This window comes from Ahaetulla prasina, chromosome 8, assembly GCF_028640845.1.
Source record: "Ahaetulla prasina isolate Xishuangbanna chromosome 8, ASM2864084v1, whole genome shotgun sequence".
NCBI lineage: Eukaryota > Metazoa > Chordata > Lepidosauria > Squamata > Colubridae > Ahaetulla > Ahaetulla prasina.
The window spans coordinates 67,344,940-68,498,372 of NC_080546.1; the positions used below are offsets into that span (position 1 = coordinate 67,344,940).

The window sequence follows — 1,153,433 nt, forward strand, 5'->3', positions numbered from 1 at the left end:
CATAGTAGAACAGTTTCTGAGGTGCTATATGAACTACCAACATTCCAATTGGGTGGACCTTCTGCCATTCACAGAAGTTGCTTACAATAATGCTGTTCACAGTAGCAGGGGATTAACCCTTTCAAGGTAGTAAGCAGTATGGACTTGTCCCAATGCTGGAATACTGAAGGAAACCCCTCTCCTCTGTCAGTTTGACAGATTGGCTGTCAATGCTAAAAGAGGCATGGAAAAATGTCAAGAAAGTGCTAGCTAAAGCAGTGCAGACCTATAAACAACAGGCAGACAAACACGGAGGCTCACAACAGCAGTTCCAGTTGGGGGAAAAAGTCTACCTCTCCACAAAATACTTTTTTTTTGAAACAAGTTTTATTGATGTTTTCTCCCCCCCCCATACACATATTTTATGAATAGCGTATTGGCCGTATCATATCTTATACAACTTATCATATCCAAATTCACTTTACAGAGTTACAATTTTTGCCAAAATATTCTTTTCCCCTACTTTTTAAATACTTCTTAATACTTAATACTTCTATATTTATTATATATAAACAGCATCACCATCCACCCTCAAATCTTAACTTCTTAACATTATTTCAATTAGTTATCTGATCTTATCCATTGTTAATCATATATATTCTCTTTTAACTTTCATATTAATTCATTCTACATCCTAATAAATTTGAGCATGTTTGGGGTTGTCTTTCTACCATTTCATTTTATAACAATCTTTCTTTTCCTTCTCCTCTCTTTTCCTTCCTTCCCTTCTTCTATCCTTTTCTACTTTCTTCTTTCCACCTCTCTTACTCCTTCTCTATTTACCCTTCCTTTTCCTCCTCCTCTTTCCTTCCTCCCTTTCTAACCTTTTCTCCTACTCTTATTTCCCCTCCCTTTCTTCCTCTCCTTTTCCCTTTCTTCTATTCCACCCTCTCCTTCCTCTCCTCCCCTCCTCCTCCCCTCCTCCTCCCCTCCTCCTCCCCTCTACTTCTCTATCCTTTCTCTCCATTGTTGTATTTGTTTTCAATTCAATATTTTCCATACTGGTATCTGGGTAACCCCAATTACCCAATCCACATCACAGTTTTTAATTACTAACAATGTATTTCAGCTTATTCCATTTTTCACTGAAACCTTTTAGCTAAATTAACTTTCCACTTCTTTATTTTCCTTAGTTCCTGATTTCTTATTCCAACATCAATTAATTATTTTCCTCATTTACTAGCATTTCAATTTTATATCTTAATTTCAATTATTTTCACATTTAAACCATTTCATATTGTATCTGCTGATCCATTTTACAATAAACAGTATACTTCTTGTTTGCTTCTTACATACAATTTCTACTATTAACACCATTCTCTTAAATCAGCTAATAAATGCTTTATTTCCTTTCCTTCTCTCCATTATTCTTCCATTTTTAACCATTTTCTTTTGGTCTCTCCAAAATTCCACTTCTTAATATTTTTCTCCCTTTCTCCCATTCTCTTATTTTCTTCTTTTTCTTTTTCTTTTTCTTTACATTTATATCCCACCCTTCTCCGAAGATTCAGGGCGGCTTACACTATGTTAAGCAATAGTCTTCATCCATTTGTATATTATATACAAAGTCAACTTATTGCCCCCAACAATCTGGGTCCTCATTTTACCTACCTTATAAAGGATGGAAGGCTGAGTCAACCTTGGGCCTGGTGGGACTTGAACCTGCAGTAATTGCAAGCAGCTGTGTTAATAACAGACTGTCTTAGCAGTCTGAGCCACCAGAGGCCCACCAGGGTCTTTTATATTCTTTCTATATTTATTGTATCTTTTCCCCTGAATCCTTTCTTTAATTTTTAAAATTGTTACTCTCTTAATTCTCCCCCTCAGTTTTTTCCCATTTCCTTCTCTTCCCTTCTTTTTTGGGTGATAATCCCCCTTGTCCACTTTTTTTTCACTGTCAGCAGTGGTAAAATCTGAACCATAGTGCACATCATGCACCAAATTCAAGGTGTATGCATGTGCGCAGTGCATGCCAAAAGGAGGCATGGGGTAAGTAGAACAGTGCATGGGGAGTGATCAGCTGTGGCGCGCAATATTTTTTAAAAAACTTTTAAAAGCATTTTTTTACAACATATTCAGCCGAATAGGTTGTAAAAAATGCTTTTAAAAGAAAAAAAAGGCTGACAATCGGGCACCTCAGCTGGGATCATGACAGTCTTTTTTTACCTTTTAAAAGCATTTTTAATAATCTATTCAGCCAAATAGGCTATAAAAAATGTTTTTTTTTAAAAAAAAGGCTCTGACAATCGCGCAGCTCACCTGTGATTGTCAGAGCCTCTTTTTTAACCTTTTAAAAGCATTTTTTAAAAGAAGCAGCAAGCGGGGAAGCAGGTGACCGGGCAATGGGTGGCCATGGGCGGGGGAGGGATTTTTGCTACCGGTTCTCTGAACCACCCACTGCCATTGCTACCAGATTGGCTGATCCAGTCTGAACTGGGAGCATTTCACCCCTGACTGTCAGTCCCAGTGTAATTATCTATCTTTTTATCTTCAATTATTTCCCCTTCAACATTATGTTTTTGCTTCCCATTTGTATTCTTTTTGTGTGTATGTTCTAACCTGACTTCTGCTTCTTTTCACCCTTAAACATGTCATGCACCTTTTAAAACATTCCCATTAGTTCCTCATATTCCCAATGTTCCATATTGTCAATTCATTTTTTTTATTTTAGTTTATGTATTGTTAAGATTAAAGTCCATGTAGTGTCTCTTTTTCCCCCAAATAGTATCCAGTTCAAATACTTATCTAGACCGTTCCAGTTTAAAGATTTATTCTTTTTCATTTCTTTTCAAAGTCAGGATTCACTTGTTTAAACAAGTACTCCTTAAAATTTCCCATGGTAACTAAAATTTTTACTGTTTCTTTAATGTTTAAAGCGTTCGTTGTAGTGCTTTCTTTCCACCAGCGAATGACTCTCTCCATAAATCCCCAGGCAACAAAGTATCACTTTTAAATCCACATAGAAAGTACTTTCTCTTCAATTGCTTTTCTTTTTATTATTAAAAAGTGCTTTCTCTCAGTTTTCTTTTTCTTGTATTATTTCTAATTTCTCCAAATCCAATTTTAAGTCCAGGTAGAAAGTTTTTTGTTTTGGGCTTTAGTCTTTTAACTTCCTTTTTTGTTCTTTTCCCTCCAATTAAAATTCCCAAGTGCCAATTAGCTGCTTATTTCATGCTGGGATCTCTTTTAAGCTTTTTTAAAAAATTCTTTTTACGTTTGAGTTGGCCAGTTGGTCATCTGGTAACAATACTCCATCAAACATCGCTCCTGCACAAATCTTAGTCTGGTTGCCCCAGCTTAGAGCAGTTGTTTTAATGGGCTTCACCCCCATTGCCGGATCAAAAAGCTGCCTCTGACTCTTCAAGGAACTTGCCTGTTCCTCTTGGTCTTCTGAAGTGCCTCTCTTTCTTCACCATCCCTTCAAGATGGTTCCAGTCTGAAGACCCCCTGGCAGTTGTTTGCCTGGTTGGATTTTTGCGAAGCTCATTGGAGCTTCACTATTTTCCAGCCAGTCTCGCTGTGATGCTTCTGGTTCCTCCCTCTCCACAAAATACTTAAGGTTAAAGTTCCCCAGCAAGAAGCTGGGACCTAAATTCATGGGACCATTCCCCATAGTAAAGATTATCAACTTGGTCACAGTGTAATTGAAACTCTCCCAACTGCTGGGGAAAATACACCTGGTATTCCACAGCAGCCTCTTAAAGCCCGTATTCAGGTCAACCCTGAGACCACCACCCCATGAGCTCTTGGATCCAGTGGTCATAGGGCAGGGGTGAAATGCTACCGGATTGGAGGGGATCGCGCGATCCGGTAGCGATGGCGGGGGCTGGTTCGGAGGACTGGTAGCAAAAATCCCTGGCCCCGCCCTCCCAGCCTCTGCTGAGCCGCACCGTCTGCAGAGGTTTGGTTTTTTTTACTTTTAAAAGCCGGTTTTGCTTCAGCCGAAACAGGCCTTTAAAAGTAAAAAACAGCAGAACCTTACTTGTACTCTTACTTGTAGAAAACATGTTTTCTACAAGTAAAAGTAGAGATTTTAAGGCACTTACCTGATTACTGAGGAACGCATGGCTCTCTTTGTAGCCGGAAAGCTCTAGTTTCACTTTCAGTCAGATAGCATCAATCGCTCAGCTAATCTATTTCCTCGGTGATCAACTGGCTGGCTTTGCTGAGGAACTCTAGGATTTGAAGTCCACAATAAAATAAAATAAAATAAAATATTTGTGCAGCTTTCTGAGATTTGGTGTGTTTCTGTAGTGTTCCACTCTAACTACACAAACACACAAAATCTCAGAAAGCTGTATGTGGCATATTGTGTGTGTGTGTGTGTGTGTGTGTGTGTGTGTGTTAGGTGTGTGGGTGTAAAGTGTGAAAGTTGGTTTTTGAGCTTTTTGTGGCTATGTGAAGTGTGAAGTGCAGCTGCTTTTACATTGTGTGTGTTGTGTGTGTGTAAAGTGTGAAGGTTGGTTTTTGGTACCTCTTATTGTTTTTTATACTTTGTTTATTATTTTTATTATTTATTGTTATTGATCACGCCCACCAAGCCATCTGACCACCAAGCCACGCCTACCAATTAAGCCACGCCCACAGAACCAGTAGGGAAAATTTTTAGATTTCACCCCTGTCATAGGGGGACAAACCCATTATGAGTTGCAACATATCCTCAACTCCAGGTGGCACAGGGGGCAACTCCAATACTTAATCAAGTGGAAGGGCTACCATCTATTAGAGACATCCTGGGTAAAGAGCAGAAACATCCAAGCTGATTGCCTCATACACAAGTTCCATGAAGGGAACCTAACCAAACCTGGGGGGGAATCACACCCCTAAAAGATATACCTGTACTCAAATTGTTTTTGATTTGCACAGATTGCTTTCAGGAAGTGAGGGAAGCCGAATGGCAACTTGCAAAGCTTTCCTGACCTGCTCCTGAATTGCAATAGGCAGGGGGATGGGAAATCACACCTCAGAGCTGTACCGAGGAATTTGCACCTCAGTCAAAACAAAACACATCCTAGCTGGCCAAAGTCAAGGCCATCTCCACAGAGACCCACAACGACTGGAGGGAGTGACTTTTATGATCCATGAAATTGCTTTGTTGGAGAATTTGACTGGTGACACACCTTGGGGAGAGTGGGAAACAGAGTCAGAGGCAAGGTGCAAACTGGGTGAAGTCAGAGCTGGCTTCACTTGATTCATGCTGACATGGTGCTCCTAATAAATAACTGGATTTTTCTTGTCGTGTCCCACTCACCCTCCGACGACTGGGTCTAGGAAATCCGTATCAAGCGTGGCCATGAAGCCTCTGCAGCTTTGCCAAATTCCTTTCAGATTTCTCAGGGCAGGCAGGAATCCAAGTTTTGACTTCAGCAAACTAGATGAGACTTTGCTTGACTCAAGGAATGCCAAAAGCAGGTCCTTTATATAGGCTGTGGGGTTGGCTCCATGACTCAGCATTTATCCAGGCCTGCCCCTCCCTTCCTTCTGCTGACGTCACCTCTCAGATCTCATTTCTGCTGTTTGAGAAAGGGAGGGGTCAGAAGGAGTAGGCCCGAGCAATTCCAATCCGTGGCTGACCCCCCCCCCCGATGGCTGAGCCAAAGGAACACATGCAGCATCAGTGAGATTTGTTTGTTCATTCCTGACATCCTGTCCAGGCATGGGGCCAGGGCCGGGGGCTGGAGTCATGACAGGCTCTTCATCTTCATTATCAGACTCAGAGTCTGATAGCAGACCCGGGACGAGACAGGAGGGGCCCGGTTGAGGAGAGGAGGGAGGACGAGGCACAACATTTCTTGAGAAATGACTTGAGGGACTTCCTGGTTGGCTCCGTTGGCAATGGAGGTGATCTGTTTGATCACCAACCTCTGGATTGTGTTGGACCGCTAAGACAGCGACAATCAGCTGTCCAGCGGTTCGAAATTCCCCCTCTTTGGGCGAAGAAGAGGAGGTGAGCGAAAGAAGCAGAGCTTCCCTAGAACTCCTGGAAGACACCAGGGGGCTCGAAGGGTTAAGCCCCCTCAGAACTTCAAAGCGCTCCAGATCTGAGGCTTTTTTCCTGCTTCGGCAGACCTAATTCGGCAGACCAATTTTAACTTAAAGAAGAAAATACCGGACTGAACAGAAACAGGAGAGCTCTAACTATAAAAGCAAGTAATTAAATCAATTCCCTGTTATTTTTTTTTAAAGTTTTGGAGTTGACTTTAAAACGCAAATGGCGGTTGTTCTTTAATGAGCTACGCAGTTGAAAACGAAAGTGTTACAATTCTCACTGTTTGCTGTTTATTGCTGAAGACCAGCTGGAGATTTTTTAAAACATTGTAATGAGAAGGGAGAAGAGATATTGAGACTGTTTTTTTAAAAAAAAGACTTAGAAGATTTATACATAACATTAAGTTAAAGAGAAATTTTAAGAGATGGCAGCAAAACGATTAAAGACAACTGTTACAAAAACCCCAGGAACATCAACACCGGGAGTCTCTCCAGCACATACAGCAGATACAAAATCACTAAATTTGGAAGCACTTCAGGATAATCTGAAAGATTTTATGACAGAATCTCTTAATGATGCTATGAATTTGCAGACTTCTCAGATAGAAGATAAGTTTAAATTAATTACAGAAGAAATGTCAGAGATAAAAAAAACAGATGTTAGAAATTCAAATTGGAAATAAAGAAGTCAAAGAAGGTTTGGTGTCAGCAGTACAGGGTCTGGCATCAAATGTGATTTTACTGGAGCAGGAAGTAGAAGAAATAAAGAAAGTTAATTTAAAATTGGAAAATAAGATTGAGGTAGTTCAAAGTAAAATGGATAAAGTTGATGATGAAATTGTTTTGGTACAATATAGAGCTATGGAACTTGCTTTACGAATACGTGGTCTGAAAGAACATAGACAAGAGAATTTGAAGCAAATTTTTTCTGAGGCCTTTGCAGAGATTTTGGCAGTTCGGCCAGCAGATGTGGCTTTTCATATTGACAAAATTTGTCTTGGATAGCAAGACAAAGAAATCTTCCGAGAGACATTGTTATTTATTTTACTACTAGAACAGTGAGAAATGAGATTTTACAAGCTTCTTTTAAAGGAGACAAGATTCAAGCGGCTGGCCAAGATATTTTAATACTAAAGGAAATTCCCCCCAAAATGTTGAGAGGTAGGAAGGAGTTTGCTTTTTTGGTGAACGAACTTAAAAAAGTCAGATTGAGTATAGATGGGACATCCCAACTGGTATAATAGTTTACTATGAAGGGAAAGCACATCGTCTTAATACAGTCAGTAAAGCACGAGAGTTTTATGCTTATGTGCTTAAAGCTGGAAGTCCACCATCTCCGGATGGTAGGAGAAAGGAAAGCGAAATTAAAGAAAAAGAAGTGATAGTAATGGAAGAAGAATGGACTAGTTGTTTATATAAAGAGTAATTTATCTGCAACATTAATTGAGACGGATAATCAAGGAAGATATATTGCTATTGAACTTTTATTGGAGGGGAGAAAAATACTTTTAATAGGAGTTTATGCACCAAATCAACAACAAGAAAAATTTTATAAGTTTTTACATAAAAGAATAATATCTTGGGATTATAAAACTTATATATTAATGGGTGATTGGAATGGAGTGATGGATATCCAGAAAGATAAAAGAAGTCTTAGAAATATTTCCAATCGTGTAAAACTGCCAAAGGCCTTCTTTGATTTGATGGAAGATTTAGAATTGAGAGATGTATGGCGAGAACGCAATGAAAAAGAGAGAGATTTTACATTTTTTTCTGACAGACATCAATCTTTTTCTAGGATCGATTTTATTTTAATTACTAATGATTTGTTTTTCAGAGTGAAGAAGACAAAAATTTGTTCTAGAACTTTGTCTGATCATAGCCCGGTTTGGATTGAGCTAGATCGGGAAAAAGAGGCCAGGAGGTCGTGGAGGATGAATGAGAACTTGTTTAAATACAAACAAAATGTAAATGAATGTAAAATTCTAATGAAGGAATTTTTTTCTTTGAATATGGATAAAGGGACACCTATAGAGATAGTTTGGGACACCAGCAAGGCTTATATGAGGGCAATTTTATTAGATATGAATAATAAATATAGAAATAGATTGCACAAAAGGCGAAAAGAATTAGAAGAGGAAATTAAAAGGAAGGAGCAGTTACTGGTATGTAATCCAGGAGATAGTAAAATAAAAGAGTCAATAAATATATTAAGAGGTCAATTTAATATGTTAACGGCAGATCAGGTGGCAACTAATTTACAATATGCAAAACATAATTTGTTTAATAATTCTAATAAACCTGGAAGGTGGTTAGCATATTTATTAAGAAAGAACAGAAATGATGTATAATTGATAAAATAGAATATAGAGGTAAGGAAGTATATCAGCAAAATTTGATTAAAAAAGCTTTTTTAGAATATTATTCTAAGTTATATTCTAGAGATGTGATTAATGATAAAGATATAGATAGATATTTACAGGACCACGGTATCTTAGAAATTACAGTAGATCAAAGGGAAGAGTTGAATCAATTAATTTCTTCAGAGGAAATAGTGTTTGCAATTAAGCAGCTTAAAGCGAATAAAGCACCAGGTACAGATGGTTTGACAACTACTTATTATAAAAATTTACAAAATGAGATGATTGTACCACTTAAGGAGTTATTTACCAGAATACAAAGGGGAGGAGAGCTCCTCCCTCGTGGAGGACAGCTTTTATTTCATTAATACCTAAAGAAGATCGAGATGGTGTTAAACCAGAGAATTATAGGCCAATATCACTTTTAAATACTGATTATAAGATATTTGCTAAGATATTAGCGAATAGATTGATGCCACTGATGACTCAATTAATTCATAATGATCAGACAGGATTTATTAAGGGGAGACAGATGAGATATAATATGAGACAAATTGTAAATTTACTTGAATATTTGGAAAGAAACAGCCAGGTTTCAGCAGCATTCCTCTTTTTGGATGCGGAAAAAGCTTTTGATAGATTGGATTGGCAGTTTTTGTTTAAAGTAATAGAAAAAATGCAATTTGGGGATTATTTTATTCAAGCAATTAAGGCTATATATCAAAAGCAAACAGCTCAAATAATAGTAAATGGTGGATTAACAGAATCTTTCAAGATTGAGAAAGGGACTAGACAAGGATGTCCCTTGTCACCATTATTATTCATTCTAACTTTGGAAATATTATTGAGTAATATACGTGGTTTAGATCAAATAAAAGGAATTAGAATTAAAAATCAAGATTATAAATTAAGAGCGTTTGCAGATGATCTGGTTGTTTCTTTATCTCAACCAATACATTCAGCTGTATATCTGAAGGAGGCAATTGATCAGTATAGTAAGGTATCTGGGTTTAAAGTGAATCAACAGAAGACAAAAATGATAATTAAAAATATGAATACACATCAGAGGGAAGAACTAGAAAGAATAACTGGATATGAAGTAGTTAAAAAGGTTAAATATCTAGGAGTATATATTACAGCATCGAATGTAAAATTATATAAAAATAATTATGAGGTATTGTGGGGAAAAGTAATTAAAGAAATGGAGAACTGGAAGAAGTTACAATTATCGTTGTTGGGAAGAGTGGCAGCTATAAAAATGAATGCTTTGCCTAGATTTTTATTTTTGTTTCAAATGATTCCAATATTGAAGAAAGATGCAAATTTACAAGAATGGCAAAAAGGGATTAATAATTTTGTATGGAGGGGTAAAAAACCGAGAATAAAGTTAAAAATAATGCAAGATGTTAGGGAAAGAGGGGGTTTAAAAATGCCTAACTTGAAATTGTACTATGATGCAGTTGTTTTAGCTTTAATTTCTGATTGGATTAATTTAACAGAGGAAAGGATATTGAATATAGAAGGTTATGGTTTGTTATATGGATGGCATACATATGTAATATATGACAAGAAAATTGATAAGACATTTAAGAATAATATGGTCAGAAGTGCTTTGTTGAGGGTTTGGAAAAAATATCAATATAAGTTAGATGGAAAGATACCAATATGGACTATCCCCAGACATATGATAGAGAATATAAATATATTACAAAAAATGGAGGTTATCACTTACAAAGAGCTTTTGACTATGGAAAAAGAGGAATTACAGTTAAAATCTAGGAGAAATTGAGGATGAAGGAGAAATTATACATGGTTCCAGTATGGACAATTGCAATCTAGATGGAAAATAGATCAGAAAATTGGTATAAGGCAAAGTGATGATAATTTGGTAAAACAAATAAAAGATCAAGGTCAACAGCATATAAAGAGATTATATAATGTACTGGTTGAAATTGATTCAGAAATGGAGTTGGTTAAAGATTGTATGGTAAAATGGGCACAAAATTTTCAACAACCTATAATGTTAGAAACATGGGAAAAAATTTGGGTGAGGAATGTTAAATTCATAAGCACAAAATTTAAGAGAAAATTTTTATAAAATGTTTTATAGATGGCATTTAGATCCTAAAAAACTTTCATGTATGTATCCAAATGTGAAAGCAAAATGTTGGAGATGTGATTGTGAGGATGCTACCTATTATCATATATAGTGGACTTGCAAAAAAGTTAAAGCCTTTTGGATTAAAATATGGTGGATTATGCAGAACATTTTGAAAAAGAAGATCAAGTTTGTTCCACAGTTTTTTTATTAGGAATAATTCCAGATTGCACTGTTATAGTGACAAAACTGATTTTGAATTTAATAACTGCTGCAAGACTATTGATTGCACAATATTGGAAGAAAGAAGACTTACCTACAATTGGAGAATGGATTAGTAAAGTATCAAATTTAGCAGAAATGGCAAAAATTTCTGCCTACTTGAAAGACTGTACACAAGAAAAATATATTTTGGAATGGAGAAAGTGGATTGATTATATTCAAAATAAGTATCAGATTAAAAAATATCAATTAGTTTTTGAGTGAAGTTAGGAATTGCTATGTATTAGAGTTTAAGAAAGAAGGGAATTGATAGTGTGATGGTGTGATGGTGTGAAATGGAATATGTTTTATGTTATATTTTAGATTATGTTTGTTAGTTACAATACCCTGTATTCTGTTCTGGGAAGTCTCGGGGAGGAGGGGAAATGGGGGGGGGAGAGGGGAAGATTATAAATTGATTGATTGCCATTGTACAGGAATAATGGTAGAATTAAACAAGTTGGAATGGTGTAAAGTCGGGATCGCTCGGTAACCACTCCCGAAGGGAAAGGGTAAGGAAAGAGGAGTAAAGAAGGAAGAAAGTAGGTAGGCAGGTAGGTAGGTAGGAAAGAAGGGAGGGAGAAGAAAGGATTGGAGGAGAAGAAGGAGGAGAAGATAGAGGGTTAGAAAGGATGGTAGTGAGAAGTGGGAAAGAGGAGGGGAAGTAGGAAAGCGAGGAGAAGGATGGTGGGGAAAGTCGAAGAAGGATGAGAAGGGTAGAAAGGATTAAGGGAGGGAGTGGCAGTCGAGCAGCCCTGATTGAGCATAATTTGAGTATAGGATCGATTGTTGGATAAGTGATTGTATTGTACACTGGTCAAATTGTGGAAATTATTATGGAAAATAAAAAAAAATTGCCTTGAAAAAAAAAGAGAGAGAAATGACTTGAGGCTCCTCCTTTTATTGGGGTGTTGGTCAGAACCTTGACAAGTAATGTAAGTTGGATCTCAAGGTTCTCCTTTTTGATAGGGAGATCCCACTTTATCAGAGTACAAGAGCAGGAATGGATACAGTATGAAAGTTTGGATAGGAGTAAAGGTGACTGGTAGAACTGACTTACCAGCAGGCTACCCAATTTTACATGACTCAAAAATCCTTTTATGATTATTGTGTTAATTGTTATGGTAGGGCTTATTTGTTGTACTTACTTGCAATGTTTCTCACAATTATTACATTATAAGGATTTAATCCCAATGAATGCTAACAAGACATGTTTGTTTTGGACAATTGGTCCCAAAGAATCAAAGGGGGGAAAGGATGGATCACCAATTAAGAAGCAATATAACCCATCCTAGGAAGGAATAAAAATTTAGAAGAATGTATGTGCAGCGTGTTAGAGATGAAGGAATGTAACAAAACGTACTCAGAATTAGTTAGGAAGGCAACAAGAAAATAAGCAGCAGAAACCACAAGTAAGGGCAAAAGGACACATAGAGTTTAACCAAGGCATAACTCTATAGGGGCAAAATTATACATATGCTCAAACAAGGTACAACTCCATAGACAAACAGACACACAAACTAAAAACAAGGTAGAACACCAAAAAAAGTAATAGCTTTGTGAAATGTTACTTACCTATTTCTTAAAATCAACTGTATAAATGATCATGCCATGCATGATCTCACTCCCAGCTGAGGGTCTGAGCTCTCAAATTGGACTGGGTCCCTTTTGCTGAAGTGGGTCAATAACAGTTTTGCAAAAGTCTGTCTCCCATGTCTGGCTCTAATTGGCTTCTGTGCCAGACTGAACCAATTTTTGGATAACAGTGGGAGGTGGTCGACCAGACAGAGAGCTGCCTACTTTCACAGACACAGGGGAGGATTAGCTGCTGACAGATAGTGGTGCTGATAGGTAGTAGATCCCCTCTGATGGCGAACAGCTGCCTCCTCCACATGATCCAAGGGCACAGAGAGCCAGTATAGGCAAGCTCAGAGAAGGCTACCCAGGAGAAGGTCGCCCCACCTCTCCTCACAAGTAACATCTGGAGTGGAGTAACTTGAGGAGAAGCTGTGGAGAGATTGTCTTTGCCAGGAACAATTGTTTGTTTTGTCTTACACTCCCCAACTTTCACTCTTTGCTTTGCCTTGCTTTGAAGACTGCTTTTTATCTTTTGCTTTGCTTAGCCTTGAGGACTGCTTTCTGCCTTTTGTCTTGGACCTTGCCCTGGTCTTGTGGACAAAGGTTTTTGGACCTTTGGTTTGCCTTGCCTTTAGAACTGCCTCTTGCCTTATACCTTTTCTTTGCCCTGAGGACTGCTATTTGTCTTGTGCCTGGACTCCACCTTGTGGACTTGCTTAGCTAGGTGGACTGGACTTGGAACCCTTGACCTTGCCCTCTGAGTGTGCTTCTACTCTAATTATTTTATTTGCAATATAGGCACTGTTGTTTGGGGTACTGAGGGTGGCTGCCTTCAGGGTAACATGAGGGTGGATCCTTATCAGTCATTGGAGGGCTATTACCTGAATCATTTATTGAGAACAATAAAGGACACTCTAGGATGGGGTCCCCAACCTTTTGGACCTCAGGGACCACCAAGTTCATAATTTAAAACCCCTCAGACCAGTAATACGAAACCAGCGCACCACTTGCTGAAGCACCTGTGTGACGAGATGGAGTCCTTCAGGCACTCTCCCTCCTCTCTCTTTCTCTCTCTCTCTTTCTCTTTCTCTCCCCCCTCCCTTCTCTCTCCCACTCTTTCTCTCTCATTCTTTCATTCTCTTCCCCCCTCTCTTTCTCGCTCTCCAACTCATTCTCTCATCTCTTTCTCTCTCTCTCTCTTTCTTCGCATCTCTCTCTTTCTCTCTCTCTCATTCTGATTGTCTCTCTCTGATTCTCTTTCATTCTGTCTCTCTCTGATTCTCTTTCTGATTCTCTCTCATTCTCATTCTCTGTCTCTTTCTTTGTCTCTCATTCTCTCTCATTCTGATTCATTCTCTCTCATTCTCTTTCTTACTCTCTTTCATTCTGTTTCTTTTTCTCTATTTCATTTTGCGCGGCATCAGCACTCTGCCTCAGTATATTTGCACCAGCCAGTGGAGCAAAGCAGCCCTCGACTCCTGCCACTTGGGACTTGGAGTGGTAAATGGCATCTGGTCAGGGGAGCAGCCGGATTTTGCTCTTCATTGCAGATGCCAGATCTGCAAGCTCTCGTCTCTTGAGCCTGGCTGAAGTTTCCCGCCACTTCAGTGAGCACTCCTCAAGAGACGAGAGCTTGCAGGGGGCTGATCTGGCATCCACAATACAGAGCAAAATCTGGCTCCTCCCCAGACCAGTTGCCATTTATTGCTCCAGTCCCAAGCGGCTGGGCAAATATACCGAGGCGGAATGCTGATGCTGTGCAAGTGCAAGTAGTGCTTTGCTCCCACAGCTTCTAGCCATTGTAATCACTGCTTCCACTCACTTGCACTGCAGCTCCTCCACCAGGGTGCACTGGCAAAAATACAAAGATTTCTCCACGGACCACCAAAATTTTCTTCTGGTTGGTGACCGCTGCTCTAGAAGCCTGCCTTGCCTGGACCACCTAGACCACAACCTACTTGGTAAACTAGGAAAATGTGAGATAGACAGCATCACCACCATATGGATTTGTAACTGGCTGACAAACCATACTCAATGAGTAGTCCTTAATGGTACTACATCTACATGGAGGGAGGTAAGCAGTGTGTTACCACAAAGTTCTGTCTTAGGCCCAGTACTCTTCAATACTTTCATAAATGACTTAGATGAGGGGAACAGAAGGAGAACTCATTAAATTTGCAGATGACACTAAGCTGGCAGGAATAGCCAACACCCAGAAAACAAGCTCGAATCCAGAAAGATATTGACAGACTTGAACAATGAGCCCTATCCAACAATGTGGAGAAAAGCAAGCTTTTACACTAGGCAGGAAAAAACAAAAGTACAAGTACAGATTAGGGGTAACTGTGAGAGGGACCTTTGAGTCCTGATGATCAGTTAAATATGAGCCAGCATTATGCAGCAGCAGCCAAAAAAGCTAATACAATCCTTGGTTGTATAAATAAAGTATAGAATCAAAATCACACAAAGTATTAGTAGCACTTTATAAAGCCTTAGTAAGGCCACACCTGGAATACTGCATCCAGGTTTGGTCAACACATTATAAAAAAGATGTGGAGACTTTGGAAAAAATGCAAGAAGTTCAACTAAGTTAATTAAAGGCCTGTAGTAGTTCGAATAAGTTCCTGACAAACCTAGCTGAAACGTTTTCATCCAAAAGGTAGAGGAGCAGTGGTGGGATTCAGCTGGTCCAAGCTGGTTCAGGCAAACTGGTAATTAAATTGATGGCTGGCCCTGGCCCTGCCCCTTCCTGCCTCATCCCTTCCAGGAGCCCCCATGCACCCCATTTTGGTTCCTGTTCTGACCTAGGCTTCCCCAAAAAGCATGAAGCAGAATCCTGGTCCCGACAAAACCCCTTTTATTAAACAAACAGTGAATTCCTCTCATTCACCTTCAGCAAAGTCTTTCAAGGGAGAATTTATAGTCCCAGACCTTATCTGGCTTGGAGAGCTGCCAGGCCAATATCTTCAAAACTTGGCAAAGAGTCTCAGAGAGTCATAAACCAATTAGGTGAACTAATTGTCTCTTGCAAACTCCACTCCCCTTTCACTCCCCTTTTATTCCCTCTTGAAGGGGCCATTCATCGCCCACCTGTGGCCTTACTCCCAAGTTGACCCTTGTTCTTTAGCTGTTCCCTTCATCTGGCAACTCTGCACATGAGCACACTGGGAACAGGCTCCAGCTGTTCATCTGCCTCACTGATGTCTGACTCTGAAGACAGCTGATAACTGGCATCTGGCCCTGGCCCCTTCTATACCTCCAATGCAGAGCCCTCATTAGAGCCTTTCCCATATTCCTCCCCAATCTCCTCACTATACAAATCTGCTGCCAGGTTCACTGGCATGCCACAACAGCTCCCAGGTAAGTGCAGGGAGGCCTCCTAGGCACAAAATGGGGTGTGGGGGTGTGTGTGCCTCCCTGCAGCCCATTTTCACTACCAGGAGGCTTCAGGGAGGCTTTCTAGGCCTATTTTCACTTTCCAGGAGGCTTCAGGGGGGCTTCCTAAGCCCATTTTCGCATCCCAAGAAACTTCAGGGAGGCCTCCTAGGCTCAAAACAGGGCATGGGGGGAGAGGCGTGCCTCCCATGGCCCTTTTTTTGCTCTCAGGGGGGTGCAGCCCCAAACAGGGTAGGCACGTTTCCCCCCCTGCAGCCCATTTTTCCTTACAGGCGGGTGCAGGAGGCCGAGTGCTGCCTGTCACACACCCTGGTCATGCCTACCATTGTCACGCCCACCCATCCAGTCATTAGGGCAGAGAACCAGTTGTTAAATTATTTGAATTATGTTGAATTATTTGAATTGAGGGAACTAGAGGGTCAGCTATACTAGACTTAATTCTTATTAACAGAGAAGAAATGATAGAGGGAGTTGAAGCTTCAGGAACTTTGGGGTAGAGTAGCCATGTCATAATGGAATTCATTATAATGTAGGAACAAACAATAGAACCAAATCAAACTAGATTCTTGGACCAGAAGTCCCCAAATTTTTTTTTTGCAAACCAGGGACTGGTTTTGTGGAAGACACTTTTCCTCACACATGAACAGATGAAGCTTTGCTTATTTGCATGTGCTGCTTCCTAACTGGTACTGGTCCATGGGCTGGAACTTGTTGACTCCTGTCTTAAACTTTAATAGAGCTGATTTCAGCAAACTGAGAGAGAGCTTGGGGAGGATTCCATGGATGAAAATCTTAAAAGGGAAAACAACTCAAGAAGCTTGGGAAATTCTGAGAAATATGACTATAAAAGCTCACTCCAGCAAAATACCACTGAAAAAGAAAAATAAGAAATCTAAGAAGAAACCAGCATGATTGCATAAAGAACTTTTTGATACACTGAAAGACAAAAAGGATAAGTATAAAAAATGGAAAAAGGGACACATAACTAAAGCAGAATATTAGTATTTAGCCCAAATGTGCAAAGATGAAGTCAGGAAAGCTAGGACTCAGAATGAATTAACACTTGCAACAGATGTCAAAAACAATAAAGTTTCTTGCAACATCTAAAAACAAAAATATTAAGGAAACAGTCCACTAATGGAAGCAGATGGCAAGGGAGTGATAGGCAGAGAAAAAGCAGAGCTGCTTAATTTCTTCTTTATCTCTTCAGGAAATGAATGAGCTCTACCTAGGGTGACAAACCAAGGATCCTTAAAACAACAGCTCTAGCTCTTTGTTACTTGGCAAGCAAATATGGCTGCCCAGCCTGGTATAAATCAGCACATGCTGGGAAGGTAGATGTTTGCTCTGAATGAAGCTAGCACAATTATTACTGAATGCCTTAAACCTATCTCTCTAGATAAGATCTACCACCTAGACAGCATTGCCTCACCTGCTGTTTGCAGAGAAGCACAACAGACAGAGACTCAAATCATCAATATCTGGGCAACACCCTCTCTACAACCAATTCAGCAGAGGCTAAAATCCAGGAAAAGCTTCCTTAGGTAGACAAAACTTTAAAGTACTTGAAAGCAGAGCAGATCTATGGAAAGCTACAAACAACAACACTGAATAGAACCAATGAAGGAGTTGGCACCTGGGTCTGATGAGAGCTAGGAAGTTGAATAGACTGCATATGGGTACAAGATATAGAGACACCCTGAACAAATGCGGTCCTGCTGCTGGATTGTTGCCCTCCTAGAGCCTCCTCCACGTCTCCTGATGTACTGGCCTCTCTCCTGGTAGCGCCTCCTTGCTCTGGACACTATGATGACAGACACAGCAATCCTTCTTGCCACAGCTCATATTTATGTGCCATCCTGGATGAGCTGCACTACCTGAGCCACTTGTGTGGGTTGTAGACTCCGTCTCATGCTACCACTAGAGTGACAGCACTGCCAGCATTCAAAAGTGACCAAACCATCAGCCAAAAAGCATAGGAATTGAGAAGTGGTCACCACCTGCAGAACCACTCCTTTATTGGAATGTCTTGCTAACTGCTTACGCTTTCCACCTGTTGTCTATTCCATGTGCACAACAGCATGTGGAACTGATTGTCAATCAGTGTTGCTACCTAAGTGGACAGTTTGATTTCACAGAAGTGTGATTGATTTGGAGTTACATTGTGTTGTTTAAGTGTTCCCTTTATTTATTTTTTTGAACAGTGTGTATATCTATATCTATATCTATATCTATATCTATATCTATATCTATATCTATATCTATATCTATATCTATATCTATATCTATATCTATATCTATATCTACATCTACATCTACTTCTACATCTATATCTGTCTGTCTGTCTGTCTGTCTGTCTGTCTATCTATCTATCTATCTATCTATCTATCTATCTATCTATCTATCTATCTATCTATCTAGGTCTTGGCATATTCGGGTCTTTTCCCTTGTAAGGTTGAGAGTATCTTGGCGACATTTCGACGAGGTCTCACTCATCACCTTCAGGCTGGTGCTTTTGGCTTTGTGCTTCTGTGAGCAAAGCGTGGTCGGAGCTGCCGTCTCTCTATAAATACTGGTGGGGAGGTGGGGAGTGTTGCTGTGAGCAGGTTGGTTGGCTGTGTGGTTGCATCGTGATTGGTAGATGGAGTGTTTGCAGATTGGTCGGCTGCCTCGCAGCATCCTGTGTGGGTATGGCCCTAGTCTTTTGTTCCTGAGCTTTGGTGTTTTGGCTTCTGGAGTTCTGTGATGTGATGTCTTGAGAAGATGGCTGTGATGCGGCATCCCGGGCCCTAGCCTGGCTCCGAGTCCGAGGTCCTGTCATGTGTTCCTGGTGTGTGTCAGCTTGCTTTGTGTGGGGATCAGAGGGGGCTGCAGCAGCCAGTGGTGCCAGCATGGTCTGGCTTCTGGATGGTGGTTGTGTTTCGTCTGTGGGATGGGTTTGGGTTTGAATCTGGTGAGGATGATTGGTGATGGCATTGTGTGTATTTTCATGGCTGGGACTCATTTGTTGACTAAGGCCAGTTTCCAGATGTCTGGTAGGCGGGAGGTGTCATCCCGTTTATTCATGTGTGATTGACGTGGAGTTACATTGTGTTGTTTAAGTGTTCCCTTTATTTTTTTGAGTAGTGTATATTAAATTTTAATTTTTATGTCATATAGTATGCCTTATTTTAATTGTGATGCTTTTGACATAAATGAATGAATAAATAAATGAATAGAAAAATAAATAAATATAATAATGAATGAATGGATAAATAAATAAATAAATAAATAAAGTAGACCACAACCTACTTCTTAGTAAGTTAGAAAAATATGGGATAGACAGCATCACCACCTGATGGATTCATAACTGGCTGACAAACCATACTGAACACTTAGTCCATAATGGAACTACATCTGTATGGAGGGAAGTAAGCAGGGGTGAAATGCTCCCGGTTCGGACCAGATTGGCCGATCTGGTAGCGATGGTGGCAGATGGTTTGGAGAACTGGTAGCAAAAATCACTGCCCCCACCCCCCCGCCCATGCCCATCCAATTGCCTGGTCCCACTTGCCCACTTGCAGCTTCTTTTAAAATATGCTTTTAAAAGGTTTTAAAAAAAGGTGCTGACAATCACAGCTGAGCCGCACGATTGTCAGAGCCTTTTTTTACTTTTAAAAACATTTTAAACTATTCAGCTGAATAGGTTGTAAAAAATGCTTTTAAAAGTAAAAAAAAGGTTAAAAAAAAGCTCTGATGATCACAGTTGAGCTGCCTGATCATCAGAGCCTTTTTTTAACTTTTAAAAGCATTTTTTAAACAACCTATTCGGCCGAATAGGTTGTAAAAATGCTTTTAAAAGTAAAAAAAAAAAGATTGTGTGCCATAGCTGATCACCCACCCACCCCCACGCATGCTGTTCTACTTACCCCATGCATCCTTTTGGCATGTATGCATAGCCATCAAACCAGCAGTAAACTGGTTCAGATTTCACTACTGGAAGTAAGCAGTGGGGTACCCCAAGGTTCTGTCCTAGGCCCAGTACTCTTTAATATCTTCAGTTTAGATGAGGGAATAAAAGGGGAACTCATCAAATTTGTAGACAACACCAAGCTAACAGAAATAGCCAACAACCAGAAGAATAGAATAGAATAGAATTTTATTGGCCAAGTGTGATTGGACACACAAGGAATTTGTCTTGGTGCATATGCTCTCAGTGTACATAAAAGAAAAGATACCTTCATCAAGGTACAACATTTACAACACAATTAATGGTCAGTATATCAATATAAATCATAAGGATTGCCAGCAACAAGTTACAGTCATACAGTCATAAGTGGAAAGAGATTGGTGATGGGAACTATGAGAAGATTAATAGTAGTGGAGATTCAGTAAATAGTTTGACAATGTTGATGGAATTATTTGTTTAGCAGAGTGATGGCCTTCAGGAAAAAACTGTTCTTGTGTCTAGTTGTTCTGGTGTGCAGTGCTCTATAGCGTCGTTTTGAGAGTAGGAGTTGAAACAGTTTATGTCCAGGATGCGAGGGGTCTGTAAATATTTTCACGGCCCTCTTCTTGATTCGTGCAGTATACAGGTCCTCAATGGAAGGCAGGTTGGTAGCAATTATTTTTTCTGCAGTTCTAATTATCCTCTGAAGTCTGTGTTTTTCTTGTTGGGTTGCAGAACCGAACCAGACAGTTATAGAGGTGCAAATGACAGACTCAATAATTCCTCTGTAGAACTGAATCAGCAGCTCCTTAGACAGTTTGAGCTTACTGAGTTGGTGCAGAAAGAACATTCTTTGTTGTCCTTTTTTAATGATGTTTTTGATGTTGGCTGTCCATTTTAGATCTTGCGTTATGATAGAACCTAGAAATTTAAAGGTTTCTACTGTTGATACTGTGTTGTCTAGTATTATGAGAGGTGGAAGTATGGAAGGATTTCTCCTAAAGTCTACCACCATTTCTATGGTTTTGAGTGTGTTCAGTTCCAGATTGTTTTGGTTGCACCACAAGGCTAGTCGTTCGACCTCTCGTCTATATGCGGATTCGTCATTGTCTCGAATGAGACCAACTGTTGTGTCATCTGCGAACTTCAGTAGCTTAACAGATGGATCGTTGGAGATGCAGTCATTGGTATACAGAGAGAAGAGAAGTGGGGAGAGCACACGGCCTTGGGGGGGCCCTGTGCTAATTGTACAGGTATTTGATGTGATCTTGCTTAGCTTCATCTGCTGCTTCCTGTTTGTTAGGAAGCTTGTGATCCACTTACAAGTCTGTTCCGGTGCCTGTAGCTGGTTTAGCTTAGTTGAAAGAATATCTGGAATGATGGTATTGAATGCTGAACTAAAGTCTACAAAGAGGACCCTTGCATAGGTCTTTGGAGAGTCAAGATGTTGTAAGATGTAGTGCAGAGCCATATTAACAGCATCATCTGTTGATCTATTTGCTTGGTATGCAAATTGCAAGGGGTCTAACAACGGATCCGTGATGGTTTTCAAGTAGGAAAGCACTAGCCTTTCAAAGGTTTTCATGACTACAGATGTTAAAGCAACTGGTCTGTAGTCATTCAGTTCCTTGATAGTGGGCTTCTTCGACACTGGGATGATGGTAGAGCATCATCTACCGTATAATATAATATAATAATTATATAATTATATAACTATATAATTGAGATAAGCTCAAGATCCAGAAAAATCTTGACAGACTTGAACATTGGACCTTATCTAACAAAATGAAATTCAAGGGTGAGAAAAGTAAGGTTTTACACTTAGGCAAGACAAACCAAATGTACTGGTATAGAATAGGTGGAACCTGACTCAATAGTAGTAACTGTAACTGTGAAAGGGATTTTGGAGTCTTAGTGGACAATTGCTTAAATATGAACCAGCAGTGTATTGCAGCCATCCAAAAGGCCAATGCAATCCTAGGCTGCATTATCAGAAAAATAGAATCAAGATCACATGTTAGTACTACTTTATAATGCCTTAGAAAGACCGCACTTGGAATATTGCATCCAGTTTTGGTCACCACAAAATAAAAATGATGTTGAGACTCTGGAAAGAGTGAAAAGAAGAGCAACAAAGTTGATTAGGGGGATGGAAACTGCTGAATTCTGGGTAATGGACACAGCTGAGGCCAGACTGAAGGCAACAACAACTTTATTTAAGGCGCAAACGCGCTAATTCGAACGGCAGCAAAAAACAGAAACTTCAGTTGAAAAATGGCTGAGAACCACGGGGGAGCCATCTGACAGCTCTTATATATGCGAGCTGTCAGTTGGCTCCCCCAATCGCAACAGCTCAGGTTTCCCGCTGTTTTAGTCTCCGCACGTCTTGGCCAATCAGCATCGACTTGCTGATTAGCTAGGCTGGAGCCCCAGCTGTAACGCTGAGGACATAACACCCTTCCCCTCCCAGCTTGCGCACACGTAGTCATCCAAATGCACAGGCGCTCGGTGTCTCTGCCCAGATCTTCTCAATATAGGGGCGGCGGCCGACGGAGGAGGAGCGGTAGGCGGTTCCGTGTTGTCCCTGAAGGCCTCAGACGTCACCAAAGGGGGGTGGGTCCCAGTTTGCCAGGTGAGGGTCCGGTCGAGAATGTTCCGGTGGTCGAGGGTTGGTGTCCCTCTATAGGAGTGTGTTCCGCTGCAGGGGCTTGCACCTCTGTCAGCTGCTGGAAGGATTGTTCAACAGCAGGGAGCTGCGGGTAGGAACGTTGTGGTTGTTGGTCAACTAAGGGGTTTAGTGTTCGCCGCCGAAGTTGGTCCACATGTCGCCGCCACTCTCGTTTGTCGTCCAAACGGACTCTGTAAGAACAGGGCCCAGTTAGTCCCGTGATGCAGCCGGGCACCCATTTTGGGTCCGACCCATAGTTGTGGGCGAACACCGGGTCCCCACAGGTGAAAACCCTCGGGGAACTCTGATAGTTTGGAGTTTGTTCCTGGCAGTAAGTGGGGTGGAGATGATCCAAGGTCGTGCGGAGCCGGCGTCCCATAAGCAGCTCTGCTGGACTGAGTTTGGTAATTGAACAGGGGGTGGCATGCTGTGCCAGAAGGTATTGATAAATTTTGGTGTGCCAATTTGTGGGTCCCAAACGACCTAATGCTTCCTTTGCTGACCTCACCGCCCGTTCTGCCCGGCCGTTAGCTGCCGGGTGGAAAGGAGCCGTAGGCGCATGGCGAATGCCATGTTTGGCCAGGAAGGTTTGAAAGGGTGCTGATGCAAATTGGGGCAGGTTGTCTGAGACTACCACATCGGGCAACCCATGTGTAGCGAACAGCTGCTCTAAAACTCTTATGGTGGCCTCTGCCGTGGTGGAGGGCATGCGAGCCAGCTCCACCCAACGGGAGTAGGCATCCACGATCACGAGGAATGACTGTCCCTGAAAAGTCCCGGCGAAGTCCAAATGGACCTGGGACCAAGGCGACCGGGGGCCTTCCCAGTCCCTGGGGGCGCTGCCCTAGATTGTTGGCAGAGTCGGCACCTGGACACCCACAGCTCTATGTCGTGGTCCAACTTGGGCCACCACACATAGCTGCGGGCAAGTGCCTTCATGCGAACGATGCCGGGGTGGGCATTGTGAAGGCTTTTTAAAATCAGTGACCTTAGTTTTGATGGTACTCTATTTCCCCACAAGAGGCACCCTTTCAATGCTGACAGTTCATTCTGTCTACGGTGAAAGGGTAGGAGCTCTTCAGGCACCGCCGCTTGCGGCCATCCCCTGCGAACCCAGTCAAGGACTTGGGCGAGGTTTGGGTCGGAAATGGTGTGCTTGGCTATGTCTGTGGCGGAGACGGGGCCCTGCCATTCGTCAATAAGTAAGACAGATACGGCAGGGGCAGGGTCAACAGCGGCCGAGGGCAAAGGACAACCGCTGAGGGCATCTGCATGCCCCAGTGCCTTGCCCGGCCGGTATGCCAGCTGATAGTTATATGCTGCCAAAAATTCCGTCCATCGGGACATGCGGGGCGATAGAATTGGGGGTGTCTGCCGATCACCAGCCAGCAACCCCAGAAGGGGCTTGTGGTTGGTGATCAGGTGAAAAAACCGCCCGTATAAGTAATCATGGAATCTCTTGATTCCTGCCACAGCCGCCAATGCCTCCTTGTCCAATTGACTATAATTCCTCTCAGGCGCTGAAAGCGTCCTGGAATAATAGGCAATTGGAGCCTCGGAGCCATTAGGAAGGATGTGGCTTAAAACAGCGCCAATCCCATACGGGGAGGCGTCACAGGCAAGGGAAACGGGCTGACTAGGGTCGTACTGGACCAGAACTGCGGAGGAGGTGAGGGCATCTTTCACTGCGTGGAAAGCCGCTGCGGCTTCCTTACCCCAATGCCAGGGAGCCCTGGCATCTAGAAGCCTATGTAGGGGCTCTGCTAACGAGGCCTTGTGCAGCAAGAAAACCGCATAAAAGTTAAGGAGACCCAGGAAAGCCTGCAGTTCAACCTTATTAGTTGGCGTGGGGGCTTTCCTGATTGCCTCTACCTTGGAGTGGGTGGGGTGGATGCCTTGGGAATCAACAAGAAATCCCAGGAATTCTACCTTGGGGACACCCAACCTGCACTTTTCCTTTTTTAATTTAAGCCCAGCAGTGTGGAAACGGGTCAAGACAGCTAGCAGTTTTGCGAGCAAGTCGACACGATTGGTAGCGGATATGAGGATATTGTCAAAATAGGGGACGACCCCTCCTAGCCCATGGAGCAACTGCTCCATTAGGCTCTGGAACAAACTGGGGGCGACACTGACTCCGAACTGGAGGCGTTTACATTTAAACGCCTCCCGGTGTGTTACGATAGTCTGGGTCAAGGCAGTTGCCTCATCGACCGGCAGCTGCTGGTAAGCTTGCGCCAGGTCAAGCTTTGCGAAAATCGAACCCTGTCCCAGAGAGTGCAACAGCTGTTGCACTACAGGGACTGGGTATGGGTAAGCTTGCAGCGCCCTATTTATGGTCCCCTTGTAATCAGCACAGATCCTGATGGATCCGTCCTGTTCCTGTTTAAGGGGAACCACAATAGGGGTTTCCCAGGGGGAATGGTCCACTGGTTCTAACACTCCCTGGGCGAGGAGCTTGTCAATCTCTAGGTCAACACGGTGTTGTAATGCAAGGGGCACCCGCCTAGGCTTCAACCTTATAGGAGCAATTTGTGGGTCCAAATTAAAAGTGATAGGATTTCCCCTATATTCACCCAGGCGACCATCGAAAACGTCAGCAAACTCCTCGGTGATGCCTTCAAAAGGGTTGGTGTCAGTCAAGTTGACGCCTAAAACGTTGAGGCCAAATGCCTCGAACCAGTCCAGTCCCAGTAAGGTGGGAAGGCTTCCCTTGACAACTATGAGGGGAAGGCATCCGGTGAATCTGCCGTGGCTGATGGAGAACTGGCCACAGCCTAACACCGGAATAGCCTTCCCCTGGTAGTCCTTCAGGCGAACTGGGCAATGCTGGAGGCGACGCCTCGATATGTTAGGCAGCAGGCGTTTCAGGGTGGCCCAAGAAATTAAAGATTTAGATGAGCCAGTATCAACCTCCATTTTGCATGGCATTCCTTCAAGAGTCACTTGGAGATAAATCTTGCTGCCTTTGGATAAGGCAGAGGTGGCATGGTTGACAGTGTAGCAGTCCTCATGATGCGTGAGGAATTTTTTTCCCCTCACGGTTTTGGCGGGCACCTGTTCTGCCCCACTGAATGGTAGGGTGGACTGGCAAACCTTGGCCAAATGGCCTTTTTTCCCACAACAGCGACATGTAGCTGTCTTAAAACGGCAGTCGGCTCGGTGGTGGCTTCCGCCACAGCCGGCACAATTGGGAAGGAATGTTTTGGTTCCAGGGGTTCCCTTCTTAAATGGGGCAGACTTGAGGCACTGAACGCTGTCGCCCTCATCTGAGGAATGGTTGGATCTGAGTCCTTATGGTGAACAGTGAAGTTTTTTGTCGGCTGAGGCGTCATTGTGGTGTGGAGGCTTTGGATCTCTGCTGCCGAGCGGTCAGACATCTCTGAGGCTTGGGCTTCATCTAGGGCGGCTGCCAGGGATATTTCTTTCCGGGCCAATAAACGCCTCTTAAGCCTCACGTCCCTCACCCCACATACAAGCTGCTCCAGTAAAGCGTCATCCAAGTCACGGAATTCGCATGGTCCTGCAGCTGCCCTCAGAGATGCCACGTATTTGCTCACGGATTCTCCCTCCTTCTGGACCCGCCGGTGAAAAGCATGCCTCCGGGCTAAACGCGATGGCGCTGGGGCATAATGGTCTTTCAGCTTAGATATCAGGAAGTCCCAGGGCACGTCCCTCAAGAGTTGGGGAGTTACCAAGGCTTTCGCTGTATTAAAAACATTGTGGCCAGACTTCCGGTATGGCTCCGCTTCGTGGAGAAGCAGCTATGATTTAGCTGCTAACTCCCTAGTCAGTAGAGCTGTCAGGACATCGTAAATCTGGGTCCGACAGCTTGGAATTCTCTCCTTCGGGCAAAGAAGGAGAGATGAGCATTCAGGTTGAAGTTGAGACACCCTAATAAGCTTCTAAGGCTTCGGGGAGTTCTCCTTCCATAGCCTGATAAACTCCTGGCTGGGTGAGGCTTCTGCCTTTATGGCGGACAAACGAAGCGTCCAATTTCCATGGCTGGAGTTGATTTATGATGGACTGTAACGTGGACGGAGCAGAAACTGGAGTTTTAACACTTGTTTGTAAGAAGACTGCAAGCCCCTGAGGATATATTTGCTGCGAAGATAGGAGAGAAGAAAGCAAATGGCGGTTTTGTGGAATGTGTGTATTGAAAACGAAAGTTAAAGAAATGCTTACTAACAGCTAGTGTCGAAATAGAAGATATATAGGAAGACACTGACTAAATGGAAGAAACGAGAATCTTATGATTTATATTTTTTCTTCTTCTTTGGGATTATAGTGATTTAGAAGAAAAGTTTTTTGAATTTTTCTTTTTTAATTTTTTTTTTCTTTTTCTTGGTCCATTATTAAGCTATATTTTTTTTTTTTAAAAATGGCTTTTAAGCAAATAGTGCCAAAAGTCATTAAAAACTTTGAAATTTCCTCAGCTCAGATTCAAAAATTAAAAGAAGAAATTAAAAAGGAATTAAGAAATTCTTTACAGGAGTTTTTGGAGAGTCATTTTTTAGAAATAGATCAAAAATTTGATGAAATAGAGAAAGAGATGTTGGATTTTAAGGAAGTGGTGGAAGAGCAGAAGAGGGAAATGAAAATGGTAAAGGATGCAATTGTGCAAATATTGAGCTCTGGTATTCAGATGGAGGATGATCTTGCAGAAATTAATAAAGCTAATTTAGAGTTGCAAAGGAAAATAGAAGAAATTCAAAAAAATCAAAACAATTGGAACTTAGATAATAAGATGGAAGATATACAGGCAAAGGTAGATAGGGCAGATGAAGAAAGAGTAATATTACAATATAGATTAATGGAATATGCTATAAGGGTGAGGGGGTTGAAACAAAATAGGAAGGAAAATTTAAAGGAGATTTTTACGCAAGCCTTTGCTTAGATAAAGGGTGTGGAGCTGGAAGATTTTGAGACTAATATTGAAAGAATTTATCGTGTTAATTCTTGGTGGGCAAGACAAAATAGAGTACCGAGGGATGTGGTTATTTATTTTACAACTAAAAAGGTTAGGTATGAAATTTTGCAAGCCTTTTATAAAAATAAATTTCAAATATTGGGACAAGATATAAAAATGATGAAGGAGATTCCTCCTAAAATGTTAAGAAAGAGAAGAGAATTTGCTTTTTTAGTGGATGAGTTTAAGAAACATCAGATATATTTTAGATGGGAAGTCCCAATGGGTTTGTCAGTGAATTTTAGAGGCAGAAAGTATTTTCTTAATTCAGTTATGAAAGCGAGACATTTTTATATTAATGTTTTAAAGAGTGGGAATCCTTTGTTGTTAGATGCTAGGTTAATTGGTTTGGAAATGATGGAAAATAGAATGGGAGAGGGGAGGAAAGTTTAAGATGTGAATATGATGATTATGGTTAATTTATGGAATTGATTTGTTTAGGATATAAATTATAGGATTTTTGTTATTTGCTATTTGTATGGTATAAATCTATGGGATGATATTATTCAATTGTGAAGGATGGAAAGTGAAATTTATGAATTTAGATAATGTGGATGTAATGATTTTAACTGCTTACTATTATATTGTGGATGTAGTTTAAATGATTATTTGTTTTAAATGATACGTTTATAGATAGTAAAAGTTATGAAGTTAAGCTGGAAATATTATATTTGAGAGATTTTATTCGAAATGATATTTGATTGATGGAGTAATATTGGAAGATTGGATATTAAATCTTATGACAATTGAAGAAATATATAAATGATGAAAATTTGAATTTGAGAAGCTGAATTGTAAATTAAGAAATGGACTTATGAAATTTGAAGGAATATACAAGTGGGTGAAAAAAAATTGAACTTTAGAAGATGGATTAATTTTTAAAATGGACTGTAAGAAGAACGGACATTAAATGTTATGGCAATTGAAGAAATATATAAGTGATAAAAATTTGAGTTCGAGAAGATGGACTGTAATTTGAGAAATGGACTTATGAAATTTGAAGGAATGGAAGTGGAAAAAAATTGAATTTGAGAAGATGGATTAATTTTAAAAATGGACTGTAAGAAGAAGTAATATGTGAAGTTGGTATTGCTTCTCTTCTTTTCTTTTTTTTAATTATTTTTTCCTATCTTTTTATTTTTATTGTGAGGGGATCTAAAGTTTTAAATTTTTAAAGGTGGGAGATTATGTATATTTTGTATACGTTGGTTTGTGATTGTTGGTCATAATACCCGGTATTTGCTCTGGGAAGTCTGGGGGGGGAAGGGGGAGGAGAGGGGGAAGGGGGGGGAAATGATACATGGATTGATTATTAATGTACAGTAATTTTTGAAGATATGAAATTAAAATTTTTTAAATGATATTGGGGATGCTCGACTGTCATTTCAGGAAGAAAAGGAGAGAGGAGTAGGAGGGAAGAAAGGAGGTAGGAATGAGTAGAGAAGGAGGAGGGGAATAAGAAGGTTAGATAGGGTGGAAGAAGGGAGGAGTGGAGAAGGAGGAGAGGAAGTAGTAAAGTGAAGGAGATGAAGGATGGGAAAGTAGTAGAGGGTAGAGAGGGAGGTTGTGAAGAAAGGAAGTGGCAATCGGGCAGGCCTGAATCAGTAATAAATAAAAATTAATGATTAATGATGGATAATAGTTTGTACATAAATATGATGTTGGAAAATGGAAATAAAAATTATTTATAAAAAAAAAACATTGCGGCCACACACGCTGAGGAAATATCCTCTTTTCCTCGAACTGGGCAGGTCAGCTAGATCTCCAGCTTGTAGATAACATTCGAATTGTTCAAGAAATGTATCCCACATCTCAGCGGCCGGCTTTCTACTGAGCGAAAACAGGCTGGGTGGCCATTCTAAATGATTGAGGTGGCTGACAGCACCACTCAGCTAATTTGCTTGCCCCGGGTAATTGTTGTGCCACTGGCCCTCAGTATCCCATCCTCGTCGCCAGTGCTGAATACTGGGTAATGGACACAGCTGAGGCCAGACTGAAGGCAACAACAACTTTATTTAAGGCGCAAACGCGCTAACTCGAACGGCAGCAAAAAACAGAAACTTCAGTTGAAAAACGGCTGAGAACCACGGGGGAGCCATCTAACAGCTCTTATATATGCGAGCTGTCAGTTGGCTCCCCCAATCGCAACGGCTCAGGTTTCCCACTGTTTTAGTCTCCGTGCGTCTTGGCCAATCAGCATTGACTTGCTGATTAGCTAGGCTGGAGCCCCAGCCGTAACGCTGAGGACATAACAGAAACTGAAACAGAAGAAGAATGGTACCAAGAATTGGGTATGTCCAGTTTAGTGAAAAGATGGACTCAGAGCAGGGGTGAAATACTCCCGGTTAGGACCGGATCACCTGATCCGGTAGCGATGGTGGCAGGTGGTTCGGAGAACCAGTAGCAAAAATCCCAAAATATATTTTGTATATTTATGAATTACATAAATATTTTTTAGAGTTAGAGTTCCTATTTTTTAACAAAATTATTTAATGTACCTCCACCTTATGAGATACTCAATGATAAATTTGCAGTTGATTCATGTTTTATGCTGGAATGTGCAGTGCTTCAGGATAGAAGGGGGAAAGGGTATTTTGACAATGTCAAATGTATGCAGAGCAAAAAAAATCACAACCTCATAAACACAGACTGATTCTTATGAACAGTAATAATTATTGCCTTCTGTTGCAGATCCCTTCTTGCTGTCCCCCCTTTTCCTGCTCACTGGTGAGTCCCTGCCATGGAAAACAGACAGCACCCAGGAATTCCTCCTTTAGTACCCCTTAGGATCATAGTCATGGCCCTCCTCACACAAGATATAAAATATAAATATAAAATATAAAAGATCACTACATCTCTACAGAAATATACAAAACCAAGGATGAAAACCTCCTAGAATCCATGTGGGTCAATATAAAAGTGGGAAAATGACATATGATATTGCTATAGGTGTATACTACAGGCCATTCAACCAAGCAGAAGAAATAGATGATTTCTTTGCTAATCAATTAACAAATGTATGTAGGAAACATACCACAGTAGAAATGAAAGACTGTAACTGCCCTGGAGACAGTCTCAACTGCGAGACCAACTCTGCAGCAAGTGGGAGATCAAACAGATTCCTAACCAACCTAGCTGACAACTTTGTCATCCAAATGGTAGAGGAGGAAACTAGAGGAAAAGCTATCTTGGACCTAATTCTTACTAATAGAGAATGTCAGATCCCATATATTTCTATTGGAATGCTGGCATTCTGGTGGGAAGGGGGAGGACTGGAGGGATCTCTATATGAAGTTTCTGTTTCTATTTCCTGCTTTGGTGTGTTGTGAGTTTCCATTTCCTGCATTGCTGTACTGTGGGAGGGGTTTTGTTTGCACTGCTTTAAATTGCTGTTTTTAAATGGGAAAATTTACCATATTTTTTGGAGTATAAGACGCACCTTTTTACACCCCAAAAGAGGGTAAAAATCTGGGTGCGTCTTATACTCCAAATTTAGCCCTGCTCACCCACCAGCCCGCACCCTTTGGACATTTTTGACCTCCGCGTGTCGCATTTTCGGTCAGTTCCAGGTCCACCATCTCGCATACTGTGTGGGGAGTGTTGGGGCACAGCCTGAGGAATGAACCTTTTTGGGACGGTCTGGGGGTGGGGGAATCTGTCCAGTGGCTTTGGCGAACAAGGCGGACCCCATGCTTTGTGTAATGTATTTGAATTTTTGGAGGGAAATTTGGGCAGGAAAATACACGTTCCTGATTGGCTGGTGCCCCAGCCAAAACACTATATAAAGAGAGATGTTTGCCTATTGTTTTTGCTGGGTTCTCACAATAAACCAAAGAGCTGTTGTCACTAAGATCATCTCCTGCCTCTTCATTGCCCAGACTTAACATTGGTGACAAGGATGGGATCTTGAGGGCAGTGAGACTAGGAAAAGAGCTGAAAGAGCAATTTAGTTTCAAACCCAGCCAGTTGTTGAGGGCGGCTACATAGCAATGTCTAGCTATACCTCGCCAGCACCATTCGAACCAGCCAAAGAGAAATGGGGGTCATACATGGCTCGCTTCGAGTGTTTCCTCGAGGCGAATGAACTGCAAGGAGTATCGGATAATCGGAAGCGTGCATACTTCCTGAGCCACTGCGGACCAGAAGTCTTCGATACCGCCGAATCACTGTCAGAACCAACGCCGGTACAGTCGGTACCGTGGCCCGTGCTCCAGACAACATTCCGAGTGCACTACGCCCCAGTGCTATCGAAGATCGTGCAATGTTTTGAACTGAGGCAGAGAGTTCAACGCAAGGGCGAATCGATCAGCATGTACATGGCCGCCTTGAGAAAAACTGCGACCCACTGTGAGTATTGGGATTTGGAGGACACACTACTAGAACAACTCATTTGCGGGGTCCGGGACATCCGACTACAGAGGCGGCTACTATCAAAAAGCAACCTGACCCTAACGATAGCCCTAGATGAGGCCAGAGCACACGAGATGTCCACCAAAGCGGCTGAAACTTTGCAAAAGCCGAACACGCCAAATTCCTCAGCGAAAGCGACACCAGTCCACAGCGAGGAAATCCAGGCAGAATGGGAAGGTGAAGATGAGGAAGAGGTTTTCCAGACCGGGAAACCAGAGAGGAGTGACCGCGACGAGTGTGTGAGTTGCGGAGGCCAACATCAGCGACAGAACTGCCGATTTAAAGATGCCATTTGTCGAAGGTGTGAAAAGAAAGGACACCTAGCTCAAGTTTGTCGAGCTACCAACCATGCCGCCAGAAATTCAGGACTGAATTCAAACCGGCCAATCAGCAAAACCCCAGTTTTGCGAGACGACCAGCGATTGGGCCATTCAAAAAAGGCACGAAGTCTAACCACACAACTGTAAGAGTGGGCCATGCGTCAACACGACTGGAGAAAAAGATATTTACAAGGACCTGCATAGAAGGGGTATCGTGCAAAATGGAGGTGGACACCGGATCATCAATTACGATTATGGCATGGGACACAATTACCAAGAATCTTCCAAAAATCGCAAAGCGCCAACTGCAGCCTCAGAAGCTGAGAGTACAAGACTACCAGGGAAACCGAATCCCTTTCTGAGGTACCAGTACGGTTCGAGTTAGGTATGGACGGTTCAACAAATCCCTACCGATCACCATAGTCGATGGAAACCTGCCCAGTCTGCTGGGTCTCAATTGGTTCCGGGCCCTAGAAATGGGCATCACTGGAGTTCACAGCGTCGGCGGGACCCAAAGGAGGAGCTGTTGCAAGAATTTGAGGACGTTTTCCAAGACAACCTGGGCAAGTATGTGGGGACTCCCATTTCATTTAATTTAGACCAACAAGTAGCCCCAATTAGACTGAAGGCGAGGAGGGTTCCGTTCCCTAAAGCCCAAGATTGATAAAGAACTGGACAAATTAGTAAACCAGGGCATCCTAGTCCCAGTTGACCACGCAAAGTGGGATACACCAATAGTGACCCCAGTCAAGCCAGATGGGTCCATCCGCATTTGTGCTGACTATAAGGCAACGCTTAACAAAGCATTACAAAAGAGTGCTTACCCAGTCCCCATAGTCCAACATCTGCTGCACTCGTTAGGACCGGGACAAATCTTTGCCAAACTTGATTTAGCTCAGGCTTATCAACAGTTGCCGGTTGACAGCGAAACAGCCGAAGCCCAAACAATTGTCACGCATAGGGGTGCCTTTAAATGCACCCGACTACAATTTGGGGTTAATGTAGCCCCTGGACTATTCCAAAACCTAATGGAACGGCTCTTGCAGGGTCTACCGGGAGTCGTCCTCTATTTTGACGATGTGTTGGTGTTGGCCAGAGATTTAGGGGAACTAAGAGATAAATTGCGAAGGGTTTTAGAAATTTTTAGAACTGCGGGATTTAAGGTCAAGCTTAACAAATGCCAAATCGGAGTAGAGTCCATTGAATTCTTGGGATATCGTATAGATAAGGATGGCATCCATCCAACAGAAAGCAAGGTGCGAGCAATAAGGAAGGCTCCACCCCCAAAAAACAAAGCGGAGTTACAAGCATTTTTGGGACTATTTATTTATTTATTTATTTATTAATTAAACTTTTATACCGCCCTTCTCCCGAAGGACTCAGGGCGGTGTACAGCCAAGATAAAAAGCAATAAGTATACAAAGTTAAAAATCAATTTAAAATACCTATTCAATAGTGGCTGAATTAAAACCGTCAAATAGACCAACCTAAAATACCCCATATAAAATTACAGAAGATTTAAAAATTTAAAATTTAAAATTTAGAAATTAAAAAAATCTAAAAAATCAGTCCAGTCCCGCTTGAATGAATAAATGAGTTTTTAATTCCCGACGAAAGGTCCGAAGGTCAGATATTTGGCGCAAACCGGGGGGAAGGTCGTTCCAGAGAGTAGGTGCTCCAACAGAGAAGGCCCTTCCCCTGGAGGCTGCCAGCCGGCATTGCTTGGCGGACGGCACCCTGAGAAGACCCTCTCTGTGAGAGCGTACGGGTCGATGGGAGGCATAAGGTAACAGCAGGCGGTCCTGTAAGTACCCAGGCCCTAAGCCATGGAGCGCTTTAAAGGTGGTAACCAGAACCTTGAAGCGCACCCGAAAGACTACAGGTAGCCAGTGCAGACTGCGCAGGAGTGGTGTTACCCGGGAGCAACGTGGTGCTCCCTCAATCACCCGCGCAGCTGCATTCTGGACTAGCTGAAGTCTCCGGGTGCACCTCAGGGGTAGCCCCATGTAGAGAGCATTGCAATAATCCAGGCGAGAAGTGACGAGAGCATGAGTGACCGTGCATAAGGCATCCCGGTCCAGAAAGGGGCGCAACTGGCGAACCAGGCGGACCTGGTAAAAAGCTCTCCTGGAGATGGCCGCCACATGGTCTTCAAATGACAGCCGTCCATCCAGGAGAACGCCCAAGTTGCGCACCCTTTCCGTCGGGGCCAATGACTCACCCCCAACAGTCAGCTGCGGTTGCAGCTGACTGTACCGAGATGCCGGCATCCACAGCCACTCCGTCTTGGATGGATTGAGTCTGAGTCTGTTTCTCCCCATCCAGACCCGTACGGCCTCCAGGCAACGGGACAGCACTTCGACAGCTTCGCTGGGGTGGCCTGGGGTGGAGAAGTACAGCTGAGTATCATCAGCGTACAGATGATAGCTCACCTCACCTCATATTAAACTTCTATGCAGTTTTCTTAAAAGATAAAGCAACTGTGGCTGAACCACTTCACAGGCTGCTAGCAAAAAACTCTGTGTGGACTTGGGGCAGGGCTGAGGTAGCAGCGTTTGAAGCTGTTAAGAAACTATTGTCTAGCGACAGCCTTCTAATACAATACAATGGGACTTTACCTCTATTATTGGTATGCGATGCTTCACCCTATGGAGTAGGAGCCGTCCTCAGCCACAAATTACCTAATGGGACAGAAGCCCCAATTGCTTACTTTTCCCTCACCTTATCAGGGGCAGAAAGAAACTATAGTCAACTGGATCGGGAAGCACTAGCTATAGTTTCGGGCATGAAAAAATTTCACAAATATCTGTTTGGGAGGCAGTTTGAAATCATCACGGACCATAGACCATTGTTAGGTCTCTTGGCAGGAGACCGCCTGACACCAGTTGCATTGTCTCCCAGACTGACCCGGTGGACTATATTCCTGGCAGCATACTCTTACCATCTGACTCACCGGCCTGGCAAAGATTTGGGACATGCAGACGGTCTAAGCAGTTGTCCTTTGCCAGACACAATTCAAGACCCAACCCCGGGAACGCCGGTTTTATTAATTGACTCTTTGGACTCTGGCCCTGTCACTTCTGCCAAAGTGGCTAAGGCATCTTACAAAGATATTGTCGTCCGTACAGTAATTGGCTGGGTGCAGAGGGGATGGCCCGTTGCACCAGGTGAAAAGTTTAAAGAATTCACAAAAAAGCGTTTGGAATTGTCGGTACAAGGGGGTTGTTTGTTATGGGGGGATAGAGTGGTGATTCCGTCAAAATTATGAGGGCATGTTTTAGAATTGTTACATGTGGGACATCCCGGAATTGTGAGAATGAAAAGTCTAGCAAGGAGCTATGTGTGGTGGCCACAAATGGACAAAGACATTAGCGACCGGGTAGGAAAATGCCAAGCTTGCCAAGAATCTAGACCGTTACCCCCTACAGCCCCAGTAAGAGAGTGGGAAAAATCCCAGGGACCTTGGTCAAAAACCCACATAGATTTTGCGGGACCATTTCACGGACAAACATTCCTGATCGTTGTAGATGCCTACTGAAAGTGGTTGGAGATAATCTTAATGAAAACCACAACAGCAGAAGCCGTAATTAAAGTTTTACGGCAACTATTTGTGACACACGGGTTGCCGGACACTCTTGTGTCAGACAATGGGCCGCAATTCACGGCGACTCAATTCGAGGGGTACTTGGCCAAGGTGGGCATCCGCCATTCCATCCGGCTACAAATGGCCTTGCAGAACGTTTTGTGCGCAGTGCCAAGGAGGCATTAGCGAGAATTAGCCCAGGAGATTGGCAAACCAAAATTGACACTTTCCTGGCAGCGCAACATGGGAGACCCTGCGTAGCCACCGGCCGTAGCCCAGCCAAACTATTGATGGGGAGGAGGCTCCGGTGCCCCTTAGATAGACTGAATCCGACATACTCCCCTGATGGGTATCCAGCAACAAGGGACAAAACCAGAATAATGATATGCGGTGACCTTGTGTGGGCATACAACTACAGTGAAGGTCCCTCGTGGTTGGGGGGAACAATCTTAGGGGTAACCGGCCCCAAATCATATTTAGTGGACATGGGGGATGGCAGAGTTTGGAAACGCCACATAGACCAATTACGAAAAAGATCTTAAACAGAGTTAGACACCAAACAACCAGGCCCTGACTACCAAACATTTGAACCAACAGCTAGCTCAAACCCGGGGCGAATGGAGGACTTATCTGAAGATGGAGAAGTCCAGCAACACTGCACGATTCCTCCCGAAGACAGCAGGGACGACTCTGCTAATAATCCAGGGTCAGAGGGCCCAAGGGAGGAGCTGGGAGGAGCAGAAAGTCCCTCCGACCAGCTCGACTCCCCTTCAGGGAATGAATTGCGCAGGTCAGAGAGAGTTAGGAGACGCCCTGTCTACCTGCGTGACTATGTGTGTAAATAACATGTAAATATTATGCAAATAGTGCCTAAGTGTCTTCTGGGAGGGGAGGAGTGTAATGTATTTGAATTTTTGGAGGGAAATTTGGGTGGGAAAATACACGTTCCTGATTGGCTGGTGCCCCAGCCAAAACACTATATAAAGAGAGATGTTTGCCTATTGTTTTTGCTGGGTTCTCACAATAAACCAAAGAGCTGTTGTCACTAAGATCGTCTCCTGCCTCTTCATTGCTCAGACTTAACACTTTGCAGCTAGTTCTCCCTCTGGCCGCCCAGTGGGCAGCTCAGGGCAGACATTGGCCACAATCACTTCACTCCCCAGCAATGTGAGGAGCCACCGCCACCGCCTAAGCCCTCTCTGTGCCTGGGAACCCCTAAAGTGAAATGTCCTTTGTTTCCAGCACCACCACCCAATGGCCCAATGCAATTTGCAGAGCCGTATTTCAGGTGGTGGCCAGTTTCCCTCCAATGTGCTTCGGGGAACCAGGGAGGAAAGCATTTTCAGGTGGCAGTGCCAGCTGCATGGCATGCTTTTGGATTCAGGGTGGAGATCTTATTTGGGGTAGCCTGGGGGAGGGGCAGAGGGCCAAAGCATCAGCATCCCCAGCTCCTCTACCTCTCCTTCTCCAACACCGACCATGGTGCATGCAGTTAAGAGCGTGCATCTTCCCCCTCCCCTTCTAACGACCGATCAACCCCCCACCCCCATTCCTTGCTATGCTATGCAAAGCACTTTCCTCCCCGAATCCAAAAGCACGTCATGCAGCTGGTGCTTCCACCTGAAAATGCTTTCCTCCCTGGTTCCCCAAAGAACATTGGAGGGGAACCGGCCGCCGCCTTAAATGCGGCTCTGCGAATTGCATTGGGCCAATGGGCGGCAGTGCTGGAAAGGAGGGACATTTCACTTTAGGGGCTCCCAGGCACAGAGAGGGTTTAGGCAGTGGTGGCAGCTCCTCACATCGCTGTGGAGTGAAGTGATTGTGACCATTGTCTGCCCTGAGCTGCCCACTGGGTGGCCAGAGGGAGAACTAGCTGCAAAGCATGGCAGAGGGAGAATTAGCTGCAAAGCATGGCAAAGCATGTTTGCCAAAGCTGCTGGGCAGATTCCCCCACCCCCAGACCATCCCGAAAAGGCTCATTCCTCAGGCTGTGCCCCGACCCACCCCACACAGCATGTGAGGGGTCTCTTCGGGGAAAGTGAGTAGTTTCTGTAGATCGCAGGAGCACCCTGATAAGTTTTCTGGAAAAGAACTTCTCAGTAATTAATGCCCTCTTTCCCCACCGAGTCTCTGAGGCACCTCTCACTTGGAGGAGGAGGAGGAGGGCAGCGTAAAGCAGCGCAACCTTAAATGCTGGTAGGCAGAGGTAGAATTCTTTTTTTCTTGTTTTCCTCCCCCAAAATTAAGGTGCGTTTTATACTTCAAAAAATACAGTCGTTCCTGCCTAGACCTCTTGCTATCACAAGCCTTTCAATAAAAGCTCCTTTTGGAACAACTTCAGTTTCAAGAGTCCTGCTTTCTTAGGAAGATTGGTGAGGTAACACCTTACAGAGAAGAAGCCATAGAGGGAGCTGAAGTTGTTGGAACCTTTGGTGAGAGTGATGATGTCATACTGGAATTCAATATAATGGAAATGCAAGGAATAGAATATAATCCAACCAGTTGTTGACCGCCATCAACAAAGTGGAGCCACGGAAGTCCCCTCTAAAAATGTATTTAAACCATGTATTCGAAGCAGTCGGAGGTTCTCTCTACAACGGAGAGAACCCTTTAGCAAAAGTATTTTATAATATATATATATATATATATATATATCCTTTGGATATATATGTTTCTTTTCTGTCTTTGTTTTTATTCAACAAATCTGTTGCAAACTGGTTCATGGTTTTCGTTGCTTTTTATGGGATTTTATTCCTCGTCTGTTTCTGACAATATCATATCTTATACATCAGGGGTGAAATCTAAAAATTTTCCCTACCGGTTCTGTGGGCATGGCTTAATTGGTGGGCGTGGCTTGGTGGTCAGATGACTGGGTGGGCATGGCCAATAACAATAAATAATAAAAATAATAAACAACGTATAAAAAACAATAAGAGGTATCAAAAACCAACTTTCACACTTTACACACACACACAACACAACACAACACAACACAACACAACACAACTGACTCACACAATGTAAAAGCAGTTGCACTTCACCCAAAATGGCCCCTGCAACAAGCAGGAACCTCACACTTTCACATTTTACACACAAACAACACAACACAACTGACTCACACACATACAAAATGCCACATACAGCTTTGTGAGATTTTGTATGTTTGTGTAGTTAGAGTGAAACACTACAGGAACACACCAAATCTCAGAAAGCTGCACAAATATTTTATTTTATTATTTTATTTTATAAAATAAGGGGCAGAAATGCTGGAGAGGCTGGTGGGCAAGACTGGTAGTTGGCAAAGGCTCCACGTCTGCCTGACTGCCCAGTCAGGTTGTGGGAGAGCCGGGCCCAAAAGACAGCCAAGCTTTGCTGTGTCTCCCCCCTTTGGTTGAGTGCTGTAGGCCCAGAGCTGCTGGTCTCCATCCCCCGCCATTGGCCTTACCTTCTCCGGCCAGGTGAGGAGTGGCTGTCTGGGCCCAGGAAGGGAGGGGTGAGGGGTGCCCACCTGCAGGCTGCTGCCCGTGAAGAGGCTACCTGGGTAGTCATGCAGTGCCAGAAGCGTGTGGATCATGGTGCCACACAGGGACCGGGCCTGCCTGAGCCCCTCTTTTCAGGAGCCCCAGCAATGCCCCTGGCCTCCTTAGGGCAGAGCCAGTTCCAGGCACTAGATTGGCCCTTTGTGAAGCCCATTGTCTGCCAAGGAGCCCAGCCAAGGTCTCACCCGCTGCCCATTCATGTGCGTCTGGACTCCCAGTGATGAGATGGGGTCCTTCATGTACTTAGCTTGGCCACCTGCTTAGTAGCTCCAGCCCCTCCCTCCAAGTGCCAGGTCAGAGCTGCCTTGAGTTTTTGCCTGCATGAATGTCGCTTGCTTGGAGTGGGGTGGGGGTGATTAGAGAACCATTGAGATGCCAAAATGGCCTCAGGAGAGACTGGCTGAGGTGAGGAGTGCCATGGAGAGGAGGGCGAGAGGTGGGCCCAGCCAGTTTGGCTGAACTGGGCCAAACCGGCTGAATTCCACCTCTGACCATTACCTACTTCTTGGTAAGCTAGAAAAATGTGGAATAGGCAGTATCACCATTGGATAGATTTGTAACTGGCTGACAAACTGTACTCAATGAGTAGTCCTTAATGGTACTATATCTACATGGAGGGAAGTAAGTAGTTGGGTACCATAAAATTCTGTCTTAGGCCCAGTACTCTTTCATATCTTCATAAATGACTTAGATGAGGGAGTAGGGGAACTCATCCAATTTGCAGATGATACTTAGCTGGCAGGACTAGCCAACACCCCAGAAGACAAGCTCAGGATCCAAAAAGATCTTGACAGACTTGAACAATGAGCCCTATCCAACAACATGAAATTTAATCTGAAGAAAAGCAAGGTTTTACATTTGGGCAGGAAAAATCAAAGATACAAGTACAGATTATGCGAAACCTAGCTCAAAAACAGTAACTGTGAGAGGGACATTGGAGTCCTAATGGACTGTTGGAAGAAAATTTCCTGTGTTCGTTCTCCAGCTGGGAAGCAGTCACCGATGCTGAGAAGAAATAGACATGAAAGCCAGCTGCCAGAAAAGGGATCCTTTAATTTATTTATTTTTATTTATTTTGTCACAACAGTATATATAAGCATAAGCTACATGCTTCTATAAGCATATGTATGAGTATAAGTATGTAATAACTATATAAATTGGCTATAATGAAAGGAAACAGTAGGACAGGAATGGTAGGCACGTTTGTGCTCTTATGCATGCGCCTTAAAGACCTCTTAGGAATGGGGTGAGGTCAACAGTAGACAGTTTTTGGTTAAAGCTTTAGGGATTTTGAGTAGATACCACAGAATCTGGTAATGTGTTCCAAGCATTAATAACTCTGTTACTGAAGACATATTTTCTGCAATCAAGATTGAAGTGGTTAACATTAAGTTTAAATCTATTGTTTGCTCTTGTATTGTGGTGATTGAAGCTGAAGTAATCCTCAACAGGAAGGACATTGCAATAGATGAGTCTATGAGTTAAACATAGGTCCTGTCGAAGAATGCAGTCAGAAAAGAAGAAAAAACTTCCTCTCTTTTCCCGCACCTTAAAGCAACAGGACATGAAATTGATTTTGAAGGAACCAAATTAATCTTCAAAACTGAACACTACAACAAGAGAATAATTATGGAAGCCATCGAAATAAACACCCCCACAACACGAATAAATGTGACGATACCTCCCACCAACCAGACATCTGGAAATAGCCCTAGTCAACAAACGAGTCCCAGCCATGAAAATTAACACTGGACCCAGGATAACACATGACGCCACCACCAATCATCCTCACCAGATTCAAACCCAAACCCATCCCACAGACGAAACACAACCACCATCCAGAAGCCAGACCATGCTGGCACCACTGGCTGCTGCACCCCCCTCCGATCCCCACACATAGCAAGCTGACACACGCCAGGAACACATGACAAGACCTCAGACTCAGAGCCAAACCAAAACCCGGGATGTTGCATCACAGCCACCTGCTGAAGACATCAAATCACAGAACTCCAGAGGCCACAACACCAAAGGTCAGGAACAAAAGACTAGGACCATACCCACACAGGATGCTACGAAACAGCCGACCAATCTGCAAACACCCACTCCATCTACCAATCAAGATACAACCACACAGCCAACCAACCCGCTCACAGCAACACTCCCCACTTCGCCACCAGTATTTATAGAGAGACGGCAGTTACGACCACACTTTGCTCACAGAAGCATGAAGCCAAAACACCAGCCTGAAGATGATGAGTGAGACCTTGCTGAAACATCATCAAGATACTCTCAACCCTACATGGGAGAAGACTCGAATATGCCAAGACCTATGTGTATGTATGTATGTATGTATGCATGTATGTGTGTGTGTGTGTGTGTGTGTACATATGCATACACACACACACACACACATGCAAACATACATGCAAGTCTTGGCGTATTTGGGTCTTTTCCCGTGTAAAGTTGTGAGTATGTTGGCGACATTTCGAGATCCCACTCGTCATCTTCAGGCTGGTGCTTACGGCTTCATGCTTGTGTAAGCAAAGCGTGGTCGGAGCTGCCGTCTCTCTATAAATACTGGTGGGGAGGTGGGGAGTGCTGGCTTTGTTGCTGTAAGCGGGTTGGTTGGCTGTGTTGTTACGTCTTGATTGGTTGATGGAGTTGATGTTTGCAGATTAGTCGGCTGTTTCGTAGCATCCTCTCTGTGTGTGTAGTCCCAAGTCTGAGGTCCTGTCATGTGTTCATGGCGTGTATCAGCTTGCTTTGCATGGGGATCGGAGGGGGTGCAGCAGCTGGTGATGCCGCCGTGGTCTGGCTTCTGGATGGTGGTTGTATTTCATCTATGGGATGGGTTTGGGTTTGAATCTGGTGAGGATGATTGGAGGTGGCGTCATGTGTTATCCTGGAGAAGCTGGAGAAGGGGCCTTCTTCTGGGTCCCACCAGTTGTACCTCATTAGAAAATGGGACACACAGCATTCTCTGCCTCCCTGCTATAAATTAGGTAGATGTAACTAGGAAGATGTGATCCTTCAGATAATCTGCTCCCAAGCCATGTTGTTGTGACCAAGGTTCCTGGACTCGGACTCCTGGACTCGGATGATTCAGAAAGTGAGGAAGAAGACCTGGCAAAGCCTGCTTCTTCTGGGCCCTTTCCCTCCCTGGCACCCACCCAAAGGGAGGAGGAGGGGCCGGCAAGGCCTGATTCTCCCGGACCTTCTTCTGATTTGGCAATGCCCCAAGAACAATTTTGGCTTGATGCAAGACTGCGCAGATGTGACTGGCGCGTGCAGCAGAGGAGGCATTGGGACAAAGTCAAAGAATGATGAGTCACGCAGTGACACCTACAGAGGCTATAAAAGCAGGAGGCGGAACTCCCTGGCTTTTTGTCTTGGACAAAGCAGTGAATTTGCGCGGGCAAACTGTTGCAATGGAGGGAAGAATATCTTAGTAAGTAACTCTGGCCTTATCTATAATTTCCTAGTTATCTCCAGAGACTTGGCAGGCGCGTGGGTAGACGTGGCCAGAACATTTATCTATGTAAATAAACTAGAAAAGAAGGCCTTTGACTGACTCTTTGTTGGGAGTATTGGGGGAGGGAAACAGAACACATGTAGGGCTTTAAAGGTGACAACCAGCACCTTGAATTGCACCGGAAGCAAATCAGCAGCCAATGCAACTCCTGCAAGAGAGGGGATACATGTGGATACCTGAGTCTGCACTAAACCATGTGAGCCACTGCATTTTGAACCAATTGGAACTTCTGGATGCTTCTTAAAGGCAACCCCATGCAGAGCATAGTTGGAAGCAGCTAAATTGTCTTCCTTGAGTATTTTCAAGCTGCCACACTGAAAATTTCACTGAACAGTATTATAAAGTATCTAATAGCCAAGGAGGTTTCTCACAATCATTTCTGTTTTTTTCTAATGGTTTTTGAAAAAGTGGCCTATGGTTCTCTTACAGAGAATTTCACTTGTTACTTGGTTTTGTTTAGTGGATAATCTGGTGGTAGCAGCTCATTACCCCTTAGATTGGGTGTTCCTGTATCTTTAGGCACTTTCAAGATAAACCAGTTCCCAGGCAAACAGTGATTCAGTAGCAATTCAACTGCCATGCAGAATAACCAGTTTCTTTTCCTATTTCTGGTACCGTTACAAAGACAGATGACTGCATATCATCTTGGCAACATAACTAAACCAAATGGCAACACAGAAAAAGGCAGACTTTGATCATTTTTGCTCTGTAGCTAATCCACTCCAGAAGTGTGATTCCATGTCTTTGTGTTTTAGGATGCATTTATGTGTAATGGGGAAAAATTATGATCCTAAATGGAAGATGAACAGTTAACAATACTTTATTAATAGTACACAATTTACACTGTATTTCTGTGTGCATTCTTCTTTAAATTACCACCAAACTCTTGAATGCCCGGTCAGGAAACATGATCAGCTGTTGAAATGCAACCAGATGCTACAGTTCAGTCTAAGTTTGACATTGAACAACCAGTTGAGTTCAAGGGAAAATTCTCATGTGTATATTAAATTACTCTGCAACCCCAAAATGACCCTTTAAGAAGTGGGCATGAATAATGGTGTGTTTGATGCAAGGAATGCAATAGCTATAAGCAGGCATGCATTTGAACAGGATGAGAAGAGCCAGGACAGCTAATCAACAAGAAAGCCAAGAAACCCTTGGGAATCCAAACTGAAAACTGAAAAAGGAGAGATAGTGTGTTATTACATCCTGGACCACACACTGTGTTTACAAATTATACTAAAATAAGAAAAATATAAAATGTCCAACCAGCAGTCTTGAAAAAAAGCTATGTTGCCCCTCGTAGGAAAAATATAGAGCAAGACTATCAACAAAGAAAACCTGTGTAAATTTCTGCAATGACAGATTTTTGTTCATGTTGTATTACATTTTTATTTTAGTATGTCCACTCAGTATCTCTTCTGACTGAATGAGTGAATTCAGTTATTCTATTTCCATTTGCAGTTCTTAGGGCTGGAGTGTGGTATCTAGTCTCCCTGAAAATTCCTCTTAAACATAGTGAGATTTGAAATACCATTTGCTTGCAAACAAAAACTGTGAGATCACAAAATAGACAAAATGATAGGAAATGAAGAAGCTAAAGTGTTCTGGGATTATAGAATACAAACAGAAAGGGACCTGACTCACAACACCCCAGATTTAACAATTGTTATAACAAAGACAAAAAAAGTCTGGATAATGGATATAGCAGTACTTGTAGACAGCAGAATAGAAGAGAAAGAACTAGAGAAGATAACAAAATACAAAGACCTGCAAACAACTGACAAAAGAAAGCAAAAATAGTATCAATAGTAATAGGGTACAATCCCAAAACAACTGGAGCACCACTTGAACACCATCAGCAATGACAAATTCACCATCAGTCAATTGCAAAACGCAACTTTATTTGGAACCATCACTTACATTCTGCGGCGATATCTGTAACACCATCCAACATCCATTTCTGCCTATCCCAGGTCCTTGTCCTTGGGAAGGACTTGATAGGCAGACAAAAATGCCAAATCCAGTCTGAACTTCTGGCTGACTGTGTAATGAACCATAATAAAATTATTACGTTTTTATGCCATCTGACTCCTAGAAGGATTTCAGTTTATTTTTTATTCTTTTGCAGTGATGTAACAAATGAAAATTATTCCATAATTACTGATTGTATGAGTGACTAAATCTAAATCATTGCAACTTAGTCCAACATACAGAGGATCCTGTAATTTGTTCAACTCAAGTGGTCACAATTAGGTCAAGAATAGCAGATTCCCTTGCTCTTTCTTCCAATCTGACAAATGAAATTGCTAACAAGAGAGGACAAGAACTTGTTGGACTTTTAACTCTTTATAGAATTTGATTCCAAGCAAATGCCAAGATAGGTGAAACCCCCAAATCCCCAACTCTTTGGAAGACTTCTCATTTGACCTAGAAAGGCCTCATCTATATCTTCTGCCTCTCCAGGCAGTTTGTAATGAGCTCTCCTAGTAGTATCAGTGACAGTGTGCAACAACTAACAATTGCCTGACATCCTGTCATATGAACTAGAAGAGCTGTTTTTCTTTGGCAATGCAGTCTGGGAGAAGAGCAGATAATAAACTTCTGAGAATCAGAAACTTTTTCACAAGGAAGCAGGGTTGATGGACTAGGGGAAAGAGGAAAGGAACTGGCTGGACCCGAAAAGGGAGTTTTGGAGGAGGAAAAGAATGATGATTAACGAATCCATTTCGCCTAAGCATCTTTAGAAAGTACTGAAATTTTGTGAGTTCCAAAGGGTCAGGTCATGATTACTGAGATGGTTGTGACTAGGAAAGGAAAAATGTTCCTCCTGCTTGACCTTCACTGCCAAACACTTCTTTGTGCTCCCTGTTTGTTTGTTCAAGGTGTTTGCTCTTTGGAAATTGGGTTTTTGATATAACCATTTATATTTTATATTTATTTTATTTATTTATTTGATTTTTATACCGCCCTTCTCCCGAAGGACTCAGGGCGGTGTACAGGCAAGATAAAACCAACAATACAATATACAGGTTAAAAAGCAATTTAAAAAACTTATTTAAATTAGCCTGAAAATTAAAATTTGCCATAAACTAAAAAACCCCGTTTAAAATTAATAAAATTTAACCTTAAAATTCCATTTAAGCCAGCCCCGCGCGGATAAAGAGGTGTGTCTTCAGTTCGCGACGGAATGTCTGAAGGTCAGGTATTTGGCGTAAACCCGGGGGAAGCTCGTTCCAGAGTGTGGGAGCCCCCACAGAGAAGGCCCTTCCCCTGGGGGCCACCAGCCGGCATTGTTTGGCGGACGGCACCCTGAGAAGTCCCTCTCTATGGGAGTGTACGGGTCGGTGGGAGGCATGTGGTAACAGCAGGCGGTCCCGTAAGTACCCAGGTCCTAAGCCATGGAGCGTTTTGAAGGTCGTAACCAACACCTTAAAGTGCACTCGGAAGGCCACAGGTAGCCAGTGCACTCTGCGCAGGAGCGGTGTTACATGGGAGCTACATGTAGCTCCTCTATCACCCGCGCAGCTGCATTCTGGATTAACTGAAGCCTCCGAGTGCACTTCAAGGGGAGCCCCATGTAGAGAGCATTACAATAATCCAAGTGAGAGGTAACGAGCACATGAGTGACTGTGCATAAGGCATCCCGATCAAGGAAGGGGCGCAACTGCCGAACCAGGCGAACCTGGTGGAAGGCCCTCCTGGAGATAGCCGTCAAATGATCTTCAAACGACAGCCGATCATCCAGGAGGACACCTAAGTTGCGCACCCTATCCTTTGGGGCCAATAACTCGCCTCCAACAGCCAGCCGCTGCTGCAGCTGACTGAATCGGGGTGCCGGCGTCCACAGCCACTCCGTCTTGGAGGGATTAAGCTTGAGCCTGTTTCTCCCCATCCAGACCTGTACGGCTTCCAAACACCGGGACAGCACTTCAACAACTTCATTGCGGTGGCCCGGGGTGGAAAAGTACAGCTGGGTGTCATCAGCGTACTGCTGGTATCTCACCCCGAAACCACTGATGATCTCACCCAACGGCTTCATGTAGATGTTGAACAGCAGGGGCGAGAGAATCGACCCCTGTGGGACCCCACAAGTGAGGCACCTCGCGGTCGACCTCTGCCCCCCTGTCAACACCGTCTGCGACCGGTCAGAGAGATAGGAGGAGAACCACCGATATACGGTGCCTCCCACTCCCAATCCCCCCAACCGGCGCAGCAAGATACCATGGTCGATGGTATCGAACGCCGCTGAGAGGTCTAATAGCACCAGGGCAGAGGAATAACCCCTGTCCCTGGCCCTCCAGAGATCATCCACCAATGCGACCAAAGCTGTCTCCGTGCTGTATCCGGGTCGGAAGCTAGACTGGAACGGGTCTAGATAGACATCTTCATCCAGGTATTGGGGTAGCTGTCGCGCCACGGCACTCTCTACAACCTTCGCAACAAAGCGAAGGTTGGAGACTGGACGATAATTATCCAAAATAGCTGGGTCCAGGGAGGGCTTCTTAAGGAGGGGTCTCACCACCGCCTCTTTCAAGGCGGCAGGGAAAACCCCTTCCAACAAAGAAGCGTTGATAATCCTCTGGAGCCAGCCTCGTGTCACCTCCTGAGTGGCCAGTACCAGCCAGGAAGGGCACGGGTCCAGTAAACATGTCGTGGCGTGAAGCCTCCCCAACAACCTGTCCATGTCCTCGGGAGCCACAGGGTCAAACTCATCCCAAATGGGCTCAACAAGACGTGCCTCCTCTCCCTCGCTTGGATCATCCCAAATTCGGTCCAGACCGTCCCTCAGCTGAGCGATTTTATCGTATAGATAACCAATAAACTCCTCGGCTCGTCCCTGCAAAGGGTCATCCCGCACCTCCTGATGTAGGAGAGAGCGGGTCACCCGAAACAGGGTGGCCGGGCGGTTATCTGCCGACGCAATGAGGGTGGAGGCGTAGGAATGCCTCGCTTCCCTCATTGCCACTAGGTAGGTCCTAGTATAGGACCTAACTAGTGTCCGATCAGCTTCGGAGCGACTGGACCTCCAGGTGCTCTCTAGGCGTCTTCTCCGGCGTTTCATCTCCCTCAGCCCCTCGGAGAACCAAAGGGCCGGACGAGATCTGCGCCAGGTCAGAGGCCGCAAAGGCGCAACACGGTCCAAGGCCCCGGTTGCGGCCTGTTCCCAGGCCACGACCAGTTCCTCAGTCGTGCCGTGGGTATCAGGTTTTGTTAAGTTAAATCCCCAAATTCTGGAATCTTTCAAACTGTAGATGTATTGAGCAATTGCGAAAAAGTTGATCATGTACTCTTGGTAGAATGTTCATATGTTAAACTCTAAATGTTGATTTAACCAAAAATTTTCAACTCTTGGTATTTGAATCAGTTTTTTATTGAAGGAAAGGCAAGCTTGAAAGTATGATTTTGTATGGTCTAACTAGGCTTAAGTGGTTGAAAAAATGAAAGGCATGATTATAGGATGTTGGAGACCATTTGGGATTTGATGGATCACAAGCTGAACATTTATCCAAAAAACAAAGAAAAATCCCAAATAAAGGCATCAGCACAATTATCAACTACAAATACAGAATTACTAAAATAAAGAGAAGTCTCTATTCTGGGTTGGTCAGACCACACCTAGCAATTGCAATCAATTTGGATATTGTGTTTGAAGGATATCGACCAACTGGAGCATATCCTGAGGGGAATGTGAGGCCTAGAAAGACAAAAAATGATGAGAATTGGTTGAGGCATCAGGAAACATTGTGTTAAAGAGAATGATGGGGGCAAAAAGACACTTGTCTTCAAAACAAGATTTCATTTGCAGCAAATACAAATATGGTTACAAAGTTATATTTTACTCTATGTTACAAAAAGAAAAGTTCTTTTTCTATTATTCATTTTTTCTAATCATCAAAACCACAAGGCATAAATTATTATTTTTTCTTTCATGCAAAAAATCTATAAGGATTTTCTAGTCAGCAGCAGATGTAGTTATTATGTTTTCTCTGATCAGGATGTTAGCTTAATCATCTCTGCAAATTTTATCATCTGAGCATATGATGCTCAGAACTTGCCAAAGTTTATATATGTAAAAATGAAGTTCCATGACTTTTTTTCAGCTTTCTGTCCATTAATCCCCCCAAGAAACCCTCTGGTTTAAATTGTATTTTACTCTTTAAAATATTCTGAATTAGTGTATCTATTTGTATCCAAAATGTTCTGATTTTTTTACACGTCCACCAAACATGATAAAATCTCCCTTCAGGTTATTCACTTTTCCAACCTAAATTTGAAGTACCTTTTCCCATTCTAGACTATTTATCTGGTGACACATACCAGTGGTACATCATTTTATAAAATTTTTCTTTAAGACTAAAATGTAATGTAAATTTCAGTCCTTTAATCACATATTTTCCAATTGTTCCATTTAAATATTGTAACTAAAGTTTTAGTCCTTTTTTATCATATATTTTAATGAATTTTTTAATGGTCCCTCATTGTGTCTTAGCATTTTGGTTGTGTGCAGAAAGGGACATCAACTTTGCCAAAGCACCTGAAGTCTTTTGGTGGCACCTTGACTGGAGCATGTTCTTTGATTTGAAGAATTGATGTAGATTTGGTCTTAGACTTGTGGCAACTACAGGGCTGCAAGGTTGGCCTGGAGCTGGTGTCAAGTAACCACTTCATGGAATGGTTCATAGTGAAGTCATCTTCCTTGGGGAAGATTTGGGGTAAGAATGCAGGAATTTTGGTCTGCCCATCAGGATCATTCTAGACCCCCAATTTCTCCTTTCTGACTTTTGTTAGCTGCATGATAAAATGAAAGGGAAATCCCTTTAGGAAGGAAATCCATTTAGGTTGAGTGTTAGGAAGCCTTGAAATCAGTAAAATAAACCAACATTACTGTTAGATTCCAAGGATCTATTGAGGAAGGTCTTCTATCTATTCACAGACACTATTTTCATGGCACTAATTTCTTCATCACAGTTTAATTTATTTTAAAGAGAGACATAAGCTGGAGAACAGAAGCTGTGACTGTCTGCAGAAGCAATTTTTTTTAAAAAAAGATGAAAAATGTAGAGGGAAGAAATGGTGTAAAAAGTTGTTTTCTTAATGTGTTTTTGTTATATCTGTTAATTTTCCAGTGAAAAGAGGCAGTGTCAGATCCCTAGCATGATACTGCCATTCAAATGGAGGGAAGGGGGAGCATGTATTTTATAATCTTTTTCCTGGCACCTAAGTGCCCTGCAATATTCACCTTTTGGGAATGAAATAAGGAGGGAGGGCCATGTGGATTGTGTCAGTTGGTTGAAAGTGGAAAAAGACCATGGGAATGGATCCTTATCTGGTTCTCAGGACAGCCGTTACAATAAACATATTCACACTTGCGGATTGGCTGAAATCCACATCTGAACTAGAGGGATGGATTCTAGAGCTCTAGTTTATTTTATGCATTTAATACTAAAATAAGAGGTACACAAAACTAGATTTTGTTAAGGACTTCCATTGGCGCCACCTTCTTCGCTGAGCTCCTAATTAAGGAGCTCCGTACTGAACTTTGTAAAAGCCAGGAAAACGCAGGCTTTAATCTCTTTCTCTGGATGAAAGAGAAAGATAAGAGCTGCGGGGGTGTGGTAGACCTCCCCAGGAGCTTTGTTTTTAATTAAGCAGAGCTCTGTGGGTCGAGAGTCCCATAAATATTCCTGCCATAAGCTCCGACTTCAGTGCGCTCCTGCAAAAGCAGGAAAAGAAGAAAGTGTCCATCTCTGCTAATTGTCTTATCTTTATGGATCTCTTTAAGCAGACGGAATGAGTGCGAGCGAACAATTACTGGATTGCAAATATTTTTGATTTCCTGACTTCTACCCTTTTAAAAAGAGAAACTTTTTTTTCTTTGTTTCAACTGACTCTTTAAGATGGCGCCTGAAAGGGAGTGAAAGTGACAAATGGAATTCTAAACAGCCTGTGTAACTAAGAAGCTAAGAAATGTTATGTGTGGATTTTAATGAAGTGAAGTGAGCTCTCCTATACTTAAAGGGGAAAAGAGAAGTTTCTAGACTTATATTTTGTGAATTTTAAAAACTGAAATGGCTACTAAACCACCTAAGACTGGGGGTAGAAGGGGTTCTGAACCAGCTTTAGAAGATTTGATTAAAGAACAAGGGAAAGTCTTTGAAGAAAAGTTTAAGGAGATAATGGATAATAATGAGAAAATAAGATAGGAAATAAAAGAGAATAATAAAAAAATAAGAGAAGATATTTTGATGGCTTTCCAAGGTTTGGCAAAAAGACTGGAGGTGGTGGAGGAGGAGGTGCAAGAAATTGCTCAGTCAAGTCAGCAAATAGAAAATAGAATGGGGGGAATGCAAATTAAATTGGACAAAAATGAAGATCAAGTGGTGGTGATGCAATATAGAATGATGGAAGGAGCTTTGAGAATTAGGGGCTTGAATGAGGAGAAAGGGGAAGATTTAAAAAAATTTTTATCAGAAGCTCTGGCTGAATTTATTGAACTTGATCCACAAGAGGTTGCTTATCAAATTGACAAAATTTATAGAGTTAATTCCTGGATTGCTAGGCAGAAGAAACTTCCTAGAGACATTGTGGTTTATTTTTTGAAAAGAACAGTGAGAAATCAAATTTTGCAAGTTGCATTTCAGAAAAACTTGAAAATAGGAGAACAGGAGCTGAAGGTTTTGAAAGAGATTCCTCCCAAGATGTTAAGGGATAGAAAGGACTTTACATTTTTTACACAAGAACTTAAGAAATACCAGATTCAATTTAGATGGGAGGTTCCAGTTGGTTTGACAGTGTATTATCAAGGAAGGAGATATCGCATTGATACAGTGCTTAAGGCCAAAGATTTTCTTTCCACTGTGCTGAAACTTGAAGTAGAAATAATAGAAAAAAGAATTCAAGAGACTCAAATGGGTGTGGAAGCTGAGGTGATTCCAGTGATGTTACCATCTGAGGAACAACCACAAGAACAAAGACTGATGAGGGGAGCCCTTAAGCGTAAAGAAAAGGAGCAACAAACTCAAAGTAAAGTTCAGGATTCTGCTACGGTGGGAGGAGCACGGCCGAAGATACGGGAGGACGATCTTCAGCTGATCGCTCAAAAGCTTCAGCAGGCCAGCAATGGAAAATAAAATCTTGACCTGGAATGTCAATGGTTTGAATTCAGCTCAGAAGAGAAGAAAAATATTTCATTATTTGAAACAATTTAGAAATGATGTAATTTGCTTACAAGAAACGCATATTAAACTATCAGATCAAAAGTACTTAATAAACTCAAAGTTAGGTAAACATTTTGTTGCTTCTGCTTTGGACAAAAAACATGGCATAGTGGTTTATTTGAGAAAAGATATACCAGCCAAGTTAATAGAGGCAGATATTCATGGAAGATATATTGCTATTGAACTTACAATAGAAACAAAAAAGACCCTTTTGTTTGGTATATATGCACCCAATCAGCAACAAGAAAAATTTTATAGAATGTTGTATGATAAATTGATTCTATGGGGGATAAAATTAAAAAAGCTTTTTTAGAATATTATACAAATTTATATTTTAAAGATAATATATTGAACAGGGATATTGATAATTATTTGAAGGAATATAAGGTTAAAAATTTAACTTTAGAACAATCGGATGAACTGAATCGGCCTATAACTTCTGAAGAAATTATTTTGGTAATTAAACAATTAAAAATGGGGAAAACTCCTGGTACGGATGGGCTTACAGTTAGTTATTATAGGAATTTACAGGATGAGATTTTAAGTCCACTTAAGGAATTATTTAATCAGATATAAATAGGAGGGGAATTCCCCCCTCATGGAGAACCTCTTTTATTTCATTGATACCAAAAGAGGAACAGGATTGTTTTAAACCTGGGAACTATAGGCCAATCTCGCTTTTAAATAATGATTATAAGATTTTTGTTAAAATAATAGCTAATAGATTAATGTTTATTTTGCAGCAAAGAATTCATAATGATCAATCTGGATTTATAAAAGGGAGACAGATGAGGAATAATGTTAGGCAGATTGTTAATTTAGTGGAGTATTTAGAAAAGAAAAATTTTATTCCAGCAGCATTTATTTTTCTTGATGCAGAGAAAGCTTTTGATCGATTGCATTGGGATTTTTTATTTAAATTAATAGAAAAAATGCAATTTGGAGATGGTTTTACAAGAATAATTAGGGCAATTTATGGAGAGCAAACAGCACAGATTATAATTAATGGTAGCTTAACAGAACCTTTTAAGATTGCGAAAGGAACAAGACAGGGATGTCCTTTATCACCATTATTGTTTATTCTAACTCTAGAACCATTATTGGATAAAATACGAGAAGTAAAGGAGATAGAGGGAATTAAAGTTAGACAACATGAATATAAGCTGAGAGCTTTTGCAGATGACCTGGTGATTACTTTAACAAACCCTATAAACTCTAGTAAATCTTTGTTGGAAATAATTGATCAATATGGGAAGGTTTCAGGGTTTAAGGTAAACCAGAAAAAGACAAAAGTGATAATAAAAAATATGGCCAGACAACAGAAAGAAAAATTAGAGGAAATAACAGGATTTGAAATTGTAAAGAAGGTTAAATACTTAGGGGTCTATATTACATCGTCAAATGTGAAATTGTATAAGAATAACTATGAGGTTTTATGGCAAAAAGTTCAGAAGGAGTTGATTGTTTGGAAAAAATTGCAATTATCCTTGCTGGGGAGAATAGCTGCTATTAAAATGAATGTTTTACCTAGATTTTTATTCCTCTTTCAGATGATACCAATAATTAAGAGAGATAAGAATCTTGAGGAATGGCAGAAGGGAATTAATAAATTTATATGGGAAGGTAAAAAAGCTAGGGTTAAAATGAAAATAATTCAAGATTCCCGGGAAAGGGGAGGTTTAAAAATGCCTAATTTTAAATTATACTATGAAGCAGCTGCTCTCTCTGTAATAAGTGATTGGTTTAATTTAACGGAGGAAAGAATTTTGAATATAGAAGGTTATGATTTGCTATATGGATGGCATGCATATTTAATTTATGACAAAAAAGTGGATAAGGCCTTTAAAAATCATGTGTTAAGAACTGCTCTTCTGCGTGTTTGGAAAAAATACTCTTACAAACTAAATTATAAGGTTCCTATATGGGCAAGTCCTAGACATACAATAGAGAATATAAATATAGAACAGAATCAGGAAATGATTACATATAAAAATCTTTTGTATACTGAAAGAGGTAATTTGCAATTAAAATCTCTGCATTACTAAAGAAGAAGGAAAAATTATACTTGGTTTCAATATGAGCAACTACGTGCTAGATGGAAGGAAGATCAGAAAATTGGTATAGAGCAGAACGAGGGAAATTTGGTAAAGCAAATTAGAAATCAGTCTCAGGAGCATATAAAGAGATTGTATAATGTGTTACTTGAAATAGATTCTAAAAGGGACTTGGTAAAGGACTGTATGATAAAGTGGGCACAAAATTTTCAGGAGCCAATATTATTGGAAACTTGGGAAAAAATTTGGGTTGGAAATGTTAAATTCATGCAGGCACAGAATCTAAGGGAAAATTTTTATAAAATGTTTTATAGATGGCACTTAGATCCTAAGAAATTATCATGTATGTACCCAGATATGCAAGCAAAATGTTGGAGATGTAATTGTGATGATGCTACATATTTTCATATTTGGTGGACTTGTAAGGATATAAAGGCCTTTTGGATAAAAATTTGGTGGATTTTACAAAATGTTTTGAAAAAGAAGATAAAGTTCCTGCCGCAATTTTTTTTGTTGGGAATTATTACGGACTGTACAGTAATTGAGACTAAATTGATTTTAAATCTAATAACAGCAGCAAGATTACTAATAGGACAATATTGGAAGAAAAAAGAAGTACCTACAATAGAAGAATGGATATTAAAAGTTGCCAATTTGGCTGAGATGGCGAAGATATCAGCCTTTTTGAAAGACAATACGCAAGAAAGATACTTAAAGGAATGGAAAAAATGGATTGACTATATTCAACATAGATATCAGACTAAGAGTTATCAGACTGTTTTTGAATGATTATGATGTATTATTTTTGATTGTTTTCGGGGGAAGTTAGGAATTGATGATTGTAGGGGTATAATTAAGTTGGGACGAAATTTTTTTAGCATATGTTTGTTTTATTTTTAACTATACCTTGTGCTCGTTCTGGGAAGTCGGAGGAGGGGGAGGGGGGTTGTGAAGGGAGGGGGCAGGGGAGGTGGGGGGAAAGGGGGAAAAAATTTTCTGTAAAACTTTTTGAATAAAAAAAAACAAACTAGATTTTGTTACAAGAGTTTTACAATATGAATAAAAAACTTTATAAACTACACAAGAGTTTGAATGAAAAACTATACAAGTTTATAATATGAATAAAAGCTATTTATCATATTTTTTGGCGTTTAAGACATACTTCCCCACTAAAAAAGGATGAAAATTTGGGTGCGTTTTCTGCACTGAATGTAGCCAAAAACATGAGGCACGGAGGAGGCAATGGTCTGTGGCAATCCCTGCATCTTGGAACAGCTGATTGGGGGTATTCTGGGAGGCTGATCCACCCGCCAATCAGCTGCTCGTGCTGAATCAGGCTGCAATAATGTGCTGAAGCTGACCTGGCTGTTCGCTATTTGCTACAAGGACAGAGTTTGCAGCAGCAATCACATCCAGAAAGAACACACAAATAACTGATTCAGCAGGATTCAATGACTTCTCTTTATATATAACACATGAAGTAAATATATAATACCAAAAGCAGGTTTTCCAGCATAGTAGTAAATTCAAGCTAAACGCAAGCAGAAGAAAGGAGTTTCAGTTTCAGTTTTAATTTTAGAGATCAGCACAGCATGCAGCTTTAGTGAGCTAAGCCACACCCAGGCTCCTTGCTGTCTCCTTCCTTGTTGCTCACACAGCAAATACTGTTTCAGTTTCCAAACAGCCCTCAACTGTGTCACACACTGACAGAATTCTAGCCAGATGAATACCGATGGATGTTGGTAGGCAAAGGCAGATTTTTTTTTCTTATTTTCCTTCCCCAAAACTAAGGTGCGTCATATAATCTGGAGCATTTTATACTCCAAAAATATGATATACAAAACTACACAACAGTTTGACAATATGAATTAAAAACTCTATAAACTACACAAGTGTCAGCATTCCAGAAAAACCCAACTCCAATTAAAAACTCCTAGATAAGCATCTTCTCAAAGGTCCAATTATTAGAGTAGGTATATTGGCACATCAGGGAAAACACGATTCTGAGAGTTCCACTTTTACTTTCATCCCCAGCACCCAGCACCCATCAATCCATCACATGGTCCAATCACTATCTGTCCCATCTCAAGACATCACTCCAACCACTCCTTCTCCAGATGCAGGACTGTCATGACCTTGACTGAAAAGAAGAATGCTATTTTGTCTAACTACATTCCCTCTACTAAATCCCTCCTCCTACTTTCCCACACACAAGAAGGTGGCAGCATGGAAGCTTCCGGGGCTAATATGGTTTCCAAAGCTGACAACAAGAGTTTGACAATAGAATTAAAAACTATACAAGTTTTACAAAAGCTATTTATACAAAACTACACAAGAGTTTGACAATATGAATTAAAAACTATTGAATAATACCTGACAAAAAATAAAACTTATGTTAGGTATCTCCAAATTGCTGCTTGATTGGCATCCTCTTCACTTTCACTTTTCTTTAGTTTTATTTGAGCATCATCAGCTGTGTGATTTATTCGTAACCATTTTTTGGCTATAGGAATAGGGTCCCAGTCCTTTAGAGGTAGGCCAATTAAACTAACATTAAGTTTGCTATAATGGAAATGGTCAGGCAATTTCTCTTTTCGGAATATATGATGTTCATTTTTGAAAAAACCCTTTCTGCTTCTACTGAACTTACAGCAATTCTTCTGACAATATTTTAGCTTTTTGAATACTGTCAGGAATTGCATATTTATTGGAATCTTTTAAACATTTTCTATAAAATCCCGATAATTGTTAATATTAATTTCATAATTAAGAATATCACTAAATTCAAGCAATTGTTCTTCAGCTGCGTTCCATGGAACTACTACTTCTCCAATATTCCAGTAATCTGGCTTCAAAAAATTGAGAAATTGTAGTTTGTTCCTGTCTTGAAATTAGCTACCTGTTTTTAAATGTTCACAATCCATTAGTCTTTTCCTCTAATTTGTTATGATACTTTCCAAAAGTCTTTCCTGAGGAAGTCCAACAAATAGATGATTTTCTACAAATTTTATACTTTTGAAGGTTTCTGAAGTAATTAATCCATCAACTTCTTTTTCATACACACCCTTTTCCTTTCTAAACATTTCAAATGCTTTAACAGATCTTATCACAAGTTTTTCAGCCTTTTATCATGTCTACATTTCTTGTTGAAATCCATTTGAAAGAAGAGAAATTTCATTTAGAATTTCAACCTTCAATGCCAAATCAGTCATAAAATATCTATTTTCAAGATGGGCAGCCATACCCAAGTACTTTTCATTTGAATGAAAATACTGATGTAGCACTGGATAAGCAAACCACATAGCTAGGGTTGACCTTAAACTACAGGCAGCCCATCTTGGTCCCAAAACTTTACCAATCTTTATAATTTCAATTCCAAATTGTTCAGATATTTTGGTAAGTTCAAACAGGTTCTTATTGGATTGATGAAAAATAGTATATATCTTATCAATAAATATTTTAAAATGATTTACTTGCTTTATTTCTTTTATCATCTAAACAAGTTGGAGGCAATGGTTTAAGCAGTGCCATATTATACTCTGTGATTCAAGATGGTGCCTCCAAAGGCTGCCTTGGTGAAATGCTCTCTAATGGTTTCTTTATTTTTAATTATTCTCTGTGACTCACTATGGATTTCTTACCCATGAGACCATCTGCTAAGAATTAAGCAATGTTTTTTTTAAGGAGCAGCTTTCTGTGATCTCACCCCCTCTATCTTTACAAACGCAGAGGAGATTCTAACACAGGAAGAAGCAATTTCCCTGGGGCTATAGATTACCAAGAAAACCAAAGAGAGGAAAAGGAGATGAGGTAAAAGGGTGGGAATGGCCATTATTATGGGAGATCTAAACAAAGCAAATTTAAAGAAAGAGCTACCAAAATATTTTCAGGATGTCAATTGTCCCACTAGAGGCAAGAATACTTTAGAGCATTGGTACACAACACTAAAAGATGCTTATCAGACTTTACCATGAGCAGCTGTGGAACACTCTGATCATTGCATGATTGTACCTGCTTACAGGCAAAAACTTAAAACCACAAAACCAACAATTAAATCAGTGAAGACCTGGACTGAGGAGGCAAAATTAAAGCTACAGGCCTGCCTTGACTGCACTGATACTGTAACATCATATGTCAGCTTCTGTGAAGACCTATGTTTGCCAACAAGGAACTTATGAATATACAGCAACAACAAACCTTGGTTCACAGCTAACCTTAAGCAGCTGCATCGTTCCAAAGAGGAAGCCTACAGAAAAGGTGATAAAATGCTGTACAATCAGGCCATAAATGTATTAACAAGGGAGATGAGAGCAGCAAAAAGAAGCTTTCTGAAAAGCTAAGAAATCAGCTCTCAACAAATGAACCAGCAAACATGTGGAAAATTCTTAAAAATATCACCGGTTATGGCAAACCTCCTTCCCAAGCTGAAGGAAATCAACAACTGGCAGATGACCTGAACATGTTTTACTTCAGGTTTGAAAAGGAAGTACAGCCACCTATCTCCATAACCCCCATCTCAGACACACTAATAACAGCCAAGCCTCCTACAACTGACCCCATCCCATTGGGTTCACAACCCCTAGTGATCACAGAAAAGGAAGTGGAAGACCTATTTCACAGACAAAAGCCAGGAAAAACTCCAGGCCCAGACAAGATAACTCCTTCTTGCTTATTTATTTATTTATTTATTTAATCATATTTATATACCGCCCTATCTCCCGAAGGACTCAGGGCGGCTTAATGGTCTGTGCTGACCAATTGGCCCTCATCTCCACCCATATCTTCAATGAATCGCTAGAGATGTTCTATGTTCCTTCTTGTTTCAAATGCTTTACTATCATCCCAATGCCAAAGAAGCCCACCATCAAGGAACTGAATGACTACAGAGGAACCGGAAGCATCACAGCGAGACTGGCTGGAAAATAGCAGGCTCTAATGAGCCTTGCGAAAATCCAGCCAGACAAACCTCTGCTGGTGGGTCTTCAGACTGGAATCATCTTGGAGGGATGGTGAAGAAAGAGAGATGCCTCAGATGACCAAGAGGACCAGGCAAGTTCCTCGAAGGATTGGAGGCAGCTCTTTGATCCAATAGTGAGGGTGGTGGCCATTAAAACAACCACTCTAAGCTGGGGCAACCAGACTAAGATTTGTGCAGGAGCAATGTTTGAATGTAGTATTGTTACTGGGTGAGTGATTGGCCAACTCACAGATAAAAAGAAACTTTCTGAAAGCTTAAAAGAGGTCCCAGCATGAAATAAGCAGCTAATTGGCACTTGGGAATGTTAATTGGAGGAGAAGAACAAAGAGGAAGTTAAAGGACTAAAGCTCAAAAAAGAAAACTTTCTATCTGGACTTAAAACTGGATTTGGAGAAATAAAAACAATACAGGGAAAAGAAAACCACGAGAAAGCACTTTTTAACAACAAAAGGAAAAGGAATTGAAAAGAAAGTACTTTTTATGTGGATTTAAACATGCTACTTGACTGCCTTGGGATTTGTGGATTGGAGAGATGCATCTGCTAGTGGAAAGAAAGTACTACAATGACTACTTTGACTACCATAAGAAATATTAAGGAGTATTTGTTTAAACAGCTGGGTTCTGACTTTGAAAAGAGGTGAAAAAGAACAAATCCTTAAATTGGAATGGACTAGAACTGGCTGTTATTTGGAAATAAAAAAGAAAAGAAAGACACTATGTGGATTTGAATTTGAATTACACATAAACTAAAATAAAAAAATTGAATTGACAATATGGAATATTGGGAGTATGAAGAACTAATGGAGATGTTTAAGAAGGTGCAGGAAGCATTTAAGGGTAATAAAAAAGTGGAAGCCTGATTAGAATATAAAAAAAGAAAAAAGAAAATACAAATGAGAAGCAAGAACGTGATGTTGAAGGAAAAACAATTGAAGATAAAAAGAGAGAGAATTACACTGGGATTGACAGTGACAAAAAATGGATGGGTGGAATATTCCTCAAAAAAGAAGGGAAAAGAAAGTTTTAATTGTTCTTTCAATATATCCTCAAGACTTGGTTCAGATCCCCTTCTTCCAGAAGGCTTTAAAGGTTTAGCTGCCATTCTGTCTTCAAAAAGATCAGGAATTTAAACTTAACAACTTTCCTTTACTCCATTCAGTATAAGAAAACTCCGTTTGTAACAATCCACAAATAACGCTACTTTGTTGTACTAAAAAAATTTACTTTCACTTTCAGACGCCATTTTAAAAGTCAATTAATCAGAGACAAAGAAAGGTTTCAGGTTTCAAAAAGGGAGTCGGTACTTGCCGTGTTGATTCTACATCAAAGATCGAACGCTTGTGAAATTCCCGTCTGCTTAGAAAATCAATCAATTTAATAAGTCCTTTTGAGCAGAAGCGACTCTCCTACTCCTTTTTCCTGAAAAAAAAACAGGAGCGTGTTTGAAGTTGGAGGTAGTGGAATTCAGTGGGATAATAAATCCAGGAAAATTTGCTCTTAAGAGCAAACCCCCTGTCTATATCTACCACTTTTCCACAGCTCTGCATAACCCTCTTTTGCCCAAAGGGTATGCTAAGGTCAGTGAACAGTGATTTATACTGTTTCACTGACTTTTACAATCTTCTAACACGGAGTGCCCTGTTAGAGCACCCAGCAGGAACTTTCTGAAGATAGGCAAAAAGAGATGATGGAGAATTTTAATGCAAAAATAAGAGAAGATATTCTCATGGCAGTTCAAGGACTGAGTAAAAAAATTGAGGGATTGGAAGAGGAAATGCAACAGATCTCTCAATCAAATAAGCATTTAGAAGATAAAATGCAAGGTGTTCAGAAAAAAGTGGATCAAAATGAAGATCAGGTTGTGATATTACAATATAAACTTATGGAAGGAGCTCTTAGAATTCGTGGTATGCAAGAACAGCGAGGAGAAGACTTAAGAAAAATTATATCAGAAGCATTGGCTGAATTTATTGAAGTGGAACCCCAAGAGGTAGCTTACCAAATTGATAAAATATATAGAGTTAATTCCTGGATAGCAAGACAGAGAAAGCTTCCTCGGGACATTGTGGTTTATTTTGTGAAAAGGACTATGAGAAATCAGATTTTGCAAGTTTCATATCAGACAACTTTAAAAATTGGAGAACAGGAGCTGAAGGTGTTGAAAGAGATTCCTTCAAGATGTTAAGAGACAGGAAGGAATTTGCTTTTTACACAAGAACTTAAAAACATCAGATTCAATTCAGATGGGAGGTGCCAGTTGGACTGACAGTATTCTATCAAGGAAGGAGATATAGAATTGACACTGTTTTAAAGGCAAAGGATTTTCTTTCTACAGTTTTGAAAGTTGAAACAGAAGTGATAGAAAACTTCAAGAGATTCAAGAAGGCGTGGTGATCCAAGAGCCTTTATTGCTGCCAGCATTAGAGGAACCACAAGAGCAAAGGGTGACAAGAGCTCTTAAGCCAAGAAGAGCAACAGTCTCAAAGTAAAAGTCAGGATCCCAGTATGGAAGCTGTGGAGGAGCTAGACGGAAGATACCGGAGGAGGATCTTCCGTTGTCTGCTCAAAGCTTCAGGAGGCCAGTAATGGCAAATAGAATCTTGTCATGGAATGTTAATGGCTTGAATTCAGCTCAGAAAAGAAGGAAAATATTTCACTACTTGAAACAATTTAAAATGATGTGATTTGTTTGCAAGAGACACATATAAAATTATCAGACCAAAAATATTTAATTAATTCAAAATTGGGTAACCATTTTGTTGCATCAGCTTTGGAAAAGAAGCATGGAATTGTTGTATATATCAGGAAGGATATACCAGCTAAGTTAATTGAGGCAGATATTCAAGGAAGATTTATTGCTATTGAACTGGTGATAGATGCAAAAGACTTTGTTGATAGGTATTTATGCACCTAATCAGCAACAAGAAAAGTTTTATAAATGTTACACGAGGTTGATCCTCTGGGATTATAGTTCGTTTATTTTATTAGGAGACTGGAATGGAGTAATTGATACAAGAAGGATAAGAGAACCTCTTCAAGAAGATACCTATACATGCAAAATTACCAAAATCCTTTTTGAAATGATGGAAGACTTTGAGTTTAGAGATATATGGAGTTACGGAATCCAGATGAGAGAGATTTTACTTTTTTTCCGATAGGCACCAATCTTTCTCACGTATTGATTTTATTTTAATTTCTAATGACTTGCTTTCTAGGGTGAAGAAAATGAAGATATTTCCGAGGTGTTTAACTGACCATAGCCCAGTATGGATGGAATTATTACAAGGCAAAAAAGGTGGTAGAACATGGAGGTTGAATGAAAATCTGTTTAGATATGAGGATAATGTAAATCATTGTAAGAAACAGTTGAAAGAATTTTTTGATTTTAATATGCACAAAGGGACACCTATAGGAACTGTGTGGGAGGCGAGTAAAGCTTTTATTAGAGGGATATTGATATACTTGGACAACAGGCAAAGGAATAATAAACAAAGGCAGCGTAGGTACTTGGAAGAAGAAATTCAAAGGAAGCAACAGTTATTAATTCAAAACCCACAAGATCACAAACTTAAAGAGGCTATAAAAATATTACAGAGTCAATTTAATATGTTAATGGCAGACCAGGTGGCAACAAATATACAATATGCTAAACATAATACCTTTTGTAATGCAAATAAACCTGGGAGATGGTTGGCATATAACTTAAGGAAAAAACAGAAAGCACGTGTCATACAAAAAATAGAATATAAAGGCAAAGATATATATCAACAGGATAAAATTAAAAAGGCATTCTCAGAATTTTATACTGCTTTATATGCAAAAGACAAAATATTGAATAGGGACATTTGTGATTATTTGAAAGATTATAAGGTTAATATTCTAACACTAGAACAGAGGGAGGAGCTGAATCGGCTGATAGCTACTGGAGAAATAGTGGAGGCAATTAAACAATTAAAAATGGGGAAAACCCCTGGTACAGATGGTCTTACAGCAAGTTACTATAAAAAAATACAGGATGAAATATTAGGCCCACTTAAAGAACTATTTAATCAGATACAACTAGGAGTGGGAATACCCCCGTCATGGAAAACATCTTTTATTTCACTGATACCAAAAGAGGAGCAAGATTGCTCTAAACCCGGTAACTACAGGCCGATTTCACTTTTAAATAATGATTATAAGATTTTGTAAAATAATAGCAAATAGATTAATGTTAGTTTTACAACAAAGAATTCATACTGATCAATCTGGTTTTATAAAAGGGAGGCAGATGAGGAATAATGTTAGACAGATTATTAATATATTGGAATATTTGGAAAAGAAGAATACTTCAGCAGCACTTATTTTTTTGGATGCAGAGAAAGCTTTTGATCGATTGCATTGGGATTTTTTATTTAAATTAATAGAGAAAATGCAATTTGGAGATTGTTTTGGTAGAGTAATTAAAGCGATTTATGGAGAGCAAACAGCTCAGATTATAATAAATGGTAGTTTGACAGAAGTTATTAAGATTGAAAAGGAACAGACAGGGATGTCCCTTATCACCACTATTGTTTGTTTTGACTTTGGAACCATTATTAGATAAAATACGAGAATTAACGAAAATAGAGGGAATTAAGATTAGACAATATGAGTACAAAGTTAGAGCTTTTGCAGATGATGTAGTGGTTACCTTAACAAATCCTATAAATTCAAGTAGATTTTTGTTGGAAGTAATTGATAAATATGGAAAGGTATCAGGATTTAAAATAAATCAGAATAAAACAAAAGTGATAATTAAAAATATGTCTATACAACAGAAACAAAAACTAGAGGAAATGACAGGATTTGAGGTGGTAAAAAAGATTAAATACTTAGGGGTTTATATTAGCTCATCGAACAAGAAACTTTATAAGAATAATTATGACTTGCTATGGCAAAAAGTTCAGAATGATATGAGTGTCTGGAAAAAATTGCAGTTGTCGCTATTGGGAAGGATTGCGGCTATTAAAATGAATGTGTTACCTAGATTTTTGTTTCTGTTCCAGATGATACCAATAATTAAAAAGGATAAAAATTTGGAAGATTGGCAGATTGGGATTAATAAATTTATATGGCAGGGTAAAAAGGCGAGGGTTAAAATGAAAATAATACAGGACTCACGGGAAAGAGGTGGCTTAAAAATGCCTAACTTTAAACTATATTATGAAGCAGTAGCCCTTTCAGTAATAAGTGACTGGTTTAACTTAACAGAGGAAAGAATTTTGAATATAGAAGGTTATGACTTGTTATATGGATGGCATGCATACTTATTTTATGAAAACAAAGTGGATAGGGCTTTTAAGAATCATGTGTTGAGAAGTGCTCTTTTGCGGGTCTGGAAAAAATATTCTTATAAATTAGATTACAAGATTCCTATATGGGCGAGCCCTAGACATGCAATAGAGAATATAAATATAGAACAGAAACAGGAAATGATTACTTATAAAGAACTTTTGTATGCTGAAGGAGGTAGATTGCAATTAAAATCATTACAGGTATTAAATGAAGAAGGGAGGAATTATACTTGGTTTCAATATGGGCAAATAAGTGCTAGATGGAAAGAAGATCAAAAATTGGTATAATGCAAAGGAGGAAAATTTAATAAAGCAAATTAGAAATCAGACCCAGGAGCATATAAAGAGATTGTATAATGTGTTGCTTGAAATAGATTCGGAAAAGGATTTGGTAAAGGACTGTATGATAAAATGGGCACAGAATATTCAGGAACCAATAATGTTGGAAACATGGGAGAAAATCTGGGTTAGAAATGTTAAGTTTACACAAGCACAGAATTTAAGGGAAAATTTTTATAAGATGTTTTATAGATGGCACTTAGATCCCAAAAAATTATCACGTATGTATCCTAATATCCAAGCGAAATGTTGGAGGTGTGATTGTGATGACGCTACATATTTTCATATTTGGTGGACTTGCAAGAAAATTAAGGCCTTTTGGATAAGAATTTGGTGGATTATTCAAAATGTATTGAAGAAGAAGATAAAGTTCCTGCCACAAATTTTCCTTTTAGGAATCATAACGGATTGGACAGGGATTGAGACTAAACTGATTCTGAATTTAATAACAGCAGCAAGACTGTTGATTGGACAATATTGGAAGAAAGAAGAGGTACCTACAATAGAAGAATGGATACTGAAAGTCATTAATTTGGCTGAGATGGCTAAAATCTCAGCTTTTTTAAAAGACAATACGCAGGAAAGATATTTAATTGAATGGAAAAAATGGATTAATTATATACAAAACAGATATCAGATTAAGAAATATCAGATTGCCTTTGAATAATTAGAAAGTTATTTTATTTAATGGGGAGGGGGTTGGGAGATGAAAAGCTTTGGATGAGGATAATTGGATTGGAAGGGAAAATTTTATTCTATGTTTGGTTTATGTATAACAATACCTTATGATTGACCCGGGAAGCCGGGGGGGGGGGGAAGGGAGGGGGGAAGGGGTTTTTTTGGGAGGGGGGAAAAAAGGGGTGAAAATGTCTTTGTTTTTTTTAAAACTTTTTCAATTAAAAAAAAAAGAAGGGAAAAGAGAAGGAAATGGGAAAAGATTGAGGGGGAGCATTAAGAGGGTAACAATCTTAAAAACTAGAGAAAGGATTTAGTGGGAAAGATACAATAAATATAAAAAGAAGAAGAAGAAAATAAGAGAATGGGAGAAAGGGAGAAAAATATTAAGAAATGGAATTCTGGAAAGACCAAAAGAGGATCGTTAAAAGGGGAAGAATAATGGATAGAAGGAAGGGAATTAAAGTGTTTACGTATTAGTTGTTTTAAGGGTGTTAGTAGTAGAAGTTGTATGTAAGAAGCAAATTAGAAGAAGCATATTGCCTAATGTAAAATGGATCAGCAGATGTAATATGAAATGTAGATTGGTTTAACTATGAAAATAACTGAAATTAAGATATAAAATTGAAATTCTAGTAAATGAGGAAAATAATTAATTGATGATGAAATAAGAAATTAGGAATTAAAGAAAATAAGAGGTGGAAGGTTAAAAGGTTTCAAGATAAAAATGGAATAGAAGTACATTGTTAATAATAAAAAAATGTGATGGAGATTTTGAGAAATATATTCAATAAATGGAGAAAAAATTGGGGTTGGCCAGATATTATTGTGGAAAATATTGAATTGAAAATGAATACAACAATGGAGAGAGAATGGAAGGAGGATAAAGGCATAGAAGGAGAGGAGAACAGAGGGGGAGTGGCCAGCATCATGGCGGGATGGCGGATCCTGATGCTCTGGAGAAAACGCCAATACCCCAGCCATTTGGAGGTCCTCTATGGACCATAACTGTCTTGTAGAGACAGTGAAGAAGGAAAGCACAGACTGGTGTGAACAGGGAAGTTGCACATTCCCTGGAGCGCCAGCATTAGCCTCCAACCCAATGGCATGGGAAGACAGCCATTAGGAGCTATCAAAAGCTGGGGCAGACACACAAAAAGACTTGAGCAGGAATGGTGATTGAATGGAGTATTGTTACTGGGTGAGTGATTGGCCAACTCACAGGTAAGAAGAAAATTTTTCAAAGCTTAAAAGGAGTTTCAATTTTAAATTAGCAGCTAATTGACATGCAGAAATATAAAGCGAAGGAAACAAAAAGCAAAGTGGAACTTTGAGATTAAAGCCCTAAAAAGAAAACTTTTCATCTGGATTTAAAACTGACTTTGGAAGAAACTAAAAATAATAAAAGGAAAAGAAAATGGAAGGAAAACATCTTTTGCTAACAAAAGGATTGAGACAGGAAGTAATTATCTTTGTGGATTAACAAGTGACATTTTGTTGCCAAGGAACTTGTGAATTGGAGAGAGACATCTGCTGGGGGAAAGAAAGTTTTGCATCATTTAGACTAATGTGGGAAAGTCAGAAGGAGGTTTTGTTTATACAGTTGCAGCACGATTTTAAAAAAAGGGAGTGGAATCAACAAAGACTTCAATTGGAACAGTTTAAAGGAACATCTGAATTGGATATTTTCAGGAAAGAAAAAAGAAAAGAAAAAAGGGACATTTCATGGACTTGAATTTGAACTATATATATGTTAAAATAATAAATTTGAAAATCTTTTCTCCTTAAATTTGAGAGAGTTGGGAGGATGAGGATGAGGAGCTGAGAGAAATGCTTCAAATAGTACAAGAATCTTTTAAGGGAAACAAGGAAGCCAAACAATGGTTAAAATGTAAAAAAATAACTATGAGGGAGAAGCAAGAGGAACAAGCATATAATGCTGAAAAGGAAATAATTGAAGACAATTATATAGATGAAGACAGAAACTTAGATGATTACAGTGGGATTGACAGTGAAAAAAATGGATAGGGGAAAGTATATTTTAAAAAGAAGAGAAAAGAAGGCAATGGGAAAAGATTGAGGGGGAAAATTAAAAGAGTGAAAAAATAAATGATTACACTGGGATTAACAGTGACAGAGTTAAATTAGATAGGGGAGAATATCTATCAAGGAAAAAGAGAAGAGGAGGAAATGGGGAAAGATTGAGGGGAAAAATTAAAAGAGTAAAAAGTAGAGAAAGGATGTGGAAAGGAAGATATAAGAAAGAGAAGAAAAAGAAGATAAGAGAATGGTAGAAAGGAAGGAAAATATTAAAAATGGAAGTTTGGAGAATTTGAAGGAAAATGGTTAAAAGGGAAAGAAAAATGAATAGTAAAAAAGAAATTAAAATAGATTTAGAAAGTTATGGAAGAAGTAAATTAGAAGAAACACATAGATTATTGTAAAGGAAGTAGATGAAATGTGAAAGATACAATGGGATATATGTTTTATTGTTTGAGGATGCATGGGATTGGAAAGAACTATAGTGGATGGTAAAGAAATAAATTTTAAATATAGAAAAGAATAAAGAAATTAATTGACATCAAGATACAAAATTGAAAAGAAGTAAAAAGGAAGAAATATATTGTTAAGAGAAATATTCCAGCAGATAAAATGTGAAAGACAGAATGATTTATAGGTGAAAATAATTGAAAATGAGATGTAAATGGAATGTAAAATGGAATAAAATTGAAATGTTAATAAATGATGTACCTTAATGTAAGAGAAAATAATTGAACTGGAAATAAGAATTTAAAGAAAATAAGAGATGGAAGGTTGTAATTACTAAAGGGTTGTAAAGCAAAAATAGAACAAGATGAAAATGTTAATAGCTGAAATATATGAGGGGAAATCTGAGAAATAGATTTAGTTGCTCTAACATCTGTAGTTATGAAAACCTTTGAAAGATAATGCTGTCTCACTTGAAAACCATCATGGATCTGCTGTTATACCCCCTGCAATTTGCATACCGAGCAAATAGATCAACAGATGATGCTGTTAATATGGCTCTGCAGTACATCCTACAACATCTTGAATCTCCACAAAGACCTACACAAAGTCCTCTTTGTAGATTTTAGTTCAGCATTCAACACCATCATTCCAGACATTCTTCTAACTAAGCTGAACCAGCTAGCAGGACCTGAACATACTTGTAAATGGATCATAAGCTTCCTAACAGACAGGAAGCAGCCGGTGAAGCTAAGCAGAATCACATCAGATACCTGTACAATTAGCACAGGGCCCACACAAGCCCACACTTCTCTTCTCTCTATATACCAATGAATGCATCTCAAACGACCCATCTGTTAAACTACTGAAGTTCGCAGATGACACAACAGTGATCGGTCTCATTCGAGACAATGATGACTCTGCATACAGATGGAAGGTTGAACAACTAGCCTCATAGTGCGACCAGAACAATCTGGAACTGAACACACTCTAAACCATAGAAATGGTGGTGGATTTTAGGAGAAACCCTCCCATTACCACTTCTTACAATACTATACAACATAGTATCAACAGTAGAGACCTTCAAATTTCTAGGTTCTACCATATCGCAAGATTTAAAATGTACAGTTAACATGAAAAACGTCATAAAAAAAGCACAACAAAGAATGTTCTTTCTGCACCAACTCAGAAAACTCAAACTGCCCAAGAATTGCTGATCCAGTTCTACAGAGGAATTAGTGAATCTGTCATTTGCACCTCTATAACTGTCTGGTTTGGTTCTGCAACCCAACAAGACAGACACAGACTTCAGAGGACAATTAGAACTGCAGAAAAAACAATTGCTACAATCTGCCTTCCATTGAGAACCTGTACACTGCACAAGTCAAAAAGAGGGCTATGAAAATATGTACAGAGCCCTCACATCCTGGACATAAACTGTTTCAACTCCTACCCTCAAAACGACGCTATAGAGCACTGCACACCAGAAGAACTAGACACAAGAACAGTTTTTTTTCTGAATGCCATCACTCTGCTAAACTCACTCTGCTAAACTCTGCTAAATAATTCCCTCAACAGTGTCAAATTAGTTAATAGTCTGCATTACTATTAATCTTATCATTCCTATCACCCATCTCCTTCTACTTATGACTTTATGACTGTAACCTTGTTGCTGGTAGATTTATATTGAATGTTTCCTATGACTATCATTAAGTGTTGTACCTTATGATTCTTGACGAATGTATCTTTTCTTTTATATACACCGAGAGTATGTACCAAGACAAATTCCTTGCATGTCCAATCACACTGGGCCAATGAAGAATTCTGTTCTATTCTATTCTATTCTATTCTATTCTATTCTATTCTATTCTATTCTATTCTATTCTATTCTATTCTATTCTATTCTGTTCTATTCTATTCTATTGTTTGGAAACTGTTTTGCTTTTCTAGTGCTCATTCCAGATTTTCTCCCAAGCATAACACTGGCACCATTGGAGCAAAATCCTATTAAACATTTTTCTAGGTACTTTTTAGTAAACCCAACATTTATTTTAAAGAAAATATTGTCTTTGCATCCTGCTCAACAAAAATTGTTGGTGAGGTAACTGAATTCTCAACTTTTAAGAAAACTATCACAACTGGTTTGAATATCATTGAGGTTTTGTCAATAATCAAACATATTTTCAGATTCTTTTCAATTTTCAATTTTAGCAAATATTTCTTTTTAAATTTCTTTTGCAATGAAATCTACTGTATTCACCGCAGGTTTACGTGAATGTAATCCTATTCCCATATCTAATCCATTTTTAATTTGCAATTCTATCTCATCTTCTATGTCTGAAAATGGTTTACATCTTTGTGCCAGACTGTAAACTGTATTAAAGTAGTAGATAAATATTTTTCAGACATCTTATCTACTGCTTTTGTTATAGCATCCTGCTCCCCATGTTTTAAATTCTCTGCAAATGGTATGAGTTTTTGATGAAAAATGTTCTTTCATTTTTTTTCTTAAAGATGGTTGTTGTACTTTTTATTTTTCCGTGCTGCCTCAATCTGGAAATGTTCCATTCTTTGGACACATGAACACCTTTCTCTTTTGCAAAGTCATGTTTTGCACAATGCTCACAACCTAACTTTTTGTTAGAAACTACCAGTCCATCATATTTTTCTTTAAAATTGTTGTATCATTTAGGAAGACTATTTTCAATTTTGGAACTATCTATTTCAACTGATGTGCTGCTTTCTCCAAGTTGGAGTGATTTTGCTTGTGATGGTTTTGTATCATCCAGGGACAATTCTGTTACAACTGGTTCCAATCTTGGTTTCTTACTGAAAAAATCTGTCAAATTCTGTTGCCTTTTCATCCTAAGGGCTACTGCAAAAAAATAAAAAAATGTTTCAGTTTGGACTCATTTGTGGTTGTAAATTGAGGACTAACTGTACATGTAAGACAGCGACTTTCCAAAAAATGGTTGGCATGATCCTAGTTCCCCCTACGAGGAATACCCCCATCCAGACCTTTTGCAATCCCCCAAAGGGTCAAAGGAAACCAGATTCCATACAGCGCTGAACCTTTAAGGCAAACTATATACAAGTGGTCCTCGCTTAATGGCCGGTTGCTTAGCAAGTGTTCTAATTTACGACTGACCTTCCCAGAGCTACTTGACCTGTTTTTGGAGTTTTGACAGCCACACACACACACACATACACATGCACTTATGACTAGTTTCAACATGTGACTGAGGTTTTCTACGTTTTTCTGTTTCCAACAATTCCTTCTGGTTTCCAGTTAAAAATGCCTATTGGGGAAAATGGACATGTTTAACAATAGCGCTCGCTTAATGACCACAAGGTTCACTTAAGGATCATGGTGTTTGCCTAACCCAGGGGTCTGAAACCTTAAACACTCAAAGAGCCATTTTTCTATTTTCTTTTAAACAGGTCTCTCTCTCTCTCTCCCATCTCTTTCTCCCTCTCTCATCTCCTCTCTTTCCTCTCTCTTTTTCTCTCATTTCTCTCTCATTTCTTTTTCTTTCTCCATCTCTCTTTCATCTCTTTCTTTCTTCCTCTCTCTGTTTCTCATCTCTCTTTCTCTCTCATCTTTCACTCTCTCTCTCATCTCTTTCTTTCTCCCTCTCTCTGTTTCTCATTTCCCTCTTTCAGCTCTCTCTCATCTCTCTCTTTCTCCCCCCTCTCTTTTTCTCTCTCTCATCTCTCTTTCTCTCTCTCTTACTTTCTCCCTCTCTGTTTCTCATCTCTCTCTCTCATCTTTTCCCTCTTTCTCTTTCTGTCTCTCATCTCCTCTCACTCATCTCTCTCATCTCTCTCTCTGTGTGTTACTCATCTCTCTCATCTCTCTCTCTCTCTAATCTCTCTCTCTCTCTCTCTCTCTCTCTCTCATGTGTCTGTGTGTTTGTGTGTTCCCTTGAACCATTTCTAAAACAGGTGAGTTTTTTTCCCCCACTGATGTTGTTCTTCTTTGGTTGCTTTTTAACCATACAATTTTAAATCTACAGTCATTTCAGGTTCCCAGATAAATGAAGTTCTTTTGTTCCCCTGCTGTGGCTCCCTGTTGGATGATTCCACCACTACCTGCCCCTCTCCCTCCCCTCCCACTCACTCCTCACTTGTGGATGGAGACTCATTCCATATTTCAGGGCAGGAGCGTAGCACCCATCTGCTTGCCTCTTCTTCTGACCTTTGTTGGTGCTATGTGCACTGGGGAGACGTGTGACTTTTCTCTGTGCTGAGACACTGGCTGAGCTGGCTGCAGCCAATACTCCATGTTATAATGGGCTCCAGGAGTAGAGCAGAAGGGGGTGCTGCCTCCCCCATTTGTGAAACATCCTGAATTTAAGGGTGCTGTGTGAGGTGCTGCAAGAGCGGTGAATAGCCATGGAGGTGGTGAGAGGAATATGGGGAAACACACAACTTTCTCTCTGCTCTGAGACACTGACTAGGCCAGCTGTGGCTGATGCCACTGCTCTCACTGCCTCCATAGCTGCTCGCTGCTGTTGCAGTGCCTCGTGTAGCACCCTTAAATTTAGCATGTTTCACAAATGGGGGAGGCGGCATCCCCTCCTCCTCCTCCTCCTGGAGCCCATTACAACATGGAGCATTGGCTGTAGTTACCCGGCCAGTGTCTCAGAATGGAGAAAAGTCATGTATCTCTCTGGTGCACATAGCACCAACAAGGCTGGCAGCCGCAGGCCTACGGGGCTGGCTGCAGGGTAAGGCCACAGCCAGCAGCTGGACAGGCACAGGTCAGCCAACCTTCTCAGTCTCACTTCCCTGAGGCACCCAGCTTACCTGTTCTGCTGCTGGAGTGGTCAGGAGCAGGGCAAGTCAGACAAGCAGGAGGCCTCTGCACCATAGGCTATGGCAAAGGCAGGCAAGTAGGCTCAATCATGTGGTTGAGGCAAGGGAGATAAGACCATCTGCAGCTATGCTGCAATGTGACTCTAAGACACCAGCCAAGGCATGCAAGGTCAATGAGTAATGGTGGGGCAGGGCAGGGCAGGGCAGATCAGGGTGGGGTGAGGAAGGGCCAGCCAGAATTTTTACTACTGGTTCACCTGAACCGGTCCAAATCGGTTGAATCCCACCACTGAATACATCTCAATAACTCAAAATAAAAGAAAAAGAAATCTCTAAACCCAAATAAGTAATAACTAGCACACATTCCCATATACATATATGTATATAAAATTATATTATATTACACTGGCATGAACATGTTACATGTTGTGCTGGCCCTGCAAGTCTATCAAAATAAACCTAATTATGGTGTTATATTGCATTCAGAAGTCTGATGGCCCATGGATAAAAGCTATTTTTCAGCCTATTCATTCAGCTGGCTATGCTTCTATATCTCCTGCCTGATGGTAGGAGAGTAAAGAAGTGCTGACCAGGGTGTGAATCATATCTGAGGATTTTCCTCATTCTGCTAAAGCAGTGTGTCCTGGCGAATTTGTCCAGTGAGGCCAGGGGGCAGCCCGTAATTTTTTGTGCTGTGCTCATCACCCTCTGTAATGATGAGCTCCATGGCTCAGGACCGGGTTACTTACGGGACCGCCTGCTGTTACCGGTGGCCTCCCATCGACCAGTGGGCTCCCACAGAGAGGGTCTCCTCAGGGTGCCATCGGCCAGACAATGTCGACTGGCGACCCCCAGGGGGAGGGCCTTCTCTGCGGGGGCTCCAGCCCTCTGGAACGAGCTACCCCCAGGGATACGCCAACTCCCTGATCTCCGGGCCTTCCGGCGTGAGTTGAAGACTCTTTTATTTCATCGTGCAGGACTGGCCTAATAGCTTTTTAATGAGGTTTTTTAGTAGTTTTTAGAATTTTCAGCCTATTTAAATTAATCTTTTAAAATTTTGTTTTTAATGTTTATATTTGTTGTTCTTAGCTGGCTGTAAACCACCCTGAGTCCTTCGGGAGAAGGGTGGTATAGAAATTGAAATATTAAATAAATAAATAAATAAATAAATAAATAAATAAATAAATAAATAAATAAATAAATAAATAAATAAATAAATAAATAAATAAATAAATAAATAATGCCTTTCTGCCCGTGGCTGTCAGGCCAGCATACCATACCATCACACAATATGTGAGGATGCTTTCTATCGTAGACCAGTAAATAGAAGTCAATAGTTGTTTTTTTACCTGGTTTTTCTGCAAGACCCTAAGGAAGTGGAGTCTCTGTTGAGCCTTCCTGACCACCTGAAGCAAGTTTTTTTTCCAGATGAGATCTTGGCTAAGATGGACTCCCAGGAATTTGAAAGAGCAGTCACTCTCCACATGCCCCCCCCCCTTGATGTAGAGTGGGGCAGGTTCCTCTCTCTGCTTCTGGAAGTCTAGCACCATCTCCTTTGTCTTGCTGGTGTTTAGGTGCAAGTTGTTTACTGAGCACCATGTGGATAACTTCTGGACTTCCTCCCTGTATGCTGATTCATCTCCTCCTATGATAAGACCCAGTACAGTGGTATCATCTGCAAACTTTATTATCATATTATATGGATCAGAAGATATGCAGTCGTATATGTACAAGTACAGGTAGGGACTGAGCACATGAAATCAAGTAATTGAAAAGTTTTATAAATTATTAATAATTTATTGTATTACATAAGAACTTGTTTTTGATGTACATTTTCCCATAACAAAAACGCATTCCCTATACTGAAAGTTTCATCTTATATCCTACATAGCAAACTGATTAATCTAAAATCATCAGTTTCCAAGCAGAGCATTATGATTTAATAAAGCTTTTACTCTGAAATCTTAGTTGTTTCATCTTTAAATTTTAAAGTCCTTCTCACCATTGAAAACCAATGATCTTCTTTGATTCAATTTTCTCTAATCAGAACTTCTTTATATATGAATATTTGAGGATTCATAGAATAAATGTGTATTTTTTTCTTTTAAGATGCAGCAGTATTCTCCAACAAGGAAACTAGAGAATAAATATTAAACTTGTTCATGGTACATTTTAAAAGGCTGTATTGTTCTGAATCCTGAGCTGTCATCAAAGGTTACCAGATCTCACAATCAATATATTCAGCAATTGTTTCTCCCAATTAAGTTTCCAGGAAAAAAAAAAACCCTCACTCAGAGAAAACAGATCTAACTTTCTTTTCCACTCTGTTGCCCAAAGAAAGCATATTGAATTTCTACCTGTGCTTTAAGAGGAAGTGATATTTTATATGCAAGTTAAATTTTTGTTGGATCAGAAAACATTTGCTGTGAAGGTTTGTTCCTTGCATAAGTTAAATAAATTGGGAAACTAGCTTAAACTGCACCAAAAGAAAATGAATTTTAGTAGTATCTATATTTTAAAAAGATACTATAAAAGATACTATCTTTATAAAGATAAAAAAGAAACTCAATGTGTCTTTAAAGTTTCAAATTCAGGCAGATCATTCTTTTAGAAAACATACATTTTTCCCTAAATATTTAAAGCCTTATTGTCCCAAGAAGTACATTGTTTTAGTGACTCTTTTATATGTGCCTTTAAAGAAGATATTTTGTTTCTTTTTATCACAATAAAAATTCCTGATGAGAATAATCCAAAGAGCCCCATGTGGCTATAGAACTCCCTAAAATGGTGAAGAAAAAACAAGACAGGCACAGGAAGTAGAAGGAACTTAAATTAAGGAGAACACATAGGACTCTCCAGAAACTATAGGAATTGTGTCAAAAAAGCTAAAACTCAAGAAGAGTTTGGGAAGAGATGCAAAAAAAGAATAGAAAGAGTTTTTCGGACATTCTAGAAATCAAAAGAAAGTCAAGGAGTTTGTAGGTCCATTGCAAGGAAAAAGTGGTGAAGCAATAATGAGAGACATGGCAGACCTACTTAACTCTTACAGGAAAGGGACAAGTGTCCCAGCCAAAGGCAAATGCTGGAGGTGCTGTGAACCAGCTGAAGACCAATGTTGGAGATGGGAATGCCTGTATATATACTCCATGAGACTGAAGGCAGGAAGATTTCTATACTAAGGTGGCAATGCATAAAAAGGCTGAGGAGAGTTACCATTTTTCTACTCAGAGACAGAAGGATAACAGGTAGCAAAGGTGAGAAGCTGCAATTGTTCCTCATGGTTATTTTGGAGGTGTGAAGTTCCTGGAGGCAGGTAGCTTTGGATGCTAGCATTGCTTGGGATCAATTGGGTATGTAGATGGTGTAGAAAGTTAGCACCCACCCCTCTCCTAGAAGAATGAAATATTTTGAGAAATATTAAAAAGGCAGAATATTACCATATATTTCGGAGTATAAGATGCACCTGACTATAAGATGCACCTAGGTTTTAGAGGAGGAAAACAAGGAAAAAAATATTCTGAACCAAATGGTGTAGTAATATATTTAATAAAATATAGCAGAATAATTTTTACAACCATGTAAAGTCAACAGTGGTATTCAGAACCATCATCACTGTCATTAAACAAATGAGAGAGACTTTAAGTTTCAAGCACTCTTTTAATTTTCTGGAAACCCCAGGAACTCATCGTCACTAGTGTCAGAATTTAGGAAACTCAGTTGCTCACAATCACCGATATCACTTTCTTCACTACCTTCACAAATGATATCATCTTCAGTTCCATCTAAGGCATTGCTAATGCCACACTTTTCGAATGACCGTGTAAGAATTTTGTCCTTCACTTAGTGCCATGATGTTTTCACCCATTCACAAACTTGAGTGATAGTGGGCCTCCTCATTCATCCAGTAGGTGTCAGATCATGATTGATTACCAGCAGTCATCCATTTGTTCCACTCTTCTTGCATGTAGACTTTGAATGGTTTGTTGATGGAACTGTCAAGAGGTTGCAACTGGCTGGTAAGACCCTCAGGAATTACAGCTAGATAAGTAGCTGTATTCAAAGAAAAGATACACTTTTCTTTGTGGTTTCACTAATATGTGCTCTAAACTGGTCGAGAACTAATAGAATAGAATAGAATTTTTTATTGGCCAAGTGTGATTGGACATACAAGAAATTTGTCTTGGTGCATATACTCTCAGTGTACATAAAAGAAAAGATACCTTTATTAAGGTACAACACTTACAGACTTCCGGTGGCACCGTAGGTGTTGAAGACAGTCTTTTAGACTGCCAGCCCCGTGATTGCATTAAGAGCCGTTCAGGCAGTGTAAATTAGCTGTCTGATGGCTTGGAAACCTTTCCCTCAGGAGAAGAGGGAAAGGTGAGCAGTCGGGTGAAGGTAGAGCTCCCTGAAAGCCCCAGGAATAATTCTAGGGGCTTGAAGGGTGAGAGCTCCCTGGAAAGCCCGATAGATCTCCGGATCCAGGACATTTCTGCTTTAAAATAAGCAGAATAAAACACTGCGACCACCTCTGCAATCAACATTAAATCTTAATTGGACTTAAAAGCAGACGGAGCAAAGACAGGAGCGCTAGCAATTGCAAGTAATAAACCTTAACTCCGTAGCTACATTGTTTCCTGCTGAGACAACTTAAGAAGATCAAAGGAAATGGCGCTTGTGACTTAAGAGGGCATGAAAACGAAAGTGAAGAGAGTTCTTGTTAATGTTGTTAGTGCCCTTAGTGCTGTTCAAGGCTGCTGGATTTTAAACTTAAGTTAAGAGTTTTAAAAGTGAAAAGGAAAAGGACTATAGAACTGTATTTATGAAAAGGTTTAAGGAGAATTGGATTTATTGATTTTATTGTTGCAAACCACAAATTTAAAGTAAGATGGCATTTAAGCAAATAAAGCCTGGCATTTCCAAGAGTGCTGGAAGTTTGCCAGCTCATTTGGCTGACCCAAAAGCATTAAATTTGGATGCTTTACAAGAATCCTTGAAAAAATTTCTAAAGAAATCTCTAAAAGAAGCCTTAGAGCAGCAAACTTCTGTTATTGAGGAAAAATTTAAGGAAATTACAGAAGAGATATTGGAAGTTAAAGATGTTGTTGAGGCTCGAAATAAGGAAATAAGAGAAGACATCGTGGTAGCATTTCAAGGTTTGGCAAAATATATGATCCAGCTGGACAAAAGGGTGGAGGAAATTAATCAATCTAATTTGAAGTTGGAAAATAAGATGAGGAGGTTCAGATTAAGGTGGAGAGGGCAGATGATGAAGTGGTTTTGTTACAATACAGATTGATGGAATTTGCCCTGAGAGTGAGAGAATTGAAAGAAAACAACCGAGAGAACTTAAAAGAGATTTTTGCAGAGGCCTTTGCACAGATGATTGGAGAGCAACCAGTAGATTTTGTAATTCAAATGGATAAAATTTATCGTGTTAACTCCTGGCTTGCTAGACAGAGACAGTTGCCAAGAGATGTGATTTATTTTAAACCAGGAGGATTAGAAATGAAATTTTACAAGCATCTTACAAGAATAAAATTCAAATAACAGGTCAAGAGGTATTAGTGCTGAAAGAAATTCCTCCAAAAATTTTAAGAAATAGGAAGGAGTTTGCTTTTTTGGTGGACGAACTTAGAAATCGACAGATGCAGGTCAGATGGGATGTTCCAGCTGGACTAATAGTGAATTATGCAGGAGAAAGATATCGTCTCAACACAGTTTGGAAAGCAAGAGATTTTTACACCAATGTATTAAAGGCTGGAAGTCCACCATCGTCAGAGGCCAGGAGGAGAAGAGAAGTGGAGATGGCAAGAGAGCAGGAGAAGGAAGAAGAGCAGGCACAAGTTCAAGCTGGGCCTGTAGGTTCATTGCAACTTCCGGATACTCCTTAAGCTCCAGAACCACAGGAAAAAATAAAAGTTGCAAAGGAGCAAAGACTGACTCGAGCAGCCATTAAGCGCAAAGAACAAGAAGAAAAGATGCAACTATCTCAAGCGATAATTCAAGACATTATTCAAACAGAAGCTGGGGTGGGGGGCAGGCCGAAGAGGAAGATCCAGGAAGATATTCAGCTGATGCTCCAAAAGGTTCAAGGTGCCAAGAATGGCAAATAATTCTTAACTTGGAATGTTAATGGCTTAAATTCACCACAAAACAGAAAGAAGATATTTTATTATTTGAAACAATTCAAAAATGACGTGATTTGCTTGCAGGAAACACATATTAGAATATTAGATCAAAAATATTTGATAAATTCAAGATTAGGTAAACACTTTGTTGCATCGGCTCCAGAGAAGAAGAATGGTATAGTTATATATTTAAAGAAAGAATTAACAGCTAAGCTAATTGAGGCGGATGTTCAAGGAAGATATATTGCAATTGAGCTTCTAATGGAAGGGAAGAAAATACTTTTATTTGGAGTATATGCACCTAACCAACAGTAAGAAATTTTTTAAAACTTTTGCATAATAAAATAATACAGTGGGATTATAAATTGTCTATATCAATGGGAGACTGGAATAGAGTATTGGATACTCAGAAAGATAAAAAAGGCTTATATCAAAGTATTTCAAGCTGCGCGAAATTGCTGAAAGCTTTTTTTGATATGATGGAAGATTTGGAGCTGAGACACATTTGCGAGAACAGAAAAAGATTTCACTTTTTTTTCCTGATAGACATCAATCCTTTTCTAGGATTGATTTTATATTAATTATAACTATTTTCTTTCTAGGGTGAAGAAGACAAAGATATGTTCAAGAACTTTGACCGATCATAGCCCGGTATGGGCGGAATTTGATCAGGATAAGGGAGCTAGGAGATCTTGGAGGTTAAATGAAAATTTGTTTAGGTATGAAGAAAATGTAAAAGAATGTAAAAGACAAATGAAAGAATTTTTGTTATGAATATGCATAAGGGTATATCTATGGATATGGTTTGGGATGCAAGTAAGGCATATGTGAGGGGAATTTTAATACATATGAATAATAAACATAGAATTAGACAGCAGAAGAAGCGGATGGAACTAGAAGAGGAAATAAAAAAGAAAGAGCAATTACTTATACTTAGCCCAGGTGATAAGAAAGTAAAAGAAACAATAAATATACTACGAGGGCAGTTTAATATGTTGATGGTGGATCAGGTGGCAACTAACCTACAATATGTTAAACATAATACATTTTGTAATGCTAATAAACCAGGTAGGTGGTTAGCATATGCAATAAGGAAAAAACAGAAATTACGTACTATTGGAAAGATAGAGTATAAAGGTAAAGAGGTATATCAACAGAATATGATTAAAAAAGCTTTTTTAGAATTTTATGCAAAGTTATATGCTAGTTGTCAGGCTGGGAAACCATACTAGGCCTTAGGTTTTCAGACGCTGCCACATTTTTCCCCTGAAGGGAAGAAGGGGGGTTGAGGGGTATTCTTCAAGCGGTCAAGGTCGGACTGTGTTCACATCTGCAGAAGGCGTGGCAAGAACAAGTTTCAAATAAAGTGAAAGAACGTTGGACCATGTGACCGGCAAAGGGGTTAGGGGGGTGGGACTCTTGGGGTTTGTATAACTGGGAAAAGAATCCGGAAATTTCAGTTTTGGAATTTCACTCATCGTGTGCCAGTTTCCTTATGCCAGTAAAGAACTCTGAAAGACGATGGCTTCTGAGGTTTTTTTTTTTAATGCAGAGGAGGTTTTTCTGGAACCTTGACAACTAGTGATACATTGATACATTGTTTTTTGTTGAAGCAAAACGAACTGAGAAGGCTAGAGGAAATGGCTAGAGGAAAGCCTAGGGGCCGGCCCAAGGTTGACTCAGCCTTCCACCCTTTATAAGGTAAGTAAAATGAGGACCCAGATTGTTGGGGGGGCAATAAGTTGACTTTGTAAAAAAAATATACAAATAGAATGAGACTATTGCCTTATACATTGTAAGCCGCCCTGATGATTGGAGAGCAACCAGTAGATTTTGTAATTCAAATGGATAAAATTTATCATGTTAACTCCTGGGTTGCCAGACAGAAAAATTTGCCAAGAGATGTAGTGATTTATTTTACAACCAGGAGGATTAGAAATGAAGTGCTACAGGCAGCGTACAAAAACAAGATTCAAATAACAGGCCAAGAGGTATTAGTGCTGAAAAAAATTCCACCCAAAATGTTAAGAGCTAGGAAGGAGTATGACTTTGTGGTGAATGAACTGAGAAATTGACAGATGCAGTTTAGATGGGATTTTCCAGCTGGAATATCATTGATATACATGGGCCAAAGATATCATCTCAATACAGTTTGGAAAACAAGAGATTTCTATGTTAATGTATTAAAGGCTGGAAATCCACTATCTCCAGAAGCCAAGAGGAAGATAGAGGGAGAAGGAATGCAGGCACAAGCTCAAGCTGTGGACATAGCTGTTGATGAAAGTTTGTTGCAACTTTCGGATACATTTCAAATATCAGAAACCCAGGGAAAAATAGAAGAAGCAAAAGAACAAAGAATGACTCGAGCAGCTACTAAACATAGAGAACAATAAACAAAGAGGCAACAATCACAAGTGACAACCCAAGATTTCACTAAAACAGAAGCTGTGGGGGGAGCAAGGCCTAAAAGGAAGATGGGGGAAGATTTCCAGGTGGTGCTCCAAAAGCTTCAAGGAGCCAAAAATGGCAATTAAATTAACCTGGAATGTTAATGGTTTAAATTCACCACAGAAAAGAAGGAAGATATCTCATTATTTGAGACAATTTAAAAATGATGTAATTTGCCTGCAGGAAACACATATTAGAATATCTGATCAGAAATATTTGATAAACTCTAGACTTGGCACTCATTTTGTTGCATCGGCACCAGAAAAGAAGAATGGTATAGTTATATATTTAAAGAAGGAATTAATAGCTAAATTAATAGAGGCAGATCCTCACGGAAGATATATTGCAATTGAGCTTTTAATGGAAGGGAAGAAAATACTTCTAATAGGATTATACGTGCCTAATCAACAACAAGAATTTTTTTAAAATTATTGCACAATAGAATAATACAGTGGGATTATAAATCATCTATATTAATGGGAGATTGAAATGGAGTATGTATAGTCCGGTATGGATAGAATTTGATCAGGAAAAGGGTGTTAGGAGATCTTGGAGGTTAAATGAAAATTTGTTGAGATATGAAGATAATGTTAAAGAATGTAAAAGAGAAATTAAGGAATTTTTTATTATGAATATGCATAGGGGCACACCTATGGAAATGGTCTGGGATGCAAGCAAACCATATATGAGGGGAGTTTTAATAAATATGAATAATAGATATAAAATTAGACAGCAGAAGAAACGAATGGAATTAGAAGAGTAAATTTAAAAAAAAGAGCAATTACTTGTTTCCAATCCAGGAGATAAGAAAGTAAAAGAAACTATAAATTTGTTACGAGGGCAGTTTAATATGTTGATGGCTGATCAGGTGGCAACTAATTTACAATATGCTAAGCATAATACATTTTGTAATACTAACAAACCGGGTAGGTGGCTAGCATATTAATAAGGAAAAAACAGAAATCATGAACTATTGTAAAGATAAAATATAAAGGTAAAGAGGTATTTCAACAGAATATGATTAAAAAGGCTTTTTTAGAATTTTATACAAAGTTATATACTAGCGACTCAATTCAAGGTAAAGATATAGATAGATACTTACAGGAAGAAAATATTTGTGAACTCACAAAGGAGCAAAGGCAAGGATTGAATCAACCTATAATTTCTGAAGAAATTGCATTAGCAATTAAACAGTTAAAAACGGGTAAAGCCCCAGGAACAGATGGATTAACAGCTGTTTATTAGAAAAATTTACAATCTGAAATGGTAGAACCACCCAAGGATTTATTTAACAAAATCCAATTTGGAGGAGATATGCCTCCATCTTGGAGATCTGCGTTTATCTCATTGATACCAAAGGAAGATCAAGTTTGTAGCAAACTAGAAAACTATAGACCAATATCGCTTTTGAATACTGATTATAAAATCTTTGCTAAAAAATTAGCAAATAGACTAATGGTAGACAAATGATTCATAATGATCAATTAGAATTTATAGAAGGTAGACAAATGAGATATAATGTGAGACAGATTGTAAATGTATTGGAATATTTGGATAGGAACAACCAGGTCCCAGCAGCGCTCTTTTTTTTTTTTTTGGATGCTGAGAAGGCATTTGATCGATTGAACTGGCAATTTTTATTTAAAATATTAGAAAAGGTGCAATTTGGGGAACATTTTACACAAGCAATCAGAGCAATATACCAGAGACAAAAGGCACAAATAATAGTTAATGCTAGTTTAACAGAAGCTTTCAGAATTGAAAAGGGGACAAGGCAGGGATGTCCTTTGTCCCCATTATTATTTATTTTAACTTTAGAAGTTCTATTGAATAAAATACGTAGGTCAAGTAAAATAAAAGGAATTAAAATTAGACATCAAGATTATAGGTTAAGAGCATTTGCAGATGACCTGGTTGTTATCTTATCTCAACCAACACAATCGGTTATATATATGATGGATATAATTAATCAATATGGGAAGGTATCTGGATTTAAAGTGAATCAACATAAGACAAAGATAATAACTAAAATTATGACTGTAGACCAAAAGGAAGAATTGGAAAGAGCAACGGGATTTGAAGTAGTGAAAAAGGTTAAATACTTAGGAGTATATATCACAGCCTCAAACGTGAAATTATATAAAAATGATTATGAGGTGTTATGGCAAAAAGTGCAGAAGGATTTGGAGAATTGGAAAAAGCTACAATTATCATTGCTAGGAGGAATAGCAGTAATAAAAATGAATGTTCTGCCTAGGTACTTATTTCTGTTTCAAATGATACCAATACTTTAAAAAGATGCAAATTTGCAGGAATGGCAAAAAGGGATTAATAAATTTATTTGGATGGGTAAGAAACCGAGATTGAAACTAAAAATAATACAGGGTATACGTGAAAGAGGGGGTCTCAAAATGCATAACTTAAGACTATATTATGAAGCAGCTGTTCTGTCATTAATCAGTGATTGGTTTAACCTAACAGAAGAAAGAATATTGAATGTGGAAGGTCATGATCTTTTATATGGTTGGCATGCTTACTTATTATATGATAAAAAAGTGGCTAGGATTTTTAAAAATCATATACTTAGAAGTGCTTTGTTGCGGGTTTGGAAAAGGTACCTATATAAATTAAATTATAAAATCCCCATAGATAGAGAATATAAATATAGAAGGAAGTGGTTACCTATAAAGAGCTTCTCTTTATGTAAATTACAATTGAAACCTTTAAATATAATGAGAGAAGAAAGTATAAATTATACTTGGTTTCAATATGGGCAGCTGCAAGCTAGATGGAGAGAAGATCAAAAAATTGGTATTATGCAACATGATGAAAATCTGGTAAAGCAAATTAGAGATCAAAGCCAATCGCATATTAAAAGGTTATATAATGCGTTGATAGAAATAAATTCAGAAGCGGAATTAGTTAAGGACTGTATGATAAAATGGGCACAAAATATTCAACAACCTATAATAATGGAAACATAGGAAACAATATGGGTTAGAAATGTTAAATTTACGCAAGCCCAAAACTTGAGAGAAAATTTTTACAAATTTTAAAAAAATTGGCATGTATGTACCCTAATTTGCAAGCTAAATGTTGGAGATGTGATTCTGATGATCCTACTTACTATCATATATGGTGGACTTATAAAAAAATCAACGCATTTTGGATTAAAATTTGGTGGATTATGCAAAATATTTTGAAGAAGAAGATAAAATTTACCCCACAATTGTTTTTATTGGGTATAACTACGGACTGTACATCAATAGAGACTAAATTAATTTTAAATTTAATATCAGCAGCCAGACTACTGGTGGCACAATACTGGAAGAAGGAACAACTGCCTACTATTGAAGAATGGACACTAAAAGTAACGAACTTAGCAGAAATGGCAAAAATGTCAGCATATCTGAAAGACTATTCACAAGAAAGATATATAGTGGAATGGAAAAGATGGATAGAATATATTCAAAACAAATATCAGACTAAAAAGTATCAAATAGCTTATGAATGAATAGAAAGTAAAAATTGTATTTGTATATTTTTTTTTATGTAAAAGGGGAGTTAAGGCTCTAAGGGAGGGATGCGAGTTTATGGATAGTTAGCGTATTCTAGCTTATGATTGTTAGATGTTATACCCTATATTTTGCTCTGGGAAGTCTGAGGGGTGGGGTGGGGGATTGGGTGGAGGAGGGAGGTGGGAGGGGTGGTGGGGGGAGGGGGGTGGGAGGGAGAGGGGACTGATTTGTGGAAATTTTCTGTTAAACTTTTTATTTAAAAAAAAAGGTACAACACTTACAACACTTAATGATAAAGCAGGTTTTTTCAGAAGCCCTCCAGGATGTTTGGACCATACTTTTTCAATCTATACTCTCATTTCATTTTAGTCCATCCATCCTTTCTCATAGACATGCACAACAACACCTCTTGGAATCACTTTTTTTGGGAAGGTTTTCTTTTTGAATATTAACATCAGTGACAATTTGATGCCGTCTGCACAGCAGGACAACACAATCATGTAATGTGTTTTCTCGTGTCCTGAGGTTTTCGTGGTTATGCTTTTGGCGCCTTTCACATCAACAGTCTTATTAGCTGGCACACCAAAGGCTAGCAGGACTTCATCTATATTCCGAATCTGGCCAATTTCAAAATTATTTTTCTTCCTGGAGTCTAGCACAAATGTATGAAAAGACAGAATTTCAGATTCATATCATTTGGCATTTTTGCGCAATTCTAGTTTTGGTGTGCATAGCAAGGCCATATCGCCTCATAAATCTGAAGCACCATGAATGGTGATCCAATACATATGGATGCCTTTCTGTACAGCAATGTGTTCAGCTTCATATATAACCATTTTTGTGGAAACTGCGAAGCCATTATTCCGGTGATTGTGATCCAGTCTTTCATGTCCACCTATAACTGTAACCACTTTGCAGGAAGCCCATGAAAGTTGTGCTTGCTTTTATCTTTTACTTTTTACAGCTGATACCCCTGTTCCCTCCACTCTCTTATCATTTTTTCTGTTGGAGGTGGTCCAAAATGTAGCATCAGGAGGTACTGTAGTATTTTTCTGCAAGAAAGAACAGTCATGTGTCCTTTATAACAATACAGAGCATTGTAGCTGAAACCATGTTCATACATTCATGAGAGAAATAGAATTATTCCTGTAAAGAATAAGAGCCTTGGTGACTCCATATCTATGCATCTCATGACCTGAGCTAACCCTAAGCTAATTAGCTGTGTAAGGCATTAAGATAAGAAAGTATGTATGATGCTTTTTCTGAGAAAGCAAAGCCATAAAACTTGGTTAGTACATTCTGAGTTGGGTCAGGCTGACCAAAGTTCAATTAATAGTAGGAAAGATGCTGACATGTTCCAATTAATTGTTTTATTAAGGACATGTGAAAAGGGGATATTGAATTGGGGACTATGTTGCTGAATAAGCCAAAAACATTATGTAACGTCCAATAAACAATGATAAGAGGGGACGTTTGGGGCATTTTAACTGCCTTGCTGATTGTTTGCAAATGTATTGAAACCATGTATTTAACTTAAAAGACATGTGGAGAGAAATTAACCCATAAAAGAACCAATAAACCTTCTTTTCCAACCCCCATAATTCATGGTCCAGGATCGATATGGTGTGGATGGACCCAGAAATGGAAAAAGATATAGCAGAAATAGAAATTGCAACAATACTTGGCTGGACCACAACCCATTAATAATTAAGTAAAAAAGGAGAGAGGTGTGGCCAGCGTTACAACAAGATGATGTGAACCCCAGGGCTCCAGGAAGAACACCAAAATTCCAGTCATTTTGGGGCTCCTTAATGGACCATACCTGTCCTGGAGGGACAGTGAAGAAAGAAGGCACTGGCCAGTGCGAACAGGGAAGTTGCAAATTCCCTGCAGCACTGGCACCCAGCCTTCGACCCAATGACAAGGAAAGGCAGCCATTAGGAGATGCCAAAGTCGGGATGGCCACACAAAAAGATTGAGCAGGAGCGGAGATTTGAACAGAGTAATTGTTACCGGGTGAGAGATTGGCCAACTCACAGGTAAGAAGAAAAAAAAAACTTTTAAAGCTGAAAAGATTTTCCGGTTTGAAGTTAGTGGCTAATTGGCATGCAGAAACTTAAAGTGAGAGAAAAAAAAGAGCAAAGAGAATTTATAAGACAAAAGCCCTAAAAGAAATAATGTTCCATCTGGATTTAAAATTGGTTTTGGAAGAAAATATAAATATTAAAAGGAGAAGAAAATTGAGAGAAAGCATCTTTTGCTAACAAAAGGATTTAATAGAGGAAGACAAAGGAATTGTTTTTGTGGATTAACTAGTGACATTTTGTTGCTGGGATTTGTGGATTGGAGGGAAACATCGCTGGAGAGGGGAAAAATAACATTGTATTGCTTAGGTTTCCAAGAGAAAGACAAAGATTGAAGGAGTAGTTGTTTAAACAGCTGTGGCACAGCTTCAAAAGCCTGGAAAGATCAAAGACCTGAATCAGAATGACTTAGAAAAAACAAACATCTGAACTGATTTGCTTTTGAAAATAGGGAAAAAAAAGAGGGGGAGAGACAATATTTTGGATTTGAATTTGAACTATACATAAGTTAAAATAAATACATTTAAAAAGCCTTTCTCCTTATATTGAAAATATGGAGAGTTGGAAGGGTGAATATGAGGAACTATGGGAGATGCTTCAAATGGTACAAGATTCCTTTAAGGGAAATAAACAAGCAGAGCTGTGGCTTAAAAATAAAAAAAATGATGAAGAAATTCTGAGGAAGAAACAAGAGGAACAAAAATATAATGCTGAAAAAGAAGTGAGTGAGGATAAAAACACAGATGATTATATTGGGATTGATAGTGAAAGAATAGAAATGGAGAGGGGGGAGGATACTTTAAAAAAGAAAGGGAAAAAAGGAAAGAAAAAAGATTAAGGGGGAAAATTAAAAGAGTAAAAAAAATAGATGATTACATTGGGATTGGCAATGACAGAATAAAGAGAAGAGGAGGAAATGGAGAAAAACTGAGGGGGGAAATCAAAAGAGTAAAAATTGGAGAAAGGAGGTGGAAAAGAAGATACAAGAAAGAGAGAAAGAAGATAAGAGAATGGGAGAAAGGGAGAAAAATATTAAGAGATGGAATTTTGGAGAGATTGAAAGAAAATGGTTAAAAGGAGAAAAATGAATAGTAGAAAAGTAATTAAAATAGTTGTAGAAATTTTAGGAATGATGGAAATTAGAAGAAATATATAGATTATTGAAAAAGGGTAGTAAGAAATGTTGAAATGAAGTGAATGAAGGGAGTAAAAAAGAAGGAATACACTGTTAATGTAAAATGGAGAAGTAGATGAAATGTGGAAGATATAATGGGATATATGTTTTCTTTTTCTTTTTGTGTCTGAATGAGAGAGAATTATAGTGAATGGTAAGGAAATAAAATTTAAATATATAAAAGAATGGAAAAATTAATTGAAGTCAATGACTTCAATGACTTGGTAAATGATGTATATTATTGGAAGAGAATAATAATTATTGAATTGTGAACAAAAACTTTAAGAAAATAAGAGGTGGAAGGTTGTATTAATTGATTGTAAGATATAAATGGAATAAGATGAAGACAATGTTAATAACTGAAATATATGAGGGGAAGTTCGAGAAATATACTTAATAAATGAGAAAATTGAGGTTGCCTGGACACAAGAAATATTGAAATGAAAATAAATACAGCAATGGAGAGAGATAAGAAGAAGGAGAGAGATGGAAAGGGAGAAGGAGGGAGAGAGAAAGAAGAAAGGGAAGAAGAGAGGAGGAAAGGTAGGGGAAATAAGAGTAGGAGAGAAGGTTAGACAGGGAGGAAGTGGGGAGGAGGGGGAGAAAGGAAGGGGAAGTAGAGAAGGAGTAGGAGAGGAGAGAAGAAAGTAGGCAGGGTGAAAGAAGGGAGGAAGAAGAGTGAGAAGGAGAAGAAAGGATTGCTCTAAAAAGGAAAAGATGAAATAGAAGAAAGGCAATTCCGAATATATTTGAATATATTAGGATAAAAATTGAAACAGTTAAAAAAGAATGAAAGAGAATGAATATTAATAAAAATGGAGAAATTAGAACTTGAGGGCAAAAGAAGATGTGACTTAGTGAAATGAGCAAGGAAATATTAGGATATGGATAAAAATTGTGAAAAAAGAATATTCTGGCAAAAATTGCAAATAAGTAAAATATATTTGAATATATTAAATTGTATAAGATATGATATGGCCAATATGTCAGGCCTGGAAACCATACTAGACTTTAGGGTTCCAGACGCTGCCACATTTTTTCCCTGAGGGGAAGAAGGGGGGTTGAGGGGTATGGTAACATTCTTCAAGCGGTCAAGGTCGGATGGTGTTCACATCTGCAGGAGGAGTGGCGAGAAGATATTCGAATGAACTGGGAGAATGTGGGACCATGTGACCAGCAAAGGGGTTAGGGGGGTGGGACTCTTGGGGTTTGTATAACTGGGAAAAGAATCCGGAAGTTCAGTTTTGGAATTTCACTCATCGTGTGCCAGTTTCCTCATGCTAGTAAAGAACTCTGAAAGATAATGGCTTCTGAGTTTTTTTTATGCAGAAGAGGTTTTTCTGGAACCTTGACATAATACTCTGTTCATAAACCATGTATGGGGGAAATTAAAAAATCAATAAAAACTTGTTTAAAAAAATAATTAAGTGAAAAGGAGAGTAAGAAAATTCGGACCTATCTAGTGGCACCGAGGGTGGTGAAACAGGAATATTTTTCCACTCTCATTGCATCAGCAGATAACCACCCAGCCGCCCTGTTTAGGGTGACCCGCTCGCTCCTTCAACAGGGAGAGGTGGATGATCCCTTACAGGGTCGAACTGAAGAGTTTGGACAGTATCTGTTTCATAAAATCGCTCAGATTCGGGAAGGGTTGGACACTGATTGGGTAGATCCAGGCAGGGTGGGAGAGGCAGGTCTTGGGGTTACTATCTGGGAAGAGTTTGATTCTGTGGCTCCTGAGGACGTGGACAGGATACTGGGGGGACTGAATGCGACCACATGTTTACTGGATCCATGTCCCTCCTGGTTGGTACTGGCCACCCGGGAGGTGACACGAGGCTGGCTCCAGGCAATTGTGAACGCTTCTTTGATGGAGGGTTTTTTCCCTACCGCCTTGAAAGAGATGGTGGTGCGGCCCCTCCTCAAGAAGCCCTCCCTGGATCCAGCTATTTTAGGAAATTACCGTCCTGTCTCCAACCTTCGTTTTGTGGCGAAGGTTGTTGAGAGTGTGGTTGCACGACAGTTGCCCCAGTACCTCGATGAAACCGTCTATCTAGATCCGTTCCAGTCCGGTTTCCGGCCTGGTTACAGCAAGGAAAAAGCCTTGGTCATGTTGGTTGTTGATCTCTGGAGGGCTCGGGACAGAGGTTGTTCCTCTGTCCTGGTCCTACTAGATCTCTCAGCAGCTTTTGATACCATCGACCATGGTGTCCTGCTGCGCCGGCTCGGGGGACTTGGAGTGGGAGGCACCGTTCATCGGTGGTTCTCCTCCTACCTCTCTGACCGGTCGCAGACGGTGTTGACAGGAGGGCAGAGATCGGCCCAGAGGCGCCTCTTATGTGGGGTGCCGCAAGGGTCGGTTCTCTCACCTCTTCTGTTCAACATCTACATGAAGCCGCTGGGTAAGATCATCCGTGGTTTTGGGGTGAGTTGTCACCTATACGCTGACGATACTCAGCTGTATATTTCCACCCCTAACCACCCCAACGAGGCTGTTGAAGTGATGTCCCAGTGCCTTGAGGCCGTATGGATCTGGATGGGGAGAAACAGACTCAGACTCAATCCCACCAAGACCGAGTGGCTGTGGATGCCGGCGGCCCGGTACAGTCAGCTAGTTCCATCACTGACCGTTGGGGGCGAGTCATTGGCTCCCACAGAAAGGGCTCGCAATCTGGGTGTCCTCCTGGATGCACGGCTGTCTTTAGATAAACATATGACAGCCGTCGCCAGGGGGGCTTTTATCAGATTCGCCTGATATGCCAGTTGCGCCCCTTTCTGGATCGGGCTTCCTTATGCACAGTCACTGATGCCCTTGTTACATCCCGCCTGGACTACTGCAACGCTCTCTACATGGGGCTCCCCTTGAAGGGGACCTGGAGGCTTCAATTGGTCCAGAATGCGGCTGCGCAGGTGATAGAGGGAGCACCTTGTGGCTCCCATGTGACACCTCTCCTGCGCAGTCTGCAGTGGCTCCCAGTGATCTTCCGGGTCCAATTCAAGGTGCTTGTTATCACCTTCAAAGCACTCCATGGCTTAGGACCGGGGTATCTACGGGACCGCCTACTGCCACCAGTAGCCTCACACCGACCAGTGCGCTCTCACAGAGAGGGCCTCCTCCGGATACCGTCAGCCAAACAATGTCGGCTGGCGACCTCCAGGGGGAAGGCCTTCTCTGTGAGGGCTCCCGCCCTCTGGAATGAGCTGCCTCCGGGGCTTCGTCAAGTCCCCGACCTCCGGACTTTCCACCGCGAGCTGAGGACGCTGTTGTTTCAATGTGCAGGACTAGCTTGAACATAGTTTTAATTTCAGGGTTTTAATCAGGGTTTTAAACGGGGTTTTAAATTGTATTTAAATTTTTAGGCCGTTATTGAATCAGTTTTTTATATAGTTTTTTAAATTTGTATTGTATGTACTGTGTTTTTACTGGCTGTGAACCGCCCTGAATCCTTCGGGAGAAGGGCGGTATACAAATATAATAAATAATAATAATAATAATAAAGAAGGAAAGGGAGATGGACCATGAAACAGAGGGTGGCAAAAGAAAATAATTATGTCCAATATGTAGAAAAAGAATTAGTGTTCTTCCTAAAGGAAAATTGGAATGAATATATGACCACCCAAAATCTATGGGATGCAATGAAAGTCTATGTGCAGAGCATAACAATAGCATATAGGATATGAAAAAATAGAAACAAAAAGAAACAATACTTAGAGGTCCAGGAAAAACTGGAGAAATTAGAATCAAGACTGCAGAAAGAATCCCAAAATCAAGAAATCAAAGAAGAAGAAGATATAATTAAAGATAAACTACATCTAATTATGCAACAAGAAGTGGCCCAAAAAATTAGATCAATTAGACAAAACTATTTCGAAAATGCTAATAAACTGGGAAGGTGATTGGCCCAGAAAATAAAAAAAAGAGAAAGAAAAGAAACTAATACAGCAATTAGAAGATGAAGAACGGACAATACACTTCCAGAAGGGGAAAAAAGTATAGCAGTAAGCTATTTTCAAACCTTGTATAGTCAAGAGAAAATAGAAGAGAAGGACATCAAGTGATACATACAAGAAAGGAACCTCCCAACTTTACCATAATTAACAAAGGAGTTATTAAATGAGAGGATAATGATGTCAGAACTGAAGAGGGCAATCCAAAAGCAAAACAACAACAACAACAACAACAACAAAAACAGCAAAATCCCAGGTCTGGATGGAGTTCCAGCAGAATTCTATAAAAAAATTCAAAAACCAGTAGAAAATTTACAAATTTACAAATAAATTTAGAAATATACAATGAAGCATTAGAACAAGCTAAGATACCAAAATCCTGGATGGAGGCACTAATAACACTCATTCCCAAAGACAATATGGAGAAACAGAAGATTCAAAACTATAGGCCAATCTCGCTGTTAAATGCGACTATAAAATATTTATGGCTATAATGGCAGAAAGAATTAAAAACATACTAAATGAAATCTTACACCTGGATCAAAACGGATTTTTGCCCAACAGACACATAAAAAACAATATATGAATCATAATGAATGTATTAGAGTACTATGAGGCACACCCAGAAAAACAAGTAGCATTGATATTCTTGGACACACTAAAAGCTTTTGATAACCTAAATTGGGATTTTCTGATAAATAAGTTAATAGTAATGAACTTTGAAGATAAATTTACAGAAATGATCAGAGCAATATATTCCAATCAGAGAGCAAAAATAATATTAAATGGCGAACAAACAGAAGGTTTCAACATAGCAAAAGGAGTAAGACAGGGATGCCCGTTATCTCCTCTGTTATTCATTCTCTCTGTGGAGACACTAAAGTTACAAATTAGATACAATCGAGAAATAAAGGGATTAAAAATAAAAACACAAGAATACAAAGTCCAGGCCTTTGCAGATGATTTGGCATTTATTATAGGAGAACCCTTAGAATCTGGACAAATACTACAAGATTTTAACCAATTTGGCAAAGTGGCAGGGCTCAAAATAAATAAAGAGAAAACAAAAATATTAACTAAAAATCTTTTAGGTAGTTATGATAAAGGTAGTTATGATAAACTACTATAACAAATACAAAAAGATTTGGATAATTAGACTAAATTACAAATATCATTAATTGGTAGAATTTCAACAATTAAAATGAATATATTACCCAAATTATCTCTTTCAAACAGTGCCAATAAAATTACGAATTTTTTTTGAATAATTAAATAAAAATGATGTCAAAATTTATTTGGTCAGGGGAAAAAAACCATGTATTAAACTTAAATTACTACAAGATAGTAGAAATAAGGATGGTTTTGGTCTCCCAGATTAGGAGCTTTATTATCAGGTGTCAGCTCTTTTTTAAAAATTTTATTTTTATTACGATTTTCTTTTTTCATAACAGTTGTACATATTCAGCAGAACTGTGACACTATTGTATATTTCGGATCTACCTTCCATATAATTTCTATATACGTTATATACATCTAATCATCAATAGCCTTATATATATATTATTTTCTATTTCTATTGATTGTCCATGTGTACCAGTTTTCCCAGACCGCATAGTATTCTGAATCTTCTTTTTCTTGTAATTCTATAGTAAGCCTATCCATTTCTGCACAATCATATATTTTTTGGATAATCAGACTCTCTGGTGGTATGTTACTGAGTTTCCAATATTGCATGAACAATATTGTTGTTCAACAACAATATCCTTGCCGCTGCTAGAATGTGCAAAATCAAATATCTTGTTTTTTTATCTAGTTTTATCTTAAGCATTCCCAAGAGAAATGTTTCTGGGTTCAATTCAATTTGACATTTTGTTATATCCTGTAACCATCCCTGTATCTTAACCCAGTACTTTTTCACTTTGGGGCACATCCACCAGACATGAAAGAAGATACCTTGATGTTGATTACATTCCCAGCACTTTGGACTTAGATTCGGGTACATTTTGGCCAACCTATCTGATGCTAGGTGCCAGCGATAAAGCATTTTATATTGATTTTCTTTGTAAGCAGTAGATTTGGTTAATTTTAAATTTTTATTCCAGATTATTTCCCAATTATCTAAATCTATATTTTGCCCTATATTCTTTGCCCAAGAATCATCGGTTCTTTTACCACCTCTTCCATTCTATCAAACTCTAGTAGGTATTTGTATAATGTAGATGTTAATTTTCCTTCCGGGCCTATCAATAATTTGTCTAGTTGATTTGGTTCCAAATCAATTCCAAATTCTTCCATGTCTTTCTTATATCTGGATTGCTATTGTAAATATGGTCACCAATCTATTGATATTCCCTGTTTCTTTAATGTCTGAATATTTTTGAGTTTTCCCTGTTTGTCTAATATTTCCGAATATTTTGGCATCTTACTTATGTCTTGTGTGTTGGGGTGGATCATCGCCTCTATAGTGGATAACCAGCCAGGAATTTTCATGTAGTGCTTTTTCCTTATGTTTTGCCAATTCCGTACCAATGCGTCTCTTATTCTATGTCTGTGAAAATATGAATGTGTTTTACTTCCTTTATCCCACATGAAGGCGTGCCACCCCTTTTGTAAGTCACGGCCTTCCAATGCTATAATTCTTTGATTATTTAAATTGATCCATTCCCTTATCCAAACCAAAGATGCCGCCTTGTGGTAAAGTTCCCATGTTGGAAGTCCAAAGCCACCCCTATCTCTACTTTCTTGAAGAGAGGATAATTTAATTCTTGCCTTCTTTCCTACCCAAACAAATTTTGTGGTAATTTTATTTTTTATTGAAAAAGTTTTTACAAAAATTTTCACCCCACTTTTTCCACCTCCATCCCCTCCCCCCTCCCTCCAAAACCACCCTCCTCCCCCCCCCCCGACTTCCCAGAACAAACACAAGGTATAGTTTAAAAAACAATCATTCGCTAACTTTTCCCTAACACAAATTATAATCCTCCCCTTCTTCTCAAATCCTAACTTCCCCCATATAAATCCTAATCATTCAAAAGCAATCTGATATCTCTTAATCTGATATCTATTTTGCGTATATTCAATCCATTTTTTCCATTCAGTTAGATATTTTTCTTGTGTAATGTCTTTCAAAAAGGCTGAGATTTTAGCCAACTTTCAATATCCATTCTTCTATTGTAGGCAACTCTTTTTTCTTCCAGTATTGTCCTATCAATAGTCTTGCCGCTGTTATTAAGTTTAAAATCAGTTTAGTCTCAATTACTGTACAGTCTGTAATAATTCCCAATAAGAATTGCAGTAGGAACTTTATCTTCTTTTTCAAAACATTTTGTATAATCCACCAGATCCTTATCCAAAAAGCCTTAATCTTCTTACAAGTCCACCAGATATGAAAATATGTAGCATCATCACAATTACATCTCCAACATTTCACTTGCATATCTGGATACATACATGATAATTTCTTAGGGTCTAAGAAATTTATAGGGTCTTAGGCCACCTATAAAACATTTTATAAAAATTTTCCCTTAAGTTCTGTGCTTGCATAAATTTAACATTTCTAACCCAATTTTTTTTCCAAGTTTCCAAAAATATTGGTTCCTGAATATTTTGTGTCCGTTTTATCATACAATCCTTTACTAAATCCCTTTCAGAGTCTATTTCTATCAACACATTATACAATCTCTTTATATGTGCCTGGGTTTGATTTATAATTTGTTTTACCAAGTTTTCTTCATTTTGCATGATTCCAATTTTCTGATCTTCTTTCCACCTAGCTCGTAATTGCCCATATTGGAACTAAGTATAATTTCTCCCTTCTTCTTTTAATTGTTGCAAGGATTTTAATTGTAAATTACCTCTCTCAAAATATAAAAGTTCTTTATTTATTTTATTTATTTATTTATTTATTTATTTATTTGATTTTTATACCGCCCTTCTCCCGAAGGACTCAGGGCAGTGTACAGGCAAAAATAAAACAGATAATACAATATACAATTTAAAAAGCAGATTAAAAAACTTATTTTAAAATTAGCCTGATAGGTTAAAATATACTAGACTAAAAAACCCCATTTAAAATTAATTAATAAAAATTTAAAATTAATAAAATTCAATTCAAGCCAGCCCCGCGCGAATAAAAAGATGTGTCTTCAGTTCGCGACGGAAAGTCCGAAGGTCAGGTATTTGGCGTAAACCCGGGGGAAGCTCGTTCCAGAGTGTGGGAGCCCCCACAGAGAAGGCCCTTCCCCTGGGGGTTGCCAGCCGACATTGTTTGGCGGACGGCACCCTGAGAAGTCCCTCTCTGTGAGAGCGTACGGGTTGGTGGGAGGCATGTGGTAACAGCAGGCGGTCCCGTAAGTACCCAGGCCCTAAGCCATGGAGCGCTTTAAAGGTCATAACCAACACTTTAAAGTGCACTCGAAAGGCCACAGGTAGCCAGTGCAGTCTGCGCAGGAGCGGTGTTACGTGGGAGCTACGCGTAGCTCCCTCTATCACCCGCGCAGCTGCATTCTGGACTAGCTGAAGCCTCCGAGTGCACTTCAAGGGGAGCCCCATGTAGAGAGCATTACAATAATCCAAGCGAGAGGTAACAAGCGCATGAGTGACTGTGCACAAGGCATCTCGATCAAGAAAGGGGCGCAACTGCCGAACCAGGCGAACCTGGTGGAAGGCCCTCCTGGAGACGGCCGTCAAATGATCTTCAAACGACAGCCAATCTTCAAACGACAGCCGATTTCTAAGTAATCATGTCCTGTTTCTGTTCTATATTTATATTCTCTATTGCATGCCTGGGGTTTGCCCAAATAGGAATTTTATCATTCAACTTGTAATAGTATTTCTTCCAGACACGCAGAAGAGCAATTCTTAACACATGGTTCTTAAAGGCTCTATCCATTTTTTATCATACAATAAATATGCATGCCATCCATATAATAAATCATAACCTTCTATATTCAAAATCCTTTCCTCTCTTAAATTAAACCAATCACTTATTACCGAAAGAGCAGCTGCTTTATAATATAATTTAAAATTGGGCATTTTTAAACCTCCTCTTTCCCGTATGTCTTGAATTATTTTCATTTTAACACTCGCTTTTTTACCTTCCCATATAAATTTATTAATTCCAGTCTACCACTCTTCCAAATTTTTATCTTTCTTAATTATTGGTATCATCTGAAACAAAAATAAAAATCTAGGTAAAACATTCATTTTAATAGCTGCTATTCTCCCCAATAATGATAATTGTAATTTTTTCCAACTAAGCATTTCCTTCTGAACTTTTTGTCATAACACCTCAAAGTTATTCTTATACAATTTCACATTTGATGAAGTAATATAAATCCCTAGATATTTAACTTTTTTTACAATTTCAAATCCTGTTGTTTCCTCTAATTTTTCTTTCTGTTGTCTAGTCATATTTTTTGTTATCACTTTTGTTTTATTCTGATTTACTTTAAACCCTGAAACCTTTCCATATTGACCAATTATTTCCAACAAACATACACTTGAATTTGACAAAATAATCACCAAATCATCTGCAAACGCTCTCACTTTATACTCATGTTGTCTAATCTTAATTCCCTCTGTCTCCTTTAACTCTCTTATTTTATCCAGTAGTGGCTCTAAAGTTAAAATAAACAATAATGGTGATAAAGGACACCCTGTCTTGTTCCTTTCGCAATCTTAAAAACTTCTGTCAAACTACCATTAATTATTATCTGGGCTGTTTGCTCTCCATAAGTCGCCCTAATTATTCTCATAAAACAATCTCCAAATTGCAGTTTGTCTATTAATTTAAATAAAAATTCCCTGTGCAATCGATCAAAGGCTTTCTCTGCATCCAAAAAAATAAATGCTGCTGAAATCTGATTTTTCTTTTCTAAATATTCCAATAAATTTACAATCTGTCTAACATTATTCCTCATCTGTCTTCCCTTTATAAATCCAGATTGATCAGTATGAATTCTTTGTTGCAAAACTAACATTAATCTATTCGCTATTATTTTAGCAAAAATCTTATAATCGTTATTCAAAAGTGAAATCGGCCTATAATTCCCAGGTTTAGAACAATCCTGTTCTTCTTTTGGTATCAATGAGATAAAAGTAATTCTCCATGATGGGGGTATTCCCCCTCCTAATTGTATCTGATTAAATAATTCCTTAAGTAGACCTACTATCTCATTCTGTAAATTTTTATAATAGATTGCTTTAAGTCCATCCGTACTGGGTTTTTCCCCCCATTTTTAATTGTTTTATTGTCAAAATAATTTCTTCAGAAGTTATAGGCTGATTCAATTCTTCCCTTTGTTCTAAGGTTAAACTTTTAGCCTTGTACTCTTTCAAATATTTATCAATATCCATGCTCAAGGTTGCATCTTTAGCATATAAATTTGTATAATATTCTAAAAAAGCTTTTTTAATCTTTTTTTTTTTATTGAAAGAGTTTTTAAAAAAACAAAAACATTTTCCCCCCTTTTTTCCCCCTCCCTCCCAAAAAAAACAAAAAAAAAAACCCCCTCCCTCCCCCACCCCCCGGCTTCCCGGGTCAATCACAAGGTAAAGTTATACATAAACCAAACATAGAATAAAATTTTCCCTTCCAATCCAAATAACCACATCCAAAGCTTTTCGTCTCCCAACCCCCTCCCCATTACATAAAATAACTTTCTAATTATTCAAAGGCAATCTGATATTTCTTAATCTGATATCTGTTTTGTAAATAATCAATCCATTTTTTCCATTCAATTAAATATCTTTCCTGCGTATTGTCTTTTAAAAACGCTGAGATTTTAGCCATCTCAGCCAAATTAATAACTTTCAATATCCATTCTTCTATTGTAGGTATCTCTTCTTTCTTCCAGTATTGTCCAATCAATAGTCTTGCTGCTGTTATTAAGTTCAAAGTCAATTTAGTCTCAATCCCTGTACAATCCGTTATAATTCCCAAAAGGAAAAATTGTGGCAGGAACTTTATCTTCTTCAGTACATTTTGAATAATCCACCAAATTCTTATCCAAAAGACCTTAATTTTCTTGCAAGTCCACCAAATATGAAAATATGTAGCATCATCACAATCACATCTCCAACATTTCGCTTGGATATTAGGATACATACATGATAATTTTTTGGGATCTAAGTGCCATCTATAAAACATCTTATAAAAATTTTCCCTTAAATTCTGTGCTTGTGTAAACTTAACATTTCTAACCCAGATTTTCTCCCATGTTTCCAACATTATTGGTTCCTGAATATTCTGTGCCCATTTTATCATACAATCCTTTACCAAATCCTTTTCCGAATCTATTTCAAGCAACACATTATACAATCTCTTTATATGCTCCTGGGTCTGATTTCTAATTTGCTTTATTAAATTTTCCTCCTTTGCATTATACCAATTTTTGATCTTCTTTCCATCTAGCACTTATTTGCCCATATTGAAACCAAGTATAATTCCTCCTTCTTCATTTAATACCTGTAATGATTTTAATTGCAATCTACCTCCTTCAGCATACAAAAGTTCTTTATATGTAATCATTTCCTGTTTCTGTTCTATATTTATATTCTCTATTGCATGTCTAGGGCTCGCCCATATAGGAATCTTGTAATCTAATTTATAGGAATATTTATTCCAGACCAAAAGAGCACTTCTCAACACATGGTTCTTAAAAGCCCTATCCACTTTTTCCATAAAATAAGTACGCATGCCATCCATATAACAAGTCATAACCTTCTATATTCAAAATTCTTTCCTCTGTTAAGTTAACCCAGTCACTTATTACTGAAAGGGTTACTGCTTCATAATATAGTTTAAAGTTAGGCATTCTTAAACCACCTCTTTCCGTGAATCCTGTATTATTTTCATTTTAACCTCGCCTTTTTACCCTGCCATATAAATTTATTAATCCCACTCTGCCAATCTTCCAAATTTTATCCTTTTTAATTATAGGTATCATCTGGAACAGAAACAAAAATCTAGGTAACACATTCATTTTAATAGCCGCAATCCTTCCCAATAGGGATAACTGCAATTTCTTCCAGCCACTCATATCATTCTGAACTTTTTGCCATAGCAAGTCATAATTATTCTTATAAAGTTTCTTGTTCGATGAGCTAATATAGACCCTAAATATTTAACCTTTTTACTACCTCAAATCCTGTCATTTCCTCTAGTTTTTGTTTCTGTTGTATAGACATATTTTTAATTATCACTTTTGTTTTATTCTGATTTATTTCAAATCCTGATACCTTTCCATATTTATCAATTACTTCCAACAAAATCTACTTGAATTTATAGGATTAGATTAACGTAACCACTACATCATCTGCAAAAGCTCTAACTTTGTACTCATATTGTCTAATCTTAATTCCTCTATTTTCATTAATTCTCGTATTTTATCTAATAATGGTTCCAGAGTCAAAACAAACAATAATGGTGATAAGGGACATCCCTGTCTTGTTCCTTTCGCAATCTTAATAACTTCTGTCAAACTACCATTTACTATAATCTGTGCTGTTTGCTCTCCATAAATCGCTTTAATTATTCTAATAAAACAGTCTCCAAATTGCATTTTCTCTATTAATTTAAATAAAAAATCCCAATGCAATCGATCAAAGGCTTTCTCTGCATCCAAAAAAATAAGTGCCGCTGAAGTATTCTTCTTTTCCAAATATTCCAATATATTAATAATCTGTCTAACATTATTCCTCATCTGCCTCCCTTTTATAAAACCAGATTGATCAGTATGAATTCTTTGTTGTAAAACTAACATTAATCTATTTGCTATTATTTTACAAAATCTTATAATCATTATTTAAAAGTGAAATCGGCCTATAGTTACCAGGTTTAGAGCAATCTTGCTCCTCTTCGGTATCAGTGAAATAAAAGATGTTTTCCATGACGGGGTATTCCCACTCCTAATTGTATCTGATTAAATAATTCTTTAAGTGGGCCTAATATTTCATCCTGTGTTTTTATAATAAGTTGCTGTAAGACCATCTGTACCAGGGTTTTCCCATTTTAATTGTTTAATTGCCTCCACTATTTCTCCAGTAGCTATCGGCCGGTTCAGCTCCTCCTCTGTTCTAATGTTAGAATATTCACCTTATAATCTTTCAAATAATCATAAATGTCCCTATCCAATATTTTGTCTTTTGCATATAGTGCAGTATAAAATTCTGAGAATGCCTTTTAATTTTATCCTGTTGGTATATCTCTTTACCTTTATATTCTATTTTTGTATGACACGTGCTTTCTGTTTCTTCCTTAAATTATATGCCAACCATCTCCCAGGTTTATTTGCATTACAAAAGGTATTATGTTTAGCATATTGTATATTCGTTGCCACCTGGTCTGCCATTAACATATTAAATTGACTCTGTAATATTTTATAGCCTCCTTAAGTTTATGATCTTGTGGGTTTTGAATTAATAACTGTTGCTTCCTTTGAATTTCTTCTTCCAAATATCTCGCTGCCTTTGTTTATTATTCCTTTGCCTGTTGTCCAAGTAAATCAATATCCTCTAATAAACGCTTTGCTCGCTTCCCACACAGTTCCTATAGGTGTCCCTTTGTACATATTAAAATCAAAAAATTCTTTCAACTGTTTCTTACAATAAGTTACATTATCCTCATATCTAAACAGATTTTCATTCAACCTCCATGTTCTACCACCTTTTTTCCCTTGTAATAATTCCATCCATACTGGGCTATGGTCAGTTAAACACCTCGGAAATATCTTCGCTTTCTTCACCCTAGAAAGCAAGTCATTAGAAATTAAAATAAAATCAATGCGTGAAAAGATTGATGCCTATCAGAAAAAAGTAAAATCTCTCTCATCTGGATTCCGTAACCTCCATATATCTCTAAACTCAAAGTCTTCCATCATTTCAAAAAGGATTTTGGTAATTTTGCATGTATAGGTATCTTCTTGGAGGAGGTTCTCTTATCCTTCTTGTATCAATTACTCCATTCCAGTCTCCTAATAAAATAAACGAACTATAATCCCAGAGGGTCAACCTCTCATGTAACATTTTGTAAAACTTTTCTTGTTGCTGATTAGGTGCATAAATACCTATCAACAAAGTCTTTTTGCATCTATCACCAGTTCAATAGCAATAAATCTTCCTTGAATATCTGCCTCAATTAGCTTAGCTGGTAAATCCTTCCTGATATATACAACAATTCCATGCTTCTTTTCCAAAGCTGATGCAACAAAATGGTTACCCAATTTTGAATTAATTAAATATTTTTGGTCTGATAGTTTTATATGTGTCTCTTGCAAACAAATCACATCATTTTTAAATTGTTTCAAGTAGTGAAATATTTTCCTTCTTTTCTGAGCTGAATTCAAGCCATTAACATTCCATGACAAGATTCTATTTGCCATTACTGGCCTCCTGAAGCTTTGAAGCAGACAACGGAAGCTCCTCCTCCGGTATCTTCCGTCTAGCTCCTCCCACAGCTTCCATAATGGTATCCTGACTTTTACTTTGAGACTGTTGCTCTTCTTTACGCTTAAGGGCTCCTCTTGTCACCCTTTGCTCTTGTGGTTCCTCTAATACTGGCAGCAATAAAGGCTCTTGGGTCACCACGCCTTCTTGAGTCTCTTGAAGTTTTTCTATCACTTCTATTTCGACTTTCAAAACTGTAGAAAGAAAATCCTTTGCCTTTAAAACAGTATCAATTCTATGTCTCCTTCCTTGATAGAATAGTGTCAGTCCAACTGGCACCTCCCATCTGAATTGAATCTGATGTTTTTTAAGTTCTTGTGTAAAAAAAGCAAATTCCTTCCTGTCTCTTAACATCTTTGAAGGAATCTCTTTCAACACCTTCAACTCCTGTTCTCCAATTTTTAAAGTTGTCTGATATGAAACTTGCAGAATTTGATTTCTCATAGTCCTTTTCACAAAATAAACCACAATGTCCCGAGGAAGCTTTCTCTATCTTGCAATCCAAGAATTAACTCTATATATTTTATCAATTTGGTAAGCTACCTCTTGGGGGTCCGCTTCAATAAATTCAGCCAATGCTTCTGATATAATTTTTCTTAAGTCTTCTCCACGCTCTTCTCGCATACCACGAATTCTAAGAGCTCCTTCCATAAGTTTATATTGTAATATCACAACCTGATCTTCATTTTGATCCACTTTTTTCTGAACACCTTTCATTTCGTCTTCTAAATGCTTATTTGACTGAAAGATCTGTTGCATTTCCACTTCCAATCCTTCAATTTTTTTACTCAGTCCTTGAACTGCCATAAGAATATCTTCTCTTATTTTTGCATTAAAATTCTCCATCATCTCTTTCTGCCTATCTTCAGAAAGTTTTAATTGTTCTTTCAATATTTCCTCAAGACTTGGTTCAGATCCCCTTCTTCCAGAAGGCTTTAAAGGTTTAGCTGCCATTCTGTCTTCAAAAGAATCAGGAATTCAAACTTAATAACTCTCCTTCCCTCCTTTCAGTATAAAAAAACTCCGTTTGTAACAATCCACAAGTAACGCTGCTTCATCGTACTAAAAAATTTTTACTTTCACTTTTAGATGCCATTTTAAAAGTCAATTAATCAAAGACAAAGAAAGGTTTCAAGTTTCAAAAAGGGAGTCGGTACTTGCCGTGCTGATTCTGCATCAAAGTTCGAACGCTTGTGAAATTCCCGTCTGCTTGGAATATCAATCAATTTAATAAGTCCTCTAGAGCAGAAGCGACATTCCTCTCCTTTTCCCTGATAAAAACAGGGGCGTGCTGAAGTTGGAAGGAGTGGAATTCGGTGGGGTCATAAATCCAGGAAAATTCGCTCTTGAGAGCAAACCCCCTGTCAGACCTGCCACTCTTCCACAATTCTGATAACCTCTTTCACCCAGAGATTATGCTAAGCTCAGTGAACAGTGATTTATTTTCTGTTTCACTGACTTTTACAATCTTCTAACACGGAGTGCTCTGTTAGAGCACCCAGCAGGAGGGTGACGTCACTGGAAGCCCCAAAGCTTTTTTAATCTTATCCTGTTGATATCTCTCTTTACCTTTATATTTTATTTTTTCTATAATACGTGCTTTTTGTTTTTTCCTTAACATATATGCTAACCACCTACCAGGTCTATTTGCATTACAAAAAGTATTATGTTTAGCATACTGTATATTTGTTGCCACCTGGTCTGCCATTATCATATTAAATTGACTGTAATATCTTTATTGCATCTTTAAGTTTTTGATCATGTGGATTATGTATTAATAATTGTTTCTTTTGAATTTCCTCTTCTAAATACCTACGCTGTTTTTGTTGTTTACTTCTCTGTTTATAGTTCGTATATATTAAGATTCCTCTCATAAAAGCCTTACTCGCGTCCCAAACCATTTCTATCAATGTTTCGTTATTCAAATTATCATCAAAAAATTATTCCATTTGTTTTTTTACATTGATTTACATTATCTTCATATCTAAACAAATTTTCATTTATTCTCCACAATTTTCTACCACCTTTTTCTTGTTGCAATTCCAACCATACTGGACTATGGTCAGATAAACACCTTGGAAATATCTTCATTTTCTTCACCCTAAGAAACAATTCATTGGTAATTAATATAAAGTCAATACATGAAAAAGATTGATGCCTATCAGAAAAAAAAGTAAAATATCTATCGTCAAAATTCCGCATTCTCCATACATCTCTCAACTCAAAATCTTCCATCATCTCAAAAAAGGATTTGGGCAGCTTTGCATGCGTAGGGATTTTCTTAGAGAGAATTCTCTTATCCTTTTGGGTATCTATTACACCATTCCAATCCCCTAGTATAATAAATGATTTATAATCCCAAAGGGTCAGTTTATCATGCAGGATTCTGTAGAATTTTTCTTGTTGCTGGTTAGGTGCACATATACCAATCAAGTGTGTCTTTTTTCCTTCTAATACAAGTTCAATAGCAATGGATATCTGCTTCAATTAATTTAGCTGGTATATCTTTTCTCAAATATACCACTATACCATTTTTCTTATCCAAAGCTGAAGCAACAAAGTGTTTACCTAATTTTGAGTTTATTAGGTATTTTGATCTGATAGTTTAATATGTGTCTCTTGTAAACAAATCACATCATTTTTAAATTGTTTCAAATAATGAAATATTTTTCTTCTTTTCTGCGCTGAATTCACACCATTAACATTCCGTCAGGAATTTATTTGCCATCAATGGCTGCACGAAGTTTTTGAGAAATCAGCTGAAGATCCTCACTCCCCTTTGTCTTCGGCCTCACTCCTCCCACTGCTTCTGCTTCTGTAGTAGAATCGTGACTTTTACTTTGAAGTTGATCCTCCTTTTCTTTATGCTTAGTAGCCACCCCCATCATCCTTTGTTCTTGTGGCTGCTCTTGGGATAATAACATCAAAGAGGCCACATCACCTTCCATACTCATTTGCCTCTCTTGTGGGCTTTTATCTGTTGCTTCGGGATCAACTTTCAGCACATTAAAAAGAAAGTCTTTCACTTTCAGCACAGTTTCAATATGATATCTCCTTCCCTGAAAAAAACACTGTGAGACCAGCTGGAACCTCCCATCTAAATTGACTCTGGCATTTCTTGAGTTCTTGTGTAAAAAATATAAACTCTTTCCTATCTTTTAACATCTTAGGGGGAATCTCTTTCAGAACCATCACTTTTTCTGATATGTGGCTTGCAGAATCTGATTTCTCATTGCTCTTGTTAAAAAATAAACCACAATGTCTTTTGGCAATTTTTTTTTGTCTAGCAATCCAAGAATTAACCCTATATACTTTGTCAATTTGAAAAGCAACCTCTTGTGGGTCACATCCTAGCATTTCAGTCAAAGCTTCTGATAGGATTTTCTTAAGATCTTCATCCTTTACTTCCTGCAAACCCCTGATTCTCAAAGCCCCCTCCATCGCCCTGTATTGTAACATCACCACCTGATCTTCATTTTTATCCACTTTTATTTGCAGTTCTCCCATTTTATTTTCCAAATGCTGATTAGACTGATTAATTTCTTCCACTTTCTCTTCCAAAACCTCCAAGTTCTTTTCCAAGCCTTGAAAAGCCATCAAAATTTCATCTCTTATTTTTTTATTATTTTCTTTCATTTCCTCTCTAGTCAATTCATTCACCTCAGAAATATGGTTCATAACTTCTTTAAACCTTTCTTCAAACATTTTTGTCTGTTCTTTAAACATATCTTCCATACCCACTTCAGATCCCCTTCTTGTTGTAGGTTTAGGTGGTTTAGAAGCCATTTCAATTTCCAACTTAAAATTCAATTATAAAATCAGAATCAAAGATATAGAGTAAAATAAAAAAAAACTTTTTCTGTCTTTCTTCCTTTCAATATAGGAGAGCCTCCACTTTGTTACAATCCACAAATACAGTCTCCACTTGATTACACAAACAGCTTCCAACTTTCACTTCCTCTCAGACGCTATTTTCAGCAATCTTAATTAAAACAATAGAAAGTTTATTTTCTTAAAGGGTAGAAGTCAGGTTTAATACTTGCAATCCCAATGATCGATCACTTGTATTTGTTCCATCTGCATCCAGAGATCCAAAGAAAAATCACTTGAGCAGAGGTGGTCGCTTTCTTCTTTTCCTGCTACTGCAGGAGTGTGCTGGATTCAGAGCTCAGCGGAGTTATGCAGGACTCGACCTCTGTTAACCATCTGTTATTGTATTTAATACATAGAAATTCCACAAATTGCTTTCAGTCCCTTGTACTACTATCTAGTCCATTATCTCTAATCAAAACAGTTAATTTTGCCATCTCTGCTAATTCATTGAATTTTAAAATCCATTCTTCAACGGTCAACATATCTTTTTTTTTTTTTTTTTTTTTCCCCCCCAAAAAAAAGTTTTTATTGGTCAAAAAAAAGTTTATACAAATACATATCAGGTATGGTAAATTTTCATTTTTCTTATACGTGATAAGAATTTTACTCAAAATTTTAAACACATACAACAGCCATATGGCAAGCAGGTAATACGGAGTAGCTAAGTTTACCAATCTTACATACGCAATAAAGAAGGGTCAAGAATAATCAGAATATCATACGAAAGAGAATAAGTAAAACCAACACAATACCAAATATCTTTGTCACCTCCTAGTTTTGGATCTCAGAACTCTGGGTTCAGCCTGACCCAACTCCAGGGCCGCAACAGCGGCAGCCGCCTCCGCCCCATGGTCTATAACCTCCCCTTCTTCAATTCCTGGATCATCTGATTCCAGGAGGGCTTTGTGTTCCTCCATATAGGCCGTAGCCTCCGCAATTGTACTAATTTTTTTCGTAATGCCCTCCCGGAAAATCATCAATCCCTCTGGCATCAGCCATCTGAAGCCTACTCCCTTCTGGTACAATTTGCTTGACAAAAAGTAATATTTCTTTCTCATTTCACGTACCTGTCTGGGAATCTGCCTCAGAATGGCTATCTCCCTGCCCCTATAAGTCAGTGCCCCACTCCTATGTTTTCTAAGAATTTCATCTCTCGTCTCTCTTTTCACAAATTTAACATGAACCTCTCTAGGAACTGCATGCGTGCGTGCATATTGTGAATTAACTCTATAAACTCGATCCACATCCCAATTCATAAAATCAACACCTCTCCCAAGAAATTCTCCCAACAGTTTAGTCACAACATCTCTCAAATCTTCTTGGTCCACTTCTTCCAAATTTTGAAACCTAAGGAAATAAGACATTTTATCCATCTGTAATCCAAGCACAGCATTGCTTGTCGTCTCCCCTCTTTTCTGCACTGCCCGCATCTCACCCTCCAAACCTTCCACTTTCTGCTTATTTTCTGCTGAGACTTGTTGAGTATCCTTTAAGTCCTTTTGGATAGTCACAATTTCCGCTCTTATTTCATCCAGTTTCTTGTCCATATTAGATAACTTTTCCAAAATTCTCTCCATTTCTCCAGCAGTTGGTCTCTGACCTTTTGCCATTAAAAAAAATTTTTTAAAGTCCTCAGGCAAGCACAGTATCCTTATAATTTCCTCCGGATCCACCAGGGGGCACTCACAGGAGCAACGAGTCCAGAGTACAGTTAGTCAACCAGGAAACCGAAGGGAAGTGATGTCATCAAGATTCTCATAGTGAAGGCGGAAGCTGGACGCCACCATTGTTCCCCAGAGGGAGGGGGGGCCTCAAACCCTCCCTCCTAAATTTCTCCATCACCTCTTCTCTCCAGAGCTCCACAAAACCGGTAATCTTGTTATTTTAAGTTCTCCTCTCTCCAAAGTGATTCGTACTCCTTCCAGTCGCAGGGGAGAAAAAACCCCCCCGCACTCCGGAGCACTCCACTCACGTTTGCCGATATCCCCTTCCCTTCTTCATTCCTCAATTCTTCTCCGTTTCCTGTTCACCACCAGGCTGCTGCAATTATAAATCCAAAGCCCCGGTGTCACTGGGCACAGCGGCCTAGGCGACGACCAAAATAATGGCCGCGGCCTGTGGCCTCCGAACCCCGCCGAGCCTAGGACGCGCCAGCATCGGTCCCCACAGTCCTGTATGTCGGCTGGGAGACCCCTGGCGAGCCGTCCGTGCGGCAGGTGTCCTTTTCGGAACACCTGGCCCCTGAGGGCCTCGGCGGCGGCCGGATTCGGACACTGGAGGCAGGAGAAGCCTTCCAGACGTCCGTTGCCACCGGATACCGGAAGTCTTGTCCTACATATCTTTTTCTTTTCAGTGCTTGGCAAATACAATCCTTGCAGCAGTCACCATGTGAAGGAATAGAATCCCAAATTGTTTTTCAATTGGCTTATCCATAATACTTAAAAGAAAAGTTTCAGGTTTCATTAATATTTGTATCTTAAATATTTTCTGCATTATCAATATTATGTTTATCCAGTATATTTTCACATATTTGCAAGACCACCAAATATAATAAAATGAACCTGGATTTTGATTACATTTCCAGCACATATTAGAAATCCCTTTATAGATTTTTCTAGTCTATCAATGGGCCAAACTCCAATTATACATCATTTTAGAGAAATTTGTAAAAGAAAGCCCTCCCCATCACGCGATATAAAACTTTCCCTAAATACAAATGTTTATGTGTATAAAAGAGGAAGTACCACACTGTGTAAATGGGGTGGAAACAAACGCTTGCTTGAAATGACACGCTTGCTTGAAATGAATGCTTGAACACACTGAACATGCTGGAATGAACTCTTGCTCAATAAAGAATGTGTGAACATGCGCTTGCTCGCACACTGAAAAACATCTCGTGTGCAATCATTGAAAACCAATGTCTGGTGACTCTGATGTGATCTGCTTCCGACATGATCCGACCCTCCGACATGATTCAAGCCCTCCGTGGATAGGAGTTCTCAACTTACTTGCAGTCGTCTGAGAATAGACCCCTTTTGGTGCACACCATTCATCTTATGAGACCCCTAAGCTGTAAGTATGGGTTCCAGTCTATCTCTATATCAGAAAAAACATGTCCAAGAACTGAAGTTTTTGTTGCAGAAATCTGGTATAGCAATATCAGAGAGGGACATTAGGAAACTGGTAGGTGAGATAGGGAAACAGTGCCCCTGGTATCCAGAACAGGGGACACTTCATCTGTCAGATTGGGAAAAGATAGGGAAAACTCTTCATCAGGAACCACAAGCTCCTGTTAAAATATTGCACTCGTGGCATCAATATAGACATGCTGTAGAAAACTATGGAATAGACAGGGTAGTTCGATCAAAATTAAGTTTCAGTCCACCCCCCTGCCATGATCAGGTAAAAATACTTCCTCCCACCACTCCTTTGCCTAACTTAGATAAAGGAAAAGCTGAAAATCTTAATAAGTATGTGCCTATAAGGAAAACGTTGGAAGAGCACATGAGCAAAGGAGAAAACGATATGAAGGAATTAACAGACATCAAAGAAGAAAATATGAAGGAATTAATAGACATGTTAGCCATTTGTCTGGTACCTATGACTGGTCAAATAGATCAAAATGAGGCACAAGTAGCTGAACATCGCCCTCTTTCCTATGCAATCTTATCTGAACCTTGCAAAGGAACAAGGGACACTGGATTGAGAAGTACCTATATGCAAGGAATGTTGGAAACTACTGGAAAAGATCCTGATTTGGCAGAAATGATTAAAGCATGTCAAGATATAGAAACATTCTCTTACCAAATCAATTTGTTAGTAGCTGCTTTATCACAAGGCAGCAAGCCTCAAGGAAGGTGATATAAAGATCGTGATAATTTACCATTCTCAAAAGAACCAGAGAACCCTGAAACAACTAAGAATAATAAAGAAAAATATCTTGGCCCTACTGGATTTCCGGAGGTTGGTTGGATGCTGTCTCTTCCCGAGGTTTAGCAGGTAATAAAAGATTTAAAGGCTGTCTAAATGGGAAGACTCAGATAATTTGAATTGATTAATTTGATGTGATTTCTGCTAAAAATTATTTTGTTGATATGCATTTATAATAATAACATATAGAACTGAATTGGATTGAATTGATTGTGATATGTCTGGTCAGTCTGCAATTAAGTAATCTTCTCAGCTTGGAGCTGTGGGAAATGGAGATTAGTTAGGGCCCACAATCGCATTTATGATTGAGACTGCTCTCTGAGTTTTCCCACTGCTTTAAGAATTAGCTGTAGATTGGCCAAGGAAATAAAAAGTGAAGATTTAAAAAAGTGCCACAGTTCTGGAAATGTTGTTAGCTGCTGTATGTGTGTGTGTGTGTGTATGTGTGTGATCATTTCCAGACCTGGATGAAGGATGAAATCCTCTAATAATAGTACACAAAATTATTTAGAAAACGGAGCTCATTGGCTTGTGAGAAAGATCCCTGAAAGAAGTATAATGATTGGTTTGCATGGAGGAAGCATTGAATGAAATGTTTGTGTTATGTATTAACAGTTGTGCCTTTAAATATTTGAGCGGGAAATCAGCACGTTGCTGATTGGACGAAGCCTCCAGCAGAACTGTATAAAAGGAGAGGTTTTTGCCCCAGCCTGTTGCTGGGTTCACCCTATATTAAAGAGCTGTTGTTACTACCCTGGTCTCCAGCCTCGTTACTTCCCGAACTTAACATTGGCGACGAGGGTGGGATCTCGAGGCTAAGGAGAACCAGAACCGAGCTGAAGCACGCTAGTCCCGAACCCAGCAAACTCAGGGCAGAAACGCGGAAATGGCAAACACGCCACCCGCACCGTACAACCCGGGCAAGGAGAAATGGGGAACATATATGACCCGTTTCGAAAGCTTTCTAGAAGCCAACGAACTACAGGGGATCCCTGATAACCGCAAACGGGCTTACTTCCTAAGCCATTGCGGGCCGGAGGTAATCGAGATTGCGGAAGCCCTGGCAGAGCCAACGCCGATACAATCGGTATCGTGGCCGACTCTGCAGACTTTGCTGAAGAACCATTTCGCACCGACGCCGTCCAAATACGTGCAGCGGTTTGAATTCGGAGAACGAGACAGATGGAGGCGAGTCCATCGGTGACTACATGGCCGCTTTAAGAAGAGCGCCCAAGGACTGCGGATACCGAGACTTAGGCGAAGTGCTACTCGAGCAACTCATCCGAGGGGTCAAGGATATCCGCCACGGCGACGACTGCTAGCCAGGAGCAACCTGACACTAGCCACCGCTCTGGGCGAGGCCAGAGCACACGAAATGTCTACTAAAGCAGCAGAGACTCTGCAAAGCCTCTTCAATCCAAGGCGGCGCAAAGCCAACGCCAGTACACCAGGAGGAGATTCAGTCCGAATCCGAAGGTGAGGCGAGGATGAGGAAGGGTCTGCCGGACCGAGAAACGCGACACTGAGGACCGTGAGTGCGGAAGCTGCGGCGGGCAGCATCAGCACCAACGCTGCAGGTTTAAAGACGCAACATGCCGGCGGTGTGGGAAGAAAGGACACTTAGCTCAGGTTTGCAGAGCGGCCCAACCTTCCCGAAAATTCAAATCGGCCAATCAAAACGCGGAACCGGAAAGGCGGCCCGCGATTGGTTCAAACAAGAAAGGCGCGAAGTCTAACCAAACGACTGTCATTATAGGCCGCGCCTCAACCAAAGTGGAAAAGAAGATCTTCACAAAGCCCAAGATCGAGAGAGTACGGTGCAGGCTTGAAGTAGACACGGGATCAGCGATCACCATCATGTCCTGGGACACCCTGGCGAAGTCGCTGCCGTCCGTCGCGAAGCGCCATCTGCAAGCACAGCGGCTACGAGTGCACGACTACCAGGGGAATCGCATCCCTGTTCGAGGGACCACCTCCGTCCCAGTCGACGGCCCTCACAAAAAGACCCTGCCCATCACAATCGTCGAAGGAACTCTGCCCAGTCTGTTGGGACTAGACTGGTTTCGTGCCCTGGGCATGGGAGTGACTGGCATCTACAGAAGTGACTGCAATTTGAAAGACATTCTCTTTAACGAGTTCGAAGATGTCTTCAAGGACTGCCTGGGCAAGTACAAGGGGACCCCTATTTCCTTCAACTTAGACCCCAGGTAGCCCCATTAGGCTTAAGGCGAGGAGAGTCCTTTGCCCTAAAACCAAAATTGATAAGGAGCTGGACAAGCTCATAAATCAGGGGTTTTGGTGCCAGTCGATCACGCAGTGGGACGCCAATCGTCACCCCATCAAATCGGACGGGTCAATTAGAATTTGCGCTGACTACAAGGCGACGCTTAACAAAGCCTTACAGAAAAGCGCACCGGTTCCGTGGTGCAACATTTATTGCACTCCTTGGGGCAAGGGCAAGTCTTTGCAAAGTTAGACTTGGCCCAAGCCTACCAACAACTGCCAGTAGGCGCCCGCTGGCGAAGCCCAAGCGATTGTACGCACAGGGGGCATTCAAGTGCACCCGATTGCAATTTGGGGTTAGTGTGGCACCAGGGCTGTTCCAAAACCTGATGGAACGACTACTGCAAGGGCTCCCAGGGGTAGTTCCCTACTTCGATGATGTCCTAATTTCAGGGGAAAACATGGAGGAATTGGGGGAACGGTTAAGAAAGGTCTTGAGCATTTTCCGGACAGCCGGATTAAAAGTCAAGACAAATAAATGTCAGATAGGGGTCGAATCGGTCGACTTCTTGGGCTACCGGATAGACAAGAAAGGAATTCACCCTACTGAGAGCAAAGTTAAGGCAATTAGGAAGGCTCCAGCGCCCAAAAACAAAGCAGAGCTGCAGGCATTCCTGGGATTGGTTAATTTTTACGCGGTCTTTTTGAAGAACAAAGCAACCGTTGCGGAACCGCTGCATAGGCTCTTAGGGAAAAATACTGTTTGGTCTTGGGGAAAGTCAGAAAATAGGGCTTTTGAAGCAGTAAAGAACCTGCTCTCAAGTGATAGCCTGCTCATCCAATATCACGACTCATTACCCCTAGTGCTGGTTTGCGATGCGTCCCCCTACGGGGTGGGGGCTGTACTCAGCCATAGACTTCCAAACGGCACAGAAGCCCCTATAGCGTTCTACTCTAGAACGATGTCCTCCCCAGAGAGGAACTACAGCCAATTAGACAAAGAAGCATTAGCCATTGTATCAGGGGTCAAAAAATTCCATGAGTATGTCTTTGGGCGGAATTTTGAAATCGTGACTGACCACAGACCGTTACTGGGATTACTGGCTGGCGACCGGCCAACGCCTGTGGCACTTTCGCCACGTTTGACTCGATGGACTATATTTTTAGCCGCTTACTCATACAAGCTGCAGCATCGACCGGGGAAAGAAGTGGGGCATGCAGACGCATTGAGCCGATGCCCACTGCCAGGGGCGACCGAAGACCCCACTCCGGGGACACCCATCCTCCTTATTGACTCGTTGGACTCTGGCCCAGTCACATCAAAAGAAGTGGCTCGGCATCATACCGGACATTGTGTTAAGGACTGTACTCGGTTGGGTACAGAGAGGTGGCCCGCTGCGCCGCTAACGTTCAAAGAATTTGTTAAGAAACGTGATGAGCTCTCGGCTCAAGGGGTGCCTGTTATGGGGTGATCGTGTAATAATTCCTGTTAAGTTAAGGGGCAAGGTATTGGACCTCCTCCACGAGGTCACCCAGGCATCGTAAGGATGAAGGGGTTAGCTAGAAGCTATGTATGGTGGCCACTCATGGACGAGAGATTGCTGAGAGGGTAGGGAAATGCCAAGCTTGCCAAGAGTCCAGACCGCTACCCCAACAGCCCCAGTCAGAGAATGGGAAAAGCCCCAAGGGCCTTGGTCAAGAATCCACATTGACTTTGCTGGCCCTTTCACGGCCAAACGTTCCTAGTGGTGGTGGACGATTTTCCAAATGGTTAGAGATCATACTTATGAAGTCCACCACAGCAAGCAGTAATCGCAACCCTCGCCACCTATTCGCAACTCACGGGTTGCGGACACTCTGGTGTCCGACAATGGACCCCAATTCACGGCAGCCCAGTTTGAAGAGTACCTGGCAGAGGAAGGCATCCGACATGCCCTCTCTGCACCTTTCCACCCTGCGTCGAATGGCCTTGCAGAGCGTCCGTCCGAGCGCTAAGGAGGCATTGTCCAGGCTCAAGCCAGGTGACTGGCAAACAAAATAGACTTTTCCTAGCCGTCCAGCACAGAACCCCAAGCACAGCCACTGGAAAAAGCCCAGCCGAATTGCTAATGGGACGAAAACTCCGGTGCCCACTTGACCGTTTGAACCCCATTACACACCGAGGGTTACAAGGGGAGCTAGAAAAACAAGGAAATGAGCATAGGCGACCGGGTGTGGGCCCGAAACTATGGGGACGGCCCAAGTTGGGGTCCGGACAAGTAACAAAAGTAACAGGGCCAAAATCGTCGTGGTAGAGCTACCAGACAACCGAATGTGGCGCGCCACATAGATCAGTTAAGGAAACGAATAACTGACCAAACCAAACCAACAGAGACAGGTAATGACCAATACCACTTTGAATCCACAGCTGACAATGACCCGGGAGGCGCAAGACTTAGCTGAGGTCCCAGAGTTCCAGCGACGCCATCAGGTCCCCGAGGGAAACAGCAAGGAAAATTCCAAAATTAATCCAAGGCTGGATGGCCAAGAAAAAGAGTCGGCCAATAATCCAGAGCCCGATGGCCTAGAGAAAGAGCTGGGAGGAGAAAACAGCCCCTCCGACCAGCTCAAACACCACCAGAACTGAACCGCGAGGTCAGAAAGAACTAGAGAGCCCAGGTTATTTGCGTGACTACGTCGAAAAATAACATGTGAATAAATATGTAAATAAGACCAAGTGTTTTCTGGGAGGGGAGGAGTGTTATGTATTAACAGTTGTGCCTTTAAATATTTGAGCGGGAAATCAGCACGTTGCTGATTGGACGAAGCCTCCAGCAGAACTGTATAAAAGGAGAGGTTTTTGCCCCAGCCTGTTGCTGGGTTCACCCTATATTAAAGAGCTGTTGTTACTACCCTGGTCTCCAGCCTCGTTACTTCCCGAACTTAACAGTTTGTATGTGAATGTCTGTGTGTTGACCCCACCTTAAGAGATTCCCTTTCATATAAACAGTAGGTTGTAAGGTTTGGTTGTTGTTATTGTTGTGAAGTAAGTAAAGATTCCATGGAAGATGTGAGAGATGATTTTGTGGAAAATATCTGTGAGTCGAGGCTAGAGAGAAATGCAGAGTGAGTTATTGTTTTGAACATCACTGAGAGCATGAGGAAGTAAGAATTCTGTGTGGTTTAAACATTTGTTTCCTCCCTGTACTACCCCCCCTCATTCTTTTATGCAAGGATTTCCTCCCTTGAAGGAGCAAGGGGGGGGGGCTGCAGGTTTTTGTTCTTTTAACCATTTTTTCTCTCTCTGCTGAGCCAGCTTGAGAAAGGCAGGGTAAAGGGTGACATCTGATACCTGCCTTTGCAGTTACACTATTTTTGGCTCTAAATACAATTTTGATTTTCTTTTTCTTTCTGAAAATTTTTGAGGTTTCAAATACTTAATTATATTTCAGAATATTGGCTTACCATACCTCATTTAGATTGTTAGTTTTCTTTTTGAAGCTGTTTATGTTTTACCTATTTTGTTCACAGATCCATTTTTAGTCATTTATTTTTCCATCAAAATGCCAGGAGGCTGGCACAAGCTTGCCATATTCCACTCAATTTGTTTCAATTTGTCCCCAATGTTCTGGGGCATCTCCCTCAGGAGACACCGGGGTGAATCCCTGTGGTTTCACCTCTAATCAACTATGGCAAATGGATGTTAGGGCTCGTCCCTCGATTTCTTGGGGATGGGGATATGACACAGGTCCTTTGTGGGTTCACCCAGCCAAGGATGTGGCACCAGATGGCAGAACTCTCCCAGATGACAGAACTGATTTTGCAGACAGCATAAAACCATTCCAGCTCCATCGAGCCAGACCATTCCAGCTTAGTTGTGCCAGTCGACATGGGGAGATGTGAAGAACCTGGCGCAGACAACACTGCAGCGGCAACAAATGGAACAGACCCCCTAGAATTTGTGTGCTGCTACTTTTGTGGTTTCAACTGCGAATTCCTTAGTCATAATTTGTTTCTGCTTGATTACTATTATCCTGCATCATTTATTCATTCTTTGTGCCATCTTGATTAGTGTTCGTTGTATTCTTCAAAATATTTTCTCTTTTTGCAAAATGTGTACCAATACCTTTTACTCCAAAAAAAAAAAAAAATTTCTTTCACACTGTCCCAGGATCAGGCTATCATTTTGTACAAACACATCCAGGCATGTCCCTCTTCCTGCTTATGATTCTCTCACTGACTCCTCATAATTCTATGCATTGGCTACAAAAACAGAAGAAACTGAGGTGTAGGGAAGGTGAGTAGAAAACTACCCCAACCCGTCAGCCTCATGATTCTGTTAGGCCAGGGAAAAGGTGAGGTGCAGGGAAGGCGAGTAGAAAACTACCCCATCCCGATTATCTCATAATTTTGTTGGCCATTAAAAAAACAAAAAACAAAAACAAAAACAAAAGAGAGTGAGATGTAGAGTAGATGGTCACTAAGATGGCCTTCCTTGCCCATCTCATCCTTTTAGCAAAACTTGCTTCAGTGATAGAGGACAGGAGATGGTGGAAACCACCCTTGATGCTTCACTGCACATCAGCATAATAACTGTATTTTTAGATGTTTCGTTCTCTCTTTCCTACATACCTTTATGTTCAGTCATGCCTGGGTGGTCTGGGAAGGTCAGCTAAAGTTCACATCTGGCACCTGTAACAGCAAGCCCTCCCCATCGTGCGATATAAAACTTTCCCTAAATACAAATGTCTAAGTGTATAAAAGAGGAAGTATCACACTGTGTAAATGGGGTGTGTTGTTACTTGTCCTCCCTCCTCTCCTCAGCCGGGCCCCTCCCATCTCCAACCGGGCCTGTTATCAGACTCCGAGTCTGATAATGAAGATGAATGGCCTGTCATGCCTCCAGCCCCCGGCCCTGGCCCCATGCCCGGAGACGATTCCAGGAGTGAAAGGAGTAGCCCAATAAATCTGACTCATACAGCGTGTGTTCCTTTGGCTCAGCCGTCAGAGCAGGAAGCCAGATAGGTATTGGAATTGCTCAGGCCTACTCCTTCTGACCCCTCCCTTTCCCAGACAGCAGATCCAGCTGAAGACAATTCAAAGTGGGAGGATCCTCGCTTCTGGAGATCTGAGAGGCGATGCCAGTAGAAGGAAGGGAGGGGCAGAACTGGATAAATGCTGAGTCATGGAGCCACACCCCACCGCCTATATAAAGGACCTGCTTTTGGCATTCCAACCTTGAGTCAAGCAAAGTCTTATCGAGTTTGCTGATACTGGACCCTATCACTGAAGTCACAACTTGGACTCCTGCCTGCCCTGATAAACCTCGAAGGAACTTGGGAAGCTGCAGAGGCTTCGTTGCCAAGTTTGTTACGGACTTCTTTGACTCGTTCATTGGAGTGGGGGGGTGGTACACGACAGGGTGGAAACAAATGCTTGCTTGAAATGACATGCTTGCTTGAAATGAATGCTTGAACACGCTGAACATGCTGGAACGAACTCTTGCTCAATAAAGAATGTGTGAACACGTGCTTGCTCACACAGTGAAAAATATCTCGAGTCTCGTGTGCAATCATTGAAAACCAACAATGTCTCACCACAAGCCAGTGTAAACAAGGCATTACGAACTCTAGCTGACCAAATTATGGTGGCTAAAGCCAAATACCCCAATTCACTGGCCATTATTTTGGGAAATCTAAACAAGGCAAACTTAAGGAAAAAGCTACCAAAATACTTTCAGCATGTCAATTGTCCCACTAGAGGCAAGAATACTTTAGACCATTGCTCATAACACTAAAAGATGCTTATCGGTCTTTACCATGAGCAGCTGTAGGACACTCTGATCATTCCATGATTCACCTTTTACCTGCTTACAGGCAAAGACTTAAAACCATAAAACCAACAATTAAATCAGTGAAGACTTGGATTGAGGAGGCAAAGTTAAAGCTACAGGCTTGCTTTGACTACACTGATTGGAATATTTTTGAAGATACCTCTGCAGACATGGATGAATTCACAGAAACTGTAACATCATATATTAGCTTCTGTGAAGACCTATGTGTACCGACCAGGAACTTGCGAATATACAGTAACAACAAACCTTCGTTCACAGCTAAATTTAAGCAACTACATCGTTCCAAAGAGGAAGCCTACAGAAAAGGTGATAAAATGCTGTACAATCAGGCCAGAAATCTATTAGCAAGGGAGATCAGAGCAGCAAAAAGAAGCTACTCTGAAAAGCTAAAGAATCAGTTCTCAACAAATGAACCAGCAAACATGTGGAAAACTCTTAAAAATATCACCGGCTACAGCAAACCTCCTTCCCAGGCTGAAGGAAATCAACAACTGGCAGATGATCTGAACGTGTTTTACTGCAGGTTTGAAAGGAAACTACAGCCATCTATCTCCACAACCCCCATCTCAGACACACCAACAAGAGCAAAGCCTCCTACAACTGACCCCATCCAGGGTTGGGTTCTAATTTTTTTTACTACCGGTTTTGTGTATGTGGCTTATTTTGTGTGTGTGGCTTATTTTGTGGGCATGGCTTGATGGTCATGTGACAGTGGGCATGGCTTGGCAGTCATGTGACTGGGTGGGCATTGCTAGGTGGTCACAATTCTAATTCCTCCTATGAGGATTCCCCCATCCGGACCTTTTGCAATCCCCCAAAGGGTCAAAAAAACCAGATTCCATACAGCACTGAACCCTTAAAGCAAACCAAATACAAGTAGACCTTGCTTAATGGCCGGTTGCTTAGCAAGTGTTCAAATTTACGACTGACCTCCCCAGAGCTACTTGACCTGCTTTTGGAATTTTGACAGCCATGCACACACACACACTTATAACCAGATACAACATCCCACACAGTCATGTGACTGAGGTTTTTTATGGGTTTTTTTGCCAATTTCCAACAATTTCTTCTGGTTTCCAGTTAAAAATGCCCATTGGGGAAAATGGACTTGTTTAACAACCACAGTGTTCACTTAATGACCACAAGGTTCACTTAACAACCATGGTGTTTGCCTAACCCAAGCGTCTGCAACTTTAAACACTCAAAGAGCCATTTTTCTATTTTCGTTTAAACAGGTATCTCTCTCTCTGTCTCTCTCTTTCCTCCCTTTCTCTGTGTGTGTATCTCTTGTATCTCTCTCTCTCTTTCCCTCCCTCCCTCCATCTCTCTATATCAGGGTGTGGGGGAAGGGAAATGAGCCTCTGAACTGGTGCTGGGTGGTGGGAATCTGATGTCCAGAGGCCAACAAGCCATGTACTGACCAGAGGTCGGCAATTCCGCAAAAATAGCACATCTCTTGTCACTTGAGCAATTCTGGTTACGAGGAAAGTATGTGCCAGAGTTCATGTAATGCTATGAATGAGTTGCACAGTACTCCAAAAAGCCAAAGAACCTGGTTTTGCTTAACTTTTTGCACAAAATATGAGTATGAAGTGCCAAAACTAAATCATTCTTTTAATAAACAGGGAACTTGACTTCCGGTGGCGCCACCTTCTTCGCTGAGTTCCTAATTAAGGGGCTCCGTACTGAACATCGTAAAAGCCAGGAAAAGCTGGCTTTAATCTCTTTCCCTGGATGAAAGGGAAAAGATAAGAGCTGCGGGGGTGTGGTGGTAGACCTCCCCAGGGGCTTTGTTTTTAATTAAGCAGAGCCCTGGGTCGAGAGTCCCATAAATATTCCTGCCAAGCTCCGACTTCAGTGCGTGCCTGCAAAAGCAGGAAAAGAAGAAAGTGTCCATCTCTGCTAATTGTCTTATCTTTATGGATTCCTATAAGCAGACGGAATGAGCATGAGTGAACAATTATTGGATTGCAAGTATTTTTGATTTCCTGACTTCTACCCTTTTAAAAAGAGAAACTTTTTTTTCTTTGTTTCAACTGACTCTTTAAGATGGCGCCTGAAAGGGAGTGAAAGTGAAGAATGGAATTCTAAACAGCCTGTGTAACTAAGAAGCTAAGAAATGTTATGTGTGGATTTTAATGAAGGGAAGTGAGCTCTCCTATACTTAAAGGGGAAAAGAGAAGTTTCTAGACTTATATTTTGTGAATTTTAAAAACTGAAATGGCTACTAAACCACCTAAGACTGGGGTAGAAGGGTTCTGAACCAGCTTTAGAAGATTTGATTAAAGAACAAGGGAAAGTCTTTGAAGAAAAGTTTAAGGAGATAATGGATAATAATGAGAAAATAAGAGAGGAAATAAAAGAGAATAATAAAAAAATAAGAGAAGATATTTTGATGGCTTTCCAAGGTTTGGCAAAAAGACTGGAGGTGGTGGAGGAGGAGGTGCAAGAAATTGCTCAGTCAAATCAGCAAATAGAAAATAGAATGGGGGGAATGCAAATTAAATTGGACAAAAATGAAGATCAAGTGGTGGTGATGCAATATAGAATGATGGAAGGAGCTTTGAGAATTAGGGGCTTGAATGAGGAGAAATCATTGTTAATTTACTGGAGTATTTAGAAAAGAAAAATTTTATTCCAGCAGCATTTATTTTTCTTGATGCAGAGAAAGCTTTTGATCGATTGCATTGGGATTTTTTATTTAAATTAAAAGAAAAGATGCAATTTGGAGATGGTTTTATAAGAATAATTAGGGCAATTTATGGAGAGCAAACAGCACAGATTATAATTAATGGTAGCTTAACAGAACCTTTTAAGATTGCGAAAGGGACACTTCCTGGTTGGCTCCGTTGGCAATGGAGGTGATCTTTCTGGTCACCAACCTCTGGATCATGTTGGACTGCTAAGACAGCGACAATCAGCTGTCCAGCAGTTCGGAAACCCCCCTCTTCAGGAGAAGAAGCGGTGGTGAGCAAAAAGAAGCAGAGGTAGAGCTTCCCTAGAGCTCCTGGAAGATACCAGGGGGCTCGAAGGGTTAAGCCCCCTCAGAACTTCAAAGTGCTCCAGATCTGAGGCTTTTTTCCTGCTCCGGCAGACCTAATTGCCGCGACCAACTTCCGGGACCAATTTTAACTTAAAGAAGATAATACCGGTCTGAACAGAAACAGGAGAGCTCTAATTATAAAAGCAAGTAATCAATCAATTCCCTGTTTTTTGTTTTTTTTAAGTTTTGGATTTGACTTCAAAGTGAAAATGGCGATCGTTCTTTAATGAGCTACGCAGTTGAAAACGAAAGTGTTACAATTCTCTGTTTGCTGTTTATTGCTGAAGGCCAGCTGGAAATTTTTTTTAAACATTGTAATGAGAAGGGAGAAGAGATCGAGATATTGAGACTGATTTAAAAAAAAAAAAAGACTTAAAAGGTTTATACGTAATATTAGCCGGGACCAATTTTAACTTAAAGAAGATAATACCGGACTGAACAGAAACAGGAGAGCTCTAATTATAAAAGCAAGTAATCAATCAATTCCCTGTTATATTTTTTTTTAAGTTTTGGATCTGACTTCAAAGTGAAAATGGCGATCGTTCTTTAATGAGCTACACAGTTTAAAACGAAAGTGTTACAAGTCTCACTGTCTGTTGTTTATTGCTGAGGCCAGCTGGAAATTTTTTTTAAACATTGTAATGAGAAGGGAGATACTGAGACTGGAAAAAAAAAAGACTTAAAAGGTTTATACGTAATATTAAGTTAAAGAGAAATTTTAAGAGATGGCAGCAAAACAATTAAAGTCAACTGCTACAAAAACTCCAGGAACATTAACACCGGGAGTCTCTCCAGCACATACAGCAGATACAAAATCACTAAATTTGGAAGCACTTCAGGATAACCTGAAAGAATTTATGAAAGAATCTCTTAACGATGCTATGAATTGGCAAACTTCCCAGATAGAGGATAAGTTTAAATTAATTACAGAAGAAATGTCGGAGATGAAAAACACATATTAGAACATTAGACCAGAAATATTTGATAAATTCGAAATTGGGAATACATTTTGTTGCATCTGCTACAGAAAAGAAGAATGGACTAGTTGTTTATATAAAGAGTAATTTATCTGCAACATTAATTGAAGCGGATAATCAAGGAAGATATATTGCTATTGAACTTTTATTGGAAGGGAGAAAAATACTTTTAATAGGAGTTTATGCACCAAATCAACAACAAGAAAATTTTTATAAGTTTTTACATAAAAGAATAACATCTTGGGATTATAAAACTTATATATTAATGGGTGATTGGAATGGAGTGATGGATACCCAGAAAGATAAAAGAAGTCTTAGAAATATTTCCAATCGTGTAAAACTGCCAAAGGCATTCTTTGATTTGATGGAAGATTTAGAATTGAGAGATGTATGGCGAGAACGCAATGAAAAAGAGAGAGATTTTACATTTTTTTCTGACAGACATCAATCTTTTTCTAGGATTGATTTCATTTTAATTACTAATGATTTGTTTTTCAGAGTGAAGAAGACAAAAATTTGTTCTAGAACCTTGTCTGATCATAGTATGGATTGAGTTAGATCGGGAAAAAGAGGCCAGGAGGTCGTGGAGGATGAATGAGAACTTGTTTAAATATGAACAAAATGTAAATGAATGTAAAACTCTAATGAAGGAATTTTTTTCTTTGAACATGGATAAAGGGACACCTATAGAGATAGTTTGGGACACCAGTAAAGCTTATATGAGGGGAATTTTATTAGAGATGAATAATAAATATAGAAATAGACTGCACAAAAGGCGAAAAGAACTAGAAGAGGAAATTAAAAGGAAGGAGCAGTTATTGGTAGGCAATCCAGGAGATAGTAAAACAAAAGAGTCAATAAATATATTAAGAGGTCAATTTAATATGTTAATGGCAGATCAGGTGGCAACTAATTTACAATATGTAAGACATAATTTGTTTAATAATTCTAATAAACCTGGAAGGTGGTTAGCATATTTATTAAGAAAGAAACAGAAACGACGTATAATTGATAAAATAGAATATAGAGGTAAGGAAGTATATCAGAAAAATTGATTAAAAAGCTTTTTAGAATATTATACTAAGTTATATTCTAGAGATGTGATTAGTGATAAAGATATAGATAGATATTTACAGGACCACGGTATTTTAGAAATTACAGTAGATCAAAGGAAGAGTTGAATCAATTAATTTCTTCAGAGGAAATAGTGTTTGCAATTAAGCAGCTTAAAGCGAATAAAGCACCAGGTACAGATGGCTTGACAACTACTTATTATAAAATTTACAAAATGAGATGATTGTACCACTTAAGGAGTTATTTAACAGAATACAAAGGGAGGCTCCTCCTTCATGGAGGACAGCTTTTATTTCATTAATACCTAAAGAAGATCGAGATGGTGTTAAACCAGAGAATTATAGGCCAATATCGCTTTTAAATACTGATTATAAGATATTTGCTAAGATACTAGCGAATAGATTGATGCCACTGATGAATCAATTAATTCATAATGACCAATCAGGATTTATTAAGGAGAGACAGATGAGATATAATATGAGACAAATTGTAAATTTACTTGAATATTTGGAAGAAACAGCCAGGTTTCAGCAGCATTCCTCTTTTGGATGCGAAAAGCTTTTGATAGATTGGATTGGCAGTTTTGTTTAAAGTAATAGAAAAATGCAATTTGGGGATTATTTTATTCAAGCAATTAAGGCTATATATCAAAAGCAAACAGCTCAAATAATAGTAAATGGTGGATTAACAGAATCTTTCAAGATTGAGAAAGGGACTAGACAAGGATGTCCCTTGTCACCATTATTATTCATTCTAACTTTGGAAATATTATTGAGTAAGATCGTGGTTTAGATCGAATAAAAGGAATTAGAATTAAAATCAAGATTATAAATTAAGAGCGTTTGCAGATGATTTGGTTGTTTCTTTATCTCAACCAATACATTCAGCTGTATATTTGATGGAGACAATTGATCAGTATAGTAAGGTATCTGGGTTTAAAGTGAATCAACAGAAGACAAAATGATAATTAAAAATATGAATACACATCAGAGGAAGAATTAGAAAGAATAACTGGATATGAAGTAGTTAAAAGGTTAAATACTTAGGAGTATACATTACAGCATCGAATGTAAAATTATATAAAAACAATTATGAGGTATTGTGGGGAAAAGTAATTAAAGAAATGGAGAATGGAAGAAGTTACAATTATCATTGTTGGGAAGAGTGGCAGCTATAAAATGAATGTTTTGCCTAGATTTTTATTTTTGTTTCAAATGATTCCAATTTTGAAGAAAGATGCAAATTTACAAGAATGGCAAAAGGATTAATAAATTTGTATGGAAGGGTAAAAACCGAGGATAAAGTTAAAAATAATGCAAGGCGTTAGGGAAAGAGGGGTTTAAAATGCCTAATTTGAAATTGTACTATGATGCAGTTGTTTTAACTTTAATTTCTGATTGGATTAATTTAACAGAGGAAAGGATTTTGAATATAGAAGGTTATGGTTTGTTATATGGATGGCACGCATATGTAATATATGACAAGAAAATTGATAAGACATTTAAGAATAATATGGTCAGAAGTGCGTTGTTGAGGATTTGGAAAAAATATCAATATAAGTTAGATGGAAAGATACCAATATGGACCATCCCCAGACATATGATAGAGAATATAAATATATTACAAAAAATGGAAGTTATCACTTACAAAGAGCTTTTGACTATGGAAAAAGGGGAATTACAGTTGAAATCTAGGAGAAATTGAGGATGAAGGAAGAAATTATACATGGTTCCAGTATGGACAATTGCAATCTAGATGGAAAATAGATCAGAAAATTGGTATAAGGCAAAGTGATGATAATCTGGTAAAACAAATAAAAGATCAAGGTCAACAGCATATAAAGAGATTATATAATGTATTGGTTGAAATTGATTCAGAAATGGAGTTGGTTAAAGATTGTATGATAAAATGGGCACAAAATTTTCAACAACCTATAATGTTAGAAACATGGGAAAAAATTTGGGTGAGGAATGTTAAATTCACAAGCACAAAATTTAAGAAAATTTTATAAAATGTTTTATAGATGGCATTTAGATCCTAAAAAACTGTCATGTATGTATCCAAATGTGAAAGCAAAATGTTGGAGATGTGATTGTGAGGATGCTACCTATTATCATATATGGTGGACTTGCAAAAAAGTTAAAGCCTTTTGGATTAAAATATGGTGGATTATGCAGAACATTTTGAAAAAGAAGATCAAGTTTGTTCCACAGTTCTTTTTATTAGGAATAATCTCAGATTGCACTGTTATAGAGACAAAACTGATTCTGAATTTAATAACTGCTGCAAGATTATTGATTGCACAATATTGGAAGAAAGAAGACTTACCTACAATTGGAGAATGGATTAGTAAAGTATCAAATTTAGCAGAAATGGCAAAAATTTCTGCCTACTTGAAAGACTGTACACAAGAAAAATATATATTGGAATGGAGGAAGTGGATTGATTATATTCAAAATAAGTATCAGATTAAAATATCAATTAGTTTTTGAGTGAAGTTAGGAATTATTATGTATTAGTTTAAGAAAGAAGGGAATTGATAGTGTGATGGTGTGAAATGGAATATGTTTTATGTTATATTTTAGATTATGTTTGTTAGTTACAATACCCTGTATTCTGTTCTGGGAAGTCTCGGGGGGGGGGGGAAGGAGGCGGGGAAGGGGAAGACTATAAATTGATTGGTTGCCATTGTACAGGAATAATGGTAGAATTAAACAAGTTGGAATGGTGTAATGTCGGGACTGCTCGGCAAACACTCCCGAAGGAAAGGGTAAGGAAAGAGGAGTAAAGAAGGAAGAAAGTAGGTAGGTAGGTGGGTAGGGAGGAAAGAAGGGAGGGAGAAGAAAGGATAGGAGGAGGAGAAGAAGGAGAAGATAGAGGGTTAGAAAGGATGGTAGTGAGAAGTGGGAAAGAGGAGGGGAAGTAGGAAAGCGAGGAGAAGGTGGTGGGGGAAGTTTAAGAAGGATGAGAAGGGAAGAAAGGATTAAAGGGGGGAGTGGCAGTCGAGCAGCCCTGACTGAGTATAATTTGAGTATAGGACTGATTGTTGGATAAGTGATTGTATTGTACACTGGTCAAATTGTGGGAATTATTATGGAAAAATAAAAATTTTTTGCAAAAAAAAAAAAAAAAAAAGATTGCGAAAGGAACAAGACAGGGATGTCCTTTATCACCATTATTGTTTATTCTAACTCTAGAACCATTATTGGATAAAATACGAGAAGTAAAGGAGATGAATTAAAGTTAGACAACATGAATATAAGCTGAGAGCTTTTGCAGATGACCTGGTGATTACTATAACAAACCCTATAAACTCTAGTAAATCTTTGTTGGAAATAATTGATCAATATGGGAAGGTTTCAGGGTTTAAGGTAAATCAGAAAAAGACAAAAGTGATAATAAAAAATATGGCCAGACAACAGAAAAAAAAATTAGAGGAAATAACAGGATTTGAAATTGTAAAGAAGGTTAAATACTTAAGGGTCTATATTACATCGTCAAATGTGAAATTGTATAAGAATAACTATGAGGTTTATAAAAGTTCAGAAGGAGTTGATTGTTTGGAAAAATTGCAATTATCCTTGCTGGAGAATAGCTGCTATTAAAATGAATGTTTTACCTAGATTTTATTCCTCTTTCAGATGATACCAATAATTAAGAAGATAAGAATCTTGAGGAATGGCAGAATTAATAAATTTATATGGGAAGGTAAAAAGCTAGGTTAAAATGAAAATAATTCAAGATTCCGGAAAGGGAGGTTTAAAATGCAATTTTAAATTATACTATGAAGCAGCTGCTCTCTCTGTAATAAGTGATTGGTTTAATTTAACGGAGGAAAGAATTTTGAATATAGAAGGTTATGACTTGCTATATGGATGGCATGCATATTTAATTTATGACAAAAAGTGGATAAGGCCTTTAAAAATCATGTGTTAAGATCTGCACTTCTGTGTTTGGAAAAAATACTCTTACAAACTAAATTATAAGGTTCCTATATGGGCAAGTCCTAGACATACAATAGAGAATATAAATATAGAACAGGAAATGATTACATATAAAAATCTTTTGTATACTGAAAGAGGTAATTTGCAATTAAAATCTTTGCACGTACTAAAAGAAGAAGGGAAAAATTATACTTGGTTTCAATATGAGCAACTCGTGCTAGATGGAAGGAAGATCAGAAAATTGGTATAGAGCAGAACGAGAAATTTGGTAAAGCAAATTAGAAATCAGTCTCAGGAGCATATAAAAGATTGTATAATGTATTACTTGAAATAGATTCTGAAAGGGACTTGGTAAAGGACTGTATGATAAAGTGGGCAAAAATTTTCAGGAGCCAAAACTTGGGAAAAATTTGGGTTAGAAATGTTAAATTCATGAGCACAGAATCTAAGGAAAATTTTATAAAATGTTTTATAGATGGCATTAGATCCTAAGAAATTATCGTGTATGTGATATGCAAGCAAAATGTTGGAGATGTAATTGTGATGATGCTACATATTTTCATATTTGGTGGACTTGTAAGGATATAAAGGCCTTTTGGATAAAAATTTGGTGGATTTTACAAAATGTTTTGAAAAGAAGATCAAGTTTGTTCCACAGTTCTTTTATTAGGAATAATCTCAGATTGCACTGTTATAGAGACAAAACTGATTCTGAATTTAATAACTGCTGCAAGATTATTGATTGCACAATATTGGAAGAAAGAAGACTTACCTACAATTGGAGAATGGATTAGTAAAGTATCAAATTTAGCAGTAATGGCAAAAATTTCTGCCTACTTGAAAGACTGTACACAAGAAAAATATATATTGGAATGGAGGAAGTGGATTGATTATATTCAAAATAAGTATCAGATTAAAAAATATCAATTAGTTTTTGAGTGAAGTTAGGAATTATTATGTATTAGTTTAAGAAAGAAGGGAATTGATAGTGTGATGGTGTGAAATGGAATATGTTTTATGTTATATTTTAGATTATGTTTGTTAGTTACAATACCCTGTATTCTGTTCTGGGAAGTCTCGGGGGGGGGGGAAGGAGGCGGGGAAGGGGAAGACTATAAATTGATTGGTTGCCATTGTACAGGAATAATAGTAGAATTAAACAAGTTGGAATGGTGTAATGTCGGGACTGCTCGGCAAACACTCCCGAAGGGAAAGGGTAAGGAAAGAGGAGTAAAGAAGGAAGAAAGTAGGTAGGTAGGTGGGTAGGGAGGAAAGAAGGGAGGGAGAAGAAAGGATAGGAGGAGGAGAAGAAGGAGAAGATAGAGGGTTAGAAAGGATGGTAGTGAGAAGTGGGAAAGAGGAGGGGAAGTAGGAAAGCGAGGAGAAGGTGGTGGGGGAAGTTTAAGAAGGATGAGAAGGGAAGAAAGGATTAAAGGGGGGAGTGGCAGTCGAGCAGCCCTGACTGAGTATAATTTGAGTATAGGACTGATTGTTGGATAAGTGATTGTATTGTACACTGGTCAAATTGTGGGAATTATTATGGAAAAATAAAAATTTTTTGCAAAAAAAAAAAAAAAAAAAGATTGCGAAAGGAACAAGACAGGGATGTCCTTTATCACCATTATTGTTTATTCTAACTCTAGAACCATTATTGGATAAAATACGAGAAGTAAAGGAGATAGAGGGAATTAAAGTTAGACAACATGAATATAAGCTGAGAGCTTTTGCAGATGACCTGGTGATTACTTTAACAAACCCTATAAACTCTAGTAAATCTTTGTTGGAAATAATTGATCAATATGGGAAGGTTTCAGGGTTTAAGGTAAATCAGAAAAAGACAAAAGTGATAATAAAAAATATGGCCAGACAACAGAAAGAAAAATTAGAGGAAATAACAGGATTTGAAATTGTAAAGAAGGTTAAATACTTAGGGGTCTATATTACATCATCAAATGTGAAATTGTATAAGAATAACTATGAGGTTTTATGGCAAAAAGTTCAGAAGGAGTTGATTGTTTGGAAAAAATTGCAATTATCCTTGCTGGGGAGAATAGCTGCTATTAAAATGAATGTTTTACCTAGATTTTTATTCCTCTTTCAGATGATACCAATAATTAAGAAAGATAAGAATCTTGAGGAATGGCAGAAGGGAATTAATAAATTTATATGGGAAGGTAAAAAAGCTAGGGTTAAAATGAAAATAATTCAAGATTCCCGGGAAAGGGGAGGTTTAAAAATGCCCAATTTTAAATTATACTATGAAGCAGCTGCTCTCTCTGTAATAAGTGATTGGTTTAATTTAACGGAGGAAAGAATTTTGAATATAGAAGGTTATGACTTGCTATATGGATGGCATGCATATTTAATTTATGACAAAAAAGTGGATAAGGCCTTTAAAAATCATGTGTTAAGATCTGCTCTTCTGCGTGTTTGGAAAAAATACTCTTACAAACTAAATTATAAGGTTCCTATATGGGCAAGTCCTAGACATACAATAGAGAATATAAATATAGAACAGGAAATGATTACATATAAAAATCTTTTGTATACTGAAAGAGGTAATTTGCAATTAAAATCTTTGCACGTACTAAAAGAAGAAGGGAAAAATTATACTTGGTTTCAATATGAGCAACTACGTGCTAGATGGAAGGAAGATCAGAAAATTGGTATAGAGCAGAACGAGGGAAATTTGGTAAAGCAAATTAGAAATCAGTCTCAGGAGCATATAAAAAGATTGTATAATGTATTACTTGAAATAGATTCTGAAAGGGACTTGGTAAAGGACTGTATGATAAAGTGGGCACAAAATTTTCAGGAGCCAATATTATTGGAAACTTGGGAAAAAATTTGGGTTAGAAATGTTAAATTCACGCAGGCACAGAATCTAAGGGAAAATTTTTATAAAATGTTTTATAGATGGCACTTAGATCCTAAGAAATTATCGTGTATGTACCCAGATATGCAAGCAAAATGTTGGAGATGTAATTGTGATGATGCTACATATTTTCATATTTGGTGGACTTGTAAGGATATAAAGGCCTTTTGGATAAAAATTTGGTGGATTTTACAAAATGTTTTGAAAAAGAAGATAAAGTTCCTGCCGCAATTTTTTTTGTTGGGAATTATTACGGACTGTACAGTAATTGAGACTAAATTGATTTTAAATCTAATAACAGCAGCAAGATTACTAATAGGACAATACTGGAAGAAAAAAGAAGTACCTACAATAGAAGAATGGATATTGAAAGTTGCCAATTTGGCTGAGATGGCGAAGATATCAGCCTTTTTGAAAGACAATACGCAAGAAAGATACTTAAAGGAATGGAAAAAATGGATTGACTATATTCAAAGTAGATATCAGACTAAGAGTTATCAGACTGTTTTTGAATGATTATGATGTATTATTTTTGATTGTTTTCGGGGAAGTTAGGAATTGATGATTGTAGGGGTATAATTAAGTTGGGACGAATTTTTTTTAGCATATGTTTGTTTTATTTTTAACTATACCTTGTGCTCGTTCTGGGAAGTCGGGGGGTGGGGGGTTGTGAAGGGAGGGGGGAGGGGAGGTGGGGGGAAAGGGGGGGAAGAATTTTCTGTAAAACTTTTTGAATAAAAAAATAAAAAAATAAACAGGGAACTTCTATTTTTATGCAATATTCAAGATATTAGAGCAGACAAGGCAAGAAATTCTGAACAATATGGGTAATTGTCTGCTTTAGTTCACATTCTTTGCTATTTTTTTAAAAATAAAAAGGTTACATAGCAAGACCTCTGCCACAATTAACATTCCTAAATATATTTTCTTCAGAATAACTTCAATAAGCTGAGGGGATGTTTCTTCTGAATGACTGCATTGTCTAGGTGAACCCCTATGATCATTATCTTGGAGCAGAAATCCCAATGAAATCAAAGAATCATATTTATTTTCATCTGATTGGAAGCAGAGGATGATACTTACACAAAATAGAGAAACACCCCCACAATATGAATAAACGGGATGACACCTCCCGCCTACCAGACATCTGGAAACTGGCCTTAGTCAACAAATGAGTCCCAGCCATGAAAATACACACAATGCCACCACCGATCATCCTCACCAGATTCAAACCCAAACCCATCCCACAGACGAAATACAACCACCACCCAGAAGCCAGACCATGCTGGCACCACTGGCTGCTGCAGCCCCCTCTGATCCCCACACAAAGCAAGCTGACACACACCAGGAACACATGACAGGACCTCGGACTCGGAGCCAGGCTAGGGCCCGGGATGCCGCATCACAGCCATCTTCTCAAGACATCACATCACAGAACTCCAGAAGCCAAAACACCAAAGCTCAGGAACAAAAGACTAGGGCCACACCCACACAGGATGCTGCGAGGCAGCCGACTAATCTGCAAACACCCACTCCATCTACCAATCAAGATGCAACCACATAGCCAACCAACCTGCTCACAGCAACACTCCCCACCTCCCCATCAGTATTTATAGAGAGACGGCAGCTCCGACCACGCTTTGCTCACAGAAGCACGAAGCCAAAAGCACCAGCCTAAAGGTGATGAGTGAGACCTCGTCGAAATGTCGCCAAGATACTCTCAACCTTACAAGGGAAAAGACCCAAATATGCCAAGACCTAGATAGATAGATAGATAGATAGATAGATAGATAGATAGATAGATAGATAGATAGATAGATAGATATTTTAGGCTCTGCACATGCGCGAGGAATGGAGGCTCGCGGCTGAGTCGGGAGACGACGAGGGACGTTTTTCTCCAGAATGGTGGCTTCCTGAGACTCGCCGAGCCGCCTGTACCCCCTGACCCGCTGGACTATCATCCCAGCAGCCGCAGGAGGGGTCTTTGGACCCTCTCGAGTTAGCGGCTGCAGAGAACGGGCGGGGGGGCGGCGATGCAGTGAGCAGCGGATGAGCGGACAAGCGGCCATTTCGCGAGGCGCGCGGCCTGCTGCTGGCGGCCTGCTGGTAGCCGGCTGTTCTTCGGCCTGCAATTCTCCCGGCGTCTTATGACATCTTGGCGTCCTTGGCACCGGATGGTTTTCATCTTCCCAGCAGCCCGGGAGTGCTCTGTTGGGCTGCTGAGGTATGTGTCCTTAGTGGAGGTGGTGGACATGAAGACCGGGCCTGATGGGAGATGCAGACAGCGGCGGCCATGGTGCGGGCGGTTGGGGCGATATGCGGTAGGACACGACCCACGCTCGCATTGGTCTATCGGCGCCTGGTCCGTGGAGCTTACATCTGCACCCGCCTTTATCATCGGTACTGGAAGTAGGACGAGACCGCGGCATGGAAATAAGGCCGCGGGGGGTGAGCTTCGAGAACGGCGTCCTTTTTAGCCCCATGTACTATTCTCCTCGCTGGGTCATTGTGGTTTCGACGGGTTTTGGACCCCCGCCCTGTTTGGAAGAGGGGGGGAGGGGACTCCACCCGGTTTTATAAGATCTATCCGGGGACTCCCTTTTCCGGAAATTGACAGTGCCAGCGATGGTGGGGATGACGATGCTACTCACCTATTTGCCACATGGGTGTTGGCCCCCTCTGACTTACCACCGGACAGAGTGGCCTCACATGGGTTGGACCATCTTCTTGCCTGTCCATTCTGAGGATATGACTTTCTCTCGCTGTCTCTACTGTTCAACATGTGATACTCCGCACATGAACTCCTCTGCCTGCGGGGTGCCCCCGCCTCACAGGAACGGCCCACTGCATTACCAAGGGCCGGCCTCAATGACGGGTCTTGGGACCCACAGAGGTGGCATGCGTCTAGGAAGAGCCTTTGGGGATTTTTAAACAGGGAATTTTTAAAGGGGGGAGGGTAAGGGTGGGTGTTGGGGGAAACCCATCGGGGAGGGTATGTCCAGTCCTTGCACGTGCTCACGACACTATTTTAGCTGGTCCGAAGACAGGGGGGAAGGGTTTGAACAGAGCAGAGAGTACCATTCCATCAGTACGGTAAGTGGGAGGGGCAGATATGGCGGAGGCAGGGGGCCATATTGTCCTTTGGGAGCACGTGGTCGATGTTTAAAAGTGATCACGTGCTCTGGCCCCCCAGTCCTCACTCGTTCCCCGGATGGTCAAGATCCTCAGAGCTTGGGTCTTCGGCTGATGCTCTGCAATGCCCGGTCCGTGGTCAACAAGGCTCCCCTGATTTGTGACCTTATTCAGAGGGAGTCCGCGGACTTTATGGGCATTACGGAGACCTGGTTGGGCACAGAAGGGGGTGTACCCCTGGTTGAACTGTGCCCTCCAGGTTTCGTGCATTCCATCAGCCGAGGGCCCAAGGTAGGGGTGTGGGGGTGGCGGTTGTGATTAGAGAAAGTCTGGAGCCGAGGGAGTCCACTGTTCCTCAGATAGCTGGCTGTGAATCCCTCCTTGTGAAGTGGGGCCACCGGAATCAGATGGGGCTGTTGATCACGTACCTGGCTCCTTGCTGCGTGACTACAGCCCTACCTGAGCTACTAGAGGTGCTTGCTGGCGTGGCAGTTGAGATTCCCAGACTTCTAGTCTTGGGGGATTTCAACTTGCCATCGGCCGGCTTGTCATCAACGGTGGTTCAGGAGTTCCAGGCCTCCATGACAGCCTTGGACCTGATTCAAGTAACTGATGGCCCTACACACATTGGGGGAGGCGCGCTAGACTTGATTTTTATCTCTGGACAGTGGGTAAATGATCTGGTTTTAGGAGATATAGTGAAAGAACCGGTGTCATGGTCAGATCATTTTCTCCTTCGCCTAGACTTTCGGACCGCTGCTCCCTGCTGCAGGGAGACGGAGCCAATGCGTTGGTTCCGTCCCAGGCGCCTGATGGACCCGGAGAGGTTCCTGATGGAGCTTGGGCCATTTCCTGAGGATCTTACCCACGGCACAATTGAAGAACTGGTTGTGGCTTGGGAACGGGCCGCGGCTGGGGCTTTGGACCGTGTCGTGCCTTTGCGGCCTCTGACCCGGCGTAGATCTCAATTGGCTCCCTGGTTCTCCAAGGAGCTGAGAGAGATGAAACGCCGGCGAAGACGCCTAGAGAGTATTTGGAGGTCCAGCCGTTCTGAGGCTGATTGGACACTAGTGAGGTCTTTTACTAAGACCTACCTAGTGGCAATGAGGGAGGCGAAGCGTTCCTACGTTTCCACCCTCATTGCATCGGCAGATAACCGCCCGGCCGCCCTGTTTTGGGTGACCCGTTCCCTCCTTCAACAGGAGGGTCGGGATGACCCCCTACAGGGACCAGCTGAGGAGTTTAACGGTTATCTATACGATAAAATCGTTCAGCTTCGTGATGGCTTGGACCATGATTGCGATGATTCAGCCGAGATGGCAGAGACATGTCTTGTGGAGGTTATTTGGGATGAGTTTGATTCTGTGGCTCTCGAGGACGTGGACAGGCTGCTGGGGAGATTGCATGCAACTACATGTTTACTGGACCCGTGTCCTTCCTGGTTAGTACTGGCTGCTCAGGAAGTGACACGAGGCTGGCTCCAAGGGATTATAAATGCTTCTTTGGTTGAAGGGGTTTTCCCCGCCGCCTTGAAAGAGGCGGTGGTGAGACCTCTCCTGAAGAAGCCTGTTCAGCAGATGTGGCTTATCAAATTGACAAAATATATCATGTGAATTCTTGGATAACAAGGCAAAAAAAGTTGCCAAGGGATGTTGTTATTTATTTTACAACCAGAACAGTGAGAAATCAGATTCTGCAAGCTTCATATAAGGGGGAGAAGATTCAGGTTGCTGATCAAGATATCTTAATATTAAAGGAAATTCCACCAAAAATGTTAAGGGCTAGGAAGGAATTTGCTTCCTGGTGAATGAACTTAAAAAATGTCAGATTGAATATAGATGGGATATTCCAATTGGTATAATAGTATATTATGCAGGGAAAGCACATCATCTCAATACAGTTGGAAAAGCAAGAGAATTTTATGTTGAGGCATTAAAAGCTGAAAGTCTTCCCCTACTGGAAGCTAGAAGAAGGGAGTGTGAAGTGAAGGAAAGAGAAGTGAAGCAGGTACAAGAACAGATTGTGATGGAAGAAGATTTATTACAAGTGTTGGAAATACCTACGACAGGTTCAGGTCCAAAGGAACAAAGGCTGACAGGAGCTGCTGCTAAACGCAAGGAACAAGAGGTAAAGGCACAACAAAAATTGGCAACTTCTACAACGGAAACAGTGGGAGGAACAAGGCCTAAAGAAAAATGTGATCTGCGGCTGGTGCTCCAAAAGTTTCCTTTTGCCGATAATGGCAATTAAACTATTATCTTGGAATGTTAATGGTTTGAATTCACCACAGAAGAGAAGAAAAGTATTTCATTATCTGAAACAATTTAAAAATGACATTATCTGTTTACAAGAAACACATATTAGATCTTTAGACCAGAAATATTTGATAAATTCAAAATTGGGAGTACATTTTATTGCCTCCGCTTTGGAAAAAAAAATGGTTTAGTTATATATATAAAGAAGGCTATATCAGCAAAATTAATTGAGGTGGATAAGTAAGGAAGATATATTGCTATTGAACTTTTGTTGGAAAGAAGACATTATTAATAGGAGTTTATGCTCCAAATCAACAACAAGATAATTTTTTCAAGTTTTTACATAAAAGAATAGTGGTTTTTTTATTTGCATTTATATCCCGCCCTTCTCCGAAGATTCAGGGCAGCTTACACTATGTTAGCAATAATCTTCATCCTATTTGAATATTTATATGCAAAGTCAACTTATTGCCCCCAACAATCTGGGTCCTCATTTTACCTACCTTATAAAGGATGGAAGGCTGAGTCAACCTTGGGCCTGGTGGGACTAGAACCTGCAGTAATTGCAAGCAGCTGTGTTAATAACAGACTGTCTTACCAGTCTGAGCCACAGAGGCCCTATTAGTATTTTGGGATTATAAATCATATATATTAATGGGTGATTGGAATGGTGTGTTGGATACTCGAAAAGACAAAAAAAGTTTAAGGAAGATTTCAAGCCGGGCGAAATTACCAAAGGCTTTTTTTGAAATGATGGAGGACTTGGAATTAAGAGATATTTGGAGAGAACATAATACAGAAGAGAGGGATTTTACCTTCTTTTCCGATAGGCATCAATCATTTTCGAGGATTGATTTTATTTTGATTTCTAATGATTTGTATTCTAGAGTGAAGAAGATGACGATTTGTTCAAGAACTCTATCTGATCATAGTCCGGTTTGGATTGAATTTGATTGGGAAAAGGAGGCTAGGAGATCATGGAGGTTGAATGAGAATTTGTTTAAATATGAACAAAATGTAAATGAATGTAAAAAGCAAATGAAAGAATTTTTTATTATGAATATGAAAAAAGAGACATCTATAGAGATTATTTGGGACGTAGTAAAGCTTATATGAGAGGAACTCTTATACAAATGAATATTAAATATAGAAATAGATTGCAGAAAAAGAAAAAGGAATTGGAAGAGGAAATTAAAAAGAAAGAATAGTTATTGATAAATAGCCCAGGAAATAGTAAAATAAAAGAATCAATAAATATATTAAGAGGTCAGTTTAACATATTGATGGCAGATCAAGTAGCAATTAACTTACAATATGTAAAACATAATACGCTCAATAATGCTAACAAGCCAGGAAGATGGCTTGCCTATTTAATAAGGAAAAAACAGAAATCACGAACGATTGATAAAATAGAATATAGGGGCAAAGAAGTATATCAAAAGAATTTGATTAAAAAAGCATTTTTAGAGTATTATACAAAATTATATACTAGGGATATGATTGATGATACAGAGATAGAAAGATATTTACAACAACAAGATATTTGTGAGCTTACAGAAAATCAAAGGGAAGAATTGAATCAATTAATTACTTCAGAGGAAATTATGTTAGCAATTAAGCAGCTTAAAGTTGGTAAAGCACCAGGTACAGATGGTTTAACAGCTGTTTATTATAAAAATTTACAAAATGAGATGGTTGAACCACTTAAAGAGCTATTCAATAAAATTCAAATGGGAGGGGATGTTCCTCCTTCCTGGAGGAAAGCTTTTATTTTGTTAATACCGAAGGAAGATCGAGATGGTATTAAAGCAGAGAATTATAGGCCAATATCACTTTTAAACACTGATTACAAGATAGTTGCCAAGATACTTGCTAATGGATTAATGCCAGTGATGAATCAAATAATTCATAATGATCAATCAGGATTTATTAAGGGTAGGCAGATGAGATATAATGTGAGGCAAATTGTAAATTTACTTGAATATTTGGAACGAAACAACCAAGTCTCAGCGGCACTCTTTTTTCTGGACGCTGAAAAAGCTTTTGATAGTTTGGATTGGCAGTTTTTGTTTAAAGTAATAGAAAAAATGCAATTTGGGGATTATTTTATCCATGCAATTAAAGCAATATATCAGAAGCAAACAGCACAAATAATAGTAAATGGTGGTTTAACAGAAACTTTTAAAATTGGGAAAGGGACGAGACGGGGATGTCCCTTGTCTCACTACTTTTTATTTTAACTTTAGAAATTCTTTTGAATAAAATACGCGGTTCAGATCGAATAAAGGGAATTAGAATTAAACATCAAGATTATAGATTAAGAGCCTTTGCAGATGACTTGGTTGTTACTATATCTCAACCAATATATTCAGCTACTGGTTTAAAAGAAATAATTGATCTGTATGGTAAAGTATCTGGATTTGAGGTGAATCAGCAAAAGACAAAGATGATAACTAAAAATATGAATATACAACAAAAAGAAGAATTAGAAAGATCTACGGGTTTTGAAATAGTTAAAAAGGTTAAATATTTAGGAATATATATTATAGCTTGAAATGTGAAATTATACAAAAATAATTAGGAGGTATTGTGGCAGAAGGTATGGAAAGAAATGGAGAATTGGAAGAAGTTACAACTATCTTTGCTGGGAAGAATAGCAGCTATAAAAATGAATGTTTTGTCCAGGTTTCTATTTTTGTTTCAAATGATACCAGTACTTAAGAACGATATCAAATTACAGGAATGGCAAAAGGGGGTTAATAATTTTGTATGGATGGGCAAAAAACGAAGAATAAGCTTAAAAATAATGCAAGACACAAGGGAAAGGGGGGTGTCTTAAAATGCCTAATTTAAAATTGTATTATGAAGCAGTTGTCTTATCATTAATTACTGATTGGATTAATTTAACTGAGGAAAGAATTTTGAATATAGAAGGTTATGGTTTGTTATACGGGTGGCATGCCTATTTATTATATGATAAGAAAACTGATATAATTAGAAATGTATTATTGAGGGTGTGGAGGAAATATCAATATAAATTAGATGAAAAAATACCAATACGGGCAATCCAGAGACACATGATAGAAAATATAAATATATATCAAAAGATAGAGGTAGTTACTTATAAAGAACTTGTTTGTATTGAAAAGGGGGAATTACAATTAAAATCCAGAGAAAAGATGGGGGAAGAAGGAAAAAATTATACATGGTTTCAATTTGGACAATTACAAGTAAGATTGAAATTAGATCAAAAATAGGTACTAAGCAAACTGAGGATAATTTGTTAAAACAAATGAGAGATCAAGGTCAACAGCATATTAAGAGGTTGTATAATGTATTAATAGAAATAGACTCAGAGACTGAATTGGTTAAGGATTGTATGATTAAATGGGCACAAAATTTTCAGCAACCAATAATGTTGTAAACTTGGGAAAGAATTTGGGTGAGGAATTTTAAATTCACACAAGCGCAAAATATGAGAGAAAATTTTTATAAGATGGCACTTAGACCCCAAAAAGTTGTCATGTATGTATCCTAATGTACAGGCTAAACGTTGGAGATGTGATTGTGAAGATGCCACTTATTACCATATATGGTGGACTTGTAAAAAAGTTAAAGCATTTTGGATTAAAGTATGGTGGATTATGCAGAACATTCTGAAAAAGAAGATTTTCAGTTCTTTCTACTAGGAATAATTATGGATTGTACAGCTATAGAGACTAAATTGATTTTGAACTTAATAACAGCCGCAAGACTTTTGATTGCTCAATATTGGAAGAAAGAAGAATTACCTACAATTGAAGAATGGACACTTAAAGTATCAAATCTGGCAGAAATGGCAAAAATTTCTGCTTATTTGAAAGACTATACACAAGAAAAATTTATTTTAGAATGGAAAATGTGGATTGATTATATTCAAAATAAGTATTAGTTAAAAAAATATCGAATAGCATATGAGTAAATTTAGGAATTGTTTTGCATTAGATATATTTTTGAAGGAGAGGGGAATTGAGAGTGTGATTATGTGTGGAGTGACTAGAGATTATAATTTAAGATTTATTTTGGATTATGATTGTTAGTTTTGATACCCCGCATTTTGTTCTGGGGAGTCTGGGGGGGGGGTAATGGAGAGGGGATTAAGGGGGGATGAGGGTAGAAAATGGAGTGATGGTTAATGTACAGGGATTATTGAAGGTGTATAAATATAATTAATATAAGGTTGGGTCTGCCCCGCTACCTTTTTAGAATGGTGGGGAGGGAGAAAGGAGAAAAGAGTAGGAGGTAGGAAAGAGGAGAAGAGGAAAGAGGGGTAGAAGAGGGAGAAGGAAGGTGGAGGGTGGAGGGAGGAGAGGATGTAGATAAGAGAAGGAGAGGAAGGTGTGGAAAGTAGAAGAAGGTAGAAGAGGAAGAAAGTTAAAAGGAGGGGGTGGTGACTGGGCAAGCCCGACTAATTATATATAACTGTACATTAAATATGTTATTGGATATGAATGTAAAAATAAAACCTTTATTACAAAAAAAAAAAAAAGGTTTGCTGTGTCTGTTAGCATAGTGTCCAGAGTATGGAGGCACTACCAGGAGACGGGCCAGTACATCAGGAGACGTGGAGGAGGCCATAGGAGGGCAACAATCCAGCAGCAGGACCGCTACCTCCACCTTTGTGCAAGGAGGGAGGAGGAGCACTGCCAGAGCCCTGCAAAATGACCTCCAGCGGGCCACAAATGTGCATGTGGCTGCTCAAACGGTCAGAAACAGACTCCATGAGGGTGGTATGAGGGCCTGACGTCCACAGATGCCACCGTGCAGGACGTATGGCATTTGCCAGAAAACACCAAGATTGACAACTTTGCCACTGGCGCCCTGTGCTCTTCACAGATGAAAGCAGGTTCACACTGAGAATATGTGACAGACGTGACAGGGTCTGGAGACGCCATGGAGAATGTTCTGCTGCCTGCAACATCCTCTAGCATGATCGGTTTGACAGTGGGTCAGTAATGGTGTGGGGTGGCATTTCCTTAGGGGGCTGAACAGCCCTCCATGTGCTCTCCAGAAGTAGCCTGACTGCCATTAGGTACCGGGATGAGATCTTCAGACCCCTTGTGAGACCATATGCTGGTGCGGTTGGCCCTGGGTTCCTTCTAATGCAAGACGATGCTAGACCTCATATGGATGGAGTGTGTCAGCAGTTCCTGCAAGATAAAGGCATTGATGCTATGGACTGGCCCGCCCGTTCCCCAGACCTGAATCCAATTGAGCACATCTGGGACATCATGTCTCGCTCCATCCACCAACGCCACGTTGCACCACAGACTGTCCAGGAGGTAGGGGATGCTTTAGTCAGGTGTGGGAGGAGATCCCTCAAGAGACCATCCGCCACCTCATCAGGAGCATGCCCAGGCGTTGTAGGGAGGTCACCAGGCACATGGAGGCCACATGCACTACTGAATTGTTTTAAGGACATTACATCAAAGTTGGATCAGCCTGTAATGCTGTTTTCCACTTTAATTTTGAGTGTAACTCCAAATCCAGATCTCCATGTGTTGCTAAATTTGATTTCCATTTATAATTTTTGTGTGATTGTGTTGTCAGCACATTCAACTATGTAATGAACAAAGTATTTAATAAGAATATTTCATTCATTCAGATCTAGGATGTCTTATTTTTGTGTTTCCTTTATTTTTTTGAGCAGCTTATATATACACACATACTATATAGATACTTTCAACCTTACATGGGAAAAGATCTGAATATGCCAAAACCTACATACCTTTACCCGTGAAAACCTACGAAAACAATAGAACAAATGTCTATAGAATAACAAATTTCTAACTATTTATTACTATTCCCTTCACTATAATTTAGAGCTCTGCCAAGGGATTAGGGTGAAATCAAGCATAGATCTGTGGATGCAAAAAGCAACTGGACTTTTTGTTTTTTTTTTCTATGAAAATGGTTTGTTTTTCATCTAAGAAGCTTCTTCAGTTCTTGGATGAGAAGCAAAATGTTTTCAAGAAAACAACCAAGAAAGTTCAGTTGCCTTTTGGAAAAGCGCTTATGGGACAACCTTGACTTGGATGGTTAAGAATCTCCATAGCAACATATATCTGTGGATTTTGGAGAAGGAAATCTGGGGTGGGGATGGATTTATACTTCTCAGAAAAGCAAGCTGGTTGTAGTCTCATTGGGTGTTCACAAGAATATAGGGTGGTTTTCCACGTTCATCTTCAGAAATAGCATGTGGTGGATTGGATTTACTCGCTAAACAGCCTCAGGGCTTGTTTGGCCTGGGCTTTGCACATTACACAAAATTAGCCTTTATAGTTTCCTAAATCATGGCACACGACTTAAGGTGCTGTAGGTGAACTTTTGAAACTGGTTTCTAAATCCCACTTGAGGGCATCCCACAACCCCAGTCTGCCTCTCTCAGAGTGTCGGTTACAAAAGGCGAGGATAGTGCCACTGACCAGTTAAACATCCCCGAGCCATTATGGGACAGAAAAACATGTTTATACTGAGGAAACCTCTCACTAAGACTGGTCCGCAGCTGGGGAAAGGTGGGAGGCACAGGGACGGGTGAGGACTACAAGCTCCGCTGCTCTCCAAACCAGAAAAGCTGACTCAGGGCTGCTCTGAAAGTAATAGCAGTCCTGAAATAAGTGTCATGCCTGCCTGTCACCAAAGGGCATCTGGTTCAATGGCCCTGTGGTTCTGGGCCTGCGATCTTCCGTGCCCTTCCCTCACAGGCCAGGCTGGTTTGGAGAAAACAGGGGAAGAGAGCTGGTGCCACAATCCCCCATGCCCTTCCCTCCCTCCACACTGAATCGGTCCACCCACCACTGGTATCACCCCTCCACCAGCTCTCTCTCCCCTGCCTACCCGCAGGCCTGCTTACTTTCCATGACGGCTAGTCCAGAGTCTGGAAGGCAAGCTGACTAGAGTTTTCAGTGGCCCCCAGCAAGCTGCCACTGCTGGAAAGTGGTTGGCAAAGTAGCCTCCAAAAAGGCTTCTTTGCCAGCCGCTTTCTCCGCAGGCTGCTGAAAAATACTGGTGGAAAAAGCTGCTGCCATCATTGTCATGTTCTTCGCACATGCGCATCCCATTGGACTTGGAAGGCAATGGGATGTGTGTGTGCAAAGAACATGGTGGCGACGAACATGGTGGGCGGGGTGAGTGAGTGGTGACTGGGGGACCGGTTCTGGAGCATGGCCAGCTGGCCATCATTACCGGTTCTGCGAACTTGTCTAAATTTTTGCCAACGGTTCTCGTGAACCAGTCCGAACCAGTAGCAACTCGCCACTGACCCCATCCCATTGGGTTCACAACCCCTAGTGATCACAGAAAAGGAAGTCCAAGATCTATTTCACAGACAAAAGCCAGGAAAAGCTCCAGGCCCAGATAAGATAACTTCTTCTTGCTTAAAAGTCTGTGCTGACCAATTGGCCACCATCTTCATCCGTATCTTCAATAAATCGGTAGAGATGTGCTATGCTCCTTCTTGCTTCAAATGCTCTACTATCATCCCAATGCCAAAGAAGCCCACCATCAAGGAACTGAATGACTACAGACCAATTGCTCTAACATTGTAGTCATGAAAACCTTTGAAAGGCTAGTGCTATACCACTTGAAAACCATCATGGATCCACTGTTAGACCCCTTGCAATTTGCATACCAAGCAAATAGATCAACAGATGATGCTGTTAATATGGCTCTGCACTACATCCTACAACATCTTGAATCTCCAATCTGTTAAACTACTGAAGTTCGCAGATGACACAACAGTGATCGATCTCATTCAAGATAATGATGAATCCGCATACAGACGGAAGGTTGAACAACTAGCCTCATGGTGCGACTGGAACAATCTGGAACTGAACACACTCAAAACCATAGAAATGGTAGTAGAATTTAGGAGAAACCCTTCCATACTTCCACCTCTCACAACAGTAGACAACACAGTATCAACAGTAGAGACCTTCAAATTTTTAGGTTCTACCATATTGCAAGATCTTAAGTGCACAGCTAACATCAAAAACGTCCTCAAAAAAGCACAGCAAAGAATCTTCTTTCTGCGCCAACTTAGAAAGCTTAAACTGCCCAAGGAGCTGCTGTTACAGTTCTACAGAGGAATTATTGAGCTGTCATCTGCACCTCTATAATTGTCTGGTTTGGTTCTGTAACCCAACAAGAAAGACACAGACTTCAGCATATAATTAGAACTGCAGAAAAAACAATTGCTACCAATCTGCCTTCCATCGAGGACCTGTATACTGCACAAGTCAAAAAGAGGGCTATGAAAATATGTACAAAGCCCTCACATCCTGGACATAAACTGTTTCAACTCCTACCCTCAAAACGACGCTATAGAGCACTGCACACCAGAAGAACTAGACACAAGAACAGTTTTTTTCTGAACGCCATCACTCTGCTAAACAAATAATTCCCTCAACACTGTCAACCTATTCACTAAGTCTGCACTACTATCAATCTTCTCATCGTTCCTACCACCCATCTCCTTCCACTTATGACTGTTTGACTCAGGGGTGGGTTACAAATTTTTTTACTTCCGGTTCTGTGGGTGTGGCTTGTTTTGTGGGCATGGCTTGGTAGTCATGTGACTGTGGGTCTAGTTTGGTGGTTATGCGACTGTGCGGCTGTGTGGCTTGGTGATCATGTGACTGTGTGGGCGTGCCAACTTGACGTCCCTCACATCAAGGGTTAGGGTTAGGGTTAGGGTTAGGATTAGGGTTAGGGTGCCTGGCCTCTCCTTGCCTCAAAGGCCTCAATGAGATACAATTTCACTGTCTATTTATTTACTACTACTGAACATCCAAAATATACTATAAAATCCTATGTATATATGCCATATGTGTACATACATATTACATAATATAGAGTGTATATAGGCACACAAAGATATAGATAGATAGATAGATAGATAGATAGATAGATAGATAGATAGATAGATAGATAGATAGATAGATATACACTATATACACTGTATGTGTATGTAAACACACATACAGAGCTCTTTTAAAACTATACACATTCAACCTCACTTACTACATTTGGAAAAACACACTCAGAGTCCACTTTCTGCCACACATTTAACTATAACTTCTGTACATTTAGAACATTACACACACCTTCAGATATTCTTTCCTAGCTTGCACATGACTGTTAGAGCCAGGAGAGGTCATGGATTGAGTAAAATGTGGTGAAACTCACTTAACAACACTCTTGCTTAGCAACCAAAATTTTGAGCTCAATTGTGGTCATGTCAAGGACTATCTCTGCCTTCCTCTGCATGGCAGCCTTGTCCTAGTAAACTCCTTTTCCTTTCTGGCAATTTTCCTCTCTGTTAGAGGCACCAAAATAATCCAGAGATGTAAAGTTTCCTGCTGGAGCAGGGGGTTGGACTAGATGGCCTCCAAGATCCCTTCCAGCCCTAGATTGCTGTCCTGTTTCAAAGCCACGTCTAGTGCCAGAGTTTGTGGTCCTTCCTTCCTCTTTAGATAATATAAATGCATCCCATTGGTGTGCCAATGCTTATCTTGGGAACGACTGTATGTATTTTTTATTTTATTTTATTTTATTTTATTTTATTTTTGTCACAACAGTATACACAAACATCGTCATAAATAAAAACAAGATATCATGAGAGAAATATATGTATATATAAGTAAAAACATGCAACAACTATGTTAATTTGATATAATGAAGGGAACAATAGGACAGGAACAGTAGGCACTTTGTGCTCTTATGCACGCCCCTTATAGTCCTCTTAGGAATGGGGTGAGGTCAATAGTAGACAGTTTTTGGTTGAAGATTTTGGGATTTTGAATAGAGACTATGGAGTCAGGTAATGAGTTCCAAGCGTTAACAACTCTGTTAAAGAAGTCATATTTTCTGCAATCAAGTTTGAAGCGGTTGACATTAAGTTTAAATCTATTGTTTGCTCTTGTATTATTGCGATTGAAGCTGAAGTAGTCTTTAACAGGAAGGATATTGCAGTAGATGATTTTGTGTGTTAAACACTCTTCTCTCCCCCCCCACTTCCTTCCTTCCTCTTTCTTCCTTCCTTCCTTCCTTCCTTCCTTCCTTCCTTCCTTCCTTCCTTCCTTCCTTCCTTCCTTCCTTCCTCCCTCTCTCCCTCTCTCTCCCTCTCTCTCTCTCTCTCCCTCCCTCCCTTCCCTTCCTCCTGAAGGGAAACGCCCAAAGTGGTCTAGGGCAGAGGTCTCCAACCTTGGCAACTTTTAGATTTGTGGACTTCAACTCCCAGAGTTCCTCAGCCAGCAAAGCAAAGCTGGTTGAGGAACTCTGGGAGTTGAAGTCCATAAATCTTAAAGTTGCCAAGGTTGGAGACCCCTGCCCTAGGGGAACAATCCACATTGCTAAAACAAACGAACAACCTACATTGCATCTGTTTTAGGGGAGGAGATTCAATTCATCACCCAGTTAAAAACTTAAATGAAATGCTCCAGGCTGACAGCATTGCTTCTAATGACATTTGGCTCCAGATCAGTTTGGGCTTTTTTTTTTTTTGGTGCATGAAGGAGGAACATGAAGCAAATGAAAATAAAGAGCCTCCAGCCTCTGACAGATGCTGAAGTGGCCATCTCTGGTGCTGGATATGACTCTTATTTTCATCAGACTGCTACCTCTTTGGGGCAAGAGTTGCTTTTTACAACATGGCAAGGAACAACAAACAACACTCGTTGCCTTGGTAGCTGCTGCTGCTGCCTTTACCCCACAGAGGTCAAGCAAAGCCTCGCTGAAATGCCACGTTCGCTCAGGGATGTCTCTTTCCCCTCCCCAGTCCTGTGGAGGAAAAGGCAAAGCCTTCGAGGCAGCGGCAGGAGGGGGAAAGGGGGAAAAAACCCAGCTCAGCCTCTGAAGCCTCTTGAGGGAGACATCCTTTTGGTGTGTGTGTGTGTGTGTGTGTGTGTGTGTGTGTGTGTGTGTGTGTGTGTAACAGCTCCAGGTGGTGGCAGGTGAGGGGGATGGCCCTCAGGGCCCTGGGAAAGCACAGGCTTTCTGGATGGAACTTAAAGGAGTCTGACTAAAGCGCAGTGCTCCAAAAAACTTTCTCTCCCAGGCAAGAAGCAGCAGGGGACAAAAGCAGCAGCTGCTGACCTGGAGAGCACATGATGGAGCCCTCCACGTATTCTCCGGCAACCTGTTTTCTCTCTCCTGCTCTCTTGCTGGGAGAGAGAGAAAGTTTTTTGCAGCACTGTGCCTTGGGACCCATCCGGAAAGCCTGGCACAGAGAAACAGCTAGGTTGAAGGCCAGTACTTTCAGCGCCCATGAGGAATCACTCCTTGGCCCCAGCCATGTGTTTTCAAGCTCGGGCTGCTTGGAATGAAAAGCTATTGCATGAAAACACATGGCTGGAACTGAGGAGCAGTTCCTCGTGGGTGCTGACTTCCCTTCCCTTCTACCACCAGCCATGGGAGGAAGAAGGTAAGGTTGCAAGCCTGGCAGGGTTGGGGGGGGCAAGCTAAGCCACAGGCAGCGCAGGCTGGAATGGAGCTGGGCTGGGCTGTGGCAGCTTAGCCAGCCATGCGAGCCCAGCAGGGACTGTGGCAAGCGACGAGGAGGAGTGGGGCTAACGCGACTTGCTTCCTTACCTGTAGGTAGGAGGAAGCTGAGTTGGGGCGCAGGGCAGGCACCGCCTGGGAAGGCAGTTTAAGCAAGGAAGCCACAGAGCAGACTGTGTGCATGCGCAAGTGCCACACGGTGTGTTCTGCCACCTGGGAGGTGAGGAGTGACTGGGCGGGGCTAGCGAGGTGAGCAAGTGGTGACCGAGCGATCGGTTCAGGGGTGTGGCCAGCCAGTCATCTTTATCGGTTCAGCGAGTGACAGCAAATTATCACTACCGGATGCATAAACCGGTGCGAACTGGTAGGAATCCACCACTGGTATAACTGTAACTTTGTTGCTTGTATCCTTACAATTTATATTGTTATTGTTTCCTGATTGCTTATTTGTACCCTATGACTATCATTAAGTGTTGTACCTTATGATTCTTGATGAACGTATCTTTTCTTTTATGTACACTGAGAGCATATGCACCAAGACAAATTCCTTGTGTGTCCAACCACACTTGGCCAATAAAAATTTCTATTCTAAAATGGTTGTTTAATTTTTTCTTGAAAACCTCCAGAAATGGAGAACCTACATCTCCAGGAGGCAAGCTGTTCCATTGATTAATCATTTTCACTGTCAGGAAATTTCTCCTTTAAACAGAAAAGGTTGGATCTCTCTTTAATGAACTTCCACCCATTGCCTTGTCCTGCTCTCTGGTGTTTTGGAAAATGTTGACCCCTCTTCCCTGTGACAGCCCCTCAAGTACTGGAAGACAGCTATCATTAAGCCGTCTGTTTGTGAGACTAGACCGGGTGTCAGCGCCCCACAGCTCTGAAGCCACATGCAGATCTTCGGCCCCTTGCTGAAAACACTGGGAGCCACAAAACCTGGGTACGCATGGTTGAGGTGTTCATGTGACTGGGTGGGTGATGTTAAGTTGGCCATGTCCACCCAGGTTTTGTGGCTCCCAGTGTTTTTTTCCCCAATGGGAAACAGGTCCAAATGGCTCCCTTTGTTCCCTTAACTGTACATTGTATGATACCATCTTTTTTGCTCTTTTCTGCACTCTTTCTTTCAACATCTTTTTTGTATAGCGGGTTTATGCTTGGGGCTAGATTCTAAAGATCTCTCCCTCTCTCCCTCTCTCTCTGTCTCTCTCTCTTTCCAGTTTTAGTTTAATTCAATTAAACTAAGCTGAAGCAACTTTATGTTGAAGGCTCATAGCTAGTCTGAACAATCCTCCCGTCCAGATTCTTTCACGATGTGGTCTAGGATATCCAGCCTAAGCAGGGGGTTGGACTAGAAGACTTCCAAGGTCCCAACTCTGTTATTCTATTCTAAGAAAAGTAAGTGGATTTCAGAGAAAAACAATAACAATGCATAAACATGTTTCTGTCAGCATCTGCCCTCCTCTTTTTTCTGTTTTTGTTTTTTTCTATTTCTAAGGAAATCAGTTTGTCCCTTTACTTTGCCTATCCATTAGTGTTTACCTGAAAAGTACAGATGATTCATTTTCACTAATTTATCCTGCTGCTCTGAATGTTCACCTGCAATTTTCTGTATACAGGCTTTGGCCAAAAGGCAGAGTTCAAATCAGTACAAGCATTTAGTTTTTCAATTGCTGTCAGTATAGAAGTTAGGTCTTGCAGAGAGGAAATACCTTTCAGGTGAATATAAAATGTTGAGCATGTTCATTGAATTCAGTGTTACCTTGCTCATCCACAGGAACTCCCTTCGGTAGTATTTGGATCATAGTTTATTTTTATTATTTTAAATTAGGTTTCAATAATAGCACTATTATATGCATTTTATTGTTTTTAAAACTGAATCAACTATTTTTATTTGTGAATTCATGAGTAGTATTTCAAGGATATGCTACCGGTAGGGGGCCTATTTGTCTGTATTGAAAGATTATTTAAAGAATTAGCTGTGACATATTCCATGCCTTTATATACCACAGCAACATGCTTGATTATAAGCTTTTTTATTAATCTTTGGTCATTATGTTTTAGCATCTGTATGCATAGAGACAGTTTGGTATGGTGATTAATGTATCAGGCTAGAAACTAGAAGACCATGAGTTCAAGACTTGTTTGGGCATGAAGCTAGCTGGTTAATGTAGGAAGGCGGCAATGGCAAACCAGTTCTGAAAAATTTTGCCAAGAAAACTGCAGGGACTTGTTCAGGCAGTATCTAAGGATTGGACACAATTGAACAGAAGAAAAAATACCATACATACATGCAGCCCTTGAAGCCAAAATTAAAAAGACAATATTGTTTAATGGAAAATAAAATGTACTATATGGACAAACAAAAACAGCCATTTTTTTTTTTGACATTAGGTGTTACTTGACATTTTAAGATATTACACAAAATGACAGTATCTATAAATATTTCTGGACCTCCCTCTGTTTCCATGGGAACTGTACTAATTTATGCAGAGACCTTTCAATTAAAAAGAAAAAAAATAGGAAAAAATGGTACTGCTGGTATTTTGTTAGCCTTGATTCTAGTTTCTTTTATGTAGACTTTAAAATGTGGGAGCACCCGATCTATTTATAGACCTAGGGTCTGTTTATTAAAGCAAGCGTTTATCATGTCATATCTGTGACTGCAGATCATAAACCTGAACAGAAAAATAACTCAGATTGGGCTGTCACCATGGGGATAGTTGATGTAGCGGTCTTGGATCATGGAAGAATTACTGTTCACAGTAATATTTGTCTGGGCACATTTTGTCAAAGAACACAGGGAAGAACAGCTCTTGTTACCTCCTTCCCTGATGGAATGGGGCTTTTCATCTCTGACTTTTCATTCTCCTCTGGTGTTTCTTCATGGTATCAGTGCTGCAATTACTTTCTGAGCCAGGTTCAGGGAACAAACCCTAAAGGTGCAGAAAATCAAAACCAGGTCAAGTGCCTAGGAAATACACAGGGCTAGAAAAGTTAAGAATGAGATATGATTCAGATATAGGTAGAAGTAAGTTGGGCAAGGTAGTAATTGGTCTTAAAACTATCAATCAAAACATGATAATACGGGTGTAATGATATGTGGGGAAATCCTTGGAAGATAGGAAAAAGAGATACTGTCTAGAGAATGGTCAGATAAGAGATAGCATAGCTGGTAGCTGAACAGTGGGTGGGGCAGGAGACTCAGAAGAGAGCTAGCATAGTGTCTCAAGTTGTAAATGAGATGGTAGGATATTTGTACTTTCAGTCTTGCAAGATTCTGTTAATGTAGCTATATAATAATGTAGAATTAGCTTATCTGGTCCATCTAGTAAAATTGACAGCAGGGATCTCCTCCCAGTTTAGATTGCAAGGGAAGAAGCAAAGTGTGAAAAGTTAGATTTGAAGTTATGAAAGAAAGATGAGACTGAGGCTCTACATAATTTGTTTTATATGTATAAGGAGGAATTTTCTGAGGTAAAAGTGAATATATAAATCTACTTGAAAACTTGCAATCAGAACATTGTACAGGAAGAGCTTGCAACCTACCTCTCCAGTAAACAGGTAGCTAGGCAAGAGAGAAGGAAAAACTGTAACAAAATATACACCAAAGTATTAAAGAAATACTTTAATAATAAATAAATAAATAAATAAATAAATAAATAAATAAATAAATAATTAAAGCATATAAAAAAGCACATAAAAATACTAACTCTTTAGATCAGACCTACAACAGTTAGCATGGATATTCAAGGAATCCTGAATTTCACTTAGATATCCTTACTCAATATAGTCTAAAAATAATCTCTATTCAAGTTCTAAAAGAGGACTGCTTACAGCTAGTGAAAAATTTAGAAACAGCCTCCAGTAACCTCCATATTTTGGGTCGAATTATAAGTGGAAAATTATTGTGTAAAAATTGAAAGTAATAATGTTAATGAAATTTCATTATTTTCAATGTAAATGAATTAAAATCAAATTTAGTTTTAATCCTAGTCCCATTATTTTGTGTTTAGAGTTGATTCAGCATTCAAAATTCAGTTTCCTCCATTAGTTGGGAAAACACTCTGCACCTCTGCTCTGTAGTTATCAATTTTTTCAAACTGCTGACATTTTACTTTGGACAGGAAAAATAGATACTTAAAATGTGAATATTAAAATGAAAACATGAATTTGTGGCATATTGTGAAATTATTTTTAATCGGGTGGTTTTTTTCTATTGAAATCCAATTAGTAATAATCTGGAAAAAATATACCCTCTTTTTCTGCTCAGATCCCCAGACTGTAGTCCACATTCCTGCAGTCTATCATTGACAGCCATGATCTGGCATGTGTGTGTGTGTGTGTGTGTGGAAGGATATAATCTTCCTCACAAAGGATGAAGTTCTCAAATTATTTGAGAAAACTGCAGAAATTGCCAGACAACCAATCATAATAACACTTGGGCAAGTCATCTCAGTAATGTCACCTGGCCATTAAATTGCCCAGACTGGATTACAACACAGCTGCCTATTGGGATTGATATACCAGAGCTGAAGAAAACTTGCTGGAAGATCTAAAGGAAATCAGGCACAAACCACTAAAGTGGTCAGAAATCCAGCATACTGTCCAAGAGAAGAAGAGATCCTAAATTCTTTCTGGGTCCACTTTTTAGAGGCAGAGGTAGCCTACTTGGGCTTACTTAATGACCACTTGGACATTAATAACCCAAAGATCAGTGGAATTTGGCCTCTGATTTTGTGCACCTATTTGTCAACGATATAAGAACCATTTCCATAGGACTGTTTTCAACTGGTCATCTTTGGAAATCTGAATAGAATAGGAATAGGAATAGGAATAGGAATAGGAATAGGAATAGGAATAGGAATAGGAATAGGAATAGGAATAGAATAGAATAGAATATGGAAGGGACCTTGTAAGTCTTCTAGTCCAACCCCCTGCTCAAATAGGAGGCCCTAAACTATTTCAACAAGTGACTGTTCAGTCTCTTCTTATAAACCTCCAATGATGAAGCATCCATAGCTTCTGAAGTCAACCTGTTCCATTGATTAATTGTCCTCACTGTTAGAAGATTTCTCCATAATCCCAGGTTCTTCTCTCCTTGATTAGTTTCCATCCATTTTTTTTATTGAAAAAGTTTTTTACAAAAAAAAGCATTCAATCAATATGTGAATTGACTTTATTTTAACTTCTAATGATTTGCTTTCTAGGGTGAAGAAAATTAATGCTCTCTAATTGTTTCTTTATTTCTAATTGTTCTCTGCGAGTCACTACGGATTTCCTACTCACGAGATCATCTGCTAAAAATTAAGGAACATTTCTTTAAGGAGCAGCTTTCTTTGATCTCACCCCCACCTGTCTTTACAAACACGGAGGAGATTCTAACACAGGAGGAGGCAATTCCCACGGAGCCATGGACTATTAAAAAAACCAAACGACGGAAGAAAAAGAAGAGGTAAACGATCTGGGATCTTAATCAGGCTAAGAAATCGCATTAAAACTCCTCTGCCTTCAATTTTCCTAACAAATATACGCTCACTTGCAAATAAGATGTATGAAATACTCCTCTTAAACAAATACTATTCTGATTTTCGCAATTCAGCAGTCCTATGCTTCTCTGAAACCTGGTTAAATGAATCAATTGAAAATAGCAGCCTGAACATTCCAGGGTTTCAGATTGAACGATCAGACAGGATTCCAGAAACATCTGGTAAAAAGAAAGGAGGAGGCTTATGCCTATATATTAACAGAAACTGGTGTCAAGATTTTAAGATAATTTACAAATTCTGTGACAACAATTTAGAGACTTTAATTATCAACTGCAAACCTTACTATTCGCCTCGTGAATTTTCCTCATTTCTTCTAATTGCTGTTTATGTCCCACCACAAACCTGTGTAAACAAGGCATTACGAACTCTAGCTGACCAAATCATGGAGGCTGAAGCCAAACACCCTGATTCACTGGCCATTGTTTTGGGAGATCTAAACAAGGCAAACTTAAGGAAAGAGCTACCAAAATACTTTCAGCATGTCAATTGTCCCACCAGAGGCAAGAATACTCTAGACCATTGCTACACAACACTAAAAGATGCTTATTGGTCTTTACCACGTGCAGCTGTAGGACACTCTGATCATTGCATGATTCACCTTGTACCTGCTTACAGGCAAAGACTTAAAACCACAAAACCAATAATTAAATCAGTGAAGACCTGGACGGAGGAATCAAAATTAAAGCTACAAGCATGTTTTGACTGCACTGATTGGAATATTTTTAAAGATACCTCTGCAGACCTGGATGAACTCACAGATACTGTAACATCATATGTCAGCTTCTGTGAAGACCTATGTGTACCTACAAGGAACTTGCGAATATACAGTAACGACAAACCTTGGTTCACACCTAAACTTAAGCAGCTACGACATTCCAAAGAGGAAGCCTACAGAAAAGGTGATAAAATGCTGTACAATCAGGCCAGAAATGCACTAACAAGGGAGATCAGAGCAGCAAAAAGAAGCTACTCTGAAAAGCTAAAGAATCAGTTTTCAGCAAATGAACCAGCAAACATGTGGAAAACTCTTAAAAATATCACCGGCTATGGCAAACCTCCTTCCCAGGCTGAAGGTAATCAACAACTGGCAGATGACCTGAATGAGTTTTACTGCAGGTTTGAAAGGAAACTACAGCCACCTATCTCCACAACCCCCATCTCAGACACACCAACAACAGCCAAGCCTCCCACAACTGACCCCATGTCATTGGGTTCACAACCCCTAGTGATCACAGAAAAGGAAGTGCAGGACCTATTTCACAGACAAAAGCCAGGAAAAGCTCCAGGCCCAGACAAGATAACTCCTTCTTGCTTAAAAGTCTGTGCTGACCCATTGCCCCCCATCTTCACCCATATTTTCAATAAATCACTAGAGATGTGCTATGTTCCTTCTTGCTTCAAACACTCTACCATCATCCCAGTGCCGAAGAAGCCCACCATCAAGGAACTGAATGACTACAAACCAGTTGCTTTAACATCTGTAATCATGAAAACCTTTGAAAGGCTAGTGCTTTCCTACTTGAAAACCATCATGGATCCGCTATTAGACCCCTTGCAATCTGCATACCGAGCAAATAGATCAACAGATGATGCTGTTAATATGGCTCTGCACTACATCCTACAACATCTTGAGTCTCCAAAGACTTATGCAAGGGTCCTTTTTGTAGACTTTAGTTCAGCATTCAATACCATCATTCCAGACATTCTTCTAACTAAGCTAAACCAGCTACAGGTACCGGAACAGACTTGTAAGTGGATCACAAGCTTCCTAACAAACAGGAAGCAGCAGGTGAAGCTAAGCAAGATCACATCAAATACCTGTACAATTAGCACAGGGCCCCCCCAAGGCTGTGTGCTCTCCCCACTTCTCTTCTCTCTGTATACCAATGACTGCATCTCCAATGATCCATCTGTTAAGCTACTGAAGTTTGCAGATGACACAACAGTGATTGGTCTCATTCGAGACAATGACGAATCCGCATATAGACGAGAGGTCGAACGACTAGCCTTGTGGTGCAACCAAAACAATCTGGAACTGAACACACTCAAAACCGTAGAAATGGTGGTAGACTTTAGGAGAAACCCTTCCATACTTCCACCTCTCACAATACTTGACAACACAGTATCAACAGTAGAAACCTTCAAATTTCTAGGTTCTATCATATCGCAAGATCTAAAATGGACAGCTAACATCAAAAACATCATTAAAAAAGGACAACAAAGAATGTTCTTTCTGCGCCAACTCAGTAAGCTCAAACTGCCCAAGGAGCTGCTGATTCAGTTCTACAGAGGAATTATTGAGTCTGTCATTTGCACCTCTATAACTGTCTGGTTCAGTTCTGCAACCCAACAAGAAAAACACAGACTTCAGAGGATAATTAGAACTGCAGAAAAAATAATTGCTACCAACCTGCCTTCCATTGAGGACCTGTATACTGCATGAATCAAGAAGAGGGCCGTGAAAATATTTACAGATCCCTCACATCCTGGACATAAAATGTTTCAACTCCTACCATCAAAACGATGCTACAGAGCGGGACTTCCAATATTATATATTATATTATTGGAAACTTGGGAAAAATTGGGTTAGAAATGTTAAATTTACACAGGCACAGAATTTAAGGGAAAATTTTTATAAAATGTTTTACAGAGAGCATTTAGATCCTAAGAAATTATCATATATATATCCAGATATGCAAGCAAAATGTTGGAGATGTAATTGTGATGACGCTACATATTTTCATATTTGGTGGACTTGCAAGAAAATTAAGGTCTTTTGGATAAGAATTTGGTGGATTATTCAAAATGTACTGAAGAAGAAGATAAAGTTCCTGCCACAATTTTTCCTTTTGGGAATTATAATGGATTGTACAGGGATTGAGACTAAACTGATTTTGAACTTAATAACAGCAGCAAGACTGTTGATTGGACAATACTGGAAGAAAGAAGAGATACCTACAATAGAAGAATGGATATTGAAAGTTATTAACTTGGCTGAGATGGCTAAAATCTCAGCGTTTTTAAAAGACAATACGCAGGAAAGATATTTAATTGAATGGAAAAAATGGATTGATTATCTACAAAACAGATATCAGATTAAGAAATATCAGATTGCCTTTGAATAATTAGAAAGTTATTTTATGTAATGGGGAGGGGGTTGGGAGACGAAAAGCTTTGGATGTGGTTATTTGGATTGGACTTTACCTTGTGATTGACCGAGGAAGCCGGGGTGGGGAGGGGAGGGGATGTTTTGTTTTTTTTTTTTTTTGGGAGGGAGGGGGAAAAAAGGGGGAAAATGTTTTTGTTTTTTTTAAAACTCTTTCAATAAAAAAAAAAAAAAAAAAAAGAAGAGGGCCGTGAAAATATTTACAAACCCCTCGCATCCAGGACATAAACTGTTTCAACTCCTACCCTCAAAACGATGCTATAGAGCACTGCACACCAGAACAACTAGACACAAGAACAGTTTTTTCCCGAAGGCCATCACTCTGCTAAACAAATAATTCCATCAACACTGTCAAACTATTTACTAAATCTGCACTACTATTAATCTTCTCATAGTTCCCATCACCAATCTCTTTCCACTTATGACTGTATGACTCTAACTTGTTGCTGGCAATCCTTATGATTTATATTGATATATTGACCATCAATTGTGTTGTAAATGTTGTACCTTGATGAACCTATCTTTTCTTTTATGTACACTGAGAGCATATGCACCAAGACAAATTCCTTGTGTGTCCAATCACACATGGCCAATAAAAATTCTATTCTATTCTATTCTATTCTATTAAGATATTTCCAAGATGTTTGTCTGATCATAATCCTGTCTGGATGGAATTGCAATATGGAAAAGAAGGCAGAAGAACATGGAGATTAAATGAAAATTTGTTTAGATATCAGGAAAATGTAAATCAATGTAAAAAACAGATGAAAGAATTTTTTGTTTATAATTTGAATAAGGAAACATCGATAGAAATGGTTTGGGATGCCAGTAAGGCCTTTATGATAGGTATATTAATATATATTAACAATAGACAGAGAAATAAGCAACAAAGACACCGTAGGTACTTAGAAGAGGAGATTTATAAGAAACAACAATTACTAATACATAATCCACACCAAAAGATTAAGGATGCAATAAAGATATTACAGAGTCAATTTAATATGATAATGGCTGACCAAGTGGCAACAAATATACAATATGCCAAACATAATACCTTTTGTAATGCAAATAGACCTGGTAGGTGGTTAGCATACATTTTAAGGAAAAAAACAGAAACAACGTATTATAGAAAAAATAGAATATAAAGGTAAAGAGAGATATCAACAGGATATAATTAAGAAAGCCTTCTTAGAATATTACACAAATTTATATGCTAAAGATAAAATATTGAATATGGATATTGATAATTATTTGAAAGATTACAAGGTTAAAAGTTTAACTTTAGAAGAAAGGGAAGAATTAAATCGACCTATAACTTCTGAAGAAATTATTTTGGTAATTAAACAATTAAAAATGGGGAAAACTCCTGGTACAGATGGGCTTACAGTAAGTTATTATAGGAATTTACAGGATGAGATGTTAGGTCCACTTAAGGAATTATTTAATCAGATACAATTAGGAGGGGGAATTCCCCCCTCATGGAGAACTTCTTTTATTTCATTGATACCAAAAGAGGAACAGGATTGTTCTAAACCTGGGAATTATAGGCCAATTTCACTTTTAAATAATGATTATAAGATCTTTGTTAAAATAATAGCAAATAGCAAATGTTAGTTTTACAACGTAGAATTCATACTGATCAATCTGGATTTATAAAAGGGAGACAGATGAGGAATAATATTAGGCAGATTGCTAACTTATTGGAATATTTAGAAAAGAAAAATTTTATATCAGCAGCATTTATCTTTTTGGATTCAGAGAAAGCTTTTGACCGATTGCATTGGGACTTTTTATTTAAATTAATAGAAAAAATGCAATTTGGAGATGGTTTTGTAAGAATAATTAGAGCAATTTATGGAGAGCAAACAGCCCAGATAATAATTAATGGTAATTTAACAGAAGCTTTTAAGATTGCGAAAGGAACAAGACAGGGATGTCCTTTATCACCATTATTGTTTATTTTAACTCTGGAGCCACTATTGGATAAAATATGAGAATCAAAGGAGACAGAGGGAATTAAAGTTAGACAACATGAATATAAAGTGAGAGCCTTTGCAGATGATTTGGTGATTACTCTAACAAATCCTATAAATTCAAGTGTATCTCTGTTGGATATAATTGATCAATATGGAAAGGTTTCAGGGTTTAAGGTAAACCAGGATAAAACAAAAGTGATAATAAAAAATATGACCAAACAACAGAAAGAAAAATTAGAGGAAATAACAGGATTTGAAATTGTAAAAAAGGTTAAGTATTTAGGGGTTTATATTACACCGTCAAATGTGAAATTGTATAAGAATAATTATGAGATTTTATGGCAAAAAGTTCAGAAGGATTTGATGGTTTGGAAAAAATTGCAGTTAGCATTGTTGGGGAGAATAGCTGCTATTAAAATGAACGTTTTACCTAGATTTTTATTCCTCTTTCAGATGATACCAATAATTAAGAAAGACAAAAATTTGGAGGAATGGCAGACTGGAATTAACAAATTTATATGGGAAGGTAAAAAGGCCAGGGTTAAAATGAAAATAATTCAAGATTCATGGGAAAGGGGAGGCTTAAAAATGCCTAATTTTAAATTATATTATGAAGCAGCTGTTCTCTCTGCAATAAGTGATTGGTTTAATTTAACGGAGGAGAGAATTATGAATATAGAAGGTTATGATTTATTATATAGATGGCATGCATATTTAATTTATGATAAAAAAGTGGATAAGGCTTTTAAAAACCATGTGTTAAGAATTGCTCTCTTGCGTATCTGGAAGAAATATTTTTATAAAATAAATTATAAGGTTCCCATGTGGGCAAATACTAGACATACAATAGAAAACATAAATTTAGAACAGACTCAGGAAATGACTACATATAAAGATCTTTTGTATACTGAAAGCAGTAGTTTGCAATTAAAATCTTTGCACGTATTAAAAGAAGAAGGGAAAAATTATACTTGGTTCTAATACGGGCAATTACGTGCTAGATGGAAGGAAGATCAGAACATTGGTATAGTCCAGAATGAGGAAAATTTGGTAAAGCAAATTAGAAATCAATCTCAGGAGCATATAAAGAGATTGTATAATGTGTTACTTGAAATAGACTCTGAAAGGGATTTGGTAAATTTGGTATGATAAAGTGGGCACAAAATTTTCAGGAGCCAATATTATTGGAAACTTGGGAAAAATTGGGTTAGAAATGTTAAATTTACACAGGCACAGAATTTAAGGGAAAATTTTTATAAAATGTTTTACAGAGAGCATTTAGATCCTAAGAAATTATCATATATATATCCAGATATGCAAGCAAAATGTTGGAGATGTAATTGTGATGACGCTACATATTTTCATATTTGGTGGACTTGCAAAAATATTAAGGCTTTTTGGATAAGAATTTGGTGGATTATGCAAAATGTTTTGAAAAAGAAGATAAAGTTCCTGCCGCAAGTTTTTTTGCTGGGAATTATCACAGACTGTACAGTAATTGAGACTAAGTTGATTTTAAATTTAATAACAGCGGCAAGGTTACTGATAGGACAGTATTGGAAGAAAAAAGAACTACCTACACTAGAAGAATGGATATTGAAAGTTGCCAGTTTGGCTGAGATGGCAAAAATCTCAGCCTTTTTGAAAGACAATACACAAGAAAGATACTTAAATGAATGGAAACTGATGAGAATTGTAGGAGTATAATAGAGTTGGGAGGGAAATTTTTTTAGCATATGATTGTTTTATTTTTAACTATACCTTGTGCTTGTTCCAGGAAGTTGGGGGGAGGGGGGAGGGGGGTTTGTGAAGGGAGGGGGGAGGGGGGATGGGGGAAAGGGAAAAAATTTTTTTGAATAAAAAAAATAAATACGTGAGAAGGATTGATGCCTATCAGAGAAAAAAGTATAGTCTTTTTCCTCCAAGTTCCGCAGTCTCCATACATGTCTCAACTCAAAATCTTCTATCATCTCAAAAAAGGATTTAGGCAGCTTTGCATGTGCAGGTATCTTCTTAGAGGAAATTCTTTTTGTCCTTTTGTGTATCTATTACTCCATTCCAATCTCCTAATATGATATACGATTTATAATCCCATAGAATCAATTTATCATGCAACATTCTGTAGTATTTTTCTTGTTGCTGATTAGGTGCATATATACCAAGCAAAATAATCTTTTTTGTTTCTAGTGTAAGTTCAATAGCAATATATCTTCTGTGAATATCTGCCTCTATTAATTTAGCTGATATATCCTTTCTCAAATATACCACTATACCATTTTTCTTATCCAAAGCTGAAGCAACAAAATATTTGTCTAATTATGAGTTTATTAAGTATTTTTGATCTGATAGTTTAATATGTGTCTCTTGTAAAAAATCACATCATTTTTAAATTGTTTCAAATAATGAAATATTTTTCTTCTTTTCTGAGCTGAATTCAAACCATTGACATTCCAGGTCAGAATTTTATTTGCCATTACTGGCCTCCTGAAGCTTTTGAACAACCAGCTGAAGATCCTCCTCCCGTATCTTCAGCTTTGCTCCTCCCACCACTTCTGTAGTAAAATCCTGTCCTTTGCTTTGAATTTGTTGCTCCTTTTCTTTACGCTTGAGGGCTCCCCTTGTCGCCCTTTGTTCTTGTGGCTGTTCCTCAGATGATAACATCAATGGGGTCACCTCAGCTTCCACACTCATTTGACTCTCTTGAAATCTTTTTTCTATTACTTCTATTTCAACTTTCAACAGAGTAGAGAGAAAATCTTTGGCCTTAAACACAGTATCAATAGGATATCTCCTTCCTTGATAATACACTGTCAAACCAACTGGTACCTCCCATCTAAATTGAATCTGGTACTTTTTAAGTTCTTGTGTAAAAAATATAAAGTCTTTCCTATCTCTTAGCATCTTGGGAGGAATCTCTTTCAAAACCTTCAACTCCTGTTCTCCTATTTTCAACCTTTTCTGATATGCAACTTGCAGGATCTGATTTCTCATTGTTCTTTTCAAAAAATAAACCACAATGTCTCTAGGAAGTTTCTTCTGCCTAGCAATCCGGGAATTAACTCTGTATATTTTATCAATTCGATAAGCAACCTCTTGTGAGTCAGATTCAATAAATTCAGCCAAAGCTTCTGATAGAATTTTCTTTAAATCTTCACCTTTTTCCTCCTGTAACCCCCTGATTCTCAGAGCTCCTTCCATCATCCTATACTGCATCACCGCCACCTGATATTCATTTTTATCCAATTTTATTTGCATTCCTCCCATTTTATTTTCTAATTGCTGGTTTGACTGGGCTATTTCTTGCACCTCCTCTTCCAACCCCTCCAGTCTTTTTGCCAGAGAAAATAAGAGAAGAAATAAAAGAGAATAATAAAAAAATAAGAGAAGATATCTTCTCTTGAAAGGCCATCAAGATATCTTCTCTTATTTTTTTATTATTCTCTTTTATTTCTTCTCTTATTTTCTCATTATTTTCCATCATCTCCTTAAACTTATCTTCAAACATTTTCCCTTGCTCCTTAAGCATATCTTCCAAAGCTACTTCAGATCCCCTTTTGCCAGCAGTCTTAGGTGGTTTAGTAGCCATCTCAGTTTTTAAAGTCAAAAATTTAACTTTAAAACTTTTCTTTTCCCCTTTGAATATGGGAAAGCTCAGTTCATTACAATCTACAAATAACGTTTCTTAGTTACGCAACCAGCTTCCAACTTTCACTTCCTCTCAGACGCCATTTTAAACAGTCAATTAAAGCAGAGAAAAAAAGTTTTTCTTTTTAAAGGGTAGAAGTCAGGAATACTTGCGATCCAGTAATCGTTCACTCGCGCTTGTTCCGTCTGCATGTAAAAATCCACACAGAAAATCAATTGGGCAGAGAAGGACACTTTCTTCTTTTCCTGCTTCTGCAGGAGCGCGCTAATATATAGATATATTTTTGAAGGAGAGGGGAATTGAGAGTGTGATGATGTGTGGAGTGACTAGAGATTATAATTTAAGATTTATTTTGGATTATGATTGTTAGTTTTGATACCCGCATTTTGTTCTGGGAAGTCAGGGGGGGCGGTAAGGGGAGTTGAATTGGGGGGGATGAGGGTAGAGGATGGAGTGATGGTTAATGTATAGGGATTATTGAAAATGTATAAATATAATTAATGTAGGGTCGGGTCTGCCCAGCTACCATTTTAGAATGGTTGGGAGGGAGAAAGGAGGAGAGAGTAGGAGGTAGAAAAGAGGAGAAGAGGAAGAAAGAGGGGTAGAAGAGGGAGAAGGAAGGTGTAGGGTGGAGGGAGGAGAGGATGTAGATAAGAGAAGGGGAGGAAGGTGTGGAAAGTAGAAGAAGGTAGAAGAGGGAAGAGAGTTAAAAGGAGGGGTTGCTGACTGGGCAAGCCCGACTAATTGTATATGACTCTACATTGAATGAGTTGTTGGATATGAATGTAAAAATAAAACTTTTTTATAAAAAAAAAAAACCTTGACTATGTGTCAGAATGGTCAAAAAATTGGCAATTCCAAATCTCAACCAACAAATGCTCTGTCTTGCACATTGGCAAAAAAAATCAAAACATAAAATACAAATTAGATGGACATGACCTTGTAGATGATCCTCACTCTGTCAAGGATCTTGGAGTACTCATTTCTAAAGATCTAAGTGGCAGAGCCCACTGTAACAACATTGCCAAAAAGGCACTAAGAGTTGTTAACCTAATCTTGTGTAGCTTCTTCTCTGGTAATATTGTACTACTATCTACAGCATACAAAACATTTGCTAGACCAATTCTTGACTACAGCTCATCTGTCTGGAACCTGCCCTCCATATCGGACATAAATACAATCATGTTTTCATGTATCCAAATTATGTTTATACTTTTACCTGTTATCTTATATATGATTGACAAATAAATAGATAAAAATAAATAAAATAAATAAAATTCTCAGTGGCTTTGCATGCCTATATCAAAGCAAGGAGTTCAGTTGCCTGGGTGCTATGTGAAGAAGATTGAGGTAAGCCCCATATGATTTTGTGGAGGGAGACCACAGTGGCCCAGAAAACTAGATTCCCTCATAAAGGTATGAGGTAAAGAATTCTAAGTTGGGATTCTGTAGTATTATGTCTGTCAGGTCTGGTTGGGGTTGCTCTGCATAGTGCACCAGGTAGAGGCAGTTATATAGCATGGTATCGGAATGCTCAGTTAACAGCAACATTGCATGGTAAAATGTTTTAAGACGATATGGTCTGATGCGAAGAGTTCAGCTTTGTACTGAGCTAATTGTTTTTTTTTAAAGTTCTTTTTTAATTTTATACACAAACAAACACTTAATACATCAATCAATCCTTCTGTGTGTCATCTCGGTGTTTCTTTGGTGACCTCGTCTTCTTATTGTTTCTTCTGTCTTCATTTTCACTTAATCTGTTACAACATCTCCCCAGAAATACAATATTTTGATTATACCAATCTCTTACATAACTGTTAATTTGTTTATCTATATCTCTTTTCTAGCCAATGGTAAAATTGACCCCATATCTTAAAATATCCTGAATCCTCTGTTTCTTTAATTTTCAAAGTTAATCTATTCATTTCTGCACAGTGTAAAATTTTCTTAATTACTTCCTCTTCCAGAGGTATTTTCTCTGCTTTCCAATTTTGCGGAAATACAATCCTCGCTGCTGTTATTACATGTATAATCAAATATATATTTTCTTTACTGATTTTCTCTGGAAGGTTGCCCAATAGGAACTGCTCTGGTTTTAAATCAATATGTTGTTGTGTCATTTCTTCTAGCCATGTCTTAATTTTATTCCAATAATTTTTGATCCTGGTAACTGGTGACATTTCCAACATTTAGATGATTTATCTTTAAACATTTTTGCAAGTTTCTTGGGGACATATGCCTTCTATGAAACATTTTATATTGATTTTCTTTATATGCTGTGGACATTGTTAATTTGTAATTTCTTTCCCATAACTGTTGCCATTTATCTAGATCAATTGAATATCCAGAATTCTTTGCCCAGGCTATCGTTGTTTCCTTCACTTATTCTTCCTCTAGTTCAATACCCAATAACAAGTTATAAATAGTTTTAATTAGTTTATCCTCTGTTCCCATGAGTATCCTATCCAACTCTGTCTCTTCTAAATAGAAACCATATAGTTTAATATCTTTTTCATATCTTGTTTGTATTTGCATATACATATACCAATCCATCTCAATGCCCTGTTCTTCCAGTTCTTGTTTCCCCTTCAATTCCCCCTTATCTGTTAATAACTCCTTGTATCTAACAATATTTCTAAAGTTAAAAATATTTGGGTGTATTAATGCTTCCATTGTTGATAACCATATTGATATTTTCAAATAGTATTTATCTCTAATCTTCTCCCATACCAATAACAATGCATTTCTTATATAATGTCTATGAAAATACATGCATCTTACTTTTACCATACCATAAGAATGCATGCCATCCCAACTGTATATCATGTCCTTCCAAAGTTAATAATCTTGTATTTCTTAATTCAACCCATTCCTTCATCCAAGTCAATGCTGCTGCCTGGTAGAATAGTTCCCAATTCAAATCCTCCATGTAATCTCACATCTTGTAACATTTTTATACTTATTCTTGCTATTTTCCCTTGCCATATAAATTTCTTTATCATCTTGTTAAGATGTTGAAAATAAGTCTTTCAATTTTTATTGGTACTGTCTTGAATAAAAATAATAGTCTTGGCAATATATTCATCTTGATTGTGGCAATCTTTCCCATAAATAACAGTAATAAATTTTTCCATTTCTCCAAGTCTTTCTCAATTTGTTCTAAAAGAACAAATAAAAATTTAGAATAGTTATCTTCTTTTATCGTTACACATCTTGACGTTAAATATATTCCTAGGTATTTGACGTTTTTCATAATTTGTATATCTAATTTCTCCTTTATTTGTCTTTTTTGTTTTTCTGTAATATTTTTCACCAATATTTTCATTTTTTCTTTGTTTATTTTTAGGCCAGACACCTTTCCATAACTCTCTATTTGTTCTAGTAATTTGGGGCCTGTTGTTTGAGGTTCTTCCAAAATGAATACTAAATCATCAGTAAAAGCTTGCAATTTATACTCTTCTTTTTTAATTTTCATCCCTTTTATCTCTTCATTCCGCCTAATATTTCTAGTTAAAACTTCTAAGTTCAAAATAAATAACAATGGAGATAAAGGACATCCTTGTCTTGTACCCTTTGTTATATTAACATTTTCTGTCATTTCTCCATTCATCATTATCTTAGCTGATTGTCTATCATAAATTGTTTTTATTTGTATTTATAAATCTCTCCCCAAAATCCATTATCTGCAGTTGTTTCATCATAAATTGCCATTTCACATTATTGAAAGCTTTTTGAGCATCTAAGAACACCATTGCCATTTGTTTTTCTGAATGTGTCTCATAATATTCTAAAGTGTTTAAAATCATCCTCATATTATCTCTAATTTGTCTCTTAGGTAAGAAGCCATTTTGCTCCATATGGATAAATTTACTTAGTAGTCTTTTTAACCTGTTCACCATTACTGAAGCAAAGATCATAGTCCACATTTAATAATGAAATCGGTCTATAATTTTTTATCAGTTGTAAATTTGCATCTTCTTTGCGTATAAATGTTACATAGGCCTCCATCCTTGAGTCTGGCATTTTTGCTTTCATTAAGAGTTCATTAAATAATTCCAGCATTATATTGCTTATCACTTCTTGTAATGTTTTGTATAATTCTGCTAGTAAACCATCCGGTCCTGGTGTTTTCCCATTTTTTTGTCTTTTAATGGCTTCTGTTATTTCCATCATTGTTATTCTTTCTTCTAACATTCCCTTATATTATTTGGATATTTTAGGTAGATCTGATTTTTCTAAATATTTTATTTTCTCTCTTTCTGAAACTTCCTCTTGGTAGTAAAGCTTTTCATAATATTTTTGAATTTTCATCCCTTTTATCTCTTCATTCCGCCTAATATTTCTAGTTAAAACTTCTAAGTTCAAAATAAATAACAATGGAGATAAAGGACATCCTTGTCTTGTACCCTTTGTTATATTAACATTTTCTGTCATTTCTCCATTCATCATTATCTTAGCTGATTGTCTATCATAAATTGTTTTTATTTGTATTTATAAATCTCTCCCCAAAATCCATTATCTGCAGTTGTTTCATCATAAATTGCCATTTCACATTATTGAAAGCTTTTTGAGCATCTAAGAACACCATTGCCATTTGTTTTTCTGAATGTGTCTCATAATATTCTAAAGTGTTTAAAATCATCCTCATATTATCTCTAATTTGTCTCTTAGGTAAGAAGCCATTTTGCTCCATATGGATAAATTTACTTAGTAGTCTTTTTAACCTGTTCACCATTACTGAAGCAAAGATCATAGTCCACATTTAATAATGAAATCGGTCTATAATTTTTTATCAGTTGTAAATTTGCATCTTCTTTGCGTATAAATGTTACATAGGCCTCCATCCTTGAGTCTGGCATTTTTGCTTTCATTAAGAGTTCATTAAATAATTCCAGCATTATATTGCTTATCACTTCTTGTAATGTTTTGTATAATTCTGCTAGTAAACCATCCGGTCCTGGTGTTTTCCCATTTTTTTGTCTTTTAATGGCTTCTGTTATTTCCATCATTGTTATTCTTTCTTCTAACATTCCCTTATATTATTTGGATATTTTAGGTAGATCTGATTTTTCTAAATATTTTATTTTCTCTCTTTCTGAAACTTCCTCTTGGTAGTAAAGCTTTTCATAATATTTTTGAATTATCATCTTCTTTTCTTCACTTCTATAGTGTAATTTCACCTTTTCATCTTGTAGATGTTTTATTATTTTCTTCTCCTTCTCTCTTTTTATTTGCTAACCATCTTCCTGATTCATTTGCATTTTCAAAAAAGTTCTGTTTAGATACTCCTAGTTTATTTGTTAAAAATTCTTGTTCATTTAAATTTATTTCCTTTTTTTTTCAATTTCATTCACTTCTTAACTTTATTATTTTGGAGGTCCTTTTGAAATTCTTTCTCTAAACTCTTATATTCCTCTTCCAACTTCTTCTGTTTTTGTCTTTTCTTTTTATTCTTCTTTCCCAAATATGTTATTGCCAAACTGCTAATATATGCTTTCATTGTGTCTCATATTGTCGTGTCCCACTCCTCCACTGACGGCCGGGTCAGGGAAATCCGAATCAGGCGTGCCTCTGCAGCTCTGCCAAAGTCCTAGCAAAGTCCTCAGGGCAGGCAGGAGACCAGAAAGTGACTTCAGCAAGATATGTTTAGACTTTGCCTGACTCAGAGAATGCCAGAAAGCAGGTCCTTTATATAGGCCATGGGGTGTGGCTCTATGACTCAGCACTTATCCAGACCTGCCCCTCCCTTCCTTCTGTTGCCTCCGTCTATCAAGTCTTCTGACGTGAGGGTCACTCCAGTCTGCAGCTGTTGGCAATTGACCTCCCTCAGGCTCACATGCTGTGGAGGAGGGGGAGGAGTCTAGGTGCCCCGTTTGCCTGGGCATGGAGCCAGAGCTGGGGGCTGGAGATACTTCCTCCTCTTCAGCCTGTCTGGGCATGGAGCCAGGGCTGGGGCCGGGAGGCATACTAGGACATTCCTCCGTGTTTGGAAGCAGATAAGAAGGCCCTGGCTGTGGTGAGATCGGACGAGACACAACACTATCCCTCATCGGAGGGCTCTTCCCCCGGGGCTGACGATCGGGATGCGGTCGGGCCGGGCTCTGCTCGTGGAAGGCCCGCACCAGGTCTGGGGCGTGGACGTCGGAGGCGTCGACCCAGGTGAACTCAGTCCCGTACCCTTGCCAAGCAACCAGGTATTGGAAGTGCCCCTTCAGCCAGTGGGAGTCGCGTATGCTGTGCACCTCGTACTCCTCCGCCCCGTCCTCGTCGACAGCGACGGGTGGCGCTGGGTGCCGGAGGGGAGACGGCGGGGCCTCAGGGACCAGCAAGGACCGGTGGAAGACGGGATGGATCCGCATGGAACGCAGCAGGGTCAGCCAGTAGGCCACCGGATTGATGACTGCCTCGACGGGGAACGGACCGATGAACCGGTGGTCCAGTTTCTTCGCCGGCCGGTCGGACGGGAGATGCTTTGTGGAGAGCCACACGCGGTCTCCGACCACCAGTGGGGGTGTTGCCCATCGGGAACGATCGGCGACCCACTTGTAGTCCTCCTTCGCCCGATTCAGCTGCCGATGCACCATCTGCTGGACCACATGCAACTCAGAGAGAAAGGACTGTGTCTCGGGAACCGGGGAGTCCGGGGGCGCCAGAGGGAAGAGCCGCGGATGGTACCCCAAGTTGGCCAGGAACGGGGTGGTCTGGGTGGAGGTGTGTTGGGAGTTGTTGAAGGCGAACTCCGCCAGGGACAGGTAATCAGCCCAGTTGTCCTGCTGTTGGTTCACAAAGCACCGGAGGTACTGCTCCAGGACGCCGATGACCTTCTCTGTCCCGCCGTCGGTCTCCGGATGATGCGCCGATGACAAGCACACCTGCACCTCCAATACGGCCATCAGGCTCTTCCAAAAACAAGCCGTGAACTGCGCCCCACAGTCCGACACCACCCTGTCCAGCAGGCGGAAGACGTGCTGCAAGAAGAGACGGGCCGTCTTGGTTGCAGTGGGCAGCATGGGATGAAGTGTGCCATCTTGGTGAGCATGTCCACCACCACCAGCACCGTGGTGAACCCCGAGGACGGCGGCAGGTCCGTCAGGATGTCCATGGAAATCGGCCCCCAGGGTCTGTCAGGAGTCGGCAAGGGCTGGAGGAGACCGGGAGGGGACCCGTGGCAGCCTTGGCTTGCCAGCACGGCACGCAGGACGTCATGGACGTCATGCCACACCCGGGGCCACCAGAAGGTCCGCGTCACCAGGTTGAGAGTCTTGAAAAACCCGAAATGGCCCGCAGCAGGGTTGTTGTGGCACTGGGCCAGGACGAGGGACCGGAGCGGTCCAGTGGGCACATAAAACTGCCCCCGGAACTTGAGTATGTCATCTTCCAATGTCCATGGAGACGTGGGGCCCGCCTCCGCTCGCCGCTGCCGAGACCAGGCGTCTTGGCGCTGCGCCTCTCGCACTCGGGCCCGTAAGTCCACCGGTTCCCAGGCGGCGGCCAAGGCTTCCTCCGGCAGTACTGTCCGTGGAGGAAGAGGGCCTTGAGCGCTCAGGTACTCCGGCTTACGGGACAGGGCGTCCGCCCTCCGGTTGTGGCCGCTGGGGATATAGGTGACGTGGAAGTTGAACCGGGCAAAGAACAGTGACCACCGGATCTGCCGCTGGTTCAACTTCCGCACCGTGGTGAGATGTTCGAGGTTCCAATGGTCCGTTCGGACCTCCACCTGATGCCGGGCCCCCTCCAGGTGGTGCTGCCATGCCTCGAACGCGGCCTTGATAGCCAGCAACTCCTTTTCCCAATTGGTATAGTTGCGCTCAGAAGGGTTGAGCTTCCACAAGTAGTACGCACAGGGAAAAAGAGTGCCGCCATCCGCCGGGGCCTGTAGCAGCACCACTCCGAGGGTGACATTGGAGGCGTCCGTCTCCACCACAAAAGGCCGGTGCGGGTCGGGATGTCGCAGGATGGGCTCCGTGATGAAAACCTTCTTGAGAGCCGTGAAGACTTCCTCCTGCGGGGAACCCCACCGGAACGGGACCTTCTTCTGGAGGAGCTGGGTGAGCGGAGCCGTCAGCATGGCAAAGCCCGGGATGAAGGTCCAATAGTAATTGGCGAAGCCCAGCAGCCGCTGGACATCCTTCACCTGACGCGGGACTTCCCAGCTGCTCAGAGCCTCCAACTTGCGCGGGTCCATGGTGATCCCCTCAGGTGAGAGGATGTGCCCGAGGAACTTGATGGACGTCCGGAGGAAAAAGCACTTTTCCAGCTTGGCGTAGAGCTGGTGCTCCCGCAGGCGCTGCAGGACCAGGCGGAGGTGCTGGAGGTGACTTTCCCTGGACCGGGAGTAGACCAGGATGTCGTTCAGGTAGATCACTATGAACCGATCCAACATGTCCCGGAACACATCGTTCATAAAATGTTGGAAGGCGGCGGGAGCGTTGGTCAGCCCGAACGGCATGACCGTGTACTCGTAGTGTCCGTACCGGGTGCCGAATGCCGTCTTCCACTCGTCCCCTTCACGCATCCGCACCAGGTTGTAGACCCCCTGGAGATCGAGCTTGGTAAAGATGGAGGCCTCCCGCAGCTGGTCCATCAGCTCCGGGATGAGCGGAAGGGGGTAGCGATTCCGCACCGTGATGGCGTTCAGCTGGCAGTAGTCGCAACACAGGCGCAAATCCCCCGTCTTCTTTTTCACGAAGAGGACCGGGGCCGACAGAGGGGACTTGGAAGGCCGGATGAAACCTCGGGCCAGATTTTTGTCCAGAAAGTCCCTGAGGGCGGCCAACTCGGGCTCGGAAATGGAATACAGGCATCCCGTTGGCAGCGGGGCGCCGGGCTGCAGGTCCATGGGGCAGTCCTAGGGCCGGTGCGGGGGCAAGCGGTCCACCTCCTTTTCGCTGAAGGCGTCAGCGAACTCCTGCAGCTCAGGGGGCATGGCGACGGCCGGGGTGAAGACGTCCTAGCCGGCGCAGGTGTGGCAGATGTGGTCGACACACTGCAGGCTGTTGTGACCCAGGTTCCTGGAGCCGGACTCCTGGACTCGGATGATTCAGAAAGTGAGGGAGAAGACCTGGCAAGCCCTGCTTCTCTTGAGCCCTCTCCCTCCCTGGCACCCACTCAAAGGGAGGAGGAGGGGCCGGCAAGGCCTGATTCTCTGGAGCATTTTTCTGATTTGGCAACGCCCCAAGAACAGTTTTGGAGTGATGCAAGACTGCGCAGACGTGACCGGCGCGCGCAGCAGAAGCAGCGTTCGGATAAGGCCAAGTAATAATTGTCATGCAGTGACATCTGCAGAGACTATAAATAGGAGGCGGGACTTCCTGGTTTTTTGTCTTGGACAAAGCAATGACATACATTAGGCGCAGTTGCCCCCAGAACCCCTGGTAGTCCGCCAGCAAGGGGCTGTCCCTGAGCACCAAAGGCGTGGCCCACTGAGCAACCTGGCCAGACAACAGGTTCATCACGAAGGCCACCCTGGCCCGGTCATCCGGAAAGTCCCCCGGCCGCATTGCCATGTAGGTCTGGCACTGGGCCATGAAGGCCGGGAACATCTCCATCCGTCCTGAGAACGTCTCCAGCACCGGTACCGGGCTGTGGTGCTGAGGAGGAGGAGGAGGAGGAGGAGGTTGGACTGCTGGGGCATTCCCAGCAGCCAGTTGAGCAGTCAGCTGGGCGACTTGCTGTTGTAGTTGCTGGTTATCTGCTTGTAGCTGCTGCACAATCAGCACCAGCTGTTGCTGATCCATCTTGTGGTGTAGATGTGTGGGAGTCAGGCAAGATGTCGTTTCCCACTCCTCCACTGACGGCCAGGTCAGGGAAATCCGAATCAGGCATGCCTCTGCAGCTCTGCCAAAGTCCTAGCAAAGTCCTCAGGGCAGGCAGGAGACCAGAAAGTGACTTCAGCAAGATATGTTTAGACTTTGCCTGACTCAGAGAATGCCAGAAAGCAGGTCCTTTATATAGGCCATGGGGTGTGGCTCTATGACTCAGCACTTATCCAGACCTGCCCCTCCCTTCCTTCTGTTGCCTCCGTCTATCAAGTCTTCTGATGCGAGGGTCACTCCAGTCTGCAGCTGTTGGCAATTGACCTCCCTCAGGCTCACATGCTGTGGAGGAGGGGGAGGAGTCTAGGTGCTCCGTTTGCCTGGGCATGGAGCCAGAGCTGGGGGCTGGAGATACTTGCTCTTCTTCAGCCTGTCTGGGCATGGAGCCAGGGCTGGGGCCGGGAGGCATACTAGGACATTCCTCCGTGTTCGGAAGCAGATAAGAAGGCCCCGGCTGTGGTGAGATCGGACGAGACACAACACATATATTCTGAAGCGATGTGTCCTCCTTTTTATTTGTTTTAAAGAAAAACTATAATTCTTTCTCCATAAAGTGTTGAAAGTAAGTCCTTTTCGTTTAATATTGCTGAATTTAAAGTCCATCTTGTCTTTTTCTTTTGTCCTTTCCATGTTATTGTCATTGGATTGTGGTCTGCCCTAATGTTTGATCCAATATTTACTTCTTGTATGTTATCTATAAGATCTGTTGACATCCATATCATATTATTATTATTATTTATTATTATTTATTAAATTTTTATACCGCCCTTCTCCCGAAGGACTCAGGGCGGTGTACAGCCAAAATAAAAACAAAGATGTATACAATTTAAAACAACAATTAAAAAGAGCAAATTTTAAAGGCTGATTATTAAAATTTAAATTAAGAAGTTAAAAATATTAAAAAACCCAATTAAAATACATCACTAATTATGCCAGTCCCGCTTTAATGAATAAATATGTTTTGAGCTCACGACGGAAGGTCCGAAGATCAGGCACTTGACGCAGGCCGGGGGGAAGTTCGTTCCAGAGCGTCACTGCCCCCACAGAGAAGGCCCTACTCCTGGGGGCCGCCAGCCGACACTGTTTGGCGGACGGCACCCTGAGGAGACCCTCTCTGTGGGAACGTACGGGTCGGTGGGAGGCAAAGGGTAACAGCAGGCGGTCTCGTAAGTACCCGGGTCCTAAGCCATGGAGCGCTTTAAAGATAGTTACCAAAATCTTGAAGCGCACCCAAAAGACCACAGGAAGCCAGTGCAAGCTACGGAGCAGCGATGTCACGTGGGAGCCACGAGCGGCTCCTGTTACTACTCGCGCAGCCGCATTCTGGACTAACTGCAGCCTCCGGGTGCACCTCAAGGGCAGCCCCATGTAGAGAGCATTGCAATAATCCAGCCTAGACGTAACCAGAGCGTGAGTGACCGTGCAAAAGGCACCCCGACCAAGGAGGGGACGCACCTGGCGAACCAGGCGAACCTGGTAAAAGGCCCTCCTGGCGACGGCCGCCAGGTGTTCATCAAAAGACAGCCGTCCATCCAGGAGGACGCCCAAGTTGCGAACCACCTCCTTTGGGGCTACTAACTGCTTCAACAGTCAGCTGCGGATGCAGCTGACTGTACCGGGATGCCGGCATCCACAGCCACTCCGTCTTGGAGGATTGAGCTTGAGTCTGTTTCTCCCATCCAGACCCGTACAGCTTCCAGGCACCGGGACAGCACTTGACTGCTTCGTTGGGGTGGTCCGGGTGGAAAGTACAGCTGAGTATCATCAGCGTACAGATGATAACTCACCCCAAAACCACTGATGACCTCACCCAGCGGCTTCATATAGATGTTGAACAGGGTAGGCGAGAGAATCGACCCCTGAGGCACCCCACAAGTGAGGCGCCTCGAGGATGACCTCTGCCCCCCTGTCAACACCGTCTGCGACCGGTCAGAGAGATAGGAGGAGAACCACCGATAAACGGTGCCCCCCACTCCCAATCCCTCCAACCGGCGCAGCAGGATACCATGGTCGATGGTATCGAAAGCCGCTGAGAGATCTAATAGGACCAAGGCAGAGGAGCAACCCCTGTCCCTGGCCCTCCAGAGGTCATCCACCAACGCGACCAAAGCCGTCTCCGTGCTATAACCGGGTCAGAAGCCGGACTGGAACGGGTCCAGATAGACAGTTTCCTCCAGGTGCCGGGGGAGCTGCCATGCAACCACACTCTCTACAACCTTCGCCACATATCTAACCTTGACCACAACAAATGTCTATTTGAATAGAAAGTGTATTGTTCCAAGACTTCTGTCAGTATCTCAGCAATCACTTCAGGTAAATTTTCTCATTTTTCTTCCTCTATATTTTGAAATCTTAGATAATAATCAGAGCGATCCATTTCCAATGGGATAATTGTTTTTTCTTGAATTTTATCAGCTGATATGAGCTTTTCTTCCAATTCCTCAACTTTCTTTTCTGTCATCTCTGCTTTTTCTTCTACTTTTTTAATTCTCTTTTGGTTTTTCCATATCAAATCTTTCATTTCTTTTAAATCCTGTTTCAAATCATCATGAAGCGATTGTATAAGATTTTTTAACTCCATCGTCTCCCAGGACTAAGTCCCTTGAGTATTTCACTAATTCAACAGTGGCTGCAACTGTTCACAGGCAAGGAATGGATACTCAGGTTTCCAGATCTTATTGGATGGAATAGTAGGCTACTGGTCAGATTGTGGGGTCAAACATCTGAGCCAATACTCCTGAGGTCACTCCTAGGTTCTTGTACAAAAACAGAAGGAAGGGTTTGCAGTAGTCTTAAGCTCCACGTCGAGGGCAGGGGCCAAAGCATTTTCAATTGCATACATCAGTAGTTTTTCTCCATGGAATGGGTTCATGGACATCTTTTGCTATCAGTTGAAGGAGAGATTGAGCTAGTTCCCCAAGGAAAGGATTCAGGGTCTGGAGAATCCTAGAACTCCCAGGAGTACCCTCACCTGGCTCTTTGTAGTGGGGGATTTCATGATGAGTATGATTTTAATGGACTCAGGGGACAACTTGTAAATTCTGGGGCCAATAATGTAATTGAGGTTACACCTGTTGCTTCAGATACTGGAGCTTGATGGGTGAGGCTTTCTGTCAGCCAGACGGAAAAGCAGAGTGGTCTGTGTGGCACTCCTACTCTGATAGTGAGGCCCATAATAAATAATCCACATACCGATGAGGGTTGAATTTTGAGGCAAGGAAATAGATGAAAGACAGCATTAACCACCAGATGGATTTATAACTGACTGACAAACACATTCAATGTGTAGTCCTTAATGGTCAATAAAGAAATAAACACCACTGGATAACATCACCAGATCTCTCTGCTTTAGCAGACTAAGACAGGTACTCAGAAATGATTCACATCCTGGTGTTGTGGCTCCAGCCTGCCCTGGACCCCTGCCAGAAAGTGACTCAGAGAGTAAGGAGGAAGGACCGTCGGGGCTCCCCTCTGCAGGGCCGGCCTCTCTGGCTCAGCTCCAGGAGCCAGAGGCAGGCCAGGTGGAGGGCATGATGAGGCCTCTGTCTCCTGTATCTCCCCCCACCCAGGCAACGCTTTCAGACCCAGCTGTGGACAATCAGTCCTGGTTAGATCACAGGTTTCATAGACAAGAGAGGCGGGAACAACAAAAGGGGTGGGGCAGGCCTAGAGAGTGCTGAGTCATGGAGCCACACCCCACAGAGTATAAAAGCAGGAGGGGCTGCTCTACTACTTCATGATGGACAAACGAAACTGACTGGAGAAAACTTGAGCTGAACTATTTGACTGAGCATTTGGCCTGGATTGCTGTTTGTTCCTGACTTCCTGGTTGCTCCGGTAACATCAGGGAAGATAAAGAAAACCTTGGCAAACGTTCGCTGGTCTGCTGCCAGAGCTGATAGCTGTCGTGGACTAAATTGCTGGCTAATTGAGTCAGTTCACATGTCTCCCGGACTGAGGTGTGGGGGACAGAACACCTGGTCGGTGTCTCGTCACACCTCCACCTTCGGGCAGAAGACATTGTAGCATAGCCAGCCGAACAAATAGGTTTAAAAATGATTTCTTTTTTTTTAATGGAAATTTTATTTTTCCACAACAAAAAGAAGAAAAAAACATTCACATCAAACAATTTCAAACAATTTCAATGCTTGGTGTTTACATATCTTCTTGTGCAATCTCAAGATAAACATCTCTTTCGTAAATATATCTTATTTTCTAACATATTTTCCCATCTAACCTGTTATAGAATAAATCCCATATTTTATAATATTGCTTATCTTCTTGGTCTCTAATTTCAAATGTCAATTTACTCATCTCTGCACATTCCGTCATTTTCCTAATTATTTCATCTTGCAAAGGTAATTTCTCATTTTTCCAATTTTTAGCAAACACAATCCTAGCTGCAGTAATAATATTCACAATCAAATATTTTACATCTCTAGCATATATCTCAGGAATAATTCCCAACAGAAAGACTTCTGGCTTAAAGTCTATGTGTCTTTTAATCATTTTCTCCAACCACATGTGTATCTTAGTCCAATATCTTTTCACTTCAACGCATGTCCACCACATATGGTAATATGATCCAGTTGTCTGATAACACTTCCAACATTTTTCGGATTTATCCTTAAACATTTTTGCAATTCTTGTCAGGGTTAAATGCCACCTGTAAAACATTTTATACAAAGTCTCTTTATATGCTGTAGACATTGTCATTTTATAATTATACAGCCATAGTTCTTGCCAGGCATCTAAATCTATCCCATGACCAAAATTCTTCCCCCAAGCAATCATAGTGTTGTGTCTGCACCCCCTGAGCTGGGCCCCCTGCCAGAAAGTGACTCGGAAAGTGAGGGGGAAGGGCCATCAGGACTTACCTCTGGAGCACTGGCTTCTCTGGCTCAGCTCCAGGAGCCAGAGGCAGGCCAGGTGGAGGAGATAACAAGGCCTCCATCCCCTGACTCTTCCCCCCCAGGCCACACCTCCAGACCCAGCTGAGGACAATCAGGCCTGTCTGGATCCCAGTGTCAGGCCTGGAAACCATATTAGACTTTAGGGTTCCAGACGCTGCCACATTTTCCCCTGAGGGGAGGAAGGGGGGCTGAGGGGTATGGTAACATTCTTCAAGCAGTCAAGGTTGGATAGTGTTCACATCTGCAGGAAGAGTGGCAAGAAGATATTCGAATGAACTGGGAGAACGTGGGATCATGTGACCATCAAAGGGGTCAGGGGGGTGGGACTCTTGGGGTTTGTATAACTGGGAAAGAATCCGGAAATTCAGTTTTGGAATTTCACTCATCGTGTGCCAGTTTCCTCATGCTAGTAAAGAACTCTGGAAAACAGTGGCTTCTGAGTTTTTTTTATGAAGAAGAGGTTTTTCTGGAACCTTGACACCCAGGTTTCGGAGATATGAGAGGCGGCTACAACAAAGGAAGGGGTGGGGCAGGCCTAGAGAGTGCTGAGTCATGGAGCCATACCCCACAGAGTATAAAAACAGCCCTGGCTGCTCTTCTGCTCCGTGACGAGCAAAAATTGAATGAACTATATGACTCGTGGAGAATTGAGCTGAATGCTTTGACTCATGGAGAATTGAGCTGAACATTCGGCCTGGATTGATGACTTTCTGGTTGCCAGGCAACCCCAAGATAAGGGAGACTTTGGCAGGCAGCTGCAGATTCCCTGCCAGGACTGATAGCAGCCGTGAACTCAATTACTGGCTCGTTTAGCCAACTCACGAGGGGACAGAACACATAGTCTCTTTTACTTGTTCTTCTCTCAGTTTTTCTTCTAATAGATATCCATACAGTTTCTTAATCAGATTGTCATCAGAATCTGTTAAAATCTTATCAAAAGCGTTTATATTATTAAAAAAGCCTTCTGTTTTAATATCTTTATCATATCTAGATTGTATTTGCAAATAAGAAAACCAATTCATTATTATTGCCTCTAATTCTGATTTAACTTTTAACTCACCCTTTTCATTTAACAATTCATTGTATCTAACAATATGTTCCTTTCTAAATGTTATTGAATATGAGAATGCCTCAATAGATGAAATCCAAGTTGGAATTTTCAAAAAATGATTTTTCTTTATCTTCTCCCAATTTGATATCAAAGCTTGTCTAATTAAATGTCTTCTAAAATATTTCTGTGTTTTAACTTGTCCATACCATAAAAAAGCATGCCATCCCATCAACAAATCGTGTCCTTCCAAAGTCAATATTCTATTATTTTTCAAAGTTATCCATTCTTTAATCTACATCAAATTTGCTGCCTGATAATACAATTCCCAATTAGGTAGCCCAAAACCACCTCTTACTCTCATTTTATCTTTGTTAATTTTCAATCCTGCTACTTTCCCAAATTCGTTTATTCTTTCTATAAGGCAGTTTATAGATTTTAATGGGTCTTCTATAATAAAAACCAGGTCATCAGCAAAAGCTTCGAGTTTGTATTCTTCCCTCTGAATTTTCATACAGGACCGCCAGCTCAGGGTCGTGAGATCTGTAGGACCCGGATGAGGTTGGACTGCTCTCCGGGCCTGCTTGACCTGCTCCCCTCCCCTTCATGCAGAGTGTTGTAGGGTGGAGAATGCTGGCGGCAATGACTTTTTTCCATCAGCCTGAAGGGGGGCCTACCATGGAGGAGCTGCTATACTAATTACATCAGATGCTGGTTCCTTTAATATTGGCTCAATCCGGACTATTGTAACATTGAGGTCGACTGGGATGAACTCATTCATATGCCGCTTTGCTTTATATGCGTTATTCTCCGATCGAACTTCTTGGCCTGCGGGACTCCCCCAACTCGCGGGAATGGCCCTCTTCTCTATCGAGGGCCTACCTCAACGAGGGGTCTTGGGACCCGGAGAGGTGGCATGCGTCCAAGAAGAACCTTTGGGGTTTTTTAAAGAGGTTTTTAAAAGGGGGGGAGGGTAGAGACGGGTGCTGCGGGGAACCCGTCATGGAGGGGGCCAGTTCCTGCGTGTACTCGCGGCATTTCTTCAACAGGTCCGAAGGTAAAGGGGGAGGGTTATGTTCCTATTAATGAGGGTGGTTCCATCTGCACGGTAAGTGGGAGGGGCAGATATGGTGGAAGTGAGGGGCTGTATCGTTCTCCGGGGGTGCGCGTTTGCTGTTTAAAAGCGATCACTTGCCCCGGCCCCTCAGACTTCTCCCGTTCCCCGAGTGGCCAGAATCCTCGGAGCTTGGGCCTCCGGCTGATGCTGTGCAATGCACAGTCCGTCATCAATAAAGCCCCCCGATTTATAATCTTATACAGGGGGGTTCTGCGGACCTTATGGGCATTACGGAAACCTGGTTGGGCACGGAAGGGGGGGTTCCCCTTGTTGAAATGTGCCCACCGGGTTTCCGAGCATTCCATCAGCCGAGGGCCCAAGGAAGGGGTGGGGGGTGGCGGTTGTTATTAAGGAAAGTCTAGAACCGAGGGAGACCACTGTACCTCAGTTAGCCGGTTGTGAATCCCTCTTTGTGAAGTGGGGTCATAGGGTTCAGATGGGCTTGTTGATCGCGTACCTGGCTCCTTGCTGCGTGACAACAGCCCTGCCCGAGCTGTTGGAGGTGCTTGCCGGGGTGGTGTTGAAGACCCCCAGACTTATGGTCATGGGGAACTTCAACTTGCCATCTACCGGTTTGTCATCGACGACAGCTCGGGAGTTCCTGGCCTCCATGACGGCCTTGGACCTGACTTAAGTAGTGGATGGCCCTACGCACATTGGGGGAAGCACACTGGATCTGATTTTTATCTCTGAACAGTGGTTGAATGATCTGGATTTAGGAGATCTAGTCACTGAGCCTTTGTCATGGTCAGATCATTCTCTCCTTCGCCTGGATTTCCGGACCGCCACTCAACACCGCAGGGAGACGGGACCAATACATTGGTTCCTTCCCAGGCGCCTGATGAACCTGGAGAGGTTCCTGATGGAGCTTGGGCCATTCCCTGAGGATCTGGCCCATGGCACGGCTGAAGAACTAGTCGCGGCCTGGGAACTGGCCGCGGCTGGGACTCTAGACCGTGCCGTGCCTTTGCGGCCTCTAACCCGGCGTAGGTCTCAACCAGCTCCTTGGTTCTCCGAGGAGCTGAGGGAGATGAAACGCCGGAGAAGACGCCTAGAGAGTGCCTGGAGATCCATCCGTTCGGAAGCTGACCGGACACTAGTTAGGTCATATAGTAGGACCTACCTAGTGGCATTGAGGGAAGGGAAGCGTTTATACGTTTCCTCCTTCATTGCGTCGGCAGATAACCACCCGGCCGCCATTTTTCGGGTGACCTGCTCTCTCCTTCAACAGGAGGAGCGGGAGGACCCCTTACAGGGATGAGCCGAGGAGTTTAGTGGTTATCTATACGATAAAATCGTTCAGCTTCAGGATGGGTTGGATCAAAATTGGGTAGATCCAGGGGAGAGGTAGGAGACTCGTCTTATTGAGACTGTTTGGGATGAATTTGACCCTGTGACTCCTGAGGACATGGACAGGTTGTTGTGGAGGTTGAATGCCACCACATGTTTACTGGACCTGTGCCCCTCCTGGCTGGTGCTGGCCACGCGGGAGGTGACACGAGGCTGGCTCCGGGGGATTATTAATGCTTCTCTGTTGGGAGGGGTTTTCTCTGCTGCCTTGAAAGAGGCGGTGGTGAGACCCCTCCTCAAGAAGCCTTCCCTGGACCCAGCTGTTTTAGGAAACTACCGTCTGGTCTCCAACCTTCGCTTTGTGGTGAAGGTTGTAGAGAGTGTGGTGGCATGTCAACTACCCCAATACCTGGATGAAACTGTCTATCTAGACCCGTTCCAGTCTGGCTTTCGGCCCGGATACAATACGGAGACGGCTTTGGTCACGTTGGTTGATGATCTCTGGAGGGACAGGGACAGGGGTTATTCCTCTGCCCTGGTCCTATTAGATCTCTCAGTGGCTTTTGATACCATCGACCATGGTATCCTGCTACACCGGCTGGGGAGTTTGGGAGTGGGAGGCACCATTTATCGGTGGTTCTCCTCCTATCTCTCTGACCGGTCGCAGACAGTGTTGGCAGGGGGGCAGAGATCGACCGTGAGGTGCCTCATGTGTGGGGTGCCGCAGGGATCGATTCTCTCGCCTCTCCTGTTCAACATCTATATGAAGCCACTGGGTGAGATCATCAGTGGTTTTGGGGTGAGGTACTGACTGTACGCTGATGATACGCAGCTGTACTTGTCCACCCCAGGCCACCCCAACGAAGCGGTCGAAGTGCTGTCCCAATGTCTGGAAGCCGTACGGGTCTGGATGGGGAGAAACAGGCTCAAGCTCAATCCCTCCAAGACAGAGTGGCTGTGGATGCTGGCACCCCGGTACAGTCAGCTGCAGCCGCGGCTGACTGTTGGGGGCGAGTCATTGGCCTTGATGGAAAGGGTGCACAACTTGGACGTCCTCCTGGATGGGCGGTTGTCTTTTGAAGATCACTTGACGACCGTCTCCAGGAGAGCTTTTTATCAGGTCTGCCTGATTCACCAGTTGCGCCCCTTTCTTGACCGGGATGCCCTATGCACGGTCATGCTCTTGTTACCTCTCGCCTGGATTACTGCAGTGGTCTCTACATGGGGCTCTCCTTGAAGAGCACCCAGAGGCTCCAGTTAGTTCAGAATGCAGCTGCACGAGTGATAGAGGGAGCCGGTCGTGGCTCCCATGTAACACCACTCCTGCGCAGATTGCACTGGCTACCTGTGGTCTTCCGGGTGCACTTCAAGGTTTACCTTCAAAGCGCTCCATGGCTTAGGACCGGGTTACTTACGGGACCACCTACTGTTACCGATTGCCTCCCACCGACCCGTGCGCTCTCACAGAGAGGGACTCCTCAGGGTGCCGTCTGCCAAGCAATGTCAGCTGGCGGCCCCCAGGGGAAGGTCCTTCTCTGTGGGGGCTCCCATCCTCTGAAATGAACTTCCCCCAGGACTCGGTCAACTACTGACCTTCGGACCTTTCGCCGCGAGTGGAAGACCTATTTATTTATTCACGCAGGACTGGCATAGAAATTTTTAGCAGTTTTAATATTTTGATATAAATTATGTAGGGTTTTTATGGTTTTAAATAGTTTTAATCTGGCCTGATATTTAATAAGATTTTTAATAATTGTTTTTATTATGTATATTATCTACTGTTTTAGTCTGGCTGTGAACCACCCTGAGTCCTTTGGGAGAAGGGTGGTATAAAAATCTAAAAAAAAATAATAATAAAAATAAATAAATACCTTTTATCTTCTTATCCTCTCTAATATTTCTATTTAATACTTCCAGAGTTAGCACAAACAGCAATGGTGTTGCTGTGGGCAACCTTGTCTTGTACCTTTTTCTATTTGAAATGCATCAGTCAGTTCTCCATTTATCATAATCTTAGCTGATTGTTTACAGTATATAGTTTCTATTGCTTTAATAAACATTTCACCAAAACCCATTTGTTTCAATTGAAGGAAGATAAAACGCCAGTTAACGTTATTGAAGGCTTTTTGTGCATCCAAAAAAATTAGAGCCATCTGCTTTTCGGGATGGGCCTCATAGTATTCTAGAGTGTCCAAGACTATTCTCATATTATTTATAATGTGTCTTTTAGGCAGAAATCCATTTTGATCAGAATGTATAAACCCATTCAAATACCATTTCAAACGTTCTGCAACTATTGAAGTAAAAATTTTATAATCCAAGTTTAAGAGTAATATAGGCCTCTGTCCAGGTCTCAGGTGTTTTCCCTTTTTGCATCACTTCATTCATTACTTCTAGTAATGGAAGGCCCAATTGTTCTTGAAAAGTCAAATAGTATTCAACTAGAAGCCCATCTGGGCCTGGTGCTTTACCACTTTTTTGCTTTTTAAGCGCTTGCATTAAGGTTTAAAAATGATTTTTGCCCTTGGGCTGTCAGACTCTTAAACACAACCACAATCACTTCACGCATATGCAGAAATGTATGACTAGATTTCTTTTTCTTTCTTTTTCTCCCACCCCCCCAATTACTTGCATAGGGATTATTCTTTATACTATTTATGTTTTTTGTATTTTTTTTCATGGATTGCAGCAGTGAGTCTAAAACCAATTTCATTGTATACATGATGCACAATGACAATCAAAGCTAGACTAAATAATGGATGGAAACTGAGGACTTTTGGTGGCACCACTTTCTTTGTCGGGTGCCTAAACAAGGCGCTCCGTGCTGAAACTTCGTAAAAGCCGGCGAAACAGTGAAAATCAGCTGTTCGCCGGCTTCAAGCTCTCTCCCTGGGAGAAAGGGAGAGTACAGAGTGGTGGGAGAGTGGCAGATCTCCCCAGGGGCTTGGCTTTATGAAGCGGAGCCCTGGAGGGTTGAGTCCCACTGAACCCCGCCGAGCTCAGCTCTTCAAAATATTTCCTAAATTTACTCATATGCTATTCGATATTTTTTTATCTGATACTTATTTTGAATATAATCAATCCACATTTTCCATTCTAAAATATATTTTTCTTGTGTATAGTCTTTCAAATAAGCAGAAATTTTTGTCATTTCTGCCAGATATGATACTTTAAGTGTCCATTCTTCAGTTGTAGGTAATTCTTCTTTCTTCCAATATTGAGCAATCAAAGTCTTGCGGCTGTTATTAAGTTCAAAATCAATTTAGTCTCTATAGCTGTACAATCCATAATTATTCCTAGTAGAAAGAACTGCGGAGTAAACTTAATCTTCTTTTTCAGAATGTTCTGCATAATCCACCATACTTTAATCCAAAATGCTTTAACTTTTTTACAAATCCACCATATATGGTAATAAGTGGCATCTTCACAATCACATCTCCAACGTTAAGCCTGTACATTAGGATACAAACATGACAACTTTTTGGGGTCTAAGTGCCATCTATAAAACATCTTATAAAAATTTTCTCTCATATTTTGCACTTGTGTGAATTTAAAATTCCTCACCCAAATTCTTTCCCAAGTTTACAACATTATTGGTTGCTGAAAATTTTGTGCCCATTTAATCATACAGTCCTTAACCAATTCAGTCTCTGAGTCTATTTCTACTGATACATTATACAACCTCTTAATATGCTGTTGACTTTGATCTCTCATTTGTTTTAACAAATTATCCTCAGTTTGCTTAGTACCTATTTTTGATCTAATTTCAATCTTACTTGTAATTGTCCATTTTGAAACCATGTATAATTTTTTCCTTCTTCCCCCATCTTTTCTCTGGATTTTAATTGTAATTCCCCCTTTTCAATACAAAGAAGTTCTTTATAAGTAACTACCTCTATCTACTGCAATGCTCTCTACATGGGGCTCCCCTTGAAGAGCACCCGGAGACTTCAGCTAGTTCAGAACGCGGCTGCGCGGGTTATCGAGGGAGCGTCTCGGAGCTCCCACATAACACCTATCCTGCGCAGACTGCACTGGCTACCTGTTGTTTTCCGGGTGCGCTTCAAGGTATTGGTTACCACCTTTAAAGCGCTCCATAATTGACCGGCTATCTCGGGACCTTTCTACTGCCGGCTTCTATCTCCCATCATCATCGCTCCCAGAGAGGACTCCTCAGGGTGCCGTCAGCCAAAGAGTGTCGACTGGCGGCCCCAGGGGGGCCTTCTCTGTGGGAGCTCCGACCTGTGGAACGAACTTCCTCGGACTTGACAATTACCTGACCTTAGGACCTTTCATGAACTTAAAACTTATTTATTTCGTATGGCTGGACTAGCCTGATTTTTATTTTTATTGGATGGGTTTTTAAAATTTTGTTATTTTATGGGGGAGTACGTTTTTTAACATTTTTGGGCATTTGAATTAGTTTTTTAAGGGATGTTTTTAATTACTGTGTGTATTTATATTTTATCTGCCTGTTCACCACCCTGAGTCCTTCGGGAGAAGGGCGGTATACAAATTAAAATATTATTATTATTATTATTATTATTATTATTATTATTATTATTATTATTATTATTATTATTATTATTATTATTATTATTATTATTATTATTATTATTTTGATATATATTCATATTTTCTATCATGTGTCTCTGGATTGCCCGTATGGGTATCTTTTCATCTAATTTATATTGATATTTCCTCCACACCCTCAATAATACATTTCTAATTATATTATTTTTAAATATCTTATCAGCTTTCTTATCATATAATAAATAGGCATGCCACCCGTATAACAAACCATAACCTTCTATATTCAAAATTCTTTCCTCAGTTAAATTAATCCAATCAGTAATTAATGATAAGACAACTGCTTCATAATACAATTTTAAATTAGGCATTTTAAGACACCCCCCTTTGCCTTGTGTCTTGCATTATTTTTAAGCTTATTCTTCGTTTTTTGCCCATCCATACAAAATTATTAACCCCCTTTTGCCATTCCTGTAATTTGATATCGTTCTTAAGTACTGGTATCATTTGAAACAAAAATAGAAACCTGGACAAAACATTCATTTTTATAGCTGCTATTCTTCCCAGCAAAGATAGTTGTAACTTCTTCCAATTCTCCATTTCTTTCCATACCTTCTGCCACAATACTTCCTAATTATTTTTGTATAATTTCACATTTCAAGCTGTAATATATATTCCTAAATATTTAACCTTTTTAACTATTTCAAAACCCGTAGATCTTTCTAATTCTTCTTTTTGTTGTATATTCATATTTTTAGTTATCATCTTTGTCTTTTGCTGATTCACCTCAAATCCAGATACTTTACCATACAGATCAATTATTTCTTTTAAACCAGTAGCTGAATATATTGGTTGAGATACAGTAACAACCAAGTCATCTGCAAAGGCTCTTAATCTATAATCTTGATGTTTAATTCTAATTCCCTTTATTCGATCTGAACCACGTATTTTATTCAAAAGAATTTCTAAAGTTAAAATAAAAAGTAGTGAGACAAGGGACATCCCCGTCTCGTCCCTTTCCCAATTTTAAAAGTTTCTGTTAACCCACCATTTACTATTATTTGTGCTGTGATATATTGCTTTAATTGCATGGATAAAATAATCCCCAAATTGCATTTTTTCTATTACTTTAAACAAAAACTGCCAATCCAAACTATCAAAAGCTTTTTCAGCGTCCAGAAAAAAGAGTGCCGCTGAGACTTGGTTGTTTCATTCCAAATATTCAAGTAAATTTACAATTTGCCTCACATTATATCTCATCTGCCTACGCTTAATAAATCCTGATTGATCATTATGAATTATTTGATTCATTACTGGCATTAATCTATTAGCAAGTATCTTGGCAACTATCTTGTAATCAGTGTTTAAAAGTGATATAGGCCTATAATTCTCTGCTTTAATACCATCTCGATCTTCCTTCGGTATTAATGAAATAAAAGCTGTCCTCCATGAAGGGGGAACATCCCCTCCCGTTTGAATTTTATTAAATAACTCTTTAAGTGGTTCAACCATCTCATTTTGTAAATTTTTATAATAAACAGCTGTTAAACCATCTGTACCTGGTGCTTTACCGATTTTAAGCTGCTTAATTGCTAACAAAATTTCCTCTGAAGTAATTAATTGATTCAATTCTTCCCTTTGATTTTCTGTAAGCTCACAAATATCTTGTTGTTGTAAATATCTTTCTATCTCTGTATCATCAATCATATCCCTAGTATATAACTTTGTATAATACTCTAAAAACGCTTTTTTAATCAAATTCTTTTGATACACTTCTTTGCCCCTATATTCTATTTTATCAATCGTTCGTGATTTCTGTTTTTTCCTTATTAAATAGGCAAGCCATCTTCCTGGCTTGTTAGCATTATTGAACGTATTATGTTTTACATATTGTAAATTAATTGCTACTTGATCTGCCATCAACATGTTAAACTGACCTCTTAATATATTTATTGATTCTTTTATTTTACTATTTCCTGGGCTATTTATCAATAACTGTTCTTTCTTTTTAATTTCCTCTTCCAATTCCTTTTTCTTTTTCTGCAATCTATTTCTATATTTAATATTCATTTGTATAAGAGTTCCTCTCATATAAGCTTTACTACGTCCCAAATAATCTCTATAGATGTCTCTTTTTTCATATTCATAATAAAAAATTCTTTCATTTGCTTTTTACATTCATTTACATTTTGTTCATATTTAAACAAATTCTCATTCAACCTGCATAATATACTATTATACCAGTTGGAATATCCCATCTATATTCAATCTGACGTTTTTAAGTTCATTCACCAGGAAGGCAAATTCCTTCCTAGCCCTTAACATTTTGGTGGAATTTCCTTTAATATTAAAATATCTTGACCAGCAACCTGAATCTTCTCCCCTTATATGAGGCTTGCAGAATCTGATTTCTCACTGTTCTATTTGTAAAATAAATAACAACATCCCTTGGCAACTTTTTTGCCTTGTTATCCAAGAATTCACACAATATATTTTATCAATTTGATAAGCCACATCTGCTGATCTGTTAATATCTCAGCAATCAGACACTCCTGTCCAGCGGCAACGGACGCCTGATTTCTCCTGCCTCCAGCTCAATCCGCCGAGGCCTCAGGGCCAGGTGTTCAAATCTGCAAACGACGGCTCGCCAGGGGTCTCCCAGCCGACATACAGGACTGAACCGATGCCGGCCCTAGGCTTTCTTCGAGGCCACATCGCCATTATTTTGGTCTCTTGCTGTGCTGACACCGGGCATTGATTTATAACTGCAGTGGTGAACAGGAACGGAGAAGAATTGAGGAGGAGAAGGAAGGAATATCAAACGTGGAGTGGAGTGCTGAGTTTTTTCGCGGTTAAAGGAGCACGAGTCCTGGAGAGGAGAACTTAAATAAGAAGATTAATGGTTTTGTGGAGCTCTGGAGAAGAGGTGATGGAGAAATTTAGAGGGAAGGTTTGAGGTCCTTCTGGGGAACAGTGGTGGCCCAGCCTTCACTATGAGAATTTTGATGACATCACTCTTCCTTCCTGGTTGACTAACTGTACTGACCTGTTGCTCTGTGAGTGCTGGTGGATCCGGAGGAAATTACAAGGATACTGTGCCTGCCTGAGGATTTTGTATTTTTTTTTTCCTTAATGGCAAGGTCAGAGACCAACTGCTGGAGAGATGGAGAATTTTGGAAAGTTATCTAATATGGACAAGAAATTGATGAAATAAGAACAGAAATTGTGACTATCCAAAAGGATTTAAAGGATACTCAACAAGTTTCAGCAGAAAACAAATTTGGAGGGTGAGATTGCAGAAAGAGAGGAGACGACAGGCAATGCTGTGCTTGGACTAGATGGATAAAATGTCTTATTTCCTTAGGTTTCAAAATTTGGAAGAAGTGGACCAAGAAGACTTGAGAGATGTTGTGACTAAATTGTTGGGAGAATTTTGGGAGAGGTGTTGATTTCATGAATTGGGATGTGGATCGAGTTTATAGAGTTAATCACAATATGCACGCACGCATGCAGTTCCCAGAGAGGTTCATGTCAAATTTGTGAGAAGAGAGAGAGATGAAATTCTTAGAAAACATAGGAGTCACTGATTTACACAGGGATAGCCATTCTGAGGCAGATTCCCAGACAGGTACGTGAAAGAAAGAAATATTATTTTTGTCAAGCAAATTGTACCAGAAGGAGTATTTAGATTGATGCCAGAGGATTGATGATTTTCCAGGGCATTAAAAAAAATCAGTACAATTATGGAGGCTACGGCCTATGTGGAGGAACACAAAGCCTCCTGGAATCAGATGACCCAGGAATTGAAGAAGGGAGGTTATAGATCACAATTGCCGCTGTTAGCCCTGAGTTGGGTATTGAACCCAGAGTTCTGAGATCCAAAACTAGGAAGTGATAAAGATATTTGGGATTGTGTTATTTTCCTTATTCTTTGTAGATATTCTGTTTATTCAATTTCTTTATTACATTTAAAATTTGTAAACTTAGCTACTGGTTCCTTGCCATATGGCTGTTGTATGTGTTAAAAATTTGAGTAAAATTTTATTTTAGATAAGAAAATGAAAATTTACCATACCTGATATGTATTTGTATAAACCTTTGATAATAAAACTTTTGTAATATCTCAGCAAATGCTTCAGAAAAAATTTTCCTTAAGTTTTCATGTTTATTTTCCTTTAAGACATGGATTCTTAAAGCAAATTCCATATTCCTATATTGTATCAAAACTATTTCATCATCTGTTTTTTCCATTTTACTTTGAAATTCATCCATTTTATTTTCTAATTTTGAATTAAATTGCTTGATTTCTTCAACTTCCTCTTCTAATAAAATCGCATTTGTTGCCAAACTTTGTACTGCAATCACAAATCCTTCTTTAACTTCTTTATTTTCCACTTGAATTTATAACATCTGCTCTTTCATTTCAGACATCTCATCAGTTATTACTTTAACTTTTTCTTGTATAAAATCCTTCAAGTTATCCTGTAACACCTCCAAATTCAATGTTTTAGTATATGCTGTTTGGGCTGGAGAAGCACCAGCTGAAGAAATTCCAGAGCTCTTTGTTACAGTTGTCTTTAATTGTTTGGCTGCCATCTTCTATAAAATTATTTATTTATTTATTTATTTTCCAACTTAATATTCACTTTAAATCTTCTTAACCTCCTGAAAACACAGTCTTTTATAACAATATTTAAAAATCTCCCATAGATTTTATCAGCAGGCAGCAAGGAGTAAAAGTAACAAACATGCAATTTACCAGCGGCAGACGGCAGGCAGTAAAAGTTCTGTCACTTTCGCTTTCCACTCATTAACTTGTTAACAACTCGACACCATTTTCAAGCTTGATACAAAGTAACGGGGAATTGGCTTAGCTACTTGCATGAAGTTCTCCCACTTTCGTTCTGTCCGGTATAATCCTTTATTGTCCAAAATAAATCTCGAAGTTTGGTCATGGTGAATGAATCCGCCAAGGCAGAAAAATCCTCGGATCTGGAGCCCTTCAGGTTGCTGGAGGGAACTTAACCCTTCAAACCCCTTTTTTCTTAGGGGTTTTAGGGAAGTTCTACCTCTACCCTGCAGCTCACCTCCTCTTCTTCTCCTGAAGAGGGGGGTTTCCGAACCTCTGGATGGCAGATTTACGCTGTCCTAGCGATTCCACAAAGATCGCCGCCATCACCTATGGTGCCAAACAGGAAGCCCTTAGTCAAGGTTTTTTTGAAGGGTAGTTGCATTGTCTGTGATGTTGAATATTTTAACATCGTCAGCAAAGAGAACACAATTGCTTTTGATATGATCGCAAAGGTCATTTATGTAAAGTATGAAGAGTGTTGGACCTAAAACACTACCTTGGGGAACACCAGTATTAAGATGTACAGAATTGGATAGACCGCTTCCTATTTTGACCACTTGTTGTCTGTTTGACACGAAGGCAGCTATCCATTTATGTAGGAGTCCAGAAATGCCATAGGATTTTAGTTGTAGAAGTAATTTGTCATGTACCACTGAATCAAAAGCTTTAAAATGTCTATGTAAACTGCATCTATTGCTTTGCCTTGATCGAGATGTATAGTCCATATGTTTTTGCAATGTAGTAGTTGTAGATTACCGGATAATTTTTTTTCTGAAACCAAATTGTTTGTTAGAAAGTAGGTTGTTTGTCTCTAGGTGGAGGGTAATAGATTGGTTAATGATGATTCCATGACTTTCCAGGTGACGCAACATAAATTTCTGTAATTTTCAACTAGGCTAGGGTCTCCCTTTTTGAAGATAGGTATGACCTTGGCTTGTAACCATTGGTAGGACAAGGTGCTGGTACTGAAATATTTTTCAAAAATTATGCTTAGAGGTTCTGCAATTGCAGTGGAAAGCTTTTTTATGAAGTATGCATATAATTCATCAGGTCCAATAGATAGAGATTGTTTTAGATTGCATAGTGTCTTTTCAGCGTTGTCTTCTGTAAAATCTACAAAGATTGAACCAAAGAACATGTTAAAGAGATTGGCTTTAACGGTTTCGTCAATACAGTCTTCGTTGTTTGGTCCTTTTAGGGGTGGGATGGATCTCTAGTCTTTAAATTTGTTGTTTACAAAATTATAGAAGGCACAGGTGGATTTTGTGCATATAAAGTTTTCTTCTTGCTTGATGTGATAATTGGTGAATTCAGTCTTTATTTGTTGGCATAGGTTTTTGTAGCAGTTTTTGAAGTTAGCTACGTAGTTAGTTTTGTTTTTTCACCAAAGAGATTTTTTTCTGGATTGTAATTTCCTTATTGTTATTGGTAGTTTATTTTTTTCTGGTTTTGTGGGATATTAGTGGTATGTAAAGTTTAATGATTCTTTTGACTTCACACAAGAAAATGTTGTAATGGTCGTCAGCAGTATTACAGCCAGAGAATAGAATTTGCCAATCAAGATATGAGACTTCATTGTGTCAGCTTTCCAGAAAACTCCTCCTGCAGTAAAGACTCCAAAGCAAACATCTTTCAAAGTTCTTTTACTAGCATAGGTAAACTAGCACAGTTGGATGAAATCCGAATCTGGGGATCCGGGTTCCTCCCTCAGTAATACAAACTCCAAAATCCCCACCCTCATGACCCCTCTGCCGATCACATGCTCCAAGCTTCAACTGTCCCCTCTCGAGACATCACTCCGGTCACTCCTTCTCCAGATGTGAGCTCAGCCTGACCTTGAGCGGCAGGAAGAATGCTGTTATGTCTAATAGCCCCTTGTACCACCACCCCCTTCTCCTACTTTCCCACACAGGAGAAAGTGGCAGCATGTGGAAGCCTTCAGCCTAGTATGGCTTCCAAAGCTGACACATTGTCTATGAAATCATAGTTGGCTTTTTTAAACTTATAACTGGGAATCCTATCATTATGATGATGAATCAATTGGCTAACAGCTACACAGATTCCAGATATGCTTTTGGCATATGTCATGCCACCGGAGCCCTATGGAGACAACAAGATATCAGATTTTGGCAGGGAACTCCATTGCACATGCAACCTTAGTCTCAGAACTGCTGCAAGTCATCCAACTATCCTCAACACTTGCCATATTCCATTGCAGTGCACATCAGAAAGACAACTCCCTGCTCATGAAAGGGAATCAATACATAGACTCAGTTATAAAGTGGGTAACAATGCAATCTTCACCTCTTCCCATTAATGCTTCAGTCTTTCAAAATACAGACTAATATCCCATAGGAAAGGCGGAGATGGAACATTGGAAGGAGAAACTCAAAGTAATTTTCAGAGATGGTTTTTGGCAAGTCGCAGATGGTTAACTCATAATTCCCAGATGTTTGCTATGACTGATCTTTCAAAAGGTCATTGCAGTATCCAGGCAATGGTAGATACTACTAGCTGAACTTGTACGCACCCAGCATTTACATGGGAGTCACATGAAATGCTTGACATGCCAAGCCAACAACACCTTCATTAGGAAGACCATTCATATCAGGAAAGACTGCGGGTACAATGCTCCTTCAAGAAATTGCAACTTGTTTTATTCAGCTGCCTAGAAACAATGGCTACCAATATATATTCTGGATATGCTGAGACCAACTCACTCACTGGGCGGATGCCTTTCCTGCAACCTCCATTGAAACTGTCAGAGTGTGCACAGCTTTACTATGTGAGACAACCCAGGAGCAATAATAGCAAACAGAGGTTTGTAATAATTATTGGTTTTATCTACAAAATAATATATACATACATGTACTATAGGCAGAAGTCAAACAATCAATAAATTACAGCAGGGAAGAACATATAGTGATAGAGAGATGCCCTAACAGGGCCTCTTATTATTATACAGACTGTTAAAGGAATAATAGCTAAAACCTTGCTGACTCATTCCCATCATTACAAGTACATTGTTGCATCATTGTAGCAGGTGGTCAGTTCTTAAATTACTACTACCCTGGCAGAAACAGCTAGACACCTTCTAAAAACATAGTGCCTTGATTCGGCATACTCAGTACCCTGGACATGGACTGAGGGAAACACTTCATTTCACAGATCATCATCCTCATACTGCAAGCATTGGGTATCACACAAAATGTACACACCCCATATCACCTCCAATTATCAAGGGAGGAGAGGGGAGAGAGACAATAAAGAATTAAAGATCTTACTACACTATATCAGAAGAAACTCTTATTGTGCCTCCAGGTCCTACCTATTGCATTGTTTCACTTGAGAACCTAGCCCCAACAAGACATAGTTATTTCCCCTTTTGAGTTGGTTTTTGGGAGATCCTCAGACAACCTAGAAGGGTTAGATCCTCATTCCCTTAGTCTAGACAAGGAGGACATTGTTTTACCCTCTTACCTTTCTGCTCTGCACAAGCAACTTCAATGACTGTGGAAGCAGAGTGCAGTAACACAAACATTACCTTTGGAAGAAGCCCTTCACCCATTTGAGCCTGGAGAGTTGGTATGGATTCAACCCTTCACATGTAAATTTCCACTACAACTTAGGTGGAACAGGTCCTTTCAGATCCTGCTAACCACCCCGACAGTTATAAAGGTCTCCGAAAGAGACTCTTGGATCTATCTATCACATGTGAAATCTGCTGCAGTCAATCTCAGCACTGAATCAGACCTGACACCAAGGATACCACCAATTAAACTCATGAAGGACCCAAAGACTGATCAGTGGGGACTAAAGACTCTCTTTGTGACCCAAAAATTTGGCAAAAATAGATAGCCTGTTATTAAACACAGCTGCCTGCAATTACTGCAGGTTCAAGTCCCACCAGGCCCAAGGTTGACTCAGTCTTCCATCCTTTATAAGGTGGGTAAAATGAGGACCCATATTGTTGGGGCGGGCAATAAGTTGACTTTGTATATAAATATACAAATAGAATGAGACTATTGCCTTACACAATATAAGCCGCCCTGAGTCTTCGGAGAAGGGCGGGATATAAATGTAAAAAAAAACAACAACAAGAATGGGGGTGGGGGAATACATAAAGCTTGTTTTGGGGTGTTAATTCCTCTTGACACCAGATTGAGACTCAGGCATAGTCTTATCTAATAAAGCAGAATATGCAGTGGTGGGATTCATGTAATTTAACAATCGGTTCTCTGCCCTAATGATTTCTTCCAACAACCAGTTTGCCAAACTGCTCAGACAGTTAACAACCGGTTCTCCTGAAGTGGTGCAAACTGGCTGAATCCCATCATTGAGAATATGTCACTCTGGCCATTTATCTAGTACGGATCCAAGGCTTAGCTTTCACAATTCACAAAATATTAATAGCCTTATCTGTACATTGACTAAGAGCTATAATGTCACATCTTAAGCCTTAGATGCATAAAACTGGGAGCTTAGACAAGTTCATGAAGCAACTCTTGAAATTTTTTTAAAAAGATGTTTTTAAAAAGAGATTGGCAACCATTTGTCTGAACTGATATAGGTCTCCTGCTTGAAGAGGGGTTGGTCTAGAAACTTCCAAGGTCCCTTCCAACTCTATTATATATTTACAAGCTATTACAATATATCATGACAGATATAGCCCAATTCTGCAAAGATAAAGTCAGGAAAGAAAAGGCTCAGAATGAACAAAGACTAGTAACAAAAGACAAAGATAATTTTAAAAAAGTTGCTTTCAACATATAAATAACAAGAAAAAGATCAATGAAAGAGCCAGCCCGTTAAAGACAGAAGATGGCAAGGAAGTAGTAGGCAATAGAGAAAAAGCAGAGCTTAACTCTTTTTTTGCATCAGTCTTCACACAAAAAGAAACTATAACCCAACCTACCAAAAACATAACTATAAAAGACAGACTAGAAATAAAAATTAAAATAGAATTGTCTCAGCAGTGCAGGGGAAAGTGAATGGTCTCCATTCCCAGAACCCGAATTCTTCAGGTTTTGGGGACCTTTTAGGGTGCAAAGAGCTTGGAGGGCTTTACGGACTAGAGTGCAACAAAGTGAAAGACGATCACTTGTTGCATGGAAGGACACCCCTGTCAAATCAACGTGAATGTGTCTGCCATCACGTTATGGAGGACCTGAGGCTGCGATGATCCAGAGAGCAAAGGGAAGAGAAGATTTTCATAGCAGACTGTGACATTTGGAATGGCTGGTTATTCTGAAAACTGCAAGGCTGACAATTGCTTGGAAAAGATACTCCTATTTACTTGGTTAAAAGGAAACTCCTGCAGGGAGACTGGGTGGTGACTCAGTGGGAGGAGCAGTGATTCAGCATAATACATCTAACTGCTAAAGTGGTGAAGAAAAGGAAAGACAAAAGTGTTCATGACAGTGATACAGCGGTGAGAAGGGTAGACATTCTGGTGAGGAATTGAAGGAGAAGCAAAGAAGGAGAGAGAGCTGGCATCCTAGAGTGACAGGAAAAGAAAGGAGAGGAACAGAAGTGGTGAGAGCAGACGAAGGTATGCGATGATGGCAAGAGAGGCTTGAGGAGATGAGCACCTGACCCAGAAAGTTGAGAAAGAATCTGCTGCGTTAACAGAACTTTTGAACAGAAGAATCAGAAAAACCCGAGGCTGAATAAATTTATAATAAGTATAATTGAGACAGTAAAGACTCAGAAGGAGTAAAAAGAGTTATAATCGGGAGAAGATACAATGATTCATACTCTCTTAGAATCAAATGCCTGAACTCTGCATTTAAGGCATATTTATTATCTATTATTGTCTATTTCCAAGCTGATGGATGGCAAATACGATAAAAATGTTACCTACTTAATATTGCATATATTAACCACCTTAAGATTAACATTTGCTCAAAAATGGAAGTGTAAAGAAATACACTCAGAAGAAGAAGTAATTAACAAAATCTACAACTGTGCAGAGATGGACAGACTTACTCTATAACTCAAAGATAAAAGTGAATCAGGGTAGTATGAGGTCTGGAGTAAATTCTACAAATGACTTGAGAGGAGGAAAAATGCCAAAAACAAGAGATAATGAGTGTCTGGAAATGTGTATATCAATGTATATTGCACTTGTGAGAGTATAATAGATTTATAAAATATGTATATAGTTGTAGGAGAAGTAATAATATAGTATATACTTGATATATAAGGAATTAGGAGATATGTAAAATTGTATATAGACAAATATGATATAGTAACTTGAACTTGATGTAAATGTTAGAAACCAGAGACGTGGAGGAATGTCCATTGTTTTTGTTTGTTTTTAAATCTAATAAAAATTTTCAATAATAATAATAATAATTTATAATAAGTATATTTGAGACACTAAAGACTCAGGAGTAAAAAGAGTTATAATTAGGAGAAGATACGATTCATACTCTTTTAGAATCAAATGCCTGAACTCTGCATTTAAGGCATATTTATTATTTCTTATTGACTATTTCCTAGCTAATTAAGAAGACCTAAAGAATCAATTATACCTATATATTTTATATACAAATAATAGTAGTAATTGTAAGTACTTATGAATTAGTAATATTGAAAAAAGACATATTTTAGGGAGAGTTAAAGTATAATATATTTGTATTTGTATCTAGCCACTTATAAATTTGGATATATTTATGTTTATAACCTGGTATTTATATTCAATTCAATAGATACTCGGAATTGTTAACCCATTGATAATTGTAACTACATTTCTATGCAAATTAATAACTATATTTAGAATTAACTTTAGATATATACTGATTAATTTATTATCAGCACCCACTTTTATATCTATATAGGCCTGCATATTGATATAATTTAAAACCCTAGTTGGTATATTCTATTCACCCTACATAGATTATTGATAGTAATATTTATGTCATAACAGCTAAAGTTTATTACCATATTCATTATTTATATCTACTCTTATTTTAATATTAATACGTATCTCCTTTGATAAGTTAGATAGCCATTGGTTTTGCTTTTCCTTCTGTCTTTGCTTCTGGCGTTGTTGATAGTTAGGTGTTATATACATTGATTAAGTTGTCAAGGTTGATTAAGAATAGAGATAGTTAACATTAGTGGACTTGATTACTTAATAGCTAATATTTAACATCATAAAAAGGGTAAAAAAGGGGGAAATATTATATATATTTCCTGAAGGCTGAAGCCTGAAGATGACGAATGAGACTTCGTCGAAACGTCGCCAAGACACTTCCAATTTTACGTGGGAGAAAACCCGAATAACCAAAGACCTACATACAAACACCCGCGAAAACCTCAGAAAACACACACACACACACACACACACACACACACATATATATATATATATTGTTTTGTGTGTGTGTGTGTGTGTGTGTGTGTGTATGTATGTAAAAAATAACAATAACTATAAAAAGACAGATAGTCAATGGTTGATGATAGTGTGGAAAAACTATAAAATACTGGGAGAGCAAAGTAGGGTATTGAAAGAGTTGACCAGTCTTACAACAATGACTTTGAAATCAGGGAAAAAAACTGCATCAAACCCAATGATAATGATGGCTTCCATACTAAACCAACAGTCGACAGAGGGATTACCAAAGGTGGAAAAAACTAATACGACCCCAAACACGCAAACAATGCGAATCACCCTGACAATTATCCAGGAAACAATGGCAAAGATGCAAGAAACATTGTCTTGCAATCATGGAGAAATGAAACTTGATATTCAGAAATTGGATAATAAAATGAATTTAATTCAGGAAACAATTCAAAAGAATGAACAAAAAATAAAAATAGTAGAAGCCAAAACAGAACAAAATGAAAAAAATTAGACATGGTAGATTAGAAAATGATGGCAATAAATAAAGATCTCAAAGAGTTGGTAATCCAATTAGAAATGGACTGGGCATCGTTTTACTTAAGATTCCAAAATGTGGTAGAGACAAAGGATGAAGAACTAGGACAGATTATGGCAGGCATTATAGCAAAATCTCTACAAAGGGTTAAACAAGAAATTATGAACAAATTGGACGAAGTATATCGGATCCAAATGAACTACGCTAGATGCCACAAATTTCTAGAGAGGTCCATATTAGATTTGTCTGAAAGAAAATCTGGGATATAATCTACAATATCACCTGAGAAGAACCATTAATGCACAAAGAGAAGAAAACAATCACATTGAAGCAAATCCTTAGAAAAGTCCGAGAACAGAATAAAGACTATAGTTTCTTGGCAATACAATTGAATAAACAAAATATTTTGTTTAGGTGGATACTTCGAGAAGGAATGCTTGTGTCATGGCAAGGCAAGAAGGTTAAAATCAATAGTTTAATGATGGCACAAGACTTTTTCGACCAACTGATGGGAAATGAAGAAGATCAGAGTAGTAAGGAGGAGTTGGAGACTGTAAGTCAAGAAAAGGAATCACTACAACATCAGAAAGCCAAAAGAGGAATCCAGGAAAAGAGAAGCAAAGAAGAAAAAGGTAGCCAAGAAGTAGGAGGAATAAAAACAAGAAACCAAATAGTCACAAGGGCTAACAGATACTAATACTCAGTAGATAGACAAGATTTGTCTATCTACATAGAATGGAAGATTTGAAATTAATACCAATAAAAATTAATGGACTAAATGCAGTAGCAAAAAGGAGACAAATATTTACAAAGCTAATTAAACAAAAAACAGACGTAGTGTACCTCCAGGAAGTTCACATCCAAAAATAAGATGTAAAAATATTTAGAGTACAATAAACTAGGGAAATTTTATACAGCTTTGGCAGAAAAGAAGAAAGGAGCGGTGGTATACATTAAGGAAGGAATAAAGGCTAATCAAATATATGCAGACCCAAAAGGAAGAACCCTAATGATGGAAATAAAAAGAGAGCATACACTAATTTTGTTGGTAATAATTTATGTGCCTAACAAAAACCAGGGGGAGTATTATAAGAAATTGCATGAAAAGATAATTGTGTCAGGTCATAGGAATATATGCATTGTGAGTGATTACAATGGGATAGTCGATAGTAAAACAGACTATATCAATGATAAAAATAATAATAAAAAAAAGAAATATACTACCAAAAACTTTTTTTAGAATGATAGATGAATTAAATTTGAAATTTTGGAGAACCTTACACCCAAAAGAAAATAAATATACATTTTATTCCAACCCCCATGCATCCTGGTCTAGAATTGATATGATGTGGATTAATAAGGAATTAGGTATAGAAATAGAAAAAAATGAGATCTCCCCAAACATGTGGGCAAATCATAACCCCCCTGAGATAATTTGGAGAGGCCAAAGGAGAAAAAGATGGATGCTAAACCCCCAAATCTTAAAGGGAAAAAAAATACATTGAAAGGATAACGGAGGAATTGACATTATTTTTTTAAAAAAACAAAAAACAACATACCTTATTAAAAAATTTATGGGATACTGTGAAAGCCTATATAAAAGGAATATCTATAGCCTATATGGCAAAGAAAAATAAGGAAAAATGGAAGCAACATAACACTCTAATGGAAGAAATTGGAAAATTGGAGAATCAACTCCCAATAAAACCAGGAGATGAATTGGTTAAAGAAACTTTGACCCATGTTAGACATAAACTAAACATCTTAGAGCAAGCCAAGGTCGCAAGAAATTTAAAATTTTCAAAACAATTCTTTTTTGAACATGCTAACAAGACTGGAAGGTGGCTGGCCTACAAATTGAAGAAGGAGAAACTAAGGATTATCCAACAATTATTTGATGAGATGGGGACCCCACAAAACAATGAAGAAGAGAAAAAGAAAATTGTACATAATTTCTATGAGAATCTTCATAAACAAAAGGAAATAGCAAAGGATAAAATTGACAATTATTTGTTGGAAGAAGGGATTACACCATTAGAGGAAGCAAAAAGGGTAATGCTAAATAGAGAAATAATGCCAGAAGAATTGAGAGGGGCAATCCTAAAACTTAAGAACAATAAGACACCAGGACTGGATGGCCTCCCAGGGGAAGTCTATAAAAAAATGAGTGAGATTATAGAACCAGTATTGTTGGAAATATGTAATGAAGCATTGTATGAAGCAAAAATACCGGAATCATGGAGGGAGACATACATTACCTTAATTGTGAAAGAAGGTACAGTTAAAAATCAAATTGGAAATTATAGACTAATATCCCTTTTAAATGTAGATTACAAAATATTTATGAATATAACAGCAGAAAGGCTGAAAAGAATATTGAATGAGATTATACACCCAGATCAAAATGACTTCCTTCCAAACAGACAAATAAGAGATAATACAAGAATAATAATAGACATATTGGAATATTATGAAGCTCACCCAGAGAAGCAAGTGGCCCTTGTATTTCTGGATGCCCAAAAGGCTTTTGACAATTTAAACTGGCAATTTATGATTAGGCAAATTAGACACATGAAATTGGAAAGTAAATTCGAAAACATGATAGCGGCAATATACACAATGCAGAAGGCAAAGTTAATAGTAAATAGGTGTCAGCTTGCTTCTGATCAGTACTCAAGAAATGATGACCCTGACTCCATTTGATTATAGAGAAAGGTAACTTTTACTGAGCATGTCAGATTGCAAGAGAAGCAAAGCTAAAACTGGAAATAGATATGGCTTACAGATACATTTCCCCTTATTCAGCCCTCCTCTCTCCAAAAGTCAAACAGTTCTAGTCCACTGTCCTTCTTCTCCTTGGCCACGTGATACTTTACTTCTGATGTTATTCCTATGTCTGTCTTCTGGTTAGTATGCCTGGCATGCAGAGCTCGTTAAAGCTGTTCGCGTCTTTTTGTTTGAATCCTTCTCCCTCCTCCTGTTCATGGCAGCCGGAGCGCTTAAGGGGCCATCACCCCATTAATCACACATAACAACAAGTAGCAATAAAACATTTAATGGAATGATAAAACATTTAAACACTCTACTAAGTAAATAAACACTTAAAGTAATAAGCGAAGGCTGACAATAGGGATACCACCAACACATTTCAGATAACCAAGGGGGTACATCAGGGATGCCCACTGTCGCCACTTCTCTTTATTCTAACATTAGAAATATTAATAAATAGAATCAGAGCAAATTGAGAAATAAGGGGAACGAAAATTTAAAAAGAAGAGTATAAAGCACAGGTCTTTTCCGATGACATGGTATTCATTATTGAGGAACCTTTGGAATCTGGTCCCATTCTAATATGAGAAATAGAAAAATATGGGGAAATAGCTGGATTTAAAATTAACAAAGGGAAAACCAAAATGATAGTTAAAAACTTAAACAACAAATAAAAAAAAGAATTAGAAAAGGAAATGGACTTATAAATTATAAAAAAAGTTAAATATTTATGGATATGGTTAACGGCGAGATGTTTGTCCCTAAAGGAAGATAACTATATAGAATAGAATAGAATAGAATAGAATAGAATAGAATAGAATAGAATAGAATAGAATAGAATAGAATAGAATTTTATTGGCCAAGCGTGTTTGGACACACAAGGAATTTGTTTTGGTGCATATGCTCTCAGTGTACATAAAAGAAAAAGAAAAAAGAAAAAAAATACATCAAAGGTACAACATTTACAACACAAATGATGGTCATAGGGTAAAATTTAACCCTTAATGATAGCAACAAAAAGTTACAGTCATACAGTCATAAGTGGAAAGAGATTGGTGATGAAAACGATGAGAAGATTAATAGTAGTGTAGATTTAGTAAATACTTTGACAGTGTTGAGGGAATTATTTGTTTAGCAGAGTGATGGCCTTCAGGGAAAAACTGTTCTTGTGTCTAGTTGTTCTGGTGTGCAATGCTCTGTAGCATCGTTTTTATAAAAAAGTTTTATTTTTACAATCATAACAAATAATTCATCCAATGTACAATTATATACAATTAGTCGGGCTTGCCCAGTCACCACCCCCCTTTTTAACTCTCTTCCCTCTTCTACCTTCTTTACTTTCCAAACCTTCCTCTCCTTCTCTTATCTACATCCTCTCCTCCTCCACCCTACACTCCTTCTCCTCTTCTACCCCTCTTCCTTCCTCTTCTCCTCTTTCCTACCTCCTACTCTCTTTCTCCTCCCCACCGTTCTAAAATGGTAACTGGGCAGACCCGACCCTACATTAATTATATTTATACATCTTCAATAATCCCTGTACATTAACCATCACTCCATCTCTAGCCTCAACCCCCCAATTCCCCCCCCCCCTTCCCCCCCCCCCCCACCCCGACTTCCCAGAACAAAATGCAGGGTATCAAAACTAACAATCATAATCTAAAATAATTCCTAAATTATAATCTCTAGTCTCTCCACACTTAATCACACTCTCAATTCCCCTCTCCTTCAGAAATATATCTAATACAAAATATTTCCTAAATTTACTCATATGCTATTCGATATTTTTTTATCTGATACTTATTTTGAATATAATCAATCCACATTTTCCATTCTAAAATATATTTTTCTTGTGTATAGTCTTTCAAGTAAGCAGAGATTTTTGCCATTTCTGCCAGATTTGATACTTTAAGTGTCCATTCTTCAATTGTAGGTAATTCTTCTTTCTTCCAATATTGAGCAATCAAAAGTCTTGCGGCTGTTATTAAGTTCAAAATCAATTTAGTCTCTATAGCTGTACAATCCATAATTATTCCTAGTAAAAGAACTGGAGTAAACTTAATCTTCTTTTTCAAAATATTCTGCATGATCCACCATACTTTAATCCAAAATGCTTTAACTTTTTTACAAGTCCACCATATATGGTAATAAGTGGCATCTTCACAATCGCATCTCCAACATTTAGCCTGTACATTAGGATACATACATGACAACTTTTGGGGTCTAAATGCCATCTATAAAACATCTTATAAAAATTTTCTCTCATATTTTGCGCTTGTGTAAATTTAACATTCCTCACCCAAATTCTTTCCCAAGTTTCCAACATTATTGGTTGCTGAAAATTTTGTGCCCACTTAATCATACAGTCCTTAACCAGTTCAGTCTCTGAGTCTATTTCTACTAATACACTATACAACCTCTTAATATGCTGTTGGCCTTGATCTCTCATTTGTTTTAACAAATTATCCTCAGTTTGCTTAACACCTATTTTTTGATCTAATTTCCAACTAGCTTGTAATTGTCCATATTGGAACCATGTATAATTTTTCCTTCTTCCCCATCTTTTCTCTGGATTTTAATTGTAATTCCCCCTTTTCCATACAAAAAAGTTCTTTATAGGTAACTACCTCCATCTTTTGATATATATTTATATTTTCTATCATGTGTCTCGGGATTACCCATATTGGAATCTTTCCATCTAATTTATATTGATATTTCCTCCAGACCCTCAATAATGCATTTCTAATTATATTATTTTAAATATTTTATCTACTTTCTTATCATATAATAAATAAGCATGCCACCCATATAACAAACCATAACCTTCTATATTCAAAACTCTTTCCTCAGTCAAATTAATCCAATCAGTAATTAATGATAAAACAACTGCTTCATAATACAATTTTAAATTAGGCATTTTAAGAACCCCTTTCCCTTATATCCTGCATTATTTTTAATTTTATTCTTGGCTTTTTGCCCATCCATACAAAGTTATTAACCCCCTTTTGCCATTCCTGTAATTTGGTGTCATTCTTAAGCACCGGTATCATTTGAAACAAAAATAGAAACCTGGGCAAAACATTCATTTTTATAGCCGCTATTCTTCCCAACAGGGATAGTTGTAACTTCTTCCAACTCTCCATTTCTTTCCATAACTTCTGCCACAATACCTCATAATTATTTTTGTATAATTTAACATTTGAAGCTGTAATATATATTCCTAAATATTTAACCTTTTTAACTATTTCAAAACCTGTAGTTCTTTCTAACTCTTCTTTTTGTTGTACATTCATATTTTTAATTATCATCTTTGTCTTTTGCTGATTCACCTTAAATCCAGATACTTTGCCATACTGACCAATTATATCTTTTAAACCAGTAGCTGAGTATATTGGTTGAGATACAGTAACAACCAAGTCATCTGCAAAAGCTCTTAATCTGTAATCTTGATGTTTAACTCTAATTCCCTTTATTCGATCAGAACCACGTATTTTATTCAGAAGAATTTCTAAAGTTAAAATAAAAAGTAATGGAGACAGGGGACATCCCTGTCTCATCCCTTTCCCAATTTTAAAAGTTTCTGTTAACCCACCATTTACTATTATTTGTGCTGTTTGCTTCTGATATATTGCTTTAATTGCATGGATAAAATAATCCCCAAATTGCATTTTTTCTATTACTTTAAACAAAACTGCCAATCCAATCTATCAAAAGCTTTTCAGCATCCAAAAAAATGCCGCTGAGACTTGGTTGTTTCGTTCCAAATATTCAAGTAAATTTACAATTTGCCTCACATTATATCTCATCTGCCTACCCTTAATAAATCCTGACTGATCATTATGAATTATTTGATTCATCACTGGCATTAATCTATTAGCAAGTATCTTGGCAAATATCTTATAATCAGTATTTAAAAGTGATATAGGCCTATAATTCTCTGCTTTAATACCATCTCGATCTTCCTTCGGTATTAACGAAATAAAGGCTGTCCTCCATGAAGGGGGAACATCTCCTCCCATTTGAATTTTATTAAATAACTCTTTAAGTGGTTCAACCATCTCATTTTGTAAATTTTTATAATAAACAGCTGTTAAACCATCTGTACCTGGTGCTTTACCGATTTTAATTTGCTTAATTGCTAACAAAATTTCCTCTGAAGTAATTAATTGATTCAGTTCTTCTCTTTGATTTTCTGTAAGCTCACAAATATTTTGTTGTTGTAAATATCTTTCTATCTCTGTATCATCAATCATATCCCTAGTATATAACTTACTATAATACTCTAAAAATGCTTTTTTAATCAAATTCTTTTGATAAACTTCTTTACCCCTATATTTTATTTTATCAATCGTTCGTGATTTCTGTTTTTTCCTTATTAAATAGGCAAGCCATCTTCCTGGCTTATTGGCATTATTAAACGTGTTATGTTTTACATATTGTAAACTAATTGCTACTTGATCTGCCATCAACATGTTAAACTGACCTCTTAATATATTTATTGATTCTTTTATTTTACTATTTCCTGGGCTATTTATCAATAACTGTTCTTTCTTTTTAATTTCCTCTTCCAATTCCTTTTTCTTTTTCTGCAATTTATTTTTATATTTAATATTCATTTGTATAAGATTTCCTCTCATATACGCCTTACTAGCGTCCCAAATCATCTCTATAAATGTTTCTTTTTTCATATTCATAATAAAAAATTCTTTCATTTGCTTTTTACATTCATTTACATTTTGTTCATATTTAAACAAATTCTCATTCAACCTCCATGATCTCCTAGCCTCCTTTTCCGATCAAATTCAATCCAAACCGGACTATGATCAGATAGAGTTCTTGAACAAATCGTCTTCTTCACTCTAGAATACAAATCATTAGAAATCAAAATAAAATCAATCCTCGAAAATGATTGATGCCTGTCAGAAAAGAAGGTAAAATCCTCTCTTCTGTATTATGTTCTCTCCAAATATCTCTTAATTCCAAGTCCTCCATCATTTCAAAAAGCCTTTGGTAATTTCACCGACTTGATATCTTCCTTAAACTTTTTGTCTTTTGAGTATCCAACACACCATTCCAATCACCCATTAATATATATGATTTATAATCCCAAAATACTATTCTTTTATGTAAAAACTTGAAAAAATTTTCTTGTTGTTGATTCGGAGCATAAACTCCTATTAATAATGTCTTCTTTCCCTCCAACAAAAGTTCAATAGCAATATATCTTCCTTGCTTATCCACCTCAATTAATTTTGCTGATATATCCTTCTTTATATATATAACTAAACCATTTTTTTTCTCCAAAGAGGAGGCAACAAAATGTACTCCCAGTTTTGAGTTTATCAAATATTTCTGGTCTAAAGATCTAATATGTGTTTCCTGTAAACAGGTAATGTCATTTTTAAATTGTTTCAAATAGTGAAATACTTTCCTTCTCTTCTGCGGTGAATTCAAACCATTAACATTCCAAGATAATAGTTTAATTGCCATTATCGGCCAAAGTAAACTTTTGGAACACCTACAGATCATATTTTGCTTTAGGCCTTGCTCCTTTCACTATTTCCGTTGTAGTAGTTGCCAGTTGTTGTTGTGCCTTCATCTCTTGTTCCTTGCGTTTAGCAGCAGCTCTTGTCAGCCTTTGTTCTTTTGAGTCTGAACCCGTCGTAGGTATTTCCAACACTTGTAATAAATCTTCTTCCATCACAATCTGTTCTTGTACCTGCTTCACTTCTCTTTCCTTCACTTCAGTCTCCCTTCTTCTAGCTTCCAATGGAGGAGGACTTCCAACTTTAATGCCTCAACATAAAATTCTCTTGCTTTTCCAACTGTATTGAGACGATGTACTTTCCCTGCATAATATACTATTATACCAGTTGGAATATCCCATCTATATTCAATCTGACGTTTTTTAAGTTCATTCACCAGGAAGGCAAATTCCTTCCTAGCCCTTAACATTTTTGGTGGAATTTCCTTTAATATTAAAATATCTTGACCAGCAATCTGAATCTTCTCCCCCTTATATGAGGCTTGCAAGATCTGATTTCTCACTGTTCTATTTGTAAAATAAATAACAACATCCCTTGGCAACTTTTTTTGCCTTGCTATCCAAGAATTCACACAATATATTTTATCAATTTGATAAGCCACATCTGCTGGGCGAGCTGCTAATATCTCAGCAAATACTTCAGAAAAAATTTCCCTTAAATTCTCTTCTTTATTCTCTTTCAGACCACGGATTCTTAGAGCAAATTCCATATTTCTATATTGTATCAAAACTATTTCATCATCTGTTTTTTCCATTTTACTTTGAAATTCAGCCATTTTATTATCTAATTTTGAATTATGTTGCTTAATTTCTTCCATCTCCTCTTCTAATAAAATCACATTTGTTGCCAAACTTTGTACTGCAATTACAAATCCTTCCTTAACTTCTTTATTTCCCACTTGAATTTCTGATATCTGCTCTTTCATTTCAGACATCTCATCAGTTATTACTTTAAATTTTTCTTGCATAAAGTCTTTTAAATTCTCTTGTACCGCCTCTAAATTCAATGTTCTAGTCTCTGCTGTATGAGCTGGAGAGGCACCAGCTGATGAAATTCCAGAGCCCTTTGTTACAGTAGACTTTAATTGTTTGGCTGCCATCTTCTATAAAATTATTTATTTATTTCCAACTTAATATTCACTTTAAATCTTCTTAACCTCTGAGAAACACAGTCTTTTAAAGCAATATTCAAAAAGAAAATCTCCCCTAGATTCTAGGCAGCAAAGAGTTAAAGAGTTGAAGTAGCAAATAACATGCAATTTACCACAGGCAGACGGCAAACGCTGAAAGTATCACTTTCGCTTTCCACTTGTTAACTTGTTAACAATTCGCCTCCATTTTCTTGCTGTTTTCAAACTTGTTACAAAGTATCGGGGAATTGGCTTGGCTACTTGCATAAAGTTCTCCCACTTTCGTTCTGTCCGGTATAATCCTTTATTGTCCAAAATAAATCTCGGTGTTTGGTCGTGGTGATTGGTTCCGCCAAAGCAGAAAAATCCTCGGATCTGGAGCACTTCGGGATGCTGGAGGGAACTTAACCCTTCAAACCCCTTTTTTCTCAGGGGCTTTGGGGAAATTCAACCTCTGCCCTCAGCTCACCATCTCTTCTTCTCCCGAAAAGAGGGTTTTTCGAACCGCTGGACAGCAGATTTAAACTGTCCTAGCGATTCCACATAATCCAGAGGTTGGTGATCGTAAAGATCACCGCCATCACCTACGGTGCCAAACCGGAAGTCCCGCTCTGTAGCATCGTTTTGATGGTAGGAGTTGAAACATTTTATGTCCAGGATGTGAGGGATCTGTAAATATTTTCACGGCCCTCTTCTTGATTCGTGCAGTATACAGGTTGGAAGGCAGGTTGGTAGCAATTATTTTTTCTGCAGTTCTAATTATCCTCTGAAGTCTGTGTTTTTCTTGTTGGGTTGCAGAACCGAACCAGACAGTTATAGAGGTGCAAATGACAGACTCAATAATTCCTCTGTAGAACTGGATCAGTAGCTCCTTGGGCAGTTTGAGCTTTCTGAGTTGGCGCAAAAAGAACAGTCTTTGTTGTCCTTTTTTGATGATGTTTTTGATGTTAACTGTCCATTTTAGATCTTGTGATATGATAGAACCTAGAAATTTGAAGGTTTCTACTGTTGATACTGTGTTGTCAAGTATTGTGAGAGGTGGAAGTATGGAAGGGTTTCTCCTAAAGTCTACCACTATTTCTACAGTTTTGAGTGTGTTCAGTTCCAGATTGTTATAGTCGCACCACAAGGCTAGTCATTCGACCTCATGTCTATATGCGTCTATAAAGTACTAGTCCAAAAAATAAAGAAAGATTTGGAAAGATGGGAGACACTACAACTATCGCTTTTAGGTAGGATAGCGACCATTAAGATGAATATTCTACCCAAATTATTATCCTTATTTCAGACAATCCCCATATCATTAGGTAAGAAGTTTTTCAGAGAACTTAACAAAGTTATTACAAAATTTGTTTGGTCAGGAAAGAAGGCAAGGATAAAATTATACTCTCTCCAAGATAATAGAAGGAGGGGAGGTTTCAGATCCCGGTGTGATGGAGGGTCCGAGAACTTCCGAAGAAAAGCTCACTGTCAGAAAATTTCTCCTTAGTTCTAGGTTTAATCTCTTCTTGATCAGCTTCATCCATTATTCCTTGTCTGACCTTCAGATGCCTTGAAAACTAGCTTGATCCCTCCGTCTCTGTGGCAGCTGCTCAAATATTGGAACACTGCTATCATGTCTCCCCTGGTCCTTTCTCTTCACTAAACTAGCCATGCCCAGTGTCAGGGATGCCTCCATTCAAAACTCAAAAAAGAAAACCCCCAACTCCATGTTTATAGAGAAAGGTACTTTTACTGAGTATGAACTGAATGCAAAGAAACAAAAGCAAGGTTTGAGGCAATAGGCGTGAAAATCAGATATTGAAAGCAATCCCAAATCTCTCCCCCCAAGGAATTCTGTTCAGTGTCCAATCCACATCTCTCCAAGGTGTCATGTGGGGCTGTTCTTCAAATGGGCCCCATCTCTCTGGCATGCCAGAATGGTTGACCTTGACAGCTATCAGTTCTTTTCACAGCTGCTTGCCACTTGAAGCCTGTGAGAAGTTTCCTCCCTTTTTCTTGAGACGTCTCGACCAGCTCGCTTCCCCCGATCCATATATCAGCAAAACCTCCCCCCTCCCATTACAATGGCAGCTGATAGCAAAAGCCAGCATCATAGGCAAAGTATGATAGGGAGAGGCTGACATTCGGCCCTCCTGGAGAAAAGACATTAGTCCTATAAAATAAAATAAAATAAAATAAAATAAAATAGTGTAGAATTATCCTAGCACCACCACCCCCAAGCAGATATAAACATACAGAAATAATTACCCAATGTCAAGGCTTCTCTGAGTACTTCCTGTGAAATAATTGTATATGATGCGGGGCTCTAACATCCCACTCATTTACCCATTCAGAATAAGAGGGGGAAAGTCAGTTTCCACCTGTCAGGTGGAAAGCCCATGAAAACCCTTTGGGGGAAAGACACTGTACTGAGAAGTGGAGAGGCTGTGGAGTTTCACCCCCTCACAAAATTGGGGGAAGGAACTCTGACACCACAAGGGGAAGGACTGAGCCTGTCCAAAAGCAACCTTGAAGGTGAATCACTGGTAAGCAACCCAATCGAACTGCTCACCCTGCCTCTATACATCCCCAGCTGGGGGAAAAGGGCAAAATTCTCAGCTCTCTTGGACTTGGGGTGCACCTGGTGTTTAATTAGCCCAACTCTGGTGTGGAAACTGGGCATCCACCTGCGGAAGATGAAAACCCCCATTGCAGCTTCCGGTGGTGCCACTTTCCTTGCTGGGCGCCTAATCAAGGCACTCTGTGCTGAAATCTCATAAAAGCCAGCAAAACAGCGAAAATCAGCTGTTCGCCGGCTTCAACTTCTCTCCCTGGGAGAAAGGGAGAGGATAGAGTGGCGGGAGAGTGGTAGATCTCCCCAGGGGCTTGGCTTTGTTAAACAGAGCCCCGGAGGGTTGAGTCCCACTGAAACCCTGCTGAGTTCTGAACTTCAGCGTGCTCCTGCAGATGCAGGAAAAGAAGAAAGTGTCCATCTTTGCCCAATTGATTTTTTTCTGTGAATTTCTACATGCAGACGGAATAAATGTGGGTGAATAATTATTGGATCGCAAATATTTTTGACTTCCTGACTTCTACCCTTTAAAAAGTAGAATTTTTCTTTTCTTTTGCCTTAACTGACTGTTTAAAAAGGCATCTGAGAGTGAAGTGAAGTGAAAGTGAAGTGAAGTGAAAGTGGAAGCTGGCTGTGTAACTAAGAAACGTTATTTGTGGATTGCAACAAATTGAGCTCTCCTATATTTAAAGGGGAAAAGAAAAGTTTTAAATTTAAATTTTGTGATCTACAAAACCACTTAAGACTGCTGGCAGAAGGGGATCTGAAGTAGCTTTGGAAGATATTCTTAAAGAGCAAGGGAAAATGTTTGAAGAGAGGTTGAAGGAGTTGATGGAAAATAATGAGAAAATAAGAGAAGAAATGAAAGAGAATAATAAAAAATTAAAAGAAAATATTTCGATGGCTTTTCAAGGTTTGGCAAAAAGATTGGAGGGGTTGGAGGAGGAGGAGCAAGAAATTGCCCAGTCAAACCAGCAACTAGAAAATAAAATGGGAGGAATGCAAATAAAATTGGACAAAAATGAAGATCAAGTGGTGGTGATGCAGTATAGGATGATGGAAGGAGCACTGAGAATTAGGGGTTTACAAGAGGAAAAAGGTGAAGATTTAAAAAAAAAATTATCAGAAGCTTTGGCTGAATTTATTGAATTGGATCCACAAGAGGTTGCTTATCAAATTGATAAAATATACAGAGTTAATTCCTGGATTGCTAGGCAGAAGAAACTCCCTAGAGACATTGTGCTTTACTTTGTAAAAAGAACAATGAGAAACCAGATTTTGCAAGTTGCATATCAGAAAAAGTTGAAAATAGGAGATCAGGAGTTGAAGGTTTTGAAAGAGATTCCTCCCAAGATGCTAAGGGACAGGAAAGACTTTTTATTTTTTACACAAGAACTTAAAAAGTACCAGATTCAATTCAGATGGGAGGTACCAGTTGGTTTGACAGTGTATCATCAAGGAAGAAGATATCGTATTGACACTGTGCTTAAGGCCAAAGATTTTCTTTCTACTGTGTTGAAAGTTGAAATAGAAGCAATAGAAAAAAGAATTCAAGAGAGCCAAATGAGTGTGGAAATGGAGGTGACTTCAGTGATGTTATCATCTGAGGAACAACCACACGAACAAAGAGTGACGAGGGGAGCCCTTAAGCGTAAAGAAAAGGAGCAACAAATTCAAAGCAAAGGTCAGGATTCTGCTACAGAAGTGGTGGGAGGAGCAAGGCCGAAGATACGGGAGGATGATCTTCAGTTGATTGCTCAAAAGCTTCAGGAGGCAGTAATGGCAAATAAAATTCTGACCTGGAATGTCAATGGTTTGGATTCAGCTCAGAAAAGAAGAAAAATATTTCATTATTTGAAACAATTTAAAAATGATGTGATTTGTTTACAAGAGACACATATTAAATTATCAGATCAAAAATATTTGATAAACTCAAAATTAAGTAAACACTTTGTTGCTTCAGCTTTGGATAAGAAAAATGGCATAGTGGTATATTTAAGAAAGGATATATCAGCTAAGTTAATAGAGACAGATATTGATGGAAGATATATTGCTACTGAACTTACATTAGAAACAAAAAAGATTCTTCTGCTGGGTATATATGCCCCTAATCAGCAACAAGAAAAACACCACAGAATGTTGTATGATAAGTTGCTTCTATGGGATTATAGATCGTATATTATATTAGGAGATTGGAATGGAGTAATTGATACACGAAAGGACAAGAGAATTTCCTCTAAGAAGATACCTGCACATGCAAAGTTGCCTAAATCCTTTTTTGAGATGATAGAAGATTTTGAGTTGAGAGATGTATGGAGATTGTGGAACTTGGAGGAAAGAGACTATACCTTTTTCTTTGATAGGCATCAATCTTTTTCACATATTGATTTTATATTAACCTCTAATGATTTGCTTTCTAGGGTAAAGAAAATTAAGATATTTTCAAGATGTTTATCTGATCATAGCCCAGTTTGGATGGAATTGCAGTATGAAAAAGAAGGCAGAAGAACATGGAGATTAAATGAAAATTTGTTTAGATATCAGGATAATGTAAATCAATGTAAAAAGCAGATGAAAGAATTTTTTGATTATAATTTGAATAAGGAAACATCGATAGAAATGGTTTGGGATGCCAGCAAAGCTTTTATGAGAGGTGTATTAATATATATTAACAATAGACAGAGAAATAAGCCACAAAGACAGTGTAGGTATCTAGAAGAGGAAATTTATAAGAAACAACAATTATTAATACATAATCCTCTTTGCTGACGATGTCAAACTATTTAACACCACAGACAACACTTCTATCATTCAAAACGACCTTGACCATCTAACCGCTTGGTCTAAAAATTGGCAGCTCCAAATTTCAACCAGCAAATGCTCAGTCTTACATATAGGAAAAAAGAACCCAAAAACTAAGTACATACTAGATGGACATTACCTTACAGACGACCCCCATCCCGTTAAAGACCTTGGAGTTTTCATGTCAAATGATCTAAGTGCCAAAGCCCACTGTAACTACATAGCAAAAAAAGCTCTAAGAGTTGTAAACCTAATTTTGCATAGCTTCTTTTCCAAAAACACCACACTACTAACCAGAGCATATAAAACATTTGCTAGACCAATTCTAGAATACAGCTCACCGGTTTGGAACCCTCACCACATCTCTGACATCAATACAATTGAACGTGTCCAGAAATATTTTACAAGAAGAGTTTTCCATTCCTCTGAAAACAACAAAATACCTTATCCCACCAGACTTGAAATCCTAGGCTTAGAAAACTTGGAACTCCGTCGCCTTCGACAAGACCTAAGTTTAACTCACAGAATCATCTATTGTAATGTCCTTCCTGTCAAAGACTACTTCAGCTTTAATTGCAATAATACAAGGGCAACCAATAGATTTAAACTTAATGTTAACCGCTTTAATCTAGATTGCAGAAAATATGACTTCTGCAACAGAATCATCAGTGCTTGGAATACTTTACCTGACTCTGTGGTCTCTTCCCATAATCCTAAAAGCTTTAACCAAAAACTTTCTATTATTGACCTCACCCCATTCCTAAGAGGACCATAAGGGGCGTGCATAAGCGCACAAACGTGCCTACCGTTCCTGTCCTATTGTTTTTCTTTTCTTCTTCCTATATATGTTTATATGGTTATATACTATATAATCTTTTTGTATGATGTTGTGACAAAAAAATAAATAAATAAATAAAATAAATAAATCCGCATGATCAAAAACTTAAAGATGCAATAAAGTTATTACAGAGTCAATTTAATATGATAATGGCTGACCAGGTGGCAACAAATATGCAATATGCCAAACGTAATACTTTTTGTAATGCAAACAGACCTGGTAGGTGGTTAGCATACATTTTAAGAAAAAACAAAAACAACGTACTATAGAAAAAGTAGAATATAAAGGTAAAGAGAGATATCAACAGGATAAAATTAAAAAAGCTTTCTTAGAATGCTATACAAATTTATATGTTAAAGATAATATATTGAATATGGATATTGATAATTATTTGAAAGATTATAAGGTTAAAAGCTTAACTTTAGAACAAAGGGAAGAATTAAATCGGCTTATAACTTCTGAAAAAATTATTTTGGTAATTAAACAATTAAAAATGGGGAAAACTCCTGGTACGGATCGGCTTACAGCAAGTTATTATAGGAATTTACAGGATGAGATGTTAGGTCCACTTAAGGAATTATTTAATCAGATACAATTAGGAGGGGGAATTCCCCCTTCATGGAGAACTTCTTTTATTTCATTGATACCAAAAGAGGAACAGGATTGTTCTAAACCTGGGAATTATAGGCCAATTTCACTTTTGAATAATGATTATAAGATTTTTGTTAAAATAATAGCAAACAGATTAATGTTAGTTTTACAACGTAGAATTCATATTGATCGATCTGGATTTATAAAAGGGAGACAGATGAGGAATAATGTTAGGCAGATTGTAAATTTATTGCAATATTTAGAAAATAAAAAAATTATTCCAGCAGTATTTATTTTTTTGGATGCAGAGAAAGCTTTTGATCGATTGCATTGGGATTTTTTATTTAAATTAATAGATAAAATTCAATTTGGAGATGGTTTTGTAAGAATAATTAGAGCGATTTATGGAGAGCAAACAGCCCAGATAATAATTAATGGTAATTTAACAGAAGCTTTTAAGATTGCAAAAGGAACAAGACAGGGATGTCGTTTAGCACCATTATTGTTTATTTTAACTCTGGAGCCATTATTGGATAAAATATGAGAATCAAAGGAGACAGAGGGAATTAAAGTTAGACAACAGAATATAAATTCAGAGCTTTTGCAGATGACTTGGTGATTACTTTAACAAATCCCATAAACTCAAGTTTATCTCTGTTGGAAAAAATTGATCGATAAGGAAAGGTTTCAGGGTTTAAGGTAAATCAGAATAAAACAAAAGTGATAATAAAAAATATGACCAGACAACAGAAAGAAAAATTAAAGGAAATAACAGGATTTGAAATTGTAAAAATGGTTTAGGCGTTTATTTACACCATCAAATGTGAAATTGTACAAGAATAATTATGAGGTGTTATGGCAAAAAGTTCAGAAGGAGTTGATTGTTTGGAAAAAATTGCAATTATCACTGCTGGGGAGAATAGTTGCTATCAAAATGAATGTTTTACCTAGATTTTTATTCCTCTTTCAGATGATACCGATAATTAAGAAAGATAAAAATTTGGAGGAATGGCAGACTTGAATTAATAAATTTATATGGGAAGATAAAAAAGCGAGGGTTAAAATGAAAATAATTCAAGATTCCCGGGAAAGGGGAGGTTTAAAAATGCCCAATTTTAAATTATACTATGAAGCAGCTGCTCTCTCTGCAATAAGTGATTGGTTTAATCTAATGGAGGAAAGAATCTTGAATATAGAAGGTTATGACTTGCTATATGGATGGCATGCATATTTAATTTATGACAAAAAGGTGGATAAGGCTTTTAAAAATCATGTGTTAAGAATTGCTCTCTTGAGTGTTTGGAAAAAATACTCTTATAAACTAAATTATAAGGTTCCTATGTGGGCGAGTCCCAGGCATACAATAGAGAATATAAATATAGAACAGAATCAGGAAATGATTACATATAAAGATCTTTTGTATACTGAAAGAGGTAATTTGCAATTAAAATCTCTGCACGTATTAAAAGAAGAAGGGAAAAATTATAATTGGTTTCAATATGGGCAACTACTTGCTAGATGAAAGGAAGATCAGAAAATTGGTTTAGTGCAGAATGAGGAAAATTTGGTAAAGCAAATTAGAAATCAGTCTCAGGAGCATATAAAGAGATTGTATAATGTGTTACTTGAAATAGATTCTGAAAGGGATTTGGTGAAGGACTGTATGATAAAGTGGGCACAAAATTTTCAGGAGCCAATATTATTGGAAACTTGGGGAAAAAATTGGGTAGAAATGTTAAATTTACACAGGCACAGAATTTAAGGGAAAATTTTTATAAAATGTTTTATAGATGGCATTTAGATCCTAAGAAATTGTCGTGTATGTATCCAGATATGCAAGCAAAATGTTGGAGATGTAACTGTGATGATGCTACATATTTTCATATTTGGTGGATTTGTAAGAATATTAAGGCTTTTTGGATAAGAATTTAGTGGATTTTACAAAATGTTTTGAAAAAGAAGATAAAGTTCCTGCCGCAATTTTTTCAGTTGGGAATTATCATGGATAGTTGAGACTAAATTGATTTTAAATCTAATAACAGCGGCAAGATTGCTGATAGGACAGTACTGGAAGAAAAAAGAACTACCTACAATAGAAGAATGGATATTGAAAGTTGCCAATTTGGCTGAGATGGCAAAAATCTCAGCCTTTTTGAAAGACAATACGCAAGAAAGATACTTAAATGAATGGAAAAAATGGATTGACTATGTTCAAAACAGATATCAGATGAAGAGATATTGGACTGCCTTTGAATGATTAGGATGTATTATTTCTGATTGCATTGGGGGAGGTTAGGATTTGATGAGAAATGCAGGAGTATAATTGAGTTAGGAGAAAATTTTTTAGCATATGTTTGTTTTATTTTTAACTATACCTTGTGTTTGTTCCGGGAAGTCGGGGGGGGGGGAGGTGGGAAAGGAGGGGAAAGCTTTTTTTTGTAAAACTTTTTCAATAAAAAAAAAAGAAAAAAAAAACCCCATTGCATTTTGCCAGTTAGATGGATCAGTTACCAGGGGGGTGGGGGGTGGAGCTGGCAACTTTTGCCACAGAACCTCTAGACATAGTCATGGAGACTCATGATGAGAGACTCACATTTATTGTGGCACCCGGAATGGAATGGCTGCTAGTCCTGGGACTCACCTGGCTAAGGAAATGGAACCCCAGAGTAAACTGGCAGCAGGGAACCATAAGATTCCAATGGGGAGTGACCAGACCAGATGACCAAAGGGAGGAACTGGGAGGAAACCCAAACAAAGAAACAGCTGTGGCCAGGAGAGCCGCACCAGTCCAGGGCATTCCCAGGGAATACAAGGATTTAGCTGAAGTGTTCAATGAAGAGGGCTCCAACAAGCTCCCCATCACCACCATTCCACAGACTGTGCCACTGAAATCCTCCCAGCAACCAACTACCAAAATCCATGTCCCCCCCAACCCCGAAAACTTGAGGAATTGAGGACCTTCATAGATAAGAACCTGGCTAGGGGCTTCATCAAACCAACACAGCCAAAATTTGCCATCCCATTGCTGTCCCCCCCAAAAAAGATAGGTCTTTATGCTTATGTGTATACTATAGAAATTTAAACACAGCGTAGAAAATGTGTACCCCCTTCCCCTCATGACGGACCTGCTAGCCCATGCTTATCCAAGGGAAAAATCTTTTCAAAATTGTACCTAAGAGAGACTTATTACCAAATCAGGATTAGGGAAGGGGATGAATGGAAAACGTCTTTTAACAACACCTTGGGGTGCTACCAATTCAAAGTGCTCCTGTTTGAACTACAAGGTGCTCACACTGTGTTTATGCAACTCATCAATGAGGTGCTCCATGAACATCTATACAAAGGGGTTTGATATATTTAGATGACATTTTAATATACACTGAAACCAAAACTGAGCACATAAAACTTGTGCGGGCAGTCCTAAACAAACTCCACGCTGCTAAGCTTTATGCAAAACTGTCTAAATTTCAATTCCACCAGAATAAGATAGACTACCTGGAATACCGAATATCTCATAAGGGCATGGAGATGGACCCATGGAAAGTGTAAACGGTGATTGACTGGGCTCCTCCCTGCATGTGCAAGCAACTGCAGTTTCCTGGGGTTTGCAAACTTCTATTGACAATTGATCCCAGTTTTCACACAAACCATACTCCCCATCACTAACCTTTTGAAAACAAAAAGGGCAGGGGAAGCCGAATGCCAGGTGGCATTTGAGAAACTGAAACTAATTATTCTCAGCTGAACCCATCCTAAAACACCCAGACCCAGAAAAACCTTTTGTCATATAGGCAGATGCCAGCAACATGGCTGTCAGGGCAGTCCTACTCCAAGAAAATGAACAGGGTCAGCTACAACCCTGTGCATACAAGTCTCTTGGTTAGCAGCAGCTCTCTCCTCTGCAGCATCCCACCTTCATCACATTATTGTGTAGTGGGCTTCAGTAGGCAAGGACCAGACCAGCATAGCTGCAACAGTATTTATTGACTCAAAAAGAGAACTAAGGAACTGCAGGCAATTGCCTGTTATTTATACTCTAGACCCACAGGGCCTTAACCAATCATAGAACTAGAAAACATCCTCCCAAATATACATGTTTTAAATTTCCCTACAAAACAGTTGGGATCATCTAAAGGTTAGTTTCTGATCCTCTGATGAACAGACCCCACCCCACCTTTTTGGACTCTGGACTGTCAGGCCTTTATTTTCCCCATTTATTGGGGGAAATTGGATTTTTATTGGGTCTTCCTCCCACACCATGCCAAAAGAAAAGCCAGCTGGGCTTCTCCTCCTAGAAGCCTCCCTACCCTACCCCCTTCACCCTACCCCCCACTCAATCCCACTTTGAGACAGAGAAGCACACACTAGAAATGTGCTTTTTATAATTTTGTGAATAACAAACTTAATGACTCGAGATCCATCCCACCACTAAAAGAACCTAATGGCAAAGAAAATAATGATGAAATAGTTAAAGCAAACCTATTTAACACATTCTTCGGCTCAGTCTTTGTCAACAGCAATGGCTCATACCCGAAATTTCCCAACCACACCAAAAATGACCTAACACATATAGATTTCACTGAAGAAAATGTTGAAAAAGCTCTTCGCAAACTAAGACCATCCCTATCTATAGGACCTGATGGACTACGTGCATACTTCTTAAAAAAACTTTCCACTAATATTTTTTTTTAATTTACATTTATATCCCGCCCTTCTCTGAAGACTCAGGGTGGCTTACAATGTATAAGGCAATAGTCTCATTCTATTTGTATATTTACAAAGTCAACTTATTGCCCCCCCAACAATCTGGGTCCTCATTTTACCTACCTTATAAAGGATGGAAGGCTGAGTCAACCTCGGGCCGGGCTTGAACCTCCAGTAATTGCAGGCTACTGTGTTCTAATAACAGGCTTTACCAGCTTGAGCTATTACGGCTATTATATTAATATAGCAGAACCCCTAAACATAATCTTTGGGAAAGCCTTTATGACCAGTTCCCTTCCCAAACTTTGGTCACTTGCCACAGTCATCCCTGTCTTCAAAAAAGGAGACCCCCAACTTAGTTGAAAATTACAGACCTATCTCTCTATGCTGTGTCACTGTGTCACCTGTAAAGTTATGGAATCTATCATCAACCAATACATTACCCTCCACCTAGAAACAAACAATCTACTCTCTAATAAACAATTTGGTTTCAGAAAAAAATTATAATGTAACTTACAACTTCTTCACTGCAAAAACATATGGACTACAAATTTGATCAAGGCAAAACAATAGATGCAATAAAGCTCTTGACTCAGTGGTACATAACAAACTTCTCCTAAAACTAAAATCCTATGGCATTTCCGGACCCCTCCACAATTGGATAACAGCGTTCCTGTCAAACAGACAACAAGTGGTCAAAATAGGCAGTGCCTTATCAAATCCTGTTCCTGTCAATAGCGGTGTTCCCCAAGGCAGTGTTCTTGGACCAAAACTCTTCATATTATACATTAATGATCTCTGTGACCATATTAAAAGTAATTATGTTCTCTTCGCTGATGATGTCAAACTGTTTAACACTACCAACAATACAGCTACTCTTCAAAATGACCTTGACTTTGTGTCAGAATGGTCTAAAACCTGGCAACCTCAAATCTCAACCAGCAAATGCTCTGTCTTACACATTGGAAAAAAGAATCCAAACACTAAATACAAACTCGATGGACATTACCTTACAGATGACCCCCACCCAGTCAAAGACCTTGGAGTCTTCATATCCAATGACCCAAGTGCCAAAGCCCACTGCAACTACATCGCAAAAAAGGCATTAAGAGTTGTTAACCTAATTTTACGTAGCTTCTTCTCCAGAAACACTACAGTACTAACCAGAGCTTATAAAACATTTGCTAGACCAATTCTTGAATACAGGTCGCCTGTCTGGAACCCATACCACATTTCAGATATCAATACAATTGAACGTGTCCAGAAATATTTTACAAGAAGAGATCTCCACTCCTCTGAATATAACAAAATACCTTATGGCACCAGACTTGAAATCTTGGGTTTAGAAAACTTAGAACTCTGCCGCTTTCGACAGGACCTATGTTTAACTCATAGAATCATCTATTGCAATGTCCTTCCTGTTGAGGATTACTTCAGCTAAGGGGTGAAATCTAAAAATTTTCCCTACCGGTTCTGTGGGTGTGGCTTAATTGGTGGGTGTGGCTTGGTGGTCAGATGGCTTGGTGGGTGTGGCCAATAACAATAAATAATAATAATAAAGTATAAAAAACAATAAGAGGTATGAAAAACCAACTTTCACACTTTACACACACACAACACAACACAACTGACTCACACACAATGTAAAAGCAGCTGCACTTCACACTTCACACAGCCACAAAAAGCTCAAAAACCAACTTTCACACTTTACACACACACACACACACACACACAAAATGCCACATACAACTTTCTGAGATTTTGTGTGTTTGTGTAGTTAGAGTGAAACACTACAGAAGCACATCAAATCTCAGAAAGCTGCACAAATATTTTATTTTATTTTATTTTATTTTATTTTATTTTATTTTATTTTATTTTATTTTATTTTATTTTATTTTATTTTATTTTATTTTATTTTATTTTATTTTATTTTATTTTATTTTATTTTATTTTATTTTATTGTGGACTTCAAATCCCAGAATTCCTTAGCCAGCAAAGCCAGCCAGCATTAGTTGATCACTGAGGAAATAGATTAGCTAAGCAATTGATTCTGTCTGGCTGAAAGTGAAACTGGGGTTTTCGGGTTGGAAAAAAAGCCATGTGTTCATCAGTAATCAGGTAAGTGCCTTAGAATCTCTACTCTTACTTGTAGAAAACTTTCTAGACCACTACAAGTAAAAGTACAAGTAAGGGTCTGCTGATGAGGAACTCAGGTGAGATCACCAGAGGAGACTTTAATTTTTTTTTAAAGTTTAAAGTCTCTGCCAATCTCAGCTGAGGGGGGGATCCTCAAAGGCTTTTTTTACTTTTAAAGGCATGTTTCAGCTGAAGAAAAACCGGCTTTTAAAAGTAAAAAAAAAACCCTCTGCTGATGGTGCGGCTCAGCAGAGGCGGGGGTCAGGGTCAGGGATTTTTGCTACCGATCCTCCGAACCAGCAGCCGCCATCACTACCGGACGGGGCGAGCCGGTCCAAACTGGGAGCATTTCACCCCTGCTTCAGCTTCATTCACAATATAAGAGCAAACAATAGATTTAAACTTAACGTTAACCGCTTCAATCTTGATTGCAGAAAATATGACTTCAGTAACAGAGTTATTAATGCTTGGAACACTACCAGACTCTGTGGTATCTACTCAAAATCTCCAAAGCTTTATCCAAGAACTGTCTACTGGTGACCTCACCCCATTCCTAAGAGGTCTGTAAGGGGCATGCATAAGAGCACAACCGTTTCTGTCCTACTGTTTCCTTTCATTATATCCAATTTATATAGTTATTACATACTTATACTCATATATATACTTATATATTATATATCCCCCAGAGTAACCTCATATGACAAGGGACACATTACCTTAGTTACTTTTGCTGCCACCCAAGGTGCCCCATTCCCATAGTTCCTGGCCCATACCAAGTCACCCAGCTGTAAGTACCTGGGGGTGGGGTTGGCTGAGCCGACTGCTGCTATTCTGTCTGGGTGAAGTCGGTCAAGTTTCATTGTGAGCAGCTGCCCCACCTCAGCTACACTGTGCTGCAGCCTGTAGTTGTACAGGGAGTTGTGTGTTGTTACAGGAGGAAGTTAACCAAGCGGTGATTCCAGTCCTCAGTTGTCAGCTTGAGCACCTCCTTTGTGGTCTTGACCATTCGTTCGTCCTGACCATTGGTCACCGGGTGGAATGGAGCAGATGTTACATGCCAAATCATGTTTTTTTAAAAAAAATTTATATCCCGCCCTTCTCCGAAGACTCAGGGCGGCTTACGTTGTGTTAAGCAATAGACTCATCCATTTGTATATTATATACAAAGTCAACTTATATTATATACAAATATATTATATTATAAATATATTTATATATTTATAATATAATATAAATATATATTATAAATATAAATATATAAATATCATAAATATAAATATCATAAATATTATAAATATTATAAATATTATAAATATATATAAGTTAATATAATTAATAAATATTTATATATAAATAAATATAATTATAAATATAAATATAAATATAAATATATTATATTATATTATATTATATTATATTATATTATATTATATTATATTATATTATATTATATTATATTATATTATATTATATTATATTATATTATATTATATTATATTATATTATATTATATAAAATTATATTATATTAAATCATATTATATGATAATATATTATATTATATTATATTATATTATATTATATTATATTATATACAAAGTCAACTATACAAAGTCAACTATACAAAGTCAACTTCATGTTGCCATGAAGGAATGACTGAAACTCTTCTGCTGTGAATTGTGCCCCATTGTCAGACATGATCACATCTGGAAAACCATGTGTGGTGAACAGCCGGTGCAACTCTTGGATCAATGAGACCGGTGCCACTTCCAATCACTTGGAATAACTGTCCACTACCTGCCCCTGGAAAGGGCCCACAAAGTCAATGTGCACGCAAGACCATGGTACATGTGTGGTCTCCCAGTGGTGCACAGGTGCTTGTGGCATCTCTGGTCAGATTTCTTGGCAGGCCTGGCAACTCCTTACTTGACTCTCAATGTCTTTGTCCAGGCCTGGTCACGACAAGTAGCTCCTGGCTAGAACCTTCAACCGAACAATTCCTGGGTGCTTCATGTAGGGAATCCAGCACCTTGAAGCAAGGACTGGGTGGAATGATGACCCTGCTGCTCCACAGCACACATCCAGTTGAGAATGTGGCTAAGCCTTTTGTCCATGGTTGTTCCAGCTGCAACGTCCCCTGCATGTAGGGGTGATTCAGGCAGGTCCTCGATCTCCAGAATACAACAAGCTGGGGCCAGTTCCCACTCAGTCAGTGGTAGAGGCGATCAGCTAAGAATGTCAGTGTGGCCCATTTCCTTGCCCGGTTTGTGGACTAGCTGGTACGAGTATGCAGCCATGAAAATGGACCATTGTAGTATTTGTGGCAACAGGACCTGCAGTGTCTGTTTGTCAGCTGTGAAGAGACTAAGCAGAGGTTTGTGCTCTGTAAGGATGGTGAATGTTTGTCCATATAAGAAATCATGGAACTTCTTAATGCCAGCCACTATGGTGAGGGCTTCCTTGTCTATCTGGGCATAGTTCCTTTTAGCCAATGATAACATTCTAGAATACTATGCAATGGGGGCCTCTCTACCATCCTGTGGCTTAGTGCTGCCCCATTGCCATATGGTGAAGTGTCACAGGCTAGTGTTACTGTTAGGGTTTCATTGAAATGAGCTAATATGGAGTCTGAGATTAACAATGATTTTACTGCCTTGAACACTTTATTTTGAGTGCTTGACCAGACTCAGGGTGCTTTTTGTTCCAGTAGGCAATGTAGCAGTTCTGCCAGGGCAGCCTTTTGTGGTAAAAAAGAGTGGTAAAAATTGAGCAAGCCCAGGAATGCTTAAAGCTTTCCCCTAGATTTTGGTGTGGGGGCTTGCTAAATTGCCTTTAGCTTTGCTCCAGATGGGTGGATTTTGGCAGCGTTGATGCAGAAACCCAGCAGTTTTGTGGATTCCATGCTGATCTGACACTTTTGCTTCTTGAGTTTTAGGCCTGCCTTACAGAAACATGGGAGTACTGAGTGGAGACATTCCGTCATGACTGCCACTGATTCCCCCATGATCATGACATCATCAAAGTACGGACAGATGCCAGGAATGTTCTTCAGTATTCGTTCCATAATACTTTGGATCAACCCTGGTGCTATGCTTACCCCAAACCGCAAGCGGCACACTCGGAATGCACTTCTGTGTGTGACTATTGTCTGGGTCTCTGTGGTAGTGTCATCTATGGGCAGCTGCTGGTATGCCTGGGCAAGATCTAGTTTAGCAAAGATTCAACCTCCCTGGAGCGAGGCGAGGATGTGGGCTTACCAAAACAAATTCCTTGTGTGTCCAATCACACTTGGCCAATAAAAAATTCTATTCTATTCTATTCTATTACCACTGGTACAGGGTAAGCATGCTGCTGTAGCGCCTTATTTATGGTGGACTTGTAGTCTGCACAGATGTGAACATCCCCATTAGGCTTAGTGTGGTCACTATGGGAGTCCCCCAATGGCTACAGTCCACAAGTTGGAGCACTCCCTGCTGTACCAGTTGTCTAGTTCTGCATCAATTTTAAGCTTCAATGCAAAGAGAAGCCCGCATGGTCTTAATTGGATTGGAGTTACTGCTGGATCGAGGTTGAGTGAAATGGGTGCCTCTTTGTATAGTCCCAGCTTGGTACTGAATACGTCAGCGTATTGTTGGCCTACCGCTTCTAGATCGGCTATTCGTGTTTGATGAATGCCCATTACCTTGATTATTTATTTATTTATTTATTTATTTATTTATTTATTTATTTATTTATTTATTTATTAAATTTGTATACTGCCCTTCTCCCAAACGACTCAGGGCGGTTCACAGCCAATAAAAACACAATACATATAATACACATTAAAAAATAGTATAAAAAACTAATTCAATATACGGCCTAAAAAGTTTTAAATACAATTAAAAAACCCATTTAAAAGCCCAATTTAAAACCCAAATTTAAAATTACATTTAAGCTAGTCCTGCACGTCGAAACAACAACGTCTTCAGCTCACGGCGGAAGGTCCGGAGGTTGGGGAGTTGACGGAGCCCCGGAGGCAGCTCATTCCAGAGGGCAGGAGCCCCCACAGAGAAGGTCCTCCCCCTGGAGGTCGCCAGCCGACATTGTCTGGCAGATGGTATCCGAAGGAGGCCCTCTCTGTGAGAGCGCACTGGTCGGTGGGAGGCTTCCGGTGGTGATAAAGGACCCCCAACATATATGCAACCCTAAAATACCAATAAGTTCTGTGTGTACCTATACTGTTCATATGATTCTGTAAGGACGTTGTAATGCTAATGGAAAATTACTTCTCTGTGAAAACAGAAGTTATCCTGCTTGACTGAGGCTTGTGTTGCAAATTTAGGGGAATATTTCTACATATTGTAACTGTTTACATCTTAACTTTTTAACCCTGAAATGTTCTGAACAAGAATAGGGTACTGGAGGTGACTAGTGACACGTGTCAGAGGATGTCTCGTGTCGTGAAAGGTGACTTAAGGTGTAAGATAACTGCCATATATAGACATGTTAACTGTAAACCAATTATGTACCATTTCGTGTTTTCTTGCTTTCTACTTTCTGTATCTGAAGCTATAAAAGTATAGGCTTGGGTGGTGCCAGGGGTTCAGACTTTCTTTTCCACGCAAGTGGAGGTCTGTGCCTTTTTGTGCAAATAATTAAATAAATACTTCCTGTTTCTCTAATCCTTTGTGGTATTTTCTCTTCCACCGGAAAAGGTGGGCGTCATCCCATATCATCTGTGGTGACTCCGCCGGGACACGGGGTCTTAAATCACCCCTCTCCTAAGGAGGAAAGGAGTTTTTGGGACTCTCTTAGTGGTGAGTCTGTCTACTGCCCCGGCCTTGTTAGGCCAGGGAGAACATCCCTTTAGTGGCACCACCGGACCTTTGCTCCGAGGGACTTCTTACTGGTTCAAGGTGGGACAGTCACACTGACCATCACAAGAACCACCAGAAGGAGGAGACAAAGGAAATCAGAGGTACCTGGCCAGAGGAGAACGGACGCCTGCAGGCAAGTATAAAAGGAAACAGGGTAACACCCTCTCTCATTGGGGAGAAAGGGTGGTGGGGGACTGATCATCCCCCATTACAGGTGGAAGGTGGGAGGTTGTTGTGTGAGTGTGGAGTGACAGACACCTGCAGTTCTCGCTAGTGGCCGTTGATACTCCGGGGCTAGTGAGTTAGATGTGTACATGTGGTGAAGCAACTTCCTTTTGTATCCTGAGAAGGAAAGGACCCCTTACCTTCCTCTCAACCCCTTTCCTATTTGTCTTTGTCTGGTGCCCTGGGAGGAAAATGGAAGGGGGAACCAGTACTCCTTCAACAACTTTGGAGTGTATGTTACAAAACTTCAAGGCAGGGTTTGTTTCCCAGGACTATGGGATTAAGTGGAGTAAACAGAAACTGAGAACTTTCTGTGAGATAGACTGGCCCGCCTTAAAGGTTGGCTGGCCTGAAAGAGGAACTTTTGACACTCAATAGCCATTAAAGTACAACAATTGGTGTTTCACCCCACTACAGGACACCCAGATCAAGCACCATACATTGATGTTTGGGTAGCTTTGCTTAGTCATGCCCCTATTTGGCTTAAGGAATGCAAAGCAGGGCAGTGCAAGCTGATGGTATCTAGAGCATTACCACCACAGAAACGAAAAACACGTCCTCCAGTTATACCTAGTTGTCCAGAGGAATTGCCCCATCCACCACCATATGTATCAACACGTAGATGGGAGGAGGGGTTCTCAGCCACATCAGGGTCTTCAATAACTAGGGGAGATACAGGACAAATGGACCTCCTCTCTGAAATGTTGGAGGGACAAAGTGAAGAGAGCAAGGGCTGGGCCAGGATAATGCCAGAGGTTCTGAATAAGTCCACAGGAATAGGGACTGACTCTTTGCCAAGAGCTTCAACCCCAGAAGGAGAAGGGAGGGTTGAAGAGAGGGAAGTGAAAGCCAGGTCTCCCTTACAGGAGAAGGAAAAAGAGGAACCGATTGCAGCAAGAACAAGAGCAAAAAAAGAGCTTATAGACTTTAATGCACCACTTAGACAAGTGGATCAAATAGTGGCAAACAAAGATGATCCTTCCAAAATTGATATAGCCCCACTTTTCCAGTATGTGCCGTTTTTGACGAGTGATTTATTAAATTGGAAAATTCACTTTGGTCCATTCAGTGAGAAACCTAAAGAAGTGGGTGACCTAGTACAAACCATCATGGACACCCATAACCCTAGCTGGATGGACATACAACAGTTATTGAACACTTTGTTTAATCCAGAAGAAAGGGAGAAGATTAGGATACAGGTAGTAAAGATCTTGAAACTAAGAAAACCTGGCTTCATGTCTCTAGAAGACTACGTACAGCAGCAGTTCCCTTCTACAGACCCACACTGGGATCCATATAAAGAAATGAATAAACTGCTAGATTATCAACAACTAGTACTGTCAGCAATCAAAGGAGCAGGAAAACCAACAACCAACATGTCAAAACCCTCCTTAGTTGTTCAAGAAGCAACTGAAAGCCCAGAAGCCTTTTATACAAGATTGATGGAAGCATATCAAATGTATACCTCTATTGAGCCTACTGATCCCAAGAATTCAAGAATGTTAGCAAAGGCCTTCATTTCTCAAAGTGCCCCAGATATTCGTAGAAAACTACAGAGATTGGAAGGAGCTTTAGGAAAGCCAATGAGTGAGCTGATGGAAGTAGCCAGAAAGACTTTTGTGAATAGAGAAAAAGAAGAGGAAAAGAAGAAGGACCAGAAGATGCAGAAAAAGGCTGAATTGCTAGCTGTAGCTATAACTGGAATGCCTAGAGGAAGAGGGGCTGGCAGGGGAAGAGGTTATGGACCACCTCTAGGGCAAAATCAGTGTGCCTTTTGTAAGAAAGAAGGCCATTGGAAAGGGGAGTGCCCAGAGAAGGACAAGGTAATGGCACCAGTAAGGAATAAGGGAAGGTTTATAAATAACTTTAGGGGTGGCCTAGGGCAAAGCCAGAGAGGGCGGGGCAGAAGGGTAGGATTTACAAAGCCCCCTCTAGTGGGTCTGGCAGAGGTGGAGGAGTGGGACTGAAGCCGACCGGGCTCAGGAAGCTTCCAAAAGGAAAAAGAGCCCTTGGTCAGTATAGTTATTGGAGGGAAACATGTACCCTTTTTAGTGGACACTGATGCCACACGGTCCGTATTAACACAGCCCCTTGTGCCAGCTTCCTCCGACTCTATAAATATACAGGGAGCTACAGGGAATACATTGAAAAGGCCTGTCCTAGAACCTGTAACCTTCAACACTGCAGGAAGAAGCATAATCCATCAATTTGTATACATGCCTGATTGCCCAATCCCCTTATTAGGAAGAGATTTGCTATGTAAATTAAGGGCGCAGATCTCTTTTGAAGAAGATGGGACAATGGATATAAGATATGGCACCTTGAATTGGACCCAGAAGATTACTGGGAGCCAGTGCAGACTGCGCAGGAGAGGTGTCACATGGGAGCCACGAGGTGCTCCCTCTATCACCCACGCAGCTGCATTCTGGACCAGTTGAAGCCTCCGGGTACCCTTCAAGGGAGCCCCATGTAGAGAGCATTACAGTAGTCCAGGCGGGATGTAACAAGGGCATGAGTGACCATGCACAAGGAAGCCCGATCCAGAAAGGGGCGCAACTGGCGTACCAGGCGAACCTGATAAAAAGCCCCCCCTGGCTACGGCCGTCATATGTTCTTCTAAAGACAGCCGTACATCCAGGATGCCCAGATTGTGAGCCCTCTCCGTGGGGGCCAATGACTCGCCCCCAACAGTCAGCGATGGAATTAGCTGACTGTATCGGGCTGCCAGCATCGACAGCCACTCGGTCTTGGTGGGATTGAGCCTGAGTCTGTTTCTCCCCATCCAGACACTTCAACAGCCTCGTTGGGGTGGTTAGGGGTGGAAATATACAGCTGTGTATCATCAGCATATAGATGACAACTCACCCCAAAACCACGGATGATCTCACCCAGCGGCTTCATATAGATGTTGAACAGAAGAGGCGAGAGAACTGATTCTTGCGGCACCCCACATAAGAGGTGCCTCAGGGCCGATCTCTGCCCTCCTGTCAACACTGTCTGCGACCGGTCGGAGAACTGGAGGAGAACCACCGATGAACGGTGCCCCCCACTCCAAGCCCTCCAAGTCGGCGCAGCAGGATACCATGGTCATTGGTATCGAAAGCCACTGAGAGATCTAATAGGACCAGGACAGAGGAACAACCTCTGTCCCGAGCCCTCCAGAGATCATCAACCAACACGACCAAGACCGTTTCCGTGCTGTAACCAGGCCGGAAACCGGATTGGAATGGATCTAGATAGACAGTTTCATCCAGATACTGGGGTAACTGTCGTGCAACCACACTCTCAACAACCTTCGCCACAAAACGAAGGTTGGAGACAGGACGATAATTTGCCAAAACAGCTGGATCCAGGGAAGGCTTCTTGAGGAGGGGCCTCACCACCGCCTCTTTCAAGGTGGTAGGGAAGATACCCTCCATCAAAGAAGCATTAACAATTCCCTGGAGCCAGCCTTGTGTAACCTCCCGGGTGGCCACCCCAGCCAGGAGGGACATGGGTCCAGTAAACATGTGGTCGCATTCAATCCCCCCAGTATCCTGTCCATGTTCTCAGGAGCCACAGAATCAAACTCATCCCAGATAGTAATCCCAAGACCTGCCTCTCCCAGCCCGCCCGTATCTACCCAATCTGTGTCCAAACCTTCCTGAATCTGAGCGATTTTATCAAACAGATACTGTCCAAACTCCTCAGCATGTCCCTGTAAGGGATCCTCCACCGCTCCCTGGTGAAGGAGCGAGCAGGTCACCCTAAACAGGGCGGCCGGGTGGTTATCTGCTGATGCAATGAGAGTGGAAAAATATTCCCATTTTGCCACCCTCATCGCCACTAGATAGGTCCGAATTTGAGACCTAACTAGTGTCCAGTCAGATTCGGAACGCCTGGCTCTCCAGATACTCTCTAGGCGTCTTCATCTCTCTCAGCCCTTCGGAATACCAAGGGGCTAATCGAGATCAGCACCAGGTCAGAGGCCACAAGGGCACGACGCGATCTAGAGCACCAGCAGCCACCCGATCCCAGGCGGCGACTAGAGCTCCAGCCGAGCCGTGGGCTAAATCATCAGGGAATGGCCCAAGCTCCATTTGGAACCTCTCTGGGTCCATCAGGTGCCTGGGACGGAACCATCAAGTTGGTTCCGTCTCCCTGTGGTGGGGGTCGATGGTTCGAAAGTCCAGCTGATGGAGCGAATGATCTGACCATGACAGGGGTCTAATAACTAACTCCCCTAACTCCAGATCATTCAACCACTGTCCAGAGACAAAAATCAAGTCCAGAGTGTTTCCACCAATGTGAATGGGACCATTCACTAACTGGGTCAGGTCCAAGGCCGTCATGGAAGCCATGAACTCCCGAGCTGACATGAATGCCATCCCCGCCGACGGCAGATTGAAATCCCCCGTGACCATAAGCCTGGGGGTCTCCACCGCCGTCCCGGCAATCACATCCAGCAGCTTGGGCAGGGTTTCTATCATGCAGCAAGGAGCCAGGTACGTGATCAGTAAACCCACCTGCATCCCCAAGCCCCATTTCACAAGGAGGGACTCACATCCGGCTATCTGTGGTACAGTGATCTCCCTCGGCTCCAGACTCTCATTAATAATAACCGCCACCACCACCCCACCCCTACCCTGGGCCCTCACCTGATGGAATGCCCGGAAACCCGGTGGGCACATTTCTACCAGGGGAACCCCCCCTTCTGTGCCCAACCAGGTCTTGATGCCCAGGGCCTCGAACCAGTCCAGTCCTATGAGGCTGGTGCGCAGCCCCTCTATGACCATTACACTGAGGGGACCCTTGAACTCTCTAAATTGTATTCTAACAGTAGCTTTGCCCCTTACAGAAACATGGCAACTCTGGAAGTCTGTTAGCACTAAACTCAATGATTTGAGTGGGACTCGCCATTGGCTATGTTTGCAAATATGGTCGAAAGTTGTGGATGATATAATCGACAAGGCCGATCCAGTATCAAGTTCCATGGAACTTGGGACCCCTTGAAGTTTAAGTTGGAGTTTTATCTTTTCTTTGATGTAATGTTGGGCCCCTGTGCATTGTATGCTATGCTTTCTCAAGTATATTCAACTTTGTTCTGTCCTGGAGTCCTTTTGTGCTGCTGTGTCGCAGGTTTCATTTCCCCCCAATGACCTCTGCAAACTCTGGCAATGTGCCCTTGCTTCCCACAGGCATGGCATACACCGTGTGGAATCTGCACTCTGCTTTTTTATGTTGTCCCCCACAGCTTCCACAGCTCTGTGGGGGAGTTACTTGCTCTGTGGAGCGTGGCCATCTGGGTGTCTCTCTTTACAAGCAGTCAATTTCATCACTCTCACTGACCTCCTCCGATTCATCTGCAGTGTGTGGATTGCTATGGGGCTGGTGTGTGTTTTTGGTGGCCAGAGTGTCTTCATGGCCACTCCGGCAGCCTCATTTGCCATGACTTCCTTCAACACATCTTGGAAAGTCAGTTTCTCCATGGCGAATAGGTGCTGCTGTAATTCCCTATTACACAGGCTGCAAATGAACCCTCTCTGAGACGGTTTTCCAGATCAAGGAGCTCACATTGGCGTGAAGCTTGGTGAAGGGCTGCCACAAACTCTACTGCAGATTCCCCAGATCTCTGTTTTTGTTGCTCAAATGCATGGCGCCAGGAGATCACTGACAGTCTAGGCTCAAAATGTTCCTTTAATTTTTAATTTATTTTTTTCTTGAGACATATGAGCTCCATTTCTCTGGGTGAGTAATGTCGAACTCGTTGAGTCTTCCCAGTTAAGCCATTTTGAGAAGGTCCCTGTGGTGCTGGTTAATGCCTGTTTTACTGTGGCTGGAGCTGGGCTGCACTTAGGAGTCCTGGGGATGGATCCCTCAGGTGCATCTGTGCCTCCAGTGTGTCTTACTGGCAGGCAGGGCAGGGAGCATGGTCCCACCAGGGCTTTTTACCTGGTCTGACACCCAATGATTTCAGTGTGCCTCCAGTGTGGCTTACTGGCAGGCAGGGGTGAGGACTAGTCCTGCTGGGGCTTTGTTACCCAGCCTATCACCAAGTGACTTCAGTCTCTTGGTTAGCAGCAGCTCTCTCCCCTGCAGCATCCCACCTTCATCACACTATTGTGTAGTGGCTTCAGTAGGCAAGAACCAGACCAGCATAGCTACAACAGTATTTATTGACTCAAAAAGGGAACTAAGGAACTGCAAGCAATTGCCTGTTATTTATACGCTAGACCCACAGGGCCTTAACCAATCATAGAACTAGAATACATCCTCCCAAATATAAATGTTTTAAATTTCCCCTTAAAACAGTTCAGATCATCTAAAGTTTAGTTTCACTTTGGCACAGTTACAATTAGGGCAGGGGTGAAATCTAAAAATTTTCCCTACAGGTTCTGTGGGCATGGCTTGGTGGGCATGACTTGGTGTTCAGATGACTTGGTGGGCGTGGCCAATAACAATAAATAATAAAAATAATAAACAAAGTATACAAAACAATAAGAGGTACCAAAAAACAACTTTCACACTTTACACACACACAACACAACAGACTCACACACAATGTAAAAGCAGCTGCACTTCACCCAAAATGGCCCCTGCAACAAGCAGGAACCTCACACAGCCACAAAAAGCTCAAAAATCAACTTTCACACTTTACACACACACATCACAACACAACTGACTCACACACACACTCACAAAAAATGACACATGCAGCTTTGTGAGATTTTGTGTGTTTGTTAGTTAGAGTGAAACACTACAGAAACACACCAAATCTCACAAAGCTGCACAAATATCTTATTTTATTATTTTATTTTATTTTATTTATATTTTTTAGATCAGGGGTCTCCAACCTTAGTAACTTTAAGGTTTGTGGACTTCAATTCTCAGAGTTCCTCAGCCAGCAAAGCAGGCAGATTGAGTTGCAGATTGACGAGATGGATTAGCTAGCAACTGAATCTGCCTGCTTGCTGAAACTGCTACTTTTGGGCTGGGAAAGCCATGCTTTACATCAATAATTAGGTAAGTGCCTTATCACAGCCCAGAACCTCTTAAAAGGAGGTTTTCTACAAGCGCTTTAGCTGAAGAGCTTGTAGAAAACATGTGAGATGAGGAACTCAGATGAGGAACTCAGCTGGGATCGCCAGAGGAGCCTTTTAGAACCATTTTTTTTACAACCTCTTCGGCCGAAGAGGTTGTTAAAAAAAGAGTTTAAAGGGTTCTGACGATCTCAGATGAGCCGTGGGATCATCAAAGTCTTTTTTTTTACTATTAAAGGAATGTTTTCAGCTGAAGAAAAACTGCTTTTAAAAGTTAAAAAAACAACCTCTGATGATGGCGAGGTTCAGCAGAGGCGGGGGTTGGGGGCAGGGATTTTTGGTACTGGTTCTCCAAACCACCAGCCACCATCGCTACTGGATCGGGCGAGCTGGTCCAAACTAGGAGCATTTCACCCCTGACTTAGGGTCATCTAAAGATTTGTTTCATTTTACACAACTATATACATTCAATACATAACAGTGCGTGTGTGGAGAATGTCTACCTACTGCCACTAATGAAGGACATGATGGCACATTTGGCCAAAGGAAAAATCTTTACTAAGCTGGACTTGAAGGAAGCTTACCACAGAGTTCACATTAAGGAACTCCTTAATGTAGAACTGTCTTTAATTGCCCTCTAGGTTGCTTCCAGTTCAGAGTACTCCCATTCAGATTACAAGGGGTACCCACTGTGTTCATGCAATTAATCAATGAGGTGCTGCATGAACATTTGTATAAAGGGGTCTACTTAGATGACATTCTCATATACACTGAGACTATCGAGGAGCATGTGAAGCTAGTGCATGCACTCCTGAATAAATTCGGAACTGCTGAACTATATGCTAAACTCTATATGCAGAGTTTCCTGGGTTTTGCAATTTTTTATAGACAGTTCATTTCTTCTTTTGCTAAGATTGCATTATCCATCACTAACCTTTTAGAAACTAAGGAAGAATCCAAGCCTAAGTCTAACCAACCCCTTGAGTGGACCATGGAATGCCAAGTGGCCTTTGAAAAGCTCAAACAGCTGTTTGTGGCCAAACCCAGTAGTAAAAAATGCCACTGGTTCACCAAAACTGGTAGTAAAAATATAAAAAGAAAAGTTCCGACGATCAGCTGAGCAACGCAGGATCAAAGGAGCACTTTTTTTTTACTACATATTCACCTGAGCCGGCAGTAAAAAAATGCTTTTAAAAGGTTAAAAAATGGCTCTGATGATTGTGCAGCACAGAAGTGATCATTGGAGCCTTTTTTTACATTTTAAAAGCATTTTTTACTACCAGCTCAGATGAATACATAGTAAAAAAATGCTTTAAAAAAGTAAAAAAAAAGGCTCCGACAATCACAGCTGTGACACGCAATTGTCAGAGGCTGTTTTTTTACTTTTTAAAGCATTTTTTTACTACCTATTTACCTGAGCCAGTATTAAAAAATGCTTTTAAAAAGTTTTTTAAAAGGTTGCCATGATCGCGCAACACAAGTGATCACCTCTCCCCCCCGCACTGTTCTACTTACCTTCTCAAGCCTCCTTTTTGCATGGACTGTGCATGCGTGAAGATGGGCTTTTCCACAAGTTCATACTGGACATTGATTGGACTTTCAGTGCTGGACCCTGAGGGGAGGGATTTAAGGTGACTTTCAATCTGTAACTTTCACATTTTGAATCAGATTTTGCTTTGGTTTCTCTGCTATCACTTCAAACTTAGTAAAAGTACCTCTTCTCTAAATGAAAGGAGTTGGAGTTTTTCTTCCTTGAGTTTTGAATGGAGGCAGGCCTGATATTAGACAAGATATGCTTTATATGATATGCCAACCCGGAGACCCGAGTCTACCATGGGGGCTGAGCTGAGATTTTCTGGGATTCCTTGGGGTAAGCAGTTTCGGTACAGTTCCTTGTTTAGTCCATCTTGAAAGTGATAGACAAGCAAGCATTCCAGATACCCCCTCAGCCAGACTGTGGAATTCCCTAATGTATTTGGCTATTGGTCAACTCCCTTGTCTTATGGAGTAGATTCTAGATTCTACTTGATGGACTTGTGCAGGTCCTTGAATCTAGCTGAAAGCTCCTACATGAAGGCATCAATATTCCCCAACTCTGAGGCCCCCTTGACATAGAGAAACACCACCAACTCCACAGCCTCTCCTTCCAAATTTGAAGTAATCATGTTTACACAGGCAAACTCATCAGGGTATACTGCTCCATATTGCTCGAAGTGGTTCCACACCTGGTTCAGGAAACAAGCTTAACTTCTCCAGCCACCCATCGAATGTGACTTTCAGAGGCAGGGGATCCTGGTCATCCTGGACCAGCATGTAGCCTGGTGGCAGCCCCACCATCCGTGGGACTACATGAGCCAGCTCCTACCCCCTTGGGGTTATCCTGCAGCCACCTGAGGGAAGGCAGCCACCCCAGGGGATCCACAGCTCCTTGCCCCATGCTCCCCAACCCCACCAATTGGGGTTGAGATAGGGTTGCTGATACTTTGCTAGTCCCAAGCTCTGCTCCCAGGATCAACAATTTCATCAACGCCGCTCCCTGCATCTCCATTCTGACAAATCTCTCATACAGCTGCTCTACCGAAGGGATGCACTATGCAGTCAGGAATTTCCACTCCCAGTCCCAGCTCTTCCCAGTCCTCCTGGCCTTCCATTTACTTCCTCGAGTCACAGAGAACCTAGGTGGGATCAAGGGGAATTCTGTTTTGGTTGCCTTCCCCACCCTGCTTGAACATCATATCTTCAGGTCAGGGCAGAGAGATCCTGCCATGGCTGCTTACTCTTGCACCAGTGTTTTTGCCACCCTTAGTTTGGATCGGGTTATCATTGTCTGCATCCCGCAGTCCACTTGGGCCATTGCTGGTGCCTCCCATAGAGGAGCAGATCCAGATTTTGCCGTCATATTTTTCCTCCAGAACAGACATCATTATATCATAGCTCTCTTGGAGGCATCCGAGAAGGCTATGTTAAGTTATAGGGAGCTGGTTTAATGTCAACTATCTGATTAGTGAACCCAAAATAAGGAAACACTCTTGGGAGCTTTAAATTCCCAAAAGTAAATTTCAGCACTGAAGAATCAAAACCAGATCTGATTTTCCCACACAAAGGCTTGCTTAGTTAAGCAATAGCTTCCCTTTCTCCCCATCCACCCAATGGTTCACATTGTCCAATTATAAGACAACATTTTGTTATGGGAATAATCCACCTCCTTCTCAGGACCCTGCGCTAATGACTTTGATGGTTTCCAAACTCTCATGAGTTGTGAGAAAAACCTCAGCATTCCATTCCACCCTTCCCTCCCCCCAGTTCAACGGCAAGTTAAATAGCCATACAATTCAAAAGGAGCAAAATGGTTCAATCATGACAATCTGTTACTAGGGGAATGAACAGCTAAATGTGACTTAAGTCTACACCAAAATAGAAATGTACAAATATGCTTAAGGCAGTGTTTTAATTCACATGAAGGGAGGAGGAGAAGCACATTCAGACTTGCAAGATTCTGTTACTATCATTATTCTGATACAAATTTTAGGTCTACATTGTGTCTATTTCTGTTTCATGATATGATCTATCTTTTAAGGGTAAAGCGCTATAACCTAGAAGAAATGAATATCTTGCCGTTATTCACAGCATGACTCTGCTTTTCATCCTCTTTGTGTAAACTCTTTCAAATCAAATCAAGTTTGGCAAAGATTTGTCCCGGTCCTAATGAGTGTAGCAGGTGTTGAACGATGGGGACTGGGTATGCACTTTTCTGCAATGCTTTGTTATTTGTGCTTTGTAATCAGCACAAATACGGACAGATCCGTCTGGCTTGATGGGGGTCACTATTGGTGTCTCCCACTTAGCATGGTCGACTGGGACTAGAATGCCCTGTTTGACTAATTTGTCTAGCTCTTTATCAATTTTGGGTTTTAGGGCAAACGGAACCCTACTCGCCTTCAGTCTAATTGGGGCTACTTGTGAGTCTAAGTTAAACGAAATGGGAGTCCCCACATACTTGCCCAGGCTGTCCTGGAATACGTCCTCGAATTCCTGTAGCAGTTCTTCCTTTAGGTCACCTCCGACGCTGTGGACTCCGGTGATGCCCATTCCAAGGGCCTGGAACCAATCGAGACCTAGCAAGCTGGGCAGGCTTCCATCGACTATGGTGATTGGTAGAGACTTGGTGAATCGTCCATACTTGACTCGAACCATAGTGGTGCTTCGGACAGGGATCCGGTTACCCTGGTAGTCTTGTACCCTCAGCTTCTGAGGCTGCAGTTGGCGCTTTGCAATGCTTGGGAGATTCTTGGTGATCATGTCCCAGGACATGATTGTAATTGATGACCCGGTATCGACTTCCATTTTACACGATACCCCTTCTATGCAGATCCTTGTGAATATCTTTTTCTCCAGTCGTGTCGAGGCGTGGCCCACTCGTACAGTTGTGTGGTTTGACTTTGCGCCTTTTTTGAATGGCCCAATAGCTGGCCATCTCGCAGGGTTGGGGTTTTGCTGATAGGCTGGTTTGAATTCAGTTCTGAATTTTTGGCGGCACGGCTGAGTAGCTCGACAAACTTGTGCCAGGTGTTCTTTCTTGTCACATTTTCGACAAATGGCATCTTTAGAATGGCAGTTCTGTCGCTGGTGTTTGCCTCTGCAACTCACACACTCGTCGCGGTCGCTTCTTTCCGGTTTCCCAGTTTGGAAAACCTCTTCCTCACTCTCGCCTTCCCATTCAGCCTGCATTTCCTCGCTGTGGACTGGTGTCGCTTTAGCTGGGGAATTCAGCACGTTTGGCTTTTGCAAGGTTTCAGCCGCTTTGGTGGACATCTCGTGTGCCCTAGCCTCATCCAGGGCTATTGTTAGGGTCAGATTGTTTTTTGAGAGTAGTCGCCTCTGCAGTCGGATGTCCCTGACCCCGCAAATGAGTTGTTCTAATAGGGTGTCCTCTAAATCCCTATATTCACAGTGAGTCACGGCTTTTGTCAGTGCGGCCATATAGACACTGATAGATTCGCCCTCACATTGGACTCTCTGCCTCAGTTCAAACCTTTGCACGAACTTCGATGGCATCGGGGCGTAGTGCGGTCTGAGTGTTGTCTGGAGCACGGGCCACGGCACCGACTGAACGGGCATTGGTTCTGACAGCAATTCGGCGGTATCAAAGATTTCTGGTCTGCAGTGGCTCAGGAAGTATGCGCGCTTCTGATTGTCCGATACCTCTTGCAGTTCGTTCGCCTCGAGGAAGCACTCAAAGTGAACCATGTATGACCCCCATTTCTCTTTGTCTAGGTCAAATGGTGCTGGCGGTGTATAGTTAGACATTTCTGCATAGCCACCCTCAAAACTGGCTGGGTTTTAAACTAAATTCTATCCTTCAGCTCTTTTTTAGTCTCACTGCCCTCAATATCCCATCCTCGTTGCCAATGTTGAGTTTGGGCAATGAAGAGGCAGGAGATGGTCCTTGGTGACAACAGCTCTTTAGTTTATTGTGAGAACCCGGCAAAGACAACAAGCAAACAACTCTCTTTATATAGTCTTTTGGCTGAGGCACCAGCCAATCAGGAACATGCTTTTTCCCACCCAAATTTCCCTCCAGAAATTCAAATACATTACACTGTGGTTGTCTTTTTTTTTTTCAGACATGGAAAGTCAAGCCCAATTGATATTAAATGATTTTTTAGATATGACCTTTTTGAGAAAAATGAACACAAAAACTTCAATTTTAAGATATTAGATGTATTGGCAGCTAAATTTGGATTGTGCTAAATTTCCTATTTACCATGTTCATCTGATTGAAAATATTCATTAATTTTAGAAATACTTTTCAGTAATAATTTGTTTCTTTGGCTTCCCTTTTTTTTTTTTTGATGCCATTTTGTTTGCATCTACTGCTCTCTGATTTGTCAATAACAATGAGAATTGAAAAAAAAAAAAGTACTTTAGAGCTGAATTCAAAGCCAGGGTAGTTAGTTGCCCAATGTGATTACGTGTGGAAATCAATAATGGTTCTCATTAGAATATTTTAATCAAGTTGCAAAAGTGACTGTCTAAACCTAAAGGATTCACTTGATGAGAAATTTGCAATTAGAGACTTTTTTGACTTTCTGGCAACCCAATTGCCCAAAAGCTACACTGTTGCAATATGCGTTTTAGAAGTCTTGTTCCAATGTGCTAAGTTACTAAAATAACTGATGTTTTCACATTGAAAGAACCATTTGTGGATATATCACATAAAGTTTTGGGCCATATTTTAGTCATGAGATTGCTGTGCGAAGTACAACTACCTTGTATCTATTTCTTTTTCTTTTTTTTTCTTTTATTACTTTTTTCTAACATTACAAACAAAGAAAAGAAAAAAAAATACATTATTCCACCCTTGTGCTATACATAAAAAAGGAAGATTTGGGTCTTCGGATATGTCCTCATGATTGCCAAAATCCACGTTCTCGAGGTACAGGTACTGAGGCGTCCAATTTTCCAAGCGCATAGTCCACGAATGGTTTCCAAATCTTCCAGAAAATATCTTCTTTATACACACCACTTCTAATTTTAATATCACATGTCATTTTATCATTTAAAGCTAATTTCCACATTTCAGAATTCCACTCTTCTATTCTAAAAATCACATCTAGTTTCCAATATCTAGCTATTATAATTCTACCTATTATAATCATAATTCTAATCAATTCTTTTTCATATTTTGTTAATTCTATTTCCTTAATTACCAACAATAATATAGTTTCCACTCTCAATGTTATTACTTTCCCATCATTTCAAATATCATTTTCTCCAATTGTTGCCAAAACTTTTTAACCTTATCACATTTATACCACATATGTTCATAAGTCCCCAATTCCATATCACATCTCCAACATTTTTTACTAATTTTTTTATCTATTTGTGACAATCTTACTGGAGTCAAATACCATTTCCAAACAACTTTGTAATTATGCTCTTTAATCCTTATAGATAAAGTCCTCATAATTCTACTATTCCAATTCATATTCCAATCTGACTCTGATATTTCAATATTAAGATCTTTTTCCCAATTTATCCTCATCACTCTTTGTAATTTTTCATCAGAGTTTATAATCTTATAAACCCTGCTAATGAGTCCCTTTAGCCCAATTTCATCTTTCATAATCCGAGATACTAAACATTCAAATTCAGTTTCACATCTATTTATCGAATAGTTTTCCCTTAATTTTTTTGTCCATTTTTCTATCTGTATTTTTTCAAACCAACTTAACCCTAATTTTTCAATAATTTCTTTGTTCCTCCTTTCATTTTCTAAAACTTTTAACCAATCTATAATAGTTTCTATATTTTCATCTTTAATCACTTCATTACGTCTTATATTATTTTTAATCGGCCAATTTCCAATTGTCTTCCCCAAAAAGATTATATCTGGAATTAAAATTTTAACAAATTTATTCCACATTTTACTTAATCCCTTTAACCAAAAACTTCTAATTACACATTTTGAGTTTGCTTTATCTAAAAACCACCTTGATCCAAATTTCTCTATATCCCTTAACTCTAAATCTCCAATAATTATCTTCACCTTTAAGTATTTTTACCACTATCCGGATACCATATGCACAGTAATAATTAAATAATTTGGGGATTCCTAATCCACCTTCCTTTTGATTTTGATACCACATTTTCTTCACTAATCTAGGTCTTTTCCCACCATTGCAAAATTTGTCCAATTTTTTCTGATATCCTTCAATATCTTTCTCTGTCAAATTTAACGGTAGCATCTCGAATAAAAAATTAAACTTGGGCAGCAACATCATCTTACACATTGCAATTCTACCAAACCAAGACAACTTTAACATTTTATATTTATCTATCTTCTTCTCAATTTCATTCATCACCACATCATAATTAAGTTTTTTCAGTTCTTTAACCTTGAGTGAAAGCATTATACCCAAATATTTCAATGTATTTTTAATCCTTATCCCAAATTGCTCTTGCATATTCTCGCGCTCATTACCATTACTATCCATCAATAATTCTGATTTTGACCAATTTACTTTCAGACCTGTCGTTTCCTCAAATTCTTTCAAATGCTTATTTATCTTTTTTAGGTCTTTCTCTATATTTTTCAAAATAATTAAAGTATCATCCACATACAAATTTATCTTATATCCCTTATATCCTTCTAATTCTTCATCTTTTTCTATCATTTTTGTCAAGATTTCCATAGCCAATAAAAATAATTTTGGGGACAAGGGACATCCTTGTCTCGTACCCACTTCTAATTTTATCTCTTATTGTTATTGGAGATATGAGGAGAAACTGTATAAAAATGAAAAGGATAAAAAATGGATACTTAAAAAATTGGAGGAAAGTTGGAGACTAAATGATAATGGGGAGGTTAAATTTGAAATTGTTTGGGATGCGATGAAAGCGGTGTTTAGAGGGGAGAGTATTAAATTATCAAATAAGAAATATAAAAATTATAAAATTAAAATGGAAAGGGATAAAAATCAGATTAAAGAATTGGAAAATCAATTTTTGCTTACTAAAGAAAAAAAAATCCTTGAGGAGCTTAATATGTTAAGAAATAAAATGATAGAAGAGGATACAGAGTTGGTAAAAAGGAATTTGAGATATTTAAATAGGAATTTTTTTGAATTCAGTAACAGAAACTCTAAGTTATTGGCAAAGATGGTGAAAAATAAAAGAGAGAAGAGAGAAATTGGAGCTTTGATAGATGATAAAGGTATAAGATGTTACAAAAAATTAGAGAAATGTGAAGCGGTTAGAAATTTTTTTCAGAATCTATATTCAAAGAAACCAGTCAATCGGGGGAAATTGCAAAGTTATTTAGAAAAATATGTGGTGAAAATTGATCAAACATACAAAGAATTGATGGAAGAAGATATAACATAAAATGAGATTAATGGAGTTATACAAAAAATAAAATTAGGGAAAGCTCCAGGTGAGGATGGATTACCTGCTGAGTTTTATAAAGAATTTAAAGAATTAATAATACCAAGATTGCAGAAATTATTTAATGGAATATTACATGGTGGAGAAGTTCCTTCATCATGGAATAGAACGGTGATATCCCTAATTCCTAAGCCAGATAAAGATTTAGAAAGGATTGAGTCCTACCGGCCCATTTCTTTAATTAATCAGGATGCAAAGATATTTACTGCTATTATAAGTAACAGATTAAGTAGATTTATAGATAGATATATAAGTTACAACCAAGTAGGTTTTGTGAAGGGCAGATATATGAGTGATATTGTTAGAAGAGTATTAAATATTATAGATGTAGCTGAACATAATGGTGATAAAATTGGTATAGTATCATTGGATATTTTTAAAGCTTTTGATTCTGTACAATGGGAAGCTATTAAAGTAATTGTGGAGGCTTTAGGCTTTGGTAACAAGTTTATACATGTTATTTCAAAATTGTATCAAAAAAGTAGTGCAAGAGTGAAGGTGAATGGAATATTACCTTGTATCTATTTCATATCTCACAATTGGGAAGTAGCTTGAAGGATCTCCTTGGAATCCAAGTGGTTCAAATAATTGAATGAAAATGGTCCTATTTCATTTTTCTTCCCGACAGATAAAAATCTTTCAATGCAATAATTATATCTTCCTTCACTGACACTAATCATCTTTTGCTAAGAAAACAGATTAAAGGCTTAATATGACTCAAAGTCAAAATGATTTGTCATGGATAATGTACAATGTTTGTTTTTTTTAAAAAAAAGATGCTCAGTGTGTCTCTCACCCTTCTTTCACTATGCTAGGGTGAAATTAATGGGGCTGGTGCATTTCCTTAAGTCAGCAGAATCAATTTTCAGCAGAGGTCACTATTTGCTTTCCCATAATGTTACTCAAAAGGATGCCATATCAAAATCCATTGAAGTATTTTTTTTTAAATGGTGACCATTAACACTAGGGATCCTTAATTTTCTTTCATTGACAGAATTCAACTGTTGCTTTAATGCAACCACCTTAAAATTTTAAAGCAAATCTTGCCACCCTTTAGAAAATTCTACCAGCAGTAATATGCACAATGCCCATTGTGTCAACCCTGAAGCTGACCTGGCCAAAGCCATCTTGAGGCTTCAGTGCTGCCACACTGGAGCAAGGGATAGGGAGGGGGAGATTAGAGATAGCTGGGGCTGTGTAGTCAAAATAAAATACCTTCTCTTGGGAACCAAGGACATTCTCACACCTGGCAGGAGGAAGGAGGAATGATATCACCAGATCAGTAGAAGCTGCATTGACTGGGTCATGATTGTTTGGGATTGAGAGAAAAACTTTTACTTTTAATTAGGTGAAAACCAAGGGGCACCTCAGAGTTAGTTTTCACCAGATACGTGCCAGTATGATATTTCGAATAAAGCTATTGTAAGGTTCTGCCTCTACTCCCCAATCAAGAAAGTACAGACTCTTGAGACAGCAGCATTTCAGAAGGAACCTTTTATTGAAAGGGAGTGATTACAAGACAAAAGCACCTGCGTAACCTCAGGCAATTCTATTAGGATCAAGTGGTTAGAAACCCTTCCTCTCAGTTTGATGTTGAATGAGCCAATCCACAGGTACGAAGATGTTGTGGAAACGGTCATTCTGAGAAAGAGATAAGGATTCATTCCCATGCATTTCTTCTGTGAGGCTTCCAAACTAAAGAAAACATATGGCCCTCCCCCTTTGTACATCCTCCAAGGTAAATCAAAGCATAGAAGGCAGAATAGGAGACAGGGTAAAAGTTATAAACTAGGAAATTACAGGATACATAGGAAAACAGGATAAGAGCAATAAGTGAGTAAAAGGATTCGGGGTCCTCTCCCCACTTGAATGGCAGTATCATGATAGGGATCTGACAGCTATTCTTTGAGGAATTCACCTGCCTCGGAGTTTTCCGCAAATTCCTCAGCGCACCTCTTCAGGTGGATCTCAATCATCTCCTTCCCCAAGAGGAGGAGGCTCACCTTCAAGAGGGTCGCTGGGCGATTACCTGCAGATGCAATTAGCATGGAGGAGTATTTACATTTCACCACATGAATCACCATAAGGTAGGCCTTAGTAGCAGCTCTTACTCATGGTAAATGAGATGAGTCCAAGGGGACAGTACATGAGACTCGTACTAAACACCAAGGTCGTTTCCCCGTGCCTGGCCCCCTGCCTCCCATATCTCTCATTACCTGACCACTGAAATAGGTCACCTTCCTCTACCTTCCCTGAGAACCATTCCATCCCCCATCCCTAACACTCCTCCTATAAGAGGGAAAATCCTCCTCTACTGACACACTGTCAGGGCAAGGTAAGCTCTCAGAGCCTCAAACTCACACCACCTCTTTCTCATTGCCGCAGAGGAGTCACATCCAGCCCCCCCCCTTATCTTCCACATTCAGAATACATCCACTCAATGCACAAACAGCACCCTGCTTGGTCTCACCCACCAAGCAGGGAGCCACACCTCCAACCCAGCTCTCACCCAGGGTAAAAGGACCAACACACTCGCCTCTCACTCATCTTTCCCTTCTGGCCCCAGAATTCCCCAAACAGTCTTCCCAGGCTTGGTTACAGAACATTCAGAAGATTGAAGAAGCAAGATTGCAGAAGGTAGCCAGAAATATGGCCTGAAAGTCTGCTATGCTGCACTGGAAATTAAGCAGCACCATAGTCCTACAATGTCTCATGAAGTTCACAGTTCCAAGCTCCCACTTGCCAGTTAACCTCAGGAAATCATAATGGCAGCCTGTCACTTTCCACAGCATTATTAACCACAAGTAGGCCCAGCTACCAACAAAGGCCAGTGAAGCTTGTCTCTTCTGTCAGCTCTGCCTACATTAGATGATCCACGCCATCAATTCAGAGCTGCAGTTGCTGACTCTTGGGTTCTCAGACCAGGGTTTAGCTTCAGTCAGGGGAATCCAGGGGGAGTCCAGGGGGAAATCACACAATCATAAATCATCCACCTCCTCTGCTCTGTCTCTCCATTGCACCTTCCAACTGCCACTTTCTGACCTCTCCACTTTTTCAGCTCTCAGCCTTCCTGTTTCTTTACCTCTCTGTTTCTTCAACAAATACCAGCCTCTCAGTTAGCTTATCTTATCAGATAAGCTATCTTATCTTATTAGCTTATCAGGGGCCTCTGGTGGCCCAGACTGGTAAGACAGTCTGTTATTAACAGCAGCTGCTTGCAATTACTGCAGGTTCAAATCCCACCAGGCCCAAGGTTGACTCAGCCTTCCATCCTTTATAAGGTAGGTAAAATGAGGACCCAGATTGTTGGGGGCAATAAGTTGACTTTGTATATAATATACAAAAGGATGAAGACTATTGCTTGACATAGTGTAAGCTGCCCTGAGTCTTCGGAGAAGGGCAGGATATAAATGCAAATGCAAATGCAAATAAAAATAAAAATAAATACAATCAAGCTTGTCTCTTTCAATTCCAGAGAAATAATATTACCAAACTAATCCAAAAAGAACCCCCCACTAAAATCCAAGACAGAGAACAAGAAAACGGCACAGCCCTCCTCCCATATATAAAAGGCACCACAGACAGAATCAGCAAGATCCTCCACAAACATAACATCAAGACAGCATTCTGCACAAACCGAAAAATATCCACCATCCTAGGAAACCCCAAAGACAAAATTGAGTTAGAAAATCAAGGAGTATATGAAATCCCATGCATTGCCTGCCCCACCACATACATTGGACAAACCAACAGAAGAATAAGTGCACGCATTGAAGAACACAAGAACTCATTCAAAAAAGAGGAACCAACTTCTTCCCTGGTCCAACACCTTAAAGCCACAGGACACGATATTGACTTTAAAAAGACCAGAACTATCGCCAAAACTGAACACTTTAACAACAGAATAATCAGAGAAGCCATCGAGATAGAAAAATGCCCACACAGCATGAACAAACGAGATGACACCTCCCGCCTACCAGCCATTTGGAAATCCGCCCTTATTGACAAACGAGTCCCTAACACGAGGAATGACACCAGACCCACACTCACTCTTGTTCTCTGTCTTGGATTTTAGTGGGAGGTTCTTTTTGGATTAGTTTGATAATCTTATTTCTCTGGAATCCATTGGATGTTAGTACATTAGTGAGAGTGACAGCTGCAACATTAGCCATTTCAAACCCCTACCAATCCATACATGCAGCAGACTGACACCCACTATGAACATGTAGCACGACCACGAACACGAAGCCAAACAACAGCAATGCAGGTCACCAGCTCAAATCCCCCTGCAACTCAGACTAATCTGAGCACAACCAAGCCCCCACCCAAACAGGACACCCCCCCATCCAATCAGAGCACAAAAACCCCATCCAATCAGATCAGCTCCCACCCAATCAGTTCAAACCGCCACTAGCAGTTAAAAGGAAGAAACAGCTTCAGTCACATTGCTCCCAGAAGCACGAAGCTGAAGGCTGAAGATGATGAATGAGACTTAAATGAAGCGTCGTAAGACACTTCCAATTTCGCCGGGAGAAAACCCGAATAACCAAAGACCTACATACAAACACCGGCGAAAACCTCAGAAAACAAATATATATATGTGTGTGTGTGTGTGTGTGTGTGTGTGTGTGTGTGTGTGTGTGTTTGTATGTAGGGCTTTGGTTATTCGGGTTTTCTCCCATGTAAAATTGGAAGTGTCTTGGCAATGTTTCAATGAAGTCTCATGTGTCATCTTCAGGCCAGTACCTTCTGCTTCATGCTTCTATGAGCAATGTGTGATTGCAGCTGTTTCTTCCTTTTAACTGCTAGTGGGGGTTTGAACTGATTAGTTGGGAGCTTGGCTGTGTTCTGATTGGGTGGAGGTGTGTTCTGATTGGTTGGGGGCTTGGCTGTACTCTGATTGGATGGTGGGGTTGGCTGTGCTCTGATTGGATGGGGGTGTGTTCTGTTTGGGTGGGGGCTTGGTTGTGCTCAGGTTAGTCTGAGTTGCAGGGGTATTTGAGTTGGTGATCTGCATTGCTGTTGTTTGGCTTCACGTTGGTGGTAGTGCTACATCTTCATGGCTAATGATGCAGCTACGGTCTGGCTTCTGGTCATTAGCCATTTCAAACTCCTCCAATCCATACATGCAGCAAACTGACACCCACCATGAAGATGTAGGGGGGAGGGGAAAAAAGAGCATTCCAAACCTAACCAAAATTGGAAATAAAGCATCTTCTACAATGCCATCTGCAGCATCCAGCCCATCAAACCAGAGATCAATTGATATAGGATAGAATAGAATAGAATTTTATTGGCCAAGTGTGATTGGACACACAAGGAATTTGTCTTGGTGCATATGCTCTCAGTGTACATTAAAGAAAAGGTACAACACTTACAACACTTATAACACTTAATGATAGTCATAGGCTACAAATAAGCAATCAGGAAACAATCAATATCAGTATAAATCGTAAGGATACAAGCAATAAAGTTACAGTCGTAAGTGGAAGGAGATGTGTGATGGGAACAATGGTAAGATTAATAGAAGTGCAGATTTTGTAAATACTTTGTCAGTGTTGAGGGAATTATTTGTTTAGCAGAGTGATGGCCTTCAGGAAAAAACTGTTCTTGTGTCTAGTTGTTCAGGTGTGCAGTGCTCTATAGCGTCATTTTGAGGGTAGGAGTTGATAATAATAATAATAATAATAATAATAATAATAATAATAATAATAATAATAATAATAATAATAATAATAATAATAATAATAATAATAATAATAATAATTTAATTTGTATACCACCCTTCTCCTGGAGGACTCAGGGCGGTGAACAGGCAGATAAAATAAAGACAATACATTCAATAAAAACAATATTATAAAAAACTTATTCCAATAGCCTAAATTTAAAATACAATACAAAATATAAAATAAACCCCAATAAAATCCATATTTAAAACCCTATTAAGCCAGTCCTGCTCGAAAGAATAGATATGTTTTAAGCTCACGTGAAAGTCCGGAGGTCTGGAAGTTGTCAAGTCCTGGGGAAGCTCATTCCAGAGGGTAGGTGCCCCACAGAGAAGGCTCTCCCCTGGGGTCGCCAGCCTGCATTGTCTGGCTGACGGCACCCTGAGGAGGCCCTCTCTATGAGCGTGCACGGTCGGTGGGAGGCATGTGGTAACAGAAGGCGGTCCCGAAGATATCCCGGTCCTATGCCATGGAGCGCTTTAAAGGTGGTAACCAACACCTTGAAGTGCACCCGGAAAACCACAGGTAGCCAGTGCAGCCTGCGTAGGATCGGTGTTATATGGGGGCCACGAGTGGCTCCCTCTATCACCTCCAGCGCTGCATTCTGAACTAACTGAAGTCTCCGGGCGCACCTCAAGGGGAGCCCCATGTAGAGAGCGTTACAGTAGTCCAGGCGAGAAGTGACGAGGGCATGAGTGACCGTGCATAAGGCATCCCGGTCTAGAAAGGGGCGCAACTGGCGGACCAGGCGAACCTGGTAAAAAGCTCTCCTGGAGACGGTCGCCAAATGATCTTCAAAGGACAACCGTCCATCCAGGAGAACCCCCAAATTGCGCACCCTCTCCATTGGGGCCAATGATTCGCCTCCAACAGTCAGCCGCGGTTGCAGCTGACTGTACCGGGATGCCGGCATCCACAGCCACTCAGTCTTGGAGGGGTTGAGCTTGAGCCTGTTTCTCCCCATCCAGACCCGTACGGCCTCCACACACCGAGACAACACTTCAACAGCTTCATTGGGGTGGTCAGGGGTGGAAATGTACAGCTGGGTGTCATCCGCGTACAGTTGATAACTCACCCCAAAACCACTGATGACCTCGCCCAGCGGCTTCATATAGATGTTGAACAGGAGGCGAGAGAACCGACCCTGTGGCACCCCACAAAGGAGGCGCCTCGAGGTCGACCTCTGCCCCCCTGCCAACACCGTCTGCGATCGGTCGGAGAGATAGGATGAGAACCACCGAAATACGGTGCCTCCCACACCCAATCCCCCCAACCGTCGCAGCAGGATACCATGGTCGATGGTATCAAAAGCCGCTGAGAGATCAAGGAGAACCAGGGCAGAGGAATAACCTCTATCCCGGGCCCTCCAGAGGTCATCCACCAATGCGACCAAAGCTGTCTCAGTGCTGTACCCGGGTCGGAAACCGGACTGGAACGGGTCTAGATAGACAGATCCATCCAGGTACTGGGGTACCTGGTGTCCCCCCACCCCCCCACCACCCTCCCCCACAAAGCGAAGGTTGGAGACTGGACGATAGTTACTCAAAACAGCTGGGTCCAGGGAAGGCTTCTTGAGGAGGGGTCTCACCACCGCCTCTTTCAAGGCGGTGGGAACAACACCCTCCCTCAGAGAAGCGTTAACAATCCTGGAGCCAGCCTCGTGTAACCTCCCGGGTGGCCAGCACCAACCAGGAGGGACACGGGTCCAATAAACATGTGGTGGCATTCAGCCGCCCCAGCAACCTGTCCATGTCCTCGGAGCCACAGGGTCAAACTCCTCCCAGATGGTCTCAACAAGACTAGCCTCCGTCACCTCGCCCGAAACTACCCAGTTTTGGTCCAGACCGTCGAAGCTGAGCGATTTTGTCAAACAGATACCTGCTGAAATCCTCAGCACAACCCTGTAAGGGTCATCGCAACCCTCCTGGTTAAGGAGGAGCGAGTCACCCTAAACAGGGTGGCTGGGCGGTTCTCTGCTGACGCAATGAGGGTAGAGACATAGGCCCGCTTGGCCTCCCTCAATGCCACTAGATAGGTCTGAGTAAAGACCTAACTAGTATTCGGTCAGCTTCGGAACGGCCGGACCTCCACGCGCTCTCTAGGCGTCTTCTCCGGCGTTTCATCTCCCTCAGCTCTCGGAGAACCAAGGAGCTGGTTGAGATCTACGCCGGGTCAGACGCCGCAAAGGCACGACACGGTCCAGGCGCCCACCGCGCCTGTTCCCAGGCCGCAACAAGCTCCTCGGCCGAGCCGTGGGCCAGATCGCCAGGAGCGCCCAAGCTCCATCAGGAACCTCTCCGGGTCCATCAGTCGCCTGGGACGGAACCAGCGTATTGGTCCCGTCTCCCTGCGGTGAGGAGCAGCGGTCCGAAAGTCCAGGCGAAGGAGGAGTGGTCTGACCATGACAGAGGTTCAATGGCTAATTCTCATACTTCCAGACCACTCAACCACTGTCCAGAGACAAAATCAGATCCAGTGTGCTTCCCCGGCGTGGGTGGGGCATCAATTAATTGGGTCAGGTCCATGGCCGTCATGGAGGCCATGAACTCCCGAGCCGCCGTTGACGACACGGCTGATGGCAAGTTGAAATCCCCATGACCATAAGCCTGGGGTATCAACTGCCATCCCGGCTATCAACTCCAGCAACTCGGGCAGGGCTGTTGCCACGCAGCAAGGAGCCAGGTACGTGATCAACAAGCCCACCTGCATCCTCGCCCCACTTCACGTAAAGGATTCACAACCGGCTATCTGAGGAACAGTGGCCTCCATCGGCTCAGACTCTCTCTAATAACCACCGCCACCCTCCACCCCTACCTTGGGCCTCGGCTGATAAATGCCGGAAACCCGGTGGGCACATCTCCACCAGGGAACCCCCTTCAATGCCCAACCAAGTCTCCGAAATGCCCACAAGGTCCGCAGCCCTTCCTGTATAAGATCGTAGATCAGGGGCTTTATTCACTACGGACCTAGCATTGCACAACATCAGCCTAAGGTCCAAACCCTGGGGATACTGGCCACTCGGGAACGGGAAAAGTCTGAGGGCCGGAGCGCAATCGCTCTCAAACAGCGATCGCACCCCTGAACATGATATGGCCCCCACTTCCGCCATATCTGCCTCTCCCACTTACCGTACTGATGGAACAATCCTCTGGAATTGGAGAACAAGGCTTCCCTTAACCTCCGAACTTAATAGAGTATCGCCACGAGCAAACGCAGGGACTGGCTCCCTCCCCGACGGGTTTCCCCCGATACCCGCCTTTACCCTCCCACCCCTTAAAAATTGTTTGTCTAAAAAACCCCAAAGATTCTTTCTTAACGCATGCCATCTCTCTGGGTCCCAAAACCCATCATTGAGATAGGCCCTCGATAACGTAGAGGGCCATTTCTGCGAGGCGGAGGATCCTCGCAGACGATGAAGTTCTAACGAAGAATAAATCATATCTCGCAACAGGCATAATTGGCGCAAAAATGAGTTTGTCCGTAACCGTAGATGATGATAAAGCAGTCATATTCAGAACCGCTGACATAGGTCCCACTGATGATAAAAGATGATGGACATTCTCGCAAGGAGATCCCGTTCCAGATGGTAAAAGTCATAACAGACAGATGTTGCGAATGCTCCGAAGTCCGGGGGGGGGAGCCTAAGCTCCCAAGTCAAAACTCCCCATTTACAACTCCGAAGTCTAGAGGGAGAAAAAAGGCCTCCATGCCTAGGTCCATGTCCATCCAAAGCGAAAACGACCAGCTCTAAAGCAGCCTCCTCAGATCTTATCAGGTCAAGATGAAAAGGATGAAAAAAAATCCAAGGGAAAGGAGGGAGAAAAGGGAGAGAGCATGCTGCCGCCACTGCCGCTAGGGGGCTCCAAACGTCGCCCTTATCCAGGACAGACGTCCTTGCCATCCCCACCGCAGCCACGGACATGCCCCCCCCTTCCACAACCCCCGTTCCGTGGGGGACCTCTTTGGGACTCTCCCGTCCGGGGCAAAAAACTTTCGGGGCTCTCACCATTTCTGTCGCCCTCCCTGCAACACAAGCTCGGCAATGCTGCAGGGGAATAAGCCGGACGCCGCCAAAACGCCGCCAGGAGTAGGCCGGACACCGCCCCGCCCCACACCAAGATGGCCGCCACCGCTTCACCACCGTTCCACGAGGGGCCTCGTCGGGGCTCTCCCATCCGGAGCAGAGGGCTCTCGAGGCTCTTGTCACACCGTCGCCCTCCATGCAGCACAAGTTCGAAAATGCTGCATGGGAAACAGACCGGACGCCGCCAAAACGCCGCCGGAGGTAGGCCGGACGCCGCCCCGCCCCGTACCAAGATGGCCGCCGCCATTTCGCCGCCGTTCGGCCCTGGCTCAGCACTCGGCAGCTGCGAAGCTCTCAGGGGCGAAAAGCCCCTCTCGCAGCTGCCAAGAAGATCGTCTTTCCAGCCAGGCTACCCAGGCAGCCCAGGTCGTCCGCTGGCTGCATCTACGGCCCAGCAACAACTCCGCCTGCCGCTCCGAGACTCGGTCAGAACTCCATCTTTGTCATGCGCAGAAAGAATAACTTGAAACAGTTTATGTCCAGGATGTGAGGGATCTGTAAGTATTTTCACAGCCCTCTTTTTGATTTGTGCAGTATACAGGTCCTCAATGGAAGGCAGGTTGATAGCAATTGTTTTTTCTGCAGTTCTAATTATCCTCTGAAGCCTGTCTTTGGTTGCAGAACCAAACCAGACAGTTACAGAGGTGCAGATGATAGACTCAATAATTCCTCTGTAGAACTGGATCAGCAGCTCCTTGGGCAGTGGGCTTTCTGAGTTGGCACAGAAAGAACATTCTTTGTTGTCCTTTTTTGATGACATTTTTAATGTTAGGTGTCCATTTTAGATCTTGCAATATGGTAGAACCTAGAAATTTGAAGGTTTCTACTGTTGATACTGTGTTGTCTAGTATTGTGAGAGGTGGAGTTATGGAAGGGTTTCTCCTAAGTCTACCACCATTTCTACAGTTTTGAGTGTGTTCAGTTCCAGATTGTTCCGGTTGTACCATGAGGCTAGTCGTTCAACCTCCCATCTGTATATAATGCTACCAAAAAAAAAATGAATATTTTCCAAAAAGAAATACAAGCGATGTTCCAATCTATTCAAGAAGCTATAGCTGCATAGATAAAAGAAATAAGGATATGAGGTGAAAGATGACTTGGGGGAAATGAAAGAACAGTTCCAGAATATGGATTGCAGATTAGAGAATTTTCAGCAAATGATAACAAAAAATGAACAAAGGATCCAGAAAATAGAGAATAAATCAGAAGAAACCAGGAAAAATTGGAGGAACTGACACAAGCAAACAAGAATCTTGAGGAGACAGCTAGGAGGTTTATAATGAGGTTTTGCTAGAAGCAAAGATACCAAACATCTGGACAGATACTAATATCATTTTAATTCTGAAAAAAAAGCCTCCCCGCCAGGGATTTTGGTGGCATTTATATTGCCAGGATGCCTGCAGGATCCATGGCTTCCAAGGCAGGCAAGGCCCAGAGAGGAGGCGCTGTGAAGGAGCCAAATTCTCATGTTGGCCTCAGCTGCAAGGTTGTCTGGTGCCATGGGCAGGGCTTGGGCTAGTAAGAGTGTGCTGGAAACATCTCCAGGCACCCAGAGAGACAGCTCTGGCCCTCGCTGGATCAGCTGTTAAGGGGCTGAGCAGCCCTGAGGTGATGAGGAAGGCAAGGGTTGTCTCCTGTGCTGGCCATGCCCACCCCATTCACTAGGGCTTATTTTTGGAGTAGGGCGTATTAGATCCATCCCCCAAAATCAGACTATGACTTATTTTGGGGGAAACACGACATAAATAGCTACACATTTTTGAGCCACGGTGGCACAGTAGTTAGAGTGCAGTACTTCTGCTGCTTGCCAGCTGCCTGCAATTTGTCAGTTCAAATCTCACCAAGGTTGACTCAGTTTCCATCCTTCCAAGGTAAGTAAAATGAGGACCCAAACTGCTGACTCTGTAAACCATTTAGAGAAGTCTGTAAAGCACTGTAAAGCGGTACAGAAGACTAAGTGCTATTGCTATTGCTATAGTAAAACATTCTTAAACCACTTCAGTCATTTGCCTTTAAGAGGCTTCAAAGCACACACATATATAAAATTGCAATAATGAGAAACTATGAAAAATATCAATATTTCAAAATAAATATCATTAGCAATTCTGATATAATTATTTACTTAATCTTCAGAAGAACTATCAATTTTTAAAGTTCCATATTTATAATTTTTCGGAGAAATTTGCTTTGTTTTTCAAGACCAAATATTTGTTATTTGTTATGTTCTGGACACAATCATACGATGAATCAATTGATGCAAAAATTAAAACATCTTCCAAATTCATTTTGCTGCAGTGAGAAAGCAAAAGTAAAACATGAGAAACTACAGAAAAAGACAAGCAAAATTGAGAAAGACAAACAAGTAAGAGACAAAACAAGAGAAACAGATGAGCAATAAGCAAAAATGAGAACAATAGTATAAACAAGAGAGCAAAAGAGGGTGACAGAACAGGCTAATAGAAAGCTAAGGTATCAAGGATGGATCAGGAAATCACACAAGTCATAGAAATCATACACCAAGTAATTAAGTGAATGACACAGGGGAAGTGGAAGTGAAGAGAGATATTAAGCATGCAGTGAAGTGGGTGGTAGATTGGATGATAGAGTGAAAGAAGACAATGAAATAGATATTCCAGCATTCTATAAAGTTGGTAATCTGCCTGATCCATTGGAAGATAGGGCTTCCTGGTAAAGTATGAGAGTGAGAACCCTCCAACTACCCCAACAATTCTGACAGATGATAAATCCACCAGTCAAAATGCACCTGTTCCACTAGTTTTAGCCCACTTCACATTTTGGAAAATGATTGGTGGATATTTTTTCCTGACAGCAGGAAATCAACCAACTGGTTTTCTTAACTTGTCCCATAGCAAAGCTGTCAGAATCAGCTTTATTACTAAGACAAAAAAACAACAACTGGGATGTCAGCTGTCAGAATCAGCTTTATTACTAAGACAAAAAAACAACAACTGGGATGTCAAATTTTGCTGGCATACCTTTGGGCCACCTCCATGACTCTAATAGTATGTGGGAATTACCTTGGTAGCCCACGGAAAAGCCACAGCCAGGGCAATGATTAGATAAGAGTCAAGTTAGCCTACAAAAGGAATGTGGACAAATATCTCAGAAGGGTCCCTCCCTAGTTTTTTGGGTTGTAAAGGTAACTGGGAGAAATGCATTTTCAGACTTGCAAGATTGATGTCAGCCTTACAAAGTAATCTACATAGGAAGCATGCCCAGATGAACTAATTCTACTTTATTGTAAGATTACATTAAGAAGGTCCACTGAAGAAACTGGAAGGCTCTATTTTGCTTTGGGCAAAAATGAGATCTACGCCTCTCTCCAGCCTATTAGCAAGCAATGTGAACAATCTTGCCAACAGGAAGAAATACCCTGAATTTTTTATTGTCCATAAGCAGGTGCCTGTAAACAGATCTACTATCTTAAACTCAAAAGCATAGTCTCTCAATACCCTGCACTGGAATGTGGCTCCCTCCATTTACAGCTGGGCAATATCCAACTTTCTGAGGTTGTTAGGTTAGATACAATCTGAATTGTTTATATTTTTATGGCTTGTTATTATTTTTTCTTGATTTAAATGGTCATATAAGTATTGCCACTCTGTACATTCTATAAAAGAACATGGGGAGGGAAGAGAGAGGGAGTTGAACAACAACAGCCCAAGGGGCTCAAAATTACATAACGCTATTCTTTTTTTTCTCAAACATTGTTTGCTCTTTTGTTTAGAAGATGTTGAAAAAGAAAAAGACAAAAAATAATGAGGGAAGAACTAAAAAAATCTTTTAAAAATTCCCAAGTTAGCTTCTTTTCAATCTTCTTACTTAACAAATTGAGCTGTCAGCCTCTATGATGATTGCTTGCATCATGGGGGGAGGGGAGGAAGGTCAGCATTTGGGTGGGGGATGTGAACTGGAGTCAGATGCCCTATAGATGCCCTATATCTATCATTTGCTATCATTTCAAACTCATTAAAAGTACCTCTTCTCTACAAGCATAGAGTTAGGGGTTTTCTTTCTTGGGTTTTGAACGGAGGCACACTTGACACTGGGGCTGAGAGAAAGGGAGGGGAATTAGAGATAGACGGGTTTCTCTTGATACTTTGTCTTGAGAACCAAGGACATTCTCACCCTGGACCGTGGAGGGAGGAGTGAGTCACCAGACGACCAGACAGTGACTTGATTGGACCATGTGACTGATTGTTTGGGGTTGTGGGAAAACATTCTCTTTTAACTAGGTGAAAACTGTGGGAACCTTTAGAATTGGTTTTCACCAGATCTGTGCCAACATATTTCCAATAAAGCTATTCTTTGAGGAGTCTACCTATCTTGGAGTTTTGCTTGATGTGGAACTATTATTTGGAACCCTGACAGTAGCCAACTACTGAACAGTGCATCTTCCAACTCTGCCAAGGCAACAACTCTGTGAGGGAAGAAAGCATTTGAGCATAAGCAGCATCTTTATCTTGAGAACACATTAATGTGTTCATAGGTATCACTGACCAGATTTTATACAATTATTTTATAAATTTTTATTTTTTAATATCGTAATTCCACCTTCAATTAAACAGTGTGTCATCCGGGTACAAATATCTTTGTAAAATGTTAATCAAGATTTACAACAATATTCATTACATTAACATTAATTCTATAATATTAAAATGATAATATTAAACATAATAATTATTATACTTGCTTCTCTCTCTTAATGTATCTTCTTTATTTCACCAATCTTTTTGTTTTGTTTCCATTTTTGCTAACTTCCATTTTTATTATCTAACCATTGATAAAATAAGTCTCATGTCATATAATATTCAGTTTGTTCTGCCTGCTTGATTGCTAGCGTTAGTCTATTCATTTCTGCACATTCTAATATTTTCCTGATCACATTCATATCTGTAGGTATCTCTTCACTTTTCCAATTATGTGCAGATACAATTCTAGCTGCAGTTAATATATGGATAATTAAATATGCATTCCCCTTCCTATATCTTTCGGGTAAAATCCACAACAAGAATATTTCTGCCTTTAAATCAATATGCTGCTTTATCCTTTTTTCCAGCCACGTATGTATTTTTGTCCAATGTTGTTTTGCTTTTGAGCATGTTCACCACATATGATAATATGACCCAGGTATCTGGTAGCACTTTCAGGATTTAGCCAACTTATCTTTAGACATCTTTGCCAACCTCACTGGTGCAAAATGCCATCTATATAACATCTTATACAAATTTTCTTTGTATGCAGTTGACATTGTTAATTTAGAATTCCTATCCCAGTTTCTGCCATTTATCTAACTGTATTGTATAGCCATTTTTTTGCCCATACTATCATTGTCTCCTTCACTTGTTCACTTTCCAATTTAATACCCAATAAGTAACTGTACATTTTCTTTATCAATTTTCCTTCTGCCCCATTAATATCTTATCTAATTCTATTAATTCTTTATAGAATCCATGTAGTTTACCATCTGTCTCATATCTAGAATGTATCTGCAATTGTGAATACCATGCCCTTGATCGCTCAGTTCTTGTTTAGTTTTGAGTTCCCCCTTTTCATTCAAGATATCTTTACATCTAACAATATTTTCCATGTTAATAACATTTGGGTTAATCAGTGCTTCATTGTTGAAGGCCAAACTGGTATCCTCAAATAATGTTGTTCTCTAGTTTCCCCCCACCACCACACTAACAATAATGCATTCCTAATGTAATATCTTTGGAAGTAATCATGTATTTTATTTTTCCCATACCATAAGAAGGCATGCTAGCCCAATTGCAAATCATGCCCCTCCAAAGTCAATAGTCTTATATTCCTCAATACAATCCATTCTTTCACCAATATAATATCAATATCTCTTGACTGGCAAAATCTGTTCTCAACCTGTATCTCTGCAGAAGACCACTATAGAATTTTCCTACCTGAAATCAATAGAGTCACTAAACTCTACATACCACAAACCACCACCAAAATAAAAAAAACAAATTACCCATATCAATTAAAAATCTTCAATTAAAAAAAAATCCCTCTGGAGAAGAAACAAAAAGGGCTATATAGCAAATTTCAAAAACCGCTACAGAAATATATGCAACCAAATAAAAACTGAATGCACCAATTACCACACCAAGCAAGAAGAAGACCTTCTACGCACCAATTCGATTCGTGCTTTTTATAATTTTGTGAACAACAAACTTAAAGACTCGAGATCCATCCCACATCTAACAGCAAAGAATATAATGATGAAACAGTTAAAGCAAAGCTATTTAACACATTCTTTGGCTCAGTCTTTGTTAACAGGGCCGTGGTGGCTCAGGCTGTAAGAAGCCTGTTATTAAAACACAGCTGCCTGCAATTACTGCAGGTTCTAGTCCCACCAGGTCCAAGGTTGACTCAGCCTTCCATCCTTTATAAGGTAGGTAAAATGAGGACCCAGATTGTTGGGGGGGCAATAAGTTGACTTTGTAAATATACAAATAGAATGAGACTATTGCCTTATACACTGTAAGCCGCCCTGAGTCTTCGGAGAAGGACGGGATATAAATGTTAAAAAAAAACAAAAAACAGTAATGGCTCATTCCCGACATTCCCCAATCGTACCAACAATGAGTACAACGACCTAACACATATAGACTTCACAGAAGATAATGTTGAAAAACTGAAACAAACTGAGGCTTTGTTAACAGTGATGGCTCATATCCTACTTAAAAAAACTTTCCACTAATATAGCAGAACCCCTAAGCATAATCTTTGAAAAAGCCTTCACGACCGGTTCCCTTCCCAAACTTTGGTCACTAGCCACGGTTATCCCTGTCTTCAAAAAAGGAGACCCCAGCCTAGTTGAAAACTACAGACCAATCTCTCTATGCTGCGTCACCTGCTGTTGTGCCTCGCTCGCCCCCCTCTCCGCAGCCGGGCCCCTCTCATCTCCTGCTATCTCAACCAGAGACTGATAGTGCAGACGAATGGCCTGGCATGCCTCCAGTCCCCAATCCTGGCACCATGCCTGGACAGACTGAGCAAGACAAATGGCCTGGCATGCCTCCAGCCCCCAGTCCTGGCACCATGCCTGGACAGACTGAGCAAATAACTCCCCCCCCCATAGCTGTGAGCATGAGGAGCATGAAGCCAGTCACTAGCTAGAATTGCCGGCAGCTGGAGGGTGGACAGATCCACGCTTCTGGAGAATGGAGAGGCGACGTCAGCAAAAGGAAGGGAGGGGCAGGCCTGGATAAGTGCTGAGTCATGGACCCCCACCCCATGGCCTATATAAAGGATCTGCTTTCTGGCATTCTTTGAGTCAGGCAAAGTCTAATCTGGTTACTGAAGTCACACCTTGGATTCCTGCCTGCCCTGAGAACTCTGACAGGACTTTGGCAAAGCTGCAGAGGCTTCGTGGCCATGTTTGAGACAGACTTTCCAGACCCCACCATCAGAGGAGGAGTGGGACATGACACCTGCAAAGTAATGGAATCTATCATCAACCAATCCATTACCCTCCACCTAGAAACAAACAACCCACGCTCTAATAAATAATTCAGTTTCAGAAAAAAATTATCATGTAACTTACAACTTCTTCACTGCAAAAACATATGGACTACAAATCTTGATCAGACAGAGCAATAGATGCAATCTACATAGACTTCTGTAAAGCTTTTGATTCAGTAGTACATGATAAACTTCTCCTAAAACTAAAATCCTACGGCATTTCAGGACCCCTCCACAATTGGATAACAGCTTTCTTGTCAAACAGACAGCAAGTGGTCAAAATTGGCAATGCTCTATCAAATCCTGTTCCTGTCAAAAGTGGCGTTCCCCAAGGCAGCGTTCTTGGATCAACACTCTTCATATTATACATTAATGATCTCTGTGACCATATTACAAGTAATTGTGTTCTCTTTGCTAACGATGTCAAACTATTTAACACCACCAACAATACAACTACCCTTCAAAAAGACCTTGACTTTTATCTGAATGGTCTAAAACTTGGCAACTCCAAATCTCAACCAGCAAATGCTCAGTCCTACATATTGGAAAAAAGAACCGAAACTCTAAGTACAAGCTTGATGGACAAGATGGACAGATGACCCCCACCCTGTTAAAGACCTTGGAGTTTTCATATCAAATGATCTAAGTGCCAAAGCCCACTGCAACTACATCGCAAAAAAAGCTTTAAGAGTTGTTGTCAGCCTCCACTTTAATTTAGTGTATTTCTCCTACTAGATTATCTGACTATTTTATTACCTTGTTAAAAGTTTGCTCTACTGATTGTCTTACATGCTTTATGGAGAAGGGGGAGAGGTTTTCACTGTTCCCAGCGTCGGCTGACATTGTATGTGGGGGAGAGGGGAAATGCCATTTTCAAAACCAGAGGTTTGAATTGTGTTGGCGCGTGAATGAAACGGCAGCTGCTGATTCCACATTCCATTCAGAAGATTGACAGAGGGAGAATATCGGAAGTGAAACTACACGTGGCTGAGGAGAAAGAAGACATTGGACTATTACTGTATGACCTCTAGTAGGGGGAGGGTTCAGGAGAGAATATGACTCTGGGGTTTTGATTTACTTCCAGTTCCAGCTTTGCTTCCACCGCATCCAGACTTGTATGATATAAATTACCAAATTCTTCAACATGATGAAGTTAGGTTTTTATTTTCTCAAACACTGATCTGGGGCAGGCTGACATTAAGCTGGAACTCACCCAAAATCAGTCATCCCGGATCACAACCGAGGGGACTGAAAACTTTTTTTTCCCCCCTTAACGATGTCAGAGCACGAATGCGAACCTAATGAGGAGCAGCGGGCAGACATCTCATCCCAGGACTATCATAGAGGAGTTGATAACGAATCTTTTCTGGGGAGAAAGCCAACCTCAGAAGATGAGCTGGAGAAGATAGGAGCAGCCTTGGCAGCCACAACGGACCTTCCCAAATACTCAGAAATTTCTACAGAGTGGCTGGGGACACTGAAAAAACTACATAAGAAACTCTCTGCTTGGCGACAGGAGGAGCAAATTAAGGATACATTACAAATTGCAGAAGCCGTCAGACTGTATCGTGAGGCAAAAGAGCGACAGAGAGAGCGTGAAAGGTATGAAGACCCCACCCAAAACCCCTGGGGGGAGAGGGAGGATGTGGAAACAGAAATTTTGATGGCCACCGGGGAAACACCATACAGCAGAAATATTCAGAAAGAACGAGAGCCTGTGCTGCGTTCTCCAGGGGCCACAGAGCTGGGTAGGGGTCAGGGGACCCCCACTGCACAAACGTTACCTCGCAGAAAAAAAACCCCTAAAATTCCCCAAATTCCCAGAAAGTTTGATGGAGACCCTAAAGAAGTATCCTTATTCCAGGCTATAGTGGACAGCCACATGCAAGAATGGGGCGAGGATTATTTGTCAGAAGCCTCTAAAGTGAGAAGCGTGACTCAAGTCTTGAGTGGGAGGGCGGCTTCCTGGTACTTGACCTTGTACCAAGAAGATTCCCCTCTCCTGAGGAACTACCACCATTTTATGGCAGCCCTGAGAATGAGATTTGAGGACCCCTTGGCAGAGCAAAAGGCCAAGATTCGCATGATGTCCATCAGACAAGGGAAGAGACCAGTGACTGACTACAACCAAGAGTTCAGCGATCTGGCACCTCTCATGAGAGGGTGGTCGGAAGTGGCTCTTTTGGATTTATACAAAGACGGCCTAAACGGAGATCTATATAAATTGTGTAGAGCTCGAGCATCCCCAACTACCCTGCATGGCTGGTACACCCTGGCAGCAGAAATGGAGATAGACCTAGCCAAGGACCGCCTGCGAAGCGATCGTAGTTGGAGGCAAACCCCAACTCAGTTCCTGAGGGAACCGACCAGAGATTCTGTTGCAGTGGAAAGTGGGAAGAAGAAACCCACGGGCTGTTTCAGATGTGGAAAAGAAGGCCACCGAGCCGCTGATTGTTGGGCGAAGCTGCCGCCAAAGGTGACCCCTAGTGGCAAAAAACCAACAGCGCAGGTGGAAACAAAATCGCGAGAGATCGCAAAGAGTGGAACAGATGACGCAAAGAACGCTCCTCCCATCGAGAAGGAATTTGGGACTCCGACCGGGTCAGATGACACCGAGCCATCTTCAGAATCGGATGAGGACCGCTTGGTGAGTTGGAAAGGGGGGCCCCTTACCGTTCCTGTACAACTGCTTATCCCATCCTCAGGAATGCAAGGGGAAATGCTAGCCCTCTTAGACTCTGGGTGTACCCGATGTATCTTAAGCCCCGAGGTGGTGGAGAAAATGGAACTAGGACTAAAAACATTGAGCAGGCCCATAGCCTTCTGCCAACTAGATGGATCGATAGCGGGGGGAGGCCCAGCCCACTTTGTGACAGAGCCCATAGAGATGACCATAGATGACCATAAAGAAATCATAAACTTCATAGTTGCTCCAGGGATGGACCAACCTCTCGTGCTGGGTCTCTCGTGGCTCCGAAAATGGAACCCTAAAATAAACTGGAGAACAGGGGTGGTGCGACACCGCACAAAGGCACAAAAGAAGAAGAACATAATTTCAAAAATCCCTGATCCTGATTGCCCTGAGAAACTAGGGGTGATGGTTGAGCGCCTAGAGGGGAAGGAAAAAATTCCTAAAGAGTACTGGGACCTACGAGAGGTTTTTAGTGAAAAGGCCTCTGACGTATTGTCTCTCCATAGGCCCACAGACTGTGCAATAGACATTCTACCAGGAGTGAAACTCCCGAAACCGAAATCTTACCCCATGACCCAAAAAGAATTAGGGGAATTACGGAACTTCATAGATAAAAATTTACAACGAGGATTCATTCAACCGGCTAGGCCTCGGGTTGCAGCCCCAGTCATGTTCCGGGAAAAGAAAGATGGCACCTTTCGCTTGATAGTTGACTATAGAAATCTGAACTGTGTGTGCGTGGAAAATGTATACCCCATGCCTCTTATGAAAGACATGCTCGCCCACTTGGCCAACGGAAAGTTCTTTACTAAACTGGACTTACGAGAAGCGTATTACAGAGTACGCATAAAGGAAGGGGATATATGGAAAACGGTGTTCAATTGTCCCCTTGGTTGCTTTCAATTCCGAGTCTTACCATTTGGGTTGCAAGGGGCCCCAGCAGTTTTCATGCAACTAATAAATGAGGTTCTCCATGAACACTTGTTTAAAGGAGTTCTTGTTTATCTTGATGACATACTTATCTACACTGAAACCATGGAGGAGCATGTGAAGCTAGTAAGAGCAGTACTTAAAAAATTGCTGGCCGCTGAACTTTATGCAAAATTGTCAAAATGTGAATTCCACCAATCAAAAATCGACTATCTGGGATACCGTATTTCCTCTGATGGCTTGGAGATGGACCCTGCCAAAGTCCGAGCAGTACTAGAGTGGGCACCTCCTCGCACCCGCAAACAATTACAGAGCTTTCTGGGATTTGCTAATTTTTATCATCAATTCATTCCCTCTTTTGCTGACATTGCCCTGCCAATCACCAATCTCCTTAAAACAAGAGGAAATACTAAACCCAAACCATCCTTACCACTGGAGTGGTCAATGGAGTGTCAGGCCGCTTTTGAGAAGTTGAAGCGATTGTTTGCCGCCGAGCCTGTCCTCAAGCACCCTGACATGGAATCCCCATTCGTGGTTCAAGCTGATGCTAGCGACGTAGCAGTCGGAGCAGTTTTACTCCAAACCAATGCTAAAGGTGAGCTACAACCATGTGCTTACACATCTCGTAAACTCACTGAAACAGAACAGAGATGGGCCATCTGGGAAAAGGAGGCTTTTGCAGTGCACTGGGCTCTCCAAACATGGAGACAATTCTTAGAGGGGGCCAAACACCCTTTTGAAGTATGGACTGATCATAAAAACTTAGAAGCCCTGAAAACTCCCAGAAAGCTATCACCAAAACAAGCTCGATGGACCCAATACTTTAACCGCTTTAATTTTGCCTTGCGCTACATTCCTGGGGGAAAGAACTTCCTCACGGACGCCCTTTCCCGTTTACCTCAGTACAACAGTACTCGCAAGGAAGTAGCACGACCTATACTCCCAGTGCAACAGTTAGCAGCCCCGGCGATTACTCGTACCCAAGCTCATACCGATCCAATGTTACCAGACGACCTCACCAATTCGCTCAAGGAAGCCTTAAACAAGGATGACTGGTTCTTAGCCTATTCGCACGACTGCACTCTTCGCGATGGACTAGCTTGGGTGGGAGCAAAGTTATACGTGCCTGCATCTCTGAGAGAGGTCATACTTCTACGTTGTCATGATGCTAAAATGGCTGGCCATTTTGGATTCGTCAAAACCTTACACCTCCTGAAAAGACAGTTTTGGTGGCCAGGTCTTAAAAAAGACATTGAATCCTATATAGCAAGCTGTCCTGTTTGTGCATCAGCTAAAAGACCACCAGGGAAGCCTCCTGGGTTGCTGCAAACAGTAGCCCGTCCAGAAGCCCCATGGAAAGAAATTTCCATGGATTTCATAGTGGAATTACCTGAAAGTGGAGGAAATACAGTAATCTGGGTGGTTACTGACCTGTTCTCCAAACAAGTGCACTTTATCCCATGTTCCAAAATTCCTTCTTCAAAAACGTTGGCAAAACTGTTTGTCCAACACATCTACAGACTCCATGGGGTTCCTAAACGAATAATCTCAGACAGAGGGGTGCAATTCACTTCTAGGTTTTGGAGAGAATTCTTGCGGTTGATAGGCTCCACCCAAGGTTTAAGTTCCTCCCATCATCCTCAGACTAATGGCGGCTGTGAACGCTCGAACTCAGTACTGGAACAATACTTACAATGTTACATTAACTATCAACAAGATAATTGGGCAGACTTATTACCATTTGCGGAAGTAGCTTACAATAATTCTGTTCATAGCAGCACTGGATTCACCCCATTTAAAATTGCCTCTGGTCAAGAATTTGTCACCATTCCCGAACTCCCTGAACAAAAACCATTGATTCTGTCCCTGGCTGAATGGATAGAACAATTGCAAAGTACATGGAAGATTACACGAAAAGCAATTGATGATGCTCATCACTCACACAAAAAATAAGCAGATAAAAAGAGAGCTCCTGAGAAAAAGTTCCAAGTAGGAGATAAAGTTTTCTTATCTACTAAATATTTACAAACAACTCAAAAATCTAAAAAACTTGGACCAAAATATGTGGGCCCATTCCCCATCGTGAAAATCATAAATCCGGTAACGGTCCAATTGGAACTACCTAAATCTCTCAAAAGAATTCACCCAGTTTTCCACGTTAGTTTGCTCAAACCTGAGCACACATCCCCCTTTAGACCAAATCCTACTAAGGCCCCTGTACCTATCCTCATCAACGGGGAAGAACATTTTGAAATTAAAGACATTCTAGACTCTAGAAAACATAGAAATAAAATCCAATATCTAGTAGCATGGAAACACTTCCCTCTATCACAAGCTGAATGGGTTAACAAAGAAGATATTCGGGCCCCCAAAAAACTGGCACTATTTTATAACAAATATCCGGATAAACCCTAACTTTTCTTTTCCTTTTCCAGGACTAACGTGCTTCTTCAAGGAGGCCAGAATGCCAGCCTCCACTTTAATTTAATGTATTTCTCCTACTTGATTATCTGACTATTTTATTACCTTGTTAAAAGTTTGCTCTACTGATTGTCTTACATGCTTTATGGAGAAGGGGGGGAGGTTTTCACTGTTCCCAGCGTCGGCTGACATTGTATGTGGGGAGAGAAATGCCATTTTCAAAACCAGAGGTTTGAATTGTGTTGGCGCGTGAATGAAACGGCAGCTGCTGATTCCACATTCCATTCAGAAGATTGACAGAGGGAGAATATCGGAAGTGAAACTACACGTGGCTGAGGAGAAAGAAGACATTGGACTATTACTGTATGACCTCTAGTAGGGGGAGGGTTCAGGAGAGAATATGACTCTGGGGTTTTGATTTACTTCCAGTTCCAGCTTTGCTTCCACCGCATCCAGACTTGTATGATATAAATTACCAAATTCTTCAACATGATGAAGCTGGGTTTTTATTTTCTCAAACACTGATCTGGGGCAGGCTGACAGTTGTAAACCTAATCTTGCATAGCTTCTTCTCCAAAAACACTACACTACTAACCAAAGCATATAAAACATTTGCTAGACCAATTCTTGAATACAGCTCGACTGTCAGGTACCCATACCAATACAATTGAACGTGTTCAGAAATATTTTACAAGAAGAGTTCTCCACTCCTCTGAATACAACAAAATACCTTATGCCACCAGACTTGAAATACTGGGTTTAGAAAATTTAGAACTACGCTGCCTTCGACATAACCTGAGTTTAACTCATAAAATCATCCATTACAATGTCCTTCCTGTTGAAGACTACTTCAGCTTCAATTGCAACAATACACGAGCATACAATAGCATACAATAGATTTAAGCTTAATGTTAACCACTCCAATTTTGACTGCAGAAAATATGAGTTCAGTAACAGAGTTGTTAATGCTTGGAATAAACTACCTGACTCTGTGGTCTCTTCCCAAAATCCCCAAAGCTTCAACCAAAAACTGTCTACTATTGACCTCACCCCATTCCTAAGAGGTCTGTAAGGGGTGTGTATAAGAGCACCAGCATGCCTACCATTCCTGTACTATTGTTTCCTTTCGTTATATCCAATTAATATAGTTATTACATACTTATACTTATATATATGCTTTTATATTGTATTTTATATTGTATTGTATATTGTATAAGTTATTTCATGCTTATGCTTATATATACTGTGTGACAAAAATAAATAAATAAAAATATAAGTAGCGCAGCCTGGTAATACAATTCCCAATTCGGCAGCCCAAAACCTCCTCTAGTCATTGCATCTTTCAGCATTTTAAAACTTATTCTTGCTTTTTTTCCCTTGCCAAATATAACTTTTTGCAAAAAAAAAATATTTCCATTTTCCAACATCATATTAATGTTATCTGTTATCCATCATTGATCATTAATTTTTATTTATTACTAAATCGGGCCTGCCCAACTGCCACTTCCTTTCTTCAACCTCCCTCTACCTTCCACTACTTTCCCCTTCCTTCATCTCCTTCACTTTACTACTTCCTCTCCTCCTCCTCCACTCTTCCCTGCTTCCACCCTTTCTAACCTTCTTATTCCCCACCTCCTTCTCACCTCTTCCCTACCTACTTTCTTCCCTCTTCTACTCCTCTCTCCCCCTTCTAAAATGGCAGTCAAGCAGCCCCAATCTCATTTCAAATTATAATTTCATATCATCAATTGTTACTGTACATTGATAACCATTCCATATGTCTTTTCCACCCCCTCTCCCTCCCTCCCCCCTTCCCCCCCCCAGACTTCCCAGAGCAAATACCGGGTATTATAACCAACAATCACAAGCTAAAATATACTAAATATACATAAACTTCCACCCCTCTCTAAAACTTTAAATCCCCTTACAATAAAAGTGAAAAGATAAGAATGAATAACAACAACAACAACAAAAAGAACAATACAAATACAGTCTTCCCTTCATAGATTACTTCTTCTTACAGTCCATTTTTAAAATTAGTCCATCTTCTCAAATTCAAATTTTCTCCACTTATATTTCTTCAAATTTCATAAGTCCATTTCTTAAATTACAGTCCATTTTCTCGAACTCAAATATTTATCACTTATATATTTCTTCAATTGTCATTACATTTACTTTCCAATCTTCAAATATTACTCCATCAATCAAATATCATTACGAATAAAGTCTCTTAGATACAATATTTACTTAACTTCATAACTTTTGCTATCTATAGATTTATATCCAAGTCATATCAATTAAAACAAATGATCATTTAAATTACATCCAAAATATGACAATAAACAATTAACATCAATAACCACAACATTATCTAAATTCATAAATTTTTATTTCCATCCTTCAAAATTAAATATCTTCCCATAGGTTTATACCTTACATATAACAAATAACAAAAATCCTATAATTTATATCCTAAACAAATCAATTCTAAAAATTAACCATAATCATCATATTCACATCTTAAACATTCCTCCCCTCTCCTATTCTATTTTCCATCATCTCCAGACCAGTTAACTTAGCATCTAACAACAAAGATTTCCCACTCTTTAAAACATTAGTGTAAAAATTTCTTGCTTTCATAACTGTATTAAGAAAATACTTTCTACCTTTAAAATTTACTGACAAACCCATTGGAACTTCCCATCTAAAATATATTTGATGTTTCTTAAACTCATCCACAAAAAAAGCAAATTCTCTTCTCTTTCTTAACATTTTAAGAGGAATTTCTTTCATCATTTTTATATCTTGTCCCATTATTTGAAAATTATTTTTATAAAAGGCTTGCAGAATACCATACCTAACCTTTTTAGTTGTAAAATAAATAACCACATCCCTCGGTAATCTATTTTGTCTTGCCCACCAAGAATTAACATGATAAATTCTTTCAATATTAATCTCAAAGTCTTCTGATTCCACACCCTTTATCTGAGCAAAAGCTTGCGTAAAAATCTCTTTTAAATTTTCCTTCCTACCTTCCTTCAACCCCCTCACCCTTATGGCATATTCCATTAATCTATATTGTAATATTACTCTTTCTTCATCTGCCCTATCACCTTAACCTGTATATCTTCTGTCTTATTATCTAGATTCCAGTTGTTTTGATCCTTTTGAATTTCCTCTATTTTCCTTTGCAACTCTAAATTAACTTTAAGTTCTTCCAGACTATCCTCCATCTGAATAGAAGACCTTAATATTTGCAAAATTTATTTATTTATTTATTTGATTTTTATACCGCCCTTCTCCCGAAGGACTCAGGGCGGTGTACAGGCAGAATAAAACAAACAATACAAAATACAATTAAAATGCAATTTAAAAAACTTATTTAAATTAGCCTGACAATTTAAAAATTTACCATACACTAAAAAAACCTATTTAAAATTAATAAAATTTGACATTTAAAATTCAATTTAATTTAAAATTGCATCCTTTCCCATTTTCATTTCCCTCTTCTGTTCTTCCACCAAGAACTTCCTTAAAATCCAACATCTCTTTCTCCATTTCATCAAATTTTTGATCTATTTCTGAAAAATGAGCCTCCAGAAACTCCTGTAAAAAATTCCTTAATTCCTCTTTAATATCTTTTTTAATTTTCATATCTGAACTGAAGAAATTTCAAAGTTTTTAGAAGCTTTTGGTATTTTTTGCTTGAAAGCCATTTTTAAAATATATAACCTACCCAATAGCAAAAAAAGGGGGGGGGAGGGGAAGGGACAAAAAAAGAGTTAAAAAGGGAAGATTCAAAAAGCTTTTCTTCTAAATCACTATAATTCCAAAAAAAGAAGAAAAAATATAAATCATAACATTCTCATTTCTTCCATTTAATCACAATCTTCTCATATACCTTCTGGTTCCACGCTGGCTATTAATAAGCATTTCCTTAACTTTCGTTTCCAATACACAAATCGCCATTTGCTTGCATTCCACAAAATGCCATTTGCTTTCTTCTCTCCTATCTTCGCAACAAATGTGTCCTCTATTAGGGGCTTACAGTCTTCTTGCAAACAAATGCTAGAACTCCAGTTTCTGCTCTATCCATGTTACAATCCATCACAAATCCATTTCTGTCGCGGAGATTGGATGCTACGTTTTTTTCTGCCAAAAGGCAGATGTCCACCGGGTCTGGAGCTTCTTTCAGGCTTTGGAAGGAGCACTCCCCTCAAGCCTCCAGAAATTTTTCTGGGGCTTCTCCGGGTGGCTCATCTTCAGCCCGAATGCTCATCTCTCCCTCTTCGCCCGAGGGAGAGATTTTCAAGCCGCCAGACAGCTGATTTGCGCTGTCCTGGTGGCTTTACGGACTCACGGGATTAGCGGTCTGAAAAAGACCGCCATCAATGAAGCGGAGCCAACCGGAAGTCTTTGCCAAATATATCTTAATATTACTTTACTGAGTTCCTGAAAGTATTTTTCCCACTTTTATTGGAATTGTTTGAAATAGATTTAGTAATCTCAGTAATATATTCATTTTTATTGTAGCTATTCTTTCTATTAATGATAATTGAAAATTTTTCCATTTCTCCAAATCTGCTTTAATTTGTTGCATCAGTTTATAGTAATTATCTTCTTTAATAGTTAGACATCTTGCTGTCAGATGAATCCCTAAGTTTTCTCAGTAATCTGAATATCTATTGTCTTCGTTAACTCTTTTTTTCTGAAGGTCTGTAAGATTTTTAACTAATAGCTTAGTTTTCTCTTTATTTATTTTCAGTCCTGCCACTTTGCCATATTCCTCTATTTTTTTTTTATTTATTCAGGCCCTGTTTCTTGTGGATCTTCTAAAATGAAGACTTGATCATCTGCAAATGCCTGTAGTTTATATTTTTCCTTTATTATTTCCATACCTTTTATCTCTGCATCTTGTCTAATATTTCTATTTAAAACTTCCAGTGTCAATATGAATAATAGAGAAGACAAGGGACATCCTTGTCTTGTACCTTCTCTGTCATATCTCCATTTATTTTTTATTATTTATTTATTTATTTATTTTGTCAAAATAAATAAATAAATAAATAAATAATAAAAAATAAATGGAGATATGACAGAGAAGTATATATAAGCATAAGCATGAAATAACTATACAATATATAAGCATATATATAAATATGAGTAATAACTATATTAATTGGATATAACGAAAGGAAACAATAGGACAGGAACAGTAGGCACGCTTGTGCTCTTATGCACACCCCTTACAGACCTCTTAGGAATGGGGTGAGGTCAATAGTAGACAGTTTTTGGTTGAAGCTTTGGGGATTTTGGGAAGAGACCACAGAGTCAGGTAGTTTATTCCAAGCATTAACAACTCTGTTACTGAACTCATATTTTCTACAGTCAAGATTGGAGTGGTTAACATTAAGCTTAAATCAATTGTGTGCTCGTGTATTGTTGCAATTGAAGCTGAAGTAGTCTTCGACAGGAAGGACATTGTAATATGAGTTAAACTCAGGTCATGTCGAAGGCAGCGTAGTTCTAAATTTTCTAAACCCAATATTTCAAGTCTGGTGGCATAAGGTATTTTCAGAGGAGTGGAGAATTCTTCTTGTAAAATATTTCTGAACAAGTTCAATTGTATTGATGTCAGAAATGTGGTTTACAATTTTTACATTTAGAATAATAAATTTACAATCACCTTTGCTGTTTGCTTATAATATATCACCTTAATCATGTTAATAAATCTCTCCCCAAATCCCATATCTTTTAATTATGCTAGCATAAACTGCCAGTTCACATTGTCAAATGCTTTCTGTGCACCTAGGAAAATCAACACCATTTACTTCCCTGGATCTGCTTCCAGTGTACTTAAAGTTATTCTCATGTTGTCTTTAATTTTAAGCAAATTTTAATTTTAAGTAAAAATCCAGTGTATAAATTGGTTTAAGAACCTTTTTAGTCTTTCTTTATTGAAGCATATATTTTATAGTCAGCATTCAGTAATGATATATTTTGTAATTTTTTATCCATTTTAAGCCTGACTCATCTTTCAGTATGAGAGTGATATACAATATGCTTCCATCCATGAATTTGGTACTTTTGCTTCTAGCAGTACTTCACTGAACACTTAAACATTGGTATACTTAAAATATTTTGTAAGTCTTAATAGAGTTCTGCTGGTAGACCATCTGGGCCCAGTGTTTTGCCATTCTTTTGCCTCTTAATTGCTTCTGTTAATTCCATCGTTGTTATATGTTCATCTAGCATAGCTTTCAATGTTTCAGGTATTCTGCTTTTTCTAAATATTGTTTTATTTTATGTTCTGAAACTGTCTCTTGATCACATAATTTTCATAATAGTTTTGGATCACTTTCTTTTTATTATCATTCTGATGATGAAGGCTTCCTTCCTCATCAATTAATTGGCATATCAGTTTTTTTCCTTCTCCTTTTTGAATATATATGCCAACCATTTCCTGGTTTATTTGCATTTTCAAAAAAAATTGTTTAACACTTTTAATTTTTTGTGCTAATTTTTCTTTATCTATTAAGTTCAACATATGTTTTGTTAATTCAATTTGATTTTTAGACTCTTTTTTGTGGTTCTTTTTGTAATTCCATCTCTAACCTCTTATATTCTTCTTCTAATATCTTTTGGTTTTGTTTCTTCTTATTTTTCTTTCCCATGTAAATTATGACTTAACCTCTAATGTATGCCTTTGCTGTGTCCCATACATTTTGTAATGAGAGCTCTTCTTTTCTATTCTCTTTGAAGAAAAAGTCTAATTCTTTTTGCATGAATTGGATAAATTCCTTGTCTTTTTATATTGATTGATTCAGCATCCATCTTGATTTCCTTTTTTGTCCTTTCCATTTGACTTTTATTGGATTACTGTCTGCCCAATTACTTGTTTCTATGTCTATTTCTTGTACATTAGATCTTAATTCAGCTGTCATCCATATCATATCTATTCTTGACCAAGACATATGCCAATTTCAATAAAATGAATATTGCTTTTCCTTGTGAAGTACCTTGAGCCATACGTCTCGAATACCTAATTCTCCATATTAGTGGAGACAGCAGCCAGGTATGGGTTGTACTCGTCTGTTCAGATTGGAAGACTGAGACTGATAAAGTTGATAAACCCCACCTCCTGCTGCTAGGAACCCAGCTTTTGTCTCAGTCCTTCAGCCTGCAAAGACGTGTCGTGAGTTTTCTTCTACTCTTGGATTGCACTGGTCTTCTGATCATTACTGTAAGTTTTATCTGAATTAGCCCCTTTTTTTCTGCCTGGGGTTTTTCACTCTGGTTGGAACTGAAGTATCTCCGCTGTCTGCAGGATTAATGTTTTTTTTTTCATAAAAAAGTTTTATTTTTACAATCATATCAAACAGCTCATCCAATGTACAGTTATATACAATTAGTCGGGCTTGCCCAGTCACCACCCCCCTTTTTAACACTCTTCCCTCTTCTACCTTTTTCTACTTTCCAGACCTTCCTCTCCTTCTCCTATCTACATCCTCTCCTCCCTCCACCCTACACCTTCCTTCTCCCTCTTCTACCCCTCTTCCTACCTCTTCTCCTCTTTCCTACCTCCTACTCTCTTCTCTTTTCTCCCTCCCCACCATTCTAAAATGGCAACTGGGAAGACCTGACCCTACATTAATTATATTTATACATCTTCAATAATCCCTGTACATTAACCATCACTCCATCCTCTACCCTCAACCCCAATTCCCTCCCCTTACCCCCCACCCCGACTTCCCAGAACAAAATGCAGGGTATCAAAACTAACAATCATAATCTAAAATAATTCCTAAATTATAATCTCCAGTCACTCCACACATAATTTATTTATTTTTATTTTATTTATTTTATTTAATTTCTATACCGCCCTTCTCCCGAAGGACTCAGGGCGGTGTACAGGCATAATAAAACCAACAATACAATATACAAGTTTAAAATACGATTTAAAAAACTTATTTTAAATTAGCCCCATGATTAAAATTTACCATGCTAAAAAACCCCGTTTAAGATAATCACACTCTCAATTCCCCTCTCCTTCAGAAATAAATCTAATACAAAATATTTCCTAAATTTACTCATATGCTATTTGATATTTTTTTATCTGATACTTATTTTGAATATAATCAATCCACATTTTCCATTCTAAAATATATTTTTCTTGTGTATAGTCTTTCAAGTAAGCAGAGATTTTTGCCATTTCCGCCAGATTTGATACTTTGAGTGTCCATTCTTCAATTGTAGGTAATTCTTCTTTCTTCCAATATTGAGCAATCAAAAGCCTTGCGGCTGTTATTAAGTTCAAAATCAATTTAGTCTCTAAATCTTAGTCTTCTTCACTCTAGAATACAAATCATTAGAAATCAAAATAAAATCAATCCTCGAAAATGATTGATGCTTGTCAGAAAAGAAGGTAAAATCCCTCTCTTCTGTATTATGTTCTCTCCAAATATCTCTTAATTCCAAGCCCTCCATCATTTCAAAAAAAGCCTTTGGTAATTTCGCCTGGCTTGAAATCTTCCTTAAACTTTATTTGTCTTTTTGAGTATCCAACACACCATTCCAATCACCCATTAATATATATGATTTATAATCCCAAAATACTATTCTTTTATGTAAAAACTTGAAAAAATTTTCTTGTTGTTGATTCGGAGCATAAACTCCTATTAATAATGTCTTCTTTCCCTCCAACAAAAGTTCAATAGCAATTTATCTTCCTTGCTTATCCACCTCAGTTAATTTTGCTGATATATCCTTCTTTATATATATATAATTAAACCGTTGTTTTTTTCCAAAGAGGAGGCAACAAAATGTACTCCCAGTTTTGAGTTTATCAAATATTTCTGGTCTAAAGATCTAATATGTGTTTCTTGTAAACAGGTAATGTCATTTTTAAATTGTTTCAAATAATGAAATACTTTCCTTCTCTTCTGTGGTGAATTCAAACCATTAACATTCCAAGATAATAGTTTAATTGCCATTATCGGCCAAAGGAAACTTTTGGAACACCAGCCGCAGATCACATTTTGCTTTAGGCCTTGCTCCTCCACTGTTTCCGTTGTAGTAGTTGCCAGTTGTTGTTGTGCCTTCATCTCTTGTTCCTTGCATTTAGCAGCAGCTCTTGTCAGCCTTTGTTCCTTTGAATCTGAACCCGTCGTAGGTATTTCCAACACTTGTAATAAATCTTCTTCCATCACAATCTGTTCTTGTACCTGCTTCACTTCTCTTTCCTTCACTTCAGTCTCCCTTCTTCTAGCTTCCAATGGAGGAAGACTTCCAACTTTTAATGCCTCAACATAAAATTCTCTTGCTTTTCCAACTGTATTGAGACGATGTACTTTCCCTGCATAATATACTATTATACCAGTTGGAATATCCCATCTATATTCAATCTGACGTTTTTTAAGTTCATTCACCAGGAAGGCAAATTCCTTCCTAGCCCTTAACATTTTTGGTGGAATTTCCTTTAATATTAAAATATCTTGACCAACAACCTGTATCTTCTCCCCCTTATATGAGGCTTGCAGAATCTGATTTCTCACTGTTCTATTTGTAAAATAAATAGCAACATCCCTTGGCAACTTTTTTTGCCTTGCTATCCAAGAATTCACACGATATATTTTATCAATTTGATAAGCCACATCTGCTGGACGGACTGCTAATATCTCAGCAAATACTTCAGAAAAAATTTCCCTTAAATTCTCTTCTTTATTCTCTTTCATGCCATGGATTCTTAAAGCAAATTCCATATTTCTATATTGTATCAAAACTATTTCATCATCTGTTTTTTCCATTTTACTTTGAAATTCATCCATTTTATCTTCTAATTTTGAGTTAAGTTGCTTGATTTCTTCAACTTCCTCTTCTAATAAAATCACATTTGTTGCCAAACTTTGTACTGCAATTACAAATCCTTCTTTAACTTCTTTATTTCCCACTTGAATTTCTAATATCTGCTCTTTCATTTCAGACATCTCATCAGTTATTACTTTAAACTTTTCTTGTATAAAGTCCTTTAAGTTCTCTTGTAACGCCTCTAAATTCAATGTTCTAGTCTCTGCTGTATGAGCTGGAGAGGCACCAGCTGATGTAATTCCAGAGCCCTTTGTTACAGTAGACTTTAATTGTTTGGCTGCCATCTTCTATAATATTATTTATTTATTTATTTATTTCCAAATTAATATTCTCTTTAAATCTTCTTAACCTCTGAGAAACACAGTCTTTTAAAGCAATATTTAAAAATCTCCCCTAGATTCTATCAGCAGGCAGCAAAGAGTTAAAGTAGCAAATAACATGCAATTTACCAGCGGCAGACGGCAAGCAATAAAAGTATCACTTTCGCTTTCCACTCGTTACCTTGTTAACAATTCGCCTCCATTTTCTTGCTATTTTCAAGCTTGTTACAAAGTAGGGACTTTTGTGCTCTTATGCACGCCCCTTATAGTCCTCTTAGGAACGGGGTGAGGTCAATAGTAGACAGTTTTTGGTTGAAGATTTTGGGATTTTGAGAAGAGACTACAGAGTCAGGTAGTGAGTTCCAAGCATTAACAACTCTGTTACAGAAGTCATATTTTCTGCAGTCAAGTTTGAAGCGGTTAACATTAAGTTTGAATCTATTGTTTTCTCTTGTATTATTGCGGTTGAAGCTGAAGTAGTCTTTAACAGGAAGGACATCGCAATAGATGATTTTGTGTGTTAAACACAGGTCTTGTCGGAGTCGGCGGAGTTCTAAATTTTCTAATCCTAGGATTTCCAGTCTGGTGGTGTAAGGTATTTTGTTTTTTTCAGAGGAGTGGAGAACTCTTCTTGTAAAATATTTCTGGACGCATTCAATTGTATTAATGTCTGAGATGTGGTATGGGTTCCAGACTGGTGAGCTGTATTCAAGAATAGGCCTAGCAAATGTTTTATAAGCTCTGGTTAGAAGTGTAGAGTTTTTGGAAAAGAAGCTGCGTAAAATTAGGTTTACAACTCTTAGAGCTTTTTTGTTATGTAGTTGCAGTGGGCTTTGGCACTTAGATCATTTGATATGAAAACTCCAAGGTTTTTGACAGGGTGGGGGTCATCTGTAAGGTAATGTCCATCAAGCATGTACTTAGTGTTAGGGTTCTTTTTCCCAATATGTAAGATTTGCTGGTTGAGATTTGGAGTTGCCAAGTTTTAGACCAATCAGATAGAAAGTCAAGGTCTTTTTGAAGGGTAGAAGTATTGTTGGTGGTGTTAAATATTTTGATGTCATCAGCAAAGAGAACACAATAACTTGAGATAAGGAGATAAGGTCACAGAGATCATTTATGTATAGTATGAAGAGAGTTGGTCCAAGAACACTGCCTTGGGGAATGCCACTTTTGACAGAAACAGGGTTTGATAGAGCGTTTCCAATTTTGACCATTTGTTGTCTGTTTGACAGGAAGGCATTTATCCAATTGTGAAGAGGTCCTGAAATACCGTAGGATTTTAGTTTTAGGAGAAGTTTATCATGTACTATTGAGTCAAAAGCTTTGCAGAAGTCTATGTAGATTGCACCTATTGCTTTGCCTTGATCAAGGTTTGTAGTCCATATGTTTTTGCAGTGGAGAAGTTGTAAGTTACATGATAATTTTTTTCTGAAACCAAATTGTTTATTAGAGCATAGGTTTTTTGTTTCTAGGTGGAGGGTAATGGATTGGCTGATGATAGATTCCATTACTTTGCAGGTGACGCAGCATAGAGAGATTGGTCTGTAATTTTCAACTAGGCTGGGATCTCCTTTTTTGAAGATAGGGATGACTGTGGCTAGTGACCAAAGTTTGGGAAGGGAACTAGTCGTGAAAGCTTTATCAAAGATTATGCTTAGGGGTTGTGCTATATTTATTGAAAGTTTTTTTAAGAAGTATGCACATAGACCATCAGGCCCAATAGATAAAGATGGTTTCAGGTTGCGAAGAGCTTTTTCAACATTATCTTCTGTGAAGTCTATATGAGTTAAGTCGTTGTACTCATTGTTAGTACGATTTGGGAAAGTAGGATATGAGCCATCACTGTTAACAAAGCCTGAGCCAAAGAATGTGTTAAAGAGGTTTGCTTTAACTTATTTCATCAGTACATTCTTTGCCATTGGATTCTTTTAGTGGTGGGATGGATCTTGTTTCTTTAAGTTAATTGTTCACAAAATTATAAAAAGCACGATTGGAATTTGTGCACAGAAGGTCTTCTTCTTGCTTGGTGTCGTAAATGATGCATTCAATTTTTATTTGGTTGCAAATATTTCTGTATCAGTTTTGAAATTAGCTACATAGCCCTTTTTGTTTCTTCTCCAGAGGGTTTTTTTTTTTTTGGATTGAAGTTTTTTTATTGATATGGGTAATTTGTTTTTGTTTTGTTTTGTTGATTTTGGTGGTGATTTGTGGTACATATAGTTTGATGATTCTATTGATTTCAAGTAGGAATACTTTATAGTGGTCTTCAGCAGTGATGCAGGTTGAGAATAGATTTTGCCAGTCAAGAAATGAGAGAACATTGTTTATAAGGTCATTGTTGGTTTTTTAAAATTGTAGTTAATTGTAGTTAGGAGTAATATTATTATGAAGATTTATGTGAGGGCGTATATTGAGGCAAAAGTCTATCATGCAGTGGTCACTTTTGGAGAAGGCTTCTTTTATTTGTATTCCATAAATTGAGTTCATGTTGTTGCAGAAGATGAGGTGGAGGCAGTTGTTGAGTCTTGTACTGTTAGTTACTAGTTGTTCAAGACCTAGGTTTGTAACGGCGTTGTATAGTGTAGTATGGATTGGTTCAATTTACATTCATTTGTTATCCAATTTATAGAAGGTAGATTAAGGTCACCCAGGAATATGAGAGGATATGGAGAAGAGGTAGCCTATGTTAGCAGTGAAGTTAACATATTTGCATGATTGATGTCGTAGTCAGGGGCTCTGTAGCATAGTAAGAATCTAAGTGTGGTGTTAAAGGATAGGTCACATACAATAGTTTCAGGGAGAGAAAGTTTATGAGCAACTTGAATATTTTTTAAGTTCAATGATTTTTTGTAAAAAATAGCTACTCCACCACCTCTGAGGTGTTCACGATCTGATCGAAAAACTTGATACTCTTTGTTTGAAATAATGGAGTCTGGGAGGGATGAGTTCAGCCATGTTTCACAAACAAATATAATATCAAATGTACCATTGTTTAATAAGAGGATAAATTCAGGTAATTTGTTTACAATACTTCTTGCATGTATTAATTTAATTTGAGACCTGTAGCATTTGGTGTAGGAGGGATAAGGGGCGTGCATACCTAGTTTTGATTGGTAGTTGATTGAGGGTTTTGTACAACAGGAGGTTGAAGGAAGGTTGGTTGAGCAAAGAGTGGTTGATCATTTGATGGATGGAGGTTATGTACAGGTGGTTGGAGGTTAGTAGATTGATCAACAGTTGATTGTATGGGTGGATGGATGCCTTGGTTGATGGATGATTGGATGTTTTGATTGAAGTGAGGTTGAGTGGTGGAGATTTGGTTGAAGGATTTTCTTTTTATGCAGTCAGCACGGTAATCAATGTAAAAGTTGGTTTCTCCTTCTTATTTATTTATTTATTTATTTATTTATTTATTTATTCAATTTGTATACCGCCCTTCTCCCAAAAGACTCAGAGCAGTTCACAGCCAAATAAAACACACATCATAAAAGTTAAAAACATTATAAAAAACTAATTCAATTATGGCCCAAAAAGACTAAAGCAATAATATAATAAAAAAACCCATTTAAAACTACTTTAAGCTGGCCCTGCGCGATGGAACAAAAAGGTCTTTAGCTCACGGCGAAAGGTCCGGAGGTCGAGGAGTTGACGTAACCCCGGAGGCAGCTCATTCCAGAGGGCAGGAGCCCCCACAGAGAAGGCCCTCCCCCTGGGGGTCGCCAGTCAACATTGTTTGCCCAACGGCACCCTGAGGAGGCCCTCCCTGTGGGAGCACACAGGTCGATGGGAGGCTGTTGGTCGCAGTAGGCGGTCCCGTAAGTAACCCGGTTCTATGCCATGTCTTTGTCTTTGTTTGAGTTCTGAACAAAGTTCACGGGATCTAATACGTTGTAGGAATGATAAATCTGGTCTAGCTCTAAGTTTGTTGAAGCTGAAGTTGTTTCTGGCAATTTTGTTTATAGTATAGATGAAATTTCTTTTACTGGTTTCATTTTTGCATATGACTCTCCAGAATTTAGGCGCTACTGTACCATCACTGTATTTGAATTCGGGTCCATCTCTGGAGACTTCGGTTATTTCACTAGGGTTGAAGGTTGATAATTTGTAATTTGAAATGATGTTACGTATTTTATCAATATCTGGTTCATTTGTAATATCTAGTCCAAATAAAATAGCATTTTGGCGCTTTTTTCCTCTCTCAATTGTATCTTTTACTAGAATTGCTACATTGTTTGGTTGATTGGTAGATGTTTGTGGTTTAGTTTGAGTACAAGGCATTGCTTGTTGGATTGGGAAATGTTTTTGATCATTTGCTTTTCCATTTATTTGTGTCATAATTTTATTTTCAAGATTTGTGAAACGTGTTTCAAGGTGTACTAGTAATTTTTTTTCTAAGTTTGTTTGAATGATGTTAATGACAGTTTTTTCTATGTTTGATAGAATGGAGTTACTAATAGTTTTTCTAAGTTAGCTTGAATAGTTTCAATGATATTTTGTTGAGATTTTATATTTGTATCCAAGGTTTGTGTATTATCAGATATAGTGTTATTACAGTTGTTGAGTTTGGGCAATGAAGAGGCAGGAGATGATGTTAGTGACAACAGCTCTTTGGTTTATTGTGAGAACCCAGCAAAAAACAATAGGCAAACATCTCTCTTTATATAGTGTTTTGGCTGAGGCACCAGCCAATCAGGAACGTGCATTTTCCCACCCAAATTTCCCTCCAAAAATTCAAATACATTACACTCCTCCCCTCCCAGAAAACACTTAGCCAACTATTTACATATTATTTGCACACGTAGTCACGCAGGTAGACAGGGCGTCTCCTAACCCTTTCTGACCTGTGCAATTCATTCCCTGGAGGGGAGTCGAGCTGGTCGGAGGGACTATCTGTTCCTCCCAGCTCCTCCCTTTGGCCCTCCGGCCCTGGATTATTAGCAGAGTTGTCCCTGCTGTCTTCTGGAGGAATCATGTGGTGTCGCTGGACTTCTTCATTTTCAAATAAGTCCTCCAATCGCCTCGGGTTTGAGCTAGCTTTTGGTTCAAATATTTAGTAGTCAGGGCCTGATTGTTTGGTTTCTAGATCTGTTTGTATTCTTTTTCGTAACTGATCTATGTGGCATTTCCAAACTCTGCCATCCCTCATGTCCACTAAATATGATTTGGGGCCTGTTATCCCCAGAATTGTTCCCCCCAACCACGAGGGACCCTCGCTGTAGTTGTGTGCCCACACAGGGTCACCTTTGGCCAATATTCTGGTTTTGTCCCTTGTTGTTGGATACCCATCAGGGGAGTATGTCAGGTTTAGTCTGTCTAAGGGGCACCGGAGCCTCCTCCCCATTAATAGTTCTGCTGGGTTGCGGCCGATGGCTACGCAGGGTGTCCCATGTTGCACTGCCAGGAAGGTGTCAATTTTGGTTTGCCAATCTCCTGGGCTAATTCTTGACAGTGCCTCCTTGGCACTGCGCATAAAACGTTCTGCAAGGCCATTGGTAGCCGGATGGAAAGGCACCGAGAGGGCATGGTGGATGCCCACCTCAGCCAAGTACCCCTCGAATTGAGTGGCCGTGAATTGCGGCCCATTGTCTGACACTAGAGTGTCTGGCAACCCGTGTGTCACAAATAGTCGCCGTAAAACTCTAATTACGGCTTCTGCTGTCGTGGTTTTCATTAAGATTATCTCCAACCACTTTATTGTGTCTCGCTCGCTTTCCCCGCAGCCGGGCCCCTCTTATCTCCTTCCGAACGCTGAGGAATGTCCTGGCATGCCTCCAGGCCCCAGCCCTGGCACCATGCCCAGACAGGCCAAACAAGACGAAGGGCCTGAAGTGCCTCCAGCCCCCACCCTGGCTCCATGCCCAGGCAAACGGAGCAACTAGACCCCTCCCCCTCCCCACAGCATGTGAGCCTGAGGAATGTCAATTACCAACAGCTGGAGCCTGGAGAGATCCTCGCTTCAGGAGAATTGATAGGCGGCATCAGCAAAAGGAAGGGAGGGGCAGGCCTGGATAAGTGCTGAGTCATGGAGCCACACCCCATGGCCTATATAAAGGATCTGCTTTCTGGCATTCTCTGAGTCAGGCAAAGTCTACCTTGAATTGCTGAAGTCACTTCCTGGTCTCCTGCCTACCTTGAGAACTTTGCTAGGACTTTGGCAGAGCTGCAGAGGCACGCCTGATATGAACTTCCCCGACCCAGCCGTCAGCGGAGGAGTGGGACACGACACACTTTGAGTAGGCACCTACAACAATCAAGAAGGTTTGCCCGTGAAAGGGCCCCGCAAAATCTATGTACATTCTTGACCACGGTCCCTGGGGCTTTTTCCACTCCCTTACTGGGGCTGTAGGGGGTAATGGTCTCGATTCCTGGCAAGCTTAGCATTTTTCTACCCGGTCGCTAATGTCTTTGTCCATCTGTGGCCACCACACATAACTCCTTGCTAGACTTTTCATTCTAAGAATTCCGGGATGTCCCACATGTAACAATTCTAAAACGTGTTCTCGTAACTGTATCGGAATAACCATCTTATCCCCCCATAACAAGAAACCCCCTTGCACAGACAATTCAGAATGCTTTTTTGTAAATTCCTTAAACTTTTCGCCCGGTGCAACAGGCCATCCCCTCTGCACCCAGCCAATTATCGTATGGACAATAATATCCCTGTAAGATGCTTTAGCCACTTCGGCAGAAATGACAGGGCCAGAGTCCAAAGAGTCAATTAATAAAATCGGCGTTCCCGGGGTTGGGTCTTGAATTGTATCTGGCAAAGGACATCTGCTTAAAGCGTCCGCATGTCCCAAGTCTTTGCCTGGTCGGTGAGTCAGATGGTAAGAATATTCTGCCAGGAATATAGTCCAACAGGTCAGTCTGGGAGACAATGCAATTGGTGTCAGATGGTCACCCGCCAAGAGACCCAACAACGGGCGATGGTCCGTGATTATTTCAAACCTTCTCCCAAACAAATATTTGTGAAATTTTTTCACGCCCGAGACTATAGCTAATGCTTCTCGATCTAGTTGACTATAGTTCCTTTCTACTCCCGATAAAGTGCGGGAAAAGTAAGCAATTGGGGCTTCTGTCCCGTTTGGTAACTTGTGGCTGAGGACAGCCCCTACTCCATAGGGTGAAGCATTGTATACCAATAATAGGGGCAAAGTTCCATTATATTGTATTAGTAGGCTGTCACTAGACAACAGCTTCTTAACAGCTTCAAAAGCTGCTGCTTCAGTCCTGCCCCATGTCCACACAGAGTTTTTTGCTAGCAGTTTGTGTAGTGGTTCAGCCATGGTTGCCTTATCTTTTAAAAAGACTGCATAGAAGTTTAAGAGTCCCAAAAATGCTTGTAACTCCGCTTTGTTTTTTGGAGGTGGAGCCTTCCTTATCACTCGCACCTTGCTTTCTGTTGGATGGATGCCTTCCTTATCTATACGATATCCCAAAAATTCAACGGATTCCACTCTGATTTGGCATTTGTTAAGCTTGACCTTAAGTCCCGCAGCTCTAAAAATTTCCAGAACCCTTTGCAATTTGTCTCTTAATTCCCTTAAATCTCTGGCTGATACCAATACATTGTCAAAATAGGGAACTACTCCAGGTAGATCCTGCAGGAGCCGTTCCATTAGGTTCTGAAATAACCCAGGGGCGACACTAACCCCAAATTGGAGTCGGGTGCATTTAAAAGCGCCCCTATGTGTGACAATTGTTTGTGCTTCAGCTTGAGCTAAATCAAGTTTGGCAAAGATTTGTCCCAGTCCTAATGAGTGTAGCAGATGTTGAACGATGGGGACTGGGTATGCGCTCTTCTGCAATGCTTTGTTAAGCATTGCTTTGTAATCAGCACAAATACGGACAGATCCGTCTGGCTTGACTGGGGTCACTATTGGTGTCTCCCACTTAGCGTGGTCGACTGGGACTAGGATGCCCTGATTGACTAATTTGTCTAGCTCTTTATCAATTTTGGGCTTGAGGGCAAACGGAACCCTACTCGCCTTCAATCTAATCAGGGCTACTTGTGGGTCTAAATTAAATGAAATGGGAATCCCCACATATTTGCCCAGGCTGTCCTGGAAGACGTCCTCAAATTCCTGCAGCAGCTCCTCCTTTAGGTCGCTGCTGACAGTGTGAACTCCGGTGATGCCCATTCCAAGGGCCCAGAACCAATCGAGACCCAGCAAGCTGGGCAGGTTTCCATCGACTATGGTGATTGGTAGAGATTTGTTGAATCGTCCATACCTAACTCAAACCGTGGTGGTGCCTCGGACAGGAATCCGGTTTCATGGTGGTGCCTCGGACAGGAGTCTTGTACTCTCAGCTTCTGAGGCTGCAGTTGGCACTTTGCGATTCTTGGGAGATTCTTGGTGATCGTGTCCCAGGACATAATTGTATTGATGATCTGGTATCCACTTCCATTTTACACGATACTCCTTCTATGCAGGTCCTTGTGAATATCTTTTTCTCCAGTCATGTTGAGGCGTGGCCCACTCGTACAGTTGTGTGGTTTGACTTCGCGCCTTTTTTGAATGGCCCAATCGCTGGCCGTCTTGCAGAATTGGGGTTTTGCTGATAGGCCGGTTTGAATTCAGTCCTGACTTTTAGGCGGCATGGTTGAGTAGCTCGACAAGCTTGTGCCAGGTGCCCTTTCTTTTTTTTTTTTTTTTTTTTTATTCAAAAAGTTTTACAAAAAAAATTTTTCCCCCCCTTTCCCACCAACCCCTCTCCCTTCACAAACCCCCTCCCCCCTCCCCCCTGGCTTCCCGGAAGAAACACAAGGTATAGTTAAAAATAAAACAAACATATGCTAAAAGAAATTTTTCCCCAAAACTATTATACCAATTCTCCCTCTCTAACTCTGACTTCCTCCTTACATAACCAAATCCTTCAAAAAATTAACAATAAACAGTAATAAAATATATAAATCAGTAAAACAAATTATTCCTAAAATATTTAAAACCAGCTAAAGCATAAAAATCCAATCCAGTTCAGAGAATATCTCCCTTATAACTTCTATAACCATATAACCATATAATTCCCCCCCCCAAGTCCTTCTTACATAAGATCTTTCAAGAATATTCTATTTAAAATTCAATACAACAGATTATAAAATTTATAAAATTTCAATAGAGAAAATTACAATATTATTTAATTAATTACAATATCTATTCAACTTTAGTCCTTCCTCGTCAAAGTCCAGTATATCCAAATATCTAGTCTTTTATAATCACAAATTGCCTTTCGGGGACACTAATATTTTTGTCTATTAATATTTTAAAAAAACCTTGTTTCAAAAATAATACTTTGGTCTCTTGCCATTTTTTTTGGTGCATTAATCTCTGTCTTTCCTTCGTTGCTCCTTTTAAAAAGTCAATCACAATATTTCCTAGTAATTCCTTATGTCCAGAAATCCAAAAATTACTGCCGTATATTCCATCAGTCCAAAAAGAGAACTCTTGGGAAACATTAAGCTTGTGAATCTTTTCCATTTGAGGAACAATCTCCTGTAGCACAAATTCAGGCAACTCATCCAAACTGTTTAAAGAAAACTTCTTTAGATCACCTTGTTTCTTCACGATCAAATCTTCATATTTATCCACTTTTATTTGTATATCCTCCATTCCATTTTCCGAATAATTGCACTGGTTAATTTGCTCCAAACTCTCATCCAAAACGTCCCCATTTTTTATCAATTTGTATTTTTGAATAATTAAATACATTCTTTCTGTGTAGTCCTGTATAACGTCCCGAACCCATTCTTCTGAAAGAACCTCCATAACAAAATTCCTGCTGAGAATCCCCTTGTAACGTACTTAAACAGCGTAATATAATCCAACAGTCCACAGTCAAACACAATAAGATAAAATCTCCATTCAGTTTCGATTCAACAGCAAAGCTCCCTTTGATGTATCGCTCTGCTTTCAGTTTCTCTAAAACGAAACTGAAGGGGGGGAGGAAGTCAGAAAATCAAAAATACTTGCAAACCAATAATTGTTCCTCACACTCTTCCGCCTGCTTTTCGTATCCACAAAAAGAAATCAATTGTTAGCAGAAGTGGACACCCTCCTCTTTTCCTGCTTTTTCAGGAGCGCAGAGAATACTGGAGGTGGGGGAGGGGTAAATAAGGGGATTCGACCGTTCAGGGCTTTGTATTACAAAAACAAAGCCCCTAGGAGAATCTACCCAAATCCTCCCCCTGCTCTGTCTCTCTCTTTCAACCAGAGAGAGAAATGAAGCCGGGATCAGTTGTTAAATCCGGCTTCTACCATATTCAATGCGGAGTGCCATAAATTAGCACCCAACGAGGAGGGTGGCGCCACCCAGAAGCCCCCAGGTGCCCTTTCTTGTCACACTTTCGACAAATGGCATCTTTAAAACGGCAGTTCTGTCGCTGGTGTTGTCCTCCGCAACTTACACACTTGTCACGGTCGCTTCTCTCCAGTTTCCTGGTTTGGAAAACCTCTTCCTCACTTTCGCCTTCCCATTCCGCCTGGATCTCCTCGCTGTGGACTGGTGTCGCTTTCACTGAGGAATCTGGCGCATTTGGCTTTTGCAAGGTTTCAGCCGCTTTGGTGGACATCTCGTGTGCCCTAGCCTCATCCAGGGCTATCGTTAGGATCAGATTGTTTTTTGAGAGTAGTCGCCTCTGTAGTCGGATGTCCCTGACCCCGCAAATGAGTTGTTCTAATAGGGTGTCCTCCAAATCCCTATATTCACAGTGAGTCGCAGCTTTTCTCAGGGCGGCCATATAAACGCTGATAGATTTTCCCTCGCGTTGAACTCTCTGGCTCAGTTCAAACCTTTGCACGAACTTTGATGGCACAGGGGTGTAGTGCGCTCAGAATGTTGTCTGGAGCATGGGCCACGGCACAAACTGGACGAATGTTGATTCCAACAATGATTTGGCTCAGGAAGTATGTGCGCTTCCGATTGTCCAATACTCCTTGCAGTTCATTCACCTCAAGGAAGCACTCAAAGCGAGCCATGTATGACCCCATTTCTCTTTGGCTGGGTTAAATGACGCTGGCGGCGTATAGCTAGACATTGCTATGTAGTCGCCTCAACAACTGGCTGGGTTTAAAGCTAAATTTCTCCTTCAGCTCTTTTCCTAGTCTCACTGCCCTCAATATCCCATCTTCATCGCCAATGTTGAGTTTGGGCAATGAAAAGGCAGGAGACGATGTTAGTGACAACAGCTCTTTGGTTTATTGTGAGAACCCAGCAAAAAACAATAGGCAAACATCTCTCTTTATATAGTGTTTTGGCTGAGGCATCAGTCAATCAGGAACATGCATTTTCCTGCCCAAATTTCCCTCCAAAAATTCAAATACATTACAACAGTTATGACATATTTTTGATTCATATTGGTCATTATTTGCAGTGGCATCTATTGATCGAGAGCGTTTTGTATTTTTGTTGGAATTTCTGCTCGGCATGGTTGATGTTCTGTTAGTATTTTACAGTAATTTTACTGCTTTCCATGCATTTCATCAACCGAGGGCCCAAGGTAGGGGTGGGGGGGTGGCGGTTGTGATTAAGGAAAGCTTAGAGCCGAGGGAGTCCACTGTGTCTCAGATAGCTGGGTGTGAATCCCTCCTTGTGAAGTGGGGCCATAGGAATCAGATGGGTTTGTTGATCACGTACCTGGCTCCTTGCTGCGTGACTACAGCCCTACCTGAGCTGCTGGAGGTGCTTGCCGGGGTGGCAGTTGAGATTCCCAGACTTTTGGTCATGGGGGATTTCAACTTGCCATCGGCCGGCTTGTCGTCGATGGTAGCTCAGGAGTTCCTGGCTTCCATGACGGCCATGGACCTGATTCAAGTAACTGATGGTCCTACACACACGGGGGGAGGCACACTAGACTTGATTTTTATCTCTGGACAGTGGATTAATGATCTGGAATTAGGAGATTTAGTGATGGAACCGGTGTCATGGTCAGATCATTTTCTCCTTCGCCTAGACTTTCGGACCGCCGCTCACCACCGCAGGGAGACGGAGCCAATGCGTTGGTTCCGTCCCAGGCGCCTGATGGACCCTGAGAGGTTCCGGATGGAGCTTGGGCCGTTCCCTGAGGATCTTGCCCACGGCACGACTGAAGAACTAGTTGCGGCCTGGGAACGGGCCGCGGCTGGGGCTTTGACCGTGTCATGCCTTTGCGGCCTCTGTTGTGTCTTGCCCGCCCTCAGAGCAGCCGGGGCCTTCTTACCTGCTCCCGAACACTGAGGAATGTATGCCTCCCGGCCCAAGTCCTGGCTCCATGCCCACACAAACTGCAGAAGGAGCATCTCCCTGCCCCAGCCCTGACTCCATGCCCAGGCAAACGGAGCAGCTAGACCCCTCCCCCTCCTCCACAGCAGGTGAGCCTGAGGAGGGTTTACTCCCAACAACAGCTGATTGGAGTAATCCTCGCATCAGAAGATTGGAGAGGCGGAGGCAACAGAAGGAAGGGAGGGGCAGGCCTTAATGAGTGCTGAGTCATGGAGCCACACCCCATGGCCTATATAAAGGATCTACTTTCTGGCAGTCTCTGAGTCAGGCAAAAGTCGAACTTATCTTGCTGAAGTCACTTACTGGTCTCCTGCCTGCTCTGAGGACTTTGCTAGGACTTTGGGCAGAGCTGCAGAGGCAAGCCTGATTCGGATTTCCCTGACCCAGCCGTCAGCGGAGGAGTGGGACACGACAGCCTCTGACCCGGCATAGATCTCAATTGACTCCTTGGTTCTCTGAGGAGCTTTGGGAGATGAAACGCCAGAGAATACTAGAGAGCACCTGGAGGTCTAGCCGTTCCGAGGCTGATCGGACACTAGTGAGGTCCTTTACTAAGACCTACCTAGTGGCAATGAGGGAGGCGAAATGTTCCTACGCTTCCACCCTCATTGCATCGGCAGATAACCGCCCAGCCGCCCTGTTCCGGGTGACTCGCTCCCTCCTTCACCAGGAGGGGCGGGATGACCCCCTACAGGGACATGCTGAGGAGTTTAACGGTTATCTATACGATAAAATCATTCAGCTTTGGGATAGTTTAGACCAAAATTGCGATGATCCAAGTGAGATGGTGGAGGCACGTCTTGTTGAGGTTGTTTGGGATGAGTTTGAGACTGTGACTCTCGAGGACGTGGACAGGTTGCTGGGAAGGTTACATGCAACCACATGTTTACTGGACCCGTGTCCTTCCTGGTGCTGGCTACTCAGGAACTGACACGAGGCTGGCTCCAGGGAATTATAAATGCTTCATTGTTGGAGGGGGTTTTCCCCGCCGCCTTGAAAGAGGCAGTGGTGAGACCCTTCCTCAAGAAGCCTTCCCTGGACCCAGCTATTTTGGGTAATTATCGTCCAGTCTCCAACCTTCGCTTTGTGGCGAAGGTTGTAGAGAGTGTGTTTGCATGGCAGCTTCCCCAGTACCTGGATGAAGCTGTCTATCTAGACCCGTTCCAGTCCGGCTTCCGGTCCGGTCACAGTACGGAGACGGCTTTGGTCGCGTTGGTGGATGACCTCTGGAGGGCCAGGGACAGGGGCTGTTCCTCTGCCCTGGTTCTATTAGATCTCTCAGCGGCTTTCGATACCATCGACCATGGTATCCTGCTGCACCGGTTGGAGGGTCTGGGAGTGGGAGGCACCATTTATCGGTGGTTCTCCTCCTATCTCTCCGACCGGTCGCAGACGGTGTTGACAGGGGGGCAGAGGTCGACCGTGAGGCACCTTACTTGTGGGGTGCCTCAGGGGTCGATTCTCTCGCCCCTCCTGTTCAACATCTACATGAAGCCGGTGGGCAAGGTCATCAGTGGTTTCACGGTGAGTTATCATCTGTACGCTGATGATACGCAGCTGTACTTTTCCACCCCAGACCACCCCAACGAAGCTGTTGAAGTGCTGTCCCAGTGTCTGGAAGCCGTACGGGTCTGGATGGGGAGAAACAGACTCAAGCTCAATCCCTCCAAGACGGAGTGGCTGTGGATGCCGGCATCCCGGTTCAGTCAGCTGCAGCCGCAGCTGGCTGTGGGGGACGAGTTATTGGCCCCAACGGAGAGGGTGCGCAACTTGGGTGTCCTCTTGGATGGGTGCCTGTCGTTTGACGATCATTTGGCGGCCGTCTCCAAGAGGGCCTTCCACCAAGTACGCTTGGTGCGCCAGTTGCGCCCCTTCCTTGACCGGGATGCCTTATGCACGGTCACTCATGCCCTTGTCACCTCCTGCTTGGATTATTGCAATGCTCTCTACATGGGGCTGCCCTTGAAGTGCACCCGGAGACTGCAGCTAGTCCAGAATGCAGCTGCGCGGGTAATAGTGGGAGCAACTCGTTGCTCCCATGTAATACCACTCCTGCACAGTTTGCACTGGCTTCCTGTGGTCTTCCGGGTGCGCTTTAAGATTTTGGTTACCACCTTTAAAGCGCTCCATGGCTTAAGACCCGGGTACTTACGGGACCACCTGCTGTTACCTTTTGCCTCCCACCGACCCATACGCTCTCACAGAGAGAGCCTTCTCAGGGTGCCATCCACCAAACAATGTCGGCTGGCGGCCCCCAGGGGTAGGGCCTTCTCTGTTGGAGCTCCCACGCTCTGGAACGAGCTTCCCCCTGGTTTACGTCAAGTGCCTGATCTTCGGACCTTTCGCCGTGAGCTGAAAACGCACCTATTTATTCAAGCGGGACTGGCCTAAAATTTTATTGGGGTTATTTATATTTTAATGTTTTAAATTGTTTTAAATTCAGCCACCTTATAATATGTTGGTTTTAATTTCTTTTAATATTTATACTGTGATTTTTTACTTGGCTGTACACCGCCCTGAGTCCTTCGGGAGAATATATAAAAATTGAATAAAATAAATAAAAAATAAATAAATAAATAAATAAATAAAAAATAAATAATGTTAATAGATGGTAAGGTAGGATGTTAGATTCTCTCTCTCGTTCCACAAGATGGCAGTGTTTGGAATATGGAGGATGGATAGATGGTGGATGGACTAAATACAATAGTGAAATAGTATCTCTCTGTTAATTTCTCTCCCTCAATTTCTCTCTCTCTCTCCTTCACTCTTTCAGATAACACATTTGGTTGTTTTTTTTTAAGACTGTGATGATAGAGTTAGTGGGGACGTTGGATGTTGGAGGTAGTAGAGAAGGAAGCGGTGGGGGAATGGAGGTGGTTTCCAAGAGACTCACCCAACTTCCCTTCAGTGGGAAATTCAAAAGTGGAGTTATATTTCTTTTCCTCGGACATAGCCTCAGTGGCAGTGTCAGCTTTATTGGTAGATTTGGTGATGGACGTTGGTGGCAGCCACTTCTATCCTTAAATCCTGGCTGCTGCATGGATCAGCGGTGGGCGGCGATGGCGGCGTAAACCGCTTAATTCTTGGCTGTGGCATGGATCGGTGGTGGGCAGTGGGGGGGGGAAGGTTGCTTAATTCCCGGTTGCGACGTTAATTCTCGGCTGCGACGTGAAATCGGTGGTGGCGGGGGAGGTCGCTTCAATAGTGGCGTATATCTGTGGAGGCAGCTTGAATCATTGGAAAGGATATCCTTTGTCTGAATGGTAAAATACCCCATTTGTCTGCTCAGTACAAAGACTATTGTCATGACAACCTAATCCCATAGAAAAAAAAGAAAAATATCCATGATCAACACTTTTACACATGATTTATTATTTCTTTCTTTTGGGTTTCTATTTCTCTGCAGTGGAATGGTTGCTGATGTGGAAGAACTTTTTTATGGAAGACTGGAGATTAATAAACGCATAGTTGGAAACCAAACACAGCCAGTCAAAGGAGTTCAAAACCCTGACTATTAATTACTTCCTAAGAGATTACTGTCTTTATTTTTAGGCTGTCAGATAAAATGACCAACTGAAGAGAAGCATAAACATATAATTATTTTTTTTCATTCCCAGGGAGAAAAGGTATGTGTTTCTCTTCTATTTTTGTTTTCTGTATGTCTTCTTATGAAAAGTTAATAAAATAATAAACTGTTCAGAAAAGAAATTATGAAATATTGCCTCCTTCATTTTTAATAGCTTGGGGTTTTGTTTGCATAATGCCCCCAAAACTTTGACAACCCAGTCCAATACATGCTGCTCAAAGCATGAGCCATTAATAGGATAAGTGTATATAGAACTGCAGTTCAAAACTTTTCTGCTATGTAAGTCTGAAATTACCCTTGACACATAATCCCATTGAAACAGATGTAAGAATTCCAAAATTCTTACCAGACTGTGTATGAGAGATATCTGTTCTATTTTGTAAACCTATAGATACAAATTGATACAACCTCCAGTATCTGGGATCTGCCATGTCCACTGATGATTTCTTCCATTTGCATATAATTTCATTCCTTGGATACCCATCTAGGAAACAGCAGCAAACAAATAAGAACATCAGTGACTGTGTCCCAAGAGAAGGTTGGAGTAATGTAGAACATTTTTGCATTCCAGTTGTAACCGCAAGGTGGAAAATCCAGTTGTAACTGCAAGGTGGAAAATTCTTACCAGACTGTGTATGAGAGATATCTGTTCTATTTTGTAAACCTACAGATACAAATTGATACAACCTCCAGTATCTGGGATCTGCCACGTCCACTGATGATTTCTTCTATTTGTATATAATTTCATTCCTTGGATACCCATCTAGGAAACAGCAGCAAACAAATAAGAACATCAGTGACTGTGTCCCAAGAGAAGGTTGGAGTAATGTAGAACATTTTTGCATTCCAGTTGTAACCGCAAGGTGGAAAATTTTAAAAATTCATCAGGTTAGCCTTGACTCTGGTGACTCACATGGACATACTTATATTGTTTTCTTGGCACATATAGAACAGAATAGAATAGAATAGAACAGAACAACAAAGTTAGAAGGAACCTTGGAGGTCTTCTGGTCCAACCCCCTGCTCAAGCAGGCAACTCTATACCTTTCAAATAAGTGGATGCCCAGTCTCTTCTTAAAGGCCATCAGTGACAGAGCACCCACAATTTCTGAAGACAAGCTGTTCCACTGGTTAATTGTTCTCACTGTTAGGATACTTAGTTGCTATTCTTTGCACTTTTCCAAAGTCTTATTTTTTATAATATGGTGACGAAAACTGGATGCAATATTCCAAGTGTGGTCTTACTAAAGTAGCACTAAACTTCATGTGATCTTGATTAGATCCCTCTATTAATACAACCTAGGATTGCAATGGCTTTTCTGGCTGCTGCCATACACTGCTGGCTCATATTTATGTGATTGTCCATTAGGGCTCGAAGGTCCCTCTCACAGTTACAGCTATTGAGCCAGGTTTTATCTAATCTGCACCGGAATTTTTCTTAACTAAGTGTAAAATCTTACTTTTCTCATCACTGAATTTCATTTTGTTAGATAGGGCCCAGTGATCAAGTCTGTCGAAATCCATCTGGATCTTGAGCTTATCTTCTGCCATGCTGGCTATTTCCACCAATTTAGTATCATCTGCAAAATTGATGAATCCCCTTCTAGTCACTCATCTAAATCATTTATGAAGATATTGAAGAGTACAAGGCCTAAAAGGGAACCTTGGTGTACCCCAATGCTTACTTTTCTCCATGTAGATGAATCTGCATTAAGGACTCCACGTTGAATGCAGTTCGTCAGCCAGTTACAAATCTATCTAGTGGTGATGTTATCTATCTCACATTTTTTTAGCTTATCAAAAAGTAGATTGTGTTGTGCTTTGTCGAATTCCTTACTGAAATCCAAGTATACTATGCAGTGATGGGATTCAAATAATTTAACAACAGTTCTGTGGGTGTGGCTAGGTGGGTGTGGCTAGGTAGTCATGTGACTGGGTGGGCGTGGCCAACTCAGCATCATTTCTTTGCCCTAATTACTGTTTTAAGTATAAAAAAAGATATACCAAAAGGTAGTTTATTTTTTGCATTTAATTCTTAAATAAAAATAAGAGGTATACAAAACTAGATTTTGTTACAAGAGTTTTACAATATGAATGAAAAACTATACAAAAATACACAAGAGGTTTACAATATGAATGAAAAACTATACAAAACTACGCTAGAGTTTTACAGTATGAATGAAAAACTATTAAATACCTGACAAAAAATAAAACTTACGTTAGGTATCTCCAAATTGCTGCTTGACTGGTGTCCTCCTCACTTTCACTTTTCTTCAGTTTTATTCAAACATCATCAACTGTGTGATTTATAGTCACAACCACATGTTGACTATAGGAATAGAGTCCCTGTCCTTTAGAGGTAGGCCAATTAAACAAACAGTCATTATGTTTGCTATATTGGAAATGGTCAGGCGATTTCTTTTCTCAGAACATATGATGTTCATTTTTGAAAAAACCCTTACTGCTTCTGCTGAACTTACAACAATTGTTCTGACAATATTTTTAGCTTTTTCAATATTGTCAGGAATTGCATATTTATTGGAATCTTTTAAAACATTTTCTACAAAATCCCAATAATTATTAATATTAATTTTGTAATTTAAAATTATTCTTTAGCTGCTTTCCATGGAACTACTACTTCTCCAATATTCTAGTAATCTTGCTCCAAAATATTGAGAAATTGTAGTTTTTCCTGTCTTGAAATTGGTTACCTGTTTTTAAATGTTCACAATCCATTAGTCTTTTCTTCAAATTTGTTATACTTTCCAAAAGTCCTTCCTGAGGAAGTCCAACAAATCAATGATTTTCTACAAAATTTTATACTTTTGAAGGTTTCTGAATCCATAACTTTTTTCATATACACCCTTTTCATTTCTAAGCATTTCAAATGCTTTAACAGATCTTATCACAAGTCTTTCATTTATTATGTCAACATTTCTTGCTTGCAATGCATTTGAAAGAAGAGAAATTTCATTTAGAATTTCAATCATCGATGATAAATCAATCATAAAATATCTATTTTCAAGAAGGGCAGCCATACCTAAGTACTGAAAATACTGATGTAGCACTGGATAATCATGCCACACAGCTAAGGGTTGATCTTAAACTACAGGCAGCCCATCTTGGTCCCAAAACTCTACCAATCTTTAGAATTTCAATTCCAAGTTATTCAGATATTTTGGTAAGTTCAATTTGGTTCAATTATTGGATTGATGAAAAATAATATATATCTTACCAATAAATATTTTAAAATGATTTATTTGCTTTATTTCTTTTATCAAATCATCTAAAACAAGTTAGAGGCGATGGTTTAAGCAGTGCCATATTATGATGCTTGGAAACTCTTTTGATGCTACAGAGCACTGCATACCAGAACAACTAGACACAAGAACAGTTTTTCCCCCGAAGGCCATCACTCTGCTAAACAAATAATTCCCTCAACACTGTCAAACTATTTACTAAATCTACACTACTATTAATCTTCTCATCGTTTTCATCACCAATCTCTTTCCACTTATGACTGTATGACTGTAACTTTCTGTTGCTATCATTAAGGGTTAAACTGCAACCTATGACCATCATTTGTGTTGTAAATGTTGTACCTTTGATGTATTTTTTTTCTTTTTTCTTTTTCTTTTATGTACACTGAGAGCATATGCACCAAAACAAATTCCTTGTGTGTCCAATCACACTTGGCCAATAAATTCTATTCTATTCTATTCTATTCTATTCTATTCTATTCTATTCTATTCTATTCTATTCTATTCTATTCTATTCTATTCTATATTCTAGTGCTCACTCCAGATTTTCTCCCAAGCATAACATTGGCACCATTGGAGCAAAATCCTATTAAACTTTTTTTTTTTATTCAAAACGTTTTACAAAAAAAAATAATTCCCCCTTTCCCCCCAGCCCCCCTCCCTTCACTAATCCCTCCCCCCTCCTGCCTGACTTCCCGGATGAAGCACAAGGTATAGATAAAAATAAAACAAACATATGCTAAGAAGATTTTCCCCCAAAACTATTATACCAATTTTCCCTCTCTAGCTCTGACTTCCTCTTAACACAACCAAAATCCTTCAAGAAAAGAAAAGAAAAAAATAAAAAATAAAAAAATTAACAATTAAGAATAACAAAATATGTAAATCAATAAAACAAATTAATCCTAAAGTATTTAAAACCAACTAAAACATAAAAATCCAATCCAATTCAAAGAATATCTCCCTTATAGCTTCTATAACCATATAATTTTTCCCCCAGGTCTTTCTTACATAAACTCTTTCAAAATTATTCTATTCAAAATACAATACAGCTCATTATAAAATTTCAATACCAAAAATTACAGTAGCTATTCAAATTTAGTCCATCCTCGTCAAAATCCAGTATAAATCCAAATACCTAGTCTTTTATAATAGATATAAAACATATAATCAACCCATTTCTTCCAGATCTTCCTCACTTGTCTTTCAGGGACAGTAATATTTTTGTCTGTTAATAATTCAAAGGATAGTACTTTTGTCTCTTGCCATTTTTTTTGATGCATTAATCTCTGTCTTTCCTTCATTTCTCCTTTTGAAAAGTCAGTCACAATATTACCTAATAAATCCTTATGTTCAAAAATCCACAAATTACTACCATATATTCCATCAATCCAAAGAAAGAATTCTTGAAAAGCATTAAGCCTGTAAATTTTTTCAGTTCGGGAGACAGCCTCCTGTAGCACAAATTCTGACATTTCATCCAAACTATTTAAAGGAAACTTCTTTACATCAACTTGTTTATTCAGGATCATATCTTCATATTTATCCATTTTTATTTGTATCTCATCCATTGCATTTAAGTCCTGTTTGAGTTCGTATTTTTGAATAATTAAATACATTCTTTCTGTGGAATCCTGTATAAAGTCACGAACCCATTCTTATGAAAAAACCTTCATGGCAAAGTTCTTACTGAAAATCCCCTTATGAAATACTTAAACAACATAATATAATCCAACAATCCAGAATCCAACACAATATGATGAAGTCTCCATTCATTTTTGATTTTGCAGCAAGGCTGATCTATTTGCAGAGTCTAAAACGCCATTTTAAGAGAAGGAAAATAATAATAATTTTTCTCTCTTTAAAAAAGGAGGAAGTCAGAAAATCAACAATACTTGCAAACCAATAATTGTTCACTCATGCTCCTTCCGCCTGCTTATAGAAATCCACAAAAAGAAATCAATTGTTAGCAGAACTTGGACACCTTCCTCTTTTCTTGCTGTTGCAAGAGACGCACTGGATAATGGAGTGTAGAAGGAATTCAAAGGGATTCGACCGTTCGGGACTTTGAATAACAAAAACAAAGCCCCTAGGGGAATCTACCTCTCTCCCCCCTTGCTCTTTCCCCTACTCTCTCAACCAGAGAGGGAAAATTAAGTCGGGAACAGCTGTTTGAAGCTATTTACACCGGCTTTTACAATATCCAGTGCGGGAGTGCCATAAATTAGCACCCAGTGAGAAAGGTGGCGCCAAGCGGAAGTCTAAAACTTTTTTCTAGGTAGTTCTTAGTAAACCTAATATTATTTAAACTTTCCATAACTGAAGAGCATATTGTCTCTGCATTTTGTTTTTCTAATTCAACTAGCTCAACAAAAAAAATTGGTGAGATAACTAAATCCTCAGCTTTTAAGAAAAATATAATAACTGGTTTACAAGATATAGTTGAAGCTTCGTCAATAATCAAACAAATTTTCAGATTGTTTTCAATAATTTTAGTAAGTACTTCTTTTTAAATTTCTATTTTCACTGCAGTTTTACATGAATGTAAGTGATATAGTGAAGAGGAGCGCACTAGCCATTTCTTCTTTTTTGTGTGTCTTGTGCCTTTAATTTTTTTCTTGCTGTACTCTGCATGATGTTATTTAACTGGAAAGGAATAATGTGATGAACATTGATGAATGTAGGTTTGAGTTGTTATTGCACTGGGGGTGGGGTTAACAAAAGAGATAACCTCAATGTAATATATTAATGCCAGAATACAACTGTATTTTTATTTCTATATTGACAGAAATTTGTTCATTCAGATGGTCTAATATACAACATCTCAGTTTTAAGCTGGAATCCATATGCATCTTACATATAATAAAAAGAGGATGAAGTCAATGGATGATTATAATTTATGCTATAGTTCAGTAATGAAATGTAAAATGTGTTACTATCGGTTCTGTGGGCATGGCTTGGTGGGGGGGTAATGTGACTGAGTGGGCTTGCCCAACTTTTTTTTACTTTTAAAAGCATTTTTTCTACAACTTCTTTGGCTGAAGAGGTTGTAAAAAGATGCTTTTCAAAGCCTCTGTCGATCCCAGCTGAGTTGCCTGATCGTCAGAGACTTTTGTTTTCTTTTAAAAGCATTTTTTTTTGCCTTTAAAAGAAAGAAAAAGTCTCTGACAATCAGGAAACTCAGCTGGGATCATCAGAGCCTTTTAAAAGCATTTTTTCTACAACCTCTCCAGCCGAAGAAGTTGTAAAACAATCCTTTTAAAAGGCTCTGATGATCCCAGCTGAGCTGCGCAATCATCAGAGGCGTTTTAAAAAACTTTTAAAAGCATTTTTTCTGCTGAAGAAAAAATACTTTTAAAAGTAAAAAAAAACAAAAACAAAAGGCAAGACAAGAAAAAATGGATGGAAAGTAACCACGGAGAGAAGCAACCTAGAACAAAGGAGAAATTTCCTACTAATGAGAACTATCAACCAATGGAATGGCTTGCCTTCAGAAGTTGTGGAGGTCCCATTCACTGCAGGCTGTTAAGAAGAGACTGGACAGCCACTTGTCTAAAATGATATAGAGTCTCCTTCTTGAGCAGCGGTTGGACTAGATGACCTCCTAGGTCCTTTTTATTCTACAGAATGTCATGCCTATGATGGATTGTTCTGCTTTCTCTATTTGCTAACTTGAAGAACTGGGAAAATTAGGTTTTATTTTCTTTCTCTCTCATTCTGATTTTTTAAAAGAAAATTTTAAAAAGCTTGTGATGCTTTCTTATCCTATTGTTCATGTTTATTTATTCTCCACTTCCAATTTTTTTTTCCATTTGGTTCTTGATGAACTCTTTTTTTAGTCCCTGATTTGCTCTAGCAAAGAGTTAACTTTAATAAATTAATATTTTGCACGGCAGAGTTATGGCAAACTGGTTTTATCTCCTAAAGTCTGCTATCATGTCACCCCCTAGTCTTCTTTGTTGGACTACACATATTTAGTTGACAGACAATCATTCTGTCAATGTTCCAGAAAACCCCTCCTGCAGAAAAGACTCTGAAGCCAATATCTTTCAAAGTTCTTTTACTAGCATAGGTAAACTGGCACAGTTGGATGAAAACCGAAACTGGGGATTCTGGTTCCTCCCTCAATAATACAAACCCCCAAATCTCCACCCTCATGACCCCTCTGCCGGTCACATGCTCCAATCCTCAACCATCCCATGTCGAAGCATCACTCTAGCCACTCCTTCTCCAGATGCAAACCTAGCCTGACCTTGACCAGCAGGAAGAATGTTGTTTTGTCTAATCATCCCTTGTACTACCACCCTCCTCCCCTTCTTTCCCACAGAGGAGAAAGTGGCAGCATGTGGAAGCCTTCGGCCTAGTATGGCTTCCAAAGCTGACAGGCGTCTCCCCCCACCCCTGCAGAAGAAAACACATCCTAGAAAACAAAACAGACAAAAAGCAAAAGATGGGGTTAACGCCCAGTATGTACCCTTCTAACCCCCTCTCCCCCCTCCAGGAGGACCTTTAGGTTTCTCAGGGAATCTATCATGAAATTGCTTGACTAGAGCATGAAATTGCTTGCATTTACATCCCAGCTCCCAGACCAAATTTTCTGCTAGGTAATCTTAATCTTAAATATTTAGTAGAAAAATACACTCTATCCCCTCACCCGGAAAGGTGGTTGAAGGGATCGGTGTTTGTCGGCTTGGGCTTTATATTTTTCAGCCGCTTCAGCCAAAGCCTTTTTAGTATCCTCCCACCTCTTTTTCAATGAGTTCATCCAGTCCGTCAGGGACACGGAAGTGGGAGGTTCTATGGGGAGTTCAGGCATTGGCACAAAATCCATGCTGGGGGTTATCCAAAAAGGAGTTAACCCCATGTTACTGTGTACTGCATTATTATATGCCACTTCTGCAAATGGTAACAGTTCTGCCCAGTTCTCTTGTTGGTAGTTTACATAACACCGAATATACTGTTCCACCATCATGTTCAATTTTTCTGCAGCTCCATTAGTGGGTGGATGAAAGGCGGAGCTAAGTCCCTGAGATGACCCAATGGACCGCAGGAACTCCCTCCATAACTTAGCAGTAAACTGGACTCCGCGGTCTGACATTATCCTCTTTGGAACTCCATGTAGTCTGTAAATGTGCTTTACGAACAGTTTCACCAATTTCCTGGCCAACGGTAACCCGCTGCAGGTGGTGAATTGGGCCTGTTTGGAAAACAAATCAATGACCATCCATATCATTGTATTCCCTCCACTGGCAGGGAGCTCAACGATGAAATCCATAGCAATCTCTTCCCAGGGCCTCATGGGTTCGGCCATGGTTTGGAGAAGACCAGGGGGTTTCCCTGGTCTGGATTTCATGGTAGTGCAGGTGGCACAGCTCCTCACATAGTCTTCTATATCTGCTTTCATTTTTGGCCACCAGAATTGTCTCCTAGTCAAATGGAGGGTTTTCAAAAAGTGGCCTCCAAGCCAAGAGTCATGACTTTTGTGCAGTACCGTGAGTCGCATACTGGCGGGTACATAAATCTTGCTCCCCTTCCAAGCTAGTCCTTCCCTTAGGGTCAAGTTCGTTAGGTTGTCCTTGAGCCAGGCATCTGTTGTAAGGGCTGATTTTAGTTCTGTCATTAACCTGCCCTCTAGGATGTTGGCACCATGGCGTGGTTGCGCCCGAGCATGAGCTTGGCCTGCTGGTTGGGTTTCGGAAATCATAGCGTGCACTATCTCCTTTCGTCGGCTGTCAAATTGGGGATTTCTCGATAGGATGTCAGCTAGTAGGTTCTGCCCCTCTGGGATATATTTAAGGTTGAAGTGAAATCGCTTGAAGTATTGAGCCCATCGAACCTGTTTAGGGGAGAGCTTTCAAGGGGTCTTTAGGGCCTTGAGGTTTTTGTGGTCTGTCCACACTTTGAATGGTTTTTTCACCCCTTCCAGGAAGTGCCTCCAGGAGAGGAGGGCGCACCATATTGTAAAAGCTTCTTTTTCCCAATCTGCCCACCTGCGTTCTGTGTCCATCAACTTTTTAGAAACTTAAGCGCAGAGCATTAGTTCGTTTTGGCATTCCTTTGCATTAAGACAGCTGCTACCACCACATCACTTGCATCTGCTTGGACCACAAATGGTTTATTTGGGTCTGGGTGCTGGGGAATGGGTTCCATTGCGAATAGGCATTTTAACTGCTCAAAGGATTTCTGACAGTTCATCGTCCAAGCTAGGGGCTGACAAGGTTTCGGTTTGCCAGGAGATGGACCAGTCTTTAGCAATTCCGTCAACGGGAGAGCAACCTCTGTGAAGGAAAGGATGAATTGTCTGTAAAAATTTGCAAATCCCAGGAAACTTTGAAGTTGTTTACATGTGCGTGGGGGTTGCCAGTCTAGTGCTGCCTTCACTTTCCCTGGGTCCATTTCGATCCCCTGGTTCGACACCCGGTAGTCCAGGTAGTCCAAGGATTCCTTATGGAATTCGCATTTTGACAGCTTCACATATAGTTTGGCGGCTAGGAGTTTTTTCAGGACCTGTCTAACTAACTTGATATGGTCTTCCATATTCTTGCTGTATATAAAAATATTGTCCAAGTAGACAAGAACACCGTTGAATAGGTGGCAATGCAGGGTTTCATTGATCAGCTGCATGAAGACTGCCGGGGGCCCCTGGAGTCCAAAAGGCATGACTCGGAACTGGAAACTGCCCAGGGGGCAGTTGAAAGCTCTTTTCCACTCATCTCCATCATGTATGCGGACCCGATAATAGGCCTCCCTCAAATCCAACTTGGTGAAAACTTTGCCTCTCGCTAGGTGGTTTAGCAAGCCCTTCATTAATGGTAATGGGTAGGTGTTTTGTATGCAAACTGCATTAATATTTCTAAAATCCACACATAATCTCAAAGACCCATCTTTCTTCTCTTTAAACAGAACAAGTGTGGCCATTGGTGATTTTGTCAGCCGATGAACCCTCTGGCTAAGTTGGTGTAGATGTACCTCCTTAATTCAGTAATTTCAGCAGGTGTCATTGAGTACATTCTGGATTTTGGTAGTTTTGCCCCAGGTTGCCCCAATGGCACAGTCAGTGGGCCAATGTGGGGGGGGGAGGTTACATTCCTCTTCGCTAAAGTATTCTGCAAAATCTACATATGCGTGGTTCACCTGGAGGTGAGTCTGATCCAGTGGCTGCTGGCTCCCCCTGGTGGTTTTCATGGATCGGTTGTTTCTTGGGAGGGGGGATAGGGGCTAAGAGACTGACATCCAATATGATTTTTTTGAACCCATCCAGCCAGAAATTGATTGTGGGGGCCCATTTGTCCAGCCAGGCTAGGCCTAGTATAATGGATTCTGACATTTTTGGAATTACTAAGAATCTTATAAGTTCATGATGTTTTCCAATTTCTAGGCCAATCAACTCTGTAATTTGGGTGGCTGGGACTCCGCCACTTAATGTTCCATCAAATTGGTGGAATTTTATTGGGTGTTTTAAGGCTAGTGTTCTGATACCTAGTTGGTTTACAACTGACATCCCCATTAGACATCTGGTACAGCCGGTATCTATAATGGCTTGCACCTCTTTCCTCTCCCCCTTTAGTGGAATTATTAAGTTCACTTTGATAGCGAAGGGGGGAATGGGTGCACTCACCATTGGGTCATCTTCTCTGTCAGGGTCATTGGGAGGTGTTTCAGCTGATGGAGGTGCCTCGGTTTCTTCAGTGGGGAGGGAACGTCCATGGCTTGTCTTGCAAATCGACTGGTGTCTGGGTTTCTTCTGGGAGTTTTTTTCCCTCGGGCAGCAGTTGTTGGATGCTTTTGTGGGATGGGTGCTGGAGCCAGGCAGGCTGAAGCACAATGTCCTAATTTGCAGCCGCATTAGCACTTTATAACTGTTGGTGATTGATGGGTTGAGAGTGTTGTAGTTTTTGAGGGGGGGTCTGGCCAGTGGTCTTCGGGGAGGCTTTTCGGCCGGTGGGGGGGTGGGGGTTGATTTCTCTGTCCAGAGCTATGGACATGTTGTACCAGTCATGTAACTGTTCAGGCATGCCCCGTATGCTACAGGCGTTTCTGACTTCTTGATTGATTGCCTCTTTGAAATAGTGGAGGAGAATGCGGTTTGGCCAATGGCCAAGTTTCCTGCTACTCGTCTAAAGTCCCATACAAAGTCTTTTAAGGGTCTGTTACCTTGTTTCATTGTTTTTATGGTGGCTTCACTGTTGGTGATACGATCTTCATCTTCAAATCTGGTTCTGAGCAGTGCAACAAATCCTGCAATGTCATTCAATTCTGGAACATGTTCATTGTGGAGCTGGGCAATCCTTTCAGAGGTCTCTCCTTCATTCATTCCATCAGAGATTGCTGTTATTAAGTCCCTTTCCGATTGGAAAGTTCGAGGGGTGTGCCGTCAAAAGTTGCTCTGAAGCGAGGGGGGGTTGGTCAGGGGGGTGGAGGGGGGTGGCTGGGCTGCCAGCAGTTGAGGAGAAATTTGAGGGTCAGCCGCTGTGGGTTGCTGGAAAGGCCCCTGTTGACGGGGAAGGGCTGTTGAGACAGAAGTTGCTTGCTGGGTTGCAGAGGGGCGTGGAATTCCACCCGGCTGCTGGAACAAACCCCCTTGTGCTGTATTGGCCAATGGCCCGTATAAGAGCCAGGGAGATCCATGGAAGATAGGAGCAGAAGAAGCTGGCTGCCATTGGCATTGGACCCATCCTTGTCCTGGGTAGAATGCCCAGCCGGGGGGGGGATGGAAGCAGCAGGGGGGAGCACAGGGCCTGGCAGGTGGAAGGCATCTGTTAGGGGGGGTTGCACCCCCAAGCCATTTGCATTGGGTGTATTCCAGCCATGTAAATTCCCTGCTGCACATGGGAGGTGATAGGATGCCCTCTGGATTCATCAGAATGGGCTTCAGCCTCCCTAATTTCCCCCTCTTTGCGAGGGGGAAAGGTGAACCTAGGCTGGGCTAAGTTCCATTTTTCTTGAGGAGGTAGGAGGGGGTTATATGGCTCCCAACTTCCAAGTGTTCAAACCTTTCCAGGAGACCTGTAAGGGACTGGGATCTTATGGGGGTGGCCAGACTCCATTCCCTTGAATCTCCAGACCCCCAGGTTTTCTGTTTCTCCATTTTGACTGGAAGGGACTGAGCGGGGACTTCGCTCAGCTGGGAATGCCACACTCTTCCAGAGATCTCACCTCTGGTCCCCTTTCAGGAGTTGGGTCAGACTGGCAACTTCTCCAGGAATCAGATCCCTTGGGCGGCGCTCCTGATTCTTGAGCAGTTTCTGCAGCCTTGAGGCCCCGCACCACCTCTTCTGATGGGGAGAATCTGGTATTGATAAGTTCCTGAGCCTCTGGCCCCACTGCCCCCTCCAGGACTTCTTCTTTTCCTTCCATTTTTGCTGGGTCTTCGCACCACCTAGGGGTTTTGGCGGATGCTGGGGCCCAGCACCCCTAACGGCCCCCCCAGGGGGGGGGTGCCGCCATGCTCAAAAGCAGCTTCAGTTTAATGTCAGCGTTCCAGAAAACCCCTCTTGCAGAAAAGACTCCAAAGCCAACATCTTTCAAAGTTCTTTTACTAGCATAGGTAAACTGGCACAGTTGGATGAAAACCGAAACTGGGGATTCTGGTTCCTCCCTCAATAATACAAACCCCCAAATCTCCACCCTCATGACTCACATGCTCCAATTCACAACCATCCCATGTCGAAGCATCACTCTAGCCACTCCTTCTCCAGATGCGAATCTAACCTGACCTTGACCGGCAGGAAGAATGTTGTTTTGTCCAATCATCCCTTGTACTACCATCCTCCTCCTCTTCTTTCCCACAGAGGAGAAAGTGGCAGCGTGTGGAAGCCTTCGGCCTAGTATGGCTTCCAAAGCTGACACATTCATTGTACACTTCCAGACCCTTATCATCTTTGTTGCTCTTCTTAACAGTCTTTCTTGTATCTCAACATGTTTTTTCTATCCTGGTGATCAGAATCAGATGCAGTATTCCAAGTGTGGTCTTACCAAGGTAGTATAAAGCAGTACCATCACTTCATCGGAACTTGTTACTATCCCTCTGTTCATGCAGCCTAAAACTTTATTGGCTTTTTTTGGCAATATTGTTGCCTCATACTTAAGTGGTAGTTTACGAGGACTCCTAGATCCCTCTCCCACTCACTACTTTTAAGCCAGGTATTGCCTAATTTATAGCTGTGCATTTGGTTTTTCTTACTTAAGTGTAAGTCACCACTGAATTGCATTTTTGGATAAGGCCCAGTGTTTAAGTCTATCAAGATACTTCTGTATCTTGATTCTATCATCTAAAGCAGGGGTCAGCAATGGCTCTTTGGGCCTTCTGTCGCAGCTCCCTGTCCCATCACTGGTTGGTCCTGCCCCTCATTTCTTTTTTGGACTCTAGCCTGAAGCAGCAGGAAGCAAAGGTTGCCTTATGTGCAAATGTGGCGCGAAGGCAAGTACAGGGCAGCTTTGCTCCTGCACATTCCTCCCTCCCTCCTCCTCTTATAACCCCCTGGCCGGCTATGACTGAGCCGGGAGCGTGTGCACTCTTGGGGACACCCTCCTTAAATGAGCACCAAAGCTCAGGAAAGGCACGTGCAGGGCGGGCAGTGGCTCGCTTAAGGTGTGTCTCCCCATGTGTGTTCATGCTTCTGGCTCAGCCACAGCTGGCCTGGGTGTCCTGAGAGGAGGAGGGGGAGGAGGGTCACTGGAGAGTGCAGGAGCAAAGTGGCTCTGTACCTGCCTTTCCATCACATTTGCATGTAAAGCAGCCTTCACTTCCTTCCGCTTCGGGCTAGAGTCCAAAAAAGAAATAAGAGGGGCAGGGCCAACCAGTGATGGGACAGAATAAAAACTCCTCACTTTGAAATGGCAGTACAAATCCCAAAGGTAATTACAATTTATGTTGTATAAGAGAGAGAGTATTGCTTTGCCAATTCACATGACTTCCTAATATGCAACTACTACACATCCATATGGACTTTTCAATTGCCTCAATAGAATTAAAGTTACTTTCTCAGGAAAGACACATGCATGTTCTCTCTCCCTCCCTCCATGCTCGGCTGAAGAGCTGCCAAGGGTGGGTGATTACACAGCAAAGCAATGGCCAAAGCATTAGTGCAGGAGAGAAGCCATGTCCTGTTTAGTCCCTTCTTAAGCGAGTGGCTGTTTAGTCCCTTCTTAAGCGAGTCACCCCACACACAGCTTTGCTGTGCTTTGTTTCCAGCCAGGGAGTTATGAGAGGAGTGGGAAGGAGGAGGCTGGTCGCATGTAGGGAGGAGGGAGACACACAGAGAGAGAGAGAGAGAGAGAGACAGAGAGACAGAGAGACAGAGACAGAGTGATACTTAGAGAGGAGGTGAGAGAGGGAGAGAGAGAGATACAGAGGGAGAAAGACACAGAGGGGGAGAGAGGGGAAGAGATAGACACAGATACAGAAAGAGGGGGGAGAGAGGGGGAGAGAGACATAGAGAATGGTTTTGTGGCTGGTTAGGCATGGCTAGGGGATCATGTGACTGGGTGGGAGTGAGTGACATTGAGTTGGCCATGTCCACTCAGGTTTTGTGGCTCCCAGTGTGTTTTTTTCCTGTAGGAAACAGGTCCAAGTGGCTCTTCGAGTGTTTAAGGTTGCTGACCCTGATCTAAAGTATCAGTTATTCCTCCCAGCTTGGTTTAATCTGCAAATTTGATGAGTTTCCCTTCTATCCCCTCATTTAAATCATTTATGAAGAAACTGAAGAGTACTGGGCCTAAGACAGAATCATGAAGTACCTTGCTGTATGTTTTCCTCCATTTACATTCAAATTCCTAATCCAAGAGAGGACTCTTAAGTGGCATGGAGAGGACTCCCCACTGTAAGGACCAGCCTCTCCCCCCTTCCAAGAAAGTACGAACTCTTGACAACTTTGTATTTCAAAAGGAGCCTTTTTATTGAAAAGGGATGAAAGCAAGTCAAGATTCAAAGCAGGCTATGAGGTCCCTCAGGGCATGCAGTCCAGGATAAAGGAAATTAGGAACCCCTCCCCACAGTCTGATGTGGATTCCCACCAATCTGTGAAGATCATACTAGCCCCTCTGAGAAGCAGATAAGAAAAGTTTCTCAGGCCCATCTTGCAATCCACACATTCCCCCCCCCCAATTCCCCAGAAGTGAGAATTCTCCAGGCATTTCTAGCACCAAGCCAGGTTAAAGTTTATACCAAGAGGACCAAGCAGGAAATAGGATACTTAGGATAAATAGGAAAGAGAATTAAATGTGACAAATCCAATCCCCCCTGCCTCCAGGGAGCTGCTGATACAGTTCTATAGAGGAATTATTGAGTCTGTCATCTGCACCTCTATAACTGTCTGGTTTGGTTTTGCAACCCAACAAGACAGACACAGACTTCAGGGGATAATTAGAACTGCAGAAAAAACAATTGCTACCAACCTGCCTTTCATTGAGGACCTGTATACTGCACGAGTCAAAAAGAGGGCTGTGAAAATATTTACAGACCCCTCACTTTCTGGACATAAACTGTTTCAACTCCTACCCTCAAAACGATGCAATAGAGCACTGCATACCAGAACAACTAGACACAAGGACAGTTTTTTTCCGGAACGCCATCACTCTGCTAAACAAATAATTCCCTCAACACTGTCAAACTATTTATTAAATCTGCACTACTATTAATCTTCTCATCATTCCCATCACCCATCTCCTTCCACTTATGTCTGTATGACTGTAACTCTGTTGATTGTATCCTTACAATTTATATTGATATTGATTGTTTCCTGATTGCTTATTTCTACCCTATGACTATCATTAAGTGTTGTACCTTAGCATTCTTGATGAACATATCTTTTCTTTTATGTACACTGAGAGCATATGCACTAAGACAAATTCCTTGTGTGTCCAATTGTAGGAAGTTAGCACCTATCCCCCTCCTAGAAGAATGAAATATTTTAGAAAATATTTAAAAGGCAGAATATATTTCCCTGGATGAGAAATGGAGAAACATGTTTTAAAAACAAAGCAGCTCCCTGCAACTTCCTGCCACCCCCTCACCTTTGTCAATGGGCCATTAATGCCTCAGCCAAGCTCACTCATTTCCCCCCACCTTTGTCAATAGGCCAGAGGCAGAAACTCATTCTCCCCACCTTTGTCAATGGACCATCATCTGCAACACAATAGGACCCACCTAGCAACAGAAACTCACCACATGACATCTGGGAAGATTACATCAGCCAGCAAGGTTAGCTAAGACCCCCACCCCCTGGGAGTCTGACAACCAGTCAGGATATTCTTCCTGTGCCCAGAAAGTTCAAAGCTCAGAAAAAGCATAAAGCTAGGGAGTGCACAGGATCCCTTTTCTGTTCAGGAACTCAAGCCATGTGATGCTGACCACCATTAAACCATCTTTCCAAGCAGGCTCCATGTTTCCAGTGTCTTTGTCCCCACTTGGAACTGAACCCTTGGAGTCCCATCTGGCACCCCAGATGGGACTCCAAGCTAACCTAACCAATGGACCTGGCCCAGGTAAGCCTCCCTTGCTAGCAGCAGACCCATTGAGTCTGTGGGTAAGTTTTCCTGGACCTTGGCCATTTGGAACTAGGTTTTAAAGGTGTTTTGAGTGTTGAGCTCAAAGGCTGCTTGGAAAGAAGGTGAGTACCTTTAAATTTTAATTTTAAAGCATGGAAAAGCATGGGAAATATGTGTATGCCTGCATATGTGTGAATGAGAGGGCTCTTCTCCCAATCACAGCTGGATCTTGCTTCCTCTGTGCATTTCCTAACCGCAGAAAGACCAAAAGTCTGGAAAGCATGGGTTTTTTGCCAGAGCACAGGACCTTCTTTTAGGGAAGGAGGAAGTGTGTGTGTGTGGGATTCCACCTAAGGAAATAGTCTGATTCCACCTCTTTGAGCGACCTCTAGCCGCACCTCTGCCTACTGCTAGCTCCACCGAGCCCTGACCAGTAGGCTAGAGAAAGCAAGTGGAGGAAGCCAAATGTGGAACTTTGTGTTTTCAAGGAATGGAAGCTGAGCGAAATGAAAGAAGTGTGAAGGGGGAAAAAGAAATATATAGGAACTATCGGTGTATCTAAAAAGGAAAGCAAAGCCTAAAGTGGTGCATGTAGAGTGAGAGGAGGTGCTCGTACCTGCTGTAGGGGCAGTAAGGTCCTCCGGGATCACTATTTTTTTTATTGGTGATCTTCAAATAAGAGTTCCCTTTGATAGAAGGGAGTCAGAGTCCTTTGCGGGTACCTTTTTTCTGAAACTGCGGGAGTACCTGGCTACGACAAAGTGAGCCTCACATTCCGAGGATCATGGGAAGTTTAAGCTCGAGGGTAGAGGGAAATCCCCTGAGAGACATGCTTGGGGCCTGGGACGCCAGGCAGGTGCTAGTGTTAGCTGGCATGTGAGAAAAGAAATTGAAGAAATTGTGTAAAAAAATGGGCTTTGCTAAGAGATAACACCAGGAAAAAGATTTGGCTAAATAAAGGTACTTAAAAGAAAAGGGAAATATATAAATAGGAATGTTTGGGTTTTTGTTTGTTTTGTTTGTTTGGTTGTTTGTCTCTTTATCTTTCTTCTATGGAACCATGTGGTATGTCTGTTAAGATTTGTGTCTTCCCTAATTTAACTGAGATTTATGCAGGGAATGATCAAGTGTACATGTAAATCTCAGAGTTTTGTTTTCCTCTCTTTGTCCTCCTTGTTTTTTTATGTGTGTATGTCTGTCTTTGTGGGCCCTCGAGGTAATTGTAACTGTAAAATGTATCTGATCTCTAGAGACAAGAATTTTTAATTGTTTGGGGAAAAAAAGAGAAAAAAAAGAAAAGAAAAGGTTGAAGCAATGAAAATGGGGAAGAGAGGGGAAAAAAAGAGCCTTTGCCCTGTCTTTGTACGGCCAACAAAACAGAGTAAAGAGAACTTTTCATCCTATTTCTGTTTTTTTTCTCCCTCCCTCTCTGTATCTTAAAGTAACAATCCAAGTTTATGAGGAAACATTTTAAGTTCACTTACAGAAAAAAATTCATTCCTGCATTTACTTTTTGTTTAAATGATTTTACCTATTCATCCTCTCCCTGAAGCATGTGAATCCAGTTTTTTTTCTTTCTCATCAGTTATGTCTCCATTTTGTTGACACTGCATTATCTGTTTAGTAACTGCAATACTGATGTGTTGTTTCTCTTCAAACTCTGCCTGCAAGATATCTACCCCCCTCCTCTCTAATTCTGTTACAATGCCTTTCCTGGGAAGATTATCCACAAAAGGGGGGAGGAGATCCTGTTCTAATGTCTTTCAGCCCTGAAAAGATGACTCTGCAACTGTGGAAGCAGAGCACATAGTTCCAGATGCTGCCCCCAGAGGAGACCTTCCATTTGTTGGAGCCAGGAATTGAGTTTGAATCCAGCCCCCCACTGAAAGTCATCCCAGCAACCAGAATGGAGCAGACCTTCCAAGCCTGACTGACCAGCCTTACTACGAAGCATGCCACCCAGCGGACATGAAAGAAAGGACCCTGAGATGTACAAGTAAAGACTAAAAGACTCTTTTCAATCCCCAGAAGACAGCTGGAAAGACTATGGGGGAGGGTGGAAATTCATTGTAAGGTTTTCTTTCTTGTCTCCTTTATATTGTAATCAGTCTAAAGTATTCGTGTAAGGATTGTATTTGAGAGTGGCTACCACAGCAAGTTCTGAACACCTTAGATTTCTGTCTGGTGGGAAGGAAATCTGTCCAAAATGTTTGTATTGCCTGTATTGTAAAAGTAGCTGCATACACAGGCACACACAGAGAGAGACACCATTCAGAATTAGACTGAAACTATTCCCTTCACTTACCTCCACACAAAGCTTCTTCTAGGTTGATTTTGCTCTGTGGCACTAAAAGTCCAAGGAGTCAGATCTCCCTGCTAATTATATGAGGGAGGGGCATCCCCCTCAGGCAATTCTTCCCTTGAAGAGATAGCAGAAAAAGTGATATCCAAAACCCAACCCCTGACTGTGACTCACAAATGATGCTGCCCAGTTGCCCAGTAAAGCAAGATATGTTGCACTGGTGGTCTCATGAGTAGAAGTCCCAGGGCTCATTGTGTGTAATTTAAAAAAAGAAAAAGAAAGGAAAAAGCCTGGATTGCACATTGATTAACCTCAATTTGGACTAAAAAAAAATCCTGGATGCACTAAAGTAAGAGCTAGGGCAGGTTCAGTAACCAACCCTTGAAAATGGGCAGCCTGTAATTTAAAGGAAAACCATGGCTGTGAAAAATTTGGGATGTGTGCTTGCTTGAAACCTGACTGGAAGCTCTCAGAAAGTGATATCTAACAGCTGAAATTAATTGGCATAGAAAATTGGATACTGTAAAATTCTTACCAGAACCTTTCCCCTGGCTGCTAGACCTTCACGGTTGAAAGCTTTTGGGAGCCACTGAAGGAATCTTTTTCTGTTGTCTCTATCAATGCCTTCCTTTGCATCAGAAAAATTAAAAGCACCCATCAAGCCTCCCTGATTTGATCAATTTTAATTTTTTGCCAAGAGCATGTTTCAAAACTCACGTTTTGGGGGGGGGAAAGTAGGGATTGTAGGAAGTTAGCACCCACCCCACTCCTAGAAGAATGAAATATTTTAGAAAATATTTAAAAGGCAGAATATATTTCCCTGGATGAGAAATGGAGAAACATGTTTTAAAGACAAAGCAGCTCCCTGCAACTTCCTGCCACCACCCCCCACCTTTGTCAATGGGCCATTAATGCCTCAGCCAAGCTCACTCATTTCCCCCCACCTTTGTCAATAGGCCAGAGGCAGAAACTCATTCTCCCCACCTTTGTCAATGGACCATCATCTGCAACACAATAGGACCCACCTAGCAACAGAAACTCACCACATGACATCTGGGAAGATTACATCAGCCAGCAAGGTTAGCTAAGACCCCCACCCCCTGGGAGTCTGACAACCAATCAGGATACTCTTCCTGTGCCCCAGAAAATTCAAAGCTCAGAAAAAGCATAAAGCTAGAGAGTGCACAGAATCTCATCCCTTTTCTGTTCAGGAACTCAAGCCATGTGATGCTGACCACCATTAAACCATCTTTCCAAGCAGCCTCCATGTTTCCAGTGTCTTTGTCTCCACTTGGAACTGAACCCAGATGGATATTTCTTCCAACACAATCACACTTGGCCAATAAAAAAATCTATTCTATTCTTTCTTCCACAAAGAATGGCAGATACACGGATCTGCCTCATTATTCTGACTAGGGGGGATTTTTGGAAAATGGAGGAACTTCCCTGCCCCATTTCTTCTTTGTTCTTCTGATAGGATCAAAAAAATGGAATGGCTATTTAAGCAACTATATCTAATTCCATGTTCTGGATGACTCTCAGCATCTGTGCAAAATGGCTCTATGGTCTCTGCTTTATAAAGCATCTAGTGGGGTGAGAGTTCCACCACTTGCACTTTGAATTTCTCTTGCCATTAGGAAACATTTCCTATGCAAGAACTGGAATTCCCTTCCTATAACCCAAATTTATTATTCCATGTCTTGCTGTCAGACCCCTAAAAGTGATACTGTCTTTCAATTGGGAGAAGGGGGAGGGGCTTGGATTTGATTTATCAGCATTGCTTGTGTCAACAAATATTTTACAACCTATATCCTGCCGCCAAAGTGCCCTGAGATCTCCTTAACATTGAGGAATGTTTAAGACAGCCATGTAGGCTGTTTCACTTTAAAGGATAACGGAGGATAGTGATGGGAATACATGCTTATCCGGTTCTCAGGGCATCTGGTAAAGAAAACATCTTCACACTTGTGTATTGGCTAAAATCTGCATTCTGGCTAAAAGGAGGGGTCTCTACTGCTTTAATCCTACTTGTCTTGCCTAAGGGTATTCAGACGTTGCTTTGAATCCATTGCTTTCACATCTGCTTAATAAAAGGTTCCTTTTGAAATATTCTGTTTCAAGAATTTTCACTTTCTTAAGTTAGGAGGAGAGGCAATCCTTACACTTGCATTCTGGGATGATAGTTGAGATGTTGCACACCACGCAATAAAGCACAGTGCATCTTGAAGAATTGTATCATATTCAACTGATTTTTGCACACAGAGAAGGCAGAGTACAATTTTTTTCCCAAGACCCATTTGGATTATAAGTTCCATGGGAGGCAATATCATTTTTCTCCTATCAATTGCTACTAAGAACATTTGTAAGATTTTATGGGATATATATATATATATATATATATATATATATACACACATATATATATATACACACATATATATATATACATATATACATATACATACATACATATATATACATATATATATATATATATATATATATATATATATATATATATATACATACATACATACATACATATATATATATATATATATATATATATATATATATATATATAGGTCTTTGGTTGTTCGGGTTTTCTCCCGTGTAAAATTGGAAATGTCTTGGCGACGTTTCGACGAAGTCTCATTCGTCATCTTCAGGCTTCAGCTTCGTGCTTCTGGGAGCAATGTGTGATCGCAGCTGTTTCTTCCTTTTAACTGCTTGTGGGGGTTTGAACTGATTGGGTGGGAGCTTGGCTGTGCTCTGATTGGATGGGGTTTTTTTGTGCTCTGATTGGATGGGGGTGTGTCCTGTTTGGGTGGGGGCTTGGTTGTGCTCAGATTAGTCTGAGTTGCAGGGGGATTTGAGCTGGAGAGTTGCATTGCTGTTGTTTGGCTTTGCGTTCGTGGTCGTGCTACATCTTCATAGTGGGTGTCAGTCTGCTGCATGTATGGATTAGAGGGGTTTGAAATGGCTAATGTTGCAGCTGTGGTCTGGCTTCTGGTCCTTGGTCGTGCTTCATGATCAGTGAGGGTTTGGGTCTGCTTTCTGGGTGGATGTGTGGTGGTGACATCCTGTGTGGACCTCATGAGTGTGGGTCTGATCATGTCCTGTGGCTTTAAAGTGTTGGACCAGGGAAGAAGTTGGTTCCTCTTTTTTGACTGAGTTCTTGTGTTCTTCAGTGTATGCACTTATTCTTTTGTTGGTTTGTCTGATGTATGTGGTGGGGCAGGTGGGGCATAGGATTTCATATACTCCTTGATTTTCTAACTCAATTTTGTCTTTGAGTTAGAATTTTGTCTTTGAGTTAGAATTTTGTCTTTGAGTTAGAAAATCAAGGAGTATATGAAATCCCATGCACCGCCTGCCCCACCACAAACCAACAGAAGAATAAGTGTACGCATTGAAGAACACAAGAACTCAGTCAAAAAAGAGGAACCAACTTCTTCCCTGGTCCAACACCTTAAAGCCACAGGACACGATATTGACTTTAAAAAGACCAGAACTATCGCCAAAACTGAACACTTTAACAACAGAATAATCAGAGAAGCCATCGAGATAGAAAAATGCCCACACAGCATGAACAAACGAGATGATACCTCCTGCCTACCAGCCATTTGGAAACCCGCCCTTATTGACAAACGAGTCCCTAACACAAGGAATGACACCAGACCCACACTCACGAGGTCCACACAGGATGTCACCACTACACATCAACCCAGAAAGCAGACCCAAACCCACACTGATCATGAAGCACGACCAAGGACCAGAAGCCAGACCGTAGCTGCAACATTAGCCATTTCAAACCCCTCCAATCCATACATGCAGCAGACTGACACCCACTATGAAGATGTAGCACGACCACGAACGCGAAGCCAAACAACAGCAATGCAGCTCACCAGCTCAAATTCCCCTGCAACTCAGACTAATCCGAGCACAACCAAGCCCCCACCCAAACAGGGCACACCCCCAGCCAATCAGAGCACAAAAAAACCCCATCCAATCAGAGCACAGCCAAACTCCCACCCAATCAGTTCAAATCCCCATTGGCAGTTAAAAAGGAAGAAACAGCTGCAATCACACATTGCTCCCAGAAGCACGAAGCTGAAGCCTGAAGATGACGAATGAGACTTCGTCGAAACGTCGGCAAGACACTTCCAATTTTACGCGGGAGAAAACCCGAATAGCCAAAGACATATATATATATATATGTCTTGGCATATTCGGGTCTTTTCCCGTGTAAGGTTGAGAGTATCTTGGCGACGTTTCAACGAGGTCTCGCTCATCATCTTCAGGCTGGTGCTTTCTGCTTCGTGCTTGTGCAAGCAAAGCATGGTTGGAGCTGCTGTCTCTCTATAAATACTGGTGGGGAGGTGGGGAGTGTTGCTGTGAGCGGGTTGCTTGGCTGTGTAGTTGCATCTTGATTGGTAGATGGAGTGGGTGTTTGCAGATTGGTCGGCTGTTTCGTAGCATCCTGTGTGGGTGTGGTCCTAGTCTTTTGTGTTGTAATGACCTGGTTAATGGGCTATGTGGAAACATCCTGAGTTCTGGGAATGTGACCTCCTCCTCACATAAATAAATGGGAAGTAGTAGAGCATGTTTTCCTTAGCTTTTATGTGCACATCTTTCGTTATGGTAGTTTTTTTCTTTCCATTTTGCAAGATCCAGAAAGATGAAGAGAAGGTACACCATTACAGACAAAACAAAACAGAATGTAATATATTTAAATTAATTTTAATAAGTACCAAAAAGATAAGCTTTATTTTGCATGGGAGTTAATAAATATTCTTTAGCAAGCAAAGTGACATATTCAAACATTGGTCCAGTTATTTCTTTTACATTTTTATGAAAGCAATAGCTTTTTTTCAAGCTAAACATAATCACAAATTACAAAATATTATTATCCCTTTGTTTTTGTTTGTATTTTGTTCTTCTTAACTAGAGAACATTAAGAAATGAACTGCCATCCAGAGATTTGTGTTAATGACACTGAAGTTTTAAATTACATAGATACATTTATCATGCAGATTTTTTTATTGTGCAAATCTTTAAGTGGTGTCTGTAAGAATAAGAGTAAGTTTCGCTATTTAAAAAAACAAACAGTCCTCCTCCTTTTATTCCTTGTTATTCAACCAAATGAAAACTGTAATAAAAAATTACTGCTTGGAAAGGCTTCTAATTCTCCCACTGATTCTGAATTCCAAGACGACAAGTGCATTTGCACAACTTAACTGGTTGCCAGCTCTAGCATTTCCTGAAAAGATGGCAGTTGTCACTGTTTCACCTGTGACATCAGTTTATTTTTTTGAAATGTGCTTAATTATTGCATCATCTTTGTTTACCTTCCATTTATTTGTAAGACAAACTCAAAGTGCTAGTTTTGATCCTATGACAGCCTGAGTCCCTCATGTTTCTTAATTCACACAATATGCAAAAATATATTGGCTATAAACCAGGCTTGAATAATTGGCCATCAATGAAGGCAAATATAGTCCACCAGCCAAATATGGCTTAATCATATGGGGACCACTCTACAAACACTTCTGCTGCTGGTCTAGACCTGAAGAAATGGTGGAATTGTCAATCAGCTTTGTCTGCCACAAGTATAGGGATGCGGTGGCTCAGGGGCTAGGAAGGTGAGCTTGTCTATCAAAAGGTCGGCAGCTCAGCGGTTCGAATCCCTAGTGCTGCCGTGTAACGGGGAGAGCTCCCATTACTTGTCCCAGCTTCTACCAACCTAGCAGTTTTGAAAGCATGTAAAAATGCAAGTAGAAAAAATAGGGACCACCTTTGGTGGGAAGGTAACAGCGTTCCGTGCGCCTTTGGTGTTGAGTCATGCCGGCCACATGACCATGGAGACATCTTCGGACAGCGCTGGCTCTTCGGCTTTGAAACGGAGATGAGCACCGCCCCCTAGAGTCAGCAACGACTAGCATGTATGTGCGAGAGGAATCTTTACCTTTACTACAAGTATGGCTGGCGAGCAGTGGTGGGCTGCTGCTGGTTTGGACCTGTTTGGGCAAACTGGTAGTTCCACCCACCCACCCTGGCGCTATCATGTCCTATATAATTGTCGGTTTTTGATGGCGTGTGCCTGTGCGGAAGGCTTGCACATGAGCAAAGTGAGAGCATGCACACTCACATTTTCGTTTCCAGATTCCAGTTGTTACAACCGACAGCAGCCCACCACTGCTGCTTAGGTTACATTTGACTTAGTGAGACACATTGCACAAGCTTGTTGTAAACATTTTAGAGATCATTGGTTTGCCTTAGAGAAGCCCTCATTTGCCATCACTTCTCTCTATAAAATAGCATCTTATTTTTAAACAATGCAAATTAATTAATCTTCAGTGCAATCTCCTATGTTAAACAGATGTGTCATCAATTTATTTTTTCTCATAAATGAATTCGATTATCTATATAGTTCTATTTAACTATATTTTCTTTAGCTTTTTTCTCTATACATAAATATTTTGATAAATAAATATAAAACACTTTGCTGCATTATGTGCTAAAAGGTAAATATTATAAACAAGTTGTGTCTTAGATGCAATTAATGTGGTCATCTTAAATAGCAGTGCCAAATACAGGATTCCCTCTTTCATTTGTCATGAGCATTTCAACAGAAATGGCTTAGCATAGCAAAAGTCTTGGCCACATAGTTTGTGGAAGCTCATATTTTTAACATTAACAACATTTAATTTAGTGCAATTCTGAGCACCTTGAACAGAAATCACATGAACGCCAAGCCAGCTAAACACTTTAATAGCAACAGTTAAGGAATGATAAAAACTAGCTACAGATTTAAATGTCTACATAAACGAAATTGTTTTTGTGGTTTTAAACAATTGCATACTTTAATTGTAGTACTTTTCAGAAATAATATATTAAGCAAAGATGCACAACATTCTCTTGGTGTTTCTGGTTTACAACAATACAAGCTGAGTTAAATTAAACTCAAGAAAAGCAGCTTCTTTCAAAGTAGTTTCTTTAGATTAACCACTAGACTCCAAGCTACTCTGGAAAATAATCACCCCTATTTAAATTGAAATATAAGAAATTGAAAATACATTCTTATACTCATCTTGAAACCATGGGTACATAGTTGCTTCTGCAGATCATGTATGAAAGAACTGAGAAGACCATAAGTTAGTAAGTGCAAACCTTAATTTTACCAAAAAAGTATCAGGTTGTGGTATTCTTGTTATTGAAGCAAGGCCTGGAATACCAGGAGATAGCACAATCTTTGTTTAAAATTTAACATTAACTAAACCAAACTAAATATGAAATCATATATGTGTGCTAGTTTACCAATATATGCTTGTCACTTGATTATTACAAGATTGTGCGATTGTTCAGATGTGAATGAGCCACTCCAATATAGAAGCAGAATACCTTTTATATTTATGTCAAACATGGTGCTTTTCAGGTGTGTAGCGTGGGAAATTTTCTGGCTATACATTGATTCCATAGAATGATTCATCTACTTGGTCGAATGATTACAATACTGAAGACATTGAAATTTTACAGAATAGACAAATTCAAAAAAGCCTCCATACCTTCAAACATTCTTTTTAAAATGCGTCTAGATAGTCATAATTCTATTTATATTGTAAGCCACTCAGACTGAGATGAGTGGCATTAAATAATAAATAAATAGGATTCACAGATCTATCCAGTCTTTAAGTATAAAGTGACCAAGTTGACACTTGTGAACCAGTCATATGGCTCTCTAATTAGTCACATCTACACTAAGTCTATACATAATTATTCATATTCCGTTAATCCATTTAAATTTATTTTCTGGAAAACAGATTATCTACATATTTCCAAATTACATTATAAAATAATTTTCTGGTTGCAGATAGGATAGTTGCCTTCATAATTAATATGCAGACATATGTGGGGGAAAAGATAAATGAACTTCAGTGCTTATAGAAACTATAGTATTATTAATTATTAATTTTGTATTACTGAAAGACCTGTTGATCAGATCTACAACTAACTGCCAGGTTAAACCCCATTTATCTTAGTATATTTGTGAAATAGCTCTGCAAGGCTTCTGAGAGAAAATTTTGTGTATGTTTCAAAAAGGAAATTCTCTCATCCTAGGATTTCAGTTAATAGGTATTTCTCTGAAATGCATGCATTCATTTTACAAATAAGCTTCTAACAATTTATTATTTCACTTGATATAAAATAAAATGAAGACTTAGTGTCTACGCTTTATTATTTTATTAAAGCCATTTCTATTAATTTTTTTCCTTATCAAATCTTATTAGCAAGCCAATCTGTTCATAATGGCTTTGAAGAATTCAGCTAAGTAAGTATCTACAGAATATAATTTTTAAATGTCTTATACTAAATTATGCTTTGCTTATAAATGGGCAGGAAGAAATTGACACCTTACACACCCATAACATCTCTGAAACTATGTGATCAATCCTAGCATCCACATTTATTCCAAATATTTGTTTGGAGACAAAAGACTCCCAGATAAAATGTCTGGATGGAACACTGTAGCAAGCTATGCATTATTTTAAGAAAAAAACAACAACCCTTACTACCTGATAGCTAAGTGCAATGTGCTTTAAGTGGCTAAATGCAATTTGTTTAAGACAGAGTTTGGTGAAGTTATACCCAAAATGTAAAAAGATTAGTAATAGTTTTTGCAGTTGTCACAAGGAGCTAACATAGGATTTTATCTTTGTTGTAGAGATATTGAAATAACAAGTTTAATGCATTCATAACTGCTGGTTATTCTAACGTACCATGTAATAGAACCATAAATCCTAGAAATTGAGCATATTGGCCTGGTAAAATTTGTATTAATTTTTCCTACTAATTTCTACTGAATGAAATGCCATTACTCAAATTTATCACCCAATGTCCCTGTGGTGCTAAATTCAAAGTTTTTCAAAACTGCAAAAACTACTTTGTTGTAATTAGTACCATTTTCCCTATGCAGAAAAGCATCATAAAATCACTGAGCTTTTTATTAAACAGTATCAGACAAGGTGTTGGATCCACAATAAGAGAAGTATTGGTATATGTAGGGAGGAATCTTAACTGAAAATAAGGTATATGTTTAGTTAGGACATCTTCCTTCCTTCCTTCCTTCCTTCCTTCCTTCCTTCCTTCCTTCCTTCCTTCCTTCCTTCCTTCCTTCCTTCCTTCCTTCCTTCCTTCTTTCATTAAGAATTATTTCAATTAAAACATCACCTAACGCATAAGAAAATATACATTACCTACCTTCTAAATAAGCCTAGGCACCATTTTTAAAAAGTGTCTATGCATCGAGACAGGAATGGAGAAATCATTCATTCTTTTCTGTAATACCATTCAAATCCTACCAGAAAATGTCCATACTAGATTAACTGTCACATTCCTACTCTTTCTCCATACAGCTTGGCCATATACGGTGGTATTTTCTAAGGATCCATGATTTAGCAATATGGCAACAAGCAAATGGCATCCACAGCCACATAAAAAGGACAGGGCTTTGATTGCAATGCCACAACTACAATTTGCTTGTTTTGACCACTTTCCTTGCAGATACTGCTGAAATAACTGCCCTCTTGGATGTAGTTTACACTTGTAAATGCATTTTACATGAAAATGTGACAAACACTCAGACCAAGCAAACAGATGGAAAAAAGTGGCAGCAAATGGTAGATCATCTGCATTTTATGCAAAATAGACACAAACATTTTTGGAAAGGAAACCTTCCTGTTTAAAATTCTGGAAACTGGAAAATGACAAAACACCAGGACCAGAAGGCTTACTGGCAGAATTCTATAAATACTTACAACAGCTTTGGTCCATTTATACTTGAAATCTACAATGAAGCACTGTTTGAAGCAAAGATTCCCAAAACATGGACAGAGGCAATTATAATACTGATACCGAAAGAAGACTCTAATTTACTGCAAATAAAAAACTATAGACCGATATTGTTAAACCTAGACTATAAAATGTATGCCTCAATAATTGCAAATAGATTGAAAATATTTTTGAATGACTTCATATATGTAGATCAGAACAGATTTTTACCCAAGAGGCAAATTAAAAACAATATGCGGATGATCCTGAATGCATTGGAATACGAGATGCTCTCTGGAAAGCAGATTTTTCTTGATGCACAGAAAGCTTTTGACAATTTGAGTTGACAGTTTATGTTCTTACAATTAAAACGGTGTTAGCTAGAAACATTAGACAAGATAGTGAAATAAAGTATAAGTTTTAGGCATTCGCTGATGACTTGGTGTTCATTCTAGAAGATCGACAGGAAACAGGACCTAAATTAATTGCAAAAATAGAAGAATAGAAGAAGAATATGGTGCAGTTGCAGGACTAAAAATAAACAAAGAGAAAATGATTAAAACTTTACAGATAAACAGAAGAGAGAATTTACAATGATGTAAAGAAAGTTAAATATTTAGAAGTCCAATTAACAGCAAGATATGTATCTCTCAAAGAAGATAACTACGAGAATTGAAAGCATAAATTAAAATAGACTTGGAAAACTGGAAAAACTTACAATTGTCCCTATTGGGTAGAATAGCTACAATTAAGATGAATATTTTGCCAAAATTACTGTACCTGTTTCAGACAATCCCAATAAAGCTAAGGGAAAATATTTTGAAGAATTAAATAAGATGATATTAAAATTTGTATGGCAAGATAAAAAAGCAAGAATAAAATAAAAAATGCTACAAGATATTAAGAGTAGAGGAGGTTTTGGCCTTCCGGATTGGGAGCTATGCTACCAAGCATCGGCACTTACGTGGGTAAAGGAGTGGATTAATTTGAGGAATGCAAGATTACTAACACCGGACGGTCATGATTTGCAATTGGGATGGCTTGCCTTTCTATGGTACGAGAAGGGTGAGATACATAGCTACTTCCAGAGGCACCACATTAGTAAGGCATTACTGCTAGTATGGACCAAAATCAAAGGACAACATTATCTGAAAATACCAGTTTTGTTATATACAATGGAGGTGGTGATACACTAAAATGTCATAAATATGGAAAAAGTCATAAGATATAAGGACTTACTAAATGAAAGGGGAGAACTAAAAACTAAACAAGAAGTAAACAGATCAGGGTGGCCACAATTACAAATACAATCCAGGTACAAAAAAGACAGGAAAGGGTAGGGGTTTTATAAAGAACCAAATGAATTAGATCAGATGCTAATGGGAGCAGATGAAATATTAATTAAGAAGATATATAATTATTTAGTAACCATTAAATTGGAGGAAGAACAAGTAAAAGAAACTATGATAATTTGGGCTAAGAATATTGGTTATACTAAGGACTAAATCTTATACTAAGGACTATATCTAATAGCTTGTCTTTGTTAGCTGAAAGGAAGGCCACAGCCCAGGTTATGGCTATGTGGCAAATGGGGAGTATGGCCTCCGAGGAATCGGATTCAGGATATGTTACTCTTCTGCCTTGAGATGAGTAACAAAGGGGGGAATAAGGTGGGTTGTTAGGGTAACCAAAGAACCAAAGCAGACAGGCCTGCGGCAGTAGGCCCTAGAGACATCTTTGGTCAAGCAAATAACAAAGGTTTGTCAGCTGTAACAGAGAGGACGCTTGCTCAATGGACCATACACCCATGTACCACCCAGAAATGTGCTAAGCTCGGATAACCACATCCTGCTGTTTTGCAGAATATGTACTTTGCAATTGTGGTAAACATGTTTGTGTAACCCCCTGATAGGGTATCGGTTCCCCATTTCTGCTATTCCTGGAATTGTACCCATATATAGAATGTAACTTGCTGAGACAATGTATTTACTGCTTGCACGTAGCAATAAGGTATATAAAGCCTTGCTGGAAATCCCCTAACTCGTTCAGACTCACAGCTTTGTTCTGTATTTGAACCTGCGCATATATAATAAACCCTTCCTTCCCAGAGGAGCTGGCTTGTGTCTTGTCTTTCTACAACAATACAATCAAATTAGACAAATGGCAGAAATTATGGAATAGAAATTACAAGCTTACAATGTCAATAGCATGTAAAGAAAATCTCTATAAAATGTTTTATAGATGGCACTTGCCACCTGCAAGAATAGTGAATATGTACAAAGATAAATCTGTCAGATTTGGAAATGTAACCAAACACCAGGTTCACACTACCACATATGGTGGACATGCCCAAAAGCAAAAAAAATATTGGAAGAAAATTTGCATATGGCTAGAACTATGATAAAACAACACATAGACTTGAAACCTGAAATATTCCTTCTGGGCATGCCACAAGTATAATAAGGGTAATACGTATTTAATTTTATATATTTTAACAGCAGCCAGTTTTGTATATGCACAGTATTAGAAAAATGATCAAACCCCCACACATAAGAATATAATAAAAAATTGAATGTGCAGAAACGGATAGGTTAACGCTAAAAATTAAAGAAAAAGAAGATTCAGAATATTTTATGACATGGGAACTCTTTTTTACAAATGGTTAGTGAATAGATACAGAGATCAGATGGACAGGTTTATATGAAATATTGATTATATGAGAAAGAAAAACTAATTAGTAAACATTTTGATGTTAATATGGAAGATAGTATACTTTATAAAAATGATTGATAGTATCTACTATATGTTTGCATGTTGATACGATCATAATGATTATGAGGATGTTTAACACTTTTGTTACCTAGAAAACACACTGTTCAATTTAGAAATGGAATTTATGATATAAAAACAATAAAATAAATAAATAAATAAAATTCTGGAAACCAAGAGGCAACTGATGTAGACAATGCCTATCTATATATGATTATCTGATTTACTATAATACAGCTTTCTATCTACCCACAAAAAATACCTTGCAAGTATTCTCATATAGCACTACAGTCTCTGTATACTTTAATTTATATCATGAATTGTCTCAAACACTGATTTGAGTTTTAGAGGCTTTATAATGAAATTGTCTACACTCTACATCAAATTGTAAATGTAATATATGTGACCCATCCATTTTTTGTAATGCCAAAAGTTTGCCCTCACAAAATAAAAATATCAGGATTCCTACGATTTACTGTATTTAAATTTAAAAAATTAAGGTTTTACACTTAGGCAAGAAAAACCAAATGTGCACTTATAGAACAAGTGGTATCTGGCTCAATAGTAGTAACTGTGAGAGGCATTTAGGAATCCTAGTGGACAACCACTTAAATATGAGCCAGCAGTGTGCTGCAGCTGCCAAAAACATTAACACAATCCTAGGCTGCATGAATAGATGGATAGAATCAAGAACATGTGAAGTACATGGGTGAAATGCTCCAGTTCAGACAGGATCGCCCGATCCGGTAGTGATGGTGCTAGATGGTTCGGAGAACCGGTAGCAAAAATCCCTGCCCCCCACATGCCCAGCTGAGCCGCGCGATCATCAGAGGTTTTTTTTACTTTTAAAAGCATTTTTTCTTTGGCCGAAAAAACACTTTTAAAAGTAAAAAAAAAAAGGGGGCGCGGCTCAACTGGGATTGTCAGAACCCTTTCAAAGCATTTTTTCTATAAGCTCTTTGGCTGAAGAGGCTGTAAAAAATGCTTTGAAAGGGTTCTGGCGATCAGGCAACTCACCTGGGATCATCAGAACCTTTTCAAAGCATTTTTTCTACAAACCCTTCAGCTGAAGAGGTTGTAAAAAAATGCTTTTAAAAGTAAAAATAAAAAGTTGGCCACCCCCACCCAGTCACATTACTCCCACCAAGCCACGCCCACAGAACCGGTAGTAAAAAAAAAATACATTTCACCCCTGGTGAAGTATCACTTTATAATACCTTTATAATTATAATACCTTTATAAGACCATATTTAAAATATTGTATCCAGTTTTGGTTTCATGATATTAAAAAATGTTGAGACTCAAGAGTTCAAAGAGCAAAAAAGGTAATCAGGGGACTGGAGGTTGAAACATATGAAGAATGGTTGCAGGAACTGGGTATGTCTAATCTAATGAAAAACAGGACTGGGGTAACATGATAGTAGTATTTCAATATTTGAGGGGCTGCCAAAAAGAAGAGAGAGTTAACATATTCCCCAAACCACCTGAAGGCAGGACAAAAAGTAGCAGGTGAAACATCATCAAAGAGAGATCCAAACTAGAACTAGAAATTTCCTGACAGTTAGAACAATTAATCAGTTGAACAACTTGCCTCCAGAAACTGTGGGTACTCTATCACTGGAGGCTTTTAAGAGATTGGACAGCCATTTGTCTGAAATGGTATAGGGTCTTCTAGAACTGCTCTAGAAGGGGTTGGACAAGAAAATCTCAAAAGTCTCTTCCAACTCTGTTATTCTGTTATATAGTGCTTTTCAACCTTGGCAAGGTTACGATATGTGGACCTCAATTCCCAGAATTCCCAAGTCAGCATCTTAAAGTTGCCAAGATACACAATACACAATCTGTCAGATCCCTAAAAGTGATACTGCTATTCAATTGGGAGAAAGGGGGTGGGCTTGGATTCTATTTATTAGCATTGCCTGTGTCAACAGATATTTTACAACCTATATTCTAGCGCTGACATGCTCTGACATCTCCTTACCTTTGGGGATGTAGCTGGGATGAGAGAACCAGAGGAGTCACCTTCAGCCACGGTAACCGAAAACCGGGGTGGAAACTGGAGCTAGAAGCCCTCGCTGACCAGGGGAACTAACCGAAGCACCACTGAGGGAGGATTGTCTGAAGAGGCATATAACCCAACCTGTGATGGAAACTTTGGAAAATCTCAACATCCAAGGGAAGCCAGCACGACAGCCAAGGAGCACTGAAAGGGCAGCAACCATGGATGATGTCAGGGGGGCACCCCACTCTGGAGCCTGCCAATTGAGCAGATGGTGCAGCAGCAGTGGCAGAAGACCCAGCACACCCCTCCCCTTTGGGCAGCAAGCACACTGGCACACATCCCTAACCAGCCCTGAGCTCCACAACTGGAAATAGAAACTTGCTCCCTTGGGATGAAGTTTGATGGGGATCCACAACAATTAGGATTCTTTGTGGCAGACATGCTCACCTACATGCAAGAGTACGGGCATGATTTCCAAACCCAAGGATCCCGAGTGGGAGTTGTGACCCTAGCCCTGGAGGGAGCCACTGCCAGATGGATGGTGACCCTGCATAACGCCGATGCACCAGAACTGCAGGATTTTGGCCGGTTCATGATGGCCCTATGATGATGGTTTGAGGACCCCCTCATAAATCACAAAGCCCATGACTGCATTAAGGTGGTGAAGCAGGGGCGATGGCCAATAGCAGATTATACTATAGAATTCCGGGACCTTGTGTGTCGTGTGAACTGGCCAGAGGATATTTTGGTGAGCTTTTTCAAGGATGGGCTGAGTGATGATCTATACAATGTCCAAGGTGCACTGAATCACCTACATCACAGCCGAAGAAGCTGAGATTGATATGGCCAGAAACCAGTACCGAGCGGGGTGAGTATGGAAGAAATCCCCACCCCAATTGAAGCAAGAGCCCCTCAAACCACAAACTGCATTTTCTTTGAAATCCTCAGCCTGTTTCAAGTGTGGAAAAGAGGGGCACCGATCTGCAGAGTGTCATTTGCAAACACCCACCCAGAAACACCCAGTGGGGGGGAAACTTGTGAAACCCAGCCAGCGCAGGAAGGAGACTATCCTGAGGAGCAGGGAGATTGCAGAATTTCCATCCCCCTCCCTTTGGGGAGGAAACTCTGGCATCTCAGCAGGAGGAATCAAACTCATTTGGAAGCAGTCCAGAAGATGAACCTCTAGTAAGCAAAGCAGTTAAACCGCTTACCCTCCCCTTAAGACTATTTATCCCAAACTGGGACAGGGAGATTAATATCTCCACTTTAGTGGACTCAGGGTGCACCCGCTGCTTGATCAGCCCAATCCTAGTAGAGAAGTTGAGGATTAATGTAAGAAAGCTGAAAAACCCCATTGCTTTCTGCCAACTAGATGGGTCAATAGTGGGGGAGGCAGCTTCTTTTGCCACTGAACCTCTACAAATAGGCATCGGGAACCACAAGGAAACACTTATATTTATAGTGGCACCTGGCATGGAATGGCCGTTAGTCTTGGGCCTTGCAGGGCTGAAAAAATGGAACCCCTTATATTTAATTAATTGGAAGCAAGGCATCATAAAATTTCAGATGCACGTGACTTTTGCTGAGAATCCACATAAAGAAACTGAGGGGACAGAGCACTGAGAAACAGCTATGCCTGGTCACGCCATGCCAACCGAGGGCATACCCACAGAATTCCAGGATTTTGCTGAAGTTTTTAGCGAGAAAGCCTCAGATGAGTTTTTCCCCCTCTGCACCACTCACTTTGCTATAGAAATCTTACCCAGAGCTAAACGCCCTAAACCCAAGATGTACAGCATGCTCCTGAGGGAGCTGGAAGACCTGAAAGCATTTATTGAGAAAAACCTAGCAAGGGGTTTCATCAAACCAGCCTGACCAAAAATCACAGCTCCAGTGTTATAAAAAAAGATGGCTCCAAACGTCTCTGTGTTGATTTTAGAAATTTAAATGCAATCAGTGTGGAGAACATGTACCCCCTACTACTATTGACCTCACCCCATTCCTAAGAGGTCTGTAAAGGGTGTGCATAAGAGCACCAATGTGCCTACTGTTCCTGTCCTAATGTTCCCTTTGATTGTATCCAATTTCATATAGTTATTACATACTTATGATTATATTTATGCTTATATATCGTATAGTTATTTCATGCTTATGCTTATATATACTGTTGTAACAAACAAACAAACAAACAAACAAACAAATATGCTAGCACACCTTGCTAAAGGGAAATTTTTTTCAAAGCTGCACTTATGGGAGGCTTACTACCGTATCAGAATTAAGGAGGGGGACGAGTACTGGTTTTACCCCTTTTAGAGTAGCAACAGGCCAGGATTTCAGCCCCATGCCTGAACTACCTACAGAAGAACCCACTATCCCCTCACTTAAGGAGTGGATGGATACTTTGCAAAACACATGGCCAGTAGTTAGCTTAGCCTTAAAGGAAGCTAGAGAGGCTTTTAAAATTCAAGCTGACAAGAAAAGGATGGAACCCAAACCTTTCCATGTTGGAGATAGAGTACACTTATCTACAAAATTCCTGAAATCATTACAGCCATCAAAGAAACTAGGACCAAATTTCATTAGACATTTCCCTATCACTTGGGTCATCAATCCAGTAACTGTTGAACTACTCCTTCCAGGTACAGCTGTTGCATCCACTGTATAGTGCACTTGTTTGCCTTGTATGAAGGAATAAATCAAATGCTCAAACTGCAGCACCAATATATTGATACCCTGGATTACTAGGCATTAATGCTGTTAATGCTGAATAATGAGTAGTATGGAATGGAAATGTTGAAAAAAATGCTCATTTCAATTAACTATGAAATGGCGTAGGTATTTATTTTTGATTCAGGTTTGGATAAAATGGATTTATATTTTTTCTTTTTGATACGTGTTTGAAATTCTGGACCAAACATAGGAAAAGGTTTAGTAAACAAAATTTGACTATGTGTCTTGTTGGGCTGCGCAAAGCACCTGGAGATATTTTACATGTCTGGTGTACCAATTTACTGTAGAGTTGTAAAACCATCAGGTCCTCCTGAAAGCTTAATGTGACCATTTCAGGAGTCTGCCTAGGCCCGTGATGGCGAACCTATGGCACGTGTGCCACATGTGGCACGTGTAGCCATATCAGTGGGCACGTATCTTAAAATTCATAAATATATGTTATGAAACATATTCTCCTTCTTTAAAGACCAAATCTTGTCCAGTGCTATGAACTGTCCTCTCCTATGAAATTATTGAGAGATAAAAACACAGAGCAGTTTGTGACAGAAGAGCCTGGACTGATTGTGAATGCTTAAAAATTACATACTTGGAAGATCTTATGACCTGTGATTCACTACCGGGTTTCATATACCAGTGACAGTGAGGACAAAGCAACAGATGAATCATACTGTATTGGGTCTTTTGAAAACATTGGTTCACACTTCATCACACTCAGAATGCCTCAAAAAATTTAACAAAAAATTAACACTGGAGCACGAAAGAGAAGGATGTCACTGATAATAAAGGGTGGTTATTTTACCTTTCCTACTACTAGCAATTTGTTTGCAGGTTTCCAAGAACAACACAGATTGAGAATTAACCCCAGATGTAACATTTGAAACATCTGTAACATTTGAAGAGAAGAATTCAGATCAATGACTTGGGCTTAGCCTATGAATTATGTTGTTGCAGCCCTTTGTCCATAAACAATAAAACAATAAAATTACAATTGTCTTCACTGTGGTATTTACATTTGATTTACATATATACATACTTATACATGTATTTGTACCTGGATAGCGTACCACTGGAGAGCCAATAAAACATTTTAAAATATGTATAACCCTACCATGGAGAACTTTTTATTGCTCACCTTCACAATATCATCACACTGTTGCACTTGTTTCTGAGTAATATTACTGAACAGATATAAAAACAAGGATTTTCTATAATAATGTTTGAAATAAACTATGTTTTCAGCTACTGTTAATTAAGAAAGGACAATTTATTAGAGGGGATAAATACATTATGGACCAATATGGTTCTTTTTCCTATTACATGAAATGTCTTTAGTTTAGGGTAATGTTATGTTTAAGTTCCTAGGAACAAACCCTATTGAATTCAATCAAACTTACTTCTAGTAGAAATGTATAGGATTGCAATGTAAATATTAGAAGATCTGGTATTAGAAGGTGTATGTATGTATGTATGTATGTACAGTATATGTATACTTATATGTATATCTATCTACACATATATACACATACATTCAGACATAGCAATAGCACTTTGCACTAGCACTAGCAATAAACTATTGCTATTGATATACAGCACTCTCTAAGTGATTTACAGAGTCAGCATATTGCCCCCAACAATCTGGGTCCACATTTTAACCGATCTTGTAAGGATGGAAAGCTGAGTCAACCATGAGCTGGTCAAGATCGAATTCCTGGCACTAGGAATCCTAGCACTGCATTCTAACCTCATACATACAAACACACATATACATGAGTTTCTACGCATTAATTTTAAATTTGCTTTAAAATATACAGTATTGTTAAACTTTGCAATATCTAGTTTATGCACTATGTTCAAGTACTGTACAAAACTGCAATAAATAACACTAGACAACTACATAGTTCTACTATAAAGACACCATCATTCTGGTGTATTTTTTTCTTAAAAATCAACTAATAGCTTCTAATATGTACCAGTATGTGAATCAAATACTCTTAATTGACCAAATCTATTGAAAAATTTAAAACTATAAATAATTATCAGTGATGATATTGTTTATAAGAGCTTTGGGGACAAGCTTCAGAATAAAATTAATGGATCATATTAAATATAATACAAAAATTGTAAATACAGGCTTCAGTTTTGTTTTCATAAGTATTTAAGTATTTATGAAGCATTAAAGATTTTTTCTTTATAAACTAAACAAAAAATAATCCACTTCATAGAAAAACTATTTTTTTTAAAAAAGTTGTTTTACGTTTCTGTCAGGAAAAGATAAACTGTACTTTACAAAAGCAGCAATAATAATTTATGATAAATGAATTAATTGAACTACCATTATGGAACCAACATTGAAAAACAAATAGTATGAAGGAAGGCTTTTGGAATGGAAACTTTACTTTGGAAAAAAATGCACAAAATTTTTGTTACCAATGTGTTTAATTCCATGAACAGAATCCGAAGGTATTGTATATTCTAGGTACTTAGCATCTCTTTTGAAAGTTATAAAAATGGAAATTCACAAGGTGGATTTTATATTCAAAGTTGCCTTGTGACTGTCTACTATATGTAGCTTACTTCTAGATAAAGTCATATACTTATATGTAAAAATGTAAAACGTTGCTTCTCATGGCATTATGACAAGCAAATTATCCATGAGATTATGCCCTATTGACTGATCAAGTTTCTTTTTCTGTTTAGTTTCTGGAACTTCTTATAGTAATCTAAAAAAGATCTCAGAAGTTTTTTCATTATTGGATAGTTAAATGGGCTAATGTTATATATGTGGCTACAAAACATGGTCTTGAACAGACTCCAAGGAACAAGTATACAGAAAGAAAATGATTATTTAGGCTGATCTACAGACTTCTTCAAGCACTTACTAATGTGATGGTAGCTTTTATGCTTCTGCTTGAGCAAGATCATGCAGAAGGAGGTTGCATAAATGGAAGAACATCTTTGGATTGAATTGCACATTTCTCATGCAATACTCTAGAGACTGAGAATAGCTTTTCCATGAGCAAAAGATAACTTCATTATATGGAAGTGAATGTTTGTATCCATCCTTTGGCACCAACCTTTGGATTCAGTTTTAGGCTTATTAGTGAAGTCACTTGATACTATTAGTGTCAAATTGTTATATGCGCAGCAATCAATGCAAATGATTTCTAAGGCTGCTCATTTCAAAAATTCAGAAATGTAATAATTGAAAACAAATACTTTTCTAGTCATTTCAAATAATAAAATGAAAACTGACCTTACCTTACTGCTACTACTATATCCTTAATACTGAATGGCTTATTTGAAGGATCATATTTACCTGAAATATGAGTTTAAGAAGACCCTCCCCCAAATGTAGGGTAGTTAGAAAAATACAGTATATTATAAATGCAGACAAAAATACCATACAATGCCAGTTTCTCCTGTTTGTGTTTATATTTATAGACTGCTAAAACTCTTGTGTCTGTTTGATTGTTTGTAACCTTCAATTGGGTGAAGCGGTACATCACAGGACAACAATTTTGAAGCAATGTACCTCAAATGAGCTAACTTAAATAATGCATCCAACATGCAGGATCCCAGTTAGACTGAAAATTAGTAGTTATAATTTACCAGCCAGAATTATGCAATCATCATTTCTCCCTGCCAGCTTTCTACAATGAAAGTTAATGGGAAAGCAAGCAGGAAGCTGGACATGCTCCCAGAGCTTCCCCCCTTCTGATGGTCATTCTGTTTCTCTGAAATGATTACCCAATAGATCACAGATTGTACAATATATACCGTGTTTTCTCAAAATTAGACCCTGTCTTATATTTTTTGAACCCTGAAATAAGCGCTTGGCCTTATTGCCATGTACTCAAAAGCCCGATTGGGCTTGTTATCAGGGGATGTCTTATTTTGGGGAAAACAGGGTAATGTGTGTGTGTGTGTGTGTGTGTGTGTGTTGGAATACTCCCATCCCAAAAAGTGTACAGACAGGTTAAAATTTAAAAAAACCTGAAGTAATACTTACTGATTAAACCAATTTCCTGTAAAATGAAGTACCAAATTTATCGATATGAACTCCCATCAGCACATATCAACCATGTTCAAACTCTAAACTTTGTTACAGAGAGAAATATAATAGGTACAGACACCCACATACATGCATATTCCTCTCTCTTTCCTTCATGAAACAACAAGAATAAAATGAAAAGGGATAGAAATGGAATGAAAACAGAATGGAACAGAAAAAAAATGGATGAAAGGAGAGAAAAAGTAATTCTACAGGACAGGAAGAGAGAAGTTTTGTTTGGAAGTTAAATCATTAAATTTATCAGACAAGGAACCTCTTTCCAAGCAACAGCAAATCTTCATGTTAATGTTCAAAAATATCCATGCATTTCAGCAGTGATGTCTGAAGCTATCTGCATAGCTTTCAATAGCCTTTCAATAGCTTTTTCTATTTCTAATAGCAAGTATATTTCTCTGGGAAGAAACAAGTCTTCCTGTTGGGTTAAATTCTCTGGTTAAATTCTATCCTGTTTAAGCCTCTGCCGACTTAAAACATAGGCTTCCAACTTTGATGTCCCAGTTGGTATAAAAATATCTCTTGTCTGTAATAAACTATATATCTCAGAACCAAAAGAGCCACAAAAAGGTGTTGACATGAAGCAATCTACAAAACACAGTGACTTGAATATATGGAGGTTGTCTTATTAATCAATATTGCTTCTCTTTAAATTTCTGCACAATTTGCCTATTTCAGCTTTTAAATCATGATTCAGTAGAAGTCACTTAATCCACAATGCACTGGAGAAAGGGAAATAACTAAAGAAGGGAAATAACTAAAACAAATTACTGACTTAATATAACTAACCATGAACCAACAACACATGCTTAGTTGTATAGTTTTATGTCTCATTGTGTTTCTGCATGTTGTCAACATCTTCTGCAATGGGTATGGATTCAATTATTTCCTTGTATTAGTTGGAAGGAATCTCCAAGTGCAACCCTTTTGTTTATCAACAGACCATTGGTCACACCATAGGATAAGCCGATAATTAGCAACTTCAAAACTTGTTTAAAGGAAATTATTATCCCTGCCATTCTGAATCTTTTATGCATAACTTGCATTCTTAATGATTGCTAACAAGAGAGTACTTATGCTCACCACATATCTATAATATTTACATGGGCACTGATACTGTAAGAAATTATTAAGATTACTCTTTTTTTAAAAAAATCCTTCTCTTTTTAAATGATAGCTTCTTTGCATTAAGTAGAATCAGTTGTCTCATAGAAAAATATCTTAAACTTTAAATTAAAAAAATAGCGTTACTAAATAGTTATGTAGGACCATATATGAGTTGTATGGATATAATTCAGCATAGTTAAATCCAAATTTAGGAGAACTCACATAGATAGGAGAGCAGAATATATTTGCCATGGATGCCATCTGCTTACAGATCCCATGACTAAACTCTGTGCACCTCCTTTGGAGATAAACAAACATGACATCTATATACATCCTGTACATATTAGTTTACTGATTAGCAGTTATTAGTCATACTGTACATAGGAAAACAACTTGATCATAATGATGTTACATGCCCTCAGCATAAAGTTAAGGTTTTAGTGTGAGGGTGCAAACCCATGCAAGACAGGTTCCCTGTTTAGATATGTGGCCCAATATACCAAGTTGAATGTGCCAAATAAAACTGGAAATACTATTCTGGACATTCTGTCAATTTTGCTAACACTGTTAAAGGTTTTCTTTGCTTCTTGTGGTTTGGTTTCTGGTTTGACTTTGTGGGGATCTGAAGTAGTGGTAGCACTCTTGGAGATGGTGGGGAGAACAGAATCCTTCGTGATGTTTGGTCCATAATTGGCAACAGCCACTGCGTAGGCATTGTTTTTCTTAATGACCGAGGCCTTTTCTTTTTTCTGTTAAAAGATAATGTTATTATTAAATATCTTCAAGCATTTCTGCAACAATAATACTATCTACTTCATCCAATTCAAAATAATGTGCCTCAGATAGACCTCATTGGCTATGGTACTGCCATTGTAGAAAGCTTCTCCAACTTTTGGTTAAGGCCATATATACCTATGTGTGAATCTTCAATGGTGACATGATTCATTTTCTTCACTGTGGTGGAGTAATGCTATTTTCATGCTGACCAAATTGGAAGCTTCCATACCTATGCTTCAATGTGAACCAACTCTTATGCAAGTGGGAAGAATATCTGTATTTATTATTTTATAAAACAAATTATTTTGCAGTATTTAGAGATGGGGAAAGTATCATAGACTGTTATTATTCAACTGCATAGTTGTATTATTTGTTGCCATACTTCAAGAAAAGGAGTAAGTTAGAAGATCTGAAATGCACATTATTGTCAAGGTAACCAGTAACTGCAGTGATGAGAATACACTTCTTTCTTATACTGTGAACAGCACAATACAGAAGCAGTTGGAATTGCTTTGTTCCAGGATGTTTTTTCAATTTCCCAGCTCTAGAATTTCCTGGTAGTCCCTCACTAGGTCTGAACCTGTTTAGTTTTCCAAGGCTGGTGAAAGCTTTTTTGGAGTAATGGCAGAATAAATATTATCTGTTCTTTTTGCTTATTATTTTCTTGGAGCCCTTCTACTAAAAGCCCTTGAAACAAATTGGTTTTGAGGAAGAATGGATGGACCATCAACTAAACTGGAATTGAACTATCTGAATAATTCTAAAACAGACCACAAACAGTGAGTTTGTTAATGTCACAAACTCACAAAAGGTCAGAATTAGTTCATTAGTTCCAAATTTTTTTACTACCGGTTCTGTGGGCGTGCCTTGTTTGGTGGGTATGGCATAGTGGTCATGTGATTGTGTGGGCATGGCTTGGTGGTCATGTGACTGGGTGAGCATGGCCAACTTGACATCACTCATGTCAAAGTTTAGGGTTAGGGTGCCTGGCCTCTCCTTGCTTCAAAAGGCTCAACGAGATACAATTTCCTTGTCTGTTTATTTACTACTACTGAACATCCAAAATATACTATTTAAACGTATGTACATATGCCATATGTGTACATACATATTACATAGTATAGTGTGTATAGGCACACAAAAAGATACATTATCTACTATATAAAGTATACTGCAGGGGTGAAGTCTAATTTTTTTGCTACCTGTTCTGTGGGCGTGGCTTGGTGGGGCATGGCTTGGTGGGGGGTTCATGTGACTGGGTGGGCGTGGCTATGTGATTGGGGGATCAAACAACAGAAACTCACTACCAAAGGCTTTTCTTTTTTTTTTACTTTCAAAGCATTTTTTTCTTCGGCCAAAAAAATGCTTTTTTAAAAAAAAAAAAACCTCTGATGATCACGCGGCTGAGCTGGGCATGGGCGGGGGGGGGCAGGGATTATTGCTACCAGTTCTCCAAACCACCCGCCGCCATCGCTACAGGATCGTGTGATCCGGTCCGATCCAGGAGCATTTCACCCCTGGTATACTGTATGTGTATGTATACACACACAGCTCTTCTAAAACTATACACATTCTATCTCACATACTAAATTTGGAAAAACACACCTAGAGTCCACTTTCTGCCACACTATAACTTCTGTACATTTAGAGCATTACATATGCCTTCAGATGTTCTTCCCTAGCTTGCACATGACTGTTAAAGCCAGGAGAGGTCATGGATTGAGTAAAAAGTGGTGAAACTCACTTAACCACACTCTTGCTTAGCAACCAAAGTTTTGGGGTCAATTGTGGTTGTAAGTCAAGGGCTATCTCTGCCTTCCTCTGCATGGCAGCCTTGTCCTAGTAAACTCCTTCTTTCTGGCAATTTTCCTCTCTGTTAGAGGTACCAAAATAATCCAGGTGTTATAGGGTTTCCTGCTGGAGCAGGGGATTGGACTAGATGGCTTCCAAGGTCCGTTCCAGCCCTAGATTGCTGTCTTGTTTCAAAGCTCTTCTGAAGCTACATCTAGTGCCAGGGTTTGTGGCCCTTCCTTCCTCTACTTTATCCCCCACCCCCTCTCCTCCTTCCTTCCTCTTCCTCTTTCTCTCTCTCTCTCTCTCTCTCTCTCCCCCCCCTTTCTTTCTTTTTCTTTTTCTCTTCTTTCTCTCTCTCTCTCTTTCTTCTCTCTCTCTCACGTTTTAGGAATCACATCTAAAGAACCTCTAGAAGTCTTGTTCAAAACTGATAGTACTCCATGACAAAAGCTTTAGCTCAGATTTGTTAACTTGACTATAAATGATCCCATTTAGAGAATTTAGGGTTTTTTTTAAGAATGTGGAAGTGAGCAAAACAATATAGTAGAGAAAGAAAGAAAAAGAAAGAAAGAAAGAAAGAAAGAAAGAAAGAAAGAAAGAAAGAAAGAAAGAAAGAAAGGGGTATCTTCTTAATAAACATACTAGTAATAATGTATTAGAATATTTTCTTTCTCCCTCCCTCCCTGTCTTCCTTCCTAAAAGTTATTTGGGGCCACATACAATCCTTCCTTCCTTCCTTCCTTCCTTCCTTCCTCCCTCCCTCCCTCCCTCCCTCCCTCTCTCTCCCTTCCTTCTTTCCTTCCTCCCTCCCCTCCCATTCCCTATTGCAGTATATTATGTGCCATTCAGCAAAAGTCTTAATACTTTGGTTTTGAATAATCTTATTGTTATGGTTAGGATTTTATGTTATAAATATTATAAGTAGTATTAAATGCTTGCCATCACCTGGGGAGGAAACAGGGACATTTTTTTACAACTTATTCAGCTGAATAGGTTGTAAAAAAATGCTTTTAAAGGAAAAAAAAGGCTCTGACGATCAGGCAGCTCAGCTGGGATCATCAGAATCTTTTTTTACCTTTTAAAAGCATTTTTTTTACAAACTATCCGTGTGAATAAGTTGTTAAAAATGCTTTTAAAAATAAAAAAAGAGGCTCTGACAATCACAGCTGAGCCGCAGGATCATCAGAGCCTCTTTTTTACTTTTAAAAGCATTTTTATAACCAATTTGCATGAATAGTTTGTAAAAAAATGTTTTTAAAAGTAAAAAAAGAGGCTCTGACAATCCTGCGGCTCAGCTGTGAGCCTCGCCATGTCCCCCCTCCCTGACGGCTCTTCAGCTGAGTCCAGCAGGTGTCCCTCCCCACTGCCAGTGTTGGCCTTACTTTCTAGATATTCCACGCGCTTCCAAAGGAAAGGCGAAGGCAGTGGCAGGAGATGGTAGCAGCGGCCTCAGCAGGAGAGGGCAGTGGCAGTGAGGAGGGCGAAGGTGATGGCCTCTGCGGTGGATTTGGAAGCTGCTGGCAGGCAGGAGGGGACCGCCCAGCCCAACAAGCTTCGCAGCCATGGAAAAAGCTGCTGGTGTCGCTGCCATGTTCTTTGCGCATGCACATTGGATTTGCAAGGCCATGGGATGTGTGTGCATGAAGAACATGGAGGCACTGAACATGGCGGCCTGAGTGAGTGACCGGCGGACCGGTTCGGGGGTGTGGCCAGAAAGCCATTACTACTGGTTCTGCGATTGATGGCAAATTTTTACTACCGGTTCTCCTGAACCGGTGCAAACCAAGAGCAACCCACCACTGTTGGGTACTTCCTTTTCTATTCTACTTTTGATTTTTTTAGTTTATAAGCCACAGGTTAGTGACATGGAATTTCCCACCCCAAAAAGGGCATCAATATCTATAAATTAGCAGATAAATGATACACAATCCAAACTCAGAGTTTCAATTTTCCTTTTCTGTTTCATGCGTTCCCTCACAATTATCCCATACTTTTACATGAATTGCAGTTTAAAGTATATTCACTTGAACTCCACCTCAACTATGGTTTTACTAGCATGTTAAGAATGCTTCTGTCTTCTTATTGCTATGTAACTGATAACTTTTTTCATTTTCTCAAGTTCCTTGTGCACAGACTTTATAGAAGCAATTTTTTTTCAGTACAGCATGACCATTTTAGCACTAAAAAAAGAACTTTTTAAAAGAGGAAAATTCTTTTTAAGAACTGCAGGTGCCAAATAATTGAAAATGCCCTTTTAGGGATCTTAGAAATCTAGTATATTTTTATTTTGTTTTGAGACAGCATAGATCTGGAGAAACAAAACCCAGATGTTTTGGTCAGTTCTTGGTTAAAGCAAGAGGGTTTCCAGAGGTATTTTATTGGGTGAGCAGGGCAAGGCTGGTGGATATCACACAACTCTTAATTTCTCCTCTGTACAGTCTGTGTATCAACACTATTCCAATATTCCTTTGTCACTGACTCATTTGCTCTAGGACAGGGGTGTCAAACTCTTGGGATCATGTCATCACACAACATATCATGACTCCCCCCCTTCACTAAACCAGGGGTGGGCACAGCTAGTGTGTGATGCATCTGGCCAGCGGGCCATGAATTTGACACCCCTGCTCTAGGATAACATGCCAAAGTCTTTATTGTCAATTCTGAAGCTGGCCTGGCTGAAGCCATCTTGGAGCTTCAATGCTGCCACACTGGAGCTGAGGGATAGGGAGTGGGGATTAGAGATAGCTGGGGTTGTGTAGTCAAAATAAAACACTTTCTCTTCTGAACCAAGGATGTTTTCACACCCGACTGGAGGAAGGAGGAGTGATGTCACCTGACCAGTGGATGCTACCTTGATTGGGCCATGTGACTGATTGTTTGGGATTGAGGAAAAAACTTTCACTTTTAATTAGGTGAAAATCAGTGTCGGTTTTCACCAGATATGTGCCAATATGATATTTCCAATAAAGCTATTCTTTGAGGAATGTATCTGCTTTGGAGTTTTGCTTGCTATGGATCTATTACTTGGAACTCTAACATTTATCCTTGCTTTTTTCCCATTCATATCCATTACTGTAACCTCTTCTCCCAGAACAACAACATTTTGGTTCATATCTCTGAACAGAATAGGCCTTTTTCATTTTACTTCCAACTGAAAACATCAAAAACATGTTTTGGTTCAGATGGATTAATAGAACCTGCTGTTCTATTTTTTGTTTGATTAAAAACACTTCTTGATAAATAAAAAGGTTTATTTATTAAACCTAGATGAATTATTATTATTACTATTATTATTGCTGTTAAATGCCTTTTTAGGGATTATATTTATATATCTTAAACATAGTATTCCTCTACTGAGATCAAACATCTCTGAAAATGGAAAACATTTTTATAAATAAACCGTTTGCTTTAGTCAAAAGAGAATCTGTACAATTACATAAAAAGATCATTTAAATCTATGACAGCTCTTCATTTAACATGCTCAATATACCGTAGTTAAAATTCTTTTAGCAAAGTATCTTTGGTTTCACTAATTTCCTTATAAAAATTGTTGAAGATAATGAAATGTGGTTGAAGGTTTTGAAGGAAATTAAACAAGCATAAATGGGCTATGATTTAATTTATGGACAGCCTTGGGATAATATTTGTTTCTTTAAGATGAAACAGGTAGAGAAAGATTCCATATGAACTGTTTAATTTCTGCTGAAATGCAGACCCAAACTCTCTACTTCTTTTCATAATCATTCTTGTTTTAACATACCCTGTCTTTAAATTGGTTTAAGACTTCAATTATTTTTCAGTAATGGAAAACTTTCAACGGAGATGCTGCTAAATTGTTGTTGTTTTTTTCAAATTGGAAGAAACCTTAAACATATTTTTGATCACTCACCTTATCATTGACTATGCTTTTTCCATCCCATGCCCATCCTCTTTTTGTGAAGTAATTTACTGTGGCAAATTCTATCAAGGCAGAGAACACAAATGCATAACAAACCGCAATAAACCAATCCATAGCTGTGGCATAAGCTACTTTGGGCAGGGAATTACGAGCACTGATGCTTAGTGTTGTCATTGTTAGCACTGTTGTTACTCCTGTAGGGTAGAAAAAGAAGAATGAACTTGGTCAAGGTAGTGCAAAATGCATGGAAAGTTTAGCACCAGAGGTAAAGACAATGAAGGGACATGATAGAAAATTAAACTTAAAAAGACCAAAGTGCAGACATTACAAATAAGATGTTCAATGATATCTATGAAATTATATAATGTTTGAGATTTATTATTTTAAGGAACTTGCAGCCCCAAAAGTCAACATGACAGCTGCAACTCTGTAATCAAACTTTCAACTCTTTTTATAATCATTGTGATACGGATTAAAAAAGAATGACTTTAAATCACATGGTTGCCATCTAGACATCTTTTACCTCCCCTGCAGATGTGCTTAATGCATTTGTTCGAAATCATATTTTACATATATTTTCTCTATGATGTAGACTCTTGAGTTGCTAATGTTATAGAAGTGTAACAGAGTTGTTAACGCCTGGAACTCATTACCAGACTCCATAGTCTCTATTCAAAATCACAAAATCTTCAACCAAAAACTGTCTACTATTGACCTCACCCCATTCCTAAAAGGATTATAAGGGGCGTGCATAAGAGCACAAAAGTGCCTACTGTTCCTGTCCTATTGTTCCTTTCATTATATCAAATTAACATAACTGTTGCATATGTGTTGTTTTATTTATGACGATGTTTGTGTATTCTGTTGTGACAAAAATAAAAAAATAAAAAGTGACTAAAGAGTACAAAACTTTTGCCTGGTATACCCTGCATAACACATGAACTAATAACATGCATATCTCTCTGGAAGCAAATGTATGAGTTCCACTTTTAATTTGAAATTGTTTTTGTTGAGAACAAAACATTGACAGGTTCAGTTCCAAAAAAACTAGTGGTGGGATTCAGCTGGTTCACACCGGTTCATGGGAACCAGTAGTTAACTTTCTGGGCAGTTTGGCGAACCGGCTGTTGGAAGAAATCTTCTTCCAACGCCTTTTGTTTTTCCCACTTTATGGGTAATCCTCTCAGGCAGGAAGGAGGTGTCTGGTGTGCCTGTATGTATTGTTTCTAGCCTGCTTAAGTGTTTTTCGAAACTGCCTCTGAGTTAAGCCTTGTTACATTGTAACAGCTGGTCTTAATGGTTCTTGGCAGTATGACCAGACTTTCTATAGCCTGAGTGGCTTCTCTGGAGTTTTTTCCCTCTTTGCTGGTACTTTTATTCTGGGACTTGGGAGGAGGGACTCATTGGATTAAAAGATATTTACATAAAGGTTGGCATAGCCATAGAAAAAATGGCTGAGAGGCAGGATGCAAGCTTGGCACTCTTCTCTGATTTTTTTTACTGACTTTCTGGGGGCATGTGATTTTTCCTTAAATCTGGATGATTTCCTTGGGATATCTTGTGAGGTGAGTGAGACCAGCTGGTATCTTTAAGTGGTGCAAATGGATCTAAGGATTGCTTCTCCTGGATGGAAAAGGGTGCTTTGTCAGTTCACTGATCACCAGAATCTCTTGTCTATGGGTATTCTTCAGTCATTCACATGGTTGTTCCAAAGGTGCTTTTTTCAAGAGGCAACTGGTCTTTCTTAGTTTCCACAAGTCCAGTTGCCTCTTGAAAAAGCACTTTTGGGATAAGAGTCCCTTGCATTGCTTTGGAATGGCCAAGGCACATGATTGCTCACTGATAGTAAGTGGATCCTCCTTACAATTCATTTGACTTTTCTCTCATGATAATAAGGCTTAGTAACATGACACCAATTGTAGAAAGTTAGCACCCACCCCTCTCCTAGAAGAATGAAATATTTTGAGAAATATTTAAAAGGAATAATATATTTCCCTGGACAAAAAATGGAGAAACATGTTTTCTTAGTGGGAGAAAGCAGCCCCCACCTTCTTTAATACCCCACAGCAGATGTCAGCACTTAGGAGATAAAGAGATAGATAGCTCTATTCATAGGCAAAAATTCCCTGCAGCAAGGTCTGAACAAAGGCGGAATGGGATTAACCCTCACTGTGGCTGGACGGAGTCACTGAAGCAGTAGGCATGAATTTAAATGGACTCCAGAGGATGGTAGAGGACAGGAAGGCCTGGAGGAATGTTGTCCATGGGGTCGCGATGGGTCGGACACGACTTCGCAACTAACAACAACAAAACAAGACCTAAAACAGGAGGAAAGACACAATAGGAATTGCCCAACACCCTTTCAGGACACAAGCCTCTTCATTACATCATCTCAGAGAGTCCAAACTTCAACTAAACCCATGTGATTCTGCTTCATCATTAAACCATCTCTCAAATCAGCCTCCATGTTTCCAGTGTCTTTCTCCCAGCTTGGAACTGAATCAGATGGATATTTCTTTTTTTTTTTTTTTGTTTACATTTATACCCCGCCCTTCTCCGAAGACTCAGGGCGGCTTACAGTGTATAAGGCAATAGTCTCATTCTATTTGTATATTTTTACAAAGTCAACTTATTGCCCCCCCAACAATCTGGGTCCTCATTTTACCTACCTTATAAAGGATGGAAGGCTGAGTCAACCTTGGGCCGGGCTTGAACCTGCAGTAATTGCAGGCTTCTGTGTTCTTAATAACAGGCCTTACCAGGCTGAGCTATCCGGCCCTTTCTTCCAATACAGGCTTGAAGTTTATTTAGATATCTGTGGCATGTACTAAGTTTTTGTGATCTTGACAAGCTTGGGAGGGCAGAGACTTGATCCACTTATATTTTGTTAATTTGTCTCTTTAGCTTGGCATTTTGTAGCTCAACTATGCCCACCCACTTTTTGGAGAGCTTAAATGACCTCTCTGCTAAAGGGTTTCACTTTACGAGCAAAAGTTGGCTGCTGATAGTTATTATTACATTTTAACTATTTTAATTCCTCAATTCCCCTGTCTGATTTGTAACACTGGGTTGCAGGCATTGCTGATGAAAAGTAAGGTTTTCAGACAGAATGTTTTAGGTTTCCATGATGGCTGTGACTGTCATTGATTTTCAGTGTGTATTCCCCCATTTCTAATCTAATGATTGGTATTTAGAGCAGCTTTTTACAAGCAAAGAAGCCTTTTGTATCTTTGACTTACAAAGATACAAAATCTTTGTAAGTTTTTATAATGCTTGATTTACAACAGTTCATTTAGTGACTATTCAATGTTACAATAGCATTGAAATAAGTGACTTATGACTGTTTTTCACGCTTATGACTGTTGCAGCATCCCCATGGTCACTAGAGGCTGGGCGAGGTGAAGCGCCCCTCAACATGAGTGATGTCAAGTTGGCCACCCACCCAGTCACATGACCACCCAGCCACACCTACCCAGCTGGTCAGAGTAGAGAACTGGTTGTTAACTTATTTGAATCCCATCACTGGAAGAAGCTATGAAATGAAAAAAAAAACAGGACTTACACTTTTTTTAAATAAAATAAGCCCACCATTCATATCTGATATTTAAATTAATATTTGTTAACAATCTTTGGAGACTATCTATAAATGTATCAGAACAGGAAATGAAAGAGTACAGCTTCATTATGGTAGAATAACAATATGACAGGAATCCAAGAACACTCTCTGGATATCACCTTTTTATCTGCCAATCCTTCCTACTGAAGTTTAAAACCTAGCTGAAATACCTGTGAGTTATTCCCCCCCAATTATATGTTAATTTTTAAATATCATATCTTTGTAAACCAAAAATCTTGCAGAGAAAAATCAGCAGGTTTGTTTAAGGAATCTGGAGGCTAACTCAATATGATGTCCCCCTAAATATATACAGCTCTAGATTAAAATTGCAGACAGACTGTTGGAAAATGAGAAGATGGAAGAGGAGCAGGTTCAGTGTACCTTAAAGAAAACAGGATCACTGACAATGATTACAATGCTGCAGTAAATTAAGAAATCTACAGATTTCAGAAAAGTTTTGGTTTACAGGTCTGGAAAAGCCTCAGATTCAATTCTTGACATGGTATCTTGACATGGAAAAATTATGATCAGGTGAGTTTTCAGAAATTTATTTATATGCTTGTTTTTTCCTTAGCTAAAAGATTTTCACCATTATGGAATCCAAAACAAATCCAAAAGCAGCCTATTCTGCATGTTATTTCTGAAAAAGAAGTTCCTTATACACAGTAAAAGTTGGTATCACAGTTGAGAGGTGGTTCAGAGGCCTAACTGAGACATGGACCAATAGCACTGCTGAGAGGCAGAGAGGCATCCCAGTTAGGAGATGGAGAGGCAGCCTGGTGGCACAGCTGAAAGGTAGCCCAGCAGCCCAACAGCCTAGCAACCCAGCCCAGGTGCCCAGAGATTCCAAAATACGCACTGAGACAGCCGGAGGCCAGCTGAGCATTGCAGTGCAAACAGAGGCCAGCTGAGCAGTGGTAAAATGGAGCAGTGGTAAAATGGCAGCAGACCAGTGGCTGACAGCAGCGCAGTGGACCAGCTGAGCAGTGATGGCACAGAACTAAGTGGCAGCGGAGTGCCCAGAGCAGCACATTATACCTGAAAACCTCGATAGTGATAGACAACCAAAGGGCAAGAAGACAGGGAGAAAAGAGATAAGGACAAAACACTTCTAGACAGAAGGGAAAGGGATACATTTTCAAGTGTATATCATGCATATCACAGTACATACTTTCACATTTTTAAATGCACTTTTAGAATTTTAAATTTTTAAATTAGATTTGTTTTCTAATTCTGTGATTAAATCTTTTATATTTCTAACATTTATAACTTTTTAAAGTTTATTCCTTAAACAAACTAGCAAAAAGAAACATAGTCATGGAAAAAGAGACTGACACTGTTCTGATTTGTAAAATATGTTCCATGTATGAGCTTATGCCCATAGAAGACCCAAATTATACATCTAGTAAATGCAAACAAAACGAATTACTTAGAAGAAAAAGTAAAGGGTCTAGGGGCAACTCTAGCCATCCTGAGACTCAACCTACAAAATGAGAAACTCCAATCTAAGCAAGGCTATATCCAAATTGAACATAATAAGAAACAAACAACTTAAAAAACAACAACAGATCCAGAAAACTACAGACCAACCAGCCTGACATCAATACCTGGGAAGATCTTGGAAAAGATAATCAAGCAGCAAATCTGCAAATACCTAGAAGCAAGCAAAATTATAACCAGAAGCCAACATGGGTTCATGTGGACATATAGTATATTTGGATTTCAGTAAGACATTTGATAAAGTAGACCACAACCTACTTCTTGGCAAGCCAGAAAAATGTGGGATAGAAATGTGGGACAGCACCACCACTAGATGGATTTGTATCTGGTTAACAAACCATACTCAATATGAAGTTCTTAACAGAACTACATATACATGTAGAGAACTAGGCAGTGGGGTGCCCCAGGTTTCTGTTTTAGGCTCAAACTTTTCAATATCTTCACAAATGATTTAGATGAGGGAATAGAAGGGGAACTTATCAAATTTGCAGACAACACCAAGCTGGCAGGAATAGCCAACACCCCAGAAGATAGGCTCAAGATCTAGATGCATTTTTTTTTTAAATTTATATCCCGCCTTTCTCCGAAGACTCAGGGCGGCTTACACTGTGTTAAGCAATAGTCTTCATCCATTTGTATATTATATACAAAGTCAACTTTATTGACCCCAACAATCTGGGTCCTCATTTTACCTACCTTATAAAGGATGGAAGGCTGAGTCAACCTTGGGCCTGGTGGGACTTGAACTTGCAGTAATTGCAAGCAGCTGTGTTAATAACAGACAGACTTAGTCTGCTGAGCCACCAGAGGCCCAGTCTTTATAGACTGATACACTGGGCCCTATCTAACAAAACAAAATTATGGTTTTACTTTTCTTCATGGCAAGAAAAACCAAATATAAAGATACAAATTACATGAAACTTGGCTCAATACCACTAACAGAACTGCTTAATGCATTCTTTGCATCTGTCTTCATGCAAAAAGATAATACAGCCCAACCTACTAAAAACATAACTGTAAAAGATAGGCTAGGAATACAAATTAAAATAAACAAGAAAATGGTTAAGAGAACACCTGTCTGCTTTAGATAAGTTCAAATCCATAGACTTGACAGATTACATCCCAGAGTATTGAAGGAACCATTGAATCGGGAAGAACTTGGAAAAAATAAAAAAGCAACAGATCTGTGAACAGATGGATTTGCAACTGGCTGACAAACCATAACCAACATGTAGTCATTAATGGAATTACATCTATATTGCCAGAAGTAAGCAGTGGGGTACCCCAAGGTTTTGTTTTAGGCCCAGTACTCTTTAATATCTTCAAAAACAATTTAGATGAGTGAACAGAAGGGAACTCATCCAATTTGCAGATGAAACCAAGCTGGCAGGAATAGCCAACATCCCAGAAAATGGTCTCAAGATATGATCCAAAAAAGCCCATGCAATCCTAGGTTGCATTAACAGAGAGGTAGAATCAAGATCATGTAGTACCACTGTCAGGGTTCCAAGTAACATATCTATAGCAAACAAAACTCTGAGTCAGGCAATTTCCTCAAATAATAGGTTTATTGGACATGGTATATTGGCACAGGCTGGTAAAAACCAACTCTGATTATTCTCACAGTTTTCACCCAATTAAAGGTAAATGTTTGCTGTTTTCTCAAAATAATCAATCACATGGTCCAATCAGGATATTGTCCAGTTGCTAGGTAACTCCAGTCCCCTCCTTCAGAGTACCTGCACAAATTTTCTTAGTTCCCAAGAGAAAGTAATTTGTTTTGATTACAACACCCCAACAATCTCTATTCCCCCCTCCCTATCCCTCTTCTCCATTGTGTCAGCAATGAAGTCTCAAAATGGCCTCAGTAAGGCCAGCTTCAGGGTTGACAACCACTTTATAAAGTCTTAGTAAGACTACACTTAGAATACTGCATCCAGTTTTACAGAATACAGAATAGAGTTGGAAGGGACCTTGAATGTTGCAGGAATTGGGTATGTCTAGTCTACTGTAGTGAAAAGAAGAACTGGGGGTGACATGATAGCAGTGTACCAATATTTGAGGGTCTGCCACAAAGAAGATGAAGTCAACCTTTTTTCCAAACCACCAGAAGACAAGACAAGACAAGAAACAATGGATGGAAACTAAACAAGGAGAGAAGTTACCTAGAACTAAGGAGAAATGTCATAAAAGTGAAGACAATTAGCAATTATAATTGCTTGCTTTCAGAAGTTGTGAATGCTCCATCACTGAAGTCTTTTAAGAAGAGACCAGACAACCATTTTTCTGGAATGGTATAGGGCAGACCTGGGCAAATTAAGGCCCGCGGGCCACATCCGGCCCTTTGTACGTCCCTGTCCGGCCCGCGTGAGGCCAATCAAGTTATTGTTTGTGGAGATTAACAAATTAAAAAATAAATTGCACTGGTTCAATAATTGTTTTTCTTATTTAACCAATAGACCACAGTTTCACATAACCTAATATACATATTTACAGAGTGCTTTATTCTTCTGATTATCAGTACCAGCTATTCAAAATATTTAATTTAAGTATTTTACAATGAAAGAAAGTTGGTGGCCCTCTGACACAATTCAGGCTTCTCATGCGGCCCCTGATAAAAATTAATTGCCCACCCCTGGTATAGGGTCTCCTGCTTGAGCAGGTGATTGGACTAGAAGACCTCCAAGGTGCCTTTCAAATCTGTTATTCTATTAGTAATGTATCCAGATTAGTTTTCAGTTTTCTTCCAAGTGTCCTTTAGCTAAAATAATAAACGATGATAAAGAAAAAGAAAAAGAATGACATTGCCAGTGGTGAAATCAGGCAGGGCAGCTGTCACGCAGCAAGGAGCCAGGTACGTGATCAGCAAGCCCATCTGACACCTATGACCCCATCTCACAAGGAGGGATTCACACCCGGCAATCTGAGGTACAGTGGTCTCCCTCGGCTCTAGGCTCTCTCTAATCACAACCGCCACCCCCCCACCCCTACCCTGAGCCCTCGGCTGATGGAATGCACGGAAACCCGGCGGGCACATCTCAACAAGGGGCACGCCCCCTTCCGTGCCCAGCCAGGTTTCCGTAACGCCTATGAGGTCCGCGGCGCCCCCCTGAATAAGGTCGTGTATTAGGGGGGCCTTGTTAACTACGGACCGTGCATTGCATAACATGAGCCGAAGGCCCAGGCTCTGAGGGTCTTGACCATCCAGGGAACGGGAAAAGGACGGGGGATCGGGGCGCGCGATCGCCTGCAGACATCGAACGCGCGCCCCCCCAGAACGATATGATCCCCCCCTTCCCCTATCTTTTCAGGCTTGAGCAAACTAACAATAAAACAAAGGGTGAATCCATTTAAGATTCTTTGGCAGGTATGATTTCTGCATGATAACTGGGCTGATTACTTTTACAATTGGGAATGGGTCCACATATTTAGGTCTCAGTTTCTTTGATTTTTGGGTAGTCTGTAAGTATTTAGTGGACAAATACATTTTATCACCCACTTGGAAGTTTTTTGGTTTTGCCCTCTTTTTGTTAGCCTGTTATTTATGGACTTGATGTCCATCTTCCAACACCTTATGTGTTACTGGCCAGGTGTGTTGAAGCTGTTCAATCTCTCCATCAAGGAGGGGGGAAGAGGCTTCTCTTGAGGCAGTTCTGGTATGGGGACGAAATCCTGGCTAGAAGCTACCTTGAACACAGTGAAATTAGTACTGCGCATTCGCAAGATGGCGGCGCCCTGAGGATCCGGCATCGGCAATTCCTCGGCTTCTTAAGGATGGCAGCACCCCGGTCGCTTGCTAAGCTGCTCATGCCCCCGGTCTGGTTAATCGTCTTTCGGGCAGCCGTGGGAGAGATCTCCAGATCTTCTTGGTCCCACGGCTGCTGGGAACGGATCCGGGAGGGCGAGCGGTGGATAGCGGCGGCCATGTTTGTGGCGCATGGCGTGGTGAGCCGGCCTGCTTTTGGCCGCGCCGTTTTGGGCCCTTCTCCCTCGGCTGCGAGTCAAGCTGCAGCGGGGGTGAAGCGGCCGTTTTTGGCTTTCTGACAGCTTTTTGCCATGAGGTTTTCGGCCACGAGGTTTCCGGACTTTCTCTGTTGCGGCCTCAACTTTCATCTCGGCGTTCTCGACCCCTTTCGGCCCCACGGGGAGGCCCGGCCCTTTGGGAGGCCTCTTGGAGGGGCTTGGAGAGACCTGGAGAGACCTGGTCTCTGGAGCGGCCCGGACATTCCAGTGGGTGATGGCTGCGGAGATGGAAGTAACCCCTGGCTGGCGTGTTCTCGTCGAGTTTGGAGACATAGTGTAAGCCGCCCTGAGTCTTTGGAGAAGGGCGGGATATAAATGCAAATAAAATAAAAATAAAATAAAATAAAAGACGGTTGCTGGAGGACTGCTGGAGGACTGCGGAGAGTAAGACGATGGAGGTACCCCGGTCTGTTCTCGGCCTGTCTTTTTCCCTGATGCTGCGATACCATCGGCAGTTTCCCCTGGCCTTTTGTGACTCTTATGGCCCTTTCTGGTCCTTTTTGGACCATTGGGAACAGATGGGAGACTCGTCTGGGGACAGCAGAATGACATCGATGGCGGCAACGGAAGCACCAACCCCACCCTTTACTCCATGTTTTTGGACTTGGCTCTGGACAGACTTATAGTATTTTATACTTTATCCTGGATTTAAGATCTTATAATTATTTGACCTAATTAAGACCTTGGTCCAGTAATTGACCAGGATGATACCATCGAGACTGTACATTGTTTTTTGTCATCATACGCCCGTCCTTAACTGAGAACTATTTTAGTATTACCATTCTTGCCAATCCGGAGATGGAGTCATTTTTCGCCGATTTTTTATTCTCATGCGGTATTCCTCATATGAACTCTTGCGCCTGCGAGGTGCCCCCGCCTTGCAGGAATGGCCCCCTACATTACCGAGGGCCGGCCTCAATGATGGGTCTTGGGACCCACAGAGGTGGCATGCGTTTAGAAAGAACCTGTGGGGATTTTTAGATAGGGAATTTTTAAGGGGAGGGAGGGAAAGGGAGGGTGTTGGGGGTAGCCCGCCGGGGGGGGCAGTCACTGCACGTGCTCGTGGCATTTTTTCAACAGGTCCGAAGGCAATGGGGGAGGATGATGTTCCTGGTGGTGAGGGTGGTTCCATCTGTCTGGTTAGTGGGAGGGGAAGATATGGCAGAAGTGAGGGGCCGTATCAATCCTTGGGGGCGCATGCTCGCTGTTTAAAGGTGATCACGCGCCCCGGCCCTTCAGACTTCTCCTGTTCCCCGGGCGGCCAGGATCCTCAGAGCTTGGGCCTTCGGTTGATGCTGTGCAAGGCACGGTCCGTGGTTAACAAAGCCCCCCCCTACTTTGTGATCTTATACAGGGGGGGTCTACGGACCTTATGGGCATTACGGAGACCTGGCTGGGCACAGAAGGGGGAGTTCCCCTTGTCGAAATGTGCCCACCGGGTTTCCGAGCATTCCATCAACCGAGGGCCCAAGGTAGGGGTGGGGGGGGCGGTTGTTATTAAGGAAAGCCTGGAACCGAGGCAGACCACTGTACCTCAGATAGCTGGTTGTGAATCCCTCTTTGTGAAGTGGGGTCATAGGGTTCAGGTGGGCTTGTTGATCACGTACCTGGCTCCTTGCTGCGTGACTACAGCCCTGCCCGAGCTGTTGGAGGTGCTTGCCGGGGTGGTGGTTGAGACCCCCAGACTTATGGTCATGGGGGATTTCAACTTGCCATCAACCGGCCTGTCATCGACGGTGGCTCGGGAGTTCATGGCCTCCATGACGGCCTTGGACCTGACACAAATAGTTGATGGCCCTACTCACATTGGGGGAGGCACACTGGATCTGATTTTTATCTCTGGACAGTGGTTAAATGATCTGGATTTAGGAGATTTAGTTACCGAGCCGTTGTCATGGTCAGATCATTTTCTTCTTCGCCTAGACTTTCGGATCGCCACTCAACACCACAGGGAGATGGGACCAATACGTTGGTTCCATCCCAGGCGCCTGATGGACCCGGAGAGGTTCCTGATGGAGCTTGGGCCATTCCCTGAGGATCTGGCCCACGGCACGGCTGAAGAACTAGTTGCGGCCTGGGAACTGGCCACGACTGGTGCTTTAGACCGGGTTGCGCCTTTGCGGCCTCTAACCCGGCGTAGATCTCAACCAGCTCCTTGATTCTCCGAGGGGTTGAGGGAGATGAAACGCTGGAGAAGACGCCTAGAGAGTGCCTGGAGATCTAGCCGTTCCGAGGCTGACCGGACACTAGTTAGGTCTTATAGTAGGACCTACCTAGTGGCATTGAGGGAAGCAAAGTGTTTTTACGTTTCCTCCCTCATTGTATTTATTTATTTATTTATTTATTTATTGTGTCAGCAGATAACCACCCGGCCGCCCTGTTTCGGGTGACCCACTCTCTCCTTCAACAGGAGGTGCGGGAGGACCCCTTACAGGGCCGTGCCGAGGAGTTTAGTGGTTACCGAGATGTGCCCACCAGGTTTCCGGGCATTCCATCAGCCGAGGGCCCAGGGTAGGGGTGGGGGGGTAGCGGTTGTTATACACGAGGGCCTAGAACCGAGGGAGGTCACTGTCCCGCAGATAGCCGGTTGTGAAACCCTTCTGGTAAAGTGGGGCCGTGAGGTACAGGTGGGCATGCTGGTTACATACCTGGCTCCTTGCTGCGTGGCAGCAGCCCTGCCCGAGCTGTTGGAGATGATAGCTGGAACGGCAGTTGAGACCCCCAGACTCATGGTTATGGGGGATTTCAACCTACCGTCGGTGGGCGAATCATCAACGGCAGTTCGGGAGTTCATGGCTTCCATGGCGGCCTTGGACCTGACCCAGATAGTTAATGGTCCCAACCACACTGGGGGTAACACTCTGGACCTGATTTTTGTCTCGGGACAGTGGCTTAATGATCTGAATTTAGGGGAATTAACTGTTAAACCCTTGTCATGGTCAGATCATTTACTCCTTCAGCTAGACATTCGAACTGCTGCACCCCACCGCAGGGAGACAGAGCCGATTTGTTGGTTCCGTCCCAGGCGCCTGATGGACCCAGAGAGGTTTCTGACGGAGCTTGTGCCGTTTCCTGGGGAATTAGCCCATGGCTCAGCCGAAGAACTGGTGGCCGCCTGGGAGGAGGCGACCGCCGGGGCTTTGGATCGCGTCATGCCTTTGCGGCCTCTGACCCGAACTCGACCAGCTCCTTGGTATAACGAGGAGCTGAGAGAGTTGAAGCACTGGAAAAGACACCTAGAGAGTGTCTGGAGGTCCAGCTGCACCGAATCCGACCGAACACTAGTTAGGTCACATATTCAGACCTATCTAGTGGCGATAAGAACGGCGAAACATAATTATTTCTCCGCTCTTATCGCATCGGCAGATAATCACCCAGCTACCCTGTTTAGGGTGACCCGCTCCCTGCTCTTGCAGGAAGCCTGGGAGGACCCCTTGCAGGGACGTGCTGAGGATTTTGTACAGTATCTGTCCGATAAAATCGCTCAGATCTGGGATGGACTGGACGCTGATTGGATAGATTCGGGCGAGATGGCGGGGACGAGTCTTATGGATATTATCTGGGCTGAGTTTGATCCTGTGACTCCTGATGACATGGACAGGTTGCTGGGCAGGCTGAATCCCACCACATGTTTATTGGACCCGGTGTCCCTCCTGGTTGGTACTGGCCACATGGGAGGTGACACAAGGCTGGCTCCTGGGAGTTACCAACGCTTCTTTGTTGGGGGGCTTTTTCCCCACCACCTTGAAAGAGGCGGTGGTGAGGCCCCTTCTCAAGAAGCCTTCCCTGGACCCAGCTATATTGGCGAACTATCGTCCAGTCTCCAACCTTCGCTTTTTGGCGAAGGTTGTTGAGAGTGTGGTGGCATATCAGCTTCCCCAGCACCTGGAGGAATCTGTCTTTCTAGATCCGTTCCAGTCCGGCTTCAGACCTGGATACAGCACTGAGATGGCTTTGGTCGTGTTGGTGGATGACCTCTGGAAGGCTCGGGATAGGGGATGTTCCTCTGTCCTGGTCCGGTTAGGCCTCTCGGCGGCTTTTGATACCATCGACCATGGTATCCTGCTGCGGCGGTTGGAGGGATTGGGGGTGGAGGGCACCGTCTATCGGTGGTTCTCATCCTATCTCTCTGACCGTTCGCAGACGGTGTTGGCAGGGGGGTAGAGATCGACTACTAGGTGCCTCACTTGTGGGGTGCCTCAGGGGTCGATTCTCTCGCCTCTCCTGTTCAACATCTACATGAAGCCGCTGGGTGAAGTTATCCGTGGTTTTGGGGTAGATTATCATCTGTACGCTGACGATACTCAGCTGTACATTTCCACCCCGAACCACCCCAACGAAGCGGTCGAGGTGATGGCCCGGTGTCTTGAAGCCGTGCGGGTCTGGATGGGGAGGAACGGGCTCCAACTCAACCCCACCAAGACAGAGTGGCTGTGGGTTCCGGCGTCCCAGTACAGTCAGCTTACACCTTCGCTGACTGTTGGGGGTGAAGTATTGGCCCCCAGGGGAAGGGTGCGCAACTTAGGTGTTCTCCTGGATGATCGGCTGTCTTTAGAAGAACATCTGACGGCCGTCGCCAGGGGAGCATTTTATCAGGTTTGCCTGATCTGCCAGTTGCACCCCTTCCTTGACTGGGACTCCTTGCGCACGGTCACTCATGCCCTCGTTACTTCTCACCTGGACTATTGCAATGCTCTCTACATGGGGCTCCCCTTGAAGAGCACCAGGAGGCTCCAGCTAGTCCAGAATGCGGCTGCGCGGGTAATAGAGGGAGCACCACGTTGCTCCCATATAACACCTATCCTGCGTGGCCTGCACTGGCTGCCGGTAGCCTTCCGGGTACAATTCAAGATGTTAGTGACCACCTTCAAAGCGCTCTATGGCTTAGGACCGGGCTATTTACGAGACCACCTACTGCCACTGCTGGCCTCCAACAACCTGTGCGCTCCCACAGAGTGGGCCTGCTCAGGGTGCCGTCGACCAAACAATGTCGGTTGGCGGCCCCCAGGGGGGAGAGCCTTCTCTGTGGCAGCACCGGCCCTTTGGAACAAGTTGCCTCCGGGATTCCGCCAACTCCCCGACCTCCGAACCTTCAAGCGGGAACTGAAGACCTTATTATTTAATCGTGCAGGACTAGCCTGAGTGCATTTTAATTATAATTTTAAATTTTAAGGGTTTTTACGTTGGTCTATGACCGTTTTAGTTAAATTAGGCCTATTAAATATTTTGTTTTAAATTTGTTTTAAATTTGTTATTTATATTATGTATTATTTGTGTTTTAAAAAGGCTGTAAACCGCCCTGAGTCCTTCGGGAGAAGGGTGGTATAGAAATTAAACTATAAAATAAAAATAAATAAATAAATAAATAAATAAATCTACACAATAAAATCGTTCAGCTTCGGGATGGATTGGATCAAAATTGGGTAGATCCAGGTGAGAGGTCGGAGACTCGTCTTGTTGAGACTGTTTGGGATGGATTTGACCCTGTGACTCCCGAGGACATGGACAGGTTGTTGGGACGGTTGAATGCCACCACGTGTTTACTGGACCCATGCCCCTCCTGGCTGGTGCTGGCCACGCAGGAGGTGACACGAGGCTGGCTCCGGGGGATTATCAACGCTTCTTTGATGGAAGGGGTTTTCCCTGCCGCCTTGAAAGAGGCGGTGGTGAGACCCCTCCTCATGAAGCCTTCCCTGGACCCAGCTGTTTTGGGAAATTATCGTCCGGTCTCCAACCTTCGCTTTGTGGTGAAGGTTGTAGAGAGTGTGGTGGCACGTCAATTACCCCAATACCTGGATCAATCTATCTATCTAGACCCGTTCCAGTCTGGCTTTCAGCCTGGATACAATACGGAGACGGCTTTGGTCGCATTGGTTGATGATCTCTGGAGGGCCAGGGACAGGGGTTATTCCTCTGCCCTGGTCCTATTAGATCTCTCAGTGGCTTTTGATACCATCGACCATGGTATCCTGCTGCACCGGTTAGGGAGTTTGGGAGTGGGAGGCACCGTTTATTGGTGGCTCTCCTCCTATCTCTCTGACCGGTCGCAGACGGTGTTGGCAGGGGGGCAGAGATCAACCGCGAGGCCCCTCACATGTGGGGTGCCACAGGGGTCGATTCTCTCGCCTCTCCTCTTCAACATCTATATGAAGCCGCTGGGTGAGATCATCATTGGCTTTGGGGTGAGGTACCAACTGTACGCTGATGACACGCACTCCAGGCCACCCCAACGAAGCTATCGAAGTGCTGTCCCGGTGTCTGGAAGCCGTACGGGTCTGGATGGGGAGAAACAGGCTCAAGCTCAACCCTTCCAAGATGGAGTGGCTATGGATGCTGGCACCCCGGTACAGTCAGCTGCAGCTGCGGCTGACTGTTGGGGGCGAATCATTGGCCCCAGTGGAAAGGGTGCGCAACTTGGGCATTCTCCTGGATGGGCGGTTGTCTTTTGAAGATCACCTGACGACCGTCTCCAGGAGAGCTTTTTATCAGGTCCGCCTGATTCGCCAGTTGCGCCCCTTTCTAGACCGGGATGCCCTATGCACAGTCACTCATGCTCTTGTTACATCTCGCTTGGATTACTGCAATGCTCTCTACATGGGGCTCCCCTTGAGGAGCACCCGGAGGCTCCAGTTGGTTCAGAATGTAGCTGCGCAGGTGATAGAGGGAGCCCCACGTGGCTCCCATGTAACACCACTCCTGCGCAGGCTGCACTGGCTACCTGTGGTCTTTCGGGTGCACTTCAAGGTTTTGGTTACCACCTTTAAAGCGCTCCATGGCTTAGGGCCAGGGTACTTACGGGACCACCTGCTGTTACCAAATGCCTCCCACCGACCCATATGCTCGCACAGAGAGGGCCTCCTCAGGGTGCCGTCTGCCAAGCAATGTCGGCTGGCGGCCCCCAGGGGAAGGGCCTTCTCTGAAGGGCACCCTCTGGAATGAACTTCCCCCTGGACTTCGTGAACTGCCGGACCTTCGGACCTTCCGCCACGAGCTGAAGACCTATTTGTTTATTCGCGCAGGACTGGCATAGGATTTTTAATAGTTTTAATATTTGATATAAATTTTATGGGGTTTTTATGATTTTAAATGTTTTAATTCGGCCATATGTTTAATAAGTTTTTTAATTCATTGTTTTATTTGTACACTATTTTGTTTTATCTTGGCTGTAAACCACCCTGAGTCCTTTGGGAGAAGGGCGGTATAAAAATCCAATAAATAAATAAATAAATAAATAAATACTACTATGCACTGAGTCACCTCTACAAATGGCAGTAGGTCAACCCAATTATCTTGCTGATATTTTATGTAGCACTTAAGGTACTGTTCCAGAACTGATTTGTTGCATTCACACATTCCATTGGTTTGAGGATGATGGGTAGAGATGAAGCCTTGGAGCCTAGCAATTTAAGTAATCCCACCAAAACTGAGAAGTGAATTGCACCCCCTCCCCATCCAAGATGATGCAGTCAGGAACTTCGTATAACATATACACATGTTGAATAAAGTTTAGCAAACACCTTAGCTGATGGTATTTTAATTCAGGGAACAAAATGTACTTGTTTGGAGAAAAGACCTGTAACAACTCAAATGACTGTGTTCCCCCACTCTCAGGTAGCTCCGCTACAAAGTCCATGGATATTTCCTTCCATTGGGCCCCTAGGGCTAGCCACAATCTGGTGGGCTTCCCCGGAGGCTGTTTAGCAGTTGCACAGATGAGACAGCTAGTGACATAAGTCTCAATGTCCCTTTTCAACAAAGGCCACCAAAATTGTCACTTGATCAGGTGCAATGTCTTTACAAAACCAAAATGACCGGCAGTTTTGGAATCATGAGCCCACTGAAGCATAAGGCCCCTTACTTACAGACTCTGACTTTTTCTGAGCCCTGATAGTCCCTGGAGCAGCTAACTGTATTAGAGATACTGGCCAGATTACTTCAGGTCTAGCAGTATTATATTGGGGTAATCTGAATAAAGGATCAGCCATGAAGTTCTCCCCCCACCACAGATATAATGCAGCATGAAATTAAAGCAATTAAAGTACTGTGCCCAATGGACTTGTTTAGGTGACAAGTTCCTTAGGTTTTCAAGGTTTCCAGGTTTTTGTGACCAGTCCACACTTCCAAAGGCTGCTTTGCTCCTTCTACGAAATGCCTCCAAGTTAGCAATGCCCATCACACCACAAATGCTTCCTTCTCCCAGACTCACCACCTCCTTTCAGTCTCAGTTAATCTTTTGGAGGTGGCTCCTACAACCACATCACTAGCATCAGGGGCCGGTTTAGCTCTGCCTGGTAAGGCCTGTTATTAAGAACACAAAGCCTGCAATTACTGCAGGTTCGAGCCCGGCCCAAGGTTGACTCAGCCTTCCATCCTTTATAAGGTAGGTAAAATGAGGACCCAGATTGTTGGGGGGGCAATAAGTTGACTTTGTAAATATATACAAATAGAATGAGACTATTGCCCTATACATTGTAAGCCGCCCTGAGTCTTCGGAGAAGGGCGGGGTATAAATGTAAACAAAACAAAACAAAAAAAAAATAAATCAGCCTTTCTTGTCCCAGTATTCCTTGGGATTTTCTCCTCTCCCTTTGTGTGCTCCTGCACAGTAGCTGCCAACTACCTTGTCATTTTGGCACTTTTGGTTTGTGGCAAGGGATTCCCTTCCCTTCTCCCTGCTGGTTGAGGTCAGATTTTTAGGAGCCCCCTTCTCCAATTCACAAGAGGGTTCCACTTGTGGACCTGGTCAGTCCAAGTAAGAGGGGTCTCTCTAACTCAGGCGCTACTGTAAAACTCAGAAGCTCTTTGTGGCTCCCCATTCTCATTTCCACAGGTTCTATTACAAAATGAGCCAAGGATCCCCTGCTACCGACCCATCCAAGTGGCAGAAGGCTATGAGCACCCTCAGTCCCAATTTCTCTACAATTTCAGGGCTAACCACACACCTGGTGCATCCTGAGTCATACAGGGCCAACATCCTCCCCTGGATGGGATGAGGGCACCATTAATTCCACCGGGATGGTCACGGGGATCACATGTCAACTTACCAAGGGGTTGTTGTCAGAGTCAATTTCATTCTCTTCTGGCAAGGTCGGAACTCCCAACCCCTCCTGGCCAAACTCAACAACCTCCATCCCCTTCAGGGCCATCTCACAAAGCCTCAGTGGCAGCTTCTCAGCCTTCCTATCCCCAGTGGCTACAGGTTTGGCAAAATGGCAGTCACCTGTTTGGTGCCCTTCTTTTCCGCACTTGAAGCAAGTTGTGGACCATTGTTTGGCAGCTTTTGAGGTTTCTTTATGAGCAGGGAGTGAGGACTTGCTCCAGCCACAGCTGCCCTGTGTCAGTCTCTGGCCAGATCTATTTCCATTTCATCTGCCAGCGTGTACCAGTGTTGGAGGTCTTGAGAGGCCCCCTGCAAGATGCAGGTGTGATAGACTTCATCATTAAGCCCATCCTTGAAACATTCAATCAAGATCTCTTCAGGCCATGTGGACAGTCAACATGCCAGCTTGCAGAACTCCTGAGAGTTTTCTGCCAACCACTGCCCCTGGGAGATGGTCTTCATCTGGGTTCTGGCTTTGCGCTCTGCTAGCGGGTCCTCAAACTGCTGGTGGAGGGCTGCCATAGTTTTGTAGCTGAAGGGCATTGTTGTTGTGAAGAAAAAACATCCACTTTGCTGTACCTCCTTACAGAGCCATGGAGACACATTTCACTTTAGTTGTTTCCTATCCCAATTCATTCCCATACTCCTGCATATAATTCCACACTTAAGCTAGGAAGAATCCCAACAATTTGGGATCCCTGTCGAACTTAACCCTAGCAATGGAACTTTGGGAAACCTGGTGTCTTCAGGGGAGCCGGAGCCACTGCAGCTGCTAGTGGCTACGTGACTGCAAGCAGAGCCACACCCCTGTAGAGCAACAGAGACCACTGAAGCAGCTGCAGAGGTGGCAGCTCCACTTGCCATCTGGCTGGTCTCTTTGTGAGACTGCTTGGCAGACATCTAGGCAAGCATTTTTCTGGCCCTCTGATTTTCATTTGCCTCTTGCTACAGATACAATGTGTGGTGCAGCATGAAGTCCTCGTGATCAGAGTCGGGGGGAATTTCGCTACATTCTCCTTCATGCCCTCGACTCTGTGGGATACTCAATGCCTTCAGGTAATAGTCACCCCCTGATGCTCCTCAGGGTCCTCAGGTCATCCTACGCCTAGTGACCATCTGACTCGGACTGGTTCCTCATCAAGATCCAGTTTCTCCAGCCATTCCATCTCATCTTGAGTGCAGCATGGCCTTGGGGGGGTTTCTCCCGGGGCTCTGGACTCTTCCTGGTTGCTCCCATGGGTTGACATTGCGTCCCCAGCACCCACACTAGACTACGATCTCCAGATTGCCTAATGTCAGGTCTGCCTCTGTTCAAATCCTAAGGAAAAAAACCCACAACTCCATTGATTTAGAGAAGAGTTCTTTTACTAAGAAAGAACTGATAGCAGCAAAAGCAAGGCAAGATCTAAGAAAAACTTGCACAAAAGTTACACATTGAAATTCACCCCAAATCCCTCCTGCCCAGGATCCAGCAAAGAAAGACCAATCAGCATCCAGCACCCATAATGTTATGGGAAAAGCTCCTCTGCAGGTGTTGCATGCCTCTGGAGTCCCAGGACAGTTGGCCTTAGAAAAGCCCAAACAACTCCATTCAGCAGTGCAATAGCTCATGAGTGCAAACTTCCCTTCCAATTCTCACAGGAATACTTCACATCAGCTCACGTCCCCATCCCAAATGCCTAAACCTCCCTCCCCATTTTATGGCAGCTGAGAGCAAGCAAGCTGCAAAAAAGCATGCTGGAGATCTGACTGAAACTCTAACCTTTTCTGACAAATAAAACTTATTAGCAGAGCTGCAGAATACCTCAATTTTTTGCATAGGTGTAAATTATTTGTTCTTTAAAATAAATGAAAAACGTAATCCACTCTTGGCATTGTAGATAATTTATTCCAGTATTCATTCATTTACCATAGGTTTACATCTTCCATTATTAAATATATGGGGTGCATATTGTCTGATGTTGGAGAATTATTGAAATCCAGTGAAGAAGAAAGGAAAACTGAATCAAATTTAATGTGTTTTGGACAAGGACCCTAAATTATAGATAGATACCAGGGCTAAATGATTTAAAATAAAAAACAATGCTGGGTATATAGGTAGAGAATCTTTAAGAGAAGTTATTTTATCTACAACTGGTTCCTAACCAACCTAGCTGACAACATTGTAATCCAAAAGGTAGAGGAGGGAACTAGACAGACAACCATACTGGATATAATTCTTACAAACAGAGAAGAAGCAATGGGTGAGAGTGACCATGTCATAATATAATTCAACATAACGTAAACACAAGCAATAGAACATAATGATACCAGAGTCTTAGATTTTAAAAGAGCTGATTTTAATAATAATAACAATAATAATAACAACAACAACAACAACAATAATAATTTAATTTTTATACCGCCCTTCTCCCGAAGGATTCAGGGTGGTTCACAGCCAGATAAAAACCAACAATAAATAGATACAATACAGATAAAAACACTGATAAAAATCTTATTAAATTTGGCCCCTAGATTAAAATACATAAAACCATAAAACCCCATTTAAAATTACGAATAATAATACTAATTTTATGCCAGTCCTGCACTGAAGAATAAATACGTCTTCAGCTTGCGGTGGAAGGTCCGGAGATTAGGAAGTTGACGAAGTCCTGGGGGAAGCTCATTCCAGAGAGTAGGGGCCCCCACAGAGAAGGCCCTCCCCCTGGGGGCCGCCAGCCGACATTGTTTGGCTGACGGCACCCTGAGGAGGCCCTCCCTATGGGAGCGCATGGGTCGGTGGGAGGCAAACAGTGGCAGAAGGCGATCCCGTAGATAACCCGGTCCTAAGCCATGGAGCGCTTTAAAGATGGTAACCAACACCTTGAAGTGCACCCAGAAGACCACAGGCAGCCAGTGCAGCTTGCGCAGGAGAGGTGTTATATGGGAGCCATGAGTGGCTCCCTCTATCACCCATGCAGCCGCATTCTGGACCAACTGAAGCCTCCGGGTGCTCTTCAAGGGGAGCCCCATGTAGAGAGCATTGCAGTAGTCCAGGTGAGAAGTGACGAGAGCATGAGTGACTGTGCATAGGGAATCCCGGTCTAGAAAGGGGCGCAACTGGCGAATCAGGCGTACCTGATAAAAAGCTCTCCTGGAGACGGTCGTCAGGTGATCTTCAAAAGACAACCGCCCATCCAGGAGAACGCCCAAGTTGCACACCCTCTCCATTGGGGCCAATGACTCGCCCCCAACAGTCAACCGCGGCTGCAGCTGGCTGTACTGGGATGCCAGCATCCACAGCCACTCCATCTTGGAGGGGTTGAGCTTGAGCCTGTTTCTCCCCATCCAGACCCGCACGGCCTCCAGACACCGGGACAGCACTTCGACAGCTTCGTTGGGGTGGCCTGGGGTGGAAATGTACAGCTGAGTGTCATCAGCGTATAGTTGGTAACTCACCCCAAAACCACTGATGATCTGTGATGTTGAACAGGAGAGGCGAGAGAACCGACCCCTGCGGCACCCCACACATGAGGCGCCTCGTGGTCGATCTCTGCCCTCCTGCCAACACTGTCTGTGACCGGTCGGAGAGATAGGACGAACCTAGATAAAACTTGGAAAAGATTCCTTGGAGGGAAAACAACTCAAGAATCTCTGGGAAACTCTGAAAAATATGATCATAAAAGCTCAAACCAGCACAATACCACTGAAAAAGAAAAACAAGAAATCCAAGAAGAAACCAGCATGGCTGCACAAAGATCTCTCTGACAATTTGAAAGAAAAAAAGATCAGCACAAAAAATGGAATGAATGGTACCTAGCGGTGGAGGAAGCTGAGATCAACATGACCCGAAACCAGGGATGAAATGCTCCCGGTTCAGACCGATCGCCCAATCCGGTAGCGATGGCGGCTGCTGGTTTGGAGAACCGGTAGCAAAAATCCCTGGCCCCGCCCCCTGCCCCTGCTGAGACGTGCCATTATCAGGTTTCTGCCTCAATTAACTTAGCTGGTATATCCTTCCTGGTATATACAAAAATTCCATGCTTCTTTTCCAAAGCTGATGCAACAAAATGTTTACCTAATTTTGAGTTTATTAAGTATTTTTGGTCTGATAATTTGATATGTGTCTCTTGCAGGCAAATCACATCATTTTTAAATTGTTTCAAGTAGTGAAATATTTTCCTTCTTTTCTGAGCTGAATTCAAGCCATTAACATTCCATGACAAAATTCTATTTGCCATTACTGGCCTCCTGAAGCTTTGAAGCAAACAACGGAAGATCCTCCTCCGGTATCTTCCGTCTGGCTCCTCCCACAGCTTCCATACTGGGGTCCTGACTTTTACTTTGAGACTGTTGCTCTTCTTTACGCTTAAGAGCTCCTCTTGTCACCCTTTGCTCTTGTGGTTCCTCTAATGCTGGCAGCAATAAAGGCTCTTGGATCACCACGCCTTCTTGAATCTCTTGAAGTTTTTCTATCACTTCTGTTTCAACTTTCAAAACTGTAGAAAGAAAATCCTTTGCCTTTAAAACAGTTTCAATTCTATATCTCCTTCCTTGATAAAATACTGTCAGTCCAACTTGCACCTCCCTTCTAAATTGAATCTGATGTTTTTTAAGTTCTTGTGTAAAAAAAACAAATTCCTTCCTATCTCTTAACATCTTGGAAGGAATCTCTTTCAACACCTTCAGCTCCTGTTCTCCAATTTTTAAAGTTGTCTGATATGAAACTTGCAGAATCTGATTTCTCATAGTCCTTTTCACAAAATAAACCACAATGTCCCGAGGAAGCTTTCTCTGTCTTGCAATCCAGGAATTAACTCTATATATTTTATCAATTTGGTAAGCTACCTCTTGGGGTTCCACTTCAATAAATTCAGCCAATGCTTCTGATATAATTTTTCTTAAGTCTTCTCCTCGCTGTTCTTGCATACCACGAATTCTAAGAGCTCCTTCCATAAGTTTATATTGTAATATCACAACCTGATCTTCATTTTGATCCACTTTTTTCTGAACACCTTGCATTTTATCTTCTAAATGCTTATTTGACTGAGAGATCTGTTGCAAATCCTCTTCCAATCCCTCAATTTTTTTACTCAGTCCTTGAACTGCCATGAGAATATCTTCTCTTATTTTTGCATTAAAATTCTCCATCATCTCTTTTTGCCTATCTTCAGAAAGTTTTAATTGTACTTTCAATATATCCTCAAGACTTGGTTCAGATCCCCTTCTTCCAGAAGGCTTTAAAGGTTTAGCTGCCATTCTGTCTTCAAAAGAATCAGGAATTTAAACTTAACAACTTTCCTTTACTCCATTCAGTATAAGAGAACTCCGTTTGTAACAATCCACAAATAACGCTACTTTGTTGTACTAAAAAATTTTACTTTCACTTTCAGACGCCATTTTAAAAGTCAATTAATCAGAGACAAAGAAAGGTTTCAGGTTTCAAAAAGGGAGTCGGTATACTTGCCGTGTTGATTCTACATCAAAGATCGAACGCTTGTGAAATTCCCGTCTGCTTATAAAATCAATCAATTTAATAAGTCCTTTTGAGCAGAAGTGACTCTCCTACTCCTTTTTCCTGAAAAAAAACAGGAGCGCGTTTGAAGTTGGAGATAGTGGAATTCGGTGGGATCATAAATCCAGGAAAATTCGCTCTTAAGAGCAAACCCCCTGTCTAGATCTACCACTTTTCCACAACTCTGCATAACCCTCTTATGCCCAAAGGGTATGCTAAGCTCAGTGAACAGTGATTTATACTGTTTCACTGACTTTTACGATCTTCTAACGCGGAGTGCCCTGTTAGAGCACCCGGCAGGAGCGGTGACGTCACTGGAGCCTCCAGTAGGCAAAATTTTTAGATTTCACCCCTGCTCAAAACCAATACCGGGGTTGGGGGTAGAGCTTGGAGAAGATCCCCACCCCAGGGGAAGAGGGACCTTTTCAAGCCACAAACAGCCTTAGCACTGAGACCATCAGGCTGCTTCAAGGGGGGGAAAAGGGACACCACGCAGCAGAGTGCCGTTCAAAGATTCTCGCCAGGAAGCCAGAATGACTTGTCTGGAGGGAAATCTGTGAAATCAACCCCTGAGGGAAAGAAACCACTTTGAGAAGCAGAGAAACCATGGAGTTTCGCACCTCCTCCACCCCAGAAGAAGGAACTCTACTCCCTTCATGTCCATCCAAAAGTGACTCAGATGATGACCTGCTTGTAAGTGACCCAATCAAGCCCCTCACTCTACCCCTAAGACTTTTCACCCCTAGCCAGGGGAGAAGAGAGGAGATATCAGTTTTATTGGACTCAGGTTGCACCCGGTGCCTAATTAGCTCAGCCCTGATGAGGAAATTGGGGATCCATCTTAAGAAACTGAAAACCCCCATCACATTCTGCCAACTAGATGGGACAGTAGCAGGGGAGGGGGGAACCAACCATTTTTGCCACTGAACCTCTGCAAATAAACATGGGGAGCCATGCCAAAATGCTCATGTTTATCATAGCACCCAGAATGGAATGGCTGCTAGTCGTGGGCCTCACATGGCTGAGGAAATGGAACCTAAAAATAAATTGGAAGAAGGAGTCTATAAGATTCCAGGGGGACATGACATTTGCAGTTGCAATAGACAAAAACCCCAGAATAAAGCGGGGGCAATGCTCAGCTGGGCTGTAACAATCCAGGAGATCCCAAAAGAATACAGGGACCTAGCCGACGTATTTAGTGAACAAGGCTCCGATAGCCCCCCCCCCCAGCCACCAATTGTGTAATCGAAATATTGCCGGGACTAAACTTCCCAAACCAAAAATGTATAGCATGTGCCCCTGAGAACTTGACGAGATAAGTGCGTTCATTGACAAAAACCAAGAGAGGGGATTCATTGAGCCTACCCAGCCAAAAACTGCAGTGCCAGTACTCTTCCATGAGAAAAAAGATGGTACTTTGCACCTTTGCGTGGACTACCGGAACCTGAATATGGTAAGCATAGAAAATATGTATCCCCTCCCTCTCATGAAAGACACCTCTCGAAGGAGAAAAATCTTCTCCAAACTGGACTTATGAGAGACCCATTACCGCATCAGAATAAGGGAAGGGGACAAATGGAAAACCATATTTAATACCCACTGGGCTGCTACCAATTTAAAGTTCTACCATTTGGATTACAGGATGCCCCAGCTGTTTCTATGCAGCTAATCAACAAGGTGCTACGCGAACATTTATACAAAAGGTTTTTGGTTTAGCTTAATGACATTTTAATATACACAGAAACAAACATGTAAAATTAATCAGGGCAGTCCTAAATAAACTACAGGCAGCCAAACTCTATGCAAAACTTTCCAAATGTGAATTCCACCAGGAGAAAATAGACTATCTTGGATACCATATCTCCCACTCCCGGAAATGCCATAAGATTTTAGTTTTAGAAGTAGCTTGTGTACCACTGAATCAAAAGCTTTACAGAAGTCTATATTTATTTATTTTATTTATTTATAATTTAATTTTTATATCGCCCTTCTCCCGAAGGACTCAGGGCGGTTTACAGCCATCAATTGCATCTATTGATTTACCCTGGTTGAGTTTTGAAGTCCATATGTTTTTGCAGTGTAATAGTTGCAGATTGCAGGACAATTTTTTTCTAAAGCCAAATTGCTTGTTAGAGAGTAGGTTGTTAGTCTTTAAGTAGAGGGTAATGGATTGCTTTATGATTGATTCCATGAATTTGCAGTGACACAACATAATGAAATTCATCTGTAATTATCAACTAGGCTGGGGTCACCCTTTTTGAAGATAGGGATGACCATAGCTAGTGACCATAAGTTAGATAAGAAGTTGGTTCTGAAAACTATTTTGTAGTTTATGCTAAGTGGTTCTGCTATGGTGGTTGAGAGCTTCTTTAGGAAGTAGGTACATAATCCATCAGGGCCAATCGATAGAGATGGTTTTAGGTTGAGAGGTGTGGCCAGCATCGTGATGAGATGGACGCGAACCCTTGGAGCTCTGGGGGAGTGCCTAAAATCCCATCGTATGGGGGTCCGTAATGGACCATAGCTGTCCTGCAGGGACAGCGAAGAAAGAAGGAACTGCCGGAGCGAACAGGGAAGTTACAAATACTCTGCAGCACCAGTCTTTTAGCCTTCGACCCAGCGATGAGGACTGCAGCTACCACAAGCTGCCGAAGTCGGGACGGCCACAAAGATCATACAAGAGGCTGAAGTGGTGAAATTGAACAAAGTATTGAAGCCGGGTGAGTGAACATCAACTCATGGAGAGGCATTTTATAATTGACTTTTGCAACAAGCCTTAAAAAAACCTGAAATGGTGGCTAAATTGAAAAAGATTGTTGATACAATTGGAAAAAAATATGGAAACAGTACCCAAAGACCTGACAAGAATTTGGCTTCTGAAATTGAAGTCTAGAGCCTTTAAACTAAAAGAGAAAAATAGAACTATTGATCAAAATTGGAAATTTGGATAATTTGGAAATTCTGTTTTTTTAAACAACTGATTAAAGACTAAAAACAGGGAAAAAGGATTTAAAACTGGACTCTGATGGAATATCTCCGATTTCCTCTACATTCCATGGATTTGGACTAAGCAAAGTATTAAATTGAAACTATGTATTTTAAAGGGGACAAATTGGAAAAAGAGAAAGTAAATTGAAACAAAATAAGGTGCAGCTCTAAACAAAGACAAAATGGATACTTTTGCTAATTGTGGATTGGAATCGTGGACTATAGAATGACATCTAAAGGTGGAAGAGAAACTACAAGCACATAGTCATTGTTGAACAGCTCCTATGACTGTGATAAGAAATAGTGAGAAATTTAAGAGAGGTTTCTACTAACAAGCTGACTGACCTTCACAAAAATAAAAATTACAACTACAAAGAGTGAAGCAGAGAACAACTGAAACTAAGAAAAGTACACAAATGATTTTTAAGCAAAGACCACAAGAAATAACTATAAGACTGGAGGGAAAATAATGATTTATATAAAAAAATAGCTGCTTTTAGCGGTGACAGTGAATAAAGAAACTATGATGTTAAAATATAAATTGAAGGGATTACATAAAGGTTATTAGAGAGATACAAAGAAGGGGGAAGGAGGGAAAAGGGAGAAATAATAGAAATATAAGACAAGCTAAGATGATATTGAACTTTAAGCGAATAATAACTATTGAAATAATTTAAAACTTCTAAGAGATGAGAATATACAAAGCTAAGCATAATTTTTTTTGAAATAAGAGAAATGTTTGCTCCTTTTCACTTTTGTTTTTCCATTATATTGTTAAAGAAATGATTGATATTGAAGCTACAGAAATGAGCAGAACTTTATTGAAATATCTGAAGCAAGGAACTTTAAAGGAAAATAAGAAGGGATTTAATATAGATCAAGATTGAAATATTAAAGATGAGAATTTAATGCATAAGAGGTTTTTTTTTGAAATATCAAAGAGATGAGAACTATGTATAAGAGATTTTTGAAATGATGAACGTTAGTTGGTTTTACCTTGTTCTTTATTTTTTGTTGTTTTTCTTTCGATAAAAATAAGAAAAATAATTTTTTTAAAATATATATATATTGTGAAATGTAATGATTATATAAAGGTTGAAAAGAAAGAAAATTGTAATTGGGAATATAGGGTTTTAATTTAGTTGGGGGGGATAAGAAGGGGGGCAAAAGGGAGGGTAGACTTGATTAAAGAGTTAAATTCAGGACAGAGGGTTAGATTGAATTTTTTAGCTAGAGATATGCAAATAATTAAATCAAAAGGGGGGAATGGAAGTAGATTTGATAAAATATACAATGAGGGTGGTAGAAATTTGAATTGGGTTTGACTATGTACCTGACTGATACTTTGTTCAAAAAATATGATGTTTGTGGTTTGTTTGTTTTTAAAAAGAGAGATGGTTTTAGGTTGCATAGTGGCTTTTCGACAGCATCTTCTGTGAAGTCGACATGTAGTAGATCATTGTGAGTAGTTGTGGTACGATTGGGAAATGAGGGGCATGAGCCATTGCTGTTTGCAAAGACTGAGCCAAAGAATGTGTTGAAGAGGTTGGCCTTAATGGTTTCATCATTACAGTCTTTCCCATTTGGTTCTTTTAGTGGTGGGATGGATTTTGAGTCTTTAAGTTTGTTGTTTACGAAATTGTAGAAGGCCCGGGTGGATTTAGTGCATATGAGGTTTTCCTCTTGTTTGCTGTGATAACTGATGCATTCTGCCTTTATCTATTGGCATAAGGTTTTGTAGTGACTTTTGAAGTTAGCTACGTAGCCAGTTTTGTTTTTGTGTCAAAGAGGGTTTTGTTTTTTTGTCTGAAGCGTCCTTATTGTTATGGGTAATTTATTTTTCCTGGTTTTGGGGGTTATTAGTAGTATATATAGTTTGATGATTCTTTTGACTTCTTGCAAAAAATGTTATAATGGTCTTCGGCATTGATGCAACCAGTGAATAGAGTTTGCCAATCAAGAGATGAAAGGTCATCAGTTATGAGATCATAGTTGGTTTTTCTAAAGTTATACTTTGGGATTCCATCATTTTGATTGTCTATATGAGGATGTAAGTTGAAATAAAAGTCTATCATGCTATGGTCACTGTTGGAAAAACAGTAGCTCATAAATTGAATTTAAACTGTTGCAAAAGATGAGATCAAGGCAGTTGTTGTGTCTAGTGTTATTAGTTACTAGTTGATCAAGTCCCAGATTAGTTACAGCATTGTACAGGGTTGCATGTATGGGTTCAGTTGTACATTCATTTAGGATCCAATTAATAAGAGGTAGTTTTAGGCCACCAAAAGGGTAAGGGCAGGAGGCTTCCCATGTTAGTAGTGATGTTAGGTTGTTTGCATGTACAAGGTACATAATCAGGGGCTCTGCAAAGTATGAAGCAAATTATGGTGTTTAGGGAAAGGTCGCATACAATGGTCTCAGGAAGAACTAACTCCTGTGTAACTTGAATATTTTTTAGATTTAGAGATTTTTTATAGAAGATAGGAACACCACCCCCTCTGTGGATTTCATGGTTGGACCTATACATGTGATAGTCTCTTACTGTGGTAATGGTGTCTGGTAGTGATGAATTCAGCCACATCTCACATACAAATATAATTCTGAATATAGTTGTATTTAGTAGAAGAAGGAATTCTGGTATTCTAGGCTTCGTGAATTAAGTAGTTTGCACTTAAAGTCTGTGGCAGTGGATTTTGAGGACTTTAGGGGCGTGCATGCCTAGTTGGTTGTTGGGATGGTGGTTATTGGGGCGCCAACAGTTGTTCTTAATTCTAAAAAACCTAATTCTAAAAAACCTAATTCTAAAACCTAATTCTAAAAAACCTAATTCTGCGTAGCTTCTTTTCCAAAAACTCTACACTACTAACCAGAGCATTCAAAACATTTGCCAGACCCATTCTTGAATACAGCTCATCTGTCTGGAACTCATACCACATCTCTGACATTAATACAATTGAACGAGTCCAGAAATATTTTACAAGAAGAGTTCTCCGCTCCTCTGTAAACAACAAAATACCTTATTTCACCAGACTTGAAATCCTGGGATTAGAAAACTTAGAACTCCGCTGACTCTGACAAGACCTGTGTTTAACACAGAGAATCATCTATTGCAATGTCCTTCTTGTTAAAGACTACTTCAGCTTCAATCGCAATAATACAAGAGCAAACAATAGATTCAAACTTAATGTTAACCGCTTCAATCTTGATTGCAGAAAATATGACTTCAGTAACAGAGTTGTTAATGCTTGGAATACACTACCTGACTCTGGTCTCCTCTCCAACTCCCAAAAGCTTTAACCAAAAACTGTCTACCATTGACCTCACCCCATTCCTAAGAGGACTATAAGGGGCATGCATAAGTGCACAAAAGGACTTTACATTTTTTACACAAGAACTTAAGAAATACCAGATTCAATTTAGATGGGAGGTTCCAGTTGGTTTGACAGTGTATTATCAAGGAAGAAGATATCGTATTGACACAGTGCTTAAGGCCAAAGATTTTCTTTCCACCGTGCTGAAACTTGAAGTAGAAATAATAGGAAAAAGAATTCAAGAGACTCAAATGGGTGTGGAAGCTGAGGTGATTCCAGTGATGTTACCATCTGAGGAACAACCACAAGAACAAAGACTGACGAGGGGAGCCCTTAAGCGTAAAGAAAAGGAGCAACAAACTCAAAGTAAAGTTCAGGATTCTGCTACAGAAGCGGTGGGAGGAGCACGGCCGAAGATACGGGAGGACGATCTTCAGCTGATCGCTCAAAAGCTTCAGCAGGCCACTAATGGCAAATAAAATCTTGACTTGGAATGTCAATGGTTTGAATTCAGCTCAGAAGAGAAGAAAAATATTTCATTATTTGAGACAATTTAAAAATGATGTGATTTGCTTACAAGAAACGCATATTAAATTATCAGATCAAAAGTACTTAATAAACTCAAAGTTAGGTAAACATTTTGTTGCTTCAGCTTTGGAGAAAAAACATGGCATAGTGGTTTATTTGAGAAAAGATATACCAGCCAAGTTAATAGAAGAACGGAAGATATATTGCTATTGAACTTACAATAGAAACAAAAAGGACTCTCTTGTTTGGTATATATGCACCCAATCAGCAACAAGAAAAATTTTATAGAATGTTATATGATAAGTTGATTCTATGGGATTATAAATCGTGCATTATATTGGGAGATTGGAATGGAGTAATAGATACACGAAAGGACAAGAGAATTTCTTCTAAGAAGATACCTGCACACGCAAAGCTGCCTAAATCCTTTTTTGACATGATAGAAGATTTCGAGTTGAGAGATGTATGGAGATTGCGGAATTTCGAGGAAAGAGACTATACTTTTTTCTCTGATAGGCATCAATCCTTCTCACGTATTGATTTTATTTTAATTTCTAATGATTTGCTTTTTAGGGTGAAGAAAACTAAGATATTTCCAAGATGTTTGTCTGATCATAGTCCTGTTTGGATGGAATTGCAATATGGAAAAGAAGGTAGAAGAACTTGGAGATTAAATGAAAATTTGTTTAGATATCAGGATAATGTAAATCAATGTAAAAAGCAGATGAAAGAATTTTTTGATTATAATTTGAATAACGAAACATCGATAGAAATGGTTTGGGACGCCAGTAAAGCTTTTATGAGAGGTGTATTAATATATATTAATAATAGACAGAGAAATAAGCAACAAAGACAGCGTAGGTATCTAGAAGAGGAAATTTATAAGAAACAACAATTATTAATACATAACCTACATGATCAAAAACTTAAAGATGCAATAAAGTTATTAGAGAATCAATTTAATATGATAATGGCTGATCAGGTGGCAACAAATATACAATATGCCAAACATAATACTTTTTGTAATGCAAATAGACCTGGTAGATGGTTAGCATACACCTTAAGGAAAAGACAAAAACAACGTACTATAGAAAAAATAGAAAAAAGGCAAAGAGAGATATCAACAGGATAAAATTAAAAAAGCTTTTTTAGAATATTATACAAATATTATACAAATATCTTAAAGATAATATATTGAATAGGGATATTGATAATTATTTGAAGGAATATAAGGTTAAAAATTTAACTTTAGAACAAACGGAAGAACTGAATCGGCCTATAACCTCTGAAGAAATTATTTTGGTAATTAAACAATTAAAAATGGGGAAAACTCCTGGTACGGATGGGCTCACAGTTAGTTATTATAGGAATTTACAGGATGAGATGTTAGGTCCACTTAAGGAATTATTTAATCAGATACAACTAGGAGGGGGAATTCCCCCCTCATGGAGAACCTCTTTTATTTCATTGATACCAAAAGAGGAACAGGATTGTTCTAAACCTGGGAATTATAGACCAATTTCACTTTTAAATAATGATTATAAGATTTTGTTAAAATAATAGCTAATAGATTAATGTTGATTCTGCAGCAAGAATTCATAATGATCAATCTGGATTTATAAAAGGGAGACAGATGAGGAATAATGTTAGGCAGATTGTTAATTTACTGGAGTACTTAGAAAAGAAAATTTTATTCCAGCAGCATTTATTTTCTCGAGGCAGAGAAAGCTTTTCACCGATTGCATTGGGATTTTTTATTTAAATTAATAGAAAAGATGCAATTTGGAGATGGTTTTTTAAGAATAATTAGGGCAATTTATGGAGAGCAAACAGCACAGATTATAATCAATGGTAGCTTAACAGAACCTTTTAAGATTGCGAAAGGAACAAGACAGGGATGTCCTTTATCACCATTATTGTTTATTTTAACTCTAGAACCATTATTGGATAAAATACGAGAAGTAAAGGAGATAGAGGGAATTAGAGTTAGACAACATGAATATAAGTTAAGAGCTTTTGCAGATGATTTGGTGATTACTTTAACAAACCCTATAAATTCTAGTAAATCTTTGTTGGAAATAATTGATCAATATGGGAATGTCTCAGGGTTTAAGGTAAATCAGAAAAGACAAAAGTGATAATAAAAATATGGCCAGACAACAGAAAGAAAACTAGAGGAAGTAACAGGATTTGAAATTGTAAAGAAGGTTAAGTACTTAGGGTTTATATTACATCATCAAATGTGAAATTGTATAAGAATAACTATGAGGTTTTATGGCAAAAGTTCAGAAGGAGTTGATTGTTTGGAAAAATTGCAATTATCTTTGCTGGGAGAATTGCTGCTATTAAAATGAATGTTTTACCTAGATTTTATTCCTCTTTCAGATGATACCAATAATTAAGAAAGATAAGAATCTTGAGGAATGGCAGAAGGAATTAACAAATTTATATGGGAAGGTAAAAAGCTAGGGTTAAAATGAAAATAATTCAAGATTCTCGGAAAGGGAGGTTTAAAATGCCTAATTTTAAATTATATTATGAAGCAGCTGCTCTCTGCAATAAGTGATTGGTTTAATTTAACAGAGGACAGAATCTTGAATATAGAAGGTTATGATTTGTTATATGGATGGCATGCATATCAAATTTATGACAAAAAGTGGATAAGGCCTTTAAAAATCATGTGCTAAGAACTGCTCTTCATGTGTTTGGAAAAATACTCTTATAAACTAAATTATAAGGTTCCTATATGGGCAAGTCCTAGACATACAATAGAGAACATAAATATAGAACAGAATCAGGAAATGATTACATATAAAGATCTTTTGTATACTGAAAGAGGTAATTTGCAATTAAAATCTCTGCACGTATTAAAACAGGAAGGGAAAAATTATACTTGGTTTCAATATGAGCAACTACGTGCTAGATGGAAGGAAGATCAGAAAATTGGTATAGAGCAGAACGAGGGAAATTTGGTAAAGCAAATTAGAAATCAGTCTCAGGAGCATATAAAGAGATTGTATAATGTGTTACTTGAAATAGATTCTGAAAGGGACTTGGTAAAGGACTGTATGATAAAGTGGGCACAAAATTTTCAGGAGCCAATATTATTGGAAACTTGGGAAAAAATTTGGGTTAGAAATGTTAAATTCACGCAGGTACAGAATCTGAGGGAAAATTTTTATAAAATGTTTTATAGATGGCATCTAGATCCTAAAAAATTATCGTGTATGTATCCAGATATGCAAGCAAAATGTTGGAGATGTAATTGTGATGACGCTACATATTTTCACATTTGGTGGACTTGTAAGGACATAAAGGCCTTTTGGATAAAAATTTGGTGGATTTTACAAAATGTTTTGAAAAAGAAGATAAAGTTCCTGCCGCAATTTTTTCTGTTGGGAATTATTACGGATTGTACAGTAATTGAGACTAAATTGATTTTAAATCTAATAACTGCAGCAGGATTATTAATAGGACAATATTGGAAGAAAAAAGAAGTACCTACAATAGAAGAATGGATATTGAAAGTTACCAATTTGGCTGAGATGGCGAAGATATCAGCCTTTTTGAAAGATAATACGCAAGAAAGATACTTAAAGGAATGGAAAAAATGGATTGACTATATTCAACGTAGATATCAGACTAAGAGTTATCAGACTGTTTTTGAATGATTATGATGTATTATTCTTGATTGTTTTTGGGGGAAATTAGGAATTGATGATTGTAGGGGTATAATTAAGTTGGGATGAAAATTTTTTAGCATATGTTTGTTTTATTTTTAACTATACCTTGTGCCCGTTCCGGGAAGTCGGGGGGGGAGGGGGGTTGTGAAGGGAGGGGAGAGGAGGGGGGGAAAGGGGGAAAAAATTTTGTAAAACTTTTTGAATAAAAAAAAAAATACAGTTGGCATGGTAATCAATGTCTGTTTCTCCCCGGTTTTGACATGTTTTAAGTTCAGCAGGTAGTTCACAGAAGTGGGTTCTTTGAAGTGTGGATAGGTCTGGCCTTGAGCGAAGTTTGATATAGTTTGAGTTGCTTCTTGCAATTGAGTTGATGGTATGAATGAATTTCCTTTTGCTGATCTCATTCTTGCAAATTACTCTGCAGAAACATGGAGCCACTGAACCATCACCGTATTTGAACTCAGGGCCGTCGTGGGAAACATCAATGATTTCTTCTGGGGAGATGATGGTGTCTGATATTTGCTGATGATGTCACATACTTTTGTAATATCATTAGATTCATTGGTGTCCTCAAGACCAAATAAGATGGCATTTTATCTCTCTTCAATTCAAAGGAGGGAGGAGAAGTGATGTCTGTAAATATACTGAATCTATTTTTTACAAATGCTGCAGAAATGACTGGATTGTTGGTTTAATAATGTGCCTATAATTGGTGACTGGTAATGCGTTGCATTATTATTAATACTGAACTGGAAAGAAAAGGGGATTAATAGGCTCAAGTTACAGTAGGATCTTGACAGACTTGAACATTGGGCACTATCTAACAAAAGGAAATTCAACAGTGAAAAAGGTTAGGTTCTACATTTAGGCAAAAAAACAAAATGCACAGATACTGGATATGTGGTACCTTGCTCAATAGTAGTAACTGTGAGAGGGATCTTGGAGTCCTAGTGGACAACCATTTATATATGAGCCAGCAGTGTGCAGCAGCTGCTAAAAAAGCCAACACAGTTCTGGGCTGCATAAACAGAGGGATAGAATAAAGACCACTTTATAATGCCTTGGTAAGGCCACACTTGGAATACTGCATTCAGTTTTGGTCGCTGCAATGTAAAAAAGATGCTGAGACTCTAGAAAGAGTGCAGAGAAGAGCAACAAAGATGATTAGGGGACTGGAGGCTAGAACATATGAAGAATGGTTGCAGGAACTGGCTATGTCTAGTTTAATAAAAAGAAGGACTAGGGGAGACATGATAGCAGTGTTCCAATATCTCAGGGGTTGCCACAAAGAAGAAGGAGTCAAACTATTCTCCAAAGCACCTGAAGGTAGAACAAGAAGCAATGGGTGGAAACTGATCAAGGAAACAAGCAACTTAGAACTAAGGAGAAATTTCCTGACAGTTAGAACAATTAATAAGTGGAACGACTTGCCTGCAGAAATTGTGAATGCTCCAACACTGGAAATTTTTAAGAAAATGTTGGTCTGAGATGGTGTCTGAGATGGTGTAGAGTTTCCTGCCTGGGCAGGGGGTTGGACTAGAAGGCCTCCAAGGTTCCTTCCAACTCTGTTGTTGTTGTTGTTGTTGTTGTTGTTGTTGTTGTTGTTGTTGTTATTATTATTATTATTATTATTGTGAAATACTTCATTAATTATTAGCGTACAATATGTCACAAGATAACATGTATTGGACAGTGTGGTAAGAGAAGTCTCCAAATTATAAGAATGTAATTCCACAAAAGTAAATTATAATATGAAATAGTAAGAATATTTCATGATGGAAGGAATTACTCATGAAACAAGAATAATAGATTTTTAGGGTTTTTTAGGTAATAAATTTCAACTATTTCTGCAAACTATTTTTATACTCAAGATATGTAGTGTGTCTGCATTTGTGCGTTCAAATCAGTTTTTTACTCCTGGACGAAGTCACCACACTGTACAACTCCCAGTGGTTTTCTTGGCAAGCAATTCAGAATTGGCAAGTCTACAGTTTGGACCTGAGTAACTAACCACCCAAGGTGACCCATATTACCAAACCAGCTCTGGTGTATGCATTTACAAGCTTAGAAAAAGACTGTCATTTAATGGATTCTTCATCATTAGGAATGGACTAACAGATTAACAGAGTTGGAAGAGACTTTATAGGTCATCGAGTCCAACCCCTGCTCAAGCAGGACACCCTATACCATTTCTGACAAATAGCAGTCCAATCTCTTCTTGAAAGCCTCCAATGATGAAGCTCCCACAACTCTTGAAGGCAAGCTGTTCCATTGGTTGGTTGTTCTCACTGTCAGAAAGTTCCTCCGCATTTCTAGGTTGAATCTCTCCTTGGTCAGTTTCCATCCATTATTCCTTGTCTGGCCTTCAGGTGCTTTGGAAAATATCTTGACCCCCCTCATCTCTGTGGCAGCCCCTCAAATATTGGAACATTTCTATCACGTCTCCCCTGGTCCTTCTCTTCACTAGATAGCCATGCCCTAATCATCCTGGTTGCTCTCCTCTGCATATTTTCTAGAGTTTCAACATCTTTTTTATAGTGTGATGACCAAAACTGAATGCAGGTGTCAGGTGTGTTCTTACTAGGGCTTTATAGAGTGGTATTAGTACCTCACTTGGTCTTGATTGCATCCCTCTGTTAATGCAATTTAGGACTGCATTGGCTTTTTTGCCTGCCACTGCACACTGCTGGCTCATATTTAGCTGGCTGTCCACTAAGACTCCAAGATCCCTCTCACAGTCACTGCTATTAAGCCTGGTTTCACCCAGTTTATATGTGTACTTCTGGTTTTTCTTACCTAAGTGTAGGATTTTACTTTTCTCTACAATGAATTTCATTTTGTTAGATAGGACCCAGTGTTCAAGTCTGTTAAGATCTATCTGGATCTTGAGCCTAACTTCTAGAGTGTTAGCTATTCCTGCCAATTTAGTATCATTAGAAAATTTGGTGAGTTTCCCTTCTATTCCCTCATCTAAGTTGTTTATGAAGATATTGAAGAGTACTGGGCCTAAGATGGAACCTTGTGGCACACCACTGTTTATTTCTTTCCATGTAGACTTAGACCCATTAAGGACTACTTATTGAATATGGTTTGTCAGCCAGTTGCAAATCCATCTGGTGGTGATGCAATCTATCCCGCTTATGAAGTAGTAGGTTGTGGTCTACTTTGTTGAATGCCTTGCTGATGTCTAAGTCTATTATGTCTACAGTATTTCGCTGGTCTACTAATTTAGTCACTATGTTGAAGAATGAAATAAGATTGGTTTGGCATGATCTGTTTTTAACAAACCCGTGCTGATTGCTAGTTATTCACTCACTTTTAGGTGTTGGCAGATCTGTTTTTTTATTATCTTTTCCAGTATCTTCCCGGGTATTGATGGTAGGCTGATTGGTTTGTAGTTTCCGAGATCTGTTTTTTCCCCCTTTTTGAAGATAGGAACCATATCATCTCTTTTCCAGTCATCTGGTAGTTCCTCGGTGTTCCAGGATTTCTGAAAGATGTGGTGCAATGGTTCTGAGAAGACATCTGCCAGCTCTTTTAGAACTCTGGGATGTAATCCATCAGGTCCCGATGATTTGTATTCATCAAGATCAGACAGGTGTTCTCTTACTATTTTTTTGCTTATTTTAACTTTTATTTCCTGTCTGTTTTTTACAGTTGTTGTGTCTGTGCCACCCGAGCCAGGCCCCCTGCCAGAAAGTGACTCAGAAAGTGAGGGGGAAGGGCCATCAGGACTTACCTCTGGAGCACTGGCTCCTCTGGCTCAGCTCCAGGAGCCAGAGGTAGGCCAGGTGGAGGAGATAATGAGGCCTCCATCCCCTGACTCTTCCCCCCCCCACGCCATGCCTCCAGACTTGGCTGCTGGCAACTCTTTTAAAATCTTTTTTTTTGAACAAATTTTTATTGATTTTTTAGTTCCCCCCCCCCCCCTACACACATACATGTTTTATGAACAGAGTATTGGCCATATCATATCTTATACAAGTCAATATATTCAAATATATTTTACTTAGTTACAGTTTTTGCCAAAATATTCTTTTTTCATAGTTTTTATTCATTTCCTAATATTTCCTTGCTCCTTTTATTAAGTCACATCTTCCTTCACTCTCAAGTTTTAATTTTTCCATTTTTATTCATGTTCATTCTCTTTCATTCCTTTTTTTTAACTATTTCAATTTTTATCCTAATATATTCAAATATATTGGGGTTGCCTTTCTTCCATTTCATCTTTTCCTTTTCACAGCAATCCTTTCTTCTCCTCTCACTCCTTTCCCTCCTTCCTTTTTTCCTACCTACTTTCTTCTCCTATCTCCTATTCCTTCTCTATTTCCCCTTCCTTTCTCACCCTCCACCCTACTTCCTCCCTAACTAACCTTGTCTCCTACTCTTATTTCCCCTACCTTTCCTCCTTTCCTCTTCCTTTTCTTCTTTCTCTCTCCCTCCTTCTCCCTTTCCATCTCTCTCCTCTTATCTCTCTCCATTGCTGTATTTATTTTCATATCAATATTTCTGGTGTCCAGACAACCCTGGTTTTCTCATTTATTATGCATTTTTTCTCAAACCTCCCCTCCTACATTTTAGTTATTAACATTGTCTTAATCTTATTCCATTTATATCATATAATCAATTAATGCAACTTTCCACCTCTTATTTTCTTAGAGTTTTTGTTTATAATTCAATACTTATTATTTTCTTCCAATAGTGTAGATTATTTACTAACATTTCAATTTTATTCCCTTTTACATCTTAATTTCAATCATTTTCACTTATAAACCATACTGTCAGCCTCCACTTATAAACCATACTGTCATACTGTCAGAGGAGGGATTTATGAGGGATATGTACTGTATGTGTAAGTCACTCCTACTATTCAGATCTTGCTTTTCTTTCATTGCATTCAGTCATACTCAGTAAAAGTACCTTTCTCTATAAACAATGGAGTTGGGGGTTTTCCTTTCTTGGGTATTGAACGGAGGCACGCTTGACACATACTATCTTTCACATTTCATCTGCTGGATTTTCCATTCTTTTATATATTTAAAATGCAAGCCAGTTCAAATGTTTTTATTTTTTCCTGTCGTCCAAATTCCAATCTTGATCTTTTCCAGTTCTTACCACAGCTTTTTAAACAAGACAGTCCCTTTCCTCTTAGACTAAACAATGCAAAGCTGTTTTTTTCTCTTCTCCAGCAATGATTCTCTCCAATCCACAACTACTGGCAACAAAATGTCACTATTAAATCCTTTTGTTAGTAGAAGATGTTTTCTCTCAATCTTCTTCTCCCTTTAAGATTTATATTTTCTTCCAAGACCAATTTTAAATCCAGATGGAATTTCTTTTAGGGCTTTTGTCTTGTAAATTCTCTTTACTGTTTGCTTCCTCTCACTTTAAGTTTCCGCATGCCAATTAGCCGCTAACTTCAAGCCGGAAAATTTTTGAGCTTTAAAAGTTTTTTTCTTACCTGCAAGTTGGCCAATTGCTTGCCGAGTAACAATACTCTGTTCTGATCTCACCTCCTGCTCAGTCTTCTTGTGTGGCTTTCCCGACTTTGGCAGCTTCTAATGGCTGCCTTTCCTGTCATTGGGTCGAAAGCTGGATGCCGGTGCTACAGGGAATTTGCAACTTCCCTGTTCGCGCTTGGCCGGTGCCTTCTTTCTTTGCTGCCCCTCCAGACAGCTATGGTTCATTGAGAACCCCCCAGAATGGCAGGAATTTTGGCATTCACACCAGAGCACCAGGGCACATTGTCCTGTCATGACACTCCGCCGTTCTTTTTAAAATCTAAGAAACTGGTATCAGACTGCTTGTGTTTGTGTTATGTTGAATTCTATCATGACATGGTCACCCTCACCCAAAGTTCCTGCAGTTTCAACTCCCTCTATCACTTCTTTGTTTTTAAATATTAAGTCCAGTATGGCTGCCCCCCTAGTTCCCTCCTCTACCTTTTGGACAACAAAGTTGTCAGTTAGGTTGGTTAGGAACCTATTTGATTTTTCACTTGGTGCAGAATTAGTTTTCAAATTGATTGAAGTCCCCCATTACTATTGTAGTGTGTTTCCTACATATGTTTGTTAGTTGGTTGTCAAAAAGGATATCTATTTTTTCTTGTTGATTGGGTGGCCTATAGTATACACCTATGGCCATGTCATTTTTTTGTCTTTTATGTTGACCCATATGCATTCTAGGAGGTTTTTGTCTTTGGTTTCATGCAATTTTGTAGCAATATAGTGGCCCTTTACATACAGTGCAACTGCACCTCCTCTTTTATGGGGTCTTTTTTTTTTTTGAAGAGTTTGTATCCTTCTATCAGTATGTTCCAGTCATGGGTTTCATCCCATCAAGTTTCTGTTATTCCTACTACGTCGTATCTACTTTTGTGTATTAATAGTTCAAGTTCACCCTGTTTGTTCCCCAGAGTTTGTGCATTTGTATATAAGAACTTGAGATCTTTATCTCTGGGTATGCTTCCTATGTCTCCTATTTGGTATTTGAATTTGTCTTCCTTCCCATCCCTCCTTACTTCGTTGTTTGTCTTGCTTCCTAGGTGCTTTTGCTTGGAATTAGGTCCTGGAGATCCTAAAGACTGGTCACCCTCCCCATCAATTTTAGTTTAAAGCCCTCCTGATAAGTTGAGCCAGTCGTTTTCTGAAAACATTCTTCCCAATCTTCGTGAGGTGCAACCCATCCCTTGCCAAAAGCCCATCTTGGAGGTAGTAGAGACCATGGTCCAGGAATCCAAAGTTTTTTTGGCGAAACCAACCCTTTAGCCAGTAGTTCACATTTTGAATTCTTTGTTCTGTTACTGGATGTTGTTCTTTCATTGGCAGTACAGATGAAAAAACTACTTGTGTATCTAAGTCCTTGACTTTCTTGCCTAGCTGCTCATAATCATTCAATATTGTTTTCAAGTCCTTTTTTGTATCATTCGTCCCTAGTAGAAAGGGGTAATAGTCTGTTGGTTTAATTATTTTGGTTGGGTTCTCAGCCATATCTTTGATTTTAGCTCCAGGGAGACAACATATCTCTCTGGATTGACTGTCTGGTCTACAGACGGCAAGTTCTGTTCCAGGGGTGAAATCCAGCAGGTTCTGACAGGTTCTGGAGAACCAGTAGCAGAAATTTTGAGTAGTTTGGAGAACTGGCAAATACCACCTCTGGCTGGCCCCAGAGTGGGGTGAGAATGGAGATTTTGCAATATCCTTCCCCCAGGAGTGGGGAGGGAATGGAGATTTTGCAGTATCCTTCCCCTGGAGTGGGGTGGGAATGGAGATTTTGCAGTATCCTTTCCCTGCCATACTCACCAAGCCATCTCCACCAAGCCATGCCCACAGAACCAGTGGTTAAAAAAAATGGATTTCACCACTGTTCTGTTCCCTTGAGAATTGAATCTCCTATCACCAACATCTTTTTTCCCCAGGGAGGTTTGGGGTATTTTTCTATCTATCACAATAGCATTTGATGGTGCTACTTTTTAGGGACATTTGATGGTGCTTCTTTTCTATTGTCTGCATGTTTTCTTCTAGTGAGAGTCCATGATATCAACTGCTTAGCACCAGTGGGCTGCATCAAAGTGGGTTGGTTTGGACAGGGGTTTTGTACTAGGTTTGTGCTTTTTTCTATGAATGACATGTTTCCATCTGTCTTCTTCCTCTAAGGAGTCAACTCTTTTAGAAGTTGTTTGGTCATTATTATGTTCAATTTGGGCATATTCTTTTTGCAAGGTTTGGGGTTTCTCATTTTGTAGGTTGAGTTTCAGAGTGGTTAGAGTTTCCTCTAGACCCTTTACTTTTTCTTCTAGTAACTCGATTAATTTACATTTGGTACACATGTAGTTTGAGTATTCTATGGGAATAAGTATATACATGGAACTTGTTCTGCAGATTACAGTAGTATCAGTTTCTTCTTCTATGAGTGGATTTACTAAAAATTGAGAGTGAAAGTGTAGAGGGTTTTACCACAGATTTTTAAAAGGAAAAATGTCCAATTTGGAATACAGATGTTCTAACAGATCATTTAAAATTTAAAATTTGGGGAATTCAAGTCTAGCTAAAGTTTATGGTTCTAACATTTAAGAATGCCTAGTTTAAGGATTTAAAGTTCTATAGTTCAAATTGTCTAGTTTAAAAGTTTAAGGTTCTGACAGATCAATTAGATTGTCCAATTTATTTTTTTTAGTGTTGAGTGGCTTAAGTGCAAGGAATGTTCTTTGATTGTCCCTTCCTTCTTGTGATCCTTTCCTTCCCTGATTTCCTGTGGATCAGGCCCGGACAAGGGCTCTGCATCAGAGGCAGAGATGGGGCCAGGGCCATCTGGGAGCGATGCACAGACTCCAGAGCCTCCAGAGGCAGACAGCAGAGAGGCAGAAGAACATGAGGAGCCTGTTCCTAGTGCATGCATGTGAAGAGCTGCCAGAAGGCAAGAGCATCTGAAGAAAAAAGGACAACTGAGGAGTAAGGCCAGAAGATGATTGGCCACTCCCATAAGGCTTAAAAGAGAAGCAACGAGCCATTGGTTTTTTTGTAGAAAAGCAACATTGATTTCCATGCTTCTTGTCAGCATCTCTTGAACTTTATGGGGGTTTTGCCAAGAAAAGCCTTTGGCAAGTTGCCAAAGACATCAAAGGTCGGTGATAAGGCTGATGGACTGGTTATTAAGAATTTTGTATTGGACTAAGCTGAGAATGAATCAATTCTCAGCTGTTTTAATAAAATAAGTTGTTGAGGACTGAGTGGTGTTTAGTAATCACTACTTGGGCCTTGGGGGGAGCATCACTAACCTTGCCCCGGGGGGAGCATCACCTGCCCACTGCCCATCAGCAGAAGTGCTCTCCAGGAAAGATGGGAGAGGCTGGCTGCTGGTCTGCAGCCCATTGGCGGAGCAGTTCCACATGGCCAAAGTGCCAGACTCTGCCACTGCCATTGCCCCGGCCCGTCTTGCCCCCAGCTGGCTCCCGAGCTGGGAAGCAGTGGCTGGTTCCCCCTGCCCTCTGGATCACCAGCATGAATGTGGCTGTCCAGGACCTTGGTAACAATATGAGTAGCAATGGTGGCCACCCACCCATCTGCTTTCGGTCAAGGGCAGGCTTGTTTTGCAAAAGCACAGCACAGCCGAGGGCCATATTCAACCGGGTCAGGCTGGGCAAAGAAACCACCTGATCCAAAGGAGGGGATGCTTTTTGGGGGGGAGAGGGGGGGACACGATGTCCACAACTTTTATTCCCCCCCCAACCACCACCTGTGTCTGGACACTAAATTGGGAAACTCGGGTGTGATTGATCTTGAACGCAGGGACACGCACCCCCCACGCCCCCTCCACACTTTTGCAGGTTGGGGGGTTGTGGAGCATGGACCCATTTTCAAGCCTGCCCCGGGGCTTTAATCATGTTGGAGGGAACATGATTTTCCTCACCTGAGGCTGAGGAAAAAACAGCCCCCAAAGCATAATGCTGCCATCACAATGCTTCATTGTGGGTATGGTGTACTTTTAGTGATGTGCAGTGTTGCTTTTGCACCAAGCATACATTTCTGAATGAGGGCCCAAAAGTTCAATCTTGAGCTCATCAGACCAAAAAACATTTCCCCACATGCTTTTGTCACACATGATGTACATTTTTGCAAAATGTAGCTGGGCTTTTATAGTTTTCTTTGTGAGAAAAGGCTTCTTAAATTGGGTTTTATGTCTATATTTTTTTAATTATCGGGCTTTTAGAATAAGTTTTTTAATTGCTTTTATATTGTATTTATGTGTTTTTAAGTGCCTGTAAACCGCCCTGAGTCCTTCGGGAGATAGGGCGGTATATAAATATGATCAAATAAATAAAAAAATAAATTCTGTCTTTTCACCATATCCCACAGCCCAGATATACTGCATGAAGAATAGGGGAGACTGTTGTCACATGTAGTATACAACCAGTACTTGCCAAAAAGTCCTGCGGCTCCTTTAATGTTGCTGTGGGTCTCCTGGTAGCCTCTTGGACCCATTTTCCTCTTGTTTTTCAGAAATTTTGGAGGGACATCCAGATCTTGATACTGTAATTGTTGTGCCATATTTTCACCACTTTTTGATGACTGTCTTCACTGTGTTCCAACGCCTTGGAAATTTCTTTGTACCCTTTTCCTGACTGATATCTTCTAACAATGAGATCCCTCTCATGCAAACCATGATTTTTATTGTGACAGGCAACCGAATAAATGCCAGAAAAATCCTACAGAAAAATACAACAGCTGAACTTTACATGGGCTTGTTTAGAGTTACTTTAATTGATGGCAGTGTGTACTGATTACTATTCAACATCAATTTAAAGGTGATTGGTTAATTTTGAATACAGCTATATCCCTATTTATAAGAGGGTATGCACACTTATGCAGCCACATTATTCTAGTTTTTTATTGTTGTTTTCCTCTAAAAGATTGCAGTTTGTTTTTTAATTGAATTGTACAACATATATTTAAAGGTAGAAAAAAAAATCTAAGGTGATTTATCTAAGTCTGATTTTTTACAGCTCAAAAATCTGCCATTTTAACAGAGTATAGACTTTTTATATTCACTGTATAAAATTGTTTTCAAAAATGGAATATGAGGTTAGGAGATAATATAATAGTTGGAGATTATTTCAATTGCCCTTTTTAGATCATACCACACTACCATCCAAATAATACCCCCAGATTCATATTGTTTTTCTAGATGTTCAAATTCATGTCCTATTAATTCTTTTCACTAGGAATATACTTTTCTTTCCTTTGCACACAAAAATTACTTTCAGCTTGATTGTGTCTTGCTTTCTTAATCTTTGATGTGTAGAATTAAAGATATAAATATAATACTAGTTTTGCCAATGATATTGTGAAGATTGTTGAATTTGGTTTTAATATACATATTATATGTGATCTATGCAAGGGACTTGGTGAATGAAGGAAGATTCTGTTAAGTAAATGGAACTGGAAAGAGAGTTTGGATTTTTTTAATTAACAGGACTCATTTATATATTTCTAAAGCATTTAGTTGAAACCATATTATTGCATCTATTTCACACACAAAAAGGCAAACTGAAGGCAAATTTTTGAAGGGAAAGAGCTAATTTCAACGAACAGTGAGTGTTTAGGAAGGATATCATTAATAGCAATAGCACTTAGACTTATATACCACTTCATAGTGCTTTCCAGCCCTAAGTGGTTTTACAGAGTCAGCATATTGCCTTTGACAATCTCCTCATTTTACCAATCTCGGAAGGCTGAGTCAACCTTGAGCCCATGAGAATCAAACTGCCTGCAGTCCTGCATTCTAACTCAAGATGCTTGGAAAACACTGAAAAATAAGAGGATAAAAACCCAATCTAACACAATACCACTGAGAAAGAAAACCAAGAGACCCCAGAAAAAGCTAGCATGATTGCATGAAGAACTCTCTGACAAGTATAGGACAACTATAAAAAATGGAAAAAGGTACATATAACTAAAATAGAAATATGCAAAGATAAAGTCAGGAAATCTGAATTAACTAAGCCTTGCAACAAATGCCAGGAAAAATAGTCCAATCTATGAAAAGCAGTACAGGAAAAGGCAGAATAGGAATGCAAGTTAAAATAAGCAAGAAAATGGTAAAAGAAAACCTATCCATTCTATACGAGTTCCTTTTGCCAAAATTAGATGGATTACATCCCAGGGTTCTGGCAGATGTGATCTTAGAACTGTATCTTTCAAAGATACTGGAGCATCAGAAAACTACCAGAGGACTGGAAAAGAGTTAATGTGCTTCCAATCTACAAAATGGAAATACCTGACATTAATACCTGGGAAGATCATGGGAAAGATAATCAACTAGTGCATTTGTGAGCAACTAGAAACAAACAAGGCAATTAATAGAAGCTAGTATCAGTTTGTTAAAAACAGATCATGAAACCTTACTGCATTTGTCGACTAAATTAGGAGTAAGGCAAATGCTGTGGAGATAGTATACTTTCACTTCAGTAAGGCATTTGACAAAGTAGGCCACAGCCTACTTCTTGCTAAGTCAGAACAATGTAGAACAGCTAGCAACACCATCAGATAGATTCACAGATGGCTGACTCAGCAGGTAGTCATCAATGAAATTAAACCTACATGGAGGGAAGCATGAGGTGCAGTACCTCAAGATTCTGTCTTAGGCCCCGTGCTCTTCAATATCTTCATCAATGATCTAGATGAGGGGATAGAAGGGGAAGTCATCAGATTTGCAGATGACACCAAGCTTGAGGGAATAGCTAACACTTTAGATGATAGATTTAAGGTTAAGAAGGATCTTGATAGACTTGAACATTGGGCTTTATCAAAAAAAAATATGCAATTCAATGGTGAGAAAATATCCTACACATAGTCATGAAAAACCAAATGCACTGGCTCAACAGTAGTGACTGTGAGAGGCATATATGTGTCCTACTAGACCACCACTGAAGCATGAGCCAGCAGTGTGTTGATAATGCAATCTTAAGATGCATCAACAAAGGGATAGTTTCAAGATCTATGAAATGATAATAGTGTTTTATACTGCACTGATGAGACCATGCTTGGAAAACTGCATTCACTTCTAGTCATCATGATACAGAAAACATGTTGAGAAAGAATGCAAAGAAGAGCAACAAAGATGATACAGGATCTGGAGGCTAAACTGTGCAATGAATGGTTATGACTAGTCTAACAAAGAGAAGGATTAGGGGTGAATGATAGCAGTCTACCATACTTGAGGGGCTGTCACAGAGAAGGAGTCAACCTAGCTTCCAAAGGACTTGAAGTCAGGACAAGAAATAATCGGTGAACAATACTCAAAGAGATATACTGTAAGGATTGCCTCTCCTCCTAACTTAAGAAAGTGAAAACTCTTGAATCAGAATATTTCAAAAGGAACCTTTTATTAAGCAGAAGTGACAGCAATGGATTCAAAGCAACATCTGAATAACCTTAGGCGAGACAAGTAGGATTAAAGCAGTAGAGACCCTCCTTTTAGCCAGAATGCAGATTTTAGCACAAGGGGCCTCTGGTGGCTCAGCAGACTAAGTCTGTCTGTTATTAACACAGCTGCTTGCAATTACTGCAAGTTCAAGTCCCACCAGGCTCAAGATTGACTCAGCCTTCCATCCTTTATAAGGTAGGTAAAATGAGGACCCAGATTGTTGGGGGCAATAAGTTGACTTTGTATATAATATACAAATGGATGAAGACTATTGCTTAACACTGTGTAAGCCGCCCTGAGTCTTCGGAGAAGGGCGGGATATAAATTCAAATTTTAAAAAAAAGTGTGAAGATGTTTTCTTTACTAGCTGCCCTGAGAACCAGTAGCATGCATTCCCATTGCTATCCTTCGTTATCCTTTAAAGCAAAACAGCCAACATGGCTGTCATAAACACTTCTCAACATAAAGGAGATCTCAGGGCACTTTGGCACCAGGATATAGGTTGTAAAATATCTATTGACACAGGCAATGCTAATAAATTGAATCCAAGACACACACCCCCTTCTCCCAATTGAATGGCAATATCACTTTTAGGGATCTGGCAGATATGATGTAGAATTAAGGAGAAATTTCCTGACAGTGAGAACAATTAATCAGTGGAAGGGTTTATCGAATATACAATGGTCATTTGTCTCATTCGAGGTGGTGATAAGACTACATACAGATGAGAGATTGAACAACTGGTCCTGGAGCTGAATATACTAAAAACTGTAGAGTTGAAAGTGGATTTTAGGAAGAGCCTTCCTATTCTACCACCTCTTACAATATTAGACAACACAGTATCAACAGTACAGACCTTCAGGGTTGTGGGTTCTATAATCTCCCAGGATTTGAAATGGACAGCTAACATTAGAACAATCATTAAAAAGGTGGAACAATAAATAATGTTCTTTCTGCATCAACTCAGAAAATTCAGACTGCCCCAGGAACTGTTGATACACTTCTACAGAGGAATGATAGAGTCTGTCACTTGTACTTCTATAACTGTCTGGTTTGGTACAGCAACCAAACAGGAGTGGTACAGCGGAGCATCTGCTTCCTTATACTCAGTGCCCAGTGGATCGCTCCACAGTCTCCCACATTGAGCCCGAGCTACTGGAGTGACAGCCACCGCAGGAATCAGATGGGTGCAGAAACAGAGTTTTCTGAGCCAGCCTGGCACAGTGCTGCAGGGACCCCAACTGGGGCTATTAGGACCAAGTGGTATACCCAGCAGCCGGCAATCAGGCTGGCTCCTGCAGACCAGAATCCTCCCTGATGGGCATTTTACTCTGACCAGGGGTCGGTGCAATATTAATAGACCCCTGCCCTGATGTTACAACCCCTGTCCATCTACCCACTGGCGTACTTCCTGCCACTGAATCTGGGTCCCAATCCAACTGCCTGTGCAGGTCCTGCAACTAGCTGCAGCCCAACAGCAAGTGCCAGCCCAGCAGCAAGTGCCAGCCCAGCCACCCATGCAAGCTCAACAACCAGTTCAGCAGCAAGCCCAGCCAGCAGCTATCCCCCCCTCCCTGCTTCAGGGCAACCTTTGACAGAACCCCAGGGAAGCTAGCCTATTTCCTCAATCAAGTCTGGAACTACATTGATTAATATGGAAACCAATACCTATAAGATTGGAAGCTGATTTCAGCCATAGCAGATGTTATGAATGAAGGGGAGGCTTCAGAATGGATAGTTGAGCTTCATGATGAAGAAGCCCCCAAACTGGATGACACCGATGAATTTGTCCAATTACTCAGGGGTTGGTTTGAAGATATGGCCCACCGGGTAGAGTCTGAATCCCAGATCGAAGAACCGGAGTAAGCCAGCTGAGCCCCTAAGGAGATAATTTGGGAATTTTAGAGGCTGTCTGGGAAGCTGAGAGACTGGCTGGAACATCTACTGGTCCACCACTTCAAGGAAGCCCTAGACCCAGAATTTCAGAAAGCTTGTGGCTTCAGAGGAACACTGGAACTGTCAGCCTCCACTTATTGTTTTAAAAGTATATATTTACTTAGTAGAGTGTTCGATTGTTTTATTGCTTCATTGTGGGTTTTGTTGCTGTTGATTGTCATGCATGATTTGTGGGGGAGGGAGAGTGTGTGGTTCTGTGGGCATCGGCTGTCATTTCAGGAAGAAGGAAAGATAAGGATTCAAACAGACTTGGCGGGCAAGTTAACGAGTGCTGAATTCTTTGCATTCCAACCCGAAGATAGACAGAGGGATAGCATCGGAAGTAAAGCAGCACGTGGCCAAGGAGGAGAAGGACATTGGGCTGATGACTGTTTGAACTCTGGAGGGGGAGGGTTCAAGAGAGGATATACTTTTGTACAGTAGTAATTAGTTTCAGTTCTAGCTAAGCTTTGTTTGCAATCTGAAGTGTTTAGTAAAAATTACCAATCTCTTCAAAACGATGGAGTTGGGTCTTTATTTTCTTAAACATTGATCGGAGGCAAGCTGACATTTAGCTAGAACTGATAAATCAGTCATCCAGGATTACTACCTAGAGAACTGAAAACTTTTTTTTAATGATGTCGGAGCATGAATGCAGAACTGATAATGAGGAGCGACCAGAGACATCAATCACCTCACAGCTGGAAAACATCTCATCCCAGGAATTTTCCGAAGGAGCTGATAAGAAATCTTTTCTGGGAAGAAAGCCAACCCCAGAAAGGGAACTGGAGGACGAGGGAGGAGGCTTGGCCGCCGTATCGCATCCTCCTCAGCAAGAAGAAAAAATTTCTGCAGAGTGGAAGAAGAAGTTGGAAATAGTGGTGAGGTGGCTGAAGAAAAATTTGACCCTGCAGATTGAAAAACTCCCAGGACTGGGGGAGTGGCCATCACTCAACCCTGAACACATTACAACACGTAAACAGGGGAAGAAGAGGCTCTCTGACTGGCATCGTGAACAGCTAATTAAGGATGAATTGCAGATCGCTCAGGCAGTCAGACTGTATCGAGAAGTGATGGAGTGACAAGCAGATCGTGAAAGGTATGAGGCCCACACCCAAATTCCCTGGAGGGAGGGGGAAGAAGAGGAAAGAAAATTATTAAGTGCCACTGGGGGAGCAGCAGACAGCGGTGAAATTCTGGAGGAACGAGAGCCTGAGCTGTGTTCTCCAGGGGCTACAGATTTTGATAGAGGCCGGGGGACCCCTGCTGGACAAATGTTGCCTCGCAGAAGGGAAAAACCTAAAATTCCCTCAATTCCCGGGAAGTTTGATGGGGACCCTAAGGAATTAGGGCTATTCCAGGCCATGGTGGACAGTCACATGCAGGAGTGGGGTGAAGATTATCTGTAAGAAGCCTCTAAAGTGAGAAGCATGACCCAAGTCTTAAGTGGAAGGGCGGCCTCCTGGTACATGTCCTTGTACAATGAGAAATTCCCTCTCCTGAGGAACTACCACCACTTCATGGCAGCCCTGAGAATGAGATTTGAGGACCCCTTGGCAGAGCAGAAGGCCAAGATTCGCATGAGGTCAATCAGACAAGGGAGGAGACCAGTAGTTGACTACAACCAAGAGTTCAGCGATCTGGTATCTCTCATGAGAGGGTGGACGGAAGTGGCTCTTTTGGACATATATAAAGATGGCTTAAAGGAGGATTTATATAAGTTAGGCAGAGCCCAAGCGTCCCCGACAACCCTGCATGGCTGGTACACCCTGACAGCAGAGGTGGAGATCGATTTAGCCAAGGACCACCTCCGGAGTGATCGCGCTTGGAAGCAGGCCCCAACTCAGTTCCAGAGAGGACCACCCAAGGATTTTGCCGCAGCTGAGGGTGGGAAGAAGAAAACCACAGGCTGTTTCAGATGTGGAAAGGAAGGCCACCGAGCGGCGAATTGTTGGACCAAGCTGGTGCCAAAGACGACCCCTAGCTTCCTTCTTGCTTCAAACGCTCTACCATTATCCCAGTGCCGAAGAAGCCCACCATCAAGGAACTGAATGACTACAGACCAGTTGCTTTAACATCTGTAGTCATGAAAACCTTTGAAAGGCTAGTGCTTTCCTACCTGAAAACCATCACGGATCCGCTGTTAGACCCCTTGCAATTTGCATACCGAGCAAATAGATCAACAGATGATGCTGTTAATATGGCTCTGCACTACATCCTACAACATCTTGAGTCTCCAAAGACCTATGCAAGGGTCCTTTTTGTAGACTTTAGTTCAGCATTCAATACCATCATTCCAGACATTCTTCTAACTAAGCTAAACCAGCTACGGGTACTGGAACAGACTTGTAAGTGGATCACAAGCTTCCTAACGAACAGGAAGCAGCAGGTGAAGCTAAGCAAGATCACATCAAATACCTGTACAATTAGCACAGGGGCCCCCCAAGGCTGTATGCTCTCCCCACTTCTCTTCTCTCTGTATACCAATGACTGCATCTCCAATGATCCATCTGTTAAGCTACTGAAGTTTGCAGATGACACAACAGTGATTGGTCTCATTCGAGACAATGACGAATCCGCATATAGACGAGAGGTCGAACGACTAGCCTTGTGGTGCAACCAAAACAATCTGGAACTGAACACACTCAAAACCGTAGAAATGGTGGTAGACTTTAGGAAAAACCCTTCCATACTTCCACCTCTCACAATACTTGACAACACAGTATCTGTAATGTATCTTTAAATATTTCGGCGGGAAACAAGCACGTTGCTGATTGGTTGAAGCCGCCGGCTAAACTGTATTTAAGGAGAGGTTTTTCCCCAGCCCGGTTGCTGGGTTCACCATATAGTAAAGAGCTGTTGTCACTATCCTGGTCTCCTGCCTTGTTATTGCCCGAATCTAACACTGGCGACGAAGGTGGGATCTCGAGGCTAAGAGCACCCGGAACGAGCTGAACGCACGAAAGAACCGAACCCAGCAAACGCAGGGCAGAAACGCAGCGATGGCCAGCTACACTCCACCCGCGCCGTTTGACCCATCCAGGGAGAAATGGGGAACGTACATGACCCGTTTCGAGAGCTTCCTCGAGGCAAACGAATTGCAAGGAGTTCCAGACAACCGCAAAAGGGCGTATTTCCTGAGCCACTGCGGTCCCGAGGTCATCGACATCGCGGAAGCCCTGGCAGAGCCAACGCCGGTACAATCGGTATCGTGGCAAACTCTGCAAAATCTATTGAAGAACCATTTCGCGCCAACACCGTCCAAATATGTACGGCGTTATGAATTTGGAGAGCGCAGACAGCAAGAGGGCGAATCCATCAGCGATTACATGGCCGCCCTGAGGAAAGCCTCCAAGGATTGTGGGTACCGAGACTTGGATGAGGAGCTGTTAGAGCAACTCATCCGTGGGGTCAGAGACATTCGTTTGCGGAGGCGGCTGCTATCAAAAAGCAATCTAACGCTGGCAAACGCTCTGGACGAAGCCAGAGCTCATGAGATGTCCACCCAAGCGGCGGAAACCCTACAAAAGCCGCTCACGCCAACGGCGAGTGCGAAAGCAACCCCGGTCCACAATGAAGAAATCCAGACCGAATCAGACGGCGAGGATGAGGAAGGAATTTGCCACACCGGGAGAAGGGGCAAAGAAGACCGGGATGAATGCGGAAGTTGCGGAGGGCAACACCAGCGTCAACAATGCAAGTTCAAGGACGCTACATGTCGGCGGTGCGAGAAGAAGGGGCACCTGGCTCAAGTCTGTCGAGCACCCCAACCTTCCCGAAAATTCAAACCAACCAATCAGAGCGGGATCGGCTAGGCGACCCGTGATTGGTCAAAACAAAAAGGGCGCGAGTTCAATTCGAACGACCGTGATAGTAGGTCGTGCAGCAACCCGCGTAGAGAAGAAAATATTCACAAAACCGAAAATCGAAGGAGTGCCGTGCCGACTAGAAGTGGACACAGGGTCAGCGATCACAATCATGTCCTGGGACACTTTTGCGAAAGCTTTGCCGAAAATCGCCAAACGCAAACTGCAAACACAGCGGCTAAGAGTTCAAGACTACCAAGGAAATCGCATCCCTGTTCGAGGGACCACCTCCGTCCGCGTCGAGTACGGACCACACAAGAAGACCCTGCCCATCACGATAGTCGAATTTAAAGTGAACAAATGCCAAATAGGGGTAGAATCCGTAGAGTTCTTGGGCTACAGAATAGACAAGGAAGGAATCCACCCCACTGAGAGCAAGGTCAAGGCAATAAGAAAGGCTCCAGCGCCCAAAAACAAAACAGAGCTACAGGCATTCCTGGGTTTAGTGAATTTTTACGCGGTCTTTTTGAAAAATAAGGCAACCGTTGCCGAGCCGCTACATAAGTTACTGGGAAAGAATACTGTTTGGTCTTGGGGAAAGACGGAAGCGAGGGCTTTCGAAGCAGTAAAAAACCTACTCTCGAGCGATAGCTTACTGATCCAGTATCATAGCACAATGCCATTGGTATTAAGTTGTGATGCATCCCCTTACGGAGTGGGTGCTGTGCTCAGCCACAGGCTTCCAAATGGCACAGAAGCCCCAATAGCCTTCTACTCCAGAACGATGTCCTCGACAGAGAGGAACTATAGTCAGCTGGATAAGGAAGCCCTAGCTATAGTCTCAGGGGTAAAAAAGTTTCACGAATACGTTTTTGGTAGAGACTTTGAAATTGTTACAGACCACAGACCACTGTTAGGGTTACTGGCTGGAGACCGCCCAACGCCTGTGGCACTTTCGCCCCGATTGACCCGATGGACTATCTTTTTAGCCGCCTACTCCTATAAACTGCGGCATCGGCCAGGAAAAGAGTTGGGGCATGCTGACGCGTTAAGCAGATGCCCACTGCCAGGGGCGATCGAGGATCCCACTCCGGGGACGCCCATACTGCTAATCGACTCTCTGGACTCTGGCCCAGTCACGTCTAAGGAGGTGGCTCGGCCATACCGACATTATTTTGAGAACTGTACTTGGTTGGGTACAAGAGGGTGGCAGCTGCGCGAGCGTTTTAAAGAGTTTGTAAAGAAACGTGGGGAACTTTCGGCTCAAGGGGGGTGCCTGCTATGGGGGGATCGAGTGGTGATCCCAGAGAAATTAAGGAAAAGGGTGTTGGATCTCCTCCACGAGGGTCACCCAGGGATCGTAAGGATGAAGGGTCTAGCGAGAAGCTATGTGTGGTGGCCTTTAATGGACTCGGAAATTGCTGAAAGGGTAGGGAAATGCCAGGCCTGCCAGGAGTCCAGACCGCTACCCCCAACGGCCCCGGTTCGGGAATGGGAGAAACCCCAAGGGCCCTGGTCTAGAATCCACATTGATTTTGCCGGCCCCTTCCACGGCCAGACCTTCCTGGTAGTAGTCGACGCCTACTCCAAATGGCTGGAAATCATTCTCATGAGATCCATGACAGCCGAGGCCGTGATCTCAGTCTTACGGCACCTATTTGTAACCCATGGGTTGCCCGACACGTTAGTATCCGATAACGGCCCGCAATTCACGGCAACCCAGTTTGAGGAGTACTTGGCAGAAGAGGGCATCCGGCATGCCCTCTCGGCGCCTTTCCACCCTGCGACGAATGGCCTTGCAGAGCGTTTCGTCCGAAGCGCAAAAGAGGCATTGTCCAGACTCAAGCCAGGCGACTGGCAAACAAAAATCGATGTTTTCCTGGCCGTCCAACATAGAACCCCCTGTGTCACAACCGGCAGAAGCCCAGCAGAATTATTAATGGGCCGAAAGCTCAGGTGCCCACTTGCCCGTTTAAATCCAAACTATACACGGAGGGTTACAAGGGGACTCAAAACAAGAGGAATGGACATAGGCGACGGTGTGGGCACACAACTATGGTGAAGGCCCGCCAAGGGTAGCAGGAAAAATCCTAAACATAACAGGTCCAAAATCATACTTGGTAGAGATAACAGACGGCCGAGTATGGAGGCGCCACATAGACCAAATAAGAAAACGCATAGCCGAACAACCCGAAGTAGACGAAACAGGCCCTGACTATACAATGTTTGAATCCACAGCTGACTCAAACCCGGGAAAATCGCAGGACTTATCTGAGTTCCAGGAGGTCCAGCGACGCCAACAGGTTCCATTAGAAAACAGCAGGGACGACTCGGCAAATAATCCAGGGCCGGATGGCCTAGAAGAGGAGCTGAGAGGAGCAAACAGCCCCTCCACTCAGCTCGACCCACTCCCAGGAATGAATTGCAGGTCCGAAAGAGTCAGGAGACGCCCAGTCTATTTGCGTGATTACGTTGAAAAATAATATGTAAATATCATGTAAATATTGGTAAAGTGTTTTCTGGGAGAGAAGGAGTGTAATGTATCTTTAAATATTTCGGCGGGAAACAAGCACGTTGCTGATTGGTTGAAGCCGCCGGCTAAACTGTATTTAAGGAGAGGTTTTTCCCCAGCCCGGTTGCTGGGTTCACCATATAGTAAAGAGCTGTTGTCACTATCCTGGTCTCCTGCCTTGTTATTGCCCGAATCTAACAGTATCAACAATAGAAACCTTCAAATTTCTGGGTTCTATCATATCGCAAGATCTCAAATGGACAGCTAACATCAAAAACATCATTAAAAAAGGACAACAAAGAATGTTCTTTCTGTGCCAACTCAGTAAGCTCAAACTGCCCAAGGAGCTGCTGATCCAGTTCTACAGAGGAATTATTGAGTCTGTCATTTGCACCTCTATAACTGTCTGGTTCGGTTCTGCAACCCAACAAGAAAAACACAGACTTCAGAGGATAATTAGAACTGCAGAAAAAATAATTGCTACCAACCTGCCTTCTATTGAGGACCTGTATACTGCACGAATCAAGAAGAGGGCCGTGAAAATATTTGCAGATCCCTCGCATCCTGGACATAAACTGTTTCAACTCCTACCCTCAAAACGACGCTATAGAGCACTGCACACCAGAACAACTAGACACAAGAACAGTTTTTTCCCGAAGGCCATCACTCTGCTAAACAAATAATTCCATCAACACTGTCAGACTATTTACTGAATCTGCACTACTATTAATCGTTTCATAGTTCCCATCACCAATCTCTTTCCACTTATGACTGTATGACTATAACTTGTTGCTGGCAATCCTTATGATTTATATTGATATATTGATCATCAATTGTGTTGTAAATGTTGTACCTTGATGAACGTATCTTTTCTTTTATGTACACTGAGAGCATATGCACCAAGACAAATTCCTTGTGTGTCCAATCACACTTGGCCAATAAAATTCTATTCTATTCTATTCTATTCTATTCTAGTGGCAGAAAAGTGACGCTGCAGGCGGAAACTAAGATGCGAGAGGTCACAAAGAGGGGAGCGGATGTTGCCAAAAATGCTCCTCCCATCAAGGAGGAGCTAGGAGCTCCATCCGGTCCAGATGACAGCGAGCCATCTTCCAAATCAGATGAGGATTTCCTGGTGAGTTGGAAAGGGGCCCCCCTTACCGTTCCAGTGAAACTGTGTGTCCCATTCTCGGGAATGCAGGGAGAAATTCTAGCCCTCTTAGATTCTGGGTGTACCCAATGTATCATCAGCCCCGAGGTGGTGGAGAAAATGGAACTAAAGCTAAAAACGTTGAGCAGGCCCATAGCATTTTGCCAGCTAGATGGGTCAGTGGCAGGTGGAGGCCCAGCTCACTTTGTGACAGAACCCATAGAGATGATCATAGGAGACCACTGAGAAATCATAAATTTTATTGTGGCCCCAGGGATGGACCAGCCATTCGTACTGGGTCTCTTGTGGCTCCGGAAATGGAACCCGAAAATAAACTGGAGAATGGGGATGTTGAGACTCTGCAAAAGAGTGCCAAAGGGGAAGATAACCTTAAAACCCCCTGACCCCAAACCTGCTGAGATACTGGGGTCGATGTTTGAATGGCTGGAGGGGGGATGAAAAAATTCCTAAAGAATACTGGGACCTACGAAAGGTTTTTAGTGAAAAGGCCTCTGACGTGCTACCTCCCCATAGGCCTACAGACTGTGCAATAGAAATCCTTCCAGGGGTGAAACTCCCAAAACCGAAATCTTACCCCATGACCCAGAAGGAATTGGGAGAATTGCAAAACTTTATAGATAAAAATTTGGAGCAAGGATTCATTCAACCGGCTAGGCCTCGGGTTACAACCCCAGTCATGTTCCGGGAAAAGAAAGATGGCACTTACCATTTAATTGTTGACTATAGAAAACTCAACTGCGTGTGCGTGGAGAATGTGTACCCCATGCCTCTTATGAAGGAGATGCTCGCCCACTTGGCCAAAAGAAAGTTCTTCACCAAACTGGACTTACAGGAAGCGTATTACAGAGTGCACATAAAAGAAGGGGATGAATGGAAAACGGCGTTCAATTGTCCCCTTGGTTGCTTCCAATTCCAAGTTCTACCATTTGGGTTGCAAGAGGCCCCAGAAGTTTTCATGCAGCTAATAAATGAAGTGCTCCATGAACATTTGTTTAAAGGGGTTCTTGTTTATCTTGATGGCATACTTATCTACACAGAGACCATGGAGGAGCATGTGAAGCTAGTAACAGCAGTACTTGGGCTTGGCTTGGGCCATTCCCTGAGGATCTGGCCCACGGCACGACTGAGGAACTAGTCGTGGCCTGGGAACAGGCCACGGCTGGGGCCTTGGACCGTGTCGCGCCTTTGCGGCCTCTGACCCGGCGCAGATCTCGTCCGGCCCCTTGGTTCTCCGAGGGGCTGAGGGAGATGAAACGCCGGAGAAGACACCTAGAGAGCACCTGGAGGTCCAGTCGTTCCGAAGCTGATCGGACACTAGTTAGGTCCTATTCTAGGACCTACCTAGTGGCAATGAGGGAGGTGAGGCGTTCTTACGCCTCCACCCTCATTGCGTCGGCAGATAACCGCCCGGCCGCCCTGTTTTGGGTGATCCGCTCCCTCCTTCATCAGGAGGTGCGGGATGACCCTTTGCAGGGACGAGCCGAGGAGTTTAATGGTTATCTATACGATAAAATCGCTCAGCTCCGGGACGGTCTGGACCGAAATTGGGATGATCCAAGCGAGGGAGAGGAGACACGTCTTGTTGAGCCAGTTTGGGATGAGTTTGACCCTGTGGCTCCCGAGGACGTGGACAGGTTGTTGGGGAGGCTTCACGCCACGACATGTTTATTGGACCCATGTCCTTCCTGGCTGGTACTGGCCACTCAGGAGGTGACACGAGGCTGGCTCCAGAGGATTATCAACGCTTCTCTGTTGGAAGGGGTTTTCCCTGCCGCCTTGAAAGAGGCGGTGGTGAGACCCCTCCTCAAGAAGCCCTCCCTGGACCCAGCTATTTTGGGTAATTATCGTCCAGTCTCCAACCTTCGCTTCGTTGCGAAGGTTGTAGAGAGTGCTGTGGCGCGACAGCTACCCCAATACCTGGATGAAGCCATCTATCTAGACCCGTTCCAGTCCGGCTTTCGACCCGGATACAGCACGGAGATAGCTTTGGTCGCATTGGTGGATGATCTCTGGAGGGCCAGGGACAGGGGTTACTCCTCTGCCCTGGTCCTATTAGACCTCTCAGTGGCTTTTGATACCATCGACCATGGTATCTTGCTGCGCCGGTTGGGGGGATTGGGAGTGGGAGGCACCGTGTATCGGTGGTTCTCCTCCTATCTCTCTGACCGGTCGCACACAGTGTTGACAGGGGGGCAGAGGTCGACCGCGAGGTGCCTCACTTGTGGGGTGCCGCAGGGGTCGATTCTCTCGCCCCTGCTGTTCAACATCTACATGAAGCCGTTGGGTGCGATCATCAGTGGCTTCGGGGTGAGATACCAGCAGTACGCTGATGACACCCAGCTGTACTTTTCCACCCCGGGCCACCCCAATGAAGTTGTTGAAGTGCTGTCCCGGTGTTTGGAAGCCGTACGGGTCTGGATGGGGAGAAACAGGCTCAAGCTTAATCCCTCCAAGACGGAGTGGCTATGGATGCCGGCATCCCGATTCAGCCAGCTGCTGCCGCAGCTGACTGTTGGAGGCGACTTATTGGCCCCAAAGGATAGGGTGCGCAACTTAGGTGTCCTCCTGGATGAACGGCTGTCGTTTGAAGATCATTTGACGGCCGTCTCCAGGAGGGCCTTCCACCAGGTTCGCCTGGTTCGGCAGTTGCGCCCCTTCCTTGATCGGGATGCCTTGTGCACAGTCACTCATGCGCTCGTTACCTCTCGCTTGGATTATTGTAATGCTCTCTACATGGGGCTCCCCTTGAAGTGCACTCGGAGGCTTCAGTTAGTCCAGAATGCAGCTGCGCGGGTGATAGAGGGAGCTACGCGCAGCTCCCACATAACACCGCTCCTGCGCAGACTGCACTGGCTACCTGTGGCCTTTCGAGTGCACTTTAAGGTGTTTGTTACGACCTTTAAAGCGCTCCATGGCTTAGGGCCTGGGTACTTACGGGACCGCCTGCTGTTACCACATGCCTCCCACCGACCCGTACGCTCTCACAGAGAGGGACTTCTCAGGGTGCTGTCCGCCAAACAATGTCGGCTGGCGGCCCCCAGGGGAAGGGCCTTCTCTGTGGGGGCTCCCACACTCTGGAACGAGCTTCCCCCGGGTTTACGCCAAATACCTGACCTTCGGACATTCCGTCGCGAACTGAAGACACATCTTTTCATTCGCGCGGGGCTGGCTTGAATTGAATTTTATTAATTTTAAATTTTTATTAATTAATTTAAATGGGGTTTTTAGTTTATGTTATATTTTAACTTCTCAGGCTAATTTTAAAATAAGTTTTTTAATTTGCATTTTAAATTGTATATTGTATTATCTGTTTTATTTTTGCCTGTACACCGCCCTGAGTCCTTCGGGAGAAGGGCGGTATAAAAATCAAATAAATAAAAATAAATAAAAATAAATACTCAAAAAATTACTGGCCGCAGAACTTTATGCAAAATTGTCTAAGTGTGAATTTCATCAAACAAAAATCGATTATCTGGGAAACCATATTTCCCTGATGGTTTGGAGATGGACCCTGCAAAAGTCCAGGCAGTACTAGAGTGGGTACCCCCTCGCACCCGCAAACAGTTACAAAGCTTCCTGGGTTTTGCTAACTTCTATCGCCAGTTCATTCCCTCGTTTGCTGACATTGCCCTGCCAATCACCAATCTCCTCAAAACAAAAGGGAATATTAAACCCAAAGCTTCCTTACCACTGGAATGGTCAATGGAGTGTTAGGCCAATTTTGAAAAGTTGAAGCAATTGTTTGCCGCCGAGCCGGTCCTCAAGCACCCTGACAAGGAGTCCCCATTCGTGGTTCAAGCAGATGCTAGTGATGTAGCAGTCGGAGTGGTTTTACTCCAAAACAATCCTAAAGATGAGCTTCAACCATACGCATATACATCTCGTAAGCTCACTGAAACAGAGCTAAGATGGACCATCTGGGAAAAAGCAGCTTTTGCAGTGCACTGGGCTCTCCATACATGGAGACAATTCTTGGAGGGGGCCAAACACCCTTTCAAGGTGTGGACTGATCATAAAAACTTAGAGGCCCTTAAAACTCCCAGAAAACTATCGCCAAAACAAGCTTGATGGGCCCAATACTTTAACCGATTTAATTTTTCCTTGCAATACATTCCTGGGAAAAGAACTTCCTGGCGGACACCCTTTCCCGTTTGCCTCAGTACAACAGTACTCGCAAGGAAGTAGCACACCCTATACTCCCAGTTCAACAACTAGCTGCCCCGGCAATTATCTGTAGCCAAGCACAAAGCCAAGCACATACTGATGCGGTGCTACCAGACGATCTCACCAAGTTGCTCAAGGAAGCCTAAATAAGGACGACTGGTTCTTGGCCCGTTCACATGAATGCACTCTTCGCGATGGACAGGCTTGGGTGGGGGCAAAAATATATGTCCCTGCATCTCCGAGAGAGGCCATACTTCAACGTTGCCACGATGCTAAAATGGCGGGACATTTTGGATTCATGAAAACATTACATCTCTTGAAAAGACAATTCTGGTAGCCAGGGCTTAAAAAGGACATTGACTCTTATATTAAAAGTTGCACTATCTGTGCAGCAGCAAAGAGACCACCAGGGAAGCCTCCTGGATTGCTTCAAACAGTAGCCTGGCCAGGAGCCCCATGGAAAGAAATATCCATGGATTTCATAGTGGAGTTGCCCGAAAGTGGTGGCAATACAGTGATCTGGGTAGTTACAGACCTGTTCTCCAAACAAGTGCACTTCATCCCTTGTTCTAAAATACCTTCTTCAAAAACTTTGGCAAAGCTATTTGTGCAACACATCTACAGACTACATGGAGTTCCAGAACGCATAATCTCAGACCGGGGGGGGGGGGGGAGGTGCAGTTCACATCCCAGTTTTGGAAAGAGTTTTTGCTAAGCTCCGCCCACCATCCTCAAACTGATGGGGGTTGTGAATGCTCGAACTCGGTACTGGAATGATTATCAAATAATTTGGGAAATTGTACAATGGTGGAACAATATATCAGATGCTATGTGGATTACCAGCAAGAGAACTGGGCAGATTTACTGCCTTATGCAGAGGTCGATTACAACAATGCTGTGCACAGTACATCAGATTGACCCCCTTCCAGGTCACCAGTGGAATGGACTTTGTGGCCATGCCTGAATTGCCCAGGGAGCCTCCCTCCTCTATGACCCTGAACGAGGGGATGGTTGAGAAAAGGCTGGGAGAATACCAAGAAGGCAATAGCAGAAGCTGCTGAGGCATTCAAAAGACAAGCAGATAAACACCAATCTCTTCAACCCCCTTTCTGTGGGAGATTGGGTTTATCTATTGACCAAATACATAAGACTTAGAGTGCCTAACAAGAAGTTAGGACCTAAATTCTTAGGTCCATTGCCAATAGTGAAAGTAATTAACCCTGTGACAGTTCAGCTTAACCTCCCACGCATTCTAGGGAAAATACATCCAGTTTTCCACTGTAGCTTGCTGAAGCCAGCCATAGGTTCTAGGTTAAGACCACAAGCTCAAGCACCCCTAAAGCCTATTGTAGTGCAAGGGGAAACCCACTATGAAGTAAAAAGGATCTCAGACTCTAGATTGTATAGAGGTAGATTACAATACTTAGTACATTGGAAAGGGTACCCTGTGTCTGAGGCTTCATGAGTTAAAAATTGGAATGTCAAAGCAGACAGGCTAGTAAAGCAGTTCCATGATAAGTTCCCTGATAAGCCAATGGATCCCCTGTGGGAGGGAGAGTATACTGAATGATTAACCACTTTGCTACTCTCATTTCAGGACATGGTTTTCTGACTCGGGGGGGGTGGGGGATGGCCTGTCAGGCCTGGAAGCCATCATTTACTCCTATGGGAAACTGGGAGGGGGGATTGTATGGAGCATGGGTGATATATAGTCATAATAACATTCCTTTCTTACGAAGTCAAGGACAACTTGCCCTGCACCTGGAGGGCTGCAATTGGGAGGCATCTCCAGTTGGGACAATGTTTGATTGGACCATGTGATGGACTTGTGGGTGTTGGGCAGGGACTTGAACTTTTCTTTGGGTGAGAAAAACCTGGAAACTTTCAGATTCGGGTTTTCCCAGATGTGCCAATACGACATCTCGGGGCCGGTTTAGCTCACGCTGGTAAAAGCCTGTTATTAAGGCTTATTAAGAACACAGTAGCCTGCAATTACTGCAGGTTCGAGCCCGGCCCAAGGTTGACTCAGCCTTCCATCCTTTATAAGGTAGGTAAAATGAGGACCCAGATTGTTGGGGGGGCAATAAGTTGACTTTGTAAAAATATACAAATAGAATGAGACTATTGCCTTATACACTGTAAGCCGCCCTGAGTCTTCGGAGAAGGGCGGGGTATAAATGTAAACAAAAAAAAAACAAAAAAAAAATCTCTAATAAAATGTAACTTTGAAGAAACTCACGCCTCGGAGTTTTCTTTCATTGGGGGTATTACTTGCAACCCTGACAAACTATTTTATTTATTGATTCACAAATAAGACTTATATAGTTTCCCATCTTACATTCTGTTAATTCTGGGTGGCTCTACCAGCAGTGCTGAGAAAAAAAATTAACAAAATAAAAGCCAATGTATAAAAAACAACTCAGCACCCTAAAAAAACACCCATATTACTTTAAAAAATCACAATCACTAGGTTCCAGCCTATGGATACAGTTAACTTTGTGGAAGATGAGAAGGCTGAGAGCTATGCAATTATGGGAGACTCCTGTCCTGATAGTTTTCAGCTCATTGTATAAAATGTACATCTGGTTTTTGTCTGCCATTTTATTTGTACTCTACGGTGCCTGCTTACCATAACAATCTCGCTTTAGAGAGTAGGATGGCTTTAAACCTCGTGGCCTTTCGGCTCCAGTGACGTCACCCTCCTGCTGGGTGCTCTAACAGAGCACTCCGTGTTAGAAGATTGTAAAAGTCAGTGAAACAGAAAATAAATCACTGTTCACTGAGCTTAGCATAATCTCTGGGTGAAAGAGGTTATCAGAATTGTGGAAGAGTGGCAGGTCTGACAGGGGGTTTGCTCTCAAGAGCGAATTTTCCTGGATTTATGACCCCACCGAATTCCACTCCTTCCAACTTCAGCACGCCCCTGTTTTTATCAGGGAAAAGGAGAGGAATGTCGCTTCTGCTCTAGAGGACTTATTAAATTGATTGATATTCCAAGCAGACGGGAATTTCACAAGCGTTCGATCTTTGATGCAGAATCAGCACGGCAAGTACCGACTCCCTTTTTGAAACTTGAAACCTTTCTTTGTCTTTGATTAATTGACTTTTAAAATGGCGTCTAAAAGTGAAAGTAAAATTTTTTTAGTACGATGAAGCAGCGTTACTTGTGGATTGTTACAAACGGAGTTTTTTTATACTGAAAGGAGGGAAGGAGAGTTATTAAGTTTGAATTCCTGATTCTTTTGAAGACAGAATGGCAGCTAAACCTTTAAAGCCTTCTGGAAGAAGGGGATCTGAACCAAGTCTTGAGGAAATATTGAAAGAACAATTAAAACTTTCTGAAGATAGGCAAGAAGAGATGATGGAGAATTTTAATGCAAAAATAAGAGAAGATATTCTTATGGCAGTTCAAGGACTGAGTAAAAAAATTGAAGGATTGGAAGTGGAAATGCAACAGATCTCTCAGTCAAATAAGCATTTAGAAGACGAAATGAAAGGTGTTCAGAAAAAAGTGGATCAAAATGAAGATCAGGTTGTGATATTACAATATAAACTTATGGAAGGAGCTCTTAGAATTCGTGGTATGCAGAAGAGCGTGGAGAAGACTTAAGAAAAATTATATCAGAAGCATTGGCTGAATTTATTGAAGCGGACCCCAAGAGGTAGCTTACCAAATTGATAAAATATATAGAGTTAATTCTTGGATTGCAAGACAGAGAAAGCTTCCTCGGGACATTGTGGTTTATTTTGTGAAAAGGACTATGAGAAATCAAATTCTGCAAGTTTCATATCAGACAACTTTAAAAATTGGAGAACAGGAGTTGAAGGTGTTGAAAGAGATTCCTTCAAAGATGTTAAGAGACAGGAAGGAATTTGCTTTTTTTACACAAGAACTTAAAAAACATCAGATTCAATTCAGATGGGAGGTGCCAGTTGGACTGACACTATTCTATCAAGGAAGGAGACATAGAATTGACACTGTTTTAAAGGCAAAGGATTTTCTTTCTACAGTTTTGAAAGTCGAAATAGAAGTGATAGAAAAACTTCAAGAGACTCAAGAAGGCGTGGTGACCCAAGAGCCTTTATTGCTGCCAGTATTAGAGGAACCACAAGAGCAAAGGGTGACAAGAGGAGCCCTTAAGCGTAAAGAAGAGCAACAGTCTCAAAGTAAAAGTCAGGATCCCATTATGCAAGCTGTGGGAGGAGCTAGACGGAAGATACCGGAGGAGGAGCTTCCGTTGTCTGCTTCATAGCTTCAGGAGGCCAGATGGATGGCATGCGTACTTATTTTATGGAAAAAAAGTGGATAGGGCTTTTAAGAATCATGTGTTGAGAAGTGCTCTTTTGCGGGTCTGGAATAAATATTCCTATAAATTAGATTACAAGATTCCTATATGGGCGAGCCCTAGACATGTAATAGAGAATATAAATATAGAACAGAAACAGGAAATGATTACATATAAAGAACTTTTGTATGCTGAAGGAGGTAGATTGCAATTAAAATCATTACAGGTATTAAATGAAGAAGGGAGGAATTATACTTGGTTTCAATATGGGCAAATAAGTGCTAGATGGAAAGAAGATCAAAAAATTGGTATAATGCAAAGGGAGGAAAATTTAATAAAGCAAATTAGAAATCAGACCCAGGAGCATATAAAGAGATTGTATAATGTGTTGCTTGAAATAGATTCGGAAAAGGATTTGGTAAAGGATTGTATGATAAAATGGGCACAGAATATTCAGGAACCAATAATGTTGGAAACATGGGAGAAAATCTGGGTTAGAAATGTTAAGTTTACACAAGCACAGAATTTAAGGGAAAATTTTTATAAGATGTTTTATAGATGGCATTTAGATCCCAAAAAATTATCATGTATGTATCCTAATATCCAAGCGAAATGTTGGAGGTGTGATTGTGATGATGCTACATATTTTCATATTTGGTGGACCTGCAAGAAAATTAAGGTCTTTTGGATAAGAATTTGGTGGATTATTCAAAATGTACTGAAGAAGAAGATAAAGTTCCTGCCACAATTTTTCCTTTTGGGAATTATAATGGATTGTACAGGGATTGAGACTAAATTGATTTTGAACTTAATAACAGCAGCAAGACTGTTGATTGGACAATACTGGAAGAAAGAAGAGATACCTACAATAGAAGAATGGATATTGAAAGTTATTAATTTGGCTGAGATGGCTAAAATCTCAGCTTTTAAAAGACAATACGCAGGAAAGATATTTAATTGAATGGAAAAATGGATTGATTATCTACAAAACAGATATCAGATTAAGAAATATCAGATTGCCTTTGAATAATTAGAAAGTTATTTTATGTAATGGGAGGTTGGGAGACGAAAAGCTTTGGATGTGGTTATTTGGATTGGAAGGGAAAATTTTATTCTATGTTTGGTTTATGTATAACTTTACCTTGTGATTGACCCGGGAAGCCGGGGGGTGGGGGAGGGAGGGGGGTGTTTTGTTTTTTTTTGGGAGGGAGGGGGAAAAAAGGGGGAAAAATGTTTTTGTTTTTTTAAAACTCTTTCAATAAAAAAATAAAAAAACAACAACCTCGTGGCCTTTCCAAAAGCCATGAATACCTGGCTATATGGCCAAGCCCAGAGTTCTGAATATGTTAAAAACACTTTTTTTTTTTACAAACCATTGACACCAATGGAGTGTAATATCTCTTGGTTGTTATTTGTATTTAATTTATTTTTGTACTGTGTTTTAAATGGTTTTGATTGTTTATGAATGTTTGCTGCCCAAAGTAACTGATTTGAGAGAAACAACTATACAAATTATTCCTCTCATCTTGACAAAAAAAAAAAAAGGGTTTAAATATGACCCCTTTCACATTTTAATTCTTTTTTCAATTTCCTGGAAAATTGTAGAGTAGAGTGAACCTAAAATAGCATTAGATAGAAATGAATATGTTCACGAATTTCAATCATATACAAAAGATTGTTAAAAGAAAAATGGGGGCAAAGGATTATAATCCTTCTATGCTAGCATATGAAATAATGAGTTATTACTGACTACATACCAAAAACTGTCCTTGCAGGAACAGATTCTCTGTTCAACCAGAATGACACCTGAGACAGAATGACTGTCATGATGCAGGGAAGATATGTCTGAATCACAAAATAACCAATTTTCCTCTTCAAATGAAAATGAGCTGTCATCACTGTGTATTCACCTGAAAAAAAGAGATCAGATTAATAACAAAAGAATAATTATCCATTCTTTCTCAGATAAGCCACTTTAAAATTACATATTAACAGAACCAGTTAAATACAGTTACAGTTCTGCTGTAACAGAACAGAATAACAGAATTCGAAGGGACCTTGGAGGTCTTCTAGTACAACCCCCTGCTCAGGCAGGAAACCCTATATCATTTCAGACAAATGGTTGTCCAATCTCTTCTTAAAAACTTCTAGTTTTGGAACACCCATAACTTCCGGAGGCAAGTCATTCCACTGATTAATTGTTCTGTCAAGAAATTTTTCTTTAGTTCTAAGTTATTTCTCTCCTTGATTAGTTTCCACCCATTGCTTCTTGTCTTGCCTTCATGTGCTTTGAAGAATTAGGCTGACTCCCTCTTCTTTGTGGCAACCTCTTAGATATTTGGAACATTGCTATCTCTCTAGGCCTTCTTTTCAAGTTTGGCAACTGGCATGTATTTATGACAGTTGTAGTATCTTGGGGTTATGTGATCATCTTTTGTGACCTTTCAACAATTAAAATCAATGGAGAAGCCAGATTCACTTAGCAACTGTGTTACTGTCAGGTCTGCCATCTTTCGTATAACTCTATTTGCTGGCATCTTGCCATAAAATGCAGGGGAGGAGGGAGGAAGATGGGGAAGTAGGGAATAGGCAGAGGGAGGGAGGAAATAACAGGGTGACAGGAACTAGAATTGTTATCCAGAATGAACTGGCTGATCAAGGACAGAATCGTGAGAATGGAATGTGAAACTCAACCAAAGAAATGCCAACTTCAAAGTCATTCCCAAAACGCCAAAACTAAATACTATTGGACATTGATAGACTGGGGGAGGGCCAGGAAGATGAGAAAAGTTCAGGCTTTGTGTGGGAATAGTCAGATCCAGCTTTGTTAACACTCTAACTGATTGAACTTAGTAAAAGTGAATCTTTCACTTCAGCCATGGAGTCGAGAGTCTTTCTTTCCTAAGTGCCTAAGCTGGGACACACCTGACATTAAGCTGGACCTGCAGCAGCAGTCCACTTGGAGATACATCTCTATCATGGGGACTGTGCCCAAAATGTCCACTCTGACCTCCTTCCTTTCACAGAGGTAGCCTACAATAATGCCATACATAGAAGATCATTTGACGGCCGTCTCCAGGAGAGCGTTCTACCAGGTTCGCCTGGTACGTCAGTTGCGCCCCTTTCTGGACCGGGATGCCCTATGCACGGTCACTCACGCACTCGTGACGTCTCGCCTGGATTACTGCAACGCTCTCTACATGGGGCTCCCCTTGAAGGGCATCCGGAGGCTACAGTTAGTCCAGAATGCGGCTGCACGGGTGATAGATGGAGCCCCTCGTGGCTCCCGCATAACACCCATCCTGCGCAGACTGCACTGGCTACCTGTGGCCTTCCGGGTGCGCTTCAAGGTTTTGGTCACTCCATGGCTATGAAAAACTGGATGTATTTTCCCTAACAATTGAGGGAGTCTAAGTTGCACAGTTACTGGATTTATTATTTTAATTATTTGAAAAGGCCCTATGAATTTTGGACTCAGTTTTCTAGAAGGCAACTGCAATTTCAAATATTTAGTTGATAAACTTTGTCTTCTACTCTGAAGTGAGGTTGCTGTGAGTGATGTTTGTCAGCTTGCTTCTTGTGGATTTCTGCTGCTGCACTCTAAAGCCTTTTTTGTGTTCTCCCAGGCCTCTTTTAAGGATTCCATCCATTCATTTACTGACATGGATGGAGATGGGTCCCTTGGCAATTCAGGCATAGGGACAAATTCCATTCCACTACTAATCTGGAAAGGGGCTAACCCAGTGCTGCTGTACATGGCATTATTATAGGCAACATCAGCAAATGGCAATAAATCAGCCTAGTCGGACTGTTGGTAATTTATGTAACATCTTAAATATTGACCAATCATTGCATTTGAACGTTCTGCTGATCCATTAGTGCTAGGATGGAAAGCTGAACTCAACTCTTGAGAAGACCCAATAGCTTTTATAAATTCCCTCCAGAACTTTGTGGTGAACTGAACCCCTCTATCTGAAATTATCCTGCGAGGTACTCCATGTAATCGATAGATATGTTAACAAACATTTTGGATAATTTCCTGGCTGATGGTAGTCCTGGACATGCTACAAAATGAGCTTGTTTAAAGAATAATCCACAACGATCCAGATGACTGTATTTCTCCCATTCTCTGGCAGGTCTACTATAAAACCCATTCCTATCTCCTCCCAGGGTTGGGATGGTTCTGCCAGATTGCAAAAGTCCTGGAGGCTTTCCTGGTCTGGTCTTCATAGTAGCACAAGTGGCACAACTTTTTACATATTCCTCAATGTCATGGTTCATCTTTGGCCACCAAAACTGCTATCTGGCCATGTGTAGGGTTTTTAAATAACCAAAAGGTCCTCCCTGTTTTGAGTCACGGCTTTTCTGAAGTACATGGAGGTGTAAAGTTTTGGAGACATATAACATGGACCCTTTCCCATGCTACGCTATCTCTTAACAGTTAACAGGGTTTTATTTTCCTGATACCAAGTGTCTTGTGTTGAATTCATTTTGTAACTTTTTGATCATTTCTGATTTGTCTTTGATCTTTGGTTGATGGGCTTGTTATCACCTGAACCGCCTCATGGGGGGAAGGTGGAATTATTGGGTGAATTACTTCTTCCCATTTACTGTTGAATTCCCCCCCCCCACACCAGGAGGTACTTCAATTGGAAATTGAATCTTTTGAAGTATTGCACCCATCTAACTTGTTTTGGAGAGAGTTTCCTGGAAATTTTTAGAGCTTCTAAATTCTTGTGATCTGTCCACACCTCAAAAGAGTTATTGCTACCCTCTAAAAACTGCCTCCATGTTAGTAGAGCCTAACAGACTGCATAGGCTTCCTTTTCCCATATCGCCCACCTCCTTTCAGTGTCTGTAAGTTTTTTTGGATGTATATGTGCAGGGATGTTGGGCTCCCTTATTGTTTTTCTGGAAGAATACAGATCCACTGTTACATTGTTAGCATTGGCTTGCACTATGAAAGGCAATTCTGGGTCTGGGTGTTTTAGAATGGGTTCCTTTGTGAAGTGTCTTTTCAATAATTCAAAGGCTTTTTGGCATTCTAGAGTCCATTTCAGGGGTTGCCCAGGTTCTGGCTTGGTTGGTCCCACCCCCACCCCCCACCCCGATTTTAGTAATTTCGTTATTGGTAGTGCAATTTCAGCAAATGAGGGGATAAATTGCCGGTAAAAGTTTGGAAACCCTAGGAAGCTTTGCAACTATTTGTGAGTTTGTGGGGGCTGCCAGTCTAGTGCTGCTTTTACTTTTACTGGATCCATTTCTATCCCTTGGTTTGAAATGTGGTAGCCAAGATAATCTAGTGTGTCCTTGTGGAATTCACATTTGGACAACTTTACATATAGCTTTGCATCCAGCAGTTTTCGTAATAATTTTCACACTAATTTGATATGTTCTTCTAGAGTTTCATTGTAAATGAGAATGTCATAAATTTTCACACTAATTTGATGTGTTCTTCTACAGTTTCGTTGTAAATGAGAATGTCATCAAAATAAACTAGGACCCTTTATACATATGCTCATGTAGGACCTCATTTATCAGCTGCATGAACACTCCTAAATCCCCTTGTAATCCAAATGGCATGACTCTGAATTGAAAGTGCGTAGGGGGCAATTGAAAACAGTTTTCCATTTATTTATTTATTTATTTATTTATTTATTTATTTATTTAATTAATTAATTAATTAATTAATTAATTAATTAATTTTTATACCGCCCTTCTCCCGAAGGACTCAGGGCAGTGTACAGCCAAAAATAAGACACAGGATATATACAATTAAAACCAACAATTAAAACGTAGCAAATTACAAAAGGCTAATAATTTAAAAATTTAAATTTAAAATTATAAAAATATTAATAAAACCCCAATTTAAAATCAAAACTATTATGCCAGTCCCGCTTGAATAAATAAGTGTGTTTTTAGCTCACAACGGAAGGTCCGAAGATCAGGCACTTGACGTAGGCCAGGGGGAAGTTCATTCCAGAGCGTAGATGCTCCCACAGAGAAGGCCCTACTCCTGGGGGCCGCCAGCCGACACTGTTTGGCGGACGGCACCCTGAGGAGACCCTCTCTGTGAGAGCGTACGGGTCGGTGGGAGGCATAGGGTAACAGCAGGCGGTCTCGTAAGTACCCGGGTCCTAAGCCTTCTTTGATACAGACTTGGTAGTACGCCTCACATAGATCTTATTTGGAGAACACTTTTCCTTTTGTTAAGTGTCCTAACATGTTTGTAATGAGTGGTAGGAGGTAAGTGTTGTGAATACACATGGTGTTAATTCCTTTAAAATCAAACCATAATCTCATCCTGCCATCTTTTTTCTCTTTAAATAGCATGGGGGTTGCCACTCTGGACTTTGCAGGTTTTATGAAATTTCTGGCCAGATTGGAGTTGGTGTACTGTCTCAGCTCTTTCATTTCATTTGGTGGTACATTTTCATGGAGTACATTTTGGATTTTGGCAGTTTTGCCTCATCAATGAATTCAATGATGCAGTCAGTATGACGATGAGGGGGTAGTAGGTTGTACTGCTCCTCACTGAAGACCTCAGCTAGGTCTCAATAATGGGCTGGTATTTGTGGGAGCCCTGGAGGCTGATCAGCAAGCACTGCTGTTGGGTCCTCCTGGGTCTCCCGGGGTTCTGAGCTGTCAATTTGGTTGTTGTTCTGTTCAGGAGGTGGCTCAGGGCTGAGCGCTAATTTCATTCTTCTGTAGCCATCCTCCCAGATCATTGTTGGGCATCATTTATCCAGCCAGGCAAGATCCAGGATTACTGATTGAGTTGTTTTTGGCACTACAATAAACCGGATTAGTTCTTAGAGAGTGCTTCCCCGGCTTCCGGTGGCACCATTTGAGTGCTGAAGACGGTCTTGTTAGACTGCCAGCCCCGTGATCACGTAGAGCCACTAGGACAGCACAGATCAGCAGTCTAGCGGCTCGGAAACCTCTCCCTCAGGAGAAGAGGGAGAGGTGAGCAATCAGGCAGAGGTAGAGCTCCCTAAAAAGCCCCAGGAGTAATTCATGGGGTTTGAAAGGTGAGCTCCCTAGAAGCCTGAAGAAGCTCCGGATCTGGAGGCGTCTCTGCACAAGCAGAGCAAAGCACCGCGACCACCTCTGGTATCAATATTGGACTTTAATCAGATTCTAAACCAGACAGAGCAAAAACAGGAGCACCAGTAGATGCAAGTAACAAATCCTAACTCCTTTGATACATTGTTTTTTGTTGAAATGAACTAAGAAGGCAGGAAATGGCTAGAGGAAATGGCACCTGTGCTCTAACAGGGCATGAAAGTGAAAGTTAAGGAAGTTCTTATTAATGTCGTTGGTGAGTAGCTTTCTTAAGGCTGCTGGGTTTTATGTTTAAACGAAGAGAATTAATAGTGAGAAAAGGCTAAAGAACATTGAAAGGAAAAGATTATAGAACCGTGTCTAGGAAAAGAATTAAGAAACTGTTTTCACTGACTTTATTATTGCAAAGTACAAATATAAAAGATGGCATCTGAACAAATAAAACCTGGTCTTTCTAAAAGTGCTGGAGGTTCCCCAGCCCATACGGCTGATCCAAAAACAGTGAATTTGGAAGCCTTACAAGATTCCTTGAAAGAATTTATGAAGGAATCTCTGAAGGAAGCGCTAGATCTGCAAACATCAATTATTGAGGAGAAATTTAAGGAAATTACAGAGGAGATATCAGAAGAGAAAAATCTGGTTGAAGCAAGAAATAAAGACATTAGAGATGACATTGTGTTAGCATTTCAAGGTTTGGCAACAAATATGGTCCAGCTGGATGAAAGGGTGGAAGAAATTAGACACTCTAATTTGAATTTTGAAAATAAAATGGAGGAAGTTCAGACTAAGGTGGACAGGGTTGATTAAGAAATGATTTTGCTACAATATAGATCGATGGAATTTGCACTGAGAATGAGAGGCCTGAAAGAAAATAAACAAGAGAATTTGAGAGATATCTTTGCAGAGGCCTTTGCACAGATTTTGGAAGAACAATCAGCAGATCTTGCATTTCAAATTGACAAAATTTATCGTGTTAACTCCTGGGTTGCCAGACAGAAAAATTTGCCAAGAGATGTTGTGATTTATTTTACAACCAGGAGGATTAGAAATGAAGTGCTACAAGCATTGTACAAGAACAAGATTCAAATAACAGGCCAAGAGGTATTAGTGCTGAAAGAAATTCCACCCAAAATGTTAAGAGGTAGGAAGGAGTATGCTTTTTTGGTGAATGAACTGAGAAACCAACAGATGCAGTTTAGATGGGATGTTCCAGCTGGAATATCATTGATATACATGGGCCAAAGATATCGTCTCAATACAGTTTGGAAGGCAAGAGATTTTTATGTTAATGTATTAAAGGCTGGAAATCCACCATCTCCAGAAGCCAGGAAGAAGGAGAGAGAAGGAATGCAGGCACAAGCTCAAGCTGTGGACGTAGCTATTGATGAAAGTTTGCTGCAACTTCCAGATACATTCCAAATATCAGAAACCCAGAGAAAAATTGAAGAAGCAAAGGAGCAAAGAATGACTCGAGCAGCTACTAAACGTAAAGAACAAGAAACAAAGAGGCAGAAATCGCAAGTGACAACCCAAGATTTCACTAAAACAGAAGCTGTGGGGGGAGCAAGGCTGAAAAGGAAGATTGGGGAGGACCTCCAGGTGATGCTCCAAAAGCTTCAAGGAGCCAAGAATGGCAACTAAATTTTTAACCTGTAATGTTAATGGTTTAAATTCACCACAGAAAAGAAGGAAGATATTTCATTATTTGAGACAATTTAAAAATGATGTAATTTGCCTGCAGGAAACAAATATTAGAACATCTGACCAGAAATATTTGATAATTTCAAGACTTGGTACTCATTTTGTAGCATCGGCTCCAGAAAAGAAGAATGGTATAGTTATATATTTAAAGAAGGAACTAATAGCTAAATTAATAGAGGCAGATCCTCAAGGAAGGTATATTGCAGTTGAGCTTTTAATGGAAGGAAAGAAAATACTTCTAATTGGATTATACGTGCCTAATCAACAACAAGAAATGTTTGAGGCTCCAGTGACGTCACCCTCCTGCTGGGTGCTCTAACAGAGCACTCCGTGTTAGAAGATTGTAAAAGTCAGTGAAACAGAAAATAAATCACTGTTCACTGAGCTTAGCATAATCTCTGGGTGAAAGAGGTTATCAGAGTTGTGGAAGAGTGGCAGGTCTGACAGGGGGTTTGCTCTCAAGAGCGAATTTTCCTGGATTTATGACCCCACCGAATTCCACTCCCTCCAACTTCAGCACGCTCCTGTTTTTATCAGGAAAAAGGAGAGGAATGTCGCTTCTGCTCTAGAGGACTTATTAAATTGATTGATATTCCAAGCAGACGGGAATTTCACAAGCGTTCGATCTTTGATGCAGAATCAGCACGGCAGGTACCGACTCCCTTTTTGAAACTTGAAACCTTTCTTTGTCTTTGATTAATTGACTTTTAAAATGGCGTCTAAAAGTGAAAGTAAAAAATTTTTAGTACGATGAAGCAGTGTTATTTGTGGATTGTTTCAAATGGAGTTTTTAACTACTGAAAGGTGGGAAGGAGAGTTATTAAGTTTGAATTCCTGATTCTTTTGAAGACAGAATGGCAGCTAAACCTTTAAAGCCTTCTGGAAGAAGGGGATCTGAACCAAGTCTTGAGGAAATATTGAAAGAACAATTAAAACTTTCTGAAGATAGGCAAAAAGAGATGATGGAGAATTTTAATGCAAAAATAAGAGAAGATATTCTTATGGCAGTTCAAGGACTGAGTAAAAAAATTGAAGGATTGGAAGTGGAAATGCAACAAATCTCTCAGTCAAATAAGCATTTAGAAGACGAAATGAAAGGTGTTCAGAAAAAAGTGGATCAAAATGAAGATCAGGTTGTGATATTACAATATAAACTTATGGAAGGAGCTCTTAGAATTCGTGGTATGCAAGAAGAGCATGGAGAAGACCTAAGAAAAATTATATCAGAAGCATTGGCTGAATTTATTGAAGTGGACCCCCAAGAGGTAGCTTACCAAATTGATAAAATATATAGAGTTAATTCTTGGATTGCAAGACAGAGAAAGCTTCCTCGGGACATTGTGGTTTATTTTGTGAAAAGGACTATGAGAAATCAAATTCTGCAAGTTTCATATCAGACAACTTTAAAAATTGGAGAACAGGAGTTGAAGGTGTTGAAAGAGATTCCTTCAAAGATGTTAAGAGACAGGAAGGAATTTGCTTTTTTTACACAAGAACTTAAAAAACATCAGATTCAATTCAGATGGGAGGTGCCAGTTGGACTGACACTATTCTATCAAGGAAGGAGATATAGAATTGACACTGTTTTAAAGGCAAAGGATTTTCTTTCTACAGTTTTGAAAGTCGAAATAGAAGTGATAGAAAAACTTCAAGAGACTCAAGAAGGCGTGGTGATCCAAGAGCCTTTATTGCTGCCAGTATTAGAGGAACCACAAGAGCAAAGGGTGACAAGAGGAGCCCTTAAGCGTAAAGAAGAGCAACAGTCTCAAAGTAAAAGTCAGGATCCCATTATGGAAGCTGTGGGAGGAGCTAGACGGAAGATACCGGAGGAGGAGCTTCCGTTGTCTGCTTCAAAGCTTCAGGAGGCCAGTAATGGCAAATAGAATCTTGTCATGGAATGTTAATGGCTTGAATTCAGCTCAGAAAAGAAGGAAAATATTTCACTACTTGAAACAATTAAAATGATGTGATTTGTTTGCAAGAGACACATATAAAATTATCAGACCAAAAATATTTAATTAATTCAAAATTGGGTAACCATTTTGTTGCATCAGCTTTGGAAAAGAAGCATGGAATTGTTGTATATATCAGGAAGGATATACCAGCTAAGCTAATTGAGGCAGATATTCAAGGAAGATTTATTGCTATTGAACTGGTGATAGATGCAAAAAAGACTTTGTTGATAGGTATTTATGCACCTAATCAGCAACAAGAAAAGTTTTACAAAATGTTACATGAGAGGTTGACCCTCTGGGATTATAGTTCGTTTATTTTATTAGGAGACTGGAATGGAGTAATTGATACAAGAAGGATAAGAGAACCTCCTCCAAGAAGATACCTATACATGCAAAATTACCAAAATCCTTTTTGAAATGATGGAAGACTTTGAGTTTAGAGATATATGGAGGTTACGGAATCCAGATGAGAGAGATTTTACTTTTTTCTGATAGGCATCAATCTTTTCACGCATTGATTTTATTTTAATTTCTAATGACTTGCTTTCTAGGGTGAAGAAAACGAAGATATTTCGAGGTGTTTAACTGACCATAGCCCAGTATGGATGGAATTATTACAAGGGAAAAAGGTGGTAGAACATGGAGGTTGAATGAAAATCTGTTTAGATATGAGGATAATGTAACTTATTGTAAGAAACAGTTAAAAGAATTTTTTGATTTTAATATGTACAAAGGGACACCTATAGGAACTGTGTGGGAAGCGAGCAAAGCGTTTATTAGAGGGATATTGATTTACTTGGACAACAGGCAAAGGAATAATAAAACAAAGGCAGCGTAGATATTTGGAAGAAGAAATTCAAAGGAAGCAACAGTTATTAATTCAAAACCCACAAGATCACAAACTTAAAGAGGCTATAAAAATATTACAGAGTCAATTTAATATGTTAATGGCAGACCAGGTGGCAACGAATATACAATATGCTAAACATAATACCTTTTGTAATGCAAATAAACCTGGGAGATGGTTGGCATATAATTTAAGGAAGAAACAGAAAGCACGTGTCATACAAAAAATAGAATATAAAGGTAAAGAGATATACCAACAGGTTAAAATTAAAAAGGCATTCTCAGAATTTTATACTGCACTATATGCAAAAGACAAAATATTGAATAGGGACATTTATGATTATTTGAAAGATTATAAGGTTAATATTCTAACATTAGAACAGAGGGAGGAGCTGAATCGGCCGATAGCTACTGGAGAAATAGTGGAGGCAATTAAACAATTAAAATGGGAAAACCCTGGTACAGATGGTCTTACAGCAACTTATTATAAAAAAAACACAGGATGAAATATTAGGCCCACTTAAAGAATTATTTAATCAGATACAATTAGGAGTGGGAATACCCCCGTCATGGAAAACATCTTTTATTTCACTGATACCGAAAGAGGAGCAAGACTGCTCTAAACCTGGTAACTACAGGCCGATTTCACTTTTAAATAATGATTATAAGATTTTTGTAAAAATAATAGCAAATAGATTGTTAGTTTTACAACAAAGAATTCATACTGATCAATCTGGTTTTATAAAAGGGAGGCAGATGAGGAATAATGTTAGACAGATTATTAATATATTGGAATATTTGGAAAAGAAGAATACTTCAGCGGCACTTATTTTTTTGGATGCAGAGAAAGCCTTTGATCGATTGCATTGGGATTTTTTATTTAAATTAATAGAGAAAATACAATTTGGAGATTGTTTTGTTAGAATAATTAAAGTGATTTATGGAGAGCAAACAGCACAGATTATAATAAATGGTAGCTTGACAGAAGTTATTAAGATTGCGAAAGGAACGAGACAGGGATGTCCCTTATCACCATTATTGTTTGTTTTGACTCTGGAACCATTATTAGATAAAATACGAGAATTAACGAAAATAGAGGAATTAAGATTAGACAATATGAGTATAAAGTTAGAGCTTTTGCAGATGATGTAGTGGTTACGTTAATCTAATCCTATAAATTCAAGTAGATTTTGTTGGAAGTAATTGATAAATATGGAAAGGTATCAGGATTTAAAATAAATCAGAATAAAACAAAAGTGATAATTAAAAATATGTCTAAACAACAGAAACAAAACTAGAGGAAATGACAGGATTTGAGGTAGTAAAAAGGTTAATACTTAGGGGTCTATATTAGCTCATCGAACAAGAAACTTTATAAGAATAATTATGACTTGCTATGGCAAAAAGTTCAGAATGATATGAATGTCTGGAAGAAATTGCAGTTATCCCTATTGGGAAGGATTGCGGCTATTAAAATGAATGTGTTACCTAGATTTTTGTTTCTGTTCCAGATGATACCAATAATTAAAAAGGATAAAAATTTGGAAGATTGGCAGATTGGGATTAACAAATTTATATGGCAGGGTAAAAAGGCGAGGTTAAAATGAAAATAATACAGGACTCACGGGAAAGAGGTGGTTTAAGAATGCCTAACTTTAAATTATATTATGAAGCAGTAGCCCTTTCAGTAATAAGTGACTGGTTTAACTTAACAGAGGAAAGAATTTTGAATATAGAAGGTTATGATTTGTTATATGGATGGCATGCGTACTTATTTTATGAAAAAAAGTGGATAGGGCTTTTAAGAATCATGTGTTGAGAAGTGCTCTTTATGGTCTGGAAAAATATTCCTATAAATTAGAATACAAGATTCCTATATGGGCGAGCCCTAGACATGCAATAGAGAATATAAATATAGAACAGAAACAGGAAATGATTACTTATAAAGAACTTTTGTATGCTGAAGGAGGTAGATTGCAATTAAAATCATTACAGCTATTAAATGAAGAAGGGAGGAATTATACTTGGTTTCAATATGGGCAAATAAGTGCTAGATGGAAAGAAGATCAAAAATTGGTATAATGCAAAGGAGGAAAATTTAATAAAGCAAATTAGAAATCAGACCCAGGAGCATATAAAGAGATTGTATAATGTGTTGCTTGAAATAGATTCGGAAAAGGATTTGGTAAAGGATTGTATGATAAAATGGGCACAGAATATTCAGGAACCAATAATGTTGGAAACATGGGAGAAAATTTGGGTTAGAAATGTTAAGTTTACACAAGCACAGAATTTAAGGAAAATTTTTATAAGATGTTTTATAGATGGCACTTAGATCCCAAAAAATTATCATGTATGTATCCTAATATCCAAGCGAAATGTTGGAGGTGTGATTGTGATGACGCTACATATTTTCATATTTGGTGGACTTGCAAGAAAATTAAGGTCTTTTGGATAAGAATTTGGTGGATTATTCAAAATGTACTGAAGAAGAAGATAAAGTTCCTGCCACAATTTTTCCTTTTGGGAATTATAACGGATTGTACAGGGATTGAGACTAAATTGATTCTGAACTTAATAACAGCAGCAAGACTGTTGATTGGACAATACTGGAAGAAAGAAGAGATACCTACAATAGAAGAATGGATATTGAAAGTTATTAATTTGGCTGAGATGGCTAAAATCTCAGCGTTATTAAAAGACAATACGCAGGAAAGATATTTAATCGAATGGAAAAAATGGATTGATTATCTACAAAACAGATATCAGATTAAGAAATATCAGATTGCCTTTGAATAATTAGAAAGTTATTTTATGTAATGGGAGGGGTTGGGAGACGAAAAGCTTTGGATGTGGTTATTTGGATTGAAGGAAAATTTTATTCTATGTTTGGTTTATGTATAACTTTACCTTGTGATTGACCCGGAAGCCGGGGGTGGGGAGGAGGGGTGTTTTGTTTTGGGAGGAGGGGAAAAAGGGGGGAAAAATGTTTTTGTTTTTTTTAAAACTCTTTCAATAATAATAAAAAAAAAAACAAGAAATGTTTTTAAAATTATTGCACAATAAAATAACACAGTGGGATTATAAATCATCTATATTAATGGGAGATTGGAATGGAGTATTGGATACTTGTAAAGACAAAAAAAAGTTTATCTCAAAAATTTTTAAATCGAGCGAAATTGCCCAAAGTTTTTTTTGATATGATGGAAGATTTGGAGTTGAGAGACATTTGACGAGAACAGAATCTTGAAGAAAAGGATTTTACTTTTTTCTACGATAGACATCAATCTTTTTCTAGGATTGATTTTATATTAATTACTAATGCTCGAGAATTTTGTCTGACCATAGTCTGACCATAGATAGAATTTGATCAGGAAAAGGGTGTTAGGAGATCTTGGAGGTTAAATGAAAATTTGTTTAGATATGAAGATAATGTTAAAGAATGTAAAAAACAAATGAAGGAATTTTTTATTATGAATATGCATAGGGGCACACCTTTGGAAATGGTCTGGGATGCAAGCAAAGCATACATGAGGGGAGTCTTAATAAATATGAATAATAAATATAGAATTAGACAGCAGAAGAAACAAATGGAATTAGAAGAGGAAATAAAAAAAAAGAACAATTATTTGTCTCCAATCCAGGAGATAAGAAAGTAAAAGAAACTATAAATACGTTACGAGGGCAGTTTAATATGTTGATGGCTGACCAGGTGGCAACTAACTTACAATATGCTAAGCATAATACATTTTGTAATGGTGGCGCAATACTGGAAGAAGGAACATCTGCCTACTATTGAAGAGTGGACACTAAAAGTAACGAATTTAGCAGAAATGGCAAAAATCTCAGCATACCTGAAAGACTATTCACAAAAAGATATATAGTAGAATGGAAAAGATGGATAGAATATATTCAAACAAATATCAGACTAAAAAATATCAAATAGCATATGAATGAGCAGAAAGTAATAATTGTATACAGTATTCTTTTTTCTTTTTTTCTTTTATATGAAATAAGAGAGTTATGGTTCTAGGGGAGGAATGGGAGATTATGAATAATTAGCGTATTTTAGCTTATGATTGGTAAATGCTATACCCTGTATTTGCTCTGGGAAGTCTGGGGGAGGGGGCTTGAGTGAAGGGGGGAGGGCGGGGGGAGGGGGGGGAGGGTAAATATTTGTTAAAATTGTGGTAAAACATTTTAATAAAAAAAAAAGAAAGTGCTTCCCCATGGTCAGTTTTAATTTTTCAGTTATATGCGTGGTCAGACTTCCCCCTATCATGGATCCATTTACTTGTTGGAATCAAATGGGTTTTGTTAGTGCTTTTGTTTCTATACCTAGGCTGCACACAGGGCTAATGAGGCATCGTGAACTGCCAGTCTCTATAATAATGTCTATGGGCCCTTCTACACCTGTGCGTGTCACAGTCAAAGTTCCTTTTATTTTAAAGGGTCAGATGGCTTCACTTATCATCAGGTCATCTTCTTCACTGTCTGCATCCTGTACAATGGGTAATCCTGCCACCAGAGTTCCCTCCCTTGTGGTTTGTTGGGGGTTAGGGACCTCGATGGCTTGGCATGCAGATTTGCTTTTCTCCAGTGGTTTTCTCAGTGCCTTCTTTCCTTTTGGGGAGCGCGTGCTCTAACTTGAGATAGCATGGTGCCCTTGCTGGCTGCAGCTGAAGAACTTTACGGAAGTCGGGCCAGCTGCTGTTTGCTGTCCTTCACTCTGGCAGGGTGTGGAGCAGCACATGAGTTGTCTTCTGGGTTGTCTTTCAGTGTTGCTTCTGGGGTGCTGTCTAAGTGCATTGTCCATTGCAGTGGCCACTCTATACCACTCAAGGATTCTGTCATCCAGCAATCCATGGCAAAGGCAGATTTTTAGCAGCTCTTTGTCCAGGCTTTCTTTGAAATAGTAGACCAGTGTTCTCTCTGACCAGTATCTCAGATTAGTGGCCAGGCATCTGAACTCAAGCACTAGTTCTTTGGCAGGTCTCCCCTTCTGCCTAATGCTTTTGATCTCTGCTTCTGCCTCTTGTGCTCGGGAAGAATCCTCAAAACAGGCCAGAGCTCTCTCAGGAAGTCATCCACGTTGAAGAATGGACACTTAAAGTATCAAATCTGGCAGAAATGGCAAAAATCTCTGCTTACTTGAAAGACTATACACAAGAAAAATATATGTTAGAATGGAAAATGTGGATTGATTATATTCAAAATAAGTATCAGATAAAAAAATATCGAATAGCATATGAGTAAATTTAGGAAATATTTTATATTAGATATATTTCTGAAGGAGAGGGGAATTGAGAGTGTGATTAAGTGTGGAGAGACTAGAGATTATAATTTAGGAATTATTTTAGATTATGATTGTTAGTTTTGATACCTTGCATTTTGTTCTGGGAAGTCAGGGTGGGGGTGGGGGTAAGGGGAGGGAATTGGGGGTTGAGGCTAGAGATGGAGTGATGATTAATGTACAGGGATTATTGAAGATGTATAAATATAATTAATGTAGGGACGGGCCTGCCCAGTTACCATTTTAGAACGGTGGGGAGGGAGAAAAGAGAGAGTAGGAGGTAGGAAAGAGGAGAAGAGGAAGGAAGAGGGGTAGAAGAGGGAGAAGGAAGGTGGAGGGTGGAGGGAGGAGAGGTTGTAGATAAGAGAAGGAGAGGAAGGTCTGGAAAGTAGAAGGTAGAAGAGGGAAGAGTGTTAAAAAGGGGGGTGGTGACTGGGCAGGCCCGACTAATTGTATATAACTGTACATTGAATGAGATGTTTGACATGATTGTAAAAATAAAACTTTTTTATGGAGGAAGTCATCCACGTTGTTTAGTTCAGGTGAGCCTTCATCATGGAGGTGAGTGAACCATTTGGCTACCTCATTCTCCAGATTGTTCCCCAGGGCTTGGACGAGCTGCACGTCATTGTGGAATTTATCTCCATGCTGGTTGATGTAGGACCATGCTTGATTTAGGAAAAATGGAAGTTTTCCTGCGGTTCCATCAAACACGGTTTTGAAAGGCATTGGGGCATTTGTGTGCAGACCAGGCTGCAGCAGTGATGGTGGGATTGGAGCTCGGGCTGGCATCAGTTGAGCCTGGTCTTGAAACCATCCTCTGCCCATATAGAATGCCCATCCTGGAGGGATCTGATCCACTGGAGAAAGATGCGAAATGTGGGGGAGGACTGGTTGCTTGATGGGTTCTTCGCTGGCTTCCCCTTCTTCTTGCTCCATTGGGTTCTTCTCTCAAGAGCGAATGGTGCAGTGGCAAGAGATGTCCAGCGGCAGTAGATCGCCCTCTTCTCAGGAGAGATAGGTCTCCCAAAAGCTGATATCAAAAGTTGACGGGCTGGAGGTGTGGGTTGTTCAGCCTCTACTATGAGGCACTTGTCTCCCTTGTCAATCTCTGCCTTCACATCCAATGACAAATTGCTCCAGCTGGTTGGGTAGTGAGCTCTGCGCATGCGCAAGATGGCGCGGCTCTGAAGACTCGGCTCCGGCGTTGAGAGGCCCCTCCGATGCTGGCGATGCCTCGGTCGCCCGTTTAGCCGCTTGCTGTCCCCGGTCCGGTAGATCTTACCTCGGGCAGCCATAGGAGAGGTCTCTGGACTTTTTCACACACATGGCTGCCGAGAACGAGGCCGGGTAGGCAAGCGGTGGATTCGGGCGGCCATGTTTTTAGGCTCGGAGGTGGGGCAATGAGTCGGCGTTTTTTCGGCCGTTTCTCGGCCGATTCGTCTTGCCGGCTGGCCTCTAGCCTCTGGCCCGTTTCCCGGCCCTCTTCTGAGTATGGACTCCGGACTTTTTGGGTTATAGCCTTTCCGGCTCTGACCTCTGCAACTTGGACGATCTGGATGATAGCGGAGGTATTACATCTACCCTTATTATTGCCATCTGCCTCGTTGCCATGGATTTTTGACTTTCTCCCTGCTGCCGGACTGTGGACTTGGCAGCCTTCATATCCCCCAGCCTCTCGGAGAGGTTTAGCCTCTTATATGGGTTTCGCCTCTTGGAGGGAGAGGTCTGGAGAGACCGGGCCTCTGGAGTGGTTAGGATTTATCCCGGCCGTGTTGGAGGACTGCGGGGAGATGATGGAGGCATCCCGGAGTTGTTCCCCTGTAACCAGTCCGTGACTGTGACTGTGACTGTGATAACATCACCCATGCCCCCCTCGGCCTTTTTGGGACTTCTATGGCCGTTTGGTCCTATTAGGACTTCTTGGGGGAGACAAGGGATTTATCTGGGGACAGAGGAAGACGGAGGAAGACGTGGCCAGCGACTGGATTGCCATTTCCCCTCACCCCCGGTTCCAGGATGCTTGGACTATGCACCGGACAGAATACCACCTAGACTGTCATTCGGTGCCAATTGTGGTTCCATTCTTTGTCTGCCCTCATTCTGGACTAGTACCATCTGTTACCATCTTGCCATTCGGAGATGGAACCTCTATTTTGCCGATTCTTAGTCTCAGCTGCTACGCGTTATACTTCTTGTGAACTCTTGCGCCTGCGAGGTGCCCCCGCCTCGCAGGAATGGCCCTCCTCGCTACCGAGGGCCGGCCTCCATGACGGGTCTTGGGACCCACAGAGGTGGCATGCGAAAAAGAAGAGCTTGTGGGGTTTTTTAGAGAGGGAATTTTTAAGGGGTGGGAGTGTAAGGGCGGTAATGGGGTAACCCGTCGGGTAGGGGCCAGTTCCTGCACATGCTCATGGCGGTTTTCTCTATCAGGTTCGGAGGTTATGGGGAGGTGTGTTCCTATCTGTGAGGGTGGTTCTATCGACACGGTAAGTGGGAGGCAGGTATGGCGGAAGCGAGGGTCATATCAAGTTCCGGGAGCGCGTGCTCGATGTCTGAAAGCGATCACGCGCTCCGACCCCTGACTTCTCCGTTCCCGGATGGTCAGGATCCTCAGAGCTTGGGCCTTGGTTGATGTTGTGCAATGCTCGGTCCGTGGTGAACAAAGCCCCTTGTCTGTGATCTTATACAGGGGTTCCGCGGACCTTATGGGCATTACGGAGACCTGGTTGGGCACTGAAGGGCGTGCCCTTGTTGAGATGTGCCCGCGGGTTTCCGTGCATTCCATCAGCCGAGGGCCCAGGGTAGGGGTGGGGGTGGCGGTTGTGATTAGAGAGTCTAGAGCCGAGGAGACCACTGTACCTCAGATTGCGGGTGCGAATCCCTCTTTGTGAGATGGGGTCGTGGGTGTCAGATGGGTTTGCTGATCACGTACCTGGCTCCTTGCTGCGTGACAGCTGCCCTGCCCGAGCTCCTGGAGGTGCTGGCTGGGTGGTAGTTGAGACCCCAGACTTTTAGTCATGGGGACTTTAACTGCCATCTTCCGGCTCATCATCGATGGCAGCTCGGGAGTTCACGGCTTCCATGACGGCCTTGGACCTGACCCAAGTAGTTGATGGCCCTACTCACATTGGGGGTGGCACTCTGGACCTGATTTTTCTCTCTGGTCAGTGGTTGAGAGATCTGGACTTAAAGGAAATAGTCACTGAACCTTTGTCATGGTCAGATCACTCCCTTCTTCGCCTGGACTTTCTGACCGCCATTCACCACCGCAGGGAGACGGAGCCGATACGTTGGTTCCGTCCCAGGCGCCTGATGGACTCGGATAGGTTCCGGACGGAGCTTGGGCCATTTCCTGAGGGTCTGGCTCACGGCTCGGCTGAGGAACTTGTTGCGGCCTGGGAACGGGCCGCGGCGGGGGCCTTAGACCGTGTCGTGCCTTTGCGGCCTCTGACCCGGCGCAGGTCCCAACCGGCTCCTTGGTTCTCCGAGGAGCTGAGAGGGATGGAGCGCCGGAGAAGACGCCTAGAGAGTTCCTGGAGGTCTAGCCGTTCGGAAGCTGATCGGACACTAGTGAAGTCCTATACTAGGACTTACCTAGTGGCATTGAGGGAAGCGAGGCGTAACTACGCCTCCTCCCTCATTGCATCGGCAGATAACCGCCCAGCCCCCCTGTTTCAGGTGACTCGCTCCCTCCTACACCAGGGGGAGCAGGATGACCCGTTGCAGGGATGTGCTGAGGAGTTTAACGGTTATCTATACGATAAAATCGTTCAGCTTCAGGATGGTCTGGACCAAGATTGCGGTGATGCGGGTGAGATGCTCGAGGGTGGTCTTGGCGATATTGTTTGGGATGAGTTTGACCCTGTGGCTCCCGAGGACATGGACAGGTTGTTGGGTAGGCTGAATGCCACCACGTGTTTACTGGACCCGTGCCTCCTGGCTGGTGCTGGCCACCAGGAGGTGACACGAGGCTGGCTCCAGGCGATTACGACCGCTTCTTTGGTGGAGGCGTCTTCCGGCCGCCTTGAAAGAGGCGGTGGTGAGGCCCTCCTTAAGAAGCCTTCCTGACCCGCTGTTTTAGGTAATTATCGTCCGGTCTCAACCTTCGCTGCGGCGAAGGTTGTAGAAATATGGTGGCATATCAGTTTCCCTTGCACCTGGATGAAACTGTCTATCTAGACCCGTCCCAGCCTGGTTTCCGGCCCGGTTACAGCACGGAGACGGCTTTGGTCGCGTTGGTGGATGATCTCTGGAGGGCCAGGGATGGGGTTGTTCCTCTGCCCTGGTCCTATTAGACCTCTCAGCGGCTTTCGATACCATCGACCATGGTATCCTGCTGCGCCGGTTGGAGGGATTGGGAGTGGGAGGCACCGTTTATCGGTGGTTCTCCTCCTATCTCTCCGACCGGTCGCAGTCGGTGTTGACAGGGGGGCAGAGGTCGGCCCCGAGGCGCCTCACTTGTGGGGTGCCGCAGGGGTCGATCCTCTCGCCCCTACTGTTTAACATCTACATGAAGCCGCTGGGTGAGATCATCAGTGGTTTCGGTGTGAAGTACCAGCTGTATGCGGATGACACCCAGCTGTACTTTTCTACACCGGACCACCCCAACGAAGCTATCGAAGTGCTGTCCCGGTGTCTGGAGGCCGTACGGGTCTGGATGGGGAGAAACAGGCTCAAGCTCAATCCCGCCAAGACAGAGTGGCTGTGGATGCCGGCGTCCCGGTACAGTCAGCTAAATCCGCGGCTGACCATCGGTGGCGAGTCATTGGCCCCGATGGAGAGGGTTCGCAACTTGGGCGTCCTCCTGGATGAACGGCTGTCTCTAGATCATTTGACGGCCGTCTCCAGGAGAGCGTTCTACCAGGTTCGCCTGGTACGCCAGTTGCGCCCCTTTCTGGACCGGGATGCCCTATGCACGGTCACTCACGCACTCGTGACGTCTCGCCTGGATTACTGCAACGCTCTCTACATGGGGCTCCCCTTGAAGGGCATCCGGAGGCTACAGTTAGTCCAGAATGCGGCTGCGCGGGTGATAGATGGAGCCCCTCGTGGCTCCCGCATAACACCCATCCTGCGCAGACTGCACTGGCTACCTGTGGCCCTCCGGGTGCGCTTCAAGGTTTTGGTGACCACCTTTAAAGCGCTCCATGGCATTGGGCCGGGTTATTTACGGGACCGCCTACTGCTACCGAATACCTCTCACCGACCCGCGCCTCACAGAGAGGGTCTCCTCAGGGTGCCGTCAGCGAGGCAATGTCGTCTGGCGACGCCCAGGGGAAGGGCCTTCTCTGTGGGGGCTCCCACCCTCTGGAACGAACTACCCCCCGGACTTCGTCAGCTTTCGGACCTTCGGACCTTCCGCCGTGGGCTTAAAACATACTTATTTAATTGTTCAGGACTGAGCTAGATTTTAAATTTATGGGTTTTAATTGGGTTTTATTCTTATATTTTAATTAACGGGCTTATTGAATAAGTTTTTTAACTGTTTTATATTGTATTTATGTGTTTTGTGTTTTTTTAAGTGCCTGTAAACCGCCCTGAGTCCTTCGGGAGATAGGGCGGTATATAAATACGATTAAATAAATAAATAAATAAATAAAATAAATAGTTCTTCGAAGGTCTGGCTACACATCGCCATTTGGTATTGCAATTCAGCCAGTTCATTGAGATCTACCATGGGTCCTCTAGGTCCAGCGGCTGTTCTCCATTCCAAAATTGTAGCTCGGCATTCCCGGGCCACTGTTAATGGGAGATCGATTAGTGGGTCCAGAAAGGTTGCTTGACCGAGCACTGGACCCTGCGCTTGCGAACCATTCGACCGGGGATTTCAGATGGGCTCCCATCTGGTGCATGATATGCTCCATGACTGCTGTCACTCAGATTTTTTCGTGGGGAATCCACTGGGGACCCAGTAGCTGGACAGGCAAGCCCAGACAGAGGCCTCTGCAGAGTTTACATTTGGGTTCCGGCATCCCTGGTTGTTGTCTTTCTGCCATCTTCTCTGAGACTTTGCTGTTGCCCAGTGGGAGTGCTCTGGGTAAACAGCCAGGGCTCAGGACCCTGGATAGCAATCCCTGCTCAGGATCAGTTTATAGTGATCTGGAATAATGCCAGGTCTCCAAGTGATGATGAAACTCATTCAAAAAAGAAATATGCAAAGTTCATCTTCCAAAACAACTTTCTTTATTTAGGTAGGCATCAAATTGGTAAAGACTGTTGTAATTCTGGATCTGATACAAACCGGAATTACACCACATAATATTGAAAATTAGAAATATCCCACGAAAGTCACATTCCCCAATCAAAGTAAAATCCACATTGCCTGATGTCATCAAACTCCTCCTTTAGCAAGGACAGTCTCTGTTCCCATGGGAAAGAAGATAACCTAGTCAAAACAAGGCTCACTCTCTATTCCCTCCTCCCACCTTAAGAATGTGGCGAGCCCAAAAAAATCCCCTTACAAAACAGAGAGAAAGAAAAGGAATAAATGAATATAATATAAAGCTAACTAAAATGGCTACACATATGTCAATTTTGGGTTTGACACATACCTTGCTTCACTGGCATCCTGCCATAAAACTCAGGGGAGGGAGGAGGAGGATGGGGAAGTAGGGATGGGCAAAGGGAGGAAGGGGGGGGGAATGACAGGATCCAGAGGTATCGATCCACAATGAACCAGCCAATCAAGGACAGAATCGTGGGAATGGAATGCGAAACTCAACCAACAGTGGTGCTAAACCTCAGAGCCATTCTCAAAACACTAAAACTGAATACTATTGGAGTTTGATGGACTGGTAATGGGTGTGGGGGGGCAGGGAGATGGGAAAACCACAGGCTTTGCATAGGAATATTCAGATCCAACTTTGCTTATGCTGTAACCATTTGAACTTAGTAAAAGTGAACCTTTCACTTCAACCACGGAGTCGAGGGTCTTTCTTTCCTAAGTACCTAAACTGGAACAAGCCTGACACTAACTTAACAACTGCAGTAATTCACTTAACAACTGTAAAAAAAGACATTAAATGAGGCAAAATTCACTTAACAAACATCTCACTTAGCAACAGAAATATTGGGCTCAATTGTGGTCATAAATTGAGGACTACCTGTCCTACATCTCTAAGGGCCTTTCTAATATTATTCTAGTTCTATATTCTAAATTAAAGTGGCAGGTTGACACCATATTGCATCTTGACTGTTAACAGAAAGAAGTAGAAGTATTAAAATGGATTTTTCATCAATGCTGTACATTATTTCTTCTTCTACTTACTAACCTGTACTGGATTTGGCAGTTTCCTGTCCAATTGTTTGGCCTAAGAGATCATACTGATTCAACCTTGAACCATCTGGAGCTACTTCTACTGAATTTGACGCATTGAACGTCCACTTGTAGGTTACTTCTGCTGTTGTATATGCATCTAGCAAGGACAAAAAGAAGAGTAATTCAGAATATTTGAGATTATTAAATAATTTCAAGTATGAATTAAATATTTAAATCTCTAAATAATGATAGGGACATTTAAGCAGAGGGTATTTCACATTATAACCAAATATAAAAAAGATGCACAACCAAAAATAAATTATTTCCCCAAATTAATTCATTTCATTTCTTGCATATCTGACAAACACTAATTTCTTCTTTTAATGACACTTTCCTGTTTTCAGACCCTAACCATTTATCTGTTCCTTTTTAAAAAAAAAAATGTTAACCTGTTTCATCTCTGAAATTTTATCAAACCATTTAAACTAAAAGTCACATCTCTACCATACTATATATAACCAGAATTTAACAGTTATGTTATCAGCTTAATTTTTCAGAGTGAAACAGTTATCAAAACCATGAATATAAAAATGCAGATGATTTATTATCTTAATTGAATGCTTCAAAGCTGCAGACGGAGAGGGCGAAGAATCCATGCTAGCATAGCTAAAAACATAGCAAGATTATACTATGCAATGTATTTGATGTATAAAATTAATTTCATGTATATTCAGATATCCATATGTAGCTCCTGCTCAAGAAGGAGACCCTACACCATTTTATTTATTTATTTATTTATTTATTTTTCATATTTATATACCGCCCTATCTCCCTAGGGACTCAGGGCGGTTCACAGGCAATTAAAATACATATAAATACAAACTAAAATGACAATTAAAAAACTTATTCTATAGCCGAATTATTAAAAAACAGTATAAATACTAAAAAACCCATTTAAAACCAGTAAATTTAAAATCTAATCCAGTCCCGCGCAAATGAATAAGTGTGTTTTAAGCTCACGACGAAAGGTTCGGAGGTCCGGAAGTTGACGAAGTCCTGGAGGGAGTTCGTTCCAGAGGGTGGGAGCCCCCACAGAGAAGGCCCTTCCCCTGGGTGTCGCCAGACGACACTGCCTAGCTGACGGCACCCTGAGGAGTCCCTCTCTGTGAGAGCGCACGGGTCGGTGAGAGGTATTCGGTAGCAGTAGGCGGTCCCGTAAATAGCCCGGCCCTATGCCATGGAGCGCTTTAAAGATTGTCACCAACACCTTGAAGCGCACCCGGAAGGCCACAGGTAGCCAGTGCAGTCTGCGCAGGATAGGTGTCACGCGGGAGCCACGAGGGGCTCCCTCTATCACCCGCGCAGCCGCATTCTGGACTAACTGAAGCCTCCGGATGCCCCTCAAGGGGAGCCCCATGTAGAGAGCATTGCAGTAATCCAGACGAGACGTCACGAGGGCGTGAGTGACCGTGCATAAGGCATCCCGGTCTAGAAAGGGGCGCAACTGGCGCACCAGGCGAACCTGGTGGAAAGCTCTCCTGGAGACGGCCGTCAAATGGTCTTCAAAAGACAGCCGTTCATCCAGGAGGACGCCCAGGTTGTGCACCCTCTCCATCGGGGCCAATGACTTGCCCCCAACAGTCAGCCGGCATCCACAGCCACTCTGTCTTGGAGGGATTGAGCTTGAGCCTGTTTCTCCCCATCCAGACCCGTACGGCTTCCAAACACCGGGACAGCACTTCGATAACTTCATTGGGGTGGCCCGGTGTGGAAAAGTACAGCTGGGTGTCATCAGCGTACAGCTGGTACCTCACACCGAAGCCACTGATGATCTCACCCAGCGGCTTCATATAGATGTTGAACAGAAGGGGCGAGAGAATCGACCCCTGCGGCACCCCACAAGTGAGGCGCCTCGGGGCCGACCTCTGCCCCCCTGTCAACACCGTCTGCGACCGGTTGGAGAGATAGGAGGAGAACCACCGGTAAACGGTGCCTCCCACTCCCAATCCCTCCAACCGGCGCAGCAGGATACCATGGTCGATGGTATCGAAAGCCACTGAGAGGTCTAATAGGACCAGGACAGAGGAACAACCCCTATCCCTGGCCCTCCAGAGATCATCCACCAACGCGACCAAAGCCGTCTCCGTGCTATAGCCGGGCCGGAAACCGGACTGGAACGGGTCTAGATAGACAGTTTCATCCAGGTGCAGGGGAAACTGATATGCCACCATACTCTCTACAACCTTTGCCGCGAAGCGAAGGTTGGAGACCGGACGATAATTACCTAACACAGCCGGGTCCAGGGAGGGCTTCTTGAGGAGGGGCCTCACCACCGCCTCTTTCAAGGCGGCCGGAAAGACTCCCTCCAACAAGGAAGTGACTGTCCAATCTCTTCTTAAAAACCTCCAGTGATGAAGCACCTACAACTTCTGAAAGCAAGCTGTTCCACTGGTTAATTGTTCTCATTATTAGGACGTTTCTCCTTAATTGTAGGGTTGCTTCTCTCCTTAATTCATTTCTATTCATTGTTTCTTGTCCTGCCCTCCAATGCTTTGGAAAATAAATTGACCCTGCTCTTTGTGGCAGCCTCTCAAATGCTGTAATACTGCTATCATGTATCCCCTAGTCCTTTTCTCTAGATTAGTCAAACTCAAATCCTGCAACTGTTCTTCATATGTTTTAGTTTTCAGGACTTTAATCATCTTACTAAAATCATCTTAATCATCTTACTTCTCCTAAAACTAAAATCCTACAGCATCTCCGGACCCCTCCACAATTGGATATCAGCGTTCCTGTCAAACAGACAACAGCTGGCGACCTCCAGGGGGAGGGCCTTCTCTGTGGGGGCTCCCACCCTCTGGAACAAGCTGCCTCCGGGGCTTCGTCAACTCCCCGACCTCCGGACCTTTCGCCACGAGCTGAAGACACTGTTGTTTCGACATGCAGGACTAGCTTGAACATAGTTTTAAACCGGGGTTTTGAATTAGGGGTTTTAAACGGGGTTTTAATTGTATTTAAAAAAATTTAGGCCTTTAATCGAATCAGTTTTTTATATAGTTTTTAATTTGTATTATATGTATTTTGTCTTTTACTGGCTGTGAACCGCCCTGAGTCCTTCGGGAGAAGGGCAGTATACAAATATAATAAATAAATAAATAAAATAAATAAACAAGTGGTCAAAATAGGCAGTGCCCTATCAAATCCTGTTCCTGTCAATAGCAGCGTTCCCGCTATTGGACCAACACTCTTCATATTATACATTAATTATCTCTGCGACCATATTAAAAGTAATTGTGTTCTCTTTGCTGACGATGTCAAACTATTTAACACTACCTATGATACAGCTACCCTTCAAAAAGACCTTGACTTTGTGTCAGAGCTTACAAAAAATTTGCTAGACCAATTCTTGAATACAGCTCACCTGTCTGGAACCCATACCACATTTCAGACATCAATACAATTGAACGTGTCCAGAAATATTTTACAAGAATAATAAATGCAAGAAGTATTGTAAACAAATTACCTGAATTTATCCTCTTATTAAACAATGGTACATTTGACATCATATTTGTTTGTGAAACATGGCTAAACTTATCCTTCAATGACTCTATTATTTCAAACAAAGAATACCAAGTCCTTCGATCAGATCGTGAACACCGCAGAGGTGGTGGAGTAGCTATCTTTTACAAAAAATCACTGAACTTAAAAAATATTCAAGTTGCTCACAAACTCTCTCTACCTGAAACTATTGTATGTGACCTGTCCACCAACACCACACTTAGATTCATACTATGCTACAAAGCCCCTGACTACGACATCGCTCATGCAAATATGTTAACCTCACTACTAATATGGGCTACCTCTTGTCCATATCCTCTCAACTTTCTGGGAGACCTAAATCTACCTTCTATAAACTGGATAACAAATGAATGTACAACTGAACCAATCCATACTACACTATACAACGCAGTTACAAACCTAGGTCTTGAACAACTAGTAACTAACAATACTAGACTCATGAACTGCCTTGACCTCATCTTTTGTAATAACGCGAACTCAATTTATGGACTACAAGTAAAAGAACCCTTTTCCAACAGTGACCACTGCATGATAGACTTTTATCTAAACATCGCTCAATATTGGAAGAAAGAAGAATTACCTACAATTGAAGAATGGACACTTAAAGTATCAAATCTGGCAGAAATGGCAAAAATCTCTGCTTACTTGAAAGACTATACACAAGAAAAATATATTTTAGAATGGAAAATGTGGATTGATTATATTCAAAATAAGTATCAGATAAAAAAATATCGAATAGCATATGAGTAAATTTAGGAAATATTTTGTATTAGATATATTTCTGAAGGAGAGGGGAATTGAGAGTGTGATTAAGTGTGGAGAGACTAGAGATTATAATTTAGGAATTATTTTAGATTATGATTGTTAGTTTTGATACCCTGCATTTTGTTCTGGGAAGTCGGGGTGGGGGGTGGGGGGTAAGGGGGAGGGGAATTGGGGAGTTGAGGCTAGAGATGGAGTGATGGTTAATGTACAAGGATTATTGAAGATGTATAAATATAATTAATGTAGGGTCGGGTCTGCCCAGTTACCATTTTAGAACGGTGGGGAGGGAGAAAAGAGAGAGTAGGAGGTAGAAAAGAGGAGAAGAGGAAGGAAGAGGGGTAGAAGAGGGAGAAGGAAGGTGTAGGGTGGAGGGAGGAGAGGATGTAGATAAGAGAAGGAGAAGAAGGTCTGGAAAGTAAAAGAAGGCAGAAGAGGGAAGAGTGTAAAAAAGGGTGGTGGTGACTGGGCAAGCCCGACTAATTGTATATAACTGTACATTGAATGAGTTGTTTGACATGATTGTAAAAATAAAACTTTTTTACTAAAAAAAAAAAAGACTTTTATCTAAACATACGCCCTCGCATAAATCATCACAACAATAGTACTCCAAACTACAATTTTAAAAAAGCCAACTATGACCTTATAAACAATGATCTGTCATTACTTGACTGGCAAAATCTATTCTCAACCTGTATCACTGTAGAAGACCACTATAAAGTATTCCTACTTGAAATCAATAAAATCATCAAACTATACGTACCACAAATCACCACCAAAATCAAAAAGAAAAGCAAATTACCCATATCAATAAAAAAGCTGCAATCCAAAAAAAAATCCTTCTGGAAAAAAAACAAAAAGGGTTATGTAGCAAACTTCAAAAACCGCTACAAGAATATTTGCAACCAAATAAAAACAGAATGTAACACTTACCATACCAAACAAGAAGAAGACCTTCTACGCATTAATTCTAATCGTGCTTTCTATAATTTTGTGAACAATAAATTTAAAGAAACAAGATCGATCCCACCACTAAAAGAACCTAATGGCAAAGAATGTACTGACGAAACTGTTAAAGCAAACCTCTTTAACACATTCTTCGGCTCAGTCTTTGTAAACAGTGATGGCTCATATCCAACATTCCCCAATCGTACCAAAAATGTTAACAACAACTTAACTCATATAAACCTCACAGAAGAAAACAATGACCTAACACATATAGACTTCACAGAAGATAATGTTGAAAAAGCCCTTCGCAACCTGAAACCATCATTATCTATTGGACCAGATGGACTATGTGCATACTTTTTAAAAAAACTTTCAATTAATATAGCTGAACCCCTAAGCATAATCTTTAATAAAGCCTTCAAAACTAGTTCCCTTCCAAAACTCTGGTCTCTAGCCACAGTCATCCCTATCTTCAAAAAAGGAGATCCAAGCCTAGTTGAAAATTACAGACCTATCTCTCTATGCTGTGTCTCATGCAAAGTAATGAAATCTATCATAAACCAATCCATTACACTCCACCTTGAAACAAACAACCTTCTCTCTAATAAACAATTTGGTTTCAGAAAAAAATTGTCTTGTAACTTACAACTTCTTCACTGCAAAAACATATGGACTACCAACCTTGATCAAGGTAAAGCAATAGATGCAATCTACATAGACTTCTGCAAAACTTTTGATTCAGTAGTACATGATAAACTACTCCTCAAACTAAAATCGTACAGCATTTCGGGACCACTTCACAATTGGATAAACGCCTTCCTGTCAAATAGACAACAAGTGGTCAAAATTGGCAACGCTATATCAAATCCTGTTCCTGTCAAAAGTGGCATTCCCCAAGATAGTGTTCTTTTTTTTTTTTTTTACATTTATATCCCGCCCTTCTCCGAAGACTCAGGGTGGCTTACAGTGTATAAGGCAATAGTCTCATTCTATTTTGTATATTTACAAAGTCAACTTATTGCCCCCCCAACAATCTGGGTCCTCATTTTACCTACCTTATAAAGGATGGAAGGCTGAGTCAACCTTGGGCCGGGCTTGAACCTGCAGTAACCTTGAACCTGCTTGAACCTGCAGTAATTGCAGGCTACTGTGTTCTAATAACAGGCTCCTTATAGCCTGAGCTATTCCGGCCTCTTGGTCCAACGCTCTTCATACTATACATAAATGATCTCTGTGACCTCATCTCAAGTTATTGTGTTCTCTTTGCTGACAATGTCAAACTATTTAATACCACTAACAATACTTCTACCCTTCAAGAAGACCTCGACTTAGTTTCCGATTGGTCTAAAACTTGGCAACTCCAAATCTCAACCAGCAAATGCTCAGTCTTACATATTGGAAAAAAGAATCCTATCAACAAGTACAAACTCGATAGTCATTACCTTACTGATGACCCTCACCCTGTCAAAGATCTTGGAGTTCTCATATCAAATGACCTAAATGCCAAAGCCCGCTGCAACTACATAGCAAAAAAAGCACTAAAAGTACTAAACCTAATTTTACGCAGCTTCTTTTCCAAAAACTCTACACTACTAACTAGAGCATACAAAACATTTGCCAGACCTATTCTTGAATATAGCTCATCAGTCTGGAACCCATACCACATCTCTGACATAAATACAATAGAACGCGTCCAGAAATATTTTATTAGAAGAGTTCTTCGCTCCTCCGAAAACAACAAAATACCTTATACCACCAGGCTTGAAATCCTGAGATTAGAAAACTTAGAACTCCGTCGACTTCGACATGACCTGTGTTTAACAAACAAAATCATCTATTGCAATATCCTTCCTGTAAATGACTACTTCAGCTTCAATCGCAATATTACAAGAGCAAAAAATAGATTCAAGCTTAATGTCAACCACTTCAAACTTGATTGCAGAAAATATGACTTCTGCAACAGAGTTGTTAGTGCTTGGAACTCATTACCTGACTCCATAGTCTCTACTCAAAATCCCAAAATCTTCAACCAAAAACTGTCTACTATTGCCCTCACCCCATTCCTAAGAGGACTATAAGGGGCATGCATAAGAGCACAAAAGTGCCTACCGTTCCTGTCCTATTGTTCCCTTTATTATATCAAATTAATATAGCTAATGCATATTCTTTATTTATATATATATATATTTTCTTCATATGTTTTTTTTACTTATGACAATGTTTGTGTATACTGTTGTGACAAAATGAAATTAAAAAAAGAAGAGTTCTCCACTCCTCTGAATACAACAAAATACCTTATTTATTTATTTATTTATTTTGTCACAACAATATATGTAGGTATCATACAAAAAGATTATATAGCATATAAACACATGCCACCAGACTTGTAATCCTGGGTTTAGAAAACTTAGAACTCCACCGCCTCCGACAGGACCTGTGTTTAACTCATAGAATCATCTATTGCAATGTCCTTCCTGTTGAAGACTATTTCAGCTTCAATCACAACAATACAAGAGCAAACAATAGATTTAAACTTAATGTTAACCGCTCCAATCTTGATTGCAGAAAATATGACTTCAGTAACAGAATTGTTAATGCTTGGAATACACTACCTGACTCTGTGGTCTCTTCTCAAAGTCCCCAAAGCTTCAACCAAAAACTGTCTACTATTGACCTCACCCCTTTCCTAAGAGGTCTATAAGGGGCATGCATAAGAGCACACACGTGCCTACTGTTCCTGTCCTACTGTTGCTTCATGCTTATGCTTATGTATGATATTGTGACAAATAAATAAAATAATAAATAAATAAATAAATAAATACTTGCTTTTCTTTGCATTTTTTCCAAACTCTCATCATCTTTTTTGTAATCTGACAACCAAAAATGGATGCCATACTCCAGGTGTGGCCTTACTTTATAAAGCAATACTAATACTTCACATGATTTTGATTATATGCCTCCGTTTATACAATCAAGGATTTCATTAGCTTTTTTGGTTGCACACTGCTGACTCATGTTTAAGTGATTGTCCACTAGGACTCCAAGATTCCTCTTACAGTTACTGTTTTTGAGCCAGGTTTCACCTAATCTGTACTTATACTTTTGGTTTTTCCTGCCCAGGTATAAAACTGCTTTTCTCCACATTAAATTTCATTTTGTTGGATAGGGACCATTATTCAAGTTTGTCAAGATCTTTCTGGATCCTTAGCTTGTATGTTGGCTATTCCTGTCAGCTTAATGTCATCTGCAAATTTGACGAGTTCCCCTTCTATTCCCTCATCTAAGTCTTTTTGAAGATATTGAAAATACTGGACCTAAGGCGGAACCTTGTGGTACCTCACTGCTTACCTCCCTCCATGTAGGTGTAGAACCATTAAGGACTACTCGTTGAGTATGGTTTGTCAGCCAGTTACCATTCCATCTAATGGTGATGCTGTCTATCCCACATTTTTCTAGCTTACCAAGAAGTAGGTTGTGGTCTACTTTGCCTTGCTGAAGTCTAAGTATACTATGTCCGTAGCATTTTGCTGGTTTACTGATTTAGTCACTTTGTCAAAGAATGAAATAAGATTGCTTTGGCACGATCTGTTTTTAACAAACCCATGCTACTAGTTATAACTATATTTGTTTCTAGATGTTCACAGATTATTTTTTCCAGAATCTTCCCAGGTATTGATATTAGACTGCAATTCTTAATCTCCAAGTGCTTCAATGACTCTCTAAAAGGATGCAGATGACCAGCTGTCTGCAAGAAAATAAATCCTTCCATTCCCCACTATCCTGTCAGAGCTGAAGAAGCTTCTTGGATGTGAAGCAAAACATCTTCAAATAAAAAACAAGAATGTCCAGTTGCCTCCTGAAAAAAGCACCTTTGGGACATATATGTTGAAAGAATTTTTTTTTATTATCTTAGACTTTTGTTGCAAGTCTTTGTTCATTCTGAGTCTTTGCTTTCCTGATTTTATTTTTGCACATTTGGCCTATCTGCTGATATTCTGCCTTAGTTATATGTCCCTCTTTCCATTTTTTGTACTTATCTGTTTTGCCTTTCAGTTTATCAGAGATCTTTGTACAACCAGGCTGTATTCTTCTTGGATTTCAATTTGTTTCAATATAATAAAAATACCTGTTGCATCTTGTGCAATACTCTGAAGCTGGCATATCCAAGCTTTCTGTGCAAGAGATGAATGCATGAATCATGTTGTGCCACATTTTCAAATGTTTGGACACATTGAATCCTTTGTCTCTGCAACACTTAAAGATTATTCTGTTTTATGCCCTGTGCACATACACTCAACTTCTTTTTATGAAACACCTCCCATTTACAAATGTGATCTCACACTCTGTCTGTCTAGACTGGAGACACTCAGTAAATTATACTCCATTTCAGGAACACATAATATATTATTAAACTTTTCCTCCGGACATGGAATCAGCACACTGCCTTTTCCTACAACTTTAGCCTTCTGGCGATTTGCTAAGGCTACTGCATTTCCTCCAGCTGGATCCAATTTGAAAAACAACAGAATTATTAACAATTGTTTGACTAGCCCTACTATCTATTAACCATTTGTCTCTGCTATTACAATAGCTAAGTTTTGCAACAGCAGGTTGTCCATTTGTTTGTTTTCTTCCTTGTAAACAGTCTTTCTTTAAATGAGTTTTATCCCCACAGATAAAACATCTCAATTTTTCCTGTTCTTTCTTCTTGGGAATTCTTTGCTGGGATGTAATCCAATCTCTTCTGTTGCTCTATTCTCTGCAGACATCCAGTCTTTGCTTTGCTCTCTCTGCTCCTTTGACCCCCACCTCAGGAATTTCTTCTCGTGGTTTCTTCCAAAATGGTGTTTTTTTCTTCAGAAATCAAACAGGCTTTAAGGGCTTCCATACGTACTTCCTGTTCTAGTTTACATTCAAAAATGGCTGAACTGATGTCCCACGTTTCATCAAGACAGCAATACCAACAGCACTTTCTGAGATTCAGGAATTTGCATTCCATGCTGTTCTAATTCTACAGTGTCTGCATGTGCAGCAGATGCTTTTCTATGCTCTCATGGCAGCAGCCAGGTTCTGTACAATTGTCTCAATAATTGCACAATATTGCATGCTGACGCACTCACATGCACACTTTTCAATTTCAGGCAAACTTTCTTTGCAGTTTTTAAATCAACTACATTTAAGAATTGTTCATCTTCCAAACTTAAAATGATGTAAGCCAGTGTCTTCTCATGCCGCTGTTGATCTGCAGCTGCTAATAGCTCCTGGGGTGGATTAATGATGATATCTCAGAGCCCCTTAGCTTTCAGGAAGCATTCCATTTTGGCAGCCCAAATAAAATAATTCTTCTGTCCCAATTGAGGCAGAGAGCTCTCCTTAAAACCAACAGCCATCCTGCAAGCCTTCTCTGTCTTGTTTCCTTTTGTTTATAACACAGGCAGTCTCTCAGCTTAATTACAATTCCTTTTTCTTCAGTATTGCTGTGTGCATGGGCTGGCTGGCTAGGATCTGGTGGGCTCATAACCTGTTGGTTTTATTTGAGAATCAGCCAGCACATATTCAAAGAATTGAGCAGGATTCATAATATAGAAAAAACTTCTTGATTTACAAAATATAAAAACATGATACAAATAATACCCATGCATCTCTTGCAACATGGTAGAGAGAAAAACAAACTCTGAACATAGGATAGCTAAGCCACACTCAGACTAAAGCTGGATTACATGGCTCTCACAGCAAATCCTGTGTCTCAGTCAAAAAACAGTTCCCATTGGCTGGATCATTAACATGGCTATTCCAGTTCATAAATTCTTTATACACTGATATGTTGTACCATCTGCAAACTTCAATACTTTAACAAAGGGATCTTTTGAAATGCAGTTGTTAGTATAGAGAGAAAAGAGTAATGGGGAGAGCACACAGTCCTGGGGGGCACCTATGCTAAATTGTACAGGCGTCTTAGAACTTAGAACTCCGCCGCCTTCGACAGGACCTGTGTTTAACTCATAGAATCATCTATTGCAATGTCCTTCCTGTTAAAGACTACTTCAGCTTCAGTCACAACAATACAAGAGCAAACAATAGATTTAAACTTAATGTTAACTGCTTCAATCTTGATTGCAGAAAATATGACTTCTGTAACAGAGTTGTTAATGCTTGGAACACACTACCTGACTCTGTGGTCTCTTCTCAAAATCCCCAAAGCTTTAACCAAAAACTGTCTACTATTGACCTCACCCCATTCCTTAGCGGTCCGTAAGGGGCATGCATAAGAGCACAAACGTGCCTACCATTCCTGTCCTATTGTTTTTTTTCATTATATCCAATTAGTATAGTTATTGCATTCTTATGCTTATATATATATATGCTTATATATTATATAGTTACTTTCATGCTTATGCTTATATATACTGTTGTGACAAAATAAATAAATAAATAAATAAAATAAAAATAAATCTGATGTAATTTTGCCTAGCTTCTCCTGCTGCTTCCTATCTGTTAGAAAGCTTATGATCCATTTACAAGTGTGGTCAGGCACAGCTAGCTGAGTCAGTTTAGCAAGAAGAATATGGTATTGAATGATGGTATTGAATGCCAAGCTGAAGTCTACAAAAAAACCCTGCCGAAATAGGAGACCCTACACCATTTCTGACATATGGCAGTCCAGTCTCTTCTTGAAAACTTACAGTGATAAAACTCCCACAACTTCTGAAGGCAAGCTGTTCCATTGGTTGACTGTTCTCACTGTCAGAAAATTTCTCCTTATTTCTAGGTTGAATCTCTCCTATGTTTCTTCTAATTTTTGAATCTGCATTATAACATTTGACACCAAAACTCCTTTGACAGAAACTGAAGATCATGAAAAAATGTTTTTAATACTACTATAAGTAAAGTGCAGCTACAATAACCATCCAGAGCCTACTTCTACTGACATATATTTTATTTCATACATAGGTATAGAAAAAATAGATCCGAGTATAGGAGAAAGGAAAGACCCGGATAGCAAAATACTCACAAGGCAGTACCAGAGCAGTGGAGGAAAAGATGTTTGAAGAAGATAATGAAGAAAAAGAGAACAAATTGTAAAAGGACACACTTAAGTGTTCATGTGTTTGACCTGGGGAAAACAAGGCAAGTAGATTATATGTAGTATGTGAAGAATTTGGTTGCCAATATGCTTTTCTTTCATAAGAAATGGAAACAAGTCTAAAAGAAATGCTTTGGTTTTCTAAACTAATAGCAAAAATGTATAACCACAACATTAATACTGATTTTAGTGATGTACATTCAATCACAGAAAACACTAGCATGTAGATGAATAGGATGTATATTTTTGGTAATAACATTTTGAGAGATAGAAGAAAAGAAAAAGAAAGAAGGAGGGAGGGAGGGAGGGAGGGAGGGAGGGAGGAAGGAAAGAAAGAATCGCAATGTTAATTTCTGCCATACATGGTGAATAAATATGAATGGATTTAAGTTTTGGTATCATGTTTGTACCACTAATTTGTCATTCATTTGGGGGAACTGGTGATAAAAACAGTTAAGCTGGTTTTAGTAGTTCTTGCAAACACTATTTTGTTTTTCCTCTATTTTCTCCATATTTTTCCTTATATTTTATTTTAGTTTTCTAAAATCACCAGGCAACCCAACTGTCAGATCCGTGTATCTGCCATTCTTCGTGGAAGAAGTGGGGGATATGGAGTGTCACATTTAATTCTTTTCCTATGTATCTTAAGTATCCAATTTCTTGCCTGATCCTTTTTGTATAAACTTTACCATGATTTATAACCACTACCCGGCGCCAGGAATCCCTGAAGAAATCTCACACCTCGGGAAAAGGGGGAAATGAGTGGATTGTAAAATGACCCTGAGAAACTCTTATCTGTTTCTCAGAGAGGCTGATGCAATTCATATTCACATCTGTGGATTGGCTGGAATCCACATTGGAAGGTGGATAGGGGCTCCTAATTCCTTTTATCATGAACCACATGCCCTGAGGGACCCCAGACCCTGCTTTGAGTTTGACTTGCTTTCATCCGTTTCAATAAAGGATTCCTTTTGAAATACAAAGTTCTCAAGAGTTCGTACTTTTTTGGAAAGGGGGTGAAGCTGGTCCTTACATAAAGCAGGGTCTGTAATAGTGGTCAACCTGAAAATTCCCCCCCCCACTTAATTTTCACTCTACTGAGGGGACCCTGCAACAATGTCTGAATGAAGCAGCCAGCAAGGAGAAGCTGAGTGCTGGGGAGAACTTCAACAACTACCCAGCCAGACACCAGTTCCATATGTCTCATTGAGGACATCGAAGCTGTCCTTGAAAATCCCATGAAGCCCTGATGGTCAATTGGTGTAGGAAAGAAAGATAGCTGGGATGGAAGAGCCAAAGAGGGTGACCCTCACCCATGGCAGCCATAAGCCTGGGTGGAAAAGGGAATTGGAGGCCCTCTCCAATCAGGAAAAGCTGACCGAGGAACAACTGGCAGGTGATTGACTGAAGCAGTACATCAACCATATTGTGATGGAAGCCCTGGAAAATCTCAACATTTGAAGTGAAAAGGGTCACCAATGAAGGAAAACGGGCGGACCAGTAGCTGAGGAAACTCAAGCCATCACCCCTGACCCAGCCACAGCTGACTAAGTGGACAACCAACCCGGTGGAGCTGCAGCCATGTCAGGTACCCAACCTCCCACTGTTCCAGGCCAGGCGATCATCCTCAGCCAACCCAGGGGCCCACAGCTAAAGAGGAAGGTCCCTTCCTTAGAGGTAAAATTTGATGGAGACCCCCAAAAGTTGGGATTTTTCCTGGCTCACGTCCTCACCTACATGCCAGAGTACAGGTGGAATTTCCCAACCCAGGGGGCACAAGTGTGAGTTGTTACCCTAGCCCTAGAAGGGGCAGTGGCCAGATAGATGGTGAGCCTCTACAACTCCAACTCTCCAGAACTATGAAACTTTGATCAATTCATGACAGCCCTGTGCCACTATTTTGAAGATCCCCTAGCCGATCACAAAGCCTATGACCACATAAGGGTTGTTAAGCAAGGCCACCATCCTGTAGCGGAATACACCAAAGAATTCCGGGACCTGGCCAGCCGAGTCAACTGGCCAGAAGATATTCTAGTTTGCTGGTTCAAAAATGGACTCAATGATGACCTGTACACACTTGCCTGGTCCATGGTGCCCCTAACTGCCTACATGAATGGTACCTGATGGCAAAAGATGCAGAGAGTGACATGACCCAAAAGCAGTACTGGACTGGCAGGGCCTGGAAAAGATCCCCACCCCAGGGGAAGCGAGAGCCATTCAAACCCCAACCCGCCATAGCACCAAGGCCATCAGGCTTTTTTAAGTGTGGGAAGGAGAGGCACCGCACAGCAGAATGCTGGTCGCAACCACCCACTGGAAAGCCTGATCGCCTGTCAGGGGGGAAGCCTGCAAAACCTACTCCCCCCCAAAAGAAACTGCACTGAGAAGCCAAGAGGCTGCGAAATTCCATTCCCCTCCAAAATCAGAGGAAGGATCTCCAATGCCCAGAGAGGACCTGAAAGTGATCCAGAAGATGACCCACTAGTAAGCAACCCAATCGAACTGCTCACCGAACTCCAAAGACTTTTTATCCCACCTGAGGGAAAAGGGAGGAAGTAGCAGCATTGCTGGACTTGGGATGCACCCGATGCCTAATTAGCCCAACCCTGGCAGGGAGATTGGGAATTCACCTAAGGAAAATGAAAACCCCCATTGTTTTTTGCCAGCTAGACAGAATTGTAGCGGGGGGAGGGAGCCAGCCAATTTTGCCATGGAGCCATTGCAAATTAAGCTGGGGGATCATAGTGAGACCCTCACATTCATAGTAGCCCCAGGAATGTAATGGCCACTAGTCCTAGGACTAACGTGGCTGCAGAAGTGGAACCCAAAAATAAACTGGAAGAGAGGAACTGTAAAATTCCAGGGGCATGTAACTTTCATGAACATGAAGGAGGAAGGAAAGGAAAAGAAAGCAGGGAAATGGCAATGATCAGCCACCCCACTGCACCCACTAGCATCCCCAAGAATACCAGGATTTGGCTTAGGTATTTAGCGAGGAGGCATCCAATGAACTTCCACCCCTTTGTGCCATGGACTGTGCCATTGAGATCCTACCAGGGACAAAATTTCTAAAACCAAAAATGTACCACATGTCCCCCAAAGAACCAGATGAACTCAGAGCATTTATTGAGAAAAATCTAAAAAGGGGCTTCATTGAACCCACCTGACCAAAAATAGCAGTGTTATTCTACAAAAAGAAAGACGGCTCTCTACGCCTCTGAGTTGACTACCATAATTTAAACACGATCAGCACAGATAATATGTACACACTTCCCCTCATGAAGGACATGCTGGCTCACCTCTCTAAAGGAAAAATCTTTCCAAAGCTGGATTTACGAGAGGCATACTACCACATCAGAATTAGGGAAGGGGATGAGTTTAAGATTGCTTTTAATACCCCGGTGGGGTGCTACCAATTTAAGATACTCCCTTTCTAAATATCTCTAAATGCAAGTTCCACCAAGAAAGGATTGACTACCTGGGGTATAGAATATTCCATGAGGGGATAGAGATGGATCCACTTAAAGTAAAAGCCGTCATCAATTGGGAGCCACCCCAAGCCCATAAACAACTACAAAGTTGCCTTGGTTTTGCTAACTTTTACCGTCAATTCAATCCAATTCGTCAATTCATTGCTAAAATCATGCTCCCCATTACGAACTTGCTAAAAAGGAAAGGGGGGGGAGACCAAAACCAAGGCAACCTCTTAACTGGACAATGGAATGCCAAACAGCATTTGAAAAATTTAAAAAGCTTTTCTCAGCCGAACCAATCCTAAAACATCCAGACCCAAAACACCCTTTTGTCGTCCAAGCAGATGCCAGTGACATGGCAGTAGGAGCAGTCCTACTTCAAAATAATGAACAGGGACAATTGCAGCCATGCAAGAAACTGACAGAAACCGAGCAAAGATGGGTCATATGGGAGTGTTGTGTCTTGCCCGCTCTCACCGCAGCCGGGGTCTGCTTATCTGCTTCCGAACGCTGAAGAATGTCCTAGCATGCCTCCCAGCCCCAGCCCTGGCTCCATGCCCAGACAGGCTGAGGAGGGGGCATCTCCCGGCCCCAGCCCTGGCTCCATGCCCAGATAGGCTGAAGAAGAGCAAGTATCTCCAGCACCCAGCTCTGGCTCCATGCCCAGGCAAACGGAGCAACTAGACCCCTCCCCCTCCCCCACAGCATGGGAGCCTGAGGAAGGTCAATTACCAACAGCTGCCAATTGGAGTGACCCTCGCGTCAGAAGACTTGATAGGCGGAGGCAACAGAAGGAAGGGAGGGGCAGGCCTGGATAAGTGCTGAGTCATGGAGCCACACCCCATGGCCTATATAAAGGATCTGCTTTCTGGCATTCTCTGAGTCAGGCAAAGTCTAAACATATCTTGCTGAAGTCACTTTCTGGTCTCCTGCCTGCCCTGAGGACTTTGCTAGGACTTTGGCAGAGCTGCAGAGGCACACCTGATTCGGATTTCCCTGACCGGCCGTCAGCGGAGGAGTGGGACACGACAGGGAGAAATATGCTTATGCAGTATATTGGGACCTCCTCACATGGAGACAATTCTTACAAGGGAACAAAATACCCTTTGAAGTTTGGACTGATCATAAAAACTTAGAATCTCTGAAGACCCCACAAAAACTCTCCCCCAAACAAGTACGTTGGGCACAATACTTTAAACATTTTAATTTAACCTCAAATATTTCCCAGGAGGGAAAAACTTCTTAGCTGATGCCCTGTCCAGGAAACCCCAATACAACAGTAAAAAGACTGGGGCGGGGCGGGGGGGGGGGCGGAACTGATGTCACGACGATACGACAGCTATCCTGATAGGTCCGGGATCACTGTCGAAAATCCCCTCACCTGGACGGTCCATCCTGGACCTCACTGTTCCATTGAGACAGTGATTGTTGAGGGCACCTCCTGTTGATCTCAGGGATACCGCAAAATCCCTGGTTGATCCAGGAAAAGCCCTCTTTTCCGGTGAGGAAGATTCGGCCACAAAGCTGCTGAAGTTGGGACAGCTCTGGAATGGAAGATTAGAAAGGAAATGTGCTGGTGAGGTGAAAGACTCTTTTATTAAAAATTTTCTGAAATCACCCTGAGATTTAAAGAGAAGATAAAATAGAGGAAAAAAGAAATTGAACGGCAAAATCAAGACTATTTTACGAGAATTTTTTTATCTTGCCTCTTTAAAACTTTTTAGTTGGGGAGAATGCCCATAGCTGAATTAGATATTGAGACTGGACTGGATCATATTAACCTATTTGGAACTAAAAACGTTTAAGGCTCTCTTTGGAAAAACTTTATTTTTATTTTTTCTCTTTTTTAAAAATATTTTTTGGCTTTTTATTTAATTAAAAATCCTTTTTAAGGGAGGGGAATAGGGAAAGATGAATCAACACTGCCACCTACTGGTTTGAAAAATTATTTTCCTACTTCTTTTTTTTCTATGTGCTTGATTTAAGAAGACTGTTATCTTGTAACTCTTTGCTGCCTGCTGATAGAATCTAGGGGAGATTTTTAAATATTGCTTTAAAAGACTGTGTTTCTCAGAGGTTAAGAAGATTTAAAGTGAATATTAAGTTGGAAATAAATAAATAATTTTATAGAAGATGGCAGCCAAACAATTAAAGTCTACTGTAACAAAGGGCTCTGGAATTTCATCAGCTGATGCTTCTCCAGCTCATATAGCAGAGACTAGAACATTGAACTTAGAGGTGGTACAAGAGAACTTAAAAGACTTTATGCAAGAAAAATTTAAAGTAATAACTGATGAGATGTCTGAAATGAAAGAGCAGATATTAGAAATTCAAGTGGGAAATAAAGAAGTTAAGGAAGGATTTGTAATTGCAGTACAAAGTTTGGCAACAAATGTGATTTTATTAGAAGAGGAAGTTGAAGAAATTAAGCAACATAATTCAAAATTAGAAAATAAAATGGCTGAATTTCAAAGGGTTTGATATTTTGTCTTGGTTAGATAGTGGGTGAGAGCTTCAAAGAGACTTTGCAATATTGTTTACACAGGTGCTCCACTGGGTACTATCAGCTAAAAGAGCCTGAAAAGCTGTTAAATAAATATTGGTGAATTGATAAAAGAGAGACTTTTCTCTTCCCCCCTCCTTTTCTTCTTGTTTTTGGATTGGCAAGGAATGAAAGAAAGAAAGAAAGAAAGAAAGAAAGAAAGAAAGAAAGAGAGCATTTTGATTGATAGTTTCCTTTTTCTCTCTCTTTTTCCCCACTTTTTTTGGTTTTCTCTCCCCATACATGTTTTTTCTCTATTTTCTTTTTCTCTTTTTTTGCGACTGTCTCAGATTATTGGATTAAGACATACAAGAGTCTGAAGAACTTTTGTTAGAATTTTTGCACTTTTTCTTGGTTTTTTTTCCCTTTTCCTTTTCCTTTTACTGGACCTGCTCCCGTGTTTTGGATTTGTTTTTGATCTCTTCTATATTACAATGAGTAGAAAAGGAATGATGTTTGGATCAGCCACCACAACCCCTGCTTCCTCATCATCAGGAAGTCAAAGGTCAATACAAACAATGTTTCAACAGGAAAAGGATAAGGACAGGGACAAGACAAGGAAATTACGCTTCAGGTGATCTGGCAGGGAATCCAAAAATTGCAAACAGATGTGGAGAATACTGAATTGCAATCAGAGAAAATTGAACAAAGAACAGAAACAATTGAGCAAAGAACAGATAATACAGACGAAAGGGTTGAGAATATACACCAAATGGTGAAAAAATATGAAGACAGACTCCAAAAGATTGAAGAAAGAGAAGAACAAAGAGACAAAAAAATTAGAAATATTGATAGTAGGTTGGAAGAGGTTGAAAAAGATAAAAGTGGAGTATTGGGATGGGAGATGGACAGAGCGGACTTCTATCTCAGATTTCAAAATATAGAAGAAGAGAAAGGAAAAAACTTGGCAGAGCAAATGATAGAAATCGTGGCTGAGGCCTTGGAAATTAATAAAGAAAAGATGATGGACAATACTGATGAGATTTTTAGAGTACATACAAGCTATGCAACAAGACATAATCTTCCAAGTGGTTCATATCAGATTCACCAAAAAGTCCATTAAAGTGCAAATACTACAGGTGGCGAGAGACAAGATACTGAAATATAAAGACAAGGAAATTGTCGTCTTGAAGCAAGTTCCAAGGAGAGTGAGAGAGATAAGAAGATAATATCACTTTTTGACCAAAATCTTATTACAGAAAGGCGTGATTTATAGATGGCTGGCACCAGAAGGACTGGTGTTTACAAGGCAACAACAAAAATATAGAATTGACTGATTAGACAAAGCTAGAGAATTTCATGCAGAACATCTTAAGGAGATGGAAATGGATACAGTGGAGAAGACACACTGATTGAACTACAGGAGACAGAACTTCTAGCGATGATTGAAAAAGAAGTGGGTGGCAAGATGGGAGGCACAGTGGCTGGCAAGATGGAAGTCAGACCACAATGTGAACCAAGATCAACTAGAGCTATAAATCCTAACTATAAAGTATGAATATGGAAGAGAGGAAATGGACAACGATAAATATAAATGGACTTAATTCAGCAGCCAAAAGAAGAAAAATGTTCCACAAATTAAAGAAATTAAAATTAGATATAATCTGTTTACAAAAAGTATACATTAAAAAACAACATGAACATTTATTGATACATTCAAAATTTGGGAAAACATTTACCTCATTGCCACAATGTAAGAAAAGGGGAATAGCTTTATCTATAAAAGATACAATTGGGGTGAAGCTAATATACACAGATGAAAATGGCAGAATTTTGATGGTGGAAATAATAGATAATAATATGAAAATACTCATAGTAGCAGTAAATGCTCCAAGTGATAACCAAGAAGACTTCTATAGAAAATTACACATGAAAATTATAGAGTTGGATTATGAAAATATCTGCATGATGGGAGATTTTAATGGTGTAGTCAATGGAAATGTTGATTATAGAACACAAAAGGAAATGAAACAAGGTAGGAAAATCCTTCCGAAATCCTTCTTTAGGGTGGTAGAGGAAATAAACTTAAAAGATGTATGGAGAGAAAGAAATCCAGCAAATAGACAATATACTTTTTACTCAAATAGACACTTATCATGGTCCAGAATAGAAATGATATGGATGACAATGGAATTGACTAGTAACATTCAAGAAATTGATATAGAAACTAGTACCTGGTTGGATCATAATCCCATAACAATGAAAGGGAAAGAACAAAGAAAAAGAACTAGATGGACTTTAAATACTACAGTATTAAAAGATAAGGAATTTGTACAGAAAATGGAGAAGGAGTTGGCCTTCTTCTTTAAGGAAAACAAAAAATAAGATACAATACAAAATCGCTGGGACACAATGAAGGCCTATATAAGAGGCCTAATGATAGATTACATAAGGAAAAGAAATGCAAAGAAAAGGCAAGCCTATAAAGCACTAGAAACTAGCCACAAAAAACTTGAGGAAGACTTACAGAAATTTCCAGATAAAAAAGATATTAAAATGAAAATGGAATTAATTAAACACAAAATGGGTTTAATCGAAAAAGTAGAACTAGCACAAAAAATTACAGGTGCAAAACAGAATTACATTGAAAATGCTAATAAACTGGGTAGGTGGTTAGCTTATAAACTGAAAAAAGATAAAGAATCCCGGAAAATATTACGATTAGTGGATAATCAAGGTCAGGTCAGATATGGGAATGATGACAAGAAAAAAATTGTACAAGAATTCTATAGGAAATTATATAAGCAAGAAAGCATAGAAGAGAAAAAAGTTAAGCAGTATTTACAGAAAGCGAATTTACCATGGATTCCTAAAGATACTGAAATGATGTTGGAAGGAAATATAGCAATGATGGAACTTATTGAAGCACTTAAAAAATCAAAAAATGGGAAGGCACCGGGGCCAGATGGGTTGCCAGCAGAATACTATAAGACATTCCAGGAGTCGTTGGGACTCCCATTATTGGAAGTCATGAATGAAGTGATGTTAAAGAAGATGCTACCTGAGACATGGACTGAGGCTTATATTACACTTATTCCAAAAGAGGATACAGATTCACAGCAAATCAAGAATTACAGACCTATATCTTTGTTAAATTCAGATTACAAAATTTTTGCTTTAATGTTGGCAGAAAGACTCAAAAGATACTTAAATGACTTTATACATTCTGATCAAAATGGATTTCTGCCTAAGAGACACATCAATATGAGGATAGTTTTAAATACCCTGGAATACTATGAGGCCCATCCTGAGAAACAGATGGCTTTGATCTTTCTTGATGCACAGAAAGCTGTTGATAATGTGAACTGGTGTTTTATGCTCTTACAACTGGAACAGATGGGCTTTCATAGAAAGTTCATCAAGGCTATAGAAGGCATATACCATAAACAAACAGCCAAAGTAATGATAAATGGAGAATTGACAGAATCGATTCAAATAAAAAAAGGTACAAGACAAGGTTGCCCGCTGTCACCTTTATTGTTTGTTTTAACACTGGAAGTTTTAAATAGAAATATAAGAGAAGAAGAAATAAAGGCATAAATGTCAAAAGGAAGAATATAAATTGCAAGCTTTTGCGGATGACTTAGTCTTTATTATTGAAGATCCATTAGAATCTATAACTAAATTGATAGACAAGATAGGAGAATATGGAAAAGTGGCAGGATTGAAAATAAACAAGGACAAAACGAAGATTTTAACAAAAACATGCTAATAAAACAAAAAACTAAACTGGCAGAACGTTCAGAGATGCAGATCACAAACAAGGTTAAATATCTTGGAATATATTTGACAGCAAGATGCAGTACACTTAAAGAGAATAACTACAGTAAGCTTAAACAACAGATTGCACCAGATTTGGCAAAATGGGAGAATTTACAACTATCACTGATTGGAAGAATATCAACGATTAAGATGAACATATTGCCTATAATTTTATACTTGTTTCAGAACATCCCAATTAAATTGGGGAAAGGTTATTTTGAAGAACTGAATAAGATAATGCTGAAATATATTTGGCAGGGTAGAAATGGGAGGATAAAACTAAAATTATTGCAAGATGTAAGGTTAAGAGGTGGCATTGGTCTACCAAATTGGGAACTATACTACCAAGCCGCAAGTTTAATGTGGATAAAAGAATGGATAACTTTAAGAAATACTAGAATATTGACTTTGGAAGGACATGAGTTACTGTTGGGATGATCCGGTCTGAACTGGGAGCATTTCACCCCTGCTACAAACCACTTGGCCAGTGGTCAGATTAGCGCTACAAGAAACTAGAGCAGCTTTTAAAATTCAAGCTGACAAGAAATGCTGTGAATCCAAACCATTCAAGGTTGTGGACTGTGTATATCTATTCACAAAGTTTCAGCAATCCTTTCAACCATCTAAGAAACTGGGACCAAAATTCATTGGCCCATTCCCCATCACCAGAATCATAAACCCTGTCACAGTGGAACTCCTCCTTCCTAAGACACTTAGGCAGGTTCATCCAATGTTTCATGCAGCCTATTCAAGCCAGAAATCACTTCAAAAGTCAGACTCCCTTCGTCCATATCTCCAACCTCCATTATGGTGGAAGGAGAACAACATTTTGAAATCAAGAACATCCTTGACTCTTGCACTCACCATGGCTCCACACAATATCTAGTGTCATGGAAACACCTATTATCCTCTCAGAATGAATGGGTAGCCAAAAAACATGTAAAAGCCCCCACACTGTTAAGGAAATTCCACTTGAAATACCCACACAAACCATCCTAAATCTTAATGTATTGTATGTTTTATGTCTTTCTAGGTGGTTTTTCCCTTTTTCTGAGGAGGTCAATATGTCAGATCTGTGTATCTGCCAGTCTTTGTGGAAGAAGTGAGGGGAGAATTTGGAGTGTCACATTTAATTCTTTTCCTATGTATCTTAAGTATCCAATTTCTTGCTTGGTCCTCTTTGTATAAACTTTACCCTGCTTTATAACTGTTGCCGGGTGCCAGGAATCTCTGAAGAAATCTCACATCTCGGGAAAAGGGGTGAATGAGTGGATTGTAAAATGACCCTGAAAAAGTTAAGCAGTATTTACAGAAAGCGAATTTACCATGGATTCTAAAGATACTGAAATGATGTTGGAAGGAAATATAGCAATGATGGAACTTATTGAAGCACTTAAAAAATCAAAAAATGGGAAGGCACCGGGGCCAGATGGGTTGCCAGCAGAATACTATAAGACATTCCAGGAGTCGTTGGGACTCCCATTATTGGAAGTCATGAATGAAGTGATGTTAAAGAAGATGCTACCTGAGACATGGACTGAGGCTTATATTACACTTATTCCAAAAGAGGATACTGATTTGCAGCAAATTAAGAATTACAGACCTATATCTTTGTTAAATTCAGATTATAAAATTTTTGCTTTAGTACTGGCAGAAAGACTTAAAAGATACTTAAATAACTTTATACATTCTGATCAAAATGGATTTCTGCCTAAGAGACACATTAAAGACAATATGAGGATAGTTCTGAATACCCTGGAATACTATGAGGCCCATCCTGAGAAACAGATGGCTTTGATTTTTCTTGATGCACAGAAAGCCTTTGATAATGTGAACTGGTGTTTATGCTTTTACAACTGGAACAGATGGGCTTTGGTAGAAAGTTCATTAAGGCTATAGAAGCCATATACCATAAACAAACAGCCAAAGTAATGATAAATAGAGAATTGACAGAATCGATTCAAATAAAAAAAGGTACAAGACAAGGTTGCCCGCTGTCACCTTTATTGTTTGTTTTAACACTGGAAGTTTTAAATAGAAATATAAGAGAAGAAGAAATAAAGGCATGAAAATTCAAAAGGAAGAATATAAATTACAAGCATTTGGATGACTTAGTCTTTATTATTGAAGATCCATTAGAATCTATAACTAAATTGATAGACAAGATAGGAGAATATGGAAAAGTGGCAGGATTGAAAATAAACAAAGACAAAACGAAGATTTTAACAAAAAACATGTTAATAAAACAAAAACTAAACTGGCAGAACGATCAGAGATGCAGATCACAAACAAGGTTAAATATCTTGGAATATATTTGACAGCAAGATGCAGTACACTTAAAGAGAATAACTACAGTAAGCTTAAACAACAGATTGCACCAGATTTGGCAAAATGGGAGAATTTACAACTATCACTGATTGGAAGAATATCAACGATTTAGATGAACATATTGCCTAGAATTTTATACTTGTTTCAGAACATCCCAATTAAATTGGGGAAAGGTTATTTTGAAGAACTGAATAAGATAATGCTGAAATATATTTGGCAGGGTAAAAAGCAAGGATAAAATTAAAATTATTGCAAGATGTAAGGTTAAGAGGTGGCATTGGTCTACCAAATTGGGAACTATACTACCAAGCCGCAAGTTTAATGTGGATAAAAGAATGGATAACTTTAAGAAATACTAGAATATTGACTTTGGAAGGACATGAGTTACTGTTGGGATGATCCGGTCTGAACTGGGAGCATTTCACCCCTGCTACAAACCACTTGGCCAGTGGTCAGATTAGCGCTACAAGAAACTAGAGCAGCTTTTAAAATTCAAGCTGACAAGAAACGCTGTGAATCCAAACCATTCAAGGTTGTGGACTGTGTATATCTATTCACAAAGTTTCAGCAATCCTTTCAACCATCTAAGAAACTGGGACCAAAATTCATTGGCCCATTCCCCATCACCAGAATCATAAACCCTGTCACAGTGGAACTCCTCCTTCCTAAGACACTTAGGCAGGTTCATCCAATGTTTCATGCAGCCTATTCAAGCCAGAAATCACTTCAAAAGTCAGACTCCCTTCGTCCATATCTCCAACCTCCATTATGGTGGAAGGAGAACAACATTTTGAAATCAAGAACATCCTTGACTCTTGCACTCACCATGGCTCCACACAATGTCTAGTGTCATGGAAACACCTATTATCCTCTCAGAATGAATGGGTAGCCAAAAAACATGTAAAAGCCCCCACACTGTTAAGGAAATTCCACTTGAAATACCCACACAAACCATCCTAAATCTTAATGTATTGTATGTTTTATGTCTTTCTAGGTGGTTTTTCCCTTTTTCTGAGGAGGTCAATATGTCAGATCTGTGTATCTGCCAGTCTTTGTGGAAGAAGTGAGGGGAGAATTTGGAGTGTCACATTTAATTCTTTTCCTATGTATCTTAAGTATCCAATTTCTTGCTTGGTCCTCTTTGTATAAACTTTACCCTGCTTTATAACTGTTGCCGGGTGCCAGGAATCTCTGAAGAAATCTCACATCTCGGGAAAAGGGGTGAATGAGTGGATTGTAAAATGACCCTGAAAAACTCTTCTTAGCTGTTTCTCAGAGAGGCTGATGCAATCCATATTCACAATTACGGATTGGCTGGAATCCACATTGGAAGGTGGACAGGGGCTCCTAATTCCTTTTATCATGAACCGCATGCCCTGAGGGACCCCAGAGCCTGCTTTGAGTGACTTGCTTTCATGCCTTTCAATAAAGGATTCCTTTTGAAATACAAACTTCTCAAAAGTTCGTACTTTCTTGGAAAGGGGGTGAAGCTGGTCCTTACACCAACACTCTTGGGAAAACAGTAGACCAACTCCATGCGCCTGGGAAAGTAGGAGGGTGGATTTAGGAGAGTGAATGTAGACATAATAGCATTCTTCCCTTCAGTCAAAATCATGGTGTTTATGCATCTAGAGGAGGAGTGGTTGCAGGGAAGGCTCAAGTTGGGATGGATGATGATTGGACCATGTAACAGGCTGATGGGAGAAGGGGCTGGATTTGGGGTTTTGATTTACTGAGGGAAAACCCGGAACCCTCAGATTCAGGTTTTCTCTGATGTGCCAGTAAATCTACTCCAATAAAATGGAACTTTGAGAAATGCCTGCCTCAGAGTTTTTACTTGGAGTTGAGGACTTTCTGGAATGCTGACATTAACCCAAATCCCTAAAATAAATAATGGCCCCAGCCGCAACCTGAACCTTGGGTGGTGTGAAAACTCAGTGAAGATGGAGGAGAAAGAAGAGATAACAGAGGGAGCCATGGGGACTGATACTGGAAGATTTATCAAGACCCAGTATTTTCCTTCTGAAGAAGTGGTGTGAGCCATTAAAGCTGCAGCGAAAATGCAAAGGCTGGGCGCTCAGCCCAATAAGTCAGATTCCTGGAAAAGCTGCCTGTCAGCCTCCACTTCTTACTGATTGATTGCTTTGCTTGCTACGGCTGGCATTGTAATGGGGGGAGGGGGGAGTTGCCTTGGTTATGGAGGAGGGGCGGAAGCGAGCTGGTGGAGATGTCTTGTAACAGGGATAAAATTGGAGGAACTTTCCCTCAGTGTTTTCTCTGCAGCTGGGAGGCGTGCTGATAACCAGTCAAGGTTATCAGCCTGTCTGGGCATATCAGAAGGATGGGGCCATCTGAAGCTGCACCCCACATGACCCCCTGGAGGAATGTGGATTGGATAATCCTGACTGGACCCTTGGGGGGAGGGTTTTGGGGACGTTTCCTATATGTGATTTTTGTGCCTATTGTTTCAGAATTTGCTTTTCTTTGATTGCATTCAGTTCATACTTAGTAAAAGTACCTTTTTCTATCAAAATGGAGTTGGGATTTTTCTTTCTTGAGTACTGAAAGGAGGCATATCTGACATTAAGCAAGGTCTGCAAATAACAGCCATCCTGGAAAATTACCATGGGGGCTGAGCAAAGAATGTCTGACCAGGAGGACATGGGAGTTGCTGGTTCCACCATCCCCCAGTCACACCCCAGCTGGGAAGCTTCAGAGTGGATGGCTGATTTACAGCTTGAGGAAAAGCCGGAGAGAGCCAAATGGTTGCTGGGCGTGGGGAGGTTGCCGGAGCTAGAGAAGACCCCCCATGGAGTAACTACTACCAGATGCTGAGGTGGAGAGGCTGCCTAGCAGGAAGAGCAGAAAGAAGACTTCCTGCGCACCCAGGCATTACAACTACTGAGAGAGGCTTAGGAGAGTCGAACAGCCTGTGAAAGGTATGGATTGCCTGTCCAGGGGTTGCCTGCCAGGGGAGAAGCTGAACGCCCCCAGGGTGAAATTGATGCTTCTGCTTGCTTAGAAGAGAGAGCCAAAGCCCTGGAAAAAACAGCCCAGGCCTCTGGAACTCATGCGGATGCTGTGATCCAGGGGCCCCCTACTGTGCAAGCATTGTCACCAAGGCAGAAAAAGTCCAAAATCTCCTTGCTGGCAGTAAAATATGAGGGAGATCCAAAAGGACTGGGATTCTTCTTAACCCAAGTATGGAACCACATGCAAGACTGGGGGGAGGATTTTCCTCAGATGCCACATGTATGAGGTGTGTTACCAGGGCCCTAGGGGGGGTAGCGGCTAAGTGGATGGTAGAATAGAATAGAATAGAATAGAATAGAATAGAATAGAATAGAATAGAATAGAATAGAATAGAATAGAATAGAATAGAATTTTATTGGCCAAGTGTGATTGGACACACAAGGAATTTGTCTTGGTGCATATGCTCTCAGTGTACATAAAAGAAAAGATACGTTCATCAAGGTACAACATTTACAACACAATTGATGGTCAATATATCAATATAAATCATAAGGATTGCCAGCAACAAGTTATAGTCATACAGTCATAAGTGGAAAGAGATTGGTGATGGGAACTATGAGACGATTAATAGTAGTGCAGATTCAGTAAATAGTCTGACAGTGTTGATGGAATTAGTTGTTTAGCAGAGTGATGGCGTTCAGGAAAAAATTGTTCTTGTGTCTAGTTGTTCTGGTGTGCAGTGCTCTATAGTTTTGAGGATAGGAGTTGAAACCGTTTATGTCCAGGATGCGAGGGTCTGTAAATGTTTTCACAGCCCTCTTTTTGACTCATGCAGTATACAGGTCCTCAATGGAAGGCAGGTTGGTAGCCATTGTTTTTTCTGCAGTTCTAATTATCCTCTGAAGTCTGTGTTTTTCTTGTTGGGTTGCAGAACCGAACCAGACAGTTATAGAGGTGCAAATGACAGACTCAATAATTCCTCTGTAGAATTGGATCAGCAGCTCCTTGGGCAGTTTGAGCTTACTGAGTTGTCGCAGAAAGAACATTCTTTGTTGTCCTTTTTTAATGATGTTTTTGATGTTAGCTGTCCATTTGAGATCTTGCGATATGATAGAACCTAGAAATTTGAAGGTTTCTACTGTTGATACTGTGTTGTCAAGTATTGTGAGAGGTGGAAGTATGGAAGGGTTTCTCCTAAAGTCTACCACCATTTCTACGGTTTTGAGTGTGTTCAGTTCCAGATTGTTTTGGTTGCACCACAAGGCTAGTCGTTCGACCTCTCGTCTATATGCGGATTCGTCATTGTCTCGAATGAGACCAATCACTGTTGTGTCATCTGCGAACTTCAGTAGCTTAACAGATGGATCATTGGAGATGCAGTCATTGGTATACAGAGAGAAGAGAAGTGGGGAGAGCACACAGCTTTGGGGAGCCCCTGTGCTAATTGTACAGGTACAGGTACAGGTAGGATTCCATAATGAAGATTCCCCTTTGATGAGCAATTATGACCAGTTTATGGCAGCCCTCAGAATGTGCTTTGAGGACCCATTAGCTGAACGAAGGGTGAGAATCAGAATGAAGTCCATTCATCAAGGGCAGAGATCAGTGGCAGAGTACACCCAGGAGTTCTGCGAGCTGGTGCACTACTTGAGAGGGTGGTCAGAAGTAGCCCACCTGGAAAGCTATAAGGATGACCTCAATCACCTCGGGATCTGCAAAGTTGGTATGTGCTGGCTGCTGACATGGAGATCGATTTGGCCAGAGATTGCTACTGCAGTGGTTGTACCTGGAGCAAACCTCTCTCCTCACCCAACAAGGAAGCTCCAAAGGCCATTGGGGATCCCGTGGGCTCAAAGCCGAAGTCCACCGTGTGCTTCAGATGTGGAAAGGAAGGGCACTGAGCAGCTGAATGTTTTGCTAAGCTTGGAACCAAGGCAACCTCTGGTGGAGGGAAGAGAGACGACAAATTGCCCGCTAAACCCTGCGAGACCACCCTAAAAGGGGTAGAAGTCGATGAGTTCACTCCCAAGACAGGATGAGCTGGGAACTCCGACCCCCGCCGATGACAGCAAAACTGAAACTGATTCCGACAAGGAGCTTCTGGTAAATCAGAGTGGGGGACCCATGACCATCCCAGTGGAATGACCCCTCCTGCTTGGACTGCCCTGGCTCCAAAAATGGAATCCGTGCATAAATTGGAGGATGGACGTGTTGCGCATCTGCTCTAACCAGCAAGGAAAGGGAGGGTGGAGCCCCTATTGCATGGCCAAAGTGGCAAGTGAGTTGGCGGTGGCTGCAATGGAACATCTGGTGGGAGAGGAAAAGATCCCAAAAGAGTACCGGGACCTCCGGGAGGTGTTTAGTGAGAAGGCGTTGGATGCCCCCCCCCATCGACCTACAGACTGTAGCATAGAAATCCTACCAGGGGTAAAGCTCCCTAAACCAAAGATCTACTGTACCCCATGACCCCCCGGGAGCTGAGAGAACTACGAGACTTTATTGATAAAAATCTAAAACGCTGCTTCATCCAACAGGCTAGGCCATGAGTAGCCCACCCAGTGCTATTCCAGGAAAAAGAAGAATGGGTCTTTTCATCTGGTGGTTGACTATAAGAATCTAAATGCCATATGTGTGGAAAATGTTTACCCACTGCCCCTCCTGAAAGACATGCTAGCCCATCTGGCCAAAGGGAAGATTTTTACTAAGCTGGTCTTGCGGGAGGCTTATTATAGAGTTCAGATTAAGGAAGGTGATGATTGGAAAACTGCTTTCAACTGCCCACTGGGATGTTTCCAGTTTAGGGTGCTCCCTTTCGGATTACAAGGGCCCCCCGCGGTGTTCATGCAACTGATCAACCAAGTATTGCAAGAGCACCTTTACAGAGTGGTCTGGTCTACCTAGATGACATTCTTATTTACACCGAGACCATGGACGACCACGTAAAATTGGTGAGAGCTGTCCTGAAAAAAACTTAGAGCTGCTGAGCTGTATGCTAAGTTGTCAAAATGCGAATTCAACCAAACTAAAGTTGACTATCTGGGATACTGCATAGCACATGAGGGGATAGAAATGGACCCGGAGAAAGTCCAGACAGTACTGGAATGGCACCTCCACGTGCCTGCAAACATCTACAAAGTTTCCTGGGTTTTGCTAAATTCTATCGACAGTTCATCCCCTCATTCGCAAAGATTGCCTTACTGATTACTAACTTCCTGAAAACAAAAGGAGAGGCGAAGCCAAAACTGTCCTGGCCTCTCGAGTGAACTATGGAATGTCAGGCGGTTTTTGAAAAAATGAAACGTCTGTTTGCTGCCGAGCCGGTCCCTAAAAACCCTGACATGGAGGCCCCATTTGTCGTTCAGGCTGACGCCAGTGATGTGGCCATTGGGGCAGTGTTACTTCAAGTCAATGCTGAGGGAAATTTGTAACCCTGTGTCTATACCTCCTGGAAATTATCCGAAACCGAGGGAAGATGGGCCATATGGGAGAAGGAGGCTTTTGCAGTTCGTTGGGTGCTGTTAACATGGAGGCATTTCCTGGAAGGGGTGAAGCACCCTTTTGAAGTGTGGACTGATCACAAAAATTTAGAGGCCTTAAAAACACCCTGAAAGTTGTCACCTAAGCAAGTCTGCTGGGCCCAACACTTTAACTGCTTTAATTTCTCTCTATGCTACCTTCCTGGGGGGAAGAACTTTATGGCAGATGCCCTCTCGAGACTACCTCAATACAACAGTGCTCGGGGAGAAGTTATTCATCCAGTCGTCCCTTCGAAACAGCTGGTGGCCCCAGCAGCCACCCGGGGCCGAACAAAAGTAGACCTAACCATATCCGGGGACTTAACTGAGGAGTTAAAAGAAGGTTAAAAACTGATGAATGGTTTTTAGCCCACTCCAATGAGTATACAGTTCATGAGGGTCTCGCCTGGGTGGGAGCAAAGCTGTATGTCCCCGCCAGCCTGAGGGGAGCAATATTGCAATACGGCCATGATGCTAAAGTCCCTGGGCATTTTGGATTTGTAAAGACATTGCATCTAGTTAAACAACAATTCTGGTGGCCGGCTCTAAAGAAAGACATAGACGCCTACATGGTGAGCTGCCCTGTATGTGCATCAGCGAAGAAGCCTCCGGGGAAGCCCCCTGGGTTACTTCAGAATGTAGCCAGACCAGGAGCCCCATAGAAGGAGATATCCATGGATTTTATTGTTGAATTGCCTGAGAGTGGGGGAAATATAGTTATTTGGGTGGTTACTGATTTGTTTTCCAAACAAGTGCATTTTATACCATGTCCCAAAATCCCTTCAGCTAAAACTCTGGCTTAACTGTTTGTCCAACATGTGTATAGACTACACGGGGTTCCGGAGCGAATAAACTCGGACAAAGGGGTTCAGTTCATCTCCCACTTCTGGAAGGAGTTCCTAGGATTGTTAGGCTCCACCCAGGGGTTAAGCTCCGCCCACATCCTCAGACCAATGGGGCTTGTGAAAGAACTAACTCAGTATTGGAACAATACCTTAGATGTTACATAAATAATCAGCAAGATAACTGGGTGGACCTGTTGCCTTTCGCAGAGGTCGCCTATAATAATTCTATTCACAGCAGTACTGGTTTTACCCCATTCAAGGTAGCCTCAGGCCAAGATTTTGTACCCATCCCGGAGTTGCCTTGGGAGAAACTGCAAATACCTTCATTGGCTGATTGGATCGAACAGCTACGTAGTACCTGGACGGTAACACCTAAGGCCCTAGATGAAGCACACCGTGACCACAAGAAACAAGTGGATAAGAAAAGAATCCAGGCTAGGGATTACAAAGTAGAGGATAAAGTTTTCCTTTCCACCAAGTACCTACAGACTACCCAAAAGTTAAAAAAAACTTGGACCTAAATATGTGGGTCCTTTCCGTATTGTACACATAGTGAACCCAGTTACGGTGCACTTGGAATTACCAAAAACTTTATGGAGGATTCATCCTGTGTTTCATGTTAGCTTACTGAAACCCGAGCATATTTCCTCCCTCCGTCCAGACCAAGAATCTCCTCTGGTCCCCATACTCATCGAAGGAGAACAGCATTTTGAAGTTAAGGAGATATTGGATTCTAGAAAACATCGGGTGAAGGTGCAGTACTTGGGGGCCTGGAAATACTTCCCATTAGCTCAAGCTGCTGGGTGAATAAACACGATGTGAGAGCTCCGAAATAGCTGCAATTGTTTTATTCCAAATATCCTGATAAACCTTAGTTATGAAAATGTAGAATTTTCACCTCCTTGTGTAAATTCTATTTTCCCCCTTTATTCTGTTTTCTTTATAGGACTAATGTCTCTTCTGCAGGAGGGCCAAATGTCAGCCTCCACTCCTTATTGATTGATTGCTTTGCTTGCTACAGCTGCCATTGTAACAGGGGGAAGGAGGAGTTGCCTTGGTTATGGGGGGGGGGGAAGCGAGCTGGTGGAGATGTCTTGTAACAAGGACAAAATTGAGGAACTTTCCCTCAGTGTTTTCTCTGCAGCTGGGAGGTGTGTTGATAACTAGTCAAGGTCAACTGTCCAGGCATACCAGAAGGATGGGGCCATCTGAAGCTGCATCCCACATGACCCCCTGGAGGAATGTGGATTGGATAATCCTGACTGGACCCTTGGGGGGAGGGTTTTGGGGACATTTCCTATATGTGATTTTTGTGCCTATTGCCTCAGACCTTGCTTTTCTTTGATTGCATTCAGTTCATACTCAATAAAAGTACCTTTCTCTATGAAAACGGAGTTGGGGTTTTTCTTTCTTGAGTACAGAAAGGAGGCATATCTGACACTGCCAGTGTGATCTGACTTCAGAAAGAGGAAAGACTGCCTGAATCTTGCACAGACTAATGAAGTCTTCCCATGAGCCAGAATGGAGGGATGTGACAGCTTTGGGATCAGGGGATTCCTGAGACTGGAACCTCTTGCCTCCGTCTCGAAGCCAATCATTAACCGGACTGCTGGAGCAGTTTGAACGGATGGAAATAAGAAATTATGCCCCCCCCTACACAACTTTCTCAAGTGAGATGGAGCTTAACGCAACCCACCTTCACTTTTCCTGATCAAGGACCTGATGGAGGAATTAGCGGCCAGCAGGCACCTTTCTACCCAGTGAGGGATGACAGAAGGAGTGGCTCTGTGGAGCTGGGCAAAGCAGCATTTGGGAGACAGCTGACACATCTAGCATGGGGATTGCCAAAATCCCCTGCTGCTCCCCCTTACCAGCATGCTTTTGCGCTACCCCTGCAGAATGTATCCCCCCGGGCTGGGGATTCTATCCTGGTCAGGGGTGGATACCAGTGGTCACCAGGACCCTCTACTCCAATTTTCCAGGGATCCCCATGGGCCCAATTTGCTCCAGTGATCCTGGCACATCAGTGGGGGATAATCCAGCAGCCAGCTGGAACTCCCCCCCCCTTTGCAGCCCAATAAGCAGAACAGCAACCAGCCCCTGTCCCTCCTCCGGCTGCAATCCAGTCACCAAAAGCAGGGTCCTGCCCAGCTGCCCGTTGCCAGGGCCAATCCACCTGCAAGACCACCTCCACCCCATTTTAGGGCCACCTTCGATGGTAAGCCTTCCAAACTGGCTTACTTCCTCAGCCAAATATGGGCCCATATAAATCACTATAGGGAAGAATACAAAACTGATTGTGACCTAGTATCTGCAATTTCAGAGGGGATGAATGAAGGAGATGCTTCAGACTGAATAGCCAAGCTGCACAACAAGGGAGCGGTGGAACTAAATGATGCTGAAGGGTTTGTTGAGCTGCTCTGGGCCCAATTCAATGACCCTGATTGGATCAACAAGAACAAGTCCACAATAAAAGAATTGAAGCAAGGTAATTGACCCATAAAAGACTTTGTATGGGATTTTAGACAGGTCGCAGGGAATCTTGCCCATTGGATGGACCACATACTCCTATACTATTTTAAAGAAGCCATTGACCAAGACATCAGGAAAGCATGTGGCATCTGAAGGGTGCCAGAGCGACTGCAGGACTGTTATATCATGTCCATAGCTATAGAGATATATAGAGAAATTCATCCCCTATGCAAAGCCACAGCAGAGAAACCACCTTGGAGAACTCTGGCTAGATGTCCACTTTCAGAGCCTGCTGAAGTCCCTCCCTCTCAACCTGCAGGGCTGATTAAATGCTATTGTTGTGGACAAATGGGTCATCAAGCTTCTAAATATTTAGCCCCTGCCCCAGTTCCACAAGGACATCTGGCTATGGCTACCCAAGGCAGAAGGGCTCCAAGATACCAGTCAATTTGCCAGGCAAGACATTGAGGTTCCCCTCCCCATCGAAGAGAGTGAGGAACCTCCCCAAAGAAGAGGAGGCTAGCAGGGAAGATGATTCAATGGAGAGTTCACCCATCCCCTCTTTTTCAATTAAAATGAAACTGGTGGTGCCAGAGACTGGGGACCAAGGTGAAGAACCAGCAATAATAGATACAGGCTGTGCGAGATGTTTAATTGTACTTCCAATTGTTGAACAATCAGGGATAAAAACAAAAGCCTTAAAGTGCCCAATTAAGTTTGAACAGGTGGATGGGACATTTAGTGGTGGAGTCCCAGCCATCCAAATTACTGAACTGGTTAGACTGGAATTTGGGAAACATCATGAACTTATATGATTATAGTAGCACCCAAGATGTCAGAATCTGTCAATTTGAGCCTTGCTTGGCTTGACAAATGGCCCCCCACCATTAAATGGGAAAATGGATACTGGAAAATAATAATTGGAGTCAGCCACTGCCCCCATCCCTCCTCCCAAGAGATTGCCAAACTATAGAAGCCAAATGCCAGAAGCCGCAACAGCAGCTGCTTCAAACTGCCTTCCAGGCGAGCCCCAGATTCCCAAGGAATATAAAGACCTGGGTGAGGCATTTAGTGAGGAGGAATGTAATATCCTCCCCCCTCATCGAGTCACTGACTGTGCCATTGAATTAGAATCTGGGGCCAAGTTACCAAAACCTAGAATGTACTCCATGACGCCTGCAGAAATGACTGAGTTGAGAAAGTACATTGATACTAACTTAGCCAGAGGATTCATCGAGACTGCAAAATCGAAAGTGGCAGACCCCATCTTGTTTAAAGAGAAGGATGGGGGGCTGAGTTTATATGTTGACTTTTGTAATATCAATGCTTTTTGCACACAAAACACCTACCCCCTCCTCCTAAAGAAAGACTTGCTGAACCACTTTCTCAAAAGACAAAACCAAACTAGATCTAAGGGAAACCTACTACTGAGTCCGCAAAAAGGAGGGGGAGGTGAATGGAAAAAAGTGTTTAACTGCCTGCTGGGCAGCTTCCAATTCCAAGTCATGCCTTTTGGGCTGCAAGGGGCCGCTGCAGTGTTCATGCAACTGATCAATGAATGAGGTGCTACATAAGCAACTATATAAAGGAGTCCTTGTTTACCTGATTGACATTCTTATATTCAGTGAGAACACATCAAACTAGTCAGATAGGTACTCAAAAAACTCCTAGCAGCCAAACTTTATGTGAAGCTGTCAAAATGCAAGTTCCATAAGGAGTCCTTGGACTACCTGTGTTACCAGGTGTCTAATCAAAGAATCGAAATGGACCCGGGAAAGGTGAAGGCAGTGCTAGACTGGCAACCCCCAGAAACATGTAAGCAACTTCAAAGCTTCCTGGGGTTTGCAAATTTTTACATACAATTCATCCTTTCCTTTGCTGAGGTTGCATTCCCTTTGATGGAATTTCTAAAAACCAGTCCATCTCCAACCAAGCCAAAGCCTAGCCAGCCCCTAGCTTAGACAATGGACTGTCAGAAATCCTTTGAACAATTAAAACGGTGGTTTGTGGCACAGCCTATCCTCCAACACCCTGACCCAGACAAGCCCTTCATAGGCCAAGCTGATGACAGGAATGTAACGATCGCAGCTGTCCTACTTCAGATAAATGCTCAAAATAAACTAATGCCTTGTGCGCATGTGTCCAAAAAGCTAGCACACATAGAACACAGGTGGGCGGTTTGGGAGAAGGAAGCTTTTGTGGTACAATGGGCTCTTCTATCCTGGAGACATTTTCTAGAGGGGGTTAAGGAGCCTTTTGAGGTATGGACTGATCATAAAAACCTCGAGGCACTAAAGACCCCTCAGAAACTTTCCCCCAAACAAGTTTGCTGGACTCAGTATTTTAAACACTTTAACTTCAAGCTAAAATATATCCTGGGGAGGGGGAGAAACCTACTGGCTGATGCATTGTCCAGGAAGCCCCAATTTGACAGCTGACAAGAATAGGTAGTACATGCCATGATCTCCGAAGCTCAGCCAGCTGCCCAAGCAGGGCACAAACCAGACTTTATTCCAATCTCCCTGAAGTCAAGTTGACAATGGAGTTAAAAGCTGTGCTATCAGATGATGCTTGGTTCAAAGAAGACCAATGGACTTAATGTTGAGGGAGGCACTGGCTTGGAAAAAGAGTGTTGTGTCTGCGCCCCCAAGCCGGGCCCCCTGCCAGAAAGTGACTCGGAAAGTGAGGGGGAAGGGCCATCAGGATTTACCTCTGGAGCACCGGCTTCCCTGGCTCAGCTCCAGGAGCCAGAGGCAGGCCAGGTGGAGGAGATAACGAGGCCTCCGTCCCCTGACTCTCCCCCCCCAGGTCACGCCTCCAGACCTGGCTGATGGCAATCAGGCCTGGCTGGACCCTAGGTTTCATACTCAGGAGAGGCGGGAAAAACAGAAGCAGGGGTGGGGCAGGCCTAGGAAGTGCTGAGTCATGGAGCCACACCCCACAGGATATAAAAGCAACAGGGAGAAAGCAGATCTAAACTCATATTTTGCATCTGTCTTTACACAAAAGGAAAAAACAATCCAACCTATCAAAAACAGCACTACAAAAAACAGATTAGAAACACAAGTTAAAATAGGGAAGAAAATGGTAAGTGAACACCTGTCTACCCTAGACGAGTTCAAATCACCAGGACCGGATGGATTACACCCCAAGGTTCTGAAGGAACTGGCAGACGTGATCTCAGAACCACTGAACTATATCTTTCAAAGATCCTGGAGCACAGGGGAACTGCCAGAGGACTGGAAAAGAGCTGATGTAGTTCCCATCTTCAAAAAGGGAAAAAAAAACAGATCCAGGAAACTACAGACCTATCAGTCTGACCTCAATACCGGGGAAGATTCTGGAAAAGATAATCAAGCAACGAATCACCGAACACCTAGAAGCAAACAAAGTAATAACCAAAAGCCAACATGGGTTTGTCAAAAACAGATCATGCCAGACTAATCTTATCGCATTCTTTGACAAAATGACAAAATTAGTAGACCAGAGGAATGCTGTCGATATAATTTACTTGGACTTCAGTAAAGCATTTGATAAAGTAGACCATAACCTACTACTAGATAAAGTAGAAAAATGTGGGTTAGACAGCACCACCACCAGATGGATTCGTAACTGGCTGACCAACCGCACTCAACGTGTAGTCCTCAACGGAACTACATCCACATGGAGGGAAGTATGCAGTGGAGTACCCCAAGGCTCTGTTTTAGGCCCAGTACTCTTCAACATCTTCATCAATGACTTGGACGAGGGATAGATGGGGAACTCATCAAATTTGCAGATGACACCAAGCTGGCAGGAATAGCCAACACTCCAGAAGATAGGCTCAAGTTACAGAAAGATCTTGACAGACTTGAACATTGGGCGCTATCTAACAAAATGAAATTCAACAGTGAAAAAAGTAAGGTTCTACATTTAGGCCAAAGAAACAAAATGCACCAGTACCGTATATGTGGTACCTTGCTCAATAGTAGTAATTGTGAGAGGGATCTTGGAGTCCTAGTGGACAACCATTTAGATATGAGCCAGCAGTGTGCAGCAGGTGATAAAAAAGCCAACACAGTTCTGGGCTGCATAAACAGGGATAGAATCAAGATCACGTGAAGAGTTAGTACCACTTTATAATGCCTTGGTAAGGCCACACTTGGAATATTGCATCCAGTTTTGGTCGCCACGATGTAAAAAAGATGTTGAGACTCTAGAAAGAGTGCAGAGAAGAGCAACAAAGATGATTAGGGGACTGGAGGATAAAACATATGAAGAACGGTTGCAGGAACTGGGTATGTCTAGTTTAACAAAAAGAAGGACTAGGGGAGACATGATAGCTGTGTTCCAATATCTCAGAGGTTGCCACAAAGAAGAGGGAGTCGGGCTGTTCTCCAAAGCACCTGAGGGTAGAACAAGAAGCAATGGGTGGAAACTGATCAAAGAAAGAAGCAACTTAGAACTAAGGAGAAATTTCCTGACAGTTAGAACAATTAATAAGTGGAACGACTTGCCTTCAGAAGTTGTGAATGCTCCAACACTGGAAATTTTTAAGAAAATGTTGGATAACCATCTGACTGAGATAGTGTAGGGTTTCCTGCCTGGGCAGGGGGTTGGACTAGAAGGCCTCCAAGGTCCCTTCCAACTCTGATGTTATGTTATGTTAAAAGCAGCAAGGGCTGCTATACCACTTCGTGGCAAGCAAATCAACTGCTTAGAGGGAGAATTAGAGCTGAAGTCCTGTTTGTTCCTGGTTTCCTGGCTGACTCATCGGCATCAAGTGAGATAACAGAGACACTTGGCAGATGCTCGCTAGTTTGCTGCCAGAGCTGATAGTTGCTGGCTAATTAAGTCATCGCTCGTGTCTCCCGGACTGCGGAGGGGGACAGAACAGGGAGTAAGATTTATGTGCCACGCTGCATAAGACTGCTAGTGCTGAAACATAGCCACAACTCCCGAGGATTCTTAAAAACCCTCCATTTAGTTAGAAGGCAATTCTGGTGGCCAAAGATGAAAACCGACATAGAGGACTATGTTAGAAACTGTGCTCCCTGTGCCACCATGAAATCCAGACCGGCAAAACCCCCTGGTCTTGTCCAGCAAGTGGCAGAATCTACACTACCATGGGAGGAGATTGCAATAGACTTTATCGTTGAACTGCCAGAAAGCGGAGGAAACACAGTGATTTAGACTGTCATTGATTTGTTCTCCAAACAAGCACACTTCACTACTTGTAATGGGCTCCCCGCTGCCAAAAAGCCGGCAAAAATTTTCGTGAAGAACATCTACAGGCTGCATTGGGTCCTTTGGAGAATAATATCAGATCAAGGGTTCTAATTTACTGCTAAGTTCTGGAAGGAGTTCCTAAGGTCCATTGGGTCATCACAGGGGCTTAGCTCAGCATTCCATCCTTCAACTAACTGATCCTCTAAAAAAGTGAACACCATGGTAGAACAATACATTAGATGTTATGTAAATTATCAACAAGAAAACTGTGTGGAGTTATTACTGTTTGCAGAACTGGCTTATAATAATGAAGTACACAGTAGTATAGGATCGACTCCTTTTCAAATAACTACTGGCATGGATTTTGTGCCTATGCCTGAATTGCCACTTCCATGTCCCTAACAGAATGGATGACCTCCTTGAAAAAGGGTTGGGAGGATACTAAGAAAGACCTAGCAGAAGCAGCTGAGAAATATAAAATCCACGCAGACAAACACAGGTCTCTCCAGCTGCCTTTTCGAATAAGAGATAAGGTATATTTTTCAACTAAGTACCTAAGATTGAAGCTATCTAGCAAGAAATTTGGGCCAAAATTCATTGGTCTCTTCCGTATAGTGAAGGTGATTAACCCTGTAACAGTCCAGCTTAACCTCCCTCAAATCCTGGGAAAAATCCATCTTGTATTTCACAGCAGCCTTTTAAAACCAGCAGTGGTCTCTATCTTGGGCCCACTGCTCTATCCTTACCAGCTGCTCCCCCACTCCTTTGATAGTACAAGGTGAAACCCATTACGAAGTCAAGAAGATTCTTGACTCTAGGTTACAACGAGGTTGGTTACAATATTTAGTGCACTGGAAAGGGTACCCTTTGTCAGAAGCTACATGGGTCAAAAGTTGGGATCTGAAAGCTGACAGACTAATCAAACAATTTCACAATAAGTTCCTTGACAAACCAAAGGGTCCTCCGGGAGGGGGTAGAGGAGGTTAAGTGGTTTTATGAACAACATGTTAACCCTCTTCTTTTGTGTTTTGTTCATTTTATTTTCCAGAGTGTGGTTTTTCCATCAGGGGGGAACGCCTGTCAGCTTTGGAAGCCATATTAGCACCAGAAGCTTCCACGCTGCCAACTCCATGCCCATGGAAACGTAGGAGGGGGGATTTAGGAGAGTGAATGTAGTTAGACATAATAGCATTCTTCCCTTCGGTCAAGGTCATGATGTTTATGCATCTACAGGATGCCTGCCTCAGAGTTTTTACTTGGAGTTGGGGACTTTCTGGAATGCTGACATCCTTTTTGTATATCTTCTGTTTGCAGGTCATTCATTAGGGCAAAAAAGTCAGTGTCGTTGAAGATGCACAACACTTTTATCATTCTTATATAAGTACTTGTGTACCTGTTTTATTGTTTTGTATACTTATTTTATTCTTATTTAAGTAGTAAGTGCACAAAATAATAAAGTACACCTTTTTGTATATCTTCTTTTTGTAGGTCATTATTTAGGGTAAAGAAGTCAGTGACATCCAATTGGCCACACCCACCCAGTCACATGATCACCAAGCCATGCCCACCAAACAAGCCATGCCCACAGAACTGGCAGTAAAAAAATTGAATCCCACCACTGAATTGTTTGATGCAAAAGCCCAAAAAACCACAGTTCATAAACCAAACACCATTTCAGGGTACAAACCATTATTCATTGTATTTGCTCATAGAAATATATTGGATAGGTGAGGTTACAAATGGATCTTTAAAAAGATTGAACTATAAGAATTATAAGAGTTGAATAAAATTTAGCTATTAAGAAATGAGAAATTGTGGGATGTGAAAAACTAGTTTGTGTTTAGAAAATTTAGATGGGAAGTTTGTAATTTGCACTTAGGAAATTTAAGTGGGAAATAGCCAACATCAAGTTCAAGGTTTTATTAAGGTATTTTTTAATGTATAACATTTCCAAAAATGGTAGTATGTCTTAAAGAAAATATGGCTATTTAACAAAAAGGAGCTGGTCCTCCTGATAGTTTTCCTATCTGTTAAAAATAGCTATAATCTTTTCCCTATGATGATAACTAGTATGAAAAAGATTAGGAAAGAAAGATAGACAATTTCCTTTGGTCAGGGGCCCCTCTAAGCTTTGTAAGGTGCCCTAATGGCTAAACTTCAAAAATAAATGGAAGGATCTTTGAAGTTACAGCAGGCAGTTATATTTAGCTGATCTTAATGCCTGAACTTAAATAAAAGCAGGATTGGCCCTGGATGGCTAGATAAATATAAGATAGATTGGAAAGCTAGAAAGAAATTCTGGAATATGACAATAGCAAACAGGTAAGTCATATGGTTTGAAGAAATCAAGCTCAACCATCCATTCATTCATCAAATTAATATGGCCATATATCTCACAAAAAAGTGATCCTGGGCAGCATACAATAAAACTGTAAAATTCAATATATAAAAATTATTATTCAAAAAACATCAAATAAGCACAATTTTAAGAGATGGTAGCAGATATCAACAATAATGGAGCCATCTCAATACTTCACTTGTCCCTCCCAGGACTGATGGCATAACCTGGTTTTGAGGAGCTTCCAGAAAATCACCAGGGATGGAGACAGCCTCATTTCAGGGGGCAGGATGTTCCATAATGCATATGCCACAGCAGAGAAGGCTATCTTCCTGGGACCTGCCAATTGTAGAGCCTTAGTAGATGGGACCCATAATAAGCCTCTTCTACTGGATCCGATCAAAAAGGCAAATATATTTGGGATAGACCAGACAATCTATCAAGGGAAGTATGCTGTTTCCCAGGAGCAAAGATCAACGATATGAAAGAGAGACTTACTAAAATAATAAAAACCACAGATTATTATTCTTTTCTTCTCTTTCATTTGGGGATGAATCATACAACAAAGAGCCTGGGAAAAAAATCAAGAAACTATGAGAAGCTGGACTTCCGCTTGGCGCCACCTTTCTCGCTGGGTGCTAATTTATGGCACTCCCGCACTGGATATTGTAAAAGCCGGTGTAAATAGCTTCGAACAGCTGTTCCCGACTTAATTTTCCCTCTCTGGTTGAGAGAGCAGGGGAAAGAGCAAGGGGGGAGAGAGGTAGATTCCCCTAGGGGCTTTGTTTTTGTTATTCAAAGTCCCAAATGGTCGAATCCCTTTGAATTCCTTCTACACTCCATTATCCAGCTCGTCTCTTGCAACAGCAAGAAAAGAGGAAGGTGTCCAAGTTCTACTAACAATTGATTTCTTTTTGTGGATTTCTATAAGCAGGCAGAAGGAGCATGAGTGAACAATTATTGGTTTGCAAGTATTGTTGATTTTCTGACTTCCTCCTTTTTTAAAGAGAGAAAAATTATTTTTTTTCCCTTCTCTTAAAATGGCGTTTTAGACTCTGCAAATAGATCAGCCTTGCTGCAAAATCAAAACTGAATGGAGACTTCATCATATTGTGTTGGATTCTGGATTGTTGGATTATATTACGTTGTTTAAGTATTTCATAAGGGGATTTTCAGTAAGAACTTTGCCATGAAGGTTTTTTCAGAAGAATGGATTCGTGACTTTATACAGGATTACACAGAAAGAATGTATTTAATTATTCAAAAATACGAACTCAAATAGGATTTAAATGCAATGGATGAGATACAAATAAAAATGGATAAATATGAAGATATGATCCTGAATAAACAAGTTGATGTAAAGAAGTTTCCTTTAAATAGTTTGGATGAAATGTCAGAATTTGTGTTACAGGAGGCTGTCTCCCGAACTGAAAAAATTTACAGGCTTAATGCTTTTCAAGAATTCTTTCTTTGGATTGATGGAATATATGGTAGTAACTTGTGGATTTTTGAACATAAGGATTTATTAGGTAATATTGTGACTGACTTTTCAAAAGGAGAAATGAAGGAAAGACAGAAATTAATGCATCAAAAAAAATGGCAAGAGACAAAAGTACTATCCTTTTAATTATTAACAGACAAAAATATTACTGTCCCTGAAAGACAAGTGAGGAAGATCTGGAAGAAATGGGTTGATTATATGTTTTATATCTATTATAAAAGACTAGGTATTTGGATTTATATTGGATTTTGACGAGGATGGACTAAATTTGAATAGTTACTGTAATTTTTGGTATTGAAATTTTATAATGAGCTGTATTGTATTTTGAATAGAATAATTTTGAAAGAGTTTATGTAAGAAAGACCTGGGGGGGAAATTATATGGTTATAGAAGCTATAAGGGAAATATTCTTTGAATTGGATTGGATTTTTATGTTTTAGTTGGTTTTAAATACTTTAGGATTAATTTGTTTTATTGATTTACATATTTTGTTATTCTTAATTGTTAATTTTTTTATTTTTTATTTTTTTCTTTTCTTTTCTTGAAGGATTTTGGTTGTGTTAGGAGGAAATCAGAGCTAGAGAGGGAAAATTGGTATAATAATTTTGGGGGAAAATCTTCTTAGCATATGTTTGTTTTATTTTTATCTATACCTTGTGCTTCATCCGGGAAGTCAGGGGGGAAGGGGGAGGGATTAGTGAAGGGAGGGGGGTTGGGGGGAAAGGGGGGGATTTTTTTTGTAAAACAAACTATGAGAAGCTGGACATGAAAGACAGCAGCACAGGTGGTTTTTCATTGTACTTCCAGCATAAGGTTAATGAAGGAATGGAAGATTTTAAAAATTCTGGCCTCTGTGATGGTGACATCAAGAGAACTTTGGATTCCTAGAGCATGGTGTCTATATCAGCGGTCCCCAACCTTTCTGGATCTCTAGACCACTAACAGGTGGCAACAGCAGCAGCAGTGGCAGAGAGGGGATGGCCACTTGCACAAATGCAGCTTTGTGTGCTTGCCTGCCACAGATCGGGTCTATATTACCTTCATGAAGGGCTTCTGGCAGAGGAAAATCTACACCTCACAAAAACAGGGAAGAAATACGTTTGGAAAACAACTGGCTCAACATATCCAAAGAATTTTAAACTAAAACTGAAATGGGAGGGAAGGAGACTAGTCTTTAAGATCTAATCCCAAACATAAATCTCAAGATGACCAATCAAACAATGAGATAAGAAGTAGTGAAAAGGAAGGGGAACTCAGATATAAAACAGGAAATGTAGGAAGCAAGTGTAAGGTCAGTCAGAAAGGACTCAGGTACACTAATGCTCAAACAGGGCGAACTTGAAGTCCTAGTACATGAGGGCAGGTACAACATAGTTGAAACTTGGTGGGATGAAACCGTTAGCTGGAATGTACTGCTAGAAGGATTTAAATTGTTTCTTTTAAAAAAAGAATCACACCTAACAAAGGTGGAGTTGGAGTTGCTTTATATGTAAAAAATAATTACACCACTACAGAAATACACAAAACCAAGGATGAAAGCCTTCTTGAATGAATTTGGGTTAATATAAAAGGTAAAAGAACTGACCTTGCCCTAGATGTATACTGCAGACCACCAAACCACACAAAGAAAATGGAAAAACTTTTGCTAATCAGTTAGCTACATACCACAGTAAAAATAGGGACTTTAACTACCCTGATACTAATTGGGAGATAAACTCTGACAAGTGGAGATGAAACAAATTCCTGACAAACCTATCTGAGAATTTTGTTATCCAAAAGATAGAGGAAAGAACTAAAGAGTCATTTATATTGAATTTAATTCTTATTAATAGGAATGAAATGATAGAAGGAATTGAAATTGCAGGAAGCTTGAGGGAGCATAAATGTGTCATACCAGACACAATGCAGGCACACGTAATCGAGAATGTCAAATTACTGTCTTAGAATTTATAGAAATCCTAAAGTGGAAAATAATTCAAGAGCTTGGGAAACTCTGAAATATGAGATTATAAAAGCCTAGTATAGCATAATGCCACTGAGAAAGAAAAACAAGTGACCTTAGATGAAACCAGCATGATTGCATAAAGAACTCTAATAAACTGTGAAGCAAAAGTGACAAATATAAAAAAATGGAAAGAGGGACATATGACTAAAACAGAACATCAGCAAATAACCCAAATCTGTGAGGCTGAAGTCAGGAAAGCAAAGGCTCAGAATGAACTAAGACTTACAACAAATCCTAAAAATAATTTTTTAAAAAGTTTCTGCAAGGAGTAAAAGTCAAAATAGGCAAGAAAATGGTAAGAGAATACTTATCCAATCTGAACAAATTTAATAATCAGGATCAGATGGATCACATCCCAGGATTCAGAATCACTGGGGGGAAAAAGCTCCTGAAGTACCCAGGAACTACCAGAAAACTGGAAAGAATTGATGTGGTTCCAATCTTCAAGAAAGGAAAAAATGGATTCAGGAAACTACAGACTAATCAGCCTGACATCCATACCTGCGAAAATCCTGGAAAAGATAATTAAGCAGTGGATTTGCAAGCATCTAGAAAAGAGCAAAGCAATTACTACAAGGCAACATGGGTTTGTTAAAAACAGATGCCAGACAAATCTTATTTCCTACTTTGACAAAGTAAATAAATAGATAGATTGGGAAATAATGTGGGCATAGTTTATTAGACACCAGTAAAGCATTTGACAAAGTCTATAGAAAAATGTGGAATAGATAGCATCACTACCAGATAGATTTGTAACTGACTGATCTGTTGCATTTAATGTGCAATCCTTAATGTAAATATATTTACATGGAGGGAAACATACAGTGAAGTACCAATATTCTTCAACTTCTTCATAAATGATTTAGATGAGGGGGAACTCATCAACTTTGCAGATGACACCAATCTGGGGGAATTGCCAATGTGTCAGCCTCCATTCCAATCTTCATATCTTTTTGTACTCCTTATATTCAGTTGTTAGATAGCATGGGATTTTATTTCTAATATAAATAGCTCTTGGATTCAAGTTAAGTAGAGAGAGCCCTTTAAGAGTGTCGGTCTGACATAATTAAGGGGGGAGGGGAGATTAATGTTTTGAATTCAACAGGAATGTTTGAGCGCGAACTCTAACGGACATTGCATTCCTGATATGATTGACAGCCAGAGACCTGCGGAAGAAGATTACCACGGGACCCTGGGAAGGAGCTGGCATTGGACCAGACCTGATGACCTCTTGGGGAAGAGGAGGGAGAAATAGGGGGGATATAGATTGTTAGCCATATTTTGTCTCAGATTCAACTTTATACTGCTGCAATCAAGATGTACCTAGTAAAAGTACTTTTCTTTATTTTCAAATGAAGTCAAGGTGTATTTTTTCCTAGATATAATCAGAGGCAGCCTGACATTAAGTTGAATCTCACAGCATGTCAACCAACCAGAATTTTAACCAAAATACCGAGGGGATTGACAGAAAACCTTTGATGGGAAGCCAGCCAGCTGCTGAACTGGGGGAGGTGACCGGAGGTATTTCTTCTGTCAGTTTTAACCCTGAACTGGAGGATTGCAGAGCCCGGGAGCTGGAGAAATTGCAGCTGGAAGAAGAGAGGAGGCTACCAGATTTCAAAGAACCTCCCTCTGGAGTAACTACAAGGAGAAAGGGGAAACCACGCAGTTTTTCTGAGTGGATAGAGGAGCAGAAAATCAAAGACAGCCTCCAGTTGGAAGAGGCATTGCGTCTTTTTCATGAAGTGAAAGTAAGGCAAGCTGCTCGCCAAAGGTATGAATCCCCTATTCAGTCCTCCAGGTGGGAGGGAGAAGAGGAGGAAGAAATTACAAAGGGGCCCGCTGGAGGAGTTTCCCAGGGCATAGAGATTTCGGAAGGCCCAGAGCCAGAAAACCCCTTCCCAGAGGCAGCTGAATTGGATGGAGGGCGTATGCCACCTGCTGACCAAGTGAGGCTGCGCAGGGGAAGGAAAAAGCCAAAAATCCCGCCCATATCAGAGAAATTCGATGGAAATGCCAAGGAGCTAGGACTGTTCCTGGCGATAGTGAATAACCACATGATAGACTGGGGGGAAGATTATTGGTAACAGGCAGCATAAGTTAGAGCTGTGACCCAAAACCTAACAGGAAGAGCAGCTGCATGGTTTGTGTCACTATATACCAACCACTCCCCCTTACTGCAAAACTACGAGCATTTTATGACTGCACTGAGGAGGAGGTTCGAGGACCCCCTGATGGAGCAGAAGGCCAAAGGCCGGATGAAAACCATCAGGCAGGAAGGAGACCGGTGGCTAATTACAGCCAGGAGCTCAGTGATCTGGTTCCCCTGATGAGAGGATGGTCGGAGGTGACCCTTGTGGACATTTACAAAGATGGTCTGAATGGAGATCTCTATGAATTGTGCCGGGCACGGGCCTCTCCAACCACGTTGTACGGCTGGTACACCCTGGCAGCAGAGATGGAAATCGAACTAGCGAAGGATCGTGGCAGAAGAGAGCGCACTGGAAGGCCATACCCTGCCCATTTTCCTAGAGGCCCTCCTAAGGACGCTCATACGTCAGAGGGTGGGAGGCAACGCTTGACTGCGTGCTACAGATGTGGAAAAGAAGGCCACCAAGCAGCTGACTGTCGGGCGAAGCTGGTGCCTAAGACGACCCCTGGTGGTGAAAAGGAACCAGTGAAACCAGCTGCTAAGGCGCGAAAGCCGGCAAAGGTGGGAGAAGGCACCGCCAAGAAGGCCACTCCCATCAGGGAGGAGCGTGAAACGCTGACCGAATCTGATGACAGCAAAACCACGTCAGAGTCTGATGAAGATCTTCTGGTGAGTTGGACACGGGGTCCCTTGGACATCCCAGTCAAACTGCATGTCCCCTCTTCGGGTAATAAGGGGGAAATGCTAGCGCTACTAGACTCTGGATGTACTAGGTGCATCATTAGTCCCGAGGTAGTAGAGAAAATGGAACTAAAACTGAGAACCCTATGTAGGCCCATAGCCTTTGCCCAATTGGATGGCTCTGTGGCAGGGGGAGGACCCGCCCATTTTGTAACAGAACCCATAGAAATGATGATGGGAGACCATCGTGAGGTCCTAAACTTCATAGTAGCCCAGGGGATGGACCAACCCCTGTTGCTAGGGTTGTCATGGCTACGGAAGTGGAACCCCCAGATTAATTGGAAGATGGGAGTTTTACGTTTTCGCTCTAGGACACTAAGAGGGGAGAAAAGAGATACCAAGGAGGGATCTACCGTGGCCATGTCCCATGACGTGATGGGGACAATGACAGAACGAATAGAAGGGGAGGAGAGGATACCTAAGGAATACTGGGACTTGTGAGAAGTCTTTAGTGAGAAAGCATCAGATGTTCTACCTCCCCGTAGGCCTACTGACTGTGCAATAGACATACTTCCAGGGGTAAAGCTTCCAAAACCAAAAGCTTATCCCATGACCCAAAAAGAATTGGGGGAGCTACGTAAATTTATAGACAAAAATTTAGAGCGGGGGTTTATCCAACCGGCTAGGCCCCGTGTGGCCGCACCAGTGATGTTCCGAGAAAAGAAAGATGGCTCTTTTCGTCTTATTGTTGACTATAGAAATCTTAATGCAGTATGCGCCGAAAACATGCCGCTCATGAAAGATATGTTAGCGCATCTAGCGAAAGGAAAGTTTTTCAGCAAATTGGACCTACAAGAGGCTTACTACAGAGTTCGTATAAAGGAGGGGGATGAATGGAAAACCGCTTTCAACTGTCCTCTAGAGTGTTTCCAGTTTCGAGTACTGCCGTTTGGACTGCAGGGGGCGCCCGCAGTTTTCATGCAACTGATAAATGAAATACTCCATCAGCATTTGTTTAAAGGGGTTCTTGTCTACCTTGACGACATACTTATCTATACAGAAACAATAGAAGAACATATTAAACTAGTAAGAGCTGTTCTCAAAAAGTTATTGTCTGCAGAACTTTATTGCAAGCTATCCAAATGTAATTTCCATCAAACAAAAATAGACTACTTAGGGTACCACATATCGGCAGATGGATTAGAAATGGACCCAGAAAAAGTGAAAGCTGTCTTGGAATGGGCCCCCCCACGCACACACAAACAGCTACAAAGTTTTTTCGGATTTGCGAACTTTTATCGTCAATTCATCCCCTCCTTTGCTCAAATTGCTTTGCCAATCACCAACCTCTTAAAAACTAAAGGAGATACAAAACCCAAACCATCATTACCTCTCGAATGGACAATGGAATGTCAAGCAGCATTTGAGAAATTGAAACGACTGTTTGCCGCTGAACCTATTTTAAAACACCCCGACATGGATGTTCCTTTTGTGATACAGCAGATGCTAGTGATGTAGCAGTCGGAGCCGTTTTACTCCAAAACAATTCCGATGGTAAACTACAACCCTGTGCTTTCACTTCTCGAAAATTGACTGAAACTGAAAGACGGTGGGCTATTTGGGAAAAAGAAGCATTTGCAGTTCATTGGGCTCTTCACACATGGAGACAATTCTTAGAAAGTTCTAATCATCCTTTTGAAGTTTGGACTGATCACAAAAATTTAGAAGCCCTAAAAACTCCTAGAAAACTTTCGCCTAAACAAGCCCGTTGGGCTCAATATTTCAACCACTTTAATTTCACCTTACATTACATTCCTGGAGGAAAAAACTTTTTGGCAGATGCTCTTTCACGTTTGCCCCAATACAATGGTACACGCTCCGAGGTGGTTTGCCCAATACTTCCCATTCAGCAGTTAGCAGCTCCAGCTATAAATCGAAGCCATACCAAAACCAAGAGATCACTGCTAGATGAACTAACTAAATTGTTTAAGGAAGCTTTGAACTCCGATGACTAGTTCTTGGCGCATTCGCATGAATGCACGCTCCATGAACTAGCTTGGGTTGGAGCGAAACTATATATTCCTCTATCACTCAGAGAAACCATCCTACAGCGATGCCATGATGCCAAAATGGCAGGACATTTTGGATTTGTGAAAACCTTGCATCTTCTTAAAAGACAATTTTGGTGGCCAAGTCTTAAAAAGGACTGTCAGCCTCCACTTTAATTTAGTGTATTTCTCCTACTAGATTATCTGACTATTTTATTACCTTGTTAAAAGTTTGCTCTACTGATTGTCTTACATGCTTTATGGAGAAGGGGGGGAGGTTTTCACTGTTCCCAGCATCGGCTGACATTGTATGTGGGGGAGAGGGGAAATGCCATTTTCAAAACCAGAGGTTTGAATTGTGTTGGCGCGTGAATGTAACGGCAGCTGCTGATTCCACATTCCATTCAGAAGATTGACAGAGGGAGAATATCGGAAGTGAAACTACACGTGGCTGAGGAGAATAAAGACATTGGACTATTACTGTATGACCTCTAGTAGGGGGAGGGTTCAGGAGAGAATATGACTCTGGGGTTTTGATTTACTTCCAGTTCCAGCTTTGCTTCCACCGCATCCAGACTTGTATGATATAAATTACCAAATTCTTCAACATGATGAAGTTGGGTTTTTATTTTCTCAAACACTGATCTGGGGCAGACTGACAAGGACATTCAATCATATATATCAAGTTGCCCTGTTTGCGCATCGTCTAAAAGGCCTCCAGGAAAACCTCCTGGACTACTTCAAACAGTAGCCCAGCCAGGAGCTCCATGGAAAGAAATATCCATGGATTTCATAGTGGAGCTACCCGAAAGTGCAGGCAATACTATAATCTGGGTAGTCACAGACCTTTTCTCCAAACAAGTCCATTTTATTCCATGTTCAAAAATACCCTCCTCAAAGACTCTGGCAAAGTTGTTTGTGCAACACATTTATAGACTCCACGGAGTTCCTGAACGCATCATCTCAGATTGGGGAGTTCAATTCACTTCTCAATTTTGGAAAGAATTTTTGCGACTGATTGGCTCCGCCCAAGGATTATGCTCCTCCCATCATCCCCAGACTAATGGAAGTTGTGAACGCTCGAACTCGGTACTAGAACAATATTTACGTTGTTACATTAACTATCAACAAGACAATTGGGCAGACCTACTACCTTTTGCTGAAGTCGCCTACAATAACTCAATTCATAGTAGCACGGGATTTACTCCTTTTAAAATAGCTTCAGGCTAAGACTTTGTTCCCATTACGTTACGGAGACCTGGTTGGGCACTGAAGGGGGCGTGCCCCTGGTTGAAATGTGCCCACCGGGTTTCCGTGCATTCCATCAGCCGAGGGCCCAGGGTAGGGGTGGGGGGGTGGCGGTTGCTATTAAAGAGAGTCTAGAGCCGAGGGAGACCACTGTACCTCAGATCGCCGGGTGTGAATCCCTCTTTGTGAGGTGGGGTCATAGGTGTCAGATGGGCTTGCTGGTCACGTACCTGGCTCCTTGCTGCGTGACAGCTGCCCTGCCCGAGCTCCTGGAGGTGCTTGCCGGGGTGGCAGTGGAGACCCCCAGACTTTTAGTCATGGGGGACTTTAACTTGCCATCTGCCGGCTCGTCATCGACAGTGGCTCGGGAGTTCATGGCTTCCATGACGGCCTTGGACCTGACTCAAGTAGTGGATGGCCCCACTCACATCGGGGGTGGCACTCTGGATCTTATTTTTATCTCTGGTCAGTGGTTGAAGGATCTGGATTTGAGAGATGTAGTCATAGAACCTTTGTCATGGTCAGATCACTCTCTCCTTCGCCTGGACTTTCTGACCGCCACTCAACACCGCAGGAGACGGAACCACAATGTTGGTTCCGTCCCAGGCGCCTGATGGACCCGGAGAGGTTCCGGACGGAGCTTGGGCCACTTCCTGAGGGTCTGGCTCACGGCACGGCAGAGGAACCAGCCGCAGCCTGGCAACGGGCTGCGGCTGGGGCTTTAGACCGTGTCGTGCCTCTGCGCCTCTGACCCGGCGCAGATCCCAACCGCTCCTTGGTTCTCCGAGGAGCTGAGGGGATGAAGCGCCGGAGAAGACGCCTAGAGAGCTCCTGGAGGTCTAGCCGCTTAGAGGCTGATCGACACAGTTAGGTCCCATACTAGGACCTACCTAGTGGCACTGAGGAAGCGAGGCGTTGCTACGCCTCCTCCCTCATTGCGCCGGCAGATAACCGCCCAGCCGCCCTGTTTGGGTGAACCGCCCTCCTTCACCAGGGGAGCGGATGACCCGTTGCAGGGACGTGCTGAGGAGTTTAACGTTATCTATACGATAAAATTGTTCAGCTGAGACGGTCTAGACCAAAATTGCGGCGATTCAGATGAGGCGTCTGAGGTGGTCTTGGTGACATTTTCTGGGATGAGTTTGACCCTGTGGCTCCGAGGACATGGACAGGTTGTTGGGTAGGCTGAATGCCACCACGTGTTTACTGGACCCGTGCCCTCCTGGCTGGTGCTGGCCACCAGGAGGTGACACGAGGCTGGCTCCAGGCGATTATGAGTGCCTCCTTGTTGGAGGAGTCTTCCGCCGCCTTGAAAGAGGCGGTGGTGAGGCCCCTCCTCAAGAAGCCCTCCCTGGACCCGCTGTCTTAGGTAATTATCGTCGGTCTCCAACCTTCCCATGGCGAAGGTTGTAGAGAGTATGGTGGCATATCAGTTTCCTGCACCTGGATGAAACTGTCTATCTAGACCTGCTCCAGTCCGGTTTCCGCCCGCTACAGCACGGAGACGGCTTTGGTCGCGTTGGTGGATGATCTCTGGAGGCCAGGGATAGGGGTTGTTCCTCTGTCCTGGTCCTATTAGACCTCTCAGCGGCTTTCGATACCATCGACCATGGTATCCTGCTGCGCGGTTGGAGGGATTGGGAGTGGGAGGCACCGTTTATCGGTGGTTCTCCTCCTATCTCTCCGACCGATCGCAGCAGTGTTGACAGGGGCAGAGGTCGGCCCGAGGCGCCTCACTTGTGGGTGCCGCAGGGTCGATTCTCGCCTTCTGTTCAACATCTATGTAAACCGCTGGGTGAGATCATCAGTGGCTTGTGTGAGGTACCAGCTGTGCGCTGATGACACCCAGCTGTACCACACCGGGCCACCCCAATGAAGCTATCGAAGTGCTGTCCCGGTGTTTGGAAGCCGTCGGGTCTGGATGGGAGAAACAGGCTCAAGCTCAATCCTTCCAAGACAGAGTGGCTGTGGATGCGGCATCCCGGTACAGTCAGCTGAGTCCTCGGCTGACTGTTGAAGCGAGTCACTGGCCCCGATGGAGTGGGTGCGCAATCTGGGCGTTCTCCTGGATGAGCGGCTGTCTTTTGAAGATCATTTGACGGCCGTCTCCAGAGAGCTTTCCACCAGGTTCGCCTGGTGCGCCAGTTCGCCCTTTCTGACCGGGATGCCTATGCACGGTCACTCACGCCCTCGTGACGTCTCGCCTGGATTACTGCAATGCTCTCTACATGGGGCTCCCCTTGAGGGGCATCCGGAGGCTTCAGTTAGTCCAGAATGCGGCTGCGCGGGTGATAGAGGGAGCCCCTCGTGGCTCCCATGTGACACCTATCCTGCGCAGACTGCACTGGCTACTTGTGGCCTTCCGGGTGCACTTCAAGGTGTTGGTGACAATCTTTAAAGCGTTCCATGGCATAGGGCCGGGCTATTTACGGGACCGCCTACTGCTACCAAATACCTCTCACCGACCCGTGCGCTCTCACAGAGAGGGACTCCTCAGGGTGCCGTCAGCTAGGCAGTGCCGTCTGGCGACACCCAGGAAGGCCTTCTCTGTGGGGCTCCCACCTCTGGAACGAACTCCTCCAGGACTTCGTCAACTTCGAACCTCAGACCTTTCGTCATGAGCTTAAAACACACTTATTCATCTCATGCGGGACTGGATTAGATTTTAAAGTTATTGGTTTTAAGGGGTTTTTACTATTTATATTGTTTTTAATAATTTGGCAATAGAATAAGTTTTTTAATCGTCGTTTTTAATCTGTATTTATATGTATTTTAATTGCCTGTGAACCGCCCTGAGTCCTTAGGGAGATAGGGCGGTATATAAATATGAAAAATAAATAAATAAATAAATTTCGGAACTTCCAAAGGAAAAAACCACGGTTTCCTCCGTGTCAGAATAGATAGATCAAATACAAAGCACATGGAAAATGACTCGCAAGGCGATCGATGACGCTCACCATGCACATAAAAAACAAGCAGATAAAAAAAGATCCCCTGAGAACAAATACCAAGTTGGAGATAGAGTTTATCTCTCCACCAAATATTTACAAACCACTCAAAAATCTAAAAAACTGGGACCTAAGTATGTAGGACCTTTCCCCATAGTGAAAATCATCAACCCCGTGACTGTACAGCTAGAATTACCAAAAACACTTAGAAGAATTCACCCCGTTTTCCATGTAAGCTTGCTGAAACCAGAACACACATCTACTTTCCGTGCTAACCATACACCCCCTCCTATACCAATTCTCATAGACGGCGAACAACATTTTGAAGTAAAAGAAATCTTGGATTCAAGAAAACATAGAAATAAAATTCAATATCTCATTGCTTGGAAGCACTTCCCTTTGTCCCAAGCCGAATGGGTAAACAAGGAAGATGTTCGTGCTTCAGAAAAGATAGCTCAATTCTATAAAAAATATCCCGACAAACCCTAACTTTGCTCTTTTTTTTTCTAGGACTGACGTCCTTGTTGCAGGAGGGCCGAATGTCAGCCTCCACTCCAATCTTCATATATTTTTGTACTCCTTATATTCAGTTGTTAGATAGCATGGGATTTTATTTCTAATGTAAATAGCTCTTGGATTCAAGTTAAGTAGAGAGGGCCCTTTAAGAGTGTCGGTCTGACATAATTAAGGGGGGAGGGGAGATTAATGTTTTGAATTCAACAGGAATGTTTGAGCACGAACTCTAATGGACATTGCATTCCTGATATGATTGACAGCCAGAGACTGCGGAAGAAGATTACCACGGAACCCCGGGAAGGAGCTGGCATTGGACCAGACCTGATGATCTCTTGGGGAAGAGGAGGGAGAAATAGGGGGGATATAGATTGTTCGCCATATTTTGTTTCAGATTCAACTTTATACTGCTGCAATCAAGATGTACCTAGTAAAAGTACTTTTCTTTATTTTCAAATGAAGTCAAGGTGTATTCTTTCCTAGATATAATCAGAGGCAGCCTGACACAATGCTTTAGAATAAAAGATATTGACATACTTTAGCATTGGGCCCTATCCAACAAGATGCAGTTCAGTAGTGTAAAAAGTAAGGTCCTGCACCTAGGCAGAAAAACCAAATGCACATGTACAGAGTAGGTGTTGACAGTGGAGGTGACAGTAACAGAGTTGGAAGGTCATCTAGTTATGTAATGTTATGTAATGCCCGGTCCGTGGTCAATAAGGCCCCCCTGATTGGTGATCTTATTCAGGGGGAAGCCGTGGACCTTATGGGCATTACGGAGACCTGGTTGGGCCCGGAGGGGGGGGTTCCCCTTGTGGAGCTATGCCCACCAGGTTTCCGAGCATTTCATCAGCCAAGAGCCCAAGGTAGGGCTGAGGGGGTAGCGGTTGTTATTAGAGAAAGTCTAGAGCTGAGGGAGGCCACTGTTCCTCAGATTGCCGGTTGTGAATCCCTCTTTGTGAAGTGGGGCCATCGTGATCAGATGGGCTTGTTGATCACGTACCTGGCTCCTTGCTGCGTGACCACAGCCCTACCCGAGCTGTTGGAGGTACTCGCCGGGGTGGCGGTGGAGACCCCCAGACTGATAGTCATGGGGGACTTTAACCTGCCATCGACGGGCTTGTCATCGACAGCGGCTCGGGAGTTCCAGGCTTCCATGACGGCCTTGGACCTGATCCAGGTAATTGATGGCCCCACGCACACAGGGGGTGGCACACTGGACCTGATTTATATCTCTGGTCAGTGGCGAAATGATCTGGTATTAGACAACTTAGAAACAGAACCGGTGTCATGGTCAGATCATTTTCTCCTTCGCCTAGATTTTCGGACCGCTATCCACCACTGCAGGGAGACGGAGTCGTTGGTTCCGTCCCAGGCGCCTGATGGACCCGGAGAGGTTCCTGGCGGAGCTTGGGCGTTTCCTGAGGACCTGGCCCAGCACGGCTGAAGAGCTAGTTGCGGCCTGGGAGCGGGCGCGGCTGGAGCTTTGGACCGTGTCGTGCCTTGCGCCTCTGACCCGCGAGGCTCGCCCGGCCCCTTGGTTCTCCGAGGGGCTGAGAGATAAACGCGGAGAAGGCGCCTAGAGAGTGTCTGGAGGTCCAGCCGCTCAGAGCTGACCGAACACTAGTTAGATCCTATTCTAGGACCTACCTAGTGGCAATGAGGAGGCGAGGCGTTCTATGCTTCCACCCTCATTGCGCCGGCAGATAACCGCCCGGCCGCCCTGTTTGGTGACCGCTCCTCCTTCATCAGGAGGTGCGATGACCCGCTGCAGGGCCGTGCAAGTAGTTTAGTGGTTATCTATACGACAAAATCGTTCAGCTCCGGGACGGCTTGGACCGAAATTGGGATGATCCAGGTGGGAGGGCGGAGTCGCGTCTTGTGGAGGTTATTTGGGATGAGTTTGACCCTGTGACTTTCGAGGACATGGACAGGTTGCTGGGGAGGCTGCATACTACGACATGTTTACTGGACCCGTGCCCTTCCTGGCTGGTGCTGGCCTCCCGGGAAGTGACACGAGGCTGGCTCCAGGGGATTACCAACACTTCTTTGTTGGAGGGAGTTTTCCCTGCTGCCTTGAAGGAGGCAGTGGTGAGACCCCTCCTCAAGAAGCCTTCCCTGGACCCAGCTATTTTAGGTATACCGTTCTCCAACCTTCGCTTTACTGCGAAGGTTGTAGAGAGTGCTGTGGCACGGCAGCTACCCCAGTACCTGGATGAAGCCGTCTATCTAGACCCGTTCCAGTCCGGTTTCCGACCCGGATACAGCACGGAGACAGCTTTGGTCGCATTGGTGGATGATCTCTGGAGGGCCAGAGACAGGGGTTATTCCTCTGCTCTGGTCCTATTAGACCTCTCAGCGGCTTTCGATACCATCGACCATGGTATCCTGCTGCACCGGTTGGAGGGATTGGGAGTGGGAGGCACCGTTTATCGGTGGTTCTCCTCCTATCTCTCCGACTGGTCGCAGAGGTCGACCGCGAGACACCTCACTTGTGGGGTGCCGCAGGGGTCGATTCTCTCACCCCTCCTGTTCAACATCTATATGAAGCCGTTGGGTGAGATCATCAGTGGCTTTGGGGTGAGATATCAACTGCGCTGATGATACTCAGCTGTATTTTTTCACCCGGGCCACCCCAACGCTGTCAAGTGCTGTCCCGGTGTTTGGAGGCCGATGGGTCTGGATGGGGAGGAACAGGCTCAAGCTCAATCCTCCAAGACGGAGTGGCTGTGGATGCCGGCACTCGATTCAGTCAGCTGCAGCTGCAGCTGACTGTTGAAGCAGTTATTGGCCCCAAAGGAGGAGTGCGCAGCTTGGTGTTCTCCTGGATGCACGGCTGTCGTTTGAAGATCATTTGGCGGCCGTCTCCAGGAGAGCCTTCCACCAGGTTCGCCTGGTGCGCCAGTTGTGCCCTTCCTTGATCGGGATGCCCTATGCACAGTCACTCACGCCTGTTACCTCCCGCCTGGATTATTGCAATGCTCTCTACATGGGGCTCCCCTTGAGATGCACTCGAGGCTTCAGTTGGTCCAGAATGCAGCTGCGGGTGATAGAGGAGTCACAGAGCTCACATGTGACACCTCTCCTGCGCAGACTGCACTGGCTTCCTGTTGCCTTTCGGGTGCATTTCAAGGTCTTGGTAACCACCTTTAAAGCGCTCCATGGCTTGGGACCTGGGTACTTACGGGACCGCCTTCTGTTACCTCATGCCTCCCACCGACCCGTACGCTCGCACAGAGAGGGCCTTCTCAGGGTGCCGTCCGCCAGACAATGTCGGCTGGCGGCCCCCAGAGGAAGATCCTTCTCTGTGGGGGCCCCCACTCTTTGGAACGAACTCCCCCCTGGTTTACGTCAAATTCCTGACCTTCGGACTTTTCGCCGCAAACTTTGTTTGTTTGTTATTTGTTTGTTCGTGCGGGGCTTTCTTAAATTGTTTAATTTTAAATTTTAAATTTTCTCTCTGGTTTAATTGGGGTTTTTAGATTTTTAATTCTTAATTATTTCGGCCATACTGTATAATAAGTTTTTTAATTGTATTTTAACTGTATATTGTTCTTTTTTATCCTGAGTCCTTCGGGAGAAGGGCGCTTTATAAATCCAATAAATAATAATAATAATAATAATAACTCCTTGCTCTTGCAGGAGACCTATAGTATTTCTGATTAATGGTTATCCAGTCTCTTTGTAAAAGCCTCTAATAATGGGGCACGCACAACTTCCAAAGGCAATTCGTTCTAGTAACCTTGAGAGGGATCTAGGTGTCCTTACTGGATGAGTATTAAGTATGAGTCAGTAGTGTGCTGCAGCTGCCAAAAAAGTCAATGCAATCCCAGGATGGACTTACTTTCCAAAGCACCTAGGAGCAGGACAAGAAGTAATAGGTGGAAGATCATCAAAGAGAGATCCAAACTAGAAGTAAAAATTTCCTGTCAGTGAGAACAATCAAAACATTATTATTCTGAATATTAAAAATGGCTATATTTTTCTCTGAATTGGATGGGAGATACATGTTTCAGGGGACATAATTTAGTAAGTATTTCTGCATCCATGGCACATCTAAGGATCACTGTATGTGTAATTTGAATTATTTTTTTTAAATGTATGTTTAATATGACAATAAAATGTTGAGGAGAAAAACACTCAAGGTGGAAGAGAGATTCCACATTAGCAAGTTATAATTGTTGGAGATGTTCTGATTAAATTATAGGAAAGTAGCCCAGAGAGCTGGGGAATTAATCTCTATATAAAAACAGAAGATTCAACAGAGTGTCTTTGAAAAAATTGCGAGAAAGTTTATACATAGCAGGTTCATTCTTCTTATGAAATAGCAGTTCAAGATCAATCTTCATATTCTAAATAAAGGGTTGCAGATCCAATATTGCACAGTATGGCTGGTTTCCACTGTTGGTGCTATACTCTAAAATCATCAAGAACCTAGATGATCTTTCCTGGACCACATCAAGCATAATCTTAATAATAATAATAATTAATAATAATCTTAATAATAATAATAATTAATAATAATTACATCAAGCATAATCTTTGACAAAGCGTTCACAACCAGTTCCCTTCCCAAACTTTGGTCACTAGCCACAGTCATCCCTATCTTCAAAAAAGGAGACCCCAGCTTAGTCGAAAATTACAGACCAATCTCTCTGTGCTGCGTCACCTGCAAAGTCATGGAATCAATCATCAACCAATCCATTACCTCACACTTAGAAACTAACAACCTACTCTCCAATAAACAATTTGGTTTCAGGAAAAAATTATCATGCAACTTACAACTTCTCCACTGTAAAAACATATGGACTACTAATCTTGATCAAGGCAAAACAATAGATGCAATCTACATAGACTTCTGCAAAGCTTTTGACTCAGTAGTACATGATAAACTTCTCCTAAAACTAAAATCCTATGGCATTTCAGGACCCCTTCACAAATGGATATCTGCTTTTCTGTCTAACAAACAACAAGTGGTCAAAATTGGCAATGCTCTATCAAATCCTGTTCCTGTCAAGAGTGGCGTTCCTCAAGGCAGCGTCCTTGGACCAACAATCTTCATACTATACATCAATGATCTTTGTGACCATATCTCAAGTAATTGTGTTCTCTTTGCTGACGATGTCACACTATTTAACACCACAGACAATACATCTATCATTCAAAAAGACCTTGATCATCTAACCGCTTGGTCTAAAACTTGGCAACTCCAAATCTCAACCAGCAAATGCTCAGTCTTATACATAGAAAAAAGAACCCAAACACTAAGTACATACTTGATGGACATTACCTTACAGATGACCCCCATCCCGTTAAAACCTTGGAGTTTTCATGTCAAATGATCTAGGTGCCCACTGCAACTACAAAAAAGGCTCTAAGAGTTGTAAACCTAATCTTGCGTAGCTTCTTTTCCAAAAACACTACACTACTAACCAGAGCATATAAAACATTTGCTAGACCAATTCTAGAATACAGCTCGCCTGTTTGGAACCCTCACCACATCTCTGACATCAATACAATTGAACGTGTCCAGAAATATTTTACAAGAAGAATTCCTCTGAAAACAACAAAATACCTTATCCCATCAGACTTGAAATCCTAGGCTTAGAAAACTTGGAACTCCGTCGCCTTCGACAAGACCTAATTTTAACTCATAGAATCATCTATTGTACTGTCCTTCCTGTTAAAGACTACTTCAGCTTTAACTGCAATAATACAAGAGCAACCAATAGATTTAAACTTAATGTCAACCGCTTTAATCTAGATTGCAGAAAATATGACTTCTGTAACAGAATCATCAGTGCTTGGAATATTTTACCTGACTCTGTGGTCTCTTCCCATAATCCCAAAAGCTTTAACCAAAAACTTTCTACTATTGACCTCATCCCATTCCTAAGAGGACATAAGGGCGCAGTATAAACATAACAACTTATAATTCCTGTCCTATTGTTTTTCTTTTCTTCTTCATATATATATATATATAACTATATAATCTTTTTGTATGATACTTACATATATTGTTGTGACAAAAATAAATAAATAAAGAAATTTAAAAAAAAAGTTCCACCAGAAGCAATTCCTCCTTTGGCAAGCAGTTATTTGAACAGTAGGCCTCTCTTATCCAGGGCATTCATCATCCTTTGCAATGTACATTATTTTGACTTCATTAAGGGTACAATTGCTGTGGTTCTAAAATGACTAGTTATGTCAGCTACACTTATGCCAACTCTGATATTTACAAATGTTGACATTTTTCTAAGGGAAGAATAAGCTGCAGACTGATATTGCTAGCCTTTGGGTATTTCTCCAGCTGCTGCATCATGTTGATTTAAAAGTTTAGAAATCATTTTCTACTTCTAATCAAAATAAATGTTAGCATTTAGGAAATGTGTCATACTCACTACCAGGGAACTATTTTTTTTTTAAAGAACTGGTGACAAAACTGATGCATTGGAAGTTACCCAAAGACATCAGAACTAATTCTATGGAGAGGCAGATGAAAAGGAACAATGATTGTAATCCAGTGATTGGAAGTACCCCAGACTTTCCTAGGGGGAAAAATGCAAGTGTTGGTGATAGGAGATTAAATTCTCAGTGGAACAGAACCAGCCATCTGCAGTTTGGACATGTAGGGAAGTATATTGTCTCCCTGGAACAAAAATAAAAATGTTGTTGAGAATCTTACTAAAATAATCAAGCCCACAGATTACAATCCCTTTCTCCTCCTTCAATAGGGACAAATGACATGACAATGAACCTGAAAAACAATATTAAGAAATTACAAGCAGTTAGGCAAGAAAGTGAAGGAGCAAGGACCACAAGTGGTCTTTTTATCTGTATTTCCAATGAAAGATCAACAGGATTTTAGAATTGAACCACTGTCTTAAGAGTTGATGACAAAAAGTGAACTTTAGATTCCTAGACCATGGTCTGTATTATCTACATGAAGAGCTTTTGGTAAGGGAAGGGCTGCACCTCATAAGAACCAGGAAGAATGTAATCAGAAAAAAAATGGCTCAACTTATCAGAAGGTCTTTAAACTAAAAATGAAGGGTGGGGGTGACCAATCTTTAGGATCTTTAAGACAAATTTTTGGATCTTTGGGACTTAATTCCAAGCATAAATTCCAAGACAATCAATCAAACAGTGAGGTAGAGAGTGATGGAAAGGAAGAAAAAACCAGATACAAAGTAGGAGATGTAGGAAGCATAACCAGTGTCAGCCATAAAATACTCAGATGCTTATACACTAACACTCAAAGTTTAGGGAACAAATATGATAAACCTAAAGTACTAGTATGTAAGGGCAAGTACAATACAGCTGCCATTATCAAAATTTGGTGGGATGAAACTCATGACTTGAATGGACCAATGGAAGGATACAAACTATTAAAAAAAACCAGACCTAACAAAAGAGGAGGTGCAGTTGAATTATATGTAAAAGGTCATTACATTTCTACAGAAATGCAGAAAACCAAGGATGAAAACCTCCTAGAATGCATATGGGTCAATATAAATGGAAAAAATAATGAAATTGCCATAGGTATAAACTACAGGCCACCCAACCAAGCGGAAGAAATAGATGAACTTTTTGCTAACCATTTAACAAAGGAAATGGTGGCTCAAGCTGTAAGATAGCCTGTTATTAAAACACAGCTGCCTGCAATTACTGCAGGCTCGAGTCCCACCAGGCCCAAGATTGACTCAGCCTTCCATCCTTTATAAGGTAGGTAAAATGAGGACTCAGATTGTTGGGGGGGGGGCAATAAGTTGACTTTGTAAATATACAAATAGAATGAGACTATTGCCTTATATACTGTAAGCCGCCCTGAGTCTTCGGAGAAGGGCGGGATATAAATGCAAGTAAATAAATAAATAAATAAATAAATAAATAAATAAATAAATAAATAAATAAATAAATAAAATATATATATATATATATATATATATATATATATATATATATATATATATATATATATATATATATATATATATATATATATATATCACAGTAGTAATGGGGGACTTTAACTACCCTGATATCAACTGAGAGACAAACTCTGCATCAAGTGGGAGCTAGAAAAGATCCTTAATCAACCTAGCTGACAAGTTTGTCATCCAAAAGGCAGAGGAGAGAAGCAGAGGGAAAGCTATACTGGACCTAATTCTTAGGTCCAAAGGAAGTGATAGAGAGGGTTGATGTTGTCGGAACTTTGGATGACTTCCGGTGGCTTCCGTCTTCCCTGGAGGATGACTGGAATGGCGTCCCGAACCAAGATCCTGTAAAAGCTGGTGTAACAGTAGAGAACAGCTGTTAGCCAGCTTCAAAGCTTTTCTCTGGGTGAAAGAGAATAGCGTAGAGTGGCTGGAGAGCAGAAGATTGCCCCAGGGGCTCTGCTTTGTTATGCAGAGTCTCGGAGGGGTGCCTGCCTAACCCAGCCCTACTCCAGACTCGGCTCGAACCTGCTAATTAGGCAGGAGAAGAGGAAGGTGCCCACCTCTGCTCAATTGATTCCGTTTTGAATAGTATAAGCAGACAGGACAAATACAAGTGATCGATTACTGGGGAAGCAAGAAGAGAGCTGACTTCTACTTCTTTTAAAAAAGGGGAAAACTTTTTCTCACTTTAACTTAGTGAAGGAAAAAATGGCGTCTGAGAGGAAGTGGATTGGAGGCTGCTTTGTGGATTTTAGCTGAATAGAAGCTCTCCACAGGAGGCAAGGTGAAAGTTTTTATTTTACAACTTTAATTTGAGACTTTTTGAGACTTTTAAGATTTTACAATTCTAATTAGAGACTTTACTTAAATTAAAATGGCTTTTAAACCACCAAAAGCTCCCATGATGAGAAGGGGGTCTGAAACTAACTTAGAAGATATGTTAAAGGAACAGAACAGAGTTTCTGAAGAAAGATTTAAAGAACTTATGAATAATATTCATGGTGTGAAGGATCAACTTAGAAAGGAAATTAAAGAGACTAATAAAAAAATTAGAGAAGATTTATTGATGGCTTTTCAAGGTTTGGCAAAAAATTGGGAAGTAATGGAGGATAAAGTGGAAGTAATTAGTCAAGCAAATCAATATTTGGATAATAAAGTCAGAGAGCTCCAAAATAAAGTGGATAAAAATGAGGACCATGTGGTGGTATTGCAATATAGAGCGTTGGAGAAAGCTTTGAGAATTAGGGGTCTCCAGGATCAGAAGGAAGAAGATCTTTAAAAAGTTATATCAGAAGCCTTAGCTGAAATGTTAGGAATGGACCCTCAAGAAGTTGATTTTCAAATTGATAAGGCATACAGGGTTAATTCTTGGGTAGCGAGGCAGAAAAAGCTCCCAAGAGACATTGTAATTTATTTTTTGACTTCTACAATAAGAAAGCAGATTTTGCAAGCTACATACCAAAAGAAATTGCAAATAGGAGAACAGGAGGTGTTGGTTTTGAAAGAGATCCCTGCTAAAATGTTAACGGATAGAAAGGGCTTTAGGTTTTTTACACAAGAGCTTAAGAAGCATCAGATTCAATATAGATGGGTGGTTCCAATTGGCTTAACAGTATTTTTTTCAAGGCAGGAGATATCGAATTGATACTGAGTTGAAAGCAAAAGATTTTCTTTTTAATGTATTGAAAGTGGATGTAGAAACAATCGATAAAAGTCTTCAAGAGAAACAGAGTGGGGAAGTTGAAACTGCACCTGTGATGTCAGTACCTCAAGAACAACCTCAAGAACAAAGAGTGACAAGGGGAGCTATTAGGCGTAAGGAGATAGAGGAACTACTTCAAAGACAGGAACGGGATTCTACTACTGAAGCTGTGGGAGGAGCCAAGCAGAAGAGTGAGAGTCTTCAGCTAATTGCTCAGAAGCTTCAAGAGGCCAGTGATGGCAAATAAATTTTTGACATGGAATGTTAATGGTTTGAATTCAGCACAGAAAAGAAGAAAAATATTCCATTATTTGAAACAATTTAAAAATGATGTGATATGTTTGCAAGAGATACATATAAAATTATCAGATCAGAAATATTTGATTAATTGAAATTAGGTAAACATTTTGTTTCTTCTGCCCCGAATAAGAAAAATGGTATAGTTATATATTTGAAGAAAAATATATCAGCTAAATTAATTGAAACGGACATTCAAGGAAGATATATTGCTATTGAATTGATTTTAGAAGGAAAAAAGACACTTGTGATTGGCATATATGCACCTAATCAACAACAAGAAAATTTTTACTGTTACATGAAAAATTGATTCTTTGGGACTATAAAACATTTATTATATTAAGGGATTGGAATGGTGTAATGGATATTAGAAAAGATAAAAGAACTCTTTCTAAGAAAATTCCTATGCATGCAAAACTGCCTAAATCTTTTTTTGATTTGATGGAAGATCTTGAGTTGAAAGATATATGGAGAAGGCAGAATTTTGATGATAGAGACTATACTTATTTTTCGGACAGGCATCAATCTTTTTCACGTATTGATTTTATATTAATTACTAATGACTTGCTTTCTAGGATTAAGAAAACAAAGATATTTCCAAGGTGTTTAACTGATCATAGTCCGGTATGGATGGAGTTGCAATATGAAGGAGGAAGAAGATCATGGAGAATAAATGAAAATTTGTTTAAATATGAGGATAATGTAAATCAATGTAAAAAACAAATGAAAGAATTTTTTGATTATAATTTGAATAAGGGAACTTCAATTGAAATGGTGTGGGACGCTAGCAAGGCCTTTATGAGAGGAAATTTGATATATATTAATAGTAGACAGGAGAAAATTACAAAAACAGCGTAGGGATTTAGAAGAGGAAATTCAGAGAAAACAACAATTACTGGTATATAATCCACATGATTTAAAAACTACTGAGGCGATAAAGATATTACAGAGTCAATTTAATATGTTAATGGCAGATCAGGTGGCAACCAATATACAATATGCTAAACATAATACTTTTTGTAATGCCAATAAATCAGGGAGGTGGTTGGCTTATATGTTAAGGAAAAGACAATACAAGGGTAAAGTGAGATTTCAACAGGATAAAATTAAAAAAGCTTTCTTGGAATATTATACAAATTTATATGCTAGAGATACAATACTGAATATGGATATTGATAAATATTTGAAAGAATATAAGGTTAAAGGTTTAACTAATGAACAAAGGGAAGAGTTGAATCGGCCTATAACTTCTGAGGAAATTATTTTGGTAATAAAGCAATTAAAAATAGGGAAATCCCCAGGCACAGATGGACTTACAGCAATATATTATAAAAGTTACAGGATGAGATAGTTGGTCCACTTATGGAGTTATTTGATCAGATACTGATGGGAGGAGGAGTGCCACCATCATGGAGGACTACTTTTTTTTCACTGATACCAAAAGAGGATCAGGATTGTACTAAGCCTGGGAATTATAGACTGATTTCACTCTTGAATAATGATTATAAGATTTTTGCGAAAATAATGGCAAATAGGTTAATGGAAATTGTACAACAAAGGATTCATACTGACCAGTCTGGTTTTATAAAAGGGAGACAAATGAGGAATAATGTTAGGCAGATAGTGAATTTATTGGAATATTTGGAAAAGAAAAATCAGATTCCGGCACCGTTTATATTTTTGGATGCAGAGAAAACTTTTGATCGTTTGCATTGGGAATTTTTATTTAAATTAACAGACAAAATGCAATTTGGAAATGGTTTTATACGAATACTTAGGGCAATTTATGGAGAGCAAACAGCTCAGATAATAATTAATGGTAGTTTGACAGATAGTTTTAAAATTGTGAAAGGAACAAGGCAGAGGTGTCCTTTATCACCTTTATTGTTTATTTTGTCTTTGGAACCTTTATTGGATAAGTTAAGAGAGTTAAGGGAGATAGAGGGTATTAGAATTAGAAGACATGAATACAAAGTCAGAGCATTTGCAGATGATTTGGTTGTTATGTTGACTCAGCCTATAAATTCAAGTGTATATTTGTTGGAAGTAATTAATCAGTATGGTAGGGTCTCAGGGTTTAAAGTGAATCAAAATAAAACAAAAGTGTTAACCAAAAATATGATTGAGAACCGGAAAGAAAAACTAGAGGAAATAACAGGATTTGAAATTGTAAAAAAGGTTAAATATTTAGGAGTTTTTCTTACTTCATCAAATGTAAAATTGTATAAGAATAATTATGATGTTATGGAAAAAAATTCAGAAGGAAATGAATACTTAGAAAAAATTACAATTATCTTTGTTGGGGAGAATAGCAGCTATAAAAATGAATGTTTTGCCTAAATTCTTGTTCTTGTTTCAGATGATACCAATAATTAAGAAAGACAAAAATTTTGGAAGAATGACAGATTGGAATTAATAAATTTATATGGGAAGGGAAAATGCGAGAGTCAAAATGAAAATAATGCAAGATACACGGGAAAGAGGAGGATTAAAAATGCCTAATTTAAAACTGTATTATGAAGCAGTTGTTCTTTCGGTAATAAGTGATTGGTTTAATTTGACAGAGGAAAGGATTTTGAATATAGAAGGTTATGATTTATTATATGGTTGGCATGCATATTTATTGTATGATAAGAAAGTAGATAAAGCTTTTAAGAATCATGTGTTGAGAATTTCTCATCTGCGTGTCTGGAAAAAATATTATTATAAGTTAAATTATAAAATTCCTACATGGGCAAGTCCTCGGCACGCAATAGAGAATATAAATATAGAACAGGAACAAAAATGATTACTTATAAAGATCTTTTATATAATGAGAGGGGAAATTAACAACTAAAATCTTTGGATACATTAAAAGAAGAAGGGAGGAATTATACTTGGTTTCAATATGGACCATTAAAGGCTAGATGGAAAGAAGATCAGAAAACGGATATTATTCAAAATGAAGAAAATTTGGTTAAACAAATTAGAAATCAAACCCAGGGGCATATAAAGAGATTGTATAATGTGTTGATAGAAATAGATTCTGAAAGAGATTTAATAAAGGATTGTATGATAAAATGGGCACAGAATATTCAGGAACCAATAATGTTGGAAACATGGGAAAAAATTTGGGTTAGAAATGTTAAATTTACGCAAGCGCAGAATTTAAGGGAAAATTTTTATAAGATGTTTTATAGATGGCATTTAGATCCTAAGAAATTATCATGTATGTCTCTAGATATGCAAGCGAAATGTTGGAGATGTAACTGTGATGATGCTACATATTTTCATGTATGATGGACTTGGAAGAAAATCAAGTCTTTCTGGATAAGAATTTGGTGGATTATGCAGAATGTTCTGAAGAAGAAGATAAAGTTCCTACCACAATTTTTCCTTTTGGGAATAATAACAGACTGTACAGTGATTGAGACTAAATTGATTTTGAACTTAATAACAGCAGCAAGACTGTTGATTGGACAATATTGGAAGAAAAATGGGCTGGTGAATAGCGCAGGCTGGTAAAGCCTGTTATTAAGAACACAAAGCCTGCAATTACTGCAGGTTCAAGCCCGGCCCAAGGTTGACTCAGCCTTCCATCCTTTATAAGGTAGGTAAAATGAGGACCCAGATTGTTGGGGGGGCAATAAGTTGACTTTGTAAAAATATACAAAATAGAATGAGACTATTGCCTTATACACTGTAAGCCGCCCTGAGTCTTCGGAGAAGGGCGGGGTATAAATGTAAACAAAAAAAAAAAAAAAAGAATTACCCACAATAGAAGAATGGATATTGAAAGTTTCCAATTTGGCTGAGATGGCTAAAATCTCAGCCTTCTTGAAAGACAGTAATCAAGAAAAATATCTAAATGAATGGAAGAATTGGATTGATTATATTCAAAATAGATATCAGATTAAGAAATTTCAGATTGTCTTTGAATGAAGGACGTTGTTTTTGATTTTAATGGAAGAAGTCAGGTTATGTGAGAGAGAAGGATTATAATTGTGTTAGATTTAAAAAATTTAATGTATGACTGTTTGTTTATTGAACTATACCTTGTGTTTGCTCCGAGAAGTCGGGGGGGGGAGGGGTTTTTGGAGGGAGGGGGGAAGGAGGGGGAGGGGGGAGAGGAGGGGAAAAATTTAATTGTTGTTGTAAAACTTTTTCAATTAAAAGAAAAAAAGAAAACCTCCTAGAATGCATATGGGTCAATATAAATGGAAAAAATAATGAAATTGCCATATAAACTACAGGCCACCCAACCAAACGGAAGAAATAGATGAACTTTTTGCTAACCATTTAACAAAGGAAATATATCACAGTAGTAATGGGGGACTTTAACTACCCTGATATCAACTGAGAGACAAACTCTGCATCAAGTGGGAGCTAGAAAAGATCCTTAATCAAAGGTAGAGGAGAGAAGTAGAGGGAAAGCTATACTGGACCTAATTCTTAGGTCCAAAGGAAGTGATAGAGAGGGTTGATGTTGTCGGAACTTTGGAGGCGAGTGATCATGTCTTATTGGAATTCAATATAATGCAAACACAAGCAATAAAATATAATCAAAACAGTGTCTTAAACTTTAAAAGAGCTGATTTTAACAGAGAGAGCTTGGGGAGAATGGATGAAAACCTTAAAGGGGAAAACGACCCAAGAATCTTGGAAAACTCTGGAAAATGTCATTATTAAAGCCAGTCCAGCACACAATATCACTGAAAAACAAAAACAAGAAATCCAAGAAAAACAACAACATGGTTGTAGAAAAGATCTCTCTGATAAACTGAAAGACAAAAAGGATAAGCGGGGGGGAAATGAAAGAGTGACACATAACCAAGGTAAAATACCAACAAATAGCCTGAACTTGCAAAGGTGAAGTCAGGAAAGCAAAGGCTCAGAATGAAGTAAGACTTGTAACAAATGTCAAAAACAATAAAAATGTTATTTCAATAAATAAATAAAAGTCAAGGAAAAAGTCAAGAAAACAATTGGCCCACTATCAAGGTAATGGGTAGCAGAAAGAAAGTGAAACTGCTTAATTCATTCTTTTCACCTGTCTTCATGCAAAAAAAAAAATATTTATCAAAAACATAACCATAAAAGACAGACTAGAAATAAAAATTAAAACAAGCAAGAAAATAATAGAACACCTGTCTGATCTTGACGAATATAAATCACAAGGGCTTGATGGATTACATCCCAGAATTCTGAACAAGCTGGCAGATGTTATCTCAGAATTTTTGAACTATATCTTTCAAAGATCCTGGGGAATTACCAGAAGACTGGAAAAGAGCTGATGTGGTTTCTTTCTTCAGAAAAGTGGGGGGGGGGGGGGAGAGGAACAGATCCAGGAAACTACAGACCAATCAGCCTAACAGAATCTGGAAAAGATAATAATTAAAATAATAAAACAAACATATCTAAGAACACATAGAAGCAAGAAAAGTTATAACCGGATGCCAACATGGGTTTGACAAAAACAGATCATGCCAAACCAATCTTATTTCATTCTTTAAAAGTGACTAAATTAGTGGACCAGTAAAATGTTGTGGATATAGTATATTTGAATTTCAATAAGACATTCAACAAAGTAGATCACAACGTACTTCTTGGTAAGCTAGAAAAATATGGGCTAGATAGTATCACCACCAGATGGATTTTAACTAGCTAACAAACCATCGATGTGTAATCCTTAATGTAACTATATCTACATGGAAAGAAGTAAGCAGTGGGGTACCCTGACGTTCTGTCTTAGACCCAGTACTCTTCAATATCTTAATAAATTGCTTAGATAAGGGAATAGAAGGGGAACTCATCAAATTTGCAGGCAACATTAAACTGCCAGGAATAGCCAACACCCCAAAAGATAGGCTTAAGAACTAGATGGATCTCGACAGACTTGAACACGGGGCTCTTTCTAACAAACTGAAATTCAATGTAGAGAGAAGTAAGATTTTACAATTAGGCAAGAAAAAAATAATTGTAAAGGTACAGATTACGTGAAACTTGGCTCAATACCAATAATTGTGAGAGTGATTTTGGAGTCCTAGTGGACAACCTCTCAGACCTGTCAACTCAAGGTCCGTGCAGTGTCAAATTACCACAAAGCTGGTCTCAGAAATTTATTTGTCACACACAGCCGAAGGCAGAACAAAGTGAGCGTTTGGGTCAAAGTCAGCGCTGAGAGCGATTGCCTCTCTGTGCTTTTTATCTATTGGCCCTGCTTAGCCGGCATCTGGTGCTTTAATTTAAGCCCCCATCAGCTGTTTGCCACCGGGTTTTGTGTTTCCTGCTGTTGCATGGCTCTCCAGGGCATCTGGAGATCATCACAAGCCGACACAAGCCATTGCCAAAAGCTTCTCCACCCTTGATGCTAGGAGTTCGGGATCTCTCCAACAGTCTCTCAATGCCGACCTGCTGCTCGCGTCCCACAAACATTCCGATGCTACAAGTAGTAGTTGTAGCTACTTGTAGTAGTTGTACTACTACAAGTAGTAGTCACATTTCCCGCTCTCCCCCCCTTGCATGTGTAAAACCCGGCCAGGGCTCAACAGGCAGCCCCCCTCTACCAGGGTCCCACCTTTAAGGAATAAAGCAGAGGGATCAGTGCTCTTGGTTGTGTATCCTGGTCCTCCTGGCTTATTTGGGTATTTGTGGTGGAATAGGGTTAATAATCTCGAGGCATGAACATCTGGAGCTACCACCCAAGTAGCATCAGTGAATGGGTACCCCTTCCATTGCACTAGATATTGGACTTTGTCCCTATGTAGTTTGGAGTCCAAAATTCTGTCTATTTTGTAGTGTTCTGTTATGTCCTGGACCAGGCGGGTAGAGATGGATCTCTGGGCTGTTCAGCAGTTAAGGATTTCAACAGGCTACTGTGGAAGATGGGATGTATTCTACCTAGTAGTGGTGGCAACTTTAGGACAACTGTTACAGGATTAATCACTCGAGTTATTGTGAATGGTCCTAAATACTTAGGTCCTAGTTTCTTACTCAGCATTTTGGGTTTCAGATATTTTGTGGACAGGTAGACTCGATCCCCCACCTGGAAGGGTTTATGATCTGCCCTTTTCTTGTCCACCTGTACTTTGAATTCTTCTGCAGCCTTTGTTAAGGCCGTCCTCACTTGAGGCCACACTATGCAAATCCCCCCCCCCCTTTTGGAGTCTCATTTGTTATCGATCTTTGTTCTAATTCCAGGATTGCCAGAAATTCCATCCCATACAGATGTGCCCGTGCTGCAGTACACCATGTTGTTATAGGCTACTTCCATGAATGGTAGGAGGGTTGACCAGTCTGGCTGTTGGTATGATACATAACACCACAGATACTGTTCCACCATGGCATTGGTCCATTCAGCTGCCCCGTTGTGCTGGGATGGAATGCTGAGCTCAGCCCTTGGGTGGATCCTATCATACATACTAAACCCTTCCAGAATTTTGCAATGAACTGTACACCCCTTTCAAATATTATGCACTTTGGTACCACATGAATGCAGTAGATATGTTGGAGAAACAGGCCGATTAGTCGCCACGCAGATGGTACTCCTTTGCATGGCATGAAATGGGCCTGTTTCGAAAACAAATCCATTACTGTCCAGATAACAGTATAGCCGTTGCTCCTTGGGAGATCAACTATAAAATCCATAGCAATTTCCTCCCATGGATGTTGAGGATTAGCCACGGGTTGTACCAGACCAAGGGGTTTTCCTGTTCTTGGTTTGGCCACTGCGCATACGGGACACCCCTTCACATATTCTTCAATGTCTATTCGCATCTGGGACCACCAGAATTGTCATCGTCCTAGATGCAACATCTTCAAGAAACCGAAATGGCCAGCTGGCTTGGCATCGTGGCAATGTTTCAAAACAGTAGTTCGTAAACTGCTGGGGATATACATTTTCTCACCCCTCCAAGCTAACCTACCCCTCCAAGCTAACCCATCCTTGAGATCCATTATTATTGGCTAGCCATGGATCAGTTAATAATGCCACTCTTACCTTGTCCTGTAGTAGGTTGTATGGCGCCTCATCTACTGTTACTCCTGTCACCTGTTGACCTGGTGGTATGAGAGCTTCTACTACCTCCTCTCATTTGCTGTTATATTGAGGCATTCATGATAAGGCAACAGCTAGGAAGTTTCTTCCAGCTGGAACGTACCTCAGATGAAATGAGAACCTCTGGAAATATTGTGCCCACCTAACCTGTTTTGGGGACAACTTCTTTGGGTTTGGAGTGCTTGAAAGTTCTTATGGTCTGTCTACACCTCAAATGGGTGTGGAGCTCCCTCAAAAAGATGTCTCCTCATCAGAAGCGCCCACCTCACAGCAAACACTTCTTTTTCCCAGATTGCCCAACCTCGTTCCATTTGGATTATTTTCTGAGAAGTGTACGCAGAGGGTTGCAAGCAGCCTTGGTCATTTCTCTGTAATAGAACGGCCCCCACAGCCACATCACTGGCATCTGCCTGCACTATAAAGGATTGTGTGGGATCAGGGTGTTTGAGGACCGGCTCATGAGTGAAAAGCCCCTTCAGTTCCTCAAATGCCCTTTGACACTCAGGGGTCCACTGTAGTGATTGTCCTAACCTAGGTTTTTCCTTTGCGGGTTTGGTTTTAAGTAGCTGCGTTAAGGGCAAGGCTACTCTAGCAAAGGAAGGAATAAACTGCCTGTAGAAATTAGCAAACCCAAGGAAGCTCTGTAACTGTTTCCAGGTCCTTAGGGCTTGCCATTCCTATACTGCCTGGACTTTTTGGGGATCCATTTCCACCCCTTCCCCTGAGATTCTATAACCTAGATAGTCTATTTTTGTTTGGTGAAACTCACATTTTGAGAGTTTCACGAATAGTTTGGCCACTAATAGTTTCTCAAGTACTTGGTGAACCAAATGGGTATGCTCTTCCATATTTGCGTGTAGATTAAAAGGACCCCGCGATATAAGTGTTCATGCAACATCTCATTGATCAATTGCATGAACACTGTGGGGGCTCCTTCCAACCCAAACAGCATAACCTGAAACTGGTATCTCCTTAGAGTATAGTTGAATGTGGTTTTCCATTCATCCCCAGGCCTGATCCACACCCTATAATAAGCTTCTCATAGGTCAAGCTTGGTGAAAATACGGCCTGTTGCCAGAGTAGCCAGCAGGTCTTTCATCAATAGCAACGGGTAGAGATGCTCCACACAAACACCGTTAAGACCACGGAAGTCAACATACGAACATAAACCCCATCTTTCTTCTCTCTAAAAAGAACAGGTGCTGTCATCCAGGATCTGCTGGGCTTAATAAAACCTCATGCTAGATTCTTAACTATGTATCGTCTTAACTCCTCTAGCTCTTTAGGAGTCGAGTACATACGAGGTTTTGGCAACTTTGCCCCTGGGATTAACTTGATAGTACAATCAGTCGACCTATGTGGGGTGGGGGGTGTAACTGTTCACACTTTTCCTCACTGAACACAGCAGCCAAATCCTGGTATACACTTGGGAACCCTGGTTCTGTTAGAGATAACCTTGACTTCTCCCTTTCCTCTATTTCCTCTTTAACTTGGTTAGTCACAGGTGGCTCCGGGCCAAGTAGCAACCTCCGCTTTCGGAAGCTCCCTTCCCACCATATTGTGGGTTCCCATTTATCTAGCCAGGCTAGACCCAATATGATCAGCTTGATCATTGTTTTGACTACAATGAACCAAATACTTTCACGATGTTCACCGATCTCTAACTGCAGTTGTTCAGTTACATGAGTAGCCAGTACTCCCCCCAGTAAAGACCCATCCATCTGTTCAAACTTGATAGGGGTTTTCATCCGTACCCTGCGGACCCCCAGTTCAGTCACCACAGCACCTCGGATCAAACACCGCATGCATCCGGAATCTACCAAAGCCCCATAGTTGATCCTCATAGAAGATTGAGAGTTCCTGAGGACAACAGGAATTACAAAGGGTCAAATGGGGTTACTCACGATCAGGTCATCGGGTTCCTTGTCGTCGCTATCCCCAGATACTACTGGGAACAGTCCTGGACTCAGTGTAACCTCAACCTCTCTGGTTGTTGTCTCAGCATCTGCTGCTAGGGTCTACATCACCTGGGACTGCTTGGGTGTTGCTCACAGTCTTCCCCTCATGCTATCCCCTCCTGGAGGTGGTTTCGGAGCCGGTGTTCGGGGTACGGGCATAGAATATCATCACAAGCAGACACAAGCTATTGCCGAAAGCTTCTCCGCCCTTGCCACTAGGAGCCCAGGATCTCTCCGACAGCCTCTCAGTGCTGATCCTCTCATCCCACCACCATTCTGATGCTGGTACAAGTAGTAGTTCCCGCCCCATCCTCTCATCCCATGCATCCCACCACCATTCTGATGCCGGTACAAGTAGTAGTTCCTGCCATTGCATTTCCCACTCTCCCCCCCTCACATGTATTGAACCCGGCCAGGGCTCGACACAATCACTTAAACATGAACCATCAGTGTGTGGCAGCAGCCAAAAAAGTTAATGCAATTGGTTGCATATATAGAGGGATAGAATCAAGATCACATGAAGTATTAGTATTGCTTTATAAAACCTTAGTAAGACCACACCTGGAATACTGCATCTAATTTTGGTCACCACATTATAAAAAAGATGTTGAGACACTGGAAATAATGCAGAAAAGAGCAACTAAAATGATTAAGGGTCTGGAGACTAAAACATATGAAGAACAGGTGCAGGAATTGGGTATATCTCATCTAGTGAAAACAACTAAGGTATGACATGATAGCACTGTTCCAATATTTGAGAAGCTGCCACAAAGAAGAGGGAGTCAACCTATTTTTCCAAGCACCAGAAGGCAAGACAAGAAACAATGGATGAAAACTAATCAAGCAAAGAAGCAACCTAGAACTAAGGAGAAACTTTGTAAAAGTGAGAACAATTAACAATTGGCTTGCCTTCAGAAATTATGGGTGCTCCATCACTGGAGGCTTTTAAGAAGAGACTGGACAAACTCTTATCTGAAATGGTCTCCTGCTTTGATCAGGAAGTTGGATTAGAAGACCTCCAAGGTTTCTCCCAACTCTGTTATTCTGTTGAAATTAGGTTATACATTGTTCTTGTTTTCTTCAGTATAGACAAAGAAGTTCCATTAATTTTTCTAAATGAACGTATGTCTTCAATGTAAGATATATGCCATATATCAAACAGCAGACTTAGGTTAGCATAATAAGGAGGAAAAAGTATGTGGTTAGGCTTCTTTTAAACATAAATGTTGGTGATGAACATGTTATTGTTTTAAGTATTTTTAGAAAGGGGGAAACTGATTTCATACACCATTACAATGATTCAGACAAAACACAGAGAATTACCTAGATATTAAACAGAGAAATTTCAATTACTGTGAATAATAATAAGACACAAAACTAAGATCCCTAGAGTCTTTGTCTTTCAATCCAAAGAGAGATCCTGATCAATTATAATATCAGCATATTTTTCCATAAATTCCTTTGAACTTCTGCTGATACTCATTTTGGGGGCATTGACCATGGATTTATTCACTCAGCAAAATTATCCAATTCCTCTATTTCACTTTGGTATTCCCCCCTCTCTTTCGGAATATCTGGAATCTTCATTGTCTCTTCATGAGCTCCCTTAAGCAAGCCTATTAAAGCCAGAGAATACAGACAGTTATTTGTTGGCACACATTTTGTTTTCTGGCTGAGGTGTGTGGTAGCTTTAAAATATTCCAGAAAGCATACTGTAGGTGTTCGTGCAAGGGAGAGGAAGGGAGACAAGGGGGAGCAAATGATGAAATGTCTGCCATTACATCATGATACAAATGCTGTGACTTTCATCTAAATAATTGTGTAACTGCATGCATATTGTCATCATTTTTTTATTAAAAAAGTTTTACAAAATTCTTTCCCCATACATCCCCCCCAATCCCTCCCACCCTAACCCTCTTCCCTCCCCCTTCCCTCCTTCCCCCCCTCCCTCCCTCCAGACTTCCCAGAGCAAATACAGGGTATAATGTCAACAATCACAAACTAAAATATACTAATCATCCAAAAGCTCCCACCCCTTTCTAAGCCCTTAACTCCCCTTTTCCATAAAAATGAAGAAAGGATTGTAGCAATACAATTTACAATCTTTCCATTCATAAACTATTTAACTTTTTAGTCTTTCAGTCCAATTTTTAAATATCAGTCTATCTTCTCCATTCCTATATATATCTTGCATAAACAGTCCTTCAAATATGATATTTCCATGTTGCCATCTAAGTTTATAAATTTTACTATCCATTCTTCAACGATAAGTGGTATTCCAACTTCTGATATTAGACCATCAAGAGTTATTCTTCAATATAATCCATGTTTGCTTTCTAAAATATATTTGGCGATCAAAAGTCAATTAGGAAATATAACTTATAGTCCATTTTTATACGTCCATCAAATAAACATCATCCTTTTAATTTGTTTAAATTTAACCTTTAACTCCAATTCATTCCCATATTCCCAACATTGTATTCTAAACATTTTCTAAACAATCTCAACATATATAATTCCAACATTTAAATTAATAAACATTTTCTAAATCCTTAACCAGTTACTTTTCTTAACAATAAAATTCCAATTATATTTCTCACTCTTAATTAATCAAATAACATTACTAAAATTACATCTCCAACTTATATCCAAAATAAATCAATTATTAGCAATTAAACCATATATAAACAAATAACATCATTACAATCACATCTCCAATATTTAAATTATTATTTTAACTTTCTTCTTTTATTATATTCAAAAAAAATTTTTTATCCTTTCCCACAGACAGAAACACCCTTTAATTTGGAAGCTGCACGAATCTCTCCTTGTTCTTTTAATTCCCCTATTTTCTTCAATATTTCTCCTCCCCTCCCCTTATCTTGTATTTGTATTACATCCTTATCCCATTCTTTTGCCATCTCGATACCAATCAACTTAGCTTCTAGCAACAAAGGATTTCCAGCCTTTAATAGGGCCTCTGGTGGCTCAGCAGTCTAAGTCTGTCTGTTATTAACACAGCTGCTTGCAATTACTGCAAGTTCAAGTTCCAAGGTAAAAACATATGGACTAACAACCTTGATCAAGGAAAAGAAATAGATGCAATCTACGTAGACTTCTGCAAAGCTTTTTATTCAGTAGTTTGATTCATGATAAACTACTCCTCAAACTAAAATCCTACGGCATTTCAGGACCTCTTCACAATTGGATAAATGCCTTCCTGTCAAACAGACAACAAGTGGTCAAAATTGGCAACGCTATATCAAATCCTGTTCCTGTCAAAAGTGGCGTTCCCCAAGGTAGTGTTCTTGGACCAACGCTCTTCATACTATACATAAATGATCTCTGTGACCTCATCTCAAGTTATTGTGTTCTCTTTGCTGACGATGTCAAACTATTTAATACCACAAACAATACTTCTACCCTTCAAGAAGACTTTGACTTAGTTTCCGATTGGTCTAAAACTTGGCAACTCCAAATCTCAACCAGCAAATGCTCAGTCTTACATATTGGAAAAAAGAATCCTATCAACAAGTACAAACTTGATGGTCATTACCTTACTGACGACCCACACCCAGTCAAAGATCTTGGAGTTTTCATATCAAATGATCTTAATGCCAAAGCCCACTGTAACTACATAGCAAAAAAGGCTCTAAGAGTTGTAAGCCTAATTTTACGCAGCTTCTTTTCCAAAAACTCTAAACTACTAACTAGAGCATACAAAAGATTAGGTTCTGCACATGCCCAAGATGGCGGCTCGTTGAGAGTGCGGAGAGGCAGAGTGAAGGCGTCCCAGCCGATGGAGTGCCGTAGCTGCCGCCTTAGTCGTCTGTACCCCCTGGCCCAGTAAGAATATCTTCTCGGCAGCTGTGGGAGGGGTTTTTGGACCCCTGGAAACTTGCGGCTGCTGAGAACGGAGCTGGGGGGGTGAGCAGCGAAAAGGCGGTGGCCATTTTGAGGCGTGGGGCGGAGCGGCGTCCTGGCCTTCTTCCTTCCCTGCGGTGTTTTCTGCCGACGACGACGGGGGTTTTCCTTGGCGGAAACAGCGGCGGAATCTGCAACCCCCCAGCAAGGTCCTCCCACGGAGTTCTGGGCGTATGGGGGGGGTGCGGCCGTGGCGGTGAGGAAGACGGCCGCGGTGGCGGTGGAGCTTCCTCGATGGCGCCGGCGCCGGTTGCCCCTCCCCTCTCCCTCTTTCCCCTCGGGATGTGTTTTTGGACCTTTGGACCCGTTTTGTTCATTTGGACAGTTCAGGACCATCATGAGACTTGGAGGGCCTTAAATGGGGCTTGAAAATTTAAAATTTAATAAATAATAATAATAATTGTTCCCTGGGGCCTACTTGATCCTGACTCCTCCCCTCCCACACATGGTGGTTTGGAGTGGGGTGTGGGGGGTGAGAATATTGAGAATATTGATGGTGTTAACAATCTACCATGGAAGAGCTACTGTCCTATTTTTATCATATGACGGATCCCAATTAGTCAACTGGACTGGACTTTTTTAACATCAATGCCGGTTTGGGACAGACTCACTCATTTGCTGATTTTACTTGATGAGATACTCTTCGATTGAACTCCCTGAATAATCCCCTGGCTGGCTCCAGGGGATTATTAACACTTCTTTGATGGAGGGTGTTGTTCCTACCGCCTTGAAAGAGGCGGTGGTGAGGCCCCTTCTCAAGAAGCCTTCCCTGGACCCAGCTGTTTTGGGAAACTACCGTCCCGTCTCCAACCTTCGCTTTGTGGTGAAGGTTATTGAGAGTGTGGTGGCACATCAGTTACCCAAGTACCTGGATGAAACGGTCTATCTGGACCCGTTCCAGTCCGGCTTTCAGCCTGGGTATAGCACAGAGACGGCTTTGGTCACATTGGTTGATGATCTCTGGAGGGCTCGGGACAGAGGTTATTCCTCTGCCCTGGTTCTTTTAGATCTCTCAGTGGCTTTTGATACCATCGACCATGGTATCCTGCTGTGCCGGCTGGGGAGTTTGGGAGTGGGAGGAACCGTTTTTCGGTGGTTCTCCTCCTATCTCTCCGACCGATCACTGTTGTTTTCTCGTCCGATCTCACCTCAGCCGGGGTCTTCTTATCTGCTTCCGAACATGGAGGAATGTCCTAGTATGCCTCCCGGCCCCAGCCCTGGCTCCATGCCCAGACAGGCTGAAGAGGAAGAAATACCTCCAGCCCCCAGCTCTGGCTCCATGCCCAGGCAAACGGAGCAACTAGACCCCTCCCCCTCCTCCACAGCATGTGAGCCTGAGGGAGGTCAATTACCAACAGCTGCCGACTGGAGTGACCCTCGCGTCAGAAGACTTGATAGGCGGAGGCAACAGAAGGAAGGGAGGGGCAGGCCTGGATAAGTGATGAGTCATGGAGCCACACCCCATGGCCTATATAAAGGATCTGCTTTCTGGCATTCTCTGTTTTAAGCAAAGTCTAAACATATCTTGCTGAAGTCACTTTCTGGTCTCCTGCCTGCCCTGAGGACTTTGCTAGGATTTTGGCAGAGCTGCAGAGGCACACCTGATTCGGATTTCCCTGACCCGGCCGTCAGCGGAGGAGTGGGACATGACAGTCACAGACGGTGTTGGCAGGAGGACAGAGATCGAGGCGCCTCATGTGTGGGGTGCCACAGGGGTCGGTTCTCTCCCTCTCCTGTTCAACATCTATATGAAGCCGCTGGGTGAGATCATCAGTGGTTTTGGGGTGAATTACCAACTGTACGCTGATAACACTCAGCTGTATATTTCCACCCCAGGCCACCTCAACGAAGCTGTCGAAGTGCTGACTCGGTGTCTGGAGGCCGTGCGGGTCTGGATGGGGAGAAACAGGCTCAAGCTCAACTCCTCCAAAACGGAGTGGCTGTGGATGTCGGCATCCCGGTACAGCCAGCTGCAGCCGTGGCTGACTGTTGGGGGCGAGTCATTGGCCCTGATGGAGAGGGTGAGCAACTTGGGTGTTCTCCTGGATGGGTGGTTGTCCTTTGAAGAACATCTGACGACTGTCTCCAGGAGAGCTTTTTATCAGGTATGCCTGATTCGCCAGTTGCGCCCCTTTCTAGACCGGGATTCCCTATGCACAGTCACTCATGCTCTCGTCACTTCTCACCTGGACTACTGCAATGCTCTCTACATGGGGCTCCCCTTGAAGAGCACCCAGAGGCTTCAGTTGGTCCAGAATGCGGCTGCGCGGGTGATAGAGGGAGCCACTCGTAGCTCCCATATAACACCTCTCCTGCGCAAGCTGCACTGGCTGCTTGTGGTCTTCTGGATGCACTTCAAGCTGTTGGTTACCACCTTTAAAGTGCTCCATGGCTTAGGACCGGGTTATCTACGGGATCGCCTTCTGCCACTGTTTGCCGCCCACCGACCTGTGCGCTCCCATAGGGTGGGCCTCCTCAGGGTGCCATCAGCCAAACAATGTCGGCTGGCAGCCCCCAGAGGGAGGGCCTTCTCTGTGGGGGCCCCTACCCTCTGGAACAAGCTTCCCCCAGGACTTCGTCAACTTCCTGATCTCCGGACCTTCCGCCATGAGCTGAAGACGTATTTATTCTTCAGTGCAGGACTGGCATAGAATTAGTATTATTATTCGTAATTTTAAATGGGGTTTTATGGTTTTATGTATTTTAATCTAGGGGCCAAATTTAATAAGATTTTTATCAGTGTTTTTATCTGTATTGTATCTTATACCACCAGGCTTGAAATCCTGGGATTAGAAAATTTACAACTCCGTCGACTTCAACATGACCTGTGTTTAACACACAAAATCATCTATTGCAATATCCTTCCTGTAAAAGACTACTTCAGCTTCAATCACAATAATACAAGAGCAAAAAATAGATTCAAGCTTAATGTCAACCGCTTCAAACTTGATTGCAGAAAATATGACTTCTGTAATAGAGTTGTTAATGCTTGGAACGCATTACCTGACTCCATAGTCTCTACTCAAAATCCCAAAATCTTCAACCAAAAACTGTCTACTATTGACCTCACCCCATTCCTAAGAGGACTATAAGGGGCGTGCATAAGAGCACAAAAGTGCCTACCGTTCTGTCCTATTGTTCCCTTCATTATATCAAATTAATATAGCTGATGCATATTTTTTTTTACTTACATATATATATTTTCTTCATGATATGTTGTTTTATTTATGACAATGTTTTATTTATGACAATGTTTGTGTATTGTGTATGATATGTTGTTTTATTGTGTATGATATGTTGTTTTATTTGTGACAAAATGAAATAAAAACAAAAGGTTGACTCAGCCTTCCATCTTTTATAAGGTAGGTAAAATGAGGACTCAGATTGTTGGGGGCAATAAAAGTTGACTTTGTATATAATATACAAATGGATGAAAACTATTGCTTAACACTGTGTAAGCTGCCCTGAGTCTTCGGAGAAGGGCGGGATATAAATTCAAATTAAAAAAAATACATTAATATAAAAGTCTCTTGCTTTAAGAACTGTACTAAGGCAATACTTTCTTCCTTTATAATTCACTGTTAAACCAGCTGGAACATCCCATCTAAACTGTATCTGATATTTCTTAAGTTCATCCACTAAAAAGGCAAATTCTTTTACTGTCTTTCATTGTGAATTGTACTGGGTTAGGGGGGTGCACAAAGGAAGGCTCAACCAATCTCCTTGTACACATGTTGTACTCTGACAATAAAGTTCAAATTGAATTGACTTCGTCAGCTGAAATGAGAGCTAGAAATGGACAAGGTCAGAAGAAAAGTTGGTGAGATTAGATTGGCTTGTAACCATGCAGAGATGCTGCTTGCTTTTCCCACCAAAAAACAAGATTTATCAATCTGTTACAATGCATAATTGGGAAAAAGCAAAAATCTCATTTGAATGTTCAATCTATTATAAATATGTGGGCTCAATATTACAATTTGCAGTAGATGTTTTCTTCACTATTACTGGATTTTCTATCTGCAATAAAATAATGGTTTATCAAAAGCTACATCTTTAAATCTCTCTTTGCATACCTTCAAGTTTAAATCTTCACCTGTGTATCTTCACAATTTAGGTATCAGAACAAACTAGATAATTTAACTTGTTACTACTTGACTAAAATATGTATGTTTCTTTTGTGGTAAATGAGGCACTTTATTTCCAAAACCTGTTTATCAACATATGCTCATGTTATCAAATGAATTGGTTTTTCTTATGTAATTGAAAAATAAAAAAAATGTATTATCTTACCTTGTTACAATTTATTTTTGTATAATACCATATTTTTCATCTCCTGCCGCTTGGGGCTTGGAGCATTAAATGGCGTCTGGTCCAGGGAGCAGCCAGAGTTTGCTTTCCATTGTGGATGCTAGATCAGCCCCCTGCAAACTCTTGTCTCTTGAGGAGCCCAGCCGAAGTTTCCGCCGCCGTTTCAGTGAGCACTCAAGAGACGAGAATTTGCAGGGGGGTGAGCTAGCATCCGTAATGGACAGCAAACTCCAGCTGCTCCCCAGACTGGATGCCGTTTACTGTTCTGAGTCCCAAGTGGCTGAACCTCCCCTCCTAGGCAGCTGTTTGGCTGAGCGCGGCAAGTTCTTGGTCTTACCTTCCAGTTCCAGCTCATGTGGCTTGCACCGCTCTACTCAAGGTGAGGTTTGCGCTCAGCCTTAAGAGTGGGGGTCGGCAGGTGGGCAGGGTGATGTGGGCAGTGCAGCTTTGTGTTCCCGCGCATGGGCTGAATTAATTGCTCTTGGCCATTTCCGGCCCAGGGGCCGTAGCTTGAGGATGAGTGCAATATAAAAAATGCAAAAATACAAAGATTTCTCTGCAGACCACCAGTGGTCCATGGACCACCAGTCAGTGACCACTGTTCTAGGCCTCAGATTTGATGTACCCTTAAAGTTGTATTTAGACTTCTACTTAATTATTTTATAATTATGTACAACTGTACAAATATTTTATGGTACAAATATGGTACATTCCCCGACCCCATTGAGGCAGGTGGCGGCTCCAGGGCCTAGGTGAAGGGAGAACAGGTGGCGAGGGAAAGGGAAAAGAATTTTTTTTCCCTACTGGGTTCTGTGGGCGTGGCTTGGTGGGGGGCGTTGTGACTGAGTGGGCATGGCTGTGAGTGACATTGAGTTGGCCACATCCACTCAGTCATAGGACACACCCATCAACCAAGCCACACCCACAGAGTAGGTAGCAAAAAAAATTAGATTTCAACCCTGCTATGCATCCATAGGGATAGTTCACCTCACTCCCCCCCCACATATCTACTCCACATATATGCCTTTTTGGCTGCCCTGCACAACCTTGTAATCGTAGGCATAAGTCTGGGGTCTTTAGCAGTCTCATTTTACCCAGGCATCTACTTCAGCCCCAGCACCGCTATTGCTGCTGAATGCTGTCTCCTGCTCCACATTATAGCCAACCACCCTGGCATCACTATGCAGAGCTCCCACTACCCTGTACTTTGCAGATCCTGCTGCACCTAGCTGATTTTAGTTATTTTCTTCCCATTGCTGGACCAGTTCGGGTGAACCTGTAGCGGAAATTTGACCTGGTTCACTTAACTGGTAAAATACAATCTCTGCTTGCCCTGGTCGCCATTTTTTGGCTGTTTTCAGAGCAAAAAACCACCCAAAAAACAACATGAAAATGGCTGAAAAACAGCCCCCAAAATGGGTAACAATGGCCATTTTTGGCTCATTTTTTTGGCTGTTTTTGGCCTATTTTTTTGCCATTTTATGGCCTATTTTTTGGGCAAAAAATCACCTGAAAAACGGCATGAAAATGGCTGGAAAACAGCCCAAAAATGGCTGAAAAATGGGTCAAAAAACAGCCAGTTTTTGGCTCATTTTTTGGCCTATTTTTAGCCACTTTTTGCCTAATTTTCAGGTGGAAAACCACCCAAAAACAGCATGAAAGTGGCTGGAAAACAGTCCAAAAATGACCAGTTGTGAGTATCAAAAATTCCCTCTCTTTTCTTACCTCTGCAGTTCCCCTTTGTTATTAGTTTAGGCTTCCTTCCTTCTGTGTTTTAGCTTGTAAGAATTGTATCTGAGGCTTTTATTGGGAGCTTGCTCTCCAAGTACTTGGCTACATGAGTTGCTTTACCTCAGTATTTGTCTTCCAGTCTGCATCTTGCTGCAGACACCTCATCTTCTCAATCACAGAATAATTACTCTGCCACAACTTTCTCTTCCAAGGTATAGGCCACAGTGTGGTTTTATGCCTAATCCTTTTCTTTTTCAGGTAGGTTTTAATATTGGCTACTATGTATGTACCCCTATTGTCTGTGGAAAGTCTTTGAGGTTTTCTTCCCAATGTATTCCTTACTAAAGCCACATATTCTTTATTATTTTTTAGCACTTGAGCAAGAACCAAAATGGGTAACTTCTTGAATTCTTTACGAATGTATGTGTATACATTTCACCAGGTGTGGCTTTAATGGCTTAATAGCTTGGCCTATATGCAACATGCACAGCTGGACTGATTTACCATAGCTGTAAGCTTACATTTGCCCACCCCACACCCCACCCCTTTACGAATAGCATCTGGATCTCCCGGTTCTGTTTTCTGGGTCATATATTTATGCAATATTTATTTCTGTGATTGCAATTCTTCGCTGTCTTTTCTTTATCTTCTCCACAATCAAATTCAAATAATTTTTCTGAAGCAATTCTCTGTTCTCAGTTAGGTAACAATGGTTGTCTTTAAAGCTTACTCCACACCCAGTCTGTATGATATATTGTACTAACCACTGACTTACATTTTAAATGTAAGACAATCTCTGCTTTGCCTCATGTACAACTGAATATGGTGGGGATATCTTCCTGTTAGCAGAGCAAATGTCTGATACACATTCATTGAGTTCTGTAAATTTCTTTTTGTTTGATAAAATGAAAGATTGCTGGAAAATCCAAACAGATACTATTTGATGGCCCCTATGCTATAGTGACCAGATTTTAACATTGGTAAAGTGGGACACCATTGACCGGGGTGGGGGGGTGTTCTAATTTTTTTAGTACCGGTTCTGTGGGCGTGGCTTATTTTGGGGTGTGGCTTGGTGGTCATGTGACTGAGTGGGTGTGGCTAGCTGCTCATGTGACCGGGTGGCCCTGGCTATGGGCATAGAAACTACTCAGAGGGCTAAAAAAAGTAATTTATGATCGGTCCTCGCACTTATGACCATCCTCACATTTATGTTGCAGCATTTTTAACAACCATGTCACTTATTTCACAACTGCTTCTCTTCACCACGGTTATAAGATAGGGTGCAAAATGTAAAATGTGAGGACAGTTGTAGGTGTGAGGACCAGTCAAAAGTGTGAGGACAGGTCAAAAATAACTTTTTCAGGCCTCCGAATAGTCCCTACGCACAAAATGCTGCAACAGGGATAAATGATGACCGGTCATAAGTGTGAGGACTGGTCAAAAGTGTGAGAACCTGTCAGAAATCACTTTTTTTCAGCCGTCTGGGTAGTCCCTATGCATATAGGGACTACCCAGAGGACTGAAAAAAGTGATTTCTGACAGGTTCTCACACTTTTGACCAGTCCTCACACTTATGACCGGTCATCATTTATCCCTGTTGCAGCATTTTTAATAACCATGTCACTCATGTCACAACTGCGGTGCTTCATGTGACCGGGTGGGCATGTCCAGGTGGTCATGTAACATAGCTTCTTTGCCCTAATGACTGTTTGCTGCAATGTTCTTAAGTGTGAAAAAACAGTCATAAGTCACTTTTTCAGTGCCGTGCTTGTTAAACCAATTACCAGAAAAAATCCATTCTCCCTCCCTCCCTCTTTCTCTCCATCTCTTTCTCCACCTTTCTCTCCTTAATCTCTTTCTCCCTCCCTCTCTTTCTCTCAATCTTTCTCTCCTTAATCTCTCTTTCTCCCTCCCTCTCTTTCTCCCCCCTTTCTCGTCTTCATCTTTCTCCTTCTATCCTTCATCTCTCTTTCTCTCCTTCATCTTTCTCTCCATCTTTCTCTCCTTAATCTCTCTTTCTCCCTCCCTCTCTTTCTCTCCATCTTTCTCCCCCCACTTTCTCTCCTTCATCTCTTTTTCTCTCCTTCATCATTTTCTGTCCCCCTCTTTCTCTCCATCACTCTTTCTCCAGATGGGTTAGGGTAGGCTGGTGCTGCGTGGGTGGGAGGTGGCCGCAGGACAGTCCTGCTAGGTGGACAGCAGGCCGAGGCAATTGACACACTCTTCGCGGCCCAGTCCAGGCGCGGAGACCTTCCTCCTCCTGTGGGAACTGAGCGACACCCCCGGGCCTTCCCACGCACCCACCTTGCTATGAGGGCTCGGCTGCTCCCTGCCGTCGGGACGGGCTTGGCTTGAGGGAACTTCATCCGCCAGCGCCAGGCAGGTGCAAGGTCGGAGAGTCGAACAGGGCCCAGGCAGAGCAGGACACGCCTCCGTCTCCCTAGCAACACCCAATTGCCAGCGTGCCCCATCTGTGCAACCAATGGCAAATCTCTCTTTTTGAGAGGAGGCCAGAGGGAGCCAATCACAGTGGAGCACAGGAAGCCGTGGCTGGGAATCCTGGGAGTTGAAGTCCACATGTCTTGAAAGTTGTTGCCTCTGCAGGAAAAAGCAGGGCTTTTTAAAAACACCACGGGACGCGGGACAAATTTGCCAAAAGTGGGACTGTCCTGCCAAAAGTGGGACGTCTGGTCAGCTTACCCTATGCTCCGGCATTTGTTGCTCTAACTCCTATCTACCTTTTTCTTTTGCTGGGCTTAGCAAGTCAAGGCCTTTGGACAGCAGTCTAACAAGTTTGTATTTTCTCCCATTCTTAGGATAAAAGATTTATAAATGACCTGAGTTATTTGCAAATGAAATGCTTCCTCCCCACCCCCGCCTTACCAGCAAATTCCTGATTAAAAATTGCATTTTGTTCTTCTGAGTTATGTGAATTATAGCTTTCTTGTTTTATTTATTTAATTTTTATCCCGCCTTTATTATTGTTTACAAATAACTCAAAACAGTGAACCTATTTAATATTCCTTCCTATTTTTCCCCAATATCAACCCTGTGAGTTAGTTTGGGCTGAGGGAGAGTGTCTAGCCCAAAGTCACCTAGCTGGTTTTTCATGGCTCATGTAAGCACCCCATTTTCTATTAACTTATCTCTAAACCTTCAGCTCTTATTAATTGACAAAGATCAAGTAAAAATGAATAGAAATGCCTAACAATGTAAGTATATAATCTCCCTTTTTTTAATCTAAATCCCCCTCATCCCTCTCTTTAATAATCCAAATCTAATCCCAGTTAACAATCTAATCCCAGTTATTAAAAAATTTAAAAACCATTAAATATTACCCAAAATAATAACCCTTTACATAATGCTACCAGACCTGCTAAATAAGACATATGCAGGAAGCCATGACTTGACTTGGCTACACCCACCCAGTCACATTACCACCCAGCCGCGCCCACCCAGTCACACGACCACCAAGCCATGCCCACAGAACCGGTAGTAAAAAATTTTGAATCCCACCACTGGTGTACAGAGTCTTTGTAGCAGTGAGAGTAGATAGTGAAGTAGGAGGCAAGGACATAATAGAGAGAGAAGGCATCATGAATATGTTAAAGCATTTGGCTGTTCAGCTTTAAAGGGGAGGAGTGTCCAGCTGCTACAATGATATAAGGCAGGGAATGAGTCAGCAAGGTTTTTGGGCTGATACGACTTTAAGAGGCTGTATATATAAGAAAAGCACTGTGAGGGAGTCCCTCTCTCCGTGTGTGCTTCCATGCTATAGTTAATGATTGATCCTGATTTTGCCTAGTATGTATATGTATATATTCCTTGTATATAAACCACTATTTGAAAGACAACCTCTGTTTACTGTATTTTGCTGCTGGGTTGTCTCAAAATAGTCAAATACTACCTCTGCTGTACACTCTGTCTCATTATTTTCCATTACATCCAGCTTACGGTCTCTTGGCTGAATTCCTTCACTTTCTGTATCCAGTTCAGTCTGATTTCTCTGTCTGCCTGACATTCTCTTTAACTTCCTCCATTTATTTTGTTTTTTCTTAGGCAATGACTATGACCATCTTTCAGGTCTCCTACATATAACTCTGTTTGCTTGCCTTGAGTTTTTCCTACTCATAGGATACACCATCGATTTTGCCTCCTTACAAACAGCACACCCTAAGTACCTCTTGCACTGCTTTGGCTTTGGCTTTGGCTTACGCCCCTTACCTAGGGCTGGCATCTTCTGCAATACTCTGCAACTCACATGCCCCAATCTCCTATGCCCTAAATGTACACATTGTCATGTGGGTAAGTGTTTCCAAGTGTTCACGCATAACCATTCTCCTGCTTTCCTAGTGCACAAATTCTTCCACCCTTCCTTATGGAGTATTGTCCTCCAGCAAAAAAGTATTTCATGCTGTTCATCACTTGAGACTTTCAAGAAGAGATTGGACTGCCATTTGTCAGAAATGGTATAGGGTCTCCTGCTTGGGTGGGGGGGGTTGGACTAGATGACCTACAAGGTCCCTTCCAACTCTGTTAATCTGTAAACTATACCCTTGACGATCAAACCTGGAAGTACTCAACAGATTATGATCTAATTCAGAAACATATAAGACATTGTCTAATGTTTCTCCTATCTCAGGTACATAGACTTTATCTTCCCCTTTAACAGCAGATTGTTGTCCATTGTCCAAACTAACAAATGTTTGCTTAGTTGGTCTCAAGCCAGAAAATGTTTGTGGATTATTAGCAACATGCTGACTTGCCCCATATCCTCATTTTTGCAGCATTTTTCTCATCCACAGCCTCCTTCATGTCATCTTTCCATCAAGCATTTCCACTAGAAAATGTCATACATATTTGTGCCACTATAACAAAATTATTTTCACTCTACTATTAGCAGCATTAAAATCATCTTTCCTTAAACTTTACATTCATTGTATTACAAAATTAGATTATTTTTTCAAATAAGACTTTTACTTTCCTTTCTTGTAATTGCTCTATTTTCATTTTATACTTTTATTTCTTTCCTTTTCTTCCATGTTTATTATTTCCCAAGAATCACTCATAACCTTAATAGACTTTCATTCAGAATCTATCATATTTTCATTTTTTGCAAGTCTATGTGAAAAAATATAATATATTTATCATATAGGGGCTGAATTGTTAGTAATCTTACGTACAGCTGCCAAATTTCAATGGGCATGAATGAGCATCCATAGGAAAATCTTCTAAGTGCATTGGACATTCAGCCTGGACTGTAAGCCTAGAAGGAAAAATGTCAATTCATGGTTATCTTCTGCTAAGAGATCATGAAAATCAATTTCTCAAAAATTAATTGAATGAACACAAAATTCATTTATATTAAACTACATATTGATTTAATGCAATTTGCTGCTTTATATTATAGGGTCCTTCAATGGACACTATTTTATTATGTCAAAATATTAAACGTACTTTATTCACATTTATTAGGAAAGACCAACTGAATTAACATATAAATTATAGAATCATAACTTGTCTAATAAAAATTAGAAGTCTATGCCACATGGATAAACAATTCATAGTCCAGGCAAATATTTCATAATCAGAGGAAACCAATGGGTAATTTAATTTCTACCATTTCAACTAAAGCAAGCAAATAATTACATAATAAAATTGAGATAAACATACCAGAGGATCATGGCATACACTATAATTACCTCAGGATAGCTATCTCATTTTTATGCCATTATTTGAAGCATTTAATAAAGTATAAAGAGTTAGGTTGCCCCATTCAAATATAACCCAATCTTTGAATTACTGCAAGAAGCTTGTAATTTTTCTTCTATATATTTTTATCTCACTTTTATTATTTTTATAAATAATTCAAAGTGTTGAACATATCTAATAACCTTACTTGTCCTGTTTTCTACGTAACAGCAATCCTGTGAGGTGTGTTGGATGAGAGAGAATGACTGACTTAGCCAATTTTCATGCTTAAGGCAGGAGAAGAACTCACAGACTCCTGGTTTATAGCTTGGTGCCTTAATCACTAGACCAAATATCATATGTCAATATACAGTATAATTTTACTGTACATGACATACAGATAATACAGGTAGTCCTTGAGTTACAAATGTAATGGAGGCTGTCCATTCCATTCATAACCCAAGGATTTGTGGGAGTGAATCTATTACCTTGAACGAGCTCACTCCCTGCTTTCGTCCATGCATTCAATAATCGAATGACCAGCTAGTTAAGTGCACATAAGGTATCTCAGGGTAGGGAAGGCCATTGGGGGGGGCGGGGGGGGCTAGTGATGGAGCAGGCCACCAGACCAGCCAAAGCCTCCCCCAACCAGCCAAAGCCTCCCCCAACCCATTCTCATTCTCACCCAACCAACCCTCATTCTCCAGAATTGCTTCCCCCTCCATCCTGCCATGCTGGGTGACTTACCTTATGAAGATCTGTCTCCTCTCCAGCCTGTTTATTTGCCTGCTTCCTCTTTTCTCATCAGCAAAGAACTTGATGAGGCCTCTGGCAACAAAAAAGGAGGCCTAGCCTCCTTTCTGACCAGAGATCCACTTGACGAGGTCTGTGGCAATGAAAAAGGGGGCCCAAAGGGCCATGCACGGCCTTCTGGGCCTCCTTTTTCATTGCCGACGGCCTCGTCAAGTGGATCTACAGCAAGAAAGGAGATCCTAAAGGCTGCGTGCAGCCTTCTGGGCCTCTTTTTTCATTGCTGGAGGCCTCATCAAGCGGCTCCCCAGTGAAAAAGAAGGCCCAGAAGGCCACACGCAGCCCTCCAGGCCTCCTTTCTCAACAGCAAAGTGCTTGAGTATTGCATCCCTATAGGCTTTGGCAGTCCTTTTCAAAAAGGCTTTGCAGGTAGGAACAGAGCTTCAGAAGGACATACCGGCCCCTCCCAAGCTATTGCTGATAAAGGCTTTTTTCAAAGGGCTGCCAAAGCCTACAGGATGCAGTCTCCCTGCATGCTTCGTCAAGGAAACAGAAAACAGAGGGAAGGCCTGAAGGACTGAAGCCTTCCATCCTGTTGTGGCCTGCCAGGTGCACGGTGGGATGATGAGGAAGTTGGGGAGGAACTTGGGCCAGTCCTGGAGCCTGGGGAAGGCTCTTATGGATGCCCTGTATCAGAAGCAGAGATAGAGCCAGGGCTCTCTGACATTTCCCAGCTGCCTTCAGAGTCGGAGATAAGGACAGCTTGGGGCTGTGCATATGCACAGAGTTGTTAGGAGAGGAGAACAACTGAGGACTCAGGAAGAAAGGCACACGTGGACGCTGAATGGCACCTCCCTGGCTGGGGAATAAATAGAAAGAAAGGGAATAGGTGGTTGCAGGAGACAATTGTTCGGATTTCTTTTAGAAGATTTGCTTATAGTGGTTCCTGTCTCAGAGACTACTTGCCAGAACTTAATTTACAGCTTTGGGACTGGAAACTCCTGGCCTGGCAAGTATCCCAAGGAATTGATAAGGTCTGTTACTGGAATTAATCCTTTGAAGGATTATTGCCTAGACTTTTCAGTGTGTGAATGCCAGTAATTCACAAGAGCTAAACAAAGATGGATTTTTTTGGAATAAGGAGTCTGTTTCTTGGTTCTGCTAAGGCTGGGTCAGAACGCCTCCATTTGCAAACATCCAGGCCTCAATTCGCAAAGAATAACGGCCTAAGTGTGAGATCAGCAGCACAAGTTCTCGTGCTTCTGATCTCACATGATCTCACAGTACATTAGGTCTCTGTTCTCTGCGAATGCACTGAAAACCTGAAGCAATGAAGCAGGCAAAGAAACATGAGAGACAAGATCTTTGCAAGGTAAGTGAGTCTCCACAGGTGAAGTGCCTGTGAAGACCTGGCTGGGGGTGAGGGAATAGGCAGGGTGAATGTTTCAGAGCCTCTGCGCTCATTCGTAAGAGCAAACAACTGCCGTGGTGCTGCAATATTCATAATTTCAGGACTTATTCATAAACACTAGGGAGTGCTTATCATATAACTTCAAACATTCACTAAGGGAACGCTCATAGCCCAGAGAATACCTGTATAGGAAATAAAAACAGAAAAGGAATGAAAAGAAAAGCTCATACCTCATAGTATATAAAAGAGTACCATCATCCTGGATTCTTAGTAGCTTGTTTGGCATAGTCATATTGTGAGCTACTGATTTCTTTCCATTATGAAAGAATGTATCTGGAGTCCAGATTTTGCTGGCCATTAAATTATTCAGTCGGAGAATGTTCATGGGACCCTTGAATTTTAGTCTTTCATCTTTCCATTTTTGGCGGAAGAAAACGTCTATTGTGTACTCCTGTAGTGGAAAAAATGTTTCAACATAACAGTCAACTAAAAAAACAAGGCAGGTAGGCAATCCTTGATAAGCAATTCTTTTAAAAAATAAAATCTACCAATAAATAAATAATTCAGGAGTTTCTTGATCATAACAAATTTATATGGGGGCTGAATTTATAGTCCTTTGAAAAGAGTCTGGCCCTGATGAGCCTGTACTGGAAAGCACCCTATTGTTAGAAGCTATCATAATAGTGTTTTATCATGTTTTTGGTAAATAATTTGTAGGTGCCATTAATCTGATATTTGAGATAGATTTCCAGGATTATAATACGGCTCTCTTACAACGCAGAAATCAGATTCCCTCCACTCCACTTGGAGTCAGGATTTTCTCCATCCCTTTCTACCAGCACTATTGTTGAGATCTACCTGCTTAGAACTTTCTTAGTGGTATTTATATATTAGAATCTAGATTACTTATGGGTTAGTTTCTCCAACACTCACACTTTTATTCAATATATGGTGATACCTTTTTCTAGAGTTATTCAAGTTTTCCTTCCATTTTTTCTCCTCCCTAAAGCAAGTGATGTTTTTTTTCTGCTGTAGTTCTCACAAGACATGCTGCTTGTCAAATGTAGTAAACAGTAACTGCAGATACTTGCCATAATCAACTACTCCCCTGTTATGATTCTTGACAAATCCATTTGTATATCCATATAAGTTGTCTTAATGCTCTCCCCAATCTCTTGACATCAGTTGAGTCTGGTAAACACTAGTAGTAGGAGCTCTTAAATGATGGATCATCAACTTTGAAATTGCCCAGAAATACAGTACTCTAAGCATCTGTTTTCAGGCCTTTATGAATATAAGATAACTTTTATTGTTACTTTTCCTGTGTACACAGTGGCACACATTAAAAATGAAATTCTGATGACCATTCTCAAAAAAAAAAAAAACAACCCACACACATGCCCATTTGGTATACATCCAGTCTATTTTGAATACATAGCAGAAAAAAGAGTCTTGAGAGTTAACAAGGTTGGTACTATGTGTTACAAAGCTGTTACAGAATCTAGTTATTCTGCTTTAGGTATCAGGAAGCCTCCTCCCAGAAAGTAACCAGGAAAACCAGTCATGGAGAAGATGTGTGCAGATCCTGATCAAGCATCGCTTATAGTCCATGTCCTGGTTAGAAGGAAGTGAAGTTCCTTTATGAATATTTTATTTTATTTTGCTTCTGATTGATGCTGTTTATTATTAATCTGCTACTATTTGTTTTATATATTACTTGTTCATTTAAACTGCTTATGTGCTGATTTTTTGATATAATGAAGTATTCCATTATATACTTTACATTATAAAGTAAATTAAAATCCTTGTTCACAGACTCAACAAATCATGAATCTATAAAGTACTATCGCCACTAATAATAATTGACTATCTTGAAGCAAAAATATTTAATTGGGTCAGAACTGGAATAAACTGGAATAAGAACCTCAGAATTTATTGAATGGTAGATATCTCAGTTATATCATTTTAAAGTTCCCATTTATTATTACATAGGAAATGCTCCAATAGTTTGGAAAAAAGAGCAAGATTTTCTAAATACTGTTTTCATTGCTCATATTTTAAGAAAAAGTGATATATTTTTCTGAGTAATCAGCAACAATCCTAATTATCTACTTAGATTTAATATTACATGTTTCCACTACAACTGTGGTGATTACTCATTTAACGTTATGGGTTGTTTTGTTTGCTTTTGTTTTACAGCAGGGTTGTCAAAGTCAAGGCCCATGGGCCAGATCCAGTCCATGGGATACTTAAATCCAGCTTGTGGGGCCAGTCTGGAAATATCAAAACGGGCTGCCTGGTGGGGGAGGTCTGTGCTGCCCATTTTTGGCCAGGAAAGTGCTTCTGGAGGCTGGGGAGGCAGAAAATGGGGCTATACAGGGGCCTCGGGAGGCCTCTGCATGGCCCGTTTTGGCCAGCAGGGTGCTTCAGGAGGGGTCCATCCCATCTCCCCCTCCTGCTCTCTCCCACTGGCCTGTTGAGAACTACAATGCTGATCTGGCCCTTGAAGAAATCCAGTTTGACACCCCATAGTTGTCTTTTATTATTGTCTTTAAATGAATTGTTTTTCCTCTTAGGCTAGTGTCACAATAAATTTACATTGCTGGTGCTCTGTGGTTCTTTAGGGTATCGTTTCACAAGAATAATCTTACCAATTTCATAAAACAGAAAACATGCAATCTATCTTATTCTTGCTCTTTACCTTTTGGTTAATGTCCATTATTCAAGAAACACATCCTGTACTTTCATCCAAGGAACTTTCTTTTTACATGAACTAGTAAAACAACAATTAAAATTAAATTTCTCACTAGAAGAAAAAGGATGCAACCCTGGTTTTGGCTTCCAAAGACTGGGTGGCAATTGGCCTGCCATGAGAGGTAATGGACATGAACAAAATCCCTGGAAGTAATTCTGTTTCAAAAAGTCAATTCAAGGCAGTTTTCCGATGTAGAAAGGAATGAGGAGAAAATAACCCTCCCAACATAACTGTTAAGTTCGGGCAATGAAGAGGCAGGAGACGATACAAGTGACAACAGCTCTTTGGTTTATTGTGATCCCAGCAAAAGCCAACAGGCAAAAACCCCTCTTTAAATAGTATTTTGGCTGAGGCATCAGCCAATCAGCAACGTGCATTTTCCCGCCCAAATTTCTCTCCTAAAATTCAAATACATTACACTCCTCCCCTCCCAGAACACTTTTTACCATATTTATATAGTTTTTTGCATAAGATTTGCATGTTATTTTTCCACGTAGTCACGCAGGTAGACAGGGCGTCTCCTAACTCTTTCTGACCTGCGCAATTCATTCCCTGGGAGTGAGTCGAGCTGGTCGGAGGGACTGTTTGTTCCTCCCAGCTCCTCCTCTGAGCCATCCGGCCCTGGATTATTGGCAGAGTCGTCCCTGCTGTCCTCCAGAGGAGCCGCTTGGCGTCGCTGGACTTCTTCAGACTCAGCTAAGTCCTCCGATCGCCTCGGGGTTGAGTTAGCTGTTGGTTCAAATATTGTGTAGTCAGGGTCTGGCTGTTTGGTTTCTGGATTGTTTTGTATTCTTTTTCGTAATTGATCTATGTGGCGTCTCCACACTTGGCCGTCCCCCATGTCCACTATGTATGACTTTGGGACCGTCACTCCTACAATTGTTCCCTTTAGCCACGCTGGGCCCTCACTATAGTTATGTGCCCATACCGGGTCACCTCTTGTCATTGTTCTGGTTCTTCCCTTTATGCTTTGGTACCCATCAGGGGAGTATGTTGGGTTTAACCGATCAAGGGGGCACCGGAGTCTTCTACCCATTAATAACTCCGCTGGGCTGCGGCCGGTGGTCACACAGAGGGTTCTATGTTGGACTGCCAGGAAGGTATCAATTTTGGATTGCCAATCTCCTGGGCTAATTCTAGATAGCGCTTCCTTGGCACTGCGCACGAAACGTTCTGCAAGTCCGTTCGTCGCCGGGTGGAAAGGTGCCGAGAGGACATGTCGGATACCCTCTTCTGCCAAGTACCCCTCAAACTGGGTGGCCGTGAACTGTGGGCCGTTATCGGACACTAGAGTGTCGGGCAACCCGTATGTTACAAATAGATGCCTCAAGACTGTGATTACAGCTTCCGCTGTTGTGGTTCTCATGAGTAAAATTTCTAACCACTTCGAGTAGGCATCTACCACAATTAAGAAGGTTTGCCCATGGAACGGCCCGGCAAAATCTATGTGAATCCTGGACCAAGGACCCTGGGGTTTCTCCCAATCCCTTATGGGGGCTGTTGGGGGTAGTGGCCTTGATTCTTGACATGCTTGGCATTTCCCTACCTGGTCGCTAATGTCTTTGTCCATTTGTGGCCACCACACGTAACTTCTCGCTAGGCTTTTCATCCTCACAATTCCCAGGTGGCCCACATGCAATAGTTCCAACACATGCCCTCGTAATTTGTCCCGAATAACCACTCTATTCCCCCATAACAGACAACCCCCTTGTATCGACAGTTCTGAACGCTTTTTTGTAAACTCTTTGAAACGATCCCCCGGTGCAGCAGGCCATCCCCTCTGCACCCAACTGATCACAGTTCTTACGACAATGTCTTTGTAAGATGCCCTAGTCATTTCCGTAGATGTGACTGGGCCAGAGTCCAAAAAGTCAATTAACAAGACGGGCGTCCCTGGGGTCAGGTCTTCAATAGTCTCTGGCAACAGGCATCTACTTAAAGCGTCCGCATGTCCCAAGTCCTTGCCCGGTCGGTGAGACAGTTTGTACGAATATGCTGCCAGGAAAATAGTCCAACGGATCAACCTGGGTGATAATGCAACCGGTGTTGGACGGTCCCCCGCCAAGAGTCCCAATAAAGGTCTGTGGTCTGTGACTATTTCAAATTGCTGCCCAAACAGGTACTCGTGGAATTTTTTAACCCCAGAAACTATAGCCAGGGCTTCCCGGTCCAGTTGGCTATAGTTCCTTTCCGCTGCGGACATTGTGCGGGAAAAATATGCGATAGGGGCTTCTGACCTGTTCGGTAACCTGTGGCTGAGGACAGCCCCTACCCCGTAGGGTGATGCATCACAAACTAGTACTAGTGGCAACGTCCCATTGTACTGAATTAGAAGGCTATCGCTGGACAAGAGATTCTTAATGCTTTCAAATGCCTTAGCCTCAACCCTACCCCAAGTCCAAACAGATTTTTTCGCTAGCAGTTTATGTAGCGGTTCGGCTACCGTTGCCTTATTTTTTAAAAATACCGCATAGAAGTTTACAAGCCCCAAAAATGCTTGTAATTCTGTTTTGTTTTTTGGGGTTGGAGCCTTTCTAATGGCTTGCACTTTGCTCTCAGTTGGGTGGCCTTCCTTATCTATCCGGTAACCCAAGAATTCTACAGATTCAACTCCTATCTGGCATTTGTTGAGTTTAACCTTAAGCCCCGCAGACCTGAAAATGCCCAAAACCTTCTGCAATTTGACCCCTAATTCTTCCAAGTTTTCTGCTGATACCAGTACATCGTCAAAATATGGAACTACTCCTGGTAGACCCTGTAGGAGTCGTTCCATTAGGTTTTGGAATAACCCGGGGGCTACACTAACTCCGAACTGAAGTCGAGTGCATTTAAAAGCGCCCCGATGTGTGACAATCGTCTGCGCTTCGGCTGTTCCGTTGTCAACTGGTAATTGTTGGTAGGCTTGAGCCAGATCGAGTTTGGCAAAGACCTGTCCCTGCCCTAACGAGTGCAACACATGTTGCACTACGGGAACGGGGTAAGCACTCTTTTGCAATGCTTTGTTAAGCGTTGCCTTATAGTCAGCGCAAATCCGGACTGATCCGTCCGGTTTGACTGGGGTCACTATTGGTGTCTCCCATTTTGCATGGTCGACGGGGACTAGTATTCCCTGGCTTACTAATTTATCTAGTTCCCTGTCAATCTTGGGTTTGAGGGCGAACGGGACCCTCCTAGCTTTTAATCTAATGGGAGCCACCTGGGGGTCCAAATTGAATGAAATGGGGGTCCCCACGTACTTGCCCAGGCTGTCTTGAAAAACGTCCTCGAATTCCTTCAACAATTCGTCCTTCAGGTTGACTCCATTGCTGTGGATCCCGGTTATGCCCATTCCTAGGGCTCGAAACCAGTCCAGTCCCAGTAAACTGGGCAGGTTTCCGTCAACGATGGTGATCGGCAGGGTTTTCTTGAATTGTCCATATCTTACTCTGACAGTTGTGGCTCCTTTAACGGGGATCCGGTTTCCCTGGTAGTCTTGCACTCTTAGCTTTTGGGGTTGCAGCTGTCGTTTCGCGACTTCTGGCAGGTCCCGTGCGACCGTGTCCCAGGACATAATCGTGATTGATGAGCCAGTATCCACTTCCATTTTACACAGCATTCCTTCGATGTAGGTCTTAGTGAATATTTTCTTTTCTATTCGTGTCGATGCGTGGCCCACTCGCACAGTGGTGTGATTCGACTTCACGCCTTTTTTGAACTGGCCAATCCCTGGCCGCTTCGCTGAACCGGCGCCCTATTGATTGGCCGGTTTGAATCTTTGGCGGGAAGGTTGGGAGGCTCGACAGGCCTGAGCTATGTGTCCTTTCTTTTCACACCGCCAACAAATCGCGTCTTGGAACCTGCAATTCTGTCGTTGGTGTTGGCCTCCGCAACTCACGCACTCGTCCCGGTTGCCTCTCTCTGGCCTCCCGGTGTGGAAAACTTCTTCCTCTTCCTCACTGTCAGATTCGGCCTGGATTTCTTCGCTGTGGACTGGCATTGCTTTCGCCACGGCATTCGGCATGTTCGGCTTTTGTAAGGTTTCCGCTGCTTTGGTGGACATCTCGTGTGCCCTGGCCTCATCCAGGGCTATCGCCAGGGTTAGGTTGCTTTTCGACAGCAGCCGCCTCTGTAGTTGGATGTCCCTAACCCCACAAATGAGTTGTTCTAATAAAGAGTCTTCCAAGTCTCTATACTCACAGTGGTTTGCGGCTTTCCTTAATGCGGCCATGTACATGCTTATCGATTCGCCCTCTCGCTGAACTCTTTGCCTCAACTTGAACCGTTGTACAAACTTCGATGGCACCGGCGCTTAGTGTGCTCATAGCGTCGTCTGTAGCGTCTGCCATGGCACCGACTGTACCGGCTTTGGTTCCGACAGCGATTCAGCGGTATTGAAGACTTCTGGCCCACAGTGGCTCAGGAAGTAAGCGCGCTTCCAATTATCCAATACTCCTTGCAGTTCGTTAGCTTCGAGGAAACACTCGAAACGAGCCATGTACGACCCCCATTTCTCCTCGGCTGGGTCAAATGGCGCTGGCGGCGTATAGCTAGACATCGCTATGTATCCGCTCTTGATACTGGCTGGGTTTGAAATTACGTTGCTCCTTCAGCTCTTTTCCTAGTCTCACTGCCTTCAATATCCCATCCTCGTCGCCAATGTTAAGTTCGGGCAATGAAGAGGCAGGAGACGATACAAGTGACAACAGCTTTTTGGTTTATTGTGATCCCAGCAAAAGCCAACAGGCAAAAACCCCTCTTTAAATAGTATTTTGGCTGAGGCATCAGCCAATCAGCAACGTGCATTTTCCCGCCCAAATTTCCCTCCTAAAATTCAAATACATTACAATAACTTTTTCAAAAAACCCACCAATACCCATTATAGTTACCTCTCTATATTACTGTATATTACAATGAGAAATATGAGTTCAAGCTTTGCAAGTCTGTAAAGCAAAGGAAAGCTGTAGTAACATAACTACAATTGTGAATTCACTTAATGGCTGCTTTGCTTAACAACTGAGTTGCCAGTTCCAATTCTGATTGGAAAAAAACCTGGATATTGTCTCCATTTTCACCAATACAGCAAACCTACTCATTGTTTAATGTTTAATATGTCTTGGGATTTCTGAGGAGCAGATTTATCACACCTCATGATATCTTCTTTAGAATCTTTTATGGGTCATTCCTTTCAGGCACTGTTTGAGATTTTATCTCATACACCTATGATTTTTTTTGCAGATTCTATGGCTACCTAAACTTAAAAATAATTATTTCACTTTCCTTTTTTCCTGCTTAATTCTGATTATAATAATACCTTGGGATAAGTAGGAGACTTAATTTTCTTAGGCACATGCATCTAAAGGCCGGAGAGATGGCTCTAGGAAATTTATTTCACTTTCGTTATTCTCTTTTTCTTTCTTCAGTATTAGCTACTGGATTGTGGTTGTGATCCATTAGCTAATACTTAATAACACGTGCTTCATTTAACAGGTTTGAGGTGCAGGATGACAGGTAAAGGTATTCCTCTGGAAATAGATGGTAACAGCAGTAACTACCAAAGACATACAAGAAGCCAGAAAACCAAGCCCAGAATGTATTATCAACCAAGAGGCCAATATAAGATGAAGGCAGAGACCTCCTCCCATCCTAAGCATTCACCTCTTGTCATTACAGAATTTAAAATAAAGCAAGAAAAGGAGAAAAGAGGGAGAGCTCCCTGAAAACTCTTCAGAAAGAGGACAAGTGACGGCGGGGGGGGGGGGACTTTTAAAAAGTGTTTTTTTTATGGAAGCAGTAGGTTTTTTACATGATACTCAAAAGAACTTTGATAAACTTTGGAAAGGAAAAACTAAAAACTTCAATTAGAATAAAGGCAACCTTCAAATGTAAGATCAATCAGTCTATTGATAGCATACTTTGCAAATTGTACTCTTCAAATTGTACTCTGTTCAAAGTGAAGCAGGAGGTCAAGCCATATTCAAAATCCAGTAAAAGTTGAGTTTATCTGAGATTTTGTTCATTGGGTGATAGAGCTTCCTTTTGCACTGTCAACAGATTTTAAGATGGGGCCAGACAGCAATTACTTTGCCTATAGAACCAATCTATCAAATTGTTCCATACCATGCTTTCTTAGTAAAGCTCTTATTTTAGCCCAACTATTAATTAGCCCCCCTTCATGGATTACTGGCTTCTTGTGTCGAAGGGACATGCATAGCTCAATGAAGCTATGAGCTATGCTGTGCAGGGACACCCAAGATGGACAGATCATAGCAGAGAGTTCTGACAAAACGTGATCCACTGGAGAAGGAAATGGCAACCCACTCCAGTATCTTTGCCATGAAAACCCCATGGACAGTACAAAAAGGAAAAAAAGATATGAAACCGGAAAATGAGCCCGTCAGGTTGGAAGGTGTCCAATATGCTACTGGGGAAGAGCAGAGGGCTAGTACTAGTAGCACGAGAAAGAGTGCAGCGACTGGGCCAAAGCCAAAATGACGCTCAGCTGTGCACACATCTGGTGGTGAAATTAAAGCTCGATGCTGTAAAGATCTATTCTCCATAGGAACCTGGAATGTAAGATCCATGAATCAAGGCAAGCTGGACGTGGTCAAACAAGAGATGACAGGACTGAAATTGACATCTTAAGAATCAATGAACTAAAATGGACAGGAATCGGTGAATTTAATTCAGATGACCATCAGGTATACTACTGCAGGCAAGAATCCCCCAGAAGAAATGGAATAGCTTTCATAGTCAATAAAAGAGTAGGAAAAGCAATACTGGGATACAATCCCCAAAATGACAGAATGAACTCAGTTCAAATCCAAAGCAAACCATTCAATATCACAGTAGTCCTTCTTTCAGATGATACCAATAATTAAGAAAGATAAGAATCTTGAGGAATGGCAGAAGGGAATTAATAAATTTATATGGGAAGGTAAAAAAGCTAGGGTTAAAATGAAAATAATTCAAGATTCCCGGGAAAGGGGAGGTTAAAAATGCCCAATTTTAAATTATACTATGAAGCAGCTGCTCTCTCTGTAATAAGTGATTGGTTTAATTTAATGGAGGAAAGAATTTTGAATATAGAAGGTTATGACTTGCTATATGGATGGCATGCATATTTAATTTATGACAAAAAAGTGGATAAGGCCTTTAGAAATCATGTGTTAAGATCCGCTCTTCTGCGTGTTTGGAAAAAATACTCTTACAAACTAAATTATAAGGTTCCTATATGGGCAAGTCCTAGACATACAATAGAGAATATAAACATAGAACAGAATCAGGAAATGATTACATATAAAGATCTTTTGTATACTGAAAGAGGTAATTTGCAATTAAAATCTCTGCACATACTAAAAGAAGAAGGGAAAAATTATACTTGGTTTCAATATGAGCAACTACGTGCTAGATGGAAGGAAGATCAGAAAATTGGTATAGAGCAGAACGAGGGAAATTTGGTAAAGCAAATTAGAAATCAGTCTCAGGAGCATATAAAGAGATTGTATAATGTGTTACTTGAAATAGATTCTGAAAGGGACTTGGTAAAGGACTGTATGATAAAGTGGGCACAAAATTTTCAGGAGCCAATATTATTGGAAACTTGGGAAAAAATTTGGGTTAGAAATGTTAAATTCACACAGGCACAGAATCTGAGGGAAAATTTTTATAAATTGTTTTATAGATGGCACTTAGATTCTAAGAAATTATCGTGTATGTACCCAGATATGCAAGCAAAATGTTGGTTATGCAATTGTGATGATGCTACATATTTTCATATTTGGTGGACTTGTAAGGATATAAAGGCCTTTTGGATAAAAATTTGGTGGATTTTACAAAATGTTTTGAAAAAGAAAAAGTTCCTGCCGCAATTTTTTTTGTTGGGAATTATTACGGACTGTACAGTATTTGAGACTAAATTGATTTTAAATCTAATAACAGCAGCAAGATTACTAATAGGACAATATTGGAAGAAAAAAGAAGTACCTACAATAGAAGAATGGATATTGAAAGTTGCCAATTTGGCTGAGATGGCGAAGATATCAGCCTTTTTGAAAGACAATACGCAAGAAAGATACTTAAAGGAATGGAAAAAATGGATTGACTATATTCAAAGTAGATATCAGACTAAGAGTTATCAGACTGTTTTTGAATGATTATGATGTCTTATTTTTTATTGTTTTCGGGGGAAGTTAGGAATTGATGATTGTAGGGGTATAATTAAGTTGGGACGAAAATTTTTTAGCATATGTTTGTTTTATTTTTAATTATACCTTGTGCTCGTACCGGGAACTCGGGGGGGGAGGGGGGTTGTGAAGGGAGGAGGGAGGGGAGATGGGGGGAAAGGGGGAAAAAAATTTTCTGTAAAACTTTTTGAATAATAATAAAAAAAAATCACAGTAGTCCACATCTATGCCCCAACCACTGGTGCTGAAGAGAATGAAATTGACCAGTCCTATGAAGCCCTACAATACCCTATAGAATTAATACCAAAAAATAATGTCCTTATCATCGTGGGGGATTGGAATGCTAAAGTAGGAAGCCAAAAGATAACTGGAATAACAGGCAAGTTTGTCCTTGGAGTACAAAATGAAGCAGGGCACAGGCTGATAGAATTTTGTCAAGAAAATACGATGGTGGTAACAAACACTCTTTTCCAACAGCCCAAGAGATGACTGTACACATGGAAATCACCAGACAGTCAACACAGAAATCAGGTTGACTATGTGCTCTGTAGCCAAAGATGGAGAAGCTCTATACAGTCAGTAAAAACAAGACCAGGAGCTGACTGTGGCTCAGATCATGAGCTTCTCGTTGCAAAATTTAGGCTTAAATTGAAGAAAATAGGGAAAAGCACTAGGATCACATATATATGAACTAAATCATATCCCTGATGAATATACAGTAGAGGTGACAAATAGATTTAAGGAATTAGATCTGATAAACAGAGTGCCTGAAGAACTATGGATGGAGGTTTGCAACATTGTACAAGAAGTACCAACTAAAACCATCTAAAAGAAAAAGAAATGCAGAAGGCTCCAGTGACGTCACCCTCCTGCTGGGTGCTCAAACAGAGCACTCCGTGTTAGAAGATTGTAAAAGTCAGTGAAACAGAAAATAAATCACTGTTCACTGAGCTTAGCATAATCTCTGGGTGAAAGAGGTTATCAGAATTGTGGAAGAGTGGCAGGTCTGACAGGGGGTTTGCTCTCAAGAGCGAATTTTCCTGGATTTATGACCCCACCGAATTCCACTCCTTCCAACTTCAGCACGCCCCTGTTTTTATCAGGGAAAAGGAGAGGAATGTTGCTTCTGCTCTAGAGGACTTATTAAATTGATTGATATTCCAAGCAGACGGGAATTTCACAAGCGTTCGAACTTTGATGCAGAATCAGCACGGCAAGTACCGACTCCCTTTTTGAAATTTGAAACCTTTCTTTGTCTTTGATTAATTGACTTTTAAAATGGCGTCTGAAAGTGAAAGTAAAATTTTTAATGCGATGAAGCAGCGTTATTTGTGGATTGTTACAAACGGGTTTTTATACTGAAAGGAGGAAGGAGAGTTATTAAGTTTGAATTCCTGATTCTTTTGAAGACAGAATGGCAGCTAAACCTTTAAAGCCTTCTGGAAGAAGGGATCTGAACCAAGTCTTGAGGAAATATTGAAAGAACAATTAAAACTTTCTGAAGATAGGCAAAAGAGATGATGGAGAATTTTAATGCAAAAGAGAAGATATTCTTATGGCAGTTCAAGGACTGAGTAAAAAAATTGAAGGATTGGAAGTGGAAATGCAACAGATCTCTCAGTCAAATAAGTATTTAGAAGACAAAATGAAAGGTGTTCAGAAAAAAGTGGATCAAAATGAAGATCAGGTTGTGATATTACAATATAAACTTATGGAAGGAGCTCTTAGAATTCGTGGTATGCGAGAAGAGCGTGAGAAGACTTAAGAAAAATTATATCAGAAGCATTGGCTGAATTTATTGAAGCGGACCCCCAAGTAGCTTACCAAATTGATAAAATATATAGAGTTAATTCTTGGATTGCAAGACAGAGAAAGCTTCCTCGGGACATTGTGGTTTATTTTGTGAAAAGGACTATGAGAAATCAAATTCTGCAAGTTTCATATCAGACAACTTTAAAAATTGGAGAACAGGAGTTGAAGGTGTTGAAAGAGATTCCTTCAAAGATGTTAAGAGACAGGAAGAATTTGCTTTTTACACAAGAACTTAAAAACATCAGATTCAATTCAGATGGGAGGTGCCAGTTGGACTGACACTATTCTATCAAGGAAGGAGATATAGAATTGACACTGTTTTAAAGGCAAAGTTTTCTTTCTACAGTTTTGAAAGTCGAAATAGAAGTGATAGAAAAACTTCAAGAGACTCAAGAAGGCGTGGTGATCCAAGAGCCTTTATTGCTGCCAGTATTAGAGGAACCACAAGAGCAAAGGGTGACAAGAGGGCCCTTAAGCGTGAAGAGCAACAGTCTCAAAGTAAAAGTCAGGATCCCATTATGGAAGCTGTGGGAGGAGCTAGACGGAAGATACCGGAGGAGGAGCTTCCGTTGTCTGCTTCAAAGCTTCAGGAGGCCAGTAATGGCAAATAGAATCTTGTCATGGAATGTTAATGGCTTGAATTCAGCTCAGAAAAGAAGGAAAATATTTCACTACTTGAAACAATTTAAAAATGATGTGATTTGTTTGCAAGAGACACATATAAAATTATCAGACCAAAAATATTTAATTAATTCAAAATTGGGTAACCATTTTGTTGCATCAACTTTGGAAAAGAAGCATGGAATTGTTGTATATATCAGGAAGGATATACCAGCTAAGCTAATTGAGGCAGATATTCAAGGAAGATTTATTGCTATTGAACTGGTGATAGATGCAAAAGACTTTGTTGATAGGTATTTATGCACCTAATCAGCAACAAGAAAAGTTTTACAAAATGTTACATGAGAGGTTGACCCTCTGGGATTATAGTTCGTTTATTTTATTAGGAGACTGGAATGGAGTAATTGATACAAGAAGGATAAGAGAACCTCCTCCAAGAAGATACCTATACATGCAAAATTACCAAAATCCTTTTTGAAATGATGGAAGACTTTGAGTTTAGAGATATATGGAGGTTCTGGAATCCAGATGAGAGAGATTTTACTTTTTTCTGATAGGCATCAATCTTTTCACGCATTGATTTTATTTTAATTTCTAATGACTTGCTTTCTAGGGTGAAGAAAGCGAAGATATTTCCGAGGTGTTTAACTGACCATAGCCCAGTATGGATGGAATTATTACAAGGGAAAAAGGTGGTAGAACATGGAGGTTGAATGAAAATCTGTTTAGATATGAGGATAATGTAACTTATTATGAAACAGTTAAAAGAATTTTTGATTTTAATATGTACAAAGGGACACCTATAGGAACTGTGTGGCGAGCAAAGCGTTTATTAGAGGATATTGATTTATTTGGACAACAGGCAAAGGAATAATAAACAAAGGCAGCGTAGATATTTGGAAGAAGAAATTCAAAGGAAGCAACAGTTATTAATTCAAAACCCACAAGATCATAAACTTAAAGAGGCTATAAAAATATTACAGAGTCAATTTAATATGTTAATGGCAGACCAGGTGTATGAATATACAATATACTAAACATAATACCTTTTGTAATGCAAATAAACCTGGGAGATGGTTGGCATATAATTTAAGGAAGAAACAGAAAGCACGTGTCATACAAAAATAGAATATAAAGGTAAAGAGATATACCAACAGGATAAAATTAAAAGGCATTCTCAGAATTTTATACTGCACTATATACAAAAGACAAAATATTGATAGGGACATTTATGATTATTTGAAAGATTATAAGGTGAATATTCTAACATTAGAACAGAGGAGGAGCTGAACGGCCGATAGCTACTGGAGAAATAGTGGAGCAATTAAACAATTAAAATGGGAAAACCCTGGTACAGATGGTCTTACAGCAACTTATTATAAAAAACACAGGATGAAATATTAGGCCCACTTAAAGAATTATTTAATCAGATACAATTAGGTGGAATACCCCGTCATGGAAAACATCTTTTATTTCACTGATACCAAAAGAGAGCAAGACTGCTCTAAACCTGGTAACTATAGGCCGATTTCACTTTTAAATAATGATTATAAGATTTTTGTAAAATAATAGCAAATAGATTAATGTTAGTTTTACAACAAAGAATTCATACTGATCAATCTGGTTTTATAAAAGGGAGGCAGATGAGGAATAATGTTAGACAGATTACTAATATATTGGAATATTTGGAAAAGAAGAATACTTCAGCAGCACTTATTTTTTTGGATGCAGAGAAAGCCTTTGATCGATTGCATTGGGATTTTTATTTAAATTAATAGAAAATGCAATTTGGAGACTGTTTTATTAGAATAATTAAAGCGATTTATGGAGAGCAAACAGCACAGATTATAGTAAATGGTAGTTTGACAGAAGTTATTAAGATTGCGAAAGGAACAAGACAGGGATGTCCCTTATCACCATTATTGTTTGTTTTGACTCTGGAACCATTATTAGATAAAATACGAGAAATAATGAAAATAGAGCGAATTAAGATTAGACAATATGAGTACAAAGTTAGAGCTTTTGCAGATGATGTAGTGGTTACGTTAACGAATCCTATAAATTCAAGTAGATTTTTGTTGGAAGTAATTGATAAATATGGAAAGGTATCAGGATTTAAAATAAATCAGAATAAAACAAAAGTGATAATTAAAAATATGTCTATACAACAGAAACAAAAACTAGAGGAAATGACAGGATTTGAGGTAGTAAAAAAGGTTAAATATTTAGGGGTCTATATTAGCTCATCGAACAAGAAACTTTATAAGAATAATTATGACTTGCTATGGCAAAAAGTTCAGAATGATATGAGTGGCTGGAAGAAATTGCAGTTATCCCTATTGGGAAGGATTGGCTATTAAAATGAATGTTACCTAGATTTTTGTTTCTGTTCCAGATGATACCTATAATTAAAAAGGATAAAAATTTGGAAGATTGGCAGAGTGGGATTAATAAATTTATATGGCAGGGTAAAAGGCGAGGTTAAAATGAAAATAATACAGGATTCACGGAAAGAGGTGGTTTAAGAATGCCTAACTTTAAACTATATTATGAAGCAGTAACCCTTTCAGTAATAAGTGACTGGTTTAACTTAACAGAGGAAAGAATTTTGAATATAGAAGGTTATGACTTGTTATATGGATGGCATGCGATTATTTTATGAAAAAGTGGATAGGGCTTTAAGAATCATGTGTTGAGAAGTGCTCTTTTATGGTCTGGAAAAATATTCCTATAAATTAGATTACAAGATTCCTATATGGGTGAGCCTAGACATGCAATAGAGAATATAAATATAGAACAGAAACAGGAAATGATTACATATAAGAACTTTTGTATGCTGAAGGAGGTAGATTGCAATTAAAATCATTACAGGTATTAAAATGAAGAAGGAGGAATTATACTTGGTTTCAATATGGGCAAATAAGTGCTAGATGGAAAAGAAGATCAAAAATTGGTATAATGCAAAGGAGGAAAATTTAATAAAGCAAATTAGAAATCAGACCCAGGAGCATATAAAGAGATTGTATAATGTGTTGCTTGAAATAGATTCGAAAAGGATTTGGTAAAGGATTGTATGATAAAATGGGCACAGAATATTCAGGAACCAATAATGTTGGAAACATGGGAGAAAATCTGGGTTAGAAATGTTAAGTTTACACAAGCACAGAATTTAAGGGAAAATTTTATAAGATGTTTTATAGATGGCATTTAGATCCCAAAAATTATCATGTATGTATCCTAATATCCAAGCGAAATGTTGAGGTGTGATTGTGATGATGCTACATATTTTCATATTTGGTGGACTTGCAAGAAAATTAAGGTCTTTTGGATAAGAATTTGGTGGATTATTCAAAATGTACTGAAGAAGAAGATAAAGTTCCTGCCACAATTTTTCCTTTTGGGGATTATAATGGATTGTACAGGGATTGAGACTAAATTGATTTTGAATTTAATAACAGCAGCAAGACTGTTGATTGGACAATACTGGAAGAAGAAGAGATACCTACAATAGAAGAATGGATATTGAAAGTTATTAATTTGGCTGAGATGGCTAAAATCTCAGCGTTTTTAAAAGACAAATACGCAGGAAAGATATTTAATTGAATGGAAAAAATGGATTGATTATCTACAAAACAGATATCAGATTAAGAAATATCAGATTGCCTTTGAATAATTAGAAAGTTATTTTATGTAATGGGGAGGGGGCTGGGAGACGAAAAGCTTTGGATGTGGTTATTTGGATTGGACTTTACCTTGTGATTGACCCGGGAAGCCGGGGGGTGGGGGAGGGAGGGGGGTGTTTTGTTTTTTTTTGGGAGGGAGGGGGAAAAAAGGGGGAAAAATGTTTTTGTTTTTTTTAAAACTCTTTCAATAAAAAAAAAAAGAAAAAGAAAGAAAGCAAAATGGCTGTCAGAGGAAGCTTTGCAAATAGCTGAGGAAAGAAGGGAAGCGAAAGGCAAGAGAGAAAGAGAAAGATACACCCAATTGACTGCAGACTTCCAGAGAATAGCTAGAAGAAATAAGAATGCCTTCTTAAATGAACAGTGCAATGAAATAGAAGAAAACAATAAAATAAGGAGGAAAAGAGATCTCTACAAAAAAAATGGAGTTACAAAGGGAATGTTTCATGCAAAGATGGGCATGTTAAAGGACGAAAATGGCAAGGACCTAACAGAGGCAGAAGAGATTAAGAAGAGGTGGCAAAATTACACAGAACAACTATATAAGAATGAACTTAATGTCCCTGATAAACACAATGGGGTGGTCACTGACCTTGAGCCAGACATCCTGGAATGTCAAGTCAAATGGGCCTTAGGAAATCTGAGCAACAACCAAGCTAGTGGAGGTGAGAGTATTCCAGCTGAGCTATTCAAAATCTTAAAAGATGATGCAGTAAAAGTGCTACACTCAATTTGCCAGCAAATTTGGAAAACTCAACAGTGGCCACAGGATTGGAAAAGATCAGTTTACATTCCAATTCCAAAGAAGGGCAATGCCAAAGAATGTTCAAACTTTCAAACTTTCACCATTGCACTCACTTCACATGCTAGCAAAGTTATGCTCAAAATCCTACAAGCTAGGCTCCAGCAGTATGTTGGACCTAGAACTACCAGAAGTACAGGCAAGATTTCAAAGAGACAGAGCAACTAGAGATAAAATTGCCGACTTCCGGTGGCTCCACCTCTTCGCTGAGCCCCTAATTAAAGGGGCTCTGCACTGAACATCGTAAAAGCCAGGAAAAGCCGGCTTTAATCTTTTTCCCTGGATGAAAGGGGAAAGATAAGAGCAGCAGGGAAATGTTGGTAGACCTCCCCAGAGGCTTTGTTTTAATTAAGCAGAGCCCCGAAGGGTCGACGGGTCCCATAAATATTCCTGCCATACTCCGACTTCAGTGCGTGCCTGCAAAAGCAGGAAAAGAAGAAAGTGTCCATCTCTGCTAATTGTCTTATCTTTATGGATCTCTTTAAGCAGACGGAATGAGTGCCAGCGGACAATTATTGGATTGCAAGTATTTTTGATTTCCTGACTTCTACCTTTTAAAAAAGAGAAATTTTTTTCCTTTGTTTTAATTGACTCTTAAAGATGGCGCCTGAACGGGAGTGAAAGTGACGAATGGAATTTCAAACAGTCTGTGCAACTAAGAAGATAAGAAATGTTATGTGTGGATTTTAATGAAGTGAACTGAGCTCTCCCTACTTAAAGGGGAAAAGAGAAGTTTCTAGACTTATATTTTGTGAATTTTAAAACTGAAATGGCTACTAAACCACCTAAGACTGGGGGCAGAAGGGGTTCTGAACCAGCTTTAGAAGATCTGATTAAAGAGCAAGGGAAAGTGTCTGAAGAAAGGTTTAAGGAGATTATGGATAATAATGAGAAAATAAGAGAAGAAATAAAAGAGAATAATAAAAAAATAAGAGAAGATATCTTGATGGCTTTTCAAGGTTTGGCAAAAAGACTGGAGGAGGTGGAGGAGGAGGCAAGAAATTGTTCAGTCAAATCAACAAATAGAAAATAGAATGGGGGGAATGCAAATCAAATTGGATAAAAATGAAGATCAAGTGGTGGTGATGCAGTATAGAATGATGGAAGGAGCTCTGAGAATTAGAGGTTTGAATGAGGAGAAAGGGGAAGATTTAAAAAATTTTTTATCAGAAGCTCTGGCTGAATTTATTGAACTTGATCCACAAGAGGTTGCTTATCAAATTGACAAAATTTATAGAGTTAATTCTTGGATTGCTAGGCAAAAGAAACTTCCTAGAGACATTGTGGTTTATTTTTTGAAAAGAACAGTGAGGAATCAAATTTTGCAAGTTGCTTTTCAGAAAAACTTGAAAATAGGGAACAGGAGTTGAAGGTTTTGAAAGAGATTCCTCCCAAGATGTTAAGGGATAGAAAGGACTTTACATTTTCACACAAGAACTTAAGAAATACCAGATTCAATTTAGATGGGAGGTTCCAGTTGGCTTGACAGTGTATTATCAAGGAAGGAGATATCGTATTGACACAGTGCTTAAGGCCAAAGATTTTCTTTCTACAGTGCTGAAATTTGAAATAGAAATAATAGAAAAAAGAATTCAAGAGACTCAAATGGGTGTGGAAGCTGAGGTGATTCCAGTGATGTTACCATCAGAGGAACAACCACAAGAACAAAGACTGACGAGGGGAGCCCTTAAGCGTAAAGAAAAGGAGCAACAAACTCAAAGTAAAGTTCAGGACTCTGCTACACAAGCGGTGGAGGAGCACGGCCAAGATCGGAGGGCGATCTTCAGTTGATTGCTCAAAGCTTCAGCAGCCCAGTAATGGAAGATAGAATCTTGACCTTGATTGTCAATGGTTTGAACTCAGCTGAGAAGAGAAGAGATATCATACATTATTTGAAACAATTTAAAAATGATGTTATTTGCTTACAAGAAACGCATATTAAATTATCAGATCAAAAGTACCTAATAAACTCAAAGTTAGGTAAACATTTTGTTGCTTCAGCTTTGGAGAAAAAACATGGCATAGTGGTTTATTTGAGAAAAGATATACCAGCCAAGTTAATAGAGGCAGATATTCACGGAAGATATATTGCTATTGAACTTACAATAGAAACAAAAAGGACTCTCTTGCTTGGTATATATGCACCCAATCAGCAACAAGAAAAATTTTATAGAATGTTATATGATAAGTTGATTCTATGGGATTATAAATCGTGCATTATATTGGGAGATTGGAATGGAGTAATAGATACACGAAAGGACAAGAGAATTTCTTCCAAGAAGATACCTGCACATGCAAAGCTGCCTAAATCCTTTTTTGATATGATAGAAGATTTTGAGTTAAGAGATGTATGGAGACTGCAGAATTTGGAGGAAAGAGACTATACTTTTTTCTCTGATAGGCATCAATCCTTCTCACGTATTGATTTTATTTTAATTTCTAATGATTTGCTTTTTAGGGTTAAGAAAACTAAGATATTTCCAAGATGTTTGTCTGATCATAGTCCTGTTTGGATGGAATTGCAATATGGAAAAGAGGGTAGAAGAACTTGGAGATTAAATGAAAATTTGTTTAGATATCAGGATAATGTAAATCAATGTAAAAAGCAGATGAAAGAATTTTTTGATTATAATTTGAATAATGAAACATCGATAGAAAAAGCTTTTTTAGAATATTATACAAATTTATATCTTAAAGATAATATATTGAATAGGGATATTGATAATTATTTGAAGGAATATAAGGTTAAAAATATAACTTTAGAACAAATGGATGAACTGAATGGTCTATAACCTCGGAAGAAATTATTTTTAATTAAACAGTTAAAAATAGGAAAACTCCTGGTGGATGGGCTCACAGTTAGTTATTATAGGAATTTACAGGATGAGATGTTAGGTCCACTTAAGAAATTATTTAATCAGATACAGCTAGGAGGGGGAATTCCCCCCTCATGGAGAACCTCTTTTATTTCATTGATACCAAAAGAGGAACAGGATTGCTCTAAACCTGGGAATTATAGGCCAATCTCACTTTTAAATAATGATTATAAGATTTTTGTTAAAATAATAGCTAATAGATTAATGTTGATTCTGCAGCGAAGAATTCATAATGACCAATCTGGATTTATAAAAGGGAGACAGATGAGGAATAATGTTAGGCAGATTGTTAATTTACTGGAGTACTTAGAAAGAAAAATTTTATTCCAGCAGCATTTATTTTCTCGATGCAGAAAGCTTTTGATCGATTGCATTGGGATTTTTTATTTAAATTAATAGAAAAGATGCAATTTGGAGATGGTTTTTTAAGAATAATTAGGGCAATTTATGGAGAGCAAACAGCACAGATTATAATCAATGGTAGCTTAACAGAACCTTTTAAGATTGCGAAAGGAACAAGACAGGATGTCCTTTATCACCATTATTGTTTATTTTAACTCTAGAACCATTATTGGATAAAATACGAAGTAAAGGAGATAGAGGGAATTAGAGTTAGACAATATGAATATAAGTTAAGAGCTTTTGCAGATGATTTGGTGATTACTTTAACAAACCCTATAAATTCTAGTAAATTTTTGTTGGAAATAATTGATCAATATGGGAATGTCTCAGGGTTTAAGGTAAACCAGAAAAAGACAAAAGTGATAATAAAAAATATGGCCAGACAACAGAAAGAAAAACTAGAGGAAATAACAGGATTTGAAATTGTAAAGAAGGTTAAGTACTTAGGGGTTTATATTACGTCGTCAAATGTGAAATTGTATAAGAATAACTATGAGGTTTTATGGCAAAAAGTTCAGAAGGAGTTGATTGTTTGGAAAAAATTGCAATTATCTTTGTTGGGGAGAATTGCTGCTATTAAAATGAATGTTTTACCTAGATTTTTATTCTCTTTCAGATGATACCAATAATTAAGAAAGATAAGAATCTTGAGGAATGGCAGAAGGGAATTAACAAATTTATATGGGAAGGTAAAAAAGCTAGGGTTAAAATGAAAATAATTCAAGATTCTCGGGAAAGGGGAGGTTTAAAAATGCCTAATTTTAAATTATATTATGAAGCAGCTGCTCTCTCTGCAATAAGTGATTGGTTTAATTTAATAGAGGATAGAATTTTGAATATAGAAGGTTATGATTTGCTATATGGATGGCATGCATATTTAATTTATGACAAAAAAGTGGATAAGGCCTTTAAAAATCATGTGTTAAGAAATGCCCTTCTGCGTGTTTGGAAAAAATACTCTTATAAACTAAATTATAAGGTTCCTATATGGGCAAGTCCTAGACATACAATAGAAAATATAAACATAGAACAGAATCAGGAAATGATTACATATAAAGATCTTTTGTATACTGAAAGAGGTAATTTGCAGTTAAAATCTCTGCAAGTATTAAGAGAGGAAGGGAAAAATTATACTTGGTTTCAATATGAGCAACTACGTGCTAGATGGAAGGAGATCAGAAAATTGGTATAGAGCAGAACGAGGAAATTAGGTAAAGCAAATTAGAAATCAGTCTCAGGAGCATATAAAGAGATTGTATAATGTGTTACTTGAAATAGATTCTGAAAGGGACTTGGTAAAGGACTGTATGATAAAGTGGGCACAAAATTTTCAGGAGCCAATATTATTGGAAACGTGGGAAAAAATTTGGGTTAGAAATGTTAAATTCATGAGCACAGAATCTGAGGAAAATTTTTATAAAATGTTTTATAGATGGCATCTAGATCCTAAAAAATTATCGTGTATGTATCCAGATATGCAAGCAAAATGTTGGAGATGTAATTGTGATGATGCTACATATTTTCACATTTGGTGGACTTGTAAGGACATAAAGGCCTTTTGGATAAAAATTTGGTGGATTTTACAAAATGTTTTGAAAAGAAGTTAAAGTTCCTGCCGCAATTTTTCTTGTTGGGAATTATTACGGATTGTACAGTAATTGAGACTAAATTGATTTTAAAATCTAATAACTGCAGCAAGATTACTAATAGGACAATATTGGAAGAAAAAAGTACCAACAATAGAAGAATGGATATTGAAAGTTGCCAATTTGGCTGAGATGGCGAAGATATCAGCCTTTTGAAAGACAATACAAGAAAGATACTTAAAGGAATGGAAAAATGGATTGACTATATTCAACGAGATATCAGACTAAGAGTTATCAGACTGTTTTGAATGATTATGATGTATTATTTTGATTGCTTTTGGGGGAAGTTAGGAATTGATGATTGTAGGGGTATAATTAAGTTGGGACGAAAAATTTTTAGCATATGTTTGTTTTATTTTTAACTATACCTTGTGCTCGTTCCGGGAAGTCGGGGGGGGAGGGGGGTTGCGAAGGGAGGGGGGAGGAGGGGGGGAAAGGGGGAAAAAAATTTTGTAAAACTTTTTGAATAAAAAAAAAGAGAGAGATAAAATTGCCAACATACTCTGGATGATGGAGAAAGTTAGGGAGTTCAAGACAAACATCGACTTCTGCTTCATGGACTATGCTAAAGCCTTTGACTGTGTGGATCACAACAAATTGTGGCAAGTTCTTAAAGAGATGGAAGTACCAGACCATCTTATTTGTCTCTTGAGAAATCTACAGTATATGTGGGTCAAGAAGCAACAGTGAGAATTGACACAGAACCACTGTTTGGTTCAAAATTGAGAAAGGAGTGCAGCAAGGCTGTATACTGTTGCCCTGCCTATTTAACTTATATGCAGAGCACATCATGAAAAAGGCAGGGCTAGATGAATCAAAAGTTGAATTAAGATTGCTGCAAAAAATATCAACAACCTCAGATATGCAGATGATATCACTCTAATGGCAGGAAGTAAAGGAGGAGAGTGCAAAACTTGAAAACTAAGTTCATGGCATCCAGCCCTCTCAATTCCTGGTAAATAGATGGGGAAGAAATATTATTATTATTATTATTATTATTATTATTATTATTATTATTATTATTATTATTATTATTATTATTATTATTATTATTATTATTATTAATTGGATTTCTAGACCGCCCTTCTACCGAAGGACTCAGGGCGGTGAACAGCCAGAATAAAACATAAACAATGTACAATTAAAAATTAATTAAGAAACTTATTATACAATTGGCCGAAAAATTAAAATATTTAAAATCTAAAAACCCCAATTTAAAACATAAATAGAATTTAAAATTTAAAAATTTAAGCAGTTTAAGAAAAAACTTAAGCCAGCCCCGCGCGAATGAACAAATGTGTTTTCAATTCGCGGCGAAAGGTCCGAAGGTCAGGTATTTGGCGTAAACCAGGGGGAAGTTCATTCCAGAGAGTAGGAGCCCCCACAGAGAAGGATCTTCCCCTGGGGGCCGCCAGCCGACATTGTTTGGCGGACGGCACCCTGAGAAGTCCCTCTCTGTGTGAGCGTACGGGTCGGTCCCGTAAGTACCCAGGCCCCAAGCCATGGAGCGCTTTGAAGGTGGTAACCAAAACCTTGAAATGCACCCGAAAGGCAACAGGTAGCCAGTGCAGTCTGCGCAGAGGTAATGACAGATTTTATTTTCCTGGCCAAGAAATTAAAAGATGCTTGCTCCTGGGGAGGAAAGCTATGGCAAATCTAGACAGCGTACTAAAAAGCAGAGACATCACCCTGCCAGCAAAAGTGTATAGTCAAGGCTATAGTTTTCCCAGTTGCAATGTATGGCTGTGAAAGTTGGATCATAAGAAAGGCTGAACACCAAAGAATTGAGGCCTCCGAACTATGGTGCTGGAGAAGCTCCTGTGAGTCCCTTGGACTGCAAGGTAATTAAACTGGTCAGTCCTAGAGGAGATCATCCCTGACTGCTCTTTAGAAGGCCAGATCCTGAAGATGAAACTCAAATACTTTGGCCACCTCATGAAAAGGAAGGACTCACTGGAGAAGAGCCTAATGCTGAGAACGATTGAAGGCAAAAGAAGAAGAGGATGACAGAGAACGAGGTGGCTGGATGGAGTTACTGAAGGCATAAGCTTAAATGGAGTCTAGAGGATGGTAGAGGATAGGAAGGCCTGGAGGAACATTGTCCATGGGGTCATGATGGGTCAGACACGACTTCACAACTAACAATAACATTAATTAGCCAAATTAGTCCAATCTTATCTCAAAGACATTCACTAAGACACATTATTACTCTACATTGTGTCAGGAACAGCTTATTCAACTATTCGTCTGCTGTCCATTTCTCTATTTATTTGCATCTCAATTAATTATTTGAGCCAACTTGAGTTTGCATGTGACTCCCATAAGAGAGGGATTATTCTTGTGGAAATGCCAAACATTTCAAGCTGTCAGCATGCCAATTATTTAAAAGGTAGCCCCCAAACTTCCTGCTGTGTTTTCAGAAGTGTCTGTCAGACCATGCCATTGTAATTGGATCTGGTGAGTCTGATAACGGGTCAGTATTGAATTTTGCTCACAGAGCTTGAAAGAATAATTACAGCTGGAAGTAAATAAGCAAGTGCTACTTTGGTATCCTGAACTCATGTCCTATCCTAAATTGAACTGGCTCTTAATGCAGTAAAAAAAAAACCCTGCAGTGCCGGTCCACTTATATTTTACTTATTATTGCACTGCTATCTTCCGAGGATGAGGATGATGCACTTTCATGATGCACTTTTTCTTTTTTTGTTTTATTACAGATCTTGAAGTGATAAATTTATCCCTCCAAGGACAATGTTTCATTTGCAAATGTTGCAACCCTAACTACATATAGCTGTTGTCTTACAACCATTTGTTTAACAACCATTTAAAGTTACAACGGCATGGAAAAAAATAACTTATGACTAAGCAGTCCTCACTCTTACAAATATCGGAATATCACTAGGATCATAGAATAGAATAGAATAGAATAGAATTTTTATTGGCCAAGTGTGATTGGATACACCAGGAATTTGTCTTGGTGCATATGCTCTCAGTGTACATAAAAGAAAAGATGTGTTCATCAAGGTACAACATTTACAACACAATTGATGGTCAGTATATCAATATAAATCATAAGGATTGCCAGCAACAAGTTACAGTCATACAGTCATAAGTGGAAAGAGATTGGTGATGGGAACTATGAGAAGATTAATAGTAGTGCAGATTCAGTAAATAGTTCGACAGTGTTGATGGAATTATTTGTTTAGCAGAGTGATGGCCTTCGGGAAAAAACTGTTCTTGTGTCTAGTTGTTCTAGTGTGCAGTGCTCTATAGCATTGTTTTGAGGGTAGGAGTTGAAACAGTTTATGTCCAGGATGCGAGGGGTCTGTAAATATTTTCACGGCCCTTTTCTTGTTTCGTGCAGTATACAGGTCCTCAATGGAAGGCAGGTTGGTAGCAATTATTTTTTCTGCAGTTCTAATCATATGATCAGAGTTTCGTCGTTTGGCAACTGGCATGTATTTATGACAGTTGCAGCATGCCAGGATCATGTCATCACCATTTGTGGCCTTCCCAATTGGCTTCTACAGAAAAGTCAATGGAAGAAGCTGAATTCACTTAACAACTGCTGTGATTCACTAAACAACCATGGCAAAAAGATTATAAATTTGGTGTGACCTGCCTAATAACCACTTTGCTTAGCAACAGAAATTCTAGTTCCAAATGTGGTCATAAGTTGAGAACTACCTTTTACTGAAATGTTATTAGCATTTTCAAGAAAATTAGGCTGTGTCCATACAATCTCCTAGAGAGACTGAAACTGACTTTTTTATTATTGTTACTGAAGCACCAGTATCTAAATCTCTCTCTCTCTCTCTCTCTCTCTCTCTGTCTCTCGCTATCTATCTTTCTATCCATTCATCTATCTATTTGCTGCCCATCTCACCATGGGGCTAGTTTGGCAGCTTATAACAATAAAACAAAAAAAATATTAAAAATGTAAAAATAATAATAGTAAAGGATTGAAACTATAAACAGTGAAAGTACACTATGAAATTTGATATTGATCAAATCCAGATTGTTAAATCAACATCTAGATATTAAAATATGCTTTCTTTTCCCCCAACCCAGCTGGGAGGAATGCAGCCACCATCTGCTGCAACAAAGTTGGGACAGCCACAAGATCGGGCAGGAGGATGAAGCACAAAAGAAACAAATTATTGAAGTCGGGTGAGTTATCACCAACTCACGAAGAAACCTTATTTTAAAATTGGCACAAGCTTTGAAAGAACTTCACACTAGAGGCTAAATGTACTGGAAAGTGAAAGTGGAAAGAATCAATTTAAAGAATACCTAAATTCTGGAAAATGGGGGCTTGGAATGGAAGTTAAGAGCCCTAATTAAATAAGAAAGGAAAACAAATACCTTTTAAATAAGCAATTGTTTTGAGATCCCTGGAAGTTTTGATGGATATTTAGGATATAAAAGAAACAAGAAAAAGGAGTTAAAGGGAATATTGTACTGATTTTAATGGAATATCTCAAATCCCTCTATCCTCCAATCTGGGACTAGAAGAAATTTAAAGAAATTATTAAAAGGGGATAAGATTTTGAATAAAGACAAACAAGCTGAGACAAAGGGAAGGCGTGGCTTATTATTACAGAAATAAAATGGATACTGTGTTAATTGAGACTGTAATTTAAAAGAAGATGCTTAAAGACAGAGGAAAATGAAGAAAGAAATTATCTCTCCTAGTTCAAGATAACTATAATGTGATTTTATGAGGCATTCAAGAAAAGATTTTGGAAAATTGACCTTCACGATCTAAAATATCTAAGAATAAGAAGAAATTTAATTGTCACCTAAAATGGCTACTTAGTTATTTGTGATTTGTAATTGTATCAAAGAGTGACATCTAGAGGCAGAGGAAGAATGTAAGAGTCGAATAGCTTTCATTTTATGACTATTCCCATGTAGATGGATAAGTTGGTGTGATTGCACAATAGTTTTAAGAAAGGACCTTGGATGGCTGCCCTAGAATTATAAAATTAAGAGAAAATTTTGTTATCTAAGCAAAAATATAAGTGACAATTATGGAACAAAAGATTTGGCCAAGAAAGTTGGTTTTTATAATTTAAAATACTTAAGAACAAGAAGAAATTTAATTGTTATTTAAAATGTCAAATTCATTATTTGTGATTTGCAATTGTATTAAAGAATGATTGCTAGAGGCAGAGGAAGAATGTAAGAATGGAATAGTGGACTATTCCCATGAAGATGATGTTGGTGTGATCACATGACATTTTCAAGAAAGAATCTTAAATGGCTGCTCTCAGATTTATATTAAGGAATTAAGCAGAGAATTTTTAACATTTATACAAGAATACAAGTGACAATTATAGAATAATTATTAATGATGTTTTAGAGAATGGAGGGAAAGATTGTAGAATAAATTGAGGAGAGAGGGAAATGAGTGTTATTATGTAGAGGAAAAGGTTATTTCTTTTGGTTTTAAGAATATGTAAGGGAACTAAAATGATTAGTGATAAAAACTTCGAAGGGAACAGTTGAATACAATGAAGGAATTATTAGGGAAAATAAGAAGCAATTACCCTTTTTAATCTTAAGTTTTTTGTTTTTTTTACTGAGAATTGATTATATGGAAACTTTTTAAATATATGTTATTTAGAGGCAGAGGAAGATGATAAGAGGGAATAGTCTTTGTGAGTTCAGGACTATTCCTAAGTAAGATGGAAATTGTCTATGTGATCACTGGGCAGTTTTAAGAAAGGGTTGTTAGATGGTCTGCCCTCTGATTAAAGTAATATAGAAATATGTTTAGATTTATGAAATCCAAGAAGTTAATAGAAGAATTATTAATGATGTTTTAGGGAAATAAATATGGGGACTAGACTTCATTTAAATATTTCAGAATGGGATAGAATAGAATTTCTTATTAGATATGTGCAAATAATTAATTTTAAAAAGGAGAAGAAAATATATTGTCTTAGACCACAATGGGGGGTGAAATTTGAAATACGTTTAAAGATGTATGTGACTGATAATCTGTTCACAATGATTTTTTATTATTATTATGCTTATAAAAAAATATTTAAAAAAATTACCCCAAAAAAATCTGGTCTCCAATTTATGAGAAACTGCTTTGTTTAGATTAGATTTAGATTCATGCAAAAAATATGAAATCAGCAATTGACTGATAAATACTAATAATCCAAAAATGCTTTCACCTCAAGCATATTCTCACATCTAGAGTCCACATTTTTAATGCATACTGTACACTTTGACAATCTGAGGGGATCCTTGGTGCTCTCTGAGTTTGCTTGTTTTCTTGAAGACATTTCATTAACTAGGTAACATCATCAGTGCTAGTAGTGTTAGTAGTGCTAGTAAGAGGTGCGGTTTGCTGTCAGTTTATAGTCTGATGTCTTGCCTGTCTGTGTGGGTGGGGAGGTCTTATGGATTCTTTGGTTGGGCTGTTTACTGATGGCTCTTTGACAGTTTCTTGATTGAGATATTGATTGTTGACCTGAAATTGACCTTAAAGTTAATTTATGCTGAGTGGTGATTACTGGCAGAGAGATGCTGGAGTCTTTTTCTCTTTTGGGCTGGTTGATTGTCTCTTTTGCATAGTCTTTTGCATAAATGTTGTTAATGTGTCAATTTTAAATAAAGTCGTTACACAGCTTTTCTTATGGGAGGTTAGGTTGTTGCTTTGGTAGTGGAGCACCTAGTTAGTATGGATGGTTTTTCTGTAGACTTGCATTTCTAGATTTCCATTGTGGTCTCAATTTTCTTGGCAAGATTCACAGAAGTGGTTTGTCATTACCTCCTTTTAGAGGTAATTGCTAGGAGTTGTTATTGCCCAACTAGTTGGTCAGGATAATATATAAACCAACATTGTGTGTTTGTAGCTAAAAATATTATGTAGCTTTAAAAACTTTGTTGCATCATCATGCATCCTAACTGGCTGAGCTCTGTAGCCAATGTACTTAAAGAAAACTGAATTATGTTTTGTGTGAACACTACACCATTTTACCTGCTGATATGCTGTAACTCTATATTTGATTTCTATGCATGATCATGGCTATTTATGGCTTCTTTAATATTTATTGACTGTTTTTTATATTGAACTTTGTTCCTCAATGAAAGTAAAGATCTGTTTTATTGTATTTTTCTACAACTGGTAAGAAGACTTTATATTTGAAAAATATCCCTGGACTGATTTTTATCTCACTTTACATGTGTATGACTTGGATTGTCTTTGGACTATAATTTTGTTTTTTCCTAAAAGTAAAATATTATCAAAACATTGTTTGCATGTTAACTGTTATTGTCCACACTCATTCTCAGTCGTTTTTGTGCGTAAACTCAAAAGGGTACTCTGCTCAATAGCCCACAACATCAGTTGTGAGACAAGACTATCCTTAACATTGGTTATGGGCCCAGGACACTGAGAGTGGGTGTGCATATACAGTAATATGTTCAGACAGCTGTGTTTGTTATTTATTGTCCACGTGAAGATGGCACAAAACAGTCAATCAGCATATCCATGATAACCCGGTTGGATGGAACTGTCGTGTCTCATTCCTCCGCTGACGTCCGGGTCAGGGAAATCCGAATCAGGTGTGCCTCTGCAGCTCTGCCAAAGTCCTAGCAAAGTCCTCAGGGCAGGCAGGAGACCAGAAAGTGACTTCAGCAAGATATGTTTAGACTTTGCCTAAAACAGAGAATGCCAGAAAGCAGATCCTTTATATAGGCCATGGGGTGTGGCTCCATGACTCAGCACTTATCCAGGCCTGCCCCTCCCTTCCTTCTATTGCCTCCACCTATCAAGTCTTCTGACGCGAGGGTCACTCCAGTCGGCAGCTGTTGGTAATTGACCTCCCTCAGGCTCACATGCTGTGGAGAAGGGGGAGGGGTCTAGTTGCTCCGTTTGCCTGGGCATGGAGCCAGAGCTGGGGGCTGGAGGTATTTCTTCCTCTTCAGCCTGTCTGGGCATGGAACCAGGGCTGGGGCCGGGAGGCATACTAGAACATTCCTCCGTGTTCGGAAGCAGATAAGAAGACCCCGGCTGAGGTGAGAACGGACGAGACACAACAGGAACAAACTATGTTTCCTGGTCTATGAAATGCAACCTACTTCTACGTAAGGAAGGACTATGGGATATAGTTAATAATCCACTGGATGTAACTGCATGGAATCCAGAAGATAATGAAGATGAGAAGAAAATAGCTAAATTTAATCGGGATAACAAATGAGCTCTTTGTATAATTGGACTGACACTGAGCGACCAGCAGCTCGTTCATATTCGTGGTGAAAATTCTGCTGTTAGGTGTTGGAAAAATTTAAAGAGAATTTATGTTGGGGGGGCAATAAGTTGACTTTGTAAATATACAAATAGAATGAGACTATTGCCTTACACACTGTAAGCCACCCTGAGTCTTCGGAGAAGGGCGGGATATAAATGTAAATAAAATAAATAAATAAAAATAATGTGGGTGCACACATACATCTTATACGTAAACTGTTTAAAACTCGTCTTCTTAAAGGTGGAGATATAGTAGCTCATTTGGAGTTTATGACGAGAATTTTTCAGGAGCTAGACGAAAAGGAACTAATTTTTTCAGAGTTGCAATAGGTTTATATTATTTCTTTCTTCTTTGGATGAAAGTTATGATGATGAATATGTTTCTTCACTGGAGGGTTTGACCAGAGATGAATTAACATTGACTGGCATAACCGGAAGATTGTTGGAAGAGTCCAGAAGAAGGCAAGAAAGAGAACAACTAAGAGAGAGACAACTATAGGAAAAAAGATTGTCTTCAACTGCCTATATTGTTAAAAGATGTTTTTTTTTGTGGGGCTAAGGGTCAAATAGCGAAATACTGTACTAAGGGTAAGAAAATGACTGTTTGTAATCAAAAGAAGACCAAAAAGGATGTTAATCTAGCTATAGCAAGTTCTACTAATGTAAACAATGATTTGTGGGTAGTTGATAGTGGTGCATCACAATCTATTACTAGAAGTACAGATAAGTTTGTAAAAGTTTACAAACTTTACTAATAGTAAACAACATGTATCATAAGCCAATGGATGGAAAATGAAAGTAGCTGGCAAAAGTATCGCACTTTGTTCATTTATTAATGAGCATTTGCCGATGATGTATATATCTAATTTAAAATTCAACTTGTTATCTGTTAAATCATTATTACAGGGTGGATTTGTAGTAACCTTTAGGGGAGATAAATGTTTAATTGAAAAAGATGGTAAATGTGTTACTGCAAAGTTAGAAAATGATTTGTTTATATTGAAAGATGATCCAGCAATAGTGGCTAATGCTAATTTGGTTTATGACAATAATAGCCACAAGATAAATGTATTCATTTACTTCATCGATGTTTAGGACATATGAATTTTAAGTTATTGAAAAAGACAGTAGAATTATCTGAGGGGATAATTGAGGGGATGTACCACAGATAACTGGTTGTGAATCCCTCTATGTGAAGTGGGGTCAGAGGATGCAGGTGGGCTTGCTGATTACGTACCTGGCTCCTTGCTGTGTGACAGCAGCCCTGCCCGAGCTGTTAGATGTGATAGCCGGGATGGCGGTTGATACCCCCAGACTTATGGTTATGGGGGATTTCAACCTGCCGTCGACCGGTGAAGCATCAGTGGCAGCTCGGGAGTTCATGGCTTCCATGACGACTATGGACCTGACCCAGCTAGTTAATGGCCTCACTCACACCGGAGGAAACACTCTGGACTTGATTTTTGTCTCTGGACAGTGGCTGAATGATCTGGAATTAGGGGAATTAGTTATCGAACCCTTGTCATGGTCAGACCATTCGCTCCTTTGACTTGACTTTCGTACCGCCATCCAACACCGCAGGGAGACAGGGCCAATGCGTTGGTTCCATCCCAGGCACCTGATGGACCCAGAGAGGTTCCTGACGGAGCTTGGGCCACTTCCTGAGGATCTAGCCCACGGCTTGGTTGAAGAATTAGTCGCCACCTGGGAAAGGGCGGCGGCTGGGGCTTTGGACCGTGTCGTGCCTTTGCGGCCTCTGACCCAGCGTCGATCTCAACTGGCTCCTTGGTTTTCTGAGGAGCTGAGGGAGATGAAACACCAGAAAAGACGCCTAGAGAGTGGATGGAGGGCCAGCCGTTCGGAATCTGACCGAACACTAGTAAGGTCTTATATTCAGACCTATCTAGTGGCGATAAGGGCGGCTAAACGTGAATATGTTTCCGCCCTTATTGCATCGGCAGATAACTGCCCAGCTGCCCTGTTTAGGGTGACCCGCTCCCTCCTTCATCAGAAGGTGCGGGATGACCCCTTGCAAGGGCATGCTGAGGATTTTGGACAATATCTGCTCGATAAAATCGCTCAGATTCGGGATGGTTTGGACTCAAATTGGGTAGATTCAGGCAGGTTGATGGAGGTAAGTCTGGATGATATTATCTGGGATGAGTTTGATACTGTGACTCCCGAGGACATGGACAGGATACTGGGAACGCTGAATGCGACCCCATGTTTATTGGGCCTGTGTCCCTCCTGGTTGGTACTGGCCACACAGGAGGTTACATGAGGCTGGCTCCAGGGAATTGTCAATGCCTCTTTGACTGAGGGTGTCATCCCTACCGCTCTAAAAGAGGTGGTGGTGAGGCCCCTCCTCAAGAAGCCCTCCCTGGACCCAGCTGTTTTGGCGAACTACCATCCTGTCTCCAACCTTTGTTTTGTGGCGAAGGTTGTTGAGAGTGTGGTGGCATGGCAGCTTCCCCAGTACCTGGATGAAACTGTCTATCTAGACCCATTCCAGTCCGGTTTCAGGCCTGGGTACAGCACGGAGACGGCTTTGGTCGCATTAGTAGATGATCTCTGAAGGGCTCGGTACAGGGGTCATTCTTCTGCCCTGGTCCTATTAGATCTCTCAGCGGCTTTCAATACCATCGACCATGGTATCTTGCTGCGACGGTTGGGGAGTTTAGGAGTGGGGGGCACCATTTTTCGGTGGTTCTCCTCCTATTTCTCTGACCGGTCGCAGACAGTGCTGGCGGGAGAGCAGAGATCGACCGCAAGGCACCTCATGTGTGGGGTGCCACAGGGGTCGGTTCTCTCACCTCTCCTGTTCAACATCTATATGAAGCCGCTGGGCGAGATCATTCGTGGTTTTGGGGTGCAATACCATCTGTATGCTGATGATACTCAGCTGTACATGTCCACCCCTAACCACCCCAACGATGGGTGTCTGGAGGCCGTGCGGGTTTGGATGGGGAAGAACAGGCTTCAACTGAACCCCTCCAAGACTGAGTGGCTGTGGATCCCGGCATCCCGGTACAGTCAGTTGAAGCCATCGCTGACTGTTGGGGGCGAGTCATTGGCCCCAATGGAGAGGGTGCGCAATCTAGGCATCCTCTTGGATGTACGGCTGTCTTTTGAAGAACATATGACGACCGTCTCCAGGGAAGCTTTCTATCAGGTATGCCTGATACACCAGTTGCGCCCCTTTCTAGACCGGGATTCCCTATGCACGGTCACTCATGCCCTTGTCACTTCCTGCCTGGACTACTGCAATGCTCTCTACATGGGGCTCCCCTTGAAGAGCACCCGGAGGCTCCAGCTGGTCCAGAACGCAGCTGCGTGGGTGATAGAGGGAGTGACTCGAGGCTCCCATATAACACCTCTCCTGCGCAAGCTGCACTGGCTTCCTGTAGTCTTCCGGGTGCAATTCAAGGTGTTGGTTACCACCTTTAAAGTGCTCCATGGCTTAGAACCGGATTATTTACGGGACCGCCTGCTGCCACCTATAGCCTCCCATCGACCTGTGCGCTCCCATAGGGAAGACCTCCTCAGGGTGCCGTCAGTCAAACAATGTCGACTGGCAACCCCCAGGGGGAGGGCCTTCTCTGTGGGGGCACCTGCCCTCTGGAATGAGCTTCTTCCAGGATTACGACAACTTCCTGACCTCCGGACTTTTCGTCGCGAGTTGAAGACGTATTTATTCTACCACGCAGGGCTGGCCTGAAATAATTAGTAATTTTAATAGGGGTTTATTATACTTTTATTTTTGTTTTTAAGTTTTAAATTCGGCCAAGTTGAATTAGTTTTTTAATATATTTTTTAAATTTTATATTATATGTATAACTGTGTTTTATCTGGCTGGAAACCACCCTGAGTCCTTTGGGAGAAGGGCGGCATAGAAATCAAATTAATAAATAATAAATAAATAAATAAATAAATAAAGTTAAAACCATGTAACAAATACCTCAATTGTAATGCTTGTAATCAAGAGAAGAGCAAAGTAACCTCAGCAAACAGAGTAAATAGTTTTTCAACTAAGCAATCATTAGAAGTAGTGTTTGCTGATATAATTGGACCTAAACAACCAAGTTTAGGTGGAGCCTGCGATATATTAAGCATTGTTGATCATTTTTCTAGATATGGTTCCTGTTATTTGATGAAAACAAAGTCTGAAACATTTCAGCATATGCCAAATTGGCTGAAATTTGTTGAGAGAAAAGAAGAAACATATGGTGGTTTGCTTGGTAAAAGATTTTACCAATTTAAGACTACAGAATATGTTGCAGGAGGCAGGTATTGAACATAAACATTCTGCCCCTTATAGACCACAACGTAACGCTTATGTAGAACACAGAGGTCAAACACTGCAGGCTATGGCTAGGTCTATGTTAGTAGATTCTGGTTTGCCAGAAACTTTGGGGTGAAGCCATAATGTGTGCTAACCATGTTTTAAACAACATAGTTAATTCATCTACTGGTGAATTACCATTTAAAATTTGGCATGGTAGAAAACCTAATCTAAGATATCTGCATACATTTGGTGCTCCTACTTGGATTCATATACCATCGCAATTAAGGCGAAAGGGACAACAAAGAGCAAGGAACATGTTTTTTGTTGGGTATGAATCTAAGCACAGATCATTTAGATTTTGGGCGCCAGGTACCACTAGCATTCATTGTAGTGCTACTGCAAAATTCCTGGAACATGTAGGTTGGTATAATAAGCTTGAGCAAGCTGATTACAGAAATGAGGATGATGTTATTATTGATAATCAAATGTTTAATAATACCCCTGAAGACGAAACAGATGATGTAGAAACTACTGTAAAAGAAGAAGAAGGTTTAAGGGAGGAATTAAGGTGTTGGTTACGACCTTTAAAGCGCTCCATGGCTTAGGACCTGGGTACTTACGGGACCGCCTGCTGTTACCACACGCTTCCCACCGACCCGTACGCTCCCATAGAGAGGGACTTCTCAGGGTGCCGTCCGCCAAACAATGCCGGCTGGCGGCCCCAGGAAGGGCCTTCTCTGTGGGGCTCCCACACTCTGGAGCAGGCTTCCCGGGTTTACGCCAAATACCTGACCTTCGGACATTCCGTCGCGAACTGAAGACACATCTCTTTATCCGCGCGGGGCTGGCTTAAATTGGAATTTTAATGTTAAATTTTATTAATTTTTAAACGAGTTTTTTAGTTTATGGTAAATTTTAACTTTCAGGCTAATTTAAATAAGTTTTTTAAATTGTATTTTAACCTGTATATTGTATTGCTGGTTTTATCTTGCCTGTACACCGCCCTGAGTCCTTCGGGAGAAGGGCGGTATAAAAATCAAATAAATAAATAAATAAATAAATAAAAATTAGATGAAATACCAGTTATGAGTCCTGTATTACCTAGAAGATCTACTAGGGTAAGACATCAACCTGACAGATATCAAGCAAGTGTGGTTTGTCAAGTAAATAATAGAACCTTCTAACTATGATGATATCAAAATGTATCCTGAAAAGGATCAGGTAGCCTGGAAGAAAGCTATGGATAGAGAATTAAATCGTTAATTGAGTTAGAGGTATATGAAAATGTTCAGTTACCACCAGGAGGATGGTTAATTTGTTGTAAATGGGTTCTTAAATTAAAGACAGGTGCTGATGGAACTGTAACCCATAAAGCACAATTAGTTGCTCAAGGTTTCACTCAGTCTGAAAGAGACTATGATGAAGTTTTTGCTCCCACTTTAAGAGCAACCACATTGAGAACAATGTTAGTTTGGGCAGCGAAGAATGATTATCAAATTACTCATATAGATGTTGAGACAGCATATTTACATGCACCTTTACATCACAATATCTATATGAAAAAGCCATTAGGCTTTTGGATGAGCGAACTGATTGCTGGAAATTAAAAAAGAGCCTTTATGGTTAGAAGCAATCAGGGTTTGAGTGGAATAGATGTATAGTAAAAGAACTGAATGCTATGGGTTTTATGGAAGGTGTAGCCGATAAATGTCTATTTAAACATGAGAAAGATGGTTTGATTTCATTTTTACTCTTGTTTACAGGCGATATTGCTATTGTAATGAAAACTGAAAAGGAAGCAATAGAACTTATTTCTATGTTACTGTTGTGCCTCGCCCACCCCCCTCTCCGCAGCCGGGCCCCTCTCATCTCATATTATCTCAGCCAGGGACTGATAGTGCAGACGAACGGCCTGGCATGCCTCCAGCCCCCAGTCCTGGCACCATGCCCGGACAGACCGAGCAAATAAACCCCTCCCCCACAGCATGTGAACATGAGGAGCATGAAGCCAGTCACGAGCTGGAATTGCTGGCAGCTGGAGGGTGGAGGGATCCACGCTTCCGGAGAATGGAGAGGCAACGTCAGCAAAAAGAAGGGAGGGGCAGGCCTGGATAAGTGCTGAGTCATGGAGCCACATCCCCTGGCCTATATAAAGGATCTGCTTTCTGGCATTCTTTGAGTCAGGCAAAGTCTAATTTGGATTGCTGAAGTCACATCTTGGACTCCTGCCTGCCCTGAGAACTCTGACAGAACTTTGGCAAAGCTGCAGAGGCTTTGTGGCCAGGCTTGATACAGACTTCCCCGACCCGGCCGTCAGAGGAGGAGTGGAACACGACAGTTACAGAATAAATTTAGTATTAGGAATCGAGGTAAAATTAAACACTATTTAGGTCTTGATATTGTGAAAACCACTGGAGGGTATAAACTGTCATAATCTGGTAAAATTAGCCAATTGTTAAAATGCTATAATATGGAACTATGTAAGTCAGCAAAAACACCTATGAGTCAGGATTTCAAACATGGAGATATACGAAGTCCTGTATTAAGCAAGGAGATTTATCAATCGTTGACTGGTAGTCTATCTTATATTAGTAATTGGTCCAGGCCAGATATTTCCTATTGTGTTAAGGAAAGAAGCAACTTAGAACTAAGGAGAAATTTCCTGACAGTTAGAACACTCTTTATACTATACATTAATGATCTTTGTGACCATATCTCAAGTAATTGTGTTCTCTTTGCTGACGATGTCAAACTATTTAACACCACAGACAACACTTCTATCATTCAAAATTACCTTGACCATCTAACCGCTTGGTCTAAAAATTGGCAGCTCCAAATTTCAACCAGCAAATGCTCAGTCTTACATATAGGAAAAAAGAACCCAAAAACTAAGTACATACTAGATGGACATTACCTTACAGATGACCCCCATCCCGTTAAAGACCTTGGAGTTTTCATGTCAAATGATCTAAGTGCCAAAGCCCACTGCAACTACATAGCAAAAAAAGCTCTAAGAGTTGTAAACCTAATTTTGCGTAGCTTCTTTTCCAAAAACACCACACTACTAACCAGAGCATATAAAACATTTGCTAGACCAATTCTAGAATACAGCTCACCTGTTTGGAACCCTCACCACATCTCTGACATCAATACAATTGAACGTGTCCAGAAATATTTTACAAGAAGAGTTCTCCATTCCTCTGAAAACAACAAAATACCTTATCCCACCAGACTTGAAATCCTAGGCTTAGAAAACTTGGAACTCCGTCGCCTTCGACAAGACCTAAGTTTAACTCACAGAATCATCTATTGTAATGTCCTTCCTGTCAAAGACTACTTCAGCTTTAATTGCAATAATACAAGGGCAACCAATAGATTTAAACTTAATGTTAACCGCTTTAATCTAGATTGCAGAAAATATGACTTCTGCAACAGAATCATCAGTGCTTGGAATACTTTACCTGACTCTGTGGTCTCTTCCCATAATCCTAAAAGCTTTAACCAAAAACTTTCTACTATTGACCTCACCCCATTCCTAAGAGGACCATAAGGGGCGTGCATAAGCGCACAAACGTGCCTACCGTTCCTGTCCTATTGTTTTTCTTTTCTTCTTCCTATATATGTTTATATGGTTATATACTATATAATCTTTTTGTATGATGTTGTGACAAAATAAATAAATAAATAAAATAAATAAATAAGTGGAACGACTTACCTGCAGAAGTTGTGAATGCTCCAACACTGGAAATTTTTAAGAAAATGTTGGATAACCATCTGACTGAGATGGTGTAGGGTTTCCTGCCTGGGCAGGGGGTTGGACTAGAAGGCCTCCAAGGTCCCTTCCAACTCTGTTGTTATATTATATTATAATTAGCTAGGTATAATGCAGAACAAACTGAGAGGATTGGCAAACTGCAAAGTGAATACTAAGATATTTAAAACAAACAATGTATTATGCATTATATTTAGAACCTAACTATGATCTTGTACTAACTGCATATGCTGATGCTAGTTTTGCTACTGATTTATCTACAAGAAAATCGACATCAGGTATTGCAATAATGTTAGGGAATTCATTAATTGGATGGAAATCAATCAGGCAAAAGCACATAAGTTTATCAACAATGGAAGCTGAATTTTCCTGTCTGTCTTTAATGTGCACAGAACTAATATATTATAAACAACTGATGATAGATATTGGTTTAAATGTAAATGATCCAACTGTAGTATTTGAGGATAATCAAGCTGCTATTAAAATGGCAACGAATTTGGCTGTAAAAACAAGATCTAAACACACTGATATTAGGTACTTAAATGTAAGGCAAAGTATACAGAGTAAGATGGTACAATTGGAATACTGTATGTTGGAGAATAATATTGCTGATAATTTTACTAAACCTCAGGGCGCGATTAAACATAGAACATGTTGTGAAAGTTATGGGCTAAGATTGTAAGCCATTATATATTGTCCTGTCCAAAGGGGAGTATGTTAGGAATTGTTATTGCCCAACTAGTTGGTCAGGATAATATATAAACCAACATTGTGTGTTTGTAGCTAAAAGTATTATGTAGCTTTAAAAACTTTGTTGCATCATCATGCATCCTAATTGGCTGAGCTCTGTAGCCAATGTACTTAAAGAAAACTGAATTATGGTTTGTGTGAACACTACATCATTTTACCTGCTGATATGTTGTAACTCTATATTTGATTTCTATGCATGATCATGGCTATTTATTGCTTGTTTAATATTTATTGACTGTTTTTTATATTGAACTTTGTTCCTGAATGAAACTAAAGGAGATCTGTTTTATTGTATTTTTCTACAACTGGTAAGAAGACTTTATATTTGAAAAATATCCCTGGACTGATTTTTATCTCACTTTACATGTGTATGACTTGGATTGTCTTTGGACTATAATTTTGTTTTTCCCCAAAAGTAAAATATTATCAAAACCCAGTTTGTTTGTATGTTAACTGTTATTGTCCACAATCATTCTCAGTGCATAAACTCAAAGGGTACTCTGCTCATTAGCCCACAACATCAGTTGAGAGACAAGTCTATCCTTAACAGTAATGACAAACTGTATGACACTGTATGAGTGACCAAAATTCTGCCAGTTGGTTTCATGCCTAAGACAGGACTAGAACTCAGGGTCTCCAGAATTTCTAACCTGATGCCTTAACCACTATACCAAATTGGCTCTCTCATCATACATTTTATGGGGGGAAAACTCAGTCTCACAGATGCATAAAAGTATATGTCCTAGAAAATTACAAATTTTCTTCTGCAAGAAGGGAAAGATGGAAGCAAATCAGTATTATCCTGAAACAAAAGTTTTTCAAAAACAAGTTCAGATGGCAAAGGCTTCTCATAGATCCTTCTTAAGAATGATAAAATGGTTATGAAAGAAAACAGGAATATAGTCCTATGTCAATAGTTTATTTCTGTGGGTAAAAAACCTATGAAATGTACCTTCTGGAAGGATCCAAGAAGCAATAGGGTAGCTTAGTGTTTTCCTCCAATGTGACAGACATAACAACGATATGGCTCCTGAGAACAAAGGCCAAATCAGCATGCCCTAGCAATGGCAGGAGAAGTGCTAAGAAGTTTATCACCTGCCTGGTTGGCTAACATGACTTGTGACGTAAGAGGGGTGGACAGTATCTATTCTTTAATTATACCAAAAATGTGGGAATTATTAAGTGTTGGTTTCACCTTTGACCATGGAAATATGATCAGAGGTGAGTTTCAGCAGGTTCTGACAAGTTCTGGAGAACTGGTAGCAGAAATTTTAAGTAGTTCGGAGAACCGGTAGTAAAAATTCTGACTGGCCCCACCCCCAGTCAGAATTCTCTGCCTCCTGAGTCCCAGCTGATCGGGAGGAAAGGGGGATTTTGCAGTAATCTCCCCCTGGATTGGGGAGGGAATAGAGATTTTACAGTATCCTTCCCCTGCCATGCCCACCAAGCCACATCCACCAAGCCATGTCACACCCACCAAGCCACACCCACAGAACCAGTAGTAAAAATTTTTGAAACCCACCACTGGATATGATGTACCCAATAAACAGGATTTTTGAGGAAGTCAAGACCTCAGAGTCTTGAATTGTTTGAGAGCATTACTCGGAACCATGACATTAAACCATCCCTCCTAAAACTTGTCAAAGCTCCGAGACTCCTGAGCCCCGACCTTCCACCCTGGTCAATTTAGAGAGAAGGAAAATCCTCAGGAAGAGATTGCTGAGAAGAAGGAGAAAGTGACTACAGGCAAGCCAGTGGAGGAGCTGGTAATAATTCCAGCAGGAGCCCAAGTGAGCAAGGCCACCCTGCTTGTGATCATATGGCTGAAAATGCAGCCAGGGAAGCCCAACCTGACAGAGACGGGGAAGCGGCAATCAGGGGAAGTCCCTTCCTTGCAGCAGACAAATTCTGCTGGAAGAGAGCCCCATAGCAGCACACGTTGAGCTCCCCATAGCAGCACCCATGTACATGGGGGCCCAGCCCTCACAGTGGAGGGAAAGGAGAGTGGCGGACTGGGATGAACTGAGAGAGTGGTTTGCCCACACAAGAATCTGGGGTGTGGAACCTCTGTACCGGCTGTACCACCCATATACTTCTGGGACAAAAGAGCCTGAGTCCTCCTGTCAGATTCTGCCTCACCAGGCTGAAATTCTGACTGATGGCAAAGGGGGAGAGCCGAGAGAAAGCCTCTCCAGTGCAGCAAGGAACCTTGCCAGGGGTAGTGACGAGGGTGAGTCCTGGCCCCTGCAAGGAGCCCCAGCAACCACCAGGAGTGGTCAGCGCAGCCTAGCAGCCACCACAGCCCCTCCCCATGGCCCCAGGTGATATTGGGCTCTTTTCCTCTTCCCAGAGCCTAGGTAGCACCTGGGATATTGCCCGCCACGACCCTTCCCTGACTGTTACATTCGACGGGAACCCTGAAACCTGACCACTTGGCGATCTTCCTTGACAATGTCCTGGCTCACCTAGATCATTACCATTTTCCCTACCCAACCCAGAGATCGATGGTGAGTGTGATAACTCCCAAGGTTGAGGGGGAGGCAGCTTCTCTCCATGATGATGATGATGCCCCTGAACTGAGGGAGGCTGGAAGATTTCTGGTAGAGCTGAGGGCAAGGTTTGAAGTTGAGGCAAAAGCCTAACAGGCGGAGGAGGAGATACAGAGTTAAAGCAAAGGGGATGGCCAGTGAAGGAATATTGTTGTAACTCCGGCTCCCGAGCCTGTCCTCACAGAGGAAGATGACTCGGAAAGTGATCAGGAGGAGCTGATAAGGCCTCCCCCTCCAGGACCCTCCTTTCTGGCAACGCCTCAGCCTCCAGCTGAAGGCCAGGAGGAAGGCATGTCGGAGCACCCACTGATAGAGAGTGATGAAGATCAATCTTGGATTGATCCTAGGCAACGTCAGAGGGAGAGGCGTACGCAGCAAAGGAAGAGGTGTGGAAGGGCCAGAGATTGCTGAGTCACTGAGCCACGCCCCACAGGAGATAAAAGTGGGAGGGGTTGCTCTGCAAACTCTGTGATGGACAAAAACTGCACATCGTGAGCTTCGGATATTTCTCGGACTTAAGGCTTGCACTTCTGACTATTCTTGAAACTCTTGGTTGCCCCAGCAACGGACTGCAGCTATGCTGACTCCTAGAAGTGATAAGAAACTTGGCAGGCATTTGGACAGTAGCTGCCAGAACTTTTATCCGCCAAAGGAAACCAGGTCGGCTTGTAAGAATAAATTACTGGCAGAGGTCATTCGTTCGTGTGTTTTTCCTGGGTGAGGTGGGGGGGACAGAACAAATACATCCGAGAGCTCTGGAGGGTCGCAGGGAGACTGCAGCACTGGCCAGAATGGATGCTTTTCTACCACTTTAAAGATGGTCTCGACAGAGGCCTATGATCTGCATACTGAGGCCACCCCTATCGGCAGCAAGATTGGTACTGAGCTGCCACAGAAATGGATGTGGAGCTGTGAGCCTGCAGGCCAAGGAGCAATGCTGAAGGTGAGGATGCAAAAGAGCTAAGAAAGCCGACCATCCAGGAAGCGATTGGCCTCAGTCACACCCACCAGCTCTGCCTCAAGATCAACTCGAGTCACCATTCAATGCTTCCAATGCAGTAAGCCAGGGCATTGAGCAGTCGAATGCTTGGCGACAGTGTCCAAACCAAAAGCAAGGCCTGCACACAGTGCTGAGGCTAGGAATCAGAGCAAGAACTCTATCCAGGGCCATGAGTTTTGAACACATCAATGGCTCAATAATAGGAGAGGCCCCAGTAATCCATTTGACTGAACCCGTGAGGCTGGAAATGGGTCAGCACTTGGAGATGATCCAGTTTATGATTGTCCCAAAGATGACAGAAGCTGTGATCCTGGAACTAACCTGGCTAGACAAGTGGGGCCCGACAATATGGTGGGAAGGGGGAAACAGGAAATTGAGGTTGACAAAAGGCCCCTTCCCTCCCCAACATGACCAAGTCATGCAAGCCTATATGCAGAGGATGTGAGTTGAGGGCCCAGAACACTTAAGGGATGGTCCGATCAGACGCTGGGGACCCAGACCATCCCCGGAGAATACCAGGACCTGGTGGATGTGTTCGGGGAGGAAGAGTACGATGTGCTACCCCTTCACAGGCCCATGGACTGCACAAATAAGATCCTTCCAGGGGCAAAACTACTCAAACCCAAGATGTACTCTATGACCCCCAAGAAAATGAAGGCGCTGAAGGAGTACATTGACAAGAACCTAGCCAGGAGCTTCATCCAGGCAGCTAAATCCTGAGTAGCGGCCCTGATCTTGTTCAAAGAAAAGAAGAATGGGATGATGAGATTTTGCATAGACTTTAGGGGGATCAATGGGGAGTGTGTGAAGAACATGTAATCACTCCCCCTCATGAAGGACATGCTGGCCTACCTAGCCAAAGGGAAGATATTTACCAAGTTAGATTTGAGAGAGGTGTATTATTGTGTCAGAATCATGGAGGGAGACGAATGGAAGATGACATTTAATTACCCGCTGGGAAGCTTTGAGTTCAAAGTGATGCCATTTGGACTACACTGGCGGTGTTCATGCAGCTGATTATTGAGATGCTGCATGAGCACTTGTTTAAGGAAGTCCTAGTTTACCTAAATAACATTCCCATTTTCACCAAAACGATGGAGAAGCACATCAAGCAAGTCTGCCAAGTCCTTAAGAAGTTTCTGGAAGGACTTCCGGTTGGCTCCGCTTTGTTGATGGCGGTCTTTTTTAGACCGCTAACCCCGTAGGTACGTAGAGCCACCAGGACAGCGTAAGTCAGCAGTCCGGTGGCTTGAAAATCTCTGCCTTGGCGAAGAGGGAGAGATGAGCATTCGGGCTGAAGTTGAGCCCCCCGGAGAAGCCCCAGAAAAGTTTCTGGAGGCTTGAGGGGAGCACTCCTTCTAAAGCCTGAAAGAAGCTCCAGACCCAGAGGGCATCTACCTTTCGGAAGAAAAAAACGTAGTGTCCAATCTCTGCGGCAGAAATGGATTTGTGATGGATTGTAACGCGGATAAAGCAGAAACTGGAGTTCTAGCATTTGTTTGCAAGAAGACTGTAAGCCCCTAATAGAGGACACATTTGTTGTGAAGATAGGAGAGAAGAAAGCAAATGGCGTTTTGTGGAATGCAAGCAAATGGTGATTTGTGTATTGGAAACGAAAGTTAAGGAAATGCTTATTAACAGCCAGTGTGGAATCAGGAGGTATACAAGAAGATACTGACTAAATGGAAGAAATGAGAATTTTATGATTTATATTTTTTCTTCTTCTTTGGGATTATAGTGATTTAGAAGAAAAGCCTTTTGAATCTTTTCTTTTTAACCCTTTTTTGTGTTTTTTTGTTTTTTTGTTACTTGGTAGGTTATATATTTTAAAAATGGCTTTTAAGCAAATAGTACCAAAAGCCATTAAAAATTTTGAAACTTCTTCAGTTCAGATATGAAAATTAAAAGAAGATATTAATTAAGGAATTTTTTACAGGAGTTTCTGGAGGCTCATCTTTCAGAAATAGGGGTGGGAGTTTATGTATATTTAGTATATCTTAGCTTGTGATTGTTGGTTATATTAGACGGTATTTGCTCTGGGAAGTCCGGGGGGATGGGGGGAAGGTGGAGGAGGGGTGAGGGAGGGGGAGAGGGGTGGAAAATGATACATGGATTGGTTATCAATGTACAGTAATGACTGAAGATATGAAATTAAAATTTAAAATGAAATTAGGGCTGCTCAACTGCCATTTCAGAAGGAAAGGGAGAGAAGAGTAGAAGGAGGGAAGAAAGTAGGTAGGAAAGAGATGAGAAGGAGGAGGGTAATAAGAAGCTTAGAAAGGGTGGAAGAAGGGAGGAGTGGAGAAGGAGGAGAGGAAGTAGTAAAGTGAAGGAGATGAAGGAAGGGAAAAGTAGAAGAAGGTAGAGGGAGGTTGTGAAAAAAGGAAGTGGCAGTCGGGCAGGCCCAGTGGTGGGATTCAGCCAGTTCGCACCTCTTCGGGAGAACTGGTTGTTAACTTTCTGAGCAGTTTGGTGAACTGGTTGTTGGAAGAAATCATTAGGGCAGAGAACCGATTGTTAAATTATTTGAATCCCACCACTGGGCAGGCCCGAATCAGCAATAAATATAAATTAATGATTAATGATGGATAACAGATTGTACATAAATATGATGTTTCAAAATGGAAATAAAAAACGTTTTTTGATTTAAAAAAAAGGTTTCTGGAAGCAAACCTATAAACTAAGCCAGGGGTGTCAAACTGGATTTCGAGAGCTGAATCAGTATTGTAGTTCTCGGGGGGCAGTTAGGGGGAGAGGGGATGGAAACACCCTGCAAACACCCTGCCAGCCAAAATGGGGCATGGGAGGGCCATGTGCAAACCCCCCACATCCCATTTTTGGCCTGGACCGGCTCCTGCAGCACCCTGCCAGGCAAAATGGGATGCATTTTGGCCAAAAGGGTGTTGCAGGAGGTTTCCGTCCTATCTCCCTCCAGAGCCCTGTTTTCGGCCTGGATGGCCTCCTGCAGCACTTTGCCAGCCAAAACATGCCGTAGGTTGAAAATAGGGCAGGGGGGCTGTGCATGGGCCCACTGTGCCCCATTTTGGCTGCCAGATGCACCACAGGCCGCTCCTTTGCTATTTCCAGGTCGGCCCTGCAGGCCATATTTAAGTACCCCGTGGGCAGGAGTTGGACTAAGCTGTCGAAATGTGAGTTTCATCCAACCCAGCTGGACTACCTGGGCTATCAAGTATTGAGTAAAGGGGTGAAATTGATCTAGAGAAGGTGAAAACCATTTTAGAATGGCAAGGCCCTTGAACCTGTTAAAACTACAAAGCATTTTGGGGTTTGCTATCTTCTATAGGCAATTCATTCCATCCTTTGCGAGAATAGCCTTGCCAATCACAGAACTGGTGAGAACAAGGAAAACCAGGGCTAAACCTCAGCTAAGCCAGCCATTCCATTGGACCAGCCACTCCAACAGGCATTTGAAAGTTTGAAAAGGCTACTTGCAAAAGAACTGGTCCTGAAGCACCCTGATTCTGAGGAACCCTTTGTGATACAAGCTGACACCAGCAGTGTGGATATAGGGGCCAATCTCCTCCAGAGAAATGAGGGGAATCTGCAGCTGTGTGCCTACAGCTCTTGAAAACTCAGTGACACAGAGAGACGTTGGGCTGTATGGGAAAAGGAGGCTTTTGCGGTCCGGTGTGCACTATTGAAATGGTGCCACATCTTGGTACCATTTGAAGTGTGCATTGACCATAAAAATTTGGAGGCACTTAGAACTCCTTGCAAACTCCCATTGAAGCAGGTTCGGTGGGTGCAGTACTTCAACCAATTTAACTTCACCTTGAAATACCTCCCAGGAGGAAAAAACTTTCTGGCTGATGCCCTCTCAAGAATGTCCAAGTACAAGGGTACTTGGAAGGAGGTGCTTAATGTAATTATTCCTCTACTCAGAAAGTGGCTGAGATGGCCACTGATAACGAGCCGTGTGACAACTGACCACATCAGGGGAGGAACTGGCCAAGAACTGGGCCAGTTCTTGGGTTGCAGTTTCTTTTTTTTTTTTTCAAACAAGTTTTTATTGATTTTTTAATTTCCCCCCTACACACATACATAGTTTATGAACAGAGTATTGGCCATATCATATCTTAAACAATTTAACATATTCAAATACATTTTACTTAGTTGCAATTTTTGCCAGAATATTCTTTTTTTGTAATTTTTATCATATCCTAATATTTCCTTGCTCATTTCCATAAGTCACATCTTCTTTCGCCCTCAAGTTCTAATTTCTCCATTTTTATTAATATTCATTCTCTTTTATTTTTTTTAACTGTTTCAATTTTTATCCAAATATATTCAAATATGTTTGGGGTTGTCTTTCTTCCATTTCATCGTTTCCTTTTTACAGCAATCCTTTCTTCTCCTCTCACTCCTCTTCCTCCCTTCTTTTATCCTACCTACTTTCTTCTCTCCTCTCCTACTCCTTCTCTACTTTCCCTTCCTATCTCCCCCTCCTCCCCACTTCCTCCCTGTCTAACCTTCTCTCCTACTCTTATTTCCCTTACCTTTCCTCCTCTCCTCTTCCCTTTCTTCTTTCTCTCTCCCTCCTTCTCCCTTTCCATCTCTCTCCTTCTTCTTCTCTCTCTCCATTGCTGTATTTATTTTCATTTCAATATTTCTGGTGTCCAGACAACCCCGATTTTCTCATTTATTGAGTATATTTCTCAAACTTCCCCTCATATATTTTAGTTATTAGCATTGTATTCATTTTATTCCATTAGTATCTTACAATCAATTAATACAACCTTCCACCTCTTATTTTCTTAAAGTTTTTGTTCACTATTCAATAATTATTATTCTCTTCCAATAGAATACATAAGTTACTAACATTTCAGTTTTATTCCCTTTTACATCTTAATTTCAATCATTTTCATTTATAAACCATACTATCTTTCACATTTCATCTGCTGGACTATTTTTTTTTAAACAATGTACTTCTTCTTTTTTAACTTCTTTTCAATTTTATATCTTGATTTCAATTAATTTCTTCATTCTTTTCTATATTTAAAATTTATTTCTTTACCATCCACTATAATTCTCTCTCATTCCATGCATTCTCAGATACAAAAACAAAAAGAAAACATATATCCCATTATATCTTCCACATTTCATCTACTTTTTACATCTCCATTTTACATTAAACAGTGTTTTCCTTCTTTTTTACTCCATTTATTTCATTTCAACCTTTCTTACTACCCTTTTACAATAGTCTATATATTTCTTCTAATTTCCATCATTCCTAAGATTTCTACAACTATTTTAATTTCTTTTCTACTATTCATTTTTCTCCTTTTAACAATTTTCTTTCAATCTCTCCAAAATACCATCTCTTAATATTTTCTCCCTTTTCCCCATTCTTTTATCTTCTTCCTGGGTGCTGGAGCTCCAGGAATTGCATAACTTCCTGTTCAAGACCGGCCAGTGTCCCTCCAGGACAGCTATGGTCCATTAAGGACCCCCAAAACAACCGGAATTTTGGCATTCTTCCCGGGGCCCTGGAATTCATGTTGTCTCATTGTGATTCTATCCACGCCTCTCGAGTTGCAGTTTCTTGACCATTAGGGACAAGATTGCCTGGAAGGGGCTATATGTCCCTAACAGCTTGACAGGATGCAGGTCCTACGAAGGAGCCATGACGCCAGGCAGATGGGGCACTGAAGACCCTCCAAGGATGCTTGTTGTTGAAAATATTGTGTCACCCCCTGCCTAATTGCTTCAGAGAGCATGACACCAAAGGAGTCAGGCAGTTGGATGATAGGTTGCTGTGTGTTAGGAAAGATGGTCTGACTGGGAGAGATAGCCACCTGAGGGCCAGTTATATCAGACTGCCCTGCAGAGGGAAATATATTTGAGGGAGGAACTTCCCGTGAGTCCTGAATGTCTGACTCAGATAGGGTCCTGAATAATGGTATGGTCTCAGTTAAAGATGGCCGGTGTTCTGGACTTTTGGGTTGATCAGGCTGGTTTGTGACTGAGTGACCTGCCTTCACTAAGGCCTTGTCAATGGCCTTCTCCAGGGCTCTGTGGCAACGATCCTCCGCCTTTTCCTTTTTTGATAAGGTGGACTTAGATTTTGCTTTAGAGAGGCGTTGTGAGGGTGCCCACGAGGTTCCTTCCCCAGGGTCACTAAGCTCCCTGTAACTAATTCCCTGAGGGTGAGAGGAATGATCGTCGTCCACCATTTTGAAGGAAAAATCTGCTACTTTTCCTGCCAAGAACCTCTCTGCTAATTGCCAGGAGAGAGAGAGAATTTTTTTTTTTAACAATGTACTTCTTCTTTTTTAACTTCTTTTCAATTTTATATCTTGATTTCAATTAATTTCTTCATTCTTTTCTATATTTAAAATTTATTTCTTTACCATCCACTATAATTCTCTCTCATTCCATGCATTCTCAGATACAAAAACAAAAAGAAAACATATATCCCATTATATCTTCCACATTTCATCTACTTTTTACATCTCCATTTTACATTAAACAGTGTTTTCCTTCTTTTTTACTCCATTTATTTCATTTCAACCTTTCTTACTACCCTTTTACAATAGTCTATATATTTCTTCTAATTTCCATCATTCCTAAGATTTCTACAACTATTTTAATTTCTTTTCTACTATTCATTTTTCTCCTTTTAACAATTTTCTTTCAATCTCTCCAAAATACCATCTCTTAATATTTTCTCCCTTTTCCCCATTCTTTTATCTTCTTCCTGGGTGCTGGAGCTCCAGGGAATTCGCAACTTCCCTGTTCGCACCGGCCAGTGTCCCTCCAGGACAGCTATGGTCCATTAAGGACCCCCAAAACAACCGGAATTTTGGCATTCTTCCCGGGGCCCTGGAATTCATGTTGTCTCATTGTGATTCTATCCATGCCTCTCGAGTTGCAGTTTCTTGACCATTAGGGACAAGATTGCCTGGAAGGGGCTATATGTCCCTAACAGCTTGACAGGATGCAGGTCCTACGAAGGAGCCATGACGCCAGGCAGATGGGGCACTGAAGACCCTCCAAGGATGCTTGTTGTTGAAAATATTGTGTCACCCCCTGCCTAATTGCTTCAGAGAGCATGACACCAAAGGAGTCAGGCAGTTGGATGATAGGTTGCTGTGTGTTAGGAAAGATGGTCTGACTGGGAGAGATAGCCACCTGAGGGCCAGTTATATCAGACTGCCCTGCAGAGGGAAATATATTTGAGGGAGGAACTTCCCGTGAGTCCTGAATGTCTGACTCAGATAGGGTCCTGAATAATGGTATGGTCTCAGTTAAAGATGGCCGGTGTTCTGGACTTTTGGGTTGATCAGGCTGGTTTGTGACTGAGTGACCTGCCTTCACTAAGGCCTTGTCAATGGCCTTCTCCAGGGCTCTGTGGCAACGATCCTCCGCCTTTTCCTTTTTTGATAAGGTGGACTTAGATTTTGCTTTAGAGAGGCATTGTGAGGGTGCCCACGAGGTTCCTTCCCCAGGGTCACTAAGCTCCCTGTAACTAATTCCCTGAGGGTGAGAGGAATGATCGTCGTCCACCATTTTGAAGGAAAAATCTGCTACTTTTCCTGCCAAGAACCTCTCTGCTAATTGCCAGGAGAGAGAGAGAATTTTTTTTTTTAAATGCCAAGTGGTTAAAACCTCTATTTACAGAGCCTGGCTGGTAGATTGCTCCGACATTCAATTCCCTCTCCATCTGGTAGGGAAGGCAATCACTAGCCTCAGCCTTACAGCGATCATGGCGGTTTATTTTTAGCCCAGGCACCGTGGGCGGCCTGCTCACCAGCTGGCTACTAACACAGGCAATTCAATTGTGTGAGAATGAGGCAAATAAGGCTGGGAATCCCCCAGCGAACCGAAAAGGTGAGCCTCCTGGTCGTTAGCCTAAAGGCTTAAAGCGCGACTTTTAGAAGCCGGAGAGGCTTGGCGGCAGATTCAAACAGCTATTTTCCTTTGAGCCGCGGCTGCTTGTCCGTTGCGGAGATCAGCAACGGACCTTCTGGGAGCGTGTCAGGGCTAGCCCGTGGTCACTTCCCAGGACTATACCAGTCGATCCGATGTCCAGAGACTGGTCCTCGGCGGGCTCAGGTTAAAAATCCTGCAGCTGATTATGAGACAGTTCTGATGGCTTGGGATGAAAAAGGACATTGAGAGCTATGTAAAGAGTTGTGTAACCTGTGAAACAAGGAAGAAAAGACTGGGAAAGCCCCCTGGGTTGCTGCAGCAAGTAGCTGAGCCCACCCAGCATTGGAAAGAGATCGTGATGGACTTCATAGTCGAGCTGCCACAAAGTGGAGGGAATACCATGAATTGGAGAGTGATCAACCTATTTTATAAGCAGGCTCATTTCATTGCCTACCCCAGATTACAGTCCACCTACAAACTGGCAAAGTTGTTTCTGAGGCATATCTACCATTTACATGAGGTCCCACACAGTTTTTCAGATGGGGGGGTCCAATTTATGGCTAAATTCTGGAGAGAGTTCTTAAAGTCCATTGGGTCCTCCCAGGGGCTTAGTTTGGCTTTTCATCTAAGTACCAAGGGGGTGGTGGAAAGAACTAATGCCATGGTGGAGCAGTATCTAAGGTGTTATGTCAACTACCAGCAGACTAATTGGGCAGAACTACTGCCTTTTGATGGAGTGGCATTCAATAACACAATGCACAGCAGCACTGGACTTACTCCCTTCAAGGTAATTGAACAGGGTAGACTTTATCCCCATGCCAGAATACCCCCCGATATTAGTCTAACGGAGTGGGTGGATTCATTGCAGAATACATGGGGAAATGTAAAGCGAGGACTGGCAAAAGCAGCAGAAGCCTACAAAGAGCAAGCTGATAAGAAATGAGCCCCTCAGAGAACCTTCCAGGTGGAGGAGAAGGTTTATCTCTCTATAAAGAACTTAAGGCTAAAGTTGCCTTGCAAAAAAATAGGTCCTAAATTCTTGGGGCCATTCCCCAACATAAAGATAATCAATCCAGTTACTGTGGAACTAAAACTTCCCTGCCTTTTGGGGAAGCTACACCCGATGTTCCACAGTAGCCTATTAAAACCAGAAGTTGGCTCTATATTGAGACTGTGTCAGCCCTGAAGCCATTTTGGGAGCATCTTCAGGGCAGCCCAACACAGCGAGGCCAGATGGAGCTGTGGGGATGTGAATGGAGAGATAGAGATATCTGGGGAATATGTAGCAAAAATAGCATTCTTTCTCATGGGAGCCAAGGACGCTCTGCCAGGTATTGAAGGGGTGTGGACCAAAGACGGGCAGAGTTGGGACTGTGAACAGATTGGATGTGATGGATGTGTGACCTGTGGGCAAAAACCTGGATTTTGATTTGGGTGGGGAAAACCTCGGTTCCTTCAGAGTTGGGTTTTTATCAACTGTGAATATTTATTTTTTATTTATTTATTTATTTATTATTCACATTTTTATACCACCCTTCTCCGAAGACTCAGGGCAGTGTACAGAAAATAAAACAACAATAATACAAAAAACCATTTAAAATACCATAACAAAATTAAAAAACTTATTAAACTGCTGTATACTTAAAACTATTAGAATAAAAATACAAAGATAAAACCCCTGTTAAAAACCCGCTAAAATCCCTAATTATTAAAATCAATCAATCAGGCCAGCCCCGCTTGGTGGAAAAAGAAAGTCTTGAGCTCACGTTTAAAGGTCCGAAGATCAGGGAGAAGACAGAGTCCCACCGGCAGCTCGTTCCACAGAGCCGGGGCCCCCACAGAGAACGCTCTTCCCCTGGGGGCCGCCAGCCGACATTGGTTGGCTGACAGCACCCTAAGGAGGCCCTCCCTGTGAGAGCACACTGGATGCACTGGACAATGGGAGGGAACCGGCGGCAGCAGGCGGTCCCGTAAATATCCCGGTCCGATGCCATGGAGCACTTTAAAGGTGATAACCAACACCTTGAAGCGCACCCAGAAGACCACCGGCAACCAATGCAGCCCGCGCAGGAGAGGTGTTACATGGGAGCTATGAGGAGCTCCCTCAATCCCCCACGCGGCCACATTCTGTACCAGTTGGAGCCTCCGGATGCTCTTCAAGGGGAGCCCCATGTAGAGAGCATTGCAGTAATCCAGGCGGGAAGTGACGAGGCCATGAGTGACTGTGCATAACGAGTCCCGGTCCAGGAAAGGGCACAATTGGAGAATCAGGCGAACCTGACAAAAAGCTCCCCTGGTGACAGCTGTCAAATGATCTTCTAAAGACAGCCGTACGTCCAGGAGAACGCCTAAATTGCGCACCGATTCCCTGGGGGCCAATGATTCGCCCCCCACAATCAGCAAAGGAGCAAGCTGACTGTGCCGGGCTGCCAGCATCCACAGCCACTCCGTCTTGGATGGGTTGAGTCGGAGCCTGTTCGTCCCCATCCAGACCCGAATGGCTTCAAGACACCGAGTCATCACATCGACGGCTTTGTTGGGGTGGTTTGGGGTAGAGATGTACAGCTGAGTGTCGGCGGCATACAGCTGACAGCTCAGCCCAAAACCACAAATGACCTCTCCCAGCAGCTTCATATAAATGTTGAACAGGAGGGGTGAGAGAATCGACCCCTGCGGCACCCCACAAGTGAGTTGCCTAGCGGTCGATCTCTGCCCTCCTGTCAACACCGACTGCGAACGGTCGGAGAGGTAGGAGGAGAACCACCGTAAAACGGTGCCTCCCACTCCCAAACCCCCCAACCGCTGCAGCAAGATACCATGGTCGATGGTATCGAACGCCGCTGACAAATCTAACAGGACAAGAACAGAGGAGCAACCTCTGTCCCGTGCCCTCCAGAGATCATCAACCAACGCGACCAAAGCCATCTCTGTGCTGTACCCAGGCCTGAAGCCGGACTGGCACGGGTCTAGATAAACAGTTTCCTCCAGGTACCGGGGGAGCTGCCAAGCCACCACACTCTCAACAACCTTCACCAGAAAGTGAAGGTTGGAGACCGGACGATAATTAGCCAAGATAGCTGGGTCCAGGGAGGGCTTCTTGAGGAGGGGCCTCACCACCGCCTCTTTCAAGGCGGCAGGGAAGACTCCCTCCATCAAAGAAGCGCTAGTAATTCTCTGGAGCCAGCCTCGTGTAACCTCCTGGGTGGCCAGTACCAGCCAGGAGGGACACGGGTCCAATAAACATGTGGTGGCATTCAGCCTCCCCAGTATCCTGTCCATGTCATTGGGAGTCACAGAGTCAAACTCAGCCCAAACAATGTTCTCAAGACGTGCCTGCGTCATCCTGCCTAGATCCACCCAATCAGTGTCCAACCCGTCCCGAATCTGAGCGATTTTATCGTGCAGATAATTTCCAAATTCCTCAGCTCGACCCTGTAAGGGGTCCTCCCGCGCCCCCTGAAACAGAAGGGAGCATGTCACCCTAAACAGGGCGGCTGGCGGTTATCTGCCGATGCTATAAGGGTGGCAAAGTATTCATGCTTCGCCGTCCCTATTGCCACTAGATAGGCCTGAATATGTGACCGCACTAGTGTTCGGTCAGATTCGGAACAGCTGGCTCTCCAAGCGCTCTCTAGGCATCTTTTCCAGCGCTTCATCTCTCTCAGCTCCTCAGTAAACCAAGGTGCCGGTCGAGAGCAGTGCCGGGTCAGAGGCCACATAGGCATGACGCGGTCCAAAGGCCCCGCCGCCGCCCTTTCCCAGGCGGCAACAAGTTCTTCAGCCGAGTCGTGGGCCAGATCCTCAGGAATCGGCCCAAGCTCCGTCAGGAACCTACTCGGGTCCATCAGGCGCCTGGGACGGAACCACCGAACTGGCTCCGTCTCCCTGCGGTGAGGGTTTACGGTCTAAAAGTCCAGGCGAAGAAGAGAATGATCTGTCCACGACAGGGGAGTGATGACTAAGTCCCCCACATCCAGATCATTCAGCCACTGTCTCGAGACAAAAATCAAGTCCAGCGTGTGTCCCCCAGTGTGTGTGGGCCCATTCACTAACTGGGTCAGGTCCAAGGCTGCCATGGAGGCCTTGAACTCCCAAGCTGTCGACGATGTCTCGCCTACCGATGACAGATTGAAATCCCCCAAGACCATAAGCCTGGGGGTATCAACTGCTGACTCAGCTATCACATCGAGCAGCTCGGGCAGGGCTACTGTCACGTGGCAGGGAGCCAGGTACGTGATCAGTAAGCCCACCTGTACCCCTCGGCCCCACCGCACAAAGAGAGACTCACAGCCGGCTGTCTGCGAGACAGTGACTTCCCTCGGCTTCAAACTCTCATTAATAATAATCGCAACCTCACCACCCCTGCCTTGAACTCTCGGCTGATGAAATGCACGGTAACCCGGTGGACACATTTCAACAAGGGGCACATCCCCTTCTGTGCCCAACCAGGTCTCCGTAATGCCCATCAGGTCCGCTCCCCCCTCTTGTATCAGATCTGCAATGAGGGGGGCCTTATTAACGATGGACCTGGCATTGCATAACATTAGCCGGAGGTCGCGGCCCTGAGGAATCTGACCACTCGGGGAAGGGAAAAGGCAGCAGGACCAGAGCACGCAATCACTTGCAAACAGCGCGGGCGCGCTCCCCGAACATGATATGATCCCCGCCTTCCGCCATATCTGCCTGTCCCATAAACCGTGCCGATAGAATAGTGCTCTTGTCCATGGGCATCAGTCACCCCCCCTACAGTCTCTGGACCTGTCTTCATAACGCGAGCTCTAGCGAGGTCTGGCCCCCTCCCACATACACCCCCCCTCTCACCCCCTAACCCTCCCACCCCTTAAAAGCCCTTTAAAAGATTTAGTTAAAAAATATGACATTCCTAATAAATTTATGAAATGAAAACCCCATGGACAGTAACAAAAGGCAAAAATATATGATGCTGGAAGACAAGCCCCTCAGGTCCAAAGGTGTCCAATATGCTACTGGGGAAGAGCAGAGGGCTAATACTAGTAGCACCAGAAACAATGAAGCGACTGAGCCAAAGCTGAAAGAACACACAGCTGTATCTGATGGTGAAAGGAAAGCTGGACATGGTTAAACAAGAGATGACAAGACTGAACATTGACATTTTAGGAATCAGCTAACTAAAATGGACAGGAATGGGTGAATGTAATTCAGATGACCATCAGGTATACTACTGTGGGCAAGAGTCGCTCAGAAGAAATGGAGTAGCCTTCATACTCAATAAAAGAGTATGTCAGCCTCCGCTTCTATATTGCTTGCTTGCTACGACTGCCATTGTAATGGGGGGAAGGGGGAGCTGTCATCTCTTTACATTTCAATGACAATTTTAAAATTGTTATTCATAATCTTATAAAGAAAATAAAAAAACAAGCATGCATTTCCATCATTCCAAAGAGTCTAATATTTATATATTCCCATCTCATTAATATTTCAACCTTTAATTTATTTCAATTCCCTTTTTTCCTTAAAATTCCTTGCTCTCTTTGCTTGTCCTATATTTCTATCCATTCTCCTTTTTTCCTCTTCCCCCATTTTTTGTTTCTCTCTATTAGTCCCTATGTGGTGCTTTGACTTTGTATTTTTCCCTTCCCTTCTTTCTTCCCTTGTTCCTTCCTTCCCACCTTGTTCTTTTTCTTCCCCCTTTTTGTTTTCAATATTTTTTCATTTACTTTCATCAGCTTCTTTGTGCTATTTCCCTTTTTATTTTCCCCCTTTCTGAAGATTCTTTCGCCTCTCCCCTTAAACTGTTTCAAAATTACATAATCACTTAATAGTTCATCATCAGTATTTTTTTCTTCCTCTTCCAATGCCCTTTCATGAATTCTTTGTTTGCTGTCAGTTCTGGAGCAGCTCTTGTTTCTTCTGGATCCTGTTTTCCATACAGTCTTGTGATTATTTCTTTTATTTCTTGCTTAAAAGTCATATGCATCTTTTTCATCATTTCAATTATTCCCTGTGCCATTTTTTGGTGTTGTAGTTCTTATTATCAAAGTCAAACCATTTATTGACAAAATCCTCCCTTTCGGTTTTCACCAGCCTTATCACTGCCGTAGAAAAGTTTTCCACAATAAATATTAGTCCATGTAATTTTCTCTTCCACCTGAGGGTGTCACTTTCCAATCCACAGTTCTAATTCACAATTAGGCTTAAATTGAAGAAAGTAGGGGAAAGCACTAGGGTCACTCAGATATGAACTAAATCATATCCCTGATGAATATACAGTAAAGATGACAAATAGATTTAAGGAATTAGATCTGATAGACAGAGTGCCTGAAGAACTATGAATGGAGGTTCGCAACATTGTACAAGAGATAGCAACTAAAACCATCTAAAAGAAAAAGAAATGCAAGAAAGCAAAATGGCTGTCAGAGGAAGCTTTGCAAATAGCTGAGGAAAGAAGGAAAGTGAAAAGCAAGGGAGAAAGAGAAAGATACACCCAATTGACTGCAAACTTCTAGAGAATAGCTTGAAGAGATAAGAATGCCTTCTTAAATGAACAGTGCAAAGAATAGAAGAAAACAATAGAATAGGGCAGACCAGAGGTCACTTAAAGAAAATTGGAGAAAACATAGTGACTGCATTTCAAGGCTTGGCAAACAACATAATCCAGTTGGAAGAAAGGGTGGAAGAAATTAATCAATCTAATTTGAATTTAGAAAATAAAATGGAGGAGGTTCAGACTAAGGTGGAAAAGGCAGATGATGAAATGGTTTTGCTACAATATAGATTGATGGAGTTTGCTGTAAGAGTGCGTGGGTTGCAAGAGAACAAACAGGAGAACTTAAGAGAGATTTTTTTCAGAAGCCTTTGCACAATTGTTGGGGGAGCAACCAGTAGATCTTAAATTCCAAATTGATAAAATCTATCGTGTTAATTCCTGGGTTGCTAGACAAAGGCAATTGCCAAGAGACATTGTGATTTATTTTACAACTAGGAGGATTAGAAATGAAATTTTACAAGCATCTTACAAAAATAAAATGCAAATAGCAGGACAAGAGGTATTAGTTTTGAAAGAAATTCCTCCTAAAATGTTAAGAAATAGAAAGGAGTTTGCTTTTTTAGTGAATGAGCTTAGAAATCGCCAGATGCAGTTTAGATAGGATGTTCCAACTGGACTAACATTAATTTATGCTTGGAGAAAGATATCGCCTTAACATGGTTTGGAAGGCAAAGGATTTTTATACCAATGTTTTAAAGGCTGGAAGTCCACCATCGCCAGATGCTAGGAGGAGAGGAGAAGCAGAGTTAGCAAAAAATTATGAGAAGGAAGGAAAACAGATACAAGCACAAGCGGAAGCTGCAATTACCGAAGAAGATTTGTCACAATCATGGCTATTTTCCAAATATCAGAAGTGGGTGAAAATATAGGGGATATTAAAGATCCAAAGAGCAAAGACTGACCAGAGCAGCTACTAAATGTAAAGAACAAGAAAAAAATGCAGCAATCTCAAACAAAAACTCAAGAAACTTATAAAACAGAAGCTGTGGGAGGGGCCAGGCCGAAGAGAAGGATTGGGGAAGATCTTCAGCTGATGTTCCAAAAGCTTCACAGTGCCAAGAATGGCAAATAGATTTTTAACTTGGAATGTTAATGGTCTGAACTCACCACAAAAAAGGAAAAAGATATTTCATTATTTGAGACAATTTAAAAATGATGTAATTTGCTTGCAGGAAATGCATATTAGAGTGACAGACCAAAAGTATTTGATAAATTCAAGACTAGGTACACATTTTGCTGCATTGGCTCCAGAAGAATGGCATAGTTATATACCTAAAGAAAGAACTAACAGCCAAATTAATTGAGGCAGATGCTCAAGGAAGATATATTGCTATTGAACTTTTAATAGAGGAAAAGAGAACACTTTTAATTGGAGTATATGCACCTAATCAGCAGCAAGAAAATTTTTATAAACTTTTACATACTAAAATAATACAGTGGAATTATAAATAGTTTGTATTAATGGGAGACTGGAATGGAGTGTTGGATACTAAGAAAGATAAAAAGAGTATTTCTCAAAATATTTCAAGTCATGCGAAATTGCCAAAAGCTTTTTTTGATATGATGGAAGATTTGGAGCTAAGTGATATTTGGCGAGAAAGGAATGTTGAAGAAAAAGACTTTACCTTTTTTCTGATAGACATCAATCCTTTTCTAGGATTGATTTTATATTAATTTCTATTGATTTTCTTTCCAGGGTGAAGAAGATCAAAATATGCCCAAGATCTTTAACTGATCATAGTCCGGTGTGGGTGGAATTCAATCAGGAAAAGTCAGATAGGAAATCTTGGAGATTAAATAAGAATTTGTTTAGATATGAAGAAAATGTAAAGGAATGTAAAAGACAAATGAAAGAGTTTTTTGTTCTGAATATGAATAAGGGTACTCCAATAGAAATAGTTTGGGATGGAAGTAAAGCATATATGAGGGGAATTTTAATATATATGAATAATAAATACAGTATTAGACAGCAGAAGAAGCGTAGGGAACTAGAAGAGGAAATAAAAAAGAAAGAGCAACTACTTATACTTAATATAAGTTATGACCCGCTGCAGGGACGTATAATATAAGGATGACCCGCTGCAGGGACGTGCTGAGGAGTTTAACGGTTATCTATACGATAAAATCGTTCAGCTTCGGGACGGGTTGGACCAAAATTGCGGTGACTCAGGTGAGACGCTCGAGGGTGGTCTTGGTGACATTGTTTGGGATGAGTTTGACCCTGTGGCTCCCGAGGAAATGGACAGGTTGTTGGGTAGGTTGAATGCCACCACGTGTTTACTGGACCCGTGCCCCTCCTGGCTGGTGCTGGCCACTCAGGAGGTGACACGAGGCTGGCTCCAGGCGATTACGACTGCTTCTTTGGTGGAGGGTGTCTTTCCGGCCGCCTTGAAAGAGGCGGTGGTGAGGCCCCTCCTTAAGAAGCCTTCCCTGGATCCGGCTGTTTTAGGTAATTATCGTCCGGTCTCCAACCTTCGCTTCTCGGCAAAGGTTGTAGAGAGTATGGTGGCATATCAGTTTCCCTTGCACCTGGATGAAACTGTCTATCTAGACCCGTTCCAGTCCGGTTTCCGGCCCGGTTACAGCACAGAGATGGCTTTGGTCGCGTTGGTGGATGATCTCTGGAGGGCCAGGGATAGGGGTTGTTCCTCTGCCCTGGTCCTATTAGACCTCTCAGCGGCTTTCGATACCATCGACCATGGTATCCTGCTGCGCCGATTGGAGGGATTGGGAGTGGGAGGCACCGTTTATCGGTGGTTCTCCTCCTATCTCTCCGACCGGTCGCAGTCGGTGTTGACAGGGGGGCAGAGGTCGGCCCCGAGGCGCCTCACTTGTGGGGTGCCGCAGGGGTCGATTCTCTCGCCCCTTCTGTTTAACATCTACATGAAGCCGCTGGGTGAGATCATCAGTGGTTTCGGTGTGAAGTACCAGCTGTATGCGGATGACACCCAGCTGTATTTTTTCCACACCGGACCACCCCAACGGCTATCAAGTGCTGTCCCGTGTCTGGAGGCCGTACGGGTCTGGATGGGGAGAAACAGGCTCAAGCTCAATCCCTCCAAGACAGAGTGGCTGTGGATGCCGGCATCCCGGTACAGTCAGCTAAATCCGCGGCTGACCATCGATGGCGAGTCATTGGCCCCGATGGAGAGGGTCCGCAACTTAGGCGTCCTCTTGGATGAACGGCTGTCTCTAGAAGATCATTTGACGGCCGTCTCCAGGAGAGCGTTCTACCAGGTTCGCCTGGCACGCCAGTTGTGCCCCTTTCTGGACCGGGATGCCCTATGCACGGTCACTCACGCACTCGTGACGTCTCGCCTGGATTACTGCAATGCTCTCTACATGGGGCTCCCCTTGAAGGGCATCCGGAGGCTACAGTTAGTCCAGAATGCGGCTGCGCGGGTGATAGATGGAGCCCCCCGTGGCTCCCGCATAACACCTATCCTGCGCAGACTGCACTGGCTACCTGTGGCCTTCCGGGTGCGCTTCAAGGTTTTGGTGACCACCTTTAAATCGCTCCATAGCATAGGGCCGGGTTATTTACGGGACCGCCTACTACTACCGAATACCTCTCACCGACCCGTGCGCTCTCATAGAGAGGGACTCCTCAGGGTGCCGTCAGCGAGGCAATGTCGTCTGGCGACACCCAGGGGAAGGGCCTTCTCTGTGGGGGCTCCCACCCTCTGGAACGAACTATCCCCCGGACTTCGTCAGCTTTCCGACCTTCGGACCTTCCGCCGCGGGCTTAAAACATACTTATTTAATTGCACAGGACTGAGTTAGATTTTAAATTTATGGGTTTTAAATTGGGTTTTATGTCTATATTTTTTAATTATCAGGCTTTTAGAATAAGTTTTTTAATTGCTTTTGTATTGTATTTATGTGTTTTTAAGTGCCTGTAAACCGCCCTGAGTCCTTCGGGAGATAGGGCGGTATATAAATATGATCAAATAAATAAATAAATAAATAAATCCAGAGGACAAAAAAGTTAGAGAAACAATACATATACTGCGAGGACAGTTTAATATGCTTATAACTGACCAGGTTGCAACTAATTTACAATATATTAAGCACAATACACTTTGTAATGCTAATAAGCCAGGCAGGTGGTTAGCATATGTAATAAGGAAAAAACAGAAATCACGTGTTATTGGAAAGATTGAATATAAAGGTAAAGAAGTATATCAACAGAATTTGATTAAAAAAGCTTTTTTAGAATTTAATACAAAATTATATGCTAGTGACTCAATTCAAGGTATAGATATAGATAAATATTTACAGGAAGGGAATATCGATGAACTTACGTTAGAACAAAGGGAAAGATTGAATCAATCTATAACATCAGAAGAAATTATTTTAGCTATTAGGCAGCTAAAAATAGGTAAAGCCCCAGATGGATTAACTGCTGTTTATTATAAAAATTTACAACTTGAAATGGTGGACCCTCTTAAGGAATTATTTAATAAAATTCAATTCGGAGGAAATGTACTTCCACCATGGAGAACTGCTTTTATCTCACTGATACCAAAGGAGGATCAAGATTGTACTAAGCCAGAAAATTATAGGCCAATATCACTTTTGAATGTTGATTATAAGATCTTTGCTAAAATACTAGCCAATAGATTAATGTTGGTTATACAACAAAAGATTCATAATGATCAATCAGGATTTATAGAAGGGAGACAAATGAGAAATAATGTTAGATAAATTGTGAATTTACCAAAATATTTGGAGAGAAACAACCAGGTCCCTGCAGCTTTTTTTTCTTGGATGCAGAGAAGGCTTTTGATCGATTGAACTGGGAATTTTTATTTAGAGTAATAGATGCAGTTTGGGGAATGTTTTATTACAATCAATTAGGGCAGTATATCAGAGACAAACGCTCAAATAATAGTTAATGGTAGTTTAACAGAAGTTTTTAAAATTGAAAAAGGAACAAGGCAAGGATGCCCTTTGTCGCCATTATTGTTTATTTTAACGTTAGAACCTCTATTGAATAAGATACGTGGGTCAATTAACATAAAGGAAATTAAATTTAGACATCAAGATTATAGATTAAGGGCATTTGCAGATGACCTGATGGTTACTTTATCTCAACCAATACAATCGGTTATATATCTGATGGATATAATCAGTCAATATGGGAAGGTATCTGGATTTAAAGTAAATCAACAAAAGACAAAAATAATAACTAAAAATATGACTATACAGCAAAAAGTAGAATTAGAGAAAATAACGGGATTTCAAATAGTAAAATAGGTCAAATATTTGGGAGTGTATATTGCAGCCTCGAATATGAAATTATATAAAAATAATTATGAAGTTTTATGGCAAAAAGTGCAGAAGGAAATAGAGAATTGGAAGAAGCTGCAGTTATCTTTACTGGGAAGAATAGCGGTTTTAAAAATGAATGTTTTACCCAGGTTTTTATTTTTATTTCAAATAGTACCAATACTTAAAAAAGATGCAAATTTGAAAGAATGGCAAAATGAAATTAATAAATTTATATGGGCTGGTAAAAGACCCAGAATAAAATTCAAAATAATACAGGATATACGTGAAAGAGGGGGTCTTAAAATGCTTGATTTAAGACTATACTATGAAGCAGCTGCCCTATCTCTAATTAGTGATTGGTTTAACTTAACAGAAGATAGAATATTGAATATAGAGGGTTATGATTTGTTATATGGTTGGCATGCTTACTTACTGTATGATAAAAGAGTGGATAAAGTTTTTAAAGCTCATATTTTAAGAAATGCTTTGTTACGGGTTTGGAAAAAGTATCAATGTAAACTACAAGAGACCTATATGGGCATGTCCTAGACATGAGATACAGAATATAAGTACAGAACAAAAATAAGAGGTAATTACCTATAAAGAACTTCTTTTTATGGAAAAGGGTAAGCTGCAATTGAAGTCTTTAAATATATTGAAAGAGGAAAAGATAATTCATACTTGGTTTCAGTATGGACAGTTGCTAGCCAGATGGAAAGAGGATCAGAAAATTGGTATCATGCAAAATGAAAAAAATTTGGTAAAACCAATTAGAGATCAAAGCCAATCGCATATTAAAAGATTGTATAATGTATTGTTAGAAATAGACTCAGAAATGGAATTAGTTAAGGATTGCATGATAAAATGGGCACAAAATATACAAGAACCTATAATGATGGAAAGTTGGGAGAAAATCTGGGTTAGAAATGTTAAATTTACACAAGCACAAAATTTAAGAGAAAATTTTTATAAAATGTTTTACAGATGGCATTTAGATCCTAAAAAACTAGCATGTATGTACCCGAACTTGCAAGCTAAATGTTGGAGATGTGATGGGGATGATGCTACTTACTTTTTTTTTTTAATTGAAAACGTTTTAAAAAACAAACATTTTTCCCACTTTTCCCCCTCAAAAACCTCTCCCCCCTCCCTTCAGCTCCCCCCCCCCGGGCTTCCCGGGTCAATCACAAGGTATTGTTACACATAAACCAAACATAGAGTAAGATTTTCCTTTCTAATCCAATTAGCCTCATCCAAGTCTTTTCATTTCCTAACCTCTCCCATAACATTCTAAAATAATACATCCTAATTATTCAAAGGCAATCTGATATCTCTTAATCTGATATCTATTTTGTAAATAATCAATCCATTTTTTCCATTCAATTAAATATCTTTCCTGCGTATTGTCTTTCAAAAAGGCTGAGATTTTTGCCATCTCAGCCAAGTTGATAACTTTCAATATCCATTCTTCTATTGTAGGTAATTCTTTTTTCTTCCAATATTGTCCAATCAGCAGCCTTGCTGCTGTTATTAAGTTCAAGATTAATTTAGTCTCAGTCACTGTACAATCCGTTATAATTCCCAAAAGGAAAAATTGCGGCAGGAACTTTATCTTCTTCTTCAAGACATTTTGAATAATCCACCAAATTCTTATCCAAAAGGCCTTAATTTTCTTGCAAGTCCACCAAATATGAAAATATGTAGCATCATCACACTCACATCTCCAACACATCGCTTGGATATCAGGATACATACATGATATTTTTTTGGGATCTAAATGCCATCTATAAAACATCTTATAAAAATTTTCCCTTAGATTCTGTGCTTGTGTAAACTTAACATTTCTAACCCAGATTTTCTCCCATGTTGCCAACATTATTGGTTCCTGAATATTCTGTGCCCATTTTATCATTCAATCCTTTACCAAATCCTTTTCTGAATGTGTTTCAAGCAACACATTATACAATCTCTTTATATGCTCCTGGGTCTGATTTCTAATTTGCTTTATTAAATTTTCCTCCCTTTGCATTATACCAATTTTTTGATCTTTCCATCTAGCACTTAGTTGCCCATATTGAAACCAAGTATATTTCCTCCCTTCTTCATTTAATACCTGTAAAGATTTTAATTGCAAGCTACCTCTTTCAGCATACAAGAGTTCTTTATAAGTAATCATTTCCTGTTTCTGTTCTATATTTATATTCTCTATTGCGTGTCTGGGGCTTGCCCATATAGGAATCTTATAGTCTAGTTTGTAGGAATATTTTTTCCAGACACGCAAAAGAGCACTTCTCAACACATGATTCTTAAAAGCCCTATCCACTTTTTTTTCATAAAATAAATATGCATGCCATCCATATAATAAGTCATAACCTTCTATATTCAAAATTCTTTCCTCCGTTAAATTAAACCAGTCACTTATTACTAAAAGGGCTACTGCTTCATAATATAGTTTAAAATTAGGCATTTTTAGGCCTCTTTCCCGTGAGTCCTGAATTATTTTCATTTGAACCCTCGCCTTTTTGCCATATAAATTTATTAATCCCAATTTGCCATTCCTCCAAATTTTTTATCTTTCTTGATTATTGGTATCATCTGAAACATTAACAAAAATCTAGGTAACACATTCATTTTAATAGCCGCTATCCTCCCCAATAACGATAGCTGCAGTTTTTTCCAAGCATTCATGTGTTTCTGAACTTTTTGCCATAGCAACTCATAATTATTCTTATACAGTTTCCTGTTCAATGAACTAATATAAACCCCTAAGTATTTAACATTTACCACCTCAAATCCTGTTATTTCCTCTAATTTTTGTTTCTGTTGTTTAGACATATTTTTAATTATCACTTTTGTTTTATCCTGATTTATTTTAAATCCTGATACCTTTCCGTATTTATCAATTGTTTCCAACAGAGATATACTTGAATTTATAGGATTTGTTCAAGTAACCACTAAGTCGTCTGCAAAAGCTCTAACTTTATACTCATATTGTCTAATTTTAATTCCCTCTATCTTCTTTAACTCTCGTATTTTATCCAATAATGGTTCCAAAGTTAAAACAAACAGTAGTGGTGATAAAGGACATTCCTGTCTCGTTCCTTTCGCAATCTTAATAACTTCTGTCAAACTACCATTTATTATAATCTGAGCTGTTTGCTCTCCATAAATCGCTCTAATTATTCTAACAAAGTAGTCTCCAAATTGCAGTTTCTCTATTAATTTAAATAAAAAATCCCAATGCAATCGATCAAAGGCCTTGTCCGCATCCAAAAAAGTAAGTGCTGCTGAACCGTTCTTCTCTTCCAAATATTCCAATATATTAATAATCTGTCTAACATTATTCTTCATCTGTTTCCCTTTTATAAATCCAGATTGATCAGTATGAATTCTTTGTTGTAAAAAAGAACAACTTAATCTATTCGCTATTATTTTAACAAAAATCTTGTAGTCATTATTTAAAAGTGAGATCGGCCTATAATTCTACTTACTTTCATATATGGTGGACTTGTAAAAAAATTAAGCCATTTTGGATAAGAATTTGGTGGATTATACAAAATATTTTGAAAAAGAAGATAAAATTTACTCCACAATTGTTTTTATTGGGTATAATTATGGATTGTACGAAAATAGAGACTAAATTGATCTTAAATTTAATATCAGCAGCCAGACTATTCGTTGTGCAATACTGGAAGGAGGAACATTTGCCTACGATTGAAGAATAGATATTAAAAGTTGCAAACTTAGCAGAGATGGCGAAAATCTCAGCATTCCTGAAAGACTGCTCACAAGAAAGATACATATTGGAATGGAGAAGATGGATTGACTATATTCAAAATAGATGCCAGACTAAGAAATACCAAATAGCTTTTGAATGAACAGTTTATAAGAATTATGTTTATGTTTTTTCTTTGTAAAATGAGAGTTAAGGTTCTAGGGGAGGATGGGAGTTTACAGATAGTTAGCATAATTTAGCTTATGATTGTTAGATTTAATACCCTGTATTTTGTTCTGGGAAGTCCGGGGGGGAGGGGGTTTGGGAGCGGGAGGGAGGGGGGAAGATGGAAGGCTGGGGAGGGGGGAGGGGGAAGGAGGGGTAAATCTTTGTAAAACTTTTTCAATAGAAAAAATGTGTATAGTCAAGGTTACGGTTTTCCCAGTTGCAATGTATGGCTGTGATAGTTGGACTGTAAAGAAAGGCTCAGTGCCAAAGAATTGAAACCTTTGATCTATGGTGCTGGAGAAGACTCCTGTGAATCCCTTGGTCTGCAAGACGATCAAACTGGTCAGTACTAGAGGAGATCAACCCTGACTACTCTTTAGAAGGCCAGATCCTGAAGATGAAACTCAAATACTTTAGCCACCTCATGAGAAGGAAGGACTCAGTGGAGAAGAGCCTAATGCTGGGAACGATTGAGGGCAATAGAAGAAAGGGATGACAGAGAATGAGGTGGCTGGATGGAGTTACTGAAGCAGTAGGAATGAGCTTAAATGGACTCTGGGGGATGGTAGAGGACAGGAAGGCCTGGAGGAATGTTGTCCATGGGGTCGCGATAGGTTGGACATGACTTCGTGACTAACAACAACAATAACAACAAGAAATTTATGCTTTGAGGAAACTCTAGGCCTCAGACTTTTGATTGCTTTGGGTTTGTTGCTTGGAATTCTGACAGACCAATAGCTTCAGTGTCATCAAAGCTCATAGTGGTGGAAGGGGAGACCCATTATGAAGTAAAGCAGATTCTAGATTCTAGGCTCTATAAGGGGAAATTACAATATCTATTGCAATGGAAAGGATATCCTTTATCAGAGGCCACCTGGGTTAAGAGCACCAATGTGAGAGCAGACAGGCTAGTAAAGACGTTCCATGAGAAGAACCCTCAAAAACCCAAAGCAACAATAGATGGGGTGGGGGATGACTGAAAGGGGCTGTTTTTAATTCATATCTTACAGATGCTAGGGCAAATGGAAGAATGACCAGAGGAGTAGGACGAAGCAGTCCCAGGTTTCTCGGGCCTGGGAAGGGTCACCAGTGAAGCAGAGAGGGCACAGGATGACCAAGCAAAGGGGGAGGAGAGGATGGAGCAGAGGGGTGACAGAGCTCTGGCAACAAGCAATTATCTCCCCCCCCCAACCCCTGAGCATGGAGAATGGAAGGGAGGTGGAATCAGCACAGGGCGACCCGACCAATCAGGAGTGCGCCCTGGCCCACTTCACAAGTTCACCTGGGGAATAAGATTTAAAGGACACTGTTGGGAGGGGCACTTGTTGGGAACAAGTGTTGCCTTTTTCTAGTCTCACATGCTATTACTGGTGTCTGGATATTTTGCTTGCCTTGCCCTGTTTGCCTTGCCCTGCTTGCATTGGTTGCCTGGCCTGGCTAGGTGTGACTTCACGGCAACCCGGTTCTGCTCTGGGTTGTGCTTCAGTTGCAGTGAACTCTTTCTCTGATGAGGACTCCTTGGAACCAAATTCCCTGAAGTGTGACTGCTCTCAGAGCTATGCTGGTCCTCTGGTCTAATAGCACCCAGGAACTATTGAGGTGTGTGTTTAGAGCTTTGGACTCTTCTGGACGGTGAATGATAGGACTTTTGGGGGAAAGTTGGAGCAATAAAGGGGTGTTAAGCCTTTGTTCCAGCTGTGTTGTTTCCGTGCCCAGCCCATCACAGTTTTCTTCCAATGTGCCAGACATAACAATGATAAGGCTCCTGAGAACCAAGGCCAAATCAGCGTGCCATAACAACAGCAGGAGGGAGTGCTGAGAAGTTCATTACCTGCTTAGTTGGCTAATGTGACCTGTGACACAAGAGGAGGGGGGGATGAGTAGTATCTATTCTTTAATTATATCAAAAACACAGGAATTATTCAGTGTTGGTTTCACCTCTAACCATGCCAATATGATGTACCCAATAAACAGGATTTTTGAGGAAGTTAAGGCCTCAGAATCTTGAATTGGTTGGGAGCATAACTTGGAACCATGACAATAGATTTTAGAAAGATTCAGTGTATGTGTGTGGGTATACATACATATATACATCAGGGGTGGGTTCTAATTTTTTTTACTACCGGTTCTGTGGGCGGGGCTTATTTTGTGGGTGTGGCTTGATGGTCATATGACAGTGGGCGTGGCTTGGTCATGTGACTGGAAGATGTAGCACGACCACGACCACGAAGCCAAACAACAGCAATGCAGCTCACCAGCTCAAATCCCCCTGCAACTCAGACTAATCTGAGCATAACCAAGCCCCCACCCAAACAGGACACACCCCCAGCCAATCAGAGCACAAAAAACCCCATCCAATCAGAGCACAGCCAAGCTCCCACCCAATCAATTCAAACCCACACTAGCAGTTAAAAGGAAGAAACAGCTGCGATCACACATTTCTCCTAGAAGCACGAAGCTGTAAACACCTAGCCTGAAGATGACGAATGGGATTTTACGCGGGAGACAACCCGAATAACCAAAGACCTACATACAAATACCCGCGAAAACCTCAGAAAACATATATATATATATATATATATATATATATATATATGTGTGTGTGTGTGTGTGAGAGAGTGTTACCCCAATCACTTTTGGAAGGGAGGACTGATCCTCCTCCAGGAGACGGGTGGTCGTGCCTAAGTCTTCAAGTAGGTAGGATTCTGTGTGGGTGGAAAGAGTAGCAAAAGAGGTGGCCCATGGACACCTCTGCAATGCATGTTGGATAAACCCTAAACCAGGGATTGTGGGTTGGAGTCCCACCCCAGCTGGTTATTCTAGGGATGATGGTGACCCAGTGGCCCCCCTTCACCTTGAGGATGGCGACTCCTCAGAATGGCCCACCTTTGGTGTAAGGTGGCCAGGGCCCATGTTTGGTATAACATGGCCAATGACCGGGTCCTTGGACCCAGAACTCATGTTGAGAGTTCACCAAAAAGTGACGGGCGATGGACATTGGGACCAATATCCCTATATTGATCAGTGGAAGACCCCCATGGCTGCTTAAGTGATAGGCAAAATTTGCAAGAGTTTGCTTGGTGAAGTCTAAACAGGCAGGGAGAAAGAAGACCTTAGTACCAAAGGTTTTGATAGGGAGGACCTTGCTAGACCCCCTCCCTACATTCCTAGACCAGGTGGAGGCATACCAGCCAAATAAGACCAATGGCTCCTCCAGCTATTAAGACTGAACTGATCGCTGTTCAGCCAAAAGCAGTTGATCTGAAACATAACAAAGACAAGAAGAGAAAAGCTCTGTGTCTTCGGTTAGTTCCAATGACTCAGTGTCAAGTGAAAAGACACAAGAGATAATTGATCTCATGTCTACAATCATAGAAAGCCATAAACCAACCTGGCAGGACATGCAGCAACTTCTGTCCACATTGTTAAATCTGGAAGGGAGAGAAAAATATAGATTGGCAAAGGACAAGGTCCTTAAAAGGAGATATCCTGATGATCTGCAAGGAGCCCAACAGCAGCATGATGTGGCTGCTGTAGAAGCAGATCCCCATTGGAACCCAGCAAATAATCAACACGTGACTGAGTTGGGTCAGTATCGTGAGTTATGTCTAAAAGCCTTAAGAGAAGCAGCCGTGAGGCCCGTTAATTACAATGCAGTGACACATGTATGGCAGGAAAAGACTGAGTCATCAGCATCTTTCCTAGCCAGATTAATTGAAGCATATAAGATAAATACAGGAATTATTATTGAAGATCCCCAAAATGGTGCTCTGCTAATTGAAAGGTTTATAACTCAGAGTGCTCCAGATATCAGAGCAAAATTGTCGAAGACAGAAGGAGCCCTAGGGAAGAATGTATCAGAGATAGTGGAAATAGCCCAGAAGGTATATAGGAATAGAGACAGAGAAGAAGAAAAGAAACGGGATGTGCAGGAGAAGAAAAAAAGTGGAAATGTTGGCAGTAGCCTTAGGAGGAATGAAGATCGGTCCCAACCAATGCGCCAACTGTAAACACGAAGGCCATTGGAAGGATGAATGTCCCAGAAGAGGAATGAGATGAATAAGTCCCCGTTCTGGAATGAGAGGAAGAGGAATGAGAGGAAGAGGCTTGAGAGGACCCAGAGACCATCGTAGGCAGCCATCATATAGTGGAGGAATAGGAAGAGGAATGAGGCAAAGGCCATATCACCAGACAGTCAAGATGAAGAAATGATAGGACTGGCTGAAATAGATTAGGAAGACTGAAGGGGTCCGTGTTCTGAGGCCCCACACCCCAAACTCATAGTAAAATTGAGGGTAGGAGGACAAATGGTCTCAATGTTAGTAGATATGGGTGCAAGTATTAAATAAAATGAACCCCCTCGGAGAGGTCAATAAAAATACAAGGCGTGTCAGGGAATGCCAGTATCAAACCAATTTTAAACCCACTCAAATGTCAAGTAGGAAAAGATTCAGTAACCCACCAATTAGTGTATACCCTGAATGCCCAATACTTCTTCTGGGATGATATTTATTGAGTAAATTGCAAGCTACAATTTCATTTGATGAAGAAGGACAAAAATTAACTGACAGAGACAGAGACAGAGACATAGAGATTAAAGATGGCAATAGAAACTAGTGTGGGATAGATTGGAGACAGTTCAAAGTACCAAATTTATGGGCTGAAGATAACCCCCTGGGTTTGCCAAAAATGCCATTCCAGTAGAGGTACAACTCAAGCCCAATTATCACCCAGTAAATGTCCCACAAAGATACTACTCCACAGAAGCTTTACAAAAAATCCAGGACTTAATAGAAAAATATCTTAATGCCCATGTTCTGAGAAAGACCCGATCTCTTTTCTTTTTTTTCCCCCAAGATGGCGCCGACAAAGGCTGCCTTGGTGAAATGCTCTCTAATTGTTTCTTTATTTCTAATTGTTCTCTGTGACTCACTACAGATTTCCTACTCACGAGACCATCTGCTAAAAATTAAGCAATATTTCTTTAAGGAGCAGCTTTCTTTGATCTCACCCCCGCCTGTCTTTACAAACACGGAGGAGATTCTAACACAGGAGAAGGCAATTCCCACGGAGCCATGGATTACTAAAAAAACCAAACGACGGAAGAGAAAAAAGAGAGGTAAACAATCTGGGATCTTAATCAGACTAAGAAATCACATTAAAACTCCTCTGCCTTCAATTTTCCTAACAAATATACGCTCACTTGCAAATAAGATGGATGAAATACTCCTCTTAAACAAATACTATTCTGATTTTCGCAATTCAGCAGTCCTATGCTTCTCTGAAACCTGATTAAATGAATCAATTGAAAATAGCAGCCTGAATATCCCAGGGTTTCAGATTGAACGATCAGACAGGATTCCAGAAACATCTGGCAAAAAGAAAGGAGGAGGCTTATGCCTATATATTAACAGCAACTGGTGTCAAGATTTTAAAATAATTTACAAATTCTGTGACAACAATTTAGAGACTTTAATTATCAACTGCAAACCATACTATTCGCCTCGTGAATTTTCCTCATTTCTTCTAATTGCTGTTTATGTCCCACCACAAGCCTGTGTAAACGAGGCATTACAAACTCTAGCTGACCAAATCATGGAGGCTGAAGCCAAACACCCTGATTTACTGGCTATTGTTTTGGGAGATCTAAACAAGGCAAACTTAAGGAAATAGCTACCAAAATACTTTCAGCATGTCAATTGTCCCACTAGAGGCAAGAATACTTTAGACCATTGCTACACAACACTAAAAGATGCTTATTGGTCTTTACCACGTGCAGCTGTAGGACACTCTGATCATTGCATGATTCACCTTGTACATGCTTACAGGCAAAGACTTAAAACCACAAAACCAACAATTAAATCAGTGAAGACCTGGACGGAGGAATCAAAATTAAAGCTACAGGCATGTTTTGACTGCACTGATTGGAATATTTTTAAAGATACCTCTGCAGACCTGGATGAACTCACAGATACTGTAACATCATATGTCAGCTTCTGTGAAGACCTATGTGTACCTACAAGGAACTTGCGAATATACAGTAATAACAAACCTTGGTTCACACCTAAACTTAAGCAGCTACGACATTCCAAAGAGGAAGCCTACAGAAAAGGTGATAAAATGCTGTACAATCAGGCCAGAAATGCACTAACAAGGGAGATCAGAGCAGCAAAAAGAAGCTACTTTGAAAAGCTAAAGAATCAGTTTTCAGCAAATGAACCAGCAAACATGTGGAAAACTCTTAAAAATATCACCGGCTATGGCAAACCTCCTTCCCAGGCTGAAGGTAATCAACAACTGGCAGATGACCTGAATGAGTTTTACTGCAGGTTTGAAAGGAAACTACAGCCACCTATCTCCACAACCCGCATCTCAGACACACCAACAGCAGCCAAGCCTCCTACAACTGAACCCATTTCATTGGGTTCACAACCCCTAGTGATCACAGAAAAGGAAGTGCAGGACCTATTTCACAGACAAAAGCCAGGAAAAGCTCCAGGCCCAGACAAGATAACTCCTTCTTGCATAAAAGTCTGTGCTGACCAATTGGCCCCCATCTTCACCCACATTTTCAATAAATCACTAGAGATGTGCTATGTTCCTTCTTGCTTCAAACGCTCTACCATCATCCCAGTGCCGAAGAAGCCCACCATCAAGGAACTGAGTGACTACAGACCAGTTACTTTAACATCTGTAGTCATGAAAACCTTTGAAAGGCTAGTGCTTTCCTACTTGAAAACCATCACGGATCCGCTGTTAGACCCCTTGCAATTTGCATACCGAGCAAATAGATCAACAGATGATGCTGTTAATATGGCTCTGCACTACATCCTACAACATCTTGAGTCTCCAAAGACCTATGCAAGGGTCCTTTTTGTAGGGTCCTTTTTAGTAGGGTCCTTTTTAGTTCAGCATTCAATACCATCATTTCAGACATTCTTCTAACTAAGCTAAACCAGCTACAGGTATCGGAACAGACTTGTAAGTGGATCACAAGCTTCCTAACAAACAGGAAGTAGCAGGTGAAGCTAAGCAAGATCACATCAAATACCTGTACAATTAGCACAGGGGTCCCCCAAGGCTGTGTGCTCTCCCCACTTCTCTTCTCTCTGTATACCAATGACTGCATCTCCAACGATCCATCTGTTAAGCTACTGAAGTTCGCAGATGACACAACAGTGATTGGTCTCATTCCAGACAATGATGAATCTGCATATAGACGAGAGGTCGAACGACTAGCCTTGTGGTGAAACCAAAACAATCTGGAACTGAACACACTCAAAACCGTAGAAATGGTGGTAGACTTTAGGAGAAACCCTTCCATTCTTCCACCTCTCACAATACTAGACAACACAGTATTGACAGTAGAAACCTTCAAATTTCTAGGTTCTATCATATCACAAGATCTAAAATGGACAGCTAACATCAAAAGCATCATTAAAAAAAGACAAAAAAGAATGTTCTTTCTGCGCCAACTCAGTAAGCTCAAACTGCCCAAGGAGCTGCTGATTCAGTTCTACAGAGGAATTATTGAGTCTGTCATTTGCACCTCTATAACTGTCTGGTTCGGTTCTGCAACCCAACAAGAAAAACACAGACTTCAGAGGATAATTAGAACTGCAGAAAAAATAATTGCTACCAACCTGCCTTCTATTGAGGACCTGTATACTGCATGAATCAAGAAGAGGGCCGTGAAAATATTTGCAGATCCCTCGCATCCTGGACATAAACTGTTTCAACTCCTACCCTCAAAACGACGCTATAGAGCACTGCACACCAGAACAACTAGACACAAGAACAGTTTTTTCCCGAAGGCCATCACTCTGCTAAACAAATAATTCCATCAACACTGTCAGACTATTTACTGAATCTGCACTACTATTAATCGTTTCATAGTTCCCATCACCAATCTCTTTCCACTTATGACTGTATGGCTGTAACTTGTTGCTGGCAATCCTTATGATTAATATTGATATACTGACCATCAATTGTGTTGTAAATGTTGTACCTTGATGAACGTATCTTTTCTTTTACGTACACTGAGAGCATATGCACCAAGACAAATTCCTTGTGTGTCCAATCACACTTGGCCAATAAAAAATTCTATTCTATTCTATTCTATTCTATTCTATTCTATTCTATTCTATTCTATTCTATTCTATTCTATCTCCATGGAACACTGCTATTTTGCCTGTGAGAAAGCTTAATGTAAAATGGAGGCCAGCCCAAAATCTAAGACCCCTTAACAGGCAGGTGGTCACTCTACACGCTTTGGTCTCCAATCCCTATGTTTTGCTTAGCACATTGCCTGCCTCTGCAGCCTGGTTCTCAGTAGTAGATCTGAAAGATGCCTTCTTCACTATTCCATTAGCAGAAGGGAGCCAGAACCTGTTTGCTTTTGAATGGACTAATCCTAAAACTAGAGTAAAGACCCAATATATGTGGACTCACAGACCCCCAGTACTTTTCACCCCTATTCAGGGATATCCCGACTTGGGGCATAAGCGGGGGGGTATAGAGACCCAAAAACTAATCAAGCAACTACAATTGCATAACTACCAAGTGAACAAATTAAGGAATTATGTCCGAGAACAGGTTCCACCCCCAACAATGACTCCAACACATACTTTTAAACCAGGAGATAGGGTATGGGTCAAGCATTGGAAAGATGACCCCTGATGCCTAGATAGAAAGGGCCCTACATTGTTATAATGTGCTCTCCATTAGCACTTAAAACCCTAGAAGGGAAGAGCTGGATCCATTGGACCAGACTGAAGGCGGCAAAAGACTCTGACCCAGTACAATATCAAGTGCGGAGGACAGATAGACCTCTAGTACTGAGATTCACTAAAAAGCATCATACTGGACCTAACCGGAAAAGGGTTCTCAACGTATGATGGAAGATAGACTTTGCTGAATCCTACCGGCAATGGATTCTCTACGCACAGTCTGAGACAACAAGCCTTGCCGAATCACTCCGGAAGCTGATTCCCGGCGCAAGGCCGAAGAATTTGGATAAGGAACACACTGTGAAAAAGTTTTAATATGTTTTAGGAAACGTTTGCTCGAACATATGCAGCTATAGTAGCAGTAGCTTTGGCTATAGTGAACTTGATTGTGTTACTTCTGCTTTGCTGTGTAGGACAGTTATTCTTTTGGGGTCGGCCCCAACACAAAAGAACTGGTACTAAGTCAACAACCATTGACTGTGATAGCGACCAGTTCGACACTCCTGTAGATATTTATGTTTGAGGAAACCTGGGAGTGGGGACTCTAGACCACTGTCCTACTCCTAGGTCTGTGGACATTGTGTATAACAAACAAGGACTGGTTTTTTGGGCTACCTAAGACTGATCTTCCCCTACAAATCACATATACTCCCAAACCCTTTCCTGACGTGGTGATTTTGTAAACAAAAGATCTAGGGAGTGAATAAGGTCTTGTGAGAGTAGAGAGAAGACAATTATGACCTTTCTGTGGCTTGGGATGTTATTGGCAGGGAGCCTACTGAGTGATAGTGCCCTGAACAGTAATTCCCAAAGTTGTGAAAGGCCCAAGAAATCCCCCATGCCCTTGAAGGAGGATTCGGGGATATGGAGCTGGACAAAAACAGGTCACAGAGTGGGGTCACCTTGGATCAGGTCCGCTCTCACCAGCGATGTGCCATTTCTGATAGGTGGTGTAGATACTGACCTAGATCCACTCCTAAGTCTAAAGAGAAGCTCCTGACAATTCCTGTGAAGGGAGGTGTAGACAAACGGGAGAATGGGCCTTTGCAACAACTGAGAAAAAGGGATTACCTGTTGAGGATCTTGGAATTAGGACATAGCCTCATTAACCAGTCTGATCCTGCCTTGGGTCAAAAATGCTGGCTATGTTTGTCGGCTGGTCCTTCATCGTATCATGCTGTTCCAGTTGAACCAGATCTCTGGGCCAGAACCAAAGCCACAATATTCTTTGAGAAAGACATTGGAAGGAGAACCTATAGGGCAGCGGCCAAATTGCAAGGAGACTTTTATCATGCATTCAGGAGACTGGGAGTCTTGTTGGCCCAATAGCCATTGGTGTGGAGATTCTAGGCTCACCCACCTTGTGTGTGAAGAGACATCAAGAGGCTGGTATTCCAGTAGGGTCCCTGATAGGAGAACAATGTCCATCAGAAATACGCCTCACTCATAACATACCCCTTATGGATGTAAAATTAACCAGGGGAATGTCTCCTTCTGCCCACTATTTATTTCAACAAAAGGTCTCCTTCACACAAACACCACTTGTCTCCTTCATGAGATGGGGAGGATGGAATCTGTCTTTGCAAAATTGCCCAAAAATATTTCATCCACCTCAACTTCCTATCTGGCTCTCCATTCATGTTAAATCAGGTTTACAATTTCAACAATTGTCAGAGGAGTTTCAAGAAAGCCTGAATCAAATTGCTGGGACTATAGTAGAAGTCCAAGACCAGATTGATTCTTTGGGCTCAGTAGTCCTTCAAAACCGCAACAGCAGAAAAAGGGGGGTTGTGTGTATTCTTGGGAGATGAATGTTGTTTCTACATTAATAAATCGGGTGTGGTAAGAAAGGTTGCCAAGGATTTGCAGGACCGGGCGTCCAAGATTGGTCAAAGGTTATAAACAACGGATACGTGGTTTTCTTGGTTGCCAGGGTCCAGCTGGATTAGGCAGATGTTATTTATGCTGATTTGTTCCATAGCAGGCCTAGCCTTTATACCATGTGCAATCCCTCTGTTCAGACAGCTGGCTATGAGAGCAGTGAAAGAAATACAAGTGGAGAAAGAGTTAGTTTTGATGGAATACCTTATTGACCATCAAACTGGCTCCAAACCCCTTGATGAAGATGATGATTCTGATATAGGAACAGATGTGCAACTAGAACCCTGGGAATTGCAGAGACTGCCCCCAGAAAATGGGAATTGAGGGCCATTCATGTGTATCATTTACCCCTTTTCTTCTTATTGAAGTATTCTCAACCTGGGTTGATTATGTTATGCTACATATTATAGGCTTGCTTCACTTATCAAGATGTTGTAAATGCTCCAACATTGGACATTCTTAAGAATTATCTGTTTGGAATAATTTAGGGTATCATGCCTGGGCGGGGTTGAACTAGATGACCTGCAGGGTCCCTTCTAACTTTGTTTAAGACTGTGCTGCCGCGCTTCCTGTGCAGAGCAGAAAACAAAAGAACAGAGTTCTGTCTTAAGGCAGCATCCCTCACATCCCCACCCCTTTATGCACTAAGAAAGACCGGAAAGAGCAGAGTCTTACCAAGACCAAGAAAAAAGAGAGTTTTATTAGGTATATTCATATTCATGTCCATGGCTCTACATGCAAAGGTTTTATCCTTTCCTTTTCTTTGCTGAATTAGGTATATTATGCTAAAGATTATATGCTTGCTTTGTTTATTTTTAATTGTGGAATGTTATCCTATTAAAGACCTTGGATAATGGAAGTTTCTGCATAAAAATAAATTTCCAAAGGTGGGAGTAAAATGGAATAACATGGAATAAAATGGGAAAAGGGACAGAATCCCAATGAATTGTGTTCAAATTCCACTCTTAGTATTAGAAGATTCATATTATACAGAGAAGTCAAAAAACGTTCAAGTGGGACTTCCGGTATGGCTCCGCTTCGTTGAGAAGCAGCCTTGATTAGGCTGCTAACTCCCTAGTCTGTAGAGCTGTCAGGACATCGTAAATCTGGTCCGACAGCTTGGAAATCTCTTCCCTCGGGCAAAGAGGGAGAGATGAGCATTCAGGCTGAAGTTGAGACACCCAAATAAAGCCACAGAAAAAGCTTTTGAGGCTTGCGGGGAGCTCTCCTTCCATAGTCTGAAAAGCTCCAGACTGGGGGAGGGCAGCTGCCTTTTATGGCAGACAAAACGTAGCGTCCAATTTCCATGGCAGGAATTGATTTATGATGGATTGTAACGTGGACGGAGCAGAAACTGGAGTTTTAGCATTTGTTTGTAAGAAGACTGCAAGCCCCTGAGGATATATTTGTTGCGAAGATAGGAGAGAAGAAAGCAAATGGCGGTTTTGTGGAATGTGTGTACTGGAAACGAAAGTTAAAGAAATGCTAGTGTCGAATTAGAAGATATATAAGAAGATACTGACTAAATGGAAGAAACGAGAATTTTATGATTTATATTTTTTCTTCTTCTTTGGGATTATAGTGATTTAGAAGAAAAGTTTTTTGAATTTTTCTTTTTGAATTTTTTTTTGGGTTCGTTATTAGGTTATATTTTTAAAAAATGGCTTTTAAGCAAATAGTACCAAAAGTTATTAAAAACTTTGAAATGTCTTCAGTTCAGATTCAAAAATTAAAAGAAGAAATCAAAAAGGAATTAAGAAATTCTTTACAGGAGTTTTTGGAGAGTCATTTTTTAGAAATAGATCAAAAATTTGATGAAATAGAGAAAGAGATGTTGGATTTTAAGGAAGTGGTGGAAGAGCAGAAGAGGGAAATGAAAATGGTAAAGGATGCAATTGCGCAAATATTAAGCTCTTGTATTCAGATGGAAGATGATCTTGAAGAAATTAATAAAGCTAATTTAGAGTTGCAAAGGAAAATAGAGGAAATTCAAAAGAATCAAAACAATTGGAACTTAGATAATAAGATGGAAGATATACAGGCAAAGGTAGATAGGGCAGATGAAGAAAGAGTAATATTACAATATAGATTGATGGAATATGCTATAAGGGTGAGGGTTTGAAGCAAAGTAGGAAGGAAAATTTAAAGAGATTTTACGCAAGCCTTTGCTCAGATAAAGGTGTGGAGCCAGAAGATTTTGAGATTAATATTGAAAGAATTTATCGTGTTAATTCTTGGTGGGCAAGACAAAATAGAGTACCAAGGATGTGGTTATTTATTTTACAACTAAAAGATTAGGTATGAAATTTTGCAAGCCTTTTATAAAAATAAATTTCAAATATTGGGACAAGATATAAAAATGATGAAGGAAATTCCTCCTAAAATGTTAAGAAAGAGAAGAGAATTTGCTTTTTTAGTGGATGAGTTTAAGAAACATCAGATATATTTTAGATGGGAAGTTCCAATGGGTTTGTCAGTGAATTTTAGAGGCAGAAAGTATTTTCTTAATTCAGTTATGAAAGCGAGACATTTTTATAATGTTTTAAAGAGTGGAAATCCTTTGTTGTTAGATGCTAAGCTAATTGGTTTGGAAATGATGGAAAATAGAATGGGAGAGGGGAGGAATGTTTAAGATGTGAATATGATGATTATGGTTAATTTTTGGAATTGATTTGTTTAGAACATAAATTATAGGATTTTCGTTATTTGCTATTTGTATGGTATAAATCTATGGGATGATATTATTTAATTGTGAAGGATGGAAAGTAAAATTTATGAATTTAGATAATGTGGATGTAATGATTTTAACTGTTTACTGTTATATTGTGGATGTAGTTTAAATGATTATTTGTTTTAATTGACATGTTTATAGATAGTAAAAGTTATGAAGTTAAGCTGGAAATATTGTATTTGAGAGATTTTATTCGAAATGATATTTGATTGATGGAGTAGTATTGGAAGATTGGACATTAAATGTTATGACAATTGAAGAAATATATAAGTGATGAAAATTTGAATTTGAGAAGCTGGGTTGTAATTTAAGAAATGGACTTATGAAATTTGAAGGAATATACAAGTGGGTGAAAAAATTTGAATTTTAGAAGATGGATTAATTTTTAAAATGGACTGTAAGAAGAACGGACATTAAATGTTATGGCAATTGAAGAAATATATAAGTGATGAAAATTTGAGTTTGAGAAGATGGACTGTAATTTGAGAAATGGACTTATGAAATTTGAAGGAATATACAAGTGGGAAAAAAATTGAATTTGAGAAGATGGATTAATTTTAAAAATGGACTGTAAGAAGAAGTAATATGTGAAGTTGTTATTGCTTCTTTTCTTTTTTTCTTTTTATTTTTTCCTATCTTTTTATTTTTATTGTGAGGGGATCTAAAGTTTTAAATCTTTAAAGGTGGGAGATTATGTATATTTTGTATACTTTAGCTTGTGATTGTTGGTCATAATACCCGGTATTTGCTCTGGGAAGTCTGGGGCGGGGGAAGGGGGAGGAGGGGGGGAAAGGGGGGAGAAATGATACATGGATTGATTATTAATGTACAGTAATTTTTGAAGATATGAAATTAAAATTTAAAATGATATTGGGGATGCTCGCCTGCCATTTCAGAAAGAAAAGGAGAGAGGAGAAGGAGGAAGAAAGTAGGTAGGAAAGAGTTGAGAAGGAGGAGGGGAATAAGAAGGTTAGATAGGGTGGAAGAAGGGAGGAGTGGAGAAGGAGGAGAGGAAGTAGTAAAATGAAGGAGATGAAGGATGTGAAAGTAGTAGAGGGTAGAGAGGGAGGTTGTGAAGAAAGGAAATGGCAATCGGGCAGGCCTGAATCAGTAATAAATAAAAATTAATGATTAATGATGGATAATAGTTTGTACATAAATATGATGTTGGAAAATGGAAATAAAAATTATTTTTTTAAAAAAACCGTTAAAGTGCTTAACCACAATTATAACTACAGGAAGTTCATAGCTGAAACCACAGACAGCTTGACAGATAACTGAACTTAGATCGCTTTGTAAGATACCTGTGCCCTAGTTAGCAGAAGGACACATGAAATAAGCTTATAGCAACATTTAGGGGCGCAACTGAGATACTGGGCTGTCAATAAGCCAATCATGCTCTAATATATGCTTGTACAACCATATAGAGAAAGATATTTTTTTTTCATTTTCCTGTTTCCTGTATTGTCTCAAGTATAAAGATATGTACATCAGAACACCTTGTTGTTCAGTAGGTTATATTTGCACAAAACCACTGATCCTGCGCATGATTAAACCTTTTCTGTTTGATCCCGGAATTCCTTGTCAATCCTTTGAATTCCATAACAATAGTACAAGGATATATCCATTATGAGGTAAAAAGGATATTAAACTCATGCCTGCATTGGGGCCACTTACAATACTTCCAGTATACTGGAAGGGATACCTCCTTTCTGAGGCCAAGTGGGTCAAAAGTTGGGATGTGAAAGCTGACAGATTGATTAAGCAGTTTCATGACAGCCACCCACACAAGCCCAAATGACCACCTCGGGGGGAAGAGGAGGTTGATTGGGAGGCAGACTAACCTCCCTTTGATTTTCTCTTGCAGGAGGTCCTTCTCAACTGAGGGGGAGCAGCCTGTCAGCCCTGAAGCCATTTTGGAAGCATCTTCAGGGCTGCCACAGCAAGGCCAGGTAGAGCTGTGGGAACATAAAGGGGGAGGTAGAGATAGCAGTGGGGGGATGTGAAGCCAAACTAACATTCTTTCTCATGGGAGCCAAGGACACTCTACCAGGTGTTGGAAGGGCAAGGACCAAAGCCAGCTGGAATTCGGACTATGACCTGATTGGACCATGTGATGGACATGTAGCCTGAGGGCAGGAATTTTGGACTTTGATTTGGGTGGGTCAGAGTCAGGTTTTCATCAGCTATGCCAATATGATATCCAAAAAAAAAGTTATACTTTGAGGAAACTGTAGGCCTCAGAGTTTTGATTGCTTTAGGATTATTACTTGGAACCCTGACAAGTTGCTCTTCTCTGAACTTTTTCCAAAGTCTCAACATCTTTTTTGTAGTATGGTGACCAAAATTTGTTGCAGTATTCCAGGTGTGGTCTTACTAGGGTTTTATAAAGTGGTACTAATACTTCATGTGATCTTGATTCTATGCCTCTGTTTATACAGCCAAGGATTGTATTAACTTTTTTGACTGCTGATGCACACTGCTGGCTCATATTCAAGTGATCATCCACTAAAACTCCAACGTCCCTCTCACAGATACTGCTTTGGAGCCAGGTCTCGCCTTATCTGTACTTATACCTTTGATTTTTCCTGCCTAAATGTAAAACTTTGCTTTTCTCCACATTGAAATTATAATAATATAACAACAGAGTTGGAAGGGACCTTGGAGGCCTTCTAGTCCAACCCCTGCCCAGGCAGGAAACCCTACACCATCTCAGTCAGATGGTTATCCAACGTTTTCTTAAAAATTTCCAGTGTTGGAGCATTCACAACTTCTGCAGGCAAGTTGTTCCACTTATTAATTGTTCTAACCGTCAGGAAATTTCTCCTTAGTTCTAAGCTGCTTCTTTCCTTGATCAGTTTCCACCCATTGCTTCTTGTTCTACCCTCAGGTGCCTTGGAGAACAGCCCCACTCCCTCTTCTTTGTGGCAACCCCTGAGATATTGGAACACTGCTATCATGTCTCCCCTAGTCCTTTTTTTTATTAAACTAGGCATACCGAGTTCCTGCAACCGTTCTTCATATGTTTTAGCCTCCAGTCCCCTAATCATCTTTGTTGCTCTTCTCTGCACTCTTTCTAGAGTCTCAACATCTTTTTTACATCATGGCGACCAAGACTGGATGCAATATTCCAAGTGTGGCCTTACCAAGGCATTATAAAGTGGCACTAACACTTCACGTGATCTTGATTCTATCCCTCTGTTTATACAGCCCAGAATTGTGTTGGCTTTTTTAGCAGCTGCTGCACACTGCTGGCTCATATCTAAATGGTTATCCACTAGGACTCCAAGATCCCTCTCACAGGTACTACTATTGAGCAAGGTACCACATATACGGTACCTGTGCATTTTGGTTTTTTGGCCTAAATGTAGAACCTTACTTTTTTCACTGTTGAATTTCATTTTGTTAGCGCCCAATGTTCAAGTCTGTCAGGATCTTTCTGTAACTTGAGCCTATCTTCTGGAGTGTTGGCTATTCCTGCCAGCTTGGTGTCATCTGCAAATTTGATGAGTTCCCTATCTAAACCCTCGTCCAAGTCATTGATGAAGATGTTGAAGAGTACTGGGCCTAAAACAGAGCCTTGGGGTACTCCACTGCATACTTCCCTCCATGTGGATGTAGTTCCGTTGAGGACTACACGTTGAGTGCGGTTGGTCAGCCAGTTACGAATCCATCTGGTGGTGGTGCTGTCTAACCCACATTTTTCTACTTTATCTAGTAGTAGGTTATGGTCTACTATTGCTATGATCTGGAATTAGATGATTTAGTAACAGAACCAATGTCATGGTCCGATCATTTTCTCCTTCGCCTAGACTTCCTAGAACCAACCTATACGTTGGTTCCGTCCCAGGCGCCTGATGGACCCCGAGAGGTTCCTGACGGAGCTTGGGCCATTCCCTGAGGATCTGGCCCACGGCACGACTGAGGAACTAGTCGTGGCCTGGGAACAGGCCGCGGCTGGGGCCTTGGACCGTGTCGCGCCTTTGCGGCCTCTGACCCGGCGCAGATCTCGTCCGGCCCCTTGGTTCTCCGAGGGGCTGAGGGAGATGAAACGCCGGAGAAGACGCCTAGAGAGCACCTGGAGGTCCAGTCGTTCCGAAGCTGATCAGACACTAGTTAGGTCCTATTCTAGGACCTACCTAGTGGCAATGAGGGAGGCGAGGCGTTCTTACGCCTCCACCCTCATTGCGTCGGCAGATAACCGCCCGGCCGCCCTGTTTCGGGTGACCCGCTCCCTCCTTCATCAGGAGGTGCGGGATGACCCTTTGCAGGGACGTGCCGAGGAGTTTAGTGGTTATCTATACGATAAAATTGCTCAGCTCCGGGACGGCCTGGACCGAAATTGGGATGATCCAAGCGAGGGAGAGGAGGCACGTCTTGTCGAGTCTGTTTGGGATGAGTTTGACCCTGTGGCTCCCGAGGACGTGGACAGGTTGTTGGGGAGGCTTCACGCCATGACATGTTTACTGGACCCGTGTCCTTCCTGGCTGGTACTGGCCACTCAGGAGGTGACACGAGGCTGGCTCCAGAGGATTATCAATGCTTCTTTGTTGGAAGGGGTTTTCCCTGCCGCCTTGAAAGAGGCAGTGGTGAGACCCCTCCTCAAGAAGCCCTCCCTGGACCCATCTATTTTGGGCAATTATCGTCCAGTCTCCAACCTTCGCTTTGTTGCAAAGGTTGTAGAGAGTGCTGTGGCGCAACACCTACCCCAATACCTGGATAAAGCCGTCTATCTAGACCCGTTCCAGTCTGGCTTCCAATCAGGATACAGCACGGAGACAGCTTTGGTCGCATTGGTGGATGATCTCTGGAGGGACAGGGATAGGGGTTACTCCTCTGCCCTGGTCCTATTAGACCTCTCAGCGGCTTTTGATACCATCGACCATGGTATCTTGCTGCGCCGGTTGGGGGGATTGGGAGTGGGAGGCACCGTGTATCGGTGGTTCTCCTCCTATCTCTCTGACCGGTCGCAGACGGTGTTGACAGGGGGGCAGAGGTCAACCGCGAGGTGCCTCACTTGTGGGGTGCCGCAGGGGTCGATTCTCTCGCCCCTTCTGTTCAACATCTATATGAAGCCGTTGGGTGAGATCATCAGTGGCTTCGGGGTGAGATACCAGCTGTACGCTGATGACACCCAGCTGTACTTTTCCACCCCGGGCCACCCCAATGAAGTTGTTGAAGTGCTGTCCCGGTGTTTGGAAGCCGTACGGGTCTGGATGGGGAGAAACAGGCTCAAGCTTAATCCCTCCAAGACGGAGTGGCTGTGGATGCCGGCATCCCGATTCAGTCAGCTGCAGCTGCAGCTGACTGTTGGAGGCGAGTTATTGGCCCCAAAGGATAGGGTGCGCAACTTAGGTGTCCTCCTGGATGAACGGCTGTCATTTGAAGATCATTTGATGGCCGTCTCCAGGAAGGCCTTCCACCAGGTTCGCCTGGTTCGGCAGTTGCGCCCCTTCCTTGATCGGGATGCCTTGTGCACAGTTACTCATGCGCTCGTTACCTCTCGCTTGGATTATTGTAATGCTCTCTACATGGGGCTCCCGTTGAGGTGCACTCGGAGGCTTCAGTTAGTCCAGAATGCAGCTGCGCGGGTGATAGAGGGAGCTACGTGTAGCTCTCACGTAACACCGCTCCTGCGCAGACTGCACTGGCTACCTGTGGCCTTTCGAGTGCACTTTAAGGTTTTGGTTACGACCTTTAAAGCGCTCCATGGCTTAGGGCCTGGATACTTACGGGACCGCCTGCTGTTACCGCATGCCTCCCACCGACCCGTACGCTCTCACAGAGAGGGACTTCTCAGGGTGCCGTCCGCCAAGCAATGTCGGCTGGCGGCCCCCAGGGGAAGGTCCTTCTCTGTGGGGGCTCCCACACTCTGGAACGAGCTTCTCCCGGGTTTACGCCAAATACCTGACCTTCGGACCTTCTGTCACGAACTGAAGACACATCTTTTCATTCGCGCGGGGCTGGCTTAAATTTTATCGATTTTAAATTTTTTATTAATAATTTTAAATGGGGTTTTAGTTTATTATATATTTTAAACTTTTTAGGCTAATTATAAAATAAGTTTTTTAATTTGCATTTTAAATTGTACATTGTATTGCCTGTCTATTTTTGCCTGTACACCGCCCTGAGTCCTTCAGGAGAAGGGCGGTATAAAAATCAAAATAATAAATAAATAAATAAATACTTTATCAAATGCTTTACTGAAGTCCAAGTAAATTATATCGACAGCATTCCTCTGGTCTACTAATTTTGTCATTTTGTCAAAGAATGCGATAAGATTAGTCTGGCATGATCTGTTTTTGACAAACCCATGTTGGCTTTTGGTTGTTACTTTGTTTGCTTCTAGGTGTTCGGTGATTCGTTGCTTGACTATCTTTTCCAGAATCTTCCCCGGTATTGAGGTCAGGCTTATAGGTATGTAGTTTTCTGGATCTGTTTTTTTTTCCTTTTTTGAAGATGGGAACTACACCAGCTCTTTTCCAGTCCTCTGGTAGCTCCCCTGTGCTCCAGGATCTTTGAAAGATATAGTTCAGTGGTTCTGAGATCACGTCTGCCAATTCCTTCAGAACCTTGGGGTGTAATCCATCCAGTCCTGGTGATTTGAACTCATCTAGGTTAGACAGGTTTTCACTTACCATTTTCTTCCCTATTTTAACTTGTGTTTCTAATCTGTTTTTTGTAGTGCTGTTTTTGATAGGTTGGGTTGTTTTTTCCTTTCGTTGGATAGGGACCATTCATTTTGTTGGATAGGGACCATTGTTCAGGTTTGTCCAGATCTTTTTGGATCTTCAGCTTGTCTTCTAGGGTGCTGGCTATTCCTGAAAGTTTAGTGTTATCTGAAAATTAAGATTAACAAATGTAGTGATCTTCTATATATAATGCAACTCCATCTCCTCTTTTGGTAGGTCTGTTTCTTTTGAATATTTTGTATCCTTCTATCAGTACAATCGAGTCATGAGTTTCATCCCACCAAGTTTTAGTAATGGCAACTATATCATAATTGTCTTCATGTACTATTACTTAAGTTCACTCTCTTTGTTCTCTAAACTTTAAATGTTAGCGTATAGGCATTTTAATCCTTTCTGGATCTTGGTTAAGTTTCTTATATCTCCTACTCTGTAAATGGGTTTTCCATCCTTCTCATCATTCTCTACCTCATTATGTGATTGGTTATGTTGGATTTTATGTTTGGAATTCAGTCCTAAAGACCCTAAAGATTGTTCTAGAGATCCTAAATATTTATTAACTTCCTCCCTCGTTTTTAGTTTAAAGTTGTCCTGATAAGTTGAGCCGGCCATTTTCTAAAGCATTCTTCCCAGTTTTTGTGAGGTGCAGCCTATCCCTTGCCAAAAGCCTTTCATGGAAGTAATGCAGACCATGGTCTAGGAATCCAAATTTTTCTTAGCAGCACCAATCCTTGAGCCAGTGTTTCATTTCTAAAATCTGTTCTCTCATTAGATGTTGACCTATTGTTGAAAATATAGACAAAAATACCACTTGTGCTCCTAGCTCTTTAACTTTCTTGCCTAGCTGTTAGTAATCTCTTGATATTGTTTTTATTTTATTTATTTTATTTATTTTTTTGTATTTTTATACCGCCCTTCTCCGAAGACTCAGGGCGGTGTACAGCCAATAAAACGACAAAAATCCCAACAAATTTAAAATACACTATCAAATTTAAAAAACTGATTCAATCGCTGTAACTTAAAATATTAGCTAAAATTTATCAAAACTAAAACCTTGGTAAAAACCCTATTAAAACCCACTAAAACCCCCATACTAAAATCAGTCAGGCCAGGCCAGTTAGGTTCATTCTTGTGTTGTTCATCCCTATATGAAGGAGGACAAAGAGGTAATAATCTGTGGGGTTGGTTATTTTAGTAAGACTTTCAGCTACATCTTTGATTTTTTGTCCAAGAAGGCAACATACTTCTCTAGATTTAATATCTGGTCTGCCGGTTCTTTTCCCCTGAGAATTGAATCTCCTATCAACAACACTCACCCTTTTTTCCCCTAGGGAAGCTTGGGCTACTTTTCTTCCTATCATAAGAGCACTTGATGATGTCTCTTTTCTAGGGATACTTGATTATGCCTCTTTTCTAGATGTCTGCATATTGTTTTCCAGGGAGAAGCTATGAAATCGATTGCTCAGATTCATTGGTGTTACACTGGAGTGGTCTGGATTAGACAGCAGGGGTCTTCTTCTTAGTTTCTGTTTTTTTCTTTAAGTGACATGTTTCCATCGATTCTCCTCTAAAGGTTCACATACAAGATCATTTCTATTAGAAGTTGTTCCTAGTATGTTTCATTTAGATGTAGCCTTCTTGCTTGGATTGGAGCTTCTCATTTTGTAGGTTGAGTTTTAGAGTAGTTAGAGTTGCCTCTAGACCTTTTACTTCTTCTTCCAGTAATTCAATTAATTTACATTTCACACATGTGTAATTTGGGTCTTCTATGGGCATACACATAATGGAACATAGTTTACAAATCACAATAGTGTACGTTTCTTTTTCCATGACTGTTTGATTTTGCTAAATTAAAGATTTTTTTAAAAATTAAAAGTTTACAAAATATTCAAAATAAAATAAAATAAGATAAAATGGATTTTCCCACATTTATAAGAATAGATTCTAAATTAAAATTTTAAAACTTTGAATCATTAAAAATTTTAAGGTTTAAAAATTTTCAATGTAGAGTAGGATTTAAATGCAAGTGAGGTTGCTTGCTAGATACAGTTTGTAATCCACAGATGTATAAAATGATAGATTAATATATAAAACAACAGATAAAATAGGTGAACAAAAAATAATATCTCAGCTGAATGAAAGAAAATTAAAATCATAGCTGGATGGAAAAATAGTATCTCAGCTGAGCATAAAAATATCTCAACTGAACATGAAAATGTAATATCAGTTTATAGTTATTGTAAAAGTATGTAAAAGTATGTAATATGAAAGAAATATGAGAAAAAAGGAAGAAAAATTGCAGTTTATATTGAAGAGCTGGAGATGTGCTATTGTATGTCTCCTTGCTCTTCAGCATAACAAAGGATAGGTAACTTAACAAAGGGAAGGGCTGCTTTTTCCCAAACAAAGAATGATGTATTCTGAGGCTGCTTTTTAGGCGATGCTTTGCTCTTAGCCCTCAACTTCCTGCTTTGAAAAATTTCTTTTTAAGAAATCTGTTTTTAGGAGATGCTTTGCTCTTAGCCCTCGACTTCCTGCCTTGAAAAAAAAAACCCTGTCCTCCTTGCCTTCTTGTTCTCTGTGTTTGTCCTTTTTTCCCCCTGCCTTTCCTCTCCTCCTTCTTGTCAGCCACTGCTGCGGTCCTAAGACCTCTTCCTATTTTCTTGCCCTTTGCCTGCTTGGGTCTTCAAGATTGATGCACTGCAAGGGTCCTTAGCCGGTCCACCTCAATGTCCCCAACCACCAGTTTGTCATACTGTCTCCAGCTGTTCTGCAGGGGTGGGTTCTAAATTTTTTTACTACCGGTTCTGTGGCGTGGCTTGATGGTCATGTGACAGTGGGCTTGGCTTGGTCATGTGACTGGGTAGGCATGGCTTGGTGGTCATGTGACTGGGTGGGCGTAGCTGGGTAATTGTGTGACTGGGTGGGTATGGCCAACTTGATGTCACTCACGTCAAAGATTGATGTCACTCACGTCAATTTCCCTATTTATTTACTACTACTGAACATCCAAAATATACTATTAAATCCTATGTATATATGCCATATTTGTACCTACATTGTATAGCGTGTATAGGCACACAAAAAGATACATTATCTACTATATATATATATATATACTGTATGTACATACATACACACACACACCTCTTCTAAAACTATACACATTCAACCTCACTTACTACATTTGGAAAAACACATCTAGAATCCACTTTCTGCCACACATTTAACTATAACTTCTGTACATTTAGAACATTACACACACTTCAGATGTTCTTCCCTAACTTGCACATGATTGTTAGAGCCAGGAGAGATCATGGATTGAATAAAATGTAGTGAAACTGACTTAACAATGCTCTTGCTTAGCAACAAAAATTTTGGGCTCAATTCTGGTCATAAGACAAAGACTATCTCTGCCTTCCTCTCCTCCTTCTTGTCAGCCACTGCTGCGGTCCTAAGACCTCTTCCTATTTTCTTGCCCTTTGCCTGCTTGGGTCTTCAAGATTGATGCACTGCAAGGGTCCTTAGCCGGTCCACCTCAATGTCCCCAGCCACCAGTTTGTCATACTGTCTCCAGCTGTGCTGCAGGGGTGGGTTCTAATTTTTTTTACTACCGGTTCTGTGGGTGTGGCTTGATGGTCATGTGACAGTGGGCTTGGCTTGGTCATGTGACTGGGTAGGCATGGCTTGGTGGTCATGTGACTGGGTGGGCGTAGCTGGGTAATTGTGTGACTGGGTGGGTATGGCCAACTTGATGTCACTCACGTCAAAGGTTGATGTCACTCACGTCAATTTCCCTATTTATTTACTACTACTGAACATCCAAAATATACTATTAAATCCTATGTATATATGCCATATTTGTACCTACATTGTATAGCGTGTATAGGCACACAAAAAGATACATTATCTACTATATATATATATATATATACTGTATGTACATACATACAAACACACCCACACCCACCCCTCTTCTAAAATTATACACATTCAACCTCACTTACTACATTTGGAAAAACACATCTAGAGTCGACTTTCTGCCACACATTTAACTATAACTTCTGTACATTTAGAACATTACACACACATCAGATGTTCTTCCCTAACTTGCACATGATTGTTAGAGCCAGGAGAGATCATGGATTGAATAAAATGTAGTGAAACTGACTTAACAATGCTCTTGCTTAGCAACAAAAATTTTGGGCTCAATTCTGGTCATAAGACAAAGACTATCTCTGCCTTCCTCTGCATGGCAGCCTTGACTTAGTAAAATCCTTCTCCTTTCTGGCAATTTTCCTCTCCATTAGAGGCACCAAAATAATCTACAGATGTAAGGTTTCCTGCTGGAGGAGGGGGTTGAATTAGATGGCCTCTAAGGTCCCTTCCAGCCCTAGATTGCTGACCTGTTTCAAAGCATCTTCTGAAGCCACGTCTAGTGCCAGGGTTTGTGGTCCTTCTTTCCTCTTCTTTCTCTCTCTCTCTCCCTCTCCCTTCCTTTCTCTTTCTTCTTTCTTTATCTCTTTCTTGTCTCTCCCTTTCTTTCTTTTTTACTTTCTTTCTCTCTTTCTTCTCTCCCTTTCTTTTTCTTTTTCTTTCCTTCTTTCTTTTCTCTCTCTCTCCCTCTTTCCTTCTTTCTTTCTCTCTCTTTCTTGTCTCTCCCTTTCTTTCTCTTTTTCTTTCTCTTTTGCATTATTTTGTGCCAAAAATCAAATTAGATTATTTTGTGCTATCAATCAACCATCCATGAATCAATCTTTCTTTTTCTTTCTTTCTTTCTTTCTTTCTTTCTTTCTTTCTTTCTTTCTTTCTTTCTTTCTTTCTTTCTTTCTTTCTTTCTTTCTTTCTTGTCTCTCCCTTTCTTTCTCATTTTCTTTCTCTTTTGCATTATTTTGTGCCACAAATCAAATTGGATTATTTTGTGCTATCGATCAACCATCCATGAATCAATCTATCTTTTTTTCTTTCTTTCTTTCTTTCTTTCTTTCTTTCTTTTTCTCTTTCTTTCTTTCTTTCTTTCTTTCTTTCTTTCTTTCCTCTCCCTTTATTTCTCTTTCTCTCTCTCTCTTTCTTTCTTTCCTTCTCTCTCTCTCTCTCTCTCCCTCTCTCTCCCTCCCTCCTTCAAAGTCTAGGACAGGGGTCTGCAAACTTGGCTCCTTTAAGACTTGTGGACTTCAACTCCCCGAATTCCCCCGCCAGCTTTGCTCTCAGAGGAATTCTGGGAGTTGAAGTCCACAACCTGGCCGAGGTTGGAGACCCCTGCCTTGGAGTTCTTTCCACCCGTGGCTTGGCGAAGAGCCCCTTGCTCCCCCTCCCTCGACAGGGAGGCCCTTCAGGTTTGGCCGCAGCAACCTCAAAGGCACTCGGTGCCCCTTGGAGCGAAGGGGAGCAGCATTGTGGATGCCTCAGCGCAGCCCCCATGGGCCCCCCCTCCCTGGAAACCCCCTGACCCTTTGGAAGGGCAGCCCCTGCTCGAGCGTCAGCTCATGACAATGTGCTTGCCCTTCATGTCGACTTTATCGAGGGTGAGCTTGTGAGAGAGCAACATCTTGGCGGCTCTGGCATAGCAAGCAACCTCTGGCTGAGCGGCAAGTGAGCGAGGCAGAGAAAGAGCAAGGGAGGCGGCGGGTCTCTTCGGCAAGGTCGGGGGAGGCCACGCTCCGCCTCCTCTGGATAGGCTGACCCACCTCCCAGGATTCACATGATTAGCCGAGCAAGGCCGTCAATCAAAGCCAGGGGCTGCTCGGCCGATTCGGAAAGTTGCGTTTGACATGTTCGGAAAGCTCCGTTTCTCCTACCTACCCGCCTCGCGCTCTCCTTTTGCCGAGTCCGGATTGGTAGCTGTTGGCGTCGCTCAGAATGATGTGTGTTTAGGTTGGACGGTTGGTCTGGGAGTTGATTGGTCCACAAGTCTTAAAGGAGGCAAGTTTGAAGATGCCTGGAGGCAGTGGGGTGGCAGCAGAGGTGGCGGCAGTAGGGGTAGTGGGGGCAGCAGCAGCGGCGGCAGAGGTGGCAGCGGCAGCAACAAAGGTGGCGGCAGCGGGGATGGCGGGGGTGGTGGGAGTGGTGGCGGCAGAGGTGGTGGTGGCGGGGGTGGCGGAGCAGTGGCGGTGGCAGCAGAGGTGGTAGTGGGACAGCAGCAGCTGCGGCGGTAGCAGTGGTAGCAGCGGGGAGGAGTCCCGGGAACTTTTCCTGTGTGGCTTTTTGCTGCGGCAGGCATCGGTGACAGGCAAGCATGGCAGGGCCACAGGGAAGGGAATAGGCAGCCAGGGCGACCGACCGGCGACCGGTTCGGGAGCGTGGCCAGCCATCTTTTCCTACCGGTTCTGCGAACTACTAAATATTTTTACTACCAGTTCTCCCAAACCAGTGCAAACCGGTAGCAACCCACCACTGATATACATGTGTATCTATTTTGGGTAATTATCGTCCGGTCTCCAAACTTCGCTTCATTGCGAAGGTTGTAGAGAGTGCTGTGGCGCGACAGCTACCCCAATACCTGGATGAAGCCGTCTATCTAGACCCGTTCCAGTCCGGCTTCCGACCCGGATACAGCACGGAGACAGCTTTGGTCGCATTGGTGGATGATCTCTGGAGGGACAGGGACAGGGGTTACTCCTCTGCCCTGGTCCTATTAGACCTCTCAGCGGCTTTTGATACCATCGACCATGGTATGTTGCTGCGCCGGTTGGGGGGATTGGGAGTGGGAGGCACCGTGTATCGGTGGTTCTCCTCCTATCTCTCTGACCGGTCGCAGACGGTGTTGACAGGGAGGCAGAGGTCGACGGCGAGGTGCCTCACTTGTGGGGTGCCGCAGGGGTCGATCCTCTCGCCCCTTCTGTTCAACATCTATATGAAGCCGTTGGGTGAGATCATCAGTGGCTTTGGGGTGAAATACCAGCTGTACGCTGATGACACCCAGCTGTACTTTTCCACCCCGGGCCACCCCAATGAAGCTGTTGAAGTGCTGTCCTGGTGTTTGGAAGCCATACGGGTCTGGATGGGGAGAAACAGGCTCAAGCTTAATCCCTCCAAGACGGAGTGGCTGTGGATGCCGGCACCCCGATTCAGTCAGCTGCAGCTGCAGCTGACTGTTGGAGGCGAGTTATTGGCCCCAAAGGATAGGGTGCGCAACTTAGGTGTCCTCCTGGATGAACGGCTGTCATTTGAAGATCATTTGACAGCCGTCTCCAGGAGGGCCTTCCACCAGGTTCGCCTGGTTCGGCAGTTGCGCCCCTTCCTTGATCGGGATGCCTTGTGCACAGTCATTCATGCGCTCGTTACCTCTCGCTTGGATTATTGTAATGCTCTCTACATGGGGCTCCCCTTGAGGTGCACTCGGAGGCTTCAGTTAGTCCAGAATGCAGCTGCGCAGGTGATAGAGGGAGCTTTGCGTAGCTCCCGCGTAACACCGCTCCTGCACAGACTGCACTGGCTACCTGTGGCCTTTCGAGTGCACTTTAAGGTTTGGGTCACTACCTTTAAAGCGCTCCATGGCTTAGGGCCTGGGTACTTACAGGACCGCCTGCTGTTACCGCATGCCTCCCACCGACCCGTACACTCTCACAGAGAGGGACTTCTCAGGGTGCCGTCCGCCAAGCAATGTCGGCTGGCGACCCCCAGGGGAAGGTCCTTCTCTGTGGGGGCTCCCACACTCTGGAACGAGCTTCCCCCGGGTTTACGCCAAATACCTGACCTTCGGACCTTCCGCCGCAAAATGAAGACACATCTTTTCATTCGTGCGGGGCTGGCTTAAATTTTATTGATTTTAAACTCTCTATTATTAATTTTAAGGGGTTTTAGTTTTATATATTTTAAAGTTTTTTAGGCCAATTATAAAATAAGTTTTTTAATTTGTATTTTAATTGTATATTGTATTGTCTGTTTTTTATTTTGGCTGTACACCACCCTGAGTCCTTTGGGAGAAGGGCGGTATAAAAATCAAATAAATAAATAAATAAATAAATAATAATAATAATAATAATAATAATAATAATAATAATAATAATAATAATAATAATAATAATAATAATAATATATTCTAGAACACTTGTACATATCTCTTTCAAACATTTGTCTTTTGGCCAGTTGTGTGTCATGGTTTCTTTGTTTAATACATGAATCAGGTCCACATACTGAGATCCATCTGAAACTTTTTAAAACCTAAAATTTTCTAAACCTCTCTTTGTGTGTGTATGTGTATGACCATTTTATAACTACACAAAATTTTCTATATAATATTTGAAAAAATACATATAAATACAAAAAACACATACATAAAAACACATAGAAGCCACATAGAAATTTAAAAGTCCCCCCCCACCCTGACCAAATGTTGTGAGATCCTGCAGAATGTGAGGATGCTATAGCTTGTTTAGCTTATGCCTAAATCTGGTGCTGGCAGCTGGTACCTTTTCTGCTTCCATATCATATATATCTCAGAGGTTATTTCAGTTACCATACTCACCAGTGGTGGGTTTCTACCGGTTCGCACCAGTTCGCATGAACTGTTGGTGAAAATTTATTAGTGATAGCTGACTGGCCATGCCTCCGAACTGGTTCCCCAGTCAACGCTTGCTTGCCCTGGCTGTCATGTTCATCGCCACCATGTTCTTCACATACACACATCCCATTGCCTTGTAAATCCAATGGGATGTGCATGCGTGAAGAACATGGCGACGACAGCAGCAGCTTTTTCTGCTGGTACTTTTTGGTGGCCTGCAGAGAAAGTGGCTGGCAAAAAAGTCTTTTCAGAGGCTTCCTGGCCAACTACTTTCCAGCAGTGGTGGCTGGCTGGGGGCCACCAAAAACTTGGGTCAGCTTGCCTTCCCAACTCTGGACCAGCTGCTGTGGAAAGTAAGCAGCTGAACAAAGAGGTATGGGGGAGGAAGGAAGGCAATCAGGCCTGGCCACGGGGATCACTGGGAAGGCAGGCAAGCATGTTGGGGTCCTTGGCTAGCTAGCTCCCTTCCCCATGGCCCTGCCATGCCTTCCAGCCCGGCCAGTGGGTGGTGGGGTGGATGGGGAGGTGGACCTTTGGGGAGACAGAGCCATTGATATGAGAGAGGCGGCGGCAGCGACGGTGCTGTGGGAGGGTGTCCGGATGCCCCAGGGCTGCTGCACATGTGCACCACATGTGAAGGGAGGCAGACACCATGCCTGAGGAAAAGAGGTGGCAGTGAAACCCTGGCTGTCACTCAAGAGAGAACCGTGGAGGGACACACATACATATGCCCCTATCACCCCCACTGCCACTACTTTTGCTGTCAGCTTCTTGGTGCTCTTAAAGTCGATCATGAAGAGCTGGAAGACGTTTCCTCAGATCACCGCCAAACTCATTGTTGAAGCATCAGCAATCTAAGAAAACTTCTTCCAGCTCTTCACGATCGACTTTAAGAGCAGCGAGAAGCCAACAGAAAAAGAAGCGGCAGCGGAGGAGACAAGGTAGGACGTATGTGTGTGTCCCTCTGTGGTCCTCTCCCAAGTGACAGCCAGGGCTTTGCTGCCTCCTCTTTTCCTCAGAGAGCAGTGTATGCTTCCAAATCCTTGCAGAGGGATACACACATACACCCGTCGCTGATACTTTTGCTGTCTTTTGAAAAAGAAGCGGCTGTGGAGGCGACAGGGCAGGGTGTGTGTGTCCATTCGCAAAGACTTGGAGGCAGATACTGCCCCTCTGAGAAAAAGAGGAGATGGTGAAGCCCTGGCTGTCACCTGGGAGAGGACCGCGGAGGGACATATACACATATCCTGCCCACGGAAGGACACAAACACACAAGCCCCTGTCGCCCCCACTGCTGCTTCTTTTGCTGTCAGCTTCTCAGCGTTCTTAAAGTCGATCCTGAAAAGCTGGAAGATGTTTCCTTAGATCACCATCAAACTCATTGTTGGAGCATTAGCGAGCTAAGAAAACGTCTTCCAGTTCTTCACGATCAACTTTAAGAGCACCAAGAAGCCAACAGCAAATGAAGCAGTGGTGAGAGTGACAGACGTGTGACATGTCCCTCCACAGTCCTCTCCTGGGTGACAGGGCTTTGCCACCGCCTCATTTCCTCAGAGGCATGGTCTTTCCCTCCAAGATTGCAGCCGTCAGGTGGGGAGGAAACGGCGCCTGGTTCCACTCCTGGGACAGGAGAGGCAAGGAGCAGCAGCAGCTGCAATGTTGGAGGCTCTTGGAAGTGTGGGGGGGTGGGCAGAAAGGAAGCAAATCTCTTCTTGGTCCGGGGGGGGGAAGTTTGTAAAAATCCCACCCCTTTTTTACCTGCATCCACGTAAAGGGGGCTTTGTCCCTCTCTTCCCCCTTAGTCACTTCCCCGCTCTTCATCTGAACCGGCACGCCTACCACGGTGGTCCTCCTGCCTGGCAGCTGCTTGATGAGAAGTGTTCTGTCCTCCTTCGCTTCCGTCCGAGTGACGGCTTAATTAGCCGGCACTATCAGCTCTGGCAGCAAAATAGCAAGCGTCTGCCAATTGTCTCTGTTATCTCCCTCGACGCTGGTTAGTCACCCAGGAACAAACTTCCACTCTTAGTTAATCAGTTGATTTGTCTGCTACAAAGAGGCACAGCAGCCCGTGCTGCCTTTATATCCTGTGGGGTGTGGCTCCATGACTCAGCACTTCCTAGGCCTGCCCACCCCTGCTTCTGTTGTTCCCTCCTCTCTTGCTTACAAAACCTAGGGTCCAACCAAGCCTGATTGCCATCACCTGGGTCTGAAGGGGTGGCCTGGGGGAGGGAAAGAGTCAGGGGATGGAGGCCTCATTATCTCTTCCACCTGGCCTGCCTCTGGCTCCTGGAGCTGAGCCAGGGAAGCTGGTGCTCCTGAGGTAAGTCCTGATGGCCCTTCCCCCTCATTTTCCAAGTCACTTTTTGGCAGGAGGCCCGGTTCCAAGTCACTTTCTGGCAGGAGGCCCGGCTTGGGGGGCGCAGACACAACAAGAAGCCTGTGTAAGGGCAGCCAACGGGCACTGCCCCCCCGGGACTGAAAAGCCCCCTTTCTGCCTTTGTCAATGGCTGTACTGAGGCCCCTTAACTCCCAGACCCCCCCCCCATTACCCAGATCTTCTGTTTGTGGGGAAGTTGCAGGGGGTGATGGAGAAAGCTCAGGCCGTCTTCATCCCCTGAACTATAGATGGCAACATCTGGGCCAGGTGAGGTTTTTCCCACCTTCCAAGAGATATAAGGGATGCAGGGGGCCCGGAACCTTCAGCCATTATTCAGAGACCGAAGCACTGATCGGAGGAATTTGTGGTTTAATGAGGCGATTAAAAGAAAGGCTGTTTTTCTAGACATGAAGGTTCACCCCCGTTTTCTAGTTCAGGCTGCTCGGCAGGCAGGCTTTTATTTTGTCAGCCCAAGAGGGGGGGAAGTTACCTAGAAAATCACCTGTCTCTGCAGCATTGGTCATGTGACTGAGTGGGCATGGCCAATTCAATGTCACTCACATCAAGGTGCCGCCCTACCTTGCCATGAGTGACTTTGAGTTGGCCACGCCCACTCAGTTACATGACCAAGCCATACGCACCAGACAAGCCATGCCCACAGAACCGATAGTAAAAAAATTTGGAACCAACCCTGATACTCACCATATCAGTATCTGAAACTGGTCCAAAACTGGTCACATAGATATTTGTAAAAACTTCAGTTGTACTATCTGGAATAAAAAAAGAAAAAAAGATAAAATTATGAGAACATCTGTTTTCTTCTTGGTAGGTTACTGATTTACATACCGAAAAAAAATACTATAATGTATTTTATTTAACAAACATCACTCCATTTCCTGTAATGTGTATATTTTTCTTTGCTTCTCTTTTTCAATACAGCTTTGAATCCCTTGTTCACCACTGAGGACATACTATATAGTAAAATATTCTCAAAGAAAAACCAGTTAAATTTCTGTAAATCAAATTTCTGTAAATCAAATTTTTATATGGATGAAATGAATGGTGAATAGCAAGCAATTTTCATATCCATCTCACATTTTATTCTATACATCTTAACTCCGAGTCTGAAACTATAGAAAGCCTTAACAGAACAAAAATATTTTATAAATCAGAAAATTTTATACAATATCTGGATATCCAACTTCTGAGCTTCCAAAGCTCATTTGTTATCTGAAGTAATGGAAATTAGTTACAATACTTTTGGAGTCAAGTACAAAAGACTGAAAAGGAGGCAAAAGATCATAGGAAAATAAAATGGAAACAGGGAGCCCAGGAAACAAGTACGTCCTTCAGAAACAAAATTCTTATTATTTTTTATTTTACATGTTCTGCTTAACTTAAGTATCTTTCTCATAGGTACATTACCAAATGGTCCACTGTATATTCCCAACATCACAGACACCAAAAGAAATGATCAAGCCCGCAGAAAACTCTGAAATTAATAAAGCACCTTGTTGTATAAAACATTTTCTATTTTTTGGTGAGGGGATTTTATAAACAAATTTCTGATTGGAATAATTAGTAATTCTAAATCCAGTCTTGCACATTATTCATTTAGTTTATATTTAGGAACTGAAATTATTTTTAAGATTGGAAATGTTATAAATAATTGAAATAAATAACCTACACAACCACCAACAAATACCATTAAATTCAGGAAAGCTTTACTCCCCAATAGTCTCCCTGTACTTAATAGAACTGAAATAGGAAACATTTCCTGGAGTAGATAGCATAGCAATAGATTTAGGCTTATATACCACCCCATGACATTTTACAGCATTCTCTGGGTAGAATATTAGCATTATTTGCATATTGCCTACAAAAATCTGAGACCTCATTTTACCAACCTCGGAAGGATGTAAGGCTGATTCAACTTTGAGCCCCATCAGGACTGAACTCCAGCCTGTGGGCAGAATTTGCCTGCAATACTACACTTTAGCAACTGTGTCACCAAAGTTTTTAAAATCTATCTATGCAGTGAAGAATTCAGTAATTAATCAAAACCAGCAAACCAATATAGTTTTTGGTCTAAGAAAGTTATTTGGGCAGGGGGAAATAATAAATTATAATTTGTATTTTTTCTTTCTTATATTTCTTTGCATAATGAACTATTCTAGAAAAACTGGTATTGACAGACATGCCATAACATGTTTTTCTTCTTTTCTATTACCATGTTCCTGACATGTATCATTGCCCTTTAAAGGATAAGCTAAGAACACAAATGAAGGAGCATTTGTGACTTTCTGGGTCAAGGCAAATCTCCAACTTATTCAGTTCTTCAACATGAAGCAGCATTGGAGTTCATAAAGATGACATGATTATATCACTGTCTACATTTACAGTGTTTCTCAACCTCAGCAACTTCAAGATTGTAAATTTCAAATTTTATTAGTTTATCAAAATTTAAAGTGCAAAAGGAAATTAAAAAAAATATAATGGGAAGCTAGGAGAAGAAAAAAGGTAAGGGAAAAGAAAATGTGAAATAAAGTGGGGGAAGAAAAAAGGTATTGACTTTTGACTCTTTTTAGCAGAGTACAACATTACAGCCTCAACTTTTTACTTTTACACATTGGTAAACATTACACATTTTAAACACCCATGATGGCGAACCTATGGCGAGTGTGCCACAGCTGGCATGCAGAGCCTTCTCTGTAGACACATGAGCTGTTGCCCAGTTCAGCTCCACTGAACATGCGCGTGCGCCCCCCACTGGCCAGCTGATTTCCGAGATGCGCAGGGGGCTGGACGCATGCAGGAGACATGTGCGCATGCACAGGGGTCGCCTTTACATGCGTGGGGGGTGGGAGTCTGAGTGCATGCGTGGACGGAAGTGGGGTGTGTGGCATGCCCCTCCATGGCCCATTTTTGGGCCCAGGAGGTTCCTAGGAGTCTCCATGTGGCCCATTTTGGATGCCAGGTAAGTGCAGGGCCCGCTTGGAGCCTGGGGAGGGCAAAAAATGGGTCTCCCGGAAGTTCCAGAAGTCCGGAAGTGGGCCGATTTCTGGCCTCCAGAGAGCCTCTGGAATCCGGAGGCCATTTTTGCCCTCCCAGAAGCTCAAGAGAAGCCTCCAGAGCCTGGGGAGGGTGAAAAACAGGCCTCCCTGAAGTTCTAGAAGTCTGGAAATGGGCCCGATTCCGGCCTCCAGAGGGCCTCTGGAGGGTGGGGAGGCAGTTTTCACCTTCCCAGAGGCTCAAGGAAAGCCTCCAGAGTCAAGGGGGCTAAAACGCCCCCACCGCCATGGTACAGGAGGCCAAGGAGGCCACGCCCACCATGGCCATGCCCATCCAGCAACTGGGCAGAGAACTGGTTGCCAAAATTTTTGAACTCCACCCATCCCTCGCTTGTGCACACTTTTGTCACACGAAGAGAAAAAGGTTAGCCAACACTGGTATATACTATGTCTATAACAACAAATCTATCTAATCAGTAAAATCATTAACAAAGTTAATTTTTTCACCACAAGCACAAAATCCAGAAGTGATTTCCAAATAAAAAAACATATACTCTTCTTTGAATAAAGCAATCAATTTAACCATCTCTGCTTTTTCTTCTTCCTTGGTGTGGAAATAATATATATTTCTCTGCATTTAATAATCTCTATAAACAGTCACCATTTATATTAACAAAATTTACTGTGTTCTTTCAGATTCTTTAACCTTAAAGGGAAAAAACATTTTTCCATCCATTTTGAAACACGAAACTTTTGTTTAAAAACATTTTTAAAATCAATACTTTTTAATACATCTTTTTAAAATCTTCACCTTAACATACATACTTTGAAATTCACTTTCAGTAATTTTTTATAAGCTTTAAAAATTACTCAAAAATTATATACCTTAAAAAACCAAATTCATTTTATAAACACAAACAAACCCAAGTTGCATTAGAGCTTTCAATTACATAGATCAGATCAATAAAATCTAACTAATTCCAATTAAAATTAAATCACTCCCTCCAAATTATCCTCATAGAATGAATTTTTTCTTCTAAACCTTTAAGCCAGGGGTGTCAAGGCCCGTGGGCTGGAGGTGGTTAGATCTGGCCTGCGGGGCAGTCCTGGAAACAGTGAAGGACCGACCTACAGCGTCTCTGGCTGACCAAGGCCAACCGGGCACTGATCTGCAACCTGATATGCCAGACTGCAGCCAGGCTTAGATCTACAGTGCTGCCTTGGCCCTGCCCCCTGGTATGTGTACAAGAGGCAGCAAGTGCGCAGGGCCCGGCATCGCAGCATTCTGAGCACTTCCCTTTCACTCAGGACGACAGCCCTTGGGCGCTCGCCGCCACCTATGCGTGTGCCCAGGAGGTGATGCTGAGACGGTGCTGCAGATCTAAGGCTGGCTGTGGGCCATCCCAAATGGCAGCCTCAGGTTGCAGATCAGCACCCGGTTGGCCTGGTTTCTGGCACCAGCTGCCCTCCCCCCCGTGTCATCTCACCTCACCTCATCCTGTTTGACAAGCCTCCCACCCACCACCCCACCCCACCCACCAGAGACTCCTGGATTCCCTCCCCAACACCGACCGGCCCATGCGAGTGACATTGAGCTGTCCTTGTCCCTGGGCCACACCCAGTTGGCCGTGACCACTCCGTCCATGCCCCCCACCCTACCCCGCCAAGGACAACCGCAATGCTTGTGCGGCCCATAATGAAATTGAGTTTTCATCATTTTCTTTAATTTCCTCTTAACATAGATACTTTCAAATACACTTTCATAATATTTTGCAAGCTTTAGAAATTACTTAAGCAGTATTGATTTATATTATATATAAAAGGAAAATGCATTTTCAAACCCACTTTACATTAAAACTTTCACTTACAAATAACAGACCAATAAAAATGCATACTAATTCCAATTAACTCATTAAGTTTACGTAATTCCTTCCAGCTGTTTTTCTTTTCTGAATCTCTATCAAATAATTATAAGCTTCTCTTTTTCTCAATCTTATTAATATCCATGAAAAAAAAGTCCCAAACTTGTCCTTTTGAGAGATGCAGATTTTCTTGGAACTCTTCTTTCAATTGTGTTGAGAGATTTATATTTAAACCTTCTTAATAAAAATTGATGTCAAGTTTATATTCCAAAATTGTAATTGATTCCTTTACAATGTCAGTGACTACATCAGTGGTTTGGTAACTTTCTACACATAATTGCATCTCTGAAGTAGTTTGAGTAGTTTATTTTAACATCCTTGGAATATAGCTGGCCTATGAACTGATAAGTTTTATTTAATAAGTTTTCAAATACATTCTATTAATTTTCTCTTCCATGTAATCTCCCTCTTTAGTCAAAGAGTAGATTTTTCAAATAAGAGTTGCTGGCCAATCAGGATTCATAAAAATCAGAGAGTTTTAGCCATCAATAGCAAAGTAGACCAAGCTACAAATTATTTAAAAATAGGAAACTAGAACTTTCTACCATTATATTTTTCCATCAGTTATTTTTTTAAAAGATACTCCCACACTTCCTTATTTTAACTTGTCTTTAGCAGCTTTCTTCCTTGTTGTTTAACAATAAATAAATCCTCAAAATGGCATAGAATAGATCCTCAAAAAGGAATAACAGGCTGTGGCTAAAGAAAGCCTCTCTTAGTTTAATAAAGATTAATAGTCCTTAAAAGTGATTGAGAAATGAAAGCCACAAGTAATTTTCCATTTGCAAAATAAATTCCAAAAGGGGCATTGGACTTATCTGAGACGCACCTTCTTGTTGAATAGAATAGAATAGAATAGAATAGAATAGAATAGAATAGAATAGAATAGAATAGAATAGGATTTTACTTGGCCAAGTGTGATTGAATACACAAAGAATTTGTCTTGGTGCATATGCTCTCAGTGTACATAAAAGAAAAGATATGTTCATCAAGAATGCTAAGGTACAACACTTAATGACAGTCATAGGAAATAAATAAGCAACCAGGAAACGATCAATATCAATATAAATTGTAAGAATACAAGCAACAGAGTTACAGTCATACAGCCATAAGTGGAAGGAGATGGGTAATGGGAATGATGAGAAGGTTAATAGTAGTGCAGATTTAGTCAATAGTTTGACTGTGTTGAGGGAATTATTGTTTAGCAGAGTAATGACGTTCAGGAAGAAACTGTTCTTGTGTCTAGTTGTTCTGGTGTGCAGTGCTCTGTAGCGTCATTTTGAGGGTAGGAGTTGAAACAGTTTATGTCCAGGATGTGAGGGATTTTAAATATTTTCATGGCCCTCTTCTTGATTCGTGCAGTATACAGGTCCTCAATGGAAGGCAGGTTGGTAGCAATTGTTTTTTCTGCAGTTCTAATTATCCTCTGAAGTCTGTGTCTGTTGTTGTGACTCCAGCTCCCGAGCCTGTTCTCATGGAGGAGGATGACTCGGAGAGTAAGGGACAGGAGCCGACAAGGCCTCCCTCTCCAGGTCCCTCCTTCCTGGCAACGCCTCGAGTGCCGGCAGAAGGCCAGGAAGAAGGCGTGTCAGAGCTCCCACAGATAGAGGAAGAGGAGGATCAATCCTGGATTGACCCTAGGCTGCCTCGGAAAGAGAGGCGTGCGCAGCAGAGGAAGAGGTTTGGCAGGCCCAGAGAGTGCTGGGTCACTGAGCCACAACCCACAGGGGATAAAAGCGGGTGGGATTGCCATCGGGCCCTTGCAACGGACAAAGGCTACTAAGAGTGAACTGCATCGTGTGAGCTTCAGACAGTTTTTGGATTTAAGGCTTGGATTTTCGTGAGTAACTTTTGACCATTCTTTAGACTCCTGGTTGCTCTGGCAACGGACTGTAAACACGCTGACTCTTGATAAGAAACTTGGCATGCACTTGGAGATCAGCTCCCAGAACTTTCCTCTGCCAAAGGAAACCAGGCTAACTTGTAAATAAATTGCTGGCAGATATCCTTCGGCGCTTGTGTTTTTTTAGGTGAGGTGGGGGGGACAGAATATAATAATAATAATATCAGAGTTGGAAGGGACCTTGGAGGTCTTCTAGTCCAACCCCCTGCAGGAAACCCTACACCATTTCAGACAAATGGCTATCCAGCATTTTCTTAAAAATTTTCAGTGTTGGAGCATTTACAACTTCTGCAGGCAAGTTGTTCCACTGATTAATTGTTCTAACTGTCAGGAAATTTCTCCTTAGTTCTAGGTTGCTTCTCTTCTTGATTAGTTTCCACCCATTGCTTCTTGTTCTACCCTCAGGTGCATTGGAGAATAGTTTGACTCCCTCTTCTCTGTGGCAACCCCTAAGATATTGGAACACTGCTATCATGTCTCCCCTAGTCCTTCTTTTCATTAAACTAGGCATACCGAGTTCCTGCAACCGTTCTTCATATGTTTTACCCTCCAGTCCCCTAATCATCTTTGTTGCTCTTCTCTGCACTCTTTCTAGAATCTCAACATCCTTTTTACATCATGGCAACCAAAACTGAATGCAATATTCCAAATGTGGCCTAACTAAGCCATTATAAAGTGGTATTAACACTTCACGTGATCTTGATTCTATCCCTCTGTTTATGCAGCCCAGAACTGTGTTGGCTTTTTTGGCAGCTGCTGCACACTGCCGGCTCATATCTAAATGGTTGTCCACTAGGACTCCAATATCCCTCTCACAGTTACTACTATTGAGCAAGGTACCACATATCCGGTACCTGTGCATTTTGTTTTTTTGGCCTAAATGTAGAACCTTACTTTTTTCACTGTTGAATTTCACTTTGTTAGATAGTGCCCAATGTTCAAGTCTGTCAAGATCTTTCTGCATCTTGAGAGTTGCAGAAACAAACCAGACAGTTATAGAGGTGCAGATGACAGACTCAATAATTCTTCTGTAGAACTGTATCAGCAGCTCCTTGGGCAGTCTGAGCTTTCTGAGATGGCACAAAAAGAATATTCTTTGTTGTGCCTTTTTTTTATTGAAAAAGTTTTACAAAGATTTACCCCTCCTTCCCACTCCCTCCTCCCCAGCCTCCCGTCTTCCCTCCTTTCTCCCTGTGCTTTTTTTTTAATGACATTTTTGATGTTAGATGTCCATTTTAGATCTTGCGATATGGTAGAACCTAAAAATTTGAAGGTGTCTAATGGGACACAGTGGCTCAGTGGCTAGGACACTAAGCTTGTCAATCAAAAGGTTGGCAGTTCAGCGGTTCGAATCCCTAGTGCTGCGTAATGGGGTGAGCTGCCGTTACTTGTCCCAGCTTCTGCCAACCTAGCAGATCAAAAGCATGTAAAAATGCAAGTAGAAAAATAAGGGCCACCTTTGGTGGGAAGGTAACAGTGTTCCATGTAGCTTTGGCATTTAGTCATGCTGACCACATGACCTTGGAGATGTCTTCAGACAGCACTGGCTCTTCGGCTTTGAAACGGAGATGAGCACTGCCCCCTAGAGTCGGGAACGACTAGCACATATGTGCAAGGGGAACCTTTACCTTTACCTTTTACTGTTGATATTGTCAGTGAAGAAAGCATCCAGGAATGGGTTGTACTGGTCTGTTCAGTTGAAGGACTGAGTCTGTTATTTTGTAAGCTCCGCCTTCATTGCTAGGGTCTTCCAGCTTTTGGTGAAACTGAAGAAACAGACTAGATGTGTCAGAATCGTAGAATGATGTGGAAAGGAGACCAGACTAACAATGGGTAAGGCTGGATGCTGTCTTCACTCAATGAGAAGGTGAGTCTCAGGTAACTCCAATGCCCCTTCTCCATTGTAGTGGAGACAGCATCCAGGAATGAGACATACCAAATCTGACTGTCCTGCCAATCATGGGAAGGCCCTAGTCTGGTCTAAGGTCGAACATTCATCATGGACCATTTAGAAAACCCTGCAGCCAAAGGCTGTCTCCCCTGAAGCAAATGTATCCAATTTATAATGTTTTATAAATGGCAAAGGGAAAGTCCAAGTGGCTGCCTTGCAGCTCTCCATCATGGAAGCTTGTGTGGCCCATGCTACCGTCATAGTCACGCTCCTGGTAGAGTGCGCTGTCACCTTCTGAGGCCTCAGCAAGAAGTGCAACTCATAGTCTTCGGCAATGGTCTGGTGGAGCCACCGGCCAATGGTAACCAAGGTAACTTGACCACCCAAGGAAACCAGTTGGAAGGAAATGAATAAGGATTCTGTCCATCTGAGATCTGCTGTGCATTTAAGATAGATACAAAGAGCCCTTCATACTGTCAGCTTTGGAAGCCATACTAGGCCAGAAGCTTCCGTGCTGCCACTTTCTCATGTGTGGGAAAGTAGGAAGGGGGATTTAGTAGTGGGGTTGCTATTAGACATAATACATTCTTCCTGTCGGTCAAGGTCAGGTCGATCCTGCACCTGGAGAAGAAGCGGTCGAAGGGATGTCTCAAGATGGGACGGTTGGTGATTGGAGCATGTGATCGGCAGAGGAATCAGGGGTGGTTTTGGGGTTTTTTTGGTTTATTGAGGGAAAACCCAGATCTCTCAGATTCAGATTTTTCCAGATGTGCCAGTTTATCGATCCTAGTAAAAGAACTTTGAAAGATGAGTGCTTTGGAGTTTTACTTGGCGAGGGTTTTTTTTTCTGGAACACTGACATTAATCCGAATCTGCTTTAAAGCACAGCAGCACCCCAAAAGGGGGCCGTCAGGGGTGCTGAGCCCCAGCAAAACCTTGAATGGTGCAAAGACTCAGTGAAGATGGAGGAGAAAGAAGAAATTACAGAGTGGGCAGTGGGGATGGATACTCAAGGATTTATTGACACTCGGTTTTCTCCTTCTGAAGAAGTGGTGCGTGCCATTGAGGCTGTAGAGGAGGCCTGAAGGCTAGGTGCTCGGCCCAAGAAGTCGGAATCCTGGAAAAGTTGCCAGTCTGATCCAACTCCCGAAAGGGGACCAGAGGAGAGACTGCTGGGGTATCATGCCACTCCCAGCCCAGCAAAGTCACCCCCTGAGCCAGAGTGGAGAACGAGGACAGCTGTGGGATCTGGAGATTCCTGGGATTGGAGCCTGTTGCCTCCATCACGAAACCAATCCTTGACTGGGCTCCCTGAGTGTTTTGAACAGATGGAAGTGGGAAGCTATGCACCTCCCTCCCAACCTCCTAAAGTGAGATGAAGCTTAGCACAGCCTACGTTCACCTTCCCCCCTCCAGGATCGGGCAGAGCTTCCTACACAGCAGGGATATTATGCAGTGGGAGACATCAAACGCAGCTGGCATAGGGAATGTAACACCCCCCTGCAGAGCCCCTTCACCTGCCTGCCTTTGTGCTACCTCCTGCTGAATCCATCCTCCCAGGCTGGGGATTCTACCCTGGCCAGGGGGTGGGTCCAGTGCCAGTGGCATCCAGCATCATCTGCTCCAATTTTCCAGAGCTTCAGTATGGCCCAACGATCCCAGCAACACGGGGGGGGGGGGGCTAATCCAGCAGCTGGCTGGAGTTCCACCCCCCTCTCCAGCCCAGTGAGGAGTTCTGTCACCGGCCCCTCTCCCTCAGTAGGGGGTCTCCCAGCAACCTGCGGCAGCTCTGCCACAGGTTCCACCTCAACTGCCTGCCGCCAAGCCCATTCCCTTTGTGCAACCAACTCCACCCCACTTCAGAGCAACGTTTGATGGCATGCCTGCCAAGCTGGCTTACTACCTCAGCAGGGTCTGGGTTCATATAGATCAGTATGGAGATTGATACAAATTAGAGCGGGACTTGATATCAGCGATTTCTGATGGGATGAATGAAGGAGAGGCTTCTGAATGGATAGCCCAGCTGCACAATAAAGGCGTTGCAGAATTGAATGACACTGATGGGTTTGTTGCACTGCTCTGGCCCAGATTTGAAGACCCAGACTGTATTAATGACAGTGAAGTCACCATTAAGGTGATGAAGCAAGGTAATCGACCCATAAAAGACTTTGTGTGGGACTTTAAACGGGTTGCAAGGAACCTGGGGCATTGGCCAGACAGCATACTCCTACACTATTTTAAAGAGGCCATTAATTAAGAAGTCAGAACAGCCTCTGGAATCCGGGGGTGCCTGAGCAACTGCATAATTGGTACACCATGTCCATAGCTTTGGACAGAGAAATTCATTTGCACCGCAAAACACCAGCCAAAAAGCCCCCTCAGAGAGTGTTAGCCAGACAGCCCCTTTCAAGGCCTGCAGAAGTTTCCGCCCCTGAACCAGCAGGATTGATTAAATGCTATCGGTGTGGACAATTGGGACATTGAGCTTCTGAGTGCCTGGCCCCTGCTCCAGTTCCACAATAACGCCCAGCCATGACTGCACGAGGAAAAAGGGCTCCAAGCAAGGCCCCAGACACCAGTCGATTTGCCAGACAAGCCGTAGAGGTTCCCCTCCCCACTGGAGAGAGCGAGGAACCTCCGGCTGAAGAAGCCCCTCCTGATGAGGATAGCAGGAAAGATGACCCAATGATGAGTGTACCCATCCCCACTTTTCTATTAAAGTGAGACTAGTGGTGCCAGAGACATGGGAGCAAGGAGAACTACCAACAATAATAGATACAGGCTGTACCAGATGTCTAATTGGAATTCCAACTGTTAAACAATTGGGGATCAAAACAAGAGCCTTGAAGCGCCCAATTAAATTTCACCAGGTGGATGGACATTAATTGGGGGGGGGGTCCCAGCCACCCAGATTACAGAACTGATTAGTTTAGCAATTGGAAAACATCATGAACTTATACAATTTATAGTAACCCCAAAGATGTCAGAATCTATCATACTAGGCCTGGCTTGGCTGGACAAATGGGCCCCCACCATTAAGGGAAGATGGATACTGGAAAATCATAATAAATATTGGCTCCCTGCCCCCTGTCCCTCCTCCCAAAGAACGGCCAACCCATGAAGGTCAGCTGCCAGAAGAGCAGCCGCTGGGTCAGACAGACCTCCAGGTGAACCCCAGATTCCTAAGGCCTATATAGACTTGGCCAAAGTGTTTAGCGAGGAGGATTGTAACATCCTCCCCCATCATCAGCCCACAGATTGTGCCATCGAATTAGAACTGGGAGCCAAGTTACCAAAACCCAGGATGTACTCCATGACGCTTGCTGAAATGACTGAGCTCAACATCAACCTAGCCAGAGGGTTCATCGAGCCTGCAAAATCCAAGGTGGCCGCCCCCATATTGTTTAAAGAAAAGAAAGATGGGGGCTGAGATTATGTTTTGATTTTTGTAATATCAATGCAGTTTGTATACAAAACACCTACCCTCTACCACTAATGAAAGATTTGCTGAACCACTGTCAAAAGGCAAGATTTTCACCAAGCTAGATCTAAGAGAAGCCTACTACCGGGTCTGCATAAGGGAAGGAGATGAATGGAAAACTGCTTTTAACTGCCCCTTGGGCAATTTCCAATTCTGAGTCATGCTGTTTGGACTTCAAGGGGCCCCAGCAGTCTTCATGCAACTGATCAATGAAATTCTGCATGACCACTTTTATAAGGGGGTTCTTGTCTACTTGGCCAATATTCTTATATTCAGCGAAAATATGGAAGAGCATATCAAGTTAGTCAGCCAAGTGCTGAGAAAACTCCTAGCAGCCAAACTTTATGCAAAGCTGTCAAAATGTGAGTTCCATAAGGAGTTCTTGGACTACCTGGGCTACAGGGTGTCGAATCAAGGAATCAAAATGGACCCAGGGAAGGTGAAGGTGGTGCTAGACTGACAACCGCCACGAACACGTATGCAGCTTCAAAGTTTCCTGGGGTTTGCAAATTTTTACAGGCAATTCATCCCTTCCTTGCTTTCCCCTTGACAGAATTACTAAAAACCGGTCCGTCTCCCACCCAGCCAAAACCTAGCCAACCCCTAGCTTGGAAAATGGACTGCCAAAAATCCTTTGAACAACTAAAGTGCCTATTTGCAATGGAACTGATCCTCCAGCACCCGGACCCAAATAAACCATTTGTGGTCCAGGCTGATGCTAGTGATGTGGCGGCGGCTGTTCTAATGCAAAGGAATGCCCAAAATGAACTAATGCCGTGTGCTTACATAACGAAAAAATTAACGGACACAGAGCGCAGATGGGCGGTATGGGAGAAGGAGGCTTTTACGGTGCAGTGGGCTCTCCTATCCTGGAGACACTTCCTAGAGGGAGTTAAGGAACCTTTCAAAGTGTGGACGGACCAAAAAAACCTCAAGGCCCTGAACACCCCTCGGAAACTTTCCCCCAAGCAAGTTCGATGGGCTCAATATTTCAAACATTTTAACTTCAACCTGAAATATATCCCAGGGGAGAAAAACCTATTAGCTGATGCCTTATTGAGAAAGCCCCAGTTTGACAGCCGACGGGAAGAGATAGTTCACGCCATAATGTCTGAAACCCAACCAGTGGCCCAAGCTCGCACTCCAGCACAACCGCACCATGGTTCCGATCTCCCCGAAGACAAGTTGACAGCAGAGCTAAAATTGGCGCTCTCAGCTAATGCCTGGTTCAAGGAGAACCTAATGGACCTGACCCTAAGAGAGAGATTGGCTTGGAAGGGGAGTAAAATTTATGTGCTAAGCAGTATGAGAATGCTACAGCAGAGTCATGGTTCTTGACTAGGGGGCCGCTTTGGGTTTTTAAAAACCCTCCATTTGGCTAGAAGACAATTCTGGTGGCCAAGGATGAAAGCCGATGTAGAGAACTATGTTAAAAGCTGCGCCACTTGCACCACCATGAAGTCCAGACCAGGGAAGCCCCCGGGGCTTCTCCAGATTGTGGCTGAACCCACGAAGCCCTGGGTGGAGATTGCAATGGGCTTCATAGTCGAGCTCCCTGACAGTGGAGGGAACTGGGTGATTTGGACTGTCATTTTCCAAGCAAGCACATTTCACTGCCTGCAACGGGCTACCCTTGGCCAATAAGCTGGCAAAACTGTTTGTGAAGCATATCTACAGACTACATGGAGTTCCATGGAGAATAGTATCAGATCGCGGGGTCCAGTTTACTGCTAAGTTCTGGAAGGAGTTCCTGCAGTCCATTGGGTCATCCCAGGGGCTTAGCTCAGCTTTCCACTGGTCGACTAATGGAGCCACTGAAAAATTGAACGCCATGGTGGAACAATACATTAGATGTTATGTGAATTATCAACAAAAAAACTGGGTGGAGTTGTTACTGTTCATAGAAGTGGGTTATAATAATGCAGTACACAGTAGCACTGGGTTGATTCCTTTTCAGATAACTACGGACATGGATTTTGTACTGATGCCTGAGCTGCATAGAGAGCCACCCACTTCCATGTCCCTGACAGAATGGATGAACTCATTAAAAGGGGGTTGGGAGAACACTAAGAAAGCTTTGGCTGAGTTGGAGGAGAAATATAAGGCCCAGGCCGACAAACGCCGGTCTCTCCAACCACCTTTCCAAATAGGCAATAAGGTGTATTTGTCAACCAAATATACCTAAGGTTGAGATTACAGAGCAAGAAGTTTGGACCCAAATTCATTGGTCCCTTTCCTAAAGTGAAGGTGATTAATCCAGTGACTGTCCAACTTAGCCTCCCTTGAATATTGGGGAAAGTGCACCCAGTGTTTCACAGTAGCTTATTGAAACCAGCAAGAGGATCTAACTTAGGGCCCTTACCAGCTGCTCCCCCCCTCCTTTGATAGTCCAAGGGGAGACTCATTATGAAGTTAAGAAGATCCTTGACTCTAGACTACACAGAGGTCGTTTACAATATTTGGTATACTGGAAAGGGTACCCATTGTATGAAGCTACATGGGTGAAAAGTTGGGATGTGAATGTTGATACTCTAGTAAAGCAATTTCATGATAAATTCCCTGAGAAACCTAAGGGTCTTCCTGCAGGGGGGAGAGGTGGTTAAGAGGGTATGTACAGGCTGTTAACCCTATCTTTTGTATTTTGTCTGTCTTATTTTTCAGGGTGTGTTTTCTTCTGCAGAGGATGACGCCTGTCAGCTTTGGAAGCCATACTAGGTTGGAAGCTTCCGTGCTGCCACTTTCTCATGTGTGAGAAAGTAGGAGGTGGGATTTAGTAGAGGGTTGGCCATTAGACATAATAACATTCTTCCTGTCGGTCAAGGTCAGGCCGATCCTGCATCTGGAGAAGGAGTGGTCAAAGTGATGTCTCGAGATGGGACGGTTGGCGATTGGAGCATGTGATGGGCAGAGGAGTCAGGGGTGGTTTTGGAGTTTTTTGATTTATTGAGGGAAAACCTGGATCTCTCAGATTCAGATTTTCCCAGATGTGTCAGTTTACCTATCCTAGTAAAAGAATTTTGAGAGATGTGTGCTTTGGAGTTTTACTTGGGAAGGGTTTTTTTCTGGAACGCTGACACATACATCTAGAGTATGCCAACGTTTTTCCAAGGGATGAACTGGGTGAGGACAGAAATTAGGTTGTATGAGTTCCAGCATCCGATGGAACGATGTGTTGACCTTTGGGATAAAGGACGAGTCCAAAAGTAGTACCACCCAGTCAGCGCAAAAAACACAGGTCGCTCCGGACCAACAGGACAGCAATCTCCGAAATCCGCTTTGCAGACGTAATTGCGACCAAAACCACTTTACATGACAGAAAGCAGAGACTGGTTGATCGTAAGGGCTCATAAGGAGATGTAAGGGAATTCAATATGATGGACAGGTTCCAGGTTGGATACCAGGAGGACATAAATTTGGTGCTCCTTTTAGGAACCTCTTAATGGTGGGATTTTGAGAAAGAGACTCAAGTGAAGCACAAGTCAACACCAATGAAAGGGCCACCATCTGTCTCCTAATGGTGTTGGTCGATAGTCCACTATCCAGCCCATCCTGAAGGAAGTCCAGGATCTGGGCTAATGAGGCCGTGAGGGGAGAAATAGCCAACTGTCTGCATCAAGCACAAAAGATCCTCCAGGTGGCAGAGTAGATACATTCCATTGACAGTTGTCAGGAAGCCTGAATAGTTTTAATGACCTTGGAGGACAAGTTTTTCCCTCCTCAGAGCACACCACTCAACTGCAGGTGGTCAGTTGGAACCAATGAGGGTCCGGATGGACCAACGCCCCTGGCTGAGTGAGTCCATGCTCTGAGGATCCTCCAGGGTGGGCCCACTGAAAATGTTTTGAGATCGGCGAACCAAAACCTCCTGAGCCCATGTGGCACCAGGAGAAGGATCTCCACTCTTTCCTCCAGAATCTTTTGAACCACTTTTGGAAGGAGGGGAAGAGGCAGAAAGATGTATAAAAACTCTGGTGGCCACAGGCTGTGGAGAGCATTGATTGCCTCTGTTCCTTGAGCTGGAAACCAAGAGAAAAATCTTGGGACCTGTGTATTCTCTAGGGTGGCAAATAAGTCCACCTTCGGGATGCCGAAATGGTCCATCAATGCCTGAAAGAGGGACAGGAGCAGGCGCCATTCTGCATGGTCAATGACTATCTGGCTGAGCCAGTCCACCTGCACGTTGGACATCCCAGAAATGTGCTCTGCTGTCAAGGAGCATAGATATGACTCTGCCCAAAGGCCCAGCCTCCTGGCATCTGACATCAGAGATTTTGATCTGGTACCTTCCTGACGATTGATGTGTGCCTTTGCGGCGACATTGTTGGTTAGTACCAACAGGTCTTTGTTCAACACTGACTGCTGAAATTGAAGAAGGGCCAGGTACACAGCTCATAGCTCTAGACAATTTATGTTCTTCTGTAAGTTGAGGGGGTCCACTTGCCTTGAGCCATCTGGGATTGAAGGTGCACCCCCCAGCTGAAGAGGCTGGCATCTGTTGTCACCACCAAGTGCTGAGGTTTGTGAAAGAAGTGACCCTTGGAAATGGCCAGTGATCGCCACCAGTTGAGGGACCTGAGGACTTTGTTGGATACCTGGACTCTGGCTGGCGAGTTGCTTCTGCCTGCCCTCTGAAAAGGCAAAAGGAACCATTGGAGGTAACTAGCATGTAGGTGAGCCCATGGTGTGATGGCAATGGCCGACACCGTCTTACCTAGTAGTTGGGACATCAGGGCTATGTTCCCTCTGAACTCAACTAACTAGGTCCCTGAGGCTGTCCTGCCAGTCCTGGAATAAATACACTTTGCCCTCAATTGAATCAATGATTGCCCCAAGATGGAGCAATCGGGTTGATGGGATTAATTGACTTTTTCCTATGTTGATAGAAAAACCATGATGAGGAGGAGTTTGAATCGTTGACTTCCGAGGTGATGTCATGGTGTTGCAATCTAAGAAAAGGAGCTCCGTCTTCTTGAATCAATTTTCCGCGCTTGGAAGCCGGTAACAGCAGGAACTGACCCTGGAGAGGTCAAATCTGTAGAGGGGAAATTCTCAAGGTAACGGGGAGGTGTGTGATCCCCCATTATGAAAAGATGAATCCCTTGAACTTCAGCATGGAAGAGACCAGCTTTAATAGTTGGATCTGGAGGCGTGACGGCCCAAGAAGTGGAAAAACAACTAAAAACATCAGCAATCAGTGACAGGACAGAGAGAGTTACTCAGCTAGTTCACCTATTTGTGGAATTTAAAAGGTGTGACAAGGGAGTCTCTAAAAGGAAGAAAAGGGTGGCAGAGTGGGACAGTGTGAAAGAAACTGAAGAAAGTAAAGAGGGACAGTGAACAGTGTGAAAGAAACTGAAGAAAGTAAAGATGGTGATTGGAGGAGTTAAAAAGAAGAAAAAGGAAGGAACTTGAATTCCAGTAAAGATTGGGACTAATTGGATTGAGATTTGAAAGTGAAAAAAGGTGGATTCTGGATAAACAACTTAAACGAAGAGGCTTGGAGTGTGGATTAGAGTGAAAGTAACATTGACAGTGCATATTAAGAGAAGCAGACATCTTGGATGAAGGAACTGGAAAGTAGTGAACAGAAGAGGATCTGACAGTGCAAGGAAGTAGGAGAGTGGAGAACTTGTTTAGAATCACGAAGAAACTTTAGGCTGGGGGAATTAGAAGCCAGAGGTGTATATTGTGTATAGTGTCTGTTTAGAAGTAAATACTATGATATATATCTAGATTTTCTCTATTTTTATTATTGTTTATTTATTTTTATTATTGTTATTATCTGTTGACTAACTGACTCTTGAAAATAGTGATATTATAAGTTAGTGTATATAAATAGATAAATCTAATTGAAAATAGGAGTAAATAATTTAGATTTGGAGTAATTATTATAATTGTCTATCTTAGTCTTGTATCTTTGCCTATATACCCTTTCTTTATCTGAAGAACTTATGTTGATTTAGGTACTGTTAATTTAATTTATAGTGGAAATAGATATTGACAAAAACTGGAAGATAGAATTAAACATCAATTATTTCTTTATTATTAACTATACTATTAACTAATCATACTATTTAAATATTTAAGTATCTAATTATTCTACTGAATGAATTCTAAAAAATTGTAACTAAGGGAATATTCAATACCTAAGAGTTGATAGTAAAGATAACCCCAGGAGGCGAAAGAAAATAGAACTTTGTGTGGTCTGGTGGAAGAAGTTCTTTAAGAAACTAGATATGTCAAATACAACAACAATGACTAAAGCTGTAAAAAAAGTTACACGACTGCCTCTCCAGTAGGACAAAAACTGATAGGGGACATGCTAGGAGGTGAGAAAGCAGGCACCTCAACAAGCTTACAAAGTATGCAGACAACTCTGAATATGATTCAGGAGGTACTTCTAAAAATGCAGGAATCAATTGGAAAAAAACATGAAGAATTAAAAAACGATGTGGATGAGATGAAAGGTGACATAAGAAAACTAGATGAGAGAATGAAAGAAATACAGGAGTCAATGGTCAAGAACGAAAAGAGGATAAAAGTAGTGGAGAAAAAATGGAACAGACAGAAAAAAATTTGGAAGAAAAGAAACTGATGGCAAAGAATCACGAGCTGGAAGAGGCGATAACATTTATGGAAATGGATAATTCCATGTTTTATTTGTGATTTCAGAATATCCAAGAAAATAGGGAAGAAGACCTCCTGAATCTTATGGTAGAGTTGTTGGCGGCAAGTTTGAAGATGAGTAAGAGCAAATTGCAACAGGGGATTGATGAACTGTATAGGGTGCATACTAACTATGCATGGTGGAACAAACTGCCAAGGGAGATACATAAAAGGACACTTAGGGATGAAATCTATAGGAGAACCTGAGACACAACAATGACATACAAAGGAAAAGAGATTCTGACTCTTAAACAAATACAGAAAGGTAAGGGACCAAAGGCGGAGTTACCACTTTCTCTCCTCCCAGCTTATTAGATATAAAATCATGTTTAGGTGGCTGATTCCAGAGGGCTTGCTAGTGACCTGGCAAGATAAAAAAATTAGATTAGATACAATAGACAAGGCATGGGAGTTTTATGATCAGTGCTTAGCAAAAGAGGAAGAGAGGGTGAGTGGGGAGGAGACAGAGGGTAAGAGCCAGGAAGAAGGAAAAGAGTTGGAAATGGAAGTACAGGAGAAGGCGGAAAAAGAGGAGCAGGAAAAAATAGGGACAAGGTCAAGGACACCACAGAACTGAACTTAAGGAAAAGAAACTAGGACCGTCAGTAAATAGTAAATAGATGAAGAAATTAAATTAATCTCTATTAACATCAATGGCTTAAACTCTCCAGCCAAAAAAAGACAAATTCTATCTAAATTACAAAAGTATAATACAGATAACACATGCCTACAAGAAACCTACATTAAAAGACAACAAGGGCATTTATTGGAAGCCCCTAAATTAGAAAAACTTTATTCAGCTCTTGCACAAAAAAAGAGAGGAGTAGTTATATATATCAAGGATTGGCTACAACCGAAGAAAATTTACGCATATGAGGAGGGAAGAATCTTAGTAACTGAGATAATGATAAGACAAAAAAAGATGACATTGGCGGTTATTTACGCACCAAATACTAAACAGGGGGAATTTTATTCCAAATTACATAAAAAATTAGTGGAATTGGAAAGTGAAAATATTTATTTATTGGGAGATTTTAATTTGGTTGTAGATCCAAAGCAAGATTATAGATTGGGGAAGAAAAATAAAAAACAGAGGAAGACATTATCCTTGACTTTTTTTGATATGGTGCAAGAGTTGAATCTAAAAGATATCTGGAGGGAACGAAATCCACAAAAAAACCCAATATACTTTTTACTCGAACCCACATGATTCATGGTCCAGAATAGACATGATTTGGATGGTTTTGGACAAGTAAAAATATAGAGGAAGTAGAAATAGCAACTAATATATGGGCAGACCATAACACGCTGACACTAAAATGGAGAGGAAGATCTAAGCCAAGAGGAAGATGGACCATGAATCAAAAAGTAATAAAAGAAAAAAAGTATATTGAATGGATGGGAAAAGTACTAGATTTCTTCCTGAAGGAAAATGACATGACTTTACAGAACCTTTGGGATACAACCAAGGCTTATGTGAGAGGCCTGATGATTGCATATGGGGTAAGGAGAAAAAAGAAGACAGCAATTGGATTTATAAGAAAAATTGGATGAATTAGAATGTAAAATGCAGACCTCCCCAGATAAGAAAGGGATCTGACTAAACATAAAATAAATTTGCTTTCCCAGGAGGAAATGGCCCAAAAGCTTAAGGAAACAAAACAGATACATTTTGAACATGCTAATAAGCCGGGAAGATGGCTGGCATACAAATTAAAAAAGCATAAGGAAAAAAGAGCAATAGTACAACTGCAAGATGAAGAGGGGAATATCCACCCTCGGTTAGATGAAATAAAGAGAATAGCCCACAATTATTTTGAAACATTATATAACCAAGGGAAGGTAGAGGAGGATATAAAGAAATACCTGAAAGACAGAAACTTTCCGACAGTATCAGAGGAGATGAAGGAAATGTTGAACAACAGAATTACTATAGTGGAACTGAAGGTGGCTATTTAGAAACAAAAATATAATAAAGCATCAGGACCCAATGGCATCCCCTCCGAGTTCTATAACGAATTACAGGGGCTACTGGAAGTGCTATTGCTGAATTTATATAATGAAGCACTAGGGCAATCCAAATTACCACAAACATGGAGGGAGGCACTAATATCACTCATCCCAAAGGACGGTACAAGCACACAACAAATCAAGAACTACCGGCCAATCTCGCTGCTTAATGGGGACTATAAATTTTTTGTAACAATAATAGCTGAAAGGGCCAAAGAAAAATTGAATGAAATTATGAACTTTTACATACTTAATTAGAATAATTTACTTGAAACAATCGGCTAGAATAATAATGAATGGCGAAATGACAGAGAAGATTAATATAACTGAAGGGGTAAAACAGGGATGCCCCCCTGTCACCCCTATTATTTATATTGTCTTTAGAGATATTACTAATACAGATTAGGACAAATAAAACAATAAAGGGTTTGAAAGTCAAAAACGAAGAATATAAGGTCCAAGCATTCACAGATGTTCTAGTTTTTATCATGGAAGATCCTTTGGAGATGGGAACCATCTTGATAAATGAATTTGAAGAATTTGGCAAAGTAGCGGGGTTTAAAATAAATAAGGAAAAAACCAAAATGTTGACAAAGAATTGTACAAAAAGACAACAGGATGAATTGGAAAGGAAATTGGGGATTCAAATTGTTAAAAGGGTGAAATATTTAGAAATATGGCTTACGGCAAAATGTTCCACAATAAAAGAAGATAATTATGACAAATTAACACAACAAATACAAAAAGATTTAGATATCTGGGCTAACTTACAGCTATCTCTAATAGGTAGAATAGCCATAATAAATATGAATATATTACCTAAATTATTATATCCATTTCAATCAATACTAGGCTAGGGAAACAGTTTTTTGAATACTTAAATAGAATGATAGGTAAATTTATTTGACGGGGGGGAAAAGCCCGAATAAAAAGTACCCGTATATACTCGAGTATAAGCCGACCCGAATATAAGCCGAGGTACCTAATTTTACCACAAAAACCTGGGAAAAACTATTGACTCGAGTATAAGCCTAGGGTGGGAAATGAGGCAGCTACTGGTCAATGTAAAAAATAAAGATAGAGCCAAGTAAAATAACATGAATATTTATTTGAATGAAAAACAATAAAAGTGCAAAAGGGGGAAGGAGGATTCCCAGCTCTAAACAAAGGGAAATCCCGGAATGCCAGCGCGAAAGGCGGTGCTCGCGTTCCTCCTCCCTTGCTCAAAAGCCCCAACATGATATTGGAATTGGATGCCATTATATACCTGCTGAGGGGATAATTTGAATAACTTGAAAGATATAAAAGCTCTAAACATATTTGTTTAAAAATCTAAAATCTATACTTAAAATAAATGAATATAAAGTAATAAAGTTCTTTAAAGTTGTAATTCACTTTGCTGCTGAAAAAGAAAAGAAGCTTAACACCTTAAATGGTATTTATTAACTGAAATATCATCAAATCAAATATATAATGAGGTATATTATAATGACCTTTGTTTTCAGAAAGAAGCATGATGGAAGTTTTTCAATAAAGGGGGAAATATAGAAAAAACTTAGTGTCATGCTCATATATCATCTTTACAGATGTTGTTAACACTATACTATGGCAGCATATGATGGTACAATGTTTCAATCAATTTCAGGATGAAAAACTCATCAATGAGGAGGAGGAGTATAATTTATTAACCTTGTATGATATCAGTTTCTCAAGGACTCTAGAAGGACCCGAGGAAGAAATCTCTGCCCCCTCCCCACTTTCCCTTTCCAACCCAGCCTTCCAAGGGGACCCGAGAGGAAGAAATCTCTGCCCCTCCCACTTTCCCTTTCCAACCCAGCCTTCCAAGGGGACCTTTGAGGGAGAAATCTCTGCCCCCTCCCCACTTTCCCTTTCCAAGGCAGCCTTCCAAGAGGACCTCTCGAAAAGAGCGAAAGCTTTCTCCTGGCCGTTTTACCACCACCACACCCTCCACGCCGGCCATCCTAGGCTGGGTTAGAAACAAGGAGGGGGAAGTTCAAGGACCACATCGATGGCACGAGCTCAGATTGCCGGCTGGGGATGATGGGCGCTGCAGTGCGATCTCGGGAGAGACTAGGGGGGAAGAAAGAACAACTGTTTCCCCACACCCTAGGATTGGGGAAAACATTGACCCCCCCCCCTTAGTTGCGGGAGAAGGGTTGCGCTTCAAAGCGGTCGCCTCCATCCATCAATCCATCCTTCCTTCCTTCCTTCCATCCATCCATCCATCCTTTTTTTTTTTCCCAGCGAGCGGTGCGTGTGTGTGACATGCAAGCAAGACGTCTCACGGGGCGTGTGTGTGTGTGTTTGTGGTGGGGGTCTCGTCCCAGCCACCCACCCACTCGCTCCCTTTCCCTCTTCAGAGCGTGGGCTGGTCTTAGAAGCCGTGCTGTCCCGGCGGGGCCGTCGCCTCCTCCTCTTCCTCCACGCTCGCTCCTCTTGCACGCCCCTCAACCCCCCCATCCCCCACCCTCTCCGCGCGTGAAGGTCACCTCCTCCCTCTTCCAGGCGGCGGCGGAGGCGGCGGCTCCGAGCGGAGCGCCACAGCCGGCAGCTCCGCTTCCCTCCCACCTTCCTCCTTGCTAAAGGGCCAAAGTCAGCGGTGCCCGGCCGCCGCCGCCGCTCGCTCCCAGCGCAGGAGATTGGAGGACGGAGGCCAGGCGAACGGAACCATCCCGCTTTCCCGGGACTGGCTTGTAGCCGCCTCACCCGCTTTCTCTCTCTCTCCAAAGATGGCCAAGCGCCTCCGCGCAGCGCCGTCAAAAGCAGTTCGGCCAGGCGAAAGAAAGAAAGAAAGAAAGAGAGAGAGAGAGAGAGAGAGAGAGAGAATAAAAGAATGAAAGAAGGGGAGGAACGGCCCCTCCTTTCTCTCTCTCTCTCTCTTCCAGCGCCGCCGAAGAGAAGGAAGGGGACTAGGGCACACAGGCGCGCACACACACGCACACACACAAAAAGGCCTTTCCTGCCCGCCCGCAAGATGCTCTTGGCAGGCTCGGAAGAGAAAGAGAATGGAGTAGGGAGTGGGTGGCTGGGGGCGCAATAAGCACGCGAGGCTATTTTTGGTTCTGCGAAAAGGAGGCGTGGGTAATTGTGCGTGAAGGGGTGTGCGCGTGTGTGTCCACATAGGAATAAGTACGCGTGCGCGCGCACTAACGAGAGCTAGCTGCCTGCGGTAGAAAGGACTCGCTGCAAGAGGAAGGGGCTGGACTGGAACCGGCTTGGCTCGGGTCCGCGCGGCGAACTGCTCAGCCTTGGGCAAATCCCGCCGGACGATCTCGCCGCCTCTTTGGCGTCTCCTGTGCGGGGTTCCCGAAGTACATCGAGACGTAGACTCGAGTATAAGCCGAGGGGGCGCTTTTCAGCACAAAAAACGTGCTGAAAAACTCGGTTTATACTCGAGTATATACGGTAAACTTCTGCAGGACTCCAGAACCAAAGGAGGCTTCAACCTAACAATTTGGGAATTATATTATCAGGCAGCCACAATAACTTGGTTAAAAGATTGGATTCAGTCCTTCAACTGAACAGATGAGTACAACCCATTCCTGGGTGCTGTCCCCACTGCGATGGAGAATGGCCGCTTTTTCAACAATGCAGTGATTGCAGCCCTGCTGCCCAACTGCCAGATCACCAGATGCTCCAAAGTATAGTTCCTGAAGTTACTTGCAGATCATTGCTGTATGGAGGATCTTGTGGGATGATTATAGGACTCTCCCTAAACCAGGAAAGTCTTATCAACTAAAGTAATGCAGGATCCTTCTGTTGGTAAGTTGAAAAACTGACAGTCCAGAGAGAATCCTCCATGGAGCCCCAGAGATGTTTCCCTGGGCCTTTTGTCAGTTGGCCATCTTCACTGGAAGTCCAACAACTTCACTGAGGTTACAGTCTGGAGCTAATGATAAATTATTAAGAATGGGATGGGATGGGATGGGATGGGATGGGGATGGGGATGGGGGCAGGCACGGGACGGAATGGGACAGAACATAATGGAACGGAACAGAACAGAACAAAATAGTTGGAAGGGAGCTTGGAGGTCTTCTAGTCCAACCCCTTGCTTAGGCAGGAAACCCTAAACCATTTCAGACAAATGGTTACCCAATCTCTTCTTAAAAACTTCCAGTGTTGGAGTGGGTGGACTCATTGAGACAGGGGTGAGAAAATACAAAGCAGGTTCTAATAGAAGCAGTGAAGAGCTACAAAAATCAAGCCGACAAACGCCACTCCCTCCAACCCTCTTTCTATGTCGGAGACAAAGTGTACTTGACAACAAAATATCTAAAATTAAAATTGCCAAGTAAAAAGCTGGGCCCGAAGTTCATAGAGCCATTCCCAATAGTAAAAGTGATAAACCTGTAACTGTTCAGCTTAAACTCCCATGCTTGCTAGAGAAAGTGCATCCAGTGTTTCATAGCAGTCTGTTAAAGCCGGCCATATGTTCTCAGCTCAGGCCAGTAGACTGGGCAGCCCCGAAGCCCATCATAGTACAAGGATAGATCCATTATGAGGTAAAAAGGATATTAAATTCACGCTATTAAACTCATGCCTGCATTGGGGCCACTTACAATACTTCCAGTATACTGGAAGGGATACCTCCTTTCTGAGGCCAAGTGGGTCAAAAGTTGGGATGTGAAAGCTGACAGATTGATTAAGCAGTTTCATGACAGCCATCCTCACAAGCCCAAATGACCACCTCGGGGGGAAGAGGAAGTTGATTGGGAGGCAGACTAACCTCCCTTTGATTTTCTCTTGCAGGAGGTCCTTCTCAACTGAGGGGGAGCAGCCTGTCAGCCCTGAAGCCATTTTGGAAGCATCTTCAGGGCTGCCACAGCAAGGCCAGGTAGAGAATAGAATAGAATAGAATAGAATAGAATAGAATAGAATAGAATAGAATAGAATAGAATAGAATAGAATAGAATAGAATAGAATAGAATAGAATAGAATTTTATTGGCCAAGTATGATTGGACACACAAGGAATTTGTCTTGGTGCATATGCTCTCAGTGTACATAAAAGAAAAGATACGTTCATCAAGGTATAACATTTACAACACGATTGATGATCAATATATCAATATAAATCATAAGGATTGCCATCAACGTTATAGTCATACAGTCATAAGTGGAAAGAGATTGGTGATGGGAACTATGAAATGATTAATAGTAGTGAGGATTCAGTAAATAGTCTGACAGTGTTGAGGGAATTATTTGTTTAGCAGAGTGATGGCCTTCGGGAAAAAACTGTTCTGGTGTCTAGTTGTTCTGGTGTGCAGTGCTCTATAGTGTCGTTTTGAGGGTAGGAGTTGAAACAGTTTATGTCCAGGATGCGAGGGATCTGCAAATATTTTCACGGCCCTCTTCTTGATTCGTGCAGTATACAGGTCCTCAATGGAAGGCAGGTTGGTAGCAATTATTTTTTCTGCAGTTCTAATTATCCTCTGAAGTCTGTGTTTTTCTTGTTGGGTTGCAGAACCGAACCAGACAGTTATGAGTGCAAATGACAGACTCAATAATTCCTCTGTAGAATTGGATCAGCAGCTCCTTGGGCAGTTTGAGCTTACTGAGTTGGTGCAGAAAGAACATTCTTTGTTGTCCTTTTTTAATGATGTTTTTGATGTTAGCTGTCCATTTGAGATCTTGCGATATGATAGAACCCAGAAATTTGAAGGTTTCTACTGTTGATACTGTGTTGTCAAGTATTGTGAGAGGTGGAAGTATGGAAGGGTTTTTCCTAAAGTCTACCACCATTTCTACTGTTTTGAGTGTGTTCAGTTCCAGATTGTTTTGGTTGAACCACAAGCTGTGATGCAACATAAAGGGGGAGGTAGAGATAGCAGTGGGGGATGTGAAGCCAAACTAACATTCTTTCTCATGGGAGCCAAGGACACTCTACCAGGTGTTGGAAGGGCAAGGACCAAAGCCAGCTGGAATTGGGACTATGACCTGATTGGACCATGTGATGGACATGTAGCCTGGAGGGCAGGAATTTTGGACTTTGATTTGGGTGGGTCAGAGTCAGGTTTTCATCAGCTATGCCAATATGATATCCAAAAAAAAGTTATACTTTGAGGAAATTGTAGGCCTCAGAGTTTTGATTGCTTTAGTATTATTACTTGGAACCCTGACAAGTTGCTCTTCTCTGAACTTTTTCCAAAGTCTCAACATCTTTTTTGTAGTATGGTGACCAAAATTTGTTGCAGTATTCCAGGTGTGGTCTTACTAGGGTTTTATAAAGTGGTACTAATACTTCATGTGATCTTGATTCTATGCCTCTGTTTATACAGCCAAGGATTGTATTAACTTTTTTGACTGCTGATGCACACTGCTGGCTCATATTCAAGTGATCATCCACTAAAACTCCAACGTCCCTCTCACAGATACTGCTTTGGAGCCAGGTCTCGCCTTATCTGTACTTATACCTTTGATTTTTCCTGCCTAAATGTAAAACTTTGCTTTTCTCCACATTGAAATTCATTTTGTTGGATAGGGACCATTGTTCAGGTTTGTCCAGATCTTTTTGGATCTTCAGCTTGTCCTCTAGGGTGCTGGCTATTCCTGAAAGTTTAGTGTTATCTGCAAATTAAGATTAACAAATGTAGTGATCTTCTATATATAATGCAACTCCATCTCCTCTTTTGGTAGGTCTGTTTCTTTTGAATATTTTGTATCCTTCTATCAGTACAATCGAGTCATGAGTTTCATCCCACCAAGTTTTAGTAATGGCAACTATATCATAATTGTCTTCATGTACTATTACTTAAGTTCACTCTCTTTGTTCTCTAAACTTTAAATGTTAGCGTATAGGCATTTTAATCCTTTCTGGATCTTGGTTAAGTTTCTTATATCTCCTACTCTGTAAATGGGTTTTCCATCCTTCTCATCATTCTCTACCTCATTATGTGATTGGTTATGTTGGATTTTATGTTTGGAATTCAGTCCTAAAGACCCTAAAGATTGTTCTAGAGATCCTAAATATTTATTACCTTCCTCCCTCGTTTTTAGTTTAAAGTTGTCCTGATAAGTTGAGCCGGCCATTTTCTAAAGCATTCTTCCCAGTTTTTGTGAGGTGCAGCCTATCCCTTGCCAAAAGCCTTTCATGGAAGTAATGCAGACCATGGTCTAGGAATCCAAATTTTTCTTAGCAGCACCAATCCTTGAGCCAGTGTTTCATTTCTAAAATCTGTTCTCTCATTAGATGTTGACCTATTGTTGAAAATATAGACAAAAATACCACTAGCTCTTTAACTTTCTTGCCTAGCTGTTAGTAATCTCTTGATATTGTTTTTATTTTATTTTATTTTATTTTTTTTGTATTTTTATACCGCCCTTCTCCGAAGACTCAGGGTGGTGTACAGCCAATAAAACGACAAAAATCCCAACAAATTTAAAATACACTATCAAATTTAAAAAACTGATTCAATCGCTGTAACTTAAAATATTAGCTAAAATTTATCAAAACTAAAACCTTGGTAAAAACCCTATTAAAACCCACTAAAACCCCCATACTAAAATCAGTCAGGCCAGGCCAGTTAGGTTCATTCTTGTGTTGTTCATCCCTATATGAAGGAGGACAAAGAGGTAATAATCTGTGGGGTTGGTTATTTTAGTAAGACTTTCAGCTACATCTTTGATTTTTTGTCCAAGAAGGCAACATACTTCTCTAGATTTAATATCTGGTCTGCATACTGCCGGTTCTTTTCCCCTGAGAATTGAATCTCCTATCAACAACACTCACCCTTTTTTCCCCTAGGGAAGCTTGGGCTACTTTTCTTCCTATCATAAGAGCACTTGATGATGTCTCTTTTCTAGGGATACTTGATTATGCCTCTTTTCTAGATGTCTGCATATTGTTTTCCAGGGAGAAGCTATGAAATCGATTGCTCAGATTCATTGGTGTTACACTGGAGTGGTCTGGATTAGACAGCAGGGGTCTTCTTCTTAGTTTCTGTTTTTTTCTTTAAGTGACATGTTTCCATCGATTCTCCTCTAAAGGTTCACATACAAGATCATTTCTATTAGAAGTTGTTCCTAGTATGTTTCATTTAGATGTAGCCTTCTTGCTTGGATTGGAGCTTCTCATTTTGTAGGTTGAGTTTTAGAGTAGTTAGAGTTGCCTCTAGACCTTTTACTTCTTCTTCCAGTAATTCAATTAATTTACATTTCACACATGTGTAATTTGGGTCTTCTATGGGCATACACATAATGGAACATAGTTTACAAATCACAATAGTGTACGTTTCTTTTTCCATGACTGTTTGATTTTGCTAAATTAAAGATTTTTTTAAAAATTAAAAGTTTACAAAATATTCAAAATAAAATAAAATAAGATAAAATGGATTTTCCCACATTTATAAGAATAGATTCTAAATTAAAATTTTAAAACTTTGAATCATTAAAAATTTTAAGGTTTAAAAATTTTCAATGTAGAGTAGGATTTAAATGCAAGTGAGGTTGCTTGCTAGATACAGTTTGTAATCCACAGATGTATAAAATGATAGATTAATATATAAAACAACAGATAAAATAGGTGAACAAAAAATAATATCTCAGCTGAATGAAAGAAAATTAAAATCATAGCTGGATGGAAAATAGTATCTCAGCTGAGCATAAAAATATCTCAACTGAACATGAAAATGTAATATCAGTTTATAGTTATTGTAAAAGTATGTAAAAGTATGTAATATGAAAGAAATATGAGAAAAAAGGAAGAAAAATTGCAGTTTATATTGAAGAGCTGGAGATGTGCTATTGTATGTCTCCTTGCTCTTCAGCATAACAAAGGATAGGTAACTTAACAAAGGGAAGGGCTGCTTTTTCCCAAACAAAGAATGATGTATTCTGAGGCTGCTTTTTAGGCGATGCTTTGCTCTTAGCCCTCAACTTCCTGCTTTGAAAAATTTCTTTTTAAGAAATCTGTTTTTAGGAGATGCTTTGCTCTTAGCCCTCGACTTCCTGCCTTGAAAAAAAAAACCCTGTCCTCCTTGCCTTCTTGTTCTCTGTGTTTGTCCTTTTTTTCCCCTGCCTTTCCTCTCCTCCTTCTTGTCAGCCACTGCTGCGGTCCTAAGACCTCTTCCTATTTTCTTGCCCTTTGCCTGCTTGGGTCTTCAAGATTGATGCACTGCAAGGGTCCTTAGCCGGTCCACCTCAATGTCCCCAGCCACCAGTTTGTCATACTGTCTCCAGCTGTGCTGCAGGGGTGGGTTCTAATTTTTTTTACTACCGGTTCTGTGGGCGTGGCTTGATGGTCATGTGACAGTGGGCTTGGCTTGGTCATGTGACTGGGTAGGCATGGCTTAGTGGTCATGTGACTGGGTGGGCGTAGCTGGGTAATTGTGTGACTGGGTGGGTATGGCCAACTTGATGTCACTCACGTCAAAGGTTGATGTCACTCACGTCAATTTCCCTATTTATTTACTACTACTGAACATCCAAAATATACTATTAAATCCTATGTATATATGCCATATGTGTACATACAAATTACATTGTATAGCATGTATAGGCAAACAAAAATACATTATCTACTATATATATACTGTATGTACATACATACACACAGACACATACACACCCACCCCTCTTCTAAAACTATACACATTCAACCTCACTTACTACATTTGGAAAAACACATCTAGAATCCACTTTCTGCCACACATTTAACTATAACTTCTGTACATTTAGAACATTACACATACTTCAGATGTTCTTCCCTAACTTGCACATGATTGTTAGAGCCAGGAGAGATCATGGATTGAATAAAATGTGGTGAAACTGATTTAACAATGCTCTTGCTTAGCAACAAAAATTTTGGGCTCAATTCTGGTCATAAGACAAGGACTATTGGAGACTTCCGCTTGGCTCTGTGGGTGATGGCGATGGTCTTTTAGACCGCCAGCCTCTGGATCTCATGGAACCGCTAAGACAGCGCAAATCAGCTGTCAAGCGGTTCAGAAAAAAACCCCTTGGAAGAAGAGGAGGTGGTGAGCAGAAGAGCTGAGGTAGAGCTTCCCCAAAACTCCATGGGCAATACCAGGAGTTAGAAGGTTTAAGCTCTCTACAAAGCCTGAAGTGCTCCAAATCCAAGGCTTTTCTGCCTTTGGCGGAATTAATCACCGCGTCCAGCTCTGGGACCGATATTGGATTACAAAGGGATATTATACCGGACAGAACAGAAGCAGGAGGACTGTAATTGCAAGTAACGATTCTTAACTCTCTGTTATTTTGTTTCAACTTGAAGATAAGAAGGAAATGGCACCACGAGCTTAACAAGTTAACGAGCGGAAAGCGAAAGTGAGAAAGCTGTTGTTATTTTGTGTCGTGCTGCCAGAGATTGTTGGAGGTTTTTAAATATAGGTATAAAAGGACAAGAAGACGACGTAGTCGTAGAAGACTAAAAAAAAAGAATTATTATTAACTTTAATTTTAGGAAAATTAGAATTTAAAAGAAGATGGCAGCCAAACAAATAAAAACAACTGCTACCAGAAGTGCTGGAGTATCCCCAGCTCACACAGCAGATACGAAAGCATTAAATTTAGAAGCACTACAGGAAAATTTGAAAGATTTTGTGAAAGAATCCCTGAATGATGCTATAAACTTGCAAACTTCTCTTATTGAAGAGAAATTTAAACAAATGGCAGATGAGATGTCAGAAATGAAAAATCAGATGTCAGAAATTCAAGAAGGAAATAAAGAAATTAAGGAGAGATTTGTTGTAGCAGTTCAAAGTTTGGCCTTACATTTAATTCAGCTGGAGGAAGAAGTAGAGGAAATTAAGCAATCTAATTTAAAGTTGGAAAATAAAATGTAGGATGTTCAGGTTAAAGTGGAGAAAGCAGATGATGAGATTGTTTTGGTACAATATAGCGCTATGGAATTTGCTTTAAGAATCGGAGGGTTGAAGGAAAATAAACAGGAGAATCTTAGAGAAATATTTTCTGAAGCCGTTGCAAAATTATTAGGGGAACAACCAGCAGATGTGGCGTTTCAAACTGACAAAATTTATCGTCTGAATTTTTGGATTGCTAGACAGAAGCAACTGCCAAGAGACGTGGTCATTTATTTTACAACTAGGAGAGTGAGAAATGAAGTCCTACAAGCTTCTTATAAGGGGGAAAAATTCAAGTAGCTGGTCAAGAAATTTTAATATTGAAGGAAATTCCTCCTAAAATGCTGAGAAGTAGAAAGGAATATGAATTTCTGGTGAATGAGCTTAAAAAACGACAGATAGAGTATAGATGGGATATCCCAGCTGGGATTATAGTGTTTCAAGCAGGAAACATTGCCTTAATACAATTTGGAAAGCAAGAGATTATTACATTAATGTATTAAAAGCTGGAAGTCCACCATCACCAGGAGAAGAGATGTGGATGAAACAAAGAAGGGAAAAGAGGAGAAGCAGGTACAAGACCAAGCTGGAGCTATAGTAATGGAGGAAGATTTACTGCAAGTCTTGGACATATCTAAAGTGGGATTAGAAGGTGCAAAAGAACAAAGGTTGACAAGAGCAGCTATTAAACGTAAGTAACAAGAAGCAAAGGCCCAACAAATTCAAGTGATATCTACCAAAACAGAAGCAGTGGGAGGAGCAAGGCTGAAAGTTAAGCCTGATCTGCGATGTTGCTTCAAGAGCTTCAGATTGCCAAGAATAGCAATTAGACTTTTATCCTGGAATGTTAATGGTTTGAATTCACCACAGAAGAGAAGGAAGATATCTCATTATTTGAAACAATTTAAAAATGATATAGTTTGTTTACAGGAAACACATATTAGAACTTTAGACCAAAAATATTTGATAAATGCAAGGCTGGGTATACATTTTGTTGCTTCGGCTCCAGAGAAAAAGAATGGAATAGTTATATATATAAAAAAGGGTTTAGCAGCAAAGTTAATTGAGACGGACAATCAAGGAAGATATATTGCAATTGAACTTTTATTGGAGAGGAAAAAAATACTTTTAATTGGTGTTTATGCACCTAATCAACAACAAGATTTTTTTTTTACATTTTTACATAATAGAATAGTACATTGGGATTACAAATTGTATATATTAATGGGCGATTGGAATGGAGTAATGGACACTCGAAAAGATAAAAAAGGCCTACAAAATATTTCAAGTCATGCGAAATTGCCAAAGGCTTTTTTTGATATGATGGAAGATTTAGAGCTAAGAGATATTTGGCAAGAACGTAATATTGAAGAAAAAGATTTTACCTTTTTTTCTGATAGACACCAATCCTTTTCTAGGATTGAATTTATCTTAATTACTAATGATTTGCTTTCTAGGGTAAAAAAGACCAAGATATGTCCAAGAATTTTGTCTGGTCACAGTCCAGTTTGGATAGAACTTGATCAGGAAAAAGGAGCTAGCTAGAAGAACATGGAGGTTGAATGAGAATTTGTTTAAATATGAACAAAATGTAAAAGAATGTGAAAAACAAATGAAATTTTTTTTTGTTATGAATATGCAGAAGGGCACACCTATAGAGATGGTTTGGGATGCAAGTAAGGCTTATATGAGGGGAGTCCTTATACATATGAATAATAAATATAGAAATAGATTGCAGAAAAAGAGAATGGAGTTAGAGGAAGAAATTAAAAAGAAAGAGCAGCTACTTATAAGGAGATAAAAAAAATAAAAGAATTAATAAATATATTACGAGGACAATTTAATATGATGATGGCAGAACAGGTGGCAACTAATTTACAATATGTAAAGCATAATACTTTTAATAATGCTAATAAGCCTGGAAGGTGGTTAGCTTATTTAATAAGGAAGAAACAGAAAACACGTACAATTGGTAAAATAGAATATAGAGGTAAAGAAATACATCAACAAAATCTGGACAAAAAGCTTTTTTAGAATTTTATACAAAGTTATGTGTTACAGATTCGATTAAAGATATAGATATTTACAGGAGCAAGGTATTTATAAACTCACAGCAGAGCAAAGGGAAGAATTGAATCAACTTATTACTGCAGAGGAAATAATCTTAGTAATTAAACAGCTTAAAATGGGTAAAGTGCCAGGATCAGACGGCTTAACGGCCGTTTCAGAAACGGAATTAGCTAAGGATTGTATGATAAAATGGGCCCAAAACATTCAGCAACCTATAATGTTGGAAACGTGGGAAAAATTTGTGTTAGAAATGTTAAATTTACACAAGCACAAAATTTAAGAGAAAACTTTTATAAAATGTTTTATAGATGGCAATTAGATCCTAAAAAACTGGCATGTATGAATCCAAATATGCAGGCTAAATGTTGGAGATGTGATTGTGAGGATGCTACTTATTATCATGTATGGTGGATTTGTAAGAAAATCAAAGCATTTTGGATAAAAATCTGGTGGATTACGCAGAATATTCTGAAAAAGAAGATAAAATTTATTCCACAGTTGTTTTTATTGGGAATGACTATGGAATGTACGGTAATAGAGACTAAATTGATTTTAAATTTAATAACAGCTGCAAGATTCTTGGTTGCGCAATATTGGAAGAAAGAAGATTTACCTACAATTGAAGAATGGACACTTAAAAGTATCGAACTTAGTAGAAATGGCTAAAATTTCTGCGTATTTGAAAGACTATTCTCAAAAAAGATATATATTGGAATGGAGAAGTTGGATTGACTATATTCAAAATAAGTATCAGACTAAAAAGTATCAAATAGCTTATGAGTGAATCTAGGAATTGTATTATATTAATGTATTAGTTTAAATGGGAAAGGGGAGTTAAGGGTGCAAAGGGAGAGGAGAGACTATGGATTATGTTTTTTGTTGTATTGTAGTTTATGATTATTTATACCCTGTATTTTGTTCTTGGAAGTCTGGGGGGGGGGGGGGAAGGGTGGAGGGAAGGGGAAGGGAGGGGGGTGGAGTGGGGGAATAATTGTTAAAAAAAATTTTTTTGTTTTTGTTTTTGTAAAACTTTTTCAATTAAAAAAAAAGACAAGGACTATCTCTGCCTTCCTCTGCAAGGCAGCCTTGACCTAATAAACTCCTTCTCCTTTCTGGCAATTTTCCTCTCCGTTAGAAGCACCAAAATAATCCAGAGATGTAAGGTTTCCTGCTGGAGGAGGGGGTTGAATTAGATGGCCTCCAAGGTCCCTTCCAGCCCTAGATTGCTGTCCTGTTTCAAAGCGTCTTCTGAAGCCATGTCTAGTGCCAGGGTTTGTGGTCCTTCCTTCCTCTTTTCTCTCTCTCTCTCCCTTCCTTTCTCTTTCTTCTTTCTTTATCTCTTTCTTGCCTCTCCCTTTCTTTCTCTTTTACTTTCTCTCTCTCTTTCTTTCTTCTCTCCCTTTCTTTCTCTTTTTCTTTCTCTTTTGCATTATTTTGTGCCACAAATCAAATTGGATTATTTTGTGCCATCAATCAACCATCTATGAATCTTTCTTTCTTTCTTTCTTTCTTTCTTTCTTTCTTTCTTTTCTTGTCTCTCCTTTTATTTCTCTTTTTCTCTCTTTCTTTCTTTCCTTCTCTCTCTCTTTCTCTCTCCCTCTCCCTCCCTCCCTCCTTCAAAGTCTAGGACAGGGGTCTGCAAACATGGCTCCTTTAAGACTTGTGGACTTCAACTCCCAGAGCAAAGCTGGCTGAGGAACTCCGGGAGTTGATTGGTCCACAAGTCTTAAAAAAGGCAAGTTTGAAGATGCCTGGTCTAGGAGAGTGAGACCAGGAGGCCCCAGAGAAAGTACTAAGCACCCAGAACAGGAGCTTCATGTGGGGGCCAAAACGGGAGTTTTAGGCGGCGATGGCGGCAGAGGAGGGGGCAGTGGGGGCAGGGCTGCAGCAGTGGTAGGGGCAGAGGAGGAGGAGGGGCGGGGTGGCAGAGGAGGCGGTGGCAGGGGCGGTGGCGGGGCGGCAGAGGAGCCAGCGTCGGAGGCTGCAGAGGAGGCAGCGGGCGGCGGGGGCAGTGGGGAGGCACAGGAGGTGGTGCAGCAGCAGCAGAGGAGGCGGCAGGGATGGCAGAGGCAGTGGTGGTAGAGGCAGAGGAGGGGGCGGGGGCAGCAGAGGAGGTGGAGGCAGAGGAGGCGGCGGTAGCGGCAGAGGAGGAGGCGCGGCGGTGGCAGAGGCAGTGGCGGTGGTAGCAACAGAGGAGGGGGGACAGGGCGGTAGTGGTAGCGGCAGAGGTGGGGCAGCGGGGCGGCAGCAGCAACGGGAGGGGGGAGTCCTGGGAACTTTTCCAGCATGGCTTTTTGCTGCGGCAGGTAGCGGCAGCCGCAGCAGGCCATTCCAGAACTCCCAGGAAGTTTTCCTGGGCGGCTTTTGCTGCAGCAGGCATCGGTGGCAGGCAAGTATGGCAGGGCGCAGGGAAGAGAATAGGCTGCTAGCTGCCTTTCTGATGGCTGGGCCCCCCGACATGCTTGCCTGCCTTTCACGTGTCCTTCCCGGCAGTCCCGCGGCAGTCCCGTTTTCCTGCCTTCCTCCCCAACCACCATCTCTTTGTTCAGCTGCTTACCTTCCTTGGCGGCTGTCGAGAAGGGAAGCTGACCAGGAAGGCAAGTTGACCGGAGTTTTCTGCTGCTGCTGGAAAACTGCTTTCTCCGCCATGTTCCTTGAGCATGTGCATCCCATTAGACTTGCAAGGCAATAGGATGCACATGCGTGAAGAATCTGGTGGCAACAAACATGGCGGCCGGGGCAAATGACCAGCGACTGGTTCGGGGGCGTGGCAAGCCATCTATTACTACTGGTTCTGCGAACTATTAATTTTTTTTACTACCGGTTCTCCCGAACCGGTGTGAACCGGTAGCAACCCACCACTGCTGTGCTGGTCTGTTACTCCTCCACTGCATCTCACTGCCCCTAGTCTCCAGCCATGATGGTCTACTTCTGTCAAGCACACTAGTCTGTTGCTCCTTTGTTGCACCTCACTGGCCGCTGCCAGGATCTTTGTAGCTGGTCCATTTTCTGCCTTGGATTTGTAGTTGGTCTGCGTTCTGCCTCAGGTTGCCTCCACTCCGCTCCTTGTTTCTCTGCTCAGCTTGCCTCTGGCTACCCCGTCTTCCACTCCAATCCAAGTCAATTTGCCACCTCTCAGCTGGTTCAGGCCATTGGTCTACTCAGCTGGCTTTTTGCCTTAGGGCACTGGCCTATTTTCATTTCAGTTCCTGATATGAGTCATTGGATCTACTCTACTCCTACTGATTTACTCTATATTCAACTCCTCATTCCTGACTGGGTTGTTAGGTTCCAGGCCTCTCCGGTGGGGCCACTGCTTGGATGGGTTATTGGGCTGCTTGGATGGGTCATTGGGCTGGGCTGGGTTGCTTGGATAGGCCGCAGCCTGCCTGGACCCTGTCTACTTATGCTTAGGTTCCTCATAGCTTGGCTCCTTATGCTGGGATGGGTCATTAAGCTGCCGGACTGAGTCTTTTTGCTGCTGGGATAGGTTGCTTGGGTGAGCTGCATCTGGCCTCCTCTCAGCATGCAGCCCATACCACTGTGCCTTTGTTTAAACTTTGCTTGATTCTGACTGCTTATAGATCTGTTTTTTGATTATCTTTTCCAGAATCTTCCCAGGTATTGATGTAAGGCTGATTGGTCTGTAGTTTCCTGAATTGGCTTTTTTCATTTTTTGAAGATGGGAACCACATCAGCTGTTTTTCAGTCTTCTGGTAGTTCCCTGCTCCAGGATCTTTGAAAGTTATGGTTCAATGGTTCATCTATCAGCTCCTTCAGAACTGTGGGATGTAATCCAGTGGTGGGTTTTTACCAGTTTGCACTGGTTCAGGCGAACTGGTAGTGGTAATTTGGCTTGGGTCGCCGAGCCGATAGCGACCGCTGGCTGGCCACGCCTCTGAACCAGTCGCCACTCACTCGTCCTGCCTGCCTGCTTGCCGCTCGCTCACCCCGCCCAACACTCATTCACCCCGTCCCCCTGCTCGCCCTGCACAGTCACTCCTCACTTCTATTATGTGGGTCCTCATTTGCAGTTTGCCTGCCTGAAGCACTGCGCCCAACTGAGTGCCCCTGATCTGCCTGTCAGGTAAGCCTGTAAGTCACAGCCTATCTAGCTGCCCTTGCCCTGCCCCACCATCCCAACCTGCCTCCCCTGCTCCCTTCCCCACAGCCCATGGTCCTGCCATGCTTCCCTGCCTTCCACGCACCCTTCCCAGTGGTCCCCATGGCCAGGCCCATTTGCGAAGGCCTCCCCTACTCCCTTCCCCATGGCCCACAGCCAGGCAGCCCTGACATGCTTGCTTGCCTTCCACGCAACCTTTACGGTGTCCCCGTGGCCAGCTTGCGAGGGCAAGCAAGTGGGCCTAGCCACGGGACCACCTGGAAGGCCGTGTGGAAGCAGGCAAAGCTTGTTGGGGCTGTCCGGCTGTGGGGAAGGGAGCTAGCAGCCTACTCCCTTCCCCGCAGCCCTGCCATGCTTGCCTGCCTTCCACATGGCCTTCCCAGTGGTCCTACACACCCGCTTGCTTTCCGAGGTTGGGTCACACATACAGCTCGTGATGGGAGATGTGCCATTTCTGGTCTGGCCCAGCCAATGGGTGGGTGGGCAGCCCTTTGGAGAGACACAGCCACTGTGCTGGGGCTGAGAGGGGCGGCAGCAATGACGGTGATGCGGAGGGGCATGCAAATGTCCTGGGGCACAGCACATGCACATTGCATATGAAGGGAGACAGACACCGCATCTCTGAGAAAAAGAGGAGGCAGCGACACCCTGGCTGTCACCCGGGAGGGAACCGTGGAGGGACATATCGCATGCCCCTGTTGCCCCCACCACTGCTATTTTTGCTCTCGGCTTCTCAGTGCCCATTAGTGTTCTCCTATACTCGATATAATTTTACTAAATTATATTACTAATTCTAGTTAGAATTGCTAATTCTTACTAATTCTACTATCTGTTATTTCCCCCTTTTTCCTATTTTTGACCCAATTATACCATTTCTCCCATATTACATAAAAATCCAAATCCATCCGTCCTTTCAGTTCATTTTGTCCATCTCAGTGCAATTCAATAGTTTTCTAATTATTAACTCTTCAGAAGGTATATTTGAGCTTCTCCAACATTGCGCAAATGCCAATCTTGCTGCTGTTATCCTATGTAAAATAATATATGTTGGGGTTTTTTCATATTTTGTTTTCATCATTCCCAGAAGAAACAGCTGTGGTGTGTATTCTATCTGGAAGCCTGTTACTTCCTGTATCCAACTATGTATTTTCATCCAATATTTTTTTGTTTTGGAGCATAACCACCATGTATGAAAGAAGGTACCTTTCTTTTGTCCACATTTCCAACAATTGGGGTTTAAATTTGGATATATTTTTGTCAATCTAGAAGGTGCCAAAAAACAACGGTAAAACATTTTATATTGATTTTCTTTGTATTTTGCTGATTTGGTTAGTTTATAAATTTTGTTCCAAATTGTTTCCCAATCCTCTAATTCGATATTATGCCCAATATTTCTATCCCAGGCTATCATAGCTCCTTTTACCATATCTTCAGCTCTGTCAAAGTCTAATAAATAATTATAAATTTTGGTTATTAATTTTTCATCAGGACTAGTCAATATTTTGTCTAATTGTTTTGGTAGAATTTCAATACCATATTCATCTTTATCTTTTATATATCTTGATTTTAATTGTAAATAAGGCCACCAATCTATATTTATTCCCTGTTCTTCCAATTCTTGCCTATTTTTTAGATTCTCCTGGTTATCTAGAATTTCGTTGTATTTTGCCATTTTACTTAGATTCAGAGTATTGGGATGGATCATTGCTTCCATTGTCAAAACCTAATTAGGGATTTTTGTATAATGTTTTTTCTTAATTTCTTGCCATGTTTAAATTAGGACTTTTTGTATTTTATGAATGAGATTTGTTCTCTCTGTCCCATAGGAAGGCATGTCATCCTTTTTTTAAATCATGTCCTTCCAATATGAGTAATCTTTTATTTCTCAAACTAAAGTTGCTGCCTGATAATAAAGTCGCCAATCTGGGAGCCCTAAGCCACCTCTGCTTCTACTGCCCTGAATATCTGATAGTTTTATTCTTGCTTTTTTCTTTGCCCATATAAATTTTGTTGTAATTTGATTCAGTTCTGTGAAAATTTTCTTATCTAATTTTATGGGAATGGTTTGAAAAAAATATAGCACTTGTATATGTGTCCCATAAATTCTGCAAAGAAGTATGTTATTATTTACCTCAAGAAATAGGGTCAATTCCTGGTTAATCTTTTGTATGTATTCCTTCTCTTATAGTATCTGTGGATTTAAGGTCCATCTTCTAATTTTCTTTTTTTGACCTTTCCATATTATTCTTAACGGGTTATGATCTGCCCAAATGTTTGGGAGAATATCTACATTTTCTATTTCTTTACTTAATTCTCTGTTTATCCATATCATGTCTATTCTTGAGAAGGACTTATGCAGGTTGGAATAGAAAGTAAAATTTTACTTTCTATAGAGCAAAAGTAGAGGCAGCAGGGGTGACAGGGGCATGTGTCTGTGTCCCCTTCTGCAAGGAATGTGAAGGGAGGCGGACACCACATCTCTGAGGAAAAGAGGAGGCAGCAAAGCCCTGGCTGTCACCCGGGAGGGGACCGTGGAGGGACATGTCACATGCCCCCATTGCCCCTATTTTTGCTCTTGGCTTCTCGGTGCTCTTAAAGTCAATCACCAGTGCCGCCTATTGTCCTCAGAGACATGGTGTCTGCCTCCCTTCACATTCATTGCAGAGGGGGACACACACACATGCCCCTGTTGCTCCCGCTGCTGCTACTTTTTCTCTCGGCTTCTCGGCACTCTTAAAAGTCGATCTTGAAGAGCTGGAAGACATTTCCTTAGAATGCCACCAAACTCATCATTGGGGATGGTGTAGGCTAGCCCCTGAATACATGAGAAGTCTTGGGCAAAGCTCTTCCAAAGTTTGGCCAAGCCTTCTCCTCCTTCTCGACCTTAACATATGTGAGCAAATATGCACACCATGCGATGTTTGCACTGTGAGGTGTGTGCGACTGTGCATGTTTGCTCTGTGATACGAGGCTGAGAAGGAGGAGAAGACTTGGACAAACTTTGGAAAAGCTTTGCCCAAGACGTCTCGTATATTCAGGGGCTAGCCTACACCTCTCTCAATGATGAAGTTGGCAGAGTTCTAAGGAAACATCTTCCAACTCTTCATGATCGACTTTAAGAGCACCGAGAAGTTGAGAGAAAAAGTAGCAGCAGCATGGACGATAGGCGTGTGTGTGTCCCTCCGCAAGGAGTGTGAAGGGAAGCAGACACCGTGCCTCTGAGGAAAAGAGAGAGGCAACGAAACCCTGGCTGTCACCCGCAGAGGGTCACATCACATGCCCATCACTCTCACCGCCGCTACTTTTGCTCTCAGCTTCTCGCCGCGGTGTCTGCCTCCCTACATACTCCTTGTGCATGCTGGGAGTGTCAAACTGTGAAGTTGGTAACTGTGGGGCTAGCACCTTGGCTTCCCCTCTTGCTCCTCAGTCACCCCTGAGCTGAGCCAGTGCAGTTCTTTACTTGCTCAGTCTCGATGACCACAACAGCAACAAGCAGTGCTGCAACAACGAGGTACAGTAAGCTTGTTCTTATAGCACAGAAATTGTTTGGTAAAAAGTAGTGCATCTCCGAGGGGCAAAAAACAAAAAAACACCCCAAAACAAAACCCAGACTTGCAGCAACAGTTTGGAGCTTGTTAAGCATTCCTCCACCCAGCCATGTGTTTTCTAATTTGGGCTGCTCGGCAGACAGGCTCAGCAGGCAGACTTTTATTTTGTCAGCCCAAGGTGGGGGGGGTACATAGGAAATTGCCCTGTCTCTGCAGCATCATATTATCTCCATAGAATTTTAATTGGATTTGCTTTAATTAGATTTGAGTTGGAGAAACAATGCATTGATACAGGTAATTTCCCTGCCTTGCAACATAACCAAACTAACATAAAAGATGTTTATATATGAACCTTACAGCATTAGTGGTGATATTTTTAAGCATCCTTGAAAGGTAAGAATGAATAACCAACTTGTTAGAGTTTCTTGCAAAAATCAAATCCAGAAGCACACACAGATAAACTGATTCAGCAGGATTCATTAACTTCTTTATATACATAATAATAGATGAAGTATTTACAATACCAATATCAGAGTTCTTCTTCAACGTAGTAATAGTAAGAGAACACATGACTGATCTTGATGAATACAAATCACCAGGACCTGATGGATTACATCCCAGAGTTCTAAAGGAGCTTGCAAATGTCATCTCAGAACCATTGCACCACATCTTTCAAAAATCCTGGAACACTGGGGAACTACCAGAGGACTGGAAAAGAGCTGATGTGGTTCCTATCTTCAAAATAGGGAAATAAAACAGACCCAGGAAACTACAGACCAATCAGCCTAACATCAGTAGCCAGGAAGAAGATAATAAACAGATCTGCCAACAGCTAGAAATGAGTAAAGTAATAACTAGCAGTCAGCACGGGTTTGTTAAAAACAGATCATGTCAAACCAATCTTATCTCATTCTTCAACATAGTGACTAAATTGGTAGACCAGCGAAATACTGTGGACATAATATACTTAGACTTCAGCAAGGCATTCGACAAAGTAGGCCACAACCCACTTCTTCATAAGCTAGAAAAAAGTGAGATAGATAGCTTCACCACCAAATGGATTTGCAACTGTCTGAAAAACCATAGTCAACGAGTAGTCCTTAATGGGTCTAAGTTTACATGGAGAGAAGTAAGCAGTGGGGTGCCACAAGGTTCCGTTGTAGGCCCAATACTCTTCAATATCTTCATAAATGACTTAGATGAGGGAATAGGAGAACTCACCAAATTTGCAGATGATACTAAGCTGGCAGGAATAGCTAACACTCTAGAAGATAGGCTCAAGATCCAGATGGATCTTGATAGACTTGAACACTGGGTCCTATCTAACAAAATGAAATTCAATGTGGAGAAAAGTAAAGTCTTACCCTTAGGTAAGAAAAACCAAAAGCACACATATAAACTGGAGAAAACCAGGCTTAACAGCAGTGACCGTGAGAGGGATCTTGGGAGTCTTAGTGAACTGTCAGCTAAATATGAGCCAGCAGTGTGCAGCGGCAGCTAAAAAAGCGAACACAATCCTAAATTGCATTAACAGAGAGATACAATCAAGATCAAGTGAGGTACTAATACCACTCTATAAAGCCCTTGTAAGATGACACCTAGAATACTGCATCCAGTTTTGGTCACCACACTATAAAAAAGATGTTGAGACTCTACAAAAAGTGCAGAGGAGAGCAATCAGGATGATTAAGGGACTGGAGACTAAAACATATGGGCATGGCTAGTCTAGTGAAGAGAAGGACCAGGGGAGACATGATAACCGTCTTTCAATACTTGAGGGGCTGCCACAGAGAGGAGTGGGTCAAGCTGTTTTCCAAAGCACCTGAAGGCCAGACAAGGAATAATGGATGGAAACTGACCAAGGAGAGATTCAACCTAGAAATGAGGAACTTTCTGGCAGTGAGAACAATCAACCAATGGAACAGTTTGCCTTTGGAAGTTGTGGGAGCTTCATCACTTGAGACTTTCAAGAAAAGATTGGACTGCCATTTGTCAGAGATGGCATAGGGTCTCCTGCTTGAGCAGGGGGTTGGACTAGATGACCTATTAGGTCCCTTCCAACTCTGTTAATCTGTAGTAGCAGTTACAACACACGGTAGGAGAGAACTGTTAGTTTCATTTTAGCAGAGCAGAAAAGCATGCTCAGACTGCTTGGTTTCAGTTTCAATTCTCTCTGCACAGAATCAGAAGCTGCAGACTAAGACACAGCCTGGCTCCAGTCTGTCTCAGCTTACAATTGGCTGACTTAGTTGCTATGCCTATTCATTGGCTGACCTTGTTACCATGTCTTTCCAGTCATGAATATTCTGACACAACTGAGGGGAAATTGGATTCAAAGGATGTATACCAGTATTGTTATTTATCATATGTTCTCCTTCTCCCTTCACCTGCTTCTCTATCTCTGTTATTTGTGTATTTCTGTGTTTCTGTACATGCCATGCAATATGACATGCAATTACATAAAAAGATCACAATCCACATTGTATGGTCATCTCTTGCTTTCACTGCTTCCCAATTCATTTACAAGTCCAATTCAAAATATTGTCTGAAAACTGGATATACCCCCTTCCACACGTGTCATCCCATGCATGTGGTAACAGCAGGCGGTCCCGTAAGTACCCAGGCCCTAAGCCATGGGCGCTTTAAAGGTCATAACCACCTTAAAGTGCACTCGAAGGCCACAGGTAGCCAGTGCAGTCTGCGCAGGATCGGTGTTACGTGGGAGCTCGCGGCTCCTCTATCACCAGCAGCTGCATTCTGGACTAACTGAAGCCTCCGAGTGCACTTCAAGAGCCCATGTAGAGAGCATTACAATAATCAGCGAGAGGTAGCGAGGCGTGAGTGACTGTGCACAAGGCATCCCGATCAAGGAAGGCGCAACTGCGAACCAGGCGAACCTGGTGGAAGGCCTCCTGGAGCGGCCGTCAAATGATCTTCAAGCGACAGCCGGTCATCCAGGAGGACACCTAAAGTTGCGCACCCTATCCTTTGGGGCCAATAACTGCCCTCCAACAGTCAACTGCGGTTGCAGTTGACTGAATCGGGATGCGGCATCCACAGCCACTCCGTCTTGGAGGATTGAGCTTGAGCCTGTTTCTCCCCATCCAGACCCGTCGGCTTCCAAACACCGGGACAGCACTTCAACAACTTCATTGGGGTGGCCGGGGTGGAAAAGTACAGCTGGGTGTCATCAGCGTACTGTTGGTATCTCACCCCAAGCCACTGATGATCTCACCCAGCGGCTTCATATAGATGTTGAACAGCAGGCGAGAGAATCGACCCTGCGGGACCCCACAAGTGAGGCACCTCGCGCCGACCTCTGCCCCTGTCAACACCGTCTGCGACCGGTCGGAGAGATAGGAGGAGAACCACCGATACGGTGCCTCACTCCCAATCCCCCAACCGGCGCAGCAGGATACCATGGTCGATGGTATCAAAAGCCGCTGAGAGATCTAATAGGACCAGGGCAGAGGTACCCCTGTCCCTGGCCCTCAGAGATCATCTACCAATGCGACCAAAGCTGTTTCCGTGCTGTATCCGGGTCGAAGCGGACTGGAGCAGGTCTAGATAGACAGTTTCATCCAGGTATTGGGGTAGCTGTCGCCACAGCACTCTCTACAACCTTCGCAACAAAGCGAAGGTTGGAGACTGGGCGATAATTACCCAAAATAGCTGGGTCCAGGAGGGCTTCTTGAGGAGGGTCTCACCACCGCCTCTTTCAAGGCGGCAGGAAAACCCTTCCAACAAAGAAGCGTTGATAATCCTCTGGAGCCAGCCTCGTGTCACCTCCTGAGTGGCCAGTACCAGCCAGGAAGGACACGGGTCCAGTAAACATGTGTAGTGGCGTGAAGCCTCCCCAACAACCTGTCCACGTCCTCGGGAGCCACAGGGTCAAACTCATCCCAAACCGGTTCAACAAGGCGTGTCTCCTCTCTCGCTTGGATCATCCCAATTTCGGTCCAGACCGTCCGGAGCTGGCGATTTTATCGTATAGATAACCACTAAACTCCTCGGCCGTCCTGCAAAGGTCATCCGCACCTCCTGATGAAGGAGGGGCGGGTCACCAGCTGGGCGGCGGGCGGTTATCTGCCGGCGCAATGAGGGTGGGCGTGAGCCTCGCCTCCTCATTGCCACCAGGTAGGTCTAGAATAGGACCTAACTGTGTCGATCAACTTGCGACTGGACCTCCAAGTGCTCTCTAGGCGTCTTCTCCGGCGTTTCATCTCCCTCAGCCCCTCAGAGAACCAAGGGGCGGACGAGATCTGCGCGGGTCAGAGGCCGCAAAGGCGCGACACGGTCCAGGGCCCCAGCCGCGGCCTGTTCCCAGGCGCGACTAGTTCCTCGGTCGTGCAGGCCAGATCCTCAGGGAATGGCCCAAGCTCCGTCAGGAACCTCTCAGGGTCCATCAGGCGCCTGGGGCCGGAACCAACATATAGGCTCCGTCTCCCTGCGGTGGTGAGTGGCGGTCCGAAGTCTAGGCGAAGGAAAATGATCAGACCATGACATAGGTTCTGTCACTAAATCACCTAACTCCAGATCATTTAGCCACTGTCCAGAGATATAAATCAGATCCAGCGTGCCTCCCCATGTGTGGGGCCATCATTTACTCGAATCAGGTCCAAGGCCGTCATGGAAGCCTGGAACTCCCGAGCTGCAGTCGATAACAAGCCCGGCTGATGGTAGGTTGAAATCCCCATGACTATAAGTCTGGGGTCTCAACCGCCACTCGGCAAGTACCTCCAACAGCTCAGGCAGGGCTGTGGTCACGCAGCAAGGAGCCAGGTACGCGATCAACAAGCCCAACTGATTCCTATGGCCCCACCTCACATAGAGGATTCACAGCCGGCAATCTGAGGAACAGTGACCTCCTCGGCTCTAGATCTTCCTTAATGACAACCGCCACCCACCCCTACCTTGGACCTCGGCTGATGAAATGCTCGAAACCTGGAGGCAAAGCTCAACAAGGAACCCCTCTGAGCCAACCAGGTCTCCGTAATGCCCATAAGGTCCGGACTCCCCTGAATAAGATCGCAGATCAGGGGCTTTGTTGCCACGGACCGGCATTACATAGCATCAACCGAAGATCCAGGCTCTGAGGATCATGGCCTCCTGAGGAACGGGTAGGAACTGAGGGGCCGGAGCACGTGATCGCCTTCAGACATCGAACACGTGCTCCCAACTCTCGACGGCCCCCTCCGCCATATCTGCCTCCCACTAACCACACAGATGGGACCACACTTATCGTCAGGAACTTCACCTCCCCAAAACCTTGGGACCTAAAACCCCGCAAACACGCGCGGTGACTGGCCCCTCCTCGGTGGGCTACCCCAGCACCGCCCTTACCCTCCCCTTTAAAATTCCCTATCTAAAATCCCCACAAGTTCTTTCTGCGCATACCTCTGTGGATCCCAAGACCCGTCATTGAGGCCGGCCCTTGGTAACATAGAGGCCATTCCTGCGGTGAGGGCACCTCGCAGGCGCAAGAGTTCAATTGAGGAATATCGCATAATAAAATCGGCGAAAAAACTAGCTCCATCTCGGAATTGGCTAAGATGGTGATATAAAATAGTCCTCAGTTAAGGACGGACGTATAATAGTCCGGTCAATGGACAGTCATGATGAACCTCCTGGTCTGTATCCAGGACCCAGATCTTAGTTTGGTCCAATAAATATAAGTTCTTAAATCCAGGATAGGTAGTCCAAAGCCAAAGTCCTAAACCTGAGAAAACAGGGTGGGGTTGGTGTTTCGCGTCCACTCGATGAAATTTGCTGATCCTGGACAAGTCTCCTCTCAGTTCAGTTCCTGATAACCCATGAAAACATGGTATATGGCCATAAGGATCGCAAAAAGGCCAGGGAACTGTCAATGATATCCCAGTATCAGGGAGAAGAACAAGCCAGGAAACAGGCCATGATACCTCCATTGTCTCACTCTCTCTGCCGGCCTCAGGCAATCCTCCAATAACCGGCTCCAGACCCATCCAGTCCAGGCCCACCAGGGGTTACTCCATCTCCACCACCAACACCCCTGGGAAGTCCAGGTCCGGATCGCTCCAGAAGCCAGGTCTCTCCCGGTCTCTCCAAGATCCCTCCAAGAGGCCTCACAAAAAAGCAAGGCCTCCCCCGAGGGGCCGAAGGACGAGGAGGAAACAAGGACGCCCAGATGAAAATAGCGGCCGCAACAGGCCATAGCAGGCCGCAAAAGGCCCCCAGGATGAAGAAAGGCCGCAGAGAAATGAGTCAACGAAGCCTTCATGGCCGAAGCCTTCATGGCCAAAGCCACATAGGGAAGCGACAGCAGCGAAGATGGAAAAAAGAGGCAGAAGCTGTCCAACGCCAAATAAAACCGCTGCTGTTCCATTCGCCACTTCCCTCCGCTGCAGTTCGCATTCACAGCGAGGGAAGGGCCCAACGTCCCGACCAAGGTAGAAACAGGCCGGCTCACCACCCTCCCGGCGCCACAAACATGGCCGCCGCCATCCGCCGCTCACCTTCCCGGGTCCGTTCCTGGCAGCCGTGGGGCTTAAGAGGCCCGAAAACCTCTCTCATGGCTGCCTGAAACTCCAGATCTTCACATCGGGGGATGAGCGGTTAAGCAGGCGGCCAGGAGCGCTGCCATCCTGTCGGAGATAAGAAAACCGCCGACGCCGATCCTCAGGGCGTCGCCATCTTGCGCATGCGCAGAACCTCAAGTTGATGATGAAATTGTTTTGGTACAATATAGTGCTATGGAACTTGCTTTACGAATACGTGGCCTGAAAGAATGTAAACATGAGAATTTGAAGCAAATTTTTTCGGAGGCCTTTGCAGAGATTTTGGCAGTTCGGCCAGCAGATGTGGCTTTTCATATTGATAAAATTTATCATGTGAATTCCTGGATAGCAAGACAAAGAAATCTTCCGAGAGACATTGTTATTTATTTTACTACTAGAATAGTGAGAAATGAGATTTTACAAGCTTCTTTTAAAGGAGACAAGATTCAAGCGGCTGGCCAAGATATTTTAATACTAAAGGAAATTCCCCCAAAAATGTTGAGAGGTAGGAAGGAGTTTGCTTTTTTGGTGAACGAACTTAAAAAACGTCAGATTGAGTATAGATGGGAAATCCCAACTGGTATAATAGTTTACTATGAAGGGAAAGCACATCGTCTTAATACAGTCAGTAAAGCACGAGAGTTTTATGCTTATGTGCTTAAAGCTGGAAGTCCTCCATCTCCGGATGGTAGGAGAAAGGAAGGCGAAATTAAAGAAAAAGAAGTGATAGTAATGGAAGAAGATCTTTTACAAGTGTTGGATGTGTCTAAGATGGGATCAGAGATTCCAAAAGAGCCAAGGATGACAAGAGCAGCTGTCAAACGCAAGGAACAAGAAGAAAAGGCTCAACAGGCTCAATCTGCTATTACCAAGACGGAAACAGTGGGAGGAGCAAGGCCCAAAGAAAGATATGATTTGCGGCTGGTGCTTCAAAAGTTTCCGATTGTTGATAATGGCAATTAGACTTTTATCTTGGAATGTTAATGGATTAAACTCACCACAAAAGAGAAGAAAGATATTTCATTATTTGAAGCAATTTAAAAATGACATTGTATGTTTACAAGAAACACATATTAGAACATTAGACAAGAAATATTTGATAAATTCAAAATTGGGAATACATTTTGTTGCATCTGCTACAGAAAAGAAGAATGGACTAGTTGTTTATGTAAAGAGTAATTTATCTGCAACATTAATTGAGGCGGATAATCAAGGAAGATATATTGCTATTGAACTTTTATTGGAGGGGAGAAAAATACTTTTAATAGGAGTTTATGCACCAAATCAACAACAAGAAAAATTTTATAAGTTTTTATGAAGAGTTTCTCAGGGTTCTTTTTACAATCCACTAGTTCCCCCTTTTTCCCGAGGTGTGAGGTTTCTTCAGGGATTCCTGGTGCCAGGTAATGGTTATAAATCAGGGTAAGTTTATACAAAGAGGATCAGGCAAGAAATTGGATACTCAGGAAAAGACTTAAATGTGACACTCCAAATCCCCCTCTTCTTCCACAAAAAATGGCAGATACACAAATCTGACAGCCACGTTTGCTTGTTGGTCATCTTCAAGGAGGAAGCTGAACTCAGGCTACCCAGTCCCCCACCGTAAGGGGAGAGAGGGAGATGGAAGGAGTGGGGGTGTCTCCCTGACAGGATCCAGGTTGGAGTTGCCTTATTTTGTGTGGATCTTTAATGCTTGGTTTTGCCTGCCAGCCTCCACTCCCCCTTCACAGCCCAAGTGGTTGGATTCACATGACATGTAAAGCTGGACAGGAGAGCTTGGATAGATGGATGGATGGATGGATGGATGGATGGATGGATGGATAGATAGATAGATAGATAGATAGATAGATAGATAGATAGATAGATAGATAGATGAGACAGAGAGAAAAAGAGAGGGAAGGAGGAAAAGAAAGAGAGAGAGAAACCTAGAGGGGGGAGAGAGAGAGAAAGACAAAGAGGGAGGGAAAGAGGGAGAGAATGAGAGAGACAGAGGGGGAAGGCAAAGAGAGGGAGGGAGGCAGAGAGTGAGAAAAAAAGAGGGGGAAGGGAGAGGGAGGGAAAGAGAGAAAAAAGAGAGGGGGAGGAAAGAGAGGGAGGGAAAGAGAAAATGAGAAAGACGGGGGAAAGAGAGAGGGAGGGAAAGAGAGAGAGAAAGAGAGGGGGGAAGGAAAGAGAGAAATGATATTACAAAGTTTTTCTTTTTTAATGTTGCTAAACATAGTATTTCAAAAGCAGAAAAAACCCGAAGGAGCATAAAAGTGCATTATCACATTTTTTTAGAATTAGCTGAACTCTGCGTTGTTTATCATTATTTTAGGTAGTAAAACCTCATTATTCAAGTTAAATTGCCATGTGAAATAAGTGGGTTTTGGGTTGCAGTTTGGGCACTCAGTCTCTAAAAAGTTAACCATCACTGCCCTATACCATTTCAGACAGTGACTGTCCAATCTCTTCTTAAAAACCTCCAGTGATGAAGCACCCACAACTTCTGAATGCAAGGTGTTCTACTACTTAATTGTTCTCACTGTTAGGAAGTTTCTCTTTAATTCCGGGTTGCTGGTCCCCTTGATTAGTTTCCATCCGTTATTTCTTGTCCTGTCCTCTGGTGCTTTGGAAAATAAATTGACTCCCTCTTCTTTGTGGCAGCCTCTCAAATACTGGAATACTGCTATCATGTCCTTTTTTTTCTAGACTAGCCAAATCCTGCAACTGTTCTTCATATGTTAGCCTCCAGTCCTTTAATCAGTGGTGGGTTTCTACCAGTTCACCCCAGTTCAGGTGAACCAGTAGTGTTGGTGGGAGGCTCTGCCCACCCACCTGGATGTCATCATGGATGCTCTGTGCATGCACAGAAGGTTCTGCGTGTGCACAGAAGTGCCCCACGTGCTCTCCTGGTTCTGAACCGGTAGCAAAGGTAAGTGGAACCCACTACTGCCTTTAATCATCTTAGTTGCTCTTCTTTGCACTTTTTCCAAAGTCTCAACATCTTTTTTGTAATGTGGTGACCAAATCTGGATGCAGTAAGGCTTTGTAAAGTGGTACTAATACTTTACATGATTTTGATTCTATGCCTGTTTATACAACCAAGGATTGTATTAGTTTTTTTGGCTGTGGCCACACGCTGCTCACTCATGTTTAAGTTATTATTATTTTTAAGTCATTATGCATCAAACCCAATCCAACACTTGAGATGCAGACATGCAAGATGCTGCAGACCAGACAAAGTGGCAGGTGAGATACTAAACTGTGGACTCCATGATATGGGAATAATGGAAAGAACAAGAAGAAGATGCTTTCCATGTTTTTTGTGATCACAATAACAATTTTTATAAAAGTTTTTAAGACCTTGCCTAGTCTAAATCTAGCACTGCCAACTGCTGATATGCAAAGAAAAGGTTTGGGGGGAGGGAAGAAAAGAATTATGATAAACTTTTAAACCAAGAGCAGATTTCCAGCTGTGCTGGAAAATGAGAAAGGGGTCTAATTCTAATAATGCAAAACTGTCCCACAATGATTTTACATTATACTTTAAAGCTAATTCCCAATCAATCTCCTGGCTCCTTTCTTTCATAACACAGAGAGAGAGAGAGAGTTTATATATATACACATAGAGAGACAGAGTAATACTTTTAGGTATTAATTACCAATAGAAAGCAAATTAGGTTTCATTACTTGGAAAATTATGTCTTCTCCTTTCTGTGTATTTAATGAAATTCTCAAGGATGACAGGATGACATCATAGTAATTCTGCATCCATTTAGCTGCCTGATGTCATAATAAAATTAAATTAATGAGTTTGTGCATACACACACATTGTATATATATATGTGTGTATACACACACATAAACACATCTTGGCAAAAAAAGCCAGGGTAACCACATTCACGCCCAAGCATGTGAGGTATATTTCAGACCTTCTATATGAATCGTTACATGAAGTTTAACAGAGGCAATGCAGATACTGACCCATTGTCTAGTTGGCCACCAGTTTCCTTGACAGAAGTGTTTAAACTGAAAGTCCTTAAAGTGGGGGAGGTGCCATATAGTAATTTTATTGTACCTAAAATTATTAAAGTGAACTGAAGCTTCAGTGTCTTCATTTACCAACTAAAGGAGAGAGATTTTCAAATTGGTGACAGCAATATTAGTTCTAATATACAAAAAAGACTTTAGAGTATAATAACAAATAATATGATGAACACTTCAATAAAAAGCTCTGATAGAAGATAAAAAGCCTCTGGCCTCTGATCTTCCCCCCTCCCTTTTAATAACTGGAGTCTGGAGTCAGAGAAATCCTCCATTCATTAAAATACAATGTTTCCTAAAAGGCAGGAGTCCTCAAACTATGGCCCGCAGGCCATTAATCCGGCCCATGGGGGACCATGAGGCTGCCCCGCCCACATCACTCCACCCTCCCGCTAGCCCCCACCTGGCTTCTGGAGGCTGGCGAGGCCAAAAACAGGCCATACTGAGAAAGGGAAAGCCACAGCTGCGGTAAGCATTTATTTTATTTATAGAATAGAATTTTTTTTTTATTGGCCAAGTGTGATTGGACACACAAGGAATTTGTCTTGGTGCATATGCTCTCAGTGTACATAAAAGAAAAGATACGTTCATCAAGGTACAACATTTACAACACAATTGATGGTCAATATACCAATATAAATCATAAGGATTGCCAGCAACAAGTTATAGTCATACAGTCATAAGTGGAAAGAGATTGGTGTTGGGAACTATGAAACGATTAATAGTAGTGCAGATTCAGTAAATAGTCTGACAGTGTTGATGGAATTATTTGTTTAGCAGAGTGATGGCCTTCGGGAAAAAACTGTTCTTGTGTCTAGTTGTTCTGGTGTGCAGTGCTCTATAGCGTCGTTTTGAGGGTAGGAGTTGAAACAGTTTATGTCCAGGATGCGAGTGATCTGCAAATATTTTCATGGCCCACTTCTTGATTCGTGCAGTATACAGGTCCTCAATGGAAGGCAGGTTGGTAGCAATTATTTTTTCTGCAGTTCTAATTATCCACTGAAGTCTGTGTTTTTCTTGTTGGGTTGCAGAACCGAACCAGACAGTTATAGAGGTGCAAATGACAGACTCAATAATTCCTCTGTAGAATTGGATCAGCAGCTCCTTGGGCAGTTTGAGCTTACTGAGTTGGCGCAGAAAGAATTATTTTATTATTATTTAATTATAAGAATTATTTTGTCATAACAGTATATATAAGCATAAGCATGAAAATAACTATATAACATATAAGCATATAAATGAGTATAAGTATGTAATAACTATATTAATTGGATATAATGAAAGGAATCAATAGGACAGGAACGGTAGGCACATTTTGTGTTCTTATGCATGCCCCTTATAGACCTCTAAGGAATGGGGTGAGGTCAATAGTAGAGAGTTTTTAGTTAAAGCTTTGGGGATTTTGAGAAGAGACCACAGAGTCAGGTAGTGTGTTCCAAGCATTAATAACTCTGTTACAGAAGTCATATTTTCTGCAATCAAAATTGAAACGGTTAACATTGAGTTTAAATCTATTGTTAGCTCTTTTATTGTTATGATTGAAGCTGAAGTAGTCTTCAACAGGAAGGACATTGCAATAGATGATTCTATAAGTTAAGCACAGGGCTTGTCGAAGGCGGCGGAGTTCTAAGTTTTCTAAATTCAAGATTTCAAGTCTGGTGGAATAAGGTATTTTGTTGTATTCAGAAGAGTAGAGAACTCTTCTTGTAAAATATTTCTGGACACGTTCAATTGTATTGATGTCAGAGACGTGGTAAGGGTTCCAGACAGGTGAGCTGTATTCAAGAATTAGTCTAGCAAATGTTTTATAAGCTCTGGTTAGCAGTGTAGTGTTTCTGGAGAAGAATGAGAAGCATGAGAATGAGAAGGAGGCAGGCAGGCAGGGAAGGAAGGAAGATGAGAAGGAAGGAGGAAAAAAGATAGTTTTTTTGTGGAGAGACAGCAAAAGAAGAGCATTCCTTGGCTGGGAAACAGGCAAAGGCAGAAAGGGAAAGTAAATCTCAGACCCTGAAAACCAAATGCAGTTCCTGCTGCTTGCTGAAAAAGAAGAAAAAGGGGAGGCGAAAGCTTAAACCCCCAGGGCTGACATCAACTGGCTGGCATTTGATCTCTCCCACTCTAGCTTCCCTGATCAATTGCTAGCCTTCTTTAGTTCAGAAGCAGCCACATGGGAGAGGAGGAGGCTGAGGGAGGGGGTTTCTCCATGAGTTTTTAAAGTCCCAAGGTTTTTCTTCCCCTTGCTTAATAATGCAGCTTTCTAGCTCTGGGACCATCGTTTCTGGGCTGGGAGCTTTTTCCTTTGGATTCAGAAGAAAAGGAGGTGGGAGTGGAGGAGGGAGTGACTGGGGCTTCTAAGATCCCTTCTCTGACTTTGGATTCATCTCCTGTGTGTGTATGTGTGTCTGTGTTGTGTGTTTGCTAAGGTGAACATTTTGCTAAGGATCTTTCCCACTGTAGCTTCCCTGCTCAATTTTTTTTTAAATTTATTTTTGTCACAACAGTATACGTAAACATCGACATAAAACAACAACACGTCATAAAAAAAAGAACATATATATGACCAAAAGTAAGCATCAACTATATTAATTTGATATAATGAAAGGGAACAATAGGACAGGAACGGTAGGCACTTTTGTGCTCTTATGCACGCCCCTTATAGTCCTCTTAGGAATGGGGTGAGGTCAATAGTAGACAGTTTTTGGTTGAAGTTTTTGGGATTTTGAGTTGAGACTATAGAGTCAAGTAGTGAGTTCCAAGCATTAACAACTCTGTTACAGAAGTCATATTTTTCTGGAATCAAGTTTGAAGTGGTTGACATTAAGTTTGAATCTATTGTTTGCTCTTGTATTATTGCGATTGAAGCTGAAGTAGTCTTTTACAGGAAGGATATTGCAATAGATGATTCTGTGTGTTAAACACAGGTCATGTTGGAGTCAGCGGAGTTCTAAGTTTTCTAATCCCAGGATTTCAAGTCTGGTGTTATAAGGTATTTTGTTGCTTTCAGAGGAGCGGAGAACTCTTCTTGTAAAATATTTCTGGACACGTTCGATTGTATTAATGTCTGAGATGTGGTCTGGTATTGTTAGCCTTCTTTAGTTCAGAAGCAGCCACGTGGGAGAGGAGGAGGCTGGGGAGTGTTTTTGTTTTTGTTGTTTTATTGCCTGTGTTCAGGGATCTATATTGCTTGGATGTGTAATTACCAGAGTAAGTATTTAACAAAAGCTTTTCTTCTCTTTCTCTGTCACCCCTCCAATTCTAAATGAAACTTGAGGGGGACCTGTCCTTAGTTATCAGGGAGTCACTTTCTGGTCAGTACTTCTGATTTGGCCTCTTTTAGATTTAATCAGCATTAAGGTACTGCAAAATTGGTGGGGTTTGTGTTTTTCTGCCTACAGATGATCTCAATTGAGTTTATATAATTTGAAATCTATTTATTTTAAATAAAGTAAGAAATGCAGATTAATATTGCTGAAAGTAGTAACAAAAGGTCATTCCATGAATTAAATGCATCAGAAATCAATTTACAATACATAAGATAAAAGGTATACTCAGACAAATGCGATACTAATGGATTTTAGAATGGTTCTCTTTCCCAAATCTTGGGGTTTTTATTTACAGTCTTCATTGGTGCAGTTATCAATCTGGTTTATTGTGTGTTTATTATTCTGAAACACATGATCAGGAGTTATTTTGAAGGAAATCCTGATTGCTTTAGACTTTTATTAATGGTCTATTTTAAGGAACCTGAAGCTGCTGGACAAAGGCAAAATGGACTGCTAAATTGACCACACCCACCCAGTCATATGACCATCTAGCAATGCCCACCCAGGTCCTTAGGCAGATCAAACTATAGTCCAGCCCACCAACAGTCTGAGTCTGAGGGACAGTGAATTGGCCCCCTGTTTAAAAAGTTTGAGCCCCTGCTTAAAGGCAATAGAAAGCTGGCAGGCAGCATTGGAATCAATCAACATTTAAAAGGCATGGGAATTTTAACACCTATGCCCATGCTCTTTACACCATGTGCCTAGCCAGGAAGATCTTTTCTGATAGAGATAACAAGCAAAATATTTGGGCTTCCAGTGACATCACCGCTCCAGTTGGGCGTTTGAACAGGGCGTTCCGCGTTAGAAGATCGTAAAAGTCGGTGAAACAGCAGAAATCAGCTGTTCACCGGTGTTAGCATACCTCTTGGGCAAAAAGTGGGGTGCAGAGCTGCAGGGTAGTGGTAGATCTCCCCACGGGCTTTGCTCTTAAGAGCAGAATTTGAGGTCCCACCGAGCCTCGCTGTATTCCGGCTTCAAACGTGCTGCCGTTTTTTCAGGGAAAATGTTCTGTTTCCCTCCCCCAATACTCCCAACAAAGAGTCAGTGAAAGGCCTCCTCTTCTACTTTATTTACATAGATAAATGTCCTGGCCACGTCTACCCACGGGCCTGCCAAGTTTCTGGAGATAACGAGGAAATTATAGATAAGGCCAGAATTACTCACGAATATATTCTTCCCTCCATTGATACAGTTTGCCCGCGCAAATTCATTGCTTTGTCCAAGACAAAAAACCAGGAAGTCCCGCCTCCTATTTATAATCTCTGCAGATGTCCATCATTCCTTGGCCTTATCCCAACGCTGTTTCTGCTGCACGCGCCGGTCACGTCTGCACAGTCTTGCATCACTCCAAAACTGTTCTTGGGGCATTGCCAAATCAGAAGAAGGCTCCAGAGAATCAGGCCTTGCCGGCCCCTCCTTCTCCCTTTGAGTGGGTGCCAGGGAGGGAGAGGGCCCAAGAGAAGAAGGGCTTGCCAGGTCTTCTCCCTCACTTTCTGAATCATCCGAGTCCAGGAGTCCGGGTCCAGGAACCTGGGTCACAACACTATCCCTCACCGCAGGGCCCTTCCCCCGGGGCTGACGATTGGGATGCGGTCGGGCTGGGTTCTGCTCATGGAAGGCCTGCACCAGGTCAGGGGCATGAATGTCAGAGGCATCTACCCAGGAGAAATCAGTCCCGTATCCCTTCCACGCGATCAAATATTGGAAACGACCCTTCAGCCAGCGGGAGTCTCGTACGCTGTGGACTTCGTATTCCTCCAACCCATCCTCGGCGACAGTGACAGGTGCTGTTGGGCACCGAAGGGGACTCGGTGTGGCCTCAGGAACCAGAAGGGACCAGTGAAAGACGGGGTGGATCCGCATGGATCGTGGCAGGGTCAGTCGGTAGGCTACCGGGTTGATGACTGCCTCGACAGGAAACGGGCCGATGAATCAGTGGTCCAACTTCTTTACCGGGCGGTCGGACAGGAGGTGTTTGGTGGAGAGCCACACCTGGTCTCCAACTGCCAGCAGGGGCGTTGCCCATCGGGAGCGGTCGGCGGATCATTTGTAGTTCTCCTTTGCCCGATCTAGCTGCTGATGTACCAACTGTTGGACCGCATGCAATTCCGTCAGGAAGGTCTGTGTTTCAGGAACAGGAGAGTCCGGTGGTGCCAGAGGGAAGAGCCGCAGATAGTACCCCACATTGGCAAAGAACGGGGTCATCTGAGTAGAGGTGTGCTGAGAGTTGTTAAAAGCAAACTCCGCCAGGGACAGGTAATCGGCCCAGTTGTCCTGTTGCTGGTTAATGAAGCAACGGAGATACTGTTCCAGGATACCGATGACCTTCTCTGTACCCCCGTCGGTCTCCGGATGGTGCGATGACGACAGACGCACCTGCACCTCCAACGCGGCCATCAGGCTCTTCCAGAAGTGAGCTGTGAACTGAACTCCGCGGTCTGAAACCACCCTGTCCGGTAGACCATGGAGGCAGAAGATGTGCTGCAGAAAGAGACGGGCCGTTTTTGCGGCTGTGGGCAGTCCGCGGCATGGGATGAAGTGTGCCATCTTGGTGAGCATGTCCACCACCAGCAGCACCGTGGTGAACCCAGAGGACGGCGGCAGGTCCATCAGGAAGTCCATGGAGATCGCCCCCCAGGGTCTGTCGGGTGTCGGCAATGGCTGGAGGAGCCCGGGAGGGGCCCCCGTGGCGGTCTTGGCTTGCCGGCATGGTACGCAGGATGTCACGTAGGCATGTACATCATGCCGCACTCAGGGCCACCAAAAGGTCCGTGTCACCAGGTGGGGGGTCTTGAAGAACCCAAAATGTCCTGCTGCAGGGTTGTTGTGGCACTGGGTCATGACAAGGGCTCGGAGTGGTCCTGTGGGCACATATAATCGCCCCCGAAACTTGAGTAAGTCCTCCTCCAAGGTCCAAGGAGACGCGGGGCCCACCTCTGCTCTCCTTTGCTGCGACCAGGCGTCCTGGCGCTGCGCCTCTCACACCTGGGCCCGCAAGTCCACTGGTTCCTGTGCTGCGGTCAAGGCTTCTGCCGGCAGCACCGTCCGTGGAGGAAGGGGGTCCTTGGCGCAGAGGTACTCTGGCTTGCGGGACAGGGCATCCGCCCTCCGGTTGTGACCGCTGGGAATGTAGGTCACATGGAAGTTGAACTGGGCAAAAAACAACGACCACCGGATCTGCCGCTGGTTCAACTTCCGAGCTGTGGTGAGGTGCTCGAGATTCCGATGGTCCGTTCGGACCTCCACCTGATGTCGGGCCCCCTCCAGATGGTGTCGCCAAGCCTCGAATGCAGCCTTGATAGCCAGCAACTCTTTTTCCCAGATGGTGTAGTTGCGCTCGGAAGGATTGAGTTTCCAGGAGTAGTAAGTGCAGGGGAAAAGTGTGCCGCCATTCGTCGGAGCCTGTAGCAGCACCGCTCCCAGAGCCACATTGGATGCGTCCATTTCCACCACAAAAGGCCGGAGCGGGTCGGGATGCCTCAGGACGGGTTCCGTGATGAAGGCTTTCTTGAGGGCGGTGAATGCTTCTTGCTGCGGGGGACCCCACCAGAACGCAACCTTCTTCCTGAGGAGCTGGGTAGTTGGAGCCATCAGTGTGGCAAAGCCCGGGATGAAGGTCCAGTAGTAGTTGGCGAAGCCCAGCAGGCACTGAACATCCTTCACCCGACGAGGGGCTTCCCAGCTACACAAAGCTTCTACTTTGCGTGGGTCCATGGCTATGCCCTCGGGCGAGATGATATGCCCGAGGAATTCTATGGAAGTCCGGAAGAAGACGCATTTCTCCAGCTTCACATTGAGTTGTTGCTCCCGCAAGCGTTGCAGAACCAGACCAACGTGTCGAAGGTGGCTTTCCCTGGACCGGGAGTAAATCAGGATGTCGCCCAGGTAGATAACCATGAACCGATCCAACATGTCTCGGAACACGTCGTTCATGAAGTGCTGGAAAACGGCGGGAGCGTTGGTCAACCCAAATGGCATGACAGTGTATTTGTAGTGTCCGTATCGGGTGCCGAATGCCTTCTTCCATTCTCCTTCTCGCATCCGCACCAGGTTGTAGGCCCCTCGGAGATCGAGCTTGGTGAAGATCGTGGCCTCCCGCAACCTCTCCAGCAGCTCCGGGATGAGCGGCAGGGGGTAGCGATTCCGCACCGTAATGGCGTTTAGCCGGCGGTAATCACAGCACAGGCGCAAGCCCCCTGTCTTCTTCTTCACGAAGAGGACCGGGGCCAAGAGAGGGGACTTTGAAGGCCGGATGAACCCTCGGGCCAGATTTTTGTCCAGGAAGTCCCTGAGGGCGGCCAACTCGGGCTCCGACATGGAATACAGGCGTCCCACAGGCAGTGGTGCGTTGGGCAGAAGGTCCACGGGGCAATCGTAGGGCCGATGCGGGGGTAGTCGGTCCGCCTCCTTCTCGCTGAACACGTCGGCGAAGTCCGTCAGCTCAGGAGGCAAGGTGATGGCAGTGGTGGGGACGTTTTGGCCGGCACAGGTGTGGCGGATGTGGTCGACGCACTGCAGACTCGGGAAAGAGATGGCGTTCCGCGACCAGGCCACCTGAGGATCGTGGGTCCGAAGCCAGGCCAACCCAAGGACCAAGGGAAAATGAAGGTCCGCCGTGATATAAAACTGGATCACCTCCTCATGGTCCCCAATAGCCAGGCGCAAAGGCTGGGTGGCGAATTTAATGGGGCCGGACACCAGTTCTCGTCCATCAATTGTCTCTACCCACATCGGAGGGTCCACCGGAACCACGGGGACTGCAAACTGGGTCACAAAGGCCTGGTCCATAAAGTTTGTTGTGGCCCCTGAGTCCACCAGCGCATGCGCCTGGAGCCCGTCCGACCGGTTCCCCAACCATATCCGTGTGTCCAGAATCAGATGCCGAGGGGGCCCAGAGTCTACTTCCGCAACGTCCAGTGGGGGCTTAGTACGTGCCCGACCTAGGGTTTCCCCGAAGTCGGGCCTGCTCCATTTCCTGATTGGTCACGCTGTGATTCAGGGACCAGCATGCGTGCCCCACTTCGCTTTCTGGGGCAAGAAGGGGTGAAGTGGCTGGGCTCCCCACAGTACAGGCACAATCCCCCTTGGCGCCTCCGGTTCCGCTCCTGGGCTGTCAGGCGAGATCTGGCCGCTCCCAAATCCATGGGCTCTTCCGCAGCGGTTACAAAACGTGCGGCGACCCGGAGTGCTGCTGGTGCAGGAAGTGGGGGTGCAGATGTTGATGGCAGGTCCCGGGGGGTGCGACGGGACAGTTGCTGTTGCAGACGGCCGTCGAGGCGGAGACAAAGGGGCACCAAGTTGTCGAGGGTCCGCGGCGCCTCCACCCGGGCCAGCTCGTCTTGCAATTCTCTGAGAGTCCTTCCTGGAACGTGTCCACCAGCGCTGCATCATTCCAGTCAGAGTCCTGGCACAAAAGACGAAATTCGGCGATGTACTCCTGCAGGGGGCGTTTCCCTTGACGGAGTTCCTTAAGGCGCCTGGTTGCCGTCAGCATTCGAATGGGGTTTTCGTACATGGTGCACTGGTGCTGCCAAAAATGCTGTTGGTCCACCAGCAGGGGGCTGTCCTAAAGTAAGAGGGGCGTGGCCCATCGAGCAGCCGAGCCGGAAAGAAGGTCAATCATGAAGGCCACCTTAGCCCGGTCCTCTGGGAAATCCTCTGGCCGCATAGCCATGTAGAGCTGGCACTGTCCCAAGAAGGTCGGGAACATCTCAGGCTGCCCAGAAAACTTATCCGGCACGGTTATCAGGCACTTGCGATGAGGAGGAGGAGTGGGAGGACCGGGGGGGGGGCTGCAGGCACATTCCCGGCAGCAAGTTTGCCTGCCAAGTGAGCCACTTGCTGCTGGAGCTGTTGATTAGCCGCTTGTAGCTGCTGTAACTGCTGCTGTACCTGCTGCTGGTCCATCTTTGGTGGAAGATGTTTTAGTCAGGTCTTGGACAAAATGTTCTGTTTCCCTCCCCCAATACTCCCAACAAAGAGTCAGTGAAAGGCCTCCTCTTCTACTTTATTTACATACATAAATGTCCTGGGTCACAACAGAAAGGGAGTAGGGGCCACTTCTGCTCAAAAGGACTTGTCAAATGGATTGATTTGTTAAGCAGACGAGGAAAATCACAAGCGCTCGATCTTTGAAATAGAAACAGCACGCAAGTATCTTGACTTCCCCTTTTGAAATTGGAAACCCTTCTTTGTCTCTGCTTAATTGACTATTTAAAATGGCGTCTGAAAATGAAAGTGTGAATTCCTCAGTCTAACAAAGTAGTGCTATTTGTGAATTGTTATAAACAGAGCTCTCCTATATTGAAGGGAGCAAAGAAAAGATTTTAAGTTTAAATTCTTGACCTTATTGAAGAGTGAAATGGCTGCTAAGCCATCAAAACCCTCTGGAAGGAGAGGAGCTGAAGCAAATCTTGAGGATATACTTAAAGAACAATTAAAACTCTCTGAAGAGAGGCAAAAGGAGATGATGGAAAAACTTAATAGAGAAATAAGGGAACAGATGAAGGAGAATAATGAAAAAATAAGAGAAGATATTATGCTGGCTTTTCAATGTTTGTCTAAAAAAGTGGAGGGAATGGAAGAAGAGATGCAACAGATCTCTCAGTCAAATAAGCACTTAGAAGATAAAATGGAAGGTATTCAGACAAAAGTGGATGAAAATAAAGATCAGGTTGTGATATTGCAGTACAAGCTTATGGAAGGAGCTGTTAGAATTTGCGGTTTACAGGAACAGAGAGGAGAGGACCTAAGAAAAATCATATCAGAAGCACTGGCTGAATTTATTGAAGTGGAACCCCAAGAGGTAGCTTATCAAATTGATAAAATATATAGAATTAATTCTTGGATCGCAAGACAGAGAAAGCTACCTCGGGACATTGTGGTTTATTTTGTGAAAAGAACTGCGAGAAATCAGATTTTGCAAGTTGCATATCAGAAAATTTTGAAAATTGGAGAACAGGAGTTGAAGGTCCTGAAAGAGATTCCTTCCAAGATGTTAATAGACAGGAAGGAGTTTGTCTTTTTTACACAAGAACTTAAAAAACACCAGATTCAATTTAGATGGGAGCTGCCAGTTGGTCTGACAGTATTTTATCAAGGAAGGAGATACAGAATTGACACTGTGTTAAAGGCAAAGGATTTTCTCTCTACAGTCTTGAAAGTTGAAATAGAAGTGATAGAAAAACTTCAAGAGATCCAAGAGGGCGTGGTGACCCAAGAGGCCTCATTGCTGCCAGCACCAGAAGAGCCACAAGAGCAAAGGGTGACAAGAGGAGCTCTTAAGCGTAAAGAAGAGCAACAGCTTCAAAGTAAAACTCAGGACCCAGAATGGAAGCTGTGGGCGGCCTCTGACCCGGCGCAGGTCTCGTCCGGCCCCTTGGTTCTCCGAGGGGCTGAGGGAGATGAAACGCCGGAGAAGACACCTAGAGAGCACCTGGAGGTCCAGTCATTCCGAAGCTGATCGGACACTACTTAGGTCCTATTCTAGGACCTACCTAGTGGCAATGAGGGAGGCGAGGCGTTCCTACGCCTCCACCCTCATTGCGCCGGCAGATAACCGCCCGGCCGCCCTGTTTCGGGTGACCCGCTCTCTCCTTCACCAGGAGGTGCGGGATGACCCTTTGCAGGGAAGTGCCGAGGAGTTTAGTGGTTATCTATACGATAAAATCGCTCAGCTCCGGGATGGTCTGGACCGAAATTGGGATGATCCAAGCGGGGGAGAGGAGGCACATCTTGTCGAGTCTGTTTGGGATGAGTTTGACTCTGTGGCTCCCGAGAACGTGGACAGGTTGTTGGGGAGGCTTCACGCCACCACATGTTTACTGGACCCGTGTCCTTCCTGGCTGGTGCTGGCCACTCAGGAAGTGACACGAGGCTGGCTCCAGGGGATTATCAACGCTTCTTTGTTGGAAGGGGTTTTCCCTGCCGCCTTGAAAGAGGCGGGGGTGAGACCCCTCCTTAAGAAGCCCTCCCTGGACCCGGCTATTTTGGGTAATTATCGTCCGGTCTCCAACCTTCGCTTCGTTGCAAAGGTTGTAGAGAGTGCTGTGGCGCGACAGCTTCCCCAATACCTGGATGAAGCCGTCTATCTAGACCCGTTCCAGTCTGGCTTCCGACCCGGATACAGCACGGAGACAGCTTTGGTCGCATTGGTGGATGATCTCTGGAGGGCCAGGGACAGGGGTTATTCCTCTGCCCTGGTCCTATTAGATCTCTCGGCGGCTTTTGATACCATTGACCATGGTATCTTGCTGCGCCGGTTGGGGGGATTGGGAGTGGGAGGCACCGTTTATCGGTGGTTCTCCTCCTATCTCTCTGACCGGTCGCAGACGGTGTTGACAGGGGGGCAGAGGTCGACCGCGAGGGGCCTCACTTGTGGGGTGCTGCAGGGGTCGATCCTTTCGCCCCTGCTGTTCAACATCTATATGAAGCCGTTGGGTGAGATCATCAGTGGCTTTGGGGTGAGATACCAGCTGTACGCTGATGACACTCAGCTGTACTTTTCCACCCCGGGTCACCCCAATGAAGCTGTTGAAGTGCTGTCCCGGTGTTTGGAGGCCGTACGGGTCTGGATAGGGAGAAATAGGTTCAAGCTCAATCCCTCCAAGACGGAGTGGCTGTGGATGCCGGCACCCTGATTCAGTCAACTGCAGCCGCAGCTGACTGTCGGAGGCGAGTTATTGGCCCCAAAGGATAGGGTGCGCAACTTAGGTGTCCTCCTGGATGTACGGCTGTCATTTGAAGATCATTTGACGGCCGTCTCCAGGAGGGCCTTCCACCAGGTTCGCCTGGTTCGGCAGTTGCTCCCCTTCCTTGATCGGGATGCCTTGTGCACAGTCACTCATGCGCTCGTTACCTCTCGCTTGGATTATTGTAATGCTCTCTACATGGGGCTCCCCTTGAGGTGCACTCGGAGGCTTCAGTTAGTCCAGAATGCAGCTGCGCGGGTGATAGAGGGAGCTTCGCATAGCTCCCGTGTAACACCGCTCCTGCGCAGACTGCACTGGCTACCTGTGGCCTTTCGGGTGCACTCTAAGGTTTTGGTTACGACCTTTAAAGCACTCCATGGCTTAGGGCCTGGGTACTTATGGACCGCCTGCTGTTACCGCATGCCTCCCACCGACCCGTACGCTCACACAGAGAGGGACTTCTCAGGGTGCCGTCCGCCAAGCAATGTCGGCTGGCGGCCCCCAGGGGAAGGTCCTTCTCTGTGGGGGCTCCCACACTCTGGAACGAGCTTCCCGGGTTTACGCCAAATACCTGACCTTGGACCTTCCGAACTGAAGACACATCTTTTCATTCGCGCGGGGCTGGCTTAAATTTTATCGATTTTAAATTTTCTATTACAAATTTTAATGGGGTTTTAGTTTTATATATTTTAAAGTTTTTTAGGCCAATTATAAAATAAGTTTTTTAATTTGTATTTTAAATTGTATATTGTATTGTTTGTTTTTTACTTTTTGGCTGTACACCACCCTGAGTCCTTCGGGAGAACGGCGGTATAAAAATCAAATTAAATAAATAAATAAATAAATAAATAATAGATGGAAGATACTGGAGGAGGATCTTCTGTTGTCTGCTTCAAAGCTTCAGGAGGCCAGTAATGGCAAATAGAATTTTGTCATGGAATGTTAATGGCTTGAATTCAGCTCAGAAAAGAAGGAAAATATTTTACTATTTGAAACAATTTAAAAATGATGTGATTTGCCTGCAAGAGACACATCAAATTATCAGACCAAAAATACTTAATTAACTCAAAATTAGGTAAACATTTTGTTGCATCAGCTTTGGATAAAAAGAAAAATGGTATAGTTGTATATAACAGGAAGGATATACCAGCTAAGTTAATTGAGGCAGATACTCAAGGAAGATTTATTGCTATTGAACTGGTGATAGATGCAAAAAAGATATTACTGATAGGTATTTATGCACTTAATCAGCAACAAGAAAAGTTTTATAAAATGCTACATGAGAGGTTGACCCTCTGGGATTACAGTTTGTTTATTTTATTAGGAGATTGGAATGGAGTAATTGATACAAGAAATGATAAGAGAACCTCTTCTAAGAAGATACTTATACATGCAAAACTACCAAAACCCTTTTTTGAAATGATGGAAGACTTTGAGTTTAGAGATATATGGAGGTTGCGGAATCCAGATGAGAGAGATTTTACTTTTTTTCCCGATAGGCATCAATCTTTTTCACGTATTGACTTTATCTTAATTTCTAATGACTTGCTTTCTAGGGTGAAGAAAATGAAGATATTTCCGAGGTGTTTAACTGACCATAGCCCAGTTTGGATGGAATTACTACAAGGAAAAAAGGTGGTAGAACATGGAGGCTAAATGAAAATTTGTTTAGATATGAGGATAATGTAAATCAATATAAGAAACGGATGAAGGAATTTTTTGATTTTAATATAAACAAGGGGACACTGATAGGAACTGTGTGGGAGGCGAGTAAAGCTTATATTAGAGGGATATTGATATATTTGGACACTAGGCAGAAAAATAATAAACAAAGGCAATGTAGGTACTTGGAAGAAGAAATTCAAAAAAACCAACAATTATTAATACAAAACCCACAAGACCAGAAATTTAAGGAGGCTATAAGGATATTAGAGTCAATTTAATATTTTAATGGCAGACCAAGGGGCAACAAATATACAATATGCTAAACATAATACCGTTTGTAACGCAAATAAACCTGGGAGGTGGCTGGCATATAACTTAAGGAAAAAACAGAAAGCACGTGTCATAGAAAAAATAGAATATAAAGGTAAAGAGATATATCAACAGGACAAAATTAAAAAGGCCTTCTCAGAATTTTATACTACTTTATATGCGAAAGATAAAATATTGAATAGGGACATTTATGATTATTTAAAAGATCACAGGGTTAATACTCTAACATTAGAACAAAGGGAAGAGTTGAATCGGCCGATGGCTACTGGAGAAATAGTGGAGGCAATTAAACAACCAAAATGGGGAAAACCCCCAGTACAGATGGACTTACAGCAAGTTATTATAAAAAATTACAGTATGAAATACTTGGCCCATTTAAAGAATTATTTAATCAGATACAACTAGGAGGGGGAATACCCCTGTCGTGGAAAACATCTTTTATTTCATTGATACCGAAAGAGGAACAAGATTGCTCTAAACCCGGGAATTATAGGCCAATCTCACTTTTAAACAATGATTATAAGATTTTTGTTAAAATAATAGCAAATAGATTAATGTTAGTTTTACAACAAAGAATTCATACTGATCAATCTGGTTTTATAAAAGGGAGGCAGATGAGGAATAATGTTAGACAGATTATTAATATATTGGAATATTTGGACAAGAAGAATACTTCAGCAGCACTTATTTTTTTGGATGCGGAGAAGGCCTTTGATCGATTGCATTGGGATTTTTTATTTAAATTAATAGAGAAAATGTAATTTGGAGATTGCTTTGTTAGAATAATTAAGGCGATTTATGGAGAGCAAACAGCGCAGATTATAATAAATGTAGTAGTTTGACAGAAGTTATTAAGATTGCGAAAGGAACGAGACAGGGATGTCCTTTATCACCACTATTGTTTGTTTTAAATCTGGAACCATTATTGGATAAAATACGAGAGTTAAAAAAGTTAGAGGGAATTAAAATTAGACAATATGAGTATAAGGTTAGAACTTTTGCAGATGACTTAGTGGTTACTTTAACAAATCCTATAAATTCAAGTATATCTTTGTTGGAAACAATTGATAAATATGGAAAGGTATCAGGATTTAAAATAAATCAGAATAAAACAAAAGTGATAATCAAAAATATGTCTAAACAACAAAACAAAAATTAGAGGAGATAACAGGATTTGAGGTGGTAAAAAAGGTTAAATATTTAGGAGTTTATATTAGCTCATCGAACAGGAACCTTTATAAGAATAATTATGAGTTGCTATGGCAAAAAATTCAGAAAGACATGAACGCCTGGGAAAAACTGCAGCTATCGTTATTGGGGAGGATAGCGGCTATTAAAATGAATGTGTTACCTAGATTTTGTTTCTGTTCCAGATGATACCAATAATCAAGAAAGATAAAAATTTGGAGGAATGGCAGATCGGGATTAATAAATTTATATGGCAAGGTAAAGAGGCGAGGGTTCAAATGAAAATAATTCAGGACTCACGGGAAAGAAGAGGCCTAAAAATGCCTAATTTTAAACTATATTATGAAACAGTAGCCCTTTCAGTAATAAGTGACTGGTTTAATTTAACAGAGGAAAGAATTTTGAATATAGAAGGTTATGACTTACTATATGGATGGCATGCGTATTTATTTTATGAAAAAAAAGTGGATAGGGCTTTTAAGGGTCACGTGTTGAGACGTGCTCTTTTGCGTGTCTGGAAAAAATATTCCTATAAATTAGACTATAAAATTCCTACATGGGCAAGCCCCAGACATGCAATAGAGAATATAAATATAGAACAGAAACAGGAAATGATTACTTATAAAGAACTTTTATAAGCTGAAGGAGGTAGCTTGCAATTAAAATCTTTACAGGTATTAAATGAAGAAGGGAGGAAATATACTTGGTTTCAATATGGGCAACTAAGTGCTAGATGGAAAGAAGATAAAAAAATTAGTATAATGCAAAGAGAGGAAAACTTAATAAAGCAAATTAAAAAGCAGACCCAGGAGCATATAAAGAGATTGTATAATGTGTTACTTGAAATAGATTCGGAAAAGGATTTGGTAAAGGATTGTATGATAAAATGGGCACAGAATATTCAGGAACCAATAATGTTGGTAACATGGGAGAAAATCTGGGTTAGAAATGTTAAGTTTACACAAGCACAGAATCTAAGGGAAAATTTTTATGTTTTATAGATGGCACTTAGATCCCAAAAAATTATCATGTATGTACCCTGATATCCAAGCGAAATGTTGGAGATTGACTGTGATGATGCTACATATTTTCATATTTGATGGACTTGCAAGAAAATTAAGGCCTTTTGGATAAGAATTTGGTGGATTATTCAAAATATCTTGAAGAAGAAGATAAAGTTCCTGCCACAATTTTTCCTGTTGGGAATTATAACAGATTGTACAGTGACTGAGATTAAATTGATTTTGAACTTAATAACAGCAGCAAGGCTGCTGATTGGACAATATTGGGGGGGAAAAGAATTACCTACAATAGAAGAATGTATATTGAAAGTTACTAACTTGGCTGAGATGGCTAAAATCTCAGCCTTTTTGAAAGACAATACGCAGGAAAGATATTTAATTGAATGGAAAAAATGGATTGATTATTTACAAAACAGATATCAGATTAAGAGATATCAGATTGCCTTTGAATAATTAGGATGTATTATTTTGGAATGTAATGGGAGAGGTTAGGAAATGAAAAGACTTGGATGAGGTTAATTGGATTAGAAGGGAAAATTTTACTCTATGTTTGGTTCATGTATAACAATACCTTGTCATTGACCGGGGAAGCCGAGGGGGGGGTTAAGGGAGGGGGGAAAGGGGTTTTGAGGGGGGGAGGGGGGAAAAGGGGGAAAAATATTTTTGTTTGTTAAAACTTTCTCAATAAAAAAACAACAAGCAAAATATTTCCTCTAATCATAAAAGCCATGTATCACATTTGTGTTTCTTGCTTTGACATATTTTACTCACATGTCTTTCACCAAAGGCTTGAAATCATATAAAACTCTTGCTGGTATGCCTGTCTGCTGCCAACTGCCCCAGAAGCAAAACCTGCATTCTTTCTGGAAACAATTCAAAGGGAGATTTCCTTTCCAAAAGCAGCCAACCCCCACGTCTTGATTTTAGGGATGCTAATTTTTTATATTTCCTTAACAGAAGTGTTTAAACTGAAAGTCCTTAAAGTGGGTATATGTAAAGTATATATACGTGGGTATATATATACGTGGGTATATATAAAGTGAGTTTATAGCGATGCTTATGCTTATTGTCATGTCACATTACAAAAAAGATATTGAGACTTTGGAAAAAGTGCAAAGAAGTGCAACTAAGATGATTAATAGCCTGGAGACTAAAACATATGAAGAACGGTTGCAGGATTTGGATTTGGCTAGTCTAGAGAAACAAAAGACTAGGGGGACATGATAGCAGTATTCCAGTATTTGAGAGGCTGCCAAAAAGAGGAGGGGGTCAACTTATTTTCCAAAGCACCAGAAGGCAAGACAAGAAACAATGGATGGAAACAAGAGAAGCAACCTAGAATTAAGGAGAAACTTCATAACAGAGGACAATTAACCAGTGGAACAGCTTGCCTTCAGAAGTTGAAGGTCAGTGGTGAAATCTAAAAATTTTCACCACCGATTCTGTGGGCATGGCTTGGTGGGTGTGGCCAGCATGACATCACTCATGTCACTCTTTCTTTCTTTCTTTCTTTCTTTCTTTCTTTCTTTCTTTCTTTCTTTCTTTCTTTCTTTCTTTCTTCTCTCTCTCTCTCTCTCACACACACACACACAAACACACCTGGTCTGAGCAGCGGCTGCTGCGGGAGAAGGAAGAAAGTGCTCCGGGAGGGTGGGTGGCCCGGCCTGGAAGCAGCACGTGCCCCATTATGGGCTGGATGCAGGCAGTGGGACCCAAGGCAGAGGAGAAAGCAAGCGGGTGGCAGTCGCCCAAAGGCCCCGTGGAAGCTGAGCATGCCAAGCCCAAAAGGTGAGCGAGCCTTGCCATGTTCCCCTGAGGTGGCTCTTCAGCTGAGCGCAGTGGGTCTCCCTTCCTCACCACCAGCATCAGCTTTACATCTGCCCTCCCAGGCCTGCCCATGCACACCCCAGTGGAGCAGCAGTCTCAGCTCCAGCAGCATTGGTGGCAGAAGGAAGAAAGTGAGCAGCCCCTCTCAGTGCCAGCACCACCGCCCCTCTCAGCCCCAGTGCAACGGCTGCATCTCTCCCAAGGGCCGCCGGGCCAGCGGGAAGCAACCCTCTCCCATGCAAAGGCTGGATTCCTGCCACGAGGTACAAGAAAAACTAATCGGTCCTCAGGTGCGATGAGGAGGGTTTCTCTTACTTCCTTGTGAACTAAAAATCCACGTTGGAGCTGTGGAGAAGGAGGAGCAAGAGGGGGGCTTGTTGCACAAAAGCACCAAAGTCTGTGCAAAGTTGCAAACCTTGGGCAAATTTGCAAAACAAACTCAATGAACCCCGCAAGAAGGAGGAAGAGAAACTTGTGATTGCCTTGCCTTCCCTCTTGCCACTCCAAGCCCTGCCCAGCCTTGAAGCTGGTGGAGGAGAAGAGGAGGAGGAGGGCTGCTTGGTGTGAAGCCTGTATTCTCCCCCCCTGTACAGGCAGCATCTCAACCTTGCAGCTGCTGTGATCTGCCCCGCGCAAACTACGGGCATTGCATCAGGGTGGTGGAGGTGAGCGGAGCCGCGGAGCAGTCTTGCAGAGAAAATAGAATAGCATAGCGGCTGCTGTCCATGCCCTGTTTCTTGCCAGCCAGATAGGAGAAAGGGGGGGAGAGGAGGGAGGGAGGGGTTGGCCAGGTGTTCCTGGCCTTTGCTGGGTGCTCTCCCCTCCTCCCAATTACTTCCAAAAGACGTGAGAGGTGTTTCGGGCAAAGCTGCTGCATGTCCCTCAAGGGCATGTGTGTGTTAGGGTTAGCTGGACACTGACCTCAGAAGATAAGCAGGCATGGGAGACTGCCAGGAAGGCAGTGTGGAAGGCAGGCAAGTATGGCAGGGCTTTGAGGAAGGGAGTAAGCTTCTAGCCCTGCTTGCCTGCCTTCCACGTGGCCTTCCGCTTGCCTGCATTCACAAGCTGGCCACGGGGATGCCACGAAGGCCAAATGGAAGGCAGGGAAGCATGGCAGGACTGCGGACCGCAGACCGTTTCGGGGGCATGGCCAGCCAGCCATTGCTATCAGTTCAATGAACCAACCCCAATCTCTGCTACTGATTTTCCCAAACCGGTCCAAACCAGTAGCATTTCACCCGTTGTAGGTGCTTCAGCACTGGAGGTTTTTAAGAAAAGACTGGACAACCACTTATCTGAAACGGTATAGGGCAGTGATGGTTAACCTTTTTGGCACTGAGTGCTGAAACTGGAGCGCGCACCTGTGCTGGAGCACCAAAACCTGGAAGAGAGCAACTGGCCAGTATGCATGTGCGTGGCAGCCAGCACGGTCTGCAGCACATACACATGATGGAACCTGGAAGAGCAACTGGCGATGGCACACGTGCCCACAAAGGGAGCTCTGCATGCCACCTCTGGCACGCGTGCCATAGGTTCACCATCATGGGTATAGGGTCTGCTGCTTGATCAAGAGGTTGCACTAGAAGACTTCCAAGGTCCCTTCCAGCTCTGATTGATTGATTATGCTTCCCTAGGGAGACTGCTAATACCATCCCAGCTGGGAAGAAAGAAACACAGGGAAATTTTCCCAACATCTCCAGCCTGAATAGCTGATAATGATACAATTAGAGAGGAAAAGTAGATTTAGAGTGGAACAATCCATTGTAGAACACTTTATATCATATCATTTAAAGCACATCCAATATTTGAAAAATGCCTTATATGTGACATTCCTTGTTTTCCATTTTCCTTCAATTTTTTATTTTCATAAATTTTATGGGTGTAATAATGGAAAGAAAGAATAACCTTGAGGAACAAAAGGAAGTGTCAATGTTCCAACTGCCCAACCAAAGCAAGCACCTTCGAGACCTTCTAATATCTGAATGCAACTTTATTGAGTACACCATTTCAGCACAGATGAAGGCAGAACCAGCTCTACCTAATTCCCACAGAAACCCACCTAGTTACAGTATAGAATTCCTTCTATTAGGGTAGGTCACATTATCCAAGTGAGTGTCATTGTATTGCTATGAGAAAACAACTCTGGTCTTGGCAAACACCTGATTTGTATTTGGCTCCCATGGCTCTTCTTCTTAAAGTCTGGAGCCTGCATTCCATCTCATCCTTCCCTTCCCCCTGGTTCTTTGGCAAGTTGAGAAGTGATAATGGTTGCAACAGCAGAAGCATGCTTCAAGCTTGACAGGAAGAGCCACAAACAAGATAATGGTCAGATAAAAAATATTCTGAGTCAGGCAAAAATCTAATTTAAGAAATTTTCAGACATTTTCTCATGAAATGTTCTCATGAAAATAAAGGGAAGGAGTATGTTTAGTTTTGCAGGATTCTGTTACTATAACATTATAAAAAAAGTAGTATTAGCTTGCGGGTCTTTGGTTTCCATGTTTGGTCTACCATAGAGGGATGTACAAAGGGAAAAACTTAAAAATGTATCTACTGATAGGCCTTCCCTTTACCTGATTCAAAAATTGCTCTCCAATACCTGCCCATTGGTCACATGACCACCAAGCCACACCCACCAAGTCACACCCACCAAGCCTTGCCCACAGAACTGGTAGCGAAAATCTTTAGATTTCACCACTGGAACAGGGGATTTAGTAAGTAATCTGAGCTGAGCCTATTTAAGCTCCATATACAAAAGCATGACTGATTTATCAGCTAAGGTTGACAGAAAATTCTTTTAAATATACATTAAATAGACATCCAGCATTAATGTGCATCCATCTGTTAATCTATAGCAGCATCTGCCTTCGAGAACAAGGTTCCCTGAGATCTAGATAGCCCAATCTGTTGCTGTTTAAGAAAGTTGTAAACATCTCACTCTTCACCTTGGCTTTTCACCATTAAGACCCCTTCCTTCATTTTACTTGCCATCTTTGTTGCTGATGTTTAGTCAGCCAGATGTTTAGACTGGATATCTAGACTGGGTGTGGCAGGTGAGCTAGCCCACTTAATAAAGTTATGGTCTGGATGGTAACCATCCCAGAGTTCTGAGGTAACTTCTAAATGTGCCCATTAACTGACCAGCTGGCAGGTGCGCAAGCATGTGCCAGAAACTGGAAGCTCAGCTTCCCGGCACATGCATGTGCACCAGGGAGCTGTTCTTCAGGTTTCCGGTGCTCCCCTGCATGCGAAGACAAGCTGGCCAGCACACATATGCAGGCTGGAACCCAGAAAAGCAATGGGCGATGGCTGGCGTGCCCAGAGAGATAGCTCTGCGTGCCACTTCCAGCATGCATGCATAGGTTCACCATCACGAGCTTAGACTCTGCGACAATATGTATAACACATCAAGCATCCACATCTGCCTATCACAGATCCTTGGGAAGGACTTGATAAATAGACAAAAATGGCAAATTCAGTTTGAACATTGGGCAGACTGTGCAATGAACAAATAATAATAGATCAAACATAAAAATTAATAATCAGAAATAAAGAGAAAAAAACCCACAAAAGGCTGGTTCAATGGACTACTGGTCTTTTTCTGCCATTGGGTTTCTATGTTTCATCTTCTGCAACAGCTTAAACTCAATTTATTTACAAATAAAAGAACCCTTTTCCAACAGTGACCACAGCATGACTGACTTTTGTCTCAACATACATCCTTACAAAAATCACCATAATAATGGGATACCCAACTACAAAAAAGCCAACTATGATTTCATAGACACCGACCTCTCATCTTTTGATTGGCAAATTTTATTCTCTGGCTATAACACTGCTGAAGACCATTATAACATTTTCTCGCTTGAAATCAATACAGTTATTAAACTGTATGTACCACTAAACAGGAAAAACAAGTTACCCATATCAATAAGAAAGCTTCAATCCAAAAAAAATCCCTCTGGCAAAAAAACAAAATTGGCTATGTAGCTAACTTCAAAAGCTGCTACAAAAATATATGCCACCAAATAAAGACTTAATGCACCAATTACCACATCAAACAAGAAGAAAATCTTCTTCGCACGAAATCCAACCGCACCCTCTATAATTTTTAACTTAAAGACTTGAGATCCATCCCACCCCTAAAAGGACCTAACGGTAAAGAATGCAGTGATGAAGCAGTTAAAGCAAGCCTCTTTAACACATTCTTCGGCTCAATCTTTGTAAACAGCAATGGCTCATGCCCAACATTCCCTAGTTGTACTGCTAATAACTACAACGATCTAACACAAATAGATTTCACAGAAGATAATGTTGAAATGGCACTCTGCAGACTAAAACCATCTCTATCTATCAGACCTAATGGACTATGTGCATATTTCTTAAGAAAAATTTCCACTGCTATAGCTGAACCCCTAAGCATAATCTTTGAAAAATCTTTCAGGACCAGCTCCCTACCCAGCCTATGGTCACTATCCATGGTCATCCCTATCTTCAAAAAGGGAGACCCCACCCTAGTTGAAAATTACAGACCAATCTCTTTATGCTGCATCACCTGCAAAGTCATAGAACCAATCATTAACCAATCCATTACCCTACACTTAGAAACAATTGGATAGCCGCATTCCTGTCAAAAAACAACAAGTGGTCAAAATAGGGAGCTTCCTATCAAATCCTGCACCTATTAACAGCAAGGCAGCATTCTAGGACCAACACTTTTCATACTATACATAAATGACCTCTGCGATTATATTATAAACAACTGCATTCTCTTTGCCGATGATGCAAAACTATTTAGCACCACTGACAATGCTGCTACCCTTCAAAAAGACCTTGATTTTGTGTCAGAATGGTCAAACAATTGGCAACTCCAAATCTCAACCAACAAATGCTCTGTCTTACACATTGGCAAAAAGAATCAGAACACAAAATACAAGCTGAGTGGACACCTTCACTCTGTCAAAGACCTTGAAGTACTCATCTCAAATAATCTAAGTGCCAGAGCTCACTGGAACAGCATTGCCAAAAAGGCATTAAGTGTTGTAAATCTAATCTTACATAGCTTCTTCTCTGGTAATATCAAACTACTAACCAAAGCATACAAAACATTTGCTAGACCAATTCTCAAATACAGGTCATCTGTCTGGAACCTGCACTGCATATCAGACATTAATACAACTGAATGTGTCCAGAAATATTTCACAAGAAGAGTCTTCCACTCCTCTTCTCGCAACAAAATAGCTTATGCCACCAGACTTGAAATTCTGGGCTTAGACAACTTAGAACCACACTTAGGCCTTTGGTATGACCTAAGTGTAGCTCAAAATTATTTGCCACAATGTCCTACCTGTCAATGACTACTTCAGCTTCAACCACAACAACACACGAGCACACAATAAATACAAACTTAATGTAAACCGTTCCAAACTCATTTGCAGAAAATATGACTTCAGCAACAGAGTGGTCAATGCCTGGAGGGCACTATCTGACTCATCCCCAACCCCCCAAAATTTTAACCTAAGACTGTCTAGTGTTGACCTCACCCCATTCCTATGAGGTCTTTAAGGGGCGTGCATAAGAGCACCAGCATGCCTATCATCCCTGTTGTAATGTTCCCTTTATTTGTATTCATTTTATGTATTCAATTCATGTTTATCCTATATATATTATCTAGTACGTACTTGACAAATCAAATACATAAATAAAATGTGTTCTGACTGCTAGTTGGTGTTCATGGATGCGTTCTGCCAGTCTTCTGCCTGTTTGTGCTATATAGCGGTTGTTGCAGTCCTTACATTGTATTTTGTAATTGACTTCTGTTTTTTCTTCTGGGGTTGTTGGGTCTTTTGGTCTGCTTAGGATTTTTTGAAGGGCTTTAATTGGCTTGTGTACTATGCTAATTCTATGTGGTTGTAGTAGTCTGTTGGTGGTTTCTAAGATATTCTTGATGTATAGCAGATGCTCTATTTCTGTTTTTCTGCAGTTCTGGGTTGTTGCAGTATATTTGGACAAGATTATCATTACTCTTATCATGGGTAATGTATAGCTAGATTCACAGCGATAGACAGTTACAAAGAAGGTGGGGGTTTTTTTTGTATAAAATTGGAGCATTGAGGTATCCCATTTTCGAGGCCCATTATCTGCAAATTCTAACCCTTAAAAAAATACAGACCTCAATACCCACAAAAGGTAGACAGGGAAGAGAGCATAGATAAAGATCTTCTGCAATTTTCATTTTTAAATTCCTTTAAGAAACCTTGTTCTGTTTTCACAATTGAGTAGAAACATTTCTGGATTCACCACAAGATAGTTTGTTCAATCACAAAGCCATAATTCAAAATTTAATAGACTTGGCAGAAGACTCTCAGACATGATTCAGATAGACAGAAATTTTATTGCAAGCAAAAATACAAAATTTTATTGCAACCAAAAACAACTGATTGCCTATAGGCAGAGCAAGGATTTTAGGTTTTTATTTTTTTAAATGTACTATTACAGTTTACATGGCCATCCATCTCATTATAGTGACTCTTAGAAGCGTACAAAAATCAAAACCTAATTATTAAAAAAATTATTTATGAAGCCCCAGGAAAACGTCAACTTCCAATCATAAAAATAATAACTAAGATAGCCTAATCTTCTAGCTTGAATACCTGGGAAAGAGCCAGGCCTTTAGAGTTTTATGAAAGGCCAAAAGGGTTGCAATCATCCACATTTCTGGGGAGGTACTGTTCCACAAGATAAGCATAACACAGAGATGGCAGGATTAGTGAATCTTATAAAATGACATTGTTTAACAGAGGTGACCCAGAGCATGCCCGCTCTGGTAGATATGGTAGGTAAACAAGGATAAAGAGAAAGACAAGGGGAAAGAAAGACAGCATGGCCCTTTGTTATGCACAGCTTTTATGTGACTGGCATCTTGATATGCACCAGAAATGTACTGGGAATCAGTATAGCTTGGGCCTAGCAGGAGACAAGAAAATACTGCTCATATCACTGTACTGTGGACCAGCTGCAGCTCAAAATGTTCTTCAAACACATTGTAATGATTGAAATGGGAAGTGACTTAAGACTTGTATGTATGTATGAGCTATAGTGGCACAATGGGTAGAAGGCAGTATTGCAGGCTACCTGCAGACTATAAGACACACTTTTTTGTCTCCCAGAAGGGGGCAAAAATGTCTGTGCATCTTATAGACCGAATATTGCCAAAGCCCCACCCACCCACCAGCCATTTTTTTGACTCTGCATGCCCTGTTTTCAGGCCTTTTTTTCAGCCTGTTTTTGAGGCTTTTTTTGCTCGTTTTCAGGGCTTTTTTCGGTCCGTTTCTGAGGCTTTCTGGGCTCATTTTTGAAAAAAATGGGCTGAAAAAGCCTTGAAAACAGGCCAAAAAACGTCTTGAAAACAGCTCCCCAAAATGGGCTGAAAAAGCCTCAAAAATGGGATGAAAAAAACTTCAAAAATGGGCCAAAAAGCCACAAAGATGCCCCCCCAAAAGCCTCAAAAATGGGCCCCAAAAGCCCCGAAGATGGGCTGAAAAAAACCTCAAAAATGGTCCAAAAAAAGCCCCAAAAATGGGCCAGAAAAAGATTGGAAAAGGGTTGGAAAAAGGTCCCAAAAAAGGGAGGCAAAAACTTTTGTTGTTTTCCTCCTCTAAATTTATGTGCATCTTATAGTCCGAAAAATACGGTAATTCTGCTGACTCTCACCGCTGTTTGATTCTCACTGGCTCAAGATTGACTCAGCCTTCCATCCTTCCAAGGTTGGTAAAATGAGGATTCAGATTGTTGGGGGCTATATGCAGACTCTATAAACCACTTAGAGAGAGCTGTTAAACGTTATGAAGTCTATTTAAGTCTAATTGCTATTGTTATGCGTGTATGTATACACATATACATACACATATAGATAGATAACTTCTGCAACCTAGCTGTTCGAAAGCACATAAAAAATGGAAGTAGAAAAATAGGGACCACCTTTGGTGGGAAGGTAACAGCATTCTGTGTACCTTTGGCATTTAGTCATGTCAGCCACATGACCACGGAGATGTTGTCAGACAGCACTGGCTCTTCGGCTTTGAAACGGAGATGAGCACCGCCCCCTAGAGTTGGGGACTAGCACATAGAGCCAAGGGGAACCTCTACCTTATAGGGGAATCTTATAGATAGTTAGACAGATACACAGACAATGATAGACAAAAGACAGACTGACAGATAGATATCCTCAAATTTCCTTAGAAAAGGTGGAAGTAAGAACCATAATATCCAAATGGATCATGGATCTTCTAATAACAATTACGTGTTAGTCATGGAGGCCATCTTTTTATTTGAATCTTCAGGGCTGCCACACTTAGTGCTGTGGGAAACTGGGGGGGGGAATTGCATGAAGTTGCAGAACTATCTAACCATAATAACATTAGGGCATTCAGCCTGGACCTGAAGTGTGTGACTGGGAGGCATCTCCAGTTGGGACGGTGCATTGATTGGACCATGTGATGGACATGTGAGTGCAGGGGAAGGGACTTGGACTTTGTTTTCGGTGGGGAAAACCTAGAAGCTTTCGGATTCAGGTTTTCCCAGATGTGCCAATATGACATCTCTAATAAAATAGAACTTTGAAGAACGTCTAGCCTCGGAGTCTTCTTTCGTTGGGGGTGTTACTTGGAACCCTGACATTAACCCGAATCTCCCTAAAAAGTTTGCCCAGCTCCTCGATCTCCACGGTGCTGTCTGGGGTCCTGAGCCCCGAGCGCCAACCTGACACTGGGTGGTGTGAAAACTCAGGGATGATGGAGGAGAACACAGTGACCACAGAGGGAACCACTGGTTTGATGGTCCACATCAAGATCCTCTACTCCCCTTCCAAATCTGTGAAGGCAGTGAAGGCCACCAAAGTGGTCCGGCCCAAAGAGCCAGCGCCCTGGAAAACCGCTCAACCAGATCCCTATCTGTGGGGTGAGGTTGCAGGAACTTCACCGCCCCTGGAGTTACTGACCGGGGTGATGCTGTGGAACAGCAGATGAGAATGAGCAGAGTGGAGCAGACCCAAGCCCTTGAATGGAGAGCACCAGGACTGGCTGATCTCAGCGATTCCCAAGAGTGGGGCTTTCCACTACTGACACAAAGCCAGTTTCTAGCAGGTCTACCGAAGTGGTTCAACCACCTAAGCATGGGCAGCATTGCACAACCTCCTAGTACCACCTGACTGGATTCTGCTCAGCCCATGTTCAACTTTCCGGGCCAAGGGACTGCAGTGGCACTGAATGGAGGGTTGGACTCATTTCACTCAGCATGAAGTGGATCACACCATAGCCTTCCCCATCGGGCCCTGTCGTGTCCCACCCCCCGCTCCGACGAACGAGTCAAGGAAGTCCATAACCAATTTGGCAATGAAGCCTCTGCAGCTTGCCAAGTTCCTCCAAGGTTTCTCAGGGCAGGCAGGAGTCCAAGTTGTGACTTCAGCAATAGGGTCCGGTATCAGCAAACTCGATAAGACTTTGCTTGACTCAAGGTTGGAATGCCAAAAGCAGGTCCTTTATATAGGCTGTGGGGTGTGGCTCCATGACTCAGCATTTATCCAGGACTGCCCCTCCCTTCCTTCTGCTGGCGTCACCTCTCAGATCTCCAGAAGCGAGGGTCCTCCCACTCTGAATTGTCTTCAGATGGATCTGCTGGCAGCTTCTGGGAAAGGGAGGGGTCAGAAGAAGTAGACCCGAGCAATTCCAATACCTGGCTGTTTTCCTGCTCTGACGGCTGAGCCAAAGGAACACACGCTGTATGAGTGAGATTTATCAGGCTTGTCCTTCCACTCCTGGAATCGTCTCTGGGCATGGGGCCAGGGCCGGGGGCTGGAGGCATGACAGGCCATTCATCTTCATTATCAGACTCGGAGTCTGATAACAGGCCCGGTTGGAGACGGGAGGGGCCCAGCTGAGGAGAGGAGGGAGGACGAATCACAACAGGCTCAATCTACCAGGATGACAGCTCCTACTAGAGTCAGAGTTGCACCACAGCAAGTCCTGTTAAGCCAATCCAGTCCGGTGCTACAAGAACCACCACTGGGACCCCCCAACACCCCCCTCCTCAGCAGTTGGTCCTCAGATTGCCTCTGCCAACCAGATCCCCTGGCTGGGCCTTTTATCCCAGCCAGGGGTGGGTTCGATACCAATGGACACCAGCTCCAGTCCTGCTGCCTGCACTGGCCCCGTAGCTGGCACCAGCCCTGCATCCAGGGCTCCTCCTCCATGGTTTAGAGTGACATTTGATGGGACCACAGGAAAGCTGGCCTACTTCCTCAATTAGGCTTGGTCTCACATTGACCACTATGGGGTCCAATACCAGACCAATCGGGACATGATTTCGGCAATTGCAGATGGCATGAATGAAGGAGAAGCAGCACAGTGGATAGCTGAACTACATGATGAAGGAGCCCTGGAGTTAGATGATGCAGACGAGTTCATCCAACTGCTCCAAGGCCGGTTCGAGGACACAGCCCACCGGTATAGAAGCCAAAGCCCAGATCAAAGCCTTGAAGCAAGTGAGCTGGCCTCCCCAAAAATTAATGTGGGAATTTCAGAGGCTGGCTGGAAAACTGAGAGACTGGCCTGAACGCTCCTCATCTACCACTTCAAAGAGGCCTTTGACCCAGATGTCAGACAAGCCTGCAGCATCTGGGGAGTTCCAGAGCATATACAAACCTGACACAGCACAGCAGTGGCCATGGACCTGGAAATTCACCCCAAAAAACTGGCAAGAAGACCTCTGGGCTTCCAAACTCTGGTCAAGCTAACCAGCCCTGCAACCCATGCTCTCAGGGATTATCAAGTGCTACCGATGCAGTCAGGATAGGCACAGGGCATCCAAATACCTGGACCCTGCCCCAGTCTCTCAGGTACAGACCCCCTCTGCACCCTAGGGAAGGAGAACCCCGAGGAAACCACTGGACAAGTGGAAAATTGCCGAACAGGCTGTTGAAGTTACTCTTCTTTCAACTGGGAATAAGGAAACTCCAGCCAGAGAAACCCCTCTGGGGTCTGCCAAAGGGAGAAGCAGTGAAAACAACCCGATTGTAAGTGAAGCCATCTACCCCTTCACTATCAAAACCTGGATTGTAGTGCTGGAAACAGGAGCCCAAGGGAAGGTAGAGGCCATCATAGACACTGGCTGCACCAGATGCCTAATCAGCCTCCCCATAGTCCAACAGTTGGGGATAGGCACAAGACCCCTAGCGCACCCCATCCATTTTGAATAGGTCGATGGAACCCTAATAGGAGGAGCCCCGGCCACATTGGTCAAAGAACTTGTTAGACTGGAGATGGGGCACCACCAAGAACTCATCCGATTTGTCATAGCTCCCAGAATGACTAAGTCAATCATATTGGGCCTCACTTGGCTAGACAAATGGGGACCAACCATCACATGGGAAGATGGCTACTGAAAGCTAAGAATAGGGATTGGCCTGCTGCTGCCCATCAAACCAGACAGTTGCCAAAAGGCCACAAACCCTAGCAACCCCAGCAAGTGGGAAACCACAGTTCCCACTGCAGACAAACTTCCCGGCAGCCCACAGGTGCCAAAGGAATACCAAGACCTATCAGATGTCTTTAGAGAGCAAGATTGAAACTTCCTCCCCCATCATCGCCCAACAGAGTGCACTATTGAGTTCGTGCCGAGAGCAAAGTTGCCTAAACCAAAGATGTACTCTATGACTCCAAAATAAATGGCTGAGTTAAGAAAATACACTGATTACCAACTTAGCGTGGGGCTTTATCCAGCCCGCTAAATCCAGAGAGGCAGCCCCTTACTATTTAAAGAGAAAAACGATGAGGGGATGAAGCTCTGCATAGATTTTTGTAAAATTAATGCTATGTGCATGGAGAACACCTACCCCCTCCCCCTCATGAAAGACATGCTAAGTCACTTAGCCAAGGGCAAGGTGTTCATAAAACTGGACCTGAGAGAAGCCTATTACCACATATGGATTAGAGAAGGAGACAAATGAAGACTGCTTTTAACTGTCCGCTTGGCAGCTTCCAGTTCAAAGTCATGCCATTTGGCCTGCAAGGGTCTCCCAGTCTTCATGCAGCTGACAAATGAGGTGCTAAATGAGCAACTATACAAAGGGGTCCTAGTTTACCTAGATGACATTGTGTTTTTTTATTGAAAAAGTTCAATAAAATGTTTTAACAATTATCTCCCCCACCTCCACCCTCCCCACCCTCCCTTTCCCCCTCCCCTTCCCCCTTCCCCCCGAGACTTCCCAGAGCAAAATATAGGGTATAACATGTAACAAACATACGCTAAAATACTACAAAAACCATAACATCTCCCCCATTGCTCCCTTAACTCCCCTTTCCTTTTTAAACAAATACACAAGTGCAATACTTTTCCTACAATCACTCATAAGCTATTTGATACTTTTTAGTCTGATATTTGTTTTGAATATAATCAGTCCATGTTCTCCATTCTACTATATATCGTTCTTGTGAATAATCTTTCAGATACGCAGAAATTTTTGCCATTTCTGCCAAATTTGAAACTTTGAGTGTCCATTCTTCAACTGTAGGCAATTCTTCTTTCTTCCAATATTGTGCCATCAAAAGTCTCACTATTGATATTAAGTTCAATATTAATTTAGTCTCTATTATTGTCAGCGTACAGATGGTAACTCACCCCAAAGCCACTGATGACCTCGCACAACGGCTTCATGTAGATGTTGAACAGGAGAGGCGAGAGAATCGACCCCTGAGGCACCCCACAAGTAAGGCGCCTCGGGGTCGATCTCTGGTATCAATGAAATAAAAGCCGTTCTCCATGATGGAGGCACTCCTCCTCCAGATTAAATTCTGTTAAATAACTCCTTAAGCGGCTCTACCATTTCCTCTTGTAAATTTTTATAATAAGCAGCCGTTAGGCCATCTGTACCTGGAGCTTTGCCCATTTTCAACTGTTTAATTGCTAAAGTTATTTCCTCTATTGTTATAAGTTGATTCAATTCCTCCCTTTGCTCTAATGTAATTTCATAAATGCCTTTCTCTTGTAAATATCTATCTATATCTATTTCTTTAATTGAATCTCTAACATATAACTTTGTATAAAATGCCAAAAAAGCTTTTTGAATCAAGTTCTGTTGGTATACTTCTTTACCTCTATATTCTACCTTACCAATAGTACGTAATTTCTGTTTTTTCCTTAATATATAAGCTACCCACCTACCAGATTTATTAGCATTATTAAATGTATTATGTTTAGCATATTGTAAATTATTACCACCTTATCTGCCACCATCATATTAAATTGCCCTTGTAATATATTTATTGACTCCTTTATTTTCTTATCTCCAGGACTCTTTCTCTGTTCTCTCTTTTTAATTTCCTCCTCTAATTCCTTTCTCTTTTTCTGTAATTTGCATCTATATTTATTATTCATATATATTAAAACTCCTCTCATATAGGCCTTGCTTGCATCCCAAACCATCTCCACAGAGGTACCCTTGTGCATATTCATAACAAAAAATTCTTTCATTTGTCTTTTACATTCTTTTACATTTTCTTCATATCTAAACAAATTTTCATTCAACCTCCACGATCTCCTAACACCGTTTCCCTGATCAAATTCTATCCACGCAGGACTATGATCTGTCAAAATCCTTGGACATATCTTAGTCTTCTTCACACTGAAAAGTAAATAATTAGTAATTAGTATAAAATCAATCCTTGAAAAGGATTGATGTCTGTCTGAGAAAAAAGTAAAGTCTTTCTCTTCATTATTCCGTTCTCGCCAAATGTCTATTAGTTCTAAATCATCCATCATATCAAAAAAGGCTTTAGGTAATTTTGCACAACTTGAAATATTTTGAAATACGCCTTTTTTATCTTTTCGAGTATCCAAAACTCCATTCCAGTCTCCCATTAAAATATGCGATTTATAACCCCAATGTGTAAAAATTATGTAAAAATTTGAAAAAAAATTCTTGCTGTTGATTGGGTGCATAAACTCCAATTATAAGTATCTTTTCCCCTTCCTGTAAAAGTTCAATTGCAATATATCTTTCTTGAGTATCTGCCTCAATTAATTTTGCTATTAAGCCCTTCTTTAAATACACAACTATGCCATTTTTTTTCTTTGGAGCCGCTGCAACAAAATGTGTACCAAGTCTCGAATTTATCAGATATTTTTGATCTGACATTCTAATATGTGTTTCCTGTAGACAAATTACATCATTTTTAAACTGTTTCAAATAATGAAATATTTTCCGTCTCTTACATGGTGAATTTAAACTGTTAACATTCCAAGATAAGAATCTAATTGCCATTTTTGGCAAACGGAAGCTTTTGGAGCATCAGCTGCCAATCCTCCCGGATCTTCAACCTAGCTCCTCCCACTGCTTCTGATTTAATGGTATCTTGAGCTGCCCTTGGAGTTTGTTGAATCTTTGCTTCTTGTTGCATCCATTTGGTGGCAGCTCTGGTCTGCCTTTGTTCTTTTGGACATCCTGTAACTTGCAGCAAATCTTCCTCCATAACTATCACCACAGAATTGTCAAGTGCCGTCTCTTTCCCCTTCTTTCTCTCATCAGAATCCCTTCTGCTTCGTCTTTCTGGTGATGGTGGGCTTCCAGCTTTTAACACATTAACATAATAGTCTCTTGCTTTCAAAACTGTATTAAGTCGATGTACTTTCCCGGCTTGAAAAACTATTATCCCAGCTGGGATGTCCCATCTGTATTCCAGCTGTCGTTTTCTAAGTTCATTTACCAGAAAGGCAAACTCCTTTCTACTTCTCAGCATTTTAGGAGGAATTTCCTTCAATATTAAAATTTCTTGAACAGCTACTTGTATTTTCCCTTTATAAGATGCCTGTAAAATTTGATTTCTGACTCTCCTAGTAGTAAAATAAATAACCACATCTCGTGGCAGCTGTTTTTGTCTAGCAATCCACGAATTAACACAGTAAATTTTATTTATTATTTATTTATTTATTTTATTAGATTTCTAGACCGCCCTTCTCCCGAAGGACTCAGGACGGTGTACAGCCATAATAAAAATAAACAATGTACAATTAAAAATAAATTAAAAAAATTATTATACAGTTTGGCCAAGAAATTTAAAATATATAAAATCTAAAAAACCCCAATTTAAAACTTTAAAACTTTAAATTTAAAATCTTGACGATTTAAGAGAGCCCCGCGCGAACAAACAAATATGTTTTCAGTTTGCGGCGAAAGGTCCGAAGGTCCGATATTTGGCGTAAACCAGGGGGAAGTTCATTCCAAAGAGTAGGAGCCCCCACAGAGAAGGATCTTCCCCTGGGGGCCGCCAGCTGACATTGTTTGGCGGACGGCACCCTGAGAAGTCCCTCTCTGTGTGAGCGTACGGGTCGGTGGGAGGCATGAGGTAGCAGCAGGCAGTCCCGTAAGTACCCAGTAACCCAAGTAAGCCATGGAGCGCTTTAAAGGTGGTAACCAGAACCTTCAAATGCACCCGAAAGGCAACAGGTAGCCAGTGCAGTCTGCGCAGAAGGGGTGTTACATGGGAGCTACGTGGAGCTCCCTCTATCACCCGTGCAGCTGCACTCTGGGGCCTCCGAGTGCATCTCAAGGGGAGCCCCATGTAGAGAGCATTGCAATAATCCAGGCGAGAGGTAACGAGAGCATGAGTGACTGTGCATAGGGCATCCCGATCAAGGAAGGGGCGCAACTGGCGAACCAGGCGAACCTGGTGAAAGGCTCTCCTGGAGACGGCCGCCAAATGATCTTCAAACGACAGCCGTGCATCCAGGAGAACACCCAAGTTGCGCACTCCCTCCTTTGGGGCCAATAACTCGCCCTCAACAGTCAGCTGCGGCTGCAGCTGACTGTATCGGGGTGCCGGCATCCACAGCCACTCCGTCTTGGAGGGATTGAGCTTGAGCCTGTTTCTCCCCATCCAGACCCGTACGGCCTCCAAACACCGGGACAGCACTTCAACAGCTTCGTTGGGGTGGCCCGGGGTGGAAAAGTACAGCTGAGTATCATCAGCGTACAGCTGATATCTCACCCCGAAGCCACTGATGATCTCGCCCAATGGCTTCATATAGATGTTGAACAGGAGGGGCGAGAGAATCGACCCCTGCGGCACCCCACAAGTTAGGTGCCTCGCGGTCGACCTCTGCCCTCCTGTCAACACCGTCTGTGACCGGTTGGAGAGATAGGAGGAGAACCACCGATAAACGGTGCCTCCCACTCCCAACCCCCCCAACCGGCGCAGCAGGATACCATGGTCGATGGTATCAAAAGCCGCTGAGAGATCTAACAGGACCAGGGCAGAGGAATAATCTCTGTCTCTGGCCCTCCAGAGATCATCCACCAACGCAACCAAAGCTGTCTCCGTGCTGTATCCGGGTCGGAAGCCGGACTGGAACGGGTCTAGATAGACAGCTTCATCCAGGTACTGGGGTAGCTGCCGTGCCACGGCACTCTCTACAACCTTCGCGATAAAGCGAAGGTTGGAGACCGGACGATAATTGCCTAAAATAGCTGGATCCAGGGAAGGCTTCTTGAGGAGGGGTCTCACCACCGCCTCCTTCAAGGCGGCAGGGAAAACTCCCTCCAACAAAGAAGCGTTGATAATCCCCTGGAGCCAGCCTCGTGTCACTTCCCGGGAGGCCAGCACCAGCCAGGAAGGGCACGGGTCCAGTAAACATGTCGTGGTGTGCAGCCTCCCCAGCAGCCTGTCCACGTCCTCGGGAGCCACAGGGTCAAACTCATCCCAAACAATCTTCACAAGACACGACTCATCAATTTGACGTGCCAAATCTTCTGGTTGTTCCCCCAAAATTCTGCAAAGGCCTCTGAAAATATTTCTTTTAAGTTTTCTTGTTTATTTTCTCTGACTCCTCTTATCCTTAAAGCAAATTCCATTGCCCTGTATTGTATCAAAACAATTTTGTCGTCTGTCTTCTCCACCTTAGTTTGAACTTCCTCCATTTTATTTTCCAACTTTAAATTAACTTGCTTAATTTCCTCCACACTTTCCTCTAACTGTATCATGTTTGATACCAGGCTTTGGATTGCTATATTAATTCCTTCTCTTATTTCCTTATTTCCTTCCTTAATTTCTGAAACCTCCTCTTTAATTTCAGAGATTTCCCCTACCATGTCTTTAAATTTCTCCTCAATAAGGGAGGCTTGTAAACCTAGAGATTCTTTCACAAAATTCTTCAGGTTGTCTTGTAGTGTCTCTAAACTTAATGCTTTTGTTTCAGTTGTATGAGCTGGGGATACCCCAGCTCCCTTAGTAGAGCTTGCTTTAATTCGTTTAGCTGCCATCTCTAAATTTATATTTTAATCAAAGTCAGTAAGAGTCATTAAAAATTCTTCAATCTTCAACAACTATCATAACATCTCTCCTTTTTTCTTTCTTTTTATTTTTTAAAAACACTCCAACAGTCTCTGGTGACACAGCACTTTAAACAATAAAACTTTCCCACTTTCACTTTCAGCCTGTTAGTTCAATGGCTGCGTTTCCGTTCTTGTCTTTAACAAAAAACAAAGTATCTGGGAAGCTAAGGATTTGTTACTTGCCACAGCTCGTCCTCCTGATTTTGCTCTGCCTGGTAAACAATCAATTTATAATCCAATATTGGTCCCAGGAGTGGACGTGGTGATTTGTTCTGCTAACAAGCAGAAAAGCCTTGGATCCAGAGTTTTTCGGTGTTTCCTAGGGAGCCCTCCCCTCCGAACCCCTGGAATCGTCCCAGGTATTCTTGGGGTGCTCTACGTTTACCCCTTAACTCACCTTCCCCTCTTCTCCCAAGGGGAAGGCTTTCCGAATCGCTAGACAGCTGATCGGTGCTGTCTTAGCGATTCCATGCGATCCCAAAGCTGGCGGTCTAAAAGACCATCGCCATCACGAACGGAGCCACCTGGAAGTCCGATGACATTGTTATATTCAGTGAGGAGCACTTTAGAGGAGCATGTAAAGCTGGTGCAGCAAGTGCTGAAAAAACTCCTAGCCACAAAGCTCTATGCAAAGATGTCAAAATGTGAATTCCCTAAAACCTCCCTAGATTACCTAGGCTACCGAATATCAAGCGGAGGAATGAAGATGGACCCAGGGAAAGTAAAAGCCATGCTAGACTGGCAACCCCCATGCACCCGCAAACAGCTTCAAAGCTTCCTGGGTTTTGTGAACTTCTACAGGCAATTCATCCCAGCATTCACAGAAGTCGCCTTGTCCCTCTTGGGGCTATTAAAAACAGGGGCCCCTCCCATGAAACCACAACCGAGTCAATCACTCGCCTGGTCAATGGACTGCCAAAAGGCCTTTGAAAAATTAAAATGGCTCTTTGCTGAGGAGCCAATCCTCCAACGCCCTGACCCAGAGAAACAGTTCATCGTCCAGGAGGACACTAGTGACGTAGCAGTGGTGACTGTGCTCCTACAAAAGGAGTCACAAGGACAGCTCCTGCCCTGTGCATATGTGTCCAAGAAGCTCACTGACACTGAGGAGGTGAGCAATTTGGGAGAGGGAAACCTACACAGTCCTCTGGGCCCACCTCTCCTAGAGGCATTTTCTTGAATAGGGTAAAGTGCCTTTCAAGGTTTGGACTGATCACAAAAACCTCAAAGACCTAAAAAAAAAACCCAGAAAACTCTCTCCCAAACAAATCCGCTGACCACAATGCTTGGATGGTTTAATTTCAAGCTAAAATACATTTTGGGGGGTTGGGGGGAAACCTGCTAGCTGATGCCTTATCGAGGAAACCGCAGTTCAATAGTCGGAGGGAAGAAGTCATCCACACCATCATTCTCCCTCACAACAAGCAGTGCAAGTCACCACTAGGGGTCAGGCCAGATGCAAATCTGATCCCGTACTAGACAAACTGACAGCAGCACTCCCAGATGACCAATGGCTCACATAAAGATGTCTTGACCATGAGAGATGGACTAACTTGGAAGAGGTCCAAATTGTTTGTCCCTAACATCTTGAAGCTGGAAGTCTTGCAGTGCAGCCATGACTCATGACTGGCAGGCCATTTTGGTTTCTTGAAAACTCTGCATCTAGCCAGGAGACAGTTTTGGTGGCCAAAGATGAAGGCCAACATGGAAGATTATGTAAAAAGCTGGGCCACTTGTGCAGCTATGAAAATGAGACCAGGAAAACTTCCTGGGCTCCTCTAGCAAGTGGCCAACCCCAGCCGACCTTGGGAGAAAATTGCAATGGAATTTATAGTTGAGCTCCCAAAGAGAGGGGGAAATACAATGATTTGGACAGTGATCGACTTGTTTTCCAAGCAAGCCCACCACTGCTTGCTCGGGATAGCCCTCAGCAAAGAAACTGGCAAAAATGTTTATCAAATAAATTTACCAGCTGCACATTATACCACGCTGGGTAATCTCAGACTGAGGAGTCCAATTTACTGCTAAATTCTGGAAGGAATTCATGGAATTGGTCGGATCCACTCAGGGATTTAGCTTGGCTTTCCATCTCAGTACAAACGGAGCCACGGAACAAGCAGATGCAATGGTAGAGCAATATATAAAATGCTATGTGGATTACCAACAAGAGAACTGGGCGGACCTGCTGCCATTCGCAGAACTGGTTTACAATAACACCGTACATAGCAGCACTGGACTGACCCCCTTTCAAGTCACCAGTGGCTCCGCACTGAACATCGTAAAGCCAGGAAAAGCCGGCTTTAATCTTTTTCCCTGGATGAAAGGGGAAGATAAGAGCAGCAGGAAATGTTGGTAGACCTCCCCAGAGGCTTTGTTTTAATTAAGCAGAGCTTCGAAGGGTCGACGGGTCCCATAAATATTCCTGCCATAAGCTCCGACTTCAGTGCGCTCCTGCAAAAGCAGGAAAAGAAGAAAGTGTCCATCTCTGCTAATTGTCTTATCTTTATGGATCTCTTTAAGCAGACGGAATGAGTGCCAGCGGACGATTATTGGATTGCAAGTATTTTTGATTTCCTGACTTCTACCTTCTAAAAGAAATTTTTTTCCTTTGTTTTAATTGACTCTTAAAGATGGCGCCTGAACGGGAGTGAAAGTGACGAATGGAATTTCAAACAGTCTGTGCAACTAAGAAGATAAGAAATGTTATGTGTGGATTTTAATGAAGTGAACTGAGCTCTCCTATACTTAAAGGGGAAAAGAGAAGTTTCTAGACTTATATTTTGTGAATTTTAAAACTGAAATGGCTACTAAACCACCTAAGACTGGGGGCAGAAGGGGTTCTGAACCAGCTTTAGAAGATCTGATTAAAGAGCAAGGGAAAGTGTCTGAAGAAAGGTTTAAGGAGATTATGGAAATAGAATGGGGGGAATGCAAATCAAATTGGATAAAAATGAAGATCAAGTGGTGGTGATGCAGTATAGAATGATGGAAGGAGCTCTGAGAATTAGAGGTTTGAATGAGGAGAAAGGGGAAGATTTTAAAAAAATTTTATCAGAAGCTCTGGCTGAATTTATTGAACTTGATCCACAAGAGGTTGCTTATCAAATTGACAAAATTTATAGAGTTAATTCTTGGATTGCTAGGCAAAAGAAACTTCCTAGAGACATTGTGGTTTATTTTTTGAAAAGAACAGTGAGGAATCAAATTTTGCAAGTTGCTTTTCAGAAAAACTTGAAAATAGGGGAACAGGAGTTGAAGGTTTTGAAAGAGATTCCTCCCAAGATGTTAAGGGATAGAAAGGACTTTACATTTTTCACTCAAGAACTTAAGAAATACCAGATTCAATTTAGATGGGAGGTTCCAGTTGGCTTGACAGTGTATTATCAAGGAAGGAGATATCGTATTGACACAGTGCTTAAGGCCAAAGATTTTCTTTCTACAGTGCTGAAATTTGAAATAGAAATAATAGAAAAAGAATTCAAGAGACTCAAATGGTGTGGAAGCTGAGGTGATTCCAGTGATGTTACCATCAGAGGAACAACCACAAGAACAAAGACTGACGAGGGAGCCCTTAAGCGTAAAGAAAAGGAGCAACAAACTCAAAGTAAAGTTCAGGATTCTGCTACAGAAGCGGTGGGAGGAGCACGGCCAAGATACGGGAGGACGATCTTCAGTTGATTGCTCAAAGGCTTCAGCAGCCCAGTAATGGCAAATAAAATCTTGACTTGGAATGTCAATGGTTTGAACTCAGCTCAGAAGAGAAGAAAATATTTCATTATTTGAAACAATTTAAAATGATGTTATTTGCTTACAAGAAACGATATTAAATTATCAGATCAAAAGTACCTAATAAACTCAAAGTTAGGTAAACATTTTGTTGCTTCAGCTTTGGAGAAAAAACATGGCATAGTGGTTTATTTGAGAAAAGATATACCAGCCAAGTTAATAGAGGCAGATATTCACGGAAGATATATTGCTATTGAACTTACAATAGAAACAAAAAGGACTCTCTTGCTTGGTATATATGCACCCAATCAGCAACAAGAAAAATTTTATAGAATGTTATATGATAAGTTGAATCTATGGGATTATAAATCGTGTATTATATTGGGAGATTGGAATGGAGTAATAGATACGAAAGGACAAGAGAATTTCTTCCAAGAAGATACCTGCACATGCAAAGCTGCCTAAATCCTTTTTGATATGATAGAAGATTTTGAGTTAAGAGATGTATGGAGACTGGAATTTGGAGGAAAGAGACTATACTTTTTCTCTGATAGGCATCAATCCTTCTCACGTATTGATTTTATTTTAATTTCTAATGATTTGCTTTTTAGGGTGAAGAAAACTAAGATATTTCCAAGATGTTTGTCTGATCATAGTCCTGTTTGGATGGAATTGCAATATGGAAAAGAGGGTAGAAGAACTTGGAGATTAAATGAAAATTTGTTTAGATATCAGGATAATGTAAATCAATGTAAAAAGCAGATGAAAGAATTTTTTGATTATAATTTGAATAATGAAACATCGATAGAAATGGTTTGGGACTGCAGTAAAGCTTTTATGAGAGGTGTATTAATATATCTTAATAATAGACAGAGAAATAAGCAACAAAGACAGCGTAGGTATTTAGAAGAGGAAATTTATAAGAAACAACAATTATTAATACATAATCCACATGATCAAAAACTTAAAGATGCAATAAAGTTACTACAGAATCAATTTAATATGATAATGGCTGATCAGGTGGCAACAAATATACAATATGCCAAACATAATACTTTTGTAATGCAAATAGACCTGGTAGGTGGTTAGCATACACTTTAAGGAAAAGACAAAACAACGTACTATAGAAAAATAGAATATAAAGGTAAAGAGAGATATCAACAGGATAAAATTAAAAAGCTTTTTAGAATATTATACAAATTTATATCTTAAAGATAATATATTGAATAGGGATATTGATAATTATTTGAAGGAATATAAGGTTAAAATTTAACTTTAGAACAAACGGATGAACTGAATCGGCCTATAACCTCGGAAGAAATTATTTTGGTAATTAAACAATTAAAATGGGAAAACTCCTGGTACAGATGGGCTCACAGTTAGTTATTATAGGAATTTACAGGATGAGATGTTAGGTCCACTTAAGGAATTATTTAATCAGATACAACTAGGAGAATTCCCCTCATGGAGAACCTCTTTTATTTCATTGATACCAAAGAGGAACAGGATTGTTCTAAACCTGGGAATTATAGGCCAATCTCACTTTTAAATAATGATTATAAGATTTTGTTAAAATAATAGCTAATAGATTAATGTTGATTCTGCAGCGAAGAATTAATAATGATCAATCTGGATTTATAAAAGGGAGACAGATGAGGAATAATGTTAGGCAGATTGTTAATTTACTGGAGTACTTAGAAAAGAAAATTTTATTCCAGCAGCATTTATTTTTCTCGATGCAGAGAAAGCTTTTGATCGATTGCATTGGGATTTTTTATTTAAATTAATAGAAAAGATGCAATTTGGAGATGGTTTTTTAAGAATAATTAGGGCAATTTATGGAGAGCAAACAGCACAGATTATAATCAATGGTAGCTTAACAGAACCTTTTAAGATTGCGAAAGGAACAAGACAGGGATGTCCTTTATCACCATTATTGTTTATTTTAACTCTAGAACCATTATTGGATGAAATACGAGAAGTAAAGGAGATAGAGGGAATTAGAGTTAGACAGTATGAATATAAGTTGAGAGCTTTTGCAGATGATTTGGTGATTACTTTAACAAACCCTATAAATTCTAGTAAATCTTTGTTGGAAATAATTGATCAATATGGGAATGTCTCAGGGTTTAAGGTAAATCAGAAAAGACAAAAAGTGATAATAAAAATATGGCCAGACAACAGAAAGAAAAACTAGAGGAAGTAACAGGATTTGAAATTGTAAAGAAGGTTAAGTACTTAGGGTTTATATTACGTCATCAAATGTGAAATTGTATAAGAATAACTATGAGGTTTTATGGCAAAAGTTCAGAAGGAGTTGATTGTTTGGAAAAATTGCAATTATCTTTGCTGGGAGAATTGCTGCTATTAAAATGAATGTTTTACCTAGATTTTTATTCCTCTTTCAGATGATACCAATAATTAAGAAAGATAAGAATCTTGAGGAATGGCAGAAGGAATTAACAAATTTATATGGGAAGGTAAAAAGCTAGGGTTAAAATGAAAATAATTCAAGATTCTCGGAAAGGGAGGTTTAAAAATGCCTAACTTTAAATTATATTATGAAGCAGCTGCTCTCTCTGCAATAAGTGATTGGTTTAATTTAACAGAGGATAGAATTTTGAATATAGAAGGTTATGATTTGTTATATGGATGGCATGCATATTTAATTTATGACAAAAAAGTGGATAAGGCCTTTAAAAATCATGTGCTAAGAAATGCCCTTCTGCGTGTTTCGCAAAAATACTCTTATAAACTAAATTATAAGGTTCCTATATGGGCATGTCCTAGACATACAGTAGAAAATATAAACATAGAACAGAATCAGGAAATGATTACATATAAAGATCTTTTGTATACTGAAAGAGGTAATTTGCAGTTAAAATCTCTGCAAGTATTAAGAGAGGAAGGGAAAAATTATACTTGGTTTCAATATGAGCAATTACGTGCTAGATGGAAGGGAGATCAGAAAATTGGTATAGAGCAGAACGAGGGAAATTTGGTAAAGCAAATTAGAAATCAGTCTCAGGAGCATATAAAGAGATTGTATAATGTGTTACTTGAAATAGATTCTGAAAGGGACTTGGTAAAGGACTGTATGATAAAGTGGGCACAAAATTTTCACGAGCCAATATTATTGGAAACGTGGGAAAAATTTGGGTTAGAAATGTTAAATTCATGAGGCACAGAATCTGAGGAAAATTTTTATAAAATGTTTTATAGATGGCACCTAGATCCTAAAAAATTTTCGTGTATGTATCCAGAAATCCAAGCAAAATGTTGGAGATGTAATTGTGATGACGCTACATATTTTCACATTTGGTGGACTTGTAAGGACATAAAGGCCTTTTGGATAAAAATTTGGTGGATTTTACAAAATGTTCTGAAAAGAAGATAAAGTTCCTGCCGCAATTTTTCTTGTTGGGAATTATTACGGATTGTACAGTAATTGAGACTAAATTGATTTTAAATCTAATAACTGCAGCAAGATTACTAATAGGACAATATTGGAAGAAAAAGAAGTACCAACAATAGAAGAATGGATATTGAAAGTTGCCAATTTGGCTGAGATGGCGAAGATATCAGCCTTTTGAAAGACAATACGCAAGAAAGATACTTAAAGGAATGGAAAAATGGATTGACTATATTCAACGTAGATATCAGACTAAGAGTTATCAGACTGTTTTTGAATGATTATGATGTATTATTTTTGATTGCTTTTGGGGGAAGTTAGGAATTGATGATTGTAGGGGTACAATTAAGTTGGGATGAAAATTTTTTAGCATATGTTTGTTTTATTTTTAACTATACCTTGTGCTCGCTCCGGGAAGTCGGGGAGGGGTTGCGAAGGGAGGGGGGAGGAGGGGGGGAAAGGGGGGAAAAAATTTTTGTAAAACTTTTTGAATAAAAAAAAAAAAAAAAGTCACCAGTGGCATGGACTTTGTCTCCATGCCCGAGCTGCCCAGAGAATCACCTTCCTCCATGACTCTGACCAAGTGGATGGAGTCACTAAAGAAGGGGTGGGAAAACACTAAAAAAGCGCTGGCAGAAGCCGCTAAGTCGTATAAAAAGCAAGTGGACAAACACCAATCTCTCCAGCCCACTCCCGTGTGGGAGATCGAGTTTACTTATCAACCAAATACATAAAATTGCGGTTGCCCAGTAAAAAGCTGGGATCTATGTTTTTGGGACCTTTCCCAATAGTGAAAGTAATTAACCTAGTAACAGTTCCGCTTAACTTCCCATGCATACTAGGGAAAGTGCATCCTGTCTTTCACTGTGGTTTGCTAAAGCCGGTGGTAGGGTCAAGATTAAGGCCACAGATCCGATCGGCACCTAAATCTATAATAGTGCAAGGGGAGTTATATGAAGTTAAGAGAATCCTAGACTCTAGATTGTATAGAGGTTGATTACAGTATTTAGTTCATTGGAAAGGATACCCTTTGTCTGAAGCTACTGGGATTAAAACCTGGGGTGTAAAAGCAGACAGATTAGTAAAACAATTCCCTGATAAATTCCCTGATAAACCAAAGGGTCCCCTTGGGGTGGGGGATGAGGTGGTTAGGGAATGTGGCATTAACCCCCCTAGGTTCCTCTCATTGTAGGACACAATCATCAGTTGGGAGGGCAGGCTGTCAGCCCTGGAGGCCATCTTTTTTTTGGATCTTCAGGGCTGCCACACTTAGTGCTGTCGGAACGTGGGAGAGGGGATTGCATGGAGTGCTGGTGATATCTAGCCATAACAACATTCCTTTCTCTAAGAGTAAAGGACATTCGGCCTGCCTCAGGAGTGGCGTGACAGCGAGGCATCTCCAGTTGGGACGGTGCATTGATTGGACCATGTGGTGGACATGTGGGTGCAGAGGAAGAGACCTGGACTTTGTTTTAGGTGGGGAAAACCTGGAAGCTTTCAGATTCGGGTTTTCCCAAATGTGCCAATATGACATCTCTAATAAAATGGAACTTTGAGGAACTTCTAGCCTCAGAGTCTTCTTTCGTTGGGGGTGTTACTTGGAACCCTGACATTAACCCGAATCTCCCTAAAAACTTTGCCCAGCTCCTCGATCTCCACGGTGCTGTCCGGGGTCCTGTCCGGGGTCCAAACCCTGACATGTTTTTTCTGTCATTAAGTCTTTCTGTCTTTCCCATAATACAAATATTATACTATTTATTCTGTTTTCATTATTCTATTAAATATCCATCTTACTGACAAACTTCTCTAAACAGTATCCAGCATTCAGAAGTGAAAACATAACATTTACAAGTCAACCAAATTATACCTCACATGTAAATTAGAAGTACTGCAGTTGTCAAAATTTCAACCATAGAGGAAGATATACCTACAGTCCTAGGGTTTTGTAGAAGTCTCCCCTGCATATAGTAACCATTACCGGCTCTGCTTAGATTTTTTTTAATCAATTAAATTAGTAAGTTTTTCTTTATCACAATGGTTAAACACTAAGTTTAAATTAACTGATATATCTGTTGCAAGGATATCTATCTATCTCTCTCTTTGAAATAGATATATCAGTTAATTTAAACCTGCAGAACTTATAATACAGAGACACTGAATTTTTTTTATTAAAAAAGTTTTACAAAATTTTTCCCCATACATCCCCCCATCCCTCCCACCCTAGCCCTCTTCCCTCCCCCTTCCCTCCTTCCCCCACTCCCTCCCCGCCCCCCCGGACTTCCCAGAGCAAATACAGGGTATAATGTCAACAATCACAAACTAAAATATACTAATCATCCAAAAGCTCCCACCCCTTTCTAAGCCCTTAACTCCCCTTTTCCATAAAAATGAAGAAAGGGTTATAGCAATACGATTTACAGTCTTTCCATTCATAAACTATTTGACTTTTTAGTCTTTCAGTCCAATTTTTAAGTATCAGTCTATCTTCTCCATTCCTGTATATATCTTCCATAAGCAGTCTTTCAAATATGATATTTCCACGTTGCCATCTAAGTTCATAAATTTTACTGTCCATTCTTCAACAATAAGCGGTATTCCAACTTCCAATACTACACCGTCAAGAGTTATTCTTCAATATATCTTATAATCCACGTTTGCTTTCTAAAATGTATTTGGCAATCAAAAATCAATTAGGAAATATACCTTATAGTCCATATTTGTATGTCCATCAAATAAACATCATCCTTTTAATTTGTTTAAATCTAACATTTAACTCCAGTTCTTTCCCATATTCCCAACATTGTATTGTAAATATTTTCTAAATAATTTAAAAATGACATTACTTGTTTACAAGAAACACATATTAGATCTTTAGACCAGAAATATTTGATAAATTCAAAACTGGGAGTACATTTTGTTGCCTCCTCTTTGGAGAAAAAAAATGGTTTAGTTATATATATAAAGAAGGATATATCAGCAAAATTAATTGAGGTGGATAAGCAAGGAAGATACATTGCTATTGAACTCTTGTTGGAGGGAAAGAAGACATTATTAATAGGAGTTTATGCTCCGAATCAACAACAAGAAAATTTTTTCAAGTTTTTACATAAAAGAATAGTATTTTGGGATTATAAATCATATATATTAATGGGTGATTGGAATGGTGTGTTGGATACTCAAAAAGACAAAAAAAGCTTAAGGAAGATATCAAGCCGGGCGAAATTACCAAAGGCTTTTTTTGAAATGATGGAGGACTTGGAATTAAGAGATATTTGGAAAAATAATTATGAGGTATTGTGGCAGAAGGTATGGAAAGAAATGGAGAGTTGGAAGAAGTTACAACTATCTTTGCTGGGAAGAATAGCGGCTATAAAAATGAATGTTTTGCCCAGGTTTTTGTTTTTGTTTCAAATGATACCGGTGTTTAAGAATGATATTAAATTACAGGAATGGCAAAAGGGGATTAGTAAATTTGTATGGATGGGCAAAAAACCAAGAATAAAATTAAAAGTAATGCAGGATATAAGGGAAAGGGGGGGTCTTAAAATGCCTAATTTAAAATTGTATTATGAAGCAGTTGTTTTATCATTAATTACTGATTGGATTAATTTAACTGAGGAAAGAGTTCTGAATATAGAAGGTTATGGTTTGTTATATGGGTGGCATGCCTATTTATTATATGATAAGAAAGTTGATAAAATATTTAAAAATAATATAATTAGAAATGCATTATTGAGGGTTTGGAGGAAATATCAATACAAATTAGATGGAAAGATTCCAATATGGGCAAACCCGAGACACATGATAGAAAATATAAATATATATCAAAAGATGGAGGTAGTTACTTATAAAGAACTTCTTTGTATGGAAAAGGGGGAGTTACAATTAAAATCTAGAGAAAAGATGGGGGAAGAAGGGAAAAATTATACATGGTTCCAATATGGACAACTACAAGCTAGATGGAAATTAGATCAAAAAATAGGTGTTAAGCAAATTGAGGATAATTTGTTAAAACAAATGAGAGATCAAGGTCAACAGCATATTAAGAGGTTGTATAATGTATTAGTAGAAATAGATTCAGAGACTGATTTGGTTAAGGATTGTATGATTAAGTGGGCACAAAATTTTCAGCAACCAATAATGTTGGAAACTTGGGAAAGAATTTGGGTGAGGAATGTTAAATTTACACAAGCGCAAAATATTATTTATTTATTTATTTATTTATTTAATTTGATTTTTATACCGCCCTTCTCCCGAAGGACTCAGGGCGGTGTACAGGCAAAATAAAAACAACAATACAAATATACACAATTTAAATACCCTTAAAAAACTTATTCAAAATTAGCCTGATATTAAAAAATCATCATCAATTAAAACCCCATTTAAAATTTGTAAAATTCCCTTTTAAAATCCAATTAAGCCAGCCCCGCGAATAAAAAGATGGGTCTTCAGTTCATGAAATGTCCGAAGGTCAGGTATTTGACGAAACCAGGGGAAGCTTCGTTCCAGAGTGGGAGCCCCACAGAGAAGGCCCTTCCTGGGGCCGCCAGCCGACATTGTTGGGCGGACGGCACCCTGAGAAGTCCCTCTCTATGGGAGCGTACGGGTCGGTGGGAGGCATGTGGTAGCAGCAGGCGGTCCCGTAAGTACCCAGGTCCTAAGCCATGGAGCGCTTTAAAGGTCGTAACCAACACCTTAAAGTGCACTCGAAAGGCCACAGGCAGCCAGTGCAGTCTGCGCAGGAGCGGTGTTACATGGGAGCTACGGTAGCTCCTCTATCACCCCGCAGCTGCATTCTGGACTAACTGAAGCCTCCGAGTGCACTTCAAGGAGCCCCATGTAGAGAGCATTACAGTAATCCAAGCGAGAGGTAACGAGAGCATGAGTGACTGTGCATAAGGCATCCCGATCAAGGAAGGCGCAACTGCGGACCAGGCGAACCTGGTAGAAGGCCTCCTGAGAGCGGCCGTCAAATGATCTTCAAACGACAGCCGATCATCCAGGAGGACGCCTAAGTTGCGCACCCTATCCTTTGGGGCCAATAACTCGCCTCCGACAGCCAGCCGCGGCTGCAGCTGACTGAATCGGGATGCCGGCATGCACCGCCACTCCGCCCTTGGGGGATTAAGGTTGAGTCTGTTTCTCCCCATCCAGACCAGACGGCTTCCAAACACCGGGACAGCACTTCAACAACTTCATTGGGGTGGCCGGGGTGGAAAAAGTACACAACTGAGTATCATCAGCGTACTGCTGGTATCTCACCCGAAACCACTGATGATCTCACCCAACGGCTTCATGTAGATGTTGAACAACAGGGCGAGAGATCGACGGACCCACAAGTGAGGCCCTCGCGGTCGACCTCTGCCCCGTCAACACCGTCTGCGTCCGGTCGGAGAGATAGGAGGAGAACCACCGATATACGGTGCCTCCCACTCCCAATCCCCAGCCGCGCAGCAAGATACCATGGTCGATGGTATCGAGCGCCGAGAGGTCTAATAAGACCAGGGCAGAGGAATAACCCCTGTCCCTGGCCCTCCAGAGATCATCCACCAATGCGACCAAAGCTGTCTCCGTGCTGTATCCGCCGGAAGCCGGACTGGAACGGATCTAGATAGACATCTTCATCCAGGTATTGGGGGTGTTGTACATGCCACGGCACTCTAACAACCTTAACAAAGCCAAGGTTGGAGACTGGACGATAATTACCCAAAATAGCTGGGTCAGGAGGGCTTCTTAAGGAGGGGTCTCACCACCGCCTCTTTCAAGGCGGCAGGAAAACCCTTCCAATAAAGAAGCGCTGATAATCCTCTGAGCCAGCCTCGTGTCACCGCCTGAGTGGCCAGTACCAGCCAGGAAGGGCACGGGTCCAGTAAACATGTCGTGCCGTGCAGCCCCCAACAACCTGTCGGACGTCCTCGGAGCCACAGGGTCAAACTCATCCCAAATGGACTCAACAAGGCGTGCCTCCTCTCCCTCGCTTGGATCATCCCAATTTCGGTCCAGACCGTCCCTCAGCTGAGCGATTTTATCGATAGATAACCGCTAAACTCTCGGCTCGTCCTGCAACGGGTCATCCCGCACCTCCTGATGTAGGAGAGAGCGGGTCACCCAAACAGGGCGGCCGGGCGGTTATCTGCCGGCGCAATGAGGGTGGAGGCGAGAAACGCCGCTTCCTCATTGCCACTAGGTAGGTCCTAGAATAGGACCTAACTAGTGTCCGATCAGCTGGATGACTGGACCTCCAGGTGCTCTCCAGGCGCCTTCTCTGGCGTTTCATCTCCCTCAGCCTCGAGTACCAGGGGCCGGACGAGATCTCCGCCGGGTCAGAGGCCGCAAAGGCACGACACGGTCCAAGCTGACGCTCCCGTTCCCAGGCCGTGACCAGTTCCTCAGTCGTGCCGTGGCCAGTTCCTCAGGAATGGCCCAAGCTCCGCCAGGAACCTCTCGGGTCCATCAGGCGCCTGGGACGGAACCACCGATAGGTTCCGCCTCTGTGGTGAATGGCGGTTCGGAAGTCTAGGCGAAGGAGAAAATGATCCGACCATGACATTGGTTCTGTTACTAAGTCATCTAACACCAGATCATTAAGCCACTGCCCAGAGATATAAATCAGATCCAGCGTGCCTCCCCCCGAGTGCGTAGGGCCATCATTTACTCGAATCAGGTCCAAGGCCGTCATGGAAGCCTGGAACTCCCGAGCTGCCGTCGATGACAAGCCAACTGATGGCAGGTTAAAATCCCCCATGACTATAAGTCTGGGGGTTTCGACCGCCACAGCAGCGAGCACCTCCAACAGCTCAGGCAGGGCTGTGGTCACGTAGCAAGGAGCCAGGTACGCGATCACCAAGCCCAACTGATTCCTATAGCCCCATCGCACATAGAGGGATTCACAGCCGGCAATCTGAGGAACAGTGGTCTCCCTCGGCTCTAGATCCTCCCTAATGACAACCGCCACCCCCCCACCCCTACCTTGGTCCCTCGGCTGATGGAATGCTCGGAAACCCGGCGGGCACATCTCGACAAGGGGGACCCCCCCCTCTGGGCCCAACCAGGTTTCCGTAATACCCAAAAATATGAGAGAAAATTTTTATAAGATGTTTTATAGATGGCATTTAGACCCCAAAAAATTGTCATGTATGTATCCTAATGTACAGGCTAAATGCTGGAGATGTGATTGTGAAGATGCTACTTATTATCATATATGGTGGACTTGCAAAAAAGTTAAAGCATTTTGGATTAAAGTATGGTGGATCATGCAGAATATTTTGAAAAAGAAGATTAAGTTTACCCCGCAGTTCTTTTTACTAGGAATAATTATGGATTGTACAGCTATAGAGACTAAATTGATTCTGAACTTAATAACAGCCGCAAGACTTTTGATTGCTCAATATTGGAAGAAAGAAGAATTACCTACAATTGAAGAATGGACTCAAAGTATCAAATCTGGCAGAAATGGCAAAATCTCTGCTTACTTGAAAGACTATACACAAGAAAATATATTTTAGAATGGAAGATGTGGATTGATTATATTCAAAATAAGTATCAGATAATAAATATCAAATAGCATATGAGTAAATTTAGGAAATAATTTGTATTAGATATATTTTTGAAGGAGAGGGGAATTGAGAGTGTGAATAAGCGTGGAGAGACTAGAGATTATAATTTAGGAATTATTTTAGATTATGATTGTTAGTTTTGATACCCTGCATTTTGTGCTGGGAGGTGGGGGTGGGGGGGTGGGGGTAAAGGGGGAGGGGAATGGGGGGTTTGAGGTTAGTGATGGAGTGATGGTTAATGTACAGGGATTATTGAAGATGTATAAATATAATTAATGTAGGGTCGGGTCTGACCAGTTGCCATTTTAGAACGGTGGGGAGGGAAAAGAGAGTAGGAGGTAGGAAAGAGAAGAAGAGAAAGGAAGAGGGGTAGAAGAGGGAGAAGAGTGTAGGGTGGAGGGAGGAGAGGAGGTAGATAAGAGAAGGAGAGGAAGGTTTGGAAAGTAAAAGAAGGTAGAAGAGGGAAGAAGGTTAAAAAGGGGGGTGGTGACTGGGCAGGCCCGACTAATTGTATATAACTGTACATTGGATGAATTATTTGACAAGATTGTAAAAATAAAACTTTTTTATAAAAAAAAAAAAAAAGAAATTTTATAATGTGTTGTATTGTATCTTGAATAGAATATTTTTGAAAGAGTTTATGTAAGGAAGACCTGGGGGGAAAAATTATATGGTTATAGAAGCTATAAGGGAGATATTTTATGAACTGGATTGCATTTTTATGTTTTAGTTGATTTTATATACTTTAGGATTAATTTGTTTTATTGATTTATATATTTTGTTATTCTTAATTCTTAATTTTCTTATTTTTTATATATATATATTTTTCTTCTTGAAGGATTTTGGATGTGTTAGGAGGAAGCCAGAGTTAGAAAGGGAAAATTGGTATAATAGTTTTGGGGGAAAATTTTCTTAGCATATGTTTGTTTTATTTTTAACTATACCTTGTGCTTCATCCGGGAAGTCAGGGGGGAGGGTTTAGTGAAGGGAGGGGGGTTGGGGGAAAAGGGGGGGATTTTTTTTTGTAAAACGTTTTGAATAAAAAAAAAAAGATACATTAATAATTTAGTTTATTCAGCATGCAATGGAGCTTAGTTATGTAGCATGTATATTCTGCAATATTTACATTTTTGGAAAACTCATTCAATGAATCCAAGCTCTGCAAGCTGAGACAACATGCACTGCATTGATGCATTCTCACAATTTCACAGCAGAGATGATAGTTGCTCTTCAAAAATTACAATTTAGATCAAGCTGATTTAAATCAAATCCACCCTGCAAATGGCTCTCCAGTCTTTTTAAAAACTTTCAGTGATGGAGCACCCACAACTTCTAAAGGCAAGCTCCTTAGTTGATTGTTCTCACCATTAGGAAATTTCTCCTTGGTTATAGATTGCTTTTCTCCTTGGTTGGTTTACAACCATTGTTTGTTGTCTTACATTTAGGCGCTTTGGAAATATTTTGACCCCCTTGTCTTTCTAGAAGCCCCTCAAATATTGGAACACTGCTATCAATATCACCTCTTGTCCTTCTTTTCACTAGACTAGACATACCCAATTCCATATTCTTCATATGTTTTAGCCTCCACCCCGCTACTAATCTTTCTTGCTCTTCTCTGCACTCTTTCCAGAGTCTCAACGTCTTTTTTATATTGTGGTGACTAGAACTGGATGGACTATTCCAAATGTGGCCTTAAGAAGGCTTTGTAAAGCAGTACTAGAACTTCATGTGATCTTGATTGCATCTCTCTATTAATGCAGCTTAGGATTGCATTGACTTTTTTGGCTGCTACCACATATTCTTGGCTCATATTTAAGTGATTGTCCATTAGGACTCCAAGATCCCTCTCAGAGTTACTGACATTAAGCCAGGTTTCACCTAGTCTATAGTATGTATGTATGTATGTATGTATGTATGTATGTGTATGTATATGTGTATGTGTGTGTGTGTGTGTGTATAATATATATATATATATTTGTTTTCTGAGGTTTTCACGGGTGTTTGTATATAGGTCTTTGGTTGTTCGGGTTTTCTCCCGTGTAAAATTGGAAGTGTCTTGTGACGTTTAATGAAGTCTCATTCGTCATCTTCAGGCTTAACCGTGCTTCTGGGAGCAATGTGTGATCGCAGCTGTTTCTTCCTTTTAACTGCTAGTGGGGGTTTGAACTGATTGGGTGGGAGCTTGGCTGTGCTCTGATTGGATGGGGGTTTTTCTGTGCTCTGATTGGCTGGGGGTGTGTCCTGTGTTGGTGGGGGCTTGGTTGTGCTCAGTCTGGTCTGTGCTGCAGGGGGATTTGAGCTGGTGAGCTGCATAGCTGTTGTTTGGCTTTGTGGTGCTGACATCTTCATAGTGGGTCTGCTGCATGAATGGATTGGAGGGGTTTGAAATGGCTAATGTTGCAGCTGCGGTCTGGCTTCTGGTCCTTGGTCGTGCTTCATGATCAGTGTGGGTTTGGGTCTGCTTTCTGGGTGGATGTGCGGTGGTGACATCCTGTGTGGACCTTGTGAGTGTGGGTCTGGTGTCATTCCTCGTGTTAGGGACTCGTATATATGTATTTATATATATATATAGTCTGTATAGTCTATAGTATAGTACACTATAGACTAGGTATAGCATAGTATATTTCTTGCAGACTTTTAGTTATACAATTTGAAATGAACACCCTTTGAATGGTGTGGGAGTAGGAATGGATTTCCAGAGAAAAAATTGCAGACTACAGGAACCAGGAGCACTACTCAGGTGACCCTGAGCACACAGATAAACCTCCAAGTGCTTCAACGGCCCTCTAAAAGGATGCAAATGACCAGCTGTCTGCAAGGAATATAAATTCTTCCATTCCCCACTATCCTATCAGAGCTGAAGAAGCGTCTTGGTTGAGAAGCAAAACATCTTCAAAGAAAAAACAAGAAAGTCCAGTTGCCTCCTGGAAAAGCACCTATGGGACTACATGTTGAGTGTGATTTGTTAGCCAAATTATGAAAAGTTGTTTATAAATATATAAAAAATATCATCATCAATCCCAACTAATAAAGTACAATTCATTCTTCATTTGAGAGTCACCTGAAAATCTGACTTGAAAGAATGCTAGCTTTATTTTAAAAATGTCACCTTGCACTGAGATGAGCAGCAAACAAATTTAATATACACATAAAATAAATAATAAAAATGACCAAGGGTACAGTTTCTTCCAGAGAAGCTGGATTACTGAATAAGGATTTTTTTGATATGGAAGAATATTCAGTGATACAATTTCATCTTATCATCGCTCAATTATTTTACAAGAAAAAACACTTTCAGTATAGACAACTGCAAGCAAGAAGAGAAATGAGAATTGTTTAATCCTCTCTTCTGCGCTACTTTTCTACTCCACTCTTACATAATACTATATTATTTCTATATATAATGTTTCTATGTATTCTTGAGATTAGAGAGTATGCCATACATTTGAAAAGTTGTACTGTCAGCAGTATTGAAACAACTTTTGGATTTGCTAAGATAATGAACATACTGAAGATAAGGTACAGTTGACATAATGTATGAATGGTTAATAGCACTGATTATATAAAGGCAGCAGAATTCAGATGTTACAAAAAGATGATTCAAAATAGAAAGAGGAAGAGAATGAAATAAAATGGTAACCTGATGATCTTTCAATTGCTAAGGTTCCCCCACCCCCCGAAAGACTTCAGTCATGCCTTTTCCATGTTGAACATCTGCTAACCTTGCCCTATGATGAAATTCAAACCAAAATCCTCTGGTCCTTTCTTTTTAAGTTGTGCAGACTTCTTGAAGCTCTGGATACTGAACTCACACTTTGTTATATCTTTGCTGACTTTCACTACCCCCCACCACCAGCTCCTTAAAAATGTGTAAGTAACACAAGGAAAAACAAGCAAATGCATAAAGTACAGAAAGTCTGGGAATATAATCATCCTGTTCAAACTCTTCAAACTAAACCCCAGAACCAGAGGCACCCAAGCCTGAATGAGTGGTTAACTTCTCCAGCCATCCACTATCCACCACAGAATGCAATACTCTACAGAAAGACCTTGATTAGAACACAGATTATGCTAATCAGATAGAATTCTTTGTAGCCTTAGAAGGAATATTTAAAACCACAAGATTTCCTTCAGAGATCCAAGAAAACTTCAGACAAACCATCATATCACAGATCAGAAGACAAGAACATAACCAACTCAGCAGAGCTGCCTGCAGAAACCTAAAAAAGGACCAGACTATCATCTTCCTACCAGCAGACAATGGCTAAACCATGGTTTTCATGGATAGATCACAATATATACACACATTATTAGAAGACATAGAAATTACATTACAGTGAACCCCAATCCACTATAGAAATTAGATAATCAGATTATGAGACCTCACTAAGAAAGGCCAAATTACTAAAGAAGAACAGTGGCAGATGAGAAACAATGGACCCATCCTCCCATGCTTTTATTAATGCCCCAAAACATTTGCAAGAAAACAACCATATTCAGAGAGCACCAAGGACCCCTCATTTCGCTGCAATTGTCTTCCATAATATTTTTATTCTATTATGAGTTTATTGCACAGCATTTGTTACCAATCAATTTTTGTCATAAAGCTCCAAATGTATGCCTCGAATGAAATGAAATGGCTATAATTGTTATAAATTAATAGTGATGAGTATTTACATCACTTAGTTTAAAATAATATTTTAAAAAGAAGGGGTGGGAAAGCTTATGCATCTATGATCTTTAATTTATTCAACAAAAATTATGAATTCCCATGTCTTAAATGAAAACACAGGGAAGGAGTTTAATTGCTTATTCCATTATAGAATAGAATAGAATAGAATAGAATAGAATAGAATAGAATAGAATAGAATAGAATAGAATAGAATAGAATAGAATAGAATAGAATAGAATTTTTTATTGGCCAAGTGTGATTGGACACACCAGGAATTTGTCTTGGTGCATATGCTCTCAGTGTACATAAAAGAAAAGATACGTTCATCAAGGTACAACATTTACAACACAATTGATGGTCAATATATCAATATAAATCATAAGGATTGCCAGCAACAAAGTTACAGTCATACAGTCATAAGTGGAAATTGGTGATGAGAACTATGAGAAGATTAATAGTAGTGCAGATTTAGTAAATAGTTTGACAGTGTTGAGGGAATTATTTGTTTAGCAGAGTAATGGCCTTCGGGGAAAAACTGTTCTTGTGTCTTGTTGTTCTGGTGTGCAGTGCTCTATAGCGTCGTTTGAGTGTGTTCAGATTGTTTTGTTGGACCATAAGGTTCGACCTCTCATCTATATGCGGATTCGTCATTGTCTCGAATGAGACCAATCACTGAAGATCACTTCAGATACCTGTACAATTAGCACAGGGGCCCCCCAAGGCTGTGTGCTCTCCCCACTTCTCTTCTCTCTGTATACCAATGACTGCATCTTCAACGATCCATCTGTTAAGCTACTGAAGTTCGCAGATGACACAACAGTGATTGGTCTCATTCGAGACAATGACGAATCCGCATATAGACGTGAGGTCGAACAACTAGCCTTGTGGTGCGACCATAACAATCTGGAACTGAACACACTCAAAACTGTAGAAATGGTGGTAGAATTTAGGAGAAACCCTTCCATACTTCCACCTCTCACAATACTTGACAACACAGTATCAACAGTAGAAACCTTCAAATTTTTAGGTTTTATCATATTGCAAGATCTAAAATGTACAATTAACATCAAAAACATCATCAAAAAAGGACAACAAAGACTATTCTTTCCGCGCCAACTCAGAAAGCTCAAACTGCCCAAGGAGCTACTGATCCAGTTCTACAGAAGAATTATTGAGTCTGTCATTTGCACCTCTATAACTGTCTGGTTTGGTTCTGCAACCCAACAAGAAAGACACAGACTTCAGAGGATAATTAGAACTGCAGAAAAAATAATTGCTACCAACCTGCCTTCCATTGAGGACCTGTATACTGCACAAATCAAGAAGAGGGCCGTGAAAATATTTACAGATCCCTCACATCCTGGACATAAACTGTTTCAACTCCTACCATCAAAACGACGCTATAGAGCATTGCACACCAGAACAACCAGACACAAGAACAGTTTTTTCCCGAAGGCCATCACTCTGCTAAACAAATAATTCCCTCAACACTGTTAAACTATTTACACTACTATTAATCTTTTCATTGTTTTTATCACCAATCTCTTTCCACTTATGACTGTATGACTGTAACTTTTTGTTGCTATCATTAAGGGTTAAATTGCAACCTATGACCATCATTTGTGTTGTAAATGTTGTACCTTTGATGAAGGTTTTTTTTTTCTTTTATGTACACTGAGAGCATATGCACCAAAACAAATTCCTTGTGTGTCCAATCACATTTGGCCAATAAATTCTATTCTATTCTATTCTATTCTATTCTATTCTATTCTATTCTATTCTATTCTATTCTATTCTATTCTATTCTATTCATAGTAAGGCTGTCAAGGCTCTGACTAATGAACTGAAGCAAATCAGAATCCTGAGACTTAGTAAGGTCTCAAAGGTCTTCTTTAATGAGTACATTATATCAGCACAACTTGACCGGAAAGCCAAATCTAAATCTTTCCCACAATTTCAGTATAATTACACTAAGAAATAACCCCCATCCCGAAGTGTCACAGGTCACATTGGATAATTAAGTTAATTGGTGGGCTCTTCAGGCACTCCTTTCCCAAACTTATCTGTTGCCATGGCCAACAGATCGAGATGACCTCAATTCTCATGAGAAAGCTCTTTGTTGTGTTCAGTAATGCATTCCAAACTATTTCCCTGTGTGACAACTGAGGAACAGAGAGATAGCTGTGGCCAGATTCAATTTGAAGTTGACAGTCAGCTCTCACCCTAGTTTGTGAGGAGTAGCGATAGCAATAGCACTTAGACTTATACCGCTTCACAGTGCTTTACAGCCCTCTCTAAGCGGTTTACAGAGTCAGCATATTGCCCCCAACAATTTGGCTCCTCATTTTACCCACCTTAGAAGGATGAAAGGCTGAATCAACCTTCAGCCTAATGAGATTTGAACTGCCAAATTGCAGGCAGCTGGCAGTCAGCAGAAGTAGAGTACTACACTCTAACCAGTGCGCCATCACACTCCTATCTGGAGTATCTGGAAAATATGCAGAAGGTTAATTTTCTCTTAGCCATCACCCGCCTGTCCCTTTGGCTTCCCTGTGGTGGCAGAAAGATTCCATTTTTTCTCATGGAATTTTCTGACCAGCCTCTCTGCTCTTACAATTCTGACTCTTCACTCAAGTAGCTTCTCAAAGAGGGTAGCCTGTCCACTGTACTAAATACTGTAACCTCACCTTGCGTCAACTCACAAAGCATCCCTGGCCTGCTCTCGAGTTGAGAGGCCAGGGGGGATGGAAATGGCGTGAAATGGCAGCCAAAGACAGATGCACATTTCTTGCTTATCTCTCTCAAGGCTGTGTCTCAGGGTTACCTACAGCAGCCAGAGAGGAGTGACCTCTACAACCTGCAAAATTGCTCCATTGGTGAATGTGATTGATGACATACCCTGGGGGTTTTGGGGAAACAGGGTCATAATTGGGGTGTAAATTACGTAGGGTTAGAGCTGGCTTTACTTGGGAACGTGCTGACATGAAGCTCCTAATAAATAACTGGATTTCTTTTGAAGCTTAGCTCAAGGCTCATGATTTAATTAGGGCATCCGTCAGAACCCTGACACCTTGTACAGTCTAGAATCCAGAATTCTTTTTACTTTGTAATGGGTCTCTCCCTGTACTGCAATGGGACCTGGGGCTGCCCAAGCTACTGGCCTTAGCTCCGAACCTATTACCAGCTTCAATAGACTACTATGGAAAACTGGGTGTATTTTCCCCAACAGGCATGGGAGCTCTAACCATAACTGAATTAATGATTTTTATGATGGGAAAGGGCCCTATAAATTTAGGACCCAGATTTCTACTTGGCACCTTTAGTTTCAGGTATTTGGTGGAGAGGTAAACTTTCTCTCATATCTGAAACGGCTTCTGTGAGAAATTGCCTTTTATCTGTCTGTTCTTTCTGTATCTTGATAGCTTTGGTGAGTGTCCACTTCATATTCTCTGAAGCCTCCTACAGGGATCCTACCCATTCAGTCAGACTTACTGAGGAAGGGGGCTCCTGAGGGAACTCAAGCATTGGGACAAACTCCACCCCTGTGGCCACCTTGAAAGGCATGAAGCCTGTACTGCTATGTACAGCTTTGTTGTATGCCACCTCAGCGAAAGGTAGCAGATCAGCCCAATTGGTTTGTTGGTAGTTTACATAGCACCTCAAGTACTGGTCTATCATTGCATTAGTCCATTCCATTGCCCCATTAGTACTTAGACGGAAAGTTGAGCTAAGCCCCTGGGAAGACCCAATTGACTTTACAAACTCCCTCCAAAATTTAGCTGGACCCCCCTCCATCAGATATGATCCTCTTTGGAATTACATGCAGTTGGTAAATGTGCTTCAGAAACAGCTTAGCCAGTTTATGGGATGAAAGGAGGCCTGAGTAGGCAATGAAATAAGCCTGTTTGGAAAAAAAGATCAATCACTGTCCAAATTACGGTGTTTCCTCCACTTTCTGGGAACACCACAATAAAGTCCAATCCTATTTCCTCCCAAGGTCGTGGCAGTTCAACCACTTGTAACAATCCTCAGGGTTTCCCAGGTCTTTTTTTCATCGCTGTGCATGCTGCACAGCTTTTTACATAGCTCTCAATGCCCCTTTTTCATTGCTGGCCACCAAAATTTTCTTCGAATCAGATGTCATGTCTTTAGGAATCCAAAGAGTCCAGCTTGCTTGGAGTCATGGTTTTTTTTGCAGGACCTGGACCTGGAAGATGCTGGGGACATAAAACTTTGGACTTTTCCATGCCAATCAGTCTCAGGAGGTCAGGAATTGTTGGTTGTCTCTGAACCAGGGGTCGGTTTGCAGCTCAGCTCTGAGCTTTCAAATTAGTTCTTCCCCCAGCTCGCTTGATCACCTCAGTTGCCTCATAGTGACTTGGGCTGCCTTCTGGGGGATGGGAATGATTGCATTGACCACCTCTTCATGCTTACTGTTATACTGGGGTAATCGGGACAAGGCATCCACTAGGAAGTTTTTGCCTCCTGGGATGTATTTCTCAGGATGAAGTAGAATTGGTTAAAATACTGTGCCCACAAACTTATCTGGGAGAAGGCTTCCGAGGGGTCCTAAGGGCCTCCAGATTTTTATTATCAGTCCAGACTTCAAATGGCACTTGACTCCCTTCTAGGAAGTGCTGCCAGGTTAACAGCGCCCAACAAACCACAAAAGCCTTAACCACCCACCTTCATTCGGTGTCAGTGAGTTTTTTAGAGATGTAGGCACACATTTGGAGGTTTCCCTCATTTGTCTGAATGAGGACTGCCCCTACAGCTACATTTCTGGCATCTGCCTGAATGATGAATGATCAGGATTTGGGTGCTTTAGGACCAGTTCCTCTGCAAATAGCCGTTTGAGTTTCTCAAATGCTCCCTAGCACTCCATGGTCCTCTAGCAGCGGCTGGCTTGCAGTTTGGCTCCTCCTTTCCCTGTTTTTAAAAGTTCAGTGTAGGGCAAGGCTGTTTTGGTGAAAGAGGGGATGAACTGCTGGTAGAAGTTTGTGAACCCCAAAAAGCTCTGCAGTTGCTTGCGGGTTCAAGGGGTTTGCCACTCCAGGATGGATTTGACTTTTCCTGGGTCCATTTCTACCCCCTTGCTTAACACTCAATAGCCTAGGTAGATGGGTCTTATGGAACTTACATTTGGATAGCTTGTCATATAGATTTGCAGCCAGGAGTTTCTTTAGTATCCTCGCAGACCAGTTTGATGTGATCCTCCATCATTTTGTCGACGATGAGAATGTCATCTAAGTACACAAGGACCCCCTTGTATAGGGGCTCATGCAGCACTTCATTTATAAGCTGCATGAAGACTGCAGGGGCCCCTTCAAACTCCAATGGCATTACTTTGAATTGAACAGCTACCTAGTGACAGTTAAAAACAGTCTTCCACTCATCCCCTTCTTTGATCCTCACCCTGTCGTATGGCTCCCTCAGGTCTAGCTTGGTGAAGATCTTTCCTTTTGCTAGATGGATCAATACGTCTTTCATTAGGAGGAGAGGGTACATGTTTTCCACACATGCGCCATTTATCTCCCTAAAATCCACACACAGTTTCATCATCCCATCTTTTTTCTCTTTGAACAACACAGGAGTGCCCACCCAAGATTTTGCCTGCTGGATGAAGCCTCTGACTAGGTTTCTATTTCTTAGCTCCTTCATTTCCTTTGGGGTCATGGAATACATTTTGGATTTAGGGAGCTTTGGGTCTGGTAGGATATCAATGGTACAGTTGGTGGGGCAATGGGAGGATGGTACATCACATTCTTTCTCATTGAACGCCCCTGCTAAGTCCCAGTATTCTTAAGAATTAGCTGGGTCCCTGGTGGTTGCTCTGCAGTGGCTTTAAAGAAATCATCTCCTTCAGCTTCCACCCAGTGCTGGACAGCTTTTCCCTTCTGGCTGCCTTGGGGAGGGAGAAAACTTATTCCTAGCCTCATTTCTCTCTCTCCCCTTTTCCACCAGATCATCAGGCCCCACTTGTCTAGTCAGGACAGTCCCAGAATCACTGCCTCTGTCATCTTTCGGACTATTACAAACTGAATTATCTCCTAATGTCAGGCCATCTATAGCTGCGCCGGTCACGTGAGGTGCATTGCAGAGGAGCCTCGTATCAGTGATCCATCGACTTGCTTGAACATCATGGCTTGGGGCAGTCTTTTTGCTCTGATCCCTAGCTTCAGCACAGTTGATAGGCTAATTAGATTTCTGGTGCATCCTGAATCTATTAGGGTGTCCATTTTTACCTTGATTCCTGACTTTGGCACCACGATTCTTGTAGGGATGGCCAAGGGGAGGATGGCTTCACTCACCATTGGATCATATTCACCCTCATCATCACTGTCATAAGGGGCAGACTACTGGTCCTCTGGGTCAGAGCTCCTTCTCCCTCACTCAAAGGGGGAGGGAGACCTCAATGGCCTGGTGCACCAAGCTTCATCTCCATCTCCAATCTTCTCTGTCTTTTCCACCCCTTCGGTATTGTTGGAAAGGCGGCCAGGGCTCAGGACCCTGGGGTAGGTTTATGAGAGTTGGCTTAATGACTAGTTAACTCAAGAAAATCTCCAGAAGCTCTACTATAAAATCCATCCCTATCTCCTTCCAAGGACAGGATGGTTCTGCCACTGGCTGGAGACGTCTTGGAGGCTTTTCAGGTCTTGTCTTCATTGTCGCACAAGTGACACAGCTCTTTACATAGTCCTCAATGTCTTGTTTCATCTTTGACCACCAGAACTGTCTTCTGGCTAAGTGCAATGTCTTTAAGTAGCCAAAATGTCCTCCTTGTTTAGAATCATGGCTCCTTTGCAGGACTTGGATTCGCAGAGTGTTGGGGACATATAATTTGGACCCTTTCCAAGCTACATCATCCTTTTGAGTTAAAATGTCCTTGTTGTTTTGGACTGGCAACCCACACGGACATGGAAGCACCTGCAGAGTTTCCTGGGATTTGTTAACTTCTACCAGCAATTCATCCCCATCTTCACTGAGATCGCCCTACTCATTACCAAACTGCTAAAGACTGGGGGAGGAACTCCACAACCACAGCCAAGTTAACCCCTAAAATGTACCTTAGAATGTCAGTAGGCATTCGAGGAGTTGAAGCTGCTGTTCAGCAAGGAGCCAATCCTAAGGCACCCTGATCCAGAATAGCCCGTCGTAATCCAAGCTGACACCAGCAATGTGGCCATCACAGCAGTCCTCCTTCAGAGGAATAATTTACAACCCTGTGCTTACACCTCCAAAAAACTGACTGAGACTGAACGGAGGTGGGCAGTGTGTGTGAGATCATCTCTCAGTCTCAGTGAGTTTTCTGGAAATGTAAGCGCAGGGCTGCAGGTTTCCATTAGCATTTTTCTGCAAGAGAACTGCTGCCACTGTTATGTTGCTGGCATCAGCTTGGACTACAAAAGGTTCCTCTAGGGTCGGATGCTTTAGTATCAATTCTTTCGCAAAATGCCTTTTTAAGAGTTTGAATGCTCATTGGCATTTTAAAGTCCATTTTAGAGCTGAATAGGTTGTAAAGTCCATTTTCAACTGAATAGGTTGTAAAAAATGCTTTTAAAAGGTAAAAAAAGGGTCTGATGATCCCAGCTGGTTGCACAGATATATATACACATACATACATACATACATATATACAACATATACACATATATACACATACGTGTGTGTGTGTGTGTGTGTGATTATACATATGTTTTCTGAGGTTTTCGCGGGTGTTTGTATGTAGGTCTTTGGTTATTCGGGTTTTCTCCCGCATAAAATTGGAAGTGTCTTGGCGACGTTTCGACGAAGTCTCATTCATCATCTTCAGGCTTCAGCTTCGTGCTTCTGGGAGCAATGTGTGATTGCAGCTGTTTCTTCCTTTTTAACTGCTAGTGAGGGTTTGAACTGATTGGGTGGGAGCTTGGCTGTGCTCTGATTGGATGGGGTTTTTTTTGTGTGTGTGCTCTGATTGGATGTGGGTTCGTCCTGTTTGGGTGGGGGCTTGGTTGTGCTCAGATTAATCTGAGTTGCAGGGGAATTTGAGCTGGTGAGTTGCATTGCTGTTGTTTGGCTTTGTGTTTGTGGTCGTGCTACATCTTCATAGTGGATGTCTGTCTGCTGTATGTATAGATTGGAGGGGTTTGAAATGGCTAATGTTGCAGCTGCGGTCTGGCTTCTGGTCCTTGGTCGTGCTTCCTGATCAGTGTGGGTTCGGGTCTGCTTTCTGGGTGGATGTGTGGTGGTGACATCCTGTGTGGACCTCGTGAGTGTGGGTCTGGTGGGTCTCGTGTTAGAGACTCGTTTGTCAATAAGGGCGGGTTTCCAAATGGCTGGTAGGCGGGAGGTATCATCTCGTTTGTTCATGCTGTGTGGGCGTTTTTCTATCTCAATGGCTTCTCTGAATATAATTATATATATATAATCACACACACACAAAATTATATATATAATTTTATTTTTTAACGAAAAAGAACAATACATAACATACATTGACTTAAAACATATAACAAAAAAAATAATAACATAGAACTTATGTTCCTTCTTTACTTCAGCTTCGTTTCCTTATTCCTCTCATATTTACATCCTTATTTCCCCTCTTGTTTCATTTAATTAAACTTTTCTTTTTTGTCCCGTTCTCTCTTATTTCTTTTTATCTTCTATCCTATCTATTCTTCTGACTATTCATTTTCTTTCATACCTTGCCATTTTACATACATGTATATATAAGCTTTTTACCTTTTTTCATCATCTAGTATTTCTAGTCTCTAGCCAATTCCCTAATTTTATATTTTCTAGCAATTTTCTGTAATCCTTTTTGATGTGGACCTCCTGTAAACATGTCACATCTGCTTCTATTTTTTTAAATTTGTTGAAGGTTTGAGCTCTCTTTCTTGGTATGTTTAAACCATTAATGTTTACTAAAAACACCTTAATTGCCTCTCCCTTTCTTTATTTGTTCTGCCTTTTTTTGTGCTTCTTGTCTTTCTTACTAGCCTTCCTCCTTCTCCTTCTCTTTCTGTCTGCTCTTTTTCTTGTCTCTTTTTTGTTTCTCTTTCTTGTTCTATTTCCACTAGTATCTCTTCATCTTGACTTCTGCTCTCAAGTTCTTCCTTACTTTCCTGTTCTTCTTCCTGTGCAAAGTGTTGTTCAAAGAAATCCTGCTCTTTTTCAACTGTGTCTACCTTATATTTTTTTTTCCCTGCCATGTTATGAGTATGCCTTCTGGTACTAACCATCTAAATCTGACCTTGTATCTTGTTAATTGTATTGTGAGAAATTGGTATTGATGTCTCTGGTCCCTTATTCTGCGTGGTATTTGTTTTAATACTATAATTTCTTTACCTTTGTATATTATAGGTTCCTCCCTTGTTTGTTTGTATATTTCATCTCTCATTGCTCTTTTAATAAACCTTATATGTACCTCTCTCGCCTTTTTATGTCTTTTTGCATATTTTGTGTATACTTGGTAAACTTCGTCCAATTCTTTTCTTGTTTCTAGTTTGTCTTTTCCTAAGGCTTCTGCTAATATCTCTTGCCATTTTCTCTCCTAAGTCTTCATCCTTTTCTTCTGGAATGTTTTGAAATCTTAAAAATAACAAAGCTTTTTCCATTTCCAGATGCGCAATTGACTCACTTAACTTATTATTTAATTGTAGGGCTTTCTGCTCCATCTTTTCTATTTTATTATCAACTTGCTCTAGTTTAGATTCCACTTTTTGAATTCTTTGTTCATTTTCTAGCATTACTTGTTGAATTTCAGTCTTCAATTCTTTGTGTAGCGTTTTTGTTTCTTCGTGGTTGTTAGCTATTGCTTCTTGAGTTTTATTCATTATTTCCTCTATTGTTTGTAACATTATTTGCATATTTTGCAAGTTCATTGCTGGATCTGATTTATCTTTGCCAAGTGGGATCGTTGTCCATTTTTGACTTGTAGGTGAAGCTGTAATAGGTGAATGGATTTTTGCTATTTTTTTACCTACTTTAGTGATAGTTGCTGTAGTTGTCATGTTTATCAATTTGGGCAAAATTCTCCCACCTTCGCATATGAGAAAGTATATCTAGGTATTCTCTTTTTAAAATATTTTTCACACAGAGTATTCTATATTTAAATACACAAATATATCTTATTTTTTACAAACTTTATATCTCTATTGCTCTTTATGCAATTGTCGCCTTTCTTCTCCCACACTTGTCTAATATACTGTGTATTATTCTTAACACTTTGTTATATATGTTATACTTATATTTTTAATATAATTCTTTTTTTTTTATTCAAAACGTTTTACAAAAAATCCCCCTTTCCCCAACCCCTCCCTTCACTAAACCCTCCCCTCCCCTGACTTCCCGGATGAAGCACAAGGTATAGTTAAGAATAAAACAAACATATGCTAAGAAAATTTTCCCCCAAAACTATTATACCAATTTTCCCTTTCTAACTCTGGCTTCCTCCTAACACATCCAAAATCCTTCAAGAAGAAAAATATATATATATAAAAAATAAGAAAATTAAGAATTAAGAATAACAAAATATATAAATCAATAAAACAAATTAATCCTAAAGTATATAAAATCAACTAAAACATAAAAATGCAATCCAGTTCATAAAATATCTCCCTTATAGCTTCTATAACCATATAATTTTTCCCCCCAGGTCTTCCTTACATAAACTCTTTCAAAAATATTCTATTCAAGATACAATACAACACATTATAAAATTTCAATACCAAGCGTTACAGTAGCTATTCAAGTGGTCCTGGTCATTGTCTTTCGGGGACAATAATATTTTTGTCTATTAATAATTCAAAGAATAATACTTTTGTCTCTTGCCATTTTTTTTGATGCATTAATCTCTGTCTTTCCTTCATTTCTCCTTTTGAAAAGTCAGTCACAATATTACCTAGTAAATCCTTACGTTCAAAAATCCACAAAATACTACCATATATTCCATCAGTCCAAAGAGGGAATTCTTGATAAACATTAAGTCTATAAGTTTTTCCAGTTCGGGAGACAGCCTCCTGTAGCACTAATTCTGACATTTCATCCAAACTATTTGAAGGAAGCTTCTTTACATCAGCTTGTTTATTCACGATCATATCTTCATCCATTGCATTTAAGTCCTGTTTCAGTTCGTATTTTTGAGTAATTAAATACATTCTTTCTGTGTAATCCTGTATAAAGTCACGAATCCATTCTTCTGAAAGAACCTTCATAACAAAGCTCTTGCTGAAAATCCCCTTATGAAATACTTAAACAACGTAATATGATCCAACAAACCAAAATCCAACACAATAAGATGATGTCTCCATTCAGTTTCGATTTCACAGCAAGTATTTGCAGTTAGTTAAAACGCCATTTTAAGAGAAGGAAAAAAAAGAATATTTTTTCTCTCTTTAAAAAGAGGAGGAAGTCAGGAAATAAACAATACTTGCAAACCAATAATTATTCACTTATGCTTCTTCCGCCTGCTTATAAATCCATAAAAAGAAATCAATTGTTAGCAGAACTTGGACACCTTCCTCTTTTCCTGCTGTTGCAAGAGACGCGGTGGATAATGGAGATAGGAGGGATTCGAAGGGACTCACCTTCCAGGACTTTGCATAACAAAAACAAAGCCCCTAAGGGAATCTACCTCTCTCCCCCCTGCTCGTTCCCCTGCTCTCTCAACCAGAGAGGGAAAATTAAGTCGGGAACAGCTGTTCGAAAGCTATTTACACCGGCTTTTACAATATCCAGCGCGGAGTGCCAGAAATTAGCACCCAGCGAGAAAGGTGGAGCCAAGCGGAAGATTTTTAATATAATTCTTAATCACCCTATGTAATACATATATTTATACAGTTCTATTTTTTTATACTCCTCTTAGTTTCTTAAATTACCTTTAACTATATTTCTTTACTAAACATAGATATAAATATATAGAGTTTTCAATATAAATCCAATATTATTCAAGTTAATCCAATGATCAAAATCAACTTAATTCAGTTCGATAATTCATTCAGTTCCGTTTGGTTTATCATCTGAACCCTTTAAAAAAAAATCCTAGGTATTGCAGTATTTCCAATTTCAATCTTATTTCCAATTTCCTCTTCAAACTCAGCTTTTAATATATCCACAATTCCCCCAGACAGCTCCTCTTGTTTCTTCTTCTGCTTCTTCTCCTCTTTTTGTTTTTCCCTCCTTTTCTATAAATCCAATCAATCTACTATTCCGTTTTACACAAGTATTTGTCCATAAAGTTCAAATTTCACAAGTCCTTTGTCTTGCCAAATTATTTTTCATTAGCCAGTATTTTTAGTGTCTATTTTCCGGTTCAAATTTAAATCTTTAGTTCTAATCAGTCCTTTTATTTATGTTTTCAAATTCTCTTCATCTCCTTTTATTATCTCAGCTCATTTTTCTTTAAGTCTCTCACTCACCAATCATTGCAATTTTTGGATTTCAATCTGGCCCCCAAACTGCTGTGCCTTGGTCTCAGTCTATTTTATCTCTCTGATCTGCAGTTTACTCCATTTTAGCCACCTTCCTAGACACACTGTGTCACTCTCTCTCTGCCTTTTCTCTTCTGCGCCTTCTCTTTATCACATACCCCTCATCTTCTTCTGGGGTTATTCCTCTGTAGAACGTTGCTGTTGCTTTTCACTCTTTGCTTCCCACTTATGCAGCAGTCATCGCTCCAGGCCGGCCATAAAGACCAACTTCCTCTCTGCCGGTTTAAGAGTGCTGCTCGGGTGGTTGCTTTCCACCCCCAACACCTACGGAGCTTCCTCTTTAGTTTATCGATCTCTCCAAGATCGATAATGCCCTAAAAGTGGGCTCTTAGTGAAGATTTCCACTAGCTGCATTCCCAAGTAATAGTGAGACACCATTTGTCCAATCAGGCAAGGGCCAAGATGGCTGACTCGGTCTATTTTGGCACTACTATGAAGCGAATTAGCTCCCAATATTTTCCCATCTCTCATTTTAGCTTTTTGGTAATGGGTGGGGCTGGTTGGCTTCCTACTAGTAACCCACCTACTTGCTCAAATCAAATGGGATTTCTTAGGGGTTTTGTATTTATCCCCAATTTTGCTACTGTTGCCAGGCTGATGAAGCAACTGGTGTAGATATAAAAGTAGATATAAAAACTTAAACATTAGAAAATTATTAACTGATTTTCTATGATGGTTTCTATATCCCCATGGGTCCTTGTTTGGGGTACAGTTAATCTTGCTTTTATCAGGATGGCTTCACTTACTATTGGGTTATCTTCTTCATTTTCTGTGGTTTGTATCATGGGCAAATCAGGGGCTGGAATTCCTTCCTTTCTTTTGTTGTCTGAGAGGATGATCTCCGTGGCTTGGCAGATGAACTTCCCTTTCTTGGCTGGTTTTCTGGGACCCCTTTTTTGGTTTGGCTAGAATAGGTGCTCTCATTTGTGGTATAGGGGCCAGCACCAAGCATTCTGAGGCTCGATGGCCCTGCCCACATTGGAAGCATTTGATGGGATTGGTTGTAGTCCCCCAAGGGCATTCTTCTATTTGACAAGAGGTGGTGCATCATCTGAGTTGTCTCTGAGGCTGCTTCTCTGGCATGGCTGTGCAATGTTGGCCACCTGGTACCGCTCATGGATCCATTCTCCCAGTGCTCGGCATAAACGTATTTTTAATAGTTCCTTGTCAAGGCATTCTTTGAACTAATGCATGAGAATTCATTCGGGCCAGTTTCTTAACCTCCCAGCAAGATGGCAGAATTCTTGCAATTTATTTTGCAGGCCAGCCCCCTTGCTTCATCATTTTAATTCTGGCCTCTGCCTCTTGGGTTCAAGAGGAGTCCTCAATTGGGCCTGAAGCTGTTCTGTCTCCTTCCCCACTTCAGACTCACGAGCTGGCCTTCAGCCAGCGGATTCACAGCTTTTATCAGTCCTGGCAGAGAAATCAAAGCTGCCTGCCAAAGTTCAAACAGATGACTTACGTAGCAAGATTTTCAGCTCTTTTTGAAACAGTTCAGCTAAACTTTTGTTTCCTATGGAGTGAGAGCAGTCCCAAAGCTCCTTATATATCCTGTGGGGTGGGGCTCCTGCCCCACCCTTCCTTTTGATGACGCCGCCTCTCTAATCTTCTAAAGCACAGGTCAAGACAAGCTTGATTATTATCATCAGTTGGGTCTGAAGGCGTAGCCTTGGGAAGGGAGGAATCAGGATGACGGCCTCATTACGTCCTCCAACTGGTCTGGTTCTGGCTCCTGGAGTTGAGCCAAAGGAATCGGTGCTCCCAAGGTAAGTCTTACCGGCCCTTCCCCCTCACTTTCTGAATCACTATCGGGCATGGGGCCAGGTTTGGGGGGCTGGAGTCACAACAGAAGCTCTCGCAGAAAGGGAGGGGGTGCATTCACCCTAGCAGGAAGCGGTGGTGATGATGGCGCTGGTAATTTTTATTTATTTATTTATTTATTTATTATTTTATTTATTTGATTTTTATACCGCCCTTCTCCCGAAGGACTCAGGGCAGTGTACAGGCAGAATAAAACAAACAATACAAAATACAATTAAAATGCAATTTAAAAAACTTATTTAAATTAGCCTGACAATTTAAAAATTTACCATACACTAAAAAACCCATTTAAAATTAATAAAATTTGGCATTTAAAATTCAATTTAAGCCAGCCCCGCGTGGATAAAAAGGTGTGTCTTCAGTTCGCGGCGAAAAGTCCGAAGGTCAGGTATTTGGCGTAAACCTGGGGGAAGCTCGTTCCAGAGTGTGGGAGCCCCCACAGAGAAGGACCTTCCCCTGGGGGCCGCCAGCCGACATTGTTTGGCGGACGGCACCCTGAGAAGTCCCTCTCTGTGAGAGCGTACGGGTCGGTGGGAGGCATGTGGTAACAGCAGGCGGTCCCGTAGGTACCCAGGCCCTAAGCCATGGAGCGCTTTAAAGGTCGTAACCAACACCTTAAAGTGCACTTGAAAGGCCACAGGTAGCCAGTGCAGTCTGCGCAGGAGCGGTTTTACATGGGAGCTACGCGTAGCTCCCTCTATCACCCGCGCAGCTGCATTCTGGACTAACTGAAGCCTCCGAGTGCACTTAAGGGGAGCACCATGTAGAGAGCATTACAATAATCCAAGCGAGAGGTAACGAGCGCATGAGTGACTGTGCACAAGGCATCCCGATCAAGGAAGGGGCACAACTGCCGAACCAGGCGGACCTGGTGGAAGGCCCTCCTGGAGACGGCCATCAAATGATCTTCAAACGACAGCCGATCATCCAGGAGGACACCTAAGTTGCGCACCCTGTCCTTTGGGGCCAGTAACTCGCTTCCAACGGTCAACCGCGGCTGCAGCTGACTGAATCGGTATGCCGGCATCCACAGCTACTCCATCTTGGAGGGATTAAGCTTGAGCCTGTTTCTCCCCATCCAGACCCAACTTCATTGGGGTGGCCCGGGGTGGAAAAGTACAGCTGGGTGTCATCAGCGTACTGTTGGTATCTCACCCCGAAGCCACTGATGATCTCACCCAACGGCTTCATGTAGATGTTGAACAGAAGGGGCGAGAGAATCGACCCCTGCGGCACCCCACAAGTGAGGGCCCTCGCGATCGACCTCTGCCCCCCCATCAACACCGTCTGCGACCGGTCGGAGAGATAGAAGGAGAACCACCGATACACGGTGCCTCCCACTCCCAATCCCCCCAACCGGCGCAGCAAGATACCATGGTATCAATCGATGGTATCAAAAGGCACTGAGAGATCTAATAGGAGCAGGGCAGAGGTACCCAGGCCCTAAGCCATGGAGCGCTTTAAAGGTCGTAACCAACACCTTAAAGTGCACTCGAAGGCCACAGGTAGCCAGTGCAGTCTGCGCAGGAGCGGTGTTACATGGGAGCTACGCGTAGCTCCTCTATCACCAGCGCAGCTGCATTCTGACTAACTGAAGCCTCCGAGTGCACTTCAGGGGAGCCCCATGTAGAGAGCATTACAATAATCCAAGCGAGAGGTAACGAGCGATGAGTGACTGTGCACAAGGCATCCCGATCAAGGAAGGCGCAACTGCGAACCAGGCGAACCTGGTGGAAGGCCCTCCTGGAGACGGCCGTCAAATGATCTTCAAACGACAGCCGATCATCCAGGAGGACACCTAAGTTGCGCACCCTGTCCTTTGGGGCCAGTAACTCGCCTCCAACAGTCAACCGCGGCTGCAGTTGACTGAATCGGGATGCCGGCATCCACAGCCACTCCGTCTTGGAGGGATTAAGCTTGAGCCTGTTTCTCCCCATCCAGACCCATACGGCTTCCAAACACCGGGACAGCACTTCAACAACTTCATTGGGGTGGCCCGGGGTGGAAAAGTACAGCTGGGTGTCATCAGCGTACTGTTGGTATCTCACCCCGAAGCCACTGATGATCTCACCCAACGGCTTCATGTAGATGTTGAACAGAAGGGGCGAGAGAATCGACCCCTGTGGGACCCCACAAGTGAGGCACCTCGCGGCCAACCTCTGCCCCCCTGTCAACACCGTCTGCGACCGGTCGGAGAAATAGGAGGAGAACCACCGATGCACGGTGCCTCCCACTCCCAATCCCCCCAACCGGCGCAGCAAGATACCATGGTCGATGGTATCAAAAGCCGCTGAGAGGTCTAATAGGACCAGGGCAGAGGAGTACCCCCTGTCCCTGGCCCGCCAGAGATCATCCACCAATGCGACCAAAGCTGTCTCCGTGCTGTATCCGGACTGGAACGGGTCTAGATAGACGGCTTCATCCAGGTATTGGGGTAGCTGTCGCGCCACAGCACTCTCTACAACCTTCGCAACGAAGCGAAGGTTGGAGACTGGACGATAGTTACCCAAAATAGCTGGGTCCAGGGAGGGCTTCTTGAGGAGGGGTCTCACCACCGCCTCTTTCAAGGCGGCAGGGAAAACCCCTTCCAGCAAAGAAGCATTGATAATCCTCTGGAGCCAGCCTCGTGTCACCTCCTGAGTGGCCAGTACCAGCCAGTACCAGCCAGGAAGGACACGGGTCCAGTAAACATGTCGTGGCGTGAAGCCTCCCCAACAACCTGTCCAGCCCTAATTGGGCTGCAACCTGTTGGTCTCAGTCTCGCACCCATCCTCAGTTGGAGTAATATACCCATCCAGGGGGAATTCAGTCGGCTCGAGGGAACTGCGATTGTGGAAGAGGGCTGGTTCCTTGATGGTGTCTCTGCTGGCTACTTTGCCTGATATGAGACAAACCTGGTGCCAGAGGGCTGGCTGCTTGAGCTTTGGCAGTGGTAAACTGGGTTCTCCTGGGGGCTTCTTTCTACGATCAATTGCGTCAAAGCCAGGGTAGATGGCAGTGGTGAAATCCAAATTTTTTTACTACCGGTTCTGTGGGCGTGGCTTGGTGGGCATGGAAGAGGAAGGATCCTGCAAACTCTCCATTCCCTCCCCACTCTTAGGGGAAGGATATTGCAAAATCTCCATTCCCACCCCACTCTGGGGCCAGCCAGAGGTGGCATTTGCTGGTTCTCAGAACCTGCTGGATTTCACCCCTGCTTTACAGGGATATTTGGAGCCTTTAATATTGGGTTTCTCAGGCTCAGCTACTTTAAGATATGTGGACTCGAGTCTTGCAGTAATTTCAATTTAATTCTGGGTTTTTTCCTTGCCAAATATATTTTATTACTATTTTATTTAAATTTCTAAAAAAATCCTTTTTCAATCTTATTGGTATGGTTTGAAATAGAAAAAGTATTTTTGGCAGTATAGTCATTTTGACTGTCACGATTCTCCCCATGATGGAAAGTTGCAGGTTTTTCCACCCATCCAAATCTACCTTGATTTGGTCCACTAATTTATTGTAATTGTCCTCCTTTAAAGTAGCACATCTTTTTTTCGCTTCGCTTTCACATCCACCAGACATGAAAGAAGGTACCCTGATGTTGATTACATTTCCAGCACTTTGGACATAGAAAAAGTACTGAGTTAAGATACAGGGATGGTTACAGGATATAACAAAATGCCAAATGGAACTGAACCCAGAAACATTTCTCTTGGGAATGCTTAAGATAAAACTTATTAAAAAAACCAAGATATTTGATTTTGCACATTCTAACAGCAGCAAGGATTGCGTTTGCGCAATATTGGAAACTCAGTAACATACCACCAGAGAGTCTGATTATCCAAAAAGTATATGATTGTACAGAAATGGATAGGCTTGTAATTCTTGTAGAATTACAAGAAAAAGAAGATTCAGAATACTATGCGGTCTGGGAAAATTGGTACATATGGACAATCAATAGAAATAGAAAAAAAATGTATTGATGATTAGATGTATATAATGTATATAGAAATTATATGGAAGGTAGATCGGAAATATACAATAATGTCACGGTTCTGTTGAATATGTACAATTGTTATGAAAAAAGAAAATCGTAATAAAAATAAAATAAATAAATAAATAAATAAATAAATAAATAAATAAATTTATTTATTTATTATTTAAATTTTTATACCGCCCTTCTCCCGAAGGACTCAGGGCGGTTCACAGCCAGATAAAAAATACACAATACATTATAAATACAATTAAAAGACAATTAAAAAACTTATTAAATTGGCTAAGATTAAAAATTTAGGATAAAAACCCATTAAAAACCCATAGATTTAAAAAACTAACCCAGTCCAGCGCAGATGAATAAGTGAGTTTTAAGCTCGCGGCGAAAGGTTCGGAGGTCCGGAAGTTGACGGAGTCCTGGGGGGAGTTCGTTCCAGAGGGCGGGAGCCCCCACAGAGAAGGCCCTTCCCCTGGGCGTCGCCAGACGACACTGTCGCGCCGATGGCACCCTGAGGAGTCCCTCTCTGTCAGAGCGCACATGTCGGTGAGAGGTATTCGGTAGCAGCAGGCGGTTCCGTAAATAGCCCGGCCCTATGCCATGGAGCGCTTTGAAGACGTTCACCAACACCTTGAAGTGCACCCGGAAGGCCACAGGTAGCCAGTGCAGCCTGCGCAGGATAGGTGTCACTCGGGAGCCACGAGGGGCTCCCTCTATCACCCGCGCAGCTGCATTCTGGACTAACTGTAGCCTCCGGATGCCCCTCAAGGGGAGCCCCATGTAGAGAGCATTGCAGTAGTCCAGACGAGACGTCACAAGGGCGTGAGTGACTGTGCACAAGGCATCCCGGTCTAGAAAGGGGCGCAACTGGTGCACCAGGCGAACCTGGTGGAAAGCTCTCCTGGAGACGGCCGTCAGGTGGTCTTCAAAAGACAGCCGTTCATCCAGGAGAACGCCCAAGTTGCGCACCCTCTCCATCGGGGCCAATGACTCGCCCCCGACAGTCAGCCGTGGACTCAGCTGACTGTACCGGGATGCCGGCATCCACAGCCACTCCGTCTTGGAGGGATTGAGCTTGAGCCTGTTTCTCCCCATCCAGACCCGTACGGCTTCCAAACACCGGGACAGCACTTCGATAGCTTCATTGGGGTGGCCCGGTGTGGAAAAGTACAGCTGGGTGTCATCAGCGTACAGCTGGTACCTCACACCGAAGCCACTGATGATCTCACCCAGCGGTTTCATATAGATGTTGAACAGAAGGCGAGAGAATCGACCCTGCGGCACCCCACAAGTGAGGCGCCCGGGCCGACCTCTGCCCCCCCGTCAACACCGTCTGCGACCAGTCGGAGAGATAGGAGGAGAACCACCGATAAACGGTGCCTCTCACTCCCAATCCCTCCAACCGGCGCAGCAGGATACCATGGTCGATGGTATCGAAAGCCGCTGAGAGGTCTAATAGGACCAGGGCAGAGGAACAACCCCTATCCCTGGCCCTCCAGAGATCATCCACCAACGCGACCAAAGCTGTCTCCGTGCTGTATCCGGGTCGGAAGCCGGACTGGAACGGGTCCAGATAGACAGTTTCCTCCAGGTGCAGGGGAAACTGATATGCCACCATACTCTCTACAACCTTCGCCGCGAAGCGAAGGTTGGAGACCGGACGATAATTGCCTAAAACAGCCGGGTCCAGGGAAGGCTTCTTGAGGAGGGGCCTCACCACCGCCTCTTTCAAGGCGGCCGGAAAGACTCCCTCCAACAAGGAAGCGCTCGTAATCCCCTGGAGCCAGCCTCGTGTCACTAAATAAATAAATAAATAAATAAAGTAGTGCATCTTGCCGTCAAATTAATACCTAGGTATCTCACTTTCTTTACTGTCTGTATTTTAATTTTCTTGACCAATTCTTTTTCTTGCTTTTTACTCAGATTTTTGACTAAAATTTTGGTTTTTTCCTTGTTCACCCTCAAACCTGCAACTCCCCCATATTCGCCCAATACTTCCATTAACCTCTCACTCGATTGTACAAGGTCTTCTAAAATGAACATAAGGTTGTCAGCAAATGCTTGCACCTTGAAAGTTTCCGTCTTTATTTCCAGACCTTTTATTTGTTCATCTTTTCGGATAATTCTAGTGAGTACTTCCAGGGATAGGACAAACAATAACAGTGATAATGGGCATCCTTGCCTGGTTCCTTTTTGAATTTTGAAGCTTTGTGTCGTTTCACCATTAACAACTACTTTGGTTTTTTGGTTAGAATAAATTGCATTGAACATGTTTATGAAATTCTCCCCAAATTCCATTAGTTTTAATTGATTTGACATTAAGGCCCAATTAACGTTATCAAACGCCTTTTGTGCATCAACAAACATTAAGCCAATTTCTTTTCATTATGGGTCTCATACTATTCCAATACATTTAGTATGATTCTAATATTGTTCTTTATCTGCCTCTCTCGGCAAAAAAACATTCTGATCACTATGAATAAAATCTTCTAGGAATTTTTTTAACCTTTCAGCCATAATGGCCATGAATTTTTTATAGTCCGAATTTAACAAAGATATGGGTCTGTAATTCCTAACAAGTGTCAAATCTGAATTGTCCTTTGGAATTAAGGTGATAATTGCTTCCTCCCATGTATTTTTGCCTCTCTAAGAACTGCACTGAATACTTCTAATAAGGTGGAATTTAGTGGATCTTGAAGGTTTTTATATATTTCCAGGCCTGCCGTTTTATTATTTTTCTGCCTTTTAATTGCCACTGTTAATTCTAGGGGTGTTATGTTTTTGTTAAGCATGAATCTTATCTTTTCTGGCAGTTTAGGTAAGTCGCCTTTTTGGAGACATTGAATGCTTTTTTCTTCAAGCGTACCACCCTCTTCTGCATATAATTCCTTATAGAACTCATGGATTATGTCTCTTTTCCTTTTGTTATATTATTTGCCCCACTTTATTGCATAATCTACTGATGCACTTTTTATCTTTTTGTTTCTTCAAATTATAAGCTAGCCAACGTCCCGGTTTGTTTTCATTTTCAAAAAAAAATTGTTTTGAATATTTTAGGCATTGTGCCAAATCCTCCTTCTCAATCATATTCAAATTATGTTTGATTATATCTATTTGTTTCTTCAGATCCCTTCTTTTGGGTTCTTTTTGTAAATCTTTTTCTAGCCTGCCAAGTTCTTCCTCCAAATCTTTTTGATGCTGCCTTTTCTTTTTATTTTATTTTGTCATGTAGGCAATCGCAATACCTCTCATGTAGGCTTTTGCCGTATCCCATAGGTTTTGGATATTTGTATCCTCCTTTTTATTAACTTGATTTAAATTCTTTATGTTTTAAAATTGCTGTCTTTAATGTCCACCTTCTTGTCCCCCCCCCTTTCCATCTAATTGTCACTGGATTATGATCTGCTCAAAGATTTTTGTCAATTACAATTTCTTCTACTTCCGAATTTAATTCCTTTGACATCCAAACCATGTCTATCATTGACCATGAGGCATGTTGGCCTGAATAGAATGTAAATTGCTTCTTCCCTGCATTTCTTTCCCTCCAACTGTCCAGAATGTTCATTTCCTCTGCCATTTTGAAAAAGTTATTGGACAATGTCTTCCTAGTTCCTTTTCTTATCTTATCGCTTTTATAGTCCAGAGGTTTATCTACTATTGCATTAAAATCCCCCAAGATGCAAATGTTATCATATTCCATCTTTCCGATAATCGTGTGTAACTTCTTGTAAAATTGATTTTGTTTTTCATTTGGAGCATAGATTCCCACTAAGGCTACTTTCTTATAAATTCAAAATTGCTTCTACTATCAATATCCTACCTTTGTTGTCCTCATAAATTTGTCTTGTCAGAAATTCCTCTTTGAAATAAATTGCTACTCCCCCTTTCTTCTGATGTGAAAATGCTGCAAACTTCTTTCCTAACTTGGGCTGAACTAATAAATGTGGGAACTGTTTCTTTATATGTACCTCTTGCAAAATTATTATATCCAATTTCATTTTATAGAGTCTGCTAAGAAAAAAATTCCTTGGGGGGGGGAGTTTAATCCATTCACTTTTAAAGATATAGTCAATATTTCTTCTTGCGAGTGTCTACTTATATTTAGGTCTTGTAGCCCTTGTTGATCTAATCTCTTTGGGTCTGTTTTCATCATAATTGCTATCATCTATTCTTTCTCCTCTTCCATTTTCCTTCTCCCTATTTGGTAGCTCTCTCATTTCCATATTTTGCATTCTAGTCTCACCTTCTACTCTTACTTCTCTTTCTTCTAGTTTGTTCTGTCCCCCTTCTCAGTCCGGGAGACATGAGCGATGACTTAATTAGCCGGCAACTATCAGCTCTGGCAGCAAACTAGCGAGCGTCTGCCAAGTGTCTCTGTTTTCTTTCTTGATGCCGGTGAGTCAGCCAGGAAACCAGGAACAAACAGGACTTCAGCTCTAGTTCTCTCCCTCTAAGCAGTTGATTTGCTCGCCACAAAGTGATATAGCAGCCCTTGCTGGTTTTATATCCTGTGGGGTGTGGCTCCATGACTTAGCACTTCCTAGGCCTGCCCCACCCCTGCTTCTGTTGTTCCCGCCTCTCCTGCCTACGAAACCTAGGGTCCAGCCAGGCCTGATTGCCATCAGCCGGGTCTGGAGGCGAGGCCTGGGGGGGAAGAGTCAGGGGATGGAGGCCTCGTTATCTCCTCCACCTGGCCTGCCTCTGGCTCCTGGAGCTGAGCCAGGGAAGCTGGTGCTCCAGAAGTAAGTCCTGATGACCCTTCCCCCTCACTTTCCGAGTCACTTTCTGGCAGGAGGCCCGGCTCGGGGGGCGCAGACACAACATAGTTGTTCTTCACTGCTAAAGTTCTGGCTATAAAATTCCTCTGCTTTGTCTGTGGTGTCTATTCTTCACCTTTTCCTGTCACAATACCGTGATTTCCTCCGGTGTCAGCCATCTGAAGTTGATATTGTGCCTAATTAGTTTGGATGTCAAAAATTAGTACGACCTCCTTAGTTCTCACACCCAACATGGCACTTGTTTTAATACTAACTGTCTTCCTCTATGTTCTAGTGGATCATCCCTGGTTCTATGAAGTATTTCATCCCTCACTGATTTTTTTAACAAATCTGATATGGACTTCTTTAGGGAGGTTGTGGCATTTTGCGTAATTAGTATGAATTCTATATATTTCATCCATTTCATTCAGCATTTCATCCTTCCCAACTCCTAAGGCTTTCGCTAATATGTCTACCATCAAGTCTTCACTTTTTTCCTTTTTGATATTTTGAAAGCACAGGTGAAAGCACAGGCCTCTGGTGGCTCAACAGACTAAGCAGTCTGTTATTAACACAGCTGCTTGCAATTACTGCAAGTTCAAGTCCCACCAGGCCCAAGGTTGACTCAGCCTTCCATCCTTTATAAGGTAGGTAAAATGAGGACCCAGATTGTTGGGGGCAATAAAAGTTGACTTTGTATATAATATACAAATGGATGAAGACTATTGCTTAACACTATGTAAGCCGCCCTGAGTCTTCGGAGAAGGGCGGGATATAAATTCAAATAATAAAAAAATGCTGCTCGTTCTGTCTCCAACTGGATAATGGTGTTTGTATTAATCTCTCATTCATTTCGTCAACTTTTTTTTCCTCTTTGCCCATCCTCTCTTCCATTTCTAATAATTTTTGTTCATTCTTCATTATTTGTTGCTGGAAGGCTTCAAACCTCCCATCCACTGATTTCATTTTCTCTTTTAGGTCTCCAGTATAACTTCTAACTTCCCCAATTTCTTTTTTCAGGTCTTCATGCTTCCTTAACCTCATGTCCTGCATCAATTGTAACATTGATTACAGTTGTTTAAATGAGTTGGCTCTTTCTCTCTGCATCATTTCCTCTATTGATCTCTGACCTAATGGACTTGATTCAAATGATGAGGAATGAGATATTTGTTTTCTTCCTGTGCCAACTTTGGATAAATTAGGAATACTTGTCATTTTTGACAATGTCTTGAACCACTCCTCCCACTTATTTACAAGTCTTGGATTTTCCTCTGACACTCTGAGGCACTGAATTATCTCTTTCGTGCTTCGTTGTTTCACAGTTTGCTTCTTAACAATTGCTACAACACAATTTTTTTGCACTTTATCCTAAGGTATAAGCTACGATAAATATAAATCAGTACCAAACACTCTTAACAAAGACCGATGGCTATCTTATCGTACTTCAGTTTCTATGTCCTACAATTACTTCATAAATATTATAAATACCAATATCTTACAACACTCCTCAATCCAAGTCCATTAATAATCAAGTATAATTACATAATATATAAATCCTTTATGTATGAATATATATAGATGTATAAGTATATAGATCTTCTTGGATAATTCTATTCAGATATTAAATATATTCTTTTAGTCTTTTAGGATGACACAGTCTTATTATATTGTAGTTAGTTCTTACAGTCAGGCAGGTTCTTATTTACAAATTTCCCTTTTTGTTGTATCATTTTCCCTTTGACCAGCAGATGTCTCTTTTATCTCCAACAGATTACTCAGCATTCAAAATGTCCACCTTCACAGTTTCATCAGCACTTTCCCCCTTTTGTTATATAACTTCCTTTGTCCAAATTTTTTAAATTCAAGATTTTTTTGCACAAAAGAGAACCTCCTCTACTCCTCTATTCCTTTTCCTTTTCCAACCAACTTAGTCCACAGTTCCAACCAACACAGTTCCAACCAACTTAGTCCACAGCAAAGCACCCTTTCTTTGACTGTACATCTCTCTTTGCCGCTATTCCACCCAGAAGGAAATCTTCACCTCCTTTCTCCTCAGGCTACTGTTCTCTTTACTACTGCCCTGGAATTCAGAGAGAAGTTTGCCCCCGAGCACTCACGAGGAGTTGTTGGCTTCTTCCAGCCTCAACCGCACCGTTGTCTCACTAATTCATCGCCAATCTTCATCCACCTGTCAGGTCTTCACAGCCACCATGTTGGGCTGTCTCCTTCTCTGCCCAGCTTTTCCGAGGCTTTCCCTGCTGAATTTAGCCCTGACTGCTATCAAAACTGCTCAGCAGGCTGCCTCCATTTCCAGTTTTCCCCGAAGGGTCAGCCAAGTGGTTTGTAGCGATTATAGAAAAGCGTCCATTGCTGGAGAGGCTGCTTCGCAAACCCGCTCTCCCTGACAGCTGGCCCCGCCAGACTTGGGCCAGATTTGGACTCCCTGATTGGGAAAAATACTATCAGGCAGCAGCACTCACATGGATTAGAGAGTGGATTAATTTATAAAACAGGAGGCTGCTGGCACTGGAAGACATGACAGGCAAACAGGATGGCACGCGATCCTTTGGGATGGGAAACATAAAGCTCACCAATACTTCCATAAACATCTCATCAGAAATGCTCTATTGGATGTTTGGATAAAAATTAAGCGACAAAATTAAATAGAAATTCCCAGTTGGCTGTCAACCCTAGAGATGTTTGTACATCCAAATTTCATGACATTAGGAAGGGTACATAATTACATAAAAAGACATATTGAATGAAAAAGGAGAACTGAGGTCTAGACAGGACTTACAAAAAGAAGGGATAGAATTAGAATGGTGGGCATACCTTTAGGTCCTATCCCGATACTGAGAGATAAAAATGAATGGGGCATAAGGACCGAACCTATAGAATTGGATGAAATCCTACAAGGGGCAGATGTGCAGTTGATTAGGAAATTATACAAATATCTACTGGATTACAACATGATAGAAGAGCAAGTGAAAGAGACCATGCTCACCTTGAGCAAGAATTTTGGATATGACATCGATCTAGATAGCTGGCAAAAACTATGGGAGAGGAAGCTTACCCTAGCCACGGCATACAAGAAATTCAATACAAGATGTTTTACAGGTGGCATCTGCCACCCACAAGACTGGCCAAGATATGCAAAAATTCCTCACCGAAATGTTGGAAGTGCAAAGCAACACTAGGCACCTACTATCATATGTGGTGGGGATGCCCGAAAGCCAAGGACCTTTGCTTCCAAATAAAAAGGTGGCTAGAAGAGATGTTAAACCAGACAATAGATATGATGCCAGAACTCTTCCTTTTGGGCATAGTAAGGGATAATTACAAAAAAGAAGAAATATATCTTATGGTACACATATTACAGCAGCGAGGTTGACCTACACACAAAATTGGAAATGCAGAGAGAACCCACAGGAGGAAGAAATAATCAATAAAATATTGACCTGTGCAGAAATGGACAGGTTAACAATGGAGCTCAAAGATAAAGATGAATCAGAATTCTATGAAACTTGGAATAAGTTTTATAAATGGCTAGAGAAAAGGAGGAATGTAGGGATAGAGAATTAGAAACAAAGTGAAAAATAGGAGGAAAAATAAATAAAATATTATAAGAAATATTAGAAAGGAGTAAACAGGATTTTAATAGATATGAAGAGAATATGTATGTAATTGGAGTGTGATTGAATGTACAAAAAAAGTATATATGGAATAAGCATGATGCTATATTGTATCTGCACAAAAGAAAAAGTGCTTGAAAAGTATTTACCAGACTAGCCGCACCATGTCTAACGTTTTTAAATTGTATATTTAATAAAACTTTTTTGGGGGAAAAAAAGATGTGTGGACTCCAACTCCCAGAGTTCCCCAGTCCCTGGGGAATCCCTACATCTTAAAAGTGGACAAGGTTGAGAAATGCTGCCTTGAAAAAAGAATCCAAGTTGCAAGAGATATTTGCTTCCGCCTCGAAAGATTTTCCCCAAAGAAAATGGGGAAGACACCGCATATCTGGAAGGGAGTTTGGAAGAACATATAAGAGAAAAGGAGCAAACAGGACATTTGGGGGGAAAATCTCGCTCAACAAGGAAAGCTAACTGGAGATGATCAAGTCCTGCAGAAGTGGCTAAATGGAGGGTAACATTCACCGAATCAGATCTTCGGGGCCAGAGCTGCAGGAGGCTGCTGAGAAGCGGCTTCATTATGGTGCTCCCAAAGAAAGAGCAACAGAAGTGTCAGCATGCCTCTGATCGATGTTTAAGAAAACAAAAACCCAATTCCATCTGTTTGAAGAGATTGGTAATTTTTACTAAACACGTCAGATTGCAATGAAAGCTAAGCCAGAACTGAAGGTATACTATAAACACAGACGTCATATCCTCTCCTGACCCCTCCTCCCACCAGAGTTCAAACAGTTATAATCCAATGTTGTTTCCCTCCTTGGCCACGTGTAGTTTCACTTCCGATATTCTCCCTCTGTCAATCTTCTGGATGGAATGCGAAGCAGGCAACTCCCATTACATTCACGCGCCAAATCAGTTCAAACGTCTGTTTGAAAGACTATCTCCTCCTACACCTGTAATGACAGCCGAATGCTGGCAACAGTACAAACCTCCCCCCTCCCCCATAAATCATGTAAGACATTCAGTAAGAAGAAAACCTTTAACGAAGTAATAAAACAGTAAAACAGTCCAGTAGGTGAAATACACTTAAAATAAAGCGGAAGCTGACATTCGGCCCTGCTTCAAAAAAAAGACGTTAGTCCTGGAAAAGAAAAGAGAAATGTTAGGGTTTATCAGGATATTTGTCATAAAATTGTGCTAGCTTTTTGGGCTCACGAACATCTTCTATGTTAACTCATTCTGCTTGTGATGGAGGAAAGTGTTTCCAAGCTACCAAATATTGGATTTTATTTCTATATTTTCTAGAGTCTAGGATTTCCTTACCTTCAAAAAGTTCGTCCCCTTTTATGAGGATTGGTACTGGAGGCTTAGTAGGATTAGCCCTAAGGGAGGATGTGTGTTCAGGTTTCACCAAGTTAATGTGTAAAACTGTGTGAATTCTTCTCAAAGTTTTTGGTAGTTCTAGTTGGACAGTCACTGGATTAATGATTTTCACAATGAGGAACGGTCCCACATATTTGGGTCCAAGCTTTTCTTTTTATTTCTGTGTAGTTTGCAAATATTTAGTGGATAAGAAAACTTTATCTCCTATTTGGAATTTTTTCTCTGGGGCTCTTTTTTTATTTGCTTGTTTCTTGTGTGCACGATGTGCATCATCTATTGCTTTGCGTGTAATTTTCCATGTACTTTGCAATTGGTCTATCCATTCAGCCAGTGATGGAATGGATGGTTTTTCTTCAGGAAGTTCAGGAATGGGGACAAAATCCTGACCTGAAGCCACTTTGAATGGGGTGAACCCAGTACTGCTATGAACAGAATTATTGTAGGCTACTTCAGCAAAAGGTAGTAAGTCCGCCAAATTATCTTGTTGATAATTAATGTAACATCTTAGATATTGTTCTAGTACCGAGTTTGAGCGTTCACAACCTCCATTAGTTTGAGGATGGTGGGCGGAGCTTAGTCCTTGGGCGGAGCCTATCAGCCGTAAAAAACTCTTTCCAAAATTGGGAAGTGAATTGCACCCCCCGGTCTGAGATTATCCGTTCTGGAACTCTATGTAGTCTGTAGACGTGTTGCACAAATAGCTTTGCCAAAGTTTTTGAAGAAGATATTTTAGAACAAGGGATGAAATGCACTTGTTTGGAGAACAGGTCTGTAACTACCCAGATTACTGTATGGCTACCACTTTCAGGCAACTCCACTATGAAATCCATGGATATTTCTTTCCATGGGGCTCCTGGCCGAGCTACTGTTTGAAGCAACCCAGGAGGCTTCCCTGGAGGTCTCTTTGCTGCTGCACAGACAGCGCAACTTTTTATATAAGATTCAATGTCCTTCTTAAGCCTTGGCCACCAGAATTGTCTTTTCAAGAGGTATAATGTTTTCACGAACCCAAAATGTCCCGCCATTTTAGCATCATGGCAGCATTGAAGTATGGTTTTTCTCAGAGCTGCAGGGACATATAATTTTCTTCCTGACTCCATTATCTCAAACAAAGAATATCAAGTCTATCGATCAGATCGTGAAAACCGAAGAGGTGGTGGAGTGGCTATCTTTTACAAAAAGTCACTGAATCTAAAAAATATCCAAGTAGCACATAAACTCTCTCTTCCTGAAACTATTGTATGCAACCTATCCCTTGACACTACTCTTCGATTCTTACTATGCTACAGAGCCCCTGACTATGACATTACCCATGCAAATATACTAACCTCAATGCTAACATGGGCTACCTCTTGCCCATATCCTCTCATCTTCCTGGGTGACCTAAATCTACCTCTCATTAACTGGACAACTAATGAATGTTCAACTGACCCAATCCATACTACACTATACAACGCTGTTACAAACCTAGGTCTTGAACAACTTGTAACTAACAATACAAGACTCAACACTGCCTTGATCTCATCTTCTGCAACAATTCAAACTCAATTTATGGACTACAAATTAAAGAACCTTTTTCCAACAGTGACCACTGCATGATTGATTTTCGTCTCAATATACGTCCATACTTAAATCGTCATATCAACAGTACTCCCAACTACAACTTCAAATAAGCCAATTACGACCTTATAAACAACGATCTTTCATTTCTGGACTGGCAAAATCTGTTTGCAACCTGCATAACCGCTGAAGACCACTATAGAGTCTTCCTACTTGAAATCAATAGAGTCATTAAACTATATGTACCACAAATGACTACCATGATCAAGAAAAACAAACTACCCATATCAATAAAAAAGCTTCAATCAAAAAAAAATCCCTCTGGAAAAGAAACAAAAAAGGCTATGTTACAAATTTCAAAAACTGCTACAGAAACATATGCAACCAAATAAAAACTGAATGCACAAATTACCACACCAAGCAAGAAGAGAATCTTCTGCGCACAAATTCCAATCGTGCCTTTTATAATTTTGTTAATAATAAACTTAAAGACTCTAGATCCATCCCACCACTAAAAGATTCTAACAACAAAGAATGCAATGACGAAACAGTTAAAGCAAACTTCTTCAACATTTTTTTTGGCTCAGTTTTTGTTAACTCCGATAACACATATCCGACATTCCACAAACGTACCAGCAATGATTATGATGATTTAACTCATATAGATTTCACAGAAGACAACATTGGAAAAGCTCTTCACAACTTAAAACCATCGCTATCTATTGGACCCGATGGACTATGTGCATACTTCTTAAAAAAACTTTCCATTAATTTAGCAGAACCCCCAAGTATTATCTTTGATAAAGCATTCACTACCAGTTCTCTTCCCAAACTTTGGTCACTAGCCACAGTCATCCCTATCTTCAAAAAAGGAGACCCCAGCTTAGTCGAAAACTACAGACCGATCTCCCTTTGCTGCATCACCTGCAAAGTCATGGAATCTATCATCAACCAATCCATTACCTCACACTTAGAAACAAACAACCTACTCTCCAACAAACAATTTGGTTTCAGAAAAAAATTATCATGTAACTTACAATTTCTCCACTGCAAAAACAAATGGACTTCAAATTTTGATCAAGGCAAATCAATAGATGCAATCTACATAGACTTCTGCAAAGCTTTTGACTCAGTAGTACATGACAAACTTCTCCTAAAACTAATATCTTATAGCATCTCAGGACCCCTCCACAAATGGATATCTGCTTTTCTGTCTAACAGACAACAAGTGGTCAAAATTGGCAATGCTTTATCAAATCCTGTTCCTGTCAAGAGTGGCGTTCCTCAAGGCAGCATTCTTGGACCAACACTCTTTATACTATACATTAATGATCTTTGTGACCATATCTCAAGTAATTGTGTTCTCTTTGCTGATGATGTCAAACTATTTAACATCACAGACAATACTTCTATCATTCAAAACGACCTTGATCATCTAACCGCTTGGTCTAAAAATTAGCAGCTCCAAATTTCAACCAGCAAATGCTCAGTCTTACATATAGGAAAAAAGAACCCAAAAACTAAGTACATACTAGATGGACATTACCTTACAGACGACCCCCATCCTGTTAAAGACCTTGGAGTTTTCATGTCAAATGATCTAAGTGCCAAAGCCCACTGCGACTACATAGCAAAAAAAGCTCTAAGAGTTGTAAACCTAATTTTGCGTAGCTTCTTTTCCAAAAACACCACACTACTAACCAGAGCATATAAAACATTTGCTAGACCAATTCTAGAATACTGCTCGCCTGTTTGGAACCTTCACCACATCTCTGACATCAATACAATTGAACGTGTCCAGAAATATTTTACAAGAAGAGTTCTCCATTCCTCTGAAAACAATAGAATACCCTATCCCACCAGACTCGAAATCCTAGGCTTAGAAAACTTGGAACTCCGTCGCCTTCGACAAGACCTAATCTTAACTCACAGAATCATCTATTGTAATGTCCTTCCTGTTAAAGACTACTTCAGCTTTAATTGCAATAATACTAGAGCAACTAATAGTTTTAAACTTAATGTCAACCGCTTTAATCTAGATTGCAGAAAATATGACTTCTGTAACAGAATCATCAGTGCTTGGAATACTTTACCTGACTCTGTTGTCTCTTCCCACAATCCTAAAAGTTTTATCCAAAAACTTTCTACTATTGACCTCACCCCATTCCTAAGAGGACCATAAGGGGCATGCATAAGCACACAAATGTGCCTACCGTTCCTGTCCTATTGTTTTTCTTTTCTTCTTTCTATATATATGCTTATATATATATGCTTATATATGCTAATATATATAAGCATATATATATGCTTATATATGCTTATATATATATATGCTTATATTTACTCATATAAGTTTATATACTATATAATCTTTTGTATGATTCCTACATATATTGTTGTGACAAAATAAATAAATAAATAAATAAATAAATTTTGCCCCCACCCAAGCCAGTTCATCGCGAAGAGTGCTTTCATGTGAATGGGTCGTCCTTGTTTAAGGCTTCCTTGAGCAACTTGGTGAGATCTTCTGGTAGCGCAGCATCAGTTTGTGCTTGGCTATGGGTAATTGCCGGGGCAGCTAGTTGTTGAACTGGGACTATAGGGCGTGCTACTTCCTTGCGAGCACTATTGTACTGAGGCAATTGGAAAGGGCATCCGCCAAGAAGTTTTTTCCCCCAGGAATGTTTCGCAAGGAAAAATTAAAACGGTTAAAGTATTGGGCCCATCGAGCTTGCTTTGGCAATAGTTTTCTGGGAGTTTTCAGGGCCTGTAATTTTTTATGATCTGTCCACACCTCAAAAGGGTGTTTGGTCCCCTCCAAGAATTGTCTCCATGTTCGGACGGCCCAGTGCACTGCAAAAGCTTCTTTCTCCCAGATGGCCCATCTCTGCTCTGTTTCAGTGAGCTTATGAGATGTGTACGCGTATGGTTGAAGCTCACCTTTAGCATTGTTTTGGAGTAAGACTGCTCCGAGTGCTACATCACTAGCATCTGCTTGAACCACGAATGGGGACTCCATGTCAGGATGCTTGAGGACCGGCTCAGTGGCAAACAATCGCTTCAGCTTTTCAAAAGCGGCCTGACACTCCACTGACCACTTAGTGATAAGGAAGGCTTGAGTTTAGTATTCCCTTTTGTTTTGATGAGATTGGTGATTGGCAGGGCAATATCAGCAAACAAGGGAATGAACTGGCGATAGAAGTTAGGAAACCCCAGGAAACTTTGTAACTGATTGCAGGTGCGAGGGAGTGCCCACTCTAGTACTGCCTGGACTTTTCCTGGGTCCATCTCCAACCTGTCAGAGGAAATATGGTGTCCCAGATAATTGATTTTCGTTTGATGAAATTCACACTTAGACAATTTTGCATAAAGCTCAGCGGCCAGTAATTTTTTGAGTACTGCTCTCACTAGCTTCACATGCTCCTCCATGATCTCTGTGTAGATGAGTATGTCATCAAGATAAACAGAGAACCCCTTTAAAAAATGTTAACGGAGCACTTCATTTATTAGTTGCATGAAAACTGCAGGGACCCCTTGCAATCCAAAAGGGCCTCTGGTGGATCAGCAGACTAAGTCTGTCTGTTATTAACACAGCTGCTTGTAATTACTGCAAGTTCAAGTCCCACCAGGCCCAAGGTTGACTCAGCCTTTCATCCTTTATAAGATAGGTAAAATGAGGACCCAGATTGTTGGGGGCAATAAAAGTTGACTTTGGTATATAATATACAAATGGATGAAGACTATTGCTTAACACAATGTAAGCTGCCCTGAGTCTTCGGAGAAGGGCGGGATATAGATTCAAATTTTAAAAAAAAAGGAAGAACTCGGAATTGGAAGCAACCAAGGGGACAATTGAATGCCGTTTTCCATTCATCCCCTTCTTTTATGCACACTCTGTAATATGCTTCACGTAAGTCCAGTTTGGTAAAGAATTTTCCTTTGGCTAAGTGGGCAAGCATCTCCTTCATAAGAGGCATGGGGTACACATTCTCCACGCACACACAATTTAAGTTTCTATAGTTCACTATTAAGTGAAAAGTGCCATCTTTCTTTTCCCGGAACATGACTGGCGCTGCAACCCGAGGCCTAGCTGGTTGAATGAATCCTCACTCCAAATTTTTATCTATAAAGTTTCGCAATTCTCCCAATTCTTTCTGGGTCATGGGGTATGATTTCGGTTTCGGGAGTTTCACCTCTGGAAGAATGTCTATAGCACAGTCTGTAGGCCTATGGGGAGGTAGCATGTCAGAGGCCTTTTCACTAAACACCTCTCGTAGGTCCCAGTACTCTTTAGGAATTTTTTCCTCCCCCTCCAGCCATTCAAACATCGACCCCAGTATCTCAGCGGATTTGGGGTCAGGGGGTTGTAAAGCTATCTTCTCCTTCTTTTGCGCCCTTATACGGAGTCGCAACACCCCCGTTCTCCAGTTTATTTTTGGGTTCCATTTCCAGAGCCACAAGAGACCCAGTACGAGTGGCTTGTCCATCCCTGGGGCCACAATAAAGTTTATGATTTCTCGGTGGTCTCCTATGTTCATCTCTATGGGTTCTGTCACAAAGGGGGCTGGGCCTCCTTCCGCCACCAACCCATCTAGCTGGCAAAATGCTATGGGCCTGCTCAACGTTTTTAGCTTTAGTTCCATTTTCTCTACCACCTCGGGGCTGATGATACATCGGGTACACCCAGAGTCTAAGAGGGCTAGCATTTCCCCCTGCATTCCCAAGGATGGGATGCACAGTTTCACTGGAACGCTAAGGGGGCCCTCTTTCTAACTCACCAGGAGATCCTTGTCTGAATCCGAAGATGGCTCGCTGTCATCTGAACTGGAAGGAGTCCCTAGTTCTTCCTCGATGGAAGAAGTGTTCTTGGTGACATCCGCTCCCCTTTTTGCAGCCTCTCGTGTTTTAGTTTCCGCCTGCACTGTTGCTTTTCTGCCACTAGGGGTTCATCTTTGGCGTCAGCTTTGCACGACAACCAGCCGCTCAGTGGCCTTCCTTTCCACATCTGAAACAGCCTGTGGTTTTCTTCTTCCCAGCTTCCGCTGCGGGAAAATCCTTGGGCGGTCCTCTCTGGAATTGAGTTGGGGTCTGCTTCCAAGCACGATCACTTCACAGGCGGTCCTTGGCTAGATCAATCTCCATTTCTGCTGCCAGGGTGTACAAGCCATGCAGGGTAGTCGGGGATGCTCGGGCTCTGCACAATTTATATAAATCCCCGTTTAAGCCGTCTTTATATATGTCCAAAAGAGCCACTTCCGGATGACTTCCGGTTTGGCACCGTAGGTGATGGCGGTGATCTTTACGATCACCAACCTCTGGATTATGTGGAATCGCTAGGACAGCTTAAATCTGCTGTCCAGCGGTTCGGAAAACCCCCTCTTCGGGAGAAGGAGAAGGTGGTGAGCTGAGGGCAGAGGTTGAATTTCCCTAAAGCCCCTGAGAAAAAAGGGGTTTGAAGGGTTAAGTTCCCTCCAGTAACCCGAAGTGCTCCAGATCCGAGGATTCTTCTGCTTTGGCGGAACCAATCACCACGACCAAACGCCAAGATTTATTTTGGACAATAAAGGATTATACCGGACAGAACGAAAGTGGGAGAACTTTATGCAAGTAGCCAAGCCGATTCCCCGATACTTTGTAACAAGTTTGAAAACAGTAAAAAAATGGAGGCGAATTGTTAACAAGTTAACGAGTGGAAAGCGAAAGTGATACTTTCAGCGTTGTCGTCTGCAGTTGGTAATTTGCATGTTACTTGCTGCTTTAACTTTTAACTCTTTGCTGCCTGCTGATAGAATCTAGAATCTAGGAGATTTTAAATATTGCTTTAAAAGACTGTGTTTCTCAGAAGTTAAGAAGATTTAAAGTGAATATTAAGTTGGAAATAAATAAATAAATAATTTTATAGAAGATGGCAGCCAAACAATTAAAGTCTACTGTAACAAAGAGCTCTGGAACTTTATCAGCTGGTGCCTCTCCAGCTCATACAGCAGAGACTAGAACATTGAATTTAGAGGCGTTACAAGAGAACTTAAAAGGCTTTATAGAAGAAAAATTTAAAGTAATAACTGATGAGATGTCTGAAATGAAAGAGCAGATATCAGAAATTCAAGTGGAAAATAAAGAAGTTAAGGAAGGATTTGTAATGGCAGTACGAAGTTTGGCAACGAATGTGATTTTATTGGAAGAGGAGGTTGAAGAAATTAAGCAACATAATTTAAAATTAGAAAATAAAATGGATGAATTTCAAAGTAAAATGGAAAAAACAGAGGATGAAATAGTTTTGATACAATATAGAAATATGGAATTTGCTCTTAGAATTCGAGGTTTGAAAGAAAATAAGGAAGAGAATTTAAGGGAAATTTTTTCTGAAGTATTTGCTGAGATATTAGCAGCTCGTCCAGCAGATGTGGCTTATCAAATTGAAAAAATATATCGTGAATTCTTGGATAGCAAGGCAAAAAAGTTGCCAAGGGATGTTGTTATTTATTTTACAAACAGAACAGTGAGAAATCAGATTTTGCAAGCTTCATATAAGGGGGAGAAGATTCAGATTGCTGGTCAAGATATCTTGATATTAAAGGAAATTCCACCAAAAATGTTAAGGGCTAGGAAGGAATTTGCCTTCCTGGTGAATGAACTTAAAAAACATCAGATTGAATATAGATGGGATATTCCAACTGGTATAATAGTATATTATGCAGGAAAAGTACATCGTTTCAATACGGTTGGAAAAGCAAGAGAATTTTATGTTGAGGTATTAAAAGTTGGAAGTCTTCCCCATTGGAAGCTAGAAGAAGGAGGCTGAAGTGAAGGAAAGAGAAGTGAAGCAGGTACAAGAACAGATTGTGATGGAAGAAGATTTATTACAAGTGTTGGAAATACCTACGACAGGTTTAGATTCAAAAGAACAAAGGCTGACAAGAGCTGCTGCTAAACGCAAGGAACAAGAGATGAAGGCACAACAACAACTGGCAACTACTACAACGGAAACAGTGGGAGGAGCAAGGCCTAAAGTAAAATGTGATCTGTTGGTGTTCCAAAAGTTTCCTTGGCCGATAATGGCAATTAAACTATTATCTTGGAATGTTAATGGCCTGAATTCACCGAGAAGAGAAGGAAAGTATTTCATTATTTGAAACAATTTAAAATGACATTACCTGTTTACAAGAAACACATATTAGATCTTGCTAAATGTTGAGATGCGATTGTGAAGATGCTACTTATTACCATATATGGTGGACTTGTAAAAAGTTAAAGCATTTTGGATTAAAGTATGGTGGATCATGCAGAATATTTTGAAAAGAAGATTAAGTTTACTCCGCAGTTCTTTCTACTAGGAATAATTATGGACTATACAGCTATAGAGACTAAATTGATTTTGAACTTAATAACAGTCGCAAGACTTTTGATTGCTCAGTATTGGAAGAAAGAAGAATTACCTACAATCAAGAATGGACACTCAAAGTATCAAATCTGGCAGAGATGACAAAATCTCCGCTACTTGAAAGACTATATACTAGAAAAATATATTTTAGAATGGAAAATGTGGATTGATTATATTTAAAATAAGTATCAGATAAAAAAATATCGAATAGCATATGAGTAAATTTAGGAAATATTTTGTATTAGATATATTTTTGAAGGAGAGGGGAATTGAGAGTGTGACTAAGTGTGGTGTGACTAGAGATTATAATCTAGGAATTATTTTGGATTATGATTGTTAGTTTTGATACCTGCATTTTGTTCTGGGAAGTCGGGGTGGGGGTGGGGGTAAGGGGAGGGAATTGGGGGTTTGGTAGAGATGGAGTGATGGTTAATGTACAGGATTATTGAAGAAATATAATTAATGTAGGGTCGGGTCTGCATAGTTACCATTTTAGAACGGTGAGGAGGGAGAAAAGAGAGAGTAGGAGGTAGGAAAGAGGAGAAGAGGAAGGAAGAGGGATAGTAGAGGGAGAAGGAAGGTGTAGGGTGGAGGGAGGAGTGGATTTAGATAAGAGAAGGAGAGGAAGGTTTGGAAAGTAAAAGAAGGTAGAAGAGGGAAGAGTGTTAAAAAGGGTGGTGGTGACTGGGCAAGCCCGACTAATTGTATATAACTGTACATTGGATGAATTATTTGATATGATTGTAAAAATAAAACTTTTTATAAAAAAAAAAAAAAGAGCCACTTCCGACCATCCTCTCATGAGAGGCACCAGATTGCTGAACTTTTGGTTGTAGTCAGCCACTGGTCTCCTCCCTTGTCTGATGGACCTCATGAGGATCTTGGTCTTCTGCTCTGCCAAGAGGTCCTCAAATCTCATTTTCAGGGCTGCCATAAAGTGGTGGTAGTTCCTCAGGAGAGGAGAATTCTCTTGGTACAAGGACACGTGCCAGGAAGCCGCCCTTCCACTCAAGACTTGGGTCACGCTTCTCACTTTAGAGGCTTCTGACAGATAATCTTCACCCCACTCCTGCATGTGGCTGTCCACCATAGCCTGGAACAATCCTAATTCCTTAGGGTCCCCATCAAACTTCCCAGGAATTGAGGGAATTTTAGGTTTTTTCCTTCTGCAAGGCAGCATTTGTCCAGCAGGGGTCCCTCGGCCTCTATCTAAATCTGCAGCCCCTGGAGAACGCAGCTCAGGCTCCCATTCCTCCAGAATTTCTCTGATGTCTGCCATTCCCCCGGTGGCACTTAATAATTTTCCTTCCTTTTCATCCCCCTCCCTCCAGGGAATTTGGGTGTGGGCCTCATACCTTTCACAATCTGCTTGTCGCTCCATCACTTCTCAATACAATCTGACTGCCTGAGCGATCTGCAATTCATCCTTAATTAGCTGTTCATGCTGCCAGTCGGAGAGCCTCTTTTTCCCGTTTACGTGTTGTTGTTTTTTGTTGTTTTTTTATTAAAAAAGTTTTATTTTAACATTCATATCCAATAACATATTTAATGTACCATCATATACAACCACCACCTTCCTTTAACTCTCTTCCCTTCTCTACCTTCCACAACCAACCTCCCCCTCTCTTATCTACATCCTCTCCTCCTTCCTCCCTATTCCTTTCTTCTCCCTCTTCTATCCCTCTTCCTTCCTTTCCTCTTCCTCCTCTTCTCTTTCCTATCTCCTTCTCTCTTCTACTTCCTTCTTTCCTATCATTCTGAAGTGGTAGCCAGGCAGCTCCGATCTTACATTAATTATACGTCTTCGATCATCTTTGTACATTGACCATTAATCCATTTTCTACCCTCATCCCCCTTCCCCCTCCCTTCCCCTTCCTCCCTCCACCCCCCGGGACTTCCCAGAACCGAATACAGGGTATAAAACTAACAACAAAAATTAAAATATAACACAAATCATAAGTCACACCTTAAAACCTCAACTCACTTCCAGAAACAAAGAAAATACATTTCTTCCAATCCATTATATATCAGACCTTTCCACTCCTAGAGTTCTCAGAAATTTCCGATTGAGTTAGTGTTTGTTCTTGAATAAAGTACATAGTTTTTAATATCCAACCTTCATCAATCAATATCAAAACAACGTTCCATCTTCCAATATTCACCATGGGTTCTTCTAAAATGTCTTTCTTCCTTAAGCAGTCTCTCAAAAATAGTTCATATTTCCAACTTAATTTCTTAAATTTTTCTATCCAACCTTCAAGGGTAAACAATAGTCCATCTTTTCACATCTTTGACATTTATATACATCAAATAATATTACAAATATCCAATATATCAATTGTAATAATTAAAATCTTCACTTTACCTTGCTTATATCAAATAACATTATTAAAATTACACCTATAACTTATCCAAAATATATCTATTATAACAATTAAATTCTAATTAGCCATATAACAACATTACATCCATCTCTTAAATATAATATTTAATCCAAATTCCTAAATTTTACTATCTATCCTCCAAAGTTAAACAATATTCCATCTTCCTATTCCTTTATACCTGAAATATATCAAGTAGTACCCCTAAAATTACACATATATATCCAAAATAAATCATTTACAAAAATTAATCATAATCATATATAATAGAATTAAACATTCTCCCTCCCCTTTTTCTGTCTTACACTTTTTCCATCATCTATTCACCATTCAACTTAACATCTATTAATAAAGAGTTCCCAATCTTTAATACATTAGTGTAGAAATCTTGTGCTTTACAAACTGTATTGAGAAAATACTTTCTTCCTTTATAATTCACTGTTAAACCAGCTGGAACCTCCCAACTAAAATATATCTGATGTTTCTTAAGCTCATCCACTAAAAAGGCAAATTCTTTTCTCTTTCTTAACATTTTAGGAGGAATTTCCTTCATCATTATTATAGCTTGTCCTAATATTTGAAATTTATTTTTATAAAATGCTTGCAAAATTCCATACCTAATCTTCTTATTTGTAAAATAAATAACCACATCTCTCAGTAAACACTTCTGCCTTGCCAACCAAGAATTAACACGATAAATTTTTTCAATATTAACTTCAAAATCTTCTGGTTCCACTCCCTCTATCTGAGCAAAGGCCTGAATAAAAATCTCTTTCAAATTTTCCTCTTTAGATTCTCTTAAGCCTCTTAACCTTATAGCATATTCCATTATTTTATATTGTAATATAACCCTTTCTTCATCTGCCTTATCTATCTTAACCTGAATATCATCTATTTTATTTTCTAAATTCAAATTAATTTGAACTTCATCTATTTTCCTTTGCAAATCTAAATTAATTTGGTTAAGTTCATCCAGTCTTTCTTCTGTCTGAATACTAGATAACAATAATGGGGTAATTGATTCCTTTAATTTTTTCATCTCCCTCCTCTGCTCTTCCACCATATCTTTAAAATCCAGTATTTCTTTCTCCATTTCATTAAATTTTTGATCTATTTCTGAAAGATGAGCCTCCATAAGCTCCTGTAAAAAATTCCTTAGACTGTCTTTAATATCTTCTTTCAATTTCCGTATCTGAAGTGAGGAAATTTCCAATATTTTAGAAGTGGTTAAATCTCTTTGCTTGAAGGCCATTTTAAAACTAAGTAATACCAAGAAGAAGAAAAGGAGAGAGAGAGAAAAAAAAAAGAAAAAAAATTTCAATAAGCTTTTCTTCTTAAACACTGTAAGAAAAAGATAATAAAAAAAGAGACTTAAAAAAAATTCCATTTTTTTAAAAAAAATATCTTGTTATATTCTTCTTAAAGGTTCCACGCCAGCAATTGTAATAAGCATTTCCTTAGCTTTTGCTTAGCTTAGCTTTCACTTTCAATACCCAAAACGCCATCTTTCATCATCTCCACTCTTGAATACGAATATCTTCTCTGTCAGGGAGTTAAAATCATCTTACAATCAAATGCCAGCACTCCTGTTTTCAGCTCTGTCCGTGTTAGCAATCCTTCAGTAATCCATCAGTCATGGAGATGGACGCTGCGTTTTGTTCTGCCATTTGCAGAAGTGTTCTGGATTCTGGAGCTTTTTTCGAGCTATAGAAGAAGCGTTCCCAACAAACCACCAGAAATCTTCCAGGGGCTTTCCTTGGGGGCTCTACTTCAGCCTGAATGCTCACCTCCCCCTCTTTGCCTGAGGTTAGAGATTTACAAGCTGCTGACAGCAGATTAACGTTGTCTAAACAGCTCTACAGAATCACACAGAACTGGCGGACTAAAATAGCCCGCCATTAACGAAGCGGAGCCACCGGAAGCCTCTCGTTTACGTGTTGTAACGTGTTGAGTGTGAGTGTTGGCCACTCCCCCGGTCCTGGGAGTTTTTCAATCTGTAGGGCCAAATGTTCCTTCAGCCACCTCTCCACTGTTTCCAATTTCTTCTGCCACTCTGCAGAAATTTTTTCTTCTTGCTGAGGAGGCTGCGATATGGCAGCCAAGCCTCCTCCCTCGTCCTCCAGTTCCCCTTTCTGGGGTTGGCTTTTTTCCCAGAAAAGATTTCTCATCAGCTGCTTCGGAAAATTCCTGGGATGAGATGTCTTCCAGCTGTGATGTGACTGATGTCTCTGGCAGCTCCTCATTATCAGTTCCGCATTCATGCTCTGACATCGTTAAAAAAAAGTTTTCAGTCCCCTAGGTTGTGATCCTGGATGACTGATTTGTGAGTTCTGGCTTAATATCAGCATGCCTCCGATCAATGTTTAAGAAAATAAAAACCCAACTCCATCTGTTTGAAGAGATTGGTAATTTTTACTAAACACATCAGATTGCAATGAAAGCTAAGCCAGAACTGAAGGTATACTATAAACACAGATGTCATATCCTCTCCTGACCCCTCCTCCCACCAGAGTTCAAACAGTCATAATCCAATGTTGATTTCCTCCTTGGCCACGTGTAGTTTCACTTCCAATATTCTCCCTCTGTCAATCTTCTGGATGGAATGCGAAGCAGGCAATTCCTGTTACATTCACGCGTCAAATCAGTTCAAACGTCTGTTTGAAAGACTATCTCCTCCTACACCTGTAATGACAGCTGAATGCTGGCAACAGTACAAACCTCCCCCCCCCCCATAAATTATGTAAGACATTCAGTAAGAAGAAAACCTTTAACGAAGTAATAAAACAGTAAAACAGTCCAGTAGGTGAATTACACTTAAAATAAAGCGGAGGCTGACAAGAAGTTTGGGGCTTTCAGGCTTCTACGGTAAGTCTCGGATTGGGAAAAAAACCGCATCTTCCAATCTATCCCCTTTTCTAACCTTAGAGGGGAGGAATCACCAGGAGCAAATCAATTGAATAGAATAGAATAGAATTTTATTGGCCAAGTGTGATTGGACGCACAAGGAATTTGTCTTGGTGCATATGCTCTCAGTGTACATAAAAGAAAAGATACGTTCATCAAGGTACAACATTTACAACACAATTGATGATCAATATATCAATATAAATCATAAGGATTGCCAGCAACAAGTTATAGTCATACAGTCATAAGTGGAAAGAGATTGGTGATGGGAACTATGAAACGATTAATAGTAGTGCAGATTCAGTAAATAGTCTGACAGTGTTGAGGGAATTATTTGTTTAGCAGAGTGATGGCCTTGGGAAAAAACTGTTCTTGTGTCTAGTTGTTCTGGTGTGCAGTGCTCTATAGCGCTTTGAGGGTAGGAGTTGAAACAGTTTATGTCCAGGATGCGAGGGATCTGCAAATATTTTCACGGCCCTCTTCTTGATTCGTGCAGTATACAGGTCCTCAATGGAAGGCAAGTTGGTAGCAATTATTTTTCTGCAGTTCTAATTATCCTCTGAAGTCTGTGTTTTCTTGTTGGGTTGCAGAACCGAACCAGACAGTTATAGAGGTGCAAATGACAGACTCAATAATTCCTCTGTAGAACTGGATCAGCAGCTCCTTGGGCAGTTTGAGCTTACTGAGTTGGCGCAGAGAGAACATTCTTTGTTGTCCTTTTAATGATGTTTTGATGTTAGCTGTCCATTTGAGATCTTGCGATATGATAGAACCCAGAAATTTGAAGGTTTCTACTGTTGATACTGTGTTGTCAAGTATTGTGAGAGGTGGAAGTATGGAAGGGTTTTTCCTAAAGTCTACCACCATTTCTACGGTTTTGAGTGTGTTCAGTTCCAGATTGTTTTGGTTGCACCACAAGGCTAGTCGTTCGGCCTCTCGTCTATATGCGGATTCGTCATTGTCTCGAATGAGACCAATCACTGTTGTGTCATCTGTGAACTTCAGTAGCTTAACAAATGGATCATTGGAGATGCAGTCATTGGTATACAGAGAGAGAGAAGTGGGAGAGCACACAGCCTTGGGGGGCCCCTGTGCTAATTGTACAGGTATTTGATGTGATCTTGCTTAGCTTCACCTGCTGCTTCCTGTTTGTTAGGAAGCTTGTGATCCACTTACAAGTCTGTTCCGGTACCTGTAGCTGGTTTAGCTTAGTTAGAAGAATGTCTGGAATGATGGTATTGAATGCTGAACTAAAGTCTACAAAAAGGACCCTTGCATAGGTCTTTGGAGACTCAAGATGTTGTAGGATGTAGTGCAGAGCCATATTAACAGCATCATCTGTTGATCTATTTGCTCGGTATGCAAATTGCAAGGGGTCTAAGAGCGGATTCGTGATGGTTTTCAGGTAGGAAAGCACTAGCCTTTCAAAGGTTTTCATGATTACAGATGTTAGAGCAACTGGTCTGTAGTCATTCAGTTCCATGCACCAGAAAGGGGGAAGTTGCAGGCTTGTAACCAAAGGCAGGAAAAGACCAGAGGGAGAGTTATGCAACGGATAGAAATCAGGGCAAGTCTCTAACTTTTCCAGCTTCGCTTGATAATGGCATTGTTCTCTTGTAAGTGATAGTAGGATTTCAGAAAGTGGCTTTCAGATCAAAAGCCACGCTGCTGTTTTCCCATCTAGAACACATTTTAAGTTATTTTCCAAAACTGGTTTATGAGTGTTTCTAGATGCATTTCTTTCTTTCCATTTCTTTTACCTTTTAAAAGCATTTCTAAAAGCAAATTTTAAAAAATCCTAAAAAAGTATAAAAAAAGTTTTAATAATCACACATCACTCAGCTGATCGTCAGAACTTTTCTTTTTACTTTTTAAAGCATTAAAGCATTTTAAAGCCTTCAAGGCCATGTCAGTTGGCTCTGATATGCAGTGGCCTCTGGTTGCCTAATTACAATGGGGCTGGGCTGTATATTATATTTCAAAGTGCTGTGTTCCCGCTCTTTGCCTCAGAGCTTGCTTGAAACTGTCTGCTTTCAGTTTATTCCTAGTAAAAGTAGTTTTCTCTAAATCTATGGAGTCAAGGATTTTCCTTTCCTAGGAAATGAACAGAGGCAGCCCTGACATTAAGCAAGCTCTGCTTTAATGGTCAACCGCAGATAGCACTGTATTTGGTGACATTTTAATATACACTGAAACTAGGGAGGAACATGTGAAATTGGTACGGGTGGTCCCTAAAAGGCTCCGAAGGGCTGAACTGTATGCAAAGCTTTCCAAGTATGAATTTCACCAAGGTAAGATTGATTACCTGGGTTATCATATCTCAAATGAAGGAGTGGAAATGGACCCAGAAAAGATAAAGGCAGTATTGGAGCAGACCCAATACTGACAATTGTAAAGTTTCCTGGGTTTCACTGATTTCTACTGACAGTTCATCCCCTCCTCTGCAAAGTTTGCATTGCCAATCACCAACCTTTAAAAACTAAGGGTGAGGGGAAGCTGAAACCCGGTCAGCCACTTAAGTGGACTATGGAGTGCCAAGCAGCGTTTTTGAAAAACTCAAACTATTATTGCAGAGGAATGCCCGGGCGTTGCTACAGCCATGCACATACACTTCTAAGAAACTCACCAAGACTGAACAGAGGTGGGCGGTATACAGAAGGAGGCGTATACAGTGTGGTGGGCCCTACTCACTTGATGGCATTTCCTGGAAGGGGCAAGGATGCTGTTTGAGGTATGGACCAACCATAAAAATCTTGAAGCCCTGAAAACTCCATGCAAGCTATCCCCTAAACAAATTTTTTGGGTTTAACACTTTAACCATTTCAACTTCACCTTGCATTATGTCCTGGTTGGAAGAATTTTATGGTGGATGCTTTGTCTAGGTTGCCCCAATACAACCGTGTTAAAGCTGAAGTGATCAGACCTGTTATCCCCCTCAAATCAGCTAGCAGCCCTGGTAATCACTAGAGCTCAGGGGAAGGAGGAGCCTGAGATTCCAAATGAACTCTATGAGAAGCTCAAAGAAGCAATAAAAGTTGATGAATGGCTTACTACTCATAAAAATGACAGCACCATGCTTGATGGACTGGCTTGGGTCGGGGCCAAATTATATGTGCCCTCAACCTCCAAGGTCCCTTCCAATTCTGTTATATAATTAGAACTGCAGAAAAAATAATTGCTACCAACCTGCCTTCCATTGTGGACCTGTATACTGTACGAATCAAGAAGAGGGTCGTGAAAATATTTACAGATCCCTCACATCCTGGACATAAACTGTTTCAACTCTTACCCTCAAAACGACGCTATAGAGCACTGCACACCAGAACAACTAGACACAAGAACAGTTTTCCCCCGAAGGCCATCACTCTGCTAAACAAATAATTCCCTCAACACTGTCAGATTATTTACTGAATCTGCACTACTATTAATCGTTTCATAGTTCCCATCACCAATCTCTTTCCACTTATGACTGTATGACTATAACTTGTTGCTGGCAATCCTTATGATTTATATTGATATATTGACATCAATTGTGTTGTAAATGTTATACCTTGATGAACGTATCTTTTCTTTTATGTACACTGAGAGCATATGCACCAAGACAAATTCCTTGTGTGTCCAATCACACTTGGCCAATAAAAAATTCTATTCTATTCTGTTCTGTTCTGTTCTGTTCTGTTAAAGGTCACTCATGATTCTAAGTCAGCAAGACATTTTGGATTTGTAAAAACCCTGCGCTTGGTTAAGAGGCAGTTTTGGTGGCCTTCCTTGAAGAAAGACATCGAAAGCTATGTGGCCAGCTGTCCAGTTTGTGCTGCAGCAAATAGACCTCCAGAGAAACCCACAGGGTTTTTACAGACTGTGGCTAACCTCCAGGCACTGTGGAAAGAAATATCTATGGACTTTAATGTGGAATTGTCTGAAAGTGGGGGGAACATTGTTATTTGGGTTGTTTTTTATCTTTTTTCAAAACAGGTGCACTTTCTTCCCTGACCCAAAATTCCCTCTGCAAAGACATTAGCTAAACTCTTCATACAACATGTGTATAGGTTGCACAGTGTGCCCGAGTGCTTTATTTCAGATAGAGGAGTGCAATTTACATTGCAGTTTGGCAGGAATTCTTGAAGCTGTTGGGAACCGCCCAGGGCTTAAGCTCCTCTCATCACCTTGAAACTAATGGGGCTTCTGAGAGAACTAGAGCAGTCCTGGAACAGTACCTAGGGTGCTACATTGATTACCAACAGGACAATTATGCTGACATTTTGCCTTTTGCAAAGGTAGCATGTAACAATTCTGTGCATAGTACCACGGGGTTCACCCCATTTAAGGTGGCCTCTGGTAAGGACTTCGTAGCTATGTCAGAGCTGCCTCAAGAGAAACTACACATACCGTCTTTAGCAGAGTGGATAGCCCAACTGCAGAACGTTTGGCCAGTTTCCCATAAGGCACTGGAGGAGGCACATCAGGCATATAAGAAACAAGCTGACAAAAAACATGTGAAGCCAAAAGAATTTAAACTAGGTGACAGAGTTTACCTCTCCATGAAATACTTACAGTCCACCCAACCATTTAAGAAATTTGGTCCTAATACGTGGGGCCATTCCCAATTGTTAAAGTAATTAACCCAGTCACTTGCCGAACAACCTAGAACATATTCACCATGTATTTCACTACAGTTTGTTGAACCTGAAACTGTATCACCCCTTTGCTCTGTGCCTGACACTCTTCCTGTACCCACTCTGATTGAAGGGGAGCAACATTTTGAAGTTTAAGAAATTCTAGATTCCAGGAAACATAGAGGGAAGGTCCAATATCTCATTTCCTGGAAACATTCCCCACCCCCCAGCGCAGTTCAAATGGGTGGATGCTAAATATATCCAGGCACCTAAACTCCTCCAGACTTTCCATAGAAAATACCCTGACAAACCCTGAAGGGGTCGCTGGTTTTGGTATGATGAATTCTACATTTTAATTGTATAAATTTGTATGGCTAATGCCTCTGCTATGGGAGCCAAATGTTAGCCAGCCTGTTGCTTGCTGCCATAGAATAGGGGGGAAGGACAGCTTTGCAACTGTGGTTATCTTCAAGGCCAAGTCAGTTGGCTCTGGTATGCAGTAGCCTCTGGTTGCCTAGTTACAAGGGAATTGGGCTGTATACTGTATTTGAAAGTGCTGTGTTCCTGCCCTGTGCCTCAGAGCTTGCATGAAACTGTCTGCTTTCAATTTGTTCCTAGTAAAAGTACTTTTCTCTAAATCTAGGTAGTCATGGATTTTCTTTTCCTGGGAAATGAACAAAGGCAGCCCTGACATGAGGAGAAATTTTCTGATAGTGAGAACAATTAATCAATGAAACAGCTTGCCTCCCCAGGGTTGTGGCTTTCTATTGCTGGAGGTTTTCAAAACTGGATTGGACAACCATTTGTTCAGGATGATAAAAGGCAGGGGTGTCAAACTGACAGCCCATGGGCCAGAAGCATCACACGCTGGCCATGCCCACCCCCATTTTAGCGAAGGGAAAAAAGTCACAATATTACAACCCTTGATATAACGTATATAAGGTATATAAGATTTCCACTAATATAGCAGAACCCCTAAGCATAATCTTTGAAAAATCTTTCACGACCAGCTCCCTTCCCAATCTATGGTCACTAGCCATGGTCATCTCTGTCTTTAAAAAAGGAGACACCAGCCTAGTTGAAAATTATAGACCAATTTCTTTATGCTGCGTCACCTGCAAAGTAATGGAATCAATCATCAACCAATCCATCATCCTCCACCTAGAAACAAACAACCTACTCTCTAATAAACAATTTGGTTTCAGAAAAAATTTATCCTGTAATTTACAACTTCTTCACTGCAAAAACATATGGACTACAAATCTTGATCAGGGCAAAGCAACAGATGCAATTTACATAGACTTCTGTAAAGCTTTTGATTCAGTGGTACATGACAAACTTCTTCTAAAACTAAAATCCTATGGCATCCCCAGACCGCTCCATAATTGGATAACAGCGTTCCTGTCAAACAGACAACAAATGGTCAAAATCCTGCTCCTGTCAATAGCGGTGTCCCCCAAGGCAGTGTTCTAAGACCAACACTCTTCATATAAACGACCTCTGTGACCATATTATAAGTAATTGTGTTCTCTTCGCTGATGATGTTAAACTATTTAACACTACCAAAAATATGGCTACCCTTCAAAATAGAATAGAATAGAATAGAATTTTTATTGGCCAAGTGTGATTGGACACACAAGGAATTTGTCTTGGTGCATATGCTCTCAGTGTACATAAAAGAAAAGATACGTTCATCAAGGTACAACATTTACAACACAATTGATGATCAATATATCAATATAAATCATAAGGATTGCCAGCAACAAGTTATAGTCATACAGTCATAAGTGGAAAGAGATTGGTGATGGGAACTATGAAACGATTAATAGTAGTGCAGATTCAGTAAATAGTCTGACAGTGTTGAGGGAATTATTTGTTTAGCAGAGTGATGGCCTTCGGGAAAAAACTGTTCTTGTGTCTAGTTGTTCTGGTGTGCAGTGTTCTATAGCGTCGTTTGAGGGTAGGAGTTGAAACAGTTTATGTCCAGGATGCGGGATCTGCAAATATTTTCACGGCCCTCTTCTTGATTCGTGCAGTATACAGGTCCTCAATGGAAGGCAAGTTGGTAGCAATTATTTTTTCTGAAGTTCTAATTATCCTCTGAAGTCTGTGTTTTTCTTGTTGGGTTGCAGAACCGAACCAGACAGTTATAGAGGTGCAAATGACAGACTCAATAATTCCTCTGTAGAATTGGATCAGCAGCTCCTTGGGCAGTTTGAGCTTACTGAGTTGGCGCAGAAAGAACATTCTTTGTTGGCCTTTTTAATGATGTTTTGATGTTAGCTGTCCATTTGAGATTTTATGATATGATAGAACCCAGAAATTTGAAGGTTTCTACTGTTGATACTGTGTTGTCAAGTATTGTGAGAGGTGGAAGTATGGAAGGGTTTCTCCTAAAGTCTACCACCATTTCTACGGTTTTGAGTGTGTTCAGTTCCAGATTGTTTTGGTTGCACCACAAGGCTAGTCGTTCGACCTCTCGTCTATATGCGGATTCGTCATTGTCTCGAATGAGACCAATCACTGTTGTGTCATCTGCAAACTTCAGTAGCTTAACAGATGGATCATTGGAGATGCAGTCATTGGTATACAGAGAGAAGAGAAGTGGGGAGAGCACACAGCCTTGGGGGGCCCCTGTGCTAATTGTACAGGTATTTGATGTGATCTTGCTTAGCTTCACCTGCTGCTTCCTGTTTGTTAGGAAGCTTGTGATCCACTTACAAGCCTGTAGCTGGTTTAGCTTAGTTAGAAGAATGTCTGGAATGATGGTATTGAATGCTGAACTAAAGTCTACAAAAAGGACCCTTGCATAGGTCTTTGGAGACTCAAGATGTTGTAGGATGTAGTGCAGAGCCATATTAACAGCATCATCTGTTGATCTATTTGCTTGGTATGCAAATTGCAAGGGGTCTAACAGCGGATCCGTGATGGATTTCAGGTAGGAAAGCACTAGCCTTTCAAAGGTTTTCATGACTACAGATGTTAAAGCAACTGGTCTGTAGTCATTCAGTTCCTTGATGGTGGGCTTCTTCGGCACTGGGATGATGGTAGAGCGTTTGAAGCAAGAAGGAACATAACACATCTCTAGTGATTTATTGAAAATATGGGTGAAGATGGGGCCAATTGGTCAGCACAGACTTTTAAGCAAGAAGGAGTTATCTTGTCTGGGCCTGGAGCTTTTCCTGGCTTTTGTCTGTGAAATAGGTCCTGCACTTCCTTTTCTGTCATCACTAGGTATTGTGAGGTCAATGAAATGCGGTCTGTTGTAGGAGGCTTGGTTGTTGCTGGTGTGTCTGAGATGGGGTTGTGAGATAGGTGGCTGTAGTTTCCTTTCAAACCTGCAGTAAAACTCATTCAGGTCATCTGCCAGTTGTTGATTACCTTCAGCCTGGGAAGGAGGTTTGCCATAGCCGGTGATATTTTTAAGAGTTTTCCACATGTTTGCTGGTTCATTTGCTGAAAACTGATTCTTTAGCTTTTCAGAGTAGCTTCTTTTTGCTGCTCTTATCTCCCTTGTTAGTGCATTTCTGGCCTGATTGTACAGCATTTTATCACCTTTTCTGTAGGCTTCCTCTTTGGAATGCCGTAGCTGCTTAAGTTTAGGTGTAAACCAAGGTTTGTTGTTACTGTGTATTCGCAAGTTCCTTGTAGGTACACATAGGTCTTCACAAAAGCTGACATATGATGTTACAGTATCTGTGAGTTCATCCAGGTCTGCAGAGGTATCTTTAAAAATATTCCAATCAGTGCAGTCAAAACATGCCTGTAGCTTTAATTCTGATTCCTCCGTCCAGGTTTTCACTGATTTAATTATTGGTTTTATGGCTTTAAGTCTTTGCCTGTAAGCAGGTACAAGGTGAATCATGCAATGATCAGAGTGTCCTACAGCTGCACGTGGCAAAGACCGATAGGCATCTTTTAGTGTTGTGTAGCAGTGGTCTAGAATATTCTTGCCTCTGGTGGGACAATTGACATGCTGAAAGTATTTTGGTAGTTCTTTCCTTAAGTTTGCCTTGTTTAGATCTCCCAAAACAATGGCCAGTGAATCAGGGTGTCTGGCTTCAGCCTCCATGATTTGGTCAGCTAGAGTTCGTAATGCCTTGTTTACACAGGCTTGTGGTGGGACATAAACAGCAATTAGAAGAAATGAGGAAAATTCATGAGGTGAATAGTAAGGTTTGCAGTTGATAATTAGAGTCTCTAAATTGTTGTCACAGAATTTGTAAATTATGTTAAAATCTTGACACCAGGTTCTATTAATGTATAGGCATAAGCCTCCTCCTTTCTTTTTACCAGATGTTTCTGGAATCCTGTCTGATCATTCAATTTGAAATCCTGGAATGTTCAGGCTGCTATTTTCTTTTTTTTTTTTTTATTCAAAAAGTTTTACAAAAAATTTTTCCCCCTTTCCCCCCAACCCCTTTCCCTTCACAAACCCCCTCCCCCTCCCCCCCTGGCTTCCCGGAACAAACACAAGGTATAGTTAAAAATAAAACAAACATATGCTAAAAAAAAAATTTTTTTTCCCAAAACTATTATACCAATTCTCCCTCTCTAGCTCTGACTTCCTCCTTACATAACCAAATCCTTCAAAAAATTAACAATAAACAATAATAAAATATATAAATCAGTAGAACAAATTAATCCTAAAATATTTTAAAACCAGCTAAAACGTAAAAATCCAATCCAATTCAGAGAATATCTCCTTATAGCTTCTATAACCATATAACCATATAATTCTTTCGGGGACACAAATATTTTGTCTATTAATATTTTAAAAAAACCTTGTTTCAAAAATAATACTATTGTCTCTTGCCATTTTTTTTGGTGCATTAATCTCTGTCTTTCCTTCGTTGCTCCTTTTAAAAAGTCAATCACAATATTTCCTAGTAATTCCTTATGTCCAGAAATCCAAAATTACTGCCGATATTCCATCAGTCCAAAAAGAGAACTCTTGGGAAACATTAAGCTTGTGAGTCTTTTCCATTTGAGGGACAATCTCCTGTAGCACAAATTCAGGCAGCTCATCCAAACTATTTAAAGAAAACTTCTTTAGATCACCTTGTTTCTTCACAATCAAATCTTCATATTTATCCACTTTTATTTGTATATCCTCCATTCCATTTTCCGAATAATTGCACTGGTTAATTTGCTCCAAACTCTCATCCAAAACGTCCCCATTTTTTATCAATTTGTATTTTTGAATAATTAAATACATTCTTTCTGTGTAGTCCTGTATAACGTCCGAACCCATTCTTCTGAAAGAACCTCCATAACAAAATTCCTGCTGAGAATCCCCTTGTAACGTACTTAAACAGCGTAATATAATCCAACAGTCCACAGTCAAACACAATAAGATAAAATCTCCATTCAGTTTCGATTCAACAGCAAAGCTCCCTTTGATGTATCGCTCTGCTTTCAGTTTCTCTAAAACGAAACTGAAGGGGGGGAGGAAGTCAGAAAATCAAAAATACTTGCAAACCAATAATTGCTCCTCACATTGTTCCGCCTGCTTTTCGTATCCACAAAAAATCAATTGCTAGCAGAAGTGGACATCTTCCTCTTTTCCTGCTTTTCAGGAGCGCAGAGAATACTGGAGGTGGGGAGGGGTAAAATGATTCGACCGTTCAGGACTTTGTATTACAAAACAAAGCCCTAGGGAATCTACCCAATTCCTCCCCCTTGCTCTGTCTCTCTCTTTCAACCAGAGAGAGAAATGAAGCCGGGATCAGTTGTTAAATCCGGCTTTTACGGTATTCAATGCGGAGTGCCATAAATTGGCACCCAGCGAGAAAGATGGCGCCACCCAGAAGCCCGTTCAGGCTGCTATTTTCAATTGATTCATTTAACCAGGTTTCAGAGAAGCATAGGACTGCTGAATTGCGAAAATCAGAATAGTATTTGTTTAAGAGGAGTATTTCATCCATCTTATTTGCAAGTGAGCGTATATTTGTTAGGAAAATTGAAGGCAGAGGAGTTTTAATGCGAGTTCTTAGCTTGATTAAGATCCCAGATCGCTTACCTCTTTTCCTTCGTTTCCGTCGTTTGGTTTTTTTAGTAATCCATGGCTCCGTGGGAATTGCCTCCTCCTGTGTTAGAATCTCCTCCGTGTTTGTAAAGACAGGCGGGGGTGAGATTAAAGAAAGCTGCTCCTTAAAGAAATGTTCCTTAATTTTTAGCAGATGGTCTCGTGAGTAGGAAATCCGTAGTGAGTCACAGAGAACAATTAGAAATAAAGAAACAATTAGAGAGCATTTCACCGAGGCAGCCTTCATCGGCGCCATCTTAGTCAAAACCTTGACTTTGTGTTGGAATGGTCAAAAACTTGGCAATTCCAAATCTCAACCAGCAAATGCTCTGTCTTACACATTGGAAAAAAGAATCAGAACATTAAATACAAGCTCGATGGACATTACCTTGTTGATGACCCTCACCCCGTTAAAGACCTTGGAGTTTTCCTATCAAATGATCTAAGCACCAAAGCCCACTGCAACTACATCGCAGAAAAGGCTTTAAGAGTTGTAAACTTAATCTTGCGTAGCTTCTTCTCCAGAAAGATTACACTACTAACCAGAGCATATAAAACGTTTGCTAGACCAATTCTTGAATACAGCTCACCTGTCTGGAACCCATACCTCATTTCTGACATCAATACAATTGAGCGTGTCCAGAAATATTTTACAAGATGAGTTCTCCACTCCTCTGATTACAACAAAATACCTTATGCCACCAGACTTGAAATCCAAATTACCAAGGACCTGGGTTTAGAAAATTTAGAACTCCGCCGCCTTCGACATGACCTGAGTTTAACTCATAGAATCATCTGTTACAATGTCTTTCCTGTTGAAGACTACTTCAGCTTCAATCGCAACAATACACGAGCACACAATAGATTTAAGCTTAATGTGAACCATTCCAATCTTGATTGCACAAAATATGACTTCAGTAACAGAGTTGTTAATGCCTGGAATGCACTACCTGACTCTGCAGTCTCTTCCCAAAATCCCAAAATCTTTAACCAAGGACTATCTACTATTGACCTCACCCCGATCCTAAGAGGTCTTTAAGGGGCATGCATAAGAGCACCAGCGTGTCTACCGTTCCTGTCCTAATGTTCCCTTTGATTTTATCCAATTCGTACAGTTATTTCATGCTTATGCTTATATATATGCTTATGCTTATATATATGCTTATATATAGTATAGTTATTTCATGCTTACGCTTATATATACTGTTGTGACAAATAAATAAATAAATAAATAAATAAATAAATAAATAAATAAATAAATAAATAAATATAAAAAAATAAATAAAAAAAAGTATCCTGCCTTGGGCAGAGGATTGAACTATTTATTTATTTATTTATTTATTTTATTTGATTTTTATACCGCCCTTCTCCCGAAGGACTCAGGGCGGTGTACAGGCAAGATAAAACCAGCAATACAAATATACAAGTTAAAATATCATTTAAAAAACTTATTTAAAATTAGCCTGAAATTAAATTACCATAAACTAAAAATCCCGTTTAAAAATTAATAAAATTTCCCATTAAAATCCAATTTAGGGCCAGCCCGCGAATAAAGATGTGTCTTTAGTTCGCGGCGGAATATCGAAGGTCAGGTATTTGGCGTAGACCTGGGGAAGCTCGTTCCAGAGTGTGGAGCCCCCACAGAGAAGGCCCTTCCTGGGGCCAGCCGACATTGTTTGGCGGGCGGCACCTGAGAAGTCCTCTCTATGGGAGCGACGGGTGGTGGGAGGCATGTGGTAACAGCAGGCGGTCCCGTAAGTACCCAGGTCCTAAGCCATGGGCGCTTTAAAGGTCGTAACCACAAAAGTGCACTCGAAGGCCACAGGCAGCCAGTGCAGTCTCGGGAGCGGTGTTACATGGGAGCATGAGTAGCTCCTCTATCACCAGCGCAGCTGCATTCTGGACTAACTGGAGCCTCGAGTGCACTTCAAGGGAGCCCCATGTAGAGAGCATTACAGTAATCAGCGGAGGTAGCAGGCGCATGAGTGACTGTGCATAAGGCATCTCGATCAAGGAAGGCGCAACTGCAACCAGGCGGAACCTGGTGGAAGGCCCTCCTGGAGGCGGCTGTCAGATGATCTTCAAGCGACGGCGCCATCATCCAGGAGGACACCTGGTGCGCACCCTATCCTTTGGGGCCAATAATTGCGCCTCAACAGCCAGCTGCGGCTGCAGCTGACTGAATCGGGATGCGGCATCCACAGCCACTCCGTCTTGGAGGATTAAGCTTGAGCCTGTTTCTCCCCATCCAGACCCGTCGGCTTCCAAACACCGGGACAGCACTTCAACAACTTCATTGGGGTGGCCGGGGTGGAAACCACAGCTGGGTATCATCAGCGTACTGCTGGTATCTCACCCGAAACCACTGATGATCTCACCCAGCGGCTTCATGTAGATGTTGAACAGCAGGCGAGAGAATGACCCTGAGGGACCCCAAGTGAGGCCCTCGCGGTGACCTCTGCCCCTGTCAATCTGCGACCGGTCGGAGAGATAGGAGGAGAACCACCGATATCAGGTGCCTCCCACTCCCAATCCCCAACCGGTGCAGCAGGATACCATGGTCGATGGTATCAACGCGCTGAGAGGTCTAATAGGACCAGGGCAGAGGAATAACCCCTGTCCCTAGCCTCCAGAGATCATCTACCAATGCGACCAAAGCTGTCTCCGTGCTGTATCCGGGTCGGAAGCGGACTGGGCGGTCTAGATGGGCGTCTTCATCCAGGTATTGGGGTAGCTGTCGCCACGGCACTCTCTACAACCTTCGCAACAAGCGAAGGTTGGAGACTGGACGATAATTACCTAAAATAGCTGGGTCCAGGGAGGGCTTCTTAAGGAGGGGTCTCACCACCGCCTCTTTCAAGGCGGCAGGGAAAACCCCTTCCAACAAAGAAGCGTTGATAATCCTGGAGCCAGCCTCGTGTCACCGCCTGGTGGCCAGTACCAGCCAGGAAGGACACGGGTCCAGTAAACATAGTGCCGTGCAGCCTCCCCAACAACCTGTCGGCGTCCTCGGGAGCCACAGGGTCAAACTCATCCCAAATGGGCTCAACAAGGCGTGCCTCCTCTCCTCGCTTGGATCATCCCAAATTGGTCCAGACCGTCCCTCAGCTGAGCGATTTTATCGTATAGATAACCACTAAACTCCTCGGCTCGTCCCTGCAAAGGTCATCCGCACCTCCTGATGTAGGAAGCGGGTCACCCGAAACAGGGCGGCCGGGTGGTTATCTGCCGACGCAATGAGGGTGGAGGCATAGGAACGCCTCGCTTCCCTCATTGCCACTAGGTAGGTCCTAGAGTAGGATCTAACTAGTGTCCGATCAGCTTCGGAGCGACTGGACCTCCAGGTGCTCTCCAGGCGTCTTCTCCGGCGTTTCATCTCCCTCAGCCCCTTGGAGAACCAAGGGGCCGGACGAAGACTAGAAGGTCCATACCAGTCTTATGAATCTATGATTCTGGCTCTTTTTATAATTATGCATAAATTAAGAAATATTTATTTTCCAATAAATAAACAGGCAATGAAAATTGGAGCGTTTGAAATAAAAAATTCAAAAAAATATTTTACCTCATGCTATTCTGATAATAAACAATTAAAGCTGTTGCTTTGACCCTTTGCTTGTAAAGCATTTCTGATGAAGGCTCTGCGCATGCGCAAGATGGCGGCCCGGTAGAATGACCAGAGCCAACGACGGAGGATCTGCGGCAGGATGCGGCGCCCAGATGGCGTGCCGAGCCGCTTGCGCCCCCCGGTCAGTTGTGTGATCCCCCAGCAGCTGTGGGAAAGGTCCGCGGACTTTCTCGGACTCACGGCTGCTGAGGTTGAGACCGGAGGACGAGGGCGAGCGGTGGAGCGGCCGCCATCTTATGGGGCGTGAGGTGAGGCCGCAGCCCGTCTATTGTGGAGAGATGAGGCCGCGGCTTATTTTCTTTCCCTGCCGGACTATTCTGCGGTGTTATGGTCTACTTTCGTCTGTTCCGCCCTTCCCCTGGTCTTCTCTGGAGTGGTGTGGGAGCGAAGGGCTGTGAATGGTCCCTCTAGGAGCCTCTCTGTTTGAGACCCTCGGCCAGGATGAGAGGCTCAGCTCCTTGCTGCGGTGAGATCGGCGGCATTTTTATATTTTTACATCATGCAGGTGTGTAGGCCTGCTTTGGAGATGCTGGGCCTGGCTCTCTGGAAAGATCTGGCCTTGGGGAATGGGCAGACCTTGGACAGGACCTGGAGCCTTAGGAGCTTTAGGAGTGGATGGCTGTCCTGGAGAGGTTCCTAGTTTTTTGGACTATTTTTTGGACTATTCTGGCTGAAAGTAGTGGTGTGGTGGGCGTGGTGGGCGTGGAGGCTCCCTGGCCTATTTTGGACTGCTTCTTCCTTTGATTGTAACGTTTGCATTGTCATCTGCATTCTGTTCGGCCATTATGAGACTCTTTGGCCATGAGGGTTCTTGGAACTGTTATGGAAGATGCTGGAAACCAGCTTGCGATCTGCTGGGGGACCTACTTGAACCTACTTGGAAAGATCTACTTGGAAAGACCTACCTGGAAAGAACTATTGGAAATATCTGTGGACACCGCTGGCAGTGACAGAAGTGCCACCTTTTTTCATCTTATGGATTTTAGGACTGAGCTTTGGGCAGAATATCAATACCTTTGTTATCATGGATGCTATTCTACCTAGTTTATACCATCTTCCATCTCTAAGCCAGCCACCATTTGAAGTATCACCAGATAATGGTTATTCATCGGATGAATTTTGTGTAATATTCTGCCATCTTGGGACAGTTTCACCTCTCAGCGACTTTATTTTTATTGTATTCATTTATGCGATATTCAGTGCCGGAACTCTTGCACCTGCGAGGTGCCCCCGCCTCGCAGGAATGGCCCACTTCATTACCAAGGGCCGGCCTCAATGACGGGTCTTGGGACCCACAGAGGTGGCATGCAAAGAGAAAGAGCCTTTGGGTTTTTTTAGATAGGGCATTTTTAAGGGGTGGGAGAGTAAGGGCGGGTGTTGGGGGAAGCCCGTCAGGAGTGGGTCCAGTTCCTGCGTGTGCTCGCGGCGGTAAGTTAATAAGTTTGAAGGTCACGGGGGGGGGGTGCGTTCCGTCTGTTGAGGGTGGTCTTATTTGTACGGTAAGTGGGGGGGGCAGGTATGGCGGAAGTGGGGCTCATATCGTTCTATGGGGGCAAGGCCGATGTTTGCAGGCGATCGCGCCCAAGCCCTCAGACTTCTCCCGCTTCCGGATGGTCAAGACCCTCAGAGCCGGGCCTTCGGCTGATGCTGTGCAACGCACGGTCCGTGTTCAATAAGGCCCCCCTAATTCATGATCTTATCCAGGGGGGTGCCGCGGACCTTATGGGCGTTACGGAGACCTGGTTGGGCGCAGAAGGGGGTGTGCCCCTTGTTCAAATGTGCCCACCGGGTTTCCAAGCATTCCATCAGCCGAGGGCCCAGGGTAGGGGTGGGGGTGTGGGGGTTGTGATTAGAGAGAGTCTGGAGCCGAGGGAGACCACTGTACCTCAGATTGCTGGGTGTGAATCCCTCTTTGTGAGGTGGGGTCATAGATGTCAGATGGGCTTGTTTGTCACGTACCTGACTCCTTGCGGCGTGACAGCAGCCCTGCCCGAGCTCCTGGAGGTGCTTGCTGGAGTGGCAGTGGAGACCCCCAGACTTATTGTCATGGGGGACTTTAACTTGCCATCGACTGGCATGTCATCTTCAGTTGCTTCACGGCTTCCATGACGGCCTTGGACCTGACTCAAGTAGTTGATGGCCCTACTCACAGTGGGGGTGGCACACTGGATTTGATTTTCATCTCTGGTCAGTGGTTGAAGGATCTGGATTTGAGGGATTTAGTCATTGAACCTTTGTCATGGTCAGATCACTCGCTCCTTCGCCTGGACTTTCTGATCGCCACTCAACACCGCAGGGAGATGGAACCAATATGTTGGTTCCGTCCCAGGCGCCTGATGGACCCGGAGAGGTTCCAGACGAAGCTTGGGCCGTTTCCTGAGGGTCTGGCTCACGGCACGGCCGAGGAACTTGTCGCGGCTTGGGAACGGGCCGCGGCGGGGGCTTTCGACTGTGTCGTGCCTTTGCGGCCTCTGACCCGGCATAGGTCTCAACCAGCTCCCTGGTTCTCCGAGGAGCTGAGGGGGATGAAACGCCGGAGAAGACGCCTAGAGAGTTCCTGGAGGTCCAGTCGTTCGGAGGCTGATCGGACACTAGTTAGGTCCTATACTAGGACCTACCTAGTGGCAATGAGGGAAGCGAGACGTTGCTACGTCTCCTCCCTCATTGCATCGGCAGATAACCGCCCAGCCGCCCTGTTTCGGGTAACTCGCTCTCTCCTTCAACAGGGGGAGCGAGATGACCCGTTGCAGGGACATGCTGAGGAGTTTAATGGTTATCTATACGACAAAATCGTTCAGCTTCGGGATGGCCTGGACCAAAGTTGGGTAGATCCAGGCGGGATGTCAGAGAGCCGTCTTGTTGAGACTATTTGGGATGAGTTTGACCCTGTGGCTCCCGAGGACATGGACAGGTTGCTGGGTAGGTTGAACGCCACCACATGTTTACTGGACCTGTGTCCCTCCTGGTTGGTGCTGGCCGCACAGGAGGTGACATGAGGCTGGCTCCAGGGGATTACGAATGCTTCTTTGTTGGAGGGGGTCTTTCCGGCCGCCTTGAAAGAGGCGGTGGTGAGGCCTCTCCTCAAGAAGCCTTCCCTGGACCCAGCTGTTTTAGGTAATTATTTTGGGAAACTACCGTCCAGTCTCCAACCTTCACTTTGTGGCGAAGGTTGTAGAGAGTGTGGTTGCGTGGCAGCTCCCCCGGCACCTGGAGGAAGCTGTCTATCTAGACCCATTCCAGTCCAGCTTCCAACCCGGTTACAGCACGGAGACGGCTTTGGTCGCGTTGGTGGATGACCTCTGGAGGGCCAGGGACAGGGATTGTTCCTCTGCCTTGGTCCTATTAGATCTCTCAGCGGCTTTTGATACCATCGACCATGGTATCTTGCTGCACCGGTTGGAGGGACTGGGAGTGGGAGGCACCGTTTATCGGTGGTTCTCCTCCTATCTCTCCGATCGGTCGCAGACGGTGTTGACGGGGGGCAGAGGTCGGCCCCAAGACGCCTCACTTGTGGGGTGCCTCAGGGGTCGATTCTCTCGCCCCTCTTGTTCCGCATCTATATGAAGCCGCTGGGTGAGATCATCAGTGGTTTCGGTGTGAGGTACCAGCTGTACGCTGACGACACTCAGCTGTACTTTTCCACACCGGACCACCCCAACGAAGCTATCGAGGTGTTGTCCCGGTGTCTGGAAGCCGTACGGGTCTGGATGGGGAGAAACAGGCTCAAGCTCAATCCCTCCAAGACGGAGTGGCTGTGGATGCCGGCATCCCGGTACAGTCAGCTGCAGTCGCGGCTGACTGTTGGGGGCGAGTCATTGGCCCCAATGGAGAGGGTGCGCAACTTGGGCGTCCTCCTGGATGGACGGCTGTCTTTCGAAGACCATTTGACGGCCGTCTCCAGGAGAGCTTTTTACCAGGTTCGCCTGGTTGGCCAGTTGCGCCCCTTTCTAGACCGGGATGCCCTATGCACGGTCACTCATGCTCTCGTGACATCTCGTCTGGATTACTGCAATGCTCTCTACATGGGGCTCCCCTTGAGGAGCACCCGGAGACTCCAGGTAGTTCAGAATGCGGCTGCGTGGGTGATAGAGGGAGCCCCTCGTGGCTCCCACGTAACACCTCTCCTGCGCAGACTGCACTGGCTGCCTGTGGCCTTCCGGGTGCGCTTCAAGGTTTTGGTAATGATCTTCAAAGCGCTCCATGGCATAGGGCCGGGCTACTTACGGGACCGTCTGCTGCCACCGAATGCCTCTCACCGACCTGCGCCTCACAGAGGGACCCCTCAGGGTGCCGTCGGCCAGGCAGTGCCGACTGGCGACACCCAGGGGAAGGGCCTTTTCTGTGGGGGCTCCCACCCTCTGGAACGAGCTTCCCCCAGGACTTCGCCAACTTCCTGACCTTCGAACCTTCCGCCGCGACCTTAAGACACATCTATTTATCTGCGCAGGACTGGACTAGAATTTTAAATTTTTGTTTAAATTTTAAATTTGGTTTTAAATGGGGTTTTATTATTTAGATCTCTATTTTAAATATTCGGCCTATGTAATAAGTTTTTTAAATTAATGTTTTACTTTGTATATATCTATGTTTTTTATATGGCTGTAAACCGCCCTGAGTCCCTAGGGAGATAGGGTGGTATAAAAGTGTGAATAATAAATAAATAAAATAAAAATCATTTTTAAAAATGGTGCCAAGCTTTTTAAAGAATCCCTCTTACATATTTAAAGCCATCTGGACTGATAAAAACCCAATAAATTGTGTATTTCTTTATTAATGTTAATTAACATAGCAAAAAAAATTCAAAGTAAATTTAAAAACCTTGCTTAAGATAAAATGTATTTAATTTCAGTTACAACTGTAATATGTCTTAAAGCTGGATTCTTTATAGAAGTATTAGCAGTTCTGTAACTTCTGAATACAGCTTGCAAAGAGAATTAACACAAGTAACAATCTGAATTCAGAAGAATAAGGTTGAAACATTTACAACATTTACAAGCATTTGTAAAACACACACACACAGTTTTTAACAAATTCTTAGCAAAGATTCTTTTCAGAGAATTATTTGAATTCTAACAATGAATTTTACTGCATTTTGTTTTGTGTGGCATGATTCAAATATACGTATTTGTAAAAACCATCAATAATTTACTGTGAAAATAATCCACAGGCAGCATTAAACTCTGGTAATATATATATCTCCTGACTTTTGCAAAATATGTTAGTGTAAACATTTTAGTACATGTTACTATCTTTTCTCCTAATATCCAATCCATCATTGCATGTTATATTAAGGAAACTTTGGTCAAAAGTTTGTAAAGAAATTGGGGGGAAAAATCAACCAATAATCGTGAAATTGGTTTAATGTTCCTTAATATTGCAAACTATTGCTGTAAAAGGCAACATATTTTATATGATGGCGGGGATGGCAGAGACTATAGATAAAAGAATAAACTTTTGATACTATACTTTTTTGCAGGAGAATATTTATTATACAAAACTACAGTATTTCTTTCCAAACAAAATTTGAAGATACCCACTCTAAGAAATGCTATTTTTCCCTTTTACAACACCCTGTTAATGTGTTGAACTTTGAATTTGGTTTTCTTATGTATTTTTTCTTTACTTTATGAAAGCTATTTATCTGACCGTGTATTATTTCCATGAACATTTTAAAATATTAATTGTATTAAACACTTAGAACATAATGAGGGTTACCAAAAAGCTTTCTGTCTTCCTTGCTTTCTAGTTTTACTCTTGTTTTCAATGTTTACACAAGAAACAAGACATTCATTATATCCACATTGAATAAGAGGGATACATACAATTCTTAATGATCTAAGTAGCCTAAAGACTTGCAGACTGAGACTTAGAAAATAAATGTGGTAGACAATGGAAATGTCATGATGAAATCCAAGTGAGATGCTCTTCTAGTATACAAAATTCACTTAGCAAAAAGTAACAACAATAAAGATTAAATAAAGTTGAGTCTAATAAGTATAAATGGGCAAATAATCTACTTGGAATTACTGTATATGGCAAACTGCAAGATATTGGTTTCTATCGTAATAAAGATTTCTATCTTTCATCATTTAAAGCTTTTGGACATGTTGAATGCATTTAAATACCCTGAAAGACAACTAGTAATAAAACTCTTTGTTAATTTGATCAATTAGTGAAAGACCGCCTTTCGATATGGTTTCAAAAATGCATGTATGAAAGAGAGTCTTAAGTTCACTCCAGCTGGAATTAGCATCTGAACTTATTTGAACAAATATGATGCATGTATAAAAAAGAGAGGGGAGACTAATGCTATATTTGCATAAAGATTCATTTATTACCTATTATGGCTATGCTATCTATCTGGATCAAAGCCTTCTACTTTCCAAATTTCTGGCCCCATTAGAATTGCTCACATAAACCATGGAAACATAAACCATGCTCATGGAAAGAACTACTGAAGTTCACAGATGACACAACAGTGATTGGTCTCATTCAAGACAATGATGAATCTGCATACAGACGCGAGTTTGAACAACTAGCCTCCTAGTGCGACCAGAACAATCTGGAACTGAATACACTCAAAACTGTAGAAATGGTGGTGAACTTTAGGAGAAACCCTCCCATATTACCACCTCTTACAATACTAGACAACGCAGTATCAACCTTCAAATTTCTAGGTTCTACCATATCTCACAACCTAAAATGGACACCCAACATCAAAAAGTAATCAAAAAAACACAACAAAGAATGTTCTTTCTGCACCAACTCAGAAAGCTCAAACTGCCCAAGAAGCTGCTGATACAGTTCTACAGATGAATTACTGAGTCTGTCATTTGCACCTTTATAATGTCTGGTTTGGTTCTGCAACCCAACAAGACAGACACAGACTTCAGAGGATAATTAGAACTGCAGAAAAAACAATTACTACCAACCTGCCTTCCAGCCCTCAAAACGACGCTATAGAGCACTGCACATCAGAACAACTAGACACAAGAACAGTTTTTCCCCGAACGCCATCACTCTGCTAAACAAATAATTCCCTCAACTGTCAAACTAGTTACTAAGACTGCATTACTGCAGACAAGACTGCAATCGTCTCATCATTCCTCTCACCCATCTCCTCCCACTTATGACTGTATGACTATAATCTTGTTGCTGGTATCCTTAAGATTTATATTGACTGTTTCCCTATGACTTTCATTAAGTGTTGTACCTTATGTATCTTTTCTTTTATGTACACTGAGAGCTTATGTACCAAGACAAATTCCTTGTGTGTCCAATCACACTTGGTCAATAAAGAATTCTCTTCTCTTCTCTTCTCTTCTTTTCTTTTCTATTCTATTTAGATGTAGACCCATTAAGGACTACTCATTTTTTTTATTATTGAAAAAGTTTTATAAGATTTTTTCCCCCATACATCCCCTCCTCCCCCCAACCCTAACCCTTCCCCTCCCTCCTCCCTCCTTCTCCCATCCCCTCCCCACTCCCGACTTCCCAGAGCAAATACAGGGTATCGTATCTAACAATCATAAACTAAAATATGCTAATTAACATAAACTCTCTTCCCTCTTCTTGAACCTCAACTCCCCTTTTCCATAAAAAAAGAAGAAAAAGGAAAATATTAATACTAATACAATTACCTTTTATTCATTTAAAAGCTATTTAGTATTTTGTTATTTCAATCTCCATTACATATATCTTTCAAAAATAATCTTTCAAATAAAATGATAATTCTACCTTCTCATCTAAGTCCATTAAATTTAAAGTCCAATCTTCTCTAATAAACAATATCCCATCTTCCAATGTTGTAATATCAAAAATTATTCCTCAGTATACCTTATAATCCATCATATTTATATATCCATCATACATAATAATAAACTCATCTTTCCTTATATGGATTTAATGTTTACCTCATATACTTCCCCATATTCCCCATACCATAACTTTCTAAACAATTTACACCCCGTTTATCATACAATCCATAACTTCTTTCTACTTTTTATATTCAGAAATATCGCTTATAATTTACCCTATCCCATGAAAGAAAAGTCTTTTCATTTGAAAATATTACTTCTTTACTCCTTGCTATTTACGTTTAGTAGTTACAATCATACTTTGATCCTTCCCTACAGCTTTCTGTCTATCTTCTCCCAAATTTACAGCCCCCATTTTAAGTTGTACTTCCTTTCCCCTTTTTTTAAGCATTCCCACCTCTCCTTTCATCTTAACTTCTAACCATGGCAAACTTCCAACCTTCAATACTTTAGTATAAAAATCTCTTGCTTTAAAAACTGTATTAAGACAATATCTCCCTCCCTTATAGTTTACTGTTAATCCAGCTGGTACATTCCATCTATACTGTATCTGGAGATTTCTAAGCTGATCCACCAAAAAAGCATATTCTTTTCTATTTCTTAACATTTTAGGAGGAATTTCTTTCAATACCAATACCTCTTGTCCCAATATTTGAATTTTATTTTTATAAGAAACTTGTGAAATTTCATTCCTAATCTTCCTAGATGTAAAATAAATTACTACATCTCTTGGCAAATGTCTCTGCTTCGCAACCCATGAATTAACACAGTAAATTTTTTCAATTTGGATTTCAAAGTCCACTGGTTTCTGTCCAATCAGCTGTGCAAAAGCCTCTGCAAAAATCTTTTTTAAGTCCTCTCGTTTATCTTCTATCAAACCTCTTACTCTCAATGCAAATTCCATAACTGTACTGCAATAGTACCCGCTCTTCTTCTGCTCTCTCTGCCTTGATCTAGAGCACCTCTATTTTATTTTTTAAGTCCAAATTAACTTGATTAATTTCTTCAACTCTATCATCCAACTGCTTTATATTCTCTGCCTTGGTCTGAAACTCCTCTATTTTGCTTCTTAAGTTCGAATTAACTTGATCCATCTCTTCCACTTTTTTACCCAATTGTTTTGTGTATTAAACCAGAGTCTTAAATGCTGCCAGCACTTCTTCTCTTATCTCTTCATCCTCAGCTGCAACAAAGTCTTTAATTTTCAATATTTTCTCCTCAATTTCCTTAATTTCTTTATCCCGAACAGAAATTTGAGCCTTCAGAAATTCCTTCAGCTCCTCTTGTAATTCATATAATTGAACTAACGACGCTCCAACTTCCTTGAAAACAGCAGGCTGTATTTGTACAGAAGCCATCTTACTTTAATTTTATAATTTGAAACAAAGTCAGTCTTTCCATAAACACAGAATTTAAGATAAATTAGGTCAGTTGTATAATCCTTCCAGCTTTCACTTTATAGTTTCTTCATATAAGCATAAATCCAGCAAGTTTAAGCAAAGTTATAAACTGTAACAGTGTTAATAAACACCTCTTTGACTTTCACTTTCACACCCATTATACTCAATCGCCATTTCCTTTCTTCTCAAACAGAATCCACAAACGGGGTTGAGGTCTGGTACTTACATCTACCTTGCCTTCTGGCATTGCTCTGTCTGGTTAAGTCAAAAATCCATTTAAACTCAATATTGATCGCAGATGTGGTCGCGTTTTGCTCTGCCAAAAAAGACAAAGACATCCTGGATCCGGAGCTCTTCGGATTCCCAAGGGAGCTCTCCCCTTCAAGCCTCCAGGATCATTCCTGGTGCTTTTGGGGGAGCTCTCCCTCCACCTGATCGCTCACCTTTCCCTCTTCACCTGAGGGAAAGGTTTCCAAGCCGCTAGACAGCTGATTTTCTCTGTCCTAGCGGCTCTACGCGATCCAGGGCTGGCGGTCTAAAAAGACCGTCCTGAACGACCAGCGGAGCCACAGGAAGTCCTCCCATTAAGGACTACTCATTGAGTACAGTGTGTCAGCCAGTTACGAATCCATCTGGTGGTGATGCTATCTATCGTACTTTTTTCTAGCTTACGAAGCAGTAAGTTGTGGTCGTCTTTGTCGAATGCCTTGCTGAAGTCTAAGTCTATTATGTCCACAGTATTTTGCTGGTCTACTAATTTAGGCACTGCTGAAATAAGATTGGCTTGGCATGATCTGTTTTTAACAAACCTGTGCTGACTGCTAATTATTACTTTACTCGTTTCTAGATGTTAGCAGATCTGTTTTTTAATTATCTTTTCCAGTATCTTCCCAGGTATTGATATTAGGCTGATTGGTCTGTAGCTTCCTGGATCTGGTTTTTTTTTCCTTTTTTAAAGATGGGAGCCACATCAGCTCTTTTCCAGTCCTCTGGTAGTTCCCCAGTGCTCTAGGATTTTTGAAAGATGTGGTACAGTGGTTCTGAGATGACATCTGCCAGCTCCTTTAAAACTCTGGAATGTAATCTGTCAGGTCCCGGGGATTTCTATTCATCAAGATCAGACAGGTGTTCTTTTATCTTTTTTTTGTGTGCTTATTTTAACTTTTATTTCTAATCTGTCTTTTACAGTTTGTTTTTGGTAGGTTGTGCTATCATTTCTTTTTGCATGGAGACTTACGCAAATAATGAGTTAAGCAGCTCTGCTTTTTCTCTGCTGCCTGTTACTTCCTTGCCATCTTCTCTCCTTAGTGGACCTATTGTTTCCTTCATTTTTTTCTTGCTATTTATATGTTGGAAGAAACTTTTTTTTAATTATCTTTGACTTTTGGATTTGGAGAAAATAAAAGGAAAGAACCTGAGGAAAAGTATTTCTTATGTGGATTCAAAGTATTTTTCACAGTTTAAACAACTTGTTGATTTGTGGATTTGAGAGAGACATATGCTGGTGGGAAAGAAAGAACTGCAATTGCAACATTTAGTGGAAGCTAGAAAATAAAGCACAGCAGTGACCTTGACTACTGGGAAAGATAACTGGGAGCCTGTGAGAATTTTTAAGGAGTATTTCTACATTGTTTGGTTCTGATTTTCAACAGCTCAGGAAGACAACAAATTCTCAACTGGGAGTGGATTGAATATAAATTTGAACTGGACAATAAAATTTGAAAACAAAAGAGAATATATGGATCTTAACCTTTAATTAAATGAGATATAATTTAAAAGTTTTAACAATTTGTTAAATTGACAAAATGGAGGCTTGGATATATGAGGAATTAATGGAGATCTTTAAAAATATGTGTGAATCATTAAAAGGTAACAAAAAGTCAGAAATTTTGTTGGAATGCACAGAACAAGAAATAGGAGAGAAGGGGGCAAAAGACACCATAAATGAGGAGCATATATATAAAAAAGATGAAGTTAAGAGAATGGGATAATAGATGAAAATTATGAAGGAGTGGAATTTTGGAAAGACCAAGAGAAAACAGTTAAGAAGGGAAGAAGGAATTCCGGTGGTGCCACTTTCCTCACTGGGCACCTAATCAAGGCGCTCCGTACTGAAATCTTGTAAAAGCCAGCGAAACAGCGAAAATCAGCTGTTCACCGGCTTCAACTTCTCTCCCTGGGAAAAAGGGAGAGGAAAGAGTGGCAGGAGAGGGGTAGATCATCCCAGGGGCTTGGCTTTGTAAAGCAGAGCCCCGGAGGGTTGAGCCCCACTGAACCCCGCCAAGCTCCGAACTTCAGCGCGCTCCTGCAGAAGCAGGAAAAGAAGAAAGTGTCCATCTCTGCCTAATTCATTTTCTTTGTGGATTTCTATATGCAGACGGAACAAGCGCGAGTGAACAATTATTGGATTGCAAGTATTTCTGACTTCCTGATTTCTACCCTTTAAAAAGTGAAATTTTTTTGCTTTAATTGACTGTTTAAAATGGTGTCTGAGAGGAAGAGAAAGTGAAGTGAAGTGGAAGTGGAAGCTGGCTGTGTAACTACAAAACGTTATTTGTGGATTGCAACGAATTGAGCTCTCCTATACTCAAAGGGGAAAAGAAAAGTTTTAAAGTTAAATTTTGTGACTTTAAAAACTGAAATGGCTACTAAACCACCTAAGACTGCTGGCAGAAGGGGATCTGAAGTAGCTTTGGAAGATATGCTTAAAGAGCAAGGGAAAATGTTTGAAGAAAGGTTTAAGGAGATGATGGAAAATAATGATATAAGAGAAGAAATAAGAGAGAATAATCAAAAAATAAGAGAAGGTATTTTAATGGCTTTTCAAGGTTTGGCAAAAAGACTGGAGGGGTTGGAGGAGGAGGTGCAAGAAATTGCCCAGTCAAACCAGCAATTAGAAAATAAAATGGGAGGAATGCAAATAAAATTGGACAAAAATGAAGATCAAGTGGTGGTGATGCAGTATAGGATGATGGAAGGAGCTCTGAGAATTAGGAGGAAAAAGGTGAAGATTTAAAAAAAAATTATCAGAAGCCTTGGTTGAATTTATTGAATTCAATCTACAAGAGGTTGCTTATCAAATTGATAAAAGATACAGAGTTAATTCCTGGATTGCTAGGCAGAAGAAACTTCTTAGAGATACTGTGGTTAACTTTGTGAAAAGAACAATGAGAAATAAGATCTTGCAAGTTGCATATCAGAAAAAGTTGAAAATAGGAGATCAGGAGTTGAAGGATTTGAAAGAGATTCCTCCCAAGATGCTAAGGGATAGGAAAGACTTTATATTTTTTACACAAGAACTTAAAAAGTACCTAATTCAATTTAGATGGGAAGTTTCAGCTGGTTTGACAGTGTACTATCAAGGAAGCAGATATCGTATTGATACAGTGCTTAAGGCTAAATATTTTCTTTCTACTGTGTTGAAAGTTGAAACAAAAGCAATAGAAAAAAGAATTTAAGACAGTCAAATGAGTGTCTTAAACAGTGATGTTATCATCTGACAGTGATGTTATCATCTGAGGAACAACCACAAGAACAAAGAGTGACTAGGGGAGCCCTCAAGCGTAAAGAAAAGGAGCAACAAAGTCAAAGCAAAGGTCAGGATTCTACTACAGAAGCGGTGGGAGGAGGAAGGCCGAAGATACGGGAGGAGGATCTTCAGCTGATTGTTCAAAAGCTTCAGGAGGCCAGTCCTGGCAAATAAAATTCTGACCTAGAATGTCAATGGTTTGAATTCAGCTCAGAAAAGAAGAAAAATATTTCATTATTTGAAACAATTTAAAAATGATGTGATTTGTTTACAAGAGACACATATTAAATTATCAGATCAAAAATACTTAATAAATACAAAATTAGGTAAACATTTTGTTGCTTCAGCTTTGGATAAGAAAAATGGCATAGTGGTATATTTGAGAAAAGATATACCAGCCAAGTTAATAGAGGCAGATATTCATGGAAAATATATTGCTATTGAACTTACATTAGAAACAAAAAAGACTCTTCTGCTGGGTATATATACACCTAACCAGCAACAAGAAAAATACTACAGAATGTTGTATGATAAGTTGATTCTATGGGATTATAGATCGTATATTATATTAGGAGATTGGAATGGAGTAATTGATACATGAAAGGACAAGAGAATTTCTTCTAAAAAGATACCTGCACATGCAAAGCTCCCTAAATCTTTTTTTGAGATGATAGAAGATTTTGAGTTGAGACATGTATGGAGATTGCGGAACCTGGAGGAAAGAGACTATACTTTTTTCTCTGATAGGCATCAATCTTTTTCACGTATTGATTTTATATTAACTTCTAATGATTTGCTTTCTAGGGTAAAGAAAATTAAGATATTTTCAAGATTTTTATCTGATCATAGCCCAGTTTGGATGGAATTGCAGTATGAAAAAGAAGGCAGAAGAACATGGAGATTAAATGAAAATTTGTTTAGATATCAGGATAATGTAAATCAATGTAAAAAGCAGATGAAAGAATTTTTTGATTATAATTTGAATAAGGGAATATCAATAGAAATGTTTGGGATGCCAGCAAAGCTATTATGAGAGGTATATTAATATATAAGAATAATAGACAGAGAAATAAGCAACAAAGACAGCGTAGGTATCTAGAAGAGGAAATTTATAAGAAATAACAATTATTAATACATAATCCGCATGATCAAAAACTTAAAGATGCAATAAAGTTATTACAGAGTCAATTTAATATGATAATGGCTGACCAGGTGGCAACAAATATATAATATGCCAAACATAATACCTTTTGTAATGCAAATAGACCTGGTAGGTGGTTAGCATACATTTTAAGGAAAAAACAAAAACAATGCATTATAGAAAAAATAGAATATAAAGGTAAAGAGAGATATCAACAGGATAAAATTAAAAAAGCTTTCTTAGAATATTATACAAATTTATACGCTAAAGATAATATATTGAATATGGATGTTGATAATTATTTGAAAGATTATAAGGTTAAAAGCTTAACTTTAGAACAAAGGGAAGAATTGAATTGGCCTATAACTTCTGAAGAAATTATTTTGGTAATTAAACAATTAAAAATGGGGAAAACTCCTGGTACGGATGGGCTTACAGTTAGTTATTATAGGAATTTACAGGATGAGATGTTAGGTCCACTTAAGGAATTATTTAATCAGATACAATTAGGAGGGGGAATTCCCCCTTCATGGAGAACTTCTTTTATTTCATTGATACCAAAAGAGGAACAGGATTGTTCTAAACCTGGGAATTATAGGCCAATTTCACTTTTAAATAATGATTATAAGATTTTTGTTACAATAATAACAAATAGATTAATGTTAGTTTTACAACGAAGAATTCATACTGATCAATCTGGATTTCTAAAAGGGAGACAGATGAGGAATAATGTTAGACATATTATAAATTTATTGGAATATTTAGAAAAGAAAATTTTTATCCCAGCAGCATTTATCTTTTTGGATGCAGAGAAAGCTTTTGATCGATTGCATTGGGATTTTTTATTTAAATTAATAGATAAAATGCAATTTGGAGATGGTTTTTTAAGAATAATTAGAGTGATTTATGGAGAGCAAACATCCCAGATAATAATTAATGGCAATTTAACAGAAGCTTTTAAGATTGCGAAAGGAACAAGACAGGGATGTCCTTTATCACTACTATTGTTTATTTTAACTCTGGAGCCATTATTGGATAAAATACGAGAATCAAAGGAGACAGAGGGAATTAAAGTTAGACAACATGAATATAAACTCAGAGCTTTTGCAGATGACTTGAATTTAACAAATCCTATCAATTAAAGTGTATCTCTGTTGGAAATAATTGATCGATATGGAAAGGTTTCAGGGTTTAAGGTAAATCAGAATAAAACAAAAGTGATAATAAAAAATATGACTAGACAACAGAAAGAAAAATTAGAGGAAATAACAGGATTTGAAATTGTAAAAAAGGTTAAATATTTAGGGGTTTATATTACACCATCAAATGTGAAATTGTACAAGAATAATTATGAGGTGTTATGGCAAAAAGTTCAGAAGGAGTTGATTGTTTGGAAAAAAATTGCAATTATCGCTGCTGGGGAGAATAGCCGCTATCAAAATGAATGTTTTATCTAGATTTTTATTCCTCTTTCAGATGGTACCAATAATTAAGAAAGATAAAAATTTGGAGGAATGGTAGACTGGAATTAATAAATTTATATGGGAAGGTAAAAAAGTGAGGGTTAAAATGAAAATAATTCAAGATTCACGGGAAAGGGGAGGCTTAAAAAAGCCCAATTTTAAATTATACTATGAAGCAGCTGCTCTCTCTGCAATAAGTGATTGGTTTAATCTAACAGAGGAAAGAATCCTGAATATAGAAGGTTATGATTTACTATAAGGATGGCATGCATATTTAATTTATGATAAAAAAAAAATTATGATAAAAAAAGTGGATAAGGCTTTTAAAAATCATTTAACTTATGATAAAAAAAGTGGATAAGGCTTTTAAAAATCAACTGCTCTCTTGCGTGTCTGGAAAAAATACTCTTATAAACTAATTATAAGGTTCCTATGTGGGCAAGTCCTAGACATACAATAGACAATATAAATATAGAACAGAATCAGGAAATGATTACATATAAAGAACTTTTGTATACTGAAAGAGGTAATTTGCAATTAAAATCTCTGCACATATTAAAAGAAGAAGGGAAAAAGTATACTTAGTTTCAATATGGGCAATTACGTGCTAGATGGAAGGAAGATCAGAAAATTGGTATAGTGCAGAATGAGGAAAATTTGGTAAAGCAAATTAGAAATCAGTCTCAGGAGCATATAAAGAGATTGTATAATGTGTTACTTGAAATAGATTCTGAAAGGGATTTGGTAAAGGACTGTATGATAAAGTGGGCACAAAATTTTCAGGAGCCAATATTATTGGAAACTTGGGGAAAAATTTGGGTTAGAAATGTTAAATTTACGCAGGCAAAGAATTTAAGGGAAAATTTTTATAAAATGTTTTATAGATTGGCATTTAGATCCTAAGAAATTATCATGTATGTATCCAGATATGCAAGCAAAATGTTGGAGATGTAATTGTGATGATGCTACATATTTTCATATGTGGTGGACTTGCAAGAATATTAAGGCTTTTTGGATAAGAATTTGGTGGATTTTACAAAATGTTTTGAAAAAGAAGATAAAGTTCCTGCCGCAATTTTTTTTATTGGGAATTATCACAGACTGTATAGTAATTGAGACTAAATTGATTTTAAACCTAATAACAGCGGCAAGATTACTGATAGGACAGTATTGGAAGAAAAAAGAATTACCTACAATAGAAAAATGGATATTGAAAGTTGCCAATTTGGCTGAGATGGCAAAAATCTCAGCCTTTTTGAAAGACAATAGCAAGAAAGATACTTAAATGAATGGAAAAAATGGATTGACTATATTCAAAACAGATATCAGACGAAGAGATATCAGACTGCCTTTGAATGATTAGGATGTATTATTTCTGATTGCATTGGGGGAGGTTAGATTTGATCAGAAATGTAGGAGTATAACTGAGTTAGGAGGGAAAATATTTAGCATATGTTTGTTTTATTTTTAACTATACCTTGTGTTTGTTCCCGGAAGCCGGGGGGAGTGGGGAGGTTTTTGAAGGGAGGGGAGGGAGGTAGAGGGGAGGGAGGTAGAGGGGGGAGGGGGAAAGGGAGGAGGATTTTTTTGTAAAAACTTTTTCAATAAAAAAAAGAAGGGAAGATTACTAGAAAGGGGGAAAGAAAATAAGGCATATATTAGTAGTTTAAAGGGATTTGTATTAATAGTATTAACTGTGAATGGTCACTTACGTTAAAGGGTTTTTATGCAAGATTTGAATAAGTTGATGTATATTGCCTGTAATAAAATAGAATAGCAGATGTAACATAAAATAGTAATTTGATTTAATTTTGAAGACAATTTGAACTAAAAGACAAAATTGAAATGTAATATATTTAGTAATGGAGAAATAAGATAATGAATTGATGTCATTGTAAGAGATTAGGAACTAAGGGCAGATAGTGATGCTGTTTATGTATTAAGAAGAAATTAAAATAAGATAAAGAAGGATGGCTAAAATTGGAAATAGAGATAAGCTGAAATAATAAGAAATGATTAATTTGTGCGTTATGCACAGTCACTCATGCCCTCGTCACTTCCCGCCTGGATTACTGCAATGCTCTCTACATGGGGCTCCCCTTGAAGAGCACCCAGAGGCTCCAACTGGTACAGAATGCGGCCGCGCAGGTGATTGAGGGAGCTCCTCGTAGCTCCCATGTAACACCTCTCCTGCGCAGGCTGCATTGGTTGCTGGTGGTCTTCCGGGTGCGCTTCAAGGTGTTGGTTATCACCTTTAAAGCGCTCCATGGCATCGGACCGGGATATTTACAGGACCACCTGCTGCCGTCAGTTACCTCCCATCGTCCGGTGCGTCCAGTGCGCTCTCACAGGGAGGGCCTCCTTGGGTGCCGTCGGCCAACCAATGCCGGCTGGCGACCCCCAGGGGAAGAGCATTCTCTGTGGAGGCCCCGGCTCTGTAGAACGAGCTGCCGGTGGGACTCCGTCTTCTCCCTGATCTTCGGACCTTTAAACGCGAGCTCAAGACTTTCTTTTTTCACCAAGCGGAGCTGGCCTGATTGATTTATTTTAATATTTGGGGGTTTTAGTGGGCTTCTTAACAGGGGTTTTTATCTTTTGTAATTTTTTATGTAATATTTTTAAGTAGACAGTGGTTTAATTAGATTTTTAATCTTGTTACGGTATTTTAAATTGTTTTTGGATTATTGTCGTTTTATTTGCTGTACACCACCCTGAGTCTTCAGAGAAGGGCGGTATAAAAATATGAATAAATAAATAAATAAAGGTTTATATAAGAGATGAATATGGAGAAAATGGGAAGATTGGAATAGACTATAAAAATTATTATATTTGAGATGTATAAGATGTGACCTGGACAACACTCTGTTCATAAAATATGTATGTGAAAGAAAAAAATTCTAATAAAACTTATTTCCAAAAAAAATGGGAGAAAAAACTAAAAAGATAGGAAATAGATTCTATCTATGATTGGATAAAATATTATTAGGATGAATTCCAGCAGATAGATAGATAGATAGATAGATAGATAGATAGATAGATAGATAGATAGATAGATAGATAGATAGATAGATAGATAGATAGATGATTGATTGATTGATTTTGTCACAATAATATATATAAGCGTCACGTAAAAAGATTATATAGTGTATAAACATATATATGAGATAATATAAGGAAGTATAAGCATATATATATAAGAAAAAAAAACAAGCAAACAATAGGACAGGAACGGTAGGCACGTTTGTGCTCTTATGCACGCCCCTTATAGTCCTTTTAGGAATGGGGTGAGGTCAATAGTAGAAAGTTTTTGGTTAAAGCTTTTGTGATTATGGGAAGAAACCACACAGTCAGGTAATGTGTTCCAAACACTGATAACTCTGTTACAGAAGTCATATTTTCTGCAATCTAGATTAAAGCGGTTAACATTAAGTTTGAATCTATTAGTTGCTCTTGTATTATTGCAATTGAAGTTGAAGTAGTCTTTAACAGGAAGGACATTACAATAGATGATTCTATGAGTTAAACTTAGGTCTTGTCGAAGGCGATGGAGTTCTAAATTTTCTAAGCCTAGGATTTCAAGTCTGGTGGGATAAGGTATTTTGTTGTTTTCAGAGGAGTGGAGAACTCTTCTTGTAAAATATTTCTGGACACGTTCAATTGTATTGATGTCAGAAATGTGGTGTGGGTTCCAGACAGGCGAGCTGTATTCAAGAATTGGCCTAGCAAATGTTTTATATGCTCTGGTTAGTAATCTAGTGTTTTTGGAAAAGAAGCTACGCAAGATTAGGTTTACAACTCTTAGAGCCTTTTTTGCTATGTAGTAGCAGTGGGCTTTGGCACTTAGGTCATTTGATATGAAAACTCCAAGGTGTTTGACAGGGTGAGAGTCATCTGTAAGGTAATGTCCATCAAGCATGTACTTAGTGTTTGGGTTCTTTTTTCCAATATATAAGACTGAGCATTTTTTGGTTGAGATTTGGAGTTGCCAAGTTTTAGACCAAGCAGTTAGATGATCAAGGTCTTTTTGAATGGTAGATGTATTGTTGGTGATGTTAAATAGTTTGACATCGTCAGCAAAGAGAAAACAATTACTTGAGATATGGTCACAAAGATCATTTATGTATAGTATGAAGAGTGTTAGTCCAAGAATGCTATCTTGAGGAATGCCACTCTTGACAGGAACAGGATTTGATACAGCATTGCCAATTTAGGATTAAATTATATAAATTAGCATTGCCAATTTAGGAAAAACCCTTCCATACTTCCACCTCTCACAATACTTGACAACACAGTATCAACAGTAGAAACCTTCAAATTTCTGGGTTCTATCATATCGCAAGATCTCAAATGGACAGCTAACATCAAAAACATCATTAAAAAAGAACAACAAAGAATGTTCTTTCAGCGCCAACTCAGTAAGCTCAAACTGCCCAAGGAGCTGCTGATCCAATTCTACAGAGGAATTATTGAGTCTGTCATTTGCACCTCTATAACTGTCTGGTTCGGTTCTGCAACCCAACAAGAAAAACACAGACTTCAGAGGATAATTAGAACTGCAGAAAAAATAATTGCTACCAACCTTCCGCCGCGAGCTTAAAACACATTTATTCGTTTGCGCAGGACTGGACTAGGTTTTTTAAATGTAGATTTTAAATGGGTTTTATTATATATACTGTTTTTTTAATTATTGGGCTATATTTAATTAGTTTTTTAATGGTTATTTTATTTTGTATTTATATGTATTTTATTTGCCTGTGAACCGCCCTGAGTCCCTAGGGAGATAGGGCGGTATACAAATTTGAATGAATGAATGAATGAATGAATGAATGAATGAATGAATGAATGAATGAATAAATAAATAAATAAATAAATAAATAAATAAATAAATAAATAAATAAATAAATAAATAAATAAACCTGCCTTCCATTGAGGACCTGTATACTGCACGAATCAAGAAGAGGGCCGTGAAAATATTTGCAGATCCCTCGCATCCTGGACATAAACTGTTTCAACTCCTACCCTCAAAACGACGCTATAGAGCACTGCACACCAGAATAACTAGACACAAGAACAGTTTTTTCACGAAGACCATCACTCTGCTAAACAAATAATTCCATCAACACTGTCAGACTATTTACTGAATCTGCACTACTATTAATCGTTTCATAGTTCCCATCATCAATCTCTTTCCACTTATGCCTGAATGACTATAACTTGTTGCTGGCAATCCTTATGATTTATATTGATATATTGACCATCAATTGTGTTGTAAATGTTGTACCTTGATGAACGTATCTTTTCTTTTATGTACACTGAGAGCATATGCACCAAGACAAATTCCTTGTGTGTCCAATCACACTTGGCCAATAAAATTCTATTGCTATTGCTATTGCTATTGCTATTGCTATTGCTATTTTAACCACTTGTTTTCTGTTAGGCAGAAAAGCAGATACCCAATTGTGGTCCTGAAATACCATAGGATTTTAGTTTTAGGAGAAGTTTATCATGTACTACTGAGTCAAAAACTTTGCAGAAGTCTATGTAGATTGCATCCATTGTTTTGCCTTGATCAAGATTTGTAGTCCATATGTTTTTACAGTGGAGAAGTTGTAAGTTACATGATAATTTTTTTCTGAAACCAAATTGTTTATTAGAGAGTACGTTGTTTATTTCTAAGTGGAAGGTAATGGATTGGTTGATGATTGATTCCATTACTTTGCAGGTGACACAGCATAGAGAGATTTGTCTGTAATTTTAAACTAAGCTGGGGTCTCTTTTTTTGAAGATTGGGATGACTGTGGCTAGTGACCAAAGTTTGGGAAGAGAACTGGTCATGAAAGCTTTATCAAAGATTATGCTTAGGGGTTCTGCTATATTAGTAGAAAGGTTTTTTAAGAAGTATGCACACAGTCCATAAGATCCAATAGATAGAGATGGTTTCAAGTTATGAAGAGCTTTTCCAACATTATCTTCTGTGAAATCTATATATTTTAAGTTGTCATACTCATTGCTGGTACGATTTGGGAATGTCGGATATGTGTCATCACTGTTAACAAAAACTGAGCCAAAGAATGTGTTAAAGAGGTTTGCTTTAACTGTTTCATCATTGCATTCTTTGTTGTTAGAATCTTTTAGTGGTGGGATGGATCTTGAGTCTTTAAGTTTATTGTTCACAAAATTATAAAAGGCATGATTGGAATTTGTGTGCAGAAGGTCCTCTTCTTGCTTGGTGTGGTAATTTGTGCATTCAGTTTTTATTTGGTTGCATATATTTCTGAAGTGGTTTTTGAAATTTGCTACATAACCCTTTTTGTTTCTTCTACAGAGGGATTTTTTTTTGATTGAAGCTTTTTTATTGATATGGGTAGTTTGCTTTTCCTGATCTTGGTGGTCATTTGTGGTACGTACAGTTTAATGACTCTGTTGATTTCAAGCAGGAAAACTCTATAGTGGTCTTCAGCAGTTATACAGGTTGAGAACAGATTTTGCCAGTCCAGAGATGAGAGATCGTTGTTTATAAGGTCATAGTTGGCTTTTTTGAAGTTGTAGTTAGGAATACTATTGTTATGACGATTTGTGTAAGGGTGTATATTGAGGCGAAAGTCAATCATGCAGTGGTCGCTGTTGGAAAAGGGTTCTTTTATTTGTAGTGCATAAATTGAGTTTGTGTTGTTGCAGAAGATGAGGTCAAGGCAGTTGTTGAGTCTTGTATTGTTAGTTACTAGCTGTTCAAGACCTAGGTTTGTAACAGTGTTGTATAGTGTAGTATGGATTGGATCAGTTGTACATTCATTAGTTATCCAGTTAATAAGTGGTAGATTTAGGTCACCCAGGAAGATGAGAGGATATGGGCAAGAGGTAGCCCATGTTAGCAGTGAGCCCATATTTGCATGGGTAATGTCGTAGTCAGGGGCTCTGTAGCATAGTAAGAATCGAAGTGTGGTGTTAAGGGATAGGCAGACTCAGGCGGACTCAGCAGTGGGAATCTCCAGTAGCAAGTTTCGGCGGTGGGGGAAGCCTGATGTCAGTCTCGGCAGTGGGAATCCCCTGTAGCAAGTTTCGGGGAAGCTTCTGCTTCAGCGGCTTTAGCAGCAACAGCCGCCTCACTGGAATCCCCAGTAGCAGGTTTCGGGGAAGCCTCTGCTTCGGTGGTAGCAAGCTTCGGGGAAGCCTCTGCTTCAGCAGCTTTAACAGCAACAGCTGCCTCGCTGGAGGGTTCCCGTCGGTGGGAGAGGAAGCCGCGGTGGTTGACTCAGCGGTCTCGGCAGCGAGGTCTTCCTTCGTGACAGTTTTTAATGGAGGGGTTTTTAATGAAGTTTTGAGCTTCTCCCCTCGGCGATAATAGCTGTGGTGGGTGCCCTCCTCAAGACCGGTCGGTCTTTTACAAAGAGCTTTCCACCAGTGCAGCTTTGTTGGTGGCCATCTTGACCAGATACTTTAGTTAAGTAAATATCTATTCTGTATTTTGCTCTGTTTTAATCTTCTACTTGTCTTTTCCTCTAAAATAAATATGCCCCATTTTGTATAATAATGAATTTTCTTTCCAAATTTTTATCTTGTAAATTTTTCCCAAGCTGCTTTTGTAAAATAAAAGGTCTAGGAACTGTCATATCACAACATAATAATTTCATACAAATTATATTGTGTCACACTTACTTCCAACTGTAAGTCTAGACAGAGACTTGTTATGATTTCATCATTATGCATCAAATAACACTTGCGCCAAAAGATTTTTGCTAAAATAATTCAACAGAAATGCAAGAGACCTTGTATAATGTAAGCACAATCCTTTTAATTATTCATTAAGGTAGTCTAACTTTCTACAGGCAGCTATACAGTGGTGGGGTTGAAGTAATTTAACAACCGGTTCTCTACCCTAATGATTTCTTCCAACAACCAGTTTGCCAAACTGCTCAGACAGTTAACAACCGGTTCTCCCGAAGTGGTGCGAACTGGCTGAATACCACCACTGCAGCTATAGCTTATAAAATTATAGTGTTGGGTTAAGAGTCATATTAACTTGGACGGCTCAATGCCTAAAGCATTTTTGTCATCTTTATTTATCAGGTTCAGGCAAAATTCTGAACTTTGAGGACAGTATAGAAGTTTGATCCATAAAACTGCTCTTCCACAGTCCTTTAAAACTATGCTAATATCACAGATCAGTCATACATTATAACATGTGTGTGCAGTGAATATTAATTTCCCGCCCTAGATTGTCCTGCAAGATGTCAGCATATAGTTCATCTTGGCTGATCCTGAAACACAAAGACTGAATAAGAAATATCAGTGCTGCAGAAAATTAAAGAACAACTAGAAAGTTAAAAAAAATATTTGGGGAATTCCATTAAATCACGAGCAACTGAGTGATTTCAAGAAGAATTTTCCTTTAACTTTTTTTAGGTTAAGGTGGAAGCTTCTGTTGGAGTATTCATCACCTTTGAATAAGATTTACCAGATTTTCTCTCTTTCTTCTGTTTGATTTTTTATCAATATAAAAAATGAACCCCTAAGTATTATCTTTGATAAAGCTTTCACTACCAGTTCTCTTCCCAAACTTTGGTCACTAGCCACAGTCATCCCCATCTTCAAAAAAGGAGACCCCAGCTTAGTCGAAAACTACAGACCGATCTCCCTTTGCTGCGTCACCTGCAAAGTCATGGAATCTATCATCAACCAATCCATTACCTCACACTTAGAAACTAACAACCTACTCTCCAACAAACAATTTGGTTTCAGGAAAAAGTTATCATGTAACTTACAACTTCTCCACTGCAAAAACATATGGACTTCAAATCTAGATCAAGGCAAATCAATAGATGCAATCTACATAGACTTCTGCAAAGCTTTTGACTCAGTAGTACACGATAAACTTCTCCTTAAACTAACATCCTATGGCATCTCAGGACCCCTCCACAAATGGATATCTGCTTTTCTGTCTAACAGACAACAAGTGGTCAAAATTGGCAATGCTTTATCAAATCCTGTTCCTGTCAAGAGTGGCGTTCCTCAAGGCAGCGTCCTTGGACCAACACTCTTTATTCTATACATTAATGATCTTTGTGACCATATCTCAAGTAATTGTGTTCTCTTTGCTGACGATGTCAAACTATTTAACACCACAGACAACACTTCTATCATTCAAAACGACCTTGACCATCTAACCGCTTGGTCTAAAAATTGGCAGCTCCAAATTTCAACCAGCAAATGCTCAGTCTTACATATAGGAAAAAAGAACCCTAAAACTAAGTATATACTAGATGGACATTACCTTACAGACGACCCCCATCCCGTTAAAGACCTTGGAGTTTTCATGTCAAATGATCTAAGTGCCAAAGCCCACTGCAACTACATAGCAAAAAAAGCTCTAAGAGTTATAAACCTAATTTTGCGTAGCTTCTTTTCCAAAAACACCACACTACTAACCAGAGCATATAAAACATTTGCTAGACCAATTCTAGAATACAGCTCACCTGTTTGGAACCCTCACCACATCTCTGACATCAATACAATTGAACGTGTCCAATTGAACGTGTCCAATTCCTCTGAAAACAACAAAATACCTTATCCCACCAGACTTGAAATCCTAGGCTTAGAAAACTTGGAACTCCGTCGCCTTCGACAAGACCTAAGTTTAACTCACAGAATCATCTATTGTAATGTCCTTCCTGTCAAAGACTACTTCAGCTTTAATTGCAATAATACAAGGGCAACCAATAGATTTAAACTTAATGTAAACCGCTTTAATCTAGATTGCAGAAAATATGACTTCTGCAACAGAATCATCAGTGCTTGGAATACTTTACCTGACTCTGGTCTCTTCCCATAATCCAAAAAGCTTTAACCAAAAACTTTCTACTATTGACCTCACCCCATTCCTAAGAGGACCATAAGGGGCGTGCATAAGCGCACAAACGTGCCTACCGTTCCTGTCCTATTGTTTTTCTTTTCTTCTTCCTATATATGTTTATATGTGTATATACTATATAATCTTTTTGTATGATGTTGTGACAAAATAAATAAATAAATAAATAAATAAATATCCTTTCAAATTGTGATCATGTGACCGCAGGAATGATGCAATGGCTGCAACTACAAGGACCAGTCCTATTTCCCCCTCTAATACTGTTGTAACTTTAAACAATTGTTGAATGAGTGGTTGTAACCCAAGGACTACAATTAATAGAATCTTGTAAATTGGACGTTGTCTTACCTGAACGTCCATTTTCGGTGTGCTGTGAGGATAATCCACGCATGGGTTAACTCTCATCTATCTGCCAGAGACTAAGTGTAGTTTTTTTTTTCATTTTTTACTTTGACCTCCTCTGCTCAGCTGAGCTTTAGTTGTTTCATGAAGGTGTAGTCATCCAACATGTCTTATGAAGGAATTGAAACCCACCCTGGGCCTAAGCAGGAAGCTGAATGGGCAGGTTGGATTATCCTCGCAGCGCACTGAAAATGGATGTTCCGGTAAGACAATGTCCATTTTCCAGTGCGCTGCTTGAATAATCCATGCATGGGATATACCCAAGCTTAAGTACAATGGGTGGGGAGGCTGACTGACCTCCAGGGCCGGGGTGGAGTGTACTCTGCAACACCCATCATCCAAATGCCACCTCCACTGAGGCATATTTGTCCAATTTGTAATGGCATGGTCATCTTTGGTGACAAAGATGACCAAGTGGCTGCTCTACAAATGTCGCTAACTGAAGCCTGCATAGCCCAAGCTGCTGTCTTGGCAGTTCTTTGAGTTGAATGTGCCAAAATCCATCCAGGCAAAGGTTTGGCCTTGAGCTCATACACTTTCGCAATCTAGGCCTTCAACCAGTGCCCCACTGTAGCAGATGAACTTTCCTGCCCATCGATGAAGGGCAAAAGGACACCAAAAGAGTTTCAGTCCATCTAAATGATGTTGTTCTCTTAATGTACCTGCAGATGGCCCACCTATCATCCAAGGTATGCCATTTTTCTTCCAGTGGATGGTTGTGAGCTGGGCAAAAATCCAGCAGAATGAACTCCTGGGCACAGTGAAACCAGGAGTTCACCTTGGGCAGATCCAGCTGCAGTACAACTCTGTTTGAATAGAAAATACAGAGGTCCTTTCGTATGGATAAAGCTGCCAGTTCAGATACCCTCCTGGCAGATGTAATGGCCAGGAGAAAGGTGACTTTGAGGGAAAGGAAGTGGAGGCTGACAGTCCAATTGCTCAAATGGTAAAGACGTAAGGGCCTGGAGAACCAAAGGAAGGTCCCACGTCAGATAGCGATGAACCACAGGGGGTCGGAGATTGGTAGCCCCCCAGAGGAAACTGCAGACCCTTGGATAGTGGGCAAGGGTCCAGTGAGAGTCACAAATAAGGACATTAAACAAGGCCCCAACCTGCCAGCTTAGAGTGGTGGGGGTCAACTCTTTGTCCAATCCCACTTGCAGGAAGTCAGGAACCTCGGGCATTGATGCTGAAGTCAGGTCAATGTGCTCCTTGGAACACCAGAGACAGAAGGAACGCCAGGAAGTGTTGTAAATCCGGTTTGTCGATTCATGCCTGGATGCCTGGATGGTGTGTATCACCTTCCCTGAAAGATTGTCTTTCCTCAGGAGGATCCTCTCAAGTGCCAGACGATCAACTGGAGCCACTGGCAACTCCCTGGCTGAGAGAGATCTTGTCCCGAGGAATCTTCCAGGTTGGGATACAGAAAGATTCAACAGGTTGGCGAACCAGGAATGGCAAGGCCAATGCAGGGCAACCAGGAGCACCTTCGCTCTTTCTGCCAACAGTTTCCAAAGCACCCTCGGAATGAGGGAGAGGGGTGGGAATGTGTATAGCAGTCCTGGAGGGCATGCAGATCAGAGATCATCGCAGCCCTCCACCCTTGGGCTCGGGAATCGAGAGAAGAACCATGGGAGATGCGTATTCTCTGGCCACACAAACAAGTTGAGGATTGGGTGGCTGAATCTTAGGGACAGCTCCTGGAAAAGCTGCGGGTAAAGACACCATTCCAATGGATCCAGTTGACATCTGCTCAGCCAGTCGGCCTGAAGGTTGGATGAACAGGAGATGTGCTCCACCCCGAGGGAGAGCTTGTATATTTCCACCCAGTTTAGTAATCTCTCTGCCTCTACCATGAGAGCCCGGAAACGAGTGCCCCCTTCTCAATTTATATGTGCTTTCATGGCCACATTGTCTGTTAAGATCAACACATTCTGACCTGTCACTGTGGCCCGGAAGTGGGGGACGGCAAAGCAAACTGCCCACAGGTGCAGCCAATTGATGCTGTTCTTCCATTCTGCTGTGGACCATTGTCCCTGGGCCACTTGGAAAGCACATGTGCCCCCCCAGCCAAATAGGTTTGTATCCAATGTTACTGTGACACATTGTGGTTCCTGGAACATGCAACCCCTCTGAAGATCTACCGATGTCCACCAGTGGAGGGAAAAACATACTTGTGTGGGAACAACTACTTTGGACCTGGAATTGGTGCGACCTGTTCCCTGAAATGGCAGTAGGAACCATTGAAAAGGTCGCACATGCCTGCATGCCCAGGGCATGATCGTAATACATGAGATCATTTTTCCAAGCAACTGAGACAGAAGAAGCAAGGGAACTGACCTCTGGGAGGCAACTTGTGATACCAACTCCTTGATGCTCTGTGGATGATCTGGGGACAGGTAAACCTGACACCTGAGTGAGTCGATCACCACCCCCAGATGGAAGATGCGGGTGGTAGGCTGCAGATGACTCTTCTTAAAGTTCAAGGAAAAAGTATTGAAGTATTTGGATGACAGTCTCTAAATCCTTTGTGGCTTGCGGCCTTGTGGATGACAAGATTAATATGTCATCCAAGTAGTACAGGATGCATACTGGGACCAACCAGACTGTTGCTTCTACCGCCACCAATAATTTGGTAAATGTCCTGGGAGTCGATGACAGGTCAAATGGCATGGCCCAATATTGGAAGTGACAATGGCATACTCGAAATGCAGGAACTTGCGATACACTGGGTGGATCGGGACATGTAAGTAGGCCACTTTGAGGTACACTGATGTCAAAAGATCGCCCTCCCATATGCATCCCAAGATCATTCTGAGGGATTGCATTTTGAATCGCTGGTATAGAATAAATTTGTTGAGTTGCTTGAGATTCAAGATCCCTCTCCAGCCCCCCGAGCTCTTGGGCATCAGGAACAGAATGGAATAGAATGCAGTCCTTTCTTGTCCTACATGCACCGGTTTGATGGCTTTTATGTCCAATAAATGCTGGACCTCGGTGTCCATCAGCTGATTCTTTTGTGGATACTGAGATACTGGGCAGGATAGGTAACGGGTGGAGGACTGGAGCGAATTCTAAGGTGAGGCCGAGCCCCACCGTCCAAAGAACCCAACATCTATTGTGGACAATTCCCATTGATGACAGAAATGGTGGAGATGACTGACAATGGGATGAAGAAGTTCAGCATCACTTGCCCCATCTACAGGGTCTAGCAGCAGTCCCCTGAAAGGGTCTCTTCACTGGCAGTTGACATCTGCCCCTGTCTCTGAAGGACAGTCTGTCTGAAGGACGGTCAAACCCCTGATCAGGAATTTATTTAGCGGCCCTTTGAGATTGGGCTACTGGAGTCTCCTCAATCCCCATATTAGTCATGATTTTTGCTTTATGCAGCAATGACTGAAACACGGAAGGGCAAAAGAGGATCATAAAGGCTTGTCTATCTGGTAACACCTGCTCATCATCCGAGAACTCAGGATCACCCTGGTCCTCCTCTCCTGCCCAAGAGTCTATGTCCTCAATGGAGCTATGCTGAGAGGGGGAATCTAGTCTTGGGTCCTCCAGAACCTGAACCTGAATCTGTGACTGTAAGTTGGCCACAATAGAAGGTAAATTACTCCCTTGAGAAAGGCCTGTAGCAATAGCTTTTGTAAAGGCTTCCATAAGCAGAGCTTGAAGGTCCAGGATTAGTCTTGTACCTTGTCCCTGCCCAGAGTGGAGCCCCGCTACAGTCAGGGTGAATGTTGCTTCCGGGCTACAAGGGGAACCTGAGGGACCCTCATTAACCCAAATTGTGAAAGGCCTGGTAGAGGGAATGCATCCCCCCGAGACCCTGCAAACTGGTATTGGTGCTTCTCATCAGCCCCTCCCAATGACCAGGTTTGCAATTGTTCATGCTCCTGTTGAGACACAGGAGCTAATTCCTCTGAGTTAGGTAACACAGTTTCAACAGTAGAAACAAACTGAGGCCTTTTATTCTGGGCTTCTTGTTGAGCCTTTGAGAATTGTCGCTCTAAGGCCTTGTGGTATCTCTTCTTGGAGATAAAGTCTCAAAGTCTTTATTACTGTGTGAAGACTTTGCAGGAGGTAGAGGCATAGAAGGCCTACTGTTGCCTGCTGTACTCCTGGAGTCAGGCTGCGAGCTGTTTTTGCCCGGATTACATGCCTTACGGCCTCTAGTGGGGCAACTAGATCAGTGTCAGGAGATAAGCCAGGATCAGCCATGATGCTGTCATCCCTGGAAAAGGCCAAAACACCAACGGCCTGTTTTCTTCTGACACAAATAGGCCCAGTCCTTGAATGAGGCGCGAGACTGCAGTTGTCTAGTCAGCAGCGTTCAAGGCCCTCCAAATAGTCAAAGACACGAGAATGAATCGTCCACCCAGTGCCCACACAGCAACCCAAACAGGGTCAATTAGAAAGCACAGGACCAGAGCCCCAACTCCCTCAGCACTGCTTTGGTTAATTTTGGCAGGAAATTCAAAACTCCTTTTCCTGCCTCTATGGCTTGTCAAAAGAATGAAGGAAACAAAATGGCGCACGAGCAAACAAGCCCGCCGAGCACCTCCACAGCGTGTGACTCACAATTGACAAGAGAGTACACGGACTCTCTGCACGCCTCTGCGGATGACGAAGCCGGGAATAAACACAGGCGCGAAAGCAAAAGGCTTTCCCAGTGCCGCGAAGTGTCAGAAATCCTCAAAGTTTGCTGTGGTGACCCAGGCAGTGACTCCGGAGCCACCCAAAGGTAAGGGAGCTATAGGCAGTGGCGGTTGTGCTGGTGGACCGGGAAACCACCTCACCTGCCAGTGGCAATCCAGCATAATTTACACTGTTCAGAGGTGCCTAGAAAGGGACAACCTCTGAGTGCTGCTTTATGATGATTCAGGTGGCAGCAGTCGGCCTGCAGCCCCAAGAATGACTGGCCAGCTGCCAGCAGCTGAGGGCAAGCCACAGCCACAAGCTGCCCTCCCAAAGTCACAAGGAAGAAGATCTTCAGCACCCCAGACCAAAAATAGACCAAACAAGAAAAGGAAAATAAAAGGAAAAAAACAAATATAATCCAAAGCTGGAAATAACTCTATGTAACTGCCAGAGCAGTGATACACAAGTCTCTCTAACTAGAGTGAGTGAAACAAGTGAAGCTCAGCCGAGCAGAGGAGGCATGGTCAAAGGAAAAAAAAAGAAAAAATCTACACTCAGTCTCTGGCAGATAGATGAGAGTTAAACCATGCATGGATTATGAAAGCAGCATACTGGAAAACTGGATGTACTTCCCCCTCCTACAGTTTATCATGAGTGCAAACTAGAGAGGGGCTTGTCTGAGATGTTTTCTCTAATTATTTCCTTGAGCTGGCCTCAAGCCCTTATCTGACAATAGCCTTGGTAGTGGGTCTTCTTTCTGATCCTCACGGTCATTCCCAATTCCTATACCTGAAGAGGTCTAGGACAACTCTCCATGGCCAGCTCAAAACAACTCTGCCCAGCAAACTCTCCACAGGGACAACTCACTGCGGCAGGCCAGAGGGAGAGATGGGCAGGTAGGCAAATGGACAGGTGGGCTGAGTGCATTGGGATAGGCAGCAAGGAGGTGGCAGCAGCTGCAGATTTCCCATTTTCACATACCACGCAATAACATTTTTGGTAGCTGCAGCAAAATAGTGATCTGTAAAGCCTCTCTAGAGCTGTGAAACTCTTTGTTTGATATTTTAGATTATTTCTGACACTTATTTATTAAAATCAGTTATGTATTTCCTCATATAAAATATTTCAGTTTTGGATGTAAAGAAATTTCAGAATGGTTCAGATTTTTAATGCTATAAATTCAATATATTTAGTTTAAAACCTGTATTAATTAATCCTCAGAATAAATGACTATACTATGCTATACATCCTAAATAGAGCTTATTCAACTTCCATGATGCCATTTCTTCTGTTTCATTATTCATTCACTTCCCCTCAGAATATTTATTTATATTTATTTAATATGCCACCAATTTCACTATCCAAAGCAACAATTTATATTGGAAATTTATTCTAACAACTGATTGTTTTTCCTTCTCCTGGAAGAGGGATAGCAGGAACATGAGCAGGAGTAGAGTATATGTTGCTTCTTGAAAAGAAAGTCAAGAAATTATGCCAATGATTTAATTAAAGAGTATTGTAAGGTCTTGCCTCTCCAATCTTCCCAAGAAAGCAGGACTCTTGAAACTGCAGTTATTCCAAAAGGAGCTTTTATTGAAAGGTTTGTGACAACAAGAGATCTAGGCAAGAATTGAAGCTTCGCACTTAAAGCAATGCTAACCAAACCCCTCCCACACTACATCATTGCAGGGAAACAGAAATAGAAACTTTATATAGAGATTAGCACAGTAATGCAGGAAACAGAAATAGAAACTTCATATATAGATCACTCCATTCTTCCCCCATTCCTCCCACCAAAATGCCAGCGTCCTGATAGAAATATCTGGGACCTGACATGCTGCCACCCTAGAAAAACGGGAAGTCCATCTGAAAGAAAACAAAAGAGGGAAGGGGAGACAAAAGAAACATAAAATCAATGAGGTTTGTCAGGGTACAATTGAAGAAATATATGTACTAATTTAGGGGCATGCACATGTTTTTTGTGAATCCATTTGTTGTGTGAGAAGGGGAGGTGTTTCCAAGCCACCAGGTACTGAGTGGTCTCATGGAATTTCCTAGAGTCTAGAATTTCCTCAAAATATTGTTCACCGTCTACCATAATAGGGGGCAGAACAGGAATAGTAGCCAGATGAAGTTCAGAAGTGTTTTCAGGCTTCAATAAGCTATAATGGAAAATGGGGTGGACCTGCCATAATGACTTAGGGAGTTGTAATTCCACTGGGACAGGGTTAATAATATGAACTATGGGGAAACGCCCAATATATTTAGGACCCAACTTTTTAGACTGCTACAAAGATTTTAGAAACTTGGTGGAAATGTAAACTTTGTCCCCCACTTTATAAGGTTCTGTTCGTTTCTTGTCCGCTTGTGTTTTATAGGCAGCCTTGGCTTCATTCAAGGCTTTGCGGACCACCGGCCAAATGATTTAGAAATGACTGATCCACTGTTCTATATCTGGTTCATGTGAGGGTAACTCAGGCATAGAATTAAATTCTTGGCCTGTGGCCACCTTGAAAGGGGTAAAACCTGTGCTAACGTGATTGCATTATTATAGGCTACTTCTACAAAACACAGTAGTTTGGTCCAGTTGTCCTGCTGGTAATTAATAAAACAGTGCACGTACTGTTCCAGAACTGAGTTCATTCGTTCCATGGCCCAGTTTGTCTGCGGATGATGACTAGAACTAAGTCCCTGCTCGGTCCCACATAGATTAAAAAAAGCTTTCCAGAACTTGGATGTGAAATGGTCCCCTCTGTCTGAAATAATGCATCATGGGGCCCCATGCAAGCAGTAAATGTGGACCAAAAACAGTTTAGCTAAGGCTTTAACCATAGAGAACTTTTGGCATGGGATGAAATGAACCAGTTTTGAGAAAAGATTTGTGATGACCCAGATCACTGTGTTTCCAGAACTCGCAGACAATTCAACAATGAAATCCGGTGGCATTTACTTGCTGAGAAAGTGAAAGTGAATGGAGACTTTATCTTATTGTGCTGGACTGTGGACTGTTGGATTATTTTAGTTTGTTTAAGTATTTCATAACGGGACTCTCAGCAAGAATTTTGCCATGAAGGTTCTTTCAGAAGAATGGATTCGTGATTTTATATAGGATTATACAGAAAGAATGTATTTAATTATTCAAAAATATGAATTGATAAAAAATGGGGATGTTTTGGATGAGATCTTGGAGAAAATTAACCAGTGTAATCAGTACTTGGAAAATGGAATGGAGGAGATGCAAGCAAAAGTGGATAAAAATGAAGATATGATCGTGAATAAACAAGATGATGTAAAGAGGCTCTTTTTAAAAAGTTTGGATGAAATGCCTGAATCTGTGTTACAAGAGGCTGCCTCCCGAACCAAAAAAATTCACAGGGGTAATGCTTTACAAGAGTTCTCTTCCTGGACTGATGGAATATATGGCAGTAACTTGTGGATTGTTGGACATAAGGAACTATTTGGAAATATTGTGATTGAATTTTCAAAAGGAGTAATGAAGGAATGACAGAGTGCATCAAAAAAAATGGCAAGAGACAAAAGTAGTATCCTTGAAAGAAGCTTTTTCTGAAATATTAACAGATAAAAATATTAGCGTTCCTGAAAGACTATATGTGAGAAAGATCTGGAAGAAATGGGTTGATTATATGTTTCACATCTATCATAAAAGACTAGATATTTGGATTTATATTGGATTTTGAGGAGGAAGGACTAAAGTTGAATAGATATTGTAATTTCTTGTATTGAAATTATATAATGTGTTGTACTGAATTGTAAATAGAATATTATCAAAAGATCTTATGTAAGAAAGACTTGGGGGGAAATGGGGTGATTATATGGTTTATAGAAGCTATAAGGGAGATATTCTCTTAATTGGATTGGATTTTTATGCATTAGCTGGTTTTAAATACTTTAGGATTAATCTGTTCTATTGACTTATATATTTTATTACTGTTAATTGTTAATTTTTTTGAAGGATTTTGGTTATGTAAGGAGAAAGTCAGAGCTAGAGAGGGAAAATTGGTATAATAGTTTTAGGGAAATTTTTTTTTAGCATATGTTTGTTTTATTTTTAACTATACCTTGTGTTTGTTCCGGGAAGTCAGGGGAGGGGGTTTGTGAAGGAGGGGAGGGGCCTGGGGGAAGGAGGGGAAAAATTTTTTGTAAAACTTTTTGAATAAAACAAAAACAATGAAATCCGGAGGGGGAGGTGGGGGGCATGGCCAGCGTCGCAACAGAATGGACACGAACCCTAAGAGCTCCAGGGTGAGTGCCGAAAATCCCCTCGATATGGGGGTCCGGTCTGGACCATAGCTGCCCTGCAGGGGCAGTGAAGAATGAGGGAGCCGCTGGAACGGACAGGGAAGTTGCAAATTCACTGTAGCTCCGGCTTTTTTCCCTCGACCCAGTGAGGAGGACCACAGCCATCACCAGCTGCCTGAAGTCGGGACAGCCACAAAAACGAGCAGGAGGATAAAGCATAAATACAAAACAAGATATTGAAGCCGGGTGAGTTAATACCAACTCACAAAGAGGCACTAAGAGCAATTTTGTCAACAAGTATTTAAAGAAAAATTGAGAAACAGCAGCTAATTTAAACAGGAAATGAAAACGGAAGGAAATAATTCATGATACCTAAAACCTGATAAAATTTGGCTTGGAACCTAAGTCTAGAGCTCTAATTGAATAGAGAAAATAGAGGAAAATACGACTTCTAATTAAAATTGACTTTGGAGAATTTTGGAGTTTTTATCGATTATTTAAAGATTATAAGCAAGAAGGAAAAAGAGAGGAATTAACTAAGACTTTAAAAATGGATTTTAATTGAGCATCTTCCAGTTCCTCTATTCCTTATAAATCTGGATTCAAAGGATTATATTGAAACTATTTAAACAGGACTGAAAAAAGGCAACAAACTGAAACAAAGAGAAAAAAAGGTGCGGCTCGAAAATGGATACTTTGTTAATTGTGGATTGTAACTGTAGACTAAAGACTGACACCTAAAGGCAGAAGAAGAAACACAAGAGGGAAATGTCTTTGTAATTTCAGGACAATTTCAAAGGGAGGAATTTTGCAACCAGATGGCTGACCTTTAAGACTCAAAGAATAAAGTAGAAAATAATGGACAACAAGAGAAGTGTACAACTGTCTTTTAAGGAAGAAATATAAGAAATGATTACAGAACTGGAATATTAAAGATAAGAGCTGCATGCAGCAATGTTAGAGAAAAATATAAAACGCATGAAATAATGTAAAACTAAAGTTTCTGTTACAGGTTAGAGGATTATAAAAATGATGAGAAGAGGAGGAATGGGGTAATAAGGAATCTAATAAGTTAAGAAAATGTATAGTTTTTAAGCATAGGCAGTGAAATTGAAATAATTTGAGATAAAACTTCCAATAGAATATTTGAATATAAGTATAATTGTGTGAGAAATGGGATATGTTTGCTCCTTTTCATTTTGATCTTTTTATTTTGTTTATTACTTTAAATTTTTTTCTTATTTGGAATGGGATTATAAAATAATAAGTGATGGGAGACCTTTTTGAAATTAAGGTGAGATTGAACGTGGGATAGATTTTTATTGAGATCACTTTCTTTTTATCTTTTTTTGCTACTGGTCTGTCTTTGATAACATTAGGGATAAGCATGGTTGTATTTTGTTTAATGAAGAAGGGAGGGGCAAGAAAGAGGGCAAAAATGTGGGAACTAGACTTGATTCAATACTATTCACTATAAAGGGGGTGGAACAGATGTTTTGAAAGAAATGTGCAAATAATAAAATTTTAAGAGGGGAAGGGAAAATATTGGACAAACAATACAATGAGGGGGTGAAATTTGAAATGTGTTTAATTATGCACCTGACTGATATCTTGTTCGAAAGATTTGTATGTGGTTTTTTCTTTAAAAAAATAAAAAAATTCAAAAAACAAACAAACAATGAAATCCATGGAGATATCTCTTCATGGTCCTCTCTCCATTGGCTACAGTAGATCAGACGTTTTCCCCTGCCTGCGTTTAGCAGCAGTACAAATGGGGTAGCTTGCTACATAACATTGTATGTCCTTTTTTTAATGAGGGCCACCAGAATTGCCGTTTCAGTAAATGTAATATTTTTACAAAACCAAAATGACCAGCTAATTTGGAGTCATGACAAGATTTCATAGTTCTCAGCCTTTCCCTAGCTGGGACATACAGCTTATTTTCCATCCAAGCTAACCCCTCTTTTATTATGCAAGTATGTTTATTGGCACTAAACCACTCATCCATTTCTAAGGCTTTTTTGAAAAGTGTGGTGGCATTGTCTAAGGTGGAGGGGTCGTTCTTTGCCTGAGAGCATGTGATTACCTTATCTGCTAATTGGGAGGTTGGGATACTTCCGCCTTGACACTGTTGTACCGCAGTAGTCTGGACAAGGCATCTGCCAAAATGTTTTTCTCTCCCGGTAAATACTTCAAAGTGAAATTAAAGCGTTGAAAGTATTGTGCACACCAGACTTGTTTCGGAGATATTTTCCATGGGGTTTTGAGTGCTTCCAAGTTCTTGTGGTCGGTCCATACTTGGAAAGGTATTTTACTTCCTTTTGTTGTGACCCAGGTTCCTGGACCCGGACTCCTGGACTCGGATGATTCAGAAAGTGAGGGAGAAGACCTGGCCAGCCCTGCTTCTCTTGAGCCCTTTCCCTCCCTGGCACCCACTCAAAGGGAGGAGGAGGGGCCGGCAAAGCCTGATTCTCTGGAGCCTCCTTCTGATTTGGCAACGCCCCAAGAACAGTTTTGGAGTGATGCAAGATTACGTAGACGTGACCGGCGTGCGCAGCAGCGGAAGAGTTGGGACAAAGCCAAGTCATAATTGTCATGCAGTGACATCTGCAGAGACTATAAATAGGAGGCGGGACTTCCTGGTTTTTTGTCTTGGACAAAGCAATGAATTGGCGCGAGCTAACTGTCTCAATGGAGGGAAGAATCTATTCGTGAGTAATTCTGGCCTTATCTATAATTTCCTCGTTATCTCCAGAAACTTGGCAGGCCCGTGGGTAGACGTGGCCAGGACATGTATCTATGTAAATAAAAGGAGAAAAGAAGGCCTCTGACTGACTCTTTGCTGGGAGTATTAGGGGGAGGGAAACAGAACATTTTGTCCAAGACCTGACTAAAACATCTTCCACCAAAGATGGACCAGCAGCAGGTACAGCAGCAGTTAGAGCAGCTACAAGCGGCTAATCAACAGCTCCAGCAGCAAGTGGCTCACTTGGCAGGCCAACTTGCTGCCAGGAATGTGCCTGCAGCCCCCCCCATCCTCCCACTCCTCCTCGTCGCAAGTGCCCGATAACCGTGCCGGATAAGTTTTCTGGGCAGCCTGAGATGTTCCCGACCTTCTTGGGACAGTGCCAGCTCTACATGGCTATGAGGCCAGAGGATTTCCCAGACGACCGGGCTAAGGTGGCCTTCGTGATTAACCTTCTTTCCGGCTCGGCTGCTCGATGGGCCACGCCCCTCTTGCTCCAGGACAGCCCCCTGCTGGCGGACCAACAGCGTTTTTGGCAGCACCTGCGCACCATGTATGAGGACCCCGTTCGAATGCTGACGGCAACCAGGCGCCTTAAGGAACTCCGTCAAGGGAAACGCCCCCTGCAGGAGTACATCAATTTCGTCTTTTGTGCCAGGACTCTGACTGGAATGATGCAGCGCTGGTGGACGCGCCCAGGAGGGACTCTCAGAGGAATTGCAAGACGAGCTGGCCCGGTGGAGGCGCCATGACCCTCGACAACTTGGTGCCCTTTGTCTCCGCCTCGATGCCCGTCTGCAAGGCGACCGTCCCGTCACACCCCCCGGGACCCGCCATCGACATCTGCGCCCCCACTTCCTGCACCACCAGCACCTAGGGTCGCCGCACGTTTTGTAACCGCTGCGGAAGAGCCCATGGAGTTGGGAGCGGCCAGACCTCGCCTGACAGCCCAGGAGTGGAACCGGAGGCGTCAAGGAGGATTGTGCCTGTACTGTGGGGAGCCCGGCCACTTTGCCGCTTCTTGCCCCAGAAAGCGAAGTGGGGCACGCACGCCGGTCCCCGAATCACAGCGTGACCAATCGGGAAACGGAGCAGGCCCGACCTCGGGGAAACCCTAGGTCGGGCACGTACTAAGCCCCCACTGGACGTTGCGGAAGTAGACTCTGGGCCCCCTCGGCATCTGATTCTGGACACACGGATATGGTTGGGGAACCAGTCGGACGGGCTCCAGGCGCATGCGCTGGTGGACTCAGGGGCCACAACAAACTTTATGGACCAGGCCTTTGTGACCCAGTTTGCGGTCCCCGTGGTTCCGGTGGACCCTCCGATGCGGGTAGAGACAATTGATGGACGAGAACTGGTGTCCGGCCCCATTAAATTTGCCACCCAGCCTTTGCGCCTGGCTATTGGGGACCATGAGGAGGCGATCCAGTTTTATGTCACGGCGGACCTTCATTTTCCCTTGGTCCTTGGGTTGGCCTGGCTTCGGACCCACGATCCTCAGGTGGCCTGGTCGTGGAACGCCATCTCTTTCCCGAGTCTGCAGTACGTCGATCATATCCGCCACACCTGTGCCGGCCAGAACGTCCCCACCGCTGCCATCACCTTGCCTCCTGAGCTGACGGACTTCACCGACGTGTTCAGCGAGAAGGAGGCGGACCGACCCCCGCATCGGCCCCACGATTGCCCGTGGACCTTCTGCCCAACGCACCACTGCCTGTGGGACGCCTGTATTCCATGTCGGAGCCCGAGTTGGCCGCCTCAGGGACTTCCTGGACAAAACCTGGCCCGAGGGTTCATCCGCCTTCAAAGTCCTCTCTCGGCCCCGGTCCTCTTGTGAAGAAGAAGACAGGGGACTTGCGCCTATGCTGTGATTACCGCCGGCTAAACGCCATTACGGTGCGGAATCGCTACCCCCGCCGCTCATCCCGGAGCTACTGGAGAGGTTGCGGAGGCCACGATCTTCACCAAGCTCGATCTCCGGGGCCTACAACCGCGGATGCGAGAAGGAGACGAATGGAAGACGGCATTCGCACCGATACGGACACTACGAATACACTGTCATGCCATTTGGGTTGACCAACGCTCCGCCGTTTTCCAGCACTTCATGAACGACGTGTTCGAGACATGTTGGATCGGTTCGTGGTTATCTACCTGACGACATCCTGATTTACTCGGTCCAGGAAAGCCACCTTGACACGCGGTCTGGTTCTGCAACGCTATGGAGCAACAACTCAATGCGGCTGGAGAAATGCGTCTTCTTCCGGACTTCATAGAATTCCTCGGCATATCATCTCGCCCGAGGCATAGCCATGGACCCATGTAAAGTAGAAGCTTTGTGTAGCTGGGAAGCCCTCGTCGGGTGAAGGATGTTCAGCGCCTGCTGGCTCGCCAACTACTACCGGACCTTCCTCCCTGGCACCCACTCAAAGGGAGGAGGAGGGGCCGGCAAAGCCTGATTCTCTGGAGCCTCCTTCTGATTTGGCAACGCCCCAAGAACAGTTTTGGAGTGATGCAAGATTACGACGTGACCGCGCGCAGCAGGAAGAGTTGGGACAAAGCCAAGTCATAATTGTCATGCAGTGACATCTGCAGAGACTATAAATAGGAGGCGGGACTTCCTGGTTTTTTGTCTTGGACAAAGCAATGAATTGGCGCGAGCTAACTGTCTCAATGGAGGGAAGAATCTATTCGTGAGTAATTCTGGCCTTATCTATAATTTCCTCGTTATCTCCAGAAACTTGGCAGGCCCGTGGGTAGACGTGGCCAGGACATGTATCTATGTAAATAAAAGGAGAAAAGAAGGCCTCTGACTGACTCTTTGCTGGGAGTATTAGGGGGAGGGAAACAGAACACCTTTCAAGACATGTCTCCAAGTTAGGAGTGCCCACCTAACTGCAAAAGCCTCCTTTTCCCATATTGCCTATCTCTGTTCATTTCAGTTAACTTCCTAGAGGTGTATGCACATGGTTGTAATTTGCCTTCTTCATTCTCTTGGAGTAAAACAGTACTGACTGCCACATCGCTGGCATTGGCCTGGATTACAAATGGTTTCTGTGGGTCTGGGTGTTTTAATACAGGTTCAGCCGAAAAGCGTTTTTTCAGTTTTTGTTTTAAATTTTTTTATTAAGTTTTTTACAATTAAACAATTCTTATTCAACTCTTGTGCAAGACTGTGACCATTTACATATCATCACACTAGTATTCACCTATATTCTATACATTTTTACTAAATCTACATTCTATTATTTTCCCTTTTTTCTATTTTTGTACCAATTGTACCATTACTCCCATATTACGTAAAAATCCGTGTCCATCAATCCTTTCCATTCAAGTGTCATTTTGCCATCTCAGCGCAATCCAATACTTTTTTAATTATTAAATCTTCAGAGGGTATATTTGAGCTGTTCCAACATTGCAGGAACGCCAATCTTGCCACAATTGACATGTGTAGAATAATATATGAGGTTTTTTTCATATTTCCTTTTCATTATTCCTAGAAGAAACAATTCTGGTGTGTATTCTATCTGGAAGCCTGTTACTTCCTGTATCCTGTATGTATTTTCATCCACTAATTTTTTGTTTCGGAGCATAACCACCATGTATGAAAGAAGGTACCTTGCTTTTGTCCACATTTCCAACAATTGGGGTTTATATTTTGATATATTTTTGCCAATCTAGAAGGTGCCAAATACCAACAGTAAAACATTTTATATTGATTCTCTTTATATTTTGCTGATCTGGTTAGTTTGTAATTTTTATTCCAAATTGTTTCCCAATGCTCTAATTCAATATTGTGCCCAACATTTTTTGCCCAAGCTAAAATAGCTCCCTTTACTATGTTTTATTTATTTTTATTTATTTTATTTATTTTGTCACATCATCATACAAAAAGATTATATAGTATATAAACATATATATGAGTAAATATTAGGAGGAATAAGTATATATATATATATATAGGTCTTTGGTTGTTCGGGTTTTCTCCTGTGTAAAATTGGAAGTGTCTTGGCGACGTTTCGACGAAGTCTCATTCGTCATCTTCAGGCTTCAGCTTCGTGCTTCTGGGAGCAATGTGTGATCGCAGCTGTTTCTTCCTTTTAACTGCTAGTGGGGGTTTGAACTGATTGGGTGGGAGCTTGGCTGTGCTCTGATTGGATGGGGTTTTTTCTGTGCTCTGATTGGCTGGGGTGTGTCCTGTGTTGGTGGGGCTTGGTTGTGCTCAGTCTAGTCTGTGCTGCAGGGGATTTGAGCTGGTGAGCTGCATAGCTGTTGTTTGGCTTTGTGGTCGTGCTACATCTTCATAGTGGGTGTCAGTCTGCTGCATGAATGGATTGGAGGAGTTGAAATGGCTAATGTTGCAGCTGCGGTCTGGCTTCTGGTCCTTGGTCGTGCTTCATGATCAGTGTGGGTTTGGGTCTGCTTTCTGGGTGGATGTGCAGTGGTGACATCCTGTGTGGACCTTGTGAGTGTGGGTCTGGTGTCATTCCTCGTGTTAGGGACCTGCTTTGTGAATAAGGGCGGGTTTCAAATGGCTGGTAGGCGGAGGTGTCATCTCCTTTGTTCATGCTGTGTGGGCGTTTTCTATCTCAATTGCTTCTCTGATTATTCTGTTGTTAAAGTGTTCAGTTTTGGCGATAGTTCTGGTCTTTTTAAAGTCAATATCATGTCCTGTGACTTTAAAGTGTTGGACCAGGGAAGAAGTTGGTTCCTCTTTTTTGAATGAGTTCTTGTGTTCTTCAATGCGTGCACTTATTCTTCTGTTGGTTTGTCCAATGTATGTGGTGGGGCAGGCGGTGCATGGGATTTCATATACTCCTTGATTTTCTAACTCAATTTTGTCTTTGGGGTTTCTTAGGATGGTGGATATTTTTCTGTTTGTGCAGAATGCTGTCTTGATGTTGTGTTTGTGGAGGATCTTGCTGATTCTGTCTGTGGTGCCTTTTATATATGGGAGGAGGGCTGTGCCGTTTTCTTGTTCTCTGTCTTGGATTTTAGTGGGGGGTTCTTTTTGGATTAGCTTGGTAATCTTATTTGTTTGGAATCCATTGGATGTTAGTACGTTAGTGAGAGTGTCTAGTTCGGGTTTTAGGTGTTGTTCATCAGCTAAGTTTTAGTTCATCAGTTCATAAGTTCATCAGTTCATAAGTTCATCAGTTTTAGGTGTTGTTCATCATCTTTAAAAAGACCAGAACTATCGCCACTAAGTGTGGTGTGACTAAAGATTATAATTTAGGAATTATTTTGGATTATGATTGTTAGTTTTGATACCCTGCATTTTGTTCTGGGAAGTCGGGGTGGGGGTGGGGGTAAGGGGAGGGAATTGGGGGTTGGTAGAGATGGAGTGATGGTTAATGTACAGGGATTATTGAAGAAATATAATTAATGTAGGGTCGGGTCTGCATAGTTACCATTTTAGAACGGTGGGGAGGGAGAAAGAGAGAGTAGGAGGTAGGAAAGAGGAGAAGAGGAAGGAAGAGGGATAGTAGAGGAGAAGGAAGGTGTAGGGTGGAGGAGGAGGATGTAGATAAGAGAAGGAGAGGAAGGTTTGGAAAGTAAAAGAAGGTAGAAGAGGGAAGAGTGTTAAAAAGGGTGGTGGTGACTGGGCAAGCCCGACTAATTGTATATAACTGTACATTGGATGAATTATTTGATATGATTGTAAAAATAAAACTTTTTATAAAAAAAAAACAAAAAAAAAACCAAAGACCTATATACAAACACCCGTGAAAACCTCAGAAAACAAATATATATATATATATGAAGAAGAAAAGAAAAACAATAGGACAGGAACGGTAGGCACGTTTGTGCGCTTATGCACGCCCCTTATGGTCCTCTTAGGAATGGGGAGAGGTCAACAGTTTTTGGTTAAAGCTTTTAGGATTATGGGAAGAGACCACAGAGTCAGGTAAAGTATTCCAAGCACTGATGATTCTGTTACAGAAGTCATATTTTCTGACTTCTGTAACAGAATCATTTCTTTGGCTTAGGCTCTATCGAATCATTTCTTTGGCTCTATTGAATTCTACTAAATAGTTCTAAATTTAGGCCAATCAGTATTTTATCCAGTTGTTATGGCAGCATTTCAATTCCATATTCATCTTTATCTTATATATCATGATTTTAATTGCAAGTAAGGCCACCAATCTATATTTATTCCCTGTTCTTCCAATTCTTGCCTATTTTTTAGATTCCCCTGGTTATCTAGAATTTCACTGTATTTTGCCATTTTACTTAGATTTAGAGTATTAGGATGAATCATTGCTTCCATCGCCAAGATCCAGCTAGGAATTTTCATATAATGTTTTTCCTTAATTTCTTGCCAAATTTGCATTAGAGCTTCTAGTATTTTATGTTGAAAAAAATATAAATGAGATTTATTCTCTCTGTCCCATAAGAAGGCATGCTATCCTTTTTTTAACTCATGTCTTTCCAGTGTAAATAATCCTTTGTTTCTCAAATTTATCTACTCTTTAACCCAATTGTAATGCTTGCAATTCGACCTAGTATAGATAAATGTAATGCCTCCCCATCTTTCCAAATACACTTTTATTTGTTGTATTAATTTTCTATAATTGTCTTCCTTAATTTTAGAGCACTTCGCTGTCAGCCAAATTCCTAAATACTTGATGTTTCTCGTACTCTGTAGTCCCAATTTTTTCTAATTCTTTCTCCTCTTTTAACTATCATTTTTGTTTTTGCCTTATTGATTTTAAGGCCCGATACTTCCCTGTATTTTTCTATCTCCTATATTAAAATTGGTCCTGTCTCCCTTGGGTCCTCCAAAAAGAATACCAGATCATCTGCAAACACCTTTAATTTATATTCTTCCCTTCTAATTTTAGTTCCTTTAATCTCTGGATTTGCTCTAATTTTCATCAATAGCAACTCTAACGTCAGAATGAAAAGCTAAGATGACAATGGGCATCCCTGGCGAACTCCTTCCTTTATTTCGAATGTTCTTGTGATTTCGCCATTTATTATTATGCTTGCTTTTTGGGAAAAGTAAATTGCTTCAGTCATTTGTTCAAATTTATCACTGAATTTCATTTCTCTAATTTGCCTAATCATGTATTTCCAGTTTAAGTTATCGAATGCCTTTCGAGCATCCAGAAAAACAAGCACAACTTGTTTCTCTGGATGTGCTTCTTAATACTCTAATATGTTCAGTACCATTCTTGTGTTATCTCTAATTTGTCTTGATGGGAGGAAACCATTTTGGTCAGTGAATAATCTCATTTAATATTTTTTTCATCCTTCCTGCTATAATAGCCATAAAGATCTTGTAATCTGCATTTAAAAGTGAAATTGGCCTGAAAGAAGACATTATTAATAGGAGTTTATGCTCCGAATCAACAAGAAAATTTTTTCAAGTTTTTACATAAAAGAATAGTATTTTGGGATTATAAATCATATATATTAATGGGTGATTGGAATGGTGTGTTGGATACTCAAAAAGACAAAAAAAGTTTAAGGAAGATTTCAAGTCAGTAAATTACCAAAGGCTTTTTTTGAAATGATGGAGGACTTGGAATTAAGAGATATTTGGAGAGAACATAATACAGAAGAGAGGGATTTTACCTTCTTTTCTGACAGGCATCAATCATTTTCAAGGATTGACTTTATTTTGATTTCTAATGATTTGTACTCTAGAGTGAAGAAGACGAAGATTTGTTCAAGAACTCTATCTGATCATAGTCCGGTTTGGTTGAATTTGATCGGGAAAAGGAGGCTAGGAGATCATGGAGGTTGAATGAGAATTTGTTTAAATATGAACAAAATGTAAATGAATGTAAAAAGCAAATGAAAGAATTTTTTATTATGAATATGAAAAAAGAGACATCTATAGAGATGATTTGGGATGCTAGCAAGGCTTATATTAGAGGAAATCTTATACAAATGAATATTAAATACAAAAATAAATTGCAGAAAAAGAAAAAGGAATTGGAAGAGGAAATTAAAAAGAAAGAACAGTTATTGATAAATAGCCCAGGAAATAGTAAAATAAAAGAATCAATAAATATATTAAGAGGTCAGTTTAACATGTTGATGGCAGATCAAGTAGCAATTAATTTACGAGAGGCTCCAGTGACGTCACCCTCCTGCTGGGTGCTCTAACAGAGCACTCCGTGTTAGAAGATTGTAAAAGTCAGTGAAACAGAAAAAAAAATCACTGTTCACTGAGCTTAGCATAACCTCTGGGTGAAAGAGGTTATCAGAGTTGTGGGAAAGTGGCAGGTCTGACAGGGGGTTTGCTCTCAAGAGCGAATTTTCCTGGATTTATGACCCCACCGAATTCCACTCCCTCCAACTTCAGCACGCTCCTGTTTTTATCAGGAAAAGGAGGAATGTCGCCTGCTCTAAAGGACTTATTAAATTGATTGATATTCTAAGCAGACGGGAATTTCACAAGCGTTCGATCTTTGATGTAGAATCAGCACGGCAAGTACCAACTCCCTTTTTGAAACTTGAAACCTTTCTTTGTCTTTGATTAATTGACTTTTAAAATGGCGTCTGAAAGTGAAAGTAAACATTTTTAGTACGATGAAGCAGCGTTATTTGTGGATTGTTACAAACGGAGTTTTTTTATACTGAAAGGAGGGAAGGAGAGTTATTAAGTTTGAATTCCTGATTCTTTTGAAGACAGAATGGCAGCTAAACCTTTAAAGCCTTCTGGAAGAAGGGGATCTGAACCAAGTCTTGAGGAAATATTGAAAGAACAATTAAAACTTTCTGAAGATAGGCAAAAAGAGATGATGGAGAATTTTAATGCAAAAATAAGAGAAGATATTCTTATGGCAGTTCAAGGACTGAGTAAAAAAATTGAAGGATTGGAAGTGGAAATGCAACAGATCTCTCAGTCAAATAAGCATTTAGAAGACAAAATGAAAGGTGTTCAGAAAAAAGTGGATCAAAATGAAGATCAGATTGTGATATTACAATATAAACTTATGGAAGGAGCTCTTAGAATTCGTGGTATGCAAGAAGAGCGAGGAGAAGACTTAAGAAAAATTATATCAGAAACATTGGCTGAATTTATTGAAGTGGACCCCCAAGAGGTAGCTTACCAAATTGATAAAATATATAGAGTTAATTCTTGGATTGCAAGACAGAGAAAGCTTCCTCGGGACATTGTGGTTTATTTTGTGAAAAGGACTATGAGAAATCAGATTCTGCAAGTTTCATATCAGACAACTTTAAAAATTGGAGAACAGGAGTTGAAGGTGTTGAAAGAGATTCCTTCAAAGATGTTAAGAGACAGGAAGGAATTTGCTTTTTTTACACAAGAACTTAAAAAACATCAGATTCAATTTAGATGGGAGGTGCCAGTTGGACTGACAGTATTCTATCAAGGAAGGAGATATAGAATTGACACTGTTTTAAAGGCAAAGGATTTTCTTTCTACAGTTTTGAAAGTCGAAATAAAAGTGATAGAAAAACTTCAAGAGACTCAAGAAGGCGTGGTGATCCAAGAGCCTTTATTGCTGCCAGTAATAGAGGAACCACAAGAGCAAAGGGTGACAAGAGGAGCCCTTAAGCGTAAAGAAGAGCAACAGTCTCAAAGTAAAAGTCAGGATCCCAGTATGGAAGCTGTGGGAGGAGCTAGACGGAAGATACCGGAGGAGGAGCTTTCGTTGTCTGCTTCAAAGCTTCAGGAGGCCAGTAATGGCAAATAGAATCTTGTCATGGAATGTTAATGGCTTGAATTCAGCTCAGAAAAGAAGGAAAATATTTCACTACTTGAAACAATTTAAAAATGATGTGATTTGTTTGCAAGAGACACATATAAAATTATCAGACCAAAAATATTTAATTAATTCAAAATTGGGTAACCATTTTGTTGCATCAGCTTTGGAAAAGAAGCATGGAATTGTTGTATATATCAGGAAGGATATACCAGCTAAGTTAATTGAGGCAGATATTCAAGGAAGATTTATTGCTATTGAACTGGTGATAGATGCAAAAAAGACTTTGCTGATAGGTATTTATGCACCTAATCAGCAACAAGAAAAGTTTTACAAAATGTTACATGAGAGGTTGACCCTCTGGGATTATAGTTCATTTATTTTATTGGGAGACTGGAATGGAGTAATTGATACAAGAAGGGATAAGAGAACCTCCTCCAAGAAGATACCTATACATGCAAAATTACCAAAATCCTTTTTTGAAATGATGGAAGACTTTGAGTTTAGAGATATATGGAGGTTACGGAATCCAGATGAGAGAGATTTTACTTTTTTTTCTGATAGGCATCAATCTTTTTCACGTATTGATTTTATTTTAATTTCTAATGACTTGCTTTCTAGGGTGAAGAAAACGAAGATATTTCCGAGGTGTTTAACTGACCATAGCCCAGTATGGATGGAATTATTACAAGGGAAAAAAGGTGGTAGAACATGGAGGTTGAATGAAAATCTGTTTAGATATGAGGATAATGTAACTTATTGTAAGAAACAGTTAAAAGAATTTTTTGATTTTAATATGTACAAAGGGACACCTATAGGAACTGTGTGGGAGGCGAGCAAAGCGGTTATTAGAGGGATATTGATTTACTTGGACAATAGGCAAAGGAATAATAAACAAAGGCAGCGTAGGTATTTGGAAGAAGAAATTCAAAGGAAGCAACAGTTATTAATTCAAAACCCACAAGATCACAAACTTAAAGAGGCTATAAAAATATTACAGAGTCAATTTAATATGTTAATGGCAGACCAGGTGGCAACGAATATACAATATGCTAAACATAATACCTTTTGTAATGCAAATAAACCTGGGAGATGGTTGGCATATAATTTAAGGAAGAAACAGAAAGCACGTGTCATACAAAAAATAGAATATAAAGGTAAAGAGATATACCAACAGGATAAAATTAAAAGGCATTCTCAGAATTTTATACTGCACTATATGTAAAAGACAAAATATTGAATAGGGACATTTATGATTATTTGAAAGATTATAAGGTTAATATTCTAACATTAGAACAGAGGAGGAGCTGAATCGGCCGATAGCTACTGGAGAAATAGTGGAGGCAATTAAACAATTAAAAATGGGGAAAACCCCTGGTACAGATGGTCTTACAGCAACTTATTATAAAAAAACACAGGATGAAATATTAGGCCCACTTAAAGAATTATTTAATCAGATACAATTAGGAGTGGGAATACCCCCGTCATGGAAAACATCTTTTATTTCACTGATACCAAAAGAGGAGCAAGACTGCTCTAAACCTGGTAACTACAGGCCGATTTCACTTTTAAATAATGATTATAAGATTTTTGTAAGAATAATAGCAAATAGATTAATGTTAGTTTTACAACAAAGAATTCATACTGATCAATCTGGTTTTATAAAAGGGAGGCAGATGAGGAATAATGTTAGACAGATTATTAATATATTGGAATATTTGGAAAAGAAGAATACTTCAAGCACTTATTTTTTTGGATGCAGAGAAAGCCTTTGATCGATTGCATTGGGATTTTTTATTTAAATTAATAGAGAAAATGCAATTTGGAGACTGTTTTATTAGAATAATTAAAGCGATTTATGGAGAGCAAACAGCACAGATTATAGTAAATGGTAGCTTGACAGAAGTTATTAAGATTGCGAAAGGAACGAGACAGGGATGTCCCTTATCACCATTATTGTTTGTTTTGACTCTGGAACCATTATTAGATAAAATACGAGAATTAATGAAAATAGAGGGAATTAAGATTAGACAATTTGAGTATAAAGTTAGAGCTTTTGCAGATGATGTAGTAGTTACGTTAACGAATCCTATAAATTCAAGTAGATTTTTGTTGGAAGTAATTGATAAATATGGAAAGGTATCAGGATTTAAAATAAATCAGAATAAAACAAAAGTGATAATTAAAAATATGTCTATACAACAGAAACAAAAACTAGAGGAAATGACAGGATTTGAGGTAGTAAAAGGTTAAATATTTAGGGTCTATATTAGCTCATCGAACAAGAAACTTTATAAGAATAATTATGACTTGCTATGGCAAAAGTTCAGAATGATATGAGTGGCTGGAAGAAATTGCAGTTATCCCTATTGGGAAGGATTGCTATTAAAATGAATGTGTTACCTAGATTTTGTTTCTGTTCCAGATGATACCAATAATTAAAAGGATAAAATTTGGAAGATTGGCAGATTGGGATTAATAAATTTATATGGCAGGGTAAAAGGCGAGGTTAAAATGAAAATAATACAGGACTCACAGGAAAGAGGTGGTTTAAGAATGCCTAACTTTAAATTATATTATGAAGCAGTAGCCCTTTCAGTAATAAGTGACTGGTTTAACTTAACAGAGGAAAGAATTTTGAATATAGAAGGTTATGACTTGTTATATGGATGGCATGCGTACTTATTTTATGAAAAAAGTGGATAGGGCTTTTAAGAATCATGTGTTGAGAAGTGCTCTTTTTGGTCTGGAAAAATATTCCTATAAATTAGAATACAAGATTCCTATATGGGCGAGCCCTAGGCATGCAATAGAGAATATAAATATAGAACAGAAACAGGAAATGATTACTTATAAAGAACTTTTGTATGCTGAAGGAGGTAGATTGCAATTAAAATCATTACAGGTATTAAATGAAGAAGGGAGGAATTATACTTGGTTTCAATATGGGCAAATAAGTGCTAGATGGAAAGAAGATCAAAAAATTGGTATAATGCAAAGGGAGGAAAATTTAATAAAGCAAATTAGAAATCAGACCCAGGAGCATATAAAGAGATTGTATAATGTGTTGCTTGAAATAGATTCGGAAAAGGATTTGGTAAAGGATTGTATGATAAAATGGGCACAGAATATTCAGGAACCAATAATGTTGGAAACATGGGAGAAAATCTGGGTTAGAAATGTTAAGTTTACACAAGCACAGAATTTAAGGGAAAATTTTTATAAGATGTTTTATAGATGGCACTTAGATCCCAAAAAATTATCATGTATGTATCCTAATATCCAAGCGAAATGTTGGAGGTGTGATTGTGATGATGCTACATATTTTCATATTTGGTGGACTTGCAAGAAAATTAAGGTCTTTTGGATAAAAATTTGGTGGATTATTCAAAATGTACTGAAGAAGAAGATAAAGTTCCTGCCACAATTTTTCCTTTTGGGAATTATAACGGATTGTACAGGGATTGAGACTAAATTGATTCTGAATTTAATAACAGCAGCAAGACTGTTGATTGGACAATACTGGAAGAAAGAAGAGATACCTACAATAGAAGAATGGATACTGAAAGTTATTAATTTGGCTGAGATGGCTAAAATCTCAGCGTTTTTAAAAGACAATACGCAGGAAGATATTTAATTGAATGGAAAAATGGATTGATTATCTACAAAACAGATATCAGATTAAGAAATATCAGATTGCCTTTGAATAATTAGAAAGTTATTTTATGTAATGGGGAGGGGGTTGGGAGATGAAAAGCTTTGGATGTGGTTATTTGGATTGGAAGGGAAAATTTTATTCTATGTTTGATTTATGTATAACAATACCTTGTGATTGACCCGGGAAGCCGGGGGGGGGGGGGAGGGAGGGGGGAAGGGGTTTGTTTGTTTTTTGGGAGGGAGGGGGAAAAAAGGGGGAAAAATGTTTTTGTTTTTTAAAACTCTTTCAATTAAAAAAAAAAAAAGTAGCAATTAATTTACAATATGTAAAACATAATACGTTCAATAATGCCAACAAGCCAGGAAGATGACTTGCCTATTTAATAAGGAAAAAACAGAAATCAGGAACGATTGATAAAATAGAATATAAGGGCAAGGAAGTTTATCAAAAGAATTTGATTAAAAAAGCGTTTTTAGAGTATTATAGTAAGTTATATACTAGGGATATGATTGATGATACAGAGATAGAAAGATATTTACAACAACAAAATATTTGTGAGCTTACAGAAAATCAAAGAGAAGAATTGAATCAATTAATTACTTCAGAGGAAATTTTGTTAGCAATTAAGCAACTTAAAACCGGTAAAGCACCAGGTACAGATGGTTTAACAGCTGTTTATTATAAAAATGTACAAAATGAGATGGTCGAACCACTTAAAGAGTTATTTAATAAAATTCAAATGGGAGGGGATGTTCCCCCTTCATGGAGGACAGCTTTTATTTCATTAATACCGAAGGAAGATCGAGATGGTATTAAAGCAGAGAATTATAGGCCTATATCACTTTTAAATACTGATTACAAGATATTTGCCAAGATACTTGCTAATAGATTAATGCCAGTAATGAATCAAATAATTCATAATGATCAGTCAGGATTTATTAAGGGTAGGCAGATGAGATATAATGTGAGGCAAATTGTAAATTTACTTGAATATTTGGAATGAAACAACCAAGTCTCAGTGGCACTCTTTTTTTTGGATGCTGAAAAAGCCTTTGACAGATTGGATTGGCAGTTTTTGTTTAAAGTAATAGAAAAAATGCAATTTGGGGATTATTTTATCCATACAATTAAAGCAATATATCAGAAGCAAACAGCACAAATAATAGTAAATGGTGGGTTAACAGAAACTTTTAACATTGGGAAAGGGATGAGACAGGGATGCCCCCTGTCTCCATTACTTTTTATTTTAACTTTAGAAATTCTTTTGAATAAAATACGTGGTTCCAATCGAATAAAGGGAATTAGAGTTAAACATCAAGATTATAGATTAACAGCTTTTGCAGATGACTTGATTGTTACTGTATCTCAACCAATATACTCAGCTACTGGTTTAAAAGAAATAATTGGTCAGTATGGTAAAGTATCTGGATTTAAGGTGAACCAGCAAAAGACAAAGATGATAATTAAAAATATGAATATACAACAAAAAGAAGAGTTAGAAAGAACTACGGGTTTTGAAATCGTTAAAAAGGTTAAATATTTAGGAATATATATTACAGCTTTAAATGTCAAATTATACAAAAATAATTATGAGGTATTGTGGCAGAAGGTATGGAAAGAAATGGAGAATTGGAAGAAGTTACAACTATCCTTGCTGGGAAGAATAGCGGCTATAAAAATGAATGTTTTGCCCAGGTTTCTATTTTTGTTTCAAATGATACCAGTACTTAAGAATGATATCAAATTACAGAATGGCAAAAGGGGGTTAATAACTTTGTATGGATGGGCAAAAAACCAAGAATAAAATTAAAAATAATGCAGGACACAATGGAAAGGGGGGGTCTTAAAATGCCTAATTTAAAATTGTATTATGAAGCAGTTGTCTTATCATTAATTACTGATTGGATTAATTTAACTGAGGAAAGAGTTTTGAATATAGAAGGTTATGGTTTGTTATATGGGTGGCATGCCTATTTATTATATGATAAGAAAGTAGATAAAATATTTAAAAATAATATAATTAGAAATGCATTATTGAGGGTCTGGAGGAAATATCAATATAAATTAGATGGAAAGATTCCAATATGGGCAATCCCAAGACACATGATAGAAAATATAAATATATATCAAAAGATGGAGGTAGTTACCTATAAAGATCTTCTTTGTATGGAAAAGGGGGAATTACAATTAAAATCCAGAGAAAAGATGGGGGAAGAAGGGAAAAATTATACATGGTTTCAATATGGACAATTACAAGCTAGATGGAAATTAGATCAAAAAATAGGTATTAAGCAAATTGAGGATAATTTGTTAAAACAAATGAGAGATCAAGGTCAACAGCATATTAAGAGGTTGTATAATGTATTAGTAGAAATAGACTCAGAGACTGAATTGGTTAAGGATTGTATGATTAAGTGGGCACAAAATTTTCAGCAACCAATAATGTTGGAAACTTGGGAAAGAATTTGGGTGAGGAATGTTAAATTTACACAAGCGCAAAATATGAGAGAAAATTTTTATAAGATGTTTTATAGATGGCATTTAGACCCCAAAAAGTTGTCATGTATGTATCCTAATGTACAGGCTAAATGTTGGAGATGCGATTGTGAAGATGCCACTTATTACCATATATGGTGGACTTGTAAAAAAGTTAAAGCATTTTGGATTAAAGTATGGTGGTTCATGCAGAACATTCTGAAAAAGAAGATTAAGTTTACTCCACAGTTCTTTCTACTAGGAATAATTATGGATTGTACAGCTATAGAGACTAAATTGATTTTGAACTTAATAACAGCAGTGAGACTTTTGATTGCTCAATATTGGAAGAAAGAAGAATTACCTACAATTGAAGAACGGACACTCAAAGTATCAAATCTGGCAGAAATGGCAAAAATTTCTGCTTACTTGAAAGACTATACACAAGAAAAATATATTTTAGAATGGAAAATGTGGATTGATTATATTCAAAATAAATATCAGATAAAAAATATCGAATAGCATATGAGTAAATTTAGGAAATATTTTGTATTAGATATATTTCTGAAGGAGAGGGGAATTGAGAGTGTGATTATGTGTGGAGTGACTAGAGATTATAATTTAGGATTTATTTTGGATTATGATTGTTAGTTTTGATACCCTGCATTTTGTTCTGGGAAGTCGGGGTGGGAGGTAAGGGGGAGGGGAATTGGGGGGGTTGAGGGTAGAGGATGGAGTGATGGTCAATGTACAGGGATTATTGAAGATGTATAAATATAATTAATGTAGGGTCGGGTCTGCCCAGTTACCATTTTAGAACGGTGGGGAGGGAGAAAAGAGGAGAGAGTAGGAGGTAGGAAAGAGGAGAAGAGGGGTAGGAGAAGAGGAAGGAAGAGGGGTAGAAGAGGGAAAAGGAAGGTGGAGGGTGGAGGGAGGAGAGGATGTAGATAAGAGAAGGAGAAGAAGGTCTGGAAAGTAGAAGAAGAAGGTAGAAGAGAGAAGAGAGTTAAAAGGGGGGGGTGACTGGGCAAGCCTGACTAATTGTATATAACTGTACATTGGATGAGCTGTTGGATATGATTGTAAAAATAAAACTTTTTAATATATATATAAAAAAAAGTGAAATTGGCCTGTAATTTTGAATTTGATTTGCATTGATACCTGTTTTCATGATCACTGTGATATATGCTTCTCTCCACGAGACAAGCATTTTTGCTTCCAACAAGACCTCATTATAGTTTTTTTTTTAAATATAAATTTTATTGCATTTTAACAATTAATTTTTATTCAACTCTTGTTCATGACTGTGACCATTTACATATCATCCCATTACTGTTCTCCTATACGCTATATAATTTTACTAAATTATATTACTAATTCTAATTAGAATTACTAATTCTTACTAATTCTATTGTCTGTTATTTCCCCTTTTTTCCTATTTTCGACCCAATTATACCGTTTCTCCCATATTACATAAAAATCCGAAACCATCTGTCCTTTCAGTTCAAGTGTCATTTTGTCCATCTTGGCGCAATCCATTATTTTTCTAATTATTAACTCTTCAGAAGGTGTATTTGAGTTTCTTCAGCATTGTGCAAATGCCAATCTTGCTGCCGTTGTCATATGTAAAATAATATATGTTGGATTTTTTTCATATTTTGTTTTCATCATTCCTAGAAGAAATAGCTCTGGTGTGTATTCTATCTGGAAGCCTGTTACTTCCTGTATCCAACTATGTATTTTCATCCACTATTTTTTTGCTTCGGAGCATGACCACCATGTATGAAAGAGATATCTTGCTTCTGTCCACATTTCCAACAATTGGGGTTTATATTTTGATATATTTTTGCCAATCTAGAAGGTGCCAAATATCAATGGTAAAACATTTTATACTGATTTTCTTTGTATTTTGCCGATCTGGTTAGTTTATAATTTTTGTTCCAAATTGTTTCCAATCCTCTAATTCGATATTATGCCTAATATTTTTAGCCCAAGCTATAATAGTTTCTTTTACTATATCTTCTACTCTGTCAAATTCTAATAAATAATTATAAATTTTGGTTATTAATTTTTCATCCGGACCAGTCAATATTTTAACAATAATTGTTTTGGTAGAATTTCAATACCGTATTCATCTTTCTTTTTTATATATCTTGATTTTAATTGTAAGTAAGGCCACCAATCTATATTTATTCCCTGTTCTTTCAATTCTTGCCTATTTTTTAGATTCTCCTGGTTATCTAGAATTTCGCTGTATTTTGCCATTTTACTTAGATTCAGAGTATTGGGATGGATCATTGTTTCCGTCGTCGAAACCCAATTGGGGATTATCATATAATTTTTTTCTTAATTTCTTGCCATGTTTGCATTAGGGCTTCTTGTATTTTATGTTGTAAGAAATATGAATGAGATTTGTTCTCTCTGTCCCATAGGAAAGTATGCCATGCTTTTTTTAAATCATGTCCTTCCAATATGAATAATTTTTTATTTCTCAAATTGATCCATTCTTTAATCCAAACTAAGGTTGGTGCCTGATAATAAAGTTGCCAATCTGGGAGCCCTAAGACACCTCTGTTTCTACTGTCCTGAAGGTCTGATAATTTTATTCTTGCTTTTTTCTTTGCCCATATAAATTTTGTTGTAATTTGATTCAATTCTGTGAAAAAATTCTTATCTAATTTTATGGGAATGGTTTGAAAAAATCTAGCAGTTTTAGAAGAATATTCATTTTAATTGTTGCAATCTGACCCAGTATGAATACATTTAATGCCCCCCATCTTTCCAAATCAATTTTAATTTGTTGCATAAGCTGTACGTAATTGTCTTCTTTAACTGAAGAACATCTTCGCTATCAGCCAAATTCCTAAGTATTTAATTTTTCTCACATTCTGTAATCCCAATTTTTCTTCTAACTCCCTTTCCTGTTGTGTTGTTACATTTTTAACTATCATTTTTGTTTTTGTCTTATTAATTTTAAGACATGCTACCTCACTATATCTTTCTATTCCCTGTATTAATATGGATCCTGTTTCCTTTGGGCCTTCCAAAATGAATACCAGATCATCTGCAAACGCCATTAATTTATATTCTTCCATTCTAATTTTAGTTCCTCTAATTTGCTCTAATCTTCATCAATGGCAGCTCTAAGGTCAAAAGAAAAAGCAGAAGTGACAATGGGCATCTCTGTTGGACTCCTTTCTTTATTTCGAATGTTTTTGTAATTTCACCGTTTATTATTATGCTTGCTTTTTAAAATTGCTTCAATCATTTGTTCAAATGATTGCTTCAATCATTTGTTCAAATTTGTCACCGAATTTCATTTCTCTAATTTGTCTAATTATATATTTCCAATTTAAATTGTCAAAAACAAGAGCAATTTGTTTCTCTGGATGTGCCTCATAATAATCTAATATATTCAGTACAATTCTTGTATTATCTCTAATTTTTCTAGAAGGGGAAAGCCAGAGTGAATAATCACATTCAGTATTCCTTTCATCCTTCCTGCTATGATAGCCATAAAGATCTTGTAATCTGCTTTTAAGAGTGAAATTGGCCTGTAATTTTGAATTTGATTTGGAGCAGTACCGTTTTTCATAATCACTGTGATATATGCTTCTCTCCATGAAACAGGCATTTTTGCTTCCAGTAGGACCTCATTGTACAATTCTAAAAGAATAGGTTCTAATAGTTCCCCCATGTTTTTGTAAAATTATCCTGGTAAACCATCTGGTCTTATTATTTTTTTGTCTTTGAATCACTTCTTTTAACTCTGTCAATGTTATTTCCTTATTTAGCAGCGTTCTCTTATCTTCCTCTAAAATGGGCATATTTTTCTCTTTTAAATAGTCATTAATTTTTTCTATCTGTTTCTTCCTGATAATATAAATTCTCGAAGTATTTTAATGCAATCCTTTTCTTTTTATTTTATTTTCTTCTTTATTTTGTAACTCCCCAACCTCATCCTGCAGTTGGTGTATTATTCTATTTTCCTTTTCTTTTTTTAATTTGTATGATAACCACCTCCCTGGTTTGTTTTCATTCTCAAATTGGTATTGTTTCGCATATTTCATATTTTTAATGTGTTCTGTTTGTTCTATTTGGTTTAATCTGTTTTACTAATGTTAATTCTTCCATTAGTTGTGCCTGGCCTTCTTTGAAATTTTTTTTCTAGCTGTTCTAATTCTTTCACTAATATGTCTTGCTGTTTCCGTTTTTCCTTATTTCTTTTTGCCATATATGCTATAGTTAGCCCTCTTGTATATGCTTTTATTGTGTCCCATAAGTTTTGCAAAGAAGTATGTTGTTTATTATTTACCTCAAGAAATAGGGTCAATTCCTGGTTAATCTTTTGTACATATTCCTTCTCTTGTAGTATCTGTGGATTTAAGGTCCATTTTCTAATTTTCTTTTTTTTTGACCTTTCTATATTATTTTTAAGGGGTTATGATCTGCCCAAATGTTTGGGAGAATCTCTACATTTTCTACTTCTTTACTTAATTCTCTGTTTGTCCATAACATGTCTATTCTTCAGAAGGATTTATGCGCGTTGAAATAAAAAGTAATTTTTTTCTCTTTGGGATTTCGCCACACATCAATCAAGTTTAGTTCTTCCACCATATCAAAAAAGGTTTTCAGTAATACATTCCTTTTTTTCCCTTTTTTCTTCTCACTAATATAATCCTTTTTTGTATCTATTATCCTGTTATAATCCCCCACTAGGCATATATTTTTATAACCTGTTTCGATAATTTTCCCATGTGTATTTTTGTAGAATTCCCATTGTTTTTATTGGGCGCATATATATTAACTAATAACATTTTAATTTCCGTTATTATTAATCTCAATAATAATACTCTTCCCTTCGGATCTTCATATATTACACTTGTTTCTATTTCTTTTCTAATATTTCTGGTCCTGTTTTTTAATATGCACTTCTTGGAGGCATATGATAACTATATTTTGGTTCATTAATCTCTTAAGTATTTTTTTTTCTTTTCACCTGGTCATTCAGTCTGTTGACAGTAATTTAATTTCTTTCTCTATTTTCTTAATTGTCTGCTGGTCTCTGGTTTTCGTTTGCTCTTGTCATTTTTTGTGATCTGGTAATGGCATCCCTTTCTTCATTTTGATTCCCTTTCTTTATCTTAGCTCCTTCTTCCGCATCTTCATCTCCAGATTCTTGTCTCTGTTCTTCTAAGCTAGGTGTTTCCAATCTCTTTTTGCTGCTTGAATCTTCCTCCGTCCCCATCAGTTAGTCGTAAAATTCTTGGGCTTTATCTAGATCATCAATTTTAATTTGTTTGCCCTGTCATGTTACAGACATTCCCTCTGGAATGATCCTCCAAAATAATATTTTCCTTCTGTTCAGTAAGGATGCTAAGAACCAGTAATTGTTCCTTTGTTCTTGAATCCACCTGGGGACTTGCTTTAATGCTATAATTTCTCTTTCATGGTATATCATCAGTTCATCTCTCATAATTTTATAGATAATATCTCAAACATTCTTGCGTGCAAACCTGATGTGTACTTTCCTGGGTAGGTGTGGCGCTTTGCATAATTTGTTTGGACTCTATATATTTCATCCATCTTGTTCATCACTTTTTTATCTCTCTGGAAGGCTTCCGCAATCAATCCCGCCATTACTTCTCCTAGATCGTCTTCTTTCATTTCCCGCCAAATTTTGAAACCTCAGATAAAAAGAGACTCAGTCCATTTTGAGACGTATTCGCGGACTTTCCAAATCTTTGTTCGCTGCCATCATTTTTTGATCTATCTGTTCTAGTTTTTTTTCAGTTTGTTCAGCTTTTGTTTCCATGGACCTAATTTTTTACTCATTTCTTTGAGTTGCCTCTTGAATTGAATCCACTTTGTTGTCTAAATTATGTATGTTGGATTTCAGTTCTCCATGGTTTTTGGTCATCTCCTGAAATTTCATCATAGTTTTCTGTATCATTACGAGAGTAGACTGCATCAATTGGGAACTCAAACTGGGGCTTGATTTTTCTGTGGACAGCATTCCTTTTATTGTTCTTTGGGTTGATGGAGAAGCCATCGCCACTGTTGGGTTTGATGCTGCCTTTTTCCCTGCTCTCAGTGTTATGGTAGTGATACTTGTCATTTCTTTTGTTGTCCTAAAATTCTATAAATCTTTTGCCAGATTACTATCCACTGTTTTTATTTCTAATAGTATTTTCTTTTATCCCTCTAGGTTAATTTTCCTATCGTTACGTTCTTTTTTTCTTATGTCTAATGTTAGTTTGACCACTTTTATATTATTTGTAACTTTCTCAATATCTTTTCTCTTTACCTATCAATATTGTAGTGTTTGCTTCTTTCATGTTTTGTTGATTCTAGGTTCTAAGTTTCAGTTCTTAATATCGTTATTATCGTTAGCTACCTACCCAAAAGCTTATAAACATTTATAACTATAAGTCAAGAGTGTACAATACAATACAGTATAATTATGAATCACTATAAACAAATCTTCTATAGTTACCAGTCGAATTAATTTAACTGGTTAAATTAACTTAAATAAAATATCCTATTTTCTAATAAATATTAATTATAAATAATTCTATGTTGAATATAATACCTTGAAAACAATCTAACTAACCTTAAATTACTATCTATATCAATATTTCATTGTATGCTTATAAAGACAACTTTACCACAAAATTTACAGTTACAGTATCATAACATCACTATCAAAAAATATCCTATTACCAAAATGTTGATCACAGACTATAGTGTAACAATAGAACAGTCTATTTGCTATTTCACTCAAAAGTTGCCCTCTATTTTAGCTTTTAAAATTTCCCAATGCTCTATTATAGCTGGATTTTTCAGTTTTTACAGTTCTTTTCCTTTCTTCTCTTCACCCTTTCACTGTCTTCTCACTGACCCTTTCAAACTTCTTTAACTTTGTATCAGCTATTTGAGTCCGGGTCGTTTCTGCCATTCCACTTCCACTTTTTCATTATATATTCCAGTTTTCTTCCACCAGACACCATTCTCAGTTTGTTTATTCACAACTCCGTCAAATCTTCTACTCCTCCAGATTCTTTTCCTTGCCTCTCGTACTTTCTCTGGTCGCCCGATCTCTTTCCGCCTTTAATCGTCTTTCACCAACTCTTTTTTCCCTTGTCAATTTTTGAAGTATAGGTTCTTCTTCTTTTTCCTTTCTCTCACTCGCCGTCACTACCCTCTTTACATCAGCTTTTGGTCTTCCTTTCTATTTCACCCGATTCCTCTTTTCGCAGTTACTTTCACTTAGTCACGGTTTGTCTTTAAGTCGCTGCTAATTTCCTGCTGGAGCTCTGTTGTATTTTGCAAAATACTCTATTTTTACTCACTTTGACAGTTCCAACTGCTATGCATCTGGGAGTCTCTCACTAGTAAAAATGGGCACAGCCTGCTGATTAAATTTCCTCTTCCAATTCTATTGTGCGCTGTCATGGCCTTGGGATCGGCCATGTCAAAATGAGATGACAGACACATTCGCGCCGGGTTAAAGAGGGTTTCCCTCATTCCAGCGGGAGGTTGCACACCACCTCACTGACCCCCAGGTTTCTCCTCTGTTTCTCTGTAGCTCTCCTCTGTAGCTCTCCAAGCCTTCAACATGCCTTTAAAGGGTCCCCAATAAACAGAATCAGAGCTCGTTCTTTTCCCTCTGCGTTGCCCTGACAGCATCATTAGAAGTCCCTATACAGTTTTAAAAGTATGGGTTCTACTTGTTCCCCCATGTTTTTATAAAATTCTCCTGGTAAACCATCTGGTCTCACGGTCTTATTGTTTTTTGTCTTTGGATTTATTTTATTTATTTTATTAATCATATTCGTATACCGCCCTATCTCCCGAAGGACTCAGGGCGGTTAACAGGCACATAAAAACGCATAAATACAGAGTAAAAACAATTAAAAAACTTATTCTAAAAGCCGAATATTTAAAACAATATAAAAATAAAACCCATTTAAAACCCATAAATTTAAAATCTAATTCAGTCCTGCGCAAATAAATAAGTGTGTTTTAAGCTCGCGGCGGAAGGTCCGGAGGTCCGGAAGTTGACGAAGTCCTGGGGGTAGTTCGTTCCAGAGGGTGGGAGCCCCCACAGAGAAGGCCCTTCCCCTGGGCGTCGCCAGACGACATTGCCTCGCTGACGGTACCCTGAGGAGTCCCTCTCTGTGAGAGCGCACGGGTCGGTGAGAGGTATTCGGTAGCAGTAGGCGGTCCCGTAAGTAACCCGGCCCTATGCCATGGAGCGCTTTAAAGGTGGTTACCAAAACCTTGAAGCGCACCCGGAAGGCCACAGGTAGCCAGTGCAGTCTGCGCAGGATAGGTGTCATGCGGAGCCACGAGGGCTCCTCTATCACCCGCGCAGCCGCATTCTGGACTAACTGCAGCCTCGGATGCCCTTCAAGGGAGCCCCATGTAGAGAGCATTGCAGTAATCCAGGCGAGGCGTCACGGTGTGAGTGACCGTGCATAGGGCATCCCGGTCTAGAAAGGCGCAACTGGCGCACCAGGCGAACCTGGTAGAATGCTCTCCTGGAGCGGCCGTCAAATGATCTTCAGAGACAGCCGTTCATCCAGGAGGACACCTAAGTTGCGCACCCTCTCCATCGGGGCCAATGACTCGCCACCGACAGTCAGCCGCGGACTCAGCTGACTGTGCGGGATGCCGGCATCCACAGCCACTCTGTCTTGGAGGATTGAGCTTGAGCCTGTTTCTCCCCATCCAGACCCGTACGGCTTCCAGACACCGGGACAGCACTTCGATAGCTTCATTGGGGTGGCCCGGTGTGGAAAAGTACAGCTGGGTGTCATCCGCGTACAGCTGGTACCTCACACCGAAACCATTGATGATCTCACCCAGCGGCTTCATATAGATGTTGAACAGAAGGGGCGAGAGGATCGACCCCTGCGGCACCCCACAAGTGAGGCGCCTCGGGGCCGACCTCTGCCCTCCTGTCAACACCGTCTGTGACCAATCAGAGAGATAGGAGGAGAACCACCGATAAACGGTGCCTCCCACTCCCAATCCCTCCAGCCGGCGCAGCAGGATACCATGGTCGATGGTATCAAAAGCCGCTGAGAGGTCTAATAGGACCAGGGCAGAGGAACAACCCCTATCCCTGGCCCTCCAGAGATCATCCACCAACGCAACCAAAGCCGTCTCCGTGCTGTAACCGGGCCGGAAACCGGACTGGAACGGGTCTAGATAGACAGTTTCATCCAGGTGTAAGGGAAACTGATATGCCACCATACTCTCTACAACCTTCACCGCAAAGCGAAGGTTGGAGACCGGACGATAATTACCTAAAACAGCCGGGTCCAGGGAAGGCTTCTTGAGGAGGGGCCTCACCACCGCCTCTTTCAAGGCGGCCGAAAAGACACCAAAGAAGCAGTCGTAATCGCCTGGAGCCAGCCTCGTGTCACCTCCTGCGTGGCCAGCACCAGCCAGGAGGGGCACGGGTCCAGTAAACACGTGGTGGCATTCAACCTACCCAACAACCTGTCCATGTCCTCGGGAGCCACAGGGTCAAACTCATCCCAAACAACGTCACCAAGACCAACCTCGGACGTCTCACCTGAGTCACCGCAATTTTGGTCCAACCCGTCCCGAAGCTGAACGATTTTATCGTATAGATAACCGTTAAACTCCTCAGCACGTCCCTGCAGCGGGTCATCCCGCTCCCCCTGGTGAAGGAGGGAGCGAGTCACCCGAAACAGGGCGGCTGGGCAGTTATCTGCCGACGCAATGAGGGAGGAGACGTAGCAACGCCTCGCTTCCCTCAATGCCACTAGGTAAGCTCTATTATAGGACTTCACTAGTGTCCGATCAGCCTCTGAACGGCTAGACCTCCAAGAACTCTCTAGGCGTCTTCTCCGGCGCTTCATCCCCCTCAGCTCCTTGGAGAACCAAGGAGCCGGTTGGGACCTGCACTGGGTCAGAGGCCGCAAAGGCACGACACGATCTAAGGCCCCCGCCGCGGCCCGTTCCCAGGCCGCAACAAGTTCCTCAGACGTGCCGTGAGCCAGACCCCCAGGAAGTGGCCCAAGCTCCGTCCGGAACCTCTCCGGGTCCATCAGGCGCCTGGGACGGAACCAACGCATCGGCTCCGTCTCCCTGCGGTGTTGGATGGCGGTCAGAAAGTCCAGACGAAGGAGAGAGTGATCTGACCATGACAAAGGTTCAATGACTATTTCCTTCACTTCTTTTAGCTCTGTCATTGTTATCTCCCTATTTAGTAACATTCTCTTTTCTTTCTCCATACTTTCCTCTTTTAAATAGTCATTTATTTTTTCTATCTCAATTTCTTCCTGATTATATAAGTTTTCAAAATATTTTAATACAATCCTTTTAATTTCTTCTTTGTTTTGAAAATTTCCTGCCTTGTCTTGTAATTGATGTATTATCCTACATTCCCTTTCTTTTTTTAATTTATATGCCAACCACCTCCCTGGCTTATTTGCATTTTCAAATTGGTATTGTTTAACATATTTAATATTTTTAACATGTTCTGTTTGTTCTATTAAGTTTAATCTGTGTTTAACTAATGTTAATTCTTCATTTAATTGTATATCACCTGGCCTTGTTTGAATTTTTTTTTCTAACTACTCTAATTCTTTCTCTAGCATGTCCTGTTGTTTCCCTTTTTCCTTATTCCTCTTTGACATGTGATATTGTTATTCCTCTTATATACACTTTTATTGTGTCCCATAGATTCTGCAAATTTAATCTTCTGCAAATATTCCTTCTCTAGTAGTATCTGCAGGTTCAAAGTACATCTTCTAATTTTCTTTTTTTGACCTCTCCATGTTAATCTCAAGGGATTATGATCTGTCCAAATATTTGGGAGAATCTCTACATTTTCTGTCTCCTTTTTTAATTCTCTATTTGCCCATACCATATCAATTCTCGAAAAAGATTTATGCGGGTTAGAATGAAAAGTATTTTTTTTTTCCTTTGGGGTTTATTGTTCTCCACACATCAATCAGATTTAACTTTCCATCATATCAAAGAAAGCTTTCGGTAATACATTTCTTTTTTCTTTTTTTCTTTTTTTTCTTTTCCTTCTCACTAATATAGTCTTTTTTATATCTATTATTCCGTTGTAGTTACCCACTATAAATATATTTTTACACCCTGTCTCAATGATTGTTTCATGTGTTTTCTTACAGAATTCCCTCTGATTTTTATTAGGAGCATATATATTAACTAATAGCATTTTAATTTCCACCATTATTAATTCAAGTAACAATACCCTTCCCTTAGGATCCTCATATATTACATTTATTTTTATTTCTTTTCTAATATATACCACAGCCCGCTTTTTTTCCCTGCCAATGCTGCAAACAAATTTCCCAAATTGTTATATTCCAAATATTTCTGGTCTTGCTTTTCCATATGCACCTCTTGGAAACATACGATATCTACATTCTATTTCATTAATTTCGTAAGTATCTTTTTCCTTTTCACCTGATTATTTAATCCATTCACATTTATTGATAATAATTGGATTTCTTTCTCTGTTTTCTTAATTATCTGCTGGTCTCTGGTTTCTATTTGTTCTTGTAGTTCTTTGTGCTTTAGTCCTAGTACCCTTTTCTTCATCTTGGTTCCCCTTCTCCGTCTTAGCTCTTTCTTCCACATCCCTGGATTCTTGTCTCTGTTCTTCTATGCCACGTATTTCCAATCTCTTACTACTAGAATCTTCTTCTGTCCCCATCAGTTGATCATATAATTTTTGGTCTTTGTCTAGATCGTTGACTTTAATTATTTTGCCCTTAAGGTTATCGACATTCCCTCTGAGGTGATGCACCAAAATAATATTTTCTTTCTATTCAGTAGAGATGCTAAAAACCAAATCCGAATCTGTCTGGAGACCTGCTTTAATGTTATGATCTCTTTTTCATGGTAAATCATAGGTTCGTCTCTTGTAATTCTGTAAATGATATCTCGGACTTTCTTAAGTGTACACCTGATGTGTACTTCTCTAGGTAGATGGTGGCAGTTTGCATTATTAGTTTGGACTCTATACACTTCATCCATCTCATTTATAATCTTTTTTTTATCTCTCTGGAGAACTTTTGTAATCAGTCCTGCCATTACTTCTCCTAGATCATCATCTTTCGTTTCCACATTTTGGAACCTCAGATAAAAGGAGGCTCGGTCCATTTCAAGATGTATTAACAAACTTTCCAAATCTTTGTTTACCGCCATTATTTTTTGATCTACCTGTTCTAATTTTTTTTCAGTTTGTTCAGTCTTTATTTCCACAGACCTAATTTTTTGTTTATTTCTTTGTATCGCCTCTTGGATTGAATCCACTTTATTGTCTAAGTTGTGTATATCTGTTTTCAATTCTCCATGATTTTTTGTCATCGTCTCCTGGAGTTTCATCATGGTTTCCTGTATCATAACAAGGTTAGACTGCATTGATTGAGAAGTCAAATTGGAGCTTGATTTTTCTGTGGGCATCCCTTCTATTGTTCTCTGAGTTGACAGAGAGGCCATTGCCAATGTCAGGTTTGATGCCACCTTTTTCCCTGTTCTCAATGTTGTTGTAGTAATACTTGTCATTTCTTTTAAAATTTTACTTTGTTCTCCCAAAATTTTATATATCTTTTCCAAAATTGTATAAATCTTTTCCCAAATTACTATCCATACTTTTATCACTACTAATAACTTCTGTTTATCCTTCAGGATTGATTTTTCTATATATATATTTCTTTCTTTTATCTAAATTTAGTTAAGACCACTTATATAGTATTTTTAATTTTCCAATATCTTTCTTCTTTCACATTTTGTTCAATTTAAACTCTGATTTCTATTCCTATTGTTGTTAATTACTTATACAAAAATTTGTGGCTATAAATCAATATCTAGACCATACAATACAATATAATATAGCTAGAAATCACCCACTATAATTCTTCTAAATTCAACCAATTGGATTTAGTTAATTAAACTAAGTTAAACTAGGTTAGCTATAATCAATATCTCTTATTTCACTGGATCGATTATATTCAAAATAAGTACCAGATTAAAAAATACCAATTAGTTTTTGAGTGAAGTTAGGATTTGCTATGTATTAGAGCTTAAGAAAGAAGGGAATTGATAGGGTGTTGGTGTGAAATGACTGAGGATTATGTTATATTTTAGATTATGTTTGTTAGATAATATACCCTGTATTCTGTTCTGGGAAGTCTCAGGGAGGGGGAGGGGGAGGGGGAGGGGAAATGGGGGAGAAGGGGGAAGATTATAAATTGATTGATTGATTGTACAGGAATAATTGTAGAATTAAATGAATTGGAATGGTGCAAAGTCGGGGCTGCTCAGCAACCACTCTGGAAGGGAAAGGGTAAGGACAGAGGAGTAAAGAAGGAAGAAAGTAGGTAGGTAGGTAGGTAGGTAGGTAGGAAAGAAGGGAGAGGGAAGGAAGGATAGGAGGAGCAGAAGGAGGGGAAGATAGAGGGTTATAGGATGGAAGTGAGAAGTGGGAAGGAGGAGGGGAAGTAGGGAAGCGAGGAGGAGAAAGGTGGGGAAAGTAGAAGAAGGATGAGAAGGGTAGAAAGGATCAAGGGAGTGGTGACTGAGCAGGCCTGATTGAGCATAATTTGAGTATATGATTGATTGTTGGATAAGTGATTGTACTTTACACTGGCCAAATTGTTGGAATTATTATGGAAAATAAAAAACTTTTTTTGAAAAAAAAATCTCTTATTGCCAATGTATTAATTATGAATGAATCTGTATTAAGTACAATACTTTCAATACAATCTAACTCTCCTTAAATTACTAAGTTACTATTTATATCAATCTACATGTTTATAATTACAATCCTACTACAAGAGCGATATCAAGAAAAGGCTATTCAAAAAAGATTGTATAAGTACAATTGTACAAGATAGTAATCACAGTCTATAATATAACAATCAGTTTAACATTCTGCAGTGGGTGAACCCTGTATTTTAACTATTTGAGTTTTCCGGATTTTCCAATACTCTTAATGTTCACTTCTTCATTTCCACTCTATCTCTGTCTGCTTTTCCGCTTAAACATTCAGTATTATGTCCAGATCTCTCAGTCACTACTGTTTCTCTCTCTTCTCCTCTCCGATCTCTCCCTGTCTCTTTCTGGCAGCTTTATTTTCACTGTTAGAGTCCGGATTACCCCAATCATTCTGCTTTCATTTTTTCGTTAAATATCACTGTTCTCCTCCACCAGTTGATTCATTCGCACCTCCATCAGATCCCCTGCTTCCCTTTAGGCTCTCTCTTTGCTCTCATATTCTCCCTGATTGCCCGTTCATCTTTTATCTCGAATCATCTTTTACTAACCTCCAATTTTCTTATTAGTTGTCAAAATGTGTATTCCACTTCCTCCCTCTCTTTCTCCTTTCCTTCCTTTGTTGTCTAGCACTCTCCCGCTCTCACTTTCAAATTTACAGTCTTATTCCGATCTTTCTTTTTCTTTCACTTCCTCCTTCTTGGCACTTATTTTGATGAATCACGGCTCATCCCTTTAAGTCGCCATTTGTTTTCTGCTGGAACTTCCTTCTACTTTGCCAAATAATTTAAGATTACTCACTTTGATGGTTCCAATCTCTCCCCATATGGGAGTACTTATGAAAATAATATTTTCCTTCAAATTCTTTTGTGAGCTGTCACGACCCCGGGTCCGCCATGTCAGAAAGAGATGACAGGACACATTCGCGGTGGGTTAAAAAGGGTTTCCCTCATTCCAGCAGGAGGTTGCACACCGCCTTGCTGACCTCTGGACTTCCCCTCTGCTTCGCGTGGCTCTCCAAACTCAACGCATCTTCGAAGAGTCTCCACACACGAAAAAACCCAGAGTCAAAGGACAGAGCTCATCCTTTTTCGTCTGCATCGCCTCGACAGCATCACCAGAAGCCCCTTTTTCAATTTTTCAAATGCCACTTGGCAGTCCATAGTCCAATTCAGTGGTTGGCTACCATGTTTCCCTCAAAATAAGACATCCTCTCTAGATGGAAAGAGGACCAGAAAATTGGTATCATGCAAAATGAGGAAAATTTGGTAAAACAGATTAGAGACCAAAGTCAATCACATATTAAAAGGTTGTATAATGCATTGCTAGAAATAGATTCAGAAACGGAACTAGTTAAGGATTGTATGATAAAATGGGAACAAAATATACAGGAACCTATAATGATGGAAACATGGGAGAAAATTTGGGTTAGAAATGTTAAATTTACACAAGCACAAAATTTAAGAGAAAATTTCTACAAAATGTTTTATAGATGGCATTTAGATCCTAAAAAATTAGCCTGTATGTATCCGAATTTGCAAGCTAAATGTTGGAGATGTGACTCTGATGATGCTACTTATTATCATATATGGTGGACTTGTAAAAAAATCAAACCATTTTGGATAAGAATTTGGTGGGTCATGCAAAATATTTTGAAAAAGAAGATAAAGTTTACTCCACAATTGTTTTTATTGGGTATAATTTTGGATTGTACGATAATAGAGAGTAAATTGTTTTTAAATTTAATATCAGCAGCCAGACTATTGGTGGAGCAATATTGGAAGAAGGAACATTTGCCTACGATAGTAGAATGGATATAAAAAGTTGCAAATTTAGCAGAGATGGCAAACATTTCAGCATATTTGAAAGACTGTTCACAAGAAAGATACATAGTTACTTCATCTCAACCTATTCATTCAGCTACATATTTGAAGGATATAATTGATCAATATGGTAAGGTATCTGGATTTAAAGTGAACCAACAGAAGACAAAGATGATAACTAAGAATATGAATACACACCAAAAAGAAGAATTAGAAAGAATAACTGGATATGAAATAGTAAAAAAGGTTAAATACTTAGGAGTATATATTACAGCTTCAAATGCGAAATTATATAAAAATAATTATGAAGCCTTGTGGCAGAAAGTACAGAAGGAAATGGAGAATTGGAAGAAGTTACAATTATCCTTGTTGGGAAGAGTAGCAGCAATAAAAATGAATGTTTTGCCTAGGTTTTTATTTTTGTTTCAAATGATAAAGGTAAAGGTAAAGGTTCCCCTCGCACATACGTGCTAGTCGTTCCTGACTCTAGGAGGCAGTGCTCATCTCCGTTTCAAAGCCGAAGAGCCAGCGCTGTCCAAAGACATCTCCGTGGTCATGTGGCCGGCATGACTCAATGCCAAAGGTGCACGGAACGCTGTTAGTACTTACTTACTGTTACTTACTTACTGTTAGTACTTACTTACTTAGTAGTTACCAGTACTTAAAAAGGATGCAAATTTGCAGGAGTGGCAGAAAGGGATTAATAATTTTATTTGGATGAGTAAAAAAACGAGAATAAAGTTAAAAATAATGCAAGATATATGTGAAAGAGGGGGTTTAAAAATGCCTAATTTGAAATTATATTATGAAGCAGTTGTTCTGTCACTAGTTAGTGACTGGATTAATTTAACAGAGGAAAGAATATTGAATATAGAAGGTTATGATTTGCTATATGGATGGCATGCTTATTTATTATATGATAAGAAAGTGGATAAGACTTTTAAAAGTCATATACTTAGAAACGCTTTGTTAAGGGTTTGGAAGAAGTACCAATATAAGTTAGACTATAAAATACCTATATGGGCAATCCCTAGACATGTGATAGAGAATATAAATATAGAACAAAAACAGGAGGTGATTACTTATAAAGAGCTTCTTTTTGTAGAAAAAGGTAAATTACAATTGAAATCTTTAACTATAATGAGAGAAGAAGGGATAAACTATACTTGATTTCAGTACGGACAGCTGCAAGCCAGATGGAGAGTAGACTAGAAAATTGGTATCATGCAAAATGAGGAAAACTTGGTAAAACAAATTAGAGATCAAGGCCAATTGCATATCAAGAGGTTATATAATGTACTGATAGAAATAGATTCAGAAATGGAGTTAGCTAAGGATTGTATGATAAAATGGGCACAAAATATCCAGCAACCTATAATGATGGAAACATGGAAAAAAAATTGGGTTAGAAATGTCAAATTTACTCAAGCACAAAGTTTAAGAGAAAACTTTTATAAAATGTTTTATAGATGGCATTTAGATCCTAAAAAACTGGCATGTATGTATCCGAATATGCAAGCTAGATGTTGGAGATGTGATTGTGATGATGCTACTTATTATCATATATGGTGGACTTGTAAAAAAATCAAAGCATTTTGGATAAAAATTTGGTGGATTATGCAGAATATCTTGAAAAAGAAGATAAAGTTTACACCACAGTTATTTTTATTGGGTATAATTACGAACTGTACAGTAATAGAGACTAAACCGATTTTAAATTTAATATCAGCAGCGAGATTATTGTTTGCGCAATATTGGAAGAAAGAAGATTTGCCTACAATTGAAGAATGGACACTTAAAGTATCGAAATTAGCAGAAATGGCAAAAATTTCAGCGTATTTGAAAGACTATTCACAAGAAAGATATATATTGGAATGGAGAAGTTGGACTGATTATATTCAAAACAAATATCAGACTAAAAATTATCAAATAACTTATGAGTGATTGTAGGAATTGTACTGTATTAGTGTATTTGTTTAAATGGGAAAGGGGAGTTAAGGTTGAAAAGGGGAAAAGAGAAGTTATGGGTGATAGTTTATTGTTGTATTTTAGCTTATGATTGTTAGATGTAATATCCTGTATTTTGCTCTGGGAAGTCTTGGGGGGGGAAGGGTCGAGGGAGGGGAGGGGAGGTTCGGGAGGGGAGGCGGAGGAGGGGGATAATTGCTGAAAAAAATTTTTTTGTAAAACTTTTTCAATTAAAAAAAAAAGATACATAGTGGAATTGAGATGGATTGACTACATTCAAAATAAATACCAGACCAAGAAATATCAAATAGCTTTTGAATGAAGAGACTGCAAGAATTATATTTATATTTCTCTGTATGTAAAAGGAGAGTTAAGGTCCTAGGGGAGGATGAGAGTTTATGGATAGTTAGCATATGTTTAGCTTATGATTGTTAGATGTTTGTTATACCCTGTATTTTGCTCTGGGAAGTCTGGGGGCGGTTGGGGGGAGGGGGGAGGTTCGGGGAGGGGGGAGGGGGAAGGAGGGGAGATATTTGTTAAAATTATGTAAAACTTTTTCAATTAAAAAAAAAAAAGACATCCTCTGATAATAAGCTCAATCGGGCTCTTAAATACATGGCAATAAGGCCAAGCGCTTATTTCAGGGTTCAAAAAAATATGAGACAGGGTGTTATTTTTGGGGAAACAAAGTAGGTTTCGGTTTATCTACCCCCTTTGGTTTTTAACAGGTTTTTAATTGGCAACACTATTTGGGCAAAAGAGGGGATAAACTGCCTATAAAAGTTAATGAACCCCAGGAAGCTGTGCAATTTTTTGTGAGTACAGGGGGTTTCCCACTCGAGGACTGCTCTGAGTTTTGTGTGGTCCATTTCCACCCCCTGGGGAGAGAATCTGTACCCTAGGTAATCTATTTTATCTTGGTGAAAATCACATTTGGAGAGTTTGGCAAACAACTTAGCTACCCTTGATTTCTTCAAAACCTCCCACACCAATTTAACATGTTGAGTCTTAGTTTCAGTATAAGTCAATATATCTTGAAGATAAACCAAAACTCCCTTATACACATGCTCATGCAGCACTTCATTAATTAGCTGCATGAAAAAGATGGGAGCCCCTTGGAGTCCAAATGGCCAAACATCTCCAACCGACTGGGTTCCTCCACCAGAGGGGTCAGAGTTCCTCACACCATAATTGATTCCAGTAGGAATTCAACAACTACATGGGTCTTCAGGATGATATCTTTGGCACATGATGGTGGCTTTGAGGGTTCCCTCTGACCTGCTTCATTCCCTTTCAGGTGGACATTCTCACACAGCACTTGTTTGCGCAGTGACCTTCCTTCCCACAATGGAAGCAGGCAACTGAGCACAGCAGGGCAGAGCAAGGTTTAGTTTCCCCCCTTCTACCTTCCAGCGGGGATCTCTTCCAGGAGCAGTTTGCACGGTACTGATTTCAAGCTTGGTCAATTTCTGCTTCCTCAGCCAAGACACACCAGATGTGCAGGCAGACTGGAGTTCCATGGGCAATGCAGGCATTGTACAGGTCATTGTTTAAGCCATTTTTGAACCAATTCACGAATATTTTCTCTGGCCAATCTATGTGGCAAGTGAGATCATGAAGCTCTTCAATGTACTCAGTGACTGGACGGCATCCCTGTCTGATGTGCCTTATGTGGTCTCTAGCCTTGTGGTTGGCTAGAGGGTCCTCAAATCTCCGTCTCAGGGCTATCATGAAATGGTTAAAGTTGCAGAGCTCCAGTGCCTCTGCATTATGGAGGCTCACCATCCAACATACAACTGATCATTCTAGAGCCAGGGTGACAACCCTGATTTTGGCACCTTCTGTAGAGAGATCCCTCCCATACTCCTGCATGTAGGTCAGTATGTGTGCGAGGAAAAGTCCCAGTTGCTGGGGATTCCCATTGAATTTGACGCCAAGAGGTGGCCTGGGTGGAAGCCTCTTTTCATCAAGTTGCAAGCCTTGCTTTGCATTGCGATGTCTCCTGGGCGGATCTTCCATGGTGGAAATGAGTTCATCAATATCCCCCGCAGTTTCATTGGTAGTCCCCTTTTGTACTCCTAACTGGCCTGCAGCACAAGTCTGGATATCCTGGATCTGCATGCCATGGATGGCCTCCCTCATGAGGTTCATGGCTTCTCTCAGGAGTTGGTTGAGCCGGTCTGGGGCTTCTTCCAGTTTATCATTGCTATAAAAGTCTCTAATCCCCTGCTTCCAACCAGGTCATTGGCTCCCATGGGTGAGGTGACCTCTTTGGTTCTGCCACCCCAACCTTCCATCTTCCCAACACCGATGGACTACCTCGAGCTGGCAGTGGTCCTTGAGGCAATGTTCTCCTTGACCCAGGCATTGAGGGCCTCAATTGAGATTTGGGGGGTGGGATTCTTCCCCCGTCTTCAGCTTCTTCGTGGTTACTGCCCTGGGCAGACATGGTGGGCACAGTCCCCACGGTAAGGCTGTTACCTCTCTGAGTTTATCAGTTTGCAGTTCTTGCCTAACGTAAGGTCTTGTCTCTCCAATCTTCCCAAGAAAGCAGGGCTCTTGAAACTGCAGTTGTTCCAAAAGGACCTTTTATTGAAAATTTGTGATAACAAGAGATCTAGGCAAGAATTGAAGCTTCTCACTTAAAACCAGCTATTTAAAGCAATGCTAACCAAACCTCTCCCACACTACAACATTGCAGGGAAACAGAAACAGAAACTTTCTATACAGATCATTCCATTCCTCCCCACTTCCTCCCACCAAAATGCCAGTGTCCCTGTAGAAATATCTGGAACCTGAAAGGTATTCTGGGATCTTAATAATATTCACAGACAATGAGACAACATAGAGATACATATTAATTTACTAAATAATTTAAATAATCTAAAATAATTTACTAACAGCATTCATGCATCTCAGTGTATAGTCTTGCCAGCTTGATCATGGAAGTTTCTTCAGACAATGCTGACTTCCTTGGCTAAGAAACAGAGATAAGGACCTCCCTCTAGAGTTGGACACAACTGGACAGGGCAAACCTTTACTCTTTACTTTTTACTTTATTCCTAAATGTACTTTCAGAAGATTGGTTCATTTCTGGAAAAACTACAATAACCAGTTAGAGAAGGAGGACTACATTTTTTAGATTTAAGTGTATGTTACACATTCCTCAGAACCACCAAGAGGATCAAACTATAGAATTTTTATTATTTCAGGAGCTACAGTATAAATAACTTATGATAAATAGTACAAGAGCGCTTGATTTAGACATGAGTCAACTGAAAGTGTTTCAGAATCCTCTCTACCATCACATAATTAAAATGCTCTTTGCATAGCTATGGGGAAAAGGAACTAGACTACAATGCACAAACCTCAGTGCAAAACTATTTTTGTATGTCATTTTTTTTTAGATTTTAATTTAAGTTTAATTTTTAAAAAAGCTATTGTTCTGGATACATTGGTCTCCTAGGTGGTGGGTTAAGCTCACTGTTATGTGTTCAAATAACAACATTAGGATAAGATTGTTCTTGGAGACTCATATTCTTGATGAAGCCTTTGTTCTTCTGAATTGCACATCTGTGAGCTAGAAACTAACAGAAGAAAATAGCTATTGCATGATCTTACAGTAGCAAAAAAAAAAAAAAGGCACTATGAGGGTGGAAGCACATGCTGTCTTCCACCAAATGTACTTAGCCCAAAGAACCTGCCTTTTTAATAAATGTGAGCATGTATTTCACTGTCAAAAGTTGTATTTGGAGAATTAATTTCAGCACGTATACTTATTTATATGTTTAATTTCCACTGTAAATAAATATTGTTGAATGAACAAATCTAAATTTTAATAGTTTAATTCTACACATAAGACTACTGTTATATAAATATGCTTTTCTTTCTTTTTATGTGTTTGCAGGTATTTTTAATAAAATTTTAACATTTTTTGGTAAAGAACAATACTGGTCTTTTTTCAAATGGCTTGTGCTTTCCCACAAAACAACAGCAGTATCTCTTCTTTCATATACTAAAAAAAATCATCTAAATTTAAAGCATTTGTTTCCATGGTATTAATATACGCTGTATAAAATAAATATTTTACATTTTTTTTCCAGAATTATTTTGTTTTGGGCTGAAATTCCTTCTTGTCCAAGTAACATAACAAGGGAATGAAAAAAGATTCTGGCCAAACATGATAAGAACAAATCATGCCTAAATAAAGAGCATGCAATAGTTACATGTAGTCCTTTATTAAATAAAGTCATTAAATGAAACCACAACTGTGCTTATGATTTTACTTCAGCTTTCCTTTGTTTTATAGACCTGAGAAGGTTGTAAATGTGAGGAATGCTTATAAAGTTAAGACAGTTTTTCATCACTGTCTTAACAGTGAATGGTCTCTAAATAAGGCAGTTCCTAAACAAGAACTATCAGAAAACTTGGAATGATATGGTATATTTAAAAAACTAATTATTGACCCAAATCAGAGATGAAATTATTGTATCACCTACTTATCTCTTCATATTCTTCTTTCTTGGGTTTATGATTATATATACACTTTGCATTAAGAGAATCTTACATGGTGCAGGGTGCACGCAGGGCCCCCTAAATTAGATCCCAGTCAATAATTCTAGTCATGTATTCTCCCTTTTCTTTTTGTGTGTATGTTCCCTTATAGAGAATGCCAAAATCTGCTGTAGCAGGCCTACCATTTATCTTTCAACAATGAGGATATTTTCTCTCTTTCTGCTTAAGGAAGATTATTTTTTTCAAACTGATATGTCTGTTGAATGACCATCAATATGTTATAAAGGATTCCAGATCATGAAAATATTCTTCCTCTGTGTAAATAAAGTGCTACACAGCTCTGTTCAAGAGAACTAAAATCCTGCCTGTAACAAGGAATTATCTTGCAAATTAATAGCAGTGGCTAAATTGTTGTTTTAAGCTTTACTCATCATCTCAGTAAGGAACTCCCTTTTTGTTCTGAGAACACAGTTTGAAAACTGTGGGAATGGCAAAGGAGAAAGAAGATAATTGCCTAGAATATGCATGTACATTATTCTTTGTACATTACAGGATGTCAAAATTCAGCATTTGTACATTTCAAAACCCAGGACTCAGAGGAAGAGGAAGAACCCATAAAATGTATCTCACTACAGTTCCAGGCAATTATTCACAATGAACAGAATAATCCTAACTCGTAGACCTGTTTTGCTAATGAAAATTAGGATAGGACAGGCAAACTTTTCTGTCAGAGCAAAGGAGATTTTTCATACAACTTTATAACTACAAATCACTATACTGCTATTCTGGTCAGCCCTCAAAATAGAATATTTTACTAAGAGAACAGAGGAGGACCCTTCTATTCTCTCAAATGTCTATAATCTGTAAGGCTGAGCTTTCCATTACAGTCTTGAACTAATTCTTTTTGCACTGTTCTCACCCAAATGGTCATATATTCTTCAAATTATAAACTCAGCAAAAAGTAACTATCTAAGCATTACATGATTGACAAAATCAACCTCTGGGCCTCTGTGGCTCAGACTGGTAAGACAGTCTGTTATTAACAGCAGCTGCTTGCAATTACTGCAGGTTCAAGCCCCACTAGGCCCAAGGTTGACTCAGCCTTCCATCCTTTATATGGTAGGTAAAACGAGGACCCAGATTGTTGGGGGCAATAAGTTGACTTTGTATATAATATACAAATGGATGAAGACTATTGCTTGACATAGTGTAAGCCGCCCTGAGTCTTCGGAGAAGGGCGGGATATAAGTGCAAATAAAAAAAAACCATCAAAGAACTGAACAACTGTATATAGAAACTGTGTATAGAAATATTTGATCGCTCTTGTAATAGTTTTACAGCAAATCTACCATATGATCAGGAAAAGCTGGCATAGCCATATCTCAAATAAAGAGTTGTTCAGTTTCTGTGTAGGAACTCCACACAAGACAAATAGAGACAACAGAAGATAAGAAAACAGGAAGTTTAAGTCAGTAAGTAGTCGTCTAGGAGGCATCCAGAAGAAGAGACGAGGTTCTACACTCTGTCTTTAATCCAGCCAAAGAACACTTGTTAACAAAAGTCTATCTACACCACTGGCTACAATTCTTGGTAAACAATATTCTTGCATGTTATTTTTAATATAGTAAAGATTTGTGAATCATCATTTATTCATACAGTGATGCCAGAAATAATCACAAGAGGTAGAGATGTATCAGCCTGTTATTTTATTGTTAAATCAATACACAGTTACCTGAACAGCAAGGTCAATGTTTAGACTTTTTCCAGACTCAAATGCAAAATTTTGATGCAACATACAGAAATAATTATTTCTCCAACCTACTGACACTTTAGGACTAAATGATTGCAATTTTTTTTCTCCTAAATTAGTTTTCTCTTGTTCTAGCTATTAAAAATATAAACTGCATATTCATTTAATTTTTTTTTGCTGCTGCTGTTTCTAATGTATGTGACAACAAAGGTTTTGAAAAAAGTTTTCAAGTTTCGAAGTGTGCTTTTGCTGTTGCAACCATTATTGCTTCTGTGCTTGCCAACAAATGAGATGGGAGGGGAAAGGGGAGATGGAATGTAGACTCCAGACATCAAGAAGAAAGCCATGAGAACCAAGGACACTTCAGCAGGTGTTTGCTAAAGTCAAAGACTTTTTCCCATAAAAATACAATAAGACTCAATTGGACAATGTGACCTGGGCTAATGTGGGGAGGTAGAATCTATACTTTCTGAGGAAATTAGACAAATCTGGCTTTGCCGTCATCTGTGCTAAAATGGTGTACTCAATAAAATTTTGCATTAGTACATAGGATTGTCTTGGCCGTGTTTGCTTTAGTTGGATTTGTCAGTTGGAATGTTGACAAAAGTACTATATCGTGCCTATATATTTCAGCCAACTGAGAAGTTTATCCATGAGTGAGTACAGGTATTCCTTTGTTTACAATTATTCATTTAGTAACCATTCATAGTTACAAGAGCACTTAGGACAAAAATACTTAGGCCCAGTCCTCATACTTATGACTGTCAAATCATCTCTATAATGACATGATCAAAATTTCAGAACTTGGTAAATAGCATGTTCTAGGGCCATGTGATCCCCATTTATGAGCTTGCCACTATCTTGCCAGATAGTTTCCACACAGGTCAATGTAGAAAGCCAGATTTGCTTAATAATTACAATGATTTAACAACTGTGACAAAAAAAATTGGGCCTGACTCACTTAACAACCATGTTGCTTAGCAGCAGAGATTTTGGTCCCAATTGCAATTGTCGGTTGAGGACCACCCATATGTGTGTATCAAATCACCATATTTCTTTACCATTTAGGCTACATCAGGATATTGTCAACTCACAAAGCATCCCTGACCTGCTCTCAAGTTGACATAGGCAAGGGGGATGGGAAACTGACGAAACAGCATGGCAGCCAAAAACAGAAGCACATTCCAGACATATCTCTCTCAAGGCTGTCTCCCAGGGTCACCCACAGAGGCCGGAGAGGAGTGATCTCTACAACCCGCAAAATTGCTACGTTGGCAAATATGATTGATGACACACCCTGAGGGGACGGGGGAAACAGGGTCATGATTGGGGCATAAATTATGTGGGGTCAGAGTTGGCCTCACTTGGAACATGCTGACATGAAGCTCCTAATAAAGAACTGGATTTCTTTTGAAGCTTGGCTTGAGGTTCATGATTTAATTGTGTTTGGAAGCCGTACGGGTCTGGATGGGGAGGAACAGGCTCAAGCTCAATCCCTCCAAGACGGAGTGGCTGTGGATGCCGGCACCCCGATACAGTCAGCTGCAGCCGCAGCTGACTGTTGGGGGCGAGTTATTGGCCCCAAAGGAGGGAATGCGCAACTTGGGTGTTCTCCTGGATGTACAGTTGTCGTTTGAAGATCATTTGGCGGCCGTCTCCAGGAGAGCCTTTCACCAGGTTCACCTGGTTCGCCAGTTGCGCCCCTTCCTTGATCGGGATGCCCTATGCACAGTCACTCATGCTCTTGTTACCTCCCGCCTGGATTATTGCAATGCTCTCTACATGGGGCTCCCCTTGAGATGCACTCAGAGGCTTCAGTTGGTCCAGAATGCAGCTGCGCGGGTGATAGAGGGAGTCTCACGTAGCTCCCATGTGACACCTCTCCTGCACAGACTGCACTGGCTTCCTGTTGTCTTTCGGGTGCATTTCAAGGTTTTGGTTACCACCTTTAAAGCGCTACATGGCTTGGGGCCTGCGTATTTACGGGACTGCCTGCTGTTACCTCATGCCTCCCACCGACCCGTACGCTCACACAGAGAGGGCCTTCTCAGGGTGCTGTCCGCCAGACAATGTCGGCTGGCGGCCCCCAGGGGAAGATCCTTCTCTGTGGGGGCTCCTACTCTTTGGAATGAACTTCCCCCTGGTTTACGTCAAATACCTGACCTTCGGACCTTTCGCCGCGAACTGAAAACATATCTGTTTGTTCGCGCGGGGCTTTCTTAAATTGTCTAGATTTTAAATTTTAAATTTCATTTAGTTTTAATTTGGGGTCTTTTAGATTTTTAACTATTTTAATTTCGGCCACATTGTATAATAAGTTTTTTAATTTACTTTTAACTGTAGATTGTTTCTTTTTTACCTTGGCTGTACACCGCCCTGAGTCCTTTGGGAGAAGGGCGGTTTATAAATCTAATAAAATAATAAATAAATAAATAAATAAATAATTAGGGCATCCATCAGAACCCTGACAGCAAGCCAACTCTCTCAAAACTAATGAAAATTACTGGGACTCCTGAGCCCCAGGCTCTCCAGTCACTCCCCAACCCCTGGGGTGTGTGGAGAGAAACTCAGGGCGACCATGGCAGTGGGCAGACTATCGGAAGAGAGCCTGCTCCAAGTGACCCAGAGAGAGGCATAACTTGCCTCCAACCAGGGATTTCCAGGACCCAGCAGCCTAATCGTAACCTGAGTGCAGCTCTCCCTGACCATCAAAGCCGAGATGCCCGCCCCAGCAACTGAAGCAAAAAGGGATGAGTATTGGTGGAAAAGAATCCCTAAAGCAACTGAGTTCGAGTTCCCCCACCCTAATGCCCAGAAGGGGAGAAGGCCCCTAAGCGAGCTAGGAAGAGTGGATTGGATGTGGGATTGGGCACAGGCCAGGCTCCCAAAGCCCATGACGGAACCCCTGGGGAGATCTATAGAGCAGCTGAGGGAGTAATTTGACCAGGCCACCCTTTGTGATGAGGGGCCATCATGCCGCCCAAAAAAGAGGGAAGTTGCAACTGAGCCCTTTGAAGTGAGGAGATGCAGATGGAAATGCAGCCCCCCCTTCTCCACCCACCAGAAGGAGAAGGAGCCTGAGGCTGCAGCCAGTGCCTCCTCAACACAACAGGCAAGCTGCCCAAGGCAGACCACCCGTCTCTATGAACTAGAGCCGAGGAAGATGGCCAGCCACAGCAAGCACAGGTTTACAGGGGCTGACATGAGGAGGGAGGAGCAGTGCTGAATGAACCACCCTGCTTCAAGGGAAAATTTGATGGAGACTCATATCAGCTGGCTCTATTCCTTGATTCAGCTGCGATCCACCTAGAGTGCTATGGACACCTCTATCCATCTCACAGAGCCATGGTTAATACCATTGCCAAGGGGCTAGAGGGAGAAGCAAGGGAATGGCTAGCAGCCTTCCACAAGAAGATAGTTCCTCCCCCTCCCCAACTGTAAGATGTAGACTATTTCCTACAACAGTTAGAGGCCAGATTTGAGGAGGTGGAAGAGGATCCATATGCGGAAGATGAGCTCAAAAACCTAAAGCAGAGGGGGTGACCCATTAAGGAACACATCCATGAGTTCAGGAGAGTCATGGGGAAGCTACCCCCGTTGCCGGAGTGGCTGTTAGTTCATTTTTTCAGAACAAGCCTGGAGAAGCAAATTGCCCAGGTAACTGTCTATCAAGACATCCTGAATCGACTCTCTGAGTAGTTCTGAGCAGCAATAAAAGTCGACGGTGGATTGTGCGCCAACGACATGAGAAAGCAACCAGACACCAAAGAGAGAGATCAACCAGACCAGAGACCATCCAGCTGATGGAGAGCTACAGTACCACAGCTGGCCCCAAAACCAACTCTCCCACAAAATCAGCTGAAATGCTACAGATGCGGGGGGATAGACCACATGGCATCAGCATGTGCGACCCCATCCCTGAAACAAAGCCAGACCCACCACCCAGGGCACGACCAGAGCGAGGCCCCAGGTGTGCACTGACATGTCCTGAAAAGCCCTCCAGGCTGCAGAGGTACCTCCCCACCCAGCCGAAGGGGGGGGGGGACTCCAGCCAATGATGACCAGTCGTTGGATTCCTCTGACAGCGAGGACAAGGGAAAAAATGACCCAATGGTGAGTGAACCAGTCCACCCTTTCATTTTCCCAATACACCTCAGAGCCGAAAAATGGGAATCCAGGAGACTTTTCAAGCCCTAATAGACTCAGGCTGCACTAGATGCTTGATCAACCTAACCACAGTCCTGAAACTAGGGATTAGAGTGAAAAGGCTAGCCCACATGATCAGGTTCGAATAGGTTGATGGGTCCCTATTGGGGAGAGCCTATGCCACCCACCTGACCAAACCAGTGAAGCTCCAGCTAGAGAATCACTTGGAAGCAATTTGATTCATAATAGCCCCCAAAATGACAGATGAAGTCATACTGGGACTCTCCTAGCTAGACAAGTGGGGACCATCTGGTGGCAAGGGGGCAGCCAAATGCTGAGGATAACAAAGGGACTCCAACACACCCCCCCCCACACCAGCAAATAGAAGCAAAGGGAACCATCCCAAAGGGCCACCAGAACTGGCAGCCACCTCCAACAAAACCCCAGGGCCGAACAGATCCTGAGACAATATCAGGACCTCGCTGAAGTATTCAGCGAGGCCAAGTGCGATGTCCTACCTCCCCACCATGAGACACACTACACCATTGAAATCATCCCTGGGGCAAAACTACTCAAACCCAAACTGTATGCCATGACGCTTCTGGAAATGCAAGAAATGCGCAAATACATAGACAAAAACCTAGCAAGGAGGTTCATCGAATCAGCCAAACCACAGGTTGCAACCCCAGTCCTATTCAAATAAAAAAAGATGGAACTATGAGATTGTGCATGGATTTTACAGCAATAAATTATGGGTGTGTACACTACCTATGCCCCCTCCCTCTCATGAAGGACATGCTATCTCACCTAGCCAAGGGAAAAGTTTTTACCAAATTAGACTTCAGAGAAGCATACTACTGAGCATGCATCAGGGAGGGAGATGAATAGAAAAGCATTCAACTGCCCCATAGGGAGCTTCCAATTCAAAGTGATGCCTTTCGGACTGTGAGGGGGTCCAGCAGTGTTCATGTAGCTAATAAATGAAATGCTGCATAAGCACCTCTATAAGAGAGTCCTTGTCTACCTGTATGACATCCTCATCTACACTGGTACTATGAACCACCACATATCCTAGTCCGTCAGGTACTGGAAAAATTTCTGGCAGCCAACCTGTATGTCAAGCTATCAAAATGTGAATTTCACCGCACAGCTAGACTATCTGGGGTACCAAGTGTCAAATCAGGGCATAGAGATGGACCCAGCCAAAGTACAAGCCACCCTAAGCTGGCAACCTCCTCGCACCTGCAGACAGCTACAAAGCTTCCTAAGGCTTTGCAAATTTCTACAGGAAATTCATCCCATCCTTTACAAAAATTGCCAAACCCATGATGGACCTCCTAAAGACAGTGGGCCCAGAGATGAAACCCCACCCGGGACAACCCCTAAAGTGGGACTTAACCTGCCAAAATGCATTTGAAACACTAAAAGAAGTATTTGCAAAGGAACCGGTGCTGAAGCATCCTGACCCCAAACAACCCTTCATCATTCAAGCAGACGACAGTGACATGGCAGTGGGAGCAGTGATACTCCAAAGAAATAGCCAAGGAAACCTACAGCTCTGCGCTTACACCTCCTGCAAGCTCATGGACACAGAAAGGTGATGGGCCATATGGGAAAAAGAGGCTTTTGCACAATGGTGAAATCTGAACCAGTTTACTACTGGCTCGCTGGCTGTGCATGTGTGCAGAGCACGTGCAGTGTGCATCATACACCAAATGCAAGGTGCCCATGCACGTGCAGTGCATGCCAAAAGGAGGCATGGGGTAAGTAGAACAGCTTGTGTGGGGGGGTGATCAGCTGTGGTGCGATCTTTTTTAAAAACTTTTAAAAGCATTTTTTTTTCAACCTATTCAGCCAAATAGGTTGTTAAAAATGCTTTTAAAAGTAAAAAGAAGGCTCTGACGATCAGACAGCTCAGCTGGGATCGTCAGACCCTTTTCCTACCTTTTAAATGCATTTTTACAACCTATTAGGCTGAATAGGTTGTAAAAAACCTTTTAAAAGTAAAAAAAGGCTCTGATGATTGCACGACTCAGCTGTGATCGTAAGAGCCTCTTTTCTACCTTTTAAATGCATTTTTTAAAAGAAATGGCAAGCAGGGAAGCAGGTGACCTGGCATTCGGTGGGCATGGGTGGGGGGGGCAGGGATTTTTGCTACCAGTTCTCTGAACCACCCGCTGCCATCGCTACCGAATCAGCCGATCCAGTCCAAACCAGGAGCTTTTCACCCCTGCTTTTGTGGTGAGATGGGCACTGCTAACCTGGCGCCCCCTGCTGGAAGGGGGGCAGAGACCATTCAAAGTCTGGACTGACCACAAAAATCTGGAAGCCTCTAGGACCCCATGAAAACTATCACCCAAACAAGTCCGCTGGGCTCAACCAGTTTAACCAGTTCAACTTCGTGCTAAAGCACATCCCAGGGGGGAGGAACTTTCTAGCTGATGTCCTCTCCCTCATGCCCAGTACAAATGCGAATGGGAGGAGGTAGTAGACACCATTGTCCCCCCTACCCAAACAGCCACCCAAGTGACCAGATGACAATGCTGCGACCGGCAAGACCAACCTACAAGCAATCTAACCATGAAACTCAAAACTGAACTGCTAGCAGACCCCTGATTCTGAGACAACCAATATGTCTTGATGAAAAGAGATGACCTAACATGGGAATAAAACTCCCAGAATCCCTATGCATCCTAATCTTCCAGAGGAGCCATGACATCTAATCGGCAGGCCACTTCGGGGTACTAAGTTTACACTTAGCACAGAGGCAATTCTGGTGGCCCAGCATAAAGACGTGGACAATTATGTGAAAAGTTGCACCATCTGTGCCACAATGAAGAAATGACCAGGAAACACACACGCACCCCGGACTGCTGCAACCAGTAGCAGAGACAACGAGGCTATGGGAGGAAATCACAATGGACTTTGTAGTGGAGTTGCTAAAAAGTGGGGGGATCACAGTGATCTGGACTGTAATAGACTTATTCTCCAAGCAGGCACACTTCATACCCTGCAGCGGACTACCCTTGGCCCACCAGCTGGCCAAACTGTTCCTGAAGCATGTCTACCACCTGCATGGAGTGCCATGGCAAATTATCTCAGACAGAGGGGTCTAGTTCACAGCTAAGTTCTGGAAGGAATTCCTGCAGTCCATTGGGTCATTCCAGGGCTTTAGCTTTGCCTTTCATCCAAGCACCAATGGGGGAGCAGAGAGACTGAATGCCATTGTAGAACAGTACCTGAGGTGTTACATGAATTATCAGCACTCCAATTGGGTGGACCTCCTGCCTTTCACTGAGGTCGCGTACAATAATGCTGTTCACAGTAGCACAGGACTAACTCCGTTCAAAATAGTGAGTGGAATGGACTTCGTCCCAATGTCTGAATATCCAACGGATCTCCCCTCCTCAGTCAGCTTGACCAACTGGATGTCAACGCTGACAGCAACCTGGGAGAATATCAAGAAAATGCTAGCTAAAGCAGCGCAAATCTATAAAAAACAGGCAGACAAACACCAAACCCCGCAATGGCCATTCCAGTTGGCAGATAAATTCTACCTCTCCACAAAATACTTGAGGTTAAAGCTCCCCAGCAAGAAACTGGAGCCAAGGTTTATGAGACCATTCCCCATAGTAAAGATAATCAACCCAGTCATGGTGCAATTAAAATTGCCCCAACTGCTAGGGAAGATACACCCAGTATTCCACAGCAGCCTCTTAAAACCCGTGGTCAGATCAACCCTGAGGTTACTAACCAGTGAGCCCCTGGACCCCATGGTCATAGGGGGCCAAACCCATTATGATGTGACTCGAGGTGGCACAGGAGGCAACTCGAATACTTAATCAAGTGGAAGGGCTACCCCTTATCAGAGGCATCTTAGGTAAAGAGTAGGAACATCCAGGCTGACCGCCTCATATCAAAATTCCATGCAGAGAACCCAAAAAGCCTGGGGGGGGTCGCAACTCTAAAATCTATACCTGTACTCAAATTGTTTTTGCTTTGCGCAAGTCACCTTCAGGAAGTGAGGGAAGTCAAATGTCAACACGCAAAGCATCCCTGGCCTGCTCTCGCCATAGGCAAGGGGGATGGGAAAACGATGAAGCAGCATGGCAGCCAAAAACAGAAGCACATTCCAGACATATCTCTCTCAAGGCTGTCTCCCAGGGTCACCCACAGCAACCAGAGGAGAATGATCTCTACAACCCACAAAATTGCTCCTTTGGCAAATGTAATTGATGACACCCTGGGGAGAGGAGGAAACAGGATCATGATTGGGGCGTAAATTACATGGAGTCAGAGTTGGCTTCAATTGGAACGTGCCAACATGAAGCTCCTAAAAAATAACTGGATTTCTTTTGAAGCTTAGCTCAAGGCTCATGATTTAATTAGGGCATCCATCGGAACCCTGACAGATATTTTCAAACTGTATTTCATAGAATCCTAAAAGAACATGAAAACTTCAAGGGATTCTGTAAGAAGCTTTGGGCAGGAAAAAGTTCATTCAAAACACAGCCAATTTTCTATTCCTAAGCTTTGCCTCTTGATCACAATGCCAGGAATTGTTTTCTTTTTAACAGATTTTCTCACAGATTTCACAGCCTTCAGAGTATTCACAGTATTCAGCAACTTACTGTGCAGTTCTGTTTCAAATCTTTGTTAAATTTTGCAGTGCTATAAAGAGAACATTTTCTTGCCCAGTTGGCAACGAAAGTCTCCCCTAATGAAAGGCAGATCAGAGATAGGAAAGTTTAGTTCACTCTAAAAACAATTGCAGAAAGGGAGAGACCTGGGAAGCTCTGGATGAAAGACAGGTATTTAAATAGACTACGTGAGTCATCCTGACTTTCTTTAATAGTTCTAGCAGAAGTAATTTATGTTAGCTGTGCTACGTAGTGCTTCTAACACTAGTTATACAGACAGAGAAGCTATTAATTTTCATTAATATTTCCAATATTTCAATTATAGCTTAATAGTCAAAGTTTTTCCCCTGATAGGATTAAAGTACCGCATCAGGCCTTGGGGCAGTTTATATATACTGAAATAAACTAGCATCACATATAATATTAAGTTCCAAATTAATCCAAAATATAAAACAGAAAGTACTACTCATCCAAGAACTTCATACCATCAGTACTGAAAAGTGATTTTAAACATGAAAGGTTTGGAAACCACTTTCTTAAACCTATGCTCAACATTTCACCCACAATTTAAAATTCCTATATGAAAATTTACTATTAGGAGAACATTAGTAAACAGAATTATTAAACCCTGGAGTTCTAGCAACATTGTAGGATCTTTTGTTTGTTTCAGAATCAAATTATTTATTACCTCCCAGTCCAGGTCTTAGACGATTATCATAACCATCCAGAAGTCTGTCTAGAATTCTTGTGAAGATGGTAATGTTATTTTTTGCTTCATCTTCATTGGGGTCAGCCAGTGCTGATCTAACAGACATTGAGGAAAAAATTAAGTATGCTCCACGTACATTCATTATAGTTTGAATATGTAGTGATCAATCACTTTTTAGATATGGGACCTTTCATTTAACATCACATTTTAATATATATCTCATGCTAACATAACAGCAGTTACTTTCCTGTTTCTAATTTCCTGCTGCTTCCTGCAGTAAATTCTACTCAATACTCAAATTACTGGTCCTTTTCTACTCTGGTTATATCCAATAACGTTGCATGACGTTGAAAAAGCTAGGGTGGATTAGATATGGTCAATACTTGAATGGAAGACTACCAGGAAATCTTCAAGATAGCCAAGATAAGAATTTTGAAAATGCTATCCCAGGAGAAAACAGTGACAACCACTTCCATATTTTTGTTAAGAAAACTGTCCATGAGGTCACCAGAAATCAATTCTGACTTGAGGGAGACTTCGTTTTACTTTACATAAGCGGATATAATCAGGAAGGGGTTTCTTTTCTATGTATATAACTCAGAACCAATTAAACAAAGCATATTCCAAGCATATGAAATAAGACAGCATAGCTAGTCATGCAATTCCATTCCACTAGGCTCAGATTTGCCTAAGCAACAGCAGCTAGGGAACATTTATCTGAACTTTAAGTCTGAAGCAGAGGGGGGGTGGTGAGGCTTTCAATGTTAAAGGTTAATTACTGCCTACCAAATCTTATCAGGAAAAGGGCCTGATTATTTGCAGGACTGCCTATTTCCAATCGTTTCTGCCCTCTTAATATATTTGAGCCAAGTGGGTATACTCCAGGTCCTCTCAATTAAATGTTGTGATCTTGTAGTATCTGTGTAGTCCTGTTATATTTTTATTGATTTTAACAATAATTGCTTTTTTAGACAAGGCCAATGTTGGCGAATCTATGGAACACGTGTCAAAAGAAGCATGCAGAACCATCCCGCAAGGAATGCGCCGCCTCGCTGGCTCCTCTTCTGCGTTCCTGTGCACACACATGCACCAATCAGCTGGCCATCATGCACGCAGGAGCGGCGAAACCCGGAAGAGCAGCGAAACCCGGAAGAGCAGCATTCCGTCACGCATGCACAGGCCGGCACCTGAACTTCTGGGTTTATGTTGCATGCATGCATGATGGCCAGCTGTTCATCAAGCATGTGTCCTTGCCAGAAACTGGAAATTCAGGTGCTGGCTCGCACATGCACAATGGACTGCCACTTTTCTGGGTATCGGTGCTCTTGTACACGCGCAACGACCAGTGGGGCCGCGGATTCCTCACAGGATGGTTTTGCATGCCATTTCTGGCATGCAGGCGGGCACACAGTGACATAAAAAGTTAGCCATCACTGGACTAGTCTATTATGTTTTTAAGTATTTCACTTGTATATTTTGATGTGAAAGTCATTCAGAGTCTTTTGGAGTGGGTGGCTGTAATAAATGAAATAAATAAATAAATAATAATAAATAATTTTAGTGAGACTCAAACTATTATCTGAATCACTGCCATTCTTAGCAAACTTTTCCCCTCCTTTTAAAAAATTATTGGAAAAAAAGGGGGGGCTAACTAGACCTTTCTTTAAAAACTCTGCATGTGCACTGAGGAGGTGACACTGCCTTTTCAAAAAAAGATTGCATGAAGAAGTCTTTAAAAGAAGTTAATTACATGGCAATCCTGGAGAAACTCACCCATCTGAAACATTGAAACCATCCAAACATTGAGAATAAAATCAACTCTTTTAAAGGAATATATTTATTAGAATTGCCTAAATTTCAGAAACAATTCAAAAGAATGCTTCATATCTTGAGTTGGCAGAGGGTTTCTTTTTCCTTTTCTTTTGTTCCTTAAAGCAGCCTTTTTTTAGACGTCTGCATGTGTTTGCAGTAGCATTTTTTAGGACTTGCAAAGAAGTCTTAAAGAAGATCTGCTGCTTTAAAAAACTAAATAGCAGGGAAGTGCCATGCTAAACTGAGATATGAAGCCCTTTTTTGAAATAACATTTCAGGCATGCATAGCTGCAATATTTATGTAAAGTAAAAGTAACAATTCTTCAAAGTCAAGGCTGACTCTTGTGACTACATGGGCACATCTGTGTAGCTTCCGTGACAGCAACACAAAACTGGCTTGGGATTTGTTCAAAATTCACTCTAACTTATAGACCTAGGGTTTCTGACAGTCTACCACCCAAGTATTAACTAAGCCCAGCCCTGCTTAGCTTTTTCAAGATGTACCAAAGCTAGCTAGATGTTGCCATTTGTTTTACTGCTATCAATTACATAAATATAGGTAGCTGGTAACAACCCTTAAAAGAAAGAGTTGACATGCTTTTCTGGTCTGCAGAACTGGAAACATAATCATTTTTCCCCATAGGAAAAACTGTGCATAAAGCACTCCAAAATATTGTACAATCCTGATTATGAATCCTGATTATGAAAACAAGAGTTATACAGAATTCCCCAATTGGTGCTGTACAAATGAGTGTCTTCAAGGACAATCAGTACAAAGATGTTGACTATTATTATTTTTTTATTTTGGACCATCTAAAAATTTACTGTATTCACTCAGGGACTATATGGTTCATAAGCCATAGATGAATTTCCTATGTTGAATTGGCCTCCATATTTGTAATTAATGGGCACATATAGGATGACAAAGCAAATGATAAGAGTTCTGCCCAGCTTTAAAAAAAACCCTTAAATTGGCATTATTGCTGTTAAAATTCTTGCAACAACAACAATGGTAATTGAAAACAACAATCAGGTTTCAGTGAAAGACATATATTGATTTCCTAAAATAAGAAACATTATTAGCAGAATTAATTTAAAGATGCATGAAAAATAAAATAACAACAACAATAAATCACTTAGCTCCCTCCTTTCCTTTTACTAAAAACAGTAATAAATCCAATATGCTTCTGCTGCCTGGCTAAGACTACTACTGAAAAGCTAAAGCACCTCTTAACATACAAATTCAAATAACAAAGACATATAAATTTCAAATAACAGAATCACATTAAAATAACATTAATATTGTTTTACCATCTCCATGCAATCATCTAAAACTATATGCCACAGGTTACTTGAGACATATTCTAAATACTATTCTTAATACATGCATATTGTGTAAAAACAAATGTTTTTGGAAGTAGCCAATGAAGGTCTCTTCCATAGACAAATTAGTATACAAAATGACTATCATTGAATCTAATTCAGAAAAATTCAGACAAACTGGAATCATTTTCTGTTATTCATGCTGATTCCTTGACAGCAATGTGAGTTACTCACTTGAGTAAAGATAGGAAGATCAGGCCCTCTATGGCCAAACTCATACTGCAGCATCTTTATTAGTTGAATAAAATTGAAAGCACATTTTCAATCTGGTTACAAAAATATGTAGCCAATTATTTAGCCCCAAATCTAATTTTTACAATAAACTTTGAACTTCAAAGATTTGAGGAAAACAAATATCCAAATACATTAGCTATGATGTTAATGCACTCCAGATTTGAATCTACAAGCAAAAATGTAGTGACAAATCACTATTAACTGGATGCATTGCATAATGAGGTCAGGTGACAATTTAATGAGCATCTTTAAGTTGTGCTCTATGATATTGTTATTTTAGAACTGCTATTTATTCAGCAGCCAGAAAATTTGATTAGTAATTCATATCATTGTTTTATTTTATGGGATTATGAAATTGTATACTATTTCCACCTAGAGGTTTACAGATTAAATAAATCTGTTCTATTATTTTGATGAAAAATATTGGTCTGTATACAAAATACCCCACTATCTTTCCTATTTTGTCTTGTTTCTGGACTTCAGAAAAATCTGAATGTGTGGACAGGCTTGGGATAATTAATAATAGCACAATGACTCCAGAAATCATTGCAAAACATCAAAGAATACAAAAACAGAAAAACAATTCCTAAACTAATTTCTGTTTTATTTTAGGACAAACATGACAAATATCATATGACATTTAGGACTGGTCTACTATATGTTTACTAGCATTTTACCATCCCCATAACTTCTTCCTTTACTTCTTGTTCTGCATACAGTTAGAAAGCTCATGTTAGGAATATGATTTTTGATCACTCATCTCTGTATATATGCCATTTACAGAAACTAACCACCAGAAAACAATATATTCCTTAATGTTGCTGATAGAAAATCCAAATTTCCTCTCACCTTGCAGAAAACCATATCAAGAAAATGAGAAGCCACTGCATCATGTAGGATATTTTCTTCCTCTTGAGAGCAACTATTTTGCAAAACCTAAAGGCTGAAAAAGAGAGGGTTCTTAGCTTATATCTACTTATCGATGCTTTCAGTCAACTCAAGTACCATCACTTCAAGGAGGACTTTAAATCTTGGGATCTCAGAAGCACTTTTCTCCCAGTGAGCAACTTATTGCCATCTTCCACTGAGATCATGCTTTGCTCCAACATGCAATGCATAATTAAAAATGACATATGGACAGATGCAAGTAATATTGTTTTTGCTCCACTCTTCTCTGTAACATAAAAAGATTCCAGACTTTTCCTTATCCAGTAAATTAATTCATCACTTCACCACTGGTTTACCACTACATTTACTCTAACTTTATATATTTTCCAAAATATATGAGAGACAGAAGAGGAGGAGGAAAGGAACAGGAGGAAGGGTATTTACAGACATCCCTATAATCCAATGCAGTTTATATCTTCCAAATGTTGAACATGTTTGACAGCTGTTTGAAGACAATACCTGTCACGTTCATGAAGACGAGATATGCACTTCATAAATAACAACAGTCACAGAGCAGCACAAAGTTGCAGAATCTTTTTTAAAAAGATCTACTAAAAACAGGAGCCTCGTATTAGCTGAGGGGTGACGAAAGGTTCAGTGAATCCTCTTTATGCGCAAGCACATCCACGTCGAGACTGGCGGAAACAGAGGCTAACATCTTTTCCCCCTGTTTTTGTGCAGATCAACACACAAACCCACTCATTCTTGAGTTTTTCCATGGGTGGAGATAAGAGGGGAAGGGGGGATGATAAGCCTACCTTGGGAGTACCAGGAGGCGTTCAAAGGAGCTTCCAGAGAGACAGACAGAGAGAGAGAGAGAGATGAATGATGGTGGTGGTGGTGGTGGTGGTGATGACAATAATAATGAGGAGGAGGAGGATTTGGTGAGGCTGAAGAAATCTTGCCAGGAGAGAAAAGGAAGCTTGAGAACGGGGAAACTTGGGAGGCTTGTGGGGGAGGGGGCACCGAAAGGCGACTGCAGCACCAGCCGCCCCACACAGGAAGCCTACGAAAAGCAGCGGATTCAAAGCGGGCTCAGCGTGCGAGGGCGCGCGCGAGAGGAGGGGAAACCCGAGCGCGAGGTGGGCGCAGGCGAGCAGCAGTCCGTCCGCGTGCGGGGCTTGTCTTGGAGAAGGAGGAGGAGCGCGCCGGCATCCGCGCACCCGAGCGAGCGAACAGCAGGGAAGCAGCGGCGGCAGTAGGCACGCGCTCCTTCCCCCAATTGGAGTTCCAGGAACCGGGAGGGGCGGCGCCGCAGAAGACAGGAGGAAAGAGACCACCCCGCCACGGCTTGTTCCTGCTGCCACCCCGGCGATGGCGCGCGCTGCTGCAGTCGGAGCTCCGCAGGGCAAAAAGGGCCTGGAGGCGCCGTCTTGCTTTGCTGGGTCCTAGTGCGGCGCATCCCGACACTCCCTTCCACCCATCTTCCTAAACCTAGCAATGGGCAGCAATGCTGCCGCCGCCACTGCTTCGCACACGTGTGTGTGTGCGGGCGTGTGTATGTATGTAGGGAGAGGTTTGTGTCCTTGGTTTCTCCCACCCCCTCCATTTCCTGGGCTGTGCGAATTAAGCCGGAGACTTAGCACTGGACCCCTCGCCCTTGCGTGGCTGTGCCTCCAACTAGATTCATCAAGTCTGTGCACGTAAAAACGCGACAGAGGTTTTGGTTTAGGGAAGCCGCGGCTTCTCCGGCAAAAGGAGTGGGGTCGCCCTCCCTTCCTCCTCCCACTCTGTTTCAGTTAGAACCGGGACAGCAAACGTAGCATCATCTTCTCCCCGAACCCACGCTGGATGTGGGGGCGGCTGGTGGGCTTTGTGCTTCTGCATCTGCGCTTGCTTCGTGGCTTCCTTAGAACAGGTTGCTGCAGTGCCAGACAGCCCGGGGCCCCGCACACTTTTCGTAAAAATGTGCTCCAGAAGTTTGAAAGGGAAGGGCTAGGTGTGAGGTAGAAGGTGCTGCTACTTTCTTGGCCGCCTCTCCAGCAGTATCAGCAGCTAGAAAGACTAGAAAACCTGAGGAGGACAGAAGCTGGGCTTTTTGGCTTATTTTAATCTTTCACTTGTCAGAGCCATGTGCAGCTTGTCAACTCCCTGCTACCTTATTCTCCTCTCTTGCTTCTCTTGTGATGTACAGATTTTCTTTTTCTTCTCACTGGATACCAAGTTCTGCTCAGAGCATGTTGCAAATCAGAGAATGATGCAAAATGCCAATGTCCTAACTCATGCTCGATGCCCAGAATCATTACATTTGAAACAGCATGTAAGCTCAGGAAAAAAAAACATAGGAGGAGGGAAGTAAAGCAAAATATTGAAATTTCTTGGGCCCTGTTGTGATTACCTCTTCTCCGATGAAACCACCCATGTGATTTCACAGGGTCAACAGACTCTTACCTCTTCCTTTCAAAAATAATAATAACTTTTTCTATAACATATCATAACCCCCAGAGAACTGACACTATGTGCTCATAAATAAAACACGACCATAGTGAATACAAGAACCATATATTTGCATAACCTTTTTTTTTACCCATTTCTGATGTAAGAGCATTAGACATGCTTATCTCAGGAATGAGAAAAATTGTATTCCACAGAAATTAATCCCAGTTAAAGTGTTGACTTGTTGCTTGATTATCACCAGGAGAGAAGCCTCAAAACTGAGATAGGAATTGGAGTGTGTGGATGGAGGGGAAGTGCTTGGAATTGAAAAAAGGACATACAGTAGATGTGTCGGTATAGAAAACGAGCTTGGCCAATATAGGAAGTTAATAGAAAGGATAACAAGGAATGTAATGAAGAAAATATTATTCTATATAATAACGGATCATATTAGCTTTTAAAAAAGGCAACAAATGTCTTCAAAAAATCACAGATGGAGATAACCAGATTTAAAACATGATGCTGTTGCAGCATATGGAGCCGGAAAAAAATATTCCTGACAGGGATGAGGAAAGAAGGAGGAACAAAGGTAGGTATATGGACAGGGTCAAAGAGATAGTCTCTGGAAAAGCAATTGTGTTTATCAGAGACACTTCATTTTGAACAACAATCAGCCTGATTTAATGGCATTTAATTAATTTTGCAGCATATTGTTGCTTCCTAACTACATATTTTGCAGTGTTCTTAAGGTAGAAAAAAACAGACTTCTCTTTTTTTATCTCTTTTTAGAAAATAAATTTCACATCATGACCAAAAGAGAGGAAAATTCTTTCTAAAATATGATTACATGTTTGTACTATAGGTCTGATGAGACATGTCCAGGATCATACACCTGGCATCCATTTGCTTGGGACTTACAACACAATGCTGTGAAGTTCAACAAACATGTGAATGAGGAACTTTCCCATTTTCCATCCCAAATCCTGCTGTCATATTTGCTTTCAAAATATTCAAAACAAAAATTCAAAACAAAAGTAATGTATCAAATAAGGATTACAGTGAAAAAGACAATCCAAAATATCTGGATTATTTTGCATATTCAGAATGATTGCTTTCTACTTAAAAATAGCATAATGCAAAGTTTTGCACTAAAGGTCACCAAAACCCCTCATTTCAGCCCTGAGCTACAAATATTCTCCTTTATTGGCAAAGTTTTGGAAAAAAGTTGATACAGGGTTAAATTTGGATAGTACTTACATGTAATATATCAGGAAATCAATGTCTCTGGGCTAGAATGGGAAGTTGAAAAAAACCTTTCTGAAATGAGGCAGTTGAAAATCACTTTCATACTATTGTCAAAAAGAAAAAAACAAAAGAATCCAGTTCAAGGAGAGGTGGCTATATTTTATACAATTGAGCTGTATATGATCAAGGAAAGCAATCCTTTTCTGTGTTCAACATAGCATCAGGTTTCATACCAATGAAAATTATACTGAAAGCAATGGTGCAGATCTGTTGCACTATGCTCAGTCTTTGATACAACAGCTGTAAAATAATGTGAGCAACAATTCAATCCAGCTTTATCAAATGGCACACCAGAGTATTGGAAGTAGATGAAGCTTGCAATAGCTAAGATTTCACTTTTTCCCACCAGATTCCTCCATTCCACATAAGCTTAAGTTTAGCTTGAGATGTTTTGTGGACTTCTTTTTAAATAGCTATATAGGTGCGCACTTGGCGATGGCACTGAAAAAAACTCAAAAAATGTAAGAAAGCTTTGAACAACTTAACTACATGTTAAGTCTGGAAAAGCTCATTATTACAAATAAACTAGCATCCACACTACCCAAATATTGAGAAATAGATTGCTGTTTAAACTATCTATGTATTGTTGTTGTTAGTTGCAAAGTCATATTCGACCCATCGCAACCCCATAGACAATGTGCCTCCAGGCCTTCCCGTCCTCTACCATCTTCTGGAGTCCATTTAAGCTCATGCCTACTGCTTCAGTGACTCCATCCAGCCACCTCATCCTCTGTCGTCCCCTTCTTTTACCCTCAATCGTTCCTAGCATTAGGCTCTTCTCTGGTGAGTCCTTCCTTCTCATGAGGTGGCCAAAGTATTTAAGTTTCATCTTCAGGATCTGACCTTCTAAAGAGCAATCAGGGTTGATCTTGTTTCAAGTAGTTTTAATCATAAGTAAAAGAACCCCCAACAAGCCATCATTACTGGTATATATCTACATATGACAGGAACCAGAAGTACCTCACAGGAGCAGCTGAAGGCAGCTCCTCGAGAGTCAGGGAATACATCTCAAACTAATCCTGTCAAGACTGCAGACGTGACCCTTGTAACATCTTCCCACTAACCCTATAAGCATTACATAGATACATTAAAGCGATATAAAACACTGTTTTATTACTAAAACACTACAAACATCATGAAACATACAAAGTTCTGATGCAAGCAACTGTAAAATCTTCCCTTCATATTCCCACACAACTATCACATATTAAAACATTATAAAACATTGCAAAAGAGTTCAAATTGTAAAAGGGAACAATATCAACACTTGTACAAGTTGAGTCTGTTAGATTGTAAAAAAAAAATATCAACACTTTCTACAAGTTGACTCTCTCAGGTGGTCGAAACATCGGCAACTGCGAGTGACGACTGGCCCTCTTGCACCAACTGGCTCTCTTTGCACTATGGGCTTCTCCGACCTCACTGGAACCGCTGGGCTCTTCTCACCTCTTACTGGAGTGTCCGGTGCTCGACTGCTATTGGATATACCCACTTCCTCCGAGCTCTTATCAACATCAGTCTGAGGCCCCATCCCTGTGCATTCCTCATTGTCCGTGGGTAAGTGTGGCATGTAATACCAGATACGTCTGACCTGTCCACAGGATATGTAAAATCTGGCCACTCAGCTACACGCAAGTCTACCTGATTGTGATGATACAAAGTTCCTTCAATGTCCACTAATTAGGAACATGGAGCCACTTTTAAGCAGCTAGCCATTTTCCAGCAACCTGTTCAATCTCCAGGCAGCGGTCTCATCTGAATCTGTTCCCTAATCTTCAATTCTGGCAGATCTCTAGCTGAGTTGTCATATCTTGCCTTGACCACCTGTCTCTTCAGCCGTAACTTTTCTGGAACCCCTTGTATCACCGAGGGCTCAAGCAGCCTGTCAGCCACTAGTATGATGTCGTTAGTCACCTTGCCATCAATCTCTGTGCCGGACTACTGTCCATGCTCTCAGATGGGGTATTTCTCCAATGTAGAATGGCTTTCCATGGGTCTTTACCTTCACTGTGAGCTTCCCTAAATAGATTCTTAGTGATTTTCACAGCTGATTCAGCTTTGCCCTTAGTTTGCAGATGAAGCAGTGAAGAGATCACATGCTCAAACTCCCACTCAGCGGCAGATTTCCTAAATTGTAAACTAGTAAACTGAGGACCATTATCTGAGATCACTTTATCTGGTTGGCCATAACGTGCAAACTGCGTCTTGCATCTCTTAATGGTAGTCTCAGCTGAACAGTCCGTGAGGACTTTGATTTCCCAAAAGTCAGAATAATGATCAACTGATATTAGATACTCTTTTCCTGCATAGTTGAACAAATCCATACTAACAATCTGCCAAGGACGTGATGGTCTCTCGTGTAACATCATGGTTTCTCTTTGTTGCAGATGTGCATATTCATTGCAGGTGGAACAATTGCTAACAAAGTCCTTGATTTTGCCCTGCATGTTGGGCCAGTAAAGTGTGTCACAGTCTTGTCTATAGCATGCCTCTCCGCCAATATGGCTCGAGTGTATGCACAATAATATTTCTGCTCTCATTGACCTAGGCACTAAGACTCTTGGGCCCTTATACAAGACCCCGTTTTGTACGGTGATCTCATCTCTGAAAGACCTAGCTATTGCCGGAACTGCCTTCTTCTCATCTGGCCACCCACTCATAATGATATCCTTCAGTACCTGTAAAGCTACATCACTACCTGTGTCCTGCCTAAGCTGACATAGCCAGTGATTTGTTTCATTAAGCTAGTCTGCTTGGTTAACTTCAGCAAAAAATGTTCCTGTTGCAACCGGCAGACCATCTGATGCTCATGTTCTCCTCCCAAGTGTCTCCTGATCTAACATAGCCCTACTCAGGGTATCACTAATATACATTTCACATCCTGGCTTGTAGACAACATTAAGGTTGTAATTCTGCAGCCAACTAAGCATCATGCTCTGCAGCCATTTGGGAGCGCACAAAAGGGGCTTCCTGAATATGGCTATTAGCAGCTTGTGATCAGTTTTGGCTGTGATTGTATCCCGGTCATAAAGATAATGATGGAAACATTGGCAGACAAATACAATACTTAAGCATTCTTTTTCAATTTGAGCATAGTTCAACTCGGCAGGAGAGAGCGCTCTAGACGCATATGCAACCAGCTGACCTTCTTGCAATAGGCAACATCGTAGGCCATTTTTGCTCGAGTCATTTTGGATGGTAACAGTCTTTGTAACATCGTAATAGTGACCAAGCGTTTTATCTTCTGTACTGCCTGCTCATGCTTGGGGAGCCAATGCCAAACTGCATCTTTGTCCAGAAGGTGTCTCAATGGCTGACATACCTCCAATAGATGCGGCAGAAATTTTTCTAAATAGGTAACAAATCCAATACATCTCTTCACTGATTTAACATCAACAGGTGGTGGCATTTCCACAATGGTTCTAATCTTATCTGGATCAGCTTTTAAATCTCATGAGGACAAAATATGCCCATGGAAGCGAACTTCGTGCACCTTAAATTGCAACTTCTTTACACTGAACCATAACCTCACCTGCCTACACCGATCTAATAGTGCTGTTAGCTTCTCATCATGATCATGCTCAGCTTCTTCATCTGTTTCACCACAGCCAACTATAAGAATGTCATCAGCTATTGGCTCAATTCCATCGAGCCCACTCAGTAATTCATGCTGTTTTCGTTGATACACCTCTGGTGATACCAAAACTTTAAAGGGTAATTTAAGCTATCTCTTTCTATCCCATGGGATCCAGAACATAGTCATGTAGCTACTCATTTCATCCAGTTTGCACTGTAAGAAGGCGTCTCTAGTGTCAACAAGCATAAAAACCCATGCTTTGAGTAGCTTGTGCAAAACATCATCAAGCGTTGGCATTAAATAATGTGACTGCTTCAGGGCCATATTCAGAAACTTGGGATCAATGCAAATTCTAATCTTCTCCAGCCTCCTAATAACAACCATATTGCTTATCCAGTCAGTGGGCTCAGTTACTGACAAAATATGTCCTTCCGCCTCGTACTTATCCAGTTGTGCTTTAACCTGCTGCTTAATAGCTGTAAGCACATTGTGTGGTGCATTTTGTACTGGGGAAATAGTAGGGTCAAGTTCAAAATGAACCTCTCCTGGGACAGATACTATGGGGCCCTCAAACACTTCCTGGTATACTTGGAGGATTTGCTGTTTTGTCAATGCCCCCACCAGAGATATAGGGGGGTGACTCACAACATTGTGTAGCTCGGGCAGAATGGTAAACTGCATCAACCCCAAGCACTCACATGTTGATCCTGACAATAATGGTTTCTGATCAGTTTCCATAATCTCAAATTCAAGTTTATAAATATCCCCACGTATGCTGCATTCTGTTTGAAATAGGCCCAGTGAGTTCATTAATTCTCCTGAATATAACTTCAGTTTAGTACTGCTAGGCTGAAGAAGTATCTCGGGTGCCAGTTTCATTTTGTCCTTTAAGAATAATAATAATAATAATAATAATATTTTAATTTGTATACCGCCCTTCTCCCGAAGGACTCAGGGCGGTGAACAGGCAGATAAAATATAAATACACACAATAATTAAAAACATCCCTTAAAAAACTAATTTAAATGCCCAAAATGTTAAAAAACGTACTCCCCCGTAAAATCACAAAATTTTAAAAACCCATCCAATAAAAATAAAAATCAGGCTAGTCCAGCCATACGAAATAAATAAGTTTTAAGTTCGCGGCGAAAGGTCCTAAGGTCAGGTAATTGTCGAAGTCCGAGGGGAAGTTCGTTCCACAGGGTCGGAGCTCCCACAGAGAAGGCCCTCCCCCTGGGGGCCGCCAGTCGACACTGTTTGGCTGACGGCACCCTGAGGAGTCCCTCTCTGTGGGAGCGTACCGGACGATGGGAGATAGAAGCCGGCAGTAGACGGTCCCGTAGATAGCCCGGTCCTAAGCCATTTAGACTCATAACATCACAGGTTGCACCTGAGTCCAGCTGGCAGGGTTGAATTATGTTGTTAAACCTGAGATTCACAAACCATTTCTTGCCCTTGGAGTGTATTGCGCCGAAACATTCTTTTCTATAAACCACATCAGTGATAAACAAGGATGCATTCTCTAAGTCTGACATTTGCTCAATTGTATGCAGCTTCCTCACTTCCCTTTTCCATGCCTGACACACTCCTGCAAAGTGATTTAGCCTCCCCCAGGCTCTGCAGATTTTCTCATATGCAGGGCACTCCTCTCTCTCTGGTATATGCAGATTGCCACAATATTTGCATGCTACTTGATTGTTTACAGATGAATTATAAAACTGTCTTTTATGCTGGTATTTGTATTGATGATTCATCATACTTGGATGTTGTTTAGAGACTGTATTAACACAATCCTTACCCCACTCTAGGACTCAGCCATTTGTCAGTAAGTTCTATAGTCTGACACATCTCAATTGCTGCTTGTAGGCTTAAATTATGCTCCCTCAAGAGGTGGCAGCTTGTGCTTTCACTAGTAATGCCCAGAACTATTTTGTCCCGAATGAGCTCATCCCTTAAGGGGCCAAAGTTACAACTGGCAGCTTTTTCCTTTAAACGTGTGACAAAATTATCTATCGTTTCACCTTTTTCTTGCTTGCAGCTGCCAAATATGTATCTTTCAAAAATAACATTTTTGAGAGGTCTGAAATAAAACTCTAAAGCGTCTAGAATAACTCTGGTATCTCTTTCTTGCTCCACAGAAAGGGTTAAATTGTGTCTAGATATGGAGTCTGTCAAGATCTTTCTGTATCTTGAGCCTATCTTCTGGAGTGTTGGCTATTCCTGCCAGCTTGGTGTCATCTGCAAATTTGATGAGTTCTCCATCTATCCCCTCAACCAAGTCATTGATGAAGATGTTGAAGAGTACTGGGCCTAAAACAGAGCCTTGGGGTACTCCACTGCATACTTCCCTCCATGTGGATGTAGTTCCGTTGAGGACTACACGTTGAGTGCGGTTGGTCAGCCACTTACGAATCCATCTGGTGGTGGTGCTGTCAAACCCACATTTTTCTACTTTATCTAGTAGTAGGTTATGGTCTACTTTATCAAATGCTTTACTGAAGTCCAAGTAAATTATATCAACAGCATTCCTCTGGTCTACTAATTTTGTCATTTTGTCAAAGAATGCGATAAGATTAGTCTGGCATGATCTGTTTTTGACAAACCCATGTTGGCTTTTGGTTATTACTTTGTTTGCTTCTAGGTGTTCGGCGATTTGTTGCTTGATTATCTTTTCCAGAATCTTCCCCGGTATTGAGGTCAGACTGATAGGTCTGTAGTTTCCTGGATCTGTTTTTTTTCCTTTTTTGAAGATGGGAACTACATCAGCTCTTTTCCAGTCCTCTGGCAGCTCCCCTGTGCTCCAGGATCTTTGAAAGATATAGTTCAGTGGTTCTGAGATCACGTCTGCCAGTTCCTTCAGAACCTTGGGGTGTAATCCATCCGGTCCTAGTGATTTGAACTAGTCTAGGGTAGACAGGTGTTCACTTACCATTTTCTTCCCTATTTTAACTTGTGTTTCTAATCTGTTTTTTGTAGTGCTGTTTTTGATAGGTTGGATTGTTTTTTCCTTTTGTGTAAAGACAGATGCAAAATATGAGTTAAGTAGATCTGCTTTCTCCGTGTTGCTTGTCATCTTCTTGCTACTTTCTCCCAGCAATGGGCCAATTGTTTCCTTGACTTTTTCTTGTTTTAACATGTTGGAAGAAGCTTTTTGTTATTTTTACTTTTGTCGCTAGCCTTTGTTCATTGTGAGCCTTAGCTTTCCTCACTTCATCTTTACAGGCTCGGGCTGTTGCTGATATTCTGACTTAGTTATTTGCCCCTCTTTCCACTTTTTATATTTGTCCTTTTTGTCTTTCAATTTGTCAGATAGTTCTTTATGCATCCATGCTGGTTTCTTTTGAGATCTACTATTTTTCTTCTTCATTGGTATTGTGTTAGACTGTGCTTTTATAATCTCACTTTTCAAAATTTCCCAAGCTTCTTGAGTTGTTTTCCCCCTGAGGATTCTCATCCATTGAATCCTTCTCAAGATCTCTCTAAGTTTATTGAAATTAGCTCTCTTAAAGTCCAAGACTCTAGTTTGACTTTGTTCTACTACTTGTATTTGCTTAATGTCGAATTCCAATATTGCGTGGTCACTTGCCCCCAAGGTTCCTGTAGCTTCAACACCTTCTATCATTTCATCTCTGTTAGTGAGAATTAAGTCCAATATAGCTGATCCCTTGTCGCCTTCTCTATTTTTGGGAAACAAAGTTGTCTGCTAGGTTTGTTAGGAACCTGTTGGATCTTCCACTTGGTGCAGAGTTTGTTTCCCAGTTGATGTCAGGGTAGTTAAAATCCCCATTACTACTGTGATGTGCTTCCTACGTACCTTCGTTAGCTGAGTAGCAAACAGTTCATCTACTTCCTCTGTTTGGTTGGGTGGCCTATAGTATAGACCTATGGCAATATCGTTTTTCACCCCTTTTATATTGACCCAAATACATTCAAGATGATTTTCATCATTGTTGTGCTCTATTTCTGTAGAGATGTAGTTATTTCTTATATATAGTGCAACTCCACCTCCTCTTTTATTTGGTCTATTTCTTTTAAATAATTTATATCCCTCTAGCTGTATGTTCCATTTGTCAGTTTCATCCCACCAAGTTTCCGTAATGGCAACAATATCATATCTACCCTCATTTACTTGGATTTCTAATTCACCCTGTTTATTCCTCATACTCTGTGCATTGGTGTATAGACATTTGAGTCCATTTGGATTGATCTTGTGTTTACTGTCTACATAGCCTGTGTTGACTGCCCCTACTTTCTTGCCACCTGTTGGTTTAGTGCACATGGTACGGCACTCACTGTTAAATGCTTGGTTTTGCTTGATAGCATGGTTGATAGTCTTACCCATACAGACATCTATGTTACATGCACTGATAACCCTTTTAGTTTTCGATTGCTGGGGACAGAAATTTTCTATATCAGTTAATTCTCTGTCCCCACTGTTCAGTTTAAATGTTTATCCAGAAAATCTGTGAATGTATTGCTGAGTAACTCAGTCCCTTTCTTTGATGGATGCAATCCATCTCTTTTGTACAATTTTTCATTGGACCAGTTGCAGACATCATGACTAATAAAACCAAAGCCTTCCCTTTTACACCACTCCTTTAGCCACACATTAAACTCCACTACACGCTGGCCTTTGCCTTTTTGTTCCTTATGTACTGGTAAAACCTCTGAAAAGTTAAGCCTACAACCTATGCTGTTAAGTTCATACCTTAAGCTCTGGAAATCATTCTGCACAGAAAGCACATCCTTTTGGGACAGATCATTTGTGCCAAGATGTATAATAGCATCAACATCAGAATCCTTACTGGCATTCTTGACTATCTTAAGAATACGCCTCTTGTCTCTGCTGGCAGTAGCACCAGGTAGACACCTGACCTCTTTCAAAACCTCCATATCCTTTCCTAAATTTACATCCCTTACAATTGAATCACCAATCAGAAGGTGGCTTCTCTTTTTGGATACCGTGCTCTTCTTGTGTGACCGATCTGTAATACTTGATACACACTTTTCCAAAGTAGGTTCACACTTTTCCAAAGTAAGTTCTTCATCTTGAACCATAATCCCTTGATTGTTTGAGTTATCAGTATCACAACTACCTTGATCTGTCACTTTAGTGTTCCTATTTAGGTCAGCAAGGGCACTATATCTGTTATACTGGGATACTGTAAAAGCTTTGTGTTTATGATTCACAGCTCTCACCCTGCCAGATCCCACGGTTGTCCATACAGCCCTTTTCCTGCAGGATCTTTGTGGTAGAGGGAGCTGATGGCTCAGCAGCTGGAATGGCTGAATTGGGTACCTAATTTCTGCTTGGAGAGCATAGATTAGAGATTCTAGATATGTAATCTGTCCACGTAGACTGCTAATTTGTTTACAAAGAGGACAGTACCCAAATTTAAAAAGGATACTGCGAAAGACAGCTGCAAAACAAGTATTGCACTGAACTAAGCCAGTCATTTTGAATAGAATAAAATCACAATCTCAAGTGGACCAACCCTGAATATATTGTTGCTATCTTTGATTTATAGTGATTAGATTAGATTCGCGCGCCGTTAGGCGCGCGGGTTGTGAAAATGAGAAAGAAATGCAGACAATTTTCCACCCCCACTTCTCCTTAAAGCAGCAACTCAACTCACGTGCTTTTCTGAAGCAAATCAGGAAGAAAAAAAAAAAAACGTCGCAGCTTAAACTGCTGCTGACTTCTCATCCAAGCCTGTAGTTTCATTTCATTTGCGGACGGCACCCTGAGAAGTCCCTCTCTGTGAGAGCGTACGGGTCGGTGGGAGGCATATGGTAACAGTAGGCGGTCCCGTAAGTACCCAGGCCCTAAGCCATGGAGCACTTTAAAGGTCATAACCAAAACCTTAAAGTGCACCCGAAAAGCGACAGGTAGCCAGTGCAGCCTGCGCAGGAGGGGTGTTACGTGGGAGGTACGAGATCCTCCCTCTATCACCCGCGCAGCTGCATTCTGGACTAGCTGAAGCCTTCGGGTGCACCTTAAGGGGAGCCCCATGTAGAGAGCATTACAATAATCCAAGCGAGAGGTAACGAGTGCATGAGTGACTGTGCACAAGGCATCCCGATCAAGGAAGGGGCGCAACTGCCGAACCAGACGGACCTGGTGGAAGGCCCCCCTGGAGACGGCCGTCAAATGGTCTTCAAACGACAGCCGCTCATCCAGGAGGACACCTAAGTTGCGCACCCTATCCTTTGGGGCCAATAACTCGCCTCCAACAGTCAGCTGCAGCTGCAGCTGACTGAATCGAGATGCCGCATCCACAGCCACTCCGTCTTGGAGGATTGAGCTTGAGCCTGTTTCTCCCCATCCAGACCCGTGACGGCTTCCAAGCACCGGGATAGCACTCGACAACTTCATTGGGGTGACCTGGTGGAGAAGTATACAGCTGAGTGTCATCAGCGTACTGATGGTACTTCACCCCGAAGCCACTGATGATCTCACCCAACGGCTTCATGTAGATGTTGAACAGAAGGCGAGAGAATCGACCCCGCGGCACCCACAAGTGAGGGCCTCGCGGCCCACCTCTGCCCCTGTCAACACCGTCTGCGACGGTCGGAGAGATAGAGGTGAACCACCGATAAACGGTGCCTCCACTCCCAATCCCCCAGCCGGCGCAGCAAGATACCATGGTCGATGGTATCAAAAGCCGCTGAGAGGTCTAATAGGACCAGGGCAGAGGAATAACCCCTGTCCCTGGCCCTCCAGAGATCATCCACCAATGCGACCAAAGCTGTCTCCGTGCTGTAACCGGGTCGGAAGCCGGACTGGAACGGGTCTAGATAGACGGATTCTTCCAGGTATTGGGGTAGCTGACGCGCCACAGCACTCTCTACAACCTTCGCAACAAAGCGAAGGTTGGAGACTGGCCGATAGTTTCCCAAAATAGCCGGGTCCAAAGAGGGCTTCTTAAGGAGGGGTCTCACCACCGCCTCTTTCAAGGCGGCAGGGAAAACCCCTTCCAACAAAGAAGCATTTATAATCCTCTGGAGCCAGCCTCGTGTCACCTGAGTAGCCAGCACCAGCCAGGAAGGACACGGATCCAATAAACATGTAGTGGCGCGGAGCCTCCCCAACAACCTGTCCACGTCCTCGGGAGCCACAGGGTCAAACCCATCCCAAACAGGCTCAACAAGACGTGCCTCCTCTCCCTCGCTTGGATCATCCCAATTTCGGTCCAGACCATCCCGGAGCTGAGCGATTTTGTCGTATAGATAACCACTAAACTCCTCGGCACATCCCTGTAACGGGTCATCCTGCACCTCCTGATGAAGGAGGGAGCGGGTCACCCGAAACAGGGCGGCCGGGCGGTTATCTGCCGATGCAATGAGGGTGGAGGCGTAGGAGCGCCTCGCCTCCCTCATTGCCACTAGGTAGGTCCTAGAATAGGACCTAACTAGTGTCCGATCAGCATATAATTTGAAATCTGCCCTGAACTTATTCCAATTGCTGCTGCAGTCTCCACTCACTCTCATAGCTTCAGGCAGAGGTTTACTGTTAGCAGCAGCCATACTTCCACTGCTTAGCTTTCGGGAGTATGCTTCAAATGTATCCAGAAGACATGGATTCAGACTTCTGACACCATGTTTCAAGTACTTTTAACCATAAGTAAAAGTACCCATAACAAGCCATCATTACAGGTATATATCTACATATGACAGGAACCGGAAATACCTCACAGGAGCAGCTGAAGGCAGCTCCTCAAGAGTCAGAGAATACATCTCAAACTCATCCTGCCAAGACATAATTCTTGTAACAGATCTCCTCTGGACTGACCGGTTTGATCGCCTTGCAGTCCAAGGGACTTGCAGGAGTCTTCTCCAGCACCATAGTTCAAAGGCCTCAATTCTTTGGCACTCAGAATTTCTTATGGTCCAGTTTTCACAGCCATACATTGCAACTGGGAAAACCATAGCTTTGATTATATGCACTTTTGTTGGCAGGGTGATGTCTCTGCTTTCATTCAGCTGTCTAGATTTGTCATAACTTTCCTCCCCAGGAACAAGCATCTTTTAATTTCTTGGCTGCAGTCCCGATCTACGGTGATTTTGGAGTCCAGTTTAATAAAATCTGTCACTACCTCCATTTCTTCCCCATCTATTTGCCAGGAATTGAGAGGGCAGATACCATGATATTAGTTTTCTTAATGTTGAGCTTCGAGCCAACTTTTGTACTCTCCTCCTTCACCCACATCAAGAAGCTCTTTAATTCCTCTTCACTTTCTGCCATTAGAGTGAATTACTGTAATAACTTTTTGTTGGGAGTATTGGGAGGGGGAAACAGAACATTTTGTCCAAGACCCCGACTAAACCATCTTCCACCAAAGATGGATCAGCAGCAGGTACAGCAGCAGTTACAGCAGCTACAAGCAGCTAATCAACAACTACAGCAGCAAGTGGCTCACTTGGCAGGCCAACTTGTTGCCGGGAATGTGCCTGCAGCCCCCCCATCCTCCCACTCCTCCTTCTCGTCGCAAGTGCCCGATAACCATGCCGGATAAGTTTTCTGGGCAGCCTGAGATGTTCCCGACCTTCTTGGGACAGTGCCAGCTCTACATGGCTATGCGGCCAGAGGATTTCCCAGATGACCGGGCTAAGGTGGCCTTCGTGATTAACCTTCTTTCCGGCTCAGCTGCCCGATGGGCCACGCCCCTCTTGCTCCTGGACAGCCCCCTGCTGGCGGACCACCAGCATTTTTAGCAGTACCTGCGCATCATGTACGAGGACCCTGTTCGGATGCTGACGGCAACCAGACGCCTTAAGGAACTCCGTCAAGGGAAGCACCCCCTGCAGGAGTACATTGCCAAATTTCATCTTTTGTGCCAGGACTCTGACTCTGAATGACGCAGTGCTGGTGGACGCATTCCAGGAGGGACTCTCAGAGGAGCTGCAAGATGAGCTGGCCTGGGTGGAGGCGCCGCGGACCCTCGACAACTTGGTGCCCCTTTGTCTCCGCCTCGATGCCCGTCTGCAATGGCGACCATCCCATTGCGCCCCCGGGACCTGCTGTCGATGTCTGCACCCCCGCTTCCTGCGCCACCAGCACCCCGGGTCGCCCCACGTTTTGTAACCACTATGGAGGAGCCCATGGAGTTGGGAACAGCCAGACCTCGCCTGACAGCCCAGGAGCAGAACCAGAGGTGCCAAGGGGGATTGTGCCTGTACTGCGGGGAGCCCGGCCACTTCGCTGCTTCTTGCCCCAGAAAGCGAAGTGGGGCACGCACACCGGTCCCCAAATCACAGCGTGACCAACCCAGTTTGTGGTCCCCGTGGTTCTGGTGGACCATCCGATGTGAGTAGAGACAATTGATGGACGAGAACTGGTGTCTGGCCCCATTAAATTCGCCACCCAGCCTTTGCGCCTGGCTATTGGGGACCATGAGGAGGCGATCCAGTTTTATGTCACGGCGGACCTTCATTTTCCCTTGGTCCTTGGGTTGGCCTGGTTTCGGACCCACGATCCTCAGGTGGCCTGGTTGTGGAACGCCATCTCTTTCCCAAGTCTGCAGTGCGTCGACCACATCCGCCACACCTGTGCCGGCCAGAACGTCCCCACCCCTGCCATCTCCTTGCCTCCTGAGCTGACAAACTTCGCCGACGTGTTCAACAAGAAGGAGGCGGACCAATTATCCCCGCATTGGCCCTACAATTGCCCCGTGGACCTTCTGCCCAATGCACAGCTGTCTGTGGGATGCCTGTATTCCATGTCAGAGCCTGAGTTGGCCACCCTCAGGGACTTCCTGGACAAAAATCTGGCCCGAAGGTTCATCTGGCCTTCGAAGTCCCCTCTCTCGGCCCTGGTCCTCTTTGTGAAGAAGAAGACGGGGGGCTTGCACCTGTGCTGCAATTACCGCTGGCTAAACACCATTACGGTGCGGAATCGCTACCCCCTGCCACTCATCCCGGAGCTGCTGGAGAGGTTGCGGGAGGCCACGATCTTCACCAAGCTCGATCTCGAGGGAGCCTACAACCTGGTTCAGATGTGAGAGGGAGACGAATGGAAGATGGCATTTGGCACCCGATACAAACACTATGAATACACCGTCATGCCATTTAGGTTGACCAACGCCCCTGCTGTCTTCCAGCACTTCATGAACGACGTGTTCCGAGACATGTTGGTGTCAAGGTTCCAGAAAAACCTCTTCTGCATAAAAAAACTCTCAAAAGCCATTGTCTTTCAGAGTTCTTTACTAGCATGAGGAAACTGGCACACGATGAGTGAAATTCCAAAACTGAACTTCCGGATTCTTTTCCCAGTTATACAAACCCCAAGAGTCCCACCCCCCTAACCCCTTTGCTGGTCACATGGTCCCACGTTCTCCCAGTTCATTCGAATATCTTCTCGCCACTCCTCCTGCAAATGTGAACACCATCCGACCTTGACCACTTGAAGAATGTTACCATACCCCTCAACCTGCCTTCTTCCCCTCAGGGGAAAAATGTGGCAGCGTCTGGAACCCTAAAGTCTAGTATGGTTTCCAGGCCTGACAGGCGTCCCCCCTTGGAAAAGAAGCTATATCCTAGGAAAGAAAACAAAGAATTAATAAAGAAGAGTGTCAGTGGCCCACACTTCCCTTCTACCCCCCTCTCCCCCCTCCAAGAGGTTTTTTAGGTTTGTCAGGGAAAGTGTCGTGAAATTGTTTAATCAAATTGTCCGCATTTCCAACTTTTGACCCAAGTAGATTCAGATAATGGATATCCCTTCCAGTGGACTAAATATTGTAATTGACCTCTGTATAGTCTAGAGTCAAGGATTTTCTTGATTTCATAGTGGGTTTCACCTTGGATTATCAAGGGTGGTGGGGGAGCGGCAGGTTGAAGTCTCAGACCAGATTGTCTAGCAGGTTTTAATAAGCTGCTATGGAATACCGGGTGTATTTTCCCCAACATTCGAGGGAGCTTGAGTTGGACGGTAACGGGATTAATAATTTTTACAATGGGGAAAGGACCCAAAAATTTTGGACCGAATTTTCTGCTGGGTATTCTCAACCTCAGATACTTAGTAGATAAAAAGACTTTATCTCCAATGCGAAAAGGGGGTTGAAGGGAACGGTGTTTGTCAGCTTGGGCTTTGTAATTCTGAGCTGTCACAGCTAAGGCCTTTTTTGTATTTTCCCAACCTTTTTTCAACGAATTCATCCAGTCCGTTAGGGAAACGGAAGTGGGGGGTTGCATGGGGAGTTCAGGCATTGGAACGAAGTCCATGCCGGTGGTTACTTGAGAAGGGGTTAACCCCGTGCTGCTGTGTACAGCATTATTATATGCGACCTCTGCAAATGGTAACAAATCTGACCAGTTTTCTTGTTGGTAATTTACATAACACCGCATGTATTGTTCCACCATCGAGTTCAATTTTTCAGTTGCCCCATTGGTCTCTGGATGGAACCCAGAACTAAGTCCTTGAGACGACCCAATGGACTGTAGGAACTCCCTCCAGAACTTGGCTGTGAATTGAACACCCCTGTCGGATATTATCCTTTTAGGAACTCCATGCAGTCTGTAGATGTGCTTCATGAAAAGTTTTGCTAATTTTCTCGCCGATGGCAATCCGCTGCACGCAGTGAAGTGGGCCTGTTTAGAGAACAAATCCACTACGGTCCATATCACCGTATTTCCCCCACTAGGTAGGAGTTCAACAATAAAATCCATGGCAATCTCTTCCCAGGGTCTGGTGGGTTCGGCTACGGGTTGTAGGAGTCCAGGGGGTTTCTCTGGTCTGGACTTTATGGTGGCGCAGGCAGCACAGCTCCGCACATAGTCTTCGACATCTGATTTCATTTTTGGCCACCAGAATTGTCTGGTGGACAAGTGGAGAGTCTTTAAAAATCCAAAGTGACCTCCTAGGCGAGAGTCGTGGCTTCTCTGTAGTATAGTATAGTAGTAGTATAGTAGTAGTATAGGCAGCCGCATAGCGATGGGTACATAAATCTTGGTTCCCTTCCAGGGTATTCCATCCCTTAAGGTGACGTCTGGCAAGTTTTCATTAAACCAAGCATCATCAGTGAGTGCTGATTTTAATTCCGCTAGTAGTTTATTGGTGGGATGTTAGTACCACGGCATGATCGCGGTCGAGTAAGTGCTTGGCTGGCCGGTTCGCTATCGGGAATCATCGCATATATTACCTCTTCGTGTTGGCTGTCAAATTGCGGTTTCCTAGATAGGGCATCAGCCAGTAGATTTTGGTTGCCGGGGATGTATTTGAGGGTGAAATGGAACCGTTTGAAAAACTGAGCCCATCGAACTTGTTTGGGAGAAAGCTTTTGAGGGGTTTTAAGTATTCGAGGTTTTTGTGGTCCGTCCACACCTCGAATGGTTCCTTTCCCCCTTCAAGGAAGTGTCTCCAGGAGAGGAGTGCCCAGCGCACTGCAAAGGCTTCCTTTTCCCAAACTTCCCATCTGCGTTCAGTGTCCGTCAGTTTTTTAGACACGTACGCGCAGGGCATAAGATTGTTGTCGGTATTCTGTTGTAATAAGACAGCGGCTACTGCTACATTACTTGCATCAGCTTGGACCACAAAAGGTTTATTTGGATCCGGGTGTTGAAGAATTGGTTCCATCGAGAATAGGCATTTCAGGTGTTCAAAGGAACGTTGGCAGTCCATTGTCCAAGGTAGGGGTTGGTTAGGTTTGGGTTTGGCGGGTAATGGCCCAGTTTTTAGCAATTCTGTTAATGGTAGAGCTACTTCTGCGAAAGAAGGAATGAATTTGTGTTAAAAATTTGCGAATCCCAAGAAACTTTGAAGTTGCTTACGTGTGCGTGGCGGTTGCCAATCTAACACTGCTTTTACTTTTCCTGGATCCATTTCGATACCTTTGTTTGATATCCGGTAACCTAGGTAGTCTAGGGATTCCTTATGGAATTTGCATTTGGAAAGTTTGACATATAGGTTGGCCGCTAGGAGCTTTTTAAGGACTTGTCTGACCAATTTGATGGGTTGTTCGATATTGTTTGTGTAGATAAGAATATCATCTAAGTAGACAAGAACCCCATTGTAGAGATGGGGGTGGAGGGTTTCATTAATTAATTGCATAAAAACAGCTGGAGCCCCTTGGAGGCCAAAAGGCATGACACGGTATTGGAAACTGCCCAAGGGGCAGTTGAAAGCCGTTTTCCATTCCTTGATGCGGACCCAGTAATAGACTTCCTTTAAATCCAATCTGGTGAAAATTTTGCCTTTTGATAAGTGGTTCAACAAATCGTGCATAAGTGGTAAAGGGTATGTGTTTTGTATGCATATTGCATTGATATTTTTGAAGTCAATACACAATCTAAGCGAACCATCTTTCTTTTGTTTAAATAGCACGGGTGCAACTACAGGTGATTTTGCTGGTTCAATGAACCCTCTGGCTAGGTTAGTGTCAATGTATTTTCTTAGTTCAGACATTTCGGCTGGCGTCATTGAGTACATTTTGGGTTTTGGTAATTTTGCCCCTGGGTGCAATTCAATTGCGCAATCAGTTTGTCGGTGGGGGGGTAAAAGGTTACATTCATCCTTGCTAAAAACGTCTGCTAAATCCATGTATGCTTTAGGGATGCGTGGTTCATTAAGAGATGGATTGGATATGGTGGTTGTTGGTTCCCTCTGGTGGTCATTTTGGATAAGGTTTTTTTCGGCAGGGGGAATTGGGTCTAAGGGTCTGAAAGTCCATATAATTTTCCTGAATCCATCCTCCCATTTGATTGTGGGTTCCCATTTGTCCAACCAAGCTAAACCCAGGATGATGGATTCTGACATCTTTGGAATTACTATGAATCTTATAAGTTCATGATGGGCTCCAATTTCTAAGCGAACCAGTTGTGTGATTTGGGTCGCTGCCAATCAAGGTTCCATCTACTTGGTGGAATTTAATTGGGTGTTTCAAGGGAAATGTTTTTATACCGAGTTGGGCGACCGTAGAGGTTGAAATTAGGCATCTGGTGCATCCTGTGTCCACAATAGCCTCTAAATCTTTTTTGGCCCCTCCCCCTGGAATTATTAAGTTTACTTTGATAGCAAAAGGAGGAATGGGTGCACTCACCATTGGGTCGTTTTCTGCTTGGTTTGAGTCGTCAGGAGGTGAATCAGATGACGGAAGGTTAGTGGATATTTCAGTAGAGAGGTCTATGGCTTGTCTCGCAAAGCGACTGGTATTCGGATCTTTTCGAGGGGGTTTGCGTGGTCGGGTAGCAGTTGGTGGGCGATACTGTGGGAGGGGTGTTGGGGCTAGGCAAACTGATGCCCGTTGTCCTAGTTTTCCACAACGGTAGCATTTGATTGTTGTTGAAGGCTGAAAGGTGGAGGGTGTGGTTGGTCTTAAGAGGGAGGGTCTTGTAGGTGGTCGTTGTGGAGTTGTAGTTGGTGATTGGCTTTGGAGGGGGTTGAATTCTCTGTCCAGAGCTACGGACATGTTGTACCAGTCATTTAGTTGTTCTGGGATTCCTCTGGTGGAGCAGGCTTTTCTGATGTTTTGATCGATTGCCTCTTTGAAGTAGTGGGGGAGGATGCGATCTGGCCAATGTCTAAGATTACCAGCAACCCTACGGAAATCCCATACAAATTGTTTTAAAGGCCTGTTACCTTGCTTCATCGTTTTTAAGGTGGTTTCACATTCTGCAATTAGATCATCATCTTGAAACCGGTTGCGAAGCAGTGCCATAAATCCGTGAACATCGTTTAGTTCTGGTGCACATTCATTGTGTAGTTGAGCTATCCACTCTGAGGCTAGCCCCACGTTCATACCATCCGAGATGGCGTTGATTAGGCTTCTTTCTGATGGGTATTGATGTCTATATTGTTCAACGTAAGCCTCAATTCTGCTGAGAAAGTAAGCCAGGTGGTATGGATTCCCATCAAAGGTTGGTTTGAAAGGGGGAGGGGCTGGGTGAGGGGGTGCAGGTGGGTTTAGCTGGCCTGCTTGTGGTTGAAGAGGGATTTGTGGGAGGGCCGTTGCTATTGTGGCTGGTTGCTGAGTTGTAAAGGGGGTTGGAATTCCCCCTGGCTGCTGAGAAGGAAGTCCTTGAAATGCTTCAGCTGACGAGGCAAAAATTGGCCTGGGGCCCCCAGGAAAGAAAGGTGCTGAACTGGCTGGTTGCCATTGGTATTGGATTCATCCTTGTCCAGGATAAAATGCCCAACCAGAAGGAATAGAAGCAGCAGGAAGCAGCGTAGGCCTCTGTTGGCGGGAAAAGTCAATTGGAGGGGGGATTTGCGATTCCCCCCAAGTCCCTGGTGCTGCCTGAACTCCCTGCTGTCTGAAGGAGGGAAGGGAGGTCCTCCTGCGTTCATCGGAATGGCTTCGAGCTTCAGTAATTTCTCCCTCTCTGGTGGGAGGGAAGGTGAATTTAGGCTGAGCTAAAGGCTCTCGAGGTGGGTGAGCTGAGCTTATACGAGGCCTCACTTCCAAACGCTCAAAAGTTTCCGGGAGGTCTAATAGGGACTGGGATTTCAGGGGGTTTCTCAGGTCCCAATCCAGTGACTCTCCCCATTCTCCGGGTTTTACTGTCCTCCATCAAGGTTGAGAAGAGGGAGGGGGCTCTCCATTCCGCCCCGGGGAAATGTTTTCTCCCGAATGACAGCTTACCCATGAATCGGAGTCTTTTGGCCGTGCACCAAGCTGACAAGCAGGCTCTACCACTTCGGGTTTTTGAGTCATATCTTCCGATGGGAAATAGGTGATTTTGACTAAGTCCTCAGATTCCAACCTCTGTGCTACTTCCACGCTTTCAGCTTGCTGCCCTTCCATCTTCACTGGGTCTTTGCACCGCTGTGGAGGTTGCGGAGGCTGGGGCCCAAACCCCCCCCTAACGGGCCCCCTCCGAGTGGAGGAGAGGATACCGTTAAGCAAAGAAAGTTAAGAGTTTTGGAATAATGTCAAGGTTCCAGAAAAACCTCTTCTGCATAAAAAAAACCTCAGAAGCCATTGTGTTCTGTTTCCCTCCCCCCAATACTCCCAGCAAAGAGTCCGTCAGAGGCCTCCTTTTCTCCTTTTATTTACATAGATATATGTCCTGGCCACGTCTACCCACGGGCCTGCCAAGTTTCTGGAGATAACGAGGAAATTATAGATAAGGCCAGAATTACTCACGAATATATTCTTCCCTCCATTGATACAGTTTGCCCGCGCAAATTCATTGCTTTGTCCAAGACAAAAAACCAGGAAGTCCCGCCTCCTATTTATAGTCTCTGCAGATGTCACTGCATGACAATTATGACTTGGCTTTATCCCAACACTGCTTCTGCTGCGCGCGCCGGTCACGCCTGCGCAGTCTTGCATCACTCCAAAACTGTTCTTGGGGCGTTGCCAAATCAGAAGAAGGCTCCAGAGAATCAGGTCTTGCCAGCCCCTCCTCCTCCCTTTGAGTGGGTGCCAGGGAGGGAAAGGGCTCAAGAGAAGCAGGGCTTGCCAGGTCTTCTCCCTCACTTTCTGAATCATCCGGGTCCAGGAGTCCGGGTCCAGGAACCTGGGTCACAACACTATCCCTCACCGCAGGGCCCTTCCCCCGGGGCTGACGATCGGGATGCGGTCGGGCTGGGTTCTGCTCATGGAAGGCCTGCACCAGGTCAGGGGCATGAACGTCGGAGGCATCTACCCAGGAGAAATCAGTCCCGTATCCCTTCCACACGATCAAATATTGGAAACGACCCTTTAGCCAGCGGGAGTCTCGTACGCTATGGACTCCGTATTCCTCCGACCCGTCCTCGGCGACAGTGACGGGTGCTGTTGGGCACCGAATGGGACTCGGTGTGGCCTCAGGAACCAGAAGGGACTGGTGAAAGATGGGGTGGATCCGCATGGATCGTGGCAGGGTCAGTCGGTAGGCTACCAGGTTGATGACTGCCTCGACAGGGAACGGGCCGATGAATCGGTGGTCCTACTTCTTTACCGGGCGGTCGGATGGAAGGTGTTTGGTGGAGAGCGACACCCGGTCTCCAACTGCCAGCGGGGGCGTTGCCCGTCGGTTACGGTCAGCGGATCCTTTGTAGTCCTCCTTTGCCCGATCCAGCTGCTGACGTACCAACTGTTGGACCGCATGCAATTCCATCAGGAAGGTCTGCGTTTCGGGAACAGGAGAATCTGGTGGTGCCAGAGGGAAGAGCCGCGGATGGTACCCCACATTGGCAAAGAACGGGGTCATCTGAGTAGAGGTGTGCTGAGAGTTGTTAAAAGCAAACTCCGCCAGGGACAGGTAATCGGCCCAGTTGTCCTGTTGCTGGTTGATGAAGCAACGGAGATACTTTTCCAGGATACCGATGACCTTCTCTGTACCCCCGTCGGTCTCCGGATGGTGCGATGACAACAGACACACCTGCACCTCCAACGCGGCCATCAGGCTCTTCTAGAAGCGAGCTGTGAACTGAACTCCGTGGTCCGAAACCACCCTGTCCGGTAGACCATGCTGCAGAAAGAGACGGGCCGTTTTTGCGGCTGTGGGCAGTCCGCGGCATGGGATGAAGTGTGCCATCTTGGTGAGCATGTCCACCACCACCAGCACCGTGGTGAACCCAGAGGACGGCGGCAGGTCCATCAGGAAGTCCATGGAGATCGCCCCCCAGGGTCTGTCGGGTGTCGGCAAGGGCTGGAGGAGCCCGGGAGGGGCCCCTGTGGTGGCCTTGGCTTGCTGGCACAGTACGCAGGATGTCACGTAGGCATGTACATCATGCCGCACTCGGGGCCACCAAAAGGTCCGTGTCACCAGGTGGAGGGTCTTGAAGAACCCAAAATGTCCTGCTGCAGGGTTGTCGTGGCACTGGGTCATGACGAGGGCTCGGAGTGGTCCTGTGGGCACATATAATCGCCCCCGAAACTTGAGTAAGTCCTCCTCCAAGGTCCAAGGAGACGAGGGGCACACCTCCGCTCTCCTTTGTTGCGACCAGGCATCCTGGCGCTGCGCCTCTCGCACCCGGGCCCGCAAGTCCACTGGTTCCCGTGCTGCGGCCAAGGCTTCTGCCGGCAGCACTGTCCGTGGAGGAAGGGGGTCTTTGGCGCAGAGGTACTCTGGCTTGCGGGACAGGGCATCCGCCCTCCGGTTGTGACCGCTGGGAATGTAGGTCACGCGGAAGTTGAACCGGGCAAAAAACAACGACCACCGGATCTGCTGCTGGTTCAACTTCCAAGCTGTGGTGAGGTGCTCGAGATTCCGATGGTCCGTTCGGACCTCCACCTGATGTCGGGCCCCTTCCAGATGGTGTCACCAAGCCTCGAATGCAGCCTTGATACCCAGCAACTCTTTTTCCCAGACGGTATAGTTGTGCTCGGAAGGATTGAGTTTCCGGGAGTAGTAAGCGCAGTGAAAAAGTGTGCTGCCATTCGTCAGAGCCTGTAGCAGCACCGCTCCCAGAGCCACATTGGACGCGTCCGTTTCCACCACAAAAGGCCAGAGCGGGTCGGGATGCCTCAGGACGGGTTCCGTGATGAAGGTTTTCTTGAGGGCGGTGAATGCTTCTTGCTGCGGGGGACCACACCGGAACGCAACCTTCTTCCTGAGGAGCTGGGTAAGTGGAGCCGTCAGTGTGGCAAAGCCCAGGATGAAGGTCCGGTAGTAGTTGGCGAAGCCCAGCAGGCGGTGAACATCCTTCACCCGACGAGGGGCTTCCCAGCTACACAAAGCTTCTACTTTGCATGGGTCCATGGCTATGCCCTCGGGCGAGATGATATGCCCGAGGAATTCTATGGAAGTCCGGAAGAAGACGCATTTCTCCAGCTTCGCATTGAGTTGTTGCTCCCGCAAGCATTGCAGAACCAGACCGATGTGTGGAATGTAGCTTTCCCTGGACCGGGAGTAAATCAGGATGTTGCTCAGGTAGATAACCACGAACCAATCCAACATGTCTCGGAACACGTCGTTCATGAAGTGCTGGAAAACGGCGGGAGCGTTGGTCAACCCAAATGGCATGACAGTGTATTCGTAGTGTCCGTATCAGGTGCCAAATGCCGTCTTCCATTCGTCTCCCTCTCGCATCCACACCAGGTTGTAGGCCCCCCCGGAGATCGAGCTTGGTGAAGATTGTGGCCTCCCGCAACCTCTCCAGTAGCTCGGGGATGAGCGGCAGGGGGTAGCGATTCCGCACTGTAATGGCGTTTAGCCGGCGGTAATCACAGCACAGGCGCAAGTCCCCTGTCTCCTTCTTCACGAAGAGGACCGGGGCCGAGAGAGGGGACTTTGAAGGCCGGATGAACCCTCGGGCCAGATTTTTGTCCAGGAAGTCCCTGAGGGCCTCCAACTCGGGCTCCGACATGGAATACAGGCGTCCCACAGGCAGTGGTGCGTTGGGCAGAAGGTCCACGGGGCAATCGTAGGGCCGATGCGGGGGTAGTCGGTCCGCCTCCTTCTCGCTGAACACGTCGGCGAAGTCCGTCAGCTCAGGAGGCAAGGTGATGGCAGCGGTGGGGACGTTCTGGCCGGCACAGGTGTGGCGGATGTGATCGACGCACTGCAGACTCGGGAAAGAGATGGCGTTCTGCGACCAGGCCACCTGAGGATCATGGGTCCGAAGCCAGGCCAACCCAAGGACCACGGGAAAATGAAGGTCCGCCGTGACATAAAACTGGATCGCCTCCTCATGGTCCCCAATAGCCAGGTGCAAAGGCTGGGTGGCAAATTTAATGGGGCCGGACACCAGTTCTCGTCCATCAATTGTCTCTACCCGCATCGGAGGGTCCACCGGAACCACGGGGACCGCAAACTGGGTCACAAAGGCCTGGTCCATAAAGTTTGTTGTGGCCCCTGAGTCCACCAGCGCATGCGCCTGGAGCCCGTCCGACTGGTTCCCCAACCATATCCGTGTGATCAGAATCAGATGCCGAGGGGGCCCAGAGTCTACTTCCGCAACGTCCAATGGGGGCTTAGTACGTGCCCGACCTAGGGTTTCCCCGAGGTTGGGCCTGCTCCGTTTCCCGATTGGTCACGCTGTGATTCGGGGACCGGCGTGCGTGCCCCCCTTCGCTTTCTGGGGCAAGAAGCGGAGAAGTGGCCGGGCTCCCCACAGTACAGGCACAACCCCCCTTGGCGCCTCCGGTTCCACTCCTGGGCTGTCAGGCGAGGTCTGGCTGCTCCCAACTCCATGGGCTCTTCCGCAGCGGTTACAAAACGTGGGGCATCCCGGGGTGCTGGTGGTGCAGGAAGTGGGGGTGCAGATGTCAACGGCAGGTCCCGGGGGGTGCGACGGGATGGTCGCTGTTGCAGACGGGCATCGAGGCGGAGACAAGGCATCAAGTTGTCGAGGGTCCGCAGCGCCTCCACGCGGGCCAGCTCATCTTGCAATTCCTCTGAGAGTCCCTCCTGGAACGCGTCCACCAGCGCTGCATCATTCCAGTCAGAGTCCTGGCACAAAAGACGAAATTCGGCGATGCAGGGGGCGTTTCCCTTGACGGAGTTCCTTAAGGTGCCTGGTTGCCGTCAGCATTCGAACGGGGTCCTCGTACATGATGCGCAGCTGCTGCCAAAAACGCTGTTGGTCCGCCAGCAGGGGGCTGTCCTGGAGCAAGAGGGGCGTGGCCCATCGAGCAGCCGAGCCAGAAAGAAGGTTAATCACGAAGGCCACCTTAGCCCGGTCGTCTGGGAAATCCTCTGGCCTCATAGCCATGTAGAGCTGGCACTGTCCCAAGAAGGTCGGGAACATCTCAGGCTGCCCAGAAAACTTATCCGGTACGGTTATCGGGCACTTGCGATGAGGAGGAGGAGTGGGAGGATGGGGGGGGGGCTGCAGGCACATTCCCGGCAGCAAGTTGGCCTGCCAAGTGAGCCACTTGCTGCTGGAGCTGTTGATTAGCCGCTTGTAGCTGCTTTAACTGCTGCTGTACCTGCTGCTGGTCCATCTTTGGTGGAAGATGTTTTAGTTGGGGTCTTGGACAAAATGTTCTGTTTCCCTCCCCCCAATACTCCCAGCAAAGAGTCAGTCAGAGGCCTCCTTTTCTCCTTTTATTTACATAGATATACGTCCTGGCCACGTCTACCCACGGGCCTGCCAAGTTTCTGGAGATAACGAGGAAATTATAGATAAGGCCAGAATTACTCACGAATATATTCTTCCCTCCATTGATACAGTTTGCCTGCACAAATTCATTGCTTTGTCCAAGACAAAAAACCAGGAAGTCCCGCCTCCTATTTATAGTCTCTGCAGATGTCACTGCATGACAATTATGACTTGGCTTTATCCCAACACTGCTTTTGCTGCGTGCGCCGGTCACGCCTGCACAGTCTTGCATCACTCCAAAACTGTTCTTGGGGCGTTGCCAAATCAGAAGAAGGCTCCAGAGAATCAGGTCTTGCCGGCTCCTCCTCCTCCCTTTGAGTGGGTGCCAGGAAGGGAAAGGGCTCAATAGAAGCAGGGCTTGCCAGGTCCCTCACTTTCTGAATCATCCGAGTCCAGGAGTCCGGGTCCAGGAACCTGGGTCACAACACATTGTCTTTCAGAGTTCTTTACTAGCATGAGGAAACTGGCACACAATGAGTGAAATTCCAAAACTGAACTTCCGGATTCTTTTCCCAGTTATACAAACTCCAAGAGTCCCACCCCCCTAACCCCTTTGCTGGTCACATGGTCCCATGTTCTCCCAGTTCATTCGAATATCTTCTCGCCACTCCTCCTGCAGATGTGAACACCATCCGACCTTGACCGCTTGAAGAATGTTACCATTCCCCTCAATCCCCCTTCTTCCCCTCAGGGGAAAAATGTGGCAACGTCTGGAACCCTAAAGTCTAGTATGGTTTCCAGGCCTGACAGTTGGATTGGTTCATGGTGATCTACCTGAACAACATCCTGATTTACTCCTGGGGTAAAGCCACCTTCGGCACGTCCATCTGATTCTTCAAAGCTTGCGGGAGCAACAACTCAATGCGAAGCTGGAGAAATGCGTCTTCTTCCGGACTTCCATAGAATTCCTCAGGCATATCATCTCGCCCGAGGGCATAGCCATGGACCCACGCAAAGTACAAGCTTTGTGTAGCTGGGAAGCCCCTCGTCGGGTGAAGGATGTTCAGCGCCTGCTGGGTTTCGCCAACTACTACCGGACCTTCATCCCGGGCTTCGCCACACTGACGGCTCCACTTACCCAGCTCCTCAGGAAGAAGGTTGCGTTCCGGTGGGGTCCCCTGCAGCAAGAAGCATTCACAGCCCTCAGGAAAGTCTTCGTCACAGAACCCGTCCTGCAGCATCCCGACCCACTCCGGCCTTTCCTGGTGGAGACGGACGCGTCCAATGTGGCTCTTGGAGCAGTACTGCTACAGGCTCCGGCGAATGGCGGCACACTTTTTCCCTATGCTTACTAGTCCCGGAAACTCAATCCTTCTGAGCGCAACTACACCATCTGGGAAAAGGAGTTGCTAGCTATCAAGGCTGCATTCAAGGCTTGGCAACACCATCTGGAGGGGCCCAACATCAGGTGGAGGTCCGAACGGACAATCGGAATCTCGAGCACCTCACCACAGCTCGGAAGTTGAACCAGTGGCAGATCCGGTGATCATTGTTTTTGTTCAACTTCCACGTGACCTACATTCCCAGCGGTCACAACCAGAGGGCGGACGCCCTGTCCCACAAGCCGGAGTACCTCTGCGCCAAAGACCCCCTTCCTCCATGGACGGTGCTGCCGGCAGAAGTCTTGGCTGCAGCATGGGAACCAGTGGACTTGCAGGCCCGGGTGCGAGAGGCGCAGCGCCAGGATGCCTGGTCGCAGCAAAGAAGAGCAGAGGTGGGCCCCGTGTCTCCTTGGACCTTGGAGGAGGACTTACTCAAGTTTTGGGGTCGATTATACGTGCCCACAGGACCACTCCGAGCCCTTGTCATGACCCAGTGCCACGACAACCCTGCAGCAGGACATTTTGGGTTCTTCAAGACCCTCCACCTCGTGACACGGACCTTTTGGTGGCCCCGAGTGCGGCATGATGTACATGCGTACGTGACGTCCTGCATGCTATGCCGGCAAGCCAAGGCCACCATGGGGGCCCCTCCTAGGCTCCTCCAGCCCTTGCCAATACTCAACAGACCCTGGGGGGCAATCTCCATGGACTTCCTGATGGACCTGCCGCCGTCCTCTGGGTTCACCACAGTGCTGGTGGTGGTGGACATGCTTACCAAGATGGCACACTTCATCCCATGCCGCGGGCTGCCCACAGCTGCCAAAACGGCCCTCTCTTCCTGCAGCACAGTTTCCGCCTCCACGGTCTGCCGGACAGGGTGGTTTCAGACCGCGGAGTTCAATTCACAGCTTGCTTCTGGAAGAGCCTGATGGCTGCGTTGGAGGTGCAGGTGTGTCTTTTGTCATTGCACCATCCAGAGACCGACGGGGGTACAGAGAAGGTCATTGGTATCCTGGAACAGTATCTCCGTTGCTTCGTCAACCAGGAGCAGTACAACTGGGCCGATCACCTGTCCCTGGCAGAGTTTGCTTTTAACAATTCCCAGCACACCTCTATCCAGATGACCCCGTTCTTTGCCAATGTGGGGTACCATCCACGGCTCTTCCCTCTGGCACCACTGGACTCTCCTGTTCCCAAAATGCAGACCTTCCTGACGGAATTGCATGTGGTCCAACAGTTGGTACGTCGGCAGCTGGATCGGCGAAGGAGGGCTACAAACGGTCCACCGACCGCTCCCGACGGGCGACGGCCCCTCTGGCAGTTGGAGACCGGGTGTGGCTCTCCACCAAACACCTCCCGTCCAACCGCCCGGTAAAGAAGTTGGACCACCGATTCATCGGCCCGTTCCCCGTCGAGGCGGTCATCAACCCGGTAGCCTACCGACTGACCCTGCCACGATCCATGCGGATCCACCCCATCTTTCACCGGTCCTACAAAGTCCACAGCATTCGAGACTCCTGCTGGCTGAAGGGTCGTTTCCAATATTTGATCGCGTGGAAGGGATACGGGACTGATTTCTCCTGGGTAGATGCCTCCGACGTTCATGCCCCTGACCTGGTGCAGGCCTTCCATGAGCAGAACCCAGCCTGACCACATCCCAACCGTCAGCCCCGGGGGAAGAGCCCTGCGGTGAGGGATGGTGTTGTGACCCAGGTTCCCGGACTCGGACTCTGGGAGGAGGATGATTCAGAGAGTGAGGAGGAGGAGCTGGCAAGGCCTGCTTCCCCTGGGCCCTCTCTCTCCCTGGCACCCAGCCAGGAGGAGGAGGAGGGGCTGGCAAGGCCAGATTCCCCCGGGCCTTCTTCTGATTTGGCAACGCCTCAAGAACAATCTTGGCTTGAGGCAAGACTGCACAGACGTGACCGGCGCGCACAGCAGAGGAGGCATTGGGACAAGGTCAGAGAATGATGAGTCACGGAGTGACACCCACAGGGGCTATAAAGCAGGAGGCGGAGCTTCCTGGCTTTTTGTCTTGGACAAAGCAGTGAATTTACACGGGCAAACTGTTTCAGTGGAGGGAAGAATATGTTTGTGAGTGAATCTTACGTTATCTATAATTTCCTAGTTATCTCCAGAGACTTGGCAGACGCGTGGGTAGACGTGGCCAGAACATCTCTGTGCCAAAAGGATTCCAGCCAAATGTAAATAAACTTGAAAAGAAGGCCTTTGACTGACTTTTTGTTGGGAGTATTGGGAGGGGGAAACAGAACACTATGAGCTATCCTGTGCAGGGCCACCCAAGATGGACAGGTCATAGCAGGGAGTTCTGACAAAATGTGATCCACTGGAAAAGGAAATGGCAACCCAGTCCAGTATCTTTTCCATGAAAACCCCATGGACAGTACCAAAAGGAAAAAGGATATGATGCTGGAAAATGAGCCCCTCCGGTCGAAAGGTGTCCAATATGCTAAGAGCAGAGGGCTAGTACTAGTAGCGCCAGAAAGAATGAAGCGACTGGGCCAAAGCTAAAAGGATGCTCAGCTGTGGATGTATCTGGTGGTGGAAGGAAAGTCCGATGCTGTAAAGATTTTTTCAATAGGGACCTGGAATGTAAGGTCCATGAATCAAGACAAGCTGGACGTGGCCAAACAAGAGATGACAAGACTGAACATCGACATCTTAGGAATAAGCAAACTAAAATGGACAGGAATGGGTGAATTTAATTCAGATGACCATCAGGTATACTACTGCAGGCAAGAATCCCTCAGAAGAAATGGAATAGCCTTCATAATCAATAAAAGAGTAGGAAAAGCAATACTGAGATACAATCTCCAAAATGACAGAATGATCTCAGTTCGAATCCAAGGCAAACCATTCAATATCACAGTAATCCAAATCTATGCCCCAACCACTGGTGCTGAGGAGGATGAAATTGACCGGTTCTGTGGAGCTCTATAGCATCTTATAGAATTAACACCAAAAATGATGTCCTTATTATCATGGGGAATTGGAATGCTAAAGTAGGAAGCCAAAAGATAACCGGAATAACAGGCAAGTTTGGCCTTGGAATACAAAATGAAGCTCGGCAATTACTGCATTATTATGTATTGCAATTATAAATCATAATATTTCCGTTGCAATGGTTGTGTTATGTTAGGCACTCAAAAATGATTATATCACTATAATCTTAAAAATAAACTATATGTGATTCTGGGCAAAATGTGTTTTAGCATGGTAGAATTTAATATCCAGTGTTCTATCAGTAGGGTTTGATAGTATTTGGGGGAAAGTTCTGAAAATCTTAATTTCTTTTCAGTTAATGAATCTTAACTTTCCAAAGATAAATTATGCATAGAACTTTCAATACAGTTAAAGATGTAATTTATCAAGAAATCAGTGGATTAAAAAAAAAGTTTAAGGTACCAACAAAAAATTTAAGGCACGCCTGTTTGTTACATGCACAAACTGAAGTTTCTCAAAAGAGGGAAAACATTTCTAATATGCACTATTGGATATTGTAATGCCAAAGCAGAATTATTTAGCTCTGTTTAGTACTAGGCATAACCTAATATAAAAAAACTGACAAGATTACAAATGACTAAAAAAAATAAAGCTCTCTCCCAGTTCCTCAAAATTTTTGTTTCTCATTCTTTTCCTTTTTTCTTTTCTTGATTTTAGAAACAGATGTGTGCTTGCAATCAGTTTTATTGGGGTATATTGCAAGAGAGCTTATATTCTTGTCTTTCAGAAAACAGATTCGAGGGAGAGACCGGCAGCATCGCAGCGAGACAGGCTGGAAAAATAGTGGGCTCCGATGAGCTCCACAAAAATCCAGCCGGACAAAGCACAGTCGGGAGGTCTTCAGACTGGAACTGTCCTGTAAGGACAGTGAAGAAGGAGAGGCATCTCGGAAGACCAAGAGGAACAGGCAAGTTCCTCGAAAGGTCGGAGGCAGCTCTTCAGACCAGTGGCAAGGGTGGTGACCATTGTAAAATGACTGCTCTGAAGCTGGGGCAACCCGACTAAGTTTTTGTGCAGGAGCAGTGTTTGAACAGTGTGCTGGTACCGGGTGAGTGATTGGCCAATTCACATGTAAAAGAAAAGGTTTCCCAGAGCTGAAATGATTGGCTAATTGGAATTTGGGAAATTCTATTTATTTATTTATTTATTTATTTATTATTCGTACTTTTATTCTGCCCTATCTCCCTAGGGACTCAGGGAGCCCCTATTACAGCCATATAAAAAACATAAATATATACAAGGTAAAACATTAATTTAAAAAACTTATTACATAGGCCGAATATTTAAAATAGAGATATAAATAATAAAACCCATTTAAAACCAAATTTAAAATTTAAACATTTAAAAATTTAAAATTCTAGTCCTGCGCAGATAAATAGATGTGTCTTAAGCTCGCGACGGAAGGCTCGAAGGTCAGGAAGTTGGCGAAGACCTGGGGGAAGCTCGTTCCAGAGAGTGGGGCCCCCCACAGAAAAGGCCCTTCCCCTGGGTGTCGCCAGTCGGCACTGCCTGGCTGACGGCACCCTGAGGAGTCCCTCTCTGTGAGAGCGCACGGGTCGGTGAGAGGCATTCGGTGGCAGCAGACGGTCCCGTAAGTAGCCCGGCCCTATGCCATGGAGTGCTTTGAAGATCATTACCAAAACCTTGAAGCGCACCCAGAAGGCCACAGGCAGCCAGTGCAGTCTGCGCAGGAGAGGTGTTACGTGGGAGCCACGAGAGGCTCCCTCTATCACCCGCGCAGCCGCATTCTGAACTACCTGGAGTCTCCTGGTGCTCCTCAAGGGGAGCCCCATGTAGAGAGCATTGCAGTAATCCAGACGAGATGTCACGAGAGCATGAGTGACCGTGCATAGGGCATCCCGGTCTAGAAAGGGGCGCAACTGGTGAACCAGGCGAACCTGGTGAAAAGCTTTCCTGGAGACGGCCGTCAAATGGTCTTCGAAAGACAGCCGTCCATCCAGGAGGATGCCCAAGTTGCACACCCTCTCCATTGGGGCCAATGACTCGCCCCCAACAGTCAGCCGCGGCTGCAGCTGACTGTACCGGGATGCCGGCATCCACAGCCACTCCGTCTTGGAGGGATTGAGCTTGAGCCTGTTTTTCCCCATCCAGACCCGTACGGCTTCCAGACACTGGGACAACACCTCGATAGCTTCGTTGGGGTGGTCCGGTGTGGAAAAGTATAGCTGAGTGTCGTCAGCGTACAGCTGGTACCTCACACCGAAACCACTGATGATCTCACCCAGCGGCTTCATATAGATGTTGAACAAGAGGGGTGAGAGAATCGACCCCTGAGGCACCCCACAAGTAAGGCGCCTCGGGGCCGACCTCTGCCCCCCTGTCAACACCGTCTGCGACCGGTCGGAGAGATAGGAGGAGAACCACCGATAAACGGTGCCTCCCACTCCCAATCCCTCCAACCGGTGCAGCAAGATACCATGGTCGATGGTATCAAAAGCCACTGAGAGGTCTAATAGGACCAAGGCAGAGGAATAACCCCTATCTTTGGCCCTCCAGAGATCATCCACCAACGCGACCAAAGCTGTCTCAGTGCTGTAACCGGGCCGAAAACCGGACTGGAACGGGTCTAGATAGACGGTTTCCTCCAGGTACTGGGGTAGCTGACATGCCACCACACTCTCTACAACCTTCGCCGCGAAGCGAAGGTTGGAGACTGGACGATAATTACCTAAAACAGCTGGGTCCAGGGAAGGCTTCTTGAGGAGAGGCCTCACCACCGCCTCCTTCAAGGTGGCCAGGAAGACCCCCTCCAACAAAGAAGCATTCGTAATCCCCTGGAGCCAGCCTCGTGTCACCTCCTGTGCGGCCAGCACCAACCAGGAGGGACACGGGTCCAGTAAACATGTGGTGGCGTTCAACCTACCCAGCAACCTGTCCATGTCCTCGGGAGCCACAGGGTCAAACTCATCCCAAATAGTCTCAACAAGACGGCTCTCTGACATCCCACCTGGATCTACCCAATTTTGGTCCAGGCCGTCCCGAAGCTGAACGATTTTGTCGTATAGATAACCACTAAACTCCTCAGCACGTCCCTGCAACGGGTCATCCCGCTCTCCCTGTTGAAGGAGAGAGCGAGTAGCCCGAAACAGGGCGGCCGGGCGGTTATCTGCCGACGCAATGAGGGAGGAGACGTAGCAACGTCTCGCTTCCCTCATTGCCACTAGGTAGGTCCTAGTATAGGACCTAACTAGTGTCCGATCAGCCTCCGAACGACTGGACCTCCAGGAACTCTCTAGGCGTCTTCTCCGGCGTTTCATCCCCCTCAGCTCCTCGGAGAACCAGGGAGCTGGTTGAGACCTACGCCGGGTCAGAGGCCGCAAAGGCATGGAGGGAGAAGAACAAAGAGGAGACTAAAATACTTAAGAAAAGAACCCAAAGAAAAGTATTTTTATGGGGATTTAAATATTTTTGACAGCTTTGACATTTAGTTGGTTTGAAAATATTGCGGATTTGAGAGAGACGTCTGTTGGGTGAAAGAGACTACTGCAATATTCGCTGAAAGAACAAAGAGAAAATACAGCTGTGACCTTGACTACAAAAAGATAACTTGGAAACTGTGAGAACCTTCTTGGACCAACGCTCTTCATACTATACATAAATGATCTCTGTGACCATATCTCAAGTTATTGTGTTCTCTTTGCTGACAATGTCAAAACTATTTAACACCACCAACAATACTACTACCCTTCAAAAAGACCTTGATTTTGTATCCGATTGGTCTAAAACTTAGCAACTCCAAATCTCAACCAGCAAATGCTCAGTCTTACATATTGGAAAAAAGAACCCAAACACTAAGTACAAGTTTGATGGACATTACCTTACAGATGACTCCCCACCCTGTTAAAGACCTTGGAGTTTTCATATCAAATGATCTAAGTGCCAAAGCCCACTGCAACTACATAGCAAAAAAGGCTCTAAGAGTTGTAAACCTAATTTTGCGTAGCTTCTTTTCCAAAAACTCTACACTACTAACCAGAGCATACGAAACATTTGCTAGACCTATTCTTGAATACAGCTCACCTGTCTGGAACCCATACCACATCTCTGACATTAATACAATTGAACGAGTCCAGAAATATTTTACAAGAAGAGTTCTCCGCTCCTCTGTAAACAACAAAATACCTTATGCCACCAGACTTGAAATCCTGGGATTAGAAAACTTAGAACTCCACCGACTCCGACAAGACCTAAGTTTAACTCATAGAATCATCTATTGCAATGTCCTTCCTGTTAAAGACTACTTCAGCTTCAGTTGCAATAATACAAGAGCAAACAATAGATTCAAACTTAATGTTAACTGCTTCAATCTTGATTGCAGAAAATATGACTTTTGTAACAGAGTTATTAATACTTGGAACACACTACCTGACTCTGTGGTCTCTTCTCAAACTCCCAAAAGCTTTAACCAAAAACTGTCTACCATTGACCTCACCCCATTCCTAAGAGCACTATAAGGGGCGTGCATAAGTACACAAAAGTGCCTACCATTCCTGTCCTGTTGTTTCCTTTCATTATATATATGCTTATATGTTGTATAGTTGTTTCATGCTTATATACTTATATACTGTTGTGACAAAATAAAATTAAAAAAAACTTTTAAGGAGTATCTTTCTACATTGCTTAGTTTTGATTCTCAATGACTGTGGAAGATAACAAATCTTTAACTTGGAATAGACTGGATAAATATTAAATTGGACATTATTTGAAAATAAAAAGAGACTATATGGAATTTAAATTTTAATTAAATGTGACATAATTCAAAAGTTTTAACACTTTCATAAATTGGCGATATAGAGCCTTGGATGTGTGAGGAATTAATTGAGATGATTATGAATATGTGTGAATCCTAAAGGGTAATAAAAAGTCAGAAATTTTGCTGGAACACACAGAACAGGAAATAGGGGAGAAGGTGGTAGAAGAGAGCATAAATGAGAAGTAAGAAAATTATATTGAAGGAAAAGGAATTGAATGCAAAAAGCAGTTAGATGATTTCACTGGGATTTACAGTGGCAAAAAAAGGAGTGGATGGGGGAAACATCCCCTCAAAAAGAATCAATCAAAGGGTAAAGAGGGAAATAGTGGTAAGAGATTAGGAGAAAACTTGGGGAGAATTATTTGAATAATATATCTAAAAGTGAGAAAAAGGAATCAGAAGAAAAGATATAATAATTTAAAAAGAAAAAAAGAAAAGAAGTTAAAAGAATGGGATAAAAGGAGAAAATTATCAAGAAGTGGAATTTTGGAGAGACCAAGAAAAAATTGTTAAAGAAGGGAAGATTAGTGGAAAGGAGGAAAGGAAATAAGGGAAATATTAGTAGATTTAAGGGAACTGTTAATATTATTATTAATATTGTGGATGGTCAATGTAAGATTTGAATATGATGATATATATTTCTTATAGTAAAACAGAATAGCAGATGAAATGTGAAATGGTAATTTGGTTTAATTTTGAAGACAATTAAGAGACAAAGTCGAAATGTTAAAAAGTGGAATGGGGATTTTGAGAAATATATTCTGTAATGTATTTTACAGAATGTATTCTGTTTTAATGTATTCTGTAATAAGAAAATTGATGAGATTAGGAATTAAGGGCAGATAGTGATACTGTTTATGTATTAAGAAGAAATTAAGATAAGACAAAGAAGTATGGAAAAAGAGTATTATAGCTGAAATTGGAAACATGTAAAATTGACTTGGAAAAAAAAGAACAATATGGCAGAAGTTGAAATAACAACATATGGTGAAAATGATTGATTTGTGATAAAGAACTATATGAAAGAGATGTGTTTTTACATCAAGATTCAAATCTATGGTTATTTTTGCAATTGCACAATGTTTATCTTGGTATGGTTAATCCACATCTGATCATACACTCCACATACACTGTTAACTTTATCTTCTCAAAATTACACCTCGTGCTATGAAAATTAAAGTTTTTTTCTGCATTAATCTTACGTAGCTAAGCAAAAAATAATCCATGCAATCATATAAACTAACATCAGAAAGCAATTTTCTGAGTTACAAAAATATTTAAGCAAATTTCATAAATCCTGTTTTGATTCATTCTTTGATATCAGTCGCCAACTTGCTTCTTGGCTGATATAACCCTCATGTTTCTCATGTGTATATACCAGGGGTGAAATCCAGCAGGTTCTGACAGGTTCTGGAGAACCGGTAGCGGAAATTTTGAGTAGTTTGAGAAACGGCAAATACCACCTCTGGCTGTCCCCATAGTGGGGTGGGAATGGAGATTTTGCAGTATCCTTCCCCTGCCATGCCTACCAGGCCACACCATGCCCACCAAGCCACGCCCACAGAACTGGTAGTAAAAAAAAAATTGGATTTCACCACTGGTATATACACTCTGCTTGCTGCCTTTGGGGCCTGTTTCGCATATCTCTCTATTGTTTGGGCATGACAAGATCACTGTGGTTTGTCAATGAACTTCTTTATTTCCACTGTAATCAGTTTGCACATTAAAGGTGGCTCATATACACTTTCACAAGGGACACGGTGGCTCAGGGGTAGGACGTTGAGCTTGTCAATCAAAAGGTCGGCAGCTCAACGGTTTGAATCCCTAGTGCTGCTGTGTAACGGGGTGAGCTCCTGTTACTTGTCCCAGCTTCTGCCAACCTAGCAGTTTCAAAAGCACATAAAAATGCAAGTAGAAAAAAGAGGGACCATCTTTGGTGGGAAGGTAACAGCGTTCCGTGCACCTTTGGCGTTGAGTCATGCTGGCCACATGACCATGGAGACGTCTTTGGACAGCGCTGGCTCTTCAGCTTTGAAACGGAGATGAGCACCGCCCCCTAGAGTCGGCAACGACTGGCACATATATGCGAGGGGAACCTTTACCTTTACGTATACACTTTTAGATTAGTCAATCAGCTCCAGCAGAGTGGATGCTCTGGTTTGATCTCTACCCAGTGCATAGCATCACCTTCACAGTCAGTATTAATATTTATAAAATCTCCTCCTATGGCTTCAAGCTTTTGTCAATGCCTTTCTTCTTCATGAAATACATCAGATTATCTACAATCACTTGAGCAGGTTTTCCTGTTTTTGAGCCTTTCTCTGGAGTGAAATGATGAAGATATCTTCCACCTGGCTCATTGCACACAGAATAATGTACTTCTTTGATAGTACTGGGGAACTGCTGATCTAAATTGTTTGCTGGGGAATTGCTGGTCTGGAAAGTGATGATATTTATGTAGTTACTTGCCAAGCAGATCTAAATTATATTAAAGAAACCAAAATATCTTTACAATCCCCAAGGTACAACTTTTGAGCACCCCTAATGTTTGGAAATTAAAAGTTGAAAAATTTGACATGACCTAATACAGCATATCAGTATGCATATTCAGCCAAATGAGTGTGAAATAAAAAAACAGAAAACAATGGTATGAAGATTTACAGTTACAGAACCAGGGACAAAGACATCAATGAAGGGAGAGTAAGACAAATTAGTCTGGTCACTTTAATCATAAGGTCCACCATCTTAATTCTTTTGACTTCAGAGATGATTGGATAGATGCAGCTACCTTTCTTTTTGAGTTAGCTTCTGCCAACCTAGCAGTTTCGAAAGCATGTAAAAATGCAAGTAAAAAAAATAGGGACCACCTTTGGTGGGAAAGTAACAGCATTCCGTGTGCCTTTGGCGTTGAGTCATGCTGGCCACATGACCACGGAGACGTCTTTGGACAGCGCTGGCTCTTCGGCTTTGAAACAGAGATGAGCACCACCCCCTAGAATCGGCAACAACTAGCATGTATGTGCGAGGGGAACCTTTACCTTTACCTTTTATCCATGCCTACCTAGCTATATCCAGTATAAACATGTTGCTCTAAATAATACATTGCGGCTGATTTATTTCTGCTTCAGATGCATTGTGTTTTAAAAGAATTGTTGAGAGATGGGAATACTGTGCTCTGCAGGTGGCCCATTTTCAGCTCTCCCACATAGAAACTGCTAAAATGGTTTTGCATCCAACCACACAAATGCACGCAATTAGAAGTGAGAAGGCAGCAGGGGTGGGTAGTGCAAGCATTTTGTCTTATTTTTCCATGTTTTATATTCCATGAACTAGGAGCAAGATTGTTGATATTATTTCAGGATCTGTGACAGCTCAGCGTAGGACTGTGATTTTAGTTCCTTGTTTTCAGCTTTTCAAGATTGGCAAATGGGAGTATAGTTGTGTATCATCTTCAACTACAGACCAACCACCAAGAAAGAAGAATCAGCATTATTTATAGGAGAAACTGCCTAAGTTGTAGCTACATTTAATAAGACAGACAGAAGGTCAACTATATCAAAGAATCAGAGAACATATATCTGCAACAAAAAACTAAGACAGAAGTATCTATTAGCCACCCACATACTCTCAGAATAAAACATACATTCAATTGGCATAATACAGAAATAAGTGACCATACAAATAGTACAAAAGCCAAATAATTCCCGGAACTCGGGCATTCAAATGAAGGTGCAAATCAACAAATGAATGGAAATAAATATATAGTGGAGTGCCTGATTCACACAATACAAAGGCCAATAAGGTGGACCAATCAAAATAGAGCTAGTTCTTTTTTCAAGAAGCATCCAATTACCAACTAACCCTGCTATAATTCAAATTTCACAGAGGCTAAAAATTTTTCAAGGCAATTCCCACTCCTGAACAATTGCACTGCAGAAGACTTGTGGAAATTAAGTTGATATGTTTGCATGAATGTGATCAGTTTTTTGCTGATATTCCTAAGCCCTGAGAACCCCATATGCATCTTCAACCTGCTTTTGAGGGATCCGCTGAGCTAAGACTATGTTTTATTGAAATGCCACAATTTATACAGAAAACAATCAGATTCATGAATTCTTATCAGAATGTAACTATTCCCTCCTACTAGCTTCTGGTGGTAAGCAAAATCTAGCCAGAAGCATTTTTTAATGCTCACTCTCTCCAAATTTCACTCTCTGCAAATTTCCAGTCTGCATTAACAATGGGATGGTTTTTCGTGTATTCCAAGACCCTCATTTATTTTGCTGTTTTATTAGGTAAGGTAATTCTACTTTAATAAAAGGAATAAATTATATATTTCTGGTGGTCATCATACAGTCTCTTGAGTCTTAACTTTCTGAAGGGTTTGGGGAGTAAACATCTCTGTGGTTATGGGGTTTTTTTAGTGGATGTAAGGACTAGCTTTTCCTCCCATCAAGAAAGTATAGACTCTTGGAAACTTTGTATTTCAAAAGGAACCTTTTATTGAAAAGGGATGAAAGCAAGTCAAAATTCAAACCAGATTCTGAGGTTCCTCAGGGCATACAATCCAGGATAAAGGAAATTAGGAACCCCCTCCCCACTGTCCGATGTGGATTCTTACCAATCCGCAGGTGTGAAGATGTTATTGTACCGGCCTCTCTAGAAACAGATAAGGAGAATTTCTCAGTGCCATCTTCCAGTGTTGAAATCCACATGGCCCTCCCTCCCCTCTCATTCCCCAAGAGGTGAGAATTCTCCAGGCATTTTAGGCACCAGGCAACAGTTATAAATCAGGTTAAAGATTATATAAAAAGACCAGGCAAGAAATAGGATACATAGGAAAGAGAACTAAATGTGACAAATCCAAATCCACCCCCCCCTTCTTCAGATACACAGATCTGATAGTGGAAGGCAATTCAATGTGATACTGTATGTCAGTGTTTGCAGCAAGCCAACCAGCACACAAGTAAACAATTCAGCAGGATTCATTTATAGAAGAAACATGTTTATATACAGTAATATAAAGCATGATGCATGTATACAATACCTATGCAGCTCTTGCAATGTGGTAGCAAATACAAGAACAAGAAGCAGAAGCCAGAACCAGAAATCACAGAAGCACAGAAGCTATAATGATACAGAGGACAAACCAACTCTTATATATATATCCAATGGATTCCAGAGAAATAAAATTACCAAACTAATCCAAAAAGAATCCCCCACTAAAATCCAAGACAGAGAACAAGAAAACGGCACAGCCCTCCTCCCATATATAAAAGGCACCACAGACAGAATCAGCAAGATCCTCCACAAACACAACATCAAGACAACATTCTGCACAAACCAAAAAATATCCACCATCCTAAGAAACCCCAAAGACAAAATTGAGTTAGAAAATCAAGGAGTATATGAAATCCCATGCACCGCCTGCCCCACCACATACATTGGACAAACCAACAGAAGAATAAGTGCACGCATTGAAGAACACAAGAACTCATTCAAAAAAGAGGAACCAACTTCTTCCCTGGTCCAACACTTTAAAGTCACAGGACATGATATTGACTTTAAAAAGACCAGAACTATCGCCAAAACTGAACACTTTAACAACAGAATAATCAGAGAAGCCATTGAGATAGAAAAACGCCCACACAGCATGAACAAACGAGATGATACCTCCGCCTACCAGCCATTTGAAACCCGCCCTTATTGACAAACGAGTCCCTAACACGAGGAATGACACCAGACCCACACTCACGAGGTCCACACAGGATGTCACCACCACACATCCACCCAGAAAGCAGACCCAAACCCACACTGATCATGAAGCACGACCAAGGACCAGAAGCCAGACCGCCGCTGCAACATTAGCCATTTCAAACCCCTCCAATCCATACATGCAGCAGACTGACACCCACTATGAAGATGTAGCACCACGAACACGAAGCCAAACAGCAGCAGTGCAGCTCACCAGCTCAAATCCCCTGCAACTCAGACTAATCTGAGCACAACCAAGCCCCCACCCAAACAGGACACACCCCAGCCAATCAGAGCACAAAACCCCATCCAATCAGAGCACAGCCAAGCTCCCACCCAATCAGTTCAAACCCCACTAGCAGTTAAAAGGAAGAAACAGCTGCGATCACACATTGCTCCCAGAAGCACGAAGCTGAAGCCTGAAGATGACGAATGAGACTTCGAAACGTCGCCAAGACACTTCCAATTTTACGCGGGAGAAAACCCGAATAACCAAAGACCTACACACACACACACACACACACACACACACACACACACACACACACACACATATATATATATATGTATATGTAGGTCTTTGGTTATTCGGGTTTTCGTCTCATCATCTTCAGGCAGCTGTTCTTCGCACAACTGCTGAGTGAGTTGGTGGGGCGATGATGGGGTTTGTGCTCTGATTGGCTGGGGTGTGTCCTGTGTTGGTGGGGCTTGGTTGTGCTCAGTCTAGTCTGTGCTGCAGGGGATTTGCTTCACACTGCTGTTTGGCTAAGACCTACATACAAACACCCGCGAAAACCTCAGAAAACATATGTATATATATATATATATACACACATACATATATATATACACATACATACATACATACATACATACATACATACATACATACATACATACATATATATATATATATATATATATACATACATACATACATATATATATACACATACATACATATATATATATATACAGATCAGTCAAGCTAAGCCATCAGGCTTCGAGCTGCCTTATATGGCTCAAAACAGATCCTGTTTCTTAGTCACCAAACAGTTCCCATTGGATGGCTTGCTATTATCCAATGGTGGCCCCGGTTCAGGTTCCAGTAATCAACACACAAGCGAAGAGAGTCATTCTTTTTCTCCAAGAACAAAACCAGGGCCGCCACTCAGGGCCTCGCTGGCTGGATAAAGCCCCATTTCAGGTTTTTAGCGATAAAACTCCACAGCTCTTCCAACTCGTAAGGGGTCATCGAGTAGATCTTTGGTTTAGTGAGCTTAAACCCTGGAAGAATCTCGATGTCACAGTCTGTGGGTCGATGGGGTGGTAGTACATCTGATGCCTTCTCGTTGAACACCTCCCTGAGGTCCCAGTATTCCTTAGAGATGTTCTCCCCATGGATGCGTTCACATGCCACCACCACTAGCTCCTTTGAAGCTTTAGTCGTGCAAAAAGGTCCATCCCCTCCCTTACCCAGGGGGTGGGTGGAACGGATGCACAACCATCCTTTCCTCCAATTCATCTGAGGGTTCCATTTCCATAGCCAAGGCAGGTCCCAGCAAGAGAGGTTGTTCCATCTATGATGAAACTCAAAGTCTCTTGGTGATCCCCCATCCGTATTTCAACAGGTTCAGTCACAAAGTGGATGGGTCCATCCCGCCCAGCTACAGACCCATCCAACTGGCAGAATGTGATGGGTACTTTCATCATTTTTAGTCTCAGTCCCATTTTTCCACTAGCTCAGGACTGATGACACACTTCATGCATCCAGAATCTAAGAGGGCTAGCATCTTCCCCTGGGCACCTGACGATGGACTCTTAACTCTACTGGCATAGTCATGGGGTCATCATCGCTGTCGGTTTTGGTGTCACTGTCCTTTGTGATGGTCAGAGTTCTCAACTCCCCCAGGTCTGGGGAAGCGAACTCAACAACTTCCACCCCCTTCAGAGACATCTCGCGACGTTTGGCTGGAGGCTTCTCAGCTTTCTTCCCTCCAGCAGGGGTTGGCCAGGAGCCATGTTTGGAGAAGCAATCAGCCACTTGATGCCCTTCTTTCCCACATTGGAAGCAGGCAGTGGACCAAGGCTTCAAGGTTACACCCCCTTTGGATACTCTGGGGCTTTCCTTTGGGGGAGCGAGAGAAGGCTTGTTCCAATTCCAGCCCCCAAGGTAGTGATCCCTGGCTAGGTCAATCTCCATGTTGCCGGCCATCACATACCAGCACTGCAAATCTCGAGGGCCCCTCGGGAACAGCAAGCCTTGTAGATGCCCTCATTAAGGCCATCCTTATAGCACTCCATCAGCACCTCCTGGGACCACCCCCTCATGTGATGCACCAACTTGCAAAACTCTTGGGTGTACTCTGCCACCGATCTCCGTCCCTGAGTTATAGACTTCATCCTGATTCTGGCCTACTGCTTGGCTAGGGAGTCCTCAAACAGTTCTCGAAGGGCCACCATAAACTGGTCATAATTTCTTAGCAAGGGGGAATTGTCATTATGGAGACCCACCCACACTAATTCCACACTTGAGATAGGAAAAATCCCAATTCCTTGGGATCCCCTCCATATTTTACTGTCAGCAGTAGAAATGTTAGAATTAGACGCCTCCAGGCTCCTGCCCCCCTTGCTGGTGGGGCCTGGGATGCAGCATCAGCCTGAGTCCCAGCAGCCTGCTCTCTCTCTTCTCAGCCTCTGGGAATCTCTTCTATGCTCGCTGAAGCTTCTGCTCCCCCTCTTCAGTCTTCAGTCTCCTCCCTCACAGGCCCAACATACCTTTTGTAGGCTTTACGACTCTTAAGGGCCTCTTTCAGGAGCTGCAAGGCTTGAGTCAGCAGGAGGTCTTCTTTGTTCTCCTCCTGCCAAGCCCCCTCTCCATGCTGGCGTCTGGTAACTGTCACCCTGAGGGGATTTCCTCCAGAGGTTCCATCCTGCCAATGCCCAGGGACCATTTAGCTCTGGCTGGCTTTTCTTCAAGCTGCAATTCTGGCATCCACTCTGAAACCTCTTTAAAGTGCCTGGATTGAGGGGGAGTGGATCCAGCAGCTCCCATGTCTTCCTAGTCACTATCTTGGTCAGACATTCTTGACTCAGCCCCCATGGTAGAGCTTTCTCCAGGATGGCTGGAAAAGGATATTTTTCTTAATGTCAGGAGTGCCTCCATTCAAAACCCAAGAAAGAAAAACACCAACTCCACGTTTATAGAGAAAGGTACTTTTACTGAGTATGAACTGAATGCAACAAAAGAAAAGCAAGGTCTGAAACAATAGGCGTGAAAATAAGATATTGAAAGCAATCCCAAATCCCTCCTCCCAAGGAACCAGGTTGAGTGTCCAGTCCACATCTCCCCAAGGTGTCATGTGGGGCTCTTCTTTAGATGGGCCCCATCTCTCTGGTATGCCAGAATGGTTGACCTTGACAGCTATCAGCTCCTTCCACAGCTTCTTGAAGCCTGTGAGAAGTTTTCTCCCTTTTTCGAGAGGTCTCCATCAGCTCGCTTCCCCTCCACCCATATACCACAAAACCTCCCCCCTCTGGTTACAATGGCAGCTGATAGCAAGTAAGCATCATAGGCAGAGGCTGACACTATCCCAGCTTATAATTTCTTATACAATGGCACTCCTCCCTTTATGACTGAAATAGATATAAAACCGAATAACTTAATATTCTTCCCATAGTGCTTGGTCATTATAGCTGCCAGATTGTCTTCTGAAGAATAGTGAATAAGAATCTTGAGGAATGGCAGAAGGGAATTAACAAATTTATATGGGAAGGTAAAAAAGCTAGGGTTAAAATGAAAATAATTCAAGATTCTCGGGAAAGGGGAGGTTTAAAAATGCCTAATTTTAAATTATATTATGAAGCAGCTGCTCTCTCTGCAATAAGTGATTGGTTTAATTTAACAGAGGACAGAATTTTGAATATAGAAGGTTATGATTTGCTATATGGATGGCATGCATATTTAATTTATGACAAAAAAGTGGATAAGGCCTTTAAAAATCATGTGCTAAGAAATGCCCTTCTGCGTGTTTGGAAAAAATACTCTTATAAACTAAATTATAAGGTTCCTATATGGGCAAGTCCTAGACATACAGTAGAAAATATAAACATAGAACAGAATCAGGAAATGATTACATATAAAGATCTTTTGTATACTGAAAGAGGTAATTTGCAGTTAAAATCTCTGCAAGTATTAAGAGAGGAAGGGAAAAATTATACTTGGTTTCAATATGAGCAACTACGTGCTAGATGGAAGGGAGATCAGAAAATTGGTATAGAGCAGAACGAGGGAAATTTGGTAAAGCAAATTAGAAATCAGTCTCAGGAGCATATAAAGAGATTGTATAATGTGTTACTTGAAATAGATTCTGAAAGGGACTTGGTAAAGGACTGTATGATAAAGTGGGCACAAAATTTTCAGGAGCCAATATTATTGGAAAAAATTTGGGTTAGAAATGTTAAATTCACGCAGGCACAGAATCTGAGGGAAAATTTTTATAAAATGTTTTATAGATGGCATCTAGATCCTAAAAAATTATCGTGTATGTATCCAGAAATGCAAGCAAAATGTTGGAGATGTAATTGTGATGACGCTACATATTTTCACATTTGGTGGACTTGTAAGGACATAAAGGCCTTTTGGATAAAAATTTGGTGGATTTTACAAAATGTTTTGAAAAAGAAGATAAAGTTCCTGCCGCAATTTTTCTTGTTGGGAATTATTACGGATTGTACAGTAATTGAGACTAAATTGATTTTAAATCTAATAACTGCAGCAAGATTACTAATAGGACAATATTGGAAGAAAAAAGAAGTACCAACAATAGAAGAATGGATATTGAAAGTTGCCAATTTGGCTGAGATGGCGAAGATATCAGCCTTTTTGAAAGACAATACGCAAGAAAGATACTTAAAGGAATGGAAAAAATGGATTGACTATATTCAACGTAGATATCAGACTAAGAGTTATCAGACTGTTTTTGAATGATTATGATGTATTATTTTTGATTGCTTTTGGGGGAAGTTAGGAATTGATGATTGTAGGGGTATAATTAAGTTGGGACGAAAATTTTTTAGCATATGTTTGTTTTATTTTTAACTATACCTTGTGCTCGTTCCGGGAAGTCGGGGGGGGGGAGGGGGGTTGCGAAGGGAGGGGGAGGAGGGGGGGAAAGGGGGAAAAAAAAATTTGTAAAACTTTTTGAATAAAAAAAAAAAAAAAGAATAGTGAAGCAAGCTAATTAATTTACATTTGATGGCTTCTCTTACATTACAGTATTTTATATCCCCATGCTTGCTTCTATTTTTTATTCTTAAAAAAAAAATTCCAGTGTTGGAGCATTCACAACTTCTGCAGGCAAGTCATTCCACTTATTAATTGTTCTAACTGTCAGGAAATTTCTCCTTAGTTCTAAGTTGCTTCTTTCCTTGATCAGTTTCCACCCATTGCTTCTTGTTCTACCCTCAGGTGCTTTGGAGAACAGCCCGACTCCCTCTTCTTTGTGGCAACCCCTGAGATATTGGAACACTGCTACCATGTCTCCCCTAGTCCTTCTTTTTATTAAACTAGACATACCCAGTTCCTGCAACCGTTCTTCATATGTTTTAGCCTCCAGTCCCCTAATCGTCTTTGTTGCTCTTCTCTGCACTCTTTCTAGAGTCTCAGCATCTTTTTTACATCGTGGCGACCAAAACTGGTAAAAAAGATGGTAATAAAAAGAAGGACTAGGGGAGACATGATAAGAAGACTAGGGGAGACAGATATTCTGTCACCTGTTGCCATTTTAATGCAAGCAGTATTATCCTCAAACACCATTACAGCTTCATTTACTTTTATGTTTAAATCCTTTAATAGCTGAATGTACCAAGTTACCTCTGAACAAAGTTCAGACAGAGCAATAAATTTTGCTTCTGCTGTAGAAATGGCTACAGTTGTTTGTTTTCTGGACGTCCAACCAGTGGTGAAATTCAAAAATTTTCCCTACCAGTTCTGTGGGCGTGGTTTGGTAGATGTGGCTTGGTGGTCATGTGGCTGGGTGGGCATGTGACTGGGAAAACAAACTATCACACTTTACACAAAAATAACACAAAAGTTACACAACTGACTCACACACAATGCAAAAGCAGCTGGACTTCACATAAAATGGCCCCTGCCACAAGCAGGAACCTCACAGTCACAGAGAGCTCAAAAACAAACTATTACACTTTACACAAAAATACCAGTTTACACAAATAACACAAAAGTTACACAACTGACTCACACACAATGCAAAAGCAGCTGGACTTCACATAAAATGGCCCCTGCCACAAGCAGGAACCTCACAGTCACAGAGAGCTCAAAAACAAACTATTACACTTTACACAAAAATACCAGTTTACACAAAAATACCAGTTCAGGCAATAGGTAGTTAAAAAATGCTTTAAAAAGTAAAGTAAAAAAAAAAGTTCCGACCATCACGCAGCAAAGCTGATTGTCACATCTGATTGTCGGAACCTTTTTTCCCCACTTTTTTAAAGCAATTTTTTATTACCTATTGCCTGAACCAGTAGTAAAAAATGCTTTAAAAAGTAAAAAAAAATGTTCAGTTGATCAGCTGTGCCACACGATCATGGGAATGTTTTTTTAAACCTTTTAAAGCATTTTTTACTACCAGTTCTATGAACCTTTAGCATTTTCACTACCAGCAAACTGCCCCGAACCAGTAGCATTTCACCCCTGCCTCCAACCAATTAAAGTCCCCTCAAATAATACCACAATCCCAGAATTGGACTTTCTGGTTTTTACATCATTGGCATGATGACTGTCAACATAACATTTCAACTTCAATTCTTCAGAGAGCTGTATTTGAAGACCCAAGTTCACAGTTCCCTTCAGGATACCTGAAAATCCTTTTTACACCCATCCAATGCAATTGTGTTGGTGCAGCAGTAAAGAGACTTAAGATGCTTACTGCATAAACTATGTCTGGTCTGGACCACTATGACAGATATAACAAGTTCCCTATTGCATACTAATCTATCTCTTGATCACAGGCTTCACTTTTGTCCTCATCCATGGATTTCATTAGCAGAATACCTGTCAAGTGGAATCCCCTTGTTCCATTGCTCTGACCTGCATGGCATTGACTACTCTTGTGTTTCAATTTCTCTTACTTCATATCTGAGTCATTATCTTCTCCTGACTCCTTTTCTTGTTCTTTTTCAGTTTCTCCTCCCTGAACACTGACACCATCACTAAGTGAGCCACTGTCACTAAGTAGATCATTCCAAAAATTGGCATCAATTCTACTCCAGTTTTGTTCTGCAAAGCTAGCAGACCTGGAAATCACTATTCTTTTCCTCCCACCGCTAAAGCGATAGCTATTTGAGCCAGATTCATAGCTTGTAAATCTGAGCTTTCTAGGCTTTGGTTGACCTTTTCTCCTGATTGCTTTTGGAGTATGCACCCATGCATTGCTTCCTAATACCCTTAAATGTGCTTTCTCCCATATAACATTGCATATGGAGTATCATTAATTGAGGAACTCCACAGCCTATTGATTAAATAATTAGCAGTCAACATGGCTTCACCCCAATATGACCTGCTCAGACCAGAATCCTTCAGAAGTGAGTCCTTCATTGTTTGTAAGACACCATTCCATCTCTCAACTATACCAATCTCAGCTGCTGTGTACAGAGTAGTGTGTCTATGTCTTATTCCTAACTGCCCCAAGGTGGCCAAAGTATTTGAATTTCATCTTCAGGATCTGGCCTTCTAAAGAGCAGTCAAGGTTGATCTCCTCTAGGAGTGACCGGTTTGATCGCCTTGCAGTCCAAGGGACTCGCAGGAGTCTTCTACAGCACCAGAGTTCAAAGGCCTCAATTTTTTGGCACTCAGAATTTCTTATGGCCCAGCTTTCACAGCCATACATTGCAACTGGGAAAACCATAGCCTTGTCTATACGTACTTTTGTTGGCAGAGTGTTGTCTGTGCTTTTTAGTATGCTGTCTAGATTTGCCATAGCTTTCCTCCCCAGGAACAAGTATCTTTTAATTTCTTGGCTGCAGTCCTCATCTGTGGTGATCTTGGAGTCCAGGAAAATAAAATCTGTCACTGCCTGCATTTCTTCCCCATCTATTTGCCAGGAATTGAGGAGGCCAGATTTCTTAATGTTGAGTTTCAAGCCAACTTTTGCACTCTCCTTCTTCACCCACATCAAGAGGCTCTTTAATTCCTCTTCACTTTCTGCCATTATCTGCATGTATCATCTGCATATCTGAGGTTGTTGATATTTCTCCCGGCAATCTTAATTCCAACTTTTGATTCATCTAGCCCCGCCTTTCTCATGATGTGCTCTGCATAAAAGTTAAATAGGCAGGGTGACAGTATACAGCCTTGCTGGACTCCTTTCCCAATTTTGAACCAATCAGTCATTCTGTGTCCAGTTCTCACGGTTGCTTCTTGACCCGCATATACGTTTCTCAGCCTCAAATAAGATGGTCTGGTACTCCAACCTCTTTAAGAACTTGCCATAATTTGTGTGATCCAAACGATCAAAGGCTTTAACATAGTCAATGAAGCAGAAGTCAATGTTTTTCTGGAACTCCCTGGCTTTCTCCATGATCCAGCATATGTTGGCAATTTAATCTCTAGTTCCTTTGCCTTTTCAAAATCCTGCCTGTACTTCTGGAGCCTAGCTTGTAGGATTTTTAGCATAACTTTGCTAGCATGTGAAATGAGTGCAATAGTGCGATAGTTTGAGCATTCTTTGATATTGCCCTTCTTTGGCCTTTGCCACTGTCACTAAGTGGATCATTCCAAAAATTGGCATCAATTCTATTCCAGTTTTGCACTGCAAACAAGCAGATCTGGAAATCACTATTCTTTTCCTCCCATCGCTAAAGCGATAGCTCTTTGAGCCAGGTTCATAGCCTGTAAACCTGAGCTTTCTAGGCTTTGGATGACCTTTTCTCCCGATTGCTTTGGGAGTATGCACCCATGCATTGCTTCCAAATACCTTTAAATGTGCCAGAGATGGCTTTCTCCCATATAACACTGCACATGGAATATCATTAATTGAGGAACTCCACAGCCTATTGATTAAATAATTAGCAGTCAACATGGCTTCACCCCAGTATGATCTGCTCAGACCAGAATCCTCCAGTGGTGAGTCCTTCATTGTTTCTGAATGGACTTCACCATTCCATCTCTCAACCATGCCATTCTCAGCTGCTGTGTACAGATTTGTGTGTCTGTGTTTTATTCCTAACTGTCCCAAACACTGTTGAAAACTTGCTGACATCAATTCTGAACCTCTGTTAGTTTGCAGCTTGTTGTTTCTATTTCCTTTCTTTTTTTAAAAAAAAAAGTTTTCAGTGTTTTCTTCCTGGCTCCATCTTTTGTTGTTTCTTCTTTCTTCACTTCAGTTTAAACTATTACATTTTTCCACAAATACATTATCATCATTTTCTTACATAATTATCCATTGTTTATCTGTACCTTTCTTCTAACCAATGGTAAAATTTATCCCGTATCTTAAAATATTCTGAATCCTCTCTTTCTTTAATCTTCAAAGTTAATCTGTTCATTTCTGCACAATCTAAAGTTTTTCTAATAATTTCTCCTTCCAGGGGTATTTTCTCTGCTTTCCAATTTTGCGCAAAACAATTTTTGCTGCTGTAATTACATGTATAATCAAATAGATATTTTCTTTACTGATTTTCTCTGGTAGAATCCTCAATAAGAACAGCTCCGGTTTTAAGTCAATATGTTGTTGGGTCATTTCTTCTAACCAACCCTTTATTTTCTGCCAATAGTTTTTGGCTTCCGGGCATATCCACTACATACAATAATAAGATCCTGGTAACTACATGGGAGAAAATCTGGGTTAGAAATGTTAAGTTTACACAAGCACAGAATTTAAGGGAAAATTTTTATAAGATGTTTTATAGATGGCACTTAGATCCCAAAAAATTATCATGTATGTATCCTAATATCCAAGCGAAATGTTGGAGGTGTGATTGTGATGATGCTACATATTTTCATATTTGGTGGACTTGCAAGAAAATTAAGGTCTTTTGGATAAGAATTTGGTGGATTATTCAAAATGTACTGAAGAAGAAGATAAAGTTCCTGCCACAATTTTTCCTTTTGGGAATTATAACGGATTGTACAGGGATTGAGACTAAATTGATTCTGAACTTAATAACAGCAGCAAGACTGTTGATTGGACAATACTGGAAGAAAGAAGAGATACCTACAATAGAAGAATGGATATTGAAAGTTATTAATTTGGCTGAGATGGCTAAAATCTCAGCGTTTTTAAAAGACAATACTCAGGAAAGATATTTAATTGAATGGAAAAAATGGATTGATTATCTACAAAACAGATATCAGATTAAGAAATATCAGATTGCCTTTGAATAATTAGAAAGTTATTTTATGTAATGGGGAGGGGGTTGGGAGACGAAGAGCTTTGGATGTGGTTATTTGGATTGGAAGGGAAAATTTTATTCTATGTTTGGTTTATGTATAACTTTACCTTGTGATTGACCCGGGAAGCCGGGGGGTGGGGGAGGGAGGGGGGTGTTTTGTTTTGTTTTTGGGAGGGAGGGGGAAAAAAGGGGGAAAAATGTTTTTGTTTTTTTAAAACTCTTTCAATAAAAAAAAAAAAAAAGATCCTGGTAACTGATGACATTTCCAACATTTAGCTGATTTATCTTTAAACATTTTTGCCAGTTTCTCAGGTGGCATATGCCATCTATAAAATATTTTGTATTGATTTTCTTTATAAGCAGTGGACATTGTTAATTTATAATTCCTCTCCCATAACGTTTACCATTTATCTAGGTCTATTGAACATCCAAAATTTTTAGTCCAAGCTTTCATAGTTTCCTTTACTTGTTCCTCTTCTAACTCAATTTGCAAATTTATAAATTTTTTAAATTAATTTATCCTCTGTTCCCGTGAGAATCCTATCCAGCTCTGTCTTTTCTAAATAAAAACCATATAGTTTAAAATCTTTCTGATATCTTGTTTGTATTTGCATATACATACACCAATCTAACTCAATCCCCCATTCTTCCAAATCTTGTTTCCGCTTCAATTCCCCTCTATCTGTTAACAAGTCCTTATACCTAACAATATTTCTAAAATTAATAGTATTTGAATGTATTAAAGCCTCCATTGTTGATAACCATGTTGGAATTTTCATATAATATTTATCTCTGACCTTCTCCCTTGCCAATAGCAGTGCATTTCTTATATAATGTCTATGAAAGTATGTATGTATCTTACTTCTCCCATACCATAAAAAGGCATGCCATCCTAGTTGCAAATCATGTCCTTCCAAAGTCAGTAATCTTGCATTCCTTAATTCCCCCTGTTCCTTCATCCAAGTCAGTGCTACTGGTAATATAGTTCCCAATTTGGCAGTCCAAATCCTCCCCTTAACCTCATATCCTGTAACATCTTTAAACTTATTTTAGCATTTTTCCTTTGCCATATAAATCTTCTTGTTATCTTGTTAAGATGTTGAAAATAAGTTTTTTCAAGCTTTATTGGTACTGTCTGAAATAGATATAATAGTCTTGGTAATGTGTTCATCTTTATAATTGCTATTCTCCCCATGAGTGAGAGTTGCAGGTTTTTCCATTTCTCCAAATCTTTCTCAATTTGATCTTTTAGTTTATAATAATTATCTTCTTTTATCGTTACACATCTTGATGTTAAATATATTCCTAAGTATTTCACTTTTTTCACCACTTGAATAGCCATTCTCTCTTTTATCTCTCTTTTCTATTTTTTTGTCATATTTTTCACCAGTAGTTTTGTTTTTTCCTTGTTAATTTTTAAGCCAGACACTTTTCCATAAGCCTCTATTTGTTCTAATAGTTTAGAACCTGACGTAAGTGGTTCTTCCAGAATAAATACTAGGTCATCAGCAAAAGCTTGCAGTTTATATTCTTTTTTAATTTTATTCCTTTTATATTATCATTTCGTCTGATTTCCTGTTCAAAACTTCTAATGTCAAAATAAATAGCAATGGGGATAGAAGACAACCTTGCTTTATACCTTTCTTGTACCTTTTAACATTTCCTGTCATTTCTCCATTTATCATTATCTTAGCTGATTGTTTCTCATAAATTGTTTTTACAGTATTTACAAATCTCTCCCCAAAGTCCATTGTCTTTAATTGTTTTATCATAAATTGCCAATTCACATTATCAAAAGCTTTTTGTACATCTAAAAATATCATTGCCATTTGCTTCTCTGGATATGCTTCATAGTATTCCAACGTGCTTAATATTATCCTCGTATTATCTCTAATTTGTCTCTTAGCTAAGAAACCATTTTGATCTATGTGAATAAATTCATTTAACAGTTGTTTTTAATCTGTTTGCCATTACTGAAGCAAGAATCTTATATTCCACATTTAATAGTGAAACTGGTCTATAATTTTTTATCAGTTGTAACTCTGCATCTTCTTTAGGTATAAATGTTACTTTAGGTATAAGTGTTATAAGTGTTATAAGAGGTATAAGCCTCTCTCCATGAGTCTGGTATTCTTGCTTTGTTTCGAAGTTCATTGTACAGTTCTAACATTACATTACTCATTATTTCTTGAAAAGTTTTATCTAGTTCTGCTGGTAGGCCATCCGGTTCCAGTGCCTTCCCATATTTTTTTTTTTTTGCCTTTTAATTGTTTCAGCCAGTTCCAGCATTGTTATTTTTTCTTCTAACAAAGCCTTACGTTGTTCAGATATTTTTAGTAAATCTGACTTTTCTAAATATTTTATTGTCTTTTCCACCATAATAACCTCTTGACAATATAGTTTTTCGTAGCAATTTTGAGTTATTCTCTTCTTTTCTTCATTACTATAATGTAGTTTCCCCTTTTCATCTAGTAGATGCTTTATCATTTTCTTCTCCTTTTCTTTTTTTATTTTATATGCTAGCCATCTTCCTGGTTTGTTTGCACTTTCAAAAAAGTTCTGTCTGGATGTTCTTAACTTATTTGCTAACAACTCTTGTTCATTTAAATTTATTTCATGTTTTTTCAGTTCCATTCTTTTCTTAACTCTGTCATTTTGGCTATCTTCTTGAAATTCTTTCTCTGGTTTTTTGTATTCTTCTTCCAATTCTATCTGTTTCTGTCTTTTCCTTTTGTTTTTTGTTGCAGTATAGGTTATTGCCAGTCCCCTAATATATGGCTTCATCATATCCCATACATTCTGGAGCAATGCGTCCTTTTTATTTATTTCAAAGAAAGATTTTAATTCTTTTTCCACTAATTGTTGCAAATCATTTTATTTATTTATTTATTTATTTATTTATTTATTTATTTATTTATTTATTTATTTATTCATATTTTTATACCGCCCTTCTCCGAAGACTTTTCTTTTAGTATTAATATATTCAAAGTCCATCTTGTTCTTTTTTTCTGTCCTTTCCATATTTATCATCATTGGATTATGGTCTGCCCATATATTTGAACCAATATCACTTCAGATACCTGTACAATTAGCACAGGGCCCCCCCAAGGCTGTGTGCTCTCCCCACTTCTCTACTCTCTGTATACCAATGACTGCATCTCCAACGATCCATCTGTTAAACTACTGAAGTTCGCAGATGACACAACAGTGATTGGTCTCATTCGAGACAATGCAGAATCTGCATATAGACGTGAGGTCGAACAACTAGCCTTGTGGTGTGACTGTAACAATCTGGAACCGAACACACTCAAAACTGTAGAAATGGTGGTAGAATTTAGGAGAAACCCTTCCATACTTCCACCTCTCACAATACTTGACAACACAGTATCAACAGTAGAAACCTTCAAATTTCTAGGTTCTATCATATTGCAAGATCTAAAATTCCCGCCTGGATTACTGCAATGCTCTCTACATGGGGCTCCCCTTGAAGAGCATCCGGAGGCTCCAACTGGTACAGAATGCGGCCGTGCGGGGGATTGAGGGAGCTCCTCGTAGCTCCCATGTAACATCTCTCCTGCGCGGGCTGCATTGGTTGCCGGTGGTCTTCCGGGTGTGCTTCAAGGTGTTGATTATCACCTTTAAAGCGCTCCATGGCATCGGACTGGGATATTTACGGGACCGCCTGCTGCCACCAGTTACCTCCCATTGTCCAGTGCGTCCAGTGCACCCTCACAGGGAGGGCCTCCTCAGGGTACCGTCGGCCAACCAATGCCGGCTGGCGACCCCCAGGGGAAGAGCATTCTCTGTGGGGGCCCCGGCTCTGTGGAACGAGTTGCTGGTGGGACTCCGTCTTCTCCCTGATCTTCGGACCTTTAAACGCGAGCTCAAGACTTTCTTTTTTCACCAAGCGGGGCTGGCCTGATTGATTGATTTTAATATTTGGGGATTTTAGTGGGTTTTTAACAGGGGTTTTATCTTTTGTATTTTTACCTAATAGTTTTAAGTATACAGCAGTTTAATTAGATTTTTAATTTTGTTATGGTATTTTAAATGGTTTTTGGATTATTGTCGTTTTACTTGCTGTACACTGCCCTTAGTATTCGGAGAAGGGCGGTATAAAAATGTGAATAAATAAATAAATAAATAAATAAATAAATAAAATGGACAGCTAACATCAAAAACATCATCAAAAAAGGACAACAAAGAATGTTCTTTCTACGCCAACTCAGTAAGCTCAAACTGCCCAAGGAGCTACTGATCCAGTTCTACAGAGGAATTATTGAGTCTGTCATTTGCACCTCTGGTTCGGTTCTGCAACCCAACAAGAAAAACACAGACTTCAGAGGATAATTAGAACTGCAGAAAAAATAATTGCTACCAACCTGCCTTCCATTGAGGACCTGTATACTGCACAAATCAAGAGGGCCGTGAAAATATTTATAGATCCCTCACATCCTGGACATAAACTGTTTCAACTCCTACCCTCAAAATGACGCTATAGAGCACTGCACACCAGAACAACTAGACACAAGAACAGTTTTTTCCCGAAGGCCATCACTCTGCTAAACAAATAATTCCATCAACACTGTCAAACTATTTACTAAATCTGCACTACTATTAATCTTCTCATCATTCCCATCACCAATCTCTTTCCACTTATGACTGTATGACTGTAAGTTTTTGTTGCTATCATTAAGCGTTAAATTGCAACCTATGACCATCATTTGTATTGTCAATGTTGTACCTTTGATGAAGGTTTTTTTTTCTTTTTCTTTTCTTTTATGTACACTGAGAGCATATGCACCAAAACAAATTCCTTGTGTGTCCAATCACACTTGGCCAATAAAATTCTATTCTATTCTATATTCACTTCTTGTATATTCTCTATCAACTCTCCCGATATCCATATCATATCTATTCTTAACCACGATATATATCTGTTTGAATAAAAAGTAAATTGTTTTTTTAAAATGTTTTTGTCCCCAAATGTCTTGAATACTCAACTCATCTGTCATTATACGAAAAGATTTTGGCACTATTCTCCTTGCTTTTTTATTTGTCTTTATTGTTTTATAATCCAATTCCGCATCTGTTACAGCATTAAAATCTCCCATTATGCAAATATGTTCGTAGTCCAATTCTAAAATTTTTCTGTGTAATCTCTTATAAAAATCTTCTTGTTTTTCATTTGGGGCATACAGCGCTATCAAGAGTATTTGTTTAAAGTGAACTTGTATTTCCACCATCAAGATTCTGCCTTCTCCTTCTTCAAAGAGAAACTTGGGTTCTAACTTTTCCTTAATATACATGGCTATTCCTCTTTTAGTTTGATGTATTAATGAATAAATGTATTAATGAATAAATGTATTGATGTATTAATAAATTAATAAATATTTATTAATGAATAAAGTTCATAATTTTGCGTGTGCTAATAATTTTTCATGTTGCTTTCTAATATGAACCTCTTGCAAACATGTAATGTCCATCTTCAAAGAGTTTAATTTGTTTAATGTTCTGTTTCTTTTAATCCATTTACATTTATTGATATTGCTTTTATTTCTTCTTCCATGTTTTACTTGTTAGTAGTTTTTAATTTTATCGCCCTGGTTTCTCTTTGTTCCATTGGCTCCTTAGCCCGTGCCCCCTCTCTCAATGGCCTTTCTTCCTGTTCTTTTATTTTCCCTTCTTTATCTTTCTCTTCTTCTTCTTTTTAATATATCTCCTGTCATTCCCCGGTCCTCTTCCACTGGTCCAAGAAGTTGATCATAAAAGGATCTTGCTTTATCAATGGTATCTAATCTAAGTCTTTGTTCTTGCCAAGTCACCAAAATTCCTTCCGGGATTAACCATCTGAAATTCATTCCTTTTGATATTAGGAGCCTTGTTAAAAATTGGTATTCTCTCCTCACAACTCTAACTCTTTTGGGTATTTGCCTCAATACCACAATTTCTTTATCTTTGTGTTTTAGTGCTGTATTTCTTTCTGCTTGCAATATCTCCATTTTCAATGCTTTCTTTGTAAATCTTACTTGTACTTCTCCTGGCAATTTGTTTCTCATTGCATATGTAAGCTTTGGAAGCCATACTAGGCCGGAAGCTTCCATGCTGCCACTTTCTCATGTGTGGGAAAGTAGGAGGGGGGGATTTAGTAGAGGGGCCCATTAGAGTACAATAATATTCTTCCTGCTGGTCAAGGTCAGGCCGGTCCTGCATCTAGAGAAGGAGTGGTCAGAGTGATGTATCGAGATGGGATGGTTGGCGATTGGAGCATGTGATCAGTAGAGGAATCAAGGGGTGGTTTTGGGGTTTTGATTTACTGAAGGAAAACCCGGATCTCTCAGATTTGGATTTTCCCAGTTGTGCCAGTTTACCTATCCTAGTAAAAGAACTTTGAAAGATGGGTGCTTCAGAGTTTTTACTTGGCAAGGATTTTTCTGGAATGCTAACAGCATATCTTGTATGTACTCTATCAGCTTCATCAATTTCATTTAGAATCTTCTCCTTGGGTTGATCCAGAGCTTCCATCAAAATCTCAGCTATCACCTCAGGCAGATTTTCTCCTTTCTCCTCCTCAATATTTGAAATCTTAAATAGAAATCAGTTTTGTCCATTTCCACCTGGATTATTGTTTTCTCTTGTAGATCTTGAATTTTATCAGTTAACGCAAATTTTCCTCCTAATTCCTCAACTTTTTCCCCCCGTCTCTTCTGTCTTTTCTTCTACTTTTTGAATTCTCCCTTCATGTTTCTCCATCATTTCTTTTACATCTTGTTTCAAATCATCATGAAGTATTTGCATGAAACTTTTTAGCTCCATCGCCAGGGTCTTTTCTGTTGAAGCAGGGCTGCCTGTTGGATGTAACAGTGTTGTAAGCTTTTTCTTTGCACTCATTCTTATAAATTTATATTCCAAGTGTAATGAATTCGTAATCCAAATATCTAATCCTCCCTGAAGGTTGGATTAGTTAAAAGGCAAAAATGCAGAAAAACCAAATCAACCACCACCCTCAAAAATAAAAAATCCCTATAATCTAAATTAAAAATGTAGTATTAAGGGAAAAAAATTCCAAAAGAAAAAGGGAAAAAATAAAAAAAGAAGATATACAAAACAAAAACCAAATATTACGTTGTCCCAATAAATCTTCAGACTCTTCTAGTTTTAATCCACTCTCTTGTTAGTTTAGTTCTGGCATTATGCCATAAGAAAAAAAAACCTTCCAAAATAGCAAAAGAAAAAAAATAGAATAGAATAGAATAGAATTTTTATTGGCCAAGTGTGATTGGACACACAAGGAATTTGTCTTGGTGCATATGCTCTCAGTATACATAAAAGAAAAGATACGTTCATCAAGGTACAACATTTACAACACAATTGATGGTCAATATATCAATATAAATCATAAGGATTGCCAGCAACAAGTTATAGTCATACAGTCATAAATGGAAAGCGATTGGTGATGGGAACGATGAGAAGATTAATAGTAGTGCAGATTTAGTAAATAGTCTGACAGTGTTGATGGAATTATTTGTTTAGCAGAGTGATGGCCTTCGGGAAAAACTGTTCTTGTGTCTAGTTGTTCTGGTGTGCAGTGCTCTATAGCGTCGTTTTGAGGGTAGGAGTTGAAACAGTTTATGTCCAGGATGCGAGGGGTCTGTAAATATTTTCACGGCCCTCTTCTTGATTCATGCAGTATACAGGTCCTCAATGGAAGGCAGGTTGGTAGCAGGTATTTTTTCTGCAGTTCTAATTATCCTCTGAAGTCTGTGTTTTTCTTGTTGGGTTGCAGAACCGAACCAGATAGTTATAGAGGTGCAAATGACAGACTCAATAATTCCTCTGTAGAACTGAATCAGCAGCTCCTTGGGCAGTTTGAGCTTACTGAGTTGGCGCAGAAAGAACATTCTTTGTTGTCCTTTTTTAATGATGTTTTTGATGTTAGCTGTCTATTTTAGATCTTGCGATATGATAGAACCTAGAAATTTGAAGGTTTCTACTGTTGATACTGTGTTGTCTAGTATTGTGAGAGGTGGAAGTATGGAAGGGTTTCTCTTAAAGTCTACCACCATTTAAGGAAATACCGAACAACACATAAGAGAAAAAAAGAGGAAAGAAACACCAAATATGGACTCAAATATTTTTCTTATCCTCCAGTTATATTAAAAAAAAATCAAAGTCAAATTCTTCAAACTGTTCACAAATATGTAAATAAAAAGGTCAGTTACAAAATAAAAAATAAAAAATAGGAAGTTATAAACCAAAAAACCCTTCAGCTTCCAATCTTCTCTTTGCACATCTGTTGTCTTTATCTTTTAGCCAAATGTCAAGGATGAATGTTCCCCCACCTCCCACAAGGTTTCTTTGCCACTAATTTACTGGGAGTGAGAGCGAATACACATCCACTCTCATGCCTTTCTTTCAGCCTTCTTTTCCACCCTCTTTAATTTGCAGGTGGGCTTGTAGCAGAAAATCTCTTCTTTTCTTTCCCAAAATATCAAAGTCTCTCACCTTGATGTCACGTGCTGTCTCTCTTCTTCCTCTTCTGTTGCGGCCGCCCCAGCTTTTTAGCGACTTCTATAGTCACTTTCTCCACTGCCCAGTTTGAGGAGCTTCTCCTGTTCTGACTAGGGATTCACGCTTTCTCTATGCCTGACGGTCTGTGCTCCTCTTGTTTGTCATCCCTACAGGATGACTTAGGTCACTTAAGACCCCTAGGCAATGGAGGCATAGATGGGTCTTTGGTAGCTCACAAAAACCTCATCTTGTCGCCGCAATGCTGGCCACGCCTCTCCTCATTTCTATTTCCTTTCTATGAAACTTAGTCATTGCTTAAATTTCTGTAGCACCTCTATTTTACGCTTTAGTAAATAGCAGAAACCAAATTTGCTGTGGTTATCTGCAATGACCAGCACATACTTTGCTCCTCCCAAACTGGCCTGTATAACACATAATATGTTACTAAACTTTTCCTCCAGACATGGAATCAGCACACTGCCTTTTCCAGTGACTTTAGCCATTTGGTAAGGCTACTGCATCTTCTCCAGCTGGATCCATTCTGAAAACAATTTAGAATTATTAACAATTGTTTGACTAGCCCCACTGTCTATTAACCATTTGTTTCTGCTATTACAATAGCTAACATTTGCAACAGCAGCTTGTCCATCTGTTGTTTTTCTTCTTTGCAAATAGTCTTTCTTTAAATTAGTCTTGTCACCACAGATGAACGCCCTTCTTTTTCTTTCTCTTTCTTCATAGAAAATCTTTGCTGGGCTGTAATCTGGTCTCTGGAGACATCCTATTTGTTGCTTTTCTCTCTCTACTCCTTGTGGACCCACCTAAGAAATTTCTTCTCGTGGCTTCTTCTAAAATGGTGTTTGCTTTTTTCAGAAATCAAACAGGCGTTAAGGGCTTCCATTCATAAGTCCTGTTCTGGTTTGCACTCAAAAATGGCTGAAACAATGTCCTATGTTTCATCAACACTATTTATCAACAGTACCTTCTGAGATTAAGGAATCTGCATTCCATGCTCTTCCAACTTAAGAAATAGAGTCTGCATGTGCAGCAAATGCTTCTCCACACTTGCTTGTGGTAGCAATTGGGCTCTGTATAATTGTCTCAATAATTGCATAATATTGCATGCTGATGCACTCACCTGCACACTTCTCAATTTCAGCCAAACCTCCTTTGCAGTTTTTAAATCAGCTACATTCAATAATTGTTCATATTCTAAACTTAAGATGACGTAGGCCAGTGCCTTATCATGCTGCCTTTGATCTGCTGCTGCTAATGGTGCCTGGGGTGGATAAATAAAAATATCCCAGAGCTCCTTAGCCTTCAGGAAGCATTCCATTTTTGCAGCCCAAATAATATAATTCTTCTGTCCCATCAAGGCATAGAGCTCTCCTTGAACTCAACAGCCATCCTGGAAGCCTTCTCAGCCTTGTTTGCTTTTCCTTATAACTCAGGCTGTCCTTCAGCTTAATTACAGTTCAGTCAATGTGTGCTTAGTGTGCTCTGGGCCCATAAACTGTCAGAATTTGCAGCAATCCAACTAGCACACAAGTAAATAATTCAGCAGGATTCATTTATAGAAGGAACTTGTTATATACAATAATATAAAGCATGCTGCATGTATACAATACCCATGCAGCTCTTGCAATGTGGTAGCAAGTGCAAGAACAAGAAGCAGAAGTCAGAACCAAAAATCACAGAAGCACAGAAGCTATAATGCAAGGATAAACCAACTCATACACACACACACACACACACACACACACACACACACACACACACACACACATATACATACATACAGATTAGTCAAGCTAAGCCATGCCAAGGCTCTCAGCCATCTCACATGGCTCACAACAGATCCTGTTTCTCAGTCACCAAACAGTTCCCATTGGCTGACTTGTTGTTATGGCTATCCCTGCTCATAATTTCTTATACACTGACAATGTATTGATGCAAAATTTCATCTTTCCCCTTAGTATCTAACTTGAAAGATAACAGCTGAATACAATATGCATTCATGTTCAACATTAGATTATTGTGCCCACCAAAATATCCTGCTTTGAAAATCTGATAAATGTTTTTTTGAATAATATAGATCATATTTAAAAAACTAGCTCTGCTTTTGAAAAGAAACATCATACTTATAGCTTGAATGTGCAGATATTATTTCTACCTGATGAATTAGGACAAATGCTTGGTTGTACTATATATTTAATTTCTGATCTGGTTGTCTTCTTTCTGCACAAAATCCATTAGCCTTAGTTTTTCTTCCAGGAGTCATTCAACGCCTATGTATTCTAGTTCTTACTGGAATCCAGTAGAATCTATAATCTCCAAATGTTTTAGCCATGTTATGTGACATCTGGAAATTACAGTGGGCTTGCTAATATATTATTGCTGTTCTTAAATGTAAAACCAGTAATCTTCAAAGCAAAGCACCATTATATTCCCAATGTAGTATAATCTTTATTTCTAACAATGCCTCTAGGTCCCACATTAACCCAAAAGGCCTTCTTAGGAACTAAAATGGTGAGTGGCCGCAGCTCAGTGCTCTCTATGAAGTACCACATCCATGATGACAATCATTTTGTGAGAATCTCTGGGACAGATTCTCAAAATTCCAAATGTGCTCACAAATTGGGAACTGCTGTTAGAGTCCATACCAGGAATAAGTAGCTTAGTACTGAGCTTCAGTGGTGCAGTTATTAGAATGCAGTACTGCAGGCTACTTCCGGCTGCCTAAAATTTGACAGATAGAATCTCACCAGGCTCAAGGTTGAGTTAGCCTTCCATCTTTCCAAGGTTGGTAAAATGAGGAGCCAGAATGTTAGGGGCAATAGGCTGTAAACCACTTAGAGAGGGTTGTAAAAGCACTGTGAAGTGGTATATAAGTTTAAGTGCTATTGCTATTGCTAGTATAAGAGTTGGCATAATTGTGTTTAAGAGTACCCTTTCATAAAACTCTACAGCCAAAAGTAATGATAAAAAAACAATGATGGCTCAAACTCAAATGGAAGAAGAATTGTGCAGAAATGAATCAACTGAACTGAGATCTCATAATATCTTATTGGTCATTCAGTCCTGATAGCCAAATCTGGCCCTAGCCAGTTCTGTCTCAGTTAACTTTCCAATAAGCAACTGATTTGAAGATCATTTAAAACCAGTTTATTAGGATACCCTTATAAAGTGGGATATACCTATGAAAAGGAGAACCTTGAGAACCATCTTACATTCCTTTTATAGTTAAAACAACAAAGAACAGGCAAAAAGAAAGTTGGTTGGTCAAGATAAGAGTAATCTTTCCTTGAACAGGGAACTACTGAAGTTAGATAACCAGACTCCAGTTGACACTAAGAAACTTTTTCTTATCAGAGGTTAGTCTCCAGACAGCCTTCTGTAAATTCTTTTCAGTTTAAGAATATACAGTGATAGGATATTTTTCTCCCCTATATTCCAGCCTGTCATGAACCTGAATATCATTTTAAAAGGGAAAATAAGTCAAATTAAAATACAGAGTATCTATGTTAATTAACTAGTTACAAAATCCATGTCATGTGCCCCTCTTGATGCTGAAGGGCAAATAAAAGATATCCTTTCAGCATCACACACATAAAAAAGAATACCAATAAACAAAAGCCTAAGGAATTTGGACCAACAGTATCAGGGACCAAATGCGCAGCAGTTTCAATTTGGAAAAGAAGGAATAGAAGACAGCTCACAAAAATTGCATAGTACAGGACACACCCTGAGTAAAAAGAAACAAAGCAAAATCCCTAAGGCCGTAATGGCAAACCTAAGACACGCATGTCCGAAGTGGCATCATCCATTCATCTTCCGAGTTTCTGACGTGCATGCATACATGATGATCATCTGGCCTTTGTGCGTGTGGCAGTGTCAGAAACCGGAAGAGCTGGTTTTCTATTTTCCAGCAGGAGCATGCGTGCCAGCCAGTTGTTCAGCGCAAGCGCATGCGTAGCAGTAACCAAAAGACTTGGTTGCCAGTACACATGTATGCAATGAAAATCAAAAGTACCTTATCCAGTGCATGCATGCCCCCTGGGCAATTCCTCTTCCTGGTCGTGACCCTGATGAGCATTCATGTGAAGTGCTCCCTTTTTGGCACTCGGTGCTGAAAAGGTTTGCCATTATTGCCATAAGGTAATAATAAAAATTAGTAAAACTTAGTAAAGGTACCTCTTTTCTAATCAAATGGAGTTGGGGATTTTCTTTCTTGAGTTTTGAATGGAGGCAGGCCTGACAGATAATAGAATAGAATAGAATAGAATTTTTTATTGGCCAAGTGTGATTGGACACTCAAGGAATTTGTCTTGGTGCATATGCTCTCAGTGTACATAAAAGAAAAGATATGTTCATCAAGGTACAAAATTTACAACACAAATGATGGTCAATATATCAATATAAATCATAAGGATTGCCAGCAACAAAGTTACAGTCATACAGTCATAAGTGGAAAGCGATTGGTGATGGGAACGATGAGAAGATTAATAGTAGTGCAGATTTAGTAAATAGTTTGACAGTGTTGATGGAATTATTTGTTTAGCAGAGTGATGGCCTTTGGGAAAAAACTGTTCTTGTGTCTAGTCGTTCTGGTGAGCAGTGCTCTATAGCGTCATTTTGAGGGTAGGAGTTGAAACAGTTTATGTCCTGGATGTGAGGGATCTGTAAATATTTTCACGGCCCTCTTGATTCGTGCAGTATACAGGTCTCAATGGAAGGCAGGTTGGTAGCAATTATTTTTTCTGCAGTTCTAATTATCCTTTGAAGTCTGTGTCTTTCTTGTTGGGTTGTAGAACCGAACCAGAGGTGCAAATGACAGACTCAATAATTCCTCTGTAGAACTGAATCAGCAGCTCCTTGGGCAGTTTGAGCTTACTGAGTTGGCGCAGAAAGAACATTCTTTGTTGTCCTTTTTTGATGATGTTTTTGATGTTAGCTGTCCATTTTAGATCTTGCGATATGATAGAACCTAGAAATTTAAAGGTTTCTACTGTTGATACTGTGTTGTCTAGTATTGTGAGAGGTGGAAGTATGGAAGGGTTTCTCCTAAAGTTTAAGTTTAACAACTAGAAGTATTCAGTGCACAAACACTTTCTGTATGTCCCCATAAAAAAATATAAGGTCTTGTGGATATCAAATAGGAATTAGAGACACAGAGAAGACTTCAGTTAGCAGTATTGTAATGGCATTGACTATATTATGAGCGTAGATCACAAGCAATGCAGCAATAAGGAGAAGGGCGATGCCAATTGAATAACTTCAAACCTGGCAAACACCATGTATAAAATAACACTGTATAAGCAGCAGGCCCAAACATCCAAAAGTAACCATCCTTTGGAGTTGGTCTGGTTTTTCAATGCAGCAGAGATGTCAAAAGTTCAATTTCAGTATGCATATTCCTAACAAAAATGACCAATATGTGGAGGGGACATATAAAGCTTCCTGAGTCATCCTAGTGACCAAGAAATAAGATGTAGCAAGAAAAGAATGGGCCATGAAGAGTTAAGGAATGTCCATCAAAAAGGGATTCCCCCCATAGGTGGTTTAAACACTAAGAGCCTCGCCAGGGGGCCCGAGGAAGGCGAGGGTAGAACTGCTGGGGTCGGGCACGGCCAGCAGCCTCTTTCCCGCTCGCCGCCGCCTCCTCCGCCCCCTCCCTTCGTTATTCCCTGCCCAAGGGGTGGAGGCGCGAGGAGCCTCACCAAGCGGCCCGAGGAAGGCGAGGGTAGAACTGCTGGGGTCGGGCACAGCCAGCAGCCTCTTTCCCGCTCGCCACCGCCTCCTCCGCCCTCTCCCTTCGTTATTCCCTGCCCAAGGGGTGGAGGCGCGAGGAGCCTCGCCAGGCGGCCCGAGGAAGGCGAGGGTAGAACTGCTGGGGTCGGGCACGGCCAGCAGCCTCTTTCCCGCTCGCCGCCTCCTCACCTGTTTCTCGATGGCTGTCACTGCCGCCACGCGTGTCCGACATGGGGAGGCGCGAGGAGCCTCGCCAGGCGGCCCGAGGTAGGCGAGGGTAGAACTGCTGGGGTCGGGCACGGCCAGCAGCCTCTTTCCCACTTGCCGCCGCCTCCTCCGTCCCCTCCCTTCGTTATTCCCTGCCCAAGGGGTGGAGGCGCGAGGAGCCTCGCCAGGCGGCCCGAGGAAGGCGAGGGTAGAACTGCTGGGGTCGGGCACGGCCAGCAGCCTCTTTCCTGCTTGCCGCCTCCTCACCTGTTTCTTGATGGCTGTCACTGCCGCCACGCGTGTCCGACATGGGGAGGCGCGAGGAGCCTTGCCAGGTGGCCCGAGGAAGGCGAGGGTAGAACTGCTGGGGTCGGGCACGGCCAGCAGCCTCTTTCCCGCTCGCCGCCACCTCCTCCGCCCCCTCCCTTCGTTATTCCCTGCCCAAGGGGTGGAGGCGCGAGGAGCCTCGCCAGGCGGCCCGAGGAAGGCAAGGGTAGAACTGCTGGGGTCAGGCACGGCCAGCAGCCTCTTTCCCGTTCGCCGCCTCCTCTGCCCCCTCCCTTCATTATTCCCCGCCCATGGGGAGGAGCCGCAAGCCTCGCAGCGAACCACCGGGCAAGTACCAGGAGGTGGCCGAAAAGGGCCATATTCAATTATACTTTCAGAATTTGCTGCGGGCCAATAAAAACTGACCCGCGGGCCGCAGTTGGCCCGCGGGCCGTAGTTTGGACACCCCTGCTCTAAATGTACAACAAGGTTAGAGAACATTTTAAGAAAAAAATTAGTCTTCAAAGTCAATAGGTGACCTTGGTGTAATATTGACCATCTTGTTTAGCATGTTCCATGCCCTGCAGTCCCTCTATTTTATGGAGCAAGAAATCCTTTTGTAGAAAGAAAATGTAAATATCCCCACAAGTTACTACCCTCACAACAGTAGTGGGTTGCTACCGGTTGTCCCCAGTTCACAAGAACCGGTAGTAAACATTTTGAGTAGTTTGGAGAACCGGTAGTAAAAATTCTGCCTCGCCCCACCCCCAATCTATTGCTGCCTCCCAACTCCCAGCTGATCGGCTAGAAGGAAAAAATCAAGACTCACTTGTTGAAGAAGAGGAAAAAAAAACAAGACACCGTCCCTTTAAATTGATCGGCTGCTTCTCAGCCAGAAGATCGCTTGGCAAAGAAGAAGTGTGTGGGGGGGAACGCTGTCGTTTTAAATTGACAGAGCGGCTAGAAGCTCCTTTCTGAGTCAGCTGAACAATAAATTGGATAAGAGGAGGAATTCTTATATTGTTCAATGTTTTTGAAGTTTTGGGGTTTGTGCAACATGGGCTTTGTGTTTCTAAAAAGGTTTGGGCGATTTCCATTGTGAAGTATCCTGTCTTGAATGAGTTTTCTGCCTGCTTGTAAATGGAGCCGAACTTCCGGTAGCTGTTTTCTGCTTACAAAGTTTCCTTTATGCAGCTGGCAGGAATGTGGAATTCCAGGCAGGTTCCTTGCTAGCAGCTTGATTATTCCTTAAATATCTGGGATATTTTATTTGGGAAATGAAGAGGGGGGAGTTTGATTCCTTCCCAGAATAGATTAGTGGAGTGGGGGGAGAATGGGGATTTTAGGCTTGCTGTCAAACATCAGCCATAATACTAATTGTTCTGAAAAATACGCAGGTTGTATTACATGAATGGCTATTTTATATGTGAAATTATGACTGAAACCTATACAGGTTCACACTGTCAGGAAGTTTATCCTTAGTTTTAGGTTTTATTTTATTTATTATTTATTTTTTATTTTATTTGATTTTTATACCGCCCTTCTCCCGAAGGACTCAGGGCGGTGTACAGGCATAATAAAACCGACAATACAATATACAAGTTTAAAATACGATTTAAAAAACTTATTTAAATTAGCCCAGTGATTAAAATTTACCATACTAAAAAACCCCGTTTAAAATTAATAAATTTAACATTAAAATCCCAATTTAAGCCAGCCCCGCGCGGATAAAAAGATGAGTCTTAAGTTTGCGACGAAATGTCCGAAGGTCAGGTATTTGGCGTAAACCCGGGGGAAGCTCGTTCCAGAGTGTGGGAGCCCCCACAGAGAAGGCCCTTCCCCTGGGGGCCGCCAGCCGACATTGTTTGGCGGACGGCACCCTGAGAAGTCCCTCTCTATGGGAGCGTACGGGTCGGTGGGAGGCGTGTGGTAACAGCAGGCGGTCCCGTAAGTACCCAGGTCCTAAGCCATGGAGCGATTTAAAGGTCATAACCAACACCTTAAAGTGCACCCGGAAGGCCACAGGCAGCCAGTGCAGTCTGCGCAGGAGCGGTGTTACATGGGAGCTACGCGTAGCTCCCTCTATAACCCGCGCAGCTGCATTCTGGACTAACTGAAGCCTCCGAGCGCACTTCAAGGGGAGCCCCATGTAGAGAGCATTACAGTAATCCAAGCGAGAGGTAACGAGCGCATGAGTGACTGTGCATAAGGCATCCCGATCAAGGAAGGGGCGCAACTGCCGAACCAGGCGAACCTGGTGGAAGGCCCTCCTGGAGACGGCCGTCAAATGGTCTTCAAACGACAGCCGATCATCCAGGAGGACACCCAAGTTGCGCACCCTATCCTTTGGGGCCAGTAACTCGCCTCCAACAGCCAACAGCCAGGTTGCTTCTCTCTTTGTTGAGTTTCCATCCATTGCTTCTTGTTTTGCCTTCTGGTGCTTTGGAAAATACTTCCTCCCCCCTTCTTTCTAGCAGCCCCTTAAAAGCCTGTTGCCTATCACACTCTTGGGCAAAGCATGTGAGCCATTTCCTCCTTTCAGTGGTCCATGAAAATGCATCTATAGCAGAGGTCTCTAACCTTGGCCACTTTAAGACTTTAAGACAGCAAAGCTGGCTGAGGAATTCTGGGAGTTGAAGTGGCCAAGTTTGGAGACCCCGATCTATAGCATGTAGATAATAAAGTTGCAAAAAGGTGAACAATATTTTTGCAGAACTATAGATACGTTGAGGCTGGGTGTGACAAGGAATGGCTGGGAGGGGAGGGGCCAGGCGAGGTACCCCTTGACATGAGAGACATTGAGTTGGCCATGCCTACCCAGTCATATGACCATCAAGCCACGCCCACAAAATAAGTCATGCCCACAGAATCGGTAGCAAAAAAATTTAGAACCCACCCCTGCCTCACAACTGCTATGCCCAGTCTTCCACAAGTATTCCCTGGAGGTTCACTTGATGATATTTCTCTAAGGTGTAGTTTTCCTATAAATCTATATTTAAATACATGGAACATTAACAATAAATACCAAAAAATGAAATCAAACACATAGTTACATACATACAAATCAATACCCAAATGGTCACCATCCCATTGTTCTATGAAGCTAATATAGCATCAGTCCTAGGACAAAGTCAATCAGTTATATGGCATGGCAGGGATGCCAATCTTGTTGTAGCTAGATTTTATTTTATTTTATTTATTTTGTCACAAAAGTATATATAAGCATAAGCATGAAATAACTATACGATATATAAGCATATATATAATCCTAAGTATGCAATAACTATATGAAATTTGATACAATCAAAGGGAACATTAGGACAGGAACGGTAGGCACGTAGGTGCTCTTATGTACGCCCCTTGCTTACCTCTTAGGAATGGTGAGAGGTCAATAGTAGATAGTTTTTGGTTAAAGCTATGGGGATTTTGGGAAGAGACCACAGAGTCTGGTAGTGCATTCCAGGCATTAACAACTCTGTTGCTGAAGTCATATTTTCTGCAATCGAGATTGGAGCGGTTTACATTACGCTTAAATCTATTGTGTGCTCGTGTAATGTTGTGATTGAAGCTGAAGTAGTCTTCAGCAGGAAGGACATTGTAACAGATGATTCTATGAGTTAAACTCAGGTCATGTCGAAGGTGGCAGAGTTCTAAGTTTTCTAAACCCAGGATTTCAAGTCTGGTGGCATAGGGTATTTTGTTGTAATCAGAGGAGTGGAGAACTCTTCTTGTAAAATATTTCTGGACATGCTCAATTGTATTAATGTCTGAAATGAGGTATGGGTTCCAGATAGGCGAGCTGTATTCAAGAATTGGTCTAGCAAATGTTTTATATGCTCTGGTTAGTACTGTAGTGTTTCTGGAGAAGAAGCTACACAATATTAAGCCTTTTTTGCAATGTAGTTGCAGTGGGCTTTGGCACTTAGATCATTTGATATGAAAACTCCAAGGTCTTTAAAGGAGTGAGGGTCATCTACAAGGTAATGACCATCAAGCTTGTATTTAGTGTTCAGATTCTTTTTTCCAATGTGTAAGACAGATTTGTTGGTTAAGATTCGGAGTTGTCAAGTTTTTGACCAATCAAGTTTTTGATTCCGACACAAAGTCAAGGTCTTTTTGAAGGGTAGCTGCATTATTGGTAGTGTTGAATAATTTAACATGTTCAGGGAAGAGAACACAATTACTTGAAATATAGTCACAGAGATCATTAATGTATAATATGAAGAGTGTTAGTCCAAGAACACTGCCTTGGGGAATGCCGCTATTGACAGTAACAGGATTTGACAGGGCATTGACTATTTTGACCACTTGTTGTCTGTCTGACAGGAATGTTGTTATCCAGTTGTGGAGGGGTCCGGAGATGCCATAGGATTTTAGTTTTAGAAGTTTGTCATGTACCACAGAGTCAAAAGCTTTACAGAAGCCTATGTAAATTGCATCTATTGCTTTGCCCTGATCAAGATTTGTGGTCCATATGTTTTTGCAGTGAAGAAGTTGTAAATTACAGGATAATTTTTTTTCTGAAACCAAATTGTTTATTAGAGAATAGGTTGTTTGTTTCTAGGTGGAGGATAATGGATTGGTTGATGATTGATTTCATTACTTTGCAGGTGACACAGCATAAAGAGATTGGTCTGTAATTTTTAACTAGGTTGGGGTCTCCTTTTTTGAAGACAGGAATGACCTTGGCAAGTGACCAAATTTTGGGAAGGGAGCGGGTCATGAAAGCTTTTTCAAAGATTATGCTTAGGGGTTCTGCTATATTAGCGGAAAGCTTTTTTAAGAAGTATGCACATAGTTCATAAGGTCCAATGGATAGAGATGGTTTCAGTTTGTGAAGGGCCTTTTCAACATTATCTTCTGTGAAATCTATTTGTTGTTGTTTTTTTATTGAAAGAGTTTAAAAAAAAACAAAGACATTTTCCTTTTTTCCCCTCCTCCCAAAACCCCCTCCCCTCCCCCCCCGGCTTCCCGGGTCAATCACAAGGTATTGTTATACATAAACCAAACATAGAATAAAATTTTTCCTTCCAATCCAATTAACCACATCCAAAACTTTTCATCTCCCAACCCCCTCCCCATTACATAAAATAACTTTCTAATTATTCAAAGGCAATCTGATATTTCTTAATCTGATATCTATTTTGTAAATAATCAATCCATTTTTTCCATTCAATTAAATATCTTTCCTGCGTATTGTCTTTTAAAAAAGCTGAGATTTTAGCCATCTCAGCCAAATTAATGACTTTCAGTATCCATTCTTCTATTGTAGGTACCTCTTCTTTCTTCCAGTATTGTCCAATCAACAGTCTTGCTGCTGTTATTAAATTCAGAATCAGTTTAGTCTCAATCCCTGTACAATCCATTATAATTCCCAAAAGGAAAAATTGTGGCAGGAACTTTATCACACATTCATTTTAATAGCCGCAATCCTTCCCAATAGCGATAACTGCAATTTTTTCCAGACACTCATATCATTCTGAACTTTTTGCCATAGCAAGTCATAATTATTCTTATAAAGTTTCTTGTTCGATGAGCTAATATAAACCCCTAAGTATTTAACCTTTTTTACCACCTCAAATCCTGTCATTTCCTCTAATTTTTGTTTCTGTTGTATAGACATATTTTTAACTATCACTTTTGTTTTATTCTGATTTATTTTAAATCCTGATACCTTTCCATATTTATCAATTACTTCCAACAAAAATCTACTTGAATTTATAGGATTTGTTAAAGTAACCACTACATCATCTGCAAAAGCTCTAACTTTGTACTCATATTGTCTAATCTTAATTCCCTCTATTTTCGTTAATTCTTGTATTTTATCTAATAATGGTTCCAGAGTCAAAACAAACAATAGTGGTGATAAGGGACATCCCTGTCTCGTTCCTTTCGCAATCTTAATAACTTCTGTCAAACTACCATTTATTATAATCTGAGCTGTTTGCTCTCCATAAATCGCTTTAATTATTCTAACAAAACAATCTCCAAATTGCATTTTCTATTAATTTAAATAAAAATCCCAATGCAATCGATCAAAGGCTTTCTCTGCATCCAAAAAATAAGTGCTGCTGAAGTATTCTTTTTCCAATGTGTAAGACAGATTTGTTGGTTAAGATTCGGAGTTGTCAAGTTTTTGACCAATCAAGTTTTTGATTCCGACACAAAGTCAAGGTCTTTTTGAAGGGTAGCTGCATTATTGGTAGTGTTGAATAATTTAACATGTTCAGGGAAGAGAACACAATTACTTGAAATATAGTCACAGAGATCATTAATGTATAATATGAAGAGTGTTAGTCCAAGAACACTGCCTTGGGGAATGCCGCTATTGACAGTAACAGGATTTGACAGGGCATTGACTATTTTGACCACTTGTTGTCTGTCTGACAGGAATGTTGTTATCCAGTTGTGGAGGGGTCCGGAGATGCCATAGGATTTTAGTTTTAGAAGTTTGTCATGTACCACAGAGTCAAAAGCTTTACAGAAGCCTATGTAAATTGCATCTATTGCTTTGCCCTGATCAAGATTTGTGGTCCATATGTTTTTGCAGTGAAGAAGTTGTAAATTACAGGATAATTTTTTTTCTGAAACCAAATTGTTTATTAGAGAATAGGTTGTTTGTTTCTAGGTGGAGGATAATGGATTGGTTGATGATTGATTTCATTACTTTGCAGGTGACACAGCATAAAGAGATTGGTCTGTAATTTTTAACTAGGTTGGGGTCTCCTTTTTTGAAGACAGGAATGACCTTGGCAAGTGACCAAATTTTGGGAAGGGAGCGGGTCATGAAAGCTTTTTCAAAGATTATGCTTAGGGGTTCTGCTATATTAGCGGAAAGCTTTTTTAAGAAGTATGCACATAGTTCATAAGGTCCAATGGATAGAGATGGTTTCAGTTTGTGAAGGGCCTTTTCAACATTATCTTCTGTGAAATCTATTTGTTGTTGTTTTTTTATTGAAAGAGTTTAAAAAAAAACAAAGACATTTTCCCCCTTTTTTTCCCCCTCCCTCCCAAAACCCCCCCTCCCCCCTCCCTCCCCCCCCCCGGCTTCCCGGGTCAATCACAAGGTATTGTTATACATAAACCAAACATAGAATAAAATTTTCCCTTCCAATCCAATTAACCACATCCAAAGCTTTTCATCTCCCAACCCCCTCCCCATTACATAAAATAACTTTCTAATTATTCAAAGGCAATCTGATATTTCTTAATCTGATATCTATTTTGTAGATAATCAATCCATTTTTTCCATTCAATTAAATATCTTTCCTGCGTATTGTCTTTTAAAAAAGCTGAGATTTTAGCCATCTCAGCCAAATTAATGACTTTCAGTATCCATTCTTCTATTGTAGGTACCTCTTCTTTCTTCCAGTATTGTCCAATCAACAGTCTTGCTGCTGTTATTAAATTCAGAATCAGTTTAGTCTCAATCCCTGTACAATCCATTATAATTCCCAAAAGGAAAAATTGTGGCAGGAACTTTATCACACATTCATTTTAATAGCCGCAATCCTTCCCAATAGCGATAACTGCAATTTTTTCCAGACACTCATATCATTCTGAACTTTTTGCCATAGCAAGTCATAATTATTCTTATAAAGTTTCTTGTTCGATGAGCTAATATAAACCCCTAAGTATTTAACCTTTTACCACCTCAAATCCTGTCATTTTCTCTAGTTTTTGTTTCTGTTGTATAGACATATTTTTAATTATCACTTTTGTTTTATTCTGATTTATTTTAAATCCTGATACCTTTCCATATTTATCAATTACTTCCAACAAAAATCTACTTGAATTTATAGGATTTGTTAAAGTAACCACTACATCATCTGCAAAAGCTCTAACTTTGTACTCATATTGTCTAATCTTAATTCCCTCTATTTTCGTTAATTCTCGTATTTTATCTAATAATGGTTCCAGAGTCAAAACAAACAATAGTGGTGATAAGGGACATCCCTGTCTCGTTCCTTTCGCAATCTTAATAACTTCTGTCAAGCTACCATTTACTATAGTCTGTGCTGTTTGCTCTCCATAAATCGCTTTAATTATTCTAACAAAACAATCTCCAAATTGCATTTTCTCTATTAATTTAAATAAAAAATCCCAATGCATTCGATCAAAGGCTTTCTCTGCATCCAAAAAAATAAGTGCTGTTGAAGTATTCTTCTTTTCCAAATGTTCCAATATATTAATAATCTGTCTAACATTATTCCTCATCTGCCTCCCTTTTATAAAACCAGATTGATCGGTATGAATTCTTTGTTGTAAAACTAACATTAATCTATTTGCTATTATTTTTACAAAAATCTTATAATCATTATTTAAAAGTGAAATCGGCCTGTAGTTACGGGTTTAGAGCAATCTTGCTCCTCTTTTGGTATCAGTGAAATAAAAGATGTTTTCCATGACGGGGTATTCCACTCCTAGTTGTATCTGATTAAATAATTCTTTAAGTGGGCCTAATATTTCATCCTGTGTTTTTATAATAAGTTGCTGTAAGACCATCTGTACCAGGGTTTTCCCATTTTAATTGTTTAATTGCCTCCACTATTTCTCCAGTAGCTATCGGCTGATTCAGCTCCTCCTCTGTTCTAATGTTAGAATATTAACCTTATAATCTTTCAAATAATCATAAATGTCCCTATTCAATATTTTGTCTTTTGCATATAGAGCAGTGTAAAATTCTGAGAATGCCTTTTAATTTTATCCTGTTGATATATCTCTTTACCTTTATATTCTATTTTTGTATGACACGTGCTTTCTGTTTTTCCTTAAATTATATGCCAACCATCTCCCAGGTTTATTTGCATTACAAAAGTATTATGTTTAGCATATTGTATATTTGTTGCCACCTGGTCTGCCATTAACATATTAAATTGACTCTGTAATATTTTTATAGCCTCTTTAAGTTTGTGATCTTGTGGGTTTTGAATTAATAACTGTTGCTTCCTTTGAATTTCTTCTTCCAAGTACCTCGCTGCCTTTGTTTATTATTCCTTTGCCTATTGTCCAAGTAAATCAATATCCTCTAATAAAAGCTTTACTCGCCTCCCACACAGTTCCTATAGGTGTCCCTTTGTACATATTAAAATCAAAAATTCTTTAACTGTTTCTTACAATAAGTTACATTATCCTCATATCTAAACAGATTTTCATTCAACCTCCATGTTCTACCACCTTTTTCCTTGTAATAATTCCATCCATACTGGGCTATGGTCAGTTAAACACCTCGAAATATCTTCATTTTCTTCACCCTAGAAAGCAAGTCATTAGAAATTAAAATAAAATCAATACGTGAAAAGATTGATGCCTATCAGAAAAAAGTAAAATCTCTCTCATCTGGATTCCGTAACCTCCATATATCTCTAAACTCAAAGTCTTCCATCATTTCAAAAGGATTTTGGTAATTTTGCATGTATAGGTATCTTCTTGGAAGAGGTTCTCTTATCCCTTCTTGTATCAATTACTCCATTCCAGTCTCCTAATAAAATAAACGAACTATAATCCCAGAGGGTCAACCTCTCATGTAACATTTTATAAAACTTTTCTTGTTGCTGATTAGGTGCATAAATACCTATCAACAAAGTCTTTTTTGCATCTATCACCAGTTCAATAGCAATAAATCTTCCTTGAATATCTGCCTCAATTAACTTAGCTGGTATATCCTTCCTGATATATACAACAATTCCATGCTTCTTTTCCAAAGCTGATGCAACAAAATGGTTACCCAATTTTGAATTAATTAAATATTTTTGGTCTGATAATTTTATATGTGTCTCTTGCAAACAAATCACATCATTTTTAAATTGTTTCAAGTAGTGAAATATTTTCCTTCTTTTCTGAGCTGAATTCAAGCCATTAACATTCCATGACAAGATTCTATTTGCCATTACTGGCCTCCTGAAGCTTTGAAGCAAACAACGGAAGATCCTCCTCCGGTATCTTCCGTCTAGCTCCTCCACAGCTTCCATAATGGGATCCTGACTTTTACTTTGAGACTGTTGCTCTTCTTACGCTTAAGAGCTCCTCTTGTCGCCCTTTGCTTTTGTGGTTCCTGTAATCCTGGCAGCAATGAAGGCTCTTGGATCACCACGCCTTCTTGAATCTCTTGAAGTTTTTCTATCACTTCTATTTCGACTTTCAAAACTGTAGAAAGAAAATCCTTTGCCTTTAAAACAGTGTCAATTCTATATCTCCTTCCTTGATAGAATACTGTCAGTCCAACTGGCACCTCCCATCTGAATTGAATCTGATGTTTTTTAAGTTCTTGTGTAAACAAAGCAAATTCCTTCCTGTCTCTTAACATCTTTGAAGGAATCTCTTTCAACACCTTCAACTCCTGTTCTCCAATTTTTAAAGTTGTCTGATATGAAACTTGCAGAATTTGATTTCTCATAGTCCTTTTCACAAAATAAACCACAATGTCCCGAGGAAGCTTTCTCTGTCTTGCAATCCAAGAATTAACTCTATATATTTTATCAATTTGGTAAGCTACCTCTTGGGGGTCCACTTCAATAAATTCAGCCAATGCTTCTGATATAATTTTTCTTAAGTCTTCTCCTCGCTGTTCTTGCATACCACGAATTCTAAGAGCTCCTTCCATAAGTTTATATTGTAATATCACAACCTGATCTTCATTTTGATCCACTTTTTTCTGAACACCTTTCATTTTGTCTTCTAAATGCTTATTTGACTGAGAGATCTGTTGCATTTCCACTTCCAATCCTCAATTTTTTACTCAGTCCTTGAACTGCCATAAGAATATCTTCTTATTTTTGCATTAAAATTCTCCATCATCTCTTTTGCCTATCTTCAGAAAGTTTTAATTGTTCTTTCAATATTTCCTCAAGACTTGGTTCAGATCCCCTTCTTCCAGAAGGCTTTAAAGGTTTAGCTGCCATTCTGTCTTCAAAAGAATCAGGAATTTAAACTTAACAACTTTCCTTTACTCCATTCAGTATAAGAGAACTCCGTTTGTAAGAATCCACAAATAACGCTACTTTGTTGTACTAAAAATTTCACTTTCACTTTCAGACACCATTTTAAAAGTCAATTAATCAAAGACAAAGAAAGGTTTCAGGTTTCAAAAGGATTTTGGTAATTTTGCATGTATAGGTATCTTCTTGGAAGAGGTTCTCTTATCCTTCTTGTATCAATTACTCCATTCCAGTCTCCTAATAAAATAAACGAACTATAATCCCAGAGGTCAACCTCTCATGTAACATTTTATAAAACTTTTCTTGTTGCTGATTAGGTGCATAAATACCTATCAACAAAGTCTTTTTTGCATCTATCACCAGTTCAATAGCAATAAATCTTCCTTGAATATCTGCCTCAATTAACTTAGCTGGTATATCCTTCCTGATATATACAACAATTCCATGCTTCTTTTCCAAAGCTGATGCAACAAAATGGTTACCCAATTTTGAATTAATTAAATATTTTTGGTCTGATAATTTTATATGTGTCTCTTGCAAACAAATCACATCATTTTTAAATTGTTTCAAGTAGTGAAATATTTTCCTTCTTTTCTGAGCTGAATTCAAGCCATTAACATTCCATGACAAAATTCTATTTGCCATTACTGGCCTCCTGAAGCTTTGAAGCAAACAACGGAAGATCCTCCTCCGGTATCTTCCGTCTAGCTCCTCCCACAGCTTCCATACTGGGATCCTGTCTTTTACTTTGAGACTGTTGCTCTTCTTACGCTTAAGAGCTCCTCTTGTCACCCTTTGCTCTTGTGGTTCCTCTGATGCTGGCAGCAATGAAGGCTCTTGGATCACCACGCCTTCTTGAATCTCTTGAAGTTTTTCTATCACTTCTATTTCGACTTTCAAAACTGTAGAAAGAAAATCCTTTGCCTTTAAAACAGTGTCAATTCTATATCTCCTTCCTTGATAGAATACTGTCAGTCCAACTGGCACCTCCCATCTGAATTGAATCTGATGTTTTTTAAGTTCTTGTGTAAAAAAAGCAAATTCCTTCCTATCTCTTAACATCTTTGAAGGAATCTCTTTCAACACCTTCAACTCCTGTTCTCCAATTTTTAAAGTTGTCTGATATGAAACTTGCAGAATCTGATTTCTCATAGTCCTTTTCACAAAATAAACCACAATGTCCCGAGGAAGCTTTCTCTGTCTTGCAATCCAGAATTAACTCTATATATTTTATCAATTTGGTAAGCTACCTCTTGGGGTTCCACTTCAATAAATTCAGCCAATGCTTCTGATATAATTTTTCTTAAGTCTTCTCCTCGCTGTTCTTGCATACCACGAATTCTAAGAGCTCCTTCCATAAGTTTATATTGTAATATCACAACCTGATCTTCATTTTGATCCACTTTTTTCTGAACACCTTTCATTTTGTCTTCTAAATGCTTATTTGACTGAGAGATCTGTTGCATTTCCCCTTCCAATCCCTCAATTTTTTTACTCAATCCTTGAACTGCCATGAGAATATCTTCTCTTATTTTTGCATTAAAATTCTCCATCATCTCTTTTTGCCTATCTTCAGAAAGTTTTAATTGTACTTTCAATATATCCTCAAGACTTGGTTCAGATCCCCTTCTTCCAGAAGGCTTTAAAGGTTTAGCTGCCATTCTGTCTTCAAAAGAATCAGGAATTTAAACTTAACAACTTTCCTTTACTCCTTTCAGTATAAGAGAACTCCGTTTGTAAGAATCCACAAATAACGCTACTTTGTTGTACTAAAAAATTTCACTTTCACTTTCAGACACCATTTTAAAAGTCAATTAATCAGAGACAAAGAAAGGTTTCAGGTTTCAAAAAGGGAGTCTGTATACTTGCTGTGTTGATTCTACATCAGAGATCGAACGCTTGTGAAATTCCCGTCTGCTTAGAAAATCAATCAATTTAATAAGTCCTTTTGAGCAGAAATGACCCCCTACTCCTTTTTCCTGAAAAAAAAAACAGGAGCGCGTTTGAACTTGGAGATAGTGGAGTTCGGTGGGATCATAAATCCAGGAAAATTCGCTCTTAAGAGCAAACCCCCTGTCTAGATCTACCACTTTTCCACAACTCTGCATAACCCTCTTATGCCCAAAGGGTATGCTAAGCTCAGTGAACAGTGATTTATACTGTTTCACTGACTTTTACGATCTTCTAACGCGGAGTGCCCTGTTAGAGCACCCAGCAGGAGCGGTGACGTCACTGGAGCCTCTTCGAAATCTATTTGTGTTAGATGATTGTACTCATTTTTGGTACGACTAGGGAATGTTGGGTATGAGCCATTACTGTTAACAAAGGCAGAGCCAAAGAATGTGTTAAAGAGGTTTGCTTTAACTGTTTCATCATTATATTCTTTGCCGTTAGATCCTTTTAGTGGAGGGATGGATTTCGAGTCTTTAAGTTTGATGTTCACAAAATTATAAAAAGCACGATTGGATCTTGTGCACAGAAGGTCTTCTTCTTGTTTGATGTGGTAATTGGTGCATTCAATTTTTATTTGGTTGCATATATTTTTGTAGCGGTTTCTGAAGTTGGCTACATAGCCAGTTTTGTTTCTTTGCCAGAGGGATTTTTTTGGGGGATTGGAGCTTTTTTATTGATATGGGTAATCTGTTTTTTCTGATTATGGTGGTGGTTTGTGGTACGTGGTTTTAATGACTCTATTGATTTCAAGTAGGAAAACTCTGTAGTGGTCTTCAGCAGTGATACAGGATGAGAATAGATTTTGCCAGTCAAGAGATGAGAGGTCGGTGTTTATAAGTTCATAGTTGGCTTTTTTGGAATACCATTATTATGAAGATTTTTGTAAGGGCGTATATTGAGACAAAAGTCTATCGTGCTGTGGTCGCTTTTGGAAAAGGGTTCTTTTATTTGTAGTCCATAGGGTTAGGGTTATCATGTCTATGGTGATCAGTCTGTTTAAATCTGTAGTGATCAGCAGGAAAAGTATAACTAAGTATAGTTTTCAGTAGTGGGGAGAACTCTTGCCAAAATGGCTGTAGTTTCTCCTGACAGGTTCCTATTAAAATCTACTGAATCAAAAGACAATCATTAGTCATTAATTCCAGGGAGTGAGGGTTCTATTAACACTCACCATGCATCTGTTGGTATTGCTGGGTCATTGAATGGGCATTGGTAGGTCGCTGAGTGGGGAGTGATCTGGCTGCTGGGGCCCTGAGTTTCATAAATCCAGGCACATCTGGCAGCTCCACTCCACCTGCCTCACTTCACCTCATGGCAAGGCAAGTCCCCCCAAGGGCTCCAGGTGCTGAAATGGGCCCGTTGTCAGGGTTCCAAGTAATAATCCCATATCAAGCAAAACTCCAAGGCAGGTGAAATCCTCAAAGAATAGCTTTATTGGAAATACCATATTGGCACAGATTTGGTGAAAACTGACTCTGAAGGTTCTGCCAGTTTTCTCCTAATTAAAAGTGAAAGTTTTCCCACAACCCCAAATCAGTCACATGATCTAATCAAGACACTGTCTGGTTGTCTGGTGACCTCACTCCTCCTTCCACGGTCCAGGTGTGAGAACGTCCTTGGTTCCAAAGAGAAAGTATTTTTATTTTAGTTACACAACCCCAGCTATCTCTAATCCCCCCCTCCCTATCCCTCAGCTCCAGTGTGGCAACACTTTTTTAAAATCAATTTTTATTGATTTTTTTTTTCTTCACACACCCACATATTTTATGAACAGAGTATTGGCCATATCATAGCTTATACAACTTATCATATCCAAATACATTTTACTTAGTTACAATTTCTGCCAAAATGTTCTTTTTCCATATTTTTAATCATATCTTAATTTTTCTATGCTTGTTTATATAAACCACATCTTCTTTCACCCTCAGGTTCTAATTTCTCCATTTTTACTGATATATATTCTCTTTTATTATTTTTCAGATAATTCAGTTTTTATCCTGATCTGTTCAAACATGTTTGGGGTTGCCTTTCTTCCATTTCATCTTTTTTGTTTTATAGCAATCTTTTTTTACCATCCACTATTATTCTCTCCAAACCATACATCCTCAGACAACAAAACATATAACCCATTTTATCTTTCACAATTTCATCTATTTCTCCATTTTACATTAAACAGTATATTTCTTCTTTTTTGCTTCTTACATACACTTCATTTCATCCTTGCTTACTTCCCTTTTACAATAATCTATATATTTCTTCTAATTTACTTCTTACATACAGTTTCTACTACTAATATCCTTCCCTTAAATCAACCTATTAATATTTTAATTTCCTTTCTGCTATCCATTTTTCTTCCCCTTTTAACCATTTTCTTTCAGTCTCTCCAAAATTTCATTTTTAATGTTTTCCTCCCTTTCTCCCATTCTCTTATCTTTTTCTTTTTCTCTTTCTTGTATCTTCCTTTCCACCACCTTTCTCTAATTTTTACTCTTTTAATTTTCCCCCTCAATCTTTTCCCATTTCCTTCTCTTCTCTTCTTTTTTTGAGAGATACTTCCCTCTATCCAGTTTTATTCTGTCATTGTCAATCCCAGTGTAATCATCTATATTTTTATCTTCAATCATTTCCTTTTCAACGTTGTATTCTTGTTCCTCTTGCTTCTCACTATTTTCTTTTTCCTTTTTTTTACATTCTAACCAGTACTCTGCTTCTTTATTTCCCTTAAACGTTTCTCGCACTTTTTGAAACATCTCTCTTAGTTCCTCATACTCATGCTCCCAACTCTCCATGTTATCCATTTAAAGAGAAAGGATTTTTGAATTTATTATTTTAGCTTATGTATAATTAAAATTCAAGTCCATATAATGTCTCTGTTTTCTTTTTTGTTTCCAAATAATGTCCAATTCAAATGTTCATTTAAACCGTTTCAGTTTGACTCTTTATTCTTTCCACTCCTTTTTGAAATCATGCTCCAGCTGTTTAAATAAATACTCCTCCAGTAATTTCCCACGGTGGTCTGAGTAATGCAATGCTTTCTTTCCATGAGCAGATGTCTCTCTCCAATTTACAAATCCCTTGGCAACAAAATGTAAATTGTTAATCCACAAAGATAATTACTTCCTCTTCAATTAAATCCTTTTGTTGTTAAAGAAAGCTTTTCCTCAGTTTTATTTTTCTTCTATTATTTTTAGTTTCTTCCAAGTCCAATTTTAAATCCAGATGGAAAGTTTTCCTTTTAGCGCTTTAATCTTGAAGTTCCTCTTTGTTTTTTTGTTTTCCTTCATTTTGAATTCCCATGTGCCAATTAGCCGCTAATTTCGGGTTGGGACTTCTTTCAAGCTTTAAAAATGTTTCCTTCTTACCTGTGACTTGGCCAATCACTCACCCGGTAACAATACTCCAGTCAATCACCACTCCTGTTAAAATCTTAGCCCAGTTGCCCCAGCTTATAGCGGCCGTTTCAATGGCCGCCACCCCCACCACCAGATCAAAGAGCTGTCTCCAACCTATTGAGGAACTTGCCTGTTCTTCTTGGTCTTCCGAGATGCCTCTCTTTCTCCCCATTCCCTCCAAGACAGTTCCCGTCTGAAGACCTCCCAACAGCGGTTTGTCTGGTTGGGTTTTCGCAAAGCTCATCAGAGCTTCGCTATTTCCCAACCAGTATCACCGTAACACTTCCGGTTTCTCCAGTGTGGCAACACTGAAGTTCCAAGATGGCTCTGATCAGGTCAGCTTCAGGGTTGAAACCCATCTCCCTCCAGCAGCTGGCCACTTCATCACCCTTCCACCCCCACCCAGCATAGCTGCCCTGGGCTTCAGGGGCCAGCCTGGCATGGGAAAGGCACATGTGCCCTCCTGCCTCTCTCATAGTTGGTCTGCTCCCACTCTCTGAGGTTGGCCTAATCACCACCACACTTTGAAGCTCTGCATCTCCACCCCATGCACAGGCCACACCCTGTTTGTACTGAACATCATCCCGCCCCGCTCCCGCACACTCGCTGCCTGCTGTACATGGGAAAAAATAAGACATCCCCTGAAAATAAGCCCTAGTGCTTATTTTGGAGCCCCAATAATTATAAGACTGGGTCTTATTTTCAGGGAAACATGGTATATCATCTACCTGAGACAAAAGCATTTCAGAAATGTTGCCTCACTGCAGTCAGTAAAGCCTGTGCATTTTACCTTTTAAAACACTAAATGTGTTGTTTACAACATGTTTACTGAGTTATATTTTTCTCATAACATGGTATCTAATCAGAGTAAAATGGGGAGAGGAGAAAGAAAAAATTATCAATCTTTGATAGATCCTCCATGGACAAGTATAGTCTATCTGACACAGGACACATGGTTTCTTTTTAACTCCACCTTTTGCTGTGGAAGCAGTCCAGAAAATGGATTGCTTCCACAGTAAATACATTCTCATTTAGCTTTCCAGCTTCCAGACAAAAATATATTCTCATGTAGCTTTCCAGCTTTGTAGGATCTCATTCTAGGAATTATCAAAAAATTGGAAAGCATTAAATACTTCTGAACCTCAAGTAATGGCCAGTGCCAGTCTTGCTTTAACCTATATATGGATGCATATAGTCCTATCACTGCATAAGAGCCTGCTATGTTGTTATGCTGATGTGCCAATATCTCCTGATTTGTCTTCCTGAGGAAAGGAAAAGACTGCCTAGCAGCTTTATCTTACATTGCATGACAATGTACTTAAGCCTAACAAGATTTAAGGGCCACCTATGGTGGGTTAAGTTCAACTAAGTTTGGATTCCCCCCCCCCATCCCTAGTATAGTAAATTTTAATCTGCCATGGACATTGAACCATTTACAGAGATTTTACCAACCAGGTAAAAGAAATTTGTGGAATCATGGCAAAAGGAAGGTGGACACTTCAGTTTATGGTGAGCAATGACTTGGACTCACTGTACTTGTGACTTTTCTGGCACCTATAGCAGTAGGCTGATGTCCAGGTATCTTACCAGATTCAGAGGCTGAAAACAGCCTCAGTCAGTTATAGCATCCATTATTTTTTGAAAGTCTTTTTTTAAAAATAGCTGATTTTTCTGCTGTCGGACCACGGATCATTCTAGCAAGGGAAGCTAAGCATCTCACCTAGTCTATGCAAGTGAAACCCCCAGGGGTAAAGGTTTGCATATCCTATGTGTGGAAGGAAGAACTTGTTTTCCTGCTGAGAGTTATAGCAACAGAACAGAAAATGCCTGATAACATCAATATGGAACCTGAGTGGTAATACCAACAAATGCATGATGAGTGCTAATAGAACCCTGACTCCCTGAAATTAATGACTAATGATTGACTTTTTTTGTACTAAGTTTTTATTAATTTTTATAACATACAAAACTTCCAATTTCAATTGAATAGTGTGTTTTCTGGGTACAAATCATTTTAGGAAATGATAATTGAAGTGTTCGCAACAATATTCCTTGCATTAATAGCAATTATATCAAGCATAATCATAATATTTGTTTAACCAAGTTAATATAGCTTTGTTATATCACTGATCCTTCCATATATTTCCCTGTTTCTAGCTTCTGTTTTTGTCAGCTAGCCGTAGTTTCTCCTGACAAGTTCCTATTAAAATCTACTGAATCAAAAGACAATCATTAGAGGAGGTGTGGCCAGCACCACAGTCTCCAGCGTTTGCACCGATATCCCCCCGCCCAGGGGGTCTGTCCAAACTTTAGATTGGACCATAGCTGCCTTGAAGGGGCAGTGAAGAGTGGGGAGCCGCCGGAGCGAACGGGGAGATGGCAAACTCCCCATAGTTCCAGATCTTTTCCCCCTACCCAGCAGGGAGGAATGCAGTGCCATAGTCCATCATGGCAGCTGCACCAAAGCCATGGCAGCTACAAGAGTGGACAGGAGGAAGAAGCATCAAGAAACAAATTGTTGAAGTCGGATGAGTGATCATCTCATGAAGAAAAAATAAGAATTTAAAATAGGCACAAGCCTTGGGAGAACTTGTAGATAGGCGGCTAATTGAATAACAAGTGAAAGTGAAAGTCAATTTGGAGAATACACATTCAGGAAGTGAAAGAGAGAAGATAGGGTTTGGAATGGAAGCAGAGCCCCATTTAAATAAAGAAAAGGAAAATATTTTTTTTCCAACTAAACAAAGGTTTGGAGATTTTTGGAAGTCTTAACGGATTATTTTGGAAACTAAAGAAATAGAAGAAAAAAGTAAAAGAAGCTATTGAACTGTTTTTAATGCGAATATCTCAAATCCCTATATTTTAAATTAATGAAATATCAATAAGACATAAGAATTTGGAAGATAAATAAATACAATTAAAGGGAAATTTTGGAAAATTGACCTCCATGTACCAAAGCATTTGAGAACAAAGGAACCTTGTCACCAAAATGGCTACTTATTATTTGTGAGCAGTAACTGTTTCAAAAGGAGACATCTAGAGGCAGAGGAAGACAGCTAAAAAATTGGTGTTGCTGGGACTACACAACAGCTTTAGAAGAGAGTTTCAGGGAACTTCTGGTGGCTCCGTCTCCCCGGAGGATGTCTGGAATGGCGTCCCGAACTGAGATTCTGTAAAAGCTGGTGAAACAGTGGAGAACAGCTGTTAGCCAGCTTCAAAGCTTTTCTCTGGGTGAAAGAGAATAGCGAAGAGTTGCTGGATAGCAGAAGATTTCCCCAGGGGCTCTGCTTTCTTATGCAGAGTCTCGGAGGGGTGCCTGCTTAATCCAGCCCTACTCCAGACTCGGCTCGATCCTGCTAATTAGGCAGGACAAGAGGAAGACGCCCACCTCTGCTCCATTGATTCCGTTTTGAATAACTAAAAGCAGACGGGACAAATACAAGTGATTGATTATTGGGGAAGCAAGAAGAGAGCTGACTTCTACTTCTTTTTAAAAAAAGGGGAAAACTTTTTTTCACTTTAACTTAGTGAAGGAAGAAATGGTGTCTGAGAGGAAGTAGATTGGAGACTGATTGTGAGAGAAAGGAAGTTCGTCTTTGTGGATTTTGGCTGAATAGAAGCTCTCCATAGGAAGCAAGGTGAAAGTTTTTATTTTACAAATTTAATTTGAGACTTTTTGAGACTTTGAGATTTACAATTCTAATTAGAGACTTTACTTAAATTAAAATGGCTTTTAAGCCACCAAAAGCTCCCATGACGAGAAGGGGGTCTGAAACTAACTTGGAAGATATGTTAAAGGAACAGAATAGAGTTTCTGAAGAGCGATTTAAAGAAATTATGAATAATATTCATGGTGTGAAGGATCAACTTAGGGAAGAAATTAAAAAAATTAGAGAAGATTTATTGATGGTTTTTCAAGGTTTGGCAAAAAATTTGGAAGTAATGGAGGATAAAGTGGAAGTAATTAGTCAAGCAAATCAGTATTTGGATAATAAAGTCAGAGAGCTCCGAAATAAAGTGGATAAAAATGAGGACCATGTGGTGGTATTGCAATATAGAGCGTTGGAGAAGGCTTTGAGAATTAGGGGTCTTCAAGACCGGAAGGAAGAAGATCTTAAAAAAATTATATCAGAAGCCTTAGCTGAAATGTTAGGAATGGACCCTCGAGAAGTTGATTTTCAAATTGATAAGGCATACAGGGTTAATTCTTGGGTAGCGAGGCAGAAAAAGCTCCCAAGAGACATTGTAATTTTTTTTGGACTTCTACAATAAGAAATCAGATTTTGCAAGCTACATACCAAAAGAAATTGCAAATAGGAGAACAGGAGGTGTTGGTTTTGAAAGAGATCCCTGCTAAAATGTTAAAGGATAGAAGGGATTTTAGGTTTTTTACACAAGAGCTTAAGAAGCATCAGATTCAATATAGATGGGAGGTTCCAATTGGCTTAACAGTATTTTTTCAAGGCAGGAGATATCGAATTGATACTGAGTTGAAAGCAAAAGATTTTCTTTTTAATGTATTGAAAGTGGATGTAGAAACAGTGGATGTAGAAACAGTCTTCAAGAGAAACAGGGTGGGGAAGTTGAAACTGCACCTGTGATGTCAGTACCTCAAGAACAACCTCAAGAACAAAGAGTGACAAGGGGAGCTATTAGGCGTAAGGAGATAGAGGAACGACTTCAAAGACAGGAACGGGATTCTACTACTGAAGCTGTGGGAGGAGCCAAGCTGAAGAGTGAGAGTCTTCAGCTAATTGCTCAGAAGCTTCAAGAGGCCAGTGATGGCAAATAAATTTTTGACATGGAATGTTAATGGTTTAAATTCAGCACAGAAAAGAAGAAAAATATTCCATTATTTGAAACAATTTAAAAATGATGTGATATGTTTGCAAGAGACACATATAAAATTATCAGATCAGAAATATTTGATTAATTCGAAATTAGGTAAACATTTTGTTTCTTCTGCTCCGAATAAGAAAAATGGTATAGTTATATATTTGAAGAAAAATATATCAGCTAAATTAATTGAAACGGACATTCAAGGAAGATATATTGCTATTGAATTGATTTTAGAAGGAAGAAAGATACTTGTGATTGGCATATATGCACCTAATCAACAACAAGAAAAATTTTATAAACTGTTACATGAAAAATTGACTCTTTGGGACTATAAAACATTTATTATATTAGGGGATTGGAATGGTGTAATGGACATTAGAAAAGATAAAAGAACTCTTTCTAAGAAAATTCCTATGCATGCAAAACTGCCTAAATCTTTTTTTTGATTTGATGGAAGATTTTGAGTTGAAAGTTATATGGAGAAGGCAGAATTTTGATGATAGAGATTATACTTATTTTTCGGATAGGCATCAATCTTTTTCATGTATTGATTTTATATTAATTACCAATGATTTGCTTTCTAGGGTTAGGAAAACAAAGATATTTCCAAGGTGTTTAACTGATCATAGTCCGGTATGGATGGAGTTGCAATATGAAGGTGGAAGAAGATCATGGAGAATAAATGAAAATTTGTTTAGATATGAGGATAATGTAAATCAATGTAAAAAACAAATGAAAGAATTTTTTGATTATAATTTGGGTAAGGGAACTTCGATAGAAATGGTGTGGGACGCTAGCAAGGCCTTTATGAGAGGAAATTTGATATATATTAATAGTAGACAGAGGAGAAAATTACAAAAACAGCGTAGGGATTTAGAAGAGGAAATTCAGAGGAAACAATTATTGGTATATTATCCACATGATTTAAAAACTACTGAGGCGATAAAGATATTACAGAGTCAATTTAATATGTTAATGGCAGATCAGGTGGCAACCAATATACAATATGCTAAACATAATACTTTTTGTAATGCCAATAAATCAGGGAGGTGGTTGGCTTATATGTTAAGGAAAAGACAGAAAGCATGTACTATTGAAAGAATTGAATACAAGGGTAAAGTGCGATTTCAACAGGATAAAATTAAAAAAGCTTTCTTGGAATATTATACAAATTTATATGCCAGAGATACAATATTGAATATGGATATTGATAAATATTTGAAAGAATATAAGGTTAAAGGTTTAACTAATGAACAAAGGGAAGAGTTGAATCGGCCTATAACTTCTGAGGAAATTATTTTGGTAATAAAGCAATTAAAAATAGGGAAATCCCCGGGCACAGATGGACTTACAGCAATATATTATAAAAAGTTACAGGATGAGATAGTTGGTCCACTTATGGAGTTATTTAATCAGATACTGATGGGAGGAGGAGTGCCACCATCATGGAGGACTACTTTTATTTCATTGATACCAAAAGAGGATCAGGATTGTACTAAGCCTGGGAATTATAGACCGATTTCACTCTTGAATAATGATTATAAGATTTTTGCGAAAATAATGGCAAATAGGTTAATGGAAATTGTACAACAAAGGATTCATACTGACCAGTCTGGTTTTATAAAAGGGAGACAAATGAGGAATAACATTAGGCAGATAGTGAATTTATTGGAATATTTGGAAAAGAAAAATCAGATTCCGGCACCGTTTATATTCTTGGATGCAGAGAAAGCTTTTGATCGTTTGCATTGGGAATTTTTATTTAAATTAACAGACAAAATGCAATTTGGAAATGGTTTTATACGAATACTTAGGGCAATTTATGGAGAGCAAACAGCTCAGATAATAATTAATGGTAGTTTGACAGATAGTTTTAAAATTGCGAAAGGAACAAGGCAGGGGTGTCCTTTATCACCTTTATTGTTTATTTTGTCTTTGGAACCTTTATTGGATAAGATAAGAGAGTTAAGGGAGATAGAGGGTATTAGAATTAGAAGACATGAATACAAAGTTAGAGCATTTGCAGATGATTTGGTTGTTATGTTGACTCAGCCTATAAATTCAAGTGTATATTTGTTGGAAGTAATTAATCAATATGGAAGGGTCTCAGGGTTTAAAGTGAATCAAAATAAAACAAAAGTGTTAACCAAAAATATGATTAAGAACCAGAAAGAAAAACTAGAAGAAATAACAGGATTTGAAATTGTAAAAAAAGTTAAATATTTAGGAGTCTTTCTTACTTCATCAAATGTAAAATTGTATACGAATAATTATGATGTGTTATGGAAAAAAATTCAGAAGGAAATGAATACTTGGAAAAAATTACAATTATCTTTGTTGGGGAGAATAGCAGCTATAAAAATGAATGTTTTGCCTAAATTCTTGTTCTTGTTTCAGATGATACCAATAATTAAGAAAGACAAAAATTTGGAAGAATGGCAGATTGGAATTAATAAATTTATATGGGAAGGGAAAAAAGTGAGAGTCAAAATGAAAATAATGCAAGATACACGGGAAAGAGGAGGATTAAAAATGCCTAATTTAAAACTGTATTATGAAGCAGTTGTTCTTTCGGTAATAAGTGATTGGTTTAATTTGACGGAGGAAAGGATTTTGAATATAGAAGGTTATGATTTATTATATGGTTGGCATGCATATTTATTGTATGATAAGAAAGTAGATAAAGCTTTTAAGAATCATGTGTTGAGAATTTCTCTTCTGTGTCTGGAAAAATATTATTATAAGTTAAATTATAAAATTCCCATATGGGCAAGTCCTCGGCACGCAGTAGAGAATATAAATATAGAACAGGAACAAGAAATGATTACTTATAAAGATCTTTTATACAATGAGAGGGGAAATCTACAATTAAAATCTTTGGATACATTAAAAGAAGAAGGGAGGAATTATACTTGGTTTCAATATGGACAGTTAAAGGCTAGATGGAAAGAAGATCAGAAAATTGGTATTATTCAAAATGAAGAAAATTTGGTTAAACAAATTAGAAATCAAACCCAGGGGCATATAAAGAGATTGTATACTGTGTTGATAGAAATAGATTCTGAAAGAGATTTAATAAAGGATTGTATGATAAAATGGGCACAGAATATTCAAGAACCAATAATGTTGGAAACATGGGAAAAAATTTGGGTTAGAAATGTTAAATTTATGCAAGCGCAGACTTTAAGGGAAAATTTTTATAAGATGTTTTATAGATGGCATTTAGATCCTAAGAAATTATCATGTATGTATCCAGATATGCAAGCGAAATGTTGGAGATGTAATTGTGATGATGCTACATATTTTCATGTATGGTGGACTTGTAAGAAAATTAAGTCTTTCTGGATAAGAATCTGGTGGATTATGCAGAATGTTCTGAAGAAGATAAAGTTCCTACCGCAATTTTTTATTTTGGGAATAACAACGGACTGTACAGTGATTGAGACTAAGTTGATTTTGAACTTAATAACAGCAGCAAGACTGTTGATTGGACAATATTGGGAAAAAAAAAAGAATTACCCACAATAGAAGAATGGATATTGAAAGTTTCCAATTTGGCTGAGATGGCTAAAATTTCAGCCTTCTTGAAAGACAGTACTCAAGAAAAATATTTAGATGAATGGAAGAACTGGATTGATTATATTCAAAATAGATATCAGATTAAGAAATTTCGGATTGCCTTTGAATGAAGGATGTTGTTTTTGATTTTAATGGAAGAAGTCAGGTTATGTGGGAGAGAAGGATTATAATTGTGTTAGATTTTAAAAATTTAATGTATGACTATTTGTTTAATGAACTATACCTTGTGTTTGCTCCTGGAAGTCGGGGGGGGAGGGGGTTTTGGAGGGAGGGGGGAATGTGGGGGAGGGGGAAAAATTTAATTGTTGTTCTAAAACTTTTTCAATAAAAAAAAAGAAAAAAAGAAGAGAGTTTCAGATAGTGTGTCTTTGAACTATAGAAATTGAATTTTCTATTTAAACAAGAACCCAGAGGCAAAGAAAGTATGCAAGAATGGAATAGCAGACTATTCTCCATGGAGAAAGTTCTGTGGGTGTGGGCACATGACATTTTTTGAAAGGAACTTATGGCTGCCTTTATAATTAGAGGCAGAGGAAAATAGCAAGAGTTGAATAGTTTTCTTGTGACTATTCCCATGAGGATTGATGTTGTTGGGACCACACAACAGTTTTAGAAGAGATTTCTAGATGGTGTGTCTTTGGATTATTGATTTAAACGGAGAATTCCTTACTTAAGAAGAAATCAGAGGCAAAGAAAGAAAGTAAGAATGGAATAGTGGACTTTCCCATGGAGAAGGCGCTGCTGATGTAGACACACGACTTTTTTTTTGAAAGGAATTAAAGGCTGCTTTTTGAGTTATGTGAAGAAATTTATTTTAGAAAATGTTAATATCTATATTAAAATATGAGTGACAACTATGATAAAAATAATTGAGGTTTTGGGAAATGGAGGGGAAAATGCTAGAATAAATTGGGATAAGAGGGAAATGAGTGTTATTATATCGAGGAAAAATGTTCTTTTTTTGTTCTTTCAAATAAGTAAGGTAATGAAAAGATTTCATAGAACTTCTAAGGAAACAGTTAACATTTGGGGGAATAACTGAGGGAAATAATTAGTGACTACCCTTGCAAATGTTAATTTTTTTGTTTGATATTAAAATGGATTAGATGGAAAACTTTAAATATATGTTAATGATTTGAGGCAGAGGAAGACGAAGGGAAGAATGAAATTGTCTGTGTGATCTCTGGGCAGTTTTAAGAAAGAGATTTTAGATAGGATGACCTCTGATTAGTAATGTAGATATAAAGCTGAGAGTTTAGTTTAGTTTAGTTTGGTTTATTTAGATTTTTATACCACCCTTCTCCCGAAGGACTCAGGGCGGTTCACAGCCAAAATAAAAATAGTGCAAATATACATAATAAAAACAATTATAAAAATCTTATTAAACATCAGGCCAGATTAAAACTATAAAAACATAAAAAACCCAAATAATTAAATCAGAATATTAAAATTTAAAAATTTCTACGCCAGTCCTGCGTGAATAAATAGGTAGGTCTTCAACTCGCGGTGAAACGTCCGAAGGTCAGGTAGTTGTCGTAGTCCTGGGGGAAGTTCATTCCAGAGGGTGGGAGCCCCCACAGAGAAGCCCCTTCCCCTGGGGGCCGCCAGCCGACATTATTTGGCAGACAGCACCCTGAGGAGTCCCTCTCTGTGAGATCGCACGGGTCGGTGGGAGGTAATCGGTAGCAATAGGCGGTCCCGTAAGTAACCCGGTCCTAAGCCATGGAGCGCTTTAAAGGTGGTAACCAAAACCTTGAAGTGCACCCGAAAGACCACAGGTAGCCAGTGCAGTCTGCGCAGGAGTGGTGTTACATGGGAGCCACGACCGGCTCCCTCTATCACCCGCGCAGCTGCATTCTGAACTAACTGGAGCCTCCGGGTGCTCTTCAAGGGGAGCCCCATGTAGAGAACATTGCAGTAATCCAAACGAGAGGTAACCAGAGCATGAGTGACCGTGCATAGGGCATCCCAGTCCAGGAAGGGGCGCAACTGGCGAATCAGGCGAACCCGATGAAATGCTCTCCTGGAGACGGTCATCAAATGATCTTCAAAAGACAACCGCCCATCCAGGAGGATGCCCAAGTTGCGTACCCTTTCCATCGGGGCCAATGACTCACCCCCACAGCCAGCCGCAGCTGCAGCTGACTGTACTGGGGTGCCGGCATCCACAGCCACTCCGTCTTGGAAGGGTTGAGCTTGAGCCTGTTTCTCCCCATCCAGACCCGTACGGCTTCCAGACATCGGGACAATACTTCGACCGCTTCGTTGGGGTGGCCTGGGGTGGAAAAGTACAGCTGCGTATCATCAGCGTACAGTTGGTACCTCACCCCAAAACCACTGATGATCTCACCCAGTGGCTTCATATAGATGTTGAACAGGAGAGGCGAGAGAATCGACCCCTGCGGCACCCCAAACATAAGGCGCCTCACGGTCGATCTCTGCCCCCCCTGCCAACACCGTCTGTGAACGGTCAGAGAGATAGGAGGAGAACCACTGATAAACGGTGCCTCCCACTCCCAAACTCCCCAGCCGGTGCAATACGATACCTGGTTGATGGTATTAAAAGCCGCTGAGAGGTCTAATAGGACCAGGGCTGAGGAATAACCACTGTCCCTGGCCCTCCAGAGATCATCAACCAACGCGACCAAAGCCGTCTCCATACTGTATCCGGGCCGAAAGCCAGACTGGAACGGGTCTAGATAGACAGTTTCATCCAGATATTGGGGTAGTTGACGTGCCACCACACTCTCTACAACCTTCGTCACAAAACGAAGGTTGGATAGTTTCCTAAAAAGAGCTGGGTCCAGGGGAGGCTTCTTGAGGAGGGGTCTCACCACCGCCTCTTTCAAGGCAGCAGGGAAAACCCCTTCCAACAAGGAAGCATTAATAATCCCCCGGAGCCAGCCTCGTGTCACCTCCTGCGTGGCCAGCACCAACCAGGAGGGGCACGGGTCCAGTAAACATGTGGTGGCATTCAACCTCCCCAACAACCTGTCCATGTCCTCAGGAGTCACAGGGTCAAATTCATCCCAAACAGTCTCAACAAGACGAGTCTCTGACCTCTCCCCTGGATCTACCCAATCTTGATCCAAACCATCCCGAAGCTGAACGATTTTATCGTATAGATAACCACTAAACTCCTCGGCCGCCCTTGTAAGGGGTCCTCCCGCTCCTCCTGTTGAAGGAAAGAGCGGGTCACCCGAAACAGGGCAGCCGGGCAGTTATCTGCCGACGCAATGAGGGAGGAAACGTATAAACGCTTCCCTTCCCTCAATGCCACTAGGTAGGTCCTACTATATGACCTAACTAGTGTCCGGTCAGCCTCTGAACGGCTGGATCTCCAAGCACTCTCTAGGCATCTTCTCCGGCGTTTCATCTCCCTCAGCTCCTCGGAGAACCAAGGAGCTGGTTGAGACCTACGCCGGGTCAGAGGCCGCAAAGGCACGACACGGTCTAGAGCCTCAGCTGCGGCCAGTTCCCAGGCTGCGACTAGTTCTTCAGCCGTGCCATGGGCCAGATCCTCGGGGAACGGCCCAAGCTCCATCAGAAACCTCTCCGGGCCCATCAGGCACCTGGGACAGAACGGCCGAAAAAATGCTTTTAAAAGTAAAAAAAAAGCCTCTGATGATCGCGCAGCTCAGCTGGGATCGTTAGAGCCTTTTAAAAGCATTTATTCTTTGGCTGAAGAGTTTGTAAAAAAATGCTTTTAAAAGGTTCTGACAATCAGGCAACTCAGCTGGGATCATCAGAACCTTTTAAAAGCATTTTTTCTACAACCTCTTTGGCTGAAGAGATTGTAAAATGCTTTTAAAAGATTCTGATGATCAGGCAACTCAGCTGGGATCACAAAAACCTTTTAAAAGCATTTTGTAAAAAAACTGTTTTTAAAAGGTTATGATGATTCCAGCTGAGTTGCCTGATTGTCAGTGGCTTTTTTTTTCTTTTAAAGTCAAAAAAACCACTGCTTTTAAAAGAAAACAAAAGCCTCTGATGATCAGGCAACTCACCTGGGATGGTCAGAACCTTTTAAAAGCATTTTTCTACAACGTCTTCGGCTGAAGAGGTTGTAGAAAAAATGTTTTTTAAATTTTTTTTAAAAAGTTGGCCATGCCCACCCAGTCACATTACCACCCCCCCCCACAAAGCCACACCCACAGAACTGGTAGTAACAAATTTTACATTTCACCACTGGACCAAAGGCATGAAGGTTATCCCAGCTGTAACTGCTCTATCCCATCATTCTCAAAATCTAGTTCATCGTAATACTTAAAACAGTTAATCACATGAGTTAAAATTCCCAGTTAGGATTTTCTACAAACCATTCTAAGATATAATATCATTGTATGTCTTCAGTTATTTTGAACATTACCTCCAAGTCCCCTGTTAATAAACTAGATTAATGGTTTGTAACAAATACTTTTTGAAATCAATCACAGAGATAGCACAGATTCTAATGATGTTCATAATGCTGGAAAGTTCCCTCTGTAAATCTATATATATAAAAGCCAAATACCACTCATGCATCATCACAAAATCTCCAGAACTGTGTGTATTTTAGTCCAATATCTTTTTGCTTCCACTCATGTCCACCACATATGGTAATATGATCCAGGTGTCTGATGACACTTCCAACATTTTTCAGATTTATCTTTGAACATTCTAGCAATTCTTGTCGGGGGTAGATGTCACCTGTAAAACATCTTATACAAATTCTCTTTATATGCTGTAGACATTGTCATTTTATAGTTATACATCCATAATTTTTGCCAGGATTCTAGATCTATCCCATGGCCAAAATTCTTCCCCCAAGCAATCATTTTCTCTTTTACTTGTTCTTCTCCCAATTTTTAGTCTAGTAAATATCCATACAATTTCCTAATCAAATTGTCATCAGGACCTGTTAAAATCTTATCAAAAATGGTTATATTATTATAAAAGCCTTCTGTTTTAATATCTTTATCATATCTGGATTGTATTTGCAAGTAAGAAAACCAATTCATTGTTATACCGTCTGCCTCTAATTCTGATTTAGATTTTAACTCACCCTTTTCATTCAACAATTCATTATACCTAACAATATGTTCCTTTCTAAATGTTATTGAATATGAGAATGCCTCACTAGATGATACCCAAATTGGAATTTTCAAAAAATGACTTTTCTTTGTCCTCTCCCAGTTTGATAACAACGCTTCTCTAATTAAATGTATTCTAAAATATCTGTGTTTTAGCTTGTCCATACCATAAGAAAGCATGCCATCCCAACAACAAATCATGTCCTTCCAATGTCAATATTCTATTATTTCACAAAGTTATCCATTCTTTAATCCACATCAAACTTGCTGCCTGGTAATGCAATTCCCAATTATGTAGCCCAAAACTGCGTCTCATTCTTTTGTCTTGTAATAGTTTTAATTTTATCGTTGCTTTCCTCCCTTACCAAATATATTTAAAGATTATTTTATTCAGTTCCAAAAAGTATCCTCTGCTCAATTTATTTGGAATAATTTGAAACAGATACAGAATTCTAGGTAGTATATTCATCTTAATTGTTAATATTCTTCCAAGCAATGACAATTGTACATGTTCCCATTTAGCCAAATCTGTCACAATCTGCTGCTTGAGTTTGCCATAATCGTTCTCTTTCAATGTACTACATCTTGCAGTCAAATATATCCCCAGGTATTTAACTTGATTTGTAACTTGCATCTTTGAGCATTCTGCCAACTCAATTTTTTGCTTCATTAACATATTTTTTGTCAAAATTTTCATTTTGCCCTTGTTAATTTTCAACCCTGCCACTTTCCCAAATTCACTTATTATTTTATCAGACAATTTATAGATTCTAATGGGTCTTCAGTAATAAAAATCAAATCAACATCTTTAATTGTATCAGTGTGGAAAACTGCATTAGTTTAAAAAAATAACAGGGCACAGCTTTGCAAAAATCCTACAACAAAGCATATTCAAACAGATGTTATAGTAGTTACATTAATATATTAATTATATTAATAATATATTAATATATGAGCTGCATTAATGTTCTTTCTAATGTCAATCTGATATTGGAAGAAAAATCAAGGAAACAGTCAGTCCACTAAACAGTGAAGACAGCAAGCAAATAGCAGGCATGTTCTGTCCCCCTCGCCTCAGTCCAGGAGACATGAGCGATGACTTAATTAGCCGGCAACTATCAGCTCTGGCAGCAAACTAGCGAGCATCTGCCAAGTGTCTCTGTTATCTCTCTTGATGCCGATGAGTCAGCCAGGAAACCAGGAGCAAACAGGACTTCAGCTCTAGTTCTCGCCCTCTAAGCAGTTGATTTGCTCGCCAAGTGGTATAGCAGCCCTTGCTGCTTTTATATCATGTGGGGTGTGGCTCCATGACTCAGCACTTCCTAGGCCTGCCCCACCCCTGCTTCTGTTGCTCCCGCCTCTCCTGCCTATGAAACCTAGGGTCCAGCCAGGCCTGATTGCCATCAGCCAGGTCTGGAGGCGTGGCCTGGGGGGGGAAAGAGTCAGGGGACGGAGGCCTCATTATCTCCTCCACCTGGCCTGCCTCTGGCTCCTGGAGCTAAGCCAGGGAAGCCGGTGCTCCAGAGGTAAGTCCTGATGGCACTTCCCCCTCACTTTCTGAGTCACTTTCTGGCAGGGGGCCCAGCTCGGGGGGGCGCAGACACAACAAGGCAGCAGGGAAAAAGCAGAGCTGCTTAACTCATTCTTTGCATCGGTCTTCACGCAAAAAGAAACTATAGCCCAACCTATCAAAAACATAACTGTAAAAGACAGACTAGAAATAAAATAAGCAAAAAATAGTAAGAGAACACATGTCTGATCTTGATGAATACAAATCACCAGGATCTGATGGATTACTTCCCAGAGTTCTAAAGGAGCTGTCAGATGTCATCTCAGAACCACTGTACTACATTTCCCAAAAATCCTGGAGCACTGGGGAACTACCAGAGGACTGGAAAAGAGCTGATGTGGTTCCCATCTTCAAAAAAGTGGGGGGAAAATGGATCCAGGAAACTACAGACCAATAAGCCTGTTACATATGCATAAAGGAGCTCAGGAGTTTTCAGTCTGGTCTGGGCAACTAAGAGAATTTACATACCTGCTGCTCATTGGTCCATCTGAGTGACAGGAAAAATAACCCACTGTCAGTGGCGGGCTGGGCTGACAAAGCTGTTTAAAAGAGAGCTCTAACAGCCAGCCAGCAGCATTTTTCTTCTGATTAGAAAAATCAGAAGAAAAATAAAGGTCCGGAATAAAGTGCTGAAATTACTGCTGGTGTCCTGCCTCTTCATTCAAGCCCATACTTAACACAGCCTAACATCAATACCCAGGAAGATATTGGAAAAGATAATAATAATAAAAAAAACCAAATCTGCCACATCTAGAAACGAGTAAAGTAATAACTAGCAGCCAGCATTGTTAAAAACAGATCATGCCAAACTAATCTTCCATTTCATTCTTCAACATAATGACTAAAGTAGTAGACCAGTGAAATACTGTGGACATAATATACTGAGACTTCAGCGAGGCATTTGACAAAGTAGACCACAACCCACTTTTTTTTTTATTTGAATTTATATCCCGCCCTTCTCCAAAGACTCAGGGTGGCTTACATTGTGTTAAGCAATAGTCTTCATCCATTTGTATATTATATACAAAGTCAACTTTTATTGCCCCCAACAATCTGGGTCCTCATTTTACCTACCTTATAAAGGATGGAAGGCTGAGTCAACCTTGGGCCTGGTGGGACTTGAACTTGCAGTAATTGCAAGCAGCTGTGTTAGTAACAGACTGCTTATTGTTGAGCCACCAGAAGCCCCTTCTTGGTAAGCTAGAAAAAAATGGGATAGATAGCATCACCAACAGATGGATTTGTAACTGCTTGACAAACTGTACTCAATGTCCTTAATGGATCTACATCTACATGGAGGGAAGTAAGCAGTGGGGTACCACAAGGTTCCATCTTAGGCCCAGTACTCCTCAATATCTTCATAAATGGGGGGATAATTGCTTTCTCAGTAGCTGGCAAACCATGCTGAGGAATGCAACGTCAACATAATGATCCTTCCTCAAGAAGTGTGAAGAATGAGATTTGGCACGTAGGCACATCACATTGCTTGCAGCAGGAAACCATGAGCTGTCCACATGGATAGAATAGCCATAGCATGAGCCTTGTTTAGCCAATCAGTACAAGTGTACTTTGATCAATGAATCAGTTTCTGCCATGGAGACTGTGTATGACAATAAAAGGGAGCTCCCACGAGCTGTTCGGGGCCTTCCATTAACCTTCTTCCTGCCTATGCATCTTTTTTCATCACAACAACATCTGGTGCCCCTGAGGTGATTCCCCCTGCACTCATTCGGCCGGATGAGCCCTGGTGCACCACAGCGAACTTCGCACCCAAAAATATGTGAGTATGGGGGGGGGGGAACTGTCAGCTCCGCAGAAGCTTCATGCAAAAGAGCTACAGAAAATACTTAAAAACAATGGAATGGCAGGAATTAGTTTAAGTGATTTAGAGCAGTTAGTAAATGAAATAGGCTGTCAATGCCCATGTATCCTGAAGCAGGAACCTTAGTCTTGCAGGACTGGATAAAACTTGGAATACATTTGCATTCGCCGCCACAAGCACCAATACAACATTTGTTGCTGTGGCAAAAATGTAAGGAAGCAATTGAGGTTATGGGGACTCATAAACTCAAGGCACTGTCACCATCTCTCTCTTTGCTTCCTGAGGAGGGGTCTGCTCCCCCTCTGCCATATATTCAGCTGACTCTGCCGGCAGCAACTATGCCGAAGCCAGTGGAGCCTAGCTCCCCGACTGCTCCCTTACCGATAGCTCTTTCACAGGAGCTATTTAGCACAGTCGGAGCAGGGTTTCAGGAAGAGCAGCAAAAAGGAACCCTCACTGGGATAGAACTTGCAGAGGGTCTCCAAGCTTTTCCGTTCACACAGACAGTCAAACCACAAGGGCAAGCTCAATATCAGTGGAATCCCTTGCCATATCAAATTTTGAGAGAGCTGCAGAAAAGTATCACAGAGACAGGTTTGCGTTCCACCTATACTGTTGAAATGATGGAAGGTATATCTAATGGTTATAATTTGATCCCACAAGATTGGAAGGATTTGTTTTGCATGCTTCTCACACCAGCACAGTATGTTGTTTGGGATTCAGAATACCAGAGAGAGGCAATTCATGCAGGAAACAATTCAGGAGGTTTATATATACCAGACCAACTGTACGGAGTTGGTGCTTTTACTACAATACAACAACAAGCCGCAGGCACACCCCCGCCAGCCTACTCCTTGATAGGGCGTTGTGTGATCAAAGCATTTAAGGAAGTGCCAGTCTCAGGCAAACCTAGCAAGTCTTTTGCAGCAATTTGACAGGGTGCTGGTGAAACATATTCTGATTTTATTGATAGATTGCAAGAAGCTATTCAGTGGCAAGTAGATAATGAGGAAGCTAGCAGAGAATTAATGAAAAGGCTAGCCTATGAACATGCCGATGCTGATTGCCGCCACGCATTGCAATCTATTGTTAATAGAGGAGATTACACTTTGGCTGATATGTTGAAAGCATACGCTTATATAGGCACAAATGTTCATCAAATGGATGCCTTAGCAGCTGCCTTACAAAAAGGAAAGTTTGGCAAGCCCAAAGGTAACTGTTTTAATTGAAATAAACCTGGCCATTTTAAACAGCAGTGCAGAGCCCCTGGTGGTGGAGCTCATAAAGGCAATGGGCCAGGAGGAGGTCAAGTAACTAAACCAAAAACTGTTTGCCCTAAATGTAAGAAGGGGTTTCACTGGGCAAATCAGTGCAGAAGTCAGAGAAATAGTCAGGGAAACTAGATATCGGGCTCACAGCGAGCCCTGGCCCAATTGCTGAAACTACTATCAAAAATTCTAAAGCAGCTACGAGAGGTAGTGCAGGTATTGATTTAATTAATCAAAAAGATAAATTCATTCCTTTCCCTGGAGTTGTTACCTTAATGTCATCACAATTGAAAGGACCATTACCTGATAACACTGTGGGATTGGTCCTCCCTCGATCCTCCGCAGGAACCAAGGGGATTTTTGTTCCCTGGAGTCATTGACTCAGATTATGAAGGAATAATTACAATACAATTTGAAACGAATGTGCCCATGACTTTAAAACAAGGAGATTCTTGGGCACAATTGGCAATTGTTCCATATTTATTTATTTATTTATTTATTTATTTATTTATTTATTTATTTATTTATTTATTTATTTATTTATTTATTTATTTATTTACATTTATATCCCGCCTTTCTCTGAAGACTCAGGACGGCTTACAGTGTGTAAGGCAATAGTCTCATTCTATTTTTATATTTACAAAGTCAACTTATTGCCCCCAACAATCTGGGTCCTCATTTTACCTACCTTATAAAGGATGGAAGGCTGAGTCAACCTTGGACTTGGTGGGACTAGAACCTGCAGTAATTGCAGGCAGCTGTGATTTAATAACAGGCTTCTTACAGCCTGAGCCACATCATAGTCCTCTTGCCATTGAAAGATTGGGAGCATATGATTAGCCTCTCCTCTTCTTTACAAGCAGCGCTGACCAATTATGTTGGGAAAATTTCTTACCATATTCCTGCAGACCCGCGCCTGCTTGCCTTTAATCAAGTGGAAATCATAGTCCAAAATGGTATCTCATTAAGACCTTTAGTGAATGACCTCACAGTCTTCACTGATGGGGGGCCAAAGTGGGGTGCAACTGCCTGGCTTGAACATGGAAAATGGGTTATGAAAATTACACCTCCGCAGAAGTCCGCTCAGTGTGCAGAGGTTGCGGCAGTAATTTTGGCCTTGCAAATCTTTCCAACTCAAGACCTCAATATTATTTCAGATAGCCAGTATGTCTGTCAAATTGTCACCTCCCTGGTCCATATGTTACACCATCATTGGATGATGATCTTCTGTCCTCTTTTGACATTACAACAAATTTTGCAAATTAGAAAGAATCAAATTTACATCGCACATATCAGAAGTCATCAATCTTTTCCCGCAAGTTGTCAGAAGGAAATGCTGTTGCAGATGCCGCAACAAAGCAGCATGTTCTGTCTGTTACTCCATGGGAAAGTCATTCTATGTTTCATCAAATGCCAAGGCTCTTGCAAAACAATTTCACATTCCTCTAGATCATGCTAGAGCAATCATACAACAATGCCCTCAATGTTCTCAGATCACCCCATCTCCCTCCATTGGGGTAAACCCAAGAGGTCTTAAAGCAAACGAACTTTGGCAAATGGATGTAACCCAATACCCCTCTTTTGCCCCTTGGAAATATCTTCATGTAACCATTGATACTTTTTCTCATTTTATTTGGGCTACTCCTCAGAAAGGAGAAGCCACCAAACATGTTGTTAATCATTGTATTCAAACATTTGCTGTCATGGGCCTACCTTCTACGTTAAAAACAGATCATGCCAAACTAATCTTCCATTTCATTCTTCAACATAATGACTAAAGTAGTAGACCAGTGAAATACTGTGGACATAATATACTGAGACTTCAGCGAGGCATTTGACAAAGTAGACCACAACCCACTTTTTTTTTTATTTGAATTTATATCCCGCCCTTCTCCAAAGACTCAGGGCGGCTTACATTGTGTTAAGCAATAGTCTTCATCCATTTGTATATTATATACAAAGTCAACTTTTATTGCCCCCAACAATCTGGGTCCTCATTTTACCTACCTTATAAAGGATGGAAGGCTGAGTCAACCTTGGGCCTGGTGGGACTTGAACTTGCAGTAATTGCAAGCAGCTGTGTTAGTAACAGACTGCTTATTGTTGAGCCACCAGAAGCCCCTTCTTGGTAAGCTAGAAAAAAATGGGATAGATAGCATCACCAACAGATGGATTTGTAACTGCTTGACAAACTGTACTCAATGTCCTTAATGGATCTACATCTACATGGAGGGAAGTAAGCAGTGGGGTACCACAAGGTTCCATCTTAGGCCCAGTACTCCTCAATATCTTCATAAATGGGGGGATAATTGCTTTCTCAGTAGCTGGCAAACCATGCTGAGGAATGCAACGTCAACATAATGATCCTTCCTCAAGAAGTGTGAAGAATGAGATTTGGCACGTAGGCACATCACATTGCTTGCAGCAGGAAACCATGAGCTGTCCACATGGATAGAATAGCCATAGCATGAGCCTTGTTTAGCCAATCAGTACAAGTGTACTTTGATCAATGAATCAGTTTCTGCCATGGAGACTGTGTATGACAATAAAAGGGAGCTCCCACGAGCTGTTCGGGGGGCCTTCCCATTAATCTTCTTCCTGCCTATGCATCTTTTTTCATCACAACAACATCTGGTGACCCTGACGTGATTCCCCCTGCACTCATTCGGCCGGATGAGCCCTGGTGCACCACAGCGAACTTCGCACCCAAAAATATGTGAGTATGGGGGGGGGGAACTGTCAGCTCCGCAGAAGCTTCATGCAAAAGAGCTACAGAAAATACTTAAAAACAATGGAATGGCAGGAATTAGTTTAAGTGATTTAGAGCAGTTAGTAAATGAAATAGGCTGTCAATGCCCATGTATCCTGAAGCAGGAACCTTAGTCTTGCAGGACTGGATAAAACTTGGAATACATTTGCATTCGCCGCCACAAGCACCAATACAACATTTGTTGCTGTGGCAAAAATGTAAGGAAGCAATTGAGGTTATGGGGACTCATAAACTCAAGGCACTGTCACCATCTCTCTCTTTGCTTCCTGAGGAGGGGTCTGCTCCCCCTCTGCCATATATTCAGCTGACTCTGCCGGCAGCAACTATGCCGAAGCCAGTGGAGCCTAGCTCCCCGACTGCTCCCTTACCGATAGCTCTTTCACAGGAGCTATTTAGCACAGTCGGAGCAGGGTTTCAGGAAGAGCAGCAAAAAGGAACCCTCACTGGGATAGAACTTGCAGAGGGTCTCCAAGCTTTTCCGTTCACACAGACAGTCAAACCACAAGGGCAAGCTCAATATCAGTGGAATCCCTTGCCATATCAAATTTTGAGAGAGCTGCAGAAAAGTATCACAGAGACAGGTTTGCGTTCCACCTATACTGTTGAAATGATGGAAGGTATATCTAATGGTTATAATTTGATCCCACAAGATTGGAAGGATTTGTTTTGCATGCTTCTCACACCAGCACAGTATGTTGTTTGGGATTCAGAATACCAGAGAGAGGCAATTCATGCAGGAAACAATTCAGGAGGTTTATATATACCAGACCAACTGTACGGAGTTGGTGCTTTTACTACAATACAACAACAAGCCGCAGGCACACCCCCGCCAGCCTACTCCTTGATAGGGCGTTGTGTGATCAAAGCATTTAAGGAAGTGCCAGTCTCAGGCAAACCTAGCAAGTCTTTTGCAGCAATTTGACAGGGTGCTGGTGAAACATATTCTGATTTTATTGATAGATTGCAAGAAGCTATTCAGTGGCAAGTAGATAATGAGGAAGCTAGCAGAGAATTAATGAAAAGGCTAGCCTATGAACATGCCGATGCTGATTGCCACGCATTGCAATCTATTGTTAATAGAGGAGATTACACTTTGGCTGATATGTTGAAAGCATACGCTTATATAGGCACAAATGTTCATCAAATGGATGCCTTAGCAGCTGCTTTACAAAAAGGAAAGTTTGGCAAGCCCAAAGGTAACTGTTTTAATTGAAATAAACCTGGCCATTTTAAACAGCAGTGCAGAGCCCCTGGTGGTGGAGCTCATAAAGGCAATGGGCCAGGAGGAGGTCAAGTAACTAAACCAAAAACTGTTTGCCCTAAATGTAAGAAGGGGTTTCACTGGGCAAATCAGTGCAGAAGTCAGAGAAATAGTCAGGGAAACTAGATATCGGGCTCACAGCGAGCCCTGGCCCAATTGCTGAAACTACTATCAAAAATTCTAAAGCAGCTACGAGAGGTAGTGCAGGTATTGATTTAATTAATCAAAAAGATAAATTCATTCCTTTCCCTGGAGTTGTTACCTTAATGTCATCACAATTGAAAGGACCATTACCTGATAACACTGTGGGATTGGTCCTCCCTCGATCCTCCGCAGGAACCAAGGGGATTTTTGTTTTCCCTGGAATCACTGACTCAGATTATGAAGGAATAATTACAATACAATTTGAAACGAATGTGCCCATGACTTTAAAACAAGGAGATTCTTGGGCACAATTGGCAATTGTTCCATATTTATTTATTTATTTATTTATTTATTTATTTATTTATTTATTTATTTATTTATTTATTTATTTATTTATTTATTTACATTTATATCCCGCCTTTCTCTGAAGACTCAGGACGGCTTACAGTGTGTAAGGCAATAGTCTCATTCTATTTTTATATTTACAAAGTCAACTTATTGCCCCCCCAACAATCTGGGTCCTCATTTTACCTACCTTATAAAGGATGGAAGGCTGAGTCAACCTTGGACTTGGTGGGACTAGAACCTGCAGTAATTGCAGGCAGCTGTGATTTAATAACAGGCTTCTTACAGCCTGAGCCACATCATAGTCCTCTTGCCATTGAAAGATTGGGAGCATATGATTAGCCTCTCCTCTTCTTTACAAGCAGCGCTGACCAATTATGTTGGGAAAATTTCTTACCATATTCCTGCAGACCCGCGCCTGCTTGCCTTTAATCAAGTGGAAATCATAGTCCAAAATGGTATCTCATTAAGACCTTTAGTGAATGACCTCACAGTCTTCACTGATGGGGGGCCAAAGTGGGGTGCAACTGCCTGGCTTGAACATGGAAAATGGGTTATGAAAATTACACCTCCGCAGAAGTCCGCTCAGTGTGCAGAGGTTGCGGCAGTAATTTTGGCCTTGCAAATCTTTCCAACTCAAGACCTCAATATTATTTCAGATAGCCAGTATGTCTGTCAAATTGTCACCTCCCTCCCTGGTCCATATGTTACACCATCATTGGATGATGATCTTCTGTCCCTCTTTTTGACATTACAACAAATTTTGCAAATTAGAAAGAATCAAATTTACATCGCACATATCAGAAGTCATCAATCTTTTCCCGCAAGTTGTCAGAAGGAAATGCTGTTGCAGATGCCGCAACAAAGCAGCATGTTCTGTCTGTTACTCCATGGGAAAGTCATTCTATGTTTCATCAAATGCCAAGGCTCTTGCAAAACAATTTCACATTCCTCTAGATCATGCTAGAGCAATCATACAACAATGCCCTCAATGTTCTCAGATCACCCCATCTCCCTCCATTGGGGTAAACCCAAGAGGTCTTAAAGCAAACAAACTTTGGCAAATGGATGTAACCCAATACCCCTCTTTTGCCCCTTGGAAATATCTTCATGTAACCATTGATACTTTTTCTCATTTTATTTGGGCTACTCCTCAGAAAGGAGAAGCCACCAAACATGTTGTTAATCATTGTATTCAAACATTTGCTGTCATGGGCCTACCTTCTACGTTAAAAACAGATAATGGCCCTGCATATTGTCGCTACTCCTTTGCTGATTTTTGTGACAAATGGCAAATTAAACATCTTTTTGGCATACCCTATAACTCTACGGGACAGGCCATAGTGGAGCAAGCAAATTTCACATTAAAATCTGTTTTGGATAAACATAAACAAACAGGAGGGATTTCTATAGGTCTCCCTGGTAAACAGGAACGGTTGAATAAAGTTCTGTTTACTCTGAATCATCTTAATATCACAAATTTATCAACTCCAGTAGATAATCATTTTGGAAGTAGAATAAGTCATCCCCAGCCACAGGTAATGTATAGATTATTGCCTAATCCCGAATGGCATGGACCTGTTCCCTTATTGACATGGGGACGAGGATATGCTGCTGTGCTTGCTCCTACAGGTCCGGTGTGAATCCCTGCTCGGTGTGTGAAACCGTGGAAGGATGGCGTGGCACCAAGGACTGAAAAACCCGATCCCTGAACTTCTCACTCAGCCTGCAGAACCCTCAGCAGGATCAGGACCGAGCACCTCATCAGAAACATCAAGCGACCTGGGGACAGATTTAGGCACTCTCTGCTCAATCCACAAAATTACTACAGGAAAAGGACATGCCACGGACACCAGAGAACTTTTTGGTAGTGGCATTTGCTTGTTTAAATGCTAATTCTGTAACTATTGTTATGTGTATTCTTTTTATGTGTATCTTTTCTCCTGGCATGGCTACAGTGACTTTGCAAGATGGAATTCCAGAGCAAGGACTTTGGGAACAAAATTCCTATATATGGGATGTGCAAAATGTCTCTTGATTAGTAAACAAAACTGATTGCTGGATCTGCATGCACGGTCCCCCACATGCCAAAGGAGGACTTTTAATACATGCTATTCCTTTTAATGAAACCGGATGGAAACAACATCCTTGGATCCCCGGAACGTTACAAAAAGAGAATGTTAATTATACTATTTTAGCCATTGATAGCAGGCTTCAAGAAGTAGCGGCATATTGTTGGGAATTTATCAACAATACTAGGAATGTATCTGTTGATGTTGGGGAAAAAAAAGTATCCCTATTGTAACACGGCATTTGTTCTTAACACCACTATTGAGAGAAATAATACCTTTTTGAATGCCACTATAATGGAACATCTTCATAATTTTACCTCTTATGGATGTACATACCAGTTAACTGTCCAGTGGTGGTGAGTGGAGGGTGTCTGATAAGTATGACCACCGGAGGTCTCTCTTTATGTAATTTGGTAAGATCAATGGTCAAGCAATTAGCAGGGGATGATAATCAAACAACTAACACATTAGGTAATGTTTGGATGTTATGTGGTAGGAAAGCATATCAGCGTATCCCTGCATGGTGGTCCGGTCGTTGTACCTTGGGATATATTGCTCCTTCCGTAGTGATATCTGATCATTGACCTAAAGGACGGTTACGGAATCATAGAAAAATAGATGTTCAAAATCCCATTAATCATTACACTGATACCATGATAGCAAAGGGTATTACTCCTTTAGGAGTAATGATGAATTATAGAGATTTACATATCTTATCAAATTGGACTACTGGTTTATTTAATGGGACTCGTCAGGGTACCGTCAGCCAAGCAATGTCGCTGGCGGCCCCCAGGGGAAGGGCCTTCTCTGTGGGGGCTCCCACCCTCTGGAATGAACTTCCCCCAGGACTTCGTCAACTTCCTGACCTTCGGACCTTCCGCCACGAGCTGAAGATGTATTTATTTATTCGCGCAGGACTGGCATAGAATTTTTAGAAGTTTTTATTATTCGGTTTTAAATTTTAAAGTGGGTTTTATTGTTCTAAATGCATTTTAATTTCGGGCCATATTTAATAAGTTTTTTAATTATTGATTTTATTCTGTATTTATTCATTGTGGTTTTATTTGGCTGTGAACCGCCCTGAGTTCTTCGGGAGAAGGGCGGTATAAAAATTTAATTAATAAATAAATAAATGAATAAATAAAAAATACTATCAAATCCTTAAAATTGATAAATGAAGAAATGTCACAAATTCGAGAGGTAGTCTTACAAAATAGTTATGCTTTAGATATTATTTTAGCAGCCAAGGGTGGTGTATGTGCTTTAATTCATTCACATTGTTGTATTTATATCACTGATCATAAAGCAAATATTTTGGCCACAATTGAGCACATGGAAAACATGATTGCGGATAATCCAATTGGTTCCACTATTCCGCAATCCCTATGGGAGTGGTTATGGTCTTGGTTCCCAGATTTTGGATGGGTGCGACAAATAGTGCCAATTGTTATTTTAGTTATGATTGCCTTAATTTGCTGTTGCTGCTGCGTGCAATGTTTGCCTGGTTTGTTGACGGTGTTTCATCCAAGAATTCGGCCCTCCAGAATGTATGCATACAAATTATTAAAAAATAAAGAATAAAATAAAAAGGAGGACATGTGGGGATAATTGCTTTCTCAGTAGCTGGCAAACCATGCTGAGGAATGCAACATCAACATAATGATCCTTCCTCAAGAAGTGTGAAGCATGAGATTTGACACGTAGGCACATCACATTGCTTGCAGCAGGAAACCATGAGCTGTCCACATGGATAGAATAGCCATAGCATGAGCCTTGTTTATCCAATCAGTACAAGTGTACTTTGATCAATGAATCGGTTTCTGCCATGGAGACTGTGTATGACAATAAAAGGGAGCTCCCAAGAGCTGTTCGGGGTGCCTTCCCATTAACCTTCTTCCTGCCTATGCGTCTTTCTTCATCACAACAACAATAAACAACTTTATTGGGAATAGAAGGGGAACTCACCAAATTTGTAGATGATACTAAACTGGCAAGAATAGCTAACACTAGAAGATAGGCTTAAGATCCAGATGGATCTTGACAGACTTGAACACTGGGCCCTATCTAAAAAAATGAAATTAATTGTAGAGAAAAGTAAAGTCCTGCACTTAGGTAAGAAAAACTAAATATACACATATAAACATAAGATGAACAGTTGCAGGAACTGGGCATAGCTAGTCTAGTGAAGAGAAGGACCAGGGGAGCCATGATAGCAGTGTTCCAATATTTGAGGGGTTTTCAAAGAGAGGAGGGGGTAAGCCTATTTTACAAAGCACCTGCAGGCCAGACAAGGAATAATGGATGGAAACTGAACAAGGAGAGATTCAACCTGGAAATAAGGAGAAATTTTCTGACAGTAAGAACAATCAACCAATGGAACAGTTTGCCTTCAGAAGTTGTGGGAGCTTCATCCCTGGAAACTTTCAAGAAGAGACTGGACTGTCTCTGTCATCTGTCAGGAATGGTGTAGGGTCACCTGCTTGGGTGGGTGGGGGTTGGACTAGATGACCTACAAGGTTCCTTCAACTCTGTTAATCTATAATATGGGGAGGGAGGGCTTCCTACATTGATTAAAAATGTTGAACAAGAATGTTTAAACTCAGTTTCTCCTTTTTTGGATTTTTTAAAGATTTGCCTTATTTTGGTTCCTCAATAACAAAGAAAAAAAATGCATCCTCCACACCCAATACTGTCAGTCTCCAAACGATAAGATCAAGCATTTGTAAACATTGTGTTTGGCAGTTTCATTTGGCAATGCCTTCTTGAAACACAAAGATAATTGAATCACGGCCAGGAGAGGGGGTGTGGCCAGCATCATGACAGGACGGTGTGCCCTGGTGCTCTGGGGTGAACGCCGAAATTCCTGCTGTTCTTGGGGTTCTCAATGAACTATAGCTTTCCTGGAGGGACAGCAAACAAAGAAGGCACTGGCTGGCACGAACAGGGAAGTTGCAAATTCCCTGTAGCACCAGCATCCAGCCTTCGACCCAACGACAGGAAAGGCAGCCATTAGAAGCTGCCAAAGTAAGGACAGCCACACAAGAAGATTGAGAAGAGGCGAGATCAGAACAGAGTATTGTTATCGGGCGAGCGATTGGCCTACTCCCAGGTAAGAAGAAAACACTTTTAAAGCTCATTGGCTAATTGGCATGCAGAAACTTAAAGTGACAGGAAGCAAACAACAAAGAGGATTTACAAGACAAAAGCCCTAAAAGAAACAACGTTCCATCTGGATTTAAAAGTGGCTTTGAAAGAAAATGTAAATGTTGGAAGGAGAAGAAGACGGAGAGGAAGCATCTTTTGCTAATGAAAGGATTTAATAGAGGAAGAAAAAGAAACTGCTTTTGTGTATTAATGAATGATATTTTGTTGCTGGGAGTTGTGGATTGGATTCATTGCTGGAGAAGAAAAAAGAGATGACGTATTGTTTTGTCTAAGGGGAGGAGGAACATTGGAACATTGAAGGAGTACTTGTTTGAACAGCTGGTAAAGATCAAGATTGAAATTGAAACCTGGACGACCTAAGGGGGGGAAAAAAACATTTGAACTGGCTTCCATTTGGAAATAGAAAAAAAAAGTGGGGTGGGGAGGGAGACAATATTTTGGACTTGAATTTGGACTATATATATAAGTTAAGATAAATAAATCTAAAAAGTTTTTCTCCTCATATTGAAAAAATGGAGAATTGGGAGGAATTATGGGAGATGCTTCAAATGGTGCAAGAGTCTTTTAATGGGAACAAACAAGCAGAACTGTGGTTTAAAAATAAAAAAAGAAATTATGAAGAATTATGAGGAAACAAGAACAAAAATATAATGTTGAAAAAGAAATGAGTGAGGATAATATAGATGATCATATTGGGGTTGATAGTGAAAGAATAAAAATGGAGAGAGGGAAAGATATTTTAAAAAAGAAAGGGAAAAAAGAAAAAGAAAAGATTGAGGGGGAAAATTAAAAGAGTGAAAAAAATAGATGATTACACAGGGATTAGCAGTGACAGAACAAAGAGAAGAGGAGGAAATAAAGAAAAATTGAGAGGGGAAATTAAAAGTCAGAAAAAGGTGGAAAAGAGGATGCAAGAAAGGGAGAAAGAAGAAGTTAAAAGAACGGGAGAAATATATTAAGAGATGAGATCTGGGAGAGACTGAAAGAAAATGGTTAAAAGAAGGAGAAAAATGAATAGTAGAAAAGAAACTAAAATAGTGGTAGAAACTTTCTTTCTTTTGTTTTTGTGGAATAATGGAAATTAGAAGAAATTTATGGATTATTGTAAGAAGGTAGGAAAAAGGCTGAAATGAATGAAGGAAATTAAAAAAAGAGGAGGAGGAGCAGTAAATTAGATGTGGAACATATAATGGGATATATGTTTTCTTTTTCTGTTTGTGTCTGAGAATGCATGGAATGAGAGAGAATTAAAGTGGATGGTAAGGAAATAAATTTTAAATATATAAAAGAATGGAAAACCCAGCAGATGAAATGTGAAAGATAACATGGTTTATAAGTGAAAATGATTGAAATTAAGATGTAAAAGGGAATAAAATTGAAATGTTAGTAAATGATGTACACTATCGGAAGAAAATAGTAAGTATTGAATTGTGAACAAAAACAAAAGAAAATAAGGGGTGGAAATTTGCATTAACTGATTGTATAATATAAATGGAATAAGATGAAGACAATGTTAATAATTAAAATATAGGAGGGGAGGTTTGAGAAAAATGCATAATAAATGAGAAAAACCGGGTTGTCTGGATACCAGAAATATTGGTATGAAAATAAATACAGCAATGGAGAGAGATAAGAAGGAGAGAGATGGAAAGGGAGAAGGAGGGAGAGAGAAAGAAGAAAGGGAAGAGGAAAGGAGGAAAGGTAGGGGAAATAAGAGTAGGAGAGAAGATTAGATAGGGAGGAAGTAGGGTGGAGGGGGAGAAAGGAAGGGGAAGTAGAGAAGGAGTAGGAGAGGAGAGAAGAAAATAGGAGGAAGTAAGGAGGGAGGGAAAGGAGTGAGAGGAGAAGAAAGGATTGCTGTGAAAAGGAAAAGATGAAATGGAAGAAAGGCAACCCCGAATACTGTGTATTTGAATATATTAAGATAAAAATTGAAATAGTTAAAAAAAAAGAATGAAAGAGAATGAACACAAATAAGTTACAGAAAGATCTTGACAGACTTGAACATTGGGCGCTATCTAACAAAATGAAATTCAACAGTGAAAAAAGTAAGGTTCTACATTTAGGCCAAAAAAACAAAATGCACCAGTACCGTATATGTGGTACCTTGCTCAATAGTAGTACCTGTGAGAGGGATCTTGGAGTCCTAGTGGATAACCATTTAGATATGAGCCAGCAGTGTGCAGCAGCTGTTAAAAAAGCCAACACAGTTCTGGGCTGCGTAAACAGAGGGATAGAATCAAGATCACGTGAAGTGTTAGTGCCACTTTATAATGCCTTGGTAAGGCCACACTTGGAATATTGCATCCAGTTTTGGTCGCCACGATGTAAAAAAGATGTTGAGACTCTAGAAAGAGTGCAGAGAAGAGCAACAAAGATGATTAGGGGACTGGAGGATAAAACATATGAAGAACGGTTGCAGGAACTGGGTATGTCTAGTTTAACAAAAAGAAGAACTGGGGAGACATGATAGCTGTGTTCCAATATCTTAGGGGCTGCCACAAAGAAGAGGGAGTCAGGCTGTTCACCAAAGCACCTGAGGGTAGAACAAGAAGCAATGGGTGGAAACTGGTCAAAGAAAGAAGCAACTTAGAACTAAGGAGAAATTTCCTGACAGTTAGAACAATTAATAAGTGGAACGACTTGCCTTCAGAAGTTGTGAATGCTCCAACACTGGAAATTTTTAAGAAAATGTTGGATAACCATCTGACTGAGATGGTATAGGGTTTCCTGCCTGGGCAGGGGGTTGGACTAGAAGGCCTCCAAGGTCCCTTCCAACTCTGATGTTATGTTATGTTATGTTATGTTAAAAATTAGAAAAAAATGAGGGTGAAAGAAGATGTGACTTAATAAAATGAGTAAGGAAATATTAGGAAATGAATAAAACTATGAAAAAATAATATTTTGGCAGAAACTGTAACTAAGTAAAATATATTTGAATATATTGAATTGTATAAGATATGATATGGCCAATATCTCTGTTCATAAATCATGTATGTGTGTAGGAGGGGAAACTAAAAAATAAAAACTTGTTCTAAAAAAAAACGAATCATGGCCAAAGTAAAATATAATTACAGAAGGTGTTTTTTTTTTTAAAGAATACTCTGGGACAGCTCAATTAGCTATGGGTTTTGGTATAGATGTGAATGTAGATATTGATACAGTGACCATATATCCTTTATTGTAAAGGATAGTCTCTTATTTCAGAAAGCTGTCTTTTAGATTTATTTTCCAGAAATTCACTTTTTTCCTTTATTTGGATGATTTAAAGTTTACCATACAATACCATACACCACTAAGTACATACTAGATGGACATTACCTTACAGATGACCCCCATCCCGTTAAAGACCTTGGAGTTTTCATGTCAAATGATCTAAGTGCCAAAGCCCACTGCAACTACATAGCAAAAAAAGCTCTCAGAGTTGTAAACCTAATCTTGCGTAGCTTCTTTTCCAAAAACACCACACTACTAACCAGAGCATATAAAACATTTGCTAGACCAATTCTAGAATACAGCTCGCCTGTTTGGAACCCTCACCACATCTCGGACATCAATACAATTGAACGTGTCCAGAAATATTTTATAAGAAGAGTTCTCCATTCCTCTGAAAACAATAAAATACCTTATCCCACCAGACTTGAAATCCTAGGCTTAGAAAACTTGGAATTCCGTCGCCTTGGACAAGACCTAAGTTTAACTCATAGAATCATCTATTGTAATGTCCTTCCTGTTAAAGACTACTTCAGCTTTAATTGCAATAATACTAGAGCAACCAATAGATTTAAACTTAATGTCAACTGCTTTAATCTAGATTGCAGAAAATATGACTTCTGTAACAGAATCATCAGTGCTTGGAATACTTTACCTGACTCTGTGGTCTCTTCCCATAATCCTAAAAGCTTTAACCAAAAACTTTCTACTATTGACCTCACCCCATTCCTAAGAGGACCATAAGGGGCGTGCATAAGCGCACAAATGTGCCTACCGTTCCTGTCCTATTGTTTTTCTTTTCTTCTTCTTATATATTTATATATGCTTATACCTCCTTATATTTACTCATATATGTGTTTATATACTATATAATCTTTTTGTATGATACCTACATATATTGTTGTGACAAAATAAATAAATAAATAAATAAATGGTACCATTTAATGCAATCTTTCACATTGCATGTGTGAAAAATCAGGAAATTGAAATGTACGTGTGTATGTGTGTATACATATATAGAAACTATATAGTTTGATTTTAAACATTTTTATTAGTATATAGATTTTTGTAAAGTTTCCCTTGGTTTTGCTCTGGAATTTTCCTTTGTACTGCAAAACTATAAACATCAACCACTTTCTTTTTAATCTTTAAGAACCTCTTTCAGATTTGCCCATTTGTAGAGATATGGATACCTATGTAAATCTAAAGTTAGGTGGGTAGAATAGATGTCACTTTTACAATATTCAGGATTTCTCTGAATACAGTATATATCCAACATATTGTAACCAAGCTAAGGAATGGAAGCAATTATTTTGTTTGCATTTTGGATTTTTTTCTTAAATCAATGTAGAATCTGCTTGGAAACAGGGTTAAAAAAGGGTCTTTTGCAGTCATGACTTAAGCCTAAAACTTAAAATCAGGCTTGTTAGATGTTACATCTTTTCTATCCTGCTCTACAGAGTAGAGAGCTGGTCTCTGAGAGAAAACCACTTGAAGAAACTAGAAGGATTTTAAATGTGGATTTACAGACAGCTGTTACATATAAGCTGGGTTAACAAAATCACAAATGAGGAGGTGATAAGCCACCTTGGAAAGCAAAGAGAAATCATCAAAGCCATTAAAAAGTGAAAGTTAGAATATTTTGGACATGAAATCGAAAAAATAGAAATAGGAACAAATGAGTGGGCTGACCATAATCCGATAATCATGTACTGAAAAAAACAATTTTTTTTTAATAAAAGATGGACCTTAAACCAAAATATATGTAAAGAGAAAGAATACAAGAAATTCCTGGAAAAAGAGCTAGAGATTTTCTTAAGTGTAAATAAAAAAGAAGATATGTCAATTCAAAATCTCTGGGACACAATAAAAGCATTTGTTAGAGGAGTGACAATTGCATATATGTCAAAAAAGAAAAGAAAAGAGAAAAGGTCGCAACAAAATAAACTACGGGAAGAGCTTAAAAAAACAGAAGACTTGCAAAAAAAACCCAAAATAAAAAAATAAAAGAGGAAAGGAGAATAATTAAACATAAATTAAATCTGATAATTCAAGAGGAAGTGGCAATGAAAATAAAGATGGCCAAACAAAGTGAGCAGATGGTTAGCCTATAAATTAAAAAAAGAAAAAGAGAAAAGAATGATTCAACATTTGAAAGATGAGGAAGGGAAAATCCAATGCAAAAGAGAAGATAAGAAATGAACAGTATACACTTCTTTTTCGAAACTATACACACAGGAAGAAACAACAGAAGTAGAAATCCAAAAATATTTTGAGGAAATGAATGTATGCAAATTGACAAAAAAACAGAAAAAAATATTAAACCGACCAATCTCTGAAACAGAATTCGGAATTGCAATAAAAAGACAAAAAAAAAACACCAATAAAATGCCAGGCCCATATAGAATATCAGTGGAATTATATAGGGGTATTCAAAAACAAATAGGAGGATTAATGTTGGTAATATTTAACAAAGCATTACAGCATACAAACATAACCCAAACATGGATAGAAGCTTTAATCACACTTATACCTAAGGAGGACTCAGATCAGCAATTAGTACAAAACTATAGCCCATCTCTTTATTGAATTCTGATTATAAAATATACAGATCAATTATTGCGGAAAAGTTAAAAACAATTTTAGATAAATACACCCAGATCAAAATGGTTTCCTGCTTGGTCGACAAATTAAAAATAATACCTGGACCATAATTGACATATTAAAGTATTGCAAAGTACACCCAGAGAAACAAGCTTCTTTCGTTTTTCTTGATGCCCAAAAAGCTTTTGATAATTTGAATTGGAGATTTATGATACAACAAATTAAAAGAATGGAATTTGGATCCAAATTTGAAAAAATGATTGAAAAAATATATTCAAAGCAAACTGCAAGGGTAATTATTAACCAAGATACAACAGATACATTTGAAATAACAAAAGTTGTAAGACAGGGGTGTCCACTCTCCCCACTTCTCTTTATACTATCATTGGAGCCACTCTTAAAAAAAATTAGGGAAGATTGGGAGATAAAAGGATTGAAAATAAACAATGAGGAGTACAAATTGCAAGCCTTTGCTGATGATATGGTTTTTATAATTGAGGAACCCTTAAAATTAGGCCCAAATTGATTTAAAAAATTGAAGAATTTGGTATAGTGGCAGGCTTAAAAATTAATAGGAAAAAATCTAAATTACTAACAAAAAACCTTACAAAAAAACAGGAGACAGAATTAGAAAATAACATGAACATTCAGATAACAATATATATATATATATATATATATATATATATATATATTTATATATATATATATATATATATATATATAGGGTTTGTTTAACAGCAAGAGGCTCCTCAATTAAAAAAGATAATTATGATAAATTAATACAGCAAATTGGGAAAGTTTTGGAAAATTGGAAAAACTTACAAATTTCATGGATGGGAAGAGTGGCAGCAATAAAAATGAATATCTTGCCCAAAATCTTGTTCCTCTTCCAGGTTATACTGATAAGAATAGAAAAAAAATTATTTGATTCACTAAACAGGTTGACCTCAAAATTTATATGGCAAGGAAGAAAACCTAGGATCAGAGTGAAAGCACTACAGGATACTAAGGATAGAGGAGGAGTAGACCTACCAGATTGGGATTTTTTTTTTGTTTTTTTGTTTTACATTTATACCCCGCCCTTCTCCGAAGACTCAGGGCGGCTTACAGTGTATAAGGCAATAGTCTCATTCTATTTGTATATTTTTTTACAAAGTCAACTTATTGCCCCCCCAACAATCTGGGTCCTCATTTTACCTACCTTATAAAGGATGGAAGGCTGAGTCAACCTTGGGCCGGGCTCGAACCTGCAGTAATTGCAGGCTACTGTGTTCTTAATAAGCCTTAATAACAGGCTTTTACCAGCGTGAGCTAAACCGGCCCTTTATTATCAAGCAGCATGCCTGACATGGTAAAAGGAATGGATGGAGCTGGGAAACAAAAGAATCTTAACAATAGAAGGCCATGACCTACAGGTAGGATGGCATGCATTCTTGTGGGGTGAAAAATACAAAACCCATGGGTATTTTAAAAGACATACTATTAATTTGGAATAAAATCAAAAAACAACATTATATGAATATACCATTTTGGGCTTCCCCCAATGAAGTACTAACACACCCAAATTTAATAGATGGGACTAAAATAATTAGATACAGGGATATATTAAATGAATTGGGAAAATTAAAAAACGAAACAAGAATTGGAACAGGATTTGAATAGACAAGTCGAATGATGGACATATCTCCAAATCAGATCAAAATATTTAAAAGACTCTAAGTCTAATCACATACAATTGGAACAAAATGAATTGGATAAAATAATATACAGGAAGGACCAAAAACTAATTAGTAAAACATACAATTTTTTGTTACGGTATAAAATGGAAGAGGAAATAGTGAAAGATACTATGATTAAATGGGCAAGAAATTTTAACCATACAATAGAATTAGAGAAGTGGGAAAAGATGTGGAGAACAAACATGAAATTGACAATATCGACAGCATACAAGGAAAACCAGATGAAAATGTTTCATAGATGGCATCTCCCACCAGCCAGAATAGCAAAGATGTTCCCCAATAACTCACCAAAGTGTTGGAAATGTAAGAGCAATTACGGAACATCTATCATCTCTGGTGGACCTGCCCAGTGGCAAAACAATTCTGGGCCAAAATCAAAAAGTGGTTACAGGAAATAATACAGGAACCAATAAAGGGAGAGCCAGAACAATTTTTATTAGGGATTCCAACAGAAAACTATACAAACAATACGCAGTACTTAATAGCCCATATATTAACAGCAGCACGTATAGCCTACGCTCAAAATTGGAAGAAGGAAAATCCACCAAAATAGGAAGAATTAATTAAAAAAATACTAGAATGTGCAGAGATGGACAAATTTACAAAAGAAATCAAAGAGAAAGAGTATTATAAGGTCTGGAGCAAATGGTATGGATGCTTAGAAAATAGGTAAGATAAGAAAATTGAACAAGGTAAAATGTAGATGAAATAAATAACGGTAGATAAGTAAAAGTAGAATAAGATAGAATTAAAATATGTATAAACAATAGGAAAGGACTGCCTTGAATAGCTGATAAACAGTGATATGTATATAAATGTTGTATGTTTTGTCTTTCATTTCAATGTGTTTGAAATAAAGAACTTTTAAAAAAATAAAAAAATTAGAATATTTGTGTCAGCCTCCGCTTTAATTAAGTGTATTTCTCCTACTAAACTGTTTTACTGTTTTATTACCTTGTTAAAAGTTTGCTCTACTGACTCTCTTACATGATTTATGGAGGAGGGGGGAAGTTTTTACTGTTCCCAGCATTTGGCTGACATTGCATGTGTGGGGGAGGGAGTTAGCCTTTTGAACAGACGTTTGAACTGTTTTGGCGCATGACTGTAACGGCAGCTGCTGGCTTCACAGTCCATCCTGAAGATTGACAGAGGAAGAATATCGGAAGTGAAACTACACATGGCCAAGGAGGAAGACGACATTGGATAATTACTGTATGACCTCTAGTAGGGGGAGAGTTCAGGAGAGGATATTACTCTGTGGTTTTGATTTACTTCCAGTTCTGGCTTTGCCTGTCCTGCATTTCAGACTTGCTTAGTAAAAATTACCAATTTCTTCAAAATGATGGAGTTGGGTCTTTATTTTCTTAAGTACTGATCTGAGGCTAGTTGACATTAAGCCAGAACTCACCAAAAAATCAGTCATCCCGGATCACAACCGAGGGGACTGAAAACTTTTTCTTAATGATGTCGGAGCAGGAATGTGAAACTGATAATGAGCAGCTACCAGAGACATCAATCACCTCACAGCTGGAGGACTTCTCATCCCAGAAATTTTCCGGAGGAGCTGATAATGAATCTGTTCTGGGAAAAAAGCCAACCCCAGAAAGGGAACTGGAGGATGAGGGAGGAAGCTTGGCTGCCGTATCGCACAATCCTCAGCAAGAAGGAAAAGTTCCTGCGGAATGGCAAAATAAAATGGAAACAGTGGTGAGACAACTGAAGGAAGGTTTGGCCCTACAGATTGAAAACCTCCCAGGACTGGGTGAGTGGCCATCCCTCAACACTCAGCACGTTACAACACATAAACAGGAGAAAAGGATCTCCAACTGGCAGCATGAACAGCAAATTAAGGATAAATTGCAGATCTCTCAGGCTGTCAGACTGTATCGGAAAGTGATGGAGCGACAAGCAGATCGTGAAAAGTATGAGACCCACACCCAAAATCCCTGGAGGGAGGGGGAAGAAGTGGAAACAGAAATTTTGACAGCCACCAGGGGAGAGGCATACAGCAGAGAAATTCTGGAGGAACGAGAGCCTGAGTTGCGTTCTCTAGGGGCTGCAGATCTTGATAGAGGCCGGGGAACCCCTGCTGCACAAATGTTGCCTCGCAGAAGGAAAAAACCTAAAATCCCCCCAATTCCTGGGAAGTTTGATGGAGACCCTAAGGAATTAGGTTTATTCCAGGCTATGGTGGACAGCCACATGCAAGAATGGGGTGAAGATTATTTGTCAGAAGCCTCTAAAGTGAGAAGCATGACCCAAGTCTTGACTGGAAGGGCGGCTTCCTGGTACGTGTCCTTGTACCAAGAGAATTCCCCTCTCTTAAGGAACTACCACCACTTTAAGGCAGCCCTGAGAATGAGGTTTGAGGACCCCTAGGCAGAGCAGAAAGCCAAAATTCGCATGAGGTCCATCAGACAAGGGAGGAGACCAGTGGCTGACTACAACCAAGAGTTCAGCAATCTGGTACCTCTCATGAGAGGGTGGACAGAAGTGGCTCTTTTGGACATATACAAAGACGGCCTAAAAGGGGATTTGTATAAGTTGTGCAGAGTCCGAGCATCCCCGACTACCCTGCATGGCTGGTACACCCTGGCAGCAGATATGGAAATCGACCTGGCCAAGGAGCGCTTGCGAAGTGATCGGGGTTGGAGGCAAACCCCAACTTAGTTCCAGAGGGAATCGGCCAAAGATTCTGTTGCAGCGGAGCGTGGGAAGAAGAAACCCACGGGCTGTTTCAGATGTGGAAAAGAAGGCCACTAAGCGGCTGATTGTCGTGCGAAACTGCCGCCAAAGACGACCCCTAGTGGCAAAAAAGCAACGGCGCAGGCGAAACCAAAACCGCGAGAGGTCGCAAAGAGGGGAGTGGATGTCGCCAAGAACATTCCTCCCATTAAGGAGGAGCTTGGGACTCCTTCTGGGTCAGATGACAGTGAGCCATCATCAGAATCAGACGAGGATCTCCTGGTGAGTTGGAAAGGGGCCCCCCTTACCATTCCAGTAAAACTGCGTGTCCCAACCTCGGGAATGCAAGGGGAAATTCTAGCCCTCTTAGACTCTGGGTGTACCCGATGTATCATCAGCCCCGAGGTGATGGAGAAAATGGAACTAAGACTAAAAATATTGAGCAGGCCCATAGCATTTTGCCAGCTAGATGGGTCAGTGGCAGGTGGAGGCCCAGCCCACTTTGTGACAGAACCCTTAGAGATGACCATAGAAGACCACCGAGAAATCATAAACTTCATAGTGGCTCCAGAGATGGATCAGCCTCTCATACTGGGTCTTTCATGGCTCCGAAAATGGAACCTGAAAATAAACTGGAGAACAGGGGTATTGCGACTCCGCACGAGGGCACAAAAGAAGGAGAAGATAATTTTAAAAACCCCTGACCCTGATCCCCCTGAGATACTGGGGTCTATGTTTGAACGGCTGGAAGGGGAGGAAAAAATTCCTAAAGAGTACTGGGACCTACGAGAGGTTTTTAGTGAAAAGGCCTCTGACATGCTGCCTCCCCATAGGCCCACAGACTGTGCAATAGACATTCTACCAGGGGTGAAACTTCCGAAACCAAAATCTTACCCCATGACCCAGAAGGAACTGGGAATTATGGAACTTTATAGATAAAAATTTGGAGCGAGGATTCATTCAACCGGCTAGGCCTTGGGTTGCAGCCCCAGTCATGTTCCGGGAAAAGAAAGATGGCACCTTTCGATTGATAGTTGGCTATAGAAACCTGAATTGTGTATGCGTGGAAAATGTATACCCCATGCCTCTTATGAAAGACATGCTCGCCCACTTGGCCAAAGGAAAGTTCTTTACCAAACTGGACTTACGGGAAGTGTATTATAGAGTGCGCATAAAAGAAGGGGATGAATGGAAAACGGCGTTCAATTGTCCCCTTGGTTGCTTTCAATTCAGAGTCCTACCATTTGGATTGCAAGGGGCGCCTGCAGTTTTCATGCAGGTAATAAATGAGGTTCTCCATGAACATTTGTTTAAAGGAGTTCTTGTTTACTTATGACATACTTATCTACACAGAGACCATGGAGGAGCATATGAAGCTAGTAAGAGCAGTACTCAAAAAATTACTGGCTGCTGAACTGTATGCAAAATTGTCTAAATGTGAATTCCATCAAACGAAAATTGATTATCTGGGATACCGTATTTCCTCGGACAGATTGGAGATGGACCCTGCCAAAGTCTAAGCAGTACTGGAGTGGGCACATCCTCGCACCCGCGAACAGTTACAAAGCTTTCTGGGTTTTGCTAACTTTTATCACCAGTTCATTCCCTCGTTTGCTGACATTGCCCTGCCAATCACCAATCTCATCAAAACAAAAGGAACTATTAAACCCAAACCATCCTTACCACTGGAGTGGTCGATGGACTGTCAGGCCGTTTTTGAAAAGTTGAAGCGATTGTTTGCCGCTGAGCCGATCCTCAAGCATCCTGACATGGAATCCTCATTCGTAGTTCAAGCAGATGCTAGCGATGTAGCAGTCGGAGCGGTTTTACTCCAAAACAATGCTAAAGGTGAGCTACAACCATGCGCATACACATCGCATAAACTCACTGAAACTGAGCAGAGATGGGCCATCTGGGAGAAAGAAGCTTTTGCTGTGCACTGGGCTCTCCAAACATGAGACAATTCTTGGAGGGGGCCAAACACCCTTTTGAGGTATGGACTGTTCATAAAAATTTAGAAGCCCTAAAAACTCCCAGAAACCTATCTCCAAAACAAGCTCGATGGGCCCAATATTTTAACCATTTTAATTTTTCCTTGCAATACATTCCTGGGGGAAAGAACTTTCTGGCGGATGTCCTTTCCCATTTGCCTCAGTACAACAGTACTCGCAAAGAAGTAGCACGCCCTATACTCTCAGTGCAACAGTTAGCGGCCCTGGCAATTACTCGTAGCCAAGCACATACCGATCCAACGTTACCAGAAGATCTCACCATTTTCCTCAAGGAAGCCTTAAACAAGGACGACTGGTTCTTAGCCCATTCGCATGAGTGCACTCTTCGCGATGGACTAGCTTGGGTGGGGGCAAAGTTGTACGTCCCTGCATCTCTGAGGGAGATCACACTTCTACGTTGACATGATGCTAAAATGGCTGGACATTTTGGGTTTGTGAAAACTTTACACCTCTTTAAAAGACAATTTTGGTGGCCAGGACTTAAAAAGGACATTGAATCTTATATAGCGAGTTGCCCTGTTTGTGCATCAGTTAAAAGACCACCAGGGAAGCCTCCCGGTTTGCTGCAAACAGTAGCCCAGCCAGAAGCCCCATGGAGAGAAATATCCATGGATTTCATAGTGGAGTTACCCAAAAGTGGAGGCAATACAGTGATCTGGGTGGTTACGGACCTGTTCTCCAAACAAGTGCACTTCATCCCATGTTCCAAAATTCCTTCTTCAAAAACTTTGGCAAAGCTGTTTGTGCAACATATCTACAGACTCCATGGAGTTCGCAAATGGATAATCTCAGACCGAGAGGTGCAATTCCCTTCTCAATTTTGGAAAGAGTTTTTGCGGCTGATAGGCTCCACCCAAGGATTGAGCTCCTCACATCATCCTCAAACTAATGGGGGTTGTGAACGCTCAAACTCGGTACTAGAACAATATCTACGATGTTACATTAATTATCAACAAGATAATTGGGCTGACCTACTATCTTTTGCAGAAGTAGCTTACAATAATTCTGTTCATAGCAGCACTGGTTTCACCCAATTCAAAGTGGCTTCAGGTCAAGAATTTATCCCCATACCTGAACTCCCTGAACTAAAACCATTGATTCCATCATTGGCTGAATGGATAGAGCAATTGCAAAGTACATGGAAAATTACACGCAAAGCAATTGATGATGCTCATCACACACACACAAAACAAGCAGATAAAAAGAGAGCTCCTCAGAAAAAATTCCAAGTAGGAGATAAAGTTTTCTTGTCCACTAAATATTTGCAAACTACCCAGAAATCGAAAAAACTTGGACTCAAATATGTGGGACCATTCCCCATTGTTAAAATCATTAATCCAGTGACTGTCCAACTAGAATTACCGAAATCTCTCAGAAGAATTCACCCAGTTTTCCATGTTAGCTTAATCAAACCTGAACACACATCCCCTTAGGGCTAATCCTACTAAAGCCCTGTACCAATCCTCATAAATGGAGAAGAACATTTTGAAATTAAGGAAATCATAGACTCTAGAAAATATAGAAATAAAATCCAATATTTGGTAGCTTGGAAACACTTTCCTCTATCACAAGCTGAATGGGTTAACAAGGAAGATATTTGTGCCCCAAAAAGCTAGCACAGTTTTATGACAAATATCCTGATAAACCCTAACATTTCTTTTTTCTTCTCCAGGACTAACGTCATTTTTTCAAAGGGGCACCACATGTCAGCCTCCGATTTAATTAAGTGTATTTCTCCTACTAGACTGTTTTCTTGTTAAAAGTTTCCTCTACTGACTGTCTTACATGATTTATGGAGGAGGGGGGAAGTTTTTACTGTTCCCAGCATTTGGCTGACATTGCATGTGTGGGGAGGAGTTAGCCTTTTGAACAGACGTTTGAACTGTTTTGGCGCATGAATGTAACGGCAGCTGCTGGCTTCACATTCCGTCCTGAAGGTTGATAGAGGGAGGATTTCGGAAGTGAAACTACACGTGGCGAAGGAGGAAGACGGCATTGGATAATTACAATATGATCGGTAGTAGGGGGAGGGTTCAGGAGAGGATATTACTCTGTGCTTTTGATTTACTTCCAGTTCTGGCTTTGCCTGTCCTGCATTTCAGACTTGCTTAGTAAAAATTACCAATTTCTTCAAAATGATGGAGTTGGGTCTTTATTTTCTTAAGTACTGATCTGAGGCTAGTTGACATTAAGCCAGAACTCACCAAAAAATCAGTCATCCCGGATCACAACCGAGGGGACTGAAAACTTTTTCTTAATGATGTCGGAGCAGGAATGTGAAACTGATAATGAGCAGCTACCAGAGACATCAATCACCTCACAGCTGGAGGACTTCTCATCCCAGAAATTTTCCGGAGGAGCTGATAATGAATCTGTTCTGGGAAAAAAGCCAACCCCAGAAAGGGAACTGGAGGATGAGGGAGGAAGCTTGGCTGCCGTATCGCACAATCCTCAGCAAGAAGGAAAAGTTCCTGCGGAATGGCAAAATAAAATGGAAACAGTGGTGAGACAACTGAAGGAAGGTTTGGCCCTACAGATTGAAAACCTCCCAGGACTGGGTGAGTGGCCATCCCTCAACACTCAGCACGTTACAACACATAAACAGGAGAAGAAAAGGATCTCCAACTGGCAGCATGAACAGCAAATTAAGGATAAATTGCAGATCTCTCAGGCTGTCAGACTGTATCGGAAAGTGATGGAGCGACAAGCAGATCGTGAAAAGTATGAGACCCACACCCAAAATCCCTGGAGGGAGGGGGAAGAAGTGGAAACAGAAATTTTGACAGCCACCAGGGGAGAGGCATACAGCAGAGAAATTCTGGAGGAACGAGAGCCTGAGTTGCGTTCTCTAGGGGCTGCAGATCTTGATAGAGGCCGGGGAACCCCTGCTGCACAAATGTTGCCTCGCAGAAGGAAAAAACCTAAAATCCCCCCAATTCCTGGGAAGTTTGATGGAGACCCTAAGGAATTAGGTTTATTCCAGGCTATGGTGGACAGCCACATGCAAGAATGGGGTGAAGATTATTTGTCAGAAGCCTCTAAAGTGAGAAGCATGACCCAAGTCTTGACTGGAAGGGCGGCTTCCTGGTACGTGTCCTTGTACCAAGAGAATTCCCCTCTCTTAAGGAACTACCACCACTTTAAGGCAGCCCTGAGAATGAGGTTTGAGGACCCCTAGGCAGAGCAGAAAGCCAAAATTCGCATGAGGTCCATCAGACAAGGGAGGAGACCAGTGGCTGACTACAACCAAGAGTTCAGCAATCTGGTACCTCTCATGAGAGGGTGGACAGAAGTGGCTCTTTTGGACATATACAAAGACGGCCTAAAAGGATTTGTATAAGTTGGGCAGAGCCCGAGCACCCCCGACTACCCTGCATGGCTGGTACACCCTGGCAGCAGATATGGAAATCGACCTGGCCAAGGAGCGCTTGCGAAGTGATCGGGGTTGGAGGCAAACCCCAACTTAGTTCCAGAGGGAATCGGCCAAAGATTCTGTTGCAGCGGAGCGTGGGAAGAAGAAACCCACGGGCTGTTTCAGATGTGGAAAAGAAGGCCACTAAGCGGCTGATTGTCGTGCGAAACTGCCGCCAAAGACGACCCCTAGTGGCAAAAAAGCAACGGCGCAGGCGAAACCAAAACCGCGAGAGGTCGCAAAGAGGGGAGTGGATGTCGCCAAGAACATTCCTCCCATTAAGGAGGAGCTTGGGACTCCTTCTGGGTCAGATGACAGTGAGCCATCATCAGAATCAGACGAGGATCTCCTGGTGAGTTGGAAAGGGGCCCCCCTTACCATTCCAGTAAAACTGCGTGTCCCAACCTCGGGAATGCAAGGGGAAATTCTAGCCCTCTTAGACTCTGGGTGTACCCGATGTATCATCAGCCCCGAGGTGATGGAGAAAATGGAACTAAGACTAAAAATATTGAGCAGGCCCATAGCATTTTGCCAGCTAGATGGGTCAGTGGCAGGTGGAGGCCCAGCCCACTTTGTGACAGAACCCTTAGAGATGACCATAGAAGACCACCGAGAAATCATAAACTTCATAGTGGCTCCAGAGATGGATCAGCCTCTCATACTGGGTCTTTCATGGCTCGAAAATGGAACCTGAAAATAAACTGGAGAACAGGGTATTGCGACTCCACGAGGGCACAAAGAAGGAGAAGATAATTTTAAAACCCTGACCCTGATCCCCTGAGATACTGGGGTCTATGTTTGAACGGCTGGAAGGGGAGGAAAAATTCCTAAAGAGTACTGGGACCTACGAGAGGTTTTAGTGAAAAGGCCTCTGACATGCTGCCTCCCATAGGCCCACAGACTGTGCAATAGACATTCTACCAGGGTGAAACTCCCAAACCAAAATCTTACCCCATGACCCAGAAGGAACTGGGAATTATGGAACTTTATAGATAAAAATTTGGAGCGAGGATTCATTCAACCGGCTAGGCCTTGGGTTGCAGCCCCAGTCATGTTCCGGGAAAAGAAAGATGGCACCTTTCGATTGATAGTTGGCTATAGAAACCTGAATTGTGTATGCGTGGAAAATGTATACCCCATGCCTCTTATGAAAGACATGCTCGCCCACTTGGCCAAAGGAAAGTTCTTTACCAAACTGGACTTACGGGAAGTGTATTATAGAGTGCGCATAAAAGAAGGGGATGAATGGAAAACGGCGTTCAATTGTCCCCTTGGTTGCTTTCAATTCAGAGTCCTACCATTTGGATTGCAAGGGGCGCCTGCAGTTTTCATGCAGGTAATAAATGAGGTTCTCCATGAACATTTGTTTAAAGGAGTTCTTGTTTACTTATGACATACTTATCTACACAGAGACCATGGAGGAGCATATGAAGCTAGTAAGAGCAGTACTCAAAAAATTACTGGCTGCTGAACTGTATGCAAAATTGTCTAAATGTGAATTCCATCAAACGAAAATTGATTATCTGGGATACCGTATTTCCTCGGACAGATTGGAGATGGACCCTGCCAAAGTCTAAGCAGTACTGGAGTGGGCACATCCTCGCACCCGCGAACAGTTACAAAGCTTTCTGGGTTTTGCTAACTTTTATCACCAGTTCATTCCCTCGTTTGCTGACATTGCCCTGCCAATCACCAATCTCATCAAAACAAAAGGAACTATTAAACCCAAACCATCCTTACCACTGGAGTGGTCGATGGACTGTCAGGCCGTTTTTGAAAAGTTGAAGCGATTGTTTGCCGCTGAGCCGATCCTCAAGCATCCTGACATGGAATCCTCATTCGTAGTTCAAGCAGATGCTAGCGATGTAGCAGTCGGAGCGGTTTTACTCCAAAACAATGCTAAAGGTGAGCTACAACCATGCGCATACACATCGCATAAACTCACTGAAACTGAGCAGAGATGGGCCATCTGGGAGAAAGAAGCTTTGCTGTGCACTGGGCTCTCCAAACATGGAGACAATTCTTGAGGGGCCAAACACCCTTTTGAGGTATGGACTGTTCATAAAAATTTAGAAGCCCTAAAACTCCCAGAAACCTATCTCCAAACAAGCTCGATGGGCCCAATATTTTAACCATTTTAATTTTTCCTTGCAATACATTCCTGGGGGAAAGAACTTTCTGGCGGATGTCCTTTCCCATTTGCCTCAGTACAACAGTACTCGCAAAGAAGTAGCACGCCCTATACTCTCAGTGCAACAGTTAGCGGCCCTGGCAATTACTCGTAGCCAAGCACATACCGATCCAACGTTACCAGAAGATCTCACCATTTTCCTCAAGGAAGCCTTAAACAAGGACGACTGGTTCTTAGCCCATTCGCATGAGTGCACTCTTCGCGATGGACTAGCTTGGGTGGGGGCAAAGTTGTACGTCCCTGCATCTCTGAGGGAGATCACACTTCTACGTTGACATGATGCTAAAATGGCTGGACATTTTGGGTTTGTGAAAACTTTACACCTCTTTAAAAGACAATTTTGGTGGCCAGGACTTAAAAAGGACATTGAATCTTATATAGCGAGTTGCCCTGTTTGTGCATCAGTTAAAAGACCACCAGGGAAGCCTCCCGGTTTGCTGCAAACAGTAGCCCAGCCAGAAGCCCCATGGAGAGAAATATCCATGGATTTCATAGTGGAGTTACCCAAAAGTGGAGGCAATACAGTGATCTGGGTGGTTACGGACCTGTTCTCCAAACAAGTGCACTTCATCCCATGTTCCAAAATTCCTTCTTCAAAAACTTTGGCAAAGCTGTTTGTGCAACATATCTACAGACTCCATGGAGTTCGCAAATGGATAATCTCAGACCGAGAGGTGCAATTCCCTTCTCAATTTTGGAAAGAGTTTTTGCGGCTGATAGGCTCCACCCAAGGATTGAGCTCCTCACATCATCCTCAAACTAATGGGGGTTGTGAACGCTCAAACTCGGTACTAGAACAATATCTACGATGTTACATTAATTATCAACAAGATAATTGGGCTGACCTACTATCTTTTGCAGAAGTAGCTTACAATAATTCTGTTCATAGCAGCACTGGTTTCACCCAATTCAAAGTGGCTTCAGGTCAAGAATTTATCCCCATACCTGAACTCCCTGAACTAAAACCATTGATTCCATCATTGGCTGAATGGATAGAGCAATTGCAAAGTACATGGAAAATTACACGCAAAGCAATTGATGATGCTCATCACACACACACAAAACAAGCAGATAAAAAGAGAGCTCCTCAGAAAAAATTCCAAGTAGGAGATAAAGTTTTCTTGTCCACTAAATATTTGCAAACTACCCAGAAATCGAAAAAACTTGGACTCAAATATGTGGGACCATTCCCCATTGTTAAAATCATTAATCCAGTGACTGTCCAACTAGAATTACCGAAATCTCTCAGAAGAATTCACCCAGTTTTCCATGTTAGCTTAATCAAACCTGAACACACATCCCCCCTTAGGGCTAATCCTACTAAAGCCCCTGTACCAATCCTCATAAATGGAGAAGAACATTTTGAAATTAAGGAAATCATAGACTCTAGAAAATATAGAAATAAAATCCAATATTTAGTAGCTTGGAAACACTTTCCTCTATCACAAGCTGAATGGGTTAACAAGGAAGATATTTGTGCCCCCAAAAAGCTAGCACAGTTTTATGACAAATATCCTGATAAACCCTAACATTTCTTTTTTCTTTTCCAGGACTAACGTCATTTTTTCAAAGGGGGACCAAATGTCAGCCTCCGATTTAATTAAGTGTATTTCTCCTACTAGACTGTTTTCTTGTTAAAAGTTTCCTCTACTGACTGTCTTACATGATTTATGGAGGAGGGGGGAAGTTTTTACTGTTCCCAGCATTTGGCTGACATTGCATGTGTGGGGGAGGGAGTTAGCCTTTTGAACAGACGTTTGAACTGTTTTGGCGTGTGAATGTAACGGCAGCTGCTGGCTTCACATTCCATCCTGAAGATTGATAGAGGGAGAATTTCGGAAGTGAAACTACACGTGGCCAAGGAGGAAGACGGCATTGGATAATTACTATATGATCTCTAGTAGGGGGAGGGTTCAGGAGAGGATATTACTCTGTGCTTTTGATTTACTTCCAGTTCTGGCTTTGCCTGTCCTGCATTTCAGACTTGCTTAGTAAAAATTACCAATTTCTTCAAAATGATGGAGTTGGGTCTTTATTTTCTTAAGTACTGATCTGAGGCTAGTTGACAATTTGGATGTGATGCGACACTCAGAAAAATATGGCATCTGTCACTTAATCCTCCAGGGAAAGATTGAAGGCAAACGAAGTCCAAGCAGAGGAAGAACATCATGGCTTCAAAACCTAAGGGACTGGTTTGGACAAAACTCAGCAGCACTTTTTCATGTGGCTGTTGACAAAAAATAGGATAGCCAACATGATTACCAAAGTCTTATGATGGATATGGCACTAGAATAAAATGGATGAAATACTCCTCTTAAACAGATACAATTCTGATTTTTACAATTCAGCAGTCCTATGCTTCTCTGAAACCTGGTTAAATGACTCAATTGAAGATAGCAGCCTGCATATTCCACGGTTTCAGATTCAACGATCAGACAGAATTACAGAAACATCTGGTAAAAAGAAGGGAGGAGGCTTATGCTTATATATCAACAATAGCTGGTCTCAGGATATAACTGTAATATACAAATTCTGTGATGAAAACTTAGAGACATTAATTAGCAGCTGCAAACCATACTATTCGCCTCGTGAATTCTCCTCATTTCTTCTAATTGCTGTCTATGTCCCACCACAAGCCTGTGTAAACAAGGCATTATGAACTCTAGCTTACCAAATTATGGAGCCTGAAGCCAAATACCCCGATTCACAATGGCCATTATTTTGGGAGAGCTAAACAAGGGAAACCTAAGGAAAGAGCTACCAAAATACTTTCAGCATGTCAATTGTCCCACTAGAGGCAAGAATACTTTAGACCATTGCTACACAACACTAAAATATGCTTATCGGTCTTTACCACGAGCAGCTGTAGGACACTCTGATCATTGCATGATTCACCTTGTACCTGCTTACAGGCAAAGACTTAAAACCACAAAACCAACAATTAAATCAATGAAGACCTGGACTGAGGAGGCAAAATTAAAGCTACAGGATTGCTTTGACTGCACTGATTGGAATATTTTTGAAGATACTTCTGCAGATCTGGATGAACTCACAAATACTGTAACATCGTATGTCAGCTTCTGTGAAGACCTATGTGTACCGACAAGGAACTTGCGAATATACAGTAACAGCAAACCTTGGTTCACACCTAAACTTAAGCAGCTACGACATTCCAAAGAGGAAGCCTACAGAAAAGGTGATAAAATGCTGTACAATCAGGCCAGAAATGCACTAACAAGGGAGATCAGAACAGCAAAAAGAAGCTACTCTGAAAAGCTAAAGAATCAGTTTTCAGCAAATGAACCAGCAAACATGTGGAAAACTCTTAAAAATATCACCGGCTATGGCAAACCTCCTTCCCAGGCTGAAGGTAATCAACAACTGGCAGATGACCTGAATGAGTTTTACTGCAGGTTTGAAAGGAAACTACAGCCACCTATCTCCACAACTCCCATCTCAGACACACCAACAACAGCCAAGCCTCCTACAACTGACCCCATTTCATTGGGTTCCCAACCCCTAGTGATCACAGAAAAGGAAGTGCAGGACCTATTTCACAGACAAAAGCCAGGAAAAGCTCCAGGCCCAGACAAGATAACTCCTTCTTGCTTAAAAGTCTGTGCTGACCAATTGGCCCCCATCTTCACCCATATTTTCAATAAATCACTAGAGATGTGCTATGTTCCTTCTTGCTTCAAACGCTCTACCATCATCCCAGTGCCGAAGAAGCCCACCATCAAGGAACTGAATGACTACAGACCAGTTACTTTAACATCTGTAGTCATGAAAACCTTTGAAAGGCTAATGCTTTCCTACCTGAAAACCATCACGGATCCGCTGTTAGACCCCTTGCAATTTGCATACCGAGCAAATAGATCAACAGATGATGCTGTTAATACGGCTCTGCACTACATCCTACAACATCTTGAGTCTCCAAAGACCTATGCAAGGGTCTTTTTTGTAGACTTTAGTTCAGCATTCAATACCATCATTCCAGACATTCTTCTAACTAAGCTAAACCAGCTACAGGTACCGGAGCAGACTTGTAAGTGGATCACAAGCTTCCTAACAAACAGGAAGCAGCAGGTGAAGCTAAGCAAGATCACATCAAATACCTGTACAATTAGCATAGGGGCCCCCCAAGGCTGTGTGCTCTCCCCACTTCTCCTCTCTCTGTATACCAATAACTGCATCTCCAATGATCCATCTGTTAAGCTACTGAAGTTCGCAGATGACACAACAGTGATTGGTCTCATTCAAGACAATGATGAATCCGCATATAGGCGAGAGGTCGAACAACTAGCCTTGTGGTGTAACCAAAACAATCTGGAACTGAACACACTCAAAACCGTAGAAATGGTGGTAGACTTTAGGAGAAACCCTTCCGTACTTCCACCTCTCACAATACTTGACAACACAGTATCAACAGTAGAAACCTTCAAATTTCTAGGTTCTATCATATCGCAAGATCTCAAATGGATAGCTAACATCAAAAACATTAAAAAAGGACAACAAAGAATGTTCTTTCTGCGCCAACTCAGTAAGCTCAAACTGTCCAAGGAGCTGCTGATCCAATTCTACAGAGGAATTATTGAGTCTGTCATTTGCACCTCTATAACTGTCTGGTTCAGTTCTGCAACCCAACAAGAAAAAAACAGACTTCAGAGGATAATTAGAACTGCAGAAAAAATAATTGCTACCAACCTGCCTTCCATTGAGGACCTGTATACTGCACGAATCAAGAAGAGGGCCATGAAAATATTTGCAGATCACTCGCATCCTGGACATAAACTGTTTCAACTCCTACCCTCAAAACGACGCTATAGAGCACTGCACACCAGAACAACTAGACACAAGAACAGTTTTTTCCCGAAGGCCATCACTCTGCTAAACAAATAATTCCATCAACACTGTCAGACTATTTACTGAATCTGCACTACTATTAATCGTTTCATAGTTCACATCACCAATCTCTTTCCTTTTATGACTGTATGACTATAACTTGTTGCTGGCAATCCTTATGATTTATATTGATATATTGACCATCATTTTTGTTGTAAATGTTGTACCTTGATGAACGTATCTTTTCTTTTATGTACACTGAGAGCATATGCACCAAGACAAATTCCTTGTGTGTCCAATCACACTTGGCCAATAAAATTCTATTCTATATCCAAAAGTATAGGCCAATCTCGCTGTTAAATGCTGATTATAAAATCTTAGTGACAATAGTGGCAGAAATTTAGGGTTAATACATCTTGTATGTGTTGGAATGCGGACAGCATTCTTATCTTGGGTGGCAAACCTCAGTAAGCAATGTTCCCAGCATAAAACAAAGGTACAAGATGAAACAAAGTATAAGATGAAACATTTGTTGTCCTTGCATGCGTGCATATTTGCCTGAAAGCAGAAGTTGATAACTAATTAATTGTTGTGCCTTGGAGATATTATTAACCAGTGATGAAGTAACAACATATGTTAGCTGAACTATGAAATGCTATATATACTCTGTGTAATGGTAAATAAAAAAGTCAATTAATTCATCATCATCAGCCCTTGTATCATTTCTACAAGAAAGACTTAAAATAATATTAAACAAAATTATTCATTCAGACCAAAATGGGTTTTTACCCAAACAACAAATAAAATACAGTACAAGGATTATAATGAATATATTAGAGTATTATGAGACCCACCCTGAAAAACAACTAGCATTAATATTGGTGGATGCACAGAAGGCATTCGACAATCTAAATTGGCAGTTCCTAATCACTCAATTGAATATGATGAAATTTGGCAAAAAATTTATAGAAATGATTAAGGCAATATACTTAAATCAAACAGCAAGAATTATGGTAAATGGAGACCTAACACAAAAAGTCAATATAAATAAAGGGGTCAGGCAAGGATGTCCACTATCTCCCCTCCTATTTATTTTTTCATTAGAAGACTTATTGATTCAGGTAAGGGAGAATAAGGAAATAAAAGGGTTAAAAATTAGAAAAGAGAAGTATAAAACACAGGCCTTCGTGGACAATATGGCTTTTATAATATAGACAAGAGGTCGAACGACTAGCCATGTGGTGCAACCAAAACAATCTGGAACTGAACACACTCAAAACCGTAGAAATGGTGGTAGACTTTAGGAGAAACCCTTCCATACTTCCACCTCTCACAATACTTGACAACACAGTATCAACAGTAGAAACTTTCAAATTTCTAGGTTCTATCATATCGCAAGATCTCAAATGGACAGCTAACATTAAAAACATCATTAAAAAAGGACAACAAAGAATGTTCTTTCTGCGCCAACTCAGTAAGCTCAAACTGCCCAAGGAGCTGCTGATCCAATTCTACAGAGGAATTATTGAGTCTGTCATTTGCACCTCTATAACTGTCTGGTTCAGTTCTGCAACCCAACAAGAAAAAAACAGACTTCAGAGGATAATTAGAACTGCAGAAAAAATAATTGCTACCAACCTGCCTTCCATTGAGGACCTGTATACTGCACGAATCAAGAAGAGGGCCGTGAAAATATTTGCAGATCACTCGCATCCTGGACATAAACTGTTTCAACTCCTACCCTCAAAACGACGCTATAGAGCACTGCATACCAGAACAACTAGACACAAGAACAGTTTTTTCCCGAAGGCCATCACTCTGCTAAACAAATAATTCCAAATAATTCAACACTGTCAGACTATTTACTGAATCTGCACTACTATTAATCGTTTCATAGTTCCCATCACCAATCTCTTTCCACTTATGACTGTATGACTATAACTTGTTGCTGGCAATCCTTATGATTTATATTGATATATTGACCATCAATTGTGTTGTAAAGGTTGTACCTTGATGAACGTATCTTTTCTTTTATGTACACTGAGAGCATATACACCAAGACAAATTCCTTGTGTGTCCAATCACACTTGGCCAATAAAATTCTATTCTATTCTAATAGAGGATCCTCTGGAAATGGGAGAATTAATATTACAGGAAATAGAGAAATTTGGTATAGTTGCTGGCTTAAAAATAAATAAAAATAAAACAAAGATAATTACCAAACATCCTATGCAGGGTCAAAACAAGAAATTAGAGGAGAAATTAGGAGTTCAAGTAGTGAAAAAAGCAAAGTACCTGGGCATTTGGCTAACAGTAAGAATGTCATCCATAAAGAAAGATAATTATTTAAAATTATTGCAACAAATTCAAAAAGAATTAGAAAGCTGGGCAAAACTACAAATATCATTGATTGGAAGAATTGCTACTATAAAGATGAATATCCTACCAAAAATCTTATATTTATTTCAAACAGTACCCATTAAATTAGGGAATTTTTTTTTTAAAAAAAACTGAACAAAATAATTCTTAAATTTATATGGTTGGGGAAAAAGGCAAGAATTAAACTAAAACTTCTACAAGATTTGAGAACTAAGGGTGGCTTTGGCCTTCCAGATTTCTAATATCAGGCAGCAGGGATATCATGGCTCAAAGAGTGGATAAATTTTAAAAAAAGAAGATTATTAATGATTGAAGGACATGATTTACAAAGCGGTTGGCATGCCTTTATCTGGGAGGGAAAAGACAAAGCCCACAAGTACTTCCAGAGACATCTGGTGAGAGAAGCTCTGTTAGAAATTTGGATTGAGATAAAAAGGAATTTTTACACAAAAATTCCCAGATGGGTATCAATGAAGCCTTGGTCTACCACAATTTAATTGAATTAAATAAAATGGTGACCTATAAAGAGTTATTAGATGGACAAGGGAATTTGAAATCTAAGCAAAAATTATTAGAACAAGGAATCAAAATAGATTGGTGGCCTTATTTACAGATCCAAACAAAATATAAAAAAGATTTAGATTTATATGGATTCCAAAATGAACAAGAAGAAATGGATAAAATATTTTAAGAAATAGAAAAGAATATGCTTTTTTGGTGGATCAGCTTAGAAATCTCCAGATACAGTATAGATGGAATGTACTAACTGGATTAACAGTAAACTATAAGGGAGGGAGATATTGTCTTAATACAGTTTTTAAAGCAAGAGATTTTTATACTAAAATATTGAAGGTTGGAAGTTTGCCATTGTTAGAAGTTAAGATGAAAGGAGAGGTGGGAATGGGGAAAAAGGAATGGAAAAATGGAAAAAATTGAAAAAAGGGGGGGGAAAGGGGAAAAAAAGGGGGGGGGGAAGAAGCAAAGCAAATACAACCTAAAATTAGGGCTGTAAATTTGGGAGAAGGAACACAGAAAGCCATAGGGAAGGATCAAAGTATGATTGTAACTACTAAACATAAACAGCAAGGAGTAAAGAAGTGATATTTTCAAATGAAAAGACTTTCCTTTCATGGGATAGGGTAAATTATAAGCAATGTTTCTGAATATAAAAAGTAGAAAGAAGTTATGGATTGTATGATAAATGGGGTGTAAATTGTTTAGAAAGTTATGGTATGGGGAATATGGGGAAGAATATGAAATAAACATTAAATTCATATAAGGAAAGATGATGTTTATTATTATGTATGATGGATATATAAATATGATGGATTATAAGGTATACTGAGGAATAATTTTTGATATTACAACATTGGAAGATGTTTATTGTTTATTGTTTATTACAGAAGATTGGACTTTAAATTTAATGGACAGATAAGAAGGTAGAATTATCACCATATTTGAAAGATTATTTTTGAAAGATATATATAATGGAGATTAAAATAACAAAATACTAAATAGCTTTTAAATGAATAGAAGGTAATTGTATTAGTATTAATATTTTCCTTTTTCTTCTTTTTTTATGGAAAAGGGGAATTGAGGTTCAAGAAGAGGGATGGGAGTTTATGTTAATTAGCATATTTTAGTTTATGATAGTTAGATACGATACCCTGTATTTGCTCTGGGAAGTCATGGGAGGGAGGGGATGGGGGAAGGAGGGAGGAGGGAGGGGAAGGGTTAGGGTTGGTGGGAGGGGGGATGTATGGGGGGAAAATCTTGTAAAACTTTTTCAATAAAAAAAAAGAAATGGATAAAATATTAACAGGGACTGATGAGAAAATAATTACTAAAAGGTATAATTGTCTCCTTAAATTTAAAATGGAGGAGGAAACAGTGAAAGTGAAAGAAACAATGATTTTTCCTTTTTCCCTGCAGGGTGGGAACCCAGGTGTCTTGCTCCAGGACAATCAGGGGGCAAGCAAGCGAGTGGCAATCTCTGCATCTCGGCTGATGCACCAGCCACGGCCACCAGGAACAACCCTTGTCACCTTTCTCTCCGCTGCAGGGAATTCCAATGTACAGTATAAACAAGCTGCCTGCACGCTACCCCTTTGAATTTCCTGCAAGTCCACCTCCTCCCCATAGCTGCTCTGGAGAGACAGGCTTGCTTACGTGGAAGAGGCACTGATCCAAGCATGCCACAAGCACAGTGCATGTGCCCCAGTCAGTCAGTCAATGAGTTGGGGTTTCCTGGGAGGTGAGCAATGCTGCCAGGTGCATGGAAAGTATTTAGGCAACCAGCCCGCCTCTAAAAGCAAACAATGGGGCAAGGCACTAGAGCTGATTGGAAGCGAGTGTGTGTGTGTGTGTGTGTGTGTGCGTGTGTGTGTGTGTGTCTAAGTGTATGTAGTGGCCTGTTTCATCCAAAGCAGTTTTTGTTTCAGGTGGGTCTCCTAACTTTAAAAGGAGAGAGGGAAGGAGGAAGGGAAGAGTTAGAAAGAGAAAGAGGCAGAGAAAGAGAAAGAAAAAGGAAGAAAAAGAAAGAAAAAAAGAAAGAAGGAAGGAAGGAAGGAAGGAAGGAAGGAAGGAAGGAAGGAAGGAAGGATGGGGGGGAGGGAGGGGACAGTGAATGAGATATAGTTGGATGGATGTGTCAGCCTCTATGATGCTATGCCATAGTAACAGGGGAGGGGAAGGTTGGCATTTGAGTGGGGTGTGTGAGCTGGAGAGAGATTGCCCTGTGTGAAGAAGTAGGGAGTATTGCTTCTCTATTCTACTGTGCAGCTGTATGAACTTGTTTATGCCCAGTCAAGGTCAACCATCTGATAATACCAGATGGATGAAAACACTAAAGATGTGGCCAACATGATACCAATTGGATGGGAATTGGACCCTGGGTCTTTGGGGGAAGGGATTTGGGGATATTTTCAATATGTGACTTTCGCGCCTTTTGCTTCAGATCTTGCTTTTCTTTTGTTGCTATCAGTTCATACTCAGTAAAAGTACCTTCCTCTACAAACATGAAGGTGGGGGTTCTCTTTCTTGAGTTTTGAATGAGGGCACGCCTGACATTAAGTAAGATCAGTTTTATCAGCCATCCTGGAGAAAACTCTACTGTGGGAGCTTAGCAAAGAATGTCTAACCAAGGCAGTGACCATGAGAAAATGGGAGCTGCTGGGTCGACTCCACCCCAGTCTTGTCACAGGTGGGAAGAGTCAGAGTGGATGTCTGAACTGCAGATTGAAGAAAAGCCTGTCTGGGCCAAATGGTTGCTGGGTGTGGGATGGATGAAGGCTCTGGAGGAGATCCCCCCTGGGGTGACAGTTGCCAGTCACCGGTGGGATTCCCCACTCCTGAGGGTTACGACTCATTTTTGACAACCTTCTGAGTGTGTTTTGATGACCTCCTGGCTGAACAAAAGGCTATAACCAGGATGAAAACCCTAACCCAGGGGAGGAGATCAGTGGTTGAATATATCCAGGAATTTCACCAGCAAGTTGTCCACATGAGGGGCTGGTCCCCAGAGGTCCTGATGGAATGCTACAAGAATGGCCTCCATGAGAACTTCTACCAAAGCTGTTGTTCCTGAGGCCCCACCCCAAGACCTGCAATGCTGGTATGTGTTGGCAGCTGATGTGGAAATTGACCAGGCCAGAGATTGGTACCAGTGGGGGTGCAGCTGGAACAAGCCTTTCCCTTCCACCCCAAAAGAGACCCCTAGAGCGGCCAAAGGGGGACCAGCATCCAAGCCCAGATCCACAGCATGTTTCAGATGTGGGAAGGAGGGGCACTGAGCTGCTGATTGTTTCACCAAGCTGACCCCTGCTGGAGGGAAGAGAGCCGAGAAGCCACCAGCAAAAAACCATGAAATGGCCCTGAAAGGTGTGGAAGTCATAGAGTTCACTCTTCCAGGCCTGAAGGAGTTGGGAGCTCCGACAGCAAAACCGAATCTGACAATGATCCCCTGGTAAGTCAGCACGTGGGCCCCATGACCATTCTGGTGGAGTTAAGGGTGCCTGCATCCGGCACCCATGGGAAGATGCTAGCCATTTTGGACTCTGGGAGCACTAGGTGCATAATCAGCCCAGACGTGGTGGAAAAAATGGGTCTGAGACTGAGGATAATGAAAGTGCCCATAGCATTTTGCCAGTTGGATGGGTCAGTAGCTGGGGGGCAGCCCATTTTGTGACTGAACCAGTTGAGATGTGGATGGGGGACCACTGAGATACTTTATCATAGCCCCTGTAATGGAACAGCCACTCTTGCTCAGATTACCCTGGCTTCAGAAATGGAATCCTCATGTGAATTACAGGATTCTGCTCTACCCAGCAGGGGAAGAAAGGGGGAAAACCCCTCTGCATAGCCAAAGCCAGGAAGGAGCTGGCAGTGGAAGTGACAGAACACATTGCTAAGGAGGAGAAAACCCCTGAGGAATATTGGGACCTCAGGGAGATGTCCAGTGAGAAGGCTTCAGATGCACTCCCACCCCATTGCCCCATGGACTGCAGTATAGAAATCCTCCCAGGGTGAAACCCCCTAAACCAAAGATCTACCCCATGACCCCTCATGAGCTGGAGGAATTGCAAAATTGTATCGATAAAAACCTAAAACAAGGTTTCATCCAACCAGCTAGGCCACGTGTTGTTCTGTGAAAAAAAAGATGGCATTCCATGAATAAAAAGATGGCTCTCTTTGCCTTTGTGTGGATTACAAAAACCTGAATGCCATTTGTGTAGAAAATGTTTACCGATTACCCCTGATGAAGGACATGTTAGCTCACCTGGCCAAGGGGAAGATTTTCACTAAGCTGGACTTGAGAGATGCTTACTGCTGAGTTCGAATTAAGGAAGGGGATGAGTGGAAAACGGCCTTCAATTGCCCTTTGGGTTGTTTCCGGTTTAAGGTGCTCTCGCTTGGGCTATGGGGGCACCGGCTGTATTCATACAATTGATAAATGAAATGCTACATGAACATCTTTACAAGGGGGTCCTGGTCTATCTAGATGGCATTCTTATTTACACTGAGATCATGGAAGAACATGGGAAAATAGTGCATTCAGTCCTGAAAAAACTCAGGGCTTCTGAACTGTATGCCAAGTTGTCAAAATGCGAATTTCACCAGACTAAAATTAACTATTTGGGTTACCGCATATTGCATGAGGGTATTGAAATGGACCGGAAAAAGTCTGGGCAGTCATGGAGTGGGGGGCTCCACACACTTGTTCTGTCCCCCTCACCTCAGTCCGAGCGATAACTTAATTAGCTGGCAACTATCAACTCTGGCAGCAAACAAGCAAGCATCTGCCAAGTGTCTCCGTTATCTCTCTTGATGCCGATGAGTCAACCAGGAACAAACAGTACTTCAGCTCTAGTTAAGCAGTTGATTTGCTTGCCACGAACAGGTATAGCAGCCCTTGCTGCTTTTATATCCTGTGGGGTGTGGCTCCATGACTCAGCACTTCCTAGGCCTGCCCCACCCCTGCTTCTGTTGTTCCCGCCTCTCCTGCCTACGAAACCTAGGGTCCAGCCAGGCCTGATTGACATCAGCTGGGTCTGGAGGCATGGCCTGGGGGTAGAAAGAGTCAGGGTACGGAGGCCTCGTTATCTCCTCCACCTCACCTGCCTCTTGCTCCTGGAGCTGAGCCAGGGAAGCCGGTGCTCCAGTGGGAAGTCCTGTTGGCCCTTCCCCCTGACTTTCTGACTCACTTTCTGGCAGGGGGCCTGGCTCGGGGGGCACAGACACAACAGCACTTGCAAGCAGCTGCAAAGCTTCCTAGACTTCCTATTTTTCCTATTCCTATTTTTATTGTCAGTTCATTCCCTCTTCGGCTAAAATTGCATTGCTAATCTCCTAAAGACAAAGGGATAAGCAAAGTCAAGGCCTAGCTATCCCCTTGAGTGTACCATGGAATGACAGGTAGCTTTTGAGAAGCTGAAACGATTGTTTGTGGCTGCGCCTGTCCTTAATGGGACATGGATGCCCCTTTCGTAGTCCAAGCTGATGCCAGTGACGTGGCTATGGGGGTGATACTACTTCAAGCAAATACTGCTGGAATTCTACAACCTTGTGCCTATTAACTGAAACCAAAGGAGGTGGGCAATTTGGGAGAAGGAAGCTTTTGCTGTCTGATGAACCCTGCTAACCTGGAGGCATTTCCTCAAAGGGGCAAAGAACCTAGAGGCTTTAAAAACACCCTGGAAGTTGTCGCCCAAGCAAATTCTTTGGGCACAACACTTTAATTGGTTTAATTTCTCTCTATGCTACCTTCCTGGGGGGAAGAACTTTATGGCAGATTCTGTATCTAGATTGCCCCAGTATAATAGCACACTGCCAGAAGTAATCCACCCAGTTATGCCCTCCAAGCAATTGGCTGCTCCCGTGGTCATCAGAACCCAGAGAAAGATGAACGTAGATCTGTCCACTGATTTAAGAGAGTGGCTAAAGGAAGCACCAAAAACTGACGATTGATTCATATCCCACACAAAAGAGTGTACTGTTTGTGATGGCCTTTCATGGGTGGGAGCTAAGTTGTACATCCCTGCCAGGGGAGCTGTATTACAAAAGGCCCACATTTCAAAAGCTGCTAGACACTTTGGGTTCATGAAAATGTTACACTTAGTTAAATGGCAGTTCTGGTGGCCATCTTTGAAAAAGGACATAAAGACCTATGTCACTAGCTGAAGGGTTTGTGAAAGGCTAACATTTTGTTGTTCATCATGTATGCATTTTGTAATGTGGGTAGCGCTGTTATCTTGGATGGCAAACCTCAGTTAAGCAGCATTCCCAGCATATACAAGAATACAGGATGAAACAAAGTTGTAGCCCTGAAACACTGTTGCATTTGCTTTCTACCATAAACACGTATTCACACAAAAAGCCAATGATGTAATTACTAACCAATTATTGTGCCTTGGAGACTAATTAACCAATAATGAAGTAACACGTATGTTAGGTGAGAAATGAGAAACTGAGAAAAACTTTATAAAGTTTATATATAAACTTTGTCTGATGCTCAATAAAGTGCTGTTGATTCTGGACATTGTTTGCTGTAAAGTCTTCAGCCTTTGAGCCCATGCAACATTTGGTGCCCGAACAGGTACCCCTTACTTCGTCCGGCGAGGACAGGTGCACTTTCAGCCTTCGGGCTTCTCAACCTTTCAAGGTTTCTGTAAGTATGGGGTCTTCGCTTTCACAAGGACAGAGAAAGCATGTAGATGAATTGTCTTATCTTCTTAAAAAATCTGGTTTAGCTGTTTCACAGAAAGCTCTTTTTCGGCTGGTACAAGAAATTGCTTTAAAATGTTCATGGTATCCTGAAAAGGGTTCTTTAAAATTGTCAGAGTGGGAAAGAATTGGTAAAGTTTTGCATTCTGAACCGAGAGCAAAGATAGAGATTTTGCATGTTTGGCATTTATGTAGGCATGCTGTGGAAACATTTGGCCATGAGGAAGTTTTTCTTTTATCACCTCCTTCGCCTCAGCATTCTACTGCTGTAGTGCTTCCTCCAGTATCTGAAACTAAAATTTTGCTGCCTTCTGCACCTCCTGATAATGGACAAAAACCTCCTCCTGACATTGTTCCACAATCTTCTTTTCAAAAGATGGTGGAAAATTGTAAGAAAGATGCTGCTATTTCTGGGGAAGAGTTAGCTGAATTGTTATCTATGTGCCCAGTGCAATATCATCCAGGACCGCAAGATGGACAACAGATAGCAGAATGGCAAGGTTTGCCATATCAAATTTTACCGGAGTTGAAGCGAACTGTTACAGATTATGGAGTTAGTGGAAATTTTACAAAGGGTTTGTTAGAAGGCATTAAGTTTTCGCTGGGGAAACTTGCCAATGGAGAAAACAAAGTGTGCCTTTCCCTACTTTCTTCCTCCCTCTCTTGTGCAGCCCTAGCCACAGCCAGTAGTGCTGGGATCGATTTAATTACTCAAGAAGATTTGGATTTTAAATTTCCCTTAGAAGTTAAACTTGTTCCTTCACAGTTTTCTGGTCATATTCTCTCTGGACTAGTTGGTCTTATTTTACCACGTTCTTCTGCTCAGAAATTGGGATGTTTTGTAGTTCCAGGAGTTATTGATTCTGATGATACTGGAGTTATTCTTATACAAATATGGGTTAATATTCCACAACTTCTCTCTAAAGGCTCTTCTGTGGCACAACTTCTTTTTCTTCCATATGAGGTTCCTGTTTCTGGCACAGGGCATCGTGGTGATTTTGGTTTTGGCTCTACTTCTCTTTCTATAGGGATATTCATACTAATATATGGGAACAGGGACCTTCTTTCGCTCATCTGGTTTTAGACAATGGCATTTCCTCTTAAATGGATTTGTTCTACACCTGTTTAGATTAAGCAATGGCCTTTATCTTCTGAAAAAATGATTGCTCTTCATTCCTTAGTACAGGAGCAATTGGATGCTGGCCACATTGAGCCTTCCACTAGTCCGTGGAATACTCCTGTTTTTATTATCAAAAAGAAAAGTGGAAAATGGAGATTTTTACATGATCTTCCCTAGAAAAAATTGACTGCCACTGTGGCCAGCAGGGGTCTCTATATAGCTCCTGAAAAAGGCAAAAATTGTTAGACATAATTAATTGGCCTCGTCCATATTTTCAAATCTCTATAGGAGAAATGTTACCTCTTTTCTCTTTGTTAAAAGGTTCCAAGCATCCTGGAGACTTGGTGTTTCTCACCACTTTGCAGAAAAATTGTTTACAAAAAATTCTAACTAAACTTAAATTGCGATATGTTGATAGAATAGCTTCTACAGCTAAGGGATTATGGTTAGCAATAATTTCAACTTCACCTTTATCTACTGGTTGTCTTTATTCTCTCTTTACTGAAAAGGCAATTCACATTCATGAATGGTTAAATTTATCTGCTCCTCTTCCTAGAAACATTTTTCCTTATCAGTCAGCTTTAGAAGAATTAATCATGAAGGCAAGGCCACGTGCTTTACAATTAACAGATCAAGACTTAGAAGGTATTGCTTTTACTCGTACTAAACTTGAACATGAACATTTATTGACTGTCTCTGATTCATATCAGATTGCTTTTTCTCAATATCTTGGTGATATTAGCTATTCTTTGCCTAAAGATCCTCGCATAGTCATTACAAATACATTAAATCTTTCTTTTTCTTCTATTTTTGTTCATTCACCTCTTCCTGAAACTTTAAAAGTTTTCACAGATGGATCACCTACTCGAGGTGTTGTGGTTTGGACAGATGGTTAACAATGGTTTTCTAAATACACTTCAATTCAGACATCTGCTCAATGTTCTGAGTTGGCTGCTGTTATTTTGGCTTTAAGATTATTTTCTGACCAATCTCTTAACTTAATTGTTGATACACAATATATATTTCTTACAATGCAGTCTCTTCATTATGCTTATTGTTCAGCTTCTCTTGATGTCAATCTCTTATCCTTATTTTTATCTCTAAAACATATTTGGAAGAACGTGTTTTTCCTTTATATGTTGAACACATTAGTAGCCATACTCCTTCTTAGAATTCTTTGACAGAAGGAAATCAACGAGCTGATGAAGCTCTGAAAGATATTGCAATACTATTTTCAGATCCTGTTGCTAGTCATTCATATTTTCATCAAAATGCTAAGTCTTTGGCTAATCAATTTCATATTCCTTTTTCTCAGGCTCGTGATATTGTTCGAGGATATACTTCTTGTCAACAATTTGCTGTTCCTTTTCCTATGGGAGTAAATCCTCGTGGAACAAAAGCTAATCAAATTTGGCAAATGGATGTCACACAATTTCCTAATTTTAAACCATATACTTATTTGCATGCATCCATTGACACATATTCTCACTTTTTGTGGGTTACTGCTTCTAGACATGAATGCACTTCTGATGCAGTATCTCATTGTCTTTCTGCTTTTTCTGCAATGGGCCGACCGACTCAACTGAAAACAGACAACGGTCTGGCATACACTAGTAAGGACTTTGTTTTCCTTTCCAATGGAATATTAAGTTGACTCATGGAATTCCTTACAACTCTCAAGAGCAAGCTATAATTGAGCGAGCTCATCGAACATTTAAAGCTACATTAACTAAATTACTGAAAACTGAATCTTGTCCATACAATCTGCGAAAGATTCAGAATTTGATCTCTATTGCCCTTTAAACCTTTTTAGATTCCTTTTCAGAATTTCCAGTCAATTTACATTTTCATATTCAGGATCCTGTCTCTCAATCTCTGGTATCCTATCATCAACCTCCTGATCCTGCTTGGCATGGACCTGCTAAACTTATAACCTGGGGTCATGGTTACGCTGCAATTGAGGATCTGCAGACAAAACAAGCTGTGTGGATTCCAAGCCGGTGTGTTCGTCCTTATCATGGCGTGGCATCAGAGTCTTCACAATCCCATTCCAAACTTCAATCCGAATCTCAAAATGGAGGCTCGTCTTCCCAGGTCACCACATCCTCCTGCCATGACTTGGGGGTCAAGTTAAAGCTACTACCTATGAAGTTCAACAACAACTAAAGAAAGCTTCTTTACCTCAAATTCCAGAAAATCTTCTAGCTTGTAGTTTTCGCTGTTATAACTGCAAATTCTGTTACTATTCTTTTGTGTTGTTTTCTTTGTTTTCCTCCTACTGATTCTACTATTTCTGAAACAACTCCTGCTTTTTCCCTCAGTCCTAACCTTTGGATTTGTCATGCTCAATATATGTTTTTAATTCATGGCCGCAACATAACTTTATATTATGAACCTCCTATGGCTCTTGGTCAAGTTGCTCTTATTCCTAATCTAATTACCTCTTCTACTTTTATTGTTTCGCAACTTCAATATATTTCTTCTTCTTGGTTATTTTCCAAGTCAATTAAAATTTGTTAAATGGAATTATCTTCTTATTAATCAGTTTACTCGAGGTTTATGTTTTTATTGTTATGCTAAACAAACTTGGCTTAATAATTGGTCTGACTACCCAAAAGCAAAACGTATTTTAGATAACTTGGGAAATTATAGTCATTGTACTCAAAAATATTGGCTATGGGGTAATATTAACAAAACATCACAGGGTCATAATATTGTGCCTGATATGTATCCTGATAATTTTCCTCTTTTTGAAGCCAAAGATTCTTTTAATGTTGGATCAATTTGTGCTGGCTGGCAGTTAAAAGATCCTACTATGTGTTTTTTCTTTGACAAATATACAACAAATATACACCCTCAGAACTATCAATGTGCTGCAATTGGATATTTGTCATTACCAGTACAAATAGGTGTTCCTGGTCGATTATCATCTCGCAGGAAGCGTGCAGCCTTGGGACCAGCATGTTCAGATGAAGTCATCATGGACACTCAATTTTCTGCATTGTCTACCTATGGACGTGCAATTGCTGGAGCAATAACTGGAGTCATTACCTTGGGATCATATCCAGGAATAATTGCTCAAGAAAAAAGACATTCTATTTTAGGACTTACATGTCATTTAGAAAAATCAATCAATGCTACTGCTGCAATCATTAGAGATTTACAAAATGAAATTGAAGAATTAAATCAAGATATGCTTCAACAATGTTTTGCTATAGACTATTTGTTAGCTCGTCAAGGTGGATTTTGTACCTTGGTTGGTCAGTGTGCTTGTGCTGCGCATTTTCATTCACTTAATAAGACTATTGAGGATGAACTGGCTAATTTACAGGCTTCCATAAAAGATAACGTTCATGAAAAGTTTTCTCCTTTTGATTGGTTAACTAATTGGTTACCTGATTTTTCTTGGTTAAAACTATTGTTTTTCTATGGTTTGATTATATTTGTTTTTCTTATAAGTTGTGGTTGTTTTATGCAATGCATTCCTTCATTTTGTGCTCTTTTCCGTAAGCCTTCTCCAATTACTTTGCATCCAATTCAATTGCGTGCTATTGAAAAATCTCTCTTTTCTTCATTAAAAACAAAAAGCGAGGAAATGAAGGGTTTGTGAAAGACTAACATTTTGTTGTTCATCATGTATGCATTTTGGAATGTGGGTAGCGCTCTTGTCTTGGATGGCAAACCTCAGTTAAGCAGCATTCCCAGCATATACAAGAATACAGGATGAAACAAAGTTGTAGCCCTGAAACACTGTTGCATTTGCTTTCTAGCATAAACACGTATTCACATGAAAAGCCAATGATGTAATTACTAACCAATTATTGTGCCTTGGAGACTAATTAACCAATAATGAAGTAACACGTATGTTAGGTGAGAAATGAGAAACTGAGAAACTATATAAACTTTGTCTGATGCTCAATAAAGTGCTGTTGATTCTGGACATTGTTTGCTGTAAAGTCTTATCAATCATCTTCAGCCTTCGGGCCCATGCAACAACTAGCTGTTCTGTCTGTGCTTCAGCAAAGAGGCTGAAAGCCACCTGGATTACTCCAGAATATTGCTAGCCCCAGTGCTTTGTGGAAGGAAATTTCCATGGACTTTATTGTTGAGCTACCTGAAAAGGGGGGGGGAATACAGTTATTTGGGTGATCAGTGACTTATTTTTTTTTTGTTTACATTTATACCCCGCCCTTCTCCGAAGACTCAGGGCGGCTTACAATGTATAAGGCAATAGTCTCATTCTATTTGTATATTTTTTACAAAGTCAACTTATTGCCCCCCCAACAATCTGGGTCCTCATTTTACCTACCTTATAAAGGGTGGAAGGCTGAGTCAACCTTGGGCCGGGCTCGAACCTGCAGTAATTGCAGGCTCTGTGTTCTAATAACAGGCTTCTCTACTGCCTGAGCTATCCCGGCCCCTAAGCATTTTCTAAGCAAGTGCATTTTGTACCTGTTCCAAGATTCCCTTTGCCAAAATGCTAGCTAAACTGTTTATTCAACATGTGTATAGGTTACACAGGGTTCCCAAATGAATTATTTCATATAGGGGGGTACAATTCATCTCCCACTTCTGGAGGGAGTTCCTGAAGGTGTTGGCTCCACCCAAGGCCTAAGCTCTGCCCACCACCCTCAAACTAACAGGGCCTGTGAATGTACTAACTTGGTTCTAGAGCAATACCTCAGATGTTATGTAAATTATCAACAAGACAACTGGGCTGACATATTGTCTTTTTCAGAGGTAGCTTATAATAATTCCATCCATAGTAGCACCGGTTCACTCTGTTCAGAGTGGTTTCTGGTCAGGACTTTGTACCCATTCCAGAGCTGCCACAAGAGAAGCCACACATCCCTTCATTAGTGGATTGGCTCAAGCAGCTTCAGTTTAATAATAATAATAATAATAATAATAATAATAATAATAATAATAATAATAATAATAATAATAATAATAATAATAATAATAATAATAATAATAATAATAATAATTTAATTTGTATACCGCCCTTCTCCCGAAGGACTCCCTGGCCTGTTACTTGTAAGGCATTAGAAGAGGTTCATCGAGCACATAAGAAATATGCGGACAAGAAAAGAGCTATGCTGAAAGATTACCAGGTTGGGGATAAGGTTTTCTTGTCCACTAAGTATTTTCAGACTACCCAGAAGTCAAAGAAATTGGGGCCTAAGTATGTGGGCCCTTTCCTTATTGTCAGGATTGTCATGTTTCAGCTAGAGTTACCAAAAACCCTTAGAAGGATTCACCCTGTGTTTCATGTTAGTTTATTGAAACCTGAACATACCTCCTCTCTCCAACCAGATCAGCCCACCCCTTCTGTACTTCTGCTCATAGAAGGTGAGCAGCATTTTGAGGTCAAAGAGATCCTCGACTCAAGGAAACATAGAGGAAAAGTACAGTATTTGATTGCCTTGAAACGTTTTCCACCTTCTCAATCTGAATGGGTGAATGAGTGAGATGTCAGAGCACCAAAACTTTTACAACTTTTTCACACTAAGTATCCTGATAAGCCTTAGTCTTCTTATTGTAGAATATTTTGTATTTGTTGTTACATTGTTTCTATTTGTCTAAGTTGTTTTATGTTTTCTTCCAAAATTATTTTTCCGCTCTTATTGCATTGGCAGATAATCGCTCAGCCGCCCTGTTTAGGGTGATCCGCTCCCTTCTTCAACAGGGAGCTCGGGAGGACCCCTTGCAGGGCAGTGCTGAGGATTTTGGACAGTATCTGTCCGATAAAATCGCTCGGATCCGGGACAGTCTGGACGCTGATTGGGTAGATCCGGGTGGGATGACAGAGGTAGCTCTTGAGAATGTTATTTGGGGAGAGTTTGATGCTGTGACTCCCGAGGACATGGACAGGATACTGAGAAGGCTGAATGCAACCACATGTTTATTGGACCCGTGTCCCTCCTGGTTGGTACTGGCCACACAGGAGGTTACGCGAGGCTGGCTCCTGGGAATTATCAACACCTCTTTAATGGAGGGTGTCTTTTCTACTGCTTTGAAAGAGGCAGTGGTGAGGCCCCTCCTTAGGAAGCCCTCCCTGGACCCGGCTATTTTGGCAAATTATTGTCCGGTCTCCAACCTTCGCTTTGTGGAGAAGGTTGTTGAGAGTGTGGTGGCATGTCAGCTTCCCCGGTACCTGGATGAAACTGTCTATCTAGACCCATTCCAGTCCAGCTTCAGACTTGGGTACAGCATGGAGATGACTTTGGTGGCGTTGGTTGATGATCTCTGGAGGTCTCGGGACAGGGGCTGTTCCTCTGTCCTGGTCCTAATAGATCTCTCAGCGGCTTTTGATACCATCGACCATGGTATTCTGCTGCGGCGGTTGGGGGGACTGGGAGTGGGGGCACCATTTTTCGGTGGTTCTCCTCCTATCTCTCCGACCGATTGCAGACGGTGTTGGCAGGGGGGCAGAGATCGACCTCAAGGCACCTCATATGTGGGGTGCCGCAGGGGTCGGTTCTCTCGCCTCTCCTGTTCAACATCTATATGAAGCCGCTGGGTGAGATTATCCATGGTTTTGGGGTGGAATACCATCTGTACGCTGATGACACTCAGCTGTACATTTCCACCCCTAACCACCCCAATGAAGCCGTCGAAGTGATGTCCTGGTGTCTGGAAGCCGTGCGGGTCTGGATGGGGAAGAACAAGCTTCAGCTCAACCCATCCAAGACAGAGTGGCTGTGGATGCCGGCATCCCAGTACAGCCAGCTTACCCCATTGCTGACTGTGGGGGGCGAATCGTTGGCCCAGGGAATCGGTGCACAATTTAGGCGTTCTCCTGGACGCACAGCTGTCTTTAGAAGATCATCTGACGGCCGTCACCAGGAGAGCTTTTTATCAGATGCGCCTGATTTGCCAGTTGCATCCCTTTCTTGACTGGGATTCCCTTCGCACGGTCACTCATTCCCTTGTCACTTCCCGCCTGGACTACTGCAATGCTCTCTACATGGGGCTCCCCTTGAAGAGCACCAGGAGGCTCCAACTGGTCCAGAAAGCGGCTGTGCGGGTAATAGAAGGGGCACCACGATGCTCCCATATAACACCTCTCCTGTGCAGCCTGCACTGGTTGTCGTTGGTCTTCCAGGTGCAATTCAAGGTGTTGGTCATCACCTTTAAAACGCTCCATGGCACAGGACCGGGTTACTTACGGGACCACCTACTGCCACCTATAGCCTCCCATCGGCCTGTGCGCTCCCATAGGGAGAGCCTCCTCAGGGTGCCGTCAGTCAAACAATGTCAACTGGCAGCCCCCAGGGGGAGGGCCTTCTCTGTGGGGGCTCCAGCCCTATGGAATGAGTTGCCTCCGGGGTTGCGTCAACTCCCCGACCTCCGGTCTTTTAAATGCGAGCTCAAGACTTTCTTATTCCACCGTGCGGGGCTAGCTTGATGAAATTTTATGTGGGGTTTTAGGATTGTTTTACTTTAGTTTTAATTTTAATTGGCCATTTTATAATCAGTTTTTTAATACGCTTTTTAACTTTTGTCTATGTACATGTTGTTTTTACTTGGCTGTGCACCGCCCTGAGTCCTTCAGGAGAAGGGTGGTATAAAAATCTAATAAATAAATAAATAAATAAATAAATAAATAAATAAATAAATAATAAGACCAAGGCAATAATCAGATAACAGAGGCCTGAGGCTGGATAAAGAAAGCATTCTGAGTAAATATCTCAGAACAGCCCCTCCCCAGTTCACATGAAGATAAAGGGAGGGAAGGGGAAGCACATGCAGAGTTTTTCTTATAGCTATTCATGTACATCGTTACCATAGCTTTAAAAATAAAAATAGTCCTGACCATCAGTGAAATCCTCTGCTATAGGTTCTCTGAGTCTGCTACTGAGTGCGATAAATCCTCTGAAGTCTGCTACTGAGCGTGCGCCTGTGCAGCACTAAAAAAGGGACATTTTGAAGCCTTCCAAGTCTGCAAAGGTAAGTAGAATGGGGGGGCAACTGTTGTGCCACACAATTTAGATTAGCTAGAAAGCAGGAAATCTGATGATTCTAGTTAATATAAATTGCGTGTCACAGCTGATCCTTGCCCAGCTGATTGTTGGAAATACCTGTTTGCCTGAACCGGTAGCATTTTTTACTACTGGTTTGGGAGAACCGGTCCAAACCGGTAGCATTTCACCTACATGGCACTGGTTTCTTAGTCTGGTCTTTGTACAGCTGACATCTACATTCCCAAATGCCATTCCATCATATATAAACCAATGGGATTAGTCATTTTTCTTATTGGCAAGTTAAGTGCAGTGGGAGGAAAATGAAGCCAGGGAATCCACAGACTGCTTTCCTCTACTGGTTCCCCATTAAAACAATAAGAACAATTCCACTAACTAGCTTCATTACTGAGGCAGAAGAGGGATTTGGTTCCCTCATTTGGTTAGTCTAATTTATGCCAGCATAGTTTTCTATTGGCTGGAGGACTGAGGGATTGCATTTACACAAAAGTCTGTCTGCGTAATTACCATACATTACCTATAACATTTATACCACTATTATTCAGACATTCCTTTCTGACATAATTATTTTCCTACTATTTTGAAAATAGGAGTTGAAAATGAGTTCTTTCCCCACGAAAAACAGAAAAGGGATGCTTTAGCAATTACTATGTTTAAGCATAAGAGGCCAGAACCTTTATTCAAAACTGCCAAATTATGCACATCTGTTAGATGTGTTTAATTATCTTTACAGGAAACCACTTGTCACAGATTTAATTAAATCTCTGTCACTCTGATGATATACACTCCTTATCATCCCACGCTCATCTCCACTCTGCAATAAAGGTAGTTTTCTTGATAAATGTGACTCAGTGTTTACAGATCAGGAAAAAAAGAATAAATTCTTCATTTCCAGATACAAGAGGAATAGCTTTCGAGGCAACTATTCAAAAATATTCTAATTTTGTGGGTTACATGCATAAGACTGAATGTCAGTTTCCTTAGCCTAGAATGAAATTTAAGGTATGTTTTAATAAAGGAAAGACATGGAATCTGAAGCTTAATATTTAATATTAATATTGGGTTAGGGTTAGGGTTAGGGTTAGAGTTGCTATTTGTGGCAGATTTTTCCCATTTGTTCTCCTCTCCTGGGATTGATGTATAACTTTTTGCTAGTCAACCAGTATGGCCATCTGCATGGCAGATTAGGAGAAATAAATCAAGATTTTCAATGGACTATTCATTATGAGGCCTCAGAGATAGCTCCAGGAGAAGAAAGAAGGTAAACAGGCAGTGCCAATGCTCCATTCCAACCAGATCAGCTCTTCTGTCTGTGCCTTGTCAACAACAGCATTGTTTTGCAGTTCCCAATACATTTTGCACAAACTTCACCAGTAAATCTATGGCAAATATTTGTAGGGCAGCCCATGGCACTTGCTTCATCCTGATTGTTTCAAAGATCCAGAAATCGAAGGGAGTACAGTAATTACATGAGCTTTCTGGCTGGAGATGAAATCTGATTAGTGTGCCTTAAGTGTTAATCACAGAGAATAGCCTCCAAACAGTCTATTTCATCAGAACTGTGTTTTCAAAGAAAGGTTTCTCCACTGCATCAATATCATGGAAAACATGTTTTCTGAATCACTGAAAGGTTCAGATATATTTAATAAAATGGATAGAATCATGTCATTAACCTTTGATAACAATTTTTGGATGTTTGAAAGCCGTTTACCAGATTAGAAAGTATTTCCAGCAAGCTGACTTGAAGAACAATTTTGTTATATTTTGGAACATCCTTTATGTCTCATGTTTTGATTGCATTTTTAATCTAGTTAGTCAACTTAATTTGAGCAATCTAAAAGCTACATGAAATTAATTAGATACATTTCTGAAAGCTCATCAGTGGCATTAAGAACAAAATAGAGAGAGCTAAGTGATATATTTAATTATAGTGCCTTGGTTACAGAACAAAAACTATTTTTTCTAAGAAAAAGAAATAATAACTGGAGTTTAGAAATAAATGAATATTTAAATTATCAACTGCTTAAATTGGGTTAATTTGGAAGGACTGCCAAATACAGAGCAGTATCCCTACAAATTTCTTTCTTTCTGGTACTACTGCAAATTTAATATTTAGGAAGAGCTTTCCAATTTTATTTAGCTGATTTGATTCACACACATACAGATTAGGCAGATGTCCTGTTGTTACAGATACGTGTGTGTATGGTGTGAACAAATCTGTGTGTTCACATAATTGATTCAGATGGTCTGAAATATGAACTGTCAGACTGGCCCCAGCTTACTCCCTAGGAAAGAACAACCCTTGAGTCCATAGGTGTTAGAGAAAAGGTACTTTTACTAGAGATGCTGAGCACAGTACAATGAGGCAAGTTCTAAAGAAAAATGACCTAAAAATCATATATTGAAAGCAATCCCCAATGTCTAAAATCCTGTCCCCCATGAGAATAGTCTGATCAGGCTCTGTTTCAATATTTTGGGAACCCAGTGCCTCAAGCGCTGTTGTAAATTCTTTTACCAGCTCTGGCATCCTTGAAGGGAAGAAGATGGCTCCGTTTGCACCTCTGGTTCATGTTAGTGTCCATACTATCAAATTTTCCACAACATTCTTTCACACATCCAGCACGCTTCCCCTCCCTCCCCGCTGGTTATGGCAGTTGCTAGCAAGCTTCAAAGAAAGCGGAGATGGCCAGCTGACATTCAGCTCCCCCTTTTCAGCCCTGGAAAAGAAAGAAAGGAAAATTTAAGTACTCAAACAAGGTCGGGTATTCTGCATTTGTTGGGGTATATTTTGTGGAAAGCACAAGGAAGTCTGTCAGTTTGAATGTGGTGTCTGTCCACCCAATCAGATTGCAAGGCAGGAAAATGTTTCCACGCAATTAAGTACTGCACCTTGCCTCTGTGTTTTTGAGAGTCCAAAACCTCTTTCATCTTAAAATGTTGCTCCCCTTCTATGAAAATAGGAAGGGGTGGTGTGGGAGGAGGTGGCTGGTTTCAGTAGTAGTGTGGTTTCAGTAGTTTCACTGTAGTCTGGTTTCAGTAGACTACAGTGAAATACAGGGTGGATTCTTTTCAGGTTCTTTGATAATTCTAGTTGCACTGTGACAGAGTTGATAATTTTGTTAATAGGGAAGGGACATGTATTTAGGGCCCAACTTTTTGGATTGTTGGGTAGACTATTTTGTGGAAAGGTATACTCTGTCACTTACTTTTAAATTTAAATTCTCGTTCTGCGCATGCGCAAGATGGCGTGGCGCTGAAGATTTGTCCTCATTCTGGACTATTATCATCTGTTATCATCCTGGCCATCCAGAGATGGAGCCTCTGTATCGCCGATTTTTATCTTCAGTTGCTATGCATTACACTTCTTGTGAACTCTTGCGCCTGCGAGGTGCCCCCGCCTCGCAGGAATGGCCCTCCACATTATCAAGGGCCGGCCTCTATGACGGGTTTTGGGACCCACAGAGGTGGCATGCGAAAAAAAAGAACTTGTGGGGTTTTTTAGAGAGGGAATTTTTAAGGGGAGGGAGAGTAAGGTCGAGTAATGGGGGTAACCCATCGGGTGGGGGGCCAGTCCCTACATGTGTTCGCGACGGTTCTTTATTAGGTTCGGAGGTTGCGGGGGAGGATTATGTTCCTACTTGTGAGGGTGGTTTTATTGATACGGTAAGTGGGAGGGGCAGGTATGGCGGAAGTGAGGGGTCATATCGATTCCCGGGAGCGCATGCTCGATGTTTGAAAGCGATCATGTGCTCCGACCCCTCAGACTTCTCCTGTTCCCCGGATGGTCAGGATCCTCAGAGCTTGGGCCTTCGATTGATGCTGTGCAATGCACGGTCCATGGTGAACAAAGCCCCCCTCATCTGTGATCTTATACAGGGGGGCTCCACGGACCTTATGGGCATTACAGAAACCTGGTTGGGCACAGAAGAGGGGGTGCCCCTTGGGGAAATGTGCCCACCGGGTTTCCGAGCATTCCATCAACCGAGGGCCCAAGGTAGGGGTGGGGGGGTGGCGGTTGTTATAAAAGAGAGTCTAGAGCCAAGGGAGATCACTGTTCCTCAGATTGCCGGTTGTGAATCCCTCCTTGTGAAGTGGGGCCATAGGGGTCAGTTGGGCTTGTTGGTCACTGTAATGTATCTTTAAAAGTTTTGGCGGGAAAATAGCACGTTGCTGATTGGTTGAAGCCTCCGGCTAAACTGTATATAAAGAGAGGTTTTTCCCAGCACTGGCTGCTGGGTTCACCATATAGTAAAGAGCTGTTGTCACTATCCTGGTCTCCTGCCTCGTTATTGCCCGAATCTAACACTGGCGACGAAGGTGGGATCTTGAGGCTAAGAGCGCCAGGAAAAGAGCTGAACTCACCAGGAAGACGCGAACCCAGCAAACAAGGGGCGGAAAGCAGCGATGTCCGGCTACAAACCGCCAGCGCCATTCGACCCAGCCAAGGAAAAATGGGGGTCATACATGGCTCGTTTCGAGTGTTTCCTCGAGGCGAACGAACTTCAAGGAGTTTCTGACAACAGGAAACGAGCGTATTTCCTGAGCCATTGCGGTCCAGAAGTTTTCGACACAGAGAATCCTGGAGCCAACGCCGGTACAGTCGGTACCGTGGCAAACTCTGCAGACTCTATTGAAAGCCCATTATGCACCAACGCCGTCCAAGTACGTGCAACGGTTTGAATTCGGGGAGCGCAGACAGCAAGAGGGCGAGTCCATCAGCGCATACATGGCCGCCCTGAGGAAAGCCTCAAAACATTGCGAGTACCGAGACTTGGACGAGGCATAGCTGAAGCAACTCATCCGCGGGGTCAGGGACATCCGTTTGTGGAGGCGGCTGCTGTCTAAAAGCAACCTAACGCTGGCAAACGCCTTGGACGAAGCCAGGGCTCACGAGATGTCTACCCAAGCGGCAGAAACCCTACAAAAGCTGCTCGCACCAATGGCTGGTGCGAAATCGACCCCGGTCCACAATGAAGAGGTCCAGGCCGAATCGGACGGTGAGGAGGAGGAAGGGGTCTTCCACACCGGGAGGCCGGAGAAAGACGACCGGGGTGACTGCGCAAGTTGCGGAGGGCAACACCAACGACAACAATGCAGATTTAAAGATGCAACTTGTCGGCGGTGCGAAAGGAAGGGGCACCTAGCACAGGCCTGTCGAGCACCCCAACCTTCCCGCCAAAAATTCAAACCGGCCAATCAGAGCGCGGGAACGCGGCAGCGCCCGCGAGTGGTCAGTTTAAAAAGGCGCGAAGTTGAATCAGACTGTCGTGAGAGTGGGTCACGCATCAACACGCCTAGAGAAAAAAATCTTTACAAAGGCAAAGATTGAGGGGGTGCCGTGCCGATTGGAGGTGGACACCGGCTCATCGATCACGATCATGTCCTGGGACAATCTCGTGAGAGCCTTACCCGCCATCGCAAAGCGCAAGCTGCAACCACAGAAATTAAGGGTACAAGACTACCAAGGGAATCGCATCCCTGTTCGAGGGGTAACGTCCGTCCATGTCGAGTATGGACAATACAAGAAAACTCTGCCCATCACCATCGTCGATGGGACCCTGCCAAGCTTGTTGGGACTGGACTGGTTCCGAGCATTGGGCATGGGGGTGACCGGAATCTTCAGAAACGAAGTCGACCTCAAAGACGCACTCCTGAGGGAGTTTGGGGACGTTTTCAAAGACTGCCTGGGCAAGTACAAGGGGACCCCTATTTCTTTTAACTTAGACCCACAAGTTGCCCCTATCCATCTAAAGGCTAGGAGGGTCCCGTTCGCCCTAAAGCCCAGGATTGACCGGGAACTGGACAAGCTAGTAAACCAGGGAATTCTAGTGCCAGTTGACCATGCTAAGTGGGAAACCCCTATAGTCACCCCAGTCAAACCGGACGGATCGGTCCGGATTTGCACTGACTATAAGGCAACGCTTAACAAAGCGTTGCAAAAGAGTGCTTACCCCATCCCGGTGGTACAGCACTTACTGCACTCAATGGGGCAAGGGCAAGTTTTTGCCAAGTTAGACTTGGCCCAAGCCTATCAACAGCTGCCGGTAGATAGCAGCACAGCCGAAGCGCAGACAATTGTGACTCACAGAGGGGCTTTTAAGTGCACCCGGTTACAGTTTGGGGTTAGTGTGGCTCCAGGGTTATTCCAGAACCTAATGGAGCGGCTATTGCAGGGCCTACCAGGGGTGGTACCATACTTTGACGATGTACTGGTATCCGCTGAGAACCTAGAGGAATTAGGGGTAAGGCTGCGAAAAGTTTTGGGCATTTTCCGGTCTGCCGGTCTCACAGTTAAACTGAACAAATGCCAGATCGGGGTTGAGTCTGTGGAATTCCTGGGCTACCGGATAGACAGGGAAGGGATTCACCCCACTGAGAGCAAGGTACGGGCCATCAGGAAGGCCCCGGTTCCAAAGAACAAAACGGAGTTACAGGCATTCTTAGGTCTGGTCAACTTTTACGCGGTATTCTTAAGGAATAAGGCAACAGTAGCCGAGCCGCTGCATAAATTACTAGCAAAGACGGCTGCATGGTCTTGGGGAAAGGCGGAAGCTAGGACATTCGAAGGGGTAAAGAATCTCCTATCGAGTGATAGCCTCCTTATCCAATACAATGGCACGCTGCCATTAGTGTTAAGCTGCGATGCATCTCCCTATGGGGTGGGGGCTGTGCTCAGCCACAGGTTACCAAATGGCACAGAAGCCCCTATTGCATATTACTCCCGAACCATGTCATCAACTGAAAGGAATTATAGCCAGCTTGATAAGGAAGCCTTGGCTATAGTCTCCGGAGTAAAAAAATTCCATGAATATGTATTTGGTCGTGATTTTGAAATCATCACGGACCATAGACCTTTGCTAGGTCTGTTGGCAGGCGACCGCCCAACGCCCGTGGCACTTTCGCCCAGACTGACCCGATGGACTATATTCCTGGCAGCGTATTCTTACAAATTACTACACCAGCCAGGGAAGGAATTAGGGCATGCAGACGCCCTGAGCAGATGCCCGTTACCAGAGACTATCGAAGACCCCACTCCGGGGATACCAGTTCTGCTAATTGACTCTTTGGACTCTGGCCCAGTCACATCCAAAGAGGTGGCTCGGGCTTCGTATAAGGACATTACAATAAGAACTGTAATTGGTTGGGTACAAAGAGGTTGGCCCGCCGGTAGCGCTTTAAAGAGTTTGAAAAAACGTGGGGAACTCTCGGCTCAAGGGGTGCCTGCTATGGGGGATCGGTGGTGATCCCGGAGAAATTGAGGAAAAGGTATTGGATCTCCTTCACGAAGGTCACCCAGGGATCGTGAGAATGAAGGGTCTAGCGAGAAGCTATGTGGTGGCCCTTAATGGACTCGGAAATTGCTGAAAGGGTAGGAAATGCCAGGCCTGCCAGGAGTCCAGACCGCTACCCCCAACGGCCCCGATTCGGGAATGGGAGAGACCCCAGGGCCCCTGGTCTAGGATCCATATCGATTTTGCCGGCCCCTTCCACGGCCAAACCTTTCTGGTAGTAGTCGATGCCTACTCCAAATGGCTGGAAATCATTCTCATGAGATCCATGACAGCCGATGCCGTGATTTCAGTCCTACGGCACCTATTTGTAACCCACGGGTTGCCCGACACTTTAGTCTCCGATAACGGCCCGCAATTCACGGCAACCCAGTTTGGGGGGTACTTGGCAGAGGAGGGCATCCGACATGTCCTCTCGGCGCCTTTCCACCCTGCGACGAACGGCCTTGCAGAACGTTTCATTTGGAGCACAAAGGAAGCATTGTCCAGAATCAGGCCAGGCGATTGGCAAACAAAAATTGATACATATCTAGCAGTCCAACACAGAACCCCCTGTGCAACAACTGGCCGCAGCCCGGCCGAGCTATTAATGGGTCGGAAGCTTAGGTGCCCACTAGACCGTTTAAACCCAAACTACACACCAGACGGTTACAAAGGGGCACATGGTAAAACAAGAGAGTTGGCAGTAGGCGACCTAGTGTGGGCACACAACTACAGCGAGGGCCCGACCTGGTTAGCAGGAAAAATCCTAGAAATAACAGGACCAAAATCATATCTAATAGAGATAGAGGATGGCCGGGTATGGAAACGCCACATAGATCAAATAAGGAAACGCATAACCGGTAAAGCAGAATCAGACGAAACAGACCCTGACTATTCAATGCATAAATCCACAGCTGACTCAAACCCGGGGCAAACGCAGGACTTATCTGAGTTCCAGGAGGTCCAGCGACGCCAACCGGTTCCTTCTGAAAACAGCAGGGACGATTCTGCAAATAATCCAGGGCCGGATGGCCTAGAGGAGGAGCTGAGAGGAACAAACAGTCCCTCAGGTCAGCTCGACTCACTCCCAGAAAATGCATTGCGCAGGTCCGAAAGAGTCAGGAGACGCCCAGTCTACTTGCGTGATTACGTTGACAAATAAGATGTTAATTTCATGTAAATATTGGTAAAGTGTTTTCTGGGAGGGAAGGAGTGTAATGTATCTTTAAAAGTTTTGGCGGGAAAATAGCACGTTGCTGATTGGTTGAAGCCTCCGGCTAAACTGTATATAAAGAGAGGTTTTTCCCAGCACTGGCTGCTGGGTTCACCATATAGTAAAGAGCTGTTGTCACTATCCTGGTCTCCTGCCTCGTTATTGCCCGAATCTAACAGTCACGTACCTGGCTCCTTGCTGCATGACAACAGCCCTGCCCAAGTTGTTGGAGGTGCTTGCTGGGGTGGTGGTTGAGACCCCTAGACTTATGGTCATGGGGGACTTTAACCTGCCTTCTACCGGCATGTCATCAACGTCGGCTCAGGAGTTCATGGCATCCATGACGGCCATGGACCTGACGCAAGTAGTGGATGGCCCTACCCACATCGGGGGAGGCACACTGGATTTGATTTTCATCTCTGGACAGTGGATGAGTGATCTGGTTTTGGGAGATGTAGTCACTGAGCCGTTGTCATGGTCAGATCACTCTCTCCTTTGTCTGGACTTTCAGACCGCCACCCAACACTGCAGGGAGATGGGACTAATACGGTGGTTCCGTCCCAGGTGCCTGATGGACCCAGAGAGGGTCCTGAAGGAGCTTGGGCCATTCCCTGAGGATCTTGCCCATGGCACGGCTGAAGAACTAGTCGCAGCTTGGGAATGGGCCGCGGCCGGGGCTTTAGACCGTGTCGTGCCTTTGCGGCCTCTGACCCGGAGTAGGTCTCAACCAGCTCCTTGGTTCTCTGAGGAGCTGAGGGAGATGAAACGCCGGAGAAGATGCCTAGAGAGTGTCTGGAGATCCAGCCGTTCGGAAGCTGATCGGACACTAGTTAGGTCTTTTAATAGGACCTACCTAGTGGCACTGAGGTAAGCGAGGCGTTCTTACGTCTCCTCCCTCATTGTGTCGGCAGATAACTGCCCGGCCGCCCTGTTTTGGGTGACCCGCTCCCTACTTCAACAGGGGGTGCAGGATGACCCGTTACAAGGGCATGCTGAGGAGTTTAGTGGTTATCTATACAATAAAATCGCTCAGCTTCGGGATGGTTTGGATCAAAATTGGGTGGATCCAGGTGAGATGTCAGAGACCCGTCTTGTCGAGACTGTTTGGGATGGATTTGATCCTGTGGCTCCCGAGGACATGGACAGGTTGCTGGGGAGGTTGAATGCCACCACATGTTTACTGGACCCGTGCCCCTCCTGGTTGGTGCTGACCACACAGGAGGTGACACAAGGCTGGCTCCGGGGGATTCTTTGTTGGAGGGGGTTGTCCCTGCCACCTTGAAAGATGCGGTGGTGAGACCCCTCCTCAAGAAGCCTTCCCTGGATCTGGCTGTTTTAGGAAATTATCGTCCAGTCTCCAACCTTCGGTTTGTGGCAAAGGTTGTAGAGAGTGTGGTGGCATGTCAATTACCCCAGTACCTGGATGAAACTGTCTATCTAGACCCGTTCCAGTCTGGCTTTTGGCCCGGTTATAGCACGGAGACGGCTTTGGTCGCGTTGGTGGATGATCTCTGGAGGGCCAGGGATAGGGGTTATTCCTCTGCCCTGGTCCTATTAGACCTCTCAGCGGCTTTTGATACCATCGACCATGGTATCCTGCTGCACCGATTGGAGGGATTGGGAGTGGGAGGCACCGTTTATCGGTGGCTCTCCTCCTATCTCTCACCGCATGAGAGACCGTCGCAGACGGTGTTGATGGGGGGCAGAGGTCATCCCCGAGGCGCCTCACTTGTGGGGTGCCACAGGGGTCGATTCTCTTGCCCCTCCTGTTCAACATCTATATGAAGCTGCTGGGTGAGATCATCAGTGGCTTTGGGGTGAGGTACCATCTGTACGCTGATGATACTCAGCTGTACTTTTCCACCCCGGGCCACCCCAACGAAGCTATCGAAGTGCTGTCCTGGTGTCTGGAAGCCGTACGGGTCTGGATGGGGAGAAACTGGATGCCGGCATCCCGGTACAGTCAGTTGCAGCCGCGGCTAACTGTTGGGGGTGAGTTACTGGCCCTGATGGAACGGGTGTGCAACTTGGACGTTCTCCTGGATGGACGGCTGTCCTTTGAAGATCATTTGACGGCCGTCTTCAGGAGAGCTTTTTACCAGGTCCGCCTGGTTCGCCAGTTGCGCCCCTTCCTAGACCCGGGTGCCCTATGCACGGTCACTCATGCGCTCGTCACATCTCGCTTGGATTACTTCAATGCTCTCTATATGGGGCTCCCCTTGAAGAGCATCCGGAGGCTTCAGTTGGTTCAGAATGCAGTTGCGCGGGTGATAGAGGGAGCCCCTCATGGCTCCCATGTGACACCACTCCTGCGCAGACTACACTGGCTACCTGTGGCATTTCGGATGCGCTTCAAGGTTTTGGTTACCATCTTTAAATTGCTCCATGGCATAGGGCCGGGTTATTTACGGGACCGCCTACTGCCACCGACTGCCTCCCACCGACCCGTACGGTCTCACAGAGAGGGATTCCTTACGGTGCCGTCCGCCAGGCAGTGCCGACTGGCGACACCCAGGGGAAGGGCTTTCTCTGTGGGGGCCCCCACCCTCTGGAACAAGCTTCCCCCAGGACTTCGCCAACTTCCTGACCTTCGAACCTTCTGCCACGAGCTTAAGACACATCTATTTATTTGTGCGGGGCTCGCCTAGAGTTTAGTTTTAAAGTTAGTTTTAAATGGGGTTTTGTATTATTTTAACGATAGTTTTTAAATTCGGCCTAATGTAATAAGTTTTTTAAATGTTGTTTTAATTTGTATTTATTCTTATGTTTTTTATAAGGCTGTGAACCGCCCTGAGTCCTTCGGGAGATAGGGCGGTATAAAAATTTGAATAATAAATAAATAAAAATAAAACTTTAAACTCCTTTAGTTTGCAATGTTTTGTATCAGCCTGTCACTTGTAGGCTTCCCACACTTCTCCCAGCACCTTGCAGGCTATTGGCCATTGGTTTTTTTGCAATTGTTGCATCCACTCTAGTAATGAGGGGTTTGGGGTATACTTGACCTCAGAACTTCTGAACCAAATCTTTCAAAGCTCCTGGAACATTGGAAAAAAGTAGATGTAGTTTCAAGCGTCGAATAGGGGGTTGGGGTGGGGGAATGGATGTAGAGAACTACAGACCAATAATCAATACCTGGGAAGATCCTGGAAAAGATAATCATTCAGTATATTTACAAGCACCTTGAAAACAGCAAAGTGCTATTAGAAGTGAACACGGGATTGTTAAAAACAGATCATGTCAGACAAGCTTTGTTGCCTTCTGTGACAAAGAGATTAAATTGTTGGATCAGGGAGATACTGTGGACATAGTTTATTTAGACTTCCATAAGGCATTTGACAAAGTAGACCACAGCCTACTTCTTGATAAGCTAAAATCATATGGGATAGACAGCATCACCACCATATGTATTCACAACTGACTGATCAACTGCAATCAACATGTAGTTCTCAATGTAACTACATCTACATGGAGAGAAGCATGCAGTAAGGTACCTTAAGGTTCTGTCTTAAGATCAGTGTTCTTCAACATCTTTATAAATAATATAGATGAGGGGATAGAAGGGAAACTCCTCAAGTCTGTGGATGATATTAAATTGGGGAGATTAGCCAACACTTTAGAAGATAAACTCAAGATGTAGAAGGAACTTGACAGACATAAAATGAAATTTCAGTGATGAAAAAAGTAAGATTCTTGGGAAGAAAAACTAAATGCACAGATACAGAATAGGTGGTATATGGCTCAATAATAGTGACTGTGAGAGGGATCTAGGTGTCCTAGTGAATCATCACTTAAGTATGAGCCAAAAGTGTGCTGCAGCTGCCAAAAGAGCTGTGCAGCCCTAGGCTGGATCAAGAGAGTGATAGTATCAAGAACATGAGATGTTATAGTAGCACTTTATACTGCACTGGTAAGACTACACTTGAATATTGCATCTAATTTTGGTTGCCATGATAAAAAAAAGAAAAAGATCTGAGATTCTAGAAAGATTGGGGTCTGGAAGTTAAACTATATGATGAAGAAGAGAGGGATCAACTTATTTTCCAAACCAGATAGAAGGTCAAGAAAATGGATGGAAGGTGAATAAGGAGAGAAGCAACCTGGAATTAAGGAGAATCTTCCTAACTGTGGGAACAATTAACCAGTGGAACAGCTTGCCTTTAGAAATTGTGAGTGCTCCATCACTGGAGATTTTAAAGAAGAGACCGGGAAACCACTTGTCTGAAATGGTATAGGGTTGGAATAGAAGACTTCCAAGGTACCTTCCAGCTCTATTCTGAATTGAAAATTGAATTGAATGGTTAAGGAAACTAGGTATGTCTAGCTATCAATGAGATGAATTAGCATGACATGATAGCTGTTTTCCAGTACTTGAGAGGCTATCACAAAGAATAGGGGGTCAACCTATTTTCCAAAGCACCTGGGGGCCGGACAAGAAGTAATAGATGGAAGGTCATTAAAGAGAAATTCAACCTATAATTAAGGAGAAATTTTCTGATAGTTTTTCAGAAGTGTAGCCACAGGGCTGAAGGATTTCCTGGATTTACTAATATAAGAAAAATAAAAAGAGAGACAGATAACTATAGCAGAATACCAGCAAATAGAAGAAATCTGCAAATATAAAGTCAGGAAAGCAAAGGTTCATAATAAACTAAGACTTGTACCAAATGCCAAAAATAATTTTAAAAAGTTTCTTTCAATGTGTAAAAAAAAAAAAGGGAAAAAGTCAAGGAAATTATTGGTCCACTAATGGGAGAAAATGGCAAGGAGGGGGTGGGTAGCAGGGGAAAAACAGAATGACTTAATCCATTCTTTTTTATCTGTCTTTAGGCAAAAGGAAAATAGTCCAACCTATTAAAAGCAGTACTGTAGAAGATGGAATAGAAATGCAAATTAAAATGGGTCAAGGACAACTTGCCTTAGCCAACTCATCACAGCCATCTTGCTATAGCCCTCTCAATGAAGTCAACTTGCTGTGGTCATCTCTTCATAGCGAACTCATTGTGGCCATCTCACTGCAAACATCTTGTTGAGAAATTTTCTGATAGTGAGAACAACCAATCAATGAAATACCTTGCCTCACAGGGTTGCAGTTGCTCTATCAATAGAGGTTTTCAGAAATAGACTAGAAAACTATTTGTTCAAGATGGTATAAAATCTCTTGCCTTGGGCAGGGGCTGCACTGGAAGATCTCTAAGATCCCTTCTGTAATGTATTACTGTAAGTTTTGGCGGGAGTTTTAGGCGGGAAGTATCTCGCTTCTGATTGGATGCAGCCTCTGGCTGAAGTGTATATAAGGAGAGGTTTTTCTCCAGAAGTTTTGCTGGGTCACACTATATTAAAGAGCTGTTGTCACTAACCTGGTCTCCTGCCTCGTCAATACCCAAACTTAACATTGGCGACGAGGATGGGATTTTGAGGCAGAGCACCAGAACAGAGCTGAACTCACTACGAGAATCAAACCCAGCAAGGTGATAGCGAATGCAGCGATGACCGGCTACACGCCACCCACTCCGTTTGACCCTGCCCAGGAGACATGGGGAATATATATGACCCGTTTCGAAAGTTTCCTGGAGGCAAACGAGTTACAGGGAGTCTCCGACAACCGCAAACGGGCTTACTTCATAAGCCACTGTGGGTCCGCAGTCATCGCCGTCGCAGAAGCCCTAGCGGAGCCAACACCGTTACACTCCGTACGTGGCAGACCCTTCAGACCCTCCTGAAGAATCACTACGCACCAGCCCCGTCCAAATACGTTCGACGGTACGAGTTTGGGGAGCGCAGGCAACAAGAAGGCGAGTCTATCAGCGACTACATGGCAGCCCTGAGACAAGCCTCCAAGCATTGCGAGTACCGCGATCTGGACGAAGAGCTGCTGGAACAACTTATACGGGGGGTCAGAGACATCCGTTTGAGGAGACGGTTGCTAGCCAAGAGCAACCTGACATTGGCAAACGCTCTGGACGAAGCCAGAGCCCATGAGATGTCCAACCATGCAGCAGACACCTTACAAAAGCGACTCACGCCGATGGCGGGCGCAAAGCCGAGCACAGTCCACCACGAAGAAACCTATCGTGAGTCAACCAGGGAAGACCCGGAGGAATGCGGAAGTTGCGGGGGGCGACATCAGCGCCAAAGATGTAAGTTCAGGGACGCCATTTGCCGGCGGTGTGAAAGGAAGGGGCACCTGGCTCAAGTCTGCCGAGCACCCCAACCGTCCCACCGAAAATTCAAATCGGCCAATCAGAGCGGCTCTGAGTCAGAGATGCAAACCCCACATTCCCGCCGAAATTTCAAACCAGCCAATCAGAGCGCGAGATCGGCGAGGCGACCCGCGATTGGCCAGGAAAGAAAGGGCGCGAAGTCAAACCGAATGACTGTTACCATAGACCACGCAGCTACCCGCATCGAAGAAAAGATCTTCACAAACCCGACAATTGAAGGCGTACCGTGCCGACTGGAAGTAGACACAGGATCAGCTATCACAATCATGTCCTGGGACACTTTTGTGAAAGCCTTGCCGACATCGCAAAGCGCAAGCTACAGAAACAACGGCTCCGGTGCAGGATTACCAGGGCAACCGCATCCCTGTTCGAGGACAACGACCGTCGAGGTCAAATCGGGACATACGAAAAGACCCTGCCCATCACGTTAGTCGAGGGAACCTTGCCAAGCTTGCTGGGGCTAGACTGGTTCCGGCGTTGGGAATGGGGTGACTGGCGTCCACCGGAGCGGATGCAACCTGCAAAACGCCTAATGGAGGAATTCGCAGACGATTCGAGGACCGTTTAGGCAAGTACAAGGGACCCCTATCTCCTTCAATTTAGACCCCCAAATAGCTCCCATTAGGTTAAAGGCAAGGAGGGTTCCTTTTGCACTCAAACCTAAAATCGACAAAGAGTTAGATAAATTAGTCAGCCAGGGGATACTAGTGCCAGTTGACTATGCCAAATGGGAGACGCCAATCACCCCTATAAAACCAGACGGGTCCATAAGAATTTGCGCTGATTACAAGGCTACCTTGAACAAAGCATTGCAAAAGAGCGCCTACCCAGTTCCAGTAGTGCAACACTTATTGCACTCACTAGGGCACGGACAAGTTTTCGCCAAATTAGACTTGGCACAAGCGTACCAACAGCTACCCGTAGATGCTAGCACAGCTGAAGCCCAGACCATTGTAATGCACCGGGTGCCTTTAAGTGCACCCGTTACAGTTCGGGTGAGTGTGGCCCGGCTATTCCAAAATTTGATGGAGCGGCTCCTACAAGGGTTACCGGAGTCGTACCCTATTTCGATGATGTGTTGGTATCAGGGAAGATTTAAGAGAACTGGGGAAGCGGTTAAGGAAAGTTTTGGCCATTTTAGGTCGGCAGGATTAAAAGTCAAAGCAAGCAAGTGTCAGATAGGGGTCGAATCTGTTGAATTTTGGGCTATAGAATAGACAAAAAGGATTCACCCACTGAGAGCAAAGTCAAGGCGATAAAGAGAGCCCCAGCACCCAAAAACAAGACAGAACTCCAGGCTTTCCTGGGTCTGGTAAACTTTACGCCGTGTTTTTAAAAGACAAGGCAACCGTTGCTGAACCGCTGCATAAGTTGCTTGGAAAAACACTGCTTGGTCGTGGGGAAGTCAGAGAATAGGGCATTTGAGGCAGTAAAAGTTTGCTATCAAGCGATAGCCTGTTAATACAATACAACAACAGACTGCCGTTAGTATTGGTTTGTGATCGTCCCCTATGGAGTAGGAGCTGTACTTAGCCACAGACTCCCAAACGGCACTGAAGCCCCTATAGCGTTCTATTCACGAACGATGTCCCGGCTGAGAGGAATTACAGCCAGCTAGATAGGAGGCTCTCGCAATAGTGTCAGGGTGAAAAATTTCACGAATACGTTTTGGGAGAGACTTTGAAATTATCACTGACCACAGACCGCTATTGGGATTACTGGCTGGCGACCGCCCAACGCCAGTGGCACTATCACCCGGCTGACCAGATGGACTATTTTTCTGGCCGCCTACTCTACAAACTGCAGCATCGACCTGGAAAGAGCTGGGGCATGCGGACGCATTGAGCAGATGCCCATTGCCGGGAAATCGAGGACCCCACTCCGGGCACCCCGTTCTACTAATTGACTCTTGGGACTCTGGCCCAGTCACATCGCAGGAAGTGGCTCGGCCTCCTACCGACATTGTTTTAAGAACTGTAATCGGTTGGGTTCAAGGGATGGCCCGCTGCGCGGGCGACCGTTTAGAGAGTTTGCAAAGAAAGAGGGAATTGTCTGTGCAAGGGGTGCCTGCTCTGGGGGATAGGGTGGTAGTTCCAGAGAAGCTGAGAAAAAAAGTCCTGGAACTACTGCATGAGGGTCACCCAGGAATTGTGAGGATGAAGGGTTTGGCTAGGAGCTATGTTTGGTGGCCCCTAATGGACAGGGAAATCAGTGACAGGGTTGGCGATGCCAGGTATGTCAGGAATCCAGACCACTACCACCTCGGCCCCAGTGTTGGAGTGGGAGAAACCCCAAGGCCCTTGGTCCCGCATACACATTGATTTTGCCGGCCCTTCCACGGCCAAACATTTCTAATTGTGGTGGATGCATTCTCCAAATGGCTGGAGATCATCCTAATGAAATCCACAACCGCGGAGCTGTCATTGCAGCACTAAAACACCTTTTCGCCACGACGGGCTACCGGACACCCTCGTGTCCGATAACGCCCACAGTTCACCGCAGCATTATTTGAAGGGTACCTGGCTGAAGAGGGCATCCGACATGCCTCTCAGCGCCCGTTCCACCCTGCGCCGAACGGCCTTGCTGAACGTTTTGTTCGGAGTGCGAAGAAGCGCTATCACGAAGCGGCCCGGCGATTGGCAGGCACAGATCGACGCATTCCTAACCGTCCAACACAGGACCCCCTGTGTGGCCACCGGCCGCAGCCCAGCCGAGCTATTAATGGGGCGGAAGCTACGGTGCCCGCTAGACCGGCTACACCCGAACTACGTGCAGGACGGGTTCAAAACAAAACCAGATAGAATCCGAATTAAACATAGGAGACTCGGTGTGGGCACATAATTACAGCGACGGCCCAAGCTGGAAGAGGGGGATAGTCATAGACAAAACGGGCCCCAAATCTTACCTAGTGGAAATAGACGATGGCAGAGTTTGGAGGCGCCACATAGATCAATTAAGAAACAGATTGAGCGATAAGGCAGAATTAGGCGAGACCAGCCCTGACTATGATTTAATTAACCCCACAGCTGACTGGAGCCGAGAACAAACAGAAAGCGAGAACCAAACAGAGACTTATCTGAGTCAGGCGAAGTCCAGCGACACCCTCCGGTCCCTCTAGAGGACAGCAGGTCCGAGCCGGCAAATAATCCAGGGCCGGATGGCCGGGAGGAGGAGCTCAGAGGAACGAAAAGCCCCTCCGACAAGCTCGACTCAACTCCAGAAAGTGAATTGCGCAGGTCCGGGAGAGTCAGGAGACGCCCCACGTACCTGCGGGACTACGTAGAGAAGTAATATGTAAATATTGGCAAAGTGCCTTCTGGGAGGGAAGGAGTGTAATGTATTACTGTAAGTTTTGGCGGGAGTTTTAGGCGGGAAGTATCTCGCTTCTGATTGGATGCAGCCTCTGGCTGAAGTGTATATAAGGAGAGGTTTTTCTCCAGAAGTTTTGCTGGGTCACACTATATTAAAGAGCTGTTGTCACTAACCTGGTCTCCTGCCTCGTCAATACCCAAACTTAACACCTTCCAATTACATTATTCTGTATACCAGCGCCACCATACTTTGAATAACTAGTCCAAAGTGAAGCACAATAGAGAAAACCAGATTTCTACAGAAATTGTCCTATACTTAAGCTTCTCCTTTCTTTTATATGAACTGATGAACAAATATGAATGATGAACTGATACTGTTGTGATCTGCAGAACATATTCCATGTATATACTTATGTCCATAGAATACCCAAACTACATATGTACCAAATGTAAATTAATCAAGCTCAATCTCGGAGCTCCCATGTAACACCTCTCCTGAGCAGGCTGCATTGGTTGCCGGTGGTCTTCCAGGTGCGATTCAAGATTTTGATCATCACCTTTAAAGCGCTCCATGGCATAGGAACGGGATATTTACGGGACCGCCTGCTGCCGCCAGTAGCCTCCCATCGACCGGTGCGCTCTCACAGGGAGGGCCTCCTTAGGGTGCCGTCAGCCAAACAATGTTGGCTGGTGGCCCCCAGGGGAAGAGCGTTCTCTGTGGGGGCTCCTGCCCTATGGAATGAACTACCTGTGGGGCTACACCTTCTCCCTGATCTTCGGTCCTTTAAGCATGAGCTTAAAACTTTGTTCTTTCACCAAGCAGGGCTGACCTAATGATAAATTTTAATTGAGGGTTTTTAGTGGGGTTTTTAAGGGGTTTATTCTATTTTTATAATTTTACACACTTATTTTAAATATTTTCAGCTTATTGAATTAGATTTTTAATGAATATTGTATTTTAAATTTTTTGGTATTTGTGTTTTATTTCTGCTGTACACCACCCTGAGTCCTCGGAGAAGGGAGGTATAAAAATGTGAAAATAAATAAATAAATAAGTTACTAGAAGAAAAAGTAAAGGATCTAGAGGAAACTCTAACCACTCTGAAACTCAACCTATAAAATGAGAAACTCCAAACCTTGCAAAAAGAATATGCCCAAATTGAACATAATAATGACCAAACAACTTCTAAAAGAGTTGACCCCTTAGAGGAAGAAGACAGATGGAAACATGTCACTCATAGAAAAAACACAAACCTAGTACAAAACCCCTGTCCAAACCAACTGACTCTGGAGCAGCCCCACTGGTGCTAAGCAATCAATATCATGGACTCTCACTAGAAGAAAACATGCAGACACATAGAGAAGAAGCACCACGAAATGTCCCTAAAAGAGTAGCACCATCAAATGTGATCGATAGAAAAACACTCCAAACCTCCCTAGGGGAAAAAAGATGAGTGTTGATGATAGGAGATTCAATTCTCAAGGGAACACAACCTGCCGTCTGTAGACCAGACAGTCAATCCAGAGAGATATGTTGTCTCTCTGGAGCTAAAATCAAAGATGTGGCTGAGAATCTAACCAAAATAATAAAACCAACAGACTATTACCTCTTTCTACTAATACATGTAGGGATGAATGACACTAAAAAGGACTTGAAAACAATATTGATTATGAACAGTTGGTGCACAAGTAGTTTTTTCATCTATAGTGCCAACGAAAGGACAACATCCGGCAAGAGAACAAAGAATTCTAGAATTGAACCACCAGCTAAAGGGTTGGTTTCACCAAAAAACCTTTGGATTCCTGGACCATGGTCTGTACTACCTCCAAGATGGGCTTTTGGCAAGGGATGGGTTGCACCTCACAAAGACTGGGAAGAATGCTTTTTGAAAATGACTGGCTCAACTTATCAGGAGGGCTTTAAACTAAAATTGAGGTGGGAGGGTGACGAGTCTTTAGGATCTCCAGTACCAAATTCCAAGTAAAAACCACTAGAAAGCATGGCAAATAATGAAGTAAAGAGGGATGGGAAGGTAGACAAACTCAAATACCAAATAGGAGACATAGGAAGCATACCCAGAGTCAGGCATAAAGACCTCAAGTCTGCACAAAGTCTGGGGAACAAACAGGGTGAACTTGAACTATTAATACATGAAGGTAGATATGGCATAGTAGGAATAACAAAAATTTGGTGGGACAAAACCCATAACTGGAACATACTGATAGAAGGATACAAACTCTTCAGAGAAAACCAGACCCCATAAAAGAGGAGGTGGAGTTGCACTATGTAAACTATATTGCTATAGAATTGCATGAAACCAAAGACGAAAACCTCCTAGTGTCAACATTTCAGAAAACCTAGAATGCATATGGGTCAACATAAAAGACAAAAATAATGACATAGCCATAGGTGTATACTATAGGCCACCCAATCAAGCAGAAAAAATAGATATTCTTTTTGCCAACCAACTAACAAACGTATGTAGAAAACTACAATAGTAATGGGGGACTTCAATTACTCTGATATCAATTGGAAAACTAATTCTGCACCAAATGAGAAATCAAATAGGTTCTTAATCAACCTAGCTGACAACTTTGTTGTCCAAAAGGTAGCAGAAGGTACTAGAAGGATAGCCATACTGGACAGAGAAGAAGTGATAGAAGGAGTTGAAACATCAGGAACCTTGAGTGAGAGTGACCATGTCATACTAGAATTCAACATAACACAAACACAAGCAGTAGAACAAAATGATACCAGAGTCTTAGATTTCAAAAGAGCTGATTTTAATAAACCCAGAGAGAACTTGGGAAAGATTCCTTGAATAAAAATCCTAAAGGGGAAAACAACTCAAGAATCTTGGGAAACTCTGAAAAATACGATAATAAAAACCCAGAGCAGAACAATACTGCTGAGGAAAAAACACAAGAAATCCAAGAACAAACCAGCATGGCTGCACAATGATCTCTCTGACAAATTGAAAGACAAAAAGGACAAATACAAAAAATGGAAAGAGGAATACATAACTAAGACATGATATCAGCAGACAGCCAGAATCTGCAAAGACAAAGTCAGAAAAGCAAAGGCTCAGAATGAACAAAATTTGCAACAAAAGTCAAAGATAACAAAAAAAAGTTTCTTCCAACATATAAATAACAAGAAAAAAATTAAGGAAACAGTCAATCCACTAAAGAGAAAAGATGGCAAGGAAGTAACAGGCAAAAAAGAGAAAGCAGAGCTGCTTAATTCATTCTTTATATCGGTCGTCATGAAAAAAGAAACTATAGCCCAACCTACCAGATACATAACTGGAAAAAATAGACTGAAAATAAAAGTTAATATAAGCAAAAAAAAAATAGTAAGAGAATACCTGTCTGATTTTGACGAATACAAATCATCAGGACCTGATGGATTACATCCAGAGTTCTAAAGGAGCTGGCAGATGTCATCTCATAACCATTGCACCACATCTTTCAAAAATCCTGGAACACCAGGGAACTGCCAGAGGACTGGAAAAGAGCTGATATGGTTTCCATCTTCAAAAAAAAGGGGGGGAAAAACAGACCCAGGAAACTACAGACCAATCAGCCTAACATCAATACCCGGGAAGATACTGGAAAATATTGTTGTGACTCCAGCCCCTGAACCTGGCCCCATGCCAGAAAGTGACTCAGAAAGTGAGGGGGAGGGCCGGTAAGGCTTAACTCAGGAGCACCGATTCCTTTGGCTCGACTCCAGGAGCCAGAACCAGACCAGTCGGAGGACGTAATGAGGCCATTATCCCCGATTCCTCCCTTCCCCAGGCTACGCCTTTAGACGCAGCTGATGATAATAATCAAGCTTGACTTGACCCGAGTTTCAGAAGATTAGAGAGGTGGTGTCATCAAAAGGAAGGGTGGGGCAGGAGCTCCACCCCACAGGATATATAAGGAGCTTTGGGACTGCTCTCACTCCACGGAAAGCAAACGTTTAGCTGAACCGTTTCAAAAAGAGCTGAAAATCTTGTTATGTGAGTCATTTGTTTGAACTTTGGCAAGCAGCTACGATTTCTCTGCCAGGACTGATAAGAGCTGTGAATCTGCTGGCTGAAGGCCAGCTCATGGGTCTGAAGTGGGGAAGGAGACAGAACAAAGATTATAAAAAAAACAGATCTGCCAGCACCTAGAAACGAGTAAAGTAATAACTAGCAGTCAGCATGGGTTTGTTAAAAACAGATCATGCCAAACCAATCTTATCTCATTCTTCAACATAGTGACTAAATTAGTAGACCAGTGAAATACTGTTGACATAATACATTTAGACTTCAGCAAGGCATTCAACAAAGTAGGCCACAACCTACTTCTTCGTAAACTAGAAAAAAGTGGGATAGATTGCATCACTACCAGATGGATTCACAACTGGCCAACAAACCGTATTCAACCAGTAGTCCTTAATGTAGTCTACATGGAGAGAAGCAAGCAGTGGGGTGCCACAAGTTTCCGTCTTAGGCCCAGAACTCTTCAATATCTTCATAAACAACTTAAATAAGGGAATAGAAGGGGAACTCATCAAATTTGCAGATGATACTAAGCTGGCAGCAATAGCTAACACCCTAGAAGATAGGCTCAAGATCCTGATGGATCTTGACAGACTTGAACACAGGGCCCTATCTAACAAAATGAAATTCAACATAGAAAAAAGTAAAGTCCTACACTTAGATAAGAAAACCAAAAGCACACATATAAACTGGTGGAAACCAGACTTAATAGCAGTGACTGTGAGAGTGATCTTGGAGTCTTAGTGGATAACCAGCTAAATATGAGCCAGCAGTGTGAGCAGCAGCTAAAAAAATCAACGTAATCCTAAATTGCTTTAACAGAGGGATACAATCAAGATCAAGTGAGGTACTAATACCAGTCTATAAAGCCCTAATAAGACCACACCTAGAGTACTGCATCCAGTTTTGTTCACTACTATAAAAAAAGATGTTGAGACTCTAGAAAAAGTGCATAGGAGAGCAACCAGGTTGACTGGAGACTAAAACATATGAAAAACGGTTACAGGAACTGGGTATGGCTTGTCTAGTGAAGAGAAGGACAAGGGGAGACATGATAGCAGTGTTCAAATACTTGAGAGGCTGCCACAGAGAGGAGGGGGTCAAGTTGTTTTCCAAAGCACCTGAAGGCCATACAAGGAATAATGGATGGAAACTGACCAAGGAGAAAGTCAACCTACAAATGAGGAGGAATTTTCTGACAGTGAGAACAATCAACCAATGGAACAACTTGCCTTTGGAAGTTATGGGAGCTTCATCACTTGAGACTTTCAAGAAAAGATTGGACTGCCATTTGTCAGAAATGGTGTAGGGTCTCCTGCTTGAGCGGGGGGGAGGGGGGTTGGACTAGATTATAAGGTCGCTTCCAACTCTGTTAATTGATGAAAATGGTTGGTTATCTCCAAAACTGAACTTCTCAACTGCCCATTTTATATCTTCAGCATGAGAAGATATTATATTAGTATTCTAGCTTGTTAACCAAAATCCCTTTCGATCGTAATTTCTGATTGGTTTCTTTGATGGCTCTCTAGTCATCTGATTTTCAGAAACTTGGTTTTTATTTAGATGGATTTTTTTCAGGCTTCTCTGAATTTATTTATTTATTTATTTATTATTTATTTATTTTATTTTATTAGATTTATAAACCGCCCTTCTCCCGGAGGACTCAGGGGCCAATAACTCGCCCCCAACAGTCAGCTGCGGCTGCAGCTGACTGTATCGGGGTGCCGGCATTCACAGCCACTCCGTCTTGGAGGGATTGAGCTTGAGCCTGTTCCTCCCCATCCAGACCCGTACGGCTTCCAAACACCGGGACAACACTTGACAACCGTTGGGGTGGCCCGGGGTGGAAAAGTACAGCTGAGTATCATCAGCGTACAGTTGATATCTCACCCCAAAGCCACTGATGATCTCACCCAACGGCTTCATATAGATGTTGAACAGGAGGGGCGAGAGAATCGACCCCTGCGGCACCCCACAAGTGAGGTGTCTCGCGGTCGACCTCTGCCCCCCTGTCAACACCGTCTGCGACTGGTTGGAGAGATAGGAGGAGAACCACCTCCCACTCCCAACCCCTCCAACCGGCGCAGCAGGATACCATGGTCGATGGTATCGAAAGCCGCTGAGAGGTCTAATAGGACCAGGGCAGAGGAATAACCCCTGTCTCTGGCCCTCCAGAGATCATCCACCAGCGTGACCAAAGCTGTCTCTGTGCTGTATCCGGGTCGGAAACCGGACTGGAACGGGTCTAGATAGACGGCTTCATCCAGGTACTGGGGTAGCTGGCGTGCCACAGCACTCTCTACAACCTTCGCAGTGAAGCGAAGGTTGGAGACCGGACGGTAGTTACCTAAAATAGCTGGGTCCAGGGAAGGCTTCTTGAGGAGGGGTCTCACCACTGCCTCCTTCAAGGCAGCAGGGAAAACTCCCTCCAGCAAAGAAGCGTTAGTAATCCCCTGGAGCCAGCCTCGTGTCACTTCCCGGGAGGCCAGTACCAACCAGGAAGGGCACGGGTCCAGTAAACATGTCGTAGTATGCAGCCTCCCCAGCAACCTGTCCACGTCCTCGAGAGTCACAGGATCAAACTCATCCCAAATAACCTCCACAAGATAACCTCCGCCCTCCCACCTGGATCATCCCAATTTCGGTCCAAGCCGTCCCGGAGCTGAACGATTTTGTCGTATAGATAACCACTAAACTCCTCGGCACGGCCCTGCAACGGGTCATCCCGCACCTCCTGATGCAGGAGGGAACGGGCCACCCGAAACAAGGCGGCCGGGCGGTTATCTGCCGACGCAATGAGGGTGGAAGCGTAGGAATGCCTCGCCTCCCTCATTGCCACTAGGTAGGTCCTAGAATAGGATCTAACTAGTGTTCGGTCAGTTTCTGACCGGCTGGCCCTCCAGACACTCTCTAGGCGTCTTCTCCGGCGTTTCATCTCCCTCAGCCCCTCGGAGAACCAAGGGGCCGGGCGAGACCTACGCCGGGTCAGAGGCCGCAAGGGCACGACACGGTCCAAAGCTCCAGCTGCGGCCCGTTCCCAGGCCGCAACTAGCTCTCCAGCCGTGCCGTGGGCCAGGTCCTCAGGAATAACATATGGTTGGGTATGCAAGATCCCCCAGGACTCTATCCTCTCTCCACTCCTGCTTAACATGAAGCCTCTGGGTCACCCATAAACGTGGGACAAGATGTCATCATATGCTGATGATACCCAATTGTATATTTCAATCAATCAAGTAATGCTGTTGAGGCTCCTTCTCAGTCTAGAGAATGCAAAGGCCTACATAAAGGTGAACAGGGTGCAGCTCAATCCTGGCAAGACTGAATGATTATAGGCTTTAGATTCCTAGATCCTGATACTTTAGATTCCTAGATCCTGATACTTTTTATAATTGGTTCTGAATGGGTTCCTGCAAACAGTAGTGATACACAATTTGGAGATCTTCTTGGTAGTAATTATGACTTTGTCCCCATCTTTGCACATTTTTGTCATGTTCTAGTTGTGCCTGTTTCTGGATCACAAACCAAGGAGTGTTATTTATACTAACTTAAGTCTTAGTCTCCCCCAGGTTGATTTACTATAGTGGTATTGGAAGAAATAGCCTTCTGGGTTCAGTTCCAAGTAGGGAAAAAGACACTGGAAACATGGAGACTGCTTGGAAAGATGGTTTAATGGTGGACAGGAATCACATGGCTTGAGTTCCCAAGTAGAAAAGGTGATCACATGCTTCAAGGTGTTGGATGAAGTTTATACACTCTGTTGGGGCCCCACCTTAGTGTTTCCTGTTCCTGTACAAGAAATGTATCCTGATTGGTTGTCAATCTCCTAGGTGGTCTAGGGGGCTTAGCTAACTTTGTAGGTTGTGTTTTGTAGCTTGCTTGAGTCTTACCATGTGGTGAATTTCTGTTGCTAGATGGGTCCTATTGTGTTGCAGATGATGGCCCATTGACAAAGGTGGAGGGGGGATGATTTTCTGCCTCTGGCTGAAACTAAAAGTGCGGGGAGGCAGGAAGCTGTAGGGAGCTGCTTTGTCTTTAAACATGTTTCTACATTTCTCATCCAGGGAAATATAATATTCTGTCTTTTTAATATTTCCTAAAATATTTCATTCTTCTTGGAGAGGGGTGGGTGCTAACTTCCTACAATGGTTTATATTGGCTTGTTCTTTGAGAGCATTTATCTATTACAACTATTCCAGAATGCAGTGACTTAGACAGTTTAATGCACCATGTAACACCTCTGCTACATCAGCTTCCACTAGGCTTCCACATGTAATTCAAGGTACTGGCTATCACCTATAAAGCCCCACATGGCACAAGACCAGGTCATTTTTTGCACTATCTTTGATGGACTATTAGTATGCTTAGGAAGGCAGTCATATACTTTTTTAAAAAGTATTTTGAGTATTTTTTTAAATACTTTTTTTAAAGAAATGAAACATTAAACCAATATGACTCAAACCTTATCAAGCCTCAAGGGCATCTGTCAGGAGGGATAAAGGCAGCAAGGGTTGATTTTTAGTTAATATATACAAGACATCATAATAGGATCTGACTTTGGGAGATGAAGCAAAGGATGCAGATTAGTTAATTTAGATTATCAGCACTGCAATGCCCTTATATCAGTTCTGCCCCAGCTGGCTCTTTGGAAAAGAAAAATGCTTGACTCCATCTGAAGGTTACAAGGAACTTTCACTACTGGATGCAGCAAAAGCAACAGAGGTGGTATTCAGCAGGTTCTGGCCAGTTCTGGAGAACTGGTAGCAGAATTTTTTAGTTCAGAGAACTGGTAAATATGACCTCTGACTGGCCTCACCCCCATCTATTCTCTGCTTTCCGAGTCCCAGCTGATTGGGAGGAAATGGGGATTTTGCAGTAACCTTCCCATGGAGTGGGGAGGGAATGGAGATTTTACAATATCCTTCCCCTGGAATGGGGTGGGAATGGAGATTTTACAGTATCCTTTTCCTGCCATGCCAACCAAGCCACGCCCACCAAGCCACAACCACAGCACCAATAGTAAAAAAATTCCACCACTGAAAAACAATGTCAGATATGAAGGAAACCTGCCAAAAATAACTACATTATTCCAAACCTTTAAGTGTCCCCCCTTTTGACCAGTTCACCAGTGTCCAACAGTATGGTAGCTGGATGTTTTAAGAACAGACACTTTGAGAAGCAGTTAACATTCCATTCCAAGCTCCTGGGTGTCCCAAAGTCCTTGAAGTGGGTGGATGAAATTGGTTCACACCTCTGCTTCCTGTTTGTACTGGTGTCTCCTTTTCCCCCTTTTACAACAGGCCCTCTTATACATCCCCCCCAATACACACTCCTTCTCCAGGTTGCGGCAGGCTGCAGCATGAGCAATGGGGAAGGCAGCTGGACACCTTGTCTTACTGTGCTCTTTTTTTCTTCTTTTCAGAAAAGTGCACAGCCCAGTAATAATTCATTTTTTATGTGGCTGATCCATTTCTTAGAAGAAAGAACATACAATGAAAACAGCAGTATTAAAAGCTTTCAGTTTTAGATACAAAATGGATGCCAAGCATTAAAGGAGACTTGGAAATCAGATGCAAATTCAAATGCCTGTTTTAAGAGCTTCTGTTGCAGTTCCTTTTTAAGGCATCATGTGATAATTACAAAAAGGGAGAGGTATTTGCACTTGACATAAAATACCTACAATTTATACAAGTGTTTTTTTGAGGTGCACATTTTTGAAATGCTACTGTCTACAGATTATACTCTGGAGGAAACTTAGTGCAACTCAGTGCAGAATGGCAGGTGTGTCTCCTCCTCCTCTTCTTAAAGTATCCCTGCTAATCCACATACGTCTATTGGAAAGTGACCTACTCATATTACTCATTAGGTGTCTCTATGAAGAGAAGAACATATACATGAAGAATATAACATTATTTTTCCCATGGGTGCCACCCTTCTAAGCAAGGCTATCTTGACCTAGGAAAAACTTCTGTCAATAAAATCTATTGTTATAGGATCTTTTATTGAATATGCTATCTGAGCAGAACAGAAGAGGTAATAATGACACACAAATATTTTTAAAGCATTTTCTAACTCTCATATGTACAGCAATTGATATTTGATGAAATTTAGATCTAATACATTTCTTTAATAAAACCAATGTAATTCAGTTGCTTTGGATGGGCTGAATTAAAAAAAATAGAATAATCAAATATTTAGTAATGATGCTCAAATATTTTATTTTATGATGGATTTATGTCTCATGTTGCCTTTCACAAGAACAGTTTTTTATTTCACTTGTTTCTACAAAGACTTTAAAGATCACTGTCAAAAACTTTTCCTTATCAATCAGTCACAAGTGGGAAGTTGCATGAAAAACCACAGATTCTTTAGGAATTAGAATCAGCTTTCAGAAGATATGGAGACAAGGCATTATCAATGCTCATCTGCTCAGAATAGCTTATTTTTGGCTCAGCTGGTGAATCTCCCTGATCCTGATTGCTAAGCATCCGATTCTTGCTAAGACTAAACAAGAACCAGAAGCTTATCTTGACTTCTCTTGACTTCATATGACCTAATTTTGATCTCATGTACTTTTTGCATCAACATCATTGTCTGAACAGACTGAGGATAATAAATCAGATTGAATAAATGTGCCTGAGATCAACTGCCTCTGGCCTTGAAGATCCATAGCTTAAGCACCAGTATTTGGGAACAGTTGCAGAAAACAGACTACCTTGTTCAGTCTCTATTTATTTCTTGAAATTATAGTGTGGTATCTTTTCTATGTGACACCTGAAAATACAGTTTGACCTAGGCATGGAAAAACATAAGAATAGCACATTGGGTAAGAATGAATATATGTTATGTATATATATATGTGACATAAGTTGCTATTTTTGACAGCTGTCCTGTGTGTTTTATTACATGTCATTCAGTTTGACTTCTTGAGTACTCCAGGTCATTTGTCCTGCTTTGTTTTGGATAGGCCATCATTAAAACTAATTGCACAATTCAACAAATGGCTAAGATGATTGTGCAGCATTTTGCCCACTCAAAATATTGTAACCATCATTGATACCAAAATAATATGCCTGCTGAACAGATACGTTATCCCTGCTGGAGTGGGTCACAAAAACATGAAGTTGAACAGTATCATTAGAATAGAATAGAATAGAATAGAATAGAATAGAATAGAATAGAATAGAATAGAATAGAATAGAATTTTTTTTATTGGCCAAGTGTGATTGGACACTCGAGGAATTTGTCTTGGTGCATATGCTCTCAGTGTACATAAAGAAAAGATACCTTCATCAAGGTATTACACTATTTACAAGAAGTTATTGAGTTTCTTTGTTGATGGAACAGAAGGCTACTTCTGTTCCCCTTTGAACCTGTATTGACCTTTTATATCTTACAAATCTGCAACTTCATTTTTTCTGCCATCTGGAAACCATAGAAACCAAAGCAAATGTACAGGCAAGATGTATATGTTCGTCATTTGACTATCTCTTGCTGATCTCCATGGAAACATTTCAGATTTATTTTTTTTATTTTTTTGAGAAACTGAAACACTTTAAAATTAACTGCATGAACAGAGTTTAATTGGTTTCTGATCCCACCAGAAAAATTATAAGCCAAAATAAATAATGCAAGGTATTTCTGGACTGGATATCTTTTCACAGCTAAGATCTATCTGTTTACTTTGGTATCTAAAATTACTCTTTATCTTGTGATTCTAAGCTATTAAAGTTTGGGGAAAATATTTCTTATGTTCTGCTCTCCAGTCAACCAAAACTTACTCATGAAAGCAAAAGAGTGACATAATGTTCTGCAACCCAACAAGACAGACACAGATTTCAGAGGATAATTAGAACTGCAGAAAAAACAATTGCTACCAACCTGCTTTCCTGTATACTGCACGAGTCAAAAAGAGAGCTGTGGAAATATTTACAGACCCCTCACATCCTGGACATAAATTGTTTCAACTGCTACCCTCAAAACAACGCTACAGAGCACTGCACATCAGAACTAGACACAAGAACAGTTTTTTCCTGAACGCCATCGCTCTGCTAAACAAATAATTCCCTCAACACTGTCAAACTATTTACTGTCTACACTACTATTAATCTTCTCATCGTTCCTATCACCCATCTCCTTCCACTAATGACTGTATGACTGTAACCTTGTTGCTTTTATCCTTACGATTTATATTGACTGTTTCGTAATAAGATTTCATTGCTTACTTGTAACCTATGACTATTATTAAGTGTTGTACCTTATGATTCTTGATGAACGTATCTTTTCTTTTATGTTCACTGAGAGCATATGCACCAAGACAAATTCCTTGTGTGTCCAAACATACTTGGCCAATAAAATCCTATCCTATCCTATCCTATCCTATCCTATCCTATCCTATCCTATCCTATCCTATCCTATCCTATCCTATCCTATATAGATCTCATGCATGTAAGCTTTCAAATATTGTAGGATTAGATTCCAAAGTATACAGAAAATCAACTTCTAATGCATGCATTTTTAGCAGGGTTGGAGGCTTGTCTGAAGTGTAGTTTCACTGCTCATTTCTAATATGACTCACACATATGTGAAAAGCTGTGTTTATTCCATTTTCATCCATCCTATTGGTGCTGTCTTTATGCGGCAGATTATTTTTGTCCCATGAAATATATGGACTAGCAGCTCATTAATTCTGCAGTTTAAGAGGAAGATTTCAATATTTTGTATTCTAATAAAAAAACCACTTCACTAGGCATTGCCATAGCAACAGAGAACATTACAATTCTTTTTAAATATGTACTTTCCTTGAGAATAACATTTAATTTTTTTCATAAGAATCCTATCTAAAACACATATTAAAGGAAGAATTATGCGTAATACATTCAAACTAAATAATTTTTAAAAATAATTCATTTATGAGAATAGAACTAATTGGGCATTTCTTCAAACCCAGGAGCTTTGCCTAAGATAGGAGATTAATCTGATTTCATTTTCTTTATCTTATCTAGCTATTCCATACTTACTTTCACTTTGTGCCATCCATCCATGCCTTCACATGTTTGTTAGAGTTTGGAGCAATCCAACCAGTAAACAATTCAGCAGGATTCATTTATATAAGAAACTTCTTTATATACAATACCATACTGTTGTGACTCCAGCCCCCGAACCTGGCCCCATGCCCGAAAGTGACTCAGAAAGTGAGGGGGAGGGCCGGTAAGGCTTACCTCGGGAGCACCGATTCCTTTGGCTCGACTCCAGGAACCAGAACCAGACCAGTCGGAGGACATAATAAGGCCATCATCCCCTGATTCCTCCCTTCCCCAGGCTACGCCTTCAGACCCAGCTGATAATAATAATCAAGCTTGGCTTGACCCGCGCTTCAGAAGATTAGAGAGGCGGCGTCATCAAAAGAAAGGATATATAAGGAGCTTTGGGACTGCTCTCACTCCACGGGAAGCAAAAGTTTAGCTGAACCATTTCAAAAAGAGCTGAAAGTCTTGTTACGTGAGTCATTTGTTTGAACTTTGGCAAGCAACTGCGATTTCTCTGCCAGGACTGATAAGAGCTGTGAATCCACTGGCTGATTGGGTTTGAAGTGGGGAAAGGAGACAGAACACATACAGTAGAAGCCAGAACCAGAACTCAGAATCATGAAGTAAAGAATTAATAATCACAGAAGCTACAGAATTAAAGAAGCGCATATATACATACATACATACACACATACACACACACATCAGTGAACCTAAGCCACACCCAGGCTCTGAGCCATCTGGGTCACCAAACAGTCCCCATTGGCAGACTTGTTACCATGTCTCTTCCAATTCATGAACTCTCACATACTGACACTTCTCCCTTCATGACTGGAATAGAGATAAAACTGAATAACTTAATCTTCTTCTCATGGTGCACTCCACCTTTTAACTTTCCATATGCAACCATCAGCCTTGAAGCTCTTGAATTCAAGACCCTTCAATGCCATGACTGAACAGATATTCCAATTCCTGGCTGACTGCTTCAGCCCATAAATGGCCTTTTTCAATTTATATACAGTGTTAGGCTTTTTGCTTTCAACCCTGGTGCTTGAACCATGTAAATTTCTTCCTCTAATTCTGCATTGAGGAATGCTGTGGTTATATCAACAGGCCAAATTTTTTGGCCATGTGCTGCTACCAACACAATTTTGGGTAGTGCCAATCAGGGGCCCTGGTTGTCTGGTGGTATGGACGATTGAGTGTCAGTGGATGTTTGAGCAATTGAAAGCTCTGTTTGCAAACGAGCTGCTGCTTAAACATCCAGAAACAGACAAGCCGTTTATAGTCCAGGCTGATGCTAGTGACATGACGGTGGCCGCTGTACATTGTACGATGAACAATGATGGGGTCCTCCAGCCATGTGCTTATATCTCCAGAAAATAGACCGAAACTGAACATAATTGGCCCATATGGGAAAAAGAAGCGTTTGCAGTCCAGTGGGCCTGGTTAATGTGAAGGCGCTTATTAGAAGGGGGAGGGTTGGCCTTTGAGGTCTGGACAGACCATAAGAACCTGAAAGCCCTCCAATCCCCATGGCGACTATTACCGAAACAGGTGAGGTGGGCGTTATATTTTAGGATGTTCAACTTTATACTGAAGTACATCCCAGGGGGAAAGAACTTCCTTGTGAATGCCCTCTGTCGTAAACCGCAATATGACAGCAAGAGGGAGGTCTCAATACAAGATATAATCCCAATACCACCCACTAAGGTGTTAGCTACCCAACATATGTCATCCACATCCCATGCACGAGCCCAAATTGACAACATGCCCAGGGCCATCCAGGCAGCCCTACAAGCAGATCAATTTATACCAGGAATATCATCTGTTCCTGACTCAGAAAGACAGACTTGCCTGAAAGGGAGCCAAAATATATGTACCCAGTGTTGTCCGTTTCCTAGTGTTACGTTGATGTCACAATGTCTGCTCAGCTGGGCATTTTGAGTTCCTCAAAACATTGCATCTAACCAATCACCTGTTCTGGTGGCCCCATATGAAGAAGGACATAAAGGAGTACGTAGGCAGCTGTGTCGTTTGCATGACCATGAAAGCCAGGCCAGGGCGCCCTCCCAGACTGTTACAACCTGTAGCAGTCACCATAGGAACAAATAACAATGGGCTTCATTGCGGACCTACCTGACAGCCAGGGTAACAAAGTGATATGGACGGTGGTACACCTGTTTTCTAAACAGGCCCATTTTGTAGCATGTACCAGCCTCCCGTCCACTAAACAATTGGCCAAACTGTTTATCATCAACATCAATCGGCTCCATGGTGTAACCAAATGGATAATATCAGACCGGGGGGTGCAGTTTACCGCCCGCATCTGGTGGAATTTCATAAACATGATAGGATCATCCCAAGGCCTTAGCTCAGCCTTTCATCGCACAACCAATGGAGCTGTAGAAAGAGCCAATGCAATGGTGGAGCGCTACTTAAGGTGCTATGTTATGTATCAGCAGACCGATTGGGCTGATCTACTCCCATTCATGGAGGTCACATACAACAACACATTTTATAGCAGTACAGGGTTCACCCCTTTCCAGGTATCCACTGGGGGACACTTCGTTCCAATTCCAAAGTGTCCCCAGGTGGCTACTGATGACCTGGGTACGTGGGAGTGGATAGCCCAGATGAAAAAAGTATGGGGGGGGCGTGAAAACAGCATTATACCACACAGCTGTGAAATACAAATAGCAGGCAGACAAAAAGTGAAGGCCACAAACACCTTTGTTTGTAGGGCAGATGATATTCCTTTCTACCAAATACCTAAAGTTATCTATGCCCTGTAGAAAATTTGGCCCTAAATTAATTCTTATTATTATTATTATTTATTAGATTTCTATACCGCCCTTCTCCCGAAGGACTCAGGGCGGTTTACAGCCGAAATAAAACACAAACAATATACAATTAAAAACAAAATTAAAAAACTTATTATACAATTGGCCAAAACTTTAAAACATTTAAAATCTAAAAACCCGTTAAAATTCATATAAAATTTAGAAATTTAAAAAATTTAAAATTTAAAAATTAACAGAAACTTAAGCCAGCCCCGCGCGAGTAAATAAATACGTTTTCAATTCGCGGCAAAAGGTCCGAAGATCAGGTATTTGGTGCAAACCAGGGGGAAGTTCGTTCCAGAGGGTAGGAGCCCCCACAGAGAAGGACCTTCCCCTGGGGGCCGCCAGCCAACATTGTTTGGACCATTTCCTATTGTGAAGGTGATTAATCCCATCACAGTGCAGTTAAAATTTCCTCGATTATTAGGTAAAATTCATCCAGTCTTTCACTGCAGCTTGATCCAGCCAGTTCAGGTGTCACACATAAAGGGGAGTCCCGTACAGCCACCTCCACCCATGTATGTAGACAGGGAACAGCACTACAAGGTAGAAGACCTTCTAGATGCCAGGTGGCATAGGAGGCAGCTACAATACCTCATCCTATGGAAAGGCTACCCTTTGTCAGAGGCTTCATGGGTCCCTGATACGAACATTAGGGCACCTTGACCGGTATCCCACTTCCACCACAAGTACCCAGACAAGCCAGGAGGACTGAACCACCCATATCCCTCCTGACCATGTTCTCTCTCTTCCAGATGCTGTCTCAATGGTACAGGGGCCACATGTCAGCTCTGGCATGCTCAGCTCAGAGCTGCTATTCAGGGAAGGCCATCAATCCCAGGGGAGGCAGTCATGCTGCAAACACTTGGACATTGTCAAGCCCCTTACAGGGCCTCCAGAACTGCCTCAAAATGTTTCCAGCAGCAGGTGAGCCTCAGAAGTACAACTTACAACTGTAAGACAACTCAGAGTGACTCAGCACTTTTGGGAGCACTGGATGATGGGGCAGGGATGTAGGAGAGGGGGTGTGGTGGTGGAAACTGGTTAAAGAGGGTGGGAGTACCGGATGTTAGCTCTGTCAATTCTTTCTTTGCATTATTCATTGCTTGGATGGTCAGCAAGTGCCAGAGAAGATAAAAGCTTCAAACGTAAACATTGTTTCGCTGGGGTTTTTTTCTGCGGAACCTGACACAGGCTTTAAGAGCTTCCATTCTTAAATTCTGTTCTGGTTTGCACTCAAAAACAGCTGAAATGTCCCACATTTCATCAAGACTATTTAACACCAATAGCACCTTCTGAGATTCAGGGATCTGCATGCCACACTGTTCCAACTCAATGAATAAAGTTTGCATATGCAGTAAATGCCTTTCCACATTCTCTTTTGGTTGCAACTGGGCTCTGTATAATTGTCTCAATAATTGCACAATATTGCATGCTGATGCACTCACATGCTCACATTAATTTCAAACAAATTTATATAGGCCAGTGCCTTTATCATGGTGCTTTTGATCTGCTGCTGCTAATAGTGCCTGGGGTGGATTAATAAAAATATCCCTGAGCTCCTTAGCCTTCAGGAAGCATTCCATTTTTGCAGCCCAAATGATATAATTCTTCTGTCCCAATTGAGGCAAAGAGCTCTTCTTGAATGCAACAGCCATCCTGCAAGCCTTCTCTGCCTTGTTCTTTTTACTTTTTTAAACACAGACAGTCCTTCAGTTTAATTACAGTTCAGTCTTACTGTGTCTGGTGTGCTCTAGGCCCATAACCTGTTAGAGTTTGCAGCAATCCAACCAGCACACAAGTAAGCAATTCAGCAGAACTCATTTATATAAGAAACTTCTTTATATACAATACGATACAGCAGAAGCCAGAACCAGACCTCAGAATCCAGAAGAACAGAATCAATAATCACAGAAGCTAAAGAATCACAGAAGCACTCATATATATACACATTTGTTTTCTGAGGTTTTCGCGGGTGTTTGTATGTAGGTCTTTGGTTATTCGGGTTTTCTCCCGCGTAAAATTGGAGGTGTCTTGGCGACATTTCGACGAAGTCTCATTCGTCATCTTCAGGCTTCAGCTTCGTGCTTCTGGGAGCAATGTGTGATTGCAGCTGTTTCTTCCTGAAGATGACGAATGAGACTTCGTCGAAACGTCGCCAAGACACCTCCAATTTTACGCGGGAGAAAACCCAAATAACCAAAGACCCATATATACACATTACATACAGATCAGTGAATCTAAGCCACACCCAGGTTCCGAGCCATCTGGGTCATTAAACAATCCCCATTGGCTGATCTGTTACTATATCTATTCCAATTCATGAACTCTTACATACTGACAGTCTGCAGTTTTTTTGGCCAGATTTTAGAAATAGTTTGCCACTGTTGTTTTTTTTCTAGGACTCAGAGAGGTTGACTGGTCCAATGTTACTTGTTGGTTTTGTGCCCAAGGTGGAGCTAATATTCACTATCTTACAGTTTGTAGCCTGATGCTTTAGACAAACTGCATCTGGATGGACTTATAATGAATTTATTATGGTGCAGTTTTGTTGAAAGACCTAGGAGGAAAACCTTTTTTGCTGTGACCACCACCCTATGGAACATCATTACCCTGAGATAAGGCTGGACCCAATTCTGCTGGCCTTCCAGAAGGACCTTAAACCATGGTTCTGTTAACTAACCTGATAGAGGGAAGCCTGACAGATGGCTATATGGTAAATAATTGGTACACATTTTCTTTTACGCTGGTCCTTAATTTCAATTCTTATTCAACTGGGAAATTTATGGAAGATTATGAGACTAATCACTATCTCACAGCTTAGCCTACCTTGTTTGTTATGAAACAAACCTACATTTGTAGGAAACAAATGCAACAAATATATCTGTAAAACACATACATATGTATGTGTTATATCAAAATTATTTCAAGAAAGAAGAGGCGGAGCTGATGTCGCAGCAAGAATAGTGAGCTTTTATGGAGCTCCATGTTAAGCCACCATATTCCACCTGACAGGAGATCCAATTGACTCAATTGGACCCAAGACTCCTTTGAGAGCTGGAGGAGGCAGAAGGGGAAGTTTTGCTAATCACAGGGAACCTGCAAACTCACTGGAAATCCAGGAAAATCCAGGAAAACCCCTCATCCTGATGGGGAGGGGGATGGACAGCCATTAAGCTGGCTGGACCGAGACTGACAGCTCTGATGAAAGAGCAATAAAGGAGATGAGCGGTAAACAGCATGTTTGATCTGGGTGAGCTATTCTTAATTTCCAACTCCTGTTGAGGAATTTACCCCAGAAATTAACTTCTTTCTGAGACTCAGACTCTAAAAGAGAGGAGGTGGTCTTTATTCACCTCTCTAGAATGGCAGCAACTAAATACATGAGCTGCTGACAGAACCAAGTGAAGGAGAAGAAAGTGCTTGGTAAAAATAGACCTTTAATGGGTTGGAGTTCCAGATGGCTTGTTTGTGGATATTTTGCCAGCTTCAAAGATACTTAAGATACTCTTTGATATTTAGTATACATTGTAATCCTGGAAAATGAACTTTGCAGAAGTGAAAGTTTGGAGTGGATTCGGGTTAAAGTGGAGAAATAGAGTAAGGATGCCACCTATTTGTAAAATCTGTCAAGCAAAGGGAGAAGACCTTGAATAATTGGACAATGATGCAAACAAAAGGCTTGGGTTCCTTGAAATTGAACTGAGCTGATAAACTTAATTAGGTGCTGTCCTGTGAAATTAACACTTACAAACTGCTTACACTGGATATTTAGAAATAGATGACATAGAAATAGACATATTTAGAAATAGAAGACATAGAGACTTGTCCTTGAGAGCATTTGACTCTTTGTGGATTACAGATATGTTGGACAGTGTGAAATTTGGATTTAACTTGAAGCTAAGTGGACATTTTTTTGAACTGCTGAATAGAGTGATGTGCAACTATTGGATTTTTTGTGGGCCTTCCAGATTATAAATATCATTTCCAATAAGAAAAATAAGTGAAATAAGTGAATTAAGAGGGATTTTGAAAAGACTACTTGGACATTTTAGATACCATCTGTGTGGAATTTAGAGTTAAAATTAAAGTTAAAAGATAGTGAAATTAGTTGAGGATTGAAAGGGACAGAAAAAATTGTGGGGGAAAGAGCATTACCAGTTAATATTAAAAAGGGCACAAATTTGGGAGAAATTTGAAGGGTGGCAGGGCACCTTATCTAAAGTTGCTGATACATTGATAAAGTTCAAAATGTCAAATTCAAACCTATCTAAATTAGAGGGAGAAACTGGATTGGCACCATCATCCACCCCATCATCAGCACGTCAAGCCAGGGGTGAAATCTAAAAATTTTCCCCACCGGTTCTGTGGGTGTGGCTTAATTGGTGGGCCTGGCTTGGTGGTCAGATGGCTTGGTGGGCGTGGCCAATAACAAATAATAAAAATAATAAACAAAGTATAAAAAAACAATAAGAGGTACCAAAAACCAACTTTCACACTTTACACACACACAACACAACTGACTCACACACAGTGTAAAAGCAGCTGCACTTCACACTTCACATAGCCACAAAAAGCTCAAAAACCAACTTTCACACTTTACACACACACACCTAACACACACACACACACACACACACACAATACAGCTTTCTGAGATTTTGTGTGTTTGTGTAGTTAGAGTGAAACACTACAGAAACACACCAAATCTCAGAAAGCTGCACAAATATTTTATTTTATTTTATTTTATTTTATTTTATTTTATTTTATTTTATTTTATTTTATTTTATTTTATTTTATTTTATTTTATTTTATTTTATTTTATTTTATTTTATTTTATTTTATTTTATTTTATTTTATTTTATTGTGGACTTCAAATCCCAGAGTTCCTCAGCTAGCAAAGCCAGCCAGTTCATCACCGAGGAAATAGATTAGCTGAGCGATTGATGCTGTCTGGCTGAAACTGAAACTGCTTTTGGGCTGTGGCCATGCGTTCCTCAGTAATCAGGTAAGTGCCTTAGAATCTCTACTCTTACTTGTAGAAAACATGTTCTCTACAAGTAAGAGTACAAGTAAGGTTCTGCTGTTTTTTACTTTTAAAGGCCTGTTTCAACTGAAGCAAAACCGGCTTTTAAAAGTAAAAAAAAAAAAAAAAACCTCTGCAGATGGTGCGGCTCAGCAGAGGCAGGGGGGGTAGGGCCAGGGATTTTTGCTACCGGTCCTCCGAACAAGCAGCCGCCATCGCTACCGGATCACGCGATCCCCTCCGATCTGGGAGCATTTCACCCCTGCGTCAAGCCCTTCAAGCCAAAGGTCAATAGAAAATTTAATTGAACAGGAAAAAATGAATGCAATTCAAAAAGGTATGCAAACATTGTTCCAATAGCTACAAGAGGCTATAACCAAGAACCATAATGATATAAAGACTAAGGTGAGATGAGGACTGATATGGGACAGATCAAGGGAAAAATGCAAAGTATGGATGAAAAACTGGGGACTTCTCAACAAATGCTAGCCAAAATGAAAAGTTTAAAATATTTGAAGAAAAGTCAGAACAAGTAGGAAAAAATGGAGAAAATAAATCAGAGACTAACGTAGGTCAATAAAGAACTCGAAGGAAGTATAATCCAGTTACAAATGGGAAAGGCTGAACACTTCCTGAGGTTTCAGAATATCAAGGAAGGGAAAGAAGAAAACATAGCTGAGTTGTTGATACATCTATTGGCTCAAACATTAGAGATAACAACAAATGAGATAGATGAAGTGTTCAGAATTCACACTAGCTATGCTAAAAAGAAGAAACTCCCAAGGGAGGTACATATAAGATTTATGAAAAAAAAAAACAAAATGAGCAGAAAGTCTTAAAAAAATAAAAGAGGAAACCCTAAAATATAAAGGATTGTGGTTCTAAAGCAAGTATCCAGAAGAATTAAAGACCTGTTGAAGCAATATCAATTTCTGACAGGACAGCTGATCAAACACCAAGTAAACTTTAGATGGCTGCTACCAGAAGGAATTTTGGTTACCTGGAATGATAGAAGACATAGACTGGACTCTCTAGATCAGGGGTCCTCAAACTTTTTTAACAGGGGGCCAATTCATGGTCCCTCAGACTGTTGGGGCGCCAGACCAGCTGGGTGGGCATAGCTAGGTGGTCATGTGACTGGGCGGGCATGGCTAATTTATTTATTGATATGAATTTTTATTTTTTACATCTATCATTTTTATATAATTTTTTCTCACTGTCGTGTGCTACCAGAGTCACTTTTGGTGAATTGCTCTCATCAGGATCTAAGGTAAAAAAATTCAGAAGGACCCAAAAGCTAATGCAGCTTCTATAAAAGCATTTGCAGGACTGAGTATTCATATAAAAACCTGGGCAAGATTGCATCACTGCAGATATTCAAATACCTGGGAAGGGAGTGGAGATAAAACCTCCCACAGCAAAGCCCATAAAAATCCTGATTTTGAGTGAGACATAGACTGGATCACCTTATTTAAGAAGGAATTTAGTGGCATCTTTTATTTTATTGAAAGCTGAAACCCCTTCCTCGTAATATGAACTCGCTGGTTCTGAAATATGAAGCAAATCTGTTCATTCTTTAAAGACTTGAAGAGAAAGATTCCATTGCTTCTTATTGCACCTTTTCCTGGCTCAGGGCTCTGCAACCTTAAACACTCCCTCTCATCTCTCTTTCTCTCATCCCTCCCTCCCATCCATCTCTTTCTCTCATCTCTCTTCGTCTCTCTCTCCCCCCTCTCCCTTATCTTTCTCTCCCTCTCTTTCTTTCTCTCTCTTTCTTTCTCCCCCCTCTGTCTCTCTCTCTCCCTGTGCATGGCTGTGTGTGTGTGTGACTCTCTTTCGCGCACACTCCCTGTTTCTGTGTCTCTTCTCACTCTCTAGGAGGACCTGTGTGCATTCCTTGGGCTTTTCGCTACCCATTTTTCTTTCTTTCTTTTGGAAATCTGGGCTTGCTGAGGAATGAGCGGTGGAGGCTTTCCTCCTCCCCCTCCTCCTCTCGCAACCCCCTGGCCAGCTGTGGTGGGGCTGGGAGAGTGCACATGAGAGGAGAAGGAGGGGGGAGGAGGAGGAGGAGGAGGAGGAGGAGGAGGAGGAGGAGGAGGAGGGTAGTCTCTGCTGCTAATTCATAGCAAGCCCGGATTTCCGAAAGGAAGAAAGAAAAACAGGTAGTGAAAAGCCCCAAGGAAAGTATGCAGGGCTTTCTGAGTGAGCAGACACAGAGACAGGGAGCAAGAGAGAGCAAGACACACACCGAGAGAGATATAAACAGAGGGAGACTAGCTGATGGGTGAGCATCTTTGGCGAGGGCCAAATCAAGCCAAATCTGTCTCTCCCCTCCCCTTCTCTCTCTCTGCCTGACTGGCAGGAAATGGCGGGCGGCTACTTCCTGGTTTGCTCTCCGCTGAGAGAGAGCTGCCAGGGATGAGTGGGCAGGGAATGGGCATACTAGCTTTTGGTGTGCTGTGCAAGGTGCTGCAAGAGCAGCGGGCAGGCATGGAGGGGGTATTGGGTCTTCCCCCACCCCATGCTAAAGAAATCCAGCCAGGCTTCTCCTTCCCTCCTACCCTTCCCCCTGCTCCCTTCCACCCACTCAATCCAACTTTAGGACAGATGAGTGCATGCTGGAAATGACTGAAGATAAGGGTGGTGGCTGGGAAGGGTGGGGTGGGGGGTGGCACTTAATCACCACTGTGCCAGATAGATTGCGTTGGCAGGCCGTATTTGTCCCGCAGGCTGTAGTTTGAGGATGCCTGCTTTAGATAGTGCATATGAATTCTACGATTATTACTTAAGCCACAGGAGCAACAAACAAGAAGCATAGAAGTAGCAAATAGAAGACAAGAGGAATTAAGGTGTGAAGAGTGATGGCTATAGCATCCTCTGTAGATCTATTTTTTCTGTATGCAAACTGGTGTTTATCAAATGTATGCAGAAGACCAGAAATGATGTGCCGGCAGACCAATTTCTCAAAGCATTTCATGATGATAGGAGAGAATGCCACTGGTCTGTAATTGTTGAGGTTATTGATAGGGAACTTCTTTGGCAGCAGAACAATGGTGGAAGCCTTCAAACAAGATGAAATAGTGAACTGGGATAAAGACCAATTGAGGTGTCTGGTAAAGACTCCAGCCAACTGATCGCACTATATTTAATCACTCATCTAGAGATACCATCAGGACTGGAAGTCTTTCTAGGGTCCACAGCCCTCAAAATGCTCCTCACTTCCTGTTCCCTCCACAATGAGGTGGGGGCTACAATGGACTGGTGGCTGTATTTTAGCTGTCTCTGATGTCTCCACTTCAATTAACATAAATGGATTAAATTCTCCCATGAAAAGGAGAAGATTCTTTACAAAACTGCAAAAAATGGTCTTAGACATAATTTGCTTACAAGAAATACACATCAAAAGACAGTATAATAAACTCTTAGAGTACCCCAAAATTGGGAAATTATATTTTTCACTGGCAAAACAAAAGAAAAAGGGGGATGGACTTATACATCAAAGAAACAATAAAAGCCAAACCTATATACGCAGATGAAGAAGGGATAATATGAATGGTGGAAGTAACAATAAACCACAAACAGGTACTCTTGAAAGTAATATATGCACCGAACAACAGCAAGAAGATTTTTATGGGAAACTCCAGCAGAAAACTGCAGAACTGGACTATGAAAACATTTGTCTAATAGGAGACTTTAATGCAATCACAGATGTAAAGCTATATTACAGAAGCAGTAAAATAAATAAAAAGGCAAGGAAACCCCTACCAAAGTCTTTCTTTAAACTGGTGGAGGAAATGAATATTCAAGATATATGACGAGAAAGAAATCCGGAGAAAAACCAATATACAAACTACTCAAATAGCCATCAATCCTGGTCAAGGACAGACATGGCATGGATGACACCAGAAATAAGTACTAATATACAAGAAATAGAAACAAATATATGGGCAGACCAGGGATGAAATCTAATTTTTTTTGCCACTGATTCTGTGGGTGTTGCCTGGTGGGCGTGTCCTGGTGGGCATGTGACTGGGTGGGCATGGCCAACATGATGTCACTCATGTCTTTCTTTCTTTCTTTCTTTCTTTCTTTCTTTCTTTCTTTCTTTCTTTCTTTCTCTCTCTCTCTCTCTCTCTCTCTCTCTCTCTCTCTCACACACACACACACACACACACACACACACACAAACACACAAACACATATACACCTGGTGTTCTGTTTCCGTCTCCCAATACTCCCAACAAAGAGTCAGTCAAAGGCCTTCTTTTCAAGTTTAATTACATTTGGCTGGATTCCTCTGGCACAGAGATGTTCTGGCCACGTCTACCCAAGTGCCTGCCAAGTCTCTGGAGATAACTAGGAAATTATAGATAAGGCCAGAGTTACTTACGAATATATTCTTCCCTCCATTGAAACAGTTTGCCCGCGCAAATTCACTGCTTTGTCCAAGACATTAGCTTAGATTAGAGGATTTCCCTCCTGTATAGAAGAGAAAAATAAAGAAAAGAAGCAACATAAAAAAACACTAGAGGCAGAGTACAACAGATTAGAACTGGAATTGCAGAAAAAGCCACAAGAAAAGCTCAAAAATCAAATGTAAATAATAAAATACAAACTGAGCCTATTTGAAAAAGTAGAACTAGCATGTAAAATTAAGAGTATAAAACAAAACTTCTTCAAAAATGCTAATAAACCAGGAAGATAGTGGGCATACAAACTAAAGAAAGAAAAAGGAAAAAAAATACAAAGGTTGATACATGAGAAAGGTACATTACAGCATCAAAATGACAGCAAAAAACCAATAATTCAGAAATCTGTATGACCAAGAGGAACTAACGGAGGATAAAATAAAATGATACCTACAAGAGGCCAGATTGCCTAAAGTCCCTGAAGAAATAAAAGCTACGTTAAATGAAAGGATAAAAATGTTTGAATTAACAGAGACAATTAAGAGACAGAATAATAATAAAACACCAGGACCAGATGGCCTACTGGCAGAAGTCTATAAACAACTACAAGATTCCTTGGGACTGTTATTGCTGGAAGTTTACAATGAAGTTTTGTTAGAAGCTAAAATACCAAAATCCTGGATGGAAGCAAATACCACCCTCATACCAAAAGAAGATGCAGACTTATCACAGATCAAAAATAATAGACCCATCTCACTTCTAAATGTGGACTTTAAAATCTATACATCAATAATAGTTAAAAGATTGAAGAGATTCCTGAATGAATTTATACACTTAGACCAGAATGGTTTCCTGCTAAATAGACAAATTAAAAACAACATGAGAATAATTTTGAATACATTGGAATATTATGAAGCACATCCAGAAAAACAAATGACGCTGATTTTTCTAGATGCTCAGAAAGCATTTGACAATGTAAACTGGTGATTCATGATACTGCAGCTAAAATATATGGAATTGGGGGGGGGCTTATTAATATGATCAAGGCAATATACACTAAGCAGACTGAAAAAGTGTTTGTGAATGGGGACATAACAAAGAGTATTAATATTAAAAGTGGCACAAGACTTACTTTCAACACGTTAACAAGATAATAAGGAAGTTCATATGGCAAGGGAAAAAAGCAAGAATTAGTATAAAAATGTTACAAGATGCAAGACTACATGGAGGATTTGGACTGCCGAATTGGGAATTATATTACTAGGCAGCAGCATTGACTTGGATGAGAGAATGGACTGAATTAAGAAATATTAGACTATTATGTTTGGAAGGACATGATTTAAATTGGGATGGCATGCATTTTTATGGTATGGTATAAATAAGATGCATACGTACTTTCATAGACATTATATAAGAAATGCATTGTTATTGGTATGGGAGAAGGTCAGAGATAAATACTATTTGAAAATAGTGATATGGTTATCAACAATGTAAGCATTAATACAACCAAACATTATCAATTTTAGAAACATTTTTAGATACAAAGATTTATTGATTGATAAGGGGGAATTGAAAGGGAAACAAGAATTGGAAAAACAAGGGATTGAGATGGATTGATATATGCATATGCAAATACAAACAAGATACGAAAAGGATGCAAAATTATATGGTTTTAATTTAGAAATAACAGAGTTGGATAGGATACTCACAGGAACAGAGCATAAAATAATTTTAAAAAGCTATAATTTTTTACTTAGTATCGAATTAGAAGAAGAACAAGTAAAAGAAACAATGATAGCCTATGCCAAAAAATTTGGATATTCAATTGAGTTAGACAAATTGCAAGAGCTATGGGAAAGGAATTACAAATTAACAATGTCCACCGCATATAAAGAAAATCAATATAAAATGTTTCCAGGGCATATACCCCTGGAAAAATTAGCAAAAATGTTTAAAGATAAATAAATGTTGGAAATGCCATCAGACACCAGGATCTTATTATCATATGTGGTGGACATGCCCAGAAGCTAGAAATTACTGGAGTAAAATTAAGATATGGTTAGAAGAAATGATTCAACAACATATTGACTTAAAACCTGAGCTTCTCCTATTGGGTATCCTTCCAGAGAAAATTAGTAAAAATATATTTGATTATACACGTAATAACTGCAGCAAGGATAGTATTTGCGCAAAGATGGAAAGCAGAAAAAATCCCTTCGGAAGGGGAAGTGATAAAAAAAATTTAGACTGTGCAGAAATGAATAGATTAACTTTGATAATTAAAGAAAGAGAAGATACAGACTATTTTAAGATATGGGGACAATTCTATCATTGGTTAGAAAATAGATATAGATAAATAATTTAATCATTAAATAAGAGATTGTATAAAAATATTGTATTGTGGGAGTGAAGTTGTAAAAAAAGAAGATAGGAGGAGAACAAGAAGAAGAATTCACTGAAGAAACACTGAGATGACACACGGAATGACTGATGTATTATGTGTTTGTTTGTGTATAAAACAATAAAAAACTTTTTACAAAAAAGAAGAGGCACAAGACAAGAATGCCCATTGTCTCTCTTATTATTTATTTTGACTCTGGAAGTGTTAAATAGAAACATCCATCAAGATATAGAAATAAAAGGCATGCAGATTTTTTTAAAAAAGAAAAATACAAACTACAAGCCTTTGCAGATTATTTGGTTTTCATCATAGAGGAACCGCAAGAAATGAGACCCAAACTAATAAAGAAAATAGAAGACTACGGTGATGTTGCAGGATTGAAAATAAACAAAGTGAAAACTAAAATCCTAGTTAAGAATCTTACAAAAGAACAGAAAAAAGATTTAATGGAAAAGATAGTAAGAAAAGTAAAATACTTGGGAATCCACCTATCAGCAAAATGCATTACCATAAAAGAAAACAATTACTTAAAATTAACACAGCAAACCAAACTGAATCTGGAAAAATGGAAAAACATGCAATTATCACTGTTAGGAAGAATAGCCACCATCAAAATGAACATCTTACTGTGACTGTTATAACTGTTCCAAACAATACCAATAAAGCTAGAAAGGAAGAAATAAATAGAATGGTAACCAAATTTATATGGCAAGGTAGAAAGGCAAAAATTAGGCTGAAATTAATGCAAGACTCTACTAATAGAGAGGTTTTGGGCTGCCAAATTGGGAACTATATTATCAAGCAGCTGCCCTTACTTGGCTAAAGGAATGGATAACTCTGAGACATAGACAATTACTTGTACTGGAGTGACATGATTTACAACGGGGGTGGCATACCTTTCTATGGTATGAGCAACACAAAATACATAAATACTTCAAGGGACACGACATTATACTACCACTTGCCCATATCCTCTCATCTTCCTGGATGACCTAAATCTACCTCTCATTAACTGGATAACTAATGAATGTACAACTGATCCAATCCATACTACACTATACAACGCTGTTACAAACCTAGGTCTTGAACAACTTGTAACTAACAATACAAGACTCAACAACTGCCTTGACCTCATCTTCTGCAACAACTCAAATTCAGTTTATGGACTACAAATTAAAGAACCTTTTTCCAACAGTGACCACTGCATGATTGACTTTCATCTCAATATACGTCCTTACTGAAATCGTCATAACAATTCCTAACTAGAACTTCAAAAAGCCAACTATGATCTTATAAACAACAATTTTTCATTTCTGGACTGGCAAAATCTGTTCACAACCTGTATAACTGCTGAAGACCACTATAGAGTTTTCCTACTTAAAATCAATAGAGTCATTAAACTATACGTACCACAAACGACCAGGAAAAGCAAACTACCCATATCAATAAAAAAGCTTCAATCAAAAAAAAAATCCCTCTGGAAAAGAAACAAAAAAGGCTATGTAGCAAATTTCAAAAACCGCTACAGAAATATATGCAACTAAATAAAAACTGAATGCACAAATTACCACACCAAACAAGAAGAGGACCTTCTGTGCACAAATTCCAATTGTGCCTTTTATAATTTTGTTAACAATAAACTTAAAGACTCAATCCTACCACTAAAGATCCATCTTACCACTAAAAGATTCTAACAGCAAAGAATGCAATGATGAAACAGTTAAAGCAAATCTCTTCAACATTTTCTTTGGCTCAGTTTTTGTCAACAGCGATGACACATATCCGACATTCCCAAAACGTACCAGCAACGAGTATGATGACTTAACACATATAGATTTCTCAGAAGATAATGTTGGAAAAGCTCTTCATAACTTGAAACCATCGCTATCTATTGGACCCAATGGACTATGTCCATACTTCTTAAAAAAACTTTCCACTAATATAGCAGAACCCCTAAGCATAATCTTTGATAAAGCTTTCACTACCAGTTCCCTTCCCAAACTTTGGTCACTAGCCACAGTCATCCCAATCTTCAAAAAAGGAGACCCCAGCTTAGTCAAAAATTACAGACCAATCTCTCTGTGCTGCGTCACCTGCAAAGTCATGGAATCAATCATCAACCAATCCATTACCTCACACTTAGAAACAAACAACCTACTCTCTAATAAACATTTTGGTTTCAGGAAAAAATTATCATGCAACTTACAACTTCTCCACTGTAAAAACATATGGACTACAAATCTTGATCAAGGCAAAACAATAGATGCAATCTACATAGACTTCTGCAAAGCTTTTGACTCAGTAGTACACGATAAACTTCTCCTAAAACTAAAATCCTATGGCATTTCAGGACCCCTTCACAAATGGATATCTGCTTTTCTGTCTAACAGACAACAAGTGGTCAAAATTGGCAATGCTCTATCAAATCCTGTTCCTGTCAAGAGTGGCGTTCCTCAAGGCAGCGTTCTTGGACCAACACTCTTCATACTATACATTAATGATCTTTGTGACCATATCTCAAGTAATTGTGTTCTCTTTGCTGACGATGTCAAACTATTTAACACCACAGACAATACATCTACCATTCAAAAAGACCTTGATCATCTAACCGCTTGGTCTAAAACTTGGCAACTCCAAATCTCAACCAGCAAATGCTCAGTCTTACATATTGGAAAAAAGAATCCAAACACTAAGTACATACTTGATGGACATTACCTTACAGATGACCCCCACCCTGTTAAAGACCTTGGAGTTTTCATATCCAATGATCTAAGTGCCAAAGCCCACTGCAACTACATAGCAAAAAAGGCTCTAAGAGTTGTAAACCTAATCTTGTGTAGCTTCTTTTCCAAAAACACTACACTACTAACCAGAGCATATAAAACATTTGCTAGACCAATTCTAGAATACAGCTCGCCTGTCTGGAACCCTCACCACATTTCTGACATCAATACAGTTGAACGTGTCCAGAAATATTTTACAAGAAGAGTTCTCCATTCCTCTGAAAACAAAAAATACCTTATCCCACCAGACTTGAAATCCTAGGCTTAGAAAACTTGGAACTCTGTCACCTTCGACAAGACCTAAGTTTAACTCATAGAATCATGAAGTAATAGAAGTAATGTCCTTCCTGTTAAAGACTACTTCAGCTTTAATTGCAATAATACAAGAGCAACCAATAGATTTAAACTTAAAGTTAACCGCTTTAATCTAGATTGCAGAAAATATGACTTCTGTAACAGAATCATCAGTGCCTGGAACACTTTACCTGACTCTGTGGTCTCTTCCCATAATCCCAAAAGCTTTAACTAAAAACTTTCTAATATTTATTTATTTATTTATTTATTTATTTATTTATTTATTTATTTATTTTTCATATTTGTATACCGCCCTATCTCCCTAAGGACTCAGGATGGTTCACCCCTATTGACCTCACCCCATTCCTAAGAGGACCATAAGAGGCGTGCATAAGAGCACAAACGTGCCTACCGTTCCTGTCCTATTGTTTTTCTTTTTCTTCTTCTTATATATATATATATATGCTTATACCTCCTAATATTTACTTATATATATGTTTATATACTATATAATCTTTTGTATGATACCTACATATATTGTTGTGACTAAATAAATAAATAAATAAATAAATAAATTAGAAATGCCCTGCTCTCAATACGGGCAAAAATCAAGGAAAAACGCTGTTTGAAAATACCAGTCTGGCTCTCCACGATGGAGGCACTAACATACCCAAATGTGATGGATATGGGGAAAATGGAAAGATACAAAGATATTTTAAAGGAGAAGGGGAACTGAAAAACAAACAGGAGTTAATAGCTAAGGGATAAATTTAGCATTGTGGCCGAATGTACAGATACAATCTAGATATTATAAATAAATAAAACATATGGTTTTTATAAAGAACCTACAGAATTGGATCAAATCTTAATAGGATTGGAGGAGAAACTGATTAAAAAATTCTACAATTTTTATTGACTATTAGAATGGAAGAAGAGCAAGTGAAAGAAACCATGATAACAGGGGCTAAAAATTTTGGGTATTTAGTAGAATTGGACAAATGGCAAAAGTTGTGGGACAGAAACTGTAAATTGACAACGTCCATTCCATATAAAGAAAATATAAAAAACGTTTTATAAATAGCACTTCCCCCCCGCAAGATTAGCTAGAATGTTTAGGAACATTCCCGCCAGTGGTGGGATTCAGCCAGTTCACAGCACTTCAGGAGAACCGGTTGTTAACTTTCTAAGCAGTTTGGTGAACTGGTTGTTGGAAGAAATCATTAGGGCAGAGAACTGGTTGTAATTATTTGAATCCCACCACTGATGTCTGCCGAGTTTTGACTCATATTACCGGGTTCATATTACCATATTTGGTGGACATGTTCAAAAGCAAAAAAATACTGGACAAAAATACACACCTGGCTAAAAAAAATGATAGAGGAACATATAGATTTAAAACCGAAAATAATTCTGTTGGGCATCATACTAGAGAAATACAGTAAAAGAAATGCATAATTAATAATACAAGTGTTAACAGCAGCCAGAATTGTGTTCAAATTGTCAGGGTTCCAAGTAACACTCCCCAACGAAATCAAACTCTGAGGTTTGAAATTCCTTAAAGCTAACTTTTATTAGAGATGTCATGTTGGAACATGAGGGAAAACCTGAATCTGAGAGCTTCTAGGTTTTCGACACCCAAAAGAAAGTTCAAGACCTTGCCCTTCACCCACATGTTCACCACACATCCAATCATGTATAGTTTGGAACAGAAGGTATCTTTCCATTCTCAGCACAGCTAAAAGGCACCTTGGCCTTGACTTTCTATAAAGAATTTTGTTTTGACTACATGTCTTCTTCACTCTATACTATCCCCCCTCCCAACTTCCATTTGTAGGACTTGTGGCAGGCCTGAAGCCTGAAGGTACAAAGGTAGAAAGATGGCTTCCAGGTCTGACAGGCTGCCCCCCCCTCCTCAGAAAAGATGCTTGTCTTGAAAAGAGAATAATACAAGAGGGTTAATCATATCTCTAACTACTCCTCCCGTCCAGGGGGGCCCTTTTGTTTGCCCGGGTATTTGTCATGGAATTGTTTGATTAGTCTATCTGCTTTCACATTCCAACTTTTGACCCAGGTAGCTTCAAACAAAGGGTACCCGTTCCAGTGTACTAAATATTATATTGTATTGTAAATATTGTATTGACCCCTATATAGTCTAGAGTCTAATATTTTCTTGACTTCATAATGGGTCTCTCCTTGTATTACTATAGGAGGAGGAGGTGATTGGGTTTGAGGTCTTATGTTGGACCCAACTGATGATTTTAGTAAGCTACAATGAAATACAGGGTGTATTTTCCCTAGCATGCGAAAAAGGTTTAATTGAACTGTTATGGGGTTGATTATTTTCACCATAGGGAACGGATCTAGGAACTTTGGTACTAACTTCTTGCTAGGCAGCTTTAACCGTATGTATTTGGTGGATAAGAAAACTTTATCTCCCACCTGGAAGGGGGATTGGTGCTTGTCTTTTTATTTATTTATTTATTTATTTATTTATTTCGATTTTTATACCGCCCTTCTCCCGAAGGACTCAGGGCGGTGTACAGCCAAGTAAAAATACTATATAAACATTAAAAGAAATTAAAAAACATATTATAATGTGGCCGAAGTAATTAAAACAATTTAAAATCTTAAAATATAAATAACCCCAATAAAATTTCAATCCAGTCCCGCTTGAATAAATAGGTGCATTTTCAGCTCACGGCGAAAAGTCCGAAGATCAGGCACTTGACGTAAACCAGGGGGAAGTTCATTCCAAAGCGTAGGAGCTCCAACGGAGAAGGCCCTTCCCCTGGGGGCCGCCAGCCGACATTGCTTGGCGGACGGCACCCCGAGAAGGCCCTCTCTGTGTGAGCGTACGGGTCGGTGGGAGGCAAAAGGTAACAGCAGGCGGTCCCGTAAGTACCCGGGTCCTAAGCCATGGAGCGCTTTAAAGGTGGTAACCAGAAACTTGAAGCGCACCCGAAAGACCACAGGAAGCCAGTGCAAACTACACAGGATTGGTGTTACATGGGAGCAGCGAGTTGCTCCCACTATTACCCGCGCAGCTGCATTCTGGACTAACTGCAGCCTCCGGGTGCACTTCAAGGGCAGCCCCATGTAGAGAGCATTGCAATAGTCCAAGCGGGAAGTGACAAGGGCATGAGTGACCGTGCATAAGGCATCCCGGTCAAGAAAGGGGCGCAACTGGCGCACCAAGCGTACTTGGTGGAAGGCCCTCTTGGAGACGGCCGCCAAATGATCGTCAAACGACAATCGCCCATCCAAGAGGACACCCAAGTTGCGCACCCTCTCCGTTGGGGCCAATAACTCGCCCCCCACAGCCAGCTGCGGCTGCAGCTGACTGTGCCGGGGTGCCGGCATCCACAGCCACTCCGTCTTGGAGGGATTGAGCTTTATATTCCTCTGCTGCTTCTGACAGCGCTTTCTTAGTATTTTCCCACCCCTTCTTTATTGAATCCATCCATTCTGTTAAAGACATGGATGAGGGGGGCTCTCTGCCTCAGACTTGGGGACAAACTCCATGCCACTGGTGACCTGGAAAGTCCAGTGCTACTGTGCACTGCATTGTTGTAAGCCACTTCTGCAAATGGTAATAGATCTGCCCAGTTCTCTTGTTGGTAATCCACATAAAATCTTATGTATTATTACACCATGATATTCGCACATTCCGCCACTCTGTTTGTACTCTGTTGGTCTGAGATGATGCAGCAGGGTGCTCCATGCAGGTGGTAGATGTGTTTGATGAATAGTTTTAAAAGTTTCTTGGCGGACAGTAGTCTGGAGCAAGCAGTGAAATAGGCTTGTTTTGAAAACAGATCAATAATAGTCCAAATTACTGTGTGTTCTCCCCACTTTCTGGGAGTTCAACTATAAAGTCCATTGCAATTTCTTCCCAGGGTCTGCTGAGGGTTGCCACTTGTTGAAGAAGTTCTGGCAGTTTTCCAGGTCTTGGTTTCATTGTGGTACATGTGGCACAGCTCCTGATGTAGTCTTCTACATCTGCTTTCAATTTTGGCCCCCAGAATTGTCTCCTAGTGAGGTGTAGGGTTTTTAGAAATCCGAAGTGACCTTCTACCTTGGAGTCATGACTGCACTGAAGTACTTCAAGTAATAGGCTTGCTGAGACATACAGTTTGGATCTTTTCCACACTAACCCATCCTTCATGATGTCTTTGTCGGTGAGCCAAGGGTCTGAGGGTAGTGCCGCTTTCAATTTAACCATTGTTTGGTTTGACTTCTTGTGGTGACTTGGGTGGCTGCTTGTGAGAGGGGAAAGATGGCATGGACCACTTCCTCTTGATGGCTGTCAAATTGAGGCTCCCTCGATAGGGCATCAGCTAACAGGTTCTTCCCTGCTGGTATGTATTTCAGTTTGAATTTGAAGCATCTGAAATATTGAGCCCAACGAACCTGTTTGGCCTCGAGGTTTTTGTGATCAGTCCAGACCTCAAAAGGCTCCTTATTGCCTTCTAGGAAATGTCTCCAAGAGAGTAAAGCCCATTGAACTGCATAAGCCTCTTTTTCCCAGATGGCCCATCATCCCTCTGTATCATTGAGCTTTTTGGACATGTAGGTACCAGGCAATAATTGTCCTTTGATGTTCCTTTGTAGGAGCACGGCGGCTACATCACTAGTGTCGGCTTGTATAATGAAATGTACTCTGGATCTGGGTGCTGTAGGATCAGCTCTTGGGCAAACAGTCTTTTTAGGTTCTCAAAGGCTTTTTGACAATCTATCATCAACGCAATTGGTTGGGTTGCCTTCATTTGCGGGGGTCCCATTTTTAAAAGTTTGATTAGGGATAGAACCACCTCTGCAAAAGCTGGGATGAATTGCCTATATTATTATTATTATTATTATTATTATTATTATTATTATTATTATTATTATTATTATTATTATTATTATTATTATTATTATTATTATTATTATTATTATTATTATTATTATTATTATTTAGATTTCTATACCGCCCTTCTCCCGAAGGACTCAGGGCGGTTTACAGCCAGAATAAGAACAGAACAATATACAATTAAAAACAAAATTTAAAAAACTTATTATACAGTTGGCCGAAAATTTAAAAACATTTAAAATAAAAAATCCATTAAAATTCATCTAGAAATTTAAATTTAAAATTTAAAAAATCTAACGAAAGACTTAAGCCAGCCCTGCGCGAGTAAATAAATACATTTTCAACTCGCAGCGAAAGGTCCGAAGATCAGGTATTTGGCGCAAGCCAGGGGGAAGTTTGTTCCAGAGGGTAGGAGCCCCCACAGAGAAGGATCTTCCCCTGGGGGCCGCCTGCCGGCATTGCTTGGCGGACAGCACCCTGAGAAGTCCCTCTCTGTGTGAACGTACGGGTCGGTGGGAGGCATGGGGTAACAGAAGGCGGTCCCGTAAGTACCCAGGCCCCAAGCCATGGAGCGCTTTAAAGGCAGTAACCAAAACCTTAAAGTGCACCCGAAAGACCACAGGCAGCCAGTGCAGCCTGCGCAGGAGTGGTGTTACATGGGAGCTGCATGCGGCTCCCTCTATCACCCACGCAGCTGCATTCTGGACTAACTGAAGCCTCCGAGTGCACTTCAAGGGGAGCCCCATGTAGAGAGCGTTGCAATAATCCAAGCGAGAGGTGACGAGAGCATGAGTGACTGTACATAAGGCATCCCGACCAAGGAAGGGGCGCAACTGGCAAACCAGGTGAACCTGGTGAAAAGCTCTCCTGGAGACGGTCGTCAAATGATCTTCGAATGACAGCCGTCCATCCAGGAGAACACCCAAGTTGCGGACCCTTTCCCTTGGGGCCAATGACTCGCCCCCAACAGTCAGCTGTGGCTGCAGCTGACTGTATCGGGGTGCCAGCATCCACAGCCACTCCGTCTTGGAGGGATTGAGCTTGAGCCTGTTTCTCCCCATCCAGACCCATATGGCTTCCAAACACCAGGACAGCACTTCAACAGCTTCGTTGGGGTGGCCCGGGGTGGAAAAGTACAGCTGAGTGTCATCAGCGTACAGTTGGTATCTCACCCCAAAGCCACTGATGATCTCACCCAGCGGCTTCATGTAGATGTTGAACAGGAGGGGTGAGAGAATCGACCCCTGCAGCACTCCACAAGTAAGGCGCCTCGCGGTCGACCTCTGCCCCCCTGTCAACACCGTCTGCGACCGGTCAGAGAGGTAGGAGGAGAACCACCGATAAACGGTGCCTTCCACTCCCAACCCCTCCAACCGGTGCAGCAGGATACCATGGTCGATGGTATCAAAAGCCGCTGAGAGATCTAATAGGACCAGAATAACCCCTGTCTCTGGCCCTCCAGAGATCATCCACCAACGCGACCAAAGCTGTCTCCGTACTATATCCGGGTCGGAAGCCGGACTGGAATGGGTCTGGATAGACAGCTTCATCCAGGTATTGGGGTAGCTGCCGCGCCACAACACTCTCTACAACCTTCGCAACAAAGTGAAGGTTGGAGACTGGACGATAATTACCCAAAATAGCTGGGTCCAGGGAAGGTTTCTTGAGAAGGGGTCTCACCACCGCCTCTTTCAAGGTGGCAGGGAAAACCCTCTCCAGCAAGGAAGCATTGCTAATCCCCTGGAGCCAGCCTCGTGTCACCTCCTGTGTGGCCAGCACCAACCAGGAAGGGCACAGGTCCAGTAAACATGTGGTGGCATGAAGCCTCCCCAACAACCTGTCCACGTCCTCGAGAGCCACAGGGTCAAACTCATCCCAAACAATCTCGACAAGACGCGACTCTGCCCTCTCACTTGGATCATCCCAATTCCGGTCCAAGCCATCCTGGAGCTGAACGATTTTATCGTATAGATAACCACTAAACTCCTCGGCACGTCCCTGCAAAGTGTCATCCCACGCCTCCTGATGAAGGAGAGAGCGGGTCACCCGAAACAGGGCGGCCGGGCAGTTATCTGCCGATGCAATGAGGGTGGAAGCGTAAGAACTCTTCGCCTCCCTCAATGCCACCAGGTAGGCCTTAGAATAAGACCTAACTAGTGTCCGGTCAGCTTCGGAATGACTGGACCTCCAAGTACTCTCTAGGCGTCTTCTCCGGCGTTTCATCTCCCTCAGCCTCTCAGAGAACCAAGGGGCCAGCTGAGATCTGCACCAGGTCAGAGGCCGCAAAGGCACGACATGATCCAAAGCTCCAGCCGCGGGCTGTTTCCAGGCTACAACTAGTTCTTCAGCCGTGCCGTGGGCCAGATCCTCAGGGAATGGCCCAAGCTCTGTCAGGAACCTCTCGGGGTCCATCAGGCGCCTGGGACAGAACCAACGCATTGGTTCCGTCTCCCTGCAGTGGTGGGTGGTGGTCCAAAAGTCAAGGCGAAGGAGAAAATGATCTGACCATGACACCGGTTCTGTTACTAAATCATCTAATTCCAGATCATTTAACCACTGTCCGGAGATATAAATTAGATCCAGTGTGCCTCCTCCAGTGTGCGTAGGGCCATCAATTACTTGAATCAGGTCCAAGGCCGTCATGGAAGCCTGGAACTCCCGGGCTGCCGTCGATGACAAGCCGGTCGATGGCAAGTTGAAATCCCCCATGACTATAAGTCTGGGGGTCTCAACCGCCACCCTGGCAAGCACCTCCAACAACTCGGGTAGGGCTGTAGTCACGCACCAAGGAGCCAGGTACGTGATCAACAGACCCAACTGATTCCTATGGCCCCACCTCACAAAGAGGGATTCACAACCAGCTATCTGAGGAACAGTGGCCTCCCTCGGCTCTAGACTTTCCCTAATAACAACCGCCACCCCCCCACCTCTACCTTGGGCTCTTGGTTGATGAAATGCTCGGAAACCCGGAGGGCACAACTCAACAAGGGGGACACCCCCCTCCGAGCCCAGCCAGGTCTCCGTAATGCCCATAAGGTCCGCGGACTCCCCCTGAATAAGGTCGCAAATCAGGGGGGCTTTATTAACCACAGACCGAGCATTACATAACATCAACCGAAGACCCAAGCTCTGAGGCTCATGGCCGCTCGGGGAACGGGTAAAGACTAAGGGGCCGGAGCACGTGATCGCTTTTAAACAGCGAGCCTGTGCTCCCAAAAATCGATACGGCCCCCCGCTTCTGCCATATCTGCCTCTCCCACTTACCGTACAGATAGAATGACCCTCTAAACCTGGAACAAACCCCTCCCCCTCTGCCTTCGGACCAGATGATGTAGTGCCGTGAGCAAGCGCAGGGACTGGACCCTTCCCCGATGGGTTACTCCCCCCACCCGTCTTATCCATCCTCCCCCTTAAAAAACCCCTCTTTAAAAACCTATTTAAAAACCCCCAAAAATTCTTCTTGGCCACATGCCACCTCTCTGGGTCCCAAGACCCTTCGTTAAGGTAGGCCCTTGATAACCTGAAGGGCCATTCCTGCGAGGCGGGGGAACCTCGCAGTCATAATAGCTCAGTAGACGAATATCTCATGGAAAAATAAAAGATAAAACGACGGAAAAGGGTCCGTCCCTAACCGGCGTAGATGTTGCTCTCATTCTGATAGAATAAAGACCCGACAAAAGATGGTAAACCGTTTGGGCAAGTTCAGTCTGCCGTAGGACAATAGATCTCATAATAGTCCCCGGGTCAATGCCACATAACATCGGGTCATTGAATCATAGACCGACCATATTGTCTGCTTCACCCCTGTCCTTATCGTAGATGGAAAAAACAGGCCAAAATGCCGACCCATGCCACCAAAATGGCCAGCCTGCAATCCATCGAAATCCGGGGGACCAGAGAGACCGGCCCAAATCCAGAGGGTCCAGTAAACAACCAAAGGGTCCAGAGGTCCGGCCAAGTCCAATGACCTCCCCCTCGGAAGCTGGCATGATGATATCCCCCTCGGTTGCCGGCCGCCAAGATGAAAAAGTCTCCCTCGGATTCCCGGCTTAGCACCGTCATGGGATAGGGGCTCATGCAGCTCGGTGGTCAGGAAGAATGGGGCTCGCCTCAATGCCACCAGTGCCGCCCATGCCGCCACCGCTAGAGCCGCCATTAATACTGCTGGGCACATGGCACCAACATGCCGCTGATGGAAATCAAGGCCAGACCGCCAAAATGCCGCTGATGGAGATCGCGGCCAGGAAATATGCCGCTGGTAGAAATTGTGGCAAAAGCAAGCCATGGCCGAAAGTCAGCTGAGGAATCGGCCGATGTTTGGGCCCATGGGGATTCCGCCCTGAAACGGCCCACCACGATGCCACCGATGTTATCTGCGGCCAGGAAATTGAGGTGAGCCAGGCCGGAATGTCGCCCCACACCCTAAAATGGCTGCTGCCATCCGCTGCTCATCCAGAACTCTGGCTCTGCTCTCAGCAGCCAAGGACCCACCGAGGTCCAAAGACCTCACTCTTTGCTGCCGGCATGTTGACCAACCTAGAGCCGGAGACCAAGCAGCCCGGCGGTCAGCAGAATGGCGTTTTGGCTCGGGAACTCCCAGCCGCCGTCTCCATGGGATTTAAAACGCTGCCATTACGTGCATGCGCAGAAGAACTATAGAAGATATCTTCTATAGAAGTTAGCGAATCCCAGGAAGCTCTGGAGTTGCCTGCCAATTCAGAACTGCTTTCACTTTCCCTGAATCCATATCTACACCTCCACTGGAAATTTGGTAGCCCAGCTGGCATTCAGTTTCCACAGCCTTCATGGCTTCCTCCATAGCCGGGGAAGGAGAGTAGAGGGTCTCAGGGGTAGTTGCTGAGCCCGTGCCCACTGTTCCTTCCATGGACTTCTTTTCTTTTTCCATCTACTCTGAGTCTTCGTGCCACCCAGTCAATGCTTGGGGCTCAGGGCCCTGGATGGCCCACTGAAATTCTGGGGAGCTGCTTTAGATTGAAAAGGGTTTCATGTTAATGTCAGTGTTCCAACACTCCCAACGAAATCTAACTCTGAGGCTTGAAATTCCTCAAAGCTAACTTTTATTAGAGATGTTATATTGGCATAACTCAAATCTGAAAGCTTCCGGGTTTTCCACACCCAAAAGAAAGTTCAAGGCCTTGTCCTTCACCCATATGTCCACCAATCATGTACAGTCCGGAATAGAAGATATCTTCCCATTCTTCTCAGCACAGCTGCAAGGCCCCTTGGCCTTGACTTTCTATAAAGAATTTTGTTTTGACTACATGTCTTCTTCTTTATACTATCCCCCCTCCCAACTTTCCATGGTAGGACTTGTGGCAGGCCTGGAGCCTGAAGGCACAAAGGTAGAAAGATGGCTTCCAGGTCTGACAGGCACAACATTGGAAGGGCGAGGAGATCCCCACAGAGGAAAAGATAATAACAAAAAATTTAGAATGTGCAGAAATGAATAAACTAACATTTGAAATTAAAGAAAAGGAAGACACTGAATATTTTGAGGTATGGGATCTGTTTTATTGATGGTTAAATGAGAGAAACAGGAATTAGAACTTCTAAAATTACAAGGGAAAGATTAATTTTATTATTAGGGTTGATCACTGTATGTTGTGTCTTGCCCGCTCTCACCGCAGCCGGGGTCTTCTTATCTGCTTCCGAACGCAGATAAGTATGCCTAGTATGCCTCCCGGCCCCAGCCCTGGCTCCATGCCCAGACAGGCTGAGGAGGAGGGGGCACCTCCCGGCCCCAGCCCTGGCTCCATGCCCAGACAGGCTGTGGAGGAGGGAGTACCTCCCGGCCCCAGCCCTGGCTCCATGCCCAGGCAAACGGAGCAACTAGACCCCTCCCCCTCCCCCACAGCATGTGAGCCTGAGGGAGGTTTATTACCAACAGCTGCCGACCGGAGTGACCCTCGCTTCAGAAGAATTGATAGGTGGCGGCGTCAGAAGGAAGGGAGGGGCAGGCCTGGATAAGTGCTGAGTCATGGAGCCACACCCCATGGCCTATATAAAGGATCTGCTTTCTGGCAGTCTCTGAGTCAGGCAAAGTCTAAACATATCTTGCTGAAGTCACTTTCTGGTCTCCTGCCTGCCTTGAGGACTTTGCTAGGACTTTGGCAGAGCTGCAGAGGCACGCCTGATTCGGATTTCCCTGACCCGGCCGTCAGCGGAGGAGTGGGACACGACACTGTAACTTATTAATTTTGATTAGTATTAACAATAAATATGTATTAATATTATGAGAAAAAAGCACTGTCGTTATGAGATTACTATTAGAGAATACTATTATTATTAATATGATGAACATTACTCAAAAAAATTGTAACCAGACAGCACACTGTTTATATGGATTTTGAATATATTGCTCTTTCTATTTATCTTAATAAACAATAAAAAATAAAATAAATTACCAACTCTTCAGCATTGTCAAGGCTAAAAGGCTCTTTTCCGTTGTTGGAAGAAATGTCCATCTTGGTTCAGTTCCAAGTGGGGAGAAACATTCTGGAAACATGGAGGCTATTTGGAAAGATGGTTTAATGGTGAACAGGACCACATGGTTTGAGGTCCTGGGCAAAGTGAGCACCTGGGTGAGAGAGAGAGAAAGAGATTTATACCCTCTCTTGAGCCCTGCCTTAGAGCTTCCTGTTCCTGTGTAAGGGCAGGTATGCTGATTGGTTGTCAGACTCCCATGGTGCCATGCAGGGGTAACTTTGTAGGTTGTCATGAGTCCCAGGCTTGGTTGAATCTTGCTGGGTGATGAGGTAATGAAGCTAATCTTATCATGTCCTGAGGGTGAAGGTCTTAATCCCACCACCTGGAGCTGAAGTGTGGGGCAGGGAGCTGCAGGGAGCTGCTTTGTCTCTAAAAACATTTCTTCTTTTCTCATCCAGGGAAATATAATATTCTGCCTTTTTAATATTTAATTCTTCTAGGAGATGGGTGGGTGCTAACTTTCTTACACAATAGTATGATGAATTATTTGCAAGATTTTATCTCAGCATCTGTGGTAATCTTTTTTCTGCATATTTCTGTAGTCACTAATATTCCTTTTGAAAATTCCAATATAGTACTTATTAAAATAAGGAAAAGAGGCCTTAAATGCGCAAATAAAAACAAATTTTATTTACAGTATGTTTTTGTCCTTCAAATCAAACTTTTCCACATTATTTTTCCTGCTCCCTATCCTCATTTAATCCATTGATCTTATATTTTTCAAATTTTTATATTTTTTTTATTTTATATTTAAAGACTACAATAATGGCATACAAAGGAAAGCTTTCCAAATTATGTTTTAATCAGCTTCCTTTTCTACACATATATTTTCATGTTTTTATTTAATTTATTATACTTATTTGGCCAAATGCTTTAACCAGTGAAACAGAAAAGATTAGCAGAATTTGAATGATAGAAACCTCACAAGTGTTTTAAACCAAACAAAGCTATAAGAAGCAAAAGCAATAAAATATTTATAGAAACCAATCAACTACGGCTAAGATTAGTACTTTTTCATTTTAATATGCAATCTTACTTTTTATTTTTATATTTTATATGAAAAGGTCTATCCTCCTTGTTTCATTGCATAAAGTTATATTCATTACTCTAAAAGGGTCTGTAGATTCTAATTTGAGAGGCTTATAAATTCTGCTTGGCTTTAGCCCTGTACCAATGAAGACTGGCCTGTCTCCTATAACATCATACTGGTAGAAGCATTTACTTGGATGGGTATTAGATCCATCTGACACATAGATTCCCCCTTGAGTGGAGCAGATGAGTCTAAATCTACTCTATTCTATTTATTCTATATTACACTGATTTTTTTTCAGGAATATTTTTGGCCTTCAATCCAAAAATAAAAAGTTTTTATTTACCCAGCCTCAATATTATTCATATTTTAACTGGTAAATGCTAAGATTTGGTCAAGGAATTTGGAGGGCATACTGATTTAGGAAGGTACATTTAACATAATTTCTTCTTATTCTTATTCTTATTTATTATTTATTCAATTTTTATACCGCCCTTCTCCCGAAGGACTCAGGGCAGTTTACAGCCAAATAAAACAACATAAACATAGACAAAAATTAAAAACATATTAAAGACTGATTATAAAATGGCCTAATAGAATTAAAACTAGGATAACACCATCATAAAACCCCCACTTAAAAATTTCATCAGGCTAGCCCCGTACGGTGCAATAAAAAAGTCTTGAACTCGCGTTAAAAGTCCGGAGGTCGGAGAGTTGATGCAATATAGATGTTGAACAGGAGAGGCGAGAGAACCGACCCCTGCGGCACCCCACATATGAGGTGCCTTGAGGTCAATCTCTGCCCCCCTGCCAACACCGTCTGCAATTGGTTGGAGAGATATGAGGAGAACCCCAGAAAAACGATCCCTCCCACTCCCAAACCCCCCAGCCACCACAGCAGGATACCATGGTCGATGGTATCAAAAGCCGCTGAGAGATCTAATAGGACCAGGACAGAGGAACAACCCCTGTCCCGAGACCTCCAGAAATCATCAACTAACGCGACCAAAGTCATCTCCGTGCTGTATCCAGGCCTGAAGCCAGACTGGAATGGGTCTAGATAGACAGTTTCATCCAGGTACCGGGGAAGCTGACAAGTCACCACACTCTCAACAACCTTCGCCACAAAGCGAAGGTTGGAGACAGGACGGTAGTTTGCCAAAATAGCCAGGTCCAGGGAGGGCTTCTTAAAGAGGGGCCTCACCACCACCTCTTTTAAGGCAGTAGGAAAGACACCCTCTACTAAAGAGGCATTGTGTCAGCCTCCACTCCAATCCTCATATATTTTTTGTACAATTTATATTCAGTAGTTGGAATGTATTGGGTTCTTTCTGTAATGTAAAATAGTTTAAAGATGTAAGAGGTATCACTGCCCTATACAGGGTAAGGGAAGAGGGCCCTTTAAGAGTATCGTCTGACATAACAGAAGGGGAGGGGTGATTAACGGCTGAATGTTAGAGCGCGGGCTTTTTCAACAGAGACTGCATTCCTGAGATGATTAACAGCTAGAGACCGGGGGAAGAAGATTACCACGGGGGCCGAGAAGGAGCTGGCATTGGACCAGACCATCCTGACCTCCTGAGGAGAGGAGGGACAAATGGGGGGATATGGAATGTTAGCCATATTTTGTCTCAGATCCAACTTTATACTGCTGCAGTCATGATGTATCTAGTAAAAGTACTTTTCTTTATTTGCAAATAAAGTAAAGGTGTATTCTTTCCTAAATATAATCAGAGGCAGCCTGACACATTGATAATTCCCAGGAGCCAGCCTCGCGTAACCTCCTGTGTGGCCAGTACCAACCAGGAGGGACACGGGTCCAATAAACATGTGGTCGCATTCAGCCTCCTCAGTATCCTGTCCATGTCCTCAAGAGTCACAGCATCAAACTCTCCCCAGATAACATTCTCAAGAACTAATCTGTCAGCCCACCCGAATCTACCCAATCAGCGTCCAAACCGTCCCGGATCCGAGCGATTTTATCGGACAGATATTGTCCAAAATCCTCAGCACGACCCTGCAAGGGGTCCTCCCGAGCTCCCTGTGCAAGAAGGGAGCGGGTTACCCTAAACAGGGTGGCTGGGGGGTTATCTGCCGATGCAATAAGAGCGGAAAAATAATTATGTTTTGCCGTTCTTATCGCCACTAGGTAGGTCTGAATATGAGACCTTACTAGTGTTCGATCGGATTCAGATCAGCTGGACCTCCAAACAGTTATTAAGTTATTATTAAATATCTTATTTCTTCCTGAGCAAAGAGAGTGGAGAAAGGGGAAGATGAAAAGCCTTTGGGATTTCAATGACACATTCTGCTTATTTGCTGGGTTTTGGAGAAGAGATTAAGCTTCTCCAAAACTTAATTTTAAGAGATTAGCTAGATTAAGAGCTAAAAATGTTAACACTAGCCTTAATTAGTTATAATTAAACTTATAAAACTTAATTAGTGTTTCTTACCTGTTTAATATTTTCAAAACATATTAATAAAATAATTATCATATGATAATATAATAAAATTATTCAAAAGAAACAGATCAACAAAAAGAGGAGGTGGAGTTACACTATAAGTAAGAGATCACTACGTATCTACAGAAATGCACATGATCAAAGCAGGGGTGAAATCTAAAAATTTTCCCTACTGGTTCTGTGGGTGTGGTGGTCAGGTGACTGTGTGGGCATGGCCAATAACAATAAATAATAAAAATAAAGTACACAAAACAATAAGAGGTACCAAAAACCAACTTTCACATTTACACACACACAACACAACACAACAGACTCACACACAATGTAAAAGCAGCTGCACTTCACCCAAAATGGCCCCGGCAACAAGCAGGAACTCACACAACCACAAAAAGCCCAAAAATCAACTTTCACACTTTACACAACACAACACAACACAACACAACTGACTCATACACAATGTAAAAACAGCTGCACTTCACCCAAAATGGCCCCTGCAGCAAGAAGAAACCTCACACAGCCACAAAAAGCCCAAAAACCAACTTTCACAGTTTACACACACACAACACAACACAACACAACTGACACACACACACACAAACACAAAATGCCACATATTGTGAGATTTTGTGTGTTTGTGTAGTTAGTTTGTTAGTTTGTAGTTAGTTTGTGTAGTTAGTTGTGTAGTAAGAGTGAAACACTACAGAAACACACCAAATCTCAGAAAGCTGCACAAATATTTTATTTTATTGTTTTATTTTATTTTTAGATAAAAGCAGTTAAATTTAAAACTTCCTTAACTTTAAATTGCTATGTCTAAAAAAAAAATAAAACTCCTAAAAAAACCCAATTAACTATTTTTTTAAAGCTCCCTCCCTTCCCTTACTTACCCAATTAAAAGGAAAAGGCAGGCAGACTGAGTTGCTCATCGGTGAGATGGATTGAAGGCAGGCAGATTCAGTTGCTAGCTGATGCAATTGATTGCAACAGCAGAAGCAAGACCAGAATAGCGAGTGAGACCGAAAGAACCAGGAAGCTGCCAAGTAGGCAAGTGGGGACCAGGCAATTGGGTGGGCATGGGTGGGTGGGGCAGGGAGCATTTCACCCCTGGATCAAAGATAAAATTCCTCCAGAATGTATATGGGTCAACATAAAAGGGGAAAAGTGACATTGTCATAGGTGTATATTACAGGCCACCCAGCCAATCAGAAGAAATAGATGAACTCTTTGCCAGCCAGTTAACAAATGTATGCAGGAAGCATACCACAGTAGAAATGGGAGACTTTAACTATCCAGATGTCAATTGGGAGACAAACTCTGCAGTGAGTGGAAGATCAAATAGATTCCTAACCAACCTAGCTGACAACTTTGTCATCCAAAAGGTAGAGGAGGGAACTACAAGTAAATCTATACTGGACCTAATTCTTACTAAGAGAGAAGAAGTGATAGAGGGAGTGGAAGTTTCTGGAACCTTGGGTAAAAATGGCCACATCATAGAGGAATTCATCTTTGCATGTTCTGGCTATCTGCTGACAACCAGCCTTAGTTATGTGTCCCTCTATCCATTTTTTGTACTTGTCCTTTTTGTCTTTCAATCTGTCAGAGAGATCTTTGTGCAACCATGCTGGTTTCTTCTTGAATTTCTTGTTTTTCTTTTTCAGTGCTTTGTGCTGGACTTAGCTTTTATGATAGCATTTTCAGAATTGCCCATGCTTCTTGTTTTCCCCTTTAGGATTTTCATCCATGGAATTTTTGGATTATTTTCTATTGCTTGTGTTTGCATTATATTGAATTCTGGTATGACGTGGTCATTTTTACCCAAGGTAGCTGCCCCAGTACTGTTTAAAGAACAAAAAGTTAGTTAAAATCAAAGTTAGTATATTCAGATGAGGAGGGAAGAATATTAATGATAGAATTAGAATTGGAACATAAACAAATTTTACTCACAGCAATATATGCCCCAAATAGAAACCAGCATGAATATTTTCAAAAGGTATACAATAAAATAGTAGATCTGGATTATGAAAACATTTGTTTGGAGATTTTAATGCAATTGTGGAAGTCGAGAAAGACTACAAAAGTAGCAAAAATAATAAAAAGAATATATTACCAAAATCATTTTTTAGTATGATAACAGAATTAAGTCTTCAAGACATTTAGAGACAGGCACACAAGCTAGACAAACAGTATACATTTTATTCATATTCACATTAATCCTGGTCAATAATTGATATGGCCTGGATGACGCCGGAGCTAGAAAATGGCATAGAAGAAATTGAATTGGAATTAGTGATTGGGCAGACCATAATCCAATAATAATAAAGTGGAAAGGCCAAAAACAGAAAAAAAGATGGACGATGAACCAAAAAATATGTAACGACATAGAATATAGAATGATGTTGGAAAAGGAATTGATAGTATTTTTTCACATAAACAAAAAAGATGACACCTCAACACAGAATTTATGGGATACAACAAAAGCCTATATCCGGGGATTAACGATCGCATATAATTCTAGGAAAAATAAAGAAAGGAAAATACAATAAATTGTAGAAAGAGAATATGATTTACAGAAAGATCCACAAAATAAAAGAATAAAAGAAAAATGGAACATTCTGAAACATAAGAGCATTTTGATAATACAAAAAGAATTGGCACAGAAGGTTAGGATGGCAAAACAACATTATTTTGAAAACACAAATAAAACTGGCTGATGGTTAGCGTACAAATTAAAAAAAGCAAAAGCAAAATAGAAAGACCCTTTCAAAATCTTTTTTTTAAAATAGTAGAGGAAATGAATCTGAAAGATGTGTGGAGAGAAAGGAATCAAGAGAAGAGACAATTGGACTTCCGGTTTGGCACCGTAGGTGATGGCGGTGATCTTTACGATCACCAACCTCTGGATTATGTGGAATCGCTAGGACAGCTTAAATCTGCTGTCCAGCGGTTCGGAAAACCCCCTCTTCGGGAGAAGGAGAAGGTGGTGAGCTGAGGGCAGAGGTTGAATTTCCCTAAAGCCCCTGAGAAAAAAGGGGTTTGAAGGGTTAAGTTCCCTCCAGTAACCCGAAGTGCTCCAGATCCGAGGATTCTTCTGCATTGGCGGAACCAATTACCACGACCAAACGCCGAGATTTATTTTGGACAATAAAGGATTATACCGGACAGAACGAAAGTGGGAGAACTTTATGCAAGTAGCCAAGCCGATTCCCCGATACTTTGTAACAAGCTTGAAAACAGTAAAAAAATGGAGGCGAATTGTTAACAAGTTAACGAGTGGAAAGCGAAAGCGATACTTTCAGTTTGCCGTCTGCAGTTGGTAATTTGCATGTTACTTTCTGCTCTTACTCTTTAACTCTTTGCTGCCTGCTGATAGAATCTAGGGGAGATTTTTAAATACTGCTTTAAAAGACTGTGTTTCTTAGAGGTTAAGAAGATTTAAAGTGAATATTAAGTTGGAAATAAATAAATAAATAATTTTATAGAAGATGGCAGCCAAACAATTAAAGTCTACTGTAACAAAGAGCTCTGGAACTTTATCAGCTGGTGCCTCTCCAGCTCATACAGCAGAGACTAGAACATTGAATTTAGAGGTGTTACAAGAGAACTTAAAAGGCTTTATAGAAAAAAAAATTTTAAGTAATAACTGATGAGATGTCTGAAATGAAAGAGCAGATATCAGAAATTCAAGTGGGAAATAAAGAAGTTAAAGAAGGATTTGTAATGGCAGTACGAAGTTTGGCAACGAATGTGATTTTATTGGAAGAGGAGGTTGAAGAAATTAAGCAACATAATTTAAAATTAGAAAATAAAATGGATGAATTTCAAAGTAAAATGGAAAAAACAGAGGATGAAATAGTTTTGATACAATATAGAAATATGGAATTTGCTCTTAGAATTCGAGGTTTGAAAGAAAATAAGGAAGAGAATTTAAGGGAAATTTTTTCTGAAGTATTTGCTGAGATATTAGCAGCTCGTCCAGCAGATGTGGCTTATCAAATTGATAAAATATATAGTGTGAATTCTTGGATAGCAAGGCAAAAAAAATTGCCAAGGGATGTTGTTATTTATTTTACAAACAGAACAGTGAGAAATCAGATTTTGCAAGCTTCATATAAGGGGGAGAAGATTCAGATTGCTGGTCAAGATATTTTGATATTAAAGGAAATTCCACCAAAAATGTTAAGGGCCAGGAAGGAATTTGCCTTCCTGGTGAATGAACTTAAAAAACATCAGATTGAATATAGATGGGATATTCCAACTGGTATAATAGTATATTATGCAGGGAAAGTACATCGTTTCAATACGGTTGGAAAAGCAAGAGAATTTTATGTTGAGGTATTAAAAGTTGGAAGTCTTCCCCATTGGAAGCTAGAAGAAGGAGGCTGAAGTGAAGGAAGAGAAGTGAAGCAGGTACAAGAACAGATTGTGATGGAAGAAGATTTATTACAAGTGTTGGAAATACCTACGACGGGTTTAGATTCAAAAGAACAAAGGCTGACAAGAGCTGCTGCTAACGCAAGGAACAAGAGATGAAGGCACAACAACAACTGGCAACTACTACAACGGAAACAGTGGGAGGAGCAAGGCCTAAAGTAAAATGTGATCTGCGCCTGGTGTTCCAAAAGTTTCCTTGACCGATAATGGCAATTAAACTATTATCTTGGAATGTTAATGGCCTGAATTCACCAGAAGAGAAGGAAAGTATTTCATTATTTGAAACAATTTAAAATGACATTACCTGTTTACAAAACACATATTAGATCTTGCTAAATGTTGGAGATGCGATTGTGAAGATGCTACTTATTACCATATATGGTGGACTTGTAAAAAAGTTAAAGCATTTTGGATTAAAGTATGGTGGATCATGCAGAATATTTTGAAAAAGAAGATTAAGTTTACTCCGCAGTTCTTTCTACTAGGAATAATTATGGACTATACAGCTATAGAGACTAAATTGATTTTGAACTTAATAACAGTCGCAAGACTTTTGATTGCTCAGTATTGGAAGAAAGAAGAATTACCTACAATCGAAGAATGGACACTATCAAATCTGGCAGAGATGACAAAAATCTCCGCTTATTTGAAAGACTATACACTAGAAAAATATATTTTAGAATGGAAAATGTGGATTGATTATATTTAAAATAAGTATCAGATAAAAAAAAATATCGAATAGCATATGAGTAAATTTAGGAAATATTTTGTATTAGATATATTTTTGAAGGAGAGGGGAATTGAGAGTGTGACTAAGTGTGGTGTGACTAGAGATTATAATTTAGGAATTATTTTGGATTATGATTGTTAGTTTTGATACCTTGCATTTTGTTCTGGGAAGTCGGGGTGGGGGTGGGGGTAAGGGGAGGGAATTGGGGGTTTGGTAGAGATGGAGTGATGGTTAATGTACAGGGATTATTGAAGAAATATAATTAATGTAGGGTCGGGTCTGCATAGTTACCATTTTAGAACGGTGAGGAGGGAGAAAAGAGAGAGTAGGAGGTAGGAAAGAGGAGAAGAGGAAGGAAGAGGGATAGTAGAGGGAGAAGGAAGGTGTAGGGTGAGGGAGGAGCGGATGTAGATAAGAGAAGGAGAGGAAGGTTTGGAAAGTAAAAGAAGGTAGAAGAGGGAAGAGTGTTAAAAAGGGTGGTGGTGACTGGGCAAGCCCGACTAATTGTATATAACTGTACATTGGATGAATTATTTGATATGATTGTAAAAATAAAACTTTTTATAAAAAAAAAAAAGAGAGAGAAGAGACAATTCAAATAAACATTTGTCCTGGTCTAGAATAGATACGATATGGATGACAACGGAAATGAGTATAGAAATATAGAATATAGAAAAAATTGACATAGAAGCTAATAACTGGGTGGACCATGCTGATATGGAAAGGCCAAAGGAAAAGATCCAGATGAACTTTAAATACTATGATTTTAAAAGATAAAGAGTTTGTACAAAAAATAGAGAAGGAATTGACCTTTTTCTTTAAGGAAAACAAAATGGAAGATACCTCAATCCAAAATAGTTGGGATACAATGAAGGCCTATACAAGAGGCTTGATGATAGACTATGTAAGGAGAAGAAACCTTAAGAAAAGGCAAGCCTTTAAAATACTAGAAAATGATTATAAGAAACTGGAGCAAGACTTACACAAATTTCCAGAGAAAAAAGATATTCAAATGAGAATGGATTTAATTAAACATAAAATGGCTTTAACTGAAAAAGAAGAACTAGCACAAAAAATCAAAGGGGCAAAACAGAATTATTTTGAAAATGCCAGTAAGCCACGTAGATGGTTAGCTTATAAACTGAAAAAAGAGAAAGAAAATCATAGAATACTACAACTAGTGGATAATAAAGGTCAGACTCAATATATGAATGAAGAGAAGAAAAAAAATGTTCAAAATTTTTATAGGGAATTATACGAAAAAGAGGAAATTGATGAGGAAAATGTGAAATATTATCTACAGAAAGCAAATTTACCTCAGATTCCTAAAGACATGGAAATGATGCTGGAGGGGAATATAACAATGATGGAACTAATGCAAGCACTTAAAAAACAGAAAAGTGGAAAAGCACCTGGCCCAGATGGATTGCCAGCTGAATACTATGTGACTTTTCAAGAACAGTTGAGCCTTCCGCTACTAGAGGTCATGAATGAAGGGATGCTAAAGAAAAAGATACCTGAGACCTGGACAGAGGCTTACGTTACACTTAACCCGAAAGAGGACACTGACTTAAAACAAATTAAAAATTATAGATCAATATCTCTGCTAAACTCGGATTACAAAATGTTTGCTTTAATATTGGCAGAAAGACTTAAATGATACTTGAATGAGTTTATACATCCTGATCAAAATAGATTTCTGCCTAAAAGACATATTAAAAACAATATGAGAATAATATTGGATACTTTAGAATATTATGAGGCCCATCCCAAAAAACAGATGGTATTGATCCTTTTGGATGCACAAAAAGCCTTCAACAATGTTAATTGGCGTTTTATCCTTCTACAACTGGAACAAATGGGCTTTGGTTAAATGTTTATCAAAGCAATAGAAGCTATATACCACAAACAATCGGCTAAGGTTATGATAAATGGCAAATTGACTGAAGTGATTCAAATTAAAAAAGGGACAAGGTTGCCCACTGTCACTGCTGCTGTTTGTGCTGACATTGGAAATATTAAATAAAAGTGTTAGAGAGGAAAGAGAGATAAACGGTATGAAAATTCAAAAGGAAGAATATAAACTTCAAGCTTTTGCTGATGATTTGGTTTTTATTATTGAGGATCCATTAGAATTATAATTTGTTTGATAGACAAAATAGGAGAATCTGGGAAAGTTACAGGCTTGAAAATTATAAAGATAAAACAAAGATTTTGACAAAAAATATGTTAATGAAGCAAAAAATTGAATTAGCAGAACGCTCAGAGATGCAGATTATAAATAAAGTTAAATATTTGGGGATATATTTGACTGCAAGGTGCAGCACGTTGAAAAAGAACAATTATAGTAGACTCAAACAGCAGATTTGACAGATCTGGCAAAATGGGAACATTTGCAACTATCACTGCTTGGAAGAATATCAACAATTAAGATGAATATATTACCTAGAATTTTGTATTTGTTCCAGACAATTCCAATTAAATTGGGGAGACGATACTTTGAGGAATTGAATAAAATGATGTTGAAATATATTTGGCAAGGCAAAAAAGCAAGGATAAAATTAAAATTATTACAAGATGTGAGAACAAGCGGAGGCTTTGGGCTACCCAACTGGGAATTGTACTATCAAACAGCAAACTTAATGTGGATTAAAGAATGGATAACTCTAAGAAACAATAGAACATTGACTTTGGAAGGCCATGATTTCTTATTGGGATGACATACCTTTAAGTTAAAACGCAGGGATATTTTAGAAGACACTTTGTAAGAGAGGCATTGTTATCAAACTGGGACAAAAGCCATTTCTTAAAAATTCCAAGTTGGGTATCATCCATTGAGGCATTCTCATATCCAATAATATTTAGAAGGGAACAAATTGTTTGGTACAATGAATTGTTGAATGAAAAGGGTGAGTTAAAAACTAAGATAGAACTAGAAGTAGAAGTTATAAAAATGAATTGTATTTGCAAAAACACACCAGATATGATCAAGATTCTAAAACAGAAGGCTTCTATAATAACATAACGAGTTTTGATAAGATTTTAACAGGTACAGATGATATCCCAATTTCCATTAGGAAATTGTATGGATATTTATTAGAGGTCAAATTGAAGGAAGAACAAGTAAAAGAGACAATGATTGCCTGTGGGAGGAATTTTGGTTATGGGATAGATTTAGAGGCGTGGCAGAAATTATGGATGTATAATTATAAAATGACAATGTCTACAGCATATAAGGAGAATTTGTACAAGATGTTTTACAGGTGGCATCTACCCCGGACAAGAATTGCCAGAATGTTTAAGGACATTCCAAAAAACGTTGGAAGTGTCATCAGATACCTGGATCATATTACCATATGTGGTAGACATGCATTGAAGCGAAAATATATTGGACTAAAATACACACGTGGTTGGAGAAAATGATTAAAAAACATATAGACTTTATGCCAGAAGTTTTTCTGTTGGGGATTATACCTGAAATATATAGTAGAGATTTCAAATATTTGATTGTGAATATTATTACAGCAGCTAGAATTATGTTTGCTAAAAATTGGAAAAATGAGAAATTACCTTTGCAAGACAAAATTATTAGGAAGATGATGGAATGTGCAGAAATGAGCAAATTGACATTTGAAATTAGAAAACAAGAAGATAAGCAATATTATAAAATATGGGATTTATTTTATCAATGGTTAGAAGGAAAGATATGTTAGAAAAGAGTTAAAAAAGCTTGAGGTTAAGAGAAGTAATTTGAATTAAACTAATTTAGGAGAATGGAATTAATAATGGTATTAAATAAAACACCATTGTTTAATTAAAATTAAATAAGAGATTTGGACAATATAAGACAGATGAATGAAATAGATTTTTACTTTGAAATTGCACAAGAAGATATGTAAACACCGCACCAACACATTGTAATTGAAACAATGAGATTTTTATGTTTGTTTGTTGTAAAAAAATAAAAACTTTTTTAAAAAAGCAAAAAGAACAATACATCAACTCCAGGATGGAAGTGGAACAATACAATATAGATGGGAAGAAAAAAAGAAAATAATACAATTTTTTTTCAAAATTATATAATCAGGAATATATAGCAGAAGATAATGTTAAACAATACATAGAGGCAACAAAAATGGATAAAATCACAAAAGAACAAAAAGAAATGTTAAATAGCCCGATAATTGCAATAGAATTTGAAGCAGGATTGAAAAAACAGAAAAATAATAAATCACCAGGATTACAAAACTATACAAAAATATGAAAGAGTCATTACAATCAATATTATTGGAGATTTTCAATGAGGTGTTGGAGGAGGCCAAGATACCAACAACATGGACAGAAGCGATCATTATCCTCATTCCTAAGGAAGACACTGATTTACAAAAAATTCAAAATTACAGACCAATATCTTTATTAAATACGGACTACAAAATATTCACAACAATAATAGCAGAGAGGATTAAAAAAATCTTGAATAAATATATATATGCAAACCAGAATGGTTTTCTCACAGGAAGACAGATAAAAAATAACATGACGATCATAATGAACACTCTGGAATACTACAAAGCCCACCCAGAAAAACAAGTGTCACTGGTTTTCCTTGATGCCCAGAAGGCATTTGATAATTTGAATTGGAAATTTATCAAAACACAAATGAAATATATGAATTTCGGGACTAAATTTGAAAGAATTGTAAATATAATATATACAAAACAAACAGCTAGAGTAATTATAAACAATGAAATGACAGAAAATATCGAGATAACCAAAGGAGTTAGACAAGGGTGTTCACTTTCTCCACTTCTATTTATTTTATCATTAGAAATATTATTGACAAAAATCAGAGACGACAAATTGGAAGACAAAATCAAAATAAATGTAACCAAGAAAATAAAATATTTAGGGATTTGGCTTACAGCAAAGTGTTGGTCAATTAAGGAGGACAATTTTGATAAAATATTAAATAATATATATATAAAAGATTTGGATAATTGGAAAAATCTACAAATTTCATTATTGGGCAGAACCGCTATGATTAAAATGAATATTTTGCCAAGAATTTTATTTCTGTTCCAAGTCATTCCAATAAAATTAGGGAAAACATTTTTTCAAGTGTTGAACAAATTAATTACTAAATTCATATGGCAAGGGAAAGATCAAATTAAAATTATTGCAAGTTACGAAAGATAAAGGGGTTTGGCTTTACCAGATTAGGAATTACACTACCAAGCATCAATTATCACATGGCTAAAAGATTGGATGCAATTGAAAAATAAAAGAATTCTAGTAATAGAAGGTTACAATTTGTAAGTGGGGTGGCATGCATTCCTTTGGGATGACAAATACAAAACATATAAATATTTTCAAACACACATAATTAAGAATGCTCTGCTACAGATTTGGAAAAATAAAACAAAAATACTATACAAGAATTCCAATGTGTAAGTGAAAAAGGAAAGCAAATGGAGACAAAGGGAGGTGTGGTTTATTTTTTTTAGAAATTAAAATGGACACTGTGTTAATTGCGACTGTAATTTAAAAAAATATTTAAAGATAGAAGAAAAATGAAAGTAAGAAATTGTTTTTTTGGGATAACTTTAAAATAAAGTTAAAATAATTTTAATGTGATTTTAAGAGACATTTAAGATAAGATTTGGGATTACAAAATTGACTTTTTAGAAACAACAACAACAACAACAACAACAACAACAACAACAACAACAACAATAATAATAATAATAATAATAATAATAATAATAATAATAATAATAATAATAATAATTTAATTTCTATACTGCCCTTCTCCCGAAGGACTCAGGACAGTTTACAGCCAGATAAAACAACAATAAGTAAATACAATATACAATTTTTAAAAAAAGAATTTAAAAAAAACCTATTCAATTTGGCCCATTTATTAAAATATACTTTAAAAAACTATAAAAAAACCCATAAAATTAATAATAGATTTCCCTGTTATACCAGTCCTGCACGGCAGAATAAATATGTCTTCAGCTCGCGGCGAAAGGTCCAGAGGTCAGGAAGTTGTCGAAGTCCTGGGGGAAGCTCATTCCAGAGGTTAGGTGCCCCCACAGAGAAGGCTCTCCTCCTGGGTGCCGCCAGTTGGCATTGTTTGGCTGACGGCACCCTGAGGAGGCCCTCTTTATGGGAGCGCACAGGTCTGTGGGAGGCAAACGGTAGCAGCAGGCGGTCCCGTAAATAACCCGGTCCTAAGCCATGGAGCGCTTTAAGGTGGTAACCGGTACCTTGAAGTGCACCCGGAAGACCACAGGCAGCCAGTGCAGCTTGCGCAGGAGAGGTGTTATATGGGAGCCATGAGTGGCTCCCTCTATCACCCGCGCAGCCGCATTCTGGACCAACTGGAGCCTCCGGGTACTCTTCAAGGGGAGCTCCATGTAGAGAGCATTACAGTAGTCCATGCGAGAAGTGACGAGGGCATGAGTGACTGTGCATAAGGAATCCCGGTCTAGAAAGGGGCGCAACTGGCGGATCAGGCATACCTGATAGAAAGCTCTCCTGGAGACGGTTGTCAGGTGTCTTCAAAAGACAACCATCCATCCAGGAGGATGCCTAAGTTGCACACCCTCTCCATTGGGGCCAATGATTCGCCTCCAACAGTCAGCAGCGGCTGCAGCTGACTGTACTGGGATGCCGGCATCCACAGCCACTCCGTCTTGGAGGGGTTGAGCTTAAGCCTGTTTCTCCCCATCCAGACCCGCACGGCCTACAGACACCGGGACAACACTTCAACAGCTTCATTGGGGTGGTTAGGGGTGGAGACGTACAGCTGAGTATCATCAGAGTACAGCTGGTACCTCACCCCAAAACCTCTGATGATTTCACCCAGCGGCTTCATACAGATGTTGAACAGGAGAGGCGAGAGAACCGACCCCTCTGGCACCCCACACATGAGGCGCCTTGCGGTCGATCTCTGCCCCCCTGCCAACACCGTCTGCGAACGGTCAGAGAGATAGGAGGAGAACCACCGAAAAACGGTGCCCCCCACTCCTAAACCCCCCAACCACCGCAGCAGGATACATGGTCGATAGTATCAAAAGCCGCTGAGAGATCTAAAAGGACCAGGACAGAAGAATAACCCCTGTTTCGAGCCCTCCAGAGATCATCAACCAACGCGACCAAAGCCATCTCCGTGCTGTACCTGGGCCGAAAGCCAGACTGGAACGGGTCTAGATAAACAGTTTCATCCAGGTACTGGGGCAACTGTCATGCCACCACACTCTTAACAACCTTCACCACAAAACGAAGGTTGGAGACAGGATGGTAGTTTCCCAAAACAGCTGGGTCCAGGGAGGGCTTTTTTTTTTGTTTACATTTATACCCCGCCCTTCTCCGAAGACTCAGGGCAGCTTACAATGTATAAGGCAATAGTCTCATTCTATTTGTATATTTTTTTACAAAGTCAACTTATTGCCCCCCCCCCAACAATCTGGGTCCTCATTTTACCTACCTTATAAAGGGTGGAAGGCTGAGTCAACCTTGGGCCGGGCTCGAACCTGCAGTAATTGCAGGCTCTGTGTTCTAATAACAGGCTTCTCTACTTCCTGAGCTATCCCGGCCCTTGAGGAGGGGCCTCACAACCGCCTCTTTCAAGGCGGTAGGAACGACACCCTCCATCAAGGAAGCGTTAACAATCCCCTGGAGCCAGCCTCGTGTAGCCTCCCTTGTGGCCAGCACCAACCAGGATGGACACGGGTCCAGTAAACATGTGGTGGCATTCAGTTTTCCCAGTATCTTGTCCATGTCCTCAGGAGCCACAGTATCAAATTCATCCCAGATGGACTCAACAAGACTTGCCTCTTCCGTCTCACCTGAATCTACCCAATTTTGGTCCAATCCGTCCCGAAGCTGAGCGATTTTATCGTGCAGATACTTACTAAAATCCTCAGCACAGCCCTGCAAGGGATCATCCCGCACCTCCTGATGCAGGAGGGAGCGGGTCACCCTAAACAGGGCGGCTGGGAGATTATCTGCCGACGCAATGAGGGTGGAAGCGTAATCATGCTTAGCCTCTCTCAGTGCCAATAGGTAGGTCTGAATATATGACCTAATTAGTGTTCGGTCAGCTTTCGAACGGCTGGACCTCCATACTCTCTAGCCGTCTTTTCTGGCGCTTCATCTCCCTCAGCTCCTCGGAAAACCAAGGAGCCGGTTGAGATCTGCGCCGGGTCAGAGGCTGCAAAGGCACGACACGGTCCAAAGCTCCAGCCGTGGCCCGTTCCCAGGCCGCGACTAATTCCTCAGCCGAGCCATGGGCTAGATCCTCAGGGAATGGCCCAAGCTCCATCAGGAACCTCTCCTGGTCCATCAGTCACCTGGGACGGAACCAACATGTTGGCCCCATCTCCCTGCAGTGTTGAGTGGCAGTTCGAAAGTCTAGACGAAGAAGTGAATGATCTGACCATGTCAAAGGTTCAATAACTAAGTCTCCTAATTCCAGATCATTCAGCCACTGTCCAGAGACAAAAATCAGATCCAGTGTGCTTCTCCCGGTGTGAGTGGGGCCATTAACTAATTGGTTCAGGTCCATGGCCGTCATGGAGGCCATGAACTCCCGAGCTGCCGTTGATGCTACACCGGATGACGGCAAGTTGAAATCCCCCATGACCATAAGTCTAGGGATATCAACCACCATTCCGGCTATCACAACTAACAGCTCGGGCAGGGCTGCTGTCATGCAGCAAGGAGCCAGGTACGTGATCAGCAAGCCCACCTGCATCCTATGACCCCACTTCACACAGAGGGATTCACAACTGGCTATCTGTGGTACAGTGGCCTCCCTCGGCTCTAGACTCTCTTTAATAACAACCGCCACCCCTCCCCACCCCTACCTTGGGCCCTCGGCTGATGGAATGCTCGGAAACCCGGTGGGCACATTTCTACAAGGGGCACTCCCCCTTCAGTGCCCAACCAAGTCTCCGAAATGCCCATAAGGTCCGCGGCCCCCTCCCATACAAGATCACAAATCAGGGGGGCTTTATTCACCACGGACCTTGCATTACATAGCATCAGCTGAAGGTCCAAGCTCTGAGGATTCTGGCCACTCGGGGAACGGGAAAAGTCTGAGGGGCCAGAGCACGCGATCGCTCTTAAACAGCGAGCGCGTACCCCCTGAACATGATACGGCCCCCTGCTTCCACCATATCTGCCCCTCCCACTTACCATGCTGATGGAACAACTCTCCTGGACTTGAAGACGAGCCTCTCCCTTCACCCCCGAACCTACTATAATTAAGCCGCGAGCATTTGCGAGAACCGGCCCCCTCCCCAACGGGTTTCCCCCAACACTCATCTGTACCCTCCCACCCCTTAAAAGCCCTTTATTTAAAAAACCCCGAAGGTTCTTCTTGGCCGCATGTCACCTCTCTGGGTCCCAAGACCCGTCATTGAGGTAGGCCCTCGATAGTGTGGAGGGCTACTCCTGCGAGAAGGAGGAATCCCGCAGGCCAAGAAGTTCCAATGGTGAGTATCTCATAACTAGCAGATTGGCAATGAGTTCATCCCGGACCGACGTCGATGTTATTTTAACAGTCGATGTTATTTTGACTGTCTGGTAGAAACCGGTAACATAAGGTCAGTTTAAGACGTGAACCAAGTTTAGGACGAGAATAGAACGGTCGCTCCACAATGGTAGGCCCCCCTTTCAGGCCGTTGAAAGATGTTGCCACCGCCGATGTTCTCACCCCCCATTCCACTCTATCCCACAACAGGGAAGAGGGTGGGGGGGGAGAGTCAGGATCAGGCTGGCCCAGGGCAGGAAGCCCCGCCCAGGCCCCGCCAGTTCTCATCCACAGTCCTGGCATGGTAATCTCGACCACCCAAACCACCATCCGAGCTCCAGAATCCAGCAACTAGGGTCCAGAGTCCGGGGGGGGGAGTCCAGGGGGGAGAATCACCATAACCATCATCCTCCAAAATTGGTCCAAGTACCCAAACCTCTAGTGGGTCCGGGTGGATCCAGGAAGAAAGTCCAAGGAGGGGGAGGAAAGAGGAGGGAGCCAACCGCGGCCATCACCGACAAAGCTCCGACACCGCCGCCATTATCATCCAGATGCCGCCGCGGCTGTAGTTGCTTCCGCGGCTGCGGCCGCCCCCCCAAATGACCACAACTCCATGGGGGGGACCACACTGGGGGCTACCGCTTCTGCCGCTTCTGCCGCTGCTCCCTCCATGTAAAATCATGAAGGGGCTCTCGCCGATGGTAAAAACGCCGCCGCCAATGCCGCCAATACCGCAGTCGAAGACTGGGGTGAAACGCCGCCCTGCCCTCTGCCTCAAAATGGCTGCCACCACTCGCTGCCTTTCCCCCTCTGGCTCCATTCTCAGCCGCTGCAAATCTCCAGAGGGTAAAAAAACCCTCTCACAGCTGACGAGAAGATCTTCTAGCTGCACCAGGGGGCAGGGACGGCAAAGTTGGCAGCCTCACTGTTCTTTCGGCCAGAATGCCTCTGCCCTGCTGCTCCGAGAATCACCATGGCGCCATCTTGGACATGCGCAGAACCATTCTGCGAAGAAGAAATTCTACTGCTACTTAAAAAGGCTACTTAGTCTTTTGTGGTTTGCAACTGTATCAAAGAGTAACATCTAGGCAGAGGAAGAAAAGTAAGACCTGAATAAACTTTGCTTTAGTACCTTTACATGAAGATTGAGATGCTGGTATGATTCAAGATTGCTTTAAAAAAGACTTTGGACACTTTCCCTTTAAAAGAAGATCTAAGCAGAGAACTTTGTTATTTAAACAAGAACATAAGTGATAACTATGGATTAACGTTCTATTCATAGAACAAAGGCACACTTCAAAAGGAGGCTGAGCAATCTAACTTTATTATATCAATCAACTGTGAGTGACACAGCACTTGTAACGAACACCAAAACAGCCTGCCTGACAGACGCTTAAATAGCCGGCTGTCAGGCAGAGGGAACCAATAAGAACTCTCCAATCTCCCGCTTTCTTGGCTGCTCACGCATCAGCCAATCAGGAACCCAGCAACAACCTTCGGCTTGGAAGCCGCAAGGACACAATACCCCTCTCCCCGGATCACACATGCGTACTTAGACAAATACACTGGCCGGTGTCTGTGTCGCCCAGAGTGTCTCAGTTCCGGATGGGGCGTGGTTCGAAGAGAAGGACGAGTAGCGGGAGGCTGTCTATTCATGCCCTGGGCCTCGACAGTGGCCGGAGGCTCGTCCAATGTGCGAGGTAAGTCCGCCGACGAGAGCGCTCTGGTGAGGGGTGGGGTGTGTGCGTCATCTGGAGGCGAGGTAGCGGCAGATGCCTGGCTGGCTCTTGGTGAGGGGCCTGTCTGTGCAGGTGGTAGGGCATTGGAAGGGTGTGTGTTGCCTGGTAATTGAGAAGCGATAGAGGCCTGGCTGGCTCTTGGTACAGAGCCTGGTTGTGCAGGCTCCGGTGCGGAATCCGTGAAGTCTCTTCAAAGATCCAACATGGGTAGGTCGGGTATGTTGTGCATGTCAGAAGCAAGTCTCCTGCGCAGCTGATTTACATGCCGCTTCCAGGTTTGACCATCCGCCAAACGGACCCTATAGGAACACGGGCCGGTCAATTGGAGTATTTGCCCTAGCAGCCAACGTCACGGTCCCCCATAATTCTGGGCATAGACCAAATCACCCACAGCAAAAACCCTTGGCAGTTTTTGCTCCTGTATTAGTCTTTCAGGAGTATACGATGGATGTATGTAGTCCAATACTGTTCGGAGGCGCCGTCCCATTAAAAGCTCTGAGGGGCTGAGGCCAGTTGATGGGCAAGGAATGGTATGTTGCGCCAGGAGGTAGTTGTTGATTTTATGGTGCCAATCTGCCGGGCCTAAATGGCTTAGCACCTCTTTCGCCACCCTCACGGCTTGTTCTGCGAGGCCATTCGCGGCTGGGTGAAACGGAACCGTGGTGGCATGGCGAGTGCCCCATTGTGCCAAGAAAAACTGAAAGGGTGCCGCTGTAAACTGGGGTCCATTGTGTTTCACCAATACATCAGGCAACCCATGGGTAGCAAATAGGTGGCCCAGGACTCTTATAATGGCTTCCGAGGTGATGGATGGCATGAGTGCCAGCTCCACCCATTTAGAGTAAGCATCGACAATTATAAAGAATTGCCGCATACCGACCAGCTAAATCCACGTGGACCCTAGTCCATGGCCCTCGAGGTTTTTCCCAATCTAAAACGGGTGCCGCAGGCGGGGCTGGTCTGGACTTCTGACAGGTAGGACAGCGACCCACCCATTTCTTGATCTCTTGGACATTTTGGGCCACCAGGCGTAGCTGCGGCCCAAAGCCTTCATTTGAACCACCCCAGGGTGGGAGTCATGAAGGCCTGCCAAAACCTTATTCCTTAGGACTAGGGGAACTACCACCCAGTTTCCCCACAGTAAACAGCCTTGTAAAACTGACAATTCGAGCTTTCTGCAGTGGTAGGGCATGAATTCTGGTGGTGTGGAGCCCGGCCATCCCCTGCGCACCCAGTCTATGACTTGGGACAAGATCTTATCTTTAGCCGTCTTCCTACAGATGTCCACTGCAGAGATAGGGGAATCCCATTCCTCAATTAATAAAACCTCAATTGCAGGTGCAGGGTCGGTGTCCAGATAGGGCAAGGGGCATCAGCATGGCCGATCGCCTTGCCCGGCCTGTAAAGAAGGTGATACAAATAAGCGGCTAAGAACTCCATCCACCTGGACATTCGGGGTGACAGAATCGGCAGAGACGGGCGGTCGCCGGCCAACAAACCCAACAAGGGTTTATGGTCCATGACCAGGGGAAAAAACCGCCCATAAATGTAGTCGTGGAAACGCTTAACACCCATGACTGCTGCCAATGCCTCCCGGTCGAGCTGGCTGTAATTACGCTCTGCTGGGGATAGGGTCCAGGAATAAAACGCTATTGGTGCCTCGGCTCCGTTTGGAAGCACATGGCTGAGAACAGCACCAACGCCATGTGGGGAGGCGTTGCAGGCTGAGAACAGCACCGATGCCATGTGGGGAGGCGTTGCAGGTCAAGGACAAAGGAAGGATGCTGTCATATTGGACAAGGACAGCCTCCGAACTGAGGAGGTCCTTTACGGCTTTGAAGGAAGCCGCAATGGCCCTGGTCCAGACCCTAGGGGCCTTAGCATCTAAAAGACGGTGCAGTGGCTCCGCTACTGACGCCTTATGCGGTATAAAAATAGAATAAAAATTTAGAAGCCCCAAGAACGCTTGAAGCTCAGCCCGATTGGTAGGGGTTGGGCATTTTTTATAGCAGCCACTTTTGAAGGAGTGGGGTGGATGCCCCAGGCATCCACTAAGAAGCCTAAGAATTCTACTTGGGGCACACCGATCCGACACTTCTCTTTTTTTAGCTTCAACCCCTCCTGTCTGAGGCGGCCTAACACTGCCCTTAGTTTATCGACGAGTTCTGATTAGTCATTGATGAAATCAGAACGTCATTGAAATAGGATACTATGCCCTGAAGCCCCTGAAGTAACCACTCCATGAAACATTGAAAAATGCCTGGAGCTACACAAACCCCAAACTGGAGTCTAGTACATTTAAAGCACCCCGGTGGGTGACAATAGTCTGTGCCAATGCAGTGGCTTCATCCACCGGGAGCTGCTGGTACGCTTGTGCTAGATCCAGTTTAGCGAACAAATGACCCTTACCCAGTGAGTGGAGCAAATGCTGCACCACTGGAACAGGGTAGGGGTTGGCCAGAAGTGCCTTATTTATTGTGCCCTTGTAATCGGCACATATTCTAACAGACCCATCTGTCTTTAAAGGGACCACAATAGGGGTTTCCCATGGCGAGTAATCTACGGGAACCAGTATGCCTTGGGCAATGAGCTTATCCAGTTCCGTATCCACCTTAGGCCTGAGCGCTAGCGGCACCCTTCGAGCTTTAAGGCATATGGACACCACTTGAGGATCCAAATTAAAAGATATCGGGGTTCCCCTGTAATTACCAAGTTGCCCATCAAAAACGTCAGCAAATTCTTCGGCTAGTATGGCAGGAACATTCAGGCTGGTCGAGTGGACACCAGACACATTAAGGTTCAGGGCAGCAAACCAATCGAGTCCCAGGAGACACGGCAAATCTTTCCTGATGACTATCAGCGGCAATTTACATGAAAAGGAACCATAAGTCACCCGGAACGAGCCCACCCCCAGGGTTGGAATCATTTTCCCTTGATAATCCTTCAGGATTACTGAGCAAGGCTTGAGGCAGCTTCGAGGAAAAGAGGGAAGTAGGTTCTTCACTGTGGCCCAGGCAATTAAGGATCTAGAAGAGCCTATGTCCACTTCATCCTACACAGTGCTTCCTCGAGAGACACCGTGAGGTAAATCTTATTTCAAGGGACAGTAGAGGTGGCATGGGTGATGGCCACCTCTGAAGGCTCAGCTCCCAGGGCGTCTGCAATCCAATTTTCTCGGCAGGTTGGTCTCGCCTTGGAAGATCGACTAATCTGGGGCTCAGGCATCCCCACAATACTCGGGAGGGCAGCCCTACAAACCCTGGAAAGGTGGCCACGCTTGCCTCAGTGGCGGCAAACGGCCATTTTGAAATGGCATTCAGCCCTAGTATGGTTGCTGCCGCAGCCTAAACAAACAACCTGAGGTGGCTTTACGGGGGCCACCTTCCTCCTCGGTCAGGAAAAGTCCTGCCTGTTCGTGCCCTGATGCGGACTCCAGGCAGGACTCCTCATAATGGACAACCAAAGGAGTCTCCATAGAGCTGGTGCCCATTTGGTACCGGCGAATTTCGTCAGCAGACTTTTCGGCCATCTCGGTCACCTGTGCTTCATCTAAGGCAGCCTGAAGCGTTAAGTCCTTGCGAGACAAAAGGCACCGTTGAAGGCGAAGGTTCTGAACTCCACAAATCAGCTGGTCGAGTAACATATCGTCCAGGTCATGAAATTGACAATGCAAGGCAGCAGTCCACAAAGAGGCAACATACTCAGCAATAGATTCACCGTCTCTTTGCAGGCGCCTTCGGAAAGCCTGTCGTCTAGCCACTTGGGAGGGAGCTGGGGTATAGTGATCCCTCAGACGATCAACAATGGCGTCCCACGGCACGTCAGAAATCTGCTGAGGAGCGAACAAAGTTTTCACCGTGGCAAACACCCCACTGCCACAACAACTGAGAAAGTATCCCTTCTTGTGAACAGGCGAAAGCCCAGTGAGGTCGTTAGCAAGTAAAAAACAGTCAAAACGCTCCAGATAATTATCCCAAGTTTCTGAGGCAGGAACGAAAGGAGAGAAAGTTGGGAGAAACGAAGCCATTGCTAGACAGAACACAAGTGGCCAGAAAACAGATGCCTGCTGAGGAAACAAAACTAGCGGCAAATTCGGGAGGCCGAATTAGACACACAAATCCGCCCATCCTCGTCACCAGTGTTCTATTTATAGAACAAAGGCACACTTCAAAAGGGGGCTGAGCAATCTAACTTTATTACATCAATCAACTGTGAGTGGCACAGCACTCGTAACAAAGCCCAAAACAGCCTGCCTGACAGATGCTTAAATAGCCGGCTGTCAGGCAGAGGGAACCAATAAGAACTCTCCAATCTCCCGCTTTCTTGGCTGCTTGCGCGTCAGCCAATCAGGAACTCAGCAACAACCTTCGGCTTGGAATGGACGTAGCCATGAGGACACAACAATTAATAAGACTTGGGACAAGAAAACTTGTTTTTTTATAATTTGAAATTTTAAAGAAATATTGTTATTTATGATTTGTAATTCTATCTAATTGTGATTTCTAGAAGCAAAGAAATAATGTAAGGTTTCAAGACTATTCTTATGAAGATTGAAAGGTTGGTGTGATTGCACGACAGTCTCAAGAAAGGATGTTGAATGGTTGCTTTTAGATTTATACTAAATTTATGTAAGAATACAAGTGATAATTATAGAATAATTCTTAAGAAGAAAGTTGTTCTCTATAATTTGAAATTTTAAAGTAATACTATTACCTATGATTTGCAAATAATGATTTCTGGAGGCAGAGGAAGAATGTAAGAACTGAATAGTCTTTGTGATTTCAGGACTATTCTTATGAAGATTGATAGGTTGGTGTGATTGCACAACCGCTTCAACAAAGGACGTTAAACGGCTGCTTTTAGATCTACATTAAAGGTTTTAATAGAGAACTGTATTCATATATAGAGGGGGAAGGTGGGAACTGAGTTTTGGAAATTTTAATGGGCTATCTTTTTTTTCTTTTCTTCTTTTTCTTTTTTTTTCTTTGCTTTTTTTCATTTTAAGAATATGTGAGGAATTTAAAATGTTTATATGATAAATGTTATATGATAAAACTTCCAAGAGAATAGTAATAATATCTTTTCCTCTCAATTTTAAGCTGGTTTTGGTGTGTTTTTTTTAATGAGAATTGATGATATAGAAATATATGTTACTTAGAGGCAGAGTAAGTTGATAAGAGGGAATAGTCTTTGTGATTTAAGGACTAATCCTAAGTATGATGGAAATGTCTATGTGATTGCAGGGCAGCTTTATGAAAAGGTTTTTAGATGGTCTGACCTCTAATTAAAAGTAATCTAGAGATGTTTAAATTTGTGGAATTTAAGAAGCTAATAGGAGAATTATTAATGAAGTTTTAGGGAATTTAAATATGGGGACTAGACTTCATTTAAATTTCAATGGCATGGAACACAATATTTACTACAGATGTGCAAAACTATTAATTTGAATGAAAAAGAAGAAATTATATTGTATAGAACACAACGAGGGATGAAATTTGAAACGGGTTTAAGCATGTACCTGACTGACAATCTGTTCACAATGATGTTTTTTACTATTATGTTTAAAAAAAATAAAAAAATGCAAAAAAAAAAAAAGAATTCCAATATGGCTATCCCCAACAGAAATAATGAAACACCCAAATTTATTAGATGTAGACAAGATAAGAGATACGAGAAATTAGTAAATGTACAGGGAAATTTGAGAACAAAAGACAAACTGGAAAAAGCGATAGGTAGGGAGGTAAATTGGTGGACATACACACAAATACAATAAAGATACACAGAGGATAAAAAAATCATATGAAATACAAAGAGAGCAGCAAGAACTGGATAAAATTGTACATGGAACAGAGTTAAAATTAATTAGTAAAATATATGAATACCTATTGCGATATAAAATGGAAGATGAGGTGGTTAAAGAAACAATGATCAAATGGGCAAAAAATTTCAGATACAATATAGAATTGGAGAAATGGGAAAAAATGGGAGAACAAATATAAAAATGACAATGTCAGAGGCATTCAAGGAAAACCAGTTGAAAATGTTTTATAGATGGCATCTTCCACCAGCAAGGCTTGCTAAAATGTACCCAAATAGCTCCACATTATGTTGGAAGTGTAAAAAGATATATGGAACGTATTACTATTTATGATGGTCATGCCCAGCTGCGAAAAAATTCTGGGTTAAAATTAAAAAGTGGCTGGAAGAAATAACTGATCAACATATAGACTGGAGACCGGAGACTTTCCTGCTGGGAATACTCAACATGAAATACAGTAAAGAAATAGGATACCTAATTCTACATATAATAACAGCTGCCAGAATAGCATATGCACAGAAGTGGAAAAATGAGAATATACCAATGGAGGAGGAAGTGATAAAGAAAATCTTGGACTGTGCCGAGATAGACAAATTAATGAAGGAATTAAAAGAAAAAGAAGAGTCAGAATATTATATAGTATGGAACAAATTGTATAATTGGCTAGAGACTAGAAATACTAAATGATGAAAAAGGTGAAAAACTTACATATACATGTATATAAAATGGCAATGTTTGAAAGAAAATGAATAGCCAGAAGAATAGATAGGATAGAAGATAAAAAGAAATAGAGCACGGGACAAAAAAGAAAAGTATAATTAAATGAAACGAGAGGGGGAATAAGGATGTAAATATGAGAAGAATAAGGAAACGAAACTGATGTAAAGAAGGAGTATATGTTTTATGTCAATGTATATTATGTATTGTTGTTTTTTGTTTGTTCTTTTCTGTTAAAAAATAAAAATATATATTTAAAAAAAAGACCCCTAGGAAATTATCTCCTAAGCAAATCCACTGGGTGCAATACTTCAGGCAGTTCAAATTCAAGCTGAAGTATAGCCCAGCAGGAAAAAATCTACTAGCTGATGCCCTACCAAGAAAACCCCAATTTGATAGCCACAGGGTGGATGTCATTCATGCCATCATTCTTCACTCTCTCTCTCTTTTTTTTTTGAAAAAAGTTTTTTTTATTTTTTTAAAGAAAACAAACAAACCACGTACAGATCTTGTTGAACATAAAGTACAACATAATTATCCCTAATATTTATCAAAGACCATTAACAAAAAAATAAGGTAAGGTAAAAATCTCTCCTGTCTTAAATCTCACCTTAATTAAAAGGTCTCCCATCACTTATTTATTACAAGTTCCCATTCTAAGTAAAAAACATTAAAATAATAAAGTAAATAAAAAGAGCAAAATAAAAAGGAACAAACATTATCCCGTTTCTCACATAATACTCATATTCAAATATTCTGTTAGAAGTTTTGTCTCCAAATATTTCAATTTCACTAAATGTGCTCAAAAGCAGTATATTTTCTTAACTTATTAAATTCCTTGTTTGCCCCGTTCCTCCTCTCCTCAACATTTTTATAATCCTCTAATCTTTAGTACAAGTTTTAATTTTACATTAGTATGTCTCGCTTACTAATAAAGGGGTAAAGGAACGGTAAACAGGCTGTGTAACTAAGAAGCTAAGGAACATTACTTGTGGATTGTAATGAAGTGAGCTCTCCTATACTTAAAGGGGAAAAGAGAAGTTTCTAGACTTAAATTTTGTGATTTTTAAAAATTGAAATGGCTACTAAACCACCTAAGACTGGTGGTAGAAGGGGTTCTGAACCAGCTTTGGAAGATTTGATTAAAGAGCAAGGGAGAGTGTTTGAAGAAAGGTTTAAGGAGAGGATGGACAATAATGAGAAAATAAGAGAAGAAATAAAAGAGAATAATAAAAAAATAAGAGAAGATATTTTAATGGCTTTCCAAGGTTTGGCAAAAAGACTGGAGGTGGTGAAGGAGGAGGTGCAAGACATTGCTCAGTCAAATCAGCAAATAGAAAATAGAATGGGGGGAATGCAAATCAAATTGGACAAAAATGAAGATCAAGTGGTGGTGATGCAATATAGAAAGATGGAAGGAGTCTAAGAATTAAAGGCCTGCATGAGGAGAAAGGGGAAGATCTAAAAAAAAATTTATCAGAAGCTCTGGCTGAACTTATTGAACTTGATCCACAAGAGATTGCTTATCAAATTGACAAAATTTATAGAGTTAATTCCTGGATTGCCAGGATGAAGAAACTTCCTAGAGACATTGTGGTTTATTTTTTGAAAAGGACAGTGAGAAATCAAATTTTGCAAGTTGCATTTCAGAAAAATTTGAAAATAGGAGAACAGGAGCTGAAGGTTTTGAAAGAGATTCCTCCCAAGATGTTAAGGGATAGAAAGGACTTTACATTTTTTTACACAAGAACTTAAGAAATACCAGATTCAATTTAGATGGGAGGTTCCAGTTGGTTTGACAGTGTATTATCAAGGGAGAAGATATCGTATTGATATAGGGCTAAAGGCCAAAGATTTTCTTTCTACTGTGCTGAAACTTAAAATAGAAATAATAGAAAAAAGAATTCAAGAGACTCAAATGGGTGTGAAAGATAAGGTGATCCCAGGGATGTTACCATCTGAGGAACAACCACAAGAACAAAGACTGACGAGGGGAGCCCTGAAGCGTAAAGAAAAGGAGCAAAAAAATCAAAGTAAAGTTCAGGATTCTGCTACAGAAGTGGTGGGAGGACAAGGCTGAAGATACGGGAGGACGATCTTCAGCTGATCGCTCAAAAGCTTCAGCAGGCCAGTAATAGCAAATAAAATTTTGACCTGGAATGTCAATGGTTTGACATTTCAGCTCAGAAGAGAAGAAAAATATTTCATTATTTGAAATAATTTAGAAATGATGTGATTTGCTTACAAGAAACACATATTAAATTATCAGATCAAAAGTACTTAATAAATTCAAAGTTAGGTAAACATTTTGTTGCCTCAGCTTTGGACAAAAAACATGGCATAGTGGTTTATTTGAGAAAAGATATACCAGCCAAGTTAATAGAGGCAGATATTCATGGAAGATATATTGCCATTGAACTTACAATAGAAACAAAAAAAGATTCTTTTGTTTGGTATATATGCACCCAATCAGCAACAAGAAAATTTTTATAGAATGTTGTATGATAAGTTGATTCTATGGGATTATAAATCATGTAAAAATTTAACTTTAGAACAAAAGGATGAACTGAACCGGCCTATAACCTCTGAAGAAATTATTTTGGTAATTAAACAATTAAAAATGGGGAAAACTCCTGGTACAGATGGGCTTACAGTTAGTTATTATAGGAATTTACAGGATGAGATGTTAGGTCCACTTAAGGGTCTTTTAAGGGGGGGGAGGGATTTGGCGGGTGGGGGACAAAACCCGCCGGGGAGGGATCCAGCCCCTGTGCTAGTTCGCGACACTATTCCATCTTGTCTGAAGGCAGGGGGGGAGGACGTTCCAGGTTTAGAGGGTTACTCAATCTGTACGGTAAGTGGGAGAGGCAGATATGGCGGGGGAGGGCCGTATCGTGTTGAGGGAGCAGCGTTCGATGTTTGAGGCGATCGCGTGCTCCGGCCTCAGTCCCGACCCGTTCCCGGGTGGCCATGATCCTCAGAGCTTGGACCTTCGGCTGATGCTATGTAATGCTCGGTCCGTGGTAAATAAGGCCCCCCTGATTTGTGATCTTATTCAGGGGGAGTCCGCGGACCTTATGGGTATTACGGAAACCTGGTTGGGCCCAGAGGGGGGGGTCCCCCTTGTCGAGATGTGCCCGCCAGGTTTCCGAGCATTCCATCAGCCGAGGACCAAGGTAGGGGTGGGGGTGGCGGTTGTCATTAGGGAGGATCTAGAGCCGAGGGAGACCACTGTTCCTCAGATTGCCGGCTGTGAATCCCTCTATGTGCGATGGGGCTATAGGAATCAGTTGGGCTTGGTGATCGTGTACCTGGCTCCTTGCTACGTGACCACAGCCCTGCCTGAGCTGTTGGAGGTACTCGCTGCTGTGGCGGTCGAAACCCCCAGACTTATAGTCATGGGGGATTTTAACCTGCCATCAGTTGGCTTGTCATCGACGGCAGCTCGGGAGTTCCAGGCTTCCATGACGGCCTTGGACCTGATTCGAGTAAATGATGGCCTACTCCTTTTCGGGGAGGCACGCTGGAACTGATTTATATCTCTGGGCAGTGGCTTAATGATCTGGTGTTAGATGACTTAGTAACAGAACCAATGTCATGGTCGGATCATTTTCTCCTTCGCCTAGACTTCCGAACCGCCATTCACCACCGCAGGTAGACGGAACCTACGGTGGTTCCGTCCCAGGCGCCTGATGGACCCGAGAGGTTCCTGGCGGGAGCTTGGGCCATTCCTGAGGAACTGGCCCACGGCACGACTGAGGAACTGGTCACGGCCTGGGAACAGGCGCGGCGGGCCTTGGACCGTGTCGTGCCTTTGCGGCCTCTGACCCAGCGGAGATCTCGTCCGGCCTTGGTACTCCGAGGGCTGAGGGAGATGAAACGCCAGAGAAGGCGCCTGGAGAGCACCTGGAGGTCCAGTCGCTCCGGCTGATCGGACACTAGTTAGGTCCTATTCTAGGACCTACCTAGTGGCAATGAGGGAAGCGAGGCGTTTCTACGCCTCCACCCTCATTGCGTCGGCAGATAACCGCCCGGCCGCCCTGTTTCGGGTGACCCGCTCTCTCCTACATCAGGAGGTGCGGGATGACCCGTTGCAGGGACGAGCCGAGGAGTTTAGCGGTTATCTATACGATAAAATCGCTCAGCTGAGGGACGGTCTGGACGAAATTGGGATGATCCAAGCGAGGGAGAGGAGGCACGTCTTGTTGAGTCCATTTGGGATGAGTTTGACCCTGTGGCTCCCGAGGACGTCGACAGGTTGTTGGGGAGGCTGCACGGCACGACATGTTTACTGGACCCGTGCCCTTCCTGGCTGGTACTGGCCACTCAGGCGGTGACACGAGGCTGGCTCCAGAGGGTTATCAACGCTTCTTTACTGGAAGGGTTTCCCTGCCGCCTTGAAAGAGGCGGTGGTGAGACCCCTCCTTAAGAAGCCCTCCCTGGACCCAGCTATTTTGGGTAATTATCGTCCAGTCTCCAACCTTCCCTTTGTTGTGATGGTTGTAGAAAATGCCGTGGTGACAGCTACCCCAATACCTGGATGAAGATGTCTATCTAGATCCGTTCCAGTCCGGCTTCCGACGCGGATACAGCACAGAGACAGCTTTGGTCGCATTGGTGGATGATCTCTGGAGGGCCAGGGACAGGGGTTATTCCTCTGCCCTGGTCTTATTAGACCTCTCGGCGGCGTTCGATACCATCGACCATGGTATCTTGCTGCGCCGGCTGGGGGGATTGGGAGTGGGAGGCACCGTATATCGGTGGTTCTCCTCCTATCTCTCCGACCGGACGCAGACGGTGTTGACGGGGGGGCAGAGGTCGACCGCGAGGGGCCTCACTTGTGGGGTCCCGCAGGGGTCGATTCTCTCGCCCCTGTTGTTCAACATCTACATGAAGCCGTTGGGTGAGATCATCAGTGGTTTCGGGGTGAGATACCAGCAGTACGCTGATGATACTCAGCTGTACTTCTCCACCCCGGGCCACCCCAATGAAGTTGTTGAAGTGCTGTCCCATTGTTTGGAAGCCGTACGGGCCTGGAGGGGAAGAAACAGGCTCAAGCTTAATCCCTCCAAGACGGAGTGGCTGTGGATGCCGGCATCCCGATTCAGTCAGCTGCAGCCGCAGCTGGCTGTCGGAGGCGAGTTATTGGCCCCAAAGGATAGGGTGCGCAACTTAGGCGTCCTCCTGGGTGATCGGCTGTCGTTTGGAGGTCATTTGGCGGGCGTCTCCAGGAGGGCCTTCTACCAGGTTCGCCTGGTCCGGCAGTTGCGCCCCTTCCTTGATCGGGATGCCTTATGCACAGTCACTCATGCCCTCGTTACCTCTCGCTTGGATTACTGTAATGCTCTCTACATGGGGCTCCCCTTGAAGTGCACTCGGAGGCTTCAGTTAGTCCAGAATGCAGCTGCGGGTGATAGAGGAGCTACCGTAGCTCCCATGTAACACCGCTCCTGCGCAGACTGCACTGGCTGCCTGTGGCCTTCAGTGCACTTTAAGGTGTTGGTTACGACCTTTAAAGCGCTCCATGGCTTAGGACCTGGGTACTACGGGACCGCCTGCTGTTACCACATGCCTCCCACCGACCCGTCGCTCCCATAGAGGGACTTCTCAGGGTGCCGTCCGCCAAACAATGTCGGCTGGCGGCCCCAGGGAAGGGCCTTCTCTGTGGGGCTCCCACTCTGGAACGAGCTTCCCCTGGTTTACGTCAAATACCTGACCTTCGGACATTTCGTCGCGAACTGAAGACCCATCTTTTTATTCGCGCGGGGCTGGCTTAATTGGATTTTAAAAGGGAATTTTACCAATTTTAATGGGGTTTTAATTGATGATGATTTTTAATATCAGGCTAATTCTGAATAAGTTTTTTAAGGGTATTTAAATTGTGTATATTTGTATTGTTGTTTTTATTTTGCCTGTGCACCGCCCTGAGTCCTTCGGGAGAAGGGCGGTATAAAAATCAAATTAAATAAATAAAATAAATAAATAAGGAATTATTTAATCAGATACAATTAGGAGGGGGAATTCCCCCTTCATGGAGAACTTCTTTTATTTCATTGATACCAAAAGAGGAACAGGATTGTTCTAAACCTGGGAATTACAGGCCAATCTCACTTTTAAATAATGATTACAAGATTTTTGTTAAAATAATAGCTAACAGATTAATGTTGATTTTGCAGCGAAGAATTCACAATGATCAATCTGAATTTATAAAAGGGAGACAGAAGAGGAATAATGTTAGGCAGATTGTTAATTTACTGGAGTATTTAGAAAAGAAAAATTTTATTCCATTATTTATTTTTCTTGATGCAGAAAAAGCTTTTGATCGATCGCATTTGGGATTTTTTATTTAAATTAATAGAAAAGATGCAATTTGGAGATGGTTTTACAAGAATAATTAGGGCAATTTATGGAGAGCAAACAGTACAGATTATAATTAATGGTAACTTAACAGAACCTTTTAAGATTGCGAAAGGAGCAAGACAGGGATGTCCTTTATCACCATTATTGTTTATTTTAACTCTAGAACCATTATTGGATAAAATATGAGAAGTAAAGGAGATAGAGGGAATTAAAGTTAGACAACATGAATACGAACTGAGAGCTTTTGCAGATGACCTGGTGATTACTTTAACAAATCCTATAAATTCTAGTATATCTTTGTTGGAAATAATTGATCGATATGGGAAGGTTTCAGGGTTTAAGGTAAATCAGAAAAAGACAAAAGTGATAATAAAAAATATGGCCAGACAACAGAAAGAAAAATTAGAGGAAATAACAGGATTTGAAATTGTAAAGAAGGTTAAATATTTAGGGGTTTATATGACATCGTCAAATGTGAAATTGTATAAGAATAACTATGAGGTTTTATGGCAAAAAGTTCAGAAGGAATTGATTGTTTGGAAAAAATTGCAATTATCGCTGCTGGGGAGAATAGCTGCTATTAAAATGAATGTTTTACCTAGATTTTTATTCCTCTTTCAGATGATACCAACAATTAAGAAAGATAAGAATCTTGAGGAATGGCAGATGGGAATTAACAAATTTATGAAGGGAGGGGGACGGGAGGTGGGGGGAAAGGGGGGGGAAATTTTCTGTGAAACTTTTTGAATAAAAAAAAAAGGATATCACTAAGGTAAACTAGGACCCCGTTAAACAGGTGTTCATGGAGCACTTTATTTATCAATTGCATGAACACCGCAGGGGCTCCTTGTAGTCCAAATGGGAGCACTTGAAATTGGAAACAGCCCAGGGCACAATTGAAAGCAGTTTTCCACTCATTTCTTTCCTTAATGCGCACTCTGTGGTACGCCTCTCATAAGTCCAATTTGGTGAAAAACTTCCCTTTTGACAAATGGACCAGCATATCCTTCATAAGTGACATAGGATACACGTTTTCTACACACACCATGTTCAGGTTTCTATAGTCCACTATCAGACGAAAGGACCCATCCTTCTTTTCATGGAACATCACTGAAGCCGCTACCCGAGGCCTGGCCAGTCAAATGAATCCTCTTTCCAAATTTTTGTTTATAAAGTTCCACAATTCTCCCAATTCTTTCTCGGTCATGGGATAAGCTTTCGGTTTCGGGAGCTTTACCCCTGGAAGGATTTCAATACCACAGTCCGTAGACCTATGGGGGTGGGGGTAACACGTCTTCTCACTAAAGACTTCTTGAAGGTCCCAGTATTCCTTGGGAATCTTTTCCTCCCCTTCCAGCCGCTCTGTTGCTGACCCCAGTAGTTCAGCGGATACAGGTGCCTCTCCTTTGGCTAGCCGTTTTCTCACCCTCTGCGCCTTGGAGAAAAAGATGGGAGAACACCAAGAAGGCAATAGCAGAAGCTGCTGAGGCATACAAAAAACAAGCAGATAAACACCAATCTCTTCATCCCCCTTTCCGTGTAGGAGATTGAGTCTATCTATTGACCAAATACATAAAACTTAGGCTGTCTAGCAAGAAGTTAGAACCTATGTTCTTAGGTCCATTCCCAATAGTGAAAGTAATAAATCCAGTGATAGTTCAGCTGAACCTCCCACACTTTCTTGGAGAAATGCATCCAGTTTTCCACTGTAGCTTGCCAAAGCCAGCCGTAAGTTTTAGGTTAAGACTGCAAGCTGAAGCACCGCACAAAGCCTATTGTAGTGCAAGGGGAAACTCATTATGAAGTAAAAAAGATCTAGGACTCTAAATTGTATAGAGGTAGATTACAATATTTAGTACATTGGAAAGGTTACCCTTTGTCTGAGGCCACTTGGGTAAAAATTAGAATGTCAAAGCAGATAGACTAGTAAAGCAATTGCATGATAAGTCAAAGGGTCCTTCTGGGGGAGGGAGAGGTGGTTAGTATACTGAATAATTGACCACTATGCTACTCTCGTTTCAGGACATGCTTTTACTGACTGGGGAGGGGGTGGTGGCCTGTCAGGCCTGGAAGCCATCTTTTGTATTAGGCCTTTAGACTTGCCATGTTTACTACTGTGAGAAACTGGGAGGGGGGAATGTATGGGTGATATATAGTCATAATAACATTTCTTTCTCAAGAAGTCAAAGTCAGCTTGCCCTCCACCTGGAAGGCTGGAACTGGGAGGCACCTCCAATGGTTATGATGCTTGATTGTACCATGTGAAGGACTTGTGAGTGTTTGGCAGGGACTTGAACTTTTCTTTGGGTGGAGAAAACCTGGAAACTTTCAGATTTGGGTTTCCCAAATGTGCCAATATGACATCTCTAATAAAATGTAACTTTGAGGAAATTCAAGCCTCAGAGTTTTCTTTCATTGGGGGTGTTACTTGGAACCCTGACTTAACTCCAATTAATTGAAGAAAGGACTGCCCTCTTGGAACAGAAATGACATGCTGAAATTCAGTTCTTGGAACTCTGTGAAATTGGCGAATAGTCCATTTTTGTAGGAAGACTGCAGTTGTGAAGGAATTTTTATATGTAAAGCATAGGCTCCTAAGTTGGAAAAGCCCAGTGCTCCCCTGGTTTGCCAGTGGACCCCAAGAATCACTTACCAACCCCTGTTTATCTGTGGTATGAACTACCCCAGATGAACCAAATGGCAGGAGAATTCTGGAGGAGCTTGGCAGCTAGAGAACAAAGAGATCAGGAGATGAGACATTCCTTTAACACTTGGTCCCAAACTGAGTTAGAACCTGAGATTAATGCTACACTGAGAGAAACTACAATGTAGCAAGGAACAGACCAGCAGAGAACAAGAAGAAGATAAGAAAGAAGTGCAAAAAACCCACTGAAATTCCATCTTCCTAGCCGATGCCCTTAAATGGGGGGGGGAGCAACAATGCTGAAAAGGCGGGGAGGAGGGGGAGGAAGTGAACTCAAAGTGGGGCACACAACCCCATCTATGGTAAAGGTCATGAATGAGGAAGGATCCCTTGGGATCCAACCAGTGTACTATTTGTAAAAAGGAAGGACATTGGGAGAATGAATGCCCAGTGACAACAGCCATGCAGGTAGAAGAAGGGCATCCGGAGACTGCAGTTAGTTCAGAATGCGGCTGCGCGGGTTATAGAGGGAGCCCCTCGTGGCTCCCGTATGACACCTATCCTGCGCAGACTGCACTGGCTACCTGTGGCCTTCCGGGTGCGCTTCAAGGTTCTGGTAACCACCTTTAAAGCGCTCCATGGCATAGGGCCGGGCTACTTACGGGACCGTCTACTGCTACCGGATACCTCTCACCGGCCCGTGCGCTCTCACAGAGAGGGACTCCTCAGGGTGCCGTCAGCTAGACAGTGTCGTCTGGCGACGCCCAGGGGAAGGGCCTTCTCTGTGGGGGCTCCCACCCTCTGGAACGAACTCCCCCCAGGACTCCGTCAACTTCCAGACCTCCGAACCTTCCGTCGCGAGCTTAAAACACACCTATTTATCTGCGCGGGACTGGACTAGTTTTTAAATTTTTTAAATTTTAAATTTTTTAAATTTTATAGGGGTTTTAATTGGTTTTAATATTTATATTATTTTTAATAATTAGGCTTTTTGAATATGTTTTCTTAATGGTTTTCTTAATTTGTATATATATGTTTTTTATCTGCCTGTGAACCGCCCTGAGTCCTTCGGGAGATAGGGCGGTATATAAATTTGAATATAAAAAAGTATATAAATATAAAGAGGAAGAATGAAGGGGCCAGAGACAGGGAATAATAATAATAATAATAATAATAATAATAATAATAATAATAATAATAATAATAATAATAATAATAATAATAATAATAATTATTATTATTATTATTATTATTATTATTATTATTATTATTTAATTAAATAGGGAGCTATTGCATCTCACCCGTGCCCCTCCTGGTTGGTACTGGCCACTCAGGAGGTGACACGAGGCTGGCTCCAGGCAATTACGAACGCTTCCTTGGTGGAGGGAGTCTTCCCAGCCGCCTTGAAAGAGGCGGTGGTGAGACCCCTCCTCAAGAAGCCTTCCCTGGACCCGGCTGTTTTAGGTAATTATCGTCCGGTCTCCAACCTTCGCTTCGCGGCGAAGGTTGTAGAGAGTATGGTGGCATATCAGTTTCCCTTGCACCTGGAGGAAACTGTCTATCTAGACCCGTTCCAGTCCGGTTTCCGGCCCGGTTACAGCACTGAGACGGCTTTGGTCGCGTTGGTGGATGATCTCTGGAGGGCCAGGGATAGGGGTTGTTCCTCTGCCCTGGTCCTATTAGACCTCTCAGCGGCTTTCGATACCATCGACCATGGTATCCTGCTGCGCCGGTTGGGGGGATTGGGAGTGGGAGGCACCGTTTATCGGTGGTTCTCCTCCTATCTCTCCGATCGGTCGCAGACGGTGTTGACAGGGGGGCAGAGGTCGGCTCCGAGGTGCCTCACTTGTGGGGTGCCGCAGGGGTCGATCCTCTCGCCCCTTCTGTTCAACATCTATATGAAGCCGCTGGGTGAGATCATCAGTGGCTTCGGTGTGAGGTACCAGCTGTACGCTGATGACACCCAGCTGTACTTTTCCACACCGGGCCACCCCAACGAAGCTATCGAAGTGCTGTCCCGGTGTTTGGAGGCCGTACGGGTCTGGATGGGGAGAAACAGGCCCAAGCCCAACCCCTCCAAGACAGAGTGGCTGTGGATGCCGGCATCCCGGTACAGTCAGCTGAGTCCACGGCTGACTGTCGGGGGCGAGTCACTGGCCCCGATGGAGAGGGTGCGCAACTTGGGCGTCCTCCTGGATGAACGGCTGTCCTTTGAAGGTCATTTGTGGCCGTCTCCAGGAGAGCTTTTACCAGGTTCGCCTGGTGCGCCAGTTGCGCCTTTCTGACCGGGATGCCCTGTGCACGGTCACTCACGCCCTCGTGACGTCTCGCCTGGATTATTGCAATGCTCTCTACATGGGGCTCCCCTTGAAGGGCATCCGGAGACTGCAGTTAGTTCAGAATGCGGCTGCGCGGGTTATAGAGGGAGCCCCTCGTGGCTCCCGTATGACACCTATCCTGCGCAGACTGCACTGGCTACCTGTGGCCTTCCGGGTGCGCTTCAAGGTTCTGGTAACCACCTTTAAAGCGCTCCATGGCATAGGGCCGGGTTACTTACGGGACCGTCTACTGCTACCGGATACCTCTCACCGGCCCGTGCGCTCTCACAGAGAGGGACTCCTCAGGGTGCCGTCAGCTAGACAGTGTCGTCTGGCGACGCCCAGGGGAAGGGCCTTCTCTGTGGGGGCTCCCACCCTCTGGAACGAACTCCCCCCAGGACTCCGTCAACTTCCAGACCTCCGAACCTTCCGTCGCGAGCTTAAAACACACCTATTTATCTGCGCGGGACTGGACTAGTTTTAAATTTTTTAAATTTTAAATTTTTTAAATTTTATAGGGGTTTTAATTGGTTTTAATATTTATATTATTTTTAATAATTAGGCTTTCTGAATATGTTTCTTAATGGTTTTCTTAATTTGTATATATATGTTTTTATCTGCCTGTGAACCGCCCTGAGTCCTTCGGGAGATAGGGCGGTATATAAATTTGAATAATAAATAAATAAATAAATAAATAAATCATATTTGTTTTGAGGAACAAAACACCAAATGCTAATAGACATACAAGCAAATCAGTCCTTAATAAACCTATTGCTCCCCAGACTACCGATGAGATACCCATTGATTTACTTTTGGGTGCCGATATGAGAAACAAATGCATAGAGGAGACCATATTATTCTTGAATTGGCTGGCAACTTGTGGCTATAAGGTGTCTAAAACAAAAGTCCAAATAATAATATAATATAATATAATATAATATAATATAATATAATATAATATAATATAATATAATATAATATAATATAATATAATATAATATATATAATATAATATAATATAATATAATATAATATAATATAATATAATATAATATAATATAATATAATATAATATAATATAATATAATATAATATAATATAATATAATATAATATAACAACAGAGTTGGAAGAGACCTTGGAGGCCTTCTAGTCCAACCCCCTCCCCAGGCAGGAAACCCTACACCATCTCAGTCAGATGGTTATCCAACATTTTCTTAAAAATTTCCAGTGTTGGAGCATTCACAACTTCTGCAGGCAAGTCGTTCCATTTATTAATCGTCAGGAAATTTCTCCCTAGTTCTAAGTTGCTTCTTTCCTTGATCAGTTTCCACCCATTGCTTCTTGTTCTACCCTCAGGTGCTTTGGAGAACAGCCCGACTCCCTCTTCTTTGTGGCTACCCCTGAGATATTGGAACACTGCTATCATGTCTCCCCTAGTCCTTCTTTTTATTAAACTAGACATACCGAGTTCCTGCAATCATTCTTCATATGTTTTAGCCTCCAGTCCCCTAATCATCTTTGTTGCTCTTCTCTGAACTCTTTCTAGAGTCTCAACATCTTTTTTACATCGTGGAGACCAAAACTGGATGCAATATTTCAAGTGTGGCCTTACCAAGGCATTATAAAGTGGCACTAACACTTCACGTGATCTTGATTCTATCCCTCTTTTTATGCAGCCCAGAACTGTATTGGCTTTTTTAGCAGCTGCTGCACACTGCTGGCTCATATCTAAATGGTTATCCACTAGGACTCCAAGATCCCTCTCACAGGTACACAGGTAGAACAGGAGGTTAAATATTTGGGGTATGGCATCTCTGAGGGATAGTGGAGTTTGTTAGACCCAAGTAGAGAAGCTGTCAGGTATGCTTCCTTTCAATACTCAAGAAAGAAAAACCCCAACTCCATTGTTTGTAGAGAAAGGTACTTTTACTGAGTATGAACTGAATGCAACAAAGTGAAAGCAAGCTCTGAGGTAATAGGCATGGATTACACATAGAAGAATTAAGCATCAAGCCCTCCCCCCGGTAGTCCAGTCACTCTTGTCCAATCCACGTTCATCTCAGGTGGCACGTGGGGTGCATCTTCAGATGGTTTCATCCCTCTGATATGCCTGGACCATTAGCTGTGAGTGTTATCAGCCCGCCTTCTAACTACTGAATACATTTGAACAAAATCATTCACTTTATGTTTCATTTCTGATACAAGTTCCATTTCTCCTTCAGCAGTCAGTCTCTCTCCCCCCTATAACTATGACAGCTGTAGCAAGCTAGACCTTAATAAGGGAAATATTACCCACCATAATAGAACAGCAATAAAGAAATTAACTCTTAGCAATAAAGCAATGAACTGGAGTGAGCGGAGGCTGACATTCGGCTCTCCTACAGAAAGGTCATTAGTCCTAGAAAAGGAAATCACAGGTTAGACAGGGTTTATGAGGATATTTTTTATAGAATAATTTTAGTTTCTTAGGAGCCCGTACGTCTTCCTTATTGACACATTCAGCCTGCCCTAATGGGAAATGTTTCCAAGCCACAAGGTACTACACTTTACCCTTATGTTTTCTAGAGTCTAAGATCTCTTTAACTTCAAAATGTTGCTCTCTTTCAATAAGGATTGGCATGGGTGGAGAGGGGAGTTCTGTGCAGAGGGAGGAGATATGTTTGGGTTTTAGTAAGCTCACGTGAAATACAGGGTGGATCCTCCGCAAAGTTTTTGGTAATTCCAATTGTACAGTGACTGGGTTAATTAAATGGGGAAGGGTCCCACATACTTAGGCCCAAGTTTCTTAGACTTCTGGGTAGTTTGTAAGTACTTGCTAGATAAAAACACTTTATGTCCTACTTGGTAGTCCTTCGCAGGATCTCTTTTCTTTTCTGCATGTTTCTTATGCAATTGGTGCGCCTCTAAAGCCTTGCATGTTACTTCCCAAGTACTTCGTACTTGATTGACCCAATCAGCCAAAGACATGGTGGTTTGTCTCCAGGTAGCTCCAGGATTGGTACAAAGTCTTGCCCAGAAGCAACTTTGAAAGTAGTGAATCCCGTACTGCTATGAATAGAGTTTTTATAGGCAACCTCTGCGAAAGGCAGCAAGTCCGCCCAGTTGTCTTGTTGATAATTTATGTAACACCTAAGATACTGTTCCAGAACCAAATTAGTTCTTTCACAAGCCCCATTAGTTTGAGGATGATGGGAGGAGCTTAATCCTTCGGCGGAGCCTAGTAGTTTCAGGAATTTCTTCCAAAATTGGGAGGTGAACTGGACACCTCGGTCAGAGATTATTCGCTCGAGGACCCCATGTAGTCTATAGATATGTTGGACAAATAGTTTAGCTAATGTTTTGGCTGAGGGAATTTTGGGGCAGGGAATAAAGTGAACTTGTTTGGAGAACAAATCAGTAACCACCCAAATCATGGTGTTCCCCCCACTCTCGGGTAATTCCACAATGAAATCCATGGATATTTTTCTCCATGGAGCTCCGGGTCTGGCAACACTTTGCAACAACCCTGGTGGTTCTTTGATGCTGCATACATGGGGCAACTTGCTATGTAGGACTCTATGACTTTTTTTAGAACAGGCCACCAGAATAGTCTTTTTAGCAGATGCAGTGTTTTCACAAATCCGAAATGTCCAGCCACCTTGGCATCATGGCAGCATTGCAAATTCGTTCCCCTTAGGTTGGCAGGGACATACAGCTTGGCCCCACCCAAGCGAGGCTGTCTTGGATGGTGCATTCATTTGAGTGGGCTAAAAACCAAGCATCAGTTTTCAGCGCTTCTTTTAACAGTTTGGTTAGATTGCCAGGTAGGGCCGAATCTGCTTTTACTTGGCTTCAGGTGACCGCTGGGGCCACTAGATGCTGCGCAGGAACAATGGAGTGAATCACCTCTGTGTGAGCACTATTGTATTGGGGTAATCTTGAAAGAGCATCCACCAAAAAATTCTTCCCTCCCGGAATGTAATGTAAGAAAAAATTAAAAGGATTAAAGTGTTGGACCCAGCGGGCTTGTTTTGGTGACAGTTTCCAGGGTGTCTTCAGGGCTTCTAAGTTTTTGTGATCAGTCCACACCTCAAAAGGATGCTTAGCCCCTTCCAGAAATCGCCTCTATGTTAAGAGGGCCCAGTGAACAGCAAACGCCTCCTTTTCCCATATGGCCCATCGTCTTTCAGTGTCCGACAATTTTCAAGAGGTATATGCGCAAGGTTGAAGTTTCCCTTTGGCATTTGCTTGAAGTAGGACCGCCCTGACAGCAACATCACTTGCATCCGCCTGAATGACAAATAGGGCATCCATGTCCGGGTGTTTAAGGACCGGTTCAGCAGCAAACAGTCGTTTCAGCTTTTCAAAAGCTGCTTGAAATTCCATAGTCCATTCAAGAGGCCGGGACAATTTTGGTTTCACTTCCCCCTTCATTTTCAAGAGATTTGTAATCGGTAAAGCAATCTTTGCAAATGATGGAATTTATTGTCAGTAGAAATTTGCAAACCCCAAAAAACTCTGTTTGCGGGTGCATGGAGGTGCCCATTCCAGTACCACCTGAACCTTCTCAATATCCATTTCTAGCCGGTCCGGTGATATGCGATATCCCAAATAGTCAATTTTGGTCTGGTGGAAATCACATTTGGACAATTTAGCATACAACTCAGCATCCATAAGTTTTTTGAGGACTGCTCTTACTAAATTCACGTGTTCATTCATGGTCTCCGTGTAAATGAGAATGTCATTGAGGTAGACCAGAACCCCGTGAGAAATGGAACTATTCATGTACAGATTAGGGCTGGAGTAACGCCATATTGTATTCCTATAACCTTGATTAATCTGTACCAAGTTAGCAGTCTATGTAACATGATTATGAGGGGGGCAGTTTATGTAACAACTGTTCTGTGGAAATACACTGGACAAATATGTTTGTATCTTTTAATCACGCAAAGCATTGTTCTTGTAAATGAGAGTTCCCGTAAAAGGCAGCGATGTCATTAAGAAGTTTCCCGAAAATGAGATTTCATTAAGGGGAAGTATGGAAGATGAGGGACTTTCCAGAGGAAGAAGGGGGACTTTCCAGAGGAAGAAGACACAGCTGTATAAGCCAAAATTGTTATGTAATGTGTGAAAAACAATGATGGGGCACTGTGATTGCCATGTTGCGTGTCTAAAAATGTATTTAAACCATGTATTCGAAGCTGTCGGATGTTCTCTCCCATTGCGGGAGAACCCTTTTGCAAAAGCTTTTTACATACATACATACATGGATACATATCTATATATCTATATCTATATCTATATCTATATCTATTGTATAAATATGTTTCTTTTATTTATATATGTTTTGCCTAAATAAATCTGTTGTACACTTGCTCATGTTTTTCGTTGCTTTTTATGGGATTTTACCCTTAGTCTGTTTCTGACAACCCCTTTGAACAGGTGCTCATGGAGAACTTCGTTGATCAGCTGCATGAAAACTGCGGGGGGCCCTTGAAAACTGAAAGAGAGCACTTGGAATTGGAAACAGCCCAGGGGACAGTTGAAAGCAGTTTTCCACTCATCTCCTTCTTTAATGCACTGTCAGCCTCCACTCCAATCTTCATATCTCTTTGTACTCCTTATATTCACTTGTTAGATAGCATAGGATTTATTTCTAATGTAAATAGCTCTTGGATTCAAGTTAAGTGGAGAGGGCCCTTTAAGAGTGTCGATCTGACATAATTAAGGGGGGAGGGGAGATTAATGTTTTGAATTCAACAGGAATGTTTGAGTGCGAACTCTAACGGACATTGCATTCCTGATATGATTGACAACCAGAGACCTGCGGAAGAAGATTACCACAGGACCCCGGGAAGGAGCTGGCATTGGACCAGACCTGATGACCTCTTGGGGAAGAGGAGGGAGAAATAGGGGGGATATAGATTGTTAGCCATATTTTGTCTCAGATTCAACTTAATACTGCTGCAATCAAGATGTACCTAGTAAAAGTACTTTTCTTTATTTTCAAATGAAGTCAAGGTGTATTCTTTCCTAGATATAATCAGAGGCAGCCTGACATGCGCACTCTATAGTAAGCCTATTGCAAGTCCAGTTTAGTAAAAATCTTCCCTTTCGACAGATGAGCTAACATGTCTTTCATGAGTGGTAGTGGGTAAACATTCTCTATGCATATGGCATTCAGGTTTTTGTAATCCACAACCAAGCAGAATGACCCATCTTTCTTCTCTCTAAACATCATGTAGCCAGTTGGATGAAACCGCGCTTTAGGTTTTTATCAATGAAGTTCCGTAGCTCCTCCAGTTCTCGGGGGGTCATGGGGTAGGATTTGGGCTTTGGAAGCTTTACCCCTGGAAGGATTTCTATGCTACAGTCCATAGACCTATGGGGAGGTAGCGCGTCAGAGGCCTTTTCACCAAACACCTCCCATAGGTCCCAATATTCTTTAGGAATACTTTCCTCTCCTGCCAAGTGGTCTGACACAGCCACCACCACTTTGCCTGGTGGGTTGGCCCCACAGCCAAGGGCCTCCCTCTCTATCCTGTGCAGTTTAGAGCAAAAGCGCAGCACGCCTGTCGTCCAATTTATCTGCGGGTTCCATTTCTGTAGCCATGGCAACCCTAGCAGGAGGGGTTGGTCCATGCCCGGGGCCACGATAAAACTCATGGTCTCTTGGTGATCACCTATGTCCATTTCTATTGGCTCAGTCATGAAGTGTGTGGGCCCTCCCCCTGCTACTGACCCGTCTAACTGGCAAAATGCGATGGGTCTGCTCAAGGTTTTTAGTCTTAGGCCCAACTTTTCCACGATCTCGGGGCTAATAACACATCTAGTGTACCCCGAATCCAGAAGGGCTAGCATCTTCCCATGGACCCCAGTAGAAGGGACTTGTAGTTCCACTAGGATGGTCAGGGATCCTCCCTTCCAACTTACCAGGAGGTCCTCGTCTGAATCAGTTCCAGATCTGCTGTCATCGGAGTGAGTCAGAGTTCCCAACTCCCCTTGGTTTGGGGGGGCAAACTCGATGACATCTGCTCCTTTCAGAGCGACCTTGCGAGACTTGGCGGACGGTTTGTCAGCTCTCTTCCCACCACCAGAGGTCGCCTTGGAGGCAGGCTTTGTGACACAATCAGCAGCCCGGTGACCCTCTTTTCTACATCTGACACACGCCCTGGGCTTCGGCTTTGAGCTGGCGGGTCCCCCTGTGCCTTTCGGAGTTCCCTTGTAGGACAAGGAAAGGGCCTTGCTCCAAGTGCGACCCCCATGGATGTGATCTCTAGCCAGATCAATCTCCACATCCGTGGCCAGCACATACCAACCCTGCAGGTCGTGCAGGGCCCCATGCGAACAGCAGTCCTTATAGACATCTTCATTGAGGCCATCCTTGTAGTTTCCCAACAGAGCTATTTCTGATGAACCTCTCATGTAAGGCACTAGCTTGTGAAATTCCTGGGTGTATTCTGCCACTAGAGGAACTTCATCCAGATCCTGGCCCTGCAGTCTGCCAGGGGGTCCTCAAAACGTGCTCTGAGGACTGCCATAAACTGGTCATAATTTCTTAACAATGGGGAATTTTCATTGTGGAAGGTCACCATCCAATCAGATGCTACCCCTTCAAAAGTTCTGGTCACACATCTCACACGGGCCGTGTCAGAAAGAAAATCTTCTCCACCATCTTGCATGTGGTTCCATACTTGAGCTAGGAAGCACCCAAGCCCTTTGGGATCCCCACCAAATATTTTCCAGGCAGTGGAGGAATTTTAGGCTTTTTCTGCCTTCGTGGCAATGCCTGCCCAGCAGGGGGGGGTCCCTGGCCCACAGTGGATGCTAGGGTCCCTGGGGTCTGGGTTATATCTTCCCAGCCTCCAGCCGTCTCTCCCAAACGAATAGCTGCTTCAGCTACCCCCTGGCCATGCTCATCTCCTCCCCTTCCAGAGAATCCCTGAGCAGGCAATTCATACCTTTCATGAGCCCTTCAACTCTCAGAGGCTTCTCTCAGCACCAGCACCACTTGGGCAATTAGGAGGTCTTTCTTCTGTTCCTCCTGCCAGGTGAGGGTCCCTCCTCAGCGTCTGATCATTGTCACTCCAGGGGGGGCTTCCTCCGGCTCTGGCAGCCTCCCTACATCCACTGAGCACCTGGGCCTCTCCAGTTTTCCTTCAAGCTGTAATTTAGCCAGCTGCTCCGAAGCATCCCAGCCAAGCTGTGTGTCAAGCTGCCTCTGATTATATTAGGAAAGAATACACCTTGACTTCATTTGTAAATAAAGAAAAGTACTTTTACTAAATACATCTGGACTACAGCTGTTCAAAGTTGGATCTGAGACAGAATATGGTTAACATCCCATATCCCCTCATTAGTCCCTCCTTCCCACAAAAGGTCAGGCAGGCCTGGTCCAATGCCAGCTCCTTCTCGCCCCCCGTGGTAATCTTTTTCTGAAGGTCTCCGGCAGTTTCTTATCTCAGGAATGCAGGGTACATTGGAAAGCCCACGCGTCTACTGTTTATGCTGATTCAAACATTTGCTGCCCCCTCCCCTCCTTTTATGTCAGACGACACTCTTAAAGGGCCCTCTTCTGTTAATCTGAATAGGATAGTATACATCTTAGGTTCATGGCTATTTTACATTAACATACTGACATTGCAATCTAACTACTGAATACAAATTGCACACATATAACACAAATAGAGTGAAACTTGGAGGGGAGGCTGACATTCGGCCCTCCTGCAACAAGGACATTAGTCCTGGAAAAGAAAAAGAAAAGTTAGGGTTTGTTAGGATATTTTTTATAGAATTGTGCTATCTTGTCTGGAGCACGAACATCTTCCTTGTTCATCCATTCAGCCTGGGACAAAGGGAAATGCTTCCAAGCAATAAGATATTGGATCTTATTTCTATGTTTTCTGGAATCTAAGATTTCTTTTACTTCAAAATGTTATTTGCCTTCTATGAGAATTGGTGTAGGAGGTGGTGTATGGTTAGCACGGAATGGAGATGTGTGTTCTGGTTTTAGTAGGCTAACATGGAAAACGGGGTGAATTCATCTCAGAGTTTTTGGCAATTCTAGTTGAACCGTTACTGGGTTTATGATTTTTACTATCGGGAAAGGTCCCACATATTTAGGTCCAAGTTTTTTAGATTTTTGAGTGGTTTGTAAATATTTGGTGGAGAGATAAATCTTATCTCCGACTTTGTACTTGTTCTCTGGAGATCTTTTTTTATCAGCTTGTTTTTTGTGTGCACGGTGGGCGTCATCAATCGCTTTGCGAGTCATCTTCCATGTACTTTGTATTTGATCTATCCATTCTGATAACAATGAAATCATGATTTTTTCCTTTGGAAGTTCTGAGATGGGAACAAAGTCTTGACCAGAAGCTATTTTAAAAGGAGTGAATCCTGTGCTATTATGAATTGAATTATTGTAGGCTACTTCCGCAAAAGGTAGTAAGTCCGCCCAATTGTCTTGTTGATGATTTATGTAACATCGCAGATATTGTTCTAGTACTGCATTCAAGCATTCACAACTTCCATTAGTCTGGGATGATGGGAGGAGCTTAATCCTTGGTGGAGCCTATCAGCTGCAAAAACTCTTTCCAAAATTGAGAAGTAAATTGAACTCCTCGATCCGAGATTATGCATTTTGGAACTCCGTGAAGTCTGTAAATGTGTTGTACAAACAATTTTGCCAAAGTTTTTGAAGAAGGTATTTTGGAACATGGGATGAAGTGGACTTGTTTGGAGAACAGGTCTGTAACTACCCAGATTACTGTATTGCCTGCACTTTCAGGTAGCTCCACTATGAAATCCATGGATATTTCCTTCCAGGGGGCTCCTGGCCGGGCTACTGTTTGAAGCAATCCAGGAGGCTTTCCTGGTGGCCTTTTAGATGATGCGCAAATTGGGCAACTTGCTATATAAGATTGAATGTCCTTTTTAAGTCCTGGCCACCAAAATTGTCTTTTAAGAAGGTGTAAGGTTTTCACAAACCCAAAATGCCCCGCCATTTTAGCATCATGGCATTGTTGTAGTATGGTCTCTCTAAGTGATGCAGGAACATATAGTTTTGCTCCAATCCAAGCTAGTTCATCACGGAGCGTGCATTCGTGTGAATGAGTTAAGAACCGGTCATCCGTGTTCAGAGCCTCTTTGGACGATTAAGTTAATTCATCTGGTAGTGATGTTTCGGTTTTGGTATGGCCTCAGGTTACAGCTGGAGCTGCTAATTGTTGAATGGGGAGTATTGGCCGTATCACCTCGGAACGCGTCCTATTGTATTGAGGTAGTCGTGAAAGAGCATCAGTTCTTTCCTCCGAGAATGTAATGTAAAGTAAAGTTAAAACGGTTAAAATATTGAGCCCAGCGGGCTTGTTTAGGCAAAAGTCTTCTAGGAGTTTTTAAGGCTTCTAAATTTTTGTGGTCAGTCCATACTTCAAAAGGATGGTTCAATCCCTCTAAGAAATGTCTCCATGTGCAAAGAGCCCAATGGACTGCAAAAGCTTCTTTTTCCCAAATAGCCCACCTTCGTTCAGTTTCAGTCAATTTTTGGGAAGTGAAAGCACAAGGTTGTAGTTTACCATCAGCGTTGTTTTGGAGCAAAACTGCTCTGACTGCTACACCACTAGCGTCTGCTTGTACTACAAAAGGAACATCCATGTCGGGGTGTTTTAAGATAGGCTCAGCAGCAAACAGTTGTTTTAACTTTTCAAACGTTGCTTGACATTCCATTTAGGTTTAGGTTTTGTATTTCCTTTAGTTTTTAGGAGGTTGGTGATAGGGAGAGCAATTTGAGCAAAGGAAGGGATGAATTGACGATAAAAGTTCGCAAATCCCAGAAAGGTCTGCAACTGTTTTCGCGTACGTGGGGGTGCCCATTCCAAGACCGCTTTTACCTTCTCCAGGTCCATTTCTAATCCGTCCGCTGAAATGCGGTATCCCAGATAGTCTATTTTTGTTTGATGAAATTCACACTTGGATAGTGCAATAAAGTTCTGCTAATAATTTTTGAGAACTGCTCTTACTAGTTTAATGTGTTCTTCCATTGTTTCTGTATAGATAAGTATATCATCAAGGTAACAAGAACCCCTTTAAACAAGTGTTGATGGAGTATTTCATTTATCAGTTGCATGAAAACTGTAGCGCCCTGCAGTCCAAATGGGTACTCGAAACTGAAAACACCTAGAGTTGAAAGCGGTTTTCCATTCATCCCTTCCTTTATACAAACTCTGTAGTAAGCCTCTCGTAGGTCTAATTTGGTGAAAACTTTCGCTAGATGGGCTAACATGTCTTTCATGAGTGGCATGGGGTATACGTTTTGGCGCACAAATGGTGTTAAGGTTTCTATAGTCAACTATAAGGCGAAAAGAGCCATCTTTCTTTTCTCGAACATCACTGGTGCAGCCACACGAGGCCTAGCCGGTTGGATAAACCCCGCTCTAAGTTTTTGTCTATAAATTTACGTAGCTCCCCAATTCTTTTTTTGGGTCATGGGGTAAGCTTTTGGTTTGGGAGCTTTACCCTGAAGTATGTCTATTGCACAGTCAGTAGGCCTATGGGAGGTAGAACATCTGATGCTTTCTCACTAAAGACTTCTCGTAAGTCCCAGTATTCCTAGTATCCTCTCCTCCTTCTATCCGTTCCGTCATTGCCCCATCACATCCGAGCACAGCACTAGATTCCTCCTTGGTTTCTCTTTCCTTTTGCGTCTTAGAGCAAAATGTAGAACTCCTGTCTTCCAGTTAATATGGGGGTTCCATTTTTGCAGACCATGACAAGCCTAGCAACAGAGGTTGGTCCATCCCAGCTACTATTTTAAGACCTCGATGGTCTCCTATTCATTTCTATGGGTTCTTTAATGAGGACCTCCCCTGCCACAGAGCCATCCAACTGGCAAAGGCTATAGGCCACTCAAGGTTTTTGGTTGGTTCATTTTTCAACTACTTTGGGGCTAATGATGCTGGTCCAGTCTGCCCTTTCCCCTTATTAGACATCTGAATTGTCAAGGCCCTCCAACTCTAGGTCTTCATTGAATCGGACATGGTTTCTGTCGCCGGTCATCACCCTCCTCAATGGGAGTGGCCTTCTTGGCGCCCTCCCACCTTGGGCTCTGCGCCTTCTTGGTTGGCTGGTTCCTTTCCACCATTAGGGTGTCTTGCCAGCTTCCTCGAGTCAGCGTGGCCTTCTTTTCCACATCTGAAACAAGTGGTGAAACTTTGCCTCCATCTCTCCGTGCAAGCGTCCAGCCTCTAAAATGGGTTTTTGCCTTCCAGTGCATTCTGCTCGACGGCGATCCTTTGCCAGCTCGATTTCCATCTCTGCTGCCAGGGTATACCAGCCATACAGGGTGGTTGGAGAGGCCCGTGCCCAGCACAGCGCATACAAATCTCCATTCAGGCCAACTTTGTAAATGTCCACAAGGGTCACGTCCGACCATCCTCTCATCAAGGGAACCAGATCACTAAACTCCTGGTTGTAGTCAGCCACTGGTCTCCTCCCTTGCATGATGGTTTTCATCTGGCCTTTGGCCTTCTGCTCTGCCAGGAGGTCCTCGAACCTCCTCCTCAGTGCAGTCATAAAATGCTCGTAGTTTTGCAGTAAGGGGGAGTGCCTGCTGTATAATGACACAAACCATGCAGCTGCTCTTCCAGTTAGGTTTTGGGTCACAGCTCTAACCTGCACTGCCTGCGACCAATATTCTTCCCCCCAGTCCATCATATGGTTATTCCCCATCGAATTTCCCAGATTGGGGGGGGGGAATTTTAGGCTTTTTCCTTCCTCTGCAGAGCCTCACTTGGCCAGCAGGTGGCGTACGCCCTCCATCCGACACAGCTGCCTCTGGGAAGGGGATTTCTGGTTTTGGTTCTTCCAAAATCTCTACGCATTGGGAATCTCCCACAGTTGCTCCCCTGGCGGTTCTTTCATCCTCTTCTCTCTCCCCCCTGGAGGACCAAATAGGGGATTCATACCTTTGGTGGGCTGCTTGCCTTACTTTTACCTCTCGGTAAAGACGCAATGCCTCATCCAACTGGAGCCTGTCTCTGATTCAATCTGAAAATCTGGCTTTCCCCCTTCTCCTTTTAAACACTCCAGAGGGAAGCTCTTCAGGATCTGGCTGCCACATTTTTTCTTCCAGCTGCAATTGCTCCATCCATCGGGCTCTGCAATTCTCCAGTTCAGGGTTAAAACTAACAGAAGAAATACCTCTGAGCAGCTCCTCCAGTTCAGCAGCTGGCTGGCTTCCCATAAAAGTTTTCATTTCGACCCCCGCAGTATTTAGGTTTAAATCCTAGTTGGTCGACATGGTCTGAGATCGAACTTAATGTCAGGCTGTCTCTGATTATATTTAGGAAAGAATACACCTTGACTTCATTTGTAAATAAAGAAAAGTACTTTTACTAAATACATCCGGACTACAGCTGTTCAAAGTTGGATTTGAGAAAGAATATGGCTAACATCCCATATCCCCTCATTAGTCCCTCCTTCCCACAAAAGGTCAGGCAGGCCTGGTCCAATGCCAGCTGCTTCTCACCACCCCATGGTAATCTTCTTCTGAAGGTCTCCAGCAGTTTCTTATTTCAGGAATGCAGGGTACATTGGAAAGCCCGTGCGTCCGCTGTTTATGCTGATTCAAACATTTGCTGCCCCCTCCCCTCCTTTTATGTCAGACGACACTCTTAAAGGGCCCTCTTCTGTTAATCTGAATAGGATAGTATACATCTTAGGTTCATGGCTATTTTACATTAACATACTGACATTGCAATCTAACTACTGAATACAAATTGCACACATATAACACAAATAGAGTGAAACTTGGAGTGGAGGCTGAGTTGAGTGGGAGAGGATCCAGCAGCTCCTGTTTCTTCCTGGTCACTGCCTTGGTCACACATTCTTTTCTCAGCCCCCATGGTGTGGTTCTTGGATGGCTGATGATGTGAGAGCTTGCTTAATGTCAGGTATGCCTCCTTTCAATATTCAAGAAAGAAAAAACCCAACTCCATTGTTTGTAGAGAAAGGTACTTTTACTGAGTATGAACTGAATGCAACAAAGTGAAAGCAAGCTCTGAGGTAATAGGCATGGATTACACATAGAAGAATTAAGCATCAAGCCCTCCCCCCGGTAGTCCAGTCACTCTTGTCCAATCCACGTTCATCTCAGGTGGCACGTGGAGTGCATCTTCAGATGGTTTCATCCCTCTGGTATGCCCGGACTGTTAGCCGTGAGTGTTATCAGCCTGCCTTCTAACTACTGAATACATTTGAACAAAACCATTCGCTTTAAGTTTCATTTCTGATACAAGTTCCGTTTCTCCTTCAGCATTCAGTCTCTCCCACCCCACCCCTTATCATTATGACAGCTGTAGCAAGCTAGACCTTAATCAGGGATATATTACCCACCATAATAGAACAGCAATAAAGCAATTAACTCTTAGCAATAAAGCAATAAGACGTTGGTTCCGTCCCAGGCGACTGATGGACCCGGAGAGGTTCCTGATGGAGCTTGGGCCGCTCCCTGGCGATCTGGCCCACGGCTCGGCCGAGGAGCTTGTTGCGGCCTGGGAACAGGCAGTGGGCGGGACCGTGGTGCTGCGGCGTCTGACCGGCGTGATCTCAACCAGCTCCTTGTTTCTCCGAGGCTGAGGAGATGGCCAGAAGGCGCCTAAACATGGAGGTCCGGCCGTTCAAGCTGACATACTAGTTAGGTCTTTACTCAGACCTATCTAGTGGCATTGAGGAGGCCAAGCCCATGTCTCTACCCTCATTGCGTCAGCAGAGAACCGCCACCCTGTTTAGTGACTCGCTCCCTCAACCAGGAGGTCGCGATGACCCCTTACAGGGTTGTGCTGAGATTTCCAGGTATCTGTTTGACAAAATCGCTCAGCCGGACGGTCTGGACCAAAATTGGGTAGTTTGCAAGGTGGAGGCTAGTCTTGTTGAGACCATCTGGGAGGAGTTTGACCCTGTGGCTCCTGAGGACATGGACAGGTTGCTGGGGCTGAATGCCACCACATGTTTATTGGACCCGTGTCCCTCCTGGTTGGTGCTGGCCACCCAGAGGTTACAGGCTGGCTCAGGATTGTTAACGCTTCTCTGAGGGAGGTGTTGTTCCCACTGCCTTGAAAGAGGCTGGTGAGACCCCCTCAAGAAACCTTCCCTGACCCAGCTGTTTTGAGTAACTATCGTCCAGTCTCAACCTTCGCTTTGTAAGGTTGTTGAAAATGTGGCACCAGTTACCCCAGTACCTGGATGAATCTGTCTATCTAGACCCGTTCCAGTCTGGTTTCACCCGGGTACAGCAGACAGCTTTGGTCGCATTGGTGGATGACCTCTGGAGGGCCGGGATAGAGGTTATTCCTCTGCCCTGGTTCTGATCTCAGCTGCTTTTGATACCATCGACCATGGTATCCTGCTCGATTGGATTGGGTGTGGGAGGCACCGTATGTGGTTCTCATCCTATCTCTCGACCGATCGCGACGGTGTTGGCAGAGGCAGAGTCGACTCAGGCGCCTCCTTTGGGTGCCACAGGGGTGGTTCTCTGCCTCCTGTTCAACATCTATATGAAACCGTGGGCGTCATCAGTGGTTTTGGGTTATCAACTGTTGCGGATGACACCCAGCTGTACATTTACCACCCCAATGAAGCTGTTGAAGTGTTGTCTCGGTGTGTGGAGGCCGTCTGGTCTGGATGAGAAACAGGCTCAAGCTCAATCCTCCAAGACTGAGTGGCTGTGGATGCCGGCATTGTCAGCTGCAAAGCTGACTGTTGGAGCGAATCATTGGCCCCAATGGAAGTGTAATTTGGGGGTTCTCCTGGATGGACTTGTCCTTTGAAGATCATTTGACCGTCTCCAGGAGAGCTTTTACCAGGTTGCCTGGTCACCAGTTGTTTCTGACCGGGATGCCTTATGCACGGTCACTCATGCCCATCACTTCGCCTGGACTACTGCCTCTACATGGGGCTCCCCGAGGTGCACCGGAGACTCAGTTAGTTCAGAATGCAGAGGGGTGAGGAGCCACTGGCTCCCATATAACCGATCCTGGCTGCACTGGCTACCTTTTCGAGTGCACTTCAGGTGTTGGTTACCACCTTTAAAGCGCTCCATGGCATAGACCGGGATATCTTGGGACCGCCTTCTGTTACCACATGCCTCCCACCAACTATGCGCTCTCATGCCTCCTCAGGGTGCCGTCAGCCAGACAATGCAGGCTGGCGACCCCAGGAGAGCCTTCTCTGTGGGGGCACCTACCTCTGGAATGAGCTTCAGGACACAACTTCCAGACCTCGGACTTTTCTTCATGAGCTTAAAACATATCTATTCTTTCGTAGGACTGGCTTAATAGGGTTTTAAATATGGATTTTATTGGGGTTTATTTTATATTTTGTATTGTATTTTAAATTTAGGCTATTGGAATAAGTTTTTATAATATTGTTTTTATTGAATGTATTGTCTTTATTTTATCTGCCTGTTCACCCCTGAGTCCTCCGGAGAAGGCGGTATACTAAAATAATTATTATTATTATTATTATTATTATTATTATTATTATTATTATTATTTGTTATTGTTGTTATTGTTGTTATTGTTGTTATTGTTGTTATTGTTATTGTTATTGTTATTATTATTATTATTATTATTATTATTATTATTATTATTATTATTATTATTATTATTATTATTATTATTATAAACTGGAGCAAGCGGAGGCTGACAGAAGCTATCTGTCAATTGAAGCCCCCAGTTAACAGAAAACAGCTAAAGGTGTTTCTGGAAATGGCTGACTTGCAGAATATAGATTCCCAATTTGAGATGAATTGTTAAGCCCCTTTATGAAGTAGTCAAGGGAGGGAACTGGGGAATATTTGAATTGACTAGAGAATACAAACAGGCATTTACAGTTTATGAGAGTATCAGCTTTGGGACTTCCAGATCACACTAGACTCTTTACACTTTTTGTACATGAATGGAAAGGAACACAGCAGGAGTTCTCAATAAAAAATTGGGCTCATGGCAGAGACCTGTGGCATATTTCAGCAAGCAAATAGATTGGGTGGCTTTGGAATGGCCCAGCTGTTTGCCTTTTAAAAATAAGCTCAAAAATGCCCTCCAAAATTTGAAGGTGAATTGAATCCCTCTGTCAGAGATGATTCTTGGTGGAGCTGCATGAAGCCAATAAATGTGTATTAGGAATAATTTGGCTAAACTTTTAGCAGTTGAGATCTTTTGCCAAGGTATAAAATGTGCCTGTTTTGAAAACAGTCTGTCATGACCCAAATGACAGTATTCCCTGCACTTTCTGGCAGTTCTACAATAAAATCCATAGCAATCTCTCTCCAGGGCACTGAAGGTTCGGCCATTTTCTGTAAGAGTCCTGGGGTTTTCCCCGATGTCTTTTTGCTGCTGCACAAATGGGGCAGCTAGCTACATAGCTTTCTAGTGATGGCCACCAAAATTGTCTTTTAATTAGGTGCAAAGTTTTCACAAAACCAAAGTGTCCAGCTAATTTGGAGTAGTGGCATCTTGCCATTAAGCATAGACTTTGGCTGGCTGGAACATACAACTTCCCTCCCACCAAAGCTAAGTCATCTTTCATCAGACAACTGGATTTGTGGTTCAAAAAAACATTCATTGGTGACCAATGCTTGTTTAAAAGTTTGGGTGGTGTCACTGTTCGTCAATGTTTCTTGTTTTGCCTGGGATCTGGTGATTACTTTAGTGGCCAGTTGATTGTTTCATATTATTAGTTTGATTACGTCTGACTTTGCATTATTCTTTTGCGGTTTTCTGGATATTGCATCTGCCAGAAAGTTTTTTCCTCTGGGGAGGTATTTGAAAGTAAAATCGAATAATTTGAAGTACTGACCCCATCGCACTTCTTTTGGGAAAACTTTCCTTGGGGTCTTTAGGGCTTCTAAATGTTTATGATCAGTCCAGATGCAAAAGGGATCTTACTCCCCTCCAGGAAATGCCTCCAATGTCAAGGTTCCAGAAAAACCTTTTCTGCATAAAAAAAAACTCTGAAGCCATTGTCTTTCAAAGTTCTTTACTAGCATAAGGAAACTGGCACACGATGAGTGAAATTCCAAAACTGAAACTTCCGGATTCTTTTCCCAGTTATACAAAGAGTCCCTAACCCTTTGCCAGTCATGGTCCAATTCTTCCACTTTATTCATAACCTCTCTTGCCCTCCTTCTGAATACAAACCTTGACCGCTTGAAGAATGTTACCATACCAATCAACCCCTTCTTCCCTCAGGGAAATGTGGCAGCGTCTGAAACCTAAGGCCTAGTATGGTTTCAGGCCTGACATGTCCCCTCAAGAAGTTATATCCTAGGAAAACAAAGAATTAATAAGAAGAGTGTTGGTCATACTTCTACCCCCTCCCTCCTCCAAGAGGTTTTTTAGGTTTGTCAGGGAAAGTGTCATGAAATTGTTTAATCAAAATGTCAGCATTTACTTTCCAACTTTTAACCCAAATAGATTCCGATAATGGGTATCCTTTCCAGTGGACTAAATATTGTAATTGATCTTTGTATAGTCTAGAGTCAAGGATTTTCTTGATCTTATAGTGGGTTTCACCTTGGATTTTCAAGGGTGTTGGGGGAGGGGGCGGGAGGTAGAGGTCTCAGTCCAGATTGTCTAGCAGGTTTTAATAAGCTGCTATGGAATACCGGGTATATTTTTCCCAATATTTGAGGGAGTTTAATTTGGATGGTTACAGGATTAATAATCTTTACAATGGGGAAAGGGCCCAAAAATTTTGGACCGAATTTTTTGCTTGGTATTCTCAACCTCAGATACTTAGTAGATAAAAAGACTTTATCCCAATGCGAAAAGGGGGTTGAAGGGAACGGTGTTTGTCAGCTTGGGCTTTATATTTTTGAGCTGCTACAGCTAAGGCCTTTTTTGTATTTTCCCACCCTTTTTTCAACGAATTCGTCCAGTCCATTAGAGAAACAGAAGTGGGGGAGTTGCATGGGGAGTTCAGGCATTGGAACGAAGTCCATGCCGGTGGTTATCTGAAAAGGAGTTAACCCCGTGCTGCTGTGTACAGCATTATTATATGCGACCTCTGCAAATGCCAACAAATCCGACCAGTTCTCTTGTTGGTAATTTACATAACACCGTATGTATTGTTCCACCATTGAGTTCAATTTCTCAGCGCCATTGGTCTCGGATGGAACCCAGAACTAAGTCCTTGAGACGACCCAATGGACGTGGAATTCTCCAGAACTTGGCTGTGAATTGAACACCCCTGTCAGATATTATCCTTATAGGAACTCCATGTAGTCTGTAGATGTGTTTCACAAAGAGCTTTGCTAATTTTCTTGCCAATGGCAATCCGCTGCACACGGTGAAGTGGGCCTGTTTAGAGAACAAATCCACCACGGTCCATATCACCATATTTCCCCCACTATTTATTTATTTATTTATTTATTTATTTATTTATTTATTTAGTCATTCACATTTTTATACCGCCCTTCTCCGAAGACTCAAGGCGGTGTACAGCAAGTAAAACGACAATAATCCAAAACCATTTAAAATATCATAACAAAATTAAAAATCTAATTAGACTGCTGTATACTTAAAACTATTAGGTAAAGATACAAAAGATAAAAACAATGTTCAACAATGAAATCCATGGCAATCTCCTCCCAGGGTCTCATGGGTTCGGCCACGATTTGTAGGAGTCCGGGGGGTTTCCCTGGTCTGGATTTCACGGTGGCACAGCTCTGCACATAGTCTTCGACATCTGATTTCATTTTTGGCCACCAGAATTGCCTTCTAGCCAAGTGGAGAGTTTTCAAAAACCCGAAGTGACCTCCTAGGTGAGAGTCATGGCTTCTCTGTAGTATAGCCAGCCGCATAACGATGGGTATATAAATCTTGGTTCCCTTCCAGGGTAGTCTATCCCTTAAGGTGAGGTCCGGCATGTTTTCTTTAAACCAAGCATCGTCAGCGAGTGCTGATTATAATTCCGCTAGTAGTTTATTTGGTGGGACTTTAGCACCATGGCATGATCGCTGTCGAGTAAGTGCTTGGCTGGCTGGTTCGCTATCGGGAATGTACTACCTCTTCGCATTGGCTGTCAAATTGCGGTTTCCTAGATAGGGCGTCAGCCAGTATTCATATAAAACCATTTCCAAATTGCATTTTTTTTTATTCAAAAAGTTTTACAGAAAATTCTTTCCCCACCTCCCTCCCCTCCTTCACAACTCCTCCCCCCTGACTTCCGGACGAGCACAAGGTATAGTTAAAATAAAACAAACATATGCTAAAATTTTCTTAACAATTATACCTACAATCATCAATTCCTAACTTCCCCAAAACAATCAAAATAATACATCATATCATTCAAAACAGTCTGATAACTCTTAGTCTGATATCTACTTTGAATATAGTCAATCCATTTTTCCATTCCTTTAAGTATCTTTCTTGCGTATTGTCTTTCAAAAGGCTGATATCTTCATCTCAGCCAAATTGGCAACTTTCAATATCCATTCTTCTATTGTAGGTACTTCTTTTTCTTCCAGTATTGTCCTATTAGTAATCTTGCTGCTGTTATTAGATTTAAAATCAATTTAGTCTCAATTACTGTACAGTCCGTAATAATTCCCAACAAAAAAAATTGTGCAGGAACTTTATCTTCTTTTCAAAACATTTTGTAAAATCCACCAAATTTTTACAAAAGGCCTTTATATCCTTACAAGTCCACCAAATATGAAAATATGTAGCATCATCACAATTACATCTCCAACATTTTGCTTGCATATCTGGATACATACGATAATTTCTTAGGATCTAATGCCATCTATAAAACATTTTAAAAATTTTTCCCTCAGATTCTGTGCCTGCGTGAATTTAATATTTCTAACCCAAATTTTTCCCAAGTTTCCAATAATATTGGCTCCTGAAAATTTTGTGTCCACTTTTATACAGTCCTTTACCAAGTCCCTTTCAGAATCTATTTCAAGTAACACATTATACAATCTCTTTATATGCTCCTGAGACTGATTTCTAATTTGCTTTACCAAATTTCCTCGTTCTGCTCTATACCAATTTTCTGATCTTCCTTCCATCTATACGTAGTTGCTCATATTGAAACCAAGTATAATTTTTCCTTCTTCTTTACGTGCAGAGATTTTAATTGCAAATTACCTCTTTCAGTATACAAAAGATCTTTATATGTAATCATTTCTGATTCTGTTCTATTTATATTCTCTATTGTATGTCTAGGACTTGCCCATATAGGAACCTTATAATTTAGTTGTAAGAGTATTTTTTCCAAACACATGAAGAGCAGTTCTTAACACATGATTTTAAAGGCCTTATCCACTTTTTGTCATAAATTAAATATGCATGCCATCCATATAGCAAGTCATAACCTTCTATATTCAAAATTCTTTCCTGTTAAATTAAACCAATCACTTATTACAGAGAGCAGCTGCTTCATAGTATAATTTAAAATTGGGCATTTTAAACCTCCTTTCCGGGAATCTTGAATTATTTTCATTTTAACCCTAGCTTTTACCTTCCCATATAAATTTATTAATTCCTTCTGCCATTCCTCAAGATTCTTATCTTTCTTAATTATTGGTATCATCTGAAAGAGGAATAAAATCTAGGTAAAACATTCATTTTAATAGCAGCTATTCTCCCCAACAAGATAATTGCAATTTTTCCAAACAATCAACTCCTTCTGAACTTTTGCCATAAAACCTCATAGTTATTCTTATACAATTTCACATTTGATGATGTATAGACTAAGTATTTAACCTTCTTTACAATTTCAAATCCTGTTATTTCCTCTAGTTTTCTTTCTGTTGTCTGGCCATATTTTTATTATCACTTTTGTCTTTTCTGATTTATTAAACCCTGAAACCTTCCATATTGATCAATTATTTCCAACAAGATTTACTATTTATAGGGTTTTAAAGTAATCTGGTCATCTGCAAAAGCTCTCAGCTTATATTCATGTTGTCTAACAATTCCTCTATCTCCTTTACTTCTGTATTTTATCCAATAATGGTTCTAGAGTTAGAATAAACAATAATGGTGATAAAGGACATCCCTGTCTTGTTCCTTCAAATCTTAAAAGGTTCTGTTAAGCTACCATTAATTATAATCTGTGCTGTTTGCTCTCCATAAATTGCCCTAATTATTCTTGTAAAACCATCTCCAAATTGCATCTTTTCTATTAATTTAAATAAAAAATCCCAATGCAATCGATCAAAAGCTTTCCCTGCATCAAGAAAAATAAATGCTGCTGGAATAAAAATTTTCTTTTCCAAATATTCCAATAAATTCACTATCTGCCTAACATTATTCCTCATTTGTCTCCCTTTTATAAAACCAGACTGGTCGGTATGAATCCTTTGTTGTACAATTTCCATTAACCTATTTGCCTTATTTTCACAAAAATCTTATAATCATTATTCAAGAATGAAATCGGTCTATAATTTCCAGGCTTAGTTCAATCCTGATCCTCTTTTGGTATCAATGAAATAAAAATAGTCCTCCATGATGGTGGCACTCCTCCTCCCATCTGTATCTGATTAAATAACTCCGTAAGTGGACCAACTATCTCATCCTGTAAATTTTTATAATATATTGCTGTAAGTCCATCTGTGCCCGGGGATTTCCCTATTTTTAATTGCTTTATTACCAAAATAATTTTTTCAGAAGTTATAGGCCGATTCAACTCTTCCCTTTGTTCATTAGTTAAACCTTTGACCTTATATTCTTTCAAATATTTATCAATATCCATATTCAATATTGTATCTCTAGCATATAAATTTGTATAACATTCCAGGAAAGCTTTTTTAATTTTATCCTGTTGAAATCTCACTTTACCCTTGTATTCAATTCTTTCAATAGTACGTGCTTTCTGTTTTTTCCTTAACATATAAGCCAGCCACCTCCCAGATTTATTAGCATTACAAAAAGTATTATGTTTGAGTCTTTTCTCCACAATTGATCCTTTTGATCACCAATCTGGATCATGTTACTGCTAAGATAGCGACAATCAGCTGCCCAGCGGTTAATTTCTTCAGGCGAAGAAGGAGGTGGTAAAGAAGCAGAGTGAAACTTTAGAGCTGGAAGATACCAGGGCTCAATTTAAGCCCCTCAGAACTTGCTCAGATCTGAGGCCCTGCCGGCAGACCTGTTGCGACCAACTCGGACAATTTTAAAAGAAAATACCGGACTGAACAGAAACAGGAGAGTTTTAATAAAAGCAAGTAATTAAATCAATTCTGTTTTTTTAAGTTTTGGAGTTGACTTAAAGCGAAAATGGCATTGTTCTTTAATGAGCTATCAGTTGAAAACAGTGTTACAATCTTTTCTGTTTATTGCTGAAGACCAGCATTTTTTTAAAACATTGTAATGAGAAGGAGAAGATATTGAGACTGGTTTAAAAAAAAAAAGACTTATCTATACGTAATAGTTAAAGAAAATTTTGAGATGGCAGCAAAACAATTAAAGACAACTGTTACAAAAAGGAACATCCGGAGTTCTCCAACATACTGCAGATACAAAATCACTAAATTTGGAAGCACTTCAGGATAATCTGAAAGATTTTATGAAAGAATCTCTTAATGAATTGCAAACTTCTCAGATAGAAGATAAGTTTATTAATTACAGAAGAAATGTCAGATGAAAAACAGATGTTAGAAATTCAAAATTGGAAATAAAGAAGTCAAGAAGGTTTGGTGTCAGCAGTACAGGGTCTGGCATCAAATGTGATTTTATTGGAGCAGGAAGTAGAAGAAATAAAGAAAGTTAATTTAAAATTGGAAAATAAGATTGAGGTAGTTCAAAGTAAAATGGATAAAGTTGATAATGAAATTGTTTTGGTACAATATAGAGCTATGGAACACTTTACGAATCTGGTTTGAAAGAATAAAACAAAGAATTTGAAGCAAATTTTTCTGAGGCCTTTGGAGATTTTGGTTGTAGATGTGGCTTTATATTGACAAAATTTATCATGTGAATTCCTGGATAGCAAGACAAAGAAATCTTCCAGAGACATTGTTATTTTTACTACTAGAACAGTGAAATGAGATTTTACAAGCTTCTTTAAAAGGAGACAAGATTCAAGCGGCTGGCCAAGATATTTTAATACTAAAGGAAATTCCCCAAAATGTTGAGAGGTAGGAAGGTTGCTTTTTGGTGAACGAACTTAAAAACGTCAGATTGAGTAGATGGGACATCCCAACTGGTATAATAGTTTACTATGAAGGAAAGCACATCTCTTAATACAGAGTAAAGCACAGAGTTTATGCTTATGTGCTAAGCTGAAGTCCACCATCTCCGATGGTAGGAGAAAGGAAGGAGAATTAAAGAAAAGAAATGATAGTAATGGAGAAGACCTTTTACAAGTGTTGGATGTGTCTAAGATGGGATCAGAGATTCCAAAGAGCCAAGGATGACAAGAGCTGTCAAACAAGGAACAAGAAAAGGCTCAACAGGCTCAATCTGCTATTACCAAGACGGAAACAGTGGGAGGCAAGGCCCAAAGAAAGATATGATTTCGGCTGGTGCTTCAAAGTTTCCGATTGCTGATAATGGCAATTAGACTTTTATCTTGGAATGTTAATGGATTAAACTCACCACAAAGAAGAAAGATATTTCATTATTTGAAGCAATTTAAAATGACATTGTATGTTTACAAAACACATATTAGAACATTAGACCAGAAATATTTGATAAATTCAAAATTGGGAATACATTTTGCATCTGCTACAGAAAAGAAGAATGGACTAGTTGTTTATATAAAGAGTAATTTATCTGCAACATTAATTGAGGCGGATAATCAAGGAAGATATATTGCTATTGAACTTTTATTGGAGGAGAAAAATACTTTTAATAGGGTTTATGCACCAAATCAACAACAAGAAAAATTTTATAAGTTTTACATAAAAGAATAACATCTTGGGATTATAAAACTTATATATTAATGGGTGATTGGAATGGAGTGATGGATATCAGAAAGATAAAAGAAGTCTTAGAAATATTTCAATCGTGTAAAACTGCCAAAGGCTTTCTTTGATTTGATGGAAGATTTAGAATTGAGAGATGTATGGCGAGAACAATGAAAAGAGAGAGATTTTACATTTTTTCTGACAGACATCAATCACTAGGATTGATTTTATTTTAATTACTAATGATTTGTTTTTAGAGTGAAGACAAAATTTGTTCTAGAACTTTGTCTGATCATAGCCCGGTTTGGATTGAGCTAGATCGGAAAAGAGGCCAGGAGGTCGTGGAGGATGAAAACTTGTTTAAATATGAACAAAATGTAAATGAATGTAAAATTCTAATGAAGGAATTTTTCTTTGAATATGGATAAAGGGACACCTATAGAGATAGTTTGGGACACCAAAAGCTTATATGAAATTTTATTAGATATGAATAATAAATATAGAAATAGACTGCACAAAAGAAAAAAAATTAATTAAAAGGAAAGCAGTTATTGGTATGTAATCCAGGAGAATATAAAGAGTCAATAAATATATTAAGAGGTCAATTTAATTAATGGCAGATCAGGTGGCAACTAATTTACAATATGCAAAACATAATTTGTTTAATAATTCTAATAAACCTGGAAGGTGGTTAGCATATTTATTAAGAAGAAACAGAAACGACGTATAATTGATAAAATAGAATATAGAGGTAAGGAAGTATATCAGCAAAATTTGATTAAAAAGCTTTTTAGAATATTATAGTTATATTCTAGAGATGTGATTAATGATAAAGATATAGATAGATATTTACAGGACATTATTTGAAATTACAGTAGATCAAAGGAAGAGTTGAATCAATTAATCTCTTCAGAGGAAATAGTGTTTGCAATTAAGCAGCTTAAAGCGAATAAAGCACCAGGTACAAATGGTTTGACAACTACTTATTATAAAAATTTACAAAATGAGATGATTGTACCATAAGGAGTTATTTAACAGAATACAAAGGGAGGAGGTTCCTCCTCATGGAGGACAGCTTTTATTTCATTAATACCTAAAGAAGATCGAGATTGTTAAACCAGAGAATTATAGGCCAATATCTTTTAAATACTGATTATAAGATATTTGCTAAGATATTGCGAATAGATTGATGCCACTGATGATCAATTAATTCATAATGATCAAACAGGATTTATTAAGAGACAGATGAGATATAATATGAGACAAATTGTAAATTTACTTGAATATTTGGAAAGAAACAGCCAGGTCTCAGCAGCATTCTCTTTTGGATGCGAAAAAGCTTTTGATAGATTGGATTGGCAGTTTTGTTTAAAGTAATAGAAAAATGCAATTTGGGATTATTTTATCAAGCAATTAAGGCTATATATCAAAAGCAAACAGCTCAAATAATAGTAAATGGTGGATTAACAGAATCTTTCAAGATTGAAAGGGACTAGACAAGGATGTCCTTGTCACCATTATTATTCATTCTAACTTTGGAAATATTATTGAGTAATATCGTGGTTTAGATCGGAAAATTAGAATTAAAATCAAGATTATAAATTAAGGCATTTGCAGATGATCTGGTTTCTTATCTCAACCAATACATTCAGCTGTATATCTAAAGACAATTGATCAGTATAGTATCTGGGTTTAAAGTGAATCAACAGAAGACAAAATGATAATTAAAAATATGAATACACATCAGAGGAAGAAGAAAGAATAACTGGATGAAGTAGTTAAAAGGTTAATACTAGGAGTATATATTACATCGAATGTAAAATTATATAAAAATAATTATGGGTGTGGGAAAAGTAATTAAAGAAATGGATGGAAGAATTTCAATTATCATTGTTGGGAAGAGTGGCAGCTATAAAATGAATGTTTGCCTAGATTTTTTTTGTTTCAAATGATTCCAATATTGAAAGATGCAAATTTACAAGAATGGCAAAAGGATTAATAATTTTATATGGAAGGGTAAAAAACCGAGAATAAAGTTAAAATAATGCAAGACGTTAGGAAGAGGGGTTTAAAATGCCTAACTTGAAATTGTACTATGATGCAGTTGTTTTAGCTTTAATTTCTGATTGGATTAATTTAACAGAGGAAAGGATTTTGAATATAGAAGGTTATGGTTTGTTATATGGATGGCATGCATATATATATGACAAGAAAATTGATAAGACATTTAAGAATAATATGGTCAGAAATGTTTTTGAGGTTTGGAAAAATATCAATAAATTAGATGGAAAGATACCAATATGGACTATCCCCAGACATATGATAGAGATAAAATATATTACAAAATGGAGTTATCACTTACAAGAGCTTTTGACTATGGAAAAGGGAATTACAGTTAAAATCTAGGGAGAAATTGAGGATGAAGGAGAGATTATACATGGTTCCAGTATGGACAATTGCAATCTAGATGGAAAATAGATCAGAAAATTGGTATAAGGCAAAGTGATGATAATTTGGTAAAGATCAAGGTCAACAGTATAAAGAGATTATATAATGTATTGGTTGAAATTGATTCAGAAATGGAGTTGGTTAAAGATTGTATGGTAAAATGGGCACAAAATTTTCAACAACCTATAATGTTAGAAACATGGGAAAAATTTGGGGAGGAATGTTAAATTCATAAACACAAAATTTGAATTTTTTATAAATTTTTATACATTTAACATAAAAACATCAGGTTGGAAATTTTTATATGAGGAGGAAACTACATTTATAGATGGTTGAAATTTTCTTAAAAATATGTTGGAGCATTACATTTTGAAAAAGTCTTGAATAATTGTTCTAATTCAGAAATTTCTCTAGTTCTAAACTTTTTCTTGATCAGTTTAATTATTCTTGTTCATATGCTTTGGAGAAGATTTTCTTTGTATATAAGGAAAAGATCATGTCTTAGATTCTTTTGAAATGAATAGATATTATTAAATTTTAGCTTGTTAATTATTATCTGAAGGACTCAGATTACACAGATAAAAAATACAATTATAAATACAATTAAAGACAATTAAAAAACTTATTAAATTGGTAGATTAAAATTTAGATAAAAGTAAAAAATAGTTTAAAAAAACTAGTAGCGCAGATGAATAAGTGAGTTTTAAGCTGTCAATTGAGGTGAAGTTGTAGTCCTAGTTAGAAGAAAGGTTCTGGGCGTAGGATGTGTCGTTGACATGATTCTGTGAGGCGCGATGGTGAGAGGTATGGTAGCAGCGGTGAAAAATAGGGTATGCCATGGGCGCTTTGAAGGCGTTAAAATTGAAGCGCAGGAAGGACAGGTAGCCAGTGCAGTGAGGATATGTTGGGAAGAGTCTATCAGAGCAGCTGCATTCTGGACTAACTGTAGCCTGGATGCCCTCAGGGGATGTGAAACATTGCAGTATCAGGCGAGGCGTCACATTTGGTGACTGTAGGCATGTCTAGAAAAGGCGCAACTGGCGCACCAGAACCTGGTGAAAGTCCTGGATGGGTCATGGTCTTCAAAGACAAGTTCATCAGGAGAATTTTCCATTAGACTCTGACAGTCAGCCGTGGACTCAGCTGACTGTAGGGATAGCATCCAGCCACTTTGGAGGATTGAGCTTGAATGTTTCTCCCATGGAGTAGCTTAAACAGGGACAGCACTTGATAGCTTCATTGGGTGGCCTGTGACAATGGGTGTCATCAGCGTACAGCTGGTACCTCACAAAAAATGATCTCACCCAGCTTTTCATAGATGTTGAACAGAAGGCGAAGAATTCACAAGTGAGGCAAGTATGGTCAACATTTGCGATCAGAGGAGACCAGATTTTTAATCCTCAAGGCGCAGCAGGATACCATTCGATGGTATAAAAAGCCTGAGAGGTCTAATAGGACCAGGGCAGAGGAACAATATCCTGGCCTAGATCATCACCAAGAAAGGTCTCAGTGCTGTAACCAGGTTTGACTGGAGCAGGTAGAATACAGTTTGGTAAACTGATATGCCACCATTCTACCTTCTTTAGAAGATAATTACCTAAAACAGCAGGAAGGCTTCTTGGCCTCACCATCTTTCAAGGCGGCGGAAAGACTCCTCCAACAAAATGTAATCCCTGGAGCCAGCCTCGTTCACTTCTGAGTGGCCAGCACCAGCCAGGACATCCAGTAAACAGTGGTGGCATTCAATCTACCCAGCAACCTGTCCATGTCCTCAGGGTCACAGGGTCAAACTCATAACAACATCACCAAGACTCAGATGTCTGAATCATACAATTTTGGTCCAGGTCCCTAAGCTGAGATTTTTTATCATATAGATAAGTTAAATTCCTCAGCACATCCTGCAAAGGTCATGCTTGGTGAAGGAGGCGGGTCACCAAACAAGCTGGGCGGTTATCTGCCTGATGTCGCATCAGTGCCACTAGGTATTTATGATCTAACTATGTCGATCAATCTGAGCGGCTGGACCTCCAGGAACTCTAGCGTCTT

At 41.3% G+C, this 1,153,433-nt stretch overlaps 1 protein-coding gene across 1 annotated transcript; it reads right to left on the minus strand.

The window, feature by feature from the left end:
* Window positions 1-322,381: 322,381 nt before the first annotated feature.
* Window positions 322,382-873,552, minus strand: LOC131203524 (gamma-aminobutyric acid receptor subunit alpha-2). The gene is made up of 10 exons (XM_058193827.1): window positions 872,979-873,552; window positions 872,122-872,215; window positions 867,823-867,938; window positions 618,773-618,840; window positions 520,374-520,594; window positions 517,475-517,557; window positions 427,485-427,628; window positions 405,108-405,260; window positions 338,301-338,503; window positions 322,382-332,589 (listed from the first exon to the last, which is right to left on the minus strand). The coding sequence occupies exons 2-10, from the start codon at window positions 872,163-872,165 to the stop codon at window positions 332,278-332,280; spliced, it is 1,344 nt and encodes a 447-aa protein (XP_058049810.1). The 5' UTR covers window positions 872,166-872,215; window positions 872,979-873,552; the 3' UTR covers window positions 322,382-332,277.
* Window positions 873,553-1,153,433: the final 279,881 nt, after the last annotated feature.

Bases quoted from the DNA above. Each gene is read 5' to 3' on its own strand.
- LOC131203524 (XM_058193827.1), bottom strand. From the start codon at position 872,165: ATGATGCAGTGGCTTCTCATTTTCTTGATATGGTTTTCTGCAAG. The intron at 517,558-520,373 runs GTATGAGCTTTT...TTTTCCTTCTAG, and splicing joins ACTCTTTTATATACTATGAG to GCTTACAGTCCAGGCTGAAT. The intron at 338,504-405,107 runs GTATGTAGTCAG...TCTACCCTACAG, and splicing joins TCCTGCAAGGACAGTTTTTG to GAGTAACAACAGTGCTAACA.